Genomic DNA, 1,091,840 nt, shown 5'->3' with positions numbered 1-1,091,840 from the left:
AATGGCTCCAGAAAAGGAAGGTTCCTTGTTTATCCACACAATCATCCATGGTTTGTAGGTAGTGCTGAGAGGTATGGAGAGTCCATGGCGGGTTGCTGCATAGATCGTGGGTGTTATGCGATGCTGCAAGTATGGAAAGTGTTTGTTTTTCAGCTGCGGTCCCTCAGTGGCCCCCCTTAACTCCCACACGGCCACGGCCAACAAATAGTGTCCCCTCCTCAGCCTGAACCCCTGCAAACCATGGATTTTTTAATTTTTATATTTCATAAATAGTAAAGATGACTTGAAGACTTTGCACTAAGTAAGGCAAAACATTTTTTTTTCTATTTTAGGTTTAAAAATATATCTTGATGCAGGAAACGAAAAGAGACTTATAGGGACACATTTTAAATACAATGTCAGAGTGCCAGGTTCCCTCTTTAATAGATTTGGGAATTAAATAATTGATATTCAAGGTACCTTGAATAGATTTCATCATGTCCTACTGTATTAAAATCAGATTCAAAAGGCTATTTATAGTTGTTAGAAATACGTACAATATACTCATCATACAAGTCCTGGACAAGGACACAAGACCAATCAAGGTCAGACACTTGGTCCAAGCATGCTTCTAAAGGTGATTCCTAATTTCACTAGTACAACTAACAGCATGATGAGCAGATGCAGCGTGCATACTGGCCCCGCCACCAGGTCTCCAGTCCACTGCACAAGCGTCCCACCACAGAAAGTTACAACACCAGCCCAAAACTTCAATCCAGCAAGCTCTGCTGCTGCATTGTACAGGTGAGGGCCCCTCTTTAAGGTGATGGGCCCTTGGACAAGGGCCGATTTGCCCAACTTCAGTTCCATCTCTGAGACCTAACAGGAGCTAACTGTCTGTTCCAGCAGCTTCTCTGCTCTCCTCTGAACTGAAGCCCACGATGCTCCTCCTCCCACACACACACAGCTCTTAGTGACAGCTGGCTCTCGCACACTAAGAGCTGTGCAGTTAGGAATTTATGGGCTGGCTTGTAGGTGGCGCTGAAGGCAATGCAGGCTGAAAGTGGAAAGGGCTTTTGCCTATACTTGCCCAGCACTGGCACTGCCCAGCATGTGTGATAGATAGAAGTATTAGGCAAAAGCCCATTCCACACCTCAGCCTAAAGAATTAAAAACTGCAATTTTAATGTGTTTTAGTCAAAACTGCAGTGGAGCCTTGAGGATTTTTTTTATTTAGTCAACAAATAAAGTTTAAAAATGTAATTAGTTATTTTTATTTCTCACTCCTTTTTGTTGTTGTTGTTCATCAGGGGTCAGGGGGTTCATGTGTTGAAGTGCTCATATAGAGGAGCCTCCACTGCAGCTGGATGGACATAGGACAGCTTATTTAAAAGTTCAGGCTAACTGCTTTCAAATGCACCTCAATATTCTAGCACTATACTAATACGAAGAAGGGAGATTAAAAAGGAGGAAACATGGTTGCCCTTAACAATTTATCAGGAATGCATAGAACAAAATGTTATCCTTTGCATCCATGCAGTTAAATTGAAATTAATACAGCAGAATTAGTTGCACACTTTCTAATTGTGCTCACTGCTCAATTAATTAATTGCTTTTTGTGCGCATCGGGTTGTGCTTGAATTACAAGTTGACAGTAAAATGCACGCTAACAAATTATCATGACTGCGTTACTTTCTCCACATAGAACACCTATACTCAGGCGCTAACCCGACAGGAGTCATGAAAATGTCACATTCCAATGTTCTTCACATACAGAATACCTTACATTTTATTGTAAATACCTATTTCTATATACAGTATATATATATATATATATATATATATATACCTTTACCTGCATATCTTTTCCTATAGATATATAGGTATAGATATGTATTTTATATGAACAGATTTACAGGCGTACTTCAGAGATATTGCGGGTTCGGTTCCAGACCACTGTAATAAAGCGAATATAGTGAGTCTCACTAATGTTTTTGTTTCCCAGTGCATATAAAAGTAAAATTTACACTATATTATAGTCTTAAAGTGTGCAATAGCATTATGTCTAAAAAAAAAACCAATGCACATGCCACAATTAAAAATACTTTATTGCTAAGAAATGCTAACCATTATCTGAGCCTTCTGTGAGTTGCAATCCTTTTGCTGGTGGTGTGTATATATAGGTGTGTATATATGTGTTTATGCGTATATATATATGTATATGTGTATATGTTGGAAAAATGGCCATGATAGACTTGCTAAAATACAAAGTTGCCACAAAGCTTCAATTTGTAAAAAGAACAAAATCTGCAAAGCACAATAAAGCCTGTTTATAGAATATATATTTAATTAAAAAAATACATTATTTTCCTTGTGAAGAAGATAGGAATGTAAAATGTGTGATGCGCACATGATTTTCCATGTTTTCATCTACTTGATTGCAAAGGACTCCAATGAACTTATGTGTGTGTACATATGTATTTATGTGTTTATATGTGTATATATGGTCTGTAAATACATATATACACATATACAAACATAAATACATCTGCACACACACATATATACATATATATGTATACACACATATATTTAGACATGTATATGTATGTATCTCTATGTTAAAGCCCTTTGCCTGCCTTTTTCTCTAACATCTTACACCTCATATCTTTGAGCCCTTATAACTTTTTTGTGCAATATTTTTTTTAAATAATTTTTATTAGATAGTGTTATTATGTGTATAACTGTACTTTGAAATGTATTTTCGAAGAGTTTTATGACACTTTTTTGCTTTGCAAAACAGTTATCAAGAGCTCTGAGGTTGCGCTATCCAGATGCTCATTAACTTTAATTGCGCTCAAGTGATCACATTTACTTTCAACTTGTAATGCGAGCGCTACATCTGACACGTGCAAACTGCTGCGATAAACCCGAAATTGCTTATGCGTAACAGTTAGTGCGCCACTCGTAATCTGGCCCATAATCTTTAAAGGACCATTAAATACAGTATAATTGCATAATCAAGAAATGCATAATAAAACAACAATGTAAAAGTTTGAATTTCAAATGAGTAGTAGATTTTTTTTCTGACAATTTTGAAAGTTAGTTCCATTTATTTCCCCCTGTATCATGTGACAGCCATCAGCCAATCATAAAATGCATACAGGTATACATATATACTGTGAATTCTTGCACATGCTCAGTGGGACCTGGTGCCCCAGAAGTGTGCATATAAAAAGACTGCGCATTTTTATAATGGAAGTAATTGGAAAGTTGTTTAAAACTGTGTTATTTTATACTTATTTTGCTTTTTACCCTAACAGATTCCAGCAAAGAGTAGCTCTCTATATGGCAGCATATTTTGGCCATTTGGATCTTGTTCAGTTGTTTCTTAAAAAAGGTATCAGGGCTGATGAACCCATTGGCTTGCATCCTTATAGAGAATGGTGCTCTGAGACTGACCATCCTGATGTAGCCAAATGTGCCATTCATGTAGCTGCTGAAGCAGGCCAGCTTCTCATACTGAAAGCCTTTGTGGCACATAATGTTTTGTGTATACAATGCCAGAATCACCTGGGCCACACACCCCTGAAAATATGTATTCAAAACCGCCATAAAGACTGTGTTTTATATCTAATTATGAAAATGTGGTCAATAGTTTCATTTCCAAAAATTTCTCTTCCTATGAAAATATATATCAAAGTAAAAAAATGGCTTTTTGCCATTCAGAAAAAAAATTCTGCAACAAAAAGGCTGAAGTTGGCTTCAGAATTTAGGACACGTATAGGAGACAAAGTTGTTGTGGATGGATTTTCAGAGCCACAGATGACAAGCAAAAGTCTATACGGACTTCATAAAGAGCAATGGCAGAAAGTGATGGAAAATTCCAAAAAAAACAAGCTTCTCAATAAACAAATGTCTCACAGCAAAGTATTTGATCTACACACTATTGCCAAGGGAGCTAGAGAACATGAGAGACACAAGTTGCCACCAGTTAAACAAGCATCAGAAAATCCTGACTTAAAGAGAAAAAAAGTTGCAGAGAAATCCGTAGATGATGATATATTCCAAAACACACACAACACATGGACCTCTCAAGGGACACTTCCTCCCATTCCCATCAACTCTACCCATCCCCGCTATCTAAAGGTTCCTCAAGCTGCTTCTGTTCTGAACACTTCTTTGGAATTATATTCAAAACACAGTGGAAGATCACCAAGAGAGAATGCTATATACTGTCTATTTCTAGTCAGGTAATTGAATATACTTCCACTTACTAATTTTATTTATTTACTTATTGCTGTAGACAAAGTAGAAATTACTTTTGTGATCACTAAATAATGCAAGTGGCTTACAAATGTATACTTAAATTTGTTGTTTGTACAAAACATGTCTTTCGCTACCCTTGGTAGTCTCAACACTGTAGTTGTGATAGCTGGGCAAATTTTAGCTAAGGTGACCCAAAGTATGTAACATTAAACAAATAAAAAAATAAAGCAATTAACAAACCAGACAATAGTCTAGATTCATAGATACTCATGAGGCATCTGAGGAGCCCCATTGTAAAGACAAATTTATGTTTGAAATTCATTGATCATGGCATCACCTATCTTTGCCAGAGTTTTTTTTGTTGGGATCTCCTGGCCCTAACATTTAATTTCTGCCTAAGATGCCCAATAAATGGTATCTCGAACATTAAATTAGAAATATTAGTAACATGAAAAATACAATATTACAACTGCAAGACTTAGGAATCCCAGTTACAAAAGTGTTTATGTGTTTGTAGTTGTAAAATATTCATGTTTGTTACAGTAAAGAAGTCACACTGGATAGAACAAAAGATGTCTGCAGGGGTTTAGTTGCTAAATGTTTCACCTACATATTAGCTTAGCATACAAAAGTCATAAAAACAAATGCCTATGAGAAGTATCTTGTCTCACGGTCATGTTCGCTAATTTAAAGCTGACTAGGTTGTCTCATTTTTATTTGTCTTCAATTGTTCAATAGTTTTTTTCTTTTGTACATAGGTTAGAACGGACGTTTTTATACAGGGAGTTTTTTTTTTATTTTTTTGTTTGTTTTGCAATGTTTTGAAGGTGTTTGTATAATGCCAGTATTCTTCAGTATAACTTGTTCTAGGTGCTAATAAGTGAATGGTTATGAGGTAGATGCAGCTCTATTAATTACTGTTGCAATGTTGTGACAAGCGCTCTTGCAAATGGATAACATTCTCGCAAAACTGCTGACATATAGTGCTCCAGAAATAGTCTGCTGTTCTGTCGAGTTTTTCCTACCCGTTAACAGTATATGTTTAAAAAAATGTGTGGAATGCGCTGACGTCTGTGTGCTCATGCGCACATTGTCAGGTAGGAAAATTTTACAGGTATGAAAAATATGTGTATATGTGTGCATGCTCCCTCTCTCCCTGTTCCCTTTTGCTTTCTCTCCCCCCTCTCTTTTGCGGTCTCTCTCTCACCACTCTCTTTTATGCTCTCTCTCTCACCACTCTCTTTTGCGCTCTCTCTCCCCCCTCTCTTTTGCACTCTCGCTCCCCTAAGTACGCGCATGCGCAGACCATGTGGTAGGACAGTGTGATGTGTAAGAAAACTCGACGGAACACCGGCTCCTAAGCATGTGTCCCTGCTTTTCAACAAAAGATACCAAAAGAACAAAGAAAATGTATAATAGAAATAATTTAGAAAGTTGTTTAAAATTGCATGCTCTATCTGAATCATGAAAGACAAAATGTGGTTTCATATCCCTTAAAAACTAGACAAAGGGGTTTTCTTATTAGATACAGGACTAAATCTGTGGAGGATTTCCAGACAATCTTTATGTTTTTCTTGCATTCTAAGCAGTGCAGACATGTTTTATTATAAATAATAACCTAATATCTCTCATCATTTGCCACTTATTCTATATCTAGTTTATTTACTAATTTAAGCCAATTATCTCATTATGTTTAGTCAGACCTTATGGGGTATGCTGGAATCTCGTGTCAAATTCGATGCAAGATTGATCCGCGGTAGTTAACAAAGCGTCAAGATCATCAAATGATACGCTCCCACAATCTCAATCCGACGCAGATTGATGCTTGCGTCATTCCAGATGTTTTGAATTCACATTCGACTTTATTTGACCCTCTTCCTAATTTATCAAACATTCAATAGGTATGCTTGCGTCAATTCCGACGCAGCGTACCTATTGTTCAAACCGTCACCCTTGAGGCCTCTAATGCCATAGAAAGCAATGGGAGTCTGAAAACACAGAAAGGTTATGTTCGATGCTACAAGACAATGAAGCATATTAGATAATAAAAGTAAATTAGAAACTTTATTAAAATGTTATACTCTTTCTAAATCAAACAATATTATTGCTCCAAATGTGGTGCAAAGTATTGCTCCACATTTTGGTGCACTAGTAGATATAGGGATAAAAATGTAATAAATACATTACTACTTCTGGATTATGTTACATCTTTATCTTTAATTACAAAGCAAGGGAACAATATTATTGCTCCAAACTTAGTGCAAAGTAATGCTCCAAACTTGGTGCGAAGTATTGCTCCAAACTTGGTGCACTAGTAGATATAGAGATAAAAATGAAATAAATACAACATAATATAGCTAACTTCCTTTTTTTTATTTGTATAAATCTATTTGCACCATATTTAAGGCATGTAATACAAGTCACACTCCACTTCGCACCAAATTTGATGCAACACTTTTCACACCAAATTTGACGCAATACTAACAACCCACAAACTAGTGAAAGTTTCCACCACTTTTGATCGGGAAATGATTTATGACATCAGCCAATCTGATTTAAATATACATTTTATACTATCACTAAAGAATCAAATTGCTCGATACTTGTGTCATTGATCACTCATCAGAATTTGTAAGTGCCATTTGTTACATTGTGTATTATACTTTGAAAGTATGTATATGTGAAATTAGTATTAAAGTTAAACATTAATGATGACATTAGGACACACAGTGTAATACTTTAGACAATGATTATAAAATGTGAATGATGTTTGATTCAATATAATCTTAAGCTGATAGCTCAAAGGGACAGTTTACCTAACATTAAACTGTCATGATTCAGATACAGCAGAAATTAAAATCGCCTCTTTACTGTCATGCTATTTTCAGTATTTTTCTTCCTTCTCTTGAATTTCATTTTCATTAAGACATGTCATCTTATATGCCAGCCCATTTTATAACACCTGTGTAGGGGGTAGACTGCAATCAGGAGGGGTTACACAGGTGCAGAGAGAAAACTGGCCCAGCTCTTAAAATATACATTTGCAAATGAATACAATAGGAGTATTGCGTCAAATTTGGCGCGAAAAGTTTTGCGTTACATTTGGTGCGAAGTGGAGAGTGGGACTTGTATTGTATTACATGCCTTAAACATGGTGCAAATAGATTTATAAAAAAGGAAGTTATATTATGTTTATGTATATATTTCATTTTTATCTCTATATCTACTAGTGCACCAAGTTTGGAGCAATACTCCGCACCAAGTTTGGAGCAATACTTCACACCAAGTTTGGAGTAATATTTTGCACCAAATTTGGAGCAATAATATTATCCCCCTGCTTTGTTATGAGAGACAAAGATGTAACATAATTTATTTCATTTGTATCCCTATATCTACTAGTGCACAACATTTGGAGCAATACTTTGCACAAAACTTGGAGCAATACTTTGCACAAAACTTGGAGCAATACTTTGCACCAAATTTGGAGCAATAATATTGTTTGATTTAGAAAGAGTATACAATTTTAATAAAGTTTCTAATTACATGTTATATTTGCAATTATTCCTGTTCAGAATAATAATAATTTTACACTATATACATATAGTGGTATAAATAAACACAGAGATATGAAAGATAACATTGTTTAGAACAATAAAAGGAATTTAGGGACATCTATATGTTTGCAAAAGATTTCTGACATAACACATATAAGTATATAAGTATGTGCAAAGATATATGTACAAATTCTAGCATTAATAATCATTAAAAAAAACAAAACACGAGATAGGCATATCATGATTTCTAGAAATACAAATAAATATTAATTTATGTGGAAATATCATGTATCAGTTTTTTGTTTAACAAATTCATAGAAAATAACTTTCTATGAGATATTATTGTTTGTTCAGCTATAAATCTAGCTATTTATTGGACATTAATAGATGAAAAATAAAAGATTAGCTTTAGAGAAATGTGCTTGTTCATGGACAGTAATGAAATGGTATAAATAAAGTTGTGAAAAACAGAATATCCATGACATTGATGACTCTTATTTATTAACAGTCTGATGCTCATCGCTTCCGTACTTGACGCGCGTGTTTTTGACAGACTTTTTAATAAATAGGGGCGTTGTATGTAGATTCACAGCAGCGATGTCTGGCGAGCGTATTGACTCCAGCGAATGCGTTGAGATTGACGCAATGATAAATAGGCCCCTATGTGTCTACTGCTAATTATACTTTGTTCTGTTTTCTAGGTCTTGTTTAACTATGACAGAAAGCTTTTTATATTCTTCACTGTATTTATTAGCTCAAGTGTTAAAAACATAAGTGTGTTACATATTTCTAGTCTTGAATTGTCTGTTTTGTTTTTTCCCAGTAAACCGGAGGTCAGGAGTGCAAGTGTGAATATCACAACACTTGAATAATTATTTGCTCAGTCATATGTTCATCATACTTCCCTATTCAGTGTGTTCCTTTTTCATAAACTACATCAGAGGTGGGCACTAGGCCTATCCTCTCTTTAAAACCATTTCCCCCCTATCCCTTCACTCTGTAAACTCTCTCTTTCTAACCCACTATCTTCAACATGCACAGGGAATTTAAATACTTTTGCTGTTGTTCAGTATCAGGGCAAAATGAAAGTGTGGCACTTTGTAACACCCAGGATCCTTATTGGCCCTTTCCATGCTATTAACTATTTCCCCTATTCTCAGAGCATAATATTTGTATCTGCATTTTTAGTATTGTTTCTTAAATATATTTTAAACTAAAAATTAAGTCCCAATTAAATGAATTTGTTATGAGGAAACATTTTTTTTTTGTTTTCATGCCTGTGGGGCATGTCCTTAATGTGGAAGCTGTCCATACCAACCAATAAACTATCTGTCCTTAAAGGGACAGTAAAGTCACAATTAAACTTTCATGATTCAGATAGAACATGCAATTTTAAACAACTTTCCAATTTACTTCTGTTATCAAATTTGTTTTGTTCTCTTGGTATCATTCATTGAAAGGTAAAACTAGGTAAGCTCATAAGAGTTTAGAAGTGTGCACATGTCTTTAGTACTCTGTGGCAGCAGTGGTTTGCAACATTGGGGTCGATCCGATAAAAATCGTCGCCCGCAAAAGCTGGCGACGCCAATATTTGCGCGGGATTGGTATCCTATATACGTTGTAACCTAGAAGTTACGCATGTATATTTCTGCCGTCGCCCGTAGTTTTTTGGGCCATAGGCAGGTATACCAAACCCGCGCAGTTTGGTATCCAATATACAGCGTAAGGACTTACGTGGCGAAAATGGAGAAATCTTAGTTCCATTTTCACCTCGCCACAAAAAGCAGCCGGAAGAAGCCTTACGCTGACTATTGGAGCCCCGTAACTCTCTAAACTAGCTGCTAAATAAACCTAACACCTAACGCATGCGCAATGTCTATCTACCTGTCAACCGCGATCTGCTAAATAAAACCTAACACCTAACGCATGCGCAATGTCTATCTACCTGTCAACCGCGATCTGCTAAATAAAACCTAACACCTAACGCATGCGCAATGTCTATCTACCTGTCAACCGCGATGCCCCGCCGCAATCCCTAATAAAGTATTTAACCCCTAAACCGCCGCCATCTACATAAACTAACCCCCTACTGTGAGCCCCTAAAACCGCCGCCATCTACCTGATCTATCCCCTAATCTGACCCCTTACACCGCCGCCAGCTATATTAATATTATTAACCCCTAATCTAATATCCATAAAGTAATAAACTCTATTACCAGCCCTTAAAAAGGCCTTTTGCGGGGCTTTGCCCCAAAGTTAACAGCTCTTTTGCCCTATAACCTGCCCTCCCTACACCGCCGCACCTATATTAATGGTATTAACCCCTAATATAAGCCCCTTACACCGCCGCCATCTATATTAAAATTATTAACCCCTAATTTAATCTACCTACCCCGCCACCAGCTATATTATCTATATTAACCCTAAGTATATTATAGTTAATATAGTTATTACATTATATATATTAACTATATTAACCCTAATTATATTAGGGTTAATATAGTTAATATAGTTACTATAGTATTTATATAAACTATATTAACTCTATCTAACCCTAACACCCCTAACTAAATTCTTATTAAATAAATCTAATTTATATTATAAACTAAAATATTCCTATTTAAATCTAAATACTTACCTATAAAATAAACCCTAAGATAGCTACAATATAATTAATAATTACATTGTAGCTATGTTAGGGTTTATATTTATTTTACAGGTAAATTGTTAATTATTTTAACTAGGTATAATAGCTATTAAATAGTTATTACCTATTTAATAGCTACCTAGTTAAAATAATTACCCAATTACCTGTAAAATAAATCCTAACCTAAGTTACAAATACACCTACACTATCAATAAATTAAATAAACTACAAATATCTATCTAAAAATACAATTAAACTAAACTAAACTAAATTACAAAAACAAACAAACACTAAATTACAAAAAATAAAAAAAAGATTACAAGATTTTTAAGCTAATTACACCTATTCTAAGCCCCCTAATAAAATAATAAAGCCCCCCAAAATAAAAAAAGTTCAAAGCCCTTTTACCTTACCAGCCCTTAAAAGGGCCTTTTGTGGGGGCATGCCCCAAAGAAAACTGCTCTTTTGCCTGAAAAAAAACAAACACAATACCACCCCCCAACATTACAACCCACCACCCACATACCCCTAATCTAACCCAAACCCCCCTTAAATAAACCTAACACTACCCCCCCTGAAGATCTCCCTACCTTGTCTTCACCACACCGGGCCGAACTCCTCATCCGATCCGGGCGATGTCTTTATCCAAGCGGCAGCAAAGTCTTCTTCTATCCGGCAGCATCTTCCATCAAACGGCATCTTCAATCTTCATTCGTCGCTCCTCCGACGCGGAGCATCCATCCCGGCCGACGACTGAACGACGAATGAGGTACCTTTAAATGACGTCATCCAAGATGGCGTCCGTCGAATTCCGATTGGCTGATAGGATTCTATCAGCCAATCGGAATTAAGGTAGAAAAATCTGATTGGCTGATTGAATCAGCCAATCAGATTCAAGTTCAATCCGATTGGCTGAACCATTGGTGGTTTGTAATGTTGGGGGGTGGTATTGTGTTTTTTTTTTCAGACAAAAGAGCAGTTTTCTTTGGGGCATGCCCCCACAAAAGGCCCTTTTAAGGGCTAGTAAGGTAAAAGAGCTTTGAACTTTTTTTAATTTAGAATAGGGTAGGGAAATTTTTTTATTTTGGGGGGCTTTATTATTTTATTAGGGGGCTTAGAATAGGTGTAATTAGCTTAAAAATCTTGTAATCTTGGGGGCGTTTCCGTGCTGTGATCCGGTGTGGTCGCATTTCTCATGGTCTCCGTCTGAACTTCAAATAATCCGCCGATTATAGGGAGAATACAACAGTTATGGACCAAGAACGAACCTAATATACAATCACAATACTTTACTGTGTGCAGACAGTTGGAAATCTAGCTGTATTTTTGAAGACTGAAGCCAGAGATCGGAAAAGGAAAGCCTGCTGCGGCGGCAACCTTGCAGGCAACGCACCCCCCTCGGCTTGCCGAGGTATCTAGCCCTAACTGAAATAATAACAACTAGGTCGCTGTGCCAAACCCGTATATTGTAGCCTGACATTGTGAACAGAAGCATAATCGATAAGGGGAAGAACGGAGCACTTCAATATACTTCACTGCAGCTACAACGGACAAAATGGAGGTACAAGATCACTTCGTTATGACACTAGAAAGATTGGAGAGAATTGTGGAAAGACTTATTGCAAAAGCACCATATGATTTTCTAATAAGCAGGACATACAGTCCCAATGCATCCTTTATTTGCTGTGATGGAGACATAGTTCCCGGTGGGCAAAATGGCGCCAATATTGCAGTGCTGGGAGCGGTGAGCGCAGGCTATCTAAAGATCCCAGCAAAAACGCAGACTAACCTACCCTGCAAGGATAAGCCCGACAACACCATAACATGTACACCTTCTAAGGATGTCAAGCTAGATAGACAGAATGGTGCCAGTGCTGCATTGCCGGGAGCGGTGAGCGCAAAATACATAAAGATTCCAGCAAAGACACAGGCTATCTTATCCGGCAAGAATAAGCTCGACTATATCATGATGCAATCACTCACCTCGGATGGCAAACTACATGACACGATGGAAATTGCTATCACACTACCTAGTAACATGGGTGGCTCTAGGGCGGATGCCGCAACTCAAATATGGATACCGGCTGAAACAAAAAGGCGTCAAACAGCGGCCCGGATTTCAGTGCTAGTGGGGCCAGCGGAAAAGCTAGGAGGGGGCCCCAGGGGAGCCGTGACTACAGCTCTGAACTGTAATATCAAGACAGACACGCTCAATAAGAACGGCGCTCGAGGTAACAACCTCAACCTTAGATATACTGCTCAGAAGCTCACAAGTAGTATTAATGACAAAAATGGATTCAGAGGTGAGAAAGCTAACCTAACCCACACGGCACAACCAGACCTCAAAAACAACAATCTCTTAGCCAATATAGAGAACATTGCTTTGCAGCAGGTAAATCCTGGAGACTGACCATATGAACTTTTGGCTTTTGCCATATGAAATATGCATATTCCTCATAGACAAATTGTTGGCGTTTGCCTTTTTGTAGGGTTTGGTGGTCATATTGAATCCTCCGTTTAATTCAGTTTCTCTGACTTTAAAATTGCTATTAGCAACTATTTAAGCTTCCTAGGTGTATTACATATCAGGTAGGGGTTTTTGCCAATTTATGATTGTGAATGCTGAAATATGTAAATATCTATAAAATTGCTACGCAGATGAAGATCGACAAACTTAACTGCAATATAAGAGGATAGATTGTAATGTTCAAATATACTGTTACCCACATACTTTTTGTATAATGCGCAATAGCATACAAGTGATGGAGTGTCATATATGTTATTTCACCCACATGGCCAGCGGCCGAGGCCTAAGTAGGGTGGATTGATCAATGTTCACATACTAACCTCCAGGTAGAAAAACAGTAGCATCTTATATTTGCAGGCGATACAGATTGCAGATCCATAAAGACAGTTTAGCAATATAATATTACAAACATATCCAGCAGCATGTGCTATGCCCCTTGCAAACGTTCTCGCATTAGCATTTAAAGCATAAAAAGGCACCTACAGGCGACCTAGTTTTAGTTTTAGTATCTGCTTAAACTTTCTCTAAAGTAAGCTCAGTTTTGGCTTTTTCTCTTTTTCTTACCCTCTATCCCCTGTTCCCTTCCCTCACCCCTTATCCTTTCCCCTCACATATGCCCAGACAGGCTAAATAATGACATATATATGGCATATATAGTTTAAAACAGGGCCTTGCAAGATACACACAGATGTGATGAGAGTAATATTACATGTTAAAGTTGGTATATAAGATGTATATGATGTATACTATGGGTTTTTCACAAACATTATATTGAAGCAATATATCATCAAACTATTATGTATTACTCTCACCGTATATTCAAATTATGATGTGTATGTTCAGTTTATATCAATAAAGCTCTTTTGAAAACTAAAAAAAAAAAAAAAAAAATCTTGTAATCTTTTTTTTATTTTTTGTAATCTAGTGTTTTTTTTTTTTTTGTAATTTAGTTTAGTTTATTTAATTGTATTTTTAGATAGATATTTGTAGTTTATTTAATTTATTGATAGTGTAGGTGTATTTGTAACTTAGGTTAGGATTTATTTTACAGGTAATTGGGTAATTATTTTAACTAGGTAGCTATTAAATAGTTAATAACTATTTAATAGCTATTATACCTAGTTAAAATAATTAACAATTTACCTGTAAAATAAATATAAACCCTAACATAGCTACAATGTAATTATTAATTATATTGTAGCTATCGTAGGGTTTATTTTATAGGTAAGTATTTAGTTTTAAATAGGAATATTTTAATTAATAATATTAATAGTAGATTTATTTTATTAAGAGTTTAGTTAGGATGTTAGCGTTAGATAGGGTTATTATACTTAATATATATATATAATATAATAACGATATTAACTATATTAACCCTAATATAATTAGGGTTAATATAGTTAATATATATAATATAATAACGATATTAACTATATTAACCCTAATATAATTAGGGTTAATATAGTTAATATAGCTGGCAGCGGTGTAGGGGGATTAGATTAGGGGTTAATACATTTATTATAGGTGGCCACGGTGTAGGGGGATGTAGATTGTAGGCAAAAGAGCAGTTTACTTTGTGACAAACCCCGCCAAAAGCCCTTTTAAGGGCTGGCAAAAGAGCTAAATTCTTTGAGGCATGCCCCGCAAAAAGCCCTTTTAAGGGCTGGCAAAAGAGCTGTTACTTTGGGGCAATCCCACGCAAAAAGCCCTTTTCAGGGCTATTTGTAGGGTTAGACTTAGGTTTAGTGGTAGGGATAGTTTAGTATTTTAGGGGTTAAATTATTTAATATAGATGGCGGCGGGGTAGGGGGATTAGATTAGGGGTTAATAATTTTAAAATAGATAGCGGCGGGGTAGGGGCTCACTTTAGGGGGTAGGTAAGGTAGATGGCGGCGGTGTTCGGGGCTCACTTTAGGGGGTTATAGATTTAATATAGCTGGCGGCGGTTTAGGGGTTAATAACTTTATTAGGTAGCGGCGGGCTCCAGGAGCGGCGGTTTAGGGGTTAATACATATTTTATTGTTAGGATAGTGAGGGGGGATAGCGGATAGAGGGTTAGACGTGTCAGGCTATGTTAGGGAGGCGTGTTAGACAGTGCGGGTGATTTAGACTTTAGTCAGGTTTTGTAGGCGCCGGCAGTTTCTAATGTGCCGTAAATCACTGGCGACGCCAAAAATTTGTACTTGCGCAGATTTCTGGACATCGCTGGTTTGTCAGACTTACGGCACTTTAGCATCTGACGGCGCCGTATATGGGATAGCTCGAGTCGCGAGCTGAAACTGCTTGCGACGCGGGTTCCCTCGCTTGCGCCGCAAACTACGCCGTTTATCGGATCGCGCCCATTATTTGTAGCTTTGTTATACAATGTTGCAAAACACTGCTGCCATAGAGTACTAAAAACATGTACACACTCCTGAGCTCTTATGAGCCTACCTAATTTTACTAAAAAGATACCACGAAAACAAAGCAAATTTGATAACAGAAGTAAATTGGTAAATTGTTTAAAATTGTCCTATCTGAATCATGAAAGTTTAATTTTGACTTTGCTGTCCCTTTAAGGAGTTGTGAACATATTTGCACTTCTTGATGATTTAAAAAAAAATAAAAAAAAAATCCTTTCATTTTACTATTTTCATACAAAACAATAATTTAAAATGCTTAAATAGAGTACATTATTTCACTGAAATGCTTTGCGTTTGGGTTGCAAATTCAATTGGGCAAGGTTGCCTTCTAAGAACAATATTTGAATTTACAAGCTGAAAGTCCTGCTTAGTGTCTGCCACTGTGTTATTGCCACGTCATACTGCAGTTGAAATAAAAAATACATTGTTTTAATGTATTTAACAGAAGTATTGGAATATTTTAAAAAGAATTCTGGTATCAGCAAAAATGTGACTTACCTTTTAAAATGTCTGTGTTTTCAGTGGATTTAAGGAAAAGCCATGGCTCCAGCAACTTGATATGGCCAGAATGCTCGCTAAGAAAAGCATCTACAATTGACATCTATAAATATATGCACAGCTAGAGGAGGGTGACTAAATTGTTACAGTGAGGAGAGAAGCAATAGGAGTCTGGACCAGCAAATAGACCAGAATAACTGCAATGAAAAATGAACAACTTCCAGTTTGTATTTTTTTTTATTTTTTTTTATTCCATAAAATTACCCCATTTTGTCAAATTCACTTTATATATATATATATATATATATATATATATATATATATATATATATATATATATATAGTTATACTTAAAGGGACATGCCACCCACATTTTTTCTTTTATGATTTAGAAAGAGAATGCAATTTTAAACATCTAATTTACTTATATTATATAATTTGTTTTATTCTCTTTATATTCTTTGATGAAAAGCATATCTAGATATGCTCACTAGCTGCTGATTGGTTGCTGCACATAGAAACATCATGTGATTGGCTCACCATGTGCATTGCTTTTTCTTCAAATAAGGATATTTAAAAAATGAAGCAAAATAAATTATGGAAGTAAATTGTAATGTTGTTTATTTCTATTCTCTATCTGAATAATGAAAGAAAGATTTTGGGTTTAGTGGCCCTTTAATGGTTGTTTCCATATTTGTACAAACTTTATTCAGTATGTATAATTAACACAACTATTCGTACATTGCACTACAGTGTTTTTTCTCAAGCAAACTGTAAATATTTTTGATTTGCTTTTGGATCTAAAAAGCTGACAAAAATATGGTGGATATATTTTTTGCAAATTCAGGATTTTATTTATTTATGTTACACAAAATAAAGACTGTTTTTCCTGTGTCTTTTTTGAAATGAGATGAAAAAAAAACTAACTTTCAGCTGCAGGCTCACTCATGTGAGCAAGCAGCAATCTACCCCCAGAGCCGCATACGTAGTTTGATAGAAATCCAGATATATGCGAAAGCATTGCTGCGTCATAGTAGAGTTTAAGATTAGGGAGGCCTAATCCCCCTTTACATTATATTTTTAATACCTGACTAATGATATGGTAAATTAATGAAGGGCGGTGTGAGAGGGCGTTCTATGTGTAAGTGGGGATGGCGGTTGTGTTTGGATACAGTGAGCAAAAGCCAAGTGTCTAGAGACATTTCTGAATCTCACCAATTGTGGTATTTCTGTATGTTTACTATAAATTACTAAGGTTCATATTTTTTATGAAAAACAGTGTACAAAAGTTATTAAGTGACAGTATCAAATATGAAGCAGAGGAACAGTCACTAACAGTTATTTTGGTGCTCCTGGATTTCTATCAAGAAATGCTTGATAGAATGATGCATTCAAAGAAAAGATTAGTATGAGGACAACATGTAGATGTATTTTTTAAAGTTTTATTATCTGTTTAAATATTGACAAAATAAGTGTCTATAAAACAACAGGAGCTGGCCAATAAGGGCAGTTATAAATAGGTCACTATGGTGTGCAGCCAATGGCTATGTGGAATATAACAGTGTTCTGCACTTCAATTTCTAACCAGAACTGAAAATCTCACAATTACAGAATGGAATTACAGGAAAAGGGGATGTCATATTTTGATATTTTTTTAAATTTGTTTCTATGATAGCTTGTCAAAAATGATGCCAGGTTTACTACATACTGACCCAAAATACATAAACATTCAAATATTTTAGTTTAAAGATGTAAACATTATATCAGACAATCTACACGTTTTATACAGTTTCCATAATATATCTGATCTAATCATTGTCGGCATGGAGACAAATCTCACCAGACCAGAGAGCATTAGATAATCAGGCCCTTAAACTTAACATACATCACCCATACATGTTCTAAAGCAAGATAAATCTTACTCTCAAGTTATTATGTTTATAAAACCAAACAACTGTTCATAGGGAAGATAAAATCATGTAAAATAATTTAGGTTTCAACAAATAATTTCAAAAAGCCTCTAAGCAAGCTTCTAAAGCTGATTTGATTATTTTGATTTTTAAGGAGTACAAGTAGATTTTATGACTGTTGCTCAATATCACAAATCCTTATACTAAACTAAAGACACCAAGAAACACAAAACAATACTTTCAAATTGTCATAATAATAGATACTGGTCTATAAATACCTGAATAGAAAGGGCACAAATAAATGTTTGTTATTAGGGAAATAATGCTTGTTTACAGGTTTATTTTTTAGATAGAAATGTCTAGCAAGAAACATCACTGCAGCTACCTAATTCTTAAATGTGTATGACCAACAGATGCCAGCCTTCCTGCTTAAAGGGACAGTAAGCACCTTGCAATTATAACACATTTTTGTTGTGGTGCTGGGGAATAACATATCAGCCGGGGCATAACTGCAGGGGTCTCAGGATCTCCACTACTACCGGGCCCGTCCTTTTAGGTGCCCAGCTGCAGCTGTTCAAGCAAAATCAGATTTCAAAGCAGCTTGTTTACGAGTTTTTCTAATCACTACTAGAGGTTGCTAAACTTGTGGCGACTAAAAAACAATTGGGAAAAGGAAAGCTCTGCACAGAAAGCAAGCAGTTTGCTGGGGCAAGCTTTTTTTTAGTGCTGAAGTGTTTGTCAGGGGTGTTTGCAAGGCTGTGCATCAACTCCCTCTCGTGTATATGTGTGTGCATATGTGTGTATATGTATGTATGGGCATCCATTTGTGTGTATGTAAGTGTTTGTGTGTGTGTTTATATGCGTGTGCATGTATGTATATATATATATATATATATATATATGTATGAACACGCAGGAGAGCACTCTCACTTCCAAAAACCAGACAACCAGGGTGCTAGTGGCAGGTAGAATACAAGTAACAAAGAAGCTGGCACTCACTGGTCTTATATCAAAACACACTTTACTGTGATGTTTCGGAGATAAAAATATATATAGCTCATTAGCTATGCTTTGGAAGGGGTGCTGTTCAAATAAGAGGAGCCCTGCCAAAGACATTTCCCTTGGCCCAGTTCTAGTTACGCCTCTGCAGTCAAGTGTTAACGTTTTTAAAACAAAATAACTTACCTTTTTCAGTAACCAAACTCCACCCACCATTTGCCTTATTTGGAGGAGCCAATTTGGGCTCTGCATTTTATTTTTTTAAATCAAAGATTTTTATTGAGGTATTTAAAAAATAAACTTTCATCACATATTAACATGAACATAGGTTGTTTCATATAGATATCTTTAGATATGCTCATATGAGAATTGTAAGAGTATAGTGAGATGAAGTGAGACATATTGATCACAAATATTCTCATGTTTTTGTCTGTCTAGAAACAGCCAATGCAAATCACAGAAAATAATATAATAAAAGCCAAATGTTTTCCAAAGGCAATGGCTATCTGGGCGTGTGTAATACGTAATGATACCTCGTTTTCTAAAATTATTAATTTGATTATTACTCCCTGGTGACTTAAGTTGCCTTGTAGGGTGATAACTTACAAGACTTGTGAGAAATAAGGAGCGGCATTTGTATGTTGAATAGGGGAAAGATAACAAGTTGTGCCTAGCGTTTAAGTCATCAGTCAAAGATATGTGGTAACTCAACCAGACTACATTATATTTGAGGTAGCAGGATATCGGTCGTTATTCGAAGATCAATCTGTAACATTATTTTTATCTTTGCCTAAGTAGGTTAGATGACTCAATTATAAATGTTTTAATTGTGACAACTTGTTTCAGTGATGACAAGCCAGCGGGTGTATTCCGCTGAAAATGGGTGAATGAGGATTAATTGATAAATAGCATTTGAAGAAGTAGGGTATTTAGTGTTTGGGAGTACCACTTATGGGGAGACAGAAAATGTTGGGTATAGATATATATATATAATTATATATAATTAAACAAGCTATGGTTAATCCAGAAAAATTATAGCTGTGGTTGTAGAAATTGACTTATTCAAATTGATCCCTCCATTTTGTCAGGGGTCAGGATATAACGTTGTACGCTTAAGGAAAACTTAAATAGATATTTAGGTATCTGGCGATGTAGACCTTCTGAGCGCATATAAGATTACAGGTTATTGCGACCTAAGGTAACATTTTAAACATAGAATCAACATTACAGTGAAAAAGCATAACTAGTTGAACCACATATCTTAAAGGGACAGTCAACACCAGAATTTTTGTTGTTTAAAAAGGAAGATAATCCCTTCATTACCCATATCCAACACAGTTATAATAATACACGTTTTACCTCTGTAATTATTTTGTATCTAAGCCTCTGCTGACTGCCCCCTTATTTCAGTTCTTTTGACAGACATGCAGTTTTGCCAATCAGTGCTCACTCCTAGGTCACTTTACGTGAATGAGCTCAATGTTATCTATATGCAACGTGAACTAATGCCCTCTAGTGGTCGAAATGTATTCAGATTAGAGGCAGTCTTCAAGGTCTAAGAAATTAGCATATGAACCTCCTAGGTTTAGCTTTCAACTAAGAATACCAAGAGAACAAAGTGAAATTGGTGATAAAAGTAAATTGGGAAGTTGTTTAAAATTGCATGCCCTATTTAAATCATGAAAGTTTTTTTGGCCTTGACTGTCCCTTTAAGCTAGCGATCAATGAGAGGGTCCTGTAATTAGAGAGACGTCGTATTATTGCCCTTTTTGAGTAAAGTTATCCAGTATATAGGAATACCAAAGGATCTATAAAATATGTAAGGTCTTGTCTAAAAGCAAGGGACAAATACCATCGGTCTGTAGATATAGGAATAGGCTGTTACAGTAGAAGCTAACATTCCAATCCAAATATATAAACTACAGTAGTAGGACATTGTTATGTAAATTGTTGATTTTCCAATCAAAATGTATAAACTACAGTAGGGAGATATGGTTATCTAAATTATTAAAAACTTGAGCTAGCAAGAGGAATAACCCTGAACTGGAGGTAACACTAACTTCAACAGTTTACTTGAGAACATATAGTCCAAATATAATCCGAATATGACTTAGGGCATTCCTCAATCAACCTACTCTGGAGGCAGTTAAGTAGCTGTATACTGTGAATCACAAGACAGCATTAGGGACTGAATCGACCTCAATACAATACGCCACTGGACCATGTGGTTAAGTCTGCTGAAATTTACATTAGTCTGTGATTTCGGATAAGTCTGTGTCTGTAAGGTGGCATTATTGATCTTCTCATGTCTGCCCAGAAGTTCATACCTCTCCCGCCTAGCAGATGTCTGATTGCGAAGGCTCCAAGCTTTAGGACTGATGCTGTGGCTTATCAGGCCGGCCGCACCAGAGTTCCATCTGATAAAATATCTGTGCGGTATCCCTCGTCCTACGCGACAGAGGCACAGCCATCAAAGGCAGGTCTTTTCTCGAGTGGTGTAACATTATGTTTCCCTTTTGTCTCAGAAGCCTGTGAGATGTTGGTTTCCATGTTGTCTGTTATGGGATAGTGCTCAGCTGCCATAGCTTGAAGTTCTGTAGTATTACCGTCTTCATTCTCCGCCATTTTAGATGTATAGCTTTCTCCTTCTCCACTAGAAGTTCTGCGCGTGAGGTCTTGGAAGATGTTACACACCTGTAAATCTAGCTTCATAAGTAGTGCGCGTGAGGTCTTGGAAGTTGTTACACACCTGTAAATCTAGCTTCATAAGTAGTGCCTGTATCAGTATTAAGTGGTCTTCCTCCATGTTAAGAGTTAGTGGACTCGATTGTGCAGTAAAACTATCTCCGCTCTAACTCGGGCCGCCGGGGGATGCGTTCTCTGAAGGTTCAGGTGAGGTGAAGATCACAAGTCAGGGTCACACCTTAGTAATGCATACGTACAAGATGAATCTGAGGTGAATTAGGCAAAGACTTCAGATATAATTATAGATTTGTTAAGGGATATTCAGAGAGCTTCATAAAGTGTGACCTATCATGGCCACTGTGTAGCCACGCCCCCTGTTTTGCAGCTTTTATCTGATAAAGACAATTAGGGAAAAGTATTTAGCGTAGTTAGCCTTAAGAAACCAGCAGTGTGCGTTCCAAGTTCTTAGAATTAGAATTGACAACATTTTCAGAGCTAAATTACATGAAAGGGGAGCAAAATAAATAATGAACATATATTACAAAGTTGTTTCATTATACATAACTAAACATTTTATATACAAATCTCAAGATGTCTACTATCTTATGTTTTATATATATATATATATATATATATATTTTTTTTTTATTTTTTTTTTGTAGGTTTCCTTTTTAGTAGTAGTTACTCCGGCATATATTTGTTAATATACATCATAGGCTCATAGCAAATTATATAATAACTAGTCCTTAAGCCCGTTCACACGGGCCATTTTTTGCAGTATAGCGGTCCCAACCTTTGTTCTCTCTCTCCCCCTCTCTTTTGTGCTCTCTCTCCCCCTCTCATTTGTGCTCTCCCCCTCTCTTTTGCGCTCTCTCCCCCTCTCTTTTGCGCTCTCTCTCACTCCACCTCTCTTTTGCTCTCTCTCCCCCTCTCTTTTGCTCTCTCTCTCCCCCTCTCTTTTTCTCTCTCTCTCCCCCCTCTCTGGCTCTCTCTCTCCCCCTCTCTTTTTCTCTCTCTCTCCCCCTCTCTTGCTCTCTCTCCCCCTCTCTTTTGCTCTCTCTCCCCCTCTCTTTTGCTCTCTCTCCCCCTCTCTTTTGCACTCTCTCCCCCTCTCTTTTGCGCTCACTCTCACTCCACCTCTCTTTTGCTCTCTCTCTCCCCCTCTCTTTTGCTCCCTCTCTCCCCCCTCTTTTGTGCTCTCTCCTCAGTCTCTTTTATGCTCTCTCTCCCCCCCTCTCTTTTGCATTCTCTCTCTCTTTTGCGCTCACTCCCCTCCTCTTTTGCGCGCTCTCTCTCCCCCTCTCTTTTGCGCTCTCTCTCTCCCTCTCTCTTTTGCGCGCTCTCTCTCCCCCTCTCTTTTGCACTCTCTCCCCCTCTCTATAGCGCTCTCTCTCCCCCTTTTTTGCGCTCTCTCTCCCCCTCTCTTTTGCATTCTCTCTCTCCCCCTCTCTTTTGCTCTCTCTCTCTCCCTCTCTTTTTCTCTCTCTCTCCCCCCTCTCTGGCTCTCTCTCTCCCCCTCTCTTTTTCTCTCTCTCTCCCCCTCTCTTGCTCTCTCTCCCCCTCTCTTTTGCTCTCTCTCCCCCTCTCTTTTGCTCTCTCTCCCCCTCTCTTTTGCACTCTCTCCCCCTCTCTTTTGCGCTCACTCTCACTCCACCTCTCTTTTGCTCTCTCTCTCCCCCTCTCTTTTGCTCCCTCTCTCCCCCCTCTTTTGTACTCTCTCCTCAGTCTCTTTTATGCTCTCTCTCCCCCCCTCTCTTTTGCATTCTCTCTCTCTTTTGCGCTCACTCCCCTCCTCTTTTGCGCGCTCTCTCTCCCCCTCTCTTTTGCGCTCTCTCTCTCCCTCTCTCTTTTGCGCGCTCTCTCTCCCCCTCTCTTTTGCACTCTCTCCCCCTCTCTATAGCGCTCTCTCTCCCCCTTTTTTGCTCTCTCTCTCCCTCTCTCTTTTGCATTCTCTCTCTCCCACTCTCTTTTGTGCTCTATCCCCCTCTTTTGCGCTCTCTCTCTCCCCCTCTCTTTTGCGCTCTCTCCCCCTCTCTTTTGCGCTCTCTCTCTCTCCCCCCTCTCTTTTGCGCTCTCTCTCCCCTCTCTTTTGCACTCTCTCTCTCTCTCCTCTCTTTTGTGCTCTCTCTCTCCCCCTCTCTTTTGCTCTGTCTCTCTCCTTTTTTTTGCTTTCTCTCTCCATCCCTCTCTTTTTCTCTTTCTCTCCATCCCTCTCTTTTGCTCTCTCTCTCCCCCCTCTCTTTTGCTCTCTCTCTCTCCCCCCTCTCTTTTGCTCTGTCTCTCTCCCCTCTCTTCTGCACTTTCCCCTCTCTTCTGTTCTTCCCCCTCTCTTTACCTCTTTCCTATCTCTTTTTGTCTCTCCCCCTCTCTTTCTATTTCTCTCCCCTCTCTGTCACACCGACAGCGACCGACCACGTCCCCGCCACGCCCGACCACGCCCCAACCATGTTCGGTTCCGCCCGGCCACGCCTACGGCCCGCTCGGTCACGCCCACTTTCGCCGCAAACAGCATGGATTGTCAGGTAAGGCCAGGTGTGTTTGTCCTTGTGCTGTCTCTACTGCGCATGACAGCTTCGGACAAACACACTTGGCCTTATATATAACCAGTGAAAATATCAATCAACAAAATGCCTTATAGTATAAATATGAATAAATATGACCAGTGTAGTGTCCATTAACCACCACTGACTGTTTAAACAATTTATGAAGGGTGAAGGGTCAACAAGAAAGGTTTATTAATAGGTCACATGCTGCTTCTTTTGCCTAAAGGTTAAAAAAAAATCTAGAGGAGTTTTTGCTGGCATTTAACATTTTGAATTCATTTATACAGTCTCCACTTGGCCCGTTTAATAATTTGATAATGCTATACTTAACCAGGGTGTTTACTACAGAAAAGTTAGCGTAGCATCACATAATAATAATAATTATAGTGGATCTTCTGTTTTTAACGTTTATACATAAAGTCATCATTTTCCTAGCTAAATTGCCCGCTGGCAGTCAATGAACATAGGCCAGTAGCAGTTAGAATGGCTTTCATTATCTCTATGCTTTCATTAGCTAAGATCTGAGGTGAGAATTTTTTATGTAGCACTGCAGTAACATTTAAAGGGACAGTACACTGTAAAATTGTTTTTATATTAATGTATTTTCAATGATTAGTTATACCAGCTGCAGAGTATAAAATGTATGAGAAATTGCATTTTCAGGTTTATTTGTGTATATGAAGTAGCTGGTTTTGTGTTTTTAAACCCCACAGCCTATTGCGATGGGTTGAGTTTCAGGTAATATTACATCACATTATGTTATCCATTTGTATACACACACTTACTTCCTTATCTTATATTTGTCTGCAAAACCAAAGCTCAATTGAAAACAATGGAAAATTATAATTTTAATAATTAACTATCCCTAACCCCACTAGGGGCGAGAATACATATGTGGAGTAAGTTTCAAATCACACATCGGTTGAATCACCTAAACTGCGCTGGCAGATGCTATACTGCCATAAGTCAGATAAACTTGCTAGGTTCAGAAATATGTGCAAATACCCGTAAGTCGAAAACATCTGTAAAAATCTAACCCGTCTAAAAAATATTAAACAGACACGTTAAAACCCCTATATCCGCCATCCCCCCACATCACAATAACTAATAAAAGTATTAACCCCTAATCCGCCACCCCCCACATCGCAAACTATCTAATTAACCTATTAACACCTAAGCCGCCAACCCCCCACAACGCAAAGTACCTAATTAACCTATTAACCCCTAAACCACCAACCCCCCACAACGCAAAGTATCTAATAAAACTATTAACCCCTAAACCGCAAACCCCCCACAACGCAAAGTATCTAATAAAACTATTAACTTCTAAACCGCAAACCCCCCACAACGCAATCTACCTAATTACACTATTAACCCCTAATCCGGAAACCCCTCATAACGCAATGTTTTAATCTAATAACTAAGCCCCCGAACCTAACACCCACTAAGTTAACCCCAATTAAATTACAATTACAAAAAATAAAAAACCTAAATCACCTAAACAAAAACCTAACATTACACAAAATAAAAAATCCTAACATTACAGAAAAATAAACAAAGCTAAGATTTGTTCATAAACAAGCTGTTATCTTTAGGGCAATGCCCTACAAAAGGCCCTTGTTAGATATGTTTGTTTTTATTATTTTGGGGTGGCTTTTTTGTTTTTAAGGGGTATTAGATTAGGAATAACTATTTTATTTTGGATAATTTAGTTTATTTTCTGTAATTTTTTTTGTAATCTTAACTTTTTTATTTTTCTGTAATGTTAGGATTTTTTATTTTCTGTAATGTTAGGATTTTTTATTTTCTGTAATGTTAGGATATTTTATTTTCTGTAATTTTAGGTTTTTGTTTAGGTAATTTAGGTTTTTTATTTTTTGTAATTCTAATTTAATTGGGGTTAACTCAGAGGGTGTTAGGTTAGGGGGGCTTAGTTATTAGATTAATACTTTGTGTTGTGGGGGGTTGGTAGTTTAGGTGTTAATAGGTTAATTAGTTGTTTGCGTTGTGGGGGCTTTGTGGTTTAGGGGTTATTCGTTTTATAAGATACATTGCATTGTGGAGGGTTAGCGGTTTAGGGGTTAGTAGGTTAATTAGGTACTTTGAGTTTTGGGGGGTTGGTGGATTAGGGGTTAATGCTTTTATTAGTTATTGTGATGTGGGGGGATGGCGGTTTAGAGGTAGATATTGTGCATGCGTTTGTTAAGGCTTTCAGGGAGTAACGGTACTTTCATAGTCAGCACAAGGTTTGCTGCGCCTGCCTATGTGTGGCGAGGTGGATTTGGAGTAAAATTTCTCCATTCTGCACTGATTATGTGATACCGACTCGCGACGCCGGTTCTATGTTAGTTTATGGGAGCAAAAACTGTGGACGACGTGTAAAATATACTCGCATAACTTGTATGCGGGGCGGATAAGTAATTGCTAGATTAAGCAAAAAATTGACGACGCTGTGTTTTGCGCCCAAAGTAATTTCTTCTGCTGCCTGTGTTTACTTAGGAAATTCAATAGCTGTGACTCCAGTTTAGAAACTTTCAGTATAGGTGGGGATACCACAGGCTAAATCCGCTATTTGAAATGCCAAAATAGGAGGTAAAGGAGCTATTTGTAAACAAATTAACACACTTCAGCAGGTAAAATGGATTATTGGGAACAATTTAAAGGGGAGAACATTTTTGAGTGAACTGTTCCTTTAATCCTTAATTTCTAGCTTATCTATGCTGATTGTCTGAGTTCTCTGCATGGGAGAAAAAAACAACTATACTGGCTCATTATAAATAAAAATAATTATAAAAATTATATGACTTACAAAATTTCTGCGGCCTTAAATGATAACCTTTATTGTCGTCTGAAAATGTTTTCCATATAGTAGTTTTTTTTAACATGTTGCGCTTTATTTGACACATGAGTGTTGAGGCTGAGGTAGATTAAAGGGGCAACCCATAATGTTTCTCTCATGATTCAGATAGAACATTCAATTTACTTCTATTATTCAATTTCCTTTGTTTACTTGCTATCTTTTGAAAAAGTTGAGAAGTGTGCAAGTGTCGGCAGTACTATAAGGCAGTTAGCCATCTAACAGGAGAGACGTGTTAGGAGAGTGCTCCCTGTTAGATTTATTTAAAGCTCATAAAAAAGCGCTGAATAAGGTATAATAGTACCCTTCTTGGACTCTGCAGTCTCTCCTTCAAGGGATTAGACAACTGTGGACTGCCTGGAGACTTATCGAAGTCGAGCAAACTACCTTGAAGGCAGAGTTATCTGCGGGGGCCCTGAGGCGATACCCAGCTCTACTGCCAAGCGGATTCTATTGCGGCCTCTGAGATACTGCCGCCTCTCTGCCGACCCCGATTGAGTACCCGCAGCAACATCACTCCATCTGCACTGCTGACCGGAGGGCCGGGGCTCCGCTCCGGTACAGCAGTACCACATCTGTTAGCTGAATAGAGGGGGTTGGGAGTCTGAATTCCTCCTCTGTGGCACTTTGGCTGGCTGGACTCACCCCCCAACGATCCTCTGACTGTGACCTGACCGGGAGCTGGTACAGCTTCGTGAGCGGTAAACCAAGAGTGAGCAGCACCATACCTTTTCGGCGCGAACACCCGCCATCTTGGGATCAGCTCTCCTGCCTTCACTGATATCGCCCCTGCAGCTGGGCCTCTCTGGACACATTGGGAGTGGGTAAGACCAGCGGGCTTACAGATTAGCTGGGACCTGCTTATCCTGACCGTAGATATCAATACTGCTCCTGTAATATCAAGGCCCTGTACCCAGTATATAGCTCTCACAAACCAGAACCATAGACTACCGGTACTGCCACATACTGTTCTGATATTCAACCCTGGGTCAGAGAGGCTTGTTTTAATCTCCTTGTTGCCTGCCACTACCCCTGCTGTTGCAGATAGCAGGAGACCCTTAACCTCCTGGAGTTTGAGACCGTTTTTTGTAGCATAAGCCTATTGATTGGCAGCCAGACCTGCTACTGAGAATCTCTCCCTGCTGCCTTAGACCCTCTACACCTAGGAGGGTAACTACTGCACCAAGCACAGTCTCTTTATTGCTGCCACCCCTTCTAGATTAACTTTCACAGGAGGTCAGGAACACTATCCCTGCCATAGAGACTTTTCCTTCATTTATCCCTCCTTAAAGAGAGTAACTTTGCTGGGACACATTCATTATCTACACTGAACTGGCCCTGTGCCTGCTACACACTCAGTACTGGTTGCTTGACCTGTAAAAATTGTACTCTTACTTATACCTGAGGCCAAGCTCTACATAGCGGAACTTTCTAACTATAAGTGAGCTATTAATGTCCATTTATTGCTGCTGCGTCAGCACAGGTGTCCTTGAGCATTAGCTTAAGGTGGAGTGTTACTTTAATCTGCCTAACAACTTTAACCCTTTGCAGGTTCTCAGATACCATAAATATACCAGACATGCTGATTTACAGTTAATTTCTGCACTGTTTTACTGCTTGCCTTACTGCTCCTTTTTTCCACAGGTTGCTCTCTTCACAATTAGTGTGTATTGTACTTAGACAGATACGTGCAACCAAACAAAGGTAATCCCTCAAGACTCACCCTTTCCGGCCTGGCTTGTCCAGGCTGGTCACTTCCACTTCCCCTTTCCCCTTCCTCCGGGTCGTATCCCCCTTCCCCGAGTCGAGAGGGAATATTGGTGTTTTTTGTGCAGTTAGCTCGGCAATATTGCTGATAGGGTAGTGTGTGGCATCTACCCCCTATAGCGGTGCAGACCCAAACAATTCTGTTTTGATGTAATATATTTTGTAACTATGTAGGTAGCCCCTTGATGCCGCGACCCCAGTCAGCCTGATCAAAGCAGATCGTTATAGTGCTATCTTTTATCCTTAATTTTGCTGAATGTCCATGCAAAGCCGAAAAATGCCCAAAACCTTCAAAAGAAAACAAAAGCCCCCTAACACTCCTAAACGCACAGTGGTGGACCATTTCAGTAAACCCCTTTCCAGATCTCCAGCTGGCACAGACGAGGAGCTCACGGATGTTAGTGATTCTGCTGAGACCCCTAATGAGACTGCCCTGCTTCAATCAGTGGGGCGCTCCCTACGCACTGACCAGGAGGTTAACAACAATCTTATGGATTCTATCACAGCACTCCTGGCTTCCCACCATGACTCCCTTTCAAAGAAATTCGAGAAGAGCCATGCAGATTTGAAGCGTGACATAGCCTCTATTGGAGAGCGCACTGACATTATAGAACGTAAGCAAGAAGATTTAATGATCGATCACACCAACCTACTTGGCTACTCTCAGTGCCTAGCTGAACAAATTACTGATCTAGAGGTCAAACTAGCCGACCTGGAAGACCGCACCCGGCGCAACAACATCCGGGTGAAGGGTATACCGGAGTCTGTCCTCCCTCAGGATCTAGACAAGTATCTACGAGAGTTCTTCACCTCAATCATTGGCCCTGAGGAGGGTCAGGAAATGCTGATTGATCGGGTGCACAGGGCTCTGAGACCCAGGTCGGCAGAGGGAGATAAACCAAGAGACGTTGTAGCGTGGCTACACTACTACACCTTCAGAGACAAATTACTTCGGGCATTGGCAGGTGGCAGAAACCTCCCAGAACAATATTCTGAATTACAAATCTATCAAGACCTCTCCCCACACACTCTCCAACTACGGCGCCACTATCAGCCCTACACTAGATTGCTGAGAGATAAAGCCATAAAGTACAGATGGGGATTTCCTGTAAAGCTTCACGTAACCAAAGATGGCCACCAGTTCACAGTATCCACCCCACAACAAGCTAGAGAGCTCATGCAGAGGTGGGATTTGTTGCCACCAGATCCACCTGAAGCTCAGCACGTCAAAGATACCACCAGAGGACTGAGAGCCTCGGCCCCTGAGTGGAGGCCTCTCCCTCAGAGACTAAGCAACACCCAGAAGAAACATCCGCAGCAATCGGGCAAGACCCCGTCTACCTGCAGTGCCGCTGATGAGCCTCACACAACATGAGTTTCCCTTTGCTCAGCTCTTCCTCCCTCACCCTGTGTAGGGAGTCACTATACTTCCTTTTGAGGGTTTGGATATCTCCTCTAGGGGCTATCCTCCTCCCTTAATGCCACTTTGATAACTGTTCATGGATAATTTCAGCAATTTTAACTATCAGGTTTCTCTATCTTCATATTTCCATTATTGCTTTAGAGTGTCAAAATAACATTGTTGCTATTGTTTGTGGTCTACTCTCTGTTTGGATAGCATATTCAGACACGCTGAAATCTTAGAGAGTTAGTTTTTTCCAAACTCTGTTCTACCCGCAAGGTAACTGCCACACACCGTGGACGGTGGGGAGTCTGGGGCCTAATTAGACGAAGCTTGACTATGGTTTAGTTGTATCACTACCTGACTTTGTCTTCTCCATACTCCCTTCGCCACGCTGGGGTGTCACTCAAGTGTTGAACAGTTGGGATAATACTCTTCCATTGATTGTTATGTATTTACAGTTTTGCCAACCTGTTCAGATATAGTGAAATTTGCTATTTTTCAGGATGACCTTGCCGTCACTGATTGCGGTTTGTTTGCTGTTTTCAATTGCATGCTCAGATATCTTGAAACTTTGTAATGTTAGTTTTTTTTTTTTTTTTTTTTTTGGAGCTCTGCTCTAGCCACACGAGGGCCACCACACACTATGGGTGGTGGGGAGTGCGGGGCTTAGTTGGATGAAATTTGACTCTGGTCTAGCGATTTTCGATATCCGACTTCGTCTTCCTCGCTCTCCCTTCACCACGCTATAGGGTCCTGCATGAGCTCAATTGTCACCATAATACCTTTACCAATGATTGTTACTTGTTTACGGTTAGACTGTCCTGTTTAGGTATATTGAATTTTACTAATGCTTGGCCTTTCTTGAGTTATGTTTTTACTATGCTTAAATCATCACACACTCTAAGTAGTAAGACATATTAGACACATGTAGAAGAACCCTGACACTAGTTTAGATCAGAAGCATGAGCCAAAAATGGCTGACTGGGGTTAGGCCTCGCACTCTGGCCTCCCCCCCCACCTTGATAGTTGTGTTCTCTTGCTATTACTAGCAAGAGCACTCATTGAGATAGTGTAATATACACATCACCCCAAGCCCTGACAGTCCTTGTGACACTACATACTGACTATAAGAGAATAAGTGAAGCTTGCCTCCACTTATACACCTTACTCATCCCTTTCCCTGCACCTTATCCCTCCCCCCGCAACCAGTTATTCCTCTTTTGCTCCTTCCTCCTCTCCTCAGTCCAAAGGAGACCTATACCCTGCGGGTCCTATGGCACCTATTACTGTAGCCACCCTTAATACTCAGGGATTAAATTCCCCCACTAAGCGAAGTCTCCTATCTAATTTTTTGAATTCCCACAGACTACACATTGTGTTCCTTCAGGAGACACACTGGGACAAAAAACTCAGACCCTTCCGTAATCCAACCCACTACCCCATATGTGAAACGGCATCTTTCACTGAGAAAAAGAGAGGAGTAGCGATCCTAATTCACAGAGATGTCTGCTGTACTATAGAATATATAGACCGCGACCCTGAGGGTAGATACCTGATTTTGATCTGTACCCTTAATGGTATGCTATATACCCTGGCCTCAATCTACACCCCAAACGTTAAGCAGATACCTTTCTTGAGAAAGTTTTTAAGGAGACTGAGTGAAGTTAGGAGAGGCCACCTACTGATAGGAGGAGACCTGAATTTGGTTTGGGACCCCACCCTAGACAAAAAGACTCCTAAAGCTTGTCCCACTGACCGTAACCTTAATACTCAATCTAATGCGCTGCGCAAGCTCATGTATCAGCATGGTCTTTATGATATCTGGCGCTGTCTCGTCCCAACTGACAGAGACTACACCCATCACTCCAAACCACATAACTCCTACTCCAGGATTGATTATTTGCTTTGCGACTCCTGGACATTAGACCAATTCTGTGCCCCATGTATACGACCGTGCCCATGGTCTGACCATGATATGGTTAGTGCTGGGTGCTTGGTGTTGCGCCCCCCCGACAGTAGACCCTCCTGGAAACTCAGGAAATCAGTTTCTTTCTGAAACAGAAATTCCCCAAATTATCGAGACTATTTCAGATTTTCTAAGACTTAATGATACAGGTGACACAAGCCAGGAAATACTGTGGGCCTCATTTAAAGCCTACCTTAGGGGGCATTTTATTAAAAAGAGCTCAATACAGAAAGCCAAAAACAAAATCCCCCTTGCAAAATTATATGCTGAATTGAGGCAAATCGAATTGAGTAACAAAAATACCCCTCTGCCCACTCTGGCTGAACGAATAGGTTCTATTAGAGAGCAGATCAACAAGAGAGAGCAGCTTCGGGTCCAAGCAAATCTAATGAGACTTAAACAGTTATATTTCTACAAAGGAAATAGAGCCGACAGATTGCTTGCCCGAAAGCTTAGAGACCGTGCGGTTCAAGCCAGAATTCCTCTGATCACCACACCAGCGGGTGCAGTCCGCTCACCGAAAGCCATAGGGAGGGCATTTGCTGCTTATTACACCTCCCTATATAACTTAAAAAATGAATCTTTAGGGACTGATGTGCACAGATTGGCGATCCAGCAGTTTCTAGCAAAATTAAATCTCCCTTCTTTGGATGCGGAGTCAGTTGATGATCTGATTGCCCCGTTTGATCTAGAGGAAGTAAAGGCGGCTATTCTCGCTCTAAAACCTCATAAAGCACCTGGCCCTGATGGGTTCACGGGTCTATTTTATCGTAATCTTGTCCACCTCTTATCCCCTGTTCTGCTACGCCTTTACCAGGAAGTCGCAGAAACTGGAGCTTTCCTCCCCGAATACTTGGAGGCTAGCATCCTGACCATTCCCAAAGAGGGGAAAGACCCCTCGCTCTGCGAGAGCTACAGAACAATTTCGCTAATTAATGTGGACGTGAAGGTCTATGCTAAAGTCCTGGCAACCAGACTCGGAAAACATCTATCCTCACTGATCCACTTGGACCAAGTGGGATTTATCCAGGGTAGGCAGGGTACTGACAACACCCGCAGACTACTCAATATATTCATGGAAGCGGCCGACATGGGGTTGCCCCTCCTCACCCTGTCTTTAGATGCAGAAAAAGCGTTTGACAGGGTGGGAATACATGTTTTGTTCTATGGAGCGTTTTGGGATCCCCCGGGTGTTCCGGACGGCTGTCGCAGCCCTTTACGCCTGCCCGACGGCAGTAGTTAAGGGATTGGGTTTTTGCTCGCCTAAAATTCCCATCAGTAATGGGACCAGGCAGGGGTGTCCCCTGTCTCCGCTCCTTTTTGCTCTAGTTATGGAGCCACTAGCGGAGGCAATCAGAGAAAATACGGGAGTCCAGGGCTTTCAGATTCATGATACCCTACAGAAGTTAGCGCTGATGATCTCACTCTCTTTTTAACAAACCCATTAGATTCGTTGCCCCCTCTCCTGGAAATTATCGACACCTTTGGCAAAATGTCAAACTACAAAATTAATGTTTCCAAAACAGAGGCCTACACGATACTCATTGGGGAGACGGAACAGAGACGTCTTAGGAGGTCTTATTCATTCAAGTGGTCTACGATCGGGATCAGACACCTAGGGGTATTCCTGTCCCATGTAAAAGACATGGTGATACAGGAGAACTACGCAACTCTACTAAAGGGGGTAGACTCTAGGTTGAAGTCTAAGAAATACGAGGAAATCTCATGGATGGGCAGAATAGCTGCGCTTAAAATGATGATCCTCCCCAAATTAACCTACATTATGAGGTGTATCCCCATTCCAATCCCGGAACGGATCTTGCGCGGCTTCCAAACCTTATTCAATTCATATGTTTGGGAAGGCAAGCGGCCGAGAGTAGCGGCAGCCACGTTACAGGCCCCAGTAACCAGAGGTGGACTGGGCCTACCTAACGTTCAACTATACTATCAGGCGGCCATGCTTTCACATGTTTCAGCGTGGGGACCAGACCTACCCCCCCACTAGGTGGAGGGAGCTAGAACAAGCTTCCCTACCGGCATACATTGATCTCTCAGACCTATTATGGGTCCCCCAACATTTAGCTGCACGAATACCTGTCTCAAACCAACTTATCAAAGGCTGTCAAACAGCCTGGTTCCAACTGCGGCACAACCAATTGATAGCCCCATATCCATCCCCCATTCACCCAGTTTTGTCACTCCTACGGGAACTGCCTAATGTCAGGCTTACCCTTTGGAGGACCCATGAGATTGTCTCCTTGGGAGACTTTTACCGGAACGAAAACCTTCTCTCAAACCAAGACATGATAGCTAGGTTTGACATCCCTCGTCAACTAGAATTTGATCTTACGAGACTTAGATCCCTTATGAAGGCCTGGGGATTCCTGACCGACAAGATAAGGGCCCCCACCATCTGGGAGATCAGATGGAAAACTAACCAACAACTATACAAGCCCCTGACTGCTCACTACAAATCACAAGGCATATGATCTCCTGGGAAACAGAGTTGGGATTGACCTACACTCCCCTTGACTGGTCTAGGGCGATACAATTAACCAAAACTGCTCTCCATTGTGTCACGCTCTATGAACTATATTTCAAGATCATTACTAGATGGCACCTGGTGCCGACTAAGCTTCGTACTCTGTACCCTAGCCACTCTCCCCTGTGCTGGAGAGAATGTGGCGAGATCGGCACACCACTACATGTGTGGTGGTCGTGTGATCGACTGAGACCACTCTGGTCTAAGACCTCTGCGATCTGTGCAGCACTGGAACTCCCGACGCCTGATACCCCGGGCCTAGCCCTCCTGCATATTGGGGTAAAAAAGATTCCGAAGTATAAGAGATATCTGTTGGTATACTTGCTGACATCTGTAAAGATGTTGATAGCCAGAAATTGGAAGAAACAACAGCCCCCAAGATGGCAAGCAGTGGTTGACCATTTGCACTACATCAAATTTATGGAAGACTATGTCTTTCGGATGAACAACCAATCTGCTACCTTTAGCCAAATCTGGGAACCCTGGGAGACGCACCTCAAACTGGCTACGTAACTGTTCGTTTCCCTGACTGCTGATGGCTTGTTCTGACCTGTGACCCCGGTTGAACTGGGAGATGTGCCCCGCTGTTTATGAGCTGAGATGCTGAGACATAAAATACTCCCTCCCCCCCCTTTCCACACCTGATGCCTTCCCTTTCCTTTCCCCCCCCCTCCTCGTGAGGATATGAAGGGTAGATCCTCGCACCCCAACTACCATACATGTATACTATGTACACCTACTAGTTGCCACACATGACTGTCAGACATCTTAAGTATGGCATTCATTGCGATACTTTATTTAAAACGTAAAAACTTTAATGTTCCCTTAGAATAACCAAAACATAACAACCGAGATGTTCAGACACGCATTGGGAAATGTCTCTATACTATCTATGATTCATATGCTGAATACATAGATCCTCTTTGTAAATCATCCCTCCTCTGCCTGGCTGCGTGTAACCCCACTTCAACTTATGTCAAATGTTATTTGTGTTGTTATATGGTTTCTGCAATCTATTTATTAATAAAAATTTACTTTGAAAAAAAAAAAAAAAAAAAGTGTGCATGTGCTTGTGTATGTGTTTGTGTGTAGTGTGTGTGGGTATATGGTGTGTCTGTGTGGTGTAGTGTTTTTGTGTTGTGGTCAAATGTGTGTTGAGGTGAAATGTGTGTGGTGCAGTGAGGTCTGCTGTGTGTGTCTATGTGGCTGAATGTGTACCTTGTGTATGTGTAGCGTAGTGAGGTGTGATGTGGTGTTCGGGTGTCAGGCATTTTGAGGTGTGTGTAGTTTGGAGTCATGTCGTGTGTTTGTGTGTGTGTGATGTTTTACTTATAACAAAAAATTATAACTGAGTTACTTCATGTTAGAATAATTAAACATGTTTTTCCTAAATAATGGAAAGGTAAGTCTGTTAAGGCAAAAGATATCTGTTATTATCACTGATACTGATACTGACCCTTACACAAGAATTCAACAATTCTTCTTAAAAAAAGAGATAAATACTTAGACTGTCCAGTTTAAAGCAGCTGATCTTATGATGGGAAGTTGAGCCATATATGAACATTTCCTGCCAAAAATACAAAATGTTGTAATGCAAATCCATGTGCAACATCATATGGCAGAAAAAATTATAATAATCCTGTGCACTGTACTGAGTGGTTAATTGTATAGAAAATCTTATCAAGACCTCAATTCATTTTTTTGTAGCAGGGGGGATTTGTTTTATATCAAATTGATTGAAATCACTAGTCAGTAAGACTGATTTAAATCAATTTAAATCATAGTTTTTATTTTTAGAATAATACAGTTTCAGATTATTTTGTCCGGTTATATCAGACCATTACTGATTTGGTTATATATCATTAGATATGTATAGATAGATCATTGAAATGAATGTAGTTATTGGGAGGTGAACTGTCTTCAATTTAATTGGTTAATCATTCATATTTGATAAACTTTTCAGCTGTACTTTATTGGAAAGAGAAAAAATAATATTGCATTAAAAATAACAGTGAGCTTTTTGAAACTTAGTATGAGTTGATTCTGTGTACATACATTTGCAGGGGAGCAATAGCATTATAGGGGCAGTAAAGTCAAAATTAAACTTTCATGATTCAGAAAGATGCCAGACTCCGTTTAGCAAGCGCTCAGTGTGTTGGACAATTCCATTCACCTCTCTCTCGTTACACTGTGCTGTGTCTTCACTGTCTCTGCAGCACTGCTCCGTCTCACCTCCTCAGCGCTCCCCACGGGAGCTGCAATCAAAACAAAGGTTCCGGTCCGACTGGTGCAGATAGGATGTATACAGGGAACTTCACCTTTTTCCCTCAATAGAAAGAATAGTTGAACAACCGGAATCCTCGCACTCAAAAAGGGTTAGTTAAAAAGGGTGAAAGTAAATAAGGTACCGCCAGGCCAAAGGCTTAAAAGTAGAAAGCTCCTTTATTTAGAAATACATAAAAGACATACACGCCAGCAAGGTGACAAGGTCAAACGCGTTTCATAGTTCTCACTTCATCAGTGACCTATACCAACACCTGAAAGCTCATCCTTAATAAAGGTATTGACCACTCCCCCATTACAGGTGTAGAACATTGGTTCAGGTGAATCAAAGAAAAGGAGGGCAATCTTTATTCGGCATATGTGTTATATAATCTCTAACAGATAAGCATATTTACATAGTTACAGAGAGTTAAATAAAGTGTATTTTCATTTTAAACTGTCAACACTTATTTACTATAGAATCTAACTTAGATATAATATTCTAAACTGATATGTGGGACTCAACTTTATTTCTAACAACAAGTACCTAATTAATTTTATCCACAATATTTGATACCAAGAGCTACCTTGTAATAGTTTCATATAAACTGCTCCAGTATAAAAATGATAAATAATTATAGATATATTTATGGCTATCACCTTATTATAGAAAGGGATATATCAAAATAAATAGGATTATTGTATACTTAGAAACTTCCCAAATATCTCTAAAAGATCTATGGATATAATGGGAAAGAGTGCATACCACACTTTATGATACATTCTAATGGAATGAAAATGCATGTAAAATACCCACTATGACCTAAGTCTAACTACTCTACATAAAGTTTGATGTCCCAATCAGAATTAAGTCCATTCGGGACCCTTGTATTTAACTGGAAAATCCAATATACTTCCTTCTGACTTAAAAGTTTGAGTCTATTTCCTCCCCTTTTGGGTCTCCTTACATGTTGTATACCCTGAAAACTTAGTAGATTTTTGTTCCCATTATGTTCATTCTTAAAATGCAGGGCAACTGGAGTATCTGAATCCTCATCGCCAATTGACCTCAAATGCTCCAAAAATCTAGTTTTTAGGGTTCTGGTCGTTTGACCAACATACTTTATGTTGCAAAGTTTGCACGTGAGTAAATATATCACGTACGAAGTATTGCAATTTATGTACTCTTTAATTTTGAAAGACTTTTCGTCACCCGTGGATTTAAAGGTATCACCCAATATGGCATATGAACATCATGTACATTTCCTACTTCCACAATGGAAAAAAACATTCTTTGGTGTAAGCCAATTGTCTGTAGTACTTGTAGGAAGCATAGATGGGAAAAGAATGTTAGCCAACGTTCTCGATTTACGTGTCACATATTTACATCCTCCCTCTATGATCTTATCCATAGTCTCATCAACTCTAAGGATAGGGAGAGACTTTTTGATAATTTGACAGATGTCATTATATTCTTTACTGTACATTGTTGTAAATACAGGTCTCTGCTGGTAATCAACCTTTCTCCTCAATTTGCCTTTAATCATATCTTGTCTAGCCATAGAATCTACTTGTTTCTTAGCCTCTTTCAAATCCTGTATTTTGTATCCCCTTTCCAAAAAAACGTTCTGTAGTTTTCACTGAATGTGCTTCATATGCCTCTATGGTGCTGCAGTTTCTTTTTGTCCTCATGTACTGGCCTTTTGGTATGGCCTTTATAACATGTCTAGGATGGCTAGATTTAGCCATCAATAGGGTATTTCCTGCACTCTCCTTCCTATACAACTCTACTTCTATACTATGTGTATCAATATTAGGTTTAATTAGTACATCAAGGAAAGGCATTTCTTTTCTACTTGTGTTCATAGTGAACCGCAGATTCTGCTGGTTATCAGATAGATAGTCATAAAAGTCATTCACCATCGAATCATCACCATCAAATATGAACACAAGGTCGTCTATAAAACGGCCGTAATATGCTATTCTTTCTTTGAAGGGATTACCGTCACCAAAGACACGGGACCGCTCCCACCAACCTAAAAATAGGTTGGCATATGTGAGGGCAAATTTAGCCCCCATTGCTGTCCCCTGTCTTTGGCGATAGTAATCCCCCTCAAATAGAAAAAAGTTATGCGAAAGCAAAAATTCAATAGATTTTAAAATGAATTCTCTGAGGTTAACATCATAATCAGTGAACATCTCTAAACATGATTGTATTGCCACAATACCCTTGTCGTGAGGGATGGAGGTATAGAGGGACACAACATCAATGGTGACAATGCTATGCTCATCCAACCATTCCACTTGCTCAATCTGTTTAATGAATTCTGTCGTGTCCCTGATATAGCTCCTAAGACTCAATACAATGGGTTGTAGTAGAGTGTCTATCATGGCACTTAATGGTTCATTCAATGAACCAATGCCCGCAACTATGGGGCATCCCGGAGGTGAGGTCATACTCTTATGGATCTTTGGGAGGTAATGAAAAATTGGTACAATAGAATTAAATTAAAAACTCAAAATTCGACTTCGTTATGGCACCAATCATTTTGGACTGGGCGGTAATGATTGGTGCCATAACGAAGTCGAATTTTGAGTTTTTGTTGGTTGAACATTCTATTGTACCAATTTTTCATTACCTCCCAAAGATCCATAAGAGTATGACCTCACCTCCGGGACGCCCCATAGTTGCGGGCATTGGTTCATTGAATGAACCATTAAGTGCCATGATAGACACTCTACTACAACCCATTGTATTGAGTCTTAGGAGCTATATCAGGGACACAACAGAATTCATTAAACAGATTGAACAAGTGGAATGGTTGGATGAGCATAGCATTGTCACCATTGATGTTGTGTCCCTCTATACCTCCATCCCTCACGACAAGGGTATTGTGGCAATACAATCATGTTTAGAGATGTTCACTGATTATGATGTTAACCTCAGATAATTCATTTTAAAATCTATTGAATTTTTGCTTTCGCATAACTTTTTTCTATTTGAGGGGGATTACTATCGCCAAAGACAGGGGACAGCAATGGGGGCTATATTTGCCCCCACATATGCCAACCTATTTTTAGGTTGGTGGGAGCTGTCCCGTGTCTTTGGTGACGGTAATCCCTTCAAAGAAAGAATAGCATATTACGGCCGTTTTATAGACGACCTTGTGTTCATATTTGATGGTGATGATTCGATGGTGAATGACTTTTATGACTATCTATCTGATAACCAGCAGAATTTGCGGTTCACTATGAACACAAGTAGAAAAGAAATGTCTTTCCTTGATGTACTAATTAAACCTAATATTGATACACATAGTATAGAAGTAGAGTTGTATAGGAAGGAGAGTGCAGGAAATACCCTATTGATGGCTAAATCTAGCCATCCTAGACATGTTATAAAGGCCATACCAAAAGGCCAGTACATGAGGACAAAAAGAAACTGCAGCACCATAGAGGCATATGAAGCACATTCAGTGAAAACTACAGAACGTTTTTTGGAAAGGGGATACAAAATACAGGATTTGAAAGAGGCTAAGAAACAAGTAGATTCTATGGCTAGACAAGATATGATTAAAGGCAAATTGAGGAGAAAGGTTGATTACCAGCAGAGACCTGTATTTACAACAATGTACAGTAAAGAATATAATGACATCTGTCAAATTATCAAAAAGTCTCTCCCTATCCTTAGAGTTGATTAGACTATGGATAAGATCATAGAGGGAGGATGTAAATATGTGACACGTAAATCGAGAACGTTGGCTAACATTCTTTCCCCATCTATGCTTCCTACAAGTACTACAGACAATTGGCTTACACCAAAGAATGTTTTTTTCCATTGTGGAAGTAGGAAATGTACATCATGTTCATATGCCATATTGGGTGATACCTTTAAATCCACGGGTGACGAAAAGTCTTTCAAAATTAAAGAGTACATAAATTGCAATACTTTGTACGTGATATATTTACTCACGTGCAAACTTTGCAACATAAAGTATGTTGGTCAAACGACCAGAACCCTAAAAACTAGATTTTTGGAGCATTTGAGGTCAATTGACAATGAGGATTCAGGGTATACAACATGTAAGGAGACCCAAAAGGGGAGGAAATAGACTCAAACTTTTAAGTCAGAAGGAAGTATATGGGATTTTCCAGTTAAATACAAGGGTCCCGAATGGACTTAATTCTGATTGGGACATCAAACTTTATGTAGAGTAGTTAGACTTAGGTCATAGTGGGTAATTTACATGCATTTTCATTCCATTAGAATGTATCATTAAGTGTGGTATGCACTCTTTCCCATTATATCCATAGATCTTTTAGAGATATTTGGGAAGTTTCTATGTATACAATAATCCTATTTATTTTGATATATCCCTTTCTATAATAAGGTGATAGCCATAAATATATCTATAATTATTTATCATTTTTATACCGGAGCAGTTTATATGAAACTATTACAAGGTAGCTCTTGGTATCAAATATTGTGGATAAAATTAATTAGGTACTTGTTGTTAGAAATAAAGTTGAGTCCCACATATCAGTTTAGAATATTATATCTAAGTTAGATTCTATAGTAAATAAGTGTTGACAGTTTAAAATGAAAATACACTTTATTTAACTCTCTGTAACTATGTAAATATGCTTATCTGTTAGAGATTATATAACACATATGCCGAATAAAGATTTCCTTCCTTTTCTTTGATTCACCTGAACCAATGTTCTACACCTGTAATGGGGGAGTGGTCAATACCTTTATTAAGGATGAGCTTTCAGGTGTTGGTATAGGTCACTGATGAAGTGAGAACTATGAAACGCGTTTGACCTTGTCACCTTGCTGGCGTGTATGTCTTTTATGTATTTCTAAATAAAGGAGCTTTCTACTTTTAAGCCTTTGGCCTGGCGGTACCTTATTTACTTTCACCCTTTTTAACTAACACTTTTTGAGTGCGAGGATTCCGGTTGTTCAATGATTCAGAAAGAACATTTTGCAATTGACTTCTCTTATCTAATTTGCTTAGTTCTTTTGGTAACCATTGTTGAAAAGCCTGTATAGGTAGGCTCAGAAACAATTTAATACTGTGAGCTAGCTGCTTGTCACTGTCTGACCCAATGTATTCAGCTAGGCCCCAGTAGGGCATTGCTGTCCTTCAACAAAGGATTCCAAGAGAATTAAGCAAATCTGATAATAGAAATAAATCTTAAAATGGTATGCTCTATATATATCTTTCATGGTCATGTCTATTTAAAGGGACAGTCAACACCAGAATTCTTGTTGTTTAAAAAGAAAGATAATCCCTTTATTACCCAGTCCCCAGTTTTGCATAACCAACACAGTTATAATAATACACGTTTTACCTCTGTAATTATCTTGTATCTAAGCTTCTGCTGACTGCCCCCTTATTTCAATTTTTTTGACAGACATGCAGTTTAGCCAATCAGTGCTCAGTCCTAGGTCACTTTACGTGCATGAGCTCAATGTTATCTATATGAAACATGTGAACTAATGCCCTCTAGTGGTCAAAATGTATTCAGATTAGAGGCAGTCTTCAAGGTCTAAGAAATTAGCATATGAACCTCCTAGTTTTAGCTTTCAACTAAGAATACCAAGAGAACAAAGCAAAATTGGTGATAAAAGTAAATTGGGCATGCCCTATTTAAAACATGAAAGTTTTTTTTGGACTTGACTGTCCCTTTAAGGTCTATTTATCAACTCTGTATGTTCATTTTATAAAATGTTGCTGTGAAGGGGCATGTTATTTCTGCAGACACAAATTCACAGTTTGAGAACAACAAAACCAATAATATATGATAATATCTTCAAGTTGAAAAAATGTCCAACATAATCTGACAGAAACCTTTGGGAGAGCATGACATTGTGAATTGATTAATGGAATTAATTTACCTAAAAAAAACATGCTAATCTATATTTCAGGATGAATAACCTTTGGATTATAATGTATCTTACATAGAAACTATTTATTAGGATCCTTCAGATATTTTGTTATCAAACGAATCCTGGCCGGTAGTCTTGTTATCCCGGCGTCAAGTGGAGTAATAACGAAAAATCTTAGGGTTAGTAGTGTTACTACACGCCCCCTCCCCACGCATGTTACTTTTGTGTGTCTCACGAATGGAATAAAGCTTCGCTTTTTATATGGATTCCTGGTGTGCTGCCTCTTGGTTTTTATTATAGTAGGATATAGGAGGATATGCTGAGCACCAGGAGGAAAGCCAGGAGCAAGTAACTGGAAAATTATCGGAAAGTTCAAGGCAAAGTCGACAGGCCAGAGGTCAAACCAAACGGTAACAGGTAACAGAATCAGAGTCCATAAGCTTAGTCATGGATTTTTAAGGTCAAAACCAATCAAGCAACAAACAAAGTAGAATCAGCAGGCAGAAAAATGGTCAAAATAGGTCAGAGTCACAAGCCAAAAATTATATCCAATATAAGTATAAGGCACATCCAAGAGCAAAACTCAATACTAGGGCAATGAGAGAGAGAAGCTAAATGGCTTTTAAAGGAAAAAGGGCGTAAACGATGACGCGAGAACGATGCGTCGGAAATGGAGCGACAAGCAAAACAAACGTGAGGCGTCAACGATGAAGCGAGACGTGCAGCGTCATAACTTTGGCGACTAAGCAACCTGGCGTCATAGTAACCTGGCGTCATAGTAACCCACACACATATTTAACTTATCCCTTTCTACCGGCTCATTCCCTGCCTTCTTCAAACATGTGAAGGTCACCCCCATCCTCAAAAAACCCTCCCTCGACCCTAACTCCCCTGCAAACTACCGCCACATATCACTGCTCTCACTAGCTTCAAAACTCCTTGAAAAGCTAGTTTTCAATCGCCTAACCCACTTCCTGTCCTCCAACTCAATGCTCGACCCCCTGCAATCTTGCTTCCGTCCCCAACACTCAACTGAGACTGCCCTCACCAAGGTTACTAACAATCTCCTTTCTGCTAAAAACAAAGGCTACTACTCTATACTCATCTTACTTGACCTATCTGCTGCCTTTGACACTGTTGACCATCCCCTTCTCCTACGGTCTCTTAGTTCTATTGGTCTCTGTGACACTGCCCTCTCCTGGATTCACTCTTATCTCTCTAACAGATCCTTCTCCGTCTCTTTTGCTGGTGACTCCTCCTCTCTATTGCCCCTGTCTGTTGGAGTACCTCAAGGCTCTGTCCTGGCTACTCTACTCTTCTCTATATACACTTCTTCACTGGGTAAACTTATCAACAGCTATGGCTTCAGCTATCACCTCTATGCTGATGATACCCAGATCTACCTTTCCACCCCTGCACTCTCTCCTTCTGTCAACTCTCACATCAGCGACTGCTTATCTGGCATTTCCTCCTGGATGGCCTCTCACCACCTAAAAATAAATATGTCCAAGACCGAACTACTTCTAATTCCCCCCTCTAGCTCCACTCCAGTCTCTAATTTTTCTATCACTGTTGGCGGCACTACTATCTCCCCATCACCCCAAGAGTGATGCTTGACTCAAATCTGTCCTTCATTCCCCACATCCAACTGCTCTCTTCATCCTGCCGCAACCACCTACGCAATATCTCCAAAATTTGTCTGTTTCTGAGTGCTGAAACTACCAAACAGCTTATCCACTCTCTGGTAATTTCCCGACTTGACTACTGTAACAACTTACTAACTGGCCTCCCTCTCTCCTGTCTCTCTCCCCTCCAATCCATCCTTAATGCATCTGCCAGACTAATCCACCTTTCTCGACGCTCTGTTTCTGCTGCACCTCTCTGTGAGTCCCTTCACTGGTTCCCCATTCACAACAGAGTTAAATTCAAAATTCTCACCCTGACCTACAAAGCCCTCACCAATGCTGCCCCACCCTACCTGTCCTCACTCATCAACAAATATACTCCTGCCCGTCCCCTAAGATCCAACAACGACCTGCTTCTTGCCTCCTCTACCATCACCTCCTCTCATTCTAGACTACAGGACTTCTCTCGTGCGGCACCAACCCTCTGGAACGCACTTCCTCAAGATGTCAGACTTGCCCCTAACCTCTCCTCCTTTAAACGTTCCCTAAAGACCTTTCTGTTCAGGGAAGCTTATCACCCAACTTATCAACAAACTAACTTCACTTAACTAACAGTTGCCCTCTATCTTCTCACTAATATCATTCTCACCTCTGCAGTCCCCACCTCCTGTTTCCAATCCTCCTACCCATCTAGATTGTAAGTTCCCACGGGAATAGGGCCCTCAATTCCCCCTGTATTTGTTTGTAAAATTTTGTGTCTTATCGTATTGTTTCTCCACTGTAATGTTATCCTTGTACCCATGGGCAGCGCTGCGGAATCTGTCAGCGCTTTATAAATAAAGAATAATTTATAATAATAACCCAGCATCAAAGTAACCCGGCGTCATAACACTATCTTTATATAGATGTTTCATCAAAAAGCATTTTATTTAAAAAAATCATATTTAAATAAAAAAAAACCTGATTTAAATAAAAAGAAAATCTGATTGAAATCATTGATTTTTATCCACCATGTTTTGTAGACTTGCACCTATATCCAGCATCACCACCTGGGGAGAAAGAAATTTATATTAAAAGTGGATGTTTAAAAAAAAAAATGCATACTGTGAATTAAATGTTATTTCAATAAAACTTTATTCTGGTGTGAGTGTATTTTTATTTATAATAAATGCTTATTACTCTAGCACTGTAAGTGGAAACATAAAACTAAAGAAATATAATCGAATTTTAAGACAATGAAATAAACTATAAAATTAAAGCTTGATTGAATTCTAGTTGATTTACAATTTAATATAAACTGTAGTGTGCAGATCTTGTAATACGATTGTCGAAAGATATATTTCACCCCAAAAAATATATATATTTAAGAACAACATAACTGCTATACTGTATATCTATTTACAATGTCTTAATTTGGTCTTAATATATAAGAATAATATATAACAATAATTTGTACTTCTCACTTAAAATTTTAAAATAGATAAAAAAAATTGCAAGATAAATGTTAATTTCATGTAAATATTTTCTTGTTAAAAAAATAATACTTATCTTGAAAAACCAAGCCACAGCTGTGTACCTTGAACAGTTGGACCAAGACATCTTACAGGTACCATAAATAACCGAAAAGCTCTAGAGGCCAGAAATTATATTTTATTTTAACTTGCCAACCATGGGCATCTGCAGATTTTTTTTCTGGGGAACAAAAAAATTTACCCTAAGGATAATAATATCAGTGGCAATATGTGAAGCTTGTTGTATGCATAAGCTGCACATAATTTTAAACATAGTAACTCATTGTTGTCAAAAGGCTGACTTAAGTGACAGCTAATGCTTAGATATAAGTCAGGGCTTGATAAATATGATTCGAAAATCTCAAGCGCAAAAATAAATATTTTGGGCTGCAATATGAGAAAATATTTTATTTACAATATACATACATCACATAGAAAGTCTGTCACTCTCTTGCAAGCACACAGCTAGATTAAAAGTAAAATGGTAGGGTAAGTTACAACCAAATGGTTATAGCCCATGACCACATCAGAGTCTCTCCCTTCCTGGGTCCCTAACATACAGTCACACAATGCATGCCTTCAAAAAACAGACTGAGCTACAAACAAGGGTGGCACAGACCTTTTGTAATTTACATAGACACATTCAAAATATGGAAATAGACTGCACTTTCAAACCATACTGGCTACATATCCCATGCCAGTCCCGTGGCAGCTGCATAGCTCCCAGCAACTCAGGCAGTTAACCCCAGACAAGCCTGGGTGCAAAGCCTATAGAGAAAATTACAAAACAAAATATTAACACGACATATAGAAAGTCTGGCACTCTCTTGCAAGCACACAGCTAGAAGAATAAGACTCATTTTAAAAGCAAAATGGAAGAGTAAAGTTTAATCTAGCTGTGTAATTATGTTTTGCCCCCCCCCCCCCCCCGATGTCCATGTTGCCAACCGATGTACAGCTTTGTTAACCTAAGACATTTAATTAAAGGGACATGATACCCAAATATTGAAGCACTTGAAAGTGATGAAGCATATCAGTAAAAAGCTGAGTAGAAAATATCACCTGAACATCTCTATGTAAAAAAAATAAAGATATTTTACCTCAAAAGTATTCACACTCCACTGTAAAGGACGCCTGTCCTGGGACCTGCAAGGGAGCGCGCCTCATGCACACTCATGTTATTTCCCTATTCAGTTTGTTAGTTTACTATGAAATCTCATGACATCACAGTTCATGACCTCAGCACTACTGATGCTGATTGGCTGCTGTTCATTTCTTCGTTTTTTTTTTTTACCTTCAGCTAGACAGTAACTGAAAGAGAACTGATTACACAGCCCTTACTCTGGTGAGCTGAGGAAATTGTGAGGTCAAATATCCTCCCTCAAAATCAGGCCAATCCAAGGCCATACTGTGTACACACCCTATGTGAATATAAACCCCTATTTGTTAATAAACATAGTTTCATAGTGTGAGACAGAATAGTCAAAGAGATAAAAATAATGCGTTCAGGGTCCCCAGTCAGCACTGAAGAGTAGGAAAAGGTAATCTGATTCTTAATCATCAACACCAGTCAAAACCGAATGTGTCACATAAAAACATAATGTTCCATCCCTATCAGGTCAGAGACTTGCCTGTCAACTCAGGATCTGACCTGATAGGGATGGAACATTATCATACCTTGTTTGGAGTAGTAATTGGATGGCTTAGGTATTGCACCCTGTTTACACGAACTGTGTATATACTTAGTTATTTATGTGTTTATGTGGCACATTCGGTTTTGACTGGTGTTGATGATTAAGCATCAGATTACCTTTTCCTACTCTTCAGTGCTGACTAGGGACCCTGAACGCATTATTTTTATCTCTTTGACTATTCAATCTCACACTATGAAACTATGTTTATTAACCAATAGGGGTTTATATTCATATGGGGTGTGTACACAGTATGGCCTTGGATTGGCCTGATTTTGAGGGAGGGTGTTGGGGGCCTATAAAAGGCAGCTTTTGTTTACTTTTTGTTTGTCAGACGAAGGGACAGTGTTTGGTCCCGAAACATTACAGCACACAATAAAGATGTTGGTTGACACTGTTATCTGAAGACTGTGAGTGCTTATCTTTACTTTCTTTAACTCTCTACAAGAGCACCCTGGTGGTTGGTGACGGACAGTGGGAGAGCATACACACCATTTGAGATATATATATATATATATATATATACAGTATCTCACAAAAGTGAGTACAATCCTCACATTTTTGTAAATATTTTATTATATCTTTTTATGTGACAACACTGAAGAAATGACACTTTGCTACAATGTAAAGTAGTGAGTGTACAGCCTGTATAACAGTGTAAATTTTCTGTCCCCTCAAAGTAACTCAACACACAGCCATTAATGTCTAAACCGTTGGCAACAAAGTGAGTACATGGAAATGTCCAAATTTGCGCTCTCTCTCGCTCCACCTCTCTTTTGCTCTCTCTCTCCCCCCTCTCTTTTGCTCTCTCTCTCCCCCTCTCTTTTGCTCTCTCTCCCACTCTCTTTTGTGCTCTCTCTCCCTCTCTTTTGCGCTCTCTACCCCCCTCTTTTGCGCTCTCTCGCTCCACCTCTCTTTTGCTCTCTCCCCCCCTCTCTTTTGATCCCTCTCCCCCTCTCTTTTGCATTCTCTCCCCCCTCTCTTTTGCTCTCTCTCCCCCTCTCTTTTGTGCTCTCTCCCCCTCTCTTTTGCGCTCTCTCCCCCTCTCTTTTGCGCTCTCTCGCTCCACCTCTCTTTTGCTCTTTCTCTCCCGATCCCTCTCCCCCCCTCTCTTTTGCTTTCTCTCCCCCCTCTCTTTTGCTCTCTCTCCCCCCCTCTTTTGAGTTCTCTCTCACCCCTTCTCGTTTGCTCTCTCTTTCTCCCCCTCTCTTTTGCGCTCTCTCCCCCTCTCTTTTGCTCTCTCTCCCCCTCTCTTTTGCGTTCTCTTTCCCACCTCTCTTTTGCGTTCTCCCCCCCTCTTTTGAGCTCTCTCTCTCCCCCCTCTCTTTTGCTCTCTCTCCCCCTCTCTTTTGTGCTCTCTCCCCCTCTCTTTTGCGCTCTCTCCCCCTCTCTTTTGCGCTCTCTCGCTCCACCTCTCTTTTGCTCTTTCTCTCCCGATCCCTCTCCCCCCCTCTCTTTTGCTTTCTCTCCCCCCTCTCTTTTGCTCTCTCTCCCCCCTCTTTTGAGTTCTCTCTCACCCCTTCTCGTTTGCTCTCTCTTTCTCCCCCTCTCTTTTGCGCTCTCTCCCCCTCTCTTTTGCTCTCTCTCCCCCTCTCTTTTGCGTTCTCTTTCCCACCTCTCTTTTGCGTTCTCCCCCCCTCTTTTGAGCTCTCTCTCTCCCCCTCTCTTTTGCGCTCTCTTTCTCCCCCTCTCTTCTGCGCTCTCTCTCCCACTTCTCTTTTGTGTTCTCTGTCTCTCTTTTGTGCTCTCTCTCCCCCCTCTTTTGAGCTCTCTCTCTCCCCCTCTCTTTTGCGCTTTCTTTCTCCCCCTCTCTTTTGCGCTCTCTCTCTCCCCTCTTTTGCGCTCTCTCTCTCCCCCCTCTTTTGAGCTCTCTCTCTCCCCCTCTCTTTTGCGCTCTCTTTCTCCCCCTCTCTTTTGCTCTCTCTCACCCTCCCCCCTCTTTTGCACGCTCTCTCTCCCCCTCTCTTTTGCATTCTCTCTCCCCCTCTTTTGCGCTCTCTCTCTCCCCCTCTCTTTTGCGCTCTCTCTCCCACTTCTCTTTTGTGTTCTCTCTCTCTCTCTTTTGTGCTCTCTCCACCCTCTTTTGAGCTCTCTCTCTTCCCCTCTCTTTTGCACTCTCTTTCTCCCCTCTCTTTTGCGCTCTCTCTATCCCCCCTCTTTTGCACTCTCTCTCTCCCCCCACTTTTGAGCTCTCTTTCCCCCCCTCTCTTTTGCGCTCTCTTTCTCCCCCTCTCTTTTGCTCTCTCTCCCCCTCTTTTGGGCGCTCTCCCCCTCTCTTTTGCGCTCTCTCTCCCCCTCTCTTTTGCATTCTCTCTCCCCCTCTTTTGCGCTCTCTCTCTCCCCCTCTCTTTTGTGCTCTCTCTCCCACTTCTCTTGTGTGTTCTCTCTCTCTCTTTTGTGCTCTCTCTCTCTCCCCCTCTCTTTTGCGCTCTCTTTCTATCCCTCTCTTTTGCGCTCTCTCTCTCCCCCCTCTTTTGCGCTCTCTCTCTCCCCCTCTTTTGAGCTCTCTCTCCCCCTCTCTTTTGCGCTCTCTTTCTCCCCTTCTCTTTTGCTCTCTCTCTCTCCCCCCTCTTTTGCGCGCTCTCTCTCCCCCTCTCTTTTGCGCTCTCTCTCTCCCCCTCTCTTTTGCGCTCTCTCTCCCTCTCTTTTGCGCTCTCTCTCTCCCCCTCTCTTTTGCGCTTGCTCTCTCCCCCTCTCTTTTGCGCTCTCTCTCCCCCTCTCTTTTGCGCTCTCTCTCTCCACCTCTCTTTTGCGCTCTCTCTCCTCCCTGTCTTTTGCGCGCTCTCTCACCCCCTCTCTTTTACTCTGTCTCTCTCTCCTTTTTATTCGTTCTCTCTCTATCCCTCTCTTTTGCTCTCTCTCTCCATCCCTCTCTTTTGCTCTTTCTCTCCCCCCTCTCTTTTGCTCTCTCTCTCCCCCCTCTCTCCCCCCTCTCTTTTGCTCTGTCTCTCTCCCCCCTCTTTTGCGTTCTCTTTCCCACCTCTCTTTTGCGTTCTCTCTCTCTCTCTTTTGCGCTCTCTCCCCCCTCTTTTGAGCTCTCTCCCCCTCTCTTTTGTGCTCTCTTTCTCCCCCTCTTTTGCGCTCTCCCCCTCTCTTTTGCGCTCTCTCTCCCACTTCTCTTTTGTGTTCTCTCTCTCTTTTGTGCTCTCTCTCCCCCTCTCTTTTGCGCTCTATTTCTATCCCTCTCTTTTGCGCTTTCTCTCTCCCCCCTCTTTTGCGCTCTCTCTCTCCCCCTCTTTTGAGCTCTCTCTCTCCCCCTCTCTTTTGCGCTCTCTTTCTCCCCTCTCTTTTGCTCTCTCTCTCTCTCTCTCCCCCCTCTTTTGCGCGCTCTCTCTCCCCCTCTCTTTTGCGCTCTCTCCCCCTCTCTTTTGCGCTCTCTCCCCCTCTCTTTTGCGCTCTCTCCCCCTCTATTTTGCGCTCTCTCTCCCCCTCTCTTTTGCGCTCTCTCTCTCCACCTCTCTTTTGCGCTTTCTCTCTCCCCTTTCTTTTGCGCTCTCTCTCCCCCCTCTCTTTTGCGCGCTCTCTCACCCCCTCTCTTTTGCTCTGTCTCTCTCTCCTTTTTATTCGCTCTCTCTATCCCTTTCTTTTGCTCTCTCTCTCCATCCCTCTTTTTTGCTCTTTCTCTCCCACCTCTCTTTTGCTCTCTCTCTCCCCCTCTCTCCCCCCTCTCTTTTGCTCTGTCTCTCTCCCCCTCTCTTCTGCACTTTCCCCTCTCTTCAGCTCTTCCCTTCTCTTTAGCTCTTTCCTATCTCTTTTTGTCTCTCCCCCTCTCTTTCTATTTCTCTCCCCTCTCTGTCGCGCCGACCGCACCCGGCCACGCCCTCGTCACGCCCGGCCACTTCAAGACCACATCGGCCCCCGTCTGGCCACGCCCACTGTCTCGTCCGGCCACATCCATGCTCCCGATCGGACACGCCCACTTTTGCCGCAAACTGCAAGCATGGATTGTCAGGTAAGGCCAGGTGTGTTTGTCCTCGTGCTGTCTCTACTGCACATGACAGCTTCGGACAAACACACTTGGCCTTTTATATAATAGGATGTTTTCTCAAGGACTGTGGCCTAAAACTTCACAAATTTAGATTGTCATACTAGGTTGTAGTTATAGATTTTTTTTGCACTGGATTTTCCTTTCCTTTAAATTGCATGCTATTATTATGAATAAGGTGTGGAGGTTACTGTTTTCTAATTAATCCATTATAGCTGCAGATCTAAAACTTGGTTATATTCCATGTGTTTATATATATATATATATAAAGTATATATATATATATATATATATATATATATATAAATATATAATTTATTAGTTTGGATTCAATGATTTTGAACAACATTGTTTACAAGCAAGACCAACTTATAGATAGCTAAGATATGGGATGGTGTGAATAATTTTGGATCATTATTTATATTATAAAGGCAAGACTAATAGCACATCTATAGCTAGTTTAGCTATCTAAGCATTTTGATATACAATTAAAATACAAAATGAACATGATTTTCTCTAAAATATATTTTGTGACCATTTCTTAATATTACAAGGAAATTCAATATGGATTTATAAGGATTTATAAATACCAACATTTAGACCCTAAGCATTATACATCACAAATCTAATGAAGTCCATACCTGAAATTATTTATTTTTAATGCCATAGGGTACAAAAAATATATCACGCTGGCTACAGAGTTTTCAAAAATATTGTCCACATTTTGTAACTTAAGTAGTGGTGTATGTATGGTGTATGTCAATAAAGCTCAAAAGTATTTTCACCAATAAAGCAGTACTAGAGGAAGGTGTCATAGTCCCAACTTGTAGGGTAGTGGGATAAGGAGAAATTTGTGAAAGCACTTTACAAAATGGCTGGTAGTTGTGGAATAAAATTCCAATAGAGATGGTAAGAATAAATACTATTAATATATGTATATATGAATGTATAAAGGTTAAGTGTACACTTTAGAGGGAATTACAGCCAAACATCAAAATGTTTCTGTGTAAGTCACTTATTAAGGGTTATATTTTAAAAGGGAGAACGTCTCCAAATAATTCCCCACTGTAATGCAAATGACTGCTAAAAGATCCACTGAGAAGTTCTTTACATGTGTATCTGTACCACTGATAAACATACAAAGTAAGACTAAAAACAAGTAAGGACAATGTAAGTGATGATTCTGTTACACACATCATCAAATCATTGTAAATCTACAGTCATTATTTAAAAAAATAACAAACACAAATATTTAGTTAATGGTGTGGTACAAAAAACCATGTACACTTATGGTACATCATACAGCTTATCTACATGAATCAAAAAGCAGGATTTTGGCCTCATTCATAAAACTTACTAAAAAATATAGACAATATATGACAAATACCCAAATGTATTCTTTATCATGTGAGTAGAGAAAAATGTTGTGTTGTCATTCTCCCAGTAATCAGGTGACTTCATAGAGGAATTAAGCGTGTTATCTCTTCAACAGCACATACTCTATAGGAAGATTGTACCAAGAAACACCATGACTAAACAAAAGTAGTAACCCAATGCTCGTTATAGAAAGCACAGTTTAATTCATCTCAACTTGCAACATCACTTGTATGAAAAATACCAGGAACAAAAAATAAAACATAATGTTAATAGATAATCACACTGTACAGAGAAAAACAGTTCATTTGCATTGTTACATAATTGAACTATAAACTGCATAAAATATATCTATTTGCAACAAAGTAAACATTCAGAGAACAATATAGACAAGCAAAACAAACATAAAATACACAAAAAGGGCTCAGCATAGCATGTACTGTAAATGCATAATATCTTATGGAAAAGTGGAATATAAGAGCGCTATTCAAGGAGATGCACCTCCAGGTGCTATAAATGCTGTTTGGAATGATGTCAGTCCCCAGCTTTCTGAAATCAACAGTTTAGGAACTCATGTGATGGTCTCCAGAGTATATGCTGGAAGGTCTTCGTTGTAAAATTAAAGGAATATAAAACCCACATAAAAGCATACAAATGTGCACAAGCAATGTAAAAAGGAAGCGTTCTTTTGAAACGCGCGTCAGGGGTCCTTAGGAGAAGCTTTGTCTCTCTGGTTTTAATCAGTTTACATTAATCCATTGACCTAATCTGTATCGATACTTGTGAACTTGGTACTCGGCAGCTCAGACGCTCATTGTAATATTACAAATAAAAGTGGCTCGGATTGAAGGGGCCTAGTTGATATTCACTTTTCTATTCGCTGCAGTAGCCTCTTTATTTATTTACGGATACAGTTAGCACTTTGTGGATTATTAAGGTTTAAGTTTTAAAAAAGCACACATTGCTGGTATGAATGGTTGTTTGTTTAAAATAATAAAGATATAGTATGAATATGGTTATATAAGTTTTGAAACACTACTTTTGATTATAATTTCTTAAAGCAGTAACCATTTAATAAAAACACAGGGAAGAGCAATCTTTTTAATTTGTTAGCCTATTTACAATTATTTAATAATTGTGCACAAGCAATGTGTTTCTTAACCATAAGGCTGTTTCATTACGATAAGGAACAATATTTACACAAGCAAAATTCACAAACATGTAGACCCCAACATGCTAGTTTCTGGGCACTCAGGATTTTTATGGTCATTTTGGAATTCTCTATGGCCCTGATGATCGAAAGTGCTGTGAGGTGGCGATATATTCAAAAGGGATCCAACACAATGTCGAGAAGGTCTGTGAAATATTCAAAAGTGCTGATATTACTGTTTACAGGCAGCATCGCAGAGAGGCGTTTTACTATACATCACAATAGGTGATGATGCTGGCGAAATATTCCATGCTGCAGCGATACAGCCATTTGGCGATGTATAGTAAAGGATCCCTTTTAAATATATAGCAGAGCACCAAGCCTAATAAATATACCTACGTACACCTAAACTAACCCACCACCACAAACTAACCCTATACTAACTAACTAACTAACTAACTAACTAACTAACTAACTAACTAACTAACTAACTAACTAACCCCTAAACCTCCAACAGCCCAACGCAATAAATGTCCTAACCTATTAACCCCTATACCGCCAACAGCCCAGCGCAGTAAACTTCCTAATATATTAACCCCTATACTGCCAATAGCCCACCACAATAAACTTCTTAACCTATTAATCACTATACTGCCAATAGCCCACTGCAAACACCCCTAACCTATTATCCCCTAAACCTCAACAACCCCCCAACACAAACACCCACTAACTTATTAACTCTTTAACCGTCACAACCCCCACCACAAACACCCCCTAACCTAATAATGTCAGGGTGCCAGGAATCAGACTGAGACGAGAAGTGCAGAAATAATCTTTATTAATAACAAAAAATAATAAAAAGTCCACAAGTCAAATAAGAAGCCAGGCGTCAAAACCAGAGCTGGTAGTCAGACGAGCCGAGTTAGGAGCCAAAGCGAATAGTCAGACGAGCCGAGTCAGGAGCCAAGGCGGGTAGTCAGACGAGCCGGAATCAGGAACAAGAAAAGCAGAGTCAGGAACAAGCCAGGGATCAGGAACCAGGAGGGACGTCAGACAGCCAGGTAATACACAGGAACTGGAACTCACAAACAGGTCTGAGACAACGCAAGGGCAAAGCATACTGAACAGAGGCCCTTTAAATAATAAGTGATGACATCACAATTATGAGTCTGCAACCTGTCTCACACGGATGATGTACACCGGTCTGGCCATAAAAGGGCATGCAGGAAATGAGTGGCATCCCACACTATGCACCAGAGTCAGCAAGAGAGGTGAGTAAAATGGCTGCCAGCAGCACATGGCAAACAAAGCAGGGAAAAAAACCCTGACAATTAACCCCTAAACTGCCACAACCCCCAATGCAAACACCCCATAACATATTAACCCCTAAACCACCACAACCCCTAACACAAACACCCCCTACCTAACCTATTAACCTTAAAGGGACACTGAACCCAAATTTTTTCTTTTGTGATTCAGATAGAGCATGCAATTTTAAGCAACTTACTAATTTACGCCTATTATCAAATTTAATTCATTCTCTTGGTTTCTTTATTTGAAATGCAAGAATGTAAGTTTAGATGCCGGCCCATTTTTGGTGAACAACCTGGGTTGTTCTTGCTGATTGGTGGATAAATTCACCCACCAATAAACAAGTGCTTTCCATGGTTCTAAACCAAAAATAGCTTAGATGCCTTCTTTTTCAAATAAAGAAAGCAAGAGAACAAAGAAAAATTGATAATAGGAGTAAATTAGAAAGTTGTTTAAAATTGCATGCTCTATCTCAATCACAAAATAAAAAAATTGGGTTCAGTGTCCCTTTAAAACTGCCACAACCCCTAACCTATTAACCCCTAAACAGCCACAACCCCAATGCAAACTAGCTCTACACTACTTAACTACCTAACAGCTAATCCTCCAAGACCCCTATCCGAAAAAAAGACTGCCCTGACAAGGGCATTTGGTAGGGCATTGCCCTAAAAAAAACTTTCATTGTAATATGTAATATTTATTGTCCCATGTATAGGAATAGTTGCACTTGTGATCTTATGGAAATATCAATATGTATTTACATAAAGGAATATATGCAAGCACATATCTACAAAATTCAAACTAGACCTATGCCTAGGGCAGCAATATATATTACATATATTAATAAAGTAGAAAAATTAATTATAATAAAAAAGTAGTATTTGCTTATAGTTAAAAAAAAAAAAGTATTATAAATAAGTATCTTTGTTTTAGTTTCTCTTTAGAGGTGATCACAGGTAAGGAGAGCAGATGTTAAACATACATTTTAGTGTAAGGTCGGGTTACTATAGCAACTAACTTGTTATGGTGCTATTTTGGAGAAATCCAACGTTGGATGGAAGCGTTAGTACAACATTAACTTACACCTACATGAAAAGAGCGACTACACACACTGCCAAAAATATTTCAATGGAAACCTGGTACTAAAATGGAGCCGTAAACTACTAACTATTGTCAACTTCTGTAGCTTACGACTCAGACAGTGGAAATGAGCCCAGAGGTGTTTAAAAAGTAGTTAAATAGCAAGGAACTCAAGACTAGTTCAATTCAAAAGTCAATGAATAGAACTGTGATGGAAATTGCTGCTGGCCTGAAGAAAGACAATGCTAAGACACGGAATAGGAATAATTAAAGTGAGAGAAATTTGTGTTTAGTATTATTAAAGGGACAGAATTAAGTCAAAATAAACTTTTATGATTCTGATAGAACATGCAGTTTTAAGACACTTTCCAATTTACTTCCATTATCAAATTTTTTATACTCACACTTTCAGGTTATACTATACTAGTCTGTGATTGGTTGATGTCTGTCACATGATACAGGGGGCCGGAAAATGGGAGAAAAAATATTTTTGCCAGAAACAAAACTACTGCTTATTTGAAATTCAGAGAAAGAGTTAATTATGCAATTCTACTGCATTTAGGGATCCTTTAAGCAATAACTCTTGTGTAAGTGGTTGTTTTACTGCACCATTTACTAAATATTTAAAAAAAAAAAATTAAAATGACTATAGGTTTATGATGGCAAAATTAGCTTAAAGGGACAAATGTAAATTAAACTTTAATGATTCAGAAAGAACATGCAATTTTAAGAGATATTTAAAATGCTTCTATGATCACACTTACTTAGTTTTGTTGATATCCTTTGTTTAAAAGCAAAAAAAAATGGATAGGCACATGAGCAGCAGTGCACTACTGGGAGCTAGCTGGTGATTGGTGGCTACGCAAGTATGCCTCTTTTCATTTGCTCAACAGTTGTATTTCTCTATATTGCATTGCTGCTCCTGTGACTGATTTGAACTAGGTATTTAACCGATTGGTTAATGGTGATGTTCTGTAGAAAATCATTAGATATTTTTTTTGTAAGGATTGGAATTCACCCATAGTTATATGAACACTGCAGCCCAATGATAAAATAACATATTAAAGCATTTAATCCACTAGGCAAGAATAGTAAAACACGCCTCAGGCCCACAAGCTCTCCGCTAATGCATATACAATCAGTTCTCAGTAACATTACATAACACACAAAACGTGTGCTGAAGCAATGGCCTTTAGTAGATGTGAAAGACCATCTCACTCCCAGATCACACTACATTCCTATTCCTATGGTTACTAAACTCTCTGACAATTCTAATAGCAGCTAAATATTCATCACACGCAGTGAAGATGCATTTTTTATTTTGGCCCCATGATGGCAATATAGGATTAGGTAATATGTCATCCCTTCTAGTCACAAGCTCTATGACCAAACATAAGATTAACATAATGCTGTAACAGAAAACATTTTTTTGGGACACTTTTAATATAAAGGGCCTTGTTTTTTCACCCATATTGTATGTCCATGTGTTCCGCAATGTCATATAGATTATTACAAGCAATCAGCAATCTTTTACTTCTTCATTACTTTTTCTACTAAAAGATTAAAACTTGTGTTGATTTTTATAAATTCCTAATGGTTATGTTGTGTATTTCCCTCTTTCAGGCACAACATATCTCAACTAAAAATGTATGGAACATGCAGATTTGCCACTGATAATTGAAAAATAAAAAAATAAAAATAAATAAGCAGCGAATAAGAAAGACCAAAAAATGGATTCATTGTTGTTCTCTATATAAAGGAAATTAAAGGCTAGATTACAAGTGAGACGCAAATGTTTTTGCACAAGCAATATCGTGTTTTCACAAGCCTTTTTCATTGCACTATTATAAGTTGAGCGAAATTCCGCAATCACTATTTACGCTTCAATCCATACCGCAATCTCACAGCTGGGGTTAACTGTTTTCCGACACAAAAAAGTTGCAGAAATAATTCAAAAGTACAGTCCATTGACTTCTATGGGGAATACGAAAATGTGTTGGTGTTTGCACGATCTTGGGTGTTAGGTTTTTTCCAACTTTTTTTTCTCCATTGATTAGGATTTCCGCACTATTCGGGTTAACGCTAGCGCAAAATAGTTTTTTTTGGAACTTGTCATACGAACGCAACCCGACTTGCGCAAAAAGCTTAACTCTAGCAAAGTTTTCGCATGAGCATGCTTGTAGCCACGTTGTTCAAGAGGGATAGGCAGGCATTGCACAGCAGGATTCTATGTGAAATGTTCTTCTGAGTAGCGTCAAAAAAGTGCTGTAAAATAAAAAGATGCTGGGGTGAACACACACGTAATGTAAAAAGAAAGTTCTTAAAACATAGCGTATCAAGACACTGTACTTATGTCCATAAGGGAAGCTTTAAAATGCTCTCCGTTATTCCTATTGAACAGATACCTAGGAATAGCCATAATCCTATGCTTAGCCTCCGACGTAGGGAGACCTACTGGATCCACAAATTACATACATTGATTCCAGAAGGTCTTAATGAATGTGTGGATCTAGCAGCCTTCGACTTATAAATAATTAGTGTAGCACTTGTGTGGTAGCACACTCTTTATATTGCCTCTTGATGTGCACATTCTCGTTAAGACATTATGGTACATGACATTACTTATTATATACATATTCCACCACCATTGTATTTCTCATGCTATGATATTTGCTCTCATACTTATTAGAGACCCCTCCCCTATGAGATTGCTTTTGCAATCTTTTACATTTGCTATGTGGTTCTCCTCTTGGGCAGTATGACCCCCTGGTCATTTGATAGATGACCTATAGTCCGGTCTATGGACCATTATGTTTAACACATAATACACATATACACATTTAATACGCCACTAATGTCACGATATTGTGAGGGATGTCTCTTATCTCCTATTAGGATATGATGGCACCCATTTAGGGGTTAGCCCTCATATCACCAATTGTTAGTTTAGCCCCATTATGTTATGATCATATACCCCACTTTCCTTAGACACCGTTCCCCCTAGATCTGTTTCTCAGCCTTCATTCTCCCAAAGTGTACCACTTTTGTTTACTTACACCAAATTAGTTAACGGTTTTATACCAATCTGACATAGGCAGCTCATTAGTACCCTGGATCTGATATATTTATTTCACCCTCTACACCACTCTGCATTTCCCCTCCTGTTCGGACTGTTCTCTTTAATTGAGAGTCCTTATATATATATTTTTTGTCTTATATGTATCACTTTACTATATTATAATTAAATTGTTGCTAAACTTATATCTTGGATATTCCCATTGATATATACACTTTGTATTATAGGTGTTTAATGTGAACATATGTTATTTGCACAACCAACCTCCTTCTAGTTAGGTCACTAGGGATCACGATTATAGGTTACCACCCCCACCCGATCCCCTGTACACAGCACTATCTGTCCCATTTACTGATTTATTTTACACCAAACGTATGCCTATCTATCAATATGATATCACCACACACTGATTTTGCTACAGTCTCTGGTAACATATTAGAATATGGCTGCAGTGAGTAGACTATATAAATGACTCATGAGTTTGGATTCTGTTAGACAATACCCTTATTCTCTTATCATTAACTGACATTTTGACAGCTGTTTCGAGCACATCATATGGGTGACGATAGTACCCCTATCTCCTACACACCATGCTCAATAGGTCTGACAGTCATACAAATAACTCCTCTGTTAGCTCAATATACTTAGTATATATACCACCCGATTTATGAATGACTCTTTACTATGAGTTAAGTGCCCTAATGTTACGGAATTCTAGCCTGGTGCCCGCCCACACTCCTGTCATCACTGGGAACGTGAGCCAGCCAATAGCAATTGCATCCTATTAGGTGCATCTAGGAAGGCTAAACCTATCATAACATGAGACGTAATTGCATTCAAGCCACTTCCTCTTTACACCACGAGACTCATACCTTTAACGGCTCTTGTGAATGATATCACTCGCACTTGGTACATTTTAATTCGGTAAGAAAAAGCCTGTGAGTACCTTACAAATAAGTAGGTTATTGGTGGCCGATCTGTACGCATTTGTGCAGGCTTGTACCACCATGATGAATGTATTAGCGTATTTGTGCAGGCTTGTACCGCCATGATGAATGTATTAGCGTATTTGTGCAGGCTTGTACCGCCATGATGAATGTATTAGCGTATTTGTGCAGGCTTGTACCGCCATGATGAATGTATTAGCGCATACGTAACATCTATATAAATAAGAGATGCCTATTACGATCAACTAACTTTGACACACTTCCCTTATTTTCACTATTGAGATCTATGGTTTGTTCCATATCCAGTGTCAAGTAATAAGGGGCATTTATTTATTTGTTTGTTTACTTGTGCACAATGCGATCAAAGACATAGTAGTTTATCTATGCATTAAAAATATGTTAGATCAAAATATGTCATAAAGACTACTTTTATTTCATGTCTCTCAATTATGTGTTTAACATATACCGCACTATTTTGTGTTTTAGATATTGTATAAACCTTGGTATATTATTATTGATGTTGTTATCTTGTATAGCTATGTTATTATTTAGGGCAAGCTCATGTCACACATTATGACAGGTCTAAATAGGTAACACCCACTTCAGGTGTAGCTCATTGTGTAGGATACTTTGTACGGCATATATAGCAAGTGTTTTTATCCATTGCACTAAGCCTGATGAAACATCCACTGGTTGGATGAGAAACGCGTTGCTAGTACAGGTGGCCCTCGTTTTACAACGGTTCAATTTACACCGTTTCAGAATAACAACCTTTTGTTCCAGTCATGTGACTGCTATTGAAAGCATTGAGAAGCAGTGCATTTATTAAAATAGCCAGAAGGTGGAGCTGTCCACTTGTGTTGCAGCAAAGCCAAGCAAGCTGAAATTAATCAGTTTAACCAGACCTCAGCTATCAAGCAGATTTCAATGGAACAAGATCTTCCTGTCTATAACTCAGTCCAGATTGGAATGCATAGAAAGAACGGTTTGTAGAAAAATGCAAGTGAAGTCTGTGTTGTGTGAATATTTTATTAGGTTTATAATGCTGTTTAGCAAATGTTTTTGTTCATTTAACTTAGTTTAATTATATATTCTGTGTTGTGTGATTATTTTATTAGGTTTTTAATGCTGTCTAGCATTTAAAGTCTTAATTTCAAAGCTTTAAAAATAATGTATTAGGTGTTACTTATGACAATTTTGAGAGGGGCGTGGAACCTATCTCCCTCACTTCCCATTGACTTACATTATAAACTGGGTTTCAATTTACAACGGTTTCGATTTACAACCATTCCTTCTGGAACCTAACCCCGGCGTAAACTGAGGGCTACCTGTATTTTAATAAAGTTTTTATTATACTTACCACTTGCTGCCATACCTTATTACTACTTGCTGCAATACCTATTACCATCTGTTGTCCACTTTCCTGGATTGCTTGAAGTTCCTGCATCACCGGGTATCAGTCTACTGGGTGACTGTTTGATCCCAGTTTGCCTCTAGTGCACCAAGGGAGGTGCTCCACCAAATGTGAGTGCGATTATTTTCACTTATTCTTTTAATTGCCTATACAATACTAGGCCATATTGGCGTTGTACATCTACAGATTGCCGAGTAGCCATTGGAGGTCAGTCTGCTGGGTGACTGTGTATGACCCCAGTCTGCTTCACCTACACCACTAGGGGTGTATCACCAAATGTGAGTGTTTTCATTACACTGATATTTGTTACATTAGTCAAACAATATTGGGCCATGTGGCGCTTCTGTCTTCTTATGTTGTTCTCAGAATTTGAGATACATTTCAGACTTTTTTAACCAGTCTCCTTCTGGATGTTGGCTGTTGTTGCTGATATGTTACACTCCTATGTGATGTCTCAAGTGATCTTACAGACAGTCAACTTGCATTGTATTTGCGTATTTCCCAAATAGAAAAATCATCTCTTATTACTCACATATACGCACCTGTTCCAGCGCTGAATTGGTTTGTCTGCAAGGAAATCAACTGTATGCACATGCAATTTTATTTTCCTTTCTCATACTCTGTATCCCCTGCAAGAAGTGTGCTTACGGCCACTCTGGAGAAGTTGTGAGAAACAATTCTTTATACACTCAATTGAGCTTTTTTTTTTACAATAACACTATAAACATCATCTCTAATGTCTGCCTAGAGAACATTTTTTATTTGCTGAACTAACACAAATCTGTAGCAAACACTGGAACATTTTAGAACATCCTGTAGCAATACAAGATTTTATCTTAACATCTATGACTAGAGAGCTTGTGAGGTAAACTATAGTCCTTACTTTGGAGTAGAAGTTTATTTTATTTTATTATTATTATTTTTACTACTACTACTACAGAAAGTAATTCTGAGGGGGGGTCGTGTCTAAGCATCGGCCATGATCGGTCGCAGATCCGGAGGCTCCTGACAAAATATTGGTAATAAGTCGATAATATACATTCCAGTCAGCCATCAACATTGAAGGAAGTGTATATCTGCATTATAAGATGTTAGTATGCCTACCTGAGCCAATCTGATGAAACTTGATTGGACGGGAACCCTGAAAATTAGACTGTTTGTACTACCAGAAGGAGACCTCTCTAATTCATCTACTGCAATCCCCCACCCCCCCGGGGTTCCCCGGGTAAAACAGGAACATATCACTACTAACTAACGATGGAGGACTACTACGCAACTATCTACACTCTATTAATGGCACTCGAATGTAAGGCAGAGAGGGGAATGGCCGCACAGTTGAAGAAGCTGAAAGATTAACCCATCAGGAGGCAGATGCAACTGCGCCACTCGCAGTCCTACCAGTCACAAACCAGTTCCCAGCTACATATCTGGAGACCTCGCACATGGCTTGTGCCCATTCAAGGCGAATAACTGACATCGCAACTACTGAGGTATATACTCAGATTAACCTGCCTACCCCCATTGCTACAGTGATTCCCAACGTGAAGCCGATACCTATCTCCTCACATGTGGCCTGCAGCTTCGGTAGGGTGGCAGACCCCTGCGGCGGGGCCTGGAAGATTGTCCGTAACTTTCACTTACCTGGGGAAGATTTCTTGATAGAGAATGGAGAATGGCGGCCCCTAGACGCATCAAAATGCTCACTCATTTTTCTAGGCAGGGAAGCTTTGCTACTGATTTGGAGGGACTCTTTTATGAGTCTGAATTCATCAGCAAAGAATCGTTGTGGTGTTGGCTAAAAGAGTGAACTCATTTGCAGCAAAGAATAGACATGCACTATAATGGACATATTCTTTCTACTGATTGAGGGAACTTCTCTCCCCACTTGGAAGACCAAAGACAAGCCATATCATTTAACAGTGTTTAACGTACTCTTTTGTTATCTCATTAGTATTTTATGGGAATCAATAAAATTACAATTACACAGACCACATAACCTCAGCCATTCTTTGGGAGGCGCACAAGTGCGTCATAAGAGGTGAACTGATAGCGCAAAAAGTCAGGGAAAAAAAAATCGAACAGACAATTTATAAATTCTACTATGTCCCAAATTAGCTACTGGGAAAAGAGCACAAAAAACATTCACAGGCCACCAGCATACTAGAATCCCTAACACAGTCTAGGAAAGACCTTTAAAGACCACCTAATAAAAGAACACCAAAAGAAAGCAGCACTGCTGAAACAAAAATACTTTGATATCAAAGATAAAGCGGGGTCCTGTCTCGCTAAAACACTTAAGAGAACCCAATTAAATGCACACATCCACTCTATTATCAACAAACACAGAGATCTTCAAAAGGAGAATAAAAATATAGCAGAAGTGTTCAGACAGTACTATGCAACCTTGTACAATTTAGACAGTACCCCCACCCAACAAGACATAGAAACCTATCTTGAGGACTTGGACTTACCGACCTTAGATAGAGACGAATCAGATAGCCTGAATCTGCCCATCTCAGTGGAGGAAACAAAAAACATGATTAAAGACATGCCTGGAGGTAAAAGCCCAGGCCCAGATGGGTTTAACATGACATACTATAAGACATACATCCACCACCTCGCTTGTCCCTTAACAAACACCTTCAACTCATTAATTCACTCCAGAGGATTCTCAGGTAACTCACTTGAGGCTCACATCACAGTCCTCCCCAAACCAGGGAAAATACCATATAGACCCGCAAATTTTTACACCTCATATCCCTCTTAAATTCTGACATAAACATTTTCGCCAAGCAACAAGACTGAACAGATACTTACCCAAATTAATAAACACAGACTAGGTGGGCTTCATCCCGGGGTGGGAGGCTAGGGATAACACCCTGAAAACACTACAGATAATTTCCCATGCCCAAGCCACTCGCACCCCTACCATGATAGTTTCCACGGACGCAGAGAAAGCCTTCGACCGTGTTAATTGGCTTTTCCTAAAAACAGTAATGCAGAATTAGTATTCTCCATATATTCGGCTCCCACTTCTAGGGTTAAGGTTAATGGTATTTTGTCAGATAGCTTCAATATATATAATGGCACGAGGCAAGGTTGTCCTCTTTCGCCAGCTTTATTTTGTTTATTCATTGAAACCCTTGCCCAACATATCAGAAACGACACCCTCATTACAGAGATTAATATTGGAGACAAGGAGCACAAGCTGGCGTTGTACGTCGATGACGTTCTCCTCACCCTTACTCAGATAGAGTCTTCCCTCCCAGGGGCCCTTGAGGCTTTTGAGAAGTTCGGCCGGGTCTCCGGATTTCTCCTAAACTTAACAAAATCTGAATATTTACATATAAATTATGGGAGTTGAGAAATTAATCAATTGATCCCAAACTGCCCCTTTAAAAGACAAAGAATCAAACTGAAATACTTGGGCATTTACCTAGCACCTGATGTCCAAACAGTATACACAGCTAACAACAAAACTATGGAAAAAACGCTAACCACAGACTTATCAAGCTGGAAAATCAAATCAATATCTTGGATTGGCAGAATAAATGTTGTAAAAATTAATGTTCTGCCAAGACTTCTCTATCTTCTGCAAACCACGCCCATACACCTCCCTATACACTATCTCAACAAAATACAATCACTAATAGAGCAATACATTTGGCAGGCCGAGAATCGCAAGAAAGAACATGTACTTACCAAGGGACTGGGGTGGGTTGGGAGTCCCTAATATTCTCATTTATAAAGAAGCTATAATGCTGCATAAGCTATTGGACTGGTGCACAAACAATAACAATAAACAATGGGTCCGGATTGATAGGCACTTACTGGGTCTATGCCACGCTGGGCTTGCAGCCTGGATACCTCACAAACACAGACCCTCTAACATAGTACAATATCCTCTTCTCTCTGACTTTTTCACGACATGGGATAAATTAATAAACACATACACTAACATCTCTAATATTCTGTCCCCCATGTCCTCCCTTTGCCACAACCCAGACCTGCCCTGGAACTTCAAAGACACTACATTAGAAGCCGGGTGCCACATTAAGGGCAGAACAATTTTGCTCTTCCGTGAAAATAAAACACATAGGCCCCTAGTTATCAAGCCGTCAACTGCAAATACGCTGGAATTCTGCAGCGTATTTGTGGCGAGGCTGATTCACCTTAGTTATCAAGCCCTACAAACCGGCAAAAGTAGAATTTTGTGACGTAAGCTTCAATCCGCAGGGCTCAGTACGAAACAGATCGAGTCTTACGTCACACCAGATGTTCCGAACGCAAGTTTGGCACAATCTGACTACTTTTACTAGTTATCAAATGACTAGCAGGTACGCTCTGCACTTTACCGGCCCAGCGTACCTGGTTTTCAATCCGCCGCCCTGGAGGCGGTGGATCCCATAGGAATCAATGGGAGTCTGACCATAGCGAAAGTTCATGTTCGCTGCTGCCCGACATCCCATTGATTCCTATGGGAAACGTCTGCACCTAACACCCTAACATGTACCCCGAGTCTAAACACCCCTAATCTTCCCCCCCTACACCACCGCAACTAAATAAATGTATTACCCCCTAAACCGGCACTCCCGGAGCCCACCGCCACTCTAATAAACTTATTAACCCCTAAACCACCGCTCCCGGACCCCGCCGCCACCTACATAATACCTATTAACCCCTATCCTGCCCCCCTATACCGCCGCCACCTATAATAAATTTATTAACCCCTATCCTGCCGATCCCGTACCCCGCCGCAACTAAATAAATTATTTAACCCCTAAACCGCCGCTCCCGGACCCTATACCGCCACCATCTATATTAACCCCTTAATGACAACAATACTTTTCCATTTTCTGTCCATTTGTGACAAAGGCTATTTTTACATTTTTGCGGTGTTTGTGTTTAGCTGTAATTTTCCTCTTACTCATTTACTGTACCCACACATATTATATACTGTTTTTCTCGCCATTAAATGGACTTTCTAAAGATAGCATTATTTTCATCATATATTATAATTTACTATAAATTTTTTTATAAAATATGAGGAAAAAATGAAAAAAAAAACACTTTTTCTAACTTTTAGCCCCAAAATCTGTTACACATCTACAACCACCAAAAAACACCCATGCTAAATAGTTTCTAAATTTTGTCCTGAGTTTAGAAATACCCAATGTTTACATGTTCTTTGTTTTTTTTGCAAGTTATAGGGCCATAAATACAAGTAACACTTTGCTATTTCCAAACCACTTTTTTTCAAAATTAGCGCTAGTTACATTGGGACACTGATATCTTTCAGGAATCTCTGAATATCCCTTGACATGTATATATTTTTTTTCAGAAGACATCCCAAAGTATTGATCTAGGCCCATTTTAGTATATTTCATGTCACCATTTCACCGCCAAATGCGATCAAATACAAAAAATCGTTCACTTTTTCACAAATTTTTTCACAAACTTTCGGTTTCTCACTGAATTTGTTTACAAACAGCTTGTGCAATTATGGCATAAATGGTTGTAAATGCTTCTCTGGCATCCCCTTTGTTCAGAAATAGCAGACATATATGGCTTTGGCATTGCTTTTTGGTAATTAGAAGGCCGCTAAATGCCACTGCGCACATACGTGTATTATGCCCAGCAGTGAAGGGGTTAATTAGGGAGCATGTAGGGAGCTTTTTGGGGTAATTTTAGCTTTAGTGAAGTGTAGTAAACAACCCAAAGTATTGATCTAGGCACATTTTGGTATATTTCATGCCACCATTTCACCGCCAAATACGTTCAAATAAAAAAAAAACCTTTACATTTTTCACAATTTTTGGTTTCTTACTGAAATTATTTACAAACAGCTTGTGCAATTATGGCACAAATGGTTGTAAATGCTTCTCTGGGATCCCCTTTGTTCAGAAATAGCAGACATATATGGCTTTGGCGTTGCTTTTTGGTAATTAGAAGGCCGCTAAATTCTGCTGCGCATCACACGTGTATTATGGCTAGCAGTAAAGGGGTTAATTAGGTAGCTTGTAGGGAGCTTGCAGGGTTAATTTTAGCTTTAGTGTAGAGATCAGCCTCCCACCTGAAACATCAGACCCCCTGATCCCTCCGAAACAGCTCTCTTCCCTCCCCCACCCCACAATTGTTCCCGCCATCTTAAGTACTGGCAGAAAGTCTGCCAGTACTAAAATAAAAGGTATATTTTTCTTATTTTTTTTTTAATAGCATATTTACATATGCTGCTGTATAGAATCCCCCCTTAGCCCCCAACCTCATGGATCCCCCATCAAACAGTTCTCTAACCCTCCCCCTCTAGTTTAATGGGCGCCATCTTGGGTACTGGCAGCTGTCTGCCAGTACCCAGTTTAGTAAAAAAAAACATGCTTTTATTATTTTTTTGCTGTAGTTTAGCTTTTCTGTAGTGTAGCTCCCCCCCCTCCCTCCCAGAACCCTTCGAATGTTTTTTAAATTTAAATCCCCCCTTTTCTCCCAATTTTGTATTAACATTTTTCTGTAGTGTAGCAGTTCCCACCCGCTCCCGCCCCGTGCATGCGCCCGCCTGCCGCCCCCGGTGCACGCGCGCGAGTGTCCGTGCGCGCCCCCGGACACTGCCGCCTCCGATCCGGCCTCCAATCCCGCCCCCTCCACATCACAGGCCCTTGGCAAGCCGCCGTCCCGCCTCCCTGCCTTGCTCCCACCCACCAATGACGCTCCGGTGCAGAGAAGGCCACAGAGTGGCTCTCTCTGCATCGGAGGCTTGTAAAGGGGTATTGCAGGATGCCTCCATATCGAGGCATCACTGCAATACCCTCAGAGCTGCTGGAAGCGATCACAATCTATTGTCATTAACTGCTTGTTAATGCATAACGTACCTGGTACGTCAGTTGTCATTAAGGGGTTAAACTAATTAACCCCTAAACCTAAGTGTAACCCTAACACCCCGCTAACTTAAATATTATTTTAATAAATCTAAATAAAATTACTATTATTAACTAAATTAATCCTATTTAAAACTAAATACTTACCTATAAAATAAACCCTAATATAGCTACAATATAACTAATAATTATATTGTAGCTATTTTAGGATTTATTTTTATTTTACAGGCAAATTTCAATTTATTTTAACTAGGCACAATAGCTATTAAATAGTTATTAACTATTTAATAGCTACCTAGTTAAAATAAAGACAAATTTACCTGTAAAATAAAAACTAACCTAAGTTACAATTACACCTAACACTACACTATCATTAACTAAATTATTCCTATTTAAAACTAAATACTTACCTGTAAAATAAACCCTAAGATAGCTACAATGTAATTAATAATTACATTGTAGCTATCTTAGGATTTATATTTATTTTACAGGTAACTTTTTATTTATTTATTATTTTAACTAGGTAGAATAGTTATTAAATAGTTATTAACTATTTAATAACTACCTAGCTAAAAGAAATACAGAATTACCTGTAAAATAAATCCTAACCTAAGTTACAATTAAACCTAACACTACACTATCATTAAATAAATTAAATTAATTATCTACAAATACCTACAATTAAATACAATTAAATAAACTAACTAAAGTACAAAAAATAAAAAAACTAAGTTACAAAAAATAAAAAAACTAAGTTACAAAAAATAAAAAAATATTACAAGATTTTTAAGCTAATTACACCTAATCTAAGCTCCCTAATAAAATAACAAAGCCCCCCAAAATAAAAAAATGCCCTACCCTATTCTAAATTACGAAAGTTAACAGCTCTATTACCTTACCAGCCCTTAAAAGGGCCTTTTGCGGGGCATGCCCCAAAGAAATCAGCTCTTTTGCCTGAAAAAAAAAACACAATACCACCCCCCAACATTAAAACCCACCACCCACATACCCCTACTCTAATCCAAACCCCCCTTAAATAAACCTAACACTACCCCCCTGAAGATCATCCTACCTTTAGCCGTCTTCAGCCAGCCGACCACCGATGGAACAGAAGAGGACATCCGCAGCGGTCGAAGTCTTCATCCAAGGGGCGCTGAAGAGGTCTTCCATCCGATAGAAGTCTTCATCCAGGCGGCGTCTTCAATCTTCATCCATCCGGAGCGGAGCGGAGCCATCTTCAAAGCAGCCGACGCGGAGCCATCTTCATCCACTGACGCCTACTCACCGAATGAATATTCCTTTAAGTGACGTCATCCAAGATGGCGTCCCTCGAATTCCGATTGGCTGATAGGATTCTATCAGCCAATCGGAATTAAGGTAAGAAAAATCTGATCAGCCAATCAGATTGAGCTTGCATTCTATTGGCTGATCGTAACAGCCAATAGAATGCGAGCTCAATCTGATTGGCTGATTGGATCAGCCAATCGGATTGAACTTGAATCTGATTGGCTGATTGGATTAGCCAATCAGATTTTTCCTACCTTAATTCCGATTGGCTGATAGAATCCTATCAGCCAATCGGAATTCGAGTGACGCCATCTTGGATGACGTCACTTAAAGGAATATTCATTCGGCGAGTAGGCATCGGTGGATGAAGATGGCTCCGCGTCGGCTGCTTTGAAGATGGCTCCGCTCCGGATGGATGAAGATTGAAGACGCCACCTGGATGAAGACTTCTATCAGATGGAAGACCTCTTCAGCTCCCCTTGGATGAAGACTTCGACCGCTGCGGATGTCCTCTTCTGTTCCATCGGTGGTTGGCTGGCTGAAGACGGCTAAAGGTAGGATGATCTTCAGGGGGGTAGTGTAGAGTAGGGGTATGTGGGTGGTGGGTTTTAATGTTGGGGGTGGTATTGTGTTTTTTTTTTCAGGCAAAAGAGCTGATTTCTTTGGGGCATGCCCCTCAAAAGGCCCTTTTAAGGGCTGGTAAGGTAATAGAGCTGTTAACTTTCGTAATTTAGAATAGGGTAGGGCATTTTTTTATTTTGGGGGGCTTTGTTATTTTATTAGGGGGCTTAGATTATTTTTTTAAATTTTTTATTGAGGTTATTAAATGATACAGCGTTGAGAATAACACATAGTTTGTAGGTCAATAATTAAGGACAAATATAACGACATCCCAGATAAAGATATTAAGGCACAGGTTACAGCACGTTATGCAAATAAAAATACAACAGACTGAGGAATAGGAGAACTAATAATCTAGATTGAGTAACAATTCACTAATAATGAATTGTTCATAAACATTTAACAAACTTCATAGTTCTCCAATACACAAACAGCAGTAAGGCGTAAATAAGGACTACCTGTATGTACAAAAAATAGGAAATCAGACCTGCTATATAACTAAAAGTAACTGAGAAAGGGATAATAATAACAAAAGGACTAAACAAACTCAATTGGAACCTCTTTTTCTCTTAGGGGGTATTGGGGAAGGAAGGCAGTGGGCAAGAGCCACTCGAGTAAGGGAGAAGAGGGGAAGATAAAGTAAAATGTTTTCAAATTGGGCTAGTGAGTATACTATGACATGGAGAGGGAGCTGAGTATATTCATATAGAGGGAGTAGTATATGCCTAGGATATGTATATATATGTATTCTTAAATAGGTCAGGGTACAGATGTAATAAAAGGTCAATTGTAGACATAATGCATAATGCTAAAAGAGAGCTGAAAGTGGCTAAGGACCTAAGTAACAAGAATTAAGGCAAAAAAATATGGGGTGACTATAAGCTAGGAGCGGGTAAGGTAAAGACCCCAGTCCTCACATCCAAGAAGGGAACCTTTAACCAAAGTTATCTGCTTCAAAGTAATATTGCTCCCTGTTTCTCTCACGTATTACTTAGAATATCTATCTAATAGGTGCAAAAGAGGGGAACATAATCCTAGGCATCTAGCAGCAACAACTATTATGATTTGTCATCACCTTCCATCTGTAATGCAACATGTATCCTCACTATATGCTAGACTGGAGATTCAACAATAAATGTTATACATTTTATACATCAACTTTAAATGTAAAACAATTAATGACTATTCTAAGACCATTCGCTCTAAATCTAAACAATGGCTGGGGAGATAAATGAGCCATATCAGCAGTTAAGAGCGTCAGCATGAGTAATGAATGGAGCATCAAGCTCAGAAGTGTAAAAACATACATATATATAGGAATTAGTATCAACAAGTATGGCACAGAAGCATAAACATGTAAAAGAGGGGATTGTAACTTAGAGCAGTAATGTCCAGTACTTCACATGGGAAAGTGGGTCCTTATGATTAACCCACTCCACTCCTGAAGAATTGGTCTGGATCAGGACAGTTACTTCTGAGCAGATCAGCATCCCCACTTGGAGGCAGAGTAAACGGCAAACTTGGATAGATCAGGACTTGAGATGTGGGAAATTGTGCGGTACTTGTGACGGTATTCACCACATAACCCATTCCGCTGGATCGCCACTCACCACTCCGCTGTTTATTTGTTTAGAAGAACTGTGTCCCTGAGGCCCCATCGTCTCTCCGGAGGCCGGCCGCACCATCCAGAGAGACGACTAAGGGGAGTCCGGTGGTATTCTTCGGCTGATAGCGATGAGTGCAGAAGACAGCTCCAGGCAAACAGTCGAGCTCAATGTTACTCAGAGCCCGAATGTTCCCCGGTTTCTCTATACTGTCACCACTCTGGAAGTCACAGTGAGCTGTAGCAAGAGGATAAGTACTGGATCCGGCCTGTAGCAGTACGTTTTCTCGTGTATAGAAGGCCCCCTGCGGGGCTACTAGCTCCTCCATTTTCAGACCAGGCTGAGGATCGGAAGTAAGATTTATTGAGCGGTTTTGCCCATCTAGGTTAGAAATCTCCTGCTGCGTAGCGATCCCCATTACTTCTGCCGCTCCAGATGACTCGATTACCCCTGGCAGATCGCAGGGTACGGTGTAAGTCCTCAAAGTTACGGAGCATCTGTAGCTCCAGCCCCTCCAGCCTTAGCTGTAGCTGCATCTTAATATCCCCCTCCATATCCAAGTACGAGGTGTCGAGAGAAAGTTAAGGCACTAACTAGCATTAGACTATTATACCCGGGGGGGGGGGGGGATGGCTTAATGTAAAATAAGTATGAGGCCGCAGCCGTCGCTCTTTGGAACCTCAGAGTATCTTTGCTGCCGATGGAAACAGGGAAATCTGTAGCATCAAACAACTCCTTGGCTTTTCCTCTATTAAGTTCACAATTTATGCGAGGTTATAGCTGGTAAGCAAAGAAATAACTGTCAAGATGTGGAGTTATAGAGGGAGCTTCTCCATCTTGCGACTTCTCCCGGCTGCGGCTAGGACACGCCCCCTTGTAATATTTTTTTATTTTTTGTAACTTAGTTTTTTTTATTTTTTGTAACTTAGTTTTTTTTATTTTTTGTACTTTAGTTAGTTTATTTAATTGTATTTAATTGTAGGTATTTGTAGATAATTAATTTAATTTATTTAATTTAATGATAGTGTAGTGTTAGGTTTAACTGTAACTTAGGTTAGGATTTATTTTACAGGTAATTGTGTATTTCTTTTAGCTAGGTAGTTATTATATAGTTAATAACTATTTAATAACTATTCTACCTAGTTAAAATAAATACAAAGTTACCTGTAAAATAAATATAAATCCTAAAATAGCTACAATATAATTATTATTTATATTGTAGCTATATTAGGGTTTATTTTACAGGTAAGTATTTAGTTTTAAATAGGATTAATTTAGTTAATAAGAGTAATATTTATTTAAATTTATTTAATTAATATTTAAGTTAGGGGGGGTGTTAGGGTTAGACTTAGGTTTAGGGGTTAATTAGTTTAATATAGATGGCGGCGGTATAGGGGGGGCAGGATAGGGGTTAATAAATTTATTATAGGTGGCGATGGTGTAGGGGGGGCAGATTAGGGGTTAATAAGTTTAATATAGGTGGCGGCGGGGTCCGGGAGCGGTGGTTTAGGGGTTAAACAATTTATTTAGTTGCTGCGGGGTACGGGATCGGCAGGATAGGGGTTAATAAATTTATTATAGGTGGCGGCGGTATGGGGGGGCAGGATAGGGGTTAATAGGTATTATGTAGGTGGCGGCAGGGTCCGGGAGCGGCGGTTTAGGGGTTAATCAGTTTATTAGAGTGGTGGTGGGCTCCGGGAGCGGCGGTTTAGGGGTTAATCAGTTTATTAGAGTGGTGGTGGGCTCCGGGAGCTGCGGTTTAGGGGTTAATCAGTTTATTAGAGTGGCAGTGGGCTTCGGGAGCGGCGGTTTAGGGGTTAATACATTATAGTTGCGGCAGGGTCTAGGAGCGGCGGTTTAGGGGTTAATAACTTTATGTAGTTGCGGGGGGCTCTGGGGGTGCCGGTATAGGGGGTAGAACAGTGTAGTTTAGTGTGGGTGCTTAGTGACAGGGGTATCAATAAAGCTGGGAAAAAGCCGAAGAGCAGCGAGATCAGATGAGTGATAACTATCACAGTCCGCTGCTCATCGCCCCATACTTGGTGCGCGGCTTTTTGACAGCTTTTTTGATAACTTTGGCGAGCTTATTCAGGTCTGCGGCGGCGATGGTAGGCGAGCTTAGGCGGGCGTATTGGGCCGGCGAAGGCAGGTAAGTAGACAAGTTGATAACTAGAGGCCATAGACCTCTCTCCCATCCAGGAGATGCACCCCAAGATTCCTCTAAACTGGTACGCCTATTCCCAAATCTGTCACTACGTAGACACTCACCCCAAGAAACATCATCTAACTAGAAACACAACACCATTTGAGACCCTATGCCTCTTAGAAAACACCCCAACACACGCCATATCAAATCTATACAAACTGCAGCTAATCAAAGAGCCTCAACTCTTGCCCTCTTACACCAACTCATGAGACAAGGAACTGGGCATTAGTATCGCTGTTAGGGACTGGCTGACTGTTTTTAACCAACCAACTTCAAATTTTTAACGAGATGGTATCTGACCCCCAGCAGACTACACTCTATCTACAAAACGGCTAGCAATAAGTGCTGGAGGGGATGCAGAGAAATAGGCACCCCTACACACATATGGTGGCAGTGTAATAAACTAGATACGTTCTGGTTGGCGGTACTGGAGCGCATGTCAGATGCAATAGGCAAACAGCTACCAAACGATCCACAGATATTACTATTTCTACTCTTGCCCAAACTGTACTACAGTAATGCTATAGGAACCTGCTGGTACTCATGCTAAACAGCACTAAAACCCTAATCCCAAGACATTGGAAATCCCCCAATATCCTGACTGAGAAAGAGTAGGAGGACCAGGTAGAGAGTTTCCTACAACTTGAAAGGTACCACCACCTCCAATCGGGCTCATTAGTCACACACAAGCTTACACTATCTCTATGGAACCAGCACAAAGAGCGACACAAACTTAGAACCCACTAACCTCCACTACATCAAACATCAGGCTTTGCCCTTAGACACCATTTTAGCCAGTTGTCAGTACCCTTTTGAGGATAACGCTATTTAATGTATGATGTAATTCATGTAATATCCTAGAGACTGTAACATAGAAGCACGGGTCATACCGGCCTCTGCACTGAACCTATGTACTGAACTTGTTGCACTTTTATGCATGATGTAAGGACCTTTAATCCAAAAGCATTTTTACTGCTGTGCCTCACTATTACGCTATGTTTTGTAAAATCTGTTATTTTTTCAAAATAAAAACTTCTTTAAAAAAATAAAAAATTAACATAGAACAGGTAGGAAATATATAATCAACCATGACAGGTGCATTCTGTTTTGAGATATAATAGTTGAAAGTAACCAATGGCACTACTGAAATGAAGAGACCTATTTCCCTACTAATACGCCACTTGTTTGGCAGGGTGCGGGTGCTGTGTATAGTGATTTAATTACAACAAGGGAGAGAAAGTATACACTTATAGCACTCCTAGGTCTAGGGGTGAATAGAATCTAAATCAATATCACTAATTATTCCCTAAGGAATAAATGGAAAGGGTAGAAAAACAAATAAGATATAATTATTAAAATATAACTTTTATTGGGTTAAATTAAAATAGGAATAACACTTAAAAACACACTTGGGTACCGACTGTGTGTAATATGTCCAACAAACTATTATTGTGAATATTAATTGTAGCCAACACTTAATACCACCTATATGTGGTAGATCTCAGCGTCATAAATGGACTCCACTGGTGTAATAATGAATATATAATATCTTAACTTATCTTGTTCAAATGAACCCACTTCTAATGAAATGGGGGTGAGCCCCTCAAAGTGAAAGGTGATACCTAGTACTAATGCGACTTGTTAGTTAAATTAGGATTAGCCCTTTAGTTAATGCTCAACAGAAATGTGATGTGCTGTGGAGTACACATCAAATGATGCCCAATTTTAACATGTGTTTCACAAATGTATTGTTGGTAATTAAGTAGGTAGAGCTATACCTTATAAGTAGATATCTCCTTTGGGATGATATTGTATATCTAAAACGTTACAGTAAATACATTACAACAGGTAACTGATGTGTCTTATATTTATATTTCTAAGTGGAATAACAAACATATGGTGCATAAATTGCTTGTATTAGCTGTTTTGAGATATGTAGAGAGGGATCTCTTAAAGGATTTTAGGTATGAGGAAGGTTTGAAAGTATGCGGGAGGTCGTACCATAATTGTGGTGCTCTGTAGGAAAAGGAGGATCGAGCTGCTTTCTTTTTGTATTGAGGCAGACTAAATAATGTGCTGGTACTGGATCGGAGGTTATAGGAGGTGGGAACAGCCGGGGAGAAAAGCTATTAAACACAAGGCTGGAAAGATGGAGGGTGCGTCTGGATTCCAGCGACAGCCAGTTTAGTTCTTTTAGCATGTCACAATGGTGGGTCCTGTAATTACATTGTAGCACAAAGCGGCAGAATGAGTTATACATACAATGTATTAAGTTTATTAAGGTGAGTTTGCGGTGCAGGTGCATATACTACATCCCCATAATCCATGATTGGCATCAGCATTTGCTGTACAATCTTTTCCTTTACTGTAGGGCTTAGGCAGGATTTGTTTCTTTACAGGACACCTAGTTTTTGATAGAGTTTAGATGCAAGTTTTTCTATGAGGAGGCCAAAAGATAGATTGTGGTCTAACAACATACCCAAGTATTTGAAAGAGTGGACTGCGGTCAGTGTGCAATTTAATTTTGTTTTGATGCGTAGATGGGAATTTTGTAGTTTGTGTAATTTAGGTACCATTCCAAAGATCATTGTGTCAGTTTTGTCAGTGTTTAGGAAGAGTTTGTTTTTTGAGATCCACTTTTCTACCTCTGTGAACTGGTCTTGGAGCACTGCCTCAAGCTGCGGCAGATCGGATTTGCTTGCATAGATTACTGTATCATCTGCGTACATGTGTACAATTGAGGATTTGCAGACATTTGGCAGATCATTTATAAAATAAATAATGTGACTAGTACAGGGCCGAGAATGGAACCTTGGGGAACATCACACGTGACTGGGAGAGGGAGGGAGTTACTGTCAGAAATGGAAACATATTGTGATCGATCCAATACATATGATCGAAACCAGGTTAGCGGACGATCACCAATACCTGAGTTTTTTTAGTTTGAGCAGTAGTATGTCATGGTCTACTGTGTCAAAGGCCTTTGCAAAATCAAGGAAAATAGCTCCAGTTAGGTCTCCTTGTTCCATGCCAGTTTGGATGTCGTTGCAAACTTTTAGGAGGGCAGCTGTAGTTGAGTGGTTCAGGCGAAAACCTGATTGATCAGGGGTCAGATAGTTAGACTGTTGGTAATACTCACATAGTTGCGTATGGACGCACTTTTCTAAGATTTTTGACAATACTGGGAGCAATGATATTGGGCGATAATTAGAAACCAAGGTTATCTCACCACTTTTATGGATAGGCACTACTCTTGCAGTCTTCCAAAGTTTGGGTATGAATCCAGACACCAAGGATTCATTAATTAGGGTTGTGACAAGTTTAGAAAATGCTGGCACACTTAACTTCAACAGCATTGCTGGGATTTGATCAGGTCCAGACTGGTTTTTCATTTTTAGATTAGTAAGGTGTTTCTTAATGACACTGATGGGTACAGATCTAAAATTGTACTTCTCTATATTGGGTCTTTGCAGATTAAGTGGGGCCTGATCCACATTTGTAGTTTCAGGATGTGTGTAATTTATTAGTTTGTCAATCCGGGTGGTGGGGCATCTGACAAAATAATTGTTAAAGGCATTTGCTACTTCTAAGGGAAGTTGCAGGGTTTGGTTGTCCACTTTGACAGTGGAGGGTTAGGAGTGGATTGGGGGAGTGTGTACGTTATTTATGATTTTCCAAAACTTTCTAGGGTTTGATATGTTATTGTTCAGATTTTCACAGAAATATTGGACCTTGGCCAATTTTGTTTGTTTAGTGCATATATTTCGCCATTGTCTATATACACAGTGATCGTTCATAGAGCCAGTATTCTTAAACTTTGACCACAGTGAATCCCGAAACTGGTACATTTGAATGAGGTCAGCTGTGATCCAATTCATATGTGCTCCTTTTACTCTCACCTTACTCAGCGGGGCATGCAAATTCCAAACTTGTAGGAGTTCGGACTGAAAGAATTCAGCTGCAGAGTCTACATCTGGGATTAGGTTTAATCTGTGCCAGGGGAGGTTCTTGATGTAATTTAGAAATGATTGAAGATTACATTTTTTGAAGGACCTGGTGATTTTAATCTTGGGAGAGGATTTAGTAGCTTTTATTTTGGGCATGCAATACAATATATATATATATATATATATATATATATATATATATATATATATATATATATATATATATATATATAATTTATTTATAAAATAATTTTACCAGGAAGGATACATTGAGATTTCTCTCGTTTTCAAGTATGTCCTGGGTCCACAAAACATTTCATAGATACAATAGGTTACAATAAAATACAAAAACAATAATAATACAGAATATATGCAAAAATTTAACATAGAACAGGTAGGAAATATATAATGAACCATGACAGGTGCATTATGTTTTGAAATATGCAAAGAGGGATCTTTTAAAGGATATTAGGCTTGGAGAAGGTTTTGAAGTGTGCGGGAGGTCGTTCCATAATTGTGGTGCTCTGTAGGAAAAGGAGGATCGAGCTGCTTTCTTTTTGTATGGAGGCAGACTAAATAATGTGCTGGTAATGGATCAGGGGTTAAGGGAGGTGTGAAATGCTGGAGAGAGCATTCTGCTCAGGTAGGGTGGGAGCTTCCCAGAAAGCTTTTAAACACAAGGCAGGAAAGATGGAGGGTGCGTCTGGATTCCAGCGACAGCCAGTTTAGTTCTTTTAGCATGTTACAATGGTGGGTCCTGTAGTTACATTGTAGCACAAAGCAGTAGAAAGAGTTATACAATGTATTAAGTTTATTTAGGTGAGTTTGCAATGCAGGTGCATATACTACATCCCCATAATCCATGATTGGCATCAGCATTTGCTGTACAATCTTTTCCTTTACTGTAGGGCTGAGGCAGGATTTGATTCTGTACAGGGCACTTAGTTTTGGATAGAGTTTAGATGCAAGTTTTTCTATGTGGAGGCCAAAAGATAGATTGGGGTCTAACAACATACCCAAGTATTTGAAAGAGTAGACTGCGGTCAGTGTGCAATTTGATTTTGTTTTGATGCGTAGATGGTAATTTTGTAGTTTGTGTAATTTAGGTACCGTTCCAAAGATCATTGTGTCAGTTTTGTCAGTGTTTAGGAAGAGTTTGTTTTTTGAGATCCACTTTTCTACCTCTGTGAATTGGTCTTGGAGCACTGCCTCAAGCTGTGGCAGATCGAATTTGTTTGCATAGATTACCGTGTCGTCTGCGTACATGTGTACAGTTGAGGATTTGCAGACATTTGGCAGACATTTATAAATAATGTGAATAGTAGGGGGCCAAGAATGGAACCTTGGGGAACACCACATGTGACTGGGAGAGGGAGGGAGTCGCTGTCAGAAATAGAGACGTACATACATATATACTGTGTATATATATATACTTTGGAGCCCTTTCTGCTCAAATACCTTAAAGCATGAAAAATCATTTTTATTCAATGTTAACCAAAAAATGGGCAAGCTCCTAAGCTTACATTCTTGCTTTTCAAATAAAGATAGCAAGAGACATCGATAAAAATGATAATAGAAGTAAATTAGAAAGTTGCTTAAAGTGAATGTAAACTTTGAGGAATGTGTGCCCGGTTTTTAAAAATCAAAGTTTACATTTCAGCCGTTTTGTTAAAATACTTACCTTTTCTTCATGAAGCCATACCAGCGATTCCCCCGCCTGCCGCTCGTCTCTTCTTACGTCAGAAATGAAGAATCCGGCTTCCTCCAATCACGGCTTCCCCCCAGAGCAAGCATTGCCTAAAGCCATGCCGTGATGAATGAAAGTGCCCCTGTTTTAATAGGATTTTTAAAAAATGGGCACACATTCCTCAAAGTTTACATTCACTTTAAAAATTGCATGCTCTATCTGAATCACAAAAGAAGAAAAATCTGGGTTTAGTATCCCTTTAAGAAATTATTACTCAGGCCATACCAACATAAAAACAGCAAATGTTTTTTTCTCTTCATTTAGGGACACCCATTTGAATTTATTTTTTTTAAATCCGTGCTTTTAGAGGCATAAAAGAAAAATAACTTTAAAAAGATATAAAACAGTATTAGGCTGAGGCTTATACTTAATAGAAATAATTTCAATATGTATTATTCATTATTTTAAATTTATTCGTGCAGGGGCTGATGTCTCTACAGGAAGGCATACCTAGCTTGATGCCATAAATCTTCTAGAGTAAAATGAGTTACTTTACTAATCAGTGAAATCTAGAAAAACAGGAGTCAGGTTCCACCCATGCTCAGAAGAGGCAGAAAGCAACCTAATTTCTCAGCATGTCAGCTCCCTTATCTAGCTTTAGGCAGGGGCTACATGGAGAATTTCTATGTGCTCATTTTGCAAGGAAAGAGGTTAGTTGTTTGCTGTTTTTTTTAACACAATCTGTTTATTTTAAGTTTACTTTGACTTAAAGGGATTGTCAAGCCAAAATTAAACTTTCATGATAGAGCACACAATTTTAAACAACTTTCCAATTCACTTTCATTATCTAAATGTGCACAGTCTTTTCAATGCACACTTTCTGAGGCACCAGCTTCTACTGAGCATGTGCAAGAATTCACAGAATATATGTATATGTATTTTGTGATTGACTGATGGCTGTCACATGATGCATTAGGGAGGAAAATGTAACAAACTGGCATTTTTGAGGGAACCATGAATGCCAACATGTACTGTGGCATACTGAAGCAGAGCATGATCCCCTTCCTTCGGAGACTGGGACGCAGGGCAGGATTACAACATGATAACAACCCCAAACACACCTCCAAGATGACCACTGCCGTGCTAAAGGCGCTGAGGGTAAAGGTGATGGACTGGCCAAGCATGTCTCCAGACCTAAAACCTATTGAGTATCTGTGGGGCATTTTCAAATGGAAGATGGGGGAGCGCAAGGTCTCTAACATCCACCAGCTCCGTGATGTCGTCATGGAGGAGTGGAAGAGGACTCCAGTGGCAACCTGTGAAGCTCTGGTGAACTCCATGCCCAAGAGGGTTAAGGCAGTGCTGGAAAATAATGGTGGCCACAAAAATATTGACACTCTGGGCCCAATTTGGACATTTCCACTTAGGGGTGTACTCACTTTTGTTGCCAATGGTTTAGACATTAATGGCTGTGTGTTGAGTTATTTTGACGGGACAGCAAATTTACACTGTTATACAGGCTGTACAGTCACTACTTTACATTGTAGCAAAGTGTCATTTCTTCAGTGTTGTCACATGAAAAGATATAATAAAATATTTACAAACATGTGAGGGGTGTACTCACTTTTGTGTGATACTGTATATATATTGAAAGTAGTGGAAAAGATGAGTTAATGTCGTATTCACAACTGTGTGAACTACATGTTACTCTTCCCTCTATATCCTTTGGGAAGTTTTTTTGTTGTTTTATTTCGGGCTATTTATTTATGTGTTTATTTTGTAATGCCAAATTTGTGTCACTTTGATTTCATGCAGAAGGACTTTGATATCAGTTAAATACTTTCTGAACTGTCATTATGCAAGTTACTGTATATGTTGTTGTATGACTTCTATATGTACATCTAAGTGTTAAATAACAAAATAAAATTGCACCATAAGATCCATTGTATTTGAGTGGCACCAAATAAAGTGAAAACTTAATTCTATTCTGCATTTAGCATCTTTAAAATTTGTATTTATATTAAAAAGTGCCTTTTATATATAAGGGAAGCTTCTACGCTACTACATAATACTGTATTTACTTTGATTAATGCTCAGGGGAGCTATAATGGACAGAATGAGAAATGACAGAGGCAGTCAGGTGGGCCATATTCCTGTGCAAGGGAAAGTGCGTTGCTAAAACTCATTGCAATAGCACTAATGAGCCATTTCGAGGTTGTCAGACTGGTAAACGATTTGCATCCTCTGCAGCACTTGTAATTAGTTAACCTCTTGTAGCATTAACACAATAAATATACAACTTGAAACAAATGTGCATCATTTATTTTAACATTTTCTGGTTTTCAGTTTGAAAATAGAAAGTCAAACACTGACTACACAAATGATTTTTGAAAAAATAAATTTATTTTTTTTAAAATTAGGTGCTGACTGCTATATTCAAACCAGAGTTTCCATACGCTGTAAGTATTCTGTGCTCTGTGCAAACAAGCAAATAAAGCATTTAAAGTGATGGTAAACTTTACATGTTTTAATAAAAATAGGTCCGGAATCTAAGTGATATTTTAGAGGTATTTTAATTGATCACTTCTAATGAAGACTTATTTTTTAATCTAGCCGTGCCATTCTAATACCGGTGTTCCAGCCGCCACTTAAAAAATTATATTTTTTGTGAGCTAACTGTTTGAACTGTTCTCCAATCGGCGCTCTAGCCATGCGGCACTTTTTTTTGTAGCTAGACAGTGTAAACCTTTAGCTCACAAAAAATATGCGTATTGACGTAGGTGGCTGGAGGCTGATTAATGTGGTGTTCAGTAGTCAGTCTCCCTGTTAGTGAGTATCCTGCCCAGTGGTATTAGAATAGCACGCCTAGATCGAAAAGTAAGTTACAGCGCATCTTCATTAGAAGTGATTAATTAAAGTACTTCTAAAATATTGCTTAGATTTCAGACCTGATTTTAAAACATGTAAACTTTACCATCACTTTAATGTATAGTACTAGTACCCACAATGATATCACTGAAAAAAAATCAAGGACTGCCCATGACAGTAAAAGCTAAGTAAATAAAACAGTGAATTCAAAATTAAACTTAATGATCAAGATAGAGCATTCAATTAAAAAAAACCCATTTCAGTTTACTTCCTTTATCAAATTGTGCGCAGGCTTTTTATGTGCACATTTTCTGAGGCAACAGCTCCTAGTAAGCATGTGCAGGAGTTCACGGTACAGGTGGCCCTCATTTTACAACGGTTCAATTTACACCGTTTCAGAATAACAAACTTTTTTCCAGTCATGTGACTGCTATTGAAAAGCATTGAGAAGCAGTGCATTTATTAAAATAGCCAGTAAGTGGAGATGTCCGCTTGTGTTGCAGCAAAGACAAGCAAGCTGAAATTAATCAGTTTAACCAGACCTGAGCTATCGAGCAGATTTCAAAGGAACAAGATCTTCCTGTCTATAAATCAGTCCAGATTGGAATGCATAGAAAGAACTGTTTGCATAAAAATGCAAGTGACGTCTGTGTTGTGTGATTATTTTATTAGGTTTATAATGCTGTTTAGCAAATGTTTTTGTTCATTTAACTTACTTTAATTATATATTCTGTGTTGTGTGATTATTTTATTAGGTTTATAATGCTGTTTAGCATTTAAAGTCTTCATTTCAAAGCTTTAAAAATAATGTATTAGGTGTTACTTATGACAATTTTGAGAGGGGCCTGGAACCTATCTCCCTCACTTCCCATTGACTTACATTATAAACTGGGTTTCAGTTTACAACGGTTTCGATTTACAACCATTCCTTCTGGAACCTAACCCCGGTGTAAACTGAGGGATACCTGTATATATGTATGAGTCTGTGATTAGTTAATGACTCTCACATGATACAGGGGACAGGGAAATGAAACATTGAAATATACTACTCATTTGACATTAAAAGTAAGTTATTGCATGTTTTTATTATTGATTTGTTGAATTATAGTGTATTTATTGGTCCTAATACAATGACTGTGGTATCAATTACCCACTGTGAATGAAAGAAGACATTACACAAAAGAAGTGTTCATCATATCTTAGACATCCAAGTGTAGTATGCCCTTTATATTTGAGACATACAGAAAAACTGAACTAATCACATAAGCAGCAGTATATTCCACCATGAGGACCAAGCACAAATCTGAAAACTGAAAAAAATATCCATAGACCTTCAACTTATAATATTATAATATTCTTGATATATAAAGAAAATAAATTCTGTGACTGCCCTATGTGATTTTCAGCTGTCAGTCTCCCTGTTAGTGAGTATCCTGCCCAGTGATTGTCTCTTGCCTTTTGGTCCTGACTAGGGCTGTGCAATTAATTGCATGATGCAATTTATTATGATATGAGACTATGCAATATCTAAATTGCATGAGGCTGCAATTTTTTTTATAAAACCCCCCAATCCAAAACGACTTTCTTAACATGGCATGTCAGTCACACAAACACAAACTTCAAAAAACTCCAGCCACCATATCAATTTAAAAGACCTTTATTTTCTTATCCTGGGTCCAAACATACAACGTTTCAAGCCAATGTGGCTCTTAGTCATGTACATCTTAATTATACAGGTTCATGCTTTTTATACCCTCACCTGTTAATTATTCATCAACTGTTCATTAACCCATTGTGTGAAAAAACATGTATTGCAACATGCAATAGTGACACCTGTTGGTTGTAAAATATAGTACACTCTTTTTTACTTTTGATGTCTCTTTGTTTTTCAATAGAATGGGTGAACAGTGTACATATCATTTAAAATATAAACATAAAACCTATATACAATATTAAAAGAGGAGCATAAAATCCAAACATCCACAATGTCTGCACAGTCTACAGAGTATATTTACATCAATCAAGATTTATTCCTTTGCAGAGTGTATTTTTTCATTGAGAAAATTTCTTTCACTTTAATTGATTCATTTATCCTTTATTTTACCATTATAACACCCTGTTATTCACAAGCCATTTTTAAGCGCCCTTGATCAACCAGAAAATATACAAACAATCCTAACCTTCTCCCTGTGTGATTTTCTTTAGTAAAATAGACTCCAATCAAAGTCTTTATTAAGGCCCTTGGGGATAAGGCAATCCAGTTTGTGAATCCAGAACATCTCCCTAACTTTTAGGAGATGCTCTCTATCGCCCCCCCTCCTTGGTTTCATCACCTGGTCTATGACTAAGAATCTAAGCTGACTTATGTTATGACCTGCAGAGAGGAAGTGAGTGGATACTGGTGCTTCTTTATTATTACACCTTATGTTAGATTTGTGTTCCGTTATCCTCTCCCTTACCTCTCTGCAGGTCTCGCCAATATAAATAAATCCACACGGACATTTAATCATGTAAATAGCATATGTTGCTCTACATGTAAAATGTTTGTTTATTGTAAACTTCCTACCACTCGTAGGATGGTAGAAGTATTTGCCTTTTATCATTGAGCTGAAATGGCTACAATTTAAACATGGATAGCAGCCATTATTGCTACTACCAATTGTTGATTGTATACTTCTCTTTCCAGGGCCTATGTCTGTGTGTATGATCCAATCCCTAATTCTTTTATTTCTCTTGTACGCAATCATTGGTTCTTTTTTAAATTCTTCCACCTGTGGATTGCATTCCCTAATAATGTGCCAATGTTTTTTAAAGATACCGGCAATCTTTCCACTCAATCTATTATGCTGTGTTACAAATATCATGTTGTTCTCATTTCTTTTGTCTGTCTGTTTTTGGCTCTGTCCTAAACCCACCTCCACATTCACAAGCTGTTCTGTTATTAATTTTTCTGGGTAGTTCCTAGTAATGAACTTATTAGCCATTTCTCCCAGTCTCTGTTTACACTTGCTACTATCTGAGACAATCCTCTTCACTCTAGTGAACTGACTCTTGGGTATTGCTCTGAACACACTTTCTGGGTGGCAACTGCCATACTGTAGCAAATTGTTCTTATCAGTTTTTTTTTGTGTACAGGTCAGTCTCCAAGAAACCTTTATCCTTATATACATAAGTATCCAAATACTCTACTCCTACCTCGCTCATATTTAAACTGAACTTCAATCCATTCACTGAACAATTAAGATCTTCTATAAATGATAAAAGGCTCACAACGTCGCCCCCCCCACACGCCAAACACATCATCGATAAATCTCCACCAGGAGATACCATATGTTTGAAAATTAATGTTGGAGTATACAAAATGTTCCTCAAAACTACTCATAAATATGTTGGCGTATGTGGGGGCGACGTTGGAGCCCATTGCTGTACCCTGTTTTTGGAGGTAGTCACACAAACACTCCAGTCCAGCTCAGCAGCAGCACTGATCACTCCTCCAGGGACGTAGACCAGGAAGCATCACATCAGTTTCACAGCACATAACGCTACCGCCGCCATTTTACTTGCCTCATGATTTTGTCCTCAGCCCTGAGATGTCCAGAAACAAGGAAGCTGGTGGACTGGCAGTATCTTTTATCTGGCCTGTTCAGTCTGTAGTGCAACAAGTTTGGGAACGAGCTACTGTTTTAAAAAGTTAAATGCATTTTTTAAGGCAAAATGTATGTTTAAAAAATATTTGAATACAATTGCAATTAAGATCACAATCACAATATTTAGTAAAAAATTTTTGATAATTCCCCCCCCCCCCCCATAAGGGTTAAACCTCTTAATACGTCATTCAGTTTTAACACACTACCCCTCCCCCAAATAAGACACAACAACTGAGTTGGGAAAAAGACCGGTCACGTTTATTAAAACGTAAAACTTTAACAAAACTATTCGATAGTTTCCTAGGCAACTTTAAACTTGAACTTTGTAAAAGTTCTATAACTCTTGGCGGCACATATCCCTATCAAACTATCCCCTACCAACAGCCGGTCAAAGCCCCATACGGTACCTACAGCGTAGCACGGATTGCTGACGCTTCTTAGCAGAGAATGGGTGTAAATTGTAGAGCTCTTCGGCCATACTTTGAGGAGGGGAACCCCTAGGCCGGCACCTAGTGGGCGTCACCCCTCCCCATTTCCCCAAGGCCGTCACTCGTCATTCGGACTGCTCGCTCCAGGGCTATGACCGACTGCCAGCTAGGGCACCACCACCAACCCAGAAGAGCAACCCCCCCCAGCTTGTCATACAACCTGCTGGTTGAGGGTGGTGGACTAAATTACAACCTGGGCTTACAGAGCTGATTCAACTAAACCTACCCAAGCCAGGGGATAGCCCTACCACTCTGCCACCTTCGACTCCTTGCCGCCAACTGTTGCTTCTCCAAGGGACGGGCGGGCGGGGAAAATCCTCTCGAAGTCTGGAAGCAGGAAAAGAGGCCGAGACCACTGCAACATGGACCTATAAAGGTAAGCACACTCTCCACCCCTCATATTGCAACAAAGTAACAACAATATCCCTGCAAACTCCAGACTTCTAATCAGTTAACCCTTAGTTTTGTTACAGCCCCACTAGAGGGCCCTCCACTGTCATAAGGGTTAAACCTCTTAATACGTCATTCAGTTTTAACACACTACCCCTCCCCCAAATAAGACACAACAACTAAGTTGGGAAAAAGACCGGTCACGGTCACGTATATTAAAACGTAAAACTTTAACGAAACTATTCGATAGTTTCCTAGGCAACTTTAAACTTGAACTTTGTAAAAGTTCTATAACTTTTGGCGGCACATATCCCTATCTAACTATCCCCTACCAACAGTCGGTCAAAGCCCCATACGGTACCTACAGCGTAGCACGGATTGCTGACGCTTCTTAGCAGAGAATGGGTGTAAATTGTAGAGCTCTTCGGCCATACTTTGAGGAGGGGAACCCCTAGGCCGGCACCTAGCGGGCGTCACCCCTCCCCATTTCCCCAAGGCCGTCATTCGGATTACTCGCTCCAGGGCTATGACCGACCGCCACAAGAGGACTGAGTGTAACTCTTGCCGCCAACCCAACTGACAATAACAGACCACCAACCACAAGATTGTTAAACAACCTTGCTTTAGACCCTCAACGCTATATATATATATATATATATATATATTTTTTTTTTTAAACTTGAGCCAACAATGATCTCCTTATGTCTGCAATGAAGATATCCAGCCCTTCGTCTGTCAAATGCACTCCATCAGGGCGATATAGTTCCTTCCTGTCAGCCGTAATACTCTCATGCCTAATAACAAACCCCGACGCTGCCATGCCTGCTCTTCCCAACTCACCTTTCACCTTTTTTCTTACATTGTAAGCCGCTCTTTGCGACACCATGAATCTCCACTGCAGTCGTGCGACCACAAAGCACCATCCCACTTTAACGCCCTACAGCCATGCACACATCCAGTTCACATCAGAGACCATGCGTCTGATAAGGTCTAAGGCAGGTACAGAGCCCAAATCGTTCCCCCCTACATGAAGAACCACAACATTTGGCAAACCCCACTCCTGTAGGCGTCCTGCAAAAGGAGGGGTAGGTCGTTCCACGATAAGCCTCGCCGGCCGAGCCAGCGAACACTGGCCCTCGATGCCGCAAAGCCCAACTGTTGGCCTCCCGGGGATCATAGAGCCCTGATTGCTGCCCAGTGCACAAAGTAGTGCCCCACAATCCAAATGCGCACCAGTGAATTGCCCTTACCTAAAAACAACAGCATGTGGACAAACTCAGCACAGGAAACATAGAACTACATCGAAGTCAGCAAACATGCATTTAACCCTGACTAGTCCGTTCCCTCTGGCCCCTTCCCCCCTTCAAAGCCCTACTTAGCCGACTTCAAAGGCCTTACATACAGATTGTAGCGATTCGATCTCCAACGCCCCAAACGCTTAACTTCGCCCACATGCGCCCCCCCTGGACACCACACTAGTCGCCGCCCCAATCCTGAAGGAGTGTGAAGCAATCCTAGCAGGGTCCATCCCGCAAGCAGCAGCCGCCGCTGCGAGCACCTTTTTAAACTGAAATATGGATAAAGCCGATGAGTCCTCATGCACCAAGAACAGCCCTGGCCCCGTCGGACGTACCCGCATATAATTTTTCACATTAACTACCGGGCAACATTCCTGAATGTCCATCCTAGGTAAAGGTAGCCATGCCCCTTTCCCTGCCTGATCTGTCTTTGATCGCGGAATGAAAAGTAACAAACTTCCATCCGCTGACCTTACATGCTCGAGCTGCACACCACCTCTTCCATTTACAGTTGCCGAGGATACCAGCTCACCTACTCTCAACGCCCCCCAAATGCCATTGCGAAAGCAGCCCTAAACAACAGCACCTCGTATGCACCTGTGCACACGCCCTCAAGCGCCCCCACCAGTAACTTCAAGCGCTGAAGCGTGATACTTTCCCTTTTATCCACAGCCTTGGGCTCAGACCTGCCCCATCCCTTCAACACCTGCCTCACCAAGAAGGAGTTTGAGAACTCCGGAAAGGCCAAAGTTTTGCTAAAAAACGCCACTGCCGCCATGCGGCTTTGCGCTGCTGGTCTGGAAACCCCTTTCTCCTTCAAGCACCCCAGCCATTCCAACACATGTACCTGAGAGGCTTGCTGAAGCCCATAGCCCTTCTCTGCGCAGAATGACACCCAAGCCTTCCAATGAGCTTCATATGCAGTCCAGATCTTAGGAGCCAAGGACGCCTTCACTAACTGAATGATTGACGCCCACCTGTTGCTAGCTGCCAGAGAAACAATGGGCAAGTTAGACCACTGGCCGCTGCCCTTGGAGCCAACTTCCTAAATTCCTCCCACTTGAATCGAGACAAAGCATCCGCTAGGCTATTGTTTACCCCGGGCACGTGGCGTGCTGTGAACATCGCATTAAGCCGCAAGCAACATAGCACCAGGTGCCTAAGGTACCTGACCACCACTGCCAAAGAGGCCAACAACCTGTTGATGGCATACACCACACTCATGTTGTCTGACCAAAACACCACTTCCCTATTTGCTAGCTTCTGCCCCCACAATTCCACTGCCACCACAATTGGAAATAATTCCAACAGGGTCAGATTCCTAGTTAGTCCGCTAGTGACCCATAATGCGGGCCATCCGGCCGCGCTCCACTCACCCTCCAGGTATGCACCGTAGCCAAACCCCCCCGCTGCATCTGTAAACAGGTGCAGCATCTGGTTAGACATTGGATCACGGCGCCATCGGCATACCCCATTAAAATGTGATAGGAACTCCTCCCAAACTTTGAGATCGTCCCTCATTTCACAAGTGACCCTGAAGACCCCCGCTTTATCCCTATGGCCTTTCAATTGCTCTTCCAGCCTCCTATTGAAGACGCGCCCCATCGGTATTGCCAAAATTTAGCAAACCCAATAGCGATTGCAATTGTTTCAGGGAAATGCTAACCGATCCCGCCACTGCCCTGACTACCGTCAGCAGCTTGACTACTTTATCCTGGGGAAGCCGACATTCCGCTGCCACCGTGTCGATTTCTATTCCCAAGAAAGTCAGGCACGTGCATGGGCCTTGTGTTTTATCCTCGGCTAGCGGAACTCCAAATTCCGCTGTCACAGCCCGAATCACCCTCATGAGGTGATCACACTCCCCCGACCCAGCTCGGCCTATCAACAAGAAGTCGTCCAGGTAATGGGCAATCCTCCCCATTCCTGCTGACTCCTGAACCACCCAGTGTAGGAAGGAGCTAAAACACTCAAATAAAGTGCAGGACAAGGATCAGCCCATGGGCAGGCATCTGTCCACATAAAATCCCCCATCAAATTTCAAGCCCATAAGCTTGAAGGCAGACGGGTGCAGAGGTAGCAACCGGAAAGCGGATTCTATATCCAGCTTTGCCAGCAATGCCCCCCTTCCTGCCGCCTTAACCAGCTCCACCGCCTCTTCAAATGATTGATAGTGTACCGAGCTCATTGCCGGATCTATTGGATCATTTACCGAAGCCCCCTTTGGGTACGACAGGTGGTGTATCAATCTGAATTTTCCGGATTCCTTTTTGGGAACTACTCCCAGCGGGGAGACCACCATATCTGGGAATGGTTGGCACGAAAACAGGCCAACCACCCTCCCCAAAACCACCTCCTTACGAAGCTTCTCCCGAACCACCTCCGGGAATTCATATGCCGACTTAAGGTTGCGATGCACTGCCGACCCCCGCACTAAATTTTGCACGGGGATCTGAAAGCCCTGCGTCAGCCCCTCCCGCAGCACCCCGGCCGCTTCCCAATCAGGGTAGCGCACCAGCCACAGGATGATGGCCCCCGACTTAAGAGGCGTTGGGGCCCTTTCCACCAAGCCCACCTCTGGGGGCCCCTTTATCTCCCCCATTGTCCTTTCTGTTCGTGCAATCAATCTCTGAGTGTGGGCCGCCACAGAATTTACAGATGTGGCGAAAGGAGCAACCTGCCCCCCTGTCACACTGTTTATCCTGGAACTTCCAGCATTCTCTGCCCCGTTTCCATGCCCGCTGCACTGGCCTACCACTGCCTGACCTACTACTCCCAGACGGGGATGGAGATCGGTCCGACCGCAATTTTGACCACAGGTGCATTTCCTGCGTGCCAAAATGCAGCAGCGGGTTTCCCACCATTTTCCTCCTGAAGGCCATATCATAATCTCTCCAAGCACCTTCCTTGAAGCTCTCATGAATGCCCTGAATAGTGTCGGCATATTTAAACAAGTTATGCCCTTGAGCAGGCCACCTGTCCACATAACAGGCCGCCATGACCCTAAAACACTTTTGCCACCCCTCATACATCTCTGGACGCCTGACCCTTTAAGGGCCAGTACCGTCCTCCGCCTTTTCTTTCTCCCTATATGCTTCCGCGGACAACTTAAATATATTCGCATATCTCCCTTCCTGGATTTTCTTGATAACCTTTGTTTTTAAGTGGCCATAGAGTGAGTGCACCAGGCAGGGGTATGTATCCCCCTGCATGGCCACTTTCCGGGACATAGGGAGGGCAGGCGCCACTCCACTAAGCGTCGCCAACTGATCATTCGCCAACACTACTGGCATCTCTACTACCCCTGCCTTAGCTTTTTCCTGTGCAGCAAACATCTTTTTAATCATCCTAAACATACTCTGTTGGCCTTTACCCACTAGTCCTAATGCTTTCCTACTCTCTGAGTCAGACCCACTGGATGAAGTACCCAAATCAGCGTGTGTGTGTATAGGAAATAAAGGCTCACCCGTCACTGCCTGCTGCGGCCGAAGTTGATGGCACCTCTCCTTGCCCTGCCGCTGCACCTGGCGCCTGCTGTGGCTCCACCTGCAGTTGAGATGCACTTGCTGTCACTGTTCCACTGGCTGAACTGGTCGCCATAGCTGCCTGCGAAAAACAGAAAGATGGGGAGTACTCTGGGAAAAGGACGGAGCCCCTGCGAGGCCCCCCTGTCACTTACCCCCCAGGTTCATTCCCAATGCAGTAGAGACCACCCTCTGCCAATCCCCATTTCCAGCCTGCACGCCTGCTCCCCTTATGGGGTCGCCATGCCTCTGCCCCATGCCAGACCCTTCTCCTGCGCCTCTGACTCCTTGAGACATAGAAAATGATGTCTGACCCTGCTGTACTGCAGAAACTGTCGCTGCCTGTCCCCCCAGAGACATGATTGAGGGAGTAATTAACCCTATCTGGCTGGTAGTGATTGTACTACCCCCTTGAGCCAACCCATACTGACCCCCTGTATGAGTGCCAGCTACCAGAGCCCCAGGTGCCTGCACCACATTCACACCAGCCTGCCGCGCTGTACTTTGCCAGCCACTCACCGCATCCAATGAGCCCTGTATCACTGCGCCCTCAGCGCTCCCTATACCAGCACTAACACACTGCTGCTGCAAAGTTACTCTGCCTGCACTTGTCCCTGCTGTCTGCACCTGCTGTGCGGTCCCCAGACCCTCTGCCATGCTACTGACACACACCACACTGGCCTCCAGCCCACCCGATGCCCTCCCAGGAGCCCCGCCCTCACCCCAGAGCCTCCCCAACTTACTGGGAGCTCCGTGGGTAAAGACGCTCCTACTGTGTTGCCGCCGTCTGCCCCTGCCATGCCCGGCCTCCGCCTCCACGTCCAACGATGACGACGTACGTGATGCATCATCGGAGTGGGTGTGGCTAACTCTGGGCCTAAGCTCCCTCGCATCAGGAGTCTGAAGTAGGAGTTATGCTCCCCCCCGAGCCCTCGACCCTCCAGAACAGGCCCCGCCCCCGCCGCATGGGGCGACAGTGACCGGGCCAGCTCCAGCAAGGCAGAGATGGTGGCCGGGGGGAGCGCTGCTAGCTGACCTAGGCCGGAAGCCTCCAGCAGCTCGCCTGAGTGGGTAACGCCTCCATCCAGCTGCGAATGCAGCCCTAGCTGCTCTGCCTCCTGTGTTAGGCCCGTACAGGCCCCGATCACTGCCACCCTCTGCTCATCCACCCTGGGCCTAATAACCACCCCAGCACTAGAGCTAGGGGCAGCTGTAGCACTCTTTGGCCTTGCTGGGCCCTTTCCTTTCCCCCCTCTCCCTCTAGCTCTCACAATATGGGAAACAGGGGACCTTGTTTGGGGGGTAGGCGGTACAACCTCCTCAGAACTGTCCATGCTCTCTCCTGCAGGCCTCCGGACTCCAGCTGAACCAGATTCCGCCTCTCTTAACCTCCTGGGCCTAACTGAAACTCTCCTAGATCGCTCCATCTCAAGACAGAAAACCCTCTCGAAGTCTGGAAGCAGGAAAAGAGGCAGAGACCACTGCAACATGGACCTATAAAGGTAAGCACACTCTCCGCCCCTCATATTGCAACAAAGTAACAACAATATCCCTGCAAACTCCAGACTTCTAATCAGTTAACCCTTAGTTTTGTTACAGCCCCACTAGAGGGCCCTCCACTGTCATATTGCACAGCCCTAGTCCTGACCTGTTGTTTGATTTTGACAATGAACCTGCACTGCCTGCGCTTGATCATGAACCTCAGTCACCTGACCTGACCATCTGCCTGTACTTGATTACAAGTGACCTTGTGTCACCTTCCCTAATCAGTTGCTTTTTTTAGAACCATGAACCTATTCTGTGTGTCTTAAATGTTTTAGGGACCATGGTTGCTTGACCGCTGATATTCTATACTGAATAAGCACTTGCTACTGGCTTATATACCATCGACTACAGTAGCACAAAGCTAAGGTGGAAATTTCAAGGGACATACCTAGTCTCAATAACAGACTTATATCAACCAACGTGTTTAAATTGCAAGAGGTTACCAGATCTGCATGTACACCTTCTAGAAACGTTCTCTGAGGATTTGCAACATTATTTATCCTTTAAGTTAATGTGCAGATAGAAGCCCGTAAAAAACTGACTACATCATGCTATACGTAATAATTACACTACTTAAAGATAAACCTCTAAGCTTGACTTTGCATCTTCTGAATACTAACAGCCCCATTCTGTAATCTGTCATTCTTGCAAGCAGTGGGTGCTTAGTATGATGACCCATTCAGTCCTATTACTTTTGAAACTGCCTTAGAGAACTTTACCAAGGTATTTGTCTAATTAAATATTATATGTCAGAGTTTAGATTATTTTAAGGGGCCGATTTATCAAGGGCCGAATGGCCCCTGATGCCCCTGTTTCCGCGAGAGCCTTCAGGCTTGCCGGAAACAGCAGTTATGAAGCAGCGGTCTTAAGTTCGCTGCTCCATAACTAGTCCGCCTACTCTGAGGCTGCGGTCTGCAATCCGCCCAATTCTATATGATTGGGTTGAATGACACCCCCTGCTAGCCGTAAATCTGCAGGGGGTGGCATTGTACAAGCAGTTCACCAGAACTGCTTGTGCAATGGTAAATGCAGACAGCGTATGCTGTTGGCATTCAGCAATGTGTGTTGGACATGATACGTTACAGCGTATCATGTCGGAGAGACAATGATAAATCTGCCCCTAAGTCTAGATTAATTGGAACAAGGTTGCTCAACGACTCCAGTTCCAGTTGTGCTATGTAAAGCTCCGAATAATGAATTGACTTGAATTTGGTAGTTGACAACTTTGATGCCTTGGTGATTTTGGCCATTCAGATTGATAGGCAGCTGGGGAAGTATTTATCACCTTGTCATTGTAGGATTGTCCAGTCTCCTTTTGTTTCAGTATTGTCAGCTTCATTGGCACTATCTACATCTGAAACTGTAGCCAAAATGGAGTCTAGGAAGTTTGATCTCCCCCTGTTGCCTGCTAATAGAAGCTGGCACCAATCTTGACACATTTGTCTGTATTCTGGAAATTTTCTATGCTCTATTACTCTAACAGTCCTGCTAACAAAACTCAGATATGTGTAGTCTCTGTTCTTATTGTTTTAATCTTTGCAGGGGAAACAATAGAAACTTCACATTCACGCACATTAACAGTTAACTGTGTACCCATAAGTAATTAACTTTGCATCCATAAGTAAATTTACCAGTAAATATTTTGTTTACTCTCATAATGTTCCTCTGGCACTTATGACACTTCTAGTTCAGGGTTTTGATAGGACTCTATTATAGGGATGGAAAGGTAAAAAATGAAAGGCTAGATTACAAGTGGTGCGCAAGGGTTGCGCGATCATTTGCATGCAAGTGAAATTGCGCTCATCTTACAAGTTGAGCGCAATCGCATCACTGCAAACGTGATTTCTGCTAGAATTATAACCGCGATCTCAGAGCTGTGGTTAACTGTTTCACGAAATAAAAAAGTTACACAAAACACATCAAAAATACATTACAAAGTACATTTACACTCATAATAACACTGTGTAATAAAAATTAATAAATAAAAATATTGTACATAAAAGTTGTAAAAGCTCGAAGATATGAATTTCAGGTGTTAGAGAAAAAAAAAGGCAGGTAAAGGACTTTAACATAGAGATAAATATATATACATGTCTAAAGATGGATATATATATATATACAGTATATATGTGTGTGTGTGTATATGTGGACTGTGTACATATGTATTTATGTGTATATATGTATTTACAGACATATATACACATATAAACACACAAATACATGTGTACACACATATATACACACATATATAAGTGCATTAGAGCCCTTTGCAATTAAGTAAATGACAACATGAAAAAAATACTAATGCAATATTAATAAATTGCTATACTATGTATTTGCTGTAAATATTGGACATTCCAACATAGCAGAATATGTTTTAAGTATTTTTAAAAGAGATATTCCTATATATCTGTATATATCTTTACCTATAATATATGTAAAGATATATATTGTACCAAAATACCATATATATATATATATATATATATATATATATATATATATATATATATATATACTGTATATATGTATGTATATATATATTTATGAACCAATATAACATATTCTGCTATGTGCAGAACATTGGAATGTGAAATATTCATATATTCCTGTTGGGTTAGCGCACATTAGAATACGCAGTCGAGTGTGCAAATACGAGAATATGAGTTTGGGTTAGCGCATATGTGAATACACGGTCGGGAATGCGATGGGTTATAAGGGGATATCTTTTGTACAACAGTCTAATTGCGCTAGATGTAACCTGTTTGTGCGCATTGGGTTAGTGCGAGCGTGATAGCTTTTTACTTTCAACTTATAATACCAGCGCAACCTGACGCGCGCAAAAGATCACTTCTATCGCAATTAGCGCAATAGTGGAAGCGGTAAATACCGTTCCACTTGTAATCTGACCCTAAATGAGCATGGGTGCACTTCAATTTAAAATATAAGCATATTTGCAATATACTTCAATTAGCAAAAAAAGGCTTCTAGTAAAAGTTATTGCGGTTTTTATGCAGCATATGCAAATATTCTGTGAGGGTTCATGCACCAGCATTCAAACACCAAATCTTCTCAGAGAGTCAGCAGTGACTTATATGACACAAATTACATCTTCCAAAGCTATACACACCACTGTAGACTCTCAGAGCATGCATAGGGGCCTATTTACTAAAGTGCGGACGGACATGATGTAGCCTCACATTGATAATGCCGCCCCCTGCAGATTCGCGGCCAATTGGCCGCTAGCAGGGGATGTCAATCAGCCCAATTGTATAGGATCGGGCGGATTGAAGACCGCAGCCTCAGAGGCAGCGGACAAGTTATGGAGCAGCGGTCTTTATACCGCTGCTTCATAACTGCCTGAAGGCTCGCGTAGAAATAGGGGCATCAAGCGCCATTCGGAGCTTGAGAATTCGGCTCCATAGTGTTTAAATACTGGTGCACGGGCCCTCACAGGATATGTGCGTATAGTTTTACTATAGCTTATATTTGAAATTGAATTGCACACATGCATATTTCAATTTGACCTTTCTATCCTACTGGTGCAAAAAAAGTCTCTGAATCTATTCTTCTCCAAGTCTATGAATTCTCTAGTCAAGTGAGACTGCAACAAGGCAGTATTTATTCTCCTCCTTCCCCATTTGTAGTCGGCCTTGGCTATGGGCCGTGACCATTGAATGGAGCTCTCAACACATTTCATTCTCAGCCCCTTCCTGTCTCCAAAACTGCATTTCAGTTCTGTACAGTGTTATTACACGGCCAAAGAAGTAGAGGTAAAAAGAGATATTTATTTTTTTAACTATTTATTCAGACTGTATTATTTTTATTATTTGTTATTTGTAGAGCGCCCACAGATTCCTCAGCGCTATAAACATAGTTATGATATGCAAAGTAGCATTTATAGGGAGCTAATAGGTAGAGGGCCCTGCACCTGTTATAAATCAGCTCTCATGAAGGTGATCTACTTGCAGGATTACAGGCTAAGGGGGAGCAAGGGGATAACAAAGGAGGAAGAGAAGACCTTATGTTAGAAAAGGGTTAGCGCATATTGTATTGCAAAGTCTTTAGCAAAAAAAAAAAGCAGCAGGTATTTTTTAACTAAAGAAATAAAACAGGAGTCACCTCATTTTGATGTGACATTAAGAACTGTTTCTGCGACAATCTCGCCGCTCTTACCATAGCTTGGAAATCAAACACTCATCCTCAGCCCTGGCATACTCCTCTGACACGATACCTACGCAGATGTTCCCGTACTGCTGAGCGGCACTGGAGAAAATCTAGGAGTTCCGCTGATTTTCAACATTACAAATTTATCTTGAACTCCTACTATTCTGCCCTTAATTTCCATAAGCAACATTACTTCTCTACTCTTATCTCTAATCTTTCTTCACTTTCAATACCCTTCTCCGCCCTCCCACACCTCCTAATACAACTTCTCTGTCAGCTCAAGACTTTGCCAGCCACTTCAATAACAAAATCGACTCCATCAGAAATGAAATCAGCTCTCAACATAATTCCTTTCTCTCACCCCCTCAAATGTTCTCAATCAACCACAACCCACATAGGCTTAAACTTAGCTCATTCTCCCCTGTCACTGAGGAAGAGGTTTCGGCACTTATACTGCGCTCTCACCTCACTACCTGTCCCCTTGACCCTTTCCCCTCACAGCTACTCCCCTCCCTCTCTGCTACCCTCACCCCTATACTCACACACACTTTCAACCTCTCCCTCAGCACCGGTATATTTCACTCATCACTGAAACATGCACTGGTCACACCTATCCTCAAAAAACCTTCCCTTGATCCTACCTCCCCATCCAACTACCGCTCTATTTCCCTCCTCCCTCTTGCATCAAAGCTTCTCGAAAAACTAGTTTATGAACGCCTATCCCATTTCCTTACAATAAACTCCCTCCTTGACCCACTGCAATCTGGATTTCGTCCCCATCACTCCATAGAGACAGCAATTGTTAAGGTTACCAACGACCTACTTACAGCACAATCAAATTGCCACTTCTCTCTGCTTATCCTCCTTGATCTGTCTGCAGCCTTTGACACTGTTGACCACCCTCTTTTGTTTCAAACCCTCCAATCCTTCGCATCTGTGATACAGCCCTCTCGTGGCTCTCTTCCTACCTGTCAAACCGTACCTTTACTGTAGCCTTCTCCAGGGCCTCCTCTGCCCCGTCACCACTTTCTGTTGGAGTACCGCAAGGCTCTGTCCTCGGTCCCCTTCTCTTCTCAATCTACAAGTCATCACTAGGTTCCCTAATAAAGTCGCACTAACTGTCTTTCTCACATCTCTAACTGGATGTCCTCTCACTACCTCAAGCTAAATCTCAACAAAACTGAGCTCCTTAATTTCCCCCCTTCTTCAAAACTCTCCACCCCCAATCTCTCTATAACTGTCGACAACTCCATCAATACCCCTACCCCGCATGCCCGATGTCTCGGGGTCACATTTGGGTAAGATCTTTCTTTCACTCCTCACATTCAGTCCTTGGCTAAAGCCTGCCGCTTCCACATTAAAAACATCTCTAAAATTAGACACTTCCTTACACAAGACACAACTAAGATTTTAATCCACTCTCTCATTCTTTCCCACCTCGATTACTGCAACTCTGTCCTCTCTGGTCTCCCCACCTGCCACCTAGCTCCTTTACAATCCATAATGAATGCCTCTGCCAGACTCATCTTCCTTACACGTCGCTCTTCATCTGCTGCACCTCTCTGCCAATCCCTTCACTGGCTTCCTCTTGCCTCTAGGATCAAACACAAAATTCTAATTCTGACATACAAAGCCCTCAACTGCATTGCTCCCCCCTATATCTCAGACCTTGTCTCCAGATACCCTCCCTCCTGTCCCCTTTGCTCTGTTCATGACCTCCTACTCTCCTCCTCTCTTGCCACCTCATCACACTCCCGTTTACAGGACTTCTCCAGACTGGCTCCCATCTTGTGGAACTCTCTGCCTCGCTCCACAAGACTCTCTTCTAGTTTTAAAAGCTTCAAGTGCTCCCTAAAGACTCTACTGTTCAGGGATTCATACAACCTATGCTAACCTTACTTTATACTAGTTCCACTCCTCCATTGCTATCCCCTGAACCCCCTTAGCATGTAAGCCTAAGAGTCCAGCTGTTTGTAGATCACCTTCTTAAGAGCTGACTACAACAGTGCAACTCTTGGCAGGGCCCTCTACCCATTTGATTCCTATAATTGTTTTGTTGTACTCCCCCTTTGTTTATAGCGCTGCGGAATCTGTTGGCGCTCTACAAATAACCGATAATACTAATAAATAATAAAAATGTGTTACAAATGACATGACCAAAGCAGAAGCCACAGGAAACAAGTGCAGGATGAATCTCTTTAAACCACTTTTGATCACTTACACCTAGATTACGAGTTTTGCGTTAACAGGGGTGCGGTGCTAAAGATCAGTTTATGCTCACCGCTCACTTGCAGACAACGCTGGTATTACGGGTTTTTACAAACCCGGCGTTAACCGCAAAAAAGTGAGCGAAGAGCAAAATTTAGCTCCACATCTCACCTCAATACCAGCGCTGCTTACGGTAGAGGTGATCAGGTAAAACGTGCTTGTGCACGATTTCCCCATAGGAATCAATGGGGGAGAGCCGGCTGAAAAAAACCCTAACACCTGCAAAAAAGCAGCGTTCAGCTTCTAACGCAGCCAGTGTTAATTTTGAAGGCAAATTTCAATTTAGTCTTAGTTTTAGTCTTTTGACTAAAATGCCATTTTAGATTTAGTCGTATTTTAGTCATCTGAATTGTTTTAGTTTTAGTCTAGTTTTAGTCGGCTTAATCTCCAGTAGATTTTAGTCGACTAAAATCTAAGGGGTTTAGTTAAAGTGTAATGCATTATTTAAGCATTTCTCTATAATTTGCAAACTGATTATATACTGCAGGAGTAAACATAACACCTGTTATTATTTATGGTATTAAGGTTTAAACATGCAATACAGACACAGATTTAGCCGTTGTGATATATAACATCTTTATTAAACTTTAAAATATAAAAAAACAAAGCTGTAAACTGTATTGGCTGTATTGCACATATTACCCAGTATAAAAACTTTAACAGTTCTCTGTTAATAATTAAAACAAGTTTCAAGTAACTCAACAGAACAAAAAGTTTCTGCAGCTAGCACAGGCACAGCATAACTTAAACCTATACTCGTGGGTTATGCTTATTTCTATAGGAAGAATCAATTAATTGTTCACAGATTCAAAAAATTTCGGCAACGATATTAGCACTGCTCTAGAACTGCCAAACTCATTATATACTCCTGGAGTAAAGGTTTATTAACCTGATTTTATTTATGGTATTAAGGTTTGAACATGCAACACAGATTTAACAGATTTAACTGTTGTGGTATATAACATGTCTTTATTTATCTTAAAATTTAATAAAATTAAGTTTAGTAAATTTTACAAAAGAGTAGTAATTGTATAGGGATTGATTAACACCTTGCATAAAATGTTTTTGTCAGCAAATGTTGATTTAGTTTTAGTCATAGTCTTTTGACAAAAATTTAATTTTGATTTAGTTTTAGTCAGTCTTTTGACTAAAATGCAATTTTAGTTTTAGTCGTATTTTAGTCATCAGAATTTCTTTAGTTTTATAGTCATTTTAGTCGACAAAATTAACACTGAACGCAGCCCCATTGATTCCTATGGGAAAACACTTTTTATGTCTACACCTAACACCCTAACATGAACCCGAGTCTAAACACCCCTAATGTTACACTTATTAACCCCTAATCTGCCGCCCCCAATATCGCAGACACCTGCATTATATTATTAACCCCGAATCTGCCGCTCCGGACACCGCCACCACCTACATTATACTTATGAACCCCTAATCTGCTGCCCCCAACATCGCCGAACCCTACATTATATTTATTAACCCCTAATCTGCCGCCCCCAATGTCGCTGCAACCTAACTACTTTTATTAACCCCTAATCTGCCGCCCCTAACGTCGCCACGACTATAATAAAGTTATTAACCCCTAATAACTAATAGTTACATTGTAGCTATCTTAGGGTTTATTTTTATTTTACAGGCAACTTTGTATTTATTTTAACTAGGTACAATAGTTATTAAATAGTTATTAACTATTTAATAACTACCTAGTTAAAATAAAGACAAATTTACTTGTAAAATAAAACCTAACCTAAGTTACAATTACACCAAACACTACACTATAATTAAATAAATTACCTAAACTAAATACAATTAAAACAAATTATCTAAAGTACGAAAACCCCCCCACTAAATTACAGACAATAATAAAATAATTACAAGATTTTTAAACTAATTTCACCTACTCTAATCCCACTAACAAAATAAAAAAGCCCCCCAAAATAAAAAAAGCCCTACCCTACACTAAATTACAAATAGCCCTTAAAAGGGCCTTTTGCGGGGCATTGCCCCAAAGTAATCAGCTCTTTTACCTGTAAAATAAAGTACAAATATCCCCCAACATTAAAACCCACCACCCACACAATCAACCCTACTCTAAAACCCACCCAATCCACCCTTAAAAAAACCTAACACAAACCCCTTGTTGATCACTCTACTGTGAGACGTCTTCATCCAACCGGGCAGAAGTGATCCTCCAGACGGCAGAAGTCTTCATCCAAGCCGGGCAGAAGAGGTCCTCCAGACGAGCAGAAGTCTTCATCCAGACGGCATCTTCTATCTCCATCCATCCGGCGCGGAGCGGGTCCATCTTCAAGACATCCGACGCGGAGCATCCTCTTCTTTCTTCGTCCGACAACTGAATGAAGGTTCCTTTAAACGACGTCATCCAAGATGGCGTCCCTTCAATTCCGATTGGCTGATAGAATTTTAGCAGCCAATCGGAATTAAGGTAGAAAAAATCCTATTGGCTGATGCAATCAGCCAATAGGATTGAGATTGCATTCTATTGGCTGATTGGAACAGCCAATAGAATGCCAGCTCAATCCTTTTGGTTGATTGGATCAGCCAATAGGATTGAAGTTCAATCCTATTGGCTGATTGCATCAGCCAATAGGATTTTTTCTATCTTAATTCCGATTGGCTGATAGAATTCTATCAGCCAATCGGAATTGAAGGGACGCCATCTTGGATGACGTCATTTAAATGAATACAAAAACAATGGGGCTCTACTATATCTAAGTAGTGTGTCCAGAAATAAGGTGCGCCTAATTTATGCTATTTCAAAAAAGTGATAATATGGATAGATCCTAAGTTTTATATCTTACAAAAAATAAACAATATGAACTGTATAATTATAAATACAAATACATAACAATAGTCACCACAGTCATATGGTTAGGAAATATACATCCATAGATGCAAGTGAAAGTCCCAATATAGAGTGATGTCCAATCTCTCTCATTTAAATGAACCTTCATTCAGTCATCGGACGAAGAAAGAAGAGGATGCTCTGCGTCGGATGTCTTGAAGATGGACCTGCTCCGCGCCGGATGGATGAAGATAGAAGATGCCGTCTGGATGAAGACTTCTGCCCGTCTGGAGGACCTCTTCTGCCCGGCTTGGATGAAGAGTTCTGCCCATCTGGAGGTCCACTTCTGCCTGGTTGGGTGAAGACATCTCACAGTAGAGTGATCTTCAAGGGGTTAGTGTTAGGTTTTTTAAAGGGGGATTGGGTGGGTTTTAGAGTAGGGTTGGTTGTGTGGGTGGTGGGTTTTAATGTTGGGGGGGGAATTGTACTTTTTTTTTTTACAGGTAAAAGAGCTGATTACTTTGGGGCAATGCCCCGCAAAAGACCCTTTAAGGGCTATTTGTAATTTAGTGTAGGGTAGGGCTTTTTTTTTGGGGGGGGGGGGCTTTTTTATTTTGTTAGGGGGATTAGAGTAGGTGTAATTAGTTTTAAAATCTTGTAATTATTTTATTATTTTCTGTAATTTAGTTTTTTTTTTTCTTCATACTTTAGATATTTTTTTTAAATTGTAATTAATTGTATTTAGTTTAGGTAATTAATTTAATTATAGTTTAGTATTAGGTGTATTTTACAGGTACTTTTGTATTTATTTTAACTAGGTAGTTATTAAATAGTTAATAACTATTTAATAACTATTGTACCTAGTTAAAATAAATACAAACTTGCCTGTAAAATAAAAATAAACCCTAAGATAGCTACAATGTAACTATTAGTTATATTGTAGCTAGCTTAGGGTTTATTTTATCTGTAAGTATTTAGTTTTAAATTGGAATAATTTAGCTAATTATAGTAATTTTATTTAGATTTATTTAAATTATATTTAAGTTAGGGGGGTTAGGGTTAGACTTAGATTTAGGGGTTAATACATTTAATATAGTGGCAGCGATGTTGGGGTCGGCAGATTAGGGGTTAAAAAATGTAGGTAGGTGTCGCCGATGTTAAGGCCAGCAGATTAGAGGTTAATAATATTTAACTAGTGTTTGCGATGCGGGAGTGCGGCGGTTTAGGGGTTAATATATTTATTATAGTGGCGGCGATGTCCGGTTCGGCAGGTAAGGGGTTAAAAATGTTCTTTTAGTGTTTGCGATGTGGGGGGGGGGGCTCAGTTTAGGGGTTAATAGGTGGTTTATGGGTGTTAGTGTACTTTTTAGCACTTTAGTTAAGAGTTTTATGCTACGGCGTTGTAGTGTAAAACTCTTAACTACTGACTTTAAAATGCGGTACCGGGCTTGACAGGAGAGGCTGTACCTCTCACTTTTGGTTAGACTCGTAATACCGGCGTTATGCAAGTCCCATTGAAAATATAGGATACGCAATTGACGTAAGTGGATTTGCGGTATTTCCGAGTCTGGCCAAAAAGGTGAGCGGTGAGCCTCTCATTTCAAGACTCGTAATACCAGCGGGCGTTAAAAAGCAGCGTTGGGACATCTCAACGCTGCTTTTTAACCCTAACGCACAACTCGTAATCTAGCCGTTAGTTTCTAGTAATCAACAGAATAACTGAAGCTAACTTATGTCCCTCACTCTGAAGGAGATGTCATATTACCACTATCCCAAACTTAAAGGGACATAAAACCCCAACTTGTTCTTCCATGATTCATGTAGATCATACAATTTAAAGAATAACTTACCCAAAGCATCAGAGAGTTTTACGCCTAGATTACGAGTTTTGTAGGTAAAAAATTGCGGGGCTAACGAGCCTATTTTTTCCAGCGCTCCCTTAAGCCAACGCTGGTGTTACGAGTTTTCTGAATGGCTGCGTTAGCCTCAGAAAAGTGAGCGTTGAACCAAATTTAGCTCCACTTCAACCCTCAATACCAGCGTTGGTTACGGTAGCGGTAAGCTGGAAAAACGTGCTCGTGCACGATTTCTCCATAGGAAACAATGGGGCTGAGCTGGCTGAAAAAAAAAACCTAACACCTGCAAAAAAGCAGCGTTCAGCGCCTAACGCAGCCCCATTGTTTCCTATAGGGAAACACTTTCTAAGTCTACACCTAACACCCTAACATGAACCCCGAGTCTAAACACCCCTAATCTTACACTTATTAACCCCTAATCTGCCGCCCCTGCTATGACACCTGCATTATACTATTAACCCCTAATCTGCCGCTCTGGACACCGCCGCCACCTACATTATCCCTATGAACCCCTAATCTGCTGCCCCCAACATTGCCAACACCTATATTATATTTATTAACCCCTAATCTGCCGCACCCAACGTCGATGCCACCTACCTACACTTATTAACCCCTAATCTGCCGACCGGACATCGCCGCCACTATAATAAATGTATTAACCCCTAAACCGCGGCACTCCCGCCTCACAAACACTATAATAAATTGTATTAACCCCTAATCTGCCCTCCCTAACATCGCCGCCACCTACCTACAATTATTAAACCCTAATCTCCCACCCACAACGTCGCCGCTACTATAATAAAGTTATTAACCCCTAAACCTAAAAGTCTAACCCTAACACCCCCCCCTAAATTAAATATAATTTAAATAAAACTAAATAAATTTACTATAATTAAATAAATTATTCCTATTTAAAAATAAATACTTACCTATAAAATAAACCATAAAATAGCTACAATATAATTAATAATTACATTGTAGCTATTTTAGGATTTATATTTATTTTACAGGCAACTTTGTATTTATTTTAACTAGGTACAATAGCTATTAAATAGTTCATAACTATTTAATAGCTACCTAGTTAAAATAATTACAAAATTACCTGTAAAATAAATCCTAACCTAAGTTACAAATACACCTAACACTACACTATCAATAAATTAATTAAATACAATGATCTAATCTAAAATACAATTAAATAAACTAAACTATATTACAAAAACAAACACTAAATTACAAAAAATAAAAAAACATTACAACAATTTTAATCTAATTACACCTAATCTAAGCCCCCTAATAAAATAAAAATTCCCCCCAAAATAATAAAATTCCCTACCCTATACTAAATTACAAAAGTAATCAGCTCGTTTACCAGCCCTTAAAAGGGCTTTTTGCGGGGCATTGCCCCAAAGTAATCAACTCTTTTACCTGTAAAAAAAAAATACAAGACCCCCCCCCAACATTACAACCCACCACCCACACACCCCTACTCTAAAACCCACCGATCCCCCCTTAAAAAACCTAACACTACCCCCTTGAAGATCACCCTACCTTGAGCCGTGTTCACCCAGCCGGGCACCGATGGGCCAGAAGAGGACATCCGGAGCGACAGAAGTCTTCATCCGATCGGGGCAGAAGAGGTCCTCCATCCAGCAGAAGTCTTCATCCAAGCGGTATCTTCTATCTTCATCCATCCAGGCGCGGAGCGGGTCCATCTTCAAGACATCCGATGCGGAGCATCCTCTTCTTCCCGACGACTAACGACGAATGGTTCCTTTAAATGACGTCATCCAAGATGGCGTCCCTCGAATTCCGATTGGCTGATAGGATTCTATCAGCCAATCAGAATTAAGGTAGGAAAAATCTGATTGGCTGATGTAATCAGCCAATTGGATTGAAGTTCAATCTGATTGGCTGATTGGATCAGCCAATAGAATTGACCTCGCATTCCCCGGAAGTGAGGGGGTTAATTCAGTTATCTGTTAAGGATAAAATGTTTTGTAGTGCAGTGATTACCCTCCCATCTGACAGCTACTACCTCCATGATCCCTTTTCCCTCTCCCTTACAACTGGTCATCATCAGTGTGACAGTATGCAGTTAGGTTTTTTTAAATTATTTATTTATTTTCTGTAGTGTAGGGCTCCCTCCTTACCCTGCCACTACACTGTCTGTGTCACTGTCTGTATTGGCGATCTGTCTTCATATATTAAGGAAGCACATGCGCCAAAGTGTTAGACGTAGGTGCTACGTCAACACAGTACACTGGGCAAAGTACTGTATCATGTTGTACCTACGTCCAGTTGGCTTGAGGAGTAAAGATTAAATCATTTTTCAAAAGTAGAGCAACACCAGTACAAGGGATAATGATCTCAAGTTGGGAGGGGGTAGTAGATTTAACCTTAATTTGTATAAACAATTCTTTACAGAAAGGTGTTTTAATCAAGGAACATATTTCCAATACAGGTGGTAACGACAAATGCTATATCAGAAATCCACAATACTTTCCACATCAGAAGAATAAATGGGCAGAATTGATTAACCTTCTGGTTCTTATCTGTCATCAAAATCTATTTTTCTTTGTAAATGCAATGATGTTGAAGAAAGCTTTAAAAGTATAGAATGTGACAGAAATGCAACACCAAAAAAAACCCTCATGCACAGCTGTTAAGTTCTGAATGGAACTATTTAGCATAAAGTAGTTGGTTGTTCTGGGGCACATTCACCTTAAAAAGAAACCAGTCTAAAAGTAGGTCATGATGACTGTGAGAATGAGATTTATTGTTGTTTTCTACATAAAGAAGATAGGTTTTTATTGTTATCTCTTTAAAGCTAAATTATGTTTAATGAAACAGAAATAAGAAGGTGAAACATTCTAGTAGGAAAATAACCTAATAGTTACAGGCATAAAATGCTGTAACTCTGCACTTCACTCTGCCAGTAATCGATTTGTCAACTTGTTTATGCTGAAAGCACTGGTCATATGAACCTATGACCTTTAAGGTTGCAGAGATGTCAGAGACAGGATCTGGCTGTGTTAAATATCTGACAAGTGAGATTCAAAGGGAGTATCACAAGACCTGTGGCCACCCAGAAGGCAAGAAGATTCCATGGAGATTAATTACCTGATTACAGTGGTGATCGGGAGTAATTAGAAATTTGGCAGTTGTCTGCCCATGAACAATGAGGATAAGCATGAAGAGTTAAATTGTTGCTCATTAGAAAGGACTGAGCCTTGTAAGTGCAATTACTTTTCATCTATATAGACTATCTCATGCGTGAACAACTGTTTAGTTTACGGATTAGAGTTAAAGGGAACCCAATCAACACATCCTGCTTACACTCTTTTGAATGTTGGGGGGGGGGGGGGGGAGAAACTACATCAGTCTCATTAATTATAAACAATAACAACAATAGTTCAAACCTGGGTCAGACAATTCATCTATGTTAAAGAACTGGCTTCAAAGAGAGGAATGATATAAGCGACTCTATTATTATCTAAACAAATGTATCATAGAATATGTGCAAAGAAGTTTTTGTCAAACTTCTGAATAGCTATGAAAGTAGAGAAATCTACATTGTGGGGAGGAATTCTCTGGGATATGACTGTGGTTTATCTACTGAGAAGGGACCCCTACATACAATAGTTACTGAGCATACAGATATACAATCACATGACAAATACAGTTATTTAAGGTATATATCATATTACAATATTAAAATATAACAGTAATTATAGACTTAACAGGTTTTATGCCAGGGCTGAATTTTAATATATAGATGTTGATAATAAATAGGGACATTAAAAAGGCTATTATTGAAATGCAGCAACAATTTATAATGCTGCCCACAGACGGCTAGATTACAAGTGGCGCACTAACTTTTGTGTGTGAGCAATATTGTTTTATATTGTCATTTTGGGTGTGATGGAAGTAGCGTGTCTAATACAAGTTGAAAGTAAATGTATGTGATTGCCAGAATGTAATTGCATTTTATGCTCGTCGGGTTAGCACAACTGAAACCCTTGCGTAAATAGTAGTGCGTTAAAAACGTTACATAAAACTCAACATAAATACATTTAAAATTACAGTTATACTACACTATCTGATAAAAATTATTCATATAAATATTTTTTTTAAATTATGGTTAAAAGCTATATAGTATATAACAAGGTGTTTGACTAAAAATTGCTAAATTTGATATATAAATATATATGTACATATAGCGAGTACCAGAACAACTTACGCTATCCTGTAATTAGAAATTATCTGCCAGGGTGTACGTTCCAACAACACATGTATATTCGATAATAATATGCCGTTACTATTATCGAATATATATATATATATACATACATATACATATTTAAATATGTGTATTCATATATATATATATATATATATATATATATATATCGAGAAATAGATACGGGAGAGAAGCAAATGCTTTAAAATTTATATATAAGCTAGTGAACAAGGGTAACCTCCAATCGGTCCTTGTTGGTATTATAAGTACATATGGTGCAGGCCCTTAAATAGTATTATAATGTGTAATATAACAGAAGAACTCATCCTGGAAAATAGCCAGGTTGAAAAAAGACAGGGAAACAGCACTCTTTTGAAAAAACAATATTTTTACTAGCACAATTTATATACATAAGTGGTAAAGGGAATGGCAATCGGGAGTCCTGCCTCCACCCTTGAACCGCAAGGATAGGCAAAGTACACTGTGTGTAAGGTACAAAATAGTTTGCAACAACAATATTTATCAAAAAAACAAATATTTATTATGGGATCTTCCGAGTCCAATATACAAAACCTGACCGGTCAGGGGATGTGCGGAACAAGTTGCGCAATATGTAAATGCAGCACAATACAAAGCTGACTTAAGTAAAGCCTGTCACACTTCCTACACCCAGCTGCACACAGCACCTCTGTGAAGAGGTAATTGCTGGGCAGGTAAAACGTTGTAAGGGATCTAAGAAAGTGATGACAGCTTTATAACAAGCGGGATAAGCTAGTCAGATATACCTTGCAAACTGTACATAGAAGAATTTATATTCAGAGGGGAAGTGTATTCCTGGGATCAACTACACCCTGCTGCAGCCGACGCCTCACTCAGGAGGTATAGCGGTCGGGCAGGTAGAAAAATGGGATCTAAGTGATCTAATGGAAGCACGCCCTCAGGATATGTACATAAATAGATAGACCAGACATTTAAATCTTCATGTATGGATGACATGTATTGCAGACAAGGTATAAGTAAGTACATTCAAGAAAACAGCGTTATTGCATGCCATGCAGAAAAGCAATTAGGTGTGTTAGTATTCAGCATATGTCTGTCCATTTTAAGTTCCTAGAAAAAGCTGTGCCCCCTCTCGACAGAGTGGCGTTTGCCAGGTGCGAAATTCATGCACATAAGCCAAAGCTGATTCATGCAGTTAGCGGCAAGGAATGTAATGGAACCATACGACCTGATAGCTGCAATGACAAGTCGGCCGTGCCGAGTAGCTGTGAGTCCATGACATGTATGCCAAAATATGCCGAGTTTTGATTCTGACTTTGCTTTAAGAGTGCCTGGTAGTAAACCGCAGGACTTGTTTGCAGATTCTTTGCTTAATGATCTTCACACGCACATCACGTGATCCGGTCGGCTGGACCTATGCCATAGGTCCAGCCGACCGGATCACGTGATGTGCGTGTGAAGATCATTAAGCAAAGAATCTGCAAACAAGTCCTGCGGTTTACTACCAGGCACTCTTAAAGCAAAGTCAGAATCAAAACTCGGCATATTTTGGCATACATGTCATGGACTCACAGCTACTCGGCACGGCCGACTTGTCATTGCAGCTATCAGGTCGTATGGTTCCATTACATTCCTTGCCGCTAACTGCATGAATCAGCTTTGGCTTATGTGCATGAATTTCGCACCTGGCAAACGCCACTCTGTCGAGAGGGGGCACAGCTTTTTCTAGGAACTTAAAATGGACAGACATATGCTGAATACTAACACACCTAATTGCTTTTCTGCATGGCATGCAATAACGCTGTTTTCTTGAATGTACTTACTTATACCTTGTCTGCAATACATGTCATCCATACATGAAGATTTAAATGTCTGGTCTATCTATTTATGTACATATCCTGAGGGCGTGCTTCCATTAGATCACTTAGATCCCATTTTTCTACCTGCCCGACCGCTATACCTCCTGAGTGAGGCGTCGGCTGCAGCAGGGTGTAGTTGATCCCAGGAATACACTTCCCCTCTGAATATAAATTCTTCTATGTACAGTTTGCAAGGTATATCTGACTAGCTTATCCCGCTTGTTATAAAGCTGTCATCACTTTCTTAGATCCCTTACAACGTTTTACCTGCCCAGCAATTACCTCTTCACAGAGGTGCTGTGTGCAGCTGGGTGTAGGAAGTGTGACAGGCTTTACTTAAGTCAGCTTTGTATTGTGCTGCATTTACATATTGCGCAACTTGTTCCGCACATCCCCTGACCGGTCAGGTTTTGTATATTGGACTCGGAAGATCCCATAATAAATATTTGTTTTTTTGATAAATATTGTTGTTGCAAACTATTTTGTACCTTACACACAGTGTACTTTGCCTATCCTTGCGGTTCAAGGGTGGAGGCAGGACTCCCGATTGCCATTCCCTTTACCACTTATGTATATAAATTGTGCTAGTAAAAATATTGTTTTTTCAAAAGAGTGCTGTTTCCCTGTCTTTTTTCAACCTGGCTATTTTCCAGGATGAGTTCTTCTGTTATATTACACATTATAATATATATATATATATATATATATATATATATATATATATATACATACAGGGAGTGCAGAATTATTAGGCAAGTTGTATTTTTGAGGATTAATTTTATTATTGAACAACAACCATGTTCTCAATGAACCCAAAAAACTCATTAATATCAAAGCTGAATATTTTTGGAAGAAGTTTTTAGTTTGTTTTTAGTTTTAGCTATTTTAGGGGGATATCTGTGTGTGCAGGTGACTATTACTGTGCATAATTATTAGGCAACTTAACAAAAAACAAATATATACCCATTTCAATTATTTATTTTTACCAGTGAAACCAATATAACATCTCAACATTCACAAATATACATTTCTGACATTCAAAAACAAAAAACAAAAACAAATCAGTGACCAATATAGCCACCTTTCTTTGCAAGGACACTCAAAAGCATGCCATCCATGGATTCTGTCAGTGTTTTGATCTGTTCACCATCAACATTGCGTGCAGCAGCAACCACAGCCTCCCAGACACTGTTCAGAGAGGTGTACTGTTTTCCCTCCTTGTAAATCTCACATTTGATGATGGACCACAGGTTCTCAATGGGGTTCAGATCAGGTGAACAAGGAGGCCATGTCATTAGATTTTCTTCTTTTATACCCTTTCTTGCCAGCCACGCTGTGGAGTACTTGGACGCGTGTGATGGAGCATTGTCCTGCATGAAAATCATGTTTTTCTTGAAGGATGCAGACTTCTTCCTGTACCACTGCTTGAAGAAGGTGTCTTCCAGAAAACTGGCAGTAGGACTGGGAGTTGAGCTTGACTCCATCCTCAACCCGAAAAGGCCCCACAAGCTCATCTTTGATGATACCAGCCCAAACCAGTACTCCACCTCCACCTTGCTGGCGTCTGAGTCGGACTGGAGCTCTCTGCCCTTTACCAATCCAGCCACGGGCCCATCCATCTGGCCCATCAAGACTCACTCTCATTTCATCAGTCCATAAAACCTTAGAAAAATCAGTCTTGAGATATTTCTTGGCCCAGTCTTGACGTTTCAGCTTGTGTGTCTTGTTCAGTGGTGGTCGTCTTTCAGCCTTTCTTACCTTGGCCATGTCTCTGAGTATTGCACACCTTGTGCTTTTGGGCACTCCAGTGATGTTGAAGCTCTGAAATATGGCCAAACTGGTGGCAAGTGGCATCTTGGCAGATGCACGCTTGACTTTTCTCAGTTCATGGGCAGTTATTTTGCGCCTTGGTTTTTCCACACGCTTCTTGCGACCCTGTTGACTATTTTGAATGAAACGCTTGATTGTTCGATGATCACGCTTCAGAAGCTTTGCAATTTTAAGAGTGCTGCATCCCTCTGCAAGATATCTCACTATTTTTGACTTTTCTGAGCCTGTCAAGTCCTTCTTTTGACCCATTTTGCCAAAGGAAAGGAAGTTGCCTAATAATTATGCACACCTGATATAGGGTGTTGATGTCATTAGACCACACCCCTTCTCATTACAGAGATGCACATCACCTAATATGCTTAATTGGTAGTAGGCTTTCGAGCCTATACAGCTTGGAGTAAGACAACATGCATAAAGAGGATGATGTGGTCAAAATACTCATTTGCCTAATAATTCTGCACTCCCTGTATATATATATATATATATATATGTGTGTGTGTGTGTGTGTACATGTATTTGTGGTTTACTGTATATTTACTGTACATATTTCACATTCCAATGTTCACTTACTGGATAATGTAATTTTTATTGTATATATACAGGTATATCAGTGGCGTATTTAGGATTATTGCTGACTCCCCCCCCCCCCCCCAGGTTTGAGGCTAAATTTGGCCATAATATATTTTTGGTCAGGGTATAACGTGACTTTTTTAAGGAAATATTAATTACGACATGCAACACACTTGCATACACCCAGGTCATATATATTATACTAGTCCTAAAGCCCGTGTACACGGGCCAATGTTTGCAGTACAGCGGTCCCACCCCTTGCTCTCTCTCTCCCCCCTCTCTTTTGTTCTCCCCCCTCTTTTTCTCTCTCTCACCCTCTTTTGCTCTATCTCCCCTCTCTTTTGCTCTCTCTCTCCCTCTTTTGCTCTATCTCCCCTCTCTTTTGCTCTCTCTCCCCCTCTTTTGCTCTCTCTCCCCTCTCTTTTGCTCTCTCCCCTCTTTTTTGCTTTTTATCTCCTCCCTCTTTTACTCTCTCTCCTCTCTTTTGCTCTCTCCCCTCTTTTGCTCTCTCTCTCCCCCCTCTTTTGCTATCTATCCCCCTCTTTTGCTCTCTCTCCCCTCTCTTTTGCTCTCTCTTCCCTCTCTTTTGCTCTCTCTCCCCCTTCTTTTGCTCTCTCTCCCCCTCTTTTGCCCCCCCTCTTTAGCTCTCTCCCCCCCTCTTTTGCTCTCTCTCCCCCTTCTTTTGCTCTCTCTCCTCCCTCTTTTGCTCTCTCCCCCTCTTTTGCTCTCTATCCCCCCTCTTTTGCTCTCTCCCCCCTCTTTTGCTCTCTCCCCCGCTTTTGTTCTCTCTCACCTCTTTTGCTCTCTCCTCTCTTTTGCTCTCTCTCCCCCCTCTTTTGCTCTCTCGTCCCCTTCTTTTGCTCTCTCTCCCACCTCTTTTGCTCTGTCTCCTCCCTTGTTTGCTCTCTCTCCCTTCTCTTTTGCTCTCTTCCCCCCTGATTGTCTGCCCTTGCTGTGGTTTCAGTACAGTGCTCTCTCTCTCCCCCCTCTTTTGCTCTCTCTCCCCCTCTTTTGCTATCTATCCCCATCTTTTGCTCTCTCCCCTCTCTTTTGCTCTCTCTCCCCTCTCTTTTGCTCTCTCTCCCCCTCTTTTGCTCTCCCTCCCCCTCTTTAGCTCTCTCTCCCCCTTCTTTTGCTCTCTCCACTCCCTCTTTTGCTCTCTCTCCCCTCTCTTTTGCTCTCTCACCCCCTTCTTTTGCTCTCTCTCCCACCTCTTTTGCTCTCTCTCCCCCTTCTTTTGCTCTCTCTCCTCCCTCTTTTGCTCTTTCTCCCCTCTCTTTTGCTCTCTCGTCCCCTTCTTTTGCTCTCTGTCCTCCCTTGTTTGCTCTCTCCCATCTCTTTGCTCTCTCCCCCCTCTCTTTTGCTCTCTCTCCCTTCTCTTTTGCTCTCTTCCCCCTGATTGTCTGCCCTTGCTGTGGTTTCAGTAGTGCTCTCTCTCTCTCCCCTCTTTTGCTCTCTCTCTCCCCCCTCTTTTGCTATCTATCCCCTCTCTTTTGCTCTTTCCCCTCTCTTTTGCTCTCTCTCCCCTCTCTTTTGCTCTCTCTCCCCCTTCTTTTGCTCTCTCTCCCCTCTTTTGCTCTCTCTCCCCCCTCTTTAGCTCTCTCTCCCCCCCTTTTGCTCTCTCTACCCCCTCTTTTGCTCTCTCTCCCCCTTCTTTTGCTCTCTCTCCTCCCTCTTTTGCTCTCTCTCCCCTCTCTTTTGCTCTCTCATCCCCTTCTTTTGCTCTCTCTCCCACCTCTTTTGCTCTCTCTCCTCCCTTGTTTGCTCTCTCTCCCCTCTCTTTTGCTCTCTCTCCCCTCTCTTTTGCTATCTCTCCCTTCTCTTTTGCTCCCTTCCCCCCTGATTGTCTGCCCTTGCTGTGGTTTCAGTACAGTGCTGTAAACGTACATGGCTGCTCCGACATCAGCACTCATGTGTTGTAAGAAAGGAAAAGATGGGCGGCACTCCAAAGGCTTCAGGTGCAAAAATAAAAACAATTATTTATTTCATGATTTAAAAATAACACTCATAGTGCTAAACATGATAGGAGGAGGAGACCTTACATGTTTGTGAGTAAATTAGAAAGTTACTTAAAATTGCATGCTCTATCTAAACCATGAAAGAAACAATTTGGGTAGCACTCAACTACCTTTTTTGCAATCTGGGGGCCCCCACCCACTCCTACCCCGGAGATCAGGCCTGCATAGTGACAGGCATCACTGGGGCTTCCCGTTCCGTGCGGTGACGTCATGCACAATGACGTGATGACGTCACTGCACAACTTTATTTAAAATTGTCAATACAAAGTATAGGGAAAGAGGGCATGCTGCTTAGAAACCTGTATCTGAGGGATCTAAGCAGCTATAGACCCCCAAGACCCACCATTGTAAAGGTAATTTCCTAACCTTTCCAATGGTATAAGTATTTGGGATCTGGTGGAAAAAATAAAAAAGTAAAAAAAAAATGTTTTTTGAAAATAGTAAAAAAAATATTAAATTCAGCTTAGCACTCAAAGGGTTAATGCAAAATATTTAAAGGGACAGTCTAGTCCAAAAAAAACCTTTCATGATTAAGCTAGAGAATGTTATTTTAAGCAATTTTCCAATTTACTTTTATCACCAATTTTGCTTTGTTCTATTGGTATTCTTAGTTGAAAGCTAAACCTAGGAGGTTCATATGCTAATTTCTAAGCCTTTGAAGGCCGCCTCTTCTCTCAGGGCATTTTGACAGTTTTTCACCACTAGAGGGTGTTAGTTCATGTGTGTCATATAGATAACACTGTGCTCACGCAGGTGGAGTTCCAGTGAGCCAGCTCCGATTGGCTAAAATGGATGTCTGTCAAAAGAACTGAAATAAGGGGGCAGTTTGCAGAGGCTTAGATACAAGGTAATCACAGAGGTAAAAAAGTGTATTTATATAACTGTGTTGGTTGTGCAAAACTAGGGAATGGGTAATAAAGGGATTATCTATCTTTTTAAACAATAAAAAAAATCTGGTGTAGACTGTCCCTTTAAATGTACAGCAAACCCAATTTTTTTCTTTCATGAACCAGATAGAGCATACAATTTTAAACAACTTTCTAATTTACTTGTGTTATCTAATTAGTTTGTACTCTTTGTATCCTTTGTTGAAATGAACACCTAAGTGGACTCAAGAGCAGCAATTTGCTACTGGGAGTTAAGCTGTTGATTGGTGGCTGCACATATATGTCTCTTGTCATTGGCTAACCTTATATGTACAGTTTACTTCAGCTCTCAAATTGCTCTAAAAAACACAACGCAACACATAACTCACATGGCCATAAGAGAGTGACGTGCTATCTATTCTCTGGTTATTCTGCTTTAGCATGGACTTGTAATGTCAGATTGTGCGCTAATCTTAGCTCTGTCCTGCAATGTTGATAGCGCACCACTTGTAATCTAAGCCTTTAATGTGGTCGATAATACTGCTCTTTATTATTATATTTGACATCCTATAATTTGAATATCCTTGTATTTTTACTCGGCTAGAACTGCTTAATATTTTTTAATTTAACTTGTCTAATCCATTATTATATACAAATGTTCTATAGTTGTGATCAAGACATAATTCACTTTCTCTTACATACAGTATCTAGTCCTTTGCAACAAATAATACTGTACCGTTCTCAGTCACAGCCAAGAATGTGGTGTTATGCATCTGTGGTTGTTGAAAATACAATACAGTGATGCTAGCTCTTTATTGTCATGATGTTTTACTGTTTCCATGGCGATTATTATTTCCATTCATAAATACACACTACGTTAGTAACATCTAACTGCATAATAAAGGTCTGTCTATGGTAGATACATTACTTCATTCTTTATAATTAAATATACACATTTTTAAAGTTATGTGTTACATTCATTTCAGATTTATGTATTTTAACTGAATTTCCCATATGTGTACTTTTGTACAGAATGTAGCTGGGCTAGTGAAAGGTAGGTAAGAGCTTATTAAACTCCATATATGTAAGATGAGCGAGTGATACATTTTTGTAGTAATTATCAACCATAGTTTCATATATTACAAAATTCTTGAAGGTTCTAATGCTTTATGGGAAACTAAGATAATCATCTAATAATACTAATAATACAAATAGGCTGTCATGGAAAGGTATTTATTCAAGTTTATTTATTCCAAAAACAAATTTTCATCTTTGTGTCAAAAAAGATGTTAACAATCTACTTATTTATATCACTTACTTATCATAAGCAGTGAATTCATTTATTGAAAAAAAAGATTAAAAAAAAAGGTAATAAAAATAGACATTTCTTTAAAATATGATAAAAAATGTTAACAATGAATAAAATAAAATGCTATTGTCAAAAAACCATGTAATCCATCCAATAGTTATAGCAAGAAGTGCTATTTACATAGGCCTAGATTTAGAGTTTGGCGGTAGCCGTCAAAACCAGCGTTAGAGGCTCCTAACGCTGGTTTTTACCGCCCGCTGGTATTTGGAGTCAGTCAGGAAAGGGTCTAACGCTCACTTTGCAGCCGCGACTTTTCCATACCGCAGATCCCCCTACGCCATTTGCGTATCCTATCTTTTCAATGGGATCTTTCTAACGCCGGTATTTAGAGTCTTGGCTGAAGTGAGCGTTAGAAATCTAACGACAAATCTCCAGCCGCAGAAAAAAGTCAGTAGTTAAAACGCCGGTTTATAAAGCTCTTAACTACTGTGCTCTAAAGTACACTAACACCCATAAACTACCTATGTACCCCTAAACCGAGGCCCCCCCACATCGCCGCCACTCTATTAAAAATTTTTAACCCCTAATCTGCCGCTCCGTACACCGCCGCCACCTACGTTATCCCTATGTACCCCTAATCTGCTGCCCCTAATACCTCCGACACCTACATAATATTTATTAACCCCTAATCTGCTGCCCCCAACGTCGCCGCCACCTACCTACACTTATTGACCCCTAATCTGCCGACCGGACCGCACCGCTACTATAATAAATGTATTAACCCCTAATCCGCCTCACTCCCGCCTCAATAACCCTATAATAAATAGTATTAACCCCTAATCTGCCCTCCCTAACATCACCGACACCTAACTTCAAGCATTAACCCCTAATTTGCCGACCGGAGCTCACCGCTACTCTAATAAATTTTTTAACCCCTAAAGCTAATTCTAACCCTAACACCCCCCTAAGTTAAATATAATTTTTATCTAATGAAATAAATTAACTCTTATTTAGATTTATTGTAATTATATTTAAGTTAGTGGGTGTTGGGTTTATAGTTAGACTTAGCTTTAGGGGTTAATAACTTTAATATAGTGGCAGCGACGTTGGGGGCGGCAGATTAGGGGTTAATAAGTGTAGGTAGGTGGCGGCGACGTTGGGGGCGGCAGATTAGGGGTTAATAATATAATGTAGGTGTCGGCGATGTCGGGGGCAGCAGATTAGGGGTTAATAAGTATAAGATTAGGGGTGTTTATACTCAGGGTTCATGTTAGGGTGTTAGGTGTAAACATAACTTTTATTTCCCCATAGGAATCAATGGGACTGCGTTAGTGAGTTACACGCTGCTTTTTTGCAGGTGTTAGACTTTTTTTCAGCCGGCTCTCCCCGTTGATCAAGCAGCACTGGTAGTGGAGTGAGATTTGGAGCAAAATTTTGATCACCGCTCACTTCTTGAGTTTTAACGACGGGTTTCTGAAAACTCATAATACCAGCGTTGCATGTAAGTGAGCAGTGAGGGAAAACTGCTTGTTAGCACAGCATAGCCTCTAACGCAAATCTCGTAATCTAGTCGTATGTATTTAAATTGTGTGTTTTTGGTTTCCTTTTCAAATCAGCTATGGTGTGGTTTTAAGATCTTAAAGCTTGTTTTTTTTATTAACAAGACACAATGGGGCCGAAATATCATTGTGCAGGAGGACATGATCCGATGTAGCGGATCATGTCCGCCGCACATACCTAAATGACGACAGCATACTCTATCAGCATTTATCATTGCACAAGCATTTCTAGTGAAATGCTTGCGCAATGCCGCCCCCTGCAGTTTTGCAGCCAATCGGCCGTTAGCAGGGGGTGTCAATCAACCCGATCATATCCAATCGGGTTGATTGCTGTCTGTCCCCTCAGAGGTGGCGAACGAGTTAAGGAGCAGCGCTTCTTAACTCCTGTTTCCAGTGATCTGGAAACTACGGGGGTAGATTGCAGCATCCTTTGCTTGTTAAATCTACCCCTATAGCTGGTCTGATACTGGAAAGTAATTGTAAATGATTTAGCAGACAATGGAATTTCAGGAGTGCTTTAGAAAAGAACTACCAGAGAGTATCTTATAATAGTGCTTGGCAATAAATAGTGAGTCAGAGTTGCACTTCCTTTTATTTATTAGTTCTACATGGACCTTTTGGGGAGTCAATACAATTTATCTGGACATTGCTGTGAACACTATCTATTTGGCAATTGTTTAATATCCACGTATATACTTATTGAATACAGACTTGGCAGAGATTTACGTAATTATCTTACTACATTGCAGTTTTATCTTGACTATTTGTGCTTATACAGCTTTTTATTTGTGACATCTACACATCAGCAAAATATACATGGTCAATGTGAATACATTGCAACTAATTTAATGAATATTAATTATATTAATTAGTGTGCAATATCATTTAATATGGTTTTGTGTGAATTTATAATTAACATTTTTTAGCGTGTGAAACCATTAATGGATTGGAATAAACCTCCCTGTGACAGCACATTTGCAATATATGGTACACATGCATACTGTATTTACACATATTTAAACAAACTATAGTTATTTTAGACCATTTGATTTAATAATACTATGTATGAAAATATTGTAGTAAGACAAAAAAAAAATCCCCAGAAAAACACATCGTTCTTAATATCTTCTTAGTCTCCGTCTTCGGATTTCTTCTGCAGACAGTTGTTCTGGTGGTGACCAATGTGTATTCTGTTGAGTTCTCCCCTGCCCTCCTAGAATTAAAGCACAAATGGACGGAATCAATTTATAAAATATTGTCAGAAAAAGCAACCATAGCAGTCACTTATAAACAGCTCATTGGTTTAATGTACATTACATTCAACAGTGTGTGTGCACATATAATATTAGCATCATGGTGAATGTATAATAAGAGCAGTATTCATTCTTGTGAATTCTCATACTGACCTAGATTAAATACAGCTCACTTGAGTCCCTCAAATGCAATAAAGGAAAGTTTTGTACTTAAAGAAACATGAAAAACTAATTTTTTCTTTCATAATTTAAAAACAGCATGCACTTTTAAACAACTTTCCAATTTACTTCTATTATCTAATTTGCTTCATTCTCTTTAAATTCTTTGTTGAAAATCATAGCTAAATAGGCTCATTAGCTGCTAATGAAACAGCCACTGGTTGGCTGAGAAACGCGTTGGTATTTTACCTTGATTTTAATAAAGTACGTTTTTAACTTACCACCTGCTGTTATACCATATTTAATCATCTGCACCTCATTATATGGTGTAAACATTCTTTGGGACACAGTATCCTGTTTTACTGTGGTTGGAGCTATACCGGAGGCCAGTCTGCTGGATGACTGTTGTGATTCCAGCTCAACTAAATGTGAGTGAAATAGTTAATGTACAATCTCACACAAGTACATACAATAATAGGCGATGTGGCGCTTCTGTTTTCTTCCATCTTCTACAGTGCATTGCTATTTATTCAACAAAGTATATCTAAAGAATGAAGCAAATTAGGTAATAGAAGTAAATTGAAATTTTGTTTTAAATTGTATTCTCCATCTAAATCATGAAATAAACATTTTGGGTTTTATGTCCCTTTAAAGGCACTCACTCCATTTCAGGATGAGAAACAGAGATAAAAACAGCAGAAGAGGGATAAACAATTTGCACTTAATAATAATCTAGAATCTAATACAAGTTACACAGTGCACATATTAAACTGTTCATATAATGTTTCTATTCTGATTTGTATTTGCTTCAAACCAAGGGGTTTTAACTGTGCTCTTATGGTAAACCTAGTAGTTCCCTGTCAGATATGTATATAACGCAGATATAGGTGGCGCAAAAATGCTGGTTTGGGGATGCAAAACACATGAAAGCTAGAGCTTATTAATTTAAATAACTTTATTTGCTTCTTTGTGTGATGTATTGTCTTTCTCAATAAAAAATGTGTATGTGTGTTAGTGTTAAATAAAACTGTGCTTACTTAAAAACTAATTAAGTGATATATCTTTAATGTGCATGAAAAAAGTGTGTACTTTAGTGAAACCGTATTAATTCAACGGAATAGATGGTGCTCCTTTAACAGTAAACTAGTTTTCCTCTCTTACATGATAATGTGTTAAAAGTTATACAAAAAACAGCTGTGTGATTACTTAGAAACATTCAACCAGTATTGACTTATTTAGCCAATGGGCTAATTGCATTCAAAAATTGTGATAAGGATTACAGCACGAATGATTACTTATAGCATAAAAAGTGTATATTTAAGGACAAATTTATCTATGATGACCAATATTAAAGGGACATGAAACCCCAATTTTTTCTTTCATGGTTTAGAACAACTTTCTAATTTATTTATATTATCTAATTTGTTTAATTTTGTTGATATGCTTTGCTGAAAAGCATATCTAGATATGCTCAGTAGCTGCTGATTGGTTGCTGCACATAGATGCCTCATGTGATTGGCTCACCCATGTGCATTGCTATTCCTTCAACAAAGGATATCTAAAAAATGAAGCAAAATATATCATAGAAGTAAATTGGAATGTTGTTTAAAATTGTATTCTCTATAAATTATGACAGAATTATTTGGGGTTTAGTGTCCCTTTTAACGATATGATGATTAATCAACCTTCTAAGTAGAGAAAACACTGGAATATATATATATATACAGTTTAATATAATAACAATATAATAATAGACAATTTGTAACAGAGCTCTGTAGGAAATTTAAATACTAAATTGGTACGAATACATAATCATAAAAAAATATCAAACATGAACTATTAAAAATGCATATGCAATATAGTGAAAAATATAATATTGGGAATATCTCTCTAAAAACAATGAAAAATAAAAAAGTTAAAAAAGGTGAAAAATATCGCTGTTATGCTGACAAAAGACGACTTTCAGCATAACAGCGATATTTTTCACCTATTGCAGGAGTCGCTATAACCTCACAAATCCAACCCATCTTTAATTTCCCAGCTTCGTGCTCGTTTAAGCGTGTCTCTTGTATAAGAGCAATGTCTGGGGAGGATTTTTTTAAATTATATATTATCTTTTTCTTAATGGGAGAGGAACTCCCCCCCACATTCCAGGAATGTATTTTAAGTGATTTGGTCATCTATATTCTATTTTTCTCTAAGCTTGATAGAAACCGTTGATAAAATTATGACTGATAGCCAATAGGAGGAGGAGCGGTGTGGGAGGGGACAAAAAAAAATGCACTTCTTTGTTCCAGTACGACTGCACCTGTGTGACAAGTTTGGTGTTGAGGAACTTAAGTTGCCTGTACAGAGCCATGATCTTAACCTCACTGAACACCTTTGGGAAGAAAGTGAATTGCAAGCCGGACCTTCTCTTTTAACATCAGTACCTGACCTCAAAAAAACTCTTTTTTCTGAATGGGAGCAAATTCACAAGACACTTTCCAAAATCTTGTTTAGATCCTTCCCAGAGATGTGGCTGTTATAGATGCAAAGAGGGGGCCAACTCCATATTAATGCCCATGGATTTGAAAATAGATGTCCAACAACCTCATATATGTGCAATGGTCAGATATCTATATACTTTTGGCCTTATAGTGTATGCTTGAAAGGGGACTTTTTGATTGGACAATATCTTATTGTATGTTTGTCATATTTTATGTTTGTAAACTAAATAAAGTATGTCATACTCTTAATTAATTTAAATAAGAAAAAATGGGTTCTAAGGATCAATACAAAGAAAATGAATATGAACCTAATCACTTATAATAGAAATACTAAAAGGGCCAGTAAAGCCAAATCTTAAACTTTCATGATTCAGACAGAGCATGCAATTTTAAATAATTTTCCAATTTACTTACATTATCAAATGTACTTTATTATCTTGGTATCATTTGTTGAAGGGTAAACCTAGGTAGGCTTAAGAGCAGCAATGTTGGAGGTTAACTAAACATATTGAGTGAGTCAATGACAAGAGACTTATGTGTGCAGCCATCAACCATCAGCTAGCTCCCAGCAGTGCATGAGTCACTACATAAAGGCTCTTGACACCAAAGATTATCCCATTATTCATAGCAATTGGAGAGATTGTACCATGGTGATGCAATCAATAAAGTCACTTGAGCCATGTGGTGAGGACCTACATAGTATAGCTGATAAATGTAGAAGACAGCACAGGAGATATACACAGAAAGAGATAAGCGCTCAACCAGGGAAAGAACAGTAGCGTAATAGCTTGGCTAGTTACCACCCTAGGAGAAGCCTATTTTTGCCCAGCATGTTTCTTTCACAGAAAAGATGTTTTCTGTGTTACATTAGTCTGGTCCTGACTAATCAGTACAGTCTAGCCCTGAAATACCAGGCAATTCCTCTCTGAATGAGAGACATGGCAAACCCAGACTTACGTTTCGGGTTAGTGTGGGTGACGTCAGTGAGGTGTAGCCATATCCCTCTAGGCACATTGGCCAACGAGTCCACGTCTGGTTTCCTGCCATCACCCTAAGGGAGACTTCCCCAAGGATCATAATTTGAGATATGTTGGGTTGTTTCAGTACTCTGATTTAGCTGAACTATTGTGTAAAGTACCCTGCTGGTCTAGATGTATTCCACGCAATAGCATGATGTTATTTATATAGTGTTTTTCTTCCCCCCACGCGCACTCAAAGGGCTTACTGCATTGGCCTCAGATATTAATACATAACCTTAAGCTGAAAATAATAGTTATACATATCTAATATGGCTCTGTCTTTATTAAATCCTGCAATCCAGAGTTTGGAAAAAGTCCTGTTTCATATGCTGTAATCAGCCACTTCACCAAATTACCTCTCTCACACATACTCAGCCTGGATATTTAAGGCTGTGTGGGTTTCCAATGACCTGTTTAGGTGATTCGATTTTTATTTTTTATTATATTCCTCCCTGCCTTTAGTTAAAGATACCTAGTCTATTAAATGGTTTCTATTACTTTACTACACACGTGCTAGAATAAATGATGTTATGGTCAGCCGCCACCTAATGGGGCCTATCTATCAAGCTCCGAATGGAGCTTGATGCCCCGTGTTTTTCTGGCGAGCCTGCAGACTTGCCAGAAACAGCAGTTATGAAGCAGCGGTCACAAAGACCGCTGCTCCATAACCCTGTCCGCCTGCTCTGAGCAGGCGGACAGGAATTGCAACAATTCAACCCGATTGAGTACGATCGGGTTGATTGACACCCCCTGCTGCTCTCCGCATTTAGCAAGGTCTTGTGGACCTGATCCGCACTGTCGGATCAGGTCCGCAAGACCTTTGATAAATAGGGGCCATTGTCTCTGTAGAGAAATATGTGTGGGTTATAAAAAAAAAAGTCCACTCCCTATTTAAATGCCAATCCTCTGCAAAGCCATTCTTGACTGAAAGTAATTTAATGCCTATTAATCCAAGAATGGTTGTTCAGTCTTTTCTGAAAATGGACCACCCAAAACTCCAGGAAAAAAAAGAAATAAAATAAAATACAAAAAAACATGAGTCTTACTACATCATTCTACTCCAAAGTACATGAAATTATACTGGAAACTCCTGAAAAAGTCCATCAGTCTTAGCATGATTAGTTAATAGCATAACTGGTGCCTCACTAACTGAAGTCATTATATGTTAAACACCACCTTCAGCTAAAAGATGCTCTACAGTATAAAAAATTATTGGCTGTATATCTCTTGGTAATCTGAGAAAGCCCTCCAGTATATACGCAGGCACAGATTTTACCCATTATATAACTATCACTAGATTATATATTTTGTACAAATATTTTTTTTTTCTGCCAATTTAAAAAACAAAATGTATGCTTACCTGATAAATTAATTTCTTTCGAGGAGTCCACAAGTTTATAACTTCTGGTATTCAACTCCTGGCCACAAGGAGGAAGGCAACGATTCACAAAAACGCTATCCCTCTTGCATCACTGATAAATCAGTCTTATGTAAGGAGAAGTAGAAAGGTAGGAAAGGAACGAACAGGAAAATTAGGTGGGCCTTGTGGACTCTCACCACTTTGAAAGAAATTAATCTATCAGTTAAACATATATTTTGTTTTCTTTCATAAGGTGGTGAGAGTTCACAATGTAATTACTTCTGGGAACTAATACCAAAGTTGTTGAGTCCATGATTAATGAGCATGGGATAACATTTTGAAAGGCAGGCACCTAATTTCCAGACACTAGTGCCTGAAGTACTTTCCTATCAAAAGCTGCTTCAGAAGAAGCAAAAACATCAAAGTGGTAGAATATAGTAAAGGTATGTAGGGATGGTCATGTTTCTGCCTTGTATATTTGCTGTTTGTTTTTAATTGCCCAGGAAGTGGAAACTGATCTGGTAAAGTGAGCAGTAATAAGCTTCGGAGGAAACATTCCCACCTCCAAGTAAGCCTTATGATTAAAAGCTTTAACCAAGAAGTCAAAGTAATGGCTATGGCTTTCTGGCCCTTACACAAACCCAATACATGAATGAACAAGTTAGATGATTGCCTAAAATCATTAGTAGAATGAAGTAGAATGAAGAAAACTTTAAGGCTCTAACCACCTCTAAATTATGTAGAAGCATTTCTTTAGAATTCTGAGGATTAGGACAAAGAGAAGGAACTACAATTTCTCTATTCGTGTTATTCATTTAGTTCTCAAAACATCCTCATCTTAATGGAAAACTAGATATATAATAAGGTTCACAAGAAAGTGCAAATAATTCAGAGACTCTTCTGGCTGAAGAGATCACCAAGACAAACAATACCTTCCAAGACAGAAGTTGAATGTCCATAGGCTTAAGCGCTAAACTTGCAAAATCCTTAGAAGTTGAAATTAAGGTTCCAAGCGGAGAAATCAGCTTAATAACTGTAGTCAATATGACTAAAGCTTGAACAAAACTCTGAACGTCAGGAAGTTTAGCTATTTTCTTATAGTAGAGAAGTTTCAAAACTTTGTGATAGATCTCCCTTGTGACAGGTTTCCTGGTCTGGATTAAGGTATGTATTACAGCCTTTGAGAAACCTTACAGTTACAAAATTATGCATTCAATCTCCAAGCTGTCAAGTTGAATCAAGATATTGATGAAAAATTGGATCCTGAGATAGAAGGTTGTGATGTAGAAGAAGAGACCACGGAGGAAAGCTGAACATTTGTACTAAGTCCACAAACCAAGTTCTCAGAGGCCAAGCTGGAGCTAACAGAATTACTGATGATAGCTCTTTTTTGATTCATGCTATCATTCTTGGAAGCAGAACAGTGGAGGAAAAATGTATGCCAGATGAATAGACCAAGGAGCTGCTATAGCAACTACAAACTCCGCCCCAAGATCCCTGGACCTCACAAAATATCTGGGGTGCTTGCTTTTAAATGAGAAGCTATTAAGTATATCTCTGGAAGACCCCACTTCTTGACTATATGGTTCAAGACATCTGAATGAAGCAGAACAGCGGAGAAAAAATGCATACCAGACGAATGGACCAAGGAGCTGCTAGAACACCTACAAACTCCGCCTGAGAATACCTGGACCACACAAAATATCTGGGGTGCTTGTGAAGCCATTAAGTCTTTCTCTGGAAGACCCGACTTCTTGACTATCTGGTTCAAGACATCTGAGTAAAGAGGCCATTCCCCTGGGTGAAGGGTTTTGGCAACTGAGATAATCCGCTTCCCAGTGGTTCATGCCTGGTATCTGAATCACAGAAACGATGCAGAGAATGTTGTCTGCCCATTGGAGAATTCGAGACACTGCCTTCAGTACTAGAGAATTAAGAGTTACCCCTTGATGATTGATATATGCCACAGCCATGACATTGTCCAATTGAAAATGCAGATAAGTCTCTTTCTTTAGAAGAAGCCAGCTGTGGAGAGTCTTGAAGATCACGTGGAGTTCCAACACATTTATTGGTAACCTCGCTTCCTGAGGAGACCAAACTCTCGGGGCTCTTCTGGACCTCCATACTGCACCCCAACCTGAGAGAAAACCCCACTTGCGTCTGTCGTGATTATTGTCCAGGATTGACATAGTAAGGAAGCTCCCAGAGAAAAAGACTGTTGATTTATCCACCATGAAAGAAAATGCCTTGTTATAGGATACAATAGAATTGTTTGGGACAGTTCCTTGTACCACTAAGCCAACATGCAAAGCTGAAAATGACTCATGTGAAACCAAGCAAAAGGAAGGGCATCTGATGCTGCAATCATCAGTACTAGCACTTTCATACACAGAGCTACCATAGGGTTAGGAGATGACTGAAGTTTTGCACAAGTTGACTGTAACTTAAGTTTCTTCTGATTTGTTAAGGAAAGTCTCAAACATACTTATCCTATGACTACTGCCTGTTCTGTGGAGACAAAGAGCTCTTTGAAACATTGATTCTCCAACCATGTTGTTGAAGAAACAATACAATATTTTTGGTATGAGAAATTGCTAATTGTACAGATTGAGCCTGAACCAAGATATTGTCCAGGTATGGAGCCACCTAAATACCCTGTTCTGATTACAGATTATAGGGTTCCCAGAACCTTTGTGAAAATTTTGGGAGCTAAAGGCAGACCAAATGGTAGTTCCACATACTTAACGTTTTTGTCTAGAAGGCAAATCTGAGATATTGCAATGGTCCTTGTGAATCGGGATATGAAGGTAAGCATCCTTCAAATTTATGGTGGACATGAATTGGAATTAATCAAAAAGAGGAAGAATAGTTCTAATTGTTTCCATTTTGAAGGTCGTTACACTGAGAGATTTGTTTAAGGTTTTCAGATCCAGAAAAGGCTTGAAAATTCCCTCTTTCTTGGAAACTATAAACAGGTTGGAATAAAAACCCTGGCCTTGTTCTGACACAGAAACTGGGAGTACTACCTCAATGTGTTCTAGATCCTGAACACATTGAAAAAAAGGTTTGGGCCTTTACTGGATTCTTAAGAATGTTGGACAGAAGAAATATTCCACTGGGAGGCCTTGACCTGAAGCATATTCTATATCCCTGACCTGAGAAAACATAAATTTATGCTAACCAGATAAATTCCTTTCCTCCCGTATAGTGAGAGTCCACGGCTTCATTCCTATTGGGAAATACAACACCTGGCCACCAGGAGGAGACAAAGACACCCCAGCCACAGGATTAAATATCCCTCCCACTTCCTCAATACCCCAGTCATTCTGCCGAGGGAACAAGGAAAAGTAGGAGGAATATCAGGGTATACATGGTCCAGAAGAATAAGATAAATAATAGGGGGCCGCCCTTAGTCAAGAAAAAATGGGCGGTGGCCATGGACTCTCCCTATCCGGAAGGAAAGGAATTTATCTGGTAAGCATAAATTATGTTTTCCTTCCTAAGATAGGCAGAGTCCACGGCTTCATTCCTTACTGTTGGGAAAACTATACTCAAGCACCAGAGGACACTGAATGAATAAGGGAAGTGAACAAAAAGGAAGAGGCGGAGCCTATTCTGAGGCCACCACAGCCTGCAAAACTTTTCTCCCAAAAGCTGCTTCAGCTGAAGCAAAAACAACAAACTAGTAATATGTAAGGAGGACCAGGTAGCTGCCTTACAAATCTGATCCATAGAGGCCTTGCTCTTAAAGGCCCAAGGGGAAGCCACTGCTTGGAATGAGCCATTATCCTCTCAGGAGGATGATGTCCCGCTGTCTCGTAAGCTAAGCGGATGATACTCCTTAACCAAAAAGATAGTAGCCTTCTGCCCCTTACGCTTCCCCGAATAGACTACAAAGAGGAAGATTGTCCTTAGTAGCCTTAGTAGCCTGAAGAAAGAACTTCAAGACCTGAACCACATCCAAATGGTCAAGTAAACGTTCCATCGATGAAGAAGGATAATAAGAATAAGTAAGATCCTCCACCCTTTGTGGTAGATACGCTGAGTAACTGGTTTACGAGCATGAAAAAGAGTATCAATGACACTCTCAGAGAAACTTCTCTTTGCTAAGACTAAGTGTTCAATCTCCACATAGTCAGCCTCAGAGAACCTAAATTTTTTAACAGCAGGTCTCTGCGACAAGGTAACTTCCACGGAGGAGATGAGGACATCCCCACTAGATCCACAAACCACGTCCTTCGCAGCCATGATGGAGCAATCAGGATTACTGATACCCACTCCTGCTTGATGCAGGCCACCACTCGAGGAAGAAGCGATAATGGAGGAAAACGATGAGTTTGAACCTCTAGAGCACTGCTAGTGCATCTATTAGATCCGTTTGGGGATCCCTCGACCTCAACCCGTATCAGAGTAGCTTGGTATTGAGACGGGATGCCATGAGATCTATTTCCGGCGTCCCCCACTTGCTGCATATCTCTGCAAACACCTTGGGATGGAGAGACCATTACCCTGGGTGGAAGGATTGCCTGCTGAGAGAATCCACCTCCCAGTTGTCTACACCCGAAATGTGGATCGCTGACAGCGAACATCTGTGGGCCTCCGCCCACTCCAGAATCTGAGATACTTCCATCATCGCCAAGGAACTTCTTGTTCTCCCTTGATGGTTGATGTAAGTCATCTAGGATATATTGTCTTATTGGCATTGAAAATTGCCAGTAGTTCCAAAATTGATCGGGAGAGAGGACTCCTCCTGAGTCCACAACTTCTGTGCCTTCCTGGCACCCCAAACAGCTCCCCATCCGGATAGGCTTGTGTCCATAGTCACAATCTCCCAGGATGGTCTTAACAAGCACGTCCCAATGATCTGGGCAGAGTCACCAAGAGAGCGAATCTCTCGACCGGCTGTTTAATACAATCTGTAGAGACGGATCAGAATGATCGCCATTCCACTGTCTCAGCATACACAGTTGTAAAGGTCTGAGATGGAACCTGGTAAAAGGAATGATGTCCATACAGGACACCATGAGACCAATTACCTACATACACTGAGCCACAGAAGGACTCAAGGAGGTCCGGAGGGCAAGACATGCCGAAGATAGTTTCTGGTCTGTTAGAAATATCCTCATGGATATGGAGTCTATTATAGCACCCAGGAATTCCACCCTGGTACTTGGGTCAAATTTATCTTCCATCCATGTGATCGAAGAAGACTGAGAAGGGATTAAGAGTATTCTTCCATAAGACGACTAGATGGTGGTTGCATCAGAATATCATCCAAGTATGGGGCTACTGTAATACACTGAGTTCTGGCAACTGCTAGAAGAACCCCCAGAACCTTTGTAAGGATTCTTGGAGCAGTAGCTAGGCCAAACGGAAGGGCAATGAACTGGAAGTGCTGGTCCAGGAATGCAAACCTCAGGAACTGAAAGTTTTCCTTGTGGATTGGAACATAAAGGTAAGCATCCTTCAGATCTATAATAGTCATAAACTGGCTTTCCTGAACTAAAGGAAGGATGGACCTTATCATCTCCATCTTGAAGGAAGGGGCACTGAGAAATTTGTTTAAGCACTTAAGGTCCAGAATTGGGCGGAAAGTTCCCTCCTTCTTTGAGACCACAAAAAGGTTTGAATAAAACCCCAAACCTCTTTCTTTGATAGGCACCAGGACAACAACTCCTAAGGAAGATAGATCCCGAACACACCCTAGAAAGGCATCCCTCTTTTCTGGTCTGTAGACAGGTTCGAGAGTAGGAATCTGCCCCTGGACGGATGAGATTTGAAGCCTATGTTGTATCCCTGAGTACGACCTCCACGATCCTGTACGTCCCTGAACCAAGCGTCTGAAAAAAGAGACAGTCTACCCCCTACAAGATCCGATCCCGGATCGGGGGCTGCCCCTTCATGCCGATTTTTTCGGTGGGTTTATTATTCCGCTAGGACTTATTCTAGGACTGAGCCGGCTTCCATTTACTCTTGGGTTGCTAGGGCTTGGAGAAGGATTGTTATCGTTCGGATTTGTCAGAAGGAAAGGAACAAAATTAGAAGAGTGTCGTCCCTTAGACTTGTTCTTCTTATCTTGCGGTAGGAAGGCACCTTTGCCTCCGGTAACCGTAGAAATAATGGAGTCCAGGCCTGGACCAAATAAAATCTTTCACTTGAAGGGAAGAGAAAGGAGTCTGGGTTTAGAAGTCATATCCGCAGACCAAGACTTTAACCAGAGCGCCCGGTGGGCTAATACTGCAAAGCCAGTGGCCTTTGCATTTAGGCGAATAATTTGCATGTTCTCATCACAGATAAAAGAATTAGCAATTCTCAGAGCTTTAATTCTGTCTTAAATATCCACGAGGGGAGACTCCACCTCAATGAGTTCCGACAAAGAGTCGCACCAGTAGGTAGCTGCTCCGGCAACTGCAGCCTCCAGTTGAAATAAAAATCCTGTATGTTGAAACATCTTTCTCAGAAAGGTTTCCATTTTCTTATCCATCGGCTCTTTGAACGAAGAACTATCCTCAAGAGGTATAGTAGTACATTTAGCAAGCGTAGAGATAGCACCATCCACCTTAGGATTGAAGCCCCACAAATCCAGTTGAGAGTCCGGGACCGGGAACAACTTTTTTAAAAGTAGACGAGGGGGAAAAGGAAGATCCAATTCTTTCCCATTCGTTGATAAAAATGTTCGCCATTTTAACCAACACAGGAAAAGTCAAAGGAACTATCTTGTCTTCGTAAACTCTGTCTAATTGAGGTATCATAGGCTCTAACGTAGACAGAACTTCCGTTAATAAAAAAATGCAAGTGCTCAATTTTAAATCTAAATGGCGGTTCCTCTGCAGCAGGAGGCTTTGACGTTAAGGACTCCGACCCCAAAAGTTCACCCTCTGAAGCTACAGAGGTTAACTCATCATTGGATAACTGGGACATAATAGCTAAATCTGATAAATATTTAGATGACTCCGGGTCAGGAGAGCTATATTTAACCTTTCTCTTGTATTTTTTAGAGCGAGGTAATGCACTGAGGGCCGCAGACACCGTCGTTTGTAACTGCGTGGCAAAGTCCGCAGGAAGAAGGCCCCCTCCGAATGGAGGATTAGATATGCTACAGGTAACTGCATGTGGAGTGGATAATTTAGCAAGGGTAGTAATCTCATGGGACGCAGAGTCCTGAGAGGTAGATGGCTCAGAGGAACTAATAGCCGTAGCAGACTTGTCTCCCTTCTTAGACTTTATAATGATGTTAAGGCATGTGGAACATAACTGAGTAGGTGGGAAACCACGGCCTCCTCACAATATAAACAGGTATGATTTAATACAGAAGAAGTACCTTCTAACATGTCAGAGTCCTCCAAAGCTCAGGTTATACCCACAGAAGGACACAAATAAAAATGTTTTTCTTTTTGTTTGTTCTTTTATATACTGCCAATAGCTGGGGCACTCACCACCTCCTAGATCCAGACAGTTAACAGAGGAAACGTTCTCCTCAGGTTGAAGTCTCAGCCGGAATGGAGGAAATGAACATAGACCACATGCTATGAAAAGTTCAGCAAGTTAATAGGAGCTGTGCAACACTTTCAAAAACGAAAGTGAAACCTGTTTCTTTCAGCCAAAAACACACAGTCTATGAGTCCAGAAAATAAAATCACACAAAGCAGAATGTAAATAATTAACACACTGATTAATTAACCCCAACTGTTCAATAAACCCCTGTCAGAGGATATTAACCCTGGATCCTATCAAGGTATAAAGGAGCCACACTGTGAACCTGTTATAGCGTTTATTGTGTAAAATTTTTAAAATGATCTTACATCAAGGATCCATGCTGTGGAACAGAACACAGCCTCTCAAGTGTGACAGTGTTATAGCAGCGCTCCTGACATGGACTTGAGTGAGAGAAAGCAGGCAGTAAAACTCGTCAACACTGATTGCTTAGGAGCTGTTAGCAGTAGTCTGGATGGTTTAGCAGAACAACTTTCCCTGCATCTCCAGACTCTAACTTTCATCAATACTCTCACTGAGAGGTCGACATGTCTACTTAAAACTCCAGTCCTATCTCGAAGGGCAGATACCCGTTTTTCGTGACTCTCCGAATCTTCTGCCACTTCTCTGCCACCTCCTATCGTGATGAAAGGCAAAGAATGACTGTGGTAATGAGGAAGTGAGAGCGATATTTAAGCCTTTGGCTCTGGGTGTCTTTGCCTCCTCCTGGTGGCCAGATGTTGTATTTCCCAACAGTAAGGAATTAAGCCGTGGACTCTCCCTATATTAGTAAGGAGACCATGTTCAAAACCCAGGGATATCAAACAGACTGTGTGCATGCATCTACCCCTACCGGAAAAAGAAAAAGAGCAGAATCAGGGGGCCACACCTTCATGCTGATTTGGAAGAAGTGGACGGCTATTTTTGACTGCTTAGATTTGTTCCAAATAGAAGAGGACTTCCAGGGTATTCTTGAAAAGTAATTCTTCTGAGAAAAAGAGGATGATTTTCTAGTTCATGGATTGATGAAAGAAACAAAAATGATTAGGAGCCCTGCCTTTCCCCTTTGATTTTTTGTCCTGAGGGAAAAAGGCTCTTTTACCTCCTGTAACTGAAGAGATAATATAATCCAGATCAGGACCAAATATATCTTTCCTTGAAAGGGAAGAGTCAGAAGCTTAGCCATAGAAACCATGTCAGCTGAGCAAGATTTTAGCCATAAGGCTCTTCTGGTCAAAACAGCAAGTGTCATATTCTTGGTGTTAATCCTAATAATATAAAAAAATCACATCACATATTAAAGCATTGGCTGACATAATAAGACCTAGGCAATGTTGAACATCCTTATACATAGAACCATATTAAATCTTATCAGAGAGACTGTCATACTATAAAATAGAAGCTGCTGCTGCAATACAGGGTATATTAACTGCAGGTATGAATAAGAAATCCACTTGCTGAAAAGCCTTTCTATTGTAAGACATTAGTTTCCTGTCCATAAGATCTTTGAACAAAGTACTATCCTTCAAAGGAATAGTAGTATGCTTCCCTAAGGTAGAAATGGCTCCTTCTACCTTAGGGGTGGACTCCCAAAGTTCCAAGTTAGAAGATGGCAATGGAAACATATTTTTAAATTTAAAAGGAATACCAGAGGCCTTGCCCATTCCTTGGTAATTATTTCAGAAATTGCATTTGTAACAGGAACAATTTCAGGAGCCTTAGTAGAAGGCTTAAAAATGAGATCCCCCTTGTCTATATAGAAAGGCTATAGAGACTCTGTAGCACCCTATTAAGTAAAAACCACTGTGCAAAAGAGACGGGGTGTGCTAAGGGAAATTACCTTTGATAGTAGAACGCTTACACAGCGCTGAACATACTATTGTAAATAAATAAATAAAAATACTTTCACTAATAAGGTTTCAAGTATACAGATCACTCCAAAAACAATATACAATAAGTCAATGTTAGACTAATAGTATAAATGTTGGTGTATGCTGTCTAATAAAGATGTTCCCTGGCTATCATGTACTGTGCAAAGAACTGTGTATACTAATTTGAATATTACATTTAAAGAGAGCATTAGAAATGCTATTACAAATATATTGATTCAATTTTTTTTAATTTTAAGATTTGAATGGATTATTTAATTTAAATAAAGCATTAGACATACTATTACATCAAACAAATGTTAGAATGCTGTACAAACATTCGAAACAAACGTATTAACATTTGTTACATTTTTCAAATGTTGCGAAACATTCACCCATCTCTACACGCTACCTTATCTATCTCTTCAACAAAGAATAAAATATGAATGATGCAAATTTGAAAATAGAAGTAAACTTCTTTTTCTTCTTTAAAATTGTATTCTCTATCTGAGTTATGAAAGAAAAAAATTGGATTTGATAGTAAACTTCATTAACCCCTTAATGACCGAGGACGTGCAGGGTACGTCCTCTAAAAAAAGACAGTTAACGACCAAGGACGTACCCTGCACGTCCTCGGTATGGAAAGCAGCTGGAAGCGATCCTGCTCGCTTCCAGCTGCTTTCCGGTTATTGCAGTGATGCGTCGATATGGAGGCATCCTGTAATAACCCTGCATGGCCATCCGATGCAGAGAGAGCCACTCTGTGGCCCTCTCTGCACCGGACATCGATGGCCGGTATCGTTGGTGGGTGGGAGCCGACGTGGGAGGCAGGTGGCGGCCATCGATGGGCCCAGTGATGTGGAGGGGGCGGGATCATGGGCGGGGATAACCGGGGGGCGTGCACGGACGCGCGCACGTGCATGATGGGGCGGGGGCTGGCGCGTGCACAGGGAGGGAGCGGATGGGAACCGCTACACTACAGAAAATATGGATCATAATCATAGTGATCAGTGGCTAAAAATAAAATAAAAAATACAACAAAAAATGATAAATCAGGGGGTGTTAGGTTGGTCTGTGGGAGGGAAGCTACACTACAGAAAAAAAACTAGGAAAAAAATAAAAAATAAACTTTTTTCTGCAAACTGGGTACTGGCAGATAGCTGCCAGTACCCAAGATGGCCCCCCAAAAAGGCAGAGGGGGACGGTTAGAGGCTAAGGGGGGATCCTACACAGCAGCATATGTAAATATGCTATATATATTTTTTAAAAAAAAATCAAAGATACCCTTTATTTTAGTACTGGCAGACTTTATGCCAGTACTTAAGATGGCGGGGACAATTGTGGGGTGGGGGAGGGAAGGGAGCTGTTTGGGAGGGATCAGGTGGGAGGTTGATCTCTACACTAAAGCTAAAACTAACCCTGCAAGCTCCCTACAAGCTACCTAATTAACCCCTTCACTGCTAGACATAATTCACGTGTGATGCACAGCAGCATTTAGCGGCCTTCTAATTACCAAAAAGCAACGCCAAAGACCTATATGTCTGCTATTTCTGAACAAAGGGGATCCCATAGAAGCATTTACAACCATTTGTGCCATAATTGCACAAGCAGTTTGTAAATAATTTCAGTGAGAAACCTAAAGTTTGTGAAAAAGTGAACTATTTTTTTTATTTGATTGCTTTTGGCGGTGAAATGGTGGCATGAAATATACCAAAATGGGCCTAGATCAATACTTTGGGATGTCTACTACACTACAGCTAAAATTAATTGCACAAGCTGTTTGTAAATAATTTCCGTGAGAAATCTAAAATTGTGAAAAATTTAACTTTTTTTTTTAATTTGATCGCATTTGGCGGTGAAATGGTGGCATGAAATATACCAAAATGGGCCTAGATCAATACTTGGGGTTGTCTACTACACTACACTAAAGCTAAAATTAACCCTAGAAGCTCCCTATATGCTCCCTAATTAACCCCTTCACTGCTGGGCATAATACACGTGTGGTGCGCAGTGGCATTTAGCGGCCTTCTAATAACCAAAAAGCAAAGCCAAAGCCATATGTCTGCTATTTCTGAACAAAGGGGACCCCAAAGAAGCATTTACAACCATTTATGCCATAATTGCACAAGTTGTTTGTAAATAATTTCAGTGAGAAACCTAAAGTTTGTGAAAAAATTTGTGAAGAAGTGAACAATTTTTTTTATTTGATCGCATTTCGCGGTGAAATGGTGGCATGAAATATACCAAAATGGGTCTAGATCAATACTTTGGGATGTTTTCTAAAAAAAATATATACATGTCAATGGATATTCAGGGATTCCTGAAAGATATCAGTGTTCCAATGTAACTAGTGCTAATTTTGAAAAAAAGTGGTTTGGAAATAGCAAAGTGCTACTTGTATTTATGGCCCTATAACTTGGAAAAAAAAAGCAAAGAACATTTAAACATTGGGTATTTCTAAACTCAGGATAAAATTTAGAAACTATTTAGCATGGGTGATTTTTGGTGGTTGTAGATGTGTAACAGATTTTGGGGGTCAAAGTTAGAAAAAGTGTGTTTTTTTCCATTTTTTCCTCATATTTTATAAAAATTTCTTATAGTAAATTATAAGATATGATGAAAATAATGGTATCTTTAGAAAGACCATTTAATGGCGAGAAAAACGGTATATAATATGTGTGGGTACAGTAAATGAGTAAGAGGAAAATTGCAGCTAAACACAAACACCGCAAAAATGTAAAAATAGCCTTGGTCCCAAACGGACAGACAATGGAAAAGTGCTGTGGTCATTAAGGGGTTAAACTGAAGAGGGAAATAATATGACTGTGCCTATACATGCCAGGTGCACGCTCCCTTACAAGTCCGGGACTAGCATCCTGATTGACTGCTTAAAGGTATAGTAAACACCAAATATTTTATTGATTAAAAAGATAGCTAATCCCTTTATTTAGCATTCCTTAGTTTTGCATAACCAACACTGTTATAGAAATATACTATTTACCTCTTTAATTACCTTGTATCTATGCTTCTGCAAACTGCCAGAGTTTCATTTGACAGACTTTCATTTCAGGCAATTAGTGCTGACTCGTTAATAACTCCACGTGCATGAGCACAATGTTATTTAATATGAAACACATGATCTAATGCCCTCTAGCTGTAAAAAAAGTGTCAAATGCATTCAGCTGAGAGGCTGTCTTCAAGGGCTTAGAAATTAACACATGAGCCAACCTAGGTTTAGCTTTCAACTAAGAATACCAAGAGTACAAAGCAAATTGATGATACAAGTACATTATAGAGTTGTTTAAAATGACATGCCTTATCTGAATCATGTTAAGTGTAATTTGGAGTTTACTATCCCTTTAAAGTTCCTTTTTTAATGGGATGTGGCTACTGAGGAAATTTTGAGATAAAATACTTTATCCAGTGGCGTCACTAGGGGGGGGCGGGCCGCACCCGGGTGACACCCTCCAGGGGGTGAAACCAAAAAAAAAAAAAAAAAAAAAAAATTTTTTTTTTTTTTAATTTTATTGAAATTCAAAGAAATACAATGTTGAGATGCATAGATTATTTTATTAGAGGCTGGCATTTGTGAACATTAATGGGACTGGGGAAGTTGTAGACACACAATTTTTTTGCCCCTTGAGGCAGTGCTGCAATTTCAACAAATAGTTTTCCCGGCTGCTTTTGCTTGTTTGTACTTTGCTCCTCCCCTGCCCAATTTCACTATGAATGTTGTGGGTGTGCCGTGGGGATTGCAAAGTTGCGCTGCTAGCCTAAACCTGCCTGCCTTTCTGTGCTCACTGCTCAGTGACATGCGGCCCAGGGCTGTGCACTGACAGACTTGGAACAGAGTCAGAGAGCAGAATTTTCATAGTTTGTGCGCCTAAACCTTTTCTTCAGTGATTTATTTTAGAGTGCTCTGTTTATCTTTCATTTGATGTTCTGCTGAGCCAGGGAGCAGCTCTAGGCATGAGCTTTATAATTAATGCAGTGCAGTTTACATATTTTGTATGTGTGTGTCTGAGTTTGTGTGTGTCTCAGTGTTTTTGTGTGTGTGTCTGAGTGTGTTTCCGAGTGTTTGTGTGTGCATCTGAGTATGTTTTTAAGTGTGTCTGAGTGTTTGTATGTGTGTTTGCCTGTGTTTTTGTGTGTGTCTGCTTTCTGGGGGGGGGGGGGTGACACCAACCCTAGTGACGCCACTGACTTTATCCTCTTTCTTTACATAGAGATGTTCAGGTGATAATTGTCTATTCAATATTTTGCAGTTATGCTGCATCACTTTGAGTATAATGATCCTTTAACCCCTCTGCAGCGTTTAAATGCAGTTATTTACAGGCAGTAACAAATGCTCTAATATATTAGAGAATTTTCATTTTGTACTTTGACATCCCTTTAAAGGGATAGAAAGGTCAAAACTGAAATGTGCATGGCTGCAGTTCAGTTTTAACTAGTAGCATTTTTGTAATAAATTTACATTAGCAAAACAGCTTCTAGTAAAATGTATTACTGTTTTTCTGCAGCATACACACATATGCTGTGAGGGCCTGTTTACCAGTATTCAAATACCACAATTTTACAGAGAGCTATAGGTGGTGTTTATTACATCCCACTGCAGACTTTGAGAATGTGTGGTGTTGAACGCTGATTCATGGGGCACTCGCAGCATATGTGCGTATGCTGCTAAAAAATAGTAATAACTTTCACAAGAAGCCTTTTTTTTATATTGCAAGAATGTTTTAAATAAATTGAAATACACAGAAACACATCTACATTTTGACTATTTTTTTTACCCCTTTAAGGGCCAGATTACGAGTGAAGAGCAAATTATGAGTTGAAAGTAAACTGTTTTCGCTCTCGCGGAAATCCGATGAGGGAAAAGATCCGAAGTTAGAATATCATTCCCCCATAGAAGTCAATGGGAAAAAAAGGGAAAAAACCCCACAAAACTCTTGCCCAAACACGATTGCATTATTCTCATTTGCGCTAACTCAACATAAAAATATGAATATATTTTACATTCCAATTTTCTGCAAATAACAAAATATTTTCTTTTTATTCATAAATAGATATTTCTACATATATGTGATGGTATTTTGGTACAATATATATATATATATATATATATATATATATACACACATTCACTGGCCACTTTATTAGGTACACCTTGCTAGTACCAGGTTGGACCCCCTTTTGTCTTCAGAACTGCCTTAATTCTTCGTGGCATAGATTCAACAAGGTATTGGAAACATTTCTCAGAGATGTTGGTCCATAATGACATGATAGCATCACGCAGTTGCTTCAGATTTGTCAGTTGTACATCCATTGTCATGTTCAAGAAATCAGTTTGAGATGATTTGAGCTTTGTGACATGGTGCATTATCCTGCTGAAAGTAGCAATTAGAAGATGGGTACACTATTGTCCAAGTTTGGTGAGCCTATGCGAATTGAAGCCTCAGTTTCCCGTTCTTAGCTGACAGGAGTGGCACCCATGTGGTCTTCTGCTGCTGTAGACCATCTGATTGAAGGTTTGATGTGTTGTGCGTTCAGAGATGGTATTCTGCATACCTTGGTTGTAAAAAATGGTTATTTGAGTTAATTTTGTCTTTCTATCATTTTGAAACAGTCTGCCCATTCTCCTCTGACCGCTGACTTCAAAAAGGCATTTTCGTTCATACAACTGCTGCTCACTGGATATTTTTTCTTTTTTGGACCATTCTCTGTAAACCCTAGAGATGGTTGTGCATGAAAATCCCAATAGATCAGCAGTTTTTAAATACTCAGACCAGCCTGTCTGGCACCAACAATCATGCCACGTTCAAAGTCACTTAAATCCCATTTCTTCCCCTATTCTGATGCTCGGATTGAACTTCAGCAAGTCGTCTTCATCACGTCTAGATGCATAAATGCATTGAGTTGTTGCATGTGATTGGCTGATTAGCAATTTGTGTTACCAAGCAATTGAACAGGTGTACCTAATAAAGTGGCCGGTGTGTGTGTGTGTGTGTGTATATATATATATATATATATATATAAAATTATATAAAGGTATAGATATATACATATATACATATATATATATAGGAATATCTATTTAGAAATACATAGAACATATTCTGCTGTCTGCAGAACATTGGAATGTGAAATATTTACAGCAAATACACAGTTAAAACCTTTATTAAAAATTAATATTGCGTAAATATGCTTTTACATGTTTCCATCTACTTAACAGCAAAGGGCTCCAATGCATTTATATATATGTCTATATGTATACATATGTATTTATATGTGTATATATGTCTTGAAATACATATATACATATATAAATACATGTCCCTACACACATACACATACACTGGTCCTCATATCTTTGAGCCCTTATAACTTTTTTGTGCAATATTTTGCATATTTTTGGGTGTTATTATAAGTACTGTATATATATATATATATATAATGGTGTTATTATAAGTTTAAGTGTACTTTGTAATGTATTTGTGATGTATTTTGTGACACTTTTTTGTTTTCTGAAACAGTTAATCAGAGCTCTGAAGTCACGGTAATCATTTTAGCGTAAATTTACTTTCAACTCGTAATACGAGTGGTAAGCCCGATAAGCACAAACCCCGCGATAAACCCCTTATCGCTCGGGCGCAAACCTTTGTGCTCCACCCATAATCTAGCCTTATACCTTCACTTGCACACCACTGCCAGCTCTTTGAGCAGGCATGATGTTTGAATCATCACCCTCTAATAACATAGCATATGTGAGTATGCCACTGAAACAGTAATAACGTTTACTAGAAGCAACTTCGCTATTGGATGTACATTGTGAAAATTATTCCATTTTAAAATTGAAATGCATTCATACTCATTTCAGTGTTGACCTTTTTATCCCTTTACATATAAACAGCTTTTACCAAACCCACACAAATATATATGTTTAATATGTTACCTGCTGCTCTTTCATACACTTACAAATGTTGCATTATGTCCCATTAAGGAATCATGGCCTCAATAGTACTGTACATTGGCTTCATAAAGGGTCAATCAAAAGAAGCATGTTTTTTTTTAACTAATACACTTTGGTAAATATGCCAGCCTTTAGCATTACAATGTGATGGGCAACTGCCTAACACGAAGGCGGCAGATTATGTATAAAAATGTATGGTTGTTAAACACAATAATAATAAAATATTTCCTGAAATGTCCAGTGGCACAGGGCCAGATTTACGTAGGGTTGCAAGGTATCTGTCAGCTGTTCTTCCCTCTAGGATTGCTCTTTCAAATTATGGCCACCTCAAAGCATGTTTCTAGTTCTGTTTTTTTCTTCCTGGGGCCACAAAAACTATGAACGCATTCTTACTTCTGCTTTTTCCTGTGGATTATAAAAAAAAAAAACTAGAGCAGAGGGCCACATGTGGCCCCATGGGCTGCCAGTTGACCATCCCTGTTATATAAGTGCCAATTAAATTCCATGTATACCCCAGACACCAATATAAGCAAAATAAACTTATAACAAAGCCTAATGCCAGTGGTTAGGGCAACTTCTTCAAGGGAATGCACTTGTTGGCAGTTTTTAGACTGTTTATTTAACCCCAGCCCTACAAAATAAGCAGTTGGATTTGACTTACGGAAGGTCAGCCAAAAGCACCACTAACTAATAAAGCACTTATCAAACTTCAAGCAGCAAAAAGGAATTGGCCTGGTATACTGCATATATTCCAGTAGGAGGCACCAAAGTTGCTTATATGCTCAAAAATTAGCACAAATGCCAGTCAGCAAAGCTTTCCACATAGTAAGCAGAATTAGGCTTATTTTGAAACAGATGGGCACTACAGAAGCTGCTGTACTGAATGTTATGGAGTTGTTTATTGTCTGGCTGGTTACAAAATCAGGGATTACACTGCAGCATCTAGCAGTTTCTGTGTCACATCAGGTTTCAAATAAAGCAGCCTAACAAGTGAAATCTTGCTGGAATACACATGTATGTTTTTTTTCATCACTAATCCACTTTTCAATTCCCAACTAAAATATTCTATTGTGTCTGTGCTTTGATGTATTTTTTTGTTCTGTCTAACATAATGCAACATTCACTAGCAGAAACACGGAGAAAACTGCAGGTAATTTGCACTGGCTCATTGTAATACATTCATATTCCTAAAGTATAAAACACACCCTACAATCCATCATAAAGTGGTTTCTACAGCTCCACCACCACAAATGCTGCTTGCCAATAGCTGCAAGCCGTTTCCAAGACAGCCCAAGGACATTTTTTTAACGACAATGCAGTATACTGTGGAAATTTACATATAGACACTTTACATGTAATTTGATATGTATCAAATGTACATTATAAATACATCAATTTAAAGGGTCTTTAAAGTGAAGGTAAACTTTGATGAATGAAAGTCCTTTTTTTAAAAATACTATTAAAAATAGGGGCACTTTCATTTATCAAAGTTTACAAAGCAGCCGTTTTGATTAAAAACGTACCTCTCTTCTTTGCACAGCCAGAGCAGCTTCCCCCACCCGGAGATCCTCTCTTCACACGTCATCAATGAGTAATCCAGCTTCCTCCAATCACGGCTTTCCCCTTAGGGTAGTCATTGCCTGAGGCCATGCCGTGATTGGAGGAAGCTGGATTAGTCATTGATGACGTGTGAAGAGAGGATCTCCGTGTGGGGGAAGCTGCTCTGGCTGTGAAAAAAAACAACGGCTGCCTTCTAAACTTTGATGAATGAAAGTGCCCCTATTTTTAATAGTGCTTTCATTCATCAAAGTTTACCTTCACTTTAAAGTAGGCTAAGTGCCCTTTCAGTCTATACTGCCCTGTTTTCTACGAGTACAAGACTTTTTAAATCAATTATTTTCAGCTGAAAACAAAGTCCCCTTATGACAATAAATCTTTATAAACTTAAAGGGACATGAAACACAAAATGTGTTTTATTTTCATTATTTAGCTAAAGCATACAATTGTAAATATTTTTCTAATTCACTTCTATTATCTATTTTTAAAAATGTATGCTCTATCTAAATCATGAAAGAAAAAGTTTGGGTTTCATGTCCCTTTAATCTCTTCCATTGCTCAAATGACCGGCCTACTCAGTAACACTAGCCCGCCCATAATATATTCCTCCAATGACATTCAATATTTTAATTACTTTCAGCTAGATTATGAGTCTTGCGTTAGCCTTAAAAAGCAGCGTTGAGAGGTCCCAACGCTGCTTTTTAACGCCCGCTGGTATTACGAGTCTGGCAGGTACACGTGTACCGCTCACTTTTCTTCCGTGACTCGAGCTTACCGCAAATCTCCTTACGTCAATTGCGTATCCTATCTTTTCAATGGGACTTGCCTAACGCCGGTATTACGAGTCTTGGAAGAAGTGAGCGGTAGACCCTCTCCTGTCAAGACTCCTACCGCATTTAAAAGTCAGTAGTTAAGAGTTTTATGGGCTAACGCCATAACATAAAACTCTTAACTAAAGAGATAAGAAGTACACTAACACCCATAAACTACCTATTAACCCCTAAACCGAGTCCCCCCCCCACATCGGAAACACTTAAATAAAGTTTTTAACCCCTAATCTTCCGACCGGACATCGCCACCACTGTAATAAATTTATTAGAGCCTCAAACCAAAAAGCTGCTGCAGTAGTTACTGGAACAATGCACGCTATAGGGTGTAGAAGAAAACCCTGATGAACAAACAATTTCTTTAGAAGACCCTCTAATTTTTTATCCATACAGCACAACTGTACTCAATAGGGATAGTTGTACGCTTAGCCAGGGTAGAAATAGCTCCCTCCACCTTAGGGACCTTCTGCCAGGAATCCCGAATGGTGTCAGATATGGGAAACATTTTCATAAAAGTAGGAGGGGGAGAGAATGGAATGCCTGGTCTATCCCATTCCTTAGTGACAATGTCCAAAATCCTTCTAGATATTTATCCATTTTACACAATTTCTCTGGTGGGATGACAATAGGGTCACAATCATCCAGAGTCGCTAAAACCTCCCGGAGTAACAAGCGGAGGTGTTCAAGCTTAAACTTAAAGGCCGTCACATCTGAGTCTGTTTGAGGAAACATCTTTCCTGAGTCTGAAAGCTCTCCCTCCGACAGAAATTCCCCCATCCCCAATTTAGAACACTGTGAGGGTACAAGCGGAGGTGTTCAAGCTTAAACTTAAAGGCCGTCACATCTGAGTCTGTTTGAGGAAACATCTTTCCTGAGTCTGAAAGCTCTCCCTCCGACAGAAATTCCCCCATCCCCAATTTAGAACACTGTGAGGGTACATCGGAGATGGCCAATAAAGCATCGGAGGGCTCAGCATTTACTCTAATACCTGACCTGCTGCGCTCACCCTGTAAACCTGGCAGTTTAGATAATATCTCTGTAAGGGTAGTAGACATAACTGCAGCCATATCTTGCAGGGTGAAAGAAGTAGACGCGCTAGAAGTACTAGGTGTCGCTTGAGCGGGCGTTAAAGGTTGTGACACTTGGGGAGAATTAGATGGCATAACCTGATTCTCTTCTGACTGAGAATCATCCTGAGACATACTTTTATCACCTAAAATATGTTCTTTGCAATGTAAGGCCCTTTCAGTACATGAGGGACAAATTTTAAGATCTTCATCCATAAAAAGAGAGAAGCGCTCAACCTGGGAACGAACAATAGCATAATAGCTTGCTCTATGGCTAGTTACCACCCAAGAAGCAGCCTCTTTTTGCTCAATATGTGCCTTTCACAGAGAAGAACTTTCCTGAAGCATATCAGTCTGATCCTGACTTCACAGTACAGTCCAGCCCCGAAATACCAGGCAATCCCTCTCTGAACGAGAGAAACAGCAAAACCCCAGACGTACGTTTCGGCCTATTGTGGGCCTCGTCAGTGAGGTGCAGCCATATGCCTCTAGGCACACTGAGCAACGGGTCCACGTCTGGATTCCCGCATCACACTTAGGGAGACTTCCCAAAATGTCATAATTTGCATAAATAAAAAGAGAGAAGCGCTCAACCTGGGAACGAACAATAGCATAATAGCCTGCTCTATGGCTAGTTACCACCCAAGAAGCAGCCTCTTTTTGCTCAATATGTGCCTTTCACAGAGAAGAACTTTCCTGAAGCATATCAGTCTGATCCTGACTTCACAGTACAGTCCAGCACCGAAATACCAGGCAATCCCTCTCTGAACGAGAGAAACAGCAAAACCCCAGACGTACGTTTCGGCCTATTGTGGGCCTCGTCAGTGAGGTGCAGCCATATCCCTCTAGGCACACTGAGCAACGGGTCCACGTCTGGATTCCTGCATGACACTTAGGGAGACTTCCCAAAATGTCATAATTTGCATAAATAAAAAGAGAGAAGCGCTCAACCTGGGAACGAACAATAGCATAATAGCTTGCTCTATGGCTAGTTACCACCCAAGAAGCAGCCTCTTTTTGCTCAATATGTGCCTTTCACAGAGAAGAACTTTCCTGAAGCATATCAGTCTGATCCTGACTTCACAGTACAGTCCAGCCCCGAAATACCAGGCAATCCCTCTCTGAACGAGAGAAACAGCAAAACCCCAGACGTACGTTTCGGCCTATTGTGGGCCTCGTCAGTGAGGTGCAGCCATATCCCTCTAGGCACACTGAGCAACGGGTCCACGTCTGGATTCCTGCATCACACTTAGGGAGACTTTCCAAAATGTCATAATTTGCATAAATAAAAAGAGAGAAGCGCTCAACCTGGGAACGAACAATAGCATAATAGCTTGCTCAGTGTGCCTAGAGGGATATGGCTGCACCTCACTGACGAGTCCCACAATAGGCCGAAACGTACGTCTGGGGTTTTGCTGTTTCTCTTGTTCAGAGAAGAATTGCCTGGTATTTCGGGGCTGGACTGTACTGTGAAGTCAGGATCAGACTGATATGCTTCAGGAAAGTTTTTCTCTGTGAAAGGCACATTTTGAGCAAAAAGAGGCTGCTTCTTGGGTGGTAACTAGCCATAGAACAAGCTATTATGCTATTGTTCGTTTCCAGGTTGAGCGCTTCTCTCTTTTTATTTATGCAAATTATGACATTTTGGGAAGTCTCCCTAAGTATGATGCGGGAATCCAGACGTGGACCCGTTGCTCAGTGTGCCTAGAGGGATATGGCTGCACCTCACTGACGAGGCCCACAATAGGCCGAAACGTACGTCTGGGGTTTTGCTGTTTCTCTTGTTCAGAGAAGAATTGCCTGGTATTTCGGGGCTGGACTGTACTGTGAAGTCAGGATCAGACTGATATGCTTCAGGAAAGTTTTTCTCTGTGAAAGGCACATGTTGAGCAAAAAGAGGCTGCTTCTTGGGTGGTAACTAGCCATAGAACAAGCTATTATGCTATTGTTCGTTTCCAGGTTGAGCGCTTCTCTCTTTTTATTTATAGAAATCTTCATCCATCTGCTGCCTGGGAAAAAATAGCACTCACCGGTACCATTTAAAATAAAAAAGTCTTGCTTGAAGAAAATAAAAACTAATATTTTATCACCTCTTTCACTTTACCTCTTCCAATTACTTAGTGTAGGCAAAGAGAATGACTGGGGGTGGAGAGAAGGGAAGAGCTATATATACAGCTCTGCTGTGGTGCTCTTTGCCACTTCCTGTTAGCAGGAGGATAATATCCCACAAGTAAGGATGAATCCGTGGACTCGTCGTATCTAGTAGAAGAAATATAAATTATACTTACCTGATAATTTTATTTTCTTCTGATGGAAAGAGTCCACAGCTGCATTCATTACTTTTGGGAAATAAGAAACTGGCCACCAGGAGGAGGCAAAGACACCCCAGCCAAAGGCTTAAATATTCCTCCCACTCCCCTCATCCCCCAGTCATTCTGCCGAGAAACAAGGATTAGTAGAAGAAATATCAGGGTGAAAGGTGCCAGAAGAAAAAAATAAGGACGCCCCACATAAAAAAGTACGGGTGGGGAGCTGTGGACTCTTTCCATCAGAAGAAAAGAAAATTATCAGGTAAGTATAATTTATGTTTTTCTTCTTAAATGGAAAGTGTCCACAGCTGCATTCATTACTTTTGGGAAAACAATACCCAAGCTATAGAGGACACTGAATGCCAAGACGGGAGGGTACAATAGGCGGCCCATTCTGAGAACACCAAGCCTGAAACCACTGCCCACAAAGAACCCAGCTCCGACCGAAGCTGAGAAAACTGTAAAAGGAAAAGACCCCAAGTCAACTGACCCGCAGGTAGTCCAGAGTCTAGCTAGAGACCGCAAAATCAGACTCAACTGAGCCAACAGGCCTCCAGGAGACACCGTCGCCCAACACTCGGTCCCTCACCACTCACCCCTCACTAAAGAAGGGAACACCAGCATAAACTCCCAAAGGGATAGGGCCAGGAGAACCGAAGGAAAAAATACGAAAGGTCACAAATCCATAAAGGAAAACCCCCCAGAGCGTGCCCATCTCACAAGGGCCCAAATGGGCCCCGACAGACCAGGGGAGACTACGCCTAGACCAGGATAAAACAAAGGTATAGGACCGGGCATAGGAACAGAGAAACGTTGTGCAAAAGCACTAAAAGACAACAGAAGACGGAGTCCTCACATCGTCTGAACTTGGAACACTGAAGTATACTGCTACAAAAAAAACGTGTAACAGACCTAGACGAAAAACCATGAGTCAAGAACATGCCGCCATCCTCAGGATGATGCAGATAATACTTGCTGAGAGCAAAAGTGGCCAGCAAAAGAACAGATTGCAAAAAGACAACTCCCAGACAGAGGGCACACTCTAGGCAATCCAAGCCACCAGACCTACCCACAGGTCTTCCAAAAAAAAGGGGGAATCATAACCTCCACGAGGTCCCCCAAGAAATAGAAGTTACACCCAGAACCCGAGGAGGAGCAATCCCAGACCCTCTGCTTGTAAGCTTAGGGAGCTAGGTATAGCTACTACGCCCACCTAGATCCTGGAGATGACAACGTCTCTCAGAACCCACTCCCAGCCGGGCCAGCCCCAGCAACGGCAGCTCTGAAACAGGGGAACATAAGAACCACAAAACTTAGTCTTGACATGGAGCCAGCCAGACTCCAAATGGAACATAACAACCAAGAGAATATCCCTCTCAGCTAGGGAAACTCAAAGGTTCCATCTCCTGATCCAGGAGAAGCCCTAAGAAAAGGACCATATCTCCATAAAAAGGAGAGTAAGCTCTCACCCAAGAAGGGGAAAGGGCTAAAAGGCAGCACCTTTGCATATTATTATTAACCCCTAATCTGCCGCTCCGTACACCACCGCAACCTACGTTATCCCTATGTACCCATAATCTGCTGCCCCTAACACCGCCGACCCCTATGTTATATTTATTAACCCCTAATCTGCCGCTATCGCTGACCCCTGCATATTATTATTAACCCCTAATCTGCCGCTCCGTACACCGCCGCAACCTACGTTATCCCTATGTACCCCTAATCTGCTGCCCCTAACACCGCCGACCCCTATATTATATTTATTAACCCCTAATCTGCCGCCCCCAACGTCGCCTCCACCTACCTACAATAATTAACCCCTAATCTGCCGACCGGATCTCACCGCTACTCTAATAAATGTATTAACCCCTAAAGCTAAGTCTAACCCTAACACCCCCCTAAGTTAAATATAATTTAAATAAACACCTGCAAAAAAGCCGCGTTCAGCTCCTAACGCAGCCCCATTGTTTTCTATGGGGAAACACTTCCTACGTCTGCACCTAACACTCTAACATGTACCCCGAGTCTAAACACCCCTAACCTTACACTTATTAACCCCTAATCTGCCGCCCCCGCTATCGCTGACCCCTGCATATTATTTTTAACCCTTAATCTGCCGCTCCGTACACCCTCGCCACCTACATTATCACTATGTACCCCTAATCTGCTGCCCTAACATCGCCGACCCCTATATTATATTTATTAACCCCTAATCTGCCGCCCCCAACGTCGCCTCCACCTAACTACACTTATTAACCCCTAATCTGCCGACCGGACCTGAGCGCTACTATAATAAATGTATTAACCCCTAATCCGCCTCACTCCCGCCTCAATAACCCTATAATAAATAGTATTAACCCCTAATCTGCCCTCCCTAACATTGCCGACACCTAACTTCAAGTATTAACCCCTAATCTGCCGACAGGAGCTCACCGCTACTCTAATAAATTTATTAACCCCTAAAGCTAAGTCTAACTTTAACCCTAACACCCCCCTAAATTAAATATAATTTAAATCTAACGAAATAAATTAACTCTTATTAAATAAATTATTCCTATTTAAAGCTAAATACTTACCTGTAAAATAAACCCTAATATAGCTACAATATAAATTATAATTATATTGTAGCTATTTTAGGATTAATATTTATTTTACAGGCAACTTTGTAATTATTTTAACCAGGTACAATAGCTATTAAATAGTTAATAACTATTTAATAGATACCTAGCTAAAATAATTACAAAATTACCTGTAAAATAAATCCTAACCTAAGTTACAATTAAACCTAACACTACACTATCAATAAATTAATTAAATAAACTACCTAAAATTATACCTAACACTACACTATCAATAAATAAATTAAATACAATTCCTACAAATAAATACAATTAAATAAACTAACTAAAGTACAAAAAATAAAAAAGAACTAAGTTACAAAAAATAAAAAAATATTTACAAACATTAGAAAAAAATTACAACAATTTTAAACTAATTACACCTACTCTAAGCCCCCTAATAAAATAACAAAGACCCCCAAAATAAAAAAATGCCCTACCCTATTCTAAATTACAAAAGTTCAAAGCTCTTTTACCTTACCAGCCCTTAAAAGGACCTTTTGTGGGGCATGCCCCAAAGAATTCAGCTCTTTTGCCTGTAAAAAAAAACATACAATACCCCCTCCCCCAACATTACAACCCACCACCCACATACCCCTAATCTAACCCAAACCCCCCTTAAATAAACCTAACACTAAGCCCCTGAAGATCTTCCTACCTTGTCTTCACCATGCCAGGTATCACCGATCGTTCCAGGCTCCGAAATCTTCATCCAAGCCCAAGTGGGGGCTAGACATCCATCATCCGGCGGCTGAAGAGGTCCAGAAGAGGCTCCAAAGTCTTCATCCTATCCGGGAAGAAGAGGTTATCCGGACCGGCAACCATCTTGATCCAAGCGGCATCTTCTATCTTCATCCGATGACGACCGGCTCCATCTTGAAGACCTCCACCGCGGACCCATCTTCTTCTTTCGACGACTTCCCGACGAATGACGGTTCCTTTAAGGGACGTCATCCAAGATGGCGTCCCTCAAATTCCGATTGGCTGATAGGATTCTATCAGCCAATCAGAATTAAGGTAGGAAAATTCTGATTGGCTGATGGAATCAGCCAATCAGAATCAAGTTCAATCCGATTGGCTGATTCAATCAGCCAATCAGATTGAGCTCGCATTCTATTGGCTGTTCCGATCAGCCAATAGAATGCGAGCTCAATCTGATTGGCTGATCGGATCAGCCAATCGGATTGAACTTGATTCTGATTGGCTGATTCCATCAGCCAATCAGAATTTTCCTACCTTAATTCCGATTGGCTGATAGAATCCTATCAGCCAATCGGAATTCGAGGGACGCCATCTTGGATGACGTCCCTTAAAGGAACCGTCATTCGTCGGGAAGTCGTTGGAAGAAGAAAATGGGTCCGCGGTGGAGGTCTTCAAGATGGAGCCGGTCGTCATCGGATGAAGATAGAAGATGTCGCTTGGATCAAGATGGTTGCCGGTCCGGATCGCCTCTTCTTCCCGGATTGGATGAAGACTTTGGAGCCTCTTCTGGACCTCTTCAGCCGCTGGATGATGGATGTCTAGCCCCCGCTTGGGCTTGGATGAAGATTCCGGAGCCTGGAACGATCGGTGATACCTGGCATAGTGAAGACAAGGTAGGAAAATCTTCAGGGGCTTAGTGTTAGGTTTATTTAGGGGGGTTTGGGTTAGATTAGGGGTATGTGGGTGGTGGGTTGTAATGTTGGGGGGGGTATTGTATGTTTTTTTTTACAGGCAAAAGAGCTGAATTCTTTGGGGCATGCCCCACAAAAGGTCCTTTTAAGGGCTGGTAAGGTAAAAGAGCTTTGAACTTTTGTAATTTAGAATAGGGTAGGGCATTTTTTTTATTTTGGGGGTCTTTGTTATTTTATTAGGGGGCTTAGAGTAGGTGTAATTAGTTTAAAATTGTTGTAATTTTTTTCTAATGTTTGTAAATATTTTTTTATTTTTTGTAACCTAGTTCTTTTTTATTTTTTGTACTTTAGTTAGTTTATTTAATTGTATTTATTTGTAGGAATTGTATTTAATTTATTTATTGATAGTGTAGTGTTAGGTTTAATTGTAACTTAGGTTAGGATTTATTTTACAGGTAATTTTGTAATTATTTTAACTAGGTAACTATTAAATACTTCTTAACTATTTAATAGCTATTGTACCTGGTTAAAATAATTACAAAGTTACCTGTAAAATAAATATTAATCCTAAAATAGCTACAATATAATTATAATTTATATTGTAGCTATATTTGGATTTATTTTACAGGTAAGTATTTAGCTTTAAATAGGATTAATTTATTTAATAAGAGTTAATTTATTTCGTTAGAATAAAATTATATTTAACTTAGGGGGGTGTTAGGGTTAGAATTAGCTTTAGGGGTTAAAAAATTTATTAGAATAGCGGTGAGCTCCGGTCGGCAGATTAGGGGTTAATGTTTGAAGTTAGGTGTCGGCGATGTTAGGGAGGGCAGATTAGGGGTTAATACTATTTATTATAGGGTTATTGAGGCGGGAGTGAGGCGGATTAGGGGTTAATAACTTTATTATAGTAGTGGTGCGGTCCGCTCGGCAGATTAGGGGTTAATAAGTGTAGGTAGGTGGCGGCGACGTTGTGGGGGGCAGATTAGGGGTTAATAAATATAATATAGGGGTCGGCGGTGTTAGGGGCAGCAGATTAGGGGTACATAAGGATAACGTAGGTGGCGGCGCTTTGCGGTCGGCAGATTAGGGGTTAATTATTGTAGGTAGCTGGCGGCGACGTTGTGGGGGGCAGATTAGAGGTTAATAAATATAATATAGGGGTCGGCGGTGTTAGGGGCAGCAGATTAGGGGTACATAAGTATAACGTAGGTGGCGGTCGGCAGATTAGGGGTTAAAAAAATTTAATCGAGTGGCGGCGATGTGGGGGGGGCCTCGGTTTAGGGGTACATAGGTAGTTTATGGGTGTTAGTGTACTGTAGAGCACAGTAGTTAAGAGCTTTATGAACCGGCGTTAGCCCAAAAAGCTCTTAACTACTGACTTTTTTCTGCGGCTGGAGTTTGGTCGTTAGATTTCTAACGCTCACTTCAGCCACGACTCTAAATACCGGCGTTAGAAAGATCCCATTGAAAAGATAGGATACGCAATTGACGTAAGGGGATCTGCGGTATGGAAAAGTCGTGGCTGGAAAGTGAGCGTTAGACCCTTTCTTGACTGACTCTAAATACCAGAGGGCGGTAAAAACCAGCGTTAGGACCCTCTAACGCTGGTTTTCACGGCTACCGCCCAACTCTAAATCTAGGCGTTTGTGTCCAGTGATACCTACATTCTATGGAATCCCTAAACTACATAAGAGTATGTCACATCCCCCTGGAAGATCGATAGTCTCAGGGATTGGTAGCATCTGTGAACACATAGGAATGTATGTTGATTTTTTAAAATAATCATAATATTTTTCTAACCTGTGCACAAAGGGGCAAAGAACTGCCCTTTTTAGATAGTTATATTAAGAAATAAGGAAGTCACATCTCTACGTAGATATATCGTAAAGAAACAGCTACTAATAATATCCTTGAGGCCTCCAGTAGCCATCCAGAACCCCTAAAGAAAGGGATCCCTTATGGCCAGTTGAGGTTAAGAAGGAATTGCTCCTCAAGAACTAAGTTTGAATATCATGCCAAACAAATGTGTGAAAGATTCATTGAAAGAGGATACTCTCATAATTTGATAAACAAACCTTAAGTAAAGTAAGAAAATTAAACAGAGATGACTTACTATATTCAAATGCGAACAAAACTGGTGAAAACAAAAACATAATTTATGTAAGAACTTACCTGATAAATTAATTTCTTTCATATTGGCAAGAGTCCATGAACTAGTGACATATGGGATATACAATCCTACCAGGAGGGGCAAAGTTTCCCAAACCTCAAAATGCCTATAAATACACCCCTCACCACACCCACAATTCAGTTTAACGAATAGCCAAGCAGTGGAGTGATAAAGAAAGGAGTAGAAAGCATCAACAAAGGAAATTTGGAAATAATTGTGCTTTATACAAAAAATCATAACCACCATAAAAAGGGTGGGCCTCATGAACTCTTGCCAATATGAAAGAAATGAATTTATCAGGTAAGTTCTTACATAAATTATGTTTTCTTTCATGTAATTGGCAAGAGTCCATGAGCTAGTGACATATGGGATATCAATACCCAAGATGTGGAGTCTTCCACTCAAGAGTCACTAGAGAGGGAGGGAATAAAAATAAAAACAGCCATATTCCGCTGAAAAAATTAATCCACAACCCAAAAAAATAAGTTTATTTCATTTTTGAAAGAAAAAAACTTAAAACAAAAGCAGAAGAATCAAACTGAAACAGCTGCCTGAAGAACTTTTCTACCAAAAACTGCTTCAGAAGAAGCAAATACATCAAAACGGTAGAATTTAGTAAATGTATGCAAAGAGGACCAAGTCGCCGCTTTGCAAATCTGATCAACTGAAGCTTCATTCTTAAAAGCCCACGAAGTGGAGACTGATCTAGTAGAATGAGCTGTAATTCTCTGAGGCGGGGCCTGACCCGACTCCAAATAAGCTTGATGAATCAAAAGTTTCAACCAAGAAGCCAAGGAAATAGCAGAAGCCTTCTGACCTTTCCTAGGACCAGAAAATAAAACAAATAGACTGGAAGTCTTCCTGAAATCTTTAGTAGCTTCCACATAATATTTCAAAGCTCTCACCACATCCAAAGAATGTAAGGATCTTTATAAAGAATTCTTAGGATTAGGACACAAGGAAGGGACAACAATTTCTCTATTATTGTTGTTAGAATTCACAACCATAGGTAAAAATTGAAAAGAAGTCCGCAAAACTGCCTTATCCTGATGAAAATTCAGAAAAGGATACTCACAAGAAAGAGCAGATAGCTCAGAAACTCTTCTAGCAGAAGAGATAGCCAAAAGGAACAACACTTTCCAAGAAAGTAGTTTAATGTCCAAAGAATGCATAGGCTCAAATGGAGGAGCCTGTAAAGCCTTCAGAACCAAATTAAGACTCCAAGGAGGAGAAATTGATTTAATGACAGGCTTAATATGAACTAAAGCCTGTACAAAACAGTGAATATCAGGAAGTATAGCAATCTTTCTGTGAAATAAAACAGAAAGAGCAGAGATTTGACCTTTCAAGGAACTTGCAGACAAACCCTTATCCAAACCATCCTGAAGGAACTGTAAAATTCTAGGAATTCTAAAAGAATGCCAGGAGAATTTATGAGAAGAACACCATGAAATGTAAGTCTTCCAAACTCTATAATAAATCTTACTAGAAACAGATTTACGAGCTTGTAACATAGTATTAATCACTGAGTCAGAGAAACCTCTATGACTTAGAACTAAGCGTTCAATTTCCATACCTTCAAATTTAATGATTTGAGATCCTGATGGAGAAACGGACCTTGAGATAGTAGGTCCGGTCGTAACGGAAGTGGCCAAGGCGGGCAACTGGACATCCGAACCAGATCCGCATACCAAAACCTGTGTGGCCATGCTGGAGCCACAAGCAACACAAAAGACTGTTCCATGATGATTTTGGAGATCACTCTTGGAAGGAGAACTAGAGGCGGGAAAATGTAAGCAGGATAATAACACCAAGGAAGTGTCAGCGCATCCACTGCTTCCGCCTGAACATCCCTGGACAGGTATCTGGGATGTTTCTTGTTTAGATGAGAGGCCATGAGATCTATCTCTGGAAGACCCCACATCTGAACAATCTGAGAAAACACATCTGGATGGAGAGACCACTCCCCTGGATTTAAAGTCTGGCGGCTGAGATAATCCACCTCCCAATTGTCTACACCTGGGATATGCACCGCAGAGATTAGAAAGGAGCTGGATTCCGCCCAAGCAAGTATCCGAGATACTTCTTTCATGGCTTGGGGACTGTGAGTCCCACCCTGATGATTGACATAAGCCACAGTTGTGATATTGTCTGTATGAAAACAAATGAACGGTTCTCTCTTTAGCAGAGGCCAAAACTGAAGAGCCCTGAGAATTGCACGGAGTTCTAAAATATTTATTGGTAATCTCGCCTCTTGAGATTTCCAAACCCCTTGTGCTGTCAGAGATCCCCAAACAGCTCCCCAACCTGAAAGACTTGCATCTGTTGAGATCACAGTCCAGGTTGGCGGAACAAAAGAAGCCCCTTGAACCAAACGATGGTGATCTATCCACCATATCAGAGAGTGTCGTACATTTGGATTCAAGGATATTAATTGTGATATCTTTGTATAATCCCTGCACCACTGATTCAGCATGCAAAGCTGTAGAGGTCTCATGTGAAAACGAGCAAAGGGGATCGCGTCCGATGCTGCAGTCATGAGACCTAAAACTTCCATGCACATAGCCACTGAAGGGAATGACTGAGACTGAAGGTGCCGGCATGCTGCGACCAATTTTAAACGTCTCTTGTCTGTTAGAGACAGAGTCATGGACACTGAATCTATCTGGAAGCCTAAAAAGGTGACCCTTGTCTGAGGAATCAAGAAACTTTTTGGTAAATTGATCCTCCAACCATGTTGCCAAAGAAACAACACTAGTTGATTCGTGTGAGATTCTGCAGTATGTAAAGACTGAGCTAGTACCAAGATATTGTCCAAATAAGGAAACACCGCAATACCCTGTTCTCTGATTACAGATAGTAGGGCACCCAGAACCTTTGAAAAGATTCTTGGAGCTGTTGCTAGGCCAAATGGAAGAGCAACAAATTGGTAATGCTTGTCTAGAAAAGAGAATCTCAGAAACTGATAGTGTTCTGGATGAATCGGAATATGAAGGTATGCATCCTGCAAGTCTATTGTGGACATATAATGTCCTTGCTGAACAAAAGGCAGAATAGTCCTTATAGTCACCATCTTGAAAGTTGGTATACTTACATAATGATTCAAAATTTTCAGATCCAGAACTGGTCTGAATAAATTTTCTTTCTTTGGTACAATGAATAGGTTTGAATAAAACCCCAAACCCTGTTCCTGAAGAGGAACTGGCATGATTACCCCTGAAGACTCCAGGTCTGAAACACACTTCAGAAAAGCCTGAGCTTTTACTGGATTTACAGGGATGCGTGAGAGAAAAAATCTTCTCACAGGAGGTCTTACTTTGAATCCTATTCGATACCCCTGAGAGACAATGCTCTAAATCCAATGATTTTGGACAGATTTTATCCAAAAATCCTTGAAAAACCTTAATCTGCCCCTACCAGCTGAGCTGGAATGAGGGCCGCACCTTCATGCGGACTTAGGGGCAGAGTTTGGTTTCCTAAATGGCTTGGATTTATTCCAATTGGAGGAAGGCTTCCAATTGGAAGCAGATTCCTTGGGAGGAGGATTGAGTTTTGGTTCCTTATTCTGACGAAAGGAACGAAAACGGTTAGAAGCCTTAGATTTACCCTTAGGTTTTTTATCCTGAGGCAGAAAAAATCCTTTTCCTCCAGTGATAGTTGAAATAATAGAATCCAACTGAGAACCAAATAAATTATTACCTTGGAAAGAAAGAGATAGTAATCTAGATTTAGATGTCATATCAGCATTCCAAGATTTAAGCCACAAAGCTCTTCTAGCTAATACAGCTAAAGACATGGATCTAACATCTATTTTGATAAAATCAAAAATGGCATCACAAATAAAATGATTAGCATGTTGCAGTAAACGAGTAATGCTAGATATGTCAGAATCCAATTCTCGTTGCGCTAAATTTTCCAACCAAAAAGTTGAGGCAGCCGCAACATCAGCCAAAGAAATAGCAGGTCTGAGAAGATGACCTGAATATAAATAGGCCTTCCTTAGATAAGATTCAAGCTTCCTATCTAAAGGATCCTTAAAGGAAGTACTATCTTCCATAGGAATAGTGGTACGTTTAGCAAGAGTAGAAATAGCCCCATCAACTTTGGGGATTTTTCCCCAAAACTCTATAGATTTTGCTGGTAAAGGATGCTATTTTTTAAACCTTGAAGAAGGAATAAAAGGAAGTACCTGGCTTATTCCATTCCCTAGATATCATATCAGAAATAGCCTCAGGAATAGGAAAAACCCCAGGGAAACCACAGGAGGTTTAAAAACAGCATTTAAACGTTTATTAGACTGAACGTCAATAGGACTGGTTACCTCAATTTCCAAAGTAATTAACATTTCTTTTAATAAAGAATGCATATACTCTATTTTAAATAAATAAGTATATTTGTCAGTGTCAATGTCTGAGGAAGGATCTTCTGAATCAGATAGATCCTCATCAAAAGAGGATAAATTATTATGTTGCTGGTCATTTTAAATTTCACCAGCTAAATAAGTTTTAAAAGACCTTTTACATTTATTAGAAGGTGGAAATGCAGACAAAGCCTTCAGAATAGAATCAGAAACAAATTCTTTAAAATTTACAGGTATATCATGTACATTACAAGTTGAAGGAACTGCAACTGGCAATGTACTATTACTGATGGAAACACTATCTGCATGTAAAAGTTTATCATGACAACTATTACAAATGACATTTGGTGGAATAATTTCTACACTTTTACAACAAATGCACTCAGCTTTGGTAGAACCGATGTCAGGCAGCAATGTTCCAGCAGAAACTTCTGAAACAGGATCAGATTGTGACATCTTGCTCAATGTAAGAGAAAAAAACAACATATAAAGCAAAATTATCTATTTCCTTATATGACAATTTCAGGAATGGGAAAAAATGCAAAAGCATAGGCCTCTGATAGAGAAAAAAGCAAGAGGCAAACATCAATGGGGTATTGAAATAATGAAAAAAATTTGGCGCCAAGTATGACGCACAAAGTAACGTAAACTTTTTTTGGCGCCAAAAATAACCGGAAATGACACACTTGCGTCACTAATGACGCCGCCGTTTGAAAGGTCTCGGCGTCAAGTATGACGCCGGAAAGGACAAAATTGCATCATAAACTTATTTTTTTGCGCCAAAAATATTTTCGCGCCAAGAATGACGCAATAAAGTTTAGCATTTGACGCACCCGCGTGCCTAATACCCGCAATAGCAAGAAGTAATCAATTGAAAAAAAAAGACTAAACCCTAGGTAAGAAATAAATTTCTTAAAATGTTTAAATTCCCCAAATATGAAACTGACAGTCTGCTGAAGGAAATACATGAACCTGACTCATGGCAAATATAAGTACAATACATATATTTAGAACTTTATATAAATGCATAAAGTGCCAAACCATAGCTGAGGTGTCTTAAGAAATAAAAAACATACTTACCAAAAGACACCCATCCACATATAGCAGATAGCCAAACCAGTACTAAAACAGTTATTAGTAGAGGTAATGGTAAATTGAGAGTATATCGTCGATCTGAAAAGGGAGGTAGGAGATGAATCTCTACGACCGATAACAGAGAACCTATGAAATAGACCCCCGTTAGGGAAATCATCGTATTCAATAAGTGATACTCCATTCACGTCCCTCTGACATTCGCTGTACTCTGAGAGGAATCGGGCTTCAACAATGCTGAGAAGAGCATATCAACGTTGAAATCTTAGCACAAACTTACTTCACCACCTCCATAGGAGGCAAAGTTTGTAAAAACTGAATTGTGGGTGTGGTGAGGGGTGTATTTATAGGCATTTTGAGGTTTGGGAAACTTTGCCCCTCCTAGTAGGATTGTATATCCCATATGTCACTAGCTCATGGACTTTTGCCAATTACATGAAAGAAATGAGATTCATTACAACTTACAATTGCCACTGGCAAAATATAAGAAAAATATTAGCTCAAAACTGGCATATTTTAACCCTAGATGAGAAAACAAACCCCTTCATGACTGCAAAGAAATCTCCCAACATAAAAGATAAGTTGGTCAAAAGTAGATTTGTTAGGTCTGAACCTCAAACAAATTGGTTGCCAAAACACCAACAGGTTAAAGGGAACTACCCCTGTGGACACTGTGTCTATTGCCCCTACATGCTTTTTTGGCAAATACAGGCAGAGAATTAGACATTAGATGTTTCTCAAACTGCAATTCAGTAGGAGTTGTCTATCTCCTGCAATGTTCCTGTCCTCGGTTCTATGCCGGAAAGATGAAAAGAATGCTTAATGACAGAATACAGGAACATAGGGATGACATCCTCTATGAACGAGACACTAGTGTAACTCGTCATTTCAGACAGGTCCATAATGGCAGCACTATCTCTTTAAAATGTATAGCGGGATCTCCAATGGGTGAGGAGGAGATGAAAATAAATGCCTTTAAAAGAAAGAAGCTAGATGGACATACTGTCTTAAGACAGTGTCCCCCATGGTCTAAATGAAAGGATTTAATATTCATCGTTCTTAGGTTAAGGACTGTAGTGTTATTTTTTTTAATGTAAGTTAAGTATGGAACAATATCTTCCCAAGGGGTTTAAATTTTGAGAACTTTGAATATGTATTTAAAATCTCTGGCCTAGATTTGGAGTTTTGTCGGTAACGACCCGAAAAACTAACGCCGGCTTTTTTCTGGCCGCACCATAAAAATAACTCTGGTATCGAGAGTCCACATAAAGGCTGCGTTAGGCTCCAAAAAAGGAGCGTAGAGCATTTTTAACGCAGCTTCAACTCTCGATACCAGAGTTGCTTACGGACGCGGCCAGCCTCAAAAACGTGCTCGTGCACGATTCTCCCATAGGAAACAATGGGGCTGTTTGAGCTGAAAAAAAACCTAACACCTGCAAAAAAGCCGCGTTCAGCTCCTAACGCAGCCCCATTGTTTGCTATGCGGTAACCCTTCCTACGTCTGCACTTAACACTCTAACATGTACCCCGAGTCTAAACACCCCTAACCTTACACTTATTAACCCCTAATCTGCCGCCCCCACTATCGCTGACCCCTGCATATTATTTTTAACCCCTAATCTGCCGCTCCGTAAACCGCTGCTACTTATATTATCCCTATGTACCCCTAATCTGGTTCCCTAACATCGCCGACCCCTATATTATATTTATTAACCCCTAATCTCCCCCCCACAATGTCGCCTCCACCTACCTACAATAATTAACCCCTAATCTGCCGACCGGACCTGAGCGCTACTATAATAAAGTTATTAACCCCTAATCCGCCTCACTAACCCTATATTAAATAGTATTAACCCCTAATCTGCCCTCCCTAACATCGCCGACACCTAACTTCAATTATTAACCCCTAATCTGCCGACCGGAGCTCACCGCTATTCTAATAAATGGATTAACCCCTAAAGCTAAATCTAACCCTAACACTAACACCCCCCCTAAGTTAAATATAATTTAAATCTAACGAAATAAATTAACTCTTATTAAATAAATTATTCCTATTTAAAGCTAAATACTTACCTGTAAAATAAATCCTAATATAGCTACAATATAAATTATAATTATATTGTAGCTATTTTAGGATTAATATTTATTTTACAGGTAACTTTGTATTTATTTTAACCAGGTACAATAGCTATTAAATAGTTAAGAGCTATTTAATAGCTAAAATAATTACAAATTTACCTGTAAAATAAATCCTAACCTAAGTTACAATTAAAACTAACACTATACTATCAATAAATTAATTAAATAAAATACCTACAATTACCTACAATTAACCTAACACTACACTATCAATAAATTAATTAAATAAACTACCTACAATTAACCTAACACTACACTATCAATAAATTAATTAAATACAATTCCTACAAATAAATACAAATAAATAAACTTGCTAAAGTACAAAAAATAAAAAAGAACTAAGTTACAAAAAATAAAAAATATCTACAAACATAAGAAAAATATTACAACAATTTTAAACTAATTACACCTACTCTAAGCCCCCTAATAAAACAACAAAGCCCCCCAAAATAAAAAATGCCCTACCCTATTCTAAATTACTAAAGTTAAAAGCTCTTTTACCTTACCAGCCCTGAACAGGGCCCTTTGCGGGGCATGCCCCAAGAAGTTCAGCTCTTTTGCCTGTAAAAAAAAAACATACAATACCACCCCCCCAACATTACAACCCACCACCCACATACCCCTAATCTAACCCAAACCCCCCTTAAATAAACCTAACACTAAGGCCCTGAAGATCATCCTACCTTGTCTTCACCTCACCAGGTATCACCGATCCGTCCTGGCTCCAAAATCTTCATCCAACCCAAGCGGGGGTTGGCGATCCATCATCCGGTGCCTGAAGAGGTCCAGAAGAGGATCCAAAGTCTTCATCCTATCCGGGAAGAAGAGGCGATCCGGACCGGCAACCATCTTGATCCAAGCGGCATCTTCTATCTTCATCCGATGACGACCGGCTCCATCCTGAAGACCTCCACCGCGGACCCATCTTCTTCCGGCGACGTCCAACTGCAGAATGACGGTTCCTTTAAGGGACGTCATCCAAGATGGCGTCCCTCGAATTCCGATTGGCTGATAGGATTCTATCAGCCAATCGGAATTAAGGTAGGAATATTCTGATTGGCTGATGGAATCAGCCAATCAGAATCAAGTTCAATCCGATTGGCTGATCCAATCAGCCAATCAGATTGAGCTCGCATTCTATTGGCATTCTTTGAGATGATTTGAGCTTTGTGACATGGTGCATTATCCTGCTTGAAGTAGCCATCAGAAAATGAGTACACTGTAGTCATAAAGGGATGGACATGGTCAACAACAATACTCAGGCAGGCTGTGGAGTTTAAACGATGCTCAGTTGGTACTAAGGGGCCCAAAGTGTGCCAAGAAAATATCCCTCACACCATTACACCATCACCACCAGCCTGAATTGTTGACACAAGGCAGAATGAATCCATGCTTTCATGTGGTTTACGCCAAATTCTGACCCTACCATCTGAATGTCACAACTGAAATCGAGACTCATCAGACCAGGCAATGTTTTTCCAACCTTCTATTGTCCAATTTTGTAGCCTCAGTTTCCTGTTCTTGCTCTCTGTTCTGACAGGAGTGGAACCCGGTGTGGTCTTCTGCTGCTGTTGCCCATCTGTTTCAAGGTTCAATGTGTTGTGCATTCAGAGATGGTATTCTGCATACCTTGGTTGTAACGAGTGGCTATTTGAGTTACTGTTGCCTTTCTACCATCTAAAACCAGTCTGCTCATTCTCCTCTGACATCAACAAGGCATTGCCGTCCACACAACTGCCACTCACTTGATATTTTCTCTTTTTCTGACCATTCTCTGTAAACCCTAGCGATGGTTGTGTGTAAAAACCCCAGTAGATCAGCAGTTTTTTAAATACTCAGACCAGCCCTTCTGGCACCAACAACCATGCCATGTTTAAAGTCACTTAAATCGTCTTTCTTCCCCATTCTGATGCTCGTTTGAACTTCAGCAAGTCATCTTCACCACGTCTAGAAGCCTTAATGCATTGAGTTGCTGCCATGTGATTGGTTGATTAGCAATTTATGTTACCAAGCAATTGAACAGGTGTACCTAATAAAGTAGCAGGTGAGGGTATATATATATATATATATATATATATATATATATATATATATATATATATATATAGAGGTAAGCATAAAGCTACAGGTGAACATGACCTGTAGCAAAGGAATATTTAAGAAAAATTTTTAAATGTTCACAAATATTCAGTATTGATTTTGTTTATAGCAAAACGAATACCGAATAGTCCAGCAGACGAATAGAATATTCAAGGAAACAAATTTCCCAGAATACTCTTTCCAAAATATTCGGGACAAACATTTTTGGCGCTGCACAAGTCTAATATATATATATATCTATCTATCTATCAAGGTGTTTACTGTCCCTTTAAGTATATGATATTGATGCTACTTGCACAGACACATAAATTATGCTTACCAGATAATTTCATTTCCTTCTGTATAAGTAGAGTCCACGGCATCATTCCTTCATTTTAATTTTACTTTTCATTTGGTACAAATGACACTGTAAATATTTTTTGCAGTTTTATAATTTTCCAGTGTATTTTTCTTCACTTCACTAGGTTTCCCTACACTTATGTTTAATTCACTATTAATTAAGTGTTTTGCAACTAGACAAGAATATCTTGTTTAGAAAATAAGCACTTTCTTGGCAAACATCATGTCCAAGCATTCAAGGCAATGCCTCACTTCATTTCCATTCGCCTGGGATAATAAACAAACCTACCCAGCAGGGAGTCTGAGAATTCACGATCATCCGGTTGGAAAGATGAAAAATGAGGCAATTAGTAAGCAAAAGATGTCTTGATATTATTAAATTGTGCACCATTAATTTATGCAATATGGTTTTTATTTAATTCAGCACATTACAATTAAAATGGATAACTTATTTGTTACACAATTTCTAAGGTTTATGCTCTTCAACACACTGTAGATGCTATCTGAGGACACATAATTTTATTTTATATTCTACATTTGCCAAAATAAAGGTGCCCTTCGTTCTCAAATATTGGCAGTCTGTACCTTGAAATAGTATCAAATAAGGAACATGCAAAGCATTATAACTGTGAAAGAAGCACAGAAAGAGTAGTTAAGTAAAATGCAGAATATAAATCCAGTGCCTATTTTCAAGACTAGTTTTTAGTTTAACAATTCTAATGCTTTATTATGTAAGAACTCTATTACTATATTCAGGCACGTGTACAAGTGTATATGTGACTGTATCTTTACACAGACCTTTGAACTTTAAGGGAAGTTGCTGTGCATAAGTTTAAGGGTTTAAATGCTTATAGTATATCACAACATGTATGGAATGTCCTATAATGTGCACAGCCCTGGGTGCTTAATAGCACTCACAGGGAGCTGTACCATCCCCAGAGTCCCAGGCAGTAAACCACAGACAATTCTGGGTGCAAGGCACATAGAGAAAATTACAAAACAAATAAATATAACTCTGGGGACGGTACAGCTACCTGTTAGTGCTATTGAGCACCCAGGGCTGTGCATGTTGCAGGGTCACAGGATGTGTATCCAGTCCAGTCTGAGAGTATAGTCCCCTTTTGTGTTTTGTATATGTCTAGGGTGATAACATAAGTCTGTGAACCCTTGACTTGTTCCCAGTTTGTTTGATTGAGAGCTTGCATTGTATGGCTATATTAGGGACCCAGGTTTTGGGAGATACCTTGACCTGGCACCTGGGCTTGTCCCATTTGGCCAGATGCGGTAACTAACTCTTTTAGTTTTGCTTTTAATTTTAGCTGAGTGATTGCAAGTGAGTGCTGTACATTTGTAAGCTCCGTGAGGGATTGAGGGAGGGGGAGAGGGAGGCTCTCAGACACACTGGATATACTCCGTGCAGAAGATTTCTGCTTCTCATGACCTCTCCTGCTTATGTAAAGCACTTGTACCTAACTAACTGATTAGTTAGTAATGATCGTATGTTTTATTTAGCAGTGTGATTTGCTCCTAGGACAAAACGTAGAACCCTCTACCTTACCACAGAGCGCTATTCAGCACTAAGAAACTGAACACCCAAGTAGAACAGACAAAACAGATAGGAATATCCGTTTACACCCCAGTTGAAAGCGGCAGGCTTCAATCTGATAGGCGGTCCAACTAAGCGTCAAGCCTTCAAAAACTAGACAACAAGGTAGTTAGGAAATTCGTACCAGAACCTTCCTGGGAGAGAAAAAACTCTGAAAACAGTGCGGATCAACCCCCCCACACCAGAAAACAGGGAAGGGAGGACAGCACCCTAACCAAGAATGAAAAACCAGTAACTCGCAGAAGAAAAGTTCAACCGCGAGGCTTCCCATGTAAGGAACGAGCACTCAGTAGCTCCTCATGAAACACGGCCGATGCTCAACAGTACAGTCAGAATTCCTGACCCCTATTCCGAGCAAGCAGTCCCAGCACCAAAGCAACTGGGAAAGTGCAAAGGACAAGGAAGAACAAAAATTCTCCGTAACGACCAGGCCCAGAGATCAGCAATGAATCTCCAGCCACGAGATCCAAAGTTGGTCTCGTCCGGGATCTGAAGCCGGGACCTCACCCACCCTAAGCGAGAATCATACTCAGGAAAAGAAGGAGGAAGAGGCATGAACCTTCAGAGAGACTAGATTGGGTCCCAAGATACCTACTCACATCTACCTTCCGAACCGGAGGGGAAGGTATACTCAACCAACAGAGACCCCCGACTAACAACTATCAGAATAGTATGCAACATGAAAATCCAACCTTCCAGGTGGACACAAACTCATGACGTCCTGCACGCCAAACAGGGCAAACCCCATTGAACTCCGAGAGCAGAGGAGGAAAACGACCTTCGGAGAAGCCAACAGGATAAATGCAGTAGACTAGATTCCTCCAAATGGAAGGAATTGAAGACTCAACAGCTTGCTGGCACCCATGCAAGGCGCAAATAGCTGCAACTGGTCTTCAAACTGCAAATCTGCTTGCTAGGCAGCTAAGGTACCATCCGGCCACTACAGCCAGCTCAGTAGAGAAAATCCCATTTCTCCGGAAGGAAATAAAAGAAGCCGCCTGTAGGAATAAGGAGATTTTTCCCAGAATTGGGAAAAACAACCTATTACTCAACTGACCAGATCCAAAGTCTATGAGATCTGGAAAACAGAGTAACCAAAATGCCCAGTCAAAGACAAGGACTAGGTTAAAAGACCGGACACCCGGAACCGGATCCAAACTAATAACCCTTGAGGAAAATCCATAAGATTACTCCATCTGAAGATGACCTTGCACCAATGTTGATGCAATCACAGCCATGCGTCTTAAACACTTATCTCCCATGATAATCAAAAGTAATGCTATTTAATTGGCAACAGATTAAAAAACAAAAGTGACGTTTCAGGGTCTCTCCCTTAATCATACATAGGTATGATTAAGGGGGAGACTCTGAAACGTCACTTTTGTTTTTTAATCTGTTGCCAATTAAATAGCATTCATTTTAAAGTTGCTGTGGACTGTTCTTGTGATTTGCATTACTACTTGGGGATTGGAAGATACCCAAGTTTTCATGTGCACCAGAGACATTAACTGCTGTATCACCTCTTGGAGTTGTATCTCCCATGTAAGTATCCCAGAGACTGAGCACTCATCCCCAACGGGCCTCTCGGATCCACACCCACCAAATAGACGAAGGCAGGACCCAAAAGAGATCAGAACTCAAACTAGAAGTAATCTCTGATTGAGAGAACATGACAGTCTCTATAAGATCTACTCTGGATCAACCTCCGGGAGCCCCTACGGCTCAAGGAATTGACAAATGAACGAGCATCCTAAAACATCCTAAACCGAACCGAATCACCCAAGCAGGGGCAACTGTACATATGAAATAGAGACAACATATAATCCCGCAAAACCCAAAAATTATAGGATCAGAAGAGGATATCGTAAGAAAACAGACCCTAAGAACCAGATTTCCTCAATCAGATGACAGGAAGACTGACCCCAAGGAAAGGGGAAACGAAATGCACAAGCAACCTCGACCATAAGGAAGAGGCACTGTTGAAAGAGATAGGAACTAATCCGGACAATGCAAACCGGAAAGAAGTACCATAGAGGAGAAGTAAGCACCCCCTAAACCAGGTATGGAAGATCTCTATGGAGTCATCTGAACCCCCTCCCCTATCGAAGGGGAGAACCAAAGGACCTCAGGAACCCTCAAGTATACTGTCATAGCAGGATCCGTAATCCCAGCTAATCCTGCTAGCTATGCAGGGACAGGACACCAAGGACTGAGTACATCAAACATCGGACGCCCCAACCAGATGAATAAACTAGGACCAGCCTGACATCTAGGATAGAAGGGCCTTCATAACTTGTAGAACAAGAAAACAACCTCTTAACAAGGAGTAAGCAAACTTAGTACCCAAACAGGACTAGCCTGTTGCCAAGGGCACAACGTGTCTGATATGGGCCCCAAGGAAACAGAGATAACTAGTACCCAACCAGGACCAGCCTGATATACTGTTCAAGGCCACTGAAAAGTCTATGCCCTAGCAGGGCTAGACCAAACAAACAGACAAACAGTAGATATGTAGGTTCTGAGACCTAAACCATGTCCCAACTTTGTTTCTTTTTTTTCTTTTTTTTTTAACTTCCGCTGAAGTATTTCGCAATTATCAAATCCCAGAGAAGAAAAGGTTTTCCCAAAGTCTTGAGCTCAAAAAAAAAGAAAAAAAAATTACATACTAACCGGATAAAAATAAATGAAGGCAGCACCCGCAGGTGAACGCCCAGGAAGAACGGACCCACCAACAGGACCAGCCAGTCAGAGACCCGATTCCTCCAAAAGCTCAGAACTGGGAATAAGATACATCCCTCCACACTGCTTGCCGTCTGGAGCAGAAGACTGAAGAACCAACGACTTGTCAGAATTTTGCTCCTCTAACGCTGCCAACACATGCCTCAGCAGGACACGAAGGCGCACCAGTCTAAATTGAAAGGCAAGACTCACCTCCGCCGGGGCATCTGATAACCCCGGTCCTGAAGGCTGTACCCCTGAAGCCTCAGGGGACACCGCTTACCCAGAGGGCTGAACCGATACAGATGATCCCCTGCCTGACAGGCCCTGGTTAAGAGAACACGGACAAGATCTTCCCGGAAGATGTAAGTGCACCAACGCCATAGATATGGCCATGCGGAACCGTGCAGTAACCTCTGGAGGAAACAAGCCACCTTCCGGAGAAGAGGTAACTGCATTTGGGACACCTACCTGTGTAGTAGCAGAAGGTTCTAGGGAGCGTGCCTTAACAGGATACAGAATCCTCAGGGGCGGATGGCTCAGGGGACTCTAAGCTCTCCAAATTGGGAGAGAGAGCACTCTAAAATGGCATATGGAACATAACTGATGGGGCTGGATCACCCGGGCCCCCATATATTCTTCGCAAGAAGCAGAATTTGAATCAGAGACATCCGTCTCCAAAAAAATCAGAATCCTCCATAACTTGAATATTTGAAGTTATGAACAAAAAAACAAAACGGCACCTTACACCCCCAATGGCTGGGACACTCACCACCTCCTATGATCCAGACAAGTAGAAAAAAACAGACTCTCTCCGCCGCCACACGGCCAGGAATACGGAAATAGGAAACAAAAACGTGACCACGCCCTGTCACAAGGTGCACCATGCAGGCCAAAAGAAAAAGCCCTCCAGTCCACAAGAACTACACAGATCAAAAAAGGCTGTAATAGCCATGAGCCCAAGCATCACTACACATAAGCAGACAGAATCACATAACAAACACATACTTAAAACTCCAGCCCCATTTCAAAGAGTACTACCCTCCATAAGATACTATCTTGAATCTTCTGACACTTCTCTGCCAACCTCCTGTGACAAAAGGCAAAGAATGACTGTGAGGGAAGTGGGGGAGGTATTTAAGCCTTTGCCTGGGGTGTCTTTGCCTCCTCCTGGTGGCCTGGTTCTGTATTTCACAAAAGTAATGAATGCAGCTGTGGACTCTCCCTGTTTAAGAAGAACATTGTCTTTATTGTTTAACCTTTTGATCTTTTGTTAAAAACCCCCCCACAAAAATACTCTGATCTCATGGATATCAAACAATTGCAAACACAACACAGGTTTACATAAAAAAAGCTAAATATATGTGTGGCACAATTATTGGCACCCTTTTAGTCAATATGAGGTTGGAGAATATATGGTAAGGGATCTGAGACCATTCCTCCATAAAGAATCTCTCCAGATCCTTCAAATTTCAAGATCAATGCTGGTGAACCCTCCTTTTCAGTTCACCCCACAGGTTTTCTATGGGGTTCAAGTTAGGGGACTGGGATGGCCATGGCAGGACCTTGATTTTGTGGTCAATAAACCATTATTTTGTTGATTTTGATCATTGTCCTGCTAAATGATCCAAGCATGGCCCATTTTAAGATTTCTGGCAGAGGCAGCAAGGTGTTCATTTAATATCTGTTGATATTTGATAGACTTCATGATGATATGTATCCTAACAAAATGTCCAGGTCAAGAGCAACCAGCATTTTTAACCGTGGGCAGGAAGTACTTTTCCATAGGGCTAACTCCCCATGTGCGCCAAAACCACCTCAAGCGTTTATTGCTAAAATACTGTTTTTTCATTTCATTTGACCATAGAACCTGATCCCATTTGAAGTTCCAGTAGTGTTTCGCAAACTGAAGATGCTTGAGTTTGTTTTTGGATGAGAGTAGAGGATTTTTTCTTGAAACCCTTTCAAGCAACTTGTGGTGATGTAGGGGACGTCAGATTGTAGTTTTTAAAACTTTCTGACCCCAAGACGGAACTAACTTCTGCAATTCTCCAGCTGTGATCCTTGGAGATATTTTTGGCCACTCAAACCATCCTCTTCACAGTGCGTTGAGACAATATAGACACACATCCTCTTCCAGGTTGATTCATAACATTTACAGTTGACTTCATAATTATTGCACTGATAGTGGAAATCGGCATTTTCAATGCTTTTGCTATTTTCTTATAGCCACTTCCTATTTTGTGAAGCTCAATAACCTTTTGCCGCACATAACAGCTATTTTCTTTGGTCTTACCCATTGTACTGAATGACTAAGGGAATTTGGCCTATGTGTTACCTCATATTTATACCCCTCTGAAACAGGAAGTCATGGTTGAACAATTTCCTGTTTCTAGTCACCCAGATGTACTAAAAATGTAAAATATCAATGAGAATATACTTCAAAAATATTTTTTATCATATGAATTCATAGGGGTGCCAATAATTGTGCCCCACATATATTTAACAAAAATGTTTTTTTGGATAAACCTGTGTTGTGTTTGCAATTGTTTGATATCCATGAGAGTAGAGTATTTTTGTGCATTTTTTGAATAAAAGATCAAAAGGTTAATCAATAAAGTCAAATTTTCTCAGCATTCTTAGCTCATATTTACCAAGGGTGCCAATATTAGTGGAGGGCACTATACATACTTTACATTCCAATGTTCTGCATATAGCAGAATATGTTCTAAGTATTTTTAAAAGATATTCCTATATACATCTGTGTATATCTGTACCTATATACACACACACACATATATATATATATATATATATATATATAGGTTTCTTCAATCAAGGACTGCACTCACTGGATTCAGATAAAATATTGATTATTTAATAAGTGGTAACGTTTCGGGGTTCACAGACCCCTTCCTCAGACCAGACTTTTGGTCTGAGGAAGGGGTCTGCGAACCCCGAAATTTTACCACTTATTAAATAATCTATATTTTATCTGAATACAGTGAGTGCAGTCCTTGATTAAAGAAACCTACTAATATATTGACTAGGCACCCTGGTTGTTGACCATATTGTATTGAGAGTGCAGGTACATACGGGAGAAATATATATATATATATATATATATATATATATACGTATATATATTGTACCAAAATACCATCAGATATATGTAGAAATGTGTATTTAAATAAATATTCTACTATGTGAAGAACATTGGAATGTGAAATATTAATATTTTCATGTTGGGTTAGCACACTTGAGAAAATGTGATCGGGTGTTTTTTTTTTTTTTAACCACTGACTTTTATAGGAGAATACGTTAAGTGGTCGCGATATTCTAAATTCGGCTTTTTGCGTGCATCGGGTTAGTGCATGAGCGAAAACATTTTACTTTCAACTTGTAAGACGAGCAGTACCCGACACACACAAAAACATTACTTCAAGATGAATTAGCGTGGAACCAATACTCCACTTGTAATCTGACCCTTAACCTTTTAGTGACCAGACAATTTTTCAATTTTCTTACCGTTAAAGACCAGGGCTGTTTTTTACATTTCTGCGGTGTTTGTGTAGCTGTAATTTTCCTCTTACTCATTTACTGTACCCACACATATTATATACCATTTTTCTTTAAATGAACTTTCTAACAATACCATTATTTTCATTATATCATATAATTTACTATAATTTTTTTTAATAAAATATGATAGAAAATTGAAAAACACACGCTTTTTCTAACTTTGACCTCCAAAATCTCTTACGCAAAAACATCTTACGCATATACAAACACCAAAAAACACCCATGCTAAATAGTTTCTAAATTTTTTCAGGAGTTTAGAAATACCCATTTTTTTTTTTCAAAATTAGCAAAAGTTACATGGTAACACTGATATCTGTCAGGAATCCCTGAATAACCCTTCACATGTATACTATATTATTTTTTAGTAAACAACCCAAAGTATTTGCATAAATAAAAAGAGAGAAGCGCTCAACCAGGGAACAAACAATAGCATAATAGCTTGTTCTATGGCTAGTTACCACCCAAGAAGCAGCCTCATTTTGCTCAACATGTACCTTTCACAGAGAAGAACTTTCCTAAAGCATATATCAGTCTGATCCTGACTTCACAGTACAGTCCAGCCCCGAAATACCAGGCAATCCCTCTCTGAATAAGAGAAACAGCAAAACCCCAGACGTACGTTTCGGCCTATTGTGGGCCTCGTCAGTGAGGTGCAGCCATATCCCTCTAGGCACACTGAGCAATGGGTCCACGTCTGGATTCCCGCATCACACTTAGGGAGACCTCCCCAAGTGTCATAATTTGCATAATTAAAAAGAAAGAAGCGCTAAACCTGGGAACGAACAATAGCATAATAGCTTGTTCTATGGCTAGTTACTGCCCAAGAAGCAGTCTCTTTTTGCTCAACATGTACCTTGCACAGAGAAGAACTTTCCTGAAATTATGATATTTAGAGAAGTCTCCCTAAGTGTGATGTGGGAATCCAGACGTGGACCCGTTGCTCAGTGTGCCTACAGGGATATGGCTGTACCTCACTGACGAGGCCCACATTAGGCCAAAACGTACATCTGGGGTTTTGCTGTTTCTCTCAGTCAGAGAGGGATTGCCTGGTATTTCAGGGCTGGACTGTACTGTTAAGCCAGGATCAGACTGATATATGCTTCAGGAAAGTTCTTCTCCGTGAAAGGCACATGTTGAGCAAAAAGAGGCTGCTTCTTGGGTGGTAACTAGCCATAGAACAAGCTATTATGCTATTGTTCGTTCTCAGGTTGAGCGCTTCTCTCTTTTTATTTATGCATATTATGACATTTAGGGAAGTCTCCCTAAGTGTGATGCGGGAAGCCAGACGTGGACCCTTTGCTCAGTGTGCCTAGAAGGATATGGCTGCACCTCACTAACGAGAACCACATTAGGCCGAAACATACGTCTGGAGTTTTACTGTTTCTCTCGTTCAGAGAGGGATTGCCTGGTATTTCTGGGCTGGACTGTACTGTTAAGCCAGGATCAGACTGATATGCTTCAGGAAAGTTCTGCTCTGTGAAAGGCACATGTTGAGCAAAAAGAGGCTGCTTCTTGGGTGGTAACTAGCCATAGAACAAGCTATTATGCTATTGTTCGTTCTCAGGTTGAGCGCTTCTCTCTTTTTATTTAACCCAAAGTATTTATCATTTCACCGCTAAATGCGATCAAATAAAAAAAATTGTTAACTTTTTCACAAACTTTAGGTTTCTCACTAAAATTATTTACAAACAGCTTGCACAATCATGCCATAAATGATTGTAAATGCTTCTCTGGGATCCCCTTTGTTCAGAAATAGCAGACATTTATGGCTTTGGCATTGCTTTTTGGTAATTAGAAGGCCGCTAAATGCAGCTGCACACCACACTTATTATTACCCTCCCACCTGACATATCCCACCCCTTGATCCCTCCCTAATTCCTATCAAATAGCTCTCTTCCCTCCCCCACCCCACAATTGTCACCCCCATCTTAAGTACTGGCAGAAAATCTGCAAGTACTAAAATAAAAGGCTTTTTTTAATATATATTTTTTTAATATATTTTCTGCAGTGTTTGATCCCCCATAGCCCCCAATCTCCCTGATCCCTTCCAAACAGCTCTCTAACCCTTCCCCCTCTACCTATTTGCCCTCATCTTAGGTACTGGAAGCTGTCTACCAGTAACCAGTTTATTTAAAAACAAAAAAACATTTTTTCTGTAGTGTAGCTGCCCCCCTCAATATCCTACCTCCTCCTCCTCCCAGATCCCTTTCCCAACACTTATCCCACCTCTCCTTCCTTTCCACTCACTAAACTTTTGCCGTAGCGGTCCCACCCACTCCCTCACGCTCGATCCCGCCCCCTCACACCCGCTCCGGGATCTCTAATGCCCGGACCTCTCACATCTCCTCCTACCCTCCTCTCACCACCGCCAGCGATGGGCCACCCACCCGCCTCCCTCCTATCCCTCCCACGCCACCAACGATCGGCACCATCGCTGGCCAATGTAGAGAGGGCCACAGAGTGGCCCTCTCTGCATCGGTTGCTTACCAGAGGGTATTGCATGATGCCTCAATATTGAGGCATTGCTGCAATACCCTGAAAGCAGCTGGAAGTGATCACGATCACTTCCAGCGCTTAAAACCCCTGAGGATGTGCCAGGCACTAATGTTAGATCAATATTGGCATAAATTTTAGTCAGATGGTCAATATATATATAGGAATATACAGTATATTTAAAATAAAAATAAAATGTTCCTATGTGAAGAACATTGGAATGTGAAATATTAATAAGTCCTGTTGGGTATAGTGATGTGGGTTTTATATAATGTCAGGTTAGCATGCCAGCGATAACTGTTAATTGTTTTTCTTCAGTGCTATCCATTGAATGCACTGCACACCCAAATCGACTGCTGTGCCCCCTCAAAAAATGTAGAATGTTTTAAATTTCAAATTTTTATATTTATGTGTGAAACTAAAATTAATGGCATGGCTGGAACCGCATGAGGGAAAATGTTGTAAATGCAATTTAATGAGGCTGCCTGTAGTACTAGTGCGCACAGCAATAATCTAATGATGACAATTTAGCTATGTGGGCGTGGGGCTTTCTGTGCACAGATAGGCTGAGCGCAAGTAAGTGGCTCTTGAGCTTAGCCTATCTGTGCACAGTGTGTGAAGACAGTCTGAGCGGGATATTGGGAGGTGGATCAGGATGTGGCGCCCGTGACTGAGGAACTCTAAGTGAACATAAGTCACGTAAGTTAAGGCCATCCTGCCACCAAGACCATTGGTACTCAAGTTAAAAGGTAGGAGGCAAAGCCTGGCAAATGAGATCATAAGTGTCGTTGCCTTTCCCCATCTGCTTGGCTTGTGGCCTGGGCTATTAGGATCTCTAGTATATGCAGAAAGAGACAGGTCAATACACGCATCTAATGCAAATTGCATTAGATGCGTATATTGACCTGTCTCTGTCTGCTGCTGCATATACTTCTTCTACTAGAGATCCTAATAGTCCCGGCCACAAGCATATGGGGAAAGGCAACAACACTCGTGACGTTATGAAATTTATCTATACTTTTGACACCGCAACTACACATCAGTCAATTATGGATCACACAGATATCTGGAGAGCAGATTAACCCCCTACCTCCTGATAATATCCTCCTTTCAACTCTACACACAATATTTGTAGGTCTGCTCTTATTTTGACTCTCATATATGCGTGCCCCCTCTTGAAAAAAAAATTCCCCCCCATTTCATTCGTTCTGAAGCCGACCCTGCTAGGGGAGAATAAGTTATCGCAGTCACGATATCCGAAGTCCTTTAGTTATCGTACATCGGGTTTCGCTCGTTTGAAAAATGTTTACATTTAACTTGTAATATGAGTGGTAACCTGCATACGCAAAAACTTTACTTCTAGCGATGTAAGAACTTGACTGAAAGCGCTAAATAGCGCCCCACTTGAAATACAGCCCTATGAGTTCAAAGGATCATGAAACCCAATTTTTTTTTTCGTGGTTCAGAATAGATTGAGTATGTGATTTTACACAACTTTTCATGTTCTATTTTTTTTAATTTGTTTTGTTCTCTTGTTATCCTTTGGCTCAAGAGTGGTTGATTGGTGGCTGCACATATTTGCCTCATGTTATTGGCTTACCCAATGCTCTCAGCTAGCTCCCAGTAGTGCATTGCTGCTACCATGAAAATGAAGCAAATTAGATAATAAATTGGAAAGTTGTTTAAAATTGTATTCTCTATCTGAATCATAAAATACATTTTTTGGGACACAGCTAAAGTCCAACTTGGGAGCACCAGAACGCTAATGGTCTGGAGCCGGCATGACTGGTGAATAGCAGCATTGTGTGACCGCGGCTTGAGCACCGGGCTTTGTCTGTTGAGGACCAGCAGGTCTCTGCAGCTTCTGAATGGGTTTAACCAATACCACTCAACATCTCCCAGAGGTTTCCTGGGACATGGCAGACAGTGGACAAGACTGAGAGGGACGGGCTTGTCCTGCATGGAGCTAATTTAAAATGGGAAGCAGAGGGTAGGAAATAGCCAGATCTCCCAACCCATGACGGTTATGCAGGATGATTGAGGTTGAACGCCTTTGTGGCAATTACATACAGACTCTAAGGGTCAGTAGTGCACTAACAATGAATGCATATCATTTTCACTCTGTGGTGTCCCTTTAAATACACCTGCTTTATTGCAACAAAAAAAGTAAAATCAAACCCACAAAAATGATTGATAGTAAATAAGAATTAATGATGCTTAGAGATTTAGGTTTGTCATTGATTCAATCTATAAAAACTAAGCATTGTAACAATGAAATGCCTGAGAGTTATCCGTATCGCGGCTAAGCACTGCAGCCAGGTGGCTTAACCACTACCAATGCCAACTTGAAATACTTACAATGACATACTGGATAATTGACACTGACTGCAAGTTTATCTCAGACAACAAATCATTATAAACTTTGAACATTTGAAGCCAATTGATTTAATAGGTTTTTAATATTTTAGGTCTATTTTTAGGTGTTTCTCCATATGGCACTATCAAAGCCATTTAATCTGAACTACAACCTGTACTATTTAAATGCATTTACTTCAAATGTTTATGGGGAATAGATCTTATTGTGTTCTTATTTTATAGAAATAACTAAAGCGTAGCTATAAAAAACAAAACAAAATGGATCGTTCAATACCACACTGATATAGTGTCATTGTGCTATAAGCAGCTTACTAAATAACAGCAGAACCTGACAGCTGATAACTATGACTAGTGACCAGGAAGTTTCTGACCCCGTAAATAAAACACTGCAGCCCATATTACAAAGATACCAGTATTACAGCTTATTAACAATAACTGTAATCCCCATCATACATAAAAAGCACACGAAAGTCAAAATTAAAGGGACAGTCTAGTCAACATTAAACCTTCATGATTCAGGTAGAGCATGCAATTTTAAACAACTTTCCAATTTACTTTTATCATCAAATTTGCTGTGTTCTCTTGGTATTCTTTGTTGAAAGCTCATATGTTAATTTCTAAGCCCTTGAAGGCCGCCTGTTATCTCAGTGCTTTTGGTCAGTTTTTCACAGCTAGGCAGTGCTAGTTCATGTGTGCCATATAGATAACAGTGTGCTCACGCATGTAGAGTTACCTAGGAGTCAGCACTGATTAGCTAAAATGCAAGCCTGCCAAAATAACTGAAATAAGGGGGCAATCTGCAGAAGCTTAGATACAAAGTAATCACAGAGCTATAAAGTATATTAATATAACCATGTTGGTTATACAAAACAGGGAATGGGTAATAAAGGGAGTATCTATCTTTTTAAACAATAACAATTCTGGAGTAGACTGTCCCTTTAATTTGACTTTAACTATGTGTTTAACCCATTTGCAGGGGTTAATACACAGTTATATGCAAGCAACAGTGTAATAATATAAACATTTTCTTTTTGCATGTTTGTGTGCCTTTAAAGCAGGAAATTCATTTTCAAAGAAAGACAAACTGCCAAAATATGCTATTCCCTATAACTAGGTTATACACATGGTTAATGTCCCATTAGCAGGACATGAGAGGACCCCTGACTGGCCTACCAGTGTAATTGTAGCCTGAGTGCACTGTAAAGCTTTCTCCTCTCTAATGTGTTCCCAGTTGACTATTATAACTGCTGGAGTGCATTCAATTGTTTACAAATAGCTCCTTTAACTTAATTTTTTTCATTTGGAATAGCTGATGTTCCCCACTGAAACTGCCACATATACTAAACATCCCATTACTGCAGTACTGGCTATAGGAAAAAGCTATGAATACAAGAAGATGCAGCAGAAATCAACCACATGGGGTGGGAGTGAGAGAGCCCAGCTGGAAAGGGAAGTCCTGCACCAGCTTTGAATACAATGCACTCTTTATCCACTGCTTGCCTGAGTACAATGTCCCTTTAAGTATGTGTTTAATCCTTTTGCGGAGGTTAGAAGTACACCCCTTTGAAGATACATTGCAGCCTTATGAATAACATTCCACACAGATTTTATATTAGATTTTATGTTAGATCTACAAAAAATTATTAAAAAAAAAGTTTTATCAAAGTAACGACAATCTTCAAAATAACGAAAACAAACTAGAATTGTATAAGCTGAAGATAAAATAAATTGTGTGCATGTTTTATGTTGTGGGCATGGACCTAGGGCTTACATTTCCAGGAATTAAACTATTCCTCCTGGGTGTTAAAGAAGGTAACTGAAGAGATGCGTTTTATAATGCCGCCAAACAGTTTTCAACTTGGAGGTGGAAAAATGTTGTTATTGGAATAAAGACAAAACCTGCTTTCACACAAATGGGCTTTATTTTCTCAAGTTATGAGTTACGTTGCCAGCACCAAATGCAAAACGACTATAACCCAGAGTGGCATGGTTAAAGGTTCTGAAACTGCATTTTATCCTTTTAAGGAATATTAATCACGATATAATTTCAGCCAATAAAAGCACCTTACCCAAGCAATAGAATTATACAATTGTTATTAATTGAATAATAAAGAAGTTATTTTTTTTTCTTTTTCAAACTAGGAAAGTAAAATGTGGTGGCAATCAAAGAACAGTCTGTAGATAAGCAATTTCTAGCTCTAAATTAAAAACAAAATATTTAGTAACCTGATGACCTGCAACTACAAAATAGAGTGGCTGGTTAACTTGTACATATAGGTATATATTATATCAATAACACCACAATGCTAGATTTAAAGGGACACTAAACCCAACATTTTTCTTTCATGATTCAGGTAGAAAATACCATTTTAAACAACATTATAATTTCCTCCTATTATCTAAATTGCTTCATTCTTTAGATAACCTTTGTTGAAGAAATAGCTATGCACATGGGTGAGCTAATCACACGATGCATCTATGTGCAGCCACCAATCAGTAGCTACTGAGCCTATCTAGATATGCTTTTCAGCAACGGATTTCAAGAGAATGAAGCAAATTAGATAATAGAAGTAAATTAGAAAGATGTTTAAAATTGCATGCTCTTTCTAAATCATGAAATAAACAATTTGAGTTTCATGTCCCTTTAACAAAGAAAATAGAAGAGTACTTTTTTACACTTTTTATTTTTTTATACGGTTTAAACATAGTAACATAGTAGATGAGGTTAACAAAAGATTATTGAGTACAACCTATACAGATTCTACCTGGCAGTAAATAAGGTGCCAACTGAATTTACATTAAAGGGACATAATACTCATATGATAAATCACTTGAAAATGTTGCAGTATAGCTGTAAAAAGCTGACAGGAAAATATCACCTGAGCATCTCTATGTAAAAAAGGAAGATATTTTACCTCACAATCTCCTCATCTCACCAGAGTAAGTTCTGTGTAAAAAGTTATACTCAACTGCTGCTCAGCTGCAGGTAAAAAAAAGAAGAAATGAATAGCAGCCAATCAGCATCAACAGTGCTGAGGTCATGGACTCTTTTACTGTGATCTCATGAGATTTCACTTAACTCTCATGAGATTTCATAGTAAACTTCCTTAAAGTGTCAGTAAACCTAAAAAATAATGTTATATAATTCTGCACATAGTGCAGAATTATATAACATTATTTTAATGTTATCGTTATAAACCCTTTTATTCCCTTTGAATTTTTTTTAAATATGTCCGTTTTTCAGACCCAGATGTCCGTTTTCAGACCCGCTCAGAAGAGCGCAGAGAGCGGGTCTGTTTTTTTTACACAGTGCATCGGGCCAGCTGTATAGTTACAGCCCGGCACGACCGCACCATAACACTTAGTGTTATGGCGCGGTCGGGCCGGGCTGTGACTATACAGCTGGCCCGATGCGCTGTGTAAAAAAAACAGACCAGCTCAGCAGAGTACAGAGAGCGGGTCTGAAAAACGGACATATTTTAAAAAAAATCAAAGGGAATAAAAGGGTTTATAACGATAACACTAAAATAATGCTATATAATTCTGCACTTTACCTTACACAGCTCACCTTACACAGCTTTGTATCATTAGCAAAAATAGAGATGTCGCTATTTTAATCCTTTCTCTAAGTTATTATATAAACAATCTTATAAAGAACAGGGCCCAGTACTGATCCTTGGGGGACCCCTCTAATTTAATTTGAGTATGATCCATTTACTGCTACTCGTTGCCACCTATCTTTTATACAGTTATTTATACACAAGCTAACATTTTCAGCTATTCCCATAATCTCTCATATTGCACTGTATCAAAAGCCTTTACAAGAACCAAGTAAATCACATCATCTAATTCCCCTTCATCTATATTCTTGCTTACCTCCTTACAGAATTGAATTTTATTTGTTTGACATGATCTATTACACAAAAAAACATGCTGATTTGAACTTATAGGGTTATACTAAAAGTGTTGCGCTATTGTGAGCATGAGTCGCGATAAGCAATATCACGACTGCACTAAATTGTGAGGTTATTACAAGTTAAAAGTAAATGTGCTTGAGCGCAAACAAATTTAGCACATCTCTGGTTTGCGCGAGTGGAGACCAAGCTGTAAAGTGTTAAGTTAAAATAAAAAACATAATTTATGTAAGAACTTACCTGATAAATTAATTTTTCATATTGGCAAGAGTCCATGAGCTAGTGACGTATGGGATATACAATCCTACCAGGAGGGGCAAAGTTTCCCAAACCTCAAAATGCCTATAAATACACCCCTCACCACACCCACAATTCAGTTTAATGAATAGCCAAGTAGTGGGGTGATAAAGAAAGGAGTAAGAAGCATCAACAACGGAATTTGGAAATAATTGTGCTTTATACAAAAAAAATCATAACCACCATGAAAAGGGTGGGCCTCATGGACTCTTGGCAATATGAAATAAATGAATTTATCAGGTAAGTTCTTACATAAATTATGTTTTCTTTCATGTAATTGGCAAGAGTCCATGATCTAGTGACATATTGGATAGCAATACCCAAGATGTCGAACTCCACGCAAGAGTCACTACAGAGGGAGGGATAACATAAAAACAGTCATTTTCCGCTGAAACAAATTAATCCACAACCTAAAATATAAGTTTATTCTCATAAATGAAAAGAAAAACTTAAACATAAGCAGAAGAATCAAATTGAAACAACTGCCTGAAGAACTTTTCTACCAAAAACTGCTTCTGAAGAAGCAAATACATCAAAACGGTAGAATTTAGTAAATGTATGCAAAGAAGACCAAGTTGCTGCTTTGCAAATCTAATCAACTGAAGCTTCATTCTTAAAAGCCCATGAAGTGGAGACTGATCTAGTAGAATGAGCTGTAATTCTCTGAGGCGGGGCTTGACCCGACTCCAAATAAGCTTGATGAATCAAAAGCTTTAACCATGAAGCCAAGGAAACAGAAGAAGCTTTCTGACCTTTCCTAGAACCAGAAAAGATAACAAATAGACTAGAAGTCTTCCTGAAATCTTTAGTAGCTTCAACATAATATTTCAAAGCTCTTACCACATCCAAAGACTGTAAGGATCTCTCCAAAGAATTCTTGGGATTAGGACACAAGGAAGGAACAACAATTTCTCTATTAATGTTGTTAGAATTCACAACCTTAGGTAAGAATTTAAATGAAGTCCGCAAAACCGCCTTATCCTGATGAAAAATCAGAAAAGGAGATTCACAAGAAAGAGCAGATAATTCAGAAACTCTTCTAGCAGAAGAGATGGCCAAAAGGAACAACACTTTCCAAGAAAGTAGTTTAATGTCCAAAGAATGCATAGGCTCAAAAGGAGGAGCCTGTAAAGTCTTCAAAACCAAATTAAGACTCCAAGGAGGAGAGATTGATTTAATGACAGGCTTGATACGAACCAAAGCGTACAAAACAGTGAATATCAGGAAGTTTAGCAATCTTTCTGTGAAATAAAACAGAAAGAGCAGAGATTTGTCCCTTCAAGGAACTTGCAGACAAACCCTTATCCAAACCATCCTGAAGAAACTGTAAAATTCTAGGAATTCTGAAAGAATGCCAAGAGAATTTATGAGAAGAACACCATGAAATATAAATCTTCCAAACTTGATAATAAATCTTTCTAGAAACAGATTTATGAGCCTGTAACATAGTATTAATTACTGAGTCAGAGAAACCTCTATGACTAAGCACTAGGCGTTCAATTTCCATACCTTCAAATTTAATGATTTGAGATCCTGATGGAAAAACGGACCTTGAGACAGAAGGTCTGGCCTTAATGGAAGTGGCCAAGGTTGGCAACTGGACATCCTAACAAGATCCGCATACCAAAACCTGTGAGGCCATGCTGGAGCCACCAGCAACACAAACAATTGCTCCATGATGATTTTGTAGATCGCCTCTTGAGATTTCCAAACTCCTTGTGCTGTCAGAGATCCCCAAACAGCTCCCCAACCTGAAAGACTCGCATCCAGGTTGGACGAACAAAAGAGGCCCCTTAAACTATACGATGGTGATCTAACCACCAAGTCAGAGATAGTCGAACATTGGGATTTAAGGATATTAATTGTGATATCCTTGTATAATCCCTGCACCATTGGTTCAGCATACAAAGCTGAAGAGGTCTCATGTGAAAACGAGCAAGGGGATTGCGTCCGATGCTGCAGTCATGAGACCTAAAACTTCCATGCACATAGCTACTGAAGGGAATGACTGAGACTGATGGTTCTGACAGGCTGCAACCAATTTTAAACGTCTCTTGTCTGTTAGAGACAGAGTCATGGACACTAAATCTATCTGGAAACCTAAAAAGGTGACCCTTGTCTGAGGAATCAAAGAACTTTTTGGTAAATTGATCCTCCAACCATGGTTTCGAAGAAACAACACTAGCTGATTCGTATGAGATTCTGCAGAACTTAAAGACTGAGCTAGTACCAAGATATCATCCAAATAAGGAAACACCGCAATACCCCGCTCTCTGATTACAGAGAGTAGGGCCCTGAGAACCTTTGAAAAGATTCTTGGAGCTGTCGCTAGGCCAAAAGGAAGAGCGACAAATTGGTAATGCTTGTCTAGAAAAGAGAATTTTAGAAACTGATAATGATCTGGATGAATCGGAATATGAAGATATGCATCCTGCAAGTCTATTGTGGACATATAATGTCCTTGCTGAACAAAAGGCAGAATAGACCTTATAGTCACCATTTTGAAAGTTGGTACTCTTACATAGTGATTCAAAAGTTTCAGATCCAGAACTGGTCTGAATGATTTTTCTTTCTTTGGGACAATGAATAAATTTGAATAAAACTCCAGACCCTGTTCCTGAAACGGAACTGGCATGATTACCCCTGAAAACTCCAGGTCTGAAACATACTTCAGGAAAGCCTAAGCCTTTACTGGATTTGCTGGGATGGGTGAGAGAAAATATCTTCTCACAGGAGGTCTTACTCTGAATCCTATTCGGTACCCCTGAGAGACAATACTCAGAATCCATTGATTTTGGACAGAATTAATCCAAACATACTTGAAAAATCTTAATCTGCCCCCTACCAGCTGAGCTGGAATGAGGGCCGCACCTTCATGCAGACTTGGGGGCTGGCTTTGGTTTCTTAAATGGCTTGGATTTATTCCAATTTGAGGAAGGTTTTTAATTGGAAACAGATCCCTTGGGGGAAGGATTAGGTTTCTGTTCCTTATTTGGTCGAAAGGAACGAAAACGGTTAGAAGCTTTAGATTTACCCTTAGGTCTTTATCCTGAGGCAAAAAAACTCCCTTCCCCCCAGTGACAGTTGAAATAATCAAATCCAACTGAGAACCAAATAACTTATTACCTTGGAAAGAAAGAGATAGCAATATGGACTTAGAAGTCATGTCAGCATTCCAAGATTTAAGCCACAAAGCTCTTCTAGCTAAAATAGCTAAATACATAGATTTAACATCAATTTTGATGATATCAAAAATGGCATCACAAATAAAATGATTAGTATGTTAGACAAATCATAATCCAATTCTTGTTGCGCAAAATTTTCCAACCAAAAAGTTGATGCAGCTGCAACATCAGCCAAAGAAATTGCAGGCCTGAGAAGATGACCCGAATATACAGTAAATAGGCTTTCCTTAGATAAGATTCAATTTTCCTATCTAAAGGATCTTTAAAAGATGTACTATCTTCCATAGGAATAGTAGTATGCTAGCAAGAGTAACCCCATCAACTTTGGGGATCTTTTCCCAAAACTCCAATGTAACTGCTGGCAAAGGATACAATTTTTTAAACCTTGAAGAAGGAATAAAAGAAGTACCAGGCCTATTTCATTCCTTAGAAATCATATCAGAAATAGCATCAGGAACTGGAAAAACCTCTGGAGTAACCACAGGAGGATTATAAACAGAATTTAAACGTTTACTAGTTTTAATATCAAGAGGACTAGTTTCCTCAATATCCAATGTAATCAACACTTCTTTTAACAAAGAACGAATATACTCCATTTTAAATAAATAAGTAGATTTGTTAGTGACAATATCTGAGGAAGGATAATCTGAATCAGATAGATCCTCATCAAAGGAGGATAATTCAGTATGTTGTTGGTCATTTGAAATTTCATCAACTTTATGAGAAGTTTTAAAAGACCTTTTACGTTTATTAGAAGGCCGGATGGCAGACAAAGCCTTCTGAATAGAATCAGCAATAAATTATTTTAAATTCACAGGTATATCTTGTACATTAGATGTTGAAGGAACAGCAACAGGCAATGTACTATTACTGATGGACAAATTATCTGCATGTAAAAGTTTATCATGACAACTATTACAAACCACAGCTGAAGATATAATCTTCACAAGTTTACAACAAATGCACTTAGCTTTGGTAGAACTGTTATCAGGCAGCAGGGTTCCAACAGAGATTTCTGAGACAGGATCAGATTGAGACATCTTGCAAAATGTAAGAGAAAAAACAACATATAAAGCAAAATTATCAATTTCCTTATATGGCAGTTTCAGGAATGGGAAAAAATGCAACAGCAACCCCATACAATCATTTTGGCCTTCATTGGGCCTCACCAGGGAGGTGCAGCCGTATTCTTATAGGCACACTCCCTTAGGGAGACTAAATACACACAGAGAAAAGTGCATTCACAGGAACGAACTACCAGCTCAATAACATTGTTAGCCTGTTCTATAGTGATTTACCACATGGGTGCAACTTCTTTTTAACCCAGTAATGCTTTTCACAGAGTATAACTTTCCTGTAGTATATTAGTCTGATCCTGCCTATTGCGGTCAGTCCAGCTCAGAAATACCAGGCAATTCCCCTCTGATCAAGGAACACAGCAACCCCAGATGATCGTTTCGGCCTTCATTGGGCCTTGTCAGTGAGGTGTGGCCATATTCCTCTAAGCACACTGAGCAAGGAGTCCATGTCTGGTTGCCACTTTTTTCCCTTAGGGAGACTTAATACATACAGAGAGAAGTGCACTCACAGGAACGAACAAACAGGACTTTCCTGTAGTATATATATATATACACATATAAACACATGCATATACACATATAGACACTTTAGAGCCCTTTCCACTCAAAGATGAAAATATTTTTTTATTCAATTTTAATATTTTATAATGTGTTTACTGTGTATTTTACATTCCAGTGTTCTTCACATAGTTGAAAATGTTCTTAGAATTTGTAAATATATATATATATATATACACCTTTATATATTCATATATATATATATATATATATACATACAGTATATATATATATATATATATATATATATATATATATATATATATATATATATATATAAAAATATATATATATATAAATAAAATTTTCTTTAATGTGAATAACATTGGAATGTAAAATATGCTAAAACTACTGTCGGGTTTAGCACTGTAGATCTAACGTAGGTTTAGTGCGAAAGAAATAAGCATTAGACTTTTTTTATTATTATTTATTCATTTATAAAATATTTTACCAGGAAGGATAAATTGAGATTTCTCTCGTTTTCAAGTATGTCCTTTTGTAGTGTGCTCCATTGAAATCTATGGGGAGAATAAGTTAATGTGGTTGCGATAGCCAAAGTCCTGAAGTTAGCGTGCATCGGGTTTCACTAGCGCCCAAACATTGCTTTCAACTTGTAATGCACATGCTAACCTGTGTGTGTTAAAAGATCACTTCCAGTGGTGTTTATAGCGCGCCACTTGTACTATGGTTCATAATTTTGTTTTTCCATATACACTCTTGAATATAATCCTTTATAATGCCTTCCAGTATCTCAATCGCTACTGCTACAATGCTATATTGCAGAAGATCAATAGTTTATGTGGTATGGAATTTAGTAAATTGATACATAACAGATACAAATATTTAACTTTGTATGTTACTATTTCCAATATTGCATCATTTGAATTTAATATTTAAAGAGAGCATAAGAAATACTATTACAAATATACAGCTTTGAATTTTTCAAATCTGAATATGGCATAATTCGAAGCAAATTTTTTTTTTAATTTCATTTAAAGAGAGCATTAGAAAAAACTAATTTCTTTATTTATTAGCGCTACTGTCCCCATTGAGTTCCTTGTTCCAGCATGAGCAACTGGTTCTTTCAACAGCATAATGTCAGTAGCACTGCCAGTGTTCCCCAGAGTTACCCTCCATCTTAATTGAAGACCTGGAAGTCCTTTAAAGCATAAGTCTTTTTGTTTGATAAAGCTAAATAATTAATCTATTTAAAAAAAAAAAAAACAATCTTAGATCATGAGCAGATCAAAACACGCTGCTGACCTGTAAACAACATATTTTCTATTTTTGTTTTAACATCTTGTGCTGGCTTTAAGGGTCCTTAGCTAACCCTGTTCAAGCAATGGGCATTGTAGCTCTCCTACTTTGGACCAGGTTCTTCTTAGGTGCTCGTACATGCTGTTCTTGGAATTTAATGTGGCCATGCCTAATTTTAGAAACTGGAGAGGAGACAATGGCACTACTCAGTTAATTGGTATATTTTAACGTTCCCCTATTAATTCATAGAATAATGAGTGTACTTGGTGTTAGTACACTCCAGTATTGTGTATCTGATAGGGATAGGTGCTTGTACCGGAGACAAACTTATACAGAGAATCAGTAAGAGACTGAAAAAGGGTACAAATGTAGCACTCTAAGAACGTATTAATGTAACATAGGATGTGTAAGAATTGAAACAAATTAAAATATAACTTTTACTAGATCAAGTTAAAAACAGGGGATTTACAAACATTTTTAAAAGAATTTGGATGTACTACCTATTAGCTATGTAGTGTACCTACTAGCTATTGGGAGACCTATACCCTTGTAAGGTGGTGTGTAGTCTCTAGATAAATCAAATGACAGGGTTATCTCTGGTATGTTACTCTAGGTACAAAATTAGGTGAATTGCCATAAACACTTGAGACTAATAAATTTGGATCACTGCTGTGAACCACAATCATCCAAGGAATTAGAAAGTCTTATTGATTCTCATTTGTTACCTGTTGGTACCACAATGAATTGTGCTAGAATTTCTTTAAATAATAATATGAGTACTTAGTCGATAAGCTCTAATACTGAGTAATTAATTCTCATTTATTACCTATTAGTGCCACAATAAATTGCGCTAGAGTTTCCTTAAATAATGTTGTGAAAACTCTAATATTGGGTAACCTTTGGTTATCGTTTTAATTGTTTACTCACAAGTGTATAGGGGGGTAATGGTGTTGATACCTGCAGTACTATACAGCGTGAAGAGTCTGAGAAACTCCTTGTGCTACCTCTTAATACTGTAATAAACTGTACTTGTATTTCCATTGGAGTAGTTATATAGAGTCAATTATTTACCTACTATAGTAAATTAGAACCATTCATTAAGTGTCGCTGGTTAGTATAAAAGAGGTCAGACCTTTATAATGGCACTTGCAGTGCTATAAGAGTTGAAGAGTCTAATAAACTCCTCGTTTTACCTATTAATACCGTGATGATAGTACCTGCAGTGCTATAAGAGTTGAAGAGTCTGATAAACTCCTCGTTTTACCTATTAATACCGTGATGAACTGTATCTATATTTACATAGGAGTAGTTATAAAGAGTCAATTATTGAACTCTAATCGTATATTGGAAACATTCACTTGTTAATATTAAAGAGATCAGACCTTTGTATAGATGTTACCTTATTGGTACCACTAATAGTACTGTAAAAAGGTAAATTGTATTTGTTTATTACTTCTATAGATATCTAGGTATATTATAGATTTGAATCAGTCTGGTATGACTTCTATAAATATCTAGCTAAAATATAGATTTGTATAAGTTTAGTCTAATTTTGGTATTACCTATGAGTAAAAAAAGGTTTCTTGTCTAGCTAATATGGCTGAATAGCTTGCACTAGACACCGCAGTTGCGGCAATAAGATTTTTATACTATTATTTCATTGTCATTTAAGTAAGGTAGTCTATCAACAAATTTTAGTTAAAAGCAACATGTAAGGAAGAACGGGGGGACGCCACTGACGCGTTTCGCCGTTGTGGCTGTATCAAAGGGCAGTCTCACACTGTCTTTGTGAGATTTAAATACCCTTGAGTGTTAACCGATTGGCTGTTAGAGAGGGCCTTGGTTGTATCATTATGTTCGATTGGTCGTAGCAGTGGGTGTGAGACGGAAGGTGCATTTTGATTGGTTTATTTTCCATGACAATTTGCTTCCGTTCGTGTAGAAGATATTATTATTTGCTTTCATTTCACTATGCGATTTAGTTAGTCCTGTGGTCGTATTGTATTGAGTGAGAAATAATAACAATATCATGCATATATCTACATATATTCGTTGATTGATTTGGTGGTCGCCATCATTGCCTTTCTGTTATTGGTCGCCGAGGTTGTCAATCATGATACGCCCGGTTGTACCGACAGAGACATGAGTGGTGATTGGTTGAAATGAGCTCTCTATCTGACGTTCGTGTCTTGTTGTTCATGCCTACGTCTCATTCTCTCATCTCATGCTATTGGATGACAGACCTGTCAATCATTCTTTAACTTCGGATTCATTCATCACGCTCTCATCTAATGCTATTGGGTGACGAACCTATCAATCATTCTGTTACTTAGGATTCATTCTGTATTGAGCCCCGCTCCTATTTGATAGCTATGATAAAATTGGTAATCGTTTATATTATGGATTATGTATATTGCGTGTTAATTTGTTATTTTTTATACATCATGAGCTGAATTACGTTTTATTTATGTTTGCTTGAGATTACAGTGTTTGTGATTACTAGTATTCATCGTCTTATCTGATTTCAAGCATAACATTGTATTTTATAAATATTACATTACGTGTCCCCCAGTTGTGTATCTAACATGAGTCTAAGAAGTGAGTGAAGAAAATAAGTGAAAAAATCATGAAATAAAATAAAATAAGATGATTTAAGAGTAAAGTGTATCATTAATTTAGATAAAAATAATAATAAAAGGTGAAAACTAGTGAGCATTTTTTGGGTATTTAATTTTTCTACTTAGAATACTGTGTGGTTTATAAAACTGTTGAATCAGTGTATAATAATTAAATAAGTGAAGTGTTTGAAGAAAACATTTTTATGTGTTATATACAGTGCTAAACCTATTATAGAGGTGTGCTTAGCATAGTGTGCTGGATATATTGTGACTGGTAAAATTTCGTTTTAATTGGTGATAAGAGCGATATTAAATAAAATTGCATTGTAGTGTTGAGAAACTTAATAGTACTGGATGTTAGATTTTTATGGAAATAGGATCCATCTTGTGAATGTTGTGGGGGTGTATATATAATTCAACATTGTGATGCATATATATAATTACACATCATGATATATCTATGTGATATGATTACATTGACATTGGTTAGTTTAACCAATGTAGTATAATATATTAATATAGGGATTTTATGATTTTGAATCCATTAAAACGTTGAATACGAATATCCTTCTATGATTCTGTGTGATACTTACTATTTAGGCAAAAAAACATAATAGTTATTATTCTCATTAAGACCATATGGATTCACAGAATTAAGCAAATAAATCCATTTGCATTCTGCCTGAAGCAATGCATCTTCTAGGTCTCCTCCTCTGATTCCTAATGATATTTTTTCTAGGCCAAAGAAAGATAGAAAGTCCGTGTTGGAGTTATGTCTATGCAGAAAATGTTTGGCTATCTGTGATTTTTTTGCCTTTTTTGAGATCTGATTCAGCATTTCTTATATTACACATATGTTCGCCCACTCTCTTTTTGAGTAGGCGTGAGGTCATGCCTACATAGTTTAATTTACAACTGCATTGTAGTACATATATCACACTTGCAGTATTGCATGTGATATGTTCTTTAATGTAGTGTGTTTTTCCGAATCTATCTTGGATTTGTTCAATCTGGAGAGTATTTGGACAGTACGTGCAATTTCGGCATGGATAGTTGCCTGGATATAAGATTTTAGGCTTTTTCCTTACAAAGTGACTTTGGACCAGTCTGTCCTTTAGATTCCTAGACCTCCGATAGCAGATAGAAATTCTATCTCCAAGACTTTCACTCAAATCCGGGTCATTCTGAAGGATATACCACAATTTTTGTATGATGTGTGTTACATCTTTGATCTGTGAGTTAAATGTGGTTATTAGTCTTGTTTTATTATCCTTTCTCTTAGGTTTAGGAAATAGAAGATCTTGTCTTGGGGTGTGTAAGGCTCTGTATTTGGCTTTTTTCAGGCTTCTATTACTATAGCCTCTGGCCTTCAATCTGGCTTCCAATTCCTTAGCTCTGATTTTGAATACTGAGTCTGAGGAGCAGTTTCTGCGTGTTCTTAAAAATTCACCTACAGGTAGCGATCTAAGAGTACTTTGGGTATGGGCACTGCTATGGTGTAAAATAGAATTTGTTGCAGTTTGTTTCCGAAATAGGTCAGTTGTCAGATTGCCACTCTCATCTTTAGTTATTTTTAAATCCAGAAAGTTGACCTCTACTTGACTGCATTCATATGTTAACTTGACATTGATGTTATTGTCATTCAGTTTGGTTAAAAACTCATCCAGGTCTGGTTTAGTGCCTTCTCAGATGAAGAGAATATCGTCGATATAGCGGATCCAGAGTGGTATTTGTTCCATTTGGGTGGCATTAGCATCTGAAAAAACTGTCTCCTTCTCCCACCATCCTAAAAATAAATTAGCGTATGTGGGTGCACATGCTGTGCCCATGGCGGTTCCACGTATCTGTAAATAATAACGATCATTGAATACAAAAAAATTATGATTTAATATGAATTCGACTAAATTGAGGATGAAGATGTTGTGTTCATGAGATTCAGTTGAATCTAGGTCAAGAAAGTGTTTTACTGCCTTTATACCTAGGTCATGATGAATACTTGTGTATAGAGACTCGACATCTGCTGTAATTAGCCATGTTTCTTTGGCTACCTGAATTCCTTCCAAACGTTGGAGTACCTCTGTTGTATCTCTGACATACGAGGGTAATTCTTCCACAAATGATCTCAGTCTTTTGTCCACATATATGCTGGCTTTTTCAGTTAAACACCCATTTCCAGACACAATGGGTCGGCCTGGCGGGTTTGTTATATTTTTGTGTATTTTTGGAATTAAGTATAGTGTTGAGATTCTTGGATTTTTAACTTGTAGGAATTTGAATTCTTTGTTGTTAATAATATAGTTATCCTTAGCTGTTTCAATCATAGTATCATATTGTCTTTTGTATGTTGCTGATGGATTGAATATTAATTTTTTATAACAGTTAACATCATTAAGTTGTTTATTCGCCTCAACTAAGTATAGTTCAATAGGCCAAATAACAATATTTCCACCTTTGTCAGATCCTTTAATTAGTACATCGTCCCAATCTTCAATTTCTTTGAGTGCCTGTTGCTCTTGTAATGTGATATTGGTACCTTTGTTTTTCACGGTGAGTGAGTTAATCTCATTACAAACTATTTGATTAAAGGTTTGTATGTTATGAAATTGAGAGATATTTGGTATGTACTGTGATTTGTTTTTAATTAGATCTCGCCATTTTTGATTAGTTTCCAGGTCATCACTTTCTCTTAAAAGTTCTTCCAGATCTTGTAGACTTTGTAATTCTTCTCTGGACCATTCTGTGTTATCTGTATTGTTTTTCATGCTGTGAATCTTTTTAAGCATAAGTTTTCTGACAAATAGATGAATATCTTTAGTTAGTGTAAATTTGTCAAGTTTGTTATTGGGACAGAAAGATAAGCCCTTAACCAATACAGATGAATGATGTTCCGATAGGATATGGTCTGAGAGATTGATTATATTTAATTGTTCAGTCTGATATGGGAGAATGGGCTCACTGTTCTCTTCCTCTGTTTGGCCCCTCTGGTTTCCCTTCTGTGATGTTCTTGGGGTTTCCGTTTGGCCCTTGTTTTTGCCTCTCCCCCTCCTGGTGTGTCTGTTTCTGATCCTGAACTGTGACCTAAAAAACTGGATTGGGTGCGTGGTGGAATACTTATATTAGTGGTTGGGACTAAGTTGTTGGAGTTGTCAGAGTTAGATGCTTCTGATTCATCTCCATCTGTGTCAGATATGTCAGTTTGTATGATGTTACTGGATGTTTTGTTGTTCTTAAAAAAGCCTTTTTGCCTCCATCTATATACTTTTTGATTTGCAAAGTCAGTTTTATCTCTGTACAATTTTTGACCTTTAGTTTTAGTTATCTCTTCCTCCAACTTGTCAAGTTCCTTTTGGTATTGTTGATATAATTTCTGGAAGTCTTCCAGATGTTCAAATTCTGTTAACTTGGATTTATAGTTATCAATTTCTATTTGGAACCTTGCTACCTCAGATTTATCATGTTTGACTAAAATGGACATTAGTTTTTGTGAGCACTCTGTGAGTGCTTCTTCCCATTCAGTGGTTAAATTTTTATCTTTAAATTGGAAAGCCCGAAAAAGCTGTACACGCAGTCCTCGTGGGATTAAGTTGTTAGTAATATAACGCTCAAAAAAATGGTGATTCCACCATACTTTCGATTGTTTATATAATGATTTGTGTAATTCCCTTAATATGCTGTTCATGTCTGGTGTATCATTATGGTTACCAGTAGGTGTGCTGAATACTGCATTTAAATCTTTCATTCTCTTTTGCTGTCTAGCAGCCAAATCCTGATCTAATGAAGTCATGATAAGTATTAGAAAATATTTACTTCCCTTGAAGAAAATTTCAAGGAGAGTAGAGTGTGCTCTATTGAAGAAATCTAGTATATACTAGACAAGAGATATGTAAAACCGGAGAGGAGACAATGGCACTACTCAGTTAATTGGTATATTTTAACGTTCCCCTATTAATTCATAGAATAATGAGTGTACTTGGTGTTAGTACACTCCAGTATTGTGTATCTGATAGGGATAGGTGCTTGTACCGGAGACAAACTTATACAGAGAATCAGTAAGAGACTGAAAAAGGGTACAAATGTAGCACTCTAAGAACGTATTAATGTAACATAGGATGTGTAAGAATTGAAACAAATTAAAATATAACTTTTACTAGATCAAGTTAAAAACAGGGGATTTACAAACATTTTTAAAAGAATTTGGATGTACTACCTATTAGCTATGTAGTGTACCTACTAGCTATTGGGAGACCTATACCCTTGTAAGGTGGTGTGTAGTCTCTAGATAAATCAAATGACAGGGTTATCTCTGGTATGTTACTCTAGGTACAATGGAAATACAAGTACAGTTTATTACAGTATTAAGAGGTAGCACAAGGAGTTTCTCAGACTCTTCACGCTGTATAGTACTGCAGGTATCAACACCATTACCCCCCTATACACTTGTGAGTAAACAATTAAAACGATAACCAAAGGTTACCCAATATTAGAGTTTTCACAACATTATTTAAGGAAACTCTAGCGCAATTTATTGTGGCACTAATAGGTAATAAATGAGAATTAATAACTCAGTATTAGAGCTTATCGACTAAGTACTCATATTATTATTTAAAGAAATTCTAGCACAATTCATTGTGGTACCAACAGGTAACAAATGAGAATCAATAAGACTTTCTAATTCCTTGGATGATTGTGGTTCACAGCAGTGATCCAAACTTATTAGTCTCAAGTGTTTATGGCAATTCACCTAATTTTGTACCTAGAGTAACATACCAGAGATAACCCTGTCATTTGATTTATCTAGAGACTACACACCACCTTACAAGGGTATAGGTCTCCCAATAGCTAGTAGGTACACTACATAGCTAATAGGTAGTACATCCAAATTCTTTTAAAAATGTTTGTAAATCCCCTGTTTTTAACTTGATCTAGTAAAAGTTATATTTTAATTTGTTTCAATTCTTACACATCCTATGTTACATTAATACGTTCTTAGAGTGCTACATTTGTACCCTTTTTCAGTCTCTTACTGATTCTCTGTATAATTTTAGAAACTACCATCTAAGTAGTCTCAGGTCTTCAATATCTGCCTTGTGTCCAGTGTTCCACCTTCTATTCATTTGTGCCCTGCTGAGGTCACCTATTCTCCGTCTGGACTGATTATCTGACCTTGGGCCTGGCTTTGGATGTTGTCTTCATTCTGTTTCCTACATGGTGTTTTGACTCTTTGAAATACAACTTTGATTGTATTTCTATTCTTGTCCCCTGGGTCAGTTTTTCATTTAATTTTCACTCAACCAATCCTAACCTTTGCACTAGCACTTACAGCAAAAATTTATCAAGCAGATTTTTCACATCCATGCGCGAAACGCGTCAGTTAGGAGCTTACCTTGTGAGTTTATCGAAGCCTGTATCCCAATAAACTATTTGATATACCGTGAGACCCAGTGTTTTCCTTTCCTCATCTCATTTGAGAAGATAGTAAGGTTCTGCAGTCAAAACTTTCAGATGTTCTTTCCCTATAAATCACATCCAATATCTTTTCAGCATTTAGTTCAGTTTCTTCCTTATTTGGAGAAGCTGAACGTTTAAAACCACTAGAAAGGCTTTTATATTATTTTTTTTTATTTAAAAAAATTATTAAATATACAAAAGAGCATCATCCCAATCCTGCAGTAAATAATATTTTATTATTATATTGGAAGTTCCTGCTTCAGGTTCTAAGAAGTTGTGCTTAAAAAGCACCACAGGTTGTAGCAATAAGCAAAATGACAAATGTGTCAGTAGGTAGGTAAGGAACATCTCATGGGCACAAGCTAATACTGTAGTGGGCAAGTGGTGGCTCTTGGAGGCTTTTCATGTAGTTCCCAGCCTTTCTACTAAACCAAGAAAAAATGTCAAATTTCTACCTTCATAAACAAATTTATTCTGTTTAATAACACAAGACACTTGTTCTACCAATGATACTGTTTGCCTCAAGTCTTCAATACATACAAATTGTTAACAAATTCAGACATAGGTATGGGCTTTTGTATATTTTATTTTAAAAGAAAGATCAACATATAGGTGCTAAAAACAAATAAAATATATTTTAAAAACATAGTTTAAAGAAGAAGAGAGTGGAATAATTATATTTACCCTCTGCGGAAAGAGGATTTACAACAAAATAAATATATTTCAAAGTAAAAGATGATAAAAAAAATAATAATTCCAGAAACTTTAATTAGGCAAAGTAATGGAGGAATAAATTTATGGAACTTAAAGGGACAGTCAACTCAAAAAATGTTATTGTTTAAAAAGATAGATGATCCCTTTATTACCAATTCCCCAGTTTTGCACAGAAAACACAGTTATATTAATATACTTTTTACCTCTGTAATTACCTTGTATCTAAGCCTCTTTTGACAGACTCTGATCACACGACTTTTTATTTATTATCTATTGACTTGCATTTAAGCCAATTAGTGCTGTGTTGTGCACAACCCACGGGCATGAGCACAATGTTATCTATATGGCTCACATGAACTAGCAGTCCCCTGCTGTGAAAAGCTAATAAAAAAGCATGTGGTAAGAGGCTGTCTGTAGTGGTTTAGAAACAGGCAGACATTTAGAGGTTTAAAGGTTATAAGTATATTAATATAAAAATGTTGGTTGTGCAACATTGGGGGATGGGTAGTAAAGGCGTTATCTATTTTTTTAAACAATAACAATTTTAGTGTTGACTGTCCCTTTAAAATAACAGTTTGCAATCATTTCAGGTGGGCAGGCTACAGCTTCCAGTGCTCATGAACATCCTGGCAGCACTAATTGCTGAACTTTTATAGGAAAACAATTGTGTAGCCCCTTTGTACAATATTCTAGTAACGACCATATCAGGATATTTCACAAAAGCATTGGTAGACTGAATCTTGTCACTATTTTATACGCGGCAATTTAAAACACTTAAAAGATCTATTTAATAGCCCTGAGAGAGACGGTTTTAAAAAAGTAATTATGGACTCATCACAGTTAACAGCATTTCTGACAAATCAGGAAACCAGAACTAAATATAATGCAGTAGGTTAGCTCCATAAAAAACCGGTATGGTTGTTAAGAGCTAATAGGGGCAATGATAGATTTAATATGCTTTGCTTAATTTCATCTTTGATAACTGAAACTCAACTTCATAATCAAATGAAATGAGTACAGTACAAATCTCACAGAGAGTTAGCCTATCATTTCTTTTATAGCACCCTTGTACAGTGTTGGGGATTATTTTGGCAGATTCTAGCGCTGCGGAATCTGTTGGCGCTCTACAAATAACTGATAATAATAATAATAATAAATTATAAATAAATAAAATATAACAATATAATGAAAAATATCCTCATGGGGAAATAGCAGATCAGATCTTGTAGGGAGACAAGAATGAGCTGCCATTGACAAGATTTTCCTTTAGAATGAAGCACGGTTTTCTTTGTTCTATTATTCATTAAGAGCAAGTTGGTTATTTCAGGTTGCTGAAATCAGTAAAATATTATTAAAAAGATGCATCAGAAGCAAATTTCAAGGAGATACATTTATAACATTACCAAAAAATCATAAAGTAATCTAAACCATTATGCTGATTATCTGTTATCAAGACAGATCATGAGAGTGTAAACCTTCAGCAGTATATTTCTGAATCATTAGATATGTGACTATGTATAACAAAAACAACTCGATTTCATGTCACATCACGGTCTTAAAAAGTATGAAAACAGCAGCTTACATTGACTGAAAAATATCTAATAAATAGCATATAGAAAGCAAAAGAAAATGCCAGCGTTTACATATGTAAATTTATATTTTACTTACCTTTAAAAAACAACAAAAAGTTTCTTATAGAACTAATTGGTGGGCAATAGGTAGCCCACAGAAAACGCATTCTCTCTAACACTACAAACTCCCTGATTCTATCTCTCTCCCTCCTTTCCTAATTAAACAATTTTTTCCTCCATTCAGTGACTTTAAAGAGACATTAAACCAAAAAATGTTCTTTCATAGTTCAGCTAGAGAATACAATTTTAAACAACATTCCACTTTACTTCTATTATCTAATTTGCATCATTCTTTAGATATCCTTTGTTGAATAAATAGCAATGCACATGGGTCAACCAATTACACGAAGCATCTATGTGTAGCGACCAATCAGCAGCTACTGAGCCTATCTAGATATGCTTTTAAGCAAAAGCTATCAAGAGAATTAAGCAAATTATATAATAGAAGTAAATTAGAAAGTTGTTTAAAATTGCATGCTCTAACTAAATCATGAAAGAAAAAAATTGGGTTTAAATACTGTAGTAAAGGATCCAATAAAGGTTAAAAAATAATAATTGTCAAGCCATTTAATGGACTCTGGTGCAACAAATCTGGACTTTTCTGAGGTACCAATTGACAATGACTGAGTTAGAGCACTTGTAAAGTTCCAAGTTACCATAGATTTTATTTCCTATCACCTAGATTACAAGTTTTGCGTTCAGGTTTTAACAATGAAAAACTGTCCATTTCAGCGTAAAAACCGGAACGCAGTCATTACGAGTCTTGTCGGTATAGCTATACCGCAAGAATTTTAGCCTTTACCGACACAATCCGTTCTGCAATCTAAGACCAGTAGTTATGCGTTTTGTGCCACAAAACTGTTATACAAAACTCATAACTAAAGTGTTACAAAGTACACTAACACCCATAAACTACCTCCCGCATCGCAAACACTATAATAAACCTATTAACCCCTAATCTGCCGCTCCCGACATTGCCGCCACTAATAAAATGTATTAACCCTATAGCTCTCATCCTATTGGCTGATTTGAACAGCCAATAGGATTTTAGTAGCTCTCATCTTATTGGCTGATTTGAACAGCCAATAGGATTTCAGTAACCATTTTAAAAAGGCTCCCTTGCATTGAAGATTCAGTATACGGTGGCGACCATATGAAGAGGATGCTCAGCGCCGGATATCTTCAGGATGGACCCGCTCCGCACTGCTGGGATGAAGATAGAAGACGCCGCCTGGATGGATGAAGACTTTGCCGCCTGGATGTCTGGACTTCAGAAACTGTAAGTGGATCGTCAAGGGTTAGTGTTAGGTTTTTTTAAACTTTTTTTGGGTGGGTTTTTTATTTAGTTTAGGGTTTGGGCTTTTTTTAAAAGAGCTAAATGCCCTATTCAAGACAAGAAAAAGAGGTGAATACCTTTTTAAGGGCAATGCCCAAACAAATGCCCTTTTCAGGGCAATGGGTAGCGTAGGTTTTTGTTAGAGTTAGGTTTTTTATTTTGGGGGGTTGGTTGGATGGTGGGTTTTACTGTTGGGGGAGTCTTTGAATTTTTTTTCAGGGAAAAGAGATGATTTCTTTAGGGCAATGCCCTACAAAAGGCCCTTTTAAGGACCATTGGTAGTTTATTGTAGTCTAGGTTTTTTTATTTTGGGGGGGATTTTTTATTTTTATAGGGCTATTAGATTAGGTGTAATTGTTTTTATTTTGGATAATTTCATTTGCTATTTTTCGTAATTTAGTGTTTGTTATTGTTTGTAATTTTTTATTATTTTGGAATTTAGTATTTTTTATTTTTTGTAATTGTAGATTTAATTTTTTTTAGTAGTGTTAGGATTTTTTAATGTGTAATTTCATTTTTTTAATTGATAGTTATTTTAATTTTACTATAATAGTAATGTTAGTTTAATTTATAGTTTAAACTTAGGTTTTTTTAATTTCCCAGGTAAGTTTTTATTTATTTTAAGATAGAGATCTTGTAATTTTAACTTAAAGTTAGGGGGTTGTTAGGTTTAGGGGTTAATAGTTTAATTTAGTTTTTTGCGACGTGGGGAGCTGTCTGTTTAGGGGTTAATAGGTTTATTTAGTGGCAGTGATGTGGGAATCCAGAGGTTTAGGGTTTTATAACTTTATTTAGTGGCGGCAATGTCGGGGAGCGGCGGAATAGGGTTTAATATCTTTATTATAGTGTGGGCGATGTTGGGGTGCAGGGGAATAGTGGTTAATAACTATTATAGTGGCAGCAATATCGGAAGCGGCAGATTAGGGGTTAATAACTTTATGTAGGTGTCGGTGATGTTGGGGGCAGCAAATTAGGGGTGTTTAGACGTGGGGTTTATGTTAGGGTGTTAGGTTTAAACGTAACTTTTTTTCCCCCATAGACATCAATGGGGTTGCGTTACGGAGCTTTTCATTCCGCGCTTCAGGTGTTAGTTTTTTTTCTAACACTCTCTCCCCATCGAGGTTTATGGGGAAAGTGTGCACGAAAACGTTGGATTTTGTGCGGTATGGAGCTCATCGCCACCTTATCGCACGCACAAGGCGGCTTTTCAAAAACTTGTAATGGCAGCGATATAGAGGGTGAAATAACGCAACTTTTGTTGCGTTCGTTTCGCACCCTCTATAGCGCAAAACTTGTAATCTAGGTGTATGTGTATTTCCAGTTTGTAGTTATACAAATTGTGAAGAAAGCATTGCAGTAGAAACTCAATTTCAATATGTTTATACTTCTTAAATTAATATATCTATATATATATATATATATATATATATATATATATACACACACACACATATATATTATAATTATATATATATATATATATATATATATATATATATATATATATGTATGCATTTTCCAGTTGAGAAACAGACTTTATTAAAGTGTCACATTTAAATGCTGCTTTCAATAGTTTCATTTTGACGTGTAAACACTTGAACATTGCCCTTGTGGGTTCTGACATTAGCAGAGCAGTACTGGCAAATAATCACCTCTAATGGAATCCTATTTATAACTGTATTTATATTTACCATGTTTAATGCAGAAACATTGATACATTAAGTAAAAAAAAACCAAAAAAAAAAAACTATTTAACATTAAAACACACAAGAAACTCGAACGTTACATAAAACCATTAGCTGTGCATTCAGAAACTTCATAATGGAATTGTGGTTTTATTCAATTAAACCAAGATTATAAAGCAGTCTATGTAAGTTGTGTATCCTGTAAACATCTACATAAATATTATATTACATTACCCTGATTCTAACAACACAGTTATTTCTGGCAATGTAGTCAAGGTCAGAAGGCTCATATAAATTACTGTCATAACAAAGATATCATTATTAGCAGGCAATAGACTTCAGGTTAGGTTTGTTCTGTATAAAGTAAAATGTATTTTCAGTGAAGCGGAAGAGCCTTCCAATAAGTTAAGTAAAACACACTGGGTTAGATTTATAGACGCTTGTGAGGTTACTGAGGGGCCTCCTTATAAAGACTAGATAATTTATTGTATATCACTTCACTCTATTTTCCAGCGTTTAGTTAGTGGGTGTTTGCTAGTAACGTATTTCATTGGGTTAAGTGTACAATACATGAAATCATGCGCATGAAGATAGAACTTATAGCTAAGAATTCACAACAATGTCATGAACAACGGGAAATGTAAATGTGTGTAAGTGTAAAATATGTATAGGTTTGTCTTAGAAAAGAAGACCCCTTAAAAAGAGCGAGAGGTGTCTTGGAGACCTCGCTGATATGAACCAGGGTCTGATCAGGGGCATTCTAGAAGTGCTGTGTAGATTTGTACCTATACCTTGGCCCAGCATAAAGACTCTATTGTCACTGTAAAGTGACTCACCTAACGCTCATGTCTCACACTTTTAAAGATGACAGCGTTGTCTTGATTTTATCTTTCTTTTATCTCTCTTTTATTTTCAAGTTTTCTTTTGTGCATATGTTTGTGTAAACTGTTTTGTACAGGGAGTTTTTTGTTTTAATTTGTTTATTCTATAAGGATCTAAACATGTTTTTGTGATAACGGAATCTTTCATAGTGGAACCTGTTCTATGGGGCCGAATTATCAAGCTCCGAATGAATGCCCGTTTCTATTCGAGCCTTTAGTCTCGCTGGAAACAGCAGTTTAAAGACCGCTGCTCCATAACTGGTCCGCCTTCTCTGAGGTTGCGGACATCAATCCGCCCGATTGTATAGGATCGGGCTGATTGACACCCCCTGCTAGCAGCCGATTGGCCGCGAATCTGCAGGGGGCGGCATTGCACAAGTAGTTAACAAGAACTGCTTGTGCAATGATAAATGCCGACAGCGTATGCTGTCGGCATTCATCAATGTCTGTCGGACATGATCCACTGAGCGGATCATGTCGGACAGAATGATGATAAATCGGCCCCTTAATACCAAAAAGTGCAGGCTAAATGCTACTCCATTCATTTTAATGGAGATTTATTCACATGCAGCTGTGAGGAGGAACAGGAACAGTTTTTTTTGCTTCTCTGCAAGTTTTTTCCCCCATGAGGTTTTAGTTTTACAGATTCATTATACTATTCAAAGATTCATTAGATTATTGAATCTAAGCCAATGAATAGTAACATGGTCAAAATATGTCAACGCAGTCCCTAAAGGGTCCATATTGCTAGACCTCCTCTACAACGCCTGGTACAGAGCAAAGCAAAATAATAATAATAATAATAATAATATAATAAACCTCATCATAATCATTAGAAAGATTACAAGATTAGAGTGGAAACTCAGCTCAGGACTGCAAGAGTCTATTTAGCATTCCGAACCATTACCTTTACTAAATTATCAGTTTTAGGTTCCCAGAGTTTCACTTTTGTCAGCTAGCCCCTGGATGACTCTAACAAATAAAGAAAACTCAATAAACATCCCTAAGATTTTTGTTAGATATCTCTATTTACATAAAATTGTATTATTGCCTCTTCACAAAAAATATTCCATTTCAGCATCCTGGAAGGTCTAGAAAAACAATGAACTAAAAGGATATTCTAATGCAAAACTGATAAATCATATAATTAATAAAAGTTAAGTCCTGCTCTGTGGGTGCAAGCGTTAGAATACTAATTACCTATATAACATAACAGGGAAATCTACCAAACTCACAACATAGTTTTATTTTCTTAAATGTTCATGCAACTACTACAACAATGTCTGTGTTACTAAGTTGCATGGTATATAACCGGATTGCTTACTGTTAATTGGTTTTGTTTTCTGTACTAAGTTACAATATTAGTAAAAATATTATACTTGCAAAACAAATGTCCATCAAGTTCCACCTTCACAGATGGTCTTTGATCCTTGTTTTTATAATAAAATATCTGGCAAGTGAACTGATAGAAACACATTTAGCCCAACCATTTATTACAACAATTCTAATCATTATCTTGTATTTGTTTTTTGGCCATACATCTAATCTCTTTTTAATGTTAGCTACTGAACTGGTCATCACTACCTCCTCATATAGAGCGTTAAAAAAGGTTCTCATTGCTGGAAATACACTTAGGACTGAAGTGTGAGTTCTCAGTAACAAAACTGAGCCCTTCTTCTCTATGCGCATTTATCTACCTATAGAACCACACACAATGTTTTCAGAGTGCATACCTAACTTCCTCAGGTTTACTCATCTGATCTTGATGTTATAATGGACATACATATGCCCTCAAGGCAGTTAAACACATAGCTAATGTCATACTCATGAACTTCACTGCCATCCAAAGAAGGACATTAGTTATGTATTTAAATGCTTATGTAAGAATTAAACACATATGTTCAATCTACCATAGTCGGTTCACCAATTAAAGGCAAATGCAGATCCAAGTGTAAAATATAATAGTAAGTAAAATCTACAAAACTTAGTAGACAAAATGTGTTTAAAAACATTTCTTTCAAATAACCTAAGGCTTGTTACACTTTTAAAAATAAATGCATAAAAAAATAAAAACAAAAGTATCACAAAACCATTAAATCAAAATAAAATAAAATGTAAAATTAGGCAGTTACACTAAAGCACCTGCTCGGTTGCAATGTGTTTATTAACTGGAGACTAAAGTTGTATAATATTTTACAGCAGTTGAACATTGCATTGGAAGTAAGCTGCAGAGAAAAATACATTTTAAGTTTTTCAAATGTCTCTTGAATAAATTGGTTTCCTTTTCTCCTGGCCTAACATCACGTAGTTATTAGGTAAAAATGCAGTAATAAAACAGGTGCACTGCTCACGAGAACGCCTTATATTCATGACTAACATCTTTACAGACCGGGAAACGATAGGGGGTGGGGTTGAAACAAATCCCTGAGTGCTAGTCATTGATTAATGCGCAGCCGCTTTGCAGCGCTGCTCTGTTTTGACTGGTCTCTTCAAACAGCACTTTGCTCTGACGAAACTGTTTTAAAGGTACATGATACCCAACATTTTTCTGTCATGATTGAGATAGAGAATACAATTTTAAGCAACTTTCTAATTTACTTCTATTATCTAATCTGTTTCATTCTCTTGGTATCATTTGTTGAAGGAGCAGCAATGCACTACTAGTTTCTAACTGAACACATGGGTGAGCCAATCACATTCAATGTATATATGCAGCCACCAATCAACAGCTAGAACCTAGTTTCTCTGCTGCTCATGAACTTGCCTAGATAAACCTTTCAGCAAATGATAACAAGAGAAGGAAGCAAATTAAATAATAGAAGTAAATTAGAAAGTTGTTTAAAATTCTATTCTCTATCTGAATCATGAAATACATTTTTTGGGTTTCATGTCCCTTTAAGGAAAACTTACACAGAGTAGCTAGAGCTTAGCTCGGTTTGAAGAAAACAGTCTAATGTGGAGCAGCGCTGCAAAGAAAAAAAACCCCTAACTGTTCCTGCACGTGTCCCATTCTTTTTGCAGACATGCTGAATTTTCTGCAATAACATCTCAGATCACAGCATGTTCTGCCTTAGGGCATATGCGCTATAAACACATGGGGGTTGATTTATGAAGCAGCGGACGCTGTTTCCGACCCACTCCACTTCAGTTCTGCCTGAAGTGGAAGTTAAGAAGCAGCGGTCCTAAGACCACTGCTCCTTAACTCCCAGCAGTTCACCAGATAAATGCTGTCGGCATTTATCACATTTATCGATGTGCGGCGGACACGCTGCATTGTGTCAAGTCCTTCCGCACAATAGCAAATTGACCCCATGATCTCTACTCAAATCTATTATAAACAATAGTGTGTGATTTCCCCCTCTACTGTATAAAGAAGGGGTTATCCTCTCATAAATAAGAGCCTTTCAGTATATAGTGGCGTTGATCTGCACATAGGGGCTCTCATGTGTCCCTGGCTATTAAACTTACATAGGGGTTTATTTTAAAGAGGGCTTTAAAACAAGGGGTGTCTCTAGGCATTTTTTTTTTATATAATTTTTATTGAGGTTGTGCAAAAACAATACAGCTGAAATGGAGCATCACGTCTTTAAAAGAAACATAAGTGGAACATTTCAAGTTAACAACTGTTGCATGGACAGAAAGACAAAATTCTCCATGTAAATATCCTAATAGGTAGAACTGAAACCTCTTTTTCTATATTATCTCTGTATGAACTGAAATTAACAATTATTGTGGTCACTTTCGGACCTGTAGACTTAGAATAATTTAATATAAGTCATTGTAGATAGTGGTAAAGTGAGAGTATCAATTTGCTATTTAAATACTGTGGTATCATATGCAGGTATAAATAGTACAGATAGTAACTTCCTAGGAACAAATAAGGTGTTGAGAAAATAGCAAGTGTACTTAATACAATGCTGCAAACAATATAGTATGGAACTCTATGAATGATAGGTAGAGTCTACAATGAGATATTATGAGAGTGACCAGACCTGCTGATCTAAATGGGCATACAGGCTCGATGATTTTGTATTATGTAAAAATGAAAGTTTAGGAAGTAATTAAAAGTAGAAATTAAGGTGCGGTATAGGCTAGACAAACCGCATATTGGGACCCTCCAGAGTGGAGGTTACTTTAATTCGGGGGGGGGGGGGGGGAGGTGGTGTTATAGATATATTAAGTTATATGTAGCAAGAATACCTTATGGATTAGCCTTCCTACATTCACTGGTAGCTATAAGGTAACTGACTAAAAGTTAGGGTATTATACGCATAGGTAGATAAGTTAACTGTTTTGCCTTAAAACATTGCTAACCCAAGATAGTTATTTTTAAAGTCTAGTACTCTCCCATAGAGCCATGTCCTATCGTAGTACAGGCGCCACGCTGCCCCGGCCGCAGACAACAGTGTGCCTCAACTAAAAACTATATCCATGCTCTACGGGTAAGTGTAATGCAGAAAGGTCAGCAGAAGACTAGTGATGAAGAGCCTTGTTTTTAACTGAGCGACTTGTATGTTTACCCCACTTCTATTCTAATATCTTCACCAGGGAATATTGCCCAGACAGGCGAGACCGCCAGTTCAAGTAGCGGCAGATAGGAATGTTAGAATCAGTTTTAGGGAACGACTACACCAAGCAATATCAATAATTAAAGTTGCTGTAAATATAAGTCGCACATTTCAAACTTTTTGTCGGGGAGGTACTGCCTAAATTACATTTACACCTTATATATTCTTGCAGTGATAGCTATTTCTATGGTAACCTTGTGGGCTTAATACCATACAGGGTAAATATCCTAGTCCCAAGCCTAAATGGAAAAACATAAAACCTGTGGAAGGCTGATATTAGAGTTATCTGCAAATATAAAGTAATATGTACATCTGTTAGCCTATATGAACTGCATATTGTTAAAGGAGCTGTAAGCTGATATAGGAGCTGACAAAACGAGAGCATAGTGTAAACCAACCAGATCTAAATAACAATCCACTTCACACAGTTTAACTGGATATTAAGATTAGCATTCTGATAAGGGAGTCTTAGGGAGACAATAAATAAACTGTACATATTAAAGCTGCTGTCAAACAGGGCATATGGTAGAGAAAGGGCCAACCTTTAGAGGGGAATAGCCCCCTATTAGACCTAGGCAGCAAACTGTAAACTGGGAATATTGTTCAGTGGGGGATATCTGTCAGTTGGATACAGAAAATTAGAGATAATATGTGATGGTAAATGCTAAACTCTTTAACAAAGGTGGGATAGAGCAATCCTAGCAGACCTGGAAATATAAAAGAGAACTGTAACTATGCTAATAAAAACAATTAAACGTAATGCAAAATACAAAGCAACATGTCACCCATCCTCTTGAAATGGTTGCAGAAACAGTTATGAGTATGAGAACAAGAAAGTCTGTCCAGCGACCACAAGCTGACCAATAACAAGCTTGGTCAATATTAGACTTGGAAGGCAAATTACAGATAAAGAAAAGAGAGCTGACTTTTCCCTTGCGTGACAGACAAGAAACATAAAACATGACGAAGGCAACTGTGCACAGTAGGTTCAGCTAGTGCCCAGATTTCTAGCCCTCACCCTTCTTCTGTGTCTGCAGGGCAAATGTATGTGTCCTCTGAGTGATCGTGGGGCATCTCCGGTAACAGTGCCCCTTGTGTAGTGATCTCTGCTGTCCGCGAGTGAAAAGGGCCGTATCATTGCGGGCTGCTGCACTCAAGCTAATCCAGATGAAACAGTCTGGTGATGAGAAGGCTTCCACTGATGTGAGGTGTGAACCCCCTTGGGTTGCTTTAGCTGCAGGCGATAGAATCTGCGTGCGACTGCTGGGTACAATGGTAAGTGCCTGGTGTCGCAGGAGGCTAAAGCTTTTTAGCGCACCCGGTGAAAAGCCGGTGAGGGCAGTTCCGTTCTCTGCTTCCACGACAGTCTGCTCAGGAGGCGAGAGGCGCCGGGGCCCCAAAGCGCCGCCACCCCCCCGGCATGGCCATGTAGGCGGACATGTGAGTAGTGTGAACCAGAGACGTGTCAACTACCTGCTGGAGCGCCAGACTGGGTGAGCGCTCAAGAATGCTGCTACACCCATCGAGGAAAAGATGGATCTCCTCCATAATTTGCTCCGCTGTTGACATGTTGGGTAGTGGTAGTGGGCAACAGGAACGTAGTAGAGGTAGGCCCAAGATGGCCGACTTCAGAGCCTCTGGCCAGCAGGTTACTCCGGAGAGTATAGAAAGTCTATCGCTTTGGCATAGCTCACAGTAGCAAAATTAGATGCGCGGGTCACTCATATTAAGTAGTCTTCATTAATAAACATATATTGAGGCTGGAACAGTCCTTGAAATTGATATATATAAGCAATGTAGTCAGAGCTACTGAAATGTGCGTCTGTATTGCTGCTCTGTTGGCTCCGCCCCGTCTCTAGGCATTTTTGATGACCAATTACAAGTGACTAGAGACCCCTCACCCTCATTAAAAAAAAATTTTAAACTATTTTTTTATGATGTGTGCTTTCACTTCATAACTCCATGGCACACTATTTGAAAAGCAGACAATTACCTTTCTAACGGTGGGTCTTGGTGGTTTCTAGGGCTTAAAGGAGCAAAGCTCTAGGGGTTTAAATACCTACCCCTACTTTTGGAATTTCTGAGCTTGGTGCCAGACCACTAGATCAGTGGCAGTTCTAGAACTTAATATTGGGCAGCTAACAAAGCTGGTGAAGACAAAGCATACATAATATATGGAGCCCTTTTCAGCTCAACAGGAGTGTTGCATGTGCGTTTAAAGGAGCATAGCACCCCTTAGCACACCCATAAGACTGGCACTGCAATAGATCACCAGGTATGTGGGGTAAGTGCAGGGGGGGTTGATAAGCTTTGAAAGCAAACTAAATTTATTGTTTTTATGACAACCATGTGTCATCATCCACACTTAAGGGGTTAAGGGACTGCACCGCTGTTTTTATCTAAAGCATTGAGCAAACATTAGTGGAAGAATAAAATGTCCTAATGTTTCAGATAATCTGTTTCTTTTAGGTTTAATAATTTAGGCAAACTTACTTCTAAAATCACACTCCCAAAAAGGGAGAGTCTAGATCCAATACTTATTCTTTATTACTTATTGTTACATACCAGACAAGCATCTATAAGCTTGTAAGGAGTACATGAAACTTTTAAATAATCATTGTTTGTTAGAAGCTGAAAATGTCCGCCAAGCTCCGACCACAGCTTTGTTCTTGTCCAGTTAGCTGTTTTCTGTAAAAATGCACATTTAATATTTTACAGTTAGCTATTTCCAATTGCACATACACAAATCAGCATGTGCGAGTAAGAAAACGTATTCATGAGAGAAACGTATATGCATTCAATGGGTGGGCGAGGCTCTGTGGCCATTTTCGGCTCCTAACAAATGGTGAATATTTAATAGATATGTGCAGCTTCGAAAAATTCGGTTCGGATCAAATTGGACCGATTCGAATTTCGGTTCGGATCGATTAGAATTCGGAAGAAATCGAATGAATTTGTTTCGGATTCATTCAGATTCGTGGAAAATTCGGTTCGATTCGGTTCAAAACGATTCGGAATTTCGGTCAGTGTTAAGTGGGATGTGCTGTGTATTACACTAGTATACTGTACAATACTAGTGTAATACACGGCCATCCAAATCCATCGAATAAATTCGAATCGATTCGGATTTATTCAGTAGATTCGGCACTACCACAATTCGGAAATTCAAATCGATCCGAATCTCCGAATTCGACAAATTCGTCCGAATTTTGATTCGGACCGAATCGAATCGCACATGTCTAATATTTAAAATGTTTCATCTACTTCTTACAAGCTTATTGTCAGGAATCTACCTGTTACCTCCCACTGATGTGTCATACCTATTCCTGCCTATAAAACTTAGCTACGCCCTGTTCCTAGTGCTTAGTATTATTGTTTCTAGCACTAATGAAGAAGCAACTCTGAGCTCCTCAACTCCTAAGTACATTTGATACAGGACTTATAAACATCTCTCTCAAGTTTGGCAGTTCCATTTATTTGGATTACAACTCCCCAGCAGCTCTTGCTGTTTCTCTCTTAACCGGAGTCATTTCATTCAATCCGGATTCTCTACTTCACAGCTTATTCCTGCCTTCCTAACAAGGTTCTCATACCTCTCAGATTGTAATATTTTTATGCAGCTTCTACCTACTAAACCGGAGTTTAACAACTTACCGCATACTTGATTTAACAAACTTCCTCGGAATCTCCGCTACTCGATCAGCGTGTGACGTCATCTGTCAATCACCGCTCCCGGTCAGTTACTCCCACTCATCCCCGCTCAGCTGAGCGCAAGGCAAGTTTGTATCTACGCTAGTAACCTTGTTACAAGACTCTTGTTACGCTGCTCAGTGCAGCCCAAGCTAATGTGAGCTTGCTTCCGGTTTCAACAGCACAAGCTTGATACAGCAACACTGCTTGATACTGTATTAGCGTTTGTATCTCCAACTCATGCTAACTCATCTCAGCTCAGTTAGTTCAATTATATCTGTAAATATGAATATTTGAACTGTGCCTACACTTTAGTAACTGCTATTTCATGTTAGCAATTTATCTTCACCTTTAATTATAACTCTGGATAAGTTATAATTAATTCTAACCACTCATCAATTCCAGTGAGCAAGTTATCTATTGTTATCTCATTTTCAATAGAAGATTGCTTCATGGTACAAACTAAATTATAGATCTACAGCTGGTATCACAAATTCCTAATATATCATACAGGATTTATTTCAGAAGGAAAGTATCCTTACAGAATACTAAGCCAAATGTCGACTGAACCAGTAGATCTCTCCCAGTTTGTTTATACCCTTGCACAACGTGTGGATCAAATGGGAAATAAGTTAAAAGAACTGGAGATTGAAAACCAGTCCCTCAGAAGGGTCATAAGAGATAACCTCTCTCAGAAGCCTGATCCGACCCCAGAACCTACAGTCTCACTCCCAGAACCATTTTCTGGAAACAGAAAACAGTATAGACAATTCAAGACTGCTTGCCAACTTCTATTTGGACTTAAACCGAGAACATATTGTACAGAGAGAGTTAAAGTTCTTACTGTGATCTCCTTCCTCAGGGGTGAACCCCGAGTATGGGCAAACGCCACCTTCGAAACCAGTCAAGCCATTCTAGGTTCACTTGACGAATTCTTCACTCATATGGATGAGCTTTATCTTGACTCTGATGCTCAATTAACAGCAGAGACTTCTATGCGCAATCTCAAACAAGGGAAACGTGTAGTGGAAGACTATATCACTGACTTTAAGCAATATGCCCGTGATTCCCAATGGAATCCCATAGCCCTTCGCAATCAGTTTAGACTCGGGCTATCAGATAATATTAAAGATGAGTTGGCTCGTATTGACTTACCTAAAACACTAGAATCTCTAATGTCACTAGTTATTCAGATAGACAGAAGACTAAGAGAGAGAAGATCTGAAAGAGGCCACTCTGATTATGTTTCCAAACCATTGCACACTTCATCTACTTCTAATACTCTCCCGAGAACAGTGCCAGAGCCTATGGAGGTAGACATAGCAAGGGCTCCTTTAACTCTTCAAGAGAGGACACGTCGCAGATTAAACATGCTCTGCATGTACTGTGCTAATTCTTCTCATACCATTACGGACTGTCCCCTTCTCCAAAAATCCAAGAAAAGTAAGTTCTATTCATTATCTGCACTACCATTACCTCCAGTATCTCAAACTTACTGTAAAATTTCTATGTCTTTGCAGTGGGACCTTCGAACTCTTCAAACTGAAGCCATTCTTGATACTGGCACCTATGGAAATTTCATTGATGTAACCACTGTGAAAGTTAATAAAATACCCTGTGTGATTAAGCATAACCCTGTTGCCATTCGTGTCATTGATGGTACTGCTATAGCAAGTGGTCCAATCACTCATCAAACTTTACCTCTCCTACTGACTACCTCGGATGGTCACTCTGAGTTAACTGAATTTGATGTGTTACCTTCACCACTTTTTCCCTTAGTTCTAGGTATCTCTTGGTGTAAGAAACATCAACCAGAGTTCAATTGGAATTCTTTACAGGTAAAACTCATTTCATCTTACTGTCAACAAAACTGTTATGCTAAACGCTCTTTACTATCTCTTCCATCAGATGTACCAGCTCTTCCAGAAGTTTATGCTGAGTATAGTGACGTTTTCAGCAAGATCGAGGCTGAGACCCTGCCGCCACATCGCATCTACGATTGTCCTATAGACATTAAACCAGGATCATCGATTCCATTTGGACGTCTCTACCCCTTATCTACTCCGGAACTTGACCATCTAAAAACATATCTGGAGGAAAACCTCCGAAAAGGGTTCATCCGACCCTCAACTTCTTCAGCAGGAGCTGGTATGTTTTTCGTGAAGAATAAAGATGGGTCCCTCCGTCCCATCATAGATTACAGAGAACTAAATCAACGTACCATAAAGAATCGGTACCCGCTTCCATTGATCCCAGAACTCATCGAACGATTACAAAACGCAACTATCTTCACCAAGCTCGATCTCAGAGGGGCATACAATCTTGTGAGAATACGTGAGGGCGACGAATGGCTGACAGCTTTCAGGACCCGATATGGTCTCTTCGAATACTTGGTCATGCCATTTGGGCTCTGTAACGCCCCAGCTACTTTCCAACATTTTATTAATGATGTATTCAGAGACCTTCTCGATGTTTTCCTAGTTATATACCTTGACGACATCCTAATTTACTCAGATTCACTTGAAAACCATGTTAAACATGTAAGACAGGTATTATCACGTCTTAGAACTCACAAGCTCTATGCCAAATTGGAGAAATGTCAGTTTCACACAAAATCAATTTCTTTCTTAGGATATAACATCTCCCCCAATGGTATCAGCATGCAGGAAGACAAAGTGCAGACAGTCAGAGATTGGAAGGAACCGAGGTCACGGAAAGAACTTCAAAGATTCCTTGGGTTTACAAATTATTATCGCAAGTTTGTAAAAGATTTCTCTAAGATTGCTAAACCGTTAACACAACTGACTAGTACACTAACCAGATTCCAATGGTCAAAAGAAGCTACCGCTGCCTTCGAACTTCTAAAAGATAAGGTCACCACAGCACCTATTCTCCGTTTCCCTAATTCAGAACATCAGTATATAATGGAAGTAGACGCATCCGATTTCGCTCTAGGAGCGATATTGTCCCAGAAGTCTGGTTCCACTGAACCGTTGCATCCAGTCGCTTTTTTTTCAAAAGTCCTTAGCCCTTCTGAAATTAATTACCCAATAGGTGAAAAAGAACTCTTGGCAATCAAAAAATCATTGGAAAATTGGAGACATCTACTAGAGGGAACCAAACTTCCCATTATTATATACACTGATCACCGCAACCTCGCTTTCCTTCAAAACAGCAAGACTTTATCCTCAAGACAAGTGCGTTGGTGCCTATTCTTCACAAGATTTAATTTCCATATTGTCTATAGACCATCTTCTAGGAACGGTAAGGCAGACGCCTTGTCCAGGAAAGATCAACCTCTGGAGTACCGTTCAGAAGCCACCGCACTGATTCCTGCCGAAAGATTCATTGGTATAACTACTTACCTGAGCAAATCCATTATGGATTCATATTCCACAGATGAAGAGTTATCGAATTATGAATTACTTACCAGTTCTGATGGTTTGTTACTCCACAAGGGTAAAGTGTATGTACCAGGAAAAGTCAGACCTCTAATACTGAATTTACATCATGATGCCCCTCTTGCTGGACATCCAGGTGAAAGAAGAACCCTGGAAATGATATCACGATCTTATTGGTGGCCCTCCATGTTCAAATCTGTCAAACATCACGTCTCCACTTGTAAGATTTGTGCAACTTCTAAAAGTACCAAGTCATCACCAGTAGGCTTTCTAATGCCTCTACCCATTCCATCTCATCCCTGGACTCACCTCTCCATGGATTTTATCGTGGAACTTCCTAGATCTTTGGGTATGAACACGATCTTGGTTGTAATTGACCTCTTCACTAAAATGGCACACTTCATACCTTTCAATAAATTACCAACTGCAGCAGAGACCGCCAAACTATTCCTTGATAATGTGGTTCGTCTTCATGGGTTCCCTAAAATCCTAACTTCAGACAGGGGAACACAATTTACCTCCCGTTTCTGGAAATCATTAACACACTTATTACAAATCGACCATCGGTTCTCCACCTCATTTCATCCACAAACAAACGGACAAGTGGAGAGAACGAATCAATGGCTAGAACAATATCTCCGTTGTTTCTGTTCATATCAACAGGAGGATTGGATGTCTTATCTTTCTATGGCAGAATTCGCATTCAATAATTCACAAAACTCATCCACAAGATGTTCACCTCATTTTGCCAACTATGGCTTTCACCCAACTTCCTATCCAACATTTGGAAGTACTGGTTCTGTTTCATCTGTTTGTCCCACTGCAAACGACTTCGCTTCTAACCTTCGAAAAAATTTTGAGTTGTTAAAAAATAACATTTCTACCGCCCAAGAGAAACAAACTCATTACTACAATCTAAGAAGAAGACCGGCTCCACCATACAAGGTTGGAGACTACGTTTGGTTATCAACCAGAAATCTGAAACTCAAGATCCCTAGTAAAAAGTTGGGAGGCTTGTTCATTGGACCGTTTCAGATACAACGGATCGTCAACCCCAATGCAGTTACATTGGAACTTCCATCTACTATCAAAATCCATCCCACCTTTCATATATCTCTGATTAAACCCTATAAGGAGATGAGATCTCCAGGAACTATTCTACCACCTGATTCATCCTTGCCTCCATCTGATGAGTTTGAAGTGGCAGCCATTAGGGACTCCAGAGTCCATAACGGAAGACTCCAGTATCTCATTAGCTGGAAGGGTTATCCCCCTGATGACGACTCTTGGGAACCTTCTTCAAATGTTCATGCTCCTGAAAAAGTGTCACTTTTCCATCGTCGCCATCCAGATCGTCCGGCTCCTTGACTTCCTTCATTTCTCCTTGGGGGGGGATGATGTCAGGAATCTACCTGTTACCTCCCACTGATGTGTCATACCTATTCCTGCCTATAAAACTTAGCTACGACCTGTTCCTAGTGCTTAGTATTATTGTTTCTAGCACTAATGAAGAAGCAACTCTGAGCTCCTCAACTCCTAAGTACATTTGATACAGGACTTATAAACATCTCTCTCAAGTTTGGCAGTTCCATTTATTTGGATTACAACTCCCCAGCAGCTCTTGCTGTTTCTCTCTTAACCGGAGTCATTTCATTCAATCCGGATTCTCTACTTCACAGCTTATTCCTGCCTTCCTAACAAGGTTCTCATACCTCTCAGATTGTAATATTTTTATGCAGCTTCTACCTACTAAACCGGAGTTTAACAACTTACCGCATACTTGATTTAACAAACTTCCTCGGAATCTCCGCTACTCGATCAGCGTGTGACGTCATCTGTCAATCACCGCTCCCGGTCAGTTACTCCCACTCATCCCCGCTCAGCTGAGCGCAAGGCAAGTTTGTATCTACGCTAGTAACCTTGTTACAAGACTCTTGTTACGCTGCTCAGTGCAGCCCAAGCTAATGTGAGCTTGCTTCCGGTTTCAACAGCACAAGCTTGATACAGCAACACTGCTTGATACTGTATTAGCGTTTGTATCTCCAACTCATGCTAACTCATCTCAGCTCAGTTAGTTCAATTATATCTGTAAATATGAATATTTGAACTGTGCCTACACTTTAGTAACTGCTATTTCATGTTAGCAATTTATATTCACCTTTAATTATAACTCTGGATAAGTTATAATTAATTCTAACCACTCATCAATTCCAGTGAGCAAGTTATCTATTGTTATCTCATTTTCAATAGAAGATTGCTTCATGGTACAAACTAAATTATAGATCTACAGCTGGTATCACAAATTCCTAATATATCATACAGGATTTATTTCAGAAGGAAAGTATCCTTACACTTATAGATGTGGGACCAGTTGCAGGATGCTTCTCTTGTATGTAATAATAAGTCATTAAAATGATGTATTGGGTCTAGACTATCCCTTTAAGCATAGAAAGTGTGGTATTAAAAAAAAAAAAAAAAAAAAACTAATTCTCATTAATTAAATATAGCGGCACAGTAAAATCTGAAAAAGTATGAAGTAAGAACTGTGCACAAAGCATCCGTAAGTAGCCTACACTACAGATTGTCCCAAGTATCTATCACCAGCTTGTTTGTTCCTCCAGTAAGAGATCTGAAAACATGCCTGATTGACAGACAAGTGATTACATGGTGCAAACACGTCAATCCGAAGCCTGCAATGCTTAGATATTGGCACCTCATGCTTTCCCCTGTGCCAAGCACTTTTTTATTTTAAAGAAAAGTATATGGTAATGCTGCTATAGAGTCCTATAGAATGTATTTTTAGCTAGAAAGTGAGTTGCCATTTAGATTTTATTATATTTTATCATGTCAAATAAACATACTGTATATTGTGTTAAATTACATGTCCCTTTCATTTTTACAAGTACTATCTTCCGTTACTTGATTCTTCACAAATTGTCATTTAAAAAACAAGCAAACATTTACTCCTTAAACAAAAAACAACAACTCTGTGGCAGATAAAAGCTTTATAATATTTTATACTGCGCTCAAGCTAGAAATGATATAACCCTTAATCTGAAACTTCCACACTACACCATAGCATTTCCAGCTACATACAGAGCCATCTGTTTCAAATCATACATTTTATTTTGTTACCTGCAGTTAGCAGCTTTTTTTTCTTCATCCATATAATTGTAAACAACTACATGCTTTTTGGAAATATATAATGTGTATCCCTTGTTCGTGATATTTATCATACAGTCTACAGATTTGTCACGTTAATTGACAGGGTAGAACATCCTAATTGCTCATTAGCACTGCAAATGCACCCGGTGTCTTGTCTCATAGCCTACAGAGCTGTATAGAATATGCAGCTGTCACAATGTACCATGGCTAGTAAGCATGATCCATTGTATTAAAGAAGGCATATTTGTACACACTCTCTTATGACATCCATTTACTTTAACATAATACAGGAAAAATTTCTTTAACCTCTTAGCTGTCAGAGAGAGTTGAACAAATTCTGTATGAAAAAGTAGCAGTCTCTAGGAAATTAGACAATTTATTAATCAACAAAGCACACAGGGTTAACTCTTGGACATAAAGAAGTACCTTGTACAGTACTTATTTTAATTTGGTAAGTAGACGGTATATCAGACAAAGCCTACAAATAAAATATAAAAACACAAATTATGCTTACCTGATAATTTAATTTCCATCGTGGGGAGGAGAGTCCACGGCTTCATTCATTACTTGTGGGAATTAAGAACCTGGCCACCAGGAGAAGGCAAAGACACCCCAGCCAAAGGCTTAAATACCTTCCCCACTTTCCTCATCCCCCAGTCATTCTGCAGAGGGAACAAGGAACAGTAGGATAAATATCAGGGTATAAATGGTGCCAGAACAAAACTAAATTTAAGTGCGCCAACAAAAGAAACAGACGGGAGTCGTGGACTCTCCTCCCCACGATGGAAATGAAATTATCAGGAAAGCATAATTTATGTTTTCCATCTAAAGGGGAGGAGAGTCCACGGCTTCATTCATTACTTGTAGGAAACAAATACCCAAGCTCTAGAGGACACTGAATGAACAAACGGGAGTGTAAAAAGGAGGCGGACCCCATCCTGAGGGCACCACAGCCTGCAAGACCTTTCTCCCAAAAACTGCTACTGAAGAAGCAATAACGTGAAATTTGTAAAACTTTGTAAAAGTATGTAAGGAGGACCAGGTAGCCGCCTTACAAATCTGCTCCATAGAGGCCTCATTCTTTAAGGCCCAAAAAAGAAGCCACAGCTCTAGTTGAATGAGCCATGATCCTCTGAGGAGGCGTATGTCCTGCTGTCTCATAAGCCTAGCGAAACATGCTCCTCAACCAAAAGGACAGAGACGTAGAAGAGGCCTTCTGTCCTTGCATTTTCCTGAATACACTACAAAAAGAGATGTAGTCTGTCTGAAATCCTTCGTAGCCTGAAGATAAAACTTCAAGGCTCGAACCACATCCAAATTATGAAGTAACCTCTCCATAGAGGAAGAAGGGTTAGGACACAAACAAGGAACAACTATTTCCTGATTGATGTTAAGGTTAGACACAACCTTGGGAAGAAATCCTAAACCAGTACGAAGAACAGCCTTATCAGCATGAAAAACCAGATAAGGAAGCTCACATTGCAAGGCCGCCAAATCAGATACACTGCGTGCCGATGCAATATTCAACAGGAAGAGACCCTTCAAAGAAAGAATCTTATTGTCAATAGAGTGCATTGGTTTTATACGGAAACCCTCTGCAACACCTTAAGAACCAAGTTCAAGCTCCAGGGTGGAGCAGAATGTCTAAAGACAGGTCTGATTCTGGACAGAGCCTGAACAAAAGACTGAATATCAGCAACAAAACAGATAACACCGAAATCTGTCCCTTCAAGGAACTGGTGGCAAGCCCATTCTCCAACCAATCCTGGAGAAAGGCTAGAATCCTGGATACCTTCACCTTGTGCCAAGGATATCTATGTTTCTCATACCAGGACAAGTAAGTCCTCCACACCTTATGATAAATGCGATGAGTGACCGGCTTCCTGGCCTGAACAAGAGTATCCATCACTCTCTCAGAGAATCCTCTCTTGGCTAAGACCAAGCGTTCAATCTCCACGCAGTCAGCTTCAGAGAATCTAGATTTGGATGTTGGAAGGGACCCTGTACCAGCAGTTCCCTACAACAGGGTAACCTCCATGGCGAAGAAGATGACATCCCAAACAAGATCCACAAACCACGTCCTCTGCGGCCACGCTGGAGCAATCAGAATAGCCAAAGCATGCTCCTGCTTGATGCGGGCCACTACGTGAGGTAGAAGTGGCAACGGCAGAAAAATTTAAACTAGGTCGAACCCCCAAGACACCGCCAAGGCATCGACCAGCTCTGCCTGGGGGATCCTGGACTGCCACCCATATTTGGGTAGCTTGCAATTGAGTCTGGATGCCATGAGATCTATCTCCGGCGTCCCCCATCTGTGACAGATCTCAACAAACACCCCCGGATGAAAGTATTGTCTGCTGAGAAAATTCGCTTCCCAGTTGTCTACACCCGGAATGTGGATTGCTGATAGCGAGCAGTTGTGGGACTCTGCCCATACCAATATCTGAGATACCTCTGCCATTGCAAGAGAGCTTCTTGTCCCCCCCTGATGGTTGATGTAGGCCACCGAGGTAATGTTGTCTGTCTGGAATCTGATGAAGCTGAACGACCCCAGGAGAGGCCAAGCTTCCAGAGCATTGTGGATCGCTCGAAGTTCCAGAAAATTGATCGGGAGGAGAGACTCCTCTCAAGTCCACCTTCCCTGTGCCATCCTGGCACCCCAAACAGCTCCCCATCCTGCCAGACTTGTGTCCGTGGTCACAATCTCCAAGGACGGTCTCAAGAAGGGTGTCCCTTGGGACAGTTGTTCCGGACAGATCCACCAAGAGAGGGATTCCCTTGTCCGATCGTCCAGAGAAATCTGTTGGGATAGGTCTGAGTGATTGCCGTTCCACTGCCTCAACATACACAGCTGAAAAGGTCTGAGGTGGAACCTGGTGAATGGAATGACATCGATGATGGATACCATGATCCCAATCACCTTCATACACTGAGCCACAGAGGGTCTTGAGGAGGACTGAAGGGCAAGACAGGTGGATGCAATCTTCCTGCGTCGCTGGTCTGTGAGAAATATCTTCATGGATATAGAGTCTATTATTGTGCCCAGGAATTCCACCCTGTTGCTGGGAACCAGGGAACTCTTTTCTGCATTTATCTTCCATCCGTGAGATTGGAGGAGAAGAAGAACCCTTGAGTGTTCCTCTGCGAGACTGAACGACGGCGCCTGGACTAGGATGTCGTCCAGATAGGGCGCCACAGCAATGCCTCTGGATCTTGCTACAGCAAGCAGCGCCCCCAAAACCTTTGTGAAGACTCTTGGGGCTGTCGCCAGGCCGAAGGGAAGGGCCACAAACTGGAAGTGCTGGTCCAGAAACGCAAATCTCAGGAACCTGAAGTGATCCCTGTGGATTGGCACATGAAGGTAGGCATCCTTCAAGTCTATTTTTGTCATGAACTGTCCCTCTTGAACTAGGGGCAGAATAGAATCTGATCGTTTCCATCTTGAACGATGGAACGACCAGAAACTTGTTTAAACATTTTAGGTCCAGAATCGTGCGGACCGTGCCCTCCTTCTTTGGGACCACAAAAAAGGTTTGAATAGTACTCTAGACCTCTCTCTGCTGGAGGTACTGGTACAATTACTCCTGTGAGAAGAAAGATCCCTCACACATTCTAGAAAGGCATCCCTTTTCTCTGGGCTTGAAGACAGGTTTGACAGGAGGAATCTGCCCCTGGGTGGATGAGATCTGAAACCTATCCTGTAACCCTGGGCGATGAACTCCAGAACCCAAGGGTTCTGAACAGCGATAAGGGTTTTAGCGCTGTGTTTGCACTCTTCGGGTTTTTCTGGTGGTATCACTAGTTGAAAGTAAACATGATCACTTGAGTGCAATCGCGATTTACGCTAGAATTATTACGGCACCCTCAGAGCTATGGTTTACTGTTTTGCGAAACAAAATTGTTGCAAAAAACACATAAAAATAAAAAAAATTACAAAGTGCAGTTACACTCATAATAACACCATCTAATAAAATTATTAAATTAAAATATTGCACACAAAAGCTATAAAGGCTCAAAGATATGAGATCTCAGGTGCTGCTAAAAAAAAAAAACGAGAGAGAGAGAGAGAGAGAGAGAGAAAAAAGAAAAAGAGAGAGAGAAAATGTTTGCTTACCTGATAAATTTATTTATTTACGGATATGGTGAGTCCACGGCTTGAGTAATTACTGTTGGGAATAACACTCCTGGCCAGCAGGAGGAGGCAAAGAGCACCACCGTTAAACTGCTAAGTATCACTCCCTTACCCACAACCCACATTCATTTGACCGAAGGGAAATGGAGAAAAAGGAGTAACAAAAGGTGTAGAGGTGCCTGAGGTTATAGTAAAAAAAACAACTGTCTTAAAATTAAGGGTGGGGCCGTGGACTCACCATATCCGGAAATAAATAAATTTATCAGGTAAGCATAAATTTTGTTTTTCTTTCCTAAGATATGGTGAGTCCACGGCTTGAGTAATTACTGTTGGGAACCAATACCCAAGCTAGAGGACACTAATAAATAGGGAGGGACAAGACAGGCAGTCCTAAACAGAAGGCACCACTGCTTGAAGAACCTTTCTCCCAAAAGAAGCCTCAGCCGAGGCAAAAGTATCAAATTTGGAAAATGTGGAAAAAGTATCTAGAGAAGACCAAGTTGCAGCCTTGCAAATTTGTTCCACAGAAGCTTAATTTTTGAAAGCCCAAGAAGAGGAAATAGCTCTTGTGGAATGAGCCGTAATTCTCTCAGGAAGCTGCTGTCCAGCAGTTTCATAAGTCAAACAAATTATACTTTGTAACGAAAAAGAAAAAGTAGTAGCAGTAGCTTTCAGACCTTTACGTTTCCCAGAGAAACAGACAAAGAGGGCAGAGGACTGGCGAAAATCCTTAGTCGCCTTTAAGTAGAATTTAAGAGCACGTACAACATCCAAATTGTGTAACAAATGTTCTTTGGAAGAAGAAGGATTAGGACACAGAGAGGGAACAACAATTTCCTGATTGATATTTTTATTAGAAACAACCTTAGGAAGGAAACCTAACTTAGTACGAAGAACCGCCTTATCGGCATGAAAAATAAGATAAGGGGAATCACACTGCAGAGCAGAGAGTTCCGAGACTCTTTGAGCAGAAGAGAGAGCAATAAAAAACAAAACCTTCCAAGATAACAACTTAATGTCTATGGAATGCAACGGCTCAAACTAAGCCAGCTGTAAAATTTTAAGAACAAGGTTAAGGCTCCAAGAAGAGGCAACAGACTTAAAGACAGGCCTGATTTTGACCAAGGCCTGACAAACAGATTGCACATCTGGCACATCTGTCAAACGTTTATGTAGTAAAACTGATAAGCAGAAATGTGACCCTTCAGGGTATTGACTGTCAATCCCTTCTACAGGTCTTCCTGAAGAAAAGATAAAATTCTAGGAATTCTAATTCTACTCCAAGAGTAGCTCTTGGATTCACACAAATAAAGATATTTACGCAATATCTTTTGGTAAATCTTTCTAGTAACAGGCTTGCAAGCCTGAATCATGGTCTCAATGACCGACTCAGAAAAACCATGCTTAGACAGAATTAAACGTTCAATCTCCAAGCATTCAGCTTCAGAGAAATGAGATTTAGATGAAGGAAAGGACCCTAAATCATGAGGTCATTTCTCAGAGGTAGTCTCCAAGGTGGGAGAGATGACATCTCCACTAGGCCATGCAGGGGCTATTAGAATCACCAACGCCCTCTCCTGTTTGATACAAGCAATGACTCGTGGAAGGAGAGCAAACGGAGGAAACAGGTATGCCAACCTGAAAACCCAAGGAACCGCCAGAGCATCTATCAGAATGGCCTGCAGATCTCTTGACCTTGAACCATACCTTGGAAGCTTGGCGTTCTCACAGGATGCCATCAGATCTAACTCCGGCACCCCCCATTTGAGGACTAAGCTGAAAAACACCTCTGGATGGAGTTCCCACCCCCCGGGATGAAAAGTCTGTCTGCTCAGAAAATCCGCTTCCCAGTTGTCTACTCCTGGAATGTGGAAGACAGATATACAGCAATTGTGGGTCTCTGTTCACTGAATAATCCGCGTAACCTCCTTCATGGCTAAGGAACTCCGAGTTCCTCCCTGGTGATTGATGTAAGCCACAGAGGTTATGTTGTCTGACTGGAACCTGATAAACTGGGCTTAGGACAACTGAGGCCAAGCCAATAGAGCATTGTAAATCACCCTCAACTCCAAGATGTTGATGGGAAGAGCAGACTCCTCCCGAGTCCAAAGGCCCTGAGCTTTTAACGAGTTCCAGACTGCTCCCCAGCCCAGTAGGCTGGCGTCCGTGGTCATGATCACCCAGGAAGGTCTACGAAAGCATGTGCCCTGAGACAGATGTTCCTGAGAAATCCACCACGGTAGAGAATCCCTTGACGACTGATCTAACTCTATTCTCTGAGATAGATCAGCATGGTCACCATTCCATTGTCTAAGCATGCACAACTGGAGAGCTCTTAAATGGAATCGAGCAAAAGGAATGATGTCCATGGAAGCCACCATCAGACCAATTACCTCCATACATTGAGCCACTAAAGGATGAGCAGTAGCCTGAAGAGAGAGGCAAGAGGAAATGATTTTGTTTATCCTAACCTCTGTCAGAGAAATCTTCATCAATAGAGAATCTATTATGGTCTCTAAGAGCACTACTCTTGTAGCAATGGAAAGGGAGCTTTTTTTCCAGATTCACATTCCATCCGTGGGAACGAAGAAAAGACAACAAAATATCTGTGTCAGATTTTGATAGTTGAAAAGATGGAGCCTGAACCAATATGTCATCCAGGTAGGGTGCCACAGCAATTCCACGAAGGGAAGGGATCACAAGGGAAGGGGTCACTGCCAAAAGAGCCCCCAGAACTTTTGAAAAAATTATGGGAGCCCTGGGTAGACCAAATGGAAGGGCCACAAACTGGAAATGTTTGTGCAGAAAGGCAGATCTCAGGAATCTGTGATGGTCCCTGTGAATAGGAACATGATCTATGGTTGTCATGAACTGATCCTCTTGTACTAAAGGAAGAATGAAACGTCTTGGAGGATGGAACTTTAAGAAACTTGTTTAGACACTTCAAGTCTAGAATGGGACAGAAAGTTCCCTCTTTTTTGGGAATCACAAATAGGTTGGAGTAGAACCCGAGACCCTGTTCCTGCAGTGGAACTGGAACTATCACTCCCAGGGAGGAAAGATGTTGTATACATTTCAAGAAAGCCTGTCTCTTTATCTGATCTGCAGATAATCTTGAGAGAAGGAATCTGCCTCTGGGAGGAAAAGTCTTGAATTCCAATTTGTAACCCTGTGATACTATGTCCACAGTCCAGGGATCTGGGACATCTCGTATCCAGGCTTGAGATAACTGAGAAAGTCTGCCCCCCCACCTGATCCGATCCCGGATCGGGGGCAAACCCCTCATGTTGATTTAGAATCAGTTGCAGGTTTCTTTGATTGTTTCCCCTTGTTCCAAGACTGATTGGGTTTCCAAGAAGACTTTGATTGTTCCTGCTTGGAAGAAGAAGGGGAAGGCTTTCCTCTGAGGTTTACGAAAGGAACGAAAATTACTCTGACGTCCTTTAGGCCTATTCTTCTAATCTTGAGGTAGAAAAGACCATTTTCCACCCATAATATCAGAGATAATTTCTGCCAAACCGGGTGTAAACAATGTTTTGCCCTTGTAAGGAATCGCCAGAAGCTTGACTTTAGAGGAAATGTCCGCAGACCAGGATTTCAACCATAACACACTGTTGGCTAGGACAGCGAAACTAGAAGTTTTAGCTCCTAGTCTAACAACCTGTAAAATAGCATCTGCAATAAAGGAATTGGCCAACTTAAGAGCTTTAATCATATCCTGAATTTCATCTAAGGAAGTCTCTACTTGAAGAGAATCAGACAAGGTGTCGAACCAATAGGATGCCACACTAGTCACGGTAGCAATACACACCGCAGGGTGCCATTTGAGACCTTGATGAACATAAATCTTTTTCAAATAAGCCTCCAGCTTCTTGTCCATCGAATCCTTAAAAGAGCAGCAATCCAGAGTGGAAATGGCCCCTTCATTAAACACCCTTGGTATACTGTACCCAAAGTTGGAGTCCTCAACACAATTTTATTTTTAAAAAATGGGGAAAAATACACCCCTAGTTTCTCCCATTCCTGTGAGATAATCTCCCTAGCATGGTCTGGCACAGGAAGTGACAACGACAGGGGTATTGGAGTCATCTAAAGTAGCTAAAACCTCCTTTAACAATACACAAAGGTGTTCAAGCTTAAATCTGAAGTATACCACCTCGGTCTCAGAAGAAGAAATTATACTGTCTGAATCCGAGATTTCACCCTCAGAAAGTCCAGATGTATCTTCCTCATCAGACTTATGAGAAAGGGCAACTTGGGAAGCAGAACTGAGGACAGGCACCTTACTTTCTACATTTCTAGATTTCCTCTTGCGTTTTCCCTGTAATCTGGGAATGGCAGCTAATGCTGCAGATACCGCTGAAGATACCAGGGCAGCAATTTCTGCTTTTAAATAAACTCCACTAGGAGTTATAGAGGAACCACAGGGCACTGCATGTGACACCATTGAGGCTTGGGACATAGCAGGAGAAAGCTGAGGAATTATTTTAATAGCATCATCCTGAGAGACATTAGGCTCAAAAATGTTACCTTTATTTTGCAAGGTTTTCTTGACACATGAAGAACAAAATTGCATAGGAGCTGCAATTTGTGCATCTAAACATAATAAGCATGAATTTATTAGAGCAGACTCTTACTCCATATCAGACATGTTGTGAAACAGTAAATAAACTTGTAAAGATAAGTTTCAAAGATTTTAATATTCAATTAAAATAAGCTAAGGAAAAAATACACTTTACATTTTATCCCAAATTAGGATCGATCCCCAGCTAAAATTATGTGAGAAAAGTTAAGAAGAAACATTTAATAAACATCAAATAAACTTCTAAAATACCCCTCAGGCAACCCCACATCTCAATTACTGAGGTACCTTCCCGCTACCAATTAAGACCGGATCACCCAGAAATGGAGAAAAACTACTTTTTCCTCAGAAACGTTATAAAGTAAAGCCGAGCTCAAATTACTGCTGCGACACATAGAAGCACTAATAGCTTCCTGGTACACTGAGTACCAGAAATAACCGTTTTTTCAAATCGGACAGTTTAAAATGTTGCATTGTTTTATTTAAAAGCAAAGGGGAAATGAATAAGCTGCTGAAATAGAAAATTCAGCCTTACTTTCAGTTTAAATTTGAATTGTTTTATTAAGTAAATATGTGTCAGAAAATAAAGCCTAATAAAAACATTTTACCCTTTCTTTTTAAAAGAGTTTAAATTTTAGTCTTACACATGCTACAGTGCCTGCTTCATGCCCCAGTGTAACCCATACAACAGGATTATCTATGCCCCAATAAAAAAGCAGTGTCTTTTAATTTGTTAAGTGCATGGTCTCCCCAACTGGAAGAAAAAGCACTTACCTGCTCCGCTGTTTGGCATGTAGACAGTTACAAGGTATGAGAAGACACAGTTCTTCACAGAGACCTTTGAAAAAGAAAGAACAGAGTAGCCAACTCTGGCTTTCTAAACTAGGGCAATTGTTAGGAAAACGCAGTAAGTACCTCTTTACAAGTTCTTAACTGCTTTAAAGCCACCACTACCCGACTGCAAGGAATGACGTGGAATACGGCTATACCCCAAAACTTGCTTGTAGATGAAATAAAAAATTTTCTTCAGACACCTAAACTTCACCTCCTCCATGCACCAAAGGTAAAGAGAATGACTGGGGGTTGTGGTTAAGGGAGTGATACTTAGCAATTTAACTGTGGTGCTCTTTGCCTCCTCCTGCTGGCCAGGAGTGATATTCCCAACAGTAATTACTCAAGCTGTGGACTCACCATATCTTAGGAAAGAAATATGCATTTATGAAATGTGAAATATTCATATTTTCATGTCGAGTAAGCGACAATATGCAATCGTGTTTGCGTGCGAGTGGGGTGTTAGTTTTATCTTTCCCTTTTTTGCTCCATTTCGCATGAACGCGCACACAATATTCTAAGTTAGGCTTTTTGCACTTGTCGGGTTAGCGCGCAAGTAAAAACAGTTTACTTTCAACTCATAATATGAGCGCAACCCGACGAGAGCAAATAACCGAACCTTTAGCGCAGTTAACGTTTGAACGGGAGTGTAAATTAGCGCTCCCCTTGTAATCTGGCTTTTAGTAAATAGTAGTGATATATTTCTGATTAAATATGATGATTAAAGTGAATGTAACTTTTGATGAACCAGTGCCAGGTTTTTAATAATCCTATTAAAAACAGGGGCACTTTCATTCATCAAACTTTACATTTCACTGGTTTTGTTAAAATACTTACCTTTTCTTCGTGAAAGCCTCTCCAGCGCTTCCCCCGCCCGTCGCAAGCCTCTTCCTACGTCAGAAATGACAATCCCGGCCTTCCTCCAATCACAGCTTTGCTTTAGTCAATGATTCCCCCAGGGGGGAAGCTGTGATTGGAAGATGAAGAGACTTGCGACGGGCTGGAGAAGCGCTGGAGCGGCTTCCCCCCTGGGTTTGATGAATAAAAGTGCCCCTGTTTTTAATAGGATTTTTAAAAACTGGGCACTCATTCCGCAAACTTTACATTCACTTTAAGGGGATCTTTAATATGATATCAAGTTTGTTTTAGCTAAATTATATAACAAGTGCACATAAATTACTGAATAAATGTCTGATTTCTGTATTTAAACAATGTAAAACAGCAACTTAAAACTTCATCAGCCGCCACTGAGTTGATGGTTAAAGGTAACAGCAGTTACTTTCAATAAAAGATGAAAAAGATAATATATAACAAAATAAAGGGAAGTGATCCTAGATTTGTGGAAAAGGCAAAAATTCTTTTTTTTTTTACATATATTTATTTTATTTAGTTTTTAACAGAAAAAAGAAAGAAAAAAGTATCAACAGAGCACATTCGCTCACATTTGTGTACCACGCAGGGTAAATCAAGATACATACATAATGCCGTGATCGGTTAATCAATACATAATACATTTAGCCTTTAGCATATTTATCTAAGCGAGAAGAAGAAAGAAAGAAAGAAAAAAAAAAAAAAAAATAAAAAAAAAAAAAAAAAAAAAATATAGATTATTAAATTTGTCTCCTCTCCCCCGCTACAGGCTCTCAGAACCATGCCACTGGGAACACTTCTCTCAAAATTAAACCTTCAAAGTATTCTGTTTTATGTAGTTCTTTAGTAAGAATATACTGTATATTGAGCGGATATGTTTGAATAATTTTGGTCCATTTATTAAAGAATCTTTGAATTTGTTTGTTATGCATTGTAGAAATATTATATTGTTCAAAAATTATCTGTTGTTTTACCGCTTCCAAAAATCTAGTGAAGGGGGGGGCTTTTCTGTGTTTCCAATTTTTTAGTAGGAGGTTGCGGACAATTAGTATAATTGTATTAATCAGGTCAGTATTGTGGCCTCCCGAGTCTAAGAAAACCATCATTTTTGGACTAGCAATAACATACTCTGGGTCCAACTTGTTTAACCAAAAATTAACTTTCTGCCAGAATTGCCACACTTTCGGGCAATGCCAAAAACAATGTAACAGATCTGCCCAAGGTAAAGAGCATTTATGGCAGAGGCCCATGCTGTCCTGCGACCACTGTGCTAATCTTTTCGGTGAAATGTATGTATTATTAAGTAATTTTAGATGGGATTCATGCCAGGAGGAGCGAAGGGGCGCTTTCATCAACCATTTAATACTTTTTTTAATTAAATCATAATTAACTCCTTCAAAATACCTCGACCAATGCGAGATATGTTGGTCAGAGTATAATTGACCCTGCTTAGCCAGCAGGATATTATATAAAAGAGAAATAGAATGTTTACCTTGCTTATATAACTTTATATACCCTCCAATTTCCGCGAAACATTCCGACCAATTTCCAAGCTGTAATTTCTTAATCAGAAAATTTCGTAGCTGTAAATAGGCGAAAAAGTGTTTATTGGGAAGATTAAATTCATTAGCGATACTTTCAAAGGTTCTTATATTGGCTTGCTCGTCTAAGAGCTGTGTTATCTTAGAGAGCCCTTTATTATCCCATTCTCTAAATAACTTATACGAACACCCAGGTAGAAACTCAGGATTTCCTCTGATCAACAGAAAAGATGATATGTGGGAATTAATCTTAAGCCGAGAGCATAAAAGTTGCCAAGCTTTAACTACATTATAAATACTGATATACAACTTTATACTTTTTGGTAATTGGATACTGACACAATGAAGAATTGTTTTACAAGAAAACGGATGTATAATAGTCTCTTCTAGCCTTAAATTCGTCAATGTCTTGCCATCATACAGCCAATCTATCCCATAACGTGCCAAGATAGCTAAGTTATATGCCTTAATGTCTGGGAAAGCTAGGCCACCTTGTTCCTTCTGTTGAGATAGTTTTTTAATTGAAATCATCTGTCTAGACTTATTCCAAAGGAACTTGGCACAGGCCTGGTTAAATATTTTAATATCTTTAGCTTTAATAAATAGAGGGAGATTATTCATTACAAATAGTATCTGTGGAAACAAAATATTTTTTATCATTATGATTTTAGCTGATAGGGAAATTGGAAGTAGTGCCCAGAGTTGTAATTTGGCTTTCATATTAGAAAAAAAAGGAGTAAAATTAAGTTTGTACCAACTATTTGGATCTCTGTGTAGAATAATCCCAAGGTATCTGAGCGTCTCGACCTCCTTTAGGTCATATTGAATCCTGCTATCCTTCTTTTTATATATCCATAATATCTCGGATTTAGTTGTGTTTACCTTATAGCCTGAGATTTTACTGAATAGTTCTAATGCACCAAACGCTATGGGGATATTTTTATATGTATGTTTAAAGTATAGTAATAGGTCGTCTGCATAGAGCGACAGCACTAGTTTCTGTTCGCCTATATTTATCCCCTCGAGTTCTTGGCGTAAATAAATTGCTAGGGGTTCAATGGCCAGATTAAATAAAAGAGGGGACAGTGGACAGCCCTGACGTGTACCTTTCTCCATTTTAAAAAAAGGCGTTTGGGTATTATTAATCGCTATTGAGGAGATTGGATAATTGTATATAGTTTTGATAAATTCTATCAATTTTCCTGTAAAGCCGAATTTTGTCAGGGCCACATATAAATGATCCCATATTATGGAGTCAAATGCCTTCTCCGCGTCAATCATAACCATAGCAATATCGTCTTGATATGTTATTTTCTCCTTATTGATTTTATTCCAAAAATATTCTATTAGCGTATATGTTTTTCTAATGTTTTTAGTAAGAGATCTGTTACACATGAAACCCGCTTGGTCTTGGTGAATAATTTCTTGAAGTACTACCTTGAGACGATTCGCTATTATAGATGTTAACAATTTATAATCTATGTTCAACAAGGAGATAGGTCTGTATGACCCTAAATCTGTTAAATTTTTGTCTTTTTTTGGTATAAGTGTTATGACTGACGCGGAGAAGAACCTCGACATTGATTTTCCCTCCATAAAGTATTCATTGAATAGACAGGTTAAATTAAGCACAATTTCTGATTTTAGGAGCCTGTAAAACTCAGCTGGTATTTGATCTGGTCCAGGTGCCTTACCTAATTTCGTTGCCTCTATCGCTTTTATGACCTCATCTGGGGAGATAGGCAAATTCAATCCCTTCGCTTGATCTGTAGTAATCTGTGGACAAGTGATAGTGTTCCAGAATATCTTACTGGCTTTTTTATCTATAGCTTTCGAGGTATATATGTTCTTATAATATTCATAGAAAGCTTTACTAATATCTTCAGTTTGTGTATAATTATGACCCTCTACTATCACATTCTCAATTATATTCTTCCGATTCCTGCCTTTCTCTAACTTTGACAGATATTTTACTGATTTACCGTATCTACCACCATAAACAGAATTTGCTCTGGCTTCTTGCTTTATCATTTTAGCCAGGAGAAACGAATCTCTTTCTTGCTTGGCCTTTCTATACTCTAACCAATATTTCCTTAGAGTGTTGTTTGTATAGTTATGGAGAGCCCTAGCAACAGTTTTTGTTAAATGAATCTCGCGAGCTATGACCTTTTTTTTTTAAAGTGATCATATATAATTTAATCTCTCCCTTTAAATATGCTTTGGCTGCTTCCCAAAATATTTCATAATTATTAGCATACTCTTGGTTATTAACACAGTATTCGCGCCATTTACTTTTTATCCATATTTGCAAGGGTCCATCATTAATCATATGCTTTGGAAAAAAAAAATTATTTCCCCCCCGTATATATTGCTCACGTACCCCTACCTCCAGTGATATTGTAGCATGATCTGATATTATAATTTCACCAATGTCTGTACCTATCTCTTCCTGCAATAAAGCATTTGAGACTAGAAAAAAATCAATACGCGAGAGAGATTTATGTGCTTGGGATTCACAAGTAAAACTTTTTCCCCCGGGGTGCTGCACCCGCCATATATCATGTAAGCTTAATTCTTCACATAATTGGAAAAATATTTGAGAATTTTGCGTAGACCTTCTATTTTGTCTATGGGACAACCTATCTAATGCTGGTATAGGGGTTAAATTAAAGTCTCCAGCGAGAATTATATTTGGGTCTTCTTTCAACATTAATCTTGCTATCATGTCACTCCAAAATGGTTGGTCTTTGACATTGGGCCCATATAGATTGCACACTACATATTTTATTTTTTTAATGTCCACAGTTAGAATTATCCATCTGTCATTAGAATCTATTTGACTCTCTCGTATATTATATTCCAGATCTTTGTTAAATAGGAATGCGACCCCCCGTTTCCTCCTAGAACAGTCTGATGCTATTACGTGTCCTACCCAGTTACATTTGAGTTTCTGAGCTTCAGTGTTTTTCAAGTGTGTTTCCTGCAATAGGACAATATCAGGTTTAAGTTTAGCTAAGTGTCTGATTATCAACTTTCTTTTTCTTGGTGTTGTTATCCCTCCTACATTCCATGAAATAAATTTGATCTTCCTCATCTTATTGTTAGCCTTTTAATTTTTGCCCTTTTCCCTCTACCATTACCTTCTGATAGCTGCAGCGTGGGAGAGAACACAAAGCGCAATACAAGAGAGAGGAGAGAAAAAAAAAAAAAAAAAAAAAAAAAAGAAGAAACCACACACCTCCACATTATTTAAAAAACAACATAAGTCCCCTATAACTAAAATTATAATCAATTAGGATCTCTTTTTCAACCCTTTGTTTACCTTATCTGTCTAGTTTTACAAAAGTCTCTCACTTCTTCTGTGTTAACCAGAGTGACATTGCCCTCCGCTTCCTCCACTATTATCTTTGCAGGATATGTTAGTCTAGCCTTCAGGCCGGCATTGATTAACCTAGTACAATAGGGGGCTAGCTCTTTTCTTTTCATTGACGTATCACTGGAGAAATCTTGGAAGAGCAATAATTTGTTTTGATTAATTTCTAACTTTCCTATTTTCCTATATGCCCTCAGAATGCTGTTCTTATCCTGATAATTTAGATATTTTACAAGGACCGGCCTGTTGTAATTCTTCTCTCTTAGGTTGTCTCTAGGCATCCCCAACCGGTGAGCCCTTTCAACTAAAATTGGCGTGTCACTGGATATAATACCCAATGCCTTGGGTAGGGTAATGCTGGCAAAGGTTATTAAGTCTGGGAATTCGCCCTTATCTGATAAACCTATAATTTTCAAATTATTACGTCTTGATCGATCTTCTAGCTCATAGATTTTATCTTGTAGTCTACTTAGTGTCCTGCTATTGTCTGTTATGATTTTTTCCTGCTTATAGATTATATCCTCATTACTAGATACTCTGTCTTCAACTTCTATGAGACGGCTGTTAATTTGTTTAAGTTCTGTCATTATGTTAGCTGTTTGACTTTTAAGCAATTCAAATTGGGGCAGGAAAATTTCAGACATTTGAGATACTAAGAGCTGGATATCGTCCTGGAAAAGGCAAAAATTCTATTTTCTCCCAGCTGACCTTGTTGTCTGTATTATAGAAAAAGGTAACTGGCTGGGAGTGTGCTTAGAACATATTACAGCATTTTAAGAGAATAGGGAAAAGTATGCTCTTTCTACACATAAAGTATATATTTTTCCACTTAAAATTTAACTTTTACTAGTTGTAGTTAAAAAGGCAGCAGGAATAGAAATTGTATCTAGCGTGCCAGAAAAATAGTTAAAAACACAACTCTGTAACTGTGACTTGTATAAAGTACTTCAATGTTGCTGATTTTAGATTGTCTATCACATAAGTGGAGGAGGGGAAAAATCAACGATATTAGGTAAATGTAAGAGCCTCTATTTAGGAACTGTGTCCTGTATTGCCCTATATAAGGGTAGATAAGCCACTTTTTTTTACACTAAATATGCTATATATCCCGTCCCCATCCTTCCCACAATATGCCCCAAATGTTACAACAAATGTAACAACAACAAATAAAAATATCAATTAGTAGATAGTCTGAAATTAACAGAGTGCAGTTAAAATAACGTGGTCGTGTTTCACTTATACGCTTCCTCAGAGGGGTGCTACTGCATTTATCCTGTCTGCCATTATTTTGCTTCTATCCTATTTTCAGTTGCAAATTGGAGATAAAAAACAACAACAAAAAAACAACCACTTTTACTAAATAGGCTTGAGTGTTTTTAGGGAGAATCTTTTAACCCCCTGCATCTCTCATGCTCCTATAGCATCACATTTTCACTAGAAATTAATTTTTTCCTCATCAGTGAAAATAAGATAACGCTGGCACAAATATTCATGTTAGGGGGTCTCTCCACAAATGTGACAGACATCAATTCTTGTTAAAGGGATAGTAAAGTCCAAATTGAACTTTCATGATTCAGATAGAGCATGTAATTTTAAACAACTTTCTAATTTACTTTTATCATCAAATTTGCTTTGTTCCCTTGTTATTCTTAGTTGAAAGCTAAACCTAGGTAGGCTCATATGCTAATTTCTAAGCCCTTGAAGGGCGCCTCTGCATTTGACAGTTTTGCACAGCTAGAGGGCGTTAGTTCATGTGTTTCATATAGACAACACTGTGCTCATGCACGTGAAGTTATTTAAGAGTCAGCATTAATTGCAAGTCTGAAATGCAAGTCTGTCAAAAGATCTGAGATAAGGAGGCAGTCTGCAGAAGCGTAGATAAAAGGCAATTACAGAAGTAAAAAGTATATTTCTATAACAGTGCTGGTTATACAAAACTTGGGAATGGTAAATAAAGGGATTATCTATCTTTTTAAACAATAACATTTTTGGTGTTTACTATCCCTTTAAATCTATTTTATAAATTTAATGGATAACGTATAATGTTTTATTTAGTATCAAAAATAGAAAAACAATTCAAAATGCTTCAACAGAGATGATCTAGTGTACAAATATGTTTAATAGACCCATCATTCATATTTATACTTTCATTTAGTATCATTATTCTTATAAACATTCTCCTACTCATGTACTTTTTCATTTGCCCTTGCTAATTAACATATTATTAATTTCCTCAACAAATCACATTTAACCTGTACTGTTATTCAGTTCATACCTCTTTCATTAAGACTTTCCCTGATGGCTCGTTGCAACTGTTCATGTTCATTAAGCCCTCCAGTGTACGGATCGTAGGTCCCTGGTGAGTTGTTTTGCTCATAATTTTGGTAGCCTGTAGCCCCTATAAAAAAACATTAATAAAAAAAAAAAACACATTTAAAATAAGTAGATCTTATAAATTGCTGACTGATATAATCTGTACTTGAAAACAATGTAAATGACTCCTGGGTGATATTCCAATCCACTGGAATAGTCATGTGAAGCATATATTTATTTAAACATGTATCCAATATCCTTGCATTACACTAAATGGAAAGAAAGTATTCATTAAGGGGCCATTATATATAGTAGAAATGAATAACTGACAAATGCACAATATAAAGATAATGTGATAGCACTTTGAATTTGAAATGAGCAGTATAAAATTGCTTGGCAAATGTCAAAGTTAATTCATTTTTCACTCCCCCAGTATCATGTGACAGACATCAGCCAATCACAAAATGGATATACGTATATACTGTGCACTTTTGTACGTGCTCAGTAGGAGCTGGAGCCTCAAGTGTGCATATAAAAATAATGTACATGTTTTGATATTGGAAGAACATTGGAAAGTTGTTTAAATTGCATGAAAACATGAAACTTTAATTTTGACTTTAGTGGCACATGACACATATATACCACTTGTATGTCCCTTTTAACCCCTTATCGACCATCGTACCCTGTACGTCTGTGGACGTTAAAGGGACATGAAACCCACATTTTTTCTTTCATGATTTAGAAAGAGCATACAATTATAAACAATTTTCTAATTTACTTCTATTATCTATTTTGCTTCATTCTCTTGATATTCTTTGCTGAAAAGCATATCTAGATATGCTTAGTAGCTGCTGATTGGTAGCTGCACATAGATGCCTCCTGTGATTGGTTCACCTTGTGCATTGCTATTTCTTCATTAAAGTATATCTAAAGAATGAAGCAAATTAGGTAATAGAAGTAAATTGGAATATTGTTTCAAGTTGTATTCTCTACCTTAATCATGAAAGAAAATGTTTGGGTATAGTGTCCCTTTAAGGGTTAAACAAGTGCAACTTCGCCAACTGCATGCCTCATTTTCGGAGGCATGCAGATATAGGCCTAGATTTAGAGTTCGGCGGTAGCCGTCAAAACCAGCGTTAGAGGCTCCTAACGCTGGTTTTGGCCGCCCGCTGGTATTTGGAGTCAGTGATTAAAGGGTCTAACGCTCACTTTACAGCCGCGACTTTTCCATACCGCAGATCCCCCTACGCCATTTGCGTAGCCTATCTTTTCAATGGGATCTTTCTAACGCTGGTATTTAGAGTCGTTTCTGCAGTGAGCGTTAGAGCTCTATCGACAAGATTCCAGCCGCCTGAAAAAAGCAGGAGTTAAGAGCTTTCTGGCTAACGCCGGTTCATAAAGCTCTTAACTACTGTACCCTAAACTACACTAACACCCATAAACTACCTATGTACCCCTAAACCGAGGTCCCCCCACATCGCCGCCACTCGATTAAAATTTTTAACCCCTAATCTGCCGACCGCCACCTACGTTATACTTATGTACCCCTAATCTGCTGCCCCTAACCCCGCCGACCCCTATATTATATTTATTAACCCCTAACCTGCCCCCCACAACGTCGCCGCAAGCTACTTAAAATAATTAACCCCTAATCTTCCGACCGCAAATCGCCGCCACCTACGTTATCCCTATGTACCCCTAATCTTCTGCCCCTAACATCGCCGACCCCTATGTTATATTTATTAACCCCTAATCTGCCCCCCACAACGTCGCCGACACCTACCTACACTTATTAACCCCTAATCTGCCGAGCGGACCTGAGCGCTACTATAATAAAGTTATTAACCCCTAATCCGCCTCACTAACCCTATCATAAATAGTATTAACCCCTAATCTGCCCTCCCTAACATCGCCGACACCTACCTTCAATTATTAACCCCTAATCTGCCGACCGGAGCTCACCGCTATTCTAATAAATGTATTAACCCCTAAAGCTAAGTCTAACCCTAACACTAACACCCCCCTAAGTTAAATATAATTTTTATCTAACGAAATAAATTAACTCTTATTAAATAAATGATTCCTATTTAAAGCTAAATACTTACCTGTAAAATAAATCCTAATATAGCTACAATATAAATTACATTTATATTATAGCTATTTTAGGATTAATATTTATTTTACAGGTAACTTTGTATTTATTTTAACCAGGTACAATAGCTATTAAATAGTTAAGAACTATTTAATAGTTACCTAGTTAAAATAATTACAAATTTACCTGTAAAATAAATCCTAACCTAAGTTATAATTAAACCTAACACTACCCTATCAATAAAATAATTAAATAAACTACCTACAATTACCTACAATTAACCTAACACTACACTATCAATAAATTAATTAAACACAATTGCTACAAATAAATACAATTAAATAAACTATCTAAAGTACAAAAAATAAAAAAGAACTAAGTTACAGAAAATAAAAAAATATTTACAAACATAAGAAAAATATTAGAACAATTTTAAACTAATTACACCTACTCTAAGCCCCCTAATAAAATAACAAAGACCCCCAAAATAAAAAATTCCCTACCCTATTCTAAAATAAAAAAATTACAAGCTCTTTTACCTTACCAGCCCTGAACAGGGCCCTTTGCGGGGCATGCCCCAAGAATTTCAGCTCTTTTGCCTGTAAAAAAAAACATACAATACCCCCCCCCAACATTACAACCCACCACCCACATACCCCTAATCTAACCCAAACCCCCTTAAATAAACCTAACACTAATCCCCTGAAGATCTTCCTACCTTGTCTTCACCATCCAGGTATCACCGATCCGTCCTGGCTCCAAGATCTTCATCCAACCCAAGCGGGGGTTGGCGATCCATAATCCGGTGCTCCAAAGTCTTCCTCCTATCCGGCAAGAAGAGGACATCCGGACCGGCAAACATCTTCTCCAAGCGGCATCTTCTATGTTCTTCCATCCGATGACGACCGGCTCCATCTTGAAGACCTCCAGCGCGGATCCATCCTCTTTTTCCGACGACTAGACGACGAATGACGGTTCCTTTAAGGGACGTCATCCAAGATGGCGTCCCTCGAATTCCGATTGGCTGATAGGATTCTATCAGCCAATCGGAATTAAGGTAGGAATTTTCTGATTGGCTGATGGAATCAGCCAATCAGAATCAAGTTCAATCCGATTGGCTGATCCAATCAGCCAATCAGATTGAGCTCGCATTCTATTGGCTGTTCCGATCAGCCAATACAATGCGAGCTCAATCTGATTGGCTGATTGGATCAGCCAATCGGATTGAACTTGATTCTGATTGGCTGATTCCATCAGCCAATCAGAAAATTCCTACCTTAATTCCGATTGGCTGATAGAATCCTATCAGCCAATCGGAATTCGAGGGACGCCATCTTGGATGACGTCCCTTAAAGGAACCGTCATTCGTCGTCTAGTCGTCGGAAGAAGAGGATGGATCCGCGCTGGAGGTCTTCAAGATGGAGCCGGTCGTCATCGGATGGAAGAACATAGAAGATGCCGCTTGGAGAAGATGTTTGCCGGTCCGGATGTCCTCTTCTTGCCGGATAGGAGGAAGACTTTGGAGCACCGGATTATGGATCGCCAACCCCCGCTTGGGTTGGATGAAGATCTTGGAGCCAGGACGGATCGGTGATACCTGGATGGTGAAGACAAGGTAGGAAGATCTTCAGGGGATTAGTGTTAGGTTTATTTAAGGGGGTTTGGGTTAGATTAGGGGTATGTGGGTGGTGGGTTGTAATGTTGGGGGGGGGTATTGTATGTTTTTTTTTACAGGCAAAAGAGCTGAAATTCTTGGGGCATGCCCCGCAAAGGGCCCTGTTCAGGGCTGGTAAGGTAAAAGAGCTTGTAATTTTTTTATTTTAGAATAGGGTAGGGAATTTTTTATTTTGGGGGTCTTTGTTATTTTATTAGGGGGCTTAGAGTAGGTGTAATTAGTTTAAAATTGTTCTAATATTTTTCTTATGTTTGTAAATATTTTTTTATTTTCTGTAACTTAGTTCTTTTTTATTTTTTGTACTTTAGATAGTTTATTTAATTGTATTTATTTGTAGCAATTGTGTTTAATTAATTTATTGATAGTGTAGTGTTAGGTTAATTGTAGGTAATTGTAGGTAGTTTATTTAATTATTTTATTGATAGGGTAGTGTTAGGTTTAATTATAACTTAGGTTAGGATTTATTTTACAGGTAAATTTGTAATTATTTTAACTAGGTAACTATTAAATAGTTCTTAACTATTTAATAGCTATTGTACCTGGTTAAAATAAATACAAAGTTACCTGTAAAATAAATATTAATCCTAAAATAGCTATAATATAAATGTAATTTATATTGTAGCTATATTAGGATTTATTTTACAGGTAAGTATTTAGCTTTAAATAGGAATCATTTATTTAATAAGAGTTAATTTATTTCGTTAGATAAAAATTATATTTAACTTAGGGGGGTGTTAGTGTTAGGGTTAGACTTAGCTTTAGGGGTTAATACATTTATTAGAATAGCGGTGAGCTCCGGTCGGCAGATTAGGGGTTAATAATTGAAGGTAGGTGTCGGCGATGTTAGGGAGGGCAGATTAGGGGTTAATACTATTTATTATAGGGTTAGTGAGGCGGATTAGGGGTTAATAACTTTATTATAGTAGCGCTCAGGTCCGGTCGGCAGATTAGGGGTTAATAAGTGTAGGTAGGTGTCGGCGACGTTGTGGGGGGCAGATTAGGGGTTAATAAATATAATATAGGGGTCGGCGATGTTAGGGCAGCAGATTAGGGGTACATAGGGATAACGTAGGTGGTGGCGGTTTACGGAGCGGCAGATTAGGGGTTAAAAGTGTAATGCAGGGGTCAGCGATAGCGGGGGCGGCAGATTAGGGGTTAATAAGTGTAAGGCTAGGGGTGTTTAGACTCGGGGTACATGTTAGAGTGTTAGGTGCAGACGTAGGAAGTGTTTCCCCATAGGAAACAATGGGGCTGCGTTAGGAGCTGAACGCTGCTTTTTTGCAGGTGTTAGGTTTTTTTTCAGCTCAAACAGTCCCATTGTTTCCTATGGGAGAATCGTGCACGAGCACGTTTTTGAGGCCGGCCGCGTCCGTAAGCAACTCTGGTATCGAGAGTTGTATTTGCGGTAAAAATGCTCTACGCTCCTTTTTTGGAACCTAACGCAGCATTTGTTTGAACTCTCGATACCAGAGTTAAATTTATGGTGCGGCCAGAAAAAAACCCGCGGAGCGTTAACAGCCCTTTTACCGCCAAACTCCAAATCTAGCCGATAGTGAGGTCTTGGAGACATCGGCAAGGCCTGCGCAATATCTGGCAGATACAGGGTATGACAGCAGTCAGTAAGTCGTATAAGGGTATGCCACCCCTATATTGTTTTTTTCTTAGTCTCTCAGGAATTTTTTTATATGTTTGAGAAACTTATGGGGGTCAGTTAGAACATTTGTGTGAAGTGATGTAGGTTTTCAAATTCAGCGCCATTACAATCCACCAAAACCCTGTTTTTTTACATGGTTATTGTTTTTTTTTTACATTGAATAGCAAAAGCCAGTCAAATGCTTTCCATGAGGACCCCTCACAGACAGTATTACAAATCATCAGCAATCACTGTGCATGAGTTTAAGATTTATCTATTTTATCAGCGTTGACCATAAGAAAATATGTTTTACTGTTTTGAACAGAATTGTTTCTTCCCATTGTAAGTTTTATAGCATGCTCAGTTCACATGTTAATATATACAATTATATACTGGATTAAGTTAGAAATATACCTACAGTCCAAAAGAGTGAAAATAAAATATCCTCAGACTGTTCAACTATGATTACAATTAAACTTTTGGACATTTTAAAAATTTTATGTATAAATTATGCAACAATTAGATTAAGTTATAAACTGTGTAGATGTTATGAATTGATATTAATAGTTAACAGGAAAATAAACTGCATTCATTATCAAAAAAATATTTTGCAGAAAAAAAAAACGTTTATAAGAAGTGATCCTACAAAACGTTTTAATGAAATACATTATATAGCATATGCATGAAACACTGATTTATGCGCCTGCAGGACAGATACTTGAGTTAGTAGTATCATACTAATGCTCTGCTGGAGGACCTATACATGTAATCAAGAAAATAAAGGTCAGATAATCATATGCTCATGCAAGCCTGCAACCACATGTTAAAGGGACAGTCTACAATAGAATTGTTATTGTTTTAAAACATAAATTATGCTTACCTGATGATTTCCTTTCCTTCTGTGCTTGGACAAACCACGCCCTTCACAGAAGAAGGGGGTCCTCCATACCTTAAGACAGATGACGAGAAACCAGCTATGCGCTGGAAGGAGAGGACCATAACCTCTCAGAAACTCCTGGCTAAGACTAAGCGTCAATCTCCAAGCAGTCTACCTCCGAAAAATAAAGATCTGATGAAGCAAAGGGGCCGTGTTCCAGCAGATCCCTGTGACAAGGCAACCCTCATGGAAGGGAAGACGACATCCCCACTAAACCACAAACCGCGATCTACACAGTCGCGACGGAGCAATCAGTATAACTGACGCCTGCTCCTGCTAGGTTAAAGCCACCACTTGAGGAAGCATTGATATTGCAGTAAAAAGGAAAAACGGAAATAAACCTCCAAGGCACCACTAATGCTTTTCATTGGCTCCGCCTGAGGATCCCGAACCATGATCCCTCTGCGGGAAATTTGATATTGAAATGGGAAGTCCTAAGATGTGCATCTTGTTTCAGGTGTCAGATAAGGGAAATGTCTGAAAAGGACATCCGAACTGAATGACCGCCTCCGGAGAGGGTCACTGAAAGCAAGCAGTAGTGGGCCTCCGCCCACTACTAAAACCCGAGATACTACCCTCATCGCTAGGGAGACTCTTATTCCCTTTAAAAGGAGCTCTAAGCCACTGAGAGTAAGATAGACTATAATCTAAAACTGCGACTAACCCAGTAGTCTAAGGATCTTCAGACAATACTTTTGTTCTGAAGTTAAAGTAATCAGGAGGGAAACCTCCTGAGTCCACAGACCCCATGCCCTCTTGGCATGTCCTCACCATCCTGGCGGACTTGTGACCGAAGGCAAAATTGTCCTGGATGATTTAAAAGAAAAGTCCCCCAGGACAAAAATACTGTCAGGTTAGGAAAAGTCCAGAAGAAGACCCAAATGCTAGGGCGAACTTAAACAACACCCTTGCACTCTGAGTTTAATCCAGGACGTGACCTCACGACAACCTCTAAAAAAAAAATTTCTCACGATATGGAGCAGAGTTAGCTTGAGTCCAAAGTAATTCAGGATATTAGCCAAATAGACTTCTGAGTAAGGAACTGGTTTCAGGAAATGTCTTCCACAGAATCAGGAGAGCAGGGATAGTCCACTTATACTCAGACAGAGGAAGGGTAAAACAAGAAACAGTTAATAATGCAGGAGTAGGTAACTTGTTATCAGGCAGTTTGAGGGTTAACACTGTGTAGTCAGTCCTTGCAGAGTTTGGCAACAGGATATCAGGCAGTTTGAAGGTTAATACTGAATAGTCAGTACTTGCAGAGTTAGACAACAGGAAATCAGGTAGTTTGAGGGTTAACACTGTGTAGTCAGTCCTTGCAGAGTTTGGCAACAGGTTATCAGGCAGTTAGAGGGTTAATACTGAATAGTCAGTAGTTGCAGAGATTGGCAACAGGTTAACATGCAGTTTGAGAGTTTCACAGAATAAACAGTACTTGCAGTGTTTGGCAACAGGATATAAATCTGTTTGAAGGTTTACACTGAATAAACAGTATTTGCAGTGGTTGGCAACAGGTAAACATGCAGTTTGAGAGTTTCACAGAATAAACAGTACTTGCAGTGTTTGACAACAGGATATCAAGCAGTTTGAAGGTTACACTGAATAAACTGTATTTGCAGAGTTTGGAAACAGGTTAACATGTCAGTCTTTGAAGAGTTTGGCAACAGGAAATCAGCAGTTAGAGAGTTTCCACAGCGAAGTCCTCACAGGAGCCACAAAGAGAAACAAACAAACGGGCACTAAAGAAACAGGAAGCCCGGAATAAAAAGCCTGGTAGTGACATCATCAGGAAGGGGCGGCTCAGACTATCTGCCAATCAAGCACACAGAGGGGACAGCTGGAGCTTCGCAGCGGCCGAGCGTGACAAATACTAGAACAAAAATACTAGAGAGAGATACCCTCAGCCAGAAGTCTAGGTAAATCTGTTTAAGACAGTTTAGAAAAACAACGCCGCACCTCTGTTTCAGCATACACCGATCCTCGGCTGAGATGGGCCCTGACAAAAGGATTGAAATCCGATATGGACCACATGAGAAAACCATACCACCAACACAGAGCTAGTGATGTCTGAAGGAGGTCTGGAGGGTACGACCTGGTGAAGCAAACCTAGAACTTCACAAGTCCAATAGAAGAGTCCTCATGTCTATGAGACTAAAATAGCATCCAGGTGCCTACCCTGGAGCCCTACACTAGAAAACTCAAGTACTCAAGTATTCTACCATCCCTGAGTAACGCGGAAGACATATGAAAATCCTAGCGGTCTCTATCAGACAAGACAAAGGCTATTCGAAACGTAATCATCCAGACAAGAGAAGCTACCGCTAGATCTGGAGTTTGGCACTGCCAAAGAATCCCTGGACTCCTAAAGGTTTTAGAATCAGAAGCGAGTCTGTCCAGAAAAATCAACCTTCTGTACCAGAATGTTCCCTGAGGATGAATGACAAGCATGAAATCCTTCCTCAACAGTGGCCCTGCAATACTCTTCCCGTACCAAGGGTAGAGTGGACCATATAGTCTCCTCCGGAACAAGGAGACATGATAAGCTTGCATAAGTACTTTAGGGCCCAAATAGGACGGGAGTTTCCTCTCTCTGTGGGACCACAAACAAAACGTATTGAATAAAATCTCAAATCTCACTCAGTGATAGTCACCGGAACAATGACTCCAAAAGAGAATAAAACCAGCACCCACTAGAAGTGGGTTCCCTCTCTCCTCTGGAAGAATCAAGAGAAGGAAGGAGGCCTGGAAGGCTGAGAATCGAAGCCTAGCTATGATCTCAAAGACCCATAGGTTCTGCACGTCCCTGAAACAAGCGACTAAAAGGAGCGATAGACTGCCCCTGACGCGATCCAAGAAAGGACCCGGGACTAGTCCCTTCTGCCAACCTCGGTTCGACGGGCCTCTGTTCTACTTGGGACTGTTTCAGGACTGAGTCAGGTTTTAAAACAAAACCCTAGGATTGTTCAGGTTTAGCGGAGGTCTCTGACGCTGGGCTTTAAACGCAATGAAAGCATAAGACAAAGAAAATTTGTCTCTCAGATATGTTCTCTCTCAACAGAAAACTGCAGAATAGCGGAATAAAAAAAATAATCTTTCCCTTAAAGGGACAGTCTAGGCCAAAATAAACTTTCATGATTCAGATAGGGCATGTAATTTTAAACAATTTTCCAATTTATTTTTATCATTCATTTTGCTTTGTTCTCTTGGTATTCTTAGTTGAAAGCTTAACCTAGGAGGTTCATATGCTAATTTCTTAGACCTTGAAGGCCACCTCTTTTCAGAATGCATTTTAACAGTTTTTCACCACTAGAGGGTGTTAGTTCATGTGTTTCATATAGATAACACTGTGCTCGTGCAAGTGAAGTTATCTGGGAGCAGGCACTGACTGGCTAAACTGCAAGTCTTATTAACAAAAGAAGGACAGAGAAAGTGAAGCATATTGGGCACACTTATAAGGGTCAAAACCAATACTATATTGCAGTGTGGTGTGTCGTGTATTGATTAAAACTTAACTTTTATATTAGTTTGAGTAAAAAATTGTGGAGATTCCCACCATGTGGTGTTTTAAAATTATATTAAAATTGTGTCCGAGTGATACTCGGTACGCAAAGGCTCCTCTCAGGTTTGATACAGTGATCAGTCTGTATCGCACTATCCTGTTGGGCTAATTCAACAGATTCAATCCTAATAACCTTAACTGAATATTATTCACACAAGATATTTGGTACCATAACCATTGGTTATTTTATTAGGTGATAGCAAGTGATAATTGATCATTCAAATATTACTCCATTCCCATATGTGAAGAGTGTAATGATGGTGTCAATTTATTCAACCACTACTTTGATATATGTGGGAGTGTGTTGTTATCACAGCATGATTATTTATGGTTTTTATAAAAAGCGTTATTATTGCAGTACAATTTTCTCGATCGTTATCTGTGATCTTAAGGTTGTGACACAGTTCACTGGGTTCTATTTGTATAGGGAACGACTTAGAAGGGATACAATTATATTAGATTTACTTTCCCATACAAAATTGTTCAGAGACAGAATATATATCGCTTATAGAAGTGTGATTGTTTCCATTCCCCGTGTTTTTGTGATACTGTTAACACATCTATTTGTAATTAAATTCAAATAGATGTTTGTACTGATATCGTATGATTCTAAGGTTATACAGAGTCAGGTGGCACTATACAGGCTTGTTAGGCATCGATAGCTTGAATTGTATACAATTATATTTTGAGGCTAAAAAGCCAAAACCATTTAAATTTTAAGCTATAAAATTCGCTCCTATGAAAAAGCACTGTTATACTAGACCATGAAATATAACCCAGAATCAAATGGTACTAGGATAGTAGCGATGGCCTAAAGTTTGAGCAAAGTGCTCCGATACAAGTAAGGCTAACTTAAACCTAAATCATTATTTTTTCAGGCTAATGCTCGCTATGGTAGATTACCAGTTATTTAAGTTAAAGTTTTTTTAAGGTTAAAGTTAAAGTGCCTAAAAGAGGCCAACAATTAATGCTAAACCCAACGGACTAAGAGAGAGGAGCAGTGCGAACGCCTGACGCGCGTTTCGCAACTGCTTTTTCAGAGGCGTCCGGCCCGACCGCCACACGCTACTTTTAAAGGATCATCAGCCAATCACATGGCCGATTACATTTATGCCAATGAGTATCAACCTATCAGCTGATCTCTAGCATCTTACAGTGTTACGATGACATAGTAACGTCATCGTCAGCTGTGACCTATAAGATGCGGGGGTGTGTCCGTTGTCGTAGTCCAATAGATTTCTGGTGTTGTGTTTATGTTTTTATGACAGTTTGTCTTGACATGCATTTAAGCAAACGAACAAAGATTACAAATACTCCATGTGTGTACCATTTAATACCGGGCAAGCATCAGCACATCTGTCCATAATGGTTGACAACATATATCGCCTAATGGCCAAAGCAGAGATCATGATGCTTTCACAATCCCATTTTCATCGCGGCTATTGCCTTACCCTTTCTACTGAATCTTATGATGGGATGTTTTGTGTACTCGTATCAGTGCTTTATTCATATATATTTAACGATCCACGTTAGTAACAGTTTTCTTATACATGTGCAATTCTGATACACGGCAGAGGGGCAATTCATCGCTATTGTGATATCACTATTATTTTCCACAATATACATGTGCAATTCTGATACATGGCAGAGGGGCAGTTCATCGCTATTGTGACATCACTGTTATTTCCACAATAGTTGTTATATAGTTATGATACGTTTCATTCTACATTAATTTTTTACAGTATGTTTCCACTGCAAGGATTATGTTAATATCTTTAATGTTGGAAGGACATGGGTTTACAATTTGATTCAATGTTTGTGTCTTTGTGTGTTCGAAAATATAGTACTAATATAACATGATTTCTATGCTGATGGAGTATGTTATATCATTAGACATGAAGTTCTCAAATTGTTGGAAAATTCAATGTCTTATATAGTTCCTACTTATTGTTAACAGATTACACTTTTAGATTATATATGGTTACATATGATATCCTGAGTTTTAAGTTACGAATTAAGCCAATCCCATTGGGATATTCCATTAAATGATGTATATCATTCCATATCAAGCTGGTTCTATAATTTCTGATCTTATTATTAGATTCCAATCAGTATTATGTATATCATTTGAACTGGGGTCCCATAGATATATCAGTGTGGTTAGATTATTAAGTTTTTCATTTATATCTTTTATTTGTCCTTTCATGTGTTTATTTGATATGGTATAGGATGATCTTATTTTGGCTTAATCCCCTTTGGTACAAGAATATAATTGTAAGGATTAATGTAAATATGCACTGTATTGTATCATTTCGTTTAGACCATTGGGTTTCATGCTCTGTAACCAAAAAATCCACTTGGATTCAGCTCTTAAGAGGGTGTTTTCCATATCACCCCCCCTGATACCCAAAGTGAGTCTTTGTAAGACCCAACATTTTAATTCTGGTTTGCTGTCATGATAATCTAAAAAGTGTCTTGCAACAGATGTGAGTTTTTTGTCTTTTTCAAGATCTTTCTTGGCATTTTTTATATTTCCCAGATGTTCGCCTAGTCTTCTTCTGAGTTCTCTAGTGGACATTCCCACGTATTTTTTGTTGCAGCTGCATTCCAAACAATATATTACATTGTATGTCCTACAGTTGAATAGTCCATTAATTTTTTTCCTACCTTCTGGGAAAATGGGCATTTCTTTGATGTTCTTCATATAAATACAAAATTTACATGCACCACATGGATAAGTGCCCGTTAGGCCATCCTTTCTAGTACTAGGTTTCCTAGCAAAATGACTCTTCATTACTTTGTCTCTGATTGTTGGAGCCTTCTTCCAACTGATGGCAATCTTATCTCTTCGACAAGGAGGACTGGTCGAAGAGACCGAGATGGTAAAAACCACAGACCTACAAATTATAAATCTGTCTAACAAAGTACTGTCCCAAGATCACATTAACGTTCTGAAAAAAGGCCTCTCCTTCTCCCCGACTAACAACATAGACTATTTTGAAATCATAAAAGATATACATCTTTTTACCAGAAAGATGGCACTAAATAAAATATTTGCCAAACATGAAGACACTGATTGTGACACACAAGCCATTATGGATCTGGTATCTCTGTTAGAGGATAATGAAATGGAAGACACAAACAGTAATGATTGGAGAAAGAAACTAGTCAAGAAATCCACATATATGCCTCAAATATGCCAATTTCCAGAAATAGACACCTATCAAAAGGTAGTGATTAGAGATATCCTCAAACTTCGTGATGAAAAATCAAAAAACATCAGTGAAAAGGAATCTAACGCATTGAAAGAAATTCAGAAATGGGAGGACGTGGTGATAAAATCTTCAGATAAGGGAGGAAACATTGTTATTTGGCCTACTGAACTATATCTGATTGAAGCAAAAAAACAACTAGGGGACAAAAGTTGCTATAAATCTCTCTGGGGAAATCCCACACAGGAATTCCTAGCAAACTACAACATCTTAATTGAAACAGCAAAAAAAGACGAATTGATAGACAAGAGAGAATATAAATTCCTAAGTGTCAGTAACCCTAAAGTAGCTACGCTATACTTGCTACCAAAAGTGCATAAAAATCAGAAAATACCTCCAGGTAGACCAATTGTGTCAGGCATTGGAAGCCTATGTGAACAAGCATCACGATATATTGATCTAAGACTTAGGGACATAGTACTCTCTCTCCCCTCATACACAAGGGACACCATGGACATTCTGAACAAAATTGAAGGCATGACCCTTGACTCTGATACTCTACTTGCAACATGTGATGTCGAATCCCTATATACATCGATAGAGCATAAATGGGGATGCCACGCAGTAGGGTATTTCCTAGAAATGGAACCAAGTGCAAATACACTCAAAAATGAATTTGTATTGAAACTTCTAAAATTTGTCCTGAGTCATAATTACTTCGTTTTCAACGATAAATTCTATCTCCAAATACGTGGCACTGCCATGGGCACTGCATGTGCCCCAACATATGCCAACATATATCTTGGATGGTGGGAGCGAGAACACGTATTTGGAGAAAAAATGGAAAAATATATGAACAACATACTGGTATGGCTCAGGTACATAGATGATATATTCATTCTATGGAAAGGGGATGAATCAAGGTTTAAACAGTTCATACAAGAATTAAACTGCAATGATCTTAATCTAAAACTAACCTTTGAAATCAGTAAGACGGCAGTAACATTTCTCGACTTGACTATCTCAAGAGATATGTTTGGATATGTACAATCTGGTATACACAGAAAGGAAACAGCTACAAACTCTATATTATCTTTTGATAGTGCACACCACCCTTCTACCAAAAAAGCAATTCCATATGGAGAATTCTTACGAATACGTAGAAATTGCTCAGAAATTGATACTTTTAAAAAAGAATCAAAAGATCTAAAAACAAGACTGAAAAGTAGAGGATATCCAAATAGCATTCTCAAAAGAGCATATCACAAAGCACTACATATGGATAGAAATGACTTACTATTTCCAAAACAAAAACAGAATAAAGATACCAGAATCCGTTTTGTAGGCACATACAACGTAGCACATAAAGAAATAACTACAATTTTGAACAAACATGTCCATATATTACATACTGATGGAGACCTAGCCAAAAATGTGGGAGATAAGATTGCCATCAGTTGGAAGAAGGCTCCAACAATCAGAGACAAAGTAATGAAGAGTCATTTTGCTAGGAAACCTAGTACTAGAAAGGATGGCCTAACGGGCACTTATCCATGTGGTGCATGTAAATTTTGTATTTATATGAAGAACATCAAAGAAATGCCCATTTTCCCAGAAGGTAGGAAAAAAATTAATGGACTATTCAACTGTAGGACATACAATGTAATATATTGTTTGGAATGCAGCTGCAACAAAAAATACGTGGGAATGTCCACTAGAGAACTCAGAAGAAGACTAGGCGAACATCTGGGAAATATAAAAAATGCCAAGAAAGATCTTGATAAAGACAAAAAACTCACATCTGTTGCAAGACACTTTTTAGATTATCATGATAGCAAACCAGAATTAAAATGTTGGGTCTTACAAAGACTCACTTTGGGTATCAGGGGGGGTGATATGGAAAACACCCTCTTAAGAGCTGAACCCAAGTGGATTTTTTGGTTACAGAGCATGAAACCCAATGGTCTAAACGAAATGATACAATACAGTGCATATTTACATTAATCCTTACAATTATATTCTTGTACCAAAGGGGATTAAGCCAAAATAAGATCATCCTATACCATATCAAATAAACACATGAAAGGACAAATAAAAGATATAAATGAAAAACTTAATAATCTAACCACACTGATATATCTATGGGACCCCAGTTCAAATGATATACATAATACTGATTGGAATCTAATAATAAGATCAGAAATTATAGAACCAGCTTGATATGGAATGATATACATCATTTAATGGAATATCCCAATGGGATTGGCTTAATTCGTAACTTAAAACTCAGGATATCATATGTAACCATATATAATCTAAAAGTGTAATCTGTTAACAATAAGTAGGAACTATATAAGACATTGAATTTTCCAACAATTTGAGAACTTCATGTCTAATGATATAGCATACTCCATCAGCATAGAAATCATGTTATATTAGTACTATATTTTCGAACACACAAAGACACAAACATTGAATCAAATTGTAAACCCATGTCCTTCCAACATTAAAGATATTAACATAATCCTTGCAGTGGAAACATACTGTAAAAAATTAATGTAGAATGAAACGTATCATAACTATATAACAACTATTGTGGAAATAACAGTGATGTCACAATAGCGATGAACTGCCCCTCTGCCATGTATCAGAATTGCACATGTATATTGTGGAAATAATAGTGATATCACAATAGCGATGAATTGCCCCTCTGCCGTGTATCAGAATTGCACATGTATAAGAAAACTGTTACTAACGTGGATCGTTAAATATATATGAATAAAGCACTGATACGAGTACACAAAACATCCCATCATAAGATTCAGTAGAAAGGGTAAGGCAATAGCCGCGATGAAAATGGGATTGTGAAAGCATCATGATCTCTGCTTTGGCCATTAGGCGATATATGTTGTCAACCATTATGGACAGATGTGCTGATGCTTGCCCGGTATTAAATGGTACACACATGGAGTATTTGTAATCTTTGTTCGTTTGCTTAAATGCATGTCAAGACAAACTGTCATAAAAACATAAACACAACACCAGAAATCTATTGGACTACGACAACGGACACACCCCCGCATCTTATAGGTCACAGCTGACGATGACGTTACTATGTCATCGTAACACTGTAAGATGCTAGAGATCAGCTGATAGGTTGATACTCATTGGCATAAATGTAATCGGCCATGTGATTGGCTGATGATCCTTTAAAAGTAGCGTGTGGCGGTCGGGCCGGACGCCTCTGAAAAAGCAGTTGCGAAACGCGCGTCAGGCGTTCGCACTGCTCCTCTCTCTTAGTCCGTTGGGTTTAGCATTAATTGTTGGCCTCTTTTAGGCACTTTAACTTTAACCTTAAAAAAACTTTAACTTAAATAACTGGTAATCTACCATAGCGAGCATTAGCCTGAAAAAATAATGATTTAGGTTTAAGTTAGCCTTACTTGTATCGGAGCACTTTGCTCAAACTTTAGGCCATCGCTAGGGGACTACTATCCTAGTACCATTTGATTCTGGGTTATATTTCATGGTCTAGTACAACAGTGCTTTTTCATAGGAGCGAATTTTATAGCTTAAAATTTAAATGGTTTTGGCTTTTTAGCCTCAAAATATAATTGTATACAATTCAAGCTATCGATGCCTAACAAGCCTGTATAGTGCCACCTGACTCTGTATAACCTTAAAATCATACGATATCAGTACAAACATCTATTTGAATTTAATTAGAAATAGATGTGTTAACAGTATCACAAAAACACGGGGAATGGAAACAATCACACTTCTATAAGCGATATATATTCTGTCTCTGAACAATTTTGTATGGGAAAGTAAATCTAATATAATTGTATCCCTTCTAAGTCGTTCCCTATACAAATAGAACCCAGTGAACTGTGTCACAACCTTAAGATCACAGATAACGATCGAGAAAATTGTACTGCAATAATAACGCTTTTTTATAAAAACCATAAATAATCATGCTGTGATAACAACACACTCCCACATATATCAAAGTAGTGGTTGAATAAATTGACACCATCATTACACTCTTCACATATGGGAATGGAGTAATATTTGAATGATCAATTATCACTTGCTATCACCTAATAAAATAACCAATGGTTATGGTACCAAATATCTTGTGTGAATAATATTCAGTTAAGGTTATTAGGATTGAATCTGTTGAATTAGCCCAACAGGATAGTGCGATACAGACTGATCACTGTATCAAACCTGAGAGGAGCCTTTGCGTACCGAGTATCACTCGGACACAATTTTAATATAATTTTAAAACACCACATGGTGGGAATCTCCACAATTTTTTACTCAAACTAATATAAAAGTTACGTTTTAATCAATACACGACACACCACACTGCAATATAGTATTGGTTTTGACCCTTATAAGTGTGCCCAATATGCTTCACTTTCTCTGTCCTTCTTTTGTTAATAATTCTTATTATTTGGCATAAGGCACTACCTACTGTAAACACTCAGGTTCTGTTTCAATAGGTTCCGAGGGACAAACCCTAAAACCTCCCTCCCTCTTTCCCTAGAGGTCATAGGGACTCCACATACAAGTTTAAACTGCAAGTCTGTCAAAAGAATTGAAATAAAGGGGTAGTTTGCAGAGGCTTAGATACAAGATAATCACAGAGGTTAAAAGTATATTAATATAACTGTGTTGGTTATGCACAACTGGGGAATGGGTAATAAAGGGATTATCTATCTTTTAAAACAATAAAAATTGTGGTGTAGACTGTCCCTTTAAGCAGAAGAAAAAAATAGATTCCAAAGACTTTGTCAGTCAAAGCGAATCAAGGCCTGAACAGAAAACTGGAAGCTCTAGCTTTGGGGCTAGAAACCTGTGAAAACCCCAGATAAAAGAATTATAAGCTCCAACCACACCTCGAATCGAGACGAAATGCTTCACTTGGAAGTGTCCAAGTCGACAGAATACAAATATCCCCCCCGTGAGGATACATAGTCATAAAAAGAGTTTCCTCTAATAATCCAGAGCTCTAAGATTAAACTATCCCCGGAATAGAAAAAATGAAAGGCCGGCGCACAAAAAGTGTTAGCCAAATAGGGATGGGCAATAACCCAGCCCCCCTAAAGAGCCCGGAAACTGGGAATCTCAATAAAATATAGACGAAAGGGAAAGGATCCCCTGCCTTAATCAAATTCGCCCTCTGATTCAGGGCTCTGAGATTCCACAGGCAGATTAGTACTAGGCATCTCTAATATCGTCAAAACTTCTCTTAGAAGGAAGCGCAGGCATGCTACCTTAAATCTAAAGGCGAAATCCTCCTCTGCCGGAGGATTAGAAGCAGCAGGCTTCAACCCAGAAGGTCCGTACTCTGAAGCCTCAGAGAGAACCGCATCCTCAGATGAATGATCGGATACAACCGTCAATTTACATGATGCTCCCTGGGCAGGAGTGCATGGATTAACCCTTTGTTTGCACGTAGCCGTACGAGGCAAAGCGGCTAAGGCTGCAGACATCGCCATACAGAACTGCGCAGTAACGTCAGGTGGAACAAGGTCCCCTCCAGGAGGAGGATTAGTGGTACAAGGGGAAGCTGCATGTGTAGGATCAGATGAATGCAGGGGACACACCTCACGGGACGAAGAGTCCTCAGAGGCTGAAGGCTCAGTGGCATCTAACATCTTAACATTGGATAATGAAAATACCCTGTTGCGGCATATGGAACATAATTGAGAGGGCTGGATTACCCAGGCCTCCTCACAATATACACAGGTACCGAATTCTGTCATAGAGGTCTCATCCTCTAAAACATCAGAATCCTCCATAACTAGGTAACTTTTATATAATCAAAGAAAAACAACGGGCACCTATACCCCTAATTGCTGGGGCACTCACCACCTCCTATGACCCAGACAGTGTAAAGAAAACTCACTCTTCTCCGTAGTCACTCGGTCAGGAAATTGAAACTGTGACCACTCCCGGTCACACGGTGCGCAATGTAATACCGCCCCTGCTAAAGGAAAAGCGCGCCAAGCTTAATAAAAGTATGCAGCTCTCAAAGTAAAGTAGCAACCTGTACGTTCCATATCAGCCTACGAGCCTAAAACATCTCACACATATAAGCAGCAAAAAATAACATAAACTAATATGGTTAACACCACACTGTTTAACAATCGCTCTCAGGAGATATTAACCCTTGATTCCATAATGATAAAGGAGTCCCTCTGTGACCCTGTCTTCTAGCGTTAACATTTATGTGTAAAAAATGAAATGATCTTAGCGAAACTTGTCAGCGCTGATTGTTTAGGAGCTGTTAATATGAGTCTGGATGGTTTCGCAGAAAGACTCTCCTTGCATCTCCAGACTCTAACTTTCATCAATGCTCTCACTGAAAGGCTGACAAGACTACTTAAAAGTCCAGTCCCATATCGAAGGGTAGATACCCTTTCTAAGGAACTGCTCCGAAATCTTCTGACACTTCTCTGCCAACCTCCTGTGACGAAAAGGTAAAGAATGACTGGGGGATGAGAGAAGTGGGGGAGGTATTTAAGCCTTTGGCTGGGGTGTCTTTGCCTCCTCCTGATGGCCAGGTTCAGCATTCCCCACAAGGAATGCAGCTGTGGACTCTCCTTGTATTAAGAAGGAAAAGATAGATAATCGCTTTATTACCCATTCCCCAGTTTTGCATAACCAACACAGTTATATTAATATACTTTTTACCTCTGTGATTACTTTGTATCTAAGCATCTTCTGACAGTCACCTGATCACATTACTTTTTATTTATTATCTATTGACTTGCAGTTAGTACTGTGTTGTGCAAAATCTTAAATAACTCCTCGGGCATGAACACAATGTTATCTATATGGCCCACATGAACTAGCACTCCCCTTCTGTGAAAAGCTAATAAAAAAGCATGTGATAAGAGGCTGTCAGAAACAGGCAGAAATTTAGAGATTTAAATGTTATAAAGTAAATTAGTCTAACAATGCTGGTTGTGCAAATCTGGGGAATGGGTAGTAAAGGCATTATCTATCTTTTTAAACAATAACAATTGTAGTGTAGACTGTCCCTTTAAACTGATACTACAGTCAAAATGAAAGAGCAGCCTTTTTATATGCACACTGTTTGAGACACCAGCTTCTGCTAAGCATGTGCACAAGATTAGTGCATGCATATATCTTTTATTCACTAATGACTTTCACATGATACAGCGGCAGGGAACTTAAAGAACATTTTGAAATTTGTCAGAAAAAAATCCGCTGCTCATTTGAAATACAGAGTATTATGTATTTGTTGATTATGCAATTCTACTGTATATAATGGTCCTTTAAGAAGCAGTTAGCTTAAAGTGAACTAGTAAAACAAACTTTCAAGATTCAGATAGGGCATCACAATGTTATCTACATGGCACAAATGAGCTAGCACTGTCTAACTGTGAACGGCCAAAATGCACTGAAATAAGAGGCAGCCTTCAAGGGCTTAGAAATTAGCATATGATCCTAACTAGGTTTAGCTTTCAAAAAAGAATACCAAGAGAACAAAGCAAATTTGATAATAAAAGTAAATTGGAAAGTTGTTTAAAATTGCATGTTCTATCTCAATCATGAACGTTTAAAGGGACATTAAACCCAAAAAATGTCTTTCATTATTCAGATAGAGAATACAATTTTTAAAAAGTTTCCAATTTACTTCTATTATCAAATTAGCTTTTTTTCTCATGTTATTCTTTGTTGAAGGGATACCTAGGCAGTTAGTGTGCACATGCCTGAAGCTCTACATGACAGGAAATAGTGCTGCCATCTAGTGCTCTTGCTAATAAATAACATTGTTGCAAAACTGCTGCCATATAGAGCTGCAAACACGTGCACACTCATAAGCTTACTTTACTGCTTTTCAAAGAAGGATAACTAGAAAACTAAGAAAATTTGATAACAGAAGTAAATTGGTATTTCAAATGAGCAGCAAAACTGAATTGTATTCTCTATTTAAATCATGAAAGAAAGATTTTGGGTTTCATGTCCCTTTAAGAAGGTATAAAAATAATCTAGAAAGATCTCTTATAACGTAATCTTCTAAAACTATTTATGTAATATCCAAATAATTATAAATATAAATCCAAGACATACGCAGTCAACAGCCCAGGTTGCAGCAGAACAATGTACAAAAGGGGAAAAATAGAGCGCACTCCAATGGGAAACTTATTAATAGTATCTCACTTTATTAGTGAACGTTTTCGGACCAACAACAGTCCGTCCTCAGACAAAAAAAAAAAAAGTGTATATATTTTTTATTTATTTTTTGTCTGAGGACGGACTGTTGTTGGTCCGAAAACGTTCACTAATAAAGTGAGATACTATTAATAAGTTTCCCATTGGAGTGCGCTCTATTTTTCTACTTTTATATATACTGTATATATATATATATATATATATACATACACAGTATATATATATATATATATATATACATACATACATACAGTGGACGAGATTACATATGCGGCACAGGCTTCAGTGCAACTACTGAAACCCACGCTACCCGTAATTTCACCTCGCACATCGGGGTATTACATAAATCCTGCCGGCAGTTCATAAACCCCCATCGCAACAAACCTAATAAAACTATTAACCCCTAATCTGCCAGACCCACACAACGCAATAATCCTAATAAATCTATTAACCCCTAATCCGCAAAACCCCCAAAACGCAAATAACTAATTAAATTACTAAGCCCCTTTACCTAACACCCCCTAAATTAACCCCAATTAGCTAAATTAAAAAATACTAAGTTACAATTAAAATAAAAAAGCTAACATTACTTAAAAATAAAAGAACTAAATTTAAATTAATCTAAGATTACAAAAATAAAAAAGTCTAACATTACATAAAATAATAAACCAAATTATCAAAAATAAAAAAATTAAACCTAATCCCTATGAAAATAAACCCCCCCCCCAAAATAAAAACACCCCCTAATCTAATGCTAAACTACCAATAGCCCTTAAAACGGACTTTGGTAGGGCATTGCCCTAAGTTTAACAGCTCTTTTCCTTAAAAAAAAAACTAAGTCCCCCTTCTAACAGAACCCCCCCCCCCCACCAACCAAACACCCTAATATATATATAAAAAAAACTAACACTAAAAACTCCTAAACTACCCATTGAAGAAGATCCTCCACGCTCCATGGTTTCGCGGTCGCCGGTCCTGCTCCTCGTTCATCTCCGCTCCCCGCCGCCTTGGTCCTGGATGAAGAAGGAAGAGGTCCCTGCTTGGAAGAAGATGTTGGCCGCTTGGAAGAAGACTTCACCGTCTGGAACAGGAACTTCTCTGCCGGACTTCAGGAACGGTGAGTACCTAATTTGGGGGGTTAGATTTAGGCTTTTTTTTATTTTTTCAGGGTTTGTTTTTTTTTAGATTAGGGATTTCTGGACACTCTTAAAAGAGCTGAATGTCCTTTTAAGGGCAGTAAAAGAGCTGAATGCCCTTTAACGGATTTTTAGTGTTAGTTTTTATTTTATCTTAGGGGGTTTGGTGGGTGGGGGGGTTTTACTGTTAGAGGGGGGACTAAGTATTTTTTTAAGGAAAAGAGCTGTTTAGCTTAGGGCAGTGCCCTACAAAAGGCCATTTTAAGGGCTATTGGTAGTTTAGCATTAGATTAGGGGGTGTTTTTTATTTTCATAGGGATTAGGTTTAATTTTTTTATTTTTGATAATTTGGTTTATTATTTTATGTAATGTTAGACTTTTTTATTTTTTGTAATCTTAGATTAATTTAATTTTTTTATTTTTAAGTAATGTTAGCTTTTTTATATTAATTGTAACTTAGTATTTTTTAATTTAGGTAATTGGGGTTAATTTAGGGGGTGTTAGGTTAGGGGGCTTAGTAATTTAATTAGTTTTTTGCATTGTTGGGGTTTGGCAGATTAGGGGTTAATAGATTTATTAGGATTATTGCGTTGTGTGGGTTTGGCAGATTAGGGGTTAATAGTTTTATTAGGTTTGTTGTGATGTGGGTTAATGGTGGATTAGGGGTTAATATACTTTATTAGGTTTGTTGCGATGTGGGTTAATGGCGAATTATGGGTTCATATACTTTATTAGTTATTGAGGTGGGGTATTGCGGTTGACAGATAGATAGATATTGCGCATGTGTTAGGTGTTTGTTAATATTTTCAGCCAGTTACGGGAGTTACGGTACTTATATATTGAGTGTAAGGCTTGCTGCGCCTGCCTATGTGTGGCGAGGTGAAAATGGAGTAAAATTTCTCAATTTTCGTTGCGTAAGTCCTTGCCCTGAATATGTGATACCAATTTACGACGCGGTTCTATGTTGGTTTATGGGAGTAAAAACTGCGGTCGTTGGGTGAAATATACGTGCCGCATTTATATACGAAGCCATATATGTGATACCAAAACCCAGATGCCGCATATGTAATCTTGCCCAGTATATATATATATATATATATAAATTGTATGCATTTATTAAAATTGATTCACATCATATAATGTAAAACCTCATGATATTTTGCTCCAGACCAGTGAAACTGCGATGGGCACTAGGTTTGCGCCCAATTATGCAAATGTATTCAAGGCAACATGAGAACATCTTTTTGTATATTGCTAACATGACTGGGCGCAGTACCTGGTGTCACATTGTCTTACAGGTTCATTGACAATCTTTCTTCAAATAGAAAGGTACTAGAGACCAACTTGATAAATATATGGAATACCTACATTTAAACAATTGAGGTATTAAATTAAAGGGACACCCAATTTTTTTCTTTCGTGATTCAGATAGAGCATGACATTTTAAGCAACTTTCTAATTTACTCCTATTATCAAATTTTCTTCATTCTCTTGGTATCTTTATTTGAAATGCAAGAATATAAGTTTAGATGCCGGCCCATTTTTGGTGAACAACCTGGGTTGTCCTTGCTGATTGGTAGATAAATTCATCCACCAATAAAAAAAGTGCTGTCCAGAGACCTGAACCCAAAAAAGCTTAGATGCCTTCTTTTTCAAATAAAGATGGCAAGAGAACAAAGAAAAATTGAAAATAGGAGTAAATTAGAAAGTTGCTTAAAATTGCATGAATCTGAATCATGAAAGAAAAAATTTGGGTTCAGTTTCCCTTTAAGTTGGGAAGCCAGCTATAATAAAATTAATTATTTAGATCTGGAAATTTATCTAGAAGAAGGAAGAATTGAGACCAAATTTTTTTTAAAAAAAGTAGATAATAAATAAGAACAGTTGCCATTACAGAGGTTGGCTAGGTAACATACCAAAAGGGCAATTCTTAAGAATCTGAAGAAATTGTACTGAGACGGAAAATGATAAAGAACAGGCGGATATATTTAAAGATTTGTGGAAAAGAATTATGAAAATAAGAAAATGGATGATTTAATAGAGTAAGTGGATAAAATAAATATGAAACATATTTTAGAATATAAGAAAAAAGATTAAATAAGGAAGATGAACTATTTGGACCTATAGTTTTTATAACTATAGTACCGAAAGTTTAAAGATTAAAAAGATCATAGGACAACATTGGGACATCTTGAAAAGAGACCCAGCCCTTGAGGAGATCTTAAGAGAAAAACCTAGAATAGTATTTCTAAAATTACCCAATTTAAAAGACATTTTAACATCAAGTTGTATTAGAGAGGAAGTAAAGGAGAATATGTGGTTAACAGATAAAAATCTGAAAGGCTTCTACAAGGGTCGAACGGCCCCTGATGCCCCCTTCAGGCTCGCCGGAAACAGCAGTTATGAAGCAGCGGTCTTAATTAATTTGAATTAATGTATGCACTTTTGAGATATACATAATAATTTGGATATTACATAAATAGTTTTAAAGATTACGGTATGAGATCATTTTTATGCTGTTAATGTGAAAAATTAAGTTCTTAATAATCTCCATCCGATGACTGAACTACAAAAATGGTGACTATTAAGGACTACAACCAATATTGCGTGCTGATGAGCAAATTGAGACTTGAAAAGGGATTTTGGAGATTGTATCCCCTTCCCTCTTTGGATACATTGATGTAGCCATGATAAGGAATGTTTTTAATAATTTGTTTTAATAAATATATTTTATATGCACTGCTGGTTGTTTTGCTGGTTGTGGGCTAATCACAAAATTGCGCGTCTACGATTGAGCTTGTTTCAAAGCTCAAACACACATGAGTAAACCAAATAGAAAGTGAAATATCCAACAGGATTGCAAACTGTTACCGGTGGTTATATGTATCAGCGCTTCTGATTATAATACAGACGCTTGGACTCAATACAACTGGAAGTGACGTCAGGAGTTAAAGAGCCTGGGTGCAGTTGGAGAATTGTTTATCAAAGGCGATATTGTAACTAACATCTTGTAAGTGCAATTGTATTGATAGCGCCATATCAAACATTAAATGCTTTTACCTTGAGTTGCGGTTACGCTCTGTGTTTCTTTCTACTTGCATAATTGGTTGATATATGTTTGAATTTATTAAAAAGACAGGGGTAATTTTAGGAGCAGTCAAATTGAGAGACATATATTTTCTCTAAATGAGATTATTGATAGTAAAATATGTCCCCATTTGGTACAGTAAATAAAACTCATAAGGTTTTATGTTATATGATGTGATATTCAAATTTGAATTAATGTATGCACTCTTGAGATATATATAATTATTTGGATATTACATAAATAGTTTTAAAGATTATGGTATGAGATCTTTTTAGTTTATTTTTATGCTGTTAATGTGAAAAATTAAGTTATACCTCCTTAATAATCTCCATCCGATGACTGAACTACAAAAATGGTGACTATTAAGGACTACAACCAATATTGCGCTCTTAGCAAACACAGGAAGTTATGTAAACTTCACCAGTAGCGGACGTGATGTCATTAAACTTCCATGTAGAATACAGGAGATTTGGCACTAAACAAACACAGAGGAGATTGCAATAGGGAGGAACCAGCAGAGTATAAACAATGAAATAGAGGAATATATAGTTATCCTTGATGGCGAAACACGTGTCAGATTAATTTTTAAAGATTCCAAAGGTACTGTGATGAGCAAATTGAGACTTGAGTGGGACTTGTATCCTTGAAAAGGAATTTTGGAGATTGTTTCCCCTTCCCTCTTTGGATACAATGATGTAGCCATGATAAGGAATGTTTTAATAAATATATTTTATATGCACTGCTGGTTGTTAATTGCGCGTCTATGATTGAGCTTGTTTCAAAGCTCAAACACACATGAGTAAACCAAATAGAAAGTGAAATATCCAACAGGATTGAACTATATATTTTTTTCTCTCTCCCCTTTGAGGTGTCCTGCTACTGAATATTACCTACAGGAAGTGCTGGGTGTGAGCCTATCACATTACTACGGATTTACGACAGAGCTTGTTAAAAGCTCTTAAATATGTGAGTAATATACCACTATTTTAACAGATGTTTTGTTAAGAGTGAACTGCACCATTGTCCCCTTTCTATTGTCTATTATTTTTGAGGTACTGCATTTCCATTATTTGAGAAACTGAAGAACCAAGTATTAGAAGAGATAGCCAAAAGAAAACAAAACTGTCCAAGAAAGAGAAATTGACCTAGGAACAGGTTAAATTCTAGCCTGAACTAAACCATGAATTACAGAAAGATTAACAAATACAAAAAGAGAGAAGTGCTCAACTTGAGAATGAACAATAATAACCTTCTAGTGGAACAAAACTAAAAGAGCAGAAATCTGACCTTTCAAATAGCTGACAGATAAACCCTTATCGAAACCAACCTGAAATTTTTTTGCAAAACCCAAGTAATTCTAAAACAATGCCAGGAAAAAAACATGACCTATACACCAGAAAATAAAGACCTTCCAGACCTAATAAATTATCCTAGTCACAGGCTAGCAGACCTGTATCAAAGTCTCCACAATAGAATCAGAGAAACCTTCACCATGCAATTAAAGGGATAATAAAGTATAAATTAATCTTTCATGATTCAGATAGGGCATGTAATTTTAAACAACTTTCTAACTTTAACTGTTATCATCAACTTTGCTTTGTTCTCTTGTTATTCTTAGTTAAAAGCTAAACCTAGGTAGGCTCATATGCTGATTTCTAAGCCAGTGCTTTCCAAACTGTGTGTCATGACACATTAATGTGACGGCAGCAGTGTGTAGGTGTGTCCCTGCTTCAGCACAAATTTTTTTTCATTTTTTTGGGGGTTTCCGACTTTCCGTCTGCTTGCTACACATATCACATGGTTGACTTGTGATTGATACCTAGTGGGTCACAGATCATCTTAACCTATTGGCGAAGCTCAGTGGGAACTGAAACTATTCCGATTGGCGACTTTGGCGGCACATTGGCTGCTGACCGCACGTGTAGTCTCCTCAATCGGCTCGTGACTGCATGTGTAGTCAGTGAGTGGGATAGCAATGTGAGCAGTAGTCAGTGCAACTTGCAGAGCTCTGAGGGCAGCTAGCTCCCAGTAGTGCATTGCGGTTCCTGCTCTTGATATATGGATAGGAAGTGGAAGCTTAAAAATACTTGATGATGAAATGCGAGTGTCTTTATCTAATATTCCAGAAAATATTCAGAAACTGTGTTCATCCCATCAACCTCATACATCCCAGTAAAATAGTAAGTAGCTATTGGTGGTATTAAACTTTTTTTTAATTCTTGCACATACATACTGCTACTTGTAAATACATTTTGTTATTATATCATTTATGTATGTGTCCGTATTTCTTAAAACAAGTTAGTTTAACCTCCTGTTTGCTAGTACAACTGAATTACTGTGTCCCAAAATTATGTAGGCTTAAAAAGTGTGTCACCAACATAAAAAGTTTGGAAAGCTCTGTTCTAAGGCCTTGAAGGCCGCCTCTTATCTGAATTCATTTTACATTTCTTTCACCACTATAGGGTGTTAGTGCATGTATTTCATATAGATAACATTGTGCTCATGCACGTGAAGTTATTTAAGAGTCAGCACTAATTGCCTGAAATGCAAGTCTGTCAAAAGATCCGAGATAAGGAGGCTGTCAGCAGAATCTTAGATACAAGGTAATTACAGAGGTTAAAAGTATATTTCTATAACAGTGTTGGTTTTGCAAAACTGGGGAATGGTAAATAAAGGGATTATCTTATCTTTCTTAAAAATACATTTTTTGGTGTTTACTATCCCTTTAACCTTAGAGAATCAAGATCCTGATGAAAAGGGCATATTGATTTGTGAGCTGGATTCTTTGGAAATGTTTAAAGGATTTACAATAAAATTAATTTGATTTATTATTTGGTTGCTGCAATCTACTGCTTTGATTATATTTATACACCATAATAACAGTAATCAAACAAGCTCTGAAGCCTCCCCTCTTGTGATTACTCTGGATTGACCCTGGCACTCCCTCCATGGGACTGGAGGTAACTAGGTCACTTGATTATGTGATGCTGCGCCTGGAGGCTGGAGACAATGCGGCGAATGTCAGGACGGTTTGAAAGCCTTGTGGTCTGTACCAGAAATGCAGCAAAAGAATAACAGCGACTAAAAAAAGCTTCTGGCGTTTGGTTTCCCACTGTGTAGTGGTCCAGTCACAGAGCTATATAGAATGAGGTATGTCTTGCACCACAAGTGTCTAAAGGGGGTATGTGTTTTTATTTACTTACAAGAGGTGGATCTGACTAAAGTTGTTTGTCATCAAATAGTGAACCCTTTTTTTTCTGAACAACAAAGAGGAAAAGACCTAGGAGGGCAACTGGATATCTGAACCAGATCTGCAAACCAGACCCAGGGAGGTCAAACTAAATAAACCAGGATACTAGCCTGATCTAAGTAATCACTCTGGGAAGAAGAACCAGAGGAGGAAAAATAAAAGCCAGTCAAAACAACCATGAAGCTACCAAAATAACCACAAACTCCTCTGAGGTTCCTTGGACCGTATATAGAATCTGAGAAGTTTATTATATAACCAAAATACCATCAGATCTATCTATGAAAGACCCCAAAGATCCACTATCTGAAAGAAAACATCCAAATAGAGACCACTCCCCTGGATGTAGTGACTGTCAACATCCCAGTTGTTCACTCCTGGAACATGGGCTGCAGAAATCAGGCAACAATTGGCTTCTGCCCAGGAAAGAATTTGAGACTATGAGTTCCCCCTTGATGATTGATGTATGCCACTGCTGTGACATTGACTGAAAGAAAACAGAGCTAAGATTCCTTTTTCTACAGAGGTCAACTCTGAAGGACTCAGAAAATTGCAGTAATTAGCAACCTCCTCTCCCGAGGAAACCAAACTCCTTGTGCCCTCAGAAACCCCCAGATGGCCCCCCAATGTGAATGACTTGCAGCCGAAAAGATCACAGTCTAAATAAGAAAAGCAAAAGAAGGCCCCTGAATAAAAAGATGAAGAAGCAGCAACCCAGACAGGGACTAACTCATCCTGTGATCTAGATAAATCATTTAAAACAACGGAGTATGAAATATGCACCATTGCTTAAGTATACAAAGCTGAAGAGGCTTTGAGTAAAAACAAGCAAATAGAAAAGCATATTATGCAGCAAGCATGAGACCAAATACCTCCATACAAAAGAGCAACCTAGAGAAAAGAAAGATCCTGAAGATTTAGACAAGCTGTCACTAGCTTCAACCTTCTTATATCTATCAAAGAGAGATTAATGAAAACAGAATCTATCTGAACTCTGAGAAAAACAAACCTTGTCTGAGAAACAAGATAATTTTTCCAACCGTATTGTAACAGAAACAACAGTATGTAAGAGAAACAAAGCAGAAACAAGATATCGACCAGGTAAGAAAACGTTGCAATACCCTTTTATCAATCACAGACAAAAGGGTTCCCAGAACATAAAAAAATATTCTGGTAGAGCAAAAAAATTTAAATGCTTGTCTAGAAAGGCAAACCTTAAAAATAAATAATGTTCCCTGGCCTAAACTGAAGTTCATATTTTAAAAATTGGAATTCTGACAAACTTGTGCAGACCTTAATGATCTAAAAAACTGGTCAGAAAGTGTCTTTCCTTTTTGGAAGAATAAAGAGTTTTGAATAAAATCCCATTCCATATTCAAACAGAAAAACAGGAACAATCACTCCCATAGATTCTCAATCCAAAAAGGTATTCACAGGAATTAGTAGCATAGGACAGAAAAACCTTCCTATGAGAGGCCTAATTCTGAATCTACTTGATAACTCTGAGAAACTATACTTCAAACCCGGGATTCTGAACAGATTATAAATGAAGCCTCCAGAAAAAGGTGCAACTTGCCCCCTACCAAAATGTCTGAATCAGGGACCATACCTTTATGCAGCATTGGAAAAGGGAGTAGATTTTTTTGGACTGCTTAGACTTGATCTAGATCTAGTTAGGCTTCCAAGCAGAGCCAAAGGAACCTTGTTTCTGAGAGCAGAAAACAGACTTCTGTTTCCTGCTCTAAAAAAAAAAAAGGTGAAAACTATTTGAAGCCCAGACTCCTGTCCTAAGGAAGAAAACCTTTCTAGCATTCTGTCAGGGTTTTGTTAGGACTAAGTACTGTTCCTTTAAGTCTTGATTACTTTACCCCTATTTAAGGCCCCTCCTCACTCTAATCTATGCTTGGTAATTTGTTGCACTTGATCTCCTCAAGAGCCTGTGAAGACACCTAGCCTATCCCTGCAGCTCTGCTCGGATCTTTGTTTCCCTTACTCACTAGGTTGTGAGTTCTCCTGTCAAAAGACCCTGTTCGTTCATCAAGGTATTTGGGGACATACCTTCTCTACCCTCCTTGAAAGATTGAAGCTGTTTCTTTTTGCCGGTTCCCCTGCTGATCCGTTCAGCGTGTGACGTCAGACCCGGCATCCGGTCCTGCAGATTCAGCGTGTGCTCCTCTCTCATCGCAAGCTGTGTTTTCCTGTCGCAGCACCATAGCTAACTCTACTAAACTTACCTGGTATTTCTCCGGATCCTGGTCTGTATATGTTACTTATTTACTGTCAGTATTATACTTGCCTGTGTACTTGTACTACGGACTGCCATATACACATACTAAAAACTGCCTACAGGTGATATACAGACTTCCTCCCAAGAGACTTGCTTATAGCGCTTAAGGGCAAATATTCTCAGTATCGATTCCTGTGTCACTCTTCAGTTCAATTCATCTACTGCCAAACTGTCTAATTGTGTATCACCTAATTGAGATATAGACCTCTCCTCATTGTTTGATCTGTATCATATTAAGCACTATATTCATATGTTACCTAAGCTTACAAACTATTCATATACTTCACAAACCAGAGCATTGTGACATTCATCCTGCAACATATATATATCTATATCATGTGTGATTGCGGGTGTGTATGAATATTGTATATATTTTATTTTTGTATGAGATGTGTGTATGAAATTCCTTAAGCCAAAGGATTTCAATTTAATTCAACTGCAAACTACCTTTGCCTATTCTCTGTACACTGCTTACATAACTTCTAAGTTGCGTGAAGGCTCCGTATCTCTCTGTATCCCCACAGAAGAGACCCTCAGTACGATGAGCATAACAGTTAAGTCTTACGGAATTCTAGGTATGGTGTGAGGCTGAGTGGTCCTGCAAGAATAAGGATACTAGTTCACCCATTCAAAGTATATATCATTGCAGTGTTTCACATCCTGACATACTTCCTGACATATTACCAAGCCTGTAAAAAGATAGTGTACTGGTATTCAGCAATATGGATATAAGTGTGTTAGCAAACAGGGTTGGATCCCTAGCCCAGAGCATGGATAACATGATCCAGGGGTTGAGAGAGATACAACTGGAGAATCAAAATATCAGAAAGTTTATAAATGAACATCTTGCTAGCAAACCACCTGTTGCTGAAAGTACATCAGAGCCTGTGGTCAGTCCTCCTGACAAATTCTATGGGGATAGGTCTATGTACAGAGACTTCAGAAATTCATGCACCTTATTGTTTACTTTAAGGCCTAAATCCTACCCCACAGACAGGATTAGAGTCCTAACTGTCATCTCTTTTTTGAGAGGTGAGGCTAGATCTTGGGCTAACGCCTTTTATGAGAATGATGATCCTATCTTAAATTCTCTGGATGCTTTTTTTAGTTCTATGTCCCTTTTGTATGAAGACCACAATAAACAGAGTACAGCAGAAACAAAGTTAAGATCCCTACGCCAAGGGAAAAGAATTGTTGAAGAATATATAACGGATTTTAAAAGATGGGCACCCAATACCTTGTGGAATAACCCGGCACTGAGGAACCAGTTCTGTCATGGCCTCTGTGATGCATTAAAAGATGAGTTAGCAAGAGGTATCATTCCTGAAGATTTGGAGACCCTAATGACTCTCTGCATAGGAATTGATAGAAGACTTAGAGAAAGAAAGTCTGAAAAATCTACTGTCGACTCTAGTACTAAGAAGCATTCTACATACCATTTCTACCCTTCCACTTTGCCATCTAGGTCCACAGATGAACCCATGGATGTAGCTGTTATTCGAGGTCCATTAAAACCAGAAGAGAAAGCCAGACGTAAATTACTCAATTTGTGTCTCTACTGCGCAGAAAAAGACCACACTGTCAGGGACTGTCCTGCACTCCTTCGACAGAAAAAGGGTAAGACACCACTGAGTGAACATGCTCTCAATATGGTTAATAAAGTAACATCACACTTATCACTGCCTCTCTCCTTACAGTGGCATCACTTGAAGATAAATGTGCAGGCCGTAGTTGACTCTGGAGCTTCTGGGAATTTTGTGGATACTGCTTTTGTCATAAATAACAATATCCCACTAATAAAAAAGAGTGTTGCACTGGCTATCCGTTTGGTTGATGGCTCTTTCTTTAGTTCCGGTCCTATTACACACCACACTATCCCTATTACTGTTGTATCAGGTTCAGGTCATACAGAGTTGATTTCTTTTGATGTGCTCTCTACTTCTGTATATCCCATGATACTTGGTTTAAAATGGCTAATTAAACATACCCCTTCTATATCTTGGAAGGATGCTTCTGTTACCTTTACATCACAGTTTTGCAAGCAGTTTTGTTTTGCTTCACATACCCTCTGTCACATAACTGAACATACTCTACCAAAGTGTTATGATGAGTATGCGGATGTATTTGACAAGGTTGAGGCACAGTCATTGCCGCCCCATAGACCTTATGACTGCCCTATAGATCTTATACCTGGTAGTACCATTCCATTTGGGCACATATACCCTTTGTCACAACCTGAGTTGGCTCATTTAAAAGAGTACTTGGATGAGAACTTGAAGAAAGGGTTTATTAGACCCTCTACTTCTTCAGCAGGGGCAGCCATGTTTTTTGTAAAAAACAAAGATGGTAGTCTTCGGCCCATTATTGACTATAGACAGTTAAATAAATGTACAAAGAAGAACAGATACCCCCTGCCTCTCATTCCTGAAATAATTGAACGTTTACAGGGTGCCACCATCTATACCAAACTTGATCTCAGAGGTGCTTACAATTTGATCAGGATGAGGGCAGGGGATGAATGGTTAACAGCTTTCCGTACACGGTACGGACTTTATGAATACACGGTTATGCCGTTTGGGTTATGCAATGCCCCAGCGACATTTCAGTGTTTTATAAACGATGTTTTTCACGACCTATTAGATGTTTGCATTGTCATATATTTAGATGACATTCTTGTTTATTCTGACACTTTTGAGAACCATTTGTCACATGTAAAACAAGTTTTAGATCGTTTAAGGGCTCATCGTTTATATGCAAAGTTAGAAAAATGTATTTTTAACACTAACACTATTTCCTTCTTGGGTTATTGCATTTCACCTACTGGCATTTCTATGGAGTCTAGTAAAGTTGAAGCCATCCATCACCAACTGGCCTACTCCAACTAGCAAGAAAGAAATCCAAAGATTCCTTGGGTTTGCGAATTTCTATAGGAGATTTATTAAGAACTTCTCCCATATTGTCAAACCTTTAACTACTTTAACACGGAAAGATGTTAAATTTCTATGGAATCAGAAAGCTGAGGATTCCTTTACCACTCTCAAAAGCAAGTTCATTTCAGCCCCTATTCTACAATTCCCAGACCCCAGATGTTATTATACGCTTGAGGTTGACGCTTCAGAGTATGCTATAGGGGCTGTTCTCTCACAGAGACCCTCTCAAAGCGAACCCATGCACCCGGTGTCATACTACTCCCGAGTCATGAGTTCCGCTGAAATCAATTATGGCATCGGAGATAAAGAGCTTCTTGCCATTAAATCAGCTCTGGAATTCTGGAGGCACCTTCTCGAAGGTACAACCCATCCTATCACCATATTTACAGACCATCGTAACTTAGAGTATCTGAAGTCCAATAAAACTTTGACTTCACGACAGGTACGATGGAGTCTGTTTCTTTCACGTTTTGATTACGTGATTACCTACCGACCAGGGTCAAAAAATCTTAAGGCCGATTCCCTATCTAGAAAAGACCCTAGACCACCTAACTTGGAAGTTCCACGGTCTATTATACCTCAAGACAGATTCATATGTCTAACAAAGAATTTCAAATCTGCTTTGAAAGAACAACAAAGTCTGGATCCTACTCTAAATCGACTTGATGTAAGTAAACATTCTGATGATCTGTTTTATCATGCCAACCGATTATATATTCCACCAGCTCTCAGGGATGAGGTGATTGCCACTGCTCACGACTCACCCCTGGCGGGTCATCCTGGAGTCCACAGAACTTTGCATCTGCTTATGAGGACTTATTGGTGGCCTAAGATGATTGACACTGTTACTCAGTTTGTTCAAACCTGCCTAGTCTGTACTACTAGGAAACATCACCATATCCGTCCATATGGATACCTTCTATCTTTACCTATACCTGAGAGACCGTGGGTTGACATTGCAATGGATTTTATTGTTGATTTACCACCATCTCTAAATTACAATACCATTTTAGTGGTGGTAGATCTATTCTCTAAAATGGCTCACTTTCTACCTCATAGAGGTCTTCCAACAGCATCAGAAACTGCTGCATTATTCCTGAACAATATAGTAAAACTACATGGTCTACCTGATACAATCACCACGGATAGAGGTACACAGTTTACCTCTAGATTCTGGAATCAGCTTTGTCGTTCTCTTAACATCACTAAAAGACTAAGCACTGCATACCATCCACAGACAAATGGGCAGACAGAGAGGACTAATCAATCATTAGAACAATATCTCCGCTGTTACTGCACATTAGAACAGGACAATTGACATGCTTTGTTGGCAACAGCCGAGTTCGCCCATAATAATTCACTTAATTCGTCTACAAAAACAACACCATTCTATGTGAATTATGGATTCCATCCAACATATAACCCTGTTTCCTTGAGTGACTCCCCTATGCCTGTGGTCACTGAATTGGTGAATACCATTGCTAAAGGATTTGCCTCTTTGAAATTGGTTTTACAGGAAGCTCAAGCTTCGCAGAAATACCATTACGATCTACGTCGTTCAAGACCCCCTGACTACAAAGTTGGTGATAAGGTTTGGTTAAGCACAAAGAACCTCAGGTTACGAATTCCATCAAAGAAATTGGCTGCACTTTATTTGGGGCCCTATGAAATTACGAAAGTAATCAATGCTAATGCAGTGACTTTACTCTTGCCCACTTCTTTAAGGATACACCCAACGTTCCATGTCTCCCTTTTGAAACCCTATGGCATGGTCAGGGGTGAACAGCAGTTTTCATCGCCACCTCCGCAGGGGGGGGATGATATGGAGTATGAAATTGAATCCATCCTGGACTCCCGTTTCCTTCGCAACCAACTTCAGTACCTGGTTAGTTGGAAGGGGTTTGGTCCTGAAGAGGATTCCTGGGAGCCTTGTGCCAATGTGTCTGCTCCTCGTCTTCTGTCATTGTTTCACCGAAGGAACCCCGACCGTCCTGGACCTTGATCCGCTGAGCGGCTCCTTGAGGGGGGTGTCCTGTCAGGGTTTTGTTAGGACTAAGTACTGTTCCTTTAAGTCTTGATTACTTTACCCCTATTTAAGGCCCCTCCTCACTCTAATCTATGCTTGGTAATTTGTTGCACTTGATCTCCTCAAGAGCCTGTGAAGACACCTAGCCTATCCCTGCAGCTCTGCTCGGATCTTTGTTTCCCTTACTCACTAGGTTGTGAGTTCTCCTGTCAAAAGACCCTGTTCGTTCATCAAGGTATTTGGGGACATACCTTCTCTACCCTCCTTGAAAGATTGAAGCTGTTTCTTTTTGCCGGTTCCCCTGCTGATCCGTTCAGCGTGTGACGTCAGACTCGGCATCCGGTCCTGCAGATTCAGCGTGTGCTCCTCTCTCATCGCAAGCTGTGTTTTCCTGTTGCAGCACCATAGCTAACTCTGCTAAACTTACCTGGTATTTCTCCGGATCCTGGTCTGTATATGTTACTTATTTACTGTCAGTATTATACTTGCCTGTGTACTTGTACTACGGACTGCCATATACACATACTAAAAACTGCCTACAGGTGATATACAGACTTCCTCCCAAGAGACTTGCTTATAGTGCTTAAGGGCAAATATTCTCAGTATCGATTCCTGTGTCACTCTTCAGTTCAATTCATCTACTGCCAAACTGTCTAATTGTGTATCACCTAATTGAGATATAGACCTCTCCTCATTGTTTGATCTGTATCATATTAAGCACTATATTCATATGTTACCTAAGCTTACCAACTATTCATATACTTCACAAACCAGAGCATTGTGACATTCATCCTGCAACATATATATATCTATATCATGTGTGATTGCGGGTGTGTATGAATATTGTATATATTTTATTTTTGTATGAGATGTGTGTATGAAATTCCTTAAGCCAAAGGATTTCAATTTAATTCAACTGCAAACTACCTTTGCCTATTCTCTGTACACTGCTTACATAACTTCTAAGTTGCGTGAAGGCTCCGTATCTCTCTGTATCCCCACAGAAGAGACCCTCAGTACGATGAGCATAACAGAATTCTAATAAGTTAAGTCTTACGGAATTCGAGGTATGGTGTGAGGCTGAGTGGTCCTGCAAGAATAAGGATACTAGTTCACCCATTCAAAGTATATATCATTGCAGTGTTTCACATCCTGACATACTTCCTGACATATCCTGACACATTCAGATACAGTAGATAATAAAATCCAAACAACATCTTTTCCTGAAAAGAGAGAGATAAACTTGGATTTATAAACCATATCAGCAGACTAAGACTTTAACAATAAAGTCCTTCTAGAAAGTACTGGCAAAATACTAATTCATAGAAATAAATTCAATTATGTCAACTACAGCAACACAAATGAAAAGCATTAGCACATTTGAGCAATTCCAAAAGGCTCAAAAATCTTCACTAGCAGAATCATCAGAAACTGATGAGAAAGACTAATGAACCAAATGGAAAAAACAACATCCACACTAGCAATAAAAACTGTTGACCTCAAAATATAACCTGCTTGATGAAAAACCCTCATAGAGAGGAATAATAATTTACAATCTAAAGTGTCTAAAAGAACAATCTTCCAAAGGGAAAAAATACACTTAGCCAAAGGTAGAAAAGGACCCATCAACTTCAATATAGGAAGCCAGCAAAGACAAAATTTTCTTAAACCTTACTAAAGGATTAAACAGTTTACCTGGCTTAGCCCATTCTTAGAAACTATCTCAGAGGCAGTATCAGGGACCGGAAAGAACTTTAGGAAATGTAACAATAGGAATATAATTTAAGTCTAAACAAATAACAGACTTAACCTCAGCTACTTCAGGATCCTTAACCTCTAAAGTAAACAAACATGTTCAACTTTAAACAGAAAAGAGAATGTCTCTAAAAGATAACCAGAGGAAGACCCTTGATTGTTAGAGAAAACCTCTCCCTCTGAAGGTTTAGCAAATCCATAAACAGAAACATTAATCTAAGCAGGCTCAGAGCTAGTAAAAGGTAAATTATGAACTGACCTTTTATGCTTATTTGAAGGTGTCATAGCTGACAACTTATCAGATACTATAAAGCAAATAAAGTCCTTCCGGCAAAATCTGAAAGGAACAAACAAAAGAGCAATAACACCTTTATGTCAGGATGCCAGGAATCAGACTGAGACGAGAAGTGCAAAAATAATCACACCTTTATTAATAGCAAAAAAATAATAAAAAGTCCACAATTCAAATAACAAGCCAGGAATCAAAACCAGAGCTGGTAGTCAGACGAGCCGAGTCAGGAGCCAAAGCGAATAGTCAGACAAGCCGAGTCAGGAGCCAAAGCGAGTAGTCAGACGAGCCGGAATCAGGAACAAGGAGAACAACAGAGCAGAGATCAGGAACCAGGAGGGATGTCAGACAGCCAGGTAATACACAGGAGCTCTCACAAACAGGTCTGAGACAATGCAAGGGCAAAGCATACTGAACAGAGGCCCTTTAAATAATAAGTGATGACATCACAATTCTGAGACTGCATCCTGTCTCACATGGATGATGTACACCAGTCTGGCCATAAAAGGAAGTGCAGGAAATAAGCAGCATCACACAGTATGCACCAAAGTCAGCAAGAGAGGTGAGTAAAATGGCTGCCAGCAGCACATGGCAAACAAAACAGGGAAAATCCCTGACACTTTAGAAGCAAGAACAGCATTAGAATGATCAAAATGCATTTACACATGTGTAGTATCAATATGCTAGAGGTAATACATCAGCCAGCTTACAATAAACACATGTAACACTGATAGAAAAGTGTTCAAAGGGCTAAGCTTCTAAAGTAGGTTTAGGGAAAGAATCAGAAGGCTCTATAATGGCAGAAAGCTATAAAAGTAGTAATATGCATAAAATATAAAAACAGAGATATGCCCACAAAAAACTCTAGAAGAAAGGGAAAATACTTACCCCTCTAAAAGCAGCTCTTTTTAGAAAACATACTAGGGAAAAGTGTGCTAATCCGACATGCAGGATAAAGCACTATGATACAGAGGCAACACATCCTACCTACAGATAGAGCACATAAGAAAAGAGGGAGCGCATGCATTAACCAAGATTGGATAAAGAGCGCGCCAATTATAAAAATAATCTGCGTGCGAATACCCGACATGTGTTATCTCGAGACACCTACATGTGTTATCCAGACGCGCCTGCCGGAAAGCCAAAATGTGGGAAAAACAAGAGTGACCTATGCGTGCAGAAATAATAATAATAATAATATGTATATATATATATATATATATATATATATAGTAGCAAGTGGTGAAGGATCCAAACGGATGGGTTCCATATCCAGCAAAAACTTTACACAGCAGGCACACAGCAGGAATTTATAATCCGTTTAAGGTGTAAATAACCAAACGTTTCAGCCCTCACATGGGCTTTTGACAATAGTAAACATAAGCCAGGACAGACCACTTGCTACTGTTTGTTTATTTAGCAGTGCACCAGGTGATTGCTGATGTGAGGAGTGCCGTTTCCACTACGCTCTTTATATAAATAACTAACCCAAAAGGCTTAGAGAATGCCAAATAATAAAACTACTACCTACCAGAAGACACTCATCTACTAATGAAACCAGTAATAAGCGAACCAAACCAGTGCTGAAACATATCAGCTGAGGATATGGAATATTTGTATACTGAAGACCCAGCAGACGGAGGTAAAGGACAGGTGGAAGGCTTGAGTCTAATTTCCCATGAGGTGAAAAACGAGTCACTACCCAGACTCCATATACAACACTCTGAACTCTAAGGGGAAATGGGCCTCAACTCAGTCTGAAAACCCCTCTCACTGAAGAATAACAAGCACAGTGGAGGCAAAGACAATACTGATTTACCAGTGAAGTAGGAGGGCTTTTATAGAGCTCTTTGGGGTTAGGAATCTTTGCCTCCTCCTAGTGGCAGGAAAAAGTAATTCCCAGGAGTAATGGATCATGAACTCTCACCACCTGTATCAAAGAAAACTTTGCAATATACCGTACTTTCATTATTTATTTTGTACTCCTTTCCTGTAATTTAACGTTGATTATTTTCTACTTTCCAATTCCTCTTAGAAGTGGAAGTGAAGACTCAAGGCTTAATCCTACTATATTCTACATTGGTTGCACTCTCTAGTGGCTCGTTTATAACCCTCTTTAATTGGCTTTAGCAGAGAAGGAATCCTAGGTTAGAACCTGAATGCCGAGGCCCACAGAAGGCCTAAACAATTGTCTGGGGTTGCCATGTTGCTTGTTCAAAGTTGGATTGCCTGGTATTTCTGGGCTGGCCTAACCTTACTAAGTGGGATCAGACTGATATACTTCTGTAAAGTTCTTCTCTGTGAAAAGCACAATTGAGCTTAAAGGGACAGTATACTGAAAAATAGTTTTTCGCTTAATGTGTTTACAATTGCTTTTTTTTACCAACTGCAGAGTAAAAAAATTATGAAAATGAGCTTTTTATGTTTTTTTGTGTATATTAAAGCTCTGATTTTGTGTTTTGAAGCCACAACCTAATAAAATGGGTTGAGCTTGTAGCTATAATCAGATCTCATTACTGTATCACATTGTATACATATACCTGCTTCTTTATCTTATATCTGTAGGTATAATCAGATCTCATTACTTTATCACATTGTGTTCATATACATGTGTATTTATCTTATATCTGTAGGTATAATCAGATCTCATTACTTTATCACATTGTGTACATATACATGTGTCTTTATCTTATATCTGTAGGTATAATCAGATCTCATTACTTTATCACATTGTGTTCATATACCTGCTTCTTTATCTTATATCTGTCCATAAAACAATCACCAGTACTTGGAGAGAACAATGGAAAATTAACATTGTATTTACCTTATCTCTGCTATAGCCCACTGGGAGTATAATTTCTTCTGCTGGCTGTGTTTACAAAGCTTATCTATAGCTGGGACCTGCGGCCACAAACTTTCAGAATAGGTGGGGATACCACATGCTAAATCAACTATTTCAAATGCCAATATAAGGGTAAAGGAGCTACTTGTAAACAATTTAATACACTCCAGCAGGTAAAGTGGATCATTGGGAACAAATTAAAGGGGAGAAAAATTTTGAGTAAACTGTCCCTTTAAAGAGGTTGCTCCTAGGTAGTAAATTGCCATAGAACAAGCTAATAAGCTGTTGATCATTCTTGGTAGAGTGCTTCTCTTTCTCTATACAGAAGAACATGGTGACGCCAAATTCCATATGGACACTAAAACTTTGCAATGATTTCCTTAAATACATAAACAACTAATACAATTAAAATATGTATCTACATATTATTCTCAGGGTACTCTTTGTTTTGAATATATCATTCTATCTAGCATTTATTCAGTGTTCAATGCTCCTTTACGTCTGCAACCTTACATATTTTAAAAAAAGTGTTGAAAAACACTGTTATAAAATGATAATAAGGACAATATAAATAATAATTATGGTAATTTACTGGAACATAACAAATAATGTGTAAATAACCCTGTGCACCAATTTAAATAAAAAATCAAATAAACGATTGTATTTATTTTTAGTGTTTATTATTTTAAGTAAACTGAAACATCCTACCAGAATATCTGAAGTTTCTCTGTCTTCCCGGGGAGCTTTCGGTGAAAAGTGCAGCTAAAACACAACAAACAATAATTATTACAATACTATAAAGACTACAATCTAAATAAAGTTTACTCTAAAACACCCATTTAACAAATCTAAATTGATAGAGCATAACTGGTGATATAGTAAGGTGTGAATTTTAGTCAATAAGTACAAGAATTGGTATCAACGTAATGAAAACCAGTGTAATAAATAAAATAAAATGTCAGCAACCGGAAATAACCAAAAGTAGTAAATTGTTAGTGTTTAAATGACAAAACAGTACAGAATAACCTTACTTTAGTTTTAGCACCGATTACTAATCAGGGAAGATCTGCAGATTAATCACAATATCTAATGCTATTTGCTTAGATACATGAATTGTGCCTTTTTGGAAATCGATGTTAGTTCACAGCATATCAAAATGGGGATAAGGGGAAAAGGAATAGAGGTTTTAGGGGCACTATCATCCACTGTAAAATATATACCTTTATTAATTTTATACCATTAAAACAATTCAGGTTTTGGAAAACTTAGATTCGCAGCTAATGGGGTATATCCGAAAATTAATATATTAATTAGACCTCACTTTAGTTTTAGCACTGATTACTAGTCTGGACAGATCTGCAGATTAATCACAATATCTCATGCTATTTGCTTAGATATATGAATTGTGCCTTTTTTAAATTGGTGTTAGTTCACAGCATATAACAGCAATTAAGCTCATGCAAAATCCATTTATCATTGTAATTTTGTTAGAATTAAAGGGACAGTTCTACAAAATTTGTATTGTTTAAAAAACAAAACAAAACAAAAAAAACGCCTTTACTACCCACTTTATAACATCTAAAACTTAATCTCTTCCTGTTTTTTAGCCCCTGCAAGTCGCCTGCAAACAGAGCTAGTTAATGTGTACCATATAGATAACACTGTGCTCACTCCTGTGGAGTTACATATGAGACTCCATTGATTGACTAAAATGCAAGGGGGCAGTCTGTAGAGGTTTAGATACAAGGTAATCACAGAGGTAAAAAGTATATTAATATAACTTTGTTAGTTATTTAAAACTGGGGAATGGGTAATAAAGGGATTATCTTATCACAATTTTGGAGTAGAATGTCCCTTTAAATAAAAACATCTTAAAATCAAGGATATTACAGAGATGCACGTCTTGAAAAGCATGTAAATTAGCTTGTGCTCTGAGCTTAGCCATCACCATGTAGAATGTTGCAGGGTCCCTCAAATTTCACCATATTTAAGTATGATGGAAGCACTTCAACTTAAGCACAGACATTTTACAGCAAGAAACAGGAAAAATAAATACGTCTGCTACAATGATATTTTAATTTCATTTATTAAATATTTTAGGGGAGTTAAATTCTGAGTTTAACGCCTTTTAGTTTTCTAATGCACACTGCAAAACAACATATCAAAAGCATTAATTCAAGCAAAAACAATACAACTAGCTCCCTGGCGGTAATAACACAAGGAAAATATTAAATTCACATAACTTTAGTAACAGCCTAAACATGTAGTTCTTTAAAGTACAAACTCCTTTTTGTAAGATGTCTGAAATTATTATGGGCATCAGTAATGAAATTTTTCTTCATAAACACAAATAAGAAATGACAAATTACATGAACTGTTAAAGTTAAACAAAATATATTTATGGGCATAATAAACCTTTTCTCTAGAATTTTATAACTGCTTATATTTAATAGATTGTCCCTAGTCATTCACCTGGTATATCATATTCTACAACTATTTGTATTTAATATAACAAATTAAGAATGTTCAGGGCTGATGTGAACCATCTTGAACCAGACATCTCTCAACACTTCAGCGGTGAGATTTGAGTGAAATAATTTCTTATTGCAACGTCTTTAGCCTGTGGGCATTATGATTTATCTGAAGTGAAAATCATTATGTTCTTTAAGCCTCCTTCAGTTTTATAGCAGATTTTTATTACAATAGCATCATGCCAATGGCTGCTTGACTGCCATAAGGTAAGCTTTGTATTCATTATTTTAGAAATAAAATATTAGTATTATATTGAAAGGATTTGTGATGAATGACAAGCAAGTCATTAAACTCACATAAGTAAGTCATTAAATGCACAGGTGTGGCTTATAAAAGAACACATTATTGCCTTCAAAATCTGGTCTTCACAGTAAAAGCAGCTGATCTGTGAAGACGGTTTGTACAGCTGGTTGATTACCTGCTCTTGTCAGAACGGTCTTCAGAGGTCCCTGAGTGTATAACAACCCAATCAAGATACCAGAAAGATGGCCAACGAATGAAGTCCTAGAAACAAATGAAAATAGTATTCTTCTTAATGGGATCATTAATTTAAAATTACGTCTTCCTTAAACTTAGCTTACTGAGGCCTAGTTTCCATTGTTGTTGTAAACTCTATAAACTAGTGGCAACAAGTACTTCCATTAAAGTCTATGGAAATGATTTATGTTAACACAGTTTACAACAGCAATGAAATAGTGCTGAAGATAAGTGAACGCTCCTGAGCATACCACAGTAATCCTCTCATGAAAAGGAGCTAAGTTTCAACAAAGGATGTTAAGAGAGAGAGATAAATTTAGTTTATAGAAGTAATTGTAAAACTGTATGGTCTATCTGAGACAAAGTTTTAATTTTGGCTTCCATGTTCCTTCTATATTTTTTGTTGGTAAAACACAAGAGATTACACAGTGTTTGACAGTGAAATAGCACAACGTTTACAGTCTGTATCTTTATAGAAATGCATATTATGTTACAATATATTGCATAATAAAAATGTACTGACAAAGCAATTGTGAAAGCAAACAGATGTGATGATAATGCTTAAAAAAAGGTATTTATGGTGTAAAGGCTACATGGAACGTGTCCAGTAAGATGGGAATAAGGAACACTGTTCAAACAAGGGAAGTTATAAACAGCAAATAAATATAAATGACTTAATAGTAAAGCATTTTATTTTGTCAGGGATAAGCTCTTAAAAGATGTTTGAGGGTAACCTTAAAGAATGTTATGCTTAATGAGACTTGGAGGCCGATTTACTAATGTGCAGGCCGACAAGATACGCTGTCGGCATTTATCATTGCACAAGCATTTCTAGTGAAATGCTTGTGCAATGCCGCCCCCTGCAATCGGCCGCTAGCAGGGGGTGCCAATCAACCTGATAGCATGCGATCGGGCTGATTGCTGTCCGGCCCGCCTCATAGGTGGCGGACGAGTTAAGGAGCAGCGGTCTTACAACGGCTACTTCTTAACTTCCGCTTCAGGCGGACCTGAAGCGGAGTGGGTCGGAAGCAGCATCTGCTGCTTCATAAATCGACCCCTTGGACTAAACAGGGATAGGGCGTAACATAAGATAATTCTTGTATGCAATAGAAGGGTCTATAAAGAGTGCTCCTACTATCCACAAACCCTTGGGATTACCCTTGTTTGGTACCTAAATCCTACAGTTCTTATACTTGGCTATCTTGCTGTGTTTTAAAAAAACAGTTGATTGCCTCAATCCAGTGTTTGATTATCTAATGGCCATAACTTTATATGCACTGTCTACAAAAAACAATCACTTGCCCAATCCAATTTTTTTTTTTTACTAATCAGGACCAGCAGACATTTTTTATTTTTTCAATGAGCCACAATTTAACAATCATGTGTAACTCATGTGTACAACAAACAAATCTGTCCTGCTGCATGTGTTGCCACTGATATCTTATTTGATTAATTTGAAAACATTTGGCAGATGTCCATGTACCCAACCCTCTTTTAATGTCAATGTGCCACCATTTTAAAATGATCTGCAGCCTATGAGGCCTATTTAACAGCAGTCTGTCGGACCTGATCCGACAGTGCGGATCAGATCTAACAGACCTCGCTGAATGCGGAGAGCAATACGCTCTCCGTATTCAGCATTGCACCAGCAGCTCTTGTGAGCTGCTAGTGCAACGCCGCCCCCTGCAGATTCGGGGTGTCAATCAACCCGATCGTACTTGATTGGGTTGATTTGTGGCGATGTCTGTCCACCTGCTCAGAGCAGGCAGACAGGGTTATGGGAAGCAGTCTTTAGACCGCTATTTCATTCCATACGGAGCTTGATAGATAGGCCCCATTGTATAAAAAAAAAGCAAATCTCTCCTGCTGTATATGTTGCCACTGACATAATTATGTGTATGACATTTCATTTTTTTTTTTTTAAATGTCAGCTATTGTTTATATCCTTCAACAAGGATAAGAGAAAAGGTTGCATTTTCTTTTACATTATGGATAATTAAGAATCTTAAGTATGTCACTGTCACAATTCTATCATTTTTATTTACATTTTACAATGTGCCCTTTGACATTAGACTGGTGGTTGTCTCTTCACACTATTGTTTACTCATTTATTGAGGTGCTTTCATGTATTTGGCACCAATGAATTGATTTATTGTGACCAGTAAGTGCACTGATTTCTATTGCTGATATAACTGACTTTTTATCCTTTTCTCCTGATGTTGTCCTTATTTGCTGAGTGAATTTAACTTCTGGATTTTTTTTTTACTTCTCTTCTGAATCACCCATTTGGATACTAATCTGTTTCCTCTCTTCCCATCTAAATATGCCTTTTCCTATTTACTTTAAAGAGTGACACCTGCTTAATATTCTACATCAAGTCCTGTCCTTAGTTCATACAGAGTGTTGGGTTAGCATAATGTTAACATTAGTACTCAGCCTTTGGATCCATACAGGGACTGATATTTACAGTAAGACTGTGGCAGTCCCTGGTGCAGAACTCATACTTTTGAGACAACGGTTTAATTTATTTATGCCTCACTCTTATCCCCCCTCATTAACACTTCTGACATTCATCCTTAGTAATGTACAGTATATTCAATGGTAGAGCAGTGAAGAATTCAAGTAGAAAAGCATTTGCAATTGAGGCAGTACATATGTGTGTGTGTATACAAATGCAATTGTGTAAGTGTGTGTGAGTATACGCACATACTAGCGGAGCAACAGTATTGCCAATTACCTTAAAAAGTGACATAGGCTTGGGAGACAATGGAGCCGATTTACTAAAGTGCAGACGGACATGTAGCGTATCATGTCTGCCGCACATCGATAAATTTATCAATGCACAAGTAGTTCTGGTGAACTTCTTGTGCAATGCCACCACCTGCAGATTCGCGGAAAGGGGTGTCAATCAGCCCGATCCTATACGATCGGGCCAATTGATGTCCACAGCCTCCGAGGCAGCGGACTAGTTATGGAGCAGCCTAAAGGGTCACGTGGAAACAGGGGCATCAAGCTACATTCGGAGCTTGATAATTTGGCCCCAATGAGTTTTCAAAGCAGGCCAACAGATGAAGAATTATAGATGAAAAGTTGATAATGGATTCCAGAGATGTGGGCAAAAGGAATACTAGTTATTAATGCTGTGATAGGCAGATCTGTAAATAAACAATTTATGATTGTGCAACGAATCCTTGTCTCAGATTTTTTTTTAACTTTAGAATCCGTTTTATAATGCTTAGAATGGAAGAAAAACTATTTTCACATCATTTTTCAGATATTAAACTTTATCTAAGAGACATGTCATGTGACAGCAGTTTCAGCCATTAGTGATAAATATAGAAAGCATATATTTGTACACATACATGGAACTCAGTGGATATAAAAAGAACATTATTAAGGATTATACTAAACACCCAGGTGCCAAACAATAAATTAAAGATGACGTTCTTAAACATTATACTGCTGTGAGTTGTCAGCTTCTCTAATATTTAGTAGAAACTACATTCTTCCAGAAGGACACATCACAAGCTGAGACCACAAGTGATTAAACAGGGTAATATTACATGAAAGAGAACTGTTCTTTACATGCTTAGGTTAAATGAAGTTATTTATTTTACAAAGTGCTACTTCACATACAGCTAGTTTGTCTAAATTTATCTTTAGCCGGGAATTCCTCATTCCCCTATTGCTTATCTTGTGGTAGTTTCATTAGATGACATTACCTAGCTAAATTCCACAGGATTTCAGGCAAGCTACATATTTTAAATATACTGACAATATATACTCCTAAATTATTTTACAAATATATTTTATCCTAAGATAATTGTGGCTATATTTAACAGTGCTCATTTATCCCTTTTGGGTAGTGGTTAAGGGCTTTCACAAGTATTTAATGTTACAGCACTTTATTTGGGATTTTATCTGTACATTCACCACACATTTTATTCTAAGTCCTGTGCAAAATAGTTCCCAGATTCACCTTTAAAGGGACAGTCAAGTCCAAATAAACCTTTCATGATTCAAATAGGGAATGTAATTTTAAACAACTTTCCTATTTCCTATTTACTTTTACTTTGTTCTTTTGGTATTCTTAGTTGAATGATAATTCTAGGAAGTTCATATGCTAATTTCTTAGACCTTGAAGACTGCCTCTAATCTGAATGCATTTTGACCACTAGGGGGCATTAGTTCATGTGTTTTATATAGATAACATTGAGCTCATGCACGTGATTAGTTTGTGCTTAAAGGGACATTCTTTTTAAACAACAAAAATTCTGGCGTTGACTGTCCCTTTAAGCACAAACTAATCAAATCAGCCATCCATCAGCCATGCCTAGGAAATCACTGCAATATGCACAAATTATCATAGAAGAATTAAATAAACATTTGTCACTACTAATCTAAAAAAAAAAACCCTTATGACCCTTTTAAAACACATTGAAGTGTTACCTTAATAAAGGGATATAAAGTAAGAATGTAATTCCCATAAACCATGTCATTATATTTATAAATAAAAAAAAATGAATCTTGCTTCCTTTTATTGTAAATTATATGTGAAAATTATGTTTTTTTTCTACTGGCATAAAAGAAGCTGGAGTATACACCAAATACAGCAAAATAAGAGCCATAGCTTAATTTCAGATGTATAATATGCACATATAAAAATACATCAATTTCTATATTGTGGCTTATATCCCGAGAAAATAATGACCAATAAGCACCCTCCTCCCATGGTAGGTGAACAGAACTGCCATTTCTCACACTAATTACTATATAAGTGTATCCCCAAGCCTCCATAGTTGCAAGCATCGACACTTTGCAGCAGAGCAAGCAAGCAGGTTACTGTTGCATTGATGAGCTACTGTTCAACTGCTCCACCCATTTAGTTCTGTGATCTAAACACACCAATTTGATAGTAATAATATAATTTAGATTTATCCAGAGCTTATTATACAGATTAAAGCACCAAGCTCTTACACCTATCCCATAATATTGACAATACCAGTCTATGGAACACACAGTAAGAGGCGTCATAGGAAGAGATGTCCCATGAAGTAAAGCATATGCAAAAACAGACTTTAAAAATGTTAAAGAGTAAAAATAATTCCTTTACTTTAGAATTTGTACCAGTAAACAGAAAACAGGCTTCATCACTAGTCAAAGTGTATTAAAGTGTCTAATTTAGACGAATAATACATTTTTTTACAGTCATTAATTCTTCCAAAAGGCCATAAAAATAAAAGCATTCTTGCACTATTGCAGTAACATTATAATGAAATATAAACCATCTCCTAATCAATTATTTTTAACTGCCCAGCTCGTATATATGATCACCTCTTTATATATTACACTATTGCAGGGCTCAGTTGAGTGCTTAAAGACACACAGAACTGAGGTGACACAAAATTACCTTAGATCCACTGTCCTAATAGCCAGCAACAATGTTTCCTAAGTTATCCTGGACACATAATGATACTCTGAGGGCAGAGGTGCAGGGGAGGAGCTAGGCTGTAGTGTGTCAAATAACTATAAACAGGAGGAGAGACACAGTAAACACTCCATGCAGCTGATCTTACAGTGTGATTATGCACAGCACCGGACTGGGTGAGCTTTTGGGGGCAAATGGATTTTCATATTTTTGCTGTGTGTAGGAAATCAGTAAGTTGCAGACGATACAGAGTGTTAAAATACGAAGATTATGGTCAGACTAAATAATGCAAAGATGCAAACAATAAATTATCTACAATAGGAAATAATATATAAAAAGGAGAGAGAAGTCAATACTACTTGAATCTAGATCTGGTGCATTCCTTGGAAAAGTATTTAAAGCGAAATAAGCAAAGAGAGTAAAAGGGACATATGGTACTGTCCCTTTAAAGAAAGGGAAAGTTGAACACAGGATAAATAAAAATGAATTTTATTCAAATTATACTTCAATCAGATTCTGCTCAGAGAGCCTAAGCAAGATAACACAAAAAACATACAACATACAACTTCAAACCTATACCAGGACAAACAGAAAAAACAAAAACATATTATGTTTGTATTTGTATAAGTTGGTGCACAAAAGTCCTCAAGAGGAATGATCGCAGCCAAAAGACTGTTCTTAAGGTCTCAGTACTCACACAGTCACCAGAGGAAGAACAATGGCTTGCAAGCTTTTTATCCAGGTATACTTCTTAACTTTACAAAAAGTGTGGAGGAGCTGTTTGTAAGTATTTTTTCTTCTGATTTGAGGCAGTTAAAACAGATCACTCAGAGAAGCAAGGATTCCCTGCTTAGACCTGTTCTGAATGACCATGCAGAATATTTGCTGCATGCTCAGCCTCACCGGCAGCTCCTTCCCATTAACTTGTGTCACACATGCCCCAGGTCAGCTGCAGCCCACCAAATCTCCTGGAGAGGTCTTTTCCAGGGACAAACAAAAAAATCCAGGGACATACAACAAAATCCAAAAACTGTCCCTGGAAATTAGTGACTGTTGTCTACTATGAATGCCCCCCTAGTTATGTACAGAAGTAAATAGACAGGCAAGAGCAAGGTAGGGAAACTGGTAATTATTATACAGGGATATCAGCCAAGAAATTGCTGTATTTTGGTGTTAATTTCTAGTAAATATGGCTTTCCCTGGTAAATTACTATTAATGATAATGAATACAACATATTGGCAAGAAATTGTACAATGGGATGGAAAGCAAATAAGACCAGTAATAGTAAACACACTGCTCTATACAACATTTATTTAGGAAACAACTGCAGTTGGACAAAGCTCCGCCAGTGAAGCAACTGTCTGGAAAGTCAGTGAAGTAGAGACAGCTCTGGTAAAGTATGCAAATAGAAAGGAAAAATTTGACACTCCTTCTAAAATTCCAAGGACTTTATTTTGACAAAATCTTCATCAATGTAGCAGATAAAAAACACGCATCTTACGCGTTATGCCTTAATCATAGATGCTGGTACAAAGTAACAGAAACAGGTGTATTTAAAAGCACAATCTGCATACCATTGGTCACAAACATATAACATGATTAAATGATTTTACAACCATCAGTACACACACACATAATGTTTCACTTTTCAATTCAACGTGAATATTTGAGATAATAGTATAATCTATATAGTGAAATACCTGAATGCAAGAAAATAAAACAATACCTCTGAATGCAAAACATCATGTACTAGAGGAATGTATGTACCATTGCTTCTTTCGTATGCTAGTGAATCTCTACTCTACATTGTATAAATGTGAAGATTTACAGACATTGCCTAATCTGTAAAAACAGGATCTGATCGTGTACATATGTATGTGTTATAATGATGTGATATGTATCGGTCATATTTGTCAAATACCCCCCCCCCCATATAGATATACATATAGTCTAATTATGTTGCAAACTAAAACTAGAACTAAGAATTCATACAAGTGGTTTGAAACTTTCATCCAAAATCTTCTTTGGGGAAGTGGCTCACCCAAAAGGTCCCTTTATTTATCTAGACACAAAAAGACATTTTGGTCATTGGGGTGTACCCTCTAGGTTCGTCAATACACTCAGAGGTTTTTTTCTCACAGAACAAACCTAAGCAGATCGAAATTATTATTTAATATAAATGAAAATTACTTGTGGTACACTAAAATACATCCTGTATCATTATTATGTGTTATAGACTCGCCTAACCTATGGACCATATTTGTAATAATGCATATGGCATACTTGTCTCAGACAACCCTAAGATGCGTGAGTGTATTCACACTGTGTATGCATTCAACTACGTCTAAACATAGACAAACTGCATTGTTTCCAAAAGACCTGCCATATGGCTGTAATACGTACATGTGTGAGGGGGAAAATGTAAAGACTTTATCTTATAAGACAGAATGCCCCTTCATAATCTTAAAGACACTATTCCCAAAAATTGATTAAACCAAATTGGGAGTTAAACTCCTTTGGTGACCTGGTATCCATGGTGAAGGTCTCTCTCTTTGGGAGCAACCTGCTGCGGTCTCCAATACGTTCTGGAATATGTATTTTCTCAATAATCTTTCATTTCAGAAACTTAACATCCACATGGTGAACCTCTATAAAATGTTTTGTCAAAAGTGAGGAAGCAACCAATTTTTGGATCCAACAGGTGTTCCCTGATCCTTTCTCTTGATTCCCGTGTCGTGCACCCTACATACTGTAGTTAACACTGGGAACACCAAATCATGTATATAACATAGTTGGAGTGACAATTTACGCAAGACTGCAATTTGAAACGCTTCTCATTGGCAAAGGACTCAAATTCTGGTCCTTGGTCTACATGGGAGCAAGCAATGAAGGTCATGTGATGACATCTGTACATACCCCTACAAGTTAACCATGAGCTAGTCTCTTTCTTTTTGTCCTTCAAATTACTTGGCAAAAGGATATTACCAATTGAAGTTCCCCTTTTGTAGGTAACCCTACAGCCATCCTGTACAACCTTTTCTAGCATATCGTCTGCTGAAAGCAAAGAAAAATGCTTCCTTATTATTTTGCATATTTGTTCATACTGTGTAGAGTATTCTGTAATAAAGTTAACACCTTCATGTCTGGTAGACTTTGCTCTATTTATTTCAGAGTCAATCTCCTCTTTGGCTTTTAAAATGTCTCCATCCGAGTATCCTCTCATTTTTAGTCTATTTACCAAATCATTACTCTGCCTGGTATACTCCAATTTATCCGAGCAATTTCGTTTCACTCTGATCAATTGCCCTTTTGTTATAGCGTACGTTACATGATGAGGATGGCAACTTTTAACATGCAATATCATATTGCCCGTTATCGGTTTGCAATATAGCGTTGTTTCAACCCTAGCATCATACACTGATGCTCTTAGGGTAACATCAAGGAAATTGATCTCAGTAAGTTCCATGGTAAATTAATCTTATGATTTATAGTAAAGTATCCCCTCTCCATATAATGAGGAGGTCGTCAATGTACCTACAGAAGGCAATATTATCCTGAATGGGATTCCCATCACCAAAGATGTGGGACGCCTCCCACCAACCCAAAAATAGGTTGGCATAAGAGGGGGCAAACTTTGACCCCATACCCGTCCCACATCTCTGGAGAAAGAACTCTCCCTCAAAGGAGAAAAAATTATGGGTCAATAGAAATTCAGCTATTCTAAAGATATATGCTTGAAAATTTTGGCTGTAATTAGTCATGTATTTTAGAGAATATGCCATAGCTTCTAGGCCATATGCATGTTGAATACTGGACTACAAAGAGAAGACATCTACTGTAAGCCATGAAAAACCTTCAAGCCATTGAACATTATCCAAAAAAGTCAACAAATGGTGTGTGTCTCTTAAATAACTTTTTAATGACAGCATAAAGGGTGGTTATAATGCTGTCCAGCCAATATGATAGAGGGTTACAAAGAAAACATACGCCTGTCACAATGCTTCAAATCTATACAACGTAGAGTAGAGATTCACTAGCATATGTAATATGAAAGATGCAAATGTGCATACATTCCTCTAGTACATGATATTTTGGAATCATAAGAGGTATTATTTTGTTTTGTTTTCTTGCATTCAGGTATTTCACTATATAGATTATACTATTATCTAAAATATTCAAGTTGAATTGAAAAGTGAAACATTGTATGTGTGTACTGATTGGTTGTTCAATCATTTAATCATGTGATATGTTGGTCACCAATGGTATGCAGATTGTGCTTTGTAATACACCTGCGTTTTTTATCTGCTACATTGATGGAAATTATGTCAAAATAAAGCCCTTGAAATTTTAGGAGTGCTTAATTTTTCCTTTCTATCTACATGATTACATCTGCCTGGTTCTCAGACACCCTTCTTCTCTATTCAGGCTTGAGTATACATGGGGATTTTTCCAATCAAGCCAAGTTCAGCCCCTAAGTCACAGTTTACAATTCTACTGAGGATCCACCATCTGCATTGGCTGATTCACAGCACACATGTTACGTTGTGTAGCAGAGGGAGGGGCTTGTTCTGACAAAGGAGACTGGCAAGATACAGCTTGTGTGGGGACGGATTGGTGTCAGTAAGGACGGACAGAGCTTCCAGCACATTTCTCGACGAGTGGGATGAATTGGTTAGTTTCTGAGTCTCGAAGCCTGGTAAGGACACTGTCTCTTTTTATCTTGAGCTGTTTATGCTATCCATTAGCAGTATTTTTGTAAAAGTTTAGTTTCTATAAAGTACTCAAGATTCTATAACGTAATGGGTGCTGCCATGTTTGAAAATGCTTTCTATTTATCTCGGTCTTCTGTGAAGAACAATTAGGGAAAGATTTATAAACCAGGCAATAAAGTACAGTTTGTGTAAACAAGGCTGTGTGGAATCCCACACAATCTTGTTTCTACTAGTCTATTTTATTGCCTATTTTATATCTGTTACTAATTGTTTGCAGCAGGAGAATGAGATAAGCTTAAAACTTAAGTTTAGACATAGCGGTGTCCATTACTTTATAGAAACTCTGTGGAATTTGAAAAAGCCAACAATTAACATAATTAAACATTTTATATTAAAAAATCATACTGTTTAATATCCCTTTAAACAATAAAGATATCATTCCTGAATGGATTGTTTGCTGGGACATAAAGATGGCAAAATTATAATCGTAATACGTTTCGAAGTGAGAAACCAGTACAACACCTTCCTCAAAGATTCAAAAGATGGATCAAGCATCGCACCTAAGACTAACGGAAAATCTCAAGGAGGTACCACAAATCTCTTGACAGGTAGGATATGAAAAAGTGCATGGAAAAGCAGAGTCTGAAAGCTAAGACCTTGTAGGTAACCATCATGTAGGAACTCCAGCAAGTGGCACAGATAAATATCTGAGACCTCTAGCCAACATCCAGGAGAAAAATCCCATATCTTGTAATATGCAGATGCAGTAGTTTTCTTTGTAGCTTCTAGCAATGTTGTAATTACTGAAGCTGGAATATTCAACTTCTGCAAACTGGCCCACTTAGGGCTAGATTATGAGTGGAGCGCAAATGTTTGTGCCCAAGTGATATGGGGTATATTGTGAAAGTTTGCACTCATCAGGCTTACTGTTCGTATTATGAGTTGAAAGTATGCTAGAATTATTACCATGACTTCAGAGTACTGGTTAACTGTTTATCAAAACTAAAAAGTTGTACAAAACACATCAAAAATACATTACAAAGTGTAGTTACACTCATAATAACACCATCTAATAAAAATGATTAAAAAACATATTTTACACAAAAGTTATAAAGGTTCAAAGATATGAGATTTCAGGTATAAGAAAAAAAAGGCAGGCAAAGGGATTTATGCAATATACATATTTAATAAAGGTTTTAACTATGTATTTACTGTAAATATTTCACATTCCAATAGCAGAATATGTTCTATTTATTTCTATATGTATATATATATATATATATATATATATATATATACACATATATATATGATAAAAACAAGGGGGACAGTAGAATGAGAAAGGTGCACCGTCAACTATAAAACCCAGAAATGTGAATATATATTTCAATAGTAAGAGACCAAAGGGATTGAGTAAACACTAAATAACTACCTATACTTAAATAATAGAGGGCCAAATAAAAGAAATCTCAGGATACAGTTATTAATTTGACTAGAAAATTGAGATAGACAATGTCAAAAATAAAAGAGCTGGTAAAATGGTGAATAGCTAGTTCACTAGACACATTTAAAGCGTCAAACAGTAATATAAAACAATAATATCAGAACAGTTGGCATTTAGCTTATCTATAAAAACATCAAATGTACAATTGAAGAACTAAAATACAGAATGTCAAAACACAAATCATGAATTATACATAAAGTGAGGTAATAGTGTCCACAAAGTGCTTCTGGAAAAAGTTCATGTGCCAATAGTCCCCAGGGCCCGGGGGTTTTACTTACACTCCTCAACCTCAATCGAAATGAGGTAAGTGTCGCACAGTGCAGGTAAAAACTTTCTCTGGCTCTCAGGGGTTTGGATGCTTGCTGCTTGATCCTAGTATGGTCTTTATCTCAAATGGCCATAAATGAGTGAGATAGAAAAATAGAAAATAATAGTGCAACTCTGTTTGGTAGTTAACACCACATATACATTTATTTCAAGTATTCAACTCACATAAAAGCCCTCAATATATTATGAGGTAATGATCAGCATATACAGTGGTCTAAATAGACCTGCAGAACCAGAACGGTTAGTATAACATAGTAGTTCAATACGATAATATGAGGATTCACAGCTCAGCAGTTCCAAGAAATATACAAATTTAGCAGACTGTGCTCCTGACGCGTTTCAAAGGTCTCTGTCATACACGACCTTCTTCATCAGAGGAGATTACCGTCTGCTTCTAAACTAAGTCTCTATAAAGCAGAGTGGCGACACGCCCCCATCTCACAGAGACACTGATTGGTAACATTCGCGGTCACATGACCGTTGCTATGGCAAGTGTTCAGATGCCGAAGCATCCATAATCATTATTGGCAGAGCTGACTAGATACATTTAGTTATTAAGCTCATTGTAGTGCATAAGGTATACAAGACAAAAGACAATTATTAAATATTAAATCTTAAAACGTATACATGTCAAAAACAATAAAACGAACCTAAAAGAGATATATTTTATATCGCAACTGGTTTATGGTTAAAGTTAATAAGTTGTATACATAGATCGTTTAGGAAGCCCAGATAAGGTAAATGCAAACAAATCAAGCGCTACACTAGGATACGCTTAAATTGGCCCTGTCACTTCAATTAAGTGGTATTATACAGTTTAGCCTATCTGTAGTATCACGACTGAGACGAGTATTAGTAAGTCACAGCTTATTCTAGTTTAATAAATTGGATATATAAATTCTTAAAAACTTTGAAATATTGGGTTGATATTATCTTGTATATTATATATTATACTAGCGATAAATAAACAGATTAAAATATGTAGAGTTTCAAAAATTAGTAATAAAAACTATTTCTCCAATAGTTTTAACTATGATAAAACCTGGATTAGGAACATTCCAATGGGCCAATTCCAAAGATTGAAGAGGAATTGTTCCAAACCGAGTGATTATGAGAAGGAAGCTATGAATTTAAACAGTAGATTTAAAGCCAGGGGATACAATCCATATAGGCTATCGAAAACAATGGAGAAAGTGGACAAAATGGACAGAAAAAGTCTTCTGGATACAGGAAAAGAAAAAAGAGCATAAGATTCTAGAAGAGCAAGTAGGGTCGGTGAATTTTGTTACCACGTATAACGAAGGTGCGCCTGAAATCAGGAACATTATAAGAAAACAGTGGCATATTTAAAGAAAGATAGCCGTTTAAATTCAATTACAACTAGAGACCCGAGACTAATATTCAGAAAAAATCAAAATCTAAAAAACATTCTGGCCCCAAGTCAATTAAAATCTGTGGAAGGACGGGAAACAAATTGGCTAAATAAAGCCACAATAGTTTTTTTTAAATGTAACAGGAAGAATTGTATAGCCTGTGTACATCATTTCTGTAGTATGAGATATAAAATCAACTGTCTATGTAAGTGTAGGACGGAATATGTGGTGTACCTTCTGCAATGTGGGTGTGGTCTCCAATACGTTGGGAGGACTACAAGGCCCTATAAAAAGAGACTTTTAGAGCATGTTAACAATATAGAGTCTGGTGAAAAGAACCATAGTCTCTCCGCTCACTATAGAGATAAACACGATAAAAATCCTAAATGTCTCAAATTAACGATTATCGAATGTGTTCAAAACAACAAGAGAGGTGGAAATAGGGAATTGAGCCTCCGTAAAAGGGAGACATATTGAATTTATACCTTGGGTACGCTGGGCCATAAAGGTCTGAATAAGGATATTGACCTGGCGGCCTTTCTGGAGTAATAAAAGTTAAAGACCTGTGCTAAAATTATTGTGTCTCAAATATAGTATATAACATATATTTTATTTATTTATTGTTTAATATATAATTTTTTAGTAATTTATTCGATTTATTTTTCGCACTTCAGGTCATCCTGGATTCACTTTTGATGTCTATTCCCCAGACTATTGAAAATATTTTTTTGACAGTGCTGTTGCTTTTTCTAGAGTTCTCTAAAACCATTACAAAAATATAAAAATAAATTAAATATCTTTTAAAGTTTTCTCACTACCTCTTTTTTATTATCTATTTCTAGGATATTTATAGGTATTTTTTAGGTGCTAGAGTAGTTTGTATTTGCAAATATAAGTATAGTTTTTTAACTTTATATATAAACTTAATTTTTTATAGAAGGTTTTTATAATTGGCTAGTTAAAACTATTGGAAAAATAGTTTTTATTACTAATATTTTAAACTCTATATATTTTAATCTGTTTATTTATCGCTAGTATAATATATAATATACAAGATAATATCAACCCAATATTTCAAAGTTTTTAAGAATTTATATATCCAATTTATTAAACTAGAATAAGCTGTGACTTACTAATACTGGTCTCAGTCATGATACTACAGATAGGCTAAACTGTATAATACCACTTAATTGAAGTGACAGGGCCAATTTAAGCGTATCCTAGTGTAGCGCTTGATTTGCTTGCATTTACCTTATCTGGGCTTCCTAAACGATCTATGTATACAACTTATTAACTTTAACCATAAACCAGTTGCGATATAAAATATATCTCTTTTAGGTTCGTTTTATTGTTTTTGACATGTATACGTTTTAAGATTTAATATTTAATAATTGCCTTTTGTCTTGTATACCTTATGCACTACAATGAGCTTAATAACTAAATGTATCTAGTCAGCTCTGCCAATAATGATTATGGATGCTTCGGCATCTGAACACTTGCCATAGCAACGGTCATGTGACCGCGAATGTTACCAATCAGTGTCTCTGTGAGATGGGGGCGTGTCGCGGCTCCGCTTTATAGAGACTTAGTTTAGAAGCAGACGGTAATCTCCTCTGATGAAGAAGGTCGTGTATGACAGAAACCTTTGAAACGCGTCAGGAGCACAGTCTGCTAAATTTGTATATTTCTTGGAACTGCTGAGCTGTGAATCCTCATATTATCGTATTGAACTACTATGTTATACTAACCGTTATGGTTCTGCAGGTCTATTTAGACCACTGTATATGCTGATCATTACCTCATAATATATTGAGGGCTTTTATGTGAGTTGAATACTTGAAATAAATTTATATGTGGTGTTAACTATCAAACAGAGTTGCACTATTATTTTCTATTTTTCTATCTCACTCATTTATGGCCATTTGAGATAAAGACCATAGGAGGATCAAGCAGCAAGCATCCAAACCCCTGGGAGCTAGAGAAAGTTTTAACCTGCACTGTGCGACACTTACCTCATTTCGATTGAGGTTGAGGAGTGTAAGTAAAACCCCCTCAGGGGGAGCTGACACTATTACCTCACTTTATGTATAATTCATGATTTGTATTTTGACATTCTGTATTTTAGTTCTTCAATTGCACATTTGATGTTTTTATAGATAAGCTAAATGCCAACTGTTCTGATATTATTGTTTTATATTACTGTTTGACGCTTTAAATGTGTCTAGTGAACTACCTATTCACCATTTTACCAGCTCTTTTATTTTTGACATTGTCTATCTCAATTTTCTAGTCAAATTAATGACTGTATCCTGAGATTTCTTTTATTTGGCCCTCTACAATTTAAGTATAGGTAGTTATTTAGTGTTTACTCAATCCCTTTGGTCTCTTACTATTGAAATATATATTCACATTTCTGGGTTTTATAGTTGACAGTGCGCCTTTCTCATTCTACTGTCCCCCTTGTTTTTATCTTAAATTACCTGTATTGAATCTGGGGGTATTGGGGTACCTCCTTTTTCAATAGGTAGTTTGAGGTGGCACCGTGTTACTATTTAATCTTTATTTTGGTTTGGTCCAGTAGATTCCATTTTTTGCGCCATACTCACAACCATTTTTTGTTTTATCATATATATATATATATATATATATATATATATATATATATATATATATGTGTGTGTGTGTATATATATCTATACGTTGAGTATTGCATTGAGCAATGATACTTTTTTTATTGGACTAACTACAGTTGCAAGAAAAAGTATGTGAACCCTTTGGAATGATATGGATTTCTGCACAAATTGGTCATAAAATGTGATCTGATCATCATCTAAGTCACAACAATAGACAATCACAGTCTGCTTAAACTAACAACACACAAAGAATGAAATGTTGCCATGTTTTTATTGAACACACCATGTAAATATTCAAAGTGCAGGTGGAACCCTTGGATTTAATAACTGGTTGAACCTCCTTTGGCAGCAATAACTTCAACCAAACGTATCCAGTAGTTGCAGATCAGACGTGCACAATGGTCAGGAGTAATTCTTGACCATTCCTCTTTACAGAACTGTTTCAGTTCAGCAATATTCTTGGGATGTCTGGTGTGAATTGCTTTCTTGAGGTCATGCCACAGCATCTCAATCGGGTTGAAGTCAGGACTCTGACTGGGCCACTTCAGAAGGCGTATTTTCTTCTGTTTAAGCCATTCTTTTGTTGATTTACTTCTATGCTTTGGGTCATTGTCCTGTTGCAACACCCATCTTCTGTTGAGCTTCAGCTGGTAGACAGATGGCCTTAAGTTCTCCTGCAAAATGTCTTGATAAACTTGGGAATTCATTTTTCCTTTGATGATAGCAATCCGTCCAGGCCCTGACGCAGCAAAGCAGCCCCAAACCATGATGCCCCCACCACCATACTTCACAGTTGGGATGAGGTTTTGATGTTGGTGTGCTGTGCCTCTTTTTCGCCACACATAGTGTTGTGTGTTTCTTCCAAACAACTCAACTTTGGTTTCATCTTTCCACAGAATATTTTGCCAGTACTGCTGTGGAACATCCAGGTGCTCTTGTGCAAACTGTAAACGTGCAGCAATGCTTTGTTTGGACAGCAGTGGCTTCCTCTGTGGTATCCTCCCATGAAATACATTCTTGTTTAGTGTTTTACGTATTGTAGATTCGCTAACAGGGATGTTAGTATTTGCCAGTAACTTTTGTAAGTCTTTAGCTGACACTCTAGGATTCTTCTTCACCTCATTGAGCAGTCTGCGCTGTGCTCTTGCACTCATCTTTACAGAACGGCCACTTCTAGGCAGAGTTGCAGCAGTGCTGAACTTTCTCCATTTATAGACAATTTGTCTTACCGTGGACTGATGAACAGCAAGGCTTTTGGAGATACTTTTATAACCCTTTCCAGCTTTATACAAGTCAACAATTCTTAATTGTAGGTCTTCTGAGAGCTCTTTTGTGCGAGGCAGCATTCACATCAGGCAATGCTTCTTGTGAAAAGCAAACCCAGAACTGGTGTGTGTTTTTTATAGGGCAGGGCAGCTGTAACCAACACCTCCAATCTCATCTCAATCGGACTCCAGTTGGCTGACATCTCACACTCCAATTAGCTCTTGGAGATGTCATTAGTCTAGGGGTTCACATACTTTTTCCACATGCACTGTGAATGTTTACATGGTGTGTTCAATAAAAACATGGCAACAATTCATTCTTTGTGTGTTATTAGTTTAAGCAGACTGTGATTGTCTATTGTTGTGACTTAGATGATGATCAGATCACATTTTATGACCAATTTGTGCAGAAATCCATATCATTCCAAAGGGTTCACATACTTTTTCTTGCAACTGTATACATTTATAAGATGACAAGCTTTCGGAAGAATGTCTTCCTTTTTCAAGTCTGAAGCAATAGTGACCAATTTGATGGCATTTACAGATTATATCTTAAAACAAAGGACGGCTAAAAAGACAAAGTGTTACAGAGGTCTGAATGCAGGGGGAGGAGGGGATGTCGTAAAAAACATGAGGGGGTTTAGTAGACAGAGGCAGACAGTGTCTGTAAAGGATAACAGACAGGGGAAATATATGGTTATACACAAAGCATATACTGACATAAAGTTATATATCAACATAGAATCAATATGTATAAAGATGTGAAATTAGGTATACAGGGGAATATAAGATAGTCAAAAAAGGAGAAAGGATAGAAAGAAGAAAAAGGGGAATCATAATAATGACAAAAGTGTGGAGATAGGCTTACCTGCGTACTTATGCATAGAGGGTGTTGACTATACAATGTAATTCACTACAGTATATGAAGGTACATTACAAAAAAATGATAATGGGTTAAGAAACCAGAGTCCACATTTAGTCCAGAATTTAGCAAGTTGCAGTGCATTATCATTTTCATTTCAAAGGTTTTTCTTCCCATGGTGTTTTTGAAATTGCCTCTGAGAATCTTGGTTTTGAATGGAATAGTCAGGTTGGGTGAAATGTTGACCAACAGAGGTACAGTATTTTGTTTCACAGTTGTTTTTGATTGAGTGTCTGTGTAAGTTGATCCGAAGGTGCAGCTTTTGTCTTGTTATTTTAATATAACACCCCACTTCACATGCAGTGCAATGTATCATGTATACCACATTTGAAGATATACATGAATATGCCCCTTTAATGTTATAGGATTTACTTGTCAAGGTATCTGTAGATGTCAGTGGACAATACATATGTATATATATATATATATATATATATATATATATATATATGACAAAATAAATATGAAATCTCTCAAAAAGCGTGCTCATGTTATCACTGGGTACACTCTGTGTATTCCACATCTGAGAACAAAGGATTGCTTTCAAATATTTCCTGCTAAGGTGTGAAGCTAACATTTATATCAGATTGCCACTGACCCTTTCCTCTTGCTCTGAAATATTTGGCCATTAGTCATTTCAAAGAAAGACAAATTATTTTAAAAAAAAACAGAATTTATGTTTACCTGATAAATTACTTTCTCCAACGGTGTGTCCGGTCCACGGCGTCATCCTTACTTGTGGGATATTCTCTTCCCCAACAGGAAATGGCAAAGAGCCCAGCAAAGCTGGTCACATGATCCCTCCTAGGCTCCGCCTTCCCCAGTCATTCGACCGACGTAAAGGAGGAATATTTGCATAGGAGAAATCATATGATACCGTGGTGACTGTAGTTAAAGAAAATAAATCATCAGACCTGATTAAAAAACCAGGGCGGGCCGTGGACCGGACACACCGTTGGAGAAAGTAATTTATCAGGTAAACATAAATTCTGTTTTCTCCAACATAGGTGTGTCCGGTCCACGGCGTCATCCTTACTTGTGGGAACCAATACCAAAGCTTTAGGACACGGATGATGGGAGGGAGCAAATCAGGTCACCTAGATGGAAGGCACCACGGCTTGCAAAACCTTTCTCCCAAAAATAGCCTCAGAAGAAGCAAAAGTATCAAATTTGTAAAATTTAGTAAAAGTGTGCAGTGAAGACCAAGTCGCTGCCTTACATATCTGATCAACAGAAGCCTCGTTCTTGAAGGCCCATGTGGAAGCCACGGCCCTAGTGGAATGAGCTGTGATTCTTTCAGGAGGCTGCCGTCCGGCAGTCTCATAAGCCAATCTGATGATGCTTTTAAGCCAAAAAGAGAGAGAGGTAGAAGTTGCTTTTTGACCTCTCCTTTTACCAGAATAAACAACAAACAAGGAAGATGTTTGTCTGAAATCCTTTGTAGCATCTAAATAGAATTTTAGAGCACGAACTACATCCAAATTGTGCAACAAACGTTCCTTCTTTGAAACTGGATTCGGACACAAAGAAGGCACGACTATCTCCTGGTTAATGTTTTTGTTAGAAACAACTTTCGGAAGAAAACCAGGTTTAGTACGCAAAACCACCTTATCTGCATGGAACACCAGATAAGGAGGAGAACACTGCAGAGCAGATAACTCTGAAACTCTTCTAGCAGAAGAAATTACAACCAAAAACAAAACTTTCCAAGATAATAACTTGATATCAACGGAATGTAGGGGTTCAAACGGAACCCCCTGAAGAACTGAAAGAACTAAATTGAGACTCCAAGGAGGAGTCAAAGGTTTGTAAACAGGCTTGATTCTAACCAGAGCCTGAACAAAAGCTTGAACATCTGGCACAGCCGCCAGCTTTTTGTGAAGTAAAACAGATAAAGCAGAAATCTGTCCCTTCAAAGAACTTGCAGATAATCCTTTCTCCAAACCTTCTTGAAGAAAGGATAGAATCTTAGGAATTTTTATCTTGTTCCATGGGAATCCTTTAGATTCACACCAACAGATATATTTTTTCCATATTTTATGGTAGATTTTTCTAGTTACAGGCTTTCTGGCCTGAACAAGAGTATCAATGACAGAATCTGAGAACCCTCGCTTTGATAAAATCAAGCGTTCAATCTCCAAGCAGTCAGTTGGAGTGAGGCCAGATTCGGATGTTCGAACGGACCTTGAACAAGAAGGTCCTGTGTCAAAGGTAGCTTCCATGGTGGAGCCGATGACATATTCACCAGGTCTGCATACCAAGTCCTGCGTGGCCACGCAGGAGCTATCAAGATCACCGATGCCCTCTCCTGATTGATCCTGGCTACCAGCCTGGGGATGAGAGGAAACGGTGGGAATACATATGTGAAAAAGTATGAAGGAATTGTTCAAAATTCACCAAAATTTCACCACAGTGTCTTAAAGCCTTAAAAGTATTGCACACCAAATTTGAAAGCTTTAACTCTTAAAATAACGGAACCGGAGCCGTTTTTATATTTAACCCCTATACAGTCCCTGGTATCTGCTTTGCTGAGACCCAACCAAGCCCAGAGGGGAATACGATACCAAATGACGCCTTCAGTAAGCTTTTTCTATGTATCTGAGCTCCTCACACATGCATCTGCATGCCTTGCTTCCCAAAAACAACTGCGCATTAGTGGCGCGAAAATGAGGCTCTGTCTATGATTAGAGAAGGCCCCCAGAGAAAAAGGTGTCCAATACAGTGCCTGCCGGTTATTCAACATAATTCTCAAGAATAAAATAACTCCTCAAAGCTATAAACTATTAAAAATGCTTATAAATCAATCGTTTTAGCCCAGAAAAATGTCTACCAGTCTTTAAAGCCCTTGTGAAGCCCTTTATTCTTATTTAATAAAAATGGCTTACCGGATCCCATAGGGAAAATGACAGCTTCCAGCATTACCAAGTCTTGTTAGAAATGTGTCATACCTCAAGCAGCAAAAGTCTGCTCACTGTTTCCCCCAACTGAAGTTAATTCCTCTCAACAGTCCTGTGTGGAAACAGCCATCGATTTTAGTAACGGTTGCTAAAATCATTTTCCTCTTACAAACAGAAATCTTCATCTCTTTTTTGTTTCAGAGTAAATAGTACATACCAGCACTATTTTAAAATAACAAACTCTTGATTGAAGAATAAAAACTACATTTAAACACCAAAAAACTCTAAGCCATCTCCGTGGAGATGTTGCCTGTACAACGGCAAAGAGAATGACTGGGGAAGGCGGAGCCTAGGAGGGATCATGTGACCAGCTTTGCTGGGCTCTTTGCCATTTCCTGTTGGGGAAGAGAATATCCCACAAGTAAGGATGACGCCGTGGACCGGACACACCTATGTTGGAGAAAAATGGTCATCTATTTTCTGTGTATTCCAGATCTTAGATCAGACATAAGATATGCTTATCCTGATTAAGATAACATTTAAGTTATTTCAAAGAGAGAGCATCTGTCTCATTACCTAGGTCACAGGAATCCCTGAGATAATATAGACGTGATGTCTGGGATTTTTCTTTTAGGCCTAATGAGATTCGTAGAGAAGATTTTTAGCTGAAGAAATTACTAAAGTGTTGCCTATGTGTTAAATTGTCCCTGTTGTATTGAATCAACATCTGTACTGGCTAACAAAGACACATGTCTTGCTTTGTAACTCTTGGGGTCATTTTAAAATACAGCCTGTATAATTTTTAAATACTATATAAAAATGTGTAATCTGCTGTGTTGTTATATGAATATAAGGAAATACTCAAATGAACATGTATATTCAGACACATATTAAATATGAACATGAAAACCTGAGAGTTAAGATTTTAACATGTCTTAACCTATGTATTTTTTTTAAAAGCATAGAATGTCTTAAGGATGCAAAATGTCTCAAATTTAATAACACTATTATTTTCATTTCAGATCTGCATCTGGTATTGCCATGCATTCAAAATTCATTAGAAATATGAAATACATTGCATTCCTATTGAGATGCAGGATGTTGTCAGGATGTTGGATGCTGTGATCCTGGGGAGGGCAAATGATTGATAGTGTAATTGTTTATTAATATGATCACTAGATACTGTGTTTGGTATTGGAGTAATAAGAAAAATGACATTATATTACCCCATCTATAATCAATATTGTAAATGATTAATACAAGGTAGTAAAGTAGTTAAAATAATCACTTTATAAGGATGTATTAAATTGTAGCAAAAATATATTTCTGGTTGTCTGCTGCCCCCTAGGGGATTAAAACTGGTATGACAGCCAAATGAATTGTCTATTAGAGCCACCAGATAACCAATCAATGCTAAGCATCCGAAGGGCCAATCACAGACAAGCATCTGAAGGGCCTCCCATATCGTTTCACCAATGATTAAGATATATAAGCTGAATGCAAGAGGAGAGAAAAAACCTGGCTGACTTTTGCTGAACTCGGGACTGATAACTTGGCGTTGGGACACAGTCACTTTTAAGCAAATTGGGCTATTTTTTTCTTATCCACATTGCAAATACCCTTATTTTCATACGAGGTGAAACGAGGAATATTGGAATATTAAATTGGCTCATGTTGGTAATGTATGAACTCTATCATTTGAAATTTTAAAGCAAATACATTCATTATTGCTACAATCAAACTGCAGTTAACAGATTTAAAAGGGCACATAGTATTTTAAGCTGGTGTTTCATAGTCCTGCGTAATCTTAACTAGTCATTATTGCTAAATAATTTATTTATTAGACAGGGTTTTATACTCCAGATTTAAAAGTCAGTTATTATAGTGAACTCTTTCAGAACTGTACATAAACTGGTTATTGTGAATATATCCCTGGTAGTTATTAATTAAGCATAGTAAGTGGGTAATCCAAATTGAGCATTGAACTAGAGTTATTGGTTAATAACAGAAGATTCTGGTATTTCATTGTGATATTTAAATGCAAATCTGATTTGGGAGATTATTGTGAATAAGGTAATTTTATGATCTTTGCATAGCATATTATAACAGTTTAAACTTGTATAGTTTTGATTCATATCTGGCTCTCTATAAATATAATTCAATGTGTCTATAAATTTTAACTAATATAAAGAATTTAGGAATTTACATTAATTTTATTGTTTGGTATATGCATTTTTATTGGGGGTTTATTTTAAAGAATAATTATTAAATATATTGTATTATAACCCGGCCATATACTGACATATTCTTGTGATAAGCTGTGATGCTTTCACAAATGTGTTGACATAGTTTGCAGAGAGCTTTGTTGCAGCACTTGGTTCCATTCTGAGTGTTCTTTTTATCAAGGGGTAGCTTTCTGTGGACCAGTTTCTGTTTTAGGTTGGGTGGTTGTCTGAGTGCCAGGATAGGGTTTTTTGGAAAGATCCTATAAGAGTGGGATCCTCTAAGAGTAAGGGCTGTAAGTCTTTTATGATTTTTCATATTCCTTCTACAGCAGGGTTATATTTGACTACTAGTAGGATACGCAATATGTTTTTCTTCTCCCTGTATTGTAGCAAGTGTTCACGTGGGGTATTGAGGGCAGAGTTAATTTGTTTGTTTATAACCCTTGTTTTGTAACCTTTTTCTCTGAATGATTGGGACAGTGTGATGAGGTGTTTGTCATGGTCCTCGGTGTCTGAGCAAATTCTGTGATATCTGGTGTCCTGACTGTAGATTATGGATTTTTTTAAATGTGATTGGGTTGCGAGCTGGAGCTGAGGAGGTAGCTGCATCTATCTGTTGGTTTCCTGTATACAGATGAGTGTAGTTTGCCATTTGTGATGGATAATGTTGTATCCAGGAAGCTGACACAGTCTCTAGAAAAGTCCATTTTAAGCTTGATCGATGCATGAAATAGATTAAATTCCTGAATAGATTGTTTGCTGGAACATAAAGATGGCAAAATGATATTGTAATAATTTTCAAAGTGAGGAACCAGTACAACACCTTCCTCAAAGATTCAAAAGATGGATCAAGCATCGCACCTAAGACTTACGGAAAATCCCAAGGAGGTAACACCAATCTCTTGACAGGTAGGATATAAAAAAAGTGCATGGAAAAGCAGAGTCTGAAGGCTAAGACCTTGTAGGTAACCATCAAGTAGAAGCTCCAGCAAGTGGCACAGATAAATATCTGAGACCTCTAGCCAACATCCAGAAGAAAAATCCCATATCTTGTAATATGCAGATGCAGTAGTTTTCTTTGTAGCTTCTAGTAATTTATAGTTAGTCCAATAAAAAAGTATCATTGCTCAATGCAATACTCTTGTTATTTTGATATATATATGTATATATATATATATATATATATATATATATATACCTATATATAATTTTATATATATATATATATATATACACATAGGCATTGATATATATTTTACTAATATACCATCAGATATAGGTAGAAATACGTATTTATGAATAAATAGAACATATTGTGCTATGTGAAGAACATTGGAAAATGAAATATTCATATTTTCATATTGGGTTAGCGCAAATGAGAATATGCGATTGTGTTTGAGCGAGAGTGAGTTGTTTTACCCATTTTTTTCTCTCCATTGACTTCTATAGGGTAATAATTAAATGCACAGGTGAATTTGGGATTTTACAGTTTACTTTCAGCTCATAATACAAGGCGAAAGTAGACGAGCACAAAAATCTTACCTCTAGTGTAATTAACACTCAAGTGGGAGGGTTAATTTGCGATTCACTCTTAATCTGGCCCGCAACCTGCAAAACCTCCAAATGGAGCTTCCCTAAATCTGGATACCATATTGGAGCCTGCTGCAGGTTTCTGGAGTCACCAGAAGAAACCAAGGAGGTTCTAGAGCCAGGATCTAAAGAAGAGGGAACCAGAACAACCTTTGCCAGTAAGTCATTACTGCTATAAGGTTGCTGTTTCCTGCTGGATCCTGCTAAGTGTCCTTGGAATAAGAAGAATTAGAGGGAACACATGGATAAGATGGAAACCCCAATCCTGCAAAAATGCATCCACTCCCAAAGACAGAGGAGATGGAAAGCATCTGAAAAAGTGTGGCCACTGGACCCCATCTGGACTCCCCATCTGGAAAGAATTTGAGTGAAGAAACGAACATTCAATCTCCATTCCACCAAATGGAAAGAACTGTGACTGAGATAATCTGTTTTGCAGTTCTCTTCTCCTGGAAGATAGTCTGCTGTCAGAAACAATAGATTCTTTTGCACCAAAATAAATATTAGAGGTATTTCTCGAAGTACCAGCTGACTGAGTTCCTCCTTGTAGTTTGACATAGGACATTGCTGTCCTATTCTCTGACAAGATTTTCACTGTTTTTTTCTGCAACTGAGACTGGAAATAACAAACAGCCCTGTAAATTGCTCTTGTTTCCAAAAACATTGGAAAGTAGAACTGATGACACCTTGCACTGTCTGATCCTGGAAAACTGCTCCCAAGCCCCAACTACTGGAATCTGTCTACACAATGAACCATTCTGGATCTGAGAATGAAAGACCCTTACTCACAACACAAGTTGGTGGGCCCACCAGAGGACTCTAAGGGGTCTATTTAACAAGGACCGAATGGCCCCTGTTCCCCTTGTTTCCGCACGAGCCTTCAGGCTCGCCGGAAAAAGGAGTTAAGAAGCAGTGGTCTTAAGACCGCTGCTCCTAAACTCATACGCCGCCTCAGAAATCCAGCAATCCTCTTTAATGTCCCATGGAAGTAACACAGGACAAGGAGGATTTTTTTTCGAACAGAACAAAGAGTAGGAGGGTTCTGTGTAACACTGATTATTATCGCCAACACTATTTAAATATATTAACCCCTAAACCGCAATAGGATTTCAGTAGCTCTCATCCTATTTGCTGTTTTGAACTGCCAATACGATTTCAGAAGCTCTCCTCCTATTGGCTGATTTGAATTTGAAGAATCAAATCAGCCAATAGGAATGCAAGGTAGGCCATTTTGAAACGGTTACTTTGCATTCAACTTCAGTGTACGCCGGTGACCGTATGAAGAGGACGCTCCGCGCAGGATGTCTTCTAGGATAGCTCCGCTCCACCGGGATGAAGATAGAAGACATCCCCAAGATGGATGAAGGTGTCACCGCCTGGATGAAGATGGATGTCCGGACTTTAGAAACTGTGAGTAGATTTTATGGGGTCAGCGATTATTTTTAGATTAGGGCTTTGGGCAATTGTAAAAGAGCTGAATGCCCTTTTAATGCCCTTACAAATGCCCCTTTGGGGGCAATGGGTAGCATAGTTTTTTTTTAGAGTTAGGTTTTTTATTTTGGGGGGTTAGTTGGGTGGTGGGTTTTACTGTTGGGGAGACTTTGTATTTTGTTACAGGTAAAACTTAGGGCAATGCCCCACAAAATGCCCTTTTAAGGGCTATTGGTAGTTTATTGTAAGCTAGGGGGGGTTTATTTAGGGGGGCTTTTTATTTTTATAGGGCTATTAGATTAGGTGTAATTGTTTTTATTTTTGATCATTTTGTTTATTATTTTTTGTAATCTTAGTGTTTTTTATTTTTTGTAATTTAGTATTTATTATTTTTTGTAATTTTAGATTTTTTAAAATTTTCCATAGTGTTAGGTTTTATTAAATTTGTAATTTAGATTTTTTAATTGGTGTTTTTTTTAAATTTTATTAGAATAGTAATGTTAGGTTAATTTATAGTTTAAACTTAGGTTATTTTTTATGTCACAGGTAAGTTTTTATTTATTTTAAGATAGTAATATTGTAATTTTAATTTAAAGTTAGGGGGTGTTAGGTTTAGGGGGTGTTAGGTTTAGGGATTAATGATTTAATTTAGTGATTTGCAATGTGGGGGGCGGCGGTTTATGGGTAAATAGGTTTATTTAGGTGTTGGCGATGTCGGCGAGCGTCGGATTAGGGGTTAATAACTTTATTTAGTGGCGGCGATGTTGGGAGCAGCGGATTAGGGATGTTTAGACTAGGGTTTATATTAGGGTTTTAGCTTTAAATGTAACTTTCTTTTCCTCATAGACATCAAAGGGGTTGCGTTACGGCGGATCACCATTCCACACTTCAGGTGTTAGTTTTTTTTCCAACAATAAAAAAAATAGGAGCTAGAATTTTTGGGGTGGCCAAGATACCCACCAAAAATTCTGACCTTATATAATAACATAGCTGTTTGCATTAGTAGGCATGGAAAGGATTTTGTTTTTCGTCATGCATTTGCTTACAAAAATAAAAAGGCCTAATAAGGCCACAGGGAGCGGCGTTTGGTTATTTTCTGTGCCAGATTTATTACTGTAAAAGTGCAACGCAAAAATTCTGGACATGCACAGATATTTGTGTGTTGCAATTTTACACTAATAAATCCTGCACCTAAAATAGCTGAATGCTGTTGCAGACATAACTGAAATAACAGTAATTAGTAATTGAATAATTAATACCAAAATTCTGCCAATGCCTATTAATTAGTTCTAATCAGATAAATATTAAGGCCTAGATTTTGAGTTTGGCGTTAGCCATCAAAAGCAGCGTTAAGGGGTCCTAACGCTGCTTTCTAATGCCCGCTAGTATTTAGAGTCAGACAGGAAAGGGTCTACCGCTCACTTTCTTTCCGCCACTCCAGGCTACCGCAGATCCCCTTACGTCAATTGCGTATCTTATCTTTTCAATGGGATTTGCCTAACGCTGGTATTTGGAGTCTTGGAACAAGTGAGCGGTAGAGCCTCTACCGACAAGACTCCTACCGCCAAAAAAAGTAGTTAAGAGCTTTATGAGCTAACGCCAGAACATAAAGCTCTTAACTACTGTGCTACAAAGTACACTAACACCCATAAACTACCTATGTACCCCTAAACCGAGGCCCCCCCACATCGCAAACCCTCTAATAAAAATTTTTAACCCCTAATCTGCCGACCGGACACCGCCGCCACCTACATTATAGCTATGAACCCCTAATCTGCTGCCCCTAACATCGCCGACACCTATATTATATTTATTAACCCCTAATCTGCTGGCCCCAAACGTCGCTGTACCTAACTACACTTATTAACCCCTAATCTGCCGACCGGACCTCGCCGCCACTATAATAAATGTATTAACCCCTAAACCGCCGCACTCCCGCCTCGCAAACACTATAATAAATTGTATTAACCCCTAATCTGCCCTCCCTAACATCGCCACCACCTACCTACAATTATTAACTCCTAATCTCCCGCCCGCAACGTCGACGCTACTATAATAAAGTTATTAACCCCTAAACCTAAGTCTAACCCTAACCTAACACCCCCCTAAGTTAAATATAATTTTAATTAAAACAAAATAATATTCCTATAATTAAATAAATTATTCCTATTTAAAACTAAATACTTACCTATAAAATAAACCCTAACGCCTAGATTTAGAGTTCTGCGGCCAAAGGGGTGCGTTAGCTACGCGTGCTTTTTTTCCCCCGCACCTTTTAAATACCGCTGGTATTTAGAGTTCACAGAATGGCTGGGTTTTCAGTGCGTTAGGCTCCAAAAAGGGAGCATAGAGCATAATTTAACGCCACTGCAACTCTAGATACCAGCGGTGCTTACGGACGCGGCCAGCTTCAAAAACGTGCTCGTGCACGATATCCCCATAGAAAACAATGGGGCTGTTTGAGCTGAAAAAAACCTAACACCTGCAAAAAAGCAGCGTTCAGCTCCTAACGCAGCCCCATTGTTTTCTATGGGGAAACACTTCCTACGTCTGCACCTAACACTCTAACATGTACCCCGAGTCTAAACACCCCTAACCTTACACTTATTAACCCCTATTCTGCCGCCCCCGCTATCGCTGACACCTGCATATTTTTTTAACCCCTAATCTGCCGCTCCGTAAACCGCCGCTACCTACTATCCCTATGTACCCCTAATCTGCTGCCCCTAACACCGCCGACCCCTATATTATATTTATTAACCCCTAATCTGCCCCCCACAACGTCGCCTCCACCTGCCTACACTTATTAACCCCTACTATAATAAAGTTATTAACCCCTAATCCGCCTCACTCCCGCCTCAATAACCCTATAATAAATAGTATTAACCCCTAATCTGCCCTCCCTAACATCGCCGACACCTAACTTCAATTATTAACCCCTAATCTGCCGACCGAATCTCGCCGCTACTGTAATAAATGGATTAACCCCTAAAGCTAAGTCTAACCCTAACACTAACACCCCCCTAAGTTAAATATAATTTTTATCTAACGAAATAAATTAACTCTTATTAAATAAATTATTCCTATTTAAAGCTAAATACTTACCTGTAAAATAAACCCTAATATAGCTACAATATAAATTATAATTATATTATAGCTATTTTAGGATTAATATTTATTTTACAGGCAACTTTGTATTTATTTTAACCAGGTACTATAGCTATTAAATAGTTAAGAACTATTTAATAGCTAAAATAGTTAAAATAATTACAAAATTACCTGTAAAATAAATCCTAACCTAAGTTACAATTAAAACTAACACTACACTTTCAATAAATTAATTAAATACAATACCTACAATTATCTACAATTAAACCTAACACTACACTATCAATAAATTAATTAAATACAATACCTACAAATAAATACAATTAAATAAACTAACTAAAGTACAAAAAATAAAAAAGAACTAAGTTACAAAAAATAAAAAAATATTTACAAACATTAGAAAAATATTACAACAATTTTAAACTAATTACACCTACTCTAAGACCCCTAATAAAATAACAAAGCCCCCCAAAATAAAAAAATGCCCTACCCTATTCTAAATTAAAAAAGTTCAAAGCTCTTTTACCTTACCAGCGCTGAAAAGGGCCCTTTGCGGGGCATGCCCCAAAGAATTCAGCTCTTTTGCATGGAAAAAAAACACGTACATTACAACCCACCACCCACATACCCCTAATCTAACCCAAACCCCCCTTAAATAAACCTAACACTAAGCCCCTGAAGATCTCCCTACTTTGTCTTCACCTCACCGGGTCCCGATCTGTCCAGAAGAGGGTCCGAAGTCTTGATCCAAGCCCAAGCGGGGGGCTGAAGAGTGACGTCCATCCTCGGGCTGAAGTCTGGATCCAAGCGGCGGCTGAAGAACTCCATCATCGGGCTGAAGTCGGAAGTCCATCATCGGGATGAAGTCTTCTATCAAGCCGTATCTTCAATCTTCTTTCTTCCGGAGCGGAGCCATCTTCTTCCAAGCCGACGCGGAACATCCTCTTCAACCGACGCCTACTCGCCGAATGACGGTTCCTTTAAATGACGTCATCCAAGATGGCGTCCCTTGAATTCCAATTGGCTGATAGGATTCTATCAGCCAATCGGAATTAAGGTAGGAATATTCTGATTGGCTGATCCAATCAGCCAATCAGATTGAGCTTGCATTCTATTGGCTGGTCGGAACAGCCAATAGAATGCGAGCTCAATCTGATTGGCTGATCCAATCAGCCAATCGGATTGAACTTGAATCTGATTGGCTGATTCCATCAGCCAATCAGAATATTCCTACCTTAATTCCGATTGGCTGGTAGGATTCTAGGGACGCCATCTTGGATGACGTCATTTAAAGGAACCGTCATTCGGCGAGTAGGCGTCGGTTGAAGAGGATGTTCCGCGTCGGCTTGGAAGAAGATGGCTCCGCTCCGCTCCGGAAGAAAGAAGATTGAAGATGCTGCTTGATAGAAGACTTCATCCCGATGATGGACTTCCGACTTCAGCCCGATGATGGAGTTCTTCAGCCGCCGCTTGGATCCAGACTTCAGCCCGAGGATGGACGTCACTCTTCAGCCCCCCGCTTGGGCTTGGATCAAGACTTCGGACCCTCTTCTGGACATATCGGGACCCGTTGAAGTGAAGACAAGGTACGGAGATCTTCAGGGGCTTAGTGTTAGGTTTATTTAAGGGGGGTTTGGGTTAGATTAGGGGTATGTGGGTGGTGGGTTGTAATGTTGGGGGGGGGGTATTGTATGTGTTTTTTTTACAGGCAAAAGAGCTGAATTCTTTGTGGCATGCCCTGCAAAGGGCCCTTTTAAGGGCTGGTAAGGTAAAAGAGCTTTGAACATTTTTATTTTAGAATAGGGTAGGGCATTTTTTTATTTTGGGGGGCTTTGTTATTTTATTAGGGGGCTTAGAGTAGGTGTAATTAGTTTAAAATTGTTGTAATATTTTTCTAATGTTATTTTTTGTACTTTAGTTAGTTTATTTAATTGTATTTATTTGTAGGTATTGTATTTAATTAAGTTATTGATAGTGTAGTGTTAGGTTTAATTGTAGATAATTGTAGGTATTTTATTTAATTAATTTATTGATAGTGTAGTGTTAGGTTTAGGTTTAATTGTAACTTAGGTTAGGATTTATTTTACAGGTAATTTTGTAATTATTTTAACTATTTTAGCTATTAAATAGTTATTAACTATTTAATAGCTATTGTACCCGGTTAAAATAAATACAAAGTTGCCTGTAAAATAAATATTAATCCTAAAATAGCTACAATATAATTATAATTTATATTGTAGCTATATTAGGGTTTATTTTACAGGTAAGTATTTAGCTTTAAATAGGAATAATTTATTTAATAAGAGTTAATTTCGTTAGAATAAAATTATATTTAACTTAGGGTTAGGGTTATACTTAGCTTTAGGGGTTAAAAAATGTATTAGAGTAGCGGTGAGGTCCGGTCGGCAGATTAGGGGTTAATACTTGAAGTTAGGTGTCGGCGATGTTAGGGAGGGCAGATTAGGGGTTAATACTATTTATTATAGGGTTATTGAGGCGGGAGTGAGGCGGATTAGGGGTTAATAACTTTATTATAGTAGCGGTGCTGTCCGCTCGACAGATTAGGGGTTAATAAGTGTAGGCAGGTGGAGGCGACGGTGAGGGGGGAAGATTAGGGGTTAATAAATATAATATAGGGGTCGGCGGTGTTAGGGGCAGCAGATTAGGGGTTCATAGGGATAATGTAGGTGGCAGCGGCGTGCGGTCGGCAGATTAGGGGTTAAAAAATTTTAATAGAGTGGCGGGGATGTGGGGGGACCTCGGTTTAGGGGTACATAGGTAGTTTATGGGTGTTAGTGTACTTTAGAGCACAGTAGTTAAGAGCTTTATGAACCGGCGTTAGCCCAGAAAGCTCTTAACTACTGACTTTTTTCTGCGGCTGGAGTTTTGTCGTTAGATTTCTAACGCTCACTTCAGACACAACTATATACCGGCGTTAGGAAGATCCCATTGAAAAGATAGGATACGCAATTGACGTAAGTGGATCTGCGGTATGGAAAAGTCGCGGCTGGAAAGTGAGCGTTAGACCCTTTAATGACTGACTCTAAATACCAGTGGTAGCCCAAAACCAGCGTTAGGAGCCTCTAACGCTGGTTTTGATGGCTACCGCCCAACTCTAAATCTAGCCGTAAGATAGCTACAAAATAACTAATAATTACATTGTAGCTATTTTAGGATTTATATTTATTTTACAGGCAACTTTGTATTTATTTTAACTAGGTACAATTGATATTAAATAGTTAATAACTATTTAATAGCTACCTAGTTAAAATAAGTACAAAATTACCTGTAAAATAAATCCTAACCTAAGTTACAAATACACCTAACACTACACTATCAATAAACTAATTAAATTACCTACAATTATCTAAACTAAAATACAATTAAATAAACTAATCTATAATAAAAAACCCCCCACTAAATTACAAAAAATAAAAAAATATTACAAGAAGTTTAAACTAATTACACCTAATCTAAGCCCCCTAATAAAATAAAAAAGCCCCCCAAAATAAAAAAAATGCCCTACCCTATACTAAATTACAAAAGTAATCAGCACTTTTACCAGCCCTTAAAAGGGCTTTTTGCGGGGCATTGCCCCAAAGTAATCAGCTCTTTTACCTGTAAAAAAAAATACAACCCCCCCAACATTAAAACCCACCACCCACATACCCCTACTCTAACCCACCCAAACCCCCCTTAAAAAAACCTAACGCTAACCCCCTGAAGATCTCCCTACCTTGAGTCGTCTTCACCCAACTGGGCCGAAATCTTCATCCAAGGTGCGCAGAGGAGGTCCTTCATCCGGTAGAAGTCTTCATCCAGGCGGCGTCTTCAATCTTCATCCATCCAGAGCGAAGCCATCTTCCAAGGAGCCGACGCGGAGCCATCCTCTTCATCCGGAGTCTTCTAACACAATGACGGTACCTTTAAGTGATGTCATCCAAGATGGCGTCCCTTCAATTCCGATTGGCTGATAGGATTCTATCATCCAATCGGAATTAAGGTAGGAAAAATCTGATTGGCTGATTCAATCAGCCAATCAGATTGAAGTTCAATCAGATTGGCTGATCCAATCAGCCAATCGTATTGAGCTCGCATTCTATTGACTGTTCCAATCAGCCAATAGAATGCAAGCTCAATACGATTGGCTGATTGCATCAGCCAATCGGATTGAACTTTAATCTGATTGGCTGATTGCATCAGCCAATCAGATTTTTCCTATCTTAATTCCGATTGGATGATAGAATCCTATCAGCCAATCGGAATTGAAGGGACGCCATCTTGGATGACGTCACTTAAAGGTACCGTCATTGTGTTAGAAGACTCCGGATGAAGAAGATGGCTCCGCGTCGGCTCCTTGGAAGATGGCTCCGCTCAGCTCCGGATGGATGAAGATTGAAGATGCCCCATGGATGAAGACTTCTACCGGATGAAGGACCTCCTCTGCGCACCTTGGATGAAGATTTCGGCCCAGTTGGGTGAAGACAACTCAAGGTAGAGAGATCTTCAGGGGGTTAGCGTTAGGTTTTTTTAAGGGGTATGTGGGTGGTGGGTTTTAATGTTGGGGGGGGTTGTATTTTTTTTTACAGGTAAAAGAGCTGAATACTTTGGGGCAATGCCCCGCAAAAAACCCCTTTTAAGGGCTGGTAAAAGAGCTGATTACTTTTGTAATTTAGAATAGGGTAGGGCATATTTTATTTTGGGGGGCTTTTTTATTTTATTAGGGGGCTTAGATTAGGTGTACTTAGTTTAAACTTCTTGTAATATTTTTTTATTTTTTTGTAATTTAGTGTTTGCTTTTGTATTATAGATTAGTTTATTTAATTGTATTTTAGTTTAGATAATTGTAGGTAATTTATTTAATTAGTTTATTGATAGTGTAGTGTTAGGTGTATTTGTAACTTAGGTTAGGATTTATTTTACAGGTAATTTTGTACTTATTTTAACTAGGTAGCTATTAAATAGTTATTAACTATTTAATAGCAATTGTACCTAGTTAAAATAAATACAAAGTGGCCTGTAAAATAAATATAAATCCTAAAATAGTTACAATGTAATTATTAGTTATATTGTAGCTATGTTAGGGTTTATTTTATAGGTAAGTATTTAGTTTTAAACAGGAATAATTTATTTAATTATAGGAATATTATTTTGTTTAATTAAAATTATATTTAATTTAGGGGGGTGTTAGGGTTAGGTTTAGGGGTTAATAACTATTATAGTAGCGGCGACGCTGCGGCGGGAGATTAGGGGTTAATAATTGTAGGTAGGTGGCGGCGATGTTAGGGAGGGCAGATTAGGGGTTAATACAATTTATTATAGTGTTTTCGAGGCGGGAGTGCGGCGGTTTAGGGGTTAATACATTTATTATAGTGGCAGCGAGGTCCGGTTGGCAGATTAGGGGTTAATAAGTGTAGGCAGGTGGCGGCGACGACGTTGGGGGGGGCAGATTAGGGGGTAATAAATATAATATAGGTGTCGGCGATGTTAGGGGCAGTAGATTAGGGGTTCATAGCTATAATGTAGGTGGCGGCGGTGTCCGGAGCGGCAGATTAGGGGTTAATAGTATAATGCAGGTCTCAGCGATAGCGGAGGCGGTGGATTAGGGGTTAATAAGTGTAAGGTTAGGGGTGTTTAGACTCGGGGTTCATGTTAGGGTGTTAGGTGTAGACTTAGAGAGTGTTTCCCCATAGGAAACAATGGGGCTGCGCTAGGAGCTGAATGCTGCTTTTTTACAGGTGTTAGGTTTTTTTTCAGCCAGCTCAGCCCCATTGTATCCTATGGGGATATCGTGCACAAGCACATTTTTCCAGCTTACCGCTACCGTAGGCAACGCTGGTATTGAGAGTTGAAGGGAAGGTAAATTATGCTCAACATTCCCTTTTCTGAGCCTAACGCAGCCACTCAGACAACTCTAAATACCAGCAATGTCTTAAGGGTGCGCTGGGAAAAAAAGCAGCGTTAGCACCGCGGGTCTTTACCGACAAAACTCTAAATCTAGGCGTAAATCTTTGTAGTTATTTATGTTAATTAATTTGCTTTATTCAACTATTTCTCATTGCTAATTATTCCTGATTTATCACCCTTAAATAATACCTTTTCATCAACAGAGCTAAAATTATTCAATCTTTTGTTAATATGTATTTTCTTCTCAAATAAAAAAGTTCAGTGTGTGTTTTTATATTGCACACATAACACATAATAGTGTTATTAAATTTGTAGTATAGATAAGTATGTAACCACAGCTTAATATATTAATTATCCATAAGTTCTATAAAGGTTGCTGTGTTCCAACACATTATTTGTTCATAATACTTACATAAAGACAATGCACAAAGGGAATTTCAGAACATATTTATTTGGAAGCATTTAATTTCTACAAAATGTTTATTTGAAAGCACTGCTAAAAATGTATAAATTATTAGATAACTGAGTCAGCTTAAACAAGTCTCATCTTTTCTACAGTTACCCTGTAACACGTGTAACAAAGCAGTGGAAATTAAGGCAGACTGAGGTGGAAGGAGCTATTTCAAAAACACGGAGGATGATTTTATCTGCCTGAATAATATGTGAGAACATAGAAAAATAAGATAGGCTTTTAAGCAAGAGGTATATTATCAGTAATATCTTCCTGAACCTCAGGCTCCAGACACTGTTTATCAGACGTAAATGGAGCACATTAACAACAAAAAGGTTTTTATTACAGGGACTGCAGAAACATCTGCTACTCAAGATTTCTTGGTGTAAAATTAATGTAATTTACTGTTCATATACAATATGTATATATTTAAAAAAATATTGTCGTAACTTTATCCTTTTTGCTACTAAGCTTTTTCTACACCCAAGTGCTGAGGCTATTTTGAGCCCTTTGGTCTATCTACATTTAAACCCTGCTGTAAGTCAAATTTCAGTAAGTGATCAACTCAAATCATTAACGCCTAGATTTAGAGTTTGGCGGTAGCCGTCAAAACCAGCGTTAGAGGCTCCTAACGCTGGTTTTTACCGCCCACTGGTATTTAGAGTCAGTCAGGAAAGGGTCTAACGCTCACTTTGCAGCCGCGACTTTTCCATACCGCAGATCCCCTTACGTCATTTGCGTATCCTATCTTTTCAATTGGATCTTTCTAACACCGGTATTTAGAGTCGTGGCTGAAGTGAGCGTTAGAAATCTAACGACAAAACTCCAGCCGCAGCAAAAAGTCAGGAGTTAAGAGCTTTCTGGGCTAACGCCGGTTCATAAAGCTCTTAACTACTGTGGTCTAAAGTACACTAACTTGCATAAACTATCTTTGTACCCCTAAACCGAGGTCCCCCCACATCGCCGCCACTCTATTAAAATTTTTTAACCCCTAATCTGCCGACAGCATACCGCCGCCACCTACGTTATCCCTATGTACCCCTAATCTGCTGCCCCTAACACCGCCGACCCCTATATTATATTTATTAACCCCTAATCTGCCGCCCCCAACGTCGCCTCCACCTACCTACACTTATTAACCCCTAATCTGCCGACCGGACCTCACCGCTACTATAATAAATGTATTAACCCCTAATCCGCCTCACTCCCGCCTCAATAACCCTATAATAAATAGTATTAACCCCTAATCTGCCCTCCCTAACATCGCCGACACCTAACTTCAAGTATTAACCCCTAATCTGCCGACCGGACCTCACCGCTACTCTAATACATTTTTTAACCCCTAAAGCTAATTCTAACCCTAACCCTAACACCCCCCTAAATTAAATATAATTTAAATCTAACGAAATAAATTAACTCTTATTAAATAAATTATTCCTATTTAAAGCTAAATACTTACCTGTAAAATAAACCCTAATATAGCTACAATATAAATTATAATTAGATTGTAGCTATTTTAGGATTAATATTTATTTTACAGGCAACTTTGTAATTATTTTAACCAGGTACAATAGCTATTAAATAGTTAAGAACTATTTAATAGCTACCTAGTTAAAATAATTACAAAATTACCTGTAAAATAAATCCTAACCTAAGTTACAATTAAACCTAACACTACACTATCAATAAATTAATTAAATAAAATACCTACAATTATCTACATTTAAACCTAACACTACACTATCAATAAATTAATAAAATACAATACCTACAAATAAATACAATGAAATAAACTAACTAAAGAACAAAAAATAAAAAAGAACTGTTACAAAAAATAAAAAAATATTTACAAACTTTAGAAAAATATTACAACAATTTTAAACTAATTACACCTACTCTAAGCCCCCTAATAAAATAACAAAGACCCCCAAAATAAAAAAATGCCCTACCCTATTCTAAAATTAAAATAGAAAAGCTCTTTTACCTTACCAGCCCTTAAAAGGGCCCTTTGCGGGGCATGCCCCAAAGAATTCAGCTCTTTTGCCTGTAAAAAAAAAAACATACAATACCCCCCCCCAACATTACAACCCACCACCCACATACCCCTAATCTAACCCAAACCCCCCTTAAATAAAACTAACACTAAGCCCCTGAAGATCTCCCTACCTTGTCTTCACCACACCGGGTCCCGATCTGTCCAGAAGAGCCTCCAAAGTCTTGATCCAAGATGGCGTCCCTCGAATTCCGATTGGCTGTTCCGATCAGCCAATAGAATGCAAGCTCAATCTGATTGGCTGATTGGATCAGCCAATCGGATTGAACTTGAATCTGATTGGCTGATTCCATCAGCCAATCAGAATTTTCCTACCTTAATTCCGATTGGCTGATAGAATCCTATCAGCCAATCGGAATTCAAGGGACGCCATCTTGGATGACGTCCCTTAAAGGAACCTTCATTCGTCGTCTAGTCGTCGGAAGAAGAGGATGGATCCGCGCTGGAGGTCTTCAAGATGGAGCCGGATGGAAGAACATAGAAGATGCGGCTTGGATGAAGATGTTTGCCGGTCCGGATCTACTCTTCTGCCCGAAGATGGAATTCTTCAGCCGCCGCTTGGATCAAGACTTCAGCCGGAGGATGGACGTCACTCTTCAGCCCCCGCTTGGGCTTGGATCAAGACTTCACCCGGAGGATGGACTTCACTCTTCAGCCCCCGCTTGGGCTTGGATCAAGACTTCGGAGGCTCTTCTGGACAGATCGGGACCCGGTGTGGTGAAGACAAGGTAGGGAGATCTTCAGGGGCTTAGTGTTAGGTTTATTTAAGGGGGGTTTGGGTTAGATTAGGGGTATGTGGGTGGTGGGTTGTAATGTTGGGGGGGGGTATTGTATGTTTTTTTTTTACAGGCAAAAGAGCTGAATTCTTTGGGGTATGCCCTGCAAAAGGCCCTTTTAAAGGGCTGGTAAGGTAAAAGAGCTTTTCTATTTTAATTTTAGAATAGGGTAGGGCATTTTTTTTATTTTGGGGGGCTTTGTTATTTTATTAGGGGGCTTAGAGTAGGTGTAATTAGCTTAAAATTGTAATATTTTTATTATGTTTGTAATTAATTTTTTTATTTTTTGTAACTTAGGTTTTTTTATTTTTTGTACTTTAGTTAGTTTATTTAATTGTATTTATTTGTAGGTATTTTATTTAATTTATTTATTGATAGTGTAGTGTTAGGTTTAATTGTAAATAATTGTAGGTATTTTATTTAATTAATTTATTGCTAGTGTAGTGTTAGGTTTAATTGTAACTTAGGTTAGGATTTATTTTACAGGTAATTTTGTAATTATTTTAACTAGGTAGCTATTAAATAGTTCTTAACTATTTAATAGCTATTGTACCTGGTTAAAATAAATACAAAGTTGCCTGTAAAATAAATATAAATCCTAAAATAGCTACAATATAATTATAATTTATATTGTAGATATATTAGGGTTTATTTTACAGGTAAGTATTTAGCTTTAAATAGGAATAATTTATTTAATAAGAGTTAATTTATTTTGTTAGATTTAAATTATATTTAACTTAGGGGGGTGTTAGGGTTAGACTTAGCTTTAGGGGTTAAAAAAATTATTAGAGTAGCGGTGAGGTCCGGTCAGCAGATTAGGGGTTAATACTTGAAGTTAGGTGTCGGCGATGTTAGGGAGGGCAGATTAGGGGTTAATACTATTTATTATAGGGTTAGTGAGGCAGATTAGGGGTTAATATTTGCATTTTCATGTACACTTTTCAAGGAAAATACGTCAAGGGCTTTGCGCAACATATTAGGGTTTTTGTATGGGTTTTTTTTCTATTTGTCTTCTCCATTGACTTCTATGGGGAATACGTGAACGTGCACGCAATTTGTCTGTGAAGATTACACAACCTAGCGCGGGCGCAAAATAAGTTATTTTGCAACTTGTAATAGCTGCGCAACCCCAAATGCGAAAAAGCCATAACAAGCGCAGTGTTTTCTAAACTGATTTTCAACGCAACTTGTAATCTTGCCCATAAATTGTTATGCCAGAGGTGATTTGACACCCAAAACACACATAAACAAAAGACATGATCACATCATGTACACTACAGTGCAAAGTGATAACAGGACAAATTGCCATTTATGAAAAACCTATGTTGGGCATCCATAAATAATGTAAGAATGTTTATGAATCGTTGGAAAGCTGACTATTTAAATGATGCCCCTTCAACCTAAAGCGGAACTTTTGAGTTTTCTGAGCACTATAGCCATAAACACAGATGTACCACAACATTTGCCCTGTAAAATACCTAAAAATGATATTCAGAAAGCATGATGTGTACAGGACATAAGGTAGATATTGTGTATTCTTTCAGGCGTTTGCCCTTTTTAACTCAGCTAATGGTTGTCTGATGTAGTGATAATTTCACACTTCTGCTATCCTTTTGATCTTGCACTCTGCTGAGCCTTTGCATCTTTTCTTTCATCATTTTAGAGTATCTGGAACTAAAATACACCTGGCGTTTCAGACAATAATTCTACTAGTATGAGCACCTAGAAGGTATTTATTTAAACACTTAAATTGTAGAATTACATATAGCATTCCTATTCATCATTCTGTTATCACTTTCATCAAATATATTTTTCATTTTCACCTTGCAGTTTGTTCTTATTGTAACATTTAACATACGTTCTGTGACATTTTGATAAATGCTTCATACAATTCAAAGATATTCTGTCCTACAGGAACATCAAAATGTATTTTAATGATAACACACACAAAAAAATATTGTGTCTTCACAGCTTTTTTTCCTTTAATAGGATTCCATGCAGTTATTGTTTCTTTTCCCCCTCATTTTATTTATTAAAACTGGTAAATGTATATGTATGTATATTATTCCTGAATAATATGCTTTCTTTCCTATAATATGGTGAGTATCACTCCTGGCCAGCAGGAGGAGGCAAAGAGCACCACAGCAAAGCTGTTTAAGTATCACTCCCCTTCCCATAACCCCCAGTCATTCTCTTTGCCTCTGTCAATGGAGGAGGTGGAGTTTTGGTGTCTGAAGAAAATTGGATTTCTTCTGCTTTAAGCAAGATTTTTGGGTTTAGCCGTAGTCCACGTTAATCTCTTCAGTAGGGTAGTAGTGGCAGTTAGGAACTTGTAAGGTGGGCCTTGCTGCGTTTTCCTAACATATTTGCTGCCCATGGTATAGAAAGCCAGAGTAGGTTTACTCAGTTCTTTCTCTTTCTACAGTTCTCTGTGAGGAGTGGCGTCCTCTCACACCATGTAGGCTGTCCTCCTGCTGGACAGCTAGACTGCAGGTAAGTGCTTTTGGTCTTCTAGGTTTGGGAGACTGTGCACTTATAATAGTTAAACTGCACATTTATCTGGGACATTTATATCCTTGTGAAGGATATTAAATAGACAGTAAAGGTTCAGAATAATGTTATATAATTCTGCACACAGTGCAGAATTATATAACACTATTTAAGCAGTAACTTGGAAAATTAAAAGTATTTCACAATTTTGCAGTGTAATGTTGGACTTCGCTCCAGGATCTACTGAGTGGGTCTTGGATATCCAAAGCGCTTCGCGTGCTTGCTGGCTAGTCACAACACGCCCAGTTGCACTATTGGAATAAATGTAGCTCGCTCCCGCTCTGGCCTAGTAGCAGGAGCAAGCTTCATTTATTCCAATAGCGCGACCAGGCATGCTGTGACTAGCATACCTGCGAAACGTACGTCGGAACTGAACTGTTCTATATTGAGTTTTATCACGTCTCTACACTAGCCAGGACACCTGGGGGCTTAGCGCTACTGTCTTGCTACTAAAGAGGTTTTGGTTTTGGCGGTCACACTCCTGCTGATCCATTTACCTCTTTGCAAGTTTGGCGATTTGAAGCATTTATTACAGCATATCTGCTTTTGTACCCTTACATTGTGGTGTTATCAAGGCTTATGTGACGCTTTTATATATTTTAAAATAAATTTGTATCCAAGTTTTGCCTAGTGTACTGTTTTCCCATCAGTATAAAGTGGGAGTGCGCATATCCTTGAGCTTAGTGGAAAGCTCCAACAAATGTGAGTAGTCATTTGTTACAAAACAACTACTTCCTCAAAGTGCCATTACAGATTCACACTATGTTGCAATTTTCTGTTTCCTTTTTTATGGGATCTCACTGAGGAATGCTAACAAGCTGAAAAACTCATCCAGAGGACACAGACATATCCTTTATTCAGAACTTTATTTGAAGGATGCATATGTTCATGTTCCCTTCCAAGGGATCATCATTTTCATGAGATTCACATTTCTAGACAAACATTTTCAGTTTGTAGCTCTTCCGTTTGGCCTTGCCACAGTTCCCAGAATTTTCTCTAAGGTTCTGGGGGTTTTCTTGGCAGTGACCAGGTCTCGAGGATTTGCAGTAGCGACTGACCTGGACGACATTGGGTTCAGGCGCCATCTTTTCAACAAGCAAACTCTCATTCAGAGATATTAATGTCTTTTTCACATTCCCACGGATGGAAAGTGAATCTGAAAACGAGTTCCCTTGTTCCAGCTACAAGGGTAGTTTTCTTGGGGACCATAGTAGTTTTCCTATCTATGAAATATTTCTGATAGAGTCAGAAACTCGAAGATCTTTGCTCTTTCTGCAGTGTACTGTCCATCAGTGGCTCATTGTATGGGGTATTTGGTCTGATGGTTGCTTCCATGGATATCATTCCCTTTGCTCAATTCCACTTGCGAGCTCTGCAGATATGCATGCGCAGTCAATGGAATGGGAATCTTATGGATCTGTCTCAGAGGATAGATCTAGATTAGTCGATAGAGGGAACATGCTTCAAGAAACCTTCTTGGGTTATAGTGTCCGGACGCAAGCCTGTTGGGCTGGGGAGCGACTCAGTGGTTTACATCAGCCACAGGGAGGAACCCAGAGTTCCTTAGCCATGTAGGAGGTGGCTCGGATTGTTCATTGCGCGGAAGCTCTCAATCACTGTCTAACTTCCATCCCCATTCCAGGAGTGGATATCTGGAAGCGGACTTCCTGAGCAGACAGACATTTCACCTGGGAAGTGGGCTCTCCATCCGGAGATGTCCTCCAGGTTAACCCTCACTGGGGGGTGCAGGAGTTGGATCTGATGGTGTCTCGACAGAATGCCAAGCTTCCAAGGTACGATTCAAGGTCTAGAGATCCGCAGGCTGCCCTGTTAGATGCTCTGGTCGTTTCTTGGGATTTCAGTCTGGCATTCCTGTTTTCCTCCGTTTGCTCTCCTTCCACGAGTCGTTATTTCTATCAGACAGGAGAGCATCGGTAGCTAATAGCTCATGCATGGACTCGCAGGATTTGGTTGCAGACTTAGTAAAGATGGCATCTCTTCCACCTTGGAAGTTTCCTCTGAGGAAGGACCTTTTAACTCAAGGTCTATTCCTTCATCCAAATCTTGTGTCTCTGAAACTGACTGCTTGGAGATTGAACGCTTGGTTCTGTCTAAGTGTGTTTTTTCAGAGTCTGTCATTGAGACCATGTTTCAGGCTCGTAAGCCTGTTATTAAAAAGATTTACCATAATGTATGGCGTAAATACCTTTACTTGTGTGAATCCAAGGGCTACTCTTGGAGTAAGGTTAAGATTTCTGGGATTTTGTCTTTTCTTTGCCTCCTCCTGCTGGCCAGGAGTGATATTCCCACTAGTAATTGATGACATCATGGACTCACCATATCCGGAAAGAAAGAAATTTATCAGGTAAGCATAAATTTTGTTTTCATTAATATAACAATGTGTTAACTATTTCTGCAAATACAGATGAAATAATCTGTTGATTAGATAGTAAACACGTAGCACCCTAAAAAATACATACTTTGGTTCATGCCTCACTATTTAAATTCTGAATAAAGGACCACTCAATGCAGTATAATTGCATAATTAACAAGTGCATAATAAAAAGACAATGATTTAACATCAAATAAGCAGTCGATTTTTTCTCCCATTTTCTGCCCCCCTATATCATGTGACAGACATCAGCCAATCACAGACTAGTATACATCTAGATTGCAAGTTCCCACGGGAATAGGGCCCTCAATTCCCCCTGTATATTGTCTGTAAACTTTTGTCTTATCGCATTGTTTCTCCATTGTACTGTTATCCATGTACCCATGGCCAGCGCTGCGGAATCTGTTGGCGCTTTATAAATAAAGAATAATAATAATAATATACCCTGTAAGCTTGTGCGCATGCTCCGTAGAAGCTTGTTCCCCAGTAGAAGCTTGTTCCCCAGAAAGTATGAATATAAAAAAAAAATTGATAATGGAAGTAAATTGGAAAGTGTCTTAAAACTGCATGTTCTGTCTGAATCATAAAATTTTATTTTGACTTGAGTGTCCCTTTAATTGTTTACCTCTCACATTAGTAAAAGGACATGAAACCAAAATGTTGTTTTTTAGGGAATTTTAAACTTGATTAGAAGCCCTTTACTAGTACTAAAAAAAACCTGTTGCTCAGGGGATACATCCTCTGATTGGCCTATAGAAAAGTCCCCATAAGAAGTGCAAGAAGATATCTTTGAAGCTCCTAAACTTTTTTTCTTTTTGTGAAAACCATACATGCACAAAAAATATACAATACTGAACACTACATTCTTCTATGCCCATTTAAGCTATTTTTTTTTAATTTTATTTAGTTATAATGTACATCAATATTGTTCCAGTAGCAATAAAAACATGTCAACTGCAAATTTGGCCCACTGAGTGTGATCAGAAATTGATAAATTGGAGGATATACCTCTACATGGTGTGCAGATTGTAGTTATGTACATCAGTGTTTTTCAACCAGTGTGCCGCGGCACACTAGTGTGTCATGAGAGATCCTCAGGTGTGCCGCGGCAGACTGACAACAGTGTGACATATTTTTTAAATTCTGCTTGTTTTTTTATTCTGCGCCATTTTTTTATTTTGAGTGAGATGAAGACTGAGGGTAACTGCGCAGCAGCAGCTCGCTTCCCCGACCCGTGTTCACACTTGGAAAAAAAAAAACCACCCACCACAACACGTGTCTAGTGCCTGCTCTACACGCCGCAACACTTCAATCCCCCATGCATGCTGGCGCAGCTTTGCTCCTCCTCCAGAACAGTTTCAGCCAGCGGGGGTGTCCCTCTTAAAATTTTGAAATATTGGAGGTATGTGACAGGCTCATCAGGCATCATTTACAACCATGACATATTGACATTCATTCACAGACAATCATTATGATTGTTCGTGAATGAATGTCAATATGTCATGTATAGTTTGTAGGAGGCATGGCATGACAGCACAGTACAGTGTGTGTGTGTATATATATATATATATATATATATATATATACTGTATTAGGCTACAATGTGTGATTTTGTAAAATTTTGGGATGGTGGTGTGCCGCAGGATTTTTTAATGTAAAAAAGTGTGCCACGGCAAAAAAATGGTTGTACATGTAGCCTTATTCATTAAACATTTTACAGGTCTTACAACTAATATTTATGGTTGTTGTTGTTTTTTAAAGGCAGCCAATGGTAAAAATGTGCAAACCTAGCATATAAACAGGTTAAAGAAAACATATATTTGAGGCAGCATTGTTAAGCATGGTTAGAAAACACTATAACCTAAAATAGCTCTACTTGAAAGAAAAATATTAGAGCCTAATAAATCCATGTCTGATGAAAGATAACAATATATTTATTAAATTGAAATACACTGTGTACATAGCAATACAATTATTATGATACATTTTATTATGTTAAAGACCAAGAAATTATCACCATAAATAATGTGAAAACACAGCAGTTTTATCCACAGGCCTGTGTGTATTTTATTGCTGTATATTTATTAAGGCTGTTATCCTGTCCCCCAAAAGCTTTTATTCATTGTTATCATTTATTCGCTTAGCTCAGACAACAGCTGGCCAAGAAAAGTGGTATTCAAGCAAAGCTACTGTCTTCTCCGTGCAGCAGATGCCTGCATATTTATATACAACTTTTTGAATATTTGATACATTATTTATTTCAATAAGGAGAAATTACCAAATTATCAGGGAGAGCAGATATAATAAAAATGTTTACATCCTTGAAAGATGATTAGTTAAAAAAGTAACTTAAAGATGCATTTAATTCTCTAATTAGGCAACTTAAAAAATGATGTTTTCCCTTTTAAACGAGCTTGACCAAGCCATGTGCTACAATGCAGCTGCTCAACATCTCCAAACTAAAAGTGCATGTGCCTGACCCAAGAAGGAATTTAATTTCTTTGATATAATACCGTTATTCTTTTTGAAGAAGTGTACAATGACGGACATGTATGATTCAGAAAACTGGGTTAGATCTTGTACGAACGTCTTTCTTGATGTGTATAAGAACATGGGTACATGGCAAAGGCTTCTCCTTCCTTGTGGTGTAGGGGAATGATTATATGTACCAATTAGGTGATTTGGTCCTTTCAAATGAGTAATTTCATCTCTCTCTAAGATACATTGGTTTGCATGCAGCATTAGCAACACAGGATTTTGGCATAGGGGGAGTGGGATTCTGAGTTTGACCTAAAAGGAAGCAAGATATGCCTTGTTTGAAAGAAACCACAAACACTTAACCTAACTAGGTTAAGGTGTCCAAAACGGAGGTGCGCCAAATATAGATAGACAATGTAAAATGAACCTTATTAGCCAGTGTAGATACAAACAAATCCTGAAAAACAGAAAAACGAGAGGTGCTCTTGGTGTAGTATGTCCTATACAGACATCAGAAGAAAAGACAGAGATGGAGATATACTCACAAGCGACGTTGCACATGCAGTGCAATAACAGACAGGCCAAAGCTTCAGAGCCGTTCGGCTGACTCGCATAGGCTATGGACGCTTGAGGTCAAAACGAGGCTCCCCACAGTGGCTGCTTCCGATGACACTCCCAATGCGGGATACAAATCAACTTGCCGGTGTAGATTAAATCCCAATACAATGCGTTTCTCGGCTGAATGCCGTTTCATCAGGCTATAACCGGCATTCAGCCGAGAAATGCGTTGCTAAGCAACAATTTTGTTTGTTTTAATAAAATATCTACTATTTTATCCTTGCTCTGGACATTGGCTTTTTGTTTATACCCCTTGATCCTGAAATCCGCCTGGTTGGAGCTTCTGTATTGGGGTTTAATCTACACGGGCAAGCTGATTTGTATCCCGCATTGGGAGTGTCATCGGAAGCAGCCACTGTGGGGAGCCTCATTTTGACCTCAAGCGTCTATAGCCTATGCGAGTCAGCCGAACGGCTCTGAAGCTTCGGCCTGTCTGTTATTGCACTGCATGTGCAACGTCGCTTGTGAGTATATCTCCATCTCTGTCTTTTCTTCTGATGTCTGTATAGGACCTACTACACCAAGAGCACCTCTCGTTTTTCTGTTTTTCAGGATTTGCTTGTTTGAAAGAAGAGGAGTCCTTATATTGACTGAGGGAGTCATTTGTTCAATTGGATTTAGCAAATCAGCATGAGAAACATTAAAGTTCAGTAACAATGATGAAAGCTCTACTGAGGATTCTAATCTGAAGATGTTGACATTAATGTAATCTTCTTTATGAAGTTAAGAAACAATACTGAAAGCTCTACTTAGGCTTCTAATCTTCCTTATGAAGACTTCAATAATTTCTTAATTTCTAAGCCAGATATTTAAAATCCCTAAAATGAATAACATACACCTAGATTACGAGTTTTGCGTTAGAGGCTAGGCGGTGCTAACGAGCAGTTTATGCTCACCGCTCACTTACAGACAGCGCTGGTATTACGGGTTTTTACAAACCAGACAAGAATTGAACGTTGAGCAAAATTTTGCTCATTACCGCACTCCAATACCAGCGCTGCTTATGTTAGCGATGAGCTGGTGTAACGTGCTCGTGCACGATTTCCCCATAGGAATCAACGGGGAGAGCCAGCTGAAAAAAAGTCTAACACTTGCAAAAAAGCAGCGTAAAGCTCCTTAACGCAGCCCCATTCATTCCTATGGGGAAATAAAATTTATGTCTACACCTAACACCCTAACATGAACCCCGAGTCTAAACCCCCTAATCTTACACTTATTAACCCCTAATCTGCCGCCCCCGACATTGCCGCAACCTACATTATATTATGAACCCCTAATCTGCCGCTCCGGACACCGCCGCCACCTACATTATACTTATGAACCCCTAATCTGCTGCCCCCAACATCGCCGACACCTACATTATATTTATTAACCCCTAATCTGCTGCCTCCAATGTCGCCGCCACCTACCTACACTTATTAACCCCCAACGTCGCCGCCACTATAATAAACATATTAACCCCTAAACCGCCACACTCCCGCATCGCAAACATTAGTTAAATATTATAAACCCCTAATCTGCCATCCCTAACATCGCCGCCACCTACCTACATTTATTAACCCCTAATCTGTCGCCCCCAACGTCGCCACCACTATTCTAAATTTATTAACCCCTAAACCTAAGTCTAACCCTAACCCCCACTAACAAATATAATTTAAATAAATCTAAATAAAATTACTATAATTAAAGGGACATTCAACACTGCCCACAACATTAATCTATGTTTCAAAACTAAATAAAAAGATGAAGCTGCAAGGTGCCCCCTTTCTCTTACTTACCGCCTTCACTGTTGAATCGTCATTGTTATCTTCCAAATAGGTGTCCTAACATGTCTTCCTAACTCCCCCCACCGTGACGTCTTCGCCTTCTTTCTCAAACTAGCAGCCAATGAGAGCCCATTCCCCGGACTGAAATCCAAGCGAGTTCACGGCCGTTATATATATAATATACTAGGAACACTAAAAGCGGAACCAAAATAATCGAAGTTGTTTCCGTTCCGCTTTATTACTTACAGTACTCTATTACGTTGTGTTGATGCGGATAGGGGTTTTACCTAAAACAACGTAATGGAGTACTATAAGTAAGATAATCGGAACAGAAACAACTTGGGTTATTATGGTTCCGCTTTTAATGTTCTTATTGTATCGCGCATGCGCTAACGCCCATGAACGCGCTGGGATTGAAGTAGGAGAAATGGGATATAACTGCCGGCTAGTTTGAAGAAGACGAGCTATACTTCACAGTGGGGGGAGTTAAGCAGCCATATTAGGAGACAAATTTTGAAGTTATCGATGAGGATTGAACAGTGAAGGCAGTAAGTAAGAGAAAGGGGGAACGTTGAAGCTTGCTCTTTATACTTAGTTTAGAAACATAGATTATTGTTGTGGGCAGTGTTGAATGTCCCTTTAACTAAATAATTCCTATTTAAAACTAAATACTTACCTATAAAGTAAACCCTAAGATAGCTACAATATAACTAATAGTTACATTGTATCTAGCTTAGGGTTTATTTTTATTTTACAGGCAAGTTTGTATTTATTTAAACTAGGTAGAATAGTTATTAAATAGTTATTAACTATTTAATATCTACCTAGTTAAATAAAGACAAATTTACCTGTAAAATAAAACCTAACCTAAATTACACTAACACCTAACACTACACTATAATTAAATTAATTCCCTAAATTAAATACAATTAAATAAAATTAGCTAAAGTACAAAAAAACAAACACTAAATTACATAAAATAATAAACAAATTACAAGATTTTTAAACTAATTACACCTAATCTAATCCCCCTAACAAAATAAAAAAGCCCCCCAAAATAAAAAAGCCCTACCCTACACTAAATAGCCCTTAAAAGGGCCTTTTGTGGGGCATTGCCCCAAAGTAATCAGCTCTTTTACCTGTAAAAAAAATTACAAATCCCCCACCCAACATTAAAACCCACCACCCACACAACCAACCCTACTCTAAAACCCACCCAATACCCCCTTAAAAAACCTAACACTAACCCCTTGAAGATCACCTGACTGGGAGAAGTCTTCATCCAACCGGGCCGAAGTCCTCAACGAAGCCAGGAGAAGTCTTCATCCAAGCTAGGCGAAGTGGTCCTTCAGACGGGCAGAAGTCTTCATCCAGACGGCATCTTCTATCTTCATCCATCCGACGCGGAGCGGGTCCATCTTCAAGACATCCGGCGCAGAGCATCCTCTTCCAACAAAGTCTTCTTACTAAATGACGGTTCCTTTAAGTGACGTCATCCAAGATGGCGTCCCTTCAATTCCGATTGGCTGATAGAATTCTATCAGCCAATCGGAATTAAGGTAGAAAAAATCCTATTGGCTGATGCAATCAGCCAATAGGATTGAAGTTCAATCCTATTGGCTGATCCAGTCAGCCAATAGGATTGAGCTGGCATTCTATTGGCTGTTCCAATCAGCCAATAGAATGCCAGCTCAATCCTATTGGCTGATTGCATCAGCCAATAGGATTTTTTCTACCTTAATTCCGATTGGCTGATAGAATTCTATCAGCCAATCGGAATTGAAGGGATGCCATCTTGGATGACGTCACTTAAAGGAATCGTCATTTAGTAAGAAGACTTCGTTGGAAGAGGATGCTCCGCGTCAGATGTCTTGAAGATGGACCCGCTCCGCGCCGGATGGATGAAGATAGAAGATGCCGTCTGGATAAAGACTTCTGCCCGTCTGGAGGACCACTTCACCCGGCTTGGATGAAGACTTCTCCCGGCTTCGTTGAGGACTTCGGCCCGGTTGGATGAAGACATCTCCCGGTAAGGTGATCTTCAAGGGGTTAGTGTTAGGTTTTTAAAGGGGGTATTGGGTGGGTTTTAGAGTAGGATTGGTTGTGTGGGTGGTGGGTTTTAATGTTTGGGGGGGGATTTGTAATTTTTTTTTACAGGTAAAAGAGCTGATTACTTTGGGGCAATGCCCCGCAAAAGGCCCTTTTAAGGGCTATTTGTAATTTAGTGTAGGGTAGGGCTTTTTTATTTTGTTAGGGGGATTAGATTAGGTGTAATTAGTTTAAAAGTCTTGTAATTTGTTTATTATTTTCTGTAATTTAGTGTTTGTTTTTTTTGTACTTTAGCTAATTTTATTTAATTGTATTTAATAGTATTTAATTTAGGGAATTAATTTAATTATAGTGTAGTGTTAGGTGTTAGTGTAATTTAGGTTAGATTTTATTTTACAGGTAATTTTGTCTTTATTTTAACTAGGTAGTTATTAAATAGTTAATAACTATTTAGTAACTATTCTAGCTAGTTAAAATAAATACAAACTTGCCTGTAAAATAAAAATAAACCCTAAGCTAGCTACAATGTAACTATTAGTTATATTGTAGCTAGCTTAGGGTTTATTTTATAGGTAAGTATTTAGTTTTAAATAGGAATAATTTAGTTAATGATAGTAATTTTTATTTAGATTTATTTAAATTATATTTAAGTTAGGGGGTGTTAGGGTTAGACTTAGATTTAGGGGTTAATAACTTTAATATAGTGGGGGCGGCAGATTAGGGGTTAATAAATGTAGGTAGGTGTCGGCGATGTTAGGGACGGCAGATTAGGGGTTAATAATATTTAACTAGTGTTTGCGATGCGGGAGTGCGGCGGTTTAGGGGTTAATATATTTATTATAGTGGCGGCTATGTCCGGTTCAACAGATTAGGGGTTAAAAATTATATTTTAGTGTTTGCGATGTGGGGGGGGGCCTCGGTTTAGGGGTTAATAGATAGTTTATGGGTGTTAGTGTACTTTTTAGCACTTTAGTTAAGAGTTTTATGCTACGGCGTTGTAGTGTAAAACTCTTAACTACTGACTTTAAAATGTGGTACCAGTCTTGAAAGGAGAGGGTCTACCGCTCACTTTTTGTCAGACTCGTAATACCGGCGCTATGCAAGTCCCATTGAAAAAAGAGGATGCACAATTTACGTAAGTGGATTTGCGGTATTTCCAAGTCTGGCCAAAAAAGTGAGCGGTACACCTGTACCTTCAAGACTCATAATACCAGCGGGCGTTAAAAAGCAGCGTTAGGACCGGCCAACGCTGCTTTTTAAGCCTAGCGCACAACTCGTAATCTAGCCGATAGTTTTCTGGTCTATGAAATCTTTTGACAAATCCTACATGGTGTTAAACATCACACACATAAAAAATTAACCAAAAGGTATATACTTTGTCAATAGTGAATGTGACACTACATAAATTGCCTACACTAATGAGTATTTTTTTTTTTTTAAAGTTTGAGGCATAAGTAATAAATAATAAATATTAATTAAAATAACTTCAATAGAGTTTCTTTAGTAGTCGCCTTTGCCCATCACCTAATAATTCTAAAATAATATGAAATACGAGTTAGAGAAATGAAGGACATCTGTCAAAGATTATGAAATGACAATTTAATCTAGTAAACTGAACTTGGCTTGTTTTCTGACTACTCTTCCAGATATTCCCGGTGTTTGGTGACTGATTGGACTGCTTTCTGGTATCAGACCCTCGGCTTGTCTTCAGACTATTCTGTTGTTATTTGCCAGTCTCTGCTACCAGTGTATCCAGTATCTCTATCTCTGGTATCCTGCTCCTGTACCCAAGACCTGCCGAGGGTGCCTGTCTAGCACTGATATCCAGCTTATGTACTTAGCCCTGAAGAGGGCACCTTCCAAGCATCGGTATTCTGTTCCAGTTCCTTAGCCCTGCAGAGGGCATCTGTCAAGCACCGGTATCCTTTTTCAGCACCCTCGCCCTGCAGAGGGCCTCTGCCAAGCACTGCTATCCTGCTCCAGTACCCTAGACCAGCAAAGGGTGTCTGCCAAGCACCGGTATACTACTCCTGCACCCTTACCCTACGGAGGGCATCTGTCAAGCATCAGTATCCTGCTTCAGCACCCAAGCCCAGCAGAGAGCATCTGCCCAAGCACTGCTTTCCTGCTCTAGTACCCTAGCCCAGCAGAGGGGTCTGCCAAGCACCGATATTTTGTTCCAGTACCCTAGCCTTGCAGAGGGCATCTGCCAAGCACGGTATCCTGCTCCAGTACCCAAGCTCGGCAGAGGAAGTCTGCCAAGCACTGGTATCCTGCTCCAGCCTTGGCCTCAAGTGAGCACTCCAGTCTTTGGCCCTCAAATGGGCTCTCCTGCCTTCGGATCTCAAGTGGGCATTTTAGTTCTCGGCCCTAAAATGGATACTTACTCCTTCTTAATCCAATTTCCTGTACAATAAAACCTGCATTGTCTGTCTGTTTTCACAACCATGCCCAAAAAGGGTAGCAATGTAAAGAAAATCATACCATTGGCCCCTTTTACTGCTCATGATGGGACGCAGTCTGACACCTCTACACATGAGCTCCAAACCCCTAAACCCACTCTGTAGAGTGTGACTTATAGTTGCATTGTATGTAGTTTTTTTGTCCTAGCAGCATTTGAACCCCCCAAATGATATTTCAGATCGGAAGGGGAGGCGCTAGATGGCGGTGGCATACAGCAGTGCTCTGTACAGGGAAAGTAAATCTACGAGGAAACTACTTGACAAGCCAGCCTTGGCAGCTTGAGTGCTCGGTGCCCACAGCAGAACAGCGGGAGGCTTGTATGGCCATTTATCACGGCAAGAAATCCGGTCTAAAAAGCTTGACGTACACAGGACCCTTAGCCCGGGTCGATTGTAGGAGTTGACAGCTGAGAGCTAAACAGCAGTGGTTAGCGCCCAGCTACCAAGAGGAGCAGACACAAGTCGAGTATCCAAAAGGCACCCAAAGACAAAAGTGTACAGAACGGAGGCCAGCAAGAGTTTCGGTAACGAGTGAGTGGGGATACAGAGAACTGTATTAGCAGATGCCCAGAATGGGTTTTTAGAAGTACAGAGCTGAGAGTGCAAGCAAGGGTCCGTGGCTAGTCTGATTAGCTGGTAAGTTGGCCAGCGCAGACCATTACGCCAGTCTGTTATAAAAGGTCATTCTGAATTTAAGAAACAGAGCTATACGCAGAGACCAGCTGAGTGTGCTAAATAAAACAACTTGGAGGTAATCTGCTTAACCTACTCATGATGAGAAAGTTTTAGTATATATAGGCCCCCAGAAAAAAGCTTTTTCTTGTGGCTTAAGAGTATCATAAGCTAATTGGGTTACCTATAAACTAGCACCGCCTTGATTATTGGAATTCTCTGTGTGAATACAGGAGCCAAGTACCGCAGCAGTGGGTAAAGGCTTGGCCATATCTAAGGTGGAAGCTAATGGTGTCTCCCTTTGCAAGGACAGCGAGGTATTGGCTTTGAAGTATACAAGAGGAGCCGGTATGGTCTGCCGCCTCTATATCGATATCTGTAAAGGTAGTACAAACAAGAAGCGTGCTTTCCATTTTTATTGGAAGTAACAAGTTGAATAACTTTATGAACTAAAGAACAGACTGAACTGTAGGCAAAAAAGGTTATAAGCTATCATCAGTGAGAACATATAAGAGAACATATGGGACACTTTATACTTTTTTTCTTTTTTTGGGAGGGGGGGATAAATGACTCTTGGTAGCTAATCTAAGATACCTGTAACTACATTTTGTCCCCTCCTGGTTGAATATTTTAACAGCACCAAAGTTAAATATCCTGGGTTAGAATTGAAAGTCTAATGTACTATGCTTTTGAAAGTTTGCAGCTAGACTGTTTTAAAGGCATAAGGTTGTATGGGATACTATGTGAACTTATACACTCATAAGGTGGATTAGGTGTGCCTTGCACATATTCCTAACTAGCTGTGAGAATTTTGAGTCAGGGTGACAGATTAAGTATGAAAAGTGTGTCTTATTGTGTTAAACATGTCAGAAGAGTAAATCATATACACGACACCCAGTAGGGACATTAATAGTTTAACTATAAGTAGTAATACAGGCAAGGTATAGTCTGTAAGCCTACTGGTTTCTGGCTAAGGACATTATTTAACTGTGCTTGAGGTCAGGGCCTAATGGCCTTTGTTGTGTAATACCAGTTTTAACAAGTCAAGAGGTTCCTCCACACTGAATTAAATCAGTATATTCAACTGTTCTAAAAAGTAATATCTTGACGGCTATTGCCTATTAAGCCTGCACCCCCCTCACACTTCCAACGCACTCCCACACACCCTTCCCCCACCCTCCTAACACTTCCCCAGTGGAACTATAGGTAACCCCTTTTCACGGTCCATAAGGCCTGAGTTTTTTCATCCCATAGATCACCCATGGAAAGATTTATCACTGGTAAAAACAGATCCCCGGCAATGCCGCCACAAGATAAAGATAAAAAAATATTAACAGAACAGGCACGGATACCACTAATAAAAGTGTAGTAGAGGCAACAAATATGAGTGTGCAATCTCTAGACCTACATGAGTTGGTTAAACAAATATCAGACATAATGTTACCTCAATTTGAGCAGGTAAAGAAAGAGATATCAGTTATCATTGGAAGTTAAACAATTTTCAATCAGATTATACGAAGCCGAAAATAGAATTTCTGATATAGAGGATGTCAGCACTAGACATGACACATTGATTAATGAACAAGCAAAATACTCACTCTGCAAAATAAATTAGAAGAACTAGAAGATCGTGCAAGGCGCAACAGTATAAAAATTTCATATTTTCAAAAGAGTTTCAAGATCTAATTAATTTTACTTCACTACAACTACCTCAAACGTTAGGGATGTAAGCACCAATTCAAGGTTTTCAAGTGGAGAGAGCCCATAGAATAGGTAGCATCAGAACTTACCCAGATGGTAATGTCAAAAGTAGACCGGTTAGGGTTAAATATCTCAATCACCAGGATAAGGTAAACATAATGGGACAATATAAACAAAAATGATCAGTTACTTACGGAGATAAAACTATACTTCTCTTCCAAGATTTCTCAGTGGAGACATAAAAAAGGGAAAGAAATGGCCAAAATATGTACAAGTTTAATCAAAATGGGGTTTAAAGCTACAATTACCTACCCGGCTAAGATTAAGATTTTTAATGATCAAGGGAACATTTTACTGAATAATTTTGAAGAAGCTAAAGCATATCTGAACAATAGACAAACAGAACAGAATGAGGCAAGGGTTAGATAAGAATTATATGGATGATGGATTGTGTTGTTTTAGAAGGGAACTATGTACGTATAGTTCCCATATAGATTGTCTGTGTACTTTATCATGTATGATAAGGTATTAAAAGAATTGCCTACAATTGAGATAGGATATGGTAACCCCCTAGTGGGGGTTTGTTTTGTTTCATGGTGGTGTTTTTCTCTTTTTTTTTTCTTTCCCTTCCTCCTCAGGTGCTGCCTGATGGGTGATTTGATTATTGAGAGGGAGTCCCTTAGTAAAGTTTTTAACTACATTATAAAATGAAAGATCAAGTTAAAATGGTCTGTTGGAACGTGGGTGGGATTTCATCCCCTATCAAAAGGAAAAATATTTTAAAACAGCTTTAAAAACACACCACCGACATAGCCATGCTACAAGAAACACACCTTAAAGAGAAGAAATTAGTAAACTACAAATGGGATGGATTGGGGAAGTAATTGCAACGCCATGTCCAACTAGGAAAAAAGCTGTCTTGATCCTTTTCAATAAAGCTCTAGAATATAAGATTCTGGCAAATGAGTCGGATACAAAAGGAAGGTATATAATTTCGCAGATTGAAATTGAGGGAAGGTCATTCACTCTATGAAATGTCTATAGACCTAACAAATTGGACAGAGTTTTCTGGAACTAAATGCAAATTAAATTAATTAAGTATAGTTTGGGGAATATTATCTTGGCAGGCGATTTAAACATGGTAATGCACCCAACACTTGACAGACTAAAACCATATACAAATAAAAATAGTAAACAAGAAGCAAAACTTCTTAAGAGTTTTTGTAAAGTCTTAAGACTCAAAGATATTTGGAGAATACAAAATCCAGACTTAAAGGGACATAATACTCATATGCTAAATCATTTGAAAATTATACAGTATAACTGTAAAAAGCTGACAGGAAAATATCACCTGAGCATCTCTATGTAAAAAAGGAAGACATTTTACCTCACAATCTCCTACGCTCAGCAGAGTAAGTTCTGTGTAAAAAGATATCTTTCAGTTACTGCCAAGCTGCAGGTAAAAAAAAAATTAAAAAATGAAGAAATGAACTGCAGCCAATCAGCATCAACAGTGCTGAGGTCATGTACTCTTTTACTGTGATCTCATGAGACTTCACTTAACTCTCATGAGATTTCATAATCAACTTCCTTAAACTGAAAATGGAAATAACATGAGAGTGCACAAGGCTCAACCCCTTAGCTGTCCCGGGACAGACATACTGATTTGCTGCTTAGAAGTCCTGTACAATGGGATGTGGCTACTGAAGAACTTTTGAGGTAAAATATCTTTCTTTTTTACATAGAGATGATATTTTCTAGTCAGCTTTTTACAGCTATGTTGCATAACTTTCAAGTGGTTCAACATGTGGGTATCATGGCCCTTTAAGAATGTTTTTGTGTATATTGAGTCATAAAACTATGTCAAGAATTAATGCTTTCCTAGTTTCATAAAAACATAATTTATGTAAGAACTTACCTGATAAATTCATTTCTTTCATATTGGCAAGAGTCCATGAGCTAGTGACGTATGGGATATACAATCCTACCAGGAGGGGCAAAGTTTCCAAAACCTCAAAATGCCTATAAATACACCCCTCACCACACCCACAATTCAGTTTAACGAATAGCCAAGAAGTGGGGTGATAAAGAAAGGAGTAAAAAGCATCAACAAAGGAATTTGAAAATAATTGTGCTTTATACAAAAAAATCATAACCATCATAAAAAATGGGGTGGGCCTCATGGACTCTTGCCAATATGAAAGAAATTAATTTATCAGGTTAGTTCTTACATAAATTATGTTTTCTTTCATGTAATTAACAAGAGTCCATGAGCTAGTGACGTATGGGATAGCAATACCCAAGATGTGGAACTCCACGCAAGAGTTACAAGAGAGGGAGGGATAAAATTAAAAACAACCATTTTCCGCTGAATAAAATTATCCACAACCCAAAATATAAGTTAATTCTCATAAATATGAAGAAAAAACTTAAATCAAAAGCAGAAAAATCAAACTGAAACAGCTGCCTGAAGAACTTTTCTACCAAAAACTGCTTCAGAAGAAGCAAATACATCAAAATGGTAGAATTTAGTAAATGTATGCAAAGAAGACCAAGTAGCAGATTTGCAAATCTGATCAACTGAAGCTTCATTCTTAAAAGTCCAGGAAGTGGAAACTGATCTAGTAGAATGAGCTGTAATTCTCTGAGGTGGGGATTGACCTGACTCCAAATAAGCTTGATGAATCAAAAGTTTTAACCACAAGGCCAAGGAAACGGCAGAAGCCTTCTGACCTTCCCTGAAACCAGAACAGATAACAAATAGACTAGAAGTCTTCCTGAAATCTTTAGTAGCTTCAACATAATATTTCAAAACTCTCACCACATCCAAAGAATGTAAAGATCTTTCCAAATAATTCTTAGGATTAGGACACAAAGAAGAGACAACAATTTCTCTAGTAATGTTGTTAGAATTTACAACCTTATGTAGGAATTTAAATGAAGTCCGCAAAACTGCCTTATCCTGATGAAAAATCAGAAAAGGAGATTCACAAGAGAGAGGGGATAATTCAGAAAATCTTCTAGCAGAAGAGATGGCCAAAAGAAACAACACTTTCCAAGAAAGTAGTTTAATGTCCAAAGAATGCATAGGCTCAAACGGAGGGGCCTGTAAAGCCTTCAAAACCAAATTAAGACTCCAAGGAGGAGAGATTGATTTAATGACAGGTTTGATACGAACCAAAGCCTGCACGAAACAATGAATATCAGGAAGTTTAGCAATCTTTCTATGAAATAAAACAGAAAGCGCAGAGATTTGTCCTTTCAAGGAACTTGCAGACAAACCTTTATCCAAACCATCCTGAAGAAACTGTAAAATTCTAGGAATTTTAAAAGAATGCCAAGAGAATTTATGAGAAGAACACCATGAAATGTAAGTCTTCCAAACTCGATAATAAATCTGTCTAGAAACAGATTTACGAGCCTGCAACATAGTATTAATCACTGAGTCAGAGAAACCTCTATGACTAAGCACTAAGTGTTCAATTTCCATACCTTCAAATTTAATGATTTGAGATCCTGATGTAAAAACGGACCTTGAGATAGAAGGTCTGGCCTTAATGGAAGTAGCCAAGGTTGGCAACTGGACATCCGAACAAGATCAGCATACTAAAACCTGTGAGGCCATGCTGGAACCACCAGCAGCACAAACGATTGCTCCATGATGATTTTGGAGATCACTCTTGGAAGAAGAACTAGAGGCGGGAAAATATAAGCAGGTTGATAACACCAAGGAAGTGTCAATGCATCCACTGCTTCCGCCTGAGGATTCCTAGACCTGGACAGGTACCTGGGAAGTTTTTTGTTTAGATGAGATGCCATCAGATCTATTTCTGGAAGCCCCCACATCTGAACAATTTGAGAAAACACATCTGGGTGGAGAGACCATTCTCAGGGATGTAAAGTCTGACGACTGAGGTAATCCGCTTCCCAATTGTCTATACCTGGGATATGAACCGCAGAAATTAGACAGGAGCTGGATTCTGTCCAAACAAGTATCCAAGATACTTCATTCATAGCTTGAGGACTGTGAGTCCCACCCTGATGATTGACATATGCCACAGTTGTGATATTGTCTGTCTGAAAACAAATGAATGGTTCTCTCTTCAACAGAGGCCAAAACTGAAGAGCCCTGAGAATTGCACAGAGTTCCAAAATATTGATTGGTAATCTCGCCTCTTGAGATTTCCAAACCCCTTGTGCTGTCAGAGATCCCCAAACAGCTCCCCAACCTGAAAGATTCGCATCTGTTGTGATCACAGTCCAGGTTGGACGACCGAAAGAGACTCCAAAAATTATACAATGGTGATCTAACCACCAAGTCAGAGAAAGTCAAACATTGCGATTTAAGGATATTAATTGTGATATCCTTGTATAATCCCTGCACCATTGGTTCAGCATACAAAGCTGGAGATGTCTCATATAACGAGTAAAGGGGATTGCGTCCGATGCTGCAGTCATGAGACCTAAAACTTCCATACACATAGCTACCGAAGGGAATGACTGAGACTGAAGGTTCCGACAGGCTGCAACCAATTTCAAACGTCTCTTGTCTGTTAGAGACAAAGTCATGGACACTGAATCTATCTGGAAACCTAAAAAGGTTACCTTTGTCTGAGGAATCAAAGAACTTTTTGGTAAATTGATCCTCCAACCATATCTTCGAAGAAACAACACTAGTTGATTCATGTGAGATTCTGCAGAACGTAAAGACTAAGCGAGTACCAAGAAATCATCCAAATAAGGAAATACCACAATACCCCGCTCTCTGATTACAGAGAGTAGGGCACCTAGAACCTTTGAAAATATTCTTGGAGCTGTCGCTAGGCCAAAAGGAAAAGCAACAAATTGGTAATGCTTGTCTAGAAAAGAGAATCTCAGGAACTGATAGTGATCTGGATGAATCGGAATATGAAGATATGCATCCTGTAAGTCTATTGTGGACATATAATGCCCTTGCTGAATAAAAGGCAGAATAGTCCTTATAGTCACAATTTTGAAAGTTGGTACTCTCACATATCGATTCAAAATCTTTAGATCCAAAACTGGTCTGAATGAATTTTCTTTCTTTGGGACAATGAATATATTTGAATAAAACCCCAGACCCTTTTCCTGAAACGGAACTGGCATGATTACCCCCTGATAACTCCAGGTCTGAAACACACTTTAGGAAAGCCTGAGCCTTTACTGGGTTTGCTGGAATGCGTGAGAGAAAAAATCTTCTCACAGGCGGTCTTACTGTGAATCCTATTCTGAACCCCTGAGAGACAATACTCTGAATCCAATGATTTTGGATCGAATTGATCCAAACATCTTTGAAAAATTTTAATCTGCCCCCTACCAGCTGAGCTGGAATGAGGGCCGCACCTTCATGTGGACTTGGGGGTTGGTTTTGATCTCTTAAATGGCTTGGATTTATTCCAATTTGAAGAAGGCTTCCAATTGGAAGCAGATTCCTTGGGGGAAGGATTAGTTTTATGTTCCTTATTTTGTCGAAAAGGAACGAAAACGGTTAGGAGCTTTAGATTTACCCTAAGGTCTATTATCCTGAGGCAAAAAAACTCCCTTCCCCCTAGTGACAGTTGAAATTATTGAATCCAACTGAGAACCAAATAATTTATTACCTTGGAAAGAAAGAGATAGCAATCTGGACTTAGAAGTCATATCAGCATTCCAAGATTTGAGCCACAAAGCTCTTCTAGCTAAAATAGCAAAAGACATAGATTTAACATCAATTTTGATAATATCAAAAATGGCATCACAAATGAAATTATTAGCATGTTGAATCAACTTAACAATGCTAGACAAATCATGATCCGATACTTGTTGCGCTAAAGCTTCCAACCAAAAAGTTGAAGCAGCTGCAACATCAGCCAAAGAAATTGCAGGCCTAAGAAGATGACCTGAATATAAATAAGCTTTCCTTAGATAAGATTCAAGTTTCCTTAGATAAGATTCAAGTTTTCCTTTTCGAGAATTAGGCTTGTGCACCCTCACAAGCCTAATTCTGCCCACAAATTTAAAAGACAGTCAATTAGAAAAAGAGACTATACCCCAGGGAAGAAATACATTTTTCATAAAAAAGCATTTCCCAGATATTAGTCTGCAAAAGGAAATATACTAAAAAGCTGAATCATGGCAAATATAAGTACAATACATATATATAGAACTTAATATAAATACATAAAGTGCCAAACCATAGCTGAGAGTGTCTTAAGTAATGAAAACATACTTACCAGAAGAAACCCATCCACATATAGCAGATAGCCAAACCAGTACTGAAACAGTTATCAGTAGAGGTAATGGAATATGAGAGTATATCGTCGATCTGAAAAGGGAGGTAGGAGATGAATCTCTACAGCCGATAACAGAGAACCTATGAAGTAGATTCCTCGTGAGGAAAACCATTGCATTCAATAGGTGATACTCCCTTCACATCCCTCTGACATTCACTGTACTCTGGGAGGAAACAGGCTTCAAAATGCTGAGAAGCGCATATCAACGTAGAAATCTTAGCACAAACTTACTTCACCACCTCCATAGGAGGCAAAGTTTGTAAAACTGAATTGTGGGTGTGGTGAGGGGTGTATTTATAGGCATTTTAAGGTTTGGGAAACTTTGCCCCTCCTGGTAGGATTGTATATCCCATACGTCACTAGCTCATGGACTCTTGCCAATTACATGAAAGAAATGTATTCGGAATAGAGATGCTAACAGACATTAAATAAATTATCATATCTTATCATGCTATTATCTCTCTTAAATTAAAGATCAAAACTCCCAAAATTAATACTGCAAAGAAAAAAAAAATCCCCACCTACGTATGTTCAAACATATAATTTAAAGAGTGGTTAAGACAGAAATGGAGTGATTTCTGTTCCTTTAATCGATAATATAAGACAGGTGTGAAATATTTTGGGAAACTTTCAAAGCCATGATTAGAGGGGAAATAAAAGCATATTTTTTTGTTTTTCTTCTTTTTTTTATTAAATAATTTTTATTGAGGTTCTCATGTAAGCATACAGACAATTATCATCAGCAAGTTATAAAACAACAAAAAAAAAATAATAATAATAATTTACAGTGTACATCCAAAATAAACATACAAGGACTGCACCCGTGGTAACTCATACCTTTAGTGCAAGGACATATCAAATGCCTCTATATATATTTCAATCAAATCTGTTGCCGTACAAAAACGTTTACATATTCGAAAGATGAACCTCATGTTTTCACATTTTTCCTTTGCTTTGAAATTGTATAACATAAAATAGATATGATATAAAGATCATATTACAAGTATATATATATATATATACATTTTAGTTTGTTGAATAGTACAAGCACACCTTTTTTAAAGAGTTCAGCATGGGCATATGCATTACAATATTATTCATTAATATATGGATAAGTTCCATTGTGTATGGGATGCTTAGAAAGGTATATAGAGCTTAAGAAAACATATGAACTTCAAATCCACCAGCATACATGCCAATATGAAAATCATCAGCGTAAACTCATGAAAGTGTGTGTAATCCATAAATGCATGAAATAAAAATGGAGTAAGAGAATAAAGACCTGCGACAATGCCTTAAGCTATCAGGATACATAAAATTAAAGCAAAGGGAACAGGAAAGAAAATATATATCTGTCTACAAGATAATAAGAATCAGCAATGGTGTCAGCAAACAATCGTTTATTCCATCAGCACAGTAACAAACAGCAGCGACGTTTCGTGAGTACCTCCCTTACTCATGCTAAATAATCACATTGATTTTTTCAGATTTATACATATGCACCACAACGTGCAGTAACTATTTAACCTTTTCCCAACCATTGTACATGTTACATTTTACACATTGTATATCATTTTAACATATTTCAAATCATCATATAATTAAAAACTATATACCATCTCAAAGGCCATATCCAGTCAATCTTAATCTTACTTTAAGCATATTTACATATTTCTTAATTAATTTTTATTTTCTACATCCAATTTCAAAACATAACTCAATTATCTAAGTCCTATACCTCAATTAATTGTTACACATAGTTTACATCAAAGTTATCTAAATTCTCAATACTGGTTTACAGAAATACAGATACATCCCAATCTCTATTGAGACCTATTGGTTCCATAGTTCCTAATTTATAGATCCAAAATGCTTCACGTTGTTTTAATAACAACTCTCTGTTGTTAATTAATTAAGAAATATGTAAATATGCTTAAAGTAAGATTTAGATTGACTGGATATAGTCTTTGATATAGGAGATGGTAAATAGTTTTTAATTATATGATGATTTGAAATATGTTAAAAATGATATACAATGTGTAAAATGTAACATGTACAATGGTTGGGAAAAGGTTAAATAGTTACTGCACGTTGTGGCGCCACCTAGTGGTGCATATGTATAAATTTGAAAAAATCATTGCGAATATTTAGCATGAGTAAGAGAGGTACTCACGAAACGTTGCTGCTGTTTGTTACTGTGCTGATGGAATAAACGATTGTTTGCTGCCACCAGTGCTGATTCTTGTTTGAGTATTTCCTGGGAGGTAAAAGTAGACCCCCCCTAGGGGGCGTGCGCAGACCGTTGTGTGCAAGGTTGAATTGTGGTGTGTTACAAGATAAGAAGACCATCAATAGATTGACAAAAGTTAGGCCTACAGGAGACAAGGTGCCATATTCAATTAAATGATGTTCAGGGACTGGCTCCACCCAGGGCCCTTGGGTTAGTGCCAGACACCCATGAAAGCAACAGATAATGGGGTCCCATTTTCAAATATCTAGAATCTCTTTGTAAAAACTGCAATATATCTGGATAGTATAGATCCTGCTCCCAGAGTGCCTTCCCAGCTCTACCAAAATATTATCATAACATCTATCGGCACTGCAACAGGTCCACAAATAATAGGGAATCATATCAAAAGCGGTACATATCTAGGGAAACCGCATATTAGACTTTGGGATTTAAATACAAACCCAGAGTACTATATAAAAGTGTGTGTGTGGGGGGGGGGGGTGAGAGAAAAGAAAAATAAATAAAAAATAAAGTTTATATATATATATATACATACACACACACACACACACACACATCTATATATATGGAATCGGACGCACATTTGTTAAAAATATCAAGAGTTCAGTGATCTCTTAAAACTAGCTGTATAAACATAGCATAACACCACCATATTAAACCGGAGTTGTTGCTTAAGAGGGCCTGCATATACATACTGAGCCTAGTTTAAGTGGGAAGATATATCTCATATCTCCTATAAGGTATTAGTGAGAGTTAAATTAAGAATGTACAAAGACCACTCCAAAGCCACTATTAGCTAAAATGATCTCTATGCAATAAAACTAAATATTGCACAGTCTGTATCGAGAGACATGGAGAAAGTAGACAAAATACTCTGAATACTAAATAGGGCCTAAAACATTGGAAAAGGCTATTCTTCATTGTAGCAGAGAGTGCTTATGTTAGTAGTCTGTCAGTGACAACAAGTATGATATACACAACGTTTAGGTATGCATGTAAGGAAGTAATATAATAACCTTCAAATATATAAAATAGTGACTGCTGACTCAATTGATACCAATCAAACATTCAAATAGTTATGTGAGAATCTGAATAGAAACCCATTTTATACACGCTTACCATTATAAAGAGTAGGCAAACCAACAACATGAAATATTTATATAAATAATACCTGTGATGGGTTTAATATTTAGCTGCTATTTACCTCAACTGCATTATATCTTTAATAGTAGGAAGAGATGTGTCTACAGTCTATCGTCGACTAATAAAAGTTAGCATGGACAACTCAATATCTTAATTTTGCAGGATATAAGGACCAGGCAGAGGAATAGACCAAGTGTATATGTCGATAATGACTAATCTATACCATCTAAATACCATAACTAAAATTAAAACAGTGGTGATTAACCTTTTAACCTGTATAGGATAAAATAGGCAAATATTTAGCCCACTCATTAGCACTGTTCAAAATATCTGCAGAATGTTCTCAAGTCTATTGACTTCCATGTAGTGGCCGTTAAGTCCAAGATGCAGGTCTCAAAGAGTGACAACATAGGTGGTTTCTTAGCATTATATACTTTATCCTCAATATATATCTATTAAACCTATAAATGCACTTCAAATCTAAACCTCAAGTTAGCATACAAAATATCAACAGTGACAGTTATCAAACTCCTTCTATTGGGTAGCTGAAAAAGTAAGTCCATGAACATAAAGAAAAAACAGTCTTTCAGACTCAAAAGGGAGAGCATATTCATTAGCCACCCGAATCTGTAACTTCTTTTAGGTCCGAACCAAAAGACAGGAACGATTGTGCATAGGGAGCATTAAGGTGGTGTAATTGTTAATGTCCAGCATATTGCCCAATATCTCGGGGTGCAGAACCTACTATTATTATAATTAACCCTCTTCGTAATAAGTCAAACTCAGTGCAGGGCCGATTACAGGGCCTTCATACTTGCGGTGTTTGCGATGTTGAAATAGACATAAGACACTTCAAGCAGAGTTGATAAGTGACAACCCTTTAGCCTGCACGGAATCACCAACAATAGGGTCCCACATTATGTTTTTTCAATCCTCTCGTTAATCCGGTCAACGACAGGGCATGTTCTATCCCAGAAACCAATCCTGGTGTAATATCTTGAGCATACCTCTGTCAGGGTGCCAGGAATCAGACTGAGACGAGAAGTGCATAAATAATCACACCTTTATTAATAACAAAAAATTATAAAAAGTCCACAAATCAAACAACAAGCCAGGAGTCAAAGCCAGAGCTGGTAGTCAGACGAGCCGAGTCAGGAGCCAAAGCGAATAGTCAGATGAGCCGAGTCAGGAGCCAAAGTGAGTAGTCAGATGAGCCGGAATCAGGAACAAGGAGAACAGCAGAGTCAGGAACAAGCCAGGGATCAGGAACCAGGAGGGACATCAGACAGCCAGGTAATACACAGGAACTGGAACTCACAAACAGGTCAGAGACAACGCAAGGGCAAAGCATACTGAACAGAGGCCCTTTAAATAATAAGTGATGACATCACAATTCTGAGACTGCAACCTGTCTCACACAGATGATGTACACCAGTCTGGCCATAAGAGAGTGTGCAGGAAATGAGCAGCATCACACACACTGCACCAGACTCAGCAAGAGAGGTGAGTAAAATGGCTGCAAGCAGCATATGGCAAACAAAGCAGGGAAAAAAACCCTGACAGTACCCTCCCCTCAACGACCCTCTCCCCTGCGGGAGTACAAAAGGCTTATTGGAGAAACGGGCATGGAAGGCACGGAGGCTGGCAGGAGCATGAACATCAGAGGAGGGAACCCATGAACGCTCCTCAGGACCGTAGCCCCTCCAGTGAACCAAATACTGTACGCGGCCCCTGGACATACGAGAGTCAATAATGCTGCTGACCTCATATTCTTTATGGTTGTCAACAGATAGGATGGGGACGAGGCAACACAGTGGTAAACCGATTACAAACCAATGGTTTCAAGAGGGAGACATGAAAAACATTGGAGATGTGCATTGCAGGAGAAAGGTCAATAGAGTAGGCAACAGGATTGACCCGTCGGAGTATTCAAAAAGGACCAACATAACGGGGAGCCAGTTTAATGGAAGGCACACGAAGGTTCAAGTTGCGGAAGGACAGCCAAACCCTCTCACCAACCTGGTAGGAAGGCGCGGGCAGACGCCTACGATCAGCCTGGAATTTTTGGCGCTACATAGAACGATGAAGGCAATCCTGAATCTGCACCCACGTGGAACGGAGTTGCCGGAGATGCTCCTCCAAAGCCGGAATACCTTGAGACATGAATGAATCGGGCAACAAGGATGGTTGAAACCCATAATTCGCCATGGACGTGGATAACTGGGAGGAAGCATTAATAGCACTATTACGAGCAAACTCTGCCCAAGGTAACAGTTCAGACCAATTATTGTGGTGATCTGAGACATAGCAATGGAGGAATTGTTCCAGAGCTTGATTAGACCGTTCTGCAGCCCCATTGGATTGAGGGTAATATGCTGAGGAGAAGGAAAGCTGGATCCCCATTTGAGCACAAAAGGAACGCCAAAATCTGGAGACAAACTGGCTACCCCCATCCGACACTATTTCCTTGGATAACCCATGTAAACGGAAGACCTCCCGGTCAAAAATTGAAGCAAGCTTCTGAGTGGTAGGCAGCTTCTTCAAGGGAATACAATGTGACATTTTAGAAAAACGGTCAACCACCATAAGGATAACAGTATTACCACTGGAAACAGGGAGCTCGACAATGAAGTCCATGGAAAGATGTGTCCAAGGACGCTCACCATTAGCAATAGGTTGAAGAAGACCCACAGGAAGACGTTGAATAGACCGAAGACCAACTGGGCAAGGCCACTGCAGAACTGCAGACAACTTGTCAGGATCCATGGAGAACCCTGCAACGGAGATAACGTAACCTAGGAAGGTTACTTGAGTCTGATGGAACTCACATTTCTCGAGTTTACAAAACACGTATTCTCTGAAGAACCCGTGTAACATCAGAACGATGAGCCTCAAGTGTGGGTGAGTGTATGAGGATGTCGTCTAAGTACACCACAACACACTGTTGCAACATATCTCATAGGACATCATTAATAAATTCCTGGAAAACAGCAGGAGCATTACATAGGCCTAAGGGCATTACAATATATTTATAATGCCGCTCCTGGTGTTAAATTCTGTTTTCCATTCGTGACCCTCCTTGATCCTAATGAGATTGTACGCTCCTCTCAAATCAAGTTTAGAAAAGACCGTAGCTCCCTTGAGGCAGTCAAAAGAGTTCTGTAATGAGAGGAATAGGGTAAGCAAGATGATTAAGACCCCTATAATCGATGCAAGGCAAAACAGGAATGGAGTGCATTGATACAAAAGTACTGTCAATGAAATAGCCCGCAGCACCAGATTCAACAAGAGCCTGGGTGACTATGTAGGAGTCCACCCAGGAAAGGACAACCATGACCAAAGGTTTCTCCTTAAGCAGTTCCGGGGACGAGGATAAACCACCCAAAGTCTGCCACTGACAGGACCTTAGGTGCGTGCGTTCCCAGGCCGTGTAGGACAAGATTTTAAAAGGTGGCCCTGTAACCCACAATAGAGGCAGAGCCCCTCCCTCTTCCTAAAGGCCCTCTCCGTCACCGAGAGATGCGTGAATCTGAACTGCATAGGCTCAGTAGTGACTCTGGACCAGGAGGCATGGGAGGAGAGGGAGGCATGGGTGGGATTAAACACGTAGGAGACAATGGAACAGAAGGCTTCTGCAAGCGCTCCTTGAAAGAGGTCAATTATGATCAAAAAACACACCAATGCCTCGATATTCGCTGGTAAATCTCTGGCAACTTCGTCTTTAATCGCATCAGAGAGCCCATGAAAGAAGGCGGCAACAAGGGCTTCATTGTTCCAACCTACCTCTGCGGCAAGTGTACAGAACTCAATGGCATAGTGAGCAACAGATCTTGTACCTTGCTGAATGGAGATGAGTCGTTTAGCAGCAGAGAAGGAGCGAGCCGGAACATCAAATAACCTTCGAAAGGAGGCCACAAATTCAGGGTATTTTGAAATCACAGGTTTATTAGTCTCCCACAAGGAATTAGCCCAGACAAGAGCTGTGTCAGAGAGCAACGAGATGAGAAATCCCACCTTAGCTCTGTCAGAGGGAAACACCTGAGGTAACATCTCAAAGTAAATGCCCACCTGCTTCAAAATCCCTCTGCACTGAATAGGATCGCCTCCATATCGCTGAGCTAGAGGTGCAGAACCGGACATGCTACTGGTAGGACTAGGTGCAGCAGCGGAAACAGGAGCAGCCATAACTTGCGGGACACTTTGGTCCAAATGTGCAGTGCGAGTCAACAGGGTTTGCAGGGCTAGTGCAAATTGATCCAAGTGGTGATCCTGTTCATCCATCAAGGAAATGATGGTAGATAAAGGCGGATTATTAGCACCATCAGGATTCATGGTTCTTGCATAATGTCAGGGTGCCAGGAATCAGACTGAGACGAGAAGTGCAAAAATAATCACACCTTTATTAATAACAAAAAATAATAAAAAGTCCACAAGTCAAATAACAAGCCAGGAGTCAAAGCCAGAGCTGGTAGTCAGACGAGCCGAGTCAGAAGCCAAAGCGAGTAGTCAGACGAGCCGGAATCAGGAACAAGGAGAACAGCAGAGTCAGGAACAAGCCAGGTATCAGGTACCAGGAGGGACGTCAGACAGCCAGGTAATACACAGGAACTGGAACTCGCAAACAGGTCAGAGACAACGCAAGGGCAAAGCATACTGAACAGAGGCCCTTTAAATAATAAGTGATGACATCACAATTCTGAGACTGCAACCTGTCTCACACGGATGATGTAGACCAGTCTGGCCATAAGAGTGCATGCAGGAAATTAGCAGCATCACACACTCTGCACCAGACTCAGCAAGAGAGGTGAGTAAAATGGCTGCCAGCAGCACATGGAAAACAAAGCAGGGAAAAATCCCTGACAACCTCATAGAGATCACCACCAGCGGATTACTGGTCAGGGCCTGCGATATTAGCTTTTCAGCCATCTGTAATGCAATGCCATCTGGAGATTGCAGAATCACATTGTCAGAGTACTCAGGGAAAGACGGACTCTGAGCTTGTGCACTTGAGTGGAGTCGCATGCCGGAGCCACCTGCACCCCAGTCGTTGCTCAAATCAAGTGGTCCTCCGCTTGCTATTGTAGTTAGGTGATGCTCCATAACTGTAAATGGTGGCTTGTTTACCTCCAAGGTTTCTAGGGGAATCTGCTATGTTAGAATTCTACATAACCCCATTCCAATGCAGCAAAATGTCTCAGTCCAGAGCTGTAGCATGCGCAAGCGTGTTCAAAAGGCATCAAATGCAAGGGCATATGCCAGCGATGATTCCCAATTATTTCTAATTACTTAAATCAGGCAGAGATTGCTGGCAAAGATGATTTTTAAAAAGTCCTTGACGGAGCGATATGAATACACGGCCATTCCTGTGTGTGGCTGGCTCCGCCCCTCTCAATAAAAGCATATTTAATTGGAAAAAACTGAAAACACAACGTAAGGATGTACAGCTATCTAGTCAGGTGCGTAATTGTTATAATGCATGCTTAAGTGATTCATCGAGGAAGCTATGGGAAAAGTATAGCGCATCAACACGGGGGGGAGAAATTTTTCTTATGCAAAGATTGAGACAAGAAGAACTTCGAACAAGAGCTTTTATTTTTACAGACATAGCGGAAGAGCGGGGAAATTATTGGCGAATTTAGTTAAGCTTAAAAAGAAAAGACAATGCATAGAGACAATTAAAGTAGTGAAGGATAGAAATTCAAATATTAATGAGATAAGTACACTTATACTTGACTATTATCAAAAAAAATATGCAGAAGGGAGTATTTGCCAGGAAACAAAAGATCAATTTTGGGAGAAGATTAGGTTACCTAAGATAGATAAAGAAAGTTTGGAGGAAATAAATATTCATATAACAAGGGAAGAGATTAAAAAAAAAAAAAAAGCAACAGCATCCAATAAAGCGCCTGGCCCGGATCAGATACCGATAGAACTCTATAAAATGATAGGAGAAGAAATAACATAAATTATGCTTACCTGATAATTTCATTTCCATTGAGGGGAGGAGAGTCCATGGCTTCATTTATTACTGTTGGGAATTAAGAGCCTGGCCACCAGGAGGAGGCAAAGATACCCCAGCCAAAGTATTAAATACCTCCCCCACTTCCCTCATCCCCCAGTCATTCTGCCGAGGGAAGAAGGAATAGAAATATCAGGGTATAAATGCCAGAAGATTAATTAAATTTAGGTCCGCCCATCAGAGATATGGACTTTCCTTCCCTCGATGGAAATGAAATTATCAGGTAAGCATAATTTATGTTTTCCATATAAAGGGGAGGAGAGTCCACAGCTTCATTCATTCATTCATTACTGTTGGGAACATATACCCAAGCTCTAGAGGACACTGAATGAAACCGGGAGGGTAAAAGGTGGACCCTAATCTGAGGGCACCACAGCCTGCAAAACCTTTCTCCCAAAAATAGCTTCTGCAGAAGCAAAAACGTCAGATTTGTAAAACTCTGTAAAAGTGTGTAAGGAGGACCAGGTAGCCGCCTAACAAATTTGCTCCATAGAGGCCTCATTCTTAAAGACCCAAGACAAAGTCACAGCTATAATGGAATGAGCCTTGATCCTCTGAGGAGGCTTATGTCCCGCCTTTCTCATAGGTCAAGCAAATAAAGCTCCTCAACAAAGAAGTAGAAGAGGTTTTCTGCCCCTTGCACTTCCCTGAATACACCACAAAAAGAGATGTAGACTGTCTGAAATTCTTTGTAGCCTGAAGATAGAACTTTTAGGCACAAACCACATCCAGGTTATGAAGTAACCTCTCCTTAGAAAAAGAAGTGTTAGGACACAAAGAAGGAACAACTATTTGCTGATTGATGTAACGGTTAGACACCACCTTGGGAAGAAACCCCAAACTAGTGCGAAGCACAACATTATCCGCATGAAAGACCAGATAAGGAGGCTGACATTGCAAGGTAGCCAGTTCAGATACTCTGCGTGCCGATGCAATGGCCAACAGGAAGAGAACCTTCCAGGACAGAATCCTAATGTCAATGGAATGCATAGGCTCAAACGGAACTCTCTGCAATACCTTAAGGACCAAGTTTAAGCTCCATGGGGGAGCAGACTGTCTAGAGACAGGCCTGATTCTAGACAGAGCCTGAACAAAAGATTGGATGTCAGGGAGCTCAGCGAGTCTCCTATGCAACAAGACTGATAATGCCGAAATCTGTCCCTTCAAGGAACTGGCGGCAAGACCCTTCTCCAAACCGTCTTGGAGAAAGGACAGAATCCTGGATACCTTCCTCTTATGCCAAGGATATCCATGCTTCTCACACCAGGACAAGTAAGTCTTCCACACCTTATGGTAGATGCGACGAGTGACTGGCTTTCTTGCCTGAATAAGAGTATCAATCCAACTTTCAGAAAAGCCTCTCTTGGCCAAGACTAGGCGTTCAATCTCCATGCAGTCAGCCTCAGAGAATCGAGATTTTGATGTTGAAAAGGGCCCTGTTCCAGCAGATCCCTGCGTCAGAGTAACCTCCATGGCAGAGAGCTTGACATCCCCACCAGATCCGCAAACCACGTCCTCTGCGGTCACGATGGAGCAATCAGAATGGCCAAAGCTCTCTCCTGTTTGATGCGTGCCACTACACGAGGTAGAAGTGGTAACAGTGAAAAAATGCAAGCTAGGCTGAACCCCGAAGGCACCACTAAGGCATCTATCAGCTCTGCTCATGGCTAGGGAGCTCCTCGTACCCCCATGATGGTTGATGTAAGCCACAGAGGAGATGTTGTCAGTCTGGAATCTGATGAAACTAAACAACCCCAAGGAGTCCATGCCTTCAGAGCATTGTAGATTGCTCGGAGTTCCAGAATATTTATCAGAAGGAGAGACTCCTCCCAGGACCATTTTCCTTATGTCATCCTGGCACCCCATCCTGCCAGACTCGCGTCCGTGGTCACAATCTCCCAGGACGGTCTTAAGAAGGATGTCCCCATGGACAGTTGCTACGGACGGATCCACCAAGAGAGGAAGATCCGAGTCCGAGCATCCATGAATATCTGCTGTGATAGATCTGAATGATCGCCGTTCCACTGTCTCAACATGCACAATTGAAGAGGTCTGAGATGGAACCTGGTGAATGGAATGAAGTCTATGCTGGAAACCATGAGACAGATCACCTCCATACACTGAGCCACCGATGGACTTGCGTAGGACTGAAGGGCAAGACAAGAGGACACAATCTTCCTGCGTCGATAGTCTGTGAGAAATATTTTGATGGACATAGAGTCTATTATCATGTCCAGGAACTCCACCCTGTTGCTGGGAACCAGGGAACTCTTTCCTGAGTTGATCTTCCAACCGTGAGATTGGAGCAAAAGAAGAAGAGCCCTCAAATGATCCTCTGCGAGACTGAGCGACGGTGCCTGGACTAGGATGTTATCCAGATAGGGTGCAAATTCAATGCCTCTGGTCACTGCCAGTAGCGCCCTCAGAACCTTCGTGAAGACTCTCTGGACCGTCGCCAGACCAAAGGGGAAGGCCACAAACTGGAAGTGTTGGTCCAGAAATGCAAATCTTAGGAACTTGAAGTGGTCCCTGTGAATTGGCACGGTCTTGAAGACAGGTTTGACAGGAGGAATTTGCCCCTGGGCGAATGGGATCTGAACCCTATCCTGTAACCCTGGGCAACAACCTTCGGAACCCAAGGGTCCTGAATGTCCTGTACTTCATGCCGATTTTGTCTCGGCAGGCTTCTTCTGTGACGAAAGGCAAAGAATGACTTTGTTGGGGAAGTGGGGGAGGTATTTAAGCCTTTGGCTGGTGTGTCTTTGCCTCCTCCTGGTGGCCAGGTTCTTAATTTCCAACAGTAATGAATGAAGCCGTGGACTCTCCTCCCCTTTAGATGGAAAACCCCAACATTAGAAGGCCTAGTTTACTCAATATATATTAAAGATAATTTAAATACCAATTATTTGACGGTATCAACAATTTCATTAATACTAAAAAAAGATAAGGATCCAGAAGAATTAAATTAGTATAGACTACAAAATATTTATGAGTATTATTGCACAAAGATTGAAGAAAGCTAATTCATAAAGACCATGTGGGTTTTATGCCAGATAGAAATTCAACAATCAATCTGAGGAAACTACAATTGATAATTGATTATTATTGGTACCAAGTAAATAGAAAAGGTGGTAGAATTAAATCAGATATAGCTATCACATCAATTAACACAGAAAAGTGTTTGATAAGATCACCTGGGACCACCTATTTACAGCAATAGAAAGATTTGGGATCACAGGTTCTTTCCTCAGAATGGTGCAGCTGATATATAAAAAAAAAACACAGGCCAATATATTATTTAATGGATACATCACTCCTAATTTTTTCCTTCAGAAAGGAACCAGGAAGGGTGTCCTCTATCCCCCTATCTGTTCAATTTGGCTATTGAGCCACTTGCTATTTTTTGTGAGGGACACTAAGAAAAATATTCCTATATTAATTTAAGCCCTGGAAAAGTTTAGCATGTTTTTAGGCTATAAAGTGAACGTTAATAAATTAGAGATTTTTTGGCTCTATAAAATTAGAGATAGTTATATGAATTGTCCATTTAAAGAAACAAAAGAAGAACTTAAATATTTGGGCATTAAGTTGACCAGAGACCCTGATAAATGGTATGCTCTAAACTATCCCCAAATATTGGCAAAAATATTTAAAGATCTTTCAAACTGGGCTAAATTCCCACTATCTTTGACTGGCAAAATTAACCTTATCAAAATGATATATTTATTTATATTTATATAGTGATATTTTATTTATATTTATATAGTGATATTCCCAAAGTTATTGTATCTATTGCAAAATGTGCCTATAATTATCAAAGGCAAGGATCTAATATTTTTTAAACAAAATTGTTTGAGATTCTTATGGGGTAAAAAGTGTAGGGTTCTGGCACTACAAAATATGACTCTTTTTAGAAAAGAAGGAGGTATGTCCTTTCCAGGTGTTGAATTATATAATCTAGGGTGTTTGGGTAAATTCACAATGGAGTGGATAACAGAGGCAGACTATTATTCAAAAGCGGGTCTAGAAGAACAAATAGTTAATCCTTACACTCTTAACGCTCTACTGCACTGTAAGGAAAATCATGGGATACATGCCTGGCATAAAATTGCCAAAATATTACAAATTAATCCAAGGTGGTCAAAACACCTGACAATAGGTGGCAACCCTAATTTTGAACCAGCGATAAATTCGAAAATATTTCAAAGTTGGAAATTGAAGGGACTTGTATATATAGAACAACTGAAAGATAAAGAGGCTAGAAATTGTAAATCTTTTCAAGAACTAAAATCTGAATTTGGTCTCCCTGATAAGGAATTCTTTGCCTACTTGCAAGTACGGCATTTTATTAACAAAATGACTAAAGAATATCCTGAAGACAGCACTTGGGAAACACTAAGACCATTGCTAAATATTCATAAATAAGGGAACCACTCAATTTCTGTCCTATATAAAACACTCAAAACACTCCAAGGTGCAGTAAAGTTAGGAAAAATAGTGGTCTGCTGGCATCAGTAGAGAGAATATAAAAAAGTTTTAAACTAATAGATACGGCAACACTCTCAATTTTTTGGAGAGAATCCCATACCAAAATTGTAAATAGGTTATATAACCCTCCGGCCCTGAAAGCAAAATGGGACAAAACAACAAATAATAAATGCTTTAAATGTAGTCTTCCGGCAGCTGATTTATTCCAATGCCTTTGGAGTTATCAAAAATCCAAAAATTCTGGTTCAAGCTTCATTTTTAGTTAAATAAAATAAATAAAAATTAGATTAAAATAGAGTATGGAGAGCTAATAACACAGGTAAATATCAAATTTGTGAATATGGTAATATTGATAGGGAAAGCTCTAATCCTGAAGCACTGGAAGTCAAAAAAGAGTCCTAACTTGGCAGAATGTATTAATAAAATTAAAGGACAATTGATAGTGGAACAATTCGACACTGCTCTTAAAGGGACACTGAACCCCAATTTTTTCTTCAATGATTCAAATAGAGCATGCCATTTTAAGCAACTTTCTAATTTACTCCTATTATCATAATTTTTTCTTTGCTCTTTTGCTATCTTTATTTGAAAAAGAAGGCATCAAAGCTTTTTTTTGGTTCAGGACTCTGGACAGCACTTTTTTATTGGTGGATGAATTTATCCACCAATCGGCAAGGACAACCCAGGTTGTTCACCAAAAAGGGGCCGGCATCTAAACTTACATTCTTGCATTTCAAATAAAGATACCAAGAGAATAAATACATTTTGATAATAGGAGTAAATTAGAAAGTTGCTTAAAATGTCATGCTCTATCTGAATCACAAAAGAAAACATTTGGGTTCAGTGTCCCTTTAAATCAGAACTCCAAATAAAAAGCTTCTTTGGTAAGTGGGGGAAATTTATTCAGTCATTGTCTATAGAAGAACAAATTCGTTTAATCTATCCTTTCAGAAAATCAGAATTTCTGATGTGTGCAACTGAAAGAAATGAATATCCCAATATAGTGGATGGCAGTTAGGCAGTACCGGGGGGCGGTTGGGGGTTTCTTTTCTCCTGGGTTTTTTTTTTTGTTTTGTTTCTTTTTTTGTTTTTTGTCTTGTTTTTGTTCTTTGTTATTATATGTGGAACAGAAGGTGTCCTATTGTGCGATACAAGACAGAATGGCTCTTTCTGGTCCAGTCATTAATGACTGTGAAGAAATGGTCATCTTATTATAGTAACCTTACTAATATGTGAAATCTTTATGTGTGTTATTTTACAATATCCCACACAAATAATTAAAATAAAATGAAGTAAATATACTTTTATATAAACATATATATATATACATATATATATATATATATATATATATATATATATATATATTATACTGTATATAGTAAGCTGACACATATTTTCATCTTCTATCTAGTGCAGAAAAAGTATGACATTCCAATGTGTATTTTAAAAGTTGCTGCCTCTGGCAATGTTTGTTCTTTACCAGTTTACAAGTGAGATGGATTGTTGTATTTTTAGTTAATTTCTCCTTGTAAAATAAATGATTTAAAGTTATGGTAAACGATAGTAGCCTGCCAGCAAGCATCATTATCAACCACAAAACTAAGCCTAACTTTCATTCATCAATTTTGTATTACTTGCCTTATTAAAGATTTAATACTGATTTGCATTGTCTTTCTATTGCTTCCATCCAACGCACAAAGCCAAAGCACTTTTTTTTTCTAAAGTTTTCTTTAATATCTAATGAAAAGCTAGGCCATTAGGCATGCTCTTATTCAGATGGACAATCACTATGTGCAGAAGCATTTTTGGTGCATGCACTTTGCAAAACGGGATCCCCTTCTTACATCATTTAGTGCCGATACTCAATAGCGAGCAGCAGGTCAATTGTACAGCACCCTCGTTCTCTCTCATCCGCTCCAGTCCAAAAGTAAACAATAAATCTCGTGATTCATTGTTTACATCTAAACGGATAGAGAGCTATGGCGCATGTGTGGGTTGCTGTGGCACGAGAGAGTGCATTCCTCCCTACATAGAGAGCGGGTGGGAACACTGTCTACTCCACACTTTCACTAAACATGCATAAATGGAGGGCGGAGGAACAACCAGAGCTTGGTAAAAAAATAGAAAAAAAATTACTTAGTAGTTTAGCAATAACATTTTGTTATTAAACGTGTTCAAATACATTTAACATCACTTTAAGTATTTATCAATGTATTCCAAAAAAACAGGTAAACTAGTAACGGGTGACAATTTGATTTCATGGTGTTATATCATTTCTCTCCACATAAACATCCTTATTTCCTCTTCTTATTTGAACCCTTCAAACAACACTTTTTGACCAACTTTTCAAAGGATTTTTATACTTCTAAATCAACATCCCTTTGCTCTTTAAACTTATGTAACGTCTTTCAAACTACACAACTTTTTTTTTTAAAGTGTTTTGTATGCTCATTTCAGATTTTAACAAACACAATGCTTTCTTGGTTTAATAGAAAACAAACACAGCTATAGAGCAAATCACACTTTGAAACTTGAACAAAACTTAAACATGGAGATAAAAATGCTGATTTATGATTGCTATGTCTCGTTTGGACAATAAAAGTGATATATAATTATTCAGAATGATAAAAAAATGGTTAATTACACATCATGAATTAATATTACTGAATATATAAACAAACGTCATGAATACTGAATCAATTAGCACTCATGTTTTACTTTCTCGTTATCTTATGCTTGTGTGAATCTGTGAAAATCCTGTTAAAAGACTGTTTATTATAGCTGTTGGCTTCGCATGAAAGCTCTGCTAGACTTTAACAGGTGGTAATATTTGCAATATGTGATTCTATACACATCTAATACACAAGCAGAGCAATGTAATAAACTGTCTTTCCTCTCACCATAGCAATGTCACAGTCTTTAGAACAAATATTAAAGCAACATAAATACTAAAAGTAAAATTGGAAAACCTGCAGAACACTTACCCAGGGGATGCTATGTGTATTGCCACCAGTTCTACCCAACAAGCATATCTGTTAGAAACGTGGAAGCCAAATACATTGGACGAGCCTCCAGGGTGATAATGATTGTTAAGCACTTTTAAGGCAAACAGTACTCCTAAAAAAACAAACAAGCAATGAGAACTTGTACATACAATAACTTTAATAAAAGCAGTAGCAAGAGGCATTGATTTCCTAAAAATTATATTTACAGAAGTAATCACAATGAGATGAGGCCTCACTCTGATAGACAGGAACATAGTAACACCAACTAATATCAGCACCTGACTTAGAAAGAACACACTTTTAATCCAGGCTGTGCAAAAAATAGTGCAGCATTTTTTTTTATAGAAACTGTCTGACACAGAATATATTAAGGAAATATACTAAGGGCTAGATTTATCAAAGCTGAGGCGGCCAGGGGCGCGTATATGCGCCCCTGTACGCCTCAGTTCGCCTGTGGCAGGGGGAAATTACCCGCAGGTAATCACCATTGCACACGAGCGCGGGCAGGAGCTTTCAATCTCCTCGGTCGGACTCGACCGCAGAGATTGAATTTCGCCACCTTAGAGGTGGCGAAGAGGTTAGGGAAGCGGCGGTCTGGTGACCGCTGCTTGTTAAGTTACGGCGAGCAAGTTCTTGTGAGAACTTGCAGCCGTAGGGCTTTGATAAATCGAGCCCTAAAAAGAGTCAAATTCTGTAAACAGTTTTAAGGGACATAAAACATAATTTATGCTTACCAGATAAATTCCTTTCCTTCCTGGCAGGGAGAGTCCACGACTTCATTCCTTACTGTTGGGGAATACAACACCTGGCCACCAGGAGGTGGGAAAGAAACCCCAGCCAAAGGCCCAAACATATACCCAAGCTCCAGAGGACACTGAATGAAAGAGGCAGACCCTATTCTGAGGGCACCACAGCCTGCAAAAGTTTTCTCCCGAAAGCTGCTTCTGCCGAAGCAAACACATCAAACTTATAAAATTTAGAAAAAGTGTGTAAGGAGGACCAGGTAGCCACCTTCTAAATCTGATCCATTGAGGCTTCGTTCTTAAAAGCCCAAGAGGAAGCCACTGCTCTAGTGGAATGAGCCGTTATCCTCTCAGGGGGCTGTCGTCCCGCTGTCTCATAAGCTAAGCGGATGACACTCCTCAATTAGAAAGATAGAGAAGTTGTAATAGCCTTCTGCCTCTTACGCTTCCCCGTATAGATGACAAACAAAGAGGAAGATTGTCTAAATTCCTTAGTAGCCTGAAGATAGAACTTCAAGGCATGAACCACATCTAGATTATGAAGCAAACGTTCCTTCGCTGAAGAAGGATTAGGACACAAGGAAGGAACAACAATTTCTTGATTAATGTTACGATTCAACACCACCTTAGGGAGGAACCCTAGTTTAGTGCGTAAAACTGCCTTATCAGAATGAAAAACCAAATAAGGGGGATCACATTGCAAACCGGAAATCTCAGAAATTTTGCGCGCAGAGGCAATAGCCATCAAAAAAAGAATCTTCCAAGATAACAATTTAATGTCAACAGTATGCATAGGCTCAAACGGAGCCTGCTGCAAAACACTAAGAACAAGCTTGAGGCTCCAAGGCGGAGCCCCAGATCTAAACACGGGTCTGATCCTAGCCAGAGACTTAACAAAGGACTGCACATCCGGAAGCTCAGTCAATCTTTTGTGCAGTAACACCGACAGGGAATATTTGTCCCTTCAGAGAACTAGCAGATTGGCCCTTCTCCAGTCAATCCTCGAGGAAAACTAAAATTCTGGCAGCCTTAACCTTATGCCAGGAAAAGCAACGCTCTTCCCACCAGTACAAGTAAGTCCTCCACACTTAATGGTAGATACGAGTAATTGACTTACGAGCTTGAACCAGAATGACGATAACACTCTCAGAGAACCCTCTTTTGGCTAAGACTAAGCATTCAATCTCCAGCAAGTGAGCCTCAGAGAATCTAGATTTTGATGAACGAAGGGACCCTGTATCAGCAGATCTCTGCGATAAGGTATCCAACTCTGAGGAGATGAGGACATTCCCACCAGATCTGCAAACCACGTCCTTCGCAGCCACGATGGAGCAATCAGAATCACAAATGCTCGCTCCTGCTTGATGTGAGCCACCACGCGAGGGAGAAGTGGTAATGGAGGAAAAAGATATGTGAGACTGAACCTCCATGGTACTGATAGGGCATCTATCAATTCCGCCTGATAGCGACGAAAGGCAAAGAAAGACTGGGGGATAGGGGAAGTGGGTGGGCTGTTTGGGTTTGGCTGGGGTGTCTTTGCCTTCTCCTGGTGGCCAGGTGTTGTATTTCCCAACAGTAAGGAATGAAGTTGTGGACTGTTCCTGCCTTATGGAAGGAAATTGTTGCAAAAGTAAAAAGTATAGTAAGTCATACATAAGGAGCACACACATGCAAAAAGACTAGATGATGAAGAGCACTTTGGGTATTTGCATGTAACATACAGGATCTAAATGTTTTGTGGGAAATTCTTAATCTCCTTTAGCTACCAATGACAAGGGGGGCTTGGGTTTTATGTCCCTTTAAACGGGTAGCATGATTTTAAAAACTACACAGGAACATATTCTTCTGATATTACTCTATGCTCTTATGCATCTCTGCAGAGTATTGTAGGTCTTTATTGATGTGGTCAATATATCCTTAGAACAAGTGTCAAAAAAATTATAATCCAAAAATGTAGGAATTTGTCAAGCACCAAAGCACCAGAACTATAGCAGATGCCTAAATTCCTAATAGTGCTGCAAGTCATTTGCTTAGCAGAGCATCTAAGGGATTCAATAATAAGAACACAGGCTCCTCTGGGTTCAGTGGGGAAGAGATCAGGTCAGCCTGTGGGGTTAATTGTGACTCGTGGATGAAATTTATACAATTAGAGTCAAAGTGTGCTGGGGGTTTGGGACAAGTAAAGTTATTGTTCGCTGGGGGGGTCATTAGACCACAGCTAAGTTTAAAATTGGTCATGTGCTTGGGACAGCATGGTTAAAATGTGTTGGGGGGTTCAAGACAGTGTGGTAATGTTAAAGTTTATTTGGGGATTTATAACAGTGTTAGGATTTATTACACTGGGGGGGGGGGCTATTATTAGGGATAAAGTGTTCTTGGGTTTGCAGTTAGGTTTAATGTTCTATAATTCTGGTAACTGTCTCATACAAGTAGTGGTGTTATAACAAATTGCTGGTCATAGCAATTAACCATAGTATGCTGTCACAAAATAACAGCAGAAAGTATGATCTTGTCGGTGAATACCAGCTGCAAAGTATAAAATGTATAAGAAATTAAGGAAGCATTTTTTTTACAGAAAGGGTGGTGGATTCATGGAATAAACTTCCATTTGAGGTGATAAACACAAAGACTGTAAAGGAATTTAAAAATGCCTGGGACATGCATAAGGCTATCCTAAGGAAAAAGTAACATGTAATATGGGTAGACTTGATGGGCCTTTTTGGTTCTTATCTACAGTCAAATTCTATGTTTCTATGTAAATTGCTTCTTTATTTTTATTTTTGTATAAGAAATAGCTGGTTTTGCTCTTTGAAACCACAACCCATTAAGCTTAAGAATGGCATGCTAACTGTTTTGCGCAAGTGACATCGGGTTTATCGCTGCTGCTTGCGTGCATCGTAAGGAGTGCTCGTATTAAAAGTTGAAAGTAAATGTGAACACGTGAGCACAATCGCGAACTATTATACGAAACAAAAAGTGTCAAAAAACACATCAACAATACATTTAAAAGTACAGTTACACTCATTATAACACTAACTGATAAAAAATTATTAAAACAAAAAATTGTTTAAAAAAGTTATGTGCTCAAAGATATGAGGTATCAGGTGTTAGAAAAAATGACATGCAAAGGGCTTTAGCATAGAGATACATGCATATAAATGTCTAAATATTGATATTATATATATATATATATATATATAAATATATATATATATACATACATATACACACAGTATATATATATCAATGTTCATATGTGTACACATGTATTTATATTTGTATATATGTATTAATAGACATACAGTAAGTACACATAAACACATAAATACATACCGTATGTATACCTATAGACACATATATAAGGGCATTGGAGCCCTTTGCAGTCAAGCAGATTAAAACATATTTTTGTTATACTTTGTATTTACACATTCCAATGTTCTGTACATAGCAATGAAACCTTTTTTATTGGACAAACATGATATTTAAATATTAAAGCAATACTAATATGACAGATTTTTTTGTTGAAGGGGCTGCCCTGGTGGAATTATTGTAAAACAAAGGGACAGTCTCTGCAAAGGGGCAGTCCCTGCAAGTGGCGAGATGGCTCCTATTTAAAGTATTGGAGCTCGCTTGAAAGGGAGACCACTTTGTGGAGCGAAGGAGGAAAATCTTTCCAGAATCATGCTGGGATTAGAAAGACAATTTCATATACGCCCATGGAACGCCCATGTTCAGCACATTTTACGAATAAACAACAATTATGCTTTGTTTTTGGACTTAAAAATACGAATTTCTAAATTATTTTTGCACATCCTGTGTACTTAATGGGACAGTCAACACAAAAATTGTTATTGTTTAAAAAAGATGGATAATGCCTTTACTACCCATTCCCCAGCTTTGCACAAAAACATGGTTATATTAATATACTTTATAACCTTTAAGCCTCTATATTTCTGTCTGTTTCTAAGTCACTAAAGCGAGCCCCTTGTTCACATGCTTTGTATTAGCACTTCACAGCAGGGGAGTGCTAGTTCATGTGAGTCATATAGATAACATTGAGCTCATGCCCGTGGATTCTAACTGCACAGCACTAATTTGCTTAAATGCAAGTCAGTAGATAAAGTCATGTGATCAGGGGCAATCAGAAGAGGCTTAGATACAAGGTATTCACAGAGATAAAAAGTGTATTAATATAACCATGTTTTTTCTGTGCAAAACTGGGGAATGGGTAATAAAGAGATTATCTTTTTAAACAAATAAAAACTTTTGCGTTAACTGTCCCTTTAAACTACGATTTAGGCTGTGCATATTTAATATGATTTATTCCAGAGTAATTTACATACAAATTTTTTTTTTTTTTATAAAATATGATTTTTGGTGAATAATTTTGTTACGATTTTTGATGCACCTCAACAATACATTTTTTTAATGCATATACACAAATATGCAGTAAAAAATGTATTGTTAAGGTGCATCAAAAATCATAACAAAATTATTCACCAAAAATCGTATTTTATCAAAAATGTAAAATTTGTATGTAAATTACTCAGGAATAAATCATATTATATATGCACAATGGTTCAATTATTCACTTTGCAAGATTTTATAAAATATGCAGTATAAGCCCCTTAGTGAGACACCCTGTTTTCAGGGTAAAAAGTGGCTTTAGATCATTCCACTGTGGTGAGCATTCTTTAATAATCTCGCCACCCCAGAGACCTTTAGATCATCCGGTGTTCTAAAGAAACTGATATACCATAGGAATGTGTATACTACGTCACTTCCGGTGACGTATTATCAGCTGTTGAAGGGGTGTGGCGCTCAATGCGCATGCGCAAGAGGCCCAACCTCCTCCAAACATCTGTTTAAGGAGATTTATTACATGGGGTCGCAGGATTCTATGAACCGTAATCTGCAATGCGCATGCGCACACGGCCCTACTCCTCAGTGATCCATTGTGCGCCGCCGACTTGCTGAAAAAGGTGTCAGTTGACACCAAAACATTTTGAAACTTATGCTTGGAATTTTGTGACTGATCCAATATTTTATTCCGGTGGGGTGGGATGGGGTGGGGTAGGGAAGGTGAGGGTGTGTGGTGTGGGTATCATGACAGTAGCACTATGCTGTCACATTTGTCACTATTTTTAGCTCACTCAAATACAATCAAAGCGACCGCAGTGCGCGCATGTGCAGTGAAGGCTATTAACCTCTATAAATTATGATTACGGGCCATATATTTCCTCGACCCGTTGTTTAAATTACATCAGCTGTTTGGAGGAGGTTGAGCCTCTTGCGCATGCGCATTGACCGCAACACCCCTACAGCAGCTGAGTCACGTGACCTAAATTGACGTGGTATACACATTGCTATGCAGTATACAATTTTCTTTAGAACACCGGCCCTGATAGTGAAAGCTGCACAGTGCTTGAGAGAAAACCAAATGCCAGAACAAATAAGCATAGGAAAAACACATTCAACAGCAGAGATAAGTAAAAAAAATCCTATACAGCTGCATAATATGTGATTGTTATACTTATCTCTAATTGACTCACCTGCAAGAATTCATCAGCAGCTTGGGAATTCATTTTGTACACTTTTTTTATTTATTTACATGAAAGCATTCAAATTTGTTTAAATTTCTACTACCTCTTCAAATGTGCCACATATACCTTATAAAGGCTTGATGGCCTTTGGAAGAGGGGGTGCTTCACAAAAAATGGTGACTGTTTACTATCAGCCTAATAAAACTAATTTTAGAAAGCTCTGAAGAAGGAAGATCATGGTTCGGTTAAACAGCATTATTAGTTACATTTGTGGCACTAGCTTCAGTAACCATATGTTTGAATGACAGCATACATGCTTATAAATGCTTATATAACGTGCGTACCTGAGAAGCCCACTGCACACTGTATCTTGTAGGAAGGGTCATCCATAAATTCCGCCAACATTAATTCTAAAATAACATAGACAACTCCAATCAACTGAGAAAATACAGCAATAATCATAGCAAACAGCAGACTGCCCAGACTGCCTTCCAGTTTGGTGCCTTTCCATAGCAAGGATACCATGTTGAAATAAAGATGCCAGTCATCTACATGGTGGAATGGAGACAGAAGTAAACGCTGCCAGTCGCTGCGGTAATAACCCTCATGCACACTAATACAAACATAATGTAGTGGCTTCAGCGGGTTTAGGAAAAGGTAAATGTTCACAGCAAGGGTTGCCAGAGTAACTGGAGGGATGTTGTTTAGGCCAAACTGGTAGATTTGTGCAAAGAGTAGTAGAAGCCCAGTGTTCACTCCTCTCTGTCTTCTCTGCATTTTAATATATTGCTTAGTTCATGAAAACTGAGGCAATAATTTTAATTTGAGCGCATAAAATTACCCACATCTGGAAAATAAAGAGGGAAATATATGTTACAATGAAATCAGTGCAAATAAGTAAATGAATATATATATATATATATATATATATATATAAATATATATATATATAGAGAGAGAGAGATAGAGAGGATAGATTGAGAGAGGGCAGGATGATCTGAGGGAGGAAGAAGAGAGGCAGAAAAGTGAGGACAGGGCTCAGAGAGAGATAAGAGAAAAGAGGATACGTGAGGACAGTGGACTGATTGGTGAGTGGATGAACTGGGAGAGAGGGTCTAAAAGCAGTATGAGCTTTAAGAGTGGGGTATGAAAGAGGGTTGAGAGATAGGACAAGGATAGGTGGGGATCAGAGGAGCAGGAAAATGAGAGATGGGTGGGAGGAAGGAAGGAATTTGAGCAAAGGAAAACTAAGAGAGGGTTAGATTTAGGAGAGTGTCAAAGTACAGGATGTGTGATAAAGGCAGAAAAGGTAGTGGAGACAAAAGAAAAAATATACAAGAGCACAGCATTCTTCTGTAGAAAGCGGAGGACAAAACCAACGCAGTTTGTGAGTTGTCTAGGGGAGGAATGAGGAGGGATATCTGGTCCTCTCTCATTCCTGGTATTTAGCATAGATATGGCATCATCTGACAACAGGCTGTGCCGAGGGGCAACTTCCTCATTCCTTAGTGGTGGGAGGGGGAGTCTCTTACCTTAATAGCTGCCACTGTTACATTCCCATTCTTACCTATTGCTGCACATCTCACAACATTCTTATTAAGATAAATACACAAAGTCTAATATCTATCTCATATGTCTCTAAAGCATACAATCTTTTCACCTGTGCACTATGAAGCTCTAAATGTGTCTGCAGCAAGCTCACTAATGTCATTGAGCTCTTCATCTCTTATTGACATAGCCTTCTGGCTATTATGAGGCCTACTCTGTTGCATTATCATTTGGGAGTATTCAATAAGCCCCACACCCAGGCCTGGTATAAGACAAGGAGGTGGTTCTGGCATCCAGCTGCCTTCGCTGTTGTCATTTTTAACACAATCCCTTTCTTCCCTTACATTCTCTTGTTCTTTCACTTATTGTAACACCTTTTTTATGAGTCTCTGTTAGGTTCCACACTCCAGGATGACCCAATTAATATCTTAATTAATTTGTTGTCTGGGTATCTTACTTTCTCTCCTTGCACACTCTGTCTTCATCTCTTCCTACTTTGACTTACACCCTGAACAAGCATTCCCACTTGTGTCATAATAATCTGACTTGCCCTCAATAACTCCAAGAAAAACTGCTTTTCCACACTCATTATCTCTGTTGTCTAATTCTTAATTTTGTTTCTCATTTTTAATGTCCTCACCAATTCCCATTACCTCCTGCCTCTGAGCACAAGACTTTACCATGGACTTAAAGAATAAAATTGCTTAAATTTGACAGCAAACATCCTCTCACCCCAACAACAACAACAACATCTCCTCCTCACAAACATAAAAAACGAATAAGGTTAGCCTAACTATAAATCCGTAACTAGTGCTTCAGTGATGATATCACTAAAGCACTTGTAAGATGCGCCTAGGATAGATGTTGCGAAGATTGATGATATCAAAAGTGGATGAACTATAAGGATATAATAATATATATATATGTAAAATTGAAAACAACAGTATTATAATATTAATATCAGAACATTGCTGTAATGGCACTTAAAAGAAAACAATACAAACTGTGAAGTTCAATGTATGTATTCTGATGCCAAGTCCAACAAATACACAATGGCAATTCCAAAAAACTGACAGACAGATGAGGATAATCCAAGATAGTATAGGCTGCTCCTCCAGGGTGTTGTGCCGCAACACGGATGATATATCTAGGAAGGAAAGGATAGAGGGCGCCACATGGTGCAGGTCATAAAAATAAATAAAGGACAGCAACAGTTGGATCACAAGAATCCTACTCACACAGTATAAGGCACCAATGTGCAGTATTGGCAGTCCGGAACCACACGTCGTCCGGTAGACCTCTTTCAAGGTATGTTGTCCGATGGGATTCCTCGTCTCACCAGGGAGAGTCCAGGGAAATCAGGGAAATCCAAAATAGTGTGGTGAGAGCAATTCAGTGTCCAAGATATCTCACACCAGAAAATCTCAAAAGATCCAAAAAAATGGTAATACAATAGATCTGGCCTAAGCCAAAAATGATGTGGCAGATGGAGAGTTAAAAATGTTAAAATTTATTGCAAATTAAAAACAACAGCAACGCGTTTCTCAGTGTTCAACACTGTTTCATCAGGCTATACAAACATACTCTCAACTGCCATATTTAAAATAAACAAGAACCAATCAACAATCTGAATAGAGTCCACACCCTAATTGGGGTATACCATTATACACATAATGTGGTGACCAGCATTTTTTTTTTATTTTTAACATTGTTTCAAATAAAACTATACAAATTCTCTATAAATCTGCAGTACCTATTATAGTGTGCTATATAAACAATCAATTACCAAAGACAACAAAATGTGATATCAAAATGTGACATGAAAAACATCAGGTGTGTTCACATTTGAGACCTTGGCATGGTCTCATAGTGGTATGAACTGTTCATAATAACAGCTTTTTATTTAGTAACCACTTTTTGTAACATGTAATTTTCAACATACCATTATTTTTATTATTATTGATGATGTAGTTACACCTATTACTCCATTACTGGTTTGAGGAGTATAAGGGAATGATTATTCCTATATTTATTAATTTATTTAAAGAGCGACTTAGATAGACTCTTTATGTTTCCATAGTAACCCTCCTGTGTCGGTCTCAAAACAAGTTTGATGACCGAGGAGGGGGGGGGGGTGGTTGTGATCACGCCCAAAGCTTCAAGATCTATCAGGTCAAATTAAAAGTTACCTAATGAGATAACAATTATGCATTGAAATTTCACTCGCGCTGGCTAGATGGATCGGTGAAAATAACCCAGCGATGTGACAGGTAGCGTTAATAGTAACCAAGGGGTTTAAAAGTTATGATACAGGGGTGTGTAAAAGTGAGCCAATCGGGGCGGTCAGTGGAATCAGATAGCCAATCAAGTGAATAGAGAAAGGCAAAGGGGGTGGACAATGTGACGTCAGCCCGTGTTAAGTGTAAATAAGCCAAGAGAAGGGATAGGCGATCAGTCTATTGGTGTGGCCTATCAGAGATCGAATGTGACGTCCGCCCGTGTTAAGTGTAAATAAGCCAAGAGAAGGGATAGGCGATCAGTCTATTGGTGTGGCCTATCAGAGATCGAATAAATAATGTGGGGGGCGGAACACTCTATGTGCATCTCTAACTTCATAGTGCAATAGATAATCGCACATGTAATATATATGAGACTAACATAATCGTAATAGGTGATGGAAATTAAAGGCATCTCTTTAGATGTGCATGTGGAAAAGTGCGATAAGATTCTAATAAAAGTGATTGATAGTACCTAATGGGTAGGATGTGATAAAAGGTGATGATTGATAATGTGAAGTGATATGATGTTCACTGTGACAGAATGGTAAAGGGACTGATGTTCGTGACATAACTACATGCGGGTGAATTCTGCATGCAGTATAAAGGCGTGTGGCAGGGACCGGGAGGGGGATTAAAATAGTTATATATATGTGTGGATTTAATAATTCTAAAGGGAAATTTATGAAATGTGTCAAATATAAGACAAAAATTAAAGGCTCCCAATATAGGCACTATATATTAAGGACTATATATCAGAGCCATATGAATAGTTAAATATTAGTAATAGATTCCCAAAGGGATAATTACAATACTCCCAGAGTGTTATTATTTCATACGAGAACATAAATGGAAAAAATGTGACCAGTAATGTGAATTGTGACTATGCCATTAGGTAATCAATAATAAGTGGTCACTAAAAGCAAACAACATATGTTCTACAAAATAGGTTAGTGTAGGGGGAAATGGAAATGTTAATACCAATTAGTAACTTATAAATAGATTGATATAGGATTCCTAGAGGGGACAATATAGATAACTACCAATATATGGACATTGTGTAGACAAAATGGAATACCAGATATGATACAATATAGTTAGTGACTATGCCTGTAGGCAATTCGTCGTAGATGATGGGGGATAGTGAAAAATATATATCTACTATATAGATGGATAACATTAGGGATAAAAGGAACTATACAACTGATTAGTACTTTAATTATTATATACACAGGCATCAAGTTATGGACAAGGAGGGTTTAGAAGGCAGCTAGATCCATATTGAGGTTGAGACCGAAGGGAAAGAGTGTTTTGAGCTTATAAATCCAAAAAGTTTCCCTCTGTCTCAACCTATTGAATCTATTGTACAGATGGGAGTGGGGGATCATCTCAATAGGACAAATGTTGAATGTATTGGTGATACGTTTATGCATATTGTTACAGTGTCTGGGAACACTATGATGTTGGTACTTATTTTTAATGTTCCTTAGATGTTCGTTCCATCTATTCCTGACTACCCTACACGTGGGACCCACATATTGGATCCCACAAAGTTTACAGGTTAATAAATAGATAACATAAGTCGAAGTGCATGTTATAAATTGATGGATATTGTATGATTTCTTGGTAACACTAGATGTTAAGGTTTTGCTACCAAATGTGGAATATTTACACATATTACAGTTTTTTACAGAACATCTCCCTATTCCATTCTTTTTAGTCATTGTATGTGCAATTGATCCTATACTAAGTTTATGGACCACCACCTTGCTAGGTGCTAAAACACTTTTAAGTGTTGGGGCTCGTCTAAAAACACATTTCGGTTCAGGCTCTACCAGATTTCCTAAAATTGGATCTTTTTTTATTATACTCCAATGTTTTTTAATGATACGTTTAATTTTAGTATGATTCACGTTAAATTGAGTAATGAACAATGGATTGGAATAATCGGCTGATAATGTATTTGCCTTGTTATCCCTCGATTTATGAGCAAAGTATGAATTTCTATTGTCAAGTTTTGCTCGTTCATATCCAGTGTTGCTGTTGTTTTTAATTTGCAATAAATTTTAACATTTTTAACTCTCCATCTGCCACATCATTTTTGGCTTAGGCCAGATATATTGTATTACCATTTTTTTGGATCTTTTGAGATTTTCTGGTGTGAGATATCTTGGACACTGAATTGCTCCCACCACACTATTTTGGATTTCCCTGATTTCCCTGGACTCTCCCTGGTGAGACGAGGAATCCCATCGGACGACATACCTTGAAAGAGGTCTACCGGACGACGTGTGGTTCCGGACTGCCAATACTGCACATTGGTGCCTTATACTGTGTGAGTAGGATTCTTGTGATCCAACTGTTGCTGTCCTTTATTTATTTTTTTCTTAAGCAAGATCTGTTTCAGTATCACCTGTATGCTGAGGACACCCAAACCTACCTCACTGCGTCAGTAATCCTTTACCCTACTTACTAATGTCACCAACTGCGAATCCAGCATCTCATACTGAATGTTCTCTCATTATTTAAAGCTGAGCCTCTGCAAAACAGTGTCCTCAATCCTGAAATCTAAATTGTGTTCAAGAAACATAATTGCTTATGTAATATATAATAATGTATTGCACTATTTAGTTGTTTTTGCTTTTAGCAAGATGTTACTGCACTGGATTATGTGAAAAAAGTTTGAAGAACACTGGTAACATAGTCACAGAACACTTTCAGTCTGCTCAGTACATGTGCCACCAATAATAGGGTATTTACATGTGAGGGGCAGCTGAGATATTTATCAGTAGCATAACCCAAATTAGTGATAGCCTGTTAACACTATTGTTGATACTTGTTTAGCAAAGTAATTACTTTATATTATTGTTTAAAAAAACTGCTATTTTCTGACATTATAAGGAATAAATCGACATAAATCTACATTTATCAAAGTATTAACAACGAAAGCTGGATTCATAGATGCTCTTAAAGGGACATTCAACCATAGAATTGTTATTGTTTTAAAAGATAGATAATCCCTTTATTACTCATTCCCCAGTTTTGCACAACCAACACAGTTATATTAATGTACTTTTTACCTTTGTGATTACCTTGTATCTAGGAACCTTCTTCCAGCCCCCTGATCACATGACTGTGACTGTTTATTATCTAACTTTCTGTGCCTGAACACAGTGTTATCTATATAGCCCACATGTACTTCCTGTCTCTTTGTGTTGAAAAGAGATTTAAAAAGCATGTGATAAGAGGCAGCCCTCAAAGGCTTAGAAATTAGCATATGAGCCTACCTATGTTTAGTTTAAACTAAGAATACCAAGAGAAAAAAGCAAATTTGATGATAAAAGTAAATTGGAAAGTCAATTAAAATTAAAAGCCCTATCTGAATAATGAAAGTTTAATTTATACTTGACTGTCCCTTTAAGGATGCAGATCATGTTCAAAATTCATTGAGCATAGTTTCACCTATATTTTCCAGCATACTGTGTTTTTCAGTTTGTGCTATTAACAACTATAGTGAGAACCTATTGCTAAGGGGCAACCACAACAACATTAGAAACAAGCTTGAAACACGGTTAATGTAGATGTTTGCACGTCTGTTTTGTAATAGAAAAGCAGTCTGGCTAGATACCTCTCAGACAGAACAAGGAGCTGACTATGGGTGTTCCAGGGGTGCGGTTGGGGTTTTCACTCAACTCTTACTAAGCACAGAGAATTCATAAATACTCTTTTGTCCCTGTAAGAAATTTTGTCTCTCAGTCGCGTCTCCCTTTTTCCAAAGATAGCAAGGTTTTCTCATTTTTATTTCTCTTACATATTTTTTAATGGTTTTTATGTTTTCTTTTTTTGCATATGTTAGAGAAGACTGTTTTATAGAATAAGATTTTTAAAATTTAAAAGATTTTACAGTGTTTTTTGTGATCCTGGTATTCCTAGTGACCAATGCATTTGCGCCAGTCGGCACAAATCTTTAGGAATTCTTCAATTCTCAAGTTGTGATTTTGCGTGAAGTTTTTTCAGCAAGTTATTAATTTCACAATAGGTTTTATTGAATAAAGGCCATTGAGAAAATGTGTAAAGGATTGAATACTGTTTTAGATTAATACAGCATTACTACATACAATGCAGTAGTGTTTAATAGAAATAATATAAATGGTAATAGCTTATAGACTCATGGTTGTAGATACTGTGCAGAAAGGGAGGAGGAAATCTGCATTTATTAATCTTATAAACAGCTTGCATTATTCTTATTAATATTTCTAAAGTGAGGGGGTTATCAGAAAATAAACTGCTCATTCATTATTATTTTAAGACTATAAGAATCCTAAACATGTAAGGGAACAGTAATGTTATGGTTTTATTGTTGCATCTGAAAGATGGCATTTAGAAATATATATTACTTTTTTTCTTGTTTATGGGGTATGTCTCTGTCCACCAATACAGCAGTAGAGATTTTCCTATCAGCTAGTGAGGTTGCTTAAATCCCACAGACATGTTGTGCACTTACTGATAGTTTCAAAGTTAAAAAAAAAGTGTTCCCTTTAGCAATCATGAACCATTTTTTTTAGTTTAATGTCCTTTAAAAAAAAAAAAAGCTTAAAGAAAACAATCCTTTGTAAGCAGAATACCTTCCTTTTAATTACCAAAGTAAAACCAGCAGGTCCCAGGAATCCAAAACCTAAGCAAGACACCAACTAGAGGCAGATCTTATGTTAGAAATGGTTCATGCTGAGATCTCGGATCAGCACTCCACTAAGGTCAACTGTCAGTATAATTTTAGAGCAGCAAAGAAATATGACAGCAGAGACAGAAATGAAAGCTTCACACTTGCATGTGTGAGTTCTATGTACCCTTGCTTGGAAATGCAAAGGAAAATGCTGATGCTGATATTTACTCTATTTGTAATGCATCTGACATCCTATTTTAAGTCCAACATGTAAGTGCATCACAGGAACAATGTCATAAGTAATTATGAGCAACGGGATCTAAGGAAATTCTTCACTCTCACAATGCAGTAAAGGCTGACATCAGACTTTTAAGTCAGCTGAAGTACTTGAGGATTTGCAAAATGAAAAATGTTAAAGCTACAAACATAAGATTTAAAGTGAAGGTCAATTTTCACCAATGAGTGCCCGGTTTTTAAAAATACTTTTAAAAACAGGGGCACTTTCATTGATGAAAATTAACATAGCACTGTATTTGAAGAAATACTTACCTTTTACTTCTGCAAAGCCGGATCGACGATCCCCCTCCTTCTTCTTCCTGCTGTAGACCACAGCAATGACGAAACTGGCTTCCTCCAATCACAGCCAGGCATCACGAGCTGGACGCTCTGGGGTGCAAGCCATTATTGGAGGAAGCCGGTTTTCGTCATTTCTGACGTCACTACAGAGGAACTGAGGCTGAGATCGGTGATCCGGTTTTGCAGGAGTAAAAGGTACGTATTTCTTAAAATCCAGTGCAATGTTAATTTTCATCAATGAAAGTGCCCCTGTTTTTAAAAGTATTTTTAAAAACCGGGCACTCATTGATGAAAATTGACCTTCACTTTAAGTTTCCAACAAAAAGTTATACTATGTAACATGCATAGGAAAAATATCTACTGGATAGAAACAAGATTGCCACTTGTACTGTGGGAAAAACATAAATTGTGCTTACCTGATAATTTCATTTCCATCTGTGGGAGGAGAGTCCACTGTTTCATTCATTACTTGTGGGCATTAAGAACCTGGCCACCAGGAGGAGGCAAAGACACCCCAGCCAAAAGCTTAAATACCTCCCCCACTCCCCTCATTCCCCAGTCATTCTGCCAAGGGAACAAGGAACAATAGGAGAAATATCAGGGTAAAAATGGTGCCAGAAGCACAATATTACATTTAGGTCCGCCCCCCGGAGAAACAGGCGGGAGCAGTGGACTCTCCTTCGACAGATGGAAATTAAATTATCAGGTAAGCATAATTTATGTTTTCCATCTTAATAGGAGGAGAGTCCATTGCTTCATTCATTACTTGTGGAAACAAATACCCAAGCTCTAGAGGACACTGAATGAAAGTCCAAGAAGAGGCCACAGTTCTAGTTGAATGAGCTGTAATCCTCAGAGGAGGCTTATGTCCCGCCGTCTCAATGCGAAACAGAGAACACTCATCAGCCAAAAGATAAGGAAGTCAAAGAGGCCCTCTGACCCCCACGCTTCCCGGAAAGAGAACAAACAGATAAAGAAGTTTGTCTAAATTCCTACGTGGCCTGAAGATAGGACTTCAAGGCACAACCACATCCAGAATTACGTTGAAAAGAACCACAATCTTTTGAATGGTGTTGTGAATTGACACAACCTTAGGAAGAAAACATATCAGCATGGAAAGCCAGATAAGGAGGGACGCGTTGCAAGGCAGTAATCACAGATACTCTGCGCGCAGAAGCAATAGCCCATAGAAAAGGAACCTTCCAAGACATAGTTAAATGTCTACGTCATGCATAGGCTCCAACGGAGCCCGTGCAAAACCTAACGAACAAGATTCAAACTCCAAGGAGGAGCAATAGATCTAAACACAGGTGTGATCCTAACAGAGCATTAACAAGTGACTGCACATCAGGAAGCTCAGCGAACCTCTTGTGCAGTAACACAGACAGGGCTGAAATCTGACCCCTCAGGGGACTTGTAGAAAAGACCTTCTTCAGTTCATCCTGGAGAACAGAATAAGTAGGTCCTCCACACCTTATGATAGATGTGACAAGCAACCAGCTACGAGCTTGAATGAAAGTTAAAATACTCTCAAACCACCCTCTCTTGGCTAGGATTAAGCGTTCAATCTCCACACAGTCAGCCTCAGAGATCTAGACATAGATGAACAAAAAGACCTTGGTCAGCAGATCCCTGCAACAAGGTAACTTCTACGGAGGAGATAACAACATCCCCACTAGTCCGCGAATCATATCTTTTGCAGCCAAGACGGAGCAATCAGTATCACTGACGCTTGCTTGAATCGAGCCACTACACTAGGAAGTAGTGGTAATGGCCGTAAAAGATAAAATTGATTGAACCTCCAAGGCACCGCTAATGCATCTGTTAGCTTTGCCTGAGGATCCCTGTACCTCGACCCATATCTGGGTAACTAGGTATTGAGACGTCATAAGATATTCCTCTTGCAAATCTTTGCAAACACTCGGGATGGAGAGACCAATCCCCTGGATTAAAGTATTGTCTGCTGAGGAATCCGCTTCTCAGTTGTCCACACCCGGAATGTGGATCACTGACAGCGAACAAATGTGGGTCTCCGTCCACTCCAGAATCCGAGATACTTCCCTCATAGCTAGGGAGCTTCTCATTCCCCTCCTAATGGTTGATGTAAGCCACCGAGGATATATTGTCTGATTGGAATCTGATAGACTGGGACGAACCCAGCAGAGGCCAAGCCTTCAGAGCATTGTATATTTCCCGAAGAACAAAAATGCGATCGGGAAGGAGCTTTTCCTCCTAAGTCCATAGGCCCTTCCAGACAGACTCGCAACCGTAGTCACAATCACCCAGGATGGTCTTGAGACCGACATCCCTTGGGACAAGTGATCCGGACAAAACCCAGAGAGTGATTCTCTCGATCCATTGTACAGAGAAATCTGTTGAGACAGATCCGAATGATCGCCGTTCCACTGCTTCAGCATGCACAGTTGCAACAGTCTGAGGTGAAACCTGGCAAGGAAATGATGTCCATGCTGGACACCATGAAACCAATCACCGGCATACACCGAGCCACAGATGGCCTTAAGGAGGTCTGGAGGGTGAGACATGTTGAAGCTAGTCTGCAATGTCTCCAGTCTGTTAGAAAAATTCTCATGTCTATGGAGACTATTATAGTACCCGGAAATTCCACCCTGGTACTCGATACAAGAAAACTCTCTCTAGATTTATCTTCCATCCATGGGATTGAAGAAGACAGAGGAGAAATTCCGAATGATCCACTCTCCAAAAAACTTCTTGGAGAATGCCGCGTTGGCCGGGATCAACCCCCGGGTCAACTACTTGGAGGCAATTATGCTCCCCACTATACCAGCTAGACCAAACAGAAGATCAATAAACTGGAAGTGCTGGTCCAGGAACGCAAACCCTAGGAACTGGAAGTGGTCCTTGAGGATTGGTACGTGAAGGGAGCATCCTTCAAATCTATAGTGGTCATGAACTGCCCTTCTCGAACGAGGGGAGAATGGACCTATTGTCTCCCACTTGAACGAGGGGACATTTAAAACTTGTTTAAGCACATCAGGTCCAAATTGGAAGGAAATTTCTCTCCTTCTTTGGAACCACGAAAAGGTTTGAATAGTATCCCAAACCTCTCACTGCAATAGGCACCAGGACAATAACTCCTAAGAGAACAGATCCTGTACACACCCCAGAAAGGCTGAAATGCCCTTGGGTGGCAGAGACCTAAAACCTATCTTGTGATCCTGAGCTATGACCTCCAGGTGCACGTCCCTGAACCAAGCGACTGAAAAGAGCGACAGTTTGCCCCCTACATGATCCAGAAGAGGACCGGGGACCGCCAGTTCATGCCGACTTAGACTCGGCAGGCTTCTTGCTCTGCTTGGATTTATTCCAGGACTGAGCCGGCGTCCAAGAGCTCTTGGTTTGCTCAGGCTTAGTGGAGGACTGCTGACATGGGCTTTATCAAAATGAAAAAACAAAAATTGCCCTTAGACTCGTTCATATTCTCTTGCAGTAGAAGGGCACCCTTGTCCCCTGTGACCATGGAGATAATTGAGTCCAGGCCTGGACAAAACAAAATCATTCCCTTAAAGGGGAGGGAAAGAAGTCTAGACTTAGAAGTCATATCCGCAGACCATGAATTCAGCCAGAGCCCAACGGGCCTGAACAGAAAAGGCTGAAGCTTTAGCATTTAGGCGAATAATCTGCCTAATAGCATCTCAGATAAAAGAATTATCAACCCTCAAGGCCCTAAATCTTTCCTGAGTAACATCGAGGGGACCTCTCCATCCCGATCAATCCTATAAGGAGTCATACCCAAAGGTAGTTTCTCCAGCAACCGCGGCTACGGCCGCCCCCGGTTGAAACAAATATCCCGTATGTTGAAAACAACTGTCTTAACAGAGTTTCCATCCTTTATCCATGGGCTCTTAAAACGAAGATCTATCCATAACCGGGATAGTAATACGTTTAGCAAGGGTGAAGATAGCGCCATCCCTTTTAGGGACGGAACCTCACAACTCCATTGAGAGTCCAGGGCCGTGAACGATTTGTTAAAGGGAGAAGAGAGGAATAATCCAGTCCCATTCATGTTCCCTCTAAGAAACAGAACCCTCCATCGCTAGTGCAATAAAAGGAGAACTATAAAAATAAAACATTATTTTATTAAAAGAAAAAAACTGCACCTTTATATCCCAATGGCTGTGGTACTCACCACCTCCCATGACCCAGACAGTACAGAGAGTTAGGACTCCTCTCTGATAGACACCCGGTCAGGAAAGAGGGAAGAATCATATGGTGCACAATGCAGGACTGTCCCTGCTATAAGAAAAAGTGCGCCAAGCTTGTAAGCTGCATGGCTTCCAAAGTGAAAGTGAAACCTGTATGTTCCACAACAGCCTATGAGCCCATAACATCTCACACATAAAGCAGTATAAAATCAAATAAACATATAAGATTATTCCCCCCTGTTCAATAATCCCCCTCAGGAGATATTAACCCTTGATTCTATACAGATAAAAGAAGTCACACTGTGACCCTGTCTTCTAGCGTTATCATACATGTAAAAAAGAATGAAACAATCTTACCAGAATCTATGCCGTGGAACAGGAACACAGCCTTTCAAGTGGGACAGGTTAGTAGGATTGCTCCTGACATGGACTTGAGAGCAGAAAGCAGGCAGCGAAACTCGTCAATGCTGAGAGCTGTTAATATGAGTCTGGATGGTTTCGTAGAAGAACTCTCCCTGCATCTCTGGACTCTAACTTTCACCCATGCTCTCACTGAGAGGCTGACAGGACTAATTAAAACTCCAGTCCCATTGAGACTACTCCGAATCTTCTGACACTTCTCTGCCAACCTCCTGTGACGAAAGGCAAAGAATGACTGGGGGATGAGGAGAGTGGGGGAGGTATTTAAGCCTTTGGCTGGGGTGTCTTTGCCTCCTCCTGGTGGCCAGGTTCTTAATTCCCACAAGAAATGAATGAAGCAGTGGACTATCCTCCCATTAAGATGGAAATATATTTACAAGTTTAAGTGTTGGTAAATTCTCCCCTTTTTAAAATCAGATCTGAAATGTTAGTGATATTTGAGATGTAGTTTCATTCAACAGTTGTAATGAAGATGTGCTATAACTTGCTTTTTAATATAGATATGACATTTAAATACCCAGAACTCCGCCGCCCACTTCAAAAGTACATTTTTCTGTGAGCTAACGGTTTGAATCATCCAATTAGAGAACAATTCACATCGTAAGCTGACAGAAAAATTGACTTTTGAAGTTTTCATAACTATAAAAACGTAAGTTGTAGCACATCTTTATTACAACTAACAATTAACTATCAAAGCGCCAAAATAAGGCAGGGTCTGAAACTCAAACGCTATATTGAATCAATATTTATTACAATATGGATATAAAATGGATATAAAATTATTCCTTCGCTAGAACAATATAAAACATATAAAACATAAAATGGTTAACAGTTGCTATGTGTTATCACTTCTTTGCTAAAACCTGGTATTATATTACAATGATTTACAACTCAGATTAATACAATGAATTAAAAATAAAAATACTATGATGTTCCCTCATGGATCCATGTTAACACTAGGGATCAATTTATCTTAGCTAGGGGTCAGTGCAATAAGGCGCTAAGTGATCATTTTATCTATTCTGAGCACATCTTTATTACAACTGATGAATTAAACTCCATCTAAAATATCACTAAGATTCCAGATCCATTTTTAAAAAAGGGAGCATTTACCATCAATTTAAATATATTTTCTTAATGATTCTAACAAATAATCGGCTCCCTTTTCTCAATATACAAGATGAAGGTGTTTCATTCTAAACTGTTATTTTAGGAAGGAAACCATTCCCCTTGGACTAAGTGTAGATAGTAATAAAAATCATACAACATTTATAAAAACGTTCATGTATTGATGGCAATTAATGGGTAGCCAATTGATGTGTTAAAAACAAAATAAAGAGGTAAGTTGTAACCTGTGGCAGTCACAATGGAACGTACCAAGCTGATAAAGCAGCTTCTGCTTAGCTCATAACTAACTTCAAAGTGTTGTTTGAAAGATGTTACCTGTGATCATTATCTATGTGAAAGTAGTAAAATAATGCTACTTTACAAGTCTTTCTAGCAGTCTCTGAATGTTTTTTATTCAAATAAATAAACTCCTGAACATGGTCAGTGGACCAATCAAGAGCAGTATATATTTGTAACCACCAATCACTCACCATGCCCAGTTCAATACTTTTTTAGGAGCTAATCACATATTTAACAAGTAGTCATAAAATAAGTATTTGCTCTGATGACTTAGAATAATTTAATATTATATTAGAATGTCCTATTAATGTCATACTACAAGTATTTGGCTCTGACACTTACTGTTATTATACCAACAGGTAATAGAGCAGCAAGTATTATAAGCTGACTTCTAAAGGCAGGTAGCAGAGTAGCAGAAGCTATAAGGTAGGTATTACAGGCAAATAGCACACCAGCAGGTACTGTAGGTAACTAACAAAGCAGCTGTTACAATAGGATTAGTATCAAGACAGAAGGAATCATAGCCTGACAACAGACAGTTCAGCACATACTATAGGCTGGTACGATGTCTGTTATTTGATAGAGTTTATTGAATCTACCAGACACCTGGTAAAACACTTGACAGTTCTAAAGAATTAACACACAAACAAAAAGGCAAAAAAAGTCCACTGTCCAACTGTTGACTCCTGGAACATGAATGGCTGATATCACAGTCTGATAGTTCTCTGCTCATCTTAGGATATACAACACATCCTTCATCTTCCCCCTGATAATTCACATAACCAACTTCTGTGCCACCATCCAGTTGGAAACAAATGTAAGGCTTCTTTCTGAAATGTGGAGCTTTGAACATTGTCTGGAGTTCTAAAATGTTTATAGGTAACCTCATCTGCAGACAACCCCTTGATCTCAGATAAAACAGAGAAGGGGTGTTTTGCCCCCCATAATGTATAGGATGTATATTCCACATGTAATAATTTTGTGAACTCTTACAATAATTGATTGCCCTGGCATTTGAGGAGAGTCTAAACTTTCATACTAGGCAAGCTGGATATTTGGATCAAAATCTTTAGGCCGACTGGGCAACATTTTGTCAATGTTCATGGTGTGGTTAGGAAAGGAAGTGAGGTATTAGTGATAGCAAGCGAAGAAAAGAAAGAGTTTTGAAATTTGCAGAACAGCAGCAGCTAAGTCGGGAATCTGCGGCTCCACTTGAATCACTGTAAGTGCCAGAAAAGGATGTAAACAGGAAGATACAACTGTAAACTGGACAAAATACTCTTTCAAAAGAAGAATTCTCCTGGATAAAAAACCAAATCACGGGGCAGAACTTGAGGAAAGAGAAGTTTAAGTTTCTTACATACAGATAAGAAAAGTATATTATGAGAATGTAACAGCATATGAATTGGACTAATTTAAGGAGACAATGCAATGCACTACAGGGATCTAGCTGCTGATTGGTGGCTTCACATATATGCTTCTTGCCTTTGGATCACCCAATGAGTTCAGCTAGCTTTAGAATTATACAGCAAAGGATACCAAGAGAATGAAGCAAATGTGTTAAAAGTAGTAGAAATGGAACGTTTTAGGTTTCATGTACCATTAATTAACTGCATATCACAGAACGTTGAACAAATATTGTGGACCGAAGCAAGGGGAACCTATCATAGATGACAAAGAAGTCTGGTAATGCCTTAATGGTAATAGTACCTAGTAGGATCCCAGCAAAGGGGATGTAAACCTAATAATATTGAATAATTACTTATCCTAACTGTGAGCATAGTAGTGAGATGTACCTTATATGGAAGAGAAAAGCAGCTAAATAAATCCCAAGCTGCATTTTGAAGGTTCCAACTCCATTTATACATAAAAAATGTCAATGTTTCAGTCACACAGTTATCAAAGAGGAGTACAGGGTTCATTTTAGAGATATATCATAAGCGAACCAAAACTTAAACATGGCAGCAGTGATTGCACTTTTGTTAACAATGTTATTGATTGTCGCAAACACCACTACTATATAGTATTTAAGATACTCTGTTCAAGAAAGTGCTTCAACAAAGGATCCCAAGAGAAATAGGTACATTTAACAGAAGTACATTTTCCCACCGTATATATAAATCATGAAACTTTAATATTGACTTGTATGTCCTTTTAATCAAGTGCCAAATACATTCTGACATTGACACCTAGGGTAGTTTTAGGGGTGCCAATCTCCATGTTTTTTGTGCATTGTATTTTTTTTGCTGGGTCGGTATAACCCCAGCACATTATTGACTTTTATGTCGTTTTAATTTACTGTCTGGTGTTATCTGAAACTGACAACTTTCTGTTCTACAGAAATCCTTCAAAATTAGATCTGCCACACTCCATTAGACGTTAATGCATCCGTTGAAGACACATCACCAAATCAAGTGACTGGGACAGCATTCATACCTAATAGAGCTGGCTAAATCATAAGTGTGCACACAGGGCTTTATTGACCTGCCTCTCCTTCAAAACAACAAACAGTACAAGAATTTCTGACATGCCAGAAATGTCTTCTTAAATGTACTGCAAATGAGCTCTCTGCTCTATAACCTTGATTCATTTAGATTTTATATTTACTGCTTCCCACTTGAAAACTGTCATTTTTACAGTAGAAAGGTTTTGGTTAACAGTTCAGCCAAGTAGCGCTAAGAGAAGCGATACTAAAGAGATAGGAGATGTGACATTGGGGTTATTCTATAGAACAGAACATCTGGTATTTGTGCTAGAAACGAGCTGCTGACATTGCTTCATTAAAATTCTATTAGCATCTCTAGTGGGAGCAGAAGGGAGTCTTTGCCATTTAGAATTACTGTACTACGGCTCAAAGAAAACTTTTTTTTGTTCTGAAACATTCAACTCAACTTACAGTGAAATTCTTTCATTCAGGAAAACAAATGCTAACACAGAGATGGATATTTGTTTATGCACCCAAAATAGAAGTGAATAAATATAACTGTTCGATTTCTATTGCCATCACTGCCAAGGTTTTTGCTTCTTTTTTTTTAATGGTTGTAAAAAAGTCAGATAGGGAATACCATATATTTTTTGTAGGTTTATTTTTTTATTTTTTGTAGCATTAATAAAAAATATATCCAGGGACACATTTCTACACATAAAATTAAAAATATAACAAACATGCTCTGTTTTGATTTTGTTTTTGACAAATCAATCCTTTGAACAATATATATGTATTTTTAAAGGGACAGGAAACACTTTGAGATTGTACCAATAAATAAAATAGACATTATTTACCCCCCTATGTCTTGTACTTTAAATTGTCATTTAAGAACATGATAATTTGAAAGACGTTTTAAAATGTATTACAGTGCTTTGTTTTTTGGAAAACAAATAATATATATTTTCATATATGAAACAAATGTTAACTAAAACTAACAGGAAGTGCAGGACTTTAATGCTCATTGGCTGATTATATATATATATACAGTATATATATATATATATATATATATATATATATATATATATATATATATATATATATATTAAAATTATGGGGGGGGAGAGTGATTTCTGGTTTGCTGTCATATTCCTGTTTAAAAGGATCGCTGTGTTAAAACAGTATTTTGAAGCAAAAAAACTGAGAATTTGCATACCTAATTTGCATATCTTACCCACAATTCTCTTGTGCATTGGAAACATTGCATATTAAGAATTTCTGGGGGCAAGCGGGGATACTTGCTTAGATGTACTAATTTCCTATGCAAATATTTACATTGATTTGATTTATATATATATATATATATATATATATATATAACAGAATTTATGTTTACCTGATAAATTTCTTTCTCCAACGGTGTGTCCGGTCCACGGCGTCATCCTTACTTGTGGGATATTCTCTTCCCCAACAGGAAATGGCAAAGAGCCCAGCAAAGCTGGTCACATGATCCCTCCTAGGCTCCGCCTACCCCAGTCATTCGACCGACGTTAAGGAGGAATATTTGCATAGGAGAAACCATATGGTACCGTGGTGACTGTAGTTAAAGAAAATAAAATATCAGACCTGATTAAAAAAACCAGGGCGGGCCGTGGACCGGACACACCGTTGGAGAAAGAAATTTATCAGGTAAACATAAATTCTGTTTTCTCCAACATAGGTGTGTCCGGTCCACGGCGTCATCCTTACTTGTGGGAACCAATACCAAAGCTTTAGGACACGGATGAAGGGAGGGAGCAAATCAGGTCACCTAAATGGAAGGCACCACGGCTTGCAAAACCTTTCTCCCAAAAATAGCCTCAGAAGAAGCAAAAGTATCAAACTTGTAAAATTTGGTAAAAGTGTGCAGTGAAGACCAAGTCGCTGCCCTACATATCTGATCAACAGAAGCCTCGTTCTTGAAGGCCCATGTGGAAGCCACAGCCCTAGTGGAATGAGCTGTGATTCTTTCGGGAGGCTGCCGTCCGGCAGTCTCGTAAGCCAATCTGATGATGCTTTTAATCCAAAAAGAGAGAGAGGTAGAAGTTGCTTTTTGACCTCTCCTTTACCTGAATAAACAACAAACAAGGAAGATGTTTGTCTAAAATCCTTTGTAGCATCTAAATAGAATTTTAGAGCGCGAACAACATCCAAATTGTGCAACAAACGTTCCTTCTTTGAAACTGGTTTTGGACACAGAGAAGGTACGATAATCTCCTGGTTAATGTTTTTGTTAGAAACAACTTTTGGAAGAAAACCAGGTTTAGTACGTAAAACCACCTTATCTGCATGGAACACCAGATAAGGAGGAGAACACTGCAGAGCAGATAATTCTGAGACTCTTCTAGCAGAAGAAATCGCAACTAAAAACAAAACTTTCCAAGATAATAACTTAATATCAACGGAATGTAAGGGTTCAAACGGAACCCCCTGAAGAACTGAAAGAACTAAATTGAGACTCCAAGGAGGAGTCAAAGGTTTGTAAACAGGCTTGATTCTAACCAGAGCCTGAACAAAGGCTTGAACATCTGGCACAGCTGCCAGCTTTTTGTGAAGTAATACCGACAAGGCAGAAATCTGTCCCTTCAGGGAACTTGCAGATAATCCTTTCTCCAATCCTTCTTGAAGGAAGGATAGAATCCTAGGAATCTTAACCTTGTCCCAAGGGAATCCTTTAGATTCACACCAACAGATATATTTTTTCCAAATTTTGTGGTAAATCTTTCTAGTCACAGGCTTTCTGGCCTGAACAAGAGTATCGATCACAGAATCTGAGAATCCTCGCTTCGATAGAATCAAGCGTTCAATCTCCAAGCAGTCAGCTGGAGTGAAACCAGATTCGGATGATCGAACGGACCCTGAACAAGAAGGTCTCGTCTCAAAGGTAGCTTCCAAGGTGGAGCCGATGACATATTCACCAGATCTGCATACCAAGTCCTGCGTGGCCACGCAGGAGCTATCAAGATCACCGACGCCCTCTCCTGCTTGATCCTGGCTATCAGCCTGGGGATGAGAGGAAATGGCGGGAACACATAAGCTAGTTTGAAGGTCCAAGGTGCTACTAGTGCATCCACTAGAGCCGCCTTGGGATCCCTGGATCTGGCCCCGTAGCAAGGAACTTCTGACGAGAGGCCATCAGATCCATGTCTGGAATGCCCCACAGGTGAGTGACTCGGGCAAAGATTTCCGGATGGAGTTCCCACTCCCCCGGATGCAATGTCTGACGACTCAGAAAATCCGCTTCCCAATTTTCCACTCCTGGGATGTGGATAGCAGACAGGTGGCAGGAGTGAGACTCCGCCCAAAGAATAATTTTGGTTACTTCTTCCATCGCTAGGGAACTCCTTGTTCCCCCCTGATGGTTGATGTACGCCACAGTCGTCATGTTGTCTGATTGAAACCGTATGAACCTGGTCCTCGCAAGCTGGGGCCAGGCCTGGAGCGCATTGAATATCGCTCTCAGTTCCAGAATATTTATCGGTAGAAGAGATTCTTCCCGAGACCAAAGACCCTGAGCTTTCAGGGATCCCCAGACCGCGCCCCAGCCTATCAGACTGGCGTCGGTCGTGACAATGACCCACTCTGGTCTGTGGAACATCATCCCTTGAGACAGATTGTCCAGGGACAGCCACCAACGGAGTGAGTCTCTGGTCCTCTGATTTACTTGTATCTTCGGAGACAAGTCTGTATAGTCCCCATTCCACTGACTGAGCAAGCACAGTTGTAATGGTCTTAGATGAATGCGCGCAAAAGGAACTATGTCCATCGCCGCCACCATCAACCCGATCACTTCCATGCACTGAGCTATGGAAGGAAGAGGAACGGAATGAAGTATCCGACAAGAGTCCAGAAGCTTTGTTTTTCTGGCCTCTGTTAGAAAGATCCTCATTTCTAAGGAGTCTATAATTGTTCCCAAGAAGGGAACCCTTGTTGACGGGGATAGAGAACTCTTTTCCACGTTCACTTTCCAGCCGTGAGATCTGAGAAAGGCCAGGACAATGTCCGTGTGAGCCTTTGCTTGAGGAAGGGACGACGCTTGAATCAGAATGTCGTCCAGGTAAGGTACTACTGCAATGCCCCTTGGTCTTAGCACCGCTAGAAGGGACCCTAGTACCTTTGTGAAAATCCTTGGAGCAGTGGCTAATCCGAAAGGAAGCGCCACGAACTGGTAATGTTTGTCCAGGAATGCAAACCTTAGGAACCGATGATGTTCCTTGTGGATAGGAATATGTAGATACGCATCCTTTAAATCCACCGTGGTCATAAATTGACCTTCCTGGATGGAAGGAAGGATAGTTCGAATGGTTTCCATCTTGAACGATGGGACCTTGAGAAATTTGTTTAAGATCTTGAGATCTAGGATTGGTCTGAACGTTCCCTCTTTTTTGGGAACTATGAACAGATTGGAGTAGAACCCCATCCCTTGTTCTCTTAATGGAACAGGATGAATCACTCCCATTTTTAACAGGTCTTCTACACAATGTAAGAACGCCTGTCTTTTTATGTGGTCTGAAGACAACTGTGACTTGTGGAACCTCCCCCTTGGGGGAAGTCCCTTGAATTCCAGAAGATAACCCTGGGAGACTATTTCTAGCGCCCAAGGATCCAGAACATCTCTTGCCCAAGCCTGAGCGAAGAGAGAGAGTCTGCCCCCCACCAGATCCGGTCCCGGATCGGGGGCCAATATTTCATGCTGTCTTGGTAGCAGTGGCAGGTTTCTTGGCCTGCTTTCCCTTGTTCCAGCCTTGCATTGGTCTCCAAGCTGGCTTGGCCTGAGAAGTATTACCCTCTTGCTTAGAGGACGTAGCACCTTGGGCTGGTCCGTTTTTACGAAAGGGACGAAAATTAGGTCTATTTTTTGCCTTGAAGGGCCGATCCTGAGGAAGGGCGTGGCCCTTACCCCCAGTGATATCAGATATAATCTCTTTCAAGTCAGGACCAAACAGCGTTTTCCCCTTGAAAGGAATGTTTAGTAGCTTGTTCTTGGAAGACGCATCAGCCGACCAAGATTTCAACCAAAGCGCTCTGCGCGCCACAATAGCAAACCCAGAGTTCTTAGCCGCTAACTTAGCCAATTGCAAAGAGGCGTCTAGAGTGAAAGAATTAGCCAATTTGAGAGCATTGATTCTGTCCATAATCTCCTCATAAGGAGGAGAGTCACTATCGAGCACCTTAAGCAGTTCATCAAACCAGAAATATGCGGCTGTAGTGACAGGGACAATGCATGAAATGGGTTGTAGAAGGTAACCCTGCTGAACAAACATCTTTTTAAGCAAACCTTCTAATTTTTTATCCATAGGATCTTTGAAAGCACAACTATCCTCTATGGGAATAGTGGTGCGTTTGTTTAAAGTAGAAACCGCTCCCTCGACCTTGGGGACTGACTGCCATAAGTCCTTTCTGGGGTCGACCATAGGAAACAATTTTTTAAATATGGGGGGAGGGACGAAAGGAATACCGGGCCTTTCCCATTCTTTATTAACAATGTCCGCCACCCGCTTGGGTATAGGAAAAGCTTCTGGGAGCCCCGGCACCTCTAGGAACTTGTCCATTTTACATAGTTTCTCTGGGATGACTAAATTTTCACAATCATCCAGAGTGGATAATACCTCCTTAAGCAAAATGCGGAGATGTTCCAATTTAAATTTAAATGTAATCACATCAGATTCAGCCTGCTGAGAAATGTTCCCTAAATCAGTAATTTCTCCCTCAGACAAAACCTCCCTGGCCCCCTCAAATTGGGTTAGGGGCCCTTCAGAGATATTAATATCAGCGTCGTCATGCTCTTCAGTAACTAAAACAGAGCATCCACGCTTACGCTGACAAGGGTTCATTTTGGCTAAAATGTTTTTGACAGAATTATCCATTACAGCCGTTAATTGTTGCATAGTAAGGAGTATTGGCGCGCTAGATGTACTAGGGGCCTCCTGAGTGGGCAAGACTCGTGTAGACGAAGGAGGGAATGATGCAGTACCATGCTTACTCCCCTCACTTGAGGAATCATCTTGGGCATCATTGTCATTATCACATAAATCACATTTATTTAAATGAATAGGAATTCTGGCTTCCCCACATTCAGAACACAGTCTATCTGGTAGTTCAGACATGTTAAACAGGCATAAACTTGATCAGAAAGTACAAAAAACGTTTTAAAATAAAACCGTTACTGTCACTTTAAATTTTAAACTGAACACACTTTATTACTGCAATTGCGAAAAAACATGAAGGAATTGTTCAAAATTCACCAAATTTTCACCACAGCGTCTAAAAGCCTTGAAAATATTGCACACCAATTTTGGAAGCTTTAACCCTTAAAATAACGGAACCGGAGCCGTTTTAAGCTTTAAACCCCTTTACAGTCCCTGGTATCTGCTTTGCTGAGACCCAACCAAACCCAAAGGGGAATACGATACCAAATGACGCCTTCAGAAGTCTTTTATGAGTATCAGAGCTCCTCTCACATGCGACTGCATGCCATGCCTCTCAAAAACAAGTGCGCAACACCGGCGCGAAAATGAGACTCTGCCTATGCTTTGGGAAAGCCCCTAAAGAATAAGGTGTCTAAAACAGTGCCTGCCGATATTATTAAATAAAAATACCCAGAATAAATGATTCCTCAAGGCTAAATAAGTGTTAATATCAATCGATTTAGCCCAAAAAAAGTCTACAGTTTAAATAAGCCCTTGTGAAGCCCTTATTTACAATCGTAATAAACATGGCTTACCGGATCCCATAGGGAAAATGACAGCTTCCAGCATTACATCGTCTTGTTAGAATGTGTCATACCTCAAGCAGCAAGAGACTGCAAACTGTTCCCCCAACTGAAGTTAATTGCTCTCAACAGTCCTGTGTGGAACAGCCATGGATTTTAGTTACGGTTGCTAAAATCATTTTCCTCATACAAACAGAATTCTTCATCTCTTTTCTGTTTCTGAGTAAATAGTACGTACCAGCACTATTTGAAAATAACAAACTCTTGATTGAATAATGAAAAACTACAGTTAAACACTAAAAAACTCTAAGCCATCTCCGTGGAGATGTTGCCTGTACAACGGCAAAGAGAATGACTGGGGTAGGCGGAGCCTAGGAGGGATCATGTGACCAGCTTTGCTGGGCTCTTTGCCATTTCCTGTTGGGGAAGAGAATATCCCACAAGTAAGGATGACGCCGTGGACCGGACACACCTATGTTGGAGAAATATATATATATATATATTCAAGTCCTAAGCTACTAGCCAGGACAAAATGTTACTTGCCACTTCTAATTCCACCCACACCACCCTACTACTTCACCCTCTCTTTGCATATGTTTAGCCATTGTGAAACAATTTGTAATATTGTTTTTATTTCATACCATACATTAAATAATGCTACACAGTGTCACACAGTAATAATTCAACAAAAATAAGTTCATAGCAGTTAGAAAAAACAACTAGAGGTTCTAGGGAAGATAACAACTGGATAAAAAAAGGAAATTGTTGAACATAGAGAGTGCAGAGACAGCTGACAGTCACTGAAGGTCATAGCAGACATGGAGATTTTTTTTAAAATAATTATCTCTCCCTATTCGCTCTTATCTATCTTTCTTGACTCTTTTCTCTCTTCAATCTCTCTTTTTACCCTCTCCCTTTTCTCTCAGGTCATATCTTATCTTTAAACTCTTTCTTTCCCTTTCTCATATCTCTTCACTCTTTTTTCTCCATTCTGTCTTAACTCTACCTTGTTCTCCAAATTCACTTTTCCTCTCCAGTTTCTCTCTCTTTTTCTGCCCTGTTTACCCTCTCAGAAGTAACAGTCTAAGCACTAATGGAGTCCCTACAACCCTCGAGGAATAACATATCCTTGCACTTTCATGGCTATATAATATCCCTATAGATAATAATTTTAGCACATAGCCCAAAAGGTGTGTTGTTTGTCAGTGCTGCAATAGGAATGTACATTCTGCAAATACAATGTGTCTGTCAACTTTGCTACTTACAACATGCCACCAGATTTCAGACTCAACATTCACTAACTAACTTTCTCTCACCACCATTAAATTTCCACTTACCAATGGCTAATGGGTTAGTTGAAATTTTGAGCCCTGTATATATAGACACACATACACACACATGTATATAAAAATATGTTTAACTGCTGCTTTTTCATACACAATAGAGATTTTTTTAAGTACCATGTCCCTTTAAAGGGATATCAAAGTAAAAATTAAACCTTCATGATTCAGATCAAATTTCTAAAGACACTTTTAAATTCACTTATATTGTCAAAATGACTTTATTCTCTTGGTATTCTGTTTAAAAGCATACATAAATATCCTCAGCATCAGCAATACACTGCTGGGAGCTAGCTGGTGATTGGTAGCGACACACATTTTTGTGTTGTGATTGGCTCACCAGATGAGCTCAGCTAGGTTCCAGTAGTGCTTTGCTGCTCTGGAGCTGACCTTAAAGGGCCAATATAGTGAAGCTAATAGACAATAGCCCAGAGTGCTAATGCTAACATGGACTACAATATCAATATCACTGAACCGCCCTAAAATTAGCACACAAATTGATATTAAAAGTCCATGGTAAAGCAGATTTGCCAGAGGAGGTTTAGCGTGGTATATACTGTAAAATATATATATCTGTAGGTATAAATATATTTTACAAAAAAATATACACACACAGATGTATGTATATATACAGTATATATAAATATATAATTAAAAATAAAAAGAACACTTTCTTCTAGGTCAAGGACATAGGAAATTTGATTATTCCTAATGCACCTTCAGCTTTAACGCAGTTGGTCTAGTGAGGATTCAGGTTATCCCATGATTGATAAAATGAAAAGGCTTTCTTTAGAGTCTTGTTATGTTGAACTTGTAATACCAGCGCTAACATGACAGCTCTACTTTGTGGGGGTTAAACATATAGCACTGCAATATTGCTAGTGATAACATTGCTTGTTTTAATGCATTAGAACATGTCATTTTATAACTATAATGGCCCCTTTAACTATGTGTCTAATCCCTTTGCAGAGGTTAAATACAGTTATATACTAGCAATAGTTCAATAATAAAATGCTCTAAAATAGTACTCTATGCTTAATTATTATTATCATTTCTTTGTAAGCAAAGCTATATTCCAAGACGTGCACAGTGAAATATACACTCACAACAATACACTTTAGACAAAGAAGGACAAAACCTTTGTTCTGAAGAGGTTAAATTCTAGACCTTACAATCTAACTCTTATTCATGTACTCACTGCTACAGAATACATGAAATATTTATTGTGATGAAGATAATAGTAATAATAACAATGTTGTGTGACGTGTACAACAATAAAATCCTACCTAGTGCAGCCCCTCACTGTTTGCAGAATGTTTTGCACCAATTGTCATAGGATGAATCATCAGGTGTCTATGCATATCTGTAAAAGAAGAGATAATACATTTTGTTTATTTTTTTAACTTTGGCTTAAATCTAAATACTCTTTAAGTGGTCAATATGTTACAAAATAAAAAGCCACAGTATGGCACTACAGTTTATTTCTAATATGTACTACTACAGTACTACTGCATCACTAGAAAGACCAAATGTACAGGTAGGAAAACAATTTTTTTTTATATGTTTTATTTTTCCTAAGAAAAATAACATACAGTATATTTCTTGAGTCATCTAATATAATTTAGTTGTAGTAAATATAGATTTTTCCTGTGAAACTGGAGGCTATGTTGGTGTGAGAGTGCAGTCTCTGGTTGGATGCTTGGAGTAAAGCAATAGTAGGGGTGGATTAGAAGACTCCATGATTGATGTTTTCTAGCACAGTTTTTGTCCTTTAACATGCCAGTGATGCAGTAAAGTAAATGTCCCTTTAATTTTTCAAAGTTGATGTGTTAGACAAAAATATCTTTAGTCTCTATAAAATAAATAAATTAATTCTTACCTGATAAATTGATTTTGTTCATGATGGTGAGGTCTACAAGTCATCACATGTGGGAAATTCTCCTCCTGGCCACTAGGAGGAGGCAAAAGACACCCGACACACCAGAGCTTTTAATTCTTTCCACTTCCCATAATCCTGAGTCATTTTCTAATCTATTGCCCCTTTGATGAGGAGTGAGGTGAAAGTGAAGTGCAGATTTACTCATCGTTGAAAGGGGTTCTGAGGCCCAGTTCCTCCTTGAAGTAACCTGCATTTCAGAGTGGCAGACAAGGTGTTTTCAGGAAGTGAAAGGTCTTTTCTCAGGGAGAAATGTCACAAACCTCCCAGGTGAAATGTGGACTTGCTCTGGTGTGCTGGGGTATCTTTTGCCTCCTCCCACATGTGAGGAATTGTGGTCTTTCACCATCTGATGAAAGAAAATAAGACCCACAGCATTATTCATTTTGAAAACAGAATTTATGTTTACCTGATAAATTTCTTTCTCCTACGGTGTGTCCGGTCCACGGCTTCATCCTTACTTGTGGGATATTCTCTTCCCAACAGGAAATGGCAAAGAGAGCACACAGCAAAGCTGTCCATATAGCCCCCCCTCTGGCTCCGCCCCCCAGTCATTCGACCGACGGTTAGGAGAAAAAAGAGAAACTATAGGGTGCGTGGTGACTGTAGTGTACAGAAATAAAAATTTTAAACCTGACTAAAAGCCAGGGCGGGCCGTGGACCGGACACACCGTAGGAGAAAGAAATTTATCAGGTAAACATAAATTCTGTTTTCTCCTACATAGGTGTGTCCGGTCCACGGCTTCATCCTTACTTGTGGGAACCAATAACAAAGCTTTAGGACACGGATGAAGGGAGGGAGCAAGTCAGGTAACCTAAACGGAAGGCACCACAGCTTGCAAAACCTTTCTCCCAAAAATAGCTTCCGAAGAAGAATAAGTATCGAATTTGTAAAATTTGGCAAAAGTATGCAGAGAAGACCAAGTCGCTGCCTTACAGATCTGATCAACAAAAGCCTTGTTCTTGAAGGCCCATGTGGAAGCCACAGCTCTAGTAGAGTGAGCTGTAATTCGTTCAGGAGGCTGCCGTCCGGCAGGCTCGTAAGCCAATCGGATGATGCTCTTCAGCCAAAAGGAAAGAGAGGTAGCAGTACCTTTCTGCCCTCTCCTCTTACCAGAATAAACGACAAACAAGGATGATGTCTGTCTGAAATCCTTTGTTGCTTCTAAATAGAATTTTAAAGCACGGACCACATCTAGGTTGTGTAACAAACGTTCCTTCTTCTAAACTGGATTCGGACACAGAGAAGGAACAACTATTTCCTGGTTAATATTCCTGTTGGAAACCACTTTGGGAAGAAAACCAGGCTTGGTACGTAAAACTACCTTATCTGTATGGAATACCAGATAGGGTGAAGTACACTGCAAAGCAGACAATTCAGAAACTCTTCTAGCAGAAGAAATAGCAACCAAAAAAATAACTTTCCAAGATAGCAACTTAATATCTATGGAATGTAAGGTTTCAAACGGAACCCCTTGAAGAACTGAAAGAACTAAGTTCAGACTCCATAGAGGAGTCATAGGTCTGTAGACAGGCTTGATTCTGACTAACGCCTGTACAAAAGCCTGTACATCTGGCACGGCTGCCAGACGTTTGTGCAACAAAACAGACAGAGCAGATATCTGTCCTTTTAGAGAACTAGCTGACAAACCTTTATCCAAACCCTCTTGGAGAAAGGAAAGTATCCTAGGAATTTTAATTTTACTCCAAGAGAATCCCTTGGATTCGCACCACCGGATATATTTTTGCCATATCTTATGGTAAATTTTCCTAGTCACAGGTTTTCTGGCTTGAACCAGAGTATCTATAACTGAATCTGAAAACCCACGCTTAGATAGAATCAAGCGTTCAATTTCCAAGCAGTCAGTTGCAGAGAGACTAGATTTGGATGTTCGAATGGACCTTGAACTAGAAGATCCTTTCTCCATGGTAGCTTCCATGATGGAGCCGATGACATATTCACCAGGTCTCCATACCAAGTCCTGCGTGGCCATGCAGGAGCTATTAGAATCACCGGGGCCTTCTCCTGTTTGATCCTGGCTACAAGCCTGGGAAGGAGAGGGAACGGTGGAAACACATAAGCTAGATTGAACGACCAAGGCGCCACCAATGCATCCACTAGCGTCGCCTTGGGATCCCTGGATCTGGACCCGTAGCGAGGAACCTTGGAGTTCTGACGAGACGCCATCAGATCCATATCTGGAATGCCCCATAGTTGAGTTAACTGGGCAAAGACCTCCGGGTGGAGTTCCCACTCCCCCGGATGGAAAGTCTGACGACTCAAATAATCTGCCTCCCAGTTGTCTACTCCTGGGATGTGAATTGCAGATAGATGGCAGGAGTGATCCTCCACCCATTTGATAATCTTGGATACCTCTCTCATCGCCAAGGAACTCTTTGTTCCCCCCTGATGATTGATGTACGCTACAGTCGTCATGTAGTCCGACTGAAATCTTATGAATCTGGCCTTCGCTAGTTGAGGCCAAGCCAGGAGCGCATTGAATATCGCTCTCAGTTCCAGAATGTTTATCGGGAGAAGAGACTCTTCACGAGACCATAGACCCTGAGCTTTCAGGGAGTCCCAGACCGCGCCCCAGCCTAAGAGACTGGCATCGGTCGTGACAATGACCCACTCTGGTCTGCGGAAACTCATTCCCTGAGACAGGTGATCCTGAGTCAACCACCAGCGGAGTGAGTCTCTGGTTACCTGGTCTACGTGAATCTGGGGAGACAAGTCTGCATAATCCCCATTCCACTGTTTGAGCATGCACAGTTGCAATGGTCTTAGATGAATTTGAGCAAAAGGAACCACGTCCATTGCTGCAACCATTAATCCTATTACCTCCATGCACTGAGCTATGGAAGGCTGAGGAATAGATTGAAGAACTTGACAAGTGTTTAGAAGCTTTAACTTTCTGACCTCTGTCAGAAAAATCTTCATTTCTACAGAATCTATTATTGTTCCCAGAAAAAGAACCCTTGTGGACGGGGACAGGGAACTCTTTTCTATGTTCACCTTCCACCCGTGAGACCTGAGAAAGGCTAAAACAATGTCTGTATGAGCCCTTGCTTTGGAAAGGGACGACGCTTGGATTAGAATGTCGTCTAGGTAAGGTGCTACAGCAATGCCCCTCGGCCTTAGAACCGCTAGAAGGGACCCTAGCACCTTTGTGAAAATTCTGGGGGCAGTGGCTAAACCGAATGGAAGAGCCACGAACTGGTAATGTTTGTCCAGAAAGGCGAACCTCAGGAACTGATGATGATCTTTGTGGATAGGAATATGCAGGTACGCATCCTTTAAGTCCATGGTAGTCAAATATTGACCCTCCTGGATTGTTGGTAAAATCGTCCGAATGGTTTCCATTTTGAATGATGGAACTCTGAGGAATTTGTTTAGAATTTTTAAATCCAGAATTGGTCTGAAAGTTCCCTCTTTTTTGGGAACTACAAACAGGTTTGAGTAAAAACCCAGACCTTGTTCCGCTGATGGAACTGGGTGTATCAATCCCATCTTTAATAGGTCTCCTACGCAATGTAAGAATGCCTGTCTCTTTATCTGGTCTGAAGATAAGCGAGACATGTGGAACCTTCCCCTTGGAGGAAGTTCCTTGAACTCTAGAAGATACCCCTGAGAGACTATTTCTAGTGCCCAGGGATCCGGAACATATCTTGCCCAAGCCTGAGCAAAGAGAGAAAGTCTGCCCCCTACTAGATCCGGTCCCGGATCGGGGGCTACACCTTCATGCTGTCTTGGTAGCAGCAGCAGGCTTCTTGGCCTGTTTACCCTTGTTCCAGCCTTGCAATGGTTTCCATGCTGGTTTAGGCTGGGAAGCGATACCCTCTTGTCTAGAGGCTGCAGAGTTAGGAGCCGGTCCGTTCCTGAAATTGCGAAAGGAACGAAAATTAGATTTGTTTTTAGCCTTGAAAGGCCTATCCTGTGGGAGGGCATGGCCCTTTCCCCAGTGATGTCTGAAATAATCTCCTTCAATTCTGGCCCGAAAATGGTCTTACCTTTGAAAGGAATATTAAGCAATTTTGTTTTGGACGACACATCCGCCGACCAAGATTTTAGCCAAAGCGCCCTGCGCGCCACTATTGCAAAACCTGAATTTTTCGCCGCTAATTTAGCCAATTGAAAAGCGGCATCCAAAATAAAGGAATTAGCCAACTTTAGTGTGTGAATTCTGTCCATGACTTCATCATATGGAGTCTCCTTTTGGAGCGAATTTTCTAGTTCCTCGAACCAAAAAGACGCCGCCGTGGTGACAGGAATAATGCACGAAATTGGTTGAAGAAGGAAACCTTGCTGAACAAATATCTTTTTAAGCAAACCTTCCAATTTTTTATCCATAGGATCTTTGAAAGCGCAACTGTCCTCAATAGGAATAGCTGTGCGCTTGGCTAACGTTGAAACTGCCCCCTCTACCTTAGGGACTGTTTGCCATGCGTCCCTTCTGGGGTCGACAATGGGGAAAATTTTCTTAAATATAGGAGGTGGAACAAAAGGGACACCTGGCCTCTCCCACTCCTTAGTCACTATGTCCGCCACCCTCTTGGGTATCGGAAAAGCATCAGCGTGCACTGGGACCTCTAAGAATTTGTCCATTTTGCACAATTTCTCTGGAATTACCAAAGAATCACAATCATCGAGAGTAGCTAGCACCTCTTTAAGCAGGACGCGGAGATTTTGTAGCTTAAATTTAAATGCCACGATATCAGGTTCTGCCTGCTGAGAAATTTTTCCTGAATCAGAAATTTCTCCCTCAGACAGACCCTCCCTCACTGCCAAATCAGATTGATGTGAGGGTATAACGGATAAATTATCGTCAGCGCCAACTTGCTCATCCTCTGTATTTAAAACTGAGCAATCACGCTTTCTGGGAAATGCTGGCAGTTTGGATAAAAGATTTGCTATAGAATTATCCATTACTGCTGTAAATTGCTGCATAGTAACAAGCATTGGCGCGCTAGATGTACTAGGTATCGCCTGCGCGGGCAAAACTGGTGTTGACACAGGAGGAGAGGATGATGAGCTATCCCCACTACCTTCATTTGAAGAATCATCTTGGGCAACCTTATTAAATGTGACAGCACTGTCCTTACTTTGTTTGGACGCCATGGCACAATTTGCACATACATTTAAAGGGGGAACCACCTTGGCTTCCATACACACAGAACATATGCTATCTGAAGGTACAGACATGTTAGACAGATTTAGGCAGGCTATTAATGCAATAAAAACGATTTTAAACAAAACCGTTACTGTCCCTTTAAATAATAAAAAGAGTACACTTTATTTCTGAATGTTCGAAAAACTATCAAGGAAATATCCGATCTTTATAAAATTTACACCCCGGTGTCTTAATGCTTTGAAAGTATTGCACACCAAATTTCAAGTCTCTACACCCTTAAATGAGTAAACCGGAGCTAATAGTTCAATTTACCGGTTAAAACACACTACAGTCCCTGCCACAGACTTTGCTGCGGCTTTTACCTTCCTTAGGGGTTATTCACCACAGAAATAAGCCTCCCTGAGTCCGTTTCTCAGCCACAGGACCCTCTCACATGAAGCTGCTTGCACTGCATTTAGAAGTAACTGCGCAACTGAGGCGCGAAAATGAGGCCTCCTCCCTCTGCATACCAGAGTGAAGGGGCCTTTCTGACTAAATTAGGCGTCTAAACAACTGCCAGGCGTAATTAACGTTCCCAAAAGTGTTTCAAAGTTCACAAAACACTCCAAAAGCCATATAAATATGATATAAACCAATCGATTTAGCCCACAATAGTGTCAACCAGCATAGAGCCCAATTTATAAGCCATAATTCTGTTACTGAGTCTAAGAAAATGGCTTACCGGTCCCAAAAGGGAAAACTGACAGTCTTCTAGCATTACTATCTCTTGTTAGAAAAGAGACTGGTCATACCTGGAGCAGATAAGTCTGCAAACTGTTCCCCCAACTGAAGTTTCAACAGTCCTGCGTGGGAACAGCAATGGATTTTAGTTACTGGTGCTAAAATCATACTCCTCTTTTAACAGAACTCTTCATCACTTTCTGTTGTAGAGTAAATAGTACAAACCGGCACTATTTTAAAATAACAAACTCTTGATAGAAGAAATAAAACTACAACTAACACCACATACTCTTTACCATCCCCGTGGAGATGCTACTTGTTCAGAGCGGCAAAGAAAATGACTGGGGGGCGGAGCCAGAGGGGGGGGCTATATGGACAGCTTTGCTGTGTGCTCTCTTTGCCATTTCCTGTTGGGGAAGAGAATATCCCACAAGTAAGGATGAAGCCGTGGACTGGACACCCGGACACACCAATGTAGGAGAAATACTGTTTTTTTTTGTTTGTTTAACAGACATAATGTACAAATGTATAATTTTGTAAATAATGTATTTATTTTTAAAAAGTGTAAATAAAATGTTAAAACATTTCCAGGTGCGGTACAATACTTTAAAATGTTAAATGTTTCTTCTTCAAGCAAATTAAGTCATGTACCTTCCTTAAAAGATTTGGAAGTATTAATGGGAACACAAAAACAGTGTCCAATAGAACCCACAACCCCATTTCAACATAGTGTTATGTAATCTAGGTAGTCAAAATAACCTAAAAGATCCAGATTCTCTCTCCCTAAAATGTTACAGCTGGTGCTTCTAGGGGGCTTTCCACTGCTCTCTCTGCCAATGCCTGTTCTCACCCATAACTAATGTATGGGCTCTGGATTGGCCTATTCACAGCCAATCCAATGCTGTTATGTAATTCACAGGACAGCATATATAGAGGGCACATAGACAAGGCCGGATGCAGTTGTGCCATTCAGGCTGCTATCCTTATAGGACATTTTTTCCACTTTTTATTCTTTTTAGAAAACTCTTTTAAAATGATGTTTCTGATTAACTAGTTGAATACTGTGGTCAAATGCCCCTCCCCCACCTTGCTTAAATCGACTATTATGTTGGTTAATAGAAACAACCAATGTTCTGGAGCATTATGTAAAGTGACAGCTACAGCTATTTTAAAGGCAACCATCTTTATAGAGCAGGTTTTATCACAAACACTATTCAGGAGTTGTCTGGCACTGTTTTGGAGGCAACCACAATTCTACAGCAGCATTAAAGTGCTGGGTTTTAGTTTAAATGTTCCCCACAGAACTTTTTTTCCCAGCTGGGTGGCATGATGAAGTGACATTTTCTGTTATTTAAGCTATCCAAAGCACACATTAATTGCATAATTTAACATAAATTGATTCAATGATAATTTGTGCAAAGAAAAAAATTTAAAAAAAGAATATTGGCTAATTTTAGCATATTATTGGATAAAATCTTAGACAATTGGTCAGTAAAATCAGCCGGATGGAGTGCCAATTACTCAATAAATACTTATACATAGTTTATTTTGCACTTTTCATTTCTTAACTGTACTAAAGTGAGTAGCCTCAATACATTTATTTTATTATAATAATGAGCTGTTTCTCGATGGAACCAAAATGGGAATATTGGTTAATTAGGGGGGGATCTGCATACAAAACATAATACAAAATCATAATCAATATTGAATTAACTGCCCACCCTGTTTTATAATGTTTGTAATAAATAGGGTACATAAGTTGTAACCTAGGTAAAATCATATAAAAATATAAAAATATGCAAGTTCTCTTCAGCCAAATATACAATTTATACAAATATAAATCAAACAACAAAAAGAATGGACATTACAATATATTCATTGACGGGTGTATTTCATTTAGGAAATTGCGCATTTTATTTATTTGACTGGAAACAAACTCTGGCATTAATGTATATTTTTTCCATTTAATTCTTTATGAATATAATATTTTTTTGGGGGATAACAAAACAATATCGGATCCCTGGTTAATTTTATGAGCGCTTATTGCTACCTCGAGCTTGCAGTAGCAATAACCAACCACTTGTAATTGATGGTTATTTATTGTGGACAATAAATTAGAGCTTTACTTGTAATCTGGCTCTAAATACATTTTTTAAGCACGTCACTGTGGTTATTCACGGCCTCCCCAAGCCATGGGTGCAACCATGTTGTAATCTAGCTTTCACTACATTCTAGTGCTTACCTGTTTGCACATGTGCAGTAACTCTCCTTCAGATACCTGCAGGGTAACCCAGGTTCCATAACGGCAGCACCCATGGTTAGAGGGAGGTGTATGAAATGTTTTCAGTGCCCCTTTGGTACATATTATATCTGTTTGTTTTTGCTTACAGTGTCACTGCTAATTAGCTCACAGCCATGTCAGGCTTTAACCAGCTTTTACAAAGTAATGTTCAATTAAGATGAGATCTGTGTTGTAAGAAACTAGATACCTTGGATCAAAATTGCAAAACTAAACCTATGGGCTTAGCACTATAGCACATAAGACTTAAATGGAACATTAAACACTTTGAGGTTGTTACTCAGGTAACTCATTTTTATTTTATATTAATATATTAATATATATATATATATATATATATTACACATACGTACACATACACACAAATATGTATTATCATCATGTTAATCATAGCTTTGATTGCTTTAAATCTAGCATTTATAAAGTCCTTAAAATACAACAGACATAAAACACCTGGAAATTACACAACTTGTGTTGCAGTAAATTTTATGGCAAGACAGGAGGCTTCATATTTTATGCATAATCTTTACTGACTTTCAAAACAGCAGCTAAGAACAAATAACATTGAAATAAAAACAACCAATCAGCAACAAGCAGATAATATAATCTCACAGCAACAGTAAATATCTTCCTCTTTTCTTTGCTGTCTTCCAGTCAGCAGGTGATGTTTTCTCTTCTCATGTAATTTAAATAGTAGTTTATTATATATTTTATTCGTTTATATCCAGTATTTTTGTCTATATTTATATATCCTTAGAATAATTGTTACTGAGGTCTTCGTTAGGAAGTCTTTATTTCCATATTTATTTTGTTCTCATATTTTTATTTTAATATAATCTAAATGGAAATATTAATTTCCTTGTCGTGTTTTAAGGGTATTCTCTTATAATAATTATAATTTTTTATAGTTTATCACCAAGTTACCTTTTCTGGTGTAATTGGTAGTTCAGTGCGTGCGACAGGAAACGGTCATATTTTGAACGCTACCGCGGCACGAAGAGCTTGGGGACTCCTTTCCCGTGCCTTCTTACCTCAGTGCTGGTCTTGCTAAGACACAGGCGGGTTTTTGCGAGACTTTCTTCCCGCCATTGTCAGCAGGCTTCGCCTCACCTGTTACTTCCTCCTGCTGACGATTGCGGTCGGCTTCACAGGCCTAATCTAGTTACTCCTCCCTGCAGATGAGCATCAGGCTGTTGAATTGTAGCAGCATGATGCGCGCGTTGCGTTAGGCTGTTTCTTCATAAAGTAATAGAAATAATAAACAAATTTTATAAATTGTATGTAAATGAATATAATTTTGGGGTAAATTATAGTGAATACCCTTATGGCTATCTGAAGGCTGTATTAACTTAATTTTATTTAGCCTTGCAGTATTAAGGCTTTAGCATTTTATATAATTTTCAATAAAATTGATCTTGAAAAGCAATATTTGTTTTCATTATAAGATTAGTAAGGCATATTTATATAGCCTTATTAGTTATATGATTTTCTTATTTTAATAAATTATTTTTCTTTATATTTTTACATGATGTTTTATCATGCTATCTAATAAAATATTTCTTTATTAATTCGGTCCTTTTCTGCAATTGCAGGTTCAATATGGAGTCCTCAGATAAGTCCTCTTTTACCAAAGAGGAAGTTTTGGATTTGATTAATCTTACAGTACAACAGGCCTTAGCACAGAGGGAACAACCCTCCACTTCTGCCCCCCCATTAAATTCCCGTTAGACAAAAATCTCCTGTGAACTCCTCCCTTTCCTCTGATTCAGAGGAAGAGTGCCCTCAAGACCGTAAAAAACGGTGGCGTTCCCAATCTATTCCTCCCTCTATTCCTCCCTCTAAAAAAGGGAAGGACCCGGCATGCAAAATGAAAGCCCTTCCCCCGGGCAAAACCAATAGAGGCGTTAGAACCTCATCCCCGGAGGTAAATCGGGGTAAAAGAATCCTTAACCCTGAGGATTTTAATCAGGGAAGTCTGGACACAGACTTGATGGAGGGACCTGGATCAGAGGGATTTTTGCCCGGAACTCGATTAGGATTCGGGCAGTCCTTCTGATGGAGATCCCCCTATAGCCCACCAAGCCCATCCTCAAGGCCCCTCTGTAAGAACTTTTACAGATGAAGATGCGGATCTTTTGGATCCTGCTAGGAATCCCATTTTTAATCCCAAACATATCAGGCATCCCCGCTCTTCTGAGTGGTCTCTCCCTCCTCATCTGTCTAGGTTCCTTCAGAGACGTCTTCGCCAACCTTTAGATCAAGAGGACAGAGCTCTTCTCAGAGCAGAATGTCATAGATCTTCGCTCCCAGGCAGAGAATCTACCACCCCCGAGTTTGACCCTAAGCTGGTAACCTTTCTAACTAGGAAAGGTAAGGATCCAAGGAAGGGACTGGAAAGATACCTTTGTGGGGCTCAGGATAAACTCCTGGACATTTCTGGCCCTTTGGCTCAGATTCTTGCCGATGATGCCCATCATTCCGGTTCCTCTTTGAATCCTTCCATGGTCAGGGATTGGGCTTTTAGATCTTTTTACTTACTGGTTAACGCCAATACGTCTATCTCCAGTGAGAGACGCAGAGCTGCGTTACTACGCATTGACCCCAAATTGGCTGTTCTAGCAATGGAAGAGGCAGGCTCTCAAGCCAAAGGCCTATTATTTGGAGACCCCTTTCTCACCATTATGAGACATTATGTTTCAACTTTCACATCAATTGATAAAATTCAGGCCTCTCTCAGGAAGGTTTTCCAACCCAGGCAGGATTTTGCCAGGGCTGGCAGATACAGAGGTCGTCTGCCCGGCCGCCAAAATTATGGCCAACGCAAGTTCATGGACCTCAATCAACCTCAATACCCACCGGGGTACTACCAACGACAATATCCACCAGGATATCACAGAGCCATGTTCCCATTCAGAGCCAGACCTGCGGGACCCAGACGATCGGCCTCACAAATTCCTCCGGCCCTTCCTAATGCCAACCAAGGTGAGCTCCTATCCTTCTTCCCATTTGTTGTTTGTGGGCAGACTCGCCCATTCTCTGTCTCTGTCTGCAGATCCCTGGGTTCTCCAAAACGTCCAAGGTTTTGTCATAGATTTCATTTGCCCTCCCTTTCAATCCCAACTCCCCAATCCCTTATGCCTGTCTGTAGAAGGACAGAACCTTATCAAAGAAGAAGTCTTGTCCCTCCTTTCAAAAGGAGCAATAGAACTTGTTGCACAGAACTCTCCTCCAGGTTTCCTGAGCAATCTCTTCCTGGTCTCAAAAAAAATCAGGTTTTCGTCCTGTTGTCAACTTGAAGAACCTCAACTTTTTTGTAGTATACCACCACTTCAAAATGGAGGGCATCCATATGCTGAGAGACCTCCTCCGTCTGAACGATTGGATGGTTTGTTTGGACTTGAAGGATGCCTATTTAACTGTGCCGGTGGCCCCTCTCTGTCGAAAGTATCAGATCAAATGGGCAGACCACCTTTGGCAGTTCACCTGTCTCCCTTTCGGACTCAGCTCAGCCCCTTGGTGCTTTACGAAGCTTCTCAAACAGATATTAGCCTGCCTCAGGGCTCGAGGATTTCGTCTAGTGGTATACTTGGACGATATTCATCTGATGGCTCAGGACAAAGACCTGTTGCTCTCTCAGCTTCAAGAAATGTCCTCTCTCCTCCCTGTGTTTTGTAATCAACGAGGAGAAGTCGAGCCTTTCTCCTCTACAACTTGTAGAGTTTCTGGGATTCTCCATAGACGCTACCTTTGGTCATCTTCTCCTTCCTCAAGAGCAGCAGAGATACAATCAGCTCTAAGAGCCGCTTCCATCTTACATCCGCCAATTCATGAGGATTATTGGACTCCTATCCTCTTCAATCCAGGCCATATTTCCCGCTCCCCTTCACTACCGCGCCATGCAGCGGTTGAAGATTCAATGTTTTCGAGAGTTCCGTTCCTACCAACAACAGATATTTCTGACGAACGAGGTTCGTTCGGAGATGTCTTGGTGGCTGCAACACATGGAGGCCTGGAATGGGAGCGCGATTTTCGGATCTTCCCCGGATTTCGTTCTCTCTTCCGATGCAAGCCTTTTAGGCTGGGGTGCCTCTTGTGGTACATCCTCTACTGACGGCCCTTGGACAGTGAAGGAATCCAACCTTCACATAAATTGCTTGGAATTATTAGCCGGCTCCTTTGCTGTTTGCAGTTTTTCGAAAAATATGACCGATTGTTGCATTCTGTTACATATGGACAACTTTTTGGCTGTCCATTATATCAACCGACTAGGTGGGACTCGCTCGAAAGCTTTGTCAGACTTAACGTTCCATTTTTATCGGTTTTGTTTGGAACACAGGATCTGTCCGCGCCCAATTTATTCCAGGCGTTTCCAACCCAACAGCGGACTGGTTCTCTCGTCACTGGAAGGATTCCAGGGACTGGATGCTGAACCGTCAAGTTTTTTTGGACATCAATTGCATCTTTGGACCCCTTTCTATGGATCTTTTTGATCTCAGACCAACCACCAGTTAACGAGATTTTTCAGCTGGCTCCCAGACCCAGACAGCGAAGGAGTTGATGCTTTTCTGCAAGTTTGGCCTTCCCTCAGGGCTTACGTCTTTCCTCCTTTCGCACTTCTGGCGAGGACTATTTTGAGTGTACTACGATTTCAATGTCTTCTGATGTTGATCACTCCTTGGTGGCCAGCCAAACCTTGGTTTGCTCCCCTTCTGGAGATGTGTTCGGCCCCCCCTCGCCTTCTACCAAACCCCCCCAATCTCCTGGTGGACTCCCTGGATCTTCTGCATCCTCTCTTGATCCAAGGCCACCTGAACCTTCTGGCTTGGCAGATTTCAGGGGATCCTGGTCCTCCGAGGGCCTTTCGCGAGAGGCTTCCCTCCTCTTGTGTGAATCTTGGGCCCCAGGTACTAGGAAATCTTATGCTTCAGCCTGGGCAATCTGGGTTCGTTGGTACATGGGACGGGATGTTGATACCTTTTCTTCCTCTCCTCCCAATTGTAAATTTTCTCACTGAACTTTTCTCGCAGAGTAAGGCTTACCGCACTATTAACGCAGCCCCATTGATTCCTATGGGGAAATACATTTTATGTCTACACCTAACAACCTAACATGAACCCCGAGTCTAAACACCCCTAATCTTACACTTATTATTAACCCCTAATCTGCCGCCTCCGACATCGCCGCAACCTACATTATATTATTAACCCCTAATCTGCCTCTCCGGACACCGCTGCTACCTACTATATACTTATAAACCCCTAATCTGCTGCCCCCTACATCGCCGACACCTACATTATATTTATTAACCCCTAATCTGCTGCCCCCAATGTCGTCGCCACCTACCTACATTTATTAACCCCTAATCTGCTGCCCCCAACGTCGCCGCCACTATAATAAACATATTAACCCCTAAACCGCCGCACTCCCGCCTCGCAAACATTAGTTAAATATTATTAACCCCTAATCTGCTGGCCCTAACATCGACGCCACCTACCTACATTTATTAACCCTTAATCTGCCACCCCCAACGTCGCCGCCACTATAATAAATATATTAACCTATAAACCTAAGTCTAACCCTAACCCCCCCTAACTTAAATATAATTTAAATAAATCTAAATAAAATTACTATAATTAATTAAATTATTCCTATTTAAAACTAAATACTTACCTATAAAATAAACCCTAAGCTAGCTACAATATAATTAATAGTTACATTGTATCTAGTGTAGGGTTTATTTTTATTTTACAGGCAAGTTTGCATTTATTTCAACTAGGTAGAATAGTTACTAAATAGTTATTAACTATTTAATAAACTACCTAGCTAAAATAAATACAAAAGTACCTGTAAAATAAAACCTAACCTAAATTACAATAACATCTAACACTACACTATAATTAAATTAATTCCCTACATTAAATACAATTAAATACAATTAAATTAAATTAGCTAAAGTACAAAAAAACCCCCACTAAATTACAGAAAGTAATAAACAAATTACAAGATTTTTAAACTAATTACACCTAATCTAATCCCCCTAACAAAATAAAAAAGCCGAACCAAAATAAAAAAAGCCCTACCCTACACTAAATTACAAATAGCCCTTAAAAGGGCCTTTTGCGGGGCATTGCCCCAAAGTAATCAACTCTTTTACATGTAAAAAAATTACAAATCCCCCCCAACATTAAAACCCACCACCCACATAACCAAACCTACTCTAAAACCCACCCAATACACCCTTAAAAAAGCAGTCCTCCAGACGGGCAGAAGTGGTCCTACAGAATTCTATCAGCCAATCGGAATTGAAGGGACGCCATCTTCAGTTGCCGTGGAAAGAAGAGGATGCTCCGCGTTGGATGTCTTGAAGATGGACTCGCTCCGCGCCGGATTGATGAACATAGAAGATGCCGTCTGTATGAAGACTTCTGCCCGTCTGAAGGACCACTTCTGCCCGTCTGGAGGACCACTTCTGCCGGATTCGTTGAGGACTTCGGCCCAGTTGGATGAAGACTTCTCCCAGTAAGGTGAACTTCAAGGGGTTAGTGTTAGTTTTTTAAGGGGGTATTGAGTGGGTTTTAGAGTAGGGTTGGTTGTGTGGGTGGTGAGTTTTAATGTTGGGGGGATTTGTAGTTTTTTTCCAGGTAAAAGAGCTGATTACTTTGGGGCAATGCCCCGCAAAAGGCCCTTTTAAGGGCTATTTGCAATTTAGTGTAGGGTACGGCTTTTTTTATTTTGGGGGGGCATTTTTATTTTGTTAGGGGGATTAGATTAGGTGTAATTAGTTTAAAAATCTTGTAATTTGTTTATTATTTTCTGTAATTTAGTGGGGGGGGGGGGTTGTACTTTAGCTAATTTTATTTAATTGTATTTAATTGTATTTCATTTAGGGAATTAATTTAATTATAGTGTAGTGTTAGGTGTTAGTGTAACTTAGGTTAGGTTTTATTTTACAGGTAAATTTGTCTTTATTTTAGCTAGGTAGTTTATTAAATAGTTAATAACTATTTAATAACTATTCTACCTAGTTAAAATAAATACAAACTTGCCTGTAAAATAAAAATAAACCCTAAGATAGCTACAATGTAACTATTAGTTATATTGTAGCTAGCTTAGGGTTTATTTTATAGGTACGTATTTAGTTTTAAATAGGAATAATTTTGTTAATTATAGTAATTTTATTTAGATTTATTTAAATTATATTTGTTAGGGGGGTTAGGGTTAGACTTAGATTTAGGGGTTAATAACTTTAGTATAGTGGCGGCGGCGTTGGGGGCGGCAGATTAGGGGTTAATAAATGTAGGTAGGTGTCGGCTATGTTAAGGACGGCAGATTAGGGGTTAATAATATTTAACTAATGTTTGCGAGGCGGGAGTGTGGCAGTTTAGGGGTTAATATATTTATTATAGTGGCGGCGATGTCCGGTTCAGCAGATTAGGGGTTAAAATTTTTATTTTAGTGTTTGCTATGTGGGAGGGCCTCGGTTTAGGGGTTAATAGGTGGTTTATGGTTGTTAGTGTACTTTTTAGCACTTTAGTTACGAGTTTTATGCTACGGCGTTGTAGTGTAAAACTCTTAACTACTGACTTTAAAATGCGGTACCAGTCTTGACAGAAGAGGGTCAACCGCTCACTTTTTGTCAGACTTGTAATACCGGCGCTATGCAAGTCCTATTGAAAAAAGAGGATACGCAATTGATGTAAGTGGATTTGCGGTATTTCCAAGTCTGGCCAAAAAATTGAGCAGTACACCTGTACCTTCAAGACTCGTAATACCAGCGGGCGTATACAAATCTCAAACTGTTTTATGTCCCTTTAATGCTTGTTTAATTTAAAGGGACAGTAAAGTCAAAATGAAATATTCATGATTCAGATAGAGAGTGCAATTTTAAACAACTTCCCAATTTACTTCTATTATGCAAATTGCTTTGTTCCCTTGGTATCCTTTGTTGAAAAGTATACCTAGGTATGATCAGGAGTAGCAGTGGCTGCATATATTATGCACAAAACACAATAGAGAGGGAGCGCTAAAAAAGCACAGATACCTGGAAGGACACACAAAAAATATATTCAAAGACAATTAATCAAAACAGGGATGTCTCCCTTAAAACTTCAGTATGGTACCATATATGAAACTCTAAATAGGCTATCATACTATTGTACTATAATCATATACAAAGTTAAGTTCATATGCGGCCGGAACAAGCAATCCTACATAGGAACTTAGAGACAGGGCTATAGAATGTCCACCAATGTTCCATCTTAATATGGGTACTTATGGCATATAATGTGCATTAGCCACGTAACAGCAAATACAAATATCAATATATATATATATATGGCTCACTGGATGTGTTCAGCTAGCTCCCTGTAATGAATTGCTGTGCCTTCAACAAAGGATGCCAAGAGAGTGAAGCACATTTAATAATATAAGTAAATTGGAAAGTTGTTTAAAACTATGTGCTTTATCTGAATTTAAAAGAAACAGAAGTTAAAATGTTTAGAATTTTGGTGACATTATTTATGAAAAAAATATACTATGAAAAACATAAAAGCATATACATGGAAAGATAAATATATTTCTATCAGTCCAGCTACATCCATACAGTGAACTGGAAACTTGGCTATCTGAACACAAACATAAAACAATGCAAATCATTTTGTGCTTGAAAAGCACTTCACATGCAATACAAGGTTCTTTTGAAAAGCATGAAGCATTCTTTTCTAATGTTACAATAATTTCTACAACTATGCCACAGCCTCCAAAATGAGCACATTTTAAGGTCATGCCTAAAGTAGCTTTTTGTTGGTAACCTAAACTGCCACGCGCCTGCATATTTTAAGCCTACTCAAAATAAATAGAAAAGTGCAACTATTAAAAAAAAAAAATTCTAAGAGCCTTAAAGGAAAATTAAATATTTTTTTTTTTGTTTAAATAAAGAATGCAATTTTAAGAAACACATCAGTTTATTTCTATTATCTCACCCAAAGTTTCTCCTACATCTCAATCAATACATATTTGTTGCTTGCAATAATAATTTACCCTTTTGCTGCTGAGATATTTCACACCCCTGTTCTAGAGTTGTTTTTTGGTTGCTTGGCATCTACTGCATTATCACATAATTGTTTCTGTGAGGTACCCACACAAATCATACATTGTTTTTTCCAGCACTCTATGAATTTTTAGAAAATTACTTTAGTTTGCAGAAATACAATAAAACGCCACCATATGGAATGTAAAAAATGTACATCTTTTTAAAACTGTTTAACCCATTTTAACAATGTATGCATGTTCCTAACCTTGTACAACAAGCTCACCCAGCACTTTAAGTGCTGCTCTAGGTTATTGCTAATATTACGATGATCTTCTGAACCTTACAGAGACATGTGACCCCTCATTTGAATGGGTGGGCAGATTCACCTCTGAAGGCTGAGATATGGGATTTTAAAGCCCTCCCCTAAGCTGCAAAGTCACTATCAAGGAAATTCCATCACCAGCAAATAAATTGTCCCTGTGACATCATCATGCATGCACGTGGTGATGCCTTTGGGTTCTTTCACCCTCAGACAGAAATAGGAAAAGAAAGTGGCCTAGGTTTATAATAGGAGAGCTAAACCAGAGTTGTCTATTCTGAGTCCTGAGAGCCACAAGGCAGTTCTCCTGGACAATCTATCTGTCTTCTCTTAAACTAACAAATTTACATATTTCTCAGTTTCCTTGGCTGAAAGTTGCTCCTTTATAAAGAGTATACTGATGTAGGATTAAGAGCATGCATGTGTCCTGAACACTTTATGGCAGCAGTGTATACATACAGGACTAGATTACAAGTTGAGGAATATGGTCAAGTGGGCAGGTTGTGAGATGAGCAGAAGATAGGAGTATGAGGACTTCTTCCTCTGTTGCATGGGGAAAGTAGCAGAGTTGTGTTAGTAGAAGGGCTGAGTAGGAGGGCTGGGTTTGAGGGGTGTGAGAGAAAGGTCTTTTCTAATTGTGCCAATTTTGTTTTTGAAGTGATCAGCAATAATCTAAGCAGTAAGTTTGGTAGTGGGAAGATTTGCAGGTGGACGTAGAAGGGAAGTTAAAAATAGCCTTCTGGAGTTGGATGCTTGAGATGAAACTAGGGAGGAAAAATAGACTTGTTTGACCGGGTTGAGGGCAGAGTTATATGACTTTATAATGCAGGAAATCAGCACAGGTGATTTCCTCCACTGACATTCAGCAGTCCGTGAACATCGCTGAAGATAGCGGGTCTGTTTGAGGTGCCGTGGTTGTCGTTGAGTGCATGATGAGTGGCGAACAGTGGAGGGTGCAGCTTTGTCAAGTGTTGATTTTAGTGCAGAATTATACTGTGAGGCCACTAGGTCTGTGTAAGAGAGAGATAAATTGTTGGAGAGTAGGGTAGAGGTTTCAGTTGAGCAGAAAAGTCTGTGAGATCCAAGTCATTAAAAAAAATAATTCTTGTAAGGTAGCAGTTTTTGGAGGGTTTGCGAGGGTGTTGCAGGTAGAGTAAGAGAGAAAAGTTAGTAGATGGTGGTCATAGAGAGGAAAGGTTCTTCTAACAGAGAGCAGGCAAGGTTCTTTTAAGAATGTCCTTAATCAACATTTTTTTTTATTTAATACTAGTTTGACGTCTGCAATCTAGAAAGTTTTATAAAAGCAGAGCAAAGTGATAAATCCATATTTATGGGATTAACACGTGTATTTTAACATATAACAAACTAGATCTAATGCTATCCATTGCAGTCTCGTTGTATTAATAGTGATCAATCGTCCATAACACTCAAGCCACACAAATGTTAAAGGACCACTAAACACAGTGGAATAGCATAATCAGTAAATGTATGATAAAAAGAGAATGCAAAAACATTTAGTTTGAGTTTCATATGAGTAGTAGATTTATTTCTAACAAATTTTAAAGTTAGTTCTATTTTCCCTCCCACTGTGTCATGTGACAGCCATCAGCCAATCAAAAAACGCATATATGTATAATCTGTGAATATATCTAAAGTTTGTGCACATTTAGATAATAGAAGTGAATTGGAAAGTTGTTTAAAATTGTGTTCTCTAGAAAATTGTGTGTCCTTTGATCCAGTTCCGGGGAAGGAGTCTGAGCGCCTCCAGATGTAGCGCTTGTCACGTAGAGCTTGCTCTGTGAGCTCCCATCCAAGCCTAAGCTCTGTGTTCCTGGGCGGCTGACTGTTTGAACGTCATCGACACTGGAGCCGTTACTGGGCAATTCCATCGCACTGAGCTGAATTTCTTCAGCGTCTGAAAGTCTGATACTATTCCTTACCTATGAGCAGAGGAGTGAGTGTCTGGATGGTCCCCCTCTCCCACAGGTGTTGCGTGAGGGGGGTTGACATCTTGTATCCCATGCTGTTGGTCCTATGTAGTGACGCTGCATGCTGTTATCAGTACAGAGAGACCAAGTGAAGAGACTAAAGGTTTAAGCATGTACTCACCTCTGCCCCTCCTCCCACTGGTGCTGCGTGTGGATGTGCTGGTGGTTTGCTCTGGCAGAGACCTCGTTGTTCCTTGCGTCTGGAGCCGCACAAACTTTTGGATCCCTCGTCACTGCTGGTTAACTTGGTGGATATGTAGAGTCCGACGTCCTGGTAAACCTTGCATGTACAGCTGTGCTATATAAGGTACTGTTTCCTCTGAGCTGTCTAAGCACTCATTTTTTTGGAGTGTTCTATCTGCCTGCTATTGTGTTCAGCTGAATGCTAGGTGACACAAGAGGACAGAATATAATCTGGTCCTGCCAGGAAAAGAGGAGAGAAGGTTAAGGAAGGGGGAAGAAGAAGGGAAATGGAGCCTGGAATAAGATATGAGCTGCCTCACTTGGTGGCATTCCCCAAATTCCCCTACAGCGGATAAAGGCTCATAGCGTGCCTATGAATAAGAACTGCAGCTGAGCCGAATTAAAGTTTCCTGCTCTCCTGCTTTCGAGTGTGCAGAGACGCTTAATAGTGAAAGCCTGAATCCTCACCACGTTTAGGGGAAGATTACATTATCACATTATTTGTACTAGTATTTGTTCTTGCACTTATTTCATATGGCTGTCCCGCATTCTTAAAAGGGTGAAAGGCAGACAAAGCTGTTCTAGTCTGCTGGCTGTAAATCTAACTAACCTTTCTTTTTTCCCTAAGATATTATTATTTTTTGCAATTGAATCTGTTATGCTCATCTTCTCTCTTGTATGGGATTAGAGCTAAATTGGAAAATAACTAATTTACTTCTGCTGGGATATTTTTCTTTAAAGTACCACTCTTAGTTTATATCTATACTGGTTATAAGGCATAGGCTAGAACTTGGAAGGCATATTATGTAACCTGTTGGCCTTAAGCAGGGATTATCTTCTCCATGTGGTGTTGCCTATAGAAATGTTTAATCAAAGATAATTGAGTGCCACAACAGTTAAAACCTTCCTTGAGTATTGTTATTTGTCTGCCTATTATTGTCAAAGTAAAGGAATAGAAGGGTCTCATATTTCTGTTCCGGCCTGAGTGCCAGACTCAATAGTTATTTTGACCCAGCTCCTATACTCGGGTTACAGGAATCTACATTAGGCAGATCTCCAGCAGTCCGAACTGACTAGAGTGACACTTGTTGAGGCCTTTACTTCTGTCTCTATTCTTGTCAGAATTTGCCAAGTGATCTGTTACTGCTCATAACTGGTTCATAGTTTAATTGAAAATTGCATTTTTTTTTCCAACACCTTACCCCACACCCAGGCACTTAGTCACTTCCCCCCCCTACTTTTTTCCATCACTAATTTCACTTTGTATTTACTTCACCTCACTAAGACAGGGGTCCCTCCCCTTTCTCCTTTTTTCTTACTTGGGTTATTTTTTTCTCATCTTCTTCACTTGTTCACATTTCATGGATACATTTCTTAATGCACACGTTAAAACTCCTTCCTCGGCTATACTTCCCCAGCTATTCCCCAGCGGCTAAACATAGAGACAGGAAAACCAAGAACACACTAAAGACCCTGGCAGACATTCACTCAGTTTCCACTAATCTTTCACATTTAAATGAGATGTTGGATACACAAGCGTTGGTGGTTAGCATTTCTGAAGTTCTGGCTCCTAAGTTTGATATTCTAAAACTCGAGATTAAGCAAGACATCTCGTCTTAAACCAACAAAATTAGACAATTTTCTAATAGGCTGCAACAGGTAGAACAAAGAGTGTCAGACTTGGAAGATCTCAGTGTAATACATAGCTCTAAACTTGAGTCTACCAACACAACACTTTCAAAAATCCAGTTTAGAATTGAGGACCTAGAAAACCGTTCCAGGAGGAACAATATTGAAATAATTGGGGTCCCGGAGGAGAAACAGTATGATGATCTCAACAAATGTATTTCAGTGACCTTAGTGCAACTCCTTAAGATCTCACATTCACATCCACAAATAGTTATAGAAAGAGCACACAGGCTAGGTAGACCACTAACTGATAATAAGGGGAATGTAAGGGAAAGACCACTTATTGCTAAATTGCTTAACTTTCAGGACAAAGTTACTTTAATTCAATATTTTTGTAAGAACCAACCTATTTTTTTTTAGAGAATCAAAAATACTTTTATTCCAGGACTTCTCTGCCGAAACAGCAAGGAACAGAAGGGAGATGTCCCCAATTTGTACGAAAATTATTAATCAGGGCCATCCTGACACTTTAATTTACCCGGCTAGGCTGAAAGTCTCTGTTATATGATGAAGTACATTTTTTGACTTCGCTAAAGATGCAGAAAAGTTTTTAACTGAATTAAGATCTCCAGACCAATAGCTGAACTGGTTATTTCACCTCCGGGTCATATATTATAGACCTTCATTAGGGTTTCTGTTCATGGTTCTAGGGAAAATGTGGGTTATTGCTGTGTCTATCCCTTCCCTCTTCCTTTTATGCTCCCCCCCCCCCCCCTTTATTTTTGTATTTTTCTTCTTCTCGCTCTTTCTTTCATTAAAAGATGAATAAGGTAGATAGGCTTAAGATAGTTTCCTGGAATATTGGTGGTTTCACCTCCCCTATTAAACGGAAGACAATTATATCTCATTTGAGAAAAATAAATACTGACATAGCTTTACTTCAGGAAACCCACTTAAAACTGGAAGAGGCCTTAAAGTTAAAAACTTTATGGGTCAGGGAAGTTTTTGCTTCCTTAAGTATTGAGAGAAAAAGAGGTGTTGCAATTTTGATAGGAAAAATGATTGATTTTAAAGTTGTGCATATCAATGCTGATCCAGAGGGGAGGTACCAAATGTTGAAAATGAAAGTTGCTAAAACCCTATATACGCTATGTAACATCTATGCACCAAATGTTTTTGACCCAGTATTCTGGGATGCCTTGCAATCCAAAATTCTGCTTTACTCAGATGGAGATTTGATTTTAGGAGGAGATTTCAATATGGCACCACAATACCCCTTAGATAGGCTAAGGCAAAATCCTAAACATCTTAAGAGCAAAAGAAATAACTTAGAGACAAGGATGTTTAAAAAGATCTCTCAGAATCTTACGGTTAGGGACATATGGAGAGCACAAAATCCTGACATAAGAGATTGTACTTGCTTATCCAAAGCCCATAAAACACTCTCCACGATTGAACCGTTCCTTATAGTTAAAAGGCTCTGTAAAATGCAAGTTAAAGCAGGAATATTGCCTATTTGTATATCGGACCATGCCCCTATCTTTCTTGAATTTCAGCGTAATGATTTCAAACCTAAAAAATTCTCGTTTTTTTCCCCCCACATTTCTTTCAACAGATTTGAAATTTAAAAACTGTCTTAAATCTAAGTATGAAGAATATGTTTATTTTAATCAAGAATATGGGAATCATCCTGTCGTTTTCTGGAAAGCCGCTAAAGCGGTTCTCAGGGGAGAAATTATAGTTTATAGTACTAATATGTTCAAAAAGCTTAAGACAAGAGATGAAGAAGTATTAAAGTCAGTGACTAACTCATATAATCTCTATCTGCTAGAAAGAACATCAGAAAACTGGGCTAAATATACTAGATTGAAAAATGAGAGGGACACTTTTTTTAGTCTATCGAGCGACATGAAAAGATCTAACATTTCAAGCTAAACTATATAGACATGGTAATAAGGATGGGAAACTTCTGGAAAATATGGTAAAAGGAGAGAAAAGATCACCATTGATTGAATCACTTCAACACGAAGGAAACATCTTCACAAACTCAGGAGATATTTCAAATGCTTTTTCAGAATACTATCAAGATCTTTACTCCCTTAAAGGGACACTAAAGCCAAATTTTTTCTTTCTTGATTCAGATAGAGCATACAATTTTAAGCAACTTTCTAATTCACTCCTATTATCAAATTTTCTTCATTCTCTTGGTATCTTTATTTGAAAAATGCAAGAATGTAAAGTTTAGATGCCAGCCCATTTTTGGTGAACAACCTGGGTAGTTCTTGCTGATTGGTGGATAAATTCACCCACCAATAAAAAAAGTGATGTCCTATCAAATAAAGATAGCAAGAGAATGAAGAAAAATTGATAATATAAGTAAATTAGAAAGTTGCTTAAAATTGCATGCTCTATCTGAGTCACAAAAGAAAAAATTTGGGTTCAGTGTCCCTTTAAAAATTCAGACAAGTCTCAAGCTGATGATTTCTGGAGCAAAATTACTTATACTACCCTTACACCTGAACTAACTGAAACTTTGAACTCCCCTATTTCTGAGACAGAAATTGAGAGAGCTATTCATGATCTCTCATCAAATAAAGCACCGGGACCAGACGCGTTACCTAATGAATTTTATAAGATTCTCTCCCACTTATTGTTCCGCATCTATGCAAGCTTTTTAATGGCATGTATATTGATAGTAATCCAGTTTCTTCCAATTTTACTGCCTCATATACTACTTTAATTCTTAAACAAGGGAAGGACCCTAGCAAAAAGGAGTAATATAGACTTATAGCACTTTTGAATTCTGACTACAAGATTTATTTTGCTTTACGTCCTGTGAGGCGGGATACTCTGTGATTTACTGTTTATTAGCATGCCCTGTGTGGTGGAAAAATGTATGGTATGCTATCTCTATACTTTGTACCCTCTATTGGATATAAATAAAAGATTTAAAAAAAAAAAATTGTGTTCTCTATCTTAATAATGAAAGTTTGATTTTGACTTGAGTGACCCTTTAAGTAGTTCAAGCTACCTAGCTTCTCCTAATGTCATGTCACTTCCCAATGTGTCTGTTGTTGATACCTCATTTTTGTGTGAGTGGTTAAATGTTATTTTTTACTGATCCTTGTTGTGAACCTTTTGTACTCTGACTTGTTTGTAGAGTCTGCACCTAGACATTGTGTTGTCTGACCCTCACTATTCTTCTGGATTCCGAGTCTGCCTCGATCCTGACCTATTGTAGACAAACCTACCTGTACAACTCCATCTCATCTACTCGCCTTAAAGGGACACTGAACCCAAAATTTTTCTTTCGTGATTCAGATAGAGCATGCAATTTTAAGCAACTTTCTAATGTACTCCTATTATCAATGTTTCTTCTTTCTCTTGCTATCTTTATATGAAAAAGAAGGCATCTAAGCTTTTTTCTTGGTTCAGACTCTGAACAGCAGTTTTTGATTGGTGGATGAATTTATACACCAATCAGCAAGGACAACCTAGGTTGTTCACCAAAAATGGGCCGGCATCTAAACTTACATTCTTGCATTTCAAATAAAGATACCAAGAGAATAAAGAACATTTGATAATAGGAATACATTAGAGAGTTGCTTAAAATGTCATGCTCTATCTGAATCACAAAAGAAAAAATTTGGGTACAGTATCCCTTTAAGTAAGTCACATACTGTGTCTCATCTAGTGTGTTGGGACAGTGTACATTTTTATACCACTTCTCAGCCACTGAGCCCTCACCTGGACGAACAATTACAGCAAGCCTGAAAGCTAAGCAATTACAACAGCTACTACCTTCTATCCTATGACTTTTACTAATATGTGTATCAGACGGCAATGGTTTCATTAGCTGATTTTTTTTTTTTTATCTTCACCAAAAAGTAGTTTTGCTACCGCTTTTAGCTGTCAGAAAACAGCTTGTACAAAGACAAATCTCAATACAGAGAAACAAAAAGAAATGATCATCTACACTGAGTTAATGCCCCAAGTCACTATTTGATCAGATAATCTTTTTTTTGTTGAAATATTTTTTTATTCGAATTCTCCACTTAAACAGGATTTCAAACTTGAAAAACTGGCAAAATCTCCCGCTTTCTATTTCTGGCCGTATTGCCCTCTTTAAAATGACTCTTCCATTGAAATTATTATATGTTCTGCAGAATACTCCAATAATTCTTAAAGGGAAAAATATTAGGATGTTTAATATTGCAATGAGAAGCTTTATATGGCAGAATAAAAACCTAGGATCTCTCTATATAAGCTTTCTCTACCTAGAAAGCTGGGGGGTTTGCATTACCAGACTTGCGTTTATATAACTTTGCTTTTATTATGTTACAGATAATGAACTGGAAAAAAATTTAATCTATCCGTTTCTTTCTGTAGTCTTAATTCACTGCAACCCCAAGCTAGTACCCCAAGAAGTGAAGAGACTTAAAACAATTTTCAACCCTTTACAGGCCTGGTGGAAGATTGGCAGTCTATTAGCTTTGGACTGCAATGTAACCAACTATTTACCACTCATGGGGAACCCCAAATTTCAAGCGGGCATGCAATCGGCACCTTTTCAAAGATGGCACAATCAGGGCCTCGATACTGTTTTTTATCTTCACCAAAAAGTAGTTTTGCTACCGCTTTTAGCTGTCATAAAACAGCTTGTACAAAGACAAATCTCAATACAGAGAAACAAAAAGAAATGATCATCTACACTGAGTTAATCCTCAACTGCAGAATGCCCTAAGTCACTATTTGATCAGATAATCTTTTTTTGTTGAAATATTTTTTATTAGAATTCTCCACTTAAACAGGATTCCAAACAGAGGAAAACAAACATTTCCAAATTACAGTCTCATATTACAAAATAAAGTGGCATATTGTATTTAAATATATTCTTTCACTATTTTTGAATGGTATCCTGTCATTTACTTTGACAACTTTATTTCTCTGTTACAGTAGAAAACTCTTAACAGTTTTTTTTTCAATTTAAATTGTACAAAAAGAGATAAGAAGAGATAGGGGGCGGAGCTTGCCCGTTCAGAGACATGGCCACATGATTCATTAGCTCCTAGGCCCCACCACCCAAATCACTCGAAAAATAGCCATATGCCTAAATAAATCAGCACCTGGACAGTGCAACATACCCCTAAAGATCACGTATTAGTTATAGCGACCAGGAGAGAGTGCGGCTGTTGCGCGATCTGGCATTTTAGCCCGAACTGGAAGTGGAGACCTGTCACACACGAGCGTACAGGGAGAGACCGGGCCGATATGGCTCCAGCTCAAAATACCAGCGAGCATGGTAGGAGGTATACCTGTAAGCAGACCCTTACTGTCCTTACAACAATACCGCTGATAACATTTACAAGCAGCATTGATAACAGCAGAGACCGTTACTGCAAGACCACGTGGCAAAGGGGACAAAAGTAAGCTCATGACAGCCTATAAAAGTAGCCCTACAAATAAAACAAGTTTTCCTACCTCCTACTAGAAGGGGCTCCTTATGAACAACACCCAGCCAACAAAAAAAATAAGGGGGAAGTAATAATATTACATAGACAGTCATTGGGAAATAGTGCACAGCCACTTCAACAGGTGTTATAATAACAGCACCTATAGCTCCAAATATCATACAAGGCAAAGAGACACCCAGGCCCTATAAAGCTTTTAATACATCCCACAGGGAGGGGGAAAAAGGGGGGGGAGAAGATAAAACCAACAAAGCCTTCATATACTAGAAAATTATATATTATATGAAATTAAAAATAACGTAAACTATAGCCTGTTACAAGTATACACGCCTATAAATCACTTACTAGGGCTCTGGAGCCCAATACTTAAAATTCTTGAGAGCTGTCATGCCTGGACGCAGAATAAGTAAATCCGAGAATAGCAATAGTAAGTTAATACAACAATACCTTAAAACTCAAGATCCGGCCAACACTTTACCTAAAATAGACCCAACCACAAATACCCTCCCACCAGACCCCCAACCAACATCCATTGCCGCTATTAACCAATCTGCACGCACTAAAACCGACCTACAAAACCTGTGCACAAAAAATATATCAAAGAGATCATGGGGGAGGTAAAAAACTGGTATAGTGAACTCAAGAAGGACCTAACTAAAATCACGCATAGGGTCACTACACTGGAAGAAAGCCATGGACAATGACATACAGCATATCTCAAGACTAGTATACAACCAAGAGGAGACTATGAGGCCTATTTATCAAAGGTCTGTTGGTCCTGATCCGACAGTGCGGATCAGGTCCGACATACATTGCTGAATGCGGAGAGCAATACGCTCTCCGTATTCAGCATTGCACCAGCAGCTCTTGTGAGCTGCTGGTGCAACGCCGCCCCCTGAAGACTTGTGGCCAATCGGCCGACAGCAGGGGGGTGTCAATCAACCCGGTCGTACTCGATCGGGTTGAATTGTGGCGATCTCTGTCCGCCTCATCAGAGCAGGTAGACAGGTTATGGAGCAGCAGTCTTTAGACTTTAGAGGCTTGATAAATGGGCCTCTATACATCATTTATTAGAAAAAATGGAGAATCTGGATAATAGAGGTAGACGCAACAACTTACGCATGTGCGGCATTCCAGAATCTATACAACCCAATGCAATTGAGGGCTGCCTCCAAGACTTATTCAGAACCATAAAAGGGTCTAATAGTTCTCCAGATATATGCATATGCAGATATATGCATAGAAAGAGCCACAGGTCCTTAAGGGTGAAACCTCCACCAAAGGCACCTGCCAGAGACATTATTGTGAAACTTCTCAACCATAAAGACAGAGAGGAAATACTCCACAACGCCAGACAAAAGCAAAAAATAATCCACTCGGGGAACCACATACAGATATTTGCAGACCTTAGCCTGACAACCCTGCAGAAAAGGAGAGACCTTAGCTTCATCACCAAGTGCAATTTTAGCGGCTGTATAGCATGTGGACATGTAAAACTAGGAAATATATTTAGGAGTGCCTATTCAGGTGAAACATTTGCACACAGGGCGCTCTTTAATTGTAGGTCCACATATGCAGTTTATCTTCTCAGTTGCGATACATGTGACATCCAATATACAGGACAAACGTCTCGACAAGTCAGAACTAGGATTAGGGAACATATAAACGACATTAAGCAAGGTAAACTCACCACCCCCCTTGTAAACCACTTCAAGTCTAAACATAATAAGGATCCAGGGACATTGTCATGGACAATTATTGAGGTGGTGAATACACAAAATAGGGGAGGGGATAGGGAGAATTTGCTCCTCAAAAGGGAAGTGTTTTGGATACACAGGTTGAACACCAGGGTGCCCAAGGGGCTCAATTCTGAATATGATTTAATTAATTTCTGGTGTTAGCTTGTGTATTCGAAACAAAGCATTATAATATATATATATACTTACAAGTTTATATGTTCATGAATAAATTTCTCCTTCGATAAATTTTATCTCTGGCAACTACACATAAGACATAGAAAACTGACTTAAAATAGTCTAGTATATGTACACTATAGTAAAACATGGTTTAATGTAAAAATGCTTATTAGTGTTAGCTGCCAAGAATACTCTCTGGTGCCTCCAGTATTGGGTCTGTTTTAGCAGATCCTTGCCTTTGTTATTATTTTTAGAATTTATCTAAGATTGTACACTTAGTTTATTATTTATAATTCATTATTACAAGGGTTTTTTCAGTTTCAGTTTTGGTATTACTCTATGTATTTATATACATACGTTAAGGAAGGTCTCGGTTCATGACACTATCTACCTATTATATTTATTATATCAGTCTAGTTTATATTTAAGACAGATAAAACTGTAAATAAAGTGGATAGCACGGTAACACATCCTAGATTAGGGCAGATAGATTAACTACAGGTGGAGGTGGGTGTCACCCACGTAGCACATAAGATTTTAACCAATTACATGTGATTTGTGTATTTAAATAAACAAACAAGCTTGCACCCTAGCTACGATTACGGCATTTGCCGAAACATGTCAGCACTAGGGTACGTGGGGAACTACCACTACACCATTGCCCCAAGGATTTAAGCTTTATCCAAAGTGTTTCCTGTTTTATTTCCTTAATAAAGGACATTTTGTTTGTGCAACTACCCGGTGCCTCTATTCTCTTTCTTTGATGCTATACCTTGATGGATATGTTCAAAGGCACGGGTACTTGCACCTCCTGAGCAGCATTGAATCACCCCTGCAAAGACACAGTACTACGCTGTAACAACGGTCCTCCCTGGTTGAGGACTCATCGCACCTGCGGATTCTTCCGCTCCCATTTGTGACGTCACATAGTTCCGGATCGACTCTGCACACACGCTTAGACGCTGTAGGGACCCACGCCGCGGCTCGACCTCCAGGCCATCACTGTTGATACACAGAATACGGAGAGAGGTGATTTGGAGCCCAGAAGGTTTTGGTGGGTCCCCAGAATCAGCGCCACATCGGAATACAGGTCGTATGCATGTACAACGGAACTTTTGGGGGCCATTATGATGTTATGAAAATTGAAGCAGGTGTTATACATAAAAGGGGTGTTTGGAGTTAGCAACGCAACAATACAACCACAGGTGCTGCCTTTCTCCTTTATCGTATACTTCATCACCACCACCCTGAGGGAGCAGAAGATAATATACAGATGGGGCTTTCCGGTCAGCATCATCGCCTCCAAAGGGGACACTACAGCGGTATTCAAATCCATGGAAGACTTCACAAGCTTCAGCGAAGCATTGCAAATTAAAATTCCACATCCTGAGGACAGGCACTTCAACTCCAGAAACAGACAACCAGCAGAAAAGCCACAGCAAAACTCCATTCTACAAGGCAACAAGAGCCCGCACCCTTCTTCCGAAGCCAAAACAACAGACATTACTGGTAACTAACTCAAGATATAATTTACTATAGTAGCCTGTAGATATAGCACAAAAAACAATTTGATACAAATACTAGGAACTGGGGAAAGTTTTGATATTAAAGACACCATTATATGTTCACAAAAAGGTGTTGTATATTTAATAAAATGCTCATGTAATTTATTCTACATTGGTGAAACTACCAGGATGTTAAGAGACAGGATCAGAGAACATCTATGTAATATAGAAAAAGGAAATCTCGATACCCATTTATATAAACATTTTAGAGACATTCATAATAACAACTTTTAAATTTTGGGGTTTATGCATAGTTAGGGGAGACTGGAGAGGGGGTAATTTTGAGAATAAACTCTTGAGGAAAGAATCGGAGATAATATACAAACTAGACACCCTTTTTCCTAAAGGGTTAAACTCAGAAATGGATCCGTCCCCCTTTTTGGTAGTCTAGAGCTATTTTATAATAATACATCTTTATATAACTGGCTATTTTCAAAAAACATAATTTATGCTTACCTAATAAATGTATTTCTCTTGTGGTGTATCCAGTCCACGGATCATCCATTACTTGTGGGATATTCTCATTCCCAACAGGAAGTTGCAGGAGGACACCCACAGCAGGGCTGTTATATAGCAACTCCCCTAACTGCCATATCCAGTCATTCGACCGAAAACAAGCAGAGAAAGGAGAAACCATAGGGTGCAGTGGTGACTGTAGTTTAAATTAAAAAAATTACCTGCCTTAAAATGACAGGGCGGGCCGTGGACTGGATACACCAAAAGAGAAATACATTTATCAGGTAAGTATAAATAATGTTTTCTCTTGTAAGGTGTATCCAGTCCACGGATCATCCATTACTTGTGGGATACCAATACCAAAGCTAAAGTACACGGATGAAGGGAGGGACAAGGCAGGTACTTAAACGGAAGGTACCACTGCCTGTAAAACCTTTCTCCCAAAAATAGCCTCAGAAGAAGCAAAAGTATCAAATTTGTAGAATTTTGAAAAAGTATGAAGCGAAGACCAAGTCGCCGCCTTGCAAATCTGTTCAACAGAAGCCTCATTTTTAAAGGCCCATGTAGAAGCCACAGCTCTAGTAGAATGAGCTGTAATCCTTTCAGGAGGCTGCTGGCCAGCAGTCTCATAAGCTAAGCGTATTATGCTTCTTAGCCAAAAAGAAAGAGAGGTTGCCGAAGCCTTTTGACCTCTCCTATGTCCAGAGTAGACAACAAACAAAGCAGATGTTTGATGAAAATCTTTAGTAGCTTGTAAGTAAAACTTTAAAGCACGAACCACGTCCAGATTGTGTAATAGACGTTCCTTCTTTGAAGAAGGATTAGGACACAAAGATCAACAATCTCTTGATTGATATTCTTATTAGATACTACCTTAGGTAAAAACCCAGGTTTGGTACGCAGAACTACCTTATCCGCATGGAAGATCAGATAAGGAGAATCACATTGTAAAGCAGATAACTCGGAGACTCTACGAGCCGAGGAAATAGTTACCAAAAAAAGAACTTTCCAAGATAAAAGTTTGATATCTATGGAATGAAAAGGTTCAAACAGAACTCCTTGAAGAACCTTAAGAACCAGATTTAGGCTCCATGGCGGAGCAACAGGTTTAAACACAGGCTTGATTCTAACTAAAGCCTGACAAAATGCCTGAACGTTTGGAACATCTGCTAGACGCTTGTGCAAAAGAATAGACAGGGCAGAAATCTGTCCCTTTAAAGAACTAGCTGATGAACCTTTTTCCAAAACCACTTGGAGAAAAGATAATATCCTTGGAATCCTGACCTTACTCCATGAGTAACCCTTGGATTCACATCAAAAAAAATATTTATGCCATATCTTATGGTAGATTTTCCTGGTGACAGGCTTTCGTGCCTGTATTAAGGTATCAATGACTGACTCGGAGAAGCCAAGCTTTGATAAAATCAAGCGTTCAATCTCCAGGCAGTCAGTCTCAGAGAAAGTAAATTTGGATGGTTGAAAGGGCCCTGAAGTAGAAGGTCCTGTCTCAGAGGCAGAGTCCAAGGTGGAAAGGATGACATGTCCACCAGATCTGTATACCAAGTCCTGCATGGCCACGCAGGCGCTATCAATATCACCGATGCTCTCTCCTGCTTGATCTTGGCAATCAGACGAGGGAGCAGAGGAAACGGTGGAAACACATAAGCCAGGTTGAAAGACCAAGGCGCTGCTAGAGCATCTATCAGCGTCGCCTTGGGATCCCTGGACCTGGATCCGTAACAAGGAAGCTTGGCGTTCTGGCGAGACGCCATGAGATCCAGCTCTGGTTTGCCCCAACGAAGAATCAATTGTGCAAATACCTCCGGATGGAGTTCCCACTCCCCCGGATGAAAAGTCTGACGACTTAGAAAATCCGCCTCCCAGTTCTCTACACCTGGGATATGGATAGCTGATAGGTGGCAAGAGTGAGTCTCTGCCCAGCGAATTATCTTTGAGACTTCTAACATCGCTAGGGAACTCCTTGTTCCCCCTTGATTGTTGATGTAAGCCACAGTCGTGATGTTGTCCGACTGAAATCTGATGAACCTCAGAGTTGCTAACTGAGGCCAAGCCTGAAGAGCATTGAATATCGCTCTTAGTTCCAGAATATTTATTGGAAGGAGTGTCTCCTCCTGAGTCCACGATCCCTGAGCCTTCAGGGAGTTCCAGACTGCACCCCAACCTAGAAGGCTGGCATCTGTCGTTACAATTGTCCAATCTGGCCTGCGAAAGGTCATACCTTTGGACAGATGGACCAGAGAAGAGAGTCCCTGGTCTCTTGATCCAGATTTAGTATAGGGGACAAATTAGTGTAATCCCCATTCCACTGACTGACCATGCAAAGTTGCAGCGGTCTGAGATGTAGGCGTGCAAAAGGCACTATGTCCATTGCTGCTACAATTAAGCCGATTACTTCCATGCACTGAGCCACCGAAGGGCGAGGAATGGAATAAAGAACACGGCAGGAATTTAGAAGTTTTGATAACCTGGACACCGTCAGGTAAATTTTCATTTCTACAGAATCTAACAGAGTACCCAAGGAAGGAAACTCTTGTGAGGGGTGATAGAGAACTCTTTTCATCGTTCACTTTCCACCCATGCGACCTCAGAAATGCCAACACTATGTCCGTATGAGACTTGGCAATTTGGAAGTTTGACGCCTGAATCAGGATGTCGTCTAAATAAGGGGCCACTGCTATGCCCCGCGGCCTTAGAACCGCCAGAAGCGACCCCAGAACCTTCGTAAAAATTCTTGGGGCTGTAGCTAACCCAAAGGGAAGAGCTACAAACTGGTAATGCCTGTCTAGAAAGGCAAACCTGAGAAACCGATGATGATCTTTGTGAATCGGAATGTGAAGATAAGCATCCTTTAAATCCACTGTAGTCATATATTGACCCTCCTGGATCATTAAAATCCCTGTCCCTGTTCCTCCTTTGGAACTGGATGGATCACTCCCATAACTAGGAGGTCTTGTACACAGTGTAAGAATGCCTCTCTCTTTATCTGGTTTGCAGATAATTGTGAAAGGTGAAATCTCCCTTTTGGGGGGGAAGCTTTGAAGTCCAGAAGATATCCCTGAGATATAATTTCCAACGCCCAGGGATCCTGAACATCTCTTGCCCACGCCTGGGCGAAGAGCGAAAGTCTGCCCCCTACTAGATCCGTTACCGGTTAGGGGGCCGTTCCTTCATGTTGTCATAGAGGCTGCAGCAGGCTTTTTGGCCTGCTTAACTTTGTTCCAGGTCTGGTTAGGTCTCCAGACCGACTTGGACTGAGCAAAAGTTCCCTCTTGTTTTGTATTAGAGGAAGTTGATGCCGCACTTGCCTTGAAGTTTCGAAAGGCACGGAAATTAGACTGTTTGGCCCTTGATTTGGACCTATCCTGAGGAAGGACATGACCTTTTCCTCCAGTGATATCAGCAATAATCTCCTTCAAACCAGGCCCGAATAGGGTCTGCCCCTTGAAGGGAATGTTAAGCAGCTTAGACTTTGAAGTAAAGTCAGCTGACCATGATTTAAGCCATAGCGCACTGCGCGCCTGTATAGCAAATCCAGAATTCTTAGCCGTTAGTTTTGTCAAATGAACAATGGCATCAGAAACAAAAGAATTGGCTAGCTTAAGTGCTCTAAGCTTGTCAAGTATGTCATCCAATGGAGTCGCTACCTGTAAGGCCTCTTCCAGAGACTCAAACCAGAATGCCGCAGCAACAGTGACAGGAGCAATGCATGCAAGGGGCTGTAGGATAAAACCTTGTTGAATAAACATTTTCTTAAGGTAACCCTCTAACTTTTTATCCATTGGATCTAAGAAAGCACAACTGTCCTCGAGAGGGATAGTAGTATGCTTTGCTAGAGTAGAAACTGCTCCCTCCACCTTAGGGACTGTCTGCCATAAGTCCCGTGTGGTGGCGTCTATTGGAAACATTTTTCTAAAAATAGGAGGGGGAAAGAACGACACACCTGGTCTGTCCCATTCCTTAGTAACAATTTCTGTAAACCTCTTAGGTACTGGAAAAACATCAGTACACACCGGCACTGCATAGTATTTATCCAGTCTACACAATTTCTCTGGCACTGCAATTGTATCACAGTCATTCAGAGCAGCTAAAACCTCCCTGAGCAACACGCGGAGGTGCTCAAGCTTAAATTTAAATGTAGACATATCAGAATCAGGTTGCATCATCTTCCCTGAATCAGAAACATTACCCACAGAAATAAGCTCTCCTTCTTCAGCTTCTGCATATTGTGAGGCAGTATCAGACATAGCTCTTAAAGCGTCAGTATGCTCTGTATTTCTTCTAACTCCAGAGCTATCTCGCTTTCTTCTAAATTCAGGTAGTCTGGCTAATACTGCTGACAGTGTATTATCCATAACTGCCGCCATGTCTTGTAAAGTAAACGCTATGGGCGCCCTAGATGTACTTGGAGCCATTTGAGCGTGAGTCCCTTGAGCGGGAGTCAAAGGATCTGACACGCGGGGAGAGTTAGTCGGCATTACTTCCCCTTCGTCAGATTCCTCTGGTGATAAATTTTTTAAAGACATAATATGATCTTTATTGCTTAAAGTGAAATCAGTACATTTGGTACACATTCTCAGAGGGGGTTCCACCATGGCTTTTAAACATAATGAACAAGGAGTTTCCTCTATGTCAGACATGTTTACACAGACTAGCAATGAGACCAGCAAGCTTGGAAAACACTTTAAATCAAGTTAAAAAGCAAATATAAAAAATGGTACTGTGCCTTTAAGAGAAACAAATTTTGTCAAAATTTGAAAAACAGTGAAAAAACAGAATTTATGTTTACCTGATAAATTTCTTTCTCCAACGGTGTGTCCGGTCCACGGCGTCATCCTTACTTGTGGGATATTCTCCTCCCCAACAGGAAATGGCAAAGAGCCCAGCAAAGCTGGTCACATGATCCCTCCTAGGCTCCGCCTACCCCAGTCATTCGACCGACGTTAAGGAGGAATATTTGCATAGGAGAAACCATATGGTACCGTGGTGACTGTAGTTAAAGAAAATAAAATATCAGACCTGATTAAAAAAACCAGGGCGGGCCGTGGACCGGACACACCGTTGGAGAAAGAAATTTATCAGGTAAACATAAATTCTGTTTTCTCCAACATAGGTGTGTCCGGTCCACGGCGTCATCCTTACTTGTGGGAACCAATACCAAAGCTTTAGGACACGGATGAAGGGAGGGAGCAAATCAGGTCACCTAAATGGAAGGCACCACGGCTTGCAAAACCTTTCTCCCAAAAATAGCCTCAGAAGAAGCAAAAGTATCAAACTTGTAAAATTTGGTAAAAGTGTGCAGTGAAGACCAAGTCGCTGCCCTACATATCTGATCAACAGAAGCCTCGTTCTTGAAGGCCCATGTGGAAGCCACAGCCCTAGTGGAATGAGCTGTGATTCTTTCGGGAGGCTGCCGTCTGGCAGTCTCGTAAGCCAATCTGATGATGCTTTTAATCCAAAAAGAGAGAGAGGTAGAAGTTGCTTTTTGACCTCTCCTTTTACCTGAATAAACAACAAACAAGGAAGATGTTTGTCTAAAATCCTTTGTAGCATCTAAATAGAATTTTAGAGCGCGAACAACATCCAAATTGTGCAACAAACGTTCCTTCTTTGAAACTGGTTTTGGACACAGAGAAGGTACGATAATCTCCTGGTTAATGTTTTTGTTAGAAACAACTTTTGGAAGAAAACCAGGTTTAGTACGTAAAACCACCTTATCTGCATGGAACACCAGATAAGGAGGAGAACACTGCAGAGCAGATAATTCTGAGACTCTTCTAGCAGAAGAAATCGCAACTAAAAACAAAACTTTCCAAGATAATAACTTAATATCAACGGAATGTAAGGGTTCAAACGGAACCCCCTGAAGAACTGAAAGAACTAAATTGAGACTCCAAGGAGGAGTCAAAGGTTTGTAAACAGGCTTGATTCTAACCAGAGCCTGAACAAAGGCTTGAACATCTGGCACAGCTGCCAGCTTTTTGTGAAGTAATACCGACAAGGCAGAAATCTGTCCCTTCAGGGAACTTGCAGATAATCCTTTCTCCAATCCTTCTTGAAGGAAGGATAGAATCCTAGGAATCTTAACCTTGTCCCAAGGGAATCCTTTAGATTCACACCAACAGATATATTTTTTCCAAATTTTGTGGTAAATCTTTCTAGTCACAGGCTTTCTGGCCTGAACAAGAGTATCGATCACAGAATCTGAGAATCCTCGCTTCGATAAAATCAAGCGTTCAATCTCCAAGCAGTCAGCTGGAGTGAAACCAGATTCGGATGTTCGAACGGACCCTGAACAAGAAGGTCTCGTCTCAAAGGTAGCTTCCAAGGTGGAGCCGATGACATATTCACCAGATCTGCATACCAAGTCCTGCGTGGCCACGCAGGAGCTATCAAGATCACCGACGCCCTCTCCTGCTTGATCCTGGCTATCAGCCTGGGGATGAGAGGAAATGGCGGGAACACATAAGCTAGTTTGAAGGTCCAAGGTGCTACTAGTGCATCCACTAGAGCCGCCTTGGGATCCCTGGATCTGGCCCCGTAGCAAGGAACTTTGAAGTTCTGACGAGAGGCCATCAGATCCATGTCTGGAATGCCCCACAGGTGAGTGACTCGGGCAAAGATTTCCGGATGGAGTTCCCACTCCCCCGGATGCAATGTCTGACGACTCAGAAAATCCGCTTCCCAATTTTCCACTCCTGGGATGTGGATAGCAGACAGGTGGCAGGAGTGAGACTCCGCCCAAAGAATAATTTTGGTTACTTCTTCCATCGCTAGGGAACTCCTTGTTCCCCCCTGATGGTTGATGTACGCCACAGTCGTCATGTTGTCTGATTGAAACCGTATGAACCTGGTCCTCGCAAGCTGGGGCCAGGCCTGGAGCGCATTGAATATCGCTCTCAGTTCCAGAATATTTATCGGTAGAAGAGATTCTTCCCGAGACCAAAGACCCTGAGCTTTCAGGGATCCCCAGACCGCGCCCCAGCCTATCAGACTGGCGTCGGTCGTGACAATGACCCACTCTGGTCTGTGGAACATCATCCCTTGAGACAGATTGTCCAGGGACAGCCACCAACGGAGTGAGTCTCTGGTCCTCTGATTTACTTGTATCTTCGGAGACAAGTCTGTATAGTCCCCATTCCACTGACTGAGCATGCACAGTTGTAATGGTCTTAGATGAATGCGCGCAAAAGGAACTATGTCCATCGCCGCCACCATCAACCCGATCACTTCCATGCACTGAGCTATGGAAGGAAGAGGAACGGAATGAAGTATCCGACAAGAGTCCAGAAGCTTTGTTTTTCTGGCCTCTGTTAGAAAGATCCTCATTTCTAAGGAGTCTATAATTGTTCCCAAGAAGGGAACCCTTGTTGACGGGGATAGAGAACTCTTTTCCACGTTCACTTTCCAGCCGTGAGATCTGAGAAAGGCCAGGACAATGTCCGTGTGAGCCTTTGCTTGAGGAAGGGACGACGCTTGAATCAGAATGTCGTCCAGGTAAGGTACTACTGCAATGCCCCTTGGTCTTAGCACCGCTAGAAGGGACCCTAGTACCTTTGTGAAAATCCTTGGAGCAGTGGCTAATCCGAAAGGAAGCGCCACGAACTGGTAATGTTTGTCCAGGAATGCAAACCTTAGGAACCGATGATGTTCCTTGTGGATAGGAATATGTAGATACGCATCCTTTAAATCCACCGTGGTCATAAATTGACCTTCCTGGATGGAAGGAAGGATAGTTCGAATGGTTTCCATCTTGAACGATGGGACCTTGAGAAATTTGTTTAAGATCTTGAGATCTAGGATTGGTCTGAACGTTCCCTCTTTTTTGGGAACTATGAACAGATTGGAGTAGAACCCCATCCCTTGTTCTCTTAATGGAACAGGATGAATCACTCCCATTTTTAACAGGTCTTCTACACAATGTAAGAACGCCTGTCTTTTTATGTGGTCTGAAGACAACTGCGACTTGTGGAACCTCCCCCTTGGGGGAAGTCCCTTGAATTCCAGAAGATAACCCTGGGAGACTATTTCTAGCGCCCAAGGATCCAGAACATCTCTTGCCCAAGCCTGAGCGAAGAGAGAGAGTCTGCCCCCCACCAGATCCGGTCCCGGATCGGGGGCCAATATTTCATGCTGTCTTGGTAGCAGTGGCAGGTTTCTTGGCCTGCTTTCCCTTGTTCCAGCCTTGCATTGGTCTCCAAGCTGGCTTGGCCTGAGAAGTATTACCCTCTTGCTTAGAGGACGTAGCACCTTGGGCTGGTCCGTTTTTTACGAAAGGGACGAAAATTAGGTCTATTTTTTGCCTTGAAGGGCCGATCCTGAGGAAGGGCGTGGCCCTTACCCCCAGTGATATCAGATATAATCTCTTTCAAGTCAGGACCAAACAGCGTTTTCCCCTTGAAAGGAATGTTTAGTAGCTTGTTCTTGGAAGACGCATCAGCCGACCAAGATTTCAACCAAAGCGCTCTGCGCGCCACAATAGCAAACCCAGAGTTCTTAGCCGCTAACTTAGCCAATTGCAAAGAGGCGTCTAGAGTGAAAGAATTAGCCAATTTGAGAGCATTGATTCTGTCCATAATCTCCTCATAAGGAGGAGAGTCACTATCGAGCACCTTAAGCAGTTCATCAAACCAGAAATATGCGGCTGTAGTGACAGGGACAATGCATGAAATGGGTTGTAGAAGGTAACCCTGCTGAACAAACATCTTTTTAAGCAAACCTTCTAATTTTTTATCCATAGGATCTTTGAAAGCACAACTATCCTCTATGGGAATAGTGGTGCGTTTGTTTAAAGTAGAAACCGCTCCCTCGACCTTGGGGACTGACTGCCATAAGTCCTTTCTGGGGTCGACCATAGGAAACAATTTTTTAAATATGGGGGGAGGGACGAAAGGAATACCGGGCCTTTCCCATTCTTTATTAACAATGTCCGCCACCCGCTTGGGTATAGGAAAAGCTTCTGGGAGCCCCGGCACCTCTAGGAACTTGTCCATTTTACATAGTTTCTCTGGGATGACTAAATTTTCACAATCATCCAGAGTGGATAATACCTCCTTAAGCAAAATGCGGAGATGTTCCAATTTAAATTTAAATGTAATCACATCAGATTCAGCCTGCTGAGAAATGTTCCCTAAATCAGTAATTTCTCCCTCAGACAAAACCTCCCTGGCCCCCTCAAATTGGGTTAGGGGCCCTTCAGAGATATTAATATCAGCGTCGTCATGCTCTTCAGTAACTAAAACAGAGCATCCACGCTTACGCTGACAAGGGTTCATTTTGGCTAAAATGTTTTTGACAGAATTATCCATTACAGCCGTTAATTGTTGCATAGTAAGGAGTATTGGCGCGCTAGATGTACTAGGGGCCTCCTGAGTGGGCAAGACTCGTGTAGACGAAGGAGGGAATGATGCAGTACCATGCTTACTCCCCTCACTTGAGGAATCATCTTGGGCATCATTGTCATTATCACATAAATCACATTTATTTAAATGAATAGGAATTCTGGCTTCCCCACATTCAGAACACAGTCTATCTGGTAGTTCAGACATGATAAACAGGCATAAACTTGATCAGAAAGTACAAAAAACGTTTTAAAATAAAACCGTTACTGTCACTTTAAATTTTAAACTGAACACACTTTATTACTGCAATTGCGAAAAAACATGAAGGAATTGTTCAAAATTCACCAAATTTTCACCACAGCGTCTTAAAGCCTTGAAAATATTGCACACCAATTTTGGAAGCTTTAACCCTTAAAATAACGGAACCGGAGCCGTTTTAAGCTTTAAACCCCTTTACAGTCCCTGGTATCTGCTTTGCTGAGACCCAACCAAACCCAAAGGGGAATACGATACCAAATGACGCCTTCAGAAGTCTTTTATGAGTATCAGAGCTCCTCTCACATGCGACTGCATGCCATGCCTCTCAAAAACAAGTGCGCAACACCGGCGCGAAAATGAGACTCTGCCTATGCTTTGGGAAAGCCCCTAAAGAATAAGGTGTCTAAAACAGTGCCTGCCGATATTATTAAATCAAAATACCCAGAATAAATGATTCCTCAAGGCTAAATAAGTGTTAATATCAATCGATTTAGCCCCAAAAAAGTCTACAGTTTAAATAAGCCCTTGTGAAGCCCTTATTTACAATCGTAATAAACATGGCTTACCGGATCCCATAGGGAAAATGACAGCTTCCAGCATTACATCGTCTTGTTAGAATGTGTCATACCTCAAGCAGCAAGAGACTGCAAACTGTTCCCCCAACTGAAGTTAATTGCTCTCAACAGTCCTGTGTGGAACAGCCATGGATTTTAGTTACGGTTGCTAAAATCATTTTCCTCATACAAACAGAATTCTTCATCTCTTTTCTGTTTCTGAGTAAATAGTACGTACCAGCACTATTTGAAAATAACAAACTCTTGATTGAATAATGAAAAACTACAGTTAAACACTAAAAAACTCTAAGCCATCTCCGTGGAGATGTTGCCTGTACAACGGCAAAGAGAATGACTGGGGTAGGCGGAGCCTAGGAGGGATCATGTGACCAGCTTTGCTGGGCTCTTTGCCATTTCCTGTTGGGGAGGAGAATATCCCACAAGTAAGGATGACGCCGTGGACCGGACACACCTATGTTGGAGAAAAGGCAGTAAATCAAACGAAATGTTTACAGTGTGTATAATAAGCTAACAGAGCATTGCACCCACTTGCAAATGGATGATTAACCCCTTAGTTAAAAAAAAAAACGGATCAAAAAAACGATATAGACGTTTTTTAACAGTCACAACAAACTGCCACAGCTCTGCTGTGGCCCTACCTTCCCCAATAAACGACTTTGGAAAGTCTATGAGCCCTTTAGAGATGTCCTATAGCATTCAGGGGACTCCTGAGGGAAGCTGGATGTCTCAGTCTGTAATTTTAACTGGGCAATAAAGCAGTTATTACAGTTATTACAACAGTGGAAAGCCTCTGGAAACTGTTTCTAGGCAAATTTAAGCCAGCCATGTGGAAAAAACTAGGCCCCAATAAAGTTTTATCACCAAAGCATATATAAAAACGCTTAAACATACCAGCAAACGTTTTATATTGCAAATATATGAGTATTACCTCTGAAAGTAAGCATGATACCAGTCGCTATTAAATCACTGTATCCAGGCTTACCCTACATAAATCCGGTATCAGCAGCATTTTCTAGTATTCACATCTCTAGAAAAAATTATAACTGCACATAACTCAAAGCAGGATAACCTGAACGCCATTCTCCCGCTGAAGTTACCTCTCTCCTCAGTCATATGTGAGAACAGCAATGGATCTTAGTTACAATCTGCTAAGATCATAGAAAACACAGGCAGATTCTTCTTCTATTTACTGCCTGGGAAAAATAGTACAACTCCGGTAACATTTAAAAATAACAAACTTTTGATTGAAGAAAAACCTAACTATATTTTACCACTTCTCTCTTACTACCTCCATGCTTGTTGAGAGTTGCAAGAGAATGACTGGATATGGCAGTTAGGGGAGTTGCTATATAACAGCTCTGCTGTGGGTGTCCTCTTGCAACTTCCTGTTGGGAATGAGAATATCCCACAAGTAATGGATGATCCGTGGACTGGATACACCTTACAAGAGAAATAAGATCTCCCGTTTGTCATAAAATAACTCTTTTTCTCCTCTCTGTATCATAAAAACATTGTACTAAGTAAATATAGAATTAGAAAAAAAGAGTTATTTTATAGAATATAGAATTAAAAAAAAACACAAATCAATTTCCTTATAGGTTGGTTAAAAGATATCTGCCCATTTGTCCCATTGGTCATATTCACATATTTGGATGATAATAAATTTATCTTAAATATTTTCAAAAGTATGGTATAATATCTAAATGTTTTTTTCATACTATCGATGTTCATAATGTTCATAATGAGTTAAGCCAATCTAGGATTGAACTTTCAATATATTTTGCCTTTTAAATTAAGAAAGTCATAGATCTGTTATGAGACTACATCTAATTCACTTTTATCTTTTAGAATGTAATTTCATTACAGGTTGGTTAAAAGACATCTGCTTACTTATTAGATTGGTCATATTGACTTATTTATATGTCAATATATTCATCATACTCACTTTAAGAATAATCTATTAAATACTCTTAGAAGCATGGTATATCAATTATTTGTTTTTTACACTCTATCGTTGTTATAATGAGTCAACTTTAAGAAAAATTGATCTTTCAATACATTTTGTTTTTAAAGTTAAGAAAGTCTTATATCTGTTATGATAACTTATCCTAATTCTTTTTTGCCATATACCACCTTTTTATTACTTTTGATTATTTTTCTTTTTTTGATTATTTTTCATAATTTTACTTCATATATTATATCTTAAAATTGTCCAAAGGAAAAATCAGATAACATTTGTGCATGCTTTAAGCACATACGGCTGTTTTGGTCCAGAATACCACCTTAAAGAAAATTCCACCTTAAGAAACAATTAAGCTGGGACTTAACCAATGGAATCGAAGCAGCAGGTTTTTAAACAAGGTTCCAGGAGCAGCTGTTATCTTGAAAAAGCCCAACATAACGGGTGAAACGCATTGAAGGAAGTAAAGCTGTTTTGTCCTGTTAAGAACATATCATCTAACTAGGTACCTAGCTCAACCCGCGCGTGATACACGCTAAGTACGGGTCTTTCTCTTTTTTTTTGGAACACAAACTTTTCAACCGCCGGGGTCTTGTCGGTACTCCTTACGCAAAGAAGCCGCGAGTAGTGGCAATCATCAAATTGAGACGCCGACTTGACAGATCTGTGATCCAGTAAGATTGAAAGTTTAAATACACGCAAGCAGGCTGCTTTGTTTGTCAAGTGGGGTGAGTGCTGTTTTTATTTTTACTCAACATTCTATTTTTTCTGTCTTTTGCTGCTTTTTAATTATATGAAATTATATCATTAAAAACTTTATTACCAGGGAGACGTCCCTTGCTTATAAAATTTGCTACCCTTTATATATTTTTTTTAATACATTTGACTAGATGTCTATAGAATAAGTGTGTTGGTTACCTCAAGCTATTTAGCGCCCTCTCTTTATTTGTACTTTTGAATTGTTAACTGTGTCCACCTTTAGGGAGGTGGTCTGGGAGTGGCAAGTGGTAACCTTTAGGCTTAGCGATTAGTTTTTTTTTCCTGCGTAGTTGTGTCCTAGAAAAAAAAGTGAGAAAGAGAGAGAGAGTTAGATTATAGTCATTGAAAAGTAATTACGTTTATATAGGTCCTCCAGTCTATATGGAATAAATGCTCCTAAATATTTAATTGCATGGGGAGCCCATCTAAAATTAAAATTGATCTCTAATAGTTTTTTTGTATGATTGGGTAAGTGGATTTCAATTGCTTCACACTAATCATTATTTATTTTATAGCCAGACAGGATTCCGAAATTCAGTTGGTTTACTAACTGTCAGAATGACATCGTCTGCAAATAAGCAGAGTTTATGTTCTGTATTGCCAATCTGGAAACTGGATATCTCTTTATGATTTCTTATGCTTGTGGCCAGAGGTTCAATGCACAATGCAAAGAACAAAGGAGATAATGGCACTCATGCCTAGTTCTGTTGTGTATATGTATTCTTTTTGATTGATAGCCTGCTATTCTAAGATACGCTGATGGGTTGGTATAAATGGATTGTATTGCTTTTGTGAATGCCCCTGTTATTCCAAAATGGGCAAGTGTCTCAAACATATAATCTCAGAAAACTCTATCGAATGCCTTCTCTGCGTCCAGGGATAGAAAAAGAGAAGGCACCCTCTCCTTTGTTGCATAATCTAAAAGATCAATTATCTTACGGATATTATCTGGGGCTTGTCGAACTTTGATGAATCCTACCTGGTCACTTGATATTAAATTTGATATATGGAGATTTAATCTAGTTGCTAGGATTTTGGTGAGGAGTTTAAAGTCTTGATTAATAAGAGAGATAGGCATATAATTTCTAAAATCAAATGTATCTTTCCCTGATTTGGGGACGACACATATTCTAGCTGCTAGTAAGTCTGATGGGATGTCCCCCCCCTTCCATAATGTGATTGAATGAAATTACTAGCTGTGGTATAAGTTCAAGGGAAAACTTCTTATAGAATACACCTGAAAATCCGTCAGGGCCAGGTGTTTTATTACCTATGATCTGCTTTATGGCTATGGCAATTTATTGTGATATTATTGGAGCATTTAAGTCTAATGCTTTTTTATCAATCTTAGGAAGGTTGCAATTGTTCAGGAAAGTTTTAATCATGCTTTCTCTGTTTACTTTCTGATTTTGGTTTAGGTGGTAAAGGGTTTGGTAGTACTCAGTGAAAGTATTTGCTATATGTGAAGGATTATTAACAATGAGGAGATTAGGGGATTTGTGTCATTTAAGACAAGTGTTGAATTAAACATTTTAAATATATCAAATTATTAAAAATGTTAACACTTTACTTAACATATATGCAGACAGACAGTGACTCTAATTGGAGGTATCAGAGATGGGTAACATCACAACCACCTCATAATCCATAATACTCCAATTGCAAGTTAAAAATTAAAAACAGATAGGCCATGTGGACAGGGGGAGAGTCGGTAAGGTACAAACAGAATATATGCGGATAAGGACAGTCAGCAGTCATGCATTCAAGTATCAAACACACTATGCGCTCAAAGGCGACCTCCTGCCTGCGTACTGCTTTAATTTAACAAAGTCATACGATTGCTATATTAGTCCCTATTCTTAATCCATCATTCACATATACATATATAATAGTGATGCACCGAAATGGAAATTCTGGACCGAAACCGAATCCGAAAATCCGGGATGCACTTGACCGAAAACCGAAATGGATACCGAAAATGTATTTTATCAAATTATTTTTTTTTAGGTTTTTTTTGCATAATTAGAGCCAATAAAAAAATCCCACACTTTTATTGAAAGTAACACACTAAAATTGGACAATAATATCTTAAAACAATAATATGCTACACAATAATTTTACCAAGAAAAAAAAAAACCAGGCAAACAATAATGCCATTTTCGGCCAAAATGTTTCTGCGACCAAAATTTTGGTGCATTCTTACTTAAAACAATTATAAATATCAATATACTGTATTATTCTTCATTTAGTTCTATGTAACAGAATCATATTTAACAGTTTTTTGTTTTTTTTACTAATTATCAAAATAAAGTATAGTCCTAGAAAACTCATTATATGCAGAACAGTAAGTCAAGTAATAAACTTAAACAGCAGCTCTAGGCTAGCATCAAATTTGAAACATGCTACACAATAATTTGACCGAAAATAACAGGCTAAAAAAACGAAAACCGAAATAGCCAAAAATGCCATTTTCAGCCGAAACTTTCTGCGGCCGAAATTTCGGTGCATCGCTAATATATAACATATATAGCAGTTCCCCATGTAGGGTTAAAGTACTTTGTTAAGTTCCTCATAGTTGTATCAGCAACAATAATCAAAGTTGCTACACCACAAAGCCTAGCACGGAGGTTATTCAATATAAAAAAGAAACAAGTTACAAAAAGTATCAATCAGAGCTGAAATACTGTTAATATGTATCCATGGAGCGATATTGTAAAACCGCTAGCCACTGTGTAACCAAACAAAACAACTTGTCTTGAGAAAGGCCTAGGAGGGCCGAAACGCGTCGACATACTGGTGAGCAAATTTCTGATTTTATTATACCACATATAGACGTTATTACACTATTGCACTTTATTTCACCCACAGATTAGGAGGAGGACTTTGGACCTACCCGCCACATTATTGTACTTTTTTTCTTCTGCATTTTTATAATCTACATTTTTATATATTTTTTATATTCTGCATTCTTATAATCTCCTTCACGTCTACCACAGCTATTGGAGTTTATTTTGGAAGTTAATCATCTAGGATTTCTTTGAACGTACTTACCCACCATATTTTTTGAACACTTTGATATTTATTTTATTTTTTATAATTTTTTACAATTTTTGCGGAACACTTTTGCAATTTTTGTGGAACACTCTGATATATATATATATATATATATATATATATATTTTTTTTTTTTTTATTTTTTTTTTTTTTTGGAACACTGTGATTTTCCAAAGAGACATTTTTTAAGAAACTATTTGAGAGACATAAATTTCTTCATTTTTTCAACAAATTTTATTTCCAATTATACACAATTGGATTGCTCCTACACTTTTATTTATATTGTATTTCTATCACTTATACTTTTATACTGCATCTGTATTGTTGACATCTGTATTATTGACATTGTACTACGCCAACTTTGTCCATTTACATCACATCTGCTGTTTGTAAATATCTGTGCTTAAACTGCACTTTATAGACCATAATACTATGGTCTTAGACTGTTGTCGGAGCTAATGTAATATTTGTTCCAACACCACAGATATAGGTAACACTATATCCTTAAGACTTATATCTCATGGATCCATAGAGATTTTAGGAAGAATTTTAGAAGCTTTTTAATTTGTATGTATTATATTGTATTTTCATTGTATATTAACTGTAATAAATACATTCAATTTTTAACATATCCATACCTCACAGTCCTTTTAAGCTTCCCAGCGCTCACTATATCACACAATTAAAAAACAAAAAAACTCCCCCTGGGCACGCCCACAGACGCATTTCCGTCACACAAACAACCCTGCCTGTAGATGTTTGAATTTAAGGGATAGAGGTGGCCCTAATAATTTTTCTAATTTTCCTAGCTAGCATGCGGTCAGGCTTGTCAGCAAAAATGAAGTATTGTGCATCAACAATCCTTAAGGATGCTAGAGATTCTTTGTCAAGTAGTTTATGTAACTCTCCTTTCTTCATTTTTAGTTTGCTGGCTATGTTAATACTTCTATTCTCTACATGCAGTCTATAAAGTGCCTCAATTTCTATTTTTTTGTTTGCTTAATTAGGTTCTGTTTAGTAATGGATGCTTTTTCTTGAATTAGAATCCCTCTAAGAAATGCTTTAAAAGCTCCCCATATGAATAGGGTTTTTTTTTGTTGAGCCTTTATTGTCAGACGAAAAATGTCTGATCTGACATAGTATGTAATTCCTTAATAAGGAAGGATCTAAGGTCCAAGATCTGTCCCTAGATGGATAAAAAAAAACACCCAATGACACCTCTACTATAGCATGGTCTGACTATGTGGTTTGGGTTATTTTTTTGGTTAAGTCAAACACACGAGTGATCAGGAGTAAGAGAGAAGGAACTAGAATTAGAAATAATATATTAATAGACACAATAACAATATAGAACAGTAGTATCTGTATGAGATATTCAATTTTTCCTTTAGTAAATGTGTTGTTCAGCATCTTACATTCTACATAACAGAAACAGTTTGAGTATTAAACAATTAAACCCTAATTTTCTTTATTAAATTGGTATGAGGTTAGTGGTGCCATATCGGTTTTTCAAAGATTAGTGGCCAAAACCTTATAATATCAATCTAAGACCCTCCTTTTGTTCGTACCTTTTCTATATGTCCTCTACACTATCTTATGGGAGGATTGTTTCTTCTAAATTTTAGTTATATATTCTAATGTCATCTTTCCCTAATGCTTTTCCTATAGAGGTAATGAACCTAGTAAAACATTAATACAGTCCAATATTGATATAAAACCTGTTATTTGTTAACAATTACAAACCAGTAAGAAAAGGACAACAACTTAATAACATAACTAACAAACAAGAAATGAATAGCCCTTGAGTGGGTTGGTTGAGGTACCGCTGAAGTAACTGGTCAGTGTCCCCAATAATATTTTAATACAATAAAACTTCTACCTAGTTTGGTATTAGTGGGGTTCCAAACATAATGGAACAGCTATAATTAAGCGATAACATTTTACATTACCATTACAACTTGTGTGAGACAAATGTTAATTTCACACTTCTTTCTTAATTGAGTTAGTGAAGGCGATGTATAACTATTATAAATTGAATAGATCAGGGACCCTTTTAATTTCTTTGAGTTCTGAAATGGAGTTTGGCGGTTTCTCTATCAGACACAACCTCATTCCAGCAAGGTTGTGGTGAGATAGCAGGTGCACCATTTGGTGGCATCTCTTAAGTGTTCCTTTTCTGATTGTAGTCAGTCCAAAAAAGAAGCCATATGGTGTAGATTATCCCAATGATCTGACTATCAGTGTTCATTCAATATTTGTAGCTTGCTCCAGATGTTCAATTTCTTCTCTCGTAGGTTCCTCAAGTTGTTTAATAGGTGATATTTCTTTAGAGACTCTGTTCCACATTCACTGTATAGCTTCCTTTGGTGGTCTTTGAGGCATTGGTATAGGCATTTCATCTCCTGCAAGATGCAGCTGACGAACAAGATACATACCTTCTTCTAGATTAATACAGGAATAGGTAGTCTTGTTGTAGATAGGTTTAGTTCTCTTCACTTTCTCAGGGTGATAGAAGATAGATCAGCAAAAAGTTGTAATTTGTACCCATCAAATTCTGTATATTGCTTTGTTCTAGTAACTTGGAGTAATTTGTCTTTAGTAGTGTAATAACGGAATTTAATGATAACATCCCTAGTTGTTAGAGATCCTGGGTTTGTTAAGAGCTCTATGGAATCTGTCCATTAGTAGGAAACTTTCTTCTACATCCGGAAGGAGATGGTGTAGAATTTGAAGAAGAATCTCCTTTAGATTAATGTAGGATTCTGGTAGATTTCTGAGTCTAACATTAAATCTTCTAGATCTGTTTTCCAGATCCTCAAGCTAAGTTTCAAGTTGTTGTATCCTGTTGTTTTGATCTTGAAGTGAATGTTGTATGTTGGGAATTTCCACAATTATCTCTTCTACTTTGTCTTCTAGTGCGGATGTTCTCTGGCCAATATCCAGAATGTAATTTCTTAATACTTTAATAGATGACTTCAGTTGAATTTAGAAAACTTCATTTATTTGTTGGATTAGGAGTTTGATGTAGCTTGTGTCTGTTCCTTTGATAAATTATCCATTATAGCCTCAGTTTCCTCAGTTTCCAATATGGGTGTCTTGGGTCAATGATTTTTTCTTAGCTTGCGCTTTAGATAAGCAGTCTTTAATCGACTGATTTTTGCCTTTCATTTTCTGAGGAGCAATTCTGGATAGAAAAATCCCTGCAGACAGCTATGAAGCCTGTGTATCAGAGAGTCATATAAAGACTCCTTCAGTGTGTCTTCAAGCAGGAGCTCTTAGCTGAACATCAATATATGCTTGCTTGCTTAACACCATGGGAAAATTAGTAAAGACCTATGAAGGTACAGACATCTCAGATGTTAAATAATCTGCACTTCAATCATGAGTCTGGGTACTGGTTGTTGTTAAGAATAGTGAATATGCAACCTATGTTATCCTGATTGTATCTCAATCTCTGCGAATTGACACTGTGGGAAAGAGACAGGAAAAATGTCACAACCTGATGTGTGAAGTTGTGAAGGTAGATATCACAAATTGTTTTCTGGCTAAATCATTTCATTGCAATGTCCAGAATTAGGATGCCATGGTGATCATCTTTTTTCTTTATTGTATTTAAAAGTATTATGTGTTATGGCCCCTTTATTGCTGCTGGTTTCTGAAATCGTTTTATATTGCGTGCGATTCTGACCTTCCCTATACCAGGGACAAGTATAATGCTTTCTGGGTGGTACAGTAGTTCTACTGTTAGTATCGAGATACACCTGAGCAAAAGTCTATCCAACAATAACAGCGTGATATGAAGATAATAATATATGTTAATATTACTGCGTAGTATGTCCCAATATGGCGGGTCCCGCCCAACAATTTCCTCACACCAAACTTATCACCAGAGGTCTTCCTTCTATGCTGGTAAGATCAATACTTGTGGTTATTTAATTTCTTACACGTTTAGATCCTTGGTCAGGGTCCACAAACTGCTTTGTGGTGCCACCTCTCTCCTTCGCATCCGCTGACTGATTTGGCCTTGAAAACGGTCCCCTCTAATGTGGGCGCTTGCAAGAGGTAACAGTTAGGTGTAGGGAGTCATTGGAGCGGAGTCATGACCCTCCGGTGACTATTACTCCCACTCGGATATCTGTAATTTGCGGCCGACCCTTGGCGCCCTCTGTTCCTGCCGGTGGTCTTGCAGTCTTTAAGTTTTTGGGCCGGGCCGATGCAAACTACCTCTCAAACTGCTCCAAATATATCCAATCGAATTGGGATACAGTTAGGGACAGGTTAAGAACCTGAAAATTAGGTAATTTTTCCTAATAAAGTAGGTTTTAAGCTTTCTACACACGGAGCTCACAGAGGACCTGACTTTCCTCACTGGCTGTTAGCTCAGCCCCCCTTGATCAGATCATTTTCAACCTTGACTCCTACAAACTGCAGAAAGATACTGCTTTTACAATAGGAATGCAGGAGTCCGTTGCTTGATATGTGGCTTTTTTATTACTTATAATAGCTATTGTATGTTTCTGATGAATATTTATCAAATGGTTTTGAAAGGCAGGTTTGTAACTTGTATACATAATGGGGGCGGCTGCTTAGACAGAAGGTTTATGCTTATATGTGAATAAAAGAAATAATGTCAATTACGGAGAAAACAAAGATGAAAGTATATTGCAAAAATGTGCATCTTCACAGGAATAACCGTGGAAGATATTTTATAATAAAGTTCAAATAAAAAAAAATGTAATGCACAAAACGAACAGGAAAGACATTAACCACAATCAAAGCAATGTAAGTGCTACTGAACTGATACAGGTAATCACAAGGCAAATAAGTGTAAAGAACTGTGATTATAAAAATGCCCCTCTTGGGGAACATAGGACATGTATGTATGTATGTGCAAATATGTAGATAAAGGAAGAGCACATCATAGAAGCACAAGGAAAAATACATATCGGGTGATGGATTCTAGTTCATTGTCAGACTAATTATTTTTACAGAATATACAAATGAATGTAATGCTAGAAAGGAGTTATGTCTCTTAAGTACTGTCTTGAGTTATTACCAAATTGCCATGGCATAAAGTCTCAAATACATACAGAATAACAATTTCTAATTAATTATAACCAACTAATTTTTTATTTTTTGTAAATAATTTTTATTAATGTGTTTAGGCAAACATTACACATACGAGAAAAGATATTCAGTACATAGGTTTTTACAGATTTCTTAGAAGACTCAATGAAAATATTCTAAGGACAGAATAAAACTATGTACATCAAGGAATAATGTTTTACATACATTAAAGAAATGCAACACATAATACCACACCGTCCTATAGGTGCACAGATAAACATACAGTATATTAATCAGGATTAGTAGGGTAGGGAATAAAATTAACGTTAAGGAAGCATACTACTATATCATTTTAGCTGTTTCTGGTGATATAGACAGATAAGGAGAAAACCAAGTGGTATATGCCCTGTGGGATACTCTATAACCATCCTATATCGGACTTAGGATATATCTTGCATATTCCTTATAGAGCTTTGTCTATGACACATGAGGATATAACAGTAGCTAAAGATAAATAACTTCTCAAGTACATAAATCCTCTGTACCCAGAGTATAGTATTAAGTGGATTTGTGGTTATGTAAATTTGCTATATCTAATTATCTTGAAAGTAGCATCTAATCAGCTGCTTCCGTAATAAAAGAAAGAAAAACAGAATTTATGCTTACCTGATAAATTACTTTCTCCAACGGTGTGTCCGGTCCACGGCGTCATCCTTACTTGTGGGATATTCTCCTCCCCAACAGGAAATGGCAAAGAGCCCAGCAAAGCTGGCCATATAGTCCCTCCTAGGCTCCGCCTACCCCAGTCATTCGACCGACGGACAGGAGGAAATATATATAGGAGAAACCATATGGTAACGTGGTGACTGTAGTTAGAGAAAATAATTCATCAGACCTGATTAAAAAACCAGGGCGGGCCGTGGACCGGACACACCGCTGGAGAAAGTAATTTATCAGGTAAGCATAAATTCTGTTTTCTCCAACATAGGTGTGTCCGGTCCACGGCGTCATCCTTACTTGTGGGAACCAATACCAAAGCTTTAGGACACGGATGAAGGGAGGGAGCAAATCAGGTCACCCAAACGGAAGGCACCACGGCTTGCAAAACCTTTCTCCCAAAAATAGCCTCCGAAGAAGCAAAAGTATATAATTTAAAAAATTTGGTCAACAGGAACCTCATTCTTGAAGGCCCATGTGGAAGCCACAGCCCTAGTGGAGTGAGCTGTGATACTTTCAGGAGGCTGCCGTCCGGCAGTCTCAAAAGCCAATCTGATGATGCTTTTAAACCAAAAGGAAAGAGAGGTAGAAGTTGCTTTTTTACCTCTCCTTTAACCAGAATAAACAACAAACAAAGAAGATGTTTGTCTAAAATCTTCAGTAGCCTCTAAATAGAATTTTAGAGCACGGACAACGTCCAAATTGTGTAACAAACGTTCCTTCTATGAAACTGGATTCGGACACAAAGAAGGTACAACTATCTCCTGGTTAATATTTTTGTTGGAAACAACCTTCGGAAGAAAACCAGGCTCAGTACGTAAAACCACCTTATCTGCATGGACCAGATAGGGCGGAGAACACTGCAGAGCAGATAACTCAGAAACTCTTCTAGCGGAAGAAATTGCAACCTAAAACAAAACTTTCCAAGATAATAACTTAATATCTACGGAATGTAAGGGTTCAAACGGAACCCCTTGAAGAACTGAAAGAACTAGATTAAGACTCCAGGGAAGAGTCAAAGGTCTGTAAACAGGCTTGATTCTAACCAGAGCCTGAACAAACGCTTAAACGTCTGGCACAGCTGCCAGCCTTTTGTGAAGTAAAACAGATAAAGCAGAGATCTGTCCCTTCAGAGAACTCGCAGAAAATCCTTTCTCCAAACCTTCTTGTAGAAAGGAAAGAATCTTAGGAATTTTTATCTTGTTCCATGGGAATCCTTTAGATTCACACCAACAGATATATTTTTTCCATATATTATGGTAAATTTTTCTAGTTACAGGCTTTCTAGCCTGAATAAGAGTATCTATTACAGAATCTGAAAACCCACGCTTTGATAAAATCAAGCGTTCAAACTCCAAGCAGTCAGTTGGAGGAAAACCAGATTCGGATGTTCGAATGGACCCTGAATAAGAAGGTCCTGTCTCAAAGGTAGCTTCCATGGTGGAGCCGATGACACATTCACCAGGTCTGCATACCAAGTCCTGCGTGGCCACACAGGAACTATCAAGATCACCGAAGCCCTCTCCAGATTGATCCTGGCTACCAGCCTGGGAATGAGAGGAAACGGTGGGAATACATAAGCTAGGTTGAAGATCCAAGGTGCTACTATTGTATCCAATAGAGTCGCCTTGGGATCCCTGGATTTGGACCCGTAACAAGGGACCATGAAGTTCTGACGAGAGGCCATCAGAACCATGTCTGGAATGCCCCATAATTGAGTTATTTGGGCAAAGATTTCCAGATGGAGTTCCCACTCCCCCGGATGCTCCTCCATCGCCAGGGAACTCCTTGTTACCCCCTGATGGTTGATATATGTAACAGTCGTCATGATGTCTGATTGAAACCTTATGAATTTGGCCTTTGCTAGTCGAGGCCAAGCCTTGAGAGCATTGAATATCGCTCTCAGTTCCATTATGTTTATCGGGAGAAGAGAGTCTTCCCGAAACCATAGACCCTGAGCTTTCAGGGGTTCCCAGACCGCGCCCCAGCCCACCAGACTGGCGTCGGTCGTGACAATGACCTACTCTGGTCTGCGGAAGCTCATTCCCTGTGACAGGTTGTCCAGGGTCAGCCACCAACGGAGTGAATCTCTGGTTATTTGATCTACTTGTATCGTCGGAGACAAGTCTGTATAATCCCCATTCCACTGTCTGAGCATGCACAGGTGTAATGGTCTTAGATGAATTCGTGCAAAAGGAACTATGTCCATTGCCGCAACCATCAAACCTATTACTTCCATGCACTGCGCTATGGAAGGAAGAAGAACAGAATGAAGTACCTGACAAGAGCTTAGAAGTTTTGATTTTCTGGCCTCTGTCAGAAAAACCTTCATTTCTAAGGAAACTATTATTGTTCCCAAGAAGGGAACTCTTGTTGACGGGGACAGAGAACTTTTCTCTATGTTCACTTTCCACCTGTGAGATCTGAGAAAGGCTAGGACAATGTCCGTATGAGCCCTTGCTTTTGAAAGAGACGACACTTGAATCAGGATGTCGTCCAAGTAAGGTACTACTGCAATGCCCCTTGGTCTTAGCACCGCTAGAAGGGACCCTAGTACCCTTGTGAAAATCCTTGGAGCAGTGGCTAATCCGAATGGAAGTGCCACAAACTGGTAATGCTTGTCCAGAAAGGCGAACCTTAGGAACCGAAAATGTTCCTTGTGGATAGGAATACGTAGGTACGCATCCTTTAAGTCCACCGTGGTCATGAATTGACCTTCCTGGATGGTAGGAAGGATCGTTCGAATGGTTTCCATTTTGAACGATGAAACCCTTAGAAACTTGTTTAGAATCTTGAGATCTAAAATAGGTCTGAATGTTCCCTCTTTTTTGGGAATTATGAACAGGTTGGAGTAAAAACCCATCCCTTGTTCTCCTAATGGAACAGGATGAATCACTCCCATGCTTAACAGGTCTTCTACACAGTGTAAGAATGCCTGTTCGAAGATAATTGAGACCCGTGGAACCTTCCCCTTGGGGGTAGTTCCCTGAATTCCAGGAGATAACCTTGAGAAACTATTTCTAGCGCCCAAGGATCCTGAACATCTCTTGCCCCAGCCTGAGCAAAGAGAGAAAGTCTGCCCCCCACCAGATCCTTCCCAGATCGGGGGCCAACACTTCATGCTGTTTTGGTAGCAGTGGCAGGTGACTTGGCCTGCTTACCCTTGTTCCAGCCTTGCATCGGCCTCCAGGCTGGCTTGGTTTGAGAAGTATTACCCTCTTGCTTAGAGGGTGTAGAATTTGAGGCTGGTCCGTTTCTGCGAAAGGGACGAAAATTTGGCTTATTTTTAGCCTTAAAAGACCTATCCAGAGGAAGGGCGTGACCCTTTCCCCCAGTGATGTCTGAAATAATCTCTTTCAAGTCAGGGCCAAACAGTGTTTTACCCTTGAAAGGGATGTTAAGCAAAAGCGCTCTGCGCGCCACAATAGCAAACCCTGAATTATTCGCCGCTAATCTAGCTAATTGCAAAGCGGCATCTAAAATAAAAGAGTTAGCCAATTTAAGAGCTTGAACTCTGTCCAAAACCTCCTCGTACGAAGATTCTTTATTGAGCGACTTTTCTAGTTCTTCGAACCAGAAACACGCAGCTGTAGTGACAGGAACAATGCATGAAATTGGTTGTAGAAGGTAACCTTGCTGAACAAACATCTTTTTAAGCAAACCCTCTAACCTTTAATCCATAGGATCTTGAAAGCACAACTATCTTCTATAGGAATAGAAGTGCGTTTGTTTAGAGTAGAAACCGCCCCCTCGACCTTGGGGACTGTATGCTATAAGTCCTTTCTGGGGTCGACTATAGGAAATAATTTCTTAAATATAGGGGGAGGACAAAAGGTATGCCGGGCCTTTCCCACTCCTTATTTACTATGTCCGCCACCCGCTTGGGTATAGGAAAAACATCGGGGGGCACCGGAACCTCTAGGAACTAGTCCATCTTACCTAATTTCTCTGGAATGACCAAATTGTCACAATCATCCAGAGTAGATAATACCTCCTTAAGAAGTGCGTGGAGATGTTGTAATTTAAATTTAAAAGTTACAATATCAGGTTCTGCTTGTTGAGAAATTTTCCCTGAATCTGAAATTTCTCCCTCAGACAAAACCTCCCTCCTGGCCCCTTCAGATAGGTGTGAGGGTATGTCAGAACAGATATCATCAGCGTCCTTTTGCTCTTCAGTGTTTAAAACAGAGCAATCACGCTTTCTCTGATAAGTAGGCATTTTGGAAAAAATGCATGCAATAGAATTATCCATTACAGCCATTAATTGTTGTATGGTAATAAGTATTGGCGCACTAGATGTACTAGGGGCCTCTTGTGTGGGCAAAACTGGTGTAGACACAGAAGGGGATGATGCAGTACCATGCTTACTCCCCTCGTTAGAGGAATCATCTTGGGCAATATCATATCTATGGCATTATTATACCTACTTTGTTTGGACATTATGACACAAATATATCACATATATTTAAATGGGGAGACACATTGGCTTTCATACATATAGAACATCGTTATCTGATGGTTCAGACATGTTAAACAGGCTTAAACTTGTCAACAAAGCACAAAAAACGTTTTACAATAAAACCGTTACTGTCCCTTTAAATTTTAAACTGAACACACTTTATTACTGAATATGTGAAAAAGTATGAAGGAATTGTTCAAAATTCACCAAAATTTCACCACAGTAACTTAAAGCCTTAAAAGTATTGCACGCCAAATTTGAAAGCTTTAACCCTTAAAATAACGGAACCGGAGCCGTTTTTACATTTAACCCCTATACAGTCCCAGGTATCTGCTTTGCTGAGACCCAACCAAGCCCAGAGGGGAATACGATACCAAATGATGCCTTCTATAAGCTTTTTCAGTGGTTCTTAGCTCCTCACACATGCATCTGCATGCCATGCTTTCCAAAAACAACTGCGCATTAGAGGCGCGAAAATGAGGCTCTGTCTATGACTAGAAAAGGCCCCCAGTGAAAAAGGTGTCCAATACAGTGCCTGCCGTTTTTATTAAAACAATCCCCAAGATTTAACAACTATTAAAAGTAATAATCTGCCAAATATACTTAGTAAAGTAATCGTTTTAGCCCAGAAAAATGTCTACCAGTTTTTTAAGCCCTAATGAAGCCCTTTATTCTTTTACTTAAACTAAGAAAATGGCTTACCGGTTCCCATAGGGAAAATGACAGCTTCCAGCATTACCGAGTCTTGTTAGAAATGTGTCATACCTCAAGCAGCAAAGTCTGCCCACTGTTTCCCCCAACTGAAGTTACTTCATCTCAACAGTCCTGTGTGGAAACAGCTATCGATTTTAGTAACGGTTGCTAAAATCATTTTCCTCTTACAAACAGAAATCTTCATCTCTTTTCTGTTTCAGAGTAAATAGTACATACCAGCACTATTTTAAAATAACAAACTCTTGATTGAAGAACAAAAACTACATTTAAACACCAAAAAACTCTAAGCCATCTCCGTGGAGATGTTGCCTGTGCAACGGCAAAGAGAATGACTGGGGTAGGCGGAGCCTAGGAGGGACTATATGGCCAGCTTTGCTGGGCTCTTTGCCATTTCCTGTTGGGGAGGAGAATATCCCACAAGTAAGGATGACGCTGTGGACCGGACACCCCTATGTTGGAGAAATAATAATTTGGGGTGGTGGGCCTTTGGATATATTTTCCGATGTTTACTACAAAGTAAACTATAGTGGGGGAGGAGCTTACATATAAACAGTGACAATTCGTAACCTCCTCTATCTAGATGCATATTCATTCTAGGGGTGCATTATATACAAATACAATTTGTATGGGAGAATAGATTATGAATATACTTAACCAGTAACAATGGGTCTAAGTTAAAGAGTATGACTCATACCACTCTGTCAATAGTATTATGATAGAGTACTCTGTCAATGAAGGACGTACTCATTTTCCCTAAAGGTTGATAACAGAAAAATTGAGACAGGGATTTAACCCCATACACACATAAAAGCAAAATTACATATGTGTCGATGTAACACAGTTTGCAACATGAGAAGCAGAGAAAGAAATACCTTAGGTACTATTAATAAACAAACAATATAATGTACTGGTCAAACTTAAAGTGATGGTAAATTTTTCACAATTGAGCATTACATTTGTATTCCCCAAGTATTGATCACACAATTCGCCCATATAAGTTTTAAATTACGATCTTTTTATGTATCACAAATTTCTATTTTACTTTATGAGCCGTAACGCTCATTGCTCCTCCCCATGAATCACTTCCTTGAATTCTCTTCATCCCGGCGGCAGAGGTGAAACACCCCTCTCCACGTCACAGCACTGGCATAACAACCTTTGTTTCGCTCTCTACGCATGCGTTAAAAGAGTTATGCTGAGATTCTCGAGCTAGGCCATGCACAGAAGTCAGGAAGTGCATATTTCGTTAGGGGTGTGTCGCCGAGTGGCCTGTTCTGTCATTGGATAAAAAAAACACATGACCGCTTGAAAACAATGGTGGACGATCTACGGGAGGAGGTTGGATATCAAAAATGTAAAATCAAAATCTTGAATATATATGTAATTACAAGGAATATGCGGATATCATGAATGAAAGTCACATTGTTTTATTACTTAAATTATGATCGCTAACTCGAGGTAGGCATACTTTACCATCACTTTAAGAGGGGTGTATTAGCATATACTTTAAGGTTTATTATTATGCATTAAAGGCTAAATGAGTTAGCACCCTGTATATAGACCCTCCATTGGAGGCTTATAAATCTGACATAGGATGATGTAGAAATCTACGTGTGCTTAATGAACGCATTATATAATTTTCAGAATTAACTAGCAAAACAAAATTTATGCTTACCTGATACATTTCTTTCTTTCTTGACACGATGAGTCCACGGATCATCTAATTACTATTGGGAATATCACTCCTGCCCAGCTGGAGGCCGCAAAGAGCACCCAGCAAAGCTGTTAAATATCACCTCCCTTCCCTCCAACCCCAGTCATTTGACCGAAGCACAGGAGAGAAAGGAAGCAACAAGGTGCAGAGGTGTCTGAGGTTTATAGTATGACAAAAGCCTGTCTTAAAAACAGGGCGGGCCGTGGACTCATCGTGTCAAGAAATAAATAAATTTATCAGGTAAGCATAAATTTTGTTTTCTTTCTAATGACACGATCATCTGATTACTATTGGGAATCAATACCCAAGCTAGAGGACACAGATGATACGGGAGGGACAAGACAGGGAACCTAAATCGAAGGCACCACTGCTTGAAGAACCCTTCTCCCAAAAGAAGCCTCAGCCGAGGCAAAAGTATCAAACATAAAATTTAGAAAAAGTGTGAAGAGAGGACCAAGTTGCAGCCTTGCAAATCTGTTCCACAGAAGCTTCCACAGAATGCCCAGGAAGAGGAAACAGCCCTTGTAGAATGAGCCGTGATTCTCTCAGGAGGCTGTTGTCCAGCAGTTTCATAGGTGAAGCGAATGACACTCCTCAGCCACAAAGAAAGAGAAGTAGCCGTAGCTTTCTGCCCCTTACGTTTCCCAGAGAAAACCACAGATCAGAAGACTTAGTCGCCTGTAGATAGAACTTTAACGCTCGCACCACGTCTAGGTTGTGCAGCAGAAGCTCTTTATGAGAAGATGGGTTAGGAAATAAAGAAGGAACAACAATCTCCTGATTAATGTTCCTATCCGAAATCACTTTGGGGAGAAACCCTAACTTGGTACGCAAAACTACCTTATCCAAATCAAAAATAAGGTAAGGAGATTCAAACTGCAATGCTGAGAGCTCTGAGACTCTACGAGCAGACGAAATAGCAACAAGAAACAAAACCTTTCAAGATAACATTTTAATATCTAAGGAATGCATAGGTTCAAACGGAACCTGCTGAAGAACTCTAAGAACAAGGTTAAGACTCCAGGGAGGAGTAACACGTTTAAACACAGGCCTGATTCTGACCAAGGCCTGACAGAACGATTGCACGTCTGGAATATCCGCCAGACGTTTATGTAACAAAATAGACAAGGCAGATATTTGACCTTTCAAGGAACTGGCCGATAAACCCTTCTCCAAACCCTCTTGGAGAAAGGCTAGAATTCTAGGAATCAGAACTCTACTACAAGAGTAGACTTTGGATTCACACCAATACAGATAACAGGCTTACGAGCCTGAATCATGGTTTCAATTACCAACTCTGAAAATCTCTGCTTAGATAAAATTAAGCGTTCAATCTCCAAGCAGTCAGTTTCAGAGAAATTATATTTGGATGAAGGAAGGGCCCTTGAAGTAGAAGGTCCTTCTTCAATGGAAGTCTCCAAGGTGGGAGAAATTACATCTCCACTAAGTCTGCATACCAGATCCTGTGAGGCCACGTCGGTGCAATGAGGATCACCAATGCCTTCTCCTGTTTGATTCAAGCAATGACCCGAGAAAGGAGAGTGAACGGAGGAAATAGGTATGCTAGACTGAAATTCCAAGGTATCGCTAAAGCATCTATCAGTACAGCCTGAGGATCCCTCGCCCTCGACCCGTACCTCGGGAGCTTGGCATTCTGACGAGATGCCATGAGATCCAATTCTGGCAGTCCCCATTTGAGAATCAAGCTGGAAAACACATCCGGATGGAGTTCCCACTCCCCCGGATGAAAAGTCTGTCTGCTCAGAAAATCTGCCTCCCAATTGTCCACTCGTGGAATTTGGATTGCAGATAGACAGCAGTTGTGGGTCCACCGAATAATCTTGGCTACCTCTGTCATAGCTAAGGAACTCTGAGTTCCCCACTGATGATTGATGTGTTATGTTAGGTGCAAGTATTTGATATCCTTAACTGCAGGACCACTCAGTCTCACACCAAACCTTTAGGTTCATTAGATGTAATCAAGAACCTAGTTTTTGCTCATAGATCTGAGGGTCACTGCTGCATGGATGCAGAGTGAAAGAAATGAGATTTAAAGGTATATTATCCCGATTGCAATAGCAGTTTGCAATATGCAGATAATTATAGAGATAGTAGATAAAAGAAAGATAAATATAGATTAGTGTTAGTAGGTGAATGTCAGCCTCAAATAACACAGGTTGCAACCAGGAGGTGTTTCTATATAAATTAAGCAGGAGAGCTCTATAACAGGTTATATTGTTTTTTAGTTAACAGGCAGTCCTTAGTTAGTCTATAACGTTGTTAGTATTCATGTAAACAGCAGGCAGTCCTTCACAACCAACAGTATGATATTTGATAAGGCACATAGAATATTAAAGCACAGTTCGTCAAGCTGAATCGATAGATATTACAAGCAATCAGATTGTTAAAGGTAGCTGTATTTGCATAAGCGTCACACTGTATAACATGCAGGAAAGTCCTTTAAAGTAGTAAGTGAATTAAGGTATAATACGTTACCACCTTCAGAGAGTAAGAAATAGTAACGGTTACCGCAGCTTCAAGGTGAGTTGCTATTAAGCACAGGAGTTGGTTGTTTGCAGCCAGAGTGAGAGAGAGCTCCTGAGACTTACGGTGACGTCAGACGCCGATACACGGCTTCAATGTATAAGCCGGGAGAAACAGATTTAACAAGTGAAAGATACCTTGAGGATTCCGGTCAAAATAAGGAAACCTGAAATATGACGATCCAAAGTTGAAAAGCACACAGCAATTGTAGTTACTAATAGTAAATTCCTTGGTTAGGAATATCAGCAAGGTGTCTTCGTTGTTGCTCAGCTTATAGCTAAGTGAATACAAATTACCAAGCATAGGTAGACTGGAGGAGGGGCCTTATATAGGAATGTGAATACCTGAACATCCTGATTTAAAGGGACAGGAACATAACAGGACGCCCCCCTAAAAAGAGCCGCTCTGCGGATCAAGGCTTGGGTCGGTCGGGATGTCTTCGATGGAAAATTGAAAGAAGACGGGGTGCCGACAAATTAGAGTATGGTTCCCAGGAGTCCTCATCAGCCCCAAAACCTTTCCATCGTACCAGGTACTGGAGTTGATTGCGGTATAAACGAGAGTCCAAAATAGAATCCACTTCATACTCAACATCATCCACAACTGGAGGGTTAGTCAATGACGGATGAGGGGGATCCCTTGTCGGAGAGAAAGGTTTCAGGAGGGACACATGGAATGTAGGATGTATCCTGAGAGAGGGAGGTAGCTGAAGAGTCACAGCATTTGGATTAACAACCTTAACTATGTCATAGGGACCTATGAAGAGACTTCCAAGCTTTTTACTTGGAATACAGAGTTTCAGGTGTTTGGTACTTAGCCAAACCTTATCCCCAGGTTTATAAGGAGGGGGTTTTGAGCGTCTCAAATCATAATGATGTTTCTGTGAAGCTTGAGCTTCTTGTAAGGTTGTTTTGAGAACAGAAAAACCCTCAGCAATAGTATTAACTGTCTGATCAACCGTAGGTAGCAAGGAATCGGTTCTGTGGAAAAGATGATATGAAGGGTGAAAACCATAATTAATATAGAATGGCGAAGTTTTTGTGGATGCGTTGGTCATGTTATTATGTGCAAATTCTGCAGTAGGCAGCAGAGCGAACCAGTTATCCTGTTGGTTGGTACAATAGCATCTCAGATACTGTTCAAGAGACTGGTTAGTCCTTTCGCACTGACCATTAGTCTGGGGATGATAAGCAGTACTTAATCTCCTAGTAATCTTGAGAATAGAACATAACTGAGTCCAGAACTTAGAGGTGAATTGAGATCCTCTATCAGACGTGATGGAGTCAGGTAGTCCATGTAACTTTACAACATGATTCAAGAACAGTATGGCTGTTTCGGATGCGGTTGGTAAACCCATATGTGGGATAAAGTGTGCCATTTTAGAAAACAGATCAACAATGACTAGAATTGTGTTATGGTTAGAGGATGGAGGTAGCTCCACTATATAGTCCATTGCTATGTCCTTCCAGGGTCTTTCAGGAACTGGTAATGAAAGTAGAAGTCCATAAGGACGAGTTCTAGTATGTTTGCAAGTAGCGCAGACAGAACAGGATCGAATGTAAGAAGAGACAGAACTTTTCATATTGGGCCACCAATAGTCTCTTTGTAGTATGCGTAGTGTTTTATGAAGTCCAGGATGTCCTGAAAGGAGAGAATCATGTGCAGAATGCATCAATTCATTTCGTAGAGGTTCTGGAATGTATATCTGGTTTCCATGGTAATACAGATTACTACTGTGTTTTTGTAGATCTGCTAATGGGAGTTTTGGATCTGCTCTCTGATACTCTTTTATAGAGGTTTCAGTGATTGAAGTCAATCCAATGAACTTATTTTGTGGAATGATAGAATCTGGAGGTATATAATGTTGAGGTTTTGGATCCTTCCTTGAAAGCGCATCTGCTTTTGTATTTTTGGAACCTGGGCGGTAAGTGATGGTAAAATCAAATCTTGAAAAGAAGAGGCTCCATCTAACTTGTCTAGATGTTAATGTTTTGCTGGTTTTTAAATATTCAAGGTTTCTATGATCCGTAAATATAAGAATAGTATGTTTTGTACCCTCAAGGAGGTGTCTCCAAAACTCTAGTGCTGATTTTATAGCGAGAAGCTCTTTTTCACCAATAGCATAATTTAGCTCGGCTGAGCTCATTACCCTAGAGTAATATGATATTGGATGTAGTGCTTCCTTGGGTGAAACTCTTTGTGAGAGTACAGCTCCAAGAGCGTACTCAGAAGCATCAACCTCAAGCGTGTACTGTAAACTGGGATCTGGGAATTTGAGTATCGGTGCTGTTACAAACCTCTCCTTTAATACTTTAAATGCATTTTCAGCATGTATATTCCAAGAGAAACCAGGTTTTTTCTGAGTTAATTTAGTCAAGGGTCTAGCAATCTCAGAAAAGCCCTTGATAAACTTCCTATAGAAGTTTGCAAACCCAAGAAATCTCTGAACATCTTTTTTTGTACGGGGGGTGCTCCAGTTAGTAATAGCTTCCACTTTGTTTGCTTCCATAGCGATACCAGAAGGGGAAACCTGGTATCCTAAGAAGGAGATAGTAGTGGTATTAAAAACAGAATTTATGTTTACCTGATAAATTACTTTCTCCAACGGTGTGTCCGGTCCACGGCGTCATCCTTACTTGTGGGATATTCTCCTCCCCAACAGGAAATGGCAAAGAGCCCAGCAAAGCTGGTCACATGATCCCTCCTAGGCTCCGCCTACCCCAGTCATTCGACCGACGTTAAGGAGGAATATTTGCATAGGAGAAACCATATGATACCGTGGTGACTGTAGTTAAAGAAAATAAATTATCAGACCTGATTAAAAAACCAGGGCGGGCCGTGGACCGGACACACCGTTGGAGAAAGTAATTTATCAGGTAAACATAAATTCTGTTTTCTCCAACATAGGTGTGTCCGGTCCACGGCGTCATCCTTACTTGTGGGAACCAATACCAAAGCTTTAGGACACGGATGATGGGAGGGAGCAAATCAGGTCACCTAGATGGAAGGCACCACGGCTTGCAAAACCTTTCTCCCAAAAATAGCCTCAGAAGAAGCAAAAGTATCAAACTTGTAAAATTTGGTAAAAGTGTGCAGTGAAGACCAAGTCGCTGCCCTACATATCTGATCAACAGAAGCCTCGTTCTTGAAGGCCCATGTGGAAGCCACAGCCCTAGTGGAATGAGCTGTGATTCTTTCGGGAGGCTGCCGTCCGGCAGTCTCGTAAGCCAATCTGATGATGCTTTTAATCCAAAAAGAGAGAGAGGTAGAAGTTGCTTTTTGACCTCTCCTTTTACCGGAATAAACAACAAACAAGGAAGATGTTTGTCTAAAATCCTTTGTAGCATCTAAATAGAATTTTAGAGCGCGAACAACATCCAAATTGTGCAACAAACGTTCCTTCTTCGAAACTGGTTTCGGACACAGAGAAGGTACGATAATCTCCTGGTTAATGTTTTTGTTAGAAACAACTTTTGGAAGAAAACCAGGTTTAGTACGTAAAACCACCTTATCTGCATGGAACACCAGATAAGGAGGAGAACACTGCAGAGCAGATAATTCTGAAACTCTTCTAGCAGAAGAAATTGCAACCAAAAACAAAACTTTCCAAGATAATAACTTAATATCAACGGAATGTAAGGGTTCAAACGGAACCCCCTGAAGAACTGAAAGAACTAAGTTGAGACTCCAAGGAGGAGTCAAAGGTTTGTAAACAGGCTTGATTCTAACCAGAGCCTGAACAAAGGCTTGAACATCTGGCACAGCTGCCAGCTTTTTGTGAAGTAACACAGACAAGGCAGAAATCTGTCCCTTCAGGGAACTTGCAGATAATCCTTTTTCCAATCCTTCTTGAAGGAAGGATAGAATCTTAGGAATCTTAACCTTGTCCCAAGGGAATCCTTTAGATTCACACCAACAGATATATTTTTTCCAAATTTTGTGGTAAATCTTTCTAGTTACAGGCTTTCTGGCTTGAACAAGAGTATCGATAACAGAATCTGAGAACCCTCGCTTCGATAAGATCAAGCGTTCAATCTCCAAGCAGTCAGCTGGAGTGAGACCAGATTCGGATGTTCGAACGGACCTTGAACAAGAAGGTCTCGTCTCAAAGGTAGCTTCCATGGTGGAGCCGATGACATATTCACCAGATCTGCATACCAAGTCCTGCGTGGCCACGCAGGAGCTATCAAGATCACCGACGCCCTTTCCTGATTGATCCTGGCTACCAGCCTGGGGATGAGAGGAAACGGCGGGAATACATAAGCTAGTTTGAAGGTCCAAGGTGCTACTAGTGCATCCACTAGAGCCGCCTTGGGATCCCTGGATCTGGACCCGTAGCAAGGAACTTTGAAGTTCTGACGAGAGGCCATCAGATCCATGTCTGGAATGCCCCACAGTTGAGTGACTTGGGCAAAGATTTCCGGATGGAGTTCCCACTCCCCCGGATGCAATGTCTGACGACTCAGAAAATCCGCTTCCCAATTTTCCACTCCTGGGATGTGGATAGCAGACAGGTGGCAGGAGTGAGACTCCGCCCATAGAATGATTTTGGTCACTTCTTCCATCGCCAGGGAACTCCTTGTTCCCCCCTGATGGTTGATGTACGCAACAGTTGTCATGTTGTCTGATTGAAACCGTATGAACTTGGCCCTCGCTAGCTGAGGCCAAGCCTTGAGAGCATTGAATATCGCTCTCAGTTCCAGAATATTTATCGGTAGAAGAGATTCTTCCCGAGACCAAAGACCCTGAGCTTTCAGGGATCCCCAGACCGCGCCCCAGCCCATCAGACTGGCGTCGGTCGTGACAATGACCCACTCTGGTCTGCGGAAGGTCATCCCTTGTGACAGGTTGTCCAGGGACAGCCACCAACGGAGTGAGTCTCTGGTCCTCTGATTTACTTGTATCCTCGGAGACAAGTTTGTATAGTCCCCATTCCACTGACTGAGCATGCACAGTTGTAAAGGTCTTAGATGAATGCGCGCAAAAGGAACTATGTCCATTGCCGCTACCATCAAACCTATCACTTCCATGCACTGCGCTATGGAAGGAAGAGGAACGGAATGAAGTATCCGACAAGAGTCTAGAAGTTTTGTTTTTCTGGCCTCTGTCAGAAAAATCCTCATTTCTAAGGAGTCTATTATTGTCCCCAAGAAGGGAACCCTTGTTGACGGAGATAGAGAACTCTTTTCCACGTTCACTTTCCATCCGTGAGATCTGAGAAAGGCCAGGACGATGTCCGTGTGAGCCTTTGCTTGAGGAAGGGACGACGCTTGAATCAGAATGTCGTCCAAGTAAGGTACTACAGCAATGCCCCTTGGTCTTAGCACAGCTAGAAGGGACCCTAGTACCTTTGTGAAAATCCTTGGAGCAGTGGCTAATCCGAAAGGAAGCGCCACGAACTGGTAATGCTTGTCCAGGAATGCGAACCTTAGGAACCGATGATGTTCCTTGTGGATAGGAATATGTAGATACGCATCCTTTAAATCCACCGTGGTCATGAATTGACCTTCCTGGATGGAAGGAAGAATTGTTCGAATGGTTTCCATTTTGAACGATGGAACCTTGAGAAACTTGTTTAAGATCTTGAGATCTAAGATTGGTCTGAACGTTCCCTCTTTTTTGGGAACTATGAACAGATTGGAGTAGAACCCCATCCCTTGTTCTCCTAATGGAACAGGATGAATCACTCCCATTTTTAACAGGTCTTCTACACAACGTAAGAATGCCTGTCTTTTTATGTGGTCTGAAGACAACTGAGACCTGTGGAACCTCCCCCTTGGGGGAAGCCCCTTGAATTCCAGAAGATAACCTTGGGAGACTATTTCTAGCGCCCAAGGATCCAGAACATCTCTTGCCCAAGCCCGAGCGAAGAGAGAGAGTCTGCCCCCCACCAGATCCGGTCCCGGATCGGGGGCCAACATTTCATGCTGTCTTGGTAGCAGTGGCAGGTTTCTTGGCCTGCTTTCCCTTGTTCCAGCCTTGCATTGGTCTCCAAGCTGGCTTGGCTTGAGAAGTATTACCCTCTTGCTTAGAGGACGTAGCACTTTGGGCTGGTCCGTTTCTACGAAAGGGACGAAAATTAGGTTTATTTTTGGCCTTGAAAGGCCGATCCTGAGGAAGGGCGTGGCCCTTACCCCCAGTGATATCAGAGATAATCTCTTTCAAGTCAGGGCCAAACAGCGTTTTCCCCTTGAAAGGAATGTTAAGTAGCTTGTTCTTGGAAGACGCATCAGCTGACCAAGATTTCAACCAAAGCGCTCTGCGCGCCACAATAGCAAACCCAGAATTCTTAGCCGCTAACCTAGCCAATTGCAAAGTGGCGTCTAGGGTGAAAGAATTAGCCAATTTGAGAGCATTGATTCTGTCCATAATCTCCTCATAAGGAGGAGAATCACTATCGACCGCCTTTACCAGCTCATCAAACCAGAAACACGCGGCTGTAGCGACAGGGACAATGCATGAAATTGGTTGTAGAAGGTAACCCTGCTGAACAAACATCTTTTTAAGTAAACCTTCTAATTTTTTATCCATAGGATCTTTGAAAGCACAACTATCTTCTATGGGTATAGTGGTGCGTTTGTTTAAAGTGGAAACCGCTCCCTCGACCTTGGGGACTGTCTGCCATAAGTCCTTTCTGGGGTCGACCATAGGAAACAATTTTTTAAATATGGGGGGAGGGACGAAAGGAATACCGGGCCTTTCCCATTCTTTATTTACAATGTCCGCCACCCGCTTGGGTATAGGAAAAGCTTCTGGGAGCCCCGGGACCTCTAGGAACTTGTCCATTTTACATAGTTTCTCTGGGATGACCAACTTGTCACAATCATCCAGAGTGGATAATACCTCCTTAAGCAGGATGCGGAGATGTTCCAACTTAAATTTAAACGTAATCACATCAGGTTCAGCTTGTTGAGAAATGTTCCCTGAATCAGTAATTTCTCCCTCAGACAAAACCTCCCTGGCCCCATCAGACTGGTTTAGGGGCCCTTCAGAACCATTATTATCAGCGTCGTCATGCTCTTCAGTATCTAAAACAGAGCAGTCGCGCTTACGCTGATAAGTGTGCATTTTGGCTAAAATGTTTTTGACAGAATTATCCATTACAGCCGTTAATTGTTGCATAGTAAGGAGTATTGGCGCGCTAGATGTACTAGGGGCCTCCTGAGTGGGCAAGACTCGTGTAGACGAAGGAGGGAATGATGCAGTACCATGCTTACTCCCCTCACTTGAGGAATCATCTTGGGCATCATTGTCATTGTCACATAAATCACATTTATTTAAATGAGAAGGAACTCTGGCTTCCCCACATTCAGAACACAGTCTATCTGGTAGTTCAGACATGTTAAACAGGCATAAACTTGATAACAAAGTACAAAAAACGTTTTAAAATAAAACCGTTACTGTCACTTTAAATTTTAAACTGAACACACCAAAATTTCACCACAGTGTCTTAAAGCCTTAAAAGTATTGCACACCAAATTTGGAAGCTTTAACCCTTAAAATAACGGAACCGGAGCCGTTTTTAACTTTAACCCCTTTACAGTCCCTGGTATCTGCTTTGCTGAGACCCAACCAAGCCCAAAGGGGAATACGATACCAAATGACGCCTTCAGAAAGTCTTTTCTATGTATCAGAGCTCCTCACACATGCGACTGCATGTCATGCCTCTCAAAAACAAGTGCGCAACACCGGCGCGAAAATGAGGCTCTGCCTATGATTTGGGAAAGCCCCTAAAGAGAAAGGTGTCTAAAAAAGTGCCTGCCGATATAATCTTATCAAAATACCCAGATTAAATGATTCCTCAAGGCTAAATATGTGTTAATAATGAATCGATTTAGCCCAGAAAAAGTCTACAGTCTTAATAAGCCCTTGTGAAGCCCTTATTTACAATCTTAATAAACATGGCTTACCGGATCCCATAGGGAAAATGACAGCTTCCAGCATTACATCGTCTTGTTAGAATGTGTCATACCTCAAGCAGCAAGAGACTGCTCACTGTTCCCCCAACTGAAGTTAATTCCTCTCAACAGTCCTGTGTGGAACAGCCATGGATTTTAGTAACGGTTGCTAAAATCATTTTCCTCATACAAACAGAAATCTTCATCTCTTCTCTGTTTCTGAGTAAATAGTACATACCAGCACTATTTTAAAATAACAAACTCTTGATTGAATAATAAAAACTACAGTTAAACACTAAAAAACTCTAAGCCATCTCCGTGGAGATGTTGCCTGTACAACGGCAAAGAGAATGACTGGGGTAGGCGGAGCCTAGGAGGGATCATGTGACCAGCTTTGCTGGGCTCTTTGCCATTTCCTGTTGGGGAGGAGAATATCCCACAAGTAAGGATGACGCCGTGGACCGGACACACCTATGTTGGAGAAAATGCATTTCTCTAACTTGGCATAGAGATGGTGTGTACGAAGTCTGGACAAAACAAGCTTGACATGGTTGTGATGGTTTGTTATATTGTCAGAATAGATTAAAATGTCATCTAAATAAATGACCATACAGACATCAAGTAAGTCATGAAATACGTCATTTATAAAACACTGGAACGTTGCAGGAGCGTTGCACAGCCCAAAAGGCATTACTGTATATTCATACAGTCCATAACGTGTGCGGAAAGCTGTTAGCCACTCATCGCCTTTCCTCATTCTTATCAAGTTATAAGCTCCTCTAAGATCTAATTTTGTGTAAATTTTAGCTCCTTGCAACCGTTCTATAAGTTCAGGGATAAGTGGGAGTGGGTACCTGTTTTTCTTGGTACATTTATTAAGTTGTCTGTAGTCGATAATAGGACGAAGTGATCCGTCCTTATTTTTAACAAAAAACATTGCAGCACCCGCTGGAGAGGTAGAAGGTCTTATAAAACCTTTCTTAAGGTTATCCTCTAAGTACTGTTTCAAATGAACCAATTCAGGATCTGACATAGGGTATATATGACCAAAGGGAATGGAACTGCCCGGTAGTAAGTCTATAGGACAGTCATATGACCTGTGTGGGGGTAAGTTCTGAGCTTCTACTTTGTCAAACACATCAGAATATTCTTTATAACATTCAGGTAAAACATGATCAGTCATACAACACACAGAAGCTTTGGGAAAACAGACTTCCTTACAGTAAGTGGAATTAAAATTCACAACACCTTGCTTCCAAGAAATATCAGGATCATGTTTTATCAACCAATTGATACCAAAAATTAACGGGTATAAACTAGAGGGCAAAATGTCAAATGTACATGTCTCAGTATGGCCCTTCTGTGTGATAACTTGTAAGGGTGTAGTGTGATGGGTGATAGGCCCCGTATTCATAAGAAAACCATCAACCAATCTTATGGCTTGTGCACTATCTTTTTTTATTGTGGGTATTTTATGTTTTGTTACAAATGCTTGGTCAATGAAATTCCCAGATGCACCAGAGTCAATAACGGCCTGGGTTTTTGTCTTCTGTAGACGCCACTGCAAAAGAACAGAAATTGGTAAATGAGTGGTAAGCGCAGACAATTTATTAAGGCAATTTTGGTGTTGAAGATTCTTACCCCTCTTCTGTCTGATAAGCACAGGACAGTCTCTAACAGCATGGTCCTTTGCTGCGCAATATAAACACAAGTTATGTAGCTTCCTTCTGGCTTTTTCCTCTGGTTTTAGAGGACCCCTCATGACAGCAACTTCCATAGGTTCATCATTTGATTTAGATGGTGCAGTGACCACAGGATGGTATGCTGGGATTTTCTTGACAACAGGATCAGATAGTGCCCTTTCAGATCTACGTTCTCTTATCCTTCTATCAACAGTGATACATAAGGTCATAAGATTCTCTAAATCCACAGGAACTGCACCACGGGCTAATTCATCTTTTAATGTTTCAGAAAGACCTGTTCTGAACTGATTTCTCAGAGCAGGTTCATTCCATTGGGTGTCTGGTGCCCATCTTTTAAAGTCCGTGATATATTCTTCTACTGCTCTTTTACCTTGTCGTAGGTTCCTAAGAGCAGTCTCAGCAGTATTCTGCTTATGATGGTCTTCATATAATAGGGACATGGCAGAGAAAAAGGCATCTAAGGAGTCCAATATGGGGTCATTGTTCTCATAGAAGGCGTTAGCCCATGATTTAGCCTCTCCTCTGAGATATGAGATGACCGTTAGAACTTTGACTCGATCAGATGCATAGGTTCGGGGTTTTAAAGAAAAATACAAAGTACAGGAGTTTTTAAATTCTCTAAACTGAGTCCTGTCACCAAAGAATTTTTCAGGTGGAGATACAATTGGTTCAGGTGTTAAATCAATAGGAGCAGGTTTATCAGATAAATGCACATTAATAAACTTCCTAATGTGATCATTTTCAATTTTAATTTCTCTGAGGCCTTGTAGCATATGGTCCATGCTTTGTGCAAGGGAACCAACACGGTTTGTAAGTTCACTGATATCCATGCTGTAGGATATATGTTAGGCTTGGTAATATGTTATGTTAGGTGCAAGTATTTGATATCCTTAACTGCAGGACCACTCAGTCTCACACCAAACCTTTAGGTTCATTAGATGTAATCAAGAACCTAGTTTTTGCTCATAGATCTGAGGGTCACTGCTGCATGGATGCAGAGTGAAAGAAATGAGATTTAAAGGTATATTATCCCGATTGCAATAGCAGTTTGCAATATGCAGATAATTATAGAGATAGTAGATAAAAGAAAGATAAATATAGATTAGTGTTAGTAGGTGAATGTCAGCCTCAAATAACACAGGTTGCAACCAGGAGGTGTTTCTATATAAATTAAGCAGGAGAGCTCTATAACAGGTTATATTGTTTTTTAGTTAACAGGCAGTCCTTAGTTAGTCTATAACGTTGTTAGTATTCATGTAAACAGCAGGCAGTCCTTCACAACCAACAGTATGATATTTGATAAGGCACATAGAATATTAAAGCACAGTTCGTCAAGCTGAATCGATAGATATTACAAGCAATCAGATTGTTAAAGGTAGCTGTATTTGCATAAGCGTCACACTGTATAACATGCAGGAAAGTCCTTTAAAGTAGTAAGTGAATTAAGGTATAATACGTTACCACCTTCAGAGAGTAAGAAATAGTAACGGTTACCGCAGCTTCAAGGTGAGTTGCTATTAAGCACAGGAGTTGGTTGTTTGCAGCCAGAGTGAGAGAGAGCTCCTGAGACTTACGGTGACGTCAGACACCGATACACGGCTTCAATGTATAAGCCGGGAGAAACAGATTTAACAAGTGAAAGATACCTTGAGGATTCCGGTCAAAATAAGGAAACCTGAAATATGACGATCCAAAGTTGAAAAGCACACAGCAATTGTAGTTACTAATAGTAAATTCCTTGGTTAGGAATATCAGCAAGGTGTCTTCGTTGTTGCTCAGCTTATAGCTAAGTGAATACAAATTACCAAGCATAGGTAGACTGGAGGAGGGGCCTTATATAGGAATGTGAATACCTGAACATCCTGATTTAAAGGGACAGGAACATAACATGATGTAAGCCACTGAGGTTATGTTGTCTGACTGGAACCTGAGAAACCGGGCCGAAGCTAACTGAGGCCATGCTAGGAGAGCATTGAAGATTGCTTTCAGTTCCAGAATGTTTATGGGTAGAACTGACTCCTGTCGAGTCCAAGTCCCCTGAGCCTTTATAGAGCCCCAGACTGCTCCCCATCCCAACAGGCTGGCGTCTGTTGTCACAATCACCCAGTTGGGTCTGCGGAAGCAAGTTCCCTGGGAGCAATGATCCTGAGACAACCACCAAAGAAGAGAATCCCTTGTCTCCTGATCCAGAAGTAATCGTGGAGACAGGTCCATATAATCTCCATTCCACTGCCTGAGCATGCATAACTGCAGAGGTCTGAGGTGGAAACAGGCAAACGGAATGATGTCCATGGCAGCTACCATCAGACCGATTACCTCCATACATTGAGCCACTGATGGCCGAGGAGAGGACTGAAGCGCCAGACAAGAGTCGAAGATCTTTGATTTTCTGACCTCTGTCAGAAAAATTTTCATTGAAAGGGAATCTATTATGGTTCCCAAGAAAACTACCCTTGTAGCCGGAATTAAGGAACTCTTTCCCAGATTCACCTTCCATCCGTGAGAGCGCAGGAAGGATAACAACATCTCTGTGTGGGAGTTCGCTTGTTGAAAGGATGGCGCCTGAACCAGGATGTCGTCCAGATAAGGAGCCACTGCAATGCCCCGTAACCGGAGCACCGCCAACAAGGATCCCAGGACTTTAAAAAAATTATGGGAGCCGTAACAAGGCCGAATGGAAGAGCCACAAACTGGAAGTGTTTGTCTAAAAAGGCGAACCTCAGAAGTTTGTGAAGATCCCTGTGGATGGGAACATGCAGGTATGTATCCTTTAAATCTACTGTTGTCATGAATTGACACTCCTGAACCAAGAGAAGAATGGAACGAATAGTTTCCTTTTTGAAGGATGGTACCCTGAGGAACAAGTTTAGACTCTTGAGATCTAGAATTGGTCTGAAAGTCCCCTCTTTTTTGGGAACCAAGAACAGATTAGAGTAAAATCCCAGACCCTCATCCTGCATTGGAACAGGAACTATCATTCCCAGGTCGGAAAGGTCTTGAACACAGTGTAAGAACACCTCTCTTTTCATCTGGTCTACAGATAATCTTGAGAGCAGAAACCTGCCCCTGGGAGGTAAAAGTTTAGAATTCTAGTTTGTATCCCTGGGACAAAATGTCCTCCTCCCAGGGATCCTGAACATCCCGAACCCAAGCGTGAGCGAAGAAGGAAAGTCTGCCCCCCACAAGATCAGGTCCTGGATCGTGGACAGACCCTTCATGCTGACTTTGATTCATTAACAGGCTTCTTGGATTGGACTGTTCTTGTTTTATAGTGGGAGAGGAAGGCTTACCCTTGAAATTTCGAAAGGAACGAAAATTACTCTGATGTCCTTTCTGCTTATTCCTCTTATCCTGAGGGAGGAAACGACCCTTTCCTCCCATAATGTCGGAAATAATTTCTGCCAAGCCTGGCCCAAATAAAGTCTTACCCTTGAAGGGAATCGCCAAAAGCTTAGACTTGGATGACACAACCGCAGACCAGGATTTTAACCATAAGGCTCTGCGGGCCAGAACGGCAAACCCTGAAATTTTTGCTCCTAGCTAAATCACCTGAAGGGAAGCATCTATAATAAAAGAATTGGCCAATTTAAGGGCCTTAATCCTATCCTGGATTTCTTCAAGAGGAGTGTCTGTCTGAATAGAATCAGATAACACATCAAACCAGTATGCTGCTGCACTAGTGACGGTAGCAATACACACCGCAGGTTGCCCTCCAACTTCTTATCCATAGGGTCCTTAAAAGAAAAACTATCCTCTATGGGAATAGTGGTCCTCTTAGCTAAAGTGGAAATTGCCCCTTCCACTTTGGGGACCGTCTGCCAGGACTCCTTGATAGAGTCAGCAATAGGAAACATCTTTTTAAAAATAGGAGATGGATAAACAGGAATACCCGGCCTCTCCCATTCCTTAGCAATATTCTCTGTAGCCTGATCTGGTACAGGAAAAAACCTCCACCACGGAAGGTACATCAAAATACTTGTTTATCTTGCAATACTTCTTAGGATTGACTACGACCGTGTTGTCGGAGTCGTCCAAGGTAGCTAAAACCTCCTTAAGTAACAAACGGAGATGTCCCAGCTTAAACCTGAAGGATACAACTTCAGCATCAGAAGAAGGAGATACACTGTCTGACATTTCACCCTCACAATAGCCACGAATGTGTCAGAAGCCTTAGTCACTGATTCTTTACATTTCCTTTTGCGGTTTCCCTGCAGCATGGGAAAAGCAGACAACACATCAGATACTGCAGAGGACATGAGGCTAGCGATGTCTTGCAATGTAACTCCAGGCGGAGTTAGAGAGGAAGCGCAGGGCACTGCAGGTGTGGGCTAAACTTGGGACACCTGAGGAGAAAGCTGCTGCATATATTGAACATTGTCATTTGACTCCTGGACAGCATCCGCCTTAGACAATGTTGGCTCAGAAAAAAGTCTATCCCTGTAACTTAAAGTTCTCTCAATTACATGAGGAACAGAAAGGGATTGGTGGTTCCACATTAGCATCAAAACATAAAGAACAAGTAACATTTTGCAGGGCCTCTTGGTCCATCTTAACTCACAATGGAACAACTTACCCCTAAATAAACTTACATTTTTGATAAAATGAAAATACAAACAAACGTTACTGTCTATTTAATTTTTAAAATGTAACTTTTTTACTTTTTGAAGTAAGGGATAGATAGTAACACACAAACTAGTGTCCCGTGTCCCAGTATAAAAGGAAATAAAGTGCCCAATTATACCTGCCTTTAAGCCCAGAAAAAATAAAGTCAGCACTTACCTCATAGATCAGCAAGGCAGCTCACTAGGTTTGAGAGGTCCTCTCCCTCACATGGACCTGTGGAAAAAGAGATAAAGACTGAGTAATCTTACTTGGGCTTTCAGTATTAGGGCAGCAATAACTACATGGGAGGCGCAGTGAGGATTGTACCCCACAAGTTCCCGTTGCTTGAAAGCCACCACTGCTCTACTGAAGAGACTGGGAAGGAAGGTGATATTTAAGAGCTTTGCTGTAGTGCACTTTGCCGCCTTTTGCTGGGCAGGAGTGATATTCCCAATAGTAATTAGATGATCTGTGGACTCATCGTGTCATTAGAAAGAAAGCAAAACTTTAAATGGGAGACAACTATAAACTAATCTAAAGATCTCACACATGTCCAAAGATCCAGGACTTCAGATCTTAAGGTCTTCAAAGATAGTTCCCATTGTTCACACGTAATAACAACAGATTGCCACACTAATAGAGTGGCACAGTCACTTCCAAATGGGGCCTATTATCCTACAAAAAGAAAAGTCCGGAGCCGCAGGTAAAACGTTGATTCACTTTATTTAGGAATAAAACAGGTATAGTAGCAACAAAGAGTCATGCCATTCAGTAAGTTGATAAGCTTACGCGTTTCGGCTTAGTTGCCGTATTCATAGCTCTCAGAATCCCTTCGTACTGTTGGGCCTAATAAAGGGTTTAAAAACATTGGATTGGCTGAAGGGCACTAATTGGTTTAACTCTTAGTTGCCTGTTAAACCTAATACTTCCTAGTAGATTAGCTTAACCTGTTACCATAAATTATTTTGCCTGTAGATGAATGAAAGAATTTACTTTGTCTTAGGTGGGCTACCTATGAATTTTTTTTAAAACATTTTAAGTAAACTGCAAGTAGGGATTAGGGTATTAATTATTGCTCAAATATTGGTTCAAAAGAGACATAACCAGTTGCAAGTCTAATGCAACCTGCTTGTGTAAAGCAATACACTTTAATTTGCCTTACCAATCCAGAGGCTTGATCCTTTGTCTCTAATGGGCCTATAGTACATAGTTCACCTGAATTTATTCTATGAAGGATTATTTAATGAATTAACAACCTTCCACAAAGTGGGTTAATGTGACTATAGTAGTGTTCCACATAATAACATAATTTAATTGTTAGCAAGGTAGTTACGTCCTGCTTATAAAATTGACATATTTACAATAATCCTATACTAACCCAGATAATCAAGAGCCTTAGTCCTATGGCACTAATGAGCAATAAAAAACCCTCCTTGTCATGGATAAACACAAGTTTTCACAAGTCAAAAATAACCTTACAGTGTGTGTACATTTCATCAAATGTGCTTGATATCATTAGGCAGACTGTGCATAAACTGAAACCCGAAATGTAAGCATATAATGTTACACAATCTGATATTAGTTACTGATTTCAATGTCAATAGAAATTATCCCTAATACCAATGATTTATTAGATCATAGGTGGAATTTAGTCCTGTGGGTGATCTAGTTTTCATTTGGAAAATCCAAAACACCTCCCTTTTAGCAAGCGCTGCCTCCCTGTCACCCCCTCTACGTCCAGTTTCAACACTTTCTATTATAGTCCATTTGAAATGCAAACTATCTTTGTTATGGACTGTCTTGAAATGTTGAACGAGTGGGGTTGTCAGGGAGCCAGCCCTGATATCAGAGAGGTGCTCCCTGATACGTACTCTGGTCTCCCTAGTGGTCATCCCTACGTATTGTAGGTTGCAGGCTTCACAACTTGCTAGGTACACCGTATACTTTGTTCTGCAATTCATGCATTTATCGTGATTGTATCTCCTATTTGTGACACTACATATAAAGCCTTCTCCTATCCGCAAATGTTCACATGCCTTGCATGTGATATTGCTACACCTGTAGACACCCTTGAATCTAAGCCAAGAGCTAGGCTCCTCTTTGGGTACACCCTTGAGTTGGGTGGGGGCTAGAATATTCCCCATGGACACACCTCTCCTGAAAGAGCATTTACATCCTTGTTCCACTGTGTCCGCTAAGGCTTCATCCACCGCCAGCATCTGAAAGTGTTTCCTAACTATCTGACAGATTTCACTATATTGTGTGCTGTAATCTGTTATGAAGAAAACTTCTCCACTCTTACCGCTGTTCTTTGGTACACTTTTGTCCAGCAGTTTTTCTCTAGTAGATTTGGAAACCTCATCCCTAGCTTTGGTAATTTCAAAGGACCTATACCCTCTCCTTTTGAGACGATCAGACAAGAGATCGGCATGTTTTTCAAATTTATCAAAATTGCTACAATTCCTTCTGAGTCTGGTGAACTGGCCCTTTGCCACCAACCTGAACACCTGTTTGGGATGGCTACTTCTGGCGTGGAGGAGTGTATTGCCCGATATTGGTTTTCTATACACTTCCGTTTCAATTCCGGCATTGGGAATCCCAGTCAGAGTGAGATCCAAAAAATTAATCTTCACCCTGTTGAGTTCAAAAGTGAGCCTATTATCCTACCCCACACCTGTACTCTAGCACGCTAATCTTAGAAGGGCACTGTAGGGTTTCAAGGATATTTGTATGTCTGTCCCCTCAACCTCTTGAGAAGAGAGTTTAAGAAAAGAATATCAAATGCGTTGCATCTTCCTGCGTAAGATGTTATAGCCAGATCTAAAAAATATCCCCATAGGCTTATCTCGCTGCCGCAAGTATTCTGGTTCTTATGTGGGGCACCATACAGGGTGAATTGTGAATTCTGTTGTGTTTTGCCATTTATGTCGTCTCGCTCAGTAGCATTAGGCCATCAACCACATGTTGCGCTGAGTGCATACATCGTCCAGACCTCTAGCTGCCCAGGCTCTCCAATTAGGTCAGTAGAGCTGTTTTTCACCTGTTTAAAATCTAAACACTGTGTATCTACACTACCCGGGACCGCGTCGCCACCTGCCATCATACCAAGCCGTGCTTCTCCAGCAATCTCAAATGTTGCCTCTAGATGTCCAGAGACCATGGGTCGGGATTCTCACCTGGGGTTCGGTCACATCCCCCAGCGAGTAGCTAAATGTAAAGCTGCAGGAGCTCTTTAATCGATAGGCAGCTGGTGGTGGAGCTGTTAGTTTGTCCGAGAAGCATGGCTGGAGTATAGTCGAGAGCTCAGTATTGTGGGTATGAATAGGCCCTTTATCAGCTGCTGTCATCGGTAAAGTATCATTCTGTATGGCGGGCATCTTGTAGCAGAGAGTCAACTCTCTGTAGTAGCGAGTCCTCGAAGTCCGCAAAAAGGGCAAGTAGCATTGTTAAAATGTCCTCCATATCAAAGATTTAGCAGAGGAGTGTAAAATTAGCGAAGAGCGCTAGCAGAAGAGAAATTTAGCCCGGGCAGCACTTCAGTCTAGGCCTCAAAGGCTATATGAAACTCCTTTGTGGTCTTGTCTGAGAGCATAAGCGGGTTATAGTCCCAATAAAAACTTGAAACTTCTCCAAGATATTAGTATAGGATGTATCCCAATAACATCCCATCAGACAAAAAAAACTACATCTGTAGGATTTTAGCATTAATTTCCCAAAAAATGTTAGATAAAACCAGGAGCTCTCAATGAATATGCCTTGTTGCCGTGACTGCAAGCACCCCCCCCCCATAACCAACTATTTAAGTTTACTTCACACTATAAGCTGATAGTTTGGTAATAATTCAGGATAAAACCTGAGAGACATTAAATAACTTAAATGTGTAATAAAATATCAGTACAAATTCGTAATATGAAGAACCTGTGTGTTAAAGGACTATTAATTACAGTGGAATTTCATAACCCACAAAGGCACAATAAAAAGACAATGCAATAGCACTTGCTCTGAATTTTTAAATTATCAGTATATTTTTTACCTGAGAAATTTCAAAGTTTGCTTTTATTTCCCAACCCACAGTGTCACGTGACAGCCATCAGCCAATTACAGACTCACACACATATATGCTGTGAACTCTTGCACATGCTCAATAGGATCTGGTGCACAAAACTGATAATGGAAGTAAATTGGAAGTTTGTTTTCAATTGCATGCACAATATGTATGGAATAAGAATGCTGTCAAAAAGGCAAGTGTGTGTGATTTTTATCATTGTACACAAGCTGTGACATAAAAATATAAATCTAAATTAACAAATACAAAACATAATTTATGCTTACCTGATAAATTCCTTTCTCCTGTAGTGTAGTCAGTCCACGGGTCATCCATTACTTATGGGATTATATCTCCTCCCTAACAGGAAGTGCAAGAGGATCACCCAAGCAGAGCTGCTATATAGCTCCTCCCCTCTACGTCATACCCAGTCATTCGACCGAAACCAAACGAGAAAGGAGAAACTATAGGGTGCAGTGGTGACTGGAATTTAAGTTAAAAAATTTTAGACCTGCCGTAAACAACAGGGCGGGCCGTGGACTGACTACACTACAGGAGAAAGGAATTTATCAGGTAAGCATAAATTATGTTTTCTCCTGTTAAGTGTAGTCAGTCCACGGGTCATCCATTACTTATGGGATACCAATACCAAAGCTAAAAGTACACGGATGACGGGAGGGAAAGGCAGGATCTTTACACGGAAGGAACCACTGCCTGTAGAACCTTTCTCCCAAAAACAGCCTCCGAAGAAGCAAAAGTGTCAAATTTGTAAAATTTTGAAAAAGTATGAAGTGAAGACCAAGTTGCAGCCTTGCAAATCTGTTCAACAGAGGCCTCATGCTTAAAGGCCCAAGTGGAAGCCACAGCTCTAGTAGAATGAGCTGTAATCCTTTCAGGAGGCTGCTGTCCAGCAGTCTCATATGCTAAACGTATTATGCTACGAAGCCAAAAAGAGAGAGGTAGCCGAAGCTTTTTGACCTCTCCTCTGTCCAGAATAAACGACAAACAGGGAAGAAGTTTGACGAAAATCCTTAGTTGCCTGCAAATAAAATTTCAGGGCACGGACGACGTCCAGATTGTGCAGAAGTCGTTCCTTCTTTGAAGAAGGGTTAGGGCACAATGATGGAACAACAATCTCTTGATTGATATTCCTGTTAGTGACTACCTTAGGTAAGAACCCAGGTTTAGTACGCAGAACTACCTTGTCTGAATGAAAAATCAGATAAGGAGAATCACAATGTAAGGCCGATAACTCAGAGACTCTCCGAGCCGAGGAAATAGCCATTAAAAACAGAACTTTTCAAGATAACAGCTTGATATCAATGGAATGAAGGGGTTCAAACGGAACACCTTGCAGAACGTTAAGAACTAAGTTTAAGCTCCACGGCGGAGCAACAGTCTTAAACTTCTGACAGACGTTTGTGTAAAAGGATAGACAGAGCTGAGATCTGTCCCTTTAATGAACTAGCAGATAAACCCTTTTCTAAACCTTCTTGTAGAAAAGACAATATCCTAGGAATCCTAACCTTACTCCATGAGTAACTCTTGGATTCGCACCAATATAAGTATTTACGCCATATTTTATGGTAAATTTTCCTGGTAACAGGTTTCCTAGCCTGTATTAAGGTATCAATCACTGACTCCGAGAATCCCCGCTTTGATAGAATCAAGCGTTCAATCGCCATGCAGTCAGCCTCAGATAAATTAGAATCATCGATGCTCTCTCCTGTTTGATCCTGGCAATCAATCGAGGAAGCATCGGGAAGGGTGGAAACACATAAGCCATGTTGAAAACCCAAGGTGCTGTCAGAGCATCTATCAGTACCGCTCCCGGGTCCCTGGACCTGGATCCGTAACAAGGAAGCTTGGCGTTCTGGCGAGACGCCATGAGATCCAGATCTGGTTTGCCCCAATGCTGAAGCAGTTGGGCAAACACCTCCGGATGAAGTTCCCACTCCCCCAGATGAAAAGTCTGGCGACTTAGGAAATCCGCCTCCCAGTTCTCCACGCCTGGGATGTGGATCGCTGACAGGTGGCAAGAGTGAGACTCTGCCCAGCTAATTATCTTTGAGACTTCCATCATCGCTAGGGAACTCCTTGTCCCTCCCTGATGGTTGATGTAAGCCACAGTCGTGATGTTGTCCGACTGAAACCTGATGAACCTCAGAGTTACTAACTGAGGCCAAGCCAGAAGGGCATTGAAAACTGCTCTTAATTCCAGAATGTTTATTGGAAGGAGTCTCTCCTCCTGAGTCCATGATCCCTGAGCCTTCAGGGAATTCCAGACAGCGCCCCAACCTAGCAGGCTGGCGTCTGTTGTTACAATCGTCCAATCTGGCCTGCTGAAGGGCATCCCCCTGGACAGATGTGGCCGAGAAAGCCACCATAGAAGAGAATCTCTGGTCTCTTGATCCAGATTTAGCATAGGGGACAAATCTGAGTAATCCCCATTCCACTGACTTAGCATGCACAATTGCAGCGGTCTGAGATGCAGGCGTGCAAAAGGTACTATGTCCATTGCCGCTACCATTAAGCCGATTACCTCCATGCATTGAGCCACTGACGGGTGTTGAATGGAATGAAGGACACGGCAAGCATTTAGAAGTTTTGATAACCTGTCCTCTGTCAGGTAAATTTTCATTTCTACAGAATCTATAAGAGTCCCCAAGAAGGGAACTCTTGTGAGTGGCAATAGAGAACTCTTTTCTACGTTCACCTTCCACCCATGCGACCTTAGAAATGCCAGAACTAACTCTGTATGAGACTTGGCAGTTTGGAAACTTGACGCTTGTATCAGAATGTCGTCTAGGTACGGAGCTACCGCTATTCCTCGCGGTCTTAGTACCGCCAGAAGAGAGCCCAGAACCTTTGTAAAGATTATTGGAGCTGTAGCTAACCCGAAGGGAAGAGCTACAAACTGGTAATGCCTGTTTAGGAAGGCAAACCTTAGATACCGGTAATGATCCTTGTGAATCGGTATGTGAAGGTAGGCATCCTTTAAATCCACTGTGGTCATGTACTGACCCTTTTGGTTCATAGGTAAGATGGTCCGAATAGTTTCCATTTTGAACGATGGAACTCTTAGGAATTTGTTTAGGATCTTTAAGTCCAAGATTGGTCTGAAGGTTCCCTCTTTTTTGGGAACCACAAACAGATTTGAGTAAAACCCTTGTCCGTGTTCCGACAGCGGAACTGGGTGGATCACTCCCATTAGTAAAAGGTCTTGTACACAGCGTAGAAACGCCTCTTTCTTTATCTGGTTTGCTGACAACCTTGAAAGATGAAATCTCCCTTTTGGAGGAGAAGCTTTGAAGTCCAGAAGATATCCCTGAGATATGATCTCTAACGCCCAACGATCCTGGACATCTCTTGCCCAAGCCTGGGCGAAGAGAGAAAGTCTGCCCCCCACTAGATCCGTTTCCGGATCGGGGGCCCTCACTTCATGCTGTCTTAGGGGCAGCAGCAGGTTTTCTGGCCTGCTTGCCCTTGTTCCAGGACTGGTTAGGTTTCCAGCCCTGTCTGTAGCGAGCAACAGTTCCTTCCTGTCTTGGAGCGGAGGAAGTTGATGCTGCTCCTGCCTTGAAGTTACGAAAGGCACGGAAATTAGACTGTTTAGCCCTTGGTTTGGCCCTGTCTTGAGGCAGGGCATGGCCCTTACCTCCAGTAATGTCAGCGATAATTTCTTTCAAACCGGGCCCGAATAATGTCTGCCCTTTGAAAGGGATGTTAAGCAATTTAGATTTAGAAGTCACATCGGCTGACCAGGATTTAAGCCACCGCGCTCTACGCGCTTGAATGGCGAATCCGGAGTTCTTAGCCGTAAGTTTAGTTAAGTGTACTACGGCATCAGAAATAAATGAATTAGCTAGCTTAAGGACTTTAAGCTTGTCTATAATCTCATCCAATGGAGCTGTGCTAAGGGTCTCTTCCAGAGACTCAAACCAGAATGCCGCCGCAGCCGTGACAGGCGCAATGCATGCAAGGGGTTGTAATATAAAACCTTGCTGAACAAACATTTTCTTAAGGTAACCCTCTAACTTTTTATCCATTGGATCTGAAAAAGCACAGCTATCCTCCACCGGGATAGTGGTGCGCTTAGCCAGAGTAGAAACTGTTCCCTCCACCTTAGGGACCGTCTGCTATAAGTCCCGTGTGGTGGCGTCTATTGGAAACATTTTTCTAAATATAGGAGGGGGTGAAAAAGGCACACCGGGTCTATCCCACTCCTTGTTAACAATTTCTGTAAGCCTTTTAGGTATAGGAAAAACGTCAGTACACGCCGGTACCGCAAAATATTTATCCAGCCTACATATTTTCTCTGGAATTGCAACCGTGTTACAATCATTCAGAGCCGCTAATACCTCCCCTAGTAATACACGGAGGTTCTCAAGCTTAAATTTAAAATTTGAAATGTCTGAGTCCAGTTTACTTGGATCAGATCCGTCACCCACAGAATGAAGCTCTCCGTCCTCATGTTCTGCAAATTGTGACGCAGTATCAGACATGGCTCTATTATTATCAGCACACTCTGTTCTTACCCCAGAGTGATCGCGTTTACCCCTAAATTCTGGCAATTTAGATAGTACTTCAGTCATAACATTAGCCATGTCTTGCAAAGTGATTTGTATGGGCCGCCCTGATGTACTTGGCGCCACAATATCACGCACCTCCTGAGCGGGAGGCGAAGGTACTGACACATGAGGAGAGTTAGTCGGCATAACTTCCCCCTCGTTGTCTGGTGAAATTTTCTTTACATGTACAGATTGGCTTTTATTTAAAGTAGCATCAATGCAATTAGTACACAAATTTCTATTGGGCTCCACATTGGCCTTTAAACATATTGAACAAAGAGATTCATCTGTGTCAGACATGTTTAAACAGACTAGCAATGAGACTAGCAAGCTTGGAAAATACTTTTCAAATAAATTTACAAGCAATATAAAAAACGTTACTGTGCCTTTAAGAAGCACAAAAAACTGTCACAGTTGAAATAACAATGAACCAAATTAGTTATAGCAACCAAATTTTCACAGTAAATGCATTAAGTTAGCAAAGGATTGCACCCACCAGCAAATGGATGATTAACCCCTTAGTACCCAAAAACGGATAACAATTTAATATTAACGTTTTTATCACAGTCAAAACACACTCTCACAGGTCTGCTGTGAGTCATTACCTACCTCAAAACTAGTTTTGGAGACCCCTGGGCTCTGTAGAGACGTCCTGGGTCATGGAGGAAGAAATAGGAAGACTGTGACTGAATTTTTACTGCGCAATAAAGCGCTAAAATAGGCCCCTCCCACTCATATTACAACAGTGGGGAAGCTCAGTAAACTGATCTTATTCAGAAAAAAACGACAGCCATGTGGTAAAAAACATGCCCATAAAGTTTTATCACCAAGTACCTCAGAAAAAAACGATTAACATGCCAGTAAACGTTTTAAAAATAAAATTATGAAGTGTTATTAATAAGCCTGCTGCTAGTCGCTTTCACTGCAGTGGAGGCTCAAATATTACTTAAATATATACAGTATTTTCTTAGTGAAGTTCCATTCCCCAGAAATACCTCAGTGTAAACATACATACATATCAGCCTGATACCAGTCGCTACTACTGCATTTAAGGCTGCACTTACATTACATCGGTATTAGCAGTATTTTCTCAGTCAATTCCATTCCTTAGAAAATAATATACTGCAACATACCTCCTTGCAGGTAAACCCTGCCTGCTATCCCCTGTTCTGAAGTTACCTCACTCCTCAGAATGGCCGAGAACAGCAAGTGGATCTTAGTTACGACCGCTAAGATCATACACAAACTCAGGTAGATTCTTCTTCTAATGCTGCCTGAGAAGAAACAACACACTCCGGTGCTGTTTAAAATAACAAACTTTTGATTGAAGAAATAAAAACTAAGTTTAACAACCACAGTCCTCTCACATGTCCTATCTATTAGTTAGGTGCAAGAGAATGACTGGGTATGACGTAGAGGGGAGGAGCTATATAGCAGCTCTGCTTGGGTGATCCTCTTGCACTTCCTGTTAGGGAGGAGATATAATCCCATAAGTAATGGATGACCCGTGGACTGACTACACTTAACAGGAGAAATTATTGTTTTTTTGGAAATACATTTATTTTTGGAGGGGGGGGGGGATTACATTTCCAGCACAGTTTGCAAAAGAACTTGTGATGTCACAGCTGTCAAATAACTGTGGAGAAATGGCTGACAAAGGACCAGATTATGAGTAGAGCGGTATTTAAAACTCCTGCTCTATCTCCAATAGGAGTAAGCTTTTTGCGTGCAAAGTTAGAATATTGCAACCACGTTAACATATCCCCCTCTGAAGTAAATGGAACACCCTACTTGCGTGCAAACCCAATCGCATATTCTCAAGTGTGCTAACCCGACATAAAAATATGTATATTTCACATTTCAATTTTCTTCTCACAGCAGAATATGTTCTATTTTTCATAAATATATAGTTCTACATATATCTGATGGTATTTTTTTACAATATATATCTATACCACATATGTATATTTGTATACATATGCATTTATGTGTTTATATATGTGTATTTATGTCTGTAATTAGATAAATACACATACACATGTACACACCAGAGCGTATTTAGGTTTTGTGCTGCCCCTCCACTTGCCCCCTTTTTGGCCCTATTTTTTGGTCAGGAAGTAATGTGAATTTTTTTATGATATTTCCAAAATATATGTTCACACACAGACACATACACACAGAGACACATACACACACAGTCACAGACACATCTATCTATTGCTGCAATATATATATATGTATATACATACATACATATATACAGTGGGGGGAAAAAGTATTTAGTCAGCCACCAATTGTGCAAGTACTCCCACTTAAGAAGATGAGAGAGGCCTGTAATTTTCATCATAGGTATACCTCAACTATGAAAGACAAAATGTGGAAACAAATTCAGACAATCACATTGTCTGATTTGGAAAGAATTTATTTGCAAATTATGGTGGAAAAACATAATTTATGTAAGAACTTACCTGATAAATTCATTTCTTTCATATTAGCAAGAGTCCATGAGCTAGCGACGTATGGGATATACATTCCTACCAGGAGGGGCAAAGTTTCCCAAACCTCAAAATGCCTATAAATACACCCCTCACCACACCCACAAATCAGTTTAACGCATAGCCAAGAAGTGGGGTGATAAGAAAAAAGTGCGAAAGCATAAAAAATAAGGAATTGGAATAATTGTGCTTTATACAAAAAAAATCATAACCACCACAAAAAGGGTGGGCCTCATGGACTCTTGCTAATATGAAAGAAATGAATTTATCAGGTAAGTTCTTACATAAATTATGTTTTCTTTCATGTAATTAGCAAGAGTCCATGAGCTAGTGACGTATGGGATAATGACTACCCAAGATGTGGATCTTCCACGCAAGAGTCACTAGAGAGGGAAGGATAAAATAAAGACAGCCAATTCCGCTGAAAATAATCCACACCCAAAATAAAGTTTATATCTTATAATGAAAAAAAACTGAAATTATAAGCAGAAGAATCAAACTGAAACAGCTGCCTGAAGTACTTTTCTACCAAAAACTGCTTCAGAAGAAGAAAACACATCAAAATGGTAGAATTTAGTAAAAGTATGCAAAGAAGACCAAGTTGCTGCTTTGCAAATCTGATCAACCGAAGCTTCATTCCTAAACGCCCAGGAAGTAGAAACTGACCTAGTAGAATGAGCTGTAATCCTTTGAGGCAGAGTTTTACCCGACTCGACATAGGCATGATGAATTAAAGATTTTAACCAAGATGCCAAAGAAATGGCAGAGGCCTTCTGACCTTTCCTAGAACCGGAAAAGATAACAAATAGACTAGAAGTCTTTCGGAAATTCTTAGTAGCTTCAACATAATATTTCAAAGCTCTAACTACATCCAAAGAATGCAATGATTTCTCCTTAGAATTCTTAGGATTAGGACATAATGAAGGAACCACAATTTCTCTACTAATGTTATTAGAATTCACAACCTTAGGTAAAAAATTTAAAAGAAGTTCGCAACACCGCCTTATCCTGATGAAAAATCAGAAAAGGAGACTCACAAGAAAGAGCAGATAATTCAGAAACTCTTCTAGCAGAAGAGATGGCCAAAAGAAACAAAACTTTACAAGAAAGTAATTTAATGTCCAATGAATGCATAGGTTCAAACGGAGGAGCTTGAAGAGCCCCCAGAACCAAATTCAAACTCCAAGGAGGAGAAATTGACTTAATGACAGGTTTTATACGAACCAAAGCTTGTACAAAACAATGAATATCAGGAAGATTAGCAATCTTTCTGTGAAAAAGAACAGAAAGAGCAGAGATTTGTCCTTTCAAGGAACTTGCAGACAAATCTTTATCCAAACCATCCTGAAGAAACTGTAAAATTCTCGGAATTCTAAAAGAATGCCAGGAAAAATGATGAGAAAGACACCAAGAAATGTAAGTCTTCCAGACTCTATAATATATCTTCCTAGATACAGATTTACGAGCCTGTAACATAGTATTAATCACAGAGTCAGAGAAACCTCTTTGACTAAGAATCAAGTGTTCAATCTCCATACCTTTAAATTTAAAAATTTGAGATCCTAATGGAAAAAAGGACCTTGCGACAGAAGGTCTGGTCTTAACGGAAGAGTCCACGGTTGGCAAGAGGCCATCCGGACAAGATCCGCATACCAAAACCTGTGAGGCCATGCTGGAGCCACCAGCAGAACAAACGAACATTCCTTCAGAATCTTGGAGATTACTCTTGGAAGAAGAACTAGAGGCGGAAAGATATAGGCAGGATGATACTTCCAAGGAAGTGACAATGCATCCACTGCTTCCGCTTGAGGATCCCTGGATCTGGACAGATACCTGGGAAGTTTCTTGTTTAGATGAGAAGCCATCAGATCTATTTCTGGAAGTCCCCACATTTGAACAATCTGAAGAAATACCTCTGGGTGAAGAGACCATTCGCCCAGATGTAACGTTTGGCGACTGAGATAATCCGCTTCCCAATTGTCTATACCTGGGATATGAACCGCAGAAACTAGACAGGAGCTGGATTACGCCCATACCAGTATCCAAGATACTTCTTTCATAGCCAGAGGACTGTGAGTCCCTCCTTGATGATTGATGTATGCCACAGTTGTGACATTGTCTGTCTGAAAACAAATGAACGATTCTCTCTTTAGAAGAGGCCATGACTGAAGAGCTCTGAAAATTGCACGGAGTTCCAAAATATTGATTGGTAATCTCACCTCCTGAGATTCCCAAACCCCTTGTGCTGTCAGAGACCCCCAAACAGCTCCCCAACCTGTCAGACTTGCATCTGTTGAAATTACAGTCCAGGTCGGAAGAACAAAAGAAGCCCCCTGAACCAAACGATGGTGATCTGTCCACCACGTCAGAGAGTGTTGTACAATTGGTTTTAAAGATATTACTTGAGATATCTTTGTGTAATCCCTGCACCACTGGTTCAGCATACAGAGCTGAAGAGGTCGCATGTGAAAACGAGCAAAGGGGATCGCGTCCGATGCAGCAGTCATAAGACCTAGAATTTCCATGCATAAGGCTACCGAAGGGAATGATTGTGATTGAAGGTTTCGACAAGCTGAAATCAATTTTAGACGTCTCTTGTCTGTCAGAGACAGAGTCATGGACGCTGAATCTATCTGGAAACCTAAAAAGGTTACCCTTGTCTGAGGAATCAATGAACTTTTCGGTAAATTGATCCTCCAACCATGATCTTGAAGAAACAACACAAGTCGATTCGTATGAGATTCTGCTAAATGTGAAGACTGAGCAAGTACCAAGATATCGTCCAAATAAGGAAATACCACAATACCCTGTTCTCTGATTACAGACAGAAGGGCACCGAGAACCTTTGTAAAAATTCTTGGAGCTGTTGCTAGGCCAAACGGCAGAGCCACAAACTGGTAATGCTTGTCTAGGAAAGAGAATCTCAGAAACTGATAGTGATCTGGATGAATCGGAATATGCAGATATGCATCCTGTAAATCTATTGTGGACATAGAACAAAAGGCAGGATAGTCCTTATAGTTACCATTTTGAATGTTGGTATCCTTACATAACGATTCAAAATTTTTAGATCCAGAACTGGTCTGAAGGAATTCTCCTTCTTTGGTACAATGAAGAGATTTGAATAAAACCCCAGCCCCTGTTCCAGAACTGGAACTGGCATAATTAATCCAGCCAACTCTAGATCTGAAACACATTTCAGAAATGCTTGAGCCTTCACTGGATTTACTGTGACATGGGAAAGAAAAAATCTCTTTGCAGGAGGCCTTATCTTGAAGCCAATTCTGTACCTTTCTGAAACAATGTTTTGAATCCAAAGATTGTGATTTTAATTGATCCAAATTTCTTTGAAAAATCGTAATCTGCCCCCTACCAGCTGGGCTGGAATGAGGGCCGCACCTTCATGTGGACTTGGGAGCTGGCTTTGGTTTTCTAAAAGGCTTGGATTTATTCCAGACTGGAGATGGTTTCCAAACTGATACCGCTCCTGTGGGTGAAGGATCAGGCTTTTGTTCCTTATTGTGACGAAAGGAACGAAAACGATTATTAGATCTAAATTTACCTTTAGATTTTTTATCCTGTGGTAAAAAAGTTCCTTTCCCTCCAGTAACAGTTGAGATAATAGAATCCAACTGAGAACCAAATAATTTATTACCCTGGAAAGAAAGGGAAAGCAAAGTTGACTTAGAAGACATATCAGCATTCCAAGTTTTAAGCCATAAAGCTCTTCTAGCTAAAATAGCTAGAGACATATACCTGACATCAACCCTAATGATATCAAAGATAGCATCACAAATAAAATTATTAGCATGTTGAAGAAGATTAACAATGCTATGAGAATTATGATCTGTTACTTGTTGCGCTAAAGCTTCTAACCAAAAAGTTGAAGCTGCAGCAACATCCGCTAAAGATATAGCAGGTCTAAGAAGATTACCTGAACATAAGTAAGCTTTTCTTAGAAAGGATTCAATCTTCCTATCTAAAGGATCCTTAAAGGAAGTACTATCTGCCGTAGGAATAGTAGTACGTTTAGCAAGAGTAGAGACAGCCCCATCAACTTTAGGGATTTTGTCCCAAAATGGCACAGGATATAATTGCTTAAAACGTTTAGAAGGAGTAAATGAATTACCCAAATTATTCCATTCCCTGGAGATTACTTCAGAAATAGCATCAGGGACAGGAAAAACTTCTGGAATAACTACAGGAGATTTAAAAACCTTATTTAAACGTTTAGATTTAGTATCAAGAGGACCAGAATCCTCTATTTCTAATGCAATTAAGACTTCTTTAAGTAAAGAACGAATAAATTCCATTTTGAATAAATATGAAGATTTATCAGCATCAACCTCTGAGACAGAATCCTCTGAACCAGAGGATTCATTATCAGAATCAGAATGATGATGTTCATTTAAAAATTCATCTGAAAAATGAGAAGTTTTAAAAGACCTTTTACGTTTACTAGAAGGAGGAATAACAGACATAGCCTTCTTAATGGATTTAGAAACAAAATCTCTTATGTTAACAGGAACACTCTGAGTATTAGATGTTGATGGAACAGCAACAGGTAATGTAACATTACTAAAGGAAATATTATCTGCATTAACAAGTTTGTCATGACATTCATTACAAACAGCTGGAGGAATAGATACCACAAGTTTACAGCAGATACACTTAACTTTGGTAGATCCAGCACCAGGCAGCGTTTTTCCAGAAGTATCTTCTGACTCAGTGTCAATCTGGGACATCTTGCAATATGTAATAGAAAAAACAACATATAAAGCAAAATTGATCAAATTCCTTAAATGACAGTTTCAGGAATGGGATAAAATGCCAGTGAACAAGCTTCTAGCAACCAGAAGCAATAAATAATGAGACTTAAATAATGTGGAGACAATAGTGACACCCATATTTTTTAGTGCCAAAAAAAAATGCCCACATTATTTGCCGCCTAAATGCTTTTGGCGCCAAAAATGACGCCGTATCCGGAACGCCGACACTTTTGGCGCAAAAAAAGTCCAAAAATGACGCAACTTCCGGCGACACGTATGACGCCGGAAACAGAAAAAAAAATTTTGCGCCAAAAAAGTCCGCGCCAAAAATGACGCAATAAAATGAAGCATTTTCAGCCCCCGCGAGCCTAACAGCCCACAGGGAAAAAAAGTCAAATTTTAAGGTAAGAAAAAAATTGATTTATTCATATGCATTATCCCAAATATGAAACTGACTGTCTGAAATAAGGAACGTTGAACATCCTGAGTCAAGGCAAATAAATGTTTGAATACATATATTTAGAACTTTATATAAAAGTGCCCAACCATAGCTTAGAGTGTCACAGAAAATAAGACTTACTTACCCCAGGACACTCATCTACATGTAGTAGAAAGCCAAACCAGTACTGAAACGAGAATCAGTAGAGGTAATGGTATATATAAGAGTATATCGTCGATCTGAAAAGGGAGGTAAGAGATGAATCTCTACGACCGATAACAGAGAACCTATGAAATAGACCCCGTAGAAGGAGATCATTGAATGCAATACTCTCCTCACATCCCTCTGACATTCACTGCACGCTGAGAGGAAAACCGGGCTCCAACCTGCTGCGGAGCGCATATCAACGTAGAATCTAGCACAAACTTACTTCACCACCTCCATAGGAGGCAAAGTTTGTAAAACTGATTTGTGGGTGTGGTGAGGGGTGTATTTATAGGCATTTTGAGGTTTGGGAAACTTTGCCCCTCCTGGTAGGAATGTATATCCCATACGTCACTAGCTCATGGACTCTTGCTAATTACATGAAAGAAATAAGTATTTGGTCAATATCAAAAGTTCATCTCAATACTTTGTTATATATCCTTTTTTGGCAATGACAGAGGTCAAACGTTTTCTGTAAGTCTTCACAAGGTTGTCACACACTGTTGCTGGTATGTTGGCCCATTCCTATTGCAGATCTCCTCTAGAGCAGTGATGTTTTGGGGCTGTCGCTGGGCAACAAAGACTTTCAACTCCCTCCAAAGGTTTTCTATGGGGTTGAGATCTGGAGACTGGCTAGGCCTCTTACGAAGCCACTCCTTCGTTGCCCAGGCGGTGTGTTTGGGATCATTGTCATGCTGAAAGATACAGCCACATTTCATCTTCAATGCCCTTACCGATGGAAGGAGGTTTGCACTCAAAATCTCATGATACATGGCCCCATTCATTGTTTCATGTACACAGATCAGTCGTCCTGTTCCCTTTGCAGAGAAACAGCCCCAAAGCATGATGTTGCCACCGCCATGCTTCACAGTAGGTATGGTGTTCTCTCTCCTCCAAACACGGCAAGTTGTGTTTCTACCAAACAGTTCTACTTTGGTTTCATCTGACCATATGACATTCTCCCAATCCACTTCTGGATCATCCAAATGCTCTCTAGCAAACTTCAGATGGGCCCGGACAGGTACTGGCTTAAGCAGGGGGACACGTCTAGCACTGCAGGATCTGAGTCCCTGGTGGCATGTGTTACTGATGGTAGCCTTTGTTACGTTGGTCCCAGCTCTCTGCAGGTCATTCACTAGGTCCTCCGTGTAGTTCTGGGATGTTTACTCACCGTTCTTGTGATCATTTTGACCCCACGGGGTGAGATCTTGCGTGGAGCTCCAGATCGAGGGAGATTATCAGTGGTCTTGTATGTCTTCCATTTTCTAATTATTGCTCCCACAGTTGATTTCTTCACACCAAGTCTCTTGCCTATTGCAGATTCAGTCTTCCCAGCCTGGTGCAGGTCTACAATTTTGTTTCTGGTGTCCTTTGACAGCTCTTTGGTCTTCACCATAGTGGAGTTTGGAGTGTGACTGTTTGAGGTTGTGGACAGGTGTCTTTTATACTGATAACAAGTTCAAACAGGTGCCATTAATACACCTAATGAGTGGAGGACAGAGGAGCCTCTTAAAGAAGAAGATACAGGTCTGTGAGAGCCAGAAATCTTGCTTTTCCACCATAATTTGTAAATAAATTCTTTCCAAATCAGACAATGTGATTGTCTGGATTTGTTTCCACATTTTGTCTTTCATAGTTGAGGTATACCTATGATGAAAATTACAGGCCTCTCTCATCTTCTTAAGTGGGAGAACTTGCACAATTGGTGGCTGACTAAATACTTTTTTTCCCCACTGTATATACATACAAACATACATACAGAGTCCCAAACGCAGATTTCTTGAAACAATACTTCCCCAAACACAATACTAAGTGCTGAAAGCCAACAGAACTAGCAATAGCTAGCTAAATAAAAGAAAGGTTCAGAGCTACCTCTAAACTGTAAGCTCCACGGGCAGTCTCTTATAAAGTCTCCCACCCCTAGATTTTAAGATCTTTGGGCAAAATCTCCCATTACATACTTGTATAATACTTCTAAAAGAACTGTTTCCCTGCTGCTATGAAAACTGTAATTAAAACATCAAAATTAATATTCCTCTGTATAGTGATGTACGATGTAAATGAGAATAATCACTTGACATGTTAAGCCAGGTTGTATGTTATATGATAAATGTTAAAACGTTTACCCGAGAATCTGACAAGCTGGGGTTGTTAGCTGTTTTTGCACATTTAATTGACTGCTTTGACATTAAGTTTTTTAGCAAAATGGGAACTAGCATTTATTTTTGACAGTGTTTTAACACATGCTGGAAGTGTAATTTCCAAAAAATAAATTGTACTTCCTAAGAAAAAATTTAGTTGTATTTCCAAAAAAAGAAAATGAATTGCATTTGTCATTAAAGATTTGTATTCTAAAAAAAAACAAGAATAGTATTTCCAAAAAAAATAGTATTTGTAAATTTAGATTTGTATTTGTATGTCACAATTTATGCATAATGATAAAAATTCACACACTTGCCTTTGTTTACAGCAATCATATTCCATATATCTGAATCATGAAAGTTTAATTTTGACTTAAGCGTCCCTTTCACATTTTCCTTTTTTTTTTTTTTTTTAATATTTATACATTTTTTATTGAGGTTAAAAAGTACAGAAATATACTCATGCAGTGGAGGCTCCTCCATTTGTGCACAAGCGCACGTGCCCCCCTGTCAGATTGCTGAGCAAAAAGAAAAAATGTCAGATGAGAAAAAAAAATAAACTGTCAGATGCTGAGAAAATAAAAATAAAAAAAATTATGCTGAATAAAATTATGCTGAATAAAATATAATTTTTTCAATGGCCCCCTATTGGAAAAATTATATTTTATTTTTTAACCCCCAAAAATAACATTCTGCTTGTTTTCTTTTAAAAAGTAAAAAAAAAAATTGTGTGTGTCTGTTTCTTTAATACGAAACCGCACGTGCGATAGGCATGATATAGGGCTCTGTCAGTGATGCCTACGTCAGTCTGCAGGATTTGGGCCAGCCTCAAGCAATTCTAATTGATAGCTTGATCGCACACACTGAACTGTGCGAGTGGGGAGGGACAAATTCCAGCCTGTGCTCTGATAGGCTGCACCGATGACATCACCGGTCGGTGACCGGCTCCTCCCCCGATCAATCAACAACAACAGGGCCAGGCGTTCTAGAACGATTCAACAGACAAGTTCAGCCTGGCTGTGCCCGCCCCTCTCGCTCACAGCCTCTCTGATAGGCTGCACGGTCTGCAATGAAGATGACAGATACGTCATCACCGGCTCCTCCCCGCATCAACGGCGCGAAAAATTCAGTGTTGAGTTTGCTGTTGAGCGGAGAGGAGTGAAGTAGTAGTCTGCAGCAGAACTGTACTTAACTGAACAATTAATATCTTTCTTGACTTTAAAGTCTTTATATCTATATCGATTCGATCGATACTACCAAAAAATTACTTGTCTGTCTGACCTGTTGAACAGTCAACTGTCTTGAATTACAGACTCAGTTGAACTTAGTTACACAGCAGCACTATTGTGTAATATACTAATATATTTTGAGGCTCTAGAGAGCCTAGATAGGGAGAGTTTTTAGTTAGTGGAGCAGCTTTCACTGACTTCACTTGGGCAGAATTTTTTTTTTTTAAAAATAGCTCCAGCCTCCCCTCCTGCTAGACGGTGTGGAGTCTGTGGACCTTTATAATTCTCATAATTTTTGGGGCCCTGTCCCCTGAACAGTTAGATAGTCAGTCTGTGTCAGTGTAGTAGAAAAAGACCTATATTTTTTTAATTAGCAGCAGGCAGCAGCCAGATACTTAAATAGATTAGATCAATCATTTGATTATAGGACTAGGGGAGTGCTACTTAAAAACAACTTGCCTTTATTCTTATCTTTTAAGTATTTAGCAGATAATTAATTATATTGCAAGTTTTGCATTAGTAGATTGCAAGTTTTGAGAAAAAATGTAAAAGTTTTTTTTTTCTTTTTTTTCAACAAAAGCAGTTAATTGATTGCTGCTGCTATATTAACTGTATAATTTATTATAAAATATAAATTATTATATTTATACTAGTTAAAACACTATTTTATTTGAGAATTATTAGCAGTTTGCAGAGAGTCTCAGAGTTTTTAAAACAAATAAACAATTATATATTTTATAACAGCTTCACAGCTACTTACCTACAAGTTATAAAAGTAGTCACGGCTGCTATCTGCTGTAATTATACTAGTTAAAACTTAAAACACTATTTTAGTTTAAAATTATTAGCAGTTTGCAGAAAGTCTCAGAGTTTTTAAAACAATAATATATTTTATAACAGCTTCACAGCTACTTACCTACAGTCCTACAAGTTATATATTTTAGAACAACCGCAAAACTACTTGCCTACTAGTTTTAGACTGTAGTTCACCTTGCCCGTTGACGGCTGTCACGGCTGCTGCCTGCTGTAATTATACTAGTTAAAGTTAAAACACTATTTTAGTTTAGAATTATTAGCAGTTTGCAGAGAGTCTCAGAGTTTTTAAAACAATTATATATTTTATAACAGCTTCACAGCTACTTACCTACAGTCCTACAAGTTATATATTTTAGAACAACCAAAAATCTACTTGCCTACTAGTTTTAGACTGTAGTTCACCTTGCCCGTTGACGGCTGTCACGGCTGCTGCCTGCTGTAATTATACTAGTTAAAACACTATTTTAGTTTAGAATTATTAGCAGTTTGCAGAGAGTCTCAGAGTTTTTAAAACAATTATATATTTTATAACAGCTTCACAGCTACTTACCTACAGTCCTAAAAGTTATATATTTTAGAACAACCAAAAATCTACTTGCCTACTAGTTTTAGACTGTAGTTCACCTTGCCCGTTGTTCTTTAAATCCAGGAATATATATGTTTTCATAAATGTACATTCAACATTCTTATTATTTTGCAGCTTTAATTAATCATTTGGTTAATATATATATGTTATTATATAATTTAACTGAGCAGGTAGTGTAGGCTCCTCCATTTGTGCACTGTCACACGTGAACATGGCTGTACTGAAGAGTATGCATTCATAGATTTAAGATGTCTGTGTCCACTATGAGGAACACAGTGAGCAATGCATGGTGAGGATATGGAAGACCACAGGCACAGTTCTTGTTAAGGCCAGAAGTGTCAGGGCAAGTAAAATATCAGAGAGGGCCAGAGGCAAAGGCAAAGGATGGTGAGAACGGTCAAAAACAGCCCACAGACCACCTCCAAAGACCTGTACTACTGGGAATATTGTTGAGGGTCTCATGGATTCCACTCAATATCAGCAGATACTTGAGAATAATGTTGAGGAATCAGTCACAAACTTCAGCTGAAGTTACCCCCAGGCCGGGGCTGGATATTTCAAGAAGACGATGACCAAAAACACTGCTGGTTCAAATGGGCAGGGCCATTTGAGGGGCGTGACTTTCACAAAGGGGTGTGGCTTTTTAAATGGGTGTGGCTTGTTAAATGGGCGTGTTTTTAAAAAGGGCGTGGTTTTTCAAAGGGGTGTGTCTTTCTAATAGGGGGAGGGTCTTGTGCACCCCCATCCTAAAAATTCACCAGCCGCCACTGTACTCATGTACAACAAACATAAGAAATGACAAATCACTGATTGTTCCATAGTTAAGATATCTTAACAATAAAATATAGATCAGCATAAACGTTAAATTACGGATTAAAATTAAAACCTCTTTTTAACAAATGTTATTTCCCTCAATAACGCAAGGGGCCGCTCATGGCCACTGATGAATTTAAGCCCTATAGAGGAGGAATTCTGAAATTATAAGTGGTCACTCATGGACCATTGATAAATTGAATGTTGCAACATATGACAATATATGGAATAGAGGAGGGGCAGTAGAGGGGTAGAACCACAAACAAATATAAAGCCATTATTAGATTTCAATGTATAACAGTATATAAGGCTGTATTAAGAGATCAGTAGGATAAATCCACAATCATAACCCATACATAACCTGTGGAGAAAGTATAGCAATAGGGCAGGATTTCAATGTGGGGACGCGTGATATATCCATTCTGGATATTCTAGGGTGGGCTCAATGAGACATATATAGGTATGACTAGCAAAGAGGGTTATGAACTAATCAGAGAATTACTGACTGGGATGTACTTTTTAGTCATGACAATGGCCCATATTTATCAAGGTCTGGCAGACCTGATCCAACCCTGCGGATCAGGTCCGCCAGACCTCGCTGAATACAGCGAGCAATACGCTCACCATATTCAGCATTGCACCAGCAGCTCACAAGAGCTGCTGGTGCAACGCCACCCCCTGCAAACTCGGGGCCAATCGGCCGCCAGCAGGGGGGTGTCAATCAACCCGATCGTACTCGATCGGGTTGATTTCCGGCGATGTCTGTCCGCTTGCTCAGAGCAGGCGGACAGGTTATGGAGCAGCGGTCTTTGTGACCGCTGCTTCATAACTGCTGTTTCTGGCGAGTCTGCAGGCTCGCCAGAAACACGGGGCATCAAGCTCCATACGCAGCTTGATACATATGCCCCATTGCATACTCGTTGCCATTCCCAGAAAGTGAAATTTCATTTATATCTAATTGGGGCCATTTTGAGGAAGTCTGAGCCAGAAGGGAATGATATAGCAGAGGGTCACCTGGGTACATATTGATTAATAAATAAAGGCATATTATACTGTGTATAAGTGATAGACAATGAGGTCTGCTCTTGCATCTTTTCTAATGGGACAGCCCTGGATTTAATTATTAATGTGGAAGATTGGTTGTGGTAACTGTATTAAACCTACTATAGAGACATAAAAATAGAAATTCAGGTAGTTCCATTCCTTCAGAGTGCAATACAATGGTGAGACATATAATCTGGCATATTCCAAAAATAAAAGAAATACTCTATTCTAGTATATCTTTTAAAATACACAAGTTGGGAACAGTTTAGATATGTTAGATCCAAGACTATTATAAGTTCTATAACTATACCTGAAAGGGTATAAACCCTATAACGGGGCTTATAAAAAGCAGATTGAGGATAAATTCTCTCTTAGAAAAGGTATAGAGATAGAAGGCTACAAATAACAAGAACACAAATATCAGCTAAGACACAAGAATCCATATGCAGAACCAGGGGATATTTCTGAGTGAATATACTACCCTTTTGATGTCTTTGTATCTAATGTGTGCTTAACATAGGGACTGTACCAAGATAAAGTTTTTTAAACCTATACAAAGGGGAAATCAAAGAGGATTGAGAACCATATTTTCCCCCATGAAAATGCAGAAACAGGTACCATATGCAGCTCCGTCTCTGCCGTCAACAGAGCATGCCAATTAATAAGTTAATACACTCCACAGATCAAGAAAGTGACTAAGCACGGTATTGTTAGAACCCTGCACACACCCCTAAAGCTGAGGAGTAAACAGAGTATATGTTATATCCCATTAATGCCTCCTTTAAAAGAGGGTGGCTTGAGTGCGGCGTAGATGCGTAAACCCTATATGAAAGTGCAGGAAGTGTACTGCAATGTTTTAAAGTGCAGGAAGTGATAAAAAAAAGTTACACTTCAACTCCTATGTGAAACAACTTTCCACACACTTTAAGCACTTTATACAACTTAGTTATTATTCCTATCTCCTAATTTAATGTTCTCATTCACTTGTACTGAAATCTTTAGAAACTCATATTGGAGTTCTGGAGGAACGAATTACAACACTGCATGAAATTCAGACACTTGAAAGGGAAATGGATAGGACTGAGCTAATTGTTAATGGTTCTAGCAGTGGGAATGGGGGGGATTCAGATGAGGAGACTCCAGGATGTAGCTGGGTCACAGTTAGAGGGCGAGGTAAAGGTAAGTGGAAGAGACAGGCCAGTTCTGAGCTGGTACACCCCAACAGATTTGCCAGATTAAGTGAAGATGTTGGGGATATCAGTTCAGGGGTGGCCGTGTCAGAGAGGGCTGTGTTGCCTAGTATAGTGAACAGTCCTTTAGTTGTGGAAGAGCAGCATACTATGGTGGGCAGTCCTTCAGACATGGTAGAGGGGCATACTATAGTTAACAGTCCTTCAGTCATGGAAGAGGGGCATACAAGTCAGGGCCTGAGACAGATGTTGGTGGTAGCAGACTCTATTATTAGGAAGGTTGATAGGGTAATTTGTCGTCCAGACCCTTTAAATAGAACAGTTTGCTGTCTTCCAGGGGCTTGTGTTAGGCATATTGTGGAGCTTACTGATAGATTTTCAGAGGGATGTGGGTCTGATCCTGCAGTCATGGTACATATTGGTACTAATGAAGGAATCAGAGGGAGATGGAGAGTCCTCAAAAATGACTTCAGGGAGTTAGGTAGCAAGCTTAAAGCAAGGACCTCCAAAGTAATATTTTCTGAAATATTACCAGTGCGGTGTGCTAATTCAGTAAGGCAGAAGGAGCTAAGGTCTGTTAATTCATGGTAAAAACATGGTGTAAAAATGAGGGGTTTGACTTTTTTAGAGCACTGGGCTGACTTTTCACTTGGGTACAATTTGTACAGTAAGGATGGATTGCATCTGAATGACATGGGTGCAGGTGTGTTGGGGGAAAGAATGGTAGCAAGTTTAGAGAATCTTTTAAACTAGGCAAAGGGGGGGAGGGTCAGTTAGAATAGAGAGATCAGTCTGTGAATCTGTCAGTCCCTTGATATCTCAAGGAAGAGATGACTTAAGAAATGTCACATTAGAAAGTATGGAGGAAAGCACACCAAGTATCAGCAGAAAGCACATGAAAATTAAATGTATGACAACAAATGCAAGAAGCATGACAGGTAAAATGGGGGAGCTGACGCTCTTAGTTGCAGAAGAGGACTATGATGTTATCAATATAACTGAAACTTGGTGGGATGATTCACATGACTGGGCAGTTAACTTAGAAGGGTATACTTTATTTAGAAGGGACAGAAATAATAAAAGGGGTGGAGGAATCTGCATGTATATTAAACCTAACCTTAAACCTACAATAAGGGAAGATATTTCTGATACAGGCGACAATGTAGAGACCCTGTGGGTGGAAATAAAGAGTGGGGGGAAAAATCCTAAAAAAATATTACTAGGAACATGCTACAAGCCCCCTAACATTAGTGACCTGGATGAAACTCAACTACTAATACAAATTTATCAGGTAAGCATAAATTTCCTTTTCTTCTATAAGATACGACGAGTCCACGGATTCATCCTTTACTTGTGGGATACAATACCAAAGCTACAGGACACGGATGAACGGGAGGGACAAGACAGATACCTAAACAGAAGGCACCACTGCTTGAAGAACTTTTCTCCCAAAAATAGCCTCCGAAGAAGCAAAAGTATCAAATTTGGAAAATTTGGAAAAAGTATGAAGGGAAGACCAAGTTGCAGTCTTACAAATCTGTTCAACAGAAGCATAGTTTTTAAAAGCCCATGTGGAAGCCACCGCTCTAGTGGAGTGAGCTGTAATTCTTTCAGGAGGCTGCTGTCCAGCAGTCTCGTATGCCAAACGGATGATACTTTTCAGCCAAAAAGAAAGAGAGGTAGCCGTAGCTTTTTGACCTCTATGATTTCCAGAATAGACAACAAACAGAGAAGATGTTTGACGGAAATCCTTGGTCGCTTGCAAGTAAAACTTCAAGGCACGAACCACGTCCAAATTATGTAACAGACGCTTCTTCTTAGAAAAAGGGTTAGGACACAGAGAAGGAACAACAATTTCCTGATTAATATTCTTATTTGAAACAACCTTAGGAAGGAATCCAGGTTTAGTACGCAAAACCACCTTATCAGAATGGAATATAAGATAAGGCGAGTAGTATTGTAACGCAGATAGCTCAGGAACTCTTCTAGCAGAAGAGATAGCTACTAAAAACAGAACTTTCCAAGATAGAAGTTTAATATCTATGGAATGTATGGGTTCAAACGGAACCCCTTGAAGAACATTTAAAACTAAATTCAAACTCCATGGCGGAGCAACAGGTTTAGAAAAAACATAATTTTTGTAAGAACATACCTGATAAATTCCTTTCTTTCATATTAGCAAGAGTCCATGAGCTAGTGACGTATGGGATATACATTCCTACCAGGAGGGGCAAAGTTTCCCAAACCTTAAAATGCCTATAAATACACCCCTCACCACACCCACAATTCAGTTTAACGAATAGCCAAGAAGTGGGGTGAAAAAGGAGCGAAAGCATCAAAAAATAAGGAATTGGAATAATTGTGCTTTATACAAAAAAATAATAATCACCACAAAAAAAGGGTGGGTCTCATGGACTCTTGCTAATATGAAAGAAAGGAATTTATCAGGTAAGTTCTTACATAAATTATGTTTTCTTTCATGAAATTAGCAAGAGTCCATGAGCTAGTGACGTATGGGATAGCAGATACCCAAGATGTGGAACTTCCACGCAAGAGTCACTAGAGAGGGAGGGATAAAATAAAGACAGCCAATTCCGCTGAAAAAAATAATCCACAACCCAAATCAAAAGTTTTAATCTTATAATGAAAAAAAACTGAAATTATAAGCAGACGAATCAAACAGAGACAGCTGCCTGAAGTACTTTTCTACCAAAAACTGCTTCAGAAGAAGAAAACACATCAAAATGGTAGAATTTAGTAAAAGTATGCAAAGAAGACCAAGTTGCTGCTTTGCAAATCTGATCAACAGAAGCTTCATTCCTAAAAGCCCAGGAAGTAGAGACTGACCTAGTAGAATAAGCCGTAATTCTTTGAGGCGGGGACTTACCCGACTCCACATAAGCATGATGAATCAAAGACTTTAACCAAGACGCCAAAGAAATGGCAGAAGCCTTCTGACCTTTCCTGGAACCAGAAAAGATAACAAATAGACTAGAAGTCTTTCTAAAATCTTTAGTAGCTTCAACATAATATTTTAAAGCTCTAACTACATCCAAAGAATGTAACGACCTTTCCTTAGAATTCTTAGGATTAGGACATAATAAAGGGACAACAATTTCTCTACTAATGTTGTTAGAATTCACAACCTTAGGCAAAAATTGAAATGAAGTCCGCAACACCGCCTTATCCTGATGAAAAATCAGAAAAGGAGATTCACAAGAAAGAGCAGATAACTCAGAAACTCTTCTAGCAGAAGAGATAGCTAAAAGGAACAATACTTTCCAGGAAAGTAATTTAATGTCCAGAGAATGCATAGGCTCAAACGGAGGAGCCTGTAAAGCTGACAAAACCAAATTAAGACTCCAAGGAGGAGAGATTGGCTTAATGACAGGTTTGGTACGTACCAAAGCCTGTACAAAACAACGAATATCAGGAAGATGAGCAATCTTTCTGTGAAAAAGAACAGAAAGAGCAGATATTTGTCCTTTCAAGGAATTTGCAGACAAACCTTTATCCAAACCATCCTGAAGAAATTGTAAAATTCTAGGAATTCTCAAAGAATGCCAGGAAAATTTATGAGAAGAACACCAAGAGATGTAAGTCTTCCAAACCCGATAATAAATCTTTCTAGAGACAGATTTTCGATCCTTTAACATAGTATTAATCACTGAGTCAGAGAAACCTCTATGACTAAGAATTAAGCGTTCAATTTCCATACCTTCAAATTTAATGATTTGAGATCCTGATGGAAAAAAGGACCTTGAGATAAAAGGTCTGGCCTTAACGGAAGTGTCCAAGGTTGACAACTGGCCATCCGAACGAGATCCGCAAACCAAAACCTGTGAGGCCATGCTGGAGACACCAGCAGTACACATGAGCGCTCCATTAGAATTTTGGAGATTACTTTCGGAAGAAGAACTAGAGGCGGAAAGATATAAGCAGGATGATAATTCCAAGGAATTGACAACGCATCCACTGCTTCCGCCTGAGGATCCCGGGATCTGGATAGATACCTGGGAAGTTTCTTGTTCAGATGAGAGGCCATCAGATCTATTTCTGGAAGACCCCAGATTTGTACAATCTGTAGAAAAACCTCTGGATGAAGAGACCATTCGCCCGGATGTAACGTCTGGCGACTGAGATAATCCGCTTCCCAATTGTCTACACCTGGGATGTGAACCGCAGAAATACAGGAGCTGGATTCCGCCCATACAAGTATCCGAGATACTTCTTTCATAGCTTGAGGACTGTGAGTCCCACCTTGATGATTGACATATGCCACGGTCGTGACATTGTCTGTTTGAAAACAAATAAACGATTCTCTCTTTAGAAGAGGCCAGAACTGAAGAGCTCTGAAAATCGCACGGAGTTCCAAAATGTTGATTGGTAATCTCGCCTCCTTAGATTCCCAAACCCCCTGCGCCATCAGAGATCCCCATACAGCTCCCCAACCTGAAAGACTCGCATCTGTTGAGATCACAGTCCAGGTTGGACAAACAAAAGAGGCCCCTTGAATTAAACGATGGTGATCCATCCACCAAGTAAGAGATGATCGAACATTGGGATTTAAGTATATTATTTGTGATATCCTTGTATAATCCCTGCACCACTGGTTCAGCATACAAAGCTGAAGTGGTCTTGTGTGAAAACGAGCAAAAGGGATCGCGTCCGAAGCAGCAGTCATGAGACCTAAAATCTCCATGCATAATGCTACCGAAGGGAACAATTGAGACTGAAGGTTTCGACAGGCCGAAACCAATTTCAGACGTCTCTTTTCTGTCAGAGACAAAGTCATGGACACTGAATCTATTTGGAAAACTTAAAAAGGTTACTCTTGTCTGAGGAATTAAAGAACTTTTTGGTAAATTGATCCTCCAACCATGTCTTTGAAGAAACAACACAAGTTGATTTGTGTGAGATTCTGCAGAATGTAAAGACTGAGCAAGTACCAAGATATCGTCCAAATAAGGAAATACCGCAATACCCTGTTCTCTGATTACAGAGAGAAGGACACCTAGAACCTTCGAAAAGATCCTTGACGCAGTTGCTAGACCAAATGGAAGAGCAATAAACTGGTAATGCTTGTCTAGAAAAGAGAATCTCAGAAACTGATAGTGATCTGAGTGAATAGGAATATGCAGGTATGCATCCTGTAAGTCTATTGTAGACATATAATGCCCTTGCTGAACAAAAGGCAGAATAGTTCTTATAGTCACCATTTTGAATGTTGGTATCCTTACATAACGATTCAATATTTTTAGATCCAGAACTGGTCTGAAAGAATTCTCTTTCTTTGGCACAATGAATAGATTTGAATAAAACCCCAGACCCCGTTCCAGAACTGGAACTGGCATAATTACCCCAGCTAACTCTAGGTCTGAAACACATTTCAGAAACGCCTGAGCCTTCACTGGATATACTGGAATGCGTGAGAGAAAAAATCTTCTCACAGGTGGCCTTACCTTGAAACCTATTCTGTACCCTAGTGAAACAATGTTCTGAATCCAAAGATTGTGAATCGAATTGATCCAAACATCTTTGAAAAATCGTAACCTGCCCCCTACCAGCTGCGCTGGAATGAGGGTCGCACCTTCATGAGGATTTAGGAGCAGGTTTTGACTTTCTGGAAGGCTTGGATTTATTCCAGACTGGATTAGGTTTCCAACCGGAAACCGTTACTTTAGGAGAAGGGTCGGGCTTCTGCTCTCTATTTTGACGAAAGGAACGAAAACGATTAGCAGCCCTAAAATTACCTTTGGATTTTTTGCCCTGGGGCAAAAAAGCTCCCTTCCCTCCAGTAACAGTTGAAATTATAGAATCCAACTGAGAACCAAACAACTTATTACCTTGGAAAGAGAGAGAAAGCAAAGTTGACTTAGAAGTCATATCTACATTCCAAGATTTAAGCCACAAAGCTCTTCTGGCTAAAATAGCTAAAGACATATACCGGACATCAACTCTAATGATATCAAAAATGGCATCACAGACAAAGTTATTAGCATGTTGAAGAAGTTTAACAATGCTATATGCATTATGATCTGTCACTTGTTGCGCTAAAGCCTCCAACCAAAAAGTTGAAGCTGCAGCAACATCAGCCAAAGATATAGCAGGTCTAAGTAAATTACCTGAACATAAATAAGCTTTTCTTAAAAAAGAGTCAATCTTCCTATCCAAAGGATCTTTAAACGAAGTGCTATCTGCCATAGGAATAGCAGTAAGTTTAGCAAGGGTAGAGATAGCTCAATCGACCTTAGGGATTTTATCCCAAAACTCCAATCTATCAGATGGCACAGGGTACAATTTCTTAAACCTTGGAGAAGGAGTAAATGAAGTACCCAAACTATCCCATTCCCTAGCAATCACATCTGAGATAGCATCAGGAACTGGGAAAAACTTCCGATATTAATACATGAGGCTTATAAACCGAATTTAAACGTTTAGCAGTTTTAGTATCAGGAGGACTGGATTCCTCCATATCTAATGCAATCAAAACTTCTTTTAGCAATGAACGAATAAACTCCATTTTAAATAAATAAATAAATATGAGGATTTATCAGAATCAATATCTGAACCAGAAAAAACCTCATCAGAATCAGATAAGTCAGAATGATGACGGTCACCTAAAAATTCATCTGAAATGTGAGAAGTTTTGAAAGACCTTTTACGTTTACTGGAAGGAGGAATAACAGACAGAGCCTTCCTAATAGAATTAGAAACAAATTCTTTTACATTAACAGGAACATCCTGAACGTTAGATGTTGAAGGAACAACAACAGGTAAAGGATTATTACTAATGGAGACACAATCAGCATTGGAAAGTTTATCATGACAGCTTTCACAAACTACAGCTGGAGGAACAGTTACCACAAGTTTACAACATATGCACTTAACTTTGGTAGAACCAGCATCAGGCAGCGTCTGTTCATTAGTGGATTTTTATCCAGGGTCGGGATGAGACATCTTGCAATATGTAATAGAAAAAACAACATATAAAGCAAAATTATCAAATGCCTTAAATGACAGTTTCAGGAATGGGAAAGAATGCAAAAAAATAAGCTTCTAGCAACCAGAAGCAATGAAGAGAAATGTTTAAATAATGTGAGTAAAAGAGACGCCCCATTTTTTTGGCGCAAAAAAATGTCTGAATACGCATGCGTAATAGAATACAACTTCCGGTGAAAAATTACCGCGCCGGAAGTGATGAAATTTTTAGCGCCAAAAAAGAATGCGCCAAAAAATAACGAAATAAAAAGAAACATTTCCCGCCCCGCGAGCTTAACAGCATGCAGGAAAAATGGCCAAATGAAAATTTTTCAAGGTAAGAAAAAATAATTAAATGCATTATCCCAATAATGAAACTGACAGTCTGAAAATAAGGAATACCGTTTATCCTGAATCAAGGCAAATATAAGTTTATAGACATATATTTAGAACTTTACATATAAAGTGCCCAACCATAGCTTAGAGTGTCGCAAAAAATAAGACATACTTACCCCAGGACACTCCTCTACATAAAGCAGATAGCCAAACCAGTACTGAAACAAGAATCAGTAGAGGTAATGGTATATAAGAGTATATTGTCGATCTGAAAAGGGAGGTAGGAGAAGAAATCTCTACGACCGATAACAGAGAGCCTATGAAAAAGATCCCCTAGAGGTAGACCATTGTTCTCGAATAGGCAATACTCTCTTCACATCCCTCTGACATTTGCTGCACTCTGAGAGGAAAACCGGGCTTCAACCTGTTGCGAAGCGCATATCAACGTAGAATCTAAGCACAAACTTACTTCACCACCTCCACGGGAGGCAAAGTTTGTAAAACTGAATTGTGGGTGTGGTGAGGGGTGTATTTATAGGAATTTTAAGGTTTGGGAAACTTTGGCCCTCCTGGTAGGAATGTATATCCCATACGTCACTAGCTCATGGACTCTTGCTAATTACATGAAAGAAATCCGCTTCCCTGTTCTCTACTCCTGGGATATAGATTGCTGATAGATGGCAAGAGTGAGTCTCTGCCCATCGAATAATTTTGGAAACCTCTATCATCGCTAGAGAACTCTTTGTTCCCCCTTGATGATTGATATATGCTACATTCGTGATATTGTCCGAATGGAATCTTATGAATTTGGCCGAAGCTAGTTGAATATTGCTCTCAGTTCTAGAATATTTATTGGAAGTAAGGCCTCCTCCTGAGTCCACACACCCTGTGCCTTCAGGGAATTCCAGACTGCACCCCAGCCCAAGAGGCTGGCGTCCGTCGTCATTATGACCCATGCTGGCCTGCGGAAACACATTCCTTGGGACAGATGATCCGGTGACAACCACCAAAGAAGAGAGTCTCTGGTCTCTTGATCCAGATTTATCTGAAGAGATAAATCCGCATAATCCCCATTCCACTGTCTGAGCATGCACAGTTGCAGTGGTCTGAGATGCAAGCAAGCAAACGGAACTATGTCCATTGCCGCTACCATTAGTCCAATTACCTCCATACACTGAGCCACTGACGGCCGAGGAATGGAATGAAGTGCTCAGCAAGTGGTTAAGATCTTTGATTTTCTGACCTCAGTCAGAAAAAATTTCATGTCTACCGAGTCTATCAGAGTTCCTAGGAATGGAACTCTTGTTAGAGGAACAAGTGAACTCTTTTTTATATTCACCTTCCACCCGTGAGATCTTAGAAAAGCCAACACAATGTCCGTGTGAGATTTGGCTAGATGGTAAGTTGACGCCTGAATCAAAATATAGTCCAGATAGGGCGCCACTGCTATGCCCCGCGGCCTTAGAACCGCCAGAAGGGACCCTAGCACCTTTGTGAAAATTCCGAAAGGAAGGGCCACAAACTGGTAATGTTTGTCCAGGAAGGCGAACCTGAGGAACTTGTGATGATCTTTGTGGATAGGAATGTGAACATACGCATTCTTCAAATCCACGGTGGTCATATATTGACCCTCTTGGATCATTGGTAAAATTGTCCGAATGGTCTCCATCTTGAAGGATGGAACTCTGAGAAATTTGTTTAGAGTTTTGAGATCTAAAATCGGTCTGAAGGTTCCCTCTTTTTTGGGAACCACAACCAGATTGGAGTAAAACCCCTGCCCCTGTTCTACTTTTGGAACTGGGTAGATTACACCCATGGTATATAGGTCTTCTACGCAGCGTAAGAACGCCTCTCTTTTTGTCTGGTTTACAGACAAACGTGAAAGATGAAATCTCCTCCTTGGGAGAGAATCTTTGAATTCTATACGATACCCCTGGGTCACGATTTCTAATGATCAGGAATCCTGAACGTCTCTTGCCCAAGCCTGAGCGAAGAGAGAAAGTTTGCCCCCTACTTGCCCCTTCATGCTGTCTTGGTAGCAGCAGCGGGCTTCTTGGCCTGTTTACCTTTATTCCAGGTCTGGTTAGGTCTCCAGACTGACTTGGATTGAGCAAAATTCCCCTCCTGCTTTGTGGCAGAGGAGGAAGTAGAGGGTCCACCTTTAAAGTTTCGAAAGGAACGGAAATTATTTTGTTTGGCCCTCACTTTATTCGTCTTGTCCTGAGGAAGGGCATGGCCTTTACCTCCAGTAATGTCGGAAATGATCTCCATCAGTTCAGGCCCGAATAGGGTCTTACCTTTGAAAGGGATAGGAATAGCTAACAGCTTAGATTTTGATGACACATCAGCAGACAAGGACTTAAGCCATAACGCTTTACACGCTAAAATGGCAAAACCTGCATTCTTTGCCGCTAATTTAGCCATTTGAAAAGCGGCATCTGTAATAAAAGAATTAGCTAGCTTGAGAGCCTTAATTCTATCCAAAATATCATCTAATGGGGTCTCAACCTCCTCTAGAGCCTCAAACCAAAAAGCAGCTGCAGTAGTTACATGAACAATGCACGCTATAGGTTGTAGAAGAAAACTCTGATGAATAAACAATTTCTTTAGAAGACCCTCTAATTTTTTATCCATAGGATCTTTGAAAGCACAACTGTCCTCAATAGGTATAGTTGTACGCTTGGCCAGGGTAGAAATAGCTCCATCCACCTTAGGGACCATCTGCCACGAATCCCGAATGGTGTCAGATATGGGAAACATTTTCTTAAAAGTAGGAGGGGGAGAGAACGGAATGCCTGGTCTATCCCATTACTTAGTAACAATGTCCGAAATCCTCTTATGGACCGGAAAAACATTAGTGTAAGTAGGGACCTCTAGATATCTATCCATTTTACACAATTTCTCTGGTGGTATTACAATAGGGTCACAATCATCCAGAGTCGCTAAAACCTCCCTGAGTAACAAGCGGAGGTGTTCAAGCTTAAACTTAAAGGCCGTCATATCTGAGTCTGTTTGAGGGAACATCTTTCCTGAATCAGAAAGCTCTCCCTCAGACAGCAATTCCCCCACCCCTTAATCAGAACACTGTGAGGGTACATCGGAGATGGCCAATAAAGCATCAGAGGGCTCAGCATTTACTCTAATACCTGACTTGCTGCGCTTACCCTGTAAACCTGGCAGTTTAGATAATACCTCTGTAAGGGTAGTAGACATAACTGCAGCCATATCTTGCAGGGTGAAAGAATTAGACGCACTAGAAGTACATGCCGTCGCTTGGGCGGGCGTTAAAGGTTGTGACACTTGGGGAGAAGTAGATAGCATAACATGATTCTCTTCTGACTGAGAATCATTCTGAGACATACTTTTATCAGCTAAAATATGTTCTTTGCAATGTAAGGCCCTTTCAGTACATGAGGGACACATCTTAAGTGGGGGTTCCACAATGGCTTCTAAACACATGGAACATTGGCTTTCCTCAATGTCAGACATGTTAAACAGGCTAGTAATGATCACAAACAGACTTGAAAACACTTTATTTTGTGAAAAAAATAACAATCTAAAAAAAACGGTACTACGCCTTTAAGAGAAAAAAAGCATAGAATTTTTCCAAAACTGCTTTAAAACGATAAAATTATCACAATTTTAAGATAAATGCATCCCAACTTGTCAGCTAAGTTTGCCCCACAAGGAAAGGAATACTTAACCCTTAAGACCAAAAAACTTTGTGCTAAAAAACGTTAAATTCAAACAAAAACACCCCCTGCACCTCGCCACAGCCATGCTGTGGCGCCTACCTGCCCTCAGGGGTCTGCAAAATCGGATTAACCCTTCGATTAGGCCCAAACTGTCTCTGAAAGGCCCACCGGAGTTGGAGCTTGCTGCTTGTCTGGGAAAAACAACTGCGCAACTGAGGCGCAGAAATAGGCCCCGCCCATCTCACTCGATGTCTCACAGCCTAAAATAACCGCACCAGAGCGATCTAAAACCTAGCCACGTGGGTTCATATACCCATCTAGTGAAGCCATGTGTACCCTCCATTTACAAAATAAAGTAAAAATGTTTGTCATAAAAAACGTTATCTTTCACTCCCAACATATAAACGTTTGCCCACAAACATCATATCATCAGTGTCAACCATTTTTTTATAGCCCAATATACAGGTCCAGTAATACCCCTCTCTTATGCATCAGGATTACTGCTTACCCTTTCCCTCATGGGGATACTGTCAGCCAATTCTGAAATAACACAGTCTCTCCAGAAAAAAATGACTGAACATACCTCCATGTTTGTAGCATGAAAACCATTCCTCACACTGAAGTTTCTTAAGTACTCCTCAGCCATTCTGTGGGAACTACTCTGGATCTTAGTAACAACTGCTAAGATCACCAGGCTTCAGGCAGAAGTCTTCATCCATCTGCTGCCTGAGAAAAAATAGCACTCACCGGTACCATTTAAAATAAAAAAGTCTTGCTTGAAGAAAATAAAAACTTACGGCTAGATTTAGAGTTCTGCGGCCAAAGGGGTGCGTTAGCTACGCGTGTATTTTTTCCCCCGCACCTTTTAAATACCGCTGGTATTTAGAGTTCACAGAAGGGCTGCGTTAGGCAGCGTAGAGCATATTTACCGCCACTGCAACTCTAAATACCAGCGTTGCTTACGGACGCGGCCAGCTTCAAAAACGTGCTTGTGCACGATTCCCTCATAGGAAACAGTGGGGCAGTTTGAGCTGAAAAAAAAAACTATTTTCAGGGGGGTAGTGTTCAGCTCCTAACGCAGCCCCATTGTTTCCTATGGGGAAACACTTCCTAAGTCTGCACCTAACACCCTAACATGTACCCCGAGGCTAAACACCCCTAACCTTACACTTATTAACCCCTAATCTGCCGCCCCCGCTATCGCTGACCCCTGCATATTATTTTTAACACCTAATCTGCCGCTCCGTACACCGCCGCAACCTACATTATCCCTATGTACCCCTAATCTGCTGCCCCTAACATCGCCGACCCCTATATTATATTTATTACCCCCTAATCTGCCGCCCCCAATGTCGCCGCCACCTACCTACAATTATTAACCCCTAGATTATTCCTACCTTAATTCCGATTGGCTGATAGAATCCTATCAGCCAATCGGAATTCGAGGGACGCCATCTTGGATGACGTCATTTAAAGGAACCTTGATTCGTCGGGAGTTCGTCGTGGAGGAAGGATGTTCCGCGTCGGCGGGATGAAGATGGAGCCGGAAGAAAGAAGATTGAAGATGCCGCTTGATAGAAGACTTCAGCCGGATGGAAGACCTCTTCAGCCCCCGCTTGGATGAAGACTTCAGCCGGATGATGGACCTCTTCAGCCCCCGCTTGGATGAAGAATTCGGCTCGGCTGAGTGAAGACGACTCAAGGTAGGAAGATTTTCAGGGGGGTAGTGTTAGGTTTTTTTAAGGGGGGTTTGGGTGGGTTAGAGTAGGGGTATGTGGGTGGTGGGTTTTAATGTTGGGGGGGTTGTATTTTTATTTCACAGGCAAAAGAGCAGAATTCTTTGGGGCATGCCCCGCAAAAGGCCCTTTTAAGGGATGGTAAGGTAATAGAGCTGGTATCTTTTTAATGTAGAATAGGGTAGGGAATTTTTTTATTTTGGGGGGCTTTGTTATTTTATTAGGGGGCTTAGAGTAGGTGTAATTAGCTTAAAATTGTTGTAATATTTTTATAATGTTTGTAAATTATTTTTTTATTTTTTGTAACTTAGTTCATTTTTTATTTTTTGTACTTTAGTTAGTGTATTTATTTGTATTTATTTGTAGGTGTTTGTATTTCATTTATTTAATTTATTTAATGATAGTGTAGTGTTAGGTTTAATTGTAACTTAGGTTAGGATTTATTTTACAGGTAATTTTGTATTTATTTTAACTAGGTAGCTATTAAATAGTTATTAACTATTTAATAGCTATTGTACCTGGTTAAAATAAATACAAAGTTGCCTGTAAAAAAAATATTAATCCTAAAATAGCTACAATATAATTATTATTTTTTACAGGTAAGTATTTAGCTTTAAATAGGAATAATTTATTTAATAAGATTTAATTTATTTTGTTAGAATAAAATTATATTTAACTTAGGGGGGGTGTTAGGGTTAGGGTTAGACTTAGCTTTAGGGGTTAATACATTTATTAGAGTAGCGGTGAGGTCCGGTCGGCAGATTAGGGGTTAATACTTGAAGTTAGGTGTCGGAGATGTTAGGGAGGGCAGATTAGGGGTTAATACTATTTATTATAGGGTTTTTGAGGCGGGAGTGAGGCAGATTAGGGGTTAATAACTTTATTATAGTAGCGGTGAGGTCCGGTCGGCAGATTAGGGGTTAATAATTGTAGGTAGGTAGCAGCAACGTTGGGGGGGACAGATTAGGGGGTAATAAATATTATGTAGGGGTCGGCGATGTTAGGGGCAGCAGATTAGGGGTACATAGGGATAACGTAGGTGGCGGCGGTGTGCGGTCGGCAGATTAGGGGTTAAAAAAATTTAATAGAGTGGCGGCGATGTGGGGGGGCCTCGGTTTAGGGGTACATAGGTAGTTTATGGGTGTTAGTGTACTTTAGAGCACAGTAGTTAAGAGCTTTATGAACCGGCATTAGCCCATAAAGCTCTTAACTCCTGGCTTTTCTCTGCGGCTGGAGTTTTGTTGTTAGATTTCTAACGCTCACTTCAGCCAAGACTCTAAATACCAGCGTTAGAAAGATCCCATTGAAAAGATAGGATACGCAATTGGCATAGGGGGATCTGCGGTATGGAAAAGTTGTGGCTGGAAAGTGAGCGTTAGACCCTTTCCTGATTGACTCTAAATACCAGCGGGCGGTAAAAACCAGCGTTAGGACCCCCTAATGCTGGTTTTGACGGCTAGCGCAGAACTCTAAATCTAGGCGTAACATTTTATCACCTCTTTCACTTTACCCTTCCTATTACTTAGAGTAGGCAAAGAGAATGACTGGGGGGTGGAGTCAAGGGAGGAGCTATATAGACAGCTCTGCTGTAGTGCTCTTTGCCACTTTCTGTTAGCAGGAGGATAATATCCCACAAGTAAAGGATGAATCCGTGGAATTGTTGTATCTTATAGAAGAAATGAGATTTAATACGGGAAAATGCAAGGTTCTACATTTTGGAAGTAAAAATAAGCAGGCAACGTATTATTTAAATGGGACAAGACTTAGCCAAACACAGGAGGAAAGGGATTTGGGGATAGTAATAGATAACAAGCTAAAGATGGGTCACAATACAGGGCAGCAGCTTCAAAGGCTAATAAGATACTAGCATATATTAAAAGAGGCATTGACTCAAGGGAGGAAAGCATAATTCTGTCACTATATAAAGCCCTGGTAAGACCTCACCTTAAGTATGGAGTGCAGTTCTGGGGACCAATCGCAAAAAAAGATATTGCAGACTAGAAAAAGTTCAGAGAAGGGCCACAGAGCTAATAAGGGGATTGGAGAATTTAACCTGGGTCTGTTTTCTTTAGAAAAAAGGCGCTTAAGAGGTGACATGATTACTTTATATAAATATATTCAAGGCCCATATACAGAGATGGCAGAAGCTCTGTTTATTCCAAGAAACTTGTTTGTGACCAGAGGTCACAATTTAAGGTTGGAGGAAAGGAGATTTAATCTCCTGCAATGGAAACGTTTTTTCACTGTAAGAGCAATAAAATTGTGGAACTCATTACCAAAGGAGGTAGTGAATGCCAATACCCTAGATACATTTAAAAATTATTTGGATACATCTCTGTCTATAAACAAAATCCATGGATATGATTACTAGTATTAAATGGGTCACCTTTTAGTGGGATTATTTAAGCTTAACTGGAGCTTTTTGTATATATTTTAGATTTGTATAAGTTGAACTCAATGGACTTCGGTCTTTTTTCAACCTCATCTACTATGTTACTATGAATATGTGAAAAGGCAATGTCCATTCTCATATTGTGGATAAAACGGTTATTGATATAAGAAAGTCTACCCGATTCCAGCCTTTGTATAGGGAAAGTCCTGCTTTGCGCTATGGGTTTTCAACTGTCGTGTTGGTGAAAATGCATTATGGAATTTTCCGTTGCTAGCCAATTTTCCGTTGCTAGCCATGCGGTAGCTTACCGGTTCTGCCGTAGGCTCACAGTCCCATGTCGGGCAATGTGTAACAGAGCACAAAGCTCCCTCTTCTGCCCACTAGATGAAGTTGCCTGCATTCCAGTATGTCCCCTGGCGTGTTGGAGTGAGTAATATCGTGTATAATGCCTTCTTCTTTTAGCCCCAGATTTTCTCTGCCTCAATGTCGGCCTTTTCACAGGTAAGGAAAGTGCAGTATTTTTAAAGTCCCTTTGGTGCGGTAGGGGCTTCACTACTATAGATCTTTTTAGGTTACTGGCAATAATTTTAGGGGAAGATGATAATACCGGAGAGACATAGGCTACCGGTTCTTTCTGAAAGGTTCCCCCTGCAAGTGTAAAGCCATCTTCTGTTATCTCTGGGGTCCCTGCTTTGTAAGGGTTTATCCAAACTCCGGTGTTTTTGTCTGGGATGCGTCGGGAGAACGGAATGGGTGATCTCAGGTCTGGACTCAGAGGAAAGATTGCTGTGATATTTGCTATAAGCCCTCCCATCGGAGTATTTTTATAATAATGTGTTTTTTTGTAGCCTTCATTCATCTCACTGGAATCCACTGGGTTTGCAGTGCTAAGTAGCTCCATGTTAGTGTCCGGTCTATTAACAACTACAAATGGCTGCTGTTTGTGCAATACTTGGGGCCTTAGGAGTCGGGGCACCCGAGGCTCCGTCAATCACACTCAGAATCAAGGTAGCATCTCCTTCTGCATCCGTAGCCCGATCAGTCTCCCGGATAGAGCCAAAAGCCTTTCTGAACACTTGTAATAAGGACTTATGGTGTTGTTCCAGCACATATTCCAACTCCGACCAGAGCATAGTATCGATCTCCATGTTCCAACTCTTACTCAAGATGTGGTTGTAACCAGTTGGACAGTGAACAGTTTTTATCCTATTGTAGGATATCTTAACCCCCGAGTTTGTGGGGGGGGGTTTGCGGCAGCCCCAGACCTATGTTTCACTCTCCACACAGGACTCAACTTATAAAATCTGCACATTGTTGCGTCTTGCAGGCTGCAAGATGGCTACCTGGCCTGTGAGGAAGCTGACTGCATAGCTGTCCCAAAGAGCATAGGCAGGAGAACCGTCAATTCATCAGCTCTTAGCCGCTGTCAGTTCCTAGTCGAGTTATCATACATAAAACTATGAAATATTAGATATTAGAGAGAAATAACTAGTTAAAAGTCTTCTGAACTCTAGGAGCTTCACTGAGACACGTCTTGCCACTTTGAGATCAGGCTCTGCCCCCCACATTTTGCATTTAGTATTTTATACACTTCAGTATTTATTTAATTCAACACTTCACTCATCTATTTTAATAAAGACCTATAATACAGCTTTCCCTCATGAATTTCTTTTTTATTTATTAGAGTGATAATAAAAAGGGTCTGTATTTTGAAGGAAACGTTTCTATCTTCAGCCTCTTCTAGCTGTGCAGTAACAATGCAATAACAGCATTTTCATCCTCCCTGAGATCTGGTGATTTCAAGGAAATCCAATGGATAAATAGAAAAAGTGTCAGTCCTGGATGGTTAATCAGATTAAACAAACAGGATTCTAAATAAGTAATGTTATCATCAAAATTCAACACCTGCCTTCTTTTCTGATTGGTTATTTAGATGTTGGAAGTAAATGAGATATGGTTATTGCAAAGATGAGCTAAATAGGTTTCAGGGGTGTAATTATGTTAGGGGATGGTGTGGAGTAGGGTAAATACGTGTAAGGGGGGGTGCAGTGGGGAGACACAACTTTGGGTGTCTTGTCAGCTATTACATAGTGGTGGGTTTAAATTGTTCTCGGGTACATAGTGGTGGGGTGTCAGCTAGTCTGTTTATTTGCAGTGAGAAGCTGACAGGTAACTGGTCATAGCAACTAGCTGCAAGGAACTCTATTACAAAGTGCACACTGCATACAGTCTATATATAATAGTGGGACACTTTCCAATTTACTTCCATTATCAAATTTTGCAATTTTTTATATTCACACTTTTTGGGGAAGAAGATCCTACTGAGCATGCGCCCCATCTCTAAGGGTATACATATACTAGTCTGTGACTGGCTGATGCCTGTCACATGATACAGGGGGCCGGAAAAAGTGAAAAAATAAACTTGTCAGAAAATAATCTATTGCTTTATTTGAAATATAGAGTGTTATTGCATTGTGTTTGTATTATGTACTTGTTAATTATTTAATTCTAATGCACTGAGTGGTCTTTTAAGGTTTCTAAAATGGAGAAATAAGAAATTCATGTTGCTAGATTTTTTCATAAAGACTCCATTATAGTGACCGGCACAACATCTAGCACTTGGTGTGCAATAAATGTGGGAATATTTATTAGTAAATAATTTATATTTATTACTATTTGAACATATACTGGGCAGCTATTTATGCAGCTCATTCACTGATGCTTTCCAGCAATATGCACCAAAGATTTGCTTGGAACATACTAACAACAGTGATTTAACCCACTAATTACCTAAAATTATATGCAGCTGACTGCCTGGAAGATACCAGTCATTTATTAACCCTCCATTGCTTGAAAAACATACAGACAATTAAGGGGTTAAATACTGATGTTCAAAACAAGCTAAATTTAGATTTATTACAGGTTAAAGGGACAGTCAACACTTACTTTAACATGTTTTTATATTGAAAATAACAAAACGGAGGTCCGCCTACACTATACCCCTCCTGCCTTGCCGCCTTGCTTCTGTCCTAATCAGCGGCGCTAACTACTCTAATACCCGGTAAATATGGATGCCGGACTCCCCCCACCATTACGTAGCTGCCTTCTTCTTCAACTTATAAGCAAATCAGAATCCAGTCCTCGGACTGAAATTGCACGCGCTTGCAATTTCTGTCCGATGCCTGGATTCTGATTTGCTTATAAGTTGAAGAAGAAGGCAGCTACGTAATGGTGGGGGGAGTCCGGCATCCATATTTACTGGGTATTAGAGTAGTTAGCGCCGCTGATTAGGACAGAAGCAAGGCGGCAAGGCAGGAGGGGTATAGTGTAGGCGGACCTCCGTTTTGTTATTTTCAATATAAAAACATGTTAAAGTAAGTGTTGACTGTCCCTTTAAGGATATTGAATTACAGAAGTAAAAAAAAAAATATGCAAAAAGCTCCATGTAAAGTATTTTCTTTTCATAACATCACTATTGAATTATCTCTATGTAAAGCATGGTTAGTAAATATGTTTTTTTCAAATGGATAAGAATAGCTGTGCTTTTGCAAATATGTGCAAACAGCTAAGCAAGACACTTCATATGTCTCTTCTTGTAAACTGAAATACACCACAATGAGAGAATCACTTTGGTTGCTTCCAACACAGTCTACGGCTTGAGTTATTACTGTTGAGAATATCACTCCAGGCCAGCAGGAGGAGGTAAAGAGCACCACAGTTAAACTGCTAAGTATCACTCCCTTACCCACAACCCCCAGTCATTCGACCGAAGGGAAATGGAGAAAAAAGGAGTAACACAAGGTGTAGAGATGCCTGAGGTTATAGTCAAAAGAACAACTGCCATAAAAGGTGGGGCCGTGGACTCACCATATCTTAGGAAAGAAAAACAAAATTTATGCTTACCTGATAAATGTATTTATTTCCGGATATGGTGAGTCCACGGCCCCACCTTTTATGACTGTTGGGAACCAATACCCAAGCTAGAGGACACAGATAAATAGGGAGGGACAAGACAGGCAGTCCTAAACAGAAGGCACCACCGCTTGAAGAACCTTTTTCCCAAAAGAAGCCTCAGCCGAGGCAAAAGTATCACATTTGGAAAAAGTTTGTAGAGAAGACCAAGTTGCAGCCTTGCAAATTTGTTACACAGAAGCTTAATTTTTGAAAGCCCAAGAAGAGGAAACAGCTCTTTTGGAATGAGCCGTAATTCTCTCAGGAGGCTGCTGTCCAGCAGTCTCATAAGCCAAACGAATAATACTTTGTAACCAAAAAGAAAGAGTAATAGCAGTAGCTTTCTTACCTTTACGTTTCCCAGAGAAACAGACAAAGAGGGCAGAGGACTGGCGAAAATCCTTAGTCGCCTGTAAGTAGAATTAAAGAGCACGTACAACCTCCAAATTGTGTAACAAATGTTCTTTGGAAGAATAAGGATTAGGATACAGAGAGGGAACAACAATTTCCTGACTGATATTTCTATTAGAAACAACCTTAGGAAGGTAACCTAACGTAGTATGAAGAACCGCCTTATCGGGATGAAAAATAAGATAAGGGGACTCACACAGCAGAGCTGAGAGTTCCAAAACTCTTTGAGCAGAAGAGATAGCAACAAGAAACAAAACCTTTCAAGATAACAACTTAATTTCTATGGAATACAACAGGCTCAAACGGAGCCAGCTGTAAAACTTTAAGAACACGGTTAAGGCTCCAAGGAAAAGCAACAGACTTAAAGACAGGCCTGATTTTGAGCAAGGCCTGACAAAAAGATTGCACATCTGGCACATCCACCAATTGTTTATGTAGTAAAACTGATAAAGCAGAAATCTGACCCTTCAGGGTACTGACTGACAATCCCTTCTCCAGGCCTTCCTGAAGAAAAGATAAAATTCTAGGAATTCTAATTCTACTCCAAGAGTAGCCCTTGGATTCACACCAATAAAGATATTTATGCCATATCTTATGGTAAATCTTTCTAGTAACAGGCTTGCAAGCCTGAATCATGGTCTCAATGACCGACTTAGAAAAACCACGCTTAGACAGAATTAAGCGTTCAATCTCCAAGCAGTCAGCTTCAGAGAAACGAGATTTGGATGAAGGAAGGGACCCTGAATCAGGAGGTCCTTCCTCAGAGGTAGTCTCCAAGGTGGGAGAGATCTCCACTAGGTCTGCAAACCAGATCCTGTAAGGCCACACAGGGGCTATTAGAATCACCAACGCCTTCTCCTGTTTGATACGAGCAATGACTCGTGGAAGGAAAGCAAACGGAAGAAAGAGGTATGCAAACCTGAAAACCCAAGGAACCGCCAAAACATCTATCACAACGGCCTGTGGATCTCTTGAACTTGAACTGTACCTTGAAAGCTTGGCGTTCTGACGGGACGCCATCAGATCTAACTCCGGCACCCCCCATTTGAGGACTAAGCTGGAAAACACCTCCGGATAGAGTTCCCTTACACATTTCTCTGTGGTATATATTTTTCTTTCTTTTTGAAAATACCATGCCCTTATGGGTATGATGATAATTTTGCACATGTCACCAATGCACACTTTTGCCCTTGTTTACTTATTAGATTTACCATCTTATAGTACATTTTATTATGGACGGGTTAGATATTCAATTACATTTTGTTGTCTTTATTTTTATACTTTGTACAATGACAATAAAATGAATCTAATCTAATCTTCCCACTCCCCGGGATGAAAAGTCTGTCTGCTCAGAAAATCCACTTCCCAGTTGTCTACTCCTGGAATGTGGATGACAGATAGACAGCAATTGTGGGTCTCTGCCCACTGAAGAATCTGAGTAACCTCCTTCATGGCTAAGGAACTCAGAGTTCCTCCCTGGTGATTGATGTAAGCCACAGAGGTTATGTTGTCTGACTGGAACCTGATAACTGGGCTAAGGACAACTGAGGCCAAGCCAATTGAGCATTGTAAATCGCCCTCAACTCCAAGATGTTGATGGGAAGAGCAGACTCCTCCCGAGTCCAAATGTCCTGAGCATTTAATGAGTTCCAGACTGCTCCCCAGCCCAGCAGGCTGGCGTCCGTGGTTATGATCACCCAGGAAGGTCTCCGAAAGCATGTGCTCTGAGACAGATGCTCCTGAGAAATCCACCACGGGAGAGAATCCCTTGACGACTGATCTAACTCTATTCTCTGAGATCGATCCGCATGGTCCCCATTTCATTGTCTGAGCATGCACAACTGGAGAGCTCTCAAATAGAATCAAGCAAAAGGAATGATGTCCATGGAAGCCACCATCAGACCGATTACCTCCATATATTGAGCCACAGAAGTATGAGCAGTATTCTGAAGAGAGAGGCAAGAGGAAATTATTTTGTTTTTCCTTACCTCTGTCAGAAAAATCTTCATCAATAGAGGATCTATTATGGTCCCTAAGAACACTACTCTTGTAGCAGGGAAAAGGGAGCTTTTTTCCTGATTCACATTCCATCCGTGGGAACGAAAAAAAGACAACAATATCTCTGTGTGAGATTTTGCATGTTGAAAAGATGGCGCCTGAACCAATGTCATCCAGGTAGGGTGCCACAGCAATTCCACGAGAAAAGGATCAGTGCCAAAAGAGCCCACAGAACCTTTGAGAAAATTCTGGGAGCCATGGCTAGACCAAATGGAAGGGCCACGAACTGGAAATGTTTGTCCAGAAAGGCAAATTTCAGGAATCTGTGATGGTCCCTGTGAATATGAACATGAAGATACACATCCTTTAGGTCTATGGTTGTCATAAACTGACCCTCTTGTACTAAAGGAAGAATAGAGCGTATAATCTCCATCTTGAAGGATGGAACTTTGAGAAACTTGTTTAGACACTTCAAGTCTAGAATGGGATGGAAAGTTCCCTCTTTTTTTGGGAACTAGAAATAGGTTGGAGTAGAACCCAAGACCCTGTTCCTGCACTGGAACTGGAGCTATCACTCCCAGGGAGAAAAAGTAAATTTATGCTTACCTGATAAATTAATTTCTTCTATGGTACGACGAGTCCACGGATTCATCCTTTACTTGTGGGATATTATCCTCCTGCTAACAGGAAGTGGCAAAGAGCACCACAGCAGAGCTGTCTATATATCTCCTCCCTTAGCTCCACCCCCCAGGCATTCGAGCGAAGGTACAGGAAGAAAAAAGAGAAACTAAAAGGTGCAGAGGAGACTGAAGTTTAAAATCAAAAAATATAATCTGTCTTAAAATGACAGGGCGGGCTGTGGACTCGTCGTACCATAGAAGAAATTAATTTATCAGGTAAGCATAAATTTACTTTTCTTCTATAAGGTACAATGAGTCCACAGATTCATCCTTTACTTGTGGGATACAATACCAAAGCTACAGGACACGGTTGAACTGGAGGGACAAGACAGATGTTTAAACAGAAGGCACGACTGCTTGAAGAATTTTTCTCCCAAAAATAGCCTCCGAAGAAGCAAAAGTATCAAATTTGGAAAATTTGGAAAAGGTATGAAGCGAAGACCAAGTCGCAGCCTTACAAATCTGTTCAACAGAAGCATCAGTTTTAAAAGCCCATGTGGAAGCCACTGCTCTAGTAGAGTGAGCTTTAATCCTTTCAGGAGGCTGCTGTCCAGCAGTCTCGTATGCCAAACGGATGATGCATTTCAGCCAAAAAGAAAGAGAGGTAGCCGTAGCTTTTTGACCTCTACGTTTTCCAGAATAGACAACAAACAAAGAAGATGTTTGACGGAAATCCTTGGTTGCTTGCAAGTAAAACTTCAAAGCACGAACCACGTCCAAGTTGTGCAACAGACGCTCCTTCTTAGAGGAAGGATTAGGACACAGAGAAGGAACAACAATTTCCTGATTGATATTCCTATTAGTAACAACCTTAGGAAGGAATCCAGGTTTGGTACGCAAAACCACCTTATCAGCATGGAAAACAAGATAAGGTGAGTCGCATTGCAATGCAGATAGTTCAGAAACTCTTCGAGCCAAAGAGATAGCAACTAAAAGCAGAACTTTCTAAGATAGAAGCTTAATATCTATGGAATGCATAGGTTGAAACGGAACCCCTTGAAGAACTTTAAGAACTAAATTCAGACTCCATGGCGGAGCAACAGGTTTAAACACAGGCTTGATTCTAACTAAAGCCTGACAGAACGACTGAACGTCTGGAACATCTGCCAGACGCTTGTGCAGTAGAATTGATAAAGCAGATATCTGTCCCTTTAAGGAACTAGCTGATAGCCACTTCTCCAATCCTTCATGGAGAAAGGACAAAATCCTAGGAATCCTGATCTTACTCCATGAGTAGCCTTTGGATTTGCACCAATAAAGATATTTACGCCATATCTTATGATAAATTTTCCTAGTGACAGGCTTTCGAGCCTGAATCAAGGTATCTATGACCGACTCAGAGAAACCCCGCTTGGATAAAATCAAGCGTTTAATCTCCAAGCAGTCAGCCGCAGAGAAACTAGATTTGGATGCTGGAACGGACCTTGACCTGGACCCGTAACAAGGAAGTTTGATGTTCTGACGAGACGCCATCAGATCCAATTCTGGTGTGCCCCATTGCTGAATCAAATGTGGAGTTCCCACTCCCCCGGATGAAAAGTCTGACGACTTAGAAAATCTGCTTCCCAGTTCTCCACTCCTGGGATATAGATTGCTGATAGATCGCAAGAGTGAGTCTCTGCCCATCGAATTATTTTGGTAACCTCTATCATCGCTAGAGAACTCTTTGTTCCCCCCTGATGATTGATATATGCTACAGTCGTGATATTGTCCGACTGGAATCTTATGAATCTGGCCGAAGCCAGCTGAGGCCACGCCTGAAGCGCATTGAATATCGCTCTCAGTTCTAGAATATTTATCGGGAGGAGAGCCTCCTCCTGAGTCCACAAACCCTGTGCTTTCAGGGAATTCCAGACTGCACCCCAGCCCAACAGGCTGGGTCCATCGTCACTATGACCCATGCTGGCCTGCGGAAACACATTCCCTGGGACAGATGATCCAGTGACAACCACCAAAGAAGAGAGTCTCTGGTCTCTTGGTCCAGATGTATCTGAGGAGATAAATCTGCATAATCCCCATTCCACTGTTTGAGCATGCATAGTTGCAGTGGTCTGAGATACAAGCGAGCAAACGGAACTATGTCCATTGCCCCTACCATAAGTCCGACTACCTCCATACACTGAGAAACTGACGGCCGAGGAATGGAATGAAGAGCTCGGCAGGTGGTTAAAATCATTGATTTCCTGACCTCCGTCAGAATTTTTTTTATCTCCACCGAATCTATCAGAGTTCCCATGGCGGAGCAACAGGTTTAAACACAGGCTTGATTCTAACTAAAGCCTGACAGAACGACTGAACGTCTGGAACATCTGCCAGACGCTTGTGCAGTAGAATTGATAAAGCAGATATCTGTCCCTTTAAGGAACTAGCTGATAGCCCCTTCTCCAATCCTTCATGGAGAAAGGACAAAATCCTAGGAATCCTGATCTTACTCCATGAGTAGCCTTTGGATTTGCACCAATAAAGATATTTACGCCATATCTTATGATAAATTTTCCTAGTGACAGGCTTTCGAGCCTGAATCAAGGTATCTATGACCGACTCAGAGAAACCCCGCTTGGATAAAATCAAGCGTTTAATCTCCAAGCAGTCAGCCGCAGAGAAACTAGATTAGGATGCTGGAACGGACCTTGACCTGGACCCGTAACAAGGAAGTTTGATGTTCTGACGAGACGCCATCAGATCCAATTCTGGTGTGCCCCATTGCTGAATCAAATGTGGAGTTCCCACTCCCCCGGATGAAAAGTCTGACGACTTAGAAAATCTGCTTCCCAGTTCTCCACTCCTGGGATATAGATTGCTGATAGATCGCAAGAGTGAGTCTCTGCCCATCAAATTATTTTGGTAACCTCTATCATCGCTAGAGAACTCTTTGTTCCCCCCTGATGATTGATATATGCTACAGTCGTGATATTGTCCGACTGGAATCTTATGAATCTGGCCGAAGCCAGCTGAGGCCATGCCTGAAGCGCATTGAATATCGCTCTCAGTTCTAGAATATTTATCGGGAGGAGAGCCTCCTCCTGAGTCCACAAACCCTGTGCTTTCAGGGAATTCCAGACTGCACCCCAGCCCAACAGGCTGGGTCCATCGTCACTATGACCCATGCTGGCCTGCGGAAACACATTCCCTGGGACAGATGATCCTGTGACAACCACCAAAGAAGAGAGTCTCTGGTCTCTTGGTCCAGATGTATCTGAGGAGATAAATCTGCATAATCCCCATTCCACTGTTTGAGCATGCATAGTTGCAGTGGTCTGAGATACAAGCGAGCAAACGGAACTATGTCCATTGCCCCTACCATAAGTCCGACTACCTCCATACACTGAGAAACTGACGGCCGAGGAATGGAATGAAGAGCTCGGCAGGTGGTTAAAATCATTGATTTCCTGACCTCCGTCAGAATTTTTTTTATCTCCACCGAATCTATCAGAGTTCCCAGGAATGGAACTCTTGTGAGAGGGATAAGTGAACTCTTTTTTACGTTCACCTTCCACCCGTAAGATCTTAGAAAAGCCAACACGATGTCCGTGTGAGATTTGGCTAGTTAGTAAGTCGACGCCTGAATTAAGATATCGTCCAGATAAGGCGCCACTGCTATGCCCAGCGGCCTTAGAACCGCCAGAAGGGACCCTAGCACCTTTGTGAAAATTCTGGGAGTTGTGGCCAACCCGAAGGGAAGAGCCACAAACTGGTAATGCTTGTCCAGAAAGGCGAACCTGAGGAACTGGTGATGATCTTTGTGGATAGGGATGTGTAGATACGCATCCTTTAAGTCCATGGTGGTCATATATTGACCCTCCTGGATCATTGGTAAAATAGTCCGAATGGTCTCCATCTTGAAGGATGGGACTCTGAGGAATTTGTTTAGGATCTTGAGATCTAAAATTGGTCTGAAGGTTCCCTCTTTTATGGGAACCACAAACAGATTGGAGTAGTACCCCTGCCCCTGTTCTGTTTTCGGAACTGGGCAGATCACTCCCATGGTATATAAGTCTTCTACACAGTGTAGGAATGCCTCTCTTTTTGTCTGGTTTACAGACAATTGAGAAAGATGGAATCTCCCCCTTGGAGGAGAATCTAGAAGATACCCCTGGGTTACGATTTCTAAAGCCCAGGAGTCCTGAACGTCTCTTGCCCAAGCCTGAGCAAAGAGAGAAAGTCTGCCCCCTACTAGATCCGGTCCCGGATCGGGGGCTACCCCTTCATGCTGTCTTGGTGGCAGCAGCGGGCTTCTTGGCCTGTTTACCTTTGTCCCAAGTCTGGTTAGGTCTCCAGACTGACTTGGATTGAGCAAAATTCGCCTCTTGCTTTGCAGCAGGGGAAGAGAAAGAGGGACCACCTTTGAAGTTTCGAAAGGAACGAAAATTATTTTGTTTGGTCCTCATCTTATTTGTCTTATCCTGAGGAAGGGCATGGCCTTTCCCTCCAGTGATGTCTGAAATGATCTCTTTCAGTTCAGGCCCAAATAGGGTCTTACCCTTGAAAGGGATGGCTAAAAGCTTAGATTTTGATGACACATCAGCAGACCAGGACTTAGGCCATAACGCTCTACGCGCTAAAATGGCAAAAAATGTTGCCGCTAATTTAGCCAGTTGAAAAGTGGCATCTGTAATGAAAGAATTAGCTAGCTTGAGAGCCCTAATTCTATACAGAATATCATCTAATGGGGTCTCAACCTGAAGAGCCTCCTCCAGAGCCTCGAACCAAAAAGCAGCTGCAGTAGTTACGGGAACAATGCACGCTATAGGTTGGAGAAGAAAACCCTGATGAACAAATATTTTCTATAGGAGACCCTCTAATTTTTTATCCATAAGATCTTTGAAAGCACAACTGTTCACAATAGGTATAGTTGTACGCTTAGCCAGGGTAGAAATAGCTCCCTCCACCTTAGGGACCGTCTGCCACGAGTCCCGCACGGTGTCTGATATGGGAAACATTTTCTTAAAAGTAGGAGGGGGAGCGAACGGAATACCTGGTCTATCCCACTCCTTAGTAACAATGTCCAAAATCCTCTTAGGGACCGGAAAAACATCAGTGTAAGTAGGAACCTCTAGAAATCTGTCCATTTTACACAATTTCTCTGGAACTACAATAGGGTCACAATCATCCAGTGTCGCTAAAACCTCCCTGAGCAATAAGCGGAGGTGTTCTAGTTTGAATTTAAAAGCCGTCATATCTGAGTCTGTCTGAGGGAACATCTTTCCTGAATCAGAAATCTCTCTGTCAGACAGCAAATCCCTAACCCCCAACTCAGAACATTGTGAGGGTACATCGGATATGGCTAATAAAGCGTCCGAGGGCTCAGCATTTGTTCTCACACCAGACCTACTGCGCTTCCCTTCAACCCAGGCAGCTTAGATAAAACCTCTGTGAGGGTAGTATTCATAACTGCGGCCATATCTTGCAGGGTGAAAGAATTAGACGCACTAGAAGTACTAGGCGTCGCTTGTGCGGGCGTTAATGGTTGTGACACTTGGGGAGAATTAGATGGCATAACCTGATTCCCTTCTGACTGAGAATCATCCTGCGACATACTTTTAGTAGCTAAAATATGTTGTGACAGGAACACTTTTAACCACGGTCTTCTAGGGCACAAATGCAGCACAGGACAATCCACTGTAGTTTAAAAAGCTTTATTTTTCACAGCAATAACAAACAGGCAGTTCATTTCCAAAAGAGGGAAATCCTTCCTCTGCAGCAAAGTTAAGTGCTTTTAAATGTGTCCCAGCACTTCACAGCATTCCACAAGTGCTTTGTAAAAATAATGTCCTTTTATAGTTCACAGGAACAAAAGTCTTTTACACAGTGTAACAAACACACACACCAGCTTCTGTAGCTGTATATCTCTCTCTCAAGGCCTAAGTGAGGCTGCTATTTAAACCCTCACAACTTATAATTAGCCACACCTGTGATTAGCTGCTGGACAGCTTCACAGGTGTCTGGGATAATGGCCCACCCTCTCTCCAATTATCCCAAACCCCAGGGACCCAGAACACAGTTTATCAACTGCATAATCAAATACACACTCTTTCTCCCTGGGGTTTTAACTGAAAGGGGAAATAGCATGTACAATGCTTGGTCTTAAATATCTTCCATTTATAACCAGGCCTTGCTTTCTGTCACATATCCTCCCCCCCAGCTCACACCCAGTGGGTTGAGCGACCATGGACATCAATGAATGTACCCGAGACAAACCATCAGCATTGCCCTGCAAAAGACCGGCCCTGTGCTCAACAGTAAAATTGAAGGGTTGCAAGCTAAGAAACCACCTAGTAACCCTTGAATTTGTTTCCTTATTCTGACTCATCCATGTGAGAGGAGCATGATCTGTTATTAATTTAAATTTTCTTCCCAACAGATAGTACCTAAGGGTCTCTAAAGCCCACTTAATGGCAAGGCATTCTTTCTCCACTATAGAATAGTTCATTTCCTGTGAAATAAGTTTTCTGCTTAGGAAAAGGACAGGATGCTCTTCTCCCTGACACTCCTGCGAGAGAACTGCTCCTAAACCAACATCAGAGGCATCTGTCTGTACAATAAAATCTTTAGCGAAATTGGGGGTTACCAAAACTGGATGGGCACAAAGGGCATCTTTCAACTGCTTAAAAGCTTGTTCTGCTTCTGGGGACCATTTTATCATAATTGGGGCCCTTGCTTTTGTGAGATCCGTCAAGGGTGCCGCAATTGTAGCGAAATTCGGGATAAACCTTCTATAATAACTAGTTATCCCAATAAATGCTCTTACTTGTTTTTTAGTTAGAGGCTGTGGCCAGTTCTGTATGGCCTCTATTTTTGTTGTCTGAGGTTTAACTAATCCTCTACCAATAGTATAACCCAAGTACTTAGCTTCCTGTAAACCAACAGTACATTTTGCAGGATTGGCAGTTAACCCAGCGGACCGTATTGCATCAAGTACTGCTTGAACTTTTGGAAGATGGGATTCCCAATCTGTACTATAAATTATAACATCATCCAAATATGCTGCCGCATAACGAACATGGGGTTTCAGAATTCTATCCATCATCCTCTGGAATGTTGCCGGGGCCCCATGTAAACCAAATGGCAACACCGTATACTGAAATAAGCCCTCTGGGGTTGAAAAAGCTGTCTTTTCCTTTGCTTGACTAGTGAGAGGCACCTGCCAATACCCTTTCGTTAAATCAATTGTAGTGAGATAACGTGCTTTTCCTAGCCTTTCTATTAACTCATCTACTCTAGGCATTGGGTAGGTGTCAAATTTGGAAACACAATTAAGCTTACGAAAGTCATTACAGAACCTTAATGAACCATCCGGCTTTGGAACAAGCACGATTGGACTGTTCCACTCACTTTGTGATTCCTCAATTACCCCAAGCTTTAACATTTTTTCTACCTCCAGTTTAATAGCCTTTCTACGAGCCTCAGGGACCCTATAGGGTTTAAGGCAGACCTTCTTCCCTGGTTCTGTTATTATGTCATGCTTAATAACATTAGTTTTTCCCGGTACCACAGAAAATACCTCTTTGTTTCTTCTAATAAAATCCTTGACCTCTCGCTTCTGATGTACAGATAGGGTTTCTGATATATTTACCTCTGGTTCAGTGACAGGGAGTTCTGTAGGTTTTAAGGCAACTAAAACTTCCCTATCTTTCCAAGGTTTTAACAGATTTATATGATATATTTGCTCAGGTTTCCTTCTCCCTGGCTGACTTACTTTGTAATTAACATCACCCACTTTCTCAATTATCTCATATGGGCCCTGCCAAGTAGCCAAGAATTTATTTTCAACTGTAGGGACCAGAACTAACACCCTATCCCTAGGTTGAAACACCCTGGCTCTAGCATTACGGTTGTAGCTGTACTTTTGTGCTTCCTGTGCTTTTCCCATATGTTCCCTTACAATGGGCATGACAGCTTCCATACGATCCTGCATTTGGGAAATATGTTCAATAATACTTCGATAAGGTGTTGTCTCTTGCTCCCAAGTCTCTTTAACTATATCTAGTAATCCCCTGGGATGCCGCCCATATAACAGTTCAAATGGGGAAAAACCTGTAGAAGCCTGGGGAACCTCCCTGATAGAGAACATTAAATAGGGTAACAGAAGGTCCCAATTTCTCCCATCTGTGTCAATTACCTTTCTTAGCATACTTTTGAGAGTTTTGTTAAACCTTTCTACTAAACCATCAGTCTGAGGGTGATATACTGAGGTCCTTAGTTGTTTTATGCCAAACAACTTACACAATTCTTTTGTAACCCTGGACATAAATGGAGTTCCTTGGTCTGTCAAAATTTCCTTAGGTATCCCGACCCTGCTAAACATTAGCATGAGTTCTTTTGCTATGGACTTTGCAGAGCTGTTACGAAGGGGAACTGCCTCAGGATAGCGTGTAGCATAATCAAGGATTACCAGTATATACTGATGTCCTCTAGCAGATTTAACCAACGGACCCACCAAGTCCATAGCAATTCTTTCAAAAGGCACATCAATTATAGGCAAGGGCACTAAAGGGTTACGAAAATCTTTAGCAGGAGCTGTAAGTTGACACTTAGGGCATGAAGCACAATAATCCTTGATGGCTACAAATATCCCTGGCCAATAAAACCTTCTAAGAACTCTCTCTTTGGTTTTCTCAACTCCCAAATGCCCCCCTAGAATGTGGTTATGTGCAAGATTTAAAACAGTGTTCCTAAAAGTCTGGGGCACCAAAAGTTGTTTAACAATGTCTGTTCCTTTCTTCTCTACACGATATACCAAATCATTAACTGCTTCAAAATAAGGATAGGGTAATACATTTCCTGGCTGTGTCACAACATCATTTATAACCCTGATATTATTTCTTGCCTCTACCAATGTTGGATCCTCCCATTGGGCTTTTTTAAAATTACCAGGGCCACCAACCAGATCTATCAAATCATCAATATTTTCCGAGCTAGTACTTGGTACTTCATTACTCTGAGAAGGTTGATCACCTACTAATACAGGCATAGGGCAATAAATCTTATTTTTCTCCTTTTCAATGGAACCCCCTTCAAAATCAGTTTCAGAGAAAGGAAATACATAAATATCAGAAGTTTGACATATTTCTGGAGATTCCCATAACTCCAGAAATTTTGGAAAATCTCTCCCTATCACCACCTCATGGGCTAAATTTGGTACTACACCAACACAATATTTTAATTTACCACACTGAGTCTCAATCTCCACCTCAGCTGTAGGATATTCCCGTTTATCTCCATGAACACAGATAATTCCCAATTTTTCCCCATAATCTAATATTGCATCTGGTACTAAAGATTTAGCCACTAGTGTGACCATACTTCCTGAATCAAGCAAAGCCCTAGACACTTTGCCATTAACCATCACAGTACACCAATGGGAATCATTATTAACAGAGCTGTTGCTATTAGACAATAGTGAATGTGCAACATTACAGTCCATAAATTCATCTTTATCACAGTCTCTAGCAATATGCCCAACCTCATTACATTTAAAACATCTTACAGGTTGGTTATATTTAAATGTTTCCTTAACTCCTGGGGAAATGTCTCTGGTGTTTTGCCTATACACCTGCTGCTCTCTTATCCCCTTTATCCCCTGAACAGTCTTACCAGTTCTTGTAGAGCTCTGGGACTTGGGATTGTGGGGCTGATCCATTGAAGATTGTTGCAAAACTTCTCCTGAAGCTATAAATCTTTCGACCAATACAATCAACTGATCCGCTGTTTGAGGATCACCTTGATTAACCCACCGCCGCAGGGAAGTAGGTAATCCACGCTGAAACCGGTCCATCACCAGTAGTTCCACTATTTTGGTAGCCGAATTAACCTCTGGTTGCAGAGTCTGTGTAGCACTTTGCTGCTCCTCCCGGGTCCTCCTGAATGTCTCAGCTTGCACAGCAGCCATCTGTTGAATCAACAATTCAGTGTTCTCCTTCTGTGATTTAGCCAGCAGCATAGCACTCTCTGACTGGGCCAAGACCAACTGTTGCAGTGCTGCACTATTTTCAGCAGCTTTTCTGTTAGTCTCCTGCTGTATAGCATTAGAATGGATCAAAGCTTTAATGATTTCCTCCATGTTGCTTGCAGATTATTATGCCCACAGACATACAACGTGGTTGCCCGCATTCTCCACCAAGTGTGACAGGAACACTTTTAACCACGGTCTTCTAGGGCACAAATGCAGCACAGGACAATCCACTGTAGTTTAAAAAGCTTTATTTTTCACAGCAATAACAAACAGGCAGTTCATTTCCAAAAGAGGGAAATCCTTCCTCTGCAGCAAAGTTAAGTGCTTTTAAATGTGTCCCAGCACTTCACAGCATTCCACAAGTGCTTTGTAAAAATAATGTCATTTTATAGTTCACAGGAACAAAAGTCTTTTACACAGTGTAACAAACACACACACCAGCTTCTGTAGCTGTATATCTCTCTCTCAAGGCCTAAGTGAGGCTGCTATTTAAACCCTCACAACTTATAATTAGCCACACCTGTGATTAGCTGCTGGACAGCTTCACAGCTGTCTGGGATAATGGCCCACCCTCTCTCCAATTATCCCAAACCCCAGGGACCCAGAACACAGTTTATCAACTGCATAATCAAATACACACTCTTTCTCCCTGGGGTTTTAACTGAAAGGGGAAATAGCATGTACAATGCTTGGTCTTAAATATCTTCCATTTATAACCAGGCCTTGCTTTCTGTCACAATGTTCTTTGCAATTTATTGACCTTTCAGTGCATGAGGGACACATTCTAAGTGGGGGTTCCACAATGGCTTCTAAACATATTGAACAATGACTTTCCTCAATGTCAGACATGTTGAACAGGCTAGTAATGACTACAAACAAGCATAAAAACACTTTATTTAGTGAAAAAAACAACAATCTTAAAAAAACGGTACTGCGCCTTTAAGAGAAAAAAAGCATACACGTTCTGCAAAACTGCTTTAAAATGCACCAAATTTTTCAAATTTTTGATAGCAGACTCAATATGTGTAGTTAAGTTTGCTCCACAAGAAAATTTAACATTTAACGCTTTATTGTGCAAACCGGATTGAATTAAGGCCTAAATCCGGAAAAAACAAAGCATACCAGCGAAACGTACGTCGGAACTGAACTGTTCTATATTGAGTTTTATTGCGTCTCTACACTAGCCAGGACACCTGGGGGCTTAGCGCTATTGTCTTGCTACTAAAAAGGTTTTGGTTTCAGCGGTCACACTCCTGCTGATCCATTTACCTCTTTGCAAGTTTGGCGATTTGAAGCATTTGTTACAGCATATCTGCTTTTGTACCCTTACATTGTGGTGTTATCAAGGCTTATGTGACGCTTTTATATATTTTAAAATAAATTTGTATCCAAGTTTTGCCTAGTGTACTGTTTTCCCATCAGTATAAAGTGGGAGTGCGCATATCCTTGAGCTTAGTGGAAAGCTCCAACAAATGTGAGTAGTCATTTGTTACAAAACAACTACTTCCTCAAAGTGCCATTACAGATTCACACTATGTTGCAATTTTCTGTTTCCTTTTTTATGGGATCTCACTGAGGAATGCTATCAAGCTGAAAAACTCATCCAGAGGACACAGACATATCCTTGATTCAGAACTTTATTTGGTTTTCCTTTTATGATTTTTGTTATCACATTTATTTCACATTTTTTTCTTTGTGATATTCGGTATATTTATTGTAAAAAAAACACCCCCAGCACCTTGCCACAGCCCTGCTGTGGCGCCTATCTGCCCTCAGTGATTGTAAATATGGGGTTAAAGCTTTGATTTGCCCAAAACATCCACAAGGGCCCTCAGGAGTTGGAGCTTGCTGCTTGCTGAGTGAAAACAACTGCGCATCTGAGGCGTGAAAATAGGCCCCGCCCATCTCACTCGATGTCTTTACAGCCTCAAAGAACCGCACCAGAGCGGTTTTAAACTAGCCATGTGGGTTCTGAGACCCAAAAAATAAGCCAAGTGTACCGTCAATAAAGTTGCCCAAAAAACGTTATTGCCCACAAAACGTTAACAGCACTCCCAGTTCAGAAAACGTTTGCCCACAAACATTCAAAACTCAGTGTCAACAATTTTTAATTAGCCCCTTATGCAAGCTTAGTAATACCCTTCTATAACTCTTAGGATTAGTGCTTACCCTTACCCTCATGGGGATACTGTCAGCCTTTCTGAAATACACAGTCTCTCCAGAAAAAATGACTGAACATACCTCACTGCTATATAGTGAAAACGTTCCTCACACTGAAGTTTCCTGTACTCCTCAGCCTCTGTGGGAACAGCACTGGATCTTAGTTACAAATGCTAAGATCATCATCCTCTAGGCAGAAGTCTTCATCCATCTGCTGCCCGAGAGTAAATAGTACACACCGGTACCATTTATAACAAAAAAACTCCTGCTTGAAGAAATTAAAAACTAATATTTTATCACCTCTTTCACTTTACCCTTCCTAGTACTTAGAGTTGGCAAAGAGAATGACTGGGGGGTGGAGCTAAGGGAGGAGCAATATAGACAGCTCTGCTGTGGTGCTCTTTGCCACTTCCTGTTAGCAGGAGGATAATATCCCACAAGTAAAGGATGAATCCGTGGACTCGTCCTACCTTATAGAAGAAATACGTATACATTTCAAGAACCCCTCTCTCTTTATCTGGTCTGCAGATCATTTTTGAGAGAAGGAATCTGCCTCTGGGAGGAAAAGTCTTGAATTCCAATTTGTAACCCTGGGATACTATGTCCACAGTGCAGGGATCTGGGACATCTCGTATCCAGGCTTGAGAGAAGTGATAAAGTCTGCCCCCCACCTGATCTGATCACGGATCGGGGGCAAACCCCTCATGCTGATTTGGAATCAGCTGCAGGTTTCTTTGATTGTTTCCCCTTGTTCCAATATCGATTGTGTTTCCAAGAAGACTTGGATTGTTCCTGCTTGGAAGAAGAAGGGGAAGGCTTCCCTCTGAAGTTACGAAAGGAACGAAAATGAATCTGACGTCCTTTAGGCCTATTCTTCTTATCTTAAGGTAGAAAAACAGAATTTATGCCTACCTGATAAATTACTTTCTCTTGCGGTGTATCCAGTCCACGGATTCATCCTTTACTTGTGGGATATTCTCATTCCCTACAGGAAGTAGCAAAGAGAGCACACAGCAAAGCTGTCCATATAGCTCCCCCTCTAGCTCCACCCCCAGTCATTCGACCAAAGGTTAGGAAGACCAGTCCACAGATTCATCCTTTACTTGTGGGATACCAATACCAAAGCTTTAGGACACGGATTAAGGGAGGGAACAAGACAGGTACCTTAAACGGAAGGCACCACTGCTTGCAAAACCTTTCTCCCAAAAATAGCCTCTGAAGAAGCAAAAGTATCGAATTTGTAAAATTTGGCAAAAGTATGCAGTGAAGACCAAGTCGCTGCCTTACAAATCTGTTCAACAGAAGCCTCATTTTTGAAAGCCCATGTGGAAGCCACTGCTCTGGTAGAATGAGCAGTAATTCTTTCAGGAGGCTGCTGGCCAGTAGTCTCATAGGCCAAATGGATGATGCTTTTCAGCCAAAAGGAAAGAGAGGTAGCAGTCGCTTTCTGACCTCTTCTCTTACCAGAATAGATAAAAAAACAAGGAAGATGTTTGTCTGAAATCCTTAGTTGCTTGTAAATAGAACTTTAAAGCACGAACTACATCAAGATTGTGTAATAGACGTTCCTTCTTCGAAGATGGATTAGGACACAGAGAAGGAACAACTATTTCCTGGTTAATATTCTTGTTAGAAACAACTTTAGGAAGAAAACCAGGCTCGGTACGCAAAACTACCTTATCTGTGTGGAACACCAGGTAAGGTGAATCACACTGTAAGGCAGATAATTCTGAAACTCTTCGAGCAGAAGAGATAGCTATCAAAAACAAAACTTTTCAAGATAACAACTTAATGTCTATGGAATGTAAAGGTTCAAACGGAACCCCTTGAAGAACTGAAAGAACTAGATTCAAACTCCATGGCGGAGCCACAGGTTTATAGACAGGCTTGATTCTGACTAAAGCCTGAGCAAACGCTTGAACGTCTGGTACCTCTGCCAGACGCTTGTGTAACAGGATAGACAAAGCAGATATTTGTTCTTTTAAGGAACTAGCTGACAATCCTTTCTCCAGTCCTTCTTGGAGAAAGGACAATATCCTGTGAATCCTAATCTTACTCCATGAGTAACCCCTGGATTCACACCAACAAAGATATTTCCGCCATATCTTATGGTAGATTTTCCTGGTGACAGGCTTTCTAGCCTGAATCAGAGTATCTATAACTGACTCAGAGAACCCACGCTTTGATAGAATTAAGCGTTCAATCTCCAAGCAGTCAGACGTAGAGAAACTAAATTTGGATGCTTGAACGGACCCTGTATTAGAAGATCCTGCCTCATTGGCAGTGTCCATGGTGGGACAGATGACATGTCCACTAGGTCTGCATACCAAGTCCTGTGTGGCCACGCAGGCGCTATCAGAATCACCGAAGCCTTCTCCTGCTTGATTCTGGCAACCAGACGCGGGAGGAGAGGAAACGGTGGAAAAACATAAGCCAGATTGAAGGACCAAGGCGCTGCTAGAGCATCTATCAATACCGCCTTGGGATCCCGGGACCTGGACCCGTAGAGAGGAAGTTTGGTGTTCTGACGGGACGCCATCAGATCCAACTCTGGGGTGCCCCATAGCTGAGTCAGCTGGGCAAATACCTCCGGGTGGATTTCCCACTCCCCCAGGTGAAAAGTCTGATGACTTAGAAAATCCGCCTCCCAGTTGTCTACTCCTGGGATGTGAATTGCTGAGAGATGGCAGGAGTGATCCTCCGCCCACCTGATTATTTTGGTTACTTCCGTCATCGCTAGGGAACTCTTTGTTCCCCCCTGATGATTGACGTAAGCTACAGTCGTGATGTTGTCCGACTGAAATCTGATGAATTTGGCCGCCGCTAGTTGAGGTCATGCCTGAAGAGCGTTGAATATCGCCCTCAGTTCCAGAATGTTCACTTTACACTCCCGAGAGAGACCCTAGTGTTTAGAGCCAGCAAAGAGAATGACTGGGGGTGGAGCTAGAGGGGGAGCTATATGGACAGCTTTGCTGTGTGCTCTCTTTGCTACTTCCTGTAGGGAATGAGAATATCCCACAAGTAAAGGATGAATCCGTGGACTGGATACACCTTGCAAGAGAAAGACCCTTTTCCACCCGTAATATCAGAGATAATTTTGGCAAGGTTTTTTTTAACACATGAAGAACAAAATTGCATAGGAGTTGCAATTTGTGCATTTAAACATAATAAGCATCAATTCATGAGAGCAGACTCTTGCTCCATATCAGTGAAACAGTAAATTAACTTGTACAAATAAGTTTCAAAGATTTTAATATTCAATTGAAATAAGCTAAGGAAAAACTAAATTTATGCTTACCTGATAAATTTATTTCTCTTGTGGTGTATCCAGTCCACGGATTCATCCATTACTTGTGGGATAGTCTCCTTCCCAACAGGAAGCTGCAAGAGGATCACCCACAGCAGAGCTGTTCATATAGCTCCTCCCCTAACTGCCACCCCCAGTAATTCGACCGAAGACAAGCAAGAGAAAGGAGAAACTATATGGTGCAGTGGTGACTGTAGTTTAAAAAATAAATAACACCTGCCTCAAAATGACAGGGCGGGCCGTGGACTGGATACACCACAAGAGAAATAAATTTATCAGGTAAGCATAAATTTTCTTTTCTCTTGTAAGGTGTATCCAGTCATAGGATTCATCCATTACTTGTGGGATACCAATACCAAAGCTATAGGACACGGATGAAGGGAGGGACAAGGCAGGCGCTTAAACAGAGGGCACCACTGCCTGTAAGACCTTTCTCCCAAAAACAGCCTCCGAAGAAGCAAAAGTATCAAATTTGTAGAATTTAGAAAAAGTATGAAGCGAAGACCAAGTCGCCACCTTACAAATCTGTTCAACAGAAGCCTCATTTTTAAAAGCCCATGTGGAAGCTACTGCTCTAGTGGAATGAGCTGTAATTCTCTCAGGAGGCTGCTGGCCAGCAGTCTCGTAAGCAAAGCGGATTATACTTCTTAACCAAAAAGAAAGAGAAGTTGCCGAAGCCTTTTGGCCTCTCCTCTGTCCAGAGTAAACCACAAACAAAGCAGATGTTTGACGAAAATCTTTAGTGGCTTGTAAATAGAATTTTAAAGCACGGACCACATCACGATTGTGTAATAGACGTTCCTTCTTAGAAGAAGGATTAGGACATAGTGAAGGAACAACAATCTCCTGATTGATATTCTTATTAGATACCACCTTAGGAACAAACACAGGTTTGGTACGCAACACTACCTTATCAGCATGGAAAATGAGATAAGGAGAATCACATTGTAAAGCCGATAACTCCGAAACTCGTCGAGCCGAGTAGATAGCTACAAAAAAACAGAACTTTCCAAGACAACAGCTTGATATCTATGGAATGCAAAGGTTCAAACGGAACCCCTTGAAGAACTTTAAGAACTAAATTTAGACTCCATGGCGGAGCAAAAGGTTTAAACACAGGCTTGATTCGAACTAAAGCCTGACAAAACGCCTGAACGTCTGGAGTATTAGCCAGACGCTTGTGCAAAAGAATAGACAGAGCAGAAATCTGTCCCTTTAAGGAACTAGCCAACAATCCCTTCTCCAATCCTTCTTGGAGAAAAGATAATATTCTAGGAATCCTGACCTTACTCCATGAGTAACCCTTGGATTCACACCAATGAAGATATTTACACCATATCTTATGATAGATCTTCCTGGTAACCGGCTTTCGAGCCTGAATTAAGGTATCAATGACCGATTCAGAGAAACCACGCTTTGATAAAATCAAGCGTTCAATCTCCAAGCAGTCAGATGCAGAGAAATTAGGTTTGGATGGTTGAAAGGACCCTGAAGTAGAAGGTCCTGCCTCAACGGCAGGGTCCATGGAGGACAGGATGACATGTCCACCAGGTCTGCATACCAAGTCCTGCGTGGCCACGAGGGAGCAGAGGAAACGGTGGAAACACATAAGCCAGGTTGAAGGACCAAGGCACTGCTAGAGCATCTATCAGCGTTGCCTTGGGGTCCCTGGACCTGGTCCCGTAACAAGGAAGCTTGGCGTTCTGGCGAGACGCCATGAGATCCAGTTCTGGTTTGCCCCAAAGTTGAATCAACTGAGCAAATACCTCCGGATGGAGTTCCCATTCTCCCGGATGAAAAGTCTGCCGACTTAGAAAATCCGCCTCCCAGTTCTCGACACCTGGGATATGGATAGCTGATAGATGGGAAGAGTGAACCTCTGCCCAAAGAATTATCTTTGAAACCTCCAACATTGCTAGGGAACTCCTTGTTCCCCCCTGATGGTTGATGTAGGCTACAGTCGTGATATTGTCCGACTGAAATCTGATGAGCTAGCTGAGGCCACGCCTGAAGAGCATTGAAAATCGCTCTTAGTTCCAGAATGTTTATCGGAAGGAGTGCCTCCTCCTGAGTCCATGAGCCCTGAGCCTTCAGGGAGTTCCAGACTGCACCCCAGCCCAGAGGCTGGCATCTGTCGTTACTATAGTCCAATCTGGCCTGCGGAAGCTCATCCCCTTGGACAGATGGACCTGACATAGCCACCAGAGAAGAGAATCCCTGGTTTCTTGATCCAGATTTAGTAGAGGGGACAAATCTGTGTAATCCCCATTCCACTAACTGAGCATGCAAAGTTGCAGCGGTCTGAGATGTAGGCAGGCAAACGGTACTATGTCCATTGCCGCTACCATTAAACCGATTACTTCCATACACTGAGCCACTGAAGAACGGGAAGTGGAATAAAGAACACGGCAAGAGTCTAGAAGTTTTGACAATCTGGCCTTCATTAGGTAAATCTTCATTTCTACCGAATCTATCAAAGTCCCTAGGAATGAAACTCTTGTTAGAGGTGATAGAGAACTCTTTTCTTCATTCACCTTCCACCCATGGGACCTCAGAAATGCCAGAACAATGTCCGTATGGGACCTTGCGATTTGAAAAGTCGACGCCTGTATCAGAATGTCGTCTAAGTAAGGGGCTACTGCTATACCCCGCGGCCTTAGGACCGCTAGGAGGGACCCTAGAACCTTCGAAAAGATTCTTGGTGCCATGGCCAACCCGAAGGGAAGAGCCACAAACTCGTAGTGCCTGTCTAGAAAGGCAAACCTGAGAAAACAATGATGATCTTTGTGTATCGAGATGTGAAGATAAGCATCCTTTAAGTCTACGGTAGTCATATATTGACCCTTCTGGATCATAGGAAGGATGGTTCGAATAGTCTCCATCTTGAAGGATGGGACTCTGAGAAATTTGTTTAAGATCTTGAGATCTAAGATTGGTCTGAATGTTCCCTCTTTCTTGGGAACCACAAACAGATTTGAATAGAAGCCCTGCCCCTGTTCCTCCTGCGGAACTGGGTGGATCACTCCCATAACTAGGAGGTCTCGAACACAATGTAAGAATGCCTCTCTCTTTATCTGGTTTACAGATAAATGTGAGAGATGAAATCTCCCTTTTGGGGGAGAGGTTTTGAATTCCAGAAGATAACCCTTGGACACAATTTCCAATGCCCAGGGATCCTGGACATCTCTTGCCCAAGCCTGGGCGAAGAGAGAGAGTCTGCCCCCTACTAGATCCGTTTCCGGATCGGGGGCTGCTCCTTCTTGCTGTCTTAGAGGCAGCAGCAGGCTTTTTGGCCTGACTCCCCTTGTTCCAAGCCTGGTTAGGTCTCCAGACCGGCTTAGACTGGGTAAAAGTTCCCTCTTGTTTTGTGTTAGAGGAAGTTGAAGCTGCGCCACTCTTGAAGTTTCAAAAGGGCCGAAAACTAGACTGTTTGGTCCTTAATTTGTTGGACCTGTCTTGAGGAAGGTCGTGACCTTTTCCTCCAGTGATGTCAGAAAAGATCTCCTTCAGTCCAGGCCCGAATAGGGTCTGTCCTTTGAAGGGAATGTTGAGAAGTTTAGACTTTGAAGTCACGTCAGCTGACCAGGATTTAAGCCATAGCGCCCTACGCGCCTGAATAGCAAAACCTGAATTTTTAGCTGTTAGCTTGGTTAAATGAACAACGCGTCAGAAACAAATGAATTGGCTAGCTTAAGGGCCTTAAGCTTGTCAATAATATCTTCCAACGGGGTTTCAACCTGTAGAGCCTCCTCTAGAGACTCAAACCAGAAAGCCGCAGCAGCAGTGACGGGGCAATGCATGCAAGAGGCTGGAGAATAAAACCTTGTTGAATAAAAATTTTCTTAAGGTAACCCTCTAATTTTTTGTCCATTGGATCTAGAAAAGCACAACTGTCCTCGACAGGGATAGTGGTACGCTTAGCTAGAGTAGAAACTGCTCCCTCCACCTTAGGGACCGTCTGCCACAAGTCCCGTGTAGCGGCGTCTATAGGAAACATCTTTTTAAAAACAGGAGGGGGAGAGAACGGTACACCTGGTCTATCCCATTCCTTAGTAATAATTTCAGAAAACCTCTTAGGGATTGGAAAAACATCAGTGTAAGTAGGTACTGCATAGTATTTATCCAATCTACATAATTTCTCTGGGACTACAATAGCGTTACAGTCGTCCAGAGTTGCTAAGACCTCCCTGAGCAATATGCGGAGGTGCTCAAGCTTAAACTTAAATGTAGACATATCAGAATCAGGTTGAAGAATCTTCCCTGAATCAGAAAAATCACCCACAGATTGAAGCTCCCCTGCTTCAGCTTCAGTACATTGTGAGGGTGTATCAGACATAGCCACTAAAGCATCAGAGAGCTCTGTATTTATTCTAGTCCCAGAGCTGTCTCGCTTTCCTTGCAATCCTGGCAGTTTAGATAATACCTCTGTAAGGGTATGATTCATAACTGCTGCCATGTCTTGTAAGGTATACGCAATGGGCGCGCTAGATGTACGTCCCCTGAGTGGGAGTTATAGGTTCTGACACGTGGGGAGAGTTAGACGGCATAACTTCCTCCTTGTCAATTTCTTCTGGTGATAAATTTTTTAAAGCCAGAAAATGGTCTTTGTAATCTATAGTAAAATCAGTGCATTTGATACACATTCTAAGAGGGGGTTCCACAATGGCTTCTAAACATAATGAACAATGAGTTTCCTCTATGTCAGACATGTTTAAACAGACTAGTAATGAGACCAGCAAGCTTGGGAAACACTTTAATAACTGTGAACAAGCAAAAAATAAAAACGGTACTGTGCCTTTAAGAGAAAAAAACAATAACACAAACTGCAAAACAGTGAAAAAAGCAGTAAATTCTATGAATTTTTTACAGTGTGTATAATAGACTGAAATAGCATTGCACCCACTTGCAAATGGATGATTAACCCCTTAGTTTCAAAACCGGATCAAAAAAACGATATAACCATTTTTAAACAGTCACAACCAACTGCCACAGCTCTACTGTGGCTCCTACCTGCCCATACAACGAATTTGGAAGGCACAAAAACCCTTTAGAGGGGTCCTATATGTCAGGGGACTCCTTCAGGGAAGCTGGATGTCTCAAGCTGCAAAAACTACTGCACAATTAAGGCGCAAAATTAGGCCCCTCCCAACATGTACTCACAGTGAGAGGGCCTTAAAAAACTATCCCTAGGCAAAATCTAGTCAGCCATGTGGAAAAACTGGGCCCCAGAATAAAGTTTTATCACCATTTGTAATAAACGTTTATATACATCAAGCAAACGTTATATCTATTAAGTAATGGGAGTAAATAACAAAAACATTACCCTTTACAGCAAGCATGATACCAGTCGATTAAATCACTGTAATCAGGCTTACCTTAAATAAATCAGGCACTGTCAGCATTTTCTAGCTTATCATCTCTCTCGAAAAATTTAAAAACTGAACATACCTCAGAGCAGGTAACCCTGCACGCTATTCCCCCAGCTGAAGTTACCCATCTCTTCAGTTATGTGTGAGAACAGCAGTGGATCTTAGTTACAAACCACTAAGATCATCAAAAAACTTAAGGCAGACTCTTCTTCAACTTTCTGCCTGAGGCTAAAATAGTACAACTCCGGTACCATTTGAAAATAATAAACTTTTGATTGAAGATAAACTACATTAATTCACCACACCTCTCTAGCTACTTCCCTTGTCGAGAGCTGCAAGAGAATGACTGTGGGTGGCAGTTAGGGGAGGAGCTATATAGACAGCTCTGCTGTGGGTGATCCTCTTGCAGCTTCCTGTTGGGAAGGAGAATATCTCACAAGTAATGGATGAATCCGTGGACTGGATACACCTTACAAGAGAAAAATACACTTTAAATTTTATCCCAAATTAGGATCGATCCCCAGCTAAAATTATGCGAGAAAAGTTAAGAAAAAACATTTAATAAACATCAAATAAACTTCTAAAATACCCCTCATGCAACCCCACACCTCAATTACTGAGGTGCCTTAAAGGGCCATAATACCCAAATGTTTAAACACTTGAAAGTGATGCAGCATAGCTGTAAAAAGCTGACTAGAAAATATCTCCTGAACATCTCTATGTAAAAAAAGAAAGATATTTTACCTCAAAAGTTCCTCAGTAGCCACCTCCCATTGTAAAGGATTTTTGAAGCAGCATTTTAGTGTGTCTGTCCTAGGACAGCTGAAAGGATGAGCATCGTGCACTCTCATATTATTTCACCAATCAGGTAAAGGAAGCTTACTATGAAATCTCATGAGAGTTAAGTCAAATCTCATGAGATCACAGTAAGAGTTCATGACCTCAGCACTGCTGATGCTGATTGGCTGCTGTTCATTTCTTCATTTTTTTTTATTTTTACCTGCAGCTGGGAGCAGCTGAAGTATAACTTTTTACACAGAACTAACTCTGCTGAGCTGAGGAGATTGTGAGGTAAAATATCTTCCTTTTTTACATAGAGATCAGGTGATATTTTCCTGTCAGCTTTTTACAGTTATACTGCATCAGTTTCAAGTGATTTAGCATATGAGTATTATGTCCCTTTAGCACTACCAATTAAGACCGGATCACCCAAAAATGGAGAAACGTTATGAAGTAAAGACGGTCACGTGACCGCAACTGCCGTGCTCAAATTACTGCTGCGACACAGAGAGGCACTAAAAATAGCTACTTGGTACACAGAGTACCAGAAATAACCATTTTTTCAAACCGGACATTTTAAAATGTTGCATTGTTTTATTTTAAAGCTAAGGTGAAATGAATAAGCTGCTGAAATAGAAAATTCAGCCTTACTTTCAGATTAAACTTGAATTGTTTTATCAAGTAAATATGAGTCAGAAAATAAAGCCAAATAAAAACATTTTACCCTTTCTTTTTAAAAGAATTTAAATGTTAGTCTCACACATGCTACAGTGCCTGCTTCATGCCCCAGTGTAACCCATACAACAGGATTATCTATGTCTCAATAAAAGTGTCTTTTAATTTGTTAAGGGCATGGTCTGCCCAACTGGAAGATATAAGCACTTATTTGCTCTGGTGTCCGACATGTAGACAGTGTCAAGGTATGAGAAGACACATATCTTCACAGAGACCTTTGAAAAAGAAAGAACAGAGTAGCCAACTCTGGCTTTCTAAACTATGACAGCAATTTTACAAGTTCCTAACTGCTTTAAAGCCACCACTACCCGACTGCAAGGAATGACGTGGAATACGGCTATACCCCAAAACTTGCTTGTAGATGAAATTTAAAAAAATTCATTAGACACCTAAACTTCACCTCCTCCATGCACCAAAGGCAAAGATAATGACTGGGGTTGTGGGTAAGGGAGTGATTCTTAGCAGTTTAACTGTGGTGCTCTTTGCCTCCTCCTGCTGGACAGTGATATTCCCAAAAGTAATTGCTTAAGCCGTGAACTCACAATATCTTCGGAAAGAAAACTATTGAGCAATTTATCAGCACGGTTAATGCCAAAAAAATATATGTAAGCACCCAGAAACATACAGCTATAAATAGAAAATATGAATTACAGAGAAGCACTTTATGTATTGTAGATAGAAAGGTATAAAATAACATTTTAATGGGAATCGGGGGGCATCATAAAAGCACTGAAGGGTCCACAGCATAGGTTAAACAACACTGCCTTATAGCTACTAAGAAGAATGCTTAAACAGATGGAGACTGCTTTTTGTAAGTTGTCATCAGAGAAATAAAGGTGAATATTTAGCTATTGAAGGGACATTAAACACTAAATAAATGCTAAATAGAATGATGCATTTAAAGAAAAGATTAGTCTAAAATAATGTATATTTTTTAAAGTTTCATTAGATGTTTATTATTAACAAAATAATTGTAAAGTTTTAGTGTCTATAAAACAATGGGAGCTGCCATGTTGTAACTTAGGTTACCTTCTCTGCTATGGCCAATTAGGGACAGTTATAAATAGGTCACTAGAGTGTGCAGCCAATGACTGTGTGGAATATAACAGTGTTTTGCACTTTCATTTCTAACAGGAACTGAAAAGTTCACAATTTCAGAATGGAATTACAGGAAAAGGGGACAAAATAAAAAATGAAATATACCGGTGTATGTATGTATATATATATATATATATATATATATATATATATATATATATATATATATATGCAATTTATAATTTTATATTACCATCTCAAAGTGTTTACTATCCCTTTAATGCTGTGGAGTTTGTTAGTTTGTTACTTAATAATAATGTAATTGTAATGGCACAGTGTTTGCATCAAGCTTTTATACAATATACTTTTATCATAGCTCAAGCAGAGGTGGTAAACTTTACCCAATTTGTGTACCTGTATTCAAACACCATACCTGATCAGAGTCAGCAGTGGCTCACAGCATATGTGTGTATGTCATTGAAAAACAGTTATAACTTTTACTAGAAGCATTTTTGCATGGAAGTATATTGCAAAAATCCTTCTATTTAAAAATGAAATACAAAATGCACATTCAATGTTTGACCTTTCTTTCCCTTTAAGCCTCTTGCTTTGAATAAAATCAATTCAGATTTTTATGGCAATAATGTTTTTAGAAGCAATCACTGATTTTTTGTTGTGCAAGGAAAAAAACATCTTAAAAGTAACACAATTGTGCAATGAAACAGGTAAAAACTGGCATTAGTCAGATCTTAAACCCCTGTTTTTGATATCATGATACCTATGGGAAGCAGTTTAAGCCATGTCTATATGCTCTTATTCTAGCCACTGTGGACTAGCACTGAAACAGACTAGATTACGCTCACATTATTTGCAATATATCATAAGCCCCCAGTGCAGAAGATTAAAGCAGAGATCAAGTCAGTGCATCCTTTACACTCCTGCCATAAGGTGCAGCAGATAGAACCCTGCCCCAGTCCAGTGTTCAACACAGCAACTGTTGCTAGCCGGGTGGTATTATGAGGTATCCATGTGGGGGCAGTATAATACTTTGTAATATTATTACATTTGCTGCTATTCCAAGAACAAATTAACTGCATCATTTAACACATGTATTTACAGATAATTTGAGCAATAAAACATTAAAAAAATAATAATAGATCATTTTAGCCTAACATTGGCTTGAATTGCAGCCGGGTGTTGAGAAAAAAACAGCAATGTGGTGTGTCCATTAAAAAGGTCATGGAGAGAACACTGCAGCCCTTTACCTAAATGCTGGTAAATATAGAGTCTCCCTTATGCCAGCTAGATGTTGTTGCCAATGCAAGAATATTGCAGGACACATTGCTGCCACAGAAACAAAACAACCTTTAAAGGGACATTCCAGTCGAAATTAAAATGCACATAGATGAATTACATATTTGAATAGAAACATATTTGCAATAGACATGTACTGCCAAAGAAGCTCCTAGTAAAAGTTGTCACTGTTTTAGTGTTAACATTTTTCTCTGCAGGTGCATGTGAAGCATAGCTAGATATACTCAGTGTACCAGCATTTTAAATGCGGCAGCTGCTCAGAGGGCCAGTGGGGCGTTTATCATGTCAGTAGTTAACAAATTGCGTCATTACCAGATGGTACAAGCACCTTAGGCTCTCTGAGCAAATGCTGTGTTTAAAGGGACATAATACTCATATGCTAAATCACTTGAAACTGATGCAGTATAACTGTAAAAAGCTGACAGGAAAATATCACCTGAGCATCTCTATGTAAAAAAGGAAGATATTTTACCTCACAATTTCCTCAGCTCAGCAGAGTAAGTTCTGTGTAAAAAGTTATACTCAACTGCTCCCAGCTGCAGGTAAAAAAAATTAAAAAAATGAAGAAATGAACAGCAGCCAATCAGCATCAGCAGTGCTGAGGTCATGAACTCTTACTGTGATCTCTCATGAGATTTCATAGTAAGCTTCCTTTACCTGATTGGTGAAATAATATGAGAGTGCACGATGCTCATCCCTTCAGATGTCCCAGGACAGACACACTAAAATGCTGCTTAGAAATCCTTTACAATGGGAGGTGGCTACTGAGGAACTTTTGAGGTAAAATATCTTTCTTTTTTTACATAGAGATGTTCAGGAGATATTTTCTAATCAGCTTTTTACAGCTATGCTGCATCACTTTCAAGTGTTTAAACATTTGGTTATTATGGCCCTTTAAATGCTGGTGCACAGTGTATACTTAAATACACTCTTGAAACATAGCTCTTACCAATACTTATCTCTTACCTGAGAATCAGACTGTTGGCCACAATTTCTTGCGCCAAGATGACACAAGCTTGAGGTTTTAGTAGGACTAGATGGCTGCCTGAGACATAGGGGCATATTTATTAAAGTCTGGCGGACCTGATCCGACAGTGCGGATCAGGTTCCGCCAGACTTCGCTGAATACGGCGAGCAATACGCTCGCCGTATTCAGCATTACACCAGCAGCTCACAAGAGCTGCTGGTGCAACTCCGCCCCTGCAGACTTGCAGCCAATAGGCCGCCAGCAGGGCGGTGTCAATCAAACCGATCGTACTCGATCGGGTTGATTTGCGGCGATGTCTGTCCGCCTGCTCAGAGCAGGCGGACAGGTTATGGAGCAGCGGTCTTTGTGACCGCTGCTTCATAACTGCTGTTTCTGGCGAGTCTGCAGGCTCGCCAGAAACACGGAGCCTCAAGCTCCTTACGGAGCTTGATACATATGCCCCATAGTGTTCAGATACCAATAAACATAGAGAAAACCAAATAAGTATAAGAGGATATAATAACCCTTCCTTCGGTCGAATAATTGGCAGTTTCATTTTGAGCACATCTAACTACAGCAAAACACACAATTTACATTTGCATTCAGCTTGCATTTTTAATTACAATTTGAATAAAATATTCCAGCAAACTATTTGATGTCAATTGCAATTAGCTTTAAATGTTCTAGTCAATTACTTGGCTAATAGGAGACAAGGGTATGACATCAGAAATTAATCTGCACAGAAAGGCATTTTGTATTGAAATACTGCAAATATTCCAGGGATTAAACTGTTTTTTAACCACGTGTAGAAGTAATTGAATAAAAAAAATTTAATGAGGTGTAAAGACCTTTCTAGACCAAATCCCCAATAAGTAGCAAGGAGCAATTTCTGACAAACATCTAAAAATGCAATTATAACCATTCTATACTACTGCATTTATAAGTAAGAAACATAGTCTATGATAAAATGCATTTGTGCCATTGACAAATATAATATGCAGTTATGAAGCAACATACAACACAGAAAGGTGACAAATACCCTTATTTATTGAAAAGTGCTTTTCTATCACATAACTAACAGCATATTGTATACATTTTACCTGCCATAAGTAATTTAACTGTATAAAGTAATTTGGCCATAATTGGTGGTAGGATTTAAGGACAGTGTATTCTTCAAACTAGCTTTTTTACTGACCGTCTTATGCTTTGCCTACTCATAAACATAACAGTAGTCGTACACTTAAAATATATATATTACCAAGATGCGAGTCAAATTGCAGCTATTAGAGGAGTATGGGTGAATGACGCATTTCCCAACATTCCTGAGATTTCTCTGCTAAAAAGCAAAACAGGCATATGCATACCTTTATGACAGAAGGTGTTTTATTTGTCACTCAGAATAGTATACTGTGAAGTTGAGAGAGCTATTTGCTCTGCTGTAAAGAGTGCAAATCTATACCTAGGACCCTTTATGCCACAAATATGGAAAGCTATTTTGAAGTGCAGTATACATTCAAGATGAAAACAAAAATACATTCAAATATTGAATATGATCATTCAGAATAGCACAAAAGAAATTCAAAATGATTAATATAATGATATTCAATGGTGTTACACGATGAGGGTGACCAGGCATTTGCATTTCATATACACCTCACTGACCATGACTCAGAAGTAACAAGTAATCCACATAAGAGAATTACATAAAAGGGTTACACAAAATACAACAGCTCTACATTTCCTTAACGCTTGATGATGCCATAACTTGATTCTCATTTGAATGTATTTTCTCCATGTTCATGCACTGCCTTCTTGACAGTCTTACTTTCTTTATTACTCCATTTACTCTAATTTGACTTGACCCTGTCTATCTGCAAGTTTTTTTCATGTTCCAGACCTACATTCCAAACATGTTAAGACCAGTGTCCCCATAATTGATGATAGAGGTAAAGCTTTGTAGAAAGAATTAATTTTATAATTGGGATTCTTTAAGTCAGAAAATGATGATTTTCTACTGCTATTATGCTGTGAGGTCTAAAAGATTAATTATTGTTTTCTGTTTAACCCCTTAATGACCACAGCACTTTTCCATTTTCTGTCCGTTTGGGACCAAGGCTATTTTTACATTTCTGCGGTGTTTGTGTTTAGCTGTAATTTTCCCCTTACTCATTTAATGTACCCACACATATTATATACCGTTTTTCTCGCCATTAAATGGACTTTCAAAATATACCATTATTTTCATCATATCTTATAATTTACTATAAAATTTTTTATAAAATATGAGGAAAAAATAGAAAAAAACACACTTTTTCTAACTTTGACCCCCAAAATCTGTTGCACATCTACAACCACCAAACAAAAACCATGCTAAATAGTTTCTAAATTTTGTCCTGAGTTTATAAATACCCAATGTTTACATGTTCTTTGCTTTTTTTGCAAGTTATAGGGTCATAAATACAAGTAGTACTTTGCTATTTCCAAACCACTTTTTTTTCAAAATTAGCGCTAGTTACATTAGAACACTAATATCTTTCAGGAATCCCTGAATATCCATTGACATGTATATATATATTTTTAGAAGACATCCCAAAGTATTGATCTAGGCCCATTTTGGTATATTTCATGCCACCATTTCACTGCCAAATGCGATCAAATAAAAAAAATTGTTCACTTTTTCACAAACTTTAGGTTTCTCACTGAAATTATTTACAAAAAACGTATGCAATTATAGCATACATGGTTGTAAATGCTTCTCTGGGATCCCCTTTGTTCATAAATAGCAGACATATATGGCTTTGGTTTTGCTTTTTACTAATTAGAAGGCTGCTAAATGCGACTGCGCACCACACGTGTATTATGCCCAGCAGTGAAGGGGTTAATTAGGGAGCATGTAGGGAGCTTCTAGGGTTAATTTTAGCTTCAGTGTAGTGTAGTAGACAACCCCAAGTATTGATCTAGGCCCATTTTGGTATATTTCATGCCACCATTTCACCGCCAAATGCAATCAAATTAAAAAAAACGCTAAATTTTTCACAATTTTAGGTTTCTCACTGAAATTATTTACAAACAGCATGTGCAATTATGGCACAAATAGTTGTAAATGCTTCTCTGGGATCCCCTTTGTTCAGAAATAGCAGACATATATGACTTTGGCGTCGCTTTTTGGTAATTAGAAGGCCGCTAAGTGCTGCTGCGCATCACACATGTATTATGGCTAGCAGTCAAGGGGTTAATTAGGTAGTTTGTAGGGAGCTTGCAGGGTTAATTTTAGCTTTAGTGTAGAGATCAGCCTCCCACCTGACACATCAGACCCCCTGATATCTCCCAAACAGCTCCCTTCCCTCCCCCACCCCACAATTGTCCCGCCATATTAAGTACTGGCAGAAAGTCTGCCAGTACTAAAATAAAAGTTTTTTAAAAAAAAATAAAAAAATGCATCTTTAGCATATTTACATATGCTACTTTGTAAGATCCCCCTTAGCCCCCAACCTCCCTGATCCCCCCCCCAAAACAGCTCTCTAACCCCCCCCCTGCCTTATTGGGGGCCATCTTGGGTACTGGCAGCTGTCTGCCAGTACCCAGTTAACAATATTTTTTTCTCTTTTTTATTTATATTTTTTACATTTTTCTGTAGTGTAGCTTCCCAACGACCAACCCCTACCCCCACCCCCTCCCAGATCCCTTAGATTACTTTTTGGGGGCATTTATTCCCCCTCTTCCTCCCACTTATTACAGGATTATTTCTGTAGTGTAAGCGGTTCCCACCCGCTCCCTTCCGTGCATGTGCCCGCCCGCCGATCCCCCGTGCACGCGCGCGTGTCTGTGCGCGCCCCTGACTCTCCCGCCCCCTCTGTGTCTCTGAAGCCATCGATGGCCGCCCACCCGCCTCCCACTGCAGCTCCCACCCACCAACGATTGCGGCCATCGATGTCCGGTGTAGAGAGGGCCACAGAGTGGCTCTCTCTGCACCGGAGGGGTACAAATTGTTATTGCAGGATGCCTCGATATTGAGGCATCCTGCAATAACCGGAAAGCAGCTGGAAGCGATGAGGATCGCTTCCAGCTGCTTTACAAACCGAGGACGTACGCCATACGTCCTCAGGCGTTAACTGCATTTTTTCTGAGGACGCATGGCGTACGTCCTCGGTCATTAAGGGGTTAACCATCAACTCTTCTTTTTTTTTAGCTGTGGGTTTGGGCCATTTATCAGTCAGTTCAATATATGAAATCCATATATACCAAAAACTATTTCGGAGTTCAATATCCAAAAGAATTTTGTTACAGAGTTCTCCTGACAAACTTCTGAATAACTTCTGTCACAGGTGCCCATTTACAGCATTTCCTATTTCTGAAGATTTTGATATCCTAGAATTTGAAATTCAAAGTTTCTTCAAATTTTCACTCTCAAATTAATAATCATTCTGAACAAACAGACCATAGCACAATATTACTATTGATACTATTATCCCTTTGCACCAAAATGATGTATATATACGTCATGAGGTACATAGCCCATTGTACCCCATGCCGTATATATAGATCCGAGCAAGCCCATGCAGCTCTCAGATGTCAAGTGACAGCCGAGAGCTGCCCTTCCCGGGCTGCAGGCATCTGTCTTCATATGGTAACGGAGCACGATCAGTGCTCTGTTACCATATGAAGGCAGATTGCCAGATTATTACAGACAGTGACATGGCCTGTGGTGGCATAGTGGTAGAGGGGGGGGAGGGAGTGGGAGGGGCAGCACCCTACCTACAGAAAAAATTGAGAGGGAGGGAGGGGATGCTACACTACAGAAAAATGTTTTAATCAGTGTGGGGGCCTACATAATGATCGAGGGGAGGTGGGGGATACCCCTACACTACAGAAAAATAATTTAAAAACAAATAAATTAGGGTATTGGCAGCTAATAGTGGAAACTATTAAGAGGGGGAGGGTTAGAGAGCTCTTTAGGAGGGACCAAGAAGGTGGGAGATTAAAGGGGGGGTCCTACACTACTGGAGAAGATAAAAAAATATAATTTATGTAAGAATTTACCTGATAAATTAATTTCTTTAATATTGGCAATAGTCCAGGAGCTAGTGACGTATGGGATATACAATCCTACCAGGAGGGGCAAAGTTTCCCAAACCTCAAAATGCCTATAAATACACCCCTCACAACACCCACAATTCAGTTTAACGAATAGCCAAGTAGTGGGGTGATAAAGAAAGGAGTAAAAAGCATCAACAAAGGAATTTGGAAATAATTGTGCTTTATACAAAAAAATCATAACAACCATAAAACGGGTGGGCCTCATGGACTATTGCCAATATGAAAGAAATTAATTTATCAGGTAAGTTCTTACATAAAACATAATTTATGTAAGAACTTACCTGATAAATTCATTTCTTTCATATTAGCAAGAGTCCATGAGCTAGTGACGTATGGGATATACATTCCTACCAGGAGGGGCAAAGTTTCCCAAACCTTAAAATGCCTATAAATACACCCCTCACCACACCCACAATTCAGTTTAACGAATAGCCAAGAAGTGGGGTGATAAGAAAAAAGTGCGAAAGCATATAAAATAAGGAATTGGAATAATTGTGCTTTATACAAAAAAATCATAACCACCACAAAAAAAGGGCGGGCCTCATGGACTCTTGCTAATATGAAAGAAATGAATTTATCAGGTAAGTTCTTACATAAATTATGTTTTCTTTCATGTAATTAGCAAGAGTCCATGAGCTAGTGACGTATGGGATAATGACTACCCAAGATGTGGATCTTTCCACACAAGAGTCACTAGAGAGGGAGGGATAAAATAAAGACAGCCAATTCCTGCTGAAAATAATCCACACCCAAAATAAAGTTTAATGAAAAAACATAAGCAGAAGATTCAAACTGAAAACGCTGCCTGAAGTACTTTTCTACCAAAAACTGCTTCAGAAGAAGAAAATACAACAAAATGGTAGAATTTGGTGAAAGTATGCAAAGAGGACCAAGTTGCCGCTTTGCAAATCTGATCAACCGAAGCTTCATTCCTAAACGCCCAGGAAGTAGAAACTGACCTAGTAGAATGAGCTGTAATCCTATGAGGCGGAGTCTTACCCGACTCAACATAGGCAAGATGAATTAAAGATTTCAACCAAGATGCCAAAGAAATGGCAGAAGTTTTCTGGCCTTTCTAAAACCGGAAAAGATAACAAATAAACTTGAAGTCTTTCGGAAAGACTTAGTAGCTTCAACATAATATTTCAAAGCTCTAATAACATCCAAAGAATGCAACGATTTCTCCTTAGAATTCTTAGGATTAAGACATAATGAAGGAACCACAATGTCTCTACTAATGTTGTTGGAATTCACAACTGAGGTAAAAATTCAAAAGAAGTTCGCAACACCGCCTTATCCTGATGAAAAATCAGAAAAGGAGACTCACAAGAAAGAGCAGATAATTCAGAAACTCTTCTGGCAGAAGAGATGGCCAAAAGGAACAACACTTTCCAAGAAAGTAATTTAATATCCAATGAATGCATAGGTTCAAATGGAGGAGCTTGAAGAGCCCCCAGAACCAAATTCAAACTCCAAGGAGGAGAAATTGACTTAATGACAGGCTTTATACGAACCAAAGCTTGTACAAAACAATGAATATCAGGAAGAATAGCAATCTGTCTGTGAAAAAGAACAGAAAGAGCAGAGATTTGACCTTTCAAGGAACTTGCGGACAAACCCTTATCTAAACCATCCTGAAGAAACTGTAATATTCTCGGTATTCTAAAAGAATGCCAAGAAAAATGATGAGAAAGACACCAAGAAATATAAGTCTTCCAGACTCTATAATATATCTCTCTGGATACAGATTTACGAGCCTGTAACATAGTATTAATCACAGAGTCAGAGAAACCTCTTTGACCAAGAATCAAGCGTTCAATCTCCATACCTTTAAATTTAAGGATTTCAGATCCTGATGGAAAAAAGGACCTTGAGACAAAAGGTCTGGTCTTAACGGAAGAGTCCACGGTTGGCAAGAGGCCATCCGGACAAGATCCGCATACCAAAACCTGTGAGGCCATGCCGGAGCTACCAGCAGAACAAACGAGCATTCCTTCAGAATCTTGGAGATTACTCTTGGAAGAAGAACTAGAGGCGGAAAGATATAGGCAGGATGATACTTCCAAGGAAGTGATAATGCATCCACTACCTCCGCCTGAGGATCCCGGGATCTGGACAGATACCTGGGAAGTTTCTTGTTTAGATGAGAAGCCATCAGATCTATTTCTGGAAGTTCCCACATTTGAACAATCTGAAGAAAAACCTCTGGGTGAAGAGACCATTCGCCCGGATGCAACGTTTGGCGACTGAGATAATCCGCTTTCCAATTGTCCATACCTGGGATATGAACCGCAGAGATTAGACAGGAGCTGGATTCCGCCCAAACCAAAATTCGAGATACTTCTTTCATAGCCAGAGGACTGTGAGTCCCTCCTTGATGATTGATGTATGCCACAGTTGTGACATTGTCTATCTGAAAACAAATGAACAACTCTCTCTTGAGAAGAGGCCAAGACTGAAGAGCTCTGAAAATTGCACGGAGTTCCAAAATATTGATCGGAAATCTCACCTCCTGAGATTCCCAAACCCCTTGTGCCGTCAGATACCCCCACACAGCTCCCCAACCTGTAAGACTTGCATCTGTTGAGATTATAGTCCAGGTCGGAAGAACAAAGAAGCCCCCTGAACTAAACGATGGTGATCTGTCCACCATGTCAGAGAGTGTTGTAAAATCGGTTTAAAGATATTAATTGAGATATCTTTGAGTAATCCCTGCACCATTGGTTCAGCATACAGAGCTGAAGAGGTCGCATGTGAAAACGAGCAAAGGAGATCGCATCTGATGCGGCAGTCCTAAGACCCAACATTTCCATGCATAAGGCTACCAAAGGGAATGATTGTGACTGAAGGTTTTGACAAGCTGATATCAATGTTAAACTTCTCTTGTCTGACAAGGACAGTCATAGACACTGAATTTATCTAGAAACCTAAAAAGGTTACCCTTGTCTGAGGAATCAATGAACTGAATGGTAAATTGATCCTCCAACCATGAATTTGAAGAAACAACACAAGTCGATTCGTATGAGATTCTTCGAAAATGAGAAGACTGAGCAAGTACCAAGATATCGTCCAAATAAGGAAATACCAAAACCCTATTCTCTGATTACAGAAAAAAGGGGCACCGAGAACCTTTGAAAAAAATTCTTGGAACTGAGGCTAGGCCAAACGGTAGAGCCACAAAACTGGTAATGCTTGTCTAAAAAGAGAATCTCAGACACTAAAAGTGATCTGGATGAATCGGAATATGCAGATACACATCCTGTAAATCTATTGTAGACATATAATGCCCTTGCTAAACAAAAGGCAGGATAGTCCTACAGTAACCATCTTGAATGTTGGTATCCTAACATAACGATTCAATAATGACAGATCCGGAACTGGTCTGAAGGAATTGACCTTCTTTGGTACAAATGAAGAGATAAAATAAAACCCCAGCCTCTGTTCCAGAACTGGAACTGGCATAAATACTCCAGCCAACTCTAGATCTGAAACACATTACAGAAATGCTGAGTCTTTGCTGTGTTAACTGGGACACGGGAAAGAAAAGAATCTCTTAGCAGGAGGCCTTAACTTGAAGCCAATTCTGTACCTTTCTGAAACAATGTTTCTGAAATCAGAGATTAAGAACGGAATTGATCCAAATTTCTTTGAAGAAAACGTAATCTGCCCCATACCAGCTGAGCTGGAATAAGGGCCGCACCTTCATAGGTACTTAGGAGCTGGCTATAGGTTTCTATAAGGCTTGGATATATTCCAAACTGGAAATAGTTTCCAAACTGATACCGCTCCTGAGGATGAAGGATCAGGCTTTTGTTCCTTGTGAGGAAAGGAACTAAAATGATTATTTACCCTGGAAAGAAAGGGAAAGCAAAGATGACTTAGAAGACATGTCAGCATTCCAAGTTTAATCCATAAAGCTTCTCTAGCTAAAATAGCTAGAGACATATACCTGACATCAACTCTAATGATTTTTTTTTTTTTTTTACCTTTATTTATTCTCACTCAAAAATCATATACAATAATCATCAAATAAGGAGGTCAACAGCATGATAACAGAACAAAACATAACTTTGGTGCATATCTTGCAATAATAACATAAAACATGTTTGTCTATATGTCACAATTTGAACCTTATTATGAACTATACCTGCTACATGACCTCCTACAATAGCAGTTGAGATATTTTCTAATTCATAAAACAAATATAATAAAACAAAACAAATAAACACAAACACAAACACAGACACAGACAAACAAAAAAACAAAAAAACAAAAAAAAAAAAAAAAAAAACAAAAAAAAAGGGGGGGGTTCCTTCCTCTCACTCAGCAGCCCCCCACCCATCGTCCCCTACCCTACCTCTCTAAAATTTGAAACCCACATCGGTGGAAACTCATTCAAGACTACCAAGTCAGCAAAACATTTGGAGCTAAGAAAAGGGTTAAGAATATGTTTTTGTATAGCAAGCGAATAGGATTTAATTATAGGTAGCCAAGTATGAATAAATTTTGCTATTTTCTTTTCAGAGGCTAATCTTTTATAAAAAGATTTAAATATTATATGTGTTTGAATCTCTTTAAGGAATGCCCCCATAGAGGGCGCTTCTTGGGCCAGCCAATTTTTAATGATGAGAAATCTTACTATTAAAATAGAGATTTTAACCACATATTGAAAATGCACTGGCATATCCTTGGATAATTCAAAGAGAAATATCTGCTCTGGAGATATTTGCCATGATTCTTTAAATATCTGGGTAATCCAATACTGGATTTTTTGCCATAACTGAAATATTTTAGGACAAAGCCAAAAGATGTGTAACATATCCGCTTTAGGGTACCGGCAGCGATTACAAACAAAAACCTGGTTAGGGAAAAAACGTGACATCTTGAAAGGTGTCAGATAATAATTATTAACAAGTTTAAAATGTGACTCTTTCCAGCTTGTAGGAATAACACATTTATCCAAAGAATCAAAACTCTGCTTAATGGTGTCTGCCTCGCACCTAGGCAATATCTTCATCCAACTATTACATAAATTCTCTAACACAGGCAAGCTTTGTTTAGCCAACAACAGATCATATAATAAAGAGATAGATGTATTACCATTCCTAAATTTATTAATACAGATGCCAAGGTCTGCCCATTTGTCCATTACGTCCATAACGAGATTCTGTTTATAGCAAAAATGAGCTAGCTGGAGATATGCAAAATCATTACTCCTATCCAAGCCATATTGACTAAAGAGGGTTTCTCGCGGAAGCATTTCCATGTTTTCATTAAGTGCTTGGATTACATTAATAAGCCCTTTCTCTTCCCATAATCTGAACATTTTATATTGGCACCCTGGCTTAAAGTCTGGATTCCCAATTATAGGTAAGAATTTCGAAAAGTGTGGTTCAATTTGCATGATATTACACAACCTTTGCCACGCTATAACAATATTTTTAATTGTAATCATTGATCTAACCTTAAATGTAAGTGACTTTAAAGTACAATGTAACAAAGCTTTTAAAGCAAAAGGTTGTATAAGAAAACTTTCTATATCAATAGTTGCAAAATTATTAGAATCTGTAATCCAATCTAACGCTATTTTAGCTAACGTAGCCAGATTATAAAATCGAAGATTGGGAAGAGCTAAGCCTGCCGCGTTACGCTTCTGCATTAGTTTATTTAAAGAAATACGTGGGTTTTTTCCTCCCCATATAAACCTGGATACAGATCTTTGAAAACACTGTATATCTCTATTGGCAAGCAGTAGAGGTAGATTCTGTAATGGATATAAAATACGTGGAAGCATAATTGATTTGATTAAATTTATTCGAGCAGAGATAGATAAAGGAAAGGCGGCCCAGAGCTCTAGATCTTTCTTTGCCTTCTCTAAAATTGGATGAAAATTTAAATTATACCATTTTTGTGGATTTTTATGCAGTATGATACCTAAATATCTAAAGGACTCTACTATTTTAAAAGGATGAGATTGACAGCTCGCCCTAACTTTATTTACCCATAAAAGTTCGCTTTTTTCAAAATTTATTTTATAGCCGGAGATAGAACTAAATTCGGCTAACATGAATTGAATTAGTGGCATAGTTTGTGGGGTATTCTCACAAACTAGTAACAAGTCATCCGCATACAGTAATACTTTCATCGTATGAGAACCAAAAGAGACCCCCGATAAATTATCCCTCAACCAGATTGCGAGCGGTTCAAGTGCCATATTAAATAGTAGAGGGGATAAAGGGCATCCCTGCCTAGTACCCCTTTCGAGTGTTAATTTTGGTGACAAAGCATCATTAACTATAAGATAGGATATCGGAGAATCATATATTTTGCGGACAAAGAGCATAAACTGATCCTTTAAACCGAATTTTTCCATAGCCTGAAATAAATAACACCATATGATCGAATCAAACGCTTTTTCTGCGTCAAGCGTAAGTAGTGCGAGATCAGTAGACCTCTTGCTTAATTTACTCTTTTCCAAATTCCAGAAATAGTCTAATAATAAAGTAACCTTACGGATATTTTTTAGCGAACTCCTGGCAGTCATGAATCCCGTCTGATCGGGATGTATAATATATTCTAACCCTTTAGCAAGCCTAGTCGCGATAATAGAAGTTAAAATCTTATAATCACTATTCAGTACAGAAATCGGTCTATAAGAGGCCGGATTTTCCGCATCTTTATTTTTTTTCAGGATTAAAGAAATATTAGCCGCCGCGAAATATTTAGACATAGGATTATTAGAGCAGAAATAGTCATTGTATAATTTTTCCAACGAAATTTTAATTTCATCTGCTAAGATTTTATAATATTCTGCGGGTAACAAATCCGGGCCCGCCGCTTTGCCCTTTTTCATTTTTTCTATTGCTTTAAGAATTTCTTCCCCTGATATCGGTGCATTTAAAATTTTAAGATATTCAGACGGGATTATAGGCATTTTTATCTTTGTCCAGAATTTTTCTAGGTTATCCATATTGATATTGACCTTATTATAAATTTTCTTAGAAAATGCATGAAAAACTTGACTTATGTTTTCCGAATCTAAATATCTATTGCCTTCTGTTTTGATTGCGGATATAAAATTCCGGCTCTTTCTATTTTTAACTAACCTAGCTAAGTGTTTGGCTGAGCAGCCAAATGAACCTTTAAACTGAATATTAAGTTTTACCTCCTCCCGATAAGACTTTTGCTTTAACATAATATCACGGTCTTTTCTGGCTGCACAATATATTTCCCAATTTTCTTTAGATCTCTCATTACAACATTTTCTATAAGCGTTCCTTATCCTATTAGCAGCTTGAATTTCACTTGCCCTATTTTTTTTATTCCAGGCGTATAAATACGCCTTGATTTCCCCTCTTAACACGGCTTTAGAGGCCTCCCAAAAAGTCTCAATTTTGTTAAAGCTGGCAATGTTAAAGGAGACGTAATCTTTCCATTTCTGCTTTAACCAAAGAGTAAATCTAGGATTATTTACCCAGAAACGAGGAAAGACAAAGTTTTGCGAGCCATTTTTAGTTCTTGTCAGGGTTGGAAAAATTAAAGAGATAATGGCATGATCCGATATTTCTATATCATTTATCCGTGGAATTATATTCATGATAGAGAGTGATTCTGAAACAAATAAGAAATCAATCCGAGAAAACGTTTTATGGGACTTGGATTCACAAGTGTAGACCTTAGCATCTGGATTATTAATCCTCCAAATATCAAACATCTTAAGTTTAGAAAGAAAAGATTTAAAAGTTTTTGCAATCCTATTATAATCATGCATCTTTTTCTTTGATAATCTATCCAGCTCCGGAACAGGGGACATGTTAAAATCACCTCCAATTATGAGATTCTGACCCTTAAAAGGATATAATTTTATTTTTAATTTTACCCAGAATAGAGGGCTGTGTATATTAGGGCCATAGAGATTGCATAGTACAAAGCGAACACCATTAATTAAAACTTGAGCAATAATGTATCTAGCTTCCATATCCAGGTCTGTATTGATGACTTTAACCTCTAAATCTTTATGAAATAGAATTGCCACTCCAGCCTTCCTGTTTCTGACAGGTGTAGCTATTAGATCACCTACCCACTTCATCTTGAGTTTAGGCAATTCCACTTCAGAAAGATGTAGCTCTTGCAAGAATACCACATCCGGTTTATGTTTGGCTAAACATTTAATTATAAGTTTACGCTTTTTTGGCGAAGATACTCCACCAACATTCCATGACAGGAAGTTCACATTTTTACTCTGATTAAAACTCATCATCTCTTCTCTATTTTAAGTAGCATTTTCACTGTCAATATCAAGCCGTTAAATCATGGGGAGGGGGCAGTAGGGGGGTGAGGGAGGGCAAAAAAAAAGAGGAGAGGAAGAGGGGGGGAAAGGGAAAAAAAAAAAAAAAAAAAAAAAAAAAAAACCCAACATACCTAAAACACTCTATGCAAAAAAAACATAAAATCCCGACATCGTCTAAACGACGTGGGGACCGCCATAAGGACCATTTAAGGAAAAATATGCAGGACATATCCTTGTCATTATGGAATATCTGGAGTGAACAGAATATACTCAATCTTTATAATAATGCGCAAGACTTAACTACAAAAAAGGCATACATAAGATATCTTTAAATATATGAGCATCATCCAACCGATGAATAATATGAACCACCCTTTCAGATCTATTTGTTCATAGAAGAAATATATTCTTGTACCTCTGTAACATTATTAAAAGTGTACCTGTTTTCATTATCGTCTAGAACAATCTTAGCAGGGTATATAAGTCGGGCTTTTAAGCCCTTATTGATGAGTTGTGTACAATAAGGTGACATAATTTTTCTTTTAGCAGAGGTTTCAGTGGAAAAATCCTGGAACAATAGTACTTTCTTATTACCTATCAAAAGTGTATCCATTTTCTTATAGAGTCTCATGAGTTCTATCTTATCCTGAAATTTAAGTAATTTAAAAATACACATTCTATCTCTGTCAAACCCCTTATTTTTATTTTTTGGGCCGATTCTGTGAGCTCTTTCAACTGCTAGAGGGAGGTGCTGAGGAGGTAATCCCAAGGCTAGTGGAAGTGTGTTAGCGGTAAAATTCAATAAATCCTCGTACTCAGATGATTCAGGTAGCCCTACTATTCTAATATTATTACGCCTGGAACGGTCTTCTAGGTCGTCCAGGCGATTCTGTAAATTACAGATTCTAGATTCATGTTTATGAATTTGGTTATCCTGATTATTAACTAAGTCCTCCAGATCTGAGATTCTGGTCTCCGCCTCTGTTAATCTATTAGCGAAGTGTCTTACTTCAGAAGATAAAGAGGATATCTCTAAGGAGATACTTGACAAGTCCTGTTTAATTTCTGCAAATTGGGGTGTGAAATATTCTGAGAGTTGAGTCATTAAAGGTTGCATATTTAACGTTGAAATATCCCCTTCAGCAATAGAGTCTAGACTAGTATCTGTATTCCTAACTTTCCTATCCCTATCCCTTATTTTTGCAGGCATAGTGAGTGAAGTGTTTTTAGCCTGCGTGATAAATCTATCCATGTGCTGATGTACCGTGCAAGAGAAAGAAACAAACAAAAAAAAAAAAAAAAAAAAAAAAAGATTTTTTTTCCCTTTTAAGATTAAACACAAATATCAACACGCTAAATGCCAATTACGTGACCCGTTAAATATAAAACACAAACCTTAGTGGTGTAATACAAAACAAACAAACAATGTATCCAATTAAATCAACATTGATCCCTTACATGTGTGTGTTTATAGACAAGGAGGAAAAAAAGAACAGAGAGGGGAGGGGGAAAAAAAAAAAAAAAAAGTTTCCCCTCTCTCTTCTTCTCCCTCTGAAGTGACTAATGTCTTGTAAGAACCAGCAACTATTCACTGATATCTCTCACAAGACTACTACTAAATAGATGCAGCAAAAATTACATTCTATTACATAAATGTGCATAGGAAAAAAAGCATAACCTCTTTTCCTGTGAAGTGAAGAAAAAAACAAGAAAAAGGAAAAAGAAACCAAGGGAAGAAAAGCAGGATATATATCAAGTCCAGATCAACAACTTCTCTCACATAAAATGATTATGTTAAATAAAGAACTGCTTGAAACGTCTGTGTTTTTTTTTTTTTTTTTTTTTCCTTTTAACTCCTTCAATTTATCCTCTTCTTATGGAGCAAGGTTATTAAAGTAAAGCACTTAGATTTTGACCCTGAGTTTAACTTTTTCACCGTCCTCTCAATACCGTTCACAGACAGAGATGGCTTTAGACCTCCTTATTTAGCAGGGACAAACAACCCATATGATGATAGCAAATAACTGTCCCTTAAATAAATTGCAGAGAGCATGAATATTTCAGTGCAGCTTAGCGTCCAGAACACTTTATCCAAATTTTTATGTAGCTGAAAAGATATATTTTTTTTTTTTTTTATCCAAAACTTGTTTAGTAACTGAGAACCAGGATTTTAAATTAAGTATTTAAATATCTCCCCATATGGAAACACTCATGTATACTTGCGGCTTTCAGAAGTGAGAATGGAACTTACTTCAGAGAGTAAAAAGCACTCTTAAACAGACGCTGCTTAGTGGGCAGCAATATGCCGGGGTATAACTTCCTCTACCAGGCAGGGCTAGCTGGCTCTAAACGAAAGGCCCAGGAGCTTGCATCTTCAGATCTCAGCCCACAAGGCTCAGCAGACAGATACTGGACACCTCCAACCTCTCTCTGCTACAGCTTACCAGCGGGACCTCAGATTCCAATAACGCTCCTTACATCGCCTTTGATAACGCTGATATGTAACCAGCAGCACAGCTCCCAAACGGTAGGTTTCCTTTTTTCCCCCGGCAGCTTCTTTCCTTATGCGGCTTGACGAAATCTTTAGCGGACACACCGCTCTTCTCAGTGGCTTCCAACACCGTCGGCGCCTATAGCGCCAAATGCCTGCATCCAGCCCCAAAAGAAAAGGGCCACGAGGCGGATGGCGGAGGGAGATGGTAGCGTGGTAGGAGCGATACTTCCACCACCACGGAGAAACACAACCAGCGTGCAGATACTCCGCCCTCAACCGGAAGCCCCTTCAGGAATAAAGTTTTATTGAAACAAATATGGAGCAGAAAGATCTTCTGGGGTGTTGTCTTTGATGCTTCCTCCTATCTAATGATATCAAAAGATGGTATCACCAATAAAATTATTAGCATGTTATAGAATAATAATAATGCTATAAAATTATGATCTGTTACTTGTTGCGCTAAAGCTTCTAATCAAAAAGTTGAAGCTGCAGCAACATCCGCTAAAAATATAGCAGGTCTAAGAAGATTACCTGAACATAAGTAAGCTTTTCTTAGAAAGGATTCAATTTTCCTATCTAAAGGATCCTTAAATGAAGTACTATCTGCCGTAGGAATAGTAGTACATTAGCAGGAGTAGAGATAGCCCCATAACCTTAGGGATTTTTGTCTCAAAAAACTCTAATCTGTCAGATGGCACAGGATATAATTTGCTTAAACGTCTAGAAGGAGTAAATAAATTACCCAAATTATTCCATTCCCTGGAAATTACTTCAGAAATAGCATCAGGGAGATAAAACACTTCTGGAATAACTACAGGAGATTTAAAAACCTTATTTAAACGTTTACATTTAGAATCAAGAGGACCAGAATCCTCTATTTCTAATGCAAATAACACTTCTTTAAGTAAAGAACGAATAAATTCCATCTTGAACAAATACAAAGATTTATCAGCATCAACCTCTGAGACAGAAACCTCTGAACCAGAAGAACCATTATCAGTATCAGAATGATGATGTTCATTTAAAAATTGATCTGAAAAAAGAGAAGTTTTAAAAGACTTTTATGTATACTAGAAGGAGAAATAACAGACATAGCCTTCTTAATGGATTTAAAAAATAAAATCTCTTATGTTATCAGGAACACTCTGAAAATTAGATGTTGACGGAACAGCAACAGGTAATGTAACAGTACTAAAGGAAATTTTATCTGCATTAATAAGTTTGACATGACATGCAATACAAATAACAGCTGGAGAAACAGATACCAAAAGTTTATAGCAGATACACTTAGCTTGGTAGCTCCAGCACTGTGCAGTGATTTTCCTGAAGTAACTTCTGACTCAGTTGCAACGTGGAACATCTTGCAATATGTAAAAGAAAAAAACAACATATAAAGCAAAATTGATCAAATTCCTTAAATGACAGTTTCAGGAATGGGAAAAAATGCCAAAGAACAAGCTTCTAGCAACCAGAAGCAATAAAAAATGAGACTTAAATAATGTGGAGACAAAAGTGACGCCCATATTTTTTCGCGCCAAATAAGACGCCCACATTATTTGGCGCCTAAATGCTTTTTGGCGCCAAAAATGACGCCACATCCGGAACGCCGACATTTTTGGCGCAAAATAACGTCAAAGAATGACGCAACTTCCGGCGACACGTATGACGCCGGAAACGGAAATAGAATTTTTGCGCCAAAAAAGTCCGCGACAAGAATGACGCAATAAAATGAAGCATTTTCAGCCCCCGCGAGCCTAACAGCCCACAGGGAAAAAGTCAAATTTTAAGGTAAAAAATGTTAAATTAAAATGCATTATCCCAAATATGAAACTGACTGTCTGAAAAATAAGGAAAGTTGAACATTCTGAGTCAAGGCAAATAAATGTTTGAATACATATATTTAGAACTTTATAAACAAAGTGCCCAACCATAGCTAGGAGTGTCACAGAAAATAAGACTTACTTACCCCAGGACACTCATCTACATATAGCAGATAGCCAAACCAGTACTGAAACGAGAATCAGCAGAGGTAATGGTATATATAAGAGTATATCGTCGATCTGAAAAGGGAGGTAAGAGATGAATCTCTACGACCGATAACAGAGAACCTATGAAATAGACCCCTTAGAAGGAGATCACTGCATTCAAATAGGCAATACTCTCCTCACATCCCTCTGACATTCACTGCACGCTGAGAGGAAAACCGGGCTCCAACTTCCTGCGGAGCGCATATCAACGTAGAATCTAGCACAAACTTACTTCACCACCTCCATCGGAGGCAAAGTTTGTAAAAACTGAATTGTGGGTGTGGTGAGGGGTGTATTTATAGGCATTTTAAGGTTTGGGAAACTTTGCCCCTCCTGGTAGGAATGTATATCCCATACGTCACTAGCTCATGGACTCTTGCTAATTACATGAAAGAAATTATGTTTTCTTTCATGTAATTGGCAAGAGTCCATGAGCTAGTGACGTATGGGATAGCAATACCCAAGATGTGGAACTCCACGCAAGAGTCACATAAGCAGAAGAATCAAACAGAAACAGCTGCCTGAAGAACTTTTCTAACAAAAACTGCTTCTGAAGATGCAAATACATCAAAACGGTAAAATTTAGTAAATGTATGCAAAAAAGACCAGGTTGCAAAGTGGAGACTGATCTAGTAGAATGAGCTATAATTCTCGGAGGCGGGGCTTTGACCCGACTCCAAATAAGCTTGATGAAACAAAAGCTTTAACCACAAAGCCAAGGAAACAGCAGAAGCCTTCTGACCGTTCCTAGAACCAGAAAAGATAACAAATAGACTAGAAGTCTTCATGAAATCTTTAGTAGCTTCAACATAATATTTCAAAGCTCTTACCACATCCAAAGAATGTAAGGATCTCTCCAAAGAATTCTTAGGATTAGGACACAAGGAAGGGACAACAATTTCTCTATTAATGTTGTTAGAATTCACAAACTTAGGTAAGAATTTAAATGAAGTCCGCAAAATTGCCTTATCCTGATGAAAAAAACAGAAAAGGAGATTCACAAGAAAGAGCAGATAATTAAGAAACTCTTCTAGCAGAAGAGATGGCCAAAAGGAACAACACTTTCCAAGAAAGTAGTTTATTGTCCAAAGAATGTATAGGCTCAAAAGGAAGAGCCTGTAAGGCCTTCAAAACCAAATTAAGAATCCAAGGAGAAGAGATTGATTTAATGACAGGCTTGATACGAACCAAAGCCTGTACAAAACAGTGAATATCAGGAAGTTTAGCAATCTTTCTGTGAAATAAAACAGAAAGAGCAGAGGTTCGTCTCTTCAAGGAACTTGCAGACAAACCCTTATCCAAACCATCCTGAAGAAACTGTAAAATTCTAGGAATTCTGAAAGAATGCCAAGAGAATTTATGAGACCACCATGAAATATAAGTCTTCCAGATTTACGAGCCTGTAAAATAGTATTAATCACTGAGTCAGAGAAACTTCTATGACTAAGCACTAAGCGTTCAAATTCCATACCTTCAAATTTAATGATTTGAGATCCTGATGGAAAAACGGACCTAGAGACAAAAGGTCCGGCCTTAATGGAAGTGGCCAAGGTTGGCAACTGGACATCCAAACAAGATCCGCATACCAAAACCTGTGAGGCCATGCTGGAGCCACCAGCAACACAAACAATTGCTCCATGATGATTTTGGAGATCACTCTTGGAAGAAGAAATAGAGGCGCGAAAATATAAGCAGGTTGATAACACCAAGGAAGTGTCAACGCATCCACTGCTTCCGCCTGAGGATCCCTGGACCTGGACAGGTACCTGGGAAATGTCTTGTTTAGATGAGAAGCCATCAGATCTATTTCTGGAAGACCCCATATCTGAACAACCTGAGAAAACACATCTGGATGGAGGGACCACTCCCCCGGATGTAAAGTCTGACGGCTGAGATAATCCACCTCCCAATTCTCTATACCTGGGATATGAACCGCAGAAATTAGACAGGAGCTGAATTCCGCCCAAGCAAGTATCTGAGATATTTCTTTCATAGCTTGGGGACTGTGAGTCCCACTCTGATGATTGACATATGCCACAGTTGTGATAATGTCTGTCTGAAAACAAATGAACGGTTCTCTCTTCAACAGGGTCCAAATCTGAAGCACCCTGAAAATCGCACAGAGTTCCAAAATATTGATTGGTAATCTCGCCTCTTGAGATTTACAAACCCCTTGTGCTGTCAGAGATCCCCAGACAGCTCCCCAACCTGAAAGACTTGCATCTGTTGTGATCACAGTCCAGGTTGGACAAACAAAAGAGGCCCCTTGAACTATACGATGGTGATCTAACCACCAAGTCAGAGAGAGTCGAACATTGGGATTTAAGGATATTAAATGTGATATCTTTGTATAATCCCTGCACCATTGGTTCAGCATACAAGGCTGGAGAGGTCTCATATGAAAACGAGCAAAGGGGATCGCGTCCGATGCTGCAGTCATGAAACCTAAAACTTCCATGCACATAGCTACTGAAGGAAATGATTGAGACTGAAGGTTCCGACAATCTGAAACCAATCTTATTCATTTCTTGTCTGTTAGAGACAAAGTCATGGACACTGAATCTATCTGGAAACCTAAAAAGGTGACCCTTGTCTGAGGAATCAAGGAACTTTTTGATAAATTGATCCTCCAACCATGTCTTTGAAGAAACAACACTAGTTGATTTGTGTGAGATTCGGCAGAATGTAAAAGACTGAGCTAGTACCAAGATATCGTCCAAATAAGGAAATACCACAATACCCCGTTCTCTGATTACAGTGAGTAGGGCACCAAGAACCTTTGAAAAGATTCTTGGAGCTGTCGCTAGGCCAAATGGAACAGCGGCAAATTGGTAATGCTTGTCTAGAAAAGAGAATCTCAGATACTGATAATGATCTGGATGAATCGGAATATGAAGATAAGCATCCTGTAAGTCTATTGTGGACATATAATGTTCTTGCTGAACAAAAGGCAGAATAGTCCTTATAGTCACCATTTTGAAAGTTGGTACTTTTACATAACGATTCAAAATTTTCAGATCCAGAACTGGCCTGAATTAATTTTCTTTCTTTGGGACAATGAATAGATTTGAATACAATCCCAGACCCTGGTCCTGAAACGGAACTGGTATGATTACCCCTGAAAGCTCCAGGTCTGAAACACACTTCAGAAAAGCCTGAACCTTTACTGAATTTGCTGGGATACGTGAGAGAAAAAATCTTCTCACAGGAGGTCTTACTCTGAATCCTATTCGGTACCCTTGAGAGACAATACTCTGAATCCATTGATTTTGGACAGAATCTGCCCAAATGTTTTGGAAGAATCTGAATCTGCCCCCTACCAGCTGAGCTGGAATGAGGGCCACACCTTCATGCAGACTTGGGGGCTGGCTTTGGTTTCTTAAATGGTCTGGATTTATTCCAACTTTAAGAAGGTTTCCAATTGGAACCAGATTCTTTGGAGGAAGGATTAGATTTCTGTTCCTTATTTTGTCGAAAAGAACGAAAATGGTTAGAAGCTTTAGATTTACCCTTAGGTCTTTTATCCTGAGGCAAAAAAACTCCCTTCCCCCCCAGTGACAGTTGAAATAATTGAATCCAACTGAGAACCAAATAACTTATTACCTTGGAAAGAAAGAGATAGTAATCTAGACTTAGATACCATGTCAACATTCCAATATTTGAGCCACAAAGCTCTTCTAGCTAAAATAGCTAAAGACATAGATTTAACATCAATTTTATGATATCAAAAATGGCATCACAGATAAAATGATTAGCATGTTGAACCAAGCGAACAATGCTAGACAAATCAGGATCTGTTTCCTGTTGCGCTAAACTTTCCAACCAAAAAGTTGATGCAGCTGCAAAATCAGCCATAGAAATGGCGGGCCTGAGAAGATAACCAGAATATAAATAAGCTTTCTTTAGATAAGATTCAAGTTTCCTATCTAAGGGGTCTTTAAAAGAAGTACTATATTCCATAGGAATAGTAGTACATTTAGCAAGAGAAGAAATAGCCCCATCAATTCCCAAAACTCCAATCTAACTGCTGGCAAAGGATACGATTTTTTAAACCTTGAAGAAGGGATAAAAGACGTGCCAGGCCTATTCCATTCCTTAGAAATCATATCAGAAATAGCATCAGGAACTGGAAAAACCTCTGGAGTAACCACAGGAGGTTTATAAACAGAATTTAAACGTTTACTAGTTTTAATATCAAAAGGACTAGTTTCCTCAATATCCAAAGTAATACACACCTCTTTTAACAAGGAACGAATATACTCAATTTGAAATAAATAAGTAGATTTGTCAGTGTCAATATCTGAGGAAGGATCTTCTGAATCAGATAGATCCTCATCAGATGAGGATACTTCAGTATGTTGTCGGTCATTTGACATTTCATCAATTTTATGAGAAGTTTTAAGAGACCTTTTACGTTTATTAGAAGGCGGGATGGAAGACAAAGCCTTCTGAATCGCAACAGCAATAAAATCTTCTATATTCACAGGAATATCATGTACATTAGATGTTGAAGGAACAACAGGCAAAGTACTATTACTGATGGACACATTATCTGCATGTAAAAGCTTATCATGACAACTATTACATACCACAGCTGGAGATTTTGGGGCCTATTTAGCAAAGTTCTTGCGGACCTGATCCAATACGCTCTCCGCATTTAACATTGCACCAGCAGCTCACAAAAGCTGCTGGTGCAACGTCGCCCCCTGCTGACTCGCGGCCAATCAACCCGATCGTACTCGATCGGGTTGATTTCCGCGATTCCTGTCCGTCTCATCAGAGCAGGCGTACAGGGTTATGGAGCAGCGGTCTTTGACTTGCGTCATTAAAGACGCAACCTTGTGCAAGGAACTTGACGTCAACTAAGACGCTGGAAATGATGGATTTGCGTCATCGGAAGTACCTTCGCGCCAAAATAATTATCGCGCCAAGAATGACACCATAAAGTTTGGCATTTTGCGCCCTTGCAAGCCTAATTTTGTCCTCAAAATTTAAATGAAAAAAAAACAGTCAATTTGAAAAAAGACTAAACCCCAGGTAAGAAAAATATTTTCTTTAATATGTTTTTCTTTTATCCTTGCAGGGTATAGACCATGTTCCACGGTGGAGAAGAGGAGGCAATAGATAAAATAAACTTAATTTAAGAGAGGTGTATTGGATATTTACCCTAAATACGTCTATGCCCCATGTGTGTCTAGGGATCTGTATATATATGATAAATTCTGTCTATACAGTCTAGATAGACTTTCTGTAGTATTATTTGTTTGGATTGAATTAGGATATTAGCTATGATTTATAAGTTTTGCTATTTCATGAATCAAATCTTTTTAACATTTCAGCACTCTATAAATTGCTATATAATTGCCATTCAAAGTATCATGAAATGTCTATCAATTCGTATGTTTTCCTATACTATGTAGTGAGGAGTGCTTTTATATTTAAACAAGTTATATACACTGCATGAGGGAGATAATTATCTTTAAATATCTAAATATGAATATGTGTGATGTATCTTTAAATTTAGTCACAGCTGTAGCCTATTTAAGCGGAAGGCAGCTGCTGCTCCTTTAAGCAGTGAACAAGTGCTTGGTAAGCACGAAACATGTCTGCTGCATGAGGAGCGCAGCTTCTCTCCCTCTTGTTGTGTTTTATTCTGGTCAGTTTGTGCTGTTGTTCTGATGGACTGAACCGTATGCTGTTTTTACATTTACTCAAATAAAGATTGGATATATTTTTATATTTGCCGGCTCCTGGGACATTATTCTGTTTTCTGGATTACCTACTTCTTAGCGTATGGGACGGATGCGCTGCAGTCCCTTTGCCGGCTTCTGTGACTTGACGTCATCCCCACTCTCCTGTGTGCCGTAACCCGGAAGTACTGCCTTATGCGGTGAGGGAGGAAAGAGCGCACTGCTGGTTTGACTGTTTGTTTGAACCTGACAGTCTGCAAAAGGAAATATCCATAAACCTGACTCATGGCAAATATAAGTACAATACATATATTTAGAACTTTATATTAATGCATAAAGTGCCAAACCATATCTGAGAGTGTCTTAAGTAATGAAAACATACTTACCGAAAGACACCCATCCACATATAGCAAATAGCCAAACCAGTACTGAAACGGTTATCAGTAGTTATAATGGAATTTGAGAGTATATCGTCGATCTGATTAAGGGAGGTAGGAGATGAATCTCTATGACCGATAACAGAGAACCTATGAAATAGATCTCCCGTGAGGAAAACCATTGAATTCAATAGGTGATACTCCCTTCACGTCCCTCTGACATTCACTGTACTCTGAGAGGAACCGGGCTTCAAAATGCTGAGAAGCGCATATCATTACTTCACCACCTCCATAGGAGGCAAAGTTTGTAAAACTGATTTGTGGGTGTGGTGAGGGGTGTATTTATAGGCATTTTGAGGTTTGGGAAACTTTGCCCCTCCTGGTAGGATTGTATATCCCATACGTCACTAGCTCATGGACTCTTTCCAATTACATGAAAGAAATACAATTAATGTTTTTAAAAAAAAAAATAAAACTTCATACTGCCAGTACTTAAGATGGTGGTCAGGAGTGTGGGAGGGAAGATAGCTTTTTGTGAGGGACCAGGGAGGTGGTAAGTGTAAGGTGGGAGGGTAATCCCTGTATTAAAATACTATTACCCTTGCCAGCTAACTATTTAACCCCTTCACTGCTGGAAATTTTAAAAGTGTGGTGCACAGCTGCATTTAGCGGCCTGTTAATTACTAAAAACTAATTGCAAAGTCATGCATGTCTGCTATTTCTGAACAAATGACCCCATATAACTGTATACAACCATTTGTCCTATGACTGCAGTGATTGTGTATAAATAATTTCAATGAAAAATCCAAAGTTTATAAAAAAACTAACATTTTTTTTTTAATATGATCGCATTTGGCAGTAAAGCAGTGTCATGAAATATACGAACATGGGCCTAGATCAATAACTTGGGTTGTCTACTAAAAAAACATAATATTAATTTTGATACGTAAGTAAAAATAAAAAAAAACAAGGCTCTATTTCTGTTTAAATGGAGTGATAGAAAAAGTGCTAAAATATCTTTTTTTATTTTGGACAAGTTTTTCTCTGAAATTCCCAGTAATGAGGGGTTAAAAGTCAGCAGAATGACTGGATGAGTATAGCAAAGGGGGGGGGGGGGGACAAACAAAACAAAAACAAAATTATAAGGAGCTCAATAATGTTTTAATTAAAGTTTAGGAATAATAGAATATCTGCTAAATGAACTAGGAATTAGTACAGTTTAACCTGCAAGAGACAAACATTTGCTCAACATGAACCCTTCATCATTACTTTCCCTCTTAAATCCAAGCCAAACTATGCTGAGTTTTTTTAGGTTACTGTCCAACAGTATGGCACAGAACTGATGGTCAGTGTTATTCGTACATAGTCAAAGGTCAAGGCAAGAAGTTCAGGATTTGGATAAACAAGTCAAGAGATTATTCAGATCTAAAAAGGGCAAAGCAAGGATGAGCAATCCAATAATGCTAAACTATTCCCAAATTCACATGAAGTGTGAGTTGTGTGTTTTGCTTTATTGTATATATAAAATTATATGGCAGGTACAGACAAGACTAGAGACCGATTATACACGTATTGTAGCAACATGGCAAATTAGTAATAAGCGGAAGAGACAGGCTAGTCCTGAGCTGGTAAACTCCAAGAGAGTTGCCAGATTGAGTGAAGATGTTGGAGATATCGGTTCAAGTGTGGCAATGTCAGTGAGGCTGTTCTGCCTAACATACGCCTAGATTTAGAGTTCTGCAGCCAAAGGGGTGCTTTAGCTACGCATGCTTTCCCCCCCCCCCCGCACTTATTTAGAGTTCACAGAAGGGCTGCGTTAGGCTCCAAAAAGGGAGCGTATAGCATAATTTACCGCCACTGCAAATCTAAATACCAGCGGTGCTTACGGACGCGGCCAGCTTAAAAAACATGCTCGTGCACGATTCCCCCATAGGAAACAATGGGGCCGTTTGAGCTGAAAAAAAATCTAACACCTGCAAAAAAGCAGCGTTCAGCTCCTAATGCAGCCCTATTGTTTCCTATGGGGAAACACTTCCTAAGTCTGCACCTAACACCCTAACATGATTTATTAAACCCTAATCTGCCGACCCCGCTGTCGCTGACCCCTGCATATTATTTTTAACCCCTAATCTGCCGCTCCGTACACCTCCGCAACCTACGTTATCCCTATGAACCCCTAATCTGCTGCCCCTAACACCGCCGACCCCTATATTATATTTTAACCCCTAATCTGCCGCCCCCAACGTCGCCGCCACCTACCTACAATTATTAACCCCTAATCTGCCGACCGGACCTCACCGCTACTATAATAAAGTTATTAACCCCTAATCCGCCTCACTGCCGCCTCAAAAACCCTATAATAAATAGTATTAACCCCTAATCTGCCCTCCCTAACATCACCGACACCTAACTTCAAGTATTAACCCCTAATCTGCCGACCGGACCTCGCCGCTACTCTAATAAATGTATTTATAATTATATTGTAGCTATTTTAGGATTAATATTTATTTTACAGGCAACTTTGTATTTATTTTAACCAGGTACAATAGCTATTAAATAGTGTGTGTGTTATATGAGAGTATGTGTGTTGTAGGAGAGTATGAGAGTGTGTGGTGTGTGTGTGTGTGTTGTTTAAGAGTGTGTGGTTTGCGTGTGTTGTATATGAATGTGTCTGTGATGTGTGTGTGTGTTGACAATGCCTTGCAAAAGTATTCACCCCCCTTGACTTTTTACCTATTTTGTTACATTACAGCCTTAAGTTCAATGCTTTATTAATCTGAATTGTATGTGATGGATCAGAACACAATAGTCTAAGTTGGTGGAGTGAAATGAGAAAAATATATACATAAAACTATTTTTTAGTAATAGAAAACAGAAAATTGGCATGTGCGTATGTATTCACCCCCTTTGTTATGAAGCCCATAAAAAGCTCTGGTGCAACCAATTACCTTCAGAAGTCACATAATTAGTGAAATGATGTCCACCTGTGTGCAATCTAAGTGTCACATGATCTGTCATTACAGATACACACCTTTTTGAAAGGCCCCAGAGGCTGCAACACCTAAGCAAGAGGCACCACTAACCAAACACTGCCATGAAGACCAAGGAACTCTCCAAACAAGTAAGGGACAATGTTGTTGAGAAGTACAAGTCAGGGTTAGGTTATAAAAAAATATCCAAATCTTTGATGATCCCCAGGAGCACCATCAAATCTATCATAACCAAATGGAAAGAACATGGCACAACAGCAAACCTGCCAAGAGACGGCCATCCACCAAAACTCAAGGACCGGGCAAGGTGGGCATTAATCAGAGAGGCAGCACAGAGACCTAGGGTAACCCTGGAGGAGATGCAGAGTTCCACAGCAGAGACTGAAGTATCTGTAAATAGGACGACAGTAAGCCGTATGCTCCATAGAGTTGGGCTTTATGGCAGAGTGGCCAGAAGAAAGCCATTACTTTCAGCAAAAAACAAAATGGCACCTTTTGAGTTTGCGAAAAGTCATGTGGGAGACTCCCAAAATGTATGGAGGAAGGTGCTCTGGTCTGATGAGACTAAAATTGAACTTTTCGGCAATCAAAGAAAACGGTATGTCTGGCGCAAACCCAACACATCAAATCACCCAAAGAACACCATTCCCACAGTGAAACATGGTGGTGGCAGCATCATGCTGTGGGGATGTTTTTCAGCAGCCGGGACTAGGAAACTGGTTAGAGTTGAGGGAAAGATGGATGGTGCTAAATACAGGGATATTCTTGAGCAAAACCTGTATCACTCTGTGCGTGATTTGAGGCTAGGAAGGAGGTTCACCTTCCAGCAGGACAATGACCCCAAACACATTGCTAAAACAACACTTGAGTGGTTTAAGCGGAAACATGTAAATGTGTTGGAATGGCCTAGTCAAAGCCAAGACCTCAATCCAATAGAAAATCTGTGGTCAGACTTAAAGATTGCTGTTCACAAGCGCAAACCATCCAACCTGAAGGAGCTGGAGCAGTTTTGCAAGGAGGAATGGGCAAAATTCCCAGTGGTAAGATGTGGCAAGCTCATAGAAACTTATCCAAAGCGACTTGGAGGTGTGATTGCCGCAAAAGGTGGCTCTACAAAGTATTGACTTTAGGGGGGTGAATAGTTATACACATTGACTTTTTCTGTTATTTTGCCCTATTTGTTGTTTGCTACACAATAAAAAAAAACATCTTCAAAATTGTTGGTATGTTCTGTAAATGAAATGATGCAAATCCTCTAACAATCCATGTTAATTCCAGGTTGTGAGGCAACAAAACACAAAAATGCCAAGGGGGGTGAATACTTTTGCAAGGCATTGTATGAAAGTGTGTGTGTGTTGTATGATAGTGTATGTGTTGTGTGAGAGTGTGTGGGTGTTGAATGAGAGTGTGTGGTGTGAGAGTATATTATATAAATATGTGTGTAGTGTTTATGTATGCGTTTGTTGTATGAGAGTGTTTGTGTGTTGTATGAGAGTGTGTTTATACCGTCCGGAATAAAGTTTGCACACATTTTAGTCATTTTGCCAAAATTGCAGCTATCTTGTATTATTACTTCAGAAATTTTCAGACCAAGCATAACAAATGGGTTGCAAAGGTATGTGGTATCTTGGCACTGGGTTTTGGTAAATAAAAGTTTGAAGAACCCTGTTTTAAAACATTTTGGTGTAGGCTGTCTCTTTAAACTATGAGGAGAAGTTAACCAAACTGGGTCTGTTTTCTCTAGAAAAAATGGTGCTTGAGAGATGATATGATTACTTTATATAAATTTATTCAAGACCCATATACAGAGATGGCGGAAGCTCTGTTTATTCCGAGGAAATCATTTGTGACAAGAGGCCACAATTTAAAGCAGGAGGAAACGTAATTGAATCTCCAGCAACATAAATGTTATTTCACTGTAAGAGTTATCAAATTGAGGAACTCATAGCCTAAGGAGGTAGCAGATGCCAATACCTTAGATACATTTAAAAATGGCTTAGATACATTTCTGCCTAGAAACAGAATTCAGGGATATGATTGCTTGCGTTAAATGGGTCACATTTTTATTGAAATTAAATTATTCTCAATTGGAGCGTTTATTGTAAATCAGGTAGGATCTGTATAGGTTGAACTCAATGGTCTTTTGTCTTCTTTGAACCTCATCTACTATGTTTGCGAAGGGACCTTGATATAATCTGTGTAATCTCCCCCTTTATGGTAATAAGTGAAACACGTGGATATCATTATATATTATTGTTGGAAGAATATTTAAAAGTACAATTACATCAGAGTATAATAACAATGCCTCACATAAAACTTAACTTTTAACTTACTATTAACCCTTTAAAAACATTCAGCTATATGCTAGTAAGTATTATAGTTATTTATGTGATGAGATAAGTAAAATCATAAATAAGTAAAAGCAAAATCACTACTCTTCACAAACCCTCCCCAAAGGAAGAAACAAAAAAGAGGCAAAAAAAAACTCCACTGGAAGATGCCCCACTGTTGTTCTTCAAGTTATATAATAAAAGTAATCAGGAAAATAGTGCCAGAGCTAGGTGAGTACAATTTGTGCCACTGGGTGCCTTCGGAAGGCCACCACTGGGATTTAGTCCTAATACTAAGTTGTAATTAATTTATATTTTATTTAGCTCACCATCAGAGGCACTGACACTGGCCCCGGGCTTTTCTGTCCAGTGTTAGGTGAAACAGCTCTGCTTATCAGACCTGGTTATAAATAACAAAACTATTCACAGGTAATACAAACTGCTAAGTAACCCACAATTTCTGACATAAGTGATGTTGTTGAATGGGGAATTAATCAGCTTTACTTTAACCAAGCTACTGGAAAATACCTAGAAATTGTAAAAATGTCAGCAAGGCAGAGTCAGGAATAGGCCATGGATCTGTTAAGTGATAAGTAACAGTCATAACTGATTAATTAACCATCAAAGACCAGATGATCAGTCTAAGGCACTAGTTTTCAACTAGGTTTACTAATTAGCTGATTATTTCACATGTGTTCCAGTTCAGATATCCTCAAAATGTGGACTGTTAGGGAGGCCTGAGGAAAGGTTTGAAAACCAGCACTCATAGTTAGGGGACTTTAGTTTTAATATATTTATATAGGCAACTACTTCACTTTTTATATAGATCAAAAGTTGGCATCCTCCTGCTCAGAAAATTAACTGCATGCATCCCCTAATCCCCAAGGCAGAACATGCTGTGATCTGTGAAAGAACGGCAATGACAGTTAAAAAGAAAATTTATGCTTACCTGATAACATTATTTCTTTCTTGACACGGTGAGTCCACGGATAATCATAATTACTGTTGGGAATATCACTCCTGACCAGCAGGAGGAGGCAAAGAGCACCTTAGCAAAGCTGTTAAATACCACTGCCCTAGCCACAATCCCCAGTCATTCGACCAAAGGGAAAGGAGAAAGGAAGTAATATAAGGTGAAAGAAGGAACAACAATTTCTTGATTAATATTCCTATCCGAAATCACTTTGGGAAGGAAACCTAAGGCAGTATGCAGGACAACCTTATCTGAATGAAAAATAAGGTAAGGAGCTTTACACTGCAATTCTGAAAGCTCTGAAACTCTTTGAGCCAAAGAGATAGCAACCAAAAACAAAATCTTCCAGGATAACATCTTGATATCCAAAGAATGCATAGGCTCAAACGGAGCCTGTTGAAGAACTCTAAGAACCAAATTAAGACTCCAAGGAGGAGTAACAAACTTAAAGATAGGCCGGATTCTAACCAGGGCCTGACAAAAAGATTGAACATCTGGCACATCCGCCAGACGCTTGTCAGGTTAGGAAAAGTCCAGAAGAAGACCCAAATGCTAGGGCGAACTTAAACAACACCCTTGCACTCTGAGTTTAATCCAGGACGTGACCCCACAACAACCTCTAAAAAACAATGTACTTACGATATGGAGCAGGGTTAGCTTGAGTCCAAAGTAATTCAAGATATCAGCCAAATAGACTTCTGAGTAAGAAACTGGTTACAGGAAAAGTCTTCCACAGAATCAGGAGAGCAGGGATAGTCACTTATACTCAGACAGAGGAAGGGTAAACAAGAAACAGTTAATAATGCAGGAGTAGGTAACTTGTTATCAGGCAGTTTGAGGGTTAATACTATGTAGTCAGTCCTTGAAGAGTTTGGCAACAGGTTATCAGGCAGTTTGTAGGTTTATACTGAATAGGCAGTACATGCAGAGTTAGATAACAGGATAACAGGTAGTTTGAGGGTTAATACAGATTAATCAGTACTTGCAAGGATTGGCAACAGGTTGTCATGCAGTTTGAGAGTTTCACAGAATAGACAGTCTTTGCAATGTTTGGCAACAGGATATCAAGCAGTTTGAAGGTTTACACTGAATTACCAGTATTTGCAGAGTTTTGGCAACAGGTAAACATGCAATGTGATAGTTTCACAGAATAGGCAGTCTTTGCAATGTTTGGCAACAGGATATCAAGCAGTTTGAAGGTTTACACTGAATTACCAGTATTTGCAGAGTTTTGGCAACAGGTAAACATGCAGATTGAGAGATTCACAGAATAAATAGTACTTGCAATGTTCGGCAACAGGTTATCAGGAAGTTAGAGGATTAACCCAGGATAGTCAGTCTTTGCAGAGTTTGGCAGTTAGAAAGATTCCACAGCGAAGTCCTCACAGGAGCCACAAAGAGAAACAAACAAACGGGCACTGAGGAAACAGGAAGCCCGGAATAAAAAGCCTGGTAGTGACATCATCAGGAAGGGACGGCTCAGACTACCTGTCAATCAAGCACACAGAGAGGACAGCTGGAGCTTCCCAGCGGCCGATTGTGACAACACTTGTGTAACAAGATAGATAAAGCAGAAATTTGACCCTTCAAGGTACTTGCAGATGAACCCTTCTCCAGATCCTCCAGGAGAAAAGACAAAATCCTAGGAATCCTTACTCTACTCCAAGAGAACCCTCTGGATTCACACCAATACAGATATTTACGCCATATCTTACAGTAAATCTTTCTAGTTACAGGCTTGCGGGCCTGAATCAAAGTCTCAACTACCGAACTACTCAGAAAACCCCCGCTTAGATAATATCAAGCGTTCAATCTCCAAGCAGTCAGCTTCAGAGAAACAAGATTTGGATGAAGGGCCCCTGAAGTAGAAGGTCCTTCCTCAGCGGAAGTCTCCAAGGTGGAAGAGATGACATCTCCACCAGATCTGCATACCAGATTCTGCGAGGCCACACCGGTGCAATGAGAATCACTGATGCCCTCTCCTGTCTGATCAGAGCAATGACCCGAGGAAGAAGAGGAAACGGAGGAAACACATATGCCAGACTGAAATTCCAAGGCACTGCCAGAGCATCTATCAGTATAGCATGAGGGTCCCTTGACCTCGACCCGTACCTCGGGCTTGGCATTCTGGGGAGATGTTATGAGATCCAACTCTGGCTGTCCCCATTTGAGAATAAAGCTGGAAAATGCCTCCGGATGAAGTTCCCACTCCCCCGGATGAAAAGTCTGTCTGCTCAGAAAATTTGCTTCCCAATTGTCCACCCCTGGAATATGGATCATAGACAGACAGCAGTTGTGAGTCTCCACCCACTGAAAAAATCTTGGCTACCTCTGTCATGGCCAAGGAACTCCGAGTTCCTACCTGATGATTAACCCCAGACAGCTCCCCATCCCAGCAGACTGGCATCCGTGGTCACGATCACCCAGGTAGGTCTGCGAAAGCAGGTTCCCTGGAAGAATATATCTTGAGACAACCAGCACGGAAGAAAATCTCTTGTTGCCTGTTCCAGAACAATTCACGGAGACAGATCCGCATAATCCCCGTTCCATTGTCTGAGCAAGCCTAACTGCAGAGGCCTGAGATGGAACTGAGCAAACGGAATGATGTCCATAGCTGACACCATCAGACCAATAACCTCCATACACTGAGCCACTGACTGCCGAGGAGAGGCCTGAAGGGCAAGACAAGAGTTGAAGATCTTTGTTCTTCTGGCCTCTGTCAGAAAAATCTTAATTTCCAGAGAATCTGTTATGGTTCCCAAGAATACCACCCTTGTAGCTGGAATCAAGGAACTTTTTCCTAAATTCACCTTCCATCCATGGGAGCTTGGTAGTTGAAAAGATGACGCCTGAACCAAAATGTCGTCCAGATAAGGCGCCACTGCAACACCCCGCAACCTGAGCACTGCCATCAACGCTCCCAGGACCTTCTTTTTCTGGGAGGTGTTGCAAGAACGAATGGAAGAGCCACAAACTGAAATTGTCTATCTAGGAATGCAAACCTCAAAAACTTGTGATGGTCCCTGAGGATGGGAATATGCAGATACGCATCCTTTAAATCCACTGTGGTCATAAACTGACCCTCCTGAACCAAAGGAAGAATGGACCGAATAGTGTCCATCTTGAAAGATGGAACTCTGAGGAACTTGTTTACGCACTTGAGATTTAAAATAGGTCTGAAAGTTCCCTCCTTTTTGGAACTACAAACAGATTGGAATAGAATCCCAGACCCTGCTCCTGTATTGGAACAGGAACCATCACTCTCAGGTTGGAAAGATCCTGGACACAATGTAAGAACACCTCTCTCTTTATTTGGTCTACAGATAACCTTGAGAGAAGGAACCTGCCCCTGGGTGGGAAGGTTTTGAACTCTAATTTGTACCCCTGGGAAACGATGTCCACCGCCCAGAGATCCGGAACATCCCGAACCCAGGCTTGAGCGAAAAAGGAAAGTCTGCCCCCTACAAAATACGTTCCCGGATCGGGGGCAGACCCTTCATGCTGACTTTGAGTCAGTAATAGGCTTCTTAGATTGCTTCTCCTTGTTCCAAGACTGATTGGACTTCCAGGAGGACTTGGACTGTACCTGATTGGAAGAGGAGGGGGAAGGCTTACCTGAAAAGTTTCAAAAAGGAACGAAAATTACTCTGACGCCCTTTCTGCTTATTTCTCATATCCTGAGGGAGAGAATGACCCTTTCCTCCTGTAATATCTTAAATAATTTCAGCCAAACCAGGCCCAAACAAGGTCTTAATGTTTGGTAGGTTTAGACTGTCTAGCTGGTGGGGAATCTAGCACACCTGAAGTAAACTTTATCCCAAAGTTTAAAGAGTTATAGTTAGTTGTAGTAGGTGGCGCAAAACAAGTTGCTATTCCCAATGTGTCTTACTGTAAATATGTGTGATAATATGTGGGCTCAATATATGTTAATGTTTTGATGAGTCCTAATTTTATATTCTCTTTTGGAAAAAATGGATGTTGAAACTATTTAAGAAATAAATATGATCCTTTATTTGATTATGGTAAATTTACCCAATAGTAGTGATGCTAAAAGTACAGTTAAACAAAAATTATTACAATTCCTTCAAAGTTTAAAAAATGACACCGGTGTCTCTATGTATAAAAATGTACATAATATATAAAAAATAAATTAAATTAAAATAATAACGTTGAAATCTTATAATTTATACAGTTTTGGGTTTATCACAAGTTGTAATTTCTAACAGAATGTTTGTAGATACAATTTTATAGTGGATAAAACAATAGTTGCTGTATAGTTCATATAGGATACTTTGTTTCAAGTTCAGCTATGCAATTGAGATCTTATCTTAGGCAACTATATATCAAATGTAGAGGTATGTTGGTGCGATTTTTATCACACTATAATATAAGTATACAAATTAGTACCTTGAAGTGTATCTGTTTGATATCACTTTTGTGAGATAATTGCGGTTAAATAAACGCCGCTATGCCAGTGTTTTGATTAAGTTTCAAGATCAAGCTGGTGGCAGTTCTATATGAGCTGCTGGCGGTTAAATAAATGCCGCTTTGGTTTCCTCTTATTAGGTGGGCTTATCTGTTTGCTGCGAGAAAATTCACTTTTATATAAGTGTTTGGGTAGTTGTCGTGGCCGCTCAGTTACCTTATCCTTTGTCGGTCAGTGACCGATCGCGCTCTTAAGGGTTTCTTGGTGGGATCTTCGTTGCGGTTAAGTGCTAACCGTTTGCTGATGTTTTTTTAAGTATCTCCGGTTTTTCTATTCTGTGGCTTGTCTGTCGGTCAGTGACCGATCACGATGGTATGGTTGTTGGATAACCTCCTGATGTGGAATTTTTGCGTGCCTTTCCGGTCTGTTGTTCCCAGGTTTCTTAGATGTCGGTCAGTGACCGATCTGGGTGCTGAAATGTGGTTGTTGGGATAAGTAGAAAGTTTGTAGGATAAGTAGAAAAAGGATTTCTAGTTATCAATGTGATCTTTGCGGTTAAATATATGCCGCTCAGTGGGAACTTGAATATTTCAACTGGGTATAGCTGGTATTCACTTTGTCTTCTCAAATCCTGTGCAGGTGTGCTCTGGTATCAACATGTTTCGGCTGGACAGCCTTTTTCAAGATCTTTCTACTTATCCCAACAACCACATTTCAGCACCCAGATCGGTCACTGACCGACATCTAAGAAACCTGGGAACAACAGACCGGAAAGGCACGCAAAAATTCCACATCAGGAGGTTATCCAACAACCATACCATCGTGATCGGTCACTGACCGACAGACAAGCCACAGAATAGAAAAACCGGAGATACTTAAAAAAACATCAGCAAACGGTTAGCACTTAACCGCAACGAAGATCCCACCAAGAAACCCTTAAGAGCGCGATCGGTCACTGACCGACAAAGGATAAGGTAACTGAGCGGCCACGACAACTACCCAAACACTTATATAAAAGTGAATTTTCTCGCAGCAAACAGATAAGCCCACCTAATAAGAGGAAACCAAAGCGGCATTTATTTAACCGCCAGCAGCTCATATAGAACTGCCACCAGCTTGATCTTGAAACTTAATCAAAACACTGGCATAGCGGCGTTTATTTAACCGCAATTATCTCACAAAAGTGATATCAAACAGATACACTTCAAGGTACTAATTTGTATACTTATATTATAGTGTGATAAAAATCGCACCAACATACCTCTACATTTGATATATAGTTGCCTAAGATAAGATCTCAATTGCATAGCTGAACTTGAAACAAAGTATCCTATATGAACTATACAGCAACTATTGTTTTATCCACTATAAAATTGTATCTACAAACATTCTGTTAGAAATTACAACTTGTGATAAACCCAAAACTGTATAAATTATAAGATTTCAACGTTATTATTTTAATTTAATTTATTTTTTATATATTATGTACATTTTTATACATAGAGACACCGGTGTCATTTTTTAAACTTTGAAGGAATTGTAATAATTTTTGTTTAACTGTACTTTTAGCATCACTACTATTGGGTAAATTTACCATAATCAAATAAAGGATCATATTTATTTCTTAAATAGTTTCGACATCCATTTTTTCCAAAAGAGAATATAAAATTAGGACTCATCAAAACATTAACATATATTGAGCCCACATATTATCACACATATTTACAGTAAGACACATTGGGAATAGCAACTTGTTTTGCGCCACCTACTACAACTACCCAAACAAGGTCTTACCCTTGTAAGGAATTGACAAAAGCTTAGACTTAGATGACACATTTGCAGACCAAGACTTCAACCACAAGGCTCTGCGTGCTAGAACAGCAAAGCCAGAAATCTTTGCTCCCAACTTGATGACCTGTAAGGAAGCATCCATAATAAAGGAATTGTCCAACTTCAAAGCCCTAATCCTATCCTGAATTTCTTCAAGAGGAGTATCAGACAACACATCTAACCAGTAAGCTGCCACACTAGTGACAGTAGCAATACACACTGCAGGCTGCCATTGCAAACCCTGGTGAACATACATACTTTTGAGTAACACCTCCAACTTCTTATCCATAGGGTCCTTAAATGAACTGTCCTCTATGGGAATAGTGGTTCTCTTAGCCAAAGTAGAAACTGCTCCTTCCACCTTGGGAACCATCTGCCAAGACTCCTTAATAGAATCGGCTATTGGAAACATCTTCTTAAAAATTGGAAAAGGGGAAAAAGGAATCCCAGGCTTCTCCCACTCCCATGCAAAAATCTCTGAAGCACGGTCAGGAACAGGAAAAACAGAATTTATGCTTACCTGATAAATTACTTTCTCTTGCGGTGTATCCAGTCCACGGATTCATCCTTTACTTGTGGGATATTCTCATTCCATACAGGAAGTAGCAAAGAGAGCACACAGCAAAGCTGTCCATATAGCTCCCCGTCTAGCTCCACCCCCCAGTCATTCGACCAAAGGCTAGGAAGAAAAAGGAGAAACCATAGGGTGCAGTGGTGACTGTAGTTTAAACAAAAAATTTTTTACCTCACTTAAATGCCAGGGCGGGCCGTGGGCTGGATACACCGCAAGAGAAAGTAATTTATCAGGTAAGCATAAATTCTGTTTTCTCTTGCAAGGTGTATCCAGTCCACGGATTCATCCTTTACTTGTGGGATACCAATACCAAAGCTTTAGGACATGGATGAAGGGAAGGAACAAGACAGGTACCTTAAACGGAAGGCACCACTGCTTGCAAAACCTTTCTCCCAAAAATAGCCTCCGAAGAAGCAAAAGTATCGAATTTGTAAAATTTGGCAAAAGTATGCAGTGAAGACCAAGTCGCTGCCTTACAAATCTGTTCAACAGAAGCCTCATTTTTGAAAGCCCATGTGGAAGCCACTGCTCTAGTAGAATGAGCAGTAATTCTTTCAGGAGGCTGCTGGCCAGCAGTCTCATAGGCCAAACGGATGATGCTTTTCAGCCAAAAGGAAAGAGGTAGCAGTCGCTTTCTGACCTCTCCTCTTACCAGAATAGATAACAAACAAGGAAGATGTTTGTCTGAAATCCTTAGTTGCTTGTAAATAGAACTTTAAAGCACAAACTACATCAAGATTGTGTAATAGACGTTCCTATTTCGAAGATGGATTAGGACACAGAGAAGGAACAACTATTTCCTGGTTAATATTCTTGTTAGAAACAACTTTAGGAAGAAAACCAGGCTTGGTACGCAAAACTACCTCATCTGTGTGGAACACCAGGTAAGGTGAATCACACTGTAAGGCAGATAATTCTGAAACTCTTCGAGCAGAAGAGATAGCTACCAAAAACAAAACTTTCCAAGATAACAACTTAATGTCTATGGAATGTAAAGGTTCAAACGGAACCCCTTGAAGAACTGAAAGAACTAGATTCAAACTCCATGGCGGAGCCACAGGTTTATAGACAGGGTTGATTCTGACTAAAGCCTGAGCAAACGCTTGAACGTCTGGTACCTCTGCCAGACACTTGTGTAACAGGATAGACAAAGCAGATATTTGTCCTTTTAAGGAACTAGCTGACAATCCTTTCTCCAGTCCTTCTTGGAGAAAGGACAATATCCTGGGAATCCTAATCTTACTCCATGAGTAACCCTTGGATTCACACCAACAAAGATATTTCCGCCATATCTTATGGCAGATTTTCCTGGTGACAGGCTTTCTAGCCTGAATCAGAGTATCTATAACTAACTCAGAGAACCCACACTTTGATAGAATTAAGCGTTCAATCTCCAAGCAGTCAGACATAGAGAAACTAAATTTGGATGCTTGAACGGACCCTGTATTAGAAGATCTTGCCTCATTGGCAGTGACCATGGTGGGACAGATGACATGTCCACTAGGTCTGCATACCAAGTCCTGCGTGGCCACGCAGGCGCTATCAGAATTACCGAAGCCTTCTCCTGCTTGATTCTGGCAACCAGACACGGGAGGAGAAGAAACGGTGGAAAAACATAAGCCAGATTGAAGGACCAAGGCGCTGCTAGAGCATCTATCAATACCGCCTTGGGATCCCGGGACCTGGACCCGTAGAGAGGAAGTTTGGTGTTCTGACGGGACGCCATCAGATCCAACTCTGGGGTGCCCCATAGCTGAGTCAGCTGGGCTGCCGCTATCATTAGTCCGATTGTCTCCATGCACTGAGCCACAGATGGCCGAGGAATGGAATAAAGAGCTCGGCAAGTAGTTAAGAGTTTTAGCTTTCTGACCTCCGTCAGAAATATTTTCATTTCTACCGAGTCTATCAGGGTTCCTAGGAATGGAACTCTTGTGAGGGGGAGAGAGAACTCTTTTTGATGTTCACCTTCCACCTGTGAGACCTCAGAAAGGCCAATACAATCTCCGTGTGAGACTTGGTTCTTTGGAAAGTTGACGCCTGAATTAATATGTCGTCTAGGTAAGGTGCCACTGCTATGCCCCGCGGTCTTAGAACCGCCAGGAGGGACCCTAGCACCTTTGTGAAAATTTTGGGAGCAGTGGCCAACCCGAAAGGAAGAGCCACAAACTGAAAATGCTTGTCCAGAAAGGCGAGCCTGAGAAACTGATGATGATCTTTGTGGATAGGAATGTGCAGATACGCATCCTTTAGATCCACGGTAGTCATATATTGACCCTGGATCATTGTTAAGATTGTCCGAATGGTCTCCATCTTGAAAGATGGGACTCTGAGGAATTTGTTTAGAATTTTGAGATCCAGGATTGGTCTGAAAGTTCCTTCTTTTTTGGGAACCACAAACAGGTTTGAGTAAAACCCCAGTCCTTGTTCTGCAATTGGAACTGGGTGGATCACTCCCATTGTATGTAGATCTTCTACACAGCGTAAAAACGCCTCTTTCTTTGTCTGATCTGTAGACAGACGAGAAATGTGGAACCTTCCCCTTGGAGGAGAGTCCTTGAATTCTAGAAAGTATCCCTGGGCTACAATCTCTAATGCCCAAAAATCGTGTACATCTCTTGCCCAGGCCTGAGCGAAGAGAGAGAGTCTGACCCCTACTAGATCCGGTCCCGGATCGGGGGCTACCCCTTCATGCTGTCTTGGTGGCAGCTGCAGGCTTTTTGGCCTGTTTACCCTTATTCCAGCCCTGGTAAGGTTTCCAGTTTGCCTTGGGCTGTGAAGCGTTACCCTCTTGCTTTGCAGCCGGAGAGGATGAAGCGGGGCCGTTCCTGAAATTGCGAAAGGAACGAAAATTAGCTTTGTTCTTTGTTTTAAAGGCTTTGTCCTGAGGGAGATCATTTGAGAGAGACCCCAGTGCTTAGAGGCAGCAGAGAATGACTGGGGGGTGGAGCTAGAGGGGGAGCTATATGGACAGCTTTGCTGTGTGCTCTCTTTGCTACTTCCTGTAGGGAATGAGAATATCCCACAAGTAAAGGATGAATCCGTGGACTGGATACACCTTGCAAGAGAAAACCTCCACTGCGGAAGGAACATAAAAGTACTTGTTCAGCTTACTAGACTTCTTAGGAGTGACAATGACAGTCAAGTCAGAGTCCTCCAAAGTAGCCAAAACCTCCTTAAAGGGACAGTTTACTCAAAAAATTTCTCCCCTTTAATTTGTTCCCAATGATCCACTTTACCTGCTGGAGTGTATTAAATTGTTTACAAGTAGCTCCTTTACCCTTATAGTGGCATTTGAAATAGTTGATTTAGCATGTGGTATCCCCACCTATTCTGAAAGTTTGTGGCCGCGCGTACCAGCTATAGATAAGCTTTGTAAACACAGTCAGCAGAAGAAATTACACTCCCAGTGCGATATAGCAGAGATAAGGTAATAAAATGTTGATTTTCCATTGTTCTCTCAAAGTACTGGTGATTGTTTTAAGGACAGATATAAGATAAAGAAGCAGGTATATTTGCACAATGTGATACAGTATTGAGATCGGATTATACCTACAAGCTCAACCCATTTTATTAGGTTGTGGCTTCAAAACACAAAATCAGAGCTTTAATATACACAAATAAGCCTTAAAAAGCTAATTTTCATACATTTTTTACTCTGCAGTTGGTAAAAAAGCAATTGTAAACACATTAAGGGAAAAACTATTTTACAGTATACTGTCCCTTTAAGTAACAAACTGAGGTGTTCTAGCTTAAACCTGAAGGATACAAACTCAGCATCAGAAGAAAGAGTAACACTATCTGAATCTGAAATTTCACCCTCAGATACAACCGAAGAATCATCCTCCTCAGACTTCTGGGAGGGAAACCTTTGGAATAGTCACAACTAAATCAGAAACCTTACTCACTGATTCCTTAAATTTCCTCTTGCACTTTCCCTGTAACATGGGAAACGCAGACAGCGCATCAGTTACCGCAGAAGATATCTGGGTAGCAATGTCTTGCAACGTAACCCCAACCGGAGTGTGAGAGGAAGCGCAGGGCACTGCCTGTATGGACAAAAAAAATTGGGACACTTCAGGAGAAAGCAGCGGCATCTCTTGAACAAAAGACCCCTGAACAGCATCCGCCTTAGATAATGGTGGTTTAGAATCAAAAATTCTATCCCTGTAATGTAAAGTTCTATCAATACAAGAGGGACAAAAAGGGATTGGTGGTTCCACATTGGAATCAAAACACAAGCTACATGTAATGTTTTGCAGGGCCTCTTGGTCCATCTTTACCCAAAAAAAACCATCAATTTAAAGAAAAAACTGCTTTAAATTACAAACTCAAAAAAAACAGAATTTATGTTTACCTGATAAATTACTTTCTCCAACGGTGTGTCCGGTCCACGGCGTCATCCTTACTTGTGGGATATTCTCTTCCCCAACAGGAAATGGCAAAGAGCCCAGCAAAGCTGGTCACATGATCCCTCCTAGGCTCCGCCTACCCCAGTCATTCGACCGACGTTAAGGAGGAATATTTGCATAGGAGAAACCATATGATACCGTGGTGACTGTAGTTAAAGAAAATAAATTATCAGACCTGATTAAAAAACCAGGGCGGGCCGTGGACCGGACACACCGTTGGAGAAAGTAATTTATCAGGTAAACATAAATTCTGTTTTCTCCAACATAGGTGTGTCAGGTCCACGGCGTCATCCTTACTTGTGGGAACCAATACCAAAGCTTTAGGACACGGATGAAGGGAGGGAGCAAATCAGGTCACCTAAATGGAAGGCACCACGGCTTGCAAAACCTTTCTCCCAAAAATAGCCTCAGAAGAAGCAAAAGTATCAAACTTGTAAAATTTGGTAAAAGTGTGCAGTGAAGACCAAGTCGCTGCCCTACATATCTGATCAACAGAAGCCTCGTTCTTGAAGGCCCATGTGGAAGCCACAGCCCTAGTGGAAGGAGCTGTGATCCTTTCAGGAGGCTGCCGTCCGGCAGTCTCGTAAGCCAATCTGACGATGCTTTTAATCCAAAAAGAGAGAGAGGTAGAAGTTGCTTTTTGACCTCTCCTTTCACCAGAATAAACAACAAACAAGGAAGATGTTTGTCTAAAATCCTTTGTAGCATCTAAATAGAATTTTAGAGCGCGAACAACATCCAAATTGTGCAACAAACGTTCCTTCTTCGAAACTGGTTTCGGACACAGAGAAGGCACGACTATCTCCTGGTTAATGTTTTTGTTAGAAACAACTTTTGGAAGAAAACCAGGTTTAGTACGTAAAACCACCTTATCTGCATGGAACACCAGATAAGGAGGAGAACACTGCAGAGCAGATAATTCTGAAACTCTTCTAGCAGAAGAAATTGCAACCAAAAACAAAACTTTCCAAGATAATAACTTAATATCAACGGAATGTAAGGGTTCAAACGGAACCCCCTGAAGAACTGAAAGAACTAAGTTGAGACTCCAAGGAGGAGTCAAAGGTTTGTAAACAGGCTTGATTCTAACCAGAGCCTGAACAAAGGCTTGAACATCTAAAAAAACTCTAAGCCATCTCCGTGGAGATGTTGCCTGTACAACGGCAAAGAGAATGACTGGGGTAGGCGGAGCCTAGGAGGGATCATGTGACCAGCTTTGCTGGGCTCTTTGCCATTTCCTGTTGGGGAAGAGAATATCCCACAAGTAAGGATGACGCCGTGGACCGGACACACCTATGTTGGAGAAATGTTACTGTCACTTTAAATCTCAAAATTAAACTTTATCTTCAACAGCAGCAACTTCAATCAAAAAAACGTTACTGCTCCTTTAAATTTTAAAATTGAACTTAATATTTAACAGCAGTAACACTACTAAAAAAAAAAAAACGTTACTGCTCCTTTAAATTATAAGAGACAACTTTATCTTCAGCAGCAGCCAAGCAAACAATACTGCAACGTTTAACAAAAAATAAAGACCTCAGGCAACCCCTCACCTCAACACTCTTTGCTGAGGTGCCTACCTGTCCTGCCAGCAACCGGAGAAAAAGACTCAACAGGGACTTCCCAGAGCCGCAAACACAACCCACAGGCGAGCTCAACATCGTTGCCACGAGCCGATCCGGAACTCCAAATGAAGAGAAACTGGAAGGCACACAAACTACTTGCTGCCACAGCAAAAGCCCGCCCTAGTCGTGGGCGTCTCCTAGCAAAGCAAACACGGCTGCCATTACAAACAACCCGGCAACGGAATAACTGAGTCGCTCCAACAGCAGCACAAACAGTAAAAAACACATGCTGCCTTAACATACATAAATAAGAAAAATAAAAACTAAGCCACAAGTCCCCAGTGCCTGTATCCATCCACTGCCATCCATCCTATTACCAAAAAATAGGATTCCAAAACGTGTCCCACATAAAAGTACAAGTGCCTAAATTCCTGATGCCAGAAATTAAAGTAAGGCACTTACCTGAATTTACATCTGCCTGGGAGCAGGGCAGCACACCCAGTTTGAGAGACCTCCTCATGGACCTCTGAAAAAAAGGAAGACTGAATAAACCTACATAGGCTTCCAAAAAGGGCAGCAACAAACTGTTTGAGAGGCACAGTGAGGATTATACCCCACAAGTTCCCAAATGCATAAAAGCCACCACTGCTCTACTGAAGAGACTGACATGGACTACGGCTAGACCCCAGCAAAGATCAGAACAACCTGTTCTGCTTTGAAAATAACAAACTCTTGATTGAAGAAATTCATCCAGACACCTAACTTTACCACCTCCTTGCAACTATTTACAGGCAAAGAGAATGACTGGGGATTGTGGGTAGGAGAGTGGTATTTAACAGCTTTGCTGTGGTGCTCTTTGCCTCCTTCTGCTGGTCAGGAGTGATATTCCCAACAGTAATTATGATGATCCGTGGACGCACTGTGTCATTAGAAAGAAATGTTTTGTCTGCACTTTAAATTGTTACCTGTAGGTGTCACTGTTCCATTCTCTCTCAATGTAAATATTTACTACGTTCATCTCTCTTCAATTTCCTCCCCCTTCCTGAACTCCAGTACGGTACAGGGTAACAGCACATTGCAGAAAAGGTAAGTCAGGACTCGAACCAACCAAAATACTTAGGAGCCAGATTTTTTTTTTGTTCTTTAATCCTTTCATGACAGGGTCGATTTGTCTACATCAGAACAACGTTCTGATGTAGACAAATCGAAATCCCGCGATCATGCACGCGATCTTGAGATTTCAGTTATGGGATCGGGTCAGGGGGGCATCCCTATGATGCTAGGCACACCCTCCAGACCGCAATCACATCTAGGAAGTGCCGCTGACTTCAGGACAGCCAAATGGCTGGGACGTTCTATTCCGTCCTAACGACGATAAAGCCCAGAGCGGTTAGGATGGAATAGAATGCCATAAAATCATTAAAAGGTTATTAAATGTGTGTGTATATACATCATAGAGGCTGAAACTTTCCAAAATAAGTTATTTGTATATACACAGTATTCTGAAAATGGGATTGTGGACCCTTACCAGGCCATTTTCAGAATACTGTGTATATCCCATAAACTCATTTGGGAAAAGCTTCAGCCTTTGTCATGCATAAAAAAAGAAAAAATATTTAAATGGATGTGTATTATATTATTTACTGTCAAAATGCAATTAGATTAGAGGCGGCCTTCAAGGTCTAAGAAATTAGCACACAAACCTCCTAGGTTTAGCTTTTAACTAAGAATACCAAGAGAACAAAGGAAAAATTTGTGATAAAAGTAAATTGGAAAGTTGTTTAAAATTATATGCCCTATTTCAATCATGAAAGTTTTTTTTAGACTTGACTGTCCCTTTAAGGATGGAATCTCTAATCATGTACATCTATAGCCTCTATCGTCAAACGCTATTTATCAGCAATCTTAAAATATTTTCCATACTTTTGTAAATTGGTGATTTACAGTGGATTCACATTACACAACAGCCGTGAGGTTATTTTATCAAATTAACAAGCTAAAAGGAAATGTGCGGATTGATATCTCATGAAATATATTTTTTACATACTGTAAAACATAAGCAATTCTATATAGCTTCTCTTGTTAGGGATTTACAAATACAACCTCAGGGTGTTTTTCATGTGCTCTTTTTTATCTGATTATCTCTGCCTATCATTACTAGAACCATTATCCTACTTACACTTTTCTGTTTTTGAGTCCATTTGTTTTTCACAACCCCTTTTTTATCTAACAATAATAAAGAGCATAATAAACCATAATACAGAGCAAAGAGCGTGTCCTTGAAGTTGTGCAAGTGATTTTTTTTTTTATTAGTGTATCTGCTTCCTCCTTTTTTTTACACTGTAAGGTGTCGTACAAGCTATTTAACTTGTTTTCAGCTCTACAGTTATGGTAATTGATAGAGCTTCGGATGTCATACCCCATAATGACATCCTCAGTATAGTGATAGTGTTTTTTACTTAGTCCCTGGCTAGAGTGCCAGCAATTTCATAGGAATATGCTAACACCATCTAATCCCTGTTGTTGCTATATCAATGTATTTAACCTGCTTTAGAAACCAAGTGTGTTTTACAAGAGCATGAAACCGCATGACTAATCTATTTACCTCATTCAGGAAGCCAAGACGCTGCCAAACAAACATTATCTTTACACTTGTGATGTTGAAGGCGCTTCTGATACATTGTCTCATTTCATTTTAAAACAACTACATTTCTAGAAACATATATATACTATATATATATATATATATATATATATATATATATATATATATATATATATATATATAAATAAAATATATATATGTGTGTTTTTCTAGAAATGTAGTGTTGAAATTTGATAGAAAAAAACTATTAATCACTTAAAGTTCTGAATTCTGCAATTGTATTGTATTTAATGGTCCTTTAAACTTTAAAAGGGTTATAAATGTTTGTAAACAGGTGTATCGAAAAACAAATGTATTATACATATGAATATAAAGTATCTTAAATGTACTTACTATTACTATAAAACAAAGCTTCAAAGTTAAAATATTAAGTTTTTATATTTTATTTTCAAACAATCCATGGCAACAAAAAAAAGGCATAACTGTCTCAAACTGCATAATTGCTCTTCATCAAATCATGAAGCAGTAGTGCCAGCCTAATTATAATATTTATGATCTGAGATAGAGTTAAACCTTGCATGTACACTAACGTTTATGAAGAATAACATGTGCACAAACCGGAAGTTCAGACTCAGGCCGCAACTAACGATTATTTTCATAATCGATTAATCGTACGATTATTATATCCATTAATCGACTTATCGGATTAAAAAAACACAACTTTTTCTTGTCTTTAAAATAAAATCCACATACTGAGTGTTACAAATATAAAACTTCCCATTAACACAACTGTTTGTCCTATTTTTAAAGTGAATGTAAACCAGCATAATCACTCAAGTCATAGGATAGAATTTAAGAAATGAATGAGACTTTAAATCATCAAATGTGTAGTATATACTTATCTTCTGAGATTTTTACCTTGTAATGCTATAAGGATAAGCGCTGTTCCTCCGCCCACCATATTCAATGAGTGATTGACAGATGACAAATCTGCAATACACTAACCGTTGTTCCCCCCCTGGGCCGTGACATTTGTGTAAAGGGGCAGAATGCCCTGGAGGAGAAACAAAGACGCAATGGTAAATAACCAGCTATAAGGAAAAATATCTAGTCTGCTCTTAAAATAACAAATATATACTTATAGAGGTTGAATCTGGTTTAAATCACAATTTATTAAAAATAAAAATACAGTACGTATAATTAGCAATAGCATGCAATCAGTTAATAATTGTGCAAACAGATAATAGTGCACATCAATTCAAATAACAACTCCCATCAATCTATGGCTAAGTGTAAATAGAAAGCTCAGCACTATATCATGCAAAACATAGTCTCAAATCACCTGATTTAATATAAACAATCCAAATGATGACTCCTATTATTTCTGGGTTGCACATAAGCCAGGAGTAGTTGTAAACTTGGAAATAAATTTATACTGTCCTGAAAAAGTAAAAAGTAAACGCCTGTAGACATCCTTTAGGCTAAGGACATAACCATAAAACACAATACCATGTGCAGGAGTTCATTAGAGAGCAGCAGTTGGTGCTGTGTGCAAACCAACTAATCGATAATGAGATTCTTTGACAACTATTTTCATAATCTATTATTATCAATTATACTAAATAGCTGTTAAAGATCTAGTTCAGACATCTTTATCCTACCAAAGGAGCGCATATGCACATGATGCACCATCATAATTGCACTGCTCTTCTTCCGGGTGCTTTGTGGATGACCTGCTCAAAACAGAGCAGAGATGTGAAGCCCTATGCACATGCACAAGTCAAGGATGAACTGAGCATGTAGACGCCATGATGGTACTACCCAAGTAGACCACCATTAAAGGGTTCATATAAGAGGCCTAACGGTGGGTTTGGCCGCAACTATATTTTATAATAAAACATATACAGGGAGTGCAGAATTATTAGGCAAATGAGTATTTTGACCACATCATCCTCTTTATGCATGTTGTCTTACTCCAAGCTGTATAGGCTCGAAAGCCTACTACCAATTAAGCATATTAGGTGATGTGCATCTCTGTAATGAGAAGGGGTGTGGTCTAATGACATCAACACCCTATATCAGGTGTGCATAATTATTAGGCAACTTCCTTTCCTTTGGCAAAATGGGTCAAAAGAAGGACTTGTCAGGCTCAGAAAAGTCAAAAATAGTGAGATATCTTGCAGAGGGATGCAGCACTCTTAAAATTGCAAAGCTTCTGAAGCGTGATCATCGAACAATCAAGCGTTTCATTCAAAATAGTCAACAGGGTCGCAAGAAGCGTGTGGAAAAACCAAGGCGCAAAATAACTGCCCATGAACTGAGAAAAGTCAAGCGTGCAGCTGCCAAGATGCCACTTGCCACCAGTTTGGCCATATTTCAGAGCTGCAACATCACTGGAGTGCCCAAAAGCACAAGGTCTGCAATACTCAGAGACATGGCCAAGGTAAGAAAGGCTGAAAGACAACCACCACTGAACAAGACACACAAGCTGAAACGTCAAGACTGGGCCAAGAAATATCTCAAGACTGATTTTTCTAAGGTTTTATGGACTGATGAAATGACAGTGAGTCTTGATGGGCCAGATGGATGGGCCCGTGGCTGGATTGGTAAAGGGCAGAGAGCTCCAGTCCGACTCAGACGCCAGCAAGGTGGAGGTGGAGTACTGGTTTGGGCTGGTATCATCAAAGATGAGCTTGTGGGGCCTTTTCGGGTTGAGGATGGAGTCAAGCTCAACTCCCAGTCCTACTGCCAGTTTCTGGAAGACACCTTCTTCAAGCAGTGGTACAGGAAGAAGTCTGCATCCTTCAAGAAAAACATGATTTTCATGCAGGACAATGCTCCATCACACGCGTCCAAGTACTCCACAGCGTGGCTGGCAAGAAAGGGTATAAAAGAAGAAAATCTAATGACATGGCCTCCTTGTTCACCTGATCTGAACCCCATTGAGAACCTGTGGTCCATCATCAAATGTGAGATTTACAAGGAGGGAAAACAGTACACCTCTCTGAACAGTGTCTGGGAGGCTGTGGTTGCTGCTGCACGCAATTTTGATGGTGAACAGATCAAAACACTGACAGAATCCATGGATGGCAGGCTTTTGAGTGTCCTTGCAAAGAAAGGTGGCTATATTGGTCACTGATTTGTTTTTGTTTTGTTTTTGAATGTCAGAAATGTATATTTGTGAATGTTGAGATGTTATATTGGTTTCACTGGTAAAAATAAATAATTGAAATGGGTATATATTTGTTTTTTGTTAAGTTGCCTAATAATTATGCACAGTAATAGTCACCTGCACACACAGATATCCCCCTAAAAACATAATTTATGCTTACCTGATAAATTCCTTTCTCCTGTAGTGTAGTCAGTCCACGGGTCATCCATTACTTATGGGATTATATCTCCTCCCTAACAGGAAGTGCAAGAGGATCACCCAAGCAGAGCTGCTATATAGCTCCTCCCCTCTACGTCATACCCAGTCATTCGACCGAAACCAAACGAGAAAGGAAAAACTATAGGGTGCAGTGGTGACTGGAGTTTAATTTAAAATTTAGACCTGCCGTAAAAAACAGGGCGGGCCGTGGACTGACTACACTACAGGAGAAAGGAATTTATCAGGTAAGCATAAATTATGTTTTCTCCTGTTAAGTGAAGTCAGTCCACGGGTCATCCATTACTTATGGGATACCAATACCAAAGCTAAAAGTACACGGATGACGGGAGGGACAGGCAGGATCTTTACACGGAAGGAACCACTGCCTGTAGAACCTTTCTCCCAAAAACAGCCTCCGAAGAAGCAAAAGTGTCAAATTTGTAAAATTTTGAAAAAGTGTGAAGTGAAGACCAAGTTGCAGCCTTGCAAATCTGTTCAACAGAGGCCTCATTCTTAAAGGCCCAAGTGGAAGCCACAGCTCTAGTAGAATGAGCTGTAATCCTTTCAGGAGGCTGCTGTCCAGCAGTCTCATAGGCTAAACGTATTATGCTACGAAGCCAAAAAGAGAGAGAGGTAGCCGAAGCTTTTTGACCTCTCCTCTGTCCAGAATAAACGACAAACAGGGAAGAAGTTTGACGAAATTCCTTAGTTGCCTGCAAATAAAATTTCAGGGCACGGACGACGTCCAGATTGTGCAGAAGTCGTTCCTTCTTTGAAGAAGGGTTAGGGCACAATGATGGAACAACAATCTCTTGATTGATATTCTTGTTAGTGACTACCTTAGGTAAAAACCCAGGTTTAGTACGCAGAACTACCTTGTCTGAATGAAAAATCAGATAAGGAGAATCACAATGTAAGGCCGATAACTCAGAGACTCTTCGAGCCGAGGAAATAGCCATTAAAAACAGAACTTTCCAAGATAACAGCTTGATATCAATGGAATGAAGGGGTTCAAACGGAACACCTTGCAGAACGTTAAGAACTAAGTTTAAGCTCCACGGCGGAGCAACAGTCTTAAACACAGGCTTTAATCCTAGCCAAAGCCTGACAAAAAGCCTGAACGTCTGGAACTTCTGACAGACGCTTGTGTAAAAGGATAGACAGAGCTGAGATCTGTCCCTTTAACGAACTAGCAGATAAACTCTTTTCTAAACCTTCTTGTAGAAAAGACAATATCCTAGGAATCCTAACCTTACTCCATGAGTAACTCTTGGATTCGCACCAATATAAGTATTTACGCCATATTTTATGGTAAATTTTCCTGGTAACAGGTTTCCTAGCCTGTATTAAGGTATCAATCACTGACTCCGAGAATCCCCGCTTTGATAGAATCAAGCGTTCAATCTCCATGTAGTCAGCCTCAGAGAAATTAGATTTGGATGTTTGAAAAGACCCTGAATCAGAAGGTCCTGTCTCAGAGGCAGAGACCATGGTGGACAGGACGACATGTCCACTAGATCTGCATACCAGGTCCTGCGTGGCCACGCAGGCGCTATTAGAATCATCGATGCTCTCTCCTGTTTGATCCTGGCAATCAATCGAGGAAGCATCGGGAAGGGTGGAAACACATAAGCCATGTTGAAGACCCAAGGTGCTGTCAGAGCATCTATCAGTACCGCTCCCGGGTCCCTGGACCTGGATCCGTAACAAGGAAGCTTGGCGTTCTGGCGAGACGCCATGAGATCCAGATCTGGTTTGCCCCAATGATGAAGCAGTTGGGCAAACACCTCCGGATGAAGTTCCCACTCCCCCGGATGAAAAGTCTGGCGACTTAGAAAATCCGCCTCCCAGTTCTCCACGCCTGGGATGTGGATCGCTGACAGGTGGCAAGAGTGAGACTCTGCCCAGCGAATTATCTTTGAGACTTCCATCATCGCTAGGGAACTCCTTGTCCCTCCCTGATGGTTGATGTAAGCCACAGTCGTGATGTTGTCCGACTGAAACCTGATGAACCTCAGAGTTGCTAACTGAGGCCAAGCCAGAAGAGCATTGAAAACTGCTCTTAATTCCAGAATGTTTATTGGAAGGAGTCTCTCCTCCTGAGTCCATGATCCCTGAGCCTTCAGGGAATTCCAGACAGCGCCCCAACCTAGCAGGCTGGCGTCTGTTGTTACAATCGTCCAATATGGCCTGCTGAAGGGCATCCCCCTGGACAGATGTGGCCGAGAAAGCCACCATAGAAGAGAATCTCTGGTCTCTTGATCCAGATTTAGCATAGGGGACAAATCTGAGTAATCCCCATTCCACTGACTAAGCATGCACAATTGCAGCGGTCTGAGATGCAGGCGTGCAAAAGGAACTATGTCCATTGCCGCTACCATTAAGCCGATTACCTCCATGCATTGAGCCACTGACGGGTGTTGAATGGAATGAAGGACACGGCAAGCATTTAGAAGTTTTGATAACCTGTCCTCTGTCAGGTAAATTTTCATTTCTACAGAATCTATAAGAGTCCCTAAGAAGGGAACTCTTGTGAGTGGCAATAGAGAACTCTTTTCTACGTTCACCTTCCACCCATGCGACCTTAGAAATGCCAGAACTAACTCTGTATGAGACTTGGCAGTTTGGAAACTTGACGCTTGTATCAGAATGTCGTCTAGGTACGGAGCTACCGCTATTCCTCGCGGTCTTAGTACCGCCAGAAGAGAGCCCAGAACCTTTTTTAAAGATTCTTGGAGCTGTAGCTAACCCGAAGGGAAGAGCTACAAACTGGTAATGCCTGTTTAGGAAGGCAAACCTCAGATACCGGTAATGATCCTTGTGAATCGGTATGTGAAAGTAGGCATCCTTTAAATCCACTGTGGTCATGTACTGACCCTCTTGGATCATAGGTAAGATGGTCCGAATAGTTTCCATTTTGAACGATGGAACTCTTAGGAATTTGTTTAGGATCTTTAAGTCCAAGATTGGTCTGAAGGTTCCCTCTTTTTTGGGAACCACAAACAGATTTGAGTAAAACCCTTGTCCGTGTTCCGACCGCGGAACTGGGTGGATCACTCCCATCAGTAAAAGGTCTTGTACACAGCGTAGAAACGCCTCTTTCTTTATCTGGTTTGCTGACAACCTTGAAAGATGAAATCTCCCTTTTGGAGGAGAAGCTTTGAAGTCCAGAAGATATCCCTGAGATATGATCTTTAACGCCCAGGGATCCTGGACATCTCTTGCCCAAGCCTGGGCGAAGAGAGAAAGTCTGCCCCCCACTAGATCCGTTTCCGGATCGGGGGCCCTCACTTCATGCTGTTTTAGGGGCAGCAGCAGGTTTTCTGGCCTGCTTGCCCTTGTTCCAGGACTGGTTAGGTTTCCAGCCCTGTCTGTAGCGAGCAACAGTTCCTTCCTGTCTTGGAGCGGAGGAAGTTGATGCTGCTCCTGCCTTGAAGTTACGAAAGGCACGAAAATTAGACTGTTTAGCCCTTGGTTTGGCCCTGTCTTGAGGCAGGGCATGGCCCTTACCTCCAGTAATGTCAGCGATAATTTCTTTCAGACCGGGCCCGAATAATGTCTGCCCTTTGAAAGGAATGTTAAGCAATTTAGATTTAGAAGTCACATCAGCTGACCAGGATTTAAGCCACAGAACTCCGGATTCGCCATTAAAAACAAACTAAAAACTACTCCCAAAACTATTCAGCTTTGATATTAATGAGTTTTTTGGGTTCATTGAGAACATGGTTGTTGTTCAATAATAAAATTAATCCTCAAAAATACAACTTGCCTAATAATTCTGCACTCCCTGTAGGTAAACACTTTAAATGTAATAAAGATTTAATATTTATTTAAAGGGAAAGTAAAGTCATAATTAGACATTCATGGTTTAGACAGAGCATACAATTTTAAACAACTTTCCAATTTACTTAATTTATTTTATTTGCTTACTTCTCTTGTTATCATTTGCTGAAAGGTTTATTTAGGTAAGCTCAGAAACAGCAAATAACTTAGGTGCTAGCTGCTGATTGGTGGCTGCATATTTATACCGATTATCATTGTCTCACCCATGTGTTCAGATAGAAACCAGTAGTGCATTGCTGCTCCTCCAACAAATGATACCAAGAGAATTAAACAAATTTGATAATAGAAGTAAACTGGAAAATTGTTCAAAATTGTATGTTCTAGCTACATCATGAAATATTTTTTTTGGGTTTCATGTCACTTTAATATAGATAAAAAACAAAATGTATTGATATTCTACTATGTTTTTAACAAGTTGGAAATATTTTTTAGGTTTCCTATCTGTTACTGTTCCTAATATTAGTAAACTAACTTTTTATGTTCACCCTTGTGAAGTCTTGTTCACCCTTGTGAAGTCTTCTTGTTCACCCTTGTGAAGTCTTGTTCACCCTTGTGAAGTCTTGTTCACCCTTGTGAAGTCTTGTTCACCCTTGTGAAGTCTTGTGAAGTCTTGTTCACCCTTGTGAAGTCTTGTGAAGTCTTGTTCACCCTTGTGAAGTCTTGTTCACCCTTGTGAAGTCTTGTTCACCCTTGTGAAGTCTTGTTCACCCTTGTGAAGTCTTGTTCACCCTTGTGAAGTCTTGTGAAGTCTTGTGAAGTCTTGTGAAGTCTTGTGAAGTCTTGTGAAGTCTCGTCACTTTCCACCAACAGAGCTGTAAATGTTTTTCTTATTATCAGTCAGTGAGTAAACAATTCCTGAACATCAGAAGTGCTTAAACATGTATGTCTTGTTTATTTCAATTTATGCCGCATTGACTTACCCTGTTTCATTAACCTCTTTCTTGTTAAATTGCTGCAATTCATTATAATTTGTTTTATTTTTTAGCCTTTCCCGGTCTGCAAAGATGTGACTCCTGAATATAAAACGTTCTTGTGAGCAATGCACCTTTTTATTTCTACATTTTTACTTTATAATTATGCAACATTAGACAAAGGGTAACGGAAACAAATTTATTCAAGAGACATTTAAAAAACGTATTTTTTCTCTGCGGCTAGTTTGCAATACTATTTTCAACTGCTGCAATATATTATAAAAGTTTAAAAATTATTTTATTTTCCAGTTAATCAACACAATGCAATTGAGCTGGTGCTTTAATGTAACTGCCTAATTAAAGGGACACTCAGGTTAAATTAAATTTTCATGATTCAGATACAGTATGTAATTTTAAACAACTTTCCAATTTACTTCCATTAAAAAAAATGTGCACAGTCTTTTATACTTACAATTTTTGAGTCACCAGATCCTACTGAGCATGTGCAAGAATTAACAGACTATACGTATATGCATTTGGGATTGGCTGATTGCTATCACATGGTACAAGGGTAGTGGAAATATACATAACTTTGAAAATTGTTATAAAAAAATCTACTACTCATTTGAAGTTCAGAATAAGTGCTATTGCATTGTCTTGTTATCTCGCATTTGTTGATTATGCAAATCTAATGTGTTGAATGGTCCTTTAAAATGTTAATTTAAATTAAAAAAGAACTGCAGAAAAGTTTTCAAAAAAAAATTCTCTTTACAGAAAGGGAAAAAAAGGTTTGCCTCTGGGTGGTGTGTTTGTGTGTTGTATGCTGTATAAGAGTGTGTCTAGTGTATGTAGTGTGTTGTTTGAGAGTGTGTGTAGTGTGTTGTATGAGAGTGTGTGTAGTGTGTTTGTGTGTTGTATGAGAGTGTATGTGGTGTGTTTGTGTGTTGTATGAGAGTGTATGTGGTGTGTTTGTGTGTTGTATGAGAGTGTATGGGGTGTGTTTGTGTGTTGTATGAGAGTGTATGTGGTGTGTTTGTGTGTTGTAGGAGAGTGTGTGTGCCATGTGTGCTGTATGATAGTGTGTGGTGTGTTTGTTTGTGTGTTGGATGAGAGTGTGTGGTGTGTGTGTTACCTTTTACAACACTTTCATATTGAACTACCATCAGGAATAAAGTACCCAAACATTTTAGCCACTTTGCCAAAAATTGCAGCTATCTTATCGTATATTACTTCAGAAATTTTCAGACCAAGCATAAAAACAGGGTCGCGAAGGTATATGGTATTACTGCACTGGGTCTTGGGAAAAAAAGTTTGAAGAACACTGGTGTAATGATTTACAGCAATTTATAATTCCAGTATTTACCTGAACAGAACTGTGTGCCACACTACGGGTAAGCTTTGAAAAAAACAGCTCATATTGGCAATGTACTACTAGTCCAGAGCTAAACACAATCACTGAGCCAATCAAGAGCAGCATATATGTGTAGCTACCAACCATGTTTAGCTCAGGATTGAAAGTATAGTTCCTCTATGGGGCTGACTTTGACTATGTTATTAAAAGGACCACTCAGTGCAGTAGAACTGCATAATTAGCAAGTGCATAACAAAAATACAATTATTTAACACCTACTCTAAATTTCAAATACGCAGTAGATTTTTTTTCTTACAAAATTATTATTTTTCTTCCATTTTCTGGCCCCCTGCATCATATGACAGACATAAGTCAATCACAGACTAGTATACATATACCCTGTGAGCTTGTGCACATTAGCAGTAGGATCTTGTTTCACAGAAAGTGTGCATATACAAAGACTGTGCAAAATTTGATTATGGAAGTAAATTGGAATCTTAAAACTGCATACTCTATCTGAATCATAAAAGTTTATTTTGACTTGAGTGTCCCTTTAACACCATTGTGGGGTTAAATACGTCGGTCTGTGCAATAATGAAATGCTGTAGCAGATAAGAGCACTTTATAACTGATCTTTTATGCCAAAATGTACTATCCTTGCAGACGGACAAGTTTGCAAGTAGTGAATCTGTCTGCTTGCAGTCACCACTTGTGATGTTGCATTGCACAAGAGGATACTTGTGAAATGCAGCCCCCTGCTCTGGCACAACCAATTGTACAAAAGCAGGGCATGTCAATCACCCTGAGAAAGCAATTTACCGCACGGCTGTTGGCTAAGAGGTGAAAACGTCACCTCTTAGCTAAAAAAATTTTTTGCCGTGGGCTGCTGTACAAGGTAAAAACGGCAATCGATTGAATCAAATAAAGGAGCTTTCTACATGAAGTATCTTATACTTCATGAATGGAAGTCCCCTTTATTTGTTTCAATAGTAAATCCTAACATTTGTACAACGCTAGGATTTACTTTCACTTTAAATATGGGGCAGCAGGCTCACTTATGCCAACCTGCTCCACATAGCTCTAAAAGCTTTGCAGCTTCATAAATCTAGCCCTATGGTCTTTTACCTCCTACTAGGTTAAACAGTGAAAATAATATGTAAGAGCATGATATTGTAAGCATTGTCATAGCAGCACTATTGAGATTTAAAGGGATGAATGCATTGTTAAAAGGCACTCTCGCCAAGAGCCATTTTATTACACTTCAACATGGGAGTGGTTCTCTGCCACTGGCAGAATGTTAAAGGGACATTAAACCCACATTTTTTCTTTCATGATTCAGACAGAGAATTCAATTTTAAACAACTTTCTCATTTACTTCTATTATCTAATTTGTTTAATTCTTTAGATATCCTTTGTTGAAGGAATATCAATGCATATAGGTGATCCAATCACACGAGGCATCTATGTGCAGCTACCAATCAGCAGCTACTGAGCCTATCTAGATATGCTTTTCAGCAAAGGATATCAAGAGAATTAAGCAAATTAGATAATGGAGGTAAATTAGAAAGTTGTTTAAAATTGCATGTTCTTTGTAAATTATCAAAGAAAAAATTTGGGTTTCATGTCCCTTTAAAGGGGCACTGAAGTCAAAATTAAACTTTCATTATTTAGATAGTGCATGCAATTTTAAAACAACTTTCCAATTTGCTTCCATTAACAAAATGCAGTGTTTTTATATTTTCACTTTTTGAGTCACCAGCTCCTACTGAGCATGTGCAAGAATTCACATAATATACATATATGCATTTGTGATTGATGATGGCTGTCATGATACAGGGGGAGTGGAAATAGACATAAGTTTGAAATCTGTCAGAATAAAATCAACTACTCATTTGAAGTTCCTTTGCATTGTCTTTTTATCATGCATTTGTTGATTATGCAAATCTACTGTATGTACTGGTTCTTTAAAAACAGTAATGGCAACTGCAGCAAAGGTGTAATGTAAATGATCCATTTAGACTGTATTGAATGGCAATACAATTTACACATGTGAACTAATATTAAATTGTGAAACGTGTACATGAATAATATACTAAAATGAGCTGGAGGATAGAGAGTCTATTGCACATGTGTATAATAATATACTAAAATGAGCTGGAGGATAGAGAGTCTATTGCACATGTGTATAATAATATACTAAAATGAGCTGGAGGATAGAGAGTCTATTGCACATGTGTATAATAATATACTAAAATGAGCTGGAGGATAGAGAGTCTATTGCACATGTGTATAATAATATACTAAAATGAGCTGGAGGATAGAGAGTCTATTGCACATGTGTATAATAATATACTAAAATGAGCTGGAGGATAGAGAGTCTATTGCACATGTGTATAATAATATACTAAAATGAGCTGGAGGATAGAGAGTCTATTGCACATGTGTATAATAATATACTAAAATGAGCTGGAGGATAGAGAGTCTATTGCACATGTGTATAATAATATACTAAAATGAGCTGGAGGATAGAGAGTCTATTGCACATGTGTATAATAATATACTAAAATGAGCTGGAGGATAGAGAGTCTATTGCACATGTGTATAATAATATACTAAAATGAGCTGGAGGATAGAGAGTCTATTGCACATGTGTATAATAATATACTAAAATGAGCTGGAGGATAGAGAGTCTATTGCACATGTGTATAATAATATACTAAAATGAGCTGGAGGAGAAAGAGTCTTTTGCACATGTGTATAATAATATACTAAAATGAGCTGGAGGATAGAGAGTCTATTGCACATGTGTATAATAATATACTAAAATGAGCTGGAGGATAGAGAGTCTTTTGCACATGTGTATAATAATATACTAAAATGAGCTGGAGGATAGAGAGTCTTTTGCACATGTGTATAATAATATACTAAAATGAGCTGGAGGATAGAGAGTCTATTGCACATGTGTATAATAATATACTAAAATGAGCTGGAGGATAGAGAGTCTTTTGCACATGTGTATAATAATATACTAAAATGAGCTGGAGGATAGAGAGTCTATTGCACATGTGTATAATAATATACTAAAATGAGCTGGAGGATAGAGAGTCTATTGCACATGTGTATAATAATATACTAAAATGAGCTGGAGGATAGAGAGTCTATTGCACATGTGTATAATAATATACTAAAATGAGCTGGAGGATAGAGAGTCTATTGCACATGTGTATAATAATATACTAAAATGAGCTGGAGGATAGAGAGTCTATTGCACATGTGTATAATAATATACTAAAATGAGTTGGAGGATAGAGAGTCTTTTGCACATGTGTATAATAATATACTAAAATGAGCTGGAGGATAGAGAGTCTATTGCACATGTGTATAATAATATACTAAAATGAGCTGGAGGATAGAGAGTCTATTGCACATGTGTATAATAATATACTAAAATGAGCTGGAGGATAGAGAGTCTATTGCACATGTGTATAATAATATACTAAAATGAGCTGGAGGATAGAGAGTCTATTGCACATGTGTATAATAATATACTAAAATGAGCTGGAGGATAGAGAGTCTATTGCACATGTGTATAATAATATACTAAAATGAGCTGGAGGATAGAGAGTCTATTGCACATGTGTATAATAATATACTAAAATGAGCTGGAGGATAGAGAGTCTATTGCACATGTGTATAATAATATACTAAAATGAGTTGGAGGATAGAGAGTCTTTTGCACATGTGTATAATAATATACTAAAATGAGCTGGAGGATAGAGAGTCTTTTGCACATGTGTATAATAATATACTAAAATGAGCTGGAGGATAGAGAGTCTATTGCACATGTGTATAATAATATACTAAAATGAGCTGGAGGATAGAGAGTCTATTGCACATGTGTATAATAATATACTAAAATGAGCTGGAGGATAGAGAGTCTATTGCACATGTGTATAATAATATACAAAAATGAGCTGGAGGATAGAGAGTCTATTGCACATGTGTATAATAATATACTAAAATGAGCTGGAGGATAGAGAGTCTATTGCACATGTGTATAATAATATACAAAAATGAGCTGGAGGATAGAGAGTCTATTGCACATGTGTATAATAATATACAAAAATGAGCTGGAGGATAGAGAGTCTATTGCACATGTGTATAATAATATACTAAAATGAGCTGGAGGATAGAGAGTCTATTGCACATGTGTATAATAATATACTAAAATGAGCTGGAGGATAGAGAGTCTATTGCACATGTGTATAATAATATACTAAAATGAGCTGGAGGATAGAGAGTCTATTGCACATGTGTATAATAATATACTAAAATGAGTTGGAGGATAGAGAGTCTATTGCACATGTGTATACAGTGTGATATATATGGACAAATAATATACTAAAATGAGCTGGAGGATAGAGAGTCTATTGCACATGTGTATAATAATATACTAAAATGAGCTGGAGGATAGAGAGTCTATTGCACATGTGTATACAGTGTGATATATATGGACAATTTGCAAGACTGTGAGAGTGAAATGAGATTTCTCGGCAGACTTAGCAAACTTAAGATCACAAGTCCTTGAGCCGGCAGTCCCGTAAATGAGAGAGGAAAAAGGAAGCGGTGAGCAAAAAATTCTGCAGGGGTTATTTACTACTAAAACTAGCAGGGATGTTAGAGAAGACCATGTGCTAAAGCAGTCAAGACATTTGCTCATAATCCTGCAATGTCTGTAACCTGATCATCTATTTATGTGTCAAGTAACAAATAATCTGCTCAGGCAGAGTTAATTGGAATCAACTGAATATCTCTCCAGTGCTTAACCACTCATATGCTGACCTGTAAGTGGCATATAAGGACTGGAGTTAATGAATTATGAATGAATGCAAGTTATCATCCCACTATTAAAATAACATTCTGAATATCGGATGAATAGTTGCAGATTGTGTATGCTAGAAGTTCTTTTTTAGTCTAAAGACTTCTTGCATTCCAAGGGAATGGATCATATTCTCGCTGAAATGCTAATCATTATATTTAATAAGCTTTTCATCTAAAAACATAAATTGTGCTTACCTGATAATTTTATTTCCATCAAGGGGAGGAGAGTCCACGGCTTCATTCATTACTTGTGGGAACTAAGAACCTGGCCACCAGGAGGAGGCAAAGACACCCCAGCCAAAGGCTTAAATACCTCCCCCACTTCCCTCATCCCCCAGTCATTCTGCCGAGGGAACAAGGAACAGTAGGAAAAATATCAGGGTATAAATGGTGCCAGAAGAACCCAAACTAAATTTAGGTCCGCCCACCGGAGTAACGGGTGGGATCCGTGGACTCTCCTCCACTCGATGGAAATAAAATTATTATGTAAGCATAATTTATGTTTTCCATCTAAAGGGGAGGAGAGTCCACGGCTTCATTCATTACTTATGGAAACAAATATTCAAGCTCTAGAGGACACAGAACAACGAGAGGGCAAAAAAAGGCAGACCCTAATCTGAGGGCACCACAGCATGTAAAAATTTTCTCCCAAAAACAGCTTCCGCCGAAGCAAAAACAAAAAATTTGTAAAACTTTTAAAGGTATGTAAGGAGGACCAGGTAGCCGCCTTACAAATCTGCACCATAGAGGCCTCTTTCTTAAAGGCCCAAGAAGAAGCCACAGCTCTAGTCGAATGAGCCGTGATCCTCTGAGGAGGCTTATGTCCTGCTGTCTCATAGGCTAAGCGAATCATGCTCCTCAACCAAAACGACAAATAAGTAGAAGAGGCTTTCTGCCCCTTGCGCTTCCCTGCATACACCACAAAAAGAGATGTAGATTGTCTGAAATGCTTTGTAGCCTAAAGGTAAAACTTCAAGGCTCGAACCACGTCCAAATTATGAAATAACCTCTCCTTAGGAGAAGAGGGGTTAGGACACAAAGAAGAAACCACTATTTCCTGATTGATGTTACGGTTAGACACGACTTTGGGAAGAAATCCCAAACCAGTGCCCAGAACAGCCTTATCAGCGTGAAAGACCAAATAAGGAGGCTCAAATTGCAAGGCTACCAACTAAGAGACTCTGCGAACCGATGCAATAGCCAACAGAAAGAGAACCTTCCAGGAAAGAATCTTAATGTCAATAGAGTGCATAGGTTCAAATGGAACCCTCTGCAATACCCTCAGAACCAGGTTCATGCTCCAGGGAGGAGCAGACTGTATAAAAACAGGCCTGATTCTAGACAGAGTCTGAATAAAGGACTGAATATCAGGAAGCTCAGCGAGCCTCTTGTGCAACAAAACAGATAATGCCAAGATCTGTCCCTTCAAGGAACTGGCGGCAAGTCCCCTTTCCAACCCATCCTGGAAAAAGGACAGAATCCTGGATACCTTAACCTTGTGCCAAGGACATCCCTGCTTCTCACACCAGGACAAGTAAGTCCTCCACACCTTATGATAGATGCAACGAGTGAACGGCTTCCTAGCCTGAACGAGTGTATCAATCACTCTCTCAGAAAACCCTTTCTTGGCCAAGACTAAGCGTTCAATCTCCACGAAGTCAGCCTCAGAGAATCTAGATTTTGATGTTGAAAGGGACCCTGTACCAACAGATCCCTGCGACAGGGTAACCTCCATGGAGGAGAAGATGACATCTTCACCAGATCCGCAAACCACATCTTCCGCGGCCACGATAGAGCAATCAGAATAGCCAAAACTTGCTCCTGCTTGATGCGGGCCACTACACGAGGAAAAAGTGGCAACGGTTCAAATATGTAAACTAGGTTGAACCCCCAAGGCACTGCTAAAGCATCTATCAGCTCTGCCTCGGGATCCCTGGACCGTGACCGGTAACTGGGTAGTTTGCAATTGAGTCTGGACGCCATGAGGTTTATCTCCAGCGTCCCCCATCTGTGACAGATCCCCACAAACACCTTGGGACGGAGAGACCATTCCCCTGGATGGAAGGATTGCCTGCTGAGGAAATCCGCTCCCCAGTTTTCCACACCCGGAATGTGGATTGCTGAGAGCGAGCAGTTGTGGGACTCTGCCCATTCAAATATCCGAGAAACCTCCCTCATTGCCAGAGAGCTTCTCGTCCCCCCCTGGTGGTTGATGTAAGCCACCGAGGTAATGTTGTCTGTCTGATTAAGCTGAACGACCTCAGTAGAGGCCACGCTTTCAGAGCATTGTAGATCGCTCGAAGTTCCAGAATACTGTTTGGGAGGAGAGACTCCTCTCAAGACCATCTTCCCTGTGCCATCCTGACCCCCCAAAACAGCTCCCCATCCTGCCAGACTCGTGTCCATGGTCACAATCTCCCAGGACAGTCTAAAGAAGCATGTTCCAGACGGATCCACCAAGAGAGGGATTCCCTCGTCCGATCATCCAAAGAAATCTGTTGGGCTAGGTCTGTATGATTGCCGTTCCACTGTCTCAACATGCATAACTGAAGAGGCCTGAGGTGGAACCTGGCAAATGGAATGACATTGATGCTGGACACCATGAGCCCGATCACCTCCATACTCTGAGCCACCGAGGGACGGGAGGAGGACTGAAGGGCAAGATAGGTGGACGCAATCTTCCTGCGTCGCTGATTTGTGAGAAATATCCTCATGGATATAGAATCTATTATCGTTCCCAGGAACTCCACCCTGTTGCTGGGAATCAGGGAGCTCTTTCCTGAGTTTATCCTCCAACTGTGGGATTCGAGCAAAAGAAGAAGAGCCCTCAAGTGATCCTCTGCGAGACTGAATGACGGCGCCTGGACTAGGATGTCGTCCAGATATGGCGCCACAGCAATGCCTCTGGATCTGGCCACTGCAAGTAGCGCCCCCAGAACCTTTGTGAAGACTCTCGGGGCCGTCGCCAGACCAAAGGGAAGGGCCACAAACTGGAAATGTAGGTCCAGGAATGCAAATCTCAGGAACCTGATGTGGTCCCTGTGGATTGGCACATGAAGGTAGGCATCCTTCAAGTCTATTATCGTCATGAACTGACCCTCTTGAACTAGGGGCAGAATAGATCTGACCGTTTCCATTTTAAACGATGGAACAGCCAGAAATTTGTTTAAACATTTTAGGTCCAGAATCGTGCGGAACGTGCCGTCCTTCTTTGGGACTACGAAAAGGTTTGAATAGTATCCTAGACCCCTTTCTGCTGGGGGTACCGGTACAATTACTCCGAAGGAAGAGAGATCCCTCACACATTCTAGAAAGGTGTCTTTCTTTTCTGGTCTGGAAGACAGGTTTGACAGGAGGAATCTGTCCCTGGGCAGATGAGATCTGAACCCTATCCTGTATCCTTGGGCGACAACCTCCAGAATTCAAGGGTCCTGAACATCCTGCAACCAGGCTTCTGAGAAGAGAGATAATCTGCCCCCTACTTGGTCCGGGGACCGCTCGGGGGCTGCCCCTTCATGCCGACTTTGTTTCAGCGGGCTTCTTGTTCTTCTTGGACTTATTCCAAGACTGATCCGCTTTCGCAGTGGGCTGTTGATGTTGGGCCTTGTCCGCACGAAAGGGACGAAAAATAGATCCCTTAGGCTTAACCTTCTTATCCTGCGGTAGGAAAGCGTCATTGCCTCCTGTAACCATGGATATGATCAAGTCCAATCCTCGACCAAACAGGATCTTTCCCTGAAATGGAAGGGATAGCAGTCTAGACTTAGAGGTCATGTCCGCAGACCACGACTTTAGCCACAGAGCCCTGTGGGCTAAAACGGAAAAACATGACACCTAAGCGTTCAGGCGAATAATTTGCATATTGGCATCACAAATAAAATAATTAGCGACTTTCAAGGCCTTAATTCTCTCCTGTATCTCGTCGAGGGGAGTCTACCTCTCGACCATGTCAGACAGAGATTTTCACAGTCGCAGCTCCTGCAACTGCAGCTACCACTGCTGCCGGCTGAACAACAAACCCTGTGTGTTAAATAATTTTTCTTAACATGTTCTCTAACTTTTTATCCATGGGCTCCTTAAACGACGAACTATCCTCAAGAGGAATCGTTGTCCACTTCACAAGCGTAGATATAGCAACATCCACCTTAGGAACAGTCCCCATAGAGAGTCCGGGACGGGGAACAGTTTTTTAAAAAAAACAGGGGAAAAAGAAGAACCATTCATTCTTAATAATGTTAGCCATCTTAACAGGAACCGGGAAGGTCTGAGGCACCACCCTGTCCTCATATACTTTATCAAGCTTAGGAATTGAAGGTTTCTCCGGTAGTTTCGGTTCTGGAACCTCGAGGGTAGCAAGCAATTGCTTCAGCAAAAAGTGCAAACTTTCCATCCTAAACCTAAAGTCAGGCTCCTCCGCCGTCGGAGCTTTAGATGACATAAACTCCGACCTAGAAGGAACGTCCTCCGAAGAGTCGTCCTCGTCAGCGGATAATCTTTCCGAAATATCCATTGGAGTAGATGACCCCTGGGTCGGATTGCCATATTTTACCTTATGCTTGCGCTTAGCAGAACGTGGTAAAGCACTAATCACCTTATACACCACCGTTTGCTGTTGATCCGCAAAATCTGGTGGTGGCCAATGGATCCCTCCTGTAGGAGAAATAGTCGTGCTCTGGGGTGCTGCATGTGTAAACGGAGATGAATGTAGGGAACGCACCTCACGGGACGGAGAACCCTCATAAGGTGGACGGCTCAGTAGTACTAGACATTCTATTTTTTCTAGATGTCGTAGCTTTATCAAGGCATGTGGAACATAGCTGAGCAGGCGGGTCTACCAGAACCTCCTCACAATAAACACAGGCATTAGACTTTGTTAAAGAGGGAGTACCCTCCAACGAGTCAGAGTCCTCCATAGCTTGCGCCTTTATTACGGACAAGATACACTATATATAAAATGGCACCTTTATAACCTCCAATGGCCGGGGCACTCACAACCTCCTATGACCCGGACCACAGAAACCGTTACGTCTCCTGCAATCGCCTGACAAGCAAAGGAAGTTGATTAGGCCACACCCGGTCAGAAGGAATGCCTCGCAGGACCACCCATGCACTAGATGGAAAAACGCGCCAAATCGGCCGTGCAAATACTCCCGGAAAAGAAAACTAAAAGTCCACCCATTGCCAGAGCCTCATCTCACACATATTGCAGCAATGACACAATAAACAACAACATGAACAACCCCCCCCCCCCCGTTCAATAATCCCCCTACCAGGGATATTAACCCTTGATTCTATAAAGATAAAAGGTATCACACTGTGACCCTGTCTTCTGTGAATTCATTACATGTATAAAAAATTAAACAATCTTACCAGAATCTATGCCGTGGAACAGGAACACGGCCTCTCAAGTGTGACAGTGTAGTAGCATCGCTCCTGACATGAACTTGAGTGAGGAAAGCAGGCAGCGAAACTCGTCAATGCTGATTGCTTATGGAGCTGTTAAAATGAGTCGCGATGGTTTTGCAGAAAGACTCTCCCTGCATCTCCGGACTCTAACATTCACCCAAGCTCTCACTGAGAGGCTGACAGGACTACTTAAAACTCCAGTCCCATTTCGAAGAGTATTACCCTCCATAACTACTCTGAATCTTCTGACACTTCTCTGCCAAGCTCCTGTGATGAAAGGCAAGGAATGACTGGGGGATGAGGGAAGTGGGGGAGGTATTTAAGCCTTTGGCTGGGGTGTCTTTGCCTCCTCATGGTGGTCAGGTTCTTAATTCCCACAAGTAATGAATGAAGCCGTGGACTCTCTAGTGGAATCTAGTATCTACTATTGTTGTTACAAAAGGGAAAGATGCTCACATGGATAACTTTCCTATAGTGTTTCACTCTAGTGCCCCTCTAAAAATAGTTCAGCTCTGAAACACAAGAAAGTTTCCTTTGTAGATAAATGCTAATCGTTGGGCCCTGTCCAACAAAAAGACTGTAAACAATTTGTTCATGGGAGTAGATTGGAAAGTTGTTTAAAATTGCTGCTCTATCTGAATCATGAAAGTTAAATTTTGACTTGAGTGTCCCTTTAAAGTTTATAGAAAAGGTGGTTAAAAGAGACATAATAGTTAAAACATCAACTGCTGTTTAATATGTTTGCTTTTATTTTAATTTCATTAAAGGGACCGTCTGGACAAAATTAAACTCTCATGATTGAGATAGGGCATGTCATTTTAAACAACTTTCCCATTTATATTTATCATCAAATTTGCTTTGCTCTCTTGGTATTCTTTGTTGAAAGCTAAACCTAGGTAGACTTATATGCAAATTTCTAAGTCTTTGAAGGCTGTCTTTAATCTCTATGTATTTTGACAGTTTTTCATAGCTAGCCAGCACTAGTTCATGTGTGCCATATAGATAACATGCTCACTCCTGTAGAGTTACCTAGGAGTCAGCACTGATTGGCTAAAATGCAAGTCTGTAAAAAGAACAAAAATAAAAGGGGGCAGTCTGCAGAAGCTTATATACAAGCTAACCACAGAGCTAAAAAGTATATTAATATAACTGTGTTGGTAATGCAAAACTGGGGAATGGGTAATAAAGGGATTATCTATCTTTTTAAACAAACATTACAAATTCTGGAGTAGACTGTCCCTTTAATTTTCATATACTTCTTGGTCTTATGCTTATTGTTTTCTTGCCTTAGTAAATTATCATTTTCTAGCCCAAGTAAATCTGTGAAGTAGAAAAAAAGATTCATTCTGCCCCATCTCCCTAAACTATACACTCTAGCCTCAAAAAATCCTGGGCATCAGGACACCACAGCACATAGGAAAATGTGCCCAGCCGTGAATGAACTGAGGGAAGCCCAGCCGAAGGTGCAGGAATCTGTAATCAAACAAACGTACTAGAGTTCCATGTGCCTTACTGTATATATAAACAAAACATCTACTAGGACAATGCCTACTTTGTTCTTTGGCATCACAGAATAAAAACTTTCAATTTGTCTGACCCATTGCACTACTGGGATAGCTTAGGACTTATTCAGATATGCACGGTAAAGCTAGCTAAATCACAAAAGCTAATACGGCAACACTACCCTGTTAACCTGGGTTATAATTTCTTCTCCCTGACAGAAATATGTATGGTTGGAAATAAGGTGACTTCTCATGAATGATCAGGAAATAAATGATAGTCTAGAATCTGACATGCAAGATCCTTGTGGCAAGGTGCCACAGTAAGAACGTTTTCTAAATAGTGAAATTATACTTCTGAGAAACCATTAATAAGCAAAAATGATGTAATTGACCATGATATACCCACATTTATACTATTAGATAATAATTAATGCTTGGATAATGCACTCAGTATTTTTGGTGCAAATCTATCTTCATCAAAATGGGCCACAGTCAGTACATCTTAATACCTTCTACTGGTGGCTCCTATAGCATAATAGAAACTTTTTCTAGACATTCTTCGTGTTAACTTCTTGTGGCTATTATAGAAAAATAAAAGTAATTTATTTATTGTTGTTTTACCTTTTGTGGTCAAGAGATGATAATAAACCACTATATCTATAACATGGATAATAAACCACTATGAATATAGTATAGTTTGATATTAAGACATTATAGCTTTAATTCCTTCTTATTGTGCCTAATGATAACATAAAAGGTAAAGATATACAGGGAGTGCAGAATTATTAGGCAAGTTGTATTTTTGAGGATTAATTTTATTATTTAACAACAACCATGTTCTCAATGAACCCAAAAAACTCATTAATATCAAAGCTGAATATTTTTGGAAGTAGTTTTTAGTTTGTTTTTAGTTTTAGCTATTTTAGGGGGATATCTGTGTGTGCAGGTGACTATTACTGTGCATAATTATTAGGCAACTTAACAAAAAACAAATATATACCCATTTCAATTATTTATTTTTACCAGTGAAACCAATATAATATCTCAACATTCACAAATATACCTTTCTGACATTCAAAAACAAAACAAAAACAAATCAGTGACCAATATAGCCACCTTTCTTTGCAAGGACACTCAAAAGCCTGCCATCCATGGATTCTGTCAGTGTTTTGATCTGTTCACCATCAACATTGCATGCAGCAGCAACCACAGCCTCCCAGACACTGTTCAGAGAGGTGTACTGTTTTCCCTCCTTGTAAATCTCACATTTGATGATGGACCACAGGTTCTCAATGGGGTTCAGATCAGGTGAACAAGGAGGCCATGTCATTAGATTTTCTTCTTTTATACCCTTTCTTGCCAGCCACGCTGTGGAGTACTTGGACGTGTGTGATGGAGCATTGTCCTGCATGAAAATCATGTTTTTCTTGAAGGATGCAGACTTCTTCCTGTACCACTGCTTGAAGACGGTGTCTTCCAGAAACTGGCAGTAGGACTGGGAGTTGAGCTTGACTCCATCCTCAACCCGAAAAGGCCCCACAAGCTCATCTTTAATGATACCAGCCCAAACCAGTACTCCACCTCCACCTTGCTGGCGTCTGAGTCGGACTGGAGCTCTCTGCCCTTTACCAATACAGCCACGGGCCCATCCATCTGGCCCATCAAGACTCACTCTCATTTAATCAGTCCATAAAACCTTAGAAAAATCAGTCTTGAGATATTTCTTGGCCCAGTCTTGACGTTTCAGCTTGTGTGTCTTGTTCAGTGGTGGTCGTCTTTCAGCCTTTCTTACCTTGGCCATGTCTCTGAGTATTGCACACCTTGTGCTTTTGGGCACTCCAGTGATGTTGCAGCTCTGAAATATGGCCAAACTGGTGGCAAGTGGCATCTTGGCAGCTGCACGCTTGACTTTTCTCAGTTCATGGGCAGTTATTTTGCGCCTTGGTTTTTCCACACGCTTCTTGCGACCCTGTTGACTATTTTGAATGAAACGCTTGATTGTTCGATGATCACGCTTCAGAAGCTTTGCAATTTTAAGAGTGCTGCATCCCTCTGCAAGATATCTCACTATTTTTGACTTTTCTGAGCCTGTCAAGTCCTTCTTTTGACCCATTTTGCCAAAGGAAAGGAAGTTGCCTAATAATTATGCACACCTGATATAGGGTGTTGATGTCATTAGACCACACCCCTTCTCATTACAGAGATGCACATCACCTAATATGCTTAATTGGTAGTAGGCTTTCGAGCCTATACAGCTTGGAGTAAGACAACATGCATAAAGAGGATGATGTGGTCAAAATACTCATTTGCCTAATAATTCTGCACTCCCTGTATGTGAATATATCAATTCCTACTTGAGGCTATTCTGAGTTGCTAAAAAACAGAATTTATGCTTACCTGATAAATTACTTTCTCCAACGGTGTGTCCGGTCCACGGCGTCATCCATTACTTGTGGGAAATGTTCTCCCCCACAGGGAAAGGCCAGGAGAGCACACAGCAAGAGCTGTCCATATAGCTCCCCCTCTGGCTCCGCCCCCCAGTCATTCGACCGACGGTTAGGAGAAAAAGGAGAAACTATAGGGTGCCGTGGTGACTGTAGTGTATAAAGAAAAAAAATTTCAACCTGATTAAAAAAACCAGGGCGGGCCGTGGACCGGACACACCGTTGGAGAAAGTAATTTATCAGGTAAGCATAAATTCTGTTTTCTCCAACATTGGTGTGTCCGGTCCACGGCGTCATCCATTACTTGTGGGAACCAATACCAAAGCTTTAGGACACGGATGAAGGGAGGGAGCAAATCAGGTTACCTAAACAGAAGGCACCACGGCTTGCAAAACCTTTCTCCCAAAAACAGCCTCTGAAGAAGCAAAAATATAAAATTTGTAGAATTTGGCAAAAGTGTGCAGAGAAAACCAAGTCGCTGCCTTACATATCTGGTCAACAGAAGCCTCGTTCTTATAGGCCCATGTGGAAGCCACAGCCCTAGTAGAGTGAGCTGTGATACGGTCAGGAGGCTGCCGTCCGGCAGTCTCATAAGCCAAGCGGATAATGCTTTTCAGCCAGAAAGAGAGAGAGAGGTAGCAGTAGCTTTTTGACCTCTCCTCTTACCAGAGTAAACGACAAACAAGGATGAGGTTTGTCTAAAATATTTTGTTGCTTCTAAATAGAACTTTAAAGCACGAACAACATCTAAAATGTGTAATAAACGTTCCTTCTTTGAAACTGGATTCGGACACAAAGAAGGAACAACTATTTCCTGGTTGATGTTCTCGTTGGAAACAACTTTTGGAAGAAAACCAGGCTTAGTACGCAAAACAACCTTATCTGAATGGAACACCAGATAGGGTGGATCACACTGCAAAGCAGATAATTCTGAAACTCTTCTAGCAGAAGAAATAGCAACCAAAAACAGAACTTTCCAAGATAGTAACTTAATATCTATGGAATGTAAAGGTTCAAACGGAACCCCTTGAAGAACTGAAAGAACTAAATTTAGACTCCAAGGAGGAGTCATGGGTCTGTAAACAGGCTTGATTCTAACCAAAGCCTGAACAAAAGCTTGTACATCTGGCAAAGCTGCCAGTCGTTTGTGCAACAAGACGGATAATGCAGAAATCTATCCTTTTAGAGAACTAGCTGACAATCCTTTATCCAAACCTTCTTGGAGAAAGGAGAGAATCTTTGGAATTTTAATCTTACTCCAGGAGAATCCTTTGGATTCACACCAACAGATATATTTTTTCCATATTTTATGGTAAATCCTTCTAGTCACAGGTTTTCTGGCTTGGACCAGAGTATCAATCACAGAATTTGAAAACCCACGCTTGGATAAAATCAAGCGTTCAATTTCCAAGCGGTCAGCTGCAGAGAAACTAGATTGGGATGTTCGAATGGACCTTGTACTAGAAGGTCCTGTCTCAAAGGTAGCTTCCATGGTGGAGCCGATGACATATTCACCAGGTCTGCATACCAAGTCCTGCGTGGCCACGCAGGAGCTATCAGAATCACCGAGGCCTTCTCCTGTTTGATCCTGGCTATGAGCCTGGGGAGGAGAGGAAACGGTGGAAACACATATGCTAGGTTGAACGACCAAGGCGCCACTAATGCATCCACTAGAGTCGCCTTGGGATCCCTGGATCTGGACCCGTAGCAAGGAATCTTGAAGTTCTGACGGGACGCCATTAGATCCATGTCTGGAATGCCCCATAATTGGGTTAACTGAGCAAAGACCTCTGGATGGAGTTCCCACTCCCCCGGATGGAAAGTCTGACGACTCAAATAGTCCGCCTCCCAGTTGTCTACTCCTGGGATTTGAATAGCAGATAGATGGCAGGAGTGATTCTCTGCCCATTGGATTATCTTGGTTACTTCCTTCATCGCTAGGGAACTCTTTGTTCCCCCCTGATGATTGATGTACGCAACAGTCGTTATGTTGTCCGACTGAAATCTTATGAACCTGGCTTCCGCTAGCTGAGGCCAAGCCAGGAGCGCATTGAATATAGCTCTTAGTTCCAAAATGTTTATCGGGAGAAGCGACTCTTCCCGCGACCATAGGCCCTGAGCTTTCAGAGAGTCCCAGACCGCGCCCCACCCCAAGAGGCTGGCGTCGGTCGTGACGATGACCCACTCCGGTCTGCGGAAACTCATTCCCTGAGACAGGTGATCCTGGGTCAACCACCAGAGAAGTGAGTCCCTGGCTACCTGGTCTACTTGAATTTGGGGAGACAAGTCTGTATAGTCCCCATTCCACTGATTGAGCATGCACAGCTGTAATGGTCTTAGATGAATTCGAGCAAAAGGAACCACATCCATTGCTGCGACCATTAGTCCTATTACTTCCATGCATTGAGCTATGGAGGGTTGAGGAATAGAGTGAAGAACTCGACAAGCTTTTAGAAGCTTTGTCTTTCTGACGTCTGTGAGAAAGATCTTCATTTCCACAGAATCTATTATTGTTCCCAGAAAAGGAACCCTTGTGGACGGTGACAGTGAACTTTTTTCTATGTTCACTTTCCACCCGTGAGATCTGAGAAAAGCCAACACAATGTCTGTATGAGCCCTCGCTTTGGAAAGAGACGACGCTTGGATTAGGATGTCGTCTAGATAAGGTGCTACAGCGATGCCCCTCGGTCTTAGGACCGCTAGAAGGGACCCTAGCACCTTTGTGAAAATTCTGGGAGCGGTGGCTAAACCGAATGGAAGAGCCACAAACTGGTAATGTTTGTCCAGAAAGGCGAACCTCAGGAACTGATGATGAGATTTGTGGATTGGGATATGCAGATACGCATCCTTCAGATCCACGGTAGTCAAAAATTGACCCTGCTGGATTGTTGGTAAGATTGTCCGAATGGTTTCCATCTTGAAGGATGGAACTCTGAGGAACTTGTTTAATATCTTTAAATCCAGAATTGGCCTGAAAGTTCCCTCTTTTTTGGGAACCACAAACAGGTTTGAGTAAAACCCTAGACCTTGTTCCCCGGAGGGGACTGGGTTTATCACTCCCATCTTTGATAGGTCTCTTACACAATGTAAGAATGCCTGTTTCTTTATCTGGTCTGAAGATAAGCGAGACAGGTGGAACCTTCCCTTTGGAGGAAGTCCCTTGAATTCTAACAGGTATCCCTTGGAAACTATCTCTAGTGCCCAGGGATCCAGAACATCTCTTGCCCAAGCCTGAGCGAAGAGAGATAGTCTGCCCCCTACCAGATCCGGTCCCGGATCGGGGGCTACCCCTTCATGCTGTCTTGGTAGCAGCAGCAGGTATCTTGGTTTGTTTACCCTTGTTCCAGCCTTGCATGGGCTTCCAAGCGGGTTTGGGCTGGGCCGCGTTACCTTCTTGTCTAGCGGCAGTGGAGTTATTAGCCGGTCCGTTCCTGAAATTGCGAAAGGAACGAAAATTAGACTTGTTCTTAGCCTTAAAAGGCCTATCCTGTGGGAGGGCATGGCCCTTACCCCCAGTGATGTCTGAAATAATTTCCTTCAATTCCGGCCCAAAAAGGGTCTTACCCTTGAAAGGAATATTCAGTAACTTAGTCTTGGACGACACGTCTGCCGACCAGGATTTTAGCCAAAGCGCCCTCCGCGCTACTATAGCAAAACCTGAGTTTTTCGCCGCCAATTTCGTTATTTGAAAGGCGGCATTGTCCATGACTTCTTCATAGGAAGTCTCTTTCTGGAGCGACCTTTCTAGTTCTTCGAACCAAAAGGACGCCGCTGAAGTGACAGTAATAACACACGTAGCTGGTTGAAGGATGAACCCTTGCTGAACAAAAATCTTTTTAAGCAATCCTTCCAATTTTTTATCCATAGGATCTTTGAAAGCGCAGCTGTCCTCTATAGGAATAGTTGTGCGCTTCGCTAGTGTTGAAACAGCTCCCTCAACCTTCGGGACCGTTTGCCATGCGTCCCTTCTAGGGTCTACTATGGGAAACATTTTCTTAAATATAGGAGGTGGGGCAAAGGGTACACCTGGCTTCTCCCACTCCTTTTCCACTATGTTCGCTACCCTCTTAGGTATTGGAAAAGCGTCGTCGTGCACTGGGACCTCTAAAAATTTGTCCAATTTGCACAACTTCTCTGGTACTACCATGGAATCACAGTCATCCAGAGTAGCTAATACCTCCTTAAGCAAAGCGCGGAGATGTTCTAGCTTAAACTTAAATGCCACTAGATCAGGTTCTGCCTGTTGAGAAATTTTTCCTGAGTCTGAAATTTCACCCTCAGACAGCCCTTCCCTCACAGCCAATTCCGATTGATGTGAGGGTAAAATAGATAAGGCATTGTCAGCGTCTGATTGTTCATCCTTTTTATCTGTATTTAAAGCTGAACAATCACGCTTTCTCTGAAAAACTGGCAGTTTGGATAAAAGACTTGCTATAGAATTATCCACTACTGCTAATAATTGTTGCATAGAAATAAGCACTGGCGCACTAGGTGTCGCCTGCGCGGGCAAAGCTGGTGTAGACACAGGAGAGGATGTAGAGCTATCCCCACTACCTTCATTAGATAAATCATCTTGGGCAACATTATGAAAAATAACAGAGCTGTCCTGATTTTGTTTGGACGCTATGGCGCAATTATCACAAACACTCGAAGGGGGAACCACATTTGTCTCTATACACACAGAACATAGGTTATCTGATGGAACAGACATGTTAAACAGATTAAGGCAGGCAAACAATGCAATAAAAACGATTTTAAACAAAAACGTTACTGTCTCTTTAAATAATAAAATGACACATTTATTTCTGAATGTTCAAAAAACTATGAAGGCAATATCCGATTTTTCTGAAATTTGTACCCCAGTGTCTTAATGCTTAGAAAGTATTGCACAGCAAATATGGAGACTCTAGCTCTTAAAACAAGCAAACCGGAGCTAATTGTTGGATTTAACCGTTTTTACACACCACAATCCCAGCTACAGCCTTGCTGCAGCTTTTTACCTTCCTTAGGGGTCACCATTCACAGAAAAAAGCCTTTTGGAGTCACTTTCTGAACCACAGGACCCTCTCACATGAATCTGCATGCACTGCCTTGAAATTCAACTGCACAGCTGAAGTGCCAAAATGAGGCTTCCTCCCTCAGCACACTAGAGTGAAGGGGCCTTCCTGACTAGATTTAGGTGTCTAAAACAAGCCAGATCAATAAAAAACGTTCCCAAGTGTATGTGAGCTTATAAAATATTTCAAATGGTATAATATTGTAATAAAAACCAATCGATTTAGCCCCTAACAGTGTCTACCAGCATAAAAAACAAAAAGGGGAAGCCTGTTATCTTTTTTGCTGAGGTGAAAGAAAAATGGCTTACCGTTTCCCCTGAGGGGAAAAATGACTGTCATCTAGCATTAGCCTGTGTTGTTAGAAGGAGACTAGTCATACCTGAAGCAGATGAGTCTGCAAACTGTTACCCCCAACTGAAGTTCTCTTGTTTCAACAGTCCTGCGTGGTAACAGTAATGGATTTTAGTTACTTGTGCTAAAATCATAGCCCTCTTAAACAGAAATCTTCATCACTTTTCTGTTATAGAGTAAATAGTACAAGCCAGCACTATTTTAAAATAACAAACTCTTGATAGAAGAATAAAAAACTACAACTAACACCACAAACTCCTCGCCATCCCCGTGGTAGATGCTACTTGTTCAAAGCGGCAAGGAGAATGACTGGGGGCGGAGCCAGAGGGGGAGCTATATGGACAGCTCTTGCTGTGTGCTCTCCTTGCCTTTCCCTGTGGGGGAGAACATTTCCCACAAGTAATGGATGACGCCGTGGACCGGACACACCAATGTTGGAGAAATGTCTTCTAGCCACTTTGCTTTTTAATACCTTCTTCTTGAGATCAAGCAATAAATACAGGTTGCATGGTATAATGCCTTTCAATACGTTATCAGTAATCAATGAGTTGTTAAAGCATGTATAAAAATATTTGTAAACCACTATACAGTTTAAAATATACTTCTTGTAATTGGAATTAAGTGAGGCTATATAACAAATTACTGGTAAAATAAATGTTAATATTTTAAAGTAACTGTTGTTACATTTTGATACCACTGGCGTGGTTATTAAGTAATACCTCCTTAACAATAATAGCATCATTAGAAAAATGATTAAATATTTAGCAAACACAATGTGACTTAAAATAACTGAGTAAAGTGATCTCTTGAAATTAAACAAAAAGCATGCAGCATTATACTTTCCACCCTGATGCAACATTTCATCTTGAAATAAAGCTTTGAGGTTTACAATTGAATATCTGTATGAAAAGAAAAAACAAAGATTAACTAGGTTTATCCAGGTCTTTCTGACTGTGTTTATCGGCTGTTTTACAGCTCCTGATATGCCCTTTTCATCATTGGTGGAATAACAATGCAAACATCAACACCATTTCCATATCTGAAAAAGATCAGATTGTATCTTAGCAGAAATCAGAAAATTGACCCATACGATGAACAGTATTGATTTAGTAAACTGAAATCCACACAACCACAAAATGGACATATTGAGTTCAACAGATATAAGCACTTGATAAATGCTCATCACCCACAGATAAAACGATAACACACATGGGCCTGCGATCTACACATGCTTGTACCAGAAAAACAAGATGGTGTAGCCCATGCCAACAGCCCTTTTTGATGAAGATAGATTTGCACCAAAAATACTCAGTGCATCATCATCATCTTTATTTAAATGTAAAAACATGAATAAAACATCTACAATGTTATCTCAGTTTTAAAGGGACAGTCAACACCAGAATTTTTGTTGTTTAAAAAGATAATCCCTTTATTACCCATTCCCCAGTTTTGCATAACCAACACTGTTATATTAATATACTTTTTACCTCTGTGATTAACTTGTATTTAAGCATCTTCTGACAGCCCCCTGATCACATGACATTTTATTTATAATCTATTGACTTTCATTTTAGCCAATTAGTGCAGTGTCTGCCACAATCCACGGGCGTGATCACAATGCTATCTATATGGTTTACATGAACTAGCTCTCCCCTGTTGTGAAAAGCAAATAAAAAAGCATGTGATAAGAGGCGGCCTTCTAGGGTTTAGAAATTATTATATAAGCCTTCCTAGATTTAGCTTTCAACTAAGAATACCAAAAGAACAAAGCAAAATTGGTGATAAAAGGAAATTGGGAAGTTTTTTAAAATTACATGCCCTTTTTGAAACATCAAAGTTTTTTTTGGACTTAACTATCCCTTTAAATCAATAGAGATATCAGAAGCAAATGTATACCTATCAGTAAATTACATTAAAAAGGTATTTTAATTAAAAAAACAACCTCTACGCTATCCAATTGCAACACACACGCAGACTCCATTCATTATCAGGACAGACTTACTAATAGAGGCTGTGTTACATACTGGTCATGTTGTCAATCTTTCTGATTGGCTATGGAGGTGATAGGGACGTGATGTAAAGTAGCAAAAGTTAAAATCCACCATTTTAGATATGCAAGCTTGTTTTGTTTGGTGCATCAATTATTGTAATTGTATAATTGACAAAAATAATTGTCAGCATTTTTTTTTATCTCTGTGAGGTAATATTGTCTGATTATGCCTCAAACCTAAATATCTGCAATGAATTCACCCCACACTTCTAAAAACAGCAACAAGAATGCTCCCCATAGAAAATTCTGGCCAAGCATAATCTTATCTTCGTTTGAGTAAAAGTTGGAGATTTACCTCTATCATGGTCTATAGACTATATTGCTTTTATCTCTTGTTTTACAATCTTGAGAGGAAACATACATGTTTGGCTTGAGGAACAACACTAAAATGTATCTAAAGGGTAATTAGCATTTTGAGGAACATAAATACTTTTCCCTCCAGAATGTATTAAATCATACAATCTATTGAATCTAGGCACAGTCCAAACAGCATGATGACTCCAAAATAGCCTTTTTGCAAATATTAGCCACCACTATATATTTAGCATTAAACTTCATTAAGTCTGCAATGCCTTCAGTCAAAAATAATAGCAGATGCATATCACATGGCTTTTTTATGTAATACTTATTTACATTTCCACTTTTATAACTATTGTGTCTCTAAAGGCACATACATCATACTTAAAAAAACGTGATATTGGGGGGCGGAGTCTGGCCACGCTTGCAAATGGCCGCGTTCTAAAAGGGCTCCAATACCCCATTCTGGCAAAAAGCCCTCTACTTGGTGGGTAACCCACTTCCTTCCCCAGAAACCTTGCTTCTCAACCCTGCTAAACACCCGGTGACAGACACAAGTGATCCGGCTTCAAAACAGCCGTCACCGCAAGCACCGCTAGCGCAGGCAAACAATCTGAGGCCCATCAACACTGGCTGCGCCTAACCCTGGAGCCAGGAATCCGGAGGTAAGAAGTCAAAGACCCTGCAAACCGGACTTTGTTCTACCCTTCCCCACGGCCTCCTTACCATATCAGAGACCTAGGCGCACACTCTCCGCTCCTTGCATCTGACCTCCAACGGCCCCATGACAGGGGAACAAACAGTGAGTGCGCAACAGCACACGGGTGTAAATCCCTTACTGGGACGGCTGCCGCACACAGGGGATTACTGCTCCAAGCCTGGGGATAATAACAGAGGCAGCCCGACAAGCGGCTTTACCCTCTGAACACCTGGACCCACTCTATAGCAGCTGACCTCAGGGCTCAGGGACCAACAGGCCAAAGCAGATATAATACCTCACGGGTGAAGACCCTTTATTGTGACTGCTGCCCCACACAGGGGATTACTGATTCAACCTTGGGGGAAACAATAGGGACAGATTGACCAGCGAGCCTGCCCTTTGAACACCTGGTCCCATATTATAGCAGCCAGCTTCAGGCCTCAGGGAATAACAGCTCAGGGCTGAATCATCAGCACATTACAGGCCAAAACTTCAGGCATAAGTCAGCTCTGCCTCAGCACATCAGCGGCTCTTCTCGCAGAGGTTACCAGAGCTCTCCCATCTTGTCATCCCAAGTACAACAACACACCCTAATTCTGCTAAAGGGGTACACTAAGGCATTTACTGATTAGAGCACACACCTTAAGCTCCTAGGTGATGCCTTGTAAAAGACAGAGCAAAGCAAGCACACCAAAGCCGAGCAGAACCCTGAAACAATATCTTGCCGCCAAAGAGCTTCCAACTGCATCCTCTGTAGAAGACATGGCTAATCCACAACAAAGCTCCTCAGATCAAGCCCACCCTGATAACCCCTCTTATGTAACAAAAAATGACATTCTCCATTTATCCTCAAAAGAAGATATCAATATAGTACTGCAGGAAATGAGATCCCTTTTTGGAGATCTTAGGAAAGACTTGGGGGCTCTCGACCGCAGGGTTCAAGCCCTAGAAGAAAAACAAACCCCTATCAACACTGCAATACAGAACAATGCTGCAAACATCAGCGACCATGACGATAAACTCTTCTTCCTCAATGAAAAGCTGGAAGATTTGGAAAATCGCTGCCGAAGGAACAATCTTAGATTTAGAGGGGTCTCTGAGACTGTCTTTCCTACAGCAATAGAAGGATACCTACAAGCCCTCTTCAAAGTAATAAAGGATAGCCCAGCTGCCCCAGATATTCCAATAGAACGAGCACATAGAGCCCTGTGAGCGAGACCTCCCCCCAAGGCGCCTCCACGAGACATCATCGTGAAATTTACAAGATTCAAAGACAAAGAGGACATCCTAAAGCACGCTAGATTGAAGCGCTCCATCTTCCACGCAGGAGAGGAGATCCACATTTTTTTGGACTTATCCCAAGCTACACTGCAAAAGAGAAGGGAGCTTGCCCCTATCACCACCCAACTTCGAAACCAAAAAATTCCATACAGATGGGGTTTCCCTGTCTCCATAATAGTGAACTATAACAACAAAACCAGCATCTACAAACCAGGATCAGACCCTTCCCTCTTCTTCAGTGAACTCTCTCTGTCCCCATCCTCAAGACAAGAAGACTCCCCCAGCTCCAGAGACGGTAAAGTATGATCCACAACACCACAGAACTCATGCATAGACTTTATTCTTTAGCTGATTAGGGAGGGATAGGGTCGTGTGAAATGATTAATGCTTCACTATGTCCCTTTATATCACACAGATTGAATGTTCTTAATTCTTGGCCTCGCCTGCCCTGTGACGCAACCTAACATCTCCCTTCTCCTGACCATAAGTCTTTGACTAATAATTACCTACAAGACAGTATGTAGAATAGCTACTACCAAACCACTCTTCCCCTGAGCCAGATCCCCCTTGGCTCTCCCTACGGCAGGCAAGGATATCGGGCGAATTGGCTCTTTCATTAATATCAATGAGCCATAGCATGTGTCTACACACACTGCATGCATTGAAATCGTTTAGGTCATAGCATAAATCAAACCACCATCATAGCATATTATCACCCAGAAGCGTAAACAAGGGCCCATTAGGCTAAACCTTCTGGTATCCAAGCCAAAAGTTACCATTTATATGTTTTTTGAGGCAGTCATGACATGTTTCTTCCTGTAGGCCTAAGATATGTTATAGAAAATGTGTTGCCTTTGTTATACAGTTGCCTTGTTTCTTATCATTGTTTGTTGATTCTAATGTTGAAAGTTTCTCCATCTCTCCGAAACCAACATCAGGCTTTCTTAATGGGTAGATAATGCTCTCTACATGGTTCAATATGCCATTTGTTTCAACTCCCATCCTCATCACCACACTCACCACTGAATCACAGACGCCTACCTTACAGTGCACGAATTGTCGAAACAAATACACTATAGCACCACTCCTGACTACACACTGAACTTAATCCATACTAATCCTAAAATAAACACACACATAAGAGTCCTTTCCCAAAAAGACTACTAACTCTCCTTTAAACAGCTGCACCCGACCTAACTTTACCCTTAGACCTCACACTTCGTCCACAGACACTACTTTCACCCTCCAACACACAATCAATGGCATTCTAGTACACTTTTGTATACACGCTACAATCTCGTAGCAGACACGACTACCACCGCAAACCATGTCACAATCAAACCACGAATATACTTGGATATTTTTAAGACGATATTCTCCTTGGGTATTTTCTGGTAGATTGTATATGTTCATAACCACCCTGTTTGTAACTTGTTCTATAAATGTTAACAACTGTTCTATATTTTTTTTTTGCTCTTTCTCCATGACTATTGCTTTGTATACTGAGATATGTTCAACTATGCAGTGACTAGAACACCAAAGAAAATAGGAAAAGGGAATAAAAAAATAAAATAAAAAAAAATATGCATTAAGTGACACACAACTCCAGAGTTACTTTTCACAGCTGTGTCAAAATACAAGTGTTCTTACTGCCCTGAACTACCTACACAATATTTTCTTACACTTATCATTTTGTACGCCACCAGTCAGTTAATTTGCACCAGCGAACGCTACCTTGCCCCAATCGCTCTATCAATAGACACGTACTACGTCCTTCCTTTCCGCAGACTCTTTTCTGTCCTCGCCTAGTTGCAACCAAAATTATCATAAACCCTCACATACTACACTCCCCCTGTTGCACCCCCACCCCCACTATTAAGAAACCTTTAATTTATCCTCTACCAACACCTTCCCCCCACACCTCTGCCCACCAAGTAGACCAAATAAATACACAACACCTATTTGCTCCAATGCCAGATATGGGATTACTCCCCCTACGGAACCCCTATCCATCTTTAAACAACCTCAATTAAATCAAACCTAATTCCCTAGCCAACACCCCAAGCTCCTCTTCCCTCCCTGTTCTTCTTAACCTGTTTGTTAATACCTAACCCCTCCTCCTAGTTCTAATCTTCATCTCTTTCATTCTCTTTTTTTTTTTTTTTTTTAACATGCCCAAACACAGCAGATTCCAAGACCACACCTTTAAGGTGACCTCTATTAACGCAAAAGGACTTAACAGCCCAGGCAAAAGATCTATTGCACTAAGGGAACTCCATAAATTAAATAGTCAAATCTTATTAATTCAAGAAACACACTTTCAAAAAGGAAGGGAACCTAAATGGAATAACCCACACTATCCCGCTATGCACTTCGCTTCTGGCCCACACAAAAAAACGGTGTCGGAATATTGATCCACAAATCCATCCCATTAAATGTCACACAAATTGAAAAAGACCCAGAAGGACGCTTCCTTATCCTGGTGGGGACTCTATATGGACACCAAATCACGCTCGCCCCAAATCAGGCACAGAACACTTTTTTAAAAAAAGTAGCAACTAAACTGCTAGATCATGCAAAGGGCGTGACCTTCCTAGTAGGTGACTTTAACCTCTCACTAGACCCCACGCTAGACTCCTCAAAGGGCATTTCATGTACATCTCCTAAAGTTCTTAAAACTGTCAAAAACACCATCGCTAACCTAGCCCTACACGACAGTTGGAGAACTTTGCATCCCACTCAGAGGGACTACACTTTTTTCTCCTTCCCTCATTATAGCTACTCACGACTAGACCATATATTCACAGACTCCAACGGTCTCTCTATAACTACCCATTGCGACATAGGGGCTATAACCTGGTCTGACCATGCTCCTGTAACAAGTACAATACTATGGCCCGACCTTCCCATTACTAACAAAACCTGGAGACTTGACTACTTTCTTTTAGATAACCCTATTATACTTCAGGACATACAAAAGGAATTAACGGAATACTTCCACCTTAATGCACATACCACTACTTCCACTCTGACCGAGTGGAAAGCCCACAAATCCGTAATAATGGGATGCTTCATAAAGCATAAAGCTAAAATTAACAGACAGAATAGGGAGAAACACACTAATCTACTAACCCAAATTACCAAATTAGAAGCAGAACACAAAACAGATACATCTAACGAGGCAGTTAGAAACCGCCTTCTTGAGGCAAAAATCTCTCTCAAAAATTACCTCACGGAGGTTCACCAAAGGAAAGCCCTTTACCTCAAACAATATTACTACGAGGAGGGCAACAAGCCAGTTAAAATCCTGGCTCGGTGCCTGCGTAGAAAACAGTTAAATAGCCACATACATTCCCTTACCTCAGAAGACAACACCACTATCAAAAGCAGTGATCACATCGCCTCCGCTTTTAGAACATACTACGCCAACTTATACAACATAGATGATACTCATTCACACGAGCGACCTTTGTCTCCCGGTACCCCTCTACAGGTAGCAACAGACACCTACTTTAGAGGCTTAGGCCTCCCATCTTTATCTACTGAAGATGCAGCATACCTTGAATCTCCTATTTCAGCAGAGGAGCTAGCCCAAGCCATCAGGGACTCCCCTGCCGGTAAAAGCCCGGGACCCGATGGCTTCACCCCCAGATATTATAAAATCCTCAAAGACATACTATCCCCCCACATGCTTACCATCTTCAACACACTGAGAGACGAACCACACCTTCCCAGAACCCTCCTAAAGGCCGTAATCACAGTTATCCTCAAACCGGGCAAGCCACACACCTGTCCTGAACACTTCAGACCAATCTCACTAATAAACACAGACATGAAAATCTTTGCCAAAGTCTTAGCTAACAGGCTCAACAAATTTCTCCCGACCCTGATATCCAACGACCAGGTGGGCTTTGTACCTGGCAGAGAAGCCAGGGATAACACTATCAAAGTATTAAATTTGATAAACCACGCCAAGACCTCAGGGACGCCCATGGTCCTTTTCGCAACAGATGCGGAAAAGGCCTTCGATAGGGTGAAATGGTCCTTCTTAAAGAGAGCAATGCAAGAGATGAACATCCCCGAGGCATTTGTAAACATGACTTTCTCACTTTACTCAAACCCAAATGCTAGAATAAGAGTCAACAATGTCCTCTCAGAAACACTAGATATCAAGAATGGAACCAGACAGGGATGCCCCCTCTCCCCTCTCCTTTTCGACATCTCCCTAGAGGTCCTGGCACACAAAATAAGAAACAATAAGGAAATCAAGGGCTTGACGGTGGGCGACAGAGAGTATAAACAAGCTCTCTTGGCCGACGACATACTTTTCTCTCTGACGGAGGCCGAGAACTCTATCCCAGCCCTGTTAAAAGAACTAGACAGTTATGGCAACATTTCTAACTTTAGCCTCAACCTTAACAAATCGGAACTCCTTAATATTAACACACATCAGTTACATATACAAGCCCTAAAAAATTACCATAACATCTCATCACAAACGTAAATACTTGGGAATCTATCTTACCACATCACAGAACGACCTGTTTAAATATAATTATCTCAGTCTAAAGCAAGACATCTCTAGGGACCTTTCCACTTGGAAGAATAAGCCTCTTACCTGGCTGGGCAGGATTGGAGTGGTAAAGATGAATGTTCTCCCTAGGATTCTCTATATTTTTCAGACACTCCCCATCCCCCTTCAGAGGGGTTACCTCGACCAACTCCAGGGACTACTAGAGCAATTTATCTGGGCGAGCACCAAACCCAGAATACCCAAACGAACTATGTATCTACCCAGTGAAAGGGGGGGGTCTAGGTGTTCCCAACTTACAAGATTATAGAAGGGCTATCCTCCTGCAACATATCGTAGAATGGGCCCACAACACCAATTATAAAGCCTGGGTTGAACTAGACAGACACATCTGCAAACTTAATAATGTGAGCACACTAGCATGGTCGCCCCCCCAGAGCAGACCCAAAAATCTTTCCAAATACCCAATATCATTAGTGACTTTAGCAGAGTGGGACAAACTCATAGCCACAAGCACCCACGTTTCCTCCAGCCACGGGCCCCTTACATCCTTCTTAGAAAATCCAGAACTCCCTTACAGCAAATTAGGTTCACGCATTAAACAACCTTACAGCCTCAACAAGATCTCCATTCACTCTCTAATAGAAAACGGAAAAATGAAATCACAAGCATCTCTAATGGAGACACATGGGGAGGTCTTTTCCTCTTGGTTTCACTACTCTCAACTCACTCATTACATCTCGCATCACGCACACAAGAGAGAGTTAGGGAGAGAAATCACGCAATTCGAAAAAATATGCTCCACTACCCCCACGCCCAAACACCTCATTTCGACCCTATACAAAATCTTGAGGGTCCCCGATTCGGACACCTTACCTTCATACACGCTAGCCTGGTGTAAAGACGTAAATGTTGACATTGACACCAATCTGTGGCTTAAAGCATTCGAAACCACAAGAAAATCATCGGTTTCTGCACAGATACAGGAGATGCACCTAAAATTTCTGTGTAGGTGGTACCTCACCCCAACCAGAATCCACAAGATGTTCCCTAGACTTAGCGCCTCGTGCTGGAGGGGGTGTGGAGAGGAGGGCTCACTTCACCACATATGGTGGTCCTGCCCGAAACTTAAAAAATTCTGGCTCGAGGTATCTCACGAAATCTCGGATTTATTGGGTACTCCAACCCATATTGATATTGAAGCCCTCCTGCTCCGGTCACTCCCCAAAACAAGTAGCGCTGCCCACAACACTCTCCTAGTGATCATGATCACAGCAGCCAAAAAATTAATCCCCAAACTCTGGAAAACACAAAATACCCCTTCTCTTCAAGATTGGAAAACCCAAGTTTCGGAGCTCCTCTCCCTAGAGAGGTACCATTACTCTCAAACCCATAATCTCACACACCATGAGATGATATGTGCATTATGGAACAGAACAATCTGACAATACTAGTCGAAAATTTAACCACCCCACACAACCTTAGCAGGTTTCCCCCCCCCCAAGTTAATTTAATTTAATATTTTTTTTTTCTCTCTCTCTCTTTTCGTCTCTCTCTACCTTTCCTTTCCCTCATCTTCTCTCCCTTTTTCCTTCCTATCATATTCCCTTCCCCTGACCACCATTCCTCCTCCCTCCTTTTATCCCTTATAGTTACAATCAACTCAGTTCAAAATTCCAACCTCAAATCAAATTCCTCGACACCTACACTATACTTCATAACTGATAAATAGATTCCCTATATTGGCACCATTAACCACTTTTACTCCGAAATTCTATATAGAATATGTTGTGTCGAGGTCTTTGTTAACAATGTACTATGAGAAGGTAATTTCAGGCCCACTTCATAATCTTGTTCTTCCCTGCATTACCTTTTCCTCCCCCCGTTTACTCACTATACCTGGCAATTTATCAATGTTACTCAACTGTAATATTTGTTTTAATCTTTCTTGTGTATATTGACAGAATAACAATTATTCTAATTATTGTATCATTCACAATTCTCAATAAAGCTTGTTTGAATTGAAAAAAAAAAAGAAAAAAAAAACGTGATATTTTAGCATGCTTTTTTAAATATGTGGATAGTTAACTCATAAAAGTATATAATCTCACCCAGGTTCTAAGATTGGGAAAGCAGGGCAGTATTATCTATAACATCAGATGTAACATACCAAGGCAAATGCAATTTCAGTTTCACGAATAACAAAGAAAAAAAAGAATTTAATAAAAATCAAAGTAAAAATGGAGGACACAAAACTCTAAAGTGAAAAGAATAATTAAAACAGCAATCAAATTTATCGACTATATGGTAGTATGTGTGCAAGTCCAGTCTTCTATTTAAAGTGATTGTAAAGTTTAAAGGGACATTCCAGCCAAAACTGTAATCCACATAGATGCATTTCAGTTTTCAATAGAAGCATTTTTGTAATATGCATGTATTAGCAAAATGCTTCTAACAAAAGCTATAGCTGTTTTAAATGTGTATTAAAGTATTCACCGTGCACCAGCATTTTAAACAAAGCACTTTCTCAGAGAGCCTAAGGTGCTTGTATCATCTGGTAATTACTGAATTTGTTAATTGCTGACATGATAAAAGCCCCACTGGTGCTCTGAGCAGCTGTAGTATTTAAAATGCTGGAGCACAATAATTCCTAACAAGCACTAAGAATATCTAGCTATTATTTACATGCACGTGCAGAGAAAAATGTTGACACAAAAACAGTAGAAACTTTTACTAGAAGCATTTCTGCCAAAACATGTATATTGCAAAGATGTAATTCATCTATGTGCATTTAAGTTTTGACTGGAATATCCCCTTAAGGACCATAAGGACCACACCACTTTTCCATTTTCTGACCGTTTGGGACCAAGGCTATTCTTACATTTCTGCTGTGTTTGTGTTTAGCTGTAATTTTCATCATATATTATAATTTTCTATAAAAAATTTTTATAAAATATGATGAAAAAATGGAAAAAAACACACTTTTTCTAATTTTGACCCCCAAAATCTGTTACACATCTACAACCACCAAAAACACCCATGCTAAATAGTTTCTAAATTTTGTCCTGAGTTTAGAAATACCCAATGGTTACATGTTATTTGCTTTTTTTGCAAGTTATAGGGCAATAAATACAAGTAGCACTTTGCTATTTCCAAACCAATTTTTTTTTAAATTAGCGATAGTTACATTGGAACACTGATATCTTTCAAGAACCCCTGAATATCCCTTGACATGTATATATTTTTTTTTAGTAGACAACCCAAAGTATTGATCTAGGCCTACTTTGTTATATTTAATGCCACCATTTTACCGCCAAATGCGATCAAATAAAAAAAATAGTTCACTTTTTCACAAACTTTAGGTTTCTCACTGAAATTATTTACAAACAGCTTGTTCAATTATGGCACAAATGGTTGTAAATGCTTCTCTGGGATCTCATTTGTTCAGAAATAGCAGATATTTATGGCTTTGGCATTACTTTTTGGTAATTAGAAGGCCGCTAAATGCCGCTGTGCACCACACTTGTATTATGACCAACAGTTAAGGGGTTAATTAGGTAGCTTACATGGAGCTTGAAGGGTTAATTTTAGCTCTAGTGTAGAGATCAGCCTCCCACCTGACATATCCCACCCCCTGATCCGTCCCAAACAGCTCTCTTCCCTTCCCCACAATTGTCCCCGACATTCTGCTGTGTAGGATCCCCCCATAGCCACCAACCTCCCTGATCCCCCCCCCCAAAGAGCTCTCTAACCCTCCCCCCACTATTTGCCCCCATTTTGGGTACTGGCAGCTGTCTGCCAGTACCCACTTTGCAATCAAATGTGGCGCTTTTTATTAAAAAAATAAAGCCCACTTTTTCTGTAGTGTAGCTGCCCCCCTTCCATACCCTCCCAGATCTCTTTTTAGTTATTAATTTCCCCCTTCCTCTGCTACCCTCTCCAACCACCCTCTCCCACCACTTCAAACTTACAAATGCCGCTTAGATCGTGGCCATGTGCACACGCATACACGCACACCCGACATCCTCCGGAAGTTTCCCAGCGATGGGCCGCTCACCCACCTCCCTACAGCTGCTCCCACCAACGATCGGCACCATCGCTGGCAGATGCAGAGAGGGCCACAGAGTGGCCCTCTCTGCATCGGCGTGCCAAAAAAGGTATTGCAGTGATGCCTCAATATCGAGGCATCAATGCAATACTTTGAAAGTGGCTGGAAGCGATCAGGATCGCTTCCACCGCTTGAAACCCCTAAGGACGTACAGGGTATGTCCTTGGTTGTTAAGGGGTTAAGGAATTAAAGCCCAGTATCTAAAAATACTAAAAACAGGGGCACTTCAATTCATTAAACTTTACAAATATGCTTCTTTTTAAAAATACTTATCTTTGCATTACGGTAAACAGACCGCTGATCCTCAGTCCGCGTCTCCTTCTGTATTTTGCATATCGATGACTAATCCGGCTTCCTCCAATTGTTGCGTGCCCCACAAGCTGGACACAAATGGGGGCACGCAACAATTGGAGGAAACCTGGATTCGTCATTGATCTGCAAAATACAAAAGGAGACGCGGACGGATGATCGGCTGTCTGTTTACCGTAATGCTAAAGTAAGTATTTTTAAAAAGAAGCATGTTTGTAAAGTTTAAGAAATTAGACACTGGGCTTCAATTCCTTAAATTTTACAATCACTTTAAATTTGTATCTGTCTGATCTGAAGAGAACAGCAATCATTACGATTGCAGTGAAAAAAATGGCATGCTCTAATCTTTATAGCATGTCATTTTCCCTATTATGTCCCTTTAAGGTTGAATGTTCATCCAATCAAGAGGACAAAATACAAACCGAAGGTATGGAGTTAGAAGGGGAGAAGGTTTATATTCACCAGTAAAGAAGGGATTTCAGACTTTAGTCCAAAATATACATATTATTTAATACCATCTCAGGGGTACATGAAAATAAAATATTTCTCAATGGATTTAAAAGATACCTAAAAATGTAAGCAATATAGTTATTAATATTGCCTATCAAAGGGACATACAATTAATGTAATGTACACTTAATTAGACATAATACATATATGCTAAATCACTTGAAAGAAAGTGATGCAGCATAACTGTAAAAACCTGACAGGAAAATATCACCTGAACATCTCTATGTAAAAAAGGAAGATATTTTACCTTACAATTTCCTCAGCTCATCAGAGTAACTGCTGTGTAAAAAGATACTGATTTCAGTTACTGCCCAGCTGCAGGTAAAAAAAAAGAAATAAAGAAATGAACAGCAGCCAATCAGCATCAGCAGTGCTAAGGTCATAAACTGTGATCTCATAAGATTTCATGGTAAACTTCCTTAAACTGAATACGGAAATAACATAGGTGTGCATGAGGCATGCTCCCTTGCAGGTCCCAGGACAGGCATACTGATTTGCTGCTTTACAATGGGGTGTGAATACTTAGGACATTTTGAGGTAACATATATTTATTTTTTATATAGAGATTTTCAGGTGATATTTTCTAGTCAGCTTTTTACAGATATGGTGCATCACTTTCAAGTGTTTCAACATTTGGGTATCATGTCCCTTTAAGATTTTTTTTATGCCACTTTAAGTAGCTTAGATCTGCACTGTTTTATTTTTCTTTAGACTCAGGGCAATGAAGCCAATAAAAGTTGTATCACAGCTAAATGACAGTAAATAATATCCATGGGAGAGTTATCCTTCTAAACTTACACACACACTAATTCCAAGAACCAGATCAGTGGCTGTATATTTTATGATCAGCAAGTTACATTTTTCAAAAGCTTTACATATACTGAAAGTACATCAGTAAAAACAATTCTACTTAAAAGTAATACAATTAAAGGGACATTAAACTGCTGGACACAATTTCATCAGAATGGTTATTACTCACCATGTGTTTATTTTTCTTCCTGTGCGGCTCTCTTCAGAGACATTCTCTTATTTAACCCTTCACAGGTGCTGGTTGGTGAAGCGATAAACTTTCATACTGGGTGCTGCCACCTTGGAGCTTAAGTATTCTTGTACTATATGACAGAAAGTGGTGAACATTTATACGTCAGCAATGTTAACTTTTTTTTAACAGCTGTATTGTGCACTTCAGAACTGTACACACAATACAGAGACAGAGGTTTAAAAATGTGCAGTTTTAATACACAGATTAAAAGTTACATAACATGAGGGGGGTGTGGCCAAGAGGCAGTCATGGTGGACGGAAAATTCATGGCTCCGTAGCTTCACAATCTAAACTATTGATTTTCTAGGGAGCCATCTGCGGCCTGGCCAGATCAATTATATATTTGTCATGGTGGAACTACCCACATCTGACCTACAGACTGCTACCATCATGCCGCAAATGAAGTCTGTAAATGTAAGCAGATTCATATGAAGAGGAGGCCTACTACGAAGATCTTTATACTATTTTCACGCAGATCCACTTAAGGGAATTGTAGCAGGAGGGACACCTAGCTGTATTGCCGGGACACTAATGTAAGAGAACATCTGACTCCTCCACAATATCCTTCGTCCCCAGCCGCTACAGCGCCGATTGTCTACAGCGCACTATGGAAATGGACATAGGTGCAGTGATAGCTCTCCTCAAAGGCCTAGGACATCGGATGGATCTACACTACAGTCAACTTACTCTCGACATAAGCTCACTGGGTGCAGGGGAGAGCTGCCCTAACATACATGGCATTCCAGACGAGACATCAGTGAGACGAGATCGTGAGGAGCAGTGTTCCGACGCTCAAGCAAGTACAGAGAAATGTGCGGACACCGTGCTCCATGTTCCTCCTTATGCATCCAGGCCTCCCACCTACTTACCACCTGAAACGACGATCAGCCCGATGGACATGGGGGAAAGTTTCCCTTCTGTAGAGGGTTAAAGTTAATACAAAGATTCTACACTCAGACTCTTAGCTAATCCCAAATGGTGATGTAACCTCAAAAACACTATCACCGAAGTTTAGAAGAGAAGAAAAAGTGATTGGGATAGCGCTATGCAGCTGCGAGTCTTATAAAGTGAAATAAATATATATTAGTTTGGATCTATTTTTATCTGAATATGAAGGTGTCCCTGTTTTGGGTTGTTCAATTATGAGATTACTATTTTGATATATAAGGATCCCCGGTTTATTTTGATCATATAACCTGGATGATAGAGTAATTTCTATATTTTTAAAATAGTCTTATGTCCTATGTTTTTTATATATAAGTATCTTATAGATATTATTATAAAATATGATGTAAAAGAAGAGAGAGGAGCAAGTGCTTTAAGATATATGTATTTTATTCCTATACAGATAAGGTTCTTATCGTATAATAGTTAACAATAAAATCTAACACATTGATGCCGGCATCTAGATTTAAAACCACATTAAAACAGTTTTTTATTTGAAATTTATACTTGTTATATTCTATCAGTATTACTGCTGGTTTTGGACTATAACCGTGGTTTTATGAAAGCAGCTCTGATTGGCAACATCTGATAAAAAACAAAAAGTTTCTATTCCTTGACATACATGTATCGTATATTTTGTTTGTTACAATTACAATTTTTCAGTGCAGATCTAGTTTTACAATATATTAGCTAGATGAGTGTGAATACCACGTATTTTTACTTAGACATTGATATTCCAGGTCTACGGTGGTTTGTCACAGCGGTAAATGGTAGTAAGTGGATTTATCTGTCATATATACGTGTATAAGCAGATTGTCTCTTGTTATAAAAACCTTTTTATATTGTCCATATTCTGGATCTCCTCCGTTAAAGTTGTGACCGGCCGGTCCTTTGGTGAAGTAGTTCCGTATGTTCTCCCTTGTTTTCTTTTTTTTGGTTAAAATCCGGGTTCTTCAGGTATTTCCTGATCCAATTGTGGATTTTCTCCTTGTGTCTGTGTAGCCCTTAAGCCAGGTGATTGAGGCTGGAGCGGTTACTGGATCCTTGGATAGGAATTACACATATGGAGTCTGTCCCTAGAAAGTGGGATATGGCTCGATGTACCTATCCTAGCCAGCCCGAACACGAGAAAGACCTCTCACCTGCTGGGTTCTGTGTTTAGATATCCTGTGACTGTCAGCAATCTCTAAGCGTTTCAGCCTGGGGCCTTTATCAAGGCCCCAGGCTGAAACGCTTAGAGATTGCTGACAGTCACAGGATATCTAAACACAGAACCCAGCAGGTGAGAGGTCTTTCTCGTGTTCGGGCTGGCTAGGATAGGTACATCGAGCCATATCCCACTTTCTAGGGACAGACTCCATATGTGTAATTCCTATCCAAGGATCCAGTAACCGCTCCAGCCTCAATCACCTGGCTTAAGGGCTACACAGACACAAGGAGAAAATCCACAATTGGATCAGGAAATACCTGAAGAACCCGGATTTTAACCAAAAAAAAGAAAACAAGGGAGAACATACGGAACTACTTCACCAAAGGACCGGCCGGTCACAACTTTAACGGAGGAGATCCAGAATATGGACAATATAAAAAGGTTTTTATAACAAGAGACAATCTGCTTATACACGTATATATGACAGATAAATCCACTTACTACCATTTACCACTGTGACAAACCACCGTAGACCTGGAATATCAATGTCTAAGTAAAAATACGTGGTATTCACACTCATCTAGCTAATATATTGTAAAACTAGATCTGCACTGAAAAATTGTAATTGTAACAAACAAAATATACGATACATGTATGTCAAGGAATAGAAACTTTTTGTTTTTTATAAGATGTTGCCAATCAGAGCTGCTTTCATAAAACCACGGTTATAGTCCAAAACCAGCAGTAATACTGATAGAATATAACAAGTATAAATTTCAAATAAAAAACTGTTTTAATGTGGTTTTAAATCTAGATGCCGGCATCAATGTGTTAGATTTTATTGTTAACTATTATACGATAAGAACCTTATCTGTATAGGAATAAAATACATATATCTTAAAGCACTTGCTCCTCTCTCTTCTTTTACATCATATTTTATAATAATATCTATAAGATACTTATATATAAAAAACATAGGACATAAGACTATTTTAAAAATATAGAAATTACTCTATCATCCAGGTTATATGATCAAAATAAACCGGGGATCCTTATATATCAAAATAGTAATCTCATAATTGAACAACCCAAAACAGGGACACCTTCATATTCAGATAAAAATAGATCCAAACTAATATATATTTATTTCACTTTATAAGACTCGCAGCTGCATAGCGCTATCCCAATCACTTTTTCTTCTCTTCTAAAGTTTCCCTTCTGTGCAGACCGACCGCAAGCTGGACCTTTCCCCAATGCTTTTTTCACCTGGCGCAGTTGCTTTCGCTTCTCAACCCAGATATACGCTGGACACTTTGGCCCGCCAGCCCACTCAGCCTTGCTTGGGATCGAAGGCTCCATCTAACTCACACACCCGACGACGACTACAGGATTCTCACACCATAATGATGGGGTCTGTGGAGCAGCAACCTAACATCCTTTTTCAAACCCCCTTGCCCAGTCGTATTGCCTACAATAACTGTGGCGTGGCTTACACACAGGGGCATGAGAAATATGGGTTACTTAGAAAGACCTATTCCTGTTTGCCCAGCCTGTTTTCAAAGAGAGGTGTCGGGTAACTATATTGGGACTAGTAACAGTTTGATACAAGGTACTGGGTCACCCACCTGTTGAGGCCCTGCCTGTTTAGTATCCTATGTTTCCCTTACACCCAAAAGAAGCTATGGACTCATTGCCTTGTACTCCAGTTATATTAGTTATATATGTACCCTTTACTATGTCTTTGCCTTGCTTATTACCTATGCTTCACTGTCTTTATAATTAGCTAGTAAGATATGTACAGGTACCCATTAGGGATCTATTTAAGTTTACTTATGTTAGCCATGATCACTTAGACTCTGCTTCCTTAGCACATATATCTCTCTGTATTTCCCTCATATTCATATGAAACCATGAACCCATTACCTTCCTCTCATGTTATATTTGTGATACATGTGCCTTCTCTTATCCCTTTACCTAACTTGCTACCTGCCTCCCAAAGCCCGTGCATTTGTTTGGAGAGGTATTTGCAGGCACCCATTAGGGACCTGTCCAGGGCTACATATAATAGTCATTCTCACTGGTATATATACATATATTTATTTTTTCACTCCTCATCTCTTGTACTCCCTCTGCTAAGAGAATCTTGCCTGCTCTGTTAGATCAACCAGGCTACATTAGTCTAAAACATCGCTAGGGAGTTGTATAGGTGATCTGGTTAGCTGATAGTAGGATCATATTTAGTGAGACAACTAAACTCAATTTATGAAAGCTCTATATTTTACTCTACAATTCCTTTGTACACCTATAATGTTTATCCTGAAACAATGGTAAATACTAACATCACTGGGTATCCTTCTAAAACACCATGTACCTCTCAATTCGTCCAGGTTGTATTGGCTAGCTCCGTATTTTCAATCTTATGCCATCACACGTTAGTTACTGCAATACCCCTACATGACTCGCTTTGCTCCTAAAATAAATAGTTTTAGTGTTCATAATATTACATTATGAAGCACATCCACTACTATAAGCCAACGCGTTTCGGCCCACCTATAGGGCCTTTCTCAAGAAAGTCTTGAGAAAGGCCCTATAGGTGGGCCGAAACGCGTTGGCTTATATGGTGAGATACATTTAATATTTGTAGTTATCTGTAAAACGGTACTGCTCTATGTTGTATATTTTCTTTTTCCACAGGATTTGAAGATTTTTTTTATTTGATCACCACCAAGGTTTTTATCACAGTTTCTAGTTTGGATTCATCACATCACATTTTATTTTTTTTTTTTTTTCAAACAAATTTTATTGAGATTCAAAATAGGTTCACAATTCACATCGAAGCTCAGCACATAGATGAAATGAATACAAAAATACAATAACCTCTGTATATACGTGTGAACTTTGGTCATAGCGCAACAATTATTTCAATAGGAATCTCAAGCAATGAACCACATAAATTTAACATTTAACACTAGGGACCAAGGTTACAATCTTTAAACTCTAGATTATATCGAATCAACAAATATGCCTCAATTGGTCGTGTATATTAGGGATAGAGGTGAAGATGGAGAGAAGGGTAGGGGATTCAGCTTATAGGGGGGGGAGGGAGAGAAAGATGGGAAGAGAGAGAAAGAAAAAAAAAAAAAAAAAAAAAAAGGGGGAGGGAGGGATAATTTTGCGGAGCAGATTTTACTCTCGAACAGTTTCTGCCCATGCTGCTGGGCAATGACACTTTTGTGTATTAAAAGTTATTGAATTTTAATCCAGTCTTCCCAGATCGCCCAGTAGTCCTCCGTCCTCTCCAGAGCGTTATATGCGAATTTTTCCATTTTAGCGAGATATTGTACTACCTCACAAACGTCTGTGATAGTGGGTGGGTCTGTTTTTTTCCATGCTCTGGCTATGCATAACTTCGTAGCCGCCAGAATATAGATTACCAGCTGTTTATTGCATTTAGGTAGTTGTTTGTCAAATATATGAAAGAGGGCCTGAGTAGGGGTCAACCGTACTTCCACATTCATGGAGTGCAGGAGAGTCTCAACATCTTTCCATAAATCAAGGATCTTAGGGCAGGACCACCATACGTGGGAGTCTGATCCTTCCCCGCCACAAAGCCTCCAGCACCTCGATGAGGTAGCCGGAAACATTTTAGATAGCCTGGTGGGCACTCTGTACCACCGTAAAATGAGTTTCATGTATCCCTCAAAGATGGTTGTACAGTGGATCGTTTTTTTCGTTAAATTAATAGCAATGCTCAGTTCTGCGTCTGATATTTTTAAGGACAATTCTCTGCACCACTTTTTGATTTGACCGGGAAGACTCACCGAGTGATCTCGCAAAATAGCCCGATAGTGGAACGTGAGGAGCTTATATGTACCCATCTCGCTCAGCCATCTTTCCTCCCATTGGGAGTGTGGCCTAAGTCCACGAGTCCCAAATTTCCAGGAATGTAGGAAACTGAGTATTCTAGAACATTCAAAGTGAAACCAGAGAGGTGGTCCTATCAAGGAGTCAAGGACCTGAGGGACTGTTAACAATCTCTGATTGGAGAATAGTTGTTCCCACCGTATCGAGATCATGTTGTATCCAAAACTCAACATGAACATTCGGACGACCCCACATCAAGCCTCGCAGTTGATGAATTGGCGAGGGGTGCGGGGCAATTTGTGAGTGGTGTCTGAGTGTGTGCCAAATTCTGATATTTTGTTGAACAACCGGGTTGGTAATTATGTTGACCAATTGTTTGTAGCTAGGGACCCACAAAAGACTGGGAAGATCTAAACCCTCTGGTAGGTGGAGTTCCTCTAATCTGAACCATCTCGGCCTTTCGGCGGTAGGTCCCCAGGCCGTGATGTGTGATAGTCTCGTAGCCTCGTAGTAAAGGAATATGCTGGGAAAAGCAACTCCGCCCCTTGCATACTCTCTCTGCATAATTTTATGGCTGATCCTTGGAGGCCTACAAGCCCAAACATATTTACTAAAGATCTGGTGAATCTGCTGTAAAATTCCATGGGGGATATTCAAAGGAATGCATCTAAAAAGGTACAGTGCCTTTGGGAGTAAGGACATTTTGACAGTGGCCACACGCCCCAGCCAAGATACTTCCTTGAAGTCCCATCTATTCGTCAAGTTCTTTAAGTCTTTGATCAGCGCGTCGAAATTCAGCGATAAGGTTTTATCTATATCTGCACTTAGATAGACACCTAGATGTTTGATAGCGTCTGAGGACCAATGAAAATCATGGTTACCTCTCAACCTTAAAAGTTGCTCATCAGGGAGATTGATCCCATAGGCTTCCGTTTTGGTCTTATTCACCTTATAGTAACTCAGAGCACTAAAGCTGTCTAATGTTGCAAAAACCGCCGGAACCGACGACGTGGGGTTCGTAAGAAGAAGAGTCACATCGTCGGCGTACAGCAGGATTTTCTCCTGGGTAGAGCCCATTGGTACTCCTTCAATAGATGGTGTAGAGCGGAGCAGTTCCGCCAGCAGCTCCATGACCAGGGCAAAAAGCAGGGGCGATAGTGGGCACCCCTGTCGGGTGCCATTTGAGATGGCAAATTTCGGGGAGCAAAAGCCTGTTCCCCTCACCCTGGCGCTAGGTTTAGAATATAGGGCTCTAATCATATTGATGGTCTGCAGTGGGAAGCCAAAAGCCCCCAAAACTCTCCACATGTAATCCCATCTGACCCTGTCGAACGCCTTTTCGGCATCAAGGGACAGGGCCAGAAGGGAAGTTCCCGAACGTCTCGCCTCCGCAAAAACTGTAACCAGACGCCTGGTATTGTCAGGGCCCTGGCGTCCCTTCACAAAACCCACCTGATCGGTTGCTATCAGGGAAGGAAGTAGAGATGCTAATCTATCTGCTATGAGTTTGGAATACAGTTTTATGTCTACATTTATCAGCGAGATAGGGCGGAAGTTGCAACAAAATGAAGGGTCCTTGCCCGGTTTAGGAATTGCGACAATAGTCGCTTCTAGGAACTCCTCGAGTATCCCTTCTCCTTTACAGATTTCATTGTATACCTGACATAATACGGGCTGTAGCAAAGTGTGCGTCTTTTTGTAAAATTGCCCCGGGAACCCGTCCGGGCCCGGCGCTTTTCCGTTTTTCAATTGCTTGATCCCCAATCCTATTTCCAGCTCGGTAAAGGGCCTAGTTAAATTGTCTTTGTCCTCGTCGGACAACGTGGGTAAATTTAGTTTCTCTAAAAATAAGGTTATGTCGGAGGGTGTGGCTTTAATAGGTACCTCAGAGGTCTCAATGTTATAAAGCCGTTCATAGAAGTCTGCAAAAGCCTTCCCTATATCATCAGGTGCATATAGCATCCGTCCATTATGATTAATATAGGGTATTCTTGAGATAGCTGTCCTCTGTTTTAGCTTGTTCGCCAACAAAGTACCCGCCTTATTGCTTTTCGAGTACATGACCATCTTGAACTTGGCGAGCGCACGTTTGACTCTTTCCAGTTCCAGATGTTTAATTTGTGTTTTCAAGCCAAGTATGTCAGCAGACAAATCAGCAGTAGGGGATAATTTGTTTAGTTTTTCCTTGGTACGCAAGTCACAGGTCAACTTTCCCAAAGGGGCACCCCAGTTCTTTTTAATGTTTGCGGCTTTGGCAATGCAGAACCCTCTGACAAATGCTTTTAGAGCCGCCCATCTAATTTGGTGAGAGGTATCTTGAGGGCCATTTGTCTCCAAGAATTCCTCAATTTTTTCAAGTAGCTCAGGAACAAAAGACCCATCTTCCCACAAGAACTTGGGGAGTTTCCAGGAGGGTCTGCACGGAGCGGACCCATCTACATTCACTGACATCGCCACAGCATCATGGTCCGACCAGGGGCAGCTGCATATGGTGGAGCTCATGACTTTATTCAGTGTCCAGGAATCGACAAAGAAGAAGTCCAATCGCGAGTATGATCGGTGTGGGGGTGAGAAGTAAGTGTAGTCCCTAGTGTCCGGATGGCAAGCTCTCCATACGTCGTAGAGAGAAGACTGATATATAAGGTTTTGAAATTTAGGGGCTGTGGACTGGGAATATTGATCTATAGCTTTACCATTTGAGAGCCGTTTGTCAAGTTGGGGATCCCAGATCAGATTAAAGTCCCCTCCCAGCACTAGTGTGCCCTGTCTCAGACCCTCTATGAAGGATAGCATCCTACGTAGGAATCTAATCTGACCCTGATTAGGGGCATATACATTCACAAGGGTAAATAAGTGTGAATTCAGTCTACAAACCAGTAGCAGAAATCTCCCCTCTGGGTCTGTTTCAACATGTATCTGTTGAAACGCTACCGTTTTGCTAATGCATATCGAGACTCCTCTACTTTTTTCTTGGAAAGTCGAACTAAGGACCACTGGGTAATGTCGAAAGTTAAAGTTCGGGATTTTATCGGATGCCCAATGTGTCTCTTGAAGAAAGGACACGTCACATTTGAGTTTAGTTAAAAAGGATTGTAAGAGGCTTCTTTTAGAGGGCGAGTTTAGGCCCTTCGTATTTAGGGAAATAAACTTAAGATCAGAGTCCATTGTAGAAAGGAAAAAAAAAAAGGGAAAGGGTTAGGGGTATAAAAGGGTATGTAGAAAGGAGGGTTTAAGACAGAGGGAAAGAGTTAATGATCCAGTGCAAAGGACTAAAGAGGCAACACTAAAATAGTTATGACCCCGGTATCCACCTCTTCTGCCAAAGAGGTGCGGGTTAATATTTCATGTGTTTAAATTTGTAGTTTCGAGTGAATCTATGTTCTCTTGCTTACTTCTAGTAAGCTTCGGTTTTACCCTTAAGGGGGGGGGGATGGAGAGTGACGTTACAATATCTACAAAAATTAGTGTCCAAAACAGGGGTAAGGTAAGGCAAGGCCGGGGCAAGCCTGAATTCAAGGGGAGTTAATGTCACAATCAGGGGTAAGTGCATATAGCTCCTGCGCTTATTTCATCTAACAATCAGGAAGGGAGATAAGGTTCCCTTATTCTGGTGAAACACAAGCTGATTGAATATGACATGTGAATTCTAGAGGGTATGTATAAAGCAGCCAACTCTAATGTGTATTATGGCTACCTTGGAGGGGGTCATTTTAAGTTTTAGAAGGATATACATTATATGAAAATGTCGACTGTTGACTCATAACTAATAAAACGTGTCAGATGTTAACATTACAGGTAAAACCTGTCAACTAGGTTATCTTAAACAAGCTTGTAGTTGAATATACAATGACCTTATTGCCGTTAAGAGTTGCGTGTGGCCAGAGGACAGGGCGGACAGCTGTCCACTTGAGGATGAGCCAAGATAAGGTGGCGAAACAAGTATCTAGCACTATCCCAGCCACACACAAACCAAGGGTCACATAGCGACAAGAAATAACTTATCAAAACATTTCACACAACCCATTGAGGTAGCAGAATATAACATAAAACTGAACAAGTATATATTGCATTAATGGGCAATTAGCCACATATTTTTCCTCAGGTGGTACACCATAAAAGAACAGCACAGAATCATATATAGCAAGGTTGTAAACCTGGTCATTTAAATAGGTATAACCTAAGTAGAGTTGAGTATGCAATATATTGATAGACCAACTGTTGGTCCATGACTACAATATTACGCTCATTACTAACATTTTGAGTAATTCTTAGCGTCTGGGATATCCCAAACGAATCTAAAATTATAGGTACATTGGCAGTAGCGCCATTTTGAAATGTACATGGCTGAAAGACAGGGCCGGCTCATGGCCATTTAGGAGTAGATTAGGTCGCATTGCTAGAATAAACCGCTACCACTGTCACAGCCATGTGCAACCAAAGGGCCCCGCAACAATAACAGGCAACCTAATATGGCTATAGATCAAGTCCGGATGGGTAGCAAAACATAGCATAGATCTAGGCAAGTGTAAATGGACTTAATAAACTAACCAGTGATTTATACCCTTCAAAATTTAGCATGTCAACATTCTAAGTAGTCTGGATCATCACTAGAGCGATATTTATATGTTATGAATCAAATATTACATCCAGCAGGACTAACTTTGGATCACACAAAATAATAAGTAGGAGTACAGATTAGGGAAGAACAATCTACAGGTCTAGGGCTCTGCATGCAATACAAATACTTTTAGCTGCCTAAGGGCATGGGGATGAGACAGGGCAGGCCGTTCTCCACATGAAAATGACCAGATGTGGTGTAATCCAGAACTTGACCCTCTCCGTCTCATTCACACACAGTTCAGTATACCACAAATCATTCAGAAATATCTCAACTACACAGTAAACATTCTAGTTTAAACATTGAACATTGTTTTAATCGGGCTAACCAGATTGTTGTGAGTCCCCAAGCTTTCCATGTATGTTCCTGAGCATGGCGTGTAACCACACACACCGGTGAGGTTGGGGTTGGACAAACAAAAAAGTCTACATATTAGAAGGATATGTGGAGTTCTATGCCACATTAGAGTTTGTGGGGGCTATAGGTCCGTACAATCGCTCACCAGAATAAGCAGGCGAGTGCTGTAGTCATGTGTGATAAAAGATAGAGGAGGGCAGGGGCCCCCTCATGCAAAACTACAGTTCTCCAGAATGTACATGATATGAACAAGGGATACCCCTGGGGCAAAAAGAAAGAAACAAAATCTCCCCCATTGTAACATAACAATATTCGTAAGTCATATAAGACATCTATACTTATCAGTCTTCGTCTTCAGAGGGATTCTCTGCTCCTGTCTGCAACGGCTGGTGTGAAACTGAATTCCTTCTTTTAGGGATAGTGGGCCTCTGTGTAAGTGGTCTCCATTCAAAGGCTGTGGGTCTTAAAAGTGAGGAAGATGCAGTACTCCGCTCCGCACTCAAAGGAGCCGAGGATCTGTCCTCCCCGCCATGTTTGCTTTGTGTGGACCATCCTTTAAGAAGTTGAAGCCCTTTATCGGGTGTGTCAGCAGTATAGAGGCGGCCATCTTTTTGAATCAGCAGCTTAGTCGGGTAGCCCCATCTATATTTTATTCCCAACTGTCTCAGCGATCTGGTAACCTCTCTGAAGGTACCTCTTTTTTTGTACTGTGTATTGAGACAGATCTGGGAATATTTGAATAGATTCAAATCGCTTAGGTAGTGCTGGTCGTTGGAACATGGCCCTAAGAATCTGTTCTTTATATGTAAAGTAGTGAAATCTGGCGATCACGTCCCTAGGTTTATCTGCTGAAACATTCCTCCCTCTAGGCAGGCGATGAACCCTGTCGACCAGAGTTTCATTAGGGAAGGCCGGGGTGTGTAGGACTTCACAGAACTCATTAAGGAACTTGCCTAACTCAGCAGGAGAAACATCTTCTGGGATGCCTCTAAATCTCAAATTGTTCCTTCGTGAGCGGTCTTCCATATCAGCCATTTTAGTTTCAATTGAGTCTATCATGTCAACCAAAACTTGGGAGTGATGCGATAAGTTTTCTTGTTCCACAGTTAAGTCCTCTTGTTTTCTTTCCAGCACATCAATCCTTTCACTGATGGCCCCAATATCTTTTCTGAGGTCTGCCGCAGAGCCCTTAATAGCTGTTGTGAGGGTCTCTTGGAGAGAATTTATTCTCTGAGTTAAGGTGGATACTATGTCGGCGGCCATAGAGCCAGGAAGATTATTTACTTCTCCAGTAGGTTCTGTCATGACAGGACTGTTGACCGTATGCTTTGGTGAAATATGCAGGTCAGTTGTAGATTTCACAGCGACAGGTGTAGTTTTAAAGTGATCTGCCACTGACTTCTTATACTCAGAAAGATTAGCCGTTTTCCTTCTAGAGCCCAGTGGCATGTTACAGATATGAGAGGCCCAGATAGGAGACAGTGATAGGGATTTGTCAGATTTAACAGGAGTTTATTAATAGAATGTCTTCAAGTTATGTCTTCATGTATTATCTTACAGGCAGTACAGGCAAGCCCCGGCCTCACGAGGCCTGCACATTAAGGCATGGTTATGCAGTATCTAATTAGCTTTTGAAATCTAATCCGCATAATAAAGTCCTTCTGGACAAGTCAAGGGATTTGATGCCAAATATAATGTCAGTGTGGCAGAGTGTTAAGTGCTAAATAAGGTCTGACCTTCCGGTAAATCCCCTAAGTGCTGTGACAGGGCCTAAGTGAATTATTTTGCGGACTCTAGGGTATATGGTGCTCTCTCCAAATCTTTGAACAAGGCAGAATATGTCTATACAGGAGGGGATTCCTGTCCAGTGCAGCAAGTGACTTCAAATTATTGTTAGAGGTAGGCGTACTATATGGCAGACAGATGAGTGGTATTATACCTCCAGCCTAGGTTTAGACCGGTGTGGCATAGGCCAAGTTTCTCTGAGCCTCAATAACCAGCTAGAAAGCCCTTCTGTGATCTTATAGAGATTTGCAGTGTCAGGATGTTTTCTTACCTCCCTTATAAGAGTCTCGCTGTTGGTGTCACTTCTCACTGCACCTCGAGGGCCTAGAGCGCCTCCCAGGTGAAGGCCTCAAGATGGCGAGGATTTCGCGCCAATCCTCCAGCAGCCCCGTGTGGACCGCAAGGTCTCTTTAACGATCTGTCCGGGTCCCCGTAGGGACTAAGTAAGAAAAATCCCCGCACAGCGGTAAGTCGTCAGGAATCTTCGGCCCGCTTCTGTCAGCCACTTCAGGTTGCTGCTCTGATACTGCTCTGATATTGTTAGCTGTGACACGTTGCTGCACCGGAGCGGAGCCCCGACCCTCCGGGCAGCAGTGTCGTAGTATAGGGGACAGATGTGCCTGAAGTCAGAGGTCCTTAGATGTTAAGGCTGTCAGGCCACTGGCGATAGGCGTAGTTGCCGTTAGAAAGGCTAGTCTCCGGTCCCCGGGAGATTCTCAGCCGCGTCTTGTCAGCAATTTAAGTTTTAATTGCCCACAAATAACTAGGGCACACAGTTTAATGTAGGACAGGATGCCCAAAGCGGTTCAGACAAAAAAAAAAGTGCACAATATATGATTTTAAAGTTTGTAGATAGCTAAGTTAGCAGGAGCTCTTTTAGTGTACGTCTATTCTCCTCACAGGCTAGCTCCGCCCCCCCACATCACATTTTTTGACTATCTTTGATTTTTTATTTTGATTTTTATATTTTTATACTCCTCACTCGGATATACAATTTTATTATTTAACAACTAAAAAAATTTCACACCTAATTTTTTCACACCTGTATTTTTGGAATATTTGGATTTAATTGAACATTTGGATTTATCTCATTTGGAACTTTTCACAACACACTAATTTCTTTTCCCCTTTTATTGGGGTTGCTATTGTGTTATCCTTACTGTATTGTGTTTTATCATTTTTATACTCATATGCACTTTAGAACCTTCTAGAACAGTATCTACTGCGTATCCTTGTTTCACATAACATATTGGAATGTGCTCTCTTGTTCCATCCACTGGTTTTTAACCCGTTATTACTGTTCTTAAATATTGAAAATTTGTTGTGATTTGTTGTATGTAATTTTTAATTTTTATTGTAACATGGATCCATGCCATATTTGTTATTAAATTGATATTATATTTTAATGTAGTTTGCTATCATACCCAAATGTATTATTTTTATATATAATCATCTCAATTATATATTTTTTTAACCCTATTTTATTGGTTATCCTTTAGTGTTTATTGCCATACATTGTAACTAGCGTTACACCTTTTACTGATATCCACAGTATCTGTATTCTATGATCTATACCTTAACTGATATCTCCGGTATCTGTATCCTTTGATTTATATTGTATAAACCTAGCCTTGGTTTAGGCGCTCCTACCACTTACTATATAGCACGTATTTGTTAACCCCTTTATGACCGGGGCAAATGTTTACATTTGCAGGAAAAAGGAAGTCATGTGATCGTCGATGCAATCACGTGACTTCAACGCTGGGATCGTATCATGGGGGACTGCCTACTATGCTAGCCACTTGCCCCAGTCAGATAATTTGTTTTGTAGAAGCCGGAGGTAGCAGGACACCAATAAAGCTAGGACCTCCCATACCGTCCTAATGGAGTTAAAGGCCCCGTGCTTTTAGGACTGCATGAAACGTTCAAAAGGGGTCTATGGGTTAATCTGTCAATTATGTAAAAACAAATGACAATATGTGCTGGATTAAAGGGACATGAAACCCAAACTTTGCATTTCATGATTCAGAAAGAGAATACCATTTTAAACAAATTTGCTTCATTCTCTTGATATCTTTTGTTGAAGAAGCAGAAATTCACTACTGGGAGCTAGCATAACACATTGGCTGAGTCAATAACATGACGCATATATGAGCAACCACCAATCAGCAGCTCCTGAGCCTACCTAGGTATCCTTTTTTTTAGCAAAAGATACCAAAAGAGCAAAACAAATTAGATAACAGAAGTAAATTGGAAAGTTGTTTAAGATCACATGCTCTATCTGAATTATGAAAGAAAAAAGTTTAGTTTTATGTCCCTTTAACCCCTTAAGGACTGGGCATTTTAGACAAAAACTTCCCCAAAAGAGCAGAGCATTTTTAGCATTTTTGCAATCACTACATTTAAACAGAAATAGAGCCTTTTTTATATTTACCTATCAAAACTATATGTGGTTTTTTAGTAGACAACCCAAAGTATTGATCTAGGCCCATTTTGGTATATTTCATGTTTCAAATTAAAAATATTGTTAACTTTTTCACAATCTTAGGTTTCTCACTGAAATTATTTACAAACAGCGTGTGCAATTATGGTACAAATGGTTGTAAATGCTTCTCTAGGATACCCTTTGTCCAGAAATAGCAGACATATATGGCTTTGGCATTGCTTTTTGGTAATTAGAAGGCTGCTAAATGCCACTGCGCACCACACTTGTATTATGCCCAGCAGTGAAGGGGTTAATTATATAGCTTGTAGGGTTAATTTTATCTTTAGTGTATAGGTTACCCTCCCATCTGACACCTCCCACCCCCTGATCCTTCCCTGACCACTCTCAAACAGCTCTCTTCCCTCCCCCACCTCTTAATTGTCACCAACAGTACTAAAATAAAAGGTATATATATATATATATATATATATATATATATATATATTATTTTATTTTTATAAATATTCTGCAGTGTTGGATCCCCCTTAGCCCCTTTTTTATTTTGGGCTTCCTTGTAGCGTGACCTAGTGGACGCTCCCGCCCTCCGCCCGCCTCCTTCAGCGATGGGCCGTCCACCCGCCTCCCTCCTTAGCCTCCCACCCCCCAATGATTGGCACTACCGCTGCTCGGGCAAAGAGGACCACAGAGTGCATCAGTAACTGCAAATCTATTTCTGCAGTGCCACACGCGCTCACAATGTTAAACGAGATGGCGGCAGAAAGAAGCCCAGGACTGCAGCGACGTACAGGGTACGTCGCTGGTCCTTAAGGGCATAACGACCAGTGTCATACAGGGTACGGCGCTGGTTTTTAAGGGGAAAACGTGATTTCTTGAAGTTAGCAATTACATCACAGGTGAAAGGGTCTGCATATTGACCCCTTTTTAATAGTGTGCAATGATGCCAAGGGGTGAAGTGCACTATTAAGCTGTTGTGTACTAAAACTATACAGCTAACGGTGTATTATAGTGTATCTGGTGATCTCAGGTGTTACATCATTATGTTTTTCCATCTACAGCTGTTAATATGCTGATTATTATCAAATGAGAATGTAATGAACACTCTAGTTCACTAGGGTCAGGGATGCAAAAATGACATGTTAAGGCCTTTTATTATATTTGAATGTACCAAATAGCATATGTTTTTTAACATGCTTATGTCAATAGAATGGCCTTACTTAAAGGGACAGTAAACCTTAAAAATAATGTTATATAATTCTGCACATAGTGCAGAATTATATAACATTATTTAAGTGCTATAGTTCTAAACGGCTTTTTTCTCTTTAAATATGTTAAAATTACGGCGCTTTTACAGACCCGCTCTCTGCTCTCTGCTGAGCGGGTCTGTAATATTCAGTCAGCGCATCGGGCCAGCTGTATAGTCACAGCCCGGCCCGACTGCGCCATAGCACTAAGTGCAGCTCGCTCCTCACAAGCCGTTTAGAACTATAGCACTTAAATAATGTTATATAATTCTGCACTATGTGCAGAATTATATAACATTATTTTTAAGGTTTACTGTCCCTTTAAAATACCTAATGCTACATTAATAACACTAATGCATTCATAATACTTAAAGGGATATGAAACCCAAAAATTGTCTTTTGTGATTCAGACAGAGCATTTTAAAAAGTTTCCAGTTTACTTCTATTATCACATTTCCTTTGTTCCCATGGTAATCTTTGTTTAAGCAATAGCTAGGTAGGCATTTGGAGCACTACATGGCAGGAAATAGTGCTGCCCTCTACTGCTCGTGCAAATTGATAACACTCTTGCAAAACTGCTGTCATATAGTGCTCCAGAAATACTTACAATATCACATTTCAGGCCCCAAGTCAGTCCATCCCGTTTTTGAGTCTGAAGTCCAATCAAAATAGCTTTGTTAAAGGGACACTGAACTCATATTTTATCTTTCATGATTCAGATAGAGCATGCAATTTTAAGCAACTTTCTAATTTACTCCTATTATAAATTTGTCTTTGTTCTCTTGCTATCATTATTTGAAAAGCAAGAATGAAAGTTTAGAAGCCGGCCCATTTTTTTTTTCACAACCTGGGTTGTCCTTGCTGATTGGTGGATAAATGCTGTCCATGGTCTGAACCAAAAATCGTCTGGCTCCTTAGCTTAGATGCCTTCTTTTTCAAATAAAGATAGCAAGAGAACAAAAGAAAAAAAAATCATAATAGGAGTACATTAGAAAGTTGCTTAAAATTGCATGCTCTATCTGAATCATGAAAGAAAATGTTTGGGTTTAGTGTCCCTTTAAGTTTGGTACCGAGCACAATTGCGTGGCCACTGTGAGCAATTTGATAACATGCATCCACAGTGACAGCATTCACTAATGTATTAAAGGGTCAAAACTGAAATGCATATGACCAATAGACTTTTATTAGCAAAAATGCTTGAAGAAAAAGCTATTGCCGTCTTAGTGGTAGCTTTTACTATGCAGAAGTGCATGCAAAGCATACGTACATATGTTTTGTGCCCCTGCACTGAAACTGGACACCTACGTAAACATCCAGAGGTGGCTGGTGTATTATACATAAAAAAGCTATCAAAATCAGATTACAAGGTCAAATGTATTAAACAATGCTAATATTCTAAGCTATATCCAAAGGGGTTAAACACAAAGAACCTCTTTGAAACTGCAGAACACTGCAGGTCCTGAGCAAAATATATCGCACAGCTGGCTCTGCAGCTCTTGAGCAGTACTTCAACAATGTGTTTAACCCCATTACAGGGGTTAAATACAGAGTTGCAGGATCACTAGTCCTAAAATTACAGTCTCTTATTTGAGAATGTAATTTTTCCAACCATAATGACCCTTTAAATTCAGTGATTGGTTGTTTGTAAAGCATCAGAGAAGTACCTGGCTGCAGGGTGATCAGTTACACAACCCTTACCCTTCACATAAGTAAAAGTAATATGTGGAACACAACAGTGGCTGCAAATGGAAAAATATGATTATTTTTATTAATTTAACAGCATAACAAATAAGAACAAATGTAGAGCTTAGTGTCCCTTTAAGATATTACGTTGACAAACACTATTTATTGATTGTATTTTATCTAGTCTCGTTTAAAAGAACAGCCCATTTAAAACATTGTAAATATAGACAGTGTTTATTAATCCTGATCAACCAACAACTCTGAAGTAAACTGGTGCTGAAATAAAAACTATTATTTGGTTAAAACAAAATAACTGGATGAAAAATAAGCTTAGTCTTACTTTCACTGCTGTATTTATAATCAGAATACAAAGCACCGAGACTCCAGAAGTTCCTGTTTCCCTTTTCACGTGTACTATTACTCACTCAGCACAAAACTCCACCCAGCCATCCTTAAGGTGGATTAGGATAGTTGCGTCTCAAAACAAAAGGAATACAATAGATTTACTTTCGTTTCAATTGCACATAAACTTTATTAATCCATCTTAAATTGACGAGGCGTTTCACTTGAGTTGAAAGGCATTCAGAAATATTATACAGTAATACTACATATCCCAGTATGCTTAGCAACAGTTAGGAGTGATAATTCAAACTCAAAAACTTTATTAGACATAGTTTTGATGGTTCTAACAAAATGCGTTACCAGCTATTTTGAACTTTCAAAGCTACTCTGAGTTCTTTCCATGTAAATATGGAATGTTTAGCTTGTTGCCAATAGTGTATTGATGCTATGGAGCAATACAATAAAGCTTTTTTTTGCACTTGTATGTCCCTTTAAAAATAAGGTGACCAGATTTTTTAAATGAAATCCGGGGACATTTTTTTTTTATTATTGGCAAATGGTAAAAAAACATTATTTATGTAAGAATTTACCTGATAAATTAATTTCTTTCATATTGGCAAGAGTCCATGAGCTAGTGAAGTATGGGATATACAATCCTACCAGGAGGGACAAAGTTTCCCAAACTTTAAAATGCCTATAAATACACCCCCCACCACACCCACAATTCAGTTTAACGAATAGCCAAGAAGTGGGGTGATAAGAAAGGAGCAAAAAGCATCAACAAGGAATTGGAATAATTGTGCTTTATACAAAAAAATCATAACCACCATAAAAAGGGTGGGTCTCATGGACTCTTGCCAATATGAAAGAAATTAATTTATCAGGTAAATTCTTACATAAATTATGTTTTCTTTCATGTAATTGGCAAGAGTCCATGAGCTAGTGACGTATGGGATATAAAATACCCAAGATGTGGAACTCCACGCAAGAGTCACTAGAGAGGGAGGGATAAAAAGAAAGACAGCCAATTCCGCTGAAAAATTAATCCACAACCCAAAACAAAAGTTTTAATCTTTATAATGAAAAAAACTGAAATTATAAGCAGAAGAATCAAACTGAAACAGCTGCCTGAAGTACTTTTCTACCAAAAACTGCTTCTGAAGAAGAAAAAACATCAAAATGGTAGAATTTAGTAAAAGTATGCAAGGAAGACCAAGTTGCTGCATTGCAAATCTGATCAACAGAAGCCTCATTCTTAAAAGCTCAGGAATGGGAGCAGTAATAGGTAACAAGCTAAAGATGGGCACAATGCAGGGCAGCGGCTTCTAAGGCTAATAAGATACTAGCATGTATTAAAAGAGGCATTGATGCAAGGGAAGAAAGCATAATTCTGTCACTATATAAATCCGGGCCGATCTCAAAAAAAGACATTGCAGATATAGAAAACATTCATGGAAGGGCATCAAAGCTAATAAAGGGAATGGAGAATTTAAGCTATGAGGAGAGGTTAGCCAAACTGGATCTGTTTTCTCTAGAAAAAAGGCACTTCAGAGGTGACATGATTACTTTATATAAATATATTCAAGGCCCATATACAGAGATGGCAAAAGCTCTATTTATTCCAAGAAAATTTTTGTGACAAGAGGTCACAATTTAAGGCCGGAGGAAAGGAGATTTAGGTGCCTATTTATTGAGGATCATGTCCGCCGCACATCGATAAATGCCGTCAGCATACGCTGTTGGCATTTATCATTGCACCAGCAGTTCTTGTGAACTGCTGGTGCAACGCTGCCCCCTGCAGATTTGCGGACAATCGGCCACCAGAAGGGGGATGTCAATCAACCCGATCATATTGGATCGGGTTGATTTCCGGCGATGTCTGTCCGCCGCCTCAGAGCAGGCAGACAGGTTATGGAGCAGCGGTCTTTAAACCTAAAAAGTAATGTTATATAATTCTGCACTATGTGCAGACTTATATAACATTATCTTAGCGCAAACTTTGTACAACAAAATATTGAAGCCATATTTTATTATAAAGAACAGTTTTTTCAGACCGCCGCTCCTTGCTCTACTGAGCGGGTCTGGTTTTTTTCCTAAGCGCATCTGGGCAGCTGTATACTCACAGCGGGCCTGATCGCGCCATTTAACTCAATGTAGCTCGCTCCCACTTGGTCTGGTAGCGGGAGTGAGCTACATTGAGTTTAATAGCGTGACAGCTGCCCAGATGCCCTTAGGAAAAAAAACAGACCGGCTCAGTAGAGCAAGGAGCGGCGGTCTGAAAAACTGTACTTTATATTAAAATATGGCTGCAATATTTTGTGTATAAAGTTTGCGCTAAGATAATGTTATATAATTCTGCACATAGTGCAGAAATATATAACATTATTTTTTAGTTTTACTGCCCCTTTAACGTTTTTTCACTTTAAGAGCAATAAAATTGTGGAACTCATTATTTGAGGCGGTAGTAAATGCCAATACCTTAGATACATTTAAAAATGGTTTAGATACATTTATGGGTAGACACAGAATTCAGGGATATGATTTCTTGTGTTAAACGGGTCACCGTTTTTATTGGTATTAATTTAAGCTAAACTAGAGCTTTTTTGTAAGTATATTAACATTTGTATAGGTTGAACTCGATGGACTTCTGTCTTTTTTTAACCTCATCTACTATGTAAAATAAAACTGAAAGCTTTAGTTTCCCAGAGAGCTTTATTACTTTCTATGGGCATGTGATTTTGAATAACTTTCCAATTTACTTAACTTTTCTCATTTACTTTGTTCCATCTGTATCCTTTGTTGAAAAGCATACCTAGGTAGATTCAGGGGCAACTGACTCCAAGATAGAAAGCATTAAATAAACAGAGGAGCTTATTCTATAAACTGTACGGTACATACAAGAGTCAAACACACAGAGGTGGGTACTAATACTAGCGGGAGAATTATGATCAGCTATGCAAGTCTCCAGTAAAATTTAAGTCACGCCATGAATAAAGATATTGCTTAGCTTAGGGCAATGGAATAGTAAATTAGCAAAACAAACCATTTGACCCTATTTTAAAAAACAAGTAGAGCAACCTTAGCATCTCACAGAAGATATAGCTGAGCCTACCTGTGCATAAATCATAGCTTTTCGCCCCCCAACAGATAGGGTTTTTAGCACATGTAATAAAAGGTATAAATAAGTAGAGACTGCAAATAAAGATATTTCTTAAGTGTTAAACACCAGTATATCTATATATACAAATCAGAGGGGTAGAGAAGGAGAGATGGTAAATACACATTGTAACTAACACAATACTTTTAAAAATAGAACACAGCATATAAAGAATTTGCTCACATATAGGAAATCTTCTTGTACTAACACATATATTTTTAAATCTCGTGTGTACATAATCTCCCTGTGTAAAAATATGCATGGTAGCAATCAGGATTCTCTACATATATAAGATAATATAATAAAGGCTATAGAAAAGCATGCACATTTTAGATAGGGTATTTTAATCATATTACCCACAAACAATTCAGCTGCCCATGTCATCATATTTTAAGTATAGTATTAGGAAACAAGTACTAAATATTACAGTAATATGGTCAAGTTGACTATATTGTGTCCTCCAAGAGACAACAATTTAATCTCTAAAGGCCCAGCATACAATAACCATCCTCATATGATGTCACAGTTGGAGTGGGCAACATCAAGGTGGACCACCACTTAAAATATATATATCACAGGCCCGCTCTAATGTTCCAGAGTTCTATGAGTGTTTGACCCACTCCTCCTGGATTATTGGATAGGAGAACACAAACCCCCAAATCCTCAACCAATTCCGACTCTTGCCCTGTAGTAAGGTATAAGCCTGTCTCCAGTAGAAGGTAGGTCCTTCTAGGTGAAGAGTATTGTATGCCAAAAGTCTTGGCCAAACACATACAGAGTTAATTTGAGGGGGTCTAACACATGTTAAGGAGCAGCGCGGGGAGGCTCCACCGCCTCTGTCAGCAATGAAGATCAGGACTTCTTGTCGCAAGGAGATCGGAAGGTTTGAAGGGAGTTTTGCCTGCCAGTATAGGCACTTGATTTTAAAGTTTCTTTAAAGACTGGAGCCATCTTTATCTTCCGTAGGGGTGCCATGCCAACCAGGTAATTCTCCTCTAGCTTGCCGTCACCAGATGTAGTGACTCCTTGCTCTATCAGTTCTGCACAGGGACTAAAAGCTGCCTCTTTCTCTGCCAGTATACAGGTAACTGAGATGTCATTACTGCTTTCTCACTCCTCAGACATTGGCATATCTAGCAAGTAGATATGTTGCAATCTCCTTTTCGCATACAATGCAGACTTATGTGAAAACACCTATCAATAAACTGGCTGAGTTTCATAAAGTGATCCTCAAGTAACATGCATACAGTGTCCTCAAACTTGCATTCTTGTAGTCATAGTGGCTCTATGTTTGGTTGTGGTTACAGAACCTTAAATAAATTAAGTCACAGCTAATAGTAATGAAGTAAAAAAGAGTAATATGGGCTCTTTGATTACCCTGTAAGGGAGGGTGTTGAGGCTTTCCACTGCAGGTCTCAACAGCCCAGATCAGCAATCAAGGAAGTCTTCCCTAAACAGGATAACTTGGTGCAGAAAAGTGCTTAGAGTCTATCTTCATAAATTGCAAAGCTGGATGATGAGGAAAACACCTAATATTTGGCGGGTAATCAGTTGCAATCTCCTCTGCTTTTAATATTGCTGTGCCCCACACCTATACTTTCTCACCAGACTTCTATGCACAAAGGAGAGGATGGGAGAAGGGTGATTGACCTGGCTGACACCCTGCCTTTGCATTCAGGCTGAAATGTGACAACCAGTATGCTAATTTCCACTATGAACAGGAGCAGCACCATATATGTATCATTCTTTTTTACATTTTACAATGTTATAGTTAAACATGCTGCATCTTCTGCAAAATACCAACATTTAGGATTGTAAATCCTAAATTTTCATTAAAAATCAGCAATACACAAATATATGTATGATGCTTAATATGTGTGGAATGGACCAAAAATAGCCAAAAACAACACTGTCTTCCTGTATCTCAGATTAGTGTGTTAAAGGGTTTGCTGCTGAACAGTAGTGGAATGTTATCTGTTCCCACACATCCTAAGCAGCTGTGGGAGCAGCATACAGCTGGAGGGAAGCTAGCACAGTGATATTGTAAACTATTGCACATGCAGGAGCAAGTATACTCAGCTTGCAAGTTATTTAAAAGTAAACATTATTTAAAAAGTATTATACCTGAAACAAATATCAAGTTGGGGTTAAATGATTTAGTGATTTTATTTCTCATGTGTTAATCAGCTTGAACTTTTCTGTCAAGCAGTGACATTGCTAGAGGAGCTAAAGTGTAGTGAAGTCTCAGTCATGTCCCCCTTATGACATCCACTCTAGTTTTTATGCTGAGCTGTCTTTACAGACTGTAGCAGGCCCTAGCTTCAACAGCAGAAGTAGTGGTTTCCTGGAGCTCCTGGCTAAAACTCCCATTGACTGATGTTGGCTGCTGAACTTACGCAATGGGGCCTTGAGTCAGTTGTTTTCCTGTCAAAAATCCCACTACCCTGTCAGGAGGAGAGACTGAGATGTGCAGGGCCGGGTCAACCATGGCACCAAGTGGGTCCAATGGACCCAAGCAGCACTTGACAAGGGGCAGCACTTCATTGACTGAGTCAGTCACTGTCAGACTCAGAGCACTCCTGTCTTCTGTCTCCCATCAGCATAACCTCATCATGCACAAAGACCATACCTCCCAACATTTAAAAATTCAAAAGAGGGACACCCCCCCCCCCGGCAAAAAAAAATAATCATGTGGTGGGCGGGGCTTAAAAAATCATAAGACCAAAGTAATATAAATAAAATTCTAAATAAAGGGGAGTGTCTCTGGGCAGCACCTTGAATGGTAGCAATATTGGAAGCTCCGTGTGGATCACTGATAATTTGCCTATTACCAGTGAATTAAATGACCATCTAGCAATATCATCTTTAATCTTAGACTCTACTGACTAAGAAAATTTGACAGCTGAACTTTTATTGAGAACCCCACCGTTGCGCTCCGATCCGGAACGTTGAGGCCTAAGGCAAGCTCTTCACTGAGAGGCTCTCAACCCCCCCCCCCCGGTATTTCATTAGGCCGGGTAAGCAGAGCGTAGACTCTGCAATTAACACTTCACTTCAAACCAATATTATCTGTGACCATATAATATCATACTAGCTATGTGCTACTGATAAAGGGAGAATTGACAGCCTCTCTATTCATGCACGCACCTATTTAAGATGGCGTCTGGAGCTAACATATTACTCGAGGCCGTGACGAGCTTGTTAAATGAGCATCATGAGAAGTTACTACAAGCCTGGAATGCCGAATGGAGTGACCTTCGTGAGCTAACTAAGCAAATTGGACATCAACATTTGATGGCAAGAGTGTCGTGGGAGAAGCCTGACAATGTTACAAGTGTTCGGGAGTCCAGTCTAAGCTTGCCAAACCCTCCACCCCAAACCCAAGCCCCGACTAAGGCAATACAGAATGTGAGCTTACCAGCAAACAATCCTCTGGCTAATGGTTCCGGTGGTGGCCTGGACACGAGAGTGTTAAAAGTGCACTCCTCCGTGAAGAATCCAAAGTTTAGAGATCCGGAAGCTGATGCTTGCGCTGGTTCGGGTGTTGCTCCCCTTGACCAAGAGGCGACTTACCGCTCACTAAGCCTCAGAGACATAATCAAGATGTCGCAGGACCACAGCGTCTGGAGGGTGCCTAGAAGGGAGTGGAAGCAGTATGAGGCAGAGTCTGTTTACCATCCGGTATACACTGCGGAGGTGACATGGGCTACGGCGGAGAAAATCCCCTCTACAAGTCATAATTTCTTTCTGAACAGGCTGTGCTCGCATGGTGGTATCGCCGAACAGGATACCCCTCAAGGAACTTTATACCAGCTTACCTTTGATCCTGGGGGCTCTTAGATACGACTTCTCATGCAGCTGACCATAATGCCTTTAGGTCGGTTGTATCTTGTGCACGGCCCGCTTCTGGTCGGTGAGCTCCTGGCTGAAGATGGAATGAGGTGATCGCTATCTCTAGTTCAGGGTGAACAGTCATAAACATGGCACATAGTTGCAGATTAAGTTCAAAATTTCAAGGGACATCTGTTTTTACTAAGTGGTATGTTGACACTATAAGTATAGTCGGGACATATACTAGGAGACTTATCCCAATACTACTTGTACGGTTCTTGTTTTCTCCATACTCACCGAAATACCTACTATTGCTGGCACGCAGCAGATTTATAAACACTACTCTATGGAGTTGGACATATGGTTACCAGTAAGATACTTTTCATGCCACTATAAATCTGGTCATAGGGGTAAAACTAGCACAGCTATTCCCTTTTTCCTTTCCTGGATTATGAGCTGGTTTTTACATATTGCTGTTGGGCATGCCTGCTACAAGAATGTAAAAGGGGTTAATATCATCTGTTGCTGCAGCTGTTGCCATACTCCTATATATATTTGTCTCTTACTTTTAACAACTAGTGTTAACTATAGCACTGGAGTTTTCAATTTGCAGAATTCTCCTTTGTGGTGCTTGTTAGTCTCTTCTCAACAATAGATATTACCCATTATAACAGACGGTCTTGTGACATTAACACTATTTAGTGAACTTTATAATATCTGATAGAAACTGATTGGGGATGGAGTTGAACATGTCTACTCTAATTGTGGTTATGTGCACCTGTTTCCCAAATTAGTCCTATACTTATAAGGCCTTATTGTGAGAGACCATGGCCGCTAAAATCATCTATGTGTATATGAGCTACCACCATTAATTAGGTTGCTTACTTTAGTACCGTAGATGCTCAGCGTATATGTTTATGGCTGACAGACTTCTTAGTATGCTCTTTCTCCTTACTATGTTAGAAGTGTATAATACAAATTATATTCTAAATACTGGAAGATTCAAATCTCAATATAGTTATTTTCTTATTATGGGTTTAATTAAATGCTTTCCATGTACATCAAATGTACTTAAAGTATGCTGTTTCCCAAACCAGCTGTTTTCATTTGGGGTCCAAAAGTGGCCCATTTTGTTATTTTTTTTGTTTCCCCTAAAACTCCCTATTATGTCTCAAATTCTTTTCAGGAGGTCCAAGAGAGGCTTATATTTTCTTTAGAGGGAAGTCAATGTTTACAACTTTATCTTATATTACAAGGGGACTCTTCTTAAATTGAAAATCTGAGGTTATTGGGCGATTAACTGTTGGCATAGTGTGACACTTAATGTGTATATTGTATTGTGATTATTCTATGCTTTTTGAAACCGAGTTTTTATTTGCTTGTACCATGTTTATATATATTAAAAAAAAAAAAAAAATCTAAATAAAGTCATAGATTTTAATACACTTAGGCAGCAAATCAAACACAAGCTCAAACCACTGGTATGGCTATGCGAGCTATGTATTTAATTAGCCTTTGCAAAGACATTGCTAAATATTTTTATCTTAATTGGACATTTAATAATAAATTCTTTAAAACTGCTCTCTGCATTCCCCATTAATATTCTAAATTCTGGCCTTTAAAGTCAGCAAAAATTCACAGTAGCACACTACATAGTATACACTTATACATGCAGATACACACACACTACATAGCATACACTTATACATGCAGATACACACACACTACATAGCATACACTTATACATGCAGATACACACACACTACATAGCATACACTTATACAGGCAGACACACACACACATTACATAGCATACACTTATACATGCAGCATACACTTATACATGCAGATACACACACACTACATAGCATACACTTATACAGGCAGACACACACACACATTACATAGCATACACTTATACATGCAGCATACACTTATACATGCAGATACACAGATACTACATAGTATACACTTATACATGCAGACACACACACACACTAAATAGCATACACTTATACATGCAGATACACACTTATACATGCAGATACACATACACACACTATATGGCTTACATTTATACATGCAGACACACACATACTACATAGCATAAACTTATACATACAGATACACACACACAGTAATGGATACAGATAGACACACACTACATCATATATGGGTATCTGTAATTCATTGTATGGGGTCCTGGGGTTGGCAAGCACATTAGCTGGCAGTCTGCGGCTGCCACTGTTCGTTACCCTGGTATTAGCACTGCTCATTGTATAAAACTGAAGGCATGCTAGTATATATCACCAGGGGTTAGACATCATCACTACCAGAGGTAGGTTAGAGAGGTCACCATTACCTGTGGTCAGAGTATATACAGCCTTCTTACTCCTGCTTAACCCACACACCATTCCTTTTCCACAGGGAATCTAACAGGTATCTAACCCTGTGAGAGCAAAGCCAGCTGCTTCTGAGTATGGGTCCAACAGAATTTAAAACAAAAAAAAATATAATATTTTTTTTTTTAATACCTGGGGCAAATCGGGACAGATGGCTAGCAACCCGGGACAGGGGTACAGACCCCTAAAATCGGGACTGTCCCGTGAAAATCGGGACAGTTTGGAGGTATGCAAAGACACAGAATTGGTCCCTTAACTTCCTTTCCACTTATGCCGCTATTGTGTATAAGCTTTTCTTGCATGCATTCTGGCGCTTCATTTGTCCCTGAATTTATTCTACTTATTTTTTCTTTTTTCAATATGTTTAGGTTTTAAGATAATTTTTCCTGTAGGCTAGTTTTTTGCTTTTTTGGTCCCACCATCTCTACTTATGAGCTCGCGCTGATCCTTTTTCTCACTCACACTCATCAGTAACACTTTTCTTTCATATACTTTATTTCTCTTGCTCACTCACTCTATCTCTCTTTTCACTCTCCCATCTTTCCATGTATCCCCTTTTTTAATAAAATATTTTAGATGGTGCAGTGGCTTTCCATTGGCTGTACAGAACTTACTTTTATGCAATGTAAGTAATCTACAGAATACATTTAAATATTAGACATGTGCATTTTGTTTCTATACGAATTGAAATTCGGATGAATTCGCCAAATTCAGAGAATCTAATCGATTCAAATTTTCGAATTACCCTAGCAATGAAACTAAACTAATCCGAATACATTTGTAACAAATAAATCCAAATTAGTTCAGATTTATTTGTTACATTTGAATGGCCATGGACTAATCACAATTCAGTATAAAAATTAAATTTAGTGAGATTTAGTGAGATAGAACAGTGAAATAATTCCGTTTGTGTAACTTGGAACCATCTGCATCAACATAACACATACAAAACTTCTAAATTTACGAATCGAATCCGAAACAAATACATCTGAATACATCCAAATTTATTTGAGTTTGAATGAATCCAAAACTAATACATTCAAATGTATCCGAATTCGAATCGATCCTAAACCAAATTCGAAAAAATCTGAAAAGGTCCAAAACGAAACAAAACCATTTTTTTTCGCTGTGCACATTTCTAATATTCACCTCCCAAGACATATGGAAAAAAACAAATTCACTTGCATTTCTGAGTACATACAAATGTTAACACTGCTTGAACTCTAGAAGTTCAATATTGTTGGGACTTAGCTCCCATGTGATAGGCATGTTTTAATTAATTCTAAAATATATGGTGACAAAGTACCAGCTATATTAAATAAAGAGATAATAATTATACTCAAATCTATTCATTTCAAAATAGTATTATGAATAATAACCCTGAAGGACTTCTATCATTGCTATTATCATTTGAATGTATTGTTTACCATGTTACGTTTGTTAAATATGGAGATTAATTAGTTAAAATGCCCATCTGATCTACCTCACTGAACTCCATTATCAATACAGGGAGTGCAGAATTATTAGGCAAGTTGTATTTTTGAGGATTAATTTTATTATTGAACAACAACCATGTTCTCAATGAACCCAAAAAACTCATTAATATCAAAGCTGAATAGTTTTGGAAGTAGTTTTTAGTTTGTTTTTAGTTATAGCTATTTTAGAGGGATATCTGTGTGTGCAGGTGACTATTACTGTGCATAATTATTAGGCAACTTAACAAAAAACAAATATATACCCATTTCAATTATTTATTTTTACCAGTGAAACCAATATAACATCTCAACATTCACAAATATACATTTCTGACATTCAAAAACAAAACAAAAACAAATCAGTGACCAATATAGCCACCTTTCTTTGCAAGGACACTCAAAAGCCTGCCATCCATGGATTCTGTCAGTGTTTTGATCTGTTCACCATCAACATTGCGTGCAGCAGCAACCACAGCCTCCCAGACACTGTTCAGAGAGGTGTACTGTTTTCCCTCCTTGTAAATCTCACATTTGATGATGGACCACAGGTTCTCAATGGGGTTCAGATCAGGTGAACAAGGAGGCCATGTCATTAGATTTTCTTCTTTTATACCCTTTCTTGCCAGCCACGCTGTGGAGTACTTGGACGCGTGTGATGGAGCATTGTCCTGCATGAATATCATGTTTTTCTTGAAGGATGCAGACTTCTTCCTGTACCACTGCTTGAAAAAGGTGTCTTCCAGAAACTGGCAGTAGGACTGGGAGTTGAGCTTGACTCCATCCTCAACCCGAAAAGGCCCCACAAGCTCATCTTTGATGATACCAGCCCAAACCAGTACTCCACCTCCACCTTGCTGGCGTCTGAGTCGGACTGGAGCTCTCTGCCCTTTACCAATCCAGCCACGGGCCCATCCATCTGGCCCACCAAGACTCACTCTCATTTCATCAGTCCATAAAACCTTAGAAAAATCAGTCTTGAGATATTTCTTGGCCCAGTCTTGACGTTTCAGCTTGTGTGTCTTGTTCAGTGGTGGTCGTCTTTCAGCCTTTCTTACCTTGGCCATGTCTCTGAGTATTGCACACCTTGTGCTTTTGGGCACTCCAGTGATGTTGCAGCTCTGAAATATGGCCAAACTGGTGGCAAGTGGCATCTTGGCAGCTGCACGCTTGACTTTTCTCAGTTCATGGGCAGTTATTTTGCGCCTTGGTTTTTCCACACGCTTCTTGCGACCCTGTTGACTATTTTGAATGAAACGCTTGATTGTTCGATGATCACGCTTCAGAAGCTTTGCAATTTTAAGAGTGCTGCATCCCTCTGCAAGATATCTCACTATTTTTGACTTTTCTGAGCCTGTCAAGTCCTTCTTTTGACCCATTTTGCCAAAGGAAAGGAAGTTGCCTAATAATTATGCACACCTGATATAGGGTGTTGATGTCATTAGACCACACCCCTTCTCATTACAGAGATGCACATCACCTAATATGCTTAATTGGTAGTAGGCTTTCGAGCCTATACAGCTTGGAGTAAGACAACATGCATAAAGAGGATGATGTGGTCAAAATACTCATTTGCCTAATAATTCTGCACTCCCTGTACACTGGAAATGGAAAAAATATTTTTTTGTTAGACATTTTTTATTATAGTATAATGTTTCTTGAAAGCCTCAAAAAGAAACCCCTTTCTTACCATTTTCTTTCTCTTCAGATTTTGAAATCTCTTTCCCAAACCAATATATGTATAGCTGGAAAGCTGGAAGAACATATCCTGCATAATGGATCATTATTTGAAGCAGCACCGAGTGAGGAGTATTTATTTTGACTATGCATTTTTTTATCCCATTCCAATAATTAAACACATACACCTAGATTACAAGTTTTGCGTTAGGAGGGGTGCAGTGCTAACGAGCTGTTTAAGATCACCGCTCACTTACAGACAGCGCTGGTATTACGGGTTTTTACAAACCTGGCGTTAACCGCATAAAAGTGAGAGAAGAGCAAACTTTTGCTCCACATCTCACCTCAATACCAGTGCTGCTTACGTTAGTGGTGAGATGGTAAAACGTGCTCGTGCACAATTTCCCCATAGGTATTAATGGGGGATAGCCGGCTGAAAAAAAATTACAAGATTTTTAAACTAATTACACCTACTCTAATCCACCTAACAAAATAAAAAAGCCCCCCCAAAATAAAAAATGTAAAAAATCTAAGATTACAAAAAATAATAAACACTAAAATTACGAAAAATAAAAAATACAAAGATTATAAAAAATAATAAACAAAATGATCAAAAATAAAAACAATTACACCTAATCGAATAGCTCTATAAAAATAAAAAAGCCCCCAAAATAAAAGCAGCCCCTAACCTACAATGAACTACCAATAGCCATTAAAAGGGCTCTTTGTAGGGCAATGCCCTAAGTTAAACAGATCTTACCTGGCAAAAAATACAAAGTCCCCCAACAGTAAAACCAACCACCCAACCAATCCCCCAAAATAATAAACCTAAGCTACCCATTGCCCCTAAAGGGGCATTTGTATGTGCATTGCCCTTAAAAGGGCATTCAGCTCTTTTACACTTTGCCTAAAGCCCTAATCAGAAAAAAAAAAAATACCTAACACTAACTACAGAATATCTACTTGGTTCCTGAAGTCTGGACATCCATCTCCATCCAGGCGGCAAGAAGTCTTCATCCAGGCGGCGACATCTTCATCCATCGCAGGGGTGTCTTCTATCTTCATCCCGGCAGTGCGGAGCGGAGCTATCCTGGACCGGCGATGGAGCATCCTCTTCATACAGTCACTTCCGTACACTGCAGTTGAATGCAAGGTAGCCATTTCAAAATGGCTTACTTTGCATTCCTATTGGCTGATTTGATTCTTCAAATTCAAATCAGACAATAGGATGGAAACTTCTGAAATCCTGTTGGCTGTTCAAAACATCCAATAGGATGAGAGCTACTGAAATCCTATTGGCTGTTCAAATGGATAAAGATGTTGCTGCTTGGATGAAGACTTCTCGTTGCCTGGATGAAGACTTCTCGCTGCCTGGAAGGAGATGGATGTCCAGACTTCAGGAACCATGAGTAGATATTTTGGGGTTAGTGTTAAGTATTTTTTTTTGGGGGGGGGGTTCAGATTAGGGCTTTGGCCAAAGTGTAAAAGAGCTGAATGCCCTTTTAAGGGCAGTGAAAAAGAGCTGAATGCCCTTTAATGGCAATGTCCATACAAATGACCCTTTAGGGGCAATGGGTAGCTTAGTTTTTTTTAGAGTTAGAATTTTTATTTTAATGGGTTGGTTGGGTGGTGGGTTTTACTGTTGGGGGGACTTTGTATTTTTTGCCAGGTAAAAGAGTTGTTTAACTTAGGGCAATGCCCTATGAAAGGCCCTTTTAGGGGCTATTGGTAGTTTATTGTAGGTTAGGGGGTGTTTTTATTTTAGGGGGGTTATTTTTATAGGGCTATTAGATTAGGTGTAATTGTTTTCATTTTTTAACATTTTGTTTATTATTTTTTGTAATCTTAGAGTTTTTTAGTTTTCGTAATTTAGTGTTTATTATTTTTTTTAATTGGTAGTTTTTTAATTTTATTAGAATAGTTACTTTATTTCACAGGTAAGTTTTTATTTATTTTAAGATAGTTATATTGTAATTTTTATTTAAAGTTAGGGGGTGTTAGGTTTAGGGGTTAATAGTTTAATTTAGTGTTTTGGGATGTGGGGGGCCAGCGGTTTAGGGATTAATAGGTTTATTTAGGTGTCAGCGATGTTGGGGAGCGGCAGAATAGGGGCTAATAATTATATTTAGTGTCAGCGATGTTGGGGAGCAGCAGATTAGGGGTTAATAACTTTTTTTAGTGTCGGCGATGTCGGGGAGCAGCGGAATAGGGGTTAATAATTATATTTAGTTTGGCGACGTCGGGGAGCGGCAGGTTAGGGGTTAATAACTTTTATTCGTTTTGGCGATGTCGGGGGTGTCGGATTAGGGGTGTTTAGACTAGGGGTTTATGTTAGGGTGTTAGGTTTAAATGTAACTTTCTTTTTCCCCATAGACATCATTGGGGTTGCGTTACGGCGATTTGCCATTCCACACTTCAGGTGTTAGTTTTTTTCTAACACTTTTCCCAATTGATGTCTATGGGGGAAAGCATGCACGTGCACGAAAACTCAGCCCTTGGCTTTTGTGTGGTAAGGAGCTTAACACACCATAACACACACCACAAGGAGGCTTTTCAGTAACTCGTAATGGCAGGGCTATAGAGAGTGCAATAACGCAATTTTTGTGGCGTTAGTTTCACACCCTGTTTAATGCAAGACTCTTAATCTAGGTGTAAATTATCTAAAAAAATTTTAAAGGCTTTTAAAAGGAAAAAAAAAAGGGACAGAAAAGCAAAATGTCAGTAATACTTAAAGGGACAGTCTAGTCCAAAATAAACTTTCATGATTCAGATAGGGCATGTAATATTAAAAAATGTTCTAATTTACTTTTATCATCAATTTTGTTTGTTTTTTCTCTTGGTATTTTTAGCTGAAAGCTAAACCTAGGTAGGTCATATGCTAATTTCTTAGCCCTTGAAGGTCATCTCTTATCTGAATGCATTTTCACAGTTTTTCACAACTAGAGGATGTTAGATCATGTGTGCCATATAGATAACATTGTGCTCATGCACGTGAAGTTACCTAGGTGACAGCACTGATTGGCTAAAATGCAAGTCTGTCAAAAGAACTAAAATAAGGGGGCAGTCTACAGAGGCTTAGATACAAGGTAATCACAGAGGTTAAAAATGTATTAATATGACTTTGTTGGTTGTGCAAAACTGGGGAATGTTTATCTTTTTAAACAATAACAATTCTGGTGTAGGCTGTCCCTTTAACACGCTTATGCAACTATTTTACAGAGAGATAGAATAAGTGCTAAGCAAAACTAAAAGCGGTGCATTGCCATAATAACAGTTTCAAAAGATATACTAACACTTTTAAATAGTTTACGTTCCCCATTTCTTGCTAAGAGGTAATATTTAAAGCTTAAAAGATTATAAAAAGAAAAATGGTGGAGCATTTTATTATTGTACTATTGCTTGCATATAACTGTGTTTTTAACCCCTGGAAAAGCCAGCTCCAGAGCGACAATGCACTACCGTGAGCTAGCTAAACACATTTGGTGAGCCAATGACAAGAGAGAAATATTTGTAGCCACAGGTCATCAGCTAGCTCCCAGTAGTGCAGGATATGTACATATTCATTCCAACAAAGGATACAAAGAGAACAAAGCAAATTTGATAATATAAGTGAATTTAAAAAAGTCTTAAAATTAAAATCATGAAACCTTCATTTTGACTTACCTAATTGCAAAATAAAAGAGGAATACCAAAAAAATATCTTTTAAGTAGGACTACAATACACTTAGAAGTAGTTGCTGCTTCTTTAATAATTAAATTAAATCAAATTAAAATTAAATGTTTTTAAAATAAAATAAAGAACACACGGCAAACTGCATAGTCTTTAAAAAAGGGTGGGGTGTACTTCTGCACTGAGCTACTCAAATTTACTGCAGTGCACTGTATTTTTAGTTAAAGGAAATAAATAAAAGTATTTTTTTCTCCATTCAAAAACCAGACGTATTTCTGAACAATAATGTAAACTGAGTCATCGCTTAATTCTCTTGAAGCAGACACACTCTTTAAATGATAGTGCACAGGACATGTGTGCATATAATTTGTGCAGAGTAAAAGCAATCACCGAAGCAGTAATAACTTTTACTAGAAGCATTTTTGCTAATACCTCTGTATTGGAAAATTGCTTCTTTTTACAACTGAAATGTACTCATTAGCATTTTCAAATTTGATTTCCTTTTAATTTAATTAGTATCAGTTAAATAGAATGTCATTAAATCAAGGTTCATCTTCAAATGTAAGTAAAAAGTAATTGACTACTTTTAAAAAGAGCTATCTCTGAGCAAGCAAAAGGGCTTAGAAAACAAATTGAATGCATATTTATGTGCAGACACCATTAGCTTGGTCTTATTTCATATCCCTTTAAGAACTGCATTTTGCAGCACTTGTAAATATTTACCTTCCAGTAATCTAGAGGAGGATATGTATATGGCATTTCATTAAATTATATCATTATAATCTGTTTAACCAAACGTAAAACAGGACTAGTGAGCATCCGGCGTTAAAAAATTATAATATTTTCCCAATTTGAATACATATTAGTTTACAGTACTTGATACAATAAAGTGGAACCACAAGTAGATACAAAATTATAATAATGATCTTAAAGACCAAATTAAAGCTTGATTATATATGTCTGGTTTAATTATTTCTAGTGAAATAAATACAATATATCTTGTATATTGTCAGGTGAAACCTGTAGTGTGTTATTTTACCAACTGCTTTATTATTTCAGGTTATTTAAAGAGACATTCAAATATTTTTAGACACTCATAAATTAATCAAAAACATATTTTAACTGCAAATTTTCATTGTTTTAAAGTCTGAGAAAACACTATTGGGATGCTTCATAGGTGTTGTTTATCTTATGTTGTTTGTTGTGGCCAATATTATTCTTCTTTATTTATAAAGCGCCAACAGATTCCGCAGCGCTGCCCATGGGTGCAAATGTAAAAGTACAACGGAGAAACAATACTATAAAAGACAACATTTTACAGACAAATACAGGGTGAATTGAGTTCCCAGTTCCTGTGGGAACTTACATATATAAATGAGCTCCTGCGCATATCAATCAATCACTGCACAAAAAGGGCCAGATTACAAGTGGAGCGTTAAATATCGATTTAGTGAAAGCAATATTTGTGCTCCACTGAGTAATAACAGCGCACATTTATGTGCTCTGGTATTACAAGTTGACAGCAATGCAAAAGCGAGCTTGCATTCACATTGCTGGGAAGCATTGAACTCATGAGAGTGCGCTTCCATAGGCTCCAATGAGAGCCTCGTTCTGATGCCGTCATACACAGCACAGAACCAAAGCACAGCGAAGGGGGTGTCGCGTAACAATGGTATCAAATTGTAAATATATCTGTATATGACTATATACTGCATACAATGAGAGAAGCGCTCTACCAGGAACGAACAACAGCTCAGTGGCTTGTTCTATGGCGATTTACCACCTGGAAGCAGAGTCTTTTAGACCAGTGTGCTTTTCACAGAAGAAAACTTTCCTGAAGTATATCAGTCTGATCCCGCCAAGTAAGGTCAGTCCAGCCCCGAAATACCAGGCAATTCTCCTCTGAACAATGAACATTACAACCCCAGACGATCGTTTCGGCCTCCTATGGGCCTCGTCAGTGAGGTGCAGCCACATTCCTCTAAGCACACTGGGCAAGGAGTCCACGTCTGGTTTCCCCCATCACCCATAGGAAGACTTCCCCAGGGTCATAATAATTTGCATACAAAGAGAGAAATGCTCTACCAGGAACGAACAACAGCTCAGTGGCTTGTTCTATGGCGATTTACCACCCGGAAGCAGCCTCTTTTAGACCAGTGTGCTTTTCACAGAAGAAAACTTTCCTGAAGTATATCAGTCTGATCCTGCCAAGTAAGGTCAGTCCAGCCCCGAAATACCAGGCAATTCTCCTCTGAACAATGAACATGACAACCCCAGACGATCGTTTCGGCCTCCTATGGGCCTCGTCAGTGAGGTGCAGCCACATTCCTCTAAGCACACTGGGCAAGGAGTCCACGTCTGGTTTCCCCCATCACCCATAGGAAGACTTCCCCAGGGTCATAATAATTTGCATACAAAGAGAGAAGCGCTCTACCAGGAACGAACAACAGCTCAGTGGCTTGTTCTATGGCGATTTACCACCCGGAAGCAGCCTCTTTTAGACCAGTGTGCTTTTCACAGAAGAAAACTTTCCTGAAGTATATCAGTCTGATCCCGCCAAGTAAGGTCAGTCCAGCCCCGAAATACCAGGCAATTCTCCTCTGAACAAGGAACATGACAACCCCAGATGATCGTTTCGGCCTCCTATGGGCCTCGTCAGTGAGGTGCAGCCACATTCCTCTAAGCACACTGGGCAAGGAGTCCACGTCTGGTTTCCCCCATCACCCATAGGAAGAGGAATGTGGCTGCACCTCACTGACGAGGCCCATAGGAGGCCGAAACGATCGTCTGGGGTTGTCATGTTCCTTGTTCAGAGGAGAATTGCCTGGTATTTCGGGGCTGGACTGACCTTACTTGGCGGGATCAGACTGATATACTTCAGGAAAGTTTTCTTTTGTGAAAAGCACACTGGTCTAAAAGAGGCTGCTTCCGGGTGGTAAATCGCCATAGAACAAGCCACTGAGCTGTTGTTCGTTCCTGGTAGAGCGCTTCTCTCTTTGTATGCAAATTATTACCACCCTGGGGAAGTCTCCCTATGAGTGATGGGGGAAACCAGACGTGGACTCCTTGCCCAGTGTGCTTAGAGGAATGTGGCTGCACCTCACTGACGAGGCCCATAGGAGGCCGAAACGATCGTCTGGGGTTGTCATGTTCCTTGTTCAGAGGAGAATTGGCTGGTATTTCAGGGCTGGACTGACCTTACTTGGCGGGATCAGACTGATATACTTCAGGAAAGTTTTCTTTTGTGAAAAGCACACTGGTCTAAATGAGGCTGCTTCCGGGTGGTAAATCGCCATAGAACAAGCCACTGAGCTGTTGTTCGTTCCTGGTAGAGCGCTTCTCTCTTTCTATGCATATGACTATATACTGTACATATATATTTATGTATTAATATGTGTATATACACATATTAGCACATAAATATATATGTATATAAGCATATACATTTACTGGGAACACACAGTTCCCATAGACCGCAATGTTTTCTAACACCAGGCAACTTTAGGCCCCAAAACCTGCCTGGTGCAGTTATTTTATTAAAAAATAAAAATGCGGGGAGCGGAACCTACAGCTGAGCCTAAAATTAACCCAGCAGCGGCTACCATCACTAAGGTCTGGTGTCCCAACAAAATAAACGGCACCTCAGACCCACCATCTCGCAGGTACCTAGGGGACATTAAATTAGGCTGCTGGGAGGAAGTTTCAGTGTGTCTAGATTATTGGGCTTTATCTATGGGCTTAGTATTGTTCACACATGACTCCTGAACCCACAATATATATATATATATATATATATATATATATATATAAAAAATATATAAATCTCCACCTGAGAAGTACATTCTCCCTGCTATACTATCTAATATAGCCATGTGAAGGCCTCAGGCGGCCTATTTTCTTTCTGCCTTTGCATGAGACCTCATGTTGGCTCATTTGTAATACCAGAGGTGGTAGGAGTGTGCAACAGCGCTAGATAGGTACCTATATAAAGCCAATAGATAGGGTATATCTCCTATAAATACCCAAAAATACTAATCTCAATAAAAGATAAAAACCTAATATGTCTTTGGACCTAGAGTTAATGTATCTATGGCGCCTCCAATGGCTAAATATACTCTCAGTACCAGGCTGATGTATATAATTAAAAAGCAGAATGTGCAAATGGAAAATAAAAATGTAAATATAACGATAATGTGGCTAGCTCCACATTTATATCAGGCTGCAAAATGTCACTGATATAGGGTTAATGATAATAATATAGCTTCAAGGTCAAAAATACTTTTAGGTTAACTCCACATTAATGTCAGACTGCGAAGTTCAACTGGTTTAAAGGTACATAAGTCTAATGTGTCACTATTGGCAAATGCACACTCAATAAAAGACCAAAATGTATAATATAATTGTAGGTATTACTAATATGAATATTGCCAATGCGAGAAATTCCTAGAATCGTATATACAACATCAATATAAGTTCTACCTATATGAAAAGTTGCTACAATGTAGCATATGTGGGAAGACACTATCCGATATCAAATTGCCACTATTGGCTGTTACATAAAATAGCAGTCAGATTAATAAATGGCTAAAAACACATCAAAATCACATTTAGGATGTTTCACTTCTATAAAATTGTCAGGGTTTTTTGGCTGTTTTGTTTGCCATGTGCTGCTGGCAGCCATTTTACTCACCTCTCTTGCTGACTCTGGTGCATACTGTGTGATGCTGCTCATTTCCTGCACTTCCTTTTATGGCCAGACTGGTGTACATCATCAGTGTGAGACAGTATTCAGTCTCAGAATTGTGATGTCAACACTTATTATTTAAAGGGCCTCTGTTCAGTATGCTTTGCCCTTGAGTTGTCTCAGACCTGTTTGTGAGAGCTCCTGTGTATTACCTGGCTGTCTGACGTCCCTCCTGGTTCCTGATCCCTGGCTTGTTCCTGACTCTGCTGTTCTCCTTGTTCCTGATTCCGGCTCGTCTGTCTACTCGCTTTGGTTCCTGTCTCGGCTCGGCTGACTATTCGCTTTGGCTCCTGACTCGGCTCGTCTGACTACCAGCTCTGGTTTTTGATTCCTGGCTTGTTATTTGTTTTGTGGACTTTTTATTATTTTTTTGCTATTAATAAAGGAGTGATTATTTTTGCACTTCTTGTCTCAGTCTGATTCCTGGCACCCTATTATTATGCAAGGGACATGAATCCTGATGGTGCTAATAATCCACCTTTACCTGCCATAATTTCCAGGATGGATGAACAGGATCACCGCTTGGATCAATTTGCACTAGCCCTGCAAACCCTGCTGACTCGCACTGCACATTTGGACCAAAGTGTTCCGCAGGTTATGGCTGCTCCTGTTTCCGCTGCTGCACCTAGACCTACCAGGAGCATGTCCGGTTCTGCACCTCTACCTCAGCGATATGGAGGCGATCCTAATCAGTGCAGAGGGTTTTTGAACCAGGTGGGCATTTACTTTGAGATGTTACCCCAGGCGTTTTCCTCTGACAGAGCTAAGGTGGGATTTCTCATCTCATTACTCTCTGACACAGCTCTTGCCTGGGCTAATTCCTTGTGGGAGACTAATAAACCTGTGATTTCAAAATACCCTGAATTTGTGGCCTCCTTTCGAAGGGTATTTGATGTTCCGGCTCGCTCCTCCTCTGCTGCCAAACGACTCATGTCCATTCAGCAAGGTACAAGATCTGTTGCTCAGTATGCCATTGAGTTCCATATGTTTGCCGCAGAGGTAGGTTGGAACAATGAAGCCCTTGTTGCTGACTTCTTTCATGGGCTCTCTGATGCGATTAAAGACGAAGTTGCTGCCAGAGATTTACCAGAGGATCTTGAGGCATTGGTGTCTTTTTGATCCTAATTGACATCAGACTAAGTGAGAGGCCCTCTTTCAAGGAGCGCTTGCAGAAGCCTCCTGTTCCATTGTCTCCTACATGTTCGTTCCCACCAATGCTTCCCTCTCCTCCCATGCAGTTGGGATTCACGCGTCTCTCTGCGGCAGAGAGGGCCTTTAGGAGGAGGGAGGGGCCCTGCCTCTATTTTGGGTTACAGGGCCACCTTTTGAAGTCTTGTCCTACACAGCCAGGAAACACTCACACCTAAGGTCCTGCCGGGGGCAGACCTTGGGTGGTTTATCCTCATCCCCGGAATTGCTAAAGGAGAAACCTTTGGTCATGGTTGTCCTTTCCTGGGTGGACTCCTCCAAAGTCACCCAGGCTCTTGTTGACTGCGGTGCTGCGGGCTATTTCATTGACAGTGCTTTTGTATCAAAGCACTCTATTCCTGTTTTGCCTCGGTCTGTTCCGCTTGCTATTGAGGCCATTGATGGCAGGCCCCTTCAGCCCGCACTCGTTACTCACAAAACTGCTCCGTTATCCATGGCTGATGGGGCTCTCCATTTTGAAACCCTCTAGTTCCAGGTGATAAACTCTCCGCATTTTCCGGTTGTTCTGGGTTATCCCTGGCTCCAAAAGCACAATCCCAGTCTTGACTGGTGCAGGTCTGAAATTTTGTTGTGGTCTCCGCAATGTATTTCCACTTGTCTTCGGAAACCAGTTATAGTCTTGTGCACTTCTTCAGTATCTCAATTGCCAGAGGAGTACCGAGAGTTCCTAGACGTTTTTGACAAGGTGCGTGCCGGTACGTTGCCTCCTCACCGGTCTTACGATTGTGCCATAGACCTGCAACCCGGAGCCATTCCTCCTCTGGGCCGGGTTTACCCTCTGTCTGTTGCGGAGAATTGTGCTATGGAGGAGTATGTTGCAGATGCTCTGTCGCGGGGGATCATCCGCAAATCCTGCTCTCCTGCAAGGGCTGGCTTCTTCTTTGTGAAGAAAAAGGGTGGTAAGTTAAGACCTTGCATCAATTATAGGGGTCTTAATCATCTTACCATTAAGAATGCTTACCCTATTCTGCTCATTACGGTACTCTTTGACCGCCTCAAGGGAGCTACGGTCTTTACTAAACTTAATTTGAGAGGAGCGTACAATCTTGTTAGGATCAAGGAGGGTCATGAATGGAAAACAGCATTTAACACCAGGAGCGGGCATTATGAGTATCTTGTAATGCCCTTCGGCCTAAGTAATGCTCCTGCTGTTTTCCAGGAATTTATTAATGATGTTCTATGAGATATGTTGCAACAGTGTGTTGTGGTGTACTTAGACGACATCCTCATACATTCACCCACACTTGAGGCTCATCGTTCTGATGTTACACGGGTTCTTCAGAGAGTACGTGAAAACGGCCTGTTTAGTAAACTCGAGAAATGTGAGTTCCATCAGACTCAAGTAACCTTCCTAGGTTATGTTATCTCCGTTGCAGGGTTCTCCATGGATCCTGACAAGTTATCTGCAGTTCTGCAGTGGCCTCGCCCAGTTGGTCTTCGGTCTATTCAACGTTTTTTGGGGTTCGCCAATTACTATAGAAAGTTTATTAAAAACTTTTCTTCCTTGGTCAAACCTATCACAGACATGACCCATAAAAAGAATGATCCACTCCATTGGTCACCTACTGCCATTAAGGCCTTTGATAGTCTTAAGACTGCCTTTGCTGCCGCTCCAGTTCTGGCTCATCCTAACCCTGTCCTGCCTTTCATTCCTGAGGTGGATGCTTCTGAGACTGGAGTAGGTGCCCTCTTGTCTCAACGTCCTACGCCTGACGGTTCCTTGCATCTGTGTGGTTTCTTCTCTAAGAAATTGTCTCTAGCAGAGTGCAATTATGAAATTGGTGACAGGGAATTACTGGCTATAGTTTTGGCACTCAAGGAATGGAGGCATCTTCTCGAGGGTACTAGCGTGCCAGTGTTCATTCTTACTGATCACAAGAATTTAACTTATCTATCTGAAGCAAAACGTTTGTTGCCCCAACAGGCCAGATGGCCACTATTTTTGTCTCGGTTTAATTATGTGGTCTCCTACCTGCCTGGTAGTAAGAATGTTAGGGCTGATACCATCTTGACAATTTTCTCCTCTGTGCAAGGAGGAGTTTGTACCTACTCCAGTTATACCTCCTGACCATATTTTGGCTACCATACGTACTAATTTGACTTCTCCCTTGGGAGAGGAGATCCTGGCTGCACAAACCAATGCACCTCCTGAGAAACCAAGTGGTAAGTGTTTTGTTCCTGAGAATCTTCGAACTAAACTTTTGCAAACTTACCACTATCCTAAAGCCGCAGGTCACCCAGGCAAGAACCAAATGATTTGGTCTGTCACTCGACAATTCTGGTGGCCAGGTCTTCGTTCTGATGTTGTTGCGTATGTTGCCTCCTGCTCAGTTTGTGCACAGAATAAGACTCCTCAAAGTCTTCCTGTGGGTCTTCTTCAACCTATTGCTAATGGTGAGCGTCCTTGGACACATCTTTCCATGGACTTCATTGTCAAGCTCCCTGTTTACAATGGCAATACTGTTATCCTTATGGTGGTTGACCGTTTTTCTAAAATGTCACATTGCATTCCCTTGAAGAAGTTGCCTACCACTCAGGAGCTTGCTTCAATTTTTGCCCGGGAGGTCTTCCGTTTACATGGGTTACCAAAGGAGATAGTGTCGGACCGGGGTAGCCAGTTTGTCTCCCGATTTTGGCGTTCCTTTAGTGCTCAAATGGGGATCCAGCTTTCCTTCTCCTCGGCATACCACCCTCAATCCAATGGAGCTGCGGAATGGTCTAATCAGGCTCTGGAATAGTTCCTCCATTGCTATGTCTCAGATCACCACAATAATTTGTCTTAACTGTTAGCTTGGGCAGAGTTTGCTCGTAATAGTGCTATTAATGTTTACTCCAAGTTATCCCCGTTTATGGCGAATTATGGGTTTCAACCATCTTTGTTGCCCGATTCATTCATGGCTCAGGGTATTCCGGCTTTGGAGGAGCATCTCCGGCAACTCCGTTCCACATGGGTGCAGATTCAGGATTGCCTTCATCGTTTTATGCAGCGCCAAAAGTTCCAGGCCGATCGTAGGCGTCTGCCCGCGCCTTCCTACCAGGTTGGTGGGAGAGTTTGGCTGTCCTCCCACAACTTCAACCTTTGTGTGCCTTCCAATAAACTGGCTCCCCGTTATGTTGGTCCTTTTTGAATACTCCGACGGGTCAATCCTGTGGCCTACGCTCTTGACCTTCCTCCTGCAATGCGCATCTCCAATGTTTTTCATGTCTCCTTCTTGAAACCATTGGTTTGTAATCGGCTTACCACTGTGTTGCCTTGTCCCTGTCCTATCTTTGTTGACAACCATGAGGAGTATGAGGTCAGCAGCAATATTGACTCTCGTATGTCCAGGGGCCGCATACAGTAGTTGGTTCACTGGAGGGGCTACTGTCCGGAGGAGCTCCCGCCCTCCTCCGTGCCTTCCATGCCCGTTTACCCAATAAGCGTTTTGTCCTCCCGCGAGGGAGGGGTAGTTGAGGGGAGGGTACTGTCAGGGTTTTTTCCCTGTTTTGTTTGCCATATGCTGCTGGCAGCCATTTTACTCACCTCTCTTGCTGACTCTGGTGCATACTGTGTGATGCTGCTCATTTCCTGTACTTCCTTTTATGGCCAGACTGGTGTACATCATCAGTGTGAGACAGGATTCAGTCTCAGAATTGTGATGTCATCACTTATTATTTAAAGGGCCTCTGTTCAGTATGCTTTGCCCTTGCATTGTCTCAGACCTGTTTGTGAGAGCTCTTGTGTATTACCTGGCTGTCTGACATCCCTCCTGGTTTCTGATCCCTGGCTTGTTCCTGACTCTGCTGTTCTCCTTGTTCCTGAGTCCGGCTCATCTGACTACTCGCTTTGGTTCCTGACTCGCTCGTCTGACTATTCGCTTTGGCTCCTGACTCAACTCGTCTGACTACCAGCTCTAGTTTTTGATTCCTGGGTTGTTATTTGTTTTGTGGACTTTTTATTATATTTTGCTATTAATAAAGGTGTAATTATTTTTGCACTTCTCGTCTCAGTCTGATTCCTGGCACCCTGGCAAAAACTTCTGCGATTAGACACACTTTTAGGTGCAATATCATAAAAAACAATGTTGCTAACTTTATTCAATGAAAACAACTGCATAAAATTCTCACCTTAGAAATGTACCACAGGACAAGCCTAGGGACGTCCTAGCCAGGATTAATTTCTTTAAGCACAAAGAAAAGATTCTCCTTGAAATGGCCAACCATCCAATCTTACCATGAAAATTACAATCCATAACCATCTACCCAGATGTTTCTGCTTATACTCTGCAGAAGAGATCTTTTCAATTTATCACCCAGTCTCTACAGAAGAAAAATGCCAGATATAGATGGGGATACCCCACCAAACTGATAATTACCAAATATGGCTCCACCTACATGATAACAACCCCCACAGAAGGCCTTCCCTTACTAAAAAAATGGGACATACACTCATCTCCTGATCCCACACCTCATATCCAGATCTCTCCAGCCTTCAGCACCAGAATGGCAACCTCTTCCAAACCGTCCACTCCCCTAATGGAGCGCTCTTGAGTCTGGTAACCATGTTCTATATTATCCGAAAAAGGCATGATGCCCCTTTGTTTCATCTTGACTGTTCAATGTTAACAAGCCATTTCTATTCCCATGTATTACCCTTATTCTATGTTACTGATTTGAAATGTGTGGTTCCTGTTTTTTAAACCACTGTTGATAACCCTGCCCAATAGTTTCAAATCTGACTGAGTATAACTTTATTGATATGTCTACATTTCCTCTTCCCATGAGGCCCCAGTAGGCCTACCTGCTTATACACAAACTTACTAACCCCCCCTTACATTTTATAACTTGTCCCCTTTATGGAGACAGAAGAGGGAAACTCTCTTCTCTAGGTGGGATACCCTACCACCTTACCTACTCCTGCCATAACACACACTGATGGTTTTCAATTTTCTATTGGACCTGGAAACTTTAGTATAAGTACATTGTCTTGCAATATATATCCTTTAGCCATACACTTATTGCTTGGTTAATCCTTACACAGTTGTGTCCTTTATTGCTGCTATATTGTTTATATTTACTGTCTAATTTTGCATTTCTTATTCTTTATTGTTCAATTAATCATTGATTCGTTGTTTTAACAATTTTCCTCTAAAGTCGAGTGCTGGCTACTATTGTCACTGACTGTCTATTAAGGAAAGACTCCTGAGCTCTCCGGTTCCAGGTGCGGTAAGATTTCACTATCGCCCCTCCCCCCTTTTTTTCTCTTTCCTCTATACCCCCCTAAGATGGTGAATGATCGTGAAACTCTAACTTTTGCCTCCCTAAACACCAAAGGCCTAAACTCCCCAGGCAAAAGAAGTATGTTAGTTAACCTCATAAAATCTTTAAGGCCACTATTAATTTTTTTACTGGCCATCTTTCCTATCCTGCCCCTTTAGATCCCCTGACTATCCAACTATGTTCCATTCCTCCTACACGGACAAATCGAGGGGAGTGGCTGTAAATGTTCCATAAATCTCTAGGGGTTGACAAATTAAACTTGGAGATAGATGAATATCATACCTACTCCTTATATGTAAAATCAATGGCTCCCTTTATACCCTGGTCAATCTTTATGCCCCAAATCAATCCCAACCCAGCTTTTTGCAAAACACCTCAGACTAAGGTGGAGACTGTTAAAGTTGGAACACTTGTCTTAGGTGGAGACTTCAACATGGTTTGGGACCCTACTGTTGATAAACGTGTCCCATCATAGCGCAATATAATCTCTTTGATATATGGAGAACCATACACCTGAGCACTAAAGACTGTCCTTTTTCTCCAGACCCCACAACTCTTACTCTAGACTAGATCACTTCTTTACTGATTCCTGGGCACTAAACAACATCTCTAACTCTCAAATCCGCCTATGCTCCTGGTCCGACCATGAAGTCCTGACCTTCACAGTTTATATGGACAATGTTAGTTCCTCTTGCCCCTCTTGGAAACTACCTAATAATCTTTCGTTGAACCGAGAGTTCAAGGCTCTTCTACAGTCTTCAATCTCTGAGTTTCTAACACTTAATGAAGACCCACAGATCTCTTATCAGATACTGTTGGGCTCTCTTAAAGCATTCCTTTGGGGAATCTGTATACAGAAATCTGTTTCCTTACGTAAGCAGCAAGGTGCTCCTTTGGGGCTTCTGGTCACCAACCTGTGAACAAAGGAGTCCCTTAACAAAAACAAACCTTCCCCCGAACTGGCAACAGAGATGGCGGAGCTAAAATCTCAAATTAAAGATAACGAGATGGAGAGAGTCCAAGAAGCCTATACTAGGTTTAAATCCCTCATGTACTACCAAAGGAACAAAGCTTTCTCCATTTTGGCTTGTAAACTTAAAGTTAAAACTGCAGCCTCTAGGATTCTAGCTATTGAACGTAATGGTAGAAAGGTTACCTCCCCCAAAGACGTGGGGGAGGCTTTTTTTTTATCTTACTACCCTAAACTCTAGAATCTCAGCTCCTCTAATCTGGAATCGGAATTGCCAACAAACTGCATCACCACTTTTCTGGCAACCTTAAATATGGGGAAGACAATCATATGTAGATGAAGCAAATAGACAACTTAGCGAATCTAATAATTACCAAAAGTTAACCTGCAACCCATTAACTAGATTCCAGTTAGAACTCAAATCAGTTTTGAATGACAGCCTAAGCAATTGAAGGGCTGCACACAGGTTTAAAATAAACTTCACAAATTTATTGTTAAAATATGACCATGACAGACATAGATAAGAGGTAGTCTGACGTGTTTCCCGCACTCTAGTGGCGCTTGATCAGAGACTCATTGCTTGTACTACTTTGGGCGGATGGTTCCCGCACCCTTGGGCTTTGCACCTTGCCGAGATTGAGTTCTGGCGGCTTGAGCGTACCACGTTCCCCTTGCGGATGATGTCACCCATCCAGGACGCCAAATCGTTAGAGAGTCTGTCAGCTGTTGCGGCTGTGATTTCCCTCCACTTGAATGACAGCCTAAATGGGGGCTTTTTTGATCAAAAGACATCTGAATTTTTATATGTTGATAAACCAGTTTTATCCATATTCCATATGTTACCTAAAGTGCATAAATCCTTAATTGATGTGAGAGGCAGGCCTATAGTGGAAGGTATTGGTTCACTCTGTGAACCTATGTCTCAGCGGTTGGACAGTACCTTACAACCATGTTGTCACTTAAAAGCTATCTGCGAGATACTCAACATTTGTTATCTCTTCTAAGTGGAGTGGAATGGCTTGAAGGTTATTCATGGCTTACTATTGACGTCACGTCCTTATATTCTAGCATCCAACATACTAGGGGACTTGAAACTTTGTCTTATTTTTTGAAGCATATGACAGATTTTGATAAAGAATTCCAAGTATACATTCTCAGGGTGGCAGAATTTCTTCTGAGTCACAATTTTTCAGCTTTGAGGGGGGGGTTTCTATCTCCAGAGGTGTGGGACAGCTATGGGGGCAAAATTTTCCCCCACCTACGCCAATCTGTTTTTGGGTTGGTGGGAGGTGTCCCACATTTTTGGAGATGGGAACCCCTATAGGAGCAATATCGCCTTTTACAGGCGATATATTGACGACTTGATACTGATTTGAATATATCAACGTGGTTAAAAGTGCCACAGAAGTATGGCACTAAGGTGGAGACAACTTTATATTGGAAACTAATATCAGGGAATAAGATATTACATGGAAAAAGTTGCCATCCTCGTCATGTCCCATATGCTATATCAAAAGGACAATTCATTAGAGTAAAACGAAATTGCTCTAGTGATTTTGAATACACAAAACAAAGTGAGGACCTTAGAAAACATTTACAAGCTAGGGGTTACCTGGAAATGGATTTGACAAAAACAAAAAGCGAAGTAGATTCTATGGACAGGGAGTCTCTCCTTAACATCCAGAATAGTAGGTGTGAAGGGGTAACCTTCATTACAGAATATTCATCAGAATATGATAAGATCTGCAATATCATTAGAAAACATTTTTTAATGCTTTCAGGTCATGAAAAACTAGAGAAGGTTGTACAAAAAGGATGCAGATACACCTATAAACGTGGTGCTACACTTGGTAACATACTTTCACCTAGCAAATTGAGGGACAACAAAGAAAGGACAAGTTCATGGTTAACTTGTAAAGGCATGTATAAGTGCCACTATGGGGCATGTTAGCCTGTTCATATGTGGAAAAGGGTCCAGATTTTGAGTCCCTTACAAATAGAAAATCGTTCAAACTGAAGTCTTGTGTTAATTGTCGTTCATAATATGTGGTGTACCTGATTTGGTGCACTGAATGTAAATTGCAGTACGTGGGTTGCACCACTAGAGAGAGCCATGACAGAATCAGGAAACATCTTTTGGATGTCAAGAATCTTATTATTTCATCTCTTTTGGTCAGACATTTTAGGAGGTGCATCATGGAGATGTCAGTTCTTTGAAATGGAAAATCATAGAAAAAATAAGGAGTTTAGAGAGGGGTGGTGATCGCAGCAGACTTCTCTTTAAGAGAGAGACCTACTGGATATTCACCCTGGATACTATGTCACCTAAGGGATTCAACTCCCAGTTTGACTTGGTAAATTTCTGGGAGTAGTTTAGACAAATCCAGAAGAAGGTCCCCTATAATTCATATAACTCATGTACAACATTGAAAATAGTCTCAATCCATGTACTTATATATACACACATATAGTTGATCCTTTATTTAACCTTCAACATTGATAATAATGACAGAGGTCAGGAATTGGTATCTTCATTAGTGCACAATTAGTGGTCTTGGACATCATTCTTTAATCACAATTTATCATATTTTATATACCAATACTTCAATTCTATATAATCAAACAGATCATAAGGATCCAAAAGCCTTCATCCAGTCTTAATAATAGTATTAATTTCACAAACATCTAATATGTATTTACAGGGAGTGCAGAATTATTAGGCAAGTTAAGGATTAATTTTATTATTGAACAACAACCATGTTCTCAATGAACCCAAAAAACTCATTAATATCAAAGCTGAATAGTTTTGGAAGTAGTTTTTAGTTTGTTTTTAGTTATAGCTATTTTAGGGGGATATCTGTGTGTGCAGGTGACTATTACTGTGCATAATTATTAGACAACTTAACAAAAAAACAAATATATACCCATTTCAATTATTTATTTTTACCAGTGAAACCAATATAACATCTCAACATTCACAAATATACATTTCTGACATTCAAAAACAAAACAAAAACAAATCAGTGACCAATATAGCCACCTTTCTTTGCAAGGACACTCAAAAGCCTGCCATCCATGGATTCTGTCAGTGTTTTGATCTGTTCACCATCAACATTGCGTGCAGCAGCAACCACAGCCTCCCAGACACTGTTCAGAGAGGTGTACTGTTTTCCCTCCTTGTAAATCTCACATTTGATGATGGACCACAGGTTCTCAATGGGGTTCAGATCAGGTGAAAAAGGAGGCCATGTCATTAGATTTTCTTCTTTTATACCCTTTCTTGCCAGCCACGCTGTGGAGTACTTGGACGCGTGTGATGGAGCATTGTCCTGCATGAAAATCATGTTTTTCTTGAAGGATGCAGACTTCTTCCTGTACCACTGCTTGAAGAAGATGTCTTCCAGAAACTGGCAGTAGGACTGGGAGTTGAGCTTGACTCCATCCTGAACCCGAAAAGTCCCCACAAGCTCATCTTTGATGATACCAGCCCAAACCAGTACTCCACCTCCACCTTGCTGGCGTCTGAGTTGGACTGGAGCTCTCTGCCCTTTACCAATCCAGCCACGGGCCCATCCATCTGGCCCATCAAGACTCACTCTTATTTCATCAGTCCATAAAACCTTAGAAAAATCAGTCTTGAGATATTTCTTGGCCCAGTCTTGACGTTTCAGCTTGTGTGTCTTGTTCAGTGGTGGTCGTCTTTCAGCCTTTCTTACCTTGGCCATGTCTCTGAGTATTGCACACCTTGTGCTTTTGGGCACTCCAGTGATGTTGCAGCTCTGAAATATGGCCAAACTGGTGGCAAGTGGCATCTTGGCAGCTGCACGCTTGACTTTTCTCAGTTCATGGGCAGTTATTTTGCGCCTTGGTTTTTCCACACGCTTCTTGCGACCCTGTTGACTATTTTGAATGAAACGCTTGATTGTTCGATGATCACGCTTCAGAAGCTTTGCAATTTTAAGAGTGCTGCATCCCTCTGCAAGATATCTCACTATTTTTTACTTTTCTGAGCCTGTCAAGTCCTTCTTTTGACCCATTTTGCCAAAGGAAAGGAAGTTGCATAATAATTATACATACCTGATATAGGGTGTTGATGTCATTAGACCACACCCCTTCTCATTACAGAGATGCACATCACCTAATATGCTTAATTGGTAGTAGGCTTTTGAGCCTATACAGCTTGGAGTAAGACAACATGCATAAAGAGGATGATGTGGTCAAAATACTAATTTGCCTAATAATTCTGCACTCCCTGTAGATAGTTCTCTTATGTGCTCGTTATATTATCAATGTTTTTATGGAATCATTGATTCATGATAAGCTTTTGAGTCGAATTGACTTATAAGCAGGGACATTTGTTTTAAGTCTCATTTATAAGTGCAAACTCATTTGAGTGCAGAAAATATGTCACAAATGATTAATTTTTGTATTGGATGGATAGATATACTTAAAAACTATTATAGTGTAAATATTTTTTCATAGTCAGATAGTAAGATTTAAAAGCCAGTTAAATTTCGTTTCTAATATATATTGGCATCAATGATAGTAGCTCCATATTTAAAGGTAGCGTATATATGTTTCCCTAGGGAATGGCCCTAGGTGGCTATATATATATACATACATCTTGCCGAGCATTAACTTACTTATTTAAATCTGTACATTTTGTCTGTTAGAGGTGTTTATGCACTTTCACTTTCTTCTCTGACATTTATTATTATATTATAGTTTTAGATAATCTAATCTAATTATGGTCTAAAAATACAAAAACATTATTGTTTAATATCAATATTAATATTATCATTTTGTTCATTATGTGCTGACAGGGTCATTTCAAATCATGTGTCTTATGTGCTTAGAGTTTGGCCAATGGTTAACTGATTATGTTCTTAAATACACCTGTGTTTGAAAATGGAAAGCAGCATCTATGATTAAGGCACAAACCGAAACGCGTAAGATGTGTGTTTCAGTCTTGTTCCATTGAACGAGACTTACTACAATAAAGGACTATTGAATTTTTCTGGAGTGCCAGATTTGTTCTTTTCTCAAACAAACCTTAAATCTCCCTTCAATGAATGATGCATCTAAGGAGGTACTCATGTCTGCATTCATGCATAACGAACTTAATGAAGCAATTAAACATCTGCAGAATGGTAAAGTAAAGACCCAGGTCCGGATGGTTTTACTGCTATTTTTTATAAGAACTCCGGAGTCTTCTCAACACAGACTTCTTGAAAATGTTTACTGAAGTCAGAGAGGTTGGCTCTTTTAGAAGAGAATTTCTCCAAGCTACTATACTTACAATCCCCAAACAAGGGAAAGACCCAACCCAATGCGGCAGCTACCGTCCAATATCCCTGATCAATATTGACCTTAAGTTGGGCAAATCGTCTCCGGTTGCTCTTACTTACTCTGGTCCACCCCGATCAAGTCAGTTTTACCCTTGGGAGAGAAGGACCGGACAATAAAAGAAGGGTGTTGAATATACTTTTGGAGGCCCATAGGCAGAGATGTCCCATGCTGGCTCTGTCTTTAGACACCAAGAAAGCATTTGACAGGGACAGATGGGACTACATATGGGAGGTCCTTAAACAATTTGGTCCCCCCCCCCCGAGGTAGTGGTGGCAGTACAAGCTCTTTACTCAGATCCTGTAATGCTCGTGGGATATTCCACTATTAGACCGAACTTGGCTAGTAGTCTTCTTATTGCGGTGTCAAGCCGGAATGATAGGGAATATCCCGGAGCAGAGAAAGTTTGCAAGATGAGGTAAGCGGCATAAGCAGGATAGTCTTCGGCGGCAACAGGCAGGGAATCAGACAAAGGCAGTTCAGTGGTAAACCACAAGAAGGGTCAGGCAGGCAGGGTTTGGTAACAGAGAGGCAATCCAGAAAAATAGGAGTAAATCAAGCAGAGAGGTCAGACAAGCAGAGCTCAGCAGCAGTATATCAATCCAACAATTTAGAAGTTAACAGGCAGAGTGGTCAGACAAGCAGAGTTCAGCAACAGTATATCAATCCAGTAGTATAAGGGTTAACAGGCAGAGTGCTCAGACAAGCAGTAATATAGGGGTTAACAGGCAGAGTGGTCAGACAAGCAGAGTTCAGCAGCTGTATATCAATCCAGTAGTTTAGGGGTTATCAGGCAGAGTGGTGAAACAAGCAGAAGTCAGCAACAGAATATCAATCAGAAATCAGCAATCTATCATACCCAAGAGCTCACAAAGTAACACCTATACTTGGGGAGTGATAGATTGCTGAATGGCAACTTACATAGGCGCGGGATTCGCGTGACACAGGGAATCCCAACTGGCATCAGAGCAGAGAGCTAACTCAGTGGAGCTATGTATGAAGATTCTACTGAGATGGCACTACAGCCATCAGAGGCTCTTCCAAATGTATCCCACCTACTCCCCACTCTGCTTGCAGCAATGAGGAGAAAGAGGCTCTAACCTCTATATATGGTGGAGCTGTTCTAGATTGACCTCCTGCTTAAGACAGGTGTTACATCTATGGAAGAAGTTGGGGGTTACTCTACCAGTGAAACCATGAATTGCTATTTTTAACCTTCTACCTCCAAAATTGTAAAAACAAACATCAAGTCTGGTGATTTTCTTATTTGCAGCCACGACAATTTGCAAAGCAAGGAACTGGAAGCAGCCTTCTCTCCCCGATTTCTCTTCTGTCATTGCCATGGTCCTCTACTTTGTCAAAATGGAATAAAGCTTTTACCAAAGCCTCCACAAAGACGACACCTATTGGAATATCTGGAAAAACTGGTTTCAATATTGGGATGACTTAAAATACACAGATGCCATCAAATGATCCCCCTTATCCATACATCTGATAATACTCCAAACCTGTCATCACCAATCCTGCTGAATATTTAATCTCCATGTATGTAAGACCCCTTCCCTCCCCACCTTTTTTTGCTATCCACTTCTTCCTTATCCCTTCCCCCGCACCTGGTAACCTTTCTTAACACCCGCCCTTTGGCTGGTGTGTCGTGGCAGCCTCTGAAGCTGATGCAGAGCACTACTTACATGTAAGCACTCTTATTACATTTATGAACATTGTTCTTGTTTTACATTTCTAATCATTTGTCCAGACATCAGTGTCACTATGAATCCCATAAAGAGACATCTTACCTCTATAAACCTATTCCAAGGATTACCTTTCCACCAGGATCTGAGCATGTCAGGACTGTAATCCTCAGAATCCATGAGGATACTAAGGCTATACTAAGGGGATACTAAGGCTATACCCTCTTGTGTTAATCTTTCACATTGTTATGTCATATTATGGACTTGCAATACATTGTTTCTTATGTGCACATAAGTGTATCTCGACAACTTTCAATAAAGAATCTTTAAAATAAAAAATAAATAAAAAACGCTACATTTTTTAAAAAATATAATACACACCACTGTATTTTGGGGGCATTTGGGACACATTTATAAAAATTAACGAGAGATTTGATCTCTGGTTAATTTTTTTAAGCGCTTATTGCTACCGTGAGCTTGCGGTAGCAATAACCAGCCACTTGAAATGGCTGATTATTTATTGCGCGCCCGCAAACGGGCAAATTAGCTCTTTTTTTGGGCACGCCATAATTTAGCATTCTAGCCCAAAGTAGGAGGGTCAGGTTTTTAAACTCCTTGCAATGAACTTCATTTCTGTGAGGCCAGTAGAAAAACTTATATTTTCATATATATTAAAGGAACATATTTTTTAGTTTAATGCACCTTTAAAAAAACCTGTTTTTCTTTATAACATTTAAATCAGATGTGAAGATATTGTATATCTGTTTTGCCCATCAACACCTCTGCTATCTGGCTGAAGTTTTGAATAATGATATTACAGAGAAAATTTGTAGTGTCTTTATCAAGAAGACATTTTTGTTAGCATTGCTACTCCAGGATGTTAATTCTGAGCTTTGTATTTTGTATAATACAAATCTACCATATGCATAGCAAAATAATATAGAATTAATTAAATTACTATTAGCTGAACAAAGAATTATTATCATTTTAGTAAATCTTTTTTCTAAATAATTACTTAGAAGCAGGGCCGCTACTAGAAATTTTGGGACCCCTGACTAAAACATTGATCAGGCCCCCCCCATGCACTTTTTTCTTAAGTGAAGTCAAACTTGGAAATGTTGAAAAGGTATTAACACACAAACACAGAAACAGACACACGTAAGGATTCACATATAGGCACTCTAGCAAACACACAAAAAAGCAAACACATTCAGACACAGACACCCACACAGACACTCAGCACTTGTTTACATTGACTTGACAAGTAATGAGGTAGACTACAGTTTTGTCAACAAAAGGAGATTTACAAGACAAAATATGGAGTTCTTATTATCTTTTTGTCAAGGAAGATGACTACTATATGATGACAAAACCAGGCAGTGGCTGAAACGAAGGTCCCCGAATTGCCTAAACAATAATTTAAAGCTTAAGTGGTGGATTGGTGATTTCCGGAAAGGTCTCATTAGTCTCAAAGTCTGTAGAAAGATGTGAATGATCAGTAGTAAGGTCAAAATGTCCTAAAAAGGAACAGACAATGGACACTCAAATACAAACTTGCACATACATCCAAGGAAACACCCACAGAGACAGCCTCAGAAAACGCACAAAGACATACACACTAACAGACACCCACAGAAAACCCACAAAGATATACATACACACACACCCTCACAGAGACATCCACAGAAAATGCACAAAGACAGACACACAAACCCTCACAGAGAGACCCACAGAAACAGATGCATACACACTCATAGAGACACCAACAAAAGCACAAAGACATAAACACAGACACCCACAGAAGGTACATTTTCTGCACATTGCCATCCCCTAAATCAACAGTGTGTGACATGCATGATAAACAAATAGCAGAAATTAAGAGATCACTTTTTAAAGAATCATATTTGTAAATGTGCAAACAAAAAGACTTCTGTGAATTCAAAATAGTACATTATTGATCTGTCAAAATGGGTAGATGAAGAAAAGTACTTTTGAAAGGTTGACACGTTTGGGGGTTTTTCCTCCCATTTTTCCCAACCAAGAACCACTTCAAATCTGGTGTACAAATATACCCATCTGTCAGCTGTACTTATGGATTCTGAAAATGCTGTACTCTATATGGTCTACGAGTAAACATAAGCTGTGGTACTCAGTCTCATACCATTAGATCTGGTTAAATGCAGGATTTAGACTTGTTTGTATGTATTTCAAAATTAAGTCAGCTGTAGTGTAAACTGAACAGTGTTAAGTTAACCTGTCTTATTTCAAACACTGAGCAATCTTAGCCTGAGAGTATAACATTTTATGCAGATGTACAAATCTTAGATAAAATGCCTCCTTGCATCTGGAAAGTCCTTGCATAAAGGGGCAGTAAACTGGAATGTAATTATATATATATATATATATATAAAAATTATATCTGCCAAAGGGCACCTACCATTTATGTATTGAGGAGGAAACATTTCTGCATAGTTTTAAATATAAAATTTCAACAGCATTGTCAAATAATCATAAAAACACTGCTTATTATTGCTAAAAAAAAGTGTGTTTTTATGGACCCCTGGCCCGACCAAACAACTACCACACTGAAGTTATAATCTGAAATTGCACAAATAAATAAAAACATTTACTAAGTAAGTCCTAACTACTCTGCAAATGAAAGTGATCTGCTGGCTGACTCAGGCACACACTGTACAAACTAAGTGCCAAGTCTGTCTCACACTGTGGTTTCGTGCACACTCAAATGCTAATGCTTTACTCCTTGTAATGACATTTCCCACGCTCAATAGCACTCTGCTGTAGTGCCCTCTGGTGGCTGCCAAAATGTAAAAAAACTAATTTTTCTTTTTAAATAATAGTTGTGCTTGCCTTATGGGGCCCCCTGGCCAACTGGACCCCTGACAAGAGTCACCCTATTCACCCCCTGATGGCGACCCTGCTTAGAAGAAAACTAATAACTGAAATATCTTATATAGGTTCAGCTTCTAGATAATAGGAACGATTTCAAGTGATACAGTACATGACTGTATTAAAGGCCTCTATTTATATTATCTTGTACAGTTATTAATGTTGTATGCTGCTCAATTGCCGTATAATGTGTTAAATAATATTATAATGAGTGTGTCAGGCAGAAGATCTTGGGATCCTAACTATTGCTTAATGTGAACCAAATAGATTTAATGTTGTGTTATATTGCTTGTGGCATTTTCCACATAATATAATCTCAAAGGAATGCAGGGAGAGAATATCTTCATACAAGCTGGCAGTCACTGTGGTATCATAATAGGTAATATTTACCATAAAGGGTATTTTTTCCATAGTTAAATATTTCCAAAAAAATGTATGGTTTGTTAAAATAATTTCTGGGAAAGATATTTCCCATTTGGTCAGAAAATTGGTTTTGCTCTTAGTAGTCTTGTTACAGCCTGCCAGGAAAACTCTAACCATTGTCCATTCCTTTTTCAACGGTGCCTTGCAATTCTTTATTCCTTTTCTACTCCCAGGTATTTACAATGCAGAGAAACACCCTTAATTGGCAAGAACTAAATGTACAGCAATTTAACATAATATGCCAAGAGTTTGGCGTCTGTCTGTAGTCATTGCAATCATTTTCACACTTAAAAGCAGAACATTACAGAAAATAAGAGGCCATAAGGGAGCTATTACCTAAAATCTTCATAATCTCTAAACCAAGTCATCAATAATTGAACTCTAATTGAGTGACAATGTGAGTTGTAAATTTACTGTAAAAGAGTTTAACCACAAAAATATTACATATACCACAAAGCTGACTGACTTACAAATGTGCCTATTTTAATATAAACAAACCTTCTGTTAAAGATATATACCAAGTGACCAATATCATAATGCTGCCAAAATTATTATTATACATAAATAACTTCCCTAGAAAAAGAAATTAACAGAAAATTATATTAATTTTCTCCAATAAATTAGGTGCACAAATCTACAATGATTATGTTCTCGAATTATAGGCATAATATTTATTAAAATAGTTGGCAAATTGAATATATTAATAATATTCCATAACATTTTCATAAATATTAAAAAAGCAAGTATTATATAAACATGAAATTGCAACTTGTCATTAAAATTTTTAAATTTTCCACCTAATGATTTTATTTAGTTACGCCATTGAGGACACTGACATTGAAATAGCATCATGTCTGAAATCACACATCTCCCACTTCATCATTTGTTGAATTATATATTACATTAAATCTTCAATTAAGAAATTTCTGACATCACAATCAAATTTATGAAAATGATTAGAGATGTGCATTCAGGCTTTGGACGAATGCAAATTTGCCTGAATTTTGCTGATTCGTTGAGTCATTTGATATATAAACAGCCAAATTAATTCTTGGATGAAATAGACAAAAAACTAATGATTGTTTGACGAAATTGATTTGTAAATTTGGCCAGGCCATTTGGCCCCAAAAAAGGTGCAGAAATGGGGGAAAGGCTCTTTTGTTTTAATGATGTACATGGGGTCTGACCATTCATTTGTCCATTCCGCTATGGAGGGTGAAATAACGCAACTTTTGTTGCATTCGTTTCACATCCTCTATAGTGCTGCCATTACGAGTTTTGGAAAAGCCTTGTGCGTGTGATATGGTTGCGATGAGCTCCATACCGCACAAAATTCAAGCGCTGATTTGACGTGTTCGTGCACACTATCCCCATAGACATCAATGGGAAGAAAGTGTCAGAAAAAAAACTTACACCTGCGATCACGGAATGAAAAGCTCTGTAACGCAGCCCCATTGATGTCTATGGGGAAAAAAGTTAAGTTTAAACCTAACACCCTAACATAATCCCCACGTCTAAACACCCTTAATCTGCCGCCCCCGACATCGCTGACACTTGCTTAATGTTATTAACCCTTTATCTGCCGCTCCCAATATTGCAGACACCTACATAATGTTATTAACCCCTAATCTGCCGCTCCCGATATTGCGGCCACTATAATAAAGTTATTAGCCCCTATTCTCCCGCACCCCAACATCGCCCACACTATATAAAGATATTAACCCCTATTCTGTCTCTCCCTGACATCGCCGCCACTAAATAAACCTATTAACCCTTAATCTGCCGCCCCCAACATCACCGACACCTGCTTAATGTTATTAACCCTTAATCTGCCGCTCATAATATTGCAGACACCTACATAATGTTATTAACCCCTAATCTGCCCCCCAACAGTAAAACCCACCACCCAACCGACCCTCCAAAATAAAAAACCTAACTCTAAAAAAAAACTATGCTACCTATTTCCCTGAAAAGGGTATTTGTATGGGCATTGCCATTAAAAGGGCATTCAGCTCTTTTTCTTGCCCTGAAAAGGGCATTATGCTCTTTTAAAAAAAGCCCAAACCCTAATCTAAAAAAAAGAACACCCAAAAAAAGTTTAAAAAAACCTAACACTAACCGCCCGACAATCCACTTACAGTTTCTGAAGTCCGGAGATCCAGGCGATGAAGTCTTCATCCAGACGGCGAGGACTTCATCCATCCAGGCGGCGTTTTCTATTTTCATCCAGGTAGCCTCTTCTATCTTCATCCCTGCGGCACGGAGCAGGTCCAGCCTGAAGACATCCGGCGTGGAGCATCCTCTTCATACGATATTGCGGCCACTATAATAAAGTTATTAGCCCCTATTCTCCCGCACCCCAACATCGCCCACACTATATAAAGATATTAACCCCTATTCTGTCTCTCCCTGACATCGCCGCCACTAAATAAACCTATTAACCCTTAATCTGCCGCCCCCGACATCACCGACACCTGCTTAATGTTATTAACCCTTAATCTGCCGCTCATAATATTGCAGACACCTACATAATGTTATTAACCCCTAATCTGCCCCCCAACAGTAAAACCCACCACCCAACCGACCCTCCAAAATAAAAAACCTAACTCTAAAAAAAAACTATGCTACCTATTTCCCTGAAAAGGGTATTTGTATGGGCATTGCCATTAAAAGGGCATTCAGCTCTTTTTCTTGCCCTGAAAAGGGCATTATGCTCTTTTAAAAAAAGCCCAAACCCTAATCTAAAAAAAAGAACACCCATAAAAAGTTTAAAAAAACCTAACACTAACCGCCCGACAATCCACTTACAGTTTCTGAAGGCCGGACATCCAGGCGACGAAGTCTTCATCCAGACGGCGAGGACTTCATCCATCCAGGCGGCGTTTTCTATTTTCATCCAGGTAGCCTCTTCTATCTTCATCCCTGCGGCACGGAGCAGGTCCAGCCTGAAGCATCCGGCGTGGAGCATCCTCTTCAAACGGTCGCCGCCGTATACTGAATATTTAATGCAAGGAAGCCTTTTCAAAATGGGGTCCCTTGCATTCCTATTGGCTGATTTGATTTTTTTAAATTCAAATCAGCCAACAGGATGAGAGGATGAAAGCTTCTGAAATCCTATTGGCTGTTCAAATCATTAAATAGGATGAGAGCTACTGAAATTCTATTGGCTATTCAATAGAATTAAAATTAATAGAATTAAGGGCTATTGGTAGTTTATTGAAGGCTAGGGTTTTTTATTTTGGTTGGGCTTTTTTATTTTTATAGGGCTATTAGATTAGGTTTAATTGTTTTTATTTTAGATCATTTTGTTTGTTATTTTTCGTAATTTAGTGTTTGTTATTTTCTGTACTTTAGTATTTTTTTATTTTTTGTAATTTAGTATTGTTTATTTTTTCTAATTCTAGATTTTTTTTTTTTTAGTAGTGCTATGTTTTTTTTAATGAGTAATTTAATTTATTTAATTTATAGTTATTTTAATTTTAGTATAATAGTAAAGTAAGTTTAATTTATAGTTTAAACTTAGTTTTTTTAAATTTCCTAGGTAAGTTTTTATTTATTTTAAGATAGGGATCTTGTAATTTTAATTTAAAGTTAGGGGGTTGTTAGGTTTAGGGGTTAATAGTTTAATTTAGTTTTTTGCAATGTGGGGGGCTGGGGGGTTAGGGGTTAATAGGTTTATTTAGTGGCAGTGATGTGGGAGGCCAGAGGTTTAGGGTTTAATAACTTTATTTAGTAGTGGCGGTGTTGGGGAGTGGCGGAATAGGGGTTAATATCTTCATTATAGTGGGCGATGTTGGAGTTGCGGGGGAATAGGGGTTAATAACTTTATTATAGTGGTGACGATGTTGGGGAGTGGCATAATAGGGGTTAATACATTTTATTAGTGGTGGCGATGTTGGGAGCGGCAGATTAGGGGTTAATAACTTTAATATAGTATTTGCAATGCGGGAGGGCCTCGGTTTAGGGGTTAATAGGTAGTTTATGGGTGTTAGTGTACTTTGTAACAGTTTAGTTATGAGTTTTGTGCAACAATTTTGTTGCGTAAAACTCATAACTACTGGTCTCAGACTGCGGTATAGGCTGGAACGCAAGCTTTTTAGCCTCACCGCAAAACTTGTAATGGCAGCGCTATGGAAATTCCATGCAAAAACGTCATTTTTTTGAGTTCGGAAGTGACGTTGCGTTACAGGCTAAAATGCTTGCGGTACAGCTATACCGACAAGACTCGTAATAGCTGCGTTGCTGTTTTAACGCTGAAATTGCCTTCATCCATACAGGCAGCGTCTTCTATCTTCATCCAGGTGGCATCTTCTATCTTTATCCCTGCAGCATGGAGCGGGTCCATCCTGAAGACATCCGGCGCGGAGCATCCTCTTCATATGGTCGCCGCCGTATACTGAATCTTCAATGCAAGGGAGCCTTTTCAAAATGGCGTCCCTTGCATTCCTATTGGCTGATTTGATTTTTGAAATTCAAATCAGCTAATAGGATGAGAGCTACTAAAATCCTATTGGCTGTTCAAATCAGCCAATAGGATGAGAGCTACTGAAATTCTATTGGCTATTCAAATCAGCCAATAGAATTTTAGTAGCTCTCATCCTATTGGGTGATTTGAACAGCCAATAGGATTTCAGTAGCTCTCATCCTATTGGCTGTTTTGAATTTCAAAAATCAAATCAGCCAATAGGAATGCAAGGGACGCCATTTTAAAAAGGCTCCCTTGCATTGAAGATTCAGTATACGGCGGCGACCGTATGTAGAGGATGCTTCACACCGGATGTCTTCAGGATGAACCAGCTCCACGCCGCCGGGATGAAGATATAAGATGCCGCATGGATGAAGATAGAAGACGCCGCCTGGATGGATGAAGACTTCGCCGCCTGGATGAAGACTTTGCCACCTGGATTTCCGGGGGTTAGTGTTAGGTTTTGTATGGGCAATGCCCATACAAATGCCCTTTTCAGGGCAATGGGTAGCTTAGTTTTTTAGAGTTAGGTTTTTTATTTTGGGGGGTTGGTTGGGTGGTGGGTTTTACTTTTGGGGGGTCTTTGTATTTTTTTCAGGGAAAAGAGCTGATTTCTTTAGGGCAATTCCCTACAAAAGGCCCTTTTTTTTTTTTTTTTTTTTTAATTTTAAAAAGACCTTTATTGTATAAATCACAGGTTTACAATATTCACAGCAAAACTTTCATTACATTAAGGAATAACTTTTCGTTATACACACCTGTCTATACGTAAGTAAGCCTTTCTCTTTTTCTTTATAATTTTAAACCATTTCTCAGCTTTTTTAGAATTAAATAAAATGAACATCAATCTTCAAAAACCTTAGTTTTTATATATATAAGATATACAAGATGTTTGGTAATACTGTTGTCGTTACCACTGCCACAAGCTCAGCTACTGCCCATATAGGAAGCTATATGCGGCAGAGTATATATTATAGTATATATTGATATGATGGGAATAATAATTGCCCAGTAATTTCCCAGTTTGGGGGCAGACCACCATATGTGTGACAAAGAGCCCTCCCCACCGCAACCTCTCCAGCAAGAGCTGCTCAAGGAGGGAAAGATTCCGTGAAGCCTGACCGGTGTGAGGTACCAGCGACTCAAGAGTTTAAAGTGTTTCTCCTGTATATTGGCGGAAACCGAAGAGCGCTTTGTGAGTTCAAAGGCCTTCGACCAGGTGTCTACCCCTAAATCTTGGGATAACTCCTTATTCCAAGCTAACGTGTAGGTGGGGAGCGGTGTCTCAGTGTCAGTGGAGATTATTTTGTATAGAATGGATATAAGGTGTCCCGGTAATTTCGGGAGGATACAAAGACCTTCAAAGGTTGTGGGTTCTCTGCCCAGATCTTTCTTGTTTTTGTGATGTGAAATGTAGTGGAGCAGTCTATTAATGTTGAGCCACGAGGTAAAGATCTCCTTGTGGGTCTCTGCTACTTGTGTCTGAGTTTTAAGTATATTGTTATCCTTAAGGAATTGCATAGATCCTACTCTTAGATTATAAGGATATTTATTATGATGGCCCAGCTTCCAGTACGGGAGCTCTGGATTTTCAATAATCGGTGTGAGAGGTGAGTTTCTAGATGAGACGTGAGTGCTTGTTGCTAAAGTTTTATCCCATTCTGTTAGTGTTTCTATAGTTATCAGGTATTTAGAAAGATGCTTTGGCCTATAGGCAGGAGGGGTCCATGCCATGGTACCCACGTTATTTAGTGTAAATATTTGCCTAACCAGGTGTATCCAGGCTTTATCCGTGTTGTTATGCGACCATTCTACAACCCTTTGCAGAAAGATCGCTCTTCTATACGCAACTAAATTAGGCAACCCAACCCCCCTCTGTTCCTAGGTAAGTACATTGTTTTCTTCGGGACCCTGGGTCTAGTGTTTGCCCAGATGTAGCTCTCTATTATGGTTTGCAACTGTTTTAAGTAACCCTCTTGTAGCGGTATTTTTAGCGCTTGAAGGAAGTAAAGGATTCCAGGGAGGATATTCATCTTGAATACTCCTATCCTCCCTAGCCAGGAGATTGGTTTATTCTTCCAGCTAGATAGGTCTCTAACAATATCTTCTTTTAGGGGGACATAGTTATGTTTAAAGAGATCCTCCACACACTGTGTAAGGTGTATCCCTAGATACTTACGTTTTTGTCTAGCTATTGGAATCAAGTATTTTTCATGTAGGGTAGTTATATGTTGTGGGAGGGTATTAATGTTCAGAAGTTCGGATTTGTTTAAGTTAAGAAGGAAGTTGGATACTGCACCGTAGGAATCGAGTTCTTTCAGTAGTTCAGGTATGGATGTTTCAGCCTTAGTCAGGGTAAAAAGTACATCATCCGCGTATAACGCTTGTTTACTCTCTAAATCTCAGACTCTGATACCTGTAATTTTGTCATTGAGCCTAATTTTTTGAGCTAGGACTTCTATAGATATGGTGAATAGCAAGGGCGAAAGTGGGCACCCCTGCCTTGTCCCGTTACTAATGTAAAAAGTGTCAGAGAGCGTCCCGTTAACCCGAACCCGCGCATTCGGGGCTGAGTATAGAGCCATAGTCATATTTAAAAAGGGCAGTGGTATGCCCATCTCGCTCATCGCCCTCCATAGGAAAGGCCAGCCTACCCTATCGAAGGCCTTCTCCGCGTTTGTTGCGAACAAGACCATGGGAGTGTTAGACACCTTTGCGTAGTTGATCAGTTGGATAACTTTGGTGATATTATCTCTCGCTTCTCTGCCCTGGATAAATCCCACCTGATCCCTGTCAATCAAATTTGGGAGGATTTTGTTTAATATGTTAGCGAATATCTTGGCCAGTATTTTCATATCCACATTAATTAGGGAGATGGGTCTGAAGTTACCTGGGCTTGTGGCTTGTTTGCCTGGTTTGGTTAGTACAGTTATGTGTGCTTCTAATAACGTTCTAGTTAATGTAGGGTCATCCCTAAGTTTGTTGAACAGCTTTAACATATGTGCGAATAATACTCCCTCGCATTTTTTGTAGTAGGTGGACGTAAGGCCATCAGGGCCAGGACTTTTCCCGGAAGGGATATCTTTTATGGCTTGTTGGAGTTCTTCAATAGTTATTTGGGCTGCCAGGGAATCAGCTGTCTGTTTATCTACTGTTGGGAGTTGTAAAGTTTGGAAATATTGGTTTAACCCCTCTTCAGGTGTGGGATTGTCTCGGGCGTTGTCACCTCCTAGGTTGTAAAGTGTATTGTAATAATTTCGGAAGGTATCGGCTATTGTAGTACTATCTTTAACTGTTAAACCTTCTGTGGTCTCTAGGGAGTGTATGTATGTGTTCAAGTGTTTCCTTTTCAAATTTCTAGCTAAGATTTTCCCTGGTTTGTTTCCCCCTTCGAAGTAATATTGTTTGAGGAACAGTGCTTTTCGCTGGTAGATTTCGGTCAGGTGTTGTTTTAACTGTAGTCTAGTGTCTGAAATTTCCGACAGAATTTGTTCGTGGTTTGGGTTTTGTTTGTGGGCCTTTTCTAGTGTAGTAATCGTATGTAAGAGTTTGGAGTGTTTATCCCTGGCTAACCGGTTAAGTTTAGACTTTTGTTTTATTAATATACCTCTTATCACGGTTTTGTGTGCTTCCCATTCTAGTTGTCTAGAGCAGTGATTTTTTTTTTTTTTTTGAAACAGCTTTATTAGGAAATTAGTAGAGTTTGTACAGACAGTGCATGTTACATTACGTTAGAGAAAGAAATCACATTGATGGTATCAAGTACAATGTATACTGACTGTTGACAAAGAATAATGCTGTCAGTTAGGGTTTAACGCTTTAAACAAACAAACAAACATACAATAAAATGAAAAATATATTTGTGTAAAAAAAAAAAACAACAATGTCTGAGTGATTAATTTCGTCGTGAAACTGCGTGAGAAACTTCTTACTGTGGAACCTGGGATCTGGAGTTCACATATTCCTCCCAAATCACTTTCATTTGGGCATATGAATCTATGTTCTTGTTAGTCATGTAGGAATACTCCTCTAGCTCAAGAATTTGATTAAAAATGTGTAACCATTGTGTTATATCTGGTACTATTCTGCTTTTCCAATTTTTTGCTATTAATTTTTTGAGACTATTGCTACCGATAAAAAGTAAATTTCTTCTATCTTTTGAAATCTTTTGTGGGATGATATTGAAGAGCCACAGTAGGGGGTCCGCAGGCAGAGAAATACCCAACATAACCGACATCTCACATGCTACTTCTCTCCATATACCCACTATTTGTGGACATGTCCACCATATATGGGACATAGTACCTAAGTGTACTCCGCATCTCCAACATCTATCGCTACTAGTAGGGAATAGTTTATGAAGTCTGGCTGGGGTAAGGTACCATCTCTGAATTATTTTTAAATTCATCTCAATCAATCTGCTGGATGCAGAGATTCTAGTCACTGTCGAGAATATTAGTGTTCTGTCTGTGTCGGTCAAGTCTACCCCCAATTCTTTCTCCCAGCTTTCAATATAATATGGGCTATTTGTTGTGGACTGTAGAAGGGCATAGGTTGATGAGAGGGCTCTTCTAATGGGAGCCTTAGATTTGCATAGGGCCTCAAACGGGGTTAGTGTGCATAGAAAGTTATTCCTATCTTTATGTTTATAGATATAAGAGTGGCACTGTCTCAAGACGAACCAATTACTAAATGCCAGGAGGCCTGACTCCATCAGTTCAGGGCTAATATATAAATGCTGTTCATTCCCTAAATGCACCATCATGATTACTCTATTGTTGTCTGTATCAGGGGCTTGTCTGAGGAGGCCCATCCCCGGGGGAAAGTCTATATTATCGGTAAGCGGAGTCAAGGGTGAGAACCTGGATGAGATGTGTGGATATTCAATCAGGATCCTGTCCCATGCTTTCATCGTTTCTAGGATAAGTGTGTTTTGTGTGATTTTATCTGGAAAGATCGTCCGTCTCTGCCAACATAACGCCCCCAGGTGTCTCTGTTCTGTGATATCATGTTCTAGCCTCACCCATGCCTTGTGTTCGTAATTTGTATACCAGTCTATCACCCTTTGCAAGAATACAGCCTGTCTATATTTTGTCAAGTTAGGAACTCCCAAGCCTCCATCCCTGACGTGCATGCACATAATTTTTTTATTTATTCTAGCTTTTCTTCTGTCCCAAATATAGTCGAATATTGCGTTCTGTAAGGTATCTAAGAAATTAGAAGGGATAGTAATTGGTACTGTCTGGAGTATATATAGTATCCGAGGCAGAACATTCATCTTTGTGGCCTGGATTCTACCTAGCCACGTTATGTGTTGGGAGCGCCATGAAGACATGTCTGCAATGAGGGTCCTTTGTAGGGTTTTGTAGTTAAGTGTAAACATCTCTTTTTCAGAGGGGGCTAGCATTATCCCTAGGTATTTTAGGCTATTTCTCTGGATTCGGAACGGGCATAATCCCCTAATCCGTTCCAGTGTATGTCCTTCACACTGAATGGGTAGCATTTCAGATTTGTTTTTATTAATCAAGAAGTTGGATGCCATATGAAAGCTATCTAACTCTTCCAGCAAGTGGGAGATAGTCTCGGCTGGGGAGGTTAGGAAAAACAGCACATCGTCTGCGAATAGTAAAGTCTTATGTTCCCTATTTGCTATTGTGATGCCTAGTATGTCCCTATTTAGCCTTATCTTTGCTGCCAATGCTTCTACAACGCACGCGAACAGCAGGGGCGACAAAGGGCATCCCTGCCTCGTTCCATTGGAGATGTCTAGTTTCCCTGAGAATATACCATTCACCCTAACTTTAGCTGTTGGAGATGTATATAGGGCCATTATTTTTGAGATAAAACTATCGCATATACCAAATTTCTGAAGAATCCTCCTAAGAAAAAGCCAACTGACGCGGTCGAAAGCTTTCTCCGCGTCCGTGGAGACCACTACTGTTGGTATTTTGTTACTTTGTACATAATTGATAAGATGGATTGCCCGTACTGTGTTATCTTTTGCCTCTCGGGCCTGTATAAAACCCACCTGATCATTACTTATGATGGATGGTAGGACTAACCCTAATCTGTTAGCCAAGATCTTTGAATATATTTTCAAGTCCGTGTTTAACAGCGAAATTGGGCGGAAGTTCTCTGGCCTATCTGGTGGTTTGCCCGGTTTCGGGAGCACCGTAATGTATGCTTCTAAATTAAGCTGTGGAAATGGGACCTCCTCTGTTATATCATTAAACAGGGACACCATGTATGGGATCAGAATATTTCTAAATTTTTTAAAATAGTTGTTAGTAAATCCATCAGGGCCTGGGGCTTTATTTGATGGGAGTTGGGAAATAACTTCCTTTATCTCTTCAGGGGTTACAGGGGCTTTAAGAGTATTATTCTGGTCTAGCGTTAGCTGAGGTAAAGGAATATTTCTTAGATAGTTCTGAATATACCTGTCATGACCAGGGTTATCAGTATGTAAGCTTTCCAGGTTGTATAAGCGTTCGTAATATGTCCTAAAGGCTTCAGCTATTTTATCTGAGGTGTATACTTCCTTATTGTGGATATTTTTAAGTGTCAGGATGTAACTCCTATTAATTTTTCTTTTTAACTTCCTGGCTAGAATTGGGCCACATTTGTTGTCTCCTTCATAGTATTTTTGTCGCAATCTAAATGTCTGTCTCTTGCATTCCTTTCCCATAAGTGAATTAACTTTCTCCCTACATTCAGTTATTTTTTGCTGCAGATCTAAATCTGTAGGGTCTGACTCTCTATGTTTTTCTAAAGTCTCTAGTTGCTGTAATAACTCGTTGAGGGCTCTATTTGTCTGTTTAGTTTGGTGTGATTGAATACTAATTATCTCCCCCCTTACTACAGTCTTGTGTGCCTCCCATACCATTCTGATGTCTGTCTTGGGGGTCGCGGTCGTGTTGATAGTAAAATATTCCGTTATTGATTTTTCTAAGCGTTGGATAATGGTTGGGTCTCCCAGTATGCCTTCCTCCAATCTCCATGAGTATTGTCTATGGGGGATATGTGGCCAGTTAAACTCACAGCTAACTATAGAATGGTCAGACCATGAATTTGGGAGTATTTTTAGTCTTGTGACTCTAGCTAGATTGGTGACATCTACCATTATGTAGTCAATGCGTGAGTGTCTTTGATGTGGATTGGAGAAAAAAGTATATTCTTTCCTATCGGGATAAAGTACCCTCCAGGCATCATGTAGGGCAAGATCTTTCAGTTGTACTTTAACAGAGTTAATCACCCGGTGAGGAGTAGAAGAGGTATGGTTAGAGTTATCTAGTATGGGGTTCATTGTAATATTAAAATCCCCCCCCATGACTACCGCCCCCTTAGCTAGTTGCAGTAACAGATTAGATAATTGTTTAAAAAAGTTATCTTGTTTTAAATTAGGGGCATAAACATTCACCAGGGTGACCACTGAGTTAAAAAGTTTCCCTATTAAAATGAGATATCGCCCCTGTTTGTCCGCGATTTTCTTAGTCAGTGTGAATGGGATACCCCTCTTTATTAGGATGGCAACCCCATTTGTTTTAGCAGTGTTCGAGGCGTAATATGAGTCTCCAAATTTATATGTAAAGGTCCTAGGTTCCCTACCTCTAATAAAATGTGTCTCTTGTAAAAAGATCACCTCTCCCTTTTTCTGTTTGAGGTCTTTCAGTGCTATATTTCTTTTGTACTGGCTGTTAAGTCCCTTTGTGTTAGTTGTCAGGAAGTGAAGATTGCTCTTTGTGCCTAACATATTAACTAGTTTTCCTTCCTCCACCTATTCTCAGGGTTTTAAAAGTGACTATGCTAAGTGGTGGCTTCTTAGGTGATGGCATGACATTCCCAGAAAGAGGTGTATGTGTGCAGCATTGAATATATTCCCAGTTCCATTTGACTATCATCTTATACTTTGTGCAGCTATATTTGTATTGCAGTTGATTCACTCTATGACATTTGACTGTGAGGTTAAAACTAAAATTTAAGCATAAAAATAAATAACAATAAACAGTAAACAAAATCTTTGTCCCTTTGAGAGAACTATCTCTCAGGGCCATAATATAGTTGAGGAGTGTGTCCAGGACCACTCCTTAAACATGTAAATTTCTGAATTTCTTTCAACCTAAGGGTATGTGAAAAAAAAGGCAGAAAAATATAAACATAAATATTAACGATAATTTTTAAACTTTAAACATTAAACATTAAACATGGTCACAAGACTGTTGTCCATTATGGGAGGTTCATTGAGTGAGTTGTCTGTGCTCACTTAGTAGGCATAGTAGTGTAATTGTTCTTCCAACGGGCACCTGGAAGGTGAATGTCAATTTAGAGCTACGACTAAAGTCATGGCCCGGGGAAGTCATTGTCTATTATAGTGAACGCTCCATTACATTACATCTGGGAATGTTTATAATCTTTTAGTAAAGAAGAAAAGGAAGAGTAAATTAGATTGATCTCACCCATTACTTGGTCCTTTCACCAGAGCTGAGAATTTAAGGGTCCACTTCCACCTCAGGGCTTGATGGTTGTTCTAGATCTTTTGCCTTCCTTCTTTTTGGTGGTACTTTGGTCCATCTCTGAATTGAGTCCTGGTTAGGCTGTATGCGTTGTCTGGTTTCTTCCTTCCCTACATCTGAGGGATGCGGCCGTCGAAAAGAGAGTTTCAAATCTTCTGCTAGAGCAGGTAGATCCTCTTCTGTTTTATATATGATTGTGCGCCCTTCGTGAGTCACAATTAAACTGAACGGATAGCCCCAGCGGTAACGTATTCGTTGCTCCTGCAACACTTTAGTAATAAACCTTACTTCTCTCCTTCTTTGTATAGTAGCTGGGCTAAGGTCCATGAAAATTTGCAGCTTATGGTCCACATATTGGATAGTAGAGGTGTTACGGGCTGCCTGCCAAATCTTTTCTTTTTCTGCGTAGCGTAGGAATCTTAGGATTATATCTCGTGGCGGGGCGTTTGGAGGTGGGGGCGGTCTGAGGGCCCTATGTGCTCTGTCCAGTTCTATGTCAGGAATTGTTTGATCATTCAAGAGAAGTTTAAACAGACCCTGTAGATAATTAGGGATATCTAAATGTGAAACGGTTTCAGGGACGCCCCTGATCCTCAGGTTATTACGGCGCCCCCTATTGTCCAGCTCCTCTATCTTATCTTGCAAGGTCTCCATCTGAGCTTGGTGTATATTAACCTGAGTGGTTACGCCATCAAATAAAGTATTCATAGTCTCTTGTGTTTCTTCTACATATTCAATTCTCTGCCCCATTTCATTTAAATTCTGCTTCATGTTTGCTAGATCTTTTGTTATTAAGTCCTTGAGAGCATCAAAGTCAGCTTTGGTGGGTAAGTTAGCTATGTCTGCTTTAATCTGCGTGGCGCAAGACCACGAGATATCTGTGGCTGAATTCGCAGAGGATTCTATGCTTGTTGAATCTTGGCTGTGTGTGTCTCCCTCTTTTTGATTATTTGTGGGGCATTGGAAAAAATTGCTCACTGAAGAAGAAAGCTGTGAGTGCGATTTGGCCGCTTTGTCAGCTTTATTTTTAGCTTTAGATGTCATGTTGAATTTATAGTGAGGCCTCTGCAAATTGTATGCACGTGGGAGATGATTACAACACTATGAGAATTAATTCACTGTTTGCGTTACTGACTCAATCTTCTCTGTTCCTATGAATCGAACAAATTTTTATGAAGGGTGCCCTGCTTAGGGGCAGTGAGAAAAACAAGGTCTCTCTCCTCAAAGTTATTTCCCAGATCTGCTTGGTTTTTCTACATCGTCCTGTGACCGGATTATAGGGTGCCTTCTCTACATGTTGTTCAGTGTAGGGGGACTTGTTTCAGTTAGTAAGAGGCTTGAACGTTCCATTGTGATTGAGCCTGCCTCCGTTCCAAATACTTCAGTCTCGCCTTTTAGCTAGGCCGTAATGGCGGCAAAACTTTAATTTCGTCAGTTTTAGTAAGTAGCTGCCGCAAGGATTGACGGCCGTCAGAATTAGTATGCCTGATGTTTGAGCTTTAGCAGCGCTGATTGTAGTCAGTGTGTCAGTTCTTACCAAATGGCGAAGCCCTTAGATGTCGGTGACGACTTTTAGCGTTGTGACGGATCTGTTCAAGTGCCCATGTCGGATCTTTCTGTCACCTCCACCTTTGCTGGGCATATCTTTATCCACAATTTGCATGAAGAAAAATCTTTAGTAGAGGACTGTAACCCTTAGTTAGTGCACAAAAGGAGTAGTCCCGGTGCCGGAGCTTCACACACAAGCGGCCATTCACCTGCGTGGCCAGGCTCCGCCCCCCTAGAGCAGTGATTTTTAACCTTTTTTTTGCCGTGGCACACTTTTTTTACATTAAAAAATCCTGGGGCACACCACCATCCCAAAATTTTAAAAAAATCACACATTGTAGCCTAATACAGCATATATATATATACTCATACACACAAACACACACATACTGTATGTATTGTGCTGTTATGCCATGCCTCCTACAAACTACCCCTGCACTAGGAGTAAAAAACAAGCAAAGTTTAAAAAATATGTCACACTGTTGTCAGTCTGCCGTGGCACACCTGAGGATCTCTCACGGCACACTAGTGTGCCACGGCACACTGGTTGAAAAACACTGGTCTAGAGGATGAAGAGTGTAGGTTTAAAGTAAAGTATTCAGTGATTTCTTTTTGGATTGAGTCAAGAAATATTGGATCGTTTAGTAACGAGTCCTCTAACCTCCAAATTTTTTCAGATATTGGGATATCCCGCCAGAGTATTCTACACGTTACTGGGGCATGGTCAGACCAAGTGATGGGGTCAATTGTGCAATCTCCCGTGATAGAAAGGCCCTGAGAGTCAGTGTATATATGGTCAATTCTCGTGTAGCAATTATGTGGATTTGAGTAGAAGGTATAGTTCCTATCTAGGGGGTGTAGAGTTCTTCATATGTCATGAAGTGTGAGGCTCTGTAATATATTTTTAATGATTTTAAGTTTCTTGGTTGTGACACAGGAAGTTCCCTTTGAGGAGTCTATGTGGGGTTCTAAGGAGAGATTGAAATCTCCCGCCATAAATACTACGCCTTGGGAGTGGTCAAGGATTAGATTGGCTATTTAAAAAAAAAAAAAAATTTGTGTCTGGTTTGGGGCGTAGATATTAATCAATGTTATTTGATGGCCATATAAAGAACCTTTTAGCAGAATGTATCTGCCTGCAGGGTCCCTTTCTGTATGCAGAATTTGTAAAGGTAAAGATCTATGAAATAGGACCCCTACTCCAGCTTTTTTGTTTGGCCCGGAGGCAAAATATGCGGAGGGGTATTGTTTGTTATACCATTTAGGGTCTTTGCCCTTCTGAAAGTGGGTTTCCTGTAGCATAAGAATATGACTGTTAATTTTATTTAGATCTCGGAAAGCTATTGACCGCTTCCCAGGGTTATTTAACCCCTTAGCATTAATTGTGGATATCTGTAGGGTGTGATCTTGAAATTTACTGATTGGCATTTTGGTACTGTAAAGAAGGGAGGGGGGATCAAAAGGCCCTTTTAATGGACATTGGTAGTTTTTATTGTAGGCTATATAATTCTGGGCTGCCTTGATTGTAAAGGTCATGCCACAGCAATTTGGTTAAGGTCATAACTCTGATTGGCCATTCCAAAACACAAATCTTCTTCTTTTTCAGCCATTCTTTAGTTGATTTACTTGTGTACTTTGGGCCATTGTCTTGCTGCATCACTCAACCTGCCTTTAGCTTAAGGTCATGGACTGCTACCCTGACATCCTCTTGTAAAATGTCTTGATACACTTTTTAAATTCATTGTTCCCATAAATTGCAAGTTGTCCAGGTTTTGAGGCAGAAAAGCATCACCTAACCACGATGCTTCCTCCACCACACTTCACAGTTGGGATGAGGTTTTGGTGTTGGTGTGCAGTGCCCTTTTTACTTCAATCATGACATAATGCAACTTTTATCTTATCAGTCCAAAGCATATTTTTCCAAACACATTGTGTAGCATCCATGTGGTCTTGGAAAAACTTGAGATGTGCTACAATGTTTTGTTTTTTTAAACAGCAGCAATTTCTTCTGTGGTGCCCTTCCACGTTCAGTGTTTTTCTGATATTGAGAGAAAACGGCCTTGTTCCAGACTTCATTCAGCTGCTATTGGTCATCATTCGAAAGAGGCTAAGCAATTTGGTTAAAAAATTATTCTTTAATGATCCACGATAAAAACATCATCAGCACACACACACACACACCTCTACGTACAGAGACCATCTGATACGTTTCGAGTCTCTTATTGGAGCTTTCTCAAAGATGTCCTTGCAGGGGAGGAGTCCTCTTTTATACACTCAACTACCCCCACACTTTGAATAAGATCGCTATCTCGTAATTGTTATTCCTTAAATTGATTCTGCCTGCATATCTCTGGGTACCAACTGCAGGGAGGTACCCAGTGTGAAAGCAGAGGTGCAAACATTAAGACACTGTTTCTTTAAGCATCCTCACGCAGTAACAAGATCGCTAGTAACATTGTATCCAGTTGATTGTAGACACGAGCCACATATGGGAATGAGGGGAGTTGTGTGTATAAAAGAGGACTCCTCCCTGCTATGACATCTTTGAGAAAGTGACAATCAGAGATGTGAAACGCGTCAGATGGTCTCTGTACATAGAGATGTGTGTGCTGATGATGTTTTTATCATGGATCAATAAAGAATTACTTTTTAACCAAACAGCTTAGCCTGAGCCTCTTTCAAATGCTGAACGATAGCAGCTGAATGAAGTCTGGAACAGGGCCATTTTCTCTCTCTTTCTTTACTGCTCGCAGGTACTACGGGGTTGGGCTTTCCTCGATTAGGTCTTACTGACCCAAGAACTGGAGCTGCCGGCCGGCCGGTTTGAAGAATACTATTGGAAAAGTTACTTGTGAGTCTGCAAACTTTTTTCATTGTGCTATTTTTCTGATAGTGGACAAATGTACAAAGACTTTTGCAGTTTGTGGAGTTTAATGGAGGTCTTTTGCTGTTACGCTTGGGTTCTTTCTTACCTGTTTCAAGATTGCCCATTGTGCTCTTGGTGGAAGCTTTGCAGGACTCCCACTCCAAGGTAAAGTAGCAACAGTCCTGAATTTTTACTATTTGTAGACAGTTTGTATTACCGTAGATTTATAGACACCCAGATCTTTAGAAATGGTTTTGTAACATTTTCAGCATCCTGCATAGCTATAATGGATCTTCTAAGATCCTTTTGAAAGTTGTTGGGATCAAGACATGGTTCAAACTAACCAATTTTTCTTCAGAAAAACATATTTGTCAGTAACAAGGCTGTATGTGCTTCTATTTAATGGGCAGGGAACCGGTGCAACCCACACTTCCAATCTCATATTCTGAAAAACCTGACTCCAAATAGCAGTACATATATACATACACACACACTACATATATAATGATCATCATTTTTCAGGTCAAGGAATGTAATCCAGATGAGCAGAACTAATCAGATTCTAAATAATTTAAAACAAGAAAATGAAAACAAAGTAAAAAAACTGGCAAAAAACAAGATTAACAGGAATGTTGCATTATAAGTATAATGGTGCTGGTACCATCCAAGTAAAGTAAATAAGTTAAAGCGACATTAAACTGCTGGGCACAACTACCCTAAAATGGTTACTACTCACTATGCTATTGCTTTCACCCTGATGCTGTATCTTTCTTTAAAACCATGTTGCTATTTTAACCCCTGAAATGTTGTCTGGTGATGAAGCTCCACCTCTTTGTACTGGGGGCTGCCATCTTGGAATTCAGGCATTCTCACATACTGTGACAGAAGCTCAGGGCCGGACTGGGAAATCAGACCGGCCCTGGAAATTTGTATAGACCGGCCCAGCCCCACCCCCTCCAGCCAAGCAATTCCCCCTCCAGCCCAGCCATGCCCCCTCCAGCGTGAATTATACAACAAAGTTACACTGGCCTCGCACCCATAGAAAACACACACTGAAGTTACTGTGACAGCCACAGAAATAACCAGTAAATAATAATACACATTAATTATCATATTATATAAACAAGCTTAGTGGCGTGGGCTCAGCTGGTAAAGGTTTAGGGCAATTTTGGGCAAATGTTTCTGAGACTGTCTTCACTTCAGCCAGGAACTGGACAGTAATACATTCATTCATACATCAATATCATACATTTTTAAACCTAGTAGTCGTCCCTACCTTTCTTCAAAGTAGATCCTTGTCTAACAATCTCTCAGTCTGAATCAGATCCCTGGCCAGTGGCCTGTAGCTATAATCTGATCAGTCGGTGACACTGACTGACTGTCAGTCTCTGACTGGCTCAGGTGGCTGGCCGCTGGGCAGCCACCTGTCCCACGTGGGCAGTGGCCTCCTTACTTGATTCCCTCCTGGACTCAGTGTTGTTGCGTGAGACTGTGAGTGTGCTCACGTGACATTCGCCAACGCCCCCGTAATCCTCCCCCAGCAGTAGCAACCAGTGAGTGAGTATTGCGGCCCGCGGCGGTGTAATATCCATCTCTGACTCCTGAACACTGTCTGCCGACTGCCGCTGCGATGGACAATTGGGAAGCTAGAAATGTCAGCCAAAGCCCAAAAAAAAGCCGCCGGCTCAGTGCAGCTAGTACCGGCCCACCGGGATTTTTACCGGTGTCCCGGTGGCCCAATACAGCCCTGCAGAAGATGTGTTCATTTACATATCAATTATGTTGTCCACATTTTTACAACTGTATAATGTGCTTCAGGTTAGGGTGCATGATACAAAGCAGGAGCTTTACATTTTTGCTGTGGCTGCATTGCTCTATATTTTTGTTGAGTGTTTTTTTAAATATATTTTGTATAACTGTAAAACAGTGTAAAAAATGCAAAAATATACAACTCATACGATGTATCATGCATAATAACTCCAAGCAAATTACACAGCTCTAGAACAGTGGTTTTCAAACTGTGAGGCGCGCCTCCCTAGGGGGTACTAGATCAGAGAAGGGGAGGGTGCAGAAGCGGTGATCACTGATTAGTTTTTTTTCTTGCTGTGGGTGTGCTGAGCTCAGGTGCAGTGAGTGATTGATGGGGCCACAGGCTTACTTGCTGGCTACTACACCTTGCACGTCTGCCCTATCCTAGCTCTAAAAGTCTGCACACAGTAAAGTGAGTGCTACAGCTCACAGGCTTTTACAGAGAAGACAGGGCAGATGTGTGAGGAACAGCATTGAAGGTTTTGAAGGTTGCTGCTGTTTTGTGAACAGTGAGACAGGAAGAGAGGACTCACAGAGAGTATCCATGTGTGCTGTCAGGACTCATCTCCTGTTTAAAGGTAGGATGCTTTTTTCCCCGTGTACATATGCAGCATATCTTTATAAAAGACTATATATATAATGTAAAATGGCACTAGTTAAAAAATATTTGAAAAGTCCCTTATCACATTTACCATAGTCCTAGCAAGCAAAATACGTTAAAATCCAAAAATAGAAGACATTAAGGTTGGGAACACAAACTCGCCATGTATGCGGACGATATTCTGCTAACTTTGACAAATATTAAGCCATCTATACCCAAAGCTCTTTCTGAATTGTATGTATATAGAAAGGTATTAGATTCTCATCTTAATCTTAATAAGTCATAACTTGAAGTTCTCTGAACCACAATCACATATTACTTGTATCGGAAACACCTGCCACCTTAAAATTGCTCAGTCCAGGATTTCTTAAATGGGAATCAATCTTACTACCCATGTAAATGATATAGCTGACACCAACTATAAACGTCTGAAGGAAAACATATCTAAGGATCTGTAAGTCTGGAGAAACAAATCCCTTTCTTGGTAGGGACATATAGGAGTGGTAACCATTTATATTTTACCCAGACTTCTGTATATTATGCAAACCATTCCAGGGACAGTCTCATATCCATATATCTTACAGAACCAAAACACTATAAGACTGAGGATCAGGAAACATTTACACTATATCTTCCTAAAGACAGAGGCAGTTTAGGTATTTCAAATCTCTTACTATATAGCCAGGCTATTTTTCTTCAGAGATTGATAGAATGGGGCGCAACTCATAACATAAAGCATGGGTCCAATTAGACAATGACATTTTTTCAAGTGGGGAATGTTGGTTAACTAGCTTGAATACCTCCTAATGCCTGTACTAAAGAATTACAACACTATCCCCTGGTAGCATTTATTTTGCGAATGGGACGGAATCACCCACACAAACAGTCACATATCTACACCTTACTATACTCTATAACAGGACATACTTGAAAACGAGAGAAATCTCAATGTATAAATAAATATATAACACATATCAGAGAAAACACAGAATTATGGCTTCGACCATTCATAAAAAAAACACTAGCTCCCTTTATACAGTAGACCAAGGTGCCTTATGTCATACAATAGGACAGGGAAAAATGAGGTCTCAGTTGGAATTATCCCACTATCTTTCCACTCGCAAGCACAAAACTTCCATGTTTAGACACCCTACACCATTTGAAAAATGATGTGTGCTACCACAACACCCGAGACACATGATTTAATTGATTTATATACTTTTGCTCATCCCAGATGCGAATACACTCCAGTCTTACGCACACAGCTGGAACAAAGACCTTAATATCACAATATCAAACAAAGACTGGCTCAAAATATTTGCTCTCACACAAAAAGCATCTGTCTCAGCCAATGTGCAAGAAACTCATTGTTAGATCAGTGCAGCATGTGCAGTTCTCTAAGGCCTAGATTTGGAGTTTGGCGGTAAAAGGGCTCCGCAGGCTTTTTTCTGGCCGCACCATAAATTTAACTCTGGTATCGAGAGTTCAAACAAATGCTGCGTTAGGCTCCAAAAAAGGAGCGTAGAGCATTTGTACCGCAAATGCAACTCTCGATACCAGAGTTGCTTACGGACGTGGCCAGCCTCAAAAACGTGCTCGTGCACGATTCTCCCATAGGAAACAATGGGACTGTTTGAGCTGAAAAAAAACCTAACACCTGCAAAAAAGCAGCGTTCAGCTCCTAACGCAGCCCCATTGTTTCCTATGGGGAAACACTTCCTACGTCTGCACCTAACACTCTAACATGTACCCCGAGTCTAAACACCCCTAACCTTACACTTATTAACCCCTAATCTGCCGCCCCCGCTATCGCTGACCCCTGCATATTTTTTTTAACCCCTAATCTGCCGCTCCGTAAACCGCCGCAACCTACGTTATCCCTATGTACCCCTAATCTGCTGCCCTAACATCGCCGACCCCTATATTATATTTATTAACCCCTAATCTGCCCCCCTCAACGTCGCCGACACCTGCCTACACTTATTAACCCCTAATCTGCCGAGCGGACCTGAGCGCTACTATAATAAAGTTATTAACCCCTAACCCGCCTCACTAACCCTATCATAAATAGTATTAACCCCTAATCTGCCCTCCCTAACATCGCCGACACCTACCTTCAATTATTAACCCCTAATCTGCCGAGTGGAGCTCACCGCTATTCTAATAAATGTATTAACCCCTAAAGCTAAGTCTAACCCTAACACTAACACCCCCCTAACTTAAATATAATTTACATCTAACGAAATAAATTAACTCTTATTAAATAAATGATTCCTATTTAAAGCTAAATACTTACCTGTAAAATAAATCCTAATATAGCTACAATATAAATTATAATTATATTATAGCTATTTTAGGATTAATATTTATTTTACAGGCAACTTTGTAATTATTTTAACCAGGTACAATAGCTATTAAATAGTTAAGAACTATTTAATAGTTACCTAGTTAAAATAATAACAAATTTACCTGTAAAATAAATCCTAACCTAAGATATAATTAAACCTAACACTACCCTATCAATAAAATAATTAAATAAACTACCTACAATTAACTACAATTAACCTAACACTACACTATCAATAAATTAATTAAACACAATTCCTACAAATAAATACAATTAAATAAACTAGCTAAAGTACAAAAAATAAAAAAGAACTAAGTTACAAAAAATAAAAAATATTTACAAACATAAGAAAAATATTACAACAATTTTAAACTAATTACACCTACTCTAAGCCCCCTAATAAAATAACAAAGCCCCCCAAAATAAAAAATTCCCTACCCTATTCTAAATTAAAAAAGTTACAAGCTCTTTTACCTTACCAGCCCTGAACAGGGCCCTTTGCGGGGCATGCCCCAAGAATTTCAGCTCTTTTGCCTGTAAAAGAATAAATACAATACCCCCCCCCCCCAACATTACAACCCACCACCCACATACCCCTAATCTAACCCAAACCCCCCTTAAATAAACCTAACACTAAGCCCCTGAAGATCTTCCTACCTTGTCTTCACCATCCAGGTATCACCGATCCGTCCTGGCTCCAACATCTTCATCCAACCCAAGCGGGGGTTGGCGATCCATCATCCGGTGCTGAAGAGGTCCAGAAGAGGCTCCAAAGTCTTCCTCCTATCCGGCAAGAAGAGGACATCTGGACATCCACATCTTCTCCAAGCGGCATCTTCGATCTTCCGATCAGCCAATAGAATGCGAGCTCAATCTGATTGGCTGATTGGATCAGCCAATCGGATTGAACTTGATTCTGATTGGCTGATTCCATCAGCCAATCAGAAAATTCCTACCTTAATTCCGATTGGCTGATAGAATCCTATCAGCCAATCGGAATTCGAGGGACGCCATCTTGGATGACGTCCCTTAAAGGAACCGTCATTAGTCGGGAGACAACGGAAGAAGAGGATGGATCCGCGTCGCCTGCTTCAAGATGGACCCGCTCCGCACCGGATGGAAGAAGATCGAAGATGCCGCTTGGAGAAGATGTTTGCCGGTCCGGATGTCCTCTTCTTGCCGGATAGGAGGAAGACTTTGGAGCCTCTTCTGGACCTCTTCAGCACCGGATGATGGATCGCCAACCCCCGCTTGGGTTGGATGAAGATGTTGGAGCCAGGACGGATCGGTGATACCTGGATGGTGAAGACAAGGTAGGAAGATCTTCAGGGGCTTAGTGTTAGGTTTATTTAAGGGGGGTTTGGGTTAGATTAGGGGTATGTGGGTGGTGGGTTGTAATGTTGGGGGGGGTATTGTATTTATTCTTTTACAGGCAAAAGAGCTGAAATTCTTGGGGCATGCCCCGCAAAGGGCCCTGTTCAGGGCTGGTAAGGTAAAAGAGCTTGTAACTTTTTTAATTTAGAATAGGGTAGGGAATTTTTTTATTTTGGGGGGCTTTGTTATTTTATTAGGGGGCTTAGAGTAGGTGTAATTAGTTTAAAATTGTTGTAATATTTTTCTTATGTTTGTAAATATTTTTTTATTTTTTGTAACTTAGTTCTTTTTTATTTTTTGTACTTTAGTTAGTTTATTTAATTGTATTTATTTGTAGGAATTGTGTTTAATTAATTTATTGATAGTGTAGTGTTAGGTTAATTGTAGGTAATTGTAGGTAGTTTATTTAATTAATTTATTGATAGGGTAGTGTTAGGTTTAATTATATCTTAGGTTAGGATTTATTTTACAGGTAAATTTGTTATTATTTTAACTAGGTAACTATTAAATAGTTCTTAACTATTTAATAGCTATTGTACCTGGTTAAAAAAATTACAAAGTTGCCTGTAAAATAAATAATAATCCTAAAATAGCTATAATATAATTATAATTTATATTGTAGCTATATTAGGATTTATTTTACAGGTAAGTATTTAGCTTTAAATAGGAATCATTTATTTAATAAGAGTTAATTTATTTCGTTAGATGTAAATTATATTTAAGTTAGGGGGTGTTAGTGTTAGGGTTAGACTTAGCTTTAGGGGTTAATACATTTATTAGAATAGCGGTGAGCTCCGCTCGGCAGATTAGGGGTTAATAATTGAAGGTAGGTGTCAGCGATGTTAGGGAGGGCAGATTAGGGGGTTAATACTATTTATTATAGGGTTAGTGAGGCGGGTTAGGGGTTAATAACTTTTTTATAGTAGTGCTCAGGTCCGCTCGGCAGATTAGGGGTTAATAAGTGTAGGCAGGTGTCGGCGACGTTGAGGGGGGCAGATTAGGGGTTAATAAATATAATATAGGGGTCGGCGGTGTTAGGGGTAGCAGATTAGGGGTACATAGGGATAACGTAGGTGGCGGCGCTTTGCGGTCGGAAGATTAGGGGTTAATTATTTTAAGTAGCTGGCGGCGACGTTGTGGGGGGCAGGTTAGGGGTTAATAAATGTAATACAGGGGTCGGCGGGGTTAGGGGCAGCAGATTAGGGGTACATAAGTATAACGTAGGTGGCGGTCGGCAGATTAGGGGTTAAAAATTTTAATCGAGTGGCGGCGATGTGGGGGGAGCTCGGTTTAGGGGTACATAGGTAGTTTATGGGTGTTAGTGTACTTTAGGGTACAGTAGTTAAGAGCTTTATGAACCGGCGTTAGCCAGAAAGCTCTTAACTCCTGCTATTTTCAGGCGGCTGGAGTTTTGTCGTTAGAGCTCTAACGCTCACTTCAGAAACGACTCTAAATACCAGCGTTAGAAAGATCCCATTGAAAAGATAGGATACGCAATTGACGTAAGGGGATCTGCGGTATGGAAAAGTCGCGGCTGAAAAGTGAGCGTTAGACCCTTTAATCACTGACTCCAAATACCAGCGGGCGGCCAAAACCAGCGTTAGGAGCCTCTAACGCTGGTTTTGACGGCTACCGCCGAACTCCAAATCTAGGCCTGAGTGTGCTAGTTCATAAGTGTAGGGCAGTGCTTTCCAAACTGTGTGTCGGGACACACTAGTGTGTCGGCAGCAGTGTGTAGGTGTGTCCCTGCTTCAGCACAATTTTTTTTCAATTTTTTGGGGGGTTTCTGACTTTCCGCCTGCCTGCTACGCATATCACATGATTGACACTTGATTGATACCTAGGGGTCACAGATCATCTTAACCTATTGGTGCAGCTCAGTGGGAACTGAAACTATTCCAATTGGCAGCTTTGGTGGAACATTGACTCCTGATTGCACGTATAGTCTCCTTAATTGGCTTGTGACTGCATGTGTAGTCAGTGAGTGGGACAGCAGTGTGTTTGCAGCGTGGGCAGTAGTCAATCGGACTCACAGAGGGCGGCAGCTTAAACGCTGAGCTGAAGTCAGAAGTCAATGGGGGTTTTTTTTGCAGCTAACTCCAGTAGTGCATTGCTGCTCCTGCTCTTCATATATGGATAGGAAGTGGAAGCTTAAAAATGCTTGATGATGAAATGCGAGTGTCTTTATCTAATATTCCTAATATGAAAAGGTGAGAGTAAGCGCTAAAAGAGCTTAAAAGGCTAACAAACTTGTGGCTAAATCTTACAATTTATTACCTTCGATAAAGGCTAAACATAAAATATCACAATAAAACCACAATAACACAATAAAATTAGAAACATGGATCCATGTCTAACTACTAAAAACAAAAGTACATAATAAAATCTCCTGGGAGATGCGAATTACAGTGGGAGTGTTGACACTCCTTGATGGTGATACACAAGTGTGGGAAGTAGAATAGAAATGCAAATACTAATACTTATAAGCAAAGTTATAAACCATAAAACGATTCCAAACTCACAATGTCAATCAAATATAAAGTCAATCAAAAATGGTGAAAAAATAGTGGAAAAAGTAAAATGTGAATGTTCGTATTAAACCGTGGGTGTGTCCTCCAACGTTGCTGATGGGTAGTGAGAGATCTATAGTCAAATGTAGATGTTAGATGAAGTTGTAAAAAAAATGAGTAAAGATGAGTGAAAAATACAATTCAACCTTTAGGCAAAGGTCATTTAGAACCAAAATACAAAAAACAAAAAGCAAAAAATAGAAAAAATAATAATAAATGATAAAATCCACTTTGGTAAAATCATATATGAAATGTAGCAATCCAAAAAAAAAAAGAGTTCGTGTTAGTTGTGTGCAAAAAATGGGGGATTAAAACAAATTCTGTGCCCAGTGTGTTCAATGTCCCATCCGATGTTAAAAGTAAAATCACAATAGATAGCAACAAAAAAACCTGTAGGAAAATAAAGAAAAACAAAAATAGTGCAACACTGTATACAATGGATAATAATGGTAATTAAAATCAAGCTCACCAGTATGCCAACGCGTTTCGGCCTAGATTAGGCCTTTCTCAAGACTATACTGTGTAGTGATCTCTGGGAGCTTTAAATAGAGAGTGTGAGAAAACAATTGGTGCCGTTTTGGCGCCAAAATCGGAAAGACTTCCCTTTCCTGTTTGCCCCATTGCATCTCTGGGATGTTTCCTGTGGTTTCTATCCTATTCCCATCCAACCTGTATTAATTGTAAATTAGAGAGCCTCTGTTCTATGTATCGGTCTAGAAATGGCCTTATTGTTCCTAAGGATTATTTGGCAATCATTCCGGTACTCTTCTACAGTGGCTCTATACATCCATTATGTATAGTAATAAACTGTTTGCTGTCTGCGGACTGATTTCCCTTTTTTTCCCGTGTTGATGTTATTATTAGGGAATGGATGCTTACTTTTGATCAACCTAATCCTTATATAGTCAGAAGCGCTCAAATCGGAAGACACCGGATGTTTACACAGCCGACTTCCGCCTTAGCTCCTTGGATGCGCTCAGATCGGGAGATACCGGATGTTTACACAGCCGACTTCCGCCCTGATTTATTTGCTCCATTACGTTATGGAGTGTGACCGGAAGTGAAGTCATGTCTTCCGGTTTGGCTTCTGGTTGTTGTGGTAGATTACCACATTTGTCAGTTTTATTGTCAATGCCGATTTTGGTTAGAACCTGATATGTCCATATTTAGGCTTTAGCTGCATATGTATGTGCATTTTAAAAGGTAAATCAGAGTGGAATTGTCAAATCAATATATTTAGTAAATTAGTGGGATATATATTCAGAGTCTTCATGATATTATGAAACTTCTTAGTCTGTCACTACTTTGTGGAACGGCTATAATTATCTAGCTTATCTCAATATTTGTAACGATCTCTATTCTGATCTGTTAGTCTATATTAGAAAAAGACAAAATAAAACAAATTAAACCCTGTGTTTGTATATTTCTCACTACCTACTGTTATGGTCAACAGGGGTGAGGTGGATCTGTTATATATATCCTAAAATGGAGTTTTAGAGTTCACCGGAGTTGTTATCTTTCTGTTAAGTGAACCCGTTAGTTATGGGTACACTGAGAGTTTGGACCTTACTGTTCTTTAAGATGGAGTTATAAACTCAAGGTACTTGAGTGGTACATTTAGATAAATACGTGGGTGTCATACTGAGGGTGGCTATTTCTCAAATATAAGCTGGGGTCTGATAATGATCAAGAAGATCTATTCTTATAGGTGACTTATGTTGGATATTCTGACATGCATAGTGTAACTATACTTGGATCTTTAGTTTGCTTGTTGTGCTTTAGGATTTACCATTTTCTTCTTCTTTGGGCTATAATTTATGGATCAGATTGTGAACGAGTGATCTACTAGTGAGGGATTCATGTTCAATTCGAAAGTTCTAACCTCAGTAAATGTCTAGGTGTTGTTGAATTAGATATTTCTGAATGATTTCTTAAAAACTGTTTTCTAAATAGTTATTTTTAGTGTATGGATCTGTTGTCAGACATAATGTACTATTGTTTATATCATCCTTTGTATCCCTTATATTTATACTGGTATATTTCTATACTACAGTAAATTTCTAACTGATACTTGGTTCTTGTCTTTATTATAGAGTTTTGTAAGCACCCTGATTAGATAGTGCAGGACAGGTACTCTATTCTTTCTTAGTTCATCCTTGGTCTATTTCAAAAGGTAGATGTTTAGCAGTTATAGCTTTTAGTTAAATTGCTGACTGGGATGTATTCATTTCGAGGTTCACCTGGTGTGTATTTAACCAGGATGCTTCCTTATTCTAGACCTGGGAGATCAAAGTTATGGTAACCATCTCAGTGGGCTTATACTATGGTCAAGGTACCAATTGTGTCTTATATGGGAACTGTTATTTAATAGAAAGCAAGTGTGTTAGGTCTTCCTTATGATTTAGACCTTTGGGATAAAGACAGTCCATCAAAAAGATCCATCTTGACTCATTAAATAATAGTCTCTGTTCGTGGTTCCCTCCTCGCCAGTCTGCTTTTACCTTTTGGATTCCCAAAAAACTGAAGTCTTTTAGATTTCCCTTATGGGTTGTCGCAAAGTGTTTATAAAGTGGGGTATCCGTTCTACCTTTCTCGATGCATAGGATGTGTTCCCTAATCCTATCCTTAAGGGCTCTTGATGTTTGCCCTACGTATTGCAACCCACAGGTGCAGGAGACTAGATAGATGATATTTTTATCGTTACATCTGATCAACTCTTTGATCCTATATTTCTCGTTCTTTTGAAAGGATGAAAAGGTGTCAGTCTTTCGACCATTCTTGCAGGCTTTACAGCTTGGACATGGATAGAATCCTTTGATGCTTTTCTTTTGGCAGTTTGTAACGTAATTGGTATTCCCTTTTCTTGGAATGCTAGGGGCTAGCATAGTTCTCAAATTCCTAGTTTTCCTGTAAATGAATTTCGGTTGTGAGATCAGCTTTTCACCAATCACGTCGTCCTCCTTGAGTATAGCCCAATGTTTCTTGATAATCCTTTCCAGGATGTATCTGTTCTCACAATATTCCGAAATCATGGGGACATCTATTATTATGTCATTCCAGATCTGGAATGACATAATAATAGATGTCCCCATGATTTCGGAATATTGTGAGAACAGATACATCCTGGAAAGGATTATCAAGAAACATTGGGCTATACTCAAGGAGGACGACGTGATTGGTGAAAAGCTGATCTCACAACCGAAATTCATTTACAGGAAAACTAGGAATTTGAGAACTATGCTAGCCCCTAGCATTCCAAGAAAAGGGAATACCAATTACGTTACAAACTGCCAAAAGAAAAGCATCAAAGGATTCTATCCATGTCCAAGCTGTAAAGCCTGCAAGAATGGTCGAAAGACTGACACCTTTTCATCCTTTCAAAAGAACGAGAAATATAGGATCAAAGAGTTGATCAGATGTAACGATAAAAATATCATCTATCTAGTCTCCTGCACCTGTGGGTTGCAATACGTAGGGCAAACATCAAGAGCCCTTAAGGATAGGATTAGGGAACACATCCTATGCATCGAGAAAGGTAGAACGGATACCCCACTTTATAAACACTTTGCGACAACCCATAAGGGAAATCTAAAAGACTTCAGTTTTTTGGGAATCCAAAAGGTAAAAGCAGACTGGCGAGGAGGGAACCACGAACAGAGACTATTATTTAATGAGTCAAGATGGATCTTTTTGATGGACTGTCTTTATCCCAAAGGTCTAAATCATAAGGAAGACCTAACACACTTGCTTTCTATTAAATAACAGTTCCCATATAAGACACAATTGGTACCTTGACCATAGTATAAGCCCACTGAGATGGTTACCATAACTTTGATCTCCCAGGTCTAGAATAAGGAAGCATCCTGGTTAAATACACACCAGGTGAACCTCGAAATGAATACATCCCAGTCAGCAATTTAACTAAAAGCTATAACTGCTAAACATCTACCTTTTGAAATAGACCAAGGATGAACTAAGAAAGAATAGAATACCTGTCCTGCACTATCTAATCAGGGTGCTTACAAAACTCTATAATAAAGACAAGAACCAAGTATCAGTTAGAAATTTACTGTAGTATAGAAATATACCAGTATAAATATAAGGGATACAAAGGATGATATAAACAATAGTACATTATGTCTGACAACAGATCCATACACTAAAAATAACTATTTAGAAAACAGTTTTTAAGAAATCATTCAGAAATATCTAATTCAACAACACCTAGACATTTACTGATGTTAGAACTTTCGAATTGAACATGAATCCCTCACTAGTAGATCACTCGTTCACAATCTGATCCATAAATTATAGCCCAAAGAAGAAGAAAATGGTAAATCCTAAAGCACAACAAGCAAACTAAAGATCCAAGTATAGTTACACTATGCATGTCAGAATATCCAACATAAGTCACCTATAAGAATAGATCTTCTTGATCATTATCAGACCCCAGCTTATATTTGAGAAATAGCCACCCTCAGTATGACACCCACGTATTTATCTAAATGTACCACTCAAGTACCTTGAGTTTATAACTCCATCTTAAAGAACAGTAAGGTCCAAACTCTCAGTGTACCCATAACTAACGGGTTCACTTAACAGAAAGATAACAACTCCGGTGAACTCTAAAACTCCATTTTAGGATATATATAACAGATCCACCTCACCCCTGTTGACCATAACAGTAGGTAGTGAGAAATATACAAACACAGGGTTTAATTTGTTTTATTTTGTCTTTTTCTAATATAGACTAACAGATCAGAATAGAGATCGTTACAAATATTGAGATAAGCTAGATAATTATAGCCGTTCCACAAAGTAGTGACAGACTAAGAAGTTTCATAATATCATGAAGACTCTGAATATATATCCCACTAATTTACTAAATATATTGATTTGACAATTCCACTCTGATTTACCTTTTAAAATGCACATACATATGCAGCTAAAGCCTAAATATGGACATATCAGGTTCTAACCAAAATCGGCATTGACAATAAAACTGACAAATGTGGTAATCTACCACAACAACCAGAAGCCAAACCGGAAGACATGACTTCACTTCCGGTCACACTCCATAACGTAATGGAGCAAATAAATCAGGGCGGAAGTCGGCTGTGTAAACATCCGGTATCTCCCGATCTGAGCGCATCCAAGGAGCTAAGGCGGAAGTCGGCTGTGTAAACATCCGGTGTCTTCCGATTTGAGCGCTTCTGACTATATAAGGATTAGGTTGATCAAAAGTAAGCATCCATTCCCTAATAATAACATCAACACGGGAAAAAAAGGGAAATCAGTCCGCAGACAGCAAACAGTTTATTACTATACATAATGGATGTATAGAGCCACTGTAGAAGAGTACCGGAATGATTGCCAAATAATCCTTAGGAACAATAAGGCCATTTCTAGACCGATACATAGAACAGAGGCTCTCTAATTTACAATTAATACAGGTTGGATGGGAATAGGATAGAAACCACAGGAAACCTCCCAGAGATGCAATGGGGCAAACAGGAAAGGGAAGTCTTTCCGATTTTGGCGCCAAAACGGCACCAATTGTTTTCTCACACTCTCTATTTAAAGCTCCCAGAGATCACTACACAGTATAGTCTTGAGAAAGGCCTAATCTAGGCCGAAACGCGTTGGCATACTGGTGAGCTTGATTTTAATTACCATTATTATCCATTGTATACAGTGTTGCACTATTTTTGTTTTTCTTTATTTTCCTACAGGTTTTTTTGTTGCTATCTATTGTGATTTTACTTTTAACATCGGATGGGACATTGAACACACTGGGCACAGAATTTGTTTTAATCTCCCATTTTTTGCACACAACTAACACGAACTCTTTTTTTTTTTTGGATTGCTACATTTCATATATGATTTTACCAAAGTGGATTTTATCATTTATTATTATTTTTTCTATTTTTTGCTTTTTGTTTTTTGTATTTTGGTTCTAAATGACCTTTGCCTAAAGGTTGAATTGTATTTTTCACTCATCTTTACCCATTTTTTTTACAACTTCATCTAACATCTACATTTGACTATAGATCTCTCACTACCCATCAGCAACGTTGGAGGACACACCCACGGTTTAATACGAACATTCACATTTTACTTTTTCCACTATTTTTTCACCATTTTTGATTGACTTTATATTTGATTGACATTGTGAGTTTGGAATCGTTTTATGGTTTATAACTTTGCTTATAAGTATTAGTATTTGCATTTCTATTCTACTTCCCACACTTGTGTATCACCATCAAGGAGTGTCAACACTCCCACTGTAATTCGCATCTCCCAGGAGATTTTATTATGTACTTTTGTTTTTAGTAGTTAGACATGGATCCATGTTTCTAATTTTATTGTGTTATTGTGGTTTTATTGTGATATTTTATGTTTAGCCTTTATCGAAGGTAATAAATTGTAAGATTTAGCCACAAGTTTGTTAGCCTTTTAAGCTCCTTTAGCGCTTACTCTCACCTTTTCATATTAGTACTATTATCAGCCTACTAGGAGGCTAACTGTTAGTAAGCTTAAGGCCCCATTGTAGCGCTCGGTCCAATTCTCTCCATTTTATCTAATATTCCACCAAATATTCAGAAATTGTGTTAATCCCATCAACCTCATACATCCCATTAAAATAGTAAGTAGTTATTGGTGTAGTTATTAAAAACTTTTTTTTAATTCTGGCACATACATACTGTTACTTTTAAATACATTTAGGTATATAATTTATGTATGTGTCCGTATCTCTTAAAACAAGTTAGTTTAACCTCCTTTTTCCTAGTACAACCGATTTACTGTGTCACGAAATGATGTAGGTCTAAAAAGTGTGTCACCAAGATGAAAAGTTTGGAAAGCTCTGGTGTAGGGAGTTATACCAAGGGAAATATTATATATATATATATATATATATATATATATATATATATATATATATATATATATATATATTATATATAGCAAAATATACAGAACAGTGACTGGTATATAATTGGAACATATTTGGACCTTTGCTTATACTGCTCTCTCTCTCCTCTCTCCTCAGGTATGTGCATAGAACAGAATCCATTTTAACCCTGCATCACACACTATAACTGCCTTTCCCCCTACAAACCTTTATCTTTGGTATGTGTATAGGACAGAATCCATTTTAACCCTGCATCACACACTATAACTGTCTTTACCCCTACAAATTTTTATCTGTGGTATGTCTTTATTACCATAAAACTTTTGCTTTCTCTGTCTTCCACTTTGATAAGATAATGCATAGTCATATGCATTGTTTGTTCAGACATTGTTTGATCCTGCATTAATGCATGACCTTTGCTAATTAGGATCATGTGACTGTTATTACCTTTAAAATGAATACCCCAAGCTTGTTACATCAAGCTTGCTTGTTAGATCAGTGCAGCATGTGCAGTGCAGTTCTCTATGGCCTAGATTTGGAGTTTGGCGGTAAAAGGGCTGTTAACGCTCCGCTGGCTTTTTTCTGGCCGCACCATAAATTTAACTCTGGTATCGAGAGTTCAAACAAATGCTGCGTTAGGCTCCAAAAAAGGAGCGTAGAGCATTTGTACCGCAAATGCAACTCTCGATACCAGAGTTGCTTACGGACGCGGCCAGCCTCAAAAACGTGCTCGTGCACGATTCTCCCATAGGAAACAATGGGACTGTTTGAGCTGAAAAAAAACCTAACACCTGCAAAAAAGCAGCGTTCAGCTCCTAACGCAGCCCCATTGTTTCCTATGGGGAAACACTTCCTACGTCTGCACCTAACACTCTAACATGTACCCCGAGTCTAAACACCCCTAACCTTACACTTATTAACCCCTAATCTGCCGCCCCCGCTATCGCTGACCCCTGCATATTATTATTAACCCCTAATCTGCCGCTCCGTAAACCGCCGCTACCTACGTTATCCCTATGTACCCCTAATCTGCTGCCCTAACATCGCCGACCCCTATATTATATTTATTAACCCCTAATCTGCCCCCCTCAACGTCGCCGACACCTGCCTACACTTATTAACCCCTAATCTGCCGAGCGGACCTGAGCGCTACTATAATAAAGTTATTAACCCCTAATCCGCCTCACTAACCCTATCATAAATAGTATTAACCCCTAATCTGCCCTCCCTAACATCGCCGACACCTACCTTCAATTATTAACCCCTAATCTGCCGAGCGGAGCTCACCGCTATTCTAATAAATGTATTAACCCCTAAAGCTAAGTCTAACCCTAACACTAACACCCCCCTAACTTAAATATAATTTACATCTAACGAAATAAATTAACTCTTATTAAATAAATGATTCCTATTTAAAGCTAAATACTTACCTGTAAAATAAATCCTAATATAGCTACAATATAAATTATAATTATATTATAGCTATTTTAGGATTAATATTTATTTTACAGGCAACTTTGTAATTATTTTAACCAGGTACAATAGCTATTAAATAGTTAAGAACTATTTAATAGTTACCTAGTTAAAATAATAACAAAATTACCTGTAAAATAAATCCTAACCTAAGATATAATTAAACCTAACACTACCCTATCAATAAAATAATTAAATAACCTACCTACAATTACCTACAATTAACCTAACACTACACTATCAATAAATTAATTAAACACAATTCCTACAAATAAATACAATTAAATAAACTAGCTAAAGTACAAAAAATAAAAAAGAACTAAGTTACAAAAAATAAAAAAATATTTACAAACATAAGAAAAATATTACAACAATTTTAAACTAATTACACCTACTCTAAGCCCCCTAATAAAATAACAAAGCCCCCCAAAATAAAAAATTCCCTACCCTATTCTAAATTAAAAAAGTTACAAGCTCTTTTACCTTACCAGCCCTGAACAGGGCCCTTTGCGGGGCATGCCCCAAGAATTTCAGCTCTTTTGCCAATACCCCCCCCCCAACATTACAACCCACCACCCACATACCCCTAATCTAACCCAAACCCCCCTTAAATAAACCTAACACTAATCCCCTGAAGATCTTCCTACCTTGTCTTCACCATCCAGGTATCACCGATCCGTCCTGGCTCCAACATCTTCATCCAACCCAAGCGGGGGTTGGCGATCCATCATCCGGTGCTGAAGAGGTCCAGAAGAGGCTCCAAAGTCTTCCTCCTATCCGGCAAGAAGAGGACATCCGGACCGGCAAACATCTTCTCCAAGCGGCATCTTCGATCTTCTTCCATCCGGTGCGGAGCGGGTCCATCTTGAAGCAGGCGACGCGGATCCATCCTCTTCTTCCGTTGTCTCCCGACTAATGACGGTTCCTTTAAGGGACGTCATCCAAGATGGCGTCCCTCGAATTCCGATTGGCTGATAGGATTCTATCAGCCAATCGGAATTAAGGTAGGAATTTTCTGATTGGCTGATGGAATCAGCCAATCAGAATCAAGTTCAATCCGATTGGCTGATCCAATCAGCCAATCAGATTGAGCTCGCATTCTATTGGCTGATCGGAACAGCCAATAGAATGCGAGCTCAATCTGATTGGCTGATTGGATCAGCCAATCGGATTGAACTTGATTCTGATTGGCTGATTCCATCAGCCAATCAGAAAATTCCTACCTTAATTCCGATTGGCTGATAGAATCCTATCAGCCAATCGGAATTCGAGGGACGCCATCTTGGATGACGTCCCTTAAAGGAACCGTCATTAGTCGGGAGACAACGGAAGAAGAGGATGGATCCGCGTCGCCTGCTTCAAGATGGACCCGCTCCGCACCGGATGGAAGAAGATCGAAGATGCCGCTTGGAGAAGATGTTTGCCGGTCCGGATGTCCTCTTCTTGCCGGATAGGAGGAAGACTTTGGAGCCTCTTCTGGACCTCTTCAGCACCGGATGATGGATCGCCAACCCCCGCTTGGGTTGGATGAAGATGTTGGAGCCAGGACGGATCGGTGATACCTGGATGGTGAAGACAAGGTAGGAAGATCTTCAGGGGATTAGTGTTAGGTTTATTTAAGGGGGGTTTGGGTTAGATTAGGGGTATGTGGGTGGTGGGTTGTAATGTTGGGGGGGGGTATTGTATTTATTCTTTTACAGGCAAAAGAGCTGAAATTCTTGGGGCATGCCCCGCAAAGGGCCCTGTTCAGGGCTGGTAAGGTAAAAGAGCTTGTAACTTTTTTAATTTAGAATAGGGTAGGGAATTTTTTATTTTGGGGGGCTTTGTTATTTTATTAGGGGGCTTAGAGTAGGTGTAATTAGTTTAAAATTGTTGTAATATTTTTCTTATGTTTGTAAATATTTTTTTATTTTTTGTAACTTAGTTCTTTTTTATTTTTTGTACTTTAGCTAGTTTATTTAATTGTATTTATTTGTAGGAATTGTGTTTAATTAATTTATTGATAGTGTAGTGTTAGGTTAATTGTAGGTAATTGTAGGTAGTTTATTTAATTATTTTATTGATAGGGTAGTGTTAGGTTTAATTATATCTTAGGTTAGGATTTATTTTACAGGTAAATTTGTTATTATTTTAACTAGGTAACTATTAAATAGTTTTTAACTATTTAATAGCTATTGTACCTGGTTAAAATAATTACAAAGTTGCCTGTAAAATAAATATTAATCCTAAAATAGCTATAATATAATTATAATTTATATTGTAGCTATATTAGGATTTATTTTACAGGTAAGTATTTAGCTTTAAATAGGAATAATTTATTTAATAAGAGATAATTAATTTCGTTAGATGTAAATTATATTTAAGTTAGGGGGGTGTTAGTGTTAGGGTTAGACTTAGCTTTAGGGGTTAATACATTTATTAGAATAGCGGTGAGCTCCGCTCGGCAGATTAGGGGTTAATAATTGAAGGTAGGTGTCGGCGATGTTAGGGAGGGCAGATTAGGGGGTTAATACTATTTATTATAGGGTTAGTGAGGCGGGTTAGGGGTTAAAAACTTTATTATAGTAGCGCTCAGGTCCGCTCGGCAGATTAGGGGTTAATAAGTGTAGGCAGGTGTCGGCGACGTTGAGGGGGGCAGATTAGGGGTTAATAAATATAATATAGGGGTCGGCGGTGTTAGGGGTAGCAGATTAGGGGTACATAGGGATAACGTAGGTGGCGGCGCTTTGCGGTCGGAAGATTAGGGGTTAATTATTTTAAGTAGCTTGCGGCGACGTTGTGGGGGGCAGGTTAGGGGTTAATAAATGTAATACAGGGGTCGGCGGGGTTAGGGGCAGCAGATTAGGGGTACATAAGTATAACGTAGGTGGCGGTCGGCAGATTAGGGGTTAAAAATTTTAATCGAGTGGCGGCGATGTGGGGGGAGCTCGGTTTAGGGGTACATAGGTAGTTTATGGGTGTTAGTGTACTTTAGGGTACAGTAGTTAAGAGCTTTATGAACCGGCGTTAGCCAGAAAGCTCTTAACTCCTGCTATTTTCAGGCGGCTGGAGTTTTGTCGTTAGAGCTCTAACGCTCACTTCAGAAACGACTCTAAATACCGGCGTTAGAAAGATCCCATTGAAAACATAGGATACGCAAATGGCGTAGGGGGATCTGCGGTATGGAAAAGTCGCGGCTGTAAAGTGAGCGTTAGACCCTTTCCTGACTGACTCCAAATACCAGCGGGCGGCCAAAACCAGCGTTAGGAGCCTCTAACGCTGGTTTTGACGGCTACCGCCGAACTCCAAATCTAGGCCTATGGCCTAGATTTGGAGTTTGGCGGTAAAAGGGCTGTTAACGCTCCGCGGGCTTTTTTCTGGCCGCACCATAAATTTAACTCTGGTATCGAGAGTTCAAACAAATGCTGCGTTAGGCTCCAAAAAAGGAGCGTAGAGCATTTGTACCGCAAATGCAACTCTCGATACCAGAGTTGCTTACGGACGCGGCCAGCCTCAAAAACGTGCTCGTGCACGATTCTCCCATAGGAAACAATGGGACTGTTTGAGCTGAAAAAAAACCTAACACCTGCAAAAAAGCAGCGTTCAGCTCCTAACGCAGCCCCATTGTTTCCTATGGGGAAACACTTCCTACGTCTGCACCTAACACTCTAACATGTACCCCGAGTCTAAACACCCCTAACCTTACACTTATTAACCCCTAATCTGCCGCCCCCCGCTATCGCTGACCCCTGCATATTATTATTAACCCCTAATCTGCCGCTCCGTAAACCGCCGCTACCTACGTTATCCCTATGTACCCCTAATCTGCTGCCGTAACGTCGCCGACCCCTATATTATATTTATAAACCCCTAATCTGCCCCCCTCAACGTCACCGACACCTGCCTACACTTATTAACCCCTAATCTGCCGAGCGGACCTGAGCGCTACTATAATAAAGTTATTAACCCCTAATCCGCGTCACTAACCCTATCATAAATAGTATTAACCCCTAATCTGCCCTCCCTAACATCGCCGACACCTACCTTCAATTATTAACCCCTAATCTGCCGAGCGGAGCTCACCGCTATTCTAATAAATGTATTAACCCCTAAAGCTAAGTCTAACCCTAACACTAACACCCCCCTAACTTAAATATAATTTACATCTAACGAAATAAATTAACTCTTATTAAATAAATGATTCCTATTTAAATCTAAATACTTACCTGTAAAATAAATCCTAATATAGCTACAATATAAATTATAATTATATTATAGCTATTTTAGGATTAATATTTATTTTACAGGCAACTTTGTAATTATTTTAACCAGGTACAATAGCTATTAAATAGTTAAGAACTATTTAATAGTTACCTAGTTAAAATAATAACAAAATTACCTGTAAAATAAATCCTAACCTAAGATATAATTAAACCTAACACTACCCTATCAATAAAATAATTAAATAAACTACCTACAATTACCTACAATTAACCTAACACTACACTATCAATAAATTAATTAAACACAATTCCTACAAATAAATACAATTAAATAAACTAGCTAAAGTACAAAAAATAAAAAAGAACTAAGTTACAAAAAATAAAAAAATATTTACAAACATAAGAAAAATATTACAACAATTTTAAACTAATTACACCTACTCTAAGCCCCCTAATAAAATAACAAAGCCCCCCAAAATAAAAAATTCCCTACCCTATTCTAAATTAAAAAAGTTACAAGCTCTTTTACCTTACCAGCCCTGAACAGGGCCCTTTGCGGGGCATGCCCCAAGAATTTCAGCTCTTTTGCCTGTAAAAGAATAAATACAATACCCCCCCCCAACATTACAACCCACCACCCACATACCCCTAATCTAACCCAAACCCCCCTTAAATAAACCTAACACTAATCCCCTGAAGATCTTCCTACCTTGTCTTCACCATCCAGGTATCACCGATCCGTCCTAGCTCCAACATCTTCATCCAACCCAAGCGGGGGTTGGCGATCCATCATCCGGTGCTGAAGAGGTCCAGAAGAGGCTCCAAAGTCTTCCTCCTATCCGGCAAGAAGAGGACATCCGGACCGGCAAACATCTTCTCCAAGCGGCATCTTCGATCTTCTTCCATCCGGTGCGGAGCGGGTCCATCTTGAAGCAGGCGACGCGGATCCATCCTCTTCTTCCGTTGTCTCCCGACTAATGACGGTTCCTTTAAGGGACGTCATCCAAGATGGCGTCCCTCGAATTCCGATTGGCTGATAGGATTCTATCAGCCAATCGGAATTAAGGTAGGAATTTTCTGATTGGCTGATGGAATCAGCCAATCAGAATCAAGTTCAATCCGATTGGCTGATCCAATCAGCCAATCAGATTGAGCTTGCATTCTATTGGCTGATCGGAACAGCCAATAGAATGTGAGCTCAATCTGATTGGCTGATTGGATCAGCCAATCGGATTGAACTTGATTCTGATTGGCTGATTCCATCAGCCAATCAGAAAATTCCTACCTTAATTCCGATTGGCTGATAGAATCCTATCAGCCAATCGGAATTCGAGGGACGCCATCTTGGATGACGTCCCTTAAAGGAACCGTCATTAGTCGGGAGACAACGGAAGAAGAGGATGGATCCGCGTCGCCTGCTTCAAGATGGACCCGCTCCGCACCGGATGGAAGAAGATCGAAGATGCCGCTTGGAGAAGATGTTTGCCGGTCCGGATGTCCTCTTCTTGCCGGATAGGAGGAAGACTTTGGAGCCTCTTCTGGACCTCTTCAGCACCGGATGATGGATCGCCAACCCCCGCTTGGGTTGGATGAAGATGTTGGAGCCAGGACGGATCGGTGATACCTGGATGGTGAAGACAAGGTAGGAAGATCTTCAGGGGATTAGTGTTAGGTTTATTTAAGGGGGGTTTGGGTTAGATTAGGGGTATGTGGGTGGTGGGTTGTAATGTTGGGGGGGGTATTGTATTTATTCTTTTACAGGCAAAAGAGCTGAAATTCTTGGGGCATGCCCCGCAAAGGGCCCTGTTCAGGGCTGGTAAGGTAAAAGAGCTTGTAACTTTTTTAATTTAGAATAGGGTAGGGAATTTTTTATTTTGGGGGTCTTTGTTATTTTATTAGGTGGCTTAGAGTAGGTGTAATTAGTTTAAAATTGTTGTAATATTTTTCTTATGTTTGTAAATATTTTTTTATTTTTTTGTAACTTAGTTCTTTTTTATTTTTTGTACTTTAGCTAGTTTATTTAATTGTATTTATTTGTAGGAATTGTGTTTAATTAATTTATTGATAGTGTAGTGTTAGGTTAATTGTAGGTAATTGTAGGTAGTTTATTTAATTATTTTATTGATAGGGTAGTGTTAGGTTTAATTATATCTTAGGTTAGGATTTATTTTACAGGTAAATTTGTTATTATTTTAACTAGGTAACTATTAAATAGTTCTTAACTATTTAATAGCTATTGTACCTGGTTAAAATAATTACAAAGTTGCCTGTAAAATAAATATTAATCCTAAAATAGCTATAATATAATTATAATTTATATTGTAGCTATATTAGGATTTATTTTACAGGTAAGTATTTAGCTTTAAATAGGAATAATTTATTTAATAAGAGATAATTAATTTCGTTAGATGTAAATTATATTTAAGTTAGGGGGGTGTTAGTGTTAGGGTTAGACTTAGCTTTAGGGGTTAATACATTTATTAGAATAGCGGTGAGCTCCGCTCGGCAGATTAGGGGTTAATAATTGAAGGTAGGTGTCGGCGATGTTAGGGAGGGCAGATTAGGGGGTTAATACTATTTATTATAGGGTTAGTGAGGCGGGTTAGGGGTTAAAAACTTTATTATAGTAGCGCTCAGGTCCGCTCGGCAGATTCGGGGTTAATAAGTGTAGGCAGGTGTCGGCGACGTTGAGGGGGGCAGATTAGGGGTTAATAAATATAATATAGGGGTCGGCGGTGTTAGGGGTAGCAGATTAGGGGTACATAGGGATAACGTAGGTGGCGGCGCTTTGCGGTCGGAAGATTAGGGGTTAATTATTTTAAGTAGCTTGCGGCGACGTTGTGGGGGGCAGGTTAGGGGTTAATAAATGTAATACAGGGGTCGGCGGGGTTAGGGGCAGCAGATTAGGGGTACATAAGTATAACGTAGGTGGCGGTCGGCAGATTAGGGGTTAAAAATTTTAATCGAGTGGCGGCGATGTGGGGGGAGCTCGGTTTAGGGGTACATAGGTAGTTTATGGGTGTTAGTGTACTTTAGGGTACAGTAGTTAAGAGCTTTATGAACCGGCGTTAGCCAGAAAGCTCTTAACTCCTGCTATTTTCAGGCGGCTGGAGTTTTGTCGTTAGAGCTCTAACGCTCACTTCAGAAACGACTCTAAATACCGGCGTTAGAAAGATCCCATTGAAAACATAGGATACGCAAATGGCGTAGGGGGATCTGCGGTATGGAAAAGTCGCGGCTGTAAAGTGTGCGTTAGACCCTTTCCTGACTGACTCCAAATACCAGCGGGCGGCCAAAACCAGCGTTAGGAGCCTCTAACGCTGGTTTTGACGGCTACCGCCGAACTCCAAATCTAGGCCTATGTGTGCTACTTCATAAGTGTAGTGAGTTATAACAAGGGAGTTATAGTTCATAAGTGTAGGGAGTTATAACAAGGGAGTTATAGTTCATAAGTGTAGGGAGTTATAACAAGGGAGTTAGACAAAGGAGTGGACAAGACAGAAACAAGTGCATTTAAATCTCCCTAAATTAACTGCAAACATGCTACACTTTCTAATGTCTGCGCTAACCTTTTCCTCCCTTCTCCTTAAAGTCACAGCTCTTCCTTTCACAAACAGCACTCAGACAACTCATATTTCTCCTTATTTTCTACCTTCCCCCTCTAAAACACACATGAACTCTATTCCTATCTCACGTCCATGCTTCACTGATCCTAAACTTAAACACTCACATAAGACACATTCTAATCTCCTATCGCTCACCATCTTTCTTCTTCTTGCAGCTGGGGATGTCTCACCTAACCAAGGTCCACCCTTTGCTTCCCTCAGCTCACTACCCCAAATAACACCTTGTACACCTTGCCCACGTAACCCTCTAAACCTCATTAACTGCACCTCTGTTAGTACACCCCAATTCTCTTGTGCCCTTTAGAATGCACGCTCTGTATGCAATAAGCTTACATCTATTCCCACACTATTTATTTCACGTTCACTTAACCTGTTAGCCCTCACTGAAACTTGGCTTTCTTCCTCTAACACATTTGCTGTAGCCTCTCTGTCCTATGGCGGCCTGCACTTCAGCCACACTCCCAGGCCACAAGACAAACAATGAGGGGGAGTAGGAATTATCCTGTCTCCACACAGTACCTTTCACTGCATTCCTTCACCCCCCTCTCTTTCCTTTTCATCTTTTGAAGTTCATGCTATCCGCCTCTTCTCCCCTCTAGCTCTTCGTGTTGCAGTTATTTATTGGCTCCCTGGCCCAGCATCACAATTTCTGGACCACTTTGAAGCCTGGCTTCCACATTTTCTCTCGTGTAATGTCCCTTCTCTCATCTTAGGGGACTTCAACATACCCCTTGATAATCCTAACATGCCTGCTGCCTCTAAACTTTTATCCCTTACCACCTCTTTTGGCCTGTCCCAGTGGACAACATCACCAACCCACCATGAAGGCAACTCCATAGACCTGGTCTTCAATAATCTCTGTGCCATTTCCAACTTCTTTAACTTCCCCTTTCCTCTCTCTGACCACCATCTACTAACTTTTTCTCTTACTCTACCTGCTACATCTTTGCAATCCCCCAAGAAACTGCTACCTTACAGAAATTTAAATGACTTGGATCTCACAGACTTTTAGACTCAACTGAATCCTCTGCTCTCTGACATTTCATCCCTCTCTTGCCCAAACCTCATTGCTTTACAGTATAATTCGGCACTAAAATCAACACTTGACAAAGCTGCTCCCTCCACTGTTTGTCGTACATCAATCACTTGATGGCAACCGTGGCACACCAAACAAACCAGATATCTTCAGCAATGTTCACGGGCTGCTGAACAGCAGTGGAGGAAATCATGCACCTGTGCTGATTTCCAGCATTATAAATTCATCCTTAAAGAGACAGTACACTGTAAAATTGTTTTTCCATAAATGTATTTTAAATGACTTGTTATACCAACTGCAGAGTATAAAATATTTGAGAAACTGCATTTTCAGGTTTATTTGTGTATCTGAAGTAGCTGGTTTTGTGCTTTGAAACCACAGCCTATTACAATGGGTTGAGCTTCAGGTAATATCAGATCTCATTATGTTATCACTTTCATGTACACAGACTTGCTTCCTTATCTTATATTTGTCTGGAACACCAAAGGACATTACATAGAGAGAACAATGGAAAATTATAATTTTATTACTTAACTATCATGCCCTCACTGAGGGTTTAATCTCTTCTGCTAGCTGTGTTTACTTAGGCTTTTCAATAGCATATACGCAAGTATCAAAACTTTCAGTATAGGTTGGGAAACCACAAGCTAAATCAGCTATTTCAAATGCTGAAATATGAGTAAAGGAGCTACTTGCAACCAATTTAATACACTCTAGCAGGTAAAAAGGATCATTGGGAATAATTTAAAGGGGAGAAATTTTTTGGGTGAACTGTCCCTTTAAGTCTTACAACTCTGTGCTCAGCCTGACCAAACAAGTCTATTTTTCCTCCCTTGTGTCATCTCACGCATCCAACCCCAGAAAGCTGTTCTCAACCTTTAACTCCCTTCTACATCTGCCTGCACCCCCCGCCCTCTACTAACATTACTGCTCAGATTATTGCTGATCACTTCGAAAATAAAATTGACACCATAAGAAAAGATATCTGCACCTCACACCCTTCAAACACAGCAATCCTACCCACCCATTCTATTAACAAAACTCTATGCTACTTCCCTCCTGTAACAGAGGAAGAAGTCTCTGTACTCCTATCCTTGACTCTTCTCACAACCTGCCCACTTGACCCTATTTCTTCATGACTTCTTCCCTCTCTCTGCTTCACTAACCCCTACCCTATCTCATCTATTTAAGCAATCTCTCACCACTGGCACATTTCCGGATACATTCAAGCATGCGTCAATCATACCAATCCTAAAAAAGCCCTTGCTTGACCCCTCCACGGCTTCTATCGACCGGTATCCTTATTTCCCTTTGCTTAAAAATTATTGGAACGACTGGTCTATAATCGGCTCACTCAATTTCTCACAACTAACTCCTTACTTGATCCACTACAATCTGGTTTCTGCCCTAAACACTCAACAGAAACTGTTGTTGCTAAAGTAACAAATGATCTGTTATCAGCTAAAGCAAAAGGCTACTACTCCTTACTAATTCTTCTTGACCTATCTGCTGCTTTTGACAGAGTCGACCATCCTCTCCTCCTAATAATACTACATTAATTTGGCATCTGAGACACAGCCCTCTACTGGTTTGCCTCATATCTCTCAAACCTCTCTTTTTCAGTTTCCTGTAACAACATATCTTGCGATCCTATGCCTCTCTCAGTTGGAGTACCACAAGGCTCTGTCTTGGCCCCTTGCTTTTCTCTCTCTATACATCTTCCCTTATACTTATAGCCTCCTTTGGATTCCAGTACCACTTATATGCTGATTATGCCCAAATATATCTTTCCTCTCCTGATATCTATTTCTCTTTACTCAACCAGATTTCCAACTGTCTCACTGCAATTTATTCTTGGATATCTTCACACTATCTCCAACTCAATGTCCAAAACTGAGCTGCTTCTTATTTCCCCCTCTTCAAGACATCCAACACCTGACATTTCTCTGATGGTTGGAGACTCTATTCTCAACACCTCACCCCAGATCCTCTGTCTTAGGGTCAAACTAGACTCAGAGCTCACATTCAACCCACATATACAAGCACTTACCAAATCCTGCCGTTTACACCTACGCAACATTTCAAGAATTCGTCCCTTCCTTACTCAAAAAACTACAAAAATACTTATTCATTCCCCATACACTCCAGAATACAATTTAAAGTATTAACCTTAACTTACAAAGCACTAAACAGTCTAACTCCCAACTATATTTCCTCTCTCATCGTGAAATATTCCCCATCCCGTCCTCTTCGATCAACCTCTGACCTACGTCTCTTCACTCCTCTTATCTCTACATCCCACTCCCGCCTCCAAGACTTCTCACGTGCTGCTTCTGTCTTCTGGAACTCATTACCCCGCTCCATAAGACTGTCTCCAACCTTGTATAGCTTGAGACGCTCCTTGAAAACCCACATATTCAGAGAGGCGTACCATCTCTCCTCCATCCCTCATCTGAACCAAACTAATACATGAACTGCCTGACTCACTACTGCAATAACAACCAATGTAACAAGCTACCCCAACCTTATGCCTCTGCACCCTAAACCTGTAGTTTGTGAGCTCTCTGGAGCAGGGCCCTCTTCCTCCTGTACTAGATTTGTTTAGTTTTTTATGTTTTGTATTTTATCAAAATCTTTGTTATTGTATACCCCTATCATTGTACCCAGTGCTACGGAATTTGGTGGGGCTATACAAATAAATATAATAATAATAATATTAACTCATTACAAATTCCAGAGTAGATGGTACCTGGCCTCAAGTAGACTCAAAATTATTTACCCCCACACTCATGGGAGCTGCTGGAGGGACTGTGGAGGTGAGGAAACTTTACTTCATATCTGTCACGCCGCGCCGCTCTAGCCATTGCTAGGGGCGCTGCGTCTCCTTCCCTGCTCGTTGCCAGAGGCAATGTCGGCTCAGATGTGTGTGGCGCTGACGTCATCACTGCACGCTCCTGATGCAGGTCAGACTTCAGTGGCACGAATCCTGCGTCTATTTAAACTTTCCACAAATGATCTGTCACTGCCCAAGTATAGGTATTACTTTGTGTACTCCTGGGTGTGACAGATCGTTCTTTCTAAGTGCCTTAATACCGTTACTGAACCTGCCTGCCTGACTACTCTCCTGCCTTAACCATTAAACTGCTTGATTGATTACTGTTGCTGAACTTGCCTGTCTGACTACTCTACCTGCCTTAACCCTTAACTGCTGGATTGATTACTATTGCTGAACCTGCCTGTCTGACTACTTTTCCTGCCTTAACCCTCAATCTACTGGACTGCTTTACTGTTGCCAAACCCTACCTGCCTGACCATTCTAGTGGTTTATCCTTGGACTGCTTTGCTGTTGCCAAACCCTGCCTGCCTGACCATTCTAGTGGTTCATCCTTGGACTGCTCTGCTGTTGCCGCTGAGGACTGTCCTGCCTGTGGTGAGTGTCGCCTTCCTCATCTCACTAACTTTCTCTGCTCTGGCATATTCCCTATCATTTCGGCTCGACACCGGGATAACAAGACTACTGGCCGAGTTTGGTCTGATAGAGGAGTATCCCACAAGCGTTACAATATCTGGTGGCACTGCCTTAAATTAGGCTCCTTTTGGAAGGTGGTTTCTGATGATATGAGCAGTGTACTAGGTTTGTCTATTTCTCATGAGCCCAGCATGCAGGTTAAAAAATTCCTGTTACTCATTATGCTTAACGGAGTCAAGAGTATCATCCCCAAAACATCAGAAAACTCAGGTATTACCTATTAAATCTGAGTGGAGACGAGTCACAGAACTCTTACAATTGGAAATATACCACTATTTCAGGATTGGAAAGGCTGAAATTCATGAAGTAATGGTACTTATGGTAATTAATTAATTAATTAATTAATGGTAGTAATGGTAATTAATTTGCTAAGTTCAGAATTGTTAATTTCCACTTGATGATCATTGGGGCACCCTCTTTCTTCCCCACCCCCTTTTTTCCCCCTTCTTTCTTTATCTCCCTAGTACAGAGCATACAATTTATACTAGTTAACTATTTAATAAGGTTACTTGTTTTAGGGTTCATTTTGACTTTTTTGTTGCATAACAGTTATATATGTGGAAATTAATATTAAAGAAATATTGTAAGCTGAATGAGTACAGTACTACACACAGTGAACTTTTTCCTGGGCTTGTTGCTCTCAACATCTACTGAACTACCATAAAGCTGGTCCCTAAATTCCAGATTTGTTTTATTTCCTGAGACTTTAAAGCTCCTTTTTTATGTACACACATGTAATATTTCTCCAACTGCTTTCTGTATTATTGTATTTATGTGCTACTTCTTACAATAAAGCTTGCAATAATAATAAAAAATAATTTGCAAGGAAAAGTTTTCTCTCTCTTGTACTGAAAATGTTCATATGTGGGTATGATATGTAACATCCCAAGTCTCCCTGAAGTTCAGGGAGTCTCCCTGATTGTAATAGCGGCTCCCTGATGCCAGCAAATGGACTGCAATCTCCCTGAAACTCCAAGTACCATGATCCAATGTGGCCCAAATCCAGAAAAGTGTTTCTTTAAGGAATGCCTTTAGTTGCTGGGACGTTATAGAACCCTCAAAGCCTGCATCAGTAACCAAAAAGCCCCCACTTATTCTAATAAAATAAAAACACAAATACTACCTTATTTACTGCATGTAATTAAACTTCGTATTCTAAAATATTTGAGCATTCAACAAGCGTACGATCACTGGAAAATAGGTTTGTTGCATGTGGTTGTGCAATAAAGCTACTTTTTTATGTGACTTTAGTGGGAAGCTACTTTAATGATAAGTCTCTCTTATTTAGGGTTTCAAGGTGTCCAATATATAAATGGGATGGGGGGACGGCGCAGTAGCGGGAGAAGCCACCTCCCTGAAATGAATTTTTGCAGGTTGGGATGTCTGTATGTTTGTGATTATGTGTATCAATGTTCCCTGTATAGTGCGCCTGCAGTGGTCTGGGTAGGCACGCACACAGATAAAGACAGGCCTCACATGACAGGACAGTGAGGGAGTTGGCACGAATAGTGCGATGAATTCCACACAGATCGGGAAGTTTAAGAGGCGGCAGCGGCATAACCTAAAAGATGGCCTCCTGAACACGTAACCAAGGTAACCCAGCCACGCACCTCAAGTAATCTCCCCTCTTTTTTTGCCAGCAATGTATGTTTGTATGCCAGCAATAACCTTTTACTTATACCCAGCTGAACTGTGTTTCTCTTTAGTTATGCCTCCTTTAGTTATGTGGGAGATGCATTAATCTGACCATGCTAGTGTGTTTATAATATTTATAGTTATTAGTATTATAATAATGGTTCTCAGACTGATATATAAAGGTGTATACTGGCTCCTAGATTTTGAACATATGTCAAAGCACTGTTATAAACAAAAATGCTGACAGGTAGCTCTATTAACTGTATGGAGTGAAAGAGTAATTTTTAATAGTTATTTAACATTACATTTTATTGTTTTACCATTTTAGCTGACATTTATCATTTTGTCATTATATTCATTATAAAGGTATTTGCAAGCAAGACCGTGTGTTTTGTGTGTGTGTGTAATACCCCAAAAGGTCACAGTATTAAATAAATGAATTATTATTGACCAAAGTGCTGACAGGTTGCTCTATTAAAGGGATATAAAACCTGTCATGAGAGGCAGGACACAGCATAGAAGGTACAACACTATTTTATTGCAGAGCATAGAAGTATACAGCTTGTACAACACATCTAACTAGGTAACTGTGACACAGACAACAACGCCTACAAGCCACGCCCCCATCCAGTGACATCACCTCCCACTCTCATTACAAAACCCAAAAAATTTTCATGATTCAGATAGAGCATGCAATTTTAAGCAACTTTCTAAAATAAAATGGGCCGGCTCCTAAGCTTACATCCCTGATTTTAAAATAAAGATACCAAGAGAATTAAGAAAAATTGATAATAGGAGTAAATTAGAGAGTGGCTTAAAATTGCATGTCTTTTCTGAATCATAATATGTTTGGGTTGCATATGCCTTTAAGCAAGCATATATTTTTTTATCAGTGATTTAACATTATGATTTATTATTTAGCCTTTATACATGCACTCTTATTCTGGTTTCACTATTTTAGCTGGCATTTATCAAGGTGTCATTATTATTACTATATAGATATTTGCAAGTCAGGGTGTGTTTTGTGAGAGTTTGTGTGTTTTGTGAGTGTGTGTGTTTTGTGCGTGTGTGTTTTGATTGTGTGTGAGAATGTGTTTTGTGTGTGTGCGTGTGTGTTCTGGGTTTGTGCGTGTGTGTGTTCTTGGTGTGTAAGAGTGTGTTTTGTGGGTGTGACAGAGAGAATGTGTGTTTTTGTATGTGTGTTATTACTTTTACAACGTTTTAAGGTTTACAACACTCGATAATAAAGTGCGCACACATTTTAGTCACTTGTATAAAAATTGCACAGGCAAAAAAGATTTAAGCACAGTGCTCAAAAAAATTAGAGTGGACATTATGTATAAGATTGTTTGTGTGTGAGTCTCTGTGTACGAGTAGGTGTGTGTGTGTATGAGTGTGTTTATGAGAGTGTGTATGAGTGTGTTTATGAGAGTGTGTATGAGTGTGTTTATGAGAGTGTGCATGAGTGTGTTTATGAGAGTGTGTATGAGTGTGTTTATGAGAGTGTGTATGAGTGTGTTTATGAGAGTGTGTATAAGTGTGTTTATGAGAGTGTGTATGAGTGTGTTTATGTGAGTGTGTATGAGTGTGTTTATGAGAGGGTGTATGAGTGTGTTTATGAGAGTGTGTATGAGTGTGTTTATTAGAGTGTGTATGAGTGTGTTTATTAGAGTGTGTCTGAGTGTGTTTATTAGAGTGTGTATGAGTGTGTTTATGAGAGTGTGTATGAGTGTGTTTATGAGAGTGTGTTTATGAGAGTGTGTATGAGTGTGTTTATGACAGTGTGTATAAGTGTGTTTATGAGAGTATGTATGAGTGTGTTTATGAGAGTGTGTATGAGTGTGTTTATGAGAGTGTGTATGAGTGTGTTTATGAGAGTGTGTATGAGTGTGTTTATGAGAGTGTGTATGAGTGTGTTTATGAGAGTGTGTATAAGTGTGTTTATGAGAGTATGTATGAGTGTGTTTATGAGTGTGTTTATGAGAGTGTGTATGAGTGTGTTTATGAGAGTGTGTATGAGTGTGTTTATGAGAGTGTGTATGAGTGTGTTTATGAGTGTGTTTATGAGAGTGTGTATGAGTGTGTTTATGACAGTATGTATGAGTGTGTTTATGAGAGTGTGTATGAGTGTGTTTATGAGAGTGTGTATGAGTGTGTTTATGAGAGTGTTTATGACAGTGTGTATGAGTGTGTTTATGAGAGTGTGTATGAGTGTGTTTATGAGAGTGTGCATGAGTGTGTTTATGACAGTGTGTATGATTGTATTTGCATGAGTTGTTTCAAAAATGTAAAAACTGCTATTGCGTGTTTGTGGTGGGGCTTATCTGGAAAGTTACTCTAAAGAAAAGACCCACTGTCTAAGACTTTGAAAACTTCTGCTGTATAATGTTTAGCAATTAGTAATTTTGCAGCATTAATGATAATTTGACCAGACTATTTTACATGTAATCCCCATGGTATAATTATATTTTTGGTTTGGGTGTTAGATCTCCATTTAGTTATTTTATTAATATTTATTATAATTAGAACAAAATATTTATGTAGTTTAGTGCATCCCCAATAGACATGAAGCATGTCCCCCCTTCTCCACACCCCCTCCAACATCTATCAGAGTCCCCCTGGGAAAGTGTGTCCCAAATGTTGTTGATTACTTATAAACGCTGTCTGTATAAAAGCAATGTTGGAACAAACTAATAGAAAAATTACAAATTATGCGCTAAACCCGGTGTGTAAATAACGCAACAAATTTTGCAATAACACACTTTCCATAGCCCTGCCATTACAAGTTACAAAACAACTTTCTTTTGTTGTGCGTTATGGTGCTTTAAGCTCTATACTGCACAAAAGGCCTGACTTGACGTGCTTGTGCACGTTTTTCCCCATAGACTAACACCTGCGATTGTGGAATGGCGATCGTTATAACGCAATCCCTATTGATGTCTATGGGGACAAGAAGGTTATGTAAAAACCTAACACCCTAACATAAACCCTTAGTCTAAATGCCCCTAAGCCACCGTCCCCGACATCGCCAACACTAAATAAACCTATTAACCCCTAAACCGTCGGCCCCCACATCACAACTAATAAAATAAACCTATTACCCCTAAACTGCCAGCCTCCCAAATCGCAACTACTAAAATAAATCTATTAGCCCCTAAACCACCGGCCAGCTCATCGCGACACACTAAATTAAACTATTAAACCCTAAACCTAACACCCGCTAACTTTAAATTAAAGTTACAATATAACTACCTTAAAATAAATAAAAACTTACCTGTGAAATAAAATAAAAAACTAAGCTTAAACTATAAAAAAACCTAACATTACTATTTTACAAAAATAAAATAAGATAAAAATAAAAAACCTAACACTACGAAAAAATAAAACAAAATAACTTTACAAAAAAACAACAGTAAACCAACCCCCCCAAAATATAAACTAAGTCTAAATAAACCTAAGCTACTCTAATCAGCTCTTTAGAGACCATTAAAAAAAACCCAAAAAAACCCTAATCTAAAAAAAAAAAAAAAAAATCTCCCCCATCTCTTACATTAACCTCTTTTTCCCATTCCCCCTACCATACTTATCTCTCTCTTCTTTTTTAATTTATGGTACTCTTTTTCACTTTAATAGTATTTGAATTGATTACTTTATCCTTATTAAATAGTTCAGCTATACAATCTGTTAGTGATAAACAAAATGTGTATGTTAAAGGGACATTAAACACTAAAAGCTACATGGAATGATGCAGTCGAAGAAAAGATTAGTCTGAGAATAACATGTAGATGTATTTTTTTAAAGTTTCATTAGCTGTTTAATTATTGACAAAATAAGTGTAAAATGTTAATGTCTATAAAACAATGGGAGCTGCCATGTTGTAATTTAGGTCACCTTCTCTGCTGTGGCCAATTAGGGACAGTTATAAATAGGTCACTAGAGTGTTCAGCCCAGTGTTAATTTCGTCGACTAAAACAAGACAAAAATGAGTATAAAACTAAAGAAATTCTGATGACTAAAATACGACTAAAGCTAAAATGGCATTTTAGTCAAAAGACTATGACTAAAACTAAATCAAAATTTGCTGACAAAAACATTTTATGCAAGATGTTATAATCAATCTATATCTAATTACTGATCTTTTGTAAAATTTACAAAACTTAATTTTATTACATTTTAAGATAACAGTTACATCTGTTAAATCTGTATTGCATGTTCAAACCTTAATGCCATAAATAAAATCAGGTTAATAAACCTTTACTCCAGGAGTATATAATGAGTTTGGCAGTTCTAGAGCAGTGCTAATATCGTTGCCAAAATTATTGAATCTGTGAGCAATCAATTGATTCTTCCTATAGAAATAAGCATAACCCACGAGTATGGGTTTAAGTTATGCTGTGCCTGTGCTAGCTGCAGAAACTTTTTGTTGTGTTGAGTTACTTGATACTTGTTTTAATTATTAACACAGAACTGTTAAAGTTTTTATACTGGGTAATATGTACAATACAGCCAATACAGTTTACAGTTTTGTTTTTTTATATTTTAAAGTTGCACTTCTGTTTATTTATGAAACTTTATTTAATTTAATTTGAAGTTTAATAAAGATGTTATATATCACAATGGCTAAATCTGTGTCTGTATTGCATGTTTAAACCTTAATACCATAAATAATAACAGGTGTTATGTTTACTCCTGGAGTATATAATCAGTTTGCAAATTATAGAGAAATGCTTAAATAATCGATTACACTTTAACTAAACCCCTTAGATTTTAGGTGACTAAAATCTACTGGAGATTTAGTAGACTAAAACTAGACTAAAACTAAAACAATTCAGATGACTAAAATACGACTAAAACTAAAATGGCATTTTAGTCAAAAGACTAAAATTAAGACTAAATTGAAATTTTCCGTCAAAATTAACACTGGTTCAGCCAATGGCTGTGTGGAATATCACAGTGTTCTGCGCTTCCATTTCTAACAGGAACTGAAAGCTCACAATTTTAGAATGGAATATATACTATACACTTAGTAAAACGGAGCACTGTTTTTTCCTGATGTGTTTATACACATATAATCAACACATACACAAACTATACTCATTAATGTGACCAAAAGTTTCTGGCCCTGTGCTATGTTCGTAATTTGATGGACTATAATTTTATGGTACAAGGACGTTTCACTAACTTCTGGAATATCTTATTTTCACTTTGTTATACGAACCGGAATATAAATTATTTTCAGTTTAAGAAAAAAATAAATTAAAAAAAATGTTTTCACTCAGCATTTTTTTTATGGTGTTGCGTAAGAGAAAGGATGGTTCCTCATTCTGTTACATCAATTGTCAACAGAGGAAGCGTGATGGCCTATATTCCTTGTGGCAACTTGCAAAGAGTTAGTAGCACCCTGAACCAAAAAGACTACCACAAAATTTTCCAGCCCTCTGGTATAGACCTAGTATACAAGTGCAACACATTTGTGGTGACATCTGCAACAGAGTTGGTAGGAACTTTCTGAACAATATTTGATTTTCCTTGTAGAAAGAATGCCACAAGTGCGTTCAGTTGTAATATGTTCTAAAGATGGCTACTTTGATGAGTTAAATATTTAAAAATAAATGTTTACCTTTGCTTTAATTTCAAAGTACATTGAAACATTAAACTGCATACATTTCAATAAGAACTGAAAAAATGGGTTATTCTAAAACTTTTGACCGGTAGTGTGTATGCGTTTGTGTATGTGTGTGTGTGTGAATATATATATATATATATATATATATATACACTAGTCCTGCAGCCCGTTCACACGGGCCATTTTTTGCAGTACAGAGGTCCCACCCCTCTCTCTCTCTCCCCCTCTGTTTTGTGCTCTCTCCCCTTCTCTTTTGCGCTCTCTCTCCCTCTCTTTTGTCTCTCTCTCGCTCCACCTCTCTTTTGCTCTCTCTCTCCCCCTCTCTTTTGCTCTCTCCCCCCTCTCTTTTGCGCTCTCTCCACCTCTCTTTTGTGCTCTCTCTCGCTCCACCTCTCTTTTGCTCTCTCTCTCCCCCTCTCTTTTGCTCCTTCTCTCCCCCTCTCTTTTGTGCTCTCTCTCTCGCTCCACCTCTCTTTTGCTCTCTCTCTCCCCCTCTCTTTTGCTCTCTCCCCCTCTCTTTTGCTCTCTCTCTCCCCCTCTCTTTTGCTCTCTCCCCCCTCTCTTTTGCGCTCTCTCCCCCTCTCTTTTGTGCTCTCTCTCGCTCCACCTCTCTTTTGCTCTCTCTCTCCCCCCTCTCTTTTGCTCCTTCTCTCCCCCTCTCTTTTGTGCTCTCTCGCTCCACCTCTCTTTTGCTCTCTCTCTCCCCCTCTTTTGCTCTCTCTCCCCTCACTTTTGCGCTCTCTCCCCCTCTCTTTTGTGCTCTCTCTCACTCCACCTCTCTTTTGCTCTCTCTCTCCCCCCTCTCTTTTGCTCCTTCTCTCCCCCTCTCTTTTGTGCTCTCTCTCTCGCTCCACCTCTCTTTTGCTCTCTCTCTACCCCTCTCTTTTGCTCTCTCCCCCCTCTATTTTGTGCTCTCTCCCCCTCTCTTTTGCGCTCTCTCTCGCTCCACCTCTCTTTTGCTCTCTCTCCTCCCTCTATTTTTTTCTCTCTCTCTCCTCCCTCTCTTTTTCTCTCTCTCCCCCTCTCTTTTTCTCTCTCCCCCCTCTCTTTTTCTCTCTCTTCCCCCTCTCTTTTTCTCTCTCCCCCCTCTCTTTTTCTCTCTCTTCCCCGACCACACCCACTTTCCCAGCAACAGCATGTCAGGTAAGGCCAAGTGTGTTTGTCCTCGTGCTATCTCTACTGCGCATGACAGCTTTGGACAAACACACTTGGCCTTTTATATAATAGGATATATATATATATATATGGCTTTTATGTGGGGGGTACTCTCCCACAAGTTCAGATAGAATGCTTTATAAAAATTCAGGATGGAAGGCTGAAGTAAGACCCAAGCACTGGATGGGGCCTTGGTAAGGAGTTTTGGGCTTGTCATCTCTTGGCCAATATAATTATGTTTATTATTTGCTGATTTTGGGCTAGATTATGAGTGTCACGTTAACTGTAGCATGCAGGCGATATCAGGTTTTTATCAGAGTTTTGCATGCGACAGAAACATTGCACGCATTAAGAGTTAAGTAATTGTGTTTGCTTGAGTGCAATTGCGATTTACGTTCATTGGGTTAGCATGACTTCAGAGTTCACATAAAGGGTAGAGGGAAAAAAATAGTTGCATTAAACACAACATAAATACATGTAAAAGTATAGTTACACTCATATAAACACTGTCTGATAAAAATAGTTAAAAAAAAATAATAAAAAAGTTATAAGGGTTTAAAGATACATGGTATAAGGTGTTAGAAAAAAGTTCTGCAAAGGGTTTAACTATATAAATATATATATATATAAAAAATAAATATATATATATATATACATACATACACATGTTTAAATATGTGTATGTATATATATGTGTGTATATACACTCATTGGCCACTTTATTAGGTACACCTGTTCAATTGCTTGGTAACACAAATTGCTAATCAGCCAATCACATGTAATCAACTCATTGCATCTAGATGTGGTGAAGACGACTTGCTGAAGTTCAAACCGACCATCAGAATGGGGATTTAAGTGACTTTAAATGTGGCATGGTTGTTAGTGCCAGACGGGCTGGTCTGAGTATTTCAAAAACTGCTGATCTACTGGGATTTTCACGCACAACCATCTCTAGGGTTTACAGAGAATGGTCCGAAAAAGAGAAAATATCCAGTGAGCGGCAGTTGTGTGGAAAACAATGCCTTGTTGATGTCAGAGGTCAGAGGAGAATGGGCAGACTGGTTTGAGATGATAGAAAGGCAACAGTAACTCAAATAACCACTCGTTACAACCATGGTATGCTGAATACCATCTCTGAACACACAACACGTTGAACCTTGAAGCAGATAGGCTACAGCAGCAGACCACACCGGGTGCAACTCCTGTCAGCTAAGAACTGGAAACAATTGGCACAGGCTCACCAAAATTGGACAATAGGTGATTGGAAAAACATTGCCTGGTCTGATGAGTTTCGATTTCAGCTGCGACATTCAGATAGTAGGGTCAGAATTTGGCTTAAACAACATGAATGCATGGATCCATCCTGCCTTGTATCAATGGTTCAGGCTGGTGGTGGTGGTGTAATGGTGTGGGGGATATTTTCTTGGCACACTTTGGGCCCCTTAGTACCAATTGAACATCGTTTAAATGCCACGGCCTATCTGAGTATGTTGCTGACCATGTCCATCCCTTTACGACTACAGTGTACACATCTTATGATGGCTACTTTCAGCAGGATAATGCACCATGTCACAAAGCTCAAATCATCTAGTTTTCAGTACTCCAATGGCATCCACATTCATCAGATCTCAATCCAATAGAGCACCTTTGGGATGTGGTGGAACGGGAGATTTGCATTATGAATGTGCAGCCGACAAATCTGCAGCAACTCAGTAATGCTATCATGTCAATATGGACCAAAATCTCTGAGGAATGTTTCAACACCTTGTTAAATCTATGCCATGAAGAATTAAGGCAGTTCTGAAGGCAAAAGGGGGGTAGTCCAACCCAGTGCTAGCAAGGTGTACCTAACAAAGTGGCCGGTGAGTATATGTATATACATATGTATTTAAGTATTTATGTGTTTTACTGTATATGTACTGTACATATTTAGCATTCCAATGTTCTTCGCTTATAGGATAATGTACTTTTTATTGTAAATACATATTTCTATTTTTATATCTATATATACCTATAAATCTATTCCTGTAGCTATATAGATATATATATATATATATATATATATATATGTATTTTACATTAACAGCATCAGATATATATACAGTATATATAAATATATGATCTAAAAAGATAAAGGAGAGGAGTGCAGACTCAAATGTAGGGTATAACAAAATTTAATGACATTAAAAAAGACAATTGGCAACTCACAAAATGCAAAATTTAAAATGGCATGTAGTGTATAATTAACACTTAGCAACTTATCCCCTCTTCGAGTGTGTCCAAAAAGGAGTTCCAGGAAAAGACAGGACAGATGTATATCCACATTCACTCCAGGGAGGAAGCAAACAGATAGCCGGATACGTTCCCAAAGGATGCCAGAAACCAGGCTGGCAACAGGTGCAAAGTCCGTTTAGAAGGTAACAAGGGTAACGATATAATATCTTATCCAGCAAACATAAATGATCCTAGGCTCCCAAATCCAAAAGTTCTGTGCTGCAGGCTAAGAACTGAGGACGGCCTCACTGGATCAAACAACTGACGTCCCCGCCCCCTATACGTCAGTTGTTTGATCCAGTGAGGCCGTCCTCAGTTCTTAGCCTGCAGCACAGAACTTTTTAATTATCTAATAATAAGTCATTATAATTGTAACGGGTAGAGAAACTTCCCAAAGCAGGAACGGCACCCAGTGGCAGAGAACAATAAATAGACAAAGTCCAAGGCGTCACAGCAGGCAAGGGTTGAAGCAGAGATCGAAGTCAGGAGTATTCAAGGTCAGGGCAGGCAGCAAAGAAGCAACGATAAAAACAAGCCAAAGGTCAAAATCCAGGGAAATCCAGAATACAAGGTAAGGAAACAGGATAAGTGCTTAGTCTCTGTGAATCAGCCAGCAGAATAACTCAGCAATGAGTGAGAGGGCTGTTCAGGTTTTAAACCCTGCAAGAGTCAGGAACGCCCCCGTTGCTCAGGTAGCAGTCTATGGGAGACAAGGGTATAGCCACAGAACACTCCCCCTGTCTGTCAGGAGCCGGGAATATGTTGTGCACATCAGCCACGAATTTGTGAGAGCGCACCTGCGAGTTTGCCATAACAGTCGTGGAGAGGGAGTGATCGCACCCACCGAGCCCCATCAGTGCCCAGGTAAGTGGATACCCCTGGTACCACGACAATAATTTACCTGAGTAAGGGCCAGATTACGAGTGGAGTGCTCAGTTGCTTGAGTTTATCGCGGCTGTTTGTGTGAGTCGGAAGTAGCGTGCATATTACTATTTGAAAGTAAATGCATTAGCTTGAGCGCAATTGAATTTAACGTGCATCAGGTTAGTGCGACTTTAGAGCTCTGGTAAACTGTTATGCTCGATTAAAAAGTGTAAAAAAATAAATAAAAATCCAAAAGTTCTGTGCTGCAGGCTAAGAACTGAGGACGGCCTCACTGGATCAAACAACTGATGTCCCCGCCCCCTATACGTCAGTTGTTTGATCCAGTGAGGCCGTCCTCAGTTCTTAGCCTGCAGCACAGAACTTTTGGATTTGGGAGCCTAGGATCATTTATGTTTGCTGGATAAGATATTATATTGTTACCCTTGTTACCTTCTAAACGGACTTTGCACCTGTTGCCAGCCTGGTTTCTGGCATCCTTTGGGAACGTATCCGGCTATCTGTTTGCTTCCTCCTTGGAGTGAATGTGGATATACATCTGTCCTGTCTTTTCCTGGAACTCCTTTTTGGACACACTCGAAGAGGGGATAAGTTGCTAAGTGTTAATTTTACACTACATGCCATTTTAAATTTTGCATTTTGTGAGTTGCCACTTGTCTTTTTTAATGTCATTAAATTTTGTTATACCCTACATTTGAGTCTGCGCTCCTCTCCTCTATCTTTTTAGATCGTTTGCTTTCAATCAAGGTCTGTGGATTCACCTGTTTTAGAGGAGCAGCTGGACTCTTTTGTGTTTATATATCAGCCACATATATGGATATATGAATACATTTCATGTTTTTATGTTTTTATGAATTGAAATTGTTTATTAATTTATGCAATTATTTATTGAGTTGTTTTCTGTACTAATTAACCATTTGTGATATAGTTCATTTTCAATCTTTTAATAGAGATTAGCGCTACTTCAGGTGTGTTGTTTCATCACACCTATTTTTTCTATATATAAATATATATTTAAAAATGAAAAGTACATTATTTTTATGTGAAGAACATAGGAATGTAATACATGCATAACGCGCATCAGGGTTTGTAACTTAGGACTAACACAGTTATTATGTAAAATAATTTTAAATAATTGTTATTAATATTTTTTAATAGTTTATATTTAATATCTCAAAAATGTGCATTGACAATAGCAATTCTACATGTGCTCTAACACATATTTTACATTCCTATGTTCTTCACATAGAAAAAATATATATTTCTATATATATCTGATACTGTTAATGTAAAATACGTATCACTACCTATTTATCTATAGGAATAGATATACAGGTATAGGTATATATAGAGATATATATATAGAGATAAATATGAAATTACAATAAAAATTACATTGTTCTGCATGGGAAGGATATTTAAATGTGAAATATTAATAATTCATGTTGGGTTTAGCGCACTTAAATAAACGCAATCAGGTTAGCGTGCGAGTATGTGTGTTTTTTTTTCAGTTTTCACGCTCCATTGAAGTCTATAGGGGAATACGTTAGCTTGATCGTGACCTCGCAAAGTCTATTTGCGTTTGTCGGTTTTCACTTGTGCACAAATTTTTTACTTAGAACTTGCAATACGAGCACAATCCGACTGAAGCATAAAGCCTCTGTCTAGCAAAGTTAATGTGCGAGCGGAGTGCAAAATAGCTCCCCACTTGTAACCTAGCCCTTTGTGTGTCAGTATTTAGGCACTAAGATCTGCATACAAAATACATTATTTAAAAACATTTAAACCTGTCATTTAGTTAGCAACATTTGCAGGGTTTCATTATTTCAAGCTGTGACCAGTCAAATCAGTTATAACACATTTTCTAAACTGATCTAAGTAGTCATTTTGCTACATTAACTAATTAAATTATCATTTCATGCCCCCTTAATGTTATTATAATGTTATTATAATGTAGTTGAATTTAATGTCCCTTTTTCATTTTATAATTCTGCTTTAAATTTGAATGCGCTTTAGACATGAACAACACAGTCATAGAATAATTAACGTATGCTTGGTATTTTATATCTTTTTGATGTCATTAAATCATCTTTTTATACAACAGCTGATATTTCTAGTATCAGATGCCATTTGTAGTAAAATACATACATATGGAGAAGGCTTTTATGAAACACATCTATTCCAGACATCCTGTCATTAAAACTGTATTAGACAGTGTCATTTGGAAATTAGCAGATTGTCACGATTCCCAGACAGGAGGAAATCACACTAATCTGCCATTCAAACTTTCCTGTCTATGCTTTATGATTTAAAAAAAGGTTCAAAAACTAAAATTATGAGTTATATGTGCTGTGAATTGCATCAGGTAGAAATAACAGTTTATATTGTATATTTAACCAATTAACTAATACACAGAAAATATTTAAAAGGACAGTGTACTGTAATATTTTTCCCCTTAACATATTCCGAATAACTTGTTATACCAGCTGCATATTATTAAAGGGCCATAATACCCAAATGTTTAAACACTTTAAAGTGATGCAGTATAGCTGTAAAAAGCTGAAAATATCACTTGAACATCTCTATGTAAAAAATAAAGATATTTTACCTCAAAAGTTTCTCAGTAGCCACATCCCATTGTAAAGGACTTCTAAGCAGCAAATCAGTATAAAAAACAAGGTTGGAGAAGGCGCCAAAGGGCTATCTGGTGGTGAATAATTAAAAAATTATATTAATTAAATGTGCTTAAAAAATAAAGGGTAGGAATAGAATTAGTCTATGACCATATAAATATAAAGATGTGACTTTACATGTGATAAACACTTGCGTAGTAAGAAGGTAATCCACTCATTAAAAATAAATAAATAAATTCAATTTATTACTAAAATGGTAAAGCTTCTAATACATTTCTAATAAATTTCTAATAGAATCGTATTTAAAACATTGCTGTACGTTCACGATATCAGTTGAAAATACTTGCTTTGAAAATACTTTTGGTAAAGAGAAGCAACAATCGATGTAAGACAATTTGAAATTTAAAATTACAGTTACCTATAGTACTACAAATGTTACACTGCTAAACAATACATTCATTGACTAAAAGAGCTATTAAGATCCCGGGTTAAGTAAACCTGTGTGTACGGCTATATTTGCTAGTATATTTTGCTAGTAGATCCCGGGTTAAGTAAACCGTACACACAGGTTTACTTAACCCGGGATCTTAATAGCTCTTTTAGTCAATGAATGTATTGTTTAGCAGTGTAACATTTGTAGTACTATAGGTAACTGTAATTTTAAATTTCAAATTGTCTTACATCGATTGTTGCTTCTCTTTACCAAAAGTATTTTCAAAGCAAGTATTTTCAACTGATATCGTGAACGTACAGCAATGTTTTAAATACGATTCTATTAGAAATTTATTAGAAATGTATTAGAAGTTTTACCATTTTAGTAATAAATTGAATTTATTTATTTATTTTTAATGAGTGGATTACCTTCTTACTACGCAAGTGTTTATCACATGTAAAGTCACATCTTTATATTTATATGGTCATAGACTAATTCTATTCCTACCCTTTATTTTTTAAGCACATTTAATTAATATAATTTTTTAATTATTCACCACCAGATAGCCCTTTGGCGCCTTCTCCAACCTTGTTTTTTCTACTGTTTGAATTGATTGCATGTTTTGTGAGGAGTGCAATTAGGAGATAGGCCATTCTGGTTTAGCTTAGCAACAGCTTACACACCCTTTTGACTTTCTCAGCAAATCAGTATGTCTGTCCCGGGATAGCGGAAGGAGCGAGCTTTCGTGCACACTCATCTTATTTCCCTATTCAGTGTAAGGATGTTTACAATGAAATCTCATGAGAGTTAAGTGAAATCTCATGAGATCACAGTAAAAGAGTTCATGACCTCAGCACTGTTGATGCTGATTGGCTGCTGTTCATTTCTTAATTTATTTATTTTTTAGCTGCAGCTGAGTATAACTTTTTACACAGATCTTACTCTGCTGAGCTGAGGAAATTGTGAGGTAAATATCTTCTTTTTTACTTAGAGATGCTCAGGTGTAATTTTCCTGTCAGCTTTTTACAGTTATACTGCATCAGTTTCAAGTGATTTAGCATATGAGTATTATGTCTCTTTAAATGTATTTGAAATTGATCCTTTGGGTTTATATTTGCAATTGAAATAGCTGCTTTTGCATATTGAAACCACCTCCTAAAATGAACATTTAAGTACCTATGAATTGCTTTTGTATATAGAGAGTGTGAGATAAGATAAGGAGATATGTTCTCCATCTTCTTAAGAACAATTAGTTGCAGTTTCAATGTGGGAATGCAGCTTTTTCAAATATGAAGGTGAAGTAATCTTTGATAATCAGGAATTAGTTGCTGATCAGAATACAATATCCTCCTCTTTTATGTTCATACTGGAACATCTTCACACACTACTAAAGGAGGTTTTTATGTATTTTAGGAGTACAAGATTCAGAGTGGTAGATTTATTAAATGCCTGATGGACATGATCCGCATACGCTGTCATATTTAACATTGCACAATCATTTCACAAGACCGCCCCCATGCACATTCGCAGCCAATCAGCCACTAGCAGGGGGTGTCAATCATCCCGATCATATCCGATCGGCATGATTGCTGTCCACCACCTCAGAGGTGGCAGATGAGTTAAGAAGCAGCGGTCTTAAGACCACTGCTTCTTAACTTAAGTTTCAGGCAGACCTGAAACATTGGGGGTAGATTGCAGGATCCGCTGCTTGATAAATCTACCCCATAGGCTATTCATATGAAAAACACTTTTATTTTCAATCTGAATGGTGAAATTTACCACCTGAAAATGTGGAATTAGAGAAACTCTGCATATCATTATGAAATGGGTTGTGTGTGTATAAGGGTTACATTGTGTGTGTGGGGGTGTGACTGGTGAGTGGTATAGAGGCTAGGATATGTTGGTTATGGGGGCTTGATGTGTTTATGTGTAGCATAAATTAGTGTATGTTTTGCTGCCTTGTGTGCATGGGTGCTTATGTACCGGTGTAAGGGAAATTCGGTAAGTTTAGGATTAATGTGTACACTTTCCATTCAAATACCCTGTAGCTTTTTGTTTTAATAATTCTATAAATATTTTTTTATAAGATAGTGTATATATGAGTGTAAGACTTTATTTTAATGTATATCTGTTTGGTTTGGTGCCCTTATTATGCGAGGACTTCAGTCGTGCTACCCGACAAGCGCAAATTTAGTTTGCGTTTACTTTTAATTTGTAATATGAGTGCAAGTTAGTGCAAGTGCAATATTTCAATATCACGTGCATGCTAACATTAGCACGCCACTTGTAATCTAGCCCAAAGTGTTTTTTTAATAGTAGGTTAAATGTATATTTCAGGTATTCAGTTGTCACTAGTAGAATTAAGTGTTTTTCTTTAACCTTGATATCCAAAGACATACTTATTGAAGTGAGCAGTTGATTCCAACAGATAACAAAGTTGAATTATAGATGGTAGGGTTCCCCTGGTCAGTGTTTGATAATGTATTTTTGTGTTATTGGCTGGTTTATCACAAAACTAAATAAAATGTAATTGCCATATATTTATCTAATTGTTCAATTGTATACTTATTTTCAATTTATACTTTCTTTTTAATTATCTAATAATAAGTCATTATAATTGTAACGGGTAGAGAAACTTCCCAAAGCAGGAACGGCACCCAGTGGCAGAGAACAATAAATAGACAAAGTCCAAGGCGTCACAGCAGGCAAGGGTTGAAGCAGAGATCGAAGTCAGGAGTATTCAAGGTCAGGGCAGGCAGCAAAGAAGCAATGATAAAAACAAGCCAAAGGTCAAAATCCAGGGAAATCCAGAATACAAGGTAAGGAAACAGGATAAGTGCTTAGTCTCTGTGAATCAGCCAGCAGAATAACTCAGCAATGAGTGAGAGGGCTGTTCAGGTTTTAAACCCTGCAAGAGTCAGGAACGCCCCCGTTGCTCAGGTAACGTAGGTGCAGCAGTCTATGGGAGACAAGGGTATAGCCACAGAACACTCCCCCTGTCTGTCAGGAGCCGGGAATATGTTGTGCACATCAGCCACAAATTTGTGAGAGCGCACCTGTGAGTTTGCCATAACAGTCGCGGAGAGGGAGTGATCGCACCCGCCGAGCCCCATCAGTTCCCAGGTAAGTGGATACCCCTGGTACCACGACAATAATTTACCTGAGTAAGGGCCAGATTACGAGTGGAGTGCTCAGTTGCTTGAGTTTATCGCGGCTGTTTGTGTGAGTCGGAAGTAGCGTGCATATTACTATTTGAAAGTAAATGCATTAGCTTGAGCGCAATTGAATTTAACGTGCATCAGGTTAGTGCGACTTTAGAGCTCTGGTAAACTGTTAGCTCGATTAAAAAGTGTAAAAAAATAAATAAAAATACATTTAAAAGTTAATTTACACTCATAATAACACTGTCTGATAAAAATTATTGAAAATAAAATTGCAATAAAGATATGAGGTATATACATGTCTAAATTTGTATATATATGTATATGTATACATGTATATATATATATACAGTGGAGCAAAAAAGTATTTAGTCAGCCACCAATTGTGCAAGTTCTTCCACTTAAGAAGATGAGAGAGGCCTGTCATTTTCATAATAGGTATACCTCAACTATGAGAGACAAAATGTGGCAACAAATCCAGACAATCACATTGTCTGATTTGGAAAGAATTTATTTGCATATTATGGTGGAAAATAAGTATTTGGTCACCTACAAACAAGCAAGATTTCTGGCTCTCACAGACCTGTATCTTCTTCTTTAAGAGGCTCCTCTGTCCTCCACTCATTACCTTTATTAATGGCACCTGTTTGAACTTGTCCACAACCTCAAACAGTCACACTCCAAACTCCACTATGGTGAAGACCAAAGAGCTGTCATACAAGACCACTGATCATCTCCCTCAATCTGGAGCTCCACGCAAGATCTCACCCCGTGGGGTCAAAATGATCACAAGAACGGTGAGCAAACATCCCAGAACCACACGGGGGGACCTAGTGAATGACCTGCAGAGAGCTGGGACCAACGTAACAAAGGCTACCATCAGTAACACACTACACCGCCAGGGACTCAGATCCTGCAGTGCCAGACGTGTCCCCCTGCTTAAGCCAGTACATGTCCGGGCCCGTCTGAAGTATGCTAGAGAGCATTTGGATGATCCAGAAGCGGATTGGGAGAATGTCATATGGTCAGATGAAACCAAAGTAGAACTGTTTGGTAGAAACACAACTCGTCGTGTTTGGAGAAGAGAGAATGCTGAGTTGCAACCAAAGAACACCATACCTACTGTGAAGCATGGGGGTGGCAACATCATGCTTTGGGGCTGTTTCTCTGCAAAGGGAACAGGACGACTGATCGTATACTGAAAGAATGAATGGGGCCATGTATCGGGAGATTTTGAGTGCAAAACCTCCTTCCATCAGCAAGGGCATTGAAGACGAAACGTGGCTGGGTCTTTCAGCATGACAATGATCCCAAACACACCGCCCGGGCAACAAAGGAGTGGCTTTGTAAGAAGCATTTCAAGGTCCTGGAGTGGCCTAGCCAGTCTCCAGACCCCATAGAAAACCTTTGGAGGGAGTTGAAAGTCCGTGTTGCCCAGCGACAGCCCCAAAACATCACTGCTCTAGAGGAGATCTGCATGCAGGAATGGGCCACCATACCAGCAACCGTGTTTGACAACCTTGTGAAGACTTACAGAAAACGTTTGACCTCTGTCATTGCCAACAAAGGATATATAACAAAGTATTGAGATGAACTTTTGATATTGACCAAATACTTATTTTCCACCATAATATGCAAATAAATTCTTTCCAAATCAGACAATGTGATTGTCTGGATTTGTTTCCACATTTTGTATCTCATAGTTGAGGTATACCTATGATGAAAATTACAGGCCTCTCTCATCTTCTTAAGTGTGAGAACTTGCACAATTGGTGGCTGACTAAATACTTTTTTGCCCCACTGTATATATATATATATATATATATATATATATACACATATATGTTAGTATGTGTGTACATATGTATGTATGTATTTATGTGTTTTATTGTAAATTTAGAGTATTCTATTATATCTTTTCATGTGACAACACTCAAGAAATTACACTTTGCTACAATGTAAAGTAATGAGTAAATAGCCTGCATAACAGTGTAAATTTGCTGTCTCCTCAAAATAACTCAACACACAGCCATTAATGTCTAAACCATTGGCAACAAAAGTGAGTACACCCCTAAGTGGAAATGTCCAAATTGGGCCCAAAGTGTCAATATTTTGTGTGGCCGCCATTATTTTCCAGCACTTCCTTAACCCTCTTGGGAATGGAGTTCGCCAGAGCTTCACAGGTTGCCACTGGAGTTCTCTTCCACTCCTCCATGATGACATCATGGAGCTGGTGGATGTTAGAGACCTTGCGCACCCTCACCTTCCATTTGAGAATGCCCCACAGATGCTAAATAGGGTTTAGGTTTGGAGACATGCTTGGCCAGTCCATCACCTTTACCCTCAGCTTCTTTAGCAAGGCATTGGTTGTCTTGAAGCTGTGTTTGGGGTCATTATCATGTTGGAATACTGCCCTGCGGCCCAGTCTCCAAAGGGGGGGGATCTTGCTCTGCTTCAGTATGTCACAGTACATGTTGGCATTCATGGTTCCCATGACACCATGACACTCCCACCACCATGCTTGACTGTAAGCAAGGCACACTTATCTTTGTACTCCTCAACTGGTTGCTGTCACACACGCTTGACACATCTGAACCAAATAAGTTTATCTTGCTCTCTTCGGACCACAGGACATGGTTCCAGTAACCCATGTCCTTAGTCTGCTTGTTTTCATCAAACTGTTTGCGGGCTTGCTTGTGCATCATCTTTAGAAGAGGCTTCCTTCTAGGATGACAGCCATGCAGACCAATTTGATGCAGTGTGCGTCGTATGGTCTGAGCACTGACAGGCTGATCCCCCCCACCCCTTTAACCTTTGCAGCAATGCTGGCAGCACTCATACATCTATTTCCCAAAGACAACCTCTGGATATGACGCTGAGCATGTGCACTCAACTTCTTTGGTTGACCATGGCGAGGCCTTTTCTGAGTGGAACCTGTCCTGTGAAACTGCTGTATGGTCTTGCCCACTGTGCTAGAGCTCAGTTTCAGGGTCTTGGCAATCTTCTTATAGCCTAGGCCATCTTTATGTAGAGCAACAATTCTTTTTTCAGATCCTCAGAGAGTTCTTTGCCATGAGGTGCCATGTTGAACTTCCAGTGACCAGTATGAGAGAGTGTGAGAGTGATAACACCAAATGTAACATACCTGATGCCCATTCACACCTGAGACCTTGTAACACTAACGAGTCACATGAGACCGGGAGGAAAAATGGGTAATTGGGCCCAATTTGGCCATTTCCACTTAGGGGTGTACTCACTTTTGTTGCCAACGGTTTAGACATTAATGGCTGTGTGTTGAGTTATTTTGAGGGGACAGCAAATTTACACTGTGCAGACTGTACACTCACTACTTTACATTGTAGCAAAGTGTCATTTCTTCAGTGGTGTCACATTAAAAGATATAATAAAATATTTACAAAAATGTGAGGGGTGCACTCACTTTTGTGAGATACTGTTTATTGTACCAAAATACCAACACATATATGTAGAAATAGAATGTATTTATGAATAAATAGAACATATTCTGCAATGTGAAGAACATAGGAATGTGAAGTATTAATATTTTCATGTCAGGTTAGCGCACATGAAAAAATGCGATTGGGTTTGCGCGTGTTAAGTTTTTATTTCCACTTTATGTACTCCATTGAAGTCTATGGAGCCTATTTATCAAATGTCTGTTTGACATGATCCGATCAGTGGATCATGTCCGACAGACATCGCTAAATGCAGACAACATTGCAATGGTGCCCCCTGCAGATTCGCCACCAATCGGCCGCTAGCAGGGGGTGTCAATCAACCCGATCTTATTCGATCGTGTTGATTTCGGGCGATCTCTGTCTGCCTCCTCAGAGCAGGCGGACAGGTTAGGGAGCAGCGGTCTTTAGACCGCTGCTTCATAACTTGTGTTTCTGGGGAGCCTGAAGGCTCGCCAGAAACACAGGGCTTCACGCTCCATATGGAGCTTGATAAATATGCCCCTATGGGAGAATATGTTAAAGTGGCCGCAATATTGTAACTTTGGATTTTTGAGCGCATTGTAATAGAATGTAAGTGAAAACATTTTACTTTCAACTTGTAATATTCGTGGTATCCAATACGAGCAAAAAGCCAGAGTTGAGCACAGTTAGCGCGTGAGCAGGAGTGATAATTAGTGCTCCACATGTAATCTAGCCATAAGTGGGTGAATCACTATACTTCCTGCAATCCAAAATAATACACAGGTTTTGTCCGTTTACATGATTAGATTGCAGCTGTTGTCATTTTCATGTTACATTGGCTAATTGGGATCTTCTAGTGTGTATTACATGAACCTGGAAAAAGTAACAGGATAGACAGATAGATAGATAGATAGATAGATAGATAGATAGATAGATAGACAAGAATCCATTATTGAATCTAAAGTTATGATTAGTTGTGGAATATAAAATATAATCTAAACTAATTTAATGATTACCTAAACCAGCTTGAAATAATATCTGACATGTTTAAAGGGTTAGAAGAGGCTCTGTAATAAAGAATAACCCTTTAACTGCTGAGCCATTTCCATCCATGTGCTGGGCTGTTTTGGAGTTTAAAGATGCTGCTTACATTTAAGCCCCACTGTAGGTATTTTTTCAGTGAGAAACCCACACATAGGGGGGTAGTTATCAAGCCGTCTACTTTTCTGGCTTCACCGGCCCAATACGCCCGCCTAAGCTCGCCTCACATCGCCGCCGCGGACCTGAAAAAATACGCCTAAGTTATCAAAAAAAGCTGTCAAAAAGCCGCAGGGCGATGAGCAGCGGACTGTGAGAGTTATCACTCATCCGATCTCGCTGCTCTTCGGCTGTTTGACAGCTTTCTTGCTAGCCTGTCACTAAGCACTCACACTAATCTACACTGCTCTAACCCCTATACCGGCGCCCCCGGAGCCCCCCGCAACTAAATAAAGTTACTAACCCCTAAACCGCCGCTCCTAGACCCCGCCGCAAGTCTCATAAATGTATTAACCCCTAAACCGCCGCTCCTAGACCCTGCCGCAACTCTTATAAATGTATTAACCCCTAAACCGCCGCTTCCGGACAACGCTGCCACCTACAGTATACCTAGTAACCACTATCCTGCCCCCCCCTACACCGTCGCCCTCTATTATAAAGTTATTAACCCCTATCCTGCTGATCCCGCACCTCTCCGCAACTAAATAAATAGTTTAACCCCTAAACCGCCGCTCCCTGAACCCGCCGCAACCTATATTAAACCTATTAACCCCTAATTTGCCTCCCCTACACCGTCGCCCCCTATAATAAATTTATTAACCCCTATCCTGCCCCCCACTACGCCGCCGCCACTGTAATAAAATTATTAACCCCTAAACCTAAGTCTAACACTAACCCTAACACCCCCCCAACATAAATATTAATTAAATAAATCTAAATAATATTTATCTTATTAACTAAATGAATCCTATTTAAAACTAAATACTTACCTATAAAATAAACCCTAATATAGCTACAATATAAATAATAATTATATTCTAGCTATCTTAGGATTTATTTTTATTTTACAGGTACCTTTCAATTTATTTTAACTAGGTACAATAGCTATTAAATAGTTATTAACTATTTAATAGCTTACCTAGCTAAAATAAACTGAAATTTACCTGTAAAATAAAAACTAACCTAAGTTACAATTACACCTAACACTACACTATACTTTAATACATTATTCCTATTTAAAACTAAATACTTACCTGTAAAATAAACCCTAAGATAGCTCCAATATAATTAATAATTATATTGTAGCTATCTTAGGATTTATATTTATTTTACAGGTAACTTTCTATTTATTTTAGCTAGTTAGAATAGTTATTAAATAGTTATTAACTATTTAATAACTACCTAGCTAAAAGAAATACAAAATTACCTGTAAAATAAATCCTAACCTAAGTTACAATTAAACCTAATACTACACTATCATTAAATTAATTAAATAAACTACCTACAAATAACTACAATTAAATACAATTACATAAACTAACTAAAGTACAAAAAATAAAAAAAGCTAAGTTACAAAAAATAAAAAAATAAGTTACAAACATGTTAAAAATATTACAACAATTTTAAGCTACTTACACCTAATCTAAGCCCCCTAATAAAATAACAAACCCCCCCAAAATAAAAAAATGCCCTACCCTATTCTAAATTAAATAAATTTCAAAGCTCTTTTACCTTACCAGCCCTTAAAAGGGCCTTTTGTGGGGGCATGCCCCAAAGAAAACAGCTCTTTTGCCTGTAAAAGAAAAATACAACCCCCCCCAACATTAAAACCCACCACCCACATACCCCTAATCTAACCCAAACCCCCCCTTACAAAAACACTAAGCCCCTGAAGATCATCCTACCTTGTCTTCACTCAGCCGAGCAGCGATGGAACCGAAGTGGACATCCGGAGCGGAAGAAGTTAATCCTCCAAGCGGCGCTGAAGAAATCTTCCATCCGATGAAGTCATCATCCAGGCGGCGCTGAAGAAAAGTCTTCGATCCGGCCGATGTCATCTTCAAAGAGGCGCTGAAGAGGTCTTCTATCCGGGCGATGTCATCTTCCAAGCCGGGTCTTGAATCTTCCTCTCGCCGACGCGGAACCTCCTTCTTCACCGACGGACTACGACGAATGAAGGCTCCTTTAAGGGACGTCATCCAAGATGGCGTCCCCTCAATTCCGATTGGCTGATAGGATTCTATCAGCCAATCGGAATTAAGGTAGGAAAAATCTGATTGGCTGATGGAATCAGCCAATCAGATTCAAGTTCAATCCGATTGGCGGTTCCGATCAGCCAATAGAATGCGAGCTCAATCTGATTGGCTGATTCCATCAGCCAATCAGATTTTTCCTACCTTAATTCCGATTGGCTGATAGAATCCTATCAGCCAATCGGAATTGAGGGGACGGCATCTTGGATGACGTCCCTTAAAGGAGCCTTCATTCGTCGGAGTCCGTCGGTGAAGAAGGAGGTTCCACGTCGGCGGGAGGAAGATTCAAGACCCGGCTTGGAAGATGACATCGCCCGGATAGAAGACTTTTCTTCAGCGCCGCCTGGATGATGACTTCATCGGATGGAAGATTTCTTCAGCGCCGCTTGGAGGATTAACTTCTTCCGCTCCGGATGTCCACTTCGGTTCCATCGCTGCTCGGCTGAGTGAAGACAAGGTAGGATGATCTTCAGGGGCTTAGTGTTAGGTTTTTGTAAGGGGGGTTTGGGTTAGATTAGGGGTATGTGGGTGGTGGGTTTTAATGTTGGGGGGGGGTTGTATTTTTCTTTTACAGGCAAAAGAGCTGTTTTCTTTGGGGCATGCCCCCACAAATGGCCCTTTTAAGGGCTGGTAAGGTAAAAGAGCTTTGAAATTTATTTAATTTAGAATAGGGTAGGGCATTTTTTTATTTTGGGGGGGTTTGTTATTTTATTAGGGGGCTTAGATTAGGTGTAAGTAGCTTAAAATTGTTGTAATATTTTTAACATGTTTGCAACTTATTTTTTTATTTTTTGTAACTTAGCTTTTTTTATTTTTTGTACTTTAGTTAGTTTATGTAATTGTATTTAATTGTAGTTATTTGTAGGTAGTTTATTTAATTAATTTAATGATAGTGTAGTATTAGGTTTAATTGTAACTTAGGTTAGGATTTATTTTACAGGTAATTTTGTATTTCTTTTAGCTAGGTAGTTATTAAATAGTTAATAACTATTTAATAACTATTCTAACTAGCTAAAATAAATACAAAGTTACCTGTAAAATAAATATAAATCCTAAGATAGCTACAATATAATTATTAATTATATTGGAGCTATTTTAGGGTTTATTTTACAGGTAAGTATTTATTTTTAAATAGGAATAATTTATTAAAGTATAGTGTAGTGTTAGGTGTAATTGTAACTTAGGTTAGTTTTTATTTTACAGGTAAATTTCAGTTTATTTTAGCTAGGTAAGCTATTAAATAGTTAATAACTATTTAATAGCTATTGTACCTAGTTAAAATAAATTGAAAGGTACCTGTAAAATAAAAATAAATCCTAAGATAGCTAGAATATAATTATTATTTATATTGTAGCTATATTAGGGTTTATTTTATAGGTAAGTATTTAGTTTTAAATAGGATTCATTTAGTTAATAAGATAAATATTATTTTGATTTATTTAATTAATATTTAAGTTAGGGGGGCGTTAGGGTTAGTGTCAGACTTAGGTTTAGGGGTTAATAATTTTATTACAGTGGCGGCGGCGTAGTGGGGTGCAGGATAGGGGTTAATACATTTATTATAGGTGGCGACGGTGTAGGGGGGCAGATTAGGGGTTATTAAATTTATTATAGGTGGCGACGGTGTAGGGGGGGCAGGATAGGGGTTAATACATTTAATATAGGTTGCGGCGGGTTCAGGGAGCGGCGGTTTAGGGGTTAATACATTTATTATAGTTGCGGTGGGCTCCGGGAGCGGCGGTTTAGGGGTTAATATGTATAGAGTAGCTTGCGGTGGGCTCCGGGAGCGGCGGTTTAGGGGTTAATACACTTATTATAGTTGCGGTGGGCTCCGGGAGCGGCGGTTTAGGGGTTAATACACTTATTATAGTTGCGGTGGGCTCCGGGAGCAGCGGTTTAGGGGGTAATAACTTTATTTAGTTGCGGCGGTGTAGGGGGGGCAGATTAGGGGTGTTTAGACTCGGGGTACATGTTAGGGTGTTAGGTGTAGACAGCTCCCATAGGAATCAATGGGATGTCTGTCAGCAGCGAACTTGTACTTTCGCTATGGTCAGACTCCCATTGATTCCTATGGGATCCGCCGCCTCCAGGGGTGGCGGATTGAAAACCAGGTACGCTGGGCCGTAAAAGTGCCGAGCGTACCTGCTAGTTTTTTGATAACTAGCAAAAGTAGTGAGATTGTGCCGCACTTGTGTGCGGAACATCTGGAGTGACGTAAGAATCGATCTGTGTCGGACGGAGTCCGGCGGATCGAAGTTTACGTCACAAAATTCTACTTTTGCCAGTCTTGAGCCTTTGATAACTAAGGCGTATCAGCCTCGCCACAAATACGTTGCGGAATTCCAGCGTATTTGAGGTTGACGGCTTGATAACTAGGCCCCATAGTGTATCAATTTAGATAATAGAAGTAAATTGAAAAAATTGTTTAAAATCACATGCTCTATCTGAATCTTGAAAGAAAAATTTGGGTTTCATGTCCCTTTAAGTCCAATGGAGCTGCCTCTTCACTTCCTGTTTTCTAGGGTTTGGCGAAGTCACCATGCATGGGCATGGTGACATCACCAGCATCATCAGATTCCCCAGATGATGGCACTTAACTCCAAAAATTTTCTTTTGTGATTCATATAGAGCATACCATTTTTTTTTAATGTTTCCAGTTTACTTCTAGTATCAAATTTTTTTTGTTCCCCTGGTATTCGATGTTGAAGACATACCTAGGTAGGCGTATGAAGCACGACAGCAGGTCATAGTGCTTGCCTCTAATGGATAACGTTATTGCAAAACTGCTGCTATATTAGGAATGGCACCTGATTGGGAGGTATGTCCTGTGTACTGAAAAATACTCCAAATATCACGGATTTCTCTCCTCCCCCTGTAAATTCTTCTTCATTCCTACCAGTCACCATTCCCACTAAGGTGTGCGCATCTGGAGACTACAGTGAGTATCCACGTGTGCTGTATATATATGATATTTTTGATTATTGGCTGGAATTAGCTGCATATTGCCATTTAAAGGACCAGTAAAGTAAAAATACAATTTTCATAATTCAGAGAAAGACAATTAAAAAAAAAAAAAAAACAACTTTCCAGTATACTTCCATTATCAAATGTGCAGGTTCTTTTCAAATGCTTTTGCTCTAAAATACAATTTTGATTGAATCTCTGATTGAAAAGTAATTACTAGTAAAGTTAAAATGACTTGAAATAGATATGCATTTACTGCAATGTTTAGTATGCTGTCCCTTTACCAATTGCTTTTCTATGACTGTCTGCAGTTACAAGTTCACAGCTTCTTGTATTGTTTAAAGTTTAGCATAAACAAAATAAAGACAATGTCAAGTTATTTCAAATTAGGTCACCTGTAATAAATATACATTACCATAAGACACAAATCTTTACCAAAAATGTCAAAACCCCATATTTTAACATGAATTTGTGAGGTCATGCCCACAAACTCCACCCCCATGCCCTACTTCCTCAAAATGTCCAGGAATTAGCTGAGTAAAAAGGTGGCAACCCTATGCTATAAAGCACTTTAGACACGTGCACGCTCCTGAGCTTAGGCCCCTGCTTTTCAACAAAAGATACTTGGAGAATGGAGAAAATTAGATAATAGAAGCAAATTAGAAAGGGTTTCCTTTTAATCCTTTAGTCCTTTTAATTTTATTATACAGAAAAACGTTGCACTTTGTGTGTGATTCTTATCAGTCTTTGGAATCATACATCAATGCAGGGTAATTTGGCCAAATATGTTGTGTCAGAACTCACCTAACAGTTGGCACAAAAAACTGTATACAATTACATTGTAATATTGTCATTATAATCAAACAAGGCATAAGTGGTTTCGATTTGCCTCCCTTGTCAACTGTACAGTCAAATGCCGCCCACACACATTCTCTTTTTCTACCACATGGGAAAGTTCAACATGTACTCAAGTGACATGCTAAGTATGGTTAAAAGAAAACATTCCTGCTCCCCATGAGTCACACTTTCATCCTGCTTTAGAAAAAAAATACTTTCTGACACACCCCAACAAGAAATGCCTTAAAGCTTTGTTTCTTTCTGTACTGAAAGGTAGAATTGTTTGTTTAACAGTATGGCATTCTATAGTGTGTTTGTAGGATAGGCAAATTCACACACATTACCTTACCTTCACATGGAAAAGTGCACAACCAATTTTCCTTGTGGTACTGCAAAAGAAAATAGTTTGGTGACATGATTCAGAATGCTCCCACACAACAACAAGACAATAATATAGCAAAGACAATGGCTTATAATATTCCATGTTTGGAGAAGATAATTCATCAATAGTAGAGTTTATGCTCAGGTATTCACAGAGGAGTATGGGAGAAAACAATATGGAAGGAAGCCTCTCCTTATAGGTTTGTTTATAAATTTACAGATTTATAAAACCAACAAATACTTTATCACTTTAATATATAAAAGGAACAAAGCAAAAAATGGCATCCATCTTACTCAATAGGTGAGTGAACAAGGGTATGATGATCCAGACTGGCAGCGTTTTTGCTCAAGTTCTCAATGACATCCCTAAAAATTTTTAGGACTGCCACTAACACACTCATCTCTGCCTAATGGACTCCGATACCAATGAATTGATTGGAAGCCATAGCATGGATAGTCCTCTGCTGCTATGTTCCAGCATATACAAAGTCGAGTTCCACCTAGTAGATGCATCATATGACACAGTTAAACACTTCATTAAATATTAATATTGCATAAAATTGATTTTCATATTTTCAGCTACTTGACTGCAAAGGGCTCCAATGCGCGCGCACGCACGCACGCACACACACACATATATATATATATACAACAACATTTTAAATTAGGGGGAGATAAAAGGCGAGTTTAAAATCCTCCACTACGCACAAAATATAGAAAAAATAACTCATTGTTTAGTTCATTAACAAATCTAGGCAGGCCCAGAGGCTTGTTTTCCCACAGAATTACATTGTTTCCAATGCAGCAAAGGATTCTGGGTAAGATATGCAAATTAAGTACACAATGACACACCTTTTTACTTCAGTCTGCTTTTCAGCAGGTTCCCTTTACGCCAAAGTATCGCTGTTCACACAGCTTATAAACTTAGCTAGGGTTAGTGCAGTGATTCATAACCATCCCAGGACAGACTGTAGAATCACTGCTGGGTGAAGTTGATTCCAGGCAGAATACAACAACATTTTGAATTAGGGGGAGATAAAAGGCGAGTTTAAAATCCTCCACTACGCACAAAATATAGAAAAAATAACTCATTGTGTAGTTCATTAACAAATCTAGGCAGGCCCAGAGGCTTGTTTTCCCACAGAATTACATTGTTTCCAATGCAGCAAAGGATTCTGGGTAAGATATGCAAATTAAGTACACAATGACACACCTTTTTACTTCAGTCTGCTTTTCAGCAGGTTCCCTTTACGCCAAAGTATCGCTGTTCACACAGCTTATAAACTTAGCTAGGGTTAGTGCAGTGATTCATAACCATCCCAGGACAGACTGTAGAATCACTGCTGGGTGAAGTTGATTCCAGGCAGAATACAACAACATTTTGAATTAGGGGGAGATAAAAGGCGATTTTAAAATCCTCTACTACGCACAAAATATAGAAAAAATAACTCATTGTGTAGTTCATTAACAAATCTAGACAGGCCCAGAGGCTTGTTTTCCCACTGAAAACCTCTGAATTACATTGTTTCCAATGCAGCAAAGGATTCTGGGTAAGATATGCAAACTAAGTACACAATGACACACCTTTTTACTTCAGTCTGCTTTTCAGCAGGTTCCCTTTACGCCAAAGTATCGCTGTTCACACCTGCTGAAAAGCAGACTGAAGTAAAAAGGTGTGTCATTGTGTACTTAATTTGCATATCTTACCCAGAATCCTTTTTATCGCACAGTGGTATTATGAGTGTAAATGTACTTTTAAATGTATTTTTGATGTGTTTTGTGCAACTTTTTTGTCTCGCTTAACAGTTAACCAGAGATCTTAAGTTGCGGTTTCCCGGCGAACTTTAAATTCAGTTGAGCTCAAGTGAATGCATTTACTCTCAACCTGTAATACGCACGCTATTTCCGAAGCACAAAGAGCCACGATAAACCCTATTTCGCACCACTTGTAATCTAGCACTAAATATGCAGCCACTGTGATGCACACACTTAAAAAAAACAATCACAAAATAACACTTTAAGTATGAATATTGCATAAAAATGATTTTACATGTTTTCCTCTACTTAACTGCAATTAGGGCTCCAATTAACTTATATATATATTTCTATATATGTGTTCATATGTATTTATGTATTTATATGTGTATATATGTCTGCAAATACATATATAAACAAATAAATACATAAATACATATGTACACTTATTACACTTATATAGACATACAAGTATCTATATTCATATATTTACATTTTTAGAGATGTATATGTATACATCTTATGTTAAAGCCCTTTGCAGACTTTTTTTCTAAACACCTGAGACCTCATATCTTTGACCCTTTATAACTTTTGTGTGCAATATTTTTTTTATTCATTTTTATTAGATGGTGTTATTATGAGTGTAACTATACTTTACACCATATATTAGTGATGAAATTAAGGTCTGGTAAAACCTATAATTAAAATATATTTTTTATCTCTAACGAATATCTCACATTTGTGATATTCAGAACCAACTGAAGATAATAAATATTTGGTTGATTACAGACTTTTGACCATGGAGAATTTAGGGTTAAATATGATCTTAAATTAAGAACAGTAATTGTGAATATTAAATATCATAAATAATATCATTCACCACAGTATGTGCCAATATTAATAAATAATTTGGTTATTACTTTGATTGGGTATAGTAAAAACTACAATATAATTGGTAGTTTGTGAATATTCATGCTATTTACCTTTATATCTCAATGGAAATAGTGAAGTATCTTTCTATTATGGATACTTAGCATCATCACAATGTAGTTTTTGTAGAAAATACAACAATGTGTTGTCGCTCTATTATATGCTATATAATGCCCTTTCAGGATATTAGACCAACTCTCAATAGAGGTTTATAAGAATACATGTTGTCACATTCATTTATGATATGTGGTAAAGCTATAATAAAGGTAGTGATTAGTACGTGTAAGCTGCACATTTTTTATGCCATTTTTGGGAGTCATATGGGTCAATATTGTTTGGCATAGCATAATTTGAGACTAACGAGTCAATAGCATCTCAAAACAGCTATATAACTATATGGGCTGCACACACTAACGATCTACTCCTTCGCTAAGGTATTATTGCTATAACATTGTAGGCAGTTCTCTATACTGCGGTAATAGGTGCAGAGAGTGAAAGGGATGTGTGTGTTCGTAAGTGCATGTCAGAGTATGATAGAATAAAGCTGCATTTTATGTTTACATATATGAAGTTATATCCTAACTCACTTATACCCAAATATCTAGACATCGTCTTTCGTTAGTATTACGGAGAAGCACGAGATTATGTAGCTACACTTACAGCCAATGAGGAGTCATGCTCAGTACCGTCCTCTGTGACATCACTCTGAAGGGATTCGCTCTGTAAGGGGCGTGAAACGGATGCGGATGCGATTGGTTGGTCTCGAATGCATATTGGGTATTTAAAGTGTCTTGGATGCAGCATTCGGCTTGTCAGTTTCTATACACATTGAGAAAGGCCATATATCGGCCGAAACGCGTTTGTGTGACTGTGTTGTTTTTAAAAGTACAGGGAGTGCAGAATTATTAGGCAAATTAGTATTTTGACCACATCATCCTCTTTATGCATGTTGTCTTACTCCAAGCTGTATAGGCTAGAAAGCCTACTGCCAATTAAGCATATTAGGTGATGTGCATCTCTGTAATGAGAAGGGGTGTGGTCTAATGACATCAACACCCTATATCAGGTGTGCATAATTATTAGGCAACTTCCTTTCCTTTGGCAAAATGGGTCAAAAGAAGGACTTGACAGGCTCAGAAAAGTAAAAAATAGCGAGATATCTTGCAGAGGGATGCAGCACTCTTAAAATTGCAAAGCTTCTGAAGCGTGATCATCGAACAATCAAGCGTTTCATTCAAAATAGTCAACAGGGTCGCAAGAAGCGTGTGGAAAAACCAAGGCGCAAAATAACTGCCCATGAACTGAGAAAAGTCAAGCGTGCAGCTGCCAAGATGCCACTTGCCACCAGTTTGGCCATATTTCAGAGCTGCAACATCACTGGAGTGCCCAAAAGCAAAAGGTCTGCAATACTCAGAGACATGGCCAAGGTAAGAAAGGCTGAAAGACGACCACCACTGAACAAGACACACAAGCTGAAACGTCAAGACTGGGCCAAGAAATATCTCAAGACTGATTTTTCTAAGGTTTTATGGACTGATGAAATGAGAGTGAGTCTTGATGGGCCAGATGGATGGGCCGTGGCTGTATTGGTAAAGGGCAGAGAGCTCCAGTCCGACTCAGACGCCAGCAAGGTGGAGGTGGAGTACTGGTTTGGGCTGGTATCATCCAAAATGAGCTTGTGGGGCCTTTTCGGGTTGAGGATGGAGTCAAGCTCAACTCCCAGTCCTACTGCCAGTTTCTGGAAGACACCTTCTTCAAGCAGTGGTACAGGAAGAAGTCTGCATCCTTCAAGAAAAACATGATTTTCATGCAGGACAATGCTCCATCACACGCGTCCAAGTACTCCACAGCGTGGCTGGCAAGAAAGGGTATAAAAGAAGAAAATCTAATGACATGGCCTCCTTGTTCACCTGATCTGAACCCCATTGAGAACCTGTGGTCCATCATCAAATGTGAGATTTACAAGGAGGGAAAACAGTACACCTCTCTGAACAGTGTCTGGGAGGCTGTGGTTGCTGCTGCACGCAATGTTGATGGTGAACAGATCAAAACACTGACAGAATCCATGGATGGCAGGCTTTTGAGTGTCCTTGCAAAGAAAGGTGGCTATATTGGTCACTGATTTGTTTTTGTTTTGTTTTTGAATGTCAGAAATGTATATTTGTGAATGTTGAGATGTTATATTGGTTTCACTGGTAAAAATAAATTATTGAAATGGGTATATATTTGTTTTTTGTTAAATTGCCTAATAATTATGCACAGTAATAGTCACCTGCACACACAGATATCCCCCTAAAATAGCTATAACTAAAAACAAACTAAAAACTACTTCCAAAACTATTCAGCTTTGATATTAATGAGTTTTTTGGGTTCATTGAGAACATGGTTGTTGTTCAATAATAAAATTAATCCTCAAAAATACAACTTGCCTAATAATTCTGCACTCCCTGTATATCCTTGTTTTACTCCAATAGAGTTCAGTGTTTAGTTGGGAGGAGCGCAGTTCTGGCCATCCCTGTCACCTGAAGCCAAAGTATCCAGTTATCGGCCAGGAATGCAGGGGGGTGGTTGGGCTGTGTTTCCCTCTGTGCTTTAACAATTGGTAGTGTGGAGTTTAATGGATATTTTATGGTTTATTCCATACATGTAATGTTTATTACATTCTTCTTTTTAATAGTTGTTAATAAATTAGTTTTTAGATAAACAATTGCACATTACTTAGTTGAATATTTTTCAACAATATTACTATCTCAATAGGAATGAGTGCTATTTAACCCCTTCTTGTCCCTTCTTCCCCTTTTTCTTGTACCTCTCTGTAACTATACTTTGTAATGTATTTTTGATGTGTTTTGTGCAACTTTTATGTTTCGCAAAACAGTTAACCATATCTCTGAAGTCACTGTAATCACTCTAGAATAAATTGCAATTGTGCTCAAGCAATCGCGTTTACTTTCAAGTTGTAATACCAGCGGTAAGCCCGATGAGCGCAAACCCCCGTGATAAACCCCTTATCGCTCAGGCGCAAACGTTTGAGCTCAACTGTGGCCCATAGTCAGGAGCCCGTCAAGTTCCAGCAATGCACCCACTGCAATATAAATGTGCAGCCAGTGTGATACACTCATTGCAAGAAAAAAAATGATTTTGTACACACAGGGTTAAACTTAAATTCAAACTTTTGCCCCCAACAAAGGTAAGAGACCTACCTACCAGCAGCTATGCCCCCACCACAATATAAATGTGCAGCCACACAAAGGGTTAAATGAAACCATTTCTCTTCTTATGTTGCTATGTACAATTCTATATGTGAAACAGAGACTCCTACATTACAATACAAGGTCTACAAAAATCCTAAAGATTGTGTGATTTCTCACCCTGCAAGCAAGGTTTTGATTATCAGACCCTTATAAACACATAATTAGTGTAGGGAGCGCATGCGAAGGGAACGGCCTAAGGGAAGGGCTGCTGGGGGGTGAATAATAGGACTAGGAGTGCCGAGTGGGGAGAAGCTGTAGGAAAGATAAGAGGAAATGGTTGCTGAGGACAACGGGTGGCCATTGGTCAGGGGAAAGGACAAGGGAGGGGCTGAGCAAAGGGGATATAAGGAGGGGGCCAGCAGGAAGTGGTCACTAACCTTTTTTCTTTTGTTTGTTGCAGGTAAGAAGCTGAAGAATGTCTGCAAGGAATTGAAGAATCCCAAGGCGTTACCTGGATGAGGGAGAGATGGTCTGGAAGACTAGGGCAATCCAGGCGCAGAAGAGGATCAAGAGGATGGAGAAGTCCAGGAGAGAGCAGCAAGCAGCACAAGGAGAGGTGATATCTGGCAGAGGCATGACAGAGGTTGGTCCGCTGGCAGTGATGCAGGTAAGCCACCGATTGGGCAGTTCCCCAGGCAGGGGGAGGAGAGGGAGAGCAGGTAAGGCAAGGGTAGGGATCGATACAGGGGAGGAGGAAGGGGCCAGTCTCTCCCCGGCAGGCAGCAGCGGTATGCCAGACATATTCTTGGCGAGCTCCATACACAGCGAGGGGGGCATTCCTTTGGGGCAGGGGGGCCACATCGAAGAGCACAATTCCATTGCGGGTAGCAGGGGCGCAGGCTGGAGGCAGCAGGAGGCCAGTAGAGAGCAGGGAACAGGCCCAAATAACATCACCGTGGCGCAGAGACGCTCCGATGACGATAGCTTAAGGGGTGGTACTGGTGGGCTCGCATTGGGGGATGTAATTATGGATGCGACACCATGGGGGCGGCCATCTTGGGAGGACGATGCAGGGCACAGCAGGAGGTACACAGCGGGCAGTAGAGGATGGGATTGGGAACATCCTCGAGTATGCACAGCGCAGCAGAGTTACGGGTGGGAAGGACGGGGGTTTAGGAGGCTCGTGGTGGTCCCGGTGGGCCAAGCGGGGACGATGCAGGGCACAGCAGGAGGTACACAGCGGGCAGTAGAGGATGGGATTGGGAACATCCTCGAGTATGCACAGCGCAGCAGAGTTACGGGTGGGAAGGACGGGGGTTTAGGAGGCTCGTGGTGGTCCCGGTGGGCCAAGTGGGGCCTTTAGGCAGACACAAAATGGGCCAAAGGAGTGGGGTGGCACAGCATGAGGAGGGTGGGAGCAAGGGCACAGGTGGGAGCAGGGAACAGGAAGTATGACATGGGCAGCGGGGGGGGGGCATGTAGAACCCAATAGGATAGATATCTTTCAGAGAGGGGGAGAAGGGGTGCTTAGGTCGCAAAAGAGAGCTGAGGGGAGGGGGGAAATGCAGGAGATAGGAGAGTGATCAGGGACACAGAGGGGAATAGGTATAGGTTAATAGAGGAGGAGACTGAAGGACAGGATGTAGAAGAGTGGAGGGAAAGGGGGGAAGTAAGGAGGACGGAGGCAGGGGGGGATAGGGGGGAAAGGCAGGCAGGACAGCAGGCAATAGCAAATTATAATAGCAACAGGGAAGGGGGAATGACACAGGGACCGGGAAATCAGGAAATAAGAACAAATGTTGATAACACTATATTACCTCCACAGAGCAAGGAGAAGGAAGCTGGTACATTGAAACAAACGCGGCAACAGGAGGCAATGGAAGTACCCAGCAGCAATGCGGGGGAAAACATTACAGCAACAGGGGCATCCCTGGTAAGGAGGGAGGAAGCAGGAACAGCAAATCAGGCGGGGGCAGCAGGAGGAGTGGACCACGAACAAGGGGCGACACAAGGTAAGAGAATACTATGCTTGAACAGTTGTTTATCGGATAGCTCATTGGAATTGGATTCTGAGGATGAGAATGTAAAAGAGGAGGGGAAAAGAGGATATTAAAAATAGTTAGGAAAATATATTCAAAGCAAGACAAAGGCACGGGTAAGGGGATAATAGCGCAAGAGCAAGCAGAAACGGGAGAGGTTTTTAACGGAGATGATGAGGTAACAGGGACGCTGTTAATGCCGCTAACAACGCACTTAAGAGCAAAGGTAATCATGAGGGCCCAGAAAGGGAAATAAGTGGACGTATTTGAGATAACTAGGGACGCGGCGGGTGTGAAGGCTAGGGGGGAGAATGGTAAAGGAAGGAAGGTTAAACAATCATTTACGGAGTGGGTAAAAGGGATACTTATATACGCGGAGTGCTTTATATCAGCCAACCCGGGGAATGTAAAGGGCATGTTAAGGTACATACATTTTATTGCGGAATGTTACACGACATATGGAGGGTTCGCTTGGAAAGACTACGACACAGAGTTTAGGAAGGGTAACCTGCAGTTAGGCGACAAAGGGAGGAGGGATTTCGGGGTAAAATACTGGACCTATACACCAGGGTAATGAGAGTGCAGGATACGCAAGGTGGCAGGGGAGCAAATTTTAATGCCAACAAGGGCAGTTAAACAGACAATAAGGAATGCTGGGCGTACAACGAAAAAAGATGCGAGGGGGAGAGCATGTAGGTTCAAACATATTTGTAGATACTGTAGCGGGGCGCACGTGGGTGCAGACTGTAGGAAGAACGGAGGTAATAATGGGTATGGGAGGCAGTGCTTTCTGGGCCAAGGAAATACAGGAGGAGGGCAAGTTGGGGGGAATAGCACCAACCCCCCTGAAAATAGATAGGCTGGTTCACGAGCTGCAGGCATACCCTATCATAGAGGATAGAGATTTATTAATTGAAGGGTTGAGTAACGGCTTTACAGTACCAGTGAAAGGGGAGGTAACGGGGGCAGTAGCAGCCAGGAACCTGAAATTGGCAGCTGAGCTACCAGGGATACTAAAGGAGAAACTAGAAAAGGAGGTAGAATGCGGTAGGATGGCTGGCGCATTCGCGGTAAGGCCAATTGTGGAGCTAGTCATTTCCCCCCTAGGGGTAGTACCCAAGAAGGGAAGTATCACATGATACATCATTTATCATACCCATTGGGTAGGTTGGTAAATGATGCTATAGACAAACTAGAAGCAGCAGTGCAATATCAATCATTTGACGCGGTAGACATGGTAAGGAAAGCGGGGAGGAGTGCCATGATGGCTAAGATAGATATTGAATCTGCTTTCCGGCTACTACCACTGAATCCAACTAGTTTTAAGCTGATGGGTTGCAAATTCGAAGGGCAATTTTATGTGGATAAATGTTTGCCAATGGGGTGCTCCATAGCATGCTCAATCTTTGAAAAGTTTAGTACTTTCCTGCATTGGTTACTAGTAACAAGGCAAAAGAGGGAGGCAGTAGTCCACTACCTAGACGATTTCATGGTGGTGGGGAGGGCAGGTACTGGCAGGTGCGAGAGCATGAAAGCAGGGCTAATCGGGCTGTTAGAGGAAATGGGGGTACCCATAGCAGACAAAAAAACGGAGGGCCCTTGCGCGAGGCTAGCATTTTTAGGTATAACAATAGATTCTGAGAAGGGGCAATGCGAATTACCCAAGGATAATGTGGAAAAAGCTAGAGCACTGATAGCATGGATGGTGACACGAAGGAAGGTAACATTAAAGGAAATTCAGAAAATGTTAGGGGTATTGAATTTCGCTTGTAAAGTTATTCCAGTGGGGAGTATTTTTAAAAGGCGTTTCGAGATAAGCACAAGAGGTGCAAAGAGGCCAGAGCACATGATCAGAGTGTCTAGGGAGATGAGGGATGATCTAAAAGTATGGGACCAATTTTTGCAAGAATTTAACGGGGTGCGCATATGGCAGGAGGTAGCATCTGCAGTAGAACTGGAGCTATACACCGATGCAGCATGGGGGGGGGGCTGGGTTTCGGGGCATATTTCCAGGGAAAATGGTGCGCAGGAGGGTGGCCGGAAAGATGGAAGGAAATAGGCTGGGTTAAGAACTTGGTACTGCTGGAGCTATTCCCCATAGTGGTAGCAATAGAGTTATGGGGCGAAGAGTTAGCAAATAGAAAAATAATCTGTTGGTCGGACAATAAAGGGGTGGTGGAGGTCATCAACCTACTATCTGCTTCATTGCTAACAGGAGTTAGGTACCTAAGGTATTTGGTGCTAAAATGTTTAAAGCATAACATCTGTGTCAGGGCCAAACATATTCCGGGTTTCAGAAATGTAGTTGCTGACGCGCTATTACGTTTTAAATGGGAGAAGTTTAGGTCTTTAGCACCCAATGCCAAACAGGAAGGGGAATGTTGCCCTGTACTTCTTTGGCAGATTGGCAATGGATAGACGGAATCGAGGAACTGGTTGAGAAAGCCCTGGCACCAAGTACATGAGCGGTTTACAGGAAATATTGGGGACAATGGTGCAAGCATAGGAAAGGGACACAAGAAGGGGAGGAAGGAAGATTCCTAGAATGGTTACTGATGCTAAGGAGTGAAGGGGTTAAAAAAGGGCGGCTGGGATCAGTACTAGCGGGGATATCATATTGCGCGCAGCTGTATGGGGGAATATAATACCAAGATTTATCATACAGAGATATTCACGTGTATCTTTACACTAATATAGCAATTGCTTAGACATTTATCGACTTACAGCTCACTCTGAGCCCCACACATTGCGGACGTCATAATGTCATAGTGCCATAAAATCCCCCACAAAGTGATTAAATTCAGTACAAAGCACAAGATACAGCTTACCCCACCTCTGTCAAGTTTATCCTCTTCTGTGGGGGTTTCGTAAGGACATTACACGCTCAGCATGATCCTAGTGTAATCACAAACTCACCAGTCCGAAATGGCGCTTGACGCTAACTCCCAGAGGGGGGTGTGTGTTTCACCTGAGTGCAAATGCCGAATCCCAATGTCCGGCATAAGCTGCAATGCAGGACTCGCTGGGGCTCTCCGCTACCCCTGAAAATCAATACTTCAATGCAGAAACAACAAATGTAGCGATGTCCATAAAGCACCAAGCAGGTATTAAAGTAAAACATCCATTTTATTATACAAAATTAAGGCCTAGATTTAGAGTTCGGCGGTAGCCGTCAAAACCAGCGTTAGAGGCTCCTAACGCTGGTTTTGGCCGCCCGCTGGTATTTGGAGTCAGTGATTAAAGGGTCTAACGCTCACTTTTCAGCCGCGACTTTTCCATACCGCAGATCCCCCTACGCCATTTGCGTAGCCTATCTTTTCAATGGGATCTTTCTAACGCCGGTATTTAGAGTAGTTTCTGCAGTGAGCGTTAGAGCTCTAACGACAAGATTCCAGCCGCCTGAAAAAAGCAGGAGTTAAGAGCTTTCTGGCTAACGCCGGTTTATAAAGCTCTTAACTACTGTACCCTAAAGTACACTAACACCCATAAACTACCTATGTACCCCTAAACCGAGGTCCCCCCACATCGCCGCCACTCAATTAAAATTTTTAACCCCTAATCTGCCGACCGCCACCTACGTTATACTTATGTACCCCTAATCTGCTGCCCCTAACCCCGCCGACCCCTATATTATATTTATTAACCCCTAACTTGCCCCCCACAACATCGCCGCAAGCTACTTAAAATAATTAACCCCTAATCTTCCGACCGCAAATCGCCGCCACCTACGTTATCCCTATGTACCCCTAATCTGCTGCCCCTAACATCGCCGACCCCTATGTTATATTTATTAACCCCTAATCTGCCCCCCACAACGTCGCCGACACCTACCTACACTTATTAACCCCTAATCTGCCGAGCGGACCTGAGCGCTACTATAATAAAGTTATTAACCCCTAATCCGCCTCACTAACCCTATCATAAATAGTATTAACCCCTAATCTGCCCTCCCTAACATCGCCGACACCTACCTTCAATTATTAACCCCTAATCTGCCGACCGGAGCTCACCGCTATTCTAATAAATGTATTAACCCCTAAAGCTAAGTCTAACCCTAACACTAACACCCCCCTAAGTTAAATATAATTTTTATCTAACGAAATAAATTAACTCTTATTAAATAAATGATTCCTATTTAAAGCTAAATACTTACCTGTAAAATAAATCCTAATATAGCTACAATATAAATTACATTTATATTATAGCTATTTTAGGATTAATATTTATTTTACAGGCAACTTTGTAATTATTTTAACCAGGTACAATAGCTATTAAATAGTTAAGAACTATTTAATAGTTACCTAGTTAAAATAATTACAAATTTACCTGTAAAATAAATCCTAACCTAAGATATAATTAAACCTAACACTACCCTATCAATAAAATAATTAAATAAATTACCTACAATTACCTACAATTAACCTAACACTACACTATCAATAAATTAATTAAACACAATTGCTACAAATAAATACAATTAAATAAACTAGCTAAAGTACAAAAAATAAAAAAGAACTAAGTTACAGAAAATAAAAAAATATTTACAAACATAAGAAAAATATTACAACAATTTTAAACTAATTACACCTACTCTAAGCCCCCTAATAAAATAACAAAGACCCCCAAAATAAAAAATTCCCTACCCTATTCTAAAATACAAAAATTACAAGCTCTTTTACCTTACCAGCCCTGAACAGGGCCCTTTGCGGGGCATGCCCCAAGAATTGCAGCTCTTTTGCCTGTAAAAAAAACCATACAATACCCCCCCCAACATTACAACCCACCACCCACATACCCCTAATCTAACCCAAACCCCCTTAAATAAACCTAACACTAATCCCCTGAAGATCTTCCTACCTTGTCTTCACCATCCAGGTATCACCGATCCGTCCTGGCTCCAAGATCTTCATCCAACCCAAGCGGGGGTTGGCGATCCATAATCCGGTGCTCCAAAGTCTTCCTCCTATCCGGCAAGAAGAGGACATCCGGACCGGCAAACATCTTCTCCAAGCGGCATCTTCTATGTTCTTCCATCCGATGACGACCGGCTCCATCTTGAAGACCTCCAGCGCGGATCCATCCTCTTTTCCGACGACTAGACGATGAATGACGGTTCCTTTAAGGGACGTCATCCAAGATGGCGTCCCTCGAATTCCGATTGGCTGATAGGATTCTATCAGCCAATCGGAATTAAGGTAGGAATTTTCTGATTGGCTGATGGAATCAGCCAATCAGAATCAAGTTCAATCCGATTGGCTGATCCAATCAGCCAATCAGATTGAGCTCGCATTCTATTGGCTGTTCCGATCAGCCAATAGAATGTGAGCTCAATCTGATTGGCTGATTGGATCAGCCAATCGGATTGAACTTGATTCTGATTGGCTGATTCCATCAGCCAATCAGAATATTCCTACCTTAATTCCGATTGGCTGATAGAATCCTATCAGCCAATCGGAATTCGAGGGACGCCATCTTGGATGACGTCCCTTAAAGGAACCGTCATTCGTCGTCTAGTCGTCGGAAGAAGAGGATGGATCCGCGCTGGAGGTCTTCAAGATGGAGCCGGTCGTCATCGGATGGAAGAACATAGAAGATGCCGCTTGGAGAAGATGTTTGCCGGTCCGGATGTCCTCTTCTTGCCGGATAGGAGGAAGACTTTGGAGCACCGGATTATGGATCGCCAACCCCCGCTTGGGTTGGATGAAGATCTTGGAGCCAGGACGGATCGGTGATACCTGGATGGTGAAGACAAGGTAGGAAGATCTTCAGGGGATTAGTGTTAGGTTTATTTAAGGGGGTTTGGGTTAGATTAGGGGTATGTGGGTGGTGGGTTGTAATGTTGGGGGGGGGGTATTGTATGTTTTTTTTTACAGGCAAAAGAGCTGAAATTCTTGGGGCATGCCCCGCAAAGGGCCCTGTTCAGGGCTGGTAAGGTAAAAGAGCTTGTAATTTTTGTATTTTAGAATAGGGTAGGGAATTTTTTATTTTGGGGGTCTTTGTTATTTTATTAGGGGGCTTAGAGTAGGTGTAATTAGTTTAAAATTGTTGTAATATTTTTCTTATGTTTGTAAATATTTTTTTATTTTCTGTAACTTAGTTCTTTTTTATTTTTTGTACTTTAGATAGTTTATTTAATTGTATTTATTTGTAGCAATTGTGTTTAATTAATTTATTGATAGTGTAGTGTTAGGTTAATTGTAGGTAATTGTAGGTAGTTTATTTAATTATTTTATTGATAGGGTAGTGTTAGGTTTAATTATATCTTAGGTTAGGATTTATTTTACAGGTAAATTTGTAATTATTTTAACTAGGTAACTATTAAATAGTTCTTAACTATTTAATAGCTATTGTACCTGGTTAAAATAATTACAAAGTTGCCTGTAAAATAAATATTAATCCTAAAATAGCTATAATATAAATGTAATTTATATTGTAGCTATATTAGGATTTATTTTACAGGTAAGTATTTAGCTTTAAATAGGAATCATTTATTTAATAAGAGTTAATTTATTTCGTTAGATAAAAATTATATTTAACTTAGGGGGGTGTTAGTGTTAGGGTTAGACTTAGCTTTAGGGGTTAATACATTTATTAGAATAGCGGTGAGCTCCGGTCGGCAGATTAGGGGTTAATAATTGAAGGTAGGTGTCGGCGATGTTAGGGAGGGCAGATTAGGGGTTAATACTATTTATGATAGGGTTAGTGAGGCGGATTAGGGGTTAATACATTTATTATAGTAGCGCTCAGGTCCGCTCGGCAGATTAGGGGTTAATAAGTGTAGGTAGGTGTCGGCGACGTTGTGGGGGGCAGATTAGGGGTTAATAAATATAACATAGGGGTCGGCGATGTTAGGGCAGCAGATTAGGGGTACATAGGGATAACGTAGGTGGCGGCGGTTTACGGAGCGGCAGATTAGGGGTTAAAAGTGTAATGCAGGGGTCAGCGATAGCGGGGGGCGGCAGATTAGGGGTTAATAAGTGTAAGGTTAGGGGTGTTTAGACTCGGGGTACATGTTAGAGTGTTAGGTGCAGACGTAGGAAGTGTTTCCCCATAGGAAACAATGGGGCTGCGTTAGGAGCTGAACGCTGCTTTTTTGCAGGTGTTAGGTTTTTTTTCAGCTCAAACAGCCCCATTGTTTCCTATGGGAGAATCGTGCACGAGCACGTTTTTGAGGCCGGCCGCGTCCGTAAGCAACTCTGGTATCGAGAGTTGCATTTGCGGTAAATATGCTCTACGCTCCTTTTTTGGAGCCTAACGCAGCATTTGTTTTAACTCTCGATACCAGAGTTAAATTTATGGTGCGGCCAGAAAAAAACCCGCGGAGCGTTAACAGCCCTTTTACCGCCAAACTCCAAATCTAGCCGTAAAAGAGCAAAAGGGCACAGCACACAGAGCTGCTGCTGACGCGTTTCCTGCCTAGTGGCACTTCCTCAGACCTAAACTACAGGTAAGACTGCAGGTGTTAAATTGCCTACGGGGTTGTCTGTTTAGACCAATAAAATAACAGTATTTGATTTTCGCTATCTATTGCACAGACAAACTCCTCAATTCATATCTCAAGAGCCACAGTATTACACTTTACCTATCATATTTGTATTAACAAATTCAATCTACACTACCTATCTTAAAAAAGATTATACTACATAGTAAAAAGAGTGACTTGGAGAAACATTTTTATATGCTATAGAATTGAAGTTGGTATTGATATAAATACTTGAATCATATGACTATGGCATTTCATTGAAAAGACATATATTCATTCTTAGGGAAACTCAATTATACAATCCATTCTCAGTATAAAAAATATAAATGTCTTAATTAATAATTTATACAATCGTCTCCTCTAACACATTGTTAAGCCTAGTGCAATTCAAGCGCAAATATATTACAATTGAATAAACATCTGGTAGAGATCATACAGGAAAACAACCTTGCAAGAAAATATTATGTTAAATTATTATATATAGAAGGTCACAAATTTTCATCACAAAACTAATTATGATCTATAAATAATTTAACATCACTAATTTTATTAATTCCCAATGGATGTCCGGTTTTTAATGTATAGATCCAAAAGACCTCTTTTTTGCTTAGGGCCATATATCTATCTCCTCCCCTTGCATTAACTCTTACTTGGTCAATACCCTGAAAATGAAAATACTTCAAGCCCTCATCATGCTTGGCAAAATGTTTTGCCACTGGTGTTTAAGGACTTCTGCTTCTAAGGACAGAAGGTGTTCCCTTATCCTGTCCTTAAGAAACCTTGAAGTAAGACTCACGTACTGAAAATTACAAAAACCACAGGTGATGAGATATACAACATAGTTCGAATTACAGTTAAGTCTCGTCCTAATGTCGTATAACTTCCCTGTATTTGTAGATGTAAATTTGTCTCCTACTGTGGCATAATGACAGCTCTTGCACGGTCTACATCCACATTTAAAAAATCCTGTTTTTTGAGAGAGCCAGTTTGTATTGGCTCCAATATCACTTGCTTTTGTTGCAAAATTTTTGGCTATTCTATCTCCAATTGTTTCTGCTCTACTAGATACAAATTTACAGTTACGGGATACACTTTTGAGATCATTATCTTTTTCCAATATAGACAACCACTTTTTAATAATTTCACAGATATTACTATATTGTCTACTGTAAGTAGTTATAAAACTAATATCCCCATGACTTGCCTTTTCTTTCTTTTTATCTGTAAGGAGATTGTTTCTATCAAACCCAGATACTTGTCCTGCAATATTCTGTAACAAAGAAGAATCATAACCTCTTTCTACCAAACACGAGGTCAATTCATTTGCATGTTCCCAGTAAGATTTTAGATTGGTACAGTTACGTCTCAATCTGATATACTGTCCCTTGGGTATGCCCCTTTTCAGATGGTGTGGATGGGAGGAATCCGCTCTTAAAATAGTGTTACCACTAATTTCCTTCCTATATACTTCTGTGATAATACTATCTTGATCATGAGATAATAATACATCCAGATAAGGCATATTAATCTCAGAGGCACTATGGGTGAAACAAATTGCCCACATTGTTATTCAGATATTTCATGAACAGTTCTAATTCAACAGCTGGCCCCTCCCACACTACAAGAATATCATCTATAAATCTTGTGTAAAATGTAATATTTTTTGCAAAAGAATTCTCTTTGCTAAAGATAAATATTCTTTCAAAGTCTCCCAGGTAAAGGTTTGCATATGATGGGGCGAATTTCGCCCCCATCGCAGTTCCTCTAAGTTGTATAAAGAACTCGCTGTTAAAGATAAAATAATTATGCTCAAGTAAAAAGGAAATAATCTCTAGTATATACTCAATCAATTCTTCACCATAATCAGAAAATCTTACCAGCATGTTCTTTACAGCTATCAAACCTCTATCATGGGGGATGCACGAGTAGAGCGAAACAACGTCAATAGTTACAAAAATGTTATTTTCACACCAATTGACCCTTTGTAATAATCTGAGAAGATGCTTAGTGTCTTTTAAGAACCCAGGTAGAGATTGCACCACCGGTTGCAATTGTGCATCCACCCATTGACCTAATCTTTCCCCCAGGGAACCAATAGCTGAAATAATTGGTCTCCCTGGGGGATTAATGAGCGGATTATGCACTTTTGGCAGAAATTTGAATACTGGCACTCTTGGGTGTTCCACAAATACATAATCACTTATTTTGTTAGTTAAAATTGACTTTTCAATGCCCAGATCTATAAAATGTGTTAATTCATTTTGAAATTTATGTGTTGGATTAAATGTAAGTTTTTTGTATGTCTCAGAATCGTTTAGCCGTCTATATGCCTCATTCAGATATTGTTCTTTACTCAGAACCACTATAGATCCTCCCTTATCAGATTTTAGGATCCCTATGTCAGGGTTAGTCTCCAATTTCTTTAAAGCAAGACGTTCTTTGCTATTTAGATTGTTATAAGGTGTTTTATTCTTTGAGATATCCTCTGATTAAATCTTGTTCCACTATTGAATGAAATATTTCAATGATATAATTTCTCGCATTAACAGGGTAAAAAGTACTTTTCTTAACCTCTTTCATCAATTGCTGTCTATGACCCCCACTTGCCAAATTAGACTCTAGCTGTAAATCACACAAAGAAACAATGTCACATAAGTCACCAAAATTACAGTTTTCATTCAAGGTAGAAGCTGGTCTATGTTCAGATGCAATAGAATTAACAAACTCTGAAGGTGCATCCTGATTTGCAAAGTGTTTTCTCAATGCAATTTGTACTTCTTCTGTTACAGTCCTGTTTTCGTCTTGAGTTTCTGGAGCTTTGTCTTTCTCTTTTCTTTTTGTTGCTTACCCCGTTTTTTGGCCTGGCTCCCAGATCTGTAGTGGGAATTTCTGCTGCTCTCTTTGGAGTTGAAGTGGTAGGAATATTATCTGTCAAATCTGATTTTTCACCTCCATCCGTTGTAGTACTTTCAAAACTAGTGAAGGTTACTTTCTTTGGCGTAGTCTTGCTGCTATCTATCTTCTTTTGTTTTTTCATATAATTCTTTTTCTTATCTGTATTCCAATTATAGACTACCCCTAATTCGTAGTCTTTTGAATCTCTCTCATATTTCTTAAATTTGAAATCTGATAATTCCACATTCATTTTTTCCATTGTTTCATCTAACTGATTTTTGAATGGTATCAATTTCTCATCATCTTTATAATCCTTTAGTTGTTCTTCTATCAGATCTATTTTAGCAAGAATTAATTCTCTTTGTTCTTTTTAGAACTTGACTAGTTTTCCCATCAAAATTAGAAAACAATCAGTAAGTGTTTCATTCCAGCCTACCATAAATTCCGGATATTCTTTGTAAAATGCTGGAATTTTTTTTACTCTCAGGCCTCTTCGGATCTTTTTTTCATCTATATAGTGTTCCAGAAATTCAATATCCCACCATAGTTTAAGTTCTTTAATGTGGTTTTTTTTCTTTCTTAGCATATAATGTTTCCAGACCCTCTTTTTTCGAACAGACTGTTGCTGTGCCCTTTATTAATTTCTCAAAAATCTCTCTCCTGCTCTTATCACATGAAGCAGCCATGTTAATTATAACAACTCAGTGGGAATCCAAACAAGTATGTGTCGTTAACACGATTTTACTCTGTATAATGGAGATTGTTTGAAACAATAAACATAATACCAAGATTTGTCATACAGAGATATTCACGTGTATCTTTACACTAATATAGCAATTGCTTAGACATTTATCGACTTACAGCTCACTCTGAGCCCCACACATTGCGGACGTCATAATGTCATAGAGTCATAAAATCCCCCACAAAGTGATTAAATTCAGTACAAAGCACAAGATACAGCTTACCCCACCTCTGCAAAGTTTTTCCTCTTCTGTGGCGGTTTCGTAAGGACTTTACACGCTCAGCATGATCCTAGTGTAATCACAAACTCACCAGTCCAAAATGGTGCTTGACGCTAATGCTCCCAGAGGGGGGGTGTGTGTATCACCTGAGTGCAAATGCTGAATCCCAATGTCCGGCATAAGCTGCAATGCAGGACTCACTGGGGCTCTCCGCTACCCCTGAAAATCAATACTTCAATGCACCTCTTCTCCTTCTTGGTGCTTTATGGACATCGCTACATTTGTGGTTTCTGTATGGGGGAATAGATTGGACTAAGAAGTTCATAGTGAAGAAGATTGCGAGGGCATGGGGGAGAGATGAGGAGAAGGGAGCAGATAAGAGGGAACCAATAACAGAAGACAGATTGGAAAAAATGGTTTGGGCATTGCCAGGGGTTTGTACAAGCATGGACGAGGCGCTAATTTTCAGGACAGCCTTCATAGTGGCATTCCACGGAGCAATGAGGATAGGGGAGCTGCTACCAAAAAACAGAAAGGTAGGAAGAGGGGGGTAGAAACAGGGGATGTGAGATGCGGGGAGGAAGCAGTGCTGGTATTTATAAGGCGATCCAAGACAAACACAGAAGGAAAAGGGGCATGGTTGAATATGGTAGGGACAGGAGGAACACTGTGCCCGGTAGCCTGTGTGAAAAGCTATCTAGCAGCAAAAAGGGACAGAGGGTGTCATGGTTCAGCCTGGAATTGAACCTGGGACCTGTCTCTATTTCTGCTGCTGTTCTTTCCCAGCCTGTTGTTTTACAACTATGCCACCAGATGGCTTGATCACAGGAAAAGAATATTGTGTTTTTCTGTTTGCTGCAACTTTGGCTCTCTGGCTCCACCTGCTTGCCAGCTGAAACAAATCATTTAATCAGCAGCCTGCTTTATCTGGGATGTTTGTTTGCAATTCTGGGCCTTGATATTGAGAGTTATACTCTGAAACACTCTCTGCTCCTGTATCCTGTGTGAAATACAGATTTGTTGGATTTACTGGTTCCTGATTTCTGCTACAATTACTGACTACTCTTCTGGATAATCCCTGGGCACTGTGTTTCATTTTTGGACTGATTTCGTGGCAATTGCTCTTGCCTAAAACTTTCTTTCCTAAGGACTGACTCAGGTACTTTTGCTTGCTTGTTTCCAGATACTACAAAGTTCCAATTTGCAGTCTATGCAAGTTTCCTGTTTGTTATTACAAAGCGCTGCATTCCTGCGTGTTATTACACAGTTCCAGTCTACAGCATATGCAAGTATCCTGTTTGTTATTACAAAGCTCTGCATTCCTGCCTGTTATTATACAGTTCTACAGCATATGCAAATATCCTGGTTGTTATTACAAAGCTCTGCATTCCTGCCTGTTATTTCACTGTTCCAGTCTACAGCATATGCAAGTATCCTGCCTGTTATTACAAAGAACTGTATTCCTGCTTAATACTACAACCTATAGACTTTGTTTTATCTAATTGCATATCTCTACATTGCTTTATCCTATAAATAAAACCATCTCCTTTATTTCCTAAAACCTTGTACCTGTTTAATTATGCCTAAAAGGAAAGACTCACGCAGACAAAACACAACATTAACCCCAAAACCTGACACCTCTGCACGACAGCTCCTTACTCCTGAACCTGCTCCCTTGCAGAGTATGACAGAGGGAGAACATTTCTGCGACATACGGATGGGTTGGAGGTAACAATCTTTCAATTCAAGAGTGTACTGCAGAAGGTAGTGAGGTGGGGGAGTTCATACTAACGTGTGAAATTTGTTTTATTTCAGGCAAAGCATTAAGAGTTTGGATAGTAGGGCATTCCTACGTGTATTGGGCGCAGGTTAGGGCAGCAGCGTCAGGGCAAGGTGTGCACCTAGGTTTCTCGCACAAGGAAGTTAGCATCAGATGGATAGGCAAAAGAGGGATGATGTGGGAGGAGTTAGTGCCGACAATACAGCAGGCAAGGTTAAGATGGGGATGTCCTGATGCCCTGATTATACACCTGGGGGAAACGACATAGGAGCATACCCGCTCAGAGAGCTGGAAGAGAAAGTGACAGAAGGAATGAGATGGTTAAAGGTAGCATGGCCATCGGTGCAGGTAATATGGTCCAACATAATGTCAAGAATGTACTGGAGGAACTCTGATACGAGCAAGGCGGGTTATAGATCAAGGAGAAAGGTGAATCAGATAGCAGCGAAAGTAATGAGGGAAATAGGGGGCAGAGTGATTGAGCACTCACTAATAGCGGCAAAAAAAGAGGAGCTATTCAGACGAGATAGAGTACACTTGATGCATGAAGGGAATGACCAGATGCTGGCGGACATCAAAGGGATGTGCCAGGAGTTGGTAAAGGTAAGGAAAGGTCACGGATGGGGAAAAGGTGTTGGCCGAAAGAGGGGCTCTTTTGGTGGCGGTAAAGTTTTGGTCCGGCACGTGGGCGGGGCAGAATGAGGGGCGGGAGGATCCCGTGGCATACTCGGCCCTGAGGGGTGATCCGGTGGTCTATCTAGGGGGTGGGCTATGCCGTGGGTTCTCCCTTCTCCACCTGCCCTGCCGGGGGGGGGGTATTTGGGGTCACCCCCCCTAGGCGTGGCTCCCAGAAAACTTCCTTGGTTAATGCAGTAGCATTATTTGGTGTTTGAATTTGAATTATGGCTGAATTTTGCATAAAGGTAGCAAAATTAATTTAATTTAATAAATCGTGACCTTTCCCCATTTCGCCATAGCAACTGTGTCCGTGTGTTTATTTTAGATAAGAATTTAGATAAGTTAAAGTGGGGATATGAGTTGGAAGTGGGGTTATGGGCATTGATAAAAGGAATGCAGCATCCTGATCTTAAAATACACATCGATGTACATATATGCACACATATATACACCCATACACATATTTAGACATCTATCTATCTAAAATATATATATATACACACACAAACACACACATCATAGCATTTTCTAGTCCAATACCTTGTCATAAACCATATACATTTTATTCCTTATATATTTTTTTTAATTATTATAATAATTTGTAGACATGTGCGATTCGTTTCGGTTCGATTCGGAAATTCGGAAAATTCGGCAAATTCGGCGATTCGGATTGAACCGAATTTCCGAATTAAAATTCTGCCGAATTTTCCGAATCTAACCGAATCGAACCGAATCGATTCGTAAATTCGGATGGCCATTGGGATTACACTAGTATTGTACAGTATGTTAGGTTAACACCTAATATACAGTATAATACTAGTCTAATCCCACCTAACACTTACCGAAATGCAGAATTTACGAACCGAATTGAACCGAATCGAACCGAATCCAGCCGAATTTCTTCGAATCCGAATGAATCCGAAACGAATCCGAAACGAATCGATTCATAATTTTCCGAATTCGAATCGATCTGAACCGAACTTCGAAAAATTCCGAATCGATCCGAACTGAACCGAACCGAATTTTTTCGCCATGCACATGTCTAATAATTTGTATTAGATAGTGTATATACAGGGAGTGCAGAATTATTAGGCAAGTTGTATTTTTGAGGATTAATTTTATTATTGAAACACAACCATGTTCTCAATGAACCCAAAAAACTAATTAATATCAAAGCTGAATAGTTTTGGAAGTAGTTTTTAGTTTGTTTTTAGTTATACCTATTTTAGGGGGATATCTGTGTGTGCAGGTGACTATTACTGTGCATAATTATTAGGAAACTTAACAAAAAACAAATATATACCCATTTCAATTATTTATTTTTACCAGTGAAACCAATATAACATCTCAACATTCACAAATATACATTTCTGACATTCAAAAACAAAACAAAAACAAATCAGTGACCAATATAGCCACCTTTCTTTGCAAGGACACTCAAAAGCCTGCCATCCATGGATTCTGTCAGTGTTTTGATCTGTTCACCATCAACATTGCGTGCAGCAGCAACCACAGCCTCCCAGACACTGTTCAGAGAGGTGTACTGTTTTCCCTCCTTGTAAATCTCACATTTGATGATGGACCACAGGTTCTCAATGGGGTTCAGATCAGGTGAACAAGGAGGCCATGTCATTAGATTTTCTTCTTTTATACCCTTTCTTGCCAGCCACGCTGTGGAGTACTTGGATGCGTGTGATGGAGCATTGTCCTGCATGAAAATCATGTTTTTCTTGAAGGATGCAGACTTCTTCCTGTACCACTGCTTGAAGAAGGTGTCTTCCAGAAACTGGCAGTAGGACTGGGAGTTGAGCTTGACTCCATCCTCAACCCGAAAAGGCCCCACAAGCTCATTTTGGATGATACCAGCCCAAACCAGTACTCCACCTCCACCTTGCTGGCGTCTGAGTCGGACTGGAGCTCTCTGCCCTTTACCAATCCAGCCACGGGCCCATCCATCTGGCCCATCAAGACTCACTCTCATTTCATCAGTCCATAAAACCTTAGAAAAATCAGTCTTGAGATATTTCTTGGCACAGTCTTGACGTTTCAGCTTGTGTGTCTTGTTCAGTGGTGGTCGTCTTTCAGCCTTTCTTACCTTGGCCATGTCTCTGAGTATTGCACACCTTGTGCTTTTGGGCACTCCAGTGATGTTGCTGAAATATGGCCAAACTGGTGGCAAGTGGCATCTTGGCAGCTGCACGCTTGACTTTTCTCAGTTCATGGGCAGTTATTTTGCGCCTTGGTTTTTCCACACGCTTCTTGCGACCCTGTTGACTATTTTGAATGAAACGCTTGATTGTTCGATGATCACGCTTCAGAAGCTTTGCAATTTTAAGAGTGCTGCATCCCTCTGCAAGATATCTCACTATTTTTGACTTTTCTGAGCCTGTCAAGTCCTTCTTTTGACCCATTTTGCCAAAGGAAAGGAAGTTGCCTAATAATTATGCACACCTGATATAGGGTGTTGATGTCATTAGACCACACCCCTTCTCATTACAGAGATGCACATCACCTAATATGCTTAATTGGTAGTAGGCTTTCGAGCCTATACAGCTTGGAGTAAGACAACATGCTTAAACAGGATGATGTGGTCAAAATACTCATTTGCCTAATAATTCTGCACTCCCTGTATGAGTGTAACACTTTATTTTAATGTACTGTACTTATGTTATGCTTGGTGCAACTTTTTCACACTTTACACTAGGGGGCATATTTATCAAGATCCATATGGAGCTTGATGCCCCCCGTGTTTCTGGTGAGCCTTCAGGCTCGCCGGAAACACAAGTTATGCTATGTCCATAACCTGTCTGCCTGCTCTGAGGAGGCAGACAGACATCGCCGGAAATCAACCCGATCTAATATGATCTGGTTGATTGACACCCCCTGCTAGCGGCCGCTCACACATTGATAATTCAGCCCCCAAGTCTTCAGTCGAGCTAGCCAGACGAGCACAAATTTTGTTTAAGCTTGAGCGCACCCATTTACTTTCAATTTGAAATATGCATGCAAGTCGCAATATTGCTTATCAATACCACTATAACTTTAACGTGCCACTTGTAAACTAGCCCTCTATGGGACTTTGGGAACCTTTTGGGATATTTTTTTATGTGACTTTAACAAATGTATTTTTTCTCTATAAAGCTGTCAGCACGCATAAAGCAGAACTTATAATATCACAGCCTCGTTAACATATTCCCCCAAACACTTCAGTGGAGAGCCAAAAGTGAAAAAACCCACCCTACTTGCTTGTAAACCCAATCGTATTTTCTCAAGTGCACTAACACGAAATGAAAAATGTAATATTTACCATTCCAATGTTCTTCACATGTGTTCTATTTATTCATAAATACATATTTCTACATATAGCTGATGTTTTTTTAGTAAAATATACATATTCCCCTATCTGAAGAACATTGGAATATGAAATATTTTAAGTAAATATAGTTAAACACTTTATTAAAAATGAATATTGCATAAAAATGATATATATATATATACATATATACAATCCCAATTCCGAAAAAGTATAGAAAATGCAAAAAAAACTAACGGCTAGATTACAAGTTTTGCGGTAAGAGCTGCTCGGTTCATAATACCGGCGTTAGCAGGCAATAAGTGAGCGTTGAGCAAAATAGAGCTCCATACCGCACTCAAATACTAGCGCTGCTTTGAGCTGGTTTTAGGTGCTCGTGCACAATTTCCCCATAGACATCAATGGGGAGAGCCGGCTGAAAAAAAGTCTAACACCTGCAATAAAGCAGCGTAAAGTTCCGTACCGCAGCCCCATTGATTCCTATGGGGAAATAAAAAGTTATGTTTACACCTAACACCCTAACATAAACCCAGAGTCTAAACACCACTAATATGCTTCCCCTGACATCGCCAACACCTACATTACACTTATCAACCCCTAATCTGGCACCCCCTACACCGCCGTCACCTACATTATACTTATTAACCCCTAATCTGCTGCCCCCAATGTTGCCGCCACCCACCTACACTTATTAACCCCTAATCTGCCGCCCCCGACATCGCCTTCACCTACCTACACTTAATAACCCCTAATCTGCCTTCCCCCGACATCGCCGCCACCTACATTACAGTTATTAACCCCTAATCTGCCTCCCCCAACGTCACCGCCACTATACTAAAGTTATTAACCCCTAACCCTAAGTCTAACCCTAACGTAACCCTAACCCTAACACCCCCTAACTTTAATGTAATTTAAAAAAAATCTAAATAAAACCTACTATTAATAACTAAATAATTCCTATTTAAAACTAAATACCTATAAAATAAACCCTAAGCTAGCTACAATATAACTAATAGTTACATTGTATTTATCTTAGGTTTTATTTTTATTTCACAGCTAAATTTCACCTAGATTATTTTTGCGTTAGAGGCTGTGCGGTGCTAACGAGCAGTTTATGCTCACCGCTCACTTATAGACAGCGCTGCTATTACAGGTTTTTACAACCCAGACAAGAAGTGAGTGTTGAGCAAACTTTTGCTCCTTACCGCACTCCAATACCAGCGCTGCTTACGTTAGCGGTGAGCTATTGTAACGTGCTTGTGCACGATTTCCCCATAGGAATCAACAGGGAGAGCCGGCTGAAAAAAAGCCTAACTAAAACTCCTTAACGCAGCCCCATTGATTCCTATGGGGAAATACATTTTATGTCTACACATAAAACCCTAACATGAACCCCGAGTCTAAGCGCCCCTAATCTTACACTTATTAACCAATAATCTGCTGCCCCGACATCGCCACAACCTACATTATATTATTAACCCCTAATCTGCCGCTCTGGACACCGCCGTCACCTACATTATACTTATGAACCCCTAATCTGCTGCCCCCAACATCGACGACACCTACATTATATTTATTAAGCCCTAATCTGCCGTCCCCAATGTCGCCGCCACCTACCTACATTTATTAACGCCTAATCTGCTGCCCCCAACGTCGCCACCACTATAAAAACATATTAACCCTTAAACCGCCGCACTCCCGCCTCGCAAACATTAGTTAAATATTATTAACCCCTAATCTGCCGGCCCTAACATCGCCACCACCTACCTACATTTATTGACCCCTAATTTGCCGTCCCCATCGCCCCCGCCACTATATTAAAGTTATTAACCCCTAAACCTAAGTTTAACCCTAAACCTAACACCCCCAAACTTAAATATAATTAAAAGAAATCTAAATAAAATTACTATAATTAACTAAATTATTTCTATTTAAAACTAAATACTTACCTGTAAAATAAACCCTAAGCTAGCTACAATATAACTAATAGTTACATTGTAGCTATCTTTTGGTTTATTTTTATTTTACAGACAAGTTTGTATTTATTTTAACTAGGTACAATAGTTATTAAATAGTTATTAACTATTTAATAACCACCTAGCTAAAATAAATACAAAAGTACCTGTAAAATAAAACCTAACCTAAGTTACAATTACACCTAACACTACACTATAATTAAATTATTTCCCTAAATTAAATAAAATTAAATTAAATTATCTAAAGTACAAACCCCTCCACTAAATTACAGAAAATAATAAACAAATTACAAGATTTTTAAACTAATTAAACCTAATCTAATCCCCCTAACAAAATAAAAAAGCCCCCCAAAATAAAAAAGCCCTACCCTACACTAAATTACAAATAGCCCTTAAAAGGGCCTTTTGTGGGGCATTGCCCCAAAGTAATCAGCTCTTTTACCTGTAAAAAAAAGTACAAATCCCCCTCCAACATTAAAACCCACCACCCACACAACCAACACTACTCTAAAACCCACCCAATACCCTCTTAAAAAAAACTAACACTAACCCCTTGAAGATCACCTTAACAGGAGAAGTCTTCATCCAACCGGGCCAAAGTCCACAACGAAGCTGGGAGAAGTCTTCATCCAAGCCAGGCGAAGTGGTCCTCCAGACAGGCAGAAGTCTTCATCCAGACGGCATCTTCTATCTTCATCCATCCGGCGTGGAGCGGGTCCATCTTCAAGACATCAGGTGCGGAGCATCCTCTTCTAACGACGGCTAAGACTGAATGAAGGTTCCTTTAAATGACTTCATCCAAGATGGCGTCCCTTCAATTCCGATTGGCTGATAGAATTCTATCAGACAATCGGAATTAAGGTAGAAAAAATCAGTTCAATCCTATTGGCTGATCCAATCAGCCAATAGGATTGAGCTCACATTCTATTGGCTGTTCCAATCAGCCAATAGAATGCAAGCTCAATCCGATTGACTGATTGCATCAGCCAATAGGATGTTTTCTACTTTAATTCTGATTGGCTGATAGAATTCTATCAGGCAATCGGAATTGAAGGGATGCTATCTTGGATGACGTCATTTAAAGGAACCTTCATTCAGTCTTAGCCGTCGTCAGAAGAGGATGCTCCGTGTCGGATGTCTTGAAGATGGACCCGCTCTGCGCCGGATGGATGAAGATAGAAGATGCCGTCTGGATGAAGACTTCTGCCCGTCTGGAGGACCACTTCGCCCGGCTTGGATGAAGACTTTGACTGGCTTCATTGAGGACTTCGGCCCGGTTGGATGAAGACTTCTCCCGGTAAGGTGATCTTCAAGGGGTTAGTGTTAGGTTTTTTAAGGGGGTATTGGGTGGGTTTTAGAGTAGGGTTGGTTGTGTGGGTGGTGGGTTTCAATACCAGCGCTGCTTACGTTAGCGGTGAGCTATTGTAACGTGCTTGTGCACGATTTCCCCATAGGAATCAACAGGGAGAGCCGGCTGAAAAAAAGCCTAACTAAAACTCCTTAACGCAGCCCCATTGATTCCTATGGGGAAATACATTTTATGTCTACACATAAAACCCTAACATGAACCCCGAGTCTAAGCGCCCCTAATCTTACACTTATTAACCAATAATCTGCTGCCCCGACATCGCCACAACCTACATTATATTATTAACCCCTAATCTGCCGCTCTGGACACCGCCGTCACCTACATTATACTTATGAACCCCTAATCTGCTGCCCCCAACATCGACGACACCTACATTATATTTATTAAGCCCTAATCTGCCGTCCCCAATGTCGCCGCCACCTACCTACATTTATTAACGCCTAATCTGCTGCCCCCAACGTCGCCACCACTATAAAAACATATTAACCCTTAAACCGCCGCACTCCCGCCTCGCAAACATTAGTTAAATATTATTAACCCCTAATCTGCCGGCCCTAACATCGCCACCACCTACCTACATTTATTGACCCCTAATTTGCCGTCCCCATCGCCCCCGCCACTATATTAAAGTTATTAACCCCTAAACCTAAGTTTAACCCTAAACCTAACACCCCCAAACTTAAATATAATTAAAAGAAATCTAAATAAAATTACTATAATTAACTAAATTATTTCTATTTAAAACTAAATACTTACCTGTAAAATAAACCCTAAGCTAGCTACAATATAACTAATAGTTACATTGTAGCTATCTTTTGGTTTATTTTTATTTTACAGACAAGTTTGTATTTATTTTAACTAGGTACAATAGTTATTAAATAGTTATTAACTATTTAATAACCACCTAGCTAAAATAAATACAAAAGTACCTGTAAAATAAAACCTAACCTAAGTTACAATTACACCTAACACTACACTATAATTAAATTATTTCCCTAAATTAAATAAAATTAAATTAAATTATCTAAAGTACAAACCCCTCCACTAAATTACAGAAAATAATAAACAAATTACAAGATTTTTAAACTAATTAAACCTAATCTAATCCCCCTAACAAAATAAAAAAGCCCCCCAAAATAAAAAAGCCCTACCCTACACTAAATTACAAATAGCCCTTAAAAGGGCCTTTTGTGGGGCATTGCCCCAAAGTAATCAGCTCTTTTACCTGTAAAAAAAAGTACAAATCCCCCTCCAACATTAAAACCCACCACCCACACAACCAACACTACTCTAAAACCCACCCAATACCCTCTTAAAAAAAACTAACACTAACCCCTTGAAGATCACCTTAACAGGAGAAGTCTTCATCCAACCGGGCCAAAGTCCACAACGAAGCTGGGAGAAGTCTTCATCCAAGCCAGGCGAAGTGGTCCTCCAGACAGGCAGAAGTCTTCATCCAGACGGCATCTTCTATCTTCATCCATCCGGCGTGGAGCGGGTCCATCTTCAAGACATCAGGTGCGGAGCATCCTCTTCTAACGACGGCTAAGACTGAATGAAGGTTCCTTTAAATGACTTCATCCAAGATGGCGTCCCTTCAATTCCGATTGGCTGATAGAATTCTATCAGACAATCGGAATTAAGGTAGAAAAAATCAGTTCAATCCTATTGGCTGATCCAATCAGCCAATAGGATTGAGCTCACATTCTATTGGCTGTTCCAATCAGCCAATAGAATGCAAGCTCAATCCGATTGACTGATTGCATCAGCCAATAGGATGTTTTCTACTTTAATTCTGATTGGCTGATAGAATTCTATCAGGCAATCGGAATTGAAGGGATGCTATCTTGGATGACGTCATTTAAAGGAACCTTCATTCAGTCTTAGCCGTCGTCAGAAGAGGATGCTCCGTGTCGGATGTCTTGAAGATGGACCCGCTCTGCGCCGGATGGATGAAGATAGAAGATGCCGTCTGGATGAAGACTTCTGCCCGTCTGGAGGACCACTTCGCCCGGCTTGGATGAAGACTTTGACCGGCTTCATTGAGGACTTCGGCCCGGTTGGATGAAGACTTCTCCCGGTAAGGTGATCTTCAAGGGGTTAGTGTTAGGTTTTTTAAGGGGGTATTGGGTGGGTTTTAGAGTAGGGTTGGTTGTGTGGGTGGTGGGTTTTAATGTTGGGGGGGATTTGAACTTTTTTTTACAGGTAAAAGAGCTGATTACTTTGGGGCAATGCCCCGCAAAAGACCCTTTGGGGCAATGCCCCGCAAAAGACCCTTTGGGGCATTCCCTTCATGCATCAAGTGTACTCTATCTCGTCTGAATAGCTCCTCTTTTTTTGCCGCTATTAGTGAGTGCTCAATCACTCTGCCCCCTATTTCCCTCATTACTTTCGCTGCTATCTGATTCACCTTTCTCCTTGATCTATAACCCGCCTTGCTCGTATCAGAGTTCCTCCAGTACATTCTTGACATTATGTTGGACCATATTACCTGCACCGATGGCCATGCTACCTTTAACCATCTCATTCCTTCTGTCACTTTCTCTTCCAGCTCTCTGAGCGGGTATGCTCCTATGTCGTTTCCCCCAGGTGTATAATCAGGGCATCAGGACATCCCCATCTTAACCTTGCCTGCTGTATTGTCGGCACTAACTCCTCCCACATCATCCCTCTTTTGCCTATCCATCTGATGCTAACTTCCTTGTGCGAGAAACCTAGGTGCACACCTTGCCCTGACGCTGCTGCCCTAACCTGCGCCCAATACACGTAGGAATGCCCTACTATCCAAACTCTTAATGCTTTGCCTGAAATAAAACAAATTTCACACGTTAGTATGAACTCCCCCACCTCACTACCTTCTGCAGTACACTCTTGAATTGAAAGATTGTTACCTCCAACCCATCCGTATGTCGCAGAAATGTTCTCCCTCTGTCATACTCTGCAAGGGAGCAGGTTCAGGAGTAAGGAGCTGTCGTGCAGAGGTGTCAGGTTTTGGGGTTAATGTTGTGTTTTGTCTGCGTGAGTCTTTCCTTTTAGGCATAATTAAACAGGTACAAGGTTTTAGGAAATAAAGGAGATGGTTTTATTTATAGGATAAAGCAATGTAGAGATATGCAATTAGATAAGACAAAGTCTATAGGTTGTAGTATTAAGCAGGAATACAGTTCTTTGTAATAACAGGCAGGATACTTGCATATGCTGTAGACTGGAACAGTGAAATAACAGGCAGGAATGCAGAGCTTTGTAATAACAACCAGGATATTTGCATATGCTGTAGAACTGTATAATAACAGGCAGGAATGCAGAGCTTTGTAATAACAAACAGGATACTTGCATATGCTGTAGACTGGAACTGTGTAATAACACGCAGGAATGCAGCGCTTTGTAATAACAAACAGGAAACTTGCATAGACTGCAAATTGGAACTTTGTAGTATCTGGAAACAAGCAAGCAAAAGTACCTGAGTCAGTCCTTAGGAAAGAAAGTTTTAGGCAAGAGCAATTGCCACGAAATCAGTCCAAAAATGAAACACAGTGCCCAGGGATTATCCAGAAGAGTAGTCAGTAATTGTAGCAGAAATCAGGAACCAGTAAATCCAACAAATCTGTATTTCACACAGGATACAGGAGCAGAGAGTGTTTCAGAGTATAACTCTCAATATCAAGGCCCAGAATTGCAAACAAACATCCCAGATAAAGCAGGCTGCTGATTAAATGATTTGTTTCAGCTGGCAAGCAGGTGGAGCCAGAGAGCCAAAGTTGCAGCAAACAGAAAAACACAATATTCTTTTCCTGTGATCAAGCCATCTGGTGGCATAGTTGTAAAACAACAGGCTGGGAAAGAACACCAGCAGAAATAGAGACAGGTCCCAGGTTCAATTCCAGGCTGAACCATGACACCCTCTGTCCCTTTTTGCTGCTAGATAGCTTTTCACACAGCTATCTTTTGGTTTATTTTTATTTTACAGACAAGTTTGTATTTATTTTAACTAGGTACAATAGTTATTAAATAGTTATTAACTATTTAATAACCACCTAGCTAAAATAAATACAAAAGTACCTGTAAAATGAAACCTAACCTAAGTTACAATTACACCTAACACTACACTATAATTAAATTATTTCCCTAAATTAAATAAAATTAAATTAAATTATCTAAAGTACAAAACCCCTCCACTAAATTACAGAAAATAATAAACAAATTACAAGATTTTTAAACTAATTAAACCTAATCTAATCCCCCTAACAAAATAAAAAAGCCCCCCAAAATAAAAAAGCCCTACCCTACACTAAATTACAAATAGCCCTTAAAAGGGCCTTTTGTGGGGCATTGCCCCAAAGTAATCAGCTCTTTTACCTGTAAAAAAAAGTACAAATCCCCCTCCAACATTAAAACCCACCACCCACACAACCAACACTACTCTAAAACCCACCCAATACCCTCTTAAAAAAAACTAACACTAACCCCTTGGAGATCACCTTAACAGGAGAAGTCTTCATCCAACCGGGCCAAAGTCCACAACGAAGCTGGGAGAAGTCTTCATCCAAGCCAGGCGAAGTGGTCCTCCAGACAGGCAGAAGTCTTCATCCAGACGGCATCTTCTATCTTCATCCATCCGGCGTGGAGCGGGTCCATCTTCAAGACATCAGGTGCGGAGCATCCTCTTCTAACGACGGCTAAGACTGAATGAAGGTTCCTTTAAATGACTTCATCCAAGATGGCGTCCCTTCAATTCCGATTGGCTGATAGAATTCTATCAGACAATCGGAATTAAGGTAGAAAAAATCAGTTCAATCCTATTGGCTGATGTAATCAGCCAATAGGATTGAACTTCAATCCTATTGGCTGATCCAATCAGCCAATAGGATTGAGCTCACATTCTATTGGCTGTTCCAATCAGCCAATAGAATGCAAGCTCAATCCGATTGACTGATTGCATCAGCCAATAGGATGTTTTCTACTTTAATTCTGATTGGCTGATAGAATTCTATCAGGCAATCGGAATTGAAGGGATGCTATCTTGGATGACGTCATTTAAAGGAACCTTCATTCAGTCTTAGCCGTCGTCAGAAGAGGATGCTCCGTGTCGGATGTCTTGAAGATGGACCCGCTCTGCGCCGGATGGATGAAGATAGAAGATGCCGTCTGGATGAAGACTTCTGCCCGTCTGGAGGACCACTTCGCCCGGCTTGGATGAAGACTTTGACCGGCTTCATTGAGGACTTCGGCCCGGTTGGATGAAGACTTCTCCCGGTAAGGTGATCTTCAAGGGGTTAGTGTTAGGTTTTTTAAGGGGGTATTGGGTGGGTTTTAGAGTAGGGTTGGTTGTGTGGGTGGTGGGTTTTAATGTTGGGGGGGATTTGAACTTTTTTTTACAGGTAAAAGAGCTGATTACTTTGGGGCAATGCCCCGCAAAAGACCCTTTTAAGGGCTTTTTGTAATTTAATGTAGGGTAGGGCTTTTTTATTTTGGGGGGGCTTTTTTATTTTGTTAGGGGGATTAGATTAGGTGTAATTAGTTTAAAAATCTTGTAATTTGTTTATTATTTTCTGTAATTTAGTGCGGGGGGTTTGTACTTTAGATAATTTAATTGTATTTAATTGTATTTAATTTAGGGAAATAATTTAATTATAGTGTAGTGTTAGGTGTAATTGTAACTTAGGTTAGGTTTTATTATACAGGTACTTTTGTATTTATTTTAGCTAGGTGGTTATTAAATAGTTAATAACTATTTAATAACTATTGTACCTAGTTAAAATAAATACAAACTTGCCTGTAAAATAATAATAAACCCTAAGATAGCTACAATGTAACTATTAGTTATATTGTAGCTAGCTTAGGGTTTATTTTACAGGTAAGTATTTAGTTATAAATAGGAATCATTTACGCCTAGATTTAGAGTTTGGCGTTAGCAGTCAAAAGCAGCGTTAAGGGCTCCTAACACTGCTTTTGGCTGTCCGCTGGTATTTAGAGTCAGCCAGGAAAGGGTCTAACGCTCACTTCCAAGCCGCGACTTTTCCATACCGCAGATCACCTTACGCCAATTGCGTATCCTATCTTTTCAATGGGATATTCCTAACGCTGGTATTTAGAGTCTTGCTTGAAGTGAGCGGTACACCCTCTACCGACAAGACTCCATCCGCAGAAAAAAGTCAGTAATTAAGAGCTTTCTAAACGCCGGTTTATAAAGCTCTTAACTACTGTGCTCTAAAGTACACTAACACCTATAAACTACCTATGCACCCCTAAACCGAGGTCCCCCCACATCGCCGCCACTCTAATAATTTTTTTTAACTCCTAATCTGCTGACCGCACATCGCCACCACTTACATTATCCCTATGAACCCCTAATCTGCTGCCCCTAACATCGCCGGCACCTACATAATATTTATTGACCCCTAATCTGCCCCCCCAACGTCGCCGCTACCTACCTGCACTTATTAACCCCTAATCTGCCGACCGGACCTCGCCGCTACTCTAATAAAGTCATTAACCCCTAGACCGCTGCACTCCCGGCTCACAAACCCTATAATAAATAGTATTAACCTCTAATCTGCCCTCCCTAACATCGCCGCCACCTAACTTCAAGTATTAACCCCTTATCTGCCGACCGGACCTCGCCGCTACTCTAATAAATGTATTAACCCCTAAAACTAAGTCTAACCCTAACCTTAACACCCCCCTAAATTAAATATAATTTTAATCTAACAAAACAAATCAACTCTTATTAACTAAAGTATTCCTATTTAAAACTAAATACTTACCTGTAAAATAAACCCTAAACTAGCTACAATATAACAAATAATTATATTGTAGCTATTTTATGATTTATATTTATTTTAACTAGGTACAATAGCTATTAAATAGTTATTTACTATTAAATAGCTACCGAACCAATCAGCTAATCAGATTGAGCTCGCATTCTATTGGCTGTTCCCATCAGCCAATAGAATGCGAGCTCAATCTGATTGAACTTGAATTAGGGGTTAATACATTTATTATAGTAGTGGCGAGGTTAGGGGTTAATACTTGAAGTTAGGTGGCGGCGATGTTAGGGAGGGCAGATTAAGGGTTAATACTGTTTATGATAGGGTTTGTGAGGCGGGAGTGCGGACGTTTAGGGGTTAATACATTTATTATAGTGGCGGCGAGGTCCGGTCGGCAGATTAGGGGTTAATAAGTGTAGGTAGGTAGCGGCGACGTTGGGGGCGGCAGATTAGGGGGTAATAAATATAATGTAGGTGTCGGCGATGTTAGGGGCAGCAGATTAGGGGTACATAGGTATAATGTAGGTTGCGGCAGAGTACGGAGCGGCAGATTAGGGGTTAATAATATAATGCAGGTGTCAGCGATAGCGGCGGCGGGTTAATAAGTGTAAGGTTAGGGGTGTTTAGACTTGGGGTTCATGTTAGGGTGTTAGGTGCAGACTTAGAAAGTGTTTCTCCATAGGAAACAATGGGGCTGCGTTGGGAGCTTAACGCTGCTTTTTTGCAGGTGTTAGGTTTTTTTTCTGCTCAAACTGCCCCATTGTTTCCTATGGGTAAATCGTGCACGAGCACGTTTTTCCAGCTACTGTAAGCAATGCTGGTATTGAGGGTTGAAGTGGCGGTAAATTATGCTCTACGCTCCCTTTTTGGAGCCTAACGCAGCCCTTCAGACAACTTTAAATACCAGCGTTGTCTTAAGGGTGCGCTGGAAAAAAAAGCAGCGTTAGCTACGCGGGTCTTTACCGACAAAACTCTAAATCTAGGCGTTAGTTAATTATAGTAATTTTATTTAGATTTGTTTTAATTATATTTAAGTTAGGGGGTGTTAGGTTTAGGGTTAGACTTATGTTTAGGGGTTAATAACTTTAATATAGTGGCGGCGACGTTGGGGGTGGCAGATCAGGGGTTAATAAATGTAGGAAGGTGGTGGTGATGTTAGGGCCGGCAGATTAGGGGTTAATAATATTTAACTAATGTTTGCAAGGCGGGAGTGCGGCGGTTTAGGGGTTAATATATTTATTATAATGGCGGCGATGTCCGGTTCAGCAGATTAGGGGTGAAAAATTTTATTTTAGTGTTTGGGATGCGGGGGGCCTCGGTTTAGGGGTTAATAGGTAGTTTATGGGTGTTAGTGTAATTTTTAGCACTTTAGAACATAGGAACATAGGAACATTGCGTTTCTCAATTTAGATCTTAACACAGTCAGGTTAGTACACATGAGAACTTGCTATTCTTGAGGCGCGTTAATGAAATATTATATATAAAATATATTTTTTAAATTAATAAAAATGATTACACATTAATAAACATACTGTAAAATATTCTTAATAATACAGAGGCTATATCTATATATTTTACAGTATGTTTATACATTTTTAATCATTTATATATATTTTTTTTAATTTATATGTAATATTTCAATAATGTTCCTTAACCCTTTGAGTGCTAAGCACTTTCCCACCTGGGTGCTAAGATTTTTTTTAATGTTTTTTTTATTTTTTGAACAATTTTTTTTAACTTTTTTTTAATTTTTTTCAGACCCCCAATACTTATACTGTTGGAAAGGTTAGGCGATTACCTGTCCAATGGTGGTCTTGGTGGTCTGTAGCTGCTTAGATGCCTGAGATACAGGCTTCTAAGCAGCATGCCCCCTGCTCCTATACTTAATATTGTTAAGTATAAATAAAGTTGCGCGGTGACGTCATTACGTTATTGCGCGTGACGTCAACACGAAAACGGGAAGTCCCAGCGATGCCTGTCACTCTACAGGCACAATCGCCGGGGTAGGAGCGGGTGGGAGCCCAAAGATCTCCCTCAAGGTGGGATAGTGCTAGTGACAGCTCTGAGCCGTCATTAGCACCAGAGTGGGAAACTGTGACGGCTCAGAGCCGTCATTAGCACTCAAAGGGGACATAAAACCCAATTTTTTTCTTTCAGGATTTAGTAAGAGCATTCAATTTTAAACAACTTTCTAATTTACTTCTATTATCTAATTTGCTTCATTCTCTTGATATCCTTTGCTTACAAGCATATCTAGATAGACTAAGTAGCTGCTGATTGGTGGCTGCACATAAATGCCTCTTGTGATTGGTTCAGCCATGTTTACTGCTAATTTTTCAACAATAATATCTAAAGAATGACCCAACTTAGGCCTAGATTTGGAGTTCGGCGGTAGCCGTCAAAACCAGCGTTAGAGGCTCCTAACGCTGGTTTTAGGCTACCGCCGGTATTTGGAGTCAGTGATTAAAGGGTCTAACGCTCACTTTTCAGCCGCGACTTTTCCATACCGCAGATCCCCCTACGCCATTTGCGTATCCTATCTTTTCAATGGGATCTTTCTAACGCTGGTATTTAGAGTCGTTTCTGAAGTGAGCGTTAGAGCTCTAACGACAAAATTCCAGCCGCCTGAAAATAGCAGGAGTTAAGAGCTTTCTGGCTAACGCCGGTTCATAAAGCTCTTAACTACTGTACCCTAAAGTACACTAACACCCATAAACTACCTATGTACCCCTAAACCGAGCTCCCCCCACATCGCCGCCACTCGATTTAAATTTTTAACCCCTAATCTGCCGACCGCCACCTACGTTATACTTATGTACCCCTAATCTGCTGCCCCTAACCCCGCCGACCCCTGTATTACATTTATTAACCCCTAACCTGCCCCCCACAACGTCGCCGCCAGCTACTTAAAATAATTAACCCCTAATCTTCCGACCGCAAAGCGCCGCCACCTACGTTATCCCTATGTACCCCTAATCTGCTACCCCTAACACCGCCGACCCCTATATTATATTTATTAACCCCTAATCTGCCCCCCTCAACGTCGCCGACACCTGCCTACACTTATTAACCCCTAATCTGCCGAGCGGACCTGAGCGCTACTATAATAAAGTTATTAACCCCTAACCCGCCTCACTAACCCTATCATAAATAGTATTAACCCCTAATCTGCCCTCCCTAACATCGCCGACACCTAACTTCAATTATTAACCCCTAATCTGACGACCGGAGCTCACCGCTATTCTAATAAATTGATTAACCCCTAAAGCTAAGTCTAACCCTAACACTAACACCCCCCTAACTTAAATATAATTTACATCTAACGAAATTAATTAACTCTTATTAAATAAATTATTCCTATTTAAAGCTAAATTATTCCTATTTAAAGCTAAAAACTAAGCCCCTGAAGATCTTCCTACCTTGTCTTCACCATACCAGGTTCACCGATCCGTCCTGGCTCCAACATCTTCATCCAACCCAAGCGGGGGTTGGCGATCCATCATCCGGTGCTGAAGAGGTCCAGAAGAGGCTCCAAAGTCTTCCTCCTATCCGGCAAGAAGAGGACATCCGGACCGGCAAACATCTTCTCCAAGCGGCATCTTCAATCTTCTTCCATCCGGTGCGGAGCGGGTCCATCTTGAAGCAGGCGACGCGGATCCATCCTCTTCTTCCGTTGTCTCCCGACGAATGACGGTTCCTTTAAGGGACGTCATCCAAGATGGCGTCCCCCGAATTCCGATTGGCTGATAGGATTCTATCAGCCAATCGGAATTAAGGTAGGAATTTTCTGATTGGCTGATGGAATCAGCCAATCAGAATCAAGTTCAATCCGATTGGCTGATCCAATCAGCCAATCAGATTGAGCTCGCATTCTATTGGCTGATCGGAACAGTATGGTGAAGACAAGGTAGGAAGATCTTCAGGGGCTTAGTGTTAGGTTTATTTAAGGGGGGTTTGGGTTAGATTAGGGGTATGTGGGTGGTGGGTTGTAATGTTGGGGGGGGGGTATGGTATGTTTTTTTTTACAGGCAAAAGAGCTGAAATCCTTGGGGCATGCCCCGCAAAGGGCCCTGTTCAGGGCTGGTAAGGTAAAAGAGCTTGTAACTTTTTTAATTTAGAATAGGGTAGGGAATTTTTTATTTTGGGGGGCTTTGTTATTTTATTAGGGGGCTTAGAGTAGGTGTAATTAGTTTAAAATTGTTGTAATATTTTTCTTATGTTTGTAAATATTTTATTATTTTTTGTAACTTAGTTCTTTTTTATTTTTTGTACTTTAGCTAGTTTATTTAATTGTATTTATTTGTAGGAATTGTGTTTAATTAATTTATTGATAGTGTAGTGTTAGGTTAATTGTAGGTAATTGTAGGTAGTTTATTTAATTAATTTATTGATAGGGTAGTGTTAGGTTTAATTATATCTTAGGTTAGGATTTATTTTACAGGTAAATTTGTTATTATTTTAACTAGGTAACTATTAAATAGTTCTTAACTATTTAATAGCTATTGTACCTGGTTAAAATAATTAAAAAGTTGCCTGTAAAATAAATATTAATCCTAAAATAGCTATAATATAATTATAATTTATATTGTAGCTATATTAGGATTTATTTTACAGGTAAGTATTTAGCTTTAAATAGGAATAAGTTATTTAATAAGAGTTAATTTATTTCGTTAGATGTAAATTATATTTAACTTAGGGGGGTGTTAGTATTAGGGTTAGACTTAGCTTTAGGGGTTAATACATTTATTATAGTATCGGTGAGGTCCGCTCGGCAGATTAGGGGTTAATAATTGAAGGTAGGTGTCGGCGATGTTAGGGAGGGCAGATTAGGGGTTAATACTTTTTATGATAGGGTTAGTGAGGCGGATTAGGGGTTAATAACTTTATTATAGTAGCGCTCAGGTCTGCTCGGCAGATTAGGAGTTAATAAGTGTAGGCAGGTGTCGGCGACGTTGAGGGGGGCAGATTAGGGGTTAATAAATATAATATAGGGGTCGGCGATGTTAGGGCAGCAGATTAGGGGTACATAGGGATAACGTAGGTTGCGGCGGTTTACGGAGCGGCAGATTAGGGGTTAAAAAAAATATGCAGGGGTCAGCGATAGCGGGAGCGGCAGATTAGGGGTTAATAAGTGTAAGGTTAGGGGTGTTTAGACTCGGGGTACATGTTAGAGTGTTAGGTGCAGACGTAGGAAGTGTTTCCCCATAGGAAACAATGGGGCTGCGTTAGGAGCTGAACGCTGCTTTTTTGCAGGTGTTAGGTTTTTTTTCAGCTCAAACAGCCCCATTGTTTCCTATGGGAGAATCGTGCACGAGCACGTTTTTGAGGCCGGCCGCGTCCGTAAGCAACTCTGGTATCGAGAGTTGCATTTGCGGTAAAAATGCTCTACGCTCCTTTTTTGGAGCCTAACGCAGCATTTGTTTAAACTCTCGATACCAGAGTTAAATTTATGGTGCGGCCAGAAAAAAGCCCGCGGAGCGTTAACAGCCCTTTTACCGCCGAACTCCAAATCTAGGCCTTAGATAATAGAAGTAAATTGGAAAGTTGTTTAAAATTGTATTCTTTACCTGAATCATAAAAGAAATTTGGGTTTAGTGTCCCTTTAAGAAGATCTAAGTTCTCATATATGCGATGCGCAAAACACATATTTTACATTACTATGTTCTTCACATAGAAAACAATGTACTTTTATTATTACATATATATTTAAATATATATATATATATATATATATATATATATATATAACTTCAAAGATCAAATAAGCACTCGCTGGGCTTCAGTCATCTGTGACAAAAAAACTTTATTCTGTGACGTTTCGGGACAACAAACAGTCCCTTCTTCTGACAAACAACAAGCAAAATATGGCAGCCCTATATAGACCAGTGAAACCCTCCCCCAATCAGTGAACCAATAAACAAGATGAATGTGTGAGGACAGAAGAAACAAGTCTTCTGATAGGACAGTGATACTGTTAAAACCCGCCTGATAGGCTAAGGCAGTGATTTTTAACCTTTTTTTTGCCGTGGCACACTTTTTTAAATTAAAAAATCCTGTGGCACACCACCATCCCAAAATTAAAAAAAAATCACATATTGTAGCCTAATACAGCATATATATATACACATACACACAAACACACACATACTGTATGTATTGTGCTGTTATGCCATGCCTCCTACAAACTACCCCTGCACTGGGAGTAAAAAAACAAGCAAAGTTTAAAAAATATGTCACACTGTTGTCAGTCTGCCGTGGCACACGTGAGGATCTCTCACGGCACACTAGTGTGCCACGGCACACTGGTTGAAAAACACTGGGCTAAGGACATAAGTGATTATAGTGAATGAAACAGTGTATATATGTGTAACCTTAATGTGCATAGGATAAAATCAACATTCTGGGTCCACAACATGTCAATCTGTAATCTAATCAAAACTCAGCCATATTAAATGTACAAACACGGAACCTAAACTAATATTGTATGGAAAACATCTATTAGTTTAGGTTCCGTGTTTGTACATTTAATATGGCTGAGTTTTGATTAGATTACAGATTGACATGTTGTGGACCCAGAATGTTGATTTTATCCTATGCACATTAAGGTTACACATATAAACACTGTTTCGTTCACTATAATCACTTATGTCCTTAGCCTATCAGGCGGGTTTTAACAGTATCACTGTCCTATCAGAAGACTTGTTTCTTCTGTCCTCACACATTCATCTTGTTTATTGGTTCACTGATTGGGGGAGGGTTTCACTGGCCTATATAGGGCTGCCATATTTTGCTTGTTGTTTGTCAGAAGAAGGGACTGTTTGTTGTCCCGAAACGTCACAGAATAAAGTTTTTTGTCACGGGGGGCGGAGCCAACTACGAGACTGACTGGTCGCACAGGACCGGAGCTCCCGCTTACATACCACTATTCTTGCTTAGAAAACCCCTCTGATTTGCCTAACTATCCAAATCCCCTACCATAAAACCTTAGCTCATATCTCCCCTCCAAACCTCTGTGTTTACCTAAATATTTCTCTCCCTGTAATCGCCCCATAGTGATTCTCTGAGGACTGCAACATCCCTACCCTGCTCCCTTGCTGAACACTAACAAGCAGGCGATACCGCGCTACAAAGCGCTATACAAATAGACTGCCTCTCACCCGCTTGCTTCTCTCACCTCCCCGGTAACTCCGCTGGCAAGCTAGATTCCAGGGATTCCCCGGCTCAACTATACCTGGGACTTTGAATATCTGCGGCGCCTTAGTAATAAAGCCTGCGAACGGCGGCCATTTTGGGACCTGCAGCCGCACTCTCCTAGGCGCTCAGAGTGAGAACTGACAGCACTACTGCACCCGGAACTCTCCTCACAAGCAATCGGACAGCAGTGAAGCTTCTTACACACAGAAGGGACCTGGGAGCCTTCACCCTTCTCAGGTAATCTCATCTCACACACATACTCCCACAACTTTCTAACCGCTGCTTTCATTGTGTGAGCCTGACTGGGACCCATATCAGGAGTCAGCCCTCTCTCATACACGCTTGAGGCAATACATAGGCTTCTTAGCCCATAACTCAGTCACATAATCCCCTGCATATTTTGCATCAGCCTGCCCAAACTTTTCAACAGACTTGACATAGAGACTCTGTGCCCAGAACAGCATTTTGGCTCATAGGCTGACCCCTGCAGCACTCCTGCCCTCAGCTCACATATGCACAAGTGCTGCTAAGAAGGTGGGGAGACTCTCCCATAATCTAACGCAGGACAAACCTTTTTACAGCGGTCCCAGTATTCTAACTCTCAAGTCTCTCTTAGCTTAACATCAAGCTCCAGTTAGCAGACACCACAATTTTTACTTCTTTGCTGCATATAAGACTGAAATCCTATTGCTAATATTTAACTTCAGGAGAGTCAGCTAGAAAGGCAAGACTTTATTTTCTACCTTAATCTCTCATATTCTGGGACATCACACCCTCCTGTGTGGAGAGGCTCATCAGAAAATAGACCACCCCTGCTGGTTTTGCCTGACAGTTGGCCCCCTCTCCCCCCTTTCCCGCAGGTTCCTTGCTCTGCGGGTCATACCCACTTTCCCTTTCCCTATCTCGCCCAGAGGTGGCACTGCCCCTGGAGAGGGGCCACTTTTAGTACTTTATCAAAAGGCTACACGAAAACTCACCCTCATCACTGCAGCCTATCATCTGGGCCCATTCTTTCATCAGGGAGTTAGAACCGTGATGGAGGGCTGAGGCGCCATGATCTAGGAGTGTTTGCCTACCGCGCCCCCAGCTATCAACAATATCAGGAACAGATTCACTAAGGAACCAGGTGACTCCCCTCTTTCACAATGGCACACTCAGCTAAAAGAAAGCCTAAGCATCAAGATAACCCTAAGAGAACTCTTACGGACCATTTCCACAGTAAACAACTATCCGATCCAGAACCTTCAGATGAAGACTCTAGAGACTCTATAGCTCTAACCTCTGAAAGTGCCAAATTAGATTCCTCCCGCAGAGATAAAACAGCTCTTTCACAATCTACATTTCTTGAAACCATCAAAATCCTAACAGATAAAATGGACACTCACTACTCCTCTCTCAGACAGGAACTCCGCCAATCTGTAAGCGAATTGAAACGTGAAATTTCCTCACTAGGGGAGAGGACAGAGATCTTAGAAAAAAAGCACGAAGATCTAGCAACGGATCACTCCAATCTCCTGGCTTATTCACAAAGCCTTGCGGAGCAAATCTCTGATTTGGAGACCAAAATGGCAGACATAGAGGATAGGTCTCGCCGCAATAATCTTAGGATTAGAGGCATCCACGAAGATATCTCCTCAACTGAATTACAGAACTATCTAATTACATTCTTCAAGGTCATCTTGAACACAACCTCTGAACAGGACCTACTGATTGATAGAGCGCACAGAGCCACACGCCCTTGCAATTCCACTGCTGATACCCCCAGGGATGTAATCCTGCGCCTACACTATTATACTACCAAAGAAAGAATCATGCGGGCCTCCTTTACTAACAAACCTCTTAAGGAGCCCTATCAAAAGCTACAAATTTTCCCGGACCTTTCTCTGCACACACTTGCCAAAAGGAGAACCTTTCATCAGTTCACTTTAGCCTTGAGGCAACGTAAAATCAAGTACAGATGGGGTTTCCCTGTTAAGCTGTTTGTTCAACATCAAGACCGCACACACACCATCTTGTCCATAAAACAGGGCATGAAACTGCTTATTACCCTAGAATTCTCGGGAACTCCGGATCTTCCTCCCAATACTCAGGGAAACACAAACAACCTTGATGCTTCGGCCCCAGCCTGGCGCCCTCAGAACTCAACTTCTTCAAGCACGGAATCAGAGAGGCCCTAATAATATAGCAGACTTCTTCTGTTTACATCATAGCATAGGGGTCCTTGTTTATGGAACTGTTGCTTCTCTTGCAGCTTATGAGGTGTCTTCTTGAAGACTTGAGGAGGTTCGGAGTGTACTCACGGGTACATATCTTACTCTTTTTTCACTCCTGAACTTTCCCTCTTCCTTTACAAAACTGCCTCCTTTGACGACCTTCAATCAGGTAAGCCGGGAGCTCATGTACGGGTACATATCTTACTCTATTTTTAGCTCCCGGCCTGGTCCCTTTATGTTTCAAAGTTAGATTTTTATTCTACGTATATAATGTTATATATCGTTGTGGTTTATTTTTTTGTTGTGTCTCTTTATCTTTTTTTTGCATGATCTATTGCTTCCTTTACAGGTCTTATTCAGTTGAAAATTTGTAGCACTTCTCATGTACACGAATAGGCAACCAACATGATGGACTCTAACTAGAATAGGTTGATGCTTAGTTATTAACATTTTACGATATGTTCTATTTTCTAAGTTCATACTAAATTGATTTAATAAGAAATGTCTGTACTATTGTTCACATTGACTCCTCCTTCCTTACCTGTATAGGAACAGCCTATTATGTTTTTCTCTTTCTTTTTTCTCTCCCCTTTGTCCCACATTACTTCATACACAAATTTATTTCACACTACTCTACCCACTAGCCTCCCTTGCTGGTACACCTCTCATTAGCAGCCATCTCATTATTCATCCTTCCTATATACTCCAATCAGGATCTCTCTCTTATTATCACCCTCTTTAGACTCGTATAATTGTTCCACCTTATGTTCCTGTCCTATTACCTATCACTCATGACTGGGGGTACGTGATGCATTTCACTCCCCTGCTCCTTGACACCTCTTACCTTGCTATTTTTCCTGCTCACGCATCTCTCCCCATCACACGCTCCTCCCGGAAACCCCAACCTATATCTTTCCTTCCCTCTGACTAATCTCTCCACTCACTCTTTGGGTGGCATACTCTTGGCTCCGCCCCCCTCCCCCCTACTCATACCATACGCATACATAAACCTATTATTGTTCCAAATATTCTCTCACGAACCGACACTCTCTCTTGCTGAATTAACTTCCCCTCCCTTTCCGTTCTTTTTTTAACCAAAGCGGCTCTGGACCGCTGCCTCCCCCCCTTCCCCTAATATCTTTATAATTACCTGTCTGTGCAAGTAACCTTAATCTTTGCACCTTCTTCTCTATCTCAATACTCCGCTCAGTCCAACCTACCCTCTCAGAACCAAAGATATTAGTACCATCACTCCACTTACTGCATAGTCACTTACTTTATTATTCCTAAAAACCCCTTATTGAAAAGAGACAAGATGTAATGTAAATTTTGCCTATTTCTTTGCTTGACTGATATATTGTATTTCTGTTGTATGTTCACTAACCTAGGTCAGTATAGACCTCACTATACTGTTACCAAAGGCATTATTATGTTAATTGAAAATCTGTCTCAATAAAAAATTTTGAATAAAAAAAAAAAAAAAAAGTTTTTTGTCACAGATGACTGAAGCCCAGCGAGTGCTTATTTGATCTTTGAAGTTATTTCCTACATTCAGAGCACCCTGGCAGTTGAAGATAGATGGTGAGAGTGCATACACCAACAAAAACAAACACACACATATATATATATATATATATATATATATATAAATATATATATATATATATATATATATATATATATATGCTACTGTTCATGTAAAATACATATCTATATAGCTATAGGGAAAGATATGCAGGTATAGGTATATACACACATATATAGAAATATGTATTTAAGAATAAAAATGAGATTATCCTGTAAGTGAAGATCATTGGTACGTTAAATATGATCAGTAAATATACAGTAAAACACAGAAATACATAAATATATATGTACACACATACATACAGATATATATACAAAGCCCTTTGCAGTATTTTCTTTCTAACACCTGAGATCACGTTTTTAAGCCCTTATAACTTTATATGTTTTTATCCGACAGTGTTATTATTAGTGTAAATGGACTTTTAAATGTATTTTTGATGTTTTTGTGACGCTTTTTATTCTAACATAACAGTTAACCAGAGCTCTGTGGTCCTGATATCCTGATGTGCATCAAATTCAGTTGCACTCAAGCGAACAAATTAACTTTCAACTCGTAATACACGCGCTACTTCCAACGTGCGCAAACACAAACGATACACCCGATATCACTCGCGCGCAACAGTGTGCCACTAATCTGGTCCTATGTCAGTGAGCACGCTCCCAGGATATGTTAGAGTGTGTCTGACTCTATTGCCCAGTAGAATTTCCCCTCTGCGCTACCGAGTCGCGATCACGACTCGGGATAGAGCTCTGCTTTTTTCTATACTCTTTTGCATAGCTTATATGGTAGCGTGGTAGTTAACTTTTTCTCTGTGCTAAATGCCCACTTCCTTTGGATAAGATTTTACATTTACTTCTAGAGCCGGGTTATATATTATATTATACATTTTATTATATATTTAATTTAGTGTGTATTCCACTAAGAGGGTCTCTACATTTCATTTGTATTTGTCCTAGCTCTCTGACTTTACTGTTAATAATCTCTGCTTGCTTATTCTAATGCGTCTCCTATAATATGTATTAACTTTTATCTCTGTGGTTTTATTTGTGTTTGTAAATTCCGTCATAATATGGAGCACGCTGGAACTGTCCACATTTCTTTAAATTTATATCCTTTAGAGGGGAGATCCAATGCCATTTATTTTTCTCATTCAAGTGTATATTTTACAATTTTTGTATGGATCACCTAATGAATTCCAACCAGTCAAATGCTATTTCCTCTAAAGGAATCTGTCCTCCTGCTGAGACCAGTTGTTAAAGATTTTGCGAAACAAAAACGTTTCACAAAACTCATAACTAAAATGTTACAAAGTACACTAACACCTGTAAACTACCTATTAACCCCTAAACCGCCATCCCCCTGCATCGCAAATACTATAATAAACTTATTAACCCCTAAACTGGTATCTCTCCACATCGCTACTACTATAATAAACCTATTAACCTCTAAACCGCCGGCCCCCCACATCGCCAACACTAAAATAAAGTATTAACTCCTAAACCGCTGGCACCCCACATCGCCAACACTTAAATAAAGTATTAGCCCCTAAACCGCCGACCCTCCACATTGCAAAGAATATAATAAACCTATTAACCCCTAAACCGCTGGCCCCCTCACATCACAAAGTCTAAACTAAACCTATTAACCCCTAAACCGCCGTAATGTAGGGTACTCTCCTTCACATGCAGACCCTTGCGACAACTCTCAAGGTAAAATTTGCACAGTAGTGAGGAGACTTCTTAGATAATCTCACAGGACCAGTGAACTTAAGATAAACAGGCCCTTAAACTGACCATGCACAAGAACTGTAAAAAAAAATTAAGATTTGTTTTCAATAGATCAAGGCTGTTAAAATATGAAAATCAAATAATTCTAGGATAAATCTATCAAAAAGTGTTTTTGATACATTGGAATACTGCTGTTTCCATGCAAAGTATAAGGTATACAGTCTCATGAAAAACAGTGATGTGCATTTCAGATTCTACTTGAATATAATTGAAAGGGACAAGTTTCCCCTTACTGTTTTTCAAATTACTTGCTATACCAGCTGCAGATTATAAAATGTATGGAAATAGCTCATTTGGGTTTATTTTTGTATAAGAAATAGCTGTTTTTGCCCTTTGAAACCACAACCTTTTAAAATGAGCTTGCTTGGAGATCAGACCTTATTATCTTATCATCAAGTGATTACTTATCTTATCTCTGTCTGTATAAATACTTAGACAGAACAATGGAAAAACATAATTTATGTAAGAATTTACCTGATAAATTAATTTCTTTCATATTGGCAAGAGTCCATGAGCTAGTGACGTATGGGATATACAGTCCTACCAGGAGGGGCAAAGTTTCCCAAACCTCAAAATGCCTAGAAATACACCCATCACCACACCCACAATTCAGTTTAATGAATAGCCAAGTAGTGGGGTGATAAAGAAAGGAGTAAAAAGCAACAACAAAGGAATTTGGAAATAATTGTGCTTTGTACAAAAAATCATAACCACCATAAAAAAGGATGGGCCTCATGAACTCTTGCCAATATGAAAGAAATGGATTTATCAGGTAAATTCTTACATAAATTATGTTTTCTTTCATGTAATTGGCAAGAGTCCATGAGCTAGTGATGTATGGGATATCAATACCCAAGATGTGGAACTCCACACAAGAGTCACTAGAGAGGGAGGGATAAAATAAAAAACAGCCATTTTCCACTGAAAAAATAATCCACAACCCAAATCATAAGTATAGTCTTTAATTACAAGAAAAAATTAAAACATTAGCAGAAGAATCAAACTGAAACAGCTGCCTGAAGAACTTTTCTACCAAAAACTGCTTCTGAAGAAGCAAATACATCAAAACGGTAGAATCTACTAAATGTATGCAAAGAGGACCAAGTTGCCGCTTTGCAAATCCAATCAACTGAAGCTTCATTCTTAAAAGCCCACGAAGTGGAGACTAATCTAGTAGAATGAGCTGTAATTCTCTGAGGCGGGGTCTGACCCGACTCCGAATAAGCTTGAAGAATCAAAAGCTTTAACCAAGAAGCCAAGGAAATAGCAGAAGCCTTCTGACCTTTCCTAAGACCAGAAAATATAACAAATAGACTAGAAGTCTTCCTGAAATCTTTAGTAGCTTCAACATAATTTTTCAAAGCTCTCACCACATCCAAAGAATGTAAGGATCTTTCCAAAGAATTCTTAGGATTAGGACACAAGGAAGGGACAACAATTTCTTTACTAATGTTGTTAGAATTCACAACCTTAGGTAAAAATTTAAATGAAGTCCGCAAAACCGCCTTATCCTGATGAATGATCAGAAAAGGAGATTCACAAGAAAGAGCAGATAGCTCAGAAACTCTTCTAGCAGAAGAGATAGCTAAAAAGAACAACACTTTCTAAGAAAGAAGTTTAATGTCCAAAGAATGCATAGGCTCAAATGGAGGAGCCTGTAACACCTTCAAAACCAAATTAAGACTCCAAGGAGGAGAAATTGATTTAATGACGGGCTTAATATCAACTAAAGCCTGTACAAAACAGTGAATATCAGAAAGTTTAGCAATCTCTCTGTGAAATAAAACAGAAAGAGCAGAGATTTGTCCCTTCAAGGAACTTGCAGAAAAACCCTTATCAAAACCATCCTGAAGAAACTGTAAAATTCTAGGGATTCTAAAAGAATGCCAAGAGAATTTATGAGAACACCATGAAATGTAGGTCTTCCAAACTCGATAATAAATCTTTCTAGAGACAGATTTACGAGCTTGTAACATAGTATTAATCACTGAGTCAGAGAAACCTCTATGACTTAGCACTAAGTCTTCAATTTCCATAACTTCAAATTTAATGATTTGAGATCCTGATGGAAAAACGGACCTTGAGACAGTAGGTCTGGCCTTAATGGAAGTGGCCAAGGTTGGCAACTGGACATCCGAACAAGATCCGCATACCAAAAACCTGTGTTGCCATGCTGGAGCCACCAGCAACACAAACAATTGTTCCATGATGAATTTGGAGATCCCTCTTGGAAGAAGATCTAGAGGCGGGAAAATGTAAGCAGGATGATAACACCAAGGAAGTGTCAGCGCATCCACTGCTTCCGCCTGAACATCCCTGGACCTGGACAGGTATCTGGGAAATTTCTTGTTTAGATGAGAGGCCATCAGATCTATCTCTGGAAGACCCCACATCTGAACAATCTGAGAAAACACATCTGGATGGAGGGACCACTCCCCTGGATGTAAAGTCTGACGGCTGAGATAATGCGCTTCCCAATTGTCTACACCTTGGATATGCACCGCAGAGATTAGACAGGAGCTGTATTCCGCCCAAGCAAGTATCTGAGATACTTCTTTCATAGATTGGGGACTGTGAGTCCCACCCTGATGATTGACATATGCCACAGTCGTGATATTGTCTGTCTGAAAGCAAATGAACGGTTCTCTCTTCAACAGAGGCCAAAACTGAAGAGCTCTGAGAATTGCACAGAGTTCTAAAATATTGATTGGTAATCTCGCCTCTTGCATCTGTAGTGATCACAGTCCAGGTTGGCCAAACAAAGGAAGCCCCTTGAACTAAACGCTGGTGATTTATCCACCACGGGGTCGATCCGATAAAAATCGTCGCCCGCAAAAGCCGGCGACGCCAATATTTACGCTGGTTTGGTATCACATATACGGCGTAACCTAGAAGTTACACCCATATATTTCTGCCGTCGCCCGTAGTTTTTTGGGCCATAGGCAGGTATACCAAACCAGCGCAGTTTGGTATCCAATATGCAGCGTAAGGACTTACGTGGCGAAAATGGAGAAATCTTACTCCATTTTCACCTCGCCACAAAAAGCAGCCGTAAGAAGCCTTACACTGACTATTGGAGCCCCGTAACTCCCTAAACTAGCTAGAAAATAAACCTAACACCTAACGCATGCGCAATGTCTATCTACCTGTCACCCGCGATCTGCTAAATAAAACCTAACACCTAACGCATGCGCAATGTCTATCTACCTGTCAACCGCGATCCCCCCCCCCGAAATCCCTAATAAAGTTATTAACCCCTAAACCGCCGCTCCCGGACCCCGCCGCCATCTACATAAACTAACCCCCTACTGTGAGCCCCTAAAACCGCCGCCATCTACCTTATCTATCCCCTAATCTGACCCCTTACACCGCCGCCACCTATATAAAAATTATTAACCCCTAATCTAATCCCCCTATACCGCCGCCAGCTATATTAATATTATTAACCCCTAATGTAAGCCCCTTACACCACCGCCATCTCTATTAAAATTATTAACCCCTAATTTAATCTACCTACCCCGCCGCCAGCTATATTATCTATATTAACCCTAAGTATATTATAGTTAATATAGTTATTACATTATATATATTAACTATATTAACCCTAATTATATTAGGGTTAATATAGTTAATATAGTTACTATAGTATTTATATTAACTATATTAACTCTATCTAACCCTAACACCCCTAACTAAATTTATATTAAATTAATCTAATTCATATTATAAGCTAAAATATTCCTATTTAAATCTAAATACTTACCTATAAAATAAACCCTAAGATAGCTACAATATAATTAATAATTACATTGTAGCTATGTTAGGGTTAATATTTATTTTACAGGTAAATTGTTAATTATTTTAACTAGGTATAATAGCTATTAAATAGTTATTAACTATTTAATATCTACCTAGTTAAAATAATTACCCAATTACCTGTAAAATAAATCCTAACCTAAGTTACAAATACACCTACACTATCAATAAATTAAATAAACTACAAATATCTATCTAAAAATACAATTAAATTAACTAAACTAAATTACAAAAAAAAAAACAAACACTAAATTACAAAAAATAAAAAAAAGATTACAAGATTTTTAAGCTAATTACACCTATTCTAAGCCCCCTAATAAAATAATAAAGCCCCCCAAAATAAAAAAAATTCCCTGCCCTATTCTAAATTAAAAAAAGTTCAAAGCTCTTTACCTTACCAGCCCTTAAAAGGGCCTTTTGTGGGGCATGCCCCAAAGAATTCAGCTCTTTTGCATTTAACTCCTTAATGACCACAATGTACCCTGTATGTCACTGGTTGTTAAGGGTTTTTTCAGGACATAATAGCACAAGTCTAGTAAGAACACGCTATTAATGCCCTCCCTCCAGCAGGCTTTGTGGAATAGAGCAGTCTCAATGCTGGTGGCAAGACCGCACTATAAAACAATCAAGTCCCAAAAAAAGGCCAATGACATACAGGGTACGTCGCTGGTCCTTAAGGGGTTAAAAACATATACAATACCCCCCCCATAACAACCCACCACCCACATACCCCTATTCTAAACCCACCCAAACCCCCCTTAAAAAAGCCTAACACTACCCCCCTGAAGATCTCCCTACCTTGTCTTCACCACACCGGGCCGAACTCCTCATCCGATCCGGGCGATGTCTTGCTCCAAGCGGCAAAGAAGAATTCTTCCTCCGGCGATGTCTTCCTCCAAGCGGCAAAGAAGAATTCTTCCTCCCGGCGACGTCTTCCTCCAAGCGGCAGCAAAGTCTTCTTCCTTCCGGCAGCATCTTCCATGAAGCGGTAGAACAACCGGAATCCTCGCACTCAAAAAGGGTTAGTAGAAAAGTAAATAAAGTACCGCCAGGCTAAGGCTTTAAAAATATAAAGCTCCTTTATTTGAAAAATACATAAAAGGCATACACGCCAACAAGGTGACAAGGTCAAACGCGTTTCATAGTTCTCACTTCATCAGTGACCTATACCAACACCTGAAAACTCATCCTTAATAAAGGTGTTAACCACTCCCATTACAGGTGCAGAGCATTGGCTCAGGTGAATCAGAAAAAAGGAGGGCAATCTTTATTCAATACATGTATTGTGTGATTTCTAACAGATAAGCATATTTACATATTTGTAGTGTGTTAGACAGAAATATTTTCATTTCAAGCTGTCAAATCCTATTTACTATCAAATCTGATTTCAATACAATATTCTAAACTAATATAAAGGACTCAACCATAATTACTGACAGCATTTTCCTAATCAATTTAGTCCACCATATTTATTACCAAACACTACCATATTCTATATTCATATGAAAACAGTTCCATTATACATTTATTACACCATTATGAAAAAGAAATTGAAATATTCATATCTATCAACCTATCATAAGAGGGGGATTTTTATTAGAGTCCATGGAGTAATTTAATATACTGAAACTACCCAAATATCTCTAAATATTCTTTAAAAATTATATGGATATAGTGGGAAAGAATACATATCAAAATTTATAGTGCATTCCGATGAAATGCGAATATATGTGAATTACACACTATAACCTTAGTCTAACTATTCTACATAAAGTTTGATATCCCAATCAGAATTAAGTCCATTTGGGACCCTTGTATTTAGCTGGAAAATCCAGTATACTTGCTTTTGACTTAGAATTTTAAGTCTGTTTCCTCCCCTTTTGGGTCTCCTAACATGTTGTATACCCTGAAAGCTTAGTAGACTTTTATTTCCATTATGTTCATTCTTAAAATGCAGGGCAACTGGGGTATCTGAATTCTCATCTCCAATTGACCTCAAATGCTCCAAGAGCAGTTTTCAGGGTTCTGGTCGTTTGACCAACATACTTTATGTTACAAAGTTTGCACGTGAGTAAGTATATCACGTACGAAGTATTACAATTTACGTACTCCTTAATTTTGAAAGACTTATCATCACCTGTAGATTTAAAGGTATCACCTAATGTGGCATATGAACATGATGTACATTTTCTGCTTCCACAGTGAAAAAAGCCTTTTTTAGGTGTAAGCCAATTATCTGTATTGTTTGTGGGAAGCATTGATGGGGAAAGAATGTTGGCCAATGTTCTCGATTTACGTGTCACATATTTACATCCTCCCTCTATGATCTTATCCATAGTCTCATCAACACTAAGAATAGGGAGGGACTGTTTAATAATTTGACAAATGTCATTGTACTCTTTGCTATACATTGTGATGAACACGGGTCTCTGCTGGTAATCAATCTTTTCCTTCAATTTGCCTTTAATCATCTCTTGTCTAGCCATAGAATCCACTTGTTTCTTGGCCTCTTTTAAATCCTGTATTTTGTATCCCCTCTCTAAAAAACGTTCTGTAGTTTTCTCTGAATGTAACTCATATGCCTCTGTAGTACTACAGTTTCTTTTTGTCCTCATGTACTGGCCTTTTGGTATGGCCCTTATCACATGTCTTGGATGGTTAGATTTAGCCATCAGAAGGGTGTTTCCTGCACTCTCTTTCCTGTATAACTCTACTTCGATGCTATGTGTGTCAATATTAGGCTTTATTAGCACATCAAGGAAAGGCATTTCCTTTCTACTCGTGTTCATAGTGAACCGCAGGTTCTGGTGATTGTCAGATAGATAATTAAAAAAGTCATCTACCATCGAATCATCGCCTTTAAATATAAACACAAGGTCGTCTATATAACGGCCGTAATACGCTATTCTTTCTTTGAAAGGGATTACCGTCACCAAAGACACGGGACAGCTCCCACCAACCTAAAAATAGGTTGGCATATGTGGGGGCAAATTTAGCTCCCATTGCTGTCCCCTGTCTTTGGCGATAGTAATCCCCCTCAAATAGAAAAAAGTTATGTGAAAGCAAAAATTCAATAGATTTCAAAATGAATTCTGTGAGATTAGCATCATAATCTGTGAACATCTCTAAACATGATTGTATAGCCTCAATACCTTTGTCATGAGGGATGGAGGTATAGAGGGACACAACATCAATGGTGACAATACTATGATCATCCAACCATTCCACTTGCTCAATCTGTTTAATGAATTCTGTCGTGTCCCTAATATAGCTCCTAAGGCTCAATACAATAGGTTGTAGTAAAGTGTCTATCATGGCACTTAAAGGTTCATTCAATGAACCTATGCCCGCAACTATGGGGCGTCCTGGGGGCGAGGTCATACTCTTGTGGATCTTTGGGAGGTAATGGAAGATTGGTACTATAGAGTGTTCAACCAACAAAAACTCCAAATTTGACTTAGTTATAGCACCAATCATAACCACCCAATCCAAAAGATCATGAAGTATCCTCCTGTACCTAAAAGTAGGATTAAAGGGGAGTTTCTCATAAACCTCCTTGTCCTGTAACTGTCGAAAGGCCTCTTTTACATAATCAGTTCTGTTAAGGACAACAACATTTCCCCCCTTATCAGAGTTACGTATTACAATAGATGAATTATTCTTAAGTTGTTTAATCGCAAACCTGTCATGTTTGCTCATATTGTCATTTTTGAAGGTTTCACATTTGTCCACCTTTCTTTTGTATAGTTCTGTCACTTCCTTCTCAACTGTTTTATGGAAAATTTCTATACTGTTGTTCCTAATATGTCTCGGATAGAAATCAGATCTACTTTTAAACTTCTTTAGAGGAATATCAGTACTCTTTAAGTTGTGGATATCACCACCTGCTTCCCTCTGTAGATCTGTTAGATCCATTTCAGCACATATATCAACAAAAGATAGAATCCTATCATCCTGTACTACCTCCTCATTTTGATTACTATCCTCAGATGTATCCAAAGCATCATTGTTACCCATTGTTTCAAAAAAATATTTCTGAAGGGTAAGTGATCGCACAAATTTATTAATGTCAACAATGGTTTGGAACAAATCAAAATGTGAACTTGGTGCAAAATTTAATCCCAAAGATAGCACTTTTATCTGATTTTGAGTCAGTTTAACAGATGATAGATTGATTACATTTTTAGATCCTAAACATATTTCCTGCTCTGAGATCTCCGTTGTCTCCTGGGATAACGGTGTGTCCTCCCTTGGCCTACCTGATGACCTCTGCCTACCCCTGCCCCTCCTGCCTCTTCTTGTCCTACGTTTTTTTCTTTTACTCTGGTGTGTAAAATGCCCTTCAAGTTTTTTGAAACCTGGGAATTAGGAATAACATTATCTTCCCTGTCTGTAGAGGGCTGTAAAACAAAGGATGTTGAGGAATTAACATCCTCTGTAACCCCCTCAAAATCTGATGAGTCGTAATTATACTCTGTATCAGTTTCATTGAACTTGACTTTCTTTTTATCTTGTTTTAAATTACTATTAACTCTCTGTCTCTTCCTCCCTCCTGTATGCATCCATCTATAAGCATTTCCCTTCTCATAGTCCTCCTTATCTCTTGATATTTTTGATTTCTTAAAGAACCACAGATTTTCTCTAAATTCTTCCATTACTCTTTTGATTTTATCATCATAGCCCTTAAACTCAGGTTTACTGGATAACGGGCGGATGTAATCCTGTACTTTTTTAATCTCTAAAATCAAGGTGGATCTCTGTTGTTTCTTATATTCTATGAGTAAATCCATAAGGGCTAGGGAACATTGGGTTAATAGCTCGTTCCATTTTTTAATGAAATCTATATCTGCTACCTCAAAGGAAGGGAATTTCTTTATTCGTAGGCCCCTTGGAATACGGTGAAACTTTTTATAAATGTTAAATGTTTTAACATCAATCTCCAGCCTGATGTCCTGTTTTAGCAATTTGTCCATTTTAAAGAAAAGTGAGTCCAAACTTTCTCTTTCTTCCTGTTCTAGCTTATCATCATCATAATCCTCACAGTCCTCATAAGTTTCTTCAAAAGTTTGAAACACATAACTTTCAGCTGCCATAACTCCAAAAAATGCTCCTATAAAGCAGCACACTTCATGCAATAATTCCCAGAGATGTAAACTGGTTTATGTGATAGACTTTCTGCAGGTGCTCAAAATAGACTTTTTAGAGTACACTTTCATGCGCAAATCAAACAGCACTTCTGATGCACAAGTCCCAAAGGAAAGTATTGCTGTATAAAATAGTTCCATGAAGCGGCATCTTCAATCTTCTTTCTTCGCTCCGCCACCGCGGAGCATCCATCCCGGCCGACGACTGAACGACGAATGAGGTACCTTTAAATGACGTCATCCAAGATGGCGTCCGCCGAATTCCGATTGGCTGATAGGATTCTATCAGCCAATCGGAATTAAGTTAGAAAAATCTGATTGGCTTATTGAATCAGCCAATCAGATTCAAGTTCAATCCGATTGGCTGATTGGTTCAGCCAATCGGATTGAACTTGAATCTGATTGGCTGATTGAATCAGCCAATCAGATTTTTCTAACTTAATTCCGATTGGCTGATAGAATCCTATCAGCCAATCGGAATTTGGCGGACGCCATATTGGATGATGTCATTTAAAGGTACCTCATTCGTCGTTCAGTCGTCGGCCGGGATGGATGCTCCGCGGTGGCGGAGCGAAGAAAGAAGATTGAAGATGCCGCTTCATGGAAGATGCTTCCGGAAGGAAGAAGACTTTGCTGCCGCTTGGAGGAAGACGTCGCCGGGAGGAAGAATTCTTCTTTGCGCTTGGAGGAAGACATCGCCGGAGGAAGAATTCTTCTTTGCCGCTTGGAGCAAGACATCGCCCGGATCGGATGAGGAGTTCGGCCCGGTGTGGTGAAGACAAGGTAGGGAGATCTTCAGGGGGGTAGTGTTAGGCTTTTTTAAGGGGGGTTTGGGTGGGTTTAGAATAGGGGTATGTGGGTGGTGGGTTGTAATGGGGGGGGGGGTATTGTATATGTTTTTAAATGCAAAAGAGCTGAATTCTTTGGGGCATGCCCCACAAAAGGCCCTTTTAAGGGCTGGTAAGGTAAAGAGCTTTGAACTTTTTTTAATTTAGAATAGGGCAGGGAATTTTTTTTATTTTGGGGGGCTTTATTATTGTATTAGGGGGCTTAGAATAGGTGTAATTAGCTTAAAAATCTTGTAATCTTTTTTTTATTTTTTGTAATTTAGTGTTTGTTTTTTTTGTAATTTAGTTTAGTTAATTTAATTGTATTTTTAGATAGATATTTGTAGTTTATTTAATTTATTGATAGTGTAGGTGTATTTGTAACTTAGGTTAGGATTTATTTTACAGGTAATTGGGTAATTATTTTAACTAGGTAGATATTAAATAGTTAATAACTATTTAATAGCTATTATACCTAGTTAAAATAATTAACAATTTACCTGTAAAATAAATATTAACCCTAACATAGCTACAATGTAATTATTAATTATATTGTAGCTATCTTAGGGTTTATTTTATAGGTAAGTATTTAGATTTAAATAGGAATATTTTAGTTTATAAAATGAATTAGATTAATTTAATATAAATTTAGTTAGGGGTGTTAGGGTTAGATAGAGTTAATATGGTTAATATAAATACTATAGTAACTATATTAACTATATTAACCCTAATATAATTAGGGTTAATATAGTTAATATATATAATGTAATAACTATATTAACTATAATATACTTAGGGTTAATATAGATAATATAGCTGGCGGCGGGGTAGGTAGATTAAATTAGGGGTTAATAATTTTAATAGAGATGGCGGCGGTGTAAGGGGCTTACATTAGGGGTTAATAATTTTAATAGAGATGGCGGCGGTGTAAGGGGCTTACATTAGGGGTTAATAATTTTAATAGAGATGGTGGCGGTGTTAGGGGCTCACTTTAGGGGGTTATAGATTTAATATAGCTGGCGGCGGGGTACGGGAGCGGCGGTTTAGGGGTTAATAAAAAATTTTATTGTTAGGCTAGTGAGGGGGGATAGCGGATAGAGGGTTAGACGTGTCGGGCTATGTTTAGGAGGCGTGTTAGACAGTGCGGGTGATTTAGACTTTAGTTAGGTTTTATAGGCGCCGGCAGTTTCTAACGTGGCGCAAGTCACTGGCGACTCCAAAAATCTGTACTTACGCAGATTTCTGGACATCGCTGGTTTGTGAGACTTGCGCCACTTTAGCAAGTGACGGCGCTGCATATTGGATAGCTCGAGTTGCGAGCTGAAACTGCGGGCGACGCGGGTTCCCTCGCTTGCGCCGCAAACTGCGATCTATATCGGATCGCGCCCCACGTCAGAGAGTGTCGAACATTGGGATTTAAGGATATTAATTGTGATATCTTTGTATAATCCCTGCACCATTGATTCAGCATACAAAGCTGGGGAGATCTCATCTGAAAACGAGCAAAAGGAATTGCGTCCGATGCTGCAGTCATGAGGCCTAAAACTTCCATGCACATAGCCACTGAAGGGAATGACTGAGACTGAAGGTGCCGACAGGCTGCAACCAATTTCAAACATCTCTTGTCTGTTAGAGACAGAGTCATGGACACTGAATCTAGCTGGAGACCTAAAAAGGTGACCCTTGTCTGAGGAAACAAGAAACTTTTTGGTAAATTGATCCTCCAACCATGTTGTGATATACCTTTAAGGTATATCCCCTCCCATTTTTCATTGCTCCCTATTTAAGAGTGCTTTTTCCCTTCAAGCCTTGCCTGAAAATTGAAGTAATTTATCTCAGCTAACATTGGAGTCACTTCCAATCTTAATCAGGTCATATCCTTGTGAATTCAGGAGTTAATACTCTAACTCCTTCTTTCTCCCTTATTGTGCTTTAGACTTATCCTGTGACAAAGCTTGTGTAATTGTTTCTTGTTTCCCTCAAAGCAAAACCTCAGTACATCTCTGTTGGAGATTCCTTCTTCCTCCTGCAACCTCACCGGATCTACTTACTTCAGCGTTCCGGAAGTCAGACACGCTCACACCTCTCAGAATGCTCCGGACACGCTCGCAGTATTTCCACAGACTATAGGAAATATCTGTACTATAGTCTGTGGAAACGGACTCAAGGTATTTACGTTGTATATACTTACCACTGTTTTGCATTTACTCTGATGGGGCATTAAGACCCGATATTTCAATCTACCGTGTTACATATGATACTCATTTGCCTCTATCACTCAGCTTAAGGAATGTTTTGGCAGAAACTATAACTCTAATATACTGCTTAACTGAATGGATGGATCATGTACATATTTTAGTATGAGAGTGTGTGAGTGTGTGAAGAATCACCTTGTCACAAAGCTGGAATATCTCCTATGAATCAGACTGTGATCTAGAGCTCCACAAGACTTATTCTATGGGTTATAAGACTATTCCAAATCATTAAGTGTACACACTGGTAACTCCTCATTCTATTCATATACGAATCATTCTGTTACACCATTTCATCACTTTGTTTGGGATAATAATATTATATCTTTACAAGTGATTACTCATTATACCAGCAATTGTCTCCCTGTATACTTCCCAAGTAACACAGTAATTGTCACTTAGAAGGTACTAATTAAGAGCTACAAAACATTAAAAAGAGGCTTTAGGTATTGCACTGTGAAACTAAAACAAGTGCATCACATGTCTTTGAAGAAACAACACTAGCTGATTTGTGTGAGATTCTGCAGAACGTAAAGACTGAGCTAGTACCAAGATATCATCCAAATAAGGAAACACTGCAATACCCTGCTCTCTGATTACAGAGAGTAGGGCACTTAGAACCTTTGAAAAGATTCTTAGAGCTGTTGCTAGGCCAAATGGAAGAGCAACAAATTGGTAATGCTTGTCTAGAAAAGAGAATCTCAAGAACTGATAATGTTCTGGATGAATCGGAATATGAAGGTATGCATCCTGCATATAATGTCCTTGCTGAACAAAAGGCAGAATAGTCCATATAGTCACCATCTTGAAAGTTGGTACTCTTACATAACGATTCAAAATTTTCAGATCCAGAACTGGTCTGAATGAATTTTCCTTCTTTGGTACAATGAATAGATTTGAATAAAACCCCAGACTTTGTTCCTGAAAAGGAACTGGCATGATTACCCCTGAAGACTCCAGGTCTGAAACACACTTCAGGAAAGCCTGAGCTTTTACTGGATTTGCTGGGATATGTGAGAGAAAAAATCTTATCACAGGAGGTCTTACTCTGAATCCTATTCAATACCCTTGAGAGACAATGCTCTGAATCCATTGATTTTGGACAGAATTTATCCAAATATCCTTGAAAAACCCCTGCCCCCTACCAGATGAGCTGGAATGAGGGCCGCACCTTCATGCGGACTTAGGGGCTGACTTTGGTTTTTTAAAAGGCTTGGATTTATTCCAGTTTGAGGAAGGCTTCCAATTGGAAACAGATTCCATGGGGGAAGGATTAGATTTTTGTTCCTTATTTTGACGAAAAGAACGAAAGCGGTTAGAAGCCTTAGATTTACCCTTAGGTTTTTTATCCTGAGGCATAAAAACTCTCTTTCAACCAGTAACAATTGAAATAATAGAATCCAACTGAGAACCAAATAAATTATTACCTTGGAAAGAAAGAGATAATAATCTAGACTTAGATGTCATATCAGCATTCCAAGATTTAAGCCACAAAGCTCTTCTAGCTAAATTAGCTAAATACATGGATCTAGCATCAATTTTGATAATATAAAAAATGGCATCACAAAGAAAATGATTAGCATGTTGAAGTAAGCGAACAATGCTAGATATGTCAGAATCCAATTCTTGTTGCGCTAAATTCTACAACCAAAAAGTTGATGCAGCCGCAACATAAGCCAAAGAAATTGCAGGCCTAAGAAGATGACCTGAATATAAATAGGCTTTCCTTAGATAAGATTCAAGTTTCCGAGGGGGCGGAGCTTGGCCGTTCAGGAACATGGCCGTGTAGAGAAACAGCTCCTAGGCCCATGCTACCTAATTCCAGCAACAATCAAAGACCTGTGACCCAAAAGCCACACTATCACCCAACAGAAATTCACCTACATGTCTGAGAATGAAAACAGACAGCTGGAGCCGCAATCACCGTAAGCGCAACACGCATCAGACACAGGAACAGCCGGGCCTCACAGGAAGGCCTACACGCCTGCAGACCGGAGGTAAAAATGACACTTGTAAAATAATTGAGACTCACTTGCAGGCTGAATAACACAACGGCACATTCAAGTAACGGTAAGCGGTTCCGCTGGAATACCAGACACCCCACGCTACACACGAACATTGCACGGGGACAACAAACAGACGACTTAAAGGGATAAGACAGGCTGATTAACACACACAAGCCAAGGGGTACGGCCACAACACACTCAAACAGCTACCTGGACGCAAACAGTGGCAATGATTTATGCAGCCAAAATAGACGCTGCAGGCCCCTTATGAAAATAAATAAAAGGCAAACCGCAATACGGCCTACACGCCCTGACACAGATAGAAATAAATAGTGCCTAGCCCTGCACAGTTAAAAGGCAGCATACCCACAACAAACAGCCTCTGCAACACTGACCCCTTATAGTCAAAGCAACAATATCGCTGCCTCAACATACAGCAGATGATAACAGATAGCTTATTGAAAGAAATCAAATAACAGTAAGGGCCTAAAAGAAAAAGAATAATAAGCAAGAAAAATCGAGGAATTGGCAAACAAATCTATCCTCTTCATATATATACACAAATATGCCTGGACGCAGATCTGTTAAACCAGATAGTAACACACACTCCAAAATGATGCAGCAATTTTTAAAACCAATAGAGGGGTGCTCTGCACCAGCACACACTGACCTTGGGACCCATGCTCTAATAGAAAAGCCACAAGACTCATCACCCGCACTGTCTGAGAACACCAATATAACAAAAGATGACCTAAAATCACTGTGCACTAAAGATGATCTCAGAGAAATGGTTTCAGAAGTCAAAAATTGGTACAGTGACTTAAAGAGAGACCTGACTAGGGTGACGCAAAGAGTCACGAATTTAGAAGAAAATCATAACACAGTTTGCAATGATATAAAACACATGTCCGTTTGGTATATGATCAAGAGGAAACCATATACAATTTATTAGAAAAAGTGGAAGATTTGGATAACAGGGGAAGGACCAATAACCTTAGGATACGAGGAATACCCGAATCTATACAATTAGGAGCCCTGGAAGGATGCCTACAGAACTTATTTCGCACAATAAAAGAGACTAACAGTGCACCAGAAGTAATTATAGAAAGAGCGCACCATGCCTTAAGAGCCAAACCTCCACCCAAAGCACCAACTCGAGACGTGATCCTGAAGTTACTCCATTTTAAAGATAAGGAAGAAATCTTGAGACACTCAAGGCGAAACCAAAATTTAACCCACGCAGGGAACCCCATACAGATTTTTGCAGATCTCAGTCCGGCGACACTTCAGAAGCGAAGGGAGTTAAGCCACATCACTACAGCTCTAAGAGAAAACAACATACCCTACAGGTGGGGCTTTCCGGTTAGCATAATCGCGACCAGGGGAGACACCACTACAATTTATGAAAACCAGGATGATTTACCACATTTCTGTGAAACACTACAGATCAACACAAAGACACAGGAGCAACTGAAAGATGGCAACCCTGCACAGCAAATTATTAAAGACAAGATTAGACCTACAACAGGGAATACTACCAGATGAGAATCAGCAAAACAACCCAACACATCAAGCACTTCTGCTGAACAAGATAACTCTCCTCAAGCACATGGGGGCCAACAGGCTCAGGAGCAAAGGGACCTCAATACATGAACTGGGAGAACAGGTCGTATAAATAACTAAAATTATGTTATTTCAAATGTTGGATTAGGTAGCGGGGATACTACCCTGCACACTATTGTTAGTTTTCTTTGTATTATTGCTAATACTGTATTATTATTTCTATTGTAATATTATTACTGTTTGCATACACCACACAATCATCCAATTGTGTATTTTGCATCCTGAACTATTGACTGTAGATTGTGGATTGTAGATCGTACCTCTCACCTGAACTACCAAATTTGACAGGCACGTAGACTGCTCAAAAACCATCGCATAGAGGGTAACAAACAGTTACAACACAAGATAATAGTGAATACTCCGATATAAACAAACCACACATAAATAAGCGATACACAACAACATTACTAAGTTTGACCACTAATAGACAAGATGACATCACACACTCTTAAGCTGATCTCTATCAATACAAAGGGACTCAACAGGCCAGAAAAGAGATCAATCCCATTTACTCAATTGCATAAAGAGGGAGGTGACATTTTATGCCTGCAAGAGACACACTTCAAGAAAGGCAGGGAACCTAGATTCATAAACCATAGATATAGAACTTTTTACCTAGCATCCAGAAACACCAAGAAAGGAGGGGTAGGCATCTTTATTAAAAACATGATTCCATTTAATCCAACTTTCATGCTGAGAGACCCAGATGGTTCTTACATACTGATCAGGGGCACTTTGTACAACTCGCAAATAATGTTAGTTAACATTTACCTACCCAATCAGGGGCAACAAACAAAATTCAAACAAATAACGCAATTACTGTTGGAACACACACTTGGCATACTATATATAGCAGGGGACTTCAATTTACCGCTAAACCCCACATTAGACATGTCCACGGGCAAAACAAGCATACCACAAAAGGTCATAAAAACCATAAACGCACAACTCCATTCTCTTAAATTACACAATATTTGGAGGTCATTGAACTCCGGAGTACAGGACTATACCTTCTATTCACATCCGCACCGGGTTTACACTAGGATAGACTATTTAGCAGACCAGATAGTCAGACCAGATAGCATACTTCCCATCACATGGTCTGACCATGCACCAGTACACTGCACAATAACTTGGCCAGACATACCCACACGTCCCTTCATGTGGAGACTGGATGAACATACCCTAGAACACCCCTTAGTTCAGCTAGCAGTAGACTCGGCACTAGGACATTATTTCGAGGAAAACACTTCAGATAATATCCCCACCACCACAATTTAGGAGGCCCACAAGTGTTTGATTCGAGGAGAATTTATCAAACATAAGGCAAGAGAGGCCAAAGAACACCGCCAGTTTATAAACTACTCACTGTCTCAAATCAGATACTGGGAAACAGAATTAAAATATAACCCCACATCCACTGCTACACTACAAGCATTAACCAAGACTAGGACTGATCTAAATAAAAATCTCATTAAAGAATACCAACGAAAGGCATCAATATTACAGCAAAAGTACTTTGAATTGAATGACAAGATAGGGCCCTCACTAGCTAAAGCCCTGAAGCGGAGACAGTTGAGCACTCACATATACACAATGTCGGACGCAGAAGGAGAAACGCAGAATGACAGCAAGACAATAGCAGAGACGTTCAGACTATATTACGAAAAACTCTACAACATTGAAAATAATAGCTCACAGTCAGACTTAGACAAATACTTAGAGGGAATCACGCTGCGTACACTCACGGTAGAAGAAACTGAATCTTTAGACAGACCAATTACGAGTGAGGAAATCAAAACAGCCATAAAAAGCATGCCAAACGGCAAAAGTCCCGGCCCAGATGGTTTGGGAATAAAATACTATAAAGCTTATACCCATCGAGTGTTGGCGCCCCTGACATCCCTTTATAACTCGCTGCTGACAGAGGGAGGGTTTCCTGACCAAATGTTAGAAGCTAATATTACAGTACTACCTAAACCAGGGAAAAACACAGATAAGCCAGAACATTTCCATCCCATTTCCCTTTTAAATTCAGACATCAAAATCTATGCTAAAATCTTGGCTAACAGAATCAACAAATATTTGCCCAAATTAATACACTCAGATCAGGTGGGGTTTGTGCCGGGGAGGCAGGCAAGAGATAACACCTTGAAGGTGCCACAACTGATGGCACATGCCCAACATCAACACATACCCTCAGTGTTTGTCTCGATGGACGCTGAGAAAGCTTTCGATCGGGTACATTGGCCATTCTTAAAAGCAGTCCTGACCAAAATGAAATTTAGCAATGCCTTCATAGAACGAATTTTTACATTATATAGAAAACCTACAGCTAGAGTGAAGGTAAATGGACTGTTGTCCAATAGATTCACAATAAGAAACGGCACCAGACAGGGGTGCCCTCTGTCGCCGCTCCTCTTTGCCATGACGATTGAGGTCCTGGCACAGAGGATCCGTGAGGATCGGCTTATCACAGGGATACCTACTAAAACATGCGAACACTAATTGGCACTATATGCGGACGACGTACTTTTAACACTAACCAAGTAGACAAATCACTTGACAAAGCACTGACCACCTTTGGGGAGTATGGGCACTTTTCCAACTTTCACCTTAATATCTCTAAATCTGAGCTGCTGAATATTACATATAACCCACAGGAACTAGATGAGGCACTGCAGGGTTGCACACTGAGACAGCAAAAGGAAAAGATTAAATATTTGGGCATCAATCTCTCCCCAGACCACCAAATCTTATTCTGAGAAAATTATAAAGTCCTGGAACCACACTAATAGCAGATGGATAGGGAGAATTAATGTAGTTAAGATGAACGTGCTCCCCAGGTTGCTATACCTACTTCAAACTACACCTATCCCGCTCCCTCATAACTATACACACAAGTTACAAAACCTGATAGAACAATACATATGGGGAGGAGTCCGACCCAGAGTAGCTAGAAAAACACTCTATATACCCAGGGACAGAGGAGGATTAGGGGTACCAAATATCCAAATATACAAACAAGCGATTACATTGCACAGACTCCTTGACTGGTGCCTTAAGGACCCTAACAAGGTATGGGTGCAATTGGACTGCGATATTATGAACACCAAAAATGCAGGATTGGGGGCATGGACTCCTGAGAAGGATAGATCAGTAGCAACAACAACAATACCCTTTATTAATTGATTTCTATACACAATAGGACAAAATAACTAACACATCCATGAACATGACTTAAAAATACTCCCCATTGATGCTAATATACCAAAACACTGCAATACCGTGGAACCGCTCGGAAAGAGAGACAAAGCATAACACACCCTTTGCAGAATGCACCCTGATGGCCCTAACTACAGACGGCAAACTCAAAACACACTCTGACATTGTGGAAGAGTTACCTGAAATAAACATGAATTGGTTCACCTATAATCAAATAAGCCACTATCTAGCAACACATAAATATAGGGATAGCCTAATGAGACAACTTACTACGTTTGAAAAGCTTTGCGCACGGAACTCACCTACTGCACATGCAATCTCCCTAATATATAAACTCTTACTAGTAGGAGACACTCAGACACTCCCCACATACACAAAACAATGGGGAAAAAACTGAATACCGAGATCTCACTCAAACAATGGCAACTAGCCTTCCAAATAACCAAAACAACCTCTATATCTCTTAGAGTGCAAGAATCGAGCTATACATTTTTGGCACGTTGGTACTTGACACCTAGCAGGCTGCAGCCCATATATAAGCACGCATCAGGTAAATGTTGGAGAGATTGCGGGGGCGAGGGCACACCAACACATATTTGGTAACCAAAACAACCTCTATATCTCTTAGAGTGCAAGAATCAAGCTATAAATTTTTGGCACGGTGGTACTTGACACTTAGCAGGCTGCAGCGCATATATAAGCACACATCGGGTAAATGTTGGAGAGATTGTGGGGGCGAGGGCACACCAACACATATTTGGTGGGACTGCAACAAACTAGACAACTATTGGGTGGAAATAATCAGTCACATAGAGCGCACCATAGGAAAGCCACTGCATAAGAGCTTAACAACATTGTTATACCTAGCATTGCCTAAGCTGGAATGTAAGGCAAGCAAAGCCCTGCTCTTGGTCATGATAAACAGCGCTAAGCTACTAATACCAAAACATTGGAAATCAAGAGAAGTCCCCACTGTTGCGGAATGGCGGGGACAGGTTGACACACTCAACCTAGAAAGATATCACCATGTCCAACAGGGAACAGTTGACATACACGAGTTTATGCTGGTGAAGTGGGCCGCAAACAAGTAGCATCCAGTGTGCAAAATACAGGCTTATAATATAGACAAATACAACCAACTCATACTGGATACATTAAACAGGTTGAGAGGTCGAGCATACACTTAACTGTCATTCCACGGAAGTGATGTAAAATAAGATTGTAATTTATGACAATCTATAGATTTGAATCTGTTGTTTCTTTTTTGTTTTTCCTTCTCCTTTGGACACAATGCAAAAGGCCCACTCTCCTCTAGAGTAGGCAGGACCATATAACAAAATGAAGGAGGCACAGGGCTGAAATGTTTTGTTAGGGACATTTTTACAATCTATTGAAAATAGCCTGAAGAAGAAGGCAAGCCCTAATGTTGCATTGTACTTTACCTTGCAAAAATATTATGTTTTCTAGTGCTATGATTTCTGTATTCTCATATAATCTTTCAATAAAAATATAAAAAAAAAAAAAAAAGATTCAAGTTTCCTATCTAAAGGGTCTTTAAAAGAAGTACTATCTTCCATCCACTTTGGGGATCTTTTCCCAAAACTCTATAGAAATTGCTGGTAAAGGATAAAAAAATTTAAACCTTGAAGAAGGAATAAAAGGAGTACCTGGCTTATTCCATTCCTTAGAAATCATATCAGGAATAGGAGTAACCACAGGAGGTTTAAAAACAGCATTTACAAGTTTACTAGTCTTAACGTCAAGAGGACTGGCTTCCTCAATATCTAAAGTAATTAACACTTCTTTTAATAAAGAACGAATATACTCTATATACGAATATAGTAGATTTGTCAGTGTCAATATCTGAGGAAGGATCTTCTGAATCAGATAGATCCTCATCAGAGGATAAATCATTATGTTGTTGGTCATTTGAAATTTCATCAACTTTATGAGAAGTTTTAAAAGACCTTTTACGTTTATTAGAAGGCGGAAATGCAGACAAAGCCTTCTGAATAGAATCAGTAACAAATTCTTTAAAATTCATAGGTATATCATGTACATTAGAAGTTGAAGGAACTGCAGCTGGCAATGTACTATTACTGATGGATACATTCTCTGCATGCAAAAGTTTATCATGACAACTATTGCAAATGACATTCAGAGATATAATTTCCACAATCTTACAACAAAAGCACTTAGCTTTGGTAGAACCGATGTCAGGCAGCAAAGTTCCAACAGATACTTCTGAGACAGGATCAGATTGAGACATCTTGCAAAATGTAAAAGAAAAAAAAACATATAAAGCAAAATTATCAATGTCCTTATATGACAGTTTCAGGAATGGGAAAAAAATGAAAATAGCATAGCCCTCTGACATAGAAAAAGGCAAGAAGCAAATAGCAATGGGGTAATAAATTAATGAAAAATTTGGCGCCAAGTATGACGCACAATGTAACTGAAATTTTTTTGGCGCCAACAACATCCGGAAATTGCACACTTGCGTCACTAACGACGCAACCTTGTGTAAGGACTCGGCGTCAACTACAACGCTGGAAATGACGAACTTGCGTCAATGGATGTACTTTCGTGCCAAAAAATTCTCGCACCAAGAATGACGCAATGAAGTCTAGCATTTGGCGCACCCGCAGGCCTAGTACTGCCCGCAATTTGTAAGAAAAATGTAGTCAATCTGAAAAAAAGACTAAACCCCAGGTAAGAAAACATATTTCTTAATATGTTTATTTTCCCCAAATATGAAACGGACAGTCTGCACAAGGAAATACATGAACCTGACTCATGGCAAATATAAGTACAATACATATATTTAGAACTTTATATAAATGCATAAAGTGCCAAACCATAGCTGGGGTGTCTTAAGTAATAAAAAACATACTTACCGAAAGACACCCATCCACATATAGCAGTACTGAAACAGTTATCAGTAGAGGTAATGGTATATGAGAGTATATCGTCGATCTGAAAAGGGAGGTAGGAGATGAATAAAACCTATGAAATAGATCTCCCATGAGGAAAACCATTGCATTCAATAGGTGATACTCCCTTCACATCCCTCTGACATTCAATGTACTCGGAGAGGAATCAGGCTTCAAAATACTGAGAAGCGCATGTCAACGTACAAATCTAAGCACAAACTTACTTCACCACCTCCATAGGAGGCAAAGTTTGTAAAACTGAATTGTGAGTGTGGTGAGGGGTGTATTTATAGGCATTTTGAGGTTTGGGAAAATTTGCCCCTCCTGGTAGGATTGTATATCCCATACGTCACTAGCTCATGTACTCTTGCCAATTACATGAAAGAAATGAACATTTTAGTACTTATCTCTGCCACTGGGACTGTAACTTTTCTATAGCTAATACTTAAGTACTGTAATTTTCAGTATATGTGGGCGATACAACAGGCAAACACAGCGATGCAAATTACATCAAGGGGTAGATTTAACAAAGGCCGAGCAGGTCGTTCGACCTCGCTAAATGCCGACAGCATACACTGTCTGCATTTAACATTGCACAAGCATTTCAAGGGAAATGCTTGTGCAATGCCGCCCCCTGCTCAATGGTGGCAAAATGGCCGCTAACAGGGGCCGTCAATCATCCCGATCTGATTTCTTACGACCAATGCTTCTTAACTTCTGTTTCAAGCGGACTTAAAACTATGGGGCTCCGAAGCAGCATCCGCTGCTTAATAAATGGAACCCCAAGTGATTACTTATCTTATCTCTGTCTGTATAAATACTTAGTTGTCAATTTATTATAGTGCGAGCGGACATAATACGATGTAGCATATCATGTCCGCTGCACATCGATAAATGCAGACAGCATACGCTGTCTGCATTTATCATTACACCAGCAGTTCTTGTGAACTGTTGGTGCAATACCGCCCCCTGCAGATTCACGGCCAATCGGGGGGTACCTGAAGGCTCCCCGTAAACACGGTGAACGGAAAATGAACATTTTAGAACTTATCTCTGTCACTGGTTCTTAAGCACTGAAATTTTCAATATATGTGGGCAATACAACAGGCAAAAACAGCGATGCAAATGACAAAAAAAGGTAAATTAGCTATTTGTAAACACTGTAATACACTTAGAGTTGCCATCTCAGCCATATTTTCCTGGACACTTCTGAGTTACACATGCTGCAGGGTAAGCAGGGTGGAACATAAATTATAGCGCTGCGGAATCTGTTGGCGCTCTACAAATACCTGATAATAATCATAAATGCCTCTGGACATTACATGAATAATGCTGATGAACAGCACAATACATGTTCCTCCCTGCTTACCCTGCATCATGTGTAACTCATAAGTGCCCAGGAAAACATGGCTGAGGTGGCATCACCTAAATACACTCCAGTAATTAAAATGAATCACGGGACACACACTAAAGGGAAGAAAATTTGAGAGTACACTGTTGTAAATGCTTTTTGTTTTTTCAATCACTACAGATATTTTTATATATTAAGTTTTTGTAAGTGGTTTCTTCAGTGAACTTTCTTTTACAAGAGTTGAGTTAAACGTGTGTTAAAAAAGGTAATTATGTTAAACAAAATAATAAAAATGGGATGAGTTTCAAATGAACATTAGATAATATAATTACATCAAATTACTAGGCATCAGGTAATTCATTTCATAGCAATTAAAGACTTGTTTAAATAGTAACCATTATGTGTTGCAATGCAATTTGTTTTATTTCAAGGGCAAAAACAATTTAAAATACTTATGTTAATGTGTATGGTTTATCGTTTAAGTGCTTGCTCAGGGGCATTAAGGTGAAAATTGTTGTCCTGGTGTGTGAAATTGATCCAACTGCTATTATTATATGGAGCCTTGAAGGGATTTTAGTATATAGATTCCACTGAATAAATTAAAAATCAGGGAGTTGTATCTTATTTTAGAGAACACTGTAAACTTAAAGGACAGTCTATCCAAAAAGTGTTATTGTTTAAAAAGATAGATAATCCCTTTATTACCCATTCCTCAGTTTTGCATAACCAACACAGTTATATTAATACACTTTTCTTTCCTAAGACGTCCACAACATCATTACAATTACTAGTGGGATATTCACTCCTGGCCAGCAGGAGGAGGCAAAGAGCCCCCCAGCAAAGCTGTTAAGTGTCACTTCCCTTACCCATAACCCCCAGCCATTCTCTTAGCTCTGTCAATGGAGGATGTGAAGTTGGCATCTGAAGATTGTATTCCTTTTTTGGGTACTTTTCCCTGCAAGCAAGGATTTGGGTTTAGCTGTGTCCACATCAATCTCTTGAGTAAGAGTAGTGGTGGCTTTTAAGCAGTTAGAAAGTGGCAAGGTGGTCCTTGCTTTGTTTTCTAACATATTTGCTGCCCTCGGTATAGAAAGCCAGAGTTGGTTACTCTGTTCTTTCTTTTTCTACAGGTCTCTGTAAGGAGTATGTGTCCTTTCACGCCTTGTGAGCTGTCTTCCTGCCCGACAGCTAGATTTGCAGGTAAGTGTTTTTGTCTTCTAGGTACTGGAGACTTGCACTATTGAATTTAATTCTGCATTAATTGTTATGGGACATTATAATCCTTTAGGGAGGATTCATTTGGGGCAGTATGCAGGCACTATTTGTATGTGAGAAGACTAGGGGTTAACGGCTTCCATTAGTTTTATGGGGTGGCTAATGACCCTATGGCTATGTGTATTTATTGTAAAGGTCTTTTTTAAAGGAATGTTTAAATGGATACTTCCCATTTTTTTGCTTCAAATTAGAATCGTGCACTTTCTCTTTAATGCACAGTTTCTTTTGATGACGCTCAGTGACCTTCCGCTCTTCCGCTTGTAGCTTTGAGTGGAGCAGCCTCATTCCTGTGAGTTTCTCTTCAGTTGCGGCTGTGGCGTTATTGTCTGTCTGATCGGAGAGTCCTAAATTTGTGCAGCTTCTGCAGGTTACAGTAGGGCACCTCAGCTTCTGAGGTGTAGAGGTGTATTTCATATTCAATTTGTTTAACTCTTTGAAGGACTATCCTTCTTAAAGCGACATTCCTTGCTTTTTGGGTACTTTATCAGCTATAGATAATGTTATCAGCTATGGATAATGAACAGGAGTCTGTTCCTTTTCATAAATGCTTATTATGTTTGGAGGCTCAAATTGTCTTGCCTATGCAATTTTGTTCCTAAAATTAAAGTGACCTTAAAGTGTAAAGATAAATTACTTGTTTCTCAGCCTAATGTAATGCTGTTCAGGCAATGCCACAGCTTTCTCCTCAAACATCCCAAGCCTCAATGGCTTCACATACAGTGCCCTGCAATTCCTCTCAGACTCCTGGAGGAGTGTATTTGCCAATAGATTTTGCTGCACAGATATCTTCTGTGGTATCTGTGGCTTTATCTGCTTTTCCCATGATGGGGAAGCGCAAGAGGAAATCAAAACATTTTTCTGACAGTAAGGTGTCTATCCCATCAGCTGCTGTGAAGGTTCCCACCCCCCATAAGTCTGATGAGGAGGATACCTCGGTAGCTTCTGAGAGTGAAATCTCAGATTCTGAGAGTATAAATCCTTTGTCTGATTCTGAAGAAGTAAACTTGAGATTTAAGCTTGAACACCTCTGTTTACTTCTAAAGGAGGTACTGGCTACTTTGGACGACTCTGTCGCTGTCAACCCTAAAAAATCTAGTAAGTTTAACAAATACTATGATGTTCCTTCCTCTGTGGAAGTGTTCCCTGTTCCAGACCGTGTGTCGGAGATCATTGCACAGGAATGGGATAAGCCAGGGATTCCCTTTTCCCCGTCCCCTGTCTTTAAAAAAATGTTTCCTGTTGCTGACTCCATTCGGGACTTATGGCGTACTGTGCCTAAGGTAGAAGGTTCTATTTCTACTCTGGCCAAGAGAACCACAATTCCTATAGAGGATAGCTGTTCTTTTAAGGATCCTATAGACAAAAAGCTGGAGGCTTATTTAAAGAAAATGTATGTTCATCAGGGTTTACAATGGCAACCTGCAGTTTGTATTGCCACGGTGATAAGTGCAGCATCTTATTGGTGTGATGCTTTGTCCGATTTGATTTTAGAGGAGACTCCATTAGAGGAGATCCAAGATAGGATTAAGGCTTTCAAACTGGCCAATTCCTTTATCTCTGAGGCTAACATGCAAGTCATTAGACTAGGAACCAAAATGTCTGGCTTCACTGTCCTAGCCCGCAGGGCTCTGTGGCTTAAATCTTGGTCAGCGGATGTTACCTTCAAGTCCAAGCTCCTGTCGCTACCTTATAAGGGTAAGACCTTGTTTGGTACTGGTCTGGCAAAGATAATAGAAAAATAGAATTAAGGGACATCAAAGTTCTAATTTTCGCCCCTTTCTTAACTTCAGATGTCAAAAGTCTTCCTCTCCCTCCTCCAAGCCGGAGCAGTCCAAGTCCTCTTGGAGACCCAATCAGACTTGGAATAAGGGGAAGCAATAAAAGAAGCCAGTCAGCATGAAGGGTCTGCCCACCGGTCCAGGATTGGATCAAGTGGGGGGCAGACTTTCCTTGTTCCGACAAGCTTAGATACGCAATGTTCTAGACTCTTGGGCTGTGGGCATAGTATCTCAGGGTTACAAGATAGAATTCAAGACTCATCTTCCCAGGGACAGATTCCTCCTCTCAAGATTATCTGCAGATCAGGTAAAACTAGAGGCATTCTTAAGCTGCATTCAGGACCTTTCCTTCCTTGGAGTGATTGTTCTAGTCTCAGAAAGGGAATAGGGTCTAGGATTCTATTCAAATATGTTTGTGGATCCCAAAAAGAGGGAAATTTTCGACCCATTTTAGGCCTAAAGTGTCTCAAAAAATTTCTCAAAGTACCGTCCTTCAAAATAGAAACCATTTGTTCCATTCTTCCTTTGGTCCAAGAGGGTCAATTCATGATGACCATAGACTTGAAGGACATGTATCTTCATGTTCCCATCCACAGGGATCATAACCAGTTCCTGAGATTAGATTTTCTAGAAAAGCACTTTCAATTTATTGCTCTCCTGTTTGGCATTGCCACAGCTCCCAGAATTTTCATAAAGGTTCTTGGGGCTCTCTTGGCAGTTGTCAGGTCTCAGGGAATTGCGGTGGCACCTTACCTGGATGACATATTGGTTCTAGGCGCCACCTTTTCAACTAGCAAACTCTCATACAGAGATCTTGGTGTATTTTCTACGTTCCCACAAATGGAAACTGATTCTGGAAAAGAGTTCCCTTGTTGCCACTATAAGGGTGTGTTTCTTAGGGTCCATCATAGATTCCATATCTATGAAGATTTTTGTGACCATGGATGCCAGCCTGCTAGGCTGGGAGGCAGTCTGGGACTCATTAAAGGCTCAGGGCCTATGGACTCTGGAGGAGTCTTCTCTCCCCATAAACATCTTGGAATTAAGAGCGATCTTCAATGCCCTTATGGTTTGGCCTCAGTTGTCTTTAGCCCGGTTTATCAGGTTCCAGTTGGACAACATCACCTCAGTGGCTTACATCAACCACCAGGGAGGAGTTCCACCAGACTTCCTTAGCCATGAAGGAAGTGGCTCAGATTATTCAGTGCGTAGAAGCTCATGGTTGTCTTCTATCTGCAATCCACATTCCAGGAGTGGACAACTGGGAGGCGCATTTTCTGAGCAGACAGACTTTTCATCCTGGGGAGTGGGCTCTCCATCCAGGGGTGTTCTCCAGGTTAACCCTCAAGTGGGGGGTGCCGGAGTTGGATCTGATGGTGTCTCATCAGAATACCAAGCTTCCAAGGTATGGTTCGTATCAAACAGGAGAGAGCATCTTTAATTCTGATAGCTCCTGCATTCCCTCACCGGATCTGGTTACCTCTGAGGAAGGACCTTCTAACTCAGGGTCCTTTCTTCCATCCAAATCTAGTTTCTCTGAAGTTGACTGCTTGGAGATTAAACGATAAATTTTGGCTAAGCGTGGATTTTCTAAATCTGTTATTGATACCATGCTTCAAGCTTGCAAGGTGGTTACTCATAAGGTATGGCGCAAATACCTTTATTGGTGTGAATCGAAAGGCTTCTCTTGGAGCAGGGTCAGGATTTCAAGAATTTTGTCTTTTCTCCAGGAAAGTCTGGAGAAGGGTTTGTCAGTCAGTTCTCTGAAGGCTCAGATTTCTGCACTGTCTATTCTTTTACACAAACGTCTGGCAGATGTGCCAGATGTTCAACCTTTTTGTCAGGCATTGGTCAGAATCAGACCTGTGTTTAAGCCTGTTGCTTCTCCTTGGAGTCTTAACCTAGTTCTTAGAGTTTTGCAGCAAGCTCCATTTGAGCCTATGCATTCTTTAGATATTTAGTTGTTATCTTGGAAAGTTTAGTTCCTTATTGCTTGTTCCTCTGCTCGTAGAGTTTCTGAACTCTCGGCTCTGCAGTGTGATTCACCTTACCTTATTTTTCATGCAGATAAGGCAGTCAATCGTACTAAATTGGGGTTTCTCCCTAAGGTGGTTTCGGATCTAAACATTAATCAGGAAATTGTAGTTCCTTCCTTTTGTCCTAATCCTTCTTCTCATAAGGAGCGTCATTTGCATAACTTGGATGTTGTGTGTGCTCTAAAATTTTACCTACAGGCTACTAAAGATTTTCATCAGTCTTCTACCCTGTTTGTTTCTCAGGAAAGTGTAAGGGTCAGAAGGCCACTTCTACTTTTCTTTCCCTATGGTTGAGAAGTATGATTTGTTATGCTTATGAGACTGCTGGACAGCAGCCTCCTGAGAGAATTACGGCTCATTCCACTAGGGCTGTCTCCTCTTCTTGAGCTTTCAAAAATGAAGCTTCTGTGGAACAGATTTGCAAGGCAGCAACATGCTCCTCTTGGCATACTTTTTCCAAATTTGATACTTTTGCCTTGGCTGGGGCCTTTTGGGAGAAAGGTTCTTCAAGCAGTGATGCCTTCTGTTTAGGTCTGCCTGTCTTGTTCTCCCTCCCTGTTCATTCAGTGTCCTCTAGCTTGGGTATTGGTTCCCACTAGTAATTGGAATGACGTTGTGGACTATCCATGTCTTAAGAAAGAAAATAAAATGTATGCTTACCTGATAAATTTCTTTCTTTACGGACATGGAGAGTCCACAACCCCACCCTTCAGATTAGACAGTATTTTTTACTAAACCTCAGGCACCACTACACATTTGTGTTATGTTCTTTTTCCATGTCCCTTCGGCTGAATGACTGGGGGTTATGGGTAAGGGAAGTAACACTTTGACACTTAACAGCTTTGCTGGGGTGGTCTTTGCCTCCTCCTGCTGGCTAGGAGTGAATATCCCACTAGTAATTGGAATCATGTTGTGGACTCTCCATGTCCGGAAAGAAATACATTTATCAGATAAGCATACATATTATTTTTACCTCTATGATTACCTTGTATCTAAGCCTCTGCAGACTGCCACCTTATTTCAGTTCTTTTTACAGACTTGAATTTTAGACAGTTAGTGCTGGTTCATGCTTAACTCCATGAGAGTGAGCACAATGTTATCTATATGGCACACATAAACTAGCATTGTCTGGCTGTGAAAAGTGGATACAATGCACTGAGAAAAAGGCCTGTATGGTCTTAGAAACAGGCAAAGATTTAGATGTTATAAACTGTATTAATGGTTGTGTAAAGCTGGGGAATAGGTAGTAAATGCGTAATCTATCTTTTAAACAATAAAAAAGCACCTTACTCTAGAAACAATTCCTTTATTAGGACAATATGAATTACATTCAACGTTTCGGGCCTTTCATGATGCATGATTAAGGGCTGAAACACCCAGAAACTTTGCATGTATTTAATCTTGTCCTATTAAAGGAATCGTTTTTAAGATTAAGATGCTGTGGACAATCTATATCTACTGAACTACATGAAGCGCACTTAAAGTGTCAGTAAACTTTAAAAATAATGTTATATAATTCTGCACATAGTGCAGAATTATATAACATTATATTAGCCAAACATTTATAAAACGTAATGTACCCTATTAATTTTTTTTAAAAAAACGCTGTTTCACAGACCCGCTCTCTGCTCTCTGCTGAGCGGGTCTGTTATATTTACTCAGCACATCGGGCCAGCTGTATAGTCACAGCCCGGCCCGACTGCGCCATAAGACTAAGTGCAGCTCGCTCCTGTGACAGTGAGCCTGTGACATGCTCATGTAATACATAAAGGCCTACTACGGGCCGAAACGCGTTGACCGATAGGTAAGCCTTATTCCTTTTATACTTTTCATTTTGAGACGTTATTGCGCTATGTTGCTTTTTGTTTCCTTCTAGGTTGATGCACATCGCTCCACCTATTTTCTACTTGCAATATACAGGGAGTCCGTATCCCAATACCTTGGATTACCAACACCTATATAAACTCTCTACATATATATACTCTTCTTCACAGTATGCGCACATCACCTAATTTTTGAGGATTTGAGTGTTTAAACTTTTTGTATGTTACATCTTTTTATTCCGGATTTCACATATTGACATTTTTTGGATATCACTCACCTTATCTGCTAACTTTTATTTTTTCACACATTTTTTTCACATTTTTATTTTTTATCTTTTATTTTTTTATTTTTTCACACTTTTACATCAATTTGGATATCAATTTGGCCATCAAACACTGACATTATTTTTATCTTAATTTTATATTTTTACCTCCAGCGGACCGTGTGCTTTTTCCAATTATTTTTTTCCACTTCTTCTATTGCATATATATTTTTTCACAGAGTATATATATTTTTTTCACAGAGTATATAATTTTCACAGATTATATATCGCTCACGGACTATGTTATTTTGTGATTTGTGTTCTGTACCATACAGTGACTTTTAGGATTTACCAACCTTTCCAGTATTTGTCCACACGTTGGTCTATCCAGACAGTTCATATTCCAACCCATTGCTGTTTGAGGTTGTAATTTATATTTTTATGTTTTTATCACCTCTTTTTTCCTCATGGATCCATGAAGGTTTTTTTATGTGATTTTAGAAGTTTACCATTGTACTGCAATACCTGATTTTAGGAGTTTACCATTGTACTGCAATACCTGATTTTGTTTATTTTATTATTTGTGTACATCTATCTAGATTTGTGATCATTTTTATCTCAGTGTCCATTAAATTCTTTTTACTGTGCCTAACAAATAGTAGTAACTTTCATCACAAGTTTTAAAATAGTATTATATGAAGTAACTTTTATCTCGAGTGTCAAGTAACTTTCTCACTGGATTGTCCGCATCACAATTCCTATACCCCCTGCCTCCGTCTAGAGGCGCCTGAGGGACTTCCCTTTATCTTACTATACATTATCTCGGTGGCTTCTAGGTGGCACCACCCTTAGGCCTATAGGGGGCGGTTTGGCGCAGGTCCACTGTATATCCTTCCCATGTAATACAGAGCAGAACTATGCAAAATTTTTCCTAATGTTTACCGTCCCTTTAAATACAAGAAACCCTTTTGAGAGACACAACGTTTTAAAGGTAAAAGCTACCTTTAGAGAATTCCAACACGAGCACTGGTGAGATTTGTTAAATAATCTCAAAAGCCTAGGGACCTTTAGATAATCAGGTACTTATTGAGTATTCCTCATGGGATTCAGTAAGTAAACTTTTTACACTGAATGTTCTGTATTTCACTACAGTGTATATCTGAATTAGTGGGAGACAGTACTTTAGTACAATTTTAGTACAATACAGTATTCAAAGAAATGCAGACTTATTCACTATAAACATATAAGCATATTTTACATTTTCTTTAAAGCAGTGTACTTAGGAGTACAACTTATAGAGTCATAATAGTGTAAAGCTGACAGGTTCTAAATCCTTAGACCATGTCATTTTAACACTAATGACCCTGTGTTGAACTGTAATTGGGTTAAAATCATAGTTAAAGTATCGTTTGAGAGCCACAAGCGGACACAACAAGTGAGCCAATTGGAAGTTAAGCAGAAGTTAAACACATTGAATTGCAAGGTAGTTAGTGGTGATTTTTAACAAAGAATACCAAGAGAACAAAGTAAATGTTCTACCAGAAGTAAATTAAAGTCTCTTAAAATTGCATGCTCTATCTGAACCATGAAAGTTGACTTTTTTGACTTCATGTATCTTTAAAGGGATAGTTAACCCAAATTTTTTCTTTTATAATTCAGATAGAGCATGCAATTTTAAGCAACTTTTTAATTTACTCCTGTTATCATTTTTTTCATTCTCTTGCTATCTTTATTTAAAAAGCAGAAATGTATGTTTAAGAGACGGACCATTTTTGGTTCAGTACCTGGGTTGCACTTGCTTATTGGTGGCTAAATGTAACTAACCAATCAGCAAGTGCAACCCAGGTTCTCAAACGAAAATGGGCCGGCTCTTAAACATACATTTCTGCTTTTCAAATAAAGATAGCAAGAGAATGAAGAAAACTTGATAATAGGAGTAAATTAGAAAGTTGCAAATCATTGGGACTTTGTGCCTTATGGTCCTAATTATTGTAGTCCTGTCAGCACTTTCAGTTTAGCATACTCTGCTCCAGTATTGTACTTAGACAGTGTAATTGAGTTTGGGGTCAATCCCCTTTTGCAGATAGTTTTCCTGTACAATCCGTGAGCCGTTTCTAGTGTATGCCATACTGAACCTGCCTGACACTTGTAATTGGTTAACTGGTATTATCATTACAATATTATTTGATATAACTTTGCTGTGATCTATCCCTGTATTAGTTTTGGTGTGCTGGTACTCCATCTTTCAGTTTTTAATCTAAGTTTTATTCACTCACTACACTGTTAGACCTATATTAATTAATTACATTAATAAATGTTAAGTTTTATTTACTACATATAACCTCTTGGCAAGCTTCACTTCATTACTTAACTAACAGTAATAGTTTTCTTTGAGTGCTCTATGTATGTCCACTTTTCCTTTATACTTTACTATGTAACGGACTTTGAGCACCCCCCATCTTATTGATCACATTAATTGCTGGTGAAGATCACCAATTGCCAAATATTGAACCCACTCTTTCTGTCTTGAGAGGCTTCACTTTTTCTTGGCTAATACAGTTTTTGTTTATGGGGTCTGAATTAGTGGAATCAATTTTTCTCTCCCATTCCTAACTTTAAACATTTATTATTTTACCTCGAGCAGACATGATTAGCTACAGTGAATCATGTCCGCTCGACCTTTGGTGAATCTACCCCCATATTGTACCAAAAAAACATCAGATATACATAGAAATATGTTTTTATTAATAAATGGAACATATTCTTATATTTGCAGAACATTGGAATGTGAAACATTCTTATTTTGATTCAGATCAGCGCAAACAAAAAAACATCAGATATACATAGAAATATGTATTTATTAATAAATGGAACATATTCTTGTATTTGCAGAACATTGGAATGTGAAACATTCAAATTTTAAATTCAGATAAGCGCAAAAGAGAAAATGCGATTGTGTTTGCATGAGAGTGTGGTGTTTTTTCCACTTTTTTTCTCTATTGACTAACTTTGGAATTTTTGTGCTTGTTGGGTTACCGCGAGAGTGAAAACAGTTTACTTTCCAACCGACAAGCGCACAAATCTTACTTCCAGCGCAATTAACGCTCAAGCAGGAGTGTTTTGTGCTCCACTTGTAATCTGGCCCTAAAGGAGTATTAAAATTATTTTTTTGTTTTAACTCTCTATATAAAAATAATTTCTGAAGCATGGGCTTAGAATGTTTGTCACACCTGTTCTATGCACTAGCTAAAGATTAGATCTAGGCAGTTACATCCCAGCATCTAACCTACCCTGAACTAACTAGGTGCAATTGTTTGACAGTGAGAAAAATGTTCTAATAGGTCTCACCACCGTGGGCAGTTGTGCCATGGATTTGCCACCCGTGTTCTATTCACTAGTAATGTTAGAATAGGGTTGGGCAATTACTGCCAAACAATTCACCTTCTCTAAGCTAACAAGCTGCTGACTTTTTAAATTGAGAAAAAATCTGCAACCTTTTAAAGTCTCTGTAGCATTGACAGTTCTTATTGTATTGTATTCAACTAATTCATTAAAACTGGTTCATCTCACATTTTGCAGTGAATCAACTGTATAGAAACACGGGAAATCTGATGATGCTGGTGAAACTTCTCAGTGAATTCTGCCCAGAGACTCTAAAATGCTTTTTTTTTACTTTCTTTAGTTAATTATTCTTAATATATTATTTGTGTCTTAGGTATTGCAGTTCTTTACCGTCTACCTCTCTACCTGAGAAATACCAGCCACCCTTTGTATTTTATAAAAAGGTTACAGGGAAAGAGATAAAACATGTAAGCTATGTTTTTGCAATGTGTTATGGGTTATTTGCATCTTAATGAGAATGGCCTTTTAACCACACATTTAGTAATGAAAAGCCAAACAGCATCTGGCAAGGTTAATTCTATGCCCCACGTGTATGCCTCACTGAGCTATGTTCTCCTTCAGAAAATTAAAATCTAGTGATCTGCACTTGCAATGTTTATAACATGTATCTAATTTGTCTTAGCAAAGGTGAAAGAGATTTTTTAATGTTTAAGTCAGCAACAGTAACCAGTATAAACTGCTTTGTGATAAAGAAGGAAAGTCCTCAGGGGATTGGATGGGAGAGAGGTCTCTGTCTGACATGAGAATGAGAGCCAAAAAGTGCTGACCCTTAATCACAGGCATTGTAGATTGCAAGTCAGCAAAACCAATATTGAATTCACCTTCCACATTAACCTGGTCTGCTCTAAAATTCACAACCCTATCTGCAAGAGAATGATTGTGTCAACCACATAATTATATGTGGCTGCAGCAGTTGACCTGTGAGGAGACCTCAGCGACCGACTCAGCTGCTCCATGTTCACTTTGACATGAAATCGCTCAACCTGCACAATTACTAGGAACAATAATTCTGTTGTCTGCGCCTAAACTTCCTGAAATAGAGTGTGAATAGCAGATGAATAGCTGATCTCTACTTTATAGATAACTGATAAACGTTTACTTAGATATTCTATTGTGATGCAAATAAAAGCAATGGGTTAGATCATATTCCAGTTGTAAACATAAAGGCATATTAAACACCTCTTGCTATAGTGTAAAAATGGTGCTTTGTCTTATGCTCCCTAGAGATGCCAGGAAGTAGGCATGGGCATTTGGCAGCGTTGTGGACTTCGACTATTTTTGGTGCTGGATTGATTCTTGTGAAAGATCAACACACTAAGATCTATGCAAATCGAGATCTTAGTGTGGTGATCTTTCACTAGCATAAATCAGGCACCGAAAATAGCCGGTCAATAAGCGGCCACCTATTTCCGCATGCCAAATACCCACCTTATAAATGCAGTAGTTGTGTGTAAAGAATTTCAGCTAAAAACCTAAAGTTTGTGAAAATATTTACATTTTTTTTATATAATGGTATTTAGTGGTGAAATAGTGGCATCAAATATGCCAAAATGGGCCTAGATCAATACCTTGGGTTGTCTAATTTACAAATGGCCCTATACTTCAAAAGTGACAATGATTGGCATATTTTCTCTGACTTTTTTTACTTATCGAATTCCACAGCTAAAATGATTTGTTTATCCGCAGGCAACACTTGTTGACATATTACTGGGTACTCCAAAAATTGTTTGCATGTAACATTAGTTTTACACATGTGCTTAACACACAGGCATTACCCTGCCATATTAGATGATATTAGGAAGCAGAACACCAAACAGATACATATGCTAACTACTTAATCAAAATAAAAAACAAAACTTAATATGCACTTTTACACTACTACTGAAAACTAGTGAAATAAGTAACTCAAGGAACCTACATGCCCACTGTACCCATAATGCCTGTACAAACATATGTCTATGGTTTAGGGCACAACAGGTTCATTTTACAAATGTCACTTATTAGCATTACTAAACACTATTAAAAGGGATCAGTCAACCATTGAACACCATTGATGTAATCAATAAAGCCCAGCATTGCCATTGTCTTTGTCTTTAATTGTGTCTATTTTATGGTTTAATTAAGATATCACAAGGTTAAGGAGGCAAATAATGATTTTGTACTTGAGTGGAATTTTTAGCAGAAGCATTTTGTGATCTCTGGAAAAACTCACAAAGTATCAGCCAATGTTTAGAAATAACTATCTGGCAAAATAAGCACAATATTGTGATCAACTTCATGGTTCTCTGTAAGCAATAATGCATATATTTTAATTGCCCTTTCATGTCATTTTAAGGGTTCCTAAATGTAAAACTCTCTAAATGTTGCATTCATTTATTTGGAAAAAATGAAAACAAACCTTTTAATTACTTTTTCGTTATATTAGTATACACTAATTGTAATGAAATGTTTAATGAGAGTTACATATACACATAATTTTAAAGGTTCATCAAACACTAAATAAATTTTAAAAGCATAGGTGCTGCCATGTTCTAATCTAGGTTTCACTGCATTCCAGTGCTGATGTGTTTGCACGTGTGCAGCAACCTCCTTCAGATACTTCCAGTAAAACCTAGGTTTCAAAATTGCAGAACTCATAATTAGAGGGAGGTGCATGTCATATATTTATTGTTTTAGTGTTTAATGTCCCTTTAATAACTCAGATTAACTATGTGGAGAGGACTGCCACTAAAACAGACACCTCAAAATTCAATACTAGAGAGGGTATTTGTTCAGAGAGCTCCGCCCATTCAGTGCAACACACAGTAACAAATTGCAGATCTGTGTTGCACTGAATCTAGACTGGTAAACTGTATTCATTTAGCTGCAGTAATATCATTGTTAATTTTTAAGACTTGTTTTATATTAAGGCAGTACACAAAGCATAGCAGACATATTACAGTTATTTTTAAGGGACAATCTAATTTGATAGAGCATGACATTTTTGCATTAATGACTCTGATAGATTTTAATCAACCTCATAGTTATCTAAAGATTTGCTTCCAAAACGTTATTTTTTTTTTTTTGCTTTCCAAGCCTAATTGACAGCAAGATTTCCAAGTGATCACTATACATAATTAATCCCTGTGTTATAATACACACAGAAGGAAGCACACTCTCAGGAATGAACAACTAGCTCAATACCTTGTTAGCTTGTTCTATGGCAATTTACCACGAGTGCAGCTTATTTTTAGCACAATAATGCTTTTCAGAGAGAAGAACTTTCCTGTAGTATATCAGTCTGTCCAGCACTGAAATAGGCAATTTTTCTCTGAGCAAGGAACAGGTCAACTCCAGCTGATCGTTTCGGCCTTCATTAGGCCTCACCAGTGAGGTGTAGCCATATTCCTCTAAGCACACTGAGCAAGGAGTCCATGTTTGGTTGCTCCTTTTTCCCTTAGGGAGACATAATACACACAGAAAGAAGTGCACTATCAGGAACGAACAACCAGCTCAATAACGTGTGTGTTATAAGCCTGCAGCCACGAGCGCCTTTACAACATAAAAGTTCTTAAAAAGGCCTTTTCTTGTGTTAAGTTCCTGTTTTCTAGATAGAAACCAGGAGGTCACCCAAAACTAACATATCAATAAGGATACAGTAAAGTGCTTTTGAATTAACCATTTCTTCACTGTTTAAGGGAACTGTTCATTTACATGTGTGGGATAAACCTATAACAATCTAAATCTGCCTTCACTACTGCTTAATGCCATTTGTATCTTGGCATGAGGGGCATACTGGGCATGATTGATCAATGGCTATAATGTTACTTTTCATATAAGTATTGTTTGTTTTACAATATTTATATTTATTGATTGTAAATGCACCTTTTCGGGTTTGCTGTGATCTTAAAACAAGATGGAGACTACAGGTTTCTATTACATGAACTTATGACATCTTCTTAAAGGGACACTCAAGTAAAAATTAAACTTTCATGATTCAGAAACAGCAAACAATTTTTTTTTTCCACTTTACTTCCATTACCAAATTTTGCACAATATTTTTATATGCATACTTTTCTAGGCACCAGCTCCTACTTAGCATGTGCAGAAGTTTGCAGGGCATACGTATACTAGTCTGTGATTGGCTGATGTCTGTCATATGATACAGGGGGCCAGAAAATGGGAGACAAAATACATTTGCTAACATAAAAAAACATAACAGATGTTCAAAAGATGTTCAAATGAGAGTGTGGCTTTGTGACTTAGTTTTTACAGTGGACACTCCTTCATGCACGCTAAGTCAAAACACATTTACTATTGTGCGTTTTAAAGTGACCAAAATGGTATTATTGTGATCATGCCAAATTGAAAAGACTGTTTGTGATTGACCCCTATGTATTTAACCTGTTCAAACAGGTTAAACACATAGATAAAGTCCTGCTTGGAAACTGCAAACCTTGCGGCATCCGAACATTACAATATAGTCAGACAATCAGGATCTGCACAACCCTGCCAATCATTAGCTTTTTTCTGCTTCTGAAGTGCAATTCTTACAGGTACTGAACACTTTTTCTGTTTGTTTAGCCTATCTGCAGTGCTTAAACAAATGCAGCTAGATTACGATTTATGTGCGCTATAAGGAAATTAACGCCGCAACAAAAGTTGCGTTATTTAAAGGGACAGTATACACTCATTTTCATATAACTGCATGTAATAGACACTACTATAAAGAATAAGATGCACAGATACTGATATAAAAATCCAGTATAAAACTGTTTAAAAACTTACTTAGAGGATGTCAGTTTGGCTCTGTAGAATAGGTAGCTGGAAAGCCCACTGCAAGTGGCAAATAAGACACTCCCCCACTCCCCCTTGCATATGAAAATACCCTTTACACAAACAGGAGCAAACTGGAGAAGGTAGCTGACGGTATTCACATAAAACTTTGGGGCTTGGTTAGGAGTCTGAAAATCAGAGCAATGTTATTTAAAAATAAGCAAAACTATACATTTATTTAGAAAAAAAACTTTATGGGCTATATAAATAGATCATCTACAAAACATTTATGCAAAGAAAAAATGAGTGTATAATGTCCCTTTAACCCTCTATAGACAAGTCTTCAAACAGCCGGCTTGTGCGTGCGATATGGTGGTTTTAAGCTCCATACCGCACAAAATACAAACGCTGTTTTGATGTGCTTGTGCACGCTTTCCCCCTAGACATCAATGGGGCGGGTTAAAAAAACAACTAACACCTGCAATCGCGGAATGTAAAGCTCCGTAACGCAGCCCCATTGATGTCTATGGGGAAAAATAAAGTTATGTTTAAACCTAACACCCTAACATAAACCCTAAGCTGAAACACCCCTAATCTGCTGCCCCCAACATCACCGTCACCTACATAATGTTATTAACCCCTAATCTGCCGCTCCCGATATCGCCGCCACCTAAATAAAGATATTAACCCCTAATCTGCCGCCCCCAACATTGCCACCACTATGCTAAAGTTATTAACCCCTATTCCCCTGCTCCCCAACATCTCCCACACTATAATAAATCTATAAATCCCTTATTCCGCCACTCCCCGACATCACCGCCACTAGATAAAGTTTTTAACCCCTAAACCTCTGGCCTCCTACATCACTGCCACTAAATAAACCTATAAACCCCTAAAACCGCCAGCCCCCTCATTGCAACAACCTAAATTAAACTATATATTAACCCCTAAACCTAACCCTAACATAACCCTAACCGTAACCGTAAACCTAACCCTAACACCCCCTAATTTTAACATAATTAAAATAGAGCTAAATTAAACTTACAATTATTAAATAAATAATACCTATTTAAAACTAAATACATACTTACCAAAACCTAAGCTTGCTACAATATAACTAATATTTATATTGTAGCTAGCTTAGGTTGTATTTTTATTTCACAGGTAAGTTTGTATTTATTTTAACTAGTTAGACTAGTTAGTAAATAGTTATTAACTATTTACTACTAGTTAAAATAAATACAAACTTACCTGTGAAATAAAACCTAAGCTGCCCTACACTAAAACCTAACATTACAAAAGAAAAAAAAACTACCATTACAAAAAAATAACAAACACTAAAATGACTAAAAATAAAAAACCTACCATCACAATAACAAACAAACGCCTAGATTACGAGTTTTGCGTTAGAAGGGGTGCGTTAGCTACGTTTCTTTTTTTTTTTAACGCGCACTGTTTTTAACGCTGGTATTACGAGTTTCAAAACAAGCTCCTAACGCGACTCATAACGCATTTATTTTATACGCGTAATCACGCCCGCATTAGACAGTCTCTCATAGAGATCAAGGAGAAATCAGAGAAGCACGCATTTTTCACCTAACACTCGATCCCGCGAGAAATATGCACTGCTCTGTCATATGACCTATACCACATAATGCACAACAAAAACACACTGCAAATGTAATAACAACAATCACAAAACATAGCACACACGCATTACACATTAACAAGCGGGGAATAAAATAATAAAAAATACACTAAACGAGGAATACAGATATATCAAAACACTCGCATGCAACATTACGGAATATTAGTACAAACAAACATTTACAACACTTCACAAATACGACACCATCATAAATCAACATTTACTTTTACACATAATACTTTTGGACAATGTTATGGAAATCGATCACATCATCACATTCTACACATTCCACAAATACTAACTCAAAATGAGCATGCCCAAATTCACAGAACTAATACACATTGCACAAATACTAATTACTAACAAAGCACACCTGAACACAATTTACAAGGCAAACCGGTACATCATTAAACATTTACACAGGGTATATAAGCACGCCACAAGCATGGCTTCTTTGACAGTGTTGCTGGTGGGTTTTTGGAGATTAGAGAGAGATTTAGTGCCTTATTGTGAGAGTTAGTGTTAGTGAGAGAGAGTGAGTTAGTGTTATTGTGCGAGTTAGTTAGTGGTAGCGTGAGTTAGTGATAGCGTGAGTTAGTGATAGAGTGAGTTATTGGTAGAGTGAGTTAGTGGTAGCGTGAATTAGTGGTAGAGTGAGTTAGTGGTAGAGTGAGTTAGTGGTAGAGTGAGTTAGTGGTAGCATGAGTTAGTGGTAGTGTGAGTTAGTGGTAGAGTGACTTAGTGGTAGAGTGACTTAGTGGTAGCGTGAGTTAGTTTGTGGTGGTGTGAGTTAGTTATTTGTAGTGTGAGATAGTAAGAGAGCAGTAGTGAGCGAGAGTTGTTTTGGGTGAGTTTGCGAGTGGTTTTTCTGTATACGTAACACATTTACACGCAAACACATTCAATACATACATACACTTATCAATAACACTACATACACTCCATACCACATACCCTCTCATACTACACTCCATACCCCATTCCCTGTAATTCCATTCCCTTTCATCCCATACCCCATTCCCTTTCATCCCATACCCCATTTCCTTTAAGCCCATACCCCATTCCCTTTAAGCCCATACCCATCACATAGTTACATTTAGTTTACATATCCTTCTTTTAGTCTTCTTATACATTTTTGTTTGTTAAATACTCCTTACCCTCTTTTATTTATATCCCTTTCACACTTTGAGCACTTTTTTATTATTTATTTTGACCCCATTTCATTTGGGCACATTCACTTTTTGTTGGAGTATTTAGGGCTCAGTTTAGGGAAGAGATGGAAGAGAAGGGCAGGCAGGAGATTAGTCAGGGGAGAGGGAGAGGAAGAGGAACAGGACAGGAAGAGGGGCAGGAAGCGGGGGAGGAAGCGGTGGGTGGACCCAGCCACTTGGTTCAAGATGAACAAGTGGCTGGGCCCAGTGGCGGACAGAGTAGAGCTTCACAGTCTGGGAAACAGAGGACACCATCACAGGGGAAGGCCAAGCTGACTAGGGAGGCGAGGTATACCATGGAGGAGAAGGAGGCCCTCATAGAGGCATATATGGACAGGTATAGGAGGCTGCAGGCTCAGAAGGCCACCCCTAGGGAGAAGCGGAAAGCTCTGGCTGGAGATCAGGGATGCAGTTAATGCAGTGGGGGCCATAAAAGGGATGTCAAATCGATTAAACATCACTACCGGGACTGCAAAATGGAGCTGAAAAAAAATATCGAGGGAGTACCAATACTCAACAGGGACCGGTGGCGGGCCTCCAATGACTGTGGAGTATTCCCAATGGGAGGATATGTTGCGTCCCAGCATCTCCGAGGTGGCCATAGTCGGTTTTCGGAGGAGTCGATACCGGGAACCTGCCACTCTCATCTTCCGGTAAGCTCATTTAATAATCTCTTAACATCAAAACTAAAGAATGTATTTAAGGATATGATTAATGCTCTTAAGCTTTTTAACACATTATTACGTAAACGCATTCACAATTACCTTGCGATTACATTAGTATGTAGGCTACAGGTTAGGTGTGCATTTAAACAGACTGAAAACAAACGCAAAAACATTCAGATTGACCAGATAGATATCAGAAACATGGCTTGGAAAATGCGGAAATCGTATTGATTGTTATATTTCAAAGTGGATTAATGAGGCTGCATTTGTAATTCTATTGTAAGCAAAAGCATTTACATCTTTATTTGGAACTATGCTAATATATACATTTCTTTCTTTTTGCAATATACAGAGTCTGGAGTGGAGGCAGCACAGCAACTACGGGCTCCTCCTTCACCCAGGTATGAGAGTGGTGGGGATGACTCGCCACCTCGGGGAGACATGGAAGACATCCCTCCATACTCCTCAGAAGAATCCCCCACTGCAGAAGAGATCCCTGCACCAGCAGCCCTTCTTGCACCAGCAGCCCCTCTTGCACCAGCAGCCCCTCTTGCACCAGCAGCCCCTCCTGCACCAGCAGCCCCTCTTGAACCAGTAGCCCCTCTTGCACCAGCAGCCCGCCATGCACCAGCAGCCCGCCGTTCACCAGCAGCCCGCCGTGCACCAGAAGTACCTCAGGAGGAGATAGCCGAGGTGTAGGTATTGCTTGATTTTCAAGAACAGATGCGTGCCTCCCGGAGGGAAAATATTCAAAGCCGAATACAGATGACGGAAGACATTCATGCCACTCTACAAGGCCAAACAGAGCTTGTACAGGGCCAAAGAGAGCTTATACAGGGCCAAAGAGAAATTATACAGGGCCAAAGAGAAATTATACAAGGACAAAACCAGATGTTGCATATTCTCCAAGCTATATTTCAGGTCCTCCGGGGGCCGCATAACGCGCCATCTGCTGCTGGGCCATCTGATCCTGGGTCATCTGCTGCTGGGCCATCTGATCCTGGGTCATCTGCTGCTGGGCCATCTGATCTTGGGACATCTGCTCCCGGTACTCCTCAATCTCCTCCTCAACCGGGTAATCCCAGTACTCCTCCTTCCCCTCTTCCCCCAACATCTCCGATGAGAACTCGTCGGAGGGGGCAGTTGCCCCCCCAGAGCCTCAGTCTCATGGGAAGAGGGGAAGGAAGAAGAAGTAAGTATTTTTGGATATATATATTTTTATTTATTTAATGTGTAATGGATGGTATGTGATAATGTGGTCTTCTTACACTTGTGGACCACACTCTGTATATAATCTGCTTCTATGGGACCGGGTCCATGGAGGCAGATTGTTTGCAGAGTGTGGGTTACAAGTGTGTGGACCCCACATCATCACATACCTATCCTTGTTCATTACATTAATTGGTTTCTGTGTTGTGATGTCCAAACTGTTTCCCTAATCTCAAACAAAATGACCATTACAATTATACATGATGGCATATTACTGTTTGAATGCCAATAACACAGCTTAAAGGGACAGTCAGAACATTACGCATTATCAAGTTTCCAAAAAAAACACTTAGAGAAATACATGTGTGACTTATGTGATTAAAAGAAGAGGGGGGTGTGGGATAGCGCTTATACAGCTGCGAGTCTTGTTAGATGAGTTAGGTATATGTACTCCCAGATAGATTTTATATCTATACTTTCATCTATTCAGGAGGATCCCTGATTAGTGTTCGCAAACTTGGATATATCTGCCTTAGTTTTTATAAAGTGCTAACGTATGTGTCTCAGTTTTAAAACCGTGATATAAAAATTCTCAAATAGTTACTATGTCTGAAAGGGGTCTTTATACCTTATGACTAATATGTCACATATAGGTTTTGAAAATGAAATCAAAGATTGGAGTTTGGTGTTAAAAAATATATATATATTTTATTCCTATACAAAAGAAAATCCTAACATAAGTTAATAAACAATAAAATCTAGCACATTGATGCCGGCATCTAAATCAATATTTAAAAAAAAAACGTTAAAATTTGTATTCTTATACAGGTGTGGCACATTAACAATTTTTCTGATGGTTCTATGTTCCTGTTTTAGTTTAGGAAAAAGCCTTATATTTGTAACGTTACATTCAAATCGGATGGTTACTTTTCCTCATAAGGATGTATCACGTGATCTCAGTTATGTCTCTCTCGTGATATATTTTGATATAACGTTGAAAATATAGTTTTATGGTATACTAATATCTATATATGTGTGTTTATACCATGTGTTTGCAAACATACAATAGTATTCCAAGTTAATTACTGCTTAGTTTATACCCTTATTTCAATACATATATTTTCTCACAGTGTTACATAGTTTCTTTCAATTTTTTCATGATATCTTAGTAGAAATGTTCTTTGGAAAAGTGTCTCTTATTTAAAAACCTTGATACAGTGTCCGTATTCTGGATTCCTCAATCCAAGTATGTGACCGGCCGGTCTTTTAGTTGTGAGGTGGCTCCGTCTATTCTCCTGTGTCGTCCTTCTCTTGGTTTTGGATCCGGGTCAGATTGTAGTCCTTGAGGTCTTTCCCAGATCGAGTTGTTAAATTTTCCTTTATGTCTGTGTTACCCTTAGCTGGTCATTGAGGCTGGAACGGTTACTGGGTCCTGGGGCAGGAATTACACATATGGAGTCTGTCCCTTGCAGTGTTGGGATATGGCTCGATGTACCTTCCCTAGCCAGCTCGAACACAAAAAAGCCTCTCACCTGCTGGGTTGAATTCTTTGGTTATCGGATAACTGCAAGCAATCTCTACGCGTTTCAGCCTGGGGCCTTTATCAAGATGCTTGTGTGCTGTACAGTCCGATTTTAAATATCGTGTCCATCTTCCTGATTGGATCCTATTTTTGACCAATCGTAGTTGTTTGTTTTTTGTTCCTCCTCCTGGTGGGTTTGTTTCTTAACCATCTCTTTGCCGCATTGGTATAGGATAGTCTTACATCTAAAACTGTTATTTCTTAACATATTCCACTGTTATACTTGTTGTCTATTTGTGAGAGGGTATAAATTGTGATACACCATTCGTAATGTGTAATGATTGCAGAGATTTTTTACTCCAAACCTTGTTTTCACATTTTTGTGTTTTGTGCGGACTTTACCCGTTTTCATCTTTTTCTATTCAATTATACAGTTATATTAAGTGTGCTTCCTTATATTTTAGTTCTTTAGTAATAGTGTGTTGGTGGCTTGCAATGTGATCTAAATTTAATTCCTTATGAAACGTGAAGAGGTGTGTCCTAGCTGTAGCTTAAACCTAGAGAGGGCTGTGCTTGTATTCTAATCCTAATCGGTGATATTAAGTATTTCAGAAGTGTTAGTCACAGATAATATTCTGCGCATACAGGGTTATATATAGACCCTTTCTCACATACAATTGTGGGTTTCATTTTTATGATAAAATTAAGTTTTATGTGATATAATATTAGTTTTAAAATGTTGCTGTTTTATCTATGTGTTTAATGTGTGAATATGTAAATATTTGTGCGAAACCTGTGCAGAGGTGATATTATTTTAGAAATATTTTACAATGTTTGTCCTCAAGTTCCTTTTGTGTAAGTGTGTTAATTCAAAATGTATCTATAAGGGCCCCTCTTATAGCCTTATTTGGTTAAATCAGTAACATATTAGTTGTTTGTTCTAGATTTTTATCTCTATTTTTATAGTTTTGACTTTTTGTCATTATTCTTTATTCTTATTATTTATTTCTTTCTTTATTTATTTATTATAGTTTTTCTTATGTTTTTATCATGTTTTTATCATATGTTTTTATCATATGTTTTTATCATATGTTTTTATCAGATATTACTCTATCTTCTTTTTGACTTATGTGATTACCCTTGTATCTATGCCTCTGAAAAATGACCACTAATTGACCACTAATTTATGTTATTTTGACAGACAAACATTTTAACCAATCACTGATCAATCCAGGGTAACTATGCTGTATGAGCTCAAGGTTTTCTATATGAAAATGCAATCAAAATGCCCTCTAGTGGTGAATCACATCAAAACTTTGAAGCTTGGGGAGGAGTCAGAAAATCACTGCAATGTTATTTACACATAAGCAAAACTAGACATTGATTATAAAAAAAGGACTATATAAGTAGAAAAAACATATATGTGTTTTAAAAATGAGTGTATAATGCCCCTTTAATAAAAAATACCATGACATAACATCTTGAAGAAGTAGGCATCTCATATATTTAGCATATGAGAAAGGTCAATGCATATTAATTACTTGATTCAAATACAATAGCGCATCTTTCGGAATTCGATATGTTGAAAATTAAACATAACACAGTCATTATTCATAAAAAAGGAACATATTGTTGACAAACATATTAAACAAGATGGACTTTATTTATGGATTTGCACTTGCCTCAAAATATCTTATGCAGGAAAACATTTTGCTTTCATTCGTTTATTCAACGAGACAGCCATCAAAAGAGAATTTTGTGTTCTTTATCAGCTATGGGTCAACAATGTATATGATTCACACAATCCATACTCAACATGGTTTTAAACTTGGCTTCTCATTCACAAACGTGGGTTACGTGCAAATTCAAATATTGCAGGACTACGTAATCCAATCAGACGGTTTTTACACCAAGGCATGTGACGTCTTAATTAATATGACACATCGTTGATCGCGTAAAAACGCCATCCAATCAAAGGCGCATCGTTGATCACGTAAAAACACCATCCAATCAAAGGCGCATGCTTGATCGCATAAAAATGCCATACAATAAAAGGCGCATCCTTGATAGTGTAAAAACGTCATCCAATCAAAGGCACATCCTTGAACGCGTAAAAACATCAGCCAATACAAGGACTCATTTGACAGCTTGGCAGGTGATGTCTTAAGCAACATGGCGCATCCGAGATTGCATAAAAACGTCAGCCAATACAAGGACTCATTGGACAGCTTGGCAATTGATGTCTTAAGCAACATGGTGCATCCGAGATCGCGTAAAAACGTCAGCCAATACATGGACTCATTGGACAGCTTGGCATATCAATAAGAAACTTATTTATATTTTATTAAGTAGTATGTGCTATATTGCTAGCTATGAATGTCACGCTAGATAACGTAATACTGTGATATATGAAATAGAATCCATTATTGAAAATAAGGAGATATTTCATTAGAAGCAGAGGATTATTAACTAAACTATTTAGCAAGCAGCATGGTTTAAAAAGACATGAAAACAACATTTTATGTTACATTTTTTTGGAATAACAATAATGACACATGTATTGATCAAGCATGTCACTTATTCAAGTTGAAATATGGTCAGCCTACCTATAGCCATATATCGTAGGATAATTAAATTGAAAAAATAATAAGAGAAAGATATTAATCATCTAAAATATGCGCATTACACACAGTGATTGATTTTGTTACACTACTACAATAAGATATAAGTGAAATTGGAATAAATGTGCTGTCAACAATCAAATAATAGTATTTTTAAAATAATATTATATGTCCATGTTGATGTAAAAAGGACAAAAACACATTAGAAATGCATATCCATTCCTTAACAATTGTGGTCAGCATCACTTAAAGGGACATGAAATACAAAAAAATCAGTTTCAGGATTCCCAGAGAGGATACTATTTACATCAAATTAAAAATTTACACAGATTATCTCATTGTATCAATCTTGGGATCATTTGTTAAAGGTGCATCAATTCACGAATAGTTTACAAATGAACACATGGATGTTGATAAAAAATATACATACATATATATATATATATATATATATATATATACAAACAGCAATATATATAAAGAAATTAATTCCTATGCTAATCATAATCTTGCAAAGATAAACCTTGATGAAAAGTATATCAAGAAAATTAATCAAATTAAATTGGAGATGTAAATATTAAATTGATTTACAATTGTATTATATTTATGAATCAGGAAAGACCATTATTTGGTTTCAGGTCCCTTTAAGGATTAACCACATAAACTATAGATTTCAATCAATGACATGAATAAAGAGGACAAATAATAGTGGAATGACATGTATTTTATTATTATGTCATAAAACATAAAGAAATAAGATAACGTTTAAAAAAAACATGTAGAAAAATCTGCACCATTGGAGCCATCTGACAAGGTGAAAGAGTGCATCACAGTCCTTGGAGGGAGTTGACAAGGGCCAACACAGCCCCATTGGAGCCATTTGACAAGGTAAAAGAGTGCATCACAGTCCTTGGAGGGAGTTAACAAGGGCCAACACAGCCCCATTGGAGCCATTTGACAAGGTAAAAGAGTGCATCACAGTCCTTGGAGGGAGTTGACAAGGGCCAACACAGCCCCATTGGAGCCATCTGACAAGTTAAAAGAGTGCATCACAGTCCTTGGAGGGAGTTGACAAGGGCCAACACAGCCCCATTGGAGCCATTTGACAAGGTAAAAGAGTGCAACAGGCACAACAAATAATAACAAAAGGCCAAATGGCAACAATAAATACAAATGAACTAACATGTGGACAGAAGATTCTTATCTGCGCCCTTGGAGCATCTCCAGATCCTCCACTTATTGGGCATCAGCATCACCCTCATCGTCCTGTGCATGACCAGCTCCAGATTCAAGCATTGACTCTACACGCATCATACGTTGTAGAGTCAAACGCTGAACCTGTAGCTGGGTATACATGGTGTCATGCATCCTTCCCAGGAACAGAGTGTTCCTCAGCATGGCCTGCACTATACGTGCTAGAGCCTCTAGCCATGCTGAGTCACAACCTAAAATAAAACAATTACCAAATATTAATGATAATTACAGAACATAATAATTACAGAACTCTACACGCATCATACGTTGTAGAGTCAAACGCTGAACCTGTAGCTGGGTATACATGGTGTCATGCATCCTTCCCAGGAACAGAGTGTTCCTCAGCATGGCCTGCTCTATACGTGCTAGAGCCTCTAGCCATGCTGAGTCACAACCTAAAATAAAACAATTACCAAATATTATTGATAATTACAGAACATAATAAAAAGAGAGCAAAGATACATTGTAATAATAAAGACAAATCATTCTTAAAATTAAATATTCGATATAGAAGATTTACACATTAAATATGTTCTTCAGACATAAACCATTAAAGGGACAGTTTACTCAAACATGTTCTCCCCTTTAATTGGTTCACAATGATCCACTTTACCAGTTTGAGTGTATTAAATTGTTTAAAAGTATTTCCATTGTCCTTACATTGGCAATTGCAATAGTTTATTTAGCCTGTGGTATCCACACCTATCCTTAAACCTTTTGGCCTTGAGGCCAAACTGTGTAAACACAGCAAGCAGAAGAAATTACACTCCCAGTGGGTTATAGAAGAGATAAGGTAAGAAAAAGTTAGTTTTCTATTGTTCTATCCAAGTAGTGGTGATTGGTATATGGAGAGATATGAGATTAAATATGTTATAATGTGGATTTAGAATGATACTTACAGCTGTGCCTGGGAAGGACAATCCGACACCCAGGGCAATGAAGGTTGGGACAGGGGGGATTGAAGGGGGAAGGCCTGGGATTGGGCTGGAAGGGGGGAGGGCTGGGATTGGGCTGGAAGGGGGAGGGCTGGGCTGCCGCTCTGGGGTAGCCCGTACAGCTGGGGAGTCAGAAGCCTGGTGAGTTGGGGGCTGGGCAGGTGGGGGAGCTGTATGGGCCAAAAGATAGGGAGAGCGGCGAAGGGGGGCAAAGGGGCGTTTTTTGGGAGGGACAGGCAGAATTGGAAGAGCCAGGAGGGTCTTCTGTCTGGGGAGGGGCTTCTGTCTGGGGAGGGGCTTCTACCTGGGGAGGGGCCTGGGGAGGGTCGGGAAGCTGATGCCCAGAAGTGGAAGGTCCATCTGAAATATATAATAAAAATAGATTAACATCTCATACATCATGAAATGAAATCAAGGCATTTAAACATCATTATGTTTTATGTATACTTAGAAGTGGTTTTGAATTTCTAAACAATGATGACATAAGGATATGGTCTGCATATAGGCACTCAGATGAATAGCAATGACTGTCTGTACAATCAGAAGATGATTATTGGGGTTTGGCATGGAATATGCATGTGACATCATGATGTCATTAATGACAAATCATAAATGAAAGAAAAATACAAACATATGTTCATGCTGCATGATATAGAAAGGGGGGGCAGTAGTGTATTTGAAAAGAAATGGAATAATAATTTTTAAAGTGCCAAAGCTGTAGACTTTGTTTTTCTTCCAGAGAATGTTTTAAAACAATAATACATGTTCGATACATGTTATCTAGATTTGACATACCATCAGACTCCAAGGAAGCTACTCCCTCCTCCGTCTCACATGTTAGATCAATCTCTGTAAAACATAACATGTGTACACGTTAAAATCAGATATTATAACATATGTTACTGTTGATCAAGGACACACATCAATGTTGCATTAAAGATATACTGAGTCAAAATTAGGAATTACATCATTTTGATGGAGCATCCAAATGACATTAGATTTTTTATTTTATATGAGTAATAATGTCATTTTAGTGTCTGTATTTTTACAAATTTTCATGTGTGTATCACTTGATTGTTGTCTAAATTTATACTAAAAACAAACATATGCTATCCATGTTCTGAACAACAAAGGTGTAGACTAAGAAGCTTTGAGATATTAATCTTTCAATATTAAAATAAAATCGATATATAATCATTGGAGTAAATTATCTGTTTTAGTCAAATGTAATGCTTCATCAGAATAATGATCATAATATTTATTACAAATACACCTTCAATGACATATGAATGAGTCAATGGACTTACCCAAATCCTGCAAAGGCAGGTCATCATTGGTGCTGGATCCTTCTGGGCTACCCACAACAACTAGATCTATTAATGATATAGATATGTATTAGTGAACACAGTTTGGACATCACTAAATCCCATCAGTATCGAATTTTCAAAAAAATATACTTAGGAATGTGAAGAATAGAGCACTAATCTGAACAATAAATGCATGAGTTAATCAAGGTGATTCTAAAGAAAATGATGTCTTTAACAAATGTTTAATTTGTTACTATAGTAGACAGACAATTCATCTCATATGATTCTATTGCATATCTAAATATACCCATTGATCAATGCTTTTTAAAAAATACACAAAAACAACATTTTGAATAACAACTGGTGACAAATCGAACCAAAGTCATGTGGCACATCGATCCAATTGTGCAATGTACAGTAATCTTTTAAAGGACACAACACATATTGATCACAATGCAAAACAGAAGTTCTTAATAAAAATGTCATCATGGTGCTGTGAGAGTATGCTTATAAATATAAAGTAAGTCCAAGAGTGAATATGTGATTTAGATATCAATATTGTTTCATCAAAACAATGTAAGAATGAATGAATATATTGATTATTAAAGGGACACTGACCAAAATGTTTTAATTCATTGATTCAATTTACTCCTATTATAAATTTGTCTGTGTTCTCTTGCTTTTATTTTGTTTTTAAAAGGCAGCTAAGCAATATTTTAGTTCATAAAATATTGGTCGTTCAATGTATCCACCAATCAGCAAGGACAATCCAGGTTGTTCACCAAAAATGGACCTGCATCTAAACTTACATTTTTTCTTTTCAAATAAAGATACCGAGAGAATAACGAAAATATGATTATAGGAGTAAATTATAAAGTTTATTAATATTGCATGCTCTATCTGAATGACAACAGAAATCATTTGTGTTCATTGTCCCTTTAATATTTAAATATCTGGATTTGACAATGTCGCTGTTAATGAATTGTCGAGTCCATATGTTGATGTAATGAATGGGATGGAGAATGCAATTACAATCAAATATGTAATTTAAGGATATCATCAAGATTCTTTAATTATCCTCTCTTAAAGGGAAATGAAGCTCCATAAGTGTAATTGTATTAATTTTTTTAAAAAAATCCAGCCTGTGATTTAAATAAGTTTTCAAATATACTTATTTTTGACTATTTTGCTTCATTGGTTTATAATTCATTTTTAAAGAAGCAACTATGTACTACTGTTATATGAACACATGATTTGAAACAATGAAAATAGGCAATTTTATGCATCAAACAATCAGCCGGTTACTCTCAGTAATGCATTGCTGATCCTGAGCCTACCTAGATATTATTTTAGAATAAGGATAACAATAGACTGAAGCAATTTAGCAAATCGAATAAAAATTAAAATTATTTTGAAATCATTTGTCTAAATCCGAAAAGTGCAAGGTTTGTTTTCATGTCCCTTTAATGATAATAACCAAAAAATGTATGAAATGTATATTTTTAGAATTGAAATATATACAAAAATGTATTATTGTTCTCTAAATGTATCCAAAAAATGGCAAGCTCTACACAGGGGCAGAATATTAAATTACCATGAAACTAATTTTACATTAAAATGAAGATATCAAGAATAGAAGGGATATCTTCAAATAGTCCTAATTTTAGATTGGTATTACAATTTAATCCCAACTTTGATTTGTGATTCTTAATTTAAACTAACAAGAAAAGAGAATTAGAGTATCCATATAAATATTTATCAATGTGAATGTATTATGTAATGTTATGTACATGTTTCTAAGACAAACGTAAATTAAAATGAGACATACCATACTGTGAGCAACCCTGGCTTGAGGTTCCAGCACCAACATCCAGATCTGTAAAATATTCAATGAGGATTGGATATCATTAATACAAAGCAGTCCATGGAGACAAACAATTTTTAAAGAAATTTACATTGACAAACTAATAATCTATTTTTATTCACATGAGTTCATTGTTTCCTCAATTAATGTCTTTAAAAATATATCCTGTACTCTTATTTTCAATCTTTTATCTTGTTGACTGTAGCTTTAATTCATTTGTTGTCTTCTTGCATTCTCATCAATTGATAGAGATAGTTCATTGTTTATTTTGATCTTGCTAGTATAGTTTTTATAATGTAGAAGATTGTAAATAAGGATACTGTATTCTTCCCATTTATACTAATTAATGTATACATTTGACCAACATGTGTAAAGCGATGCCAGTTACAGCAAACACATGTTCACGTGTGCGCAATTCTATTTTTTGTGATCATTGCGCAATGATTCCAAGTGGAATTGCGCATCTGTTATTTGACCAACATGTGTAAAGCGATGCCAGTTACAGCAAACAAATGTTCAGTGTTCACGTGTGTGCGCAATTCTATTTTTCGTGATCATTACGCAATGATTTCAAGCGGAATTGCGCATCCGTGATTTGACCAACATGTGTAAAGCGATGCCAGTTACAGCAAACACATGTTCACGTGTGTGCACAATTCTATTTTTCGTGATCATTGCGCAATGATTCCAAGCAGAATTGCGCATCCGTGAATCAGATTTGATTTGGATATAGTAGTGTGATGAGTATCATTTCATAAAGACTTCAAATATATTTGCAAATGGGTGTATTATGAGATTGAAATCGTATATTTGTTAATATTGAACAATAACAAAGAATATTTATAACTGGGTTATGATTCTATAGTCAATGTATGAAATGGCGGATGATAGGGATTTCACAGATGCACAATTCCCTTTTCGCTCTGTGACGCCAGAGCGCCAGAAACATCACTCCTATTTCATGGGTGACAAATCTAAATTCAGATATCTAAACATCATATGTAGCGTATGTTGTGATAGCTATATAGGTTGAATATATGATTATATACACATTTCTTAAAAGTCTAATCAAATATTAATATATTATATGAAGTTGTATATTTACCTTGTTCAGATTCTCTATCCTCCTCTCCCAGGCCACCAGACGCAGAAGCAGCTGCACTGGCCCCCGGGTCAGGACTTTCAGATCCAGCAGCTGGGAGGGAAGAAGAGGAGGCCGAGGATGGAGAGGATCGAAATCTTTTGGGGATCCGGAGATTGAGGAGCTTGCATAAAATCACCTCATAAGGGAGTAGGTAGAGTTTCCATTTTGGCTTAGTTTTTTTGCCATCTCTCTTACGGGTTTGTACCCACTCCCTTATGAGGTCAACTTTTTTGTGCAGACGCAACCTCATATCTCTGAACCTCTGCATGATCTGATCCAGGCTCCTCTGGACGCCACACACCAATTTAACCTCATTGGTGATAGACGCCCAGAGGGCCTTCTTAACCTTCGCATCTGTCGACCTCCTCTTGTTCCCAAACAGCTGCGGATAAAAGTCCTGGACAGTGTTGACTAGTGCAGCACTCTCCGGCCTGGTGAACCTGGGAGGTGTCATGCCTGCTAGTCCACAAAACAAATATATAGATATATACTGTATATCACTGCCAGCAGGCGTTAGAGAACTGACAAAGATGGCAATGTGTAATGGACTTTTATATGGTGAAATAAACATGAGATGCACCATGGGACATGTTATCTGTACATCTGATTGGATAAAATATAGAAATATTGTTATCATGTCTGTGAGACCATCCTGACTCAAGTTGTGTTTGTGTGATGAACTCTGATTGGCCGTTCCTCAATGTTCCATATCTTAGTAACTTCCATACACATACCTCCTGGGGGTGCTGTTACTACATTTTTCATGTAAACTTATTTGTAACTCATGGGGCTGTTATGAGGATATGTGTGACGCAGATTTAATATACGTTAATTTTAAAAAATATCTAATACTGTCACATTATTAAATGTTGTAGACATTTCTATGTTTAATATCGTTCTGTTTCTTTAATACAAATACGTTTTAGTAATACAAATGTTACATTGTATGTATTTATTGTTCATTAAATCAATTTCGTGACTTATTGTGAAGTATTGACATTGCTCTATTAAATGTATTTATAATGCACATCGATTGTGTGCTATTGCGTGACATTAGACTAGAATGTTTAAAGATGTGAATCTCGTGTTGCAAGATACGTTTCCCACGCAACATTTCTCAAATGCGTAATTTCTTGTTCTAATGTCCGTAACTTGGAGAATCTGTTTATAAATGTTAAAATACACATTTGTTTCTTATTAGTAAATAAACCTCGAGCTTGTATTTGTCTGAACTGCTCACATATGTTATTGTGCAATGGCGTCTTTATATTTTAAAGAGACATTACAACAAAATATTTTCTAAAAATGATCTGGAGAGAGAATAAATGTTTAGACTTTAAAATGTAACTCAATTTATCGTTTTATTTAGATATCCTTAACACACAAGGCATCTCTGTGCATCCACCAGTCTTCATCTACTGAGCATATCTAGATATGGTTGGAAAGCAAATAACCACAAATTAATGATTTTAAATCGATGATAGAATTAAATGTTAATGTTTAAAATTATATTTTAATTCTTATTCCAGAAATAAACGCTTTTTAATTTTCCTTCCCTTGAATGAGCTGATATGCAATATTGCTCTAAATAAATCTGTGTAAACAGTGTAAATATGTACTGTTGGCCAGCCACAAGTAAAGGGACACTAAACCCAAATCTTTTCTTTCATGATTCAAGTAGAGAATACAATTTTAAACAACATTCCAATTGACTTCTATTATCTAATTCACATCATTCTGTAGATATCCTTTATTGAAGAAATAGCAATGCACATGGGGGAGCCAATCCCACAAGGCATCTATGTGCAGCAACCAATCAGCAACTACTGAGCCTATTTAGATATGCTTTTCAACAAAGTATGTCAAGAGAATTAAGCAAATGAGATAATAGAAGTAAATTACAAAGTTGTTTAAAATGGCATACTCTTTTTAAATCACAAAAGAAAAGATTTGGGTTTCATGTCCCTTTAAGTAGATATTTGCCAATAATGCTTTGATGATCATAGACCTATGCACCTCCCTTTATCAAACTTAGTATAACATGTGACTAAAGCATATTTGTATTACCTTCTGGATTGTTTGCCCCACTGTGAATGAAATATCTTCTAATGGCTGTTTTTAGCCATCTTTACCTTAAAGGGACATTAATCTATATGTTCTTTACTGATTTTGATGGATAATACAATATTAAAACAACAAAAAGGCACAGTTGTTTTCCCCCAGGGTTCACTGTCACTGTAACTTATGATGTAGGATGTGTAATATACTCCAATATAAGAAACTGCTGTATATATGAATAATGCATTATCCCCTTAGAGAGCACATGTCAATTTTTCTGAGCGCTAATGGAGCTAATACACAGTCAATCAATAATGATAGAAAGTATGGAGGATATGAACCTCTACACTCACCCCGCAGTAACTGTTAGTCAGCTTCTGTAAGTTTTACTCGGAGGGTAATGGCAGCTTCCAGGTCAAAGGCTTCGTCATCCTGGTGAACCGCAGCTCCTGTGCGGAATTGTACACTAGACGTGCCTTCCTCTATAGCGCCACCTGAGTCTTTCAAGCGTCTGACGTCATCACTGGGACATGCCGAGAAGGGGTGTGTGAGGCTTAACCAATCAAAACGCTCCAGCGCCGGTCGAATCTTCAGCTCTCCCAGGGGGAAATGCAATGTGGTATTGCGGCAGGCGAAAAACCAAGAGGAGTAGAGGCTGTGTGGGCTCTTGAAGGTAAGGTAAGGCAAAAAGAAGAGATTCAAGAGATCCAGTTGCATAAATTCAAATGGCTTTATTAGTGAAGTAAAATCCTAGTAAATACCAGCACGGTAGCGGAGAGACAGCTGGCCCTACTAGTTTCGGCGAAATGCCGTAATCTAAGACCTGCTGTGTATTACAAAATGGGTGATTAAAAGTAACTCTCTCTACAGTCATTGGCTACAGGGGAGTGTATAAAATCACTCCCCCTTAACCCTTACATAAATAGGGGAACGGTGGGGGAAATAAACAACATTATTGCAAAACTATATAATATAATATAATGCATAAGGTGAAATACATAAATTGAAAGATCTCAATTTCAATTGAAAAGGGGGGTTAGTGAATGTCAACAGCATAAATCAACATGTAATGTCAAGATATAGCAACCCTTGTGTTGCCAAAGTCAGATAAATGTAAACAACAGTATAAATTAAACTGTAAAAATAGGTACAAAACAAATAAAATTTAGTAGGTATACAATGTTAAGGTTAGTAATGAATACTAAAACTGTCAAAGGGGAATGAAGGGGTTACAGCATAGACAGCAGAATGTATTGTAACAAAAAATGCACACAAATATAAACACCAGTAATGCAAACCCTGGTAATACTAGAAGACAAGAATAAGAGATGCAATCTCACAAAAATGAATCCTCTATTGCAATAGTACATCATGAGGTGCCAAAGATAAACTATTAAAAGTTTTAAACATCAGAGAAGCAAAAAGTATTTAAAATTGGTTGCTGAGTATACAGTCCTAATGTCTGGTACAAAACACTCAACAATCAAGTAAATAAGCCTTCTCTAATTTAAATATCTAGGCACCCATGATGTTATCAATACAGGGACAATCAAATTTATTGCATAAACAATATATACTTATCAAAACTAATAACCATGGAGCCCTTATGGTATGTATATATGGACAAAGGATTATACCCAAACCAACATGATGTAATGAGATTTCTAATCTCAATTGCAATAGATGTCAAAATTTAGAGTCCCAAAATATGCGAGTACCTAAATAATCAGAATACTGTTCGCGTCTAGAGAATGGATACTTTGGGCTGCACTGTTGCTGAAAAGACTGTATATATCTATTTAGCACCAGTGATTGATCAGATCAAACTCCGAGTTGAAGCCATTAGGGACCTGAGTGCGGAGTTTAAAGATCCAGAATGCTTCCTGGCGTGCTAATATAGCATCTTTATCCCCACCTCTGGGTGGTCTCCTAATGGCCTCAATTGCCCGCCACTTGAAAGATCTAACATCTCCGTGGTGAGTTTCAATAAAGTGTCTGGCTAATTCTGAACATGTTTTTTCATTCCTAATGTAGCCTAAATGTTCCCGTACTCTAGTACGGATGTCTCGGGATGTCATGCCCACATACTGTAGTTGGTGAATAACACATTCAATTAAATAGACTACATAATTGGTGGAAAATTTTATGCAGCCCTTTGTTTCATATATTTGATTGGTAGCACAAGAATAAAAGTTTCTACCTTCCGTGATGAAGTCACAGGCCTTGCATCTTGAGACCCCACACTTATAGGTCCCATTTACAGAGAGCCATGTAGTGGGCTTAGGTTTCTGTGATATTTGACTTGGGGATAAAATATTCCCCAAGGTGACATTTCTAGAATAAACACATTTGAATCCTTTTTCCACTACTGTTTTCAGTTGTTTGTCCCCATACAACATAGGGAAGTATTTCTTCAGAATTCTACAAATCTCGTAGAATTCAGATGAGTACTTGGTGATAAAATATGTACGATTATCAGATTTTCGATCAGATTTTTTATGTGTGTTATTTTGAAGGATCTCACCTCTTTTGGTTTTGGTTACTTCATCCAAGACGTTATCAACCAAAGAATGGTTGTACCCTCTCTCAAGTAACCTGTTTTTTACCTCTTGGCTCTCCTTTTTGTAATCAGATTCCCTATTGCAGATCCTTTTAGCCCTAAGTAGCTGCCCTTTAGCGATACCCTTAAAAACATGTTTAGGATGGGCGCTTTTATTGTGTAAAAAGGTGTTTCCTGCAATGGGTTTCCGATACAAATTGGAGATAACGAAACTAGTAGGGCCAGCTGTCTCTCCGCTACCGTGCTGGTATTTACTAGGATTTTACTTCACTAATAAAGCCATTTGAATTTATGCAACTGGATCTCTTGAATCTCTTCTTTTTGAATATTAAAACAACGTCATATTTAGTTTTATTCTCTCATTAGCTTTTTTTAATTGATATTCTTGACTGAAAAGCATAGCTAGATAGGCTCTTTTGATGCTGATTGTTGGTTGCACATAGATGCCTTATGTCATTGTCTAAGCCATGTGCATTGATATTTCTTTAACAAAGGATATTTAAAGACTGAATATAATTAGATAATAATAGTACATTTAAATGTTGTTTCAATAAAATTTGTATTGTCTATGATTCCCTAAATAATATATTTTTGGAATGTCCCTTTAAGGACCAAACCATTAGGAATATGTGGAGTTAACATTGTAGAAAGAAACTAAAGGGGAATGAAAATACATATAGATATGTGATATCTATCCAAGAGGTAAAATGAATAATTTCTTGAAATTATATAACGAGCTATCTATAGTTAAATGACCCTTCAAATGACTCCACTAGAACAGAAAAGTAATCAATACGGCATACAATAACTAGCTTGGTCTAAATATGAAATTAATTTACTTTACATTTACAGAGACAATTTAAAACATATAAAAAAAAATTAAACCTATATTTATTATAATAATGTTTTTGGATACCTAAGGAAGATACAAGATATTATAATAAAAATCTAACATTCAACTACACTGTCACTTTAATGTAAGTTAACCACTTTCCTTTCTTAAAAGTGAAAAGAACAAAATTGTTCTGTCTAATTTAGACTACATATCCTCGTCATAAACATTTTCTCATTTTAACATCTATAAATTACACAATAAAAGCATCAATGGATTTAACTCCAAATTAATTTATAAAAGATACTTGACTTTAACATTATCTGAATAAGCTGTTTTTAGATTTTTAATTCAATACATGAGGCAAAATTTTATATCAGGCATGTGCTTGTCAAATAGACAACTAACAGTCATGGGAGTAAATTTTTTAGATGGATATATTTATTATTATCTGTTTTATTAAAAGATGTTTTTTAAATAAAAAAAAGATATAGTATCAAAAAATATTTATTACAAGAAAATAAATTAAAGATAAAATAAAAAAAAAGTGTAATTCATCACAGATGAAACTCTGAAAAAGAAATACAAATATTATAAACATTATAAACATTAGTTATTTCATGAACACATGTCTTAAAATATTCAGTAAATCAAATAATTGTTAAATCATCTTGTGTCTATGCTCTAACCAGTGTTCCCTCTAAGGCCAGTTTTGTGTGCGGCCCAGCAGTGAAGCAGTCAATTAGGTAACCACACCCTGCAATTAGCAAACGCTGCACAATGCAGATGGCAAGGTATGGTTCTCTCGTTAACTGTTTCACTGCTGGGCTGCACACAAAACTGTCCTTAGAGGGAACACTGGCTCTAATATGTATTTTTTTTGGTCTTGAGATTTAAAATAAAAAAAGGTTCATACATTAAATCTATACCTATCCATAATTTGAAATCCCATTATATTGTGTAATCAATATTATAATTAAATATCAGCATTTTAAATTAGACAAAATGATGCATATCACATTTTAAAAAACCATTTATATTGTATGCTGAACATAAATGTAATATTTCATGTCCCTTCAAATAATATACCCCTATATCAACTATAAAATGTATTCCTTTGTCTGATTTGTCAGAATGTGATACCTCTGTAGCTGTCATATAATTGTCTCTCCTTTCAGGATATAACAACTTACTATAGTTTACTGTGCCTTTAAGACTGTCATTTGCCTTACCCTATTTAAACTCATTCCGGTTACCTTACAGTGCTTGGTATTTTCCTCCTTGGAGCCTGTAACCTGAGCCTCACTCTTGCTGACTTCGTTAGCAATCTCCAGCTGTCAGTCCTAAACAAATCCTTTGTACACTTCAGGGGTTTCCCTGCTACTTCCTGCTGCAACCTTGTGCTGTGACGTCACACACCATTCTGTTTACTATAGACTGGGTGAGTCCTGTAAGCTAGCTCGTCTGCTGCATTTAACTCCTCATAAGGTACCTTATTAATGTTATTTAAAACGTATTACCTTATACCGTAGTGTGAACTCTGGGACTTTAGTGCAACTTATTTCTGAACCATTCCTGACTTTCCTTTCAACTGAAACAAAGTAAGCTTACTATATTTTGTTCCTCATTATTCTTAGAATTGGTAAGTCTATCTTTTAAGTAATCTGCTGTGTATGCTGCGCCCATCAGCTATAGATTACTTTGAGAAGCATACCTAAATTAAGGAAGATATCCAACTTCACACTGTTCTCTCTTAACATTTGTTGAAGTATGATATCTACTACACACAATATATTTTTTATCTAAGAGTAACTTATTTCTACAGTTGTGTTTCTTAAAACATATGCTTTATTAAATGTTTTACAGGAAAGGAAACCTGCACTACATATAAAGTGTCATTCTGAAATAGGAATAGGAATTATTCTATCAGTATTTATTCCAATCCTACAATTACTTGTACATATTGTTACATAACTGTTACATAATACCAAGCCTAAAAATTAACCCAGTAGATTTGGTTACTCATGTTCAAAGTTTAACAGATAAGGTTGAGTCAATGGCACAAGCTTTAGCTTCTGTGCAACAAGAAAATATAACTTTAAAACAGTATATTAAAGAAATTGCAGACAAACCGAAGGTTGATATTAACCCTGAACCCACTCTTTCAGCACCAGATAAATTCTCAGGTGATAGGAAGCATTTCAGAGAATTTAGAAATGCATGTTATCTGATTTTTTTCACTAAAACCCAGAACCTATCCCTCAGATCATACTAAAGTTCTGACAACTATATCATATTTAAGGGGAGAGCCACGCATATGGGCAAATACATTTTTTTGAAAGTAATGACCCCATTCTGTACTCCTTGGATGCATTTTTTTCAGCTATGTCACAATTATATGATGATCCTTTTAAACAGCAAACAGAGGAGAATGCTATGAGATCTCTAAGACAGCTAAAGAGACCTGTAGAGGATTGCATAGCTGAATTCAAAAATGGTCAAAGGATGCTGGGTGGAATGATTTATCTTTAAAAAATCAATTTAGGTTGGGTCTTTCAGAAGCTCTAAAAGATTAGTTGGCCTGAGTAGAACCCCCTGCTACTCTAGAGAGTCTAATAAATCTTAGTATATCATTAGACAGACGTTTAAGGGAACGCAAACAGGAGAGATATTAGGGGATCAGGTAGTAAAACGAACACCAGTATACAACACTATGTCTACTACAATTACATCCCACGAACCCATGGAGATTGGGGTCATCAAAGGACCACTTAATCCCCAGGAAAAACTATGTCGCAGACAGAATAATCTCTGCATGTACTGTAGATCAAGTGAACATACTGTCAAAGATTGCCACATTCTAGCCCGCTTGAAAAAGGGTAAGAAGAACAATAATGGACACTGTTTAAATTTACATAACGTGAATACTAATCAATGCTCACTCTCTATTCTCATACAGTGGGAGAACAATCAACTACATAACAGAGCTATCATTGACTCAGGTGCCAGCACTAATAATATTTATTTCTCATACACTGTAAATAATAAAATTCCACTAATAAAGAAATCAGTTTCTGTGTCACTTCGTGTCATTGATGGGAATCCATTACCATCTGGTCCAATTCAATACCAAACAATTCCACTGCGTGTTACCACATCTGAAAATCACACTGAGTACATCACTTTTGATGTAGTTCCCTCTCCTATTTATCCAATCATATTTGGATTTTCCTGTTTAAAATGACATAACCCGGTAATATGCTGGAAGACATGTAAGGTTTAATTTACTTCAGATTACTGTCTCTCCACATGTTCTATTAATCAATACCTATTACTCACTGACTCTGCTATAATACCTCCCGAGTATTCAGACTTCCATGATGTCTTTAGCAAACAAGAGGCAGAAAACCTACCCCCCCCCCCACAGGAAGTATGATTGTCCCATTGAACCGCTCCCTGGGGCAGACATTCCATGTGGACACATTTTTCCCCTATCAATATCAGAACTAGAATACTTAAGGGGATATTTAGATGAAAATCTATGCAAAGGATTCATTAGTCCCTCCACATCACCTGCAGGGGCTTGCATGCTTTTTGTCAAAAACAAAGACAACAGTATAAGTCCTATCGTAGAACAGGTATCATCTACCCTTAAATTCCGAGTTAATTGAGATACTTGAGGGGGCTTTGTTTTTTACAAAATTAGATCTCAGAGGGGCGTACAATTTGATCAGAGTTCGAGAAGGTGACGAATGTCTCACAGCGTTTTGTACAAGATACGGTCTATACGAGTACATTGTGATGCCATTCGGCCTGTGTAACGCTCCCGCAACCTTCCAATTCCTGATTAACGATATCTTTAAGGATTATCTAGATATTTTTGTAGTGATATATCTCGATGATATATTGATATATTCAAATACACTGCCAGAACATATCAAACATGTCAGATTGGTTTTAACACGATTAAGGGAAAAATCACTTGTACAAGAAACCTGAAAAGTGTGTTTTCACAGTAATAAAATTACATTTTTAGGTTACGTGATCACCCCCAATGGCATTAACATGGAAACTACTAAAATCCAGACCATTCAACAATGGCCAATACCTAATAGTAAAAAACAAGTGCAAAGATTTATGGGCTTCGCGAATTTCTATCGAAAATTCATTAAGAACTTTGCCTATCTAACTAAACCACTTGTTAAACTCACAAAATCTGATCAGAAGTTTCAGTGGACTAAAGAAACTCAAGAAGTCTTTGACAACCTTAAGCTCCAATTCACCATAGCACCTATCCTAACATTTCACAACCCATCGCTGCAGTATGTTCTAGAGGTTGACGCCTCAGATTTTGCCATAGGTTCAGTGTTATCACAAAGATTGTCTTTAAAGGATCCCTTACATCCAGTGGCATTCTATTCCAGGGTGATGAAAGCTTCGGAACTTAATTCTGCCATCGGTGAGAAGGAATTGCTTGCCATAAAATCCTCTTTAGAACACTGGCGACATCTGTTGGAGGGTACTTCGATACCCATACTCATCTACACAGACCATCGAAATTTACAATACCTTAAAACTAATAGAACTCTCATATCCAGACAAGCCAGATGGAACTTATACTTTAATAGATTCAACTTCCTAATTACCTATAGACCATCCTCAAAAAACGGAAAAGCTGACGCTCTATCACGAATGTATGAAAAACCTTCTATTCCTCACCTTAAACAAACAGTCATTCCTTTTGAACAAATCGTTGGTCTTACCCAAGAATCCACCATAAGATTCAAACAACAGCAACAGTTGGATAAAACATTACCCAGTCTGAAACTCAATCAACGGGGGAATGACCTCTACTGTTATGAGGATAAGGTCTTCGTTCCAACCACTCTCAGACAATCCGTTCTTCAAACTTATCATGACAATCCTTTGGCAGGACATCCGGGTGTCAATAAAACCATTGATTTAATAAAAAGATATTTCTGGTGGCCCAAACTTACTCAAGACATACAAGATTATTTCAAATCTTGCAAAATCTGTACCACTAAGAAGCATACTACTAACCAACCTTATGGGAAGTTAATATCTCTACCAACACCAACTAGACCCTGGACAGACATAGCTCTTGATTACATTGTTGAGCTACCACTCTCCACTAACAATAATACCATTCTAGTCATCACAGACTTATTCAGTAAAATGGTACACTTTATTCAAACCAACAATCTACCATCAGCTGCAAAGACCGCAGACTTATTGTTGTTTCATAATGTTATCAAATTACACGGTTTACCACAAAGTCTTACATCTGACCAAGGATCGCAATTCACCAGTAAATTCTGGACTGAGTTGTGTAAGAAATTGAATATCCAAACCAGATTCAGCACATCATTTCATCCTCAGACTAATGGACAGACTGAGCATAGCAATCAGTCGTTAGAACAATTCCTTCGCTGTTATGTTAAATCCAAACAGTGGATGATTGGACTACCTACTTACCTTACGCGGAATTCGCATATAATAACGCTAAAACATTCTACCACAAAATATTCTCCATTTTATATAAATTATGGATGCAATCCATCATTCGACATTGACTCAAAAGAAGAAAGCATCTGTCCATTGGTGAATGATTTAGTTAACACTATTCAGGAAATCTTTTCATACCGTAGTGTGAACTCTGGGACTTTTGTGCAACTTATTTCTGAACCATTCCTGACTTTCCTTTCAACTGAAACACAGTAAGCTTACTATATTTTGTTCCTCATTATTCTTTTTAGAATTTGTAAGTCTATCTTTTAAGTAATCTGCTGTGTATGTTCATCAGCTATAGATTACTTTGAGAAGCATACCTAAATTAAGGAAGATATCCAACTTCACACTGTTCTCTCTTAACATTGTTAACCCCTTAATGACCGGACCATTTTTCAGTTTTCTTACCCTTAATGACAATGGCTATTTTTACATTTCTGCAGTGTTTGTGTTTAGCTGTAATTTTCCTCTTACTCATTTACTGTACCCACACATATTATATACCGTTTTTCTCGCCATTAAATGGACTTTCTAAAGATACCATTTTTTTCATCACATCTTATAATTTAATATAAAAAATATATAAAATATGAGGAAAAAATGGAAAAAAACACACTTTTTCTAACTTTGACCTCCAAAATATGTTACACATCTACAACCACCAAAAAACACCCATGCTAAATAGTTTCTAAATTTTGTCCTGAGTTTAGAAATACCCAATGGTTACATGTTGTTTGCTTTTTTTGCAAGTTATAGGGCAATAAGTACAAGTAGAACTTTGCTATTTCCAAACCACTTTTTTTCAAAATTAGCGCTAGTTACATTGGAACACTGATATCTGTCCGGAATCCCTGAATATCCCTTGACATGTATATATTTTTTTTTAGAAGACAACCCAAAGTATTGATTTATGCCCATTTTGGTATATTTCATGCCACCATTTCACTGCCAAATGCGAGCAAATAAAAAAAATTGTTCACTTTTTCACAAATTTTGTCACAAACTTTAGGTTTCTCACTGAAATTATTTACAAACAGTTTGTGCAATTATGGCACAAATGGTTGTAAATGCTTCTCTGGGATCCCCTTTGTTCAGAAATAGCAGACATATATGGCTTTGGCGTTGCTTTTTGGTAATTAGAAGGCCGCTAAATGCAGCTGCGCACCACACGTGTATTATGCCCAGCAGTGAAGGGGTTAATTAGGGATCTTGTAGGGACCTTGAAGGGTTAATGTTAGCTTTAGTGTAGTGTAGTAGACAACCCAAAGTATTGATCTAGGCCCATTTTGGTATATTTCATGCCACCATTTCACCGCCAAATGCGAGCAAATAAAAAAAAAAAGTGACATTTTTCACAATTTTAGGTTTCTCACTTAAATTATTTACAAACAGCTTGTGCAATTATGGCACAAATGGTTGTAAATGCTTCTCTGGGATCTCCTTTGTTCATAAATAGCAGACATATATGGCTTTGGCGTTGCTTTTTGGCAATTAGGAGGCCGCTAAATGCTGCTGCGCACCACACTTGTATTAAGCCCAGCAGTGAAGGGGTTAATTAAGTAGCTTGTAGAGAGCTTGCAGGGTTAATTTTAGCTTTAGTGTAGAGATTAGCCTCCCACCTGACACATCCCACCCCCTGATCCCTCCCAGACAGCTCTCTTCCCTCCCCCACCCCACAATTGTCCCCGCCATCTTAAGTACTGGCAGAAAGTCTGCCAGTACTAAAATAAAAGGTGTTTTTTTTTTGTTTTTTGTTTTTTTTTAATTATTCAGCTGTGATGGACTCCTGCCTTAACCCTCAACCTCCCTGATCCCCCCCAAACACCTCTCTAACCCTCCCCACCTACCTAATTGCCACCATCTTGGGTACTGGCAGCTGTCTGCCAGTACCCAGTTTTCCCCAAAAAATAAAGTGTTTTGTTGTTTTGTTACATGTTTTATTTTTATTTTTTCTGTAGTGTAGCTGCCCCAACCACCCCCCCCACCCCCCCCCCCCACCCCAGATCCAGATCCTGATCCTGATCATTTTTTAAAAAAATTCTGCCCCCCTCCCTCTTACCTAAATTCATTGGTGGCAGTGCCAGTGATTGCTGCGCGCACGCGCACACACACACACGCACGCGCGCACGTGCACACAGCCCCCGCACGCTCCCGGCATCCGGCGTGCACAATACACTTGAAGGAACCGGATGCCGGGTAGCGATGGGCCGCCCACCCTCCTCCCTGTAAGCTCCCACCCACCAATGAACGGCCGCATCGCTACCGGTGCAGAGAGGGCCACAGAGTGGCTCTCTCTGCATCGGATGCTTTCTAAAGGGTATTGCAGGATGCCTCAATATCGAGGCATCACTGCAATACCCTGAGAGCTGCTGGAAGCGATTGCGATCGCTTCCAGCACTCTCTAAGACAACTGACGTACCAGGTACGTCCATTGTCACTAACTGCAAGTTTTTGCAGGACGTACCTGGTACGTCAGTTGTCATTAAGGGGTTAAAGTATGATATCTACTACACACAATATATTTTTATCTAAGAGTAACTTATTTCTACAGTTGTGGTTCTTAAAACATACGCTTTATTAAATGTTTTACAGGAAAGGAAGCCTGCACATGTACATATTGTTACATAACTGTTACAGTAGCACAAAGTAGGGGTAATGTATGTAAAATAAACATATTCTAATATAGGACATGTAACTATTCCTAATTCTTAACATTCTTCCTCCTGTGATTCTTAACTAGCATGCATTGTGCAAACCAACCTGTATGCATGGTCTTTGGAAGTCAATTATCTTGAAAATAACAGTTTATCTTCATTAGGTGTCTTATTCATCATTTTCAAAATAGAGGATTGTGAAATACCATCTAAAAAAATAAATACATCTAAGTGTCTCCAATAGGATGCATCCACAGCCTTAGTCCATCAAATTGTTGGCACTTACCATGTGAACGTGTCTTTGTATGGTTTTCAAGGTCAGCACATTTGAAAGACAATGCCAGACATGATCACATTGGTATTCATCACTTTCAATCTTGGATTCTTCACTTTCAATCTTGGATTCTTCACTTTCAGTCTGGGATACTTCACTTTCAGTCTTGGATACTTCACTTTCAGTCTTGGATACTTCACTTTCAGTCTTTAGATGAAGTCATCTCCCTAATGGCAGAAAAAGTGAGAATCAAACAATTAATACAAGTGTGTGAATTAGTTCTGCACCCCTCTCCCACCCCCCATTTCTGAAATGATTTCTTTCACTAGCTTACTAAGCGTGTGTAGCATCTTGTGTTATGTTCTATCAATCAAGTGTGAAGATGAGTCATATATCGAGCACACCTAACCTCTAATGTGTGATTTTGAAGCATATAGTCTTGCTAGAGGATCCCTTTCTGAGTATCCAAAATTCTAGTAATGTGTAAACTAAATACTAGTTTGTAAAATGTATGCCATATGATGGCTGTTTGTGCCAAATTCCTGCCAGCCACAGTCCATACATTATTTATACTTACCAGCTGATGTTGTCTTTAAAAACTAGGTGGCAAAGTCGTTACAGGACCCAATGACAAGAGCATCACCTATAATAATATATTAAAAAATTTGAATAATTTGATGAACAATCCTAACATGTTTGCACAATTCTCTACTTGTCATTTCCCTAGAATTCACATATATTGGCAATACTCTAACTTCTATTATTTACCGTCTGAAGTGGTGGTTGATAATGTTTGCTCTGACATTGAGCCCCTCGTCACGGAATGGCCCCTCTAGAATAGGGTCATCTTCCTCATCTCTGAGGAAATGTTGGGGCGCCTGGACGGCCTGCAGCATCCCAGCCCGCTCTGCAATATTATGCAGGACGCTGCAGGCTATAATGATCTTCGCCAACTTACTAGGGTTGTATTGGAGGGCTCCTCCTGACCTGTCCAGGAATCTGAGTCTCATTTTGAGGAGCTCAAACATCCTCGTTGCAAAAATATTTTGCAGAGAAACGCCTTAAAAATACAACTAATAGACCAATTATTGTGGACTCTATGAATGAGCGTTTGACTGAGGGTACAATCATGTATGAACCAGATACTCTGCTGGAACAACTGACCGAAAATTACATCCATACCGATTTTAAGCCAAAATCGAACTTTAATCCACACAGAACCAAAAATTCACATATTTCCATCTTTCAATCTATGGTGTTAAAGGAACTGGAGAAACTCTCCAAAAGATCTAAATATAAAAACAATCTGAGCCCTGGGGAACGTATTGCTCTTAAATCTCTAAGTAACAACAAAGACCTAGTGATCCGCCAAGCCGACAAGGGCGGAGGAATAGTGCTTCAGAATATCACAGATTACATCCAGGAGGCTAATAATATTCTCAACAATGCCAGCCACTATAGGATATTACCTAGCAATCCCACATTTGTGTATCAAAAACAACTATTATCTCTCCTTTCTGATGGTTTTGATGAAGGCATTCTAACTAAAAAGGAAAAAGATTACCTCTATCCGAAAAATCCGAGTGTGGCTTTCTACTATCATCTTCCCAAAATACACAAAAATTCTTCTAAACCTCCTGGCCGCCCTATAGTGGCTGGCATAGATAGCCTCACTGACCATGTTTCCGCATATGTGGACTCATTTCTACAGAAACATGTAATCACCTTACAATCATTTATAAAAGATTCGACTGATCTAATAAATAAGCTAGCTACTCTGGGGATCACTAATACTGACCAGAACCTGTGGTGGATTACGAGCGATGTGAGCTCGTTATATTCGAACATCCCACATGACAAAGGATTAAGAGTAATCCAGTCATACTTGGCATCCGATATTTACATGCCAGCTAGACAACAACAATTTATTACTGAGTTAATTCAGTTCATTTTACATCACAATTATTTCCTTTATCAGGGTATGTACTACCTTCAGGTGAAGGGGACGGCCATGGGCACCAGATTCGCACCCAGTTTTGCCAACCTATACATGGGCAAATTTGAGGAGACCCATGTTTATGGATCTCCTATGGGTGCGAGTCTGGTGTTCTATGGCCATTATATAGATGATCTGATCTTTTTGTTTAGAGGCACATATGAGGAGGCAGTAATATATACCAACTCTTTAAATTCAAATGAATTTGATTTGGAATTTACGAGTAATATTCAATCTAACATGATTGAATATTTGGATCTACTTCTCTATTTTTCTGATCTAGTACAAAAAGGATATTTAAGAGCTCTGCATGATGACAGAAACAAATATCTGTCACAAACCAAATCAAAAGTTAAATCCAATGAAGGAAAAAACTATGAGTTAGGTAAAACACCACTTTTCATTACTGGCTATAGTAGCCAATACAGAGAAATTAGCAACATTATTACAAAACATTGGCCTATTATATGTGATGACCCATTTCTCAAAAATTCTGTGTCTATGAAGCCTAGAATTGTCTATAGGAGAGCCCCTACACTCAAAAACAAATTGGCCCCAAGCAAGATAGTGAGAGATAAAATATCACAACAAAATCAGGTGACAGTCCCTAATAGGACTTTTTTGGGCAAGTTTATGCCCAAAAATGGAGTATATAAATGTCTCAAGCCACGATGCAATATGTGCAAAGTGGTGAGAGCTGGTACCAATACGTTCTGTTCCTATCAAACGGGTGAACAATTTAAGATCACCAAGAGACTCTCATGTGAATCCACGTACGTAATTTATCTGATTAGCTGTACATGTGGGGTCCAATATGTAGGGCGTACCTCCCGAACCATAAAGAAGAGATGGAATGAACACAAATATAACATAAAAAGAAAATTTCTTAAACACAGCCTATCAAGGCACTGTGCTTACGCACATAAGGGTAGTTCCAAATCTGTTCATATTCTACCTATAGAGCAAGTACCAAGGAACAGTCATAATCCCATGCTTACTCTACGCCGTAGAGAAACATTCTGGATTCATAAACTACATACTTTAGTTCCAGAGGGTCTGAATGAGTGCGTAGACCTAGCAGCATTTGATCTGTAAAGTTATATCAAGTCCACCACAATACCCTAAGAATAACCCTATAGATCTAATAACAAAATATCGATACCTACACGTATAGATCTATTTACATACATTATGCCTTTTTATGGAGGATAGATGTGCCCATCACTGGGCATATTTTGCACTGATTACCATCTATCTATATTGGTAATATACTTTTTTGATACATATTATGACATAAGTGACACATTGGGATTAATCACTGGGAGGGCACTCAGACACACATATATATCACACTTAATGACACTTTAGGATATAGCTCATCTATATAAACTCATAGATATACTACATTTAATATTGATTTTACACGTTTTGCACTAACAATTTAGTTTATCTCGTCCTACACACTAAAGAAATTCTTATAAAGACTTAAATAGAATTACTAGACACCATTTCTCTCAATTTGACACCAACAAATACATACTTATCTAACACACACACGTGACACTAGTAAACACACATAGTCACTTTAGCAAAATAGTAATGAATATACATATTAATTATATATAAAAATTTCTAATTAACAACTATATCTCAAAACTGCATCACTAGTACTATTGTTTATGAAATTTGACACCAATAGATACACATCTGTTTATACACATACATGACACCTTAGTAAATACACATAGTCACATCATATAAAGGAAGGGTATTAGTAAAATATACACCTATGGAGCCGCAATACTATCAGCTCAATAATAACGATTAGTTATAATATGACTTATATATTGTTATAATAACATCACATAGTAGTATGTATCACTGGACATTAATTAATAAAATACACACATTGTGAGTCACAAGAGCACTAGTTTATAATAATTATTATTTCTTCTATGAACAACATATAACTTTAATAACACCACACAGCAATATACATCACTTCGGTTAACATTTGTTCTAAATATGTTATTAACTCATTATATGCCTGCACATGTACATATTGTTATATAACTGTTACAGTAGCACAAAGTAGGGGTAATGTATGTAAAATAAACATATTCTAATATAGGACATGTAACTATTCCTAATTCTTAACATTCTTCCTCCTGTGATTCTTAACTAGCATGCATTGTGCAAACCAACCTGTATGCATGGTCTTTGGAAGTCAATTATCTTGAAAATAACAGTTTATCTTCATTAGGTGTCTTATTCATCATTTTCAAAATAGAGGATTGTGAAATACCATCTAAAAAAATAAATACATCTAAGTGTCTCCAATAGGATGCATCCACAGCCTTAGTCCATCAAATTGTTGGCACTTACCATGTGAACGTGTCTTTGTATGGTTTTCAAGGTCAGCACATTTGAAAGACAATGCCAGACATGATCACATTGGTATTCATCACTTTCAATCTTGGATTCTTCACTTTCAATCTTGGATTCTTCACTTTCAGTCTGGGATACTTCACTTTCAGTCTTGGATACTTCACTTTCAGTCTTGAATTCTTCACTTTCAGTCTTTAGATGAAGTCATCTCCCTAATGGCAGAAAAAGTGAGAATCAAACAATTAATACAAGTGTGTGAATTAGTTCTGCACCCCTCTCCCACCCCCCATTTCTGAAATGATTTCTTTCACTAGCTTACTAAGCGTGTGTAGCATCTTGTGTTATGTTCTATCAATCAAGTGTGAAGATGAGTCATATATCGAGCACACCTAACCTCTAATGTGTGATTTTGAAGCATATAGTCTTGCTAGAGGATCCCTTTCTGAGTATCCAAAATTCTAGTAATGTGTAAACTAAATACTAGTTTGTAAAATGTAGGCCATATGATGTCTGTTTGTGCCAAATTCCTGCCAGCCACAGTCCATACATTATTTATACTTACCAGCTGATGTTGTCTTTAAAAACTAGGTGGCAAAGTCGTTACAGGACCCAATGACAAGAGCATCACCTATAATAATATATTAAAAAATTTGAATCATTTGATGAACAATCCTAACATGTTTGCACAATTCTCTACTTGTCATTTCCCTAGAATTCACATATATTGGCAATACTCTAACTTCTATTATTTACCGTCTGAAGTGGTGGTTGATAATGTTTGCTCTGACATTGAGCCCCTCGTCACGGAATGGCCCCTCTAGAATAGGGTCGTCTTCCTCATCTCTGAGGAAATGTTGGGGCACCTGGACGGCCTGCAGCATCCCAGCCCGCTCTGCAATATTATGCAGGACGCTGCAGGCTATAATGATCTTCGCCACCTTACTAGGGTTGTATTGGAGGGCTCCTCCTGACCTGTCCAGGAATCTGAGTCTCATTTTGAGGAGCTCAAACATCCTCTCCACTACAGCCCTAGTCTGCTTGTGCGCCCTATTATAGCGCTCTTGGGCCTCATCAGTGGGGTTACGTATAGGTGTAATGAGCCAAGGCCGGCTCATGTAACCAGAATCACCTATAAATAATGAACATAACAAAATGACAAATATTAATAATTTATTTATAATTATTATATTAAAATTCTTTTCATTTGTGTACAAGAAAATCCCCTAAAATAAACATTTTCCTTAAAAAAGAATTATATGTTTAAAGCGCATTCTCTATCTGGCCATTTAAGCTAAGACATGCTACATATCTGTTTTGAACTAAAACTAGACATTTGTGGAAAGAGACAATGACATGGTTAAATTGCATTCTCGATCTGCCCATTTAAGCTAAGACATGCTACCTATGCGTATTTCACATAAACCAGACATTTGGTAGAATAAAAACAAAATGGTTAAATTGCATTCTCGATCTGCCCATTTAAGCTAAGACATGCTACCTATGCGTATTTCGCATAAACCAGACATTTGCTAGAATAAAAACAAAATGGTTAAATTGCATTCTCGATCTACCCATTTAAGCTAAGACATGCTACATATCTGTTTGGAGCTAAAACTAGACATTTGTTGAAAAACAATTAAATGGTTAAATTGCATTCTCTATCTGGCCATTTAAGCTTAGACATGCTACATATGCGTATTTCGCATAAACCAGACATTTGCTAGAATAAAAACAAAATGGATAAATTGCATTCTCGATCTACCCATTTAAGCTAAGACATGCTACATATCTGTTTGGAGCTAAAACTAGACATTTGTTGAAATACAATTAAATGGTTACATTGCATTCTCTATCTGGCCATTTAAGCTAAGACATGCTACATATCTGTTTTGAACTAAAACTAGACATTTGGGGAAAGAGACAATGACATGGTTAAATTGCATTCTCGAGGGGGGCGTGTCTGGGCAGCGGCCATGAGTGGTCGCAAATCTGAAGTCTGCTGATGCAGGGGAGAGAATCCGCTGATTATCTGCCACCTGATATCCCATCTTCTATAGAAGTTGATATGCCCTGATAACAGAATATAAGCTCAACTGGAAGATATATTTTTTATTGAGATAGCATTAGTGGTTTTGGACTGGACTGTAGATGTTGGAGGCGGCGGCCTGCTTGTCTACCCCCCCCCCCGGCAATCCGGGGTAAAGCAGTAAGTACTATTCTACTGCAACGCTCCCACTTCCCGTTTGAACATGGAGGAGAACCTCCTTTTGCAGGTGCAGATTCTGTTTGTGCACTTTGACCGGCAGATAAGCCTTAGATTCGATCGGCTTATGGAAGTCATGGGCATAGAGGAGGAGCAAGCTGAACCAATTATGGCGGACAACACCACCTCTGGATCGCAGCATAACGGTCTACATAGAAGCGAGGGCTCTGTCCCTAAGAGGATCAACGCAATCGGCTGTGAGCTTAGTGTGGAAGAGACCGCCGCGGGAGGACAAGGATACAGCATCAGAGCGATGGCGCCTATCACTACCGCATATGCCGGGGAAGATCCTCCGCCTAATACTCTCAAGTCGGAGATAGAGGAAGGTGAGATGAGGCTGGAAGGTGCTACGCACTTGCCGCATAACCGGGACGCTATTCCACTTGGGGCACTTGCCAGGAGGCGAAGAAGGTACTTTAATATCTTGGGGGTAGCGCCTGGAAGTGCGGCCATCTATGTTCTGGTTGACTCTCAGAGCTGGGACTGTGCTGTGCCGTGGAGCCTGGGAGACACTTTCCTACTCAGCAAGTTTTGCTTAGCTTCCCTGGTCCGATCTGGAGTAGGGTAATTTGAACACTAAGATTTGTGCTGCCGGGCGGGATCTTCATATGTCAACCAGCACCCTGCTCTCCACTTTACATTTAGTTTGAGATGCCTTATAGTGTGTGCATTTACTGTATATATTAAAGTCCTTGTTATATTAAGTTTAATTAGCAGCCCATAGTACAGTTTTCGGGTTGGGATAGCTAGCACAAATGTACGCAAACATTTCATTGTATCTATACTCAGAGTGTTCAATGTGCCTAACGGCTATACCTATCCTTTATGTTTCTATGGTATCCCTAGATATCTACACATGCTGATCCTGTGAAGATAATACCTTGTTTTTGTTATAATGATGGCAGGACATGTTTTAATGTATATATAAGTCATTGAAATCATACACGAGGACCTAAAGTGGGAATGGCATGTGACATTGGCGCTTGCATTATTTGTTTTCACTATCTGCGTGTAATTATATCCAGACCTCATGAGCCTGTCTCCTTAGATACTATAACATATTAGTTTCTACATAAACCCCTGCAAAGTACTTAGTCTGTGACGGGGGCCTCCCTGGGTTGTGGTCTAATTAAGTCTGACCTCTACTAATCTTGCACCCCTATTGTTGAGGGTTAGCTGTACAGGCAGCCATGTGGCCTATATTTTCTTGCTACAAATATTTAATTCCTTAACTATGTCGGGTCTCTAAACCTTTGGGATCTTCCTAGGGCTCTCAGTAATTCTATTGTACTGTCTGCGGCCGAGACAGTACACATACTATATTTAGCCTGTCATATATTTACTGATAACCTGTGGAGGCCCTATGCAGAGCTTTCCTAATGTGTGGGGAGATTGGGTTCTTCCAATATTATAGTATATAGAATATTCCTACTCATGTTATATTATTACGCACTGCGCTATGCAAATTTAGAATATCATTTTTTATGGTTATTACTTATGTTATAGACACACGTAGACCTAGGTCTTTTTCTTCAGAGATAGGGTATGATAACTAGGTCTTCTGGCCAACATTTACTTTGTTATGCTGTGTCTATGTTAGCATATGAATATATAAAAAGAGGTACCGCACATGGCCTAATGTTTTTCCTACGGATTGGAAATTTGAGTTGTTTTCTGTCCTAAGACATACCTATGTATTAATTGTGCAAAAATTACTGTATGTCTACAGGTATGTTGCCATGAAAGTATACAATGTTATTTATGTATGTTTTTGTTACCTCAATAAAAACTATTATAAAAAAAAAAATTGCATTCTCGATCTGCCCATTTAAGCTAAGACATGCTACATATGCGTATTTCGCATAAACCAGATATTTGCTAGAATAAAAACAAAATAGTTAAAGGGACACTGTACCCAAATTTTTTCTTTTGTAATTCAGAAAGAGCATACAATTTTAAGCAACTTTCTAATGTACTCCTATTATCAATTTTTCTTCGTTCTCTTGCTATCATTATTTGAAAAAGAAGGCATCTAAGCTTTTTTTTGGTTTCAGTACTCTGGACAGCACTTTTTTATTGGTGGATGAATTTATCCCCCAATCAGCAAGGACAACCCAGGTTGTTCACCAAAAATGGGCCGGCATCTAAACTTACATTCTTGCATTTCAAATAAAGATACCAAGAGAATGAAGAATGTTTGATAATAGGAGTAAATTAGAAAGTTGCTTAAAATTCCATGCTCAATCTGAATCACGAAAGAAAATTTTTGGGTACAGTGTCCCTTTAAATTGCATTCTCGATCTACCCATTTAAGCTAAGACATGCTACATATCTGTTTGGAGATAAAACTAGACATTTGTTGAAAGACAATTAAATGGTTAAATTGCATTCTCTATCTGGCCATTTAAGCTAAGACATGCTACATATCTGTTGGGAGCTATAACTAGACATTTGCAGAAAGACAAAGAAATGGTTAAATTGCATCCTATAGCTGCACATTTTGCACATTACACAAACACAACTGTTTTTTAAGACTACAGTGGCAATTGTCTAACTAATTAACCATGTTGTACACAAGTACTCACAAATGAGCCACCCGGGTGGAAACTCTCTTTCCTCAAACTGCCGCCACAGGGACGACTGTCTGAGGATGCGGGCATCATGACAAGCCCTGCCGAAATTTGCACACACATGCATACTCCGCATCCGTGCATCGCAAACATACTGCACGTTGAGGCTATGGAAATGTTTGCAATTTCTGAAGGGCTCATCATGTTCTGGAGCACGCAGCGCAATGTGGGTGCAATCTATTGCTCACAAGACATTGGGCAATCGAGCGATAGCAAAGAATTCCCTCTTCAGGCGCCTCCAATCACCATCATTCTGAGGGAATCCTATGTAACGCTTACTAACACGTACCATGGTGTCCAGAAAGTTATCAAAAACCATCGAGAAGGTACCTTGAGCCAGGCCATGCATGTACCCCTCTCCAGATTGAAAACTCCCAGAGGCCAGGACGTGTATACAACTTAGCATCTTGGTGAAGCCAGGGACAGCAGTCCGCATTCGTATACGTGGCTACAGATGAGGTCTAAGAACATCGTAAAGGCCAATGAGCTGTTCGCGATTGAGTCTATACTTGTCATAAACCTCAAAGTCACTCATGTTTTCCAAGGTGGGTCTCACCCTATGAACACGAGGACCTCGAACCAAACGAGCCCTCTCTCTCTCAGAGCCGCCGAGCACGCCTGATTCTATTAATCGCTACTTGTGCAGCAGCACCAGCAGCACCGTCCACCAGATCATCATCCATATTTGCCAAGCTAAGCAGCACAAAGCCAAACAGCAGAGCAAACACAACACAAGGAGTAACAAGGTATGCAAAAACACAGAAGCGATTTGATACAATGTCGATCACAAGGGACGCTTTGGCCATGTTGTTTGGGGGGATTTATAGTGCAATTAGTCCAATGGTAGTGAGTTCGTAATGATTGCTGATTGTATACACTTGTTTGTATGTGACCGGTGCGAATGCATTCGAAGTGGTTGTTTTTTTAGGTGTTTGCTGAAATTTTGTTTTCTCCCAATGAATCGCAATGTGAAAGTGTAAAATGTAGCATATACAGTGCATCTTCGTAATGTTTGTTCATATGCATAATAAATACTTAAAGTGAATGTAAAGTCACCTCTAGTGCTTAACGTAATATTGTGAAGCAATTCAAATAAGGGGGACTTTAATTCATCGATTTTACCAATGTTATTAATAAATTGTAAATTATACCTTTTTATCTCTGTTTTCTTGCTGCGCTTCCTCCGCCCGCCATATTGTCCCTCATTATTAAAATGACTGACAGCTACTCTTGCTAATCAGCTTTTCCCCCCCGGGGCGTTCAACCCTCTTTTAGATACGTCATGCGCTTCTTTTGCGCATGCCTTAGAAAATGTTATCCCCATTCAGAAGCAATGCGCGTTCACAGGACGCGCATGCGCTATAGAACACAATTCTCAAATGAGGATTAAAAAAAGAACAATCGTATTGTTCTTCTCCTGACAGGCTATAAAACGATTGTGAATGCTGAAATAGGCATATATTTTATTAATAAAAGGTTCAAAATTGATAGATCGAAGAAATTATGCGCATACGCAGAAAAATATAGCTCCATGGGTGCGCCATTCACACATATGTATAAAGCGGGTGGGACCGCTCTATTCGTCAGAATGTGAAGAACACGGAAGTGCCGGGTGGGAGGAGGAAGATAGATATCGCAAAGAAGTTAGGAATTAAAATATATAATAAATCTTAATTTTTTTTAAAAAAAAAAAACCTTGCGGTTATGATACAGATGGGTAAAATATTTATTAGGAGGCAGCTGATGTAATAAAACTGACATTCCCTTTAATAAACGTGATCTTATAGTAAAAAGCACACGTCCACGCTAACATGAATGAAAGTGCATACTTGTGTATAATGGTATAGAATCTGATGGATCAATGTTGCTGCAATATTGTTTGTAAACAATAAAGTAACAGCTGACATCTCTAGTATAGTATATATAAGTGATATGCGAGATGTCAATATTGTACGCGTCCCTTTAACCCTTTGAGTGCTAATGACGGCTCTGAGCCGTCACAGAGTTTCCCACTCTGGTGTTAATGACGGCTCAGAGCCGTCACTAGCACTCTCTCCCACCTTGAGGGAGATCTGGGAGCTCCCTCCCACTCCTACCCCGGCGATTGTGCCTGTAGAGTGACAGGCATCGCCGGGGCTTCCCGTTTGACGTCACTGCGCAACTTTATTTATACTTAACAATGTTAAGTATAGGAGCAGGGGGCATGCTGCTTAGAAGCCTGTATCTCAGGCATCTAAGCAGCTACAGACCCCCAAGACCCACCATTGGAAAGGCAATCGCCTAACCTTTCCAACAGTGTACAAGTGTACGTCTTGGGGGTCTGAATAAAAGAAAAAAGTTTAAAAAAATTTGTGCAAAAAAATAAAAAAATTACAAAAAAATTAAAAAATCTTAGCACCCAGATGGGAAAGTGCTTAGCACTCAAAGGGTTAAAATAGCAATAATACTGAAGATCTTCCGGCTGACATCTGTAGCATTGTATATATAAGTGATTGGTGAGATGTCAATATTGTACGCGTAGCTTTAAAATCGCAATAATAATGAAGATCTTCCGTCTGACATCTATAATATTGTATATATAAGTGATTGGCGAGATGTCAATATTGTACGCGTCCCTTTAAAATCGCAATAATAATGATGTTCTAAACTCTTGTTTACGTATATGTAGTATTGTAGTATTGAGTGCTAAACTTCTGAAAGGGGCGGTACAGTCCTAAAGCTGTAATGTGTATGGTTGAAGCTTTTAATGACGTCATCATATTAGCAACCTGCCTGTCTAGTTATCAAATCATCATTGTGTTGTTGTATTTTACTACATTGTTATTGTGTGATGATTCAAATATAAATGTGTGCTTTGTGGTTGCGTGATGCGTGTTATGTACATGTACGTATATATTGTGATTGTGTCCCACATATGCTGACTTCTATAAAGCAGTATAGCATTGTTGTTCCTTCCCATAAAGTGACAGCTGTAATCTGTTCTAATGATGTTGTTATTGTACGTAATTCCTAATGGTATATTGTGAGTGATTCGTGATGTTAAAGGGACAGTAAATCCCTATTTTATGTTTCCTGATTCATAGTGAGAATGTAATGTGTTTTTCCCCCATCATATCAATGCACATGTATGAGTGAATGCTAAAATTAATGTATGTGCATCCATTAATGATCATGTGTTAAGCCTATGTAGATATGCTGTTCATGCAAGCATATGAGTTGAATAAATGAAATGCTATAATAGAGGTAAATGAGAGGTGTTTCCAATAGTCTACTGTTTGTGAATCATGAAATGTTCAAATTATTTTTCTGTCCGTTTAAATCTGATGTAATTATTCAAAATGTTTGTTACTAGTCATGGTGATTTGTAGTTGATGTAATGTAAATGTATAAAACAATTTGATGTTGTGAAGTAAAAGTCATAACTCCATAGGAAATAGCCATTTCTTGATCTATTTGTCATAGCGGAACTAACGCAGGAAAACATGAGTTAGTTTCACAATTTTGACGCTGGTATTACGAGTTTTCTTGTTTACGCTTTTTGCGTGCGTTAGCTAAATCTGGCTGTCACGTGCACGAGCATGTCTTTCCCATAGAAGTCAATGGAGTAGAAAAATGTGTGTAGAAATAAAATCCAAGACTGGTTTTGAGCGTAAAGTGAGTGACGTCATGGTCTTGTGTAAAAAAGTAGCTAAATCGTGTTCAATTCATAATAAAATTCTTATTTGTGTATGTAATGTGCTGTATATTGTTTGTATGTATCGATTAGTGTATGTATGTGATAATATTAGTAGTTAGATGTAGCTATATGAGTGTCTGTTCCCGTCTGTTAATGTAAGTCAATGGAAAATGGATTTCGGTGGCTTTTTTTTCAAACACCCGAGATCTTGTAACTTTGATCCGTTCTATTTTGACATGAAAATATGAAAAATTGAAAATAAATATAGTGTAGTGTTTGTATGAGTGTAAGTGTACTTTGTGTGTTGTTTTTGTGATTCGTGGATGTTTATTTTCGCTGTAGATGTTAACTACTGGGTCTGGGTTGCCGGTAATGATTTCAGCGTTAACAAATTTCTTAGTGGAGTTACGGAAACTCGTAATACCAGCGGGCGGTAAAAATCAGTGTTAGGAGCCCTTAACGCTGCTTTTTAACCCTAACGCCAAACTCGTAATCTAGGTGAAAATTATCCAAAACAATAAAAATTATTCCTATTGTAATACCCTTTAAAAAAAAAAAAAACCACCCCAAAATAAAAAACCTAATCTAGAATAAACTACCAATAGCCCTTTAAAAGGGCCTTTTGTAGGGCATTGCCCTAAGTTAAATGCAAACACCCACTAACATTACAAACCCCCCCAAAAAAAAAAAAAATATCTAAAAAAACCTAAGCTAACCATTGCCCTTACAAATGCCCTTTTAGAGTTAGGTTTTTTTATTTTGGGGGGTTGGTTGAGTGGTGTAGCCTGTAACCTGTATTTTTTTTTACAGGTAAAAGAGCTGTTTAACTTAGGGCAATGCCCTACAAAAGGCCCTTTTAAGGTCTATTGGTAGCTTATTGTAGGCTAGGTTTTTTTATTTTGGTTGGACTTTGTTATTTTTATAGGGCTATTAGATTAGGTGTAATTCTTTTTTATTTTGGATAATTTCGTTTGTTATTCGTAAGTGTTTGTTATTTTTGCAATTTAGTATTTTTTTTGTAATTAGATAGTTTGTAATTTTTACAGTGTTAGGATTTTTTTAATGTGTATTTTAGTTTAATTTAATTGGTAGTTAGTTTAATTTTAGTTTAATACTTATATTATTTTTATTGTTAGTTTAAACTTAGTTTTTTAAATTTGATGGGTAAGATTTGATTTAAGATAGGGAAATTGTAATTTTAATATAAAGTTAGAGGGGGCGTTAGGTTAAGGGGTTACTAGTTTAAATTAGTTTATTATGATGTGGGGGGCTTTCAGTTTAGGGGTTAATAGTTTAATTTAGTATTTTTCATTGTGGGGGGCTTGCGGTTTAGGGGTTAATAGGTTTATTATAGTGGTGGCGGTGTAGGGCTTAATAACTTTAGTATAGTGGCAGCGATGTTGGGGAGTGGCGGAATAGGGGTTAATAATTTTTATTAGTGGCAGCGATGTCGGGAGCGGCAGATTGGGATTAATACATTTAATATAGTGTTTGCGATGCGGGAGGACCTCAGTTTAGGGGTTAATAGGTAGTTTATGGGTGTTTAGTGCACTTTGTAATAGTTTAGTTATGAGTTTTATGTAACAGTTTTGTAGCGTAAAACTCATAACTACTGCTTTTAGATTGTGAAACGGATCTTGTCGGTATAGGCTGGAATGCAAGCTTTTTAGCCTCACCGCAAAACTTGTAATGGCAGCACTATGGAAGTCCCATGAAAAAGCGTCATTTTTACGTGTGCGGGACTGACGTCGCGTTACAGGCTAAAAGGCTTGTGGTACAGCTATACCAACAAGACTTGCAATGGCTGTGGTGCTGTTTTAACGCTGAAATTACCATTTTTTCAGCATTAAAACACAAACGCAAAACTTGTAATCTAGCTGATAGTTATCTAGGGTCAGGAATGCTATAAATTGCATATATACTAATAAATCATATGGTGTAATTGAGCATTAGAATGTCCCTTTAATTCTTACATGCTAGTAAGAGTAGCTGGGTGACCTTGGAGCCATTTAATTCCTCAAAGCAGACAGCTTTCACCTTGTAGTCAATGGGGCCTATTTATAAAACCGTCAACTTACTTGCATTCAACGGCAGAAATACGCTTGCCTAAGATCGCCTAACATCGCTGCCGCGGACCTGAATACGCTCTCCAAAGTTACCAAAAAAGCTGTCAAAAAGTCGCGCACCAAGTACGGGGCGATAAGCAGCCGACTGTTGTTAACTAACAGTCATCGATCTCGCTGCTCTTCGGCTTTTTCCCAGCTTTATTGGTATACTGTCACTAAACACCGCCACTATACTATACTGTTTGACCCCTGAACCGCCGCTCCCGGAGCCCATCACAACTCTAATAAAGTTATTAACCCCTAAACCGCCGATTGGGACGCCATCTTGGAAGGCTGATTGGAACAGCCAATAGAATGCTTACTAACTATTCTACCTAGTTAAAATAAATACAAACTTGCCTGTGAAATAAAAATAAACCCTAAGCTATATACAATGTAACTATTAGTTATATTGTAGCTAGCTTAGGGTTTATTTTACAGGTAAGTATTTAGTTTTAAATAGGAATAATTTAGTTAATGATAGTAATTTTATTTAGATTTATTTAAATAATATTTAAGTTAGGGAGTGTTAGGGTTAGACTTAGGTTTAGGGGTTAATAACTTTAATATAGTGGCGGCAACGTTGGGGGCAACAGATTAGGGGTTAATAAATGTAGGTAGGTGGCGGCGATGTTAGGGGCGGCTCGTTAGGGGTTAATAAGTATAAAGTAGGTGGCGGCGGTGTTGGGGCGGCAGAATAGGGGTGTTTAGACTCAGGGTTTATGTTAGGGTGTTAGGTGTAAACTTTTATTCTCCCATAGGAATCAATGGGATATCGGGCAGCAGCGAACATAAGCTTTGCTGCTTTCAGACTCCCATTGATTCCTATGGCATCCGCTGCCTCCAGGGCGGCGGATAGAAAAGCATGTATACTGGGCCGGAATAGTGCCGAGCGTACCTGGTAGAAATTTGATAAATTGCAAAAGTAGTCAGATAGTGCTGAACTTGGATTCGGAACATCTGTAGTGATGTAAGCATCGATCTGTGTCGGACTGACACCGGCGGATCATATGTTACGTCACAAAATTCTACTTTGGCTGGTCTGTAGGCTTTGATAAATGAGGCGAATCAAGCTCTCCACAATTGAGCTGCAGAATTCCAGCATATTTGCGGTTGACGGCTTGATAAATAGGCCCCAATGTCTGTTTCACAACATTTACATGCTTTCCACAGAGCTCATCCAGCCAAGCCTTCTCTATCATACGCCCGGAGTTCACACTTTAGGAGGGGCTATGCCAGCGCTATACTTACCTGCACGGTCATGCTAACCTTCTCAGGGGAGCTACCTCCAAAGATGGGCCTCTTCTGTATAGGAGCTTCCACCACTCTGTCTTCTGAGGAGTTTTTGAGCGTGCTATGCCAAAGCACACTTTTGAAGCCAGAATCTTTGTTGGCCGTGCTAACCCCTTTTGCTTCATCTGCTCCTGTGAATGGAAGCGCACTAAGTATTACCCGCACACACAAGACCATGCTAATACTTGGAGGAATCCTTGGCAGGTTAGTGCCTGCTCCAAGACACCGTTCTCAATCAAGTGGTGCTTCTGCAGCAAGGTGACATCATACAAGGGGGCCGATTTATCAAACTCCGTATGGAGGCTTGCCGGAAACAGAAATTATGAAGCAGTGGTCTAAAGACTGCTGCTCCATAACTTGTCCACCTGCTGTGAGGCCGCAGACAGATCAAATATGATCGGGTTGATTGACACCCCCTGTTAGCAGCCGATTGGCCACGATTGGCCACGAATCTGCAGGGGTGGCATTGCACCAGCAGTTCACATTAGTTACCCCATCTCCCAGTTACCCTCCTTGGTGTTCATGGCCCTTAAAGGGATAGTAAACCCAAACATTTTCTTTGATAATTCAGATAGAACATACAATTTTAAACAACTTTCCAATTAACTTCTATTATCAAATTTGCTTCATTCTCTTGTTATCCATTGCTGAAGAACAGCATTGCACTACTGGAAGGAAGCTGAACACATCTAGTTAGCCAATCACAAAAGACAAATGTGTGCAGGCACCAATTAGCAGTAGCTCCCACTGGTGTATGATATGTGCGCACATTTGAAAATAAAAGTGAATTTAAAAGTGTCTTAAAATGACATGTTCTATCTGAATCATACAAGTTTTATTTTGGCTTTCCTATCCCTTTAATTTCCCACTTCCTGTTACCTGCCTTGTGCTGTTGTCCTCTTGTGCCTCAACTTCTACCTTCCTATCTCGACTTTGATTCTGCTTGCCCCTTGTGGCCTGATGTTAATCTGATCCATTCTAATCTGACCTTGATCCAGACTCTGACCACTCTATAGCTTGCTGATTTGGATTGTTGCCTGGTGGACTGTCTTCCTGTTAATGACCTTGGCCTACCTGACTCTGCTTCTGCCTTATTCCACTATATTGGATCACCTGGCTGACCATGGCTTCTGCTTTAAAGAGACAGTAAAGTAAAAATTAAACTTTCATGAGAGAGCATGCAATGTAAAACAACTTTCCAATTTACTTCTGTTAAAAATGTGCTTCCTTCTCATGGTATCTTTTATTGAAGAGTAATACTAGTTAGGCTCAAAAGAGATCAGGAGTGTGCACGTGCCTTTAGTACTCTATGGCAGCAGTGTTTTGCAACATTATTTGTAGCTTTGCTATACAATGTTATATATGAATTAACATATATAGAATTCTACATCAATACATCAAAACGTGAAAAAATGTATATTTTCATTAAAAACATAATTTATGCTTACCTGATAAATTCATATCTTTCATGGTGGTGAGAGTCCATGATCCATTACTCCTTGGAATTAGTCTTCTCTTGGATTAAAAGCTAGTAGTCCACTAAATGTTAAAGGGACAGTCAACACTAAAATTGTTAATGTTTAAAAAGATAGATAATGCCTTTACTACCCATTCCCCAGCTTTGCATAACCAACATTGTTATATTAATATAACTGAGCCACTAGAGACAGCCCATCACATGCTTTTATTTGTGTTTCACCACAGGAAACTGCTAGTTTATGTGGGCCATATAGATAACATTGTGCTCACGCCCGTGGTTTGTGGATGACACAAATAGCCATGTGATCAGGGGGCTTTCAAAAGAGGCTTAGATACAAGGTAATCACAGAGGTAAAAAGTATATTAATATAACCATGTTGGCTGTGCAAAAATGGGGAATGGATAATAAAGGGATTATTTATCTTTTTAAACAATAACAATTTTGGAGTTGACTGTCCCTTTAAAGATAGGAAAAAGTAAAATTTCTAAGTTGTCCGGTGCAAACTCTAAATCATCTGGGACCACTGGAAATTTCAAGCCCTGTGTGTGTGTGTGATATATGTGTGCACTTAAAAAATGACCCACTGCCTGATGGACTTTCCTACCAAAGGCATCTTCAGAAGAAGTAAAAACATTTAAAAAGGATAGAGTTTATTAAAAGTATGCAAAGAAGACCAAGTAGGTGCCTTGAAAATTTGGCCAACTAATGCCTCATTCTTAAAAGCCCAAGAAGTGGCAACGGACCTGATAGAATGAACAGTAATCTTTTTAGGTGGAGGTTGTCCCACCTCCAAGTAATAGTATCAGGGATGTTTAAGTAGAGCGCTGGTTATGGAGAGGATACCATACAACTTACAATGAGAAAAGATCCTTTTTATTTTCAAGTGTAATTGGAGCTAAGAAAGTGGTAGTAAGTGCGCTAGAAGAAGCTAAAGGTATCCGTTGGTTTTATATTGAGTGAGAAAATATATCTATGAAAAAAATATAAAAAATATAGTGATATGTTCACCTTTATCAAAAATTATAGTGCAAAAGTTATAGTGCAAAAAAAGGGGGCCTTAGATGGTCTGTATCAAAAAATGTGATCGAAAGCTCCTTATCAGAGATATCTGCAATCCTAATATAGACAAATGGGTGAAATGTGTATTTACCACAAGAGTATATAAGAAATCTAAAAAATATTCTAAGTGTGTCTGGGATGATAGTCTCTCTATCTCAGTTATCAGTGAAAAAACAAAATGTAAAAGTTTTATAAAATGTCGATCTAATGACTACAATATGTGGATCAAAAAACAATAAATTATCTGTGTATTTACAATACTCTTGTTACTAAAGGAAGGGGATTTGCAATATAAAAAGTGCTAATTGTGTATAACAATTTACAATATAGAGGTGAAAAATCTATTTACATTATAAAGGTGAAAAATCTAAAAACTACTTGAAGACATGTACTGGTATATATCAGGATTTATTTATAAGCTACAATATGAATTAAAACAAGGGGATGTCTCCCCAAAAATAAAAATATCTATTAGAATCAGTATTTATGCATAACAAGTTGATATTCCACAAAAGGTATTTTTAGAAAGCGTATATATATTGTTTTGAAGCTATATTTTTATTCCACTCTGTCTTCAGACGGACTTATAGTCCAGAAAGCAGTCTCTTTTACAAACAGAAACTAGTTGGATAATACAGTTTATGGATGTCTGTGCAAGTGCCGTAAAGAGACTGCTTTCTGGACTATAAGTCCGTCTGAAGACAGAGTGGAATAAAAATATAGCTTTCATATTCATATAGACCTAGATTTGGAGTTTGGCGTTAGCCGTGAAAACCAGCGTTAGAGGCTCCTAACGCTGGTTTTAGGCTACCGCCGGTATTTGGAGTCACTCAAAATAGGGTCTAACGCTCACTTTTCAGCCGCGACTTTTCCATACCGCAGATCCCCTTACGTAAATTGCGTATCCTATCTTTTCAATGGGATTTTTATAACTCTGGTATTTAGAGTCGTTTCTGAAGTGAGCGTTAGACATCTAACAACAAAACTCCAGCCGCAGGAAAAAAGTCAGTAGTTAAGAGCTTTCTGGGCTAACGCCGGTTTCTAAAACTCTTAACTACTGTACTCTAAAGTACACTAACACCCATAAACTACCTATGTACCCCTAAACCGAGGTCCCCCCACATCGCCGACACTCGAATAAATTTTTTAACCCCTAATCTGCCGACCGCCACCTACGTTATCCTTATGTACCCCTAATCTGCTCCCCCTAACACCGCCGACCCCTGTATTATATTTATTAACCCCTAATCTGCCCCCCTCAACGTCGCCTCCATCTGCCTACACTTATTAACCCCTAATCTGCCGACCGCAAAGCGCCGCCACCTACGTTATCCTTATGTACCCCTAATCTGCTGTCCCTAACACCGCCAACCCCTATATTATATTTATTAAACCCTAATCTGCCCCCCACAACGTCGCCTCCACCTGCCTACACTTATTAACCCCTAATCTGCCGAGCGGACCTGAGCGCTACTATAATAAAGTTATTAACCCCTAATCCGCATCACTAACCCTATAATAAATAGTATTAACCCCTAATCTGCCCTCCCTAACATCGCCGACACCTAACTTCAATTATTAGCCCCTAATCTGCCGACTGGAGCTCACCGCTACTCTAATAAATGTATTAACCCCTAAAGCTAAGTCTAACCCTAACACTAACACCCCCCTAAGTTAAATATAATTTACATCTAACGAAATTAATTAACTCTTATTAAATAAAGTATTCCTATTTAAAGATAAATACTTACCTGTAAAATAAATCCTAATATAGCTACAATATAAATTATAATTATATTATAGCTATTTTAGGATTAATATTTATTTTACAGGTAACTTTGTATTTATTTTAACCAGGTACAATAGCTATTAAATAGTTAAGAACTATTTAATAGCTAAAATAGTTAAAATAATTACAAAATTACCTGTAAAATAAATACTAACCTAAGTTACAATTAAACCTAACACTACACTATCAATAAATTAATTAAATAAACTACCTACAATTACCTACAATTAACCTAACACTACACTATCAATAAATTAATTAAATACAATTCCTACAAATAAATACAATTAAATAAACTAGCTAAAGTACAAAAAATAAAAAAATATTTACAAACATAAGAAAAATATTACAACAATTTTAAACTAATTACACCTACTCTAAGCCCCCTAATAAAACAACAAAGCCCCCCAAAATAAAAAATGCCCTACCCTATTCTAAATGACTAAAGTTAAAAGCTCTTTTACCTTACCAGCCCTGAACGGGGCCCTTTGCGGGGCATGCCCCAAGAAGTTCAGCTCTTTTGCCTGTAAAAAAAAATATACAATACCCCCCCCAAACATTACAACCCACCACCCACATACCCCTAATCTAACCCAAACCCCCCTTAAATAAACCTAACACTAAGCCCCTGAAGATCTTCCTACCTTGTCTTCACCTCACCGGGTATCACCGATCGGTCCTGGCTCCGATATCTTCATCCAACCCAAGCGGGGGCTAGATATCCACTGAAGAAGTCCAGAAGAGGGTCCAAAGTCTTCATCCTATCCGGGAAGAAGAGGCGATCCGGACCGGCAACCATCTTGATCCAAGCGGCATCTTCTATCTTCATCCGATGACGACCGGCTCCATCCTGAAGACCTCCACCGCGGACCCATCTTCTTCCGGCGACGTCCAACTGAGGAATGACGGTTCCTTTAAGGGACGTCATCCAAGATGGCGTCCCTCGAATTCCGATTGGCTGATAGGAATTAAGGTAGGAATATTCTGATTGGCTGATGGAATCAGCCAATCAGAATCAAGTTCAATCCGATTGGCTGATCCAATCAACCAATCAGATTGAGCTCGCATTATATTGGCTGATCGGAACAGCCAATAGAATGCGAGCTCAATCTGATTGGCTGATTGGATCAGCCAATCGGATTGAACTTGATTCTGATTGGCTGATAAAGGAACCGTCATTCTTCAGTTGGACGTCGCCGGAAGAAGATGGGTCCGCGGTGGAGGTCTTCAGGATGGAGCCGGTCGTCATCGGATGAAGATAGAAGATGCCGCTTGGATCAAGATGGTTGCCGGTCCGGATCGCCTCTTCTTCCCGGATAGGATGAAGACTTTGGACCCTCTTCTGGACTTCTTCAGTGGATGTCTAGCCCCCGCTTTGGTTGGATGAAGATCGGTGATACCCGGTTAGGTGAAGACAAGGTAGGAAGATCTTCAGGGGCTTAGTGTTAGGTTTATTTAAGGGGGGTTTGGGTTAGATTAGGGGTATGTGGGTGGTGGGTTGTAATGTTGGGGGGGGGTATTGTATGTTTTTTTTTACAGGCAAAAGAGCTGAACTTCTTGGGGCATGCCCCGCAAAGGGCCCTGTTCAGGGCTGGTAAGGTAAAAGAGCATTTAACTTTAGTCATTTACAATAGGGTAGGGCATTTTTTATTTTGGGGGGCTTTGTTGTTTTATTAGGGGGCTTAGAGTAGGTGTAATTAGTTTTGTTGTAATATTTTTCTTATGTTTGTAAATATTTTTTTATTTTTTGTAACTTAGTTCTTTTTTATTTTTTGTACTTTAGCTAGTTTATTTAATTGTATTTATTTGTAGGAATTGTATTTAATTAATTTATTGATAGTGTAGTGTTAGGTTAATTGTAGGTAATTGTAGGTAGTTTATTTAATTAATTTATTGATAGTGTAGTGTTAGGTTTAATTGTAACTTAGGTTAGTATTTATTTTACAGGTAATTTTGTAATTATTTTAACTATTTTAGCTATTAAATAGTTCTTAACTATTTAATAGCTATTGTACCTGGTTAAAATAAATACAAAGTTACCTGTAAAATAAATATTAATCCTAAAATAGCTATAATATAATTATAATTTATATTGTAGCTATATTAGGATTTATTTTACAGGTAAGTATTTATCTTTAAATAGGAATAATTTATTTAATAAGAGTTAATTAATTTCGTTAGATGTAAATTATATTTAACTTAGGGGGGTGCTAGTGTTAGGGTTAGACTTAGCTTTAGGGGTTAATACATTTATTAGAATAGCGGTGAGCTCCGATCGGCAGATTAGGGGTTAATAAGTGTAGGTAGGTGGAGGCGACGTTGTGGGGGGAAGATTAGGGGTTAATAAATATAATACAGGGGTCGGCGGTGTTAGGGGCAGCAGATTAGGGGTACATAAGGATAACGTAGGTGGCGGTGCTTTGTGGTCGGCAGATTAGGGGTTAATTATTGTAGGTAGCTGGCTGCGACGTTGTGGGGGGCAGATTAGGGGTTAATAAATATAATATAGGGGTTGGCGGTGTTAGGGGCATCAGATTAGGGGTACATAGGGATAATGTAAGTAGCGGCGGTTTACGGAGCGGCAGATTAGGGGTTAAAAATAAAATGCAGGTGTCAGCGATAGCGGGGGCGGCAGATTAGGGGTTAATAAGTGTAAGGCTAGGGGTGTTTAGACTCGGGGTACATGTTAGGGTGTTAGGTGCAGACGTAGGAAGTGTTTCCCCATAGCAAACAATGGGGCTGCGTTAAGAGCTGAACGCGGCTTTTTTGCAGGTGTTAGGTTTTTTTTCAGCTCAAACAGCCCCATTGTTTCCTATGGGGGAATCGTGCACAAGCACGTTTTTGAGGCTGGCCGCGTCCGTAAGCAACTCTGGTATTGAGAGTTGAAGCTGCGTTAAAAATGCTCTACGCTCCTTTTTTGGAGCCTAACGCAGCCTTTATGTGGACTCTCAATACCAGAGTTATTTTTATGGTGCGGCCAGAAAAAAGCGGGCGTTAGTTTTTCGGGTCGTTACCGACAAAACTCCAAATCTAGCCGATTGTATCTTATAAATGAATCCTGATATATACCAGTACATGTCTTCAAGTAGTTTTTAGATTTTTCACCTTTATATTGTAAATAGATTTTTCACCTCTATATTGTAAATTGTTATACACAATTAGCACTTTTTATATTGCAAATCCCCTTCCTTTAGTAATAAGAGTATTGTAAATACACAGATAATTTGTTTTTTGATCCACATATTGTAGTCATTAGATCAACATTTTATAAAACGTTTACATTTTGTTTTTTCACTGATAACTGAGATAGAGAGACTATCATCCCAGACACACTTAGAATATTTTTTAGATTTCTTATATACTCTTGTGGTAAATACACATTTCACCCATTTGTCTATATTAGGATTGCAGATATCTCTGATAAGGAGCTTTCGATCACATTTTTTGATACAGACCATCTAAGGCCCCCCTTTTTTTTGCACTATAACTTTTGCACTATAATTTTTGATAAAGGTGAACATATCACTATATTTTTTATATTTTTTTCATAGATATATTTTCTCACTCAATATAAAACCAACGGATACCTTTAGCTTCTTCTAGCTCACTTACTACCACCTCCAAGTAAGCTTGCTGAATCAACAGTTTCAACCAAGCAGCCAAAAAAATAGCAGTATCTTTCTGCCCTCTCTAAGAACCTGAAAAAATAACAAACAAACTAGAAGTTTGTCCAAAATCCTTAGTAGCATCAACATAATACTTCAATTTCTTGATTAATATTAGTCTGAGGACACAAATCTTATGCAAAAAGTCAAATTTGGTTCTTAAAACCACCTTATCCAGAGGAAAAATAAGATAAGGAGAATCACAAGAAAGACCAAATAATTCAGAAACTCTTCTAGCAGAAGAAATAGCCAAAAGAAACAAAACCTTCCAAGAAATCTTAATATCCACTTAATGCCGACGACTAACGACGAATGGATATTCCTTTAAGGGACGTCATCCAATTAAGGTAGGAAAAATCTGATTGGCTGATTGAATCAGCCAATCAGATTGAAGTTCAATCCGATTGGCTGATCCAATCACAGCCAATAGAATGCGAGCTCAATCTGATTGGCTGATTGGATCAGCCAATCGGATTGAACAGCCAATCGAAATTGAAGAGACGCCATCTTGGGTGAAGACCCTTAAAGGAATATCCATTCGTCGTTAGTCGTCAGGAAGAAGAGGATGGCTCCGCATCGGCTCTTCTGAAGATGGCTCCGCTCCGCTCCGGATGGATGAAGATTGAAGACGCCGCCTGGATGAAGACTTCTATTGGATGAAAGACTTCTTCAGTGCCGCCTGGATGATGACTTCATCGGATGGAAGACTTCTTCAGCGCCGCCTGGATGATGACTTCTGCCTCTCTGGATCTCCTCTTCGGTTCCATCGGTGGGTCGGCTGCCTGAAGACGACTCAAGGTAGGATGATCTTCAGGGGGGTAGTGTTAGGTTTATTTAAGGGGGGTTTGGGTTAGATTAGGGGTATGTGGGTGGTGGGTTTTAATGTTGGGGGTGTTGTATTTTTTTTTACAGGCAAAAGAGCAGAATTCTTTGGGGCATGCCCCGCAAAAGGCCCTTTTAAGGGCTGGTAAGGTAAAAGAGCTGGTAACTTTTTAATTTAGAATAGAGTAGGGCATTTTTTTTTGGGGGGGGGGCTTTTTTATTTTATTAGGGGGCTTAGATTAGGTGTAAGTAGCTTAAAATTGTTGTAATATTTTTTAAATGTTTGTAACTTATTTTTTTTATTTTTTGTAACTTAGCTTTTTTATTTTTTGTACTTTTGTTAGTTTATTTAATTTAATTGTAGTTATTTGTAACTAATTTATTTAATTAATTTAATGATAGTGTAGTGTTTGGTTTAATTGTATCTTAGGTTAGGATTTATTTTACAGGTCATTTTGTATTGCTTTTAGCTAGGTAGTTATTAAATAGTTAATAACTATTTAATAACTATTCTAACTAGCTAAAATAAATACAAAGTTACCTGTAAAATAAATATAAATCCTAACATAGCTACAATATAATTATTATTAATATTGTAGCTATATTAGGGTTTATTTTAAAGGTAAGTATTTAGTTTTAAATAGGATTAATTTATTTAATAAGAGAAATATTATTTAGATTTATTTAATTAATATTTAAGTTAGGGGGGTGTTAGGGTTAGTGTTAGACTTAGGTTTAGGGGTTAATAATTTTATTACAGTGGCGGCGGTGTAGGGGGGGCAGGATAGGGGTTAATAAACTTATTATAGGTGGCGACGGTGTAGGGGGGGCAGATTAGGGGTTAATAAGTTTAATATAGGTTGCGGCGGGGTCCAGGAGCAGCGGTTTAGGGGTTAAACTATTTATTTAGTTGCGGCGAGGTCCGGGATCGTCAGGATAGGGGTTAATAACTTTATTATAGGTGGCGGCGGTATAGGGTGGGCAGGATAGGGGTTGCGGTGGGGTCTAGGAGCGGCGGTTTAGGGGTTAATAACTTTATTGAGTTGCGGGGGGCTCCGGGGGCGCCGGTATAGGGGGTAAAACAGTGTAGTTAGTGTGGGTGCTTAGTGACAGCTTGTCAATAAAGCTGTAGAAAAGCAGAAGAGCAGCGAGATCGGATGAGTGATAACTCTCACAGTCCGCTGCTCATCGCCCCATACTTGGTGCGTGGCTTTTTGACAGATTTATTGATAACTTAGGCAAAATTTTGAAGGTCCGCGGTGTCGATGGTAGGCGAGCTTAGGCGAGCGTATTGGGCCGGCGAAGGCAGGTAAAGTAGACAGCTTGATAACTACCCCCCATTATCTTCTAGAGGAATATTAGTATGCTTAGCCAGAGTACAGATAGACCCATTTACCTTAAGGACAGTCTCCCAAATGTCAATATTATAAGCAGGTAAGGGATACAATTTCTTAAGCCTTGCAGAAGGATTATCCCCTTCAGCCAAAAAGACGTATATATACATCTTGCAGTACTTTGCCTATCGTACTGCAAGACGTATATATACATGTCTTCGCTTCAGGAAGCTCCAGCACTCTAGGCTGTTAAATTACAGCCGAGAGCTGAAGCTCCAGGCATCTGACACATATGGAGCTGGAGCTCGATCGGTGCTCTGGCTCCATATGAGGGCAGATGCCTGATCGTTACAGACGGTGACACAGATGGTGTGTCACCGTTTGTAACGATCGTTGCTGATGCCAGCGGGAGATGTGGGCGGGAGGCGGATCGGGCAGCCCAGAAGGGGAGGAGGGAGAGGGAAGGAGGGAGTGGGAGGGCCCTATACTATGGCAAAAAATAAATAAAGGGAGCTACACTACAGAAAAGGGGATCTGAGGGTGTGGGGGGCCCTAAATAAAGATTGAAGGTGGGGGGACACTACGCTACAGAAATAAGGAACAAATATTTAAAAAAAGAGCAGTTGATAGGTACCGACAGACAGCTGCCAGTACCTAAGATGGTGCTTAACAGTTAGAGGGGGGAGGTTTAGAGAGCTGTTTTGGGGGAATTAGGGAGGTTGGGGGAAAGAGGGGAAAATATAATATATAATATATATATAATTTTCTGTCCCTGATGCTGTCTCTGATATTTATAGGGAATGGTCTAAGACAGGTAATCCCTTTAACCCTTTCACTACTGGGAATTTGAGACAAAAACTTTACATACCAGAGATTTTTTAGCATTTTTGCTATCACTTTATTTAAACAGAAACAGGGCCTTGTTGAATAATATTATTATTTTTTATTTATCCTCAGCCACCTTAGGATCCGTAACCTCTGAAGGAAGCAAAACCTCCTTTAAAAGAGAATTAATATGTTCAACTTTAAACAATGAAAAGGAAGTCTCTGGTTCATGATCAAAGAAAAGCACTCCTTCTGAGGAAACATCAGAAACATTAGCAGTAACATCAGCTACAGGAGGTTTAGAACTAGTAGAGAGCAAATCAATAACTGAGCTGTTACGCTTACTTTAAGGCAACATAACAGTCAACATCGTTGAATGGATCAAATCCTTCATACCTGGTGCAAAATCAGTCGTACTTCCCTGTAAAGAACAAACAGAGGGAGCAGTAAAATCCATAGAAGCAAAAGAAGCGTTAGAATGGTCTGAGTGCATTAAAACATTAAGGCATATTATACATAAATATGCTGGAGGAGATACCTCAGCTTGTTTACAATAAACACACTTAAGACTCAGCTAGATTACGAGTTTTGCGTTATGAGGGGTGCGGTACTAACTTGCAAGTTATTGTCACCGCTCACTTACCTACAGCGCTGGTATTACAGGTTTACAAAAACACGGCGTTAGCAGGCAAGAAGTGAGCGTAAAGCAAAAATTGAGCTCCATACCGCACTCCAATACCAGCGCTGCTGAAAGCTGCGGTGAGCTGGTTTTACGTGCTTGTGCACGATTTCCCCATAGACATCAAGTCTAACACCTGCAAAAAGCAGCGTAAAGCTTCGTAATGCAGCCCTATTGATTCCTATGGGGAAACTAAATTTATGTTTACACCTAGCACCCTAACATGAACCCCGTGCCTAAACACCCCTAATCTTACACTTATTAACCCCTAATCTGCCGCCCCCGACATCGCCGACACCTACATTATACTTATTAACCGATAATCTGCCGCTCCGGACATCACCGCCACTATAATAAACATATTAGCCCCTCAAATGCCACACTCCCGCATCACAAACACTAGTTAAATATTATTAACTCCTAATCTGCCACCCCTAACATCGCCGCCACCTACCTACATTTATTAACCCCTAATCTCCTGCCCCCAACGTTGCCCCCCCTGTACTAAATTTATTAACCCCTAAACCTAAGTCTAACCCTAACCCCCCCTAACTTAAATATAATTAAAATAAATCTAAATAAAAATTACTATCATTACCTAAATAATTCCTATTTAGAACTAAATACTTACCTGTAAAATAAACCCTAAGATAGCTACAATATAACTAATAGTTACATTGTAGCTAGCTTAGGGTTTATTTTTATTTTACAGGTAAGTATGTATTTATTTTAACTAGGTAGAATAGTTATTAACTATTTACTAACTACCTAGCTAAAATAAATACAAATTTACCTGTAAAATAAAACCTAACCTGAGTTACACTAACACCTAACCTTACACTACAATTAAATAAATTACATTTATTAAATACAATTATCTACATTACAAAAACAAACACTAAATTACACAAAATAAAAAAAGAAATTATCAGATATTTAAACTAATTACACCTAATTTAATAGCCCTATCAAAATAAAAAGCCCCCCCAAAATAAAAAAAAACCCTAGCCTAAACTTAACTACCAATTGCCCTTAAAGGGACAGTATACACTCATTTTCATATAACTGCATGTAATAGACACTACTATAAAGAATACGATGCACAGATACTGATATAAAAATCCAGTATAAAACTGTTTAAAAAGCTCTCAGTTTAGCTCTGTTGAAAAGGTAGCTGAAAAGTCCACTGCAAGTTAGAAATAAGACACTCCCCCCTCCCTCTTCTTTTGCATATGAAAAGACCCTTTACACAAACAAGAGCAAGCTGGAGAAGGTAGCTGACAGTATTCTGATAAAACTTTGGGGCTTGGTTAAATGTCTGAAAATTAGAGCAATGTAATTTAAAAATAAGCAAAACTATACATTTTAAAAAACAAAAAACAAAACAACAACTTTATGGGCTATATAAATAGATCATCTACAAAACATTTATGCAAAGAAAAAATGAGTGTATAATGTCCCTTTAAAATTGCCTTTTGTGGGCATTGCCCCAAAGAAATCAGCTCTATTACCTGTAAAAAAAAAAATACAAACAACCCCCTAACAGTAAAACCCACCACCCACATAACCAACCCCCCAAATAAAAACTAAAAAAACCTAAGCTCCCCATTGCCCTGAAAATGGCATTTGGATGGGCATTGCCCTTAAAAGGGCATTTAGCTCTTTTTCAAATGCCCAAACCTTAATCTAAAAATAAAACCCACCCAATAAACCCTTAAAAAAACCTAACACTAACCCCCTGGAGATCGACTTATAGTTTTGAAGACCGGACATCCATCCTCATCCTGTTCCAATCAGCCAATAGAATGTGAGCTCAATCCTATTGGCTGATTGTATCAGCCATTAGGATTAAAGCTCAATCCTATTGGCTATTTGCATCAGCCAATAGGATTTTTTCACCTTTAATTCTGATTGGCTGATAGAATTCTGTCTTGGATGACGTCACTTAAAGGAACCTTCATTCTGGAAGAGTTGTCGTAAGAAGAGGATGCTCCGCGCCGGATGTCTTGGATGAAGATAGAAGATGCCATCTGGATGAAGACTTCTGCCCGTCTGGAGGACCACTTCTGCCGGCTTGGATGAAGACTTCTCCCAGCTTCGTTGAGGACTTCTTGCCACTTGGATGAAGACTTCTCCTGGCTTCATTGAGGATGGATGTCCGGTCTTCAAAACTGTAAGTGGATCTTTGGGGGCTAGTGTTACATATCTGATGACTTCTTTTTTTATTTTGTGTAATTTAGTGGGCTTTTTTGTAATTTAGGTAATTGTATTTAATAAATGTAATTTATTTAATTGTAGTGTAAGGTTAGCTGTTAGTGTAAGACAGGTTAGGTTTTATTTTACAGGTAAATTTGTATTTATTTTAGGTAGGTAGTTAGTAAATAGTTAATAACTATTTACTAACTATTCTACATAGTTAAAATAAATACAAACTTGCCTGTGAAATAAAAATAAAACCTAAGATAGCTACAATGTAACTATTAGTTATATTGTTGCTAGCTTATGTTTTATTTTACAGGTAAGTATTTAGTTTTAAATAGGAATTATTTAGGTAATGATAGTAGGTTTTATTTAGATTTATTTTAATTATATTTAAGTTAGGGGGTGTTAGGGTTAGGGTTAGACTTATGTTTAAGGGTTAATAAATTTAGTATAGTGCCGGCGATGTTGGGGGCAGCATCATATTAGGGGTTAATAAATGTAGAAAGGTGGCGGCGATGTTAGGGGCGGCAGATTAGGGGTTAATAATATTTAACTAGTGTTTGTGATTTGGGAGTGAGGCGGTTTAGGGGATAATATGTTTATTATAGTGGAGGCGATGTCCGGAGCGGCAGATTAGGGGTTAATAATTTTATTTTAGTGTTTGTGATGTGGGAGGGCCTCGGTAAATCAACTGTTAGAAAAAACAGTTGTTTGTTGGTATCGTTCATATAGTAACAATGTGCTAAAGATTAATATCAGTTCATAACTAAACACTCAACAGTAAGAGTGTTAGCTCTATATGTAGCAACATTGGTACTTATTGTAATATCATTATATCTGAATAGTCCACTTATTTGTGATAAATGTGAGCAAATTAAGCTATAAAACTTTGCAAATGAATAGTGGTAACAAAAGAGGTTCCTTATTCAATATGGCTCATAACAACCAGTCACATTAACCTTTTATATGAATCGGATTCAGTATGGCTGATATCTCTCCAGGTTCTAATATTAACAGCGTCAGTGACACGCTACAGGTACAGGTTAGTGCCAGGCTGCCTAATAATGCACTGATTAGTGTTCAGTATGTGTGCGTTGAATGGGAGGATGCACTCTCTGAGTGCTCCACCAAATTAATGGAGATCCTCATAAAACATGATACTTCAGAATATGACCTGTTAGAAACAGAAATTAATTAGTTAAATTTGAAACTTAAAAACTATGATACACTTGCAGAATTTGAAGTAAGATTTAAGAAATACCAAAAAGAACTAGACAAGTACGAAGCAGAAATTAAACAAACTAAACAAACCAAACTCAATAGAGATATAAATGACTTCAAAAATAAAAGAGTGTACAAATGGTGGAGAAAGTTTAATAAAGATATTCCCAAAAAAGATACACCACGGCTACCCAGAACTCATGTAATTAACAGTGACGCATATGAAGTGGATACTAGTGAGTCAGACACTACTGACAATGAAGCACAGACACCATCTACTTCCACACACATGAGAACAAGGCAGGATACACGTAAAAGAAATGATTGTTTAGAGGAAGGCCGAAATTTACAAGGAGACCCACCATAAGGGGAGGAAGGGGCAAATCCCCAAATCAAAAGAAACAGAGACAAAAAACAGGAAAACAAAAGGTGGAAACCTTACAAAAGATTGGCGAGCCCATTCTCCCAAATAAGGATGACCTAATGCAAGTCATCTACAAAAATTCTATCGAATGAACATAGAGATATTTTTGCAAAAGGCCTATCCTTTTGTCCCACTGGTCAATTAGACAAATTTGAGACCACTAAAGATATCCAGTTATTCCTAAGAAAGTTTAAAAAAAAACAACAATATATGAAAAATGATGAGGAATCAAGTGAAATCAATACACATGATTCAATATGGTCAAATGAAGAACAACTCACACTACAAATAATGGAGGAGTTACTAGACAGCAATGAAGGACCCATAATTCAAGAATGGAGAACAAGTATTAGAAATAAATCTAAATATGTTCCCAAAATGTCAACTTCTAAAGACATAGAAGTGTACAATGAAATTGTCAGTAGAGAAATAGCTGAACTTGCAATTAAACCTACATCCAAGAATGTATCCATTAAGGAAATGCAGGCTCTCAAGGATATGAAAACATGGGATGATGTAATAATCAGAAATTCGGACAAGGGGGGCAACGTGGTCATTTGGCCTAAAGAAATGTATCTCTTAGAAGCGCACAAACAACTGAGAAATCAAGATTGTTATACCAAGCTGTTCTCTAACCCTACGGAGCAATTTAAAAATCAATACAATCATATGATATTGGAAGCTGAAGATGACAATGTAATAACACCTAAAGAGAAGAAACTATTGATGGTAGAAAATCCCAAAGTGGCCACCTTTTATATAATACCTAAAATTCACAAAAATGCTACCATCTCACCGGGTAGGCCTATTGTGTCAGGGATCAACAATATCACTGAAAAAATGCTAGCTAATACATAGATTTTAGACTCAGAGAATTCCTAACACAGATGCCCTCGTATGTGAAAGAAACGATGGAGGTACTGCAACATCTAGACAATCTTAAACTCAATGTCAGGGTTTTTTCCCTGTTTTGTTTGCCATGTGCTGCTGGCAGCCATTTTACTCACCTCTCTTGCTGACTATGGTGCATTGTGGGGGATGCTGCTTATTTCCTGCACTTCCTTTTATGGCCAGACTGGTGGCCATCATCCGTGTGAGACAGGATGCAGTCTCAGAATTGTGATGTCATCACTTATTATTTAAAGGGCCTCTGTTCAGTATACTCCGACGGGTTAATCCTGTGGCCTACGCTCTTTACCTTCCTCCTTCTATGCGCATCTCCAATGTTTTTCATGTCTCCCTCTTGAAACCATTGGTTTGTAATCGGTTTACCACTGTGTTGCCTCGTCCCCGTCCTATCTTTGTTTACAACCATGAGGAGTATGAGGTCAGCAGCATTATTGACTCTCATATGTCCAGGGGTCGTGTACAGTATTTGGTTCACTGGAGGGGCTACGGTCCGGAGGAGCGTTCTTGGGTTCCATCCTCTGATGTTCATGCTCCCGCCCTCCTCCATGCCTTCCATGCGGGTTTCCCCAATAAGCCTTTGTCCTCCCGCGGGAGATGGGTCGTTGAGGGGAGAGTACTGTCAGGGTTTTTACGCTGTTTTGTTTGCCATGTGCTGCTGGCAGCCATTTTACTCACCTCTCTTGCTGACTATGGTGTATTGTGGGGGATGCTGCTTATTTCCTGCACTTCCTTTTATGGCCAGACTGGTGGCCATCATCCGTGTGAGACAGGATGCAGTCTCAGAATTGTGATGTCATCACTTATTATTTAAAGGGCCTCTGTTCAGTATGCTTTGCCTTTGCGTTGTCTCAGACCTGTTTGTGAGAGTCCCTGTGTATTACCTGGCTGCCTGACGTCCTTCCTGGTTCCTGATCCCTGGCTTGTTCCTGACTCTGCTGTTTTCCTTGTTCCTGATTCCGGCTCATCTGACTATTCGTTTTGGCTCCTGACTCGGCTCGTCTGACTACCAGCTCAGGTTTTGACTCCTGGGTTGTTATTTGACTTGTGGACTTTTTATTATTTTTTGCTATTAATAAAGGTGTGATTACTTTTGCACTTCTCATCTCAGTCTGATTCCTGGCACCCTGACATTACGCAAAGGCCATGAATCCTAATGGTGCTAATAATCCACCTTTACCTGCCATCATTTCCAGGATGGATGTACAGGATCACCACTTGGATCAATTTGCACTAGCTCTGCAATCCCCGCTGACTCGCACTGCACATTTGGACCAAAGTGTCCCGCAAGTTATGGCTACTCCTGTTTCCGCTGCTGCACCTATGCCTACCAGGAGCATGTCTGGTTCTGCACCTCTACCTCAGCGATATGGAGGCGATCCTATTCAGTGCAGAGGGTTTTTGAACCAGGTGGGCATTTACTTTGGGATGTTACCTCATGCGTTTCCCTCTGACAGAGCTAAGGTGGGATATATCATCTCGTTACTCTTTGACACAGCTCTTGCCTGGGCTAATCCCTTGTGGGAGACTAATAAACCTGTGATTTCAAATTACCCTGAATTTGTGGCCTCCTTTCAAAGGGTATTTGATGTTTCGGCTCGCTCCTCCTCTGCTGCTAAATGACTCATGTCCATTCAGCAAGGTACAAGATCTGTTGCTCAGTATGCTATTGAGTTCCGTACGCTTGCCGCAGAGGTTGGTTGGAACAATGAAGCCCTTGTTGACACCTTCTTTCATGGGCTCTCTGATGCGATTAAAGACGAAGTTGCTGCCAGAGATTTACCAGAGGATCTCGAGGCATTGGTGTCTTTTTTGATCCTAATTGACATCAGACTCAGAGAGAGGCCCTCTTGAAGGAGCGCTTGCGGAAGCCTCCTGTTCCGTTGTCTCCTACGTGTTCGTTCCCACCCACTCCTCCCATGTCTCCTGGTTCCAAGTCACCAGGTACTGCTGAGCCGATGCAGTTGGGATTCACGCGTCTCTCCGCGGCGGAGAGGGCCTTTAGGAGGAAGGAGAGCCTCTGCCTCTATTGTGGGTTACAGGGCCACCTTTTGAAGTCTTGTCCTACACGGCCGGGAAGCACTCACACCTAAGGTCCTGTCGGGGGCAGACCTTGGGTGGTTTATCCTCGTCCCCGGCACCGCTTAAGGAGAAACCTTTGGTCACGGGTGTCTTTTTCTGGGTGGACTCCTCCATAGTCACTCAGGCTCTTGTTGACTCCGGTGCTGCGGGCTATTTCATTGACAGTGCTTTTGTATCAAAGCACTCCATTCCTGTTTTGCTTCGGTCCGTTCCGCTTGCTATTGAGGCCATTGATGGCAGGCCCCTTCAGCCCGCACTCATTACTCACGAAACTGCTCTGTTGTCCATGGCTGTTGGGGCTCTCCATTTTAAAACCCTCCAGTTCCAGGTGATAAATTCTCCGCATTTTCCAGTTGATTCCTGGGTCCAAAAGCACAATCCCAGTCTCGACTGGCGCAGGTCCGAAATGTTATCGTGGTCCCTGCAATTTCCACTTGTCTTCAGAAACCAGTTAAAGTCTTGTGCACTTCTTTGGCATCTCAACTGCCAGAGGAGTACCAAGAGTTCCTAGACGTTTTTGACAAGGTGCGTGCCGGTACGTTGCCTCCTCACCGGTCTTACGATTGTGCCATAGACCTGCAACCCAGAGCCATTCCTCCTCGGGGCCGGGTGTACCCTCTGTCTGTTGCAAAGAATTGTGCTATGGAGCAGTATGTTGCCAATGCTCTGTCATGGGGGATCATCCGCAAATCCTGCTCTCCTGTAGGGGTTGGCTTCTTCTTTGTGAAGAAAAAGGGTGGCGAGTTAAGACCATGCATCGATTATAGGGGTCTTAATCGTCTTACCATTAAGAATGCTTACCCTATTCCGCTCATTACGGAACTCTTTGACCGCCTCAAGGGAGCTACGGTCTTTACTAAACTTGATTTGAGAGGAGCGTACAATCTCATTAGGATTAAGGAGGGCCACTAATGGTAAACAGCATTTAATACCAGGAGCGGGCATTATGAGTATCTTGTAATGCCCTTTGGCCTATGTAATGCTCCTACTGTTTTTCAGGAATTTATTAATGATGTCCTATGAGATATGTTACAACAGTGTGTTGTGGTGTACTTAGACGACATCCTCATACACCCACACTTGAGGCTCATCGTTCTGATGTTACACGGGTTCTTCAGAGACTATGTGAGAATGGCCTGTTTTGTAAACTCGAGAAAGGTGAGTTCCATCAGACTCAAGTAACCTTCTTAAGTTATGTTATCTCCGTTGCAGGGTTCTTCATGGATCCTGACAAGTTATCTGCAGTGGCCTCGCCCAGTTAGTCTTTGGTCTATTCAACGGTCTATTCAATGTTTTTTGGGGTTCGCCAATTACTATAGAAAGTTTATTAAAAACTTTTCTTCCTTGGTCAAACCTATCACAGACATGACCCGTAAAGAGAATGATCCACTCCATTGGTCACCTACTGCCATTAAGGCCTTTGATAGTCTTAAGATTGCCTTTGCTGCCGCTCCAGTTCTGGCTCATCCTAGCCCTGTCCTGCCTTTCGTTCTTGAGGTTGATGCATCTAAGAATGGAGTAGGTGCCCTCTTGTCTCAACGTCCTACGCCTGACGGTTCCTTGCATCCGTGTGGTTTCTTCTCTAAGAAATTGTCTCCAGCGGAGTGCAATTATGAAATTGGCAACAGGGAATTACTGGCCATAATTTTGGCATTCATGGAATGAAGGCATCTTCTCGAGGGTAGAAGCGTGCCAGTGCTCATTCTTACTGACCACAAGAATTTAACTAATTTATCTGAAGCAAAACAGGCCAGATGGGCGATATTTTTGTGTTGGTTTAATTATGTGGTCTCCTACCTACCTGGTAGTAAAAATGTTAGGGCTGATGCCCTCTCTCGACAATTTTCGTCTCTGTCCAAGGAGGAGTCTGTACCTACTCCTGTTATACCTCCTGACCATATTTTGGCTACCATACGTACTAATTTGACTTCTCCCTTGGGGGGAGGAGATCCTGGCTGCACAAACCAATGCACCTTCTGAGAAACCTAGTGGTAAGTGTTTTGTTCCTGAGAATCTTAGAAATAAACTTTTGCACACATTAATCACTATCCTAAAGCCGCAGGTCACCCAGGCAAGAACCAAATGATTTGGTCTGTCACTCGACAATTCTGGTGGCCAGGTCTTCGTTCTGATGTTGCTGTGTAAGTTGCCTACTGCTCAGTTTGTGCACAGAATAAGACTCCTTGACATCTTCCTGTGGGTCTTCTTCAACCTATTGCTAATGGTGAGCGTCCTTGGACACATCTTTCCATGGACTTCATTGTCGAGCTCCCTGTTTTCAATGGCAATACTGTTATCCTTATGGTGGTTCTAAAATGTCCCTTGATGAAGCTGCCTACCGCTCAGGAGCTTGCTTAAATTTTTGCCCGGGAGCTCTTCCGTTTACATGGGTTACCAAAGAAGATAGTGTCGGACCGGGGTAGCCAGTTTGTCTCCAGATTTTGGCGTTCCTTTTGTGCTCAAATGGGGATCCAGCTTTCCTTCTAATCAGCATATCACCCTCAATCCAATGGGGCTGCAGAACGGTCTAATCAAGCTCTGGAACAGTTCTTCTGTTGCTATGTCTCAGATCACCACAATAATTGGTCTGAACTGTTACCTTGGGCAGAGTTTGCTCGTAATAGTGCTATTAATGCTTCCTCCAAGTTATCCCCGTTCATGGCGAATTATGGGTTTCAACCATCCTTGTTGCCCGATTCATTCATGTCTCAGGGTATTCTGGCTTTGGAGTAGCACCTCCGGCAACTCCGTTCCACATGGATTGCCTTCATCGTTCTATGCAGCGCCAAAAGTTCCAGGCTGATCGTAGGCATCTGCCCACAACTTTCTACCAGGTTGGTGAGAGAGTTTGGCTGTCCTCCAGCAACTTGAACCTTTGTGTGCCTTCCAATAAATTGGCTCCCCGTTATGTTGGTCCTTTTCGAATACTCCGACGGGTTAATCCTGTGGCCTACGCTCTTTACCTTCCTCCTTCTATGCGCATCTCCAATGTTTTTCATGTCTCCCTCTTGAAACCATTGGTTTGTAATCGGTTTACCACTGTGTTGCCTCGTCCCCGTCCTATCTTTGTTTACAACCATGAGGAGTATGAGGTCAGCAGCATTATTGACTCTCATATGTCCAGGGGTCGTGTACAGTATTTGGTTCACTGGAGGGGCTACGGTCCGGAGGAGCGTTCTTGGGTTCCATCCTCTGATGTTCATGCTCCCGCCCTCCTCCATGCCTTCCATGCGGGTTTCCCCAATAAGCCTTTGTCCTCCCGCGGGAGATGGGTCGTTGAGGGGAGAGTACTGTCAGGGTTTTTACGCTGTTTTGTTTGCCATGTGCTGCTGGCAGCCATTTTACTCACCTCTCTTGCTGACTATGGTGTATTGTGGGGGATGCTGCTTATTTCCTGCACTTCCTTTTATGGCCAGACTGGTGGCCATCATCCGTGTGAGACAGGATGCAGTCTCAGAATTGTGATGTTATCACTTATTATTTAAAGGGCCTCTGTTCAGTATGCTTTGCCTTTGCGTTGTCTCAGACCTGTTTATGAGAGTTCCTGTGTATTACTTTGCTGCCTGATGTCCTTCCTGGTTCCTGATCCCTGGCTTGTTCCTGACTCTGCTGTTTTCCTTGTTCCTGATTCCGGGTCGTCTGACTATTCGCTTTGGCTCCTGACTCGGCTCGTCTGATTACCTGCTCTGGTTTTGACTCCTGGCTTGTTATTTGACTTGTGGACTTTTTATTATTTTTTGCTATTAATAAAGGTGTGATTATTTTTGCACTTCTCGTCTCAGTCTGATTCCTGGCACCCTGACACTCAAACTAGGAATCAAACGAGGATAGATTACATGATGAATTCATAATCAGATTACTAAATTTTGTATTATATCACAACTACTTAGTATTTGATCAGCAATTTTACCTGCAAGTCAGAGGTACGGCAATGGGGACGGCATGTGCTCCCACCTATGCCAATTTATTCTTGGGCTGATGGGAGCAACATGTTGTCTTTTCATATGCCAATGCATCATTTGTGGAACACATCCCGCTATGGTTGAGATACATCGACAATGTGTTCTTTCTATGGGAAGGCCACCAGGATAAACTAGACGAATTTCTGAATATACTTAAACTAAATATACTTAAACAAACTAACCTGGAAAACAAGTAAAGAGAGCATCACTTTCTTGGATTTAAAAATCATTAAAAATCACAAAGGGGAAATCATTACTAACATTTACAGGAAGGAGACAGCCACAAACAGTCTCCTATACTCGAGTAGTGCTCATTGCCCACACACAGTTAGATCGGTCCCAACAGGGGAATTCCTTCAAGTAAAAAGAAATTGCTTGGATCTTCAACATACCAACAAAGAGCAACTGAATTGCAAAACCGACTGAAAGCAAGAGGTTACAGCAACCGTAGTATAAAGAAAGCTAAACACAGAGCTGAAATGATGGACAGGAAAAAAATGACTGTACAAAAATACAACAAGAATCATCGTGACTTACTCAGGTGCAGGAGGTAGTAATATCCTAAATAAACATTTAGGAATATTAAAATTGGACCCAGTACTAGAAAAAATCCTAGGGGATAAAGTACAAGTGGGATACAGAAGATCTAAAAACCTCAAAGATATGTTGAGTTCAAGTCACTTTGAGAAAAGAAAGCGTAAATTAAATCCTATTGCGCTTGGCAATAAAGATGTAAAATCCATCTCCGTTGGTTTGGCAAGATACATACAATTAATTCTCATATTAACTGTAACACGGAGGCAGTAATCTATGGAATCACATGCAATTGTAAGGTTACATATGTTGGTATGACTTTACAGAAGTTAAGAAATCGCATGTTGGAATATCTGAGCAATATCAGAAAAGCTGAAAAAGATTTGAAAGCAAAGAAAGTTATAAAACTGTTGCATCTCATTTCTACAAAAAACATCAAGCCAATACTTCTGAATTTCGCTGTTTTGGAATTTAAACAGTGAGATTAGGAATAAGAGGAGGAGACATTGAACAGTTACTCTTGCAAGAAGAGAGTCGTTGGATATATCTCTTAAATTCCCTTCAACCTAACGGATTAAATGAGAACAATAATTTTTTTTACATATTTATAAACATTTGAATAGTTACCATATGATCAATAGTGATGTCGCAAACCTAAAAATTTCGGTTTGCGAACGGCAGACTCGAACTTCCGCAACTGTTCGTGAACCCGGCGAACTGGGCGAACCGCCATTGACTTCAATAGGCAGGCGAACTTTAAAACCAACAGGGACTCTTTCTGGCCACAATAGTGATGGAAAAGTTGTTTCAAGGGGACTAACACCTGGACTGTGGCATGCCAGAGGGGGATCCATGGCAAAACTCCCACGGAAAATTACATAGTTGATGCAGAGTCTGGTTTTAAGCCATAAAGGGCATAAATCACCTAACATTCCTAAATTGTTTGGAATAACGTGCTTTAAAACATCAGGTATGATGTTGTATCGATCAGGTAGTGTAAGGGTTATGCCCGCTTCACAGTGACAGACCAAACTCCCCGTGTAACGCACCGCAAACAACCGCAAACAGTCCATTTGCACAACCACGAGATAGATTTGATAGATACATAGATTACATAATCAATAGATGCAATATACATTTGATAGATACGATTGATAGTTAGATAGATTTGATAGATGAATAGATAGATTTGATAGATATATAATTTCCCAGACAGAGAATTACAAGACGTGCGGTCTGGGACTCATGGTAAGGTTCCCAGAGGCAGTTGCGGCGCCAGGGGACGTGTATATGGCATGGATTTTAGGAACCGGGAGATGGAAAAAGATGCTTGGTCTGTCCTCCTACTTCAAATTTGGGGCACTGCGCGTGCAATCGTGGCCGGACTTTTAGCCGACGGACATTTGGCCGATGGACATTTGGCCGAAACACAAGTGGCTGTCACAAAAACATCCGGCCACGAGATAGATAGATTTGATAGATAGATAGATACATAGATTACATAGATCAATAGATGCAATATACATTTGATAGATATGATTGATAGATAGATTTGATAAATAGATAGATTTGATAGATATATAATTTCCCAGACAGAGAATTACAAGACGTGCGGGTTGGGACCCATGGTAAGGTTACTTCCTTTTGCACAATCGAGTACAGGTTGGGGATTGCCTTTTGTGCAAAGAAATTTCGGCCGGGTACCTTCCACTATGGTGTCTCCTATCAGAGGATGTGTATATGGCATGGAGTTTAGGAACCGGGAGATGGAAAAAGATGCTTGGTCGGTCCTCCTACGTCAAATTTGGGGCACTGCGCGTGCAATCTAATGTGCCACCAGATAGGAGTGGTGTGTTAAGTAGTACTATTCCTATCAGTTTAATCCTGTTAAGTGCCTTTTTTTTTTGTTTTGTTTTTGAAGCCACAGTGCAGCACCAGAGGCCAGAAAAATTTGGCATGTACACATGCCTGAAAAATTAGGTATTGTTGCAGCCACTGCTGTAGCAGAGGCCAGAAAAATTGATGTTTGTTTCCCAGGCAGAAAGTGCCCTAAAACATTGCAGCAGCACTTTGGTGGTGGCACTAGTTGGCAAGTGGGCCAGACACACACGCTGGCAGGCAGGCAACTGCAATTAGATTACACTAGCAGACTGATGTTTCACAGTCAAAAAAGTTTTTTTTAAAATATTTACACTACTGTTACAACAGATATGAGTGGTGGCACTAGTTGGCAAGTGGGCCTGGCACACACGCTGGCAGGCAGGCAACTGCAATTAGATTACACTAGCAGACTGATGTTTCACAGTCAAAAAAGTTTTTTAAAAAAAATTTACACTACTGTTACAACAGATATGAGTGGTGGCACTAGTTGGCAAGTGGGTCCGGCACACACGCTGGCAGGCAGGCAACTGAAATTAGATTACACTAGCAGACTGATGTTTCACAGTCAAAAAAGTTTTTAAAAAAAAATTTACACTACTGTTACAACAGATATGAGTGGTGGCACTTGTTGGCAAGTGGGCCTGGCACACACGCTGGCAGGCAGGTAACTGCAATTAGATTACACTAGCAGACTGATGTTTCACAGTCAAAGTTTTTTTTTTTACAAAATTTACACTACTGTTACAACAGATATGAGTGGTAGCACTGCAGGCAGGCAACTGCAATTAGATTACACTAGCAGACTGATGTTTCACAGTCAAAATTACACAGGCAAAAAAAAAGATGTTTTAGCCCTAAAAAGGGCTTTTTGGGGTGCTGTCCTTACAGCAGAGATCAGATGAGTCCTTCAGGACTGTAGTGGACACTGAATACACTAGCCTAGCTATCAATTTCCCTATAAAATCAGCAGCAGCTACACTATCCCTCCTCTCACTAAGAATGCAGGATCAGAATGAATCTAAAATGGCTGCTGCACAGGAGCTGGGAGGGTCTGGGAGGGAGTGTCTGCTGCTGATTGGCTGAAATGTGTCTGCAGACTGTGAGATACAGGGTCAAAGTTTACTCAATGATGAGGAATAGGGGGTGGATCGAACATCGCATATGTTCGCCCGCCACGGCGAACGCGAACAAGCTATGTTTGCCGGGAACTATTCGCCGGCGTACTATTCGCGACATCACTAATGATCAATAATGGTAAGCATGATATAATATAATAGGATTTTAATTCTGCCCCCCCCCTTTCGTTCCCCCTTCTTTTCTTCTTTTCCCCTCGCCTTCTTCTTTTTTTCTCACTTACACCAGCAGTGTAATCACGTTATGGTTGTTAAAATAATTTTCAATCACAATTCTAGATGAATTATATTCACAATTTAATTTAATCTCACCAGACATGCAATCACGATCTGAGTTTTAAACTCTAACACTGCATATATTACTATATTAGCGTATAGTCTACAGAATAATTCACAATTTATAATTATGCTATTTTATTTAACATTCAGTAGTTAATTTATGCACAGTTATTTCACTTTATGTATATTTTTTTCATGCTGTAAATGCATTAGATTTAGAACTTATATACATTCATGTATCTCACACTTACAATCACCTGTGGATCAATAAGATTTCTTTAATTGTCAAACGCTCTGACCACAACACCCATTTATCAACTTATAAAGAATACGTCATTGTAGTAACTCTAGCTTACAAATGTTTTATAAACGTTATTACCAATGGATTTATCCGTTCCTATGTGAATTTATAAATAGAGGCGTATCATTTCTCTACACTAACAGCCACATGACATACTGTATGTAAACAGAGCAGTCTGTCATTCTCAGGATATACTTGAAATCCTGGGGCTCTGATTGGCTATACACAAATTAAGAGGCAGACTTAGTTTCATAAAAAGCCCCCGCATCCGCGGCGCCTCGCCTTTTGAAAAAGCAGGAAACCCGGCGAAACATGTCAAGGGAGGGGAGAGAGCTGATGGGAGCTCACATATTTTAAATACTTGCCAGCAGCAACTGCGGAAATAATCAGTGCATTATCAGGCAGCCTGGCTCTAACCTGTACATGTAGCGTGTCACTAACGCTGTTAATATTAGAACCTGGGGGCACATCAGCCATACTGAATCCAATTCATATAAAAGGTTAATGTGACTGGCGGCTATGAGCCATATTGAATACGGAACCTCTTTTGTTACCACTATTCATTTGCAAAGTTTTATAGCTTAATTTGCTCACATTTATCACAAATAAGTGGACTATTCAGATATAATGATATTACAATAAGTACCAATGTTGCTACATATAGAGCTAACACTCTTACTGTTGAGTGTTTAGTTATGAACTGATATTAATCTTTAGCACATTGTTACTATATGAACGATACCACCAAACAACTGTTTTGTCTAACAGTTGATTTACTCTCAGATAGATTACGAGTTTTGAGCGATATAGAGAAATAAACGACCGTCACAAAAGCGGTATTAATTCACCTCCTTATAGCGCTGCTATTACAGGTTTACAAAAAGCAGGCTTGTGCGGGCGATATGGTGGCGTTGAGCTCCATACCGCACCAAAATACAAGCGCTGCTTTGACGTGCTCGTGCATGATTTCCCCATAGACATCAATGGGGATAGTCGGCAAAAAAGAAGCCTAACACCTGCGATCGTGGAAACAAAAGTTCCGTAACGCAGCCGCATTGATCTCTATGGGGAAAGAAAAAGTTATGTTTAAACCTAACACCCTAACATTAATACCACGTCTAAACACTGCTAATCTGCCGCCCCCAACATCGCCGCAACCTACATAATGTTATTAACCCATAATCTGCTGCGCTTAACATCGCCACCACCTACATTAGTTATTAACCCCTAATCTGCCACCCTTAACATTGCCGTCACCTACATTACAGTTATTAACCCCTAATCTACCGCCCCTAACATCGCCACCGCCTACATTACAGTTATTAACCTCTAATCTACCGCCCCTAACATCGCTGCCACCTACCTACACTTATTAACCCCTAATCTGCTGCCCCCAATCTCGCCTCCATTATACTAAAGTTATTAACCCCTAAACCTCAGGCCTCCCACATCACTAACACTACATAAATATATTATCCCTAAACCTAACCATAACCCTAAGCATAAGTCTAACCCTAACCCTAACTTCAATATAATTAAAATAAATCTAAATAAACCTTACAATTATTACCTAAATAATACCTATTTAAAACTAAAAACATACTTACCTGTAAAAAAAACGTAAGCTAGCTACAAAATAACTAATAGTTGTATTGTAGCTAGCTTTGGTTTTATTTTTATTTCACAGGTAAGTTTGTTTTTATTTTAACTAACTACCTAGTTAAAATAAATACAAATTTACCTGTAAAATAAAACCTAACCTGCCTTACACTAAAACCTACCTACACAATCAAATCAAATAAATGAAATTAATCAAATACAATTATCTAAATTACAAAACCCCCCCACTAAATTACACAAAATAAAAAACGAAATTATCAACAATAAAAAATGAATTACTCCTAATCTAATAGCCCTATCAAAATAAAAAGCCCCCCAAAATAATAAAACCCCTAGCATACACTAAACAGCCAATAGCCCTTAAAAGGGCCTTTTGCGGGGCATTGTCCCAAAGATAACAGCTCTTTTACCTGGCAATAAAAATTACACCCCCCCAAACATAAAACCCACCACCCACCCACCCAACCAAACCCCCCAAATAAAACTCTATCTAAATAAACCTAGGCAAGGGCATTTGGATGGGCATTGCCCTTAAAAGGGCATTTAGCTCTTTTACGGTGCGCAAACCCAAAAGCTAAAAATAAAACCCACCCAATAAACCCTTAAAAAAAACTAACACTAACCCCCGATGATCCACTTACAGTTTTCGAAGACCGGACATCCATCCTCATCCAGCCGGCGAAGTCCTCATCCAAGCGGGCAGAAGTCCTCATCCAAGCGGGCAGAAGTCTTCATCAAAGCGGCCAGAAGTCTTCATCAAAGCGGCCAGAATTCTTCATCCAAGCGGGCAAAAATCTTCATCCAGACAGCATCTTCTATCTTCATCCATCTGGCATGGAGTGGGTCCATATTGAAGACATCCGGCGCGGAGGATCCTCTTCTTCCGATCGTCGCTGGAAAATGAAGTTCATTTTAAGTCACGTCATCCAAGATGGCGTCCCTTAGATTCTGATTGGCTGATAGAATTCTATCAGCCAATAGGAATTAAAGGGGAAAAAATCCTATTGGCGGGTGTGTGTGGTAATTAGTGTGTGTGTATGAAAGGCCAATGAGTTTTTGTACTCCTGACAGACCATTGCATCTTTCATCCAGTGCTGCACTGACGATTCTGGATTCTGAGTCATGGGGAAAGCAAAAGAATTGTCAAAGGATCTGCGGGAAAAGGTAGTTGAACTGTATAAAACAGGAAAGGGATATAAAAAGATATCCAAGGAATTGAGAATTCAAATTAGCAGTGTTCAAACTCTAATAAAGAAGTGGAAAATGAGCGGTTCTGTTGAAACCAAACCACGGTCAGGTAGACCAACTAAAATTTCAGCCACAACTGCCAGGAAAATTGTTCAGGATGCAAAGACAAACCCACAAATAACTTCAGGTGAAATACAGGACATGTGGTGTGGCTGTTTCAAGATGGAGGCAATAAGAAAGGAGGCAATAAGATGCATGGTCGAGTCGCCAGTAGAAAGCCATTACTACGCAAATGCCACAAAGTATCCCGCTTACAATATGCCAAACAGCACAGAGACAAGCCTCAAACCTTCTGGTACAAAGTCATTTGGAGTGATGAGACCAAAATAGAGCTTTTTGGCCACAACCATAAACCCTACATTTGGAGAGGAGTCAACAAGGCCTTTGATGAAAGGTACACCATTCCTACTATGAAAGACGGAGGTGGATCACTGATGTTTTGGGGGGTGTGAGCTACAAAGGCACAGGAAATTTGGTCAGAATTGATGGCAAGATGAATGCAGTATGTTACCAAACAGAATGCCTCATTTTCCACTTCTTGATTAGAGTTTGAACACTGCTGATTTGCATTCTCAATTCCTTGGCTATCTTTTTATATCCGTTAACTGTTTTATACAGTTCAACTACCTTTTTCCCACAGATCCTTTGACAATTCTTTTTCTTTCCCCATGACTCAGAATCCAGAAACATCAGTGCAGCACTGGATGAAAGATGCAAGGGTCTGTCAGGAGTCCAGAAACTCATTGACCTTTTATACACACACACTAATTACAAGCAAACAGATCACGGGTGAGGATGGTTACCTTTAATAGCCATTCAAACCCCTTTGTGTCAACTTGTGTGCATGTTATCAGGCCAAAATCACCAGGGTATGTAAACTTTTGATCAGGGTTATTTGGGTAGTTTCTGTTGTCATTATGATTTAAAAAGAGTAAACACAGTTGATTGATAATAAATGGCTTCAGCCAAACACTAAACATGAGTGAAAGAAAAGATTTTGTGTTATCATTCATATTCTCTGAAAAATGGCCAAGAAATCATAAATGATGTTTATGATTAAGGCACCTTTTGCCGAAACATGTCAGACTCTCCTAGCTGACCATTTTTAACTTGGTAAAATAAAGCTTTGTTTTTTAATGCTAATAGGACTCTAGCCGGTTAATTTTTGATTTTGGTTTAACTTATCCTCATACACCTGGCATTGTCCTTATTTGCTTTTTTGGGCTCAATTTGTCTGCAATTGGTTGGAAACAGGTGCAATAGTGGTCAGGTGAGTTGGCTTACAGAGGGACTGGATATCCGGTCAAAACAAACAGCACTGTCAGTATATTTATGAAAATCTTAGTAGTGCTATCCAAATAATATGTAAGTTTATGGCAGGGTTATAAACACAATCTTAAAATAATTTTCCTTAAAAATTGAAACCCTAATCAACCATCTACTAGACCATACAATTAATATAAATATCTGAATTCTTTTATTTAGTTAATATCCATAAACATATTGAAGTATATTCGCAATAAAAGGAAATGAAACAAAATCTATATGCGTTAAAACCAACTCTTAAGATATGCTATTCTTCTTACAAAACCCAGAAAAATATACCTTCACAATTCAGCCTTATTTATTTAACACAATGGGACTAAAAACCTTTAACATCCAAGCAATACAATTCTAAACTGTGCTCTTTCAACAATAGGATAATATATATATATATTCTGCTATTTAACTGCAATTTATCCTAATACAGAATTAACTTACAATATCAGAACTTGCACAGATGATTTACCTAGCAAATCAGATACAGATTTAAAAGTATAATCTGCTCTTTAAATCTATTAACTGTAAAGGCTATGCATATGACTCATCTTACAAAACCTAGAAAACTGTATCTTTAAACCGCAGTGACTTTAAAATATCACATGTAATTAGCAGCCCTTTTCTTATACTCTCTGTATATATATATACGTTACCAAAATAGATAGTTCAGTTACCAAGGATTCCTTGTTTCATCTCAGAAAATATATAAGTAAATTTTTGCAATCACTGAGAAGAAGGTAGATCAGCTTGTTTAGAATGAGTGTATTTTGGACGCCAGCAATGTATCATTCAAGTCAGCAAAATCTGTCCCTTTCCCCTTCATGCGTTCACTTAAATAACTTTTTCATTCATTGATGAAACCATGGGAGTGGCCCTACGAGATCTGACCATCCCATTGGTTAGGTGGGATGTCTATTTGGATTGGCCCTTGGTCACCATGGAAACGCATCCTTTAAGCAGTTATCTCAACTGCTATACCGGTATCGGCCCTTCGGTGGCAGCACAAAACAAATTCATCCTTAACACTTCTAAACATTTTTAGACAGTGAAATATTTCTTTAAACTATGTAATAACTGCCGTAATTTCTTGCATGAACCCCTCAGAATATCAATCATAGATGAGGCAAATCTATATCACCTCTCTGGTCATTTTGATATCAAATATGTTATATTATTAACATTTTATTATATTAAGGCAATTTAATACTGCTAATTATTAGCTTAAAATGCATTTATATATCCTGTTATATATGTTTTCATGTGATATAATATGTTCTATGTCTCCGACAATTTCTGCATATATGAATTGATGCCTGCAATAGAAATGGAAACAATTATCAGAAATGGTTTAAGCATTCATATGTCTATGGTCCAAGTATTATTAATCATTTACTTATAGGTCCACAAATATTTATTTATATTCTTAAAAACACAGAGGCTAAGTAAGATCTTTTATGTTTTCAAAACATATATATATATATATATATATATATATATATATATATATATATATATATATATATATATATATATGCACTTCAAATAAGGGATTACCAAAATGGTCATTCAATCTATACTAATTCTGAATTTATTTCCTATATAAATATCCCCTGCAGCAATCATCCACCTAATACAATGTGCTTAATTTTAATATATATATATCATGAATCATTCCAAACATACATGGAAAACTGGCATTGTTCCCCTTGCAAAATGCATCCAACTCTATCTGTGTCACCTTCCCCCTAGCTGTGTATTTGCAACACATCTTACTTTGAAATCACAAAACTTAGGTGAGAAATTCCAGAGGGGTCCTTGAACACATTCTTTTCTCTCACCAAATGTTTTGGGAGTTATAAAACTCTGCATATATAGTCAAATGAGTAGGGAAAAAAAATGTTTGTGTGTTTTACACCATAGGAGGTGGTACTTCAAAAGCTATGCTGATTTTCAATCCTGATAAACGTGTATTCATCCAGCTAACCCATCTGGTAAGGGGGTTGGGACCCCCTGTGGTGTTAAACAAACTCATGTTCAATTAATCCTGAGGTCTCATCTAACATATACAGTGTATAAAATATACATATATATGTATACATATGTAATATTCATCATAATATTCATATACTCTGACAGCACACAGAAATGGACATGGCTCATTGAAATTGCTGCAATATTGAGGAATCACATTACACTCAGGACTACCATAACGGCATCCAATCAAGGGGAGAAGCCTGGAAGTGGAGCAGCGAAGCTCTCAGGGGTCTGGTGGTTATCTGGACTTCAGGGAGCATGGTCAGCTCCGCTCTTGAACCAAGGCACATACATGGTATACCCCGCAGTTGGAAGGTAGGGCCCTGAATAGGGCAGGCTGATGTGTGAATACGTTTGCAATACTTTCTATTATTACAGCAGCAATTGTGATTAAAGCTATTACAGGTACCATAAGACTGTTTGTACTAAATAAAATGACTAAGATACATATATTTTTCCTCCTGCCCACCACTATAAACTGACTGATTAATTGGTTGTGTTCAGAGCTGATTACAAGTACCCATCCATTTTTTAATTATATATATATATATATATGTGTCTGTACATATACGTATTTAGGTGTTTATATGTATATGTATATATATATATATATATATATATATATATACATACATATATATGTGTATATATGTCTGTAAATACATATATACACATATATATATATATATATATATATATATATATATATATATATATATATATATTGACATGAGATACTGACATCAATCATTTCTACATCCTTCAGGGAAATTTTTTTTCAAGGCAAATAGGAAGTTGTCTTAATGCAGTTTGTCTCCTGCTTGGCTTATTGTGGGATGCAATCCACAGTTGTCTTATCAAATATTACAACTAGACATGTGCATTTGGATTCAGGCAAATGCAAATGCAAAACAAAATTCCTAACTATGCTGTATTATCTGCATTTGATTGAAAACCCAAAATGAACAGGTATTGAAAAAACAAGCAAACAAATGCATGTAACAAAATAAATGAGTTAATTCTTTCATATGAAAAATAATATTACCCTAAAAGGGGGAAGGCTACCCAATTAAAGTTTTACACTATTCAATAGAGATCCAGAAATGTTCTTGTAAATGAACTGATTCATGTGTCAGCACTCACAGTCATCTCCCGCATCAGCAAATCCACAGTGGGCAGAAAATCCTTCTTCCACATGGCAGCAAAGACATGGAACACCCTCCTGCTGCACCTCAGACAATCTTCCTCCCTTACAAAGCTCAGAAAGGACCTCAAAACCTGGCTCTTCAACTGAACACCCATCCCCTCCCCCCCTCCTCCTATGCGCTCCCCTTAGCGCCTTGAGACCCTCACAGGTGATTAGTTTGCACTCTATAAGTACCTAATAGATAGATAGATAGATAGATAGATAGATAGATAGATAGATATAAGATTCACTTTTGTTCTTGACAATCCTGACACCATTAAAAAAAACAAATAATATATTTAAATAAAACAATGTTTTTGTTATGCTTCTGGCTTGTAGCAGAAGCCCTAGCTGCTTATTTAACGTTATTTAATTTTAAGATACTGTCCAGCTGCTCCTCTGCTGCTTTAATGTTCCTATAGGAAAATAGGGAATAAATGTATTTTCATTAGCAAACAAATTCCAAACAAACCCAAATCCAGATAAAGATTGAAACAAAAGAATTTTGTCTGCATCATTTTTTTTGTCTGTGCACATATCTAGTTACAACCAAGGCACATAATGCTCTCTGATGTAGAGGCACAAACAAGAACAGGGGACATCTACAGAGCCTCTGCCAAGGGGATAATATAGAAATTAATCACAGCCTGTCAATTGCTGTTAACGTTTAAAACAAATGCCAGGAAAGGATGAGACTGTAGGTCAAAGATAATATTGTTTTTATTAAAAATGTTGTGAATTGCTCCTCAGTAAAACAGAATAGTACATTCAGCAAATTCCCTTCCATTAATAAAACTCTCAAAAGCCCTTGTAAAACCTAAGATTGTTCCAGAGAACTGATTTATAAACACTGGAAGGAGTGAATTAGGGTCTAAACTAAGCACTAAAGATTACCTTTATTTTCTTCTAACATCTTTATGGAGTTAGCAATATATACACCAAAGTCAATGATACTTAGCAGACATGGTCAATATATTTTCTTCAAGAAATAATGTTCTTTTATTGTATGGCCACAAGGCTGTAACATTTCATAGACAGTTGATTTTATATATTTCATAATATCTATTACTGATACTCACTTGGCAATAAGATAGGACAGTGTTTCCAATTTGGTCAAATAACCCGGGAAAGCATAATCTCTCATGCTCAACACCCATATGTGTTACCCCTTAGTGCTGAGGTAGGAGAAGATTTCCTGTCTTTTTATAGAGATAAGTTTTATATAGTAGTCAATAGATTCTAAGGGGCATATTTAGGAAAGTACAGGTAAGGGGAGCTATGATAAACCTTAATTATATGAGCTGTGCAATAATAGGTAGATAAAGATTCAATCTTAAGTGTTTAAAATTATATTAATATGGTCAATGGAATATTACTAGAAATGTGATATAGATAGTGATACCGTATTTGTTAATGATAGTGATATACAATAATATGAACTATTATTTGTGGAGATATAAAATGTGACCATTTTCCGATATGGCAATGTGCTGAGTGTACTTTATAGGGAATAAAGATGATAAAGTGTATATTTATATAAAAAAGGATATAATGTATATTTATATAAAAATATAGTGCATTATATAAATACAGCGAAAAATAAAATAAAAATTAAAATTGGTATAGAGCTCTTATACCTTCTAAATAATTAATAACAGAATATATGATGACAAATACGTCTCTCTTAATGTAACAATATAAAATATAATAACAGGATAAAGCGCTTTTCTATTTGTAACTCTGTGGTAAAAAAGAGAGAATTAAGCAAAGATAAGTCTAAAGGATGTGCAAACTATGGCCTAGATTTGGAGTTTGGCGGTAGCTGTGAAAACCAGCGTTAAAGGCTCCTAACGCTGGTTTTAGGCTACCGCCGGTATTTGGAGTCAGTCAGGAAAGCAGGAAAGGGTCTAACGCTCACTTTTCAGCCGCGACTTTTCCATACCGCAGATCCTCTTATGTCAATTGCGTATCCTATCTTTTCAATGGGATCTTTCTAACGCCGGTATTTAGAGTCGTGTCTGAAGTGAGCATTAGAATTCTAACGACAAAACTCCAGCCGCAGAAAAAAATCAGTAGTTAAGAGCTTTCTGGGCTAACGCCGGTTTATAAAGCTCTTGACTACTGTGCTCTAAAGTACACTAACACCCATAAACTACCTATGTAACATAGTAACATAGTAACATAGTAGATAAGGTTGAAAAAAGATTGAAGTCCATCGAGTTCAACCTATACAAATCTAAAATACTTACAAAAAGCTCCAGTTAAGCTTAAATAACCCCATTAAAATGTGACCCATTTAATACTAGCAATCATATCCATGAATTTTGTTTATATACAGAAATTTATCCAGACTATTTTTAAATGTATCTATGGTATTGGCATTCACTACCTCCTTTGGTAATGAGTTCCACAATTTTATTGCTCTTACAGTGAAAAAACGTTTCCGTTGCAGGAGATTAAATCTCCTTTCCTCCAACCTTAAATTATGACCTCTTGTCAGAACCAATTTTCTTGGAATAAAAAGAGCTTCTGCCATCTCTGTATATGGGCCTTGAATATATTTATATAAAGTAATCATGTCACCTCTCAAGCGCCTTTTTTCTAAAGAGAACAGACCCAGTTTGGCTAGCCTCTCCTCATAGGTTAATTTCTCCAATCCCCTAATTAGCTTTGTGGCCCTTCTCTGAACTTTTTCTAGTTCTGCAATATCTTTTTTAGCAATCGGTCCCCAGAACTGCACTCCAAACTCAAGGTGAGGTCTTACCAGGGCTTTATATAATGACAGAATTATGCTTTCCTCCCTTGAATCAATGCCTCTTTTAATACATGCTAGTATCTTATTAGCCTTTGAAGCCGCTGCCCTGCATTGTGCACTCATCTTTAGCTTGTTATCTATTACTACTCCCAAATCCCTTTCCTCCTGTGTTTGGCTAAGTCTTGTCCCATTTAAAAAATACATAGCCTGCTTATTTTTACTTCCAAAATGTAGAACCTTACATTTTTCCGTATTAAATCTCATTTTCCATTCACTTGCCCATAGTTCTAATTTTAGCAAATCCCTTTGCAAAGAGAGTTCATCCTGCTCTGACCTAATGACCTTACTTAACTTAGTATCATCTGCAAAAATAGAGATGTCGCTATTTAATCCTTGCTCCAAGTCATTTATAAAAATATTAAAAAGAACAGGGCCCAGTACTGATCCCTGGGGGACGCCACTGATTACCTTTGTCCAATATGAGTATGATCCATTTACTGCTACTCGTTGCTCCCTATCTTTTATCCAGTTATTTATCCATGAGCTAACATTTTCAGCTATTCCCAGTCCCTTAATTTTGTGCATTAATCTCTCATGTGGCACTGTATCAAATGCCTTTGCAAAATCTAAGTATATCACATCAACTGATTCCCCTTTATCTATATTTTTACTTACTTCCTCGTAGAATCTAATTAGATTAGTTTGACATGATCTATTTCTCCTAAAGCCATGCTGATTAGAACTCATAATCTTGTTTACACGAATATGCTCATCAATATAATCCCTTATAATCCCTTCAAATATCTTCCCCACTATTGATGTCAGACTAACTGGTCTATAGCTTCCTGGATCATCCCTGCTTCCCTTTTTGAAGAGTGGCACCACATCAGCTTTACGCCAATCCTGGGGTACCATGCCTGAGGATAATGAGTCTTGAAAAATTAAGAGTAAAGGTTTGTCTATAACAGTGCTAAGTTCACTTAACACCCTTGGCTGTATTCCATCTGGGCCTGGAGTTTTATTTACCTTAATATTTTTTAGTTTTTTCCTGATATCCTCTAAACAAAACCCAGTTAGTGGTATGGACTGGCATGTTCTATTCTGTTCCAAAGTATCATTCAATGGTTCCTCTCTTGTGTATACTGAAGAAAAAAACTGGTTTAGTACCTCAGCCTTCTCCCTGTCATTATTTATCATGCTAACCTCCACACATTTTAATGTACCTATATTATCCTTCTTAGATTTTTTGCTATTTATGTACTTAAAGAACCTTTTAGGGTTAGACTTAGAATCCTTGGCAATTAATTTTTCATTTTCAATTTTGGCTAATTTGATTGCTTTTTTGCATGCTTTGTTACATTCTTTATAAATATTGTATACTGAGTCTGTACTATTTTCTTTTAATAATTTAAATGCCCTACGTTTTTTCCTAATTTCTTTTAACACATTTTTATTTAGCCATAACGGCTTAGTTTTTTTATTTTTATTTTTATAACCATATGGTATGTATTGATATGTATATTTATTTAACAAATTTTTAAATATTATCCATTTATCCTCTGTATTTTTATTAGAAAATACATTGTCCCAATTTATATTATTTAATGATTTCCTTAAATCGTTGAATTTGGCTTTCTTGAAATTAAAAGTCTTAGTTAAGCCTTTAAAACACTGCATATGAAAAGAGATTTCAAATGTGACCATGTTATGATCACTGTTACCCAAATGTTCTTTAACTTCTATGTTTGATATTATATCTGTATTGTTTGATAGCACTAAATCCAATATAGCTTTACTCCTAGTTGGCTCCTCTATTAATTGTGACAAGAAGTTATCCCTGAGAACATTTAAAAATCTATCCCCCTTAGCTGAATTACTAGTTTCATTGGCCCAGTTTATATCAGGGTAGTTAAAATCTCCCATAATTACAGCACTGTTATTAGCAGCCTTACCTATTGGATAAGTAGTTGAGTTTCCTCCGGGTCACTAATGTTGGGAGGCTTGTAGCATGTTCCTAGTAATATTTTTTTAGGATTTTTCCCCCCACTCTTTATTTCAACCCACAGGGTCTCTACATTGTCACTTGTATCATAAATATCTTCCCTTATTGTAGGTTTAAGGTCAGGTTTAATATACATGCAGATTCCTCCACCCCTTTTATTATTCCTGTCCCTCCTAAATAATGTATATCCCTCTAAGTTAACTGCCCAGTCATGTGAATCATCCCACCAAGTTTCAGTTATACTGATAACATCATAGTCCTCTTCTGCAACTAAGAGCGTCAGCTCCCCCATTTTACCTGTCATGCTTCTTGCATTTGTTGTCATACATTTAATTTTCATGTGCTTTCTGCTGCTACTTGGTGTACTTTCCTCTATACTTTCTAATGTGACATTTCTTAAGTCATCCCTTCCTTGAGATATTAAGGGAGTGACATATTCAGACACTGATCTCTCTGTTCTATTTTGTTCTAATTGACCCTCCCCCCCTTTGCCTAGTTTAAAAGGTTCTCTAAACGTGCTACCATCCTTTCCCCCAACACACCTGCACCCATGTCATTCAGGTGCAATCCATCCTTACTGTACAATTTGTACCCTAGTGAAAAATCAGCCCAGTGTTCTAAAAAGTCAAACCCCTCATTTTTACACCATGTTTTTAGCCATGAATTAACAGACCATAGCTCCTTCTGCCTTACTGAGTTAACACACGGCACTGGTAATATCTCAGAAAATATTACTTTGGAGGTCCTTGCTTTAAGCTTGCTACCTAACTCCCTGAAGTCATTTTTTAGGACTCTCCATCTCCCACTGATTTCTTCATTAGTACCAATATGCACCATGACTGCAGGATCAGACCCGCATCCCTCTAACAATCTATCAATACGCTCCACAATATGCCTAACACGAACCCCTGGAAGACAGCAAACTGTTCTATGTAAAGGGTCTGGATGACAAATTACCCTATCAACCTTCCTTATAATAGAGTCTCCTACCACCAACATCTGCCTCTGGCCCTGACTTGTATGCCCCTCTTCCATGACTGAAGGACTGCCCACCATAGTATGCTCCTCTTCCACAGCTAAAGGACTGTTCACTATACTAGGCAACACGGCCCTCTCTGACACTGCCACCCCTGAACTGATATCCCCAATATCTTCACTTAATCTTGCAAATCTATTGGGGTGTACCAGCTCAGAACTGGCCTGTCTCTTCCGCTTACTTCGCCCTCTAACTGTGACCCAGCTACATCCTGGAGTCTCCTCATCTGAATCCTTCCCATTCCCACTGCTGGAACCATTAACAACCAGCTCAGTCCTATCCATTTCCCTTTCAAGTGTCTGAATTTCATGTAGTGTTGCAATTCGTTCCTCCAGATCCCCAATACGAGTTTCTAAAGAGACAATATGCTCGCACTTGCCACAAACATATAATCCCAGAAGCGGCTGCTCCAGTGATGCAAACATGTGGCAAGCTGTACACTGAATGAGATTCTCACACATTCTTAATAAAAGGTTTAACTTAAAAGTATAAAATAAATATATTTCCCCTTGGTTACCCCAAAACCTTGTTTGCCTAACTACCTTGGTTAGCTAACTATTATACTTAAACAGACAATGTTACTTTAACAGAGAATCAATACAGCAAGCCTGAAAGAGCAAGCTCACAGAGTAAATGTGCTAAATTTATAGGCTTGCAAGGCCCAAACAGGTGAAAATAATCCCACCCCTAATTACCCACACAGACAGAAAAACAAAACAAAAATTGGAATGCTAGAAATAAAGTTATTTAGTTATTTCCTTTTTTTTAAAATAAAAATGCAACCCTTGCAAAGCAAATAATTTAGAAAATAGCTTGGTTAGCTATTATACTTAAACAGACAATGTTACTTTAACAGAGAATCAATACAGCAAGCCTAAAAGAGCAAGCTCACAGAGTAAATGTGCTAAATTTATAGGCTTGCAAGGCCCAAACAGGTGAAAATAATCCCACCCCTAATTACCCACACAGACAGAAAAACAAAAACAAAAAATTGGAATGCTAGAAATAAAGTTATTTAGTTATTTCCTTTTTTTAAAATAAAAATGCAACCCTTGCAAAGCAAATAATTTAGAAAATAGCTTGGTTAGCTATTATACTTAAACAGACAATGTTACTTTAACAGAGAATCAATACAGCAAGCCTAAAAGAGGTCCCCCCTAAACCGAGGTCCCCCCACATCGCCGCCACTCGATTCAATTTTTTTAACCACTAATCTGCCGACCGCCACCTATGTTATACTTATGCACCCCTAATCTGCTGCCCCTAACACCGCCGACCCCTATATTATATTTATTAACCCCTAACCTGCCCCCCACAACGTCGCCGCCACCTACCTACAATAATTAACCCCTAATCTCCCGACCGCAAAGAGCCGCCACCTACATTATAGCTATGTACCCCTAATCTGCTGCCCCTAACACTGCCGACCCCTATATTATATTTATTAACCCCTAATCTGCCCCCCTCAACGTCGCGTCCACCTGCCTACACTTATTAGCCCCTAATCTGCCGAGCGGATCTCACCGCTACTATAATAACCCCTAATCCGCCTCACTCCCGCCTCAATAACCCTATGATAAATAGTATTAACCCCTAATCTGCCCTCCCTAACATCGCCGACACCTAACTTCAATTATTAACCCCTAATCTGCCGACCGAATCTCGCCGCTATTCTATTAAATGTATTAACCCCTAAAGCTAAGTCTAACCCTAACACTAACACCCCCCTAAGTTAAATATAATTTAAATCTAACGAAATAAATGAACTCTTATTAAAGAAATTATTCCTATTTAAAGCTAAATACTTACCTGTAAAATAAACCCTAATATAGCTACAATATAAATTATAATTATATTATAGCTATTTTAGGATTTATATTTATTTTACAGGTAACTTTGTATTTATTTTAACCAGGTACAATAGCTATTAAATAGTTAAGAACTATTTAATAGCTACCTAGTTAAAATAATTACAAAATTACCTGTAAAATAAATCTTAACCTAAGTTACAATTAAACCTAACACTACACTATCAATAAATTAATTAAATAAAATACCTACAATTACCTACAATTAAACCTAACACTACACTATCAATACATTAATTAAATACAATATCTACAAATAAATACAATGAAATAAACTAACTAAAGTACAAAAAATAAAAAAGAACTAAGTTACAAAAAATAAAAAAATATTTACAAACATATATTTACGGAATTAAGGAATCAAGTTCAATCCGATTGGCTGATCCGATCAGCCAATCAGATTGAGCTCGCAATCTATTGGCTGATCGGAACAGCCAATAGAATGCGAGCTCAATCTGATTGGCTGATTGAATCAGCCAATCGGATTGAACTTGATTCTGATTGGCTGATTCCATCAGCCAATCAGAATTTTCCTACCTTAATTCCGATTGGCTGATAGAATCCTATCAGCCAATCGGAATTCGAGGGACGCCATCTTGTATGACGTCCCTTAAAGGAACCGTCATTCGTCGGGAAGTCGTCGTCGGAAGAAGATGGGTCCGCGGTGGAGGTCTTCAAGATGGAGCGGGTCCTCATCGGATGAAGATAGAAGATGCCGCTTGGCAGAAGATGGTTGCCGGTCCGGATCTACTCTTCTTCCCAGATAGGATGAAGACTTTGGAGCCTCTTCTGGACTTCTTCAGCCGTCGGATGATGGATGTCTAGCCCCCGCTTGGGCTTAGATGAAGATATCGGAGCCAGGACGGATCGGTGTGATACCTGGTGAGGTGAAGACAAGGTAGGAAGATCTTCAGGGGCTTAGTGTTAGGTTTATTTAAGGGGGGTTTGGGTTAGATTAGGGGTATGTGGGTGGTGGGTTGTAATGTTGGGGGGGGTATTGTATGTGTTTTTTTACAGGAAAAAGAGCTTAATTTCTTGGGGCATGCCCCGCAAAGGGCCCTGTTCAGGGCTGGTAAGGTAAAAGAGCTTTGAACTTTTGTAATTTAGAATAGGGTAGGGCATTTTTTATTTTGGGGGGCTTTGTTATTTTATTAGGGGGCTTAGAGTAGGTGTAATTAGTTTAAAATTGTTGTAATATTTTTCATATGTTTGTAAATATTTTTTTATTTTTTGTAACTTAGTTCTTTTTTATTTTTTGTACTTTAGTTAGTTTATTTCATTGTAGTTATTTGTAGGTATTGTAATTAATTTATTGATAGTGTAGTGTTAGGTTTAATTGTAACTTAGATTAGGATTTATTTTACAGGTAATTTTGTAATTATTTTAACTATTTTAGCTATTAAATAGTTCTTAATTATTTAATAGCTATTGTACCTGGTTAAAATAAATACAAAGTTACCTGTAAAATAAATATTAATCCTAAAATAGCTATAATATAATTATAATTTATATTGTAGCTATATTAGGATTTATTTTACAGGTAAGTATTTAGCTTTAAATAGGAATAATTTATTTAATAAGAGTTAATTTATTTCGTTAGATTTAAACTATATTTAAGTTAGGGGGGTGTTAGTGTTAGGGTTAGACTTAGCTTTAGGGGTTAATACATTTATTAGAATAGCGGTGAGCTCCAGTCGGCAGATTAGGGGTTAATGTTTGAAGTTAGGTGTCGGCGATGTTAGGGAGGGCAGATTAGGGGTTAATACTATTTATTATAGGGTTAGTGAGGCGGATTAGGGGTTAATAACTTTATTATAATAGCGGTGCGGTCCGGTCGGCAGATTAGGGGTTAATAAGTGTAGGCAGGTGGAGGCGATGTTGTGGGCGGCAGATTAGGGGTTAATAAATATAATATAGGGGTCGGCGGTGTTAGGGACAGCAGATTAGGGGTACATAGGGATAATGTAAATAGCGGCGGTTTACGGAGCGGCAGATTAGGGGTTAATAATAATATGCAGGGGTCAGCGATAGCGGGGGCGGCAGAATAGGGGTTAATAAGTGTAAGGTTAGGGGTGTTTAGACTCGGGGTACATGTTAGGGTGTTAGGTGCAGACGTAGGAAATGTTTCCCCATAGCAAACAATGGGGCTGCGTTAGGAGCTGAACGCGGCTTTTTTGCAGGTGTTAGGTTTTTTTTCAGCTCAAACAGCCCCATTGTTTCCTATGGGGAAATCGTGCACAAGCACGTTTTTGAGGCTGGCCGCGTCCGTAAGCAACTCTGGTATCGAGAGTTGAAGTTGCGTTAAATATGCTCTACGCTCCTTTTTTGGAGCCTAACGCAGCCATTCTGTGGACTCTCAATACCAGAGTTATTTAAAAGGTGCGGCCAGAAAAAACAGAATTTATGTTTACCTGATAAATTACTTTCTCCAACGGTGTGTCCGGTCCACGGCGTCATCCTTACTTGTGGGATATTCTCTTCCCCAACAGGAAATGGCAAAGAGCCCAGCAAAGCTGGTCACATGATCCCTCCTAGACTCCGCCTTCCCCAGTAATTCGACCGACGTAAAGGAGGAATATTTGCATAGGAGAAATCATATGATACCGTGGTGACTGTAGTTGGAGAAAGTAATTTATCAGGTAAACATAAATTCTGTTTTCTCCAACATAGGTGTGTCCGGTCCACGGCGTCATCCTTACTTGTGGGAACCAATACCAAAGCTTTAGGACACGGATGATGGGAGGGAGCAAATCAGGTCACCTAGATGGAAGGCACCACAGTTTGCAAAACCTTTCTCCCAAAAATAGCCTCAGAAGAAGCAAAAGTATCAAATTTGTAAAATTTGGTAAAAGTGTGCAGTGAAGACCAAGTCGCTGCCTTACATATCTGATCAACAGAAGCCTCATTCTTGAAGGCCCATGAGGAAGCCACAGCCCTAGTGGAATGAGCTGTGATTCTTTCAGGAGGCTGCCGTCCGGCAGTCTCATAAGCCAATCTGATGATGCTTTTAAGCCAAAAAGAGAGAGAGGTAGAAGTTGCTTTTTGACCTCTCCTTTTACCAGAATAAACAACAAACAAGGAAGATGTTTGTCTGAAATCCTTTGTAGCCTCTAAATAGAATTTTAGAGCACGAACTACATCCAAATTGTGCAACAAACGTTCCTTCTTTGAAACTGGATTCGGACACAAAGAAGGCACAACTATCTCCTGGTTAATATTTTTGTTAGAAACAACTTTCGGAAGAAAACCAGGTTTAGTACGGAAAACCACCTTATCTGCATGGAACACCAGATAAGGAGGAGAACACTGCAGAGCAGATAACTCTGAAACTCTTCTAGCAGAAGAAATTGCAACCAAAAACAAAACTTTCCAAGATAATAATTTAATATCTACGGAATGTAAGGGTTCAAACGGAACCCCTTGAAGAACTGAAAGAACTAAATTGAGACTCCAAGGAGGAGTCAAAGGTTTGTAAACAGGCTTGATTCTAACCAGAGCCTGAACAAAAGCTTGAACATCTGGCACAGCCGCCAGTTTTTTGTGAAGTAAAACAGATAAAGCAGAAATCTGTCCCTTCAAAGAACTTGCAGATAATCCTTTCTCCAAACCCTCTTGTAGAAAGGATAGAATTTTAGGAGTTTTTACTCTGTTCCATGGGAATCCTTTCGATTCGCACCAACAGATATATTTCTTCCATACTTTATGGTAAATTTTTCTAGTTACAGGCTTTCTAGCCTGAATAAGAGTATCAATGACAGAATCTGAGAACCCACGCTTTGATAAAATCAAGCGTTCAATCTCCAAGCAGTCAGTTGGAGTGATGTCAGATTCGGATGTTCGAACGGACCTTGAACAAGAAGGTCCCGTCTCAAAGGTAGCTTCCATGGTGGAGCCGATGACATATTCACCAGGTCTGCATACCAAGTTCTGCGTGGCCACGCAGGAGCTATCAAGATCACCGAAGCCCTCTCTTGATTGATCCTGGCTACCAGCCTGGGAATGAGAGGAAACGGTGGAAATACATAAGCTAGGTTGAAGGTCCAGGGCGCTACTAGTGCATCTACTAGAGTCGCCTTGGGATCCCTGGATCTGGACCCGTAGCAAGGAACCTTGAAGTTCTGACGAGACGCCATCAGATCCATGTCTGGAATGCCCCATAATTGAGTTATTTGGGCAAAGATTTCCGGATGGAGTTCCCACTCCCCCGGATGAAATGTCTGACGACTCAGAAAATCCGCTTCCCAATTTTCCACTCCTGGGATGTGGATTGCAGACAAGTGGCAGGAGTGAAGCTCCGCCCATTGAATTACTTTGGTCACTTCTTCCATCGCCAGGGAACTCCTTGTTCCCCCCTGATGGTTGATATATGCAACAGTCGTCATGTTGTCTGATTGAAACCTTATGAATTTGGCCTTTGCTAGTTGAGGCCAAGCCTTGAGAGCATTGAATATCGCTCTCAGTTCCAGAATGTTTATCGGGAGAAGAGATTCTTCCCGAGACCATAGACCCTGAGCCTTCAGGTGATTCCAGACCGCGCCCCAGCCCACCAGGCTGGCGTCGGTCGTTACAATGACCCACTCTGGTCTACTGAAGCTCATCCCTTGGGACAGGTTGTCCAGGGTGAGCCACCAACCGAGTGAATCTCTGGTCCTCTGATCTACTTGGATCGTCGGGGACAAATCTGTATAATCCCCATTCCACTGTCTGAGCATGCACAGTTGTAATGGTCTTAGATGAATTCGCGCAAAAGGAACTATGTCCATTGCCGCAACCATCAAACCTATTACTTCCATGCACTGCGCTATGGAAGGAAGAAGAACAGAATGAAGTACTTGACAAGAGCTTAGAAGTTTTGATTTTCTGGCTTCTGTCAGAAAAATCTTCATTTCCAAGGAGTCTATTATTGTTCCCAAGAAGGGAACTCTTGTTGACGGAAATAGAGAACTTTTTTCTACGTTCACTTTCCACCCGTGAGATCTGAGAAAGGCTAGGACAATGTCCGTATGAGCCTTTGCTTGTTGTAGAGACGACGCTTGAATCAGTATGTCGTCCAAGTAGGGTACTACTGCAATGCCCCTTGGCCTTAGCACCGCTAGAAGGGACCCTAGTACCTTTGTGAAAATTCTTGGAGCAGTGGCTAGTCCGAATGGAAGTGCCACAAACTGGTAATGCTTGTCCAGAAAGGCGAATCTTAGGAACCGATGATGTTCCTTGTGGATAGGAATATGTATTGTTGAGAAATTTTTCCTGAATCTGAAATTTCTCCCTCAGACAAAACCTCCCTAGCCCCTTCAGACTGGTGTAAGGGCATGACAGAACCATTATCATCAGCGTCCTCATGCTCTTCAGTATCTAAAACAGAGCAGTCGCGCTTTCGCTGATAAGTGGGCATTTTGGCTAAAATGTTTTTAATAGAATTATCCATTACAGCCGTTAATTGTTGCATAGTAAGGAGGATTGGCGCACTAGATGCACTAGGGACCTCCTGAGTGGGCAAGACTGGTGTAGACATAGAAGGAGATGATGCAGTACCATGCTTACTCCCCTCACTTAAGGAATCATTTTGGGCAACATTACTATCAGTGGCATCATTGTCCCTACTTTGTTTGTCACATTTATCACATATATTTAAATGGAGAGGAACCTTGGCTTCCGAACATACAGAACATCGTCTATCTGATAGTTCAGACATGTTAATAGGCATAAACTTGATAACAAAGCACAAAAAACGTTTTAAAATAAAACCGTTACTGTCTCTTTAAATTTTAAACTGAACACACTTTTTTACTGAATATACGCAAAAGTATGAAGGAAATGTTCAAAATTCACCAAAATTTCACTACAGTGTCATAAAGCCTTAAAAGTATTGCACACCAAATTTGAAAGCTTTAACTCTTAAAATAACGGAACCGGAGCCGTTTTTATATTTAACCCCTATACAGTCCCTGGTATCTGCTTTGCTGAGACCCAACCAAGCCCAGAGGGGAATACGATACCAAATGACGCCTTCAATAAGCTTTTTCAGTGGACCTGAGCTCCTCACACATGCATCTGCATGCCTTGCTTCTCAAAAACAACTGCGCATTAGTGGCGCGAAAATGAGGCTCTGCCTATGACTAGAAAAGGCCCCCAGTGAAAAAGGTGTCCAATACAGTGCCTGCCGTTTTTTTAACAAAATTCCCAAGATTAAAATAACTCTCCAAAGTTATAAACCATTAAATATGCTTATAAAGTAATCGTTTTGGCCCAGAAAAATGTCTACCAGTCTTTAAAGCCCTTGTGAAGCCCTTTTATTCTTATATTGAAAATTAAGAAAATGGCTTACCGGATCCCATAGGGAAAATGACAGCTTCCAGCATTACCAAGTCTTGTTAGAAATGTGTCATACCTCAAGCAGCCAAAGTCTGCTCACTGTTTCCCCCAACTGAAGTTAATTCCTCTCAACAGTCCTGTGTGGAAACAGCCATCGATTTTAGTAACGGTTGCTAAAATCATTTTCCTCTTACAAACAGAAATCTTCATCTCTTTTCTGTTTCAGAGTAAATAGTACATACCAGCACTATTTTAAAATAACAAACTCTTGATAGAAGAATAAAAACTACATTTAAACACCAAAAAACTCTGAGCCATCTCCGTGGAGATGTTGCCTGTGCAACGGCAAAGAGAATGACTGGGGAAGGCGGAGCCTAGGAGGGATCATGTGACCAGCTTTGCTGGGCTCTTTGCCATTTCCTGTTGGGGAAGAGAATATCCCACAAGTAAGGATGACGCCGTGGACCGGACACACCTATGTTGGAGAAAAGCCAGCGTTAGCTACGCGGGTCGTTACCGACAAAATTCTAAATCTAGCCGTCTGTTTTGAAAAGTCTCGTAACACACTTTGCAACCAGGTAAACTCTTATTATTTCAAAAGGTAAGGCGAGTTAGATAGTGAGTTTGCCGTTGTTTATTCAGATCTGAATACTATTCCATACGTATGGGGGATAACTTTTTCACTTACAGTCACACTTGGTATAGCGTATTTGAATTATTAAAGTTCAGCTTTACGCTGGTTGGTACTCACATTTAGGAAAAGGCTTTCAATTTGTTGATGTTTCAGGTCTGCTGACAAATACCATTATGGTAGGTATCTGGTTGTGGTGGTTCAGCCTTTATGATGGGGTGAATTTTAGCAAAACAAGTAAAAAAACGCTATTCGCAATAGCTATACTTTGTGAGATGATATTCTTTGTTGATTATTTGCAGTGTAGAAGAGGTGTTACAAATAACACAACGATTTTGTACTTGCTGAAAAACCTCACGGCTAGTATGTAAGGTAGGCGATCCAAATGTTGCAATGTCTCTGTGGGAAACTGAGACTTTGTACCTCCGTGAGGTTTGTAGGAGTCTCAGTTTCTGAAAATTACAATGTTTCAGCTTTATATGATAATAGGTGGTCTGGCGTTCTGTATAGCTGTGGAGACTTTCTTAAAGGTGCTGAAACTGTTTACCTTCATAAGGTTTGCAGGAGTTTCAGGTTTGTAGATGGAGTCGTTTAGTAGTTTGTATAAAATAGCTTGAGGTTTGTTGATTGCACTGGCTTGTATGACTAGTTGGAGATTTCTTGTGCTAACGGAGTTCAGAGGGCTGAATTCAAAACAGCTTACTAGAAAAGACAAAAGACCACTAGCTTTTGGTATTTGATGCACACTCAAAGGACAAATCTACGCGTTTCGGCAGTAGCCTTTATCAAGATGCCCTAGGTGTGTTAATGGTAAGCTTGTAAAGGTTTGAGTGTGACATCATTGGGAGATTCAAATCTGTATTGGCCTATCAGCAAGAGATTTCGGCCGTAGGAATAATATGTTTCAGCTGGTTCATGTGTCGATTGCACATAGTTTCGAATGCAATTTGGTTTACATTCTATGATAGTTAATACAAAGTGCTTGATTACTATAAAAGTATATAAAATATATATAAAAAAGAACTTTACATAGGAATTCACGTAAGGAAATTTTATGTTCATTATATTTCGTAAGAAATCAATTACTTGTGATATCTGTACTCTTAAGCGTTTTTTTGTATATATATATATGTAAAAAGGTTTTTTATGTATATGAAATTATTTTATATTAAAGATTTTCTTCTTGGTGTTAGAAAACAATAGAAAGTAATGAAATATATAAAAAATAAATAAAGAAGGTGCCACAAAATCATGGAAGTTTGTATTTATATTTAAATTTTAAAGGGGATACTTTTCTTTATAATAAATATAGTGTAGTTTATTATATAGAAAAATATCCCCTTTGAAATTTAAATATAAATACAAACTTCCATGATGGCACCTTCTTTATTTATTTTTTATATTTTTCATTGCTTTCTATTGTTTTCTAACACCAAGAAGAAAATCTTTAATATAAAATAATTTCATATACATAAAAAACCTTTTTACATATATATATATATACAAAAAAACGCTTAAGAGTACAGATATCACAAGTTATTGATTTCTTACAAAATATAATGAACATTAAAATTTCCTTACGTGAATTCCTATGTAAAGTTCTTTTTTTATATATATTTTATATACTTTTATAGTAATCAAGCGCTTTGTATTAACTATCATAGAATGTAAACCAAATTGCAATAGAAACTATGTGCAATCCACACATGAACCAGCTGAAACATATTATTCCTACGGCCGAAATCTCTTGCTGATAGGCCAATACAGATTTGAATCTCCCAATGATGTCACACTCAAACCTTAATAAGCTTACCATTAACACACCTAGGGCATCTTGATAAAGGCTACGGCCAAAACGCGTAGATTTGCCCTTTGAGTGTGCATCAAATACCACAAGCTAGTGGTCTTTTGTCTTTTCTAGTAAGCTGTTTTGAATTCAGCCCTCTGAACTCCGTTAGCACAAGAAATCTCCAACTGGTCATACAAGCCAGTGCAATCAACAAACCTCAAGCTATTTTATACAAACTACTAAACGACTCCATCTACAAACCTGAAACTCCTGCAAACCTTATGATGGTAAACAGTTTCAGCACCTTTAAGAAAGTCTCCACAGCTATACAGAACGCCAGACCACCTATTATCATATAAAGCTGAAATATTGTAATTATCAGAAACTGAGACTCCTGCAAACCTCACGGAGGTACAAAGTCTTAGTTTCCCACAGAGACATTGCAACATTTGGATCGCCTACCTTACATACTAGCCGTGAGGTTTTTCAGCAAGTACAAAATCGTTGTGTTATTTGTAACACCATAAAGAAACCTTTTCACCTTTTCTACACTGCAAATAATCAACAAAGAATATCATCTCACAAAGTATCGCTATTGCGAATAGCGTTTTTTACTTGTTTTGCTAAAATTCCCCCCATCATAAAGGCTGAACCACCACAACCAATCAGATACCTAACATCACTGTATTTGTCAGCAGACCTGGAACATCAACAAATTGAAAGCATTTTCTTAAATGTGAGTACCAACCAGCGTACAGCTGAACTTTAGTAATTCATATACGCTATACCAAGTGTGACTGTAAGTGAAAAAGTTATCCCCCATACGTATGGAATAGTATTCAGATCTGAATAAACAACGGCAAACTCACTATCTAACTCACCTTACCTTTTGAAATAACAAGAGTTTACTTGGTTCCAAATTGTGTTACGAGACTTTTCAAAACATAGTTTGCACATCCTTTAGACTTATCTTTGCTTAATTCTCTCTTTTTTACCACAGAGTTACAAATAGAAAAGCGCTTTATCCTGTTATTATATTTTATATTGTTACATTGAGAGAGACGTATTTGTCATCATATATTCTGTTATTAATTATTTAGAAGGTATAAGAGCTCTATACAAATTTTAATTTTAATTTTATTTTTCGCTGTATTTATATAATTTTTGTCCTGATTAATAAATGCAATATATTTTTATATAAATATACACTTTATCATATTTATTCCCTATAAAGTACACTCAGCACATTGCCATATCGGAAAATGGTCACATTTTATATCTCCACAAATAATAGTTCATATTATTGTATATCACTATCATTAACAAATACGGTATCACTATCTATATCACATTTCTAGTAATATTCCGTTGACCACATTAATATAATTTTAAACACTTAAGATTGAATCTTTATCTACCTATTATTACACAGCGCATATAATTAAGGTTTATCATAGCTCCCCTTACCAGTACTTTCCTATTTCTTAGACAGTTGTTTTGAAGGAACAACTGTATTTTTAGGGTCAGAGCATTATAATTTACCATTATTTAGGTGCACTCACTCTAAACTGTTTTTGTCACAAGGGGCATATTTAACAATGTGCGAGCGGACTTGATACGAAGTAGGCCGCTGCTTCATAACTTCTGTTTCCGGAGAGCCTTCAGGGCAGCTTGATAAATATGTCCCTATGTTTTAATAGATAAAATTTGTCCTTTAAAATTTAAAAAAAATATAACAATCTTTTAACAGAAATACATTTTACTGTAACAAAAAAGCTATACTTTATATTAGGCATGGCCATAGGAATGTGGACAAAGGCAGCCGTTGGTGGTGTTCAACTGTTTTTGGATTCAGATTCCTTCTTGTGAAAGTGTTACACACATAGGGGTCGATTTATGAAGCAGCGGATGCTCATCCACCACCTCTGAGACGGCAGACAGCAATCAGCATGATCGGATACGATTGGGTTGATTGACAACCCCTGCTAGCGACCGATTATCCGCAAATGTGTAATGGGCAGCATTGCACAAGCAATTCCTAAGAAATGCTTGTGCAATGATAAATGCCGACAGCCTATGCTGTCGGTATTTATCGATGTGCATCGGACATTGTTAAATTGTCTCTAAAGAGCTTTGAGGAGGGCAAAAGTCTGACAATAACCAGTGTAAGAAAACAGGGTTCCATTCTAAAATTATAAGAAAATATGAATCAATTGGTGTGTATGCTCTCTATCTAGCCTAGTGGGCTGTGGTATGGAGTCTGATACTCTGAATCACCATGTATCTAAAAAATCTCTGAAAGATGAGCTGGGTATATGGGCAATAAAGAAGTAGTCTAGAGGAGGTGCAAAATAGCTTTTGGAAATGTTTTCAGAACATCTGTAGGTAATTACTGTTATTTTAGTGCTGCAATACATCACAGAAAAATATAATGTTATCAAGTATTTGAAGAGCAACAACATATTCTGCAGTGCTGAAAACATAGGTATAATATACAAAGGTAGCATTTAAGTGGCAATGTATGGACAAGATGATTGGGTAGCACCTTGCAAAGAGTTGCCAACAGTTGTAGATTAAACTTCAATATGTTGATCTACAGGACACCTAGGCTTGTACGGTTACAAGGTAAAGGGGTGCATGGCACTGACTAAAGAAGGAGAGGAACTAGGGTAAGAAAGGTTACCTTAGATTGTATGCATCCCTGAACAATAGAGTCTTTAAGAAATGCATGAAACTTTGAAAACTAGCAGAGTCTTGTGGAGCAAGGCACAGATTACCACCTTGTGCCAATCTGTACAAATCCTGTAGATGGAAATGTTAGGCGGTAACAAGAGACAATGAGAGAAAATGGTCATGAGTAGATCGAAGGGGACGGGTGGGAGAGTATATGTTGAAGAGGGAACAGGTAAAGAAGGGAGCAGTGTTATAGAGGGCAGGTTTTTGTATTTTATTCTGGAGGCTAAAAGAAGCTAGGGAAGAGGCTGTCAGAGAAGTGCAAATGATGAGGAGCGATGTGTAAAGCAGATCAGCCTAGCAGAGGCATTCATTATGGATTGTTAAAGGGACAGATGGCAGCTAGGGAGACCAGAGAGGGTGGAGTTGTAATAGTCACTTGTGAAAAATGATGAGAGAGTGGATTCAAATTTTAGCTGTGTCTTGTATGAGGAAGTGGAGAGAGGTCGGTCAGTGACTTGATGGAAATGTTGGAGAAATTAACCAGGGACTGGATGTAGGGAGTGAATGAGGGATCAAGTGTGACTCCAAGGCATTGGGCATGAGAAGTTGGGGTGTTATTATTATTATCAACAGTTACAGAGAGTTGAGGAGTAGGGTAGGGTTCCTGGAACAAGGGAGGAGAAATAAGCTCAATTTGGATGCAGGAAGTGAAAGGAGATCCAGATGAAATATTTGAAAGACAGTTAGTAACACAAGTTAGAAAGGACGGGGGATAGGTCTAGTGCATAGAGCTTTGAGTGTCATCAGCATACAAATGATACTGTAACCCATGGGACTTTATTAACCTTTAACGGCTGAGCCATTTTCACCACTGTGCTGAGTGATTATATTTTTTTAGCAGACGCAAAAAAATTCAAACTATACGATTATTTTATGTATATATCATGACATGTGAGAACTGTACAATAAACAGTGTGAAAAAAATAATTTTTATTAAAATTTTAATAAACAAAGTTATTAACAGTAGTGAGTGTGTGTTTTTCTAAAATCTATTGTAAGAAGAAGGTGTTATCCCCATATAAAAAAGAGCCTTTTGCAATATGTATATCATTTTAACCCCTTTTGCCATTTGGATGTAGATACTACATCATACAGTACTTTGCCCAGCGTACTGTGTTTACGTAGTGTCTACGTCCAATTCAGAGGCGCATGCTGCAGTCCTGACTGTCAGCTTAGATAATGCTCTCTTACTATATGAAGGCAGATCGTCAATTGATACAGAGAATATGCAAAACAAGATAAGAAGAAGTGCACACAGAGAGTGCGATTCAAGTGAAGACTTTAATAATATGGACACACACGCAACACACACTGTTGCACTTACTAGATAAATGTTAAAATTGAGCAATATAACACATAATGTATCGTTGACGCTCCTGGACAGACTGTATGCTCACAATCAGATGTTGAACACTGGCTAAAGATTCTACTTGGCTTCCGGATTGCCTACTGCAGGCTTTCAATACCAGGTACACAGGAGACGTTGGCTGTCAACAGTACATGAAATCCTCGACGCATTTCCCCCGGTCAGTGGCCGGGCTTTCTCAAGAGGTTCAATTTTTTTTTTGAATAGATAAGACTTGCGCCCTTTCGAGCTTAAAAAACGGTATCCTGATCCACCCATAAGGGCGTATGCATACTACTGAGCTGATTCATTGGTTCCTGAAACCGCTCATTTAAAGTTCTTTTAAAAAGCTGTTACTATGTCTGTTATAGAATTAACAATATGACACAGAAAAAATCCTTAAAACTGGTTAAAAACAATATAAAATACATGAAAAAAATTCATAAAAAATATACATAAAAACAATGACAATTCATGTTTGTAGAACCCAATATTATAAACACATTTACGAATGAACTTAACACTGATAAAATATATAACTGTAGTGTATACATAATTCTCACCTTCAGATTATTAAATCCATAAGCCTAAAAACAGTGTGATTCTAAAACTATCATAGTGTTAAATCCCCAATGTATGTGTGATCCTGATATAAGAAGTAGCGTATTTATCAGAAAAAATAATATTGTGAAATTAGTACTACCAATGATGCATAAATATATACAAAACATTTGTATCTAATTCCCAATAATTTTATAGATACCGTATCGTGAATGACATGTTACGGGTTTAGACATTTGTGTACCCTGAGTAATATAAGTGGGGCAAAGTAAAAAATCATGTATTGCATTTTAAATCCTTAACAAAAAGTTCCTAACTATTAGACCATCCTTACCTTTGCTACATATAATAACGCTATAAACTATACCACTAAAGGAAATCTCTTTTCTTACGTGCATAAATGACAACTTTCCTAATCTTCTGCCTGTGTGGAATGTGAATAGTGCAAGCCCGCCTTGCTAGCTATCGAGTTGCAGGGTGAACTCCCCTGATAATCTGTGGAGAAAAGGGGGCCGGACACTACCTGCCAACCAAATTAAACAAATTGCTCATAATGGGGAGCCTGATAGAGGTGCTATGTGTTGTTACTTATTGAACACCTTATCCTATAAACATGTATAGTAGTAAGGCTACTGATCGATGAATACATCTTGAAAAAATATTATTGCCCAATAAATCCTACCGTTGTATACAGGTAGTATTATTAATTGATAAAACTTCTGAAACATGGCTCATTAAAGAGCATACTGAGAACTTTCCTAATCGCCTGCCTATGTGAAATATAAATACTACAGTACTGCCTCTCTGAATATATATAAAAAACTGGCTACCTACCCTAATAGATCTATAGGGAAAGTGGCAGGTCACTGTCTGTCAGCTTGAAGTGTGACAGCTTATATTGGTGTATCCAAGACATGCACTATGTGTTACCACTTATTCGGCACCTCATCTTGCCGTTGTGTATGTATTGAAGTTAAAATAGATATAGTGCTTGCCTATGGATATCTGGCATTATAACGGTGGAAGAGCCCATTACGAAACACGCTATAACTATCTTGCCTTTATTGTTGCTCTATTAGATTGTGCCCAACCCTTATGTATCACGCTTACATATTATTGGCAATTAAATTGCCCTATATATTATTACTAAATTGGTACTGAGTTGTTTGGAACTGAGGTGGAGCTAACTATCGAAAAACGCTGGCTCCTAATTAGAGGAGATAAATAACAGGAAGCTCCCTAATGAACATTTATAAATAAATATAGATGTATAAAAGTATAAATGAAAAAAGGCTGCCCTATGCCAATAAAATTACTTAGGAGGTACTAAAAACGAAAAAATCGAAAGAAGGATTATCTTAAATCAGAAGTTCTCACATGAATGCTTTTATATTGTAGATGTGTTTGTTGGTTCTTCGCCTAATTTTGCGTTTGGTGCGGCCTACATATAATAGGCCCCACCCACATTGTAATAGATATACTACATATATGGAATCGCAATTACTTTTAAATGAGATGTTAAAGGTTTCTTTTAGCTCTGAATTTGAAAAAGTGGGAGCCCTATTGAAAAAATCCAAGTATTACCAGCCAACTTAACTTATTGGTTGCACCACAAATTTGACAACATTTCAGTACTCTGGTGAAGCATTTAGATTTAAGTCTGTGGGGCCCTTATCTGCACCAATCTTATGCGTATTAAAAGAGGCTAATATACCAAGCTGATCATATTTTAAACCAACATTCCTGTGCATTGCATAAAGCTTGCATAAACGTTGTTCACAATCATAACAGACATACAGACAAAGTTAAACTAAGAACAGTGTAGAACTTTGAACTCATCTCATAAATTAAAATATGCAGCCTTTAACAACATATTTTGAACACCTTGCCGAAAAATTATTCTGACCGGTAGTTGCCCTAAGCAGCTACTGTGCTAGGTGGCAGAAGCACATTCACCTACAGTTACAGTTAACCCCCTGTGTCCAGCTGGCCATAGTAGACGATAGTGGTATGTGCATACATGCAGCAATTGCCAAGCCAGTACAGCCAGAATACAAAAATATATTTCCTGATAATGTTTTGTGTGGCTTTTAAAGCTGAAGGTCCTGCAAAACTGAGTAATGTCTCTGGTACCTTAAGTATTGTTCCGGATGCCTCAGAAGAGTAAGCCGACATATAGCCGTGATCTATCAGGGTTGGTGGTATGTCTCTTAGTGATCCAGTCCTGGGTGCTGCCTCTGACCCGGTCTTTGCTTTATGTTGAGGCCGTAGTGCTGTGCCCTTTTTTGCTGATATCTGCGTTGCGGCACTAACGATCTGACTTTGTGGTTCCTGGGGATCTGTAATCTTTAGGGGTATTTCCAGTTGGCGAGGCACCTCCTCGTGCTGCTTTTTGTAATTCTTACGTGGAGTGGAGGTCTGCCTGTGTAGGAGCTGCATTGTAATCCTGAGTGCTCCGTGAGGTGGGTCTGCTGTCTGTGCGTGCCCGGCTCCGGAAGACTCATGTGTAGCAGTAGAAGGGTCAATTGTGATAGAGCCTGTCTGGATTTTCCCCGGTAAGGGAGCAATAGTCGTTATCTTGCTCTCCTGTTCTGCCTCCAAGCGCTGCATTAAGTATTCATATGGAGCTCTCTCTATCAGTTTTAACATGCGCGCTGTAAATCTTGCCATAAATTCCTCGTGGCGTAGCTGATTGTGCACCTCCGCCATATTGGATATCCTCTGCTTGTTGTATAAGCAAGATTTTACTTTTTCCCCGCTGATAAAGGTACGAAAGTTCAGCCCTCTGTTCCGTTGGAGCTGTATGTTGGTGAAGAATTGGTAAGTCGGAGTTATCCGACAGCACCAATGACCCGTTTCTTCCCGGGGGGGGGGGATGGATACCTATCAATGGGCCGCTGCCCTAGGCCGTAAGATTCCGAGCTGAGTCCCCAAGGTCATGTACACAGCAAGAGGGGCAAGTCATGAGACCACAACTGCCCAAGTCGTGATATCTTTATGTTAGGTAGTTGTACTCTTGCTGTTTGAACACAATAATCAGCGGATTAATGTTGATTCTGCTGGAGCCCTCAGAAGTTGCGTCCTATCCAAGACACTGCACGGACACGCCCCCCGCTTTTACCTTTCTTATATGTGAAGATAGGCTTCTCGTTAAGATGTGAACCTAATAGGGGGTCTGCTTTTAAAAGGGACCAATGTTTTTTAAAAATATTCTCCAGTTTTCTCAACCTTTCATTATAGGTGATAATAAATCTGATTGGCTTGGTGTCTACAGAGAGGGATTTAATTAGTTTATTATGGATCTTGGTCCCCAAAGGTTTAGATGTTTCGCCTCCCAAAGAATTAAGGTAGAGGTTCCTATTCTTGGTCTCAGCTTTACTTCTGAATTGTTATTGTTTTTATGTATATTTTTTATGAATTTTTTATGTATTTTATATTATGTTTTTAACCAGTTTTAAGGATTTTTTTCTGTGGCATATTGTTAATTCTATAAGAGACAACTGTTTAAAAGAACTTTAAATGAGCGGTTTCAGGAACCAATGAATCAGCACAGTAGTATGCATACGCCATTACAGGCAGATCAGGATACCATTTTTTAAGCTTGAAACGGCGCAAGTCTTAACTATTCAAAAAAAATTGTGAACCTCTTGAAAAAGCCCGGCTGCTGACTGGGGGAAACGCGTCGAGGATTTAATGTACTGTTGATAGCCAACGTCTCCTGTGTACCTGGTATTAAAAGTCTGCAGTAGGCAATCCGGAAGCCGAGCAGAATCTTCAGCCAGTGTTCAACATCTGATTGTGAGCATACAGTCTTTCCAGGAGCGTCAACGATACATTATATGTTATATTGCTCAATTTTAACATTTATCTAGTAAGTGCAACAGTGTGTGTTGCGTGTGTGTCCATATTATTAAAGTCTTCACTTGAATCGCACTCTCTATGTGCGCTTCTTCTTATCTTGTTTTGCATATTCCACGGACACCGAGCCAAGGTAGGGATCACCTGGCTGGCCTGGAGCAGCACCGGAGGCTTTCATTCCCCAACAGGATTCAGGGTCTACATTGAAAACCCAATATCAACCAAAGAATAAAGGAATTCCCTTGCTCTATATTAATATATTGTAAGGTACTTTCAAATCTTTACCTATTTTGGGACTCTCCTGAAGAGGAAAGAACTATAGATACTGTTATTTTAATATCACATTATCATCTGTAATTTAGTTTTATCAACAACAGTAAAAACTTTTCTGTTTGTAATCAGAGGACTGTGACATATGATACAGGTGTCTAAAAGTAACAGTAAGGTCCTATAATAGGTTGGGTACCTGTGGGTTCTGATACCATATGATATTTGTGAATAGTATTTTATTCTAATATCTAATACCATATGATACTTGTGAATAGTATTCTATCCTAATATTTTATTACTATATTAGTGTGTGTATACGTGTCACTCATGCAAGTAAAGACATACCTGATGTTTGTTAGTTCAAACCCATCAGAAAAAAAACATTAGAAAAGTTTTAGCTACAGTATAGCAAGAGTATCACAGGAGCATTACAAGAATGTACAAATAATATCTATTTGAGTTTGGTTTTGGTTTTAGCGCAATATCAGCTTATCTTGTGTTGTTTTTGTTTTTGTGATCTTCACTTCTTTATCCTTTGTAATTGCTGCTACCATGTTTGAACCAATGCAATACAATCCTAGTGCATTTAATGACTTTGGGAAGAATAATACTAGAGAAAATAGAACAAGGAATTTTAATTTATTAGATACAAATATAGAAGGCATAAATGCCATAAACGATGACCCTGAGGATTTGTTTAAAGCTCTAGAAAAGCTTTTATGTCAAGATGCTAGGGATTGGCAGGATTTAATCTTATTGAAAAATTATATTTCACATAAAGTTATCCCTAGAGGGTTAAGATTATTTAAGAAACCAGCATTTGAGCTTGATGAAGTTGAATATACCACAGAGTGGGAATCAGCTATACAAGAATGTTCTAATAAATTTATTAAAATTTTAATCAAATACAGGGAACAAAGATTGGAGAAATTGAAAACAGAAATTGATGAGGTCATGGTTAAAATTCAACCATATAAAAAAGTGGAAACATGGATCAATAGAAATAAGTATTCAATTTAGGGTTAATCAATTAGATAGAGAACTAAAGATTAACAAACAGAAAAAAACTCAGAAGTGACATAAATGATTTGAAAGAAAACAAGGTTAATACCTATAAAAATCACACCACAGAAAATGTTTCAACAAGTAGGGAAGAATCAAATACCAGAGTAGTACACAATTCAAAACCCTCCATATCAACACCTGTTAGAAACTTTAATACTAAAAGTTTTAATCATAAAGCTCAAAATATAAGTTCTGACTATAAACCTATAATGAATCAATATAATACTAACTTTAGCCATGATAGGATTAAACCCTATAGCTATAATACAAACTATAGATCCCATAATTATGCATACAAAGAAGCCCCTCCAGCAGGGAAAAATAATTATAACCATTATCCACAATGGAGAAGAAGAAACAGCTTTAGAGGTAAGGAAAATTTAGTTTACAGGGAACAACAGTATATTCCAACAAAAATATTTTTGAACCCCTTAGTAATAATAATGACACAGCTGTGTGGGAATCTAGGGGGGGTGTGGGGTTGACCAAAAGAAACACAGGATAACCATCAATATTTAGGGGTCAGAGAAGAACAAAACTTTTTCAAACAGAAAACAGGAGAAGAAAGAACTAGACAAAGAAAAAGATCTCTTGAAAGGGAATAAGAGGAAATAGAGGAGGGAAATCAGTACAGGCTAGCAGGGAGAATAAAGAGAGATTAAACCAGGCCAAAAATGATATCTTTAACCTGGCAGGTATCAATTTAGATTCTAATGACATTGGTTTACTACAGAAAGGTCTCAAATTCGCCCCTAAATCGAAACCCAACAAATTTGAAATGTACATTGATGTGCACAAATTTGTTCGGAATCTAACTTTAAAACGTTATTTCTTAAAAAACCCTGAAAAATAAAACAACTCAGCATTCCCACCATATAGACTCCAAAGACCTGAGTATTTTGAATATTTTGAAGGATTTAGAAATGGATCATATAGTAACTAGCAAAAGTTCTGAAAGTGTAGAAAGTGAAATATATAATGAACTTCTCAATATATCTGTACATGAAGTAGAACCTTACGTTCATCATTCAGGTTTTAAAGGTCAATCTAGCTTTAACCCTGTAGGGGCACAAGGAGAGCAAGTTTCTATGTTTTCTCAACTAGTTCTCAAAGATATTAAAGAATATTTTAATAAGGACCAAGTTTATTTGAATAAACATAATGACAATCTTACGATTTTAGAAAGAAAATACCTTCAAAAATGTATGAATAACGAAGAAATAGTAATACACCCCACTGATAAAGGCGGGGGTATAGTAATTCAAACTAGGCCTGATTATTTACAGGAAGCATATAAACTTCTTATATTTGGATACATACAAATTATTATCTAAAGATCCTACAGAGGAATATGTAAGAGAAGTAAATATTATGCTTAAAAAGGCTAAAACAGAGGGGATTTTAAATAATGATGAATACAAAATTTTATTTTCTCCAAAACCAAATATTTCAACATTGTATCACCTTTGAATCCCCCAGGAAAGCCTATTATTTCAGGCATTGGATCAGTCTGTGATAATATTTCAAAATATGTTGACTACTACCTGCAGCCTCTGGTAAAAAACACTAAAGCATATTTGAAAGACATTGTTTCAGTTATCAAAGAGTTTGAAGGTCTAAGTTGGGAAAATGACATGTGGTGGATCACTTGTGATGTAGTGGCCCTATACACATGTATATCTCATGATAAAGGGGTAGAAAAAGTTAGTAAGGAACTCTATATTTGGCTAATGCCGACCCATAATATTAACTTTTTACTTGAAAGCATCATGTTCATTCTCCAACACAATTATTTTCTGTTCGAAAATAAGTTTTACTTGCAAACACAAGGGACCGCAATGGGGACCACCTTTGCCCCTTCTTATGCAATTCTGTATGTCAATGGATTTGAAAATGAACATATCTAGTATAACAACCCTTTCTGTAATAATATCATTAAATATAGAAGATACATAGATGATATTTTAATTTTATAGAGAGGTGGGGTAGATTCAATAGGGCACTTTACAACATATATTAATAATAATAATTATAATCTAAGATTTACGAAAGCATTTTCAAATATTAAAATAGAGTTTTTAGCTCTAATTCTATATAAAGACTCTAACGACAAAATAACAGTTAAGAACTACAGAAAAACAACAGATAGAAATAGCTTTATATAAGCAAGTAGTGCACATAAGAAGTGTTGGATGAACAACATCCCCTACAGTCAGTTCCTACGTTTAAGAAGGAATTCTACCTATGCAGATGATTTCAATTTAGAGGCAGATATACTCAAAAATAAATTTCTTGAGAAGGGGTACAAAATGGTGACTATTAAAGCAGCTAGAAGTAAAGCTGAGACCAAGAATAGGAACCTATACCTTAATCCTTTGGGAGGTGAAACGTCTAAACCTTTGGGGACCAAGATCCATAATGAACTAATTAAATCCCTCTCTGTAGACACCAAGCCAAGCAGATTTATTACCACCTATAATAAAGGGTCAAGAAAACTGGAGAATATTTTTTAAAAAACATTGGTCCCTTTTAAAAGCAGACCCCCTATTAGGTTCACATCTTAACGAGAAGCCTATCTTCACATATAAGAAAGGTAAAAGCCTAAAAAATCTCTTAGCACCAAGTAGATTATGGACAAAGAAGAAAAAATATACTAGTACTATGGTAAAAGATAATTGGTTAACTGAATGGAAAGGCACTTTAAGGTTTGCAAAAGCTAGATGCAATATGTGTGAACATGTCAATAGGGCTCCCACTTTTTCAAATTCAGAGCTAACAGAAACCTTTAACATCTCATTTAAAAGTAATTGTGATTCCAAATATGTAGTATATCTATTACAATGTGGGTGTGGCCTATTATATGTAGGCCGCACCAAACGCAAAATTAGGCGAAGAACCAACGAACACATCTACAAAATAAAAGAAAAATTTCTTAAACACAGTATGTTCAAGCACTTCTTAGAGTGTCACGGTAGTAAGCCGAAATCTCTCAAAGTTCAGGTAATATATTGAGTACCTTCTACCAAACCGAACAGATTACTGGAACTGAGGAAGTTAGAGACAAAATAGATCTATAAATTAAAAACGTTACAACCTTTGGGGCTTAATATAGACATTGATGTGGCAGCATTCATGTGAGAACTTCTGATTTAAGATAATCTTTCTTTCAATTTTTTTCGTTTTTAGTAAAGTCTACCTCCTAAGTAATTTTATTGGCATAGGGCAGCCTTTTTCATTTATACTTTTATACATCTATATTTATTTATAAATGTTCATTAGGGAGCTTCCTGTTATTTATCTCCTCTAATTAGGAGCCAGCGTTTTTCGATAGTTAGCTCCACCTCAGTTCCAAACAACTCAGTACCAATTTAGTAACAATATATAGGGCAATTTAATTGCCAATAACATGTAAGCGTGATACCTAAGGGTTGGGCACAATCTAATAGAGCAACAATAAAGGCAAGATAGTTATAGCGTGTTTCGTAATGGGCTCTTCCACAGTTATAATGCCAGATATCCATAGGCAAGCACTATATCTATTTTAACTTCAATACATACACAACGGCAAGATGAGGTGCCGAATAAGTGGTAACACATAGTGCATGTCTTGGATACACCAATATAAGCTGTCACACTTCAGGCTGACAGACAGTGACCGGCCACTTTCACTATAGATACATTAGGGTAGGTAGCCAGTTTTTTTATATACATTCAGAGAGGCAGTACTGTAGTATTTATATTTCACACAGGCAGGCGATTAGGAAAGTTCTCAGTATGCTCTTTAATGAGCCATGTTTCAGAAGTTTTATCTCTTAATAATACTATCTGTATACAACGGTAGGATTTATTGGGCAATAATATTTTTTCAAGATGTATTCATCGATCAGTAGCCTTACTACTATACATGTTTATAGGATAAGGTGTTCAATAAGTAACAACACATAGCACCTCTATCAGGCTCCCCATTATGAGCAATTTGTTTAATTTGGTTGGCAGGTAGTGTCCGGCCCCCTTTTCTCCACAGATTATCAGGGGAGTTCACCCTGCAACTCGATATCTAGCAAGGCGGGCTTGCAGTATTCACATTCCACACAGGCAGAAGATTAGGAAAGTTGTCATTTATGCACGTAAGAAAAGAGATTTCCTTTAGTGGTATAGTTTATAGCGTTATTATATGTAGCAAAGGTAAGGATGGTCTAATAGTTAGGAACTTTTTGTTAAGGATTTAAAAAACAATACATGATTTTTTACTTTGCCCCACTTATATTACTCAGGGTACACATATGTCTAAACCCGTAACATGTCATTCTCGATACGGTATCTATAAAATTATTGGGAATTAAATACAAATGTTTTGTATACATTTATGCATCATTGGTAGTACTAATTTCACAATATTATTTTTTCTGATAAATACGCTACTTCTTATATCAGGATCACACATACATTGGGGCTTTAACACTATGATAGTTTTAGAATCACACTGTTTTAAGGCTTATGGATTTGATAATCTGAAGGTGACGATTATATATACACTACAGTTATATATTTTATCAGTGTTAAGTTCATTCGTAAATGTGTTTAGAATATTGGGTTCTACAAACATGAATTGTTATTGTTTTTATGTATATTTTTTATTAATTTTTTTATGTATTTTATATTATGTTTTTAACCAGTTTTAATGATTTTTTTTTGTGTGGCATATTGTCAATTCTATAACAGACAGAGTAACAGCTGTGTAAAGAGCTTTAAATGAGCGGTTTTAGGAACCAATGAATCAGCTCAGTAGTATGCATACGCCCTTATGGGCGGATCGGTATACCGTTTTTTAAGCTCGAAAGGGCGCAAGTCTTAACTATTAAAAAAAAATTTTTTAACCTCTTGAGAAAGCACGGCCGCTGACCGGGGGAAACGCGTTGAGGATTTCATGTACTGTTGACAGCCAACGTCTCCTGTGTACCTGGTATTGAAAGCCTGCAGTAGGCAAGCCGGAAGCCGAGCAGAATCTTCAGCCAGTTTTCAACATCTGATTGTGAGCATACAATCTTTCCAGGAGTGTCAACGATACATTATGTGTTATATTGCTTAATTTTAACATGTATCTAGTAAGTGCAACAGTGTGTGTTGCGTGTGTGTCTTCACTTGAATCGCACTCTCTGTGTGCGCTTCTTCTTATCTTGTTTTGCATATTCCACAGACACCGAGCCAAGGGAGGGATCACCTTGCTGACCTGGAGCAGCACCGGAGGCTTTCGTTCCCCAACAGGATACAGGTTCTACATTGAAAACCCAATATCAACCAAGGAATAAAGGAATTCCCTTGCTCTATATTAATATATTATAAGGTACTTTCAAATCTTTACCTTTTTTGGGACTCTCATGAAGAGGAAAGAACTGTCGATACTGTTATTTTAATATCACATTATCATCTGTAATTTAGTTTTATCAACAACAGTAAAACTTTTCTGTTTGTATCGGAGGACTGTGACATATGATACAGGTGTCTAAAAGTAACAGTAAGGTCCTATAATAGGTTGGGTACCTGTGGGTTCTGATACCATATGATATTTGTGAATAGTATTTTATTCTAATATCTAATACCATATGATACTTGTGAATAGTATTCTATCCTAATATTTTATTACTATATTAGTGTGTGTATACGTGTCACTCATGCAAGTAAAGACATACCTGATGTTTGTTAGTTCAAACCGATCAGAAAAAAAACATTAGAAAAGCTTTAGCTACACTATAGCAAGAGTATTACAAGAGCATTACAAGAGTCTACAAATAATATCTATTTGGGTTTGGTTTTAGCGCAATATCTTCTTATCTTGTGTTGCAATTGTTACAGAGAGTGACACTGTCTGTGTCACTGTCTGCAATAATCATCGTTGATGCCAAGTGGGGGCGGAGGGAGGGAGGCAGGTAGATCAGCCAAGGGGATAGGGTGGGTTCCCTACACTATACAAAATACGTGAGGCCAGGGAGAGGGAGGGATTTGGCCCTACACTATGGCACAAAATTGGCTGTAGGGAGAGGACCCTACGCTACAGAAAAAAGGGGATCTTGCAGGGTAGAGGGTGAGGGGGGCACTACACTAAAAAAAAGGAAAATAAAACAAAAATAAATTTAAAAAAGTTGTTACTGGCAAACTGTCAATAACAAATATGGTACAGGCAGTGGGAGGGGTAAGAGAGCTGTTGCGGAAACAGTGAAGTAGAAGGATTGAGGAGAGATGCCTACACCGAAAAAAAAACAAAAAACCTAAACTGCATACTAGCACATTGTCTGTCAGTACCAAAGAAAGGGGAGGAAAAAGAGGTGTTTGGGAGGGATCAGGGGGTGGGGGTGTCAGATGGGAGGATAATCTCCACACTACATCAAATATTAACCTTACAAGCTAACTGATTAACTCTTTCACTGCCAGAAATTTCAGAAGTGTTGTGCACAGCAGCAATTAGCAGCCTTTTAATTGCCCAAAACTAATGGCAAAGCCATGCATGTCTGATATTTCTGAATAAAGGGGACCCCAAAGAAGCTTTTACAACTATTTGTCTTAAGCCTGCTGTAGTTCTCTGTAAATAATTTCACTGGGAAATCCAAAGTTTGCGAAAAAGTTATTTTTTTATACGATTGTATTTGGTGGCCAAATAGTGTCATGAAAAAATACCAAAATGGGCCTAGATCAATGCCTTGGGTTGTCTATTTTTAAATATATATAGTTTTCATAGGTCAAACAAAAAAACAAAAGCGCTATTCTTGTTTTAACTGAGTGACAGCAAAAATGCTAACAATTCTCCGGTGCTTTGGGGAAGCCTCTGAAATTCCTGGTAGCGAAGGGGGTTAATCTTGACAGGACTGCTGCTGACTGGATGTTTTTTGTTCATTGCACCATTCTTGATACACCCTTGAAACTGTAGTACGTAAAAAGTTCAGGAGTACTGCCGTTTTAGATACGCTTCGTCCAGCACATCTTGCACCTACTATCATGCCACGTTCAAAGTCCATTAGATCAATGCTCTTCCCCATTCTCAATGCGGTTTGTACGCTTAACTAATAGTAGAAAGGTTGTTTTGCTGTATTTATACCAAAACTGTGGCCACGTGACGTGCAACACAGTGGAACAAACCATTTGTGTGCACAGCAGGGCTGTACCTAATAAAGTGGCCACACAGTGTATGTTGACATAATTTACAGAGCTTTATTGCAGTGCTTAGTGCTATTCTGAATATTTTAGCCCTCCTTACCAGCTCACATATTATACCCTCAGACCAACCATAACCCCACCCACAGACCATCCATGACCCTGCCCCCACAGAACACATACAAATTTCTCACTTGGCCTAGGCCTTAAAATTCATAAATCATAAGACCAATGTTGTGAGGTCTGTATTCTTCTAGAAAACAGCAAAATGGTTACGTAGAAAGAAGACAATAAAAGGATGGAAGTATTGCAAAAGCAGTCCAGGACAGAGAGAAAAAATTCATAAAAACACAACTCAGACATGTCGCAGAGATTAAAAAGCTTGTGGGCAGTGACCTATCAACATTTTTGTGAGAGGGACGACGTAGGGAGAGACATGGTCATGGCATGGCTAAGAGTGAACATGGCCGGGTTGGTTGTGGGCATGGATGGGTTAGTCATGAATTGAAAGGGCGTGTCCTGGACAGAGCTATGTCCGTCCCTCAAAATCTGGAAGCTGGCCAGACTTCCTGCAGGATGCGGGATGGTTTAGAGTTATGCATTAAAGAGTCTCAAAAGCAGGTTAGAACTTGCATGAGAACAGTATTAAAAAAAACCCATATCCGTATAGAATGTTTTTCAGTACCATATCATAAATTTTAATCCATTTCAAAAGAAAGGATGATCTGGGGATAAGATCAAATCCCATTTAATTTTTTTTTTTTTAAATAGAATTTTTATTGAGCATCATAAAATTATACACAACAGATTTTCATACAAGTACAAGTATGTTGGAGAAGTACACAGTTGCAATGAAAATTGCTATAACATAAGTCAATCTTGAATGGTAAAGTGGCTAAGTCCATGAACTCCAGGGTGATCATCCCACGGTATCCATGTCGTAGTCCCATGAAAATTGATTATTGCTCATTTTAGTTTTATTTTCTTCACAAAAGGTGTCCATTGCATTGTAACCGTGAGTTACATATAACAGTTTTCAACCATAATGCATTATCTTCATTAACACGTTTCTGATATAACTATCAAATACTCTACTCTACAAAGCAGTACACGATTCAGGATACAACGTTCAATGATAAGTTAAGGTTCAGATATCCAATCGCTCCGGGGCAGACCCCGACCAGTTACCCCCTCCTTTCCCTGTACAGGTGCAGTAAGTGTAAAACCCCCTCCCCCCTTTAGAATTCTGTTCCTAAGTGGTTTCTATCGTGTGGCAATGGGTTGTTTTGTCGACCATGCTGTAAGCATTGTCTCATGTATGTCCAGTTTTCCCGTCAGGAAGTAATGATATCTTTCCAAATGTAGAGTTGTGTTCACCTTATCTCTCCATTCAGCCAAGGTGGGTATATAGGCGGACTTCCAGTGTAGGGGAATTAACATCTTAGCGCAGGACAGCAGTAACATTAGCAGTGATTTTTGGGCCTGTGTTTGGAATTTAAATGGGAAATGGAACAGCAGCGTATCTGGGGCTCTAGGTACAGCCAGATCTGTGATCTGATTAATTTCCTTCCAGATGTCTCCCCAGAAATGGTCTAGTAGTGGACAGTCCCACCAGACATGTATTAGGGTACCCTCCATCCCACACCCCCTCCAGCACTTGCCCGTTGTGGTTGGGTAGATTTTTTTAAGCCTGCTTGGTGTGAGATACCACCTGCTTAGCAATTTGTAATGGGATTCTTGTGTGCGAGCTGACACTGAGACCTTCCTCCCCAACTGGAACATTTGCTTCCACTCTTCACTTGAGAAGGTATAGCCCAACTCTCTGTGCCATTGTGAGATGTATTGTGCTAAGTTATGGTCGGGTAGGTCTTGAATAATTTTATATATGATCGAGATCACATGTTTAGGCGTGTGTGGGGACATGCAAAGTTGTTCAAATTTTGTCAAGTTCCTATTGAAGAGATGTTTATGTTTGTGGGAGCTGATATAATGCTGTATTTGCGTGTAAGCGAACCATGAATTTGCTAATGTCGGGTGGTCTTCCCGTAGTTCCTGCGGGGTTTTGAGTCTCCCTAATGCAATTAAATTGCTTACACAGTTTAGTGGGAGAGTGGATGAGTCTGTCGGTACTAACCCTTGCAATGGTAGTTCGTGATTGTCGTAGATAGGTGTGAGGGGGGCGTATTTAGTGGATATATGTGAGCTTGTATAAATTACTTTATCCCATTCAGTGAGTAACTCTTCTAGTAATGGTAGCTTAGATATGTCAGTAGGCCTGTGTTTTTTGTCTGTCCAGAACATGGCGGCCAGGTTGGGTCTGTTAATAGTGTGTGTGCATACCTGTTTCCACGCTTTGTCCTCATGAGTCCAGCACCACTCTACCACTCTGTGAAGCAGAATAGCCCGTCTGTAAGACTGAATGTGAGGTAGCCTCAAGCCTCCCTGTTCCCGTGAGAGATATAGCGTTTGCCTCCCAATCCTTGGTTTGATGCCATTCCAAATATACTCCCCATTTAATTTTTATGTCAGTGTTCAAAGTGATTAGACATAGCAAATTTAGAATTTTATCATCTGCATGTTAACAGCTGCAGGTAAGCTCTTTTTGATGTCATTGCAATCACAATCAGCCATTTTCATTGTTTATCAGAAGCGCTTTTTTCATTATTGGTTCTGTGAAAAATAGTCTTATGCTTAGTATGTGCCTGTCCTGTGTTCTTGATCGCATCATGAGATTAATATTTCGATGGGCCTAATGTATTTTACTCAAATAAAAACACCTTACATAAAAAGAGAGATCTAGAAATTTAAAAAAATAGCAGATCTAAATGAAGATTTTATGTTTACATTTGTGGGTAACTAGGACGCCATTGTTAAAGTTATGGTAAAGTCAAACGCATTACTTTTCCCCAAACGTTAATACGGCTAATGAACAATATTGTAGCCCTTTTATATTGCCTATATACAACCAGCAAGTTGTCATAATTCGGTACTTTACATAGCTGCCAGTCAAATATACCAGTCGCCATTATCATTTTTTTTTTTTTTTTTTGACGTAGTCCACCTTTATCCAGTAAGCAGCGTGTCCAACTGGCTGGCTGTAATAAATAGCCGCCTCTTATATGCATGCGTTGTGTTGCGCTATACCAGTCTATCTCTACTGGAGTGAGCAAAAATTATGACGATGGCGTCAATAGGATTTAAGCAGCTCTCATTCCTATTGGAATGCAACGGGGTACCTCAATATAAAAGGGCTACCTTGCATTGAATCCTCAGTGTGCAGCGGACGATCGCATGAAGAAGACCTCCACGTTGGACTGATGGACCTAAGCCTGGACCTCCGCCTCCACGCATCCACCGACCGCTCCGCCTCTGCAGAGATGAAGAAGATAGAAGATGCCGGTCCAGCGATGGATGAAGATGGAGCCGCCTGGATGAAGATGCTTCGCTGCTGGGATGAAGATATTTCACCGGACTTCAGCAATTGTGAGTACAGGTTATGGGGTTAGTGTTAGTTTTTTTTTGGGGGGGTGTTATTTATTTAGATTAGGGTTTTTTTATTTTAAAACTGTGGCCACGTGACGTGCAACACAGTGGAACAAACCATTTGTGTGCACAGCAGGGCTGTACCTAATAAAGTGGCCACACAGTGTATGTTGACATAATTTACAGAGCTTTATTGCAGTGCTTAGTGCTATTCTGAATATAGCCCTCCTTACCAGCTCACATATTATACCCTCAAATATACCAGTCGCCATTATTATTATTATTTTGGATCATTTAGTTTGTTGTTTTTTGTAATGGTAGTTTTTTTTATTTTTAGTAATGTTAGGTTTTTTATTTTTAGTAATGTTAGGTTTTATTAGTTTAAGCTTAGGTTTTATTTTTATTTCACAGGTTTTGTATTTATTTTAACTAGGTAGTTAGTAAATAGTTATATTGTAACTAGCTTAGGTTTTATTTTTATTTCACAGGTAAGGTAGGTAATTAATATTTGTAACTTTAATTTAGGTCTATTTTAATTATGCTAAAGTTAGGGGGTGTTAGGTTTAGGGGTTATTATAGTTTAATTTATCTAGTTGAGGGTTAATAGGTTTAGTTAGTGTTGGCGATGTGGGGATATGGCACTTTAGAGGTTAATAGGTTTAGTTAGTGTTGGCGATGTGGGGGTACGGCGGTTTAGGGGTTAATAGGTTTAGTTAGTGTTGGCCATGTTGGGGGTGGCGGTTTAGGAGTTAATTTTTTTAATTTCGGCGATGTCGGGGAACGATGGTTTAGGGGTTAATAGGTTTATTTAGTGTCGGCGATGTGGGGGGTGGTGGTTTATGGGTTAATAGCTTTAGTTAGTGTTGGCAATGTAGGGGTACGGTGGTTTAGGGGTTATTAGCTTTATTTAGTGTCGTCAATCTGGGTGACGGCGGCGGTTTTAAATAATTTTGTTTCGGAAATTGGCGGCATATTAGTTATGTTAAGTTAAATCGTTTTTTCGGATCCTTTCGTTTTTTAAGTACCAATTTTTATTCATATGCATTATTCTATTCTATAGAATAAAATAATAAATATGAATAAAGAGAGGATCTGAAATAACGAACGGATCCGAAAAAACAATTTAACTTAACTTATTTGCCGAAACGAAATTATTTATTTAACTAATGAAAACGAAACGAAATTATTAGCGTTGCACATGTCTACTTACCTTGTACCTTTATATGCTCACCTTGAGTTTACCTGATACCTGCGTATACTCACCTTGCTATGGAGACTAAGCATACTTAACTGATACCTGTGTATGATAACCTTGCTTCAGAGACTATGGATACTTACCTTGCACCTGTGTATGCTCACCTTGCTTTGGAGACAAAGCATACTTACCTGATACCTGTGTATGCTCACCTTGCTTCAGAGACCAAGCATACTTACCTTGTACCTGTGTATGCTAACCTTGCTTCATAGACCAAGCATACTTATCTTGTACCTGTGTATGCTCACCTTGCTTCAGAGACCAAGCATACTTACCTTGTATCTGTGTATGTTCATCTTATTCAGGAACAAAGCATACTTACCTGATACCTGTGTATGCTTACATTGCTTCAGAGACCAAGCATACTTACCTGATACCTGTGTATGCTTACCTTGCTTTAGAGACTAAGCATACTTATCTGATACCTGTGCATGCTTACCTTGTTTCAGAGACCAAGCATACTTACCTGATACCTGCACATACTCACCTTGTTTCAGGGTCCAAGCATACTTATCTGATATCTGCGTATGCTCACCTTGCTTCAGAGACCAAGAATACTTACCTGATACCTGCGCATGCTCACCTTGCTTCAGGGTCCAAGCATACTTATCTGAAACCTGTGTATGCTCACCTTGCTTCAGAGACCAAGGATAATTACTTTACACCTGTGTATGCTCACCTTGCTTCAGAGACCAAGCATACTTACCTGATACCTGTGTATGCTCACCTTGCTTTGGAGACTAAGCATACTTACCTGATACCTGTGTATGCTCACCTTGATACCTGTGTATGCTCACCCTGGGTATTTCTGTAAAGCCTTAAAAAATGATATTCGCTGGAATTTAGAGTTTAAAAATAAAAATAATTTATCGATATGACTCTTGTTATACTTCATCATATGACTAAGTGTGTATATATGCTAGTTCAGCATATATATGTACAAATATATGAATGTACCTGTTTCTCTAACATACTTAGGAACAAGTACTATGAGTCATATAACTACTACACAAGATATGAATGGTATCTACCCATCAGACGATTTTATTGTATTTTATGAATTATTTTAGTCTTCTGTGACAATAAAGAAAAACTTATGTAATGTGATGTAATGATCTATACCTATATTTGATCCGACTAGAGACCTCTACTTTACAATATTTGATATTCATAGGTATTCCCTGAATTTCTTCAGAAACAAGAACCTTGAATAATAAAAAGAGTGGTACCCTAAATAACAATATAAGGTAGACATTAACCGTAGATTATAATATAAATTCTTTTCTATAATAAATGTTAGGTGTAGAATGGCCCCCCATAGCACTTCAAATACCTAAATCAATTCCTTTACCTATCCCACTAATGTTCAGCGTAACTTACATACATACAAATTATGACAGTATATTTTTCCTATGTGGTTTCAACAAAGACAAGTGTAAGGTATATAACATACTAACCTAATACTACAAGATACCAATATGTGTTTTCACACTAAGACAGTACTTAATGTAGTTAAGGGTTATGTAATGTTAGGAACACTTAACTTCTTAGTTGCTATAAAGATATCTCATATTAGAAGCATAGTTTGTACTTACTAATTATATCTTAGATACGTACGATCAATATAAACGCTGTATCAGTATGAGAAATCTTTAAGATCTAGAAATGAGTGGTATTTCACTTTCACCCTAAAGAGACCAGTAAACTTAGGTGGAAACCTTTTACTAGTTGATTGTAGAAAAGATATCAAAATATGAGCTCAAACAAAATGACTTTAACTAAGTGCAATATATAAATCACGATATCACTAGGGTAATTTATTTCCCTTGCATATACAGCAAACACATTGCTTGGACTGTAGCAACAATAGTTTCCAATCACCAGTAACGTGGAAATATAGTTGCATATAAACTGACTTAACTCGAAAATAAGTTCTTTTTGTTCAGCACTATATTTATGTTTGTAATGCTATACAATCATCCATACATGCCCGATTGAGGTATTAATGTACTTCAACATAAACCACGGAATACTATGTGATATTTATAAACCAAGACGTTTGTCTGATTGGACTGCGTCTAATATGTAAATGTATCACAAGGGACCAATAGAAACGATCCATTTCCACAGTCCGTATTGCTTATTGGCTAACGGATCAAGCCATACATCTATGTAATATAGAGTGTGAATGTTAAACCTCAGGCAGGAGATGGGATTTATAACTTACATGGTGAAATAGGTTTACAGTGTCTGTGTTTGACCGATTGAGATGTCGGAGTACCTAGGTGTAGATAACGGAACACTACGTAATACCAACAGGGCGGGTCTTGGGTGTGTAACTAGGGACCAATAGAAACGGCCCATTTCCGTATTCCGTAACACTTCCAAATGAACTAAAGAAACCACTCATCTGTATAATATTAAGTACGAATGTTACACAGTATATACTTCATGTAAGAGATTAGATTTTATACTTATATGGCAAATTAGATCTATAGCATCTAAACTAATAGAAAATATCTGTCATACTAAACATCAAACATATATGTGCTGAAAATATAAACGGATAACAGGGAAAGGTAATAAACAGTTCCAACCACACTCGATATTTAAGACTATACTAGTATTAACACCAATATAAATTTATAGGAATGGTGTTATGCAGGTATATGATACAATCCCATACAAGACAGGGATTGGATGAGAAATAGGAGTGTCTTGATACTGATTGTTGATTGGCTTTATGTTCAAGGTTTGTGCTATTTAAAGGGGTGGCACCCGGGCCTCGGTTTGCTCATAGCATTGAGAAAGGCTGGTAGCACAGCCGAAACTAGTTTGCTGCTTATTATTGTGCACTTTGTTGCATATTTGTGGTTGTTTATTTTTAAACTTTCTAGTCCATTTGTCCCTGTCACCTGAAGCCGAGGGAGCTGCTATCGGCCAGGAAACAGGGGGACAATTGAGACTTAGTTACTTAGTTTTTTTAAATATATTTTGGTACATTGTGGGAGTTAGGCCGGTATTTTTAAATTAATAATTAAAGTCTTGCTTTTTAGCTGACAATTTACTCACGCCCTACTGGAATGAGTGCTTACTTTAACCACCAGCTTTAATTGAGGTTCTCTTACCTCTTTTTTTCTTGTATATACATATTTTGGTGGCTAGCACCGGAACATTAACTAGTTCCTTATATTCCTGTATTTACTAACTAGTGCCAGTACTCTTTATCCTCCTCTATTATATATGCTTACATTGCTTCAGAGACCAAGCATACTTACCTGATACCTGTGTATGCTTACCTTGCTTTAGAGACTAAGCATACTTATCTGATACCTGTGCATGCTTACCTTGTTTCAGAGACCAAGCATACTTACCTGATACCTGTACATACTCACCTTGTTTCAGGGTCCAAGCATACTTATCTGATATCTGCATATGCTCACCTTGCTTCAGAGACCAAGAATACTTACCTGATACCTGCGCATGCTCACCTTGCTTCAGGGTCCAAGCATACTTATCTGAAACCTGTGTATGCTCACCTTGCTTCAGAGACCAAGGATAATTACTTTACACCTGTGTATGCTCACCTTGCTTCAGAGACCAAGCATACTTACCTGATACCTGTGTATGCTCACCTTGCTTTGGAGACTAAGCATACTTACCTGATACCTGTGTATGCTCACCTTGCTTCAGAGATCAAGCATGCTTACCTTGTACCTGTGTATGCTAACCTTGCTTCATAGAGTAGAGAAGAGTGTCTATCAGCGCTAGACTAGGATACCTATCTACGGCTCCTCAAAAGCAAAGGGTCCTTAGCTGACCCTAATAAAAAATCAATGTAATTAGTAAATGTTTAAGGAGCGCCAATACAGGCAGAGAGAGAGTATTTAATAGACAATGATTGTACAATACTTGTAAAATAGATCTATGCGATATAATAAAGCATACAATGCTAAAATTCATGGATCCATGATGTAAACATAATAATACACAAATAATTTAAAATATAAAACATAAAACCAGGATGATGCGGTTCAAACACTAGTAACAATATAAAAACAGATGAACATATATGGATGAATGTATAAAAAGGAAGTTAATATGATGGATGATAAATCCATGGATGTATGAAATGTGAAAAAAGTGGATGAAAAATATATATAATCGATGAAAAAGTTGATGATATGAGTCCAAAAATGGTGAAGTAAAATTGGTGGGGTCCTGTGGAAGTGTATAAAAATATCAAAATATAAAAAGGTAAAAATATATAAAAAAATGTAAAAAATAAAATATAAATATAAAAATGGATACGCAAAAATAATGTGCAAATTTTTTATATATATATATATATAAATAAATATATATATATATATATATATATATATATATAAACGTGGAGAAGTGACTTGTGGTCAAATACGATAATAAAGTGATGAAAACAATATAATCCAAAAGTCTGATATCATCCAAGTGGTGTGAAAATAAAAGTCAAATAGTTTATAAATAATTCCTCAAAATTATTGATAGTATATTCCAAAAGATATATGTGCAAGTTATGTGTGGCGAAGAATCAAAAATTATCCAAGGGTTTCCTCAAATATTCATTTCCTGTTTACCAGTGAATAAAAAACAGTACATAGTGCAATATAGCTAAAACTCAAAGATAATCGATTGAAAAGAAGCTCACCATAAATTGTCAACGCGTTTCGGCCCTGTAGATGGGCCTTTTTCAAGACTATGTTATGGTATGGTGAGAGTGCTCCTTAAATACTTCAAATAGCCAATGGCTGTGCTTCTAATTGGCACCAAAATATCTTACATTTAACCCGGAACCGGATGTTGAAATAACTGATATTGGCTTCCGGGTCGTTTGGAAATCCAAAGTAAGGATCTGTTACGATATTCATATTAATATGCCTATTGTGTGGTGTCATTAAAACCTCATTATTGAGCGTGTAACAAACTCCCTGTCTTTGAGTTTCAGTCAGTTTCCTTCAATATCCTCATGACCTCCGCTGTATTACCTACCACCAGAACCGGAATTGCAGTGTTCACAGAACCGGAATTGCCTTCTACCGGAACCGGAAATGACGTGTTAACGCGTCACTTCCGGTCATGTTCGACCGGATGTTTTGATAGTTCCACTTCCGGTTTTGGTTTCTATGGCATCTAAGATAACATATATCGATGCCAGTGGATGTAATCAGCGCTAGGTTATGGGATATGGATGGGTACAGAGACGGGGGCATATATATACACAAACAGGTATGTTAAAAACAAATCTAAGTATTACGGTATAAAACAAATATTGTAAGATTATAAACCAGCATCTTAATAAGCACGTAAATACTTCTTAGGAGTGTTAAGTCAATCTCGGTGATATATCTAGATGATAATCATGTTAGATATATATAGAGCTAAGGTTAAATATATAAATATCTAAAAATATCTAAAAATATAAAAATATATATGAAAACTATAAATGTAAAATATATTTGAAAAAAGTGGAAAAATATATTAGATCACAAGTCTCTCTGAGAGGAGAAGACCAACCTTATCTAAAAAGAGATAAGAGAATATTAAGATAAATAAATACCATACTGATGTTCTGGTATCCATTAACTATAATTACCTATATTTGGAGGTATAAATATGTCAGAAGGAGAGGAAGAAAAGGGTAGTCTTATTCTAAGATAATTAGCCCTAGAACTTACTGAGAGAAGATATAATCAATAAAGTCAACTATGTGATATAAATAGATAATAATGCTTAATACCTAGCTATGTGTAGCTAGTATGAAGATACATTGCTAAACTTAAGCTGGGTAAGTATAAGCACTAATGTGGTACGGATGTATAGCATAAAGATATATACTCCATAATAAGGCTAAGGGATAAATAAACAGATATACATTCTAATCTAACTCAATCACTTCAAATTTAGTCAATGTGACAGATCCTCCTTGTTATTCAGTCCTCTGGGGTATAAACAGTCAAGGTCAAAGATCCATCTGTATTCAAAGGTCAATAGCTTTTTATCAAAGTCCCCACCTCTCCAGCTAGGTGTTACTAATTGGATACCAAAATAACTGAAGTCTTTTTGGTTACCCTGGTGGTGTGTAGTAAAATGTCTGTAAAGAAGAGTGTCAGTGTTTTTGTGTTTGACCTGAAGTAGGTGCTCCCGGATTCTGTCCTTGAGACACCTAGAGGTTTGTCCCACATACTGTAGGCCACAACTACACTGTATTACGTATATAACTCCTTTACTGCTACACCTTATCAAGTCCTTAATTTTGTAACTGTTTCTGGAGTTGTGGGAAATGAAGCTCTTTGTCTTAGTACCCCTTTCACATGCTTTGCATGTGATACAGGGGGAAAAACCTCTTACGTCTTTGCCAAAAACATCTTTCACTTTCGACTTTTTCTTTCGAGGAACACTGGGGGATAATATGCTTTTCAAATTATCTGTTTTTCGGTATAACAATCTTGGTTTTGTTATTAGTTTCTCGCCAATTATCTCATCATCTTTGAGCAATGGCCAATGTTTTTCTATGATTTTCTCAATTAGATGCCTGTTTTCTGTATACTCTGTAATAAATGGGACTTCCAGAACATCTCCTTCGAATTAACTTTTCTTATTTTTGTGCTTATATTTAAAAGTTCTTTACAGTCTTTGTCTCTCTCTCACTTCTTTTATGTGAGTATTAAGTCTATTCTCTTCATATCCTCTTTCTAGGAACCTTTCCTTTAGGATCAGGGCTTGTTCCTCCCATTTGTTGGAGTCTGAGCAATTTTTCTTAAGTCTCAGAAGTTGTCCCTTGGGAATATTACGTTTCCAATTAATGTGATGGCAACTGTCACTGTAGATATAGTTGTTGCAATCCACTTCTTTAAAGAATGTAGAAGTTTTAATTTGCCCATTCCTGATCTCAATTTTCAGATCCAAGAAGGTGATCTCCGTGGTACTATATTCATAGGTGAATTTCAGATTATGGGTATTGTTGTTCATCACTTGTATAGTGTGTTCAAGATCATCTATGGAACCTTTCCATATTAGGAGGATATCGTCAATGTATCTGTGATAGAGGACCAAAAAAACATAAAACCAGGGTGATGTGGTTCAAACACTAGTAACAATATAAAAACAGATGAACATATATGGATGAATGTATAAAAAGGAAGTTAATATGATGGATTATAAATCCATGGATGTATCAAATGTGAAAAAAGTGGATGAAAAATATATATATAATCGATGAAAAAGTTGATGATATGAGTCCCAAAATGGTGAAGTAAAATTGTTGGGGTCCTGTGGAAGTGTATAAAAATATCAAAATATAAAAAGGTAAAAATATATTAAAAAATGTAAAAAATAAAATATAAATATAAAAATGGATACGCAAAAATAATGTGCAAAAAAACGTATATATATATATATATATAAATATATAAAAACGTGGAGAAGTGACTTGTGGTCAAATACGATAATAAAGTGATGAAAACAATATAATCCAAAAGTCTGATATCATCCAAGTGGTGTGAAAATAAAAGTCAAATAGTTTATAAATAATTCCTCAAAATTATTGATAGTATATTCCAAAAGATATATGTGCAAGTTATGTGTGGTGAAGAATCAAAAATATCCAAGGGTTTCCTCAAATATTCATTTCCTGTTTACCTGTGAATAAAAAACAGTACATAGTGCAATATAGCTAAAACTCAAAGATAAACGATTGAAAAGAAGCTCATCATAAATTGTCAACGCGTTTCGGCCCTGTAGATGGGCCTTTTTCAAGACTATGTTATGGTATGGTGATAGTGCTCCTTAAATACTTCAAATAGCCAATGGCTGTGCTTCTAATTGGTGCCAAAATATCTTACATTTAACCCGGAACCGGATGTTGAAATAACTGATATTGGCTTCCGGGTCGTTTGGAAATCCAAAGTAAGGATCTGTTACGATATTCATATTAATATTCCTATTGTGTGGTGTCATTAAAACCTCATTATTAAGCGTGTAACAAACTCCCTGTCTTTGAGTTTCAGTCAGTTTCCTTCAATATCCTCATGACCTCCGCTGTTTTACCTACCACTGGAACTGGAATTGCAGTGTTCACAGAACCGGAATTGCCTTCTACCGGAACCGGAAATGACATGTTAACGCGTCACTTCCGGTCATGTTCGACCGGATGTTTTGATAGTTCCACTTCCGGTTTTCGGTTTCTATGGCATCTAAGATAACAAATATCGATGCCAGTGGATGTAATCAGCGCTAGGTTATGGGATATGGATGGGTACAGAGACGGGGGCATATATATACACAAACAGGTATGTTAAAAACAAATCTAAGTATTACGGTATAAAACAAATATTGTAAGATTATAAACCAGCATCTTAATAAGCACGTAAATACTTCTTAGGAGTGTTAAGTCAATCTCGGTGATATATCTAGAGGATAAGCATGTTAGATATATATAGAGCTAAGGTTAAATATATAAATATATAAAAATATATAAAAATATAAAAATATATATGAAAACTATAAATGTAAAATATATTTGAAAAAAGTGGAAATATATATTAGATCACAAGTCTCTCTGAGAGGAGAAGACCAACCTTATCTAAAAAGAGATAAGAGAATATTAAGATAAATAAATACCATACTGATGTTTGGGTATCCATTAACTATAATTACCTATATTTGGAGGTATAAATATGTCAGAAGGAGAGGAAGAAAAGGGTCGTCTTATTCTAAGATAATTAGCCCTAGAACTTACTGAGAGAAGATATAATCAATAAAGTCAACTACGTGATATAAATAGATAATAATGCTTAATACCTAGCTATGTGTAGCTAGTATGAAGATACATGCTAAACTGGGTAAGTATAAGCACTAATGTGGTACGGATCTATACGAGCATACCTCATGAGGGTGGTTTAGAAGCCACAAAATTCTTTCTGGATAAAGATCCGACAGTACCTGAACCACAGAAAGTTTTCATATTAAATAGTATACGGTACATCTTAAACCACAACTATTTCCATAATAATGTAAACTATTACAGACAACTATGTGGTACAGCGATGGGGACCAGGTTCGCGCCTAGCTATGCTAACTTATATATGGGCAAATGGGAACTCATATTCTGGGAGTCCTGCCCGGCTGGCGCAGACCTGGTCCTCTAGCACAGATACATTGACGATATCCTCCTAATATGGAAAGGTTCCATAGATGATCTTGAACACACTATACAAGTGATGAACAACAAAACCCATAATCTGAAATTCACCTATGAATATAGTACCACGGAGATCACCTTCTTGGATCTGAAAATTGAGATTAGGAATGGGCAAATTGAAACTTCAACATTCTTTAAAGAAGTGGATTGCAACAACTATATCCACAGTGACAGTTGCCATCACATTAATTGGAAACGTAATATTCCCAAGGGACAACTTCTGAGACTTAAGGAAAATTGCTCAGACTTAGTGATGTCACAAACAGTTCGCCGGAGAACAGTTCCCGGTGATCATAGCTTGTTCGCGTTCGCCGCGGCGGGCGAACATATGCGATGTTCGATCCGCCCCCTATTCATCATCATTGAGTAAACTTTGACCCTGTATCTCACAGTCTGCAGACACATTTCAGCCAATCAGCAGCAGACACTGCCTCCCAGACCCTCCCAGCTCCTGGGCAGCAGCCATTTTAGATTCATTATGATCCTGCATTCTTAGTGAGAGGAGGGATAGTGCTGCTGCTGCTGCTGAATTTATAGGGAAATTGATAGCTAGGCTAGTGTATTCAGTGTCCACTACAGTCCTGAAGGACTCATCTGATCTCTGATGTAAGGACAGCACCCCAAAAAGCCCTTTTTAGGGCTAGAACATGTCGTTTTTTTTTCTCTTTGCAATCTAATTGTATTTGCCTGCCTGTCAGCGTGTGTCAGGCTCACAGCATATACTGTGCCTAATTGCTCAGTGCCACCACTCATATCTGTTGTAACATTAGTGTAAATTTAAAAAAAAAAAACGTTGAAAACACCCCCTGTGGGAGACTTCCGGTGGGCGGGACTCATGGCAGCAGAGCGCGAACGAGTCGCGCTGTCCGAGGAAAAGCTAACCCACCAGTTCCAAGCCCTTGCCTGATATCGGAGCCAGGCGTATGCGCCACAAGCCAGCCTGGAGCATCAATAGAGACCGGGTGCCGGTGCCAAGAAGCACACGCTGGAAGTGGTACATGAACACGAGTATACTGATACTCCGCCAAGTCTGCCATTTGCTTGGAAAAGCTTCGTAGCTGAAGCAGCACCTTCTGTCTGATATTGCTGGGGAAAAACATGCTGGAGACAAGCACATGAACGCTGCAAAATAAAGATAAGTGTCTTTTCTTCTCTTGGTTCTGGATTATACTGCGTGCATGTAAAGTGTAAAGCTTAAAGTCTGGGTGAACAACACAAATAAGAGGTGATATTTTATGTGCACTGGCTGTGGTAAAAGAAGCGCTAGAGAGCATGCTATCTTGTATAAAATAAGGCTGTCAAGGATAAGGCTAGTATTGCTAGTCGCAAAGGAAGAGAAGGCTGTAAGGGTTAAATGTTGCATGGAAGTCTGGTGGCATAAATCGCATAAAGTGTTGATGGACGCTTGATTGTTTTTCTTAAGACCCCAGTGAAGTTGCACACCCTAGAAGAGTATACTAATAAATTCCTTCCAAAGACTCTTGGAGAAATTTGTCAGGCTATCTTGATGGCATGCCATTAAAATATGCTAATAAATTTAATGGTGCTAGCGCTCCCCAGTGTCTCAAAGATATCAGCATTACAGCACAGTACTAAGCCCTTACAAAAGCCCCAGTGAAGAAGCTTACACTCATGTTACAGTGAACGTTCTTCTCTCTTTCCCTACCCTCCTGCTGTTTACATCCATCTTGCAAGGGAATCTTAAATCTCAGAAAACTTCGTACAATAGTCAAGTAAAGAAAGTTAAAATAAGATGAAAGGAATAAAGGAAAAGTCTACAGGACCTGAGTGTGTGCTTTCTCAGAGAAACTCTCCTAATTGAGACTGTGGAATCTATTTAGAATTATCACTAGAAGAGTTAGAAGGATAAAAGTCTCAATAATCGCTGAAAACTTTCCTTCTTAAAGAAGAAAAAGCTCCCCACTGTGAACATTTAAATTTTTCAGCTATTAAATCTGGGAGCTCTAGGACTTAATTGTATATGTTTAAAATCTCTTGTGGGTCTGATAGTGTCCAGTGAAAAGCTGATTATAGGCCTGTTTTGATCCAGGAAGCTATATTAAATGTTTTAGATAAAGAAGCTTTTGTAGCTACAGTTAAGATAATGAGCACATAATTTTCTGGAATAATGTTTTCTAGTTTAAAAAGCTTTTCTCAGTAAAATTCTTTAGTTATCTATACATTATGCTTAGATTTATATTTCTATGATGATGTTTATGGTTAATATTTGAAATAGTGTGCAATATATAATTGCTGACTGCTTATAGATTTAAATGAAAAAATCTGGGCCTTAATAAGAAAGAAAAGGGAGGGAAAGGAACAAAAGGGGAAAAGGGGCAGGAGAGGAAGGAAAAAAAAAAGAGAAAAATTATCCTGTTTCAAAGATGCCGATTAGTCTTTGTGGGTTATTTCATTCTAAACTGAGTATATATGCATGAACTAAAAGTCTAATCTTGTTTTCTAAATGATCCTGCTATATACAAATAAGAAAAATAAGTTGTAGACCTGTCTCATTATAATTTACCCATTATCAGGTCTTGTCTTTTAAGATAATCTTGCCCTGATTATATAGAAGATCTGCAATATTCGTATATATATATTTTTTTATTTTTGTTTTTTGTTTTTTACATTGTGAATTTATTGTAGAGGCTTATCAGAGTGTGTTAGTCAAGTTTTATATAATATGCCATGCTGATCTCATGTTCAATTCCAGGATTGTGTAAATCGTTGAAAAAAAAAAGCCATACAGAGGTTGACAAATATCGCTTTTTTTATCTGTGTATAGGTGTAGATTTTTTAGGTCAAATACTTATGGTAATGTGATTGTGGCACGTGCACATAAGAAAGCAAGGGCCCAGAACGCAAAGAGCTAAGGTTAGCTATTAGTAAATTTGTCGTGCTGTCTATTAAAACACTGTAAACAGTATCTGGTGCTTAAAAGGTATAAGATTCCCTCCCTATCACAATAGTGTGTACACTTTTTCTTTTTTTTTTTTTTCTGTAAATTCACTTATCACTAATAGTCACTGAGATTTATCACTTTTGTCACGTTGGCTAGAGGTCGCCTGCTGACCTCCAAATACCTTTCACTCATCTTTTTTTTTTTTTTTCTCCTTACCTTCTCCCTTGTTGGGGAGTCTCCCCTTTTTCTTTTTTCACTGTTTCACTTGTTTTAATAAACACTCACCTCTTTTTCTCACATACACTGATAACCCTCACTTTAAGGGAGCAGATTAATATAAATGGACAGATTTGTCCATAATTTGAAAGATAAATCACCAATTACTATGGCAGCTAAAAATAGAGAGAGAAATAGGAATAAAAATGTTAATGAACAAACACAAGAAAGCTCAGAAAGCCTGATTGTAACGCATGCTAATATAGATACACAACTGCTAATAAATCAGATATCAGCCCTAATGATGCCTTAGTTTGACACATTAAGGTTAGAACTTTCAGCAGTTTCAAATGAAGTAAAACAATTTAATCAGAGGTTAGGAGAGGCAGAAAGTCGAATCTCTGACTTAGAGGATCAACTGGGTATTAAAAGTAATATAATTGAGACACTTTCAGGGCAAATTACAAAATTACAAGAGAGAGTTGATACAGCAGAAGATAGATCGAGAAGGAACAATTCAAGATTTATAGGCATACCAGAAAAATTTGCAAACCCAGATCTAGAGGCATTAATTACAAAGGAAATTCCAAAACGACTAGGAATATTAAGGGATGGCCCAGAAATTATAATTGAAAGAGTACATAGACTAGGCCTAAATAAACAGTTGGTAACAGAAGAGCGTACAAATAGATCTTTTTCCAGACCTGTAATAGCTAAATTTTTAAACTATAAAGATAAACTAGAAATTCTAAAATACTATAAAAAACTTTCAGAACCGCTAATGCTGGAGGATAGGAAGATTCTTATCTTTCAGGATTTTTCTTTGGAAACTTCCAATAAAAGGAAAGTAATGTCCCAGTTGTGCTCACAGTTTATCCAAAAAGGAATACAAGCGTTTGTAATTTACCCTGCTATTTTAAAGATAGGGGATAAGGAAGGTTTTAAATCTTTCCAGACCAGTGAAGAAGCTACACAGTATCTTGCAACAAGAGCATGAAAGTCATGATAAAGTATATCCAGATGGTGCTAAACGATTTTTATTTCTTTTCTATTTTTTTTGTTGTTTTGTTTTGTTTCTTCTTCTCTTTCTTTCTCTCCCCTTCCCCCTCAGCCTTCTCGATATACATAGATTTAATAATAGTAATAGAGTAACTAAGGTGGTTATATCACTCATAAAATAATATGGCTCCGGGTTTAAAACAGTCAATCCATTTTACATCTTGGAATGTTGGGGGAATTGTATCACCGATCAAAAGAAAGACAATTATTAAACATCTGAAAAAATTCAATACTGATATTGCATTATTGCAAGAGGTCAGACTATCTGCCGCAGAAGCAGCTAAATTGAAAATGAATTGGGTAAAAGAAATAGTAGTTACACCATGCACAGAAAGGAAAAAAGGAGTCGCTATTCTGCTGAGTAAAAATTTAGACTATAAAATCTTAGAGATAAAATTAGATGTAAACGCCCGCTTTCTTATAATGCAAATAGAAATTAAGAAGAAGATATATACTATATGCAATGTCTATGGCCCAAACAATTTAGATATGGACTTTTGGGAGAAACTTCAAGCATTATTGTTGAGTCACATAGAGACAAATCTAATAATAGCCGGTGACTTCAATCTAACGCCTAAATTTCCGATAGATAGGAAAAGTACAAAAGGTAGAGGGAAGGACTATAGAATAGCTAAGGAAATGAGAATTTTACACACATTTAAAAAAACACTCAAAGTATCTGATATTTGGCGAGCTCAGTACCCTGATGTTAAAAGATTTACATGCCTTTCTAAATCTTTATTATCACTCTCTAGGATTGATTATTTCTTAGTAGCTGATTCCATTCTTAAAATAGAACCTAAGACTGATATAAAGGACTTTGCAATCTCTGACCACGCACCCATTACACTAGAATTTTCCTTAGACGATATAAAAACTAGTAGTCATAAAAGAAACTCTTTTTATTTTCCCAAATATATGTTAAAAAATTCATCCTTTGTAGCTATGTTAAAAGAAAAATGGCATATCTTTCTAAATTTAAACAGAGAACATGAAGATAGATTAGAAACTCTTTGGGAAACAGCAAAAGCTGTATTAAGAGGAGAAATAATAAGCTTCATGTCTAGATTTAGGAAAAAAAGAAAGGAGAGAGAAAAACAACTTACTAACCAATTAACTAATATGTTCAATAGATATCTTCAGTGCGGATCAAAGAATAATTGGTTAAAATATATACAGGCGAAACAGGAGAGAGACTTATTCTATTTACGAGAAGCGACAAGAGAGGATCTTAAAAAAAAGGCAAAATATATGAAATTTGGGAATAAAACAGGCGGTTATTTAGCTAGACTAGTGAAATAAGAAAAGAAAAATAGTATAATATCTGCAATAAGAGTAGAGAACACACTCCTACATAACCCCACAGAGATTAACGAGATCTTTCATCATACATTTCAAAATTTTTATAGTACCTGTGAGGTAGATACTGTTAAGAAGGAATCTTTCTGGGAAACTATTGTAACGCCAAGTCTGTCAGCAGATGAAATTGAAAAGATTAACTCACCAATTTTAGAAGAAGTAGAGGGAATAATAAATAAAGCTAAATTATTTAGGGGAAGTCTCCCTATGGGTGATGGGGGAAACCAGACGTGGACTCCTTGCCCAGTGTGCTTAGAGGAATGTGGCTGCACCTCACTGACGAGGCCCATAGGAGGCCGAAACGATCGTCTGGGGTTGTTATGTTCCTTGTTCAGAGGAGAATTGCCTGGTATTTCGGGGCTGGACTGACCTTACTTGGTGGGATCAGACTGATATACTTCAGGAAAGTTTTCTTCTGTGAAAAGCACACTGGTCTAAAAGAGGCTGCTTCCGGGTGGTAAAACGCCATAGAACAAGCCACTGAGCTGTTGTTCGTTCCTGGTAGAGCGCTTCTCTCTTTGTATGCAAATTATTATGACCCTGGGGAAGTCTCCCTATGGGTGATGGGGGAAACCAGACGTGGACTCCTTGCCCAGTGTGCTTAGAGGAATGTGGCTGCACCTCACTGACGAGGCCCATAGGAGGCCGAAACGATCGTCTGGGGTTGTTATGTTCCTTGTTCAGAGGAGAATTGCCTGGTATTTCGGGGCTGGACTGACCTTACTTGGCGGGATCAGACTGATATACTTCAGGAAAGTTTCTTCTGTGAAAAGCACACTGGTCTAAAAGAGGCTGCTTCCGGGTGGTAAATCGCCATAGAACAAGCCACTGAGCTGTTGTTCGTTCCTGGTAGAGCGCTTCTCTCTTTGTATGCAAATTATTATGACCCTGGGGAAGTCTCCCTATGGGTGATGGGGGAAACCAGACGTGGACTCCTTGCCCAGTGTGCTTAGAGGAATGTGGCTGCACCTCACTGACGAGGCCCATAGGAGGCCGAAACGATCGTCTGGGGTTGTTATGTTCCTTGTTCAGAGGAGAATTGGCTGGTATTTCGGGGCTGGACTGACCTTACTTGGCGGGATCAGACTGATATACTTCAGGAAAGTTTTCTTCTGTGAAAAGCACACTGGTCTAAAAGAGGCTGCTTCCGGGTGGTAAATCGCCATAGAACAAGCCACTGAGCTGTTGTTCGTTCCTGGTAGAGCGCTTCTCTCTTTGTATGCAAATTATTATGACCCTGGGGAAGTCTCCCTATGGGTGATGGGGGAAACCAGACGTGGACTCCTTGCCCAGTGTGCTTAGAGGAATGTGGCTGCACCTCACTGACGAGGCCCATAGGAGGCCGAAACGATCGTCTGGGGTTGTTATGTTCCTTGTTCAGATGAGAATTGCCTGGTATTTCGGGGCTGGACTGACCTTACTTGGCGGGATCAGACTGATATACTTCAGGAAAGTTTTCTTCTGTGAAAAGCACACTGGTCTAAAAGAGGCTGCTTCCGGGTGGTAAATCGCCATAGAACAAGCCACTGAGCTGTTGTTCGTTCCTGGTAGAGCGCTTCTCTCTTTGTATGCAAATTATTATGACCCTGGGGAAGTCTCCCTATGGGTGATGGGGGAAACCAGACGTGGACTCCTTGCCCAGTGTGCTTAGAGGAATGTGGCTGCACCTCACTGACGAGGCCCATAGAAGGCCGAAACGATCGTCTGGGGTTGTTATGTTCCTTGTTCAGAGGAGAATTGGCTGGTATTTCGGGGCTGGACTGACCTTACTTGGCGGGATCAGACTGATATACTTCAGGAAAGTTTTCTTCTGTGAAAAGCACACTGGTCTAAAAGAGGCTGCTTCCGGGTGGTAAAACGCCATAGAACAAGCCACTGAGCTGTTGTTCGTTCCTGGTAGAGCGCTTCTCTCTTTGTATGCAAATTATTATGACCCTGGGGAAGTCTCCCTATGGGTGATGGGGGAAACCAGACGTGGACTCCTTGCCCAGTGTGCTTAGAGGAATGTGGCTGCACCTCACTGACGAGGCCCATAGGAGGCAGAAACGATCGTCTGGGGTTGTTATGTTCCTTGTTCAGAGGAGAATTGCCTGGTATTTCGGGGCTGGACTGACCTTACTTGGCGGGATCAGACTGATATACTTCAGGAAAGTTTCTTCTGTGAAAAGCACACTGGTCTAAAAGAGGCTGCTTCCGGGTGGTAAATCGCCATAGAACAAGCCACTGAGCTGTTGTTCGTTCCTGGTAGAGCGCTTCTCTCTTTGTATGCAAATTATTATGACCCTGGGGAAGTCTCCCTATGGGTGATGGGGGAAACCAGACGTGGACTCCTTGCCCAGTGTGCTTAGAGGAATGTGGCTGCACCTCACTGACGAGGCCCATAGGAGGCCGAAACGATCGTCTGGGGTTGTTATGTTCCTTGTTCAGAGGAGAATTGGCTGGTATTTCGGGGCTGGACTGACCTTACTTGGCGGGATCAGACTGATATACTTCAGGAAAGTTTTCTTCTGTGAAAAGCACACTGGTCTAAAAGAGGCTGCTTCCGGGTGGTAAATCGCCATAGAACAAGCCACTGAGCTGTTGTTCGTTCCTGGTAGAGCGCTTCTCTCTTTGTATGCAAATTATTATGACCCTGGGGAAGTCTCCCTATGGGTGATGGGGGAAACCAGACGTGGACTCCTTGCCCAGTGTGCTTAGAGGAATGTGGCTGCACCTCACTGACGAGGCCCATAGGAGGCCGAAACGATCGTCTGGGGTTGTTATGTTCCTTGTTCAGATGAGAATTGCCTGGTATTTCGGGGCTGGACTGACCTTACTTGGCGGGATCAGACTGATATACTTCAGGAAAGTTTTCTTCTGTGAAAAACACACTGGTCTAAAAGAGGCTGCTTCCGGGTGGTAAATCGCCATAGAACAAGCCACTGAGCTGTTGTTCATTCCTGGTAGAGCGCTTCTCTCTTTGTATGTAAATTAAATAAAGCCCCCGGGCCAGACCAGCTCCCAGCCGAATTTTATAAAATATTAAATAAAGAAACTGTCGCATATCTGACTAGATTATTCAACTTCTACTACATAGAGAATGGTGCAATGTCAAAGAACTTCTCTAGAGCTGTTACAATTATGATTTTTAAAAAAGGAAGGGATCCCGAGAGGGTAGACTCATACAGACCTATTTCTCTACTTAATGTAGATTATAAGATTCTGGCTACTATAGTAGCAGAAAGACTAAAAAATATTATGGGTAATATTATACATCCCAATCAGGTGGGTTTCATGAATGGTAGAAGCTCTGTAGTAAATATCCGTAAAGCATGTATCATTATTGAATATTTTAAAGAATTGTCGAATCAACCGGAGAAACCTCATAAACTAAATCAGGACGCTGCTATAATAGTTCTAGAAGCTGAAAAAGCTTTTGACGCAGTGCAATGGGACCATCTTTTTACGTCTCTGCTTAAATTTGGTTTCTCAGGACCATTTGTGAATTTTATTAAAACTATTTATAATAATCCGGTTTCTAAAATTTCGGTGAATGGGATAGATTCTGAAGAAATAATATTGGAAAGAGGTACTAGACAAGGCTGCCCCCTATCTCCCTTCCTATTTAACTTATCGATTGAGTTGTTAGCGATTAAAATCCGCCAGGTATTACAAGGAGTTTTATTTAAAAATATAGAAGAAAAAATTCTACTATATGCGGATGATATCCTGATTTTTCTAAGAAATAGTAAGTCCAATATTCCAAAATTAATGGAAATTATAGAACTATATAGCTCTTTCTCAGGCTATAAAGTTAATATTAATAAATCGGAACTCTTATGGCTCAACAAATATAAGGATTCGTACAAAAGCCCATTTAAAGTCGTTGACCAAATTTTGTATCTAGGCATCAATTTAAGTAAGAACCCAAAATGTTGGTATGATTTAAATCTAACTTCAATCCTTCAGAAGATATAATTCCAGCTAAACACCTGGAAACACTTGCCATTAACTCTATCGGGAAAGATTGGACTAATTAAAATGATCATCTTCCCTAAGATCCTGTATAAATTACAGAATCTACCTCTCCTCTTAAAGAAGGCAGATATTACAGTATTTAATAAAAATATAACAGAATTTCTTTGGGGAAATAAAAGGAGAAAGATATCATAAAAATTTTATCATATTCAAAAGAATATGGGGGCTATGCACTACCAGATAATGGGAACTATAATCTAGCATGTCTGGTCAAAATAGCAGCTGAATGGCTGATAGATAAAGAATATTTTACAGAGAAACTATTAGAAGAAGAGATTGTGAAACCTTATACACTTAAAGCGCTATTACATACGCAAACTAAAGATATCCCTCAGAAGATTAAAAATTTTAGCTCATACTTCGGCATTATGAAAGCTTGGCAACAATACTGTAAGAAATTAAAAGTTAATTTTACAGTCTCTAATTTCTTAACAATAACCGGCTATCCTCCGTTTCCAGAAGCATTAAAATCTGCAGTTTTCCATAGATGGAAAAGAAAGGATTTAATAAATATTAGTCAAATGATCAATTTTACTTCGGATACAGCACAGATCAAAACATTTGAAGAGCTAAGAGGTGAATTTGACCTCCCTAGCAAAGATTTCTTTGCTTATTTACAATTAAGAGATCTCGTCGTCAATAAATTACTACATAATTAAAATAATGAATGGGGTTGGCCTATACTTACGCATATCTTGGATTTATGTAAAATGGAAAATTTTTCCATTAAAAAATGGTATAAAGAGTTAATAAGTCAGGAGGGTAATTTAAATCTGCTATTGATTGCTAAGAAATGGCATCTGAAGGGACTAACAGAATGTAATGAAGAATACATACAAAGTAGTATCATGAGAATTAATAAGATCTTCATCGCTACTAATATTAGAGAAGCACACATTAATATACTAAATCAAACATATCTTACCCCCTCTATCATGGCAAGATGGAATAACAAAACACAAGATAAATGTGTCAAATGTGGCAGTAAGGGGGCTGATATTGTGCACTATTTTTGGGAATGTACACTAATTAAACAATTTTGGAATAGAATGAGTTTCTGGCTATCAAGAATATTAAAAAAAGAGATTAAGATCTATCGAGCTTTAGTATTCTTTTTGTTCCCCCCAGATAAAAAAGAAAAGGTCAACAATAAGGAATTTATTGAATTAGTTATTGGGACGGCCAGGTTTTTATTATTGAAAACATGGATCTCGAAAAAACTACCTGCTGTATCTGAAGTAAAGAATCAGATCTTTAAACTAATGACGATAGAACAATGTCTATTGGAGATAGATAAAACCAAGGAAGTTGATAGATTCTTTAAAAAATGGGAAATATTTATATATTCACAGTCATTGGATATGCAAAAGAAAATTATCTACCCACTCAGATCTACAGAGTATGTAATGAATGCCATAATTAGAAAAGAGTTACCTTTGGTTTACTAAGTGTTGTATGAGAGAAGACTGAGCATACTGTAAATAGGATTTTCCCTTTTTTTTTTTTTTCTTTTCTTTTCTCATTTTCTTTTTTCGATGCTTATGCTATGTTGTCTGCATAGCATATAATAAAATATTATCCATGTAGGGAAGGAATTATTGCACTTGTGTTATTGAGGAAGGTAGGGGATTTGAAGGATTGAGATAGTACTTAATGTCTTTATGTAAGTCTACGGTTAATTGGCTGGAGTATAAGCTAGCAGGAAATGTTTATGTTATTATGTTATTAGCCAAAAATGTTTATTTATAATCCTTAAATATGTATATTCGACATGTAAAATACCCTCCTTGTTTATTTCTTTTGTCTTTTTTTTTCTGTACCCCTCATGGATTTCACCAATAAATATATATTTAAAAAAAAAAAAAAACTTTTACATCAGTCTGCTAGTGTAATCTAATTTCAGTTGCCAGGCCAGCCTGCTACTGCCAGCCTGTGTGTCAGGCTCACAGCATATACTGTGCCTACTTCCTCAGTGCCACCACTCATATCTGGTGTAACATTAGTGTAATTTTTTTTTAAAAAAAACTTTTACATCAGTCTGCTAGTGTAATCTAATTTCAGTTGCCAGGCCAGCCTGCCACTGCCAGTCTGTGTGTCAGGCTCACAGCATATACTGTGCCTATTTCCTGAGTGCCACCACTCATATCTGGTGTAACATTAGTGTAAATTTAAAAAAAAACAAAAAACGTTTACATCAGTCTCCTAGTGTAATCTAATTTCAGTTGCCAGGCCAGCCTGCCACTGCCAGCCTGTGTGTCAGGCTCACAGCATATACTGTGCCTACTTCCTATTTGCCACCACTCATATCTGTTGTAACATTAGTGTAATTTTTTTTAAAAAAACTTTTACATCAGTCTGCTAGTGTAATCTAATTTCAGTTGCCAGGCCAGCCTGCCACTGCCAGCCTGTGTGTCAGGCTCACAACATATACTGTGCCTACTTCCTCAGTGCCACCACCACTCATATCTATGGTAACATTAATGTAATTTTAAAAAAAAAAACTTTTACATCAGTCTGCTAGTGTAATCTAATTTTAGTTGCCAGGCCAGCCTGCCACTGCCAGCCTGTGTTTCAGGCTCACAGCATATACTGTGCCTACTTCCTCAGTGCCACCACTCATATCTGTTGTAACATTAGTGTAATTTTTTTTAAAAAAACTTTTACATCAGTCTGCTAGTGTAATCTAATTTCAGTTGCCAGGCCAGCCTGCTACTGCCAGCCTGTGTGTCAGGCTCACAGCATATACTGTGCCTACTTCCTCAGTGCCACCACTCATATCTGGTGTAACATTAATGTAAATCTTTTTTTAAAAAAACTTTTACATCAGTCTGCTAGTGTAATCTAATTTCAGTTGCCAGGCCAGCCTGCCACTGCCAGCCTGTGTGTCAGGCTCACAGCATATACTGTGCCTACTTCCTCAGTACCACCACTCATATCTGGTGTAACATTAGTGTAATTTTTTTTAAAAAAACTTTTACATCAGTCTGCTAGTGTAATCTAATTTCAGTTGCCAGGCCAGCCTGCCACTGCCAGCCTGTGTGTCAGGCTCAAAGCATATACTGTGCCTACTTCCTCATTGCCACCACTCATATCTGTTGTAACATTAGTGTAAATTTAAAAAACAACAACTTTTACATCAGTCTGCTAGTGTAATCTAATTTCAGTTGCCAGGCCAGCCTGCTACTGCCAGCCTGTGTGTCAGGCTCACAGCATATACTGTGCCTACTTCCTCAGTGCCACCACTCATATCTGGTGTAACATTAGTGTAATTTGTTTTAAAAAAAAACTTTTACATCAGTCTGCTAGTGTAATCTAATTTCAGTTGCCAGGCCAGCCTGCCACTGCCAGTCTGTGTGTCAGGCTCACAGCATATACTGTGCCTATTTCCTGAGTGCCACCACTCATATCTGGTGTAAAATTAGTGTAAATTTAAAAAAAACAAAAAACGTTTACATCAGTCTCCTAGTGTAATCTAATTTCAGTTGCCAGGCCAGCCTGCCACTGCCAGCCTGTGTGTCAGGCTCACAGCATATACTGTGCCTACTTCCTATTTGCCACCACTCATATCTGTTGTAACATTAGTGTAATTTTTTTAAAAAAAACTTTTACATCAATCTGCAAGTGTAATCTAATTTCAGTTGCCAGGCCAGCCTGCCACTGCCAGCCTGTGTGTCAGGCTCACAACATATACTGTGCCTACTTCCTCAGTGCCACCACCACTCATATCTATGGTAACATTAATGTAATTAAAAAAAAAACTTTTACATCAGTCTGCTAGTGTAATCTAATTTCAGTTGCCAGGCCAGCCTGCTACTGCCAGCCTGTGTGTCAGGCTCACAGCATATACTGTGCCTACTTCCTCAGTGCCACCACTCATATCTATGGTAACATTAGTGTAAATCTTTTTTTTTAAAAACTTTTACATCAGTCTGCTAGTGTAATCTAATTTCAGTTGCCAGGCCAGCCTGCCACTGCCAGCCTGTGTGTCAGGCTCACAGCATATACTGTGCCTACTTCCTCAGTGCCACCACTCATATCTGGTGTAACATTAGTGTAAATGTTTAGTGTAATCTAATTTCAGTTGCCAGGCCAGCCTGCCACTGCCAGCCTGTGTGTCAGGCTCACAGCATATACTGTGCCTACTTCCTCAGTACCACCACTCATATCTGGTGTAACATTAGTGTAATTTTTTAAAAAAAAACTTTTACATCAGTCTGCTAGTGTAATCTAATTTCAGTTGCCAGGCCAGCCTGCCAATGCCAGCCTGTGTGTCAGGCTCAAAGCATATACTGTGCCTACTTCCTCATTGCCACCACTCATATCTGTTGTAACATTAGAGTAAATTTAAAAAACAACAACTTTTACATCAGTCTGCTAGTGTAATCTAATTTCAGTTGCCAGGCCAGCCTGCTACTGCCAACCTGTGTGTCAGGCTCACAGCATATACTGTGCCTACTTCCTCAGTGCCACCACTCATATCTGGTGTAACATTAGTGTAATTTTTTTTTTTTTTAACTTTTACATCAGTCTGCTAGTGTAATCCAATTTCAGTTGCCAGGCCAGCCTGCCACTGCCAGCCTGTGTGTCAGGCTCACAGCAGATACTGTGCCTACTTCCTCAGTGTCACCACTAATATCTGGTGTAACATTAGTGTAATTTTTTTAAAAAAAAACTTTTACATCAGTCTGCTAGTGTAATCTAATTGCAGTTGCCTGCCTGCCAGCCTGTGTGCCAGGCCCACTTGCCAACTAGTGCCACCAATCATATTTGTTATAACAGTAGTGTAAATATTTAAAAAAAAACTTTTTTGACTGTGAAACATCAGTCTGCTAGTGTAATCTAATTGCAGTTGCCTGCCTGCCAGCGTGTGTGCCAGGCCCACTTGCCAAGTTAGTGGCACCACTCATATTTGTTGTAACAGTAGTGTAAATAATTTAAAAAAAACTTTTTTGACTGTGAAACATCAGTCTGCTAGTGTAATCTAATTGCAGTTGCACTGCCACTCGCCCGCCTGCCGCCACTACCAACACTAGCACCACAGCTGCTTCACTTGATCTGTCAGAGGAGTTATTGACACATCAGTTGGAAGAAATGAGTGATGCGCAACCATCATTGACAGAGGATGTAGATAACAGTGATATGTCTCAGTCAGGCAGCATTACAGACATGGACGTACGGTGTGATGATGATGATGATGTTGTACCCGCTGCTGCTTCCTTTGTTGATTTGTCAGATACAAGTAAAGTGGTTGATGATGATGCGTCCGTGGATGTCACGTGGGTGCCCGCTAGAAGTTGGAAGCAGGGGGAGGTCGTCGCAAGGAGCTAGTGGCACAGTCAGACAGCATGCATCGGCACCCGGGGTCAGCCAGAGAGCACGCCAATCAACGCATGCTGTTGCCACCACCAGAATGCCGTCATCGCAGAGCTCAGCAGTGTGGCATTTTTTGTGTGTGTCTGCCTCTGACAACAGCGATGCCATTTGCAACCTGTGCCAAAAGTCGTGGGAAGTCCAACACCCACCTAGGTACAACTGCTTTGCGAAGGCACATGATCTCACATCACAAATGCCGATGGGATGAACACATGAGTAGAAGCAGCACACAAACTAAAAAGCCGCAATCCTCCTCCTGGTCCAGCATCTTCAGCCACGTCACCCACTGCTGTTCTCCTTGCCCCTCTCAACCATCCGCCACTCAATCTCTCTTCCGTAGCAGTTCCTGCTCATCTGCCCACAGTCAGGTGTCTGTCAAGGACATGTATTGGGACACCGCAGTGAAAGGTACCCGGATGAAATTTCTTTTCACAAAAGGCAATCCCCAACCTGTACTCGATTGTGCGAAAGGAAGTAATGGCATGTCTGGCACACAGTGTTGGGGCAAGGGTCCATCCTACCACTGATAGCTGGTCTGCAAAGCATGGTCATGGCAGGTATATCACCTACACTGCGCATTGGGTAAACCTGCTGACGGCTGACAAGCATGGAATGCGTGGCTCTGCAGAGGAGTTGGTGACACCGCCACAACTTGCAGACAGGCCTGCTGCTACCTCCTCTACTCCTCCTACTCCATCCTCTTCCATAACCTCTTCCTCGGCTGAGTCCTCTTCTGCTGCTGCGTCTTGCTCCACATCAACGGCACCCCCCCAGCTCCCCAGGTACTATTCCACATCCCGGATACGGCAGTGTCACGCCGTCTTGGGGTTGACTTGCCTGAAAGCAGAGAGTCACACTGCAGCAGCACTCCTCTCCGCCCTGAACGCACAGGTGGATCAGTGGCTGACTCCGCACCAACTGGAGATCGGCAAAGTGGTTTCTGACAACGGAAGTAATTTGGTGGCGGCATTGAAATTGGGCAAGTTGACACATGTGCCGTGGATGGCACATGTGTGTAATCTGATTGTACAACGCTTTGTGCATAAGTACCCAGGCTTACAGGACGTCCTGAAGCAGGCCAGGAAGGTGTGTGGCCATTTCAGGCGTTCCTACACGGCCATGGCGCACTTGTCAGATATACAGCGGCAAAACAACCTGCCAGTGAGGCGCTTGATTTGCGACAGTCCGACACGTTGGAATTCAACACTCCTAATGTTCGACCGCCTGCTCCAACAAGAAAAAGCCGTTAACGAGTATTTGTATGACTGGAGTGCTAGGACAGCCTCTGGGGAGCTGGGAATTTTTTTGCCACGTTACTGGACGCTCATGCGCAATGCCTGTAGGCTCATGCATCCTTTTGAGGAGGTGACAAACCTAGTCAGTCGCAACAAAGGCACCATCAGTGTCATCATACCATTTGTTTTCTTCCTGGAGCGTGCCCTGCGAAGAGTGCTGGATCAGGCCGTAGATGAGCGTCAAGAGGAAGAGTTGTGGTCACCATCACCACCAGAAACAGCCTTATCAGCATCGCTTGCTGGACCAGCGGCAACGCAGGAAGAGGATTGTGAGGAAGAGGAGTCAGAGGAGGAATGTGGTTTTGAGGAGGAGGAGGAAGACCAAGCACAACAGGCATCCCAGGGTGCTCGTTGTCACCTATCTGGTACCCGTGGTGTTGTACGTGGCTGGGGGGAAGAAGATACCTTCAGTGAGATCCCTGAGGACGAGGAACGGGACATGAGTAGCTCGGCATCCAACCTTGTGCAAATGGGATCTTTCATGCTGTCATACCTGTTGAGGGACACTCGTATAAAAAAGCTGAAGGAGAACGAACTGTACTGGGTGTCCACGCTACTAGACCCCCGGTATAAGCATAAAGTGACTGAAATGTTACCGAATTCCCGCAAGTCGGAAAGGATGGAGCAGTTAAAAAATAAATTAAAAAGTATGCTTTACACAGCGTATAAGGATGATGTCACAGCACAACGGGAATCTTACAGGGGAAGAGATGAAAGTAATCCTCCTCCTCCTCCCACGACCACGCCGGCAAGGACAGGATGCTTTCCAGACGTGTTGTTGATGGAGGACATGCAGACCTTTTTAACTCCTATGCATCGCCACAGCCCTTCGGGATCCAGCCTCAGAGAACGGCTCAACCGACAGGTAGCAGACTACCTCGCCTTAACTGTGGCTCTCGACACTCTGAGGAGCGATGAACCCCTTGACTACTGGGTGTTCAGGCTTGACCTGTGGCCTGAGCTATACCAATTTGCAATTGAACTTCTGGCCTGCCCCGCTTCAAGTGTCCTGTCAGAAAGGACCTTCAGTGCAGCAGGAGGTATTGTCACTGAGAAGAGAAGTCGCCTAAGTCAAAAAAGTCTGGATTACCTCACCTTTATTAAAATGAATGAGGGATGGATCCTGAAGGGACTGACATTGGGCGATACATTTGAGTAAAAAAGGCCTGATGAGATGAGCTGCCTTGGGCTAAAAATGGTCCACACGCTGCTGTATTTTATCTTCGAATGCTGGATGACTTGCGTGACTTATCCGCCAACAACTAGGGTTCAAGCCGCAATGTTTTAGGGCACTTTCTAACTGTCAAACAAACATAAATTTTTCTAGCCGCTGCTACTGTAGCAGCGGCTGCAACAATACTAATTTTTCAGGCATGTGTACATGCCTAATTTTTCTGGCCTCTGGTGCTGCACTGTGGCTTCAAAACACAAACCAAAAAAAGGCACATAACAGGGATTAAACTGCTAAGAATAGTACTAATTAACACACCACTCATATCTGGTGGCACAGTAGATTGCACGCGCAGTGCCCCAAATTTGAAGTAGGAGGACCGACCAAGCATCTTTTTCCATCTCCCGGTTCCTAAAATCATCTCCGGGTTCCTAAAATCGATGCCATACCTGTACTCGATTGTGCAAAAGGAAGTCATGGCATATGGGGTCTTTCAAACTGTCTGGCCTGTTGAGGGTCGGGGACCCTCGCATAAAAAGGCTGAAGGAGAACGACCTGTACTGGGTGTCCAAGCATCTTTTTCCATCTCCCGGTTCCTAAAAATGATCTCTGGGTTCCTAAAATCGATGTTATACCTGTACTCGATTGTGCAAAAGGAAGTCATGGCATATGGGGTCTTTCATGCTGTCATGCCTGTTGAGGGTCGGGGACCCTCGTATAAAAAGGCTGAAGGAGAACGACCTGTACTGGGTGTCCAAGCATCTTTTTCCATCTCCCGGTTCCTAAAAATTATCTCCGGGTTCCTAAAATAGATGCCATACCTGTACTCGATTTTGCAAAAGGAAGTCATGGCATATGGGGTCTTTCATGCTGTTGTGCCTGTTGAGGGTCAGGGACCCTCGTATAAAAAGGCTGAAGGAGAACGACCTGTACTGGGTGTCCAAGCATCTTTTTCCATCTCCCGGTTCCTAAAATCCATGCCATATACACGTCCCCTGATAGGGGACACCGCAGTGGAAGGTACCCGGCCACAATTTCTTTGCACAAAAGGCAATCCCGGACCCCAACCTGTACTCGATTGTGCAAAAGGAAGTAACCTTATCATGGGTCCCAGACCGCACGTCTTGTAATTCTCTGTCTGGGAAATTATATATCTATCAAACCTATCTAACTATCAATCGTATCTATCAAATGTATATTGCATCTATTGATCTATGTAATTCGAATCTATCAAATGTATATTGCATCTATTGATCTATGTAATCTATGTATCTATCTATCAAATCTATCTATCTGGTGGTTGTGCAAATGGACTGTTTGCGGTTGTTTGCGGTGCGTTACATGGGGAGTTTGGTCTGTCACTGTGAAGCGGGCGTAACCCTTACACTACTTGATCGATAGAACATCATACCTGATGTTCTAAAGCACGTTATTCCATACAATTTAGGAATGTTAGGTGATTTATGTCCTTTATGGCTTAAAACCAAACTCTGCATCAACTATGTAATTTTCCATGGGAGTTTTGCCATGGATCCCCCTCCGGCATGCCACAGTCCAGGTGTTAGTCCCCTTGAACAACTTTTCAATCACTATTGTGGCCAGAAAGAGTCCCTGTTGGTTTTAAAGTTCGCCTGCCTATTGAAGTGAATGGCGGTTCGCCGGTTCGCGAACAGTTGCGGAAGTTCGAGTCCGCTGTTCGCGAACCTAAAAATTTCATCACAGACTCCAACAAATGGGAGGAACAAGCCCTGATCCTAAAGGAAAAGTTACTAGAAAGAGGATATGAGGAGAATAGACTTAATACTCACATAAAAGAAGTGAGAGAGAGACAGAGACCGTAAAGAACTTTTAAAATATAAGCACAAAAATAAGAAAAGTTCATTCGAAGGAGATGTTCTGGAAGACCCATTTATTAAAGAGTATACAGAAAATAGGCATCTAATTGAGAAAATCATAGAAAAACATTGGCCATTGCTCAAAGATGATGAGATAATTGGCGAGAAACTAATAACAAAACCAAGATTCTTATACCGAAAAACAGATAATTTGAAAAGCATATTATCCCCCAGTGTTCCTCAAAAGAAAAAGTCAAAAGTGAAAGATGTTTTTGGCAAAGACGTAAGAGGTTTTTCCCCCTGTATCACATGCAAAGCATGTGAAAGGGGTACTAAGACAAAGAGCTTCATTTCCCACAACTCCAGAAACAGTTACAAAATTAAGGACTTGATAAGGTGTAGCAGTAAAGGAGTTATATACGTAATACAGTGTAGTTGTGGCCTACAGTATGTGGGACAAACCTCTAGGTGTCTCAAGGACAGAATCTGGGAGCACCTACTTCAGGTCAAACACAAAAACACTGACACTCCTCTTTACAGACATTTTACTACACACCACCAGGGTAACCAAAAAGACTTTTTATTTTAGTTATTTTGGTATCCAATTAGTAACACCTAGGTGGGGAGGTGGGGACTTCGATAAAAAGCTATTGACCTTTGAATCCAGATGGATCTTTGACCTTGACTGTTTATACCCCAGAGGACTGAATAACAAGGAGGATCTATCACGTTTACTAAATTTGAAGTGATTGATTTAGATTAGAATGTATATCTGTTTATTTATCCCTTGGCCTTATTATGGAGTATATATCTTTATGCTATACATCCGTACCACATTAGTGCTTATACTTACCCAGCTTAAGTTTAGCGTGTATCTTCATACTAGCTACACATAGCTAGGTATTAAGCATTATTATCTATTTATATCACGTAGTTGACTTTATTGATTATATCTTCTCTAAGTAAGTTCTAGGGCTAATTATCTTAGAATAAGACTACCCTTTTCTTCCTCTCCTTCTGACATATTTATACCTCCAAATATAGGTAATTATAGTTAATGGATACCAGAACATCAGTATGGTATTTATTTATCTTAATATTCTCTTATCTCTTTTTAGATACGGTTGGTCTTCTCCTCTCAGAGAGACTTGTGATCTAATATATTTTTCCACTTTTTTCAAATATATTTTACATTTATATTTTTCATATATATTTTTATATTTTTTATATATTTTTATATATTTAACCTTAGCTCTCTATATATCTAACATGATTATCATCTAGATATATCACCGACATTGACTTAATACTCCTAAGAAGTATTTACGTGCTTATTAAGATGCTGGTTTATAATCTTACAATATTTGTTTTATACCGATTTGTTTTTAACATACCTGCTTGTGTATATATATGCCCCCGTCTCTGTACCCATCCATATCCCATAACCTAGCGCTGATTACATCCACTGGCATCGATATTTGTTATCTTAGATGCCATAGAAACCGAAACCGGAAGTGGAACTATCAAAACATCCGGTCGAACATGATCGGAAGTGACGCGTTAAAACGTCATTTCCGGTTCCGGTTGAAGGCAATTCTGGTTCCGTGAACACTGCAATTCCAGTTCCGGTGGTAGGTAATACAGCGGAGGTCATGAGGATATTGAAGGAAACTGACTGAAACTCAAAGACAGGGAGTTTGTTACACGCTCAATAATGAGGTTTTAATGACACCACACAATAGGCATATTAATATGAATATCGTAACAGATCCTTACTTTGGATTTCCAAACGACCCGGAAGCCAATATCAGTTATTTCAACATCCGGTTCCGGGTTAAATGTAATATATTTTGGCGCCAATTAGAAGCGCAGCCATTGGCTATTTGAAGTATTTAAGGAGCACTCTCACCATACCATAACATAGTCTTGAAAAAGGCCCATCTACAGGGCCGAAACGCGTTGACAATTTATGGTGAGCTTCTTTTCAATCGTTTATTTTTGAGTTTTAGCTATATTGCACTAAGTACTGTTTTTTATTCACAGGTAAACAGGAAATGAATATTTGAGGAAACCCTTGGATAATTTTTGATTCTTCACCACACATAACTTGCACATATATCTTTTGGAATATACTATCAATAATTTTGAGGAATTATTTATAAACTATTTGACTTTTATTTTCACACCACTTGGATGATATCAGACTTTTGGATTATATTGTTTTCATCACTTTATTATCGTATTTGATCACAAATCACTTCTCCACGTTTTTTTTATATATATATATATATATATATACATATGTATTTTTGCACAACATTTTTGCGTATCCATTTTTATATTTATATTTTATTTTTTACATTTTTTAATATATTTTTACCTTTTTATATTTTGATATTTTTATACACTTCCACAGGACCCCACCAATTTTACTTTTGGGACTCATATAATCATCTTTTTCATCGATTATATATATATTTTTCATCCACTTTTTTCACATTTGATACATCCATGGATTAATCATCGATCATATTAACTTCCTTTTTATACATTCATCCATATATGTTCATCTGTTTTTATATTGTTACTAGTGTTTGAACCGCATCACCCTAGTTTTATGTTTTATATTTTAAATTATTTGTGTATTATTATGTTTACATCATGGATCTATGAATTTTAGCATTGTATGGTTTATTATATCGCATAGATCTATTTTACAAGTATTGTACAATCATTGTCTATTAAATACTCAATCTCTGCCTGTATTGGGGCTCCTTAAACATTTACTAATAACCTTGCTTCATAGACCAAGCATACTTATCTTGTACCTGTGTATGCTCACCTTGCTTCAGAGACCAAGCATACTTACCTTGTATCTGTGTATGTTCACCTTACTTTAGGGACCAAGCATACTTACCTGATACCTGTGTATGCTTACATTGCTTCAGAGACCAAGCATACTTACCTGATACCTGTGTATGCTTACTTTGCTTCAGAGACTAAGCATACTTATCTGATACCTGCGCATGCTTACCTTGCTTCAGAGACCAAGCATACTTACCTTGTGCCTGTGTATGCTCACTTTGCTTCAGGTACCAAGCATACTTACCTGATACCTGTGTGAGTTCACCTTGCTTCAGAGACCAAGCATACTTACCTGATACCTACATATGTTCACCTTGCTTCAGAGTCCAAGCATATTTACCTCGTACCTGTGTATGCTCACCTTGCTTCAGGGACCAAGCATACTTACCTTGTGCCTGTGTATGCTCACTTTGCTTCAGGTACCAAGCATACTTACCTGATACCTGTGTGAGTTCACCTTGCTTCAGAGACCAAGCTTACCTGATACCTGTGCATGCTAACCTTGCTTCATAGACTAAGCACACTTACCTGATACATGTGTATGCTCTCCTTGCTTCAGGGACTAAGCATGCTTACCTGATACCTGAGTGTGCTCACCTTGCTTCAGAGACCAAGCATACTTACCTGTTACCTGCGCATGCTCACCTTGCTTCAGAGACCAAGCTTACTTACCTGATACCTGCAGATGCTCACCTTGCTTCAAAGACCAAGCATACATACCTAATACCTGCATATGCTCACCTTGCTTCAGAGACCAAGCATACTTACCTGATACCTGCGTATGCTCACCTTGCTTCAGAGACCAAGCATACTTACCTAATACCTGTGTATGCTCACCTTGCTTCAGAGACCAAGCATACTTACTTTGTACCTGCGTATGCTCACCTTGCTTAAGAGACCAAGCATACTTACCTGATACCTGCGCATGCTCACCTTGCTTCAGAGACCAAGCATACTTACATGATACCAAAGTATGCTCAACTTGCTTTAGAGACCAAGCATAATTACCTGATACCTGTGTATGCTCACCTTGCTTCAGAGACCAGTCATACTTACCTGATACCTGTGTATGCCCATCTTGCTTCAGAGACTAAGCATACTTACTTGATACTTGTGTATGCTCAACTTGCTTCAGAGACCAAGCATACTTACCTGACACCTGCGCTTGCTCACCTTGCTTTGAAGACCAAGCATACTTACCTGATGCCTGCACATGCTCACCTTGCTTCGGAGACCAAGCATACTTACCTTATTCTTGCGCATGCTCACCTTGCTTCAGAGACCAAGCATACTTACCTGATACCTGCACATGCTCACCTTGCTTTGGAGACCAAGCATACTTACCTGATACCTGCACATGCTCACCTTGCTTTGTAGAATAAGCATACTTACCTGATACCTGTGCATGCTCACCTTGCTTCATAGACCAAGCATACTTACCTGATACCTGCACATGCTCACCTTGCTTCATAGACCAAACATACTTACATGATACCTAAGTATGCTCAACTTGCTTTAGAGACCAAACATACTTACCTGGTAACTGTGTATGCTCACCTGGTTCTTGAAAGCCAGTCTTGTTTGATACCGGTGCCTGCTGTATCTATCTGGTATCCCGTAAACAGTACCCACTGAGTATCCTGTGCCTGCTGAGAACCCTGTGTCTTTTATACCAGACAGCCTTCCTCAAATCAGGCTGTGTCTGTGATATCTACCAGGTATTCTGTGACAGTCTCACCCTTACTGCACAATTTAGTGGAAATAATTTTTATTATTTTCCAGTTAAATAACATCTTTAGGTACATCAAACCATAAGTAAACAAAGTGTTGCTAACAATATATCCCAGTGCAAATTCTCATATAGTTTATCACTTCACTTGTTTGAATGTGCACTAAGGAGTACCAAGCCCCCAGAGTCGTGAAACTCCGAAAGAGTTGGCACGAATCTCCTCAGATTAGTGTCCACAGTTTACACGTATTCCAGTATCTCCTGGTATTAATGTCCATTAGATAATTTCCTATAATTAAGGAGAAAAGGTCCAACAAAATACTACTAACAAACTAAAATAACTATAAGTGTCCAACTTACATATCTGCTTGTATTTAGCTTACTGCACAATTTAAAGGGACACTGAACCCATTTTTTTTTTCTATTGTGATTCAGACAGAGCATGCAATTTTAAGAAACTTTCTAATTTACTCCTATTATCAAATTCTTTTCATTCTCTTGGTATCTTTATTTGAAATGCAAGAATGTAAGTTTAGATGCCGGCCCATTTTTGGTGAACACACTGTTTTTCTTGCTGATTGGTGGCTAAATGCACCTACCAATAAACAAATGCTTTCCATGGTCTGAACCAAAAAATAGCTTAGATGCCTTCTTTTTCAAATAAAGAAAGCAAGAGGACGAAGAAAAATTGATACTAGGAGTAAATTAGAAAGTTGTTTAAAATTGCATGCTCTATCTGAATCACGAAAGAAAAAAATTTGGGTTCAGTGTCCCTTTAACCCCTTAAGGACCACAGCACTTTTCCATTTTCTGTCTGTTTGGGACCAAGGCTATTTTTACATTTCTGCAGCGTTTGTGTTTAGCTGTAATTTTCCTCTTACTCATTTACTGTACCCACACATATTATATACCGTTTTTCTCGCCATTAAATGGACTTTCTAAAGATACCATTATTTTCATCATATCTTATAATTTACTATAAAAAAAATTATAAAATATGAGGAAAAAATGGAAAAAAACACACTTTTTCTAACTTTGACCCCCAAAATCTGTTACACATCTACAACCACCAAAAAACACACATGCTAAATAGTTTCTAAATTTTGTCCTGAGTTTAGAAATACCCAATGTTTACATGTGCTTTGCTTTTTTTGCAAGTTATAGGGCCATAAATACAAGTAGCACTTTGCTATTTCCAAACCACTTTTTTTCAAAATTAGCGCTAGTTACATTGGGACACTGATATCTTTCAGGAATCCCTGAATATCCCTTGACATGCATATATTTTTTTTTAGAAGGCATCCCAAAGTATTGATCTAGGCCCATTTTGGTATATTTCATGCCACCATTTCACTACCAAATGCGATCAAATAAAAAAAATTGTTCACTTTTTCACAAATTGTTTCACAAACTTTAGGTTTCTCACTGAAATTATTTACAAACAACTTGTGCAATTATGGCACAAATGGTTGTAAATGCTTCTCTGGGATCCCCTTTGTTCAGAAATTGCAGACATATATGGCTTTGGCATTGCTTTTTGGTATTTAGAAGGCCGCAAAATGCCACTGCGCACCACACATGTATTATGCCCAGCATTGAAGGGGTTAATTAGGATGCTTGTAGGGAGCTTTTAGGGTTAATTTTAGCTTTAGTATAATGTAGTAGACAACCCAAAGTATTGATCTAGGCCCATTTTGGTATATTTCATGCCACCATTTCACCGCCAAATGCTAACAAATAAAAATAAAGCGTTACATTTTTCACAATTTTAGGTTTCTCACTGAAATTATTTACAAACAGCTCGTGCAATTATGGCATAAATGGTTGTAAAAGCTTCTCTGGGATCCCCTTTGTTCAGAAATAGCAGACATATATGGCTTTGCTTTTTGGTAATTAGAAGGCAGCTAAATGCCGTTGCGCACCACACGTGTATAATGCCCAGCATTGAAGGGGTTAATTAGGGAGCTTGTAGGGAGCTTGCAGGGTTAATTTTAGCTTTAGTGTAGGTATCAACCTCCCACATGACACATCACACCCCCTGATCCCTCCCAAACAGCTCTCTTCCCTCCCCCACCCCACAATTGTCCCTGCCATCTTAAGTACTGGCAGTAAGTCTGCCAGTACTAAAATAAGAGTTTTTTGGGGATTTAAAAAAAAAAAAATGATAATTCTGCTCTGTAGGATCCCCCCTTAGCCCCCAACCTCCCTGATCCCCCCCCAAACACCTCTCTAACCCCCCTCTCGGCCTTATTATGAGCCATATTGGGTACTGGCAGCTGTCTGCCAGTACCCAGTTTGAAATCAAATATGTTTTTTCTGTATTTTCTGTATTTTCTGTACACTGTATTTTCTGTAGTGTAGCTGCCCCCCCTCAACCCCCAACCTCCCATCCTCCCAGATCGTTAAATTACAAGTTAATTTGTAATGTTCCCACCCTCTCTCCCACCGTGTACCACTTCACATTTGTTCCATAGTGTAGGGTTCCCACCCGCCCGCGCACCCGCTCCCGTGCACGCGCGCGCACCCGCGCGCACCCGCGCGCACTCGATCTCGCCCCCGTTCCCCACCGATGGCCGCCCACCCGCCTCCCTGGATCAGCTCCCACCCACCAACGAACATGGCCATTGATGGCCGATGCAGAGAGGGCCACAGGGTGGCTCTCTCTTCATCGGTGGGCTAAAAAATGTTATAGCAGGATGCCTCAATATCGAGGCATCACTGCTATAACATGAAAGCAGTTGGAAGTGATCAGGATCACTTCCACTGCTTTCAAAGACCAACGACGTACGGGGTACGTCCTTGGTCATTAACTGCATTTTTTTGCAAGACGTACCCCATACGTCGTTGGTCGTTAAGGGGTTAAGTACCAGTGTTCATTGGACTTTATCACTGCAACCTACTTAAGTTTTATGAACTTTGCATTGGACTTTAGTGTTTTGCATAGGGCCTATGTTCAAACTTGCTGTTCCTGTGATTTTCAATTTGAACTACCAACTGTTCTTTTGCTTATCAATCAGTAGAGGTTTTAAAAGACTTTTATTGTTCTGTGTATGTGTTCCTGCATTCTGAGTTCCTTACACCCTAACCTCCTTACATGTGCAATGATAAATGCGGGCAGCGGATTGCTGCCAGTTAGATGCAATGCTGGACAGACAGTGGCAAGGATGTCCGCCAATATTATGATAATTCTAGCCCTAAGATTCTTATGTTTTCTAATTCACTTCCCCTTTTGCTCACTCTTCCTCTTTGTCCCCTTTTTTACCCATTTCACTCTACACCTCACACCCTCTCTCACTATTAAGACCTCTCTATTACAAACATATTCACTGTATCAAGTAAACATAGTGTATGTGAAAATAAAAAGCTTTTGTGTGTCAGAGATATAGGGGTAGATTTATCATACCCCAGGCGGACATTATACGCTGTAGCGAATCATGTCCGCCCTGCATCGCTAAATGCCGACAGCATATGCTGTCTGGTGAAATGCTTGTACAATGCTGCCCCCTGCACATTCGCGGCCAATTGGCCGCTAGCAGGGGGTGTCAATCATCCCAATCATATCTGATCAGGATGATTGCAGTCCGCCACCTCAGAGGTGGCGGATGAGTTAAGCAGCATCCACTGCTAAGTAAACCAGCCCTATAATGTAGAACATGTGCTCTATCTGTGTAAGTCTGTATGTGTAGCACGTGTTAACAAAATATATTGCAAATAATTCAAAATAAAGCCTCACACTTTTGTTTTGAATCTTATCTATTCTGCTTGTTTCAGTAGAAACATAAGTATGCTGCTAAACAAATATGTTTAACATGGGCTTATGCAGCATACAAGGGTGTATCAGTTTTCTGAATGTAGTTATTTACCATTGGCTGCTCATACAGGTCACTGTAAAGTCTGCCAAAATGCAGATAACCTGGTAATATTGTATACAAAACTTGGATGGTTTTACAAATTCTTTTTTTTTTCTTAATAGATTGGAATGACACATAAATCAAAGTGTACCAAGCGCATACAATTTTGTTTGTGCTGTAAAATCATAATGGATTGAAATGGATTTATTCCAGTGCATATATTTTATTTACCTGTAATGCAGCCAAGCTCTATTAACTGTAGGGAAACTTTTATTTACAATTTGAGTAAAAATATCCATTATATCCTCTGTATTAAAGGTCATTCAATTGGCTAAATCGCATAATAGTATAACTCCAATAGTGATTCAAATATTTCAATTTCAATATTTGTTAAAGCTCATTCTGCCTCCATATGGCACTGAGTGGCGCAAGACCCCATTTTATAATGGGCCCCTTCTCCCTTGGTCACAATGAGTTTATTTGGAGATGATGGCAGTTAGGTAGGAGGATGGCAGTGGTATTGAATACCTTGAAGACGAGAACAAATGGCTCATATTAATTCTAGAGACAAGTGGAATATAATGCAGGAATATGTAATGATGGGGAGGAAAAAGTAAGAGGGGTGAGGTGGACAATCACTGACAATATGAGATGGGAATGTGGGGTAACCAATAAAAAGAAAAGTCAAGGCTGAAGAGAATAAGAGAGGAGATGCAATGTAGTTTTTTTGCACTATCACTGATGAGGAATAGCAGAGTTCTAGCAAAGGGCTACAAAAGCTGCATTGGAGCCGTTATGGTGCAGACTCAGTCAGGCACCATGTACTCCTGTCACTTAGTAGATAGGGACCACTGTTCATGAAGTTGATAAGACTTGTGGTTTGATATGCAGTTGGAAGGAGAGCCTGGAGTCAAAGGCTTCATTAAGGCAGCAGGCTTGGCTAATAGATGTGACTGTAAAACTGACAGTTAAGGAGATTATAGCCTGAATATGATGACAATTAAAGGGGTATAACAGAAAAAAAAAAGCATGAAATGTGCAGAACTGCATTTTTGCAAAACACTTTTTAGTTATTTATTGATAGCTTTTACAATGTGTGTAGTATGCTGGTAACAGGATATATTAATTACATTTATTCACTATGACCCAGATTACAAGTTGTGCGGTAAACCCGTTGCGTACAAACCATGCAAAATGGGACAATACCGCTATTTCCATAGCGCAGCATTTTCGCATTCCCCATTGAAGTCTATGGAGAAAATAAAGTTTTACGAAAACCTAACACCCTAACATAAGCCCCTTTCCTAATAACTCCTAAACCGTCGATCCCCCACATCATCAACACTAAATAAAGCTATTAACTCCTAAACCGCCGTACCCCTACATTGCCAACTCTAAATAAAGCTATAAACCCCTAAGCCACTACCCCTACATTGCCAACACTAAATAAAGCTATTAACCCCTAAACCACCGCCCCCACATCGCCAACACTAAATAAGGCTATTAACCCCTAAACCGTTGCCCCCCAACATTGCCAACACTAAATAAAGCTATTAGCCCCTAAACCACCATCCTCCCAAATCGCCAACACTAAATAACGCTATTAACCCCTAAATCTCCATCCCCCAACATCGCGACTACTAACATAAACCTATTAAACTGCCGCCCCCCCACATTGTGACTACCTAAATGAAACTATATTAAACTATTAAACCCTAAACCTTACTCCCCCTAACTTTAAATTAAAGATACAACTACCTTAAAATAAATAAAAACTTACCTGTGAAAAATAAATAAAATCTAAGCTTAAACTAAAAATAAAACTAACATTACTTGTTTAAAATAAAAAAATACCAAAATTAGAAACCCTAACATTACAAAAAAATTATAAAACCTATTACAAAAAATAATAAAAATTAACATAACAAAACAAAATAAAATCTAAAATTACACAATAAAATAAGCTAACATTACAGAAAATAACAAACGGAATTATCGAAAATAAAAAAATATTTCCTATTTTAATACCCCCCTTAAACCCCCAAAATAAAAAAAACCCTAATCTCTAAATAACCTACCAATAGCCAGGGCCTTTTGTAGGGCATTTGCCCTAAAGTTAACAGCTCTTTTGCAAAGAAAATAAAAACATTACCCCCTAACATTAGAACCCCCTATAGGTTTTTATTTTTGGTAATGTTAGGTTTTCTAAATTTGGTATTTTTTATATTTTTAAACAAGTAATGTTAGTTTTTTTTTTAGTTTAGTCTTAGGTTTTAATTTTTTTCACAGTTAAGTTTTCATTTATTTTAAGGTAGTTAGTATATTGTAACTTTAATTTAAAGTTAAGGGGTGTTTAGAGTTTAATAGTTTAATTTAGGTAATCGCGATGTGGGGGGACAGCGGTTTAGGGGTTAATAAGCAAGGATATTTTAAAGGAAAGTCCAAATAGGCAGAAAATCTGCCTCAGGTGCTTGATTGCAAAGGATCACAGGAAGATATACAAGGAAGGAAAATATACGGCTAGATTACGAGTTTTGCGGTATGGCTTTTAACGCTGAAATGGACAGGAACGCATATTACGAGTCGCGGCAGTATAGCTAAACCGCAAGCATTTTAGCAAGTAACGCAACGTAGATTCCACACTCAAAAAAATTATGTTTGAGTGTGGGATTTTCCATAGCGCCGTATTACACGTTGTTTGGCCCCGTTAAAATGCTTGCGTTACAGCCTATACCGACGCAATCCATATAGCCATCTGAGACTAGTAGTTATGGATTTTGCGAAACAAAAATGTTTCATAAAACTCATAACTAAACTGTTACAAAGTACACTAACCCCCATAAACTACCTATTAACCCCTAAACCTCCACCCTCCCGCATCGCAAACACTATATTAAACTTATTAACCCCTAATCTGCCACCCACGCAAATCGGGACTATTAAAAAAACCTATTATCCCCTAATCCGCCGCCCCTCAACATCGCCGACACTATATAAACTTATTAACCCCTAAACCGCCGCTCCCCAACATCGCCAACAGTAATAAAAGTTATTAACCCCTAATCTACCGCTCCCCGACATCGCTAACACCTAAATAAACCTATTAACCCCTAAACCGTCGCCCCACCACCACATCGTAACTACTAAACTAAACCTATTAACCCCTAAACTGCCGCCCCCAAATTGCAAAACACTAAATTAAACTATTAACCCCTAAACCTAACACCCCCCCAACTTTAAATTAAAATTACAATATAACTATCTTTAAAAAAAATAAAAACCTACCTGTGAAATAAAAAAAAAACTAAGTTTAAACTATAAATTAACATGACTATTTTATTAAATAAAAAAAACTACCAATTAAAAAAAATTAAAAAAATCCCCCCAAAATAAAAACACCCCCTAACCTACGGGCCTTTTGTAGGGCATTGCCCTAAGTTAAACAGCTCTTTTACCCTTAAAGAAATTACTAAGTTCCCCATAAAAGTAAACCTCCCCAACCCCCAAAATAAAAAACCTAACTCTAAAAAAATCCTAAACTACCCATTGCCCCATAAGTGGCATTTGTATGGGCATTGCCCTTAAAAGGGCATTCAGCTCTTTTACAATTGCCCAAAGCCCTAATCTAAAAAAACAACACACCCAAAAAAATGGAAAAAAAAACCTAACACTAACCCCATAAAATCTACTCACGGTTCCTGAAGTCCAGACATCCATCTTCATTAAGGCAGCGAGAAGACTACATCCTGCGTGGAGCGTCCTCTTCATACGGTCACCGCCATACACTTAAGTTGTATGCAAGGTAGCCGTTTCAAAATGGCGCACCTTGCATTCCTATTGGCCAATAGGATGAGCCAATAGGATGAGAGCTTCTGAAATCATATTGGATGTTTAAAACAGCCAATAGGAGGAGAGCTACTGAAATGCTGAATTCCCTTTTAAGGGCAATGTCCATACAAATGCTCCTTTAGGGGCAATGGGTATCTTAGGAATTTTTTGGAGTTAGTTTTTTTTTATTTTGGGGGGGTTGGTTGGGTGGGGGGTTTACTTTTAGGGGGGACTTAGTCATTTTTTTAGGGTAAAAGAGCTGTTTAACTTATGGCAATGACCTACAAAAGGCCCTTTTTTCTTTTTTTTTTAAATATTTTTTTATTGAGGTAAAACGGCAAACAAACAAATTTTCAGAAAGAAACATCATGGCAACATGCCCATTTGTCATACATCAGGATTTACAGAGTTAATAAAACAAGCATGTCTTCACAACTGTAGGATCAAAGCGTAACCTAATCCAAAGGTACATTTTCCAGCCATGGATATTACCTCATTTTATAAAAGTACGTGTACGGAAGGACATATGACACAAGACTGACACCTATTTTGGCATAGGCCTAAATGCAATAGCCAAATCGTAGCCTATGCAGGCCTGTACGCGTCCTTGATATCTGCAGCAGAACATATATTACATACAATTTCAGTAATTTCAAACATTTCAACAAGAATATTAACACTATAGGCATTGTGTATTTTGTCATCGACTCCCCTTAAACTGTGCTAAAGTATGAATGAGACATACCTCAGTTAAGAGTTAACGGCCACTTTCGGGTCACATATCTTAAAAAACAAGTACTGTAGAAAACGTAGGGGATAAAGTTATAGGGGCCTTCTAGGACCCAGCCTAGTAGTGAATTCTATATAGACAGTACTGTCGGTGGTATAGGCCCCCGTTTATCTCAGCACATGTGAAGGGCACACAAGGGGTAGTTAAAACTGAAAAGATTATAGGTTTCATTCAAACCTTTATATAAAACTTTATGTATGCCTAAGACCAGCATCATAGGTGATATGAAGATAAAGCATAATATACAGTACATGTTCAAAGTAGCTATATAGAGCACATTAGACCTTAGATGATAGGGCCACTTTTGGGCCCTTAATTGCTATATATAAGTAACAGCAGAAAGGTGTGAGTCTGACCTCTACCTAAGTAATAACATTATAAAGATGGAGGGGATAGCTCTGTTAAGCCAATAGCCACTGTAAAGTGGGAGCAATTCTAGAAACCTACAGCCATCTTGTAATTTTACTTTCTTTCTATTGTACTATCTCAGCAATATATATATAAATAGTTACATAAAAGGCGTTGAGAGAAGCTGGATATATAGGTTAGCAGCATATATCTGCTGAGAAAAAACAGGCTATAAGCATTTATAAATGGTGAAGCAACAGCTCAATATGCGATACAGTATTTATTTCACATATATGCCACTCTTGAACCCCTGCAAATAAACGGAATAAACTACTATCAGAGAAAAATCACGTCAAGAGACAGTATTATGTTTCATAAATCCACTGGTCTGCCTAAATAATATACTACATGTAGGCAGTCTCAGTGTAAACATATATACAAATAGCATCTCAGCATCAGACATAACTGCTCGCTGAGCAGTGCATATATACACAGTCCAAGAGGGGAAAAGTTCTGAGGTAGAGTTAAATCGGCCCCAGCAGTCCAAAAGTGGCCTTTACTTAATATATATTTGACTCTTATTTGAAAATTATGCTAACAGAGAGTTCCATAGGATTCAGCACACTATAGTGAACAGCATGTCTAGTATAACCTAAACTTTGGATATTGCTCAGTAATATATGCATGCAACTACAAGCATTCACACCCACATGTCTTCACAGTTGGATAGCCTAGCATACACAACAACACATATTTGCCCTAGTACACTAGTATATACATTGTGCCACAAAAACCCCCTAGGATATACTAAAATAGGGATGGAGCCCACATCAATTGGCAATTAGCGGGTAGTCTTAGACCATGATTATCACCACTAGATGATAGGGGAATGTAGAAGATTCTAGCTACAGGGGCCCCTTTCTGGGCAAAGGGATATACTCTACTACACTATATGCAAAACATGCAAGTATTTCTTTCTTAAGGGCATACTCTATCATATGGAGTCTTATGGGGTTTAAGATATTATTAGGGAGCCCCTACAACCAACAGTTAACACTTAATAGGAATGTTGCTCCTATATTAAAGCTATGATAACATGATACCCCATGGAGTTCTGTGTATTATATGGGACAGCATGAGTCCACATTCAGGAGCTCTCCAAAGTAAGTAGGCTTCCATTCTAAGATAGGATAAATTTAATACAGCGTATTATCTATGCAATGTCCCTGTATCATATAACCACAAACTGCCTTACTTCAGGGAACAGCAAGGGTATATCCTAATTCCAAGATAGCAGTACGCAGTAATACTAAGTATGGTATCATTAAGTACCCTGGTGAGCAGTCTCTGACAGGCAACACTGCAGACTTTAAGGAGCGCATCAGACCAAAGGTCATCCTTAGTCCCAAAAAAAGAGAATCACAGTGGGCACAGAGATGCAGCTCTTATTTATAGCCAAACAAGGTATCCAGAGTCAACCGATGCCAGAACGGGCCTCCATACTCACATCACCAGCATATGCTCCCATCTCTGAGAGTTCATATGACCCTGGAGAGACAAGGCTGCCGAAAGTAAAGGAAAAGTGTCCCGCTGACCAGCTCAGACCATTAAGCTGTTTGCGTGCATCCCGGATTATGACTCCTAGACCCATAACGATACCCAGGTTGGGGGACCCCATCTTCCCCTCTGGAGTGCCAGTTGTATTTCTCCAAGCAGCCGACCAGGTCCACAGTCTCAGTCGCCCATCTGGGGAAAGATCTTGTGTGCCACACACACCTGTACGCTTTTGGGGAGCCTTGGTGGGACTGTGATCAGTCCGGATATACTCCAAACACTCTGAGCTGTGAACATCTAGAGTCTGGAGGGAGGAATCGGCATTAGGCAGGCTCTGCAGTATTATCCCGCTCTCACTTGTAATTAGACGCTCTGTGAGTGTAGATCGCTGCGAGGAGGAAGGCAGCCGCCATTCAGACTGCGGTATTTCCTGCTGCGTAGCTGCATTATAAGCCAGAGGTGATATAGTCAGGAGCGTAAGAATGCGGTCCACTCTCTTACAAATTTGCACCTCCCGCTCTTCCATAAGAGTCTTGATATAGAAATATAGTCTCTCCATGCTAGGGTAGTAGAGTAGCTCTGCACTTGAAGCATCAATATTACTCAGTCCAGCTCCCTATCCTTTATTTAACACAACTAAAAAATTAGGCTGTATGATTTCAATATAGAGGGAGATCTAGAAATTATCTCCACATACCCCGGTTCCCCGGGGGGGGGGGTGCTGAGAAATTCCCTCCGTGGAGGCCGCCAAAATTAAACTGCAGCAATCCGGTCTGAGAGACCCTGAAGTTGGTCAGTAAAGGTATCGCCTAAACCAGCAATCCATTTCCTTTCAGATGGTTGAAAATTCTATGCTGGATGGCATCAAAATATATTAATTACATGGCGGAATGTAATTGAATCTGCCAGAGCTCTCAGTTTTGCGGCCATCTTCAGCCTAATTCCGGACACGCCCCCCACAAAAGGCCCTTTTAAGGGTTATTGGTAGTTTATTGTAGGTTGGGGGTGTTTTTATTTTGGTGTAATTGTTTTTTTTTTTTATAATTTCGTTTATTATTTTTTGAAAGCTTACAGTTTTTTTATTTTTCGTAATTTAGTGTTTATTATTTTTTGTAATTTTAGATTTTTTTTAATTTTTTCATAGTGTTAAGGTTATTTAAATTTGTAATTTAGATTTTTTAATTGGTAGTTTTTTAATTTTATTAGAATAGTTATGTTAGGTTAATTTATAGTTTAAACTTATTTGTTTTTTATTTCAAGTTTTTATTTTTTTAAAGACAGTTATATTGTAATTTTAATTTAAAGTTATGGGGGTGTTAGGTTTAGAGGTTAATAGTTTAATTCAGTGTTTTGCGATGTGGGGGGGGGCGCGGCGGTTTAGGGGTTAATAGGTTTAGTTTAGTAGTTACGATGTGGGGGGTGCGGCGGTTTAGGGGTTAATAGGTTTAGTTTAGTAGTTACGATGTGGGGGGCTGGAGGTTTAGGGGTAAATAGGTTTATTTAGGTGTCGGCGATGTCAGGGAGCGGCAGAATAGGGGTTAATAATTTTTATTATTGTCCACGATATCGGGGAGCGGCAGAATAGGGGTTAATAATTTTTATTAGTGTCAGTGATGTCGGGGGGCAGCGGAATAGGGGTTAATAATTTCTATTAGTGTCGGCGATGTCGGGGAGCAGTGGAAAAGGGGTTAATAACTTTATTTCATGTCGGCGATGTTGGGTAACGGCAGACTAGGGGTGTTTAGACTAAGGTGTGTTAGGTTTAAACTTAACTTTCTTTTCCCCATAGACATCAATGCGGTTGCGTTATGGCGATCTCCATTCCGCGATCACAGTATTTTTTCTAACACTCTCTCCCCATTGATGTCTATGGGGGAAAGTGTGCATGAGCACTTATACTCAGCCCTTGGCTTTTGTGCGGTATGGAGCTTAACGCACCATAACGCAAAGCACAAGGAGGTTTTTTAGTAACTCGTAATGGCAGCACTATGGAGAGTATAATAACACAATTTTTTTGGCGTTAAGTGATAGTGAAGTATGTATGGATTAACTAATCCAATCCCCCAGGGAACGATACTCACATTGGAGAGAGCTATAACTAAGCTCTTAGTGATGTTGCAGGTAAGTATAAAGCCCCACAGCAAACAAATGTCCCCTTAGACACAAAAATAGTAACTGCTCGTCTGTAAGTGGGTACCCAGATATGACAACCACTGTATCAAATATGTAAAAAATGTAGATATAGCACATATATAAATAGTATAGTTCTGTAAGCATGCACTGTGAGTTAGATTCCTGCGTGACAGTTCCTTATAAGCTTGTATTCGGATGACAAAATATGGAGAAATGTAGTAAACATGATATGCATAGACACGTTTAGCTCCTTAAATTCATGCTTTTCCGGTCACTCCGGACCCCCACAATCAAAAAATGTGTGTTACTGTGTTCCTTTTGTTCAAGACCCAGTTTTTTCACCACTCTGCAGTTGTTGCTCTCGGATCCTGGTCTGTCCACCAAACGCGGTTGAGCGGTCTCTCAATTTCTCGTAGTGCCGGTGATGTCACTGAACCAATGGCTAACACTTCCTGCCCGTAGCCGGTCCTTCAGAATGAAAGAAGGGGGGGTGCTCACGGAGTTCCGTTCCTGTGGTTTCACGGTCTTGCTTCAGGAGTAATATGTATTTAGCTGATCCGATACTTTACAGGTTCTCCTCTAACAAGTGCAGTTTGCACATCAACGATTGTACTATAAATCCGGACGGCAGTGCAGCAAATTTACTGGCTTACTGGCAAAAATTGATAGGCAGAATAAATAGATAGCGCCAGTAAATAGAGTATAAAAAAGTTAGTTTTATTTAATAATTAAAACTTGGGAGGGGCAAACCCCTTAGAACAAACAAAAGATTAACATGTTTCGACCAGAGCCGTATTCATAGTTTATCCATGGACTATGAATACAGCTCCAGCCGAAACATGCTAGTCTTTTGTTTGTTCTAAGGGGTTTGTCCCTCCAAGTTTTAATGATTAATTAAAACTATCTTTTTTATACTCTATTTACTGGTGCTATCTATTTTTTCTGCTTATAAAGCCCCACAGCTCACAAGGATACTCCCAGGATATAGTAGTTAAAATATTTAATATTTTAGTAGTCGCAATGTGGGGGGACGGAGGTTTAAGGGTTAATACTTTCTATTAGTTGAGGACCCCCTGGCTCCTCAACTACATTTCTAGATCACTTGGCTGCCTGGCTACCTTATTTCCTTTCCTCAGACACCCCTGCCCTCATTCTTGGCAACTTCAACATCCCTCTTGACAATCCCAGTGCCTCCTCTGCAAAACAACTTCTGCAACTCACTTCCTCTTTCGGTCTGTCACAATGGACTGATTCTCCCACTCACAAAGACGGTCACTCTCTTGACCTGATCTTTAGCTATCGATGCACTCTCTCAAACTTCACAAACTACCCCTTTTCTCTTTCTGACCACCATCTCCTTACTTGCAACATATCATCCCTCCCTACAACTCTCCCTCCTTCTACTCCTCACACCAAACTTCACAAAAGTATTATGTCATTAGATCAGCAACAGCTTGCTAATTCCCTTGAACCTCTGCCACTATAATTCCACCCTTACATCCGTCCTTGACAAACTTGCCCCTCTTACCATAGCTCGGTAATCACACACTCATCCTCAGCCCTGGCATACTCCTATGACACGGTACCTACGCAGATGTTCCCGTACTGCTGAGCGGCACTAGAGAAAATCTCTGAGTTCAGCTGATTTTCTTCATTACAAATTAATCTTGAACTTCTACTATTCTGCCCTTAATCTCCATAAGAAACACTATCTCTCTACTCTAATCTTTCTTAAAACCCAAAACGTCTGTTCTCCACTTTCAATACTCTCCTCCGCCCTCCCCCACCTCCTAATACAACTTCTCTGTCAGTGCAAGACTTTGCCAGCCACTTCAATAACAAAATTGACTCCATCAGAAATGAAATCAACTCTCAACATAATTCCATTCTCTCACCCCCTCAAATGCTCTCAATCAACCACAACACACATAACCTTAAACTTAGCTCATTCTCCCCTGTTACTGAGTTAGAAGTTTCAGCACTTATACTGAGCTCTCACCTCACTACCTGTCCCCTTGACCCTATCCCCTTACAGCTACTCCCCTCCCTCTCTGCTACCCTTACCCCTATACTAACACACATTTTCAACCTCTCCCTCAGCACCAGTATATTTCCCTCATCGCTGAAACATGCACTGGTCACACCTATCCTCTAAAAACCTTCCCTTGATCCTACCTCCGCATCCAACTACCGCCCTATTTCCCTCCTCCCCCTTGCCTCAAAGCTTCTCGAAAAACTAGTATATGCACGCCTATCCCATTTCCTTATGTTAAACTCCCTTCTTGACCCACTGCAATCTGGATTTCGTCCCCATCACTTCACAGAAACAGCTATTGTTAAGGTTACCAATGACCTACTTACAGCAAAATCAAAAGGCCAATTCTCTCTGCTTATCCTCCTTGATCTGTCCGCAGCCTTTGACACTGTTGACCACCCTCTTTTGCTCCAAACCCTCCAATCCTTCGGCATCTGTGACACAGCCCTCTTGTGGCTTTCTTCCTACCTGTCAAACCGTACCTTTAGTGTAGCCTTCTCTGGGGCCTCCCCGTTACCACTTTCTGTCAGAGTACCGCAAGGCTCTGTCCTCAGTCCCCTTCTCTAGCTATACTTCATCACTAGGTTCCCTAATAAAGTCCCACGGTTTCCAATATAATTTTTATGCCGATGACACCAAAATCTACTTCTCTGCACCAGACCAATCTCCTTCCTTGCTAACCCATGTCGCTAACTGTCTTTCTCACATCTCTAACTGGATGTCCTCTCACTACCGCAAACTAAATCTCTCCAAAACTGAGCTCCTCATTTTCCCCCCTTCTTCCAAAATCTCCACCCCCAATCTCTCTATAACTGTTGACAAATACATCATTTCCCCTACCCCGCATGCCCGATGTCTCGGGGTCACATTTGACTCAGATCTTTCTTTCACTCCTCACATTCAGTCCTTGGCTAAAGCCTGCCACTTCCACCTTAAAAACATCTCTAAAATTAGACACTTCCTTACACAAGACACAACTAAGATTTTAATCCATTCTCTCATTCTTTCACGCCTCGATTACTGCAACTCTGTCCTCTCTGGTCTCCCCACCTGCCGCCTAGCTCCTTTACAATCCATAATGAATGCCTCTGCCAGACTCATCTTCCTTACACGTCACTCTTCATCTGCTGCACCACTCTGCCAATCCCTTCACTGGCTTCCTCTTACCTCTAGGATCAAACACAAAATTCTCACTCTGACATACAAAGCCCTCAACTGCACTGCTCCCCCTTATATCTCAGACCTTGTCTCCAGATACTCTCCCTCCCGTCCCCTTCGCTCTGCTCATGACCTCCTACTCTCCTCCTCTCTTGTTACCTCATAACACTCCCATTTACAGGACTTCTCCAGACTTGCCCCCATCTTGTGGAACTCTCTGCCTCCCTCCACAAGACTCTCCCCTAGTTTTGAAAGCTTCAAGCGCTCCCTAAAGATGGGATGCATACAACCTACGCTAACCTTACTTTATACCAGTTCCTCTCCTCCATTGCTATTCCCTGAACCCCCTTAGCAAGTAAGCCTAAGAGTCCAGCTGTTTGTAGATCACCTTCTTAAGAGCTGACTACAACAGTGCAACTCTTGCAGGGCCCACTACCCATTTGATCCCTATAATTGTTTTGTGGTACTCCGCATTTGTTTATAGCACTGCAGAATCTGTTGGTGCTCTACAAATAACCGATAATAATAAAAAAATAATAATAATTAGTAGTTACGATGCGGGGGAATGGCGTTTTAGGGCTTAATAGGTTTATTTTAGTAGTTGCGATGTGGGGGGATGGCGGTTTAGGGGTTATTACTTTATTTTAGTAGTAATGATGTGGGGAAATGGCAGTTTAGGGGATAATAGTGTAGTTTATGGATGTTAGTGTACTTTGTAACATATTTTTTATGGGTTTTGTGAACCTTTTTTGTTTGTACAGGTATTTGAGTGCGGAATGGATCTTTGCAGTGTAGGCCATAATGATCGCGGTAAAGCCATTCTGCACGCAAAGACCATTTTTCAAGTGGTAAAGCCATACCACAAAACTTGTAATCCGGACCTATATTTGTTAACGGGACATGAAGCCCAGGTAGAGCATGCCATTTTAATCAAATTTCCAATTTACTTCCATTATCTATTCTGCTTCATTCTCTTTATATCCTTTGTTGAAAAGCATACATAGGGAGATAGCTGCTCATTGGTGACTGCACATATATACCTCTTATGATTTGCTCACCAATGTGTTTACCTAGAGCTCAGCAAAGCAAATTTGATAATAGAAGTAAATTAGAAATTTGTTTAAAATAATATGCTTTATCTGAATCATGAATGAAAACTTTTGGGTTTCATATCCCTTTATTAATCATAAATATGAATATATAGTTGGATTGGAATGAAGGCAACAAAGATATACAGCATCCCATATACAAAAAATTACAAAGACTTGTGCTTTTAACTCTCTTTAGCTCTTGTGCTATGACATAGAATGTAAATGCTGTCTTGATGGGAAATGTTGTCTGATCAGGAGGTTTTAAACATGTACAAACACAAGTATTAATAATCCTGAGAATTAGCCTAAGGTACATAATGAAAACAGAAGTCCTGGCATTTGTCAAAAATGTATCCTAATCACTATTTTTCTTCTGGGAAAAAATATTATCTTGTGTATTTACTTGAAACAATATTCCAAAATATAACTCATCTACAAGTCAACTTCTCCACATAATCACCAGTGACTGTCTTCAATTCCAAACTAAATCTGAACTGTGCAAATCAGTCAAAATAAACAAAGTAGCTCTTTGAGAATAAAGAATTTTAACAGAACGTTTATTTAAAGGATAATAATGCTCCAAGCTATTTTTACTGAAAACATTATATGATCATTATAATGCTGCCTTAGCCAGTCCTTCCAATCTTTAAGACACAAGGGACAGTAAACACCTTGGCCTCTAGTTATGAAGCTCCGGACGTACCTGCCTTCACCGGCCCCAATACGCTAGCCTAAGCTCGCCTCACATCGCCGCCGCGGACCTGAATACGTTCGCAAAAGTTATAAAAAAAGCTGTCAAAAAGCCGCGCACCAAGTACGGGGCGATGAGCAGCGAACTGTGATAGTTAGCACTCAGCCGATCTCGCTGCTCTTCGGCTTTTCTACAGCTTTATTGATAAGCTGTCACTAAGCACCCACACTATACTATACTGTTCTACCCCTTATACTGCCGCCCCCGGAACCCCCCGCAACTAAATAAAGTTATTAACCCCTAAACCGCCGCTCCTAGACCCCACCGCAACTATAATAAATGTATTAACCCCTAAACCGCCGCTCCTGGACCACCCGCCACCTACATAATACCTATTAACCCCTATCCTGCCCCCATATACCGCCGTCACCTATAATAAAGTTATTAACCCCTATATTGCGGATCCCAGATCCCGCCGCAACTAAATAAATTGTTTAACCCCTAAACCGCCGCTCCCGGACCCTGCTGCCACCTATATTAAACTTATTAACCCCTAATCTGCCCCCCCTACACCGTCGCCACCTATAATAAATGTATTAACCCCTATCCTGCCCCCCTATACCGCCGCCATCTATATTAAACTAATTAACCCCTATCCTGCCCCCCGATACCGCCACCATCTAAATTAAACTAATTAACCCCTATCCTGCCCCCCCTATACCGCCGCAACCTATAATAAAGTTATTAACCCCTAAACCTAAGTCTAACACTAACCCTAACACCCCCCTAACTTAAATATTAATTAAATAAATCTAAATAAAAATTACTCCTATTAAATTATTCCTATTTAAAACTAAATACTTACCTATAAAATAAACCCTAATATAGCTACAATATTACTAATAATTAATTTGTAGATATTTTAGGATTTATTTTTATTTTACAGGCAACTTTGTATTTATTTTAACTAGGTACAATAGCTATGAAATAGTTATTAACTATTTAATAACTACCTAGCTAAAATAAGTACAAAATTACCTGTAAAATAAATCCTAACCTAAGTTACAATTAAACCTAACACTATACTATCATTAAATAAATTAAATTAATTAACTACAAGTAGCTACAATTAAATACAATTAAATAAACTAAACTAAATTACAAAAAAAACCAAACACTAAATTACAGAAAATAAAAAAAGATTACAAGAATTTTAAACTAATTACACCTAATCTAAGCCCCCTAATAAAAAAAATTAAAAAAGTCCCAACCCTATACTACATTACAAAGTAACCAGCTCTTTTACCAGCCCTTAAAAGGGATTTTTGCGGGGCATGCCCCAAAGTAATCAGCTCTTTTGTCTGTAAAAAAAAATACAACCCTCCCAACATTAAAACCCACCACCCACATACCCCTACTCTAACCCACCCAAACCCCCCTTAAATAAACCAAACGCTACCCCCCTGAAGATCTCCCTACCTTGAGTCGTGTTCACCCAGCCGGGACGAAGTCATCATCCATGGGGTGCTGAAGATGTCTTCCATCCGATAGAAGTCTTCATCCAAGGGGCGCTGAAGAGGTCTTCCATCTGATAGAAGTCTTCATCCAGGCGGCGTCTTCAATCTTCATATATCCGGAGCGGAGCCATCTTCAGAGCAGCCGACGTGGATCCATCCTCTTCAACCGACGCCTACTCGCCGAATGAATATTACTTTAAGTGACGTCATCCAAGATGGCGTCCCTCAAATTACGATTGGCTGATAGAATCCTTAATAGAATTAAGGTAGGAAATATCTGATTGGCTGGATCAATCAGCCAATCAGATTGAAGTTCAATCCGATTGGCTAGTTCAATCAGCCAATCAGATTGAGCTCGCATTTGATTGGGTGTTCCGAGCTCAATATAATTATTATAGTTGTGGCGGGGTCCGGGAGCGGCGGTTTAGGGGTTAATAAGTTTATTAGAGTGGCGGTGGGCTCTGGGAGCGGCGGTTTAGGGGTTAACATGTTTAATATAGGTGGAGGCTGTGTAGGGGGGCAAATTAGGGGTGTTTAGACTTGGGGTACACGTTAGGGTGTTAGGTGCAGACATCTCCCATAGGAATCAATGGGATGTCGGGCAGCAGTGAACATGAGCTTTCGCTATGGTCAGACTCCCATTGATTCCTATGGGATCCGACGCCTCCAGGGCGGCGGATTGAAAACTAGGTACGCTGGGCTGGAAAAGTGTCGAGCGTACCTGGTTGTCATTTGATAACTTCCAAAAGTAGTCAGATTGTGCTGAACTTGCGTTCGGAACATCTGGAGTGACGTAAGAATCGATCTGTGTCGGACTGAGTCTGGCGGATCGAAGCTTACGTCACTAGATTCACTAGATTCTACTTTTGCCGGGAAGTAGGGCTTGATAACTAAGGCAAATCAGCCTCGCCACAAATACGCTGCGGAATTCCAGTGTATTTGAGGTTGACGGCTTGATAACTAGAGGCCCTTGTAATTACAATACATTTTTGTTGTTTTGATATAGAATAACTCATCAGCCAAATCTAAATACTTTTTGAAACAAAATTGATATCTACTTTTCAGCAATTAATTTTCAATAGCAAAACTTCACCCACCATTTGCCATATTTGGGCTTGAGTCAGCAATTTTCAGAGCAAAATTACATGAGTTACATTACAAAAGTGGGCAAAATAAAGAATGAAATTATATTGCAAAGTTGTTTCATTACATATAATATATTTTTACCCTTATAAGGGTAAAAATATATGCACTATACACTAAATTCCTGCAATATACCTCTATCTCCTGAAATTAAAATTCACTGATTTCACACAGTTTCCAATCACAGACATCCAGGAGGTGATAAATGGGGACCACTGCATCCCCCAGCTTGTACATATATCTATGTATGGGTGTATGCAGTAAATAATCACTTACAGGGACACTGAACCCACATTTTTTCGTTTGTGATTCAGATAGAGCATGCAGTTTTAGGCAACTTTCTAATTTACTCCTATTATCATTTTTCCCTCGTTCTCTTGCTATCTTCATTTGAAAAAGAAGGCATCTAAGCTATTTGTTTTTGGTTCAGACTCTGAACATCACTTGTTTATTGGTTGGTTAAATTAATTCACTAATCAGCAAGAACAACCCAGGTTGTTCACCAAAAATGGGCCGGCATCTAAACTTACATTCTTGCTTTTCAAATAGAGATAGCAAGAGAATGAATAAAATGTGATAATAGGAGTAAATTGCTTAAAATTGCATGCTCTATCTGAATCATGAAAGAAAAAATTTGGGTTCAGAGTCCCTTTAATTCATGAATCTCTTCTTTGAAATGCAGGTAACATCATTTTATATTCATCAAGTGGTCAAAGTAAAATTTACAAACATTTGGCTCAATGTTGAGAAAGCCCTTAAAATATTTAAAAGGGCTCACAGTACTGTTTAATTAAAATCATCATAACCGAGAGGGTTTTACCATACATATCAGTGGGTGGCTATACTTCTCTGATACCGCTGATATATTCAAAGCAGCATCACCACCTACATTGAAGGTGTATGGAGATGGAACCCAGTAGTGGAGATATAACTCACAGGTTTGTAAATGCAGATAGGCAACCCAGCAGTATAGGGATATCCAGAATTGTAGTCGTATAACAGTCCAGGTCGGAGCAGGCAGCTTAGGTTCATAAACGATAAACAGGGTCAAGGTCAGGGCTGATAGCAAAGGTTCTTTCAGAAAAGCAGTGCTTTATGGGGAGTGTGTTGTGATTGACAGCTGTCAGAGGAGGTGTGGCACCAGGTGAATATCCATACACCTCCTCTGCAGCCACCATGTGCATTTTTAAATTTGGCGCTGACACGGAGCGTGTCAAGGGTGGGGGCGTGGCCATTCGGCACTGGGAGGACAGCAGCAGTAACTCTGCGGGCTACAGAGACTGCATGACAGAATCTGTGCCAAGGATCTCCAGTGCAGGCTGCGGGTTGGAGGCATGCGACTCCGCTGGATAGGAGGAGGTAAGTACCACAATGTTACAGTAAATGATCACTTTAAACAGTACTGTATGACATTACAATTTACATGCTTTAAAAGAAACTCAACCCCTATTTTTAAAATACAATAGTAAATTAAACATATCAATAATACATCTATAGGAGCAGCAGGATTGTGGGTATATGATATATGTGTATACATTGTTCAATGAATTGTATAGAAGAGTGTTAGAATATGTATGTAAACGTTAGGCGTGATTGTAAAAAACTTGCATTGTGTCCTTAGGTGTGTTTTTCTTTTAAGAATGTGATTGCGTGTTTGCAATATTTATATCTGCACAAATGAAGAGTCAGGAGCACCGGTAGATGAAAAAAGTAGCTTTTATTCACTCATAAATAGCTACAAAATAAAAGTTCCAATGCTTACTTGCTTGTTTTAATAAAGTAAGCAGTACGGCTGCAAAGCCGAAACATGTCAGCTGTTTTTTCCTTCTCCAACTTACCAACCAGCTGCTGTCAAGCCCTCAAATTCTGAGTACACAGAATTTATTAAAACAAGCAAGTAAGCATTGGAACTTTTATTTTGTAGCTATTTATGAGTGAATAAAAGCTACTTTTTTCATCTACCGGTGCTCCTGACTCTTCATTTGTGCAGCTATTACAGGATTCCCCACAGTGAGCACGGACGCAGACACCAATTGAGTTGTGTGTCTCCTCCCTTCTTCAATCCGGATTGGTCCTACGTTGAGCAGGGCGTGAGCAACTGCACGCGTCTGAGGAGGGTGTGTTTGTTATGCGGAAGCCCAGAGACCCTGGATACCGTCTGATCGGAGGAGGTCTCAGGCGTAAAGCAATTTGGTCCGGATATCAGCCTGACGACGGGGCACCACAGTCACACCCGTGGACCGGACGCGGTAAGACAGACTCCAACCACACCATTTGTTGTTCATTTATGTGTATTGCCCTGAGGACTGGGACTGTTTGATCGTTAGATCGCAGACTAAGGACTGAACAAAATTCACAAAAATAATACCGCAGGCCTTCTGTGTAGTTTTTCTCTGTAACTGCAATATTTATATTTTATAATATTGAGAAGGTGACTGGGTTTTTGCAATATTCATATTTCATTATATAGAGAACGCGATTGTGCATTTGCAATATTCATATTTCATAATATTATGACTGCGCAATTGTGTTTTACTTACAATATTGCGATCGCTCTGCAGCAAACATGTTCTTATTTTTTAATTATAAAACTTTATTGACTTATTAAGATGGAAATACAAGTATTAATTAGTACAGACCAACACTTTGTGCATAGAATAACAGTAAGAAAACAGTGCCTAAGTGAGCTGACTGATTTGTTACAAGGCTAACAATAATACGAATTTTCGTCCTTTGAGTATAAACCTCTATTTAATGAGTTTAATAAGATGATGTAGTGGAACATTATATGTCGGTGGCAGTCCTTATTAACATGTGGCCAATGGTATCCATCCAAAGTGCTGTTGTAGTGATAGAGAAAAGAGTAATAACCAAAGCAACTGTGACCCAATAACAATTTGAGAAAACATTTTCAAATAAATGCAAAGAAAAAAAAAGAAAAAGGAAACATAAATATAAATGCCTCTCAGGAAAAAATCTAAGATTAGTCCCTACACTATAGTATCTCCTTCATTATGTGGAATTATGATTTTAGTTTACATGGTAATCAGGTATTAAGGTCCTAATTAACAAGCTACGAGGAAAAATCAGCAGCTTGACAAATATCTATGATTGATTCATATTTCTCCAATCTATCTGATCATAAGTATATATAACTTTCTAGAATCAGTGCACTTTTCAGTTGCTCTATCCCACTGTCAAGGGTAGGCAATAAGGTCTGTTTCTAAAGTCTGGGAAGTTGTTGCACTATTAACCATAATACAAAATAATTTGATTTTGAGCTTGCAATTATGTTTGGGGGGTAGATTAGTAACAAAGAAGGTGAAATCACATGGAACATTGCTCTTTATTACAACATTAATGTGCTTTATAATATCCAACCAAAATGACTGAATGATTGGGTAAGATCAACATATGTGGAATAAAATTCCCTGTTCCCCACATCCTTTCCAACATCTGTTTGTCACTCTGGGGAACATATGCTTTAATCTAAGAGGTGTCATATAGCACCTTAGTAATAATTTAAAATTAGTTTCTAAGATGTTAAACAGCAACAGAAGACTTTGCTGTGTGTATAATTTTTTGTTCCATTTCGCCAAAAGAAGATGATAGCAAAGAAAATGCCTGACCCCTGTAATACAGCAGTACAGTCTTTCAAAGGGTGTAAGTTTTCGTGTTAGCAATGCTTTGTGTCTATTCATGCTAAGAAAGTTGTTTAGCTGGAAGTATATCTACCATAGTTTAACCCCGTAAAGACCGGACATTTCAGACAAAAACTTCCGCAAAAAAAACAGAGCATTTTTAGCATTTAAACAGAAATAGAGCTTTTTTTATATTTACCTATCAAAGCTATATAAAGCTATATATATTTTTTTAGTAGACAACCAAAAGTATTGATCTAGGTCCATTTTGGTATATTTCATGCCACCATTTCACCGCCAAATGCGATCAAATAAAAAAAATTGTTAACTTTTTCACAATTTTAGGTTTCTCACTGAAATTATTTACAAACAGCTTATGCAATCATGGCAAAAATGGTTGTAAATGCTTCTCTGGGAATGTCTTTGTTCAGAAATAGCAAACATATATGGCTTTGGCATTGTTTTTTAGTAATTAGGTAGCTTGTAGAGTTAATTTTAGCTTTAGTGTATAGATCACCCTCCCACCTGACACATCCCACCCCCTGATCCCTCCCTAATCCCTCTCAAACAGCTCTTTTCCCTCCCCCACCCACAATGGTCAACCCCATTTTAAGTACTGGCAGAAAGTCTGCCAGTACTAAAATAAAGGGCTTTTTTTCTGTAGTGTAGCTGGCCCCCATCAATACCATATCCCCTCCCCCTCACAGATCGCTTTCCCACCCCACTTTCCACTAGAGGAACCCCCTCTCCCTGCTCCCCCCTCTTCCCCCCTCCCTCCTTCCCACTCACTGCTGCTGTTCACCAATACTGCATAGCATAGCAGTCCCGCCCCTCCCACCCACCTCCAGCGATGGGCTGCCCACCCGCCTCCCTCCTTACCCTCTATCCAACCAATGATCAGCACCACCGCTGTCTGATGCAGAGAGGGCCACAGAGTGGCCCCTCTCTGCATCGGTAACCCTGCAACTCTATTTCTGTAGTGCCCCACTTGTGGGGCATGCAAAAATAGTGTGATCTCAATACTTTAAGCGAAATTGTGGAAGAGAGAAGCCCAGGACTGCAACGTTGTATAGGGTACGAGGCTGGTCCTTAAGCGCTTAATGACCAGCGTCATACAGGGTACGGCGCTGGTCTTTAACCCCTTGAATGCTAATGACGGCTCTGAGCCGTCACAGAGTTTCCCACTTTGGTGCTGACGGCTCAGAGCCGTCACTAGCACTCTCCCAACTTGAGGGAGATCTGGGGGCTCCCACCCGCTCCTACCCCGGCGATCGGTGCTGCATAATGCCAGGCATCGCCGGGGCGTCCCGTTTTGTGTGGTGACGTCACACGCAATAACGTGATGACGTCACCGCGCAACTTTATTTAACTTTAACAATGTTAAATATAGGAGCAGGGGGCATGCTGCTTAGAAGCCTGTATCTCAGGCATCTAAGCAGCTACAGACCCCCAAGACCCCCCGTTGGAAAGGTAATCGCCTAACCTTTCCAACAGTGTAAGTCTTGAGGATCTGAAATAAATAAAAAAAAAAGTAAAAAAAAAAATATTTTAAAAAAATATAAAATAAAAAACCTTTAAAAAACCTTAGCACCCAGGTGGGAAAGTGCTTAGCACTCAAAGGGTTAAGGGGTTAAAAAAATTGATTCCCACATTTTTAAGAAAGGCTCTATCTATAATTTTAGAGTCATCTCAGACTTTATAGACTGGAATTAAGGAGTGCATATTATCAGTTGTTTGTGGTAAATAATAATGCCCAGGAGGATCACAGGTAGAGAGAATACCAAGTGGTTTGCATACTAAAGCCAAGATTGGCTCCTCCAAATAAGGCAATTGGTGGGTGGGGTTTGGCTGCTGAAAAACAATTGCAGTAAAAAGGATGCTAAATTGCATTAAAAACCTTTAAGGTACAGTCTAGTCAAAATTAAACCTTCATGATTCAGATAGGGCGTGTCATTTTAAACAACTTTCCAATTTACTTTTATCATCAATTTTTTTTTGTTCTCTTGGTATTCTTTGTCGAACGATAAACCTAGGTAGGCTCAGTTGCTAATTTCTAAGACCTTGATGGCCGCCTCTTATCTGAATGCATTTTGACAGTTTTTCACAGATAGAGGGGATTAGTTCATGTGTGCCATACATATTACATTGTGCTCACACACGTGAAGGAATGGGCACTTATTGGCTAAAATGCATGTCTGTCAAAAGAACTAAAATAAGAGGGCAGTCTGCAGAGGCTTAGATACAAGGTAATCACAGAGGTAAAAAGTACATTAATATAACTGTGTTGGTTATGCAAAACTGGGGAATGGGTAATAAAGGGATTATCTATCTTTTTAAACAATAAACATTCTGGAGTAGACTGTCCCTTTAAGACTTGGCTATGATAGTCTATAACAGCAGAAATGTATTGGAATCACAAGGTGCTTACTGTCCCTTTAACAAAGGATACCTAAAAACTAAGCAAAAATGTATAGAAGAAGTAAAATGGAAATTTGTTTAAAATGTGATGTTCTACCTAAATCAGGAACATATATTTTTGCCTTTACTGACCCTAAGAATAAAATATACACAAGCAGAGTGCATTCCCATCATAAAGAAATACATCTCTATTAACACTTACCTTTGAGTCCATAGGTATTGTCACAGTTCACTGAATTCCTCCTACAGGTACACACCACCCAAACAAACTGAGACATAACTAGAAGGTTATTTCCCTACATTGGTAAGATGAGAAAATGTGCTGAGAACAATATTTCCAGTGATTACGTTTTCTGACAATAATCATCTCTTAAAATAAATGGACATATCCCATTTGCATTTATTTTCCAAAGAAAATAAAAATATCAAATCACAAAGTCTCTGCTGCTTATGGTAAATTATATGCTTTAATAATGTTTTAACTATGATGAATATGTTCCATAGATACAGACTGTTCTTACACACTTCACATTTTTATTTTGTTTCTCTTGAACCACTTTAGTTCAGAAAAATAAAATGTTCTCTCAAAGAAATAAGAGATTTTCTATGTAAAATTGTCTGATAACTTATTTTCTGTCTTGGTTGTGAGAATGCAAGACCTTACTCTTGGGATATACTTCACCTGGCCACCAGGAGGAGGCAAAGACACCCTAAACAAGAGCTTTAAGTATCCCTCCTACTTCCCTCTCTCCCAGTAGTATGTATAGCCCAGTCAAGAGAGAAAGCTTGAAAGAAAGAAGGATAAATGGGGTAAAGATGTGTGACTAGAACTGCCGCCACTGACATAACAGGGTGGGTTTGTGGACTCTCACAAACAAGAAAGAAATTAATTTATCAGGTAAAAATAAATGACCCTTGCATTTCCCTGAGTACAACACAAATAGACTGGAGGATTGACGAAATTCCTTTGTCACTTTTAAATATAAAAATTAAAATTTATTAGGAAAATATATTATTCCAATTTTATCGTTATTTGATGAGATCATATAACTGCGGAAATGCAATCACACTCTACCATTCACTCTACCATTCAAACCATGTGTAATGCAGAGAACCACCTGTGGTATAAAAATATATATAAAAAATGGATATACAGAAACTAACTCTTCCAGTTTTGCTTTTAATCTTAGCTGAGAGCGTGCAAGTGAGTGTTGGACTTTCTCTGTGTATTATATATATATATATATATATATATATATATATATATATATATATATATATATATATATATAAAAATATATACTGTATATTGTACATTCAGATATATCAGATATATATATATATCAATTTCAAAAGAAAAAAAAAAAATATATATATATATATATACATACATATACATATTTAGATATATCTATATACATTGTATTCAGTTACAGATTATGATCTTAGGCTTTTTTACTTTTAGTGAGTTAATTACTCATGGTGCAGACCCTTATTTAAAAATCCAACTATGTAAAAAAAAGAGATGAAAGTGATAACCTAACTTGTCTTGGTTTTACAAAAGAAAGCGAATTCAGCACTCTTTTGTCTATATCAAGTACCCAGATTTATTAATCAATCAATAAAGTGCACTTGTGGTGTAAAACCACATATAAATCCAAGCCAAAATAAAATTTAAACAGCCAAAATCCTTATAGCTAAGACTTCCTTCCTACACTAGAATACAATTAAAGTTGCACTATTTATTTACATATTTAGAATGTAGCATATAGCGTAGGTAAAAAAAAAAAGTTGTCCTTTATCATAGAAAATCCATTTAGAACAACTTTATTGGATGTTTCATGCATGAAATAATTAGGTGTTATCACACTGCAGTGCAAATTAATCCAGCAGGCTAAAGGTAATTAAGCAGCTAAACATAGAGATTCGGCAGGAGGACAGCACCAGTCTGTTTCCAGTTGTGGCAAGTTAATGGCAAACTGATCCCATCAAGCAGTCCCCAGGTAGATGTCAGCACATGACAGATTTATGCAATAGAGGGTGTAAGGTGTATCCTATATGAAGAAAGTTAATGTATCGCTTTTTATCTTTTCTTCACCTCCGCATATTCCAACTCATCTGTGGCTACAAATGTATCCTTACCTGGGGTCCTTCAGCTCACTACTTTTATCAAGGAGATTTCAAGTAAGAAAAGAGATTGCGGCTTTCACCACACTCAAGTTCAAAAGGCTTATGTATTTGCCACCAAGTGCGTACTCTGCAACAGAAATAGCGGTGCTGCTATCAAGGTCCTGGTCGTTTCAAACAGTAAGCTTTTTTTACTTATGCTATATGCTACATGCTAAATATGTAAATAAACAGTGCAACTGTAATAGTATTATAGGATAGGTAAGAAGACTCAGCTATTAGGATTTTGGTTGTTAAAATTTTTTTGGCTTGGATTTATATGTATTTTTACATCACATGTGCACTTTATTGATTGATTAAAGGGATAGTAAACACCAAAAATGTTATTGTTTAAAAAAGATAGATAATCCCTTTATTTACCATTTTCCAGTTTTGCATAACCAACACAGTTATAAAAATATATCTTTCACCTTTGTAATTAACTTGTATCTAAGCTTCTGCAGACTGCCTCCTTATCTCAGATCTTTTGACAGACTTGCATTTCAGGCAATTAGTGCAGACTCTTAAATAACTCCACATGCATGAGCACAATGTTATGTATATGACACACGTGAACTAACGCCCTCTAGCTGTGAAAACCTGTCAAATGCATTCAGATAAGAGGCGGCCTTCAAGGGCTTATAAATTAGCATATGAGCCTACCTAAGTTTAGCTTTCAACTAAGAATACCAAAAAGTAAATTAGAAAGTTGTTTGAAATGACATGCCCTACAGTGGTTATTGAAAAGAATCACCCCCCCTTGAAAATAATCACATTTTGTTGCTTTGCAGTCTGAAATAAAGGCAGACACAGTTTTTGTTTATCCAGTTGTAACATCTAAGTGAAAGATATAACAGTAACATGTCAGGCAAAAATAAAGACAATTCAAAATCAGAATCACTGAGTTGAAAAAAAGGATCACCCCCTCCTATTATTATTGGTAAACTCAATCAGGTGTAGCTAATCACCTTCTCAACAGCACACACAAAGCCATTTGACCTTCAACTGTGATAAGCTGTGGGCATATTGATTAGCTCAGCATGAAAAGAGCTTTCCTTGAGCATCAACTGAAACAAACAATCAACTATGGGTGGCAAGGCACTGTCAAAAGATCTCCGGGATAATGTTGTGGACAGGCACAAGTCAGGAGATGGATACAAGAAAATATCAAAGGTTTTATCAATGCCTAGAAGCACAGTGAAGTCTATTATTAAGAAGTGGAAGGTATTTTGTACAACACAGACCATCTCTGGATCAGGACGTTGCTCCAAACTGGATGAAAGAGCCAGGAGGAAACTCGTCAGAGAGGCTACAAAGAGGCCCACAGAAACTATGAAGAAGTTGCAGGAATTTATGACAAAGAGTGGTCATTGTGTGCATGTGACAACAATATCACAAATTCTCCACAAATGTGGCTTGTATGTGAGGGTTGCAAAAAAAAAAAAAAAAAAGCCACTCCTCAAGAAAGGCCACATGCAGTCATGACTGAGCTTTTCCATAACACACCTAGGAGATTTTGAGGCCACATGAAAAAGGTGTTATGGTCAGATGAGACTAAAATTGAATTATTTGGCCTCAACACCAAACAATATATCTGAAAGAAATCCAATACAGCTCACCAGCCAAATAACACCATATGAGGGTGTTTCTCTGCAGCAGGCACTGGAGCACTTGTCAGGATAGAAGGAATAATGGATGGGGCAAAATACCTTAAAATTCTTGAGGAAAATCTGTTGCCCTCTGCCAGGAAGTTGTCAATGGGAAGAAGGTTTACCTTCCAACATGTCAATGACCTAAAGCACACAGCAAAAATGATCACACAGTGGTTGAAGGAGAAAAGGGTGAATGTCCTTGCATGGCCTAGTCAGAGCCCAAACTTAAACCCCATTGAATATCTGTGGCATGACTTGAAGACTGCAGTCCACAAACGGTCACCGTCAAATGCAACGGAACTGGAGCAGTTCTGCAAAGAAGAGTGGGCAAATATTGCACAGTCTAGATGTGCAAAGTTAGTAGAGACATATCCTAATAGACTAAAGGCTGTAATTAAAGCAAAAGGTGGTTCAACAAAATACTGACACAAGGGGGGTGATCCATTTTTCAACTTAGTGATTCTGTTTTTTAATTGTCTTTATTTCTGCATGGCATGTTGGTGTTATATATTTCACTTGGACGTTATAAGTTGCACTGAGTAATTACAACTGGATAAACAAAAACTGTGTCTGTCTTTATTTCAGGCTGCAAAGCAACAAAATGTGATTATTTTCAAGGGGGGTGATTCTTTTCAATATCGGAATCATAAAAGTTTAATTTGGACTTTACTATCCCTTTAATAAATCTGAATGCTTGATATAGACAAAAGAGTCACTTTTGTAGTGAAACAAGTTAGGTTATCACTTTCTTCTATTATTTTACATAGTTGGATATCTATATATACATTGGAACCCTTTCCAGTCAAACACTTTACCATATCCATTTTAACCCTTTTAAAACCTTTTTATTAATATAAAATTTTTTTTTATTATATTTTTTTTTATTATAAAGTGTTTATATGTGTATAATAATGTATTTTAATATGTTTTACATGTGTTTTGTGCAACTTTTTTTAACCCTTACATTTTACTTCAGGTCTCAAGGTACGCTAAATATTCTACCACAGTTCCGGCTTGCGCTCAAGCGCAACCTATAACTTTCCACTTGTAATACCAGCGATATCCATTGAGAATATAGGCTGCGCTGACCCTTCTCTAGTTAGCAAGCTTTACCATGGACTTGTAATATCAAAGTGGTGCGCTAATGGAAGCATGATCAATCGAAACTGGTTATCGTGAGCGTACTATCATTAGTGCATTACTTGTAATCTAGCTGAAAATATATGCTATCTGAGCAGGCACATAATTTGAAAGAGGGTGAATGGCATATATAGTATATGCATATGGGTACCATAAAAGTGCTGAAGCAATGATAGCTTTAACTAGAAGCATTTTTTTTTGCTAAACTATTTCAATTTAACTAGGTACAAACCTATTTGTTTGTTTATATATGAAACAGGTGGCAGTTATTTGTGTGCTCCAAAATAGCATCATCATTACAAAATTTAACTCCTCTAATAGACGTGCAATAAACACACTAATAACCAAATTACAGAATTTAACAAACTGTAATAAAAACATAAAACAATCACTAGTAAAATATTTCTATTTGTATGTCGTAAGATTTGAAATCCATAAACATATTACACCGTTGAACATCATATGCAACTATATTAAAACTACTGTATTTCAGATATTCTGCAATACTAAAAAACCCAAAATAGAGGGACTTCCTAAAACATTTATTATAGAAATTGCTTAATGATTAACGTGCCTTAACATCAATCAATTGCCACAAAACTTGCACAAGCAAAGTTTATCACTGCTCAAGCCTATTCTAGAAGTTTCATGAGTTTTGGATTCCCAAGCGCTACCCAGGGTTCTGAACCAAAAATGGGCCAGGTACTAACCTTATATTCCTGCTTTTTCAAATTAAGATACCAAGAGAACAAATAAAAATTGATAATAGGAGTAAATTAGAAATTTGCTTAAAATTGTTAGCTCTGTCTGAATCATGAAAGAAAGAAATTTGGGTTTCATACCCCTTTAAGTGCATTTTCTGGTCTGCTTAATGTTGCTTAACATCCAAAAAAGTGCCTAAACCTCAATCAATTGCCAAATTTTGCACAAGCCTATTCTATACACATTTAAGTATGTTTGCCAATTCTAAAATGTTTAAAAGCATATGAAACTCATCTGTGTATAGCATATATTTAATCAAATACCTTTGTGTAGTAATTCTCCATTGTTGTCTCATAATTAGTCATTTAAAACTGAGTCTTTTCCAAACCCATAGTGGGACTTAATATACAAGTCCTATCACGGGGGTCCACCTAGGTAGGAGCAAGATGTGAGTACTTGCCAAAGGATCACAAAAAAGTTAGCATTTCAGGATTCTAGATGATTATCAGAGACCTCTGCTTTATGCGCATAACTACCTATAGTCCCAACAGCTGCAAAACCAAATATTTCCTTTTCACATGCTATTACGCACTGTAGGCGTGCAACTCCACTTATTGGGGACAGAATGTAGTATTGCAAAATAGTCAATAAAAATAGATAGATGACATACAGGGCAGGCATTAACAATAATTCTGACTATGGGCCAGATTACAAGTTGAGCGGTATTTAATACTCCTGCTAGAGCGCTAACTACGCTAAAAGTAAGTTTTTTGCTCGAGTCAGGTAGCGCTCGTATTACAAGTTTAAAGTAAACTGTTTTTGCTTGCAATAATGTATTCCCCCATAGAAGTCAAAAGAGCAAAAAAAGTGTTGAAAAACCCTAACACCCTACTTGCGCGTGCCAACCAGGTGTTATTATGAGTGTAACTGTAATGTGTTTTTTGATGTGTTTTGTGACACTTTTTTGTTTTGCAAAAGAGTTAACCAGAGCTCTAAATAAGCAATATCATGATGTGTGTTAACTTCAATTGCATGATCATGTTTACTTTCAACTTGTTGTAATACAAGCGAAAAACCTGACGTGCGCAAACACCCGCGTTAAAACGCCTTTGCGCGTAACTGTTAGTGCTCCACTCGTAATCTGGCTTTAGATAGGAAGCAGTAAATGCAGTGATTGTCATGAGACAAAATGTTGTGCATGTCTAAGCACTGCAATGCAGAAAATAAGTGTCCAGAGAGTTAGACTGAGTTAGACGGGAGACTCAGCAGAAAAAGCTCTCAGAGATGAGCAGGGGTAGGTGCGTATACTGATCATGCTAAAAGTGAATGAAAGAAACGTAACATATATAATACGGAGACACAATGTCAATCAATAGGGAAGTGCTGCACTAATTGTTCATTTGCACATGTGCTATTCCAGCACCTACTTTGGTAAAGTTTTCTAATGATGTAGTGTGCATGCGTTGGGCTAATGCTAGAACTGAGCATCCGGTCGGGAGTGCGTATTAGAATTATAATATTATAATTGGCAGAGAGAAAGAGAATCAGGATTGGCCGCTCAGTTTTCTTCAAGCTCATTCTCTTTTGTGGGCTGTCGCATTAACAGATTTCAGCATGAATGAAATATACATTTTTATATTGTTAAAAGCTTTAATTATTACTAAATGCAAGTGCTTTTTGTTATATTTATTGCTATACAACACATTGTGGGGTTTAAATTCAGACTTATAAACTATAAATAGTTTTATAATCTTTTAATGCAATGGTTTTCAAAGTGGGCCTCCCCTTTAGCAAACTTTCAAGGTGAAAGCGATAGGTGTTATTACACTCACAAGCACTCATAGGCATCCACACAGACATCTACTCACACAGTTACACAAATAAGAATGAAGGGTATAGTACAGGGCACAGATGAACAGACCTCTTTATTAAATACGATCAGTGCAACAACACAAGGCTCTTACTCACAGAATTATGCAAGCACCCATAGGCAGCCACATGCACACACACCACAACAACACACACAATCACCCATAGAGAGCCACATGCACACACAAGCACCCAAAGGCAGTCCCATGGGTATACACTCAAGCCCCAATAGGCAGCCACATGCACACACAAGCCCCCATAGGAAGCAACATTCACACACACAAGCTCCCATAGGCAGCCACATGCACAAACACACAAAAGACCCATAGGTAGCCACATGCACATGTTGCTTAACAACAAATCAATTGCCACAAAACATTGGACAAGCAAAGTGTATGACTGCCCAAGCCCATTCTAAAAGTTTCATTAGTTTTGGATTCCCACACTGCAAATAATCACGTTAAGCGCAATTTTTGGGCTGCTTAAAGGGATATGAAACCCAAAATTTGTCTTCCATGATTCAGACAGAGGGGCCGCTGTAGGGGATCCTGTCCGCCGCACATCGATAAATGCAGACAGCATACGCAATGTCGCCCCTGCCGCTAGCAGGGGGATGTTAATCAACCCGATCGTATCCGATCGGGCTGATCGCTGTCCGGCACCTCACAAGTGGTGGACGAGTTAAGGAGCAGCAGTCTTTAGAACGCTGCTTCTTAACACCTGTTTCCGGCGAGCCTGAAGGCTTGCGCAGAAACAGATGCATAGGGCTGAATATGGGGCATGATAAATAAGCCCCAGAGTGTGCAATTTTAAACAACTTTCTTTTTTACTTCTGTTATCAATTTTTCTTTGTTCTCTAGGTATCCTTTGTTGAAAAGAATGGACGTATGCCCAGTATGCCTGTCCATTTTTGGAGCACTACATGGCAGCAGTTTTATATTATGTGAACAGATCAAATTTGATAATTGTTTTGTGAGTTTTGGATTCCCACACTGCAAATAAATAGCGTTAAACATTTTTTGTAGTCTGCTTAACGCACAAAATGACATTTAATGTTTTTAATCTAAAAAAACAAAACCCCCCCAAAAATTAAAAAAAAAACTAACTCTAAAGCTCCAAATAGGTACTCACGGTTTCAGAAGTCCTGCAGGGAAGGTCTTTTTCCAGGCGGGTCCATCATCTTCATCCACATTGAAGGCGGCTCGGAGCGGAGGTCCGGAGCAGTCTTCCTAGATCTGGCGATCCTCAGCGGTGGTCATCTGTGGCGGCGTCGGCGGTCCTCGGTGGCAGTGGTCCTCGGCGGGATGGAGGCTTGTCTTCATCCGATGTCCGACGTATACTGAATATTGAATGCAAGGTACCACAATCAATTTGGGGTACCTTGCATTCCTATTTTCAAAACAGCCAATAGGATTAGAGCTACTGAAATCCTATTGTCTATTCAAATCAGCCAATAAGATTTCAGTAGCTCTCATCCTATTGGCTGATTTTGAAAATTTCAGCCAATAGGAATGCAAGGCACCCCAATAAATATGGGGTACCTTGACTTCAATCTTCAGTGTGCGGCGGATGATAGCATGAAGAGGAACCTCCACACCTTCACTGAGGATTGCCGCTGCCGAGGATTGCCAATCTGGGAAGACCGCTCCAGATCACTGCTCTGCGCCGCCTTTACTCCAGCAACATCTGGGAAGACCATAACACCTGGGAAGACCACTCCGGACCTCCGCACCACCTTCGCTGTGGATGAAGATGATGGACCCGCCTCTAAGAAGACCTTCTCCATCGGACTTCTGAAACTGTGAGTACCTATTTGGGGCTTTAGTGTTAGGTTTTTTAAAATTTGGTTTTTTTTTTGTTTTTTTAGATTAAAAACATGATTTTAGATTAATGTAATGTAATTTTTATTTTTTAATTGTAATGTATTTTTTATGTAATTAAGGGGTTAATTTAGGGGGTGTTAGGTTAGGGGGCTTAGTCATTAAATTAGTTTTTTGTGTTGTGGGGGTTGGTGGTTTAGGAGTTAATAGGTCATTTAGGTTTAATGCGTTGTGGGGGTTGGCAGATTAGGGGTTAATAGATGAATTAGGTAGTTTGCGATGTTGTGGTTGGCGGATTTAGGGGTTAATAATTTTATTGGGTATTTTTTATTTTATTTTTTCTTAATATTTTGTGCGGGCGGTTAGTTTATTTTTTCTTAATAGTTCGTACCGGCGGTTATTTTTTTTTTCATTGCGGGCGTTTTTTTTTTTTAATGCTTATTGCAGGCATTTTTTTTTTTTTTTAATGCTCCGTTTGCCTTCACTGCATCCCGGTGGATTCCAAAAATGGCAGGGTGGTGAAAGAATCCACCACCCTGCCATTTTCGGGAAATCCACCTAGATTAGGCTTCGCTGCATCCAGGTGAATTCTTTTGGCTGTGCGAGCATGCGTTACAAACGCGATTATAGTATAGATGATTATATACATAAATATTTATGTGTTAATATGTGTATATACACATTAATATATACTGTATGTATATAAGCATATACATGCATATTTACTGGGAACACACAGTTCCCATAGACCGCAATACAAAGGCACTCAGTGCCTTTTTTTTTTTCTAACACCCCACACCCGCCAACTTTAGCCCCCCAAAACTGCCTGGTGCAGTTATTTTATTAAAAATAAAAATGTGTAATAAAATACACACCACTGTATTTGGGGCACATTTAAAAATATAACTAGTGATCTGATCTCTGGTTAATTTTATAAGCACTAATTAAGCAAATGCCAGCTATGACATAACTAATTGGAATGTAAACAAAAATGTAAATTTAATATAAAATTCCCTGTAGGTTTCGAAAAAAATACATTTACTAATTGCAATACTGTCACAATATATCACTTTAACATCACTGGCCCTCATGTTTATACTGTTATATTGTATCATTCCCCATGTACGCACAGCACCTAGCTGAGTACATCTGGTGAGCCAGTGGCAAAACGCAAACGTGTATTGCTACTAAGTTAGCTCCTCCCACCAGTGCATTGCTGCTCCTGAACTTACTAAGGTAAGCTTTTCTGATGACCGCTGCTTGTTAAATACGGCGTGCAGGTTCTCTTGTGAGAAACTGCAGTTGTATGGGGTCAAAAGGCTTGCAAAGCATTCGATAACTCGATCCCTTAATATTGGAGGTAAATTGAAAATTCTTGAAAACTTTCGCTCTCTATCTGAATCATGAACGTTTCATTTTAATTTTCATTGCTATAAAACTGAACACCTAATATTGCTCACTAAAACCCACCCCTTCAAGGTTGGTAATATTTCTGTCTTATCACAAAATGTTTAAAAGATTCTCCTTTTTTAATTACCCTGTTGGTCTCACCTTGCTTAGCCAATCAGAGCCAGTTGGCTGGAAAACCTGCTGAATGTGTAATGAATCTGTATTTGTAGTATGTTTATTTATCCCCTGTTAATGCACCCTATCTACAAGTTTATTTACTGTACTTTGGACTTTCCAACATAGAGGCACTAAACACAAAACATTTATTAGCAGAGACTCCGGGGCAGCCAACAGGTATACAAGCAGCAGTAGAGAGATAACAGCGGCCTGGTCCAAGGGAAGTTTAACCCCTTAAGGATTGGCGGAGTTTCAGAGAAAAACTTGCCCCAATTTTTTTTAGCATTTTTTCTTATTAAAACTATATATATATATAATATATATATATATATATATATATATATATATATATATATATATATATAAACGTTAATTTTGAGTTTCTCTCTGAAATTATTTACATACTGCTTGTTCAATCATGACAAATGGATGTAAAAACTTCTCTGGGATCCCCTGTGTTCAGAAACAGAACACATACATGGCTTTGCCATTGATTTTCGCAATCAGAAGACTGCTAATTGCAGATGTGCACTACACTTCTGAAATGAAGGCGTTATTTAAGTAGCTTGTAAGGTTAGCTGTAGTGTAGAGATTACCCTCCCACTCCCTGATCCCACCAAACAGCTCTCTTCCCTCCCTCACTCCCCACTGGTCACCACCGTCTTAGGTACTGGCAGAGAGTCTGCCAGTATGCAGTTTAGGATAGTATTTTAAAAAAAGAAAATCTATACTGTAGGTAACCCTCCTCATCCACCCACCTTACTGATCCCCTCCCAAACAGTTCTCTAACCCTCCCCCTCACTATATTTACTTTTTTTTCTGTAGTGTAGCTGTCATCCCTCCCACTCAACCGATTAGAGAGGCCTCCCTCCACCACCCCTTTTCTGTAGTGCAATGTCCCATCCCTCCCTCTCCCTTCGCTCCCACACCTTCTCCTTCGCTCCCACACCTCCCGCCGGCACCAATGGAGATTGTTACAGACAGTGACACAGACAGTGTCACTGTCTGTAACAATCTACCTTCATATGGTAATGGGAGCTCTGTCAGAGCTGATAGCCGGGACCACAGCATGAAGCCGAATGTTGGATGTAGCTACTACGTCAACAGGGTATGCTGTGCAAATTACCCTGACGCAGTAGCTATGTCCATATGGCTTAAGGGGTTAAACATGTTCAGGCAGTTTCTATCTTTTCTGTTCTTTAGCTTAAGTATTAACACTAGATTTATTGAAGAGTTTCAATAAAATTACATGCTCTAATTTGTTAGAGCATATCATTTTAAGACTAGGAACCCTGCACTACTGTGTGATTTTGGACATGGATAGGAACATGCATACAGTTTCAAAATAGGTTAAACTACCCCTGTGGTAATTCAGAATTTTGTGTAATTTTAAATTTGTGTATTATATGTATGAATAGATATTTTATTTCTACTCATTTGCTGCATAAACTGCAAGTAGGGGAATTGTGAAAAAAAAACCAAAAAACTATTTTTCTCTTTTCTGATTTTCAAAAGTTTAATTGAACCAAAAAGTATAAAATCAAGACATTTTATTGACGGTTAACTGATGCTCAATGTGGGACAATAAAATGTGTGTTTCAAATATTTGGGAAATAATGACTCCAATGCTGTTATATAGTATGTACCCCACATCAAGTAACATAAACATGTAAAAATAATAATTTAATGTAGTGTCATTTTCTTACATTATCATATTTCTGCAATCGAAAGTTATTTTCTAAAAATGTTTGGTCTGCTAAACAAAACGTACTTATGTGGCTGATTTGAACAGCCGCTAGGATTTAAGTAGCTCTCATCCTATTAGCTGATTTGAAATTTTCAGACAAAAGGAATGCAAGGTACCCCAATATAAAAGTGGTTCCTTGCATTCAATCTTCAGTGTGCGGCAGACATTCAGGAATGGTGAGTAGATTTTTTGGGGTTAGTGTTAGTTTGTTTTTATTTTTTTGGGATGTTTTTTTGTTTTTAGATTAGGGCTTTTTTTATTTTTTAATGGGCAGCAAAAGAGCTGATTGTTTTTATAAGGGCAGTGCACATACAAATGGCCCTTTAGGGGCAATGGGCAAATTAGATTTTTTTAGAGTTAGATCTTTTTATTTGGGGGGGTTGAGTGGGTGGGGGGGTTTTACTGTTAGGGGTTACTTTGTATTTTTTTTATGTAAAAGAGCTGATTTCTTTAGTGCAAAGTCCTACAAAAGGCCCTTTTAAGGGCTATTGGTAATTTAGTGATAGATTAGGGGGTGTTTTTTTTTTGGGATGGCTTTTTTGTTTTTATAGGGGTATTAGATTAGGTTTACATTTTTTATTTTGGATAATTCCATTTATTTTTTTCTGTAATCTTAGATTTTTTTATTTTTTGTAATATTAGATGTTTTATGTTAATTTAATTGTAATACTTTGCATTGTGGGGGGAAGGCGATTTAGGGGTTAATTAGGTAGATTGCATTGTGGGGGGTTGGCGGATTAGGGGTTAATCGTGTTAATAGGTAGATTGCGTTGTGGGGGGTTGGCGGATTAGGGGTTAATAGTGTTAGTAGGTAGATTGCATGAATTTCACACTAGTTTGGGATGTGCATTGCACAGGGGTGCATTGCCTGGACAGTGTACATTGTAACAATAGCATATGTTCACATTTTCAAAGTGAACATCTTATAAGTGAGGCATTAGCAATATAATTATACAAGAACTGCACTCACTACTCAGCACAGTGCTTCTTATTAAGACAACATGAAGCCTATTGACACCTGCTGAAGAATTGCACACTACATCAAGCTAACCCTATTCTCTCTCCTCTGCTTTCAGGTACGTGAATAGAGACCCTGTCATTCTGCAAACTATTCACTGCACTCTGGTGTTTTTTTTACTCTCTTGTAACGCTCTTCTGGTACGTGAATAGAGACCCTGTCAATCTGCAAACTATTCACTGCACTCTGGTGTTTTTTTTTACTCTCCTGTAACTCTCTTCTGATACGTGAATAGAGACCCTGTCAATCTGCAAACTATTCACTGCACTCTGGTGTTTTTTTTACTCTCCTGTAACTCTCTTCTGGTATGTGAATAGAGATCCTATCAATCTGCAAACTATTCACTGCCCTCTGGTGTTTTTTTTACTCTCCTGTAACTCTCTTCTGGTACGTGAATAGAGACCCTGTCAATCTGCAAACTATTCACTGCACTCTGGTGTTTTTTTTACTCTCTTGTAACTCTCTTCTGGTACGTGAATAGAGACCCTGTCAATCTGCAAACTATTCACTGCACTCTGGTGTTTTTTTTACTCTCCTGTAACTCTCTTCTGGTACGTGAATAGAGACCCTATCAATCTGCAAACTATTCACTGCCCTCTGGTGTTTTTTTTACTCTCCTGTAACTCTCTTCTGGTACGTGAATAGAGACCCTGTCAATCTGCAAACTATTCACTGCACTCTGGTGTTTTTTTACCCTCCTGTAATTCTCTTCTGGTACGAGAATATTTACATAGAGCAAATGATTTTAGTTTGTTAATTTAGTCCTACATCTGTTGTACTGTTATCCAATGTCTTATTTCTAATGTTCAGTTAATTGCCATGTGATGTTTAATCCTTATCAATACTTGCTATTATTCAAAAAATTTATAGCTGTCTTATTCCATAGTTTTAATCTCCCCCAAATTTTATTGTCTGTTTACTTAACATCTCACCATGACCAGACCAGAATCTAACATTCCAATTGACCTTTCCAATTGTCTTTGATTAGCAATCAACTAAATTTAGTGGACTCAGCTGACTGCTGACTGAAATTTCTGGAGTCACCAGTGACTTACGGCACATTAGAAACTGCCGCAGCATAAAAAAATCTAACTAAAGTATAAAATATCCTGTAACTGTCTAACACGCCTCCCAAACATAGCCCGACACGTATACCCCTCTATCCGCAATCCCCCCTCTCACTCCTAACAATAAATATATTAACCCCTAAACCGCCGCTCCCGGACCCCGCCGCCAGCTAAATTAAATGTCTTACCCCCTAATCTGAACCCCCTACACCACCGCAACCTATATTAAAATGATTACCCCCTAATGTGATCCCCCTACACTGCCGCCAGCTACATTAAATGTCTTACCCCCTAATCTGATCCCCCTACACAGCCGCAACCTATATTAAAATGATTACCCCCTAATGTGATCCCCCTACACCGCCGCCAGCTACATTAAATGTCTTACCCCCAATCTGATCCCACTACACCGCCGCCACCTATATTAAAATTATTACCCCCTAATGTGAGCCCCCTACACCGCCGCAACCTACATTAACTATATTACCCCCTAATGTGAGCCCCCTACACTGCCGCCAGCTATATTAAAATTATTACCCCCTAATGTGAGCCCCCTACCCTGCCGCCACCTATTTTAACTATATTAACCCCTAATGTGAGCCCCCTACACCGCCGCCACCTATATTAAAATTATTAACCCCTAATGTGAGCCCCCTACACCGCCGCAACCTATATTAAAATTATTAACCCCTAATCTAATCCCCCTACACCGCCGCCACCTATATTAAATATATGAACCACTAAACCTAAGTCTAACCCTAACACCCCCTAACTTAATTATTATTAAAATAAATCTAAATAATATTAATAATATTAACTAAATTATTCCTATTTAAATCTAAATACTTACCTATAAAATAAACCCTAAGATAGCTACAATATAATTAATAATTACATTGTAGCTATTTTAGGGTTTATAATTATTTTACAGGTAACCTGGGGGCGCGATCCGATATAGGTCATAGTTTTCGGCGCAAGCGAGAGAACCCGCGCCGCCCATAATTTCACCTCGCAACTCGACCTATCCAATATACTGCGCCGTCAGATGCTAAACTGGAGTAAGTAGGAAAAACCGGTGATCAACTAAAATGTGCACAAATACACATTTTAGTCGTCGCAAGTACTTACGCCAGTATTTTGTTCACGTAAAGTCTCAATAAAGTGTAGTTTTATGCAAATTAGGCTACGAATCGTAAAAAACAACGGCCAGTTCTAAAAGATGCGACACGTAACTACGCCATTCAAAATTCATACATAAACCCATGTGCAGTGGCCATTTTCTTTAGTGTGTTTGGTTGGTTCTTGGAGCTACAGCACACTACAGTGAGTAGAGATTAGTGGTAAGAGCAGTGAGAGAGGAGCATTTCATTCAGTTAGTTAGGTCGGATTTTTGGATTGGTAAGCCTGTACATTTACTAACACTTTTTTAACATATTGCACATATTTTGCATACACACATATACAAAATACACAACACTTTTTTTTCCTAACACCTCACACATTTTATGTATCTTTTACAGTGTGATAGGCTGAGTGTTTGGTTGTGATTGTGTGTGATTGAACTGGGAGTGAGTGTGTGTAGTTTGAGGATGACAGGGAGAGCTAGGGCAGGGGAGAGGAGGGAAGGGGAGTTGCAGGGAGAGGATTATGGACAGGAGGAGCAGCAGGGTCCCCGTCAGGGAGTGAGTGGAGTGGGGAGAGTTAGAAGGGAGAATGGGAGTGGGGTTGCCCCAAGGTCAGGCACACTCAGAAGAGGGATAGAGGGTGCACATGGGGATAGAAGGGGGGAGGAGGGAGAGGATAGGGAGGAACCCACACCAGGGACATCCCAGGGAGGGAGCCAGGCAGCCCAGGGGGAGGAGCTCATGAGGTGCCCCAACTTCTCTTTTGCCGAAAACCTCGCGCTAGTCCAGGACGTCATGGAGAACCACACTGCCCTCTTTGGCCAAGAGAAGGGCAAAGGAGTTGCCCAAAGGCGTAAAGATGCATGGCTGAGGGTCGAGGAGGCAGTCAACAGCGTGGCCCAGCAGAGGAGGAATGTGGATGGGCTCAAGAAAAGGTGGAATGACTGCAAGAGGCGGGTGAAGGAGAAAATGGGCCAAGAAGCCATGCACCAGAGGGGAACAGGCGGTGGTCCTCCCCTGGAGGCGGAATATAATGAGTGGCAGGAGATCATTCGCAGGTCCCTGAGTGTCACAGCAGTCCGTGGACTTCCAGGGGCTCGTGACTCAGGGACTGCAACATCAGCACAGCATGCTGGTGAGTAACATCCCACACACCAGAATTATATGTATTTGAGATATAACATCCTTTAATGTCACACATTCATGTACACAATGAGGAGCATGGTATTTGGCCTACTAACAACCACATCTACAATTATATTTCACATTAAAGGGACATTAAACCAAAGCTTTTTATGTCATTATTCAGATAGAGAATACAGTTTTAAACAACATCCCAATTTACTTCTATTATCTAATTTGCTTCATTATTTTGTTATTCTTTGTTTATTAAATATCAATGCACATGGGTGAGCCAATCACATGAGGCATTGATGTGCAGCCACCAATCAGCAGCTTCTGAGCCTATCTAGATATGCTTTTCAGCTAAGAATATCAAGAGAATGAAGCAAATTAGGTAATGGAAGTAAATTAGAAAGTTGTTTAAAATTGCATGCTCTAGCTGAATCATGAAAGAATAAAAATGGGTTTAATGTCCATTTAATGCTACTTAACACATTGAAATTCATGATATGAGGTGGAATAGTTAAATACTAACATGTCTCGGAGTAACACAGGCCACAAGCCACACGTAGAGTTTTCAGTAAATGGACACTATAGCCATCGCAATACTTTTAGCTCAAGAAAGCATGTTATGTGCCTACATCAGGCTAAAGGAAATTGTGTGACCATAGTGTCACTTAAAGAACACATTTTATCCATCACTGACATGTACACATAACTATTGTATGAAACACATACATGTATACTTTATATTAAAATCCCTCATATCACAAATCACAATGTGCACATGCATGTTATAGAGTTTGACATGAGAATGAGTATAGGCCCTAGCATGTATCAATGTACATTGTATGCCCACATGGATATATATATGATTGTACTAATACCTCTCATCATTTGACTCCTCCACAGAACCTCCTGTCACCAGGGTGCAAACGGGCATGCATCCACCGCAACCACCAGGCCAGAGAATCCCTCAACAGTATGCTCCCAGGCATGAGGTGGGTTGGATTGTCTCTGTTGAGGACCCATATGTCATGCCACCAAGTTTTGAAGAGGAGCCCTGGCAGGAGCCCTGTCCGGAGGACTATTCTTTTGGTTATGAGGGGCAGCCAAGGCATCCCCAAAGGGTAGATGTCTTTACCCCCCCCCCCCCCCCCAATATCAGGCCAGTCAGAACTTTTACCAACAGGACATACAGACTGGACAGGCTGAGTGGTCGCACACCAGTCGTCAATGGGACTACCAGTCCACCCGGAGAGCTCCACCATCCGCTTCCCTTGGAAGAGCTCCAGCATATGAAGAGGAGCATATAGCTGTGGTAGTTCCTCCTGCAGCACCAGCTGTCATTGTTCCTCCTGCAGCACCAGCTGTCATTGTTCCTCCTGCAGCACCAGCTGTCATTGTTCCTCCTGCAGCACCAGCTGTCATTGTTCCTCCTAAAGCACCAGCTGTCATTGTTCCTCCTGAAGCAACAGCTGTCATTGTTCCTCCTGAAGCACCAGCTGTCATTGTTCCTCAAGCACCAGCTGTCATTGTTCCTCCTGAAGCACCAGCTGTCATTGTTCCTCCTGAAGCAACAGCTCTTGTAGTTCCTCCTGAAGCAACAGCTGTCATAGTTCCAGATGCAACAGCAGCTAGAGGTGAACCTGCGCCTATAATCCCTGCTGGTGAACAGCCTGTAGATCCTCTGACTTCTGCCCTGGGCGACGAATACATTGTCCTCCAGAGGAGGCTCACAGCTTTCCTGCGAGAGAATGCAGAGAGACCAACGCAGGTTTTACAGGAGCCAACAGACTTTACTCCAGCGTTCCATTGAGCTGCAACGGGACATGGCAGTATCTTTAAGTGGTATAGTCCAGAACCAATCTCAGATGATGAGAGTTATTTCGGATATGCAGATGCAGACTGACAACAGATGGCGGGAACAAAACTAACTGTTGGGTGTGTTGGTGGAGCATTTCACACACCAGCAGGACATTGCCTCCAGCCTCTCATCTGTGGCCATAACTCCTGCAGAATCCTCTGAATCCACATAACCCAGGAGAGCCACTCCAGGCACCTCAGCCCCCTCATCTAAGAAGCCTAAAAAAAAAAAATATTGTTATATTTCAGCCTAAATCTTGTCCTCTGTTATTTACCATATAATTGTTATCTACATCCATGTGAGGGGTGTTTTAGTACACTAATATTTTTGAAAAATATAATAAGGCCTGTGTGGAAATGGCCCAAAAAAGGCAATATCATCATGTTTATGACATATTCATGTTCTCTAAACCACATCACATAGTTGTGTATGAAGGGTACATATAGTGATATTCACTTTTAAGATGTAAATCAAGGTTTCTCACATCCAATAGAAATTGACCCATGTGCAGGGATAGGCACGAGCCAAGGCTGTGGCGGACATTTTCTAAGGTAAAGACTTTTAGTGAAGGACACCTTGCCTATCCCTGCACATGGGTATATATATATCTAAATAATAATGTTTTTACAGAAGGTGTTAACATAAGGTATAAACATCCATTTTCATTCCTCGAAATGATAGTCAATAAATCATAGTGACCAAAACATGAATTAAACTAATGATATATTTTCAGTAATTAGGGTGGTTAAGGGAATGGGGGTGGGATGTAGTAGTTTCACTTACATGCAGTGGAAATCCGCAGTATGTAATTCGATGACCAGCTGCAGCAGGGGCCGCACCATCACCATGGACCTCAGCAACAACTATAGAATCAGCATGTGTAGACGTAACAACAGGGGATTATAGGGCTTCCAGCACCCCTTGTGCCCCATGATGACCCCTTGTGCCCCATGATGCACCCCTTGTGCCCCATGATGACCCCTTGTGCCCCATGATGCACCCCTTGTGCCCCATGATGACCCCTTGTGCCCAATGATGCACCCCTTGTGCCCCATGATGACCCCTTGTGCCCCATGATGACCCCTTGTGCCCCATGATGCACCCCTTGTGCCCCATGATGACCCCTTGTGCCAAATGATGCACCCCTTGTGCCCCATGATGACCCCTTGTGCCCAATGATGCACCCCTTTGTGATTGGTTTGACACACTTGCAGGGGCAGGAATAATAAATTATTTGAAGAGGTTAACTATTTGTGATCAAGCTGCTGATATGTATGTTGTTAAGCATGCATTTGTTAGACCTTCAGAGAGTTATGTTGGTTTCTAAGTCAGTGCAAGGGTTGCTGCACCTTCAATTTGTGGCGAGATGAGAATGGAGTAGATTTTCAGAAATCTGCGCGCGTAAGTCCTTACGCCGTATATTGGATACCAAACTGCGTGTGTTTTGTATGTCAGTCTATGGGCAAGAAAACGACGGGCGAAGGCAGAAATATACGCGCGTAACTTCTAAGTTACGCCGTATATAGGATACCAAACCTGCGCAAAATTTGGCGTCGCCGGCTTCTGCGGGCGATGATTTATATCGGATCGAGGCCCTGGTATTTATTTTAACTAGGTAGAATAGCTATTAAATAGTTAATAACTATTTAATAGCTACCTAGTTAAAATAATTACAAAATTACCTGTAAAATAAATCCTAACCTAAGTTACCATTACACCTAACACTACCCTATCAATAAATTAATTAAATAAACTACAATTAGCTCAACTAAAATACAGTTAAATACAATAATCTATATTACAAAAAAAACAAACACTAAATTACAAAAAATAAAAAAAGATTACAAGAATTTTAAGCTAATTACACCTAATCTAACACCCCTAATAAAATAACAAAGCCCCCAAAATAATAAAATGTCCCTACCCTAAACTAAATTAAAAAAGTAATCAGCTCTATTACCAGCCCTTAAAAGGGCCTTTTGTGGGGCATTGCCCCAAAGTAATCAGCTCTTTTACCTGTAAAAAAAAAAAAGAACAATCCCCCATTACAACCCACCACCCAAACACCCCTACTCTAAAACCCACCCAATCCCCCCTTAAAAAAACCTAAGTCTAACCCCCAAGTGGTCCTTACCTGTCCTGAAGACCGGCGGAGAAGGTCCTGTTCCAGGCGGAGAAGTCTTCTTCCAGGCGGCAACCTCTTCTTCCAGGAACCAGTCAGCGCGGAGCGGAGGAGTTGAAGACCAATGACCGCGGAGCTGAAGACCGTCCTCTCTTGAACTGAAGACCGGCGATGCAGGAACTGAAGATCGGCGATGCTGGAACTGAAGACCGGAGCCATGGAGTGTGGAGGATCCTCTTCATACGATCTCCACCGTACACTGAATAGGAATTCAAGGTACGTGATTAAAAATGGCGTCCCTTGAATTCCTATTGGCTGATTTGAGCCTTCAAATTCAAATCAGCCAATCGGATAAGAGCTACTTTAATTCTATTGGCTGATTTGAATAGCCAATAGAATAAGAGCTTCTGTAATTCTATTGGCTGATTAGAATAGCCAAAGGATACTTTTGCTTTCACTGTGATCCACAGAGATACATTTAAAGACTGCAATATACACGCTGCCTACTGCCTAGAGGTTATACTCCCTGGAGATTGCTGTTTACCTTTTTGGACTGAGTTCATTTTTATAAATATATATATCTATATATTTTTTATATATTTTACTATTTTTAGTATCTTTATACCACCGGTGGTCCACATTTTTCATGTTTTTTCTGTATGAATGGATTAGTGTGATTGTATATGCCACGACTGGATTATACTGCATAGAGGAATTACTACTATATTGTCCTTGATTTCCATCTGGTTGATGTTGTTGCTTCTTAGCACACTTTTTTTATATATTATATGTTATCTTTGGAGAAATTTTGCGCTGGTTTGGTATCACATATACGGCGTAACCTAGAAGTTACGCTCGTATATTTCTGCCTTTGGCCGTAGTTTTTTGGCCCATAGACAGGTATACCAAACCAGCGCAGTTTGGTATCCAATTTACAGCGTAAGGACTTATGTGGCGAAAATGGAGAAATCTTACTACATTTTCACCTCGCCACAAATTGCAGGCGTAGTAAGCCTTACGCTGTGTATTGGAGCCCCGTAACTCCCTAAACTGCCTGCAAAATAAAACCTAACATCTAACGCATGCGCAATATCTATCTACCTGTGAACCGTGAACTGCAAAATAAAACCAAAACCTAACGCATGCGCAATGTCTATCTACCTGTCAACCACGATCCCCCACCGCGATCCCTAATAAAGTATTTAACCTCTAAACTGCCACTCCCGGACCCCGCCGTCAGCTACATTAAATGTATAACCCCCTAATGTGAGCCCCTACCCCGCCGCCATCTACACTACCTACCCCCTAATGTGAGCCCCTTACACCGCCGCCACCTACATTACCTACCCCCTAATGTGAGCTCCTACCCCGCCGCCAGCTATATTAAAATTATTAACCCCTAATCTAATCCCCCTACCCCGCCGCTAGCTGTATTAAAATTATTAACCCCTAATTTAATCCCCCTACACCGCCACCAGCTATATTAAATACATTAACCCCGAATCTAATCCCCCTAAAGTAATCAGCTCTATTACCAGCCCTTAAAAGGGCCTTTTGTGTGGCATTGCTCCAAAGTAACAGCTCTATTGCCAGCCCTTAAAAGGGCTGGAGGACCCACATCGCCGGGATGGAGGACCACATCTGGATGAAGAGTTCGGCCCGGCTGGGTGAAGACGAATCAAGGTAGGGAGATCTTCTGGGGCTTAGTGTTAGGTTTTTTAAGGGGGATTTGGGTGGGTTAGAGTAGGGGTATGTGGGTGGTGGGTTGTAATGTTGGGGGGTGGTATTGTGTTTTTTTTTTACAGGTAAAAGAGCTGATTTCTTTGGGGCATGCCCCGCAAAAAGCCCTTTTAAGGGCTGGTAAAAGAGCTGCTAACTTTTGTAATTTAGATTAGGGTAGGGAATTTTTTTTATTTTGGGGGGCTTTGCTATTTTATTAGGGGGCTTAGAATAGGTGTAATTAGCTTAAAATTCGTTTAATCTTTTTTTATTTTTTGTAATTTAGTGTTTTGTTTTTTTTGTAATTTAGTTGTTGTTAGTTTAGTGTATTTAATTGTATTTTAGTTTATATATTTGTAGTTTATTTAATTTATTGATAGTGTAGGCGTATTTGTAACTTAGGTTAGGATTTATTTTAAAGGTAAATTGGTAATTATTTTAACAAGGTAGCTATTAAATAGTTAACTATTTAATATCTATTGTACCTAGTTAAAATAAATACCAAGTTACCTGTAAAATAAATATAAACCCTAAAATAGCTACAATGTAATTATTAATTATATTGTAGCTATCTTAGGGTTTATTTTATAGGTAAGTATTTAGATTTAAATAGGAATAATTTAGTTAATATTATTAATATTATTTAGATTTATTTTAATAATAGTTAAAGGGACACTGAACCCAAAATTTTTCTTTTGTGATTCAGATAGAGCATGAATTTTTAAGCAACTTTCTAATTTACTCCTATTATCAAATTTTCTTTATTCTCTTGGTATCTTTATTTGAAATGCAAGAATCTAAGTTTAGATGCCGGCCCATTTTGGTGAACAACCTGGGTTGTCCTTGCTGATTGGTGGGAAAAAAATCATCCACCAATCAAAAAGTGCTGTCCAGAGTTCTTAACCCAAAAAAGCTTAGATGGCTTTTATTTCAAATAAAGATAGCAAGAGAATGAAGAAAAAATGATAATAGGAGTAAATTAGAAAGTTGCTTAAAATTGCATGCTCTGTCTGAATCACAAAAGAAAAAAATTGGGTTCAGTGTCCCTTTAAGTTAGGGGTGTTAGAGTTAGATAGGGTTATTATACTTAATATATATATAATATAATAACTATATTAACTATATTAACCCTAATATAATTAGGGTTACTATAGGTAATATATATAATATAATAACTATATTAACTATATTAACCCTAATATAATTAGGGTTAATATAGTTAATATATATAATATAATAACTATATTAACTATATTAACCCTAATATAATTAGGGTTAATATAGATAATATAGGTGGCGGCGGTGTAGGGGGATTAGATTAGGGGGTAATGCATTTTTTATAGGTGGCAGCGGTGTAGGGGGATTTAGATTAGAGGCAAAAGAGCTGATTACTTTGTGACAACGCCCCGCAAAAAGCCCTTTTAAGGGCTGGTAAAAGAGCTGATTACTTTGGGGCTATGCCCCGCAAAAAGCACTTTTAAGGGCTGGCAATAGAGCTGTTACTTTGGAGCAATGCCACACAAAAGGCCCTTTTAAGGGCTGGTAATAGAGCTGATTACTTTAGGGGGATTAGATTAGGGGTTAATGTATTTAATATAGCTGGCGGCGGTGTAGGGGGATTCAATTAGGGGTTAATAATTTTAATATAGCTGGCGGCGGGGTAGGGGGATTAGATTAGGGGTTAATAATTTTAATATAGCTGGCGGCAGTGTAAAGGCCTCACATTAGGGGGTAGTTAATGTAGGTGGCGGCGGTGTAAGGGGCTCACATTAGGGGGTAGGTAATGTAGGTTGCGGTGGTGTAAGGGGCTCACATTAGGGGGTAGGTAATGTAGATGGCAGCGGTATAAGGGGCTCACATTAGGGGGTAGGTAATGTAGATGGCGGCAGGGTAGGGGCTCACATTAGGGGGTTATACATTTAACGTAGCTGGCAGCAGGGTCCGTGAGCGGTGGTTTAGGGGTTAAATACTTTATTAGGGATCGCGGCGGGGGATCGCGGTTGACAGGTAGATAGATATTGCGCATGCGTTAGGTGTTAGGTTTTATTTTGCAGGCAGTTTAGGGAGTTACGGGGCTCCAATACACAGCGTAAGGCTTACTACGCCTGCAATTTGTGGCGAGGTGAAAATGGAGTAAGATTTCTCCATTTTCGCCACATAAGTCCTTACGCTGTAAATTGGATACCAAACTGCGCTGGTTTGGTATACCTGTCTATGGGCCAAAAAACTACGGCCGAAGGCAGAAATATACGAGCGTAACTTCTAGGTTACGCCGTATATGTGATACCAAACCAGCGCAAAATTTGGCGTTGCCGGCTTTTGCGGGCGACGATTTATATCGGATCGAGGCCCAGGGGGATGACAGGTTACATACTGTGTTTTCCAAGGTGGCAACCATTACTTAATTGCCGATATGTACTTGGCATATTTAAAAAAATGACTTTAATGTCTCTTTAATTGTATCAAAGGCAGATTGGATCAAAGGCCTTAGAGATGTAAAATAAATTAATTAAAATTAGAGATTGCACGAGAGATTGATATTTATAATAAAGGGACATTGAAGTCCCTTTTTTTCTTTGATCTAGCTCAAATGAGACATTTCAAAATGTATTACAGTTTCTTATGCATGTTCCTGTCATGCATAAACCAATGTTTTGTTGCTAGCCTTGCAAAAATGTGATCTTATACACCAGGGGTTTTCAAACCTCTCCACAGGCCTCCATAACTGGCCATATTTTCAGGATATCTGAACTGGAGCACAGGTGAAATAATCAGCTAATTAGTAACCATGGTTATTGTACCTGCTCTCACCCAAGGTAATCCTGAAAATCTGACCTGTTAGATAGGCCTGAGGGCAGGTTTTAAAACCCCTGCTATACATTAATATAATTATAGGAGAAGTCCAGAACAGCCAGAGACAATTAGAACTCACACAGCTGAATGTGAATTTAAACAGCTTTTATTAAATATTTATTTTTCACATGTTTAAATGCTATTTGATATGTGCAAGATGTAACATTTTAAAGTACAATGTTTCTTTAAAGTAACATGAGGCATTGTAAAAAATCAGCTCATAATGGATTCTATTAATTCCTTCCATACTTTATGTTTTAATCCAGAGTACATTTAGGCTTGTTGACCTAACTGTTCTGGCCTCACTGTACATATAGAAGATCTAGCAGTATGCTGGGAAAGTACATATCCTTCTCATCAACATAATATCAAAGTGCTTGTACCCCACTTTATAGCCAGTTAATTCCAATGCAGCACACAGTGAGTTTGCTTTGAAACACTGCCTCAAGCTGAGCATTTGAACTTTTATCTTTTGAGCTTTACCCTTGAAGCAGAGTATTGTAGTTATATAAAACATATGTTGAAATTCTTTTAATTGTTCAAAATACATTTTTTGTACTCTGCCTTTAATGTAAAATATGTTTTCTTTCATACTGGACTTCAGTACAAACTATTGACTGTGGACATCTCAAATAGACAGACTATGAAAAAAATAAGTGGAAAAAAAGAGTGGAAAAGCTACATTTTTTCAGGTTTAAATTACAGGAAAAGCAAGTAAAAATATAGCTGCAAGCAGCAATAGAGGTGGCCAAGAGCATCGCTTTTGCAATGGCATACAAGCTGCTAATTCACAATATATAGCTATAAAGCAAATTTCACAGCTTTAACATAAGCGGTTGCAAAGAAAACACATTTTCGAAATATTTGCGTAAACCAATATGGCTGCCACAGCTTGTGACTAATTCCTTCATCCTGAACAACTGTGACTCTAGGTCACACTATAAGGTTATACAGCAAGTTTCACAGTTCTAACATAAGCAGTTGCAGAGAAAATAGATTTTCAAATGTTTCGCATAAAACAAAATGGCTGCCAGATCATATGACATACAGCCTCCATATTATGCACAATAGTTCTCATCATAGATGTCAATAAACATGAGTAAAATAAAGCCTTTTTGTAAAACGTTTTTTGTTTTATTATTAGTTTAAAAATATCGTTAAGCATTTTTGAACAATTCAAAATGGCTACCAAACCACATGGCCTATCAACTTCTCTTGAACAAATCTGAATTTTAGTCATGAGATAACTGTATAAACAAAATTCCAAGTCTGTACCATAAGCAGTTTCGGAGAAGACGATTTTTGTAGTTTTAAAAACAGCGCATCCAAAACAAAATGGCCGCCAAATGATGCAATGTATGGCTTTCAAATTGCACATACTAATGCTCACTATAGACCTCTACAATTTGCATTAGTTTCATGAAAATGTGCAAATGTTTTATTTCCCGAAGGCGACTGCGCAATGCAAATTTTGACTGTAATATTGTCTTTGAGGGTTATGACTACGTGTAATCATGTTTCTATTACACTGTAATATTGTTAAATAATGTAAAACTAATGCATAAAGTGCAAATTTACGCAATTAAATGTAGATAAAAAGGTTAATATCTCACGGCAGCCATGTTGATTATGGAAAAATCGCAGTTTTAACAAACTTGGTAGAGGACTTTGCAAGGAGTATATGTGCAAAATTGTGCTTTATTGCAATAAGTTCTCGTTTCTTTCCGTCTCTCTCACTTGGTTATAAATTATACTGTTTCACACAGCAGCACTGCCCCCCTTGCATAGAAAGCAAAGAATAATAACAGCTTTATTATCTGCTAGTATTTTAACTGTTTTTAATTATTTGTGCATAGAATAAGGAAAAGCTCCCAATCGTTTACAGTCCTCTTTACATTTGGGGCTCGATTTATCAAGCCCTACGCTGTCATTCGACTGCAGGTTCTCACAAGCGAACCTGCAGTCAGTATTTATTAAGAAGCGGTCATCAGATCACTGCTTCCCTAACCTCTTCTCCACCTCTTAGGTACAGAATTTTAATCTCCCCGGTCTCATCCGACCAGGGAGATTGACAGTTTCTGCCCGCGCATGATTGGCGGTGCGCAGGCAGGTGACAGCGTTGCACAAGAGCACAAAATAGCGCTCTTGTGCAATGATGAATACGGGCAGCGGAATTCTGCCCGCTAGAGGCGAGCTGCGGTGGATAGGGAGCATATGTCTGCCCCTGTCCACCGACGCTTGATAAATCAAGCCCTTGGTGTGACTTAACTGCCATAACCAAAAAGTCAAGTTTAGGATATGTCCAGTATTATCTAAGAAACTGGTATGTTGCTTTAGTACAGTGATTTGCAACCTTTTTTTTGCCGTGGCACACTTTTTTACATTAAAAAATCCTGTTGCACACCACCATCCCAAAATTTTACAAAATCACACATTGTAGCCTAATACAGGATATATATACAGTATAAATATATATATATATATATATATACACACACACACACACTGTACTGTGCTGTCATGCCATGCCTCCTGCAAACTATACATGACATAATGATTGTCTGTGAATGAATGTCAATGTCATGGTTGTAAATGATGCCTGATGAGCCTGTCACATACCTCCCAATATTTCAAAATTTGAAAGAGGGACGCCCCCGCACTGTTGTCAGTCTGCCGCGGCACACCTGAGGATCTCTCAAGGCACACCAGTGTGCCACGGCACACTGGTTGAAAAACACTGCTTTAGTAGCTTGTGATACCTTTCAATGGACCAACAAAACCTAAAATATTAAATACTATTTAATAACATAAGGACTGGTGAGGCTAGGGAGGCAGAAGATGCTCGAGGGAGCCTAAAGTAAAACCATATCGCACGTGCGCTGCAGTCAGTGTGCAACTTGTAATCTAGGCGTGTGTGAGCTAATGCTTGTCACATAACTCTTATAAGGCTAACCCTGCTACATATATGTCCCTAATTAACTTTGCAGTTAGCGCGTGACTTGTAATCTAGGTGACTATGGGAAAGATTTATTAAACTGCACTGGCAGCTGTTGAGGCTTTGTGGTGCAGGCTTGCATGAGTGAACTTGCAATCACAAGTTTAAGGAGCAGAAACAGCTTTTTTAACCTCTGAAGTGGCGGAGTAAATTACCATGACACTCGCTTGTTCGGGGTGAATGGCACATTCTGCTCTTGCACAACTGGTTGTGTGAGAGCAGGGAATGGCATTGCGCAAGAGAACTCTTGTGCAATGTTACATTTTGCTGAACAATGCTGCATTGCAAGTGACGATACAGGTAATCTACCTGAGAATATATCTGCCTGCAATTAAGATACATTTTTCCATATCCATGAGAATGCTAAGATTACATTTAAATAACACATACTGTACCACATTATATCACACAGACTTGGGAGGTAACAGGAATTAAACATAAACTATGCTAAAGAATTATCACAGAGAAAATGATACTGTTAACCTGGAACACATTGTCTGTGGGTACAGAGCTGCCAATCATAGAACAGTCTCTGGAAATCAGGAATATTTGGTCACCTTAACATACCCAGAGCGATAGTATTGCCTTACTTTTAACATGGTATTTCATAAACAAAACTGAAATGAACCTAAATACATATCAGATGTGCTTAGAGTTTTTCTTAACTAAGAAAACAGATGTGTGCAGTGCAGCTGAGGTCAAAATTTACTGTAATTCAGTGCACACCCAAAAGTATACTTACCAAAGAGCATTGAATGATTTCCACAAAGTGAAGATTATTCTCTCCACGGGCCCAGACTAGGAAAAGATGTTGGATTTGGAGACCTGTCTGAAATGCTTAGGAAATTTCTCCTTTTAAAAGAATACTTCAGCCAAATAGGAAGCTGCATAACACATACTTAAACTGAAGTACTTAATTGCATTAGTGTCTTCTTGCATCTGTTACAGCACATTCTAATGTTCTTTATTGTGTACTTATAGATTATTTTATACGTTTCTGAAACACAATAAAAAAAATAGCATGTGGCCTTATAAATAACTGATATGATTTTCCAGGAAGTATATGCAGAAAACTCAATTAACAGAGATGCAAGTAAAACAATCACAAACATAAAAATCTAGCTATATTATGATATTACTAAAGCATCCAAGTGCACTGTTTTCATAGATCATTACTTTTGCTGATTATTCTCTTCTCACAGATACCCCCATTCATAATTGCTAGGCTTACTTCCAGGTTTAATGTTATGCAGGCTAGGCAGCTGTCTAGTAGCACTTCACTTACTGGGACGCCTGCCTATCTGGTTATAATGTGATGCTTCTCTACAAAGCACTTCCACATTTACTTATAGAATTCCTACATTTATGAAAAAGTAAAATAAAGAAATCTCTAAAGGAAAAAAAATGATATCTTCAGTTTTTGTTACTTAAAGGAACCTTCAAATACTTAGTAAATTGGTTGCATATAATATTATAAGAGTTGGAGAGATTAGCCTTACTGGATAATTCTTACAGAATGAGTGTATTCTGCCAATATGCCTGCACTGTACAGCCAACCAAAGACTACTTATATGAATTTACAGCCCATTTGTATGCAGTCACATACAGTTAGTGATGGCATCTTGTTCACAGCAGCAGGCACAGGATTTGAATATACAATGTGACTGTTCCACAGCAGTGAACAGTCAGGAGAAGACAGCTCACAGAATAACAGGCATTTACACTAAAACAAGATGTATGCTTACCAGATAAATTCATTTATTTCATGGTAGTGAGAGTCCACAAGCCATTACTCCTAGGATTCAACTCCTCGCCATTAGGAGGCTAAAATACACAAAACTCTAAGAGTACTTAATCCCTCTCACCTCTTTGGTATGCCAGTTTTAGGTATAGTAATGAGAAGTAGAAAAGTAGGAAAGGACCAAGTAGGGGAAATGAGGTGCAAACTAGAACTGCTGCCAGAATCTTTTTACATAAAATTAGAAAATAATTGTCGGGTCTTGTGGACTCTTACCACCATGAAATAAATAAATTTATCAGGTAAGCATAAATTTTGTTTTCTTTCATAAGGTGTTTAGAGTCCACAAACCATTACTTTTGGGAACTAATACCCAAGCTCGGGAATCTGCAAGTAATTTGGGTGGGACTGAAATTGTTTGGAAGTCAAGCACCAAAAGTTTCAGATACAGCTGTCTGGAGGACTTTCCTACCAAAAGCCGCATCAGAAGAAGCAAAAATATCAAACTGGTAGAAATTAGTAATAGTATGTAAGGATAACCTCTTTGCTGCCTTGCAAATTTGTTCAATAGAAACCTCATTATTGTTAAAACCCATTAAATGTAAACTGATCAAATGGGCTAAAATTCATGTTAGAAAAGACTTGCCTGCCTCCAAATAAGCCTTGATAATAAAGGACTTATGAAAGAAGGAAAATAAATGGCTGTAGCACTGGGCTTTAAATGGAAAGAGCAAAAAATTAAAGTATTGTCTAAAATCCTTAGTAGTTTGTAAGCAGAAACATAATGTTCTCACTACCAAAATCATGGAATAGGACAAAGAAAAGGAACTAAATATAAATTAATGATGTTATCATAGTACCGCCTTTGGTAAAAAGAGAAATCTTGTCCTTAAAACAGCCTTATCCTGTTGAAAAACAAGGTAAGGAGACTTGCAAGAAAGATGAGACAATTCAGAAAACTATTCTGGTAGAAAAAAATGGAAAAGAAACAATATCTTTCAGTACAGAAGGAAGATGACTAAATTGTGCACAAGCTCAAAAAGAAAGACTTATAAAACCAAATTAAGGTTCCAAAGAGGTGAAAATGGAATTAATCACTGGATTAATCCTGACTAAATCCTGAAAAAAAGTTCTAAATGATAGGGTACTTAGCAATTTTCTAGAAGAAATAACATTAAAAGCATTGAAATCTGGTCTATTAAAGAGAACGACCAGCGGAAATGTCTTCACACCAGGAAAAAAAACTTTCCAAACCCTGTGATAGATTTTACTTGTAACAGGTTTTCTGGCCTGAAAAAAGGTTAAACTACAGCATCAGAAAAAAACGTAATCAAACGTAATCAAACTCCAAGCATTCAAGTTGAGAGGCTGAAGATCTTGATGATAGAAACGCCATAATTTAGAAGAAAAGACTATAGAGGACAATTGAACACCTGAACCCGATCTGTGTGGTCAAGCTAGAGCAATCAGATGCACTGATGAAAACTTTTGATCCAAGTTATTACTCTTGGTAGTATAATAGAAGAAAAAATGAAAGCAAGAGAAAATGACAGAGTATAAACGAACTCTACCTGATGGTCCCTGGATCAAATATCACAGCAGTTGATTCCATGAGAAGCCATCATTTCTCTCTCTGGTAAACCCCCCAGATTTACTATCTAAGAGAAGACTTATCCCCATGATAAAGGGATTAGTGACAGAAATGCTTCCCATTTATACACACTTGGGAAATAAAATGCTGAAATAGTACAGAGATTATTCTCTCTCTGAGATAAAATTTGAGAAAAGTCTTTATTGCTAAAGAACTATGAAGTCCCCCTTGAAGAAAGATATATGACACTCCTTTGACACTGAAAGATTGAAAATTATCTTCTATTAGAAGAGGCCAGCTATGAAGACCCCTGAAAAAAGCATGGAAATCTAAACATTTTATGAATAACCTCGCCTCCATCTTCCTGTGCTCTCTTGAACCCTCATAAATGCACCCCAACTTTATATACTTGCGACTTTAGAGAATAATATCCAAGTAGGACAGACAAAAGATGCCCGCAGAGAAATGGAATGGAGATCTATCTACTAGGATAGAGACTACTTTATTGAGAAATGTAGTCCTTGCACCATTGATTTAGAAAGCAATGATGAAGATGTCTCATGTAAAACCGAGCAAATGGAATGAATGATGCAATTTTCAGATGTAAACATTCCAATACATAAAGCTACTGTAAGGCTAGACATTGACTGGAGTCCTGCACATGTTGTTAGTTATGTCGTCCATCTTAGGATTGTTCAAGAAAGTCTCCTAGATATTGATATCAAGACTCCTAGGAAAGAGACCCTGATAAAAAAGAGAAATAAAACTATGTGGACCATTATTCTACAGACAACAAAAGACTGTTGATATACAAGTCTGCTAAAAGCAAAGAAGAAGCTTGTACCAAGAAAATGCTGCCTGCAAAATATATCGAGCTCCAGAAACCTTTGAAAAAATTCTGGTATCAGAAACCACACAGAGGGGGGTAGTTATCATCGTGTCAACTTTCCTGCCTTCGCCGCCCAATACGCCCGTCTAAGCTCGCCTACCTTCGCCGCCGCGGACCTGAAAAAATACGCCTAAGTTATCAAATAAAGCTGTCAAAAAGCCGCGGGGCGATGAGCAGCGGACTGTGAGAGTTATCACTCATCCGATCTCGCTGCTCTTCGGCTTTTTCCCAGCTTTATTGCTAGCTTGTCACTAAGCACTCACACTAAACTGCACTGTTCTACCCCCTATACCGGCGCCCCCGGAGCCCCCCGCAACTAAATAAAGTTACTAACCCCATAACTGCCGCTCCTAGACCCTGCCGCAACTCTGATAAATATATTAACCCCTAAACCGCCGCTCCTAGACCCTGCCGCAACTCTGATAAATGTATTAACCCCTAAACCACCGCTCCCGGACACCGCTGCCACCTACATTATACCTATTAACCCCTATCCTGCCCCCCCCTATACCGTCGCCCTCTATAATAAAGTTATTAACCCCTATCCTGCTGATCCCGCACCTCGCCGCAAATAAATAGTTTAACCCCTAAACCGCCGCTCCCTGAACCTGACGCAACCTATATTAAATGTATTAACCCCTATCCTGCCCCCCCTACACCGTCGCCACCTATAATAAATTTATTAACCCCTATCCTGCCCCCCACTACACCGCCGCCACTGTAATAAAATTATTAACCCCTAAACCTAAGTCTAACACTAACCCTAACACCCCCCTAACTTAAATATTAATTAATTTTTGCCCCGGGTCCTGGTGCTTGAACGATTCGGCAACAATGTCAATATGGATTGAGAGCCAGTGAAGCACGGCACACTTCACTGGACTGTATTCTGGTTTTGTATTTTGTAAGTAATTTGTTAGAATGTTGTTTTTGAGTAGGTAAACTACCTACAGAAAGTGGAATCTGTAATCACGGAGAAATCCTTTATAAATCAATAAAAAAAAAAAAAGATTAAAAAAAATAAATAAATAAAGTTACTAACCCCTAAACCACCGCTCCTAGACCCTGCCGCAACTCTTATAAATGTATTAACCCCTAAACCGCCGCTCCTAGACCCTGCCGCAACTCTGATAAATGTACTAACCCCTAAACCGCCGCTCCCGGAGCCCACCGCCACCTACATTATACCTAGTAACCCCTATCCTGCCCCCCCTATACCGTCACCCTCTATAATAAAGTTATTAACCCCTATCCTGCCGATCCCGCACCTCGCCGCAACTAAATAAATAGTTTAACCCCTAAACCGCCGCTCCCTGACCCCGCCGCAACCTATATTAAATTTATTAACCCCTATCCTGCCCCCCTACACCGTCGCCACCTATAATAAATTTATTAACCCCTATCCTGCCCCCCACTACACCGCCACCACTGTAATAAAATTATTAACCCCTAAACCTAAGTCTAACACTAACCCTAACACCCCCCTAACTTAAATATTAATTAAATAAATCTAAATAATATTTCTATTATGAACTAAATTAATCCTATTTAAAACTAAATACTTACCTATAAAATAAACCCTAATATAGCTACAATATAAATAATAATTATATTGTAGCTATCTTAGGATTTATTTTTATTTTACAGGTAACTTTCAATTTATTTTAACTAGGTACAATAGCTATTAAATAGTTATTAACTATTTAATAGCTTACCTAGCTAAAATAAAGAGAAATTTACCTGTAAAATAAAAACTAACCTAAGTTACAATTACACCTAACACTACACTTTACTTAAATAAATTAATCCTATTTAAAACTAAATACTTACCTGTAAAATAAACCCTAAGATAGCTACAATATAATTAATAATTACATTGTAGCTATCTTAGGATTTATATTTATTTTACAGGTAACTTTGTATTTATTTTAGCTAGTTAGAATAGTTATTAAATAGTTATTAACTATTTAATAACTACCTAGCTAAAAGAAATACAAAATTACCTGTAAAATAAATCCTAATTTAAGTTAAAATTAAACCTAACACTACACTATCTTTAAATGAATTAAATAAATTAACTACAAATAACTACAATTAAATACAATTACATAAACTAACTAAAGTACAAAAAAAAAAAAGCTAAGTTACAAAAAATAAATAGAATGTGAGCTCAATCTGATTGGCTGATTGGATCAGCCAATCGGATTGAACTTGAATCTGATTGGCTGATTCCATCAGCCAATCAGATTTTTCCTACCTTAATTCCGATTGGCTGATAGAATCCTATCAGCCAATCGGAATTGAAGGGACGCCATCTTGGATGACGTCCCTTAAAGGAGCCTTCATTCGTCGGTAGTCCGTCGGTAAAGAAGGATGTTCCGCGTCGGCGGGATGAAGATTGAAGACCCGGCTTGGAAGATGACATCGCCCGGATAGAAGACTTCTTCAGCGCCTCTTGGAAGATGACATCGCCCGGATCGAAGACTTCTTCAGCGCCTCTTGGAGGATCACTTCATCGGATGGAAGATTTCTTCAGCGCCGCTTGGAGGATAACTTCTTCCGCTCCGGATGTCCACTTCGGTTCCATCACTGCTCGGCTGAGTGAAGACGACTCAAGGTAGGATGATCTTCAGGGGATTAGTGTTAGGTTATTTTAAGGGGGGTTTGGGTTAGATTAGGGGAATGTGGGTGGTGGGTTTTAATGTTGGGGGGGGTTGTATTTTTCTTTTACAGGCAAAAGAGCTGAATTCTTTGGGGCATGCCCCCACAAAAGGCCCTTTTAAGGGCTGGTAAGGTAAAAGAGCTTTGAACTTTTTTAATTTAGAATAGGGTAGGGCATTTTGGGGGCTTTGTTATTTTATTAGGGGGCTTAGATTAGGTGTAAGTAGCTTAAAATTGTTGTAATATTTTTAAAATGTTTGTAACCTATTTTTTTATTTTTTGTAACTTAGCTTTTTTATTTTTTTGTACTTTAGTTAGTTTATGCAATTGTATTTAATTGTAGTTATTTGTAGTTAATTTATTTAATTAATTTAATGATAGTGTAGTGTTAGGTTTAATTGTAACTTAGGTTAGGATTTATTTTACAGGTAATTTTGTATTTCTTTTAGCTAGGTAGTTATTAAATAGTTAATAACTATTTAATAACTATTCTAACTAGCTAAAATAAATACAAAGTTACCTGTAAAATAAATATAAATCCTAAGATAGCTACAATGTAATTATTAATTATATTGTAGCTATCTTAGGGTTTATTTTACAGGTAAGTATTTAGTTTTAAATAGGATTAATTTATTTAAGTAAAGTGTAGTGTTAGGTGTAATTGTAACTTAGGTTAGTTTTTATTTTACAGGTAAATTTCTCTTTATTTTAGCTAGGTAAGCTATTAAATAGTTAATAACTATTTAATAGCTATTGTACCTAGTTAAAATAAATTGAAAGTTACCTGTAAAATAAATATAATTCCTAAAATAGCTACAATGTAATTATTAATTACATTGTAGCTATCTTAGGGTTTATTTTACAGGTAAGTATTTAGTTTTAAATAGGAATAATTTATTAAAGTATAGTGTAGTGTTAGGTGTAATTGTAACTTAGGTTAGTTTTTATTTTACAGGTACATTTCTCTTTATTTTAGCTAGGTAAGCTATTAAATAGTTAATAACTATTTAATAGCTATTGTACCTAGTTAAAATAAATTGAAAGTTGCCTGTAAAATAAAAATAAATCCTAAGATAGCTACAATATAATTATTATTTATATTGTAGCTATATTAGGGTTTATTTTAAAGGTAAGTATTTAGTTTTAAATAGGATTAACTTAGTTAATAATAGAAATATTATTTAGATTTATTTAATTAATATTTAAGTTAGGGGGGTGTTAGGGTTAGTGTTAGACTTAGGTTTAGGGGTTAATACATTTATTACAGTGGCGGCGGTGTAGTGGGGGGCAGGATAGGGGTTAATAAATTTATTATAGGTGGCGACGGTGTAGGGGGGGCAGATTAGGGGTTAATAAATTTAATATAGGTTGTGGCAGGGTCAGGGAGCGGCGGTTTAGGGGTTAAACTATTTATTTAGTTGCGGCGAGGTGCGGGATCGGCAGGATAGGGGTTAATAACTTTATTACAGAGGGCGGCGGTATAGGGGGGGCAGGATAGGGGTTACTAGGTATAATGTAGGTGGCGGTGGGCTCCGGGAGCGGCGGTTTAGGGGTTAATACATTTATCAGAGTTGCGGCAGGGTCTAGGAGCGGCGGTTTAGGGGTTAATACATTTATTATAGTTGTGGTGGGCTCCGGGAGCGGCGGTTTAGGGGTTAATAGGTATAGAGTAGCTTGCGGTGGGCTCCAGGAGCGGCGGTTTAGGGGTTAATAGGTATAGAGTAGCTTGTGGTGGGCTCCGGGAGCGGCAGTTTAGGGGGTAATAACTTTATTTAGTTGCGGCGGTGTAGGGGGGGTCAGATTAGTGGTGTTTAGACTCGGGGTACATGTTAGGGTGTTAGGTGTAGACAGCTCCCATAGGAATCAATGGGATGTCTGTCAGCAGTGAACTTGTACTTTCGCTATGGTCAGACTCCCATTGATTCCTATGGGATCCGCCACCTCCAGGGCGGCGGATTGAAAACCAGGTACGCTGGGCCGTAAAAGTGCCGAGCGTACTTGCTAGTTTTTTGATAACTAGCAAAAGTAGTCAGATTGTGCCGCACTTGTGTGCGAAACATCTGGAGTGACGTAAGAATCGATCTGTGTCGGACTGAGTCCGGCGGATCGAAGTTTACGTCACAAAATTCTACTTTTGCCGGTCTCTAGCCTTTGATAACTAAGGCGAATCAGCCTCGCCACAAATACGCTGCGGAATTCCAGCATATTTGAGGTTGACGGCTTGATAACTACCCCCCTAAGTGAAAGAGAAACAAATTGGGAATGTTTGTCCTGGAAAACAAATCTCAGGATCTGGAGATGGATTTTGAATATAGGAATATGGAGGAAAACATCCTTCAATTCTATGCAGACATATATTGTCCCTCCTGAATTCGGGACAGAATAGTTCAAAATTATTCCAAAGAAGGAACCCTAAGAATCTTGATTAAAGTTCTAATCCAAAAAAGGCATGAAAGTTATTTATTGGAACAATAAAATTGACTGGAATAAAAGCCCTGATCTTGATCTGAGATCCTGAACACATTGGAAAAAGGATTGAGACAGGATCTTTGGAACATGGGACCAAAGAAAACCTCCCTCTAGGAGGCTTAGATCTAAAAACCCATATAGTATCACTGACAAACTATGATTAGAACCCCAAGCTCTATGTAACAGACTGAGATCAGGCATTCAAATAATGGTGTAATCTGTCCCCGACCAGAAAATAATTTGAATCAGAGTCTGCAACTTCATGCTGATTTTGTAGAAAAAGAAGGCTTTATTGACTGATTGACCTTGATTTAACACTGAATGGACTTCCAGAAAGAACTAAAATAAATCTTGTATCTGTGAAGAGGAAGAGCACCTTTGGTTCCTATATTGCTAAAAGGGAACAGTCACCTAGATTACGAGTTTTGCATTAGATGCTATGCGGTGCTAATGAGCAGTTTTGTCTCACCGCTCACTTACCTACAGCGCTGGTATTACAGGTTTTCAGAAACTCGTCGTTAAAAGACAAGAAGTGAGCGTGAGCTCATTACCGCACTCCAATACCAGCGCTGCTTAAGTCAGCGGTGAGCTGGTGTAATGTGCTCGTGCACAATTTCCCCATAGGAATCAACGGGGAGAGCCGCCTGAAAAAACCTGCAAAAAAGCAGCGTAAAACTCGTTAACGCAGCCCCATTGATTCCTATGGGGAAATAAAATGTATGTCTACACCTAACACCCTAACATGAACCCCGAGTCTAAACACCCCTAATCTTACACTTATTAACCCCTAATCTGCCACCCCCGACATCACCGCCACCTGCATTATATTATTAACCCCTAATCTGCCGCTCCGGACACCGCCGCCACCTACATTATACTTATGAGCCCCTAATCTGCTGCCCCCAACATCGCCGACACCTACATTATATTTATTAACCCCTAATCTGCCGCCCAATGTCGCCGTCACCTACCTACACTTATTAACCCCTAATCTGTTGTCCCCCAACGTCGCTGCCACTATAATAAACATATTAACCCCTAAACCGCCACACTCCCGCCTCGCAAACATTAGTTAAATATTATTAACCACTAATCTGTCGCTCCGGACACCGCCGCCACCTACATTATACTTATGAGCCCCTAATCTGCTGCCCCCAACATCGCCGACACCTACATTATATTTATTAACCCCTAATTTGCCGCCCCAATGTCGCCGTCACCTACCTACATTTATTAACCCCTAATCTGCCGCCCCCAACGTCGCCGCCACTATATTAAAGTTATTAACCCCTAAACCTAAGTCTAACCCTAAACCTAACACCCACTAACCTAAATATAATTTAAATAAGTCTAAATAAATATTCCTATCATTAACTAAATTATTCCTATTTAAAACAAAATACTTACCTGTAAAATAAACCCTAAGCTAGCAACAATATAACTAATAGTTACATTGTATCTAGCTTAGGATTTATTTTAATTTTACAGGCATGTTTGTATTTATTTTAACTAGGTAGAATAGTTATTAAATAGTTATTAACTATTTAATAACCACCTAGCTAAAATAAATACAAATTTACCTGTAAAATAAAACCTAACCTAAGTTACACTAACACCTAATACTACACTACAATTAAATAAACTAAATTAAATACAATTTCCTAAATTAAATAAGCTAAAGTACCAAAAAACCCCCACTAAATTACAGAAAATAATAAACAAATTACAGAAATTTAAACTAATTACACCTAATCTAATAGCCCTATTAAAATAAAAAAAGCCCCCCCCCCCCAAATAAAAAAAAAACCTAGCCTAGACTAAACTACCAATAGCCCCTCAAAAGGGCCTTTTGCGGGGCATTGCCCCAAAGAAATCAGCTCTTTTACCTGTAAATAAAAAATACAAACAACCCCCCCAACAGTAAAACCCACCACCCACACAACCAACCGCCCAAATAAAATACTATCTCAAAAAACCTAAGCTCCTCATTGCCCCGAATAGGGAATTTGGATGGGCATTGCCCTTAAAAGGGCGCCCCTCTGTTCTTCTTCATTTTTTATAGTTTTGCCTGGACCTGCCAGTGAGGAGGAGGCAGCCACCACTTGAAAACAGTCCACACCATATCAAGGACATTGCGCTTTGTTTTACTTGTTAATGGTGTTGCAAGAATCATTTTCATTTCCATATAAGATTTATTTTTATGTCTGTTTTTTATTTTTATTGCTTATTATAGACGTGTAAATTCATTATTATTCTATATATTTTACATTATATTTCTAGCGCCCCCTTGTGTGACCAGGTCACACATCTTGTACAGCTAGCTCTATTGCAGCCCTAAGTCCCTGTCAGGGTGCCAGGAATCAGACTGAGACGAGAAATGCAAAAATAATCACACCTTTATTAATAACAAAAAATAATAAAAAGTCCACAAGTCAAATAACAAGCCAGGAGTCAAAACCAGAGCTGGTAGTCAGATGAGCTGAGTCAGGAGCCAAAGCAAATAGTCAGACGAGCCGAATCAGGAGCCAAATCGAGTAGTCAGATGAGCCGAAATCAGGAACAAGGAAAACAGCAGAGTCAGGAACAAGCAAGGGATCAGGAACCAGGAAGGACGTCAGACAGCCAGGTAATACACAGGAACTCTCACAAACAGGTCTGAGACAACGCAAAGGCAAAGCATACTGAACAGAGGCCCTTTAAATAAGTGATGACATCACAATTCTGAGACTGCATCCTGTCTCACACAGATGATGCACACCAGCCTGGCCATAAAAGGAAGTGCAGGAAATGAGCAGCATCCCCCACAATGCACCATAGTCAGCAAGAGAGGTGAGTAAAATGGCTGCCAGCAGCACATGGCAAACAAAACAGGGAAAAAACCCTAACAGAACCCTCCCCTCAACGATCCCTCCCCCGCGGGAGGACAAAAGGCTTTTTGGGGAAACGGGCATGGAAGGCACAGAGGAGGGCGGGAGCATGAACATCAGAGGAGGGAACCCAAGAACGCTCCTCCGGACTGTAGCCCCTCCAGTGAACCAAATACTGTACACGGCCCCTGGATATACGAGAGTCAATAATGCTGCTGACCTCATACTCCTCATGGTTGCCAACAAAGATAGGACGGGGACGAGGCAACACAGTGGTAAACCAATTATAAACCAATGGTTTTAAGAGGGAGACATGAAAAACATTGGAGATGCGTATTGCAGGAGGAAGGTCACGAGCGTAGGCCACAGGATTGACCCGTCTGAGTTTTCGAAAAGGACCAACATAACGGGGAGTCAGTTTATTGGAAGGCACATGAAGGTTCAAGTTGTGGGAGGACAGCCAAACTCTCTCACCAACCTGGTAGGAAGGCGCGGGCAGACGCCTACGATCAGCCTGGAACTTTTGGCGCTTCATAGAACGATGAAGGCAATCCTGAATCTGCACCCATGTGGAACGGAGTTGCTCCTCCAAAGCCTGAATACCCTGAGACATGAATGAATCGGGCAACAAGGATGGTTGAAACCCATAATTCGCCATGAACGGGGATAACTTGGAGGAAGCATTAATAGCACTATTACGAGCAAACTCTGCCCAAGGTAATAGTTCAGACTAATTATTGTGGTTATATGAGACATAGCAACGGAGGAACTGTTCCAGAGCTTGATTAGACCATTACACAGCCCCATTGAGGGTGATATGCCAAGGAGAAGGAAAGCTGGATCCCCATTTGAGCACAAAAGGAACGCCAAAATCTGGAGACAAACTGGCTACCCCGGTCCGACACTATCTCCTTGGGTAACCCATGTAAACGGAAGACCTCCCGGGCAAAAATTGAAGCAAGCTTCTGAGTGGTAGGCAACTTCATCAAGGGAATGCAATGTGACATTTTAGAAAAACGGTCAACCACCATAAGAATAACAGTATTGCCATTGGAAACAGGGAGCTCGACAATGAAGTCCATGGAAAGATGTGTCCAAGGACGCTCACCATTAGCAATAGGTTGAAGAAGACCCACAGGAAGATGTCGAGGAGTCTTATTCTGTGCACAAACTGAGCAGGAGGCAACATACGCAGCAACATCAGGATGAAGACCTGGCCACCAGAATTGTCGAGTGACAGATAAAATCATTTGGTTCTTGACTGGGTGACCTGCGGCTTTAGGATAGTGGTAAGTGTGCAAAAGTTTAGTTAGAAGATTCTCAGGAACAAAACACTTACCACCAGGTTTCTCAGGGGGTGCATTGGTTTGTGCAGCCAGGATCTCCTCCCCCAAGGGAGAAGTCAAATTAGCACGTATGGTAGCTAAAATATGGTCAGGAGGTATAACAGGAGTAGGTACAGACTCCTCCTTGGACAGAGGTGAAAATTGTCGAGAGAGGGCATCAGCCCTAACATTCTTACTACTAGGCAGGTAGAAGACCACATAATTAAACTGAGACGAAAATAGCGCCCATCTGGCCTGTCTGGGCGACAAACATTTTGCTTCAGATAGATAAGTTAAATTCTTGTGGTCAGTTAGAATGAGCACTGGCACACTAGTACCCTGGAGAAGATGCCTCCATTCCTTGAGTGCCAAAATTATGGCCAGTAATTCCCTGTCGCCAATTTTATAATTGCACTCCGCTGGAGACAATTTCTTAGAGAAGAAACCACATGGATGCAAGGAACCATCAGGCGTAGGACGCTGAGACAAGAGGGCACCTACTCCAGTCTCAGACGCATCAACCTAAAGAACGAATGGCAGGACAGGGTTAGGATGAGCCAGAATTGGAGCAGCAGCAAAGGCAGTCTTAAGACTATCAAAGGCCTTAATGGCAGTAGGTGACCAATGGAGTGGATCATTCTCTTTACGGGTCATGTCTGTGATAGGTTTGAACAAGGAAGAAAAGTTTTTAATAAACTTTCTATAGTAATTGGCGAACCCCAAAAAACGTTGAATAGACCAAAGACCAACTGGGCGAGGCCACTGCAGAACTGCAGATAACTTGTCAGGATCCATTGAGAACCTTGCAACGGAGATAACATAACCTAGGAAGGTTACTTGAGTCTGATGGAACTCACATTTCTCGAGTTTACAAAACAGGCCGTTCTCACGTAGTCTCTGAAGAACCTGTGTAACATCAGAACGATGAGCCTCAAGTGTAGGTGAGTGTATGAGGATGTCGTCTAAGTACACCACAGCAAACTGTTGCAACATATTTCGTAGGACATCATTAAAGGGCCATTGTACACTCATTTTTTCTTTGCATAAATGTTTTGTAGATGATCTATTTATAAAGCCCATAAAGTTTTTCTTTTTTTAAAAATGTATAATTTTGCTTATTTTTAAAGAACATTGCTCTGATTTTCAGACTCCTAACCAAGCCCCAAAGTTTTATTTGAATACTGTCAGCTACCTTCTCCAGCTTGCTCCTGTTTGTGTAAAGGGTCTTTTCATATGCAAAAGAATGGGGAGGGGGGAGTGTTTTATTTCCCACTTGCAGTGGGCTTTCCAACTACCTTTTCAACAGAGCTAAACTGAAAGCTTCTAAGTACGTTTTTAAGCCATTTTATACTGGATTTTTATATCAGTATCTGTGCATCTTATTCTTTATAGTAGTGTCTATTACATGCAGTTATATGAAAATGAGTGTATACTGTCCCTTTAATAAATTCCTGGAAAACAGCAGGAGCATTCCATAGGCCAAAGGGCATTACAAGATACTCATAATGCCCGCTCCTGGTATTAAACGCTGTTTTCATTTTGTGGCCCTCCCTAATCCTAACGAGATTGTACGCTCCTCTCGTTTAGTAAATACCGTAGCTCCCTTGAGGCGGTCAAATAGTTCCGTAATGAGCGGAATAGGGTAAGCATTCTTAATGGTAAGATGATTAAGACCCCTATAATCGATGCATGGTCTTAACTCATCACCTTTTTTCTTCACAAAGAAGAAGCCAGCCCCTGCAGGAGATCAGGATTTGCGGATGATTCCCCACGACAGAGCATTGGCAACATACTCCTCCATAGCACAATTCTCTGCAATAGACAGAGGGTAAACCCGGCGCCGAGGAGGAATGGCTTCGGGTTGCAGGTCTATGGCACAATCGTAAGACCGGTAAGGAAACAACGTACCAGCACACCCCTTGTCAAAAACGTCTAGGAACTCTCGGTACTCCTCTGGCAATTGAGATACCGAAGAAGTGCACAAGACTTTAACTGGTTTCCAAAGACAAGTGGAAATACACTGCGGGGACCACGGCAAAATTTCCGACCTGCGCCAGTCGAGACTGGGATTGTGCTTTTGGAGCCAGGGATAACCCAGAACAACCGGAAAATGCGGAGAGTTTATCACCTGGAACCGGAGGGTTTCAAAATGGAGAGCCCCAACAGCCATGGACAACAGAGTAGTTTCATGAGTAACGAGTGCGGGCTGAAGGGGCCTGCCATCAATGGCCTCAATAGCAAGCGAAACTGACCGAGGCAAATCAGGAATGAAGTGCCTTGATACAAAAGCACTGTCAATGAAATAGCCTGCAGCACCGGAGTCAGCAAGAGCCTGGGTGACTATGGAGGAGTCCACCCAGGAAAGGACAACCTTGACCAAAGGTTTCTCCTTAAGCGGTTCCGGGGACGAGGATAAACCACCCAAGGTCTGCCCCCGACAGGACCTTAGGTGTGAGCGTTTCCCGGACATGTAAGACAAGACTTCAAAAGGTGGCCCTGTAACCCACAATAGAGGCAGAGCCCCTCTCTCCTCCTAAAGGCTCTCTCCGCTGCGGAGAGACGCGTGAATCCCAACTGCAACGGCTCAGCGGTACCTGGTGACTCGGGACCAGGAGGATTGGGAGGCATGGGTGGGAACGAACACGTAGGAGACAATGGAACAGGAGGCTTCCGCAAGCGCTCCTTGAAAGAGGGCCTCTCTCTGAGTCTGATGTCAATTAGGATCAAAAAAGACACCAATGCCTCGACATCCTCTGGTAAATCTCTGGCAGCAACTTCGTCTTTAATCGCATCAGAGAGCCCATGAAAGAAGGCGCAACAAGGGCTTCATTGTTCCAAACAACCTCTGCGGCAAGCGTACGGAACTCAATAACATACTGAGCAACAGATCTTGTACCTTGCTGAATGGATATGAGTCGTTTAGCAGCAGAGGAGGAGCAAGCCGGAACATCAAATACCCTTCAAAAGGAGGCCACAAATTCAGGGTAATTTGATATCACAGGTTTATTAGTCTCTCACAAGGGATTAGCCCAGGCAAGAGCTGTGTCAGAGAGTAACGAGATGAGAAATCCCACCTTAGCTCTGTCAGAGGGAAACGCCTGAGGTAACATCTCAAAGTAAATGCCCACTTGGTTCAAAAACCCTCTGCACTGAATAGGATTGCCTCCATATCGCTGAGGTAGAGGTGCAGAACCGAATATGCTCTTGGTAGGACTAGGTGCAGCAGCGTAAACAGGAGCAGCCATAACTTGTGGGACACTTTGGTCCAAATGTGCAGTGCGAGTCAGCAGGATTTGCAGGGCTAGTGCAAATTGATCCAAGCGGTGATCCTGTTCATCCATCCTGGAAATGATGGCAGGTAAAGGTGGATTATTAACAACATCAGGATTCATGGCCTTTGCGTAATGTCAGGGTGCCAGGAATCAGACTGAGACGAGAAGTGCAAAAATAATCACACCTTTATTAATAACAAAAAAAATAATAAAAAGTCCACAAGTCAAATAACAAGCCAGGAGTAAAAACCAGAGCTGGTAGTCAGGAGCCAAAGCGAATAGTCAGACGAGCCGAATCAGGAGCCAAAGCGAGTAGTCAGACGAGCCGGAATCAGGAACAAGGAAAACAGCAGAGTCAGGAACAAGCCAGGGATCAGGAACCAGGAAGGACGTCAGACAGCCAGGTAATACACAGGAACTCTCACAAACAGGTCTGAGGCAACGCAAAGGCAAAGCATACTGAACAGAGGCCCTTTAAATAATAAGTGATGACATCACAATTCTGAGACTGCATCCTGTCTCACACAGATGATGCACACCAGTCTGGCCATAAAAGGAAGTTCAGGAAATGAGCACCATCCCCCACAATGCACCATAGTCAGCAAGAGAGGTGAGTAAAATGGCTGCCAGCAGCACATGGCAAACAAAACAGGGAAAAACCCTGACAGTCCCTAACCTAAAAATAAAACCCACCCAATACTCCCTTAAAAAAACCTAACACTAACCCCCTGAATACCGACTTACCGGGAGAAGTCTTCATCGAAGCCGGGCCGAAGTCCTCAACGAAGCCGGCAGAAGTCTTCATCCAAGGCGATGTGGTCCTCCAAACGGCATCTTCTATCTTCATCCATCCCGCGCGGAGCGGGTCCATCTTCAAGACATCCGACGCGGAGCATCCTCTTCTTCCGACAACTAAAACAGAATGAAGGTACCTTCATGTTTTATTTTTCAATGTTTTGCTTGTTTTACTTTATTAACATACTATCAGGATATACAGTATCTCACAAAAGTGAGTACATCCTAACATTTTTGTAAATATTTTATTATATCTTTTCATGTGACAACACTAAAGAAATGACACTTTGCTACAATGTAAAGTAGTGAGTGAACAGCCTGTAAATTTGCTGTTCCCTCAAAATAACAAAACACAGCCATTAATGTCTAAACCATTGGCAACAAAAGTGAGTACACCCCTAAGTGGAAATGCCCAAATTGGGATCAATTAACCATTTCCCCTCCCTGGTGTCATGTGACTCGTTAGTGTTACAAGGTCTGATGTGTTAATGGAGAGCAGGTGTGTTAAATTTGGTGTTATCACTCTCACACTCTCTCATACTGGTCACTGGAAGTTCAACATGGCACCTCATGGCAAAGAACTCTGAGGATCTGAAATAAAGAATTGTTGCTCTACAAAAAGATGGCCTAGGCTATAAGAAGATTGCCAAGACCCTGAAACTGAGCTGCAGCACGGTGGGCAAGACCATACAGCGGTTTCACAGGACAGGTTCCACTCAGAACAGGCCTCACCAGAAGTTGAGTGCACATGCTCAGCGTCATATCCAGAGGATGTCTTCAGGAAATAGACGTATGAATGCTGCCAGCATTGCTGCAGAGGTTGAAGGGGTGGGGCGTCAGCCTGTCAGTGCTCAGACCATACGCCGCACACTGCATCAAATTGGTCTGCATGGCTGTCGTCCCAGAAGGAAGCCTCTTCTAAAGATGATGCACAAGAAAGCCCGCAAACAGTTTGCTGAAGACAAGCAGACTAAGGACATGGATTACTGGAACCATGTTCTGTGGTCCGATGAGACCAAGATAAACTTATTTGGTTCAGATGTTGTCAAGCGTGTGTGGCGGCAACCAGGTGAGGAGTACAAAGACAAGTGTGTCTTGCCTACAGTCAAGCATGGGTGTGGGAGTGTCATGGTCTGGGCCTGCATGAGTGCTTCCGGCACTGGGGAGCTACAGTTCATTGAGGGAACCATAAATGCCAACATGTACTGTCACATACTGAAGCAGATCATGATTCCCTCCCTTCGGAGACTGGGCCTCCAAGACAACCACTGCCTTGCTAAAGAAGCTGAGGGTAAAGGTGATGGACTGGCCAAGCATGTCTCCAGACCTAAACTCTATTGAGCATCTGTGGGACATCCTCAAATGGAAGATGGGGGAGCGCAAGGTCTCTAACATCCACCAGCTCCGTGATGTCATCTTGGAGTAGTGGAAGAGGACTCCACTGGCAACCTGTGAAGCTCTGGTGAACTCCATGCCCAAGAGGGTTAAGGCAGTGCTGGAAAATAATGGTGGCCACACAAAATATTGACACTTTGGGCCCAATTTGGACATTACCACTTAGGGGTGTACTCACTTTTGTTGCCAACGGTTTAGACATTAATGGCTGTGTGTTGAGTTATTTTGAGGGGACAGCAAATTTACACTGTAACACAGGCTGTACACTCACTACTTTACATTGTAGCAAAGTGTAATTTCTTCAGTGTTGTCACATGAAAAGATATTTACAAAAATGTGAGGGGTGTACTCACTTTTGTGAGATACTGTATATCACACAACTTGATTTACATCTGTTTCAGGCTAATAATCATTTTGGATTCCTCAGACATATAAACACAAAATAATTTTTTCACACTCATGGACACTCTTTTTTGGACTATCAATTTTCTATATACCACTCATCCCCCTTTATAGGTTCTATATATGTGCATATATTTCTGTTTTGTATTTATTTATGTTTTTTGATTTTCTACTAAACATATGTATGATTTTTTAATAGTATAATACTTGTTATATCACATCCAAAGATTAGACTAGTAACCAATAAGATGGGAGTGATCCTTGCCTCCTTTCTAGTGGTCAGGAAGTGTAATTCCCAGGAGTAATGGATTGTAGACTCTCACCACCTGTATGACAGAAAAGATATTTGACATAGACACCTTTGCGCTTACTTGGAAGAGGCATGTCAGCCATATTTCAGAAACAGATGAGCGCTCAAATTCTTTAAAACCTGGACCAAAATCTCAAGAGCTCCCATGTGTAGAACAGAGGGAGGTGTAATAGACACTACTATAAAGAATAGGATTTACCTACTAAAAAGATAAACATAAAAATATTGGGGACAGTTGCAGAATGCTCCTCTTAACATTGATTTTATTTTACAAACATAAATATATAAACCACAATAGAGTATTCTGTAACGTAATATATTTAAAAAACACAATAATAAAATATAGAATCAGGGATTTAAACAGAAAATCTGGGAATCTAAATAGAGCAAATGCGAAACAAAACAGAGATTCTCTCAGAGAAATATTTAAACAAAATTATTTTATGGCTTAAGGAGATAAAAAACTTACGGCTAGATTACGAGTCTTGCGTTAGCCTCAAAAAGCAGCGTTGAGAGGTCCCAACGCTGCTTTTTAACGCCCGCTGGCATTACGAGTCTTCAAATGACAGGCTCACTGCTCACTTTTTGGGTCAGACTCGAAAATACAGCAAATCCACTTACGTCAATTGCGTATCCTATATTTTCAATGGGACTTGCATAACGCTGATATTACAAGTCTGACCAAAAGTGAGCGGTAGACCCTCTCCTGTCAAGACTGATACCGCATTTAAAAGTCAGTAGTTAAGAGTTTTATGGGCTAACGCCGTAGCATAAAACTCTTAACTAAAGTGATAAACTAAAGTGCTAAAAAGTACACTAACACCCATAAACTACCTATTAACCCCTAAACTGAGCCCCCCCCCACAAACTAAAAATATTTTTTAACCCCTAATCTGCTGAATCGGACATCGCCGCCACTATAAAAAATATATTAACCCCTAAACCGCCACCCTCCCGCATCACAAACACTAGTTAAATTTTATTAACCCCTAATCTGCCGTCCCTAACATCGCCGACACCTACCTACATTTATTAACCCCTAATCTGCCGCCCCCAACATCACTGCAACTATATGAACCTCTTAAGGACATATGACGGAATTCTTCCGTCATAAAACAATTGAGCAAACAGAAAGCTGTGTCCTTAAAGGGTTAAATGTATTAACCCCTAAATCTAAGTCTAACCCTAACCCCCCCTAACTTAAATAATATAATTTCAATATATCTAAATAAAATTACTACAATTCACTAAATAATTCCTATTTAAAACTAAATACTTACCTGTAAAATAAACCCTAAGATAGCTACAATATAACTAATAGTTACATTGTATCTATCATAGGGTTTATTTTTATTTTACAGACAACTTTGTATTTATTTTAACTAGGTGGAATAGTTATTAAATAGTTATTAACTATTGAATAGCTACCTAGTTAAAATAAATTCAAATTTACCTGTAAAATAAATCCTAACCTAAGTTACAATTACACCTAACACTACACTATAATTAAATTAATTACCTAAACTAAATACAATTAAATACAATTAAAATTTTTTATCTAAAGTACGAAAACAAACACTAAATTACAGAAAATAATAAAATAATTACAAGTTTTTTAAACTAATTACACCTAATCTAATCCCCCTAATAAAATAAAAAAGCCCCCCAAAATAATAAAAAGCCCTACCCTATACTAAATTACAAATAGCCCTTAAAAGGGCCTTTTGCAGGGCATTGCCCCAAAGTAATAAGCTCTTTTACCTGTAAAAAAAGTACAATACCCCCCCAACATTAAAACCCACCAACCACCCACCCAACCCTACTCTAAAACCCACCCAATACCCCCTTAATAAAACCTAACACTAACCCCTTGAAGATCACCCTACCTTGAGAAGTATTCACCCAACCGGGCCGAAGTACTGAACGAAGCCGGACGAAGTGGTCCTCCAGACGGGCAGAAGTCTTCATCCAAGCCGGGAAGAAGAGGTCCTCCAGATGGGCAGAAGTCTTCATCCAGGCGGCATCTTCTATCTTCATCCATCCGGTGCGGAGCGGCTTCATCTTCAAGACATCCGACGCGGAGCATCCTCAAGTCCAACTGAAGAATGAAGGTTCCTTTAAATGACGTCATCCAAGATGGCGTCCCTTGAATTCTGATTGGCTGATAGAATTCTATTAGCCAATCGGAATTAAGGTAGAAAAAATCCTATTGGCTGATCCAATCAGCCAATAGGATTGAGCTCGCATTCTATTGGTTGATTGGATCAGCCAATACAATACCAGCCAATACAATACAATGCAAGCTCAATCCTATTGGCTGATTTCATCAGCTAATAGGATTTTTTCTACCTTAATTCCGATTAGCCAATCGGAATTCAAGGGACACCATCTTGGATTACGTCATTTAAAGGAACCTTCATTCTTCAGTTGGACTTCGTTTGAAGAGGATGCTCCGCGTCGGATGTCTTGAAGATGGAGCCGCTCCGCGCCGGATGGATGAAGATAGAAGATGCCGTCTGGATGAAGACTTCTGCCCGTCTGGAGGACCACTTCACCCGGATTCGTTGAGGACTTCGGCCCGGTTGGGTGAAGACTTCTCAAGGTAGGGTGATCTTCAAGGGGTGTTAGGTTTTATTAAGGGTGTATTGGGTGGGTTTTAGAGTAAGGTTGGGTGTGTGGGTGGTGGGTTTTAATGTTGGGGGGTATTGTACTTTTTTATCAGGTAAAAGAGCTGATTACTTTGGGGCAATGCCCCGCAAAAGGCCCTTTTAAGGGCTATTTGTAATTTAGTATAAGGTAGGGCTTTTTATTATTTTGGGGGCTTTTTTATTTTATTAGGGGGATTATATTAGGTGTAATTAGTTTAAAAAACTTGTAATTATTTTATTATTTTCTGTAATTTAGTGGGGGGTTTTCGTACTTTAAATTGTATTTAATTGTATTTAGTTTAGGTAATTAATTTAATTATAGTGTAGTGTTAGGTGTAATTGTAACTTAGGTTAGGATTTATTTTACAGGTAAATTTGAATTTATTTTAACTAGGTAGCTATTAAATAGTCAATAACTATTTAGTAACTATTCTACCTAGTTAAAATAAATACAAACTTGCCTGTAAAATAAAAATAAACCCTAAGATAGTTACAATGTAACTATTAGTTATATTGTAGCTATCTTAGGGTTTATTTTATAGGTAAGTATTTAGTTTTAAATAGGAATTATTTAGTTAATGATAGGAATATTTATTTAGATATATTTAAATTATATTTAAGTTAGGGGGGTTAGGGGTTAATAACTTTATTATAGTGGTGGCGACGTTGGGGGCGGCAGATTAGGGGTTAATAAATGTAGTTAGGTTGTGGTGACATTGGGGGTGGCAGATTAGGGGTTAATAAATATAATGTAGGGTTCAGCGATGTTGGGGGCAGCAGATTAGGGTTAATAAGTATAATTTAGGTGGCGGCGGTGTCCAGAGCGGCAGATTAGTGGTTAATCATATTATGCAGGTGTCGGGGGCGGCGGATTAGGGGTTAATAAGTGTAAGATTAGGGGTGTTTAGACTCTGGGGTTCATGTTAGGGTGTTAGGTGTAGATATAAAAGTATTTTCCCCATAGGAATCAATGGGGCTGCGTTAAGAGCTGAACGCTGCTTTTTTGCAGGTGTTAGTTTTTTTTTCAGCCAGCTCTCCCCCATTGATTCCTATGGGGAAATCGTGCATGAGCACGTTTTGCCAGCTCACCGCTACCGTAAGCAGTGCTGGTATTGAGGTGAGATGTGGAGCAAAATGTTGCTCTCCGCTCACTTTTCTGCGGCTAACGCCGGGTTTCTAAATAATAATATACCAGCATTGTCTGTAGGTGAGCGGTGAGGGAAAACTGCTCGTTAGCACCGCACCCCTGTTAACGCAAAACTCGTAATCTAGGTGTTAATGTCCATACATAATATAAGCATTGAGAGAACTAAACATAATTTAAACACAACGACAGACAGCTGTCTAGCTAGTTGCTAAGTAAAACCCAATGCTATAACTATATACATATACCCTATAGCTTGCTAACCCGAGATGGACATACGTATCTATAGCGCAGATGGGAAATCTGAAATGTGGAAGTAACTGGTGCGTGCTATAGGAGCACACTTGGAGCAAAAATAACCTTAAACACTCTAACCTGACAGGGGCACGTAGTCGGTAGCACGGATGGGAAAACTGTAAGGAGAAAGCTCGTCTGAAATAAAACTGTAACAAAAAAATATATAATTAAACAGATCAAACAATTTGTCGCAAAGAAGCCAGCGCAAAATAGGTGCACTCTACAGTATTGTTAACACTACAGAAAGAAAAAATTTCTTTAAGCAAATACATTTTCTAAAAGAATTTACTAAATTTCCCATAAAATAAAAAGTGGAACAGCTATAATAAAAAGAATTCCAAGAGAATCTTTAACCCCTTAATGACCGCAGCACTTTTCCATTTTCTGTCCGTTTGGGACCCAGGCTATTTTTACATTTCTGCGGTGTTTGTGTTTAGCTGTAATTCTCCTCTTACTCATTTACTGTACCCACACATATTATATACCGTTTTTCTCGCCATTAAGTGGACTTTCTAAAGATACCATTATTTTCATCATATCTTATAATTAACTATAAAAAAAATTATATAATATGAGAAAAAAACACACTTTTTCTAACTTTGACCCCCAAAATCTGTTACACATCTACAACCACCAAAAAACACCCATGCTAAATAGTTTCTAAATTTTGTCCTGAGTTAAGAAATACCCAATGTTTACATGTTCTTTTCTTTTTTTGCAAGTTATAGGGCCATAAATACAAGTAGCACTTTGCTATTTCCAAACCCCTTTTTTTCAAAATTAGCGCTAGTTACATTGGAACACTGATATCTTTCAGGAATCCCTGAATATCCCTTGACATGTATATATTTTTTTTAGAAGACACCCCAAAGTATTGATCTAGGCCCATTTTGGTATATTTCATGCCACCATTTCACCGCCAAATGCAATCAAATAAAAAAAAATGTTCACTTTTTCACAATTTTGTTCACAAACTTTAGGTTTCTCACTGAAATTATTTACAAACAACTTGTGCAATTATGGCATAAATGGTTGTAAATACTTCTCTGGGATCCCCTTTGTTCAGAAATAGCAGACATGTATGGCTTTTGTTGTTGCTTTTTGGTAATTAGAAGGGCGCTAAATGCCACTGCGCACCACACGTGTATTATGCCCAGCAGTGAAGGGGTTAATTAGGGAGCATGTAGGGAGCTTCTAGGGTTAATTTTAGCTTTAGTGTAGTGTAGTAGACAACCCAAAGTATTGATCTAGGCCCATTTTGGTATATTTCATGCCACCATTTCACCGCCAGATGCGATCAAATTAAAAAAAACGTAATATTTTTCACAATTTTAGGTTTCTCACTGAAATCATTTACAAGCAGCTTGTGCAATTATGGCACAAATGGCTGTAAATGCTTCTCTGGGATCCCCTTTGTTCAGAAATAGCAGACATATATGTCTTTGGCATTGCTTTTTGGTAATTAGAAGGCCGCTAAATGCCGCTGCACATCACACGTGTATTATGTCTAGCAGTGAAGGGGTTAATTAGGTAGCTTGTAGGGAGCTTGCAGGGTTAATTTTAGCTTTAGTGTAGAGATCAGCCTCCCATCTGACACATCACACCCCCTGATCCCTCCCAAACAGCTCCCTTCCCTCCCCCACCCCACAATTGTCCCCGTCATCTTAAGTACTGGCAGAAAGTCTGCCAGTACAAAAATAAAGGGAATCTTTGTTGTTTTTTTTTTTAAATTGTATAGCATATTTACATATGCTGCTGTGTAGTATCCCCCTTATCCCCCAACCTCCCTGATCCCCCCCCCAAACACCTCTCTAACCGTCCCCCTCTGACTTTTTGGGGGCCATCTTAGGTACTGGCAGCTATCTGCCAGTACCCAGTTTGCAGAAAAAAATGTTTTTTTGTTTTTTTTTCACTGTAGCTTCCCTCCCACATACCAACCCAACACCCCCTGATTTAGCTTTTTTTTTAAAATTTATTTTTTATTTTTTATTAGATGTATAAACCTGATTACCAAATCCTATTTTCTGTAGTGCAGCGTTCCCACCCGCTCCCTCCCCGTGCACGCGCCCGCCCCCTCCCTATCGTGCACGCGCGCGCCCGTGCGCGTCCCCGGACATCCCCGCCCACAATCCCGCCCCCCTGCACATCTCCAGGGCCATCGATGGCTCCCACCCACCAACGAAGGAAGCCACCGATCTCCGGTGCAGAGAGGGCCACAGAGTGGCTCTCTCTGCATCGGATGGCAATACATGGTTATTGCAGGATGCCTCCATATTGAGGCATCACTGCAATAACCGGAAAGCAGCTGGAAGCGAGCAGGATCGCTTCCAGCTGCTTTCCACACCAAGGACGTGCAGGGTACGTCCTCAGGCGTTAACTGCCTTTTTTTTGAGGACGTACCCTGCATGTCCTCGGTCATTAAGGGGTTAATGCCCTCAAAGGTATTACTGCCAGCATTTCTAGACTAAAATGTATTGAGTCTAGAGAAAATGTGGAAGTGTCTGTATAGTAAATTGTTCCCTGGCTTTAATGTACTATACAATATGTACCTGCTAATAGCCTGCGGGCTATGTGAGTGCATGAAAATGTCCTCACTTACCTGATAATGCATCCACTCCACTTAGCTTATCAGCAGTAGAATGACTGTGTCTAGTAGAGAGCTCGTCCAGTGCTGTGTATGTCACAGCAGAGGGTTACTGTAAGGAGCATCTCAATGGACTAACAAGAGGAGGATAAGGTACCGGCAGTCCCTGCAACACCTGTGGCAGGCTTGTGACCAACTCCTACACCAGGAATAATGGTGTCACTACCCTCTGTCTTTCTGTAGCAGCTCTCTGAGGAAAATATGAGCCTCAAATCAGTCTGAGGACACTTCTCTACAAATAATCTGTAGCACCTCAATTCTTCACCAACCTCCTAGGAGGCAAAAACCTATAAGTGGCTCTCTCTCACCATCTCTGGGAGTATGACTTCTGCACCTTGTTTACGTAACTTTCCTATAACCAGTACTGCTATCCTGAAACTTTCTGTATAGCAGACAAATGCAGCTATTTCAAATGACAAAAAAAGTAAATGAGCTATTTGTAAACAATTTAATACACTATACCTGGTAAAATGAATAATTAGGAACACATTAAAAAAAAAAGAAATCATAGCAAACTCTCCCTTTACATAAACACTTACATACATTAGCCATACATTACTTAATGTTTCATTATACAATTTATTTTCGAAATGGTTCGAACTGCTGATTTCAGTAATTCTGCACAAAACGTTTTATGTTGTTTAAAAGTAAAAAGGGCATTTCGGTTTCTCATTGGAGGCTATTAGATTTTTTTGTCATGCTTTCAGCCAAAAGGCTAGATTAAAAGTGGCGTACTAACATTAGCACATACGATATTTGCACTCCACTGAGTAATACCAGCGCACGCTAATGTGCGCTGGTATTACAATTTGACAGCAATGCGAACGCGAGCTTGAGTTCACATTGCTGGGAAGCATTGCGCTCACAAGAGCGCACTTCCAGAGGCTCCAATGGAACTAGCGCAGCACAGGGGGTAAGTCACACAGCGATGGCAGCAAATTATAAATATATATGTATATGATTATATACATATATATTTATGTGTTAATATACATATATTAACACATAAATATATACTGTATGTATGTAAGCATATACATTTATATTTACTGGGAACACACAGTTCCCATAGACTGCAATGTAAAGGCACTTTTCAGTGCTGTTTTTTTTCTAACACCCCACTCCTGCCAACTTTACCCCCAAAATACTGCCTAGTGTAGAAATTTTATAAAAAAATAAATGCTACAACTTTATTTTTTAATAAAATACACACCACTGTATTTTGGGGGCACATTTATAAAATTTACCAGAGAGCCGATCTCTGGTTAATTTTATAAGCGCTAATTGCTACTGCAATTTAAAAACAGGTAATTTTGTTAACAACAACAGTATTTTGATAACTTCAGAGTCTTTGACTAGTTATTAACAGTACTGACAAGAGAGATCACTTAGACAGGTAAAAGAACAAACAAACATTATGAGAGGAACACAAAAGTTTTCATGCAAACGAGATTGGGTTTTCGCATTCGTTTGCACGCAGGTTAAATTGCGCTGGTATTACAAGTTGAAAGTAAACATGATCGCTTAAGCGCAATTCAAGTTAACGCTCGTTGGGTTAGTTTGTCCTCAGAGCTGTGGTTAACGTTTTCAAGAAACAAAAAAGTGTCACAAAACACATCAAAAATACATTACAAAGTGTAGATATATATTGTACCGAAATACCATCATATATATATATATATATATATATATATATATATATATATATATATATATGTATTTATCGATAAATAGAACATATTCTGCTATGTGCAGAACAATGGAATGTGAAATATTCATATTTTCATGTTTGGTTAGCTCTCCAATCGTAATCTGGCCCATACTGTATAATTACAGACAGTGTACTTACTTCAGTTTCAGATAGATTTACAGATAAATAACTGAGTTCTCCATATCATAGGACATTCTCTAGTCATCTATTTCAATCCATTAGCAGACTCATGAGAAGTACATTCCATGGGTTTTCATCTCAAGGTCATTATGAGTCATAAAAGGGACAGTCAATTTCAAAATTGTTATTGTTTAAAAAAATAGATAATTCCTTTATTACCCATTCCCCAGTTTTGCATAGCCAACATGGTTATATTAATATACTGTGATTACCTTGTATCTAAGCCTCTTTTGACAGCCCCCTGATCACATGGCTATTTATTTATTATCTATTGACTTGCATTTTAGCCAATTAGTGCAGTGTCAGCTATAACTTCACAGGCGTGAGCACAATGTTATCTATATGGCTCACATGGATTAGTAGTCTCTTGTTGTGAAAAGATCATAAAAAAGCATGTGATAAGAGGCTGTAGTGGCTTAGAAACAGGCAGAAATTTAGAGGTTTAAATGTTTTAAAGTATTTTAATGTAACAATGTTGGTTTTGCAAAGCTGGGGAATGAGTAGTAAAGGCGTTATCTATCTTTTTAAACAATAACAGTTTTTCTTTAAGAATCCAGTGTTTTTCAGATATTCTTGCAACATGTACAGTTCACCAATACTCTGCAGTGAAATAATTTGATCAGAGTTTTTAAGTCCAGAATTGGACAATAAGAAACTTCCTTCTTTGGGACAATGAAGAGGTTGGAGTAGAAACCCTGACCCTGTTGAGATATTGGAACAGGTTGAATCACTCCCATATCCTCAAGTCTTGAACACGAACAAAGGCAGCTGCCTTTACAGGATCCTTTGGAATGTGAGACAGATGAAACCGTTCCCATGGAGGTCTGGTGTTCATACAGAGTTGGGCTTGTTGGTCTGTTTGTATTTAGACCAAGAACATCCTGATTTCCAAGAAGGTTTGGAGGATGCAGACTTCTGGTTGGAGGGGGACTTCTGATCTAGGGATAGTACTAAGGATTGTTCCTGGGCTGTGTTTAGTGTCTGAGTCATTTACCTGCACTGCAGCACCCCCAACTGTATTTTATCAGCTTGTTGAGGCCTTTCTCCCTCACAGAAAAAATATTGACTGGAGGGGGGTCCCTACACTACAGAAATAAATAATAAATTATTTTTTTTTTTAAAAAAGAATAATTTGTTACTGGCAGACTGGCTACCAGTAAAAAACATGGTAGGGAATAGTGGGAGGGGTAGGGTTAGGGAGCTGTTTGGGAGGGGATAAGGGAGGTGGGATCCCTACACTACAGAAATTAAAAATATATATAAAAAAAAATTCTAAACTGCACATTGTACAAGCAAGTCACCAATGTTTCCTATTGTACTGAACACTGAGATGATTGGGGGTCTGGACAGGGGATTCAGGAGACTGAGTGGGGGTATACAATACCTATGTGCAGGTTCACAGGAGTAGTGAAACTACTGGAAAGACACAAACTTGACACCATAGCAGATGGGAGATTCACAGGCTGGCTAAAATATGCACAACGACACCACTTTATACAAACATCACAGTATAAAAAAGATTTATAACGTCCTCTCACACCTTTTGAGAGTCTATGTGATAAAGGTATTACAATTCAAAACCCCACTATTCCGCAAACTACTACTAGAAAATCAGAAAACACAATTACCATCTTATACAACTAAATGGTCTAACTACCTCAATACACCAATAGAATAAAAGGAATGGAACAAAATCTTCCAATACAACAAAAAATCTTCAACATCCCCACAGATACTAGAGATGTACTATAAAATACTATTACGCTGGTACCTTACACCAACCAGACTAAACACCATATACCTAGAATTCTCGCACAATTGCTGGAGAGGATGTGGGGAGTCAGGCAGAATATTACACATGGGGTGGCACTGCACCAAAATAAAAGCACTATAGAATGAGGTAGAACTTCACTTACAATCGAATCTAGGGGAAACATTCAAATTAAATCCTAGAACAGCCTTGCTAAATGACCTTCCCAAATCCCCCTGTAAACTAAAATCCCTTCTCTTACAATTAGGACTAAACAGTGCTAGATCTCTTATTGCCCGAGCCTGGAAAACAACGGTGATCCCCACAAGAACTATGTGGCTAGATAGGATGTCAGAACTCTTAGGTTTAGAGGAATACGGACACCTTAAACGCAACAAAGTAACCTTTTTCTTTGATGTCAAATTCCTTTGGGAAGAATCACTACAACCTCTCACCAACAACACCCCTAACACTATCACAACCACACCACATCAACAAAACCACACCACTAGAAGTGGGAAACTCTCCAGCCTCGGGATGTGAAGCAACCCTTCCTCCTCCTTCCCCCCACCACCTACCTACCCCTTCCGCACCGTCCTGATAACTACCTCTTTTTATTCCCTCTAAGCAGCATGGCAACACTAAATATCGAACACCCACTATTGGATGTTCTGGAAAAGACAATTGGTAAAATAGCTGTATAATTCTGAACATGAGAATTGAGTAACTTGTTTGTTAGAAGTTATATGTTTATTGTTCTCAATGTAACCAGGCTAAAGTGTGGTAATAATGTTTTCAAATTAACATTTCTTGCCTATTTGTACAATGCCAAATGGAAAAAAAAATAATAAATAAAAAAAAACACAAAAAAACACCCAGTTTGCTGATTTCCCTTTGAGGGTGGCCTTGCTGATGCAAAAGTATGATTTTATGTCTGTCAAATTCTGTGATCTTTGAATGGAATGGTTTGATTGAAAGTTGGTCTTATTAGCAAGCTTCCAATAAATTAAACTCGTACCACATGTGTATGTAATGCTCAAGCATGTCTTGCACAAACCTGGTGTAATAGACCTTTTTCACAGCAGTCATTTTGACATGAAATACTAGGACAAATACAGGTGTAAGCAATGACATTAATCAGGGTTCCATTCCATTTATGTTTAAAAGAGCCAGGTTCCTACTTTTGCTCAAGTGTAAGGGGAGGTTCACATTAAATACTTGCCACTTTAGCCTATAGAAGCTGTTTTTTTTCGGGGGGGGGGGTCAGTTTTTTTAATACTGCATACAAATATCCTGTCTTTTCTGTTTGTATTCTAATAAAGAAACTGATAAATAATTATATATGGTCATTAAACCATTGCTAAAACAACAAATCTAATGGTGGCCTAAGATGTTTGCACAGTACTGTATCACTTACATGTAAAATGATTCAAAATTGTATCCCCTCTCAATAATTGCATTATTTCTAAGTTGTTGACAAGAAGAGTATTTTCTCAATGCATCAAAAGTGAATACACCTGTAATCACTGACACACAAGTTAGATCATTGAAAAGAAATTGAGTACACCTGTAATTACCAGTTAACCTAATTGCATGAATATTGTTATACAATGACTTGTAAAACTTTCTCCATTTTGGACTTATTGGCTGTGTCTATCTCCATGTGTGCATTATGGTTCCACATGGAAAAAATTTGCCAGAGGAATCCAAAAATCTGATTGTGAGACTACACAAAGATGGAAAAAAAGATACAAGAAGATTGGTGACCAAATAAAAATCAGTGGAAACACAGTTGCAGCAGTAATCAGGAGGTATAAAACAAGCCATAGTACTACTAATCAGAGCTGCAGTGGCCGTACTTCTAAAACGATGCCACAGACTGCGCACTATTTGCACAATTTAGCTCTGAAAACAGACTGGCAAGTGCTTAATACTTGGTTCAGGGCTTATCAATATAAATTGTAGTTTATGTGACAGCTCAGACAGTGCAAAGGACATTGCATAATGTCAACCTCTATGAACGGTTTCCAACAAAAAAAAACTTGCTTGCTTTTTGGCACAAAACTGCAAGATTAAACTTTGCTAAACAGCATGAAAAGATGCTTGATGACTATTGGGAGCACTTTCTTTGGTAAGATGAGACCAAGATTAATTTTTTTGCCACAGATGGGGTCCAGCATGTTTGCCGTGAACCTGACCAGGATTATTACAGTGAATGCACAAGATACAACTAAGATTTTAATCCACTCTCTTATTCTTTCTCGCTGTGATTACTGCAACTCTGTCCTCTCTGGTCTCCCCATCTGCCGCCTAGCTCCCTTACAATCCATAATGAATGCCTCTGCCAGACTCATCTTCCTTACACGTCCCTCTTCATCTGCTGCTCCTCTCTGCCAATCCCTTCACTGGCTTCCTCTTGCCTCTAGGATCAAACACAAAATTCTCACTCTGACATACAAAGCCCTCAACTGCACTGCTCCCCCCTATATCTCAGACCTTGTCTCCAGATACTCTCCCTCCCATCCCCTTCGCTCTGCTCATGACTTCCTACTCTCCTCCTCTCTGGTTACCTCATTGCACTCCCGTTTACAGGACTTCTCCAGACTGGCTCCCATCTTGTGGAACTCTCTGCCTCACTCCACAAGACTCTCCCCTAGTTTTGAAAGCTTCAAGCGCTCCCTAAAGACTCTACTGCCCAAGGATGCATACAACCTATGCTAACCTTACTTTATACCAGTTCCACTTCTCCATTGCTATCCCCTGAACCCCCTTAGCATGTAAGCCTAAGAGTCCAGCTGTTTGTAGATCACCTTCTTAAGAGTGGATTACAACAGTGCAACTCTTGGCAGGGCCCTCTACCAATTTGATCCCTTTAATTGTTTTGTTGTACTCCCCTTTGTTTATAGCGCTGCGGAATCTGTTGGCGCTCTACAAACAACCGATAATAATAATAATAATTCATGGTCCCAACAGTGAAAGACGGAGTGTAATGATATGGGGCTGTATGAGTGCAAAAGGTGTTGGGGAGATGACATTTATAAATGGCACCATAAATGAATAGTAAAAACTATGACCTGGCCAAGTGTGTGGCCTTACTTGAATCCAATATAATATATTTGTAGTATTTTAAAGAGAAATGTAGGGCAACAAAACCCTTCCAGCATAAAGCAGCTGAAAAAAATTGTCTCTGAAGAATGGCAGAACATCTCTCCATGCTATATCCTCCATGCCGAGGAGGATTGAGTCTTTTATCAAAAATAAAGGTGGACATCCACAGTATTGAAAAAAGAAAATATTTTGGAGGGGCGGAGCCAACTGCCGATGGAGCTGGACGTGTCTGTGCAGAGCTCCTGGCTTTTGGGCCATAACATGGATATTACAGTTATGTTATAAACTTATGTTTTGCCTGATTTGCCACCTAAGATTCCATTGGCACCCACATAGGAACAAAGGACAAACAGAAGCTCTGCGCAGAGGTTATATAACAAGTGTGGGCTCTTCAATCTTTCCTCATGGAGCATATTGTTGTTTTAGATACTGGGCTTACTCCCTTCATAGTCAACTGTGAGTTGTAAAGTCAGGGGACTACAGCCTACCAGATCCTGAGTACCTGTACCTAACTAGCCATTCACACCCTGCAACACTAAGGGCCGCGGTAAGCACTGTGGCTGTGGCGCATCACTAATATGGAGGCCTGGGAGTAGTCTACGCAACGTCTTATTGACGAACATTTTCAGAGCCTGGAGACGGACCTCGCCGCACTTATATCAGCCCTGCTGCAGAAACCAAGGCAGGTCACAGAAACCCCTCATAACCAGCAACATGTGAGTGTCGGAGTTATAGCTGCATTCGCACCCCAGAGCGTCTATGAAAACGCTGCAAGCAGGCCACTAGTTCATTCCCTGAGCTACGGTCGAGAGAAGGTGAGAGTTGTGGGCGCTTCCCCACGTGGGATGCTTACAGGCATTCAGCATGTTTCTTCACCCAAATCTTACCAGATGGAGACCCCTACACTTGCAGCACATATACCATCTTTCAAATCCTCAGTGACTGCTGACTTCAAAGGAACGCCATGGCCTAATTATGATCCTTTGCAATCTGGGGGAATGCTTTCTTGTGTCAGTTATCTGAGGTCTCCAGTGCATGTATCCAGAGTCGGGGTGGGCTAAGAGACTCAGAAGCCCGGACATAAGGCTCCTAACTTACTATAAGTTGCTTGTTTTATTAATCTGTTTAACCCCTTGTTAGTGTTTGGCCTTGACCATATTTATTAGCTGCACAGTTGGCTGTATTACTCTTGGTTTTTATTATATCATATCTGCTCCCTATCAGAAGCTCACTTTACTTAGTTATTACGGCTCTCAAGGTGGACATAAGTTAATGGAGGCCTGCGTCCTTCTATTCGCCTCATAAGCAGAACTCTTGTATTACAGACTTGGGACTACTCAAATTAATATGCTAAGGTCACACCTTTTGATTCCAGCGTGAATAGGCATCCCTATCAAAGTTTCCTCCTGACTAGTTCAGCTATGCTTTCTATATACTAACTAGATTGTTTTATGGGATAATGATAATGTTTATATACTGTGTTATATTATATATAGGCTCCTTATTGTCTGCACTCATTGTAAGATTAACAGAATTTCAATGTTTCACTGCATAGTTTTTCCACATTTGCAGGCTCCCATGTTGTGCGTATGCTCATTGTGCCTAGGTGCAATTGGTTTGTGTGACTTCTTGCCGCCAGCGGCCGAGGCGGCGGGATGTTATATTTATCAGATAGCCTCACAGACTAGTTTTGGATATAGCTTTGCAGCATAATACCGCCTGCAGCACATAAGCAATGTTCCAGCTCTTCATTGTGTACTAAGACTGCAGTTTTGTTCCTAATATTGTATCTACAGTTGGTATATGATCTTGACAAACTCAGATGATTTTAAGATTACTTATGCCAGAGTATATATCTAGGAGTGCTTTAATCATACTGTTATTTATAGCCTTTTCTATGCTCTGATCCCAGTTACCTTAGGTTGTCATACCTCCTAGCGCAGGCTGGCCCTGCATTCACATCTAGTTGCACAATGTCTCACCTATATAATTATTACGAGTACTTTATGGCTCTCCCTAATGGTTCCATATTGAATTCCTAGGTTTTAGTATATGGAATATAGCTTTCATTTACGCCCAACTAGTTCTCCCCACAGACATAAAGTCTTGTTTTCTCGCAAATAATATACTCCTCACCAGGATGCAACGCCATATTACATTACTTCTCTTAATTCTGTGTCCCCATCATAATTACTGTAGGTATGGCTATTAATGTATATATCTCATTCGATATAAGTCCACTTACTACATTTAAATTCCCACCTCCCCCCCACCATCACCCCCTTAGAATACACCTCCCTACATGGGAGATTTCACTACGCGGTTTATCTTGTACATACCGCACCCTAGAGATTTTACCATACTTACACTTCATATCGCATTATATCATTGCTTAAAATATAACTCGTTAACCTACTCTATCTATAGGACCATCTAAAATACCTACTGTATGTGTAATAGTGAAAATGAGGTTCCAACTTTCAATCCAGTATTCCTTCCAATGTGAATTTTGTTTTTCTACATGGAAGAAATTTTATTGTGATGTAATTTACCTGTGTTATTTTTGGTATTATCACCATGCATATGTTGTATTGCTTTTCCCACAACCTCAATAAAAAATTTAAATAAAAAAAAAAAAAAGAAAATATTTCAATCTCAGTAATGAAAGGTGTTCTGACTTTTGTTGCATTGAGTTCTTACTGTGGGCTGGTATTTTTAATATAGTAAATCTGAACTGTTCGTTTTTATACCCTACTGTAAAACTCAGAAGTAATGCAATTACTATAAGGTGATACAATTATGAATCATGTGACATATTGCACAGGGGTGTACTCACTTCTGTTGTATACTTTATATTATAATATACTGCAATTTAATATATTCTTAATATATTAAGGAATATATATGATTTGTTTGTTTTCTAATGTAGTGTCATCCTTTATTCTTCAGAATAGGCTGACATGCACACTCTAGAACTTAGAAGCCTAACCCCAAAACATTCTACATAGCAATAGCCTGATCATTGTAGTACTTAAAGGGACACTAACCCCAAAATGTTTCTGTTGTGATTCAGATAGAGAATACAATTTTAAACAACATTCCAATTTACTTCTATTATCGACTTTGCTTCATTATTTAGATATCCTTTGTTGAAGATAAAGCGATGCACATGGGTGAGCCAATCACACAAAGCATCTATGTGCAGCCACCAATCAGCAGCTACTGATGCTATCTATATATGCTTTTCAGCAAAGGATATCAAGAGAATGAAGCAATTAGATAATAGAAGTAAATTAGAAAGTTATTTAAAATGATATGCTCTTTTCGAATCATGAAATAAAAAATGTGGGTTTGATGTCCCTTTAATTTATCTCTTCTTAATTGACTATGGCATAGGAGATAAACATACTCAAAAGGGTACAGCATTATTTTACTTCATGAACATCATGTCTGGCTAATTTGACTTCTTTATCTAAGTAACTAAAGTGATACACCAGGGTGGCAGCGGATGTTAAAGCATTTGACACTGTCCCACACAACAAACTAATTAATAAACTTTATTGTCTTGGACTCAAACACTATGATCAACTTGTTTTAATGGACAGTCTACACCAAAATTGTTATTGTTTAAAAAGATAGATAACATCTTTACTACCCATTCTCCATCTTTGCACAACCAACATTGTAAGATTAATATACTTTATAACATTTATACCTCTAAATTTATGCCTGTTTCTAAGCCCCTACAGACAACCTTGTATCACATATTTTTTTTTATTTTTTATTAGCTTTACACAACAAGAGACTGCTAATTCAAGTAGGCCATATAGATAACATTGTGCTCACTCCTGGAGTTGTGCAGCACTAATTGGCTATAATACAAGATAAAAAATAAATAAATAAATAGCTATGTGATAAGGGGCTGTCAGAAGAGGCTTAGATACAAGGTAATCACAGAGGCAAAAAAAGTATATTAATATAAGCATGTTGGCTGTGCAAAACTGGGGAATGGGTAATAAAGGGATTATCTATCTATTTAAACAATAATAATTTTGGAGTTGAATGTCCCTTTAAGGATAGAATACAGATTGAGATAATAAATGAAGTGCATTTAGTAGTGGGGGTAGTTATTAGTAGTGCACCTCAGGGGTCCATTATGGGGCATGTTTTGTTTAACATATTTATTAGTGACATCAGCTACAGGGGAAGGTATGTCTGCCTGCATAGGAAACAACAAAATCTAATAGAGTTGATGTTCCAGGGTCATGTATCAAATAAGAAGAAATATAAATAAGACAAATTACTGGGATATAAAGTTAAACATCACAAACTGCAAAAAAATATGCATTTTGGAAGGATGAATTCAAAAGTTATTTGCAGAATCATTAACAATCTGCTGACTTAGAAAATTGGAACAGCACTTAGGAATTATTATTTCGGATAATCCACCAATCAGCAGCTCCTAAAACTACCTAGATATAATGTTCAACAAAGGATACCAAGAGAACAAAACAAATTAGATAACAGAAGTAAATTTGAAAGTTGTTTAAAATTACATGTTCTATCTGAATCGTGAAATTAAAAAATGGGTTTCATATCCCTTTAAAAGAAAGAAATTATTTCAACATAAATGGCTTGTCTATAGACTGTCTGTGGAGGGGTCTTGAAATGGACATAGCCTAGCAATAGGGAAGAAACACTAGCCATGCTAATTAACAATGCCGCCTGGCGTTGAACACTGTCATTCTGCTTAGCCACTCACAGAGAAAAGGTTTGCATTCACAAGCAAGCCAGCTACACCGCACTGCTGCATTGTTCTCTTACCCACGTGGATAGCACGATGACTCAGAGGCTGTCCTGCCCTTGATACACACAAACATATCAGCAGGCATTCTTTGAATTTTATGAGATTATTTCTATCAAAAATCTCTGTGTTTTTATAAGAAGCAGAACACTTGTTTTTAAACAGGGGTTTTCATAATGAAAAGATCTAGATGGGTCAAGAGGGAGTAACAGCTGACATGTAATACAGTTAATAATCTCAGTATTTTCTAAAAAGTTTCATATTAGGTTGAAAGAGCAGCAAATTAACATGATTAAATAGTTTTGAATAATAAAGATATTGTAAAACTTGTTTAAATTAAATTAGTAAGAAACTGATGTTCCACAACTGATACTGTTATATTCATTCTTATTTGTATAGATGCAGTCAAATCCTTGGGAAAGAGAACTAGCAGCTTAAAGTACTTGCAGAGGCAGTCTCCATGGGATTTATTAAAGGGACAAAATTAACCTTTAAAGGGACAGTCAACACCAGAATTGTTGTTGTTTAAAAAGAAAGATAATCCCTTTATTACCCATTCCCCGGTTTTACATATCCAACACAGTTATAATAAGACACGTTTTACCTCTGTAATTATCTTGTATCTAAGCCTCTGCTGACTGCCCCCTTATTTCAGTTCTTTTGACAGACATGCAGTTTAGCCAATCAGTGCTCACTCCTAGGTCACTTTACATGCATGAGCTCAATGTTATCTATATGAAACATGTGAACTAATGCCCTCTAGTGGTCAAAATGTATTCAGATTAGAGGCAGTCTTCAAGTTCTAAGAAATTAGCATATGAACCTCCTAGATTTAGCTTTCAACTAAGAATACCAAGAGAACAAAGCAAAATTGGTGATAAAAGTAAATTGGGAAGTTGTTTAAAATTGCATGCCCTACTTAAATCATGAAAGTTTTTTTGGACTTGACTGTCCCTTTAAAGGGACAGTCTACACCAAAATTGTTAGATAATAAATAAATAGCCCTGAGATAACGGCTGTCTACAGAGGCTTAGATACAAGGTATCTAAAGAAAGCAGAGATGCGGGTGGAGGATCAGCATTATGTTTACCACGATTGGAGTAAGCCGGGTTTATCATCCATAAGCTAAAGAAAGCTTGAGATGCGGGCGGGGGATCAGCGTT

General features: G+C 39.4%; 2 protein-coding genes across 7 annotated transcripts in view; one reads left to right on the top strand and one right to left on the bottom strand.

The window, feature by feature from the left end:
* The window catches only part of ANKUB1 (ankyrin repeat and ubiquitin domain containing 1), a 41,609-nt gene extending 25,541 nt beyond the window's left edge, over window positions 1-16,068 (top strand). The window contains exons 5-6 of the mRNA XM_053711719.1: window positions 3,303-4,232; window positions 15,901-16,068. Of these exons, the coding sequence (XP_053567694.1) occupies window positions 3,303-4,232; window positions 15,901-15,976 (1,006 nt within the window). The 3' untranslated portion in view covers window positions 15,977-16,068. The remainder of the gene's footprint in view (window positions 1-3,302; window positions 4,233-15,900) is intronic.
* A 103,724-nt stretch (window positions 16,069-119,792) lies between these two features.
* RHBDD1 (rhomboid domain containing 1) lies at window positions 119,793-646,439 on the bottom strand. 6 transcript variants are annotated; one of them, XM_053710024.1, is made up of 11 exons: window positions 646,368-646,437; window positions 627,876-628,008; window positions 584,913-585,048; window positions 433,861-433,998; window positions 389,432-389,508; window positions 362,897-363,399; window positions 356,246-356,378; window positions 277,715-277,800; window positions 275,473-275,526; window positions 233,805-233,927; window positions 119,793-120,426 (listed from the first exon to the last, which is right to left on the bottom strand). In XM_053710024.1, the coding sequence occupies exons 6-11, from the start codon at window positions 363,327-363,329 to the stop codon at window positions 120,332-120,334; spliced, it is 924 nt and encodes a 307-aa protein (XP_053565999.1). In that variant the 5' UTR covers window positions 363,330-363,399; window positions 389,432-389,508; window positions 433,861-433,998; window positions 584,913-585,048; window positions 627,876-628,008; window positions 646,368-646,437; the 3' UTR covers window positions 119,793-120,331. The 6 variants fall into 6 exon arrangements, with proteins under 6 accessions (XP_053565999.1, XP_053565998.1, XP_053566002.1 ...); XM_053710023.1 differs by lacking the exon at window positions 584,913-585,048; XM_053710027.1 differs by lacking the exons at window positions 433,861-433,998; window positions 584,913-585,048.
* Window positions 646,440-1,091,840: the final 445,401 nt, after the last annotated feature.

Source organism: Bombina bombina, chromosome 4 (assembly GCF_027579735.1).
Source record: "Bombina bombina isolate aBomBom1 chromosome 4, aBomBom1.pri, whole genome shotgun sequence".
Taxonomy (NCBI): Eukaryota; Metazoa; Chordata; class Amphibia; order Anura; family Bombinatoridae; genus Bombina; species Bombina bombina.
This window is presented reverse-complemented; position numbering and strand designations above follow the sequence as displayed.

Bases quoted from the DNA above. Each gene is read 5' to 3' on its own strand.
- RHBDD1 (XM_053710028.1), bottom strand. From the start codon at position 363,329: ATGCAGAGAAGACAGAGAGGAGTGAACACTGGGCTTCTACTACTCTTT. The intron at 277,801-356,245 runs GTAAGTGTTCTG...ATTTGTTTCTAG, and splicing joins ATACACATAGCATCCCCTGG to GACTTCATTCGTTGGCCATC. The intron at 233,928-275,472 runs GTAGGATGTTTC...GTTTTTTTATAG, and splicing joins GAGAAACTTCAGATATTCTG to GGGCTACAGGCTACCAAAAT.